The 962871-nt window shown below is 41.2% G+C and overlaps 2 protein-coding genes and 1 non-coding gene across 4 annotated transcripts; 1 reads left to right on the top strand and 2 right to left on the bottom strand.

Moving 5' to 3' along the window:
* The first annotated feature begins 42434 nt into the window (after positions 1-42434).
* On the top strand, positions 42435-137333 carry LOC126474024 (putative aminopeptidase W07G4.4). Of its 2 annotated transcripts, none has more exons than XM_050101430.1 (12): positions 42435-42598; positions 51843-51978; positions 52172-52317; positions 54701-54803; positions 73077-73195; positions 88617-88795; positions 108700-108890; positions 112314-112496; positions 114996-115091; positions 115284-115410; positions 136455-136567; positions 137011-137333. In XM_050101430.1, the coding sequence occupies exons 1-12, from the start codon at positions 42477-42479 to the stop codon at positions 137146-137148; spliced, it is 1653 nt and encodes a 550-aa protein (XP_049957387.1). In that variant the 5' UTR covers positions 42435-42476; the 3' UTR covers positions 137149-137333. The 2 variants fall into 2 exon arrangements, with proteins under 2 accessions (XP_049957387.1, XP_049957388.1); XM_050101431.1 differs by lacking the exon at positions 42435-42598 and adding an exon at positions 42806-43066.
* A 112339-nt stretch (positions 137334-249672) lies between these two features.
* LOC126474415 (glutamate receptor ionotropic, NMDA 2D-like) lies at positions 249673-830189 on the bottom strand. The gene is made up of 14 exons (XM_050101884.1): positions 830157-830189; positions 807647-807876; positions 619419-619566; positions 523544-523727; positions 482103-482212; positions 428434-428552; positions 402769-402892; positions 383661-383821; positions 363658-363839; positions 353325-353560; positions 344576-344766; positions 317516-317581; positions 292425-292529; positions 249673-252641 (listed from the first exon to the last, which is right to left on the bottom strand). Exons 1-14 carry the CDS (start codon positions 830187-830189, stop codon positions 252599-252601), a joined length of 1932 nt encoding a protein of 643 aa, XP_049957841.1. The 3' UTR covers positions 249673-252598.
* On the bottom strand, positions 668481-668591 carry LOC126476737 (U6 spliceosomal RNA). The gene has a single exon (XR_007587202.1). It is a non-coding gene; the product is annotated as a U6 spliceosomal RNA (small nuclear RNA).
* Positions 830190-962871: the final 132682 nt, after the last annotated feature.

Raw genomic sequence — 962871 nt, 5'->3', positions numbered from 1 at the left:
ACACCATTCGAGTTAATTTATGGAAGGAAGGTTAACGTACCAGGAGTACTGCAGCAAGAAACACTGCAGGTAAGTTACGATTACGATTCGTATGTCAATAAGCTAAGAGCAAGAATTCAGGAAGCCCACAGAGTGGCTAGGGATTCTATTATAAGGAATAAGGTAATCAGTAAAGGACAGTATGATCTGAAGCAGAACCCAAAAGAATTCAATGTAGGGGACAAGGTGTTATTACACGACGAATCAGTGAGACGTGATAGATCTCGGAAACTAGATTCGCAATGGAGAGGTCCATTTGAAGTGTTAAAAGTGGAAGGTCCTAACGTAGTTATAAGAGTTAGGAGAAATAAGGAAACAAAAGTACATGCCAACAGGCTGAAACAGTTCATTTAAATTTCAGGTATGGCACTCAAGTGGCAAGTTATGCAACTCATCATAGTGATAACAACATACAGCTTCGTTGCATCAGGATACGAAACAAACGATTTCAAAGTGACCCCAATACCAAGTTCATCAGGACTATATTGCGATAACGTAAGACAAGTAGAAATATACAGTACCACATGGAGAATAGTCACATATGTTAACTTAGATGTAATAACAGAAAGATTTCAGAAAGCAGAGAGGTACGGTAAGGCAGCGGTACAGAGGTGCAATGAAACATTGAAACAATTAAACGTAGGATTATTAGAATGTAGAGTACTAGATCAACAAGTTACACATCACGTGGAAAAGATTACAGGTCTGCAGCAACTCGTACAGCAACTCACAAAACACGAAACCAGAAGAAAGAGAGGAGTATTCAACTTCGTCGGACAGGTAAGTAAGGTACTGTTCGGAACATTGGACGAAGCGGACGCAGCGTACTATAAAGAAAGAATAGACGCTATGGAGAGGAACTCTGAAGGGTTGCTGAGGTTAACTAAGGAACAGGTGGCAGTGGTAAGGGTCACATTAGCGGGAGTAAACAGAACAGTATATACACTAGAATCAAATGAACACCTTCTAAGGACAGGCATGCAGAGACTAGAAAGGTTCATGAAGGAATACGCGAAGGAAACAGATATGGGTTTCAAACGAGTAGCATCTTTTGCCACTGTAATGGAACAAGTATTACAATTAGCGGCAGTGTTTGGCCAAATCGAAGAGGAATATGAGCAGATGATAAATGCCATTGTAAATGCTCAAAAGGGAATACTGCAGCCTCACATCATTAATCCAGTCCAAATTGTGAAGTATCTAAGCTTAATACGAGACGAACTAAAGGACGTGAAGTTTCCTGTTCCTCTCGCGGAGTCGTCAGGCTACCTCTTGTTAAGAATAATTGATTTAGATGTTTACATTTCCGGTAGTATACTAGGGTACGTAATTAACATTCCTTTAATAGATAATAATAATTTTAATCTGTATAGAGTTCTCCCATTACCAAAGGAGATCCCAGATATGAAAGGAAGTTACGTATACATACAGCCAGAGAAAGAATTTCCACTGATAGATGAATCCAAAAGGCAGTACGCGAAACTTTCTGCAGATGATCTAAAATGTAAAGAACTGAGTAAGAATAGAAGACTGTGCAGACAGTCATTCGCATTGCTATTGCCATTCGACCATGAGGAATGCGAAGCCAAATTGTTGCAACCGGTAAGAGATATTCCGGAAGATTGTGTGCGAAAAATAGTTGCACTGAATCAGAGCCTTTGGACCCATCTAAACGGTAACGAATGGCTATATGTAGCTCCTAAGGAAGGAGGACTGACAGTATTATGTGGAAAGGAACCCCCGAAGGACTTATTAATGAGAGGAGTAGGAAAAATAAGTTTTTATAGTAAGTGTAAAGGGTATGGAACGAGAGTGTTCATACAAACAGATAGAATAATTCGTAATAACTTAACAAAGAAAGATATAATACCTCAAATTAATTTAGAATTTGACTGTTGTGTTGTAAACGAAGAAAAGAAAAATGTCTCAATGCTAACGGTAGGTTTACCCCTGGAGCAGGTAGTAACACAATTAGACGACTTGAAAGTCGCTGGGAAAAGGCTGGACCTTATTGATGGTGTCAGTATAGAGATGGGGATTAGTGGTCATGACACCATCATAGCAACAATGGTTGCGTAAGTTTATAAATCAGTCAAGGGGGCTAGGGGAGTGTTTCTGGTAGAAAGAGCAGATAAGCAGTTGTTAGAATCTCACTTAGACACTGAACTATGATTTAGTTCCAGAATGATGGCCGTAGAGGAATTACGTTTTAAGTTTAAACATATTGTAAATCGTGCCCTGGCAAGTATGTGCCTAATAAGTGGATTAAGGACTGAAAAGACCCACCGTGGTTTAATAACGAAATTCAGAAATTGCTGAGGAAGCAAAGGCTGTTGTACTCTCAGTTCAAAATAGAACAGTAGAGTGTTTATATTTTGCGACATGCAGTTATAAAGCAAAGTACTGATAAAAGTTATTTGTGCACTGTTGTATAGTTGTTAAATTTAATAGTTTTCAGTGGTATTTCATGCTGTTTGTGGCGAAATCACGATTTAATCAACTTTTGGAAAGGTTCACTCACTGTGGTGTTTTTAAGTTTTCTGTGTGTTGAAGTCATTTAGTACATTTTGTGCTTTGGTTTCCAGCTGACGTTTCTTGTTGTTTCTAGTGAATTATTTCAGTAAAATTTTCATTCAATGTTTTAACTTTGTTGAATGTTCTAGTGGCTGGTTGAAGTTTTGGTTTTAGCTAATAATTATGTGTAGTTCTGTTGGTATTGGTATTAGTTGTGGTTTAGTAGTATTAATACAGGTAGCTGCTTTCTTAGTAGAGAAACCATTTTGATACCACTATTATTAGTTTTGTAAATACATACATCAAAAAAAGTTTTGCTTTTCCTCGGTTCCAAAAGTTCCGGAACCTGTACACAAAATTGGAATAGAGATCAACATAAACATCATTTCTGCCATTTTTATTGTTCATGAAAACAACACATTGCATGTTGTATCACCATACAGTGAGACCTTCAGAGGTGGTGGTCCAGATTGTTGTACACACCGGTATCTCTAATACCCAGTAGCAGATCCTCTTGCACTGATGCATGCCTGTATTCGTCGTGGCATACTGTCCACAAGTTCATCAAGGCACACGTGGTCCAGATTGTCCCACTCCTCAATGGCGATTTGGCGTAGATCCCTCAGAGTGGTTGGTGGATCACGTTGTCCAAAACAGCCCTTTTGAGTCGATCCCAGGCATGTTCAATAGGGTTCATGCCTGGAGAACATGCTGGCCACTCCAGTTGAGCATTGTCGTTATCCTGAAGGAAGCCATTCACAAGTTGTGCATGATGGGTGCACGAATTGTCATCCAGCAAGACGAATGCCTTGCCGATATGCTGCTGATATGGTTGCACTATTGGTCAGAGGATGGCATTCACATATCATACAGCCATTACGGCGCCTTCAATGACTACCACTGGAGTACGTCACACCTTGCTGCACTCGCTGGACAGTGTGTCTAAGGCATTCAGCCTGACCAAGTTGCCTCTAAACCTGTCTCCAATGATTGTCTGGTTGAAGGCATATGCAACACTCATTGGTGAAGAGAATGTGATGCCAATCTTGAGCAGTCCATTCAGCATGTTGTTGGGCCCATATGGTGTCATGGTTGCAAAGATGGATCTCGCCATGGACATCAGGAGTGAAGTTGTGCATCACGCAGCCTAATGTGTACAGTTTGAGTCATAACACAACGTCCTGTGGCTGCACAAAAAGCATTATTGAACATGGTGGCATTGCTGTCAGAGTGCCTCCGAGCCATAATACGTAGGTAGTGGTCACCTACTGCAGTGGTAGTCCTTGGGCGGGCGGCTTGAGCGAGGCATGTCGTCAACAGCTACTGTCTCTCTGTATCTCTTCCATCTCCGAACATCATTGCTTTGGTTGATTCTAAGATGTCTGGACACTTCCCTTGTTGAGAACCCTTTCTGGCTCAAAGTGACAATGCGGATGTGATCGAACCGTGGTATTGACTGTCTAGGCATGGTTGAACTACAGACAACATGAGCCGTGTACCTCCTTCTTGGGGGAATGACTGGAACTGATCAGCTGTTGGACCCCCTGTCTAATAGGTGCTGCTAATGCATGCTTGTTTGCATCTTTGGGCGGATTTAGTGGCATCACTGAACAGTCAAAGGGACTGTGTCTGTGATACAATATCCTTAGTCAATGTCTGTCTTCAGGAGTTCTGGGAACCGAGGTAATGCAAACGTTTTTTTAATGTGTGTAGTTCTACTGGTGTAGCTGAACTTAGGTAAAGTAGGCGTATAGTTATTTTTTTTTTTTTTTTTTTTTCAGTAACTGAAAAATTTTACCACGAGTGTGAAGTGTGGGTTCTGTCATAGTTTTGTGAGTATTGGGTTACAGTCTGGGATTTGTTCAAGTATTTTTGTTGGGGGGAATGCAGTGGGAAAGCCAGTGGGCATGCTAGCAAGATCCTCTCCTGGGAATGCAAAATCTGTAGTAGATATAAGTTGATAGAGGAGCAGAAGCATAAGATCTGTGCCCTTCAGCTGCAGTTACAACATGCAAAGGAGGAACTAGATAGATTGAGGAAGGTGAAGGGTACTGGGGAATGAGAACTGGCAGCTGGCAAGTAGGCAGCTAGGAGGAGGATTTATTCAGACACCTATACTTTGCATATATGCAACAGATTTGAGCAACTGTCAGAGTTGAGTGGAGAGGACCTTCTTGTAGGTGTAGGGAACATGCAGCAGTCCTCAGCAGTTAGGAGGCCTAGGTCAGTTGCAAAGTCCAACAGAAAGAAGAAGGTTTTGTTGCTAGGTAGTTCGCACAGTGGAGGTGTGGGCCAGCAGTTGCAGGAAGTGTTGGGAAGTCACCAGCATTGTGAAGCCTAGTGCAGGGTTGGCTCAGGTGACTGACGGCATAGGAGAGTTATGTAGGAATTTTACGGAGGAGGATCAGGTAGTGATAGTGTGTGGAGCAGGGAACAGTCTTGATTGGGACAGTGAATATGATGTAGGTGGTGACCTGGTAAAGATAGCTACTCAAACTGTGGCACTAATGTGCATTTCGTGCAACTGTTTTAGTGTAATGATCGGCCTCATCTTAATGCGGCTGTTAGGCACAGTAATATGGTGCTGGAGATGACACTGATGGTGGAGGGCGTGGGACACATTTCAGTGGTGCCAGTTGTGTCTGTTAGTGGATTGGGGTTCTCTAGGCATGGTCTTTAGCTCAATAGCTATGGGAAGGGGAGGGTGGCAAAGCTTATAGGTGACAGTGTAGTGGGTGGTGGTGGGATCACACATGGAAAAATTCCTGTAGTAGTTGGTGTTAGACCTCCATCTTTTTTTAGATTGAAGTCAGCTGATAGGCATACCTGCTTAAAAGATTTCCCTCTAACTAAGGACTCATCTCCAGAGGACATCATGTTTCCAGAGAAGGAATTAGCATATTTCATCAAAATATAAGAGTTATTAGAGATAAAGTTTGTGAACTGCTTATAGATGTTGACTCTGAAATTATTGGTTTATTAGAGCACCACTTAAATGATTTGACAATTCAGACACTTCCTTTACAAGGATACAGGTTAGTTGGCTGTTTTTCAAGGAGTTATTTTTGGGGCGGGGGAGTGGCCATGTATGTAAAAAACAGTATTCAATTTGAGCCCATAGACATATCACGGCACTGCACTGAACAGATGTTTGGATGTTGTGCAGGAGCAGTTGAATTTAGTGAAACTAAACTTCTAATTGTTGTTGTTTATAGGTCTCCTAACTCTGACTTCAGAGCATTTCTGCTCAAACTAGAGAGGTTTCTTGATACACTTTATAGGAAGTACAAGAAATTATTTACATATGGTGCTTTAATATAAATTTTGTATATGATGGTGCAAGAAAAAGGATGTTGATAGATCTCCTTAATTCGTATGATCTCATGCAGACTGTGTTTTTTCCAACTAGGGTGCAGGGGAACAGTAGCACAGCTATAGACAATATTTTTATTCATTCTTCATTACTAGATGGACATTATGTTAGTAAAAGTGTGAATGGCCTTTCAGACAATGATGCAAAAATTTTAACACTAAAAGGCTTTTGTACTCATCAGATGTCACATATAATTACAGACTATGTAGGAAAGTTAATCCAACAGCAGTAGAGAGTTTTTTAAATCTCGTCAAGGAATGAGAGTGGCAGGATGTTTATAGTGCCAATAATATAGATGATAAATATAATGCTTTCCTTAACACATTTCTCTTGCTCTTCGAGAGTTGCTTTCCATTAGAATGTTCTAAACAGGGTACTAGCAGTAAAATGCATCCTGGGTGGCTGACTAGTGGGATAAGGATATCATGTAGAACAAAGTGGGAATTATATCAAAACATTAGAAGTAGTCACAATCAAGCTACTGTAACCCATTACAAACAGTACTGTAAGGTGCTTCAAACTGTTATTAGGAAGGCAAAGAGTATGTGGTAAGCAAATAGAATAGCTAATTGACAGGATAAAATTAGAATCATATGGCCAGTTGTGAAGGAAGAGTCTGGTCAGCAGCACAAGATCAAGTATATAAAGTCAGTTCGTAGTAAAAATATTTCTGTTACTGATAAGTTGGATATATGTACGGTATTTAACAGTCGTTTTCTGGGCATTGCTGGTGAATTAAATAAAAACTTAGTTTCTACAGGGAATCATATAACTCTCTTGGCAAATGCCTTTCCGAGATTGATGTCTGAAATACTCCTCTATGATACAGACAAGGGGGAGATTGAGTCAATAATTAAATTGCTGAAGACTAAGAACTATCATGGATATGATGGACTGCCTAGCAGAATATTAAAGTACTGTGCTGCACATGTTAGCCCTGTATTTAGCCATATTTGTAATTTTTCCTTTAGGAATGGTCACTTTCCTGAACGATTAAGGTACTCAGTTGTAAAGTCACTTTATAAAAAGGGAGAAAGGGATAATGTAGACAAATTTAGACCTATTTCTAAGCCATCAGTGTTTGCTATATCTATTGAAAAGACTATGTATGTAAGGATAATTCATCACTTTATATCACACAAATTTCTATCAAATGTACAGTTTGGCTTTAGAAGTAATTTAACAACTGAAAATGCTATATTCTCTTTTCTCTGTGAGGTAGTGAATGGGTTAAACAAAAGGTTTCAAATGCTAGGCACATTTTTTTGATTTAACTAAGGTGTTTGATTGTTTGATCACAAAATATTTCTCCAGAAATTGGACCATTACAGAATACGGGAGTAGCTCACAATTTGTTCACCTTTTACTATTGCAACAGACAGCAAAAGGTCATTATTCACAGTGTTCAGAATGACTCTGTGGTGTGGTGTCTAAGTGCAGTACAGTCAAGTGGGGGGTGCCCCAGGGGTCAGTAATGGTGCCACTCCTGTTCCTTATTTATATAAATGATATGCCCTCTAGTATTATGGATAACTCTAAAATATTTCTGATTGCTGATAACACTAGCTTGGTAGTAAAGGATGTTGTGCACAACATTGGCCCAATTTCAAATAGTGCAGTTCGTGATATAAGTTCAGGGCTTGTAGGTGAAAGTAAACTAACGCTAAATCACAGTAAGACTCAGTTTTTACCGTTTCTAACGTGCAATTCAACAAAACCTGACATTTTAATTTCACAGAATGGGCATATGATTAGTGAAACTGAACCTTTCAAATTTCTAGATGTCCAGATAGACAGTAAACTGCCATGGAAAGCCCACCTTCAGGATCTTGTTCAAAGACTTAATGTTGCCATTTTTACTAATCGAACGGTTTCTGAAATGAGTGATCATTTGACACAAAAATTAATCTACTTTGCTTATTTTCATACGCTTATGTCGAATGGTATTATATTTTGGGGTAACTCTTCCCATTCCAAAAGGTTATTTTTGGCTCAGAAATGGGCAGTTCGGGCAAAAAGTGGTGTAACTTCACAAACCTCTTGACGACCCCTATTCGCGAGTCTGGCTATTTTGACATTGGCCTCTCAATATATATGTTCCTTACCGTCATTTCTTGTTAACAATATTAGCTTATTCCCAAGAATAAGTAGCTTTCACTCAGTTAATACTCGGCAGAAATTAAACCTGCATTTGCATTGGACTTCTTTAGCTCTTGTGCAGAAAGGTGTGCAGTATACTGATGCATCCATTTTCAATAAGCTACCACTATAATGCAAAAATCTTAGCATTAATCCACACACTTTCAAATCAAAACTGAAGAGTTTCTTCATGGGTTGCTCCTTCTATTCTGTCAAGGAATTCCTTGAAAAATTAAGCTGATTCTTCCAGAATGAGATTTTCACTCTGCAGCAGATTGTGCGCTGATATGAAACTTCCTGGCAGATTAAAACTGTGTGCCGGACCGAGACTCGAACTCGGGACCTTTGCCTTTCGCGGGCAAGTGCTCTACCGACTGAGCTACCCAAGCACGACTCACGGCTCACTGGCAGAAGTAAAGCTGTGAGGATGAGGCGTGAGTCATGCTTGGGTAGCTCAGTCGGTCGAGCACTTGCCCGCGAAAGGCAAAGGTCCCGAGTTCGAGTTTCGGTCCGGCTTACAGTTTTAATCTGCCAGGAAGTTTCAAGCTGATTCTTGTTGTAGTGTTGTTTGTGTTTACTTAAACATATGGCTTTACTTTTTTTGGGTTCATAAACATTTTATTTTTATCTTTTATTACTTTTATGTCATAATTTCATGTATTAACATGTTCCATGACCTTGGAGATTTGTTCCGCAATTTGGTCCTACGGAAGTTGATGTGTAAATAAATAAATAAAAAAAACGTGCCAATAACGACAAGCAAAGATTAGTAGAGATATGTGCATCTGTGAAAAGATCTGTGCGCAAAGATTACAACAGCTACCACCGCCATACCTTGGCTAAAGATCTGGTGGAGAACCTGAAAAAATTGTGGTCCTATATAAAATCTCTAAGTGGGTCTAAGACTTCCAACCAGTCACTTGTTGACCAGGCTGGTTTGACAGTAGAAAATAGCAAAAAGGAAGGCTGAAGTTTTAAATTCCACGTTTAAGGAACTGTTCATGTGGGAGAATAGCACAAACATACCTTCATTTGACCATCACACAGAGTCTCTTATGGATGACATAGTAATAAGCATTCCTGGCATAAAGAAACAACTGAAACAGTGGAAAACAAATAAGTCAACAGCTCCGCATGGAATACAAATTCAGTTTTACAAAGAGTAGTCTTCGTCATTGGCCCCTTGCTTAGTTGGAGTTGGCATTTATCATGACTCTCTCGACCAGCACAAAGTGCCGAGCGACTGGAAAAAAGTGCAGGTGACTCTTGAATATAAGAACGGTAAAAGAATTGACGTGCAAAAGTACAGACCAATATCCTTAACATCATTCTGCTGCAGAATTTTAGAGCATATTTTGAGTTCGAATATAATAAATTCCCTAAAGACCAGAAAGCTCCTGTCAGCGAATCAGCACGGCTTTAGAAAGCATTGCTCATACAAAATCCAGCTTGTCTTTACACACATACTATACTGTGAACTTTCGATGAAGGACAACAGGCAGATTCCACATTTTTAGACTTTTGAAAAGCATTCGATGTGGTGCCCCACTGCAGACTGTTAATGAAGATATGTGCATACAGAATAGGCTCCCAGATATTTGACTGTCTCAAAGACTTCTTAAGTAATAGAACCCAGTCTGTTGTCCTCAACAGCCAGTGTTCATGGGTGACAGGGCTAACACTAGGATCACCCTGCAGAAATGTGATAGGACTGTTGCTATTTTCTATGTAAGTAAATGATCTGGCAGACAGGGTGGACAGCAATCTGCAGTAATTTGCTGGTGATTCTGTGGTTTTCAGGTAGGCATTGAAAATAAGTGACTGTAGGTTGGTACAAGATGACCTAGACAACATTTCTAGTTGGTGTGATGAATTGCAGCTGGCTCTTAATATAGAAAAATGTAAGTAAATGTGAATGAGTCAAAAAAACAAACCTGTAATGTTGCAAAATGATATGAAATTGAATGAGCATGTGAGGATTGTGGAAGGGAAGGCGAATAGTCAACTTTGGTTTATTGGGAGAATTTTAGGAAAGTGTGGTTCATCTGTAAAGGAGACTGCATATGGGACATTAGTGCGACCTGTTCTTGAGTACTGCTTGAGAGTTTGGGATCCACACCGCATCAGATTGAAAGAAGAGATTGAAGCAGTTCAAAGGCGAGCTGCTAGATTTATTACCGGTAGGTTCGATCAGCATGCAAGTGTTACAGATATGCCTTAGGAGCTTAAGTGGGAATCTCCTGAGGGAAGAAGACACTCATTTCGAAGAAATCTACTGAGAAAGTTTAGAGAACTGACATTTGAAGCTGACTGCAGAACGATCCTACTGCTACCAACATACTATTTGCATAGGGACCGTGAAGATAAGATTCAAGAAATTAGGGCTAATACAGAAGTATATAGACAGTTGTTTTTCCCTCGCTCTGTTTGCGAGTGGGACGGGAAAGCAAACGACTAGTTGTGGTAAAGGGTACCCTCCGCCACGCACCGTATGGTGGCTTTCAGAGTATGTGTACAGATGTAGATCTGGTGTCCCATTCCCTTTACTAATACATCATGTGGTGCCTCTTCCACTACAATTCCAGTCTCAAACATAACTATGCTTTTACATTTTGTAACCAATCTCTCTTTTAGTTTCACAATCAAATAAAAATCATACAACTTTTCAACAGGAACAATTGTAAGTCTTCTTTTATTAGTAATCTTCCCTTAATATTACTATTAAATCATGATTACAAATTTTTGTACTGCAATTGGACAATTCAACCAAATTGACATCAATTACTACACAACAACAAAAATCATTCCAGTTATTTTAAACTGTCTACAAAATTCATATATGCATTTCTCCCAGCAGTCAAGCTATATCCATGTTCTAAATAGTCCCTTCCAACCAGATTCCTTATATAAAATAGATTTTAAATAAACTTCTGCTCTTAATGTAAAAAATTCTGCTATTTTCTCTTCTTCAGTCAATGAATGAGGTTTACTGATGGATGATTCGATTTTTTTCATGAACTTTTTGTTCATTGAACTCATTTGCACCTTCCTCCAATGTTGTGAAAGTTGCATCTGAGATAGTTTCTTCATATTAAGGTCTGCATTGCTCTAAAAGTTTTTGTCTTATGCTAGTGTCTGAAATTTGTTTTAGATCTGTATTTAATTCACCAAAATGTTGATTTACATCATTCCTAACTTAATCAGAATGTAATTAACCTTTCAAAGCCAGTACAGTTCTATCTAATTTGACTTCTATCTCCGTAATACTAATATTGATTTGTTCTATCTTTGCTTTCAGCTCAGTAACCAGTTCAGAAATAGCTCATAAAAATTTCCTTGAAATTCTCTTCCATACCTCTTGTTAATACTAGCTTAAAGTTTAAATAATAATAATAATAATAATATTAATAATACATGAACAATGCTTCCCTAACTCACAACAGTTACCGACACTTGTTTTGAGAACTCACTACTTAATTTGAACTCCATTCTCTTTTAACACACAGTATCACACAACAACAAAAAATTTGAAAAATGTTGTGGTGTACTTACAGCTCACATGGCTCAGCCATGCAACATGCTTTGTCATAATGTGAACTGCACTGCACCACCATAACTTACTCTCGGCAAAATCATAAGGTGGTTCACAATTGTGTCTCAGACTGCAAATCGGTAGGTAGTTGCCAGTTGTCTGCCACAATCAGTTGCCCTCCACTAAAGACATTGACCCTTGCTTTTCTCTTACATCTTTTTATATAATCTTCTTTATTGTATACAAAGCTGTGATATTTGATTCCAAGTAATCAGCACCAAATTTCTTCATGATACCTGTTTTCAGTGCTTGTGTTAAGATGCTATCTATTCCTTCAATCTGTTATTTGTTCAGTGTCTAGGGGCACACCACAATTTTACGATAACACTTCATATAAAGCAGGTTTCTCATCCTTATAAGAAGATGACCCAGAGCTCCACTGATGAACTTTCAGAGGTTGTTCGTGAATACCTTCTGAGTATTTTGTTATAAGGTATCCACAGTGTACAGCAGCTCATTACAGAGTTATTGTACTTTTTTTTATTTCTTGACCCCAATTAGCCTTTTATTTCTACTGCACTGAAAACAGTGCACACCAGTGCAGATGTCAGTGGTACATGCTATGTGGCTTTTTCCATTTGCTCATGGCAACTTCTGTTGACAACAGTAATGTTCTCTTTAATTAGTTGCCATGAAGTTTTCATTTAGTACTGCTCGGTGCTATCTAAGGTTTTGTTTTCTGGCAGTGTTAGTTGTGCAATATCAGTGATACAGTAGTACTATGGATGGGTTTATTGATGAAGGGCTGGCTGATTTGCACCTCGTGTATGGGTTCATTGAATGCAGTGGAACAGTGGCCTGATGACATGAAGTTGAGCTGTCCTCACAGTGACATCAAACATGTCAGCTGTATGTAGTCCCGTACAAGAAACCAAATCCCGTGTTTTGTGTTGCATGTTTTAGCGGTTATATGTTGTAGGCTGTTTCATTGTTGTGAAGGTATTTTCTCAGAAACAAAGGTAAGTGGAGAAACAAACTGAATAATTCTTAATTACATTATTACTCCGGAAAGAGCCCCAGGAGACACATGGTGCTGTAAGGTGTGTTCACACTGCCTGGTGGGCTGATGCATGCTGGGCCGTGCCGCAACACACCTGGGTATCAAACCCATTGTTTCGCATTGCAGTGTTCTCACATATGGCAAGAGCTGGCTCACTCTGCACCAGTGACATCCAGGATTTTTATTATTTGCAGCAACAGGCATAAGCCGATGGAGCTACACTTCAGCTTCAACAGTAAACGTATCAGATGTCTCCCGTCTGCTTTATTAGAAGTGTCATACCAAGTGTTAATCCACTTCTGTAAATGTACCCTTTCTGTCAATAGCTCTCTCGGGGCATAATAAAAAAGAATAATCCATAACATTTCAGTGGTGGAACAATTACAAGCATTAGCTGTATACCAAAATACTTATGGCATACATGAGTGAGGGAATAACATCCCCTCCTGATGACTATGTGTTGTAAAGTCAGGCATTATCACTTTAGTATAGACTGTTGTCTAAGACATATTTTCGCAACGTGCTTGCTTAATGGATGTAGAACATCACATAACTGAAATTAAACTGTATCCACCCGTCTGGTGTTAGAGATTGGACACATACCACTACCATGATGCAGTTTCTAGGTTATGAAATAAAGTGGCTAAGGAGTGTGTTTCAGATTGTAAGCAGAAATATGAATTATCTTTTTTTTGGAATTTATTTTATTTACAACAAAATTAAATGCACATAAAATATAGTTAAGTGCTAAATATTTTGAGTTCCAAAACTATTTTTAAAGGTCATTTAATTATTTTAAGCTGCATTTTTATCTAAATATTCAACAAAAGTGTTTCTGACTGTTTTTGAGTGTAATATGGAATTCTTGTTGAATGTGACACCATCTGTTTGCATATCAGCATTGTAAGAGAATTGTTCAGCTTTAACAGTGCATCCTTCTCTGTCAATGATGATGATGGAATGGTAAATGCACTTAGATATATGACCAGCAACATCAATGGATGTTTCAGTTTCCTTCTTCAGTGGTTTTCATGCATCTCCCATTATACTGAACCAGGGAAATGCCCGCAGAAATGCAATTCCACTTGGCATTAGTTTCACCACACGAATTTCTTAAAAGAAATTTTAATTCTAAGAGTTGCGCACAGTTCATTGTCAGAAGATACAGAACCAGCAGGCCAAACTGAATTACCCCAAGAACCTTTGGGTCACAAGATGGAGACCAGTCTGAGTTGTTGTCATGAGCTGCAATTGATTTTTTATTGGTAGGGTCAAACAACATGCAAGTGTTACAGAGATGCTTCGGGAACTCAAATGCGAATCCCTGGAGGGAAGACGACATTCTTTTCAAGGAATACTATTGAGAAAATTTAGAGAACCAGCATTTGAAGCTGACTGCAGAATGATTCTTTTGCGTCTAACACACATTGCACGTAAGGTAGATGAAGATAAGATAAAAGAAATTAGGGCTCATACGGAAGCATGTAGAAAGTCATTTTTCTCCTCATTCTATTTGCATGTGGAACAGGGAAGGAAATGACTAGTAGTGTAGTAGTGGTATGGGGTACCCTCTGATAAACACCAGAAGGTGGATTGTGGAATATCAATGTAATCGCCACTATCAAGTACAGCATCACTGAGAAAAAAGAAGAAAAGTAGTGGGCAAAATAGTGAAGAAGAATTTTTAAAAATTGAAGCTCGAAAATGGTGAAGTAGTGGTGATGGAGGCATACCAGGACATCACCTGGTTCCTACCCCTGTAACCGACCCCGCTGCAAAACCTGCCCCATGCATCCCCCCACAACCACCTACTCCAGCCCCGCTACTGGTAAAACATACACAATTCAAGGCAGGGCCACATGTGAAACTACACATGTCATTTATCAACTGACATGCCTGCACTGCACAGCCTTTTACATCAGTATGACAACAACTAAACTGGCTGAGCGCATGAACGGACACAGACGAACTGTCCGCCTAGGAGATGTCCAATACCCAGTAGCGGAGCATGCCCTCCAGCATAATTCTAGGGACCTAGGAACCTGCTACACTGAATGTGTCATTTGGCTTCTCCCACCCAACACCAGTCCCTCTGAACTGCGGAGATGGGAACTTGCACTCCAACACATCCTTTCATCCCGCCATCCCCCTGGACTGAACCTACGTTAAACCACCTCACTCCCATTTACTCTTCAGTCTTCTCCTCTTTCCCTTTCCTCTTTAGCCATTCACACATCTTTTCATCCTACATAGTTGTGTTTATCTTTATACTATATACCTCTTTACTTCTTTATGCATCCTCTTTGGTTTGAAGCTGGCACAGTACTTACAGTAGAATATCTTTGGCTTCCCTCTGACAACCATGCCTCCATCCTTGCTACCCTCCCTGTTTTCCTTTCCCTGTTGCTTCATAACCTGGGTTGTGAGTAACTGAATCTACTTTCCCTTCTTCCCTTTCTTTCCCCTCTCTCCTCCCTGATGAAGGAACATTTGTTCCGAAAGCTAGGAACGTAAATTTTTGGTTCTGTTTTTTGTGTATCTATCGGCTGTACTGAGCTGAGGTAAGTACTGGCCAGCCCCTCTATCTCTTTGTTAATGATGATACTTACTACTTCCTGATGGGCAATGAACTCCCTTCCTCGTCAGATGCAAATGTTTGTAAAATTCAAAATGCAAGAACTTGTGTATAATGAATAAGAGAAAGGCAATGTACCTTGTCAGATGCAAATGTTTGTAAAATTCAAAATACAAGGACTTGTGTGTAATGAATAGGAGGCAGTGAATTCAACAGAAAGTTCTCCTTCAAAACAACGATCGTGTACTAATTTAACTTACTTCAATGTTAAAGGTAACTTTGGTTCTTGTGTTATACTCATGTGAAAATATGTTCTGCTTTGAAATTTTTGTCTTGAATGTTCTTCAGCTTATACTGAAATGTATTGTTACTCATTCTGCAATATGAATAAAAGTTTTTCAGGGACATTTTTTAGTTCTTCATGTAAGGAAGAAACTCTCCTAGATGTCAGTCAATATTCATGGGGTGATTCCATTATCACCCATTTCTTACGTGTGCATCAAAATTTGACAAGTCACTGTAATGTGAAAACAAAATCAACAGAAAATTGAAATTATTATTACATAAGATGACTTTAATTGGATAGTGGTGAAAAACTTCGGGCTGCACCTGTGTTATCTTCAACCTTCACCTGCTAAAAAGTGAGTGTGCCTTGCCGCTGGGGACAACCCCATCAAGGGGGGAAATCTATACGGAAACAGAAACAGACAGTAACACAAACATCTCAACCTTTAAATTGGTTTGGACTGCATGAAGATCCTGTAAAACGATTAGTAGCAATTCATTTACCTGTTCTGAATTGTTTGGGGGTGTGCTGACTCCATGCAGTTTCCTTTCAGTTGAGGAAGAAAAATTGAAATGCAAGCGCCTTAGATGCAAAGAGAACTTAATAATTTTGTCATTGAAACATTCAGCAGAAGTCCAGTGAAATGCATTTCCACTTAGCCTTAGCTTCATTACATTGATTTCCTTAAATAAATACTATTCATAAGAGCAATGCACAGTTCTTTGAAAGTGGATGTAGGGCTGATACAAAGCTATAATTATTTACACTTTGTGGTACTGCACTTTCCCAGAGCTCCAAAAGTGAAAATATCAAAGATAAACATCTGGCGTATTTATCAAACTTATATAAAAATGTCCATAAATGTGATTATATATTTTTTATCATCTGCTGTTTTTCATCTCCAACTGGATAGGAATTGAGTAGTATGTTGTGAACTTTGTTACAGTCAATCCACAGCAAATTTAGATTAATTTATCATTCTCTTCTTGTTCCAAATACAAAATATACATCCTACTAATTGTAGGATGTGGGCAACAAATAATTGTTTGCTTTTTATAATGTAAAGTGTGGCCCATTGTAAAACCATAGTAGGTGTCTGTTCAGTATACGTTGACATTGTTGAGTGAAATATTTGTAAACATTTGGATTTTTCTAGACATGGATCATTAAAATAACAAGAGGGACTGACACTACACCTGCATTGATCACTAGTACTCGTAATTTAGTTTTTTCTCTCCTGTAGTGTTTGACACTAAGCAAAACCCGAGCAAGCTCCATAGGATTGCGATCATGACATTGATGCCACTCAATAACTCGCATTTGCTTTTGAACGGAGATAGATACCAGTGTCACTACTATTTCAAAACTCTTTGGTATTTTTAGTTATATTGCAGTCGCAGTAATTTATGGTCAAAAATATATGTAACAGTAAGGTACCCACTATCAAACTTTTTCACTACAGAATTTGATAAGTGCACGTAGTTAATAAATAATGTCATTTTGCAAAGACTGTTTCAGATTGTGAATAGGTAAATGGTTTATTAAGAAGCTAAGATGCTGTACTATGTACAAAAATCAAATTTTTTAATTGAATACTTTTTTCAAAATCTATTGGAAACAATATGGAACTAAAAAAGTCATGCGAAATGAAAGTAAAGTTTTTAAGAAAAAAATAAGTTAGTAAAACAGTGCGGCATAGTCTTATATACTGCAAAGTGTTTTTACAATGTGTGAATCGGAGAGGTGGATTTTCGTCAACCCAGTCTAGCATGCAGTGTGAATGCAGCCTTATACCAAAATACTCAGGACATGTCCCTGAACAACCTTTGAAAGTTTGTCAGTGTGTCTTTGTGGTTTGGAAACCAGATACAGCCACCAGCTGCCAGTGGAGAGTGCTACAGTCACAAATCATATTAACAAGCACGTCTGTTGTGATGCAGGCACTGTTTCTCATGAGAACACAACTTGCACACACAACTGCAGTCTCAGGCAACTGAAACCACACTGCGAGCAAAAGCACCAGTGCATGATGGGAGTGGCGACTGGGTGGGGGTAAAGAGGAGGCTGGGGCAGGGAGGGGAAGGGATAGTGATGGAGGTGGCATACAGTGAGCCTGCAGGTTAGACGGAGGGCAGGGGTGAGTCAGGAAGGGAAGGGGGAGTGCGGAAAAGGAGAGAAATGAAAAGACTGGGTGTAATGGTGGAATGACGGCTGAGTAGTACTGGAATGGGAACAGGGAAGGGGCTGGATGGATGAGGATAGTGACTAACGAAGGTTGAGGCCAGGAGGGTTATGGGAACATAGGATGTATTGCAGGGAAAGTTCCCACCCGCACAATTCAGAAAAGCTGGTGTTGATGTGAAGGATCCATTGGTTTCACAGGGAGCCCTGCCTTTGATGGGATAGGTGATGTTAGTGACCGGACTGGAGTAGGTGGTGGTGGGAGGATGTATGGGACAGGTCTTGCATCTAGGTCTATTATGAAGGTATGAGCCATGAGGCCTCCCCCTCCCTGCCTCATCCTCCTCCTCCTTACTCTCAGCCAGTCCCCACTCCCATCATACACTGGTGCTGCTGCTCACAGTGTGGTTTCAGTAGCCTGAGACTGCAGTTTTGTGTGCAAATTGCGTTTGCACGCATGCGCTCACATTCATGTGTGTGTGTGTGTGTGTGTGTGTGTGTGTGTGTGTGTGTGTGTTTCCTTTTCATAATATTGATACATTCATTAAATTCATTTTTATTTGTTACCCTGTTAGTTTCCAAATTTTTTTTTTTTTACGTCATGCACATTGATATAAAATGACAGCAGTTGATTACTGGGAATTACAGTATGACTTAGCAACCTTGATGCATTTATAAAGTCAAGAAGTTCTTTCAGTGGCTTTAGTGCCACAACAACCCAGGTGATTTATTGATTCCACATAATGCTCAGTCTTGCAAAAGCTTGAAGAGTTCTGAACACAATACTAAATAGTGTTGAACAGTGTTACCCCATCCACCCTACAGCTGATGCCATTCATGGAAGACATTTTGTGGATAATGAAGAGGTGATTCACACAGTGAAGGCATGGCTACACAATCAGAGCAAGGTGTGGTACCAACAGGGCATATGCACACTTGTGTCTCGCTGGAGGAAGACCATAAAACAAGGAGGAGATTACATGGAGAAATAGAAAGGATAGAAGAAACCTCATTTTTTGGATGAACTGACAGATGTTTTGGACATAGTACAATGTGCAATTTACGTTTGTGAAGTCGAGACCAATTTACAAGTGGCAGAAGAGTTGTTAGATTTGGTGCCAATGAAGGACATGACAGACATTGGCTGGATGAATGCTGTTGAAGAGACAACTGAAGCCATTGGCTTGATATAGAACATATTGCTTTCTGATACCACTGATTGAGTGTCAGCCATGCTAAGGGTACAAAATGGAGTTGCAGGATAGTTGTGCCAAAAATTACAATGAGCAACAGACTATTTGTATGGGATTTGTTACTCTGTGCATCAAGAAACACTGTGCTAAATTCACAGATGTCAAGCACATTATGAAACTGGTGGTAGAAATAGTAAGTTTTCTTAAGTTGCATTGGTTGTTAAATCATCACTTTCAAATTAGGGAGCTCTGCCAGGAATGCAGGGTTACCTTGCTGCAGCTCTGTTTATGATTTGTGTTGTTGACAATGGTAGTCATTGCAGTATCAGTACAGTAGTACTAAGTAGTAAAACTTACTTCTTTTATGTATAAGTAGAATAATTTATTCCACAACTAATGGCATGCTATAGAGACTCTTTCTATATCTGAGCTTAAATGTTGTAATAATTTTGAAGGGAACAATGTGACACACACAATACTGCTGGTGTATTACTATTGCAAACCCAAATTTATTTTTATTTTGTTTTTGAAGTTGTATTCTCGTGTATCAGGCGCCAGTAACAGTGTAATATTGCTCTTCATTATACATTGTACACAGCTTCAGATTTTCAGATTTCCTAATGTAGCACAGTATGAAACCAAGCCTCACGTAAGGCATTCAGTGTTCTTCACATGACTGTACTGCCATCTAATGCTACACATTTAACTTTCCCTATATTACCACTCATACAGCGTGGTGTGGTAAAGGACAAAGTGTGCAGTCAGACGAGAGAGATCTTTACGTGTTCAAGAGCTACACACGCTTGCAGTATTCTTGGCCAATCTGCTCTACCATTTGCCTAAGACACACACTTGATGCTTGAAGCTTGGTATTTGCTTGCTAATTCTTCTTGCAACAACTGGCCTGCACCTCTACTGAGATGACTTCGTAAGAGCAGTACTTCCACCCTTTTTCCTACTTCCTCTGAACCCACTGGTGTCGAATTGAAAGCCTGCTGTGCCTTTCCCATACCTAAATCTACTGAGCTCGATGTCTTAACTGAAGTAGTAGGGCAGAGTCTGATTTTCGTGCAAAAGACAAAACTGTTCTCTTCCCATGGACCCTATTTCCTGCTACAGTTCCCTCTTCACATTATCCTTACTCCTGCTCAACCTTTCCATTTCTATTATAGCAAAGTCAAGATCTACATTAAGTGCTCTGATTTTCTATTATCCTGTCTTCTGCACAGAGTCTCACTGACGTCTTCATTCCCCATTTTAGTACATCCCCCCTTAATGAAGCTGTCTATCACAACAGCTGCACTGCAAACCAGAACTAACTTTCTTAGGACAGTTGAAATATTCATGATTGTTAAAGATGATCTTCAAACCTAGGCCAGCTAATAAAAATAAATGACTGTACTCTACCATCAACACTTAAGTAATATAGCATGTTCTGTGTACTATTATTGCAGCACAAGACAAATAAAATGCAGTTACGTGGAAATTTATTCATCTCTGGGCTGTGAAAATTTAGATATAGATATGCAATATGACATTTTTAAAAATACAAATCATGAAACCACAAAAACAATAAATTATTGACAAAATAATTTGGTGATCAGATTTTTTATCTATCCAATTAAATTATTAAATCATAAAACCAGATGTTTAGTTGAACAGCTGGACAGGATGCTAACGTACATATGAAGAACAAGATTCCCTTAAATGTTACACTTACCACTTATGAAAAATATCTATTTGCACACACAAAATCGCAGCATATTGAGTCAGTCAGTGACATTTACTTTCTTCGTAATTTATCTATTGTAAATGCTAGGATTTCTCACGTACACTGGTACATGAATGGATGCTGCACTTCTTCAATGTGACACAGCAGTTGCAGCTTTTACTCCAACTTGCTATGGCTGCTGGGCCTTCAGTTATTTCATGCTACAGTGTCCTGGCTTGTAGGTGTGGTGTGCACCATGGAAAACAACATACCATGACAATACTGATGTCATCAAAGATGACAAGAATCTCAGTAACTGTTAAATATGTATTGGTTCTGTGGTATCTGGCATAGTCAGTTCCATATTTCACATTGATATTATTGTGATGTGCACCATAAAAAAACTGTTGCTATGAACAGTCATTGCATTTGAGAGTACAAATACCTGTCATGTTAATTCGAGAAGTGTCATATTTATTTTTTTATTTATTTATTTTTTTAGCTCTTAATGTACAGTGACAACTGAAGAATTTGGAAAACAAAGTCCGAGCATTTCAAGATTGGCATATGTGAAGAAGTAACAAGGTGAGTGAATTAATATCCTGAAATTATAGCTCACAAGGAAAAAAAGTCACGTACAGCCAATGGGAACACAGTGTCACATTATGAAATTACAGGCTGTAATGCTGGTGTGGAAGGCCTAACCCACTTCTGGGTCACAAAATTAGATATGTGTTTTTGGGTAGACTTTTGTCATTAATTGTTTTATGTACTGGATCTGTAGTGCTTCATTTTCAGTAGTTCAGAAATAAAATTCCAAAAGATTATACTATACAAGTTCTTATTCTGGTTTTAAAGGCAATTCAATTTTAAGTGAATTTATATGTGCAGATATTGTAACAAGCATTTTTGTCACAAGAAAGCCATCATGTTAGGATAAAAAGGATAGCAGTAGCTAACATCTAAAGAATGACTCAGTGTCTGCCACTATATTTGGATGTTATAGTTCCACAGTCGTATCTGGCTGCCAGACTATATTTATGAGGTCATAATTTGTCTAACTGCAAGACTCTTAATTCTTCTAAAGAAGACTATTTGATTAATGCTAAATTCCTGCAATTCTATGGATAAATTATGTGCTGTGAAAACAGGAAGATTCACGAATCTTAATTGTTTTACTGGTTTCACAAATGTTCTGGGAGTACTTCAACATATTTACTGGCTTTTTTAATTCTGGCAAGAAGAGACTGAAGATCTTCTATGTTGTCAACAAATATTACAGTTTCATCTACACAGCAGGGGTTGAACATTGACCACTGAGGATAAATTTTGTTATTGGCATCATCTATAATCGAAGAGAAAATTTAAGAATTTTGAAAATAATATACATCATTGCACATAACTACTTTTTGTATGGTGACACTTTTAATCTTAATGTAATATGTAACCTTGATTAGAGCCACTTTTTCAGTTCAGTTTTTTTTTCTTTTTTTAAATATGCTGCTGATATAAGTTAAATTAGATTAACAATATTGTGATGTTAGGCATTGACAAATGCATGATTGTAAATAATGAAATAAGCAAAGCCTGCTGGTTGAAACACTGCTACTTTTAAGACCAGCACAGAAGACAAGACATTATTTCCTCCAAGTCCATACATAGTTAAATCCCGACTTTGTTTCCTTCATGTTTGCCTTAATTCCCATCTGTAGCTAACTTTTGAGAAGTCTAGGAATAAGATGAGAGCAAGACTTGTATTTGCTGTTACATGTCTATGGTAAGGTTGTGAAGCCATTCTACAATTATATCCCAAGCATTATAGATATGCTTGTACTTTAAAATATGTCATACTGTCTATGTCTTTGAGAATATCAACAGATACTTCATCTGTTCCATCCACTCTTCACAGTTTTGTCTCTTGTAATACTGTCCTTGGTTTCTATAAAATTTCTTTCAGTTGTAGATCATGACATACTGTAAAATGATGAACAAGTTTTTCAGTTGGTATTGGAAATGACCTTTATCTTGGTTTGTAATACTTTTGGCACAGTGCAGTTTTAACTCTAGTGTCTTCACTCCTGTACCTATAACTTCTTAAAATTAGTGTGAATGAAATTCATCATATGATTCGTTATCAGGACTGGAAAGAAATGGAACTGAAGTTTTTTGATGATATTAACTTAAGGTGGTATTTTATTGATCGATGTTTGCAATCATTAGGGAATTAATTTTGTCATTTGTGCTGCACTCAGGTTGTGCAGTAGCAGTCAGCACGGGTAGTTTGTTGTGTGCCTTCTGCGGAAGTGGTTATTGTGGGTGCACATGATGGGTAGCCATAAAAGTGTAGTCTGCTTAATGGCAACCACCAAGAAAATGCAAGCTTGTAATTGCCATTGTGGTTTACAGTGGAGAGCTACTTGACATTCTAGAATCTCATATCTTCCTTTGAAGTATGTTTCTGCCTAGCTAACAGGCAAGCCTCCTCAAACTATTAATGTTGCCACATTCATTTTGGTGTGTCTGTCACTACTGATCTGCTGTGTTGTCTTAGCTGTAAGTGATTCTTGTGTGCCATTATGTTGCCCCTCTGTCTGACCTCATATAGTCCCAGCATGTATAGTGTATCAGAGTCATCTTTGGTGGATAGCAGCAGGTTGGCGCTCTTATAATAGTATGTTTTAATGTCAACTCAGCAAAGAATTTTCTTATAATGGGGGTGACTCTGTGCACATACTTGTTGTTCCACCTCATATTCTGTGTTCTCTTGTTCTTTGTGGACCTGATTTGTTGATGGTTTGTGTACTGTATCCATTAGCTCTGAAGTTGGTACACATCATACAGTTCTGAATTTGTTGCCTGCACATGAAACTTTTTGGTCAGCATATGTAATACACACGTCTTGTGCTGTGGGCAGTGGTGGAACATTGTTTTCTTTTTTCCATCAAGTCTAAGATGTCATTGATTGTCTGTTCTTTTCTCTTCTCAGAAGTTTGGAATCCCTCATGTTTTACTACTGTTTTATGATTATCTTTTTAAGCAATTGTCAAGTGTTATGTATGTTAGCACCATAGTCTTTGTTTATAATTGAAATTCTGTCATTGAGAGTAACCAGGAAATTCTTTCTAAAATCAGTATCCTTCATTTTTATTATGTTAATACTCGTATTTATTCTGCTGTCTTATTCACTGGGCTTTCAAATAGAAGTATATGTACTCAAACAGGGTAATGATCTGACTTAAACTCAGTTCCTTTATACCTACATCTCTATGCATATTCTGCAAGCCACCACACAGTGAATGATGGGTATGTTGTACCGCAACTAGTTATTCCCATTCCTGCTCCACTACCAAGTTGAGCGAGGACAAAATTATTGCCTGTATGCCTCAGTACAAACCATTTCTTCTCTTACCTTGATTTCAAGATCCCAATTTGAAAAGTGCATTGGCGTTGGTAAAAATCTGTTCTGGAGTCAACTGCAGGTGCCAGGCTGGTAAATTTTCTCAATAGTGTTTCACAAAAAGAATATCATTTTACAGTGATTCCCTTTTGAGTTCACGAAGCATTTCTGTAATATATTTTATGGATCGAATCTACCAGTAACAAATCTAGCAACACACTTCTCAATTGCTTTGGCATCTTCCTCAAATCTGACCAAGTGGGTATCCCAAACACTCAAGCAGTACTCGAGAATGGGCTGCACTAGTGTTCTCCAAAATGAGACTGAACAGTGGTTAGCACACTAGGATGATGATTCAAATCTGCAACCTGCTATCCAGTTTTAGGTTTCCCATGATTGCTCTAAATTGCTCCGGCAAATACCAGGATGACCCCTTGGAAGCGGCTCGTGTCCCATCTCTAATGAGCTCAATGTTGACGGGACATTAAACCCTAATTTTCCTAACTTTTCACTAGTGTTATGCATGAAACCTGCTTGGTAGATGCGCTACACTGCCCTAAAATTGACACAATAAAATGAATGTGACCATTCGCCTTTCCCTTCGATTGTCCTTACACGATTGTTCTATTTCATATTGCATTGCAAAGTTACACCTGAATATTTAGTCAATGTGACTGTCAAGCAATGCATCACTAATACTGTATTCGAACATCACAGGATTGTTTTTTCCCCTTATCTCCATTAACTACCATTTTTCTGCATTCAGCCCAAGCCGCCATTCATCATACAGAATAGAAATTCCCCCAGAGTCGTCCTGTCTCCTCCGATAGTCACACAGCGATGACACTTCCCTGCAACACTTCTTTGTCATCAGCAATCAGTCACAGAGTGTTGCTCATCCTACCAATCAGATTATTTGTGTATATGGAGAACAACTGTCCTGTCACACTTCCCTGGGGCACCCCTTGTCTCTGATGAAAACTCACTGTACAGGACAGAGAACTAGGATCTGCAGCTTAAGAAGTTTCCAGCCACCAGCATACCTGGAAACATATTCCATGCACTCAGATCTTTGTTAACAGTCTGGAGTCAGGCACTACACTGAGTGCTTTCCAGAACTCTAGGAACATGGAATTTGCCTGATACTATGCATTCATGGTTCACAGGATACTGTGTGAGAATAGGGCAAGTTGAGTTTTGCACAGGCGATGCTTTCTGAATCTGTGATGTTTCATGGTGAGAAACTTTACTGCCTCAAATAAGTTTATTATCTTCAAACTTGGAATATGTTCATGAATTCTGCAGCAAATGGATGTTAAGGATATTGGTCTTTCACTTCACAGGTCTATTCTTTTACTCTTCTTGTGTGCAGGAGTTACTTGCATGTTTTTTCAGTTACTTGGATCTCTTTGTGCTGGGGGAGAGATAAATGCAAGCCAAGTATGGGGCTAGTATCAAAAGAGCACTTTCTGTAAAACTTAATTCAGATTCCATCTGGACCTTGCAACTTATTTACTTTAGCTCTTCAAGTTGCTTTTCAGTTCCAGGGATCCTTATTTCTGTGTCCTCCATACAAGGGTTTGTGTGATGGTCAAACAGTGGGATGTGTGTACAATACTCCTGTGCAAATGACATTTAATGCAACATTTAAACTGGATTGAAGCTTTCAATCAACTTTAGTGATTTTTGTAGGACAAGAATTTTCTCAGCAAGACCTTTTGCTGAGGTGTGTGGAAGTTGTATGCTTTCTACAGATGCTTGTTTCCACATTCCTTTTTCAACTCAGGCTGCAACAATCTCTGTTTGTTAATTTCCGAATAGTGTTATTAAACCACAGTAGGTCTTTTCTGTCTTTAATCCACTTACTCAGCACATAATTCCCCAGAGCTCGATTTACAGTCAATTTAAACTTTGCCCATAATTCCTCTACGTCCATTACATGGGGCCAAAATGCTGTCCATTTGCTGTCTAAACAGGATGCTAATAACTGATTTTCTGCTCTCACGTGTAAAAAAAAATCTCTTATCCTTCTTGATGGATTTATTGACTTTAGTAACTGGTGTCTCACTATGTTATCATGATCACTAATCATCTCTCTGTACTGACATTGTTGATAAGGTCACGCTTGTTAATAGCTACAAGATGTAAACTATCAGCAGTGAATCAGTAGACATCCCAGTCTACTGTAGTAGGTTAAACTTGCCTCCAAATAATATTGTGTGACTGGGGTACATCAGCACTACAGGGTGTAGACTTTCATTGAATGAGTCTACCACTATTACATCAGAATTCATGTTGCTAGTAAAAGTATCTGATGATTAACTTGAGTTCACCTTGACTGGTTACTGCCCAGATAACTTCACAATCGGACTCCATTTCGACCTCAGTAGACAAAATATTTCTGTTGATGGCAATGAACATTCCCTCTCCTACAGTCTCTAATCTGTCTTTTCAATATATGTTCCATACCTCATTAAATATTTCAGACATTTTTACTTAAGACTGCATCCAGATCTCAGATCCAAGTATAATTGGAGTGAGACAGCTTTTCTGGAACTTTGTTATAAATGCTTTGGTGATTTATTGTTATAGTTTTGACGTTTGAAATGTCTTTACTTTGCATGCAATCCAGTTTTGCTCTCTGCGTATCAAATGGTGAGCATTCATTAGAGGATCTCAAACTATCGCCTAGCCTAAAAAACCACCAGGTGCACTCCAGAAGTACACTGCTAACTGAGCACTGCTTCCTCTATGTTGTGCACGCTGGACCTATCGAGGAGAGTTCTACAATTTTCCACCTTATAATGCAGGTCAAGAAATCTGCAGCCAAGACCATCACAGAATCAAAGGAGCCTCATGTTGAAATCCTCCACTAGATTCCAAAACAAAGGACCCTGATCAATTATGGGTAAGATTCACAAATTGTAAGCTCTGCTTGTGACTGCAAGTGAGGTCAGCAGTCTTCAACATTTCTTCCAGTTGTTTGTACTAACTGTTGAGGGCCCCAACTGACAGGCACCTTTGGTAAGCCACGACCTCAAGATGACTGCATTCTGCACCGTCACTAACTGTAGGCAGGGCCAACTTCACATCTCGGATGAGGCCCTTTGGCAGACATATCGACTGTACATTTGACTTTTTGCTTGTCGTGGATGCTATTTTCCTAAGAGACTCCATAATGCACCTAACATTGGAGCTCCCAATAAATAGCAAAAGCATCCCTCATGTGCCTGTTGGAGAGTGGCCACTTGTTGACTCACAAATAGACGAAAGGTGAGACCACATGGCCAGTCCCCATATTGAATTTCTACCTCAAGTGACAGAATTGCTTTACAACCAGCCACCAGCAGCACAGTGTGTCGGTAATAAAAGGGACACCAGAGTTGTACTGTGTAATGTGCCAGTTTCTCCGCCACTGCTACACTAAGAGATAACAGACTGCCCATCTTGGCCAAAAACATCTTCAAATGTTACCAAACTGTGGCCAGCTCCTCTTGTATCTACACACAGCATGAATACACCCTGTGCATCCTATTACTAAAATTTGAATAAAACAGTAGGTGCAAATGAAATGTAGAAACAATCCCTTTTGTTTTTTAAATGCGGATCTGCCCTAATAAACTTGTTCAAACACAAATGCAAGCTACCTCAGAACTAAGCCTGTCACTGACGCTAGTTCACTGCAGTCTGGCAGCTACAAATGGACTGTCAACTCTCCTTGTGGTCCACAAGCTGAGACTGACATGTGACTGAGCTGTCTAAAACAGCCACTGACTTTTCAAATCACATGACAGAATTCCTGCAGACAGTATAAACCTACAATACACCGTTGTTAAAATGTGAGACTTATTCTGCTCAGAACACACAAAACAATAAATTTAAGAACTGATCAACACTCTCAAGCTTTGTAAGGAACTTGCTTAGCATCTCCACACAATTTAGACAGCCTCCAAAGAGAACATTCGTCACTTGGTCATAATAAGGCCAATCTCGTAGCTGGAATCAGTTGCGAGGCACACACTGGAGACTGCCATGTATTCATATTGATGTTATGATTTCTCTCTTCCCCCTTTTTTCCTCCAGAGGATGATGATTGGATCTGAATCAAATTTTTAGATTAGATATTTCAGGTAACTGCAAGAGCAATTGCAGTTCAAATATGGTATAAAATTTGTTATATACTTAGCTGAATGATGTGAAACAAGAGTGAAAATACCACGGTGGTAGTTGGAATTGTCTTCAATAAATTGTTGCTTAATGTGTGCAGTGCCTCACTGTGTGCAATTTCCTTTGCACCTATTGTTTTGTTCAAATTTTAGTACATATTAGGAGGCATAGAGTGTGTACATGTTGTGTGTGAACACAAGACGAGCTGTCTGCAGTTTGCAAACACCTGAAAATGTTTTCAGTTTCAATGGGCTGTGTGCACGCTGTTAACTCTGGATGGAGCAGTGGCAGAGAAATTGGCACATAACATGTTACAACTCAGGTGTCCCTTTTTTTTTTTGTCCACAGGCTCTGCTGCTGAGGCAGCATGTACCACAGAGTTTGTGACAGGTTGTAATGCATTCATGTTGCTCAAGGCAGTGTTTCAATGTGGGGACTGGCCAATGGACTTAAAAAATTTTGCTGGAACACTGAGACCTGTGTTTTTCATTTCCTGGACTGCATTTCTCTTTCCCACTTGTGAATCACAATATTCAGTGATTTACATTTTATTAATGTTGGTCAGTTTCATACACTGCAAATGAAAAATGGTTCTTACTTCTTGGCTAGTATCATGCTTCATAACACTAAGCTCAGCTGCCATGGAGTGTAGTGTGTACTGTTTGGAACCTACCAGGAAGTTTCATATGTGCTCTATGTCGTCATATTTAGCCACCTAGCTGGGTCAGATGCTTCTAAAGCATCCCAGTATAGGTACAGATAATCCTGTTTCCTTTCAGCTCATGAGAGGTATTTCATTTCTCTTATATAATCCATATCTGGGATACATTGCATACACAGCTACAGGGAGATGTGTTCTCGAGGATTTGCTGGATCCCCGAGGTTTCAACATAGGGTGAATTTGTAACATTACTGCTAAATCTACAGAGCAAGAACCAAGTCATTTTCCAACCTTTTTTTTATTAAGGAAACTACAATAAACCACCAACAGTAGTACACTCTTCAAAACAAAAAAAAAAAAAACAAAAAAAAAAAAAAAAAAACAATAAGGATCCAGATCAAGCAAATAACAAGTAATGCCTATAATCAGAGTTTCCTTCGACACTATACCCATATAACTGTTCCATGTCGAAGTTGGCTATTAGCAGCTGATAGATAACCTAACACAAGGGAAGTGACATATCACATTTGGTGCAGAAAAGAGTATGATCGAGATGGCATGCCGCTGGACCGCCCAATCTTCTCCAAATTCGGTGAGTCTAGAAATGCCCACTGAACGGCCAGGTGCCGGCTTATCTAGCCCTGGGCGGAAGGAAATTTCTGGGACTATTTGCACACACATGATCACCAGGAAATAGTTCACTGATCATCGTGACCCCTTTCTCTGCTGCTGGTTGATGCCCTCTGATGGACTTTGGCTGCACCTACGTGTTTGTTGTCAACTGTGGTACTTGCTTGTAAACATTCCTGCATCGTCCAGACTTTGCAACGGAGTCTGCAACGTGCATCGCTAGTCTGTCTGTAGTGTTGCCACTGCAGTAGGTGCCTGTGGAGACTGCAGCAATTACATTGTGTGTGTGTGTGTGTGTGTGTGTGTGTGTGTGTGTGTGTGAGAGAGAGAGAGAGAGAGAGAGAGAGAGAGAGAGAGAGAGAGAGATTTACTGGCAGCCATTAACATGCAACAAACCATTAATGGCACAAGCAGTGCATTAGCAGTGTTCCAGAAACTAATATCGTCACCATCCCCTCTCCCTTTTTTAAGGACAGAGGGATCTGCGATAGATTATTGTTAACACAGGGGATAATTCAGCTGCAAATTCAGTATAAAACGGACAGGGATTCTATCAGGCTCTGGAGCTTTGTTCAACTACAGAGACTTTCTAAGAGACTTTGAAGAAATTCAGCTATCACATGGCATGCAAATGTTACTGCCAATTAGCTCTTGAATGGCAAACCTGATGAATTACATGCTGTAAACTAAATTGGACTAAAGAACATGAAAATAATCCTGTAATTTAGTATAACTGAATTGAAACTAGCCATAGATATTTCAAAGAATTATAAAGCTGCTGGTGTAGATGATGTCAGAAATGGTCAACCATAAACTGAGGAAAGAAGGTGAGAGAATGTATCCCTGAAATCTATAACAACTACCTCATCAAACATCATAAAAAAACCGTTGAAGAAATCTTGTGTGATGCCCATTCTAAAGCCAGGTAAACAACCAACACGTGCTGAAAGCTACATACCAAAATTTGCTATTGTGTCACTTACTTAAAACTTAGAAAGAATGTTACTGAGTTAATTACAGCCTTTATTGAAGCCAGCATTAATTCATCAACAAGCATGATTCATCTCAGAAAAGAATTGTCCATATCAGCTTCTTAATGTGACCCAATATACAGAGGATGACTTAAAAACACACAATATCACTGATGTATCTTTCATCGATCCGACAGCTGCCTAAGATACTGTCGGCCACTGTATACTGATACCTACAGGTTTATCAAGGACTATGGACTTACCAAGACACTGAAGAATTTCTCAGAAATGCAAGGTTGCATGTAGTCTTTCAGGAGCAGTGCAGCCAATGGTAGTGTCAGAAAAGTGCTACCACAAGAAAGTGTATTGGCCCCCTGCTCTTTTTAACATCGAAACTAATGACAAGCCACTTCCAGAGCACACTATAACTTTTCTTAGTTCAGACAATCTGTCTGTGGCTACTCAGTGTAATCATTAATACTCAACTGTGTGGTTTCCATCTTAATCACAGACTGTATCGTAAACAAAATATCTAGGTGTCACACTTAATCACACGACTTCCAAGTAGGATTGCTTTAAGACTAGGCTGAAAGTGGAAGCCATATTTAACATCCTAAGGAAGATAATCAGTATTACAAGGGAATTTCGGGTTTACAGTTGAAGAACAATGGCTAACCAATATGTTACTCTTGGCAGAATATGAATGCCCTGTCTGGCACTGGTTTGCCAATTCCAGAGAGGTTCAAAAGGCACTGAATGAGAGGTACAGGCTCAGTCCTATTTGTCTGCAGCCTACACCACTTGCCATCATCTAGATCTGCTAAACAACTAACGACATCTGGATCACAATTTCTTTTATTAATGACCACCAGTTGGCAGACATGAAGATAACCTGCATCACAGTTTTTGATAAGACAACAGTGTTTCTTCATTTATTATAACAACTGAGATCGTGGTTCCTGAGGCATGGTATCACTTATGAAATCTAGATATATATCTATACTTTGCAAATCACCTTCTGATTTATCGCAGAGGGTACTTTGTGTACTACTGTCATTTCCCTCGTTCCTGATCCAGTTGCAATTGGTGTGCAGGAAGAACACTTGTTGTGGATCTCTCTAATCATGCGTTCTGTTGTAACACCTGCCACTCCGTGACACTTCAGCACCTGCTAGATGAATTTTTAATGAAGTGAGTTGTTCTTCTCTGTATCTTCCCAGTTTCATTCCCCACCCCACAATCAATCTTCCAACTCATATGACACTACCTGCTCATGACTTCCACTCTTCTGCAAACTTCTTTGGCTCAGAGTAGCACTTGCATCTAACATTTTTAATTTTGTTGGATATGTAATAATATCTATCTTTCCCCTACTATTTTTACACTCTCTTTCATCTATCAGTCTTAATAAACAAGTATTTGTTTGTAAGCTATTTCTTTTGAAGATGGACTACACTTTCTGAAGAGTCTTCCAATGAATTTGTCTTAGATTAGATTAGATTCAATTTTCGTTCCATAGACCCAAAAAATGAGATGATTCTCATGGGTGTGGAACATGTCAGACAGTGTAACATAAAAACATAAAACATTTGAATATAATACTTATTACCCTGATCATTTGTCAGGAGATGGTCAAAATATGTTAATACATCGCAGTAAACTGGAACAGCTAATATTTACAGAATTAACACATTGTCAAAATGAAATTCTGTTATGCACTATTAATAAATTTATGATACACAAAATACCTAATCTTGACTATTGTGACTAAGTGTTGTCAAAACTGAAATCTAACAGATATTTTTACTTAAGCTGGCTTAACAGTTCTGTTAAAATATTTATCTATGGAGTAGGAGTTGCCTCTCAAAAAGTCTTTCAAACTCTGTGTAAACCATGCTTTATCTGAAACCAAGTTTTTAATGATTTCTGACAATTTATTGAAAATGTGTGTTCCTGAATATTGGACCCCTTTTTGGACCAAGGTAAGTGATTTTAGATCTTTATGTAGATTGTTCTTATTACTAGTATTGATACTATGTATTGAGCTATTGGTTGGAAAGAGATGTATCACTTGCAACAAATTTCATTAAGGAATAAATAACATCTTGGGTTGTCGGGTGTTCTGCCGGATATCAGCGTCGTACTTGCACGATATTTCGGTCACATAGCTCGAGACCTTCATCAGGTGCGACCTGAGACTGCTCCTCGAGTGGACCTGGTCCAGTATTTATGCCTATGGCCTTCCCCTTCCACCAACTGCTGCAGGCACTTCCTCTGTGGTCCGCACCCATTCCCTGTGACCTGCTGGAGCGTTGCTGCTCCGTTTTCCATCCGCTGCGGTTCTAGGTGTTCCCTCTGCGGTCCGCGCCCACCAAACCCACTCCTGGGGGTTTCATCTACGGTCTGGGGTACCAGACGTTCCCCCTGCGGTCCGCGCCCGCTCACCACGACCTGTTGGAGCGTTGCCGCTCCGTTTTTCGTCTGCTGCGGCTCTGGATGTTCCCTCTGCGGTCCGCGCCCACCAGTCCCACTTCTGGGTGTTCCATCTTCGGTCTGGTGCTCCTGGCAGTCCGTCAGGGGCTCGTTTACCATCTCCATGTCTCTGGTTCTTCTGTTTGTGTAGTGTTGCAGCTGGCCCCGTTGCTCCTTTAACAATTCCAGAGCCGGATCCCAGGCTCTGCTTAGCTGGTACCCTGTGTCACGATTCATAAGATCGTCAGCCATTTTAATCTCAATCGATTCTCTTATAACACTGTCCCAAAATGTGGGTGTTTGTGCTAGAATCTTGGTATCCTCATACTTCATGGCATGATCTAGTTCTAGACAGTGTTCAGCAATGGCTGACTTAGTCACCTGTCTTAATCTAGTGTGCCTCTGATGTTCTTTGCACCTGATCTCCACAGTTCTTGTCGTCTGGCCAATGTAGGACATGCCATATTGACAAGGTATATTGTAAATCCCTGGTTTTCGTAACCCCAGGTCGTCTTTGACACTCCCCAGCAGTCCCCCGATCTTGTTGGATGGACAGAAAACACACTTGATATTGTGTTTACGCAGGATCCTACTGATTCTGGCAGAAATAGAGCCACCATAGGGCAGATATGCCACCTTCCTTGCTTCATCTTGGTCTTCTTCAGGAACCTGTGGTATAGTGGCTGGTTGGAGTGCCCTCTCAATTTGTCTGTCCATGTATCCATTCTTGGAGAAAACTGTTTTGAGACGTTCTATCTCTATGGGTAGATTCTCTTGGTCTGATAGGGCACGTGCTCTGTGGACTAAAGTCTTCAGAACCCCATTCTTCTGTGCAGGGTGGTGACAACTGCTGGCCTGCAGATATAAATCAGTGTGTGTAGGTTTTCGGTACACACTGTGGCCAATTGATCCATCTGCTTTCCTCTGGACTAGTACATCCAGAAATGACAGCTGGCCATTCTTCTTCAGTTCCATAGTGAACTTGATATTAGGGTGGCATGAGTTAAGATGATCAAGAAACTCATTGAGCCTGTCCATCCCATGTGGCCAGATCACGAAGGTGTCATCCACATACCTAAAGAAGCATGTGGGTTTAAATGTGGCTGTCTCCAATGCCCTCTCCTCAAAACTCTCCATAAACATGTTGGCAACCACAGGGGACAGTGGGCCGCCCATAGCTACACATTCAGTTTGCTCGTAATATTGGTTTCTGTACAGGAAATACGTGGATGTCAGTGTATGACTGAACAGGTCCAACAGAGCACCATCAAATTTCTCTGCAATCAGTTCTAGTGAGTCCTTCAGTGGGACCCTGGTGCACAGCGATACCACATCAAAACTAACCATGATGTCCGAATCTGTGATGTGCAGTTGCTTGAGGCGTTGCAGGAAATCTTCTGAGTTGCGGATGTGGTGAATACATTTCCCCACATATGGAGCCAGGAGACCTTTCAGGTACTTGGCTGTTGTGTACGTAGGTGCCCCAATATTACTGACAATAGGACGTAGGGGCACACCCTCCTTGTGTATTTTAGGCAGACCATACAGTCTAGGTGGCACTGGCGCTTTTTCCCGTAGTTGTCTGATGATCTTATCGGGCATCCCTGTTTGCTTCAAGAGAGCACTAGTCTTCTTGGCCACCTTGTCCGTGACCGAAATATCGTGCAAGTACGACGCTGATATCCGGCAGAACACCCGACAACCCAAGATGTCATTAGATCGCCTGGAAAGCCTGAAGAGTTACATCAAAAGTCTCTACGGGGAGGAGATGTATCAGAATATCAAGAAGCTGGACAAGCTACGGCAGAAGAAAGGGAAGATGCTGAGTTCTCTCAGTTTTTTGCTGAGGTGTCGAGATGGAGAAGTGGTACCAGTATTTGCCAGAATTAAACATCACATCAACTCCAGAGCGGCGAACAAGATAAAACGCAGAGCTAGCATGGCACTGGTGAGAGAGAGGATTCGAGATATGCGCCACAGGTTAGATGTTGTGGCCAGGGAGCTGTTACACATTCATCTGTACATGGCAGCCTCCTTAACAAGAGAAGATTGGGATTGGGTAGACCGTGCCTCCTGGTCTTTAGCTGAGTGTGCTAGAAGGAATGCCTCATCTTGCCAATCTGCAAAGTTTGACCGCATGAGCAAGAAAGCACAGCAGATAGAAGAGACACACACGGTGACAAATCTGAGTGGCATACAGTTTAATGATACAACCTTAAAGGTACTCAGCAGGGGTCTCAACTTTGCTACGACCCCTAGAAACGTACCCATTTCAGGTTTCGTCAGTGCAGTAGAGCAAGTTGCAGCCACACTTCCACCTAATGTGGCAGAGGAAGTCCGCCGAGAGACCTGCAGGGCCCTCACCAAGGCCAGGCCGCCGAAATCGAACATCACAACCGAGGAGAGGCTTGCACTCAAGAAACTACGGGAAGACAACAGCATTGTGGTACTGCCAGCAGACAAAGGGAACTCCACTGTCATCTTGCAGCGAGTGGATTATGATGAGAAAGTACGCCAACTTCTGGAGGACCCTGCATACAGAATTCTGGAGTGTGACCCCACGGACAAGGTGGCCAAGAAGACTAGTGCTCTCTTGAAGGAAACAGGGATGCCCGATAAGATCATCAGACAACTACGGGAAAAAGCGCCAGTGCCACCTAGACTGTATGGTCTGCCTAAAATACACAAGGAGGGTGTTCCCCTACGTCCTATTGTCAGTAATATTGGGGCACCTACGTACACAACAGCCAAGTACCTGAAAGGTCTCCTGGCTCCATATGTGGGGAAATGTATTCACCACATCCGCAACTCAGAAGATTTCCTGCAACGCCTCAAGCAACTGCACATCACAGATTCGGACATCATGGTTAGTTTTGATGTGGTATCGCTGTTCACCAGGGTCCCACTGAAGGACTCACTAGAACTGATTGCAGAGAAATTTGATGGTGCTCTGTTGGACCTGTTCAGTCATACACTGACATCCACGTATATCCTGTACAGAAACCAATATTACGAGCAAACTGAAGGTGTAGCTATGGGCAGCCCACTGTCCCCTGTGGTTGCCAACATGTTTATGGAGAGTTTTGAGGAGAGGGCATTGGAGACAGCCACATTTAAACCCACATGCTTCTTTAGGTATGTGGATGACACCGTCGTGATCTGGCCACATGGGATGGACAGGCTCAATGAGTTTCTTGATCATCTTAACTCATGCCACCCTAATATCAAGTTCACCATGGAACTGAAGAAGAATGGCCAGCTGTCATTTCTGGATGTACTAGTCCAGAGGAAAGCAGATGGATCAATTGGCCACAGTGTGTACCGAAAACCTACACACACTGATTTATATCTGCAGGCCAGCAGTTGTCACCACCCTGCACAGAAGAATGGGGTTCTGAAGACTTTAGTCCACAGAGCACGTGCCCTATCAGACCAAGAGAATCTACCCATAGAGATAGAACGTCTCAAAACAGTTTTCTCCAAGAATGGATACATGGACAGACAAATTGAGAGGGCACTCCAACCAGCCACTATACCACAGGTTCCTGAAGAAGACCAAGATGAAGCAAGGAAGGTGGCATATCTGCCCTATGGTGGCTCTATTTCTGCCAGAATCAGTAGGATCCTGCGTAAACACAATATCAAGTGTGTTTTCTGTCCATCCAACAAGATCGGGGGACTGCTGGGGAGTGTCAAAGACGACCTGAGGTTACGAAAACCAGGGATTTACAATATACCTTGTCAATGTGGCATGTCCTACATTGGCCAGACGACAAGAACTGTGGAGATCAGATGCAAAGAACATCAGAGGCACACTAGATTAAGACAGGTGACTAAGTCAGCCATTGCTGAACACTGTCTCGAACTAGATCATGCCATGAAGTATGAGGATACCAAGATTCTAGCACAAACACCCACATTTTGGGACAGTGTTATAAGAGAATCGATTGAGATTAAAATGGCTGATGATCTTACGAATCGTGACACAGGATACGAGCTAGGCAGAGCCTGGGATCCGGCTCTGGAATTGTTAAAGGAGCAACGGGGCCAGCTGCAACACTACACAAACAGAAGAACCAGAGACATGGAGATGGTAAACGAGCCCCTGACGGACTGCCAGGAGCACCAGACCGAAGATGGAACACCCAGAAGTGGGACTGGTGGGCGCGGACCGCAGAGGGAACATCCAGAGCCGCAGCAGACGAAAAACGGAGCGGCAACGCTCCAACAGGTCGTGGTGAGCGGGCGCGGACCGCAGGGGGAACGCCTGGTACCCCAGACCGTAGATGAAACCCCCAGGAGCGGGTTTGGTGGGCGCGGACCGCAGAGGGAACACCTAGAACCGCAGTGGATGGAAAACGGAGCAGCAACGCTCCAGCAGGTCACAGGGAATGGGTGCGGACCACAGAGGAAGTGCCTGCAGCAGTTGGTGGAGGGGGAAGGCCATAGGCATAAATACTGGACCAGGTCCACTCGAGGAGCAGTCTCAGGTCGCACCTGATGAAGGTCTCGAGCTACGTGACCGAAATATCGTGCAAGTACGACGCTGATATCCGGCAGGATACCTGACAACCCAAGATGTCATTAGATCGCCAGGAAAGCCCGAAGAGTTACAAGGAATAAATATACTGAGAAGCAGTGGTTAGAATACAAAGTTCCTTGAACAAGTTTCTACAAGATGTTCTTGAATTTATACCACAAATGATTCTTATCACATGTGTTTGCACCCTAAAATTTTTGCTCTGTTTGATGATTTGCCCTAGTATATGATCCCATATGGCATAATAGAATGAAAGTATGCAAGTTTTTTTTTATATTTATATCTCCTACATCTGACATCATTCTCACGGCAAACACAGACTTGTTTAGGTGCTTAAGTAATTCTGTGGTATGCCCTTCCCAACTGAATTTATTATCGAGTTGTAATCCCAGAAATTTAACACTGTCAACCTCTTCGATCTGCATGTCTTGATATGTTATACTCATGCTGAAAGGAAATCTCTTACAGGTTGTGAACTGCATACAGTGGGTCTTCTCAAAGTTTAATGACAGTGAATTAGCTTTAAACCACTTATTAATGTCAGTGAAAATTTGATTAGCAGCTATTTCTGAATCTTTACTTGACTTGCTACTTATTGCAATGTTTGTATCACCTGCAAACAAAACAAACTTAGCATCTGGCAGTGTAACAGATGACAGGTCATTAATGCGCACAAGAAAAAACAATGGACCCAAGATGGAACCTTGAGGAAAACCACTTGTAGTTAATTCCCAGTCAGATGAAGACTGCACAGGTATTTTGCAACGACACCCTTTGTTTCCTGTTAGGTAGATAAGACTCAAACCATTTGCCAGTGACACTCTGATATTCTAATTTACTTAAGAGAATGCTGTGGTTCACACAGTCAAAGGCTTTTGACAGGTCACAGACAAAGCCTGTAGCCTCTAATTTATTATCTAATGAATTAAGTAAATTCGCACTGTAAGTGTTAATAGCTTTCTCTATATAAGAACCTTTCAGAAATTCAAACTGTGACTTGGGCAATATATTATTTGCAGTCAGATGCTTAAGAAGACGCTTGGGCACAACCTTTTCAAGTATTTTTGAGAAAGCTGGCAAAAGTGAAATTGATTGATAGTTTGATGGTATCTCTTTATCCCCCTCTTGTAAAGAGGCTTAACTTCTGCCTTCCTACAATTAATTTTATGTGCTTGGTTCCAATTTAAATTGCTCAGTATTCCCATATATTTAATATAACAACGAAAACAATCAATTATTGATGAAATTATTTTCACATCTGAAGATTTCTCCCTAATGTGAGTGAAATACTGTGTTCCACTTGAAAAAGTATTCTGTAAACTTGTATTTTGCCTATGAAGCAACAGTGCAGAACTGTAATGAATTCCTTCCAGGAGATAAGGAACATGGCATCAATCTGGGCATTGGTAACTACTACCTTACTTTTGATTTCCAGTAAGAAAGCACAAAACTTGTTCCAAAATTCTCCAACAGATGGACATCAATGATAGAGGCCTGTAGTTGTGTGTGTCTGTGTTATGACCCTTCTTGAAAATAGGACTGACTTGCTCATTTTTTGAATTACTTCAAACACTTCATTCCTCAAGCGGCCTATGGTAGCCGACTGCTGAAAGAACTGCAAGTTCTTCTACATAGAATCATATTGTTATCTTGCCTTTCCTCTATTAAGTCATTTTAGTTTAGTGACTATCATTTTGGCATTCATGTGACTATTTAAGGGAGAAATCTTAGTTGAAATCTTAGTTGAAATTGAAGGCTTGAAGTTAGATAAGATATGGTGATCGACTTTGTACCAAAGATGTGACAATCGATTACCTTCGATCGAGAGTAATGACGCCAACCAGAGATAGTTTTACTGTTGACAACACGTGACGAGTGGTGGCGCCCTCTACACGCTCTATATAAACAGGACCTCCACGGCCTAGAAGCCAGTCGTATTCAAAATACGCCGGTGCGGGACTACAAGTCCCACCGCCACACCTTCACCTGCCCATTTTAGGCAAAATTTTTATGCCTGACTCATGCAGTACTATCACCGTGAGAGGGTGGTACGGGACTACAAGCCCCACCGCCACACCTCCAAAGTGAATTGCAGTGACGCAGTCACTGCCCTGTGGAAATTTACTGCCTCACCAACACAGTTAGACCGCAATAGACCGGTGATGCTGTATTGTAACATATCACCCCGGACTACAAGTCCATTTAAAAAAAAAAAAAAAGGCCTAGAAGCCAGTCGTAGACTCACCTCAGATGATGTTGCCCGCAGCTGGCAACGAAACGTCAGGGAGAAGTATTTCTACTATTGGACCACGGCCTCTTAGCCCGGAAGTTTTAATTACTGAAGACGCCGGCCGTGAAAGCCTACACGCAATGATTCTTGAACTTTGTCCATTGATGTTCAACATTCTCAGTGCTGGAGATAAAATATTCATGTTGACTACTTAGGTAATCTTAAAACTGTTTCTTGTTGCATGTACTAAGCAGAAATATCATCCTACCTTTCTTTCCATTCTTACTTAAATGTAGTCAGTACTGCTATAGTGGCCTAATCATTACTGATTCTCTGTTCTGTGGTGAGTCCAAAACTTTGGACCTGTTTGTAACCACATTTAAGATGTTACTCTCACAAGTGGGTTCTTTGATTAATTGCTCAAGGCAACAATCAGGTGAATAACTGCACAAAATTTCTGGCAGGTATACCCCGCACCCTCCCTGGACAGTATTGTGAATTATCTGCCAGTGTATGAAGAACAAACCTTGTCACCAAGCCTCGACATTCACTGAATGATTACATAACAAACATCAAGAGATCGAGATAAATAAAATAAAAAGCTTGATGCAAACTAGCAAACATCTTGCCACTAACTCCATGCAAAGCAAGAATGGCAATATGGAAAACACAGGTCCTAAACAATCCCTATTCGTCTCGACCATTTGAAAATCTTTCAGGCCACCAGCAAAATGAACTACATGGGACACACTCAATCTCTTAGGGATTTCCAGTCATTGCTGCTACTGAGAGAAGCACAAATCACAGACTACTTGCTCTGCTACTGCTCTGTTCTGCCCCCTGTACAGAAGAAAATCTATGTCAAGCAACTGCATGTGCTTTGAAGTAGCCCAATTTTGGTCATCATGGTGTAATCTTCTATGCATTTATAGCTGGACATGTTTATTTTTAGTTACTTGATTCACGTATTCTGTATGTTCTTTGTATTGATGCTTTTGGTCCTATAATAATAATATATACTGGCTTGTTTAAACATTCCAGCAAAGAAATCATTTCATAATGTAAAACAGCTAGTGTTAACTGTTCATTCATTTCTCAACATCAATGATTGCACACACATTATTTCACAATGTAAAAAGCTGGTGTTTCACAGTTCATTCTCTCTCCCTCTCCGTCCGAACAGGTCTTGGAAGGTCCAATGGTACTGACCGGCTGCCATGTCATCCTCAGCCCACAGGCATCACTGGATTTGGATATGGAGGGACATGTGGTCAGCGCACCGCTCTCCCAGCCGTATGTCAGTTTACGAGACTGGAGCTGCTGCTTCTCAATCAAGTAGCTCCTCAGTTTGTGCCACAAGGGCTGAGTGCATTCCACTTGCCAACAGCACTCGACAGACTGGATGGTCACCCATCCAAGTGCTAGCCCAGCCTGACAGTGCTTAACTTCGGTGATCTGACAGGAACAGGTGTTACCACTGCGGCAAGGCTGTTGGCACAATGGTTTAATGCGAAGGAGAAATTAACTAAAGGGCTCTGTCCTGAAACAACGGCGAGGCCTGTAGTGAAAAACTAACATTACATTTTCTTCACAGATAGGTGACAACATAAATCCAACTTTCTAAGTTCTTTGTATCTCTGTGGAATAGATAAATTCTGCCTTGTTACAAGCAGTAGTTACTGAAAAAGAATTGCACAACTATACAATCATATACTGATTAGATTTAAAAGTGGTACAAAGACTGCTATCTTGCTCTAAATGTTCAGGAATGTAAAATTGTGTACTTCACAGAATGAAAAACTGTAGTATCCTATGACTTCAATATCAATGAGTCACAGTTGGAATTTGTCAGCTCTTACAGTTACCTGGGTGTAACACTTGACAGGGGTGTGAAATGGAATGATCACATGGCCTCACTTGCAGGTAAAGGAAGTGGCATTCTTTGGTTTATTTGTGGGATTCTAGCAAAATCAGTGTACAATGGAGATTGCTTACAAATCACTCATGTAACTCATGCTAGGATATTGTTCAATAATATAGAAACTGTCTCAAATAGGACTAGTTTGTGTGTGGGGGACGCACGAATTTTCACAGGTTTGTGTGACTCTTGGGAGAATGTCACGGATATGCTGAAAGAACTAAAATGGCAGACTCTTGAAGACAGGCGTAAACTACCTGAGAAAGCCGATTTACAAAATTGCAAGAAACAACTCTACATGATTGCTAGGAATATTCTACAATCTCCCACGTATCGCACCCGCAGCACAATGAAGCGTATCACTTGACATGCTTTTTACAATTGGTTGCAAAGTATGGGCGTAGATGTACCAATGAGTGTTTGCGATGGCTTTTTTTTATTAATATTATCTGTTACGTTTATGGTTACACACTACGAAGTGCACCACTATGATAGTTTGCGAAGGAATATTGACGATAATAACGAACTTTCACAGACTACTTTTAATCTTTCGTCACTAAAACTTCTCACTCCGCGAAATAATCTAGGCGCCAAAGCATCGACGTTTGGGCTAATACGACCGGGTGACATTCAAAATAATTCCAATAAAATGAGGAAGCTTCAGCGAACTTGTAACTGACAGTACCATTGTAAGTAATTGAGGATCGTGACAGCGGAAGATAGGCCTAAAAACCAAAAATATACCTGTATACACTATCTGCATGTCTGAATTGGATTATGAGGGAATCTGTAACGTTAAACTAGACCGCTAAGATCCTATTGGTGATTTTTATCTTATGTAGGAAGAAAGACGCGGAGCTTTTTATAACATTACACGTTTTACAGCAATGTACTGTGCCCGACAGTTGATTTTCTCTGCTCTCTTCGCTAAACCGGGAACTGCTCAATTTGTTAAGTTAACTTCTAGATACTTTTCGAAATGCACGACAATATTCTGTCATACGAAAAGGTACGTATTGAGACCATATAGTACTGAAGCAAACTAACGCGCTGAAAGCCACAGAACATTTTGCTTGTGGCTAGAATAGTGCACGTAAACTCATTTACAACTACTGTGAATGTCATCGGTTTGGAACATCTTTTCAGATTTCTGACGCATAAAAATTTAACCCACTGAAGTATAGGATTTCACCTCTCATAACATTATAAAGTACAGTTTCTTGACTTTTCCGTTAGGCCGTTTACTGTTCCCGCTATATCATTCATTTGCATGTGATTTATCCAGACATCGTTGAAATTCCAAGCCACAGCCAGTATAGACGCTCTGGTGTTTACTGTCAGCAATGTGCTCTGTTTACTGATTTACATTATCGCACAACAGATAACTTTGACGTGGAAGTAGGCTCGTGACTTGAGTGATAGCACATTAACAGAGCGTCGAAAGCAGTCGACACGAAAGAAAAATGCAGCCGGTCAAGTAAGTGTTATAGATTTAACATAGAGCGGCTTACGGTTGGAATATGACTGCGTGTTACCTTGCACACTTTTTTCGTATGTATTTTCCCACCTTCCTTATTCCAGGGAAAATATCACTTGCAAGGAAAAGTGCAGTGATTAGCCTTTGTGACAGCGACTCTGTGATGCATAGCATTGGATTTTGATTTTATATAGATCAGTTAATATGAAATATTTACATTTTCTGGACTGCACGAAACTAGAGAAACTCCAGATGTTATAATACATAGCGAATTATAGACGCACTTGATGTTCTGTGTGGCAGTATTACACTAAAAGACATTCAATTTATACGGACAGTAATGCTTATAAAGGAATTAGTTAAATTTCCCCAATTTTATCCATCATTCATTCTTATTGCCATTGATGTTTTTTCACAAATGACTAGTCTTAGTTTTAACACAGAAACAAAACTGTAAACACCAGCTCTCAAATTTACTACTGTTACTCTTTGAATATATAAAGTTTAATAAACTGTGAGATTAACATGCCATTAATGAGTTAATTAGCAAGAAAATAGATAGAGCAGAAAGTCTTTTTAGTTGTGTGGCAAATGTGTCTGTTTCTCGTAAAAGCAGATATCACTTGAGATGAATTGAAGTTAAAATCACATGAAGATATGTTGATGCACAACTACTATCTTCTCTTCAATGTACATTAACTGGGCTTTAATCGGTACTAAAGTGACTTGATCAGTGTAGTTGGAAGTTGTTGCAGGGGGTAGAACTATAGGTTGGACTTTTGTGATGTACTGCAGGCCCATTCTTGAAGAAACGAAAGGATGTCAAATTTGAGAATCTGGTACAAACCACAGCATAGTTTGAAATTGTTAGCACTATGGAACACAGAGAGGATGATTTGGTAGCTAAAGCTCTAAATTTAGTAGGAAGGCCGAGGATATTTAGCCACTCTTAGCAGAGTAAAGTGTAGTATGAACAACTGATATGCTTGCTATATGTATATCATCACACTATGTTACTGGTATTTGTTGTTGTAGTCTTCAGTCCAAATAGTGGTTTGATGCGGCTCCCCATGCTACTCTATCCTGGACAAGCCTCTTCATCTCTGAATAACAGCTGCAACCCCTATCCTTCAGAATCTGCTTACTGCATTCATATATTGGTCTCCCTCTACAATTTTTACCACCCAAACTTCCTTCCATTTCTAAATTGGTGATCCCTTGATGTTTCAGAATGTGTCATATAGACTGATCCCTTCTTTTAGTCAATTTATGTCACGAATTTCTTTTTTCCCCAGTTCTGTTCAGTACCTCCTCATTAGTTACTTGATCTAGCCATCTAATCTTAAGTAGTCTTCTATTTAGTTATTTATTTAGTGCCCGTATTGTCACATTCATGATACTGGACTTGTAAAAGTACAGAACAGTACGGTATAAAATATTACATGTACAATCTTATCATTAGTATCAACACATCTTTGTAACTAAACATTATTCTGCTTATGTGCATACCGATAGAAGAAAAGCTTGTGAAACCCCTTGGTTGATTTTACTAAAACTATTAAATACCAGTACTTTAGTTAACTAGGCATAGTAACATACAGCAGAAAAGCTAGGTGCGTAATTACAAACATACATACATACATACATACATAAACACATGGATGAAAGAAGTTTGGTTTTATCTAGGTATGGTTGATAACTATGAATTTTTTGCTTAGAGAGTTATGAAGTAGACCTACAGATTTGAGCAAAATTCCAGGTATTCGTTAATGCTGTAGTAGCTGTTCTTTATTAGTATACTTTTTAGTTCTTTTTTGAATGGCTATGCACTGTACAGAATTTTTGGTTTGTAAACAGCACTGTCCGGATATATTGATTTTCTGTACACATCCCTATGAATGTCGTCCCTGTTCCTTGTTTGATAATGGTGGATCTCACTATTCAAAACTGAAACTTGATGGTTTTTAAAGAAGCATATGCTTTCAAATATAAATATAGAAGGTAAAGTCATGATTTTTAATTCCGGAAAGATACCTCTACGTGGTGCTCTGTAAGCAGCATCACTTATTAATCTTAAAGCTTTCTTTCCTAGCTTAAGACTGCTTTGCAAAAGAGATATTTCCCCAGAACACTATTCCATACTTCAGTAGACTATGCATGTACACATAATAAGCACTTAACACTGTTTCGGTATTGCAGCAATCTTTAAGCACTCTTAATATGTAACAGTACTTGCTTAATTTTTTGTTAAGCATTTCTATATGTTTTTCCCATCTTAGGTGCTCATCCACCCATAATCTTAAAAGCTTATATTCTCTTCTTGTCTAAACTGTTTGTTGTCCGTTTTTCATTTCCATACACGGCTACACTCCAAATACCTCCAGAAAAGACTTCCCAACACTTAAGTCTATATTTGATGTCAACAAATTTATATTTTTCAGAAATGCTTCTCTTGCAATTGTCTGTCTACATTTTATATACTATTTATTTATAGTTTGATTATATTGGAATAGTGTAGGCTCTGCACTCCTGGCACTCTTGGAAGTAAATGGGTCCATAATTTTTTGATTTATTTATTTATTCATCCATAGAGCAATATACATTGTATGGATGTCGTCAAATGTTTGTACAATATTTCTTATTAATATAAACATTCCTCTTACAGTATTTTACTTAGTTCTACTTTTCTAATTATATCACAAAATTTGTACATAGTGCAATGTTTATGAAGATTGAGTTACAATCTATAATTATTTTAAATATTCATTTACAGTCTAGTAGCTCTTATTTAGTAAGTATTTTTTCAAGCTTTGCTAAAGGTGTGGGGATCATTTGCATCTTTTATTTCTTGTGGCAGTCTGTTGTACAATTTTATTCCATAGTTGTTTTTGTTCTACATCTACATGGTTACTCTGCAATTCACACTTAAGTGCCTGACAGAGGGTTCATCAAACCATTTTCATTCTACTTCTCTACCATTCCACTCTCAAATGGGACATGGGAAAAAGGAACACCTAAATCTTTTCATTCGAGCTCTGATTTCTCTTATTTTATTATGATGATCATTTGTCCCTACATAGGTGGGTGCCAACAAAATATTTTCGTATTTGTAGGAGAAAGTTGGTGATTGAAATTTCGTAAATAGATCTCGCCGCAAAGAAAACCGCCTCTGTTTCAGTGACATATCATATCAGTGACACTCTCACCCTTATTGTGCGACAACACGAAACAAGCTGCCCTTCTTTGCACTTTTTCGGTGTCCTCCGTCAATCCTACCTGGTAAGGATCCCACACCGCACAGCAATATTCCAGCAGAGGACGGACAAGTGTTATGTAAGCTGTCTCTTTAGTGGGTTTGTCACATCTTCTAAGTGTTCTGCCAACAAAGGACAGTCTTTGTTTCGCCTTCTCCACAATATTGTCTATGTGGTCTTTCCAATTTAAGTTGCTCGTAATTGTAATTCCTAGGTATTTAGTCAAATTGACAGCCCTTAGATTTGTGTGATTTATCGTATACCCAAAATGTATCGGATTTCATTTAGTGCCCATGCGGATGACCTCACACTTTTCTGCGTTTAGTGCCATTTGCTACATTTTGCACCATACAGAAATTCTCTCTAGATCATTTTGTAATCAGAATTGATTGTCTGATGATTTTACTAGATGGTAAATTACAGTGTCATCTGCAAACAATCTAAGGGGGCTGCTCAGATTTTCACCTAGATCATTTATGTAAATCAGGAACAGCAGAGGGCCTATGACACTACCTTTCTGTTCTACTCTGTTGTTATGGGCTTCAGTCAGGAGACTGGTTTTATGTAGCTTTCCATGCTACTCTATCCTGTGCAAGCCTCTTCATCTCCGAATAACTATTGCAACCTACATTCTTCTGAATCTGCTTAGTGTATTCATCTCTTGGTCTCCCTATATGATTTTTACCCTCCACGCTTCCCTCCAATACTACATTGGTGATTCCTTGACGCCTCAGAACATGTCCTACCGACCGATCCGTTCTTCTAGTCAAGTTGTGCCACAAATTCCTCTTCTCCCCAATTGTATTCAGTACATCATTAGTTATGTCTATTCTTTTCTCATCTAGACTAGTTATTGTCCAAAGTTTCACTTCCATACATGGCTACACTCCATACAAATACTTTCAGAAAAGAATCTGTACTCAATGTTAAAAAATTTCTCCTCTTCAGAAACACTTTCCTTGCCATAGCCAGTCTACATTTTATATCCTCCCTACTTGGACAGTCATCAATTTTTTGCTTCCCAAATAGCAAAACTCATTTTGTCTCATTTCCTAATTTAATTCCCTCAGTATCACCTGATTTAACTTGAGTATGTTCCTTTATCTTCATTTTGCTTTTGTTGATGTTCATCTTGTATCCTCCTTTCAAGGCACTGTCCATTCCATTCAGTTTCTCTTCCAGGTCCTTTGTTGTCTATGACAGAATTACAATGTCATCTGCAAACCTCGAAGTTTTTATTTCTTATCCATGGATTTTAATTCCTGTTCCAAATTTTTCTTTTGTTTCCTTTTCTACTTGCTCAATATACAGATTAAATAACATTGGTGATAGGCTACAACCCTCACTCACTCCTTTCTCAACCACTGCTTCTCTTTCCTGCCCTTCGACTCGTATAACTGCCATCTGGTTTCTGTACAAATTATAAATAGCCTTTCGATCCCTGTATTTTACCCCTGCCCCCTTCAGAATTTGAAAGAGAGTGTTCCAGTCAACATTGTCAAAAGCTTTCTCTAGGTCTACAAATGCTAGAAAATTTGGTTTGCCTTCCCTTAATCTATCTTCTAAGATAAGTCATAGGATATTGCCTTGTGTATTACAACATTTGTATGGAATCCAAACTGATCTTCCCCGAGGTCAGGTTCTACCAGTTTTTCCATTCGTCTGCAAAGAATTCGTGATAGTATTTTGCACCCGTGACTTATTAAATTGATAGTCAGGTTATTTTCACACCTGTCAGCACCTGCTTTCTTTGGGATTGGTATTATTATATTCCTCTTGAAGTCTGAGGGTATTTCGCCTGTCTCATACATCTTGCTCACCAGATGGTAGAGTTTTGTCAGGACTGGCTCTCCCAAGGCCATCAGTAGTTCAAATGGAATGTTGTCTACTCCTGGGACCTTGTTTCGACTTAGGTCTTTCAGTACTCTGTCAGATTCATCATTCAGTATCATATCTCCTAGTTCATCTTGATCTATGTCCTCTTCCATTTCCATAACATTGTCCTGAAGTACATCACCCTCGTATAGACACTCTATATACTCTTTCCACATTTCTGCTTTCCCTTCTTTGCTTGAGACTTGATATTCATACATGTGTCTGTATGTTCCCAGCACTTACTCCCAAATCATTATCCCATAACTGAGGATTGAATGCATATTTTCAAAGTAGGCTACTTTGAGGCATGAAATGCTGCACACAGGTGCAAGGATTTGTGGGGTGTAACATGTTGAGGGTAGCTTCTCTGCCATAATTCTCACATGTTTTGTCCAGTTAAACAAAATAAAATTAAAATGTTGGGTGTTTGGATTTAAAATATGAATACCAAGATTTTGTTTTGCATCTGTTTGTCACAGACGTTGTTGCACTTGGGATTGCAACTTCCATCAAAATTGTTAGGACTATGCCAGAGAACTGTATTCAGCCCAGTCCAAGATATAGGTGGTACTGCAAATCCGAAAACTTAAGTCTAGACATCTCCATTCTAATGAAATGCTCTTCATATTTGAGTTGAGCATTAGGTTTGTTTACCTTACACATAGCTGCCCCCCACTGAATAGACTTACTTCCAACGAAAAGCAAGTCACACAGCTAATTGCTTAGCCTAAAGCATTCAAAGTAAACAAAGCAACATCTGTCCAGTCCTGGTTATCATCATTTTTAATAAGGCTTTTTTGATGGCAAATTCTTCCAATAAAGAGAGCTGCAGAGTGAATATAAGCTTAATGTACAAATTTTAAGTCACCACCTTAAAAGAACACACTGATCACTTTGGAGCGCTGTAGAAGGTGTACAACTTGTGCGAAACTGCTGCGAGACCCCTTTGCTGACATAAGTGACCGGGACTGATAACCCAGAAATTTAGTGCCTTTACTCCCAAACCAACCAACCAACATACATAAACGGTAAAACATGGTGTCCCACAAGGTTCCATTTTGAGTACTGTGTTTCTGATATACACACACACACATGACCTTCCAGTTGCAGTTTCAGAAGGTGCCTTTTTTGTTACAAGGGTAGGAACAAAAAATAGTACACTCACCCTCAGATGGTTCAATGCAAATGGGTTATCATTAAATTTTGTCAAAACTCAGTACATATAGTACAGTACTGCCCACAGAATTCCACAAACTTTAAAATTAAGGTTCTCACAGTCTGTGAAACACAAGAAGCAAACAGTGTCAACTTTTTTTACTGCAGATAAATCACAACCTCAGTTGGGAAAACCCACTGTCTAGAATTAATGAAGAGTCTTGGTTCATCTATGTTTGCTGTAGGGTCTAACCATGATTGTTACAGGCAATTCAAAAATAAACTAGTTTATTCTGCTTAATTCTATTCACTAATGAGGTATGGAATCATCTTTTTGGGAAATTTGAGATAACAAGTGTAATATTTTCAGAAAACGGAAGCATGTTATATTTTATGTTAATTCACGAACTTTCTGCAAAGACCTCTTCAAAAAACTGAGTGTTTTGATAACTGCTTCACAACATATATATTCACTAATGTCCTTTCTGATTACAAATACTTTTTCTTCACAGAAAATAGTGAAAATCACGAATTTTACTTTTAGACCAAAAAACCTGTACGAAGGTCTCATGAGGTTGGTTTATTTATTTATTTACTTATTTATTCATCCATAGACCATTTGGTACAGTAGTATCAGGCATGTCGGAAACATTTACAAAACAGGATAGGATAAAGTGATGACAGGGCAGAAAATCAGCCTGATCTAATCAAAGAAACCATACCAGGAATCACCTTTTCAACAAGGAAAACCATGGGAAACCCAAGTCAGGATGGCCGAATGGGGAACACACCGTGGTCCTCTTGAATGTGAGTCTAGTAAGTTAAGACTGGAGAAGCCACCTCACTTGGTACATAATTGGAAGGGGAATAACGAAAGTTATCTCTACATTTTGAGTGCAACATGCAGACTAACTAAATAAATGCAAAGAACTTTTGAAAATAAAACATTATTGGAAAAAAAGTGAACAGATTACATGACACTGCATAAAAGTACAAAATGCACAAATTAATTAATGATGGAGGTAAAACATGAAACTTTGATTTAAAATGTACCTCAGAAAATAAAACTCAAGAGCACATTGTTCAGCACTGCTAAAAGGTATGAAGCATGAGCACATGAAAACCTACTGACACTGAAACCATTACGAGTGTCCAGTGCACAAACTTGTAATCTGCCCAGCATTAAAGTTTGATATTAGGTCCGCCACATTGCACAGCCTGTCCTGTTTTATCAGTCTGCCCAGTCTATGATCTCAGACAGCTGTAATGAGGGGTGACTGCCCTACCCAACAACATCTGGACATGGTTTCATCATGTATTGAAGACACTCACCACAACACTCCTTGAACGCTTGACAAGTCACGCAGTTTCTGAAATGCTCTTTCCAGGCCTCCATAATCTGCTTTTGGCCAAACTCAGATAGATTGTGTGCCTTCCCCATTCTACAGACGAACAGCTCTCTGATACTACATGTACCACGCTTGTGTCCGACTAGCAGTCATTCCTTGCCAGGTGACACTGCTATCGCCTGGATGGGTTTATATCAATAGTAGGTTGGTGGTCATCATGTTCTGGTTGATCAGTGTTTAAGTATTAATGCAGTTAAACAGAATTAATTTGAATATAATTTTTTGAGAGACTTGAATATCCTGAGCATTAAGAGAAAATACTACATAACTTCATATATAATAACCTGATTACAGTATGGAGAGGAAGCTTTTAGTATAACACTAGATTGATGCATAGTGGACCCTGCGTATATAGATTTGTTTTCTCTCATTTAAACATGTTTGTATAGAACCACAGAGAGAAGTGCCACACGAGATGAAACAATTTGCGCCAAAAAGGTGGAGTTCTGGGTTGACTGGCTGTACCCAAGATAGTAATCTAGATTCCCATGGTTTTTTATAATCTTCCAGTTTATAAAAAGAAGCAACACACATACATATGCATAAAATCTTGGATGCTTCAATGACTGCTGTTGAGGATGAAACTGAAAATTTGTTTTGTAGACCAGACATCTTGAGCCCGCATCTCGTGGTCGTGCGGTAGCGTTCTCGCTTCCCACGCCCGGGTTCCCGGGTTCGATTCCCGGCGGGGTCAGGGATTTTCTCTGCCTCGTGATGGCTGGGTGTTGTGTGCTGTCCTTAGGTTAGTTAGGTTTAATTAGTTCTAAGTTCTAGGGGACTGATGACCATAGATGTTAAGTCCCATAGTGCTCAGAGCCATTTGAACCAGACATCTTGGCTTAATTATGTGGCCCACAGGAAATATTTTATGGTAGCTCTCATGAGATATTATAAATATTTTATGAAAAAGGTTCTTGTACCACCATTGAATCATGCTTCAGGTAAAAATATTATTTATTTCTGCACGTGTTAAGAATGTGAGATCACTCATTTTATTGCTATCAGTGCTAAAGAGAATTGTTGTTCTATGCAGTTCTCATTTATGTTCATTTGCAATTCTTATTTATGTTCATTTTTTTCTAGTTTACCATACACTGTGAAAGCAGAAGAATCACTAACTGTGCTGAACTATGATGGTATTGTTTATGTGTCAGGTGCCAAATGTGGAAGTGAAAAACACCCAGACAGTTTAAGAACATCCTTGCAAAGGCTTGCCAAGGTAAAATATTATGAATTTTGCAATTAAGAGATATTATGAAAGCACACACTTCACTACTTGATAAACAGATCAGTTTTATATTTTTAATCTTATAAATTAGTGTATTGTGCTCTTTCTGACATGGAATTTTTACTGTGAGTGCACCTGGGAGGATATTTTTATGTCTAATAATTCATTTGTCTGGTTGGGGCAGATTGATGCTGCTGCAGAAACAAAAGTTTCTGTTCTAGAGGTGGAACTGCCAGCAGCTCGCCTTGTATATTCCCCTGTTGGACCACTTAATGCTGACTACGATGATGTTAGGAGCTATGAGGATGCTGCAGAAAAAGGCATAAAGAGGTGATGTTTGTATAAGGTTACTTTCAAGTAATCAGATGATCCATAACTGTGAAAAATAGAGAGAACAGATATACTAAAAAATGAACTAATTCATTGTTCACAAAGCTATGAAAACAAAAATATCCACTTTTCAGATTCAGCTTCATCTGTGTCGTTTAGTTTCTTTTCCTTATTTTTGTGTTTCTTAAAATATTATTATTATTATTATTGCATTAGGGTATTTTTATTTTAGAATAAGAACTGCAAATCCGCTGATAGTATATTGACATTTGAATATGAATAAGAGGTCAATAATAACTAGTCGTATAATGTGACTTTCCTTATTTTAGCTAGCTTTTTTTCCTTCCAGGTGCTACATTTTGTTTCAGGTATCTAATTGTCATGAGAAGTGCCTTTTCTCTTCGGCCCTTGCCTCCCTAGTTCCCAATTGCCGGAAGTCTGAAGAATTTGAACTGCTTGTATTTTTTAGTTGTAGCAATTGGTAAAGTTTTCCCCTCCTATCCTACAAAGTACTGTATGTTGTTGTATACAGTACAAGTATTATGCAAAACATGTTGGGTGTGTATCATTCTTGATACTACTTAACAAAGCATGAAATCTTAATTCAATGTATCTGTGAAACATGAAGGGGTAGGAGATGGACTTTATTTCGTATGCATGACAGTTCACTTCACAGCATTCTTTGTCGAGCAGATCTTGCTACCAACACAGTGGGCTACCTGACAGGTAGTCAGTAAAGTGGCAGAGATCCATGAGCCAATGAACCATTTTCTTTTATAAATTACATAGCTAGTGTAAAAAAAAATCTTAGAAAATTTAATTTGCTACTTCTTGGTCTACATACAGTAGACTTCATACAAGGTGTCATAGGTGGAAAAATGTAGGCTGCATTGTGACAGCAAACACAAGTTATTTGTGATTATAAGGAAACATCTAGTATAACTGTGAAAAACACAAATCAGTCAAATATAGTAATTGTAGTTATTTCATGTTTTTTATGGTACAAGCTTGGTATGTTTGATCTTGGTGCATTTAGTGCAACTCATCTTTGGTCACTTTTTTGTCTGTATGTCTGTTCAGTACATATCTTTGTAATTGATTTTAAATTAACTTGCCGGTGAGCTAGAGACTTTGAATTTTAAATGTAGTTCAGAACTGGGTGACAGTGCAATATTAACTCTCACTCTTGCCAGTGTGTTCGGTTGGGCAGCAGTGAAAAAGATGGGTAATGCATGACTTCTCAGCTGCTCTGCAGGACTGGCATGTTGTGTGGTTAATATCGGAGAGCATCCCAGGCTTGTTGTCAAGTCTCTGAAGTGACCACTCCAAAAACAAATTCACAGGAACCAGATGTTGATGGCTTCAGTTATGCAAGTATCGATGTATCTGACTATCCACACATGGAGTGCATAGGGGCCTGAAGATGGCATTAATGAGATCCGAAACTGGTCATCTAAATAAAATAACTTCAGAAAACGTACAGCTTTTTTTTGGCAGTTTTTCTATGGTAAACATTCTTAAATCAGACTAAAAAGTACAAAATAATTTCTCCTACCACCATACAGATTTGTAGCCTCATAGAGAAAGAGACCTGGAAATTGGTACCTTTGAATTTTTAATTGCTACGGCAGTACGTGCAAGATTTATAATGGAAAACATGGGGCATACGCAATAGATAATAGTTAAGAGGTGAACTATTCATGTATCAGTTATGCATTGCATGCACCCAATGTTTTTCATTATAAATCTTACAAGTCATACCTGTTTATTAAAAATTCGCAAGTGCAAATTATCAGGACTATCTGTATTGGGTTAGGACTCTGTATGCGTCTAGGAGAAATTATTTTGTACTTCGTAGTCAAATTTAAGAAAATGTTATATTAAAAATTTAGTTTGGTTAATTAATTATATTTTTTAATTCTCATTGCACAAGAGCAGGGTAAGGTGTTGTAGGATTTTGCTCTTTGCAGCCAAGTATCCCAGCAGGCTGTGAGTGTGGTGGAGAGGATCCCAATTGTGAATGTAATGTTGGTAACAGTCATATGAACCGTGAAAATTAAAGAAATTTCTGAAGGACAAGAATGCCATTAATGATAGACATTGTGAAATATAGCTGTTACCTGTGATGCTGCGGATATGGCTCTCAGAGCATTTGAATTACAAATAGTACTCGTTCAGCAGAAAAAATTATGTTGATGTGAAACTGCTCCTGTTCATTACCATAAAGTCAACATTATAGATTTCATTCTGAATTTCTGTAGCTTCTGTCAGATGTGCCTGCAGTTTTATTTTTCTTTTACAGATTGCAGCATATTGTTGGGCAAAAGGGCAGCTAATTTATAAATGATACTATTTAATTCACAGATCTTTTGTATTTATACAGAGCCCTGGAAGCTGGAGTAAAGGAACCTCTGTTTCTCCTGCCCCAGGCAGAAAAATCGGTGCAACTTGTTACATTGCTTGGGGCACTGAAAGCATTATATGTGGTAAGTTAATGCTAAATTGCATCAGAGTTTAATAGTGTTAAGTAAACCTCTTACATGGCTGATGAAATGGTCTTTGTTGCAATTGTCACTTTTCATTACTGACAGGAATTCTTTATAGTTGCAAAAAATGTAAATGTATTCCTATGTAGTAACATGAATGACATTAGACCTCTCTATTTATTTTTACATGCCATTCACTCTCTTTGGTCTCATAAGCATTAAAAATCAAACTTAAAAAAAAACTAAATAATAAAGGGTTGCTGCAAAATAGTCTTGTCAGAGATGTGTGTAAAAATTGTGCACGGCATAGCTGTAAACTGCAGAATAGCTGATTGCTAAGTAAAACATTAAGAGATAAACTTAAAACTGTCTCAGTTTTGTAGATTTTATTTAAATAGCTTCTAAAGATTTGAAGTATGGTTGGGAACATGAGACCTATAACCTTGAAGCTAAAATATCTTTTGAAGGCAGTCTCGTATAATTTAGACCATTTTTTGGCTAAAAGATAACTCTCACACTTAACTCTGAGTCTAGACAATAAATCAAAAATGCTCCTTTGTCCCTCATGTAGAAATAAATTGAATCCAAACAGAACAACCAAACATATGCTGAAAAGAGCACAAGCTCTCCTTTGGAGAGCCAGTGTACTGATTAAAAAAAAAACTATGAGGCAATAAAATCAACTATTTGTTGTTGAAAGTTGCCTAGTCGTCATATTATTTTGGTATACCTGCATACAATATATTGCAAATTGTGATCTAGTCTCATAACATACAGATCCTAATAATTTGATTAGAGTATAGCAGATACATCAAAACAAGTAATACAGCTACTATAAAACTTTCTATAAAAATAACTCAGACAGATCAATACTTAAACAGCTTTGTAACTTTTATGTGAGGATACAGCAACATTTACACAAGAAAACAATTGATAAACTACATCCTGCCCAGATATTCAGTTCACCCTTCATGAAATCTCCTAGCATTGCTGATGTAGAGTGCCATGTAGGTTTTTCAGCGAATCTTGATTCATACCCGGAATGTTCTTGCCTTTTAATTTGTTGTAAATTTTCATTCCCATATACTAGACAGCCTAAACATATAAGTTTAAATGAAGAGCAGGTGGCATAAAATTATCTTTATTTCTCTTATTATATGAGTGATAGAAACAGTTTTCCTCGAGTAATTCTAAGTTGCTGTACAAAAAGATGCTGTCATATGTATGGATGGAGGGAACTGTTAATAATTCCAGATTTTTGAATGATGGGTGACATAATTTCCTTGGTTGTACATCACATGTTTTTAGTGATTTTTTTTTTCTGTATTTTTAATGGTGCTAATATTTACTCGAATTTGCTGAAAAGACACCACCATACCTTAAACTAATAGAAAGTAACTGTTGTATGAGATTTTCCTGATATCTGTCAAATGCAAAGCTACATCATTAGTTTACTAATGACGTAAAGAAAAGACAGACTGGTGCTTACCATAAAGATGGCACGCTAAGTTGCGGACAGGCACCTGTCTGCATCGTAACATATCATCTTTACAGTAAGTAGCAATCATTATTTTCCTTAAATTTTTTATATTCCTCTTGGAGCTTCCATTGTTTGATTTGCTTGCTATATACTCAAGTTGAAATTCTTATCTAGGGTTAATTCTAAAAATTTTACAGAATCCACCTCTTCTAGATCTTGAATATTAAGACTTATTTTAATTTTTTGAGATTTTGACTGTTTTGTTCTGAAATGGATCATAAGGGGTTTTGGGCTGTTCACGATTAAACTATTAGGCCCTAAGCTGAAACCAGGCTTCGAGAGGATTTATTGTATTGATGATGCAGACCATGATATTTGCTGACTTATGGTCCTCAATTAATGCAAATGTATCATCCACAAATAAAACCAATGGGACGTTTGTATTGATGTGTAGTTTTTTTTCATCAGTGTTCTACCTGGTTCTTTTTATCACATAGTAGCACTTGCAACCTCCATTCCCAATTGTTCGCCAGATGTATTCCGATCTGTCTTCTACAGTTTTTACCCTCTACAGCTCTCTCAAGTGCAGTGGAAATTATTCCCTGATGTTTTAACAGCTGTCCTGTCATCCAGTCCCTTCATCTTGTCATTGTTTTCCATATTTTCCTTTCCTGACATTCCGTGGAGAACCTCTTTAATTTCTTACCATATCAGTCCACAAAATTTACAGCATTCTTCTGTAGCAACACATCTCAAATTCTTTGAACCTCTTTTGTTCCCGTTTTTCCACAGTGCATGTTTCCCTACTGTACAATTCTGTGCTTGAACCATACATTCTCAGAAATTTCTTCCTCAGATTAAGGCCTACATTTGATACTAGTAGACTTCTCTTAACCAGGAATATCCTTTTTGCCAGTGCTAGTTTGCTTTTTATCTCATTTTTACTATGTCCATTATGTGTTATTTTGCTGTCTAGATATCAGAATTCCTTAACTGCGTCTACTTCGTTATCCCCAAGTTCCTTGCTATTCTATTTCTGCTTCTTCTGTTACTTTAGTGTTCTTTTGATTTGCTCTCAATCCATATTCTGTATGCATTAGACTGTTCATTCCATTTAACAAATCCTGTAATTCTATATGAAAAGTTTTTCAAATGCTGCTACCAATCACAAAAATTGTTGACAACCAAATTATTTATTTTGTGACATGTTTCAATGATTATAACTCGTCATCAGGCCATTTCGTCATTACAAAAACATTTAACACATGTTTATACAGATATTAAAATTTCTTTACATGACTGCTATGATCATTCTGCGAGAAGCTTATATCTGTACAAACACGTTTTAAATGTTTTTGTAATGCCAATATAGCCTGAGGACGAAGTGTAATCCTTGAAACATGTCACTAAATAAATAATTTAGTTGTCAACAAATTTTATGAATAGTAGTGGTATTTGAAAACTGTTTCATACTTTCGAAACAGTCGCAGTCAGTTAATAGTCAATGCGACTTCAAATTATCCCGTAATTCTTCTTCACTTTCACTGAGGATGATAATGTCACCAACAAATCTTATCACTGATATCCTTTCACCTGGCATTTTAATACCACGGTTGAACCTTTCTTTTATTTCTGCCATTGATTCTTTGATATACAGACTGAACAACAGGAGTAAAAACTACATCTGTGTCTTACACTATTTTTAATCCAAGCACTTCATTCTTGGTTTTCCAGTCTTATTGTTTCCTCTTGGTTCCTACATATATTTTATATTGCCTGTCTTTCCCTATAATTCATTTCTATTTTTCTCAGAATTTCACACTTCTTGTGCCATTTTACATTGTTGAACACATTTTCCAGTTTGACAGATCCTATGAATGTGTCTTGATTTTCTTCAGTCTTGCTTCCATTATCAACTACAGCATCAAACTGCCTCCCTGGTTTTAGCCAAAGTGATCTTAAGCTAACAGATCCTCAGTTTCCTTTTTCATTCTTCTGTACATAATTCTTATCAGCAATTTGGATGCATGAACTGTTAAGCCAATTCTGCATTAGTTTTTGCACCTGTTGGCTCTTGCTATCTTTGAATTGTGTGGATGATGTTTTTCCGAAAGTCTGACGGTATATTGTCAGTCTCATACATTCCATACAGCAATGTGAATAATTGTTTTATTGCCACATCCCCCAATGTTTTGAGAAATTCTGATGGAATGTTAATTATCCCCTCTGCTTTATTTGATCTTAAGTCATCCAAGGCATTTTAAATTCTTATTCTAATACTGGATCCACTATTGCATCCTTGTAATTTCCTATTCCTTCTTCTATCACAACTTCAGGTAAGTCCTCTCCCTCATAGAGGCCTTCAGTGTACTCTTTCCACCTATGTGCTCTCTCCTCTGCATTTAACAGTGTAATTCCTATTGCACTCTTAATGTTACTGCCTTTGCTTCTAATTTCACTGAGGGTTGTTTGACTTATCTACATGCTGAGTCAACCCTTCTGACAATCAGTTCTCTTTCGATATCATTGCGTTTTTCATGCAGCCATTTCGTCTTAGCTTCCTTGCACTTCTTACAGTATTTATTTTATTCCTAAGTGACTTGTATTTCTGTATTCCTGAATTTCCCTGAATATTTTTGTACTTTCTTCTTTCATTGATCAACTGAAGTGATTTCTTTGCAGTTACCTTCTTTGTACCTCTGATTTTCTTTCCAACTTCTGTGATTACCCTTTTTAGAGTTGTCCACTCCTCAACTGAACTGCCTAATAAGCTACTCACTATCAGAGTATCGACATCCTCAGAGAACTTAAAGTGTGTCTCTTCATTCTTCAGTACTTCTGTATCCCATTTCTTTGTGCACTGATTTTTCGTGACTAGTCTCTCAAACTTCGTTATTACTGAGCTATAATGTGAATGTATATCTGCTCCTGGTTATGCTTTACAATCTACTATCTGATTTATGCTCATGGTGCAATCCAACTGGAATCTTTCCATATCTCTTGGCCTTTTCCAAGTATACTACCTCCTCTTGTGATTCTTGATCAGAGTATTCCGTACTACTAGCTGAAATTTATTGCATAACTCAATTAAGTCATTCTCCTCCCTCATCCTACTATCAAGCCCATATTGTCCCATTACCAATTCTTCCCTGCAACTACTTTCCCGTTACCTTCTGAATTACCCATTCAGTGTCCTTGTAAACTTTTTCTGTGTCTTCATCTTCTGCTTGTAAAACCAGCTTGTATACCTGAACTGTTGTCGTCGATATTGGTTTACTATAGATTCTGATGAGGACCATCCCATCACTGTACTGTTTACAGTAATTCAGTCTCTCACCTTGGTATTCATAATAAATCCTACTCCCATTATACCATTTTCCACTGCTGTTGATAGAACCCTATACTCGTCTTACTAGAAATCCTTGTTGTCTTTCTTCACTTCACTCACTGCACTATGTTTCGATTAAATTTCCATTTTCAGATTTTCTATCTTTTTTATTATGTTCAAATTTCTGAAATTCTCAACCCGCTCATAGAACATTACCCTTTCACATTGACAGTTCCCTCCCAGAGAACCAAATGGGGGCTAGGCTGGAATCTTTTGCCAGTGGAGAGATCATTATGATACTTTTTCAGTTACAGGCCACATACACTTTAGATACATGTGTGTCTTTAATGCAGCGGTTTCCATTGCCTTTTGCATCCTCATGCTGTTGGTCATTGCTGATTCTCCCGCCTTTTATGGGGAATTTCCCACCCCATGTCCAAGAGTGTGCCCTGAACCTTTCTTCTTTACTCTGTACACTCTGACAAGTCCATTGGCAGAATGAGGTTGACATCTTATGTTGCAGGTCTTCCGCTGCCATTGCTGATGATTTTTATTCAAAATTTAAACAGTGCCAAGGTTTGAACATGGGACCCAGAATGTTACGATTACTAGACAAAGACGTTACACCTGGTCCACATATAGGTTATTAATGTAGAATAAAAACAAAGTAGGTCCTAGAATAGATCTCTGAGGGACAGCTAAGCCTTTCAAGTTTATAGATTAGAAGTGCACGATTTACTGAGTCAAAGGCTTTTGCGACATAAAAGATTCCTGCAGCTTTATACTTATTGTCCAATGATGTGCTAATCTTGGCACCAAACTTGTTAAATTCATCTATAGTTCTTTTTCCTCACTGAAAGCCAAATTTATTTTCCAATAAAATTTTGTCTCTGGGTGGCAGCTGCTTCTACAAATACCTTTGACATGATTGAAAGAATAGCTGGGATGATAATTTCCCATATTCTCTCTTGACCCTTTTCTGAATAGCTGTTTTACTTCTGTGTACTTAACCACCTCTGGGAAAAGGCCATGTTCCCATCTCAGCCTGCAGATTTTTTGGCTTTTTTAATTTTAATATAATATTCTCTAAGTATATTGCTGAAACTGTTTTAAATTTTGTGAGGCATTCAGACTTTTTTTTATCTATTTGGAAGGGATATACTCTGTTCTCATAATCTGCAGCATTAATATTTGATGATTTCACTACATTCTTGAAGAACTCCTTGAAGCATTCTGACATTTCAGCTGCGTTTATAGCAATCTCATTTTCAAGCATAATTTTACAAATTTCAGGACTATAGCCTTCAATAGTTAATTCAGATTTTACAACTGACCACACTGCCTTTGAGTTATTCTGATGTCTCAGAAATAATTCATTATTTGTCATTTGCTTTGCTGCCCTCATAACTTTAGTGTAGTTTTGTATCATTTAACATTCAACAAAGTCAACATTTTTATTATATATTGTAGATTGTATTTTATTGGTCCTGTTGTCTACATAGCAGCTTATGCATAAGACATTGGACAAGTCAAGTTATAAATATACAGGCTGAAAGTAATTTCAAGGCATACATATTTAAGCTTACAATAATACACTTTACACGTAAGTATTTATATAACACATTTCATAAATTTAAATATTCTTCAATGGAGTAAAAGCAGTGATGCTGTAAATATGACTTTAGAGATTTTCCAAATGTATTGACTTCAGTGATAGCTTTTATGTTTTCAGGAAGTTTGTTATAAAGCTTAACTCCCATGTGAAAAGTACCTTTTTGGCAGAGTGCTGTGCTGATTTGAGTCATATGTAAGTTTCTGTTTTGTCTGGTAAAGTGCTCATGTATATCACAGTTTTTTTGTAGTCTCTGGTCCTTGCCTATTACATTTAATTTAAAGAACAAAAGGGTTTCCATAATGTATACACACGGTAATATACCAGATTTCTTAAACAGGGGTTTACAGGAGTCTCTAGGCTTGCACCCAAACAAGATTCTAATGGCCCTTTTTTGTAGTTTAAAAGTGCTATTAGCTATTTTAGAGTTTCCCCAGAAGGTGACCCCATATCTAAGACGAGAATGAAAGTACGCGTGATATGCATTCAATACTGTTTTCTCACTACAGCATGATTTTAATGAACAAAGAAGATAACATGTTTTGCTCAGTTCTGCATTGAGATATTCAATATGCTTATTCCATCTGATGTTACTCTGCAGCCAAAGTCCTAAGAATTTGGTTTCAGTACTGTTACCAACTGGTTCGTCATTGATAGAGACTGATGGGATAAACATGTCCTTGTTAGGAACACTGTGGAATTTTAGAGCAACGGTGTTCTTACTGTTTATTACAAGCTGATTACTCTGTGCCCAGCTGCTAAGTTGTTTCGTGACCTTGTTTACTGTCTGCTGTAACTGTTCGTCGTCGTCTCCTTTTAATAGAATTGTGGTGTCATCTGCAAATATGATTGATTTGTGTGCATCAATATTTAAGCTTAGATCATTTATGTACAGAAGAAACAGAAGGGGTCCCAATACGGATCCTTGGGGTACACCACATTTTATTTGTTTATAGTCAGATAAGTGATTAGATACAGTTTTTAGTTCAATATTTGTGTGCTTGACGCACGCTGCCTGCATACGATTTGTCAAGAAGGAACTGATCCACTTGTTGGACAGACCTCGAATACCATATCTTTCTAGCTTTGATAGCAGAATTTTATGGTCCACCATGTCAAAAGCTTTTGACAAGTCAATAAAGACTCCTATTGTTTCCTGTTTTTTGTCCATCAGGTTTAGGATGGAATTGATGCACTCATAGACAGCAGTTGTCGTTGACCTCTTATTTCTGAATCCATGTTGTTCATTACATAGGATGCTGTTTTTATTTATAAATTTCATAAGTTTCACAAACATAACTTTTTCCAGTACTTTAGAGATGCAGGAGGAAATTGTGATGGGTCTGTAGCTATTTACATTGTCTTTATACCCTTTTTTATATACAGGAATAACTTTTGATGTTTTAACACATCAGGGAAAGTGCCTGCCTGAAGTGAGTACTTCAATTAGGTTTCATGCAGTCTTCTTTAACATTGTTGCAGGTATACCATCAATACCTGCCGATTTGGAATTTTTTAGTGCTTTTATTGCTTTAGCTACTTCGTATGAAACAGAACTGATGTACATTGATCCTCTACATGCACTTATTTTATATTCATTTGCCTGGATGCTCTTAAAGTTTGATTGTAACATATTTTCAGCAACACCTGTGAAAAAGTTGTTAAATGTGTTGGCTACTTCTAAGGGATTTGTTACTTTTTTATTTTTATGTGATAGTGTTATATTTTTCCAAGGTTGTCTGTATTCTCCACATTCTTTTTTTATAACACTCCATGTAGCCTTTGATTTATTAGCATAATTATAAATTATAAATGATTTCATCATTATGCATTATTTTTGCTGCTTTTATTACTTTTCTTAATATTTTGGAGTATTTTTTATAGTATGCGCATACTACAGGTGAGGAATTTTTTGAGTTACATATTTCATGAAGTAGTCTTTTCTTCTGGCATGAGACCCTTATTCCCTTTGTGATCCAGCTGTTTGTTCTAGAGTTTCCCCGTTGGGAATGCAAGTTCAAAGAAATGGGTTAATGTATCGATGAAAGTGTTGAATTTTTCATTTATATCGTTCATTTTGTACACTCCTAGCCATTTTTCTTTCTGTAATAAGTTGTTGAAGTAGTTCACATTATGCTGATTATAGCTTCGATATGCTGTTCTAAAAGACATGTTGTTAATAATACTGCCTTGTACTTTTATGCTTAATATTTGAGCAAGATGATCACTAAAACCTAGCTGCTGTTAATATTTAGAAAAATGCTTAAAAGTGCTTCAAAATTTGCAGTGCTTGGAATATTTTGGTCATAATGCCAGTCTGTCACATTTAGTTTATTAGGAAATAAAATCAGATGTTCTTGAATGAAGTACTTTTTATGTAGACTTTTTTTACATGGGATTTCCCTACTTGCTCTAGGCAGCTCAGTGAATAATGCTGAATGATCAGAAATGCCTAAATACAAACAAAAGTTATATGCATCTTCAAATACATAACTCATTAAAATATTTCCAATACAGGTAGCTGACCAAGCATTTTCTCTGGTAGATTCAGAAAAATTTAATTTGAAAACATATCTTTTTATTAAGTCAAAGTCAGGTGTTCTACTAAACACTCAGATTTATGTAGGAAATGCTCAGTTTTTCATTCTCATTGTGATTCTATAAATCAACATTATATCATCATTTAGGTCCCTTAGCTCAACACACCAACTTTTAAAAATATGCTATTCATTTAAACAGTTAAACTGACATCTTAACACAGTAGTCTCATTCAGAATGAACAAGTGTGCATGAGACTCTTCATCATGGAGCTCATTTTAATAAACAGTTTCCAGACTTTCACAAAACTTTTGTTTTCTGTACTGGATATTTGGTCCCTGAGATTAGTTACATTTGGTTATGGGAATTTTTAGAATATGCTGAGGTTTTATAAGAAATATTTCATTCTGGCTACATGGAGTACACTGTTCAAATTTAGAAAGTTGAGTTTCATGTTTCCCACTCCGTGCTGACTTAATGCAATGAATTCTATACGGGGAAGGGGGGGGGGGGGGGACAAAAAAAATATAGATAAGCCGCCATTGTTTCATGTTATGCATATTGTTATTTCTTGACTGTAGTTAGGATATCAAATCAACATTTTGTTAATTAGGCTGCTGAGCTAATGAAATTATCATCAGCTACATGTTGTTGTGAGTCAAAGCTTTCATCATTTTTACCTATCCTGGTTCTTGTAACTACGTTGCTCTACCACTTCACTGACTTTCGAGCTGTTCTCTTGTATACGTACCATATTAAATACTATCCTAGCTTGTATGTTTGTAACAGACATAAAATTTAAAGAAATGTGTAACACACACTGCCTAATAGAAATACAGTATAACCCCACTTTTACATCCCAGAATTGATATTTTCACACTGCTTAGGACATTTTTGTTGGTTCCTTCAAATTCTCTGTTTTCGGAATGTTAATTCTCAATTGCTTTTGCATTATCACAATTATTACTTTGCCACCATTTGCAGTTAATGAAACAAAGAGGAGGGAAAAACTTTGTAACTGAGATATGATGACACTGGCAAAAGCTGAGCTCTAGTGTCTCCCTAGTTATGAACCAGTAGAAGTAGTAAAAGATCAACCAACTCTTGCTGCTAATGCTTTGCCTCCCAACATCACCAGCCTAACAGTAACTACAATTTGTGTCATTCATAGTTGCATAACTGAACAAAGCGGTTCGTTATGCTGAAATGCACATCTTATTCAGAATGGAAGTGTATTTGGTGATGGTAAACAAGAGATACAGTAGCACCTACTCTGGATAATATACAAATTACCTTCAGACTGTCACAGATATGACACCTCTTGTGAAAATGTGTGAACTTGGAAATGTTTGAGATAATGTATTGTTAAAAAGGTCAACAGAAACAGCCCACACTAACTTCGATTTGCAGAGAGATGTTATCAGGTGGTGTATGACTACTTTTTTTTCCTTCAGAATACTTACTTATTTCTGAAGTAGTGGTTATGTTGGGAATTAATAGTAAAACCTAAACAGTTTAAATACAGTCATAATTTAAACACTCTGTCGGTGCGTCTTTCGGAATACAACCCAGTTTCTGAGATGTTGGTAATGATAATACCTGACAGTAGTGATGAAACGACCATCTGGTTTTGACAGCCAATTGGCCAGTGAATTGTTCCACTGCTCGGCTTTGTTTTCTCTCTCCAGGTGTTTATGTTTCACTTCACCAGCTGACACAGGTCTCTAATGTTTATGTCTGTTACATGAAGGTTTTCACTCAGTCTCTGATTGAGAGTGATTTCACTTATATATTCTTTCAGACTTTCTTGTTACATGTGAAGGATGGCTAGGTTTGTCAACTTTTTATGAGACAAGTGATGTATCCCATTTCAGGAGGTTAATAAAAGGTAATATTTCTAAAAATATTTGTGTGTTGGGGGGGGGGACTTCATTTTATGTGTTACACATTAAGGAAATCTCAGCAGACCATTGCTGGATATTGTAGGAACTGTGAACGCTAACACGTACTGAGAGCTACTTTGTATGAGCAAAAGGTTACTGCTTATATTAACCTCCTCTCCTCCCCTCCCCCTTCCCCTCCCCTTTTCCTCCGAAAATTTGCCTGCCTGTACTCAGAATGGAGCACACTACATTCTGGTCAACCAGGAGAGCAGGCAAATGCAGGAACTAGTGAGCACCTGCTGCTAACAAGTAGCGGATGATACATGTCACCTCTCCACTGCTCCTGCTGTCCTGGATGGCAGCACAGATGACATAACATTTAGCTTACAGCAGTCCAAAGGAGTGTGAACATGGTGTCCAGGCCGTTTACAGTGATTGTTAGAATTAGGCTTAACTGTGAAACTGAAGTATCAATATATGAATATGAACAGTACTTCATCATGCCTGAGAAGTATGTATACCTGCTACTTTTCAAAGGCTGTAAGATGTATAAAAGTTTGTGTGAATGAGTGTGATTTGTATGTATGTAGCCGCCAGTGTAATTTTCTGCACAACGTATTTACCTTCCACACACAAAAAATGATAGAATAAGTATTGAAGGGCAAGATTAAAATGATTTTTAATTAATGAACATCATCAAGCCTTTTCAGTAAAACATAATGCAAATAGTCGCTAAAATTTGGCGGTATTCCTTTCTTCTTGATGTACCTGTAAAGGAACTTTTACGCTCAACTTCATACACCCAGCGATACGTCAGCATCATTAGTAGTGCGTTAACAGCATGTGGACCTATGTAATCAATAGCAGTATGTCAATCAGTTTAAAATAATGAAAAGAAGAATTAGTCTATTCAGAACACAATGAAATAAATATGTTCAATGCTAATTTTAACTTTGGTGTATGCCCTGAGATGTCTTCACTTATCCTGGGGTAGGTCTACCTCTCAGCCGTATGTGTAGTCTGGTTATATACCATTCCTATAGTTCAATGAATGAAAGTATTACAGACAGACTTCATGCAAAAGAATGAATGAATGAATAGTCCAACCAATGTTAAAACTACAATTGAATGAATTGATGGTTTTCATTCTGTTGTTCCCATCATTACCTGACAGCACAATTAAAATTATCTTCACATTCCACTCAGTATCATGTACTACAAAGTTATATTATGCCACTGTGTATATACATACATTTAACTTCATGGTGACATGTATAGAATATTCAGGGTATTTCAAAATGATATAGGGGTTTTAAAGCTTTGTAGTATTTATTACATTCAGCTTACAATCATAAGTAATACATTTTATGAAAGAGCAACTCAGAGTTTTTCTCAAGTGTTCAATGTGAACACCATTCGTCACACATTGATTTGACACCCAAATTCTTCCCAAATCTTGATAAGCAAGGCTGGAATAATTGTTGCAACAACTGTTTCAGTCCTGTTTCTTAAGTTAGCTGGATCAGCTGGTTGCAGAGGCACATACTCATTTATGAAATACGACAAAAATCGCGTGGTGTCTGGTTGTATGAGAATGTAAAACTCATGGAAAACAAACTCTATCATCCAGCCTCTTGCAGCCAATCTAGTGGTTGGGTACAATGTCGTTTGACCAGTTGCGTATTGAATTATGTCTGTGAGATGTTGTACCATCTTTCTGGTAATTAAAGTTCTGTGGTTCAGCTTCTTCCAATTGAGGAAAGAGCCATAGCTGTAGCCAGCAAGATAAGAACCACCAGTTACAGTTCCTTCACAGAAAAAGAAAGGCCCATAAACTTTCTGCCAGGATATAGCACAAAAAACATTCAGTTTGTAAGAGTCTCATCACAACTGTCCATCTCATGTGTATTTGCTGACCCCTGGATATGCACTTTATGTGTGTTTACATTTCCATTTAGGTGAAATGTCAATTCATCAATGAAGACAACATGACACAGAGAATCTTTGTCATGCAGAAATATTTCATATGCAAATTTGGAACATAAACTGTAGTCTGCATCCAGAATGAGATTTTCACTATGCAGCAGTGCGTGTGCTCATATGAAACTTCCTGGCAGATTAAAACTGTGTGCCAGACCGAGACTCAAACTCGGGACCTTTGCCTTTCGCTGGCAAGTGCTCTACCAACTGAGCTATCCAAGCACGACTCATGCCCCATCCTCACAGCTTTGCTTCCGCCAGTACCTCGTCTCCTACCTTCCAGACTTTACAGAAGCTCTCCTGCGAGACTTGCAGGACTAGCACTCCTGAAAGAAAGGATACTGCAGAGACATGGCTTGTAGTCTGCATGCTTTAGAGCTTGTAAGAATTGCAAACAATAGGAACTGAGTTATAAGTGTTTTCTTAAAAGCTCACACAAAGATGTCACTGGAATTTCTAATCCATGACGAGCCTTCTGAAGTGATTTCGTGGGGCTATGTGTGAAAGACCCACTTGTTCAACATCTTTAGTCACTCTGTTGTTCCATACTCTTCCATTTGTGCACAGGTGTGCCAAAAAAACTGTTTGAGTTGCTCTATCATGTGCTGTATTATTTATAATTGTAAGTAAAATGTAATAAATGCTACGAACCTTTAGAACTGTATATTCATTTTGCAGCACCCTGTTAATCTGTCATTGGGTCTGCCATCTTCTGTAATCACCTGTTGCCAACTGATATCCTGTATCTGGAATATTTTTCTTAAAAATTATTTTTAGTGCACAATGTAGTAAGCTTTTTATTTTAAGTTAGATATACTTCTTCCCTAAAGTTTTACATTTACAAGTATGTAACATATGTTCAGGTCTTTCATCACTTCCAGATTTCTGCTATATTTTTGATGTAGACAACATAAATTCCACAGCATTTCATCACCCTCCCTATCTCCACAGTATCATTGTCAGACTCTATGCTCTTTTTGCACCCACTTCTCTATCCTACGGCTTCTACACCTGTGACTGTTCCTGCTGTAAGACGTGCCCTATGTATCATCCTTCCATGACCTATAACAGTTCTATAACTAGTAAAACATATACTATCAGAGGGAGAGCCACCTACATCTACATCTACATTGATACTCCGCAAGCCACCCAACGGTGTGTGGCGGAGGGCACTTTACGTGCCACTGTCATTACCTCCCTTTCCTGTTCCAGTCGCGTATGGTTCGTGGGAAGAACGACTGTCTGAAAGCCTCCGTGCGCGCTCTAATCTCTCTAATTTTACATTCGTGATCTCCTCGGGAGGTATAAGCAGGGGGAAGCAATATATTCGATACCTCATCCAGAAACGCACCCTCTCGAAACCTGGCAAGCAAGCTACACCGCAATGCAGAGCGCCTCTCTTGCAGAGTCTGCCACTTGAGTTTATTAAACATCTTCGTAACGCTATCACGGTTACCAAATAACCCGGTGACGAAACGCGCCGCTCTTCTTTGGATCTTCTCTATCTCCTCCGTCAACCCGACCTGGTACGGATCCCACACTGATGAGCAATACTCAAGTATAGGTCGAATAAGTGTTTTGTAAGCCACCTCCTTTGTTGATGGACTACATTTTCTAAGCACTCTCCCAATGAATCTCAACCTGGTACCCGCCTTACCAACAATTAATTTTATATGATCATTCCACTTTCAAATAGTTCCGCACGCATACTCCCAGATATTTTACAGAAGTAACTGCTACCAGTGTTTGTTCCGCTATCATATAATCATACAATAAAGGATCCTTCTTTCTATGTATTCGCAATACATTACATTTGTCTATCTTAAGGGTCAGTTGCCACTCCCTGCACCAAGTGCCTATCCGCTGCAGATCTTCCTGCATTTCGCTACAATTTTCTAATGCTGCAACTTCTCTGTATACTACAGCATCATCCGCGAAAAGCCGCATGGAACTTCCGACACTATCTACTAAGTCATTTATATATATTGTGAAAAGCAATGGTCCCATAACACTCCCCTGTGGCACGCCAGAGGTTACTTTAACTTCTGTAGACGTCTCTCCATTGATAACAACATGCTGTGTTCTGTTTGCCAAAAACTCTTCAATCCAGCCACACGGCTGGTCTGATATTCCGTAGGCTCTTACTTTGTTTATCAGGCGACAGTGCAGAACTGTATTGAACGCCTTCCGGAAGTCAAGAAAAATAGCATCTACCTGGGAGCCCGTATCTAATATTTTCTGGGTCTCATGAACAAATAAGGCGAGTTGGGTCTCACACGATCGCTGTTTCCGGAATCCATGTTGATTCGTACATAGTAGATTCTGGGTTTCCAGAAATGTCATGATACGCGAGCAAAAAACATGTTCTAAAATTCTACAAGAGATCGACGTAAGAGATATAGGTCTATAGTTTTGCGCATCTGCTCGACGACCCTTCTTGAAGACTGGGACTATCTGTGCTCTTTTCCAATCATTTGGAACCCTCCGTTCCTCTAGAGACTTGCGGTACATGGCTGTTAGAAGGGGGGCAAGTTCTTTCGCGTACTCTGTGTAGAATCGAATTGGTATCCCGTCAGGTCCAGTGGACTTTCCTCTATTGAGTGATTCCAATTGCTTTTCTATTCCTTGGACACTTATTTCGATGTCAGCCATTTTTTCGTTTGTGCGAGGATTTAGAGAAGGAACTGCAGTGCGGTCTTCCTCTGTGAAACAGCTTTGGAAAAAGGTGTTTAGTATTTCAGCTTTACGCGTGTCATCCTCTGTTTCAATGCCATCATCATCCCATAGTGTCTGGATATGCTGTTTCGAGCCACTTACTGATTTAACGTAAGACCAGAACTTCCTAGGATTTTCTGTCAAGTCGGTACATAGAATTTTACTTTCGAATTCAATGAATGCTTCACGCATAGCCCTCCTTACGCTAACTTTGACATCGTTTAGCTTCTGTTTGTCTGAGAGGTTTTGGCTGCGTTTAAACTTGGAGTGGAGCTCTCTTTGCTTTCGCAGTAGTTTCCTAACTTTGTTGTTGTACCACGGTGGGTTTTTCCCGTCCCTCACAGTTTTACTCGGCACGTACCTGTCTAAAACGCATTTTACGATTGCCTTGAACTTTTTCCATAAACACTCAACATTGTCAGTGTCGGAACAGAAATTTTCGTTTTGATCTGTTAGGTAGTCTGAAATCTGCCTTCTATTACTCTTGCTAAACAGATAAACCTTCCTCCCTTTTTTTATATTCCTATTAACTTCCATATTCAGGGATGCTGCAACGGCCTTATGATCACTGATTCCCTGTTCTGTACATACAGAGTCGAAAAGTTCGGGTCTGTTTGTTATCAGTAGGTCCAAGATGTTATCTCCATGAGTCGGTTCTCTGTTTAATTGCTCGAGGTAATTTTCGGATAGTGCACTCAGTATAATGTCACTCGATGCTCTGTCCCTACCACCCGTCCTAAACATCTGAGTGTCCCAGTCTATATCTGGTAAATTGAAATCTCCACCTAAGACTATAACATGCTGAGAAAATTTATGTGAAATGTATTCCAAATTTTCTCTCAGTTGTTCTGCCACTAATGCTGCTGAGTCGGGAGGTCGGTAAAAGGAGCCAATTATTAACCTAGTTCGGTTGTTTAGTGTAACCTCCACCCATAATAATTCACAGGAACTATCCACATCTACTTCACAACAGGATAAACTACTACTAACAGCGATGAACACTCCACCACCGGTTGCATGCAATCTATCCTTTCTAAACACCGTCTGTACCTTTGTAAAAATTTCGGCAGAATTTATCTCTGGCTTAAGCCAGCTTTCTGTACCTATAACGATTTCACGACACGTCTTATATCAGCTGTTATGTAAACACTGCTGGGCCTTCTGTATTGGCATGACCACCACCAAGTTACCAGTTGAGATGGGTTGACATAGACAGAGGGTGTACACTGCCAACACAATATATCCTGTTGCAGAGGATACTCTACAGCATGACATTTGTGATCTTGGTGCTTGTTTCACCATACGTAGCATCTGGATTCTTCCCCAAGACACAATTTCTCAAAACTCCACAGGTGGGAAGTGACATTACAAAATATCCGTGGTTCTCACCACCCACTTGGCCTAAATTTAATGTTAATTTCTTCGGTCTCAGTATTTCTTCTCAGCAACTTTTCCTTTCTCCACTCCCTTTTACTTTTCTATCTCTTTTATTTTCCATCCTGCCGGTTTTTCCCTGTCCCCTACCTCTATCACATACAATGCATTTATATTTCTGCTCTTATTAACTCGTGCTTGATGTCTTTGCAGTAATCTGTTTCTTGCATATTACTCTATCTTCCACGTTTAAGTTCTCAGGTTTTGAAATCTTGTACAGTGCAATCCCCATCAATCAAGCAATCAGTCTTTCTTTCTCATCCCATCCCGTAAGTCTCCCCTAACCTGGGGTTCTAAATGACTTTCCCAAATTTACCCCTCTTCCTAAACCTCAACAGTCCTTTTTCTTCACCCCTCTTCCTTCCCCTTCAACCTTTCTGCTAGGAGGAGGGGCCATAGGCTCTGTAAGCTTGCAAACTTGAATATCTTGTGTATGTGTGTTTTACTGCTGCTGCTTGTTGAGTGGTTTTTTTACTACCCGGTTATAAATTTCACATTGTATTGATAAACTAAAAGAAATGATAGGAAAACCTCCACAAGAAATTGAAACAAGCTGTAATACTGAATTTTTTCATCAAAAAGTATCAACTACCAATGTATTCATGAAGTTTATAACTAATGTATGTGCATAAAAAGTAATTTCCCACCATTTACATAGTCCTGCAATTTGTATCACTTTTTTAAAGTCCCCTGAAAATTGTAAAAGAGAGGGTCCACTGTAGTTGTTCTTCCATATAAGCCAGCATAGGCAGTAACTATGTTTTCATTTAAATCCCAGTTATGTGATATTTCCTATTTATTAAACTACAACCATAGCAGTAGCTACTGAAAATCTAGTATGTCATTTCAAAAGAAGAGTTTGAATATTTTTAATTTGCCGTATACGAACTCAAGCCAGAGGAAAATTTCACTTGAGAAAATTAAAATTAGAAGTAGAAAGATGGCAAACAATTACCTTCAAGAGAGAAAATTTTATGTACTCCCAGTAGTCATATACAGTAAAAAAAAAAGCCTCCCTACCTTTCAGAATGTTAGTCTCTTCCTTAGGGAGGAAAGAGGGATAGGTTGGGGAAGATTAGAAAGGAAAGGCAGGACACTTAAGGTCCCAGGATGACAGGAACCCACCATTTATGAAAACTGTAATTGTGCTTTTTTTGTTTCTATTGACGAAATTTAGAATTACACCTCCTGAAGGCAAGTGCACAACAGCTTTTTTTTTCACTTTTTAAATATATATTCCAGAGTATTTTCATTTTAGTTGTAAGAATAGTACATTATAAATAATCTACCTTCCTTGTCACAGCCTCTTCAGCTACGTGAAGATGTGCCCAGTAAAAGCAGTAAGGTCAAAAATATTGGAGTGGTTGGTAGCTGTGACCTGCGTGAAGTCATTAAGAATGCTGTTGCCATCGAAAGTGGGAGGTACTCAACTGAATATGCAATCCTAACTAATCTTAAGACTACAACCATTAACACATTCCACACTGCTATGTATGCGGCTTGACTGTGCAGGTGCACTGGCGATTTTCAAGCAACTTTAATGAGTAAGTGTACAATAACAAATGGCCTCAAAGGCACATTTCTAGCATGATTTGAAACTCCATACTTTATAGATTAGGAAAAATATAGTCTTATATGAGGTGTGATTGGCAAGTTTTAAGAATGGATCCGCTACTGCATATTAGTTAGGCGGGCAGGTCAGGTACAGTGTGTTAACTGTAAGACAGCAGAGTTGTGATGGGAGTGCGGGGAGAGGAGAAAGCAAGCATTGGCTGGTGAGGGGTGAGGAGCCATTGGGGGTGGGGGGGTGGGGGGGGGACAAGGCACGCCTACCAGTTGCAGTGCTAGCACTACAGATTGCGTGTCATGCTTACACGAAAGCAGACGAAACGCTTGGAAGTAAAACTCGCTTTAAATGTTGTTTGTAAACGAAACTGAAATAGTTATGTACATTAAAATCTATATATATAAAAATGAATGTATGTATGTTGGTCTACTATGCGCTCACAAACCATTCATCCGATTGCAATGAAACTTTGGTGAGTTGTTCTCCGAACGCCCAAAAAGAGTAATGGACAATGTTTCGACAGTTAGGTCATTGTAGCATGTGTAGCGCAATTGATTAAATAGAGGCTTGTCATGCAGCGGACATGGGTTCGATTCCCACTGCTTGCAACTTTTCTTTTTTCTTTTTTTTTTCATTCCTCGCAATTATAAAACTTAAATATACTTAAACACGTCATATAGTATAACGTAACTGTCAATTTCTATATATAGAAATGATTGTATGTATGTATGTCTGCCCTCTGTGCGTTTCCATTTCAGATATTTTGTTCGCGGAAATGGAAACTCACCTTTTCTTGCCAGGCGTTTGTGGTGATACGCCATGATGATGATTCTTGGAAAACTGTTTGAATCTTCCAATGCTACGCATGCTTTGTCCTGTGTATGTAGCAGCTGTCACTGAAGATTTGTAAATGAGGTGAAGCAATTTTTTCTGCTCCCTTTCCCTTTCGCAGCATTCAATCACACGCAATATAATTTTTTCACACGCAATATAATTTTGCGAGCATCGCTAAGTAATACTGGTTTCCTTCTAACCGTAGCCCTACCAGTAGGGGTTGTTGGCGACTCCCGAGATGGGCCAGCAACTGCCTCTTCACTCATTTTGATAATGTTTAGCACAACTGCACAATAAAAACACGCAGAACAGTACAGCGCAAAACAATAATGAAGCAGACAACAATGGCTACTTTGCACAACACAGTAAGCTACGTAATGTTGGCAGCAGTCAAAACTGTGTGCCTACCGAAGCCTGCCGATGTTTACCGAATTCTACCGATTCAGGACTAGGGAGAGGTCTGCCATCTAAAAGTTTACTGAACATGGAGGCTGGGGAGTGAGTCATTGCCTTGTCCTTGAATGCCCTCTGACAGGAAACTGTGTTTCCTTATTCAGTTCGTTGTGGCAGCTGGTTGTGTGTGGGTCTGTTAGGGCTCGTTCCTGGATTCTGTCTCCAGGAAAATGTACATAAAAATGGAGCAACAAGTTTGTATGAAATTTTGTTTTAAAACTGTGAAATCAGCTTCTGAGACATACGAAATATTAAAAACAGCTTTTGAAGATAATTGTATGAGCCAGTCAAATGTTTTTGTCTGGTTCAACAGATTTAAAAATGGCCGTGAATCATTTGAAGATGGACCATGGTCCGGCTGTCCTTCCACCTCAAAAATGAATGAAAATGTTGTGAAAGTTCATGATTTAGTGCGCTCTGATCGTAGACTTACAATTAGGGAGATGGCTGATGAACTTAATTTAAGTTTCTATGCAGTTCAGTCAATTTTAACTGAAGATGTGAACATGTGTTGAGTGTCTGCAAAATTAATTCGAAAAGTGTTGGCAAGTGACCAAAGACAATACCGACTTGAAGTGTGCCAAGATCTGACTAACTGGACTAAAAATGACCCAGATTTGTTAAATTGGGTAATTACAGGTGATAAATCGTGGGTATATGGATATGTTTCTGAAACCAAAGTGCAGTCTTCACAGTGAAAGACTCCAGGTTCACCACGACCAAAAAAAGCATGGCAAAGTCGATTGAAGGTGAAGACTATGTTGGTGATTTTTTTCGATTCTACCGGTATTGTGCATCATGTATTTACCCCTGGAGGACAGACAATTAACCAGGAATACTACAAATGTGTCCTTGAGCGTTTGCACAAAAAGGTGCGGAAAAAAAGGCCTGCATTTTGGAGAGAGAGGAGTTGGGTGCTTCGGCTCATCATGCCATCTCCATCATTGAATTTTTTACCAAATTCAAAATTCCTGTGCTTCCACAACCACCGTATTCCCCTGATTTGCCCCCTGCGGACTTCTACCTGTTTCCTAAACTGATTTTTCACTGAAAGGGAAGTGATTTGACTTGATTGAAAACATCCAGCCAAATACGGAGAGCGTCCTTAACACACTTCAGGAAAAAAATTTCCAGGAATGTTTCCAAAAGTGGAAACACTGTTGGAGTCGGTGTGTTCAGTCAGAAGGGTACTATTTTGAAGGAGATGCATCACAGTAGCATGTAAGTATCACCATTGAACAATTAAAAGCCCATTCTTAAAACTTCCCAATCACACCTCGTATATACTGTATACTTGCATCGGTTGAGGTGTACCAGCATTCCCAAAAACATGAGAAACCTTCACCTGGAAAAATTTTTACATTTTTTAACATGATTTCTGGTGTTTATAATAAAAAGAATTTGGTTAACAGGAGGTTTTTTATTTATTATTTTATGATATAAAATGATTACATATATTTTACACATAATTCACTTTAAAGGGGTAACCCTGCAAGCACTGAGGTACACGGAGTCCTATGTCAGTCTTTGCACCACTATCTGCTTTCTTTTCTTGTCCGCTTGCTGGTCTCTTTCTTCCCTTTATTAGAGCAAACTGTGCAATAATGCATAGAATTTACTTTGTTGGCAGTGGGAGGTGCATTTTCTGGAAAGTGACGACCAAAATTTCTGTCCAGGCTAGTGCTTGGTTTTGGTTCTAAAGATCAAAAGTCTCCTACTGTTACTACCAATTTCAAGCTAACTTTTCTTATGAAGTCCACAAGAGAGAGTTTCTGTTTACTGACCTTTTTGTACAAAATAAAACTGTTCACGACAGACATTACAAAAATATGGAAGAAAAGTTTTTTTCCACCACTTCATTACTTTTCGCGTGAATGGGCAGTAATTGTACAGGTGATCCACAAGATCTACACCAGTCTTGTTCATGTTATAGTCAATTACGTCTGGTTTCATTACTAATATAGTACCACCTTTTGAACATACTGGAATGTATTTGGTGGTAACTTGATGTTTTGTGTATAGACAGTATACATCACGTTTATTTTTCCACTTCAGCTCTAGAATGGGCCCATTCCTCAAAAATATTTCATTTTGCTTCAGTTTCTTTGTTTTGAAGCTTATTGCTAAGCTTTTTCTGTTTTCCATTACAGTTCCAACAGCTTATTTATTTTTCTCCCACAACATCTTCAGTAGGAGAACACTAGTGTAATATGTGTCCATGTAAATTCACTGGCCTTTACCTTAATATGGAGGACAGAGTCTGTCTACTAACTCTGGAATATGGTTGTCAGTCCTCCTTGCTGACCCAGTGCAAACATTGCAGTTCAGGAGATAGCCTGTTGCAGCATCAACAAATGCATAAAGCTTCATGCCATATTTATTGGGTTTGTTTTTCATGTGCTTTCACACGTGGCTCAGCCTTTGAGATATATATATATATATATATATATATATAAAAAAAGCGCTGGCACGTCGATACACACACAAACATACGCACAAAATACTAGCTTTCGCAACCAACGGTTGCTTCGTCAGGAAAGAGGGAAGGAGAGGGAAAGACGAAAGGATGTGGGTTTTAAGGGAGAGGGTAAGGAGTCATTCCAATCCTGGGAGCGGAAAGACTTACCTTAGGGGGAAAAAAGAACAGGTATACACTCGCGCACACACACACATATCCATCCGCACATACAAAGACACAAGCAGACATTACATATAAGGTGTACACGATGTGTGTGTGTGTGTGTGTGTGTGTGTGTGTGTGTGTGTGTGTGTGTGTGTGTGTGTGTCTATACATATATAAAGATGATGTGGAGAGCCACATTCAGAGTCTGGTCCAGTCCCGGAAAGTATCCTGTCACAAGTGGGGCACTTTTGTGGTTCTTCTGTGGGGGATTCTTGGTTTGAGGGGATGAGGAAGTGGCTCTGGTTATTTGCTTCTGTACCAGGTCGGGAGGGTAGTTGCGGGATGCGAAAGCTGTTGTCAGATTGTTGGTGTGGCTCTCCAGCAGGGATACGACTTCCTCAAATCCTGCCCTGAAATGAGATCCTTCATGAAATCCTCCCCACTCCGCCAAGAGTGTCTTTCCGCCGTCCACCTAACCTTCGTAACCTGTTAGTTCATCCCTATGAAATCCCGAAACCACCTTCCCTACCCTCTGGCTCCTATCCTTGTAACCGCCTCCGGTGCAAAACCTGTCCCATGCACCCTCCCACCACCACCTACTCCAGTCCTGTAACCCGGAAGGTGTACACGATCAAAGGCAGAGCCACGTGTGAAAGCACCCACGTGATTTACCAACTGACCTGCCTACACTGTGATGCATTCTATGTGGGAATGACCAGCAACAAACTGTCCATTTGCATGAATGGACACAGGCAGACAGTGTTTGTTGGTAATGAGGATCACCCTGTGGCTAAACATGCCTTGGTGCATAGCCAGCGCATCTTGGCACAGTGTTACACCGTCCGGGTTATCTGGATACTTCCCACCAACAACAACCTATCCGAACCCCGGAGATGGGAACTTGCCCTTCAGTATATCCTCTCTCCTCGTTATCTGCCAGGCCTCAATCTCCGCTAATTTCAAGTTGCCGCCACTCATACCTCACCTGTCTTTCAACAACTTCTTTGCCTCTACACTTCCGCCTCGACTGGCATCTCTGCCCAAACTCTTTGCCAGCGCTTTCGTTTGGTAAGTTATATATATATATATATATATGAAAAAACAAAGATGATGTGACTTACCAAAGGAAATCGCTGGCAGGTCGATAGACACACAAACATACACACAAAATTCAAGCTTTCGCAACCAATGGTTGTTTCGTCAGGAAAGAGGGAAGGAGAGGGAAAGACGAAAGGATGTGGGTTTTAAGGGAGAGGGTAAGGACTCATTCCAATGCCGGGAGCGGAAAGACTCACCTTAGGGGGAAAAAAGGACGGGTATACACTCGCGCACACACACACACACACACACACACACACACACACACACACACACACACACACACACACACACACAAGCAGACATATTCAAAGGCAAAGAGTTTGGGCGGAGATGTCAGTCGAGGCGGAAGTGCAGAGGCTAAGATGTTGTTGAATGACAGGTGAGGTATGAGTGGCAGCAACTTGAAATTAGCGGAGATTGAGGCCTGGTGGATAACGGGAAGAGAGGATATATTGAAGGGCAAGTTCCCATCTCCGGAGTTCGGATAGGTTGGTGTTAGTGGGAAGTATCCAGATAACCCGGACGGTATAACACTGTGCCAAGATGTGCTGGCCGTGCACCAAGGCATTTTTAGCCACAGGGTGATCCTCATTACCAACAAACACTGTCTGCCTGTGTCCATTCATGTGAATGGACAGTTTGTTACTGGTCATTCCCACATAGAATGCGTCGCAGTGTAGGTAGGTCAGTTGGTAAATCACGTGGGTGCTTTCACACGTGGCTCTGCCTGTGATCGTGTACACCTTCCGGGTTACAGGACTGGAGTAGGTGGTGGTGGGAGGGTGCACGGGACAGGTTTTACACCGGGGGCGGTTACAAGGGTAGGAGCCAGACGGTAGGAAAGGTAGTTTGGGGATTTCATAGGGATGAACTAAGAGGTTACGAAGGTTAGGTGGACGGCGGAAAGACACTCTTGGTGGAGTGGGGAGGATTTCATGAAGGATGGATCTCATTTCAGGGCAGGATTTGAGGAAGTCGTATCCCTGCTGGAGAGCCACATTCAGAGTCTGATCCAGTCCCGGAAAGTATCCTGTAACAACAAGTGGGGCACTTTTGTGGTTCTTCTGTGGGAGATTCTGAGTTTGAGGGGATGAGGAAGTGGCTCTGGTTATTTGCTTCTGTACCAGGTCGGGAGGGTAGTTGCGGAATGCAAAAGCTGTTATCAGGTTGTAGGTGTAATGGTTCAGGGATTCCGGACTGGAGCAGATTCGTTTGCCACGAAGACCTAGGCTGTAGGGAAGGGACCGTTTGATGTGGAATGGGTGGCAGCTGTCATAATGGAGGTACTGTTGCTTGTTGGTGGGTTTGATGTGGAGGGACGTGTGAAGCTTACCATTGGACAGATGGAGGTCAACGTCAAGGAAAGTGGCGTGGGATTTGGAGTAGGACCAGGTGAATCTGATGGAACCAAAGGAGTTGAGGTTGGAGAGGAAATTCTGGAGTTCTTTTTCACCGTGAGTCCAGATCATGTAGATGTCCTCAATAAATCTGTACCAAACTTTGGGTTGGCAGGCCTGGGTAACCAAGACGGCTTCCTCTAAGCGACCCATGAATAGGTTGGCATACGAGGGAGCCATCCTGGTACCCATGGCTGTTCCCTTTAATTGTTGGTATGTCTGGCCTTCAAAAGTGAAGAAGTTATGGGTCAGGATGAAGCTGGCTAAGGTAATGAGGAAAGAGGTTTTAGGTAGGGTGGCAGGTGATCGGCATGAAAGGAAGTGCTCCATCGCAGCGAGGCCCTGGACGTGCGGAATATTTGTGTATAAGGAAGTGGCATCAATGGTTACAAGGATGGTTTCTATGGTTTCTGGGGGTAACAGATTGGGTAAGGATTCCAGGTGTTCGAGAAAGTGGTTGGTGTCTTTGATGAAGGATGGGAGACTGCATGTAATGGGTTGAAGGTGTTGATCTACGTAGGCAGAGATACATTCTGTGGGGGCTTGGTAACCAGCTACAATGGGGCGGCCGGGATGATTGGGTTTGTGAATTTTAGGAAGAAGGTAGGGGTGCGGGGTTTCGGTGGGGTCAGGAGGTTGATGGAGTCAGGTGAAAGGTTTTGTAGGGGGCCTAAGGTTCTGAGGATTCCTTGAAGCTCTACCTGGACATCAGGAATGGGATTACCTTGGCAAACTTTGTATGTGGTGCTGTCTGAAAGCTGACGCAGTCCCTCAGCCACATACTCCCGACGATCAAGTACCAAGGTAGTGGAACCCTTGTCCGCCGGAAGAATGACAATGGATCGGTCAGCCTTCAGATCACGGATAGCCTGGGCTTCGGCAGTGGTGATGTTGGGAGTAGGATTAAGGTTTTTTAACAAGGATTGAGAGGCAAGGCTGGAAGTCAGAAATTCCTGGAAGGTTTGGAGAGGGTGATTTTGAGGAAGAGGACTTGGGTCCCACTGTGACGGAGGATGGAACTCTTCCAGGCAGGGTTCAATTTGGATAGTGTCTTGGGAAGTTGGATCATTAGGAGTAGGATTAGGATCATTTTTCTTCGTGGCAAGGTGATATTTCCTGCAGAGAGTACGAGTGTAGGACAGTAAATCTTTGACGAGGGCTGTTTGGTTGAATCTGGAAGTGGGGCTGAAGGTGAGGCTTGTGGATAGGACAGAGGCTTCGGATTGGAAGAGAGGTTTGGAGGAAAGGTTAACTACTGAATTATGGTGTTGTGATTCCAGACTGTGTTGATTGGAATTTTGAGGTTTTGGAGGGAGTGGAGCTGGAAGTGGGAGTTTGAGTAGATGGGAGAGACTGGGTTTGTGTGCAATGAGAGGAGGTTGAGGTTTGCTGGAAAGGTTGTGAAGGGTGAGCGAGTTGCCTTTCCGGAGGTGGTTAAACCAGGAGATTCGATAGTTTTTTGAGGTGGAGGGTGGCATGCTGTTCTAATTTGCGGTTGGCCTGTAGGAGGATGCTCTGAACAGCCGGTGTGGATGTGGGAGAGGAAAGATTGAAGACTTTTATTAAGGATAGGAATTGACGGGTGTGTTCATTGGCTGAGTTGATGTGTAGGTGAAGGATTAGGTGGGTGAGGGCAATGGATTGTTCAGTTTGGAACTGGTATAGGGACTGATGGAAAGAAGGGTTGCAGCCAGAGATGGGAACTTTAAGTGTGAGGCCTTTGGGGGTAATGCCAAATGTCAGACAAGACTGAGAAAATAAAACATGGGAGCGTAATCTGGCTAGGGCGAAGGCAAGTTAGCGGAGGGAATGTAAATAAAACTTAATGGGGTCGTAGTGGGGGTGTTGTGAGGGTGACATGGTATTAGAAGGTGGAAAGTGTAACATGAGGCTGAAATGAAAATGAAAAAAAAAGTATATGGGGAGAGATAAAGGTGAACTAGAAAGTAACTGGAGATCTGGTGTGAAAAAAGGCGAAAAAGTGTTGGTTAAAGCTGGGCTATGTTGATCCTGTAGTGAACTTGGGTTGGTAGACAACGATGTGTACAAAGGTTAGCTGGTTGTGTTGCCAACAAAAAACGTTAAACGGTGGAGAAATTCGGGAAAATTTCGAAAAAACTGCGTGTAAATGTATTTGGCAGATTATGAAAAAAATTTTTTTTTTTTTTCCGCTTTCAACACTATTGCTGCTATAAAATCCACCGTTTCTAGTTCACAAACAGTTCCTTTCACCTATTAAACAACCATTTCGGCTAGTGCTAATAACTTTCGCTTTATTTCCATTTCCGTTTTTCCCACATCACTGATAATTTTTAGCTGCTTCCCACAAGTTTTAACGTCATTATTTCTTCATCAGACAATTGTTAGCCTCATTTTCATAATCTGCCACCATAAAACCACTCCTTTTAATACATTTACACTCCCTCCAAAACCTCAAAATTCCAATCAACACAATCTGGAACCACAACACCCTAATTCAGTAGTTAACCTTTCCTCCAAACCTCTCTCCCAATCCGAAACCTCTGTCTTATCCAAAGGCCTCACCTTCAACCAAACAGCCCTCGTCAAAGATTTACAGTCCTACACTCGTACTCTCTGCTGGAAATATCACTTTGCCACGAACAAAAATGATCCTAATCCTACTCCTAATGATCCAACTTCCCAAGACACTATCCAGATGGAACCCTGCCTGGAACAGTTCCGTCCTCCATCACAGCAGGACTGACCTCCTCTTCCTCAAAATCACCCTCTCCAAACCTTCCAGGAATTTCTGACTTCCAGCCTTGCCTCTCAATCCTTGTTAAAAAAACCTTAATCCTACTCCCAACATCACCACTGCCGAAGCCCAGGCTATCCGTGATCTGAAGGCTGACCGATCCATTGTCATTCTTCCGGCGGACAAGGGTTCCACTACCGTGGTACTTGATCGTCGGGAGTATGTGGCTGAGGGACTGCGTCAGCTTTCAGACAACACTACATACAAAGTTTGCCAAGGTAATCCCATTCCTGATGTCCAGGTAGAGCTTCAAGGAATCCTCAGAACCTTAGGCCCCCAACAAAACCTTTCACCTGACTCCATCAACCTCCTGACGCCACCAACACCCCGCACCCCTACCTTCTACCTTCCTCGTAAAATTCTCAAACCCAATCATCCCAGCCGCTCCATTGTAGCTGGTTACCAAGCCCCCACAGAATGTATCTCTGCCTACGTAGATCAACACCTTCAACCCATTACATGCAGTCTCCCATCCTTCATCAAAGACACCAACCACTTTCTCGAACACCTGGAATCCTTACCCAATCTGTTACCCCCAGAAACCATAGAAACCATCCTTGTAACCATTGATGCCACTTCCTTATACACAAATATTCCGCACGTCCAGGGCCTCGCTGCGATGGAGCACTTCCTTTCACGCCGATCACCTGCCACCCTACCTAAAACCTCTTTCCTCATTACCTTAGCCAGCTTCATCCTGACCCACAACTTCTTCACTTTTGAAGGCCAGACATACCAACAATTAAAGGGAACAGCCATGAGTACCAGGATGGCTCCCTCGTACGCCAACCTATTCATGGGTCGCTTAGAGGAAGCCTTCTTGGTTACCCAGGCCTGCCAACCCAAAGTTTGGTACAGATTTATTGAGGACATCTACATGATCTGGACTCACGGTGAAAAAGAACTCCAGAATTTCCTCTCCAACCTCAACTCCTTTGGTTCCATCAGATTCACCTGGTCCTACTCCAAATCCCATGCCACTTTCCTTGATGTTGACCTCCATCTGTCCAATGGCCAGCTTCACACGTCCCTCCACATCAAACCCACCAACAAGCAACAGTACCTCCATTATGACAGCTGCCACCCATTCCACATCAAACGGTCCCTTCCCTACAGCCTAGGTCTTCATGGCAAACGAATCTGCTCCAGTCCGGAATCCCTGAACCATTACACCTACAACCTGATAACAGCTTTTGCATCCCGCAACTACCATCCCGACCTGGTACAGAAGCAAATAACCAGAGCCACTTCCTCATCCCCTCAAACTCAGAACCTCCCACAGAAGAACCACAAAAGTGCCCCACTTGTTGTTACAGGATACTTTCCGGGACTGGATCAGACTCTGAATGTGGCTCTCCAGCAGGGATACGACTTCCTCAAATCCTGTCCTGAAATGAGATCCATACTTCATGAAATCCTCCCCACTCCACCAAGAGTGCCTTTCCGCCGTCCACCTAATCTTCGTAACCTCTTAGTTCATCCCTATGAAATCCCCAAACCACCTTTCCTACCGTCTGGCTCCTACCCTTGTAACCGCCCCTGGTGTAAAACCTGTCCCATGCACCCTCCCACCACCACCTACTCCAGTCTTGTAACCCGGAAGGTGTACACGATCAAAGGCAGAGCCATGTGTGAAAGCACCCACGTGATTTACCAACTGACCTGCCTACACTGTGACGCATTCTATGTGGGAATGACCAGCAACAAACTGTCCATTCGCATGAATGGACACAGGCGGACAGTGTTTGTTGGTCATGAGGATCACCCTGTGGCTAAACATGCCTTGGTGCACGGCCAGCACATCTTGCCACAGTGTTACACCGTCCGGGTTATCTGGATACTTCCCACTATCACCAACCTATCCGAACTCCGGAGATGGGAACTTGCCCTTCAATATATCCTCTCTTCCCGTTATCCACCAGGCCTCAATCTCCGCTAATTTCAAGTTGCTGCCACTCATACCTCAACTGTCATTCAACAACATCTTAGCCTCTGCACTTCCGCCTCGACTGACATCTCTGCCCAAACTCTTTGCCTTTGAATATGTCTGTTTGTGTCTGTATATGTGTGGATGGATGTGTTTTTGTGTGTGTGTGTGTGTGTGTGTGTGTGTGTGTGTGTGTGTGTGTGTGTGTGAGCGCGCGCGCACGTGCGCGAGTGTATACCCATCCTTTTTTCCGCCTAAGATGAGTCTTTCCGCTCCCGGGATTGGAATGACTCCTTACCCTCTCCCTTAAAACCCACATCCTTTCATCTTTCCCTCTCCTTCCCTCTTTCCTGACGAAGCAACCGTTGGTTGCGTAAGCTTGAATGTTGTGTGTATGTTTGTGTTTGTTTGTGTGTCTATCGACCTGCCAGTGCTTTCCTTTGGTGAGTCACATCATCTTTGTTTTTAGATACATTTTTCCCATGTGGAATGTTTCCCTATATATATATATATATATATATATATATATATATATATAGTGTGTAGTTTATGTTCTTCTTTATTTCATTTTGCTGTTTCATTGCGGCAATTTTTGTACCTGCATATCTGTTTGTCTCAGTCTTTTTGTTTTGGATAACACCGCGACTAAAAAAGTTTAAAATACAGTCGTAAACATCAGTTCCTGTTCGCAAACAAGTGGCTCCAGGTATTGAGATACTGGAAGCTGAGGCTGTGTGCCATGTTCCTGCCAGTCTTAGCACTGTGTTGAGTAAGACCTACAGTTCCATTTGTTGCTATAACATTTGTTGATCATTGCAGCTCCTCATCTAATGGAAAACTATAATTAAAATTAGATAAAAAGAAAAAAAATGTGTTTTCTTTACAAATTCTCCATATACATTAGTATCAAAAATGCGGGGGGGGGGGGGGGGGGGGGAAGCTATTACCTGATTCATCACTTGAACCACTTTCTCACTCGTAATTACTTTCATCATCACTGACATCAGTATCAGAGTCAGTTTCTCTGAATAAAATGTCCAGAACTTCACTCTCCCGGAAGCTCCTGTCATTTTTCCTCAGAATGCACATTTACGATTGTGCGACAAGTGAAAATGTCGTGTCGTCAAAGAACCGATCACTACACTGACAGATATTCTACTCATGCAAGTGATACACAGAACTCATCAACTGCTGTTGCATCTAGTGGACAAAATATGAACAACTGCAGTTATCTCACAGTCGCCAGCCTTGTGCAATGAAAAACACCTTGCAGTGACCGAAAAAGCGGTGCCGTACGGGATGCGGGTGCAGTCCGCACGGCCGAAACATGTGCGCCCATTAGGCGTACGGGAAAAGTGTTGAATGTGTAAAGTGATACATAGTGTATACAAAATGTTACATGCAGATGTTTCAGTATGTCAGGTACTATTTACAAATACAGCAGGAATACTATATAAGTGAACAGTACAGATAGCATTTAGTTCATTTTTCAGTAGCTTCCGAGGTGTGTTGTGGTTGTCAAGTCAGAAAATTGGTTTGATTTAATGTGGCTCTTTTGACTAGTCTGTCCTGCTCAACTCTCCATATCTCAGCTTTACTATTACAACATGCATCTTTACCGTTTCAGAAGACAAGCATTGGTCACCCCCTCCCATCTCCCCCCCCCCCCTCCCATCTCCCCCACCCCTCTCCCGCCTCCCCCACCCTGCCCCTGCCAAATGTGCATCACCCAGTAAACCACAAGGTCGTTGTCTGGCCCCCTTTCAGATTTGCTCTCGCTAATATGCCTTTCACTTACATTTTCAGAATAGTTTGCCTTTTAAATATCACATAATGTGGTAGTGCACACGCACCCACGCAAATATGCACACACCATCATTGTATGCATTTGCTTCTCATTTCTGCTATTTTGTATCATGATGCTGAATTGCCTTACCTTTTCATGGTATTGTCAAGCAGCATCTCAAAATATACTGGTGTTTGATCCGCATTACCGATTTGCAATAATGTATAGGAATGTTCATGATGCACATTTTGTCACATAGTGATGAAAATTCACGACTGTATCCTTGTAATCAATTGAAACCCATTGAATGATGATTGTTTTGTTCTAGAAGCCTAATAGTTTCTAATGAAAAATCTTGATAGCCAGCCCTGGCTAACTTTGAAACTGGTAATGCCTCGTTCTTTGGCTAAAGCCAATGTTTTGAGAGTTTAAACATTTCACTAGTCACTGCACATCCATGTTGTTGCTTCTCATCTACATAATCGTACAGCCTTTTCATAGGTCCAGATGATTTGCGTTTCAGCTGGGAAATGCTCAGCTATTACCAATTGCTTCTTGAAGCCAGGTTTTTTTTGCAAATACAACCCTCACTCTCATCGTATTTTCTTCCCACTGTACGGTTTCCAATGGTCTTTGGTTCTTCAATAATTTTAACTTTTTCTTTAGCTGTGTATGAACAATAATGAGAACTTGTAGCCCTAATTAATAAGTTAACACTTCACTTGTAACATGCAATTGACAAGTCACAGACTGAGGCCACAACAATTCTATAGTAGTATAATAGGATCTAATGTTGGAGGCAAAGCAGTACAACATTATTTCAATTAATCTGCATACCCCAGTTTTTTGTCCTTAAATTTGGAGAAAAAATATGTACGGATTATTCAAATATGTATGGCATTTGAGCTTCTCTTGGAGAATACTGTGAACACCACAGTAAAATGCTTTTGATACATCACAGAAAATACCATTTGGCAATATTTTGCCATTTAAATTTTTTATATTGTGATTTGTGAACGGAAAAATAGCATGTTCTATGGAGTGACCTTTTTGAAGTCCAAATTGACACTAAGTATCTTATACACAAAAAGATGACACTGTATTTAGCTTGTGAGAGGAAATGCCCATCATATTGTGCCCAGTCACTCGGCTTTCATACAAGTCTGAAGATGATATCTGTAATGACATAGAGCTGTAGTATAAGCTGAAATCATCAGTGTATAGTAGCGCCAATGAGACTTAAGTTCCACAGCATTTACAATATTGTTTATTGCTATAGCGAAATTGGCAGTAATTACTACTAATCACTGTACCCCTGCCACTCCCCTCACACCCTACTTTCCCTTTTTCTTGTGCTTATTTGGACTTGAAGCAGTGTACGATAAAAATTCCTCCATAAAAATTAGCAGGCAGCTGTGATAACCTCATTTGTGTAATGTGGATAACATATGGTAATGCCATATTGTATTGTATGATCTTTGAAGTTCAAAGAATACAACAATAAGATGTCAGTGGTGTGCAGAAGCATTGTGGAGTGCTGATTCTAGGGTAAAAGCGGTGGACCGTGTTTCTCGGAAATGACATTGGGATTGAGGAAGAAGTTTTTTTAGATTCCAAGCAACAATGAAGTTGATTATTAACCATTATTTCCAACATTTTATATTGGCTGGCTGACCTCTCAACATAACTTAAAGTGGTCTTGAAAAACCATATTAAAAAGGGACATTATAAGATTCTAGATGGTGACAGCAAAATGATAAAGAGCTGCATTCTACTGCGCATCACTGATTTGTAAAGATCTGCTTGTAACTGCTGGATGCAGACATTTCTGTGAAGTATGCAACTGCATATTCAGAAATATTTAAGAGGTATGTGCTAATGTCTCCCTTAGAGATTTCTGTAGAAGAAAGATGGCCACAAATGCCCATATTTGAGAAGATTGGGGGTGGTGGGAGGGGTTTCCCTCCTAGATGAGATGTGTTACCTTAAAAATTATTTTCTTCATTTTTTAATTAAAAACCTTTCTTTCACATGGAGTTGTTTAAATGAAACTAAATTGTTCGCTTGTGGATAGTGTTCATTGCATTGGAGCACTTATCTACATTCTGTAATAGCCTCTTCTATTTCTTGAAACTGAAGTTAGTATTATATGAAAGCTATTATTACTGTTGTTAATTTAAACTTTCTTTAGATCATCAAACAAATTTCATTTAGGTGCACAATGTAAGACAACATGTTTCTAATAAGTGGGAAACAGGCTTGAGAAATTGCTATGCCTGGCTAAAACTGTACCATCATTTTACACTGTTTTATAAAGTTAAACAGTTTAAAAATTCAGCTTTTAATAAAAACATGAAATGTTTTAAATTTTTAATCCAGGTGGACTGCTAGAGACATTGGTGGTGGAGATCCGGAGCGTATGGCTGCACCACGAGTAGAGGAGTATGTGCGCAAGCTGTTCGAAGGAAATACACAGATATGTATTGAGACAGTGAGTGATGAAAGTGTTCTGTGTCAAGAGTATCCACTGTTCGCCGCTGTCAATAGAGCAGCAAGTGGTGAGTTGATGTATTTGTATTTATAAATCTAATTTAAAGAAGGGGCTATGATAGATACACATAGTTTATGGAACTTTCAAGCAGTAAAGTATAGATGTTAAAATGAATGAAACCTTGTTAATCAACTATAGCTATATTTATTGATGTCCTTGTAGACTGACACTACTGGTTTTGCGACATTTTTAGTTGCATCTTCTGACACATCTCTGTATAAAAAATTACCAATACTATTATTATAGTGAAAATGTATTTATGTAGTCAGTATAAATTATTTGTGAATTGAATAGTTTAAAAAAAAAAAAAAACAAAAAAAACAAAAAAAAAAAAAAAAACCATGAGATTAGAATTAGATTAACCAATATGCTTAACCCTCAAGTGGGCACGCCTGTTTATAAAGTGCGCCAACCAAAAATAAAATGATCTTGTGTGGTTCCAGTTTTGTTTCACAACTGCAAACCCATACTTATTCCTTCAGTATTGCTTCAGGTAACAGAACAATAAATTGTGTTGTCTTACGTCCAAGTGAGCAGCAGCAATATAAAATACAAAGCGAGCTAGGCGGGAAAAAACTTTATGACCAGTTAAAAAAAATGACCCCAGTTACAAACTAGCAACATAATCCCACATTGAGGCAATTGTCTACGAGGTAATTAGTGACCGAATAAGCAACTGACTGAGATCTGATGCAATTGCACTGCTTAAGGCTTCGAATGCGTTATTACTGTCTCTTTAACACGTGTCCTTGACAAAAGAGAGTTATAGTGAAAATTTATTTCATCATTGTTTAATACAACAGTAGTTTAGCTTATATTATGTAAGTTTATTTTATCCTTGTTTAAATAAACTAAGATTAAAATGTGATTTATCATACTTGACTTACCTTGGTAACATAAGGAAACCTGTTCTATACATGTGTACGAAGTACGCCGCGCGTCCGCTCGTGTTATGAAAAATGGCGCACCCGCTCAAGGGTTAAATTGTTACATAAAGTGGTTGTGTTATGAACCTCTGATAAGGGGCTACTGTTGCATAATGATTTTAAACATATACTGGTGTGTTGCAGACTTACTTACATTACCTGTTACATTTAGCTGTTGTAGTTCACTATTGACAAGGTATAATGGTAGACACTGACCCACAGTATCCTCAGCAATTGCAGAAGTTCAAATTACGTGACCACCTTTCATGTCTAGGTAAAAACAAGCGATTTATTCACCCAAAAATTAGTTAAACTAACCTTAAAACCAATCCTGTTGAATATAAAATTTGCAGATGCCCTGTACAATTGAGAACATTACTGTTGTAACTTGTAAATGTTTCATACAGATAATGTGAGTGGCCCTATAATAAAACTTCTATTGTAAGGTGGTAACTATAATATCAGCTTAGATCAGGTTTAATACTGCAGCCAGCATAAACGTACAGAAGTAAACTTACTGATTGCTGGTGCTGTGGTTAGAAACCAGTACACCTCCTTAATCAATGAAAACGGTTGCAACATCTGTCCCATAATATCAGTATGTAGACCATGTCTAACTAATGGCATGTCATGAGGGTGCAGCGTCATGCGCAAGCCACAAGAATTGAGCAGACTGACCAGCAGTCTGGGAGGGCACTATGCACAAGGTGCCGGAGTCTCACTGAGTGAGGTGGTGCAGTGGTTAGCACACCGGATTCGCATTCAGGATTATGACTGTTCAAACCCATTTTCGACCATCTATATTTGGGTTTTTCTGTGATCTTCCTAAATCTCTCCAGGCAAATGCCAGGATGGTTCCTTCAAAAGAGTACGACCAATTTCCTTCCCTTTCCTTGACACAGTCCGAGCTTGTGCTCCATCTCTAATGAGCTTCATGTCGACAGGACATTAAACCCGATCTTCCTTCTTTCTTTAAGACCAGCCTTCTGTATAACACAATCAAAATACCTTAAGCTATAGAACCTCCTAATTTACTGGTTGTAAGTAATCATAGTTTGCTAATATTCAGTTGTTTCAGCTCTGTATAACTGTTAAACGAATAGTCTGCTGATTGCGCAATGGGCCTTTTAATGTGTTTTTCTTCCACTGCATTTAAAATATTACCCTTACCTTCTTTATGTGGTATTTCTAACTTATTCTGAGGACTTCTAATAGAATGTTGGTCGTCTCATAGATGTGTAGTTAATCCAGATCTGGAGCTGTTTCCATTATGACGTTTTTTGAATCATGTATCAAATACTCTGCCTATTCATCCTATGTAGTGTTTTGGACAGTTGTTACATGTAATAGAATAAATACCTGCATTTTTATATGGACTACTAGTTGGTTGATTGCAGTGGCTGTATCTGGTTCCTTCGGTCAGTGGAACAAAAAAAGCTGGAGCTGTTTTGCTCTTTGTCAGTTGTCTGTCTATCGTTTCAGAGGAGAAGCTGGAGTAAGGGAGATGATGGGAAATTCTTGTTACTTTTGTTGTGTTGCATTTGTGTTAACATAGTGAAAAAAAACCTTTTCAAATTCAGGATACCTCCTTCTTTTTCATTATTTCTGTATCTGTTTTATGGACAAAGTGCAAGTCATTACCATTTGAAATATGATACATTGTATTAACCTTATATTCATGATCTGATGCTTGAGTTGATAAGAAAATACTATGGAAGTGCTGAAGCAATGAATGAAAAACTGCCTTCTTATGTTTTAAGTGATGATTTGGAGAAAAATAAATATCCGTGTCCGTGGTTGAGGGTTCACAGTAAGCGTCAGATTGAAAAGTACTATAACATGAAGTAGAGAGGATATTGACTGCAGACTGGCAATAGTAAAAAAATCATTTTTGAAAAATAGAAAACACCTAAAATCAGTTTAAAGTATTAGGAGGTCTTTTCTAAAGGTAATTGGCTGTAATATAGCTTTGTATGGAAGTGAAACATGGATGAGAAACTATTCAGACAAGAAAAGAATAGGAACCTTTCAATGTAGTGTTACAGAAATTTGGGGAACACTTACCCAGATGGGCTGTAGACAAGGCAGACTGGGAAGCCTTCACCTCTGCTGTCACCGTTGACTCTCCCCCATATGGTGCCATCAATGTAGCAGTTGACCAGGTCACCACTACTGTCATTTCTGCGGCAGAAAATGCGATACCTCGTTCTCTAGGGTGCCCCCAGCGAAAGTCAGTCCCATGGTGGTTGCTGAAAGTCGCTGAGGTCATTAAAGAGCGTCAGTGAGCTCTACAGCAACATAAGTGTTACCTTTGCCTAAAGCACTTAATATCGTTTAAACGGCTCCGTGCTCGCATTCGCCAGCTTATAAAAAGATGGAAACAGGAGTGTACGGAGAGGTATGTCTTGACCATTGGAATCCATACGTCACCTTCCCAAGTCTGGATCAAGATCAAACGTCTTATCGGGTACCAGACCCCAACGGGTATCCCTGGTATTCACATCAATGGCGTGTTGTCTACCAATGCAAATACAATTGCTGAGCACTTTGCAGAGCACTGTGCCTCTGCGTCGGAGAATTAACCCCCAGCCTTTGGTGTCCTCTAATGGTGGATGGATGGGAGGGTTCTTGCGTTCACTACGCGCCACAATGAGCCCTATAACGCTCCATTTACAGAGTGGGAGCTGCTCAGCACCCTTGCACACTGCCCCATCACAGCTCCTGTGCCAGATTGGATCCACAGTCAGATGATTAAATATCTCTCACCTGACTGCAAGCGGCATCTCCTCGTCGTCTTCAACTGGATCTGGTGTGGCGGTGTCTTTCCATCACAATGATGTGATAGCACCGTAATTCCGGTGCTCCAACCTAGTAAGAACCTGCTTGACGTGGATAGCTATTGGCCCATTAGCCTCACCAACGTTCTTTGTAAGCTGCTGGAACGTATGGTGTGTCAGTGGTTGAGTTGGGTCCTGGAGTCATGTAGCCTCCTGGCCCCGTGTCAGGGCAGCTTCTGCCAGGATCGCTCTACCACTGAGAATCTGGTGTCCCACGAGTCTGCCATCCGAACAGCCTTTTCCATATGCCAACACCTGGTTGCTGTCTTTTTTGACTTATAATATAAAGCATATGACATGACCTGGCGACATCATATCCTTGCCATATTGTATGAGTGGGGTCTCCGGGTCCCGCTCCCAATTTTTATCCAAAACTTCCTGTCGCTTTGTTCTTTCCGTGTCCAAGTTGGTGCCTCCCTTAGTTCCCCCCATATCCAGGAGAATGGCGTCCAGCAGGCCTCTGTATTGAGTGTCTGTCTCTTTTTAGTGGTCATTAATGGTCTAGCAGCAGCTGTAGGGCCCTCAGTCTCACCATCTCTGTATGCAGATGATTTCTGCATTTCATACTGCTGCTCCAGTACTGGTGTTGCTGAGCAGCACCTACAGGGAGCCATCCACAATGCGCAGTCATGGGCTCTAGCCCACGGCTTCCAGTTTTCAGCCACAAAGTCGTGTGTCATGCACTTCTGTCAGTGTCGTACCGTTCATCCAGACTCAGAACTTGACCTTCATGATGATCCCCTCACTGTAGTGGAGACATGTCAATTATTAGGACTGGTTTTTGACACTCAATTGACTTGGCTTCCTCATCTCTGTCAGCTTAACTGGAAGTGCTGGCTGCGCCTCAATGCCCTCCGTTGCCTGAACAACAACAATTGGGGTGCCAATCGCCCCACGCTGCTGTGGCTCTACAGAGCCCTTGTCCAATACTGAATTGACCATGGGAGTGTGGTTTATGGTTTGGCAGTGCCCCTCAGCGTTGCAATTACTTGACCGTGTGCACCACTGCGGGATTCGACTAGCAACAGGAGCTTTTAGGTAGAGTCCGGTGACCAGCATACTGGTGGAGGCTGGGCTTCCTCCATTGCAGATCAGATTTGCACAACTGCTCACCAGTTACGCTGCACACATTCTTAGTTCTCCTGAGCATCTGAATTACCATCTTATTCTCCCGCTCGCAGCAGTCCATCTCCCGCATCGGCAGCCCAGGTCGGGTCTGACGATTGCAGTTTCTCTCCGAACTGGAGTCCTTCCATTTACCACCTCTACTTGCAGTCTGTTCATGTATGCTTCCATGGTGTGCACCTTGGCCACAGCTTTGTCTGGACCTTTTGCATGGCCCTAAGTACTCTGTTAACCCCGCTGCTCTCCGCTGTCACTTCTTCTAGATTCTTGACATGTTCCGAGGCTCTGAGGTGGTTTACACCAACGGCTTGATGGTTGATGGTCATGTAGGCTTTGCGTATTTTCATGGTGGACATATTGAACAGCACTCCTTGCCAGATGGCTGAAGTGCTTTCATTGCAGAGCTGGCGACCATGTCTCGTGCTCTTGAGCACATCCGCTCATGCCTTGGCTCATCATTTGTCCTGTGTACTGACTCATTGAGCAGCCTACAAGCTATTGACCAGTGCTAGCCTCACCACCCTCTGGTAGTGTCCATCCAGGAGTCCATCTATGCCCTGGAACGGTCCCGTCGTTCGTTGGTGCTTGTGTGGACTTCACGATAGGTCAGAATCCCAGGCAATGTACTTGCCAAACTGGCAACACGGAAACCACTTCTGGAGATGGGCATCTCCGAAGCTGACTTGCATTCTGTCTTACGCTGCAGGGTTTTCTGGCTTTGGGAGATGGAATGACATAACAGTATGCACAACAAACTGCGTGTCATTAAGGAGACTATGAATATGTGGAAGTCTTCCATGCAGTCCTCTTGCAGGGAATCAGTTGTCCTCTGCCAGCTCTGCATTGGCCATATATGGTTAATGCATAGTTACCTACTCCGTCACGAGGACCCACCTCTGTGTCGCTGTGGCTCCCAAATGACAGTCATCCACCTGTTGCTGGACTGCCCACTTTCAGCCGCTCATCGGTGGGTTTTTAACTATTCCAGCTCCCTGCCTTCGGTGTTGAGCAAATGATGCCTCAGCAGCAGCTTTAGTTTTACGTTTTATCTGTGAGAGTAGGTTTTATACTTGTATGTAGGTTTTAGTGCATGTCCTTTGTCCCTGTGTGTCCTTCACCCTAGAGTGCTTTCAGCGTGGAAGTTTTAATGTGTTGCAGAGTGGCTGGCTTATTCTTTTTATTCTCGTGGTCGGCCAGCCATTGTAATCTGCTTTCTTGTTATATTCTCTTCTGTTTCTAGTGTCTCTCTGTTGTTTTCTTGTCCTCTTTTGTCCCTTTTAGTGTTCGTTGCCTTTTCTTCGTTCGTATGGTTTTTCCTTTCTTTCCATTTTGTATGATACGTCTCGTCTGTTTTATTCTCACACTTGAGGCATTGTTTTATTAGGAACAAGGAAACAATAACCTCATAGTTTGATCCCTTCCCCCCTCTTTTAAACCAGCCAACCAGATGGAACTGTAAGTGAAGTTCATCAGTTATTAGCACAAGAGAAAGCTAATGAATATACTTCAGTAACTTCCTCTTCAAATGGACTTCCACCTTCATCATCTTCATCTTTTCTGACATTAACAAATTTTAATTTGTGGAAAGGCTTTGATCCTGAAGGGGCAAAAACAACAGAAACTTGGATTCGAAGGCTGTGGCTGTATTCGAAATGGACAAGCACTTTTCCGAGATGTTTCTCCTGAGGGATGGTGATAGTCTGTTATGGTGGGAACAAAGGAAACTTCTTTACTCGTATTTATATTCATTGGCCCTAAATAGGCTATGTGTAACAGTGAGTTCAGCCTCTTGAGAGAGGATATTTTCGAAAGCAGAACAAACACTGACTGATAAAAGGAGTCGATTGGGGCCATCGGAAGTTTCATAAATTATATTTATCAATGCTAATGTTTAAGTTTGAATATATGTGTTCTACAAACTGTTAAAAGAAATAAAATTTTAAAATTTAATGTATCCTTTGGAGGAATTACAGGGCAGTCTGACTACTTAGAGTTCATTCTAATCTCATTTTTGTTTGCTTGAGTCACCAACTTACCTTTTTTTTTTTTTTTTTTTTTTTTTTTTTTTTTTTTTTTTTTTTTTTTTTTTTTTTTAAAAAAAAAGTAGCTCATGCTTTGAAAATGTCTGAGCCATTTGAGTTTAGAGAATGTAAAATATTTTTTCAAATATTACAATTTTTGCATTACCTGTAATACTTTTTTTGATGGAAATTACTGTGTGTCATGAAAGAAAGACATTTATGAATTATAATTTTAAAAAATTTCTTCTACAATTTTTATCCAATACTCTAAAAAACATAGTGCTTGTAGCATACAATACAACTTGTCAAGAGTTTCTGCAGAAAATTTTCCATGGAAGAGGGCAAAGACCCTAAGAGAGACATTTCTGATATAAATTAATTGATCACTTTTGAGATATGAAATGCCACCGGAACTAATAGTTGGACACTATACAAAAAAATCATTATTTCTCTGTATCCACTCAATATTCATGTTTAATATAAAGGTACAGATAAAAAATCTAATCACCAAGCGGCGGAAGGGGAACACACACACACACACACACACACACACACACACACACACACACACACACACACACACACACACAACAGGATTTAAATTTTTACAAGCTTTCAGAGCCAGTGGCTCCTTCTTCTGGCAGAGGAGTTGAAGGGGAAGAAGAGGGGCGAAGAAAAAGGACTGGAGAGGTTTAGGGAAAAGGGCTTAGTTCAGAAAAGTCACCCAGAACCCTGGGTCAGGGGAGACTTACCAGACAGAGGATGAGAAGGAAAGACTGATTTTTGGGGACTGCACCAGACAAGATATGAAATGAGTTAATAAGAGTGAAAAGCTAAGTGCAATGTATGTAACATAGGTGGGAAAGGGACAGCAAAAAATAGAAAATCAGAAAATGAATGATGCAGAAAATGAAAATGGAGTGAAGAAAGGAGTAGTTACTGTGAACAAATGCCGAGATGGAAGGAATTAACATAAATTAAGGCCAGGTTGGTGACGAGAACCAAGGACATGTAGTGTGCTGGTTCCCACCTACAGAGTTCCGAGAAACTGGTGTCTCGGATAAGAATCCAGATGGCATGTGTGGTGAAACAGGCACTGAGATCATGACTGTCATGTTGTACAGCACACTCTACTACAGGATATTGTCTACTACAGGATATTGTATGTTGCCTGTATACATTCATCCTGACCGATAACTGGGTGGTAGTCATGCTGATGTGAAAGGCCGAACAATGTTTACGTAATAGATGATATATGGCGTGTCACTTCACAGGTGGCTCTGCCTTTCATAGTATATGTTTTGCCAGTTACAGTGCTGGAACAGGTGGTGGTCGGAGGGTGCATAGGGCATATCTTGCAGCAGGTACAGTCACAGGGGTAGAAGCCATAGGGTAGGGAGATGGGTGCAGAAGGAGCATAGGGTCTGACAAGGATATTGCGCAGATTTGAAGAGCGACAAGAAGCTATTTTAGATGTGATGGGCAAAATGTCAGGCAGAATGGATCTCATTTCAGGACATGATTTTAGAAAGTCATGGCCTTCTCGAAGTAGCTACAGACTTGGCATTCGAGGCAAATGTATTTGTTCAGATGCAGACTCTTTACAGCAATACACCACCACACTCACTTCAGTCTTCATTGGGCGTGGTTATCAAAACTGCCTAGTTCAAAAGCAGATTTCCTGGGTCATCACATCCAATCCTGATACTGATGATCCCTCCAAAAAACATCATCAGATCACAACACTTGTCACCCATTACTATCCTGGTCTTGAATTTATCAATCAAATACTTCAATAAGGCGATGACTTTCTAAAATCATGCCTTGAAATGAGAGCCATTCTGTCTGAGAGTTTGCCCACCACACCTAGAATAGCTTTTCGTCACCCTCCCAATCTCCGCATTATCCTTGTTTGACACTATGCTGCTCCTGCACCCATCTCCCTACCCTGTGGCTCCTACCCCTGTAACCATGCCTGCTACCAGACATGCCCTATGCACCCTACCACCACCACCAATTCCAGCCCTGTAACTGGCAAAACATATACTATCAAAGGAAGAGCCATCTGTGAAACGACATGTTGTATACCAGCTGTTATGTAAACGCCGTTCGGCCTTTTACACCGGCATGACTACCAGCCAGTTATCAGTCAGGATGAAAGGGCATAGACAGAGGTCGTATACAGGCAACACAATATCCTGTTGTAGAGCATGCTGTACAACATGACAGTCAAGACATCGGTGCCTGTTTCATCACACATGCCATCTGGATTCTTATCCGAGACACCAGTTTCTCAGAACTTCGCAGGTGGGAACTAGAACTACAACTTGTCCTTGGTTCTTGCCACCCACCTGGCCTTAATTTACGTTAATTCCTGCCATCTCGGCATTTGTTCACAGTAACTACTCCTTTCTTCACTCCATCTTAGTTTCCTACATCTTTCATTTTCTGACTTTTCTATTTTTTGCTGTCTTAGCTTTCCAATCGTATTAACTCATGTGGTGTTTTAGTAGTAATCTGTGTTTCATATTTCCTTGTCTTCCACTTTTAAACTGTAACCCATCTGGTAAGTCTCCCCTGACCCAGGGTGCTGAACTGCAACCCTTCCCCTAAACCTCTCCAGTCCTTTTCCTTCACCCCTCTTCGATCCCCTTCAACTCTTCTGCCAGAAGAAGGAGCCACTGGCTCTGAAAGCTTGTAAAAATTTAAATCTTTTTGTGTGTTTGTTCCCGTCCCGCCGCTCGGTGAGTAATTTTTTATCTATCCATTTTTATTATATTATCAATAATTGATTATTTTTGTTGTAATGTTCATATTTGTTATACATACGTAGATTACTTTGATACTTATAAGGTATGCAAGGTCCATGATTATCTTCTTTGAAGCAAACCTTTCTGTCGTATTATTTTGATTCTATTGTGACACATTATTGAAGTTAATATCCTAAAGTTATATCATTTTACAATTACATTTGACACGTCTTGAAGAAAATGAACCATAAGTTAGGAAATAAATCAGTAAAATATTTAGAAAAGATAATTTTATCAAACACTAGAAATATTAAACTGATACCAAAAGTGAAAAATCTGAAGTAAGAAACAATTATATATGAGAATACTATTGTTTATAAACAAAATGAATGTCATAAATAGCCTTTAACTAATCCTTCTCAAAACTGATAAAGCGGAAAACAAATTTTAAGGCATAGCAGAATGCACACGGCATTCTGTTAAACAAAAAAATGCTCCAGGAAGCACTATGTTTAGGTATTGCTGATTATGTTAAGAAGACTGTGACAGGGAATCTGATTTCACAACAGCGAGGAAATGCCTCATATGCAACTCCATAACAATACTTCGATCCAAGGTAAAACAGTATTTTCATTGTTATGGAAGGCAGACCATCTTACAATCAAATGAAGCCTACGCTCTATAATCGAGTGTCTCGTGTCATATTTTGTAAAGGAATATGATAACTTCTACAGTATTCTTTCTGTTGTACAGGGTGCATACGATAAATCAGCCCCAAGTACTAGACTGCTCATTGTTAATCTGTCGATCGTCATCCATCATTTATAAGCTGTTGTTTGCATTAGTTTGTTATTTCTTTACTGCCTAATTATTACATGTTTATCTATGTGTTGTTATATCTGCTCATAGCAGGCAACAAATCGTGCGTAATTGATGAGCAGTCTGTACTTGGGTCTGGTTTTTTGTGTGCCACCCTGTATCATTTCACTGCAATTAGCCATATAAAGCTACAGTTGGCTAAATGGGAGGTTTTGCCAAATCAAGGAAATTACTTCTACAGGTGTGTGAGTATTAAGTAATGAATAGAAACTCTGTACTCCAGTCTCCAGGGGGAGGTAAGTGCACCCTCTGGGCGCCCTCCATCCTTTGGTCACCTATGCCACTAATTTTCAATTTTTATTAAGAACTATATACCATGGACAAATGAACAGTGGACAAGCAAAAATGAGTGGTTCCAAAAAAGAACGATCACCAGTGAACTAGTTCCCAAGGATGAATGGGTTTGCCCATCTCTGATTATAGATTACCTAAAACAACAGTTGTACGGGCAACTGAACTACTCTGTGTAGAGGTTCTTTGTAACATGACTTGCACTGCGTTAGACCACTTAATGTGAAATGTATCTGCGAAGTCAGTCCCTATTCCCGGTTAAACTCTAGATTTTAGTGTTGCTGTGAAAATTTATCTGTTTTCATCATCTCTCTATTTTGCATGCCTCAAATGCTCCAGTCCAAATAACATTGCACGCCTCTAGATTGTGTGTTGAACTGCAGATGCTGCAGAAGAATTTGTGTGCCTGCCCTGTGACTCTCAGCTTCACTTGATCGAAGGAGGGGGTATCACGGGAGTCAGGACACCCCCCACCCCCAGTCCCCTCTTCTTACTTAAAACCTTTATATTTTTACATTTTCCAAGTTTCTCAGCCAACTTCTGGAGAATAAAGTAGGGTGAATGTCATGAAAATGGCAAGGAATTTTATAAAATGACTATCTGTATTTGACAAAGGGTAATTTTGCGTGCCCGGTTAGCTGTGCAATATCACACATTGCTTTCCGGGTGGGACCGGCACAAATCCGCCTGGTGGATTAGTGTCAAGGACCGGTGTGCCGGCCAGTCCGTGGATGATTTTTAAGGTGGTTTTCCATCTGTCTCGGCAAATGCCGGCTGGTTCCCCCTATTCTGCCTCAGTTATACGATATCGGCGATTGCTGCACAGACACTGTCTCCACGTACGCATACACCATAATTATTTTACTACGCAAACATTTGATGTTACACTTTTCTGGTGTGAGACATTTGCGGGGTGAAGGGGGGGGGGGGGGGGGGGGTCGGTGGCACTGGGGTGAGTGGATTGCTGTAGCCTGTTGTGGAGTTGTGAACCACTGAGGGTTATGGCGGAGACAAAGCCTCTTCGTCATTTGTAGGTCCCCAATTCAATACAGTACAGTACAGTACAATACAATACAATGGTAATTTTCACTTGCTTTCCCAGGTGTAATAGTTTGCAGCCCGAGTGGCTGCAGAAAACATTTTAACTGGGTAATTGCACCAATAAACAGACAGATCATATCTCCCAACAACAAATCGGACACCACTATTCCACAGTTAGAATGGGGAAACCATATGAAGTCCAGTGAGGATAGATGTTCTGCTAAGAAAAGGAAAACAGTATGACTGACTTTCTGGAATGGAGTTTGTTTCAAACGGCACCCTCCTGCCCCATTATTTATTTGCTTACATGGCCTTAGTCTGCAGTCACATGTTCACAATCTAAGTACAAATTGAAATACTGATAATGGTGTGTGCACACTTCAGTGTTATTGTGTGCAATATGACTTCGAAATTGTGAGAGTTTGTTGGTATTGTAGTTCTTAAATCAGTTGCATTACACATCTACTGGTATTTCTTAAATTTTTTAATAAAAACTTTTCAAATGCTGTAATTCTCTTAATTGCAATTTCTTGTAAGTTATACTGAAGCACTGTAGTCAGTTCAATGAAATATATTTTTATTCAGTTTTGGACTCCCTGGACCACATGATGTACAGCAAAGGGCATTTCCAGAGTTTTGTTTTACCTTTCCTTTGTGCCTATATTTCTCTCAGATTGGATTCATTTTCACTTGTCAGACCAAGTTGTTTCAGTCTTCTTGGTATTCTGGCAGGACAATTGTCAGGTCATGGATTTTCTGCCTAATACTCTATATATGATCAAAATTATCTGGATACCCTCAAAAACATATGTTTTTCATTTTAGGTGCATTGTGCTCCCACCTACTGTCAGGTACTCCATACCCACGACCTCAGTAGTCATTAGGCATCGTGAGAGAGCAGATTGGGGCACTCCGCAGAACTCACGGACTTCGAACGTGGTCATGTGATTGGGTGTCGCTTGTCATATGTCTGTACGCAAGATTTCCATACTCCTAAGCATCCCTAGGTCCACAGTTTCGCATGTGATAGTGAAGTGGAAATGTGAAGGGACACGTACAGCACAAAAGCGTACAGGCCGACCTCATCTGTTGACTGACAGAGACCGCCGACAGTTGAAAAGGGTCATAATGTGCAATAGGCAGACGTCTATCCAGACCATCACACAGGAATTCCAAACTGCATCAAGATTCACTGCAAGTACTATGACAGTTAGGTGGGAGGTGAGAAAACTTGGATTTCACGGTCAAGTGGCTGCTCATAAGCCACACATCATGCTGATAAATGCCAAATGACGCCTTGCTTGGTGTAAGGAGCATAAACATTGGACAATTGAACAGTGGAAAAACATTGTGCGGTTTGACAAATCACGGTACACAATGTGGCAATACAATGGCAAGGCATGGGTATGGCGAATGTAGGGTGAATGTCATCTGCCAGCATGTATTGTGCCAACTCTAAAATTTGGAGGCAATGGTATTAAGGTGTGATCATGTTTTTCATTGAGGGGGCTTGCATCCCTTGTGGTTTTGAGTGGCACTGTCACAGCACAGGCCTACATTGATGTTTTAAGCACCTTCTTGCTTCCCACTGTTGAAGAGCAATTCGGGGATGGCAATTGCATGTTTCAACACAATTGAGCACCAGTTCATAATGCACGGCCTGTGGTGGAGAGGTTACACAACAATAACATCCCTGTAATGGACTGGCCTGCACAGAGTCCTGACCTGAATCCTATTGAACACCTTTGGGATGTTTTGGAATGCTGACTTCGTGCCAGGTCTAACTGACCGACATTGATACCGCTCCTCAGTGCAGCACTCTGTGAAGAATGGACTGCCATTTCCCAAGAAACCTTCCCTGTTTGAACATATGTCTGCGAGAATGGTAGCTGTCATCAAAGCTAGGGGTGGGCCAGCACAATATTGAATTCCAGCATTACTGATGGAGGGCACCACGAACTTGTAAGTCATTTTCAGCCAGGTGTCCAGATACTTTTGATCACATAGTGTAATTCTTCTGTCTGGTATATAAAGTGGCTGTTCTTACTTCCTTCAGATCTCCCTTTACTGCACCAATTCATTTTATTGATTCTATCTTAGCTTTACTGTCACTTTCATAGAATTCTTCAACTTGTCTGATTTCTTGCAGGTTTCGCAGCACGTTCTGATAGTACCATTGATTATCAGTTTGTCCCTATGGTATGAATTCATGATGAACCAATTCTTCAAAGTAAAAGAATATTATCAGCATGGAATTGACATTTGACCTGATCTGATGAGTGTTTCTTAGTCTTGGAGAATCTTTCCTGACCCTTTGTGGATATTTAACCTTGGTCTCAGTATCATAACTGTAGACCCATGTCTCATCACCAGTTATGATTCTCGTAAGGAACATCTCATTCTCATTCGCACTATCCAAAAGCTCCTCACAGATTGTGAGACGAAGGTCTTTCTGGTCTTCACTCATGAGCCATGAGACGAACTTGCCGGCAAGCCAGTGTATTCCAAGATGCTGCGTCAGGATTTCATGACATGATCCAACTGGAATGCTACATTCTTCTGCAATCTCTTGGACAGTCAGTCTTCGATTGGCATGCACAATTTCATTGATGTTCCTGACATGAGCGTCGTTGGTAGACGTCGGAGGGCGTCCTGAACGAGGGTCGTCTTTGACTTCCGTCTGGCCGTTGTTAAACGAAGTAAACCATTTGAAACACTGAGTTCAGTCTAAGCACCCATCACTGTAGGCTTTCTGCATCATTTAGTGTGCGCCTGTAAAGGAGTTTTTGAGTTTCACGCAAAATTTAATGCAGACATGTTGCTCCTCTAACTCTGCTAGCTTGAAATTAACAGACTGTGCGACATAACATTCTACTCAATATAGCACTGAACAATAACTAACAGACATACAGCAGTGAAAATTCCAGCAATTACACATTAAACATAGGTGTGTGCAGGGAAGCCAACTGCATTTTGCTCCAGCACACCATTGGTGCAAAATTACTAATGTTCTGGAATTTTTTGAATAGACTTCATATGCTCCAGAAGAGCTGCTTGCGAAAATGTAATTTTTCAGGATCATACTTGGGTTCTATTGCTCAGAGGTAAGGAGTAAGTGTTTTGGATAGCCCATACCCTAGCAACAGTTTGTATACCTATCAGGAGAACAGGCATACTTTGAACATTACACACTTCCTCCAACCCAGGCAAATTGAGCAAATCAATTGGTTCTTTTTTGTTAGGTGTGGTCTATGGTTGTGGACCTTAGGTGGCTTATACGAGCACCATTTGTTCATCGTTGGTTCATGAGAAAACCTTGAAAAAAGCATGATTTCTGGGTTTTGGGGATGGTCACTTCTATAATGCAACAGAAGATCTGGGATGTAATGTAACAATATTATGAAAAGGAAAATTGCTAATCACCATACAGCTGAGATGCTGAGTCACAGATAGGCACAACAAACAGACCGTCACAATATATGTTTTCAGCCATCAAGGCCTTTGTCAAAAATAGATGATGCTACACACACACACACACACACACACACACACACACACACACACACACACACACACTTGACTGCAGCATCTGGCAGCTGAAGCCACACTGCGAGCAACAGCAGCAGTGCATATGGGAGTGGCAACTGGGGTGGGTGGGAGGGGCCTGTAAGATGGAGGATGGGGCAGGGAGGGGGAGGGACAGCAGGATAGTGGGTGGGGGACAGTGAAGTGCTTCTGGGAAGCATGCAAGGACAAGGTGGAGATGAGAGGGCAGCTAGGTGCGGTTGGGAGGTTAGACGGTGGGCAAGGGAGAGGTGGTGGTGGTGTGGGGGGCGGGGATTGTGGAAAAGGACAGAAGTAAAGAGACTGGGTGTGTTGATAGAATAAGGGCTGTGTAGCGATGGAATGGAAACAGGTAAGGGGCTAGATGGGTGACAAAAATGACTAACGAAGTTGAGGCCAGGAGGGTTATGGGAACGCAGAATATATTGCAGGGAGAGTTCCCACCTGCACAGTTCAGAAAATCTGGTGTGGGTGGGAAGGATCCATATGGCACAGGCTGTGAAGCACTCATTTAAATGAAGGATGTCATGTTTGGTAGTGTGCTCAGCAACAGGGTGGTCCATTTGTTTCTTCGCCACAGTTTGTCGGTGGCGATTCATACGGACGGACAGTTTGTTGGTTGTTATGCCCATATAGAATGCAGCAAAGTAGTTGCAGCTTAACTTGTAGATTATGTGACGGGTTTCACAGGTAGCCCTGCCTATGATGGGATAGGTGATGTTTCTGACCAGACCGAAGTAGGTGGTGGTGGGAGAATGTATGGGACAGGTCTTGCTTCTAGGTCTACTACAGGGATAGGAGCCTTGAGGTAAGTAGTTGGGAGAAAGGGTTGTGTAGGGATGGATGAGTATATTGTGTAGTTTTGCTGGACAGCGGAACATGACTGAGGTGTAGGGGTGGGAAGGATGCTGGGCAGGACACTTCTCATTTCAGGGCATGACAGGAGGTAGTTGAAACCCTGGCGGAGAATGTAATTCATGCTCCATTCCTGGGTGGTACTGAGTTACGAGGTGAATACTCCTCTGTGGGTGGACAGTGAGACTTTGGGAGGTGATTGATGACTTGAAAGATAAAGCATGGGAGATTTGTTTTTGTACAAGGTTTGGGAGGATAAATACGGTCTGGAAAGGCCTCACTGAGGCTCTCGGTATATTTCTAGAGGGACCGCTCATCAGTGCAGGGGGACCGATGACCGTAGCAGTCTGGTCCCTTTAATCCCACAAACCAACCAACCAACCAACCATCACTGCAGGTGTGACGACCATGGGTGGCTAGGCTGTATGGAAGGTACATCTTGGTATGGGACGGGTGGCAGCTTTCAAAGTGGAGGTATTGCTGGTGGTTAGTAGATTTGATATGAACAGAGGTACTGATCTTTGAGGTGGAGGTCAGCATCTAGGAAGGTGGTTTGTTGCATTGAGTTGGACCAAGTGAAGCAAATGGGGGGGGGGGGGGGGGTGGAGCAGCTGTTGAGGTTCTGTAGGAATGTGGGTAGGATGTCCTCACCCTGATGCAGATAGCAAAGATGTCATCAGTGAATCTGAACCTGGTAAGGGGTGTAGTATTCTGGGTGTTTAGGAAGGATTCCTCTAGATGGCCCATGAATAAGTTGGCACAGGACGGTGCCATGTGGGTGCCCACAGCCTCCTCCTTACCCCCACCCAATTGCCTCTCCCATCATTCACTGCTGCTGCTCGCAGTGTGGCTTCAGCTGCCAGAGGGTGCAGTCACGTGTGTGTGAGTTGCTTTTTCATGTGTGTGTGTTTGTGTGTGTGTCTGTCGCCTTGATGGCCAAAAGCTATATGTTCTTAAGATGATATTCTCAAGGAACTTTGAAACTTTTTCGTTATCTTTATTTGTTATTGAGATCCAAAGGTTCAAAGTTATTGTACTTATGCACATAAAATAAGCACGTAATATCCAATCTGAGGCATAAATGTAATTTTAATTGACATAGTCAACACATATTAAGGATTGTAGGATTACTGCAAGGGTTCTGATGTCACAAAACTATGTTTTTAATCAGCATTTTTTTCGCCAGTAGAAATTCGATGCTCTGTCTGTGTATAATGAGCTCTTCACTCCTACACAGATATGTCCAAAGTTGCAATGCAGTAAGAAAAGATTGGCTAAAGAGGGTCTTAAAATACATGAAAAGAACTGAAAATGACTGCCAAAAATTATGTGAACTGGAAAGACTGCAAATTCAGTAAACCATTTCTAACCACATTTTTACTCTTTTAAGACACAAATCATGAGTCAGGGGGATTGCAATTGAGGAGCACAATATCCAATAAAAATGTGAAGGAAATGATTTAGTGTTAACCATATATTATGTGTACTTAATTTGTTCTTTATATGTGACAAAGTATACAAATGTGTTGAAATAGATAAATAAACTGTTAAAACTTTACTGACCCATGAAATGGCATTTATAAATGCAGCACACAGTGCTGTAACAGGGAGAAGAAGCAAACCAGCAGAAAAATTCCTCTGCCAGAGCATAAAAAAAGGCAAATGTGTCCCTCTCTAAAAAGACTCTGACAGAAAAGTGGGGGAAAAAACTGTCTCAATCCTCATTTTGGTTTCCTTAACAAAAATTTTGGTATGCTAACGTATTTCAGCTTTCTTCTGCTGGAAAAGAATGCTGGCAACAGAGGGGACAGTGATTGTCTGAGAGAAAGTGGCAGTGAAGGAGGGGGGGTGGGGAGAGAGAGAGAGAGAGAGAGAGAGAGAGAGAGAGAGAGAGAGTGGATGCAGATAGCAATGTCAGCAAAAGAGGAAGGCAACAGTGAAGCTGAAAACTATGTGAATGGAGACCATACATAAGGTTGGGGGGTCTGTCCCCTCCCAACCACCAAACATTAACATGTAGGTATAGTGTAAGCCCATTTTGGGCAGAAACTTTAAGCAAGTGAGTGTAGGGGAAAAATTGTGTTGGGCTCCTCAGACATTTTGAACTGCCAGCTTATGTTGGAGATAGTGACAGTAGGAAAGAAAGACAAAAGGAGACAGCGTAAGGGAGAGAGGTGACAGTGGCAGTAGATTATAATGTAAATCAATGGGAGAAAAGGGAGACATTGAGGGGAGAGAGACACATGCAATGACAGTGAGAGGAGGGAACAAGTATGAAGAGAGACTAAACAACTAAACTCCTCCCGAACGTGCCATGAAGGCCCACCGGTACCGACAGGCTGCCGTCTCATCCTCAGCCCCTAGGCGACACTGGATGCAGATGTGGAGAGGCTCTCCTGCCCATATGTCAGTTTCTGAGACTGGAGCCACTACTTCTCAATCAAGTAGCTCCTCAGTTTGCCTCACAATGCCTGAGTGCACCCCGCTTGCTAACAGCATTCAGCAGACCGGACGGTCACCCATCCACGTGCAAAAATTTTTAGTGAGGAAGGCAGAATGTGGATTGAAGCAACTGGTTCCCCAATTTTCTGTCTCTTTTAACCCTCGAGTGGCTGCATCGATTTTTAGAACACGGGCAGGCACGCGGCTTACTTTGAACACGTATAAAGAACAGCTGTCTTTATGTAACCAAGGTAAACATGTAGGAGCAAAAGCATAGTGTAATGTTAGTTTAATTAAACAGCGGTAAAATAAAATTACATTGTATCAGCCAAATCACTGTTTAATTAAACAATAACAACATTAAACTTTGTTGTATCGTTCTGTTACCAAGTACGGACGTTACCCCTCAGTAATGACCCATCAGAGCGTTAAGTAGTGCAATTGCATCAGATCTCAGCAAAACACTTATTTGATTACTAATTATCTGGTAGACATCTGCCTCATTGTGGGATTGTACTGTTAGCTTGTAATCTGGGTCATTTTCTTGTACGAACTGTAAATTTTTTCTCACCTAGCTCACTGTTTATCTTATATTGTTGCTTAAGGAATAGGTATGAGCTTGCAATTGTAAAACAACAGTGGAATGGTACAAGAGAATATTATTTGTGGTTGGCACACTTTATACGTAGGCGTATCCGCTTTAGGGTTAAAGAGGAACATACTAGCGTTTTCTGTGCTCTTAAAGGAGCATTTTCCCCCTGGTTGGTTTTTCTACTTGTAAATTTGTCAGCAGTACTTGCAATTACTAAAATGCAGCTTCCTGTAATTTTACAGATTTTCCAAGTTAATATTCCTTTTGATATTGTTAATTTAAAATGATTGTGAGCTTTCGTAATTTTGTTTGGTCATTAAGTGGACTGCCGCTCTTCCCAAAGAGACCGCATGTGCTGTGTTGATTTTTGTCTCAACAAATTTGCTCTTATTGGTACAGTTTCATTTGAGTTACATGTTTTTGGGTGTTTTGGGGATTAATAATATGCTCAATCAGGAAACATACTTTTAAAATTGTGGTAGCTGTTTAACAATTAACTGTCCTCCTCCTACTGGGAGAATACTTTATGATGCTATAAACAACATGATCTAATAAATATATTAACTCATAATGTTTCTGTCTTTACAGTAATAGAGAGACACAAGGGCCGTATTATTTACTTGACATATGACTCAGGGGATACTATTAGTCAAACCCTGCTCTTGGTGGGTAAAGGAATAACCTATGACACAGGTGGTGCTGATATTAAAGCTGGAGGAATTATGGCAGGAATGTCTAGAGATAAGTGTGGAGCAGCTGCTGTTGCTGGATTTATGCAGGTGAGTATGCGAAGCATCAAATTAAAGGGAAACAAAAACAAGGAAAAGCGCAAGTAAATAGTGATAACAGTGTCTGAATTTCAACAAAAGCATGGGTGTTCAAAGAAGCAAATTTCTGCCTTAGATGTTGCTTGTGACACCAGTTTTCCTTTTTGCACTTTTTTGCAGGGTTTTGATATAATTGAAAAATAGAAATAAACCTTTATTTTTAAAATGTGTTTATTTCTTTGAGATTTTGTTGGTAGTTACACAGATGCAAACAAACAATATAGTTGTTAAGCAGAGCGAGCAGAAAATTAAAATGACCAACAGCAGGTTTTCCATGACTTGCTTAAGAAAACTGTCAGAATAGTTCCTTTTAAAAGGACATAGCCAAATTCCTGCACCCATCCTTGTCTAGTCACAGCTGGATCTTGATCACTAATGACCTCATCATTGATCTACCTTTGTTGTTGTGAAAACATGGTGCTCAAAATTAGAAAATTAGTTTTACTTATTACCTCAATCCATGTTCTGTAGTTTCAGAGGAATTTGCATCTTGACATGTGTAGAAATGCATGTGTTCTCAAAATTACATGTGCAGTGTACAACTGTTTACAAAGCAATGCACAAAATGAAAAGTAGTTGTTATACTAACCAATTCTTACATAATACTCAGACCGTTGAAAGCATCAAGTAAAGTTTGCAATTTGCTATACTCATTAAACTTAGGATAAATGTAAATATTTATAATAGCACCACTAGTCACATACAAGTTCATTTTCTGTGACTGTATTGGGCCTAATAGTTTAATCGTGTCCAGCCCAAAACCGCTTATGAGCCATCTCATAACAAAACAGTCAAAATCTCAAAAAAATTAAAATAATTCTTAATAATCAAGATCTAGATGAGGTGGCGTGCTGAGCAGCAGAGTGGTCCACTTGTTTCTTGACCACAGTTTGTCAGTGGCCATTCATGCAGACAGCTTGTTGGTTGGTTATCATGCCTACATAGAATGCAGCACAGTGGTTGCAGTTCAGCTTGTAGATCACACGACTGGTTTCGCAGGTAGCTGTGCCTTTGTTGGGATATGTGATGTTTATTGCCGGACTGGGGTAGGTGGTGGTGGTGGTGGTGGTGGTGGTGGTGGTGGTGGTTGTGGAAGGATGTATGGGACAGGTCTTGCATCTAGTTGGTATCCTGCCATCCACCGAACCTACACAATATATTTTAACCATTTCCTCCACTGTCTCACCACAGTTCCTGCCCATTTACCACACAGTGCCCTGCTTGACACTATTGACGCCACCTCCCTTTACGCTAACATTCCTAATTACCATGGCCTTAACCGCGATTGAACAGTACCTAGCCCGACAGATTCCAAACCAGCAACCTCCTTCCTGGTCACCATGACCAACTAAATCCACACCCACACTTTTTTTTTTTTTAAAGGTATTACATACAAACAAATCTGTGGTACGGCTATGGGCACACACATGGCACCATCCTATGCCAACCTATTCATGGGCCATCTAGAGGAATCCTTCCTAAACACCTAGAGTCCTAAACCCCTCACCTGGTTTAGTTTCATTGATGACATCTTTGCAATCTGGACTGGTTGAGATCTGTTGTTGACATATTTGCAATCTGTATCAAGGGTGAGGACACCCTATCCATATTCCTCCAGAACCTCAACAGCTTCAATCCTATTGGCTTTACCTGGTCCTACTCAACCCAACAAGCCACCTCAAAGATGGCTACATTGGTACCTCTGTCCATATCAAACCTACTGTCCACCAGCAATACCTCCATTTCAACAGCTGCCACCCATTCCACACCAAGAAGTCTCTATCATCCAGCCTAACCACCCATGGTTGTTGCATTTTCAGTGATGAGTGGTCCCTCTCGAAACATACCGAGGATCTCAGTGAGGTCTTTGCAGACCGTAAATCTCCTCCCAAAACTTGTACAAAAACAAAATCTCCTGAGCCTTATCTTTCCAGTCACCCACCACCTCCCAAAGTCTAACTGTCCAGTCATAGAGGAGCATTCCCCTCATAACTCAGTACTACCCAGGACTGGAGCAACTGATACTCATTTTCCACCAGGGTTTTGACTACCTCTCATGGTGCCCTGAAATGAGAAATGTCCTGCCCCCTATTCTTCCCACCCCTCCCACCATGATATTGCACTGTCCACCAAACCTACACAATATATTTGTCCATCCCTACAAATCCTGACCCCGTACCTCATGGCTCATATCGCTGTACTGCACCTAGGTGCAAGGCGTGTCCCATACATCCTCCCACCACTACCTACTCCAATCCAGTCAGAAACATCACCTATCCCAACAAAGGCATGACTACCTGTGAAACCAGTCATATAATCTACAAGCTACGCTGCAACCACAGTGCTGCATTCTATGTGGGTATGACAACCAACAAGCTGTCTGTCTGCATGAATGGCCACTGACAAACTTTGGCCTGAAACTACTGGGCCACCCTGTTGCTGAACATGCTGCCCAACATGACATTTTTCATTTCAATGACTGCTTCTCAGCCTGTGCCCTGTGGATCCTTCCCACAAAAACCAGATTTTCTGAATTACGCAGGTGGGAACTCTCCCTACAGTACATCTTACATTCCCGTAATCCTCCTGGCCTTAACTTTCGCTAGTCACTGTCCTCACCCATCAGTCCCTTCCCTGGCCCCATTGCGCCACTACACAGCCCTCTATTCCGCCAACACACTTTTTACTCTTCTCCTTTTCCACTGCCCTGCCCCTCAGCTCTCTCCCCAACCTCCGTCAGCTCAGGACTGCACCTAGCTGCCCTACCCTCTCCCCACCTTGTCCCTGTGAGCTTCCCAGCAGCTCGTCACTGTTCCCCACCCCTACCCTACTACCCCTCCTCCTCTTTGTCCCAGCCTCCTCCTTACTCCCACCCAGTTGCCTCTCCCCTCATGCACTGCTGCTGTTCATAGTGTGTGTGTGTGTGTGTGTGTGTGTGTGTGTGTGTGTGTGTCGTCTGTTTTTGACAAAGGCCTTGTTGACCGAAAGCTTATTTTGTGACAGCCTTTTTGTAGAATCTATCTGTGACTCAGCATCTCTGTTATGTGGTCAGAAGCAACTATCCTCTTCATAATATTGTTACATTCCTGCATATGTATTTTAGTTGGGAATAGCCACCAAATTAAGTTCTGATTAAATTTATTGGCAACCACTTGATTCAGTTTGAGAATAATAGTAACATTTACAAATGTTGTGAAAAGCCATACTCATATTATGATCCTAGTTTTATTTTTATTTTCCATTTTTGTGACAGCTAACTTACATGTGTTTTGAAATTCAGATGTGAAAAAAAATACTGAAATGTAATACCTTGGTGGAATAAATCATAATTGTTGAACTTATTTTAAAATATTCATTTATTCTTCTTAATTTTAGGTTGCAGCACTGTTGAAACCTAAATCTACAAAGATTGTTGGAGCACTCTGCCTTGCACGAAATAGTGTTGGTGAGAACTGTTACGTAGCTGATGAGGTTATAACATCCCGGAGCAAAGTTCGCTTACGTGTCGGGAATACTGATGCTGAGGGACGTATGGTGATGGCAGATGTTTTATGTAAGGTAAGTTTGTCATGGTTAATAAATGTTGCAGGGGCAACAGTGTGGCTGATTGACTGACCTGGCCTTGCAACATTAACTAAAATGGCCTTGCTGTGCTGGTACTGCAAACAGCTGAAAGCAAGGGGCAACTACAGCCATAATTTTTCCTGAGGGCATGCAGCTTTTCTGTGTGGTTAAATGATGATGGTGTCCTCTTGGGTAAAATATTCCGGAGGTAAAATAGTCCCCCATTCTGATCTCTGGGAGGAGAAAGAAAGCTGGCGTTTCAAGGATCGGAGCGTGGAATGTCAGATCCCTTAATCGAGCAGGTAGGTTAGAAAATTTAAAAAGGGAAATGCATACATTAAAGTTAGATATAGTGGGAATTAGTGAAGTTCAGTGGCAGGAGGAACAAGACTTTTGGTCAGGTGAATACAGGGTTATAAATACAAAATCGAATAGGGATAATGCAGGAGTAGGTTTAATAATGAATAAAAAATAGGAGCATGGGTCAGCTATTATGAACAGCATGGTGAATGCATTATTGTAACAAAGATAGACACGAAGTCCACACCTACCACAGTAGTACAAGTTTATATGCCAACTAGCTCCGCAGATGATGAAGAGCTGGAAGAAATGTATGATGAAATAAAAGAAATTATTCAGATAGTGAAGGGAAACAAAAATTTAATAGTCATGGGGGACTGGAATTTGATAGTAGGAAAAGGAAGAGAAGGAAACGTAGTAGGTGAATATGGAATGGAGATAAGGAATGAAAGAGGAAGCTGCTAGTAGAATTTTGCACAGAGCATAACTTGATCATAGCTAATACTTGGTTTAAGAATCATGAAAGAAGGTTGTATGCATGGAAGAGGCCTGGAGACACTGGAAGGTTTCAGATAGATTATATAATGGTAAGTAAGACAGAGATTTAGGAACCAGGTTTTATATTGTAAGACATTTCCAGGAGCAGATGTGGACTCTGACCGCAATCTATTGGTTATGAACTGTAGAGTAAAACTGAAGAAACTGCAAAGAGGTGGGAATTTAAGAAGATGGGATCTGGATAAACTGAAAGAACCCAAGGTTGTAGAGAGTTTCAGAGAGAGCATTAGGGAACGATTGACAGGAACAGGGCAAAGAAATATGGTAGAAGAAGATTGGGTAGCTTTGAGAGACGAAATAGTAAAGGCAGTGGAGGATCAAGTAAGTAAAAAGCAGGGGGCTAGTCGAAATCCTAGGGTAATGGAAGTGATATTGAATTTAATTGACGAAAGGAGAAAATACAAAAATGCAGTAAATGAGGCAGGCAAAAAGAAATACAAACGTCTCAAAAATGAGATCGACAGGAAGTGCAAAATGGCTAAGCAGGGGTGGCTACATGACAAATGTAAGGATGTAGAGGTTTATCTCACTAGGGGTAAGATAGATACTGCCTACAGGAAAATCAAAGAGACCTTTGGAGAAAAGAGAACCACTTGTATGAATATCAAGAGCTCAGATGGAAACCCAGTTCTAAGCAAAGAAGGGAAAGCAGAAAGGTGGAAGGAGTATATAGAGGGTCTATACAAGGGTGATGTACTTTAGGGCAATGTTATTGAAATGGAAGAGGACATAAGTGAAAATGAAATGGGAGATGTGATACTGCGAGAAGAATTTGACAGAGCACTGAAAGACCTAAGTCGAAACAAGGCCCTGGGAGTAGAAAACATTCTGTTAGAACTACTGTTAACATTGAGTATAGATTTAAGTGTCAGGAAGTCTTTCCTAAAAGTATTTGTATGGAGTGTAGCCATGTATGGAAGTGAAACATGGACGATAAATTGTTTGGACAAGAAGAGATTAGAAGCTTTAGAAATGTGGTGCTACAGAAGAATGCTGAAGATTAGATGGGTAGATCATGTAACTAATGAGGAGGTACTGAATAGAATCGGGGAGAAGAGGAATTTGTGGCACAACTTGACTAGAAGAAGGGATCGGTTAGTCGGACATGTTCTGCGGCATTAAGGGATCGCCAATTTGGTAATGGATAGAAGCATGGAGGATGAAAATCGTAAGAGGAGACCAAGAGATCAATACACTATGCAGATTCAGAAGGGTGTAGTTTGCAGTAGATACTGGGAGATGAAGAAGCTTGCACAGAATAGAATAGCATGGAGAGCTGCATCAAATCACTCTGGACTGAAGACCACAACAACAGTAAATGTTATATTAGTTAATCATATATTAGAAAGAAAAATTACCTCTCATATCAAAGCTGAACTTAAGGTAACAGAAAAGTACAGAAAGTAAAGCTGTGGGACTTGTTTATTGGTCACAACTGTGCAACTGTGAAATTAAGTTTGTAGATGAGAATGGAATATCAAGAACAGAAGAAATTGGAATCTTTAATTCTGTTTTTCTACATGTAATTCACTTTTAAGTTGAACAGTATTGTTACAAGCATAATTCTTTTTTGGTAGTATGATATTGCTGCATGTTAAAAGGATAAAATGTCACATTCCTGCATTACTTTTACAGATGAGAGAAATAGCTATGAATGAAGTGAATCCACATCTTTTCACAATAGCAACTCTTACTGGACATGCTGTTCTGACATATGGAGAAAATTACACGGTATGTGTTATCATTTAAATGAATTTGTATTTACTGATGAAACAAATCTTAGTGCTGGTAAGATATGCAGATTTCTTGTGGCTCTTATTCGTGTCCCCCTCTTCCTCTCCATCCTCATTTTTTTGTCTGTTCTTGCCTTCCTCTCACTATGCACTAGGTGGCAGCTATGAGTTTGTCTCACATTATTTCTAGGTTCTGGTGGATAATGGACCTGCCAGGGAAGAACAGTCAGCACAGAAACTGCAAGCTGTATCGGAATCTGTTGGTGATATGATTGAAATTAGCACTGTTCGACGGGAGGACTTTGAATTCATCAAAGGTATGGCACTGACTCATCAAGCATTGTTTCTAAAGTGACAAGTAAAGAGCAGTTGTTTTTGTTGCTACTTACTAGGGTCGTTTCTGTGCTTACAGTTCCAGTGGACTCTCTCACTGCTTCTCTTCTTTGTTCACTCTGTTTTGTTAATTGTTAGCTTCCTGGTTTAACACTTCTCTCTACTTATTGTATGTATCGAAGAATTTGAAATTAGACTCTTCGGTTTTCATTCTGTGGGTTGCCCATTTGTACTGTGGCATATAATGTCCACAAATTATGCAGTGAAGCACACAAATAAGAAAATACTTTCATTTTTATGCAATTGGTAGCAAGCTGTAACAAACTGAAATCTGTGGAATATGATGAAATGCCATGGATATGTCTTTAGAATACATGTATTCTCCAATAATATTTGTTTCTTTCTTGTACATGAGGTGTCTGTTTTTTGGATCTGTATGAAGGAATAGACACCATTTTGATCCAGCATCCACTATGAATTATGAGACAAAGGAATTACAGAATTGGCTGTGAGTGGGCATTGGTTGAAATCAATGGAGAAAACTGAAAATTTGTGCTGGACCAGGATTTGAACCAGAGTCTCCTGCTTACTAGGCAGATGCTCTGACCACTAAGCCATCTGGACATAATGGTCATCGCAACTGCACGCCTCCTGTCAGACCTGATTTCTCAACTGCTAATCACTACAGTGTAGTAGTTTGTGGATAACTTGAGAATTTTAGTCTGGTGGTAGATGTGCTAGGGTAGTCCATGCAGTTGTGATGACCATTGTGTCTGGATGGCTTAGTGGTCAGTGTGTCTGCTTAGTAAACAGGAGACCTGGGTTCGAATTCTGGTCCAGCACAAATTTTCAACTTTCCCCATTGATTTAAATCAATGCCCACTCACAGCCCATGTTTATAATTCATTTGTATCTTACTTTCTATTTTGCTATAAAAGGCCTCAAGAGAATTCTCTGGAGACGATGCTGTGGGCTATGTTCAGTTGCATCATGACAATGGTATTCGTACTGTCAAATGCAAGATATGCCCTGAACATGAAGTGGGTGCAGTTTGTATTGTACTATTTTGGTTGTGAATGAAAACATAGGCAAAATAGTAAGTTGCCAGTACCATGATTGTACAGCTTCAGCTGTTAGTTGTAAGCATGTAGTGGCCTTTCTTGTGTGGGCAGATCGATGAAGTGAAAATCTTTGTGTACTTTAGTGGAATGCTCCTCGCAAAAGCCAACATTCTCCAGAATACAGAATTCACTAAAATATAGTTCTGTGAGGCAGCTATCAAGGAAAGAAACTCCACGTTGTAGTAGAAACATTGAAGTTCTTTTAGCTTTTCTTCAGGAAGCAAGAAAGAGGAAAAATTGAAAACTGCAAACTTTTAAAATATCAGTGTGTGTACAGGTACAGTGATGCAAGGCAGTTTTCCCCCACATCATTTCTTTGTTCAAGAGCATAAGGTATTTAAAAAAGATGTAAATATATTTCTGCAGTGTGTGAGGGAAAATATGATTAATGAAACCAAAGAATTCATAGAAAAATCTATAAGGAAACAGAATAAAAGTAGCATGTGGGAAGAGTTTTTATAAGGACATATAACAGCATCCAAGGCTTTTTTGCAGTAAGTCACTACCAAAGTGTGTTTATGGGTCATTAGTAACTACAATCACGGGCACTGTACACCAAAGAACTCTGCTTTAAGAAGGAGCAGGATTTTAGAAAATGCTGTACATAAGACTCTGGGGAAGAAATTGGAATAAATTTTTTTTTTCTTCCCCCCCCCCCCCCCCCCCCCCCCCCCCCCCCCCCCCCCCCCCCATTTGGTATAAGCTGCTCTAGAAGTACTACAGCCACTGAGTCTTTTTCTGGGATCTTGTTTCGATAACCTGACATTTCAGTTAAAAATGGCACTTGGTCACATGAATTGGGTATCCATTCTGGTAGCAAATCCTGTACTGGTGTTATTTAAATTGAATTCATAAGTGGCTCTTGATTACTTAATAACTGACAAAAGTTTCTAATATTCTAAATTCGGTATTTATTTACTTTGTCAAAATAACACTTTTAAACATTCTATACAGTGATGTTTATTAAAAAAAATGCATTGCAAAGGATGGAAAATGACAATATTATGAAAATGATAGATTGCTACTCAACATATAGCAGAGGCGCTGAGTTGTAGACAGGCACAACAAAAAGACTACTGAACGAATAAGCTTTCTGTCAGAACGCTTTCTTCTGAAATTGACAACAAACACATACACATTTATGCAAATGCAGCTCACACACAAATGACCACTTTTGATTGCCGGGACCAGACAGTGAGCAGCTGCACATGATGGGAGAAGCAATTTGGGTGGTGGGGGTAGCTGGGGCAGGGAGATGGAGGGAGAACAAAGTACCTGTGGAAGATGGTAAAGTGCTCTTTGTGGGAGCATACAGGGACCAGGTGGAGAGAGGGGAGGACAGCCAGGTGCAATCGAGAGGTTGGACTGCGGGAGGTGCAAAAGGAGGGCAGTAAAAAGACTGTTGGTGCACTTGTGGAATAGAGGGCTGTGGATTGGGAACAGGGAAGGGAATGGGTGGGTGAAGAACAATGAGTAATGAAGGTTGAGGCAAGGAGGGCTATGGGAACACAAGATGAATTGCAGGGAGATTCCCACCTGTGCAATTCAGAAAAACTGGTGTTGATAATAGGGACCTAGATGGCAAAGGCTGTGAAGCAGTCATTAAGACGAAGAATGTTGTATTGGGCAGCTTGCTCAGCAACTCGTTGTTCCAGGTGTTTCTTGGCCATAGTTTGTAGGTGGAAAGACAGTTTGTTGGTTTTGATGCCCACGTAGAACGAAGCACAGTGGTTGCAGCTTAGCTTATAGATCACATGACTGGTTGCACATGTAGCCCTGCCGTTGATGGGATAGGTGAGATTTGTGACCGCCCTGGAGTAGGTGGTTGTGGGAAGATGTATGGGACAGGTCTTGCATCTAGGTCTATTCAGAGATATGAGCCATGAGACAAGGGGTTCAGAGCAGGGGTTGTGTAGGGATGGAAGAGGATATCGTGTAGGTTCTATGGACGGTGGAATGCCACTGCGGGAGGGGTGGGGAGAATAGCAGGTAGGACAGCCCATATTCTGCCACCCACTGAACCTACATGAATTTTGCTCCAAACCCCCTCCTCATGGCTCACACCCCTTGGTCACAAGCATAATCTATTCCATCAAAGGCAGGGCTACCTGTGAAACCAGTCATGTGATCTGCAAGCTAAGCTGCAACTACTGTGCTTTGTTCTATGTGAGCATGACCACCAGTAAGCTGTCTGTCCGCATGAATGGCCATCTACAAACTGTGGCCAAGAAACAACTGGACAACCTAGCTGCTTAGCAACCTGCCCAACACAACATTCTACATTTTAATGACTGTTTCACAGCCTGTGCCATCTGGATCCTTTTACCGACACCATCTTTTCTGAATTGTGCTGATGAGAACTCTCCCTGCAATATATCCTACATTCCCATAATATTCCTGGCCTGTCTTCATTAATCATAGTCGTTCACCCACCTATTCCCTTTCCTGTTCCCACTCCATAGCCTTCCACTTCACTAGTGCACCCATAGTCTTTATCTCTCCTATTCTGCTCCCCCCCCCCCCACCCCCCCCCCCCTCTCTCTCTCTCTCTCTCTCTCTCTCTCTCTCTCTCTCTCTCTCTCTCTCTCTCTCTCTCTCACACACACACACGCACACGCACACACACACCCTGGCATCTAGCCTCCCAATTGCACCTAGCTGCACCACCCTCTCTCCACCTTGTCCCTGTATGCTTCCACAAAGAGCATTGTACTGTCCTCCACCTGTACTCTTCTTTCACTGCCACTGCTTATAGCACTTAAGGCATGCTTTTTAAATCCCATATTTACTTGACTTTTTACTTTTGAATGATATTTGTGTCATATCCCAGAATATTGACCATCAGTTCTAAACACCCTGTATGTATTTCACAGGCCTCCATATGGCGCATGGCACCTCGTGCCATTGCTTATCATTCTCTTTCTTGTTCCTCTCGCAAATGAAGCGAGGGAAAAATGACTGTCTATATTCTTCCTTAAAAGATCTGTTTTCTCTTATCTTGTCTTCGTTGTTCTTCCACAAGATGTATGTTGATGGTAGTAGGATCATTCTAAATAGTGTTCTGCGAAATGAATGTCGTCTTCCCTCCAGAGGTTGCCACTTGAGTTCATAGAGCATTTACATAATACTCACATTTTGATTGAACCTACTGGTAACTAATCCAGCAGCATGCCTCCTAATTGTTTCGGTATGTTTTAATGCAATCTGGTGGGGGCCCCAAACACAGGAGCATTACTCAAGACTGAGTTGCACTAGTGTTCTATATGCAGTATCCTATGTAGACAAGCCACACTTTCCAAGAATTCTCCTAATAATCCAAAATCGACCATTCACCTTTCTTAAAACTGTCCATATGTGCTCATTTCATTTCATCTCTCTTTGCAACATTACACCAGGATAGTTAATTGACGTGACTATATTAAGCATCACACCACTAACACTGCATTTGAAAATTACAGGATTATTTTCCTACTTTGCATTACTTCCATTTTACCCACACATAAAGTGAGCTAAGATTCTTCCCACCAAATGGATATTCTACCCGCATCGTCCTTATCCTTCTACATTCACCTAGTGACAAAACTCCCTCATGCCCTACAGCATCAACATCAAACAGTTGCAGATAGTAACAGTCTTTCAAATATTTTATTTTTATAAAAAACAAGAGCAGTGCTATCACACTCCCTTCCGGCACTTCTGACACTGTATTTGTTCCTTGTGAATTCACCATCAAGGGCAACGTTCTATTGCTTAAAAAGTCTTCGAGCCATTCATAGGTCTGGAAACCTATTCCCTACGCTTGTATTTTCATTAAGCTTGCAGTGTGGCACTGTGCCAAACAGTTTGTGGAAATCTAGGAGTATGGAATCTGCGTGTTGTCCATCATTCATGGTTAACAGGAAAGGGCAAATTGAGTTTCCCATGAGTGACGATTTCCAAATCAATGTCGATTTGCAGGTAGAAACTTATCCCTCTCAAGGAAATTTATTATATTCAAACTTATAATGTGCTCAGTAGTTTTGCAGCGAATGGATGTTAAGGTGTTCATCTGTAATGTTGTGGGTCTGTTCTTTTAACATACTTTCATAAGGGAGTCAACTGCTCTTTTATTTTATTTTTTAATCACTTGGAACTTCATGGTGGGTGAGAGTCATGATACATGTGAGCTTCACATTGTTTGTGCTTTTATTTTGCTACCCGAGTAGCTGCTTTCTCTGCATAGCACCCAAATTTGGAGTAGAAATACTTGCAACTGCTTAAAATTGGTTCTTGAAACCTCATATTTAGGCTATCATGGGATTGTTCTCATCTATCTTCAACCATTAGCCAGTTCAGTTTTCTTAGCATGTCAGTAATACTCTTCCAGGCTCCAACAAACCTGTGACTATTCATGCTGCCCTTCTTTGTATGCTTCCAGTACCCTTGTTAGCCCTGTTTGGTACATGTCCTACACACTTGAGCAATATTTAGGATGGGTCACATAAGTGATTTGTAAGCAATCTCCCACTGAACATCTGCATCTTGAAGTACCTATAATTGTGACTCCAACAATGGAAAATCCAGGATGGAATGTAACAGTTTTGTGAAAAGGAAAGTTACCACTCACCAAATTGCGGAGATGCTGAGTCGAAGTATGGCTAAAGTTGCCTGATACTGCAGTCGCATGTGTGTGTTAAGTTTGCCACCAGACATCTCTCTCTCTCTCTCTCTCTCTCTCTCTCTCTCTCTGTGTGTGTGTGTGTGTGTGTGTGTGTGTGTGTGTGTGTGTAGGATTTGATTGAATATTTGTGCAAATTTTTTCAGTCAGTATTTCATTATAGGTAATTGTATCATCTACAATAAATCTCAGTTTATTATTAATATCGTGTGCATGGCCATTAATATAAGACATGAATAGGAAGTCTCCCAACACACTTCCCTGGGGCACACCTGAAGTTTCGTATACATCTCTTGATTAAATCTTCCTCCAAGATAATATGCTGCACCCTCCCTACTAAGAAATCCTCAATCTAGTTGTAAGTTTCACTTGATACCCCACATTATCGTACATCCGAAAATAAGTGTAGTCTGATACCGAGTCGAATGCTTTTTGGAAATTACGAAATACTGTATCTACCTGTTTGCTTGATCCATGGCTTTGCAGGATGCCATGTGAGAAAAGTTCAAGCTGGGTTTGACATTGTCAGTGCTACTCTAACCAACTCAGAATATATTCTAAGATTCTGCAACAAATGGATTTCAAGAATTTTTGATGGTAGTTTTGTGAATAACTTCCTGCTAACCCTTTTGTAGATAGATGCTTTCTTCCAATTAGTGGGAACAGCTCTTTGCGTGAGGATCTTCAGTACACTATCATTAAAAGAGGAGCTACTCAGCTGAAAATTCAGTGTATAATCTGATAGGCATTCCATTGTTCCCTGGAACTGTGTCCAATTTTAGTGATTTCAGCCACTTCAATGCCACTAGCACCAATATCTACTCCTCTCACCTTAGAGTGGAGCATAAATTAAACTGGGACTATACCCCTGGACGTTCGTTTGCAAAGGAATATTTGGAAAAGGTGTCCAGCATTTCTTGTACTTTGCTGCTTCATGTCAGTTCTGTCTCATCAGTGAGTGTCTGGACACGAATTTTAAAGCCACTAATGGCCCTTGAAATGACCATAATTTCTTTGGGTTTTCGAGAAAGATCATTTTATAAATCTCTTGAAGGTTTTATGCATTCCCTGCTGACAGCCAAATTTGTTTCATTCATCATATCTACATCTGTAGTGCCCTGCTTTGTTTTAAACCTACTATGCGGTAGTGTGTTTCCTTCGCAGATTCCTTCCCAGGAACACACAGTGAGTGTACCTAGATTTCTTTCTATCCCTTGCTACCATGTCCCCGAGGGCAGGCACACCTCATATTTAAAGGCTCAGAGGCGAAGTCATCCCAAAATATATATTAAAATAAATTTCTTAATAATGTATTACATAATTTGAATTATCAAGACACATTTTGAATAGAGGTGAATCATGTTTTACATGATAGTTACATTCCACACAATCACCACACTACTGAGTTCATGTATTGTTGTTGTTGTTGTTGTTGTTGTGGTCTTCAGTCCTGAGAATGGTTTGATGCAGCTCTCCATGCTACTCTATCCTGTGCAAGCTTCTTCATCTCCCAGTACATACTGCAGCCTACATCCTTTTGAATCTGCTTAGTGTATTCATCTCTTGGTCTCCCTCTACGATTTTTACCCTCCACGCTGCCCTCCAGTACTAAATTGGTGATCCCTTGATGCCTCAGAACATGTCCTACCAACCGATCCCTTCTTCTAGTCAAGTTGTGCCACAAACTCCTCTTCTCCCCAATCCTATTCAACACCTCCTCATTAGTTATGTGATCTACCCATCTAATCTTCAGCATTCTTCTGTAGCACCACATTTTGTAAGCTTCTATTCTCTTCTTGTCCAAACTATTTATCGTCCATGTTTCACTTCCATACATGGCTACACTCCATACAAGTACTTTCAGAAATGACTTCCTGACACTTAAATCTATACTCGTTGTTAACAAATTTGTCTTCTTCAGGAAAGCTTTCCTTGCCATTGCCAGTCTACATTTTATATCATCCCTACTTTGACCATCATCAGTTATTTTGCTCCCCAAATAGCAAAACTCATCTACTACTTTAAGTGTCTCATTTCCTAGCCTACTTCTCTTAGCATCACCTGATTTAATTAGACTACATTCCATTATCCTCGTTTTGCTTTTGTTGATGTTCATCTTATATCTGCCATTCAATACACTGTCCATTCCATTCAACTGCTCTTCCAGGTCCTTTGCTGTCTCTGACAGAATTACAATGTCATCGGTGAACCTCAAAGTTGTTATTTCTTCTCTATGGATTTTAATTCCTACTCTGAGTTTCCTTTACTGCTTGCTCAAAATACATATTGAATAACATCGAGGATAGGTTACAACCCTGTCTCACTCTCTTCCCAACCACTGCTTCCCTTTCATGCCCCTTGATTCTTATAACTGCCACCTGGTTCTTGTACAAATTGTAAATAGTCTTTCGCTCCCTGTATTTGACCCCTGCCACCTTCATAAATTGAAGGAAGAGTATTCCAGTCAACCTTGTCAAAAGCTTTCTCTAAGTCTACAAATGCTAGAAACATAGGTTTGCCTTTCCTTAATCTTTCTTCTAAGATAAGTCGTAGGTCCATGAACCATGGTCCTTGCCGTTGGTGGGGAGGCTTGCGTGCCTCAGCGATACAGATGGCCGTACCATAGGTGCAACCACAACAGAGGGGTACCTGTTGAGAGGCCAGACAAACGTGTGGTTCCTGAAGAGGGGCAGCAGCCTTTTCAGTAGTTGCAGGGGCAACAGTCTCAATGATTGACTGATCTGACCTTGTAACATTAACCAAAACGGCTTTGCTGTGCTGGTACTGTGAACGGCTGAACGCAAGGGGAAACTACAGCCGTAATTTTTCCCGAGGACATGAAGCTTTACTGTATGATTAAATGATGATGGCGTCCTCTTGAGTAAAATATTCTGGAGGTAAAATAGTCCCCCGTTTGGATCTCCGCGCGAGGACTACTCAAGAGGACGTCGTTATCAGGAGAAAGAAAACTGGCATTCTACGGATCGGAGTGTGGAATGTCAGATCCCTTAATCGGGCACGTAGGTTAGAAAATTTAAAAAGGGAAATGGATAGGTTAAAGTTAGATACAGTGGGAATTAGTGCAGTTCGGTGGCAGGAGGAACAAGACTTTTGGTCAGGTGATTACAGGATTATAAATACAAAATCAAATAGGGGTAATGCAGGAGTAGGTTTAATAATGAATAAAAAAAATCGGAGTGCGGGTAAGCTACTACAAACTATGCTTAGTGAACGCATTATTGTGGCCAAGATAGACACAAAGCCAATGCCTACTACAGTAGTACAAGTTTATATGCCAACTAGCTCTGCAGATGATGAAGAAGTTGATGAAATGTATGATGAGATAAAAGAAATTATTCAGGTAGTGAAGGGAGACGAAAATTTAATAGTCATGGGTGACTGGAATTCGGTAGTAGGAAAAGGGAGAGAAGGAAATGTAGTAGGTAAATATGGATTGGGGGTAAGAAATGAAAGAGGAAGCCACCTGGTAGAATTTTGCACAGAGCACAACTTAATCATAGCTAACATTTGGTTCAAGAATCATGAAAGAAGGTTGTATACATGGAAGAACCCTGCAGATACTGGCAGGTTTCAGATAGATTATATAATGGTAAGACAGATTTAGGAACCAGGTTTTAAGTTGTAAGATATTTCCAGGGGCGGATGTGGACTCTGGCCACATCTATTGGTTATGAACTGTAGATTAAAACTGAAGAAACTGCAAAAAGGTGGGAATTTAAGGAGATGGGACCTGGATAAACTGAAAGAACCAGAGGTTGTAGAGAGTTTCAGAGAGAGAGCATAAGGGAACAAGTGACAGGAATGGGGTAAAGAAATACAGTAGAAGAAGAATGGGTAGCTTTGAGGGATGAAACAGTGAAGGCAGCAGAGGATCAAGTAGGTAAAAAGACGAGGGCTAGTAGATCCTTGGGTGACAGAAGAGATACTGAATTTAATTGATGAAAGCAGAAAATACAGAAATGCAGAAAATGAAGCAGGCAAAAAGGAATACAAACGTCTCAAAAATGAGAGATATAATACTGCGTGAAGAGTTTGACAGAGCACTGAAAGACCTAAGTCGAAACAAGGCCCCGGGAGTAGACAACATTCCATTAGAACTACTGACAGCCTTGAGAGAGCAAGTCCTGACAAAACTCTACCATCTGGTGAGCAAGATGTATGAGACAGGCGAAATACCATCAGACTTCAAGAAGAATATAATTCCGATCCCAAAGAAAGCAGGTGTTGACAGATGTGAAAATACAAATGGAATAACTGGTAGAAGCTGACCTTGGGGAAGATCAGTTCGGATTTTGTAGAAATGTTGGAACATGTGAGGCAATACTGACCCTACGACTTATCTTAGAAGAAAGCTTAAGGAAAGGCAAACCTATGTTTCTAGCATTTGTAGACTTAGAGAAAGCTTTTGACACTGTTGACTGGAATACTCTCTTTCAAATTCTGAAGGTGGCAGGGGTAAAATACAGAGATCGAAAGGCTATTTACTGTTTTTACAGAAAACAGATGACTGTTATAAGAGTCGAGGGACACGAAAGGGAAGCGGTGGTTGGGAAGGGAGTGAGACAGGGTTGTTCCCTCTCCCCGATGCTATTCAATCTGTATATTGAGCAAGCAGTAAAGAAAACAAAAGAAAAGTTCGGAGTAGGCATTAAAATCCATGGAGAAGAAATAACAACTTCGACATTCACCGATGACATTGTAATTCTGTCAGAAACAGCAAAGGACTTGGAAGAGCAGTTGAACGGAATGGACAGTGTGTTGAAAGGAGGGTTTAAGATGAACATCAACAAAAGCAAAATGAGGGTAATGGAATGTAGTCGAATTAAGTCAGGTGATGCAGAGGGAATTTGATTGGGAAATGAGGCACTTAAAGTAGTAAAGGAGTTTTGCTATTTGGGGAGCAAAATAACTGATGATGGTCGAAGTAGAGAGGATATAAAATGTAGACTGGCAATGGCAAGGAAAGTGTTTCTGAAGAAGATAAATTTGTTAACATTGAGTATAGATTTAAGTGTCAGGAAGTCATTTCTGAAAGTATTTGTATGGAGTGTAGCCATGTATGGAAGTGAAACATGGACGATAAATAGTTTAGACAAGAAGAGAATAGAAGCTTTTGATATGTGGTGCTACAGAAGAATGCTGAAGATTAGATGGGTAGATCACATAATTAATGAGGAGGTATTGAATAGAATTGGGGAGAAGCGGAGTTTGTGGCCCAACTTGACTAGAAGAAGGGACCGGTTGTAGGACATGTTCTGAGGCCTCAAGGGATTACCAATTTAGTACTGGAGGGCAGCGTGGAGGGTAAAAATCATAGAGGGAGACCAAGAGATGAATACACTAAGCAGATTCAGAAGGATGTAGCCTGCAGTATGTACTGGGAGATGAAGAAGCTTGCACAGGATAGAGTGGCAGGGAGAGCTGCATCAAACCAGTCTCAGGACTGAAGACCACAACAACAACAAGTCGTAGGGTCAGTATTGCCTCACGTGTTCCAACATTTCTACGGAATCCAAACTGATCGTCCCCGAGGTTGGCTTCTACCAGTTTCTCCATTCGTCTGTAAAAAATTTGCATTAGTATTTTGCAGCCGTGACTTATTAAGCTGATAGTTCGGTAATTTTCACATCTGTCAACACCTGCTTTCTTTGGGATTGGAATTATTATATTCTTCCTGAAGCCTGACGGTATTTCGCCTGTCTCATTCATCTTGCTCACCAGATGGTAGAGTTCTGTCAGGACTTGCTCTCCCAAGGCTATCAGTAGTTCTAACAGAATGTTGTCTACTCCTGGGGCCTTGTTTCGACTTAGGTCTTTCAGTGCTTTTTCAAACTCTTCACGCAGTATCACATCTCCCTTTTCATCTTCATCTACCTCCTCTTCCATTTCCATAATATTGTCCTCAAGAACATCACCCCTATATAGACCCTCTATATACTCCTTCCACCTTTCTGCTTTCCCTTCTTTGCTTAGAACTGGGTTTCCATCTGAGCACTTGATATTCATGCAAGTGGTTCTCTTTTCTCCAAAGGTCTCTTTAATTTTCCTGTAGGCAGTATCTATCTTAACGCCTAGTGAGATAAGCCTCTACATCCTTACATTTGTCATGTAGCCACCCCTGCTTAGCCATTTTGCACTTCCTGTCGATCTCATTTTTGAGACATTTGTATTCCTTGTAGCCTGCTTCACTTCCTGCATTTTTGTATTTTCTCCTTTCATCAGTTAAATTCAGTATCTTTTCTGTTACCCAAGGAATCTACAGTTCATAACCATCTGCCCCTGGAAGTGTCTTACAATTTAAAATCTGCTTCCTAAATCTCTTTCTTACCATTATATAATCTATCTGAAATCTGTCAGTATCTCCAGGCTTCTTCCATGTATACAACCTTGTTTCATGATTCTTGAACCAAGTGTTAGCTATGATTAAGTTGTGCTCTGTGCAAAATTCTACCAGGTGGCTTCCTCTTTCATTTCTTACCCCCAATCCATATTTACCTACTACGTTTCCTTCTCTCCCTTTTCCTACTACCGAATTCCAGTCACCCATGACTATTAAATTTTCGTCTCCCTTCACTACCTGAATAATTTTTTTTTATCTCATCATACATTTCATCAACTTCTTCATCATCTGCAGAGCTAGTTGGCATATAAACTTGTACTACTGTAGTAGGCGTGGGCTTCGTGTCTATCTTGGCCACAATAATGCGTTCACTAAGCATAGTTTGTAGTAGCTTACCCGCACTCCTATTTTTTTATTCATTATTAAACCTACTCCTGCATTACCCCTATTTGATTTTGTATTTATAATCCTGTAATCACCTGACCAAAAGTCTTGTTCCTCCTGCCACCGAACTGCACTAATTCCCACTGTATCTAACTTTAACCTATCCATTTCCCTTTTTAAATTTTCTAACCTACGTGCCCGATTAAGGGATCTGACATTCCACACTCCGATCCGTAGAATGCCAGTTTTCTTTCTCCTGATAACGACGTCCTCTTGAGTAGTCCTCGCGCGGAGATCCAAACGGGGGACTATTTTACCTCCAGAATATTTTACTCAAGAGGACGCCATCATCATTTAATCATACAGTAAAGCTGCATGCCACAACAACAAGGTCGTTTTGGTTAGTGTTACAGGGCCAGATCAGTCCATCATCCAGACTGTTGCCCCTGCAACTACTGAAAAGGCTGCTGCCCCTCTTCAGAAACCACACGTTTGTCTGGCCTCTCAACAGGTACTCCTCTGTTGTGGTTGTACCTACGGTATGGCTATCTGTATCATTGAGGCACACAAGCCTCCCCACCAACGGCATGGTCCGTGGTTCATTTGGGGGGGGGGGGGGGGGGGGGGCGGCTTCATGTAAACTGAGTCTTTTTAAATGAAAAATGTGGGCTGAGATTGTAGCAGTGTTTCTTAGTACTTTTACCAGAGATAACCATTACATCTTTCTGAAACACATGATAATGCAAAATTAATACACTTAAAATTTTAATACTGAAACACGCAGTAATATACTAAAATCATTGTTATTAAGTCCATCTACAAGCTAAATAGCCTCTGTATCATCTACATCAGAAGAATCTGATGGTTCTATAGTCAAATCAGTTTTCATAATGGATTTCTGTACACACAATTCTTCATTGTTCATATCTTCAGAATCAAAGTGTCAGAGGTCACATCCATTCTCTTCATAGACATAAACAAATCCAATCTGCTGTGCCACGTCCGCAATTTCTCCTGCTGCAATGGTGATATCACTTCATCTTCCAGCACTGACACAGCATTGGGCTAAAGTTTCTTCCATAACCCATTCACACAGTTTGGAGTGGTACCAGTCCATACACCTGTAATAGCATCAGTTGCCATCTTAATATTAACATGTTGCCAGAAAAACTTGGTGCTAAGTACGTCACTCAAATCCCTTTCTTCTGTAAAATTTGAAAAAGTTTCATTTAGATAGTATGCCTTGAATGTAGAAATAACTACCTGGTCCATGGGTTGCAGGATAGATATAGTGTTTGAGGGCAGAAACAGGTGGCAGTGTTTTGATTTGAATCAGTAATGAAATGTAGCTGGCTGGAGACATTAACAAAGAGGAGAAGAATTTTGAAATGGAATTTTCCTTTCTCACAGTAGACCTATCATTCTCTATTCAGTTCATTAAAAAAAATAGTCACTGACAATAGCAGAAGTCATCCAACATTTTTACTCCATCTTCAATGAATTTCCAGCCTGCTTTTTTCACAGCCCTTTATTGCCCTAGGATTTTGACAGCAATAGATCAGAAGATGTTTTAATGTCCAATCCTTTGCAACATTTCCTCCAAAAAGAAGGGTGCATTGGTCCTTGGCAGCCTTGAATCCAAGTGCTGTTTTTTTATCAGTAGAAATGAATGTGTGGCTAGGCATTCTTTTCCATATAAACCCGTTTCATCAGGGTTGAGAACCTGCATCACAGTACAGCATTTTTCTGTTGCAGTTTCTTTAAACCTCCTTTTAAAGTCTTCGGCTCTAACTTAATCTACCACAGCTGCCTCTATTGTAATTTTATTGTTGTCAAATCCAAAATGATGTTTGAAGTGTTCAAATCAACTTGATGTGAGTGAGAAAGGTTTGTTACATCTGCATATGAGCGCTTGGTTTTAGATTGAATAGCAGCTCCAGGGAGAGGCATATACTGTTGGTCATGGTGCTCAGTACAGTGGTTTAACATTTTCTTCATTATTTCCATTGTCCCTGAGTGAGGTTTGGTCACTCTAGGCACACTTAAATCATTTGAAGAGTTAACAGCAAACTGATTCGCCATTGTCACGAATAGTTCCCACAATGGATTCACAAAGTCCCAAAGCACGCTGAATGTCAACAATATGCTCATCTTTCCTGTAGCAGCCCAAAACTTCTAACTTTATTTCTAATGAATATGATCTTTGTACTCTTATCTTTTCCTCGATAGGCACGCTTTCTTTCCTTTTACCCTATATTCTTTAAACACATACCCTGTCAAGTGCAACTTCGCAGCTCTGCTGACCTGAACTGACAATCCACATTTCGACAAACACAGTAGATGATGTGTGAATGCATTACTGCTTCCGTGTACTATCAGTAAATAGCAGACCTGGACTTAAAACTAAAACAATGTGTGTATGTAAATGCAGATAATGATTCTGTGCATAACAAGGTATACCTTTATTTCTCAAACAAATAATGGCAGTCAGTGTTTTTGGAAGGCAGTCAGTATTTTTGGACTGTTGACACTGGCTGATGCTTCTTATACTAAAACTGTGCCCTAGAATGCCAGTAGGAGGTTGGGGGTATGTGGCTTGTACAAAGTGCAGCTGTCATGGGTCTCCTGAAGGCTTAACTGGCAGAGCCTAAGGGTATCCTACCAACTTGAACACTATTTTCACAGTCTGCTGCTTACATCAAGAGGAAAAAAATGGAGTGGCTGAAACTTTCCTATCAAACCTTTGCCTCAGGATATTTCTATTATGCTTTGATGTAACATTAATCAATGCTTAATTTTGTTTAGGTGGTGTTGTAGACAGTTTTTCATTTCCAGTTTTGTCAATTCTGTAAGATTTTTTGATGACTTGATCATAGACCATTTAAAGCACAGAAGGGGAGATGAACTGATTTCATCAGTAAACAAACAAAGTAAGGTAAGCAAAATGTGCATTAATAAGTGATAAGAAGCAATTGTTATTTAGCATACTAAATGGAGGGCTTAAATATGGATGGTAACAATCTGATGTCGCATTTTTTCACAAATCGGCACAACAAATCACACCTGAGAGGGTGAAGCCACAGGTACACAGGAACAGAATATGGCACTGATAAGTTGTTCCAACCACAGTGTGGGCAAATGATAGTACCCCTCAAGGCTGGCACACTTCGTGGTTTCCAAATTGGGGAAGGCTGCAACATTTACTCATCATAACTACCCTATAGCAGACAAATCAAGATTTCAGTGAGGAAGCCCACATCACACTGTATCCAAAACTTTACATATTGTGTCTCCTTTCCATTTCATACCCAGCTGCTAAATAACAACAAAAGCTAATGGAAAGATAAGATATGCAGGTAGGACATTTATCTGTCCAAGTCACATTTGACACTATTCAAAACAAGCTGTACACATTTAAGAGAAATCTTTAATGCAGTGTGTGTTAATTTGGTTGCAAGCTTAATTTTTTTATTTTTTCAGCTCTAAACTTGAGATGTTTAATGTTTTGTGTGTGTTTAATCTGGTGCATATGTGGGTTTGAGAGACAAAATAGTAATGTTTCCATGATATCACAAGTCCTGTGCTGTGACTGGCTGATAGAAGCAAATTGAGCAGCCACCACTTTGATTTCATACGTTTCTGTATTTATACTTGTGTATTATGACAATATATATCTAGAATGAAATTTTCACTCTACTGTGGAGTGTGCACTGATATGAAACTACTTCGTGAGCAGGATTCCATCCATCAATCCACCGATTATGGAGCTTCAATGCTAACCACGGCCACCACTATCCCAAGCTCAGGGCCACAACACACCGGTACATTATTGATGTGTAAAACTTCTCTTGCAGTTTGAAGCAAATCCATGATCCGAATGTTGTGGCTTCCCTTTGTAAGACAGAAAAAAGTAGCAAGCTGCAAGTGCAGATTCAAATTATAATCTAGTGAAATAAATAAATAGGAAATCAATCAAAATAAGTATGGCTCCTGTTAGGTTATAATATAGAGTAGTATTCTGATAAATGTTGTCTTGAATTTTAAATTTTCTGATTTCTAAAAGTTATATGTATCCAAAACACGGCATACACTTTTATAAAATCAGGGAGTGTGTGTACTGAAATGTAAGCTGTAAGAAGGCACAGGTAAAACAGCGAAACTGTGAGTCTACAGCTTGTGAGTCTAGTGGCTAACATTGCTGCTTCTGGATCATGGGATCCCGGGTTAAGTTCCCAGCTGCGTTGGGGATTTTCTCTGCCTGAGGACTGGGCGTTTGTGTTGTTCTTATCAATTCCTCATCATTTGAGAAAGTGGCAAGACTGGACAGTGAAAATATTGGGAATTTGTACAGGCACTGATAAACACGCAGTTGAGTGCCTCACAAACCAACTATCATCATCATCAAGTAAATGTTACAATTCAAAGATTTAATGACAGAAGGAAACACAGAAATGCAAATGATGATGTAACTAATTAGCAACAAACAAAGTGAGCATCAAATAGGATAAGTCAGAATTGCTACCATGAATCAGAGTGGCTGTAAAGGGAAACATTGTAACTTCTAGGAAGAAAAATTTCAACTTCAGAGGAAAATCAAAGTTCACTGTGTAGGGAATATGTATGAACTACTCACAAGCACAGATGAGGTATCAGAGATTTGGAACACATACATTTAGGCAGCGGGAAAAATCCTGCTGTGTGGCAAAGCAAATTAACACTAAGAGGGCAGATTTCGATAGTCTAGTAAAAGTATCTGTATAGTCTGTGTGTATTGCGACATAGAGGAAGAGTACAAAGTGAGGTTCCCATGGTGAATGTTGTGGAGAGAAAGAAGGAAAATGCATGTCACTCTTTCTCTTCTAGTTTTGTGGAATAATTAATTTTTGATTGTCCAGTTGTCCTTAACCCTCCCAGCAACATCACTATGTGATTCTAAATTTTGGATTGGCAAATATACCTTTGTCTCTGAAAACTAATTTTCTGTTTCTTATTTGATCTTTCTGTTCACTGTAAAATAGTCATTAAGTGATCCTGTAAAACAGGGCTTAATGAATTGCTGTTTTTTAGTGTGAGTAGTTGCACCAGCTCACCCTCTTGATCACAATCGGAGCAGTTGCGCCATGGTGGGGAGTGAAGGAAATGAACATGCATCATGTTGTCTTGACAATAAAGGATTAGCAACAACTGCAAAGTAGAGGTGGTTCAGTTTTGACAGCAGTGCCATCGAATATCAACATGGCAAGTTGGCATCATGTAACATCAACAATGTCTTCGTTCTTCAATCTACTGTATGAGATACATTATCTTTTACACCAAAAGATGTGTTCACATAATGTTTAGCATATTCTAAGATGCTGAATTCTTCCAGGAAACTCAGTTTACACATCTTACTGTGTCAAAGAATATGGAAATGGAAAATGTAAACAAATATTTAAAGGAAGCTCTCTAAGAGGAGGAAGAAGGGGAAGAAAAATAAAGTGAATGCACCATTCAGATGAGCTACAAAATTGCACTACTTTTAGCAATGTATTCGTGGCCTGTAATGCATGGTTATTTAATAAAAGAATACAGTACTTGGTAGTTGTGGCTTAACATTTAACATTTACTTCAGGCAGAACAATTTCATGTTCATCAAACATGACAGTCATGCATCACAAACAGGTTATGCAGACTACATTCAGAGTTAACTTGCAAAATCTGTGTAAAGAGTTTGTTGCATATTCTCTAGGGCTCTACAAAATGTAGATATCACAGGCACACAGCTGAACGTTACAGTCTTAGCATTTCTCCAAGCATTTCCCTTAGGATCGATTTCTGCCCTTATTCTCTGTGAAGGTAGAGGGATACATTACTCACTGTTCACTGGCCTGCACTCACTGCCTGCTCGCAAAGCACCTTTTCAGTGAAGCCCTACTTTAAAGTACACACATCAAAAAAAGTTCTGCATCACCTCAGTTCCGAGAGTTAACCTGTACAGAAAATTGAAATAGAGAACAACATAAACTTCATTTCTGCCCTTTTTATTGCTCATGAAAACCACACATTGCATGTTGTACCACCATACTGCGAGATCTTCAGAGGTGGTGGTCCAAATTGCTGTACACACCAGTATCTCTAATACCCAGTAGCACGTCCTGTAGCATTGATGCATGCCTGTATTCATCATGGCATACTATCCACAAGTTCATCAAGGCACTGTTGGTCCAGATTGTCCCACTCCTCAACGGCGATTCGGCATAGATTTCTCACAGTGGTTGGTGTGTCATGTCATCCACAAACAGCCCTTTTCAATATATCCCAAGTGTGTTCAATAGGGTTCATGTCTGGAGAACATGCTGACCACTCTGGTTGAGCAATGTCGTTATCCTGAAGGAAGTCATTCACAAGATGTGCATGATGGGGGTGCGAATTGTTGTCCATGAAGACGGGTGCCTTGCCGTTGTGCTGCTGATATGGTTGCACTAAAGGTGGAAGATGGCATTCACGTATCGTACAGCCTTTACAGCACCTTCCATGACCACCAGCAGTGTATGTCGGCCCCACATAATGCCACCCCAAAACATCAGGGAACCTCCACCTTGCTGCACTCGCTGGATGTTGTGTCTAAGGCATTCAGCCTGACTGGGTTGCCTCCAAACCCGTCTCCTACGATTGTCTGGTTGAAGGCATATGCGACACTCATCGGTGAAGAGAATGTGATGCCAGTCCTGAGGGGTCCATGCGGCATGTTGTTGGGCCCATCTGTACCGCGCTGCATGGTGTCGTGGTTGCAAAGATGGACCTCGCCATGGACGTCGGGAGTGAAGTTGCGCATCATGCAGCCTGTTGCGCACAGTTTGAGTCATAACAGGACGTCCTGTGGCTGCACAAAAAGCATTATTCAACATGGTGGCGTTGCTGTCAGGGTTCTTCCAAGCCATAATCCATAGGTAGTGGTCATCCACTGCAGTAATAGACCTTCGGCAGCCTGAACGAGGCATGTCATCGACAGTTCCTATCTCTCTCTCTCTCTCTCTCTCTCTCTCTCTCTCTGTCTCTCTCTCTCTCTCTCATGTCCGAACAACATTGCTTTGGTTCATTCTGAGACACTTGGACACTTCCCTTGTTGAGAGCCCATCCTGGCACAAAGTAACAATGCGGACGCGATCGAACTGCGGTATTGACCATCTAGGCATGGTTGAACTACAGACAACACAAGCCGTGTACCTCTTTCCTGGTGGAATGACTGGAATTGATCGGCTGTCCCCCTCCGTCTAATAGGCGTTGCTCATGCATGGTTATTTACGTCTTTGGGTGGGTTTAGTGACATCTCTGAACAGTCAAAGGGACTGTGTCTGTGATACAATATCTACGATCAATGTCTATCTTAAGGGGTTCTGAGAACCGGGGTGATGCAAAACTTTTTTCGATGTGTGTATAAAGAAGTTATCGTGTCTTTTTATTTCCATTTTTTCACCATTCTCTTCTCCATATAAATTAAAACAGAGGAATAAGCAAATGATAATATTAGGCATACATTTTACCACAAATATGTAAGTGAAATGAAACCTTTAACATAATATTCACTAAATTTAACAGGCATGATAATTTCAACTTGACTGACTTAACAGGACTTGACTGGCTTAGCGGGACTTGACTGGCTTAGCGGGACTTGACTGGCTTAGCGGGACTTGACTGGCTTAGCGGGACTTGACTGGCTTAGCGGGACTTGACTGGCTTAGCGGGACTTGACTGGCTTAGCGGGACTTGACTGGCTTAGCGGGACTTGACTGGCTGAGCGGGACTTGACTGGCTGAGCGGGACTTGACTGGCTGAGCGGGACTTGACTGGCTGAGCGGGACTTGACTGGCTGAGCGGGACGTGACTGGCTGAGCGGGACGTGACTGGCTGAGCGGGACGTGACTGGCTGAGCGGGACGTGACTGGCTGAGCGGGACGTGACTGGCTGAGCGGGACGTGACTGGCTGAGCGGGACGTGACTGGCTGAGCGGGACGTGACTGGCTGAGCGGGACGTGACTGGCTGAGCGGGACGTGACTGGCTGAGCGGGACGTGACTGGCTGAGCGGGACGTGACTGGCTGAGCGGGACGTGACTGGCTGAGCGGGACGTGACTGGCTGAGCGGGACTTGACTGGCTGAGCGGGACTTGACTGGCTGAGCGGGACTTGACTGGCTGAGCGGGACTTAGTTTATATATATGTGGCTTTTGCAGACACTATCTGTCTATTTGAATTGTGCAAGAATATCCCAAGGATGAAAGTAACGCTTTGACTAATCAGTTATGGAACTTTGAGTTTTGTTTGAGCCTATTCAGTTATTCATGTTACAGGACAGCCAACAAAAAATGTATATTTGTTAGAACCCTAAACTTTTGCTAGTGTGTGCTTGTTTCATACTTACTACTACTAACTGTACATGTTTAAAATGCTAGCTGATAGAAGTTCCAGCTCCTCTTGATGCCAAGGATGGACACCATATTTTTTTTATTTTTGGTATATATATATAGATAAAGCTGAAGTGGCTGATGTGCTCCAGAGCAACAATGAACCCTCATCACGGACTCCAAGGGGGCATCAGTTTCCAGCAGCCTTTCTTCTGAGAGTGTCAGGGCTTGATAAAGTGAGTGCTTCAGCAGTTTAATCTGTAAAATTTTGATTTTCATCTGTGTTGAGTCAGATGTGACTATTGCTGTTCCAAGCAGAGAGACATGAAAAACTTTTTCTGTGCTTTTATAATGACGTGTTCTTAATTTCTGCTAAATTAACTGTAGTGACTATGCTGTAAAAGCTTGTTCAACACTTTGAACACTTATTTGTGAATATGATATGTTGACACTAATACTAAAGACATTAATACTACAGATTCGGTGAAGTATGATTAAAATAGGTGACTATGATCAGAATAATGGATTCTGACAGAATTGACAAACATTTTGTAAATAATTTAAAAATAATTTTTACGTTACTACTTTATAAAAATGTGATGCTAGCAATAACACAGCTGTAGTAACATAGTATTTCTTTAATTTGCATTGCACTCAGTGTGTGTTGCTTCTTTTACAGAATGGAATTGGGTCTGACAAGCCAATGAAGTACACCCATGTCGACATTGCAGGTTCTTCCGGTTCACTGCCAAATGAACCGACAGGATGTCCAGTAGTTGGATTCTCTACATATTTTCTTCTTCCTCATGTTAACTAAAGATACTGTCTTTGTATCTCATGATCTCAGTATATAACGGTCGGGTGCTTAATAATATATCAAAGAACTGTACTTACTCTTTTACTTGTTGTTTTATATACAAAATGTACTTATGTTGTTGTTATGCCAATTTACTGGGCTATTTCTGAATAAAAAGGATATAAATAAATAAATAAATAAATAAATACAGCTGTCATATTCTACACAACAAGCTCTAGTTTCCTATCAAAATGAAGACACATTCACTTTAAGGTTGTAAGCCTGTATGTGATACAGTTTTCTATATTGTATACACATTTTTAAGTTTTCTAACCTATCATTACACATTCAACAAAATTAGAAATGTTTACTACATTTCAGTGTAGTAAGTTCTCATAATTGTAATAACAATATGGCTCAAATTATCTTATGCCCCTTGTCCAGCTCTCCATCTGAAGTTTTGTGTTTTATCTAGGACTCCATTAAAATGTGCGGCAGATTGTGCTACTTTTCTTTGAACATTTGCCCATTATATAGAGCCATTCTGAACATATCAAGAATTGCTAGGTAGTTGAAGACTGGTGCACTTCTAAGAAATACATGCTTTACCAGATCACATTTTTTGTTGTTGTTGTTGTTGTTTTTGTTGTTGCAAGTTTCTATCTTTGTTGCAAGTTTCTACAGACGGATAGAAGCTTCAATGTTCACCATGCCTGCCCCTCTAATGACTTTGGGCTTTGAAGTTCTCACAGAACTAGCTGTGTGGCTTCACCACCCATTCTTTCTCTGTGCTACTTTACTCTGAGGTAACAAAAATCATGGGATAGCGATATGCACATTCACAGGTGGCAATGGTATTGTATGCACAAGGTATTAAAAGGGCAGTGCATTGTCAGAGCTGTCATTTGTACTCGGGTGATTCTTGTGAAAAGCTTTCCGACATTATTGTGGCCACATGATGGGAATTAATAGACTTTGAACATGGAATGGTAGTTGGAGCAAGAAGCGTGGGACATTCCATTTCGGATATCATTAGGGAGTTTTAATATTCTGAGATTCATAGTGTCAAGAGTGTGCCAAGAATACCACATGTCAGGCATTAGTTCTCACTATGTACAATGCTGTGACCAACAGCCTTCACTTAATGACTGAGAGCAGAGGTGTTTCAGTAGAGTTGTCAGTGCCAACATGGGACTTATGATCAATGTATCCATTAGGACAAAACAGCGAAATTTGGGATTAATGGTCTATGCCACCAGATGACCAACGCGAGGGTGTTTGGGCTCGTGACCATATCTGTTTGACACTAGATAGCTGGAAAACAGTGGCCTTGTTGGCACTGTGCAAGCTGGTGGTGGTCCATAATGATATGGGCTGTGCTTCAAAAACAGTCTTGTGAGTACAGGAAAAAAGTAGTTAAATCAAATGCTGGAATAGTTCCTTTGAAAAGTGCACAACTGATTTCCTTTCCCATATTACCCTGATCTGAGCTTGATGGGACATTAATCCAAACTTTTCTACAACATAGTGTACACCATAAATTCTCACCTCTATTATGGGTACGTTGTTCACCTAGGCCTGCTGGTTTTCTCTTCAATCCTTGGAGAGAGAGAGTTCAATGGAAAGTGACCAATAATGTGCACTCCAGTGACCGTTTGCTGACTTCCCAATCTGAGTAAATGTAAAAGAATGAACAGTAGGAGAAATAAAGCTGCCAAAATTGTTAAACAACAAGACTAGCTGTATGCTGTTCAGCCATTGGATGTATTTGTACACTGCAACAAGAGTTCACATTACAAAATCTGAACAACTGCAGAGAACTTTACAGCCTTTTGGGTTACAAGCGGAAATGCCCAATGAATTGTAAAAGAGAGCAATGAGTATTCTTGGACCACATCAATTTCTCCATTAACTCATCACAAGTAAGGGATGCAACCAAAAGGATTTCCAGAAAACTCAATTGGTCCATATAACAGCTGTACTGAAAGAAAGTTATCTCCAAGCATCACCTAGACATGTCTGCAAGGTGGTGGCAGTCCATTTCTCCACACCTGCAGCTATGCCTACTTGTATTTACTACCACACTGCCATGTGGAGAGGGTGAGATGGCCTTCAGATTCAACAATTGTAAGTCTGATAACTGCCCTATCTCCATGTGGGAGCTGGGTTCAGCACTGTCTGTCATTTGAGGTTCTGCTCATGATCACAGCTATATCAAGTGCAACGTGCTTCAGATCCTTGACAACAAACCCAAAGAAATCTGTCTACAACTTTTTAAAAAAATGTGGCAGACATTACATTTTCCAGCTCTTGGAGGAAGGCAATTTTTATATTCCTCCTCAAACCAGGAAATGATCAAATATGCTGAAACTTTGTTTTTAGCAAATGATCTAGATAATAAAGACCAGAAAGCCTTACAGCTATTTTTAGTGTGGGCTCAGGATGTATCAATGATCCTTATGGAGTCTGCTATACCACAGGCTCAAAAACAATATTTAATTGATAGTTTTTTTTTATGTAGATACGATGTATGTGATCCTACTTGGAAACACATTATACTTGCTTAACAATTGGGGGGGGGGGGGGGGCAATTTTCATAACATGAGTGGTCACACAGCATACTTTGTACACATGTGAAGAATAGCTGTTTTTATGTCACCAAGATAAACGTTTAAGAGGAAAGCCATTGTTTGATCTACATGATGGTAAAATAAACTTACATAATATACAATAAAGTGTTGTTCAATTAAACAATAATGAAATAAACTTTCATTATTTCACTCTGTTGCCATTGAAAGCTTTTTTCCCACAGTAATGACCCACTCGAAGCAGTAAACAGCACAGTTGCATCAGATCAAAGCTGGCTGCTTATTCAATTGCTCATTATCTCATAGACAACTGCCTATTTGTGAGATTAAGCTGCTAGCTCGTAATGTGGGTAATTTTCTTGCTAGGATTGTATTCTTCTTCTTCGTCCTCCTCCTCCTTGTCATCATTGTTGTCCTCTTCATGTATAAGATGATATTCACTGCCATTGAGAGCTTTACTTATGCTACACTTCTTGAAAGATTATTGTTAAATCTCTTCTCTCATTCGAGACCACGACTGTTTTGTCCACTGACACACATTTGATTGTAGGTTGTTTTAAAGCTCCCTTTGGTGTAAATTCATGTTGGGTTCCTTCCATCATCCATTCATTCCATTTCTCTCATATATACTTTAATTGGTTTATTTACTGAGAAATCAAGAGGTTACAATTGTAAAGTAAGTTCTTCCAGAACAGCAGCAAGCTCTTTATTTTCCTGTCTCAGTTTCTCTTTCACAGAATTTTTCAAATGACTGCTAAATTGATCTAGCAAAAGAATAGGACTTTTCTTTAATAAAGCACTTTTCCTTTTCTCCCACACTCTGTTAATCCGTAATTTTATACGAGCCTCACCCATACAACTCTTTTCATGTATGTGAACATCACCACCTGGTGGTATTTCTTAAGATTTTGGCATTGTTTTGCATTTGAAAATGATCATTGGATTACGTTTAGTACCGGCAGCAAAACATTAAAGGACAACAGTGTAATGCATTTTTTCATGCTCACTTATTTTTATATTTGTCGTTTTTGCACGTTTCATTGCAACAGTTGTGTAACTTGGCACGTCATCAGATGTTAGAGGAGTTTCGTACATATTCGCTACTCGGCTTACTTCCACACTGGTTTTCTTTTAATATTCAATAATAAAAGTGATGGAAAGATAATGTTTTCTGTTCAAACTCATGTGGTATTTTCTCAGATATTTTGGTTTTGTTTTGCATGCTAAGTCAATGACGCTTCATAAACCTGTATCACAAGTCAACTCTACCCTTAAAGTCTGTTAAATTCTACTGTAGTGCTAGCTTATCAGCATGTATTTGAATCATTTTTGTATTAATTCCAATGCCATTTTGATGTTGTCCTTGAATCCATTGCAGTAGTTGTAGCCGTTTTGCATTCAATCTTCTATTTGCACATTTACTGTTCCTCATTTTTTTTTTCAATTTTTCCTTACAAGCCTGCCAACTGAGAATGTTTTTTTCTGTTAATGGAGGAGCGAAATGCCACGCAGCTGGTCTGTTTCCATGTTGTCCTGAATGTGCTATTACTTTCAATTTGTAGCCCACATCACATAAATATTTTTTTTTCCCCTACTAACAAAAATATTGTACTGTTACCAATAATACAAATCACTTTCAATTCAAGCTCTCTGGTGCCTTAGACTGCAGTTGTTGCCAGATAGAGAGAGATTTCCTGCAGCATCAAATATATGGCCATTTTTAAGACTGGCAGAAATTTTAAGACAAACACTGGACATTTTTATATTAATTTCGAGTATAAGAAGCATCTGAACTTTTTCAAGAAAGAAGTGTGTCTTATAGTCTGTAAAATACGGTACTGCTGCTGCTCACTTGGATATATGACAACACAGTTTATCACTATGTTAACTGAAGCAATAATGAAGAAATAGGTATGGTTTTGCAATTGTGGAACAACATTGGAACAATACAAAACAATTTAATTTGTGTTTAGTGCACTTTATACATACACACATGTGCTCAAGGGTTATCCCCATCAACGGTAATTCAGTGGCAGGCTGTTTCTGTTTATTTGATTTGTCCCACCCCAGTGGTTTTTTTTTTAATTTATTTTTTTTTATTTTTATTTATTTATTTTTTTTATTTACTTACATCAGAGATGACTCTGTTTTATGTGACAGAAGAATGGTTGTCACTCAAGGTACTTTAGTATTTTAAATAAGTCCTCTCTGCCATTGCCATAAATGGCACAACACCAACAGTAGTGAGCCAATCCATTCCTGTGGACAGTTTTGCAGCTTTTTCGTTCTCCTTCTAATGCCAAAACAGCAAGTAACCAGTTGCAGCTCAGTCAGGAAGTTTGAGAAGTGTATTGTAGAAACAACAGCCACAGGTCTTGGGTGAGGGTTTACACAGAAAACCACAAACTGATTATGGTTGCCTATTGTACATTTCGGCAAGGCCTACATATCGTAAAATCTTTGTGAAACTGTTCTCCACGAGAAGTTGGGGTGCCCGCAGTAGCTTGCAAGATCAGTCTCTCCCCCCCCTGCCCCCTCCCTTCCCCACACTGAGCCTCTGTGTTAAGGCTGGGGGAGGCACTACTAATAATCTGGTAGTAATTCCTCATGGTAATGTCAGGTGTCTAATATCTCCAGCATACCAAATTTGCCAGCCTACTAAATCATTGCTTGCCTTTGAAATGAACCAGTTTTCACGAACTGTCCATGAGTAACAAGGCCATTTGGAATCTGTGTGAGACATGTGCTAGACACACTTGGTATGGGGCAAATGCTGACCCAAACCCAGGGTTGGAACTAACTGCCACTCTTGTTATTGATCATGTGCAAACTGATACTAGATTTCATGAGGTACAAGGGTGACTGCAGTTCTGTTTATGTTTTGAACCCTTTGACTGCTGTTGATGAATTAACACATGCATCACTGATCCACAGTTGCTGTTGATTAGTTAAAATGCAGCCCTGGGTTTTCTTTCGTTGCTGCTGATGAATTTGCTCTTGCGTCATCACTGACACCTGAGTGCTAATGATAAGTATGGATGTGCTACCACTTAGGTACATGAGTGCTTTTGATGAATTTAAGCATTCAGCAGAATTTCTCCCTTGTGTCCCAGTAGCTTTGCACAGTTCTGTCTTGTGAGTTGTGATCTCATTTTGCTGTATTTGACTTTGATTTATGCCTTACTGTTCATCAGGATTGGCATTATAGTTTCTCTCATCATCAGTTTCACAAAGAAAATGAGATGTCTTGTTGCGCTGAGGAAGACATCCTGGTGTTACCCATGAACAACTATAGTGAGGATGAAGAATACAGTGTTGAAGTAAGTGGTAACTCCTCCACACATTCTGAAAGTAACAGACATAAGCCACCTACATCTGCAGGTCTAACACTACATTTGTACATTTCGATAAGAGATGTAATTGATAGTCCTTCTGAATCCAAAAAATTTAAATTCTTAGTAACTATTGGCATTGGTGTCCAAAATTGGATCAGAAACTTTTGAAAGAAAAGCCATCTTCACATATGTGCAGATTTGTGCCAAGTGCTAAATTCACAGAAAGCTTCAAAGTCAGAAACTAGTTTTTACCTTACAGGAATGTTTGTCTGGGTGTGACTGAAGGAGACACCATGGAAAGCATTCCAGAAATATTGGTCAGAGGGCGAGGTAGGCTGCTCAGGTAACCCCAGCACAAAAGTAGGCTACAGAGTGCAGGTAGATTAGGCAATAATGATGTAGCGCTCAGCTTGGCATGTAGCAACAGCCAAAAACTTTATCTGAAGTTTTATGAACTTTAAAATGAGCACCCAAACTATACAGGGGGAAGTGAAATTCATGCAGTCAGGCTTCGCAGCATGACTCCTCACATGCCAGTGATAAAAAAATGTCAGTCACAAAATTTCATCTAGCGAGTACATCTCGCAGAAAAAGAGCATTAAAGAGTGACAATCTGGTAACACCGTAACCACTTGTACGGTAAGTACCTCTGTCGGCACACATTTGTCGTGCTGTACAATTAGTACATTGGATAGAGTTTTGGGTTAGCATGTAGGAGGTTGATGGTTCAATCCTGTGTTGAGGCTTTTTTTTATTTGGTAAATCTAGTCCAGCTGATACGGTATCTGGCATCTTAAACGTCAATAGCGATTGCAGTAGGTCCTCTACAAAACATTTGCACCTACATACTACAACCGTTGAAATGGAAGACTGGTCAGCTTTGAAAGAAGCCCTTTCTATGTTGTGGGCCTCAATTTATTCACACCACTTCATTTACTAGATGCAAAACCTGTTTCCTTTGTACCTTCCTTCAATGGTCCAATAAATTAGTACCAACTGTTATTCTTGCCTCGTTCAGGTCCATCACATTTTGTTAGGCCTTTGCGTTACCTGTAGGACTAGCAATGTGCTTTGTGAATAATGTCCAAACTCAGTTACTATTTGTGTGTGTTATCACCATGGCCCCACTAATTATGCCTTTCAACATTGAGTCTGGTAACTGCCTACTGTTTAGTATGTATCTCAATGCATTATTATTATTATTATTATTATTATTATTATTATACTGTCGTCGTCCCCCCTCCCCCCACAATGAACCATGAACCTTGCAGTTGGTGGGGAGGCTTGCGTGCCTCAATGATACAGATAGCCGTACCGTAGGTACAACCACAACGGAGGGGTATCTGTTGAGAGGCCAGACAAACGTGTGGTTCCGGAAGAGGGGCAGCAGCCTTTTCAGTAGTTGCAGGGGCAACAGTCTCAATGATTGACTGATCTGGCCTTGTAACATTAACCAAAACGGCCTTGCTGTTGTGGTACTGCGAACGGCTGAACGCAAGGGGAAACTACAGCCGTAATTTTTCCCGAGGGCATGCAGCTTTACTGTATGATTAAATGATGATGGCATGGTCTTGGGTAAAATATTCCGGAGGTAAAATAGTCCCCCATTTGGATCTCTGGGTGGGGACTACTCGAGGACATTGTTATCAGGAGAAAGAAAACTGGCGTTCTACGGATCGGAGTGTGGAATGTCAGATCCCTTAATCAGGCAGGTAGGTTAGAAAATTTAAAAAGGGAAATGGATAGGTTAAAGTTAGATATAGTGGGAATTAGTGAAGTTTGGTGGCAGGAGGAACAAGACTTTTGGTCAGGTGAATACAGGGTTATAAATACAAAATCAAATAGGGGTAATGCAGGAGTAGGTTTAATGATGAATAAAAAAAATAGGAGCGTGAGTAAGCTACTACAAACAGCATAGTGAAAGCATTATAATGGCCAAGATAGACACGAAGCCCACGTCTACTACAGTAGTACAAGTTTATATGCCAACTAGCTCTGCAGATGATGAAGAAATTGACGAAATGTATGATGAGATAAAAGAAATTATTCAGGTAGTGAAGGGAGACGAAAATTTAATAGTCACGAGTGACTGGAATTCGGTGGTAGGAAAAGGAAGAGAAGGAAACAGTAGGAGAATATGGATTAGGCCTAGAAATGTAAGAGAAAGCTGCCTGGTAGAATTTTGCACAGAGCATAACTTAATCATAGGTAACACTTGGTTCAAGAATCATGAAAGAAGGTTGTATACATGGAAGAACCCTGGAGATACTAGGTTTCAGATAGATTATATAATAGTAAGACAGAGATTTAGGAACCAGGTTTTAAATTGTAAGACATTTCCAGGGGCAGATGTGTTCTCTGGCCACATCTATTGGTTATGAACTGTAGATTAAAACTGAAGAAACTGCAAAAAGGTGGGAATTTAAAGATATGGGACCTGGATAAACTGAAAGAACCAGAGGTTGTAGAGAGTTTCAGAGAGAGAGCATAAGGGAACAATTGACAGGAATGGGGTAAAGAAATACAGTAGAAGAAGAATGGGTAGCTTTGAGGGATGAAACAGTGAAGGCAGCAGAGGATCAAGTAGGTAAAAAGACGAGGGCTAGTAGATCCTTGGGTAACAGAAGAGATACTGAATTTAATTGATGAAAGCAGAAAATACAGAAATGCAGAAAATGAAGCATGCAAAAAGGAATACAAACGTCTCAAAAATGAAAGATATAATACTGCGTGAAGAGTTTGACAGAGCACTGAAAGACCTAAGTCGAAACAAGGCCCCGGGAGTAGACAACATTCCATTAGAACTACTGACAGCCTTGAGAGAGCAAGTCCTGACAAAACTCTACCATCTGGTGAGCAAGATGTATGAGGCAGGCGAAATACCATCAGACTTCAAGAAGAATATAATTCCGATCCCAAAGAAAGCAGGTGTTGACAGATGTGAAAATTACCGAACTATCAGTTTAATAAGTCACAGCAGCAAAATACTAACACGAATTCCTTACAGACAAATGGAATAACTGGTAGAAGCTGACCTTGGGGAAGATCAGTTCGGATTCTATAGAAATGTTGGAACATGTGAGGCAATACTGACCCTACGACTTATCTTAGAAGAAAGCTTAAGGAAAGGCAAACCTACGTTTCTAGCATTTGTAGACTTAGAGAAAGCTTTTGACAATGTTGACTGGAATACTCTCTTTCAAATTCTGAAGGTGGCAGGGGTAAAATACAGAGATCGAAAGGCTATTTACTGTTTTTACAGAAAACAGATGACTGTTATAAGAGTCGAGGGACACGAAAGGGAAGCGGTGGTTGGGAAGGGAGTGAGACAGGGTTGTACCCTCTCCCCGATGCTATTCAATCTGTATACTGAGCAAGCAGTAAAGGAAACAAAAGAAAAGTTCGGAGTAGGCATTAAAATCCATGGAGAAGAAATAACAACTTCGACATTCACCGATGACATTGTAATTCTGTCAGAAACAGCAAAGGACTTGGAAGAGCAGTTGAACGGAATGGACAGTGTGTTGAAAGGAGGGTTTAAGATGAACATCAACAAAAGCAAAATGAGGGTAATGGAAGGTAGTCGAATTAAGTCGGGTGATGCAGAGGGAATTGGATTGGGAAATGAGGCACTTAAAGTAGTAAAGGAGTTTTGCTATTTGGGGAGCAAAATAACTGATGATGGTCGAAGTAGAGAGGATATAAAATTTAGACTGGCAATGGCAAGGAAGGTGTTTCCGAAGAAGACAAATTTGTTAACATCGAGTATAGATTTAAGTGTCAGGAAGTCATTTATGAAAGTATTTGTATGGAGTGTAGCCATGTATGGAAGTGAAACATGGACGATAAATAGTTTAGACAAGAAGAGAATAGAAGCTTTGGACATGTGGTGCTACAGAAGAATGCTGAAGATTACATGGGTAGATCACATAATTAATGAGGAGGTATTGAATAGAATTGGGGAGAAGAGGAGTTTGTGGCCCAATTTGACTAGAAGAAGGGACCGGTTGGTAGGACATGTTCTGAGGCCTCAAGGGATCACCAATTTAGTACTGGAGGGCAGCGTGGAGGGTAAAAATCATAGAGGGAGACCAAGAGATGAATACACTAAGCAGATTCAGAAGGATGTAGCCTGCAGTAGGTACTGGGAGATGAAGAAGCTTGCACAGGATAGAGTAGCATGGAGAGCTGCATCAAACCAGTCTCAGGACTGAAGACCACAACAACAACAACAACAACAACAACATTATTCTGTCAATGTGATTGTGGGGAACATCACGTCTATTATGAGATTTTCACTCTGCAGCGGAGTGTGCGCTGATATGAAACTTCCTGGCAGATTAAAACTGTGTGCCCAACCGAGACTCCTACTCGGGACCTTTGCCTTTCGCGGGCAAGTGCTCTACCATCTGAGCTACCTAAGCACGACTCACGCCTGGTACTCACAGCTTTACTTCTGCCAGTAACTCGTCTCCTACCTTCCAAACTTTACAGAAGCTCTCCTGCAAACCTTGCAGGACTAGCACTCCTGAAAGAAAGGATATTGCGGAGACATGACTTATCCACAGCCTGGGCTAAGCCTGTGGCTAAGCCATGTCTCCGCAATATCCTTTCTTTCAGGAGTGCTAGTCCTGCAAGGTTTGCAGGAGAGCTTCTGTAAAGTTTGGAAGGTAGGAGACGAGTTACTGGCAGAAGTAAAGCTGTGAGTACCGGGCGTGTGTCGTGCTTCGGTAGCTCAGATGGTAGAGCACCTGCCCGTGAAAGGCCAAGGTCCCGAGTTCGAGTCTCGGTCGGGCACACAGTTTTAATTTGCCAGGAAGTTTCATCACGTCTATTACTGTTAGGGAAACAGTGTAGTTCGAAACCAAACATTTCACAATTAGGGGTGTCGGGTTGAATCGTGTAGAACAGTATCTGTCGGAGGGGTAACGCACGTCACGTGGAACATTAGGCAGGACTGATGGCATGTTTATACTGTATGTCCTGTTCACCAGAAAGGGATTAGCTGCGAGTGGAGTAACGCGCCAGTGACAGACTCCAATGTACAAGCGTACATGTATCGAATTTTCTTATTGTAAACCTCTAAACCAGTGTGGCAGACATATGGCATACAGAAACAAGGAATATGTTGATATACTTCTGGTCCTTGGTGCATCTGATAACCAGGCAGGTGTTGCCACTCATGAATATGCTGCTAGATATCCTCGTCAACGCAATACAGATAAAAATGTATTTTGTCGTCTGGAGCTGCGCCTTCAGGAGTCAGGTTCTCTCCTTCTAGCATCGTGTGACAGAGGTCATCCACCGACTCGCCATACTCCAGCTACTGAGGAAGACGTTCTAGAGGTCATACACCAAGAACCTCAGTGAAGTACATGTAGTGTAGCAAAGCAGCTGTGTGTCTCGCTATGCACGTTCGTTAACGTTCTGCATGAGCTTGGCTTGCACCCCTTTCATGCAAGACCTTCATCCTGCAGATTGCTGTCAGTAGATGCAATTCTGTGAATGGCTCCAACAACAACAGCAAGCCAACGATGACTTCGTGAACACTGTAGTATGGTCAGATGAAGCAGCATTCACCCGTGAGGGTGTCTTCAGTATGTACAATGCCCAACATTGGTGGGAGGTTAACCCACATGTCACCTGCGACCGTGGATATCAAGTTCATTTTAGTATCAGCGTCTGGACCTGAATTTTGGGTGACATGTGTTTGGGTCCCTACATGTTGCCTGACCAGTTGACTGCACAAAGGTATCATGCATTCCTCTCAAACTATCTGCCTGATGCGCTGGAAGATGTTCCACTACATGTTCCAACGTGATGCTGCACCTCCAACTCTGGAATTAATGTGTGGCAGAACATTTCAGGGAAACGGCTCGGTCGTTGAGGTCCAGTTGTGTGGCCACCACGTTCATCTGACCTGGATTTCTTCCTGTGGGGACACCTGAAGGAGCATGTGTACTCTACTCTGCCGACAAATGTGGAAGAATTGGTAGTGTGTGTTCATGCTCCTCTTGTTACTGTGGACGCAGCTTTGGTGCAAAAGGTCCAGAGCTGTATGATCCGGTGGGCTGCGCAATGTTTTGGACTGCAGGAGGTCACTTTTAGCATCTGTTGTTCTGAGGGCAACGTGTTCTGTTGTGAAGGTCATGTGGTCATTAATATGGACATTATTATTGTCACTGTTTGCTAATGTGCGACATCTGAGCACTCATATTACATGTAGTATAAATGACAAGTAGATGTTGCGATATTATACTGTACGAGCATGTTTAGTATCCTGAAATTGATAAGTTTCTGTAGTTATTCTGTCCTAATGCAGGTAATTTGTTCCAATTGTCTATTTCTTATTTGTCTAACCACGTATTTGTTATGTTCAGCATTACATAATGTTGTAAATTTAGGATACATATGAGCTAAGAAACGGTGTATATTACAGTATGAAATGTCGGAATGAAATTAGCAAATAAAAAAATGTGCCCCAACCCAGGACCAAACCCTTGACCTCCTGCATGCTAACCCAAAACTCTATCCACTGTGCCAGCTGCAGAGGATGGAAAATTCGTGCTGACAGAGGTAGTTACCGTACATGTGGTTACAGTGTTGCCAGATTGCCAATCTTTAACATCCTTTTTCTGCCAGATGTGCTTCCCGGATGAAATTTTGTGAGAGACATTTTTTTATCACTGGCATGTGAGGAGTCGCGCTGCGAAGCCTGAGTGCGCGAATTTTGTTTCACCCTGTATAGCAGTTGAGTGTAAGCCTGGGACTCCCTTTGCTGCTCAGTGGTCAGCTCTTGGCACTTTAGAAAACTTTTCACCCTTCACTACATGCTCCCCGTTTGACCTATCGTTACTCTTCCAAATTTTTGCTTAGGCGCAGATCGTATCATGAAGGTCATCCAGGGCAGTGTATATTCCACCTTTGGTGCTTTTCTGTCTTTCACCCTTTCTTTCTGGCAAGAGTATTACAACCAATATCCAACATGGTACTCATCCCATTGTGGGGGAGGGCAGAGGTCACGAAGTAACAGTACGGGTGCTTTAGATGGAAGCACTCTGCACATGCCAAGGAGAATGTGCCTGTCATGTCTGGGGCATGAGGAATCGACAATTTTTAGTGTGCCAGGTTGTTGCTGCTGCTGCTGCTGCTGCTGCTGTTGTTGGGTGGCACACATAGAAAGAGCCTTCATTTGGAGTGAGTGGTACCAAGGCAGCATATACTTTCTCGTGCTGGTGGTTGCACAGCCCCAGCAGTCTCTTCTGAAGTAAAGAATTACTATAATGCAGTGAGATAAGATCCCACAAGGTTTCTTTCCCTAGCTGTATGATGGGAGGAATGTAGGGCTAAGAGTCAGTGAGGGAAATGTTCCCACAATACTTACTTTGTTCTAGGACTGCTTTATGGTCACAAAGCCATTATTCTTTATTCAACACTTTGAGGACAGGTTTGGGGAAGTAGAAGCAATTTAAAAAATGAAAAGTGGTTGAATTCTGATTAAAACTGCATCCCCTGCTCAGTAGTGGGTACTGCTTACTGTAGTTGTATGATCTTTTCTGCAGGGGTATGTGCTCTATAAGTCTAGCAGAAGTTATGTGTGACGTATGGCATAAACTTTTTGACAGCAGTACAAACCTCCACAAGGCTACTGTACACTAGCTCTGAAGAAATTTTTATCTAAATTATGCAGACTCAGTGGATTTTTGCAGTCTGTATGTGGATAGATAAGAGATAAGTGTTCCAGCTTAGTATGATGATGTTAACATCAGTGATGTAGGTCAGATTTTCTACATTATGTCTTTCAGTGCTATGGGTACCTCAAAACCTATATTTATCTTCGACAGCGAGTCATCAGACTATTAGCAAAATCAATATACATACATAATTAGACATATTTCGAGTTAGTGTGGGACATAGGTATATATGGGCTTCTTCTCTTTAATTTTCATTCACTGTACATGTTGTTGAAGTCCAGTTGACTTAATTAATATCCCATTTTCACAAACATTTGCATAAGCTCTCTCTGCCAGAAATTCTCTTCCTGAGTGAATCAGCGGGTTACACTACCTCTGGACTTCATGTTTACAGAATATGTCAAAATTATTATACACAAAAAAACCTCTCCAAATGCCACTTACAGTCTAAATTTCAAATTAAAATGTCAATCAAGTAAATATTCTGGTGCAATCTATTTTTACAGACTGCAGTAGTAAGGGCTAATTTCATTTTAAAGAAACTGTGACAAATGTCAAAGATGCTGTTCATGGCCAACTGTATGGTGAATGAATTGACTTTACTTTTCTATAAATTCTTCACATTTGGAAAAAAAAAAACCTTGTTGCCTCTTAATAGATATTCAGATGATATCAAACATAAAAAAGTCAAAACTCTTCATAGAAACTCTACACACTTCTTGATAATTTTATTTCATTCTCCTCACACAACATGAGCCAAATAACATAAGTAATGACTGCTCATGGCATACAATACACTATATAACAACCATCTTGACTTAGGAGCAAAACATAGGCTGACTCTATACAATGCAAAATTACTTAACATTTCCCCTCCCCCCCCCCCCCTTTTTTCCAAATTGTAGCAGTCAGAAGATGACACATAAGAAGTCTTGTTTTTCGTCTTCTCCTTTAATACATCACAGTCGGAAGTCAACGCACAAGGTGTCTTGTTTGTCTTATTCTTCATCTTCTTCTTTGTCTTCTTCCCATTGCCGTTGACTGGATGGCGAAGTTGACCAGATACTCTTATGGCTGACTGGGTGGTGAAGGCTGCCATCATTGTCTATTCCTTCCTGTGTCACTCATCGGGAAAAAAAGAAAGAAAAAAAGTATGAAGATACTAGATAAACAAACACCTTACAATTCACAAACAAGAAAGGTTTAACAGCTGTGTATCTTTTGTGCTGACCAAGAAAGCTGTTGAGGAACCTTCTTGTCCCATTACATTGTGTATGACATGCTGGGTGACATACCTGTAACTATCACCGCCCCCTATAAGTCTTCCACCATGACCGCCTTTTACAAACTGATGACGAGTTATGTGCTCCAATTTGGAGCAACGGGATATGCATTGTGTCCATCGTGTCCACTGGGAACCAAAGGACAACAGATTTGATACTGGGGCCTTCATCTTGGCCTTTGAAGGCAACTCATTACTTGAAACGGTCAAGGTGATGGTGTGTTGATATGATCTGAAACCATTTGTCTCCCCTCCCATGCAGTGCTTCAAATGCATGGGATTTGGGCACATTTCTTCATGTTATAATGTCAGCTGCGCGTGTAGGGATGGTGGACATTGGTTGCATAAAAATGCTCCTTGTGCCCCTTCTCTTGTCTGTGCCAACTGTGGCGAACACAGTTCCCCTGTTCACCAGACTGTATCATCTTCCAAAGAGAAAAGGAAGTCCAAGAATATAGGACTCTTGACCTACTTAGGAGGCCAAGAAGAAATATTATGATTTGCATCCTGTACATATGATGACGATCATGACGTCAACCTGTCAGCAACAGTTTGTGCCTTCTACATCGGGGCCTCAGGGTGCTTAGCTACACCATCTCTCCTGGTGGTTGGGGGCCCTCCTCTTGTTGTTTTCCCCACACCTATTTTGGCGGCATCAACTCCCAACCCACAAGGGACATCAATCCTCAACTTGCAGCCAGAGAAACTACACTCTCCTTCGGCATCTCATTTGTTTCCATGGACAAGTAGGTTTTGCCATGTTTATATATCCCTCTTAATTCACCAGTGTCCATTCTGTAGCTCATGTCACCTTTTACTAATACGTTTCCATGTTTAGTTCTGGCAATCACAACCCATTTTATAGGGGGAAATGTCAACTGCCGTTGATTATATGGCTCATGACAGCAGCAACTGCATCCTTCCAACATCGATTGTTGACGTCTATTCCTAATTGGAAAGCTAATCTGTGGTCCTTGAACACTTAATTGTACTCAGTTGGTGAGATATTGTTCCTGTAGACGTGTGAACTGTTTCAATTTGACCAAAAATTGTGGGTACCAAAATGGCCACCATCACCCGTCGCCAACTGATGTCAACCACTGGTAATGGAGATGTGTACAGGCGAATAGATGTGCAACTGCTGAGCAGCTGACCACCCAGATGAACCAAGGGTTTACCAACAGTGTCTCCTCAATGATCCTTCAGTGAACGTTGCTGCATATGGGTCTCCGCAGCAGACACCTGTTTCATGACCAATAGTGACTGCTGTTCATATAGGATGAAGGTTGGAATTTGCATGCCATTACCACAACTGGATGTGCAGTGAGTGGTGACAGGTGGTTCTTTCAGGCAAATCATGTTTCATGTTCCATGCTCCACTGGACAGATTGCCGTTGGCTTTGAATGGCCCCGCAATAATTGTCAGAAGGGTCCACATCAGAGGATGGAGTATTATGGTCTGAGGAATGTTTTGTGGCATTCCCTGGGTGATCTCATGATTTAGGAAGACACAATAGATCAACAGAAATATGCTTGGTTCAAAGAGCACCAGGATGAATTTACCATATTCCTTTGGCCACCAAACTCCCTGGATTTAAAGTTAAGAATCTGTCAGACCACCTCAATCGGGCTGTTCACACCATGATCCTAGAAGCCTAGTGCAGCTAGCCATGGCACTGGTGTTGGAACGGCTTCACATCCCTGTTGGTACCTTCAGAACCTCATCGACTCTTGTCCTTCATGCAAAAAGCCATTACTCAGGCTTTTGATAGGTCGTCACATTACCATGACTGTACCGTGTAGAAGTTAGTGCTTTTTATTTGTGTGGCTTTGTGTCATTTGATGGAATATACTAAATGAGCATTCTTTCATTTTCATACTTATATTAAAGATACAATGACTCACATTGCTAGTAGTTGTTTCAATGGTACATACATAAACAATGCAGTTATATCTTTCAATATAATGTACTCATAAAAGCTATAGTCTACACATGAGAGATTTCATGATTAAATGAATACTGCTGTGGTCAGACAGATGCTTCTGACTGTTGTGCATGTTGTCTCTTACTAAAGGCAATCAGATCCAGGCTAGTTCTCTGTATGTAGCAATTAAATGAAGGACAATGCACTCCCTACACACACGCACACAATTATGCATGAATGCCCCTATTTTCTTAGCAATACTCCTAGTTCTGTAAGGGTACTGATACAGCTGAATAGTAACACAGTATTCACACTGTGGTGGTACTGGACAGTAGGATTAAAGGATGGGATAGTCAGCTGTTCGAGTTTGAGTTACCAAAATAGTAATCATACATTTATTTTTACTACAAGTATTGTAAGAAAAGATAAACATTTTTCAGACACAGATTGATCTCAGTGAGCAAACTACTATGCTCCAACATTTATAGATTAATGGCTTTCTGTCCACCAATTCCTGACAATACCAAAGGAATTTAAAAAATGTTAATAAGAATTAAAATCGATAATATAATGGAGAACAGTTAAATAAGCTAAACAGTGATACGTCAACATCAAAAACCAGACTTCAAAAATTATTATTGAACCTTGATCAAAAGTTACACATACACAGTTGTAACAATTAAAAACTGTAGCTTCCCTTTTAGAAAGAGTATTGATGTTTGCCATTTCAGTTGGCTGCCACTAACATCCATCTTGATACAGTACAATCAGTCAACATCCTCACATATAGTGTTCATGAAAGTTAACAAAGCAGTGATTTACCTGTAGCAATTCAGAATTAGACTCAGAACACAGCAATCCTGTATAAAGATTAATGTCCTTCCCCAACCCCCCACCCCATCAACCATGACCCATGGACCATGTATGTCACCATGCTGGTGTGGTTTGTGTGCCTCAGTGATACAGTTAATGTGTTGTATTTTATTGTATATTTATTGGTCCTGTGAATCATACACTGTACAGGGGTACATAATGATATGGGACAAGTCAAATAATTTGCAATAAAGTTTAACAGAAAAAACTGTTGTATGGTTTTCAATATATAGCAATATAACTCTAACATATGGGAATAACATTTCACAAATAAATTTTACTCTCACACATTTCATACTTTTGGCCTTGATTATACAGACACGCACATATATGTAATAGACCACATATAATACACAGATAAATCTAAATGTACACATTTCTTATTTTGGCCTTAAGTGTATAAACTATTAAAATTTTTCACATATTTACATTGTACATAAAAGTTCATCAACACTATAGTAGCAATTCTGTAGTCACTCACTGCAGTTTTGAATTTATGCATGCCAGTTGATGTGTTGGCAAATGTGCCAACACCTTGTAGATAGAGGAGGCCGAAATGCATGCTATCTAACGCAGACGGGCGTGAATTCTGGCACTGGATAAGTAGTGAATGCTAATAAGAAAAGTATGCAGCTCCTCGAATACTTAACTTTTATTCCTGCATGTGAATACAGCATTCTTGATGAGACATTTCATACGATAACTATCAAACTATGTAAGGCTAATGGCGCCTTGCTAGGTCGTAGCCATGGACTTAGCTGAAGGCTATTCTAACTATCTGCTCGGCTAATGAGCGATGCTTTGTCCATGTAGTCGCTAGCAAAGTCGTCGTACAACTGGGGCGAGTCCTATTCCGTATCTCGAGACCTGCCTTGTGGTGGCGCTCGGTCTGCGATCACACAGTGGCGACACGCGGGTCCGACATGTACTAAATGGACCGCAGCCGATTTAAGCTACCACCTAGCAAGTGTGGTGTCTGGCGGTGACACCACACCAGTTATTGCCTTACTTTCTTTAGGTAGTTTGTTATACAGTTTTTTTCCTGGTTGCAAGGGTCCTTTTTGTTTTAGTGTTGTATGTGAAAACTGCATATGTAAATCTTGATTATTCCTTGTGTTGTATGAATGGATATTTTGGTTTTTTGGAGCAATCTTGCTATTTTCATCTAAGATTTTCCTTATAAACATTATTGTTTCTAGGATATATAGGCATGGTAATGGAAGAACATGAAGCTTTTTAAATTAGGGTTTGCATGAAGATTGAGGTGCTAAGCCTTCCATGGCTCTTATAATTCTTTTTTGTGCAATAAAACAGCTTTTGCTGGGTGGTGAACTTCCCCAGCAAATTAAACCATATCTTAGTAGTGATTCTGCTTGGGCATAGTACACATTTTTATGGCTTGCATAAATGTGCATCCAGCAAGAATTTTTATATTATAACAAATGGTATTTAATTTACTACATAGGTGCTGTGTGTGTTTCTGCCATCTTAGGTCATCTTGGATTCAAACTCCCAAAAATTTGGTGCTATTTACAATTTCAAGTCTTTTGCCTAACAGTTCTATGGTTGCAGTTAAAGGCTGTTTATTCTGCACTGTGTGTAGATGCATAGTGTTTGTTTTATGTGTGTTTATTATTAAGTTGTTCATTGCAAACCATTTTGATACATGTGTAGTGCTCTTTTTTATTTCATTTTGGAGCTCTTCTGGGGTCTTTCCTTTGATAAGTATATTTGTATCATCGGCATATTTAATGTACTTATAGTTATGGCTGGATGGTTCCAAGTAATTTACAAACAGCAAGAACACGATTGGTCCCAGTACAAAACCCTACGGCACACCATATTTATCACACTGTTTTTCTGATTGATAGGAAGTTAAATTGTTTCCTTCTTTGTACAAGACTTCAACTATTTGGTGTCTGTTTTGTAGATATGACTTTACCCATTCATAGGCTGGGCCTCTGACACCAACATGTTCTAACTTTCTAAGCAATAGACCATGGTTAATGATGTCAAATACTTTTGAAAGATCTAGGAATATTGCTGCTATGTGTTCTTTTTTATCTAATGCATTTAAAGCTTCATTTAAGAAATCGATAATAGCTGTCTCAGTGGATTTACATTTTCGGAAACCATGCTGTGTAGCTGAGAAAAGTTTATTTTTTTCAATGAAATCTACGAGTCTTTTATAAAAGATTTTTTCAATTATTTTAGAAAAAACAGATAGTAGAGAGACTGGCCTATAATTTGTTATAGGCTATCTGTTTTTTCACACTTTTTGAACAATGGCTTCACTTTAGCTATTTTTAGTCTTTCTGGGAAGATTCCCTGAGAAAGTGAACTATTGCATATGTCTACCATGGGCTTAACTACTAAGGGTGCACATTTTTTAATGATATGGTGTGGTATGTTGTCAGTACCAGAGAAAAATTTTGATTTTAGCTCCTCTATTGTGTTTAGCATTTCCTGTTCATCTGTTGGGTGTAGGAAGAGACACTTGTTACTAGGGATAGTTTTAATCTGATTTGCAGTGACAGCATTTTGAAAGTTTTGCTTCACCAGAATCTCAACTGCCTCAGAGAAATATGAGTTAAAATTATTTGCTATCTGCTGGGGATCAGATATTACAGAAGTGTTTTCATTCAGTTTGATATTATGGTATTCTCTCCGTTTTACTCCTGTTTCATGCCTTACAATCTCCCATATGGCTTTCATTTTATTATGTGCATTTGTTATGAAGGAACTATTTGCCTTTTTTTTTTTTTTTTGCTTCTTTTATGACTTTAGTTAAAATCTTTTTGTAATTCTTAGAATAGGAATCAAATACTGGGGATGTGGTGTGCTGTCTAGATATTTCATGAAGTAGTCTCTTTTTCTTCACAGATATTTGTATCCCTGTTGTGACCCATTTTATTTTCAGATCCTTTTTTGTGACTGTCTTTTTCTGGAGTGGAAAGCAAAGTTCAAAATAATAGGTAAAACTGTTTAGGAATTTGTTGAACTTTTCATTTGTATTTTCAAATTCATAGATGTCTACCCAAGTTTCTTTACACAGATAGTTAACGAAATGTTGTATATTCTGGTCATTATACTTCCTAGATGTAGTAGTTAGACATTCAGTTGAACTAAACGGTTTTCCTAATCTTATACTAATTTCTTGGGCTGTGTGGTCCCCAAAGCCTGTATTGTCAGTTAGTGTTGTATGTTTCAAGGGCACATTTGTAAATATTTGATCAAGGATTGTGGTTGAGGTTTTTGTTATGTGTGTTGGCATTTCTATAGTAGCCTTTAAATTGAAAGTTGCTAAGAGGTTCAGTAAAGCAGTTTTTTGATTAGACTCACTTGCAAAGTCAATGTTGAAATCCCCACATATAATTAGTTTTCTATTTTTTTGTGTAAGATATTTTCAAGGTTCTTTAACATAATGTTAATATTGCCAGTTGGCGCCCTGTATAGACAAATTATAGCAATTTTTTCATCTGTGATTTCAATTCCATTTACCTCAATATCTTTCTCTATGGATAATTTTTCTACATACGGCATACATTTAAAATTTATGCTATTTTTAACATAAATGCAACTACCACCATGTTTATACAATTTACGACAAAAGTAACTACCCAATACAAAATTTGGAATGCATAGCATATGAAGTTTCTCTTTGTCAAGCCAATGTTCAGTAAAACATAATACAGAGGTGTTTTTCATGTCATTTTCCAACAAAATTTGAAATTCATTTATAGGGATTGTACATTTTGATGAAATACCGTCAGGTTTGGAGTTAAACACGAGTTCTGAAACTTACTATCCTTAGTACTTATATTTATATTGGAATCTCTGCCTGGAAGATATTTTTTATTTTCAATTTTCATTTTTGAATTTTCACCCCCTCCACACGGTATCAGTTTCCCTTGTTCTTGATGATTTTACAGATGTCTGTAGCAATTTTACTGAAATTCATTGAGCCTAGTCTGTTTAAATGCACGCCATCCTTTCCCAAGCATTTATCACTTAAAAATTTGTTGGGGTTAATGAATATTGTCCCGAGTTCGTCGCACTGTTCCCTGATAGCACTGTTTATGTTGCTTATATAAGAACTGCTTACTGACCTTCTGTGCAGAATTCCACTTATAACCAGTCTTGAGTTTGTGTACATTGCTTTGGCTGAAAGAATGATGTTTCTTGTCTCACTTACAATTTCTTCCTGACTGCTGCTTCATACTGAATTTGTCCCAGAATGAATAAAAACACCTTCGTAATTGGTCTTTGGATCGTTTCCATTTTTAGTTGTAGACTGTTTTGCTCGTAAGAGATTTTTAAAATGTTTGTTGAGCTGATGAGGTCGGATACCAGGGCGAACATTGATTTCACAGTTTGGTGAAACTACATTTTTAACGACGATTCTCCGTGGACGTGCCCAGTATGTTTACAAAGTGAAACAACCTACCTAGAAAACATGATCAAATCAAAGGACGAAATAATCAGACTGCTGCAAAGTGATATTAAATCGCTTAGAAGTGAAATTGTGTCTCTGAAGGAAGTAAATGCGAAGTTACAAAGTGATTATTGGCGATTCTATATTTAAAAATGTAGTTTCCCCAAACTGTGGAATCAATGTTCGCCCTGGTATCCGACCTCATCAGCTCAACAAACATTTTAAAAATCTCTTACGAGCAAAACAGTCTACAACTACGTCGTTTATGAGTTTTAGACTTACTTTTGCGCACTTTTTGTGCACCCAGAAATTGCACTTTATGCATAAGATACCTTTCATTACACACTTGTTGCACTGTTTACACGAAGAACTGATAGTTTTTTCCTTTTTGTGGCAGAGCGATGTGTCGTTACACTGTGTACTGGGCGCCATCTTATCATGGAAGCCATCAAACCTATATTCAGGACAGGACAGGCGCACCCATAACAGTAAGGTATCTGCTGAGAGGCTAGATAAATGTTTTGCTCCTGGAAAGGGGCAGCAGACTTTTCAGTAGCTGCAGGGACAACACTGTGGATGATTGACTGATCTGGCTTTGTAACATCAGCCATCGATGCCTCACTGTGCTGGTACTGCAAATGTTTGGAAGCAAGGGGAAATAACAGCCTTTATTTTCCCCAAGAGCACACAGCTCAATTGTGTGGTTAAATGATGATGCCATCCTCTTGGGTAAAATATTCCAGGGGTGAAATGGTCCCCCATGTGAACTGCTGGGTAGGGACTACTTAGGAAAAGCAAAACACAATCTATGGATTGAATTGTGGAATGTTAGATCCCTTAATCAGAGCAGTAGGTAGGTTAAAAATTTAAAAAGGGAAATGGATAAGTTGGAGTTAGGTATGATGGGCGGTAGTGAAGTTCAGTGGCAGGATGAACGTGACTTCTGATGGGGTGAGTACAGACATATAAATACAAAATCAAATACGGGCAATGCAGGAGCAGGTTTAATAATGAATAAGAAAATAGTAATAGGGAAAAGCTACTATGAATAGCATAGGAATGCATTATTGTAGCCAAGATAGCCAATGCCCACCACAGTAATGCATGTATCTATGCCAACTAGCTCCAACACCACAGTAGTGCATTATCTATGCCAACAAGCTTCAAAGATGATGAAGGGATTGAAAGAACATATCGATGAGATAGAAGAAATTATTCAAATAGTTAAGGGAAAGGAAAATATTAGTGTGGTGGGGTACTGGATTTCAGTAGTAGGAAGAGCTAGAGAAAGAAAAGTAGTAGGAGGTTATGGACTGAGGGAAAGGAATGAAATAGGATGCTGCCTGATAGAATTTTGCACAAAGCATAATTTAATCATTGCTGACATTGGGTTTAAGAATCATGAAAGAAAGTTGTATACATGGAAGAGACCTGGAAGCACTGGAAAGTGAGTAATGATTGACTATAGAGGGTGAAGCAAAATTCATGCACTCGGGCTTCGCAGTGTGACTCCTCACATACCAGAGGGAAAAAAATGTCTGTCGCAAAATTTTGTCAAAATGTCTGTTGCAAAATTTTGTCAAAATGTCTGTTGCAAAATTTTGTCCGGTGAGTGCATCCAACAGAAAATGGACATTAAAGATTGGCAATCTGGCAGCACTGTAACCACATGTATGGTAACTACCTTCGTCTTCACATACTATTTGTGCTGCACAGTTGGTGCAGTGGATAGAGTTTTGTGTTAGCATGCAGGAGGTCATGGGTTTGGTCCTGGATTGGGGTGCATTTTTTTATTTGCTAATTTCATTCTGACATTTCATACTGTAATATAAACTGTTTCTTAGGTCACATGTAAACTAAATTTAAACATTTTGTAACTCTGAACATAACAAAAACGTGGTTAGACAAATAAGAAATAGACAGTTGAAGCAAATGACCCCTCATACGACAGAATAACTACAAAAACAATATCAATATTGAGATGCTAAAGCTGCGCCTGTTCCATGTAACGTGCATTATCCCTCTGACAGATATTGTTCTGCATGATTCATACCGACATCACTAATTGTGAAATGTTCTGTTTCAAATTACACTGTATCCCTAACGGTATTAGACGTGATGTTTCCACAATACCATCGATAGAATGATACTGGTTAAAAACAGTCTTGGTTGCAATTTTAGCTTTTTATTTTTCAACTACGCATTTCACCTTATTTAGGCATCTTCAGGTTGATCTTAATTTGGTATTTCTTAGAACGATCCTTTAGACAGTGTAGCCAAAGGGCATCATCGAACACATCAGGCCAAAATTGCCTTCATTAAACTCAGTAAAAACTTTTCTAGAGGGACGCGAGTGACTCCAAGACCTGCATAACACTTGGAGTCACTCGCGTCCCTCTAGAAAAGTTTTTACTGAGTTTAACGAAGGCAATGTTGGCCTGATGTATTCGACGATGCCCTTTGGCTACACTGCCTAAAGGATTGTTCTAAGAAATACCAAATTAAGATCAACCTGAAGACGCCTTAATAAAGCGAAACGCGTAGTTGAAAAATAAAAAGCTAAAATTGCAACCAAGACTGTTTTTAACCAATACTGTTAAGCACTGGTCTGCTGTATGCCACATATGGAATTGATTGGATAGAATGATAATAATAATAATAATAATAATAATAATGCATTGAAATACATGCTAAACAGCATGCGTTTAGCAGACTCAGTGTTGAAGGGCATGGGACCATGGTGATAACACACACAAATAGTAACTGAGTTTGGAAATTATTCGCAAAGAAAATTGGTAGTCCTACTGGTAACATTAGGCCCTAATGAAATGTATGGACCTGAACGAGGCAAGAATAATAGTTGCTACTAATCTCTGAGACCACTGGAGAAGGATACAAAGAAAATAGGTTTCACACCTAGTGGATGACATAATGGTGAAATTCCGTGACATGAAAAAGGCTTCTTTCAAAGCTGACCAATCTTCCATTTCTAAGATTGTAGCATATAAGTGCAAGTGTTTTCTAGAGGAGCTGCTGCAATTGCTGTTGACGATCAAGATGCCAGATACCGTACCACCTGCACTACATTTACCCAATAAGAAACATAGGCCTCAACCCTGGATCGAATCATTGACCTGCTGCATGCTAACTCAAAACTCTATCCATTGCACCAACTGTACAGCACAAGGACTATGTGCTGACAGAAGTAGTTACCATACATGTGGTTACAGTGTTGCCAGATTGCCACTCTTTAATGCCCATTTTCTGCCGCACATACTTGCCGGCCAAAATTTTTTGAGAGACATTTTTTTACCCCTGGCTTGTGAGGAGTTGTGCTGTGAAGCCCAAGTGCGTGAATTATTTTAAATTGGAAGATGTTTACAGGAGCAGAGGTAGACTCCGAGCACAATTCATTGGTTATGAACTCTAGATTAAAACTGAATAAATTGCAAAAAGATGGGAAATTAAGGTGGGGGGACCTGGATAAGTTGAAAGTACCATGGGTTGTTGGAAGATGCAGGGGGGAGCATTAAGCAGTGACTGACTGAAACTGGGGAAAGGAATACAGTAGAAGACTAATGGATAGCTTTGAGAGATGAAATAGTAGAGGCAGCAGAGGATCAAATAGGTACAAAGAAAAAGTAGAGGTCCTTGGGTATCACAAGAAATATTGAATTTAAGTAACGAAAGAAAAAAATAAGAAATGCAACAAATGAAGCAGGTGAATGGAAACTTGCAAGAAATGAAACTGACAAGAGATGCAAAATGACTAAGTAGGAATGGCTAGAGCACAAACATAAGGATATAGAAGAATATGTAACATGGATTTTCCATAGGGAAAAGACAGAAGCCACCTATACGAAAATTCGAGAGACATTTGGAGAAATGAAAAGCAGCTGTGTGAACATCAAGAGCTCAGATGGAAAACCAGTACTGAGCAAAGAAGGGAAATATGGAAGGAGTATTTAGAGGGGTTTCTTCTTATTTGGTCTTCAACCATCAGGTTGGTTAGCAGCAGCTCACCATGCATTTCTGACTTCAGTCTCCCTCTTGAGAGCAGCATTTGGTATCCTCCATAATGTGGTTGATATATTCTAGTCTCAGGCTACATCTTGCATTCTTCTGATGATATCACCATGTCTCACAGATGGCCAACCTGTGTGTCCCTTTTGTGTTTGATGAGATTCAGCAGACAAGGCTTCCCTTTGTTTCATATCTTGTCTACCCAGCAAATCTTGAGCTTTCTGTGGCAGCACCACATCTCAAAGTCTGTTATTTTATGTTTTTTGGTTTCTTCAAGTGTCAATGCTCCATTTCTGTTCAACAGCACACCCCAAACAAACATCTTTAAGAGGTCTTTCCTGAGATATGATGCTGCTGATGTGAAAAGATTTCTTCTCTTGTTAAAAGTAACTTTCTCCTGGTGGATTCAGCTTGCAATATCCTTCTTTGATCTCCCGTTGATGTAACTTTACTCCCTAGGTCGGCAAAGGATCCGATGGATTCCAGTTGCTCATTGTTGAGTGAGTGTTGGGCAATCGTATTTTGCCTACTCATCACTAAGATTTGGTTTACCTTTATTAATTTTCATATTTTAGAAAGAGTTGAGGGTGATTTCCATCTGGTCCAGCAGTGCTTCTAATTATTGGGCATCTTCATTTAATATGGTGATATCATCAGGAAATCTTAGCATGTCAGCTTTCTTACCATGAATTGTAATTCCTCCTATAGCTCCTAGTTTCTCCCCAACTTCATCTATTGCCCTCTGAATGGATTCATTGGACAAGACAGGAGAGAGTGAACATCCATGCCATACACCCTTCTTAATATGTTCTCCATATATTATCACACTCATCTCTTCTCTATACAATCTCTACGTAACTCTTCTGTCCTTATACTTTAAGCTAATCTCTCTCAGCTTCTCAAAAAGCTGTCGCCAATGTACCAATGCACACCACAGAACTGCAGAAACGCCTCAACAAATTTGTATTTGCAATTCGAGTGTTAGCAGACATAGGCGACATAAAAATGAAAAAGCTTGCATACTTTGCCTACTTTCATTCCATAATGTCATATGGTATAATATTTTGGGGTAACTCTTAAAGTCAAACAAAAGTTTTCAGAGTCCAAAAGCGTGTAATACATATTATTTGTGGAGTAAATTCACGAATGTCCTGTAGAAACCTCTTCAAAGAACTGGGTATACTAACTACTGCCTCTCAGTATATTTACTCCTTAATGAAATTTGTCCTAAATAATATATCTCTTTTTCCAACAAACAGCTCAGTTCATACATACAATACCAGGAACAAAAATGATCTGCACAAGGATTTAAAAGCACTTACTTAGTTCAAAAAGGGGTCCACTACTCAGGAACACTCATCTTCAATAATTTGCCAGCAAACATAAAAAAATTAGTTACAAATAATGATCAGTTTAAAAGGAGCCTGAAAGACTTACTAGTCGCCAACTCCTCCTACTACATTGACAAATTTTTTAATAGAAACAAATGATGTATTGTATATATTCATACTATTAGTATTGTTATTTCAGCTTAAAAAAAAAACCATGTTCCACATCCACGAGGGTCTCCTCAGCACAGATATATGGAACGAAAAACTAATCTAATCTAATCAAACCCCATCAAATGTATTTTCGAAGTTGATGAAGGCCTTCTTTAGTCTTTTCTCAAGAATTAATCATAAGCAGAGTATTGTTTTTCATTGCCTACACCTCTTCTAAAACCAAACTGCTCATTTGTGGCCATTGCATCTATCCTGCCTTCGATCTGCCTTAGAATGATAGAGGTCAAGATCTCCAAGGCATGTTACCAAACTGAGGGCCCTATATTGTTCACATCTGTTTGCAGAAGTTTTCTTTGATACTTTTTTATAGTCTGTTGGGAGCTCCCCAGTTTCATATACAACTTGCATAACAGGAAACCATTCTTCATGTAGTTTTTCTGCAGTGGCATTGATGAGTTCTGCAGGTGTATCATCAACTCCAATGGCCTTCCCAGGCTTTATCTGCCCGACTACTAAACAGGGGAAATGAACTTGTAGGTTACATTATAAAAATGAAAGAGGACATAAATGAAGATGAGACAGAAGATAAGATACTGCAAGAAGAATTTGACAGAGCCCTGAAAGATCTGAGTCGAAACAAGGCCCATGGAGTAGATGACATTCCCCCAGACCTACTGAGATCCTTGTGTGAGAAATCTAGGCACATGTGAGGCAGTACTGACCCTATGACCTACCTTAGAAGATCAGTTAAGGAGAAGCAAACCTTCATTTATATCTTTTGCAGATTTTGAGAAAGCCTTTGACAATGCCAATTAGAATACATCTTTTGAAATTATGAAGGTAACAGGGAGCAAAAGGTTAAATACAATTTGTACAGAAATCTGATGGTAGTTATAAGAGTTGAGGGGCATGAAAGGGGACCAATGATTGAGATGAGAGAGAGACAAGGCTGTAGCCTATCCCAGGTGTTATTCAATCTGTACACTGAACAAGCAATAAAGGAAACCAAAGAAAAATTTACAGAAGGAATTAAAGTTCATGGACAGCAAATAAAATTTTTAAGGTTTGACAATGGCACTGTAATTCTTTCAGAGACAGCAAAGGACTTGAAAGAGTTGTTGAACAAAATGGACAGTGTTTTGAAGGAGGGATGTAAGATGAACATTGATAAAAGCAAAGCAAGAATAGTGGAACATAGTCAAATTAAATCAGGTGATACTGAGCAAATTAAATTAGGAAACAAGACACTAAAATTAGTAGATGAGTTTTGCTATTTGGGCAGCAAAATAATTGATGGTGGCTGAAATAAAGAAGATATAAAATTTAGACTGGCAATGGCAAGAAAAGTGTTTCTGAAGGATAGCAATACGATAACTTTGAATATTCAGGGTGATTCTGTGGTGATATTACAAAGTTTCAGGGATGATGGAGAAGATAAATGCATCAATCTGAGCTAAGGGACTGTGGTCTGGAAATGACCGAGTGGAAAATTATGATTAAAAATCACTCTAATACCTCTGTCAGTGGAATACACGTACAGGTACTGTTGTTGCTAAGATTGCCATGCAGGCAACTTTCAGAGGTGGTATTATGGATCAAAACAAAGAAAAAAGTCAAGTTAATATGGACTCTAAAATGCATACCTTAGGAGCTATTGGCACTTGTTCAGTAGAAGAGATTTGTTTCACTGTAGTGTACATGAACAAGTGCTCATAACTCTTAATGTATGTATTTTAGAGTCAAAGTTTATTAGATTTTTTTTTTCTGAGCTACCACTTCTGAAAGGTGCCTACCCAACAGTGTTGGCAACAACAGTATTTGTACATGTACTCCACTGTCAGAGGTATCAGAGCTATTTTCACTTATAACTTTCTACTCAGTTGTTTTCAGACCTGTATCCCTTAACACATATTAATACATCTGTCCTTTTCCATCATCCCTGAAAGTTTGCAACATCATTGTGGAATCACCCCATAGATTTCCGTGTTAGGAAGTCTTTACTGAAGGTACTTAACTGAAGTGTAGCCCTATATGGAAGTGAAACATGGATGATAAACAGTTCAGATGAGAACAGAATAGAACCTTTTCAAATGAGTTGCTAGAGAAGAATGCTGAAAATTAGATAGGTAGGTTATGTGACAAAAGAGGAAGTACAATTGTTGTTGTTGTTGTTGTTGTCTTCAGTCCTGAGACTGGTTTGATGCAGCTCTCCATGCTATTTATCCTGTGCAAGCTTCTTCATCTGCCAGTACTTACTGTAACCTACATCCTTCTGAATCTGCTTAATGTATTCATCTCTTGGTCTCCCTCTACAATTTTTACCCTCCACGCTGCCCTCCAATGCTAAATTTGTGATCCCTTGATGCCTCAGAACATGTCCTACCAACCGGTCCCTTCTTGTCAAGTTGTGCCACAAACTCCTCTTCTCCCCAATTCTATTCAATACCTCCTCATTAGTTATGTGATCTAACCATCTAATCTTCAGCAGTCTTCTGTAGCACCACATTTTGAAAGCTTCTATTCTCTTCTTGTCCAAACTATTTATTGTCCATGTTTCACTTCCATACATGGCTGCACTCCATACAAATACTTTCAGAAACGACTTCCTGACACTGAAATCTATACTCGATGTTAACAAATTTCTCTTCTTCAGAAACACTTTCCTTGCCATTGCCAGTTTACATTTTATATCCTCTCTACTTCGACCATCATCAGTTATTTTGCTCCCCAAATAGCAAAACTCCTTTACTACTTTAAGTGTCTCATTTCCTAATCTAATTCCCTCAGCATCACCCGACTTAATTCGACTACATTCCATTATCCTCATTTTGCTTTTGTTGATGTTCGTCTTATACCCTCCTTTCAAGACACTGTCCATTCCATTCAACTGCTCTTCCAAGTCCTTTGCTGTCTCTGACAGAATTACAATGTCATCGGTGAACCTCAATGTTTTTATTTCTTCTCCATGGACTTTAATACCTACTCCAAATTTTTCTTTTGTTTCCTTTACTACTTGCTCAATATACAGATTGAATAACATCGGGGACAGGCTACAACTCTGTCTCACTCGCTTCCCAACCACTGCTTCCCTTTCGTGCCCCTCGACTCTTATAACTGCCATCTGGTTTCTGTACAAATTGTAAATAGCCTTTCGCTCCCTGTATTTTACCCCTGCCACCTTTAGAATTTGAAAGAGAGTATTCCAGTCAACATTGTCAAAAGCTTTCTCTAAGTCTACAAATGCTAGAAATGTAGGTTTGCTTTTCCTTAATCTTTCTTCTAAGATAAGTCATAGGGTCAGTATTGCCTCACGTGTTCCAACATTTCTACGGAATCCAAACTGATCTTCGCCGAGGTTGGCTTCTACCAGTTTTTCCATTCGTCTGTAAAGAATTCGCGTTAGTATTTTGCAGCTGTGACTTATTAAACTGATAGTTCAGTAATTTTCACATCTGTCAACGCCTGCTTTCTTTGAGATTGGAATTATTATATTCTTCTTGAAGTCTGAGGTTATTTTGCCTGTCTCATACATCTTGCTCACCAGATGGCAGAGTTTTGTCAGGACTGGCTCTCCCAAGGCCGTCAGTAGTTCCAATGGAATGTTGTCTACTCCCGGGGCCTTGTTTTGACTCAGGTCTTTCAGTGCTCTGTCAAACTCTTCACGCAGTATCGTATCTCCCATTTCATCTTCATCTACATCCTCTCCCATTTCCATAATATTGTCCTCAAGTACCATACAGAACAGGATTCGGAAGAAAAGAAATGTGGCATAACTTGACCAAAAGAAGAGATTAGTTGATAGGGCACATTCTGAGACATCAAGGGATCACCAATTTACTGCTGGTGGGAAGTGAATGGGTTAAAAATTGTGGAGGGAGACCAAGAGATGCAAATTCAAAAGGATGTATGTTGCAGTAGTTATTCAGAAATGGAGAGGCTTGCACAGGATAGAGTAGTGTTGATAGCTCATCGAATCAGATCACAACAACAGCATGAATATAGACAATAATGTATTATGGCTAGTCTCTGTAACACACAGTCTGCATTTAAGAGTTTACCAAACATGCTTTATGACCAGTCACATTAAACAGTCTGTTATGAAGTCCGGAGACACTAGAAGGTTTCAGATTGATTATGTAATGGTAAGACAGAGATTTAGGAACTAGCTTTTAAACCGTAAGACATTTCCAGGGTCAGATGTGAACTCTGACCTCAACTTATTGGTTATGAACTGCAGATTAAAACTGAAGAAACTGCAAAAAGATAGGAATTTAAGGAGATGGGACCTAGATAAGCCAAACAAATTAGAGACTGTAGTGAGTTTCAGAGGGAGCATTACGAAACAATTGACAAGAACAGGGGAAAGGAATACAGCATAAGAAGAATGGGTAGCTTTGAGAGACAAACTAGTGAATGCAGCAGAGGATCAAGTAGGTAAAAAGATGAGGGCTAGTAGAGATCCTTGGGCAACACAAGAAATATTGAAGTTAATTGATGAAAGGAGAAAATATAAAAATGCAGCAAATAAAGCAGGCAAAAAGGAATATGAATATCCAAAAAATGAGATCAACAGGAGGTGCAAAATGGCTAAGCAGGAATGGCTAGCGCACAAGGTTGGGTTGGGTTGTTTGGGGGAAGAGACCAAACAGCAAGGTCATTGGTCTCATCAGATTAGGGAAGAACGAGGAAGGATTTTGGCTGTGCCCTTTCAAAGGAACCATCCCGGAATTTGCCTGGAGCAATTTAGGGAAATCATGGAAAACCTAAATCAGGATGGCCAGATGGGGGATTGAACCATCACCCTCCTGAATGTGAGTCCAGTGTGCTAACCACTGCACTACCATGCTCGGAAGAGGACAAGTGTAAGGATGTAGAAGCATGTATCGCTAGGAGTAAGTTAGATTCCACCTACAGAAAAATTAAAGAGACCTTTGGAGAAATGAGAACCACCTATATGAATTTCAGGAGCTCAAATGGTAATCCAGTCCTAAGCAAAGAAGGGAAGCGAAAAGGTGGAAGGAGTCTGTAGAGCGTCTGTACAAGGTCGATGTACTTGAGGGGAATATTATGGAAATGGAAGAGGATGTAGATGAGATGGGAGATATGACACTGTGCCAATAATTTGACAGAGCACTGAAAGCCCTAAGTAGAAACAAGGGCCCGGGAGTAGATGATATGCTGTTAGAACTACTGATAGCCTTGGGAGAGCCAGCCATGACAAAACTCTTCCATCTGGTGAGCAGGATGTATGAGACAGGCAAAATACCCTCAGACTTCAAGAAGAATATAATAATTCCAATTCCAAAGAAAGCAGGTGCTGACAGATGTGAAAATTACTGAACTACCAGTTTAATAAGTCACGGTTGCAAAATACTAACACAAATCCTTTACAGATGAGTGGAAAAACTGGTAGAAGCCAACCTCAGAGAAGATCAGCTTGGATTCCACTGAAATGTAGAAATACATGAGGCAATACTGACCGTACAACTTATCTTAAAAACTAAGTTAAGGAAAAGCGAACCTACATTCCTATCATTTGTAGACTTAGAGAAAACTTTTGACAATGTTGACTGGAATACTGTCGTTCAAATTCTGAAGGTGGAATGGTAAAATACAGGGAAAAAAAGGCTATTTATAATTTGTACAGAATCCATAAGGCAGTTATAAGAATCAAGCGGCATGAAAGGGAAGAAATGGTTGAGAAGGGAGTGAGACAGCATTGTAGCCTATCCCCGGTGTTATTCACTCTGTACATCGAACAAAGTGTAAAGGAAACAAAAGAAAAATTTGGACTAGGAATTAAAATCCATGGAGAAGAAATAAAAACTTTGAGGTTTGCCAATGACATTGTAATTCTGTCAGAGACAGCAAAGGACCTGGAAGAGCAGCTGAACGGAATGGAAAGTGTCCTGAAAGAATGATATAAGATGAACATCAACAAAGCAAAATGAGGATAATGGCATGTAGTCAAATTAAATCAGGTGTTGCTGAGAGAATTAGATTAGGAAATGAGACACTTAAAGTAGTAGATGAGTTTTGTCATTTGACTATCAATATAACTAAGGATGGTCAAAGTAGAGAAGATATAAAATGTAGACTGGTGATGGCAAGGAAAGTATTTCTGAAGAAGAGAGGTTTGTTAACATCATGTATAGATTTAAGTGTCAGGAAGTCTTTTCTGAAAGTATTTTTATTGAGTGTAGCCATGTATGGATGTGAGACATGGACGATAAGGAGTTTAGACAAGAAGAGAATAAAAGCTTTTGAAATGTGGTGCTACAGGAGAATGCTGAAGATTAGATGGGTAGATCACATTTCTAATGAGGAGGTACTGAAACGAATTGGGGAGAAGAGGACTTTGTGGCACAAGTCGACTAGAGGAAGCAATCAGTTGGTAGGACACATTCTGAGATGCCAAGGGATCACCAATTTAGTACTGGAAGGTAGTGTAGAGGGTAAAAATCATAGAGCGAGACCAAGAGATGAATACACTAAGCAGATTCAGAAAGATGTAGGTTGCAGTAGTTACTCTGAGATGAAGAGGCTTACACATGTTGGCACTACTCTGGTTTGACATGTCGCTGGGCAGTGTTGGTGTGCCCTCTCTAGCAGAAGAGGTAATATCTGGCGGTTCCAAGTGGGGAAAGGGAGTGGACTGTAAGCTGTGTTGCAAGTTTGTCATTGATTGTGGAGGACAGCAGACTGCAGAGAAGTTTACTGCATGGAGAGCTGCATCAAACCAGTCTTTGGACTGAAGGCCACAATGATGTGAAGTCTGTATCCAAACTCACCTAATCATTCTCTTTGTCTAGTCATATTAACAAAATCAGGTATGAAAGTCTGTACTTAACAATGTTTCTATGAATACCTGCTGAGGCACTATCTTTCTTAGCACAATTGTTCATAATCACACACCAACCCTGTCATATCACCCTGTATCTAAAATGATTTTGGTGAGCCATACATTCCACAACTCGAAGTTTGTGCTCTGGTCATCATGCCACAGGACAGCTCGACTGCAGTCATCCATCCTCCCCTACAACAAGCCAGCTTCGGCTCGCAGTAAACTTCTCTGCAGTCTGCTATCCTCCACAATCAATGATAAACTTGCAACGCAGCTTACAGTCCACTCCCTTTCCCCACTTGGCATCACCAGGTATTACTTCTTCTGCCAGAGAGGGCACATCATCACTGCCCAGTGACATGTCGATCCAGAGTAGTGCCAACCTCAGTGTCAAAGGAAAAATAATGCCACACTTGGCACACCACTATCCAAGGAAAAATAATTCCACACTTTGAACACCACTATCCATCACTAATAAACTCATTGTCAATAGGAAGGAGAACCATAGTACCCATTATTTAATTTTGGTATTAATAAGAAGAACATTACCAATAGAGAATTATGTAATTCACATTTTGATTGAACTGTCAAGTGACACCCTCATTATCTTTTCTGTTTACCAATATCTTCCTCTTGATTTTCATAGCTTTACAAAAACATATGACAGCATCCCATTAAATAATCTGTACTGATATTTCAGTGAGAGTAAATAATTAAGATATATGTTCCCACAGTTAAAAAAGTTAATGGAGAATTAGATATGAGAATCAAAACAGAAAAGGAAATCTCTCAAGTAACACTACCAACCAAAGGCCTCAGACTATGGTGCTGCATAGCAGCTACATTGTTTAAAATGTGTCTTATCTAAGTTGTTAAGGAATGGATGAAAAATTGAGAAGGAATGGGCCTAGACATGATGTGGTTTACAATCCAGCTAACTGTTCAATGACAATCAAATTATATTGGGTACATATGACTATCATATAGAGTGCATGGTGAGAAAAATCATAGACACATACAATAAGGCCAGACTAACAATAAATATTTCTAAAACAAAATCTCTTTATCAGAAACAAACATCATGATATCATCACAGATGGAAATAATACATACCAAAAGTATAAATACACATGCGTCATAATCTCAGTCCAGGATTCCTTTAAATCAAAAATAATGCAGAGAACAACACAAGCTATACAAGCAATCATTAAGCTTTTGGCAGCTCCAACGTCAATAATGGTAGCAGTAGAGAAGGAAAATCTGGTCGGAGGTGAGAGTGCTGTGATGAGACTGTTTGGCTGAGTAAGTTCTCTCTGAAAAAAATTGTGCATTTACGAGCTTTCCTCTGTGTCACAGAGCTGCTAGTAAATAGTGTGTTATCCACACTAGCTGCCTTAGTTTTTCTGCCATCCTATACAGATACACCACATTGGTGACACTGCAGAGCACATCAGCAGCTACTATCATTACTCAGTGTACTTCACCGCATCATTCAAGTTCCAACAAAGGAGCCATCGCACAATTAGAGTCCTAATAAATTATGGGTACAAAACAATGATGTCTATGGTACTTCTTTTAGTGTTTCAAACCAGCAGGAACTGGCACCATTAGGTGTGAAATACAAAAGTTTTTACATCTTATACTGTGGGTAACAACAACGACCCTTGTGCATGTAGACAATGTGTGAGGACTGCTGCATTCCTAGATGATTTTGGTAATGATTGCAACTAATTCTCATATCCTCAATACATGGTTCCACAGACTGTTTCAGACAGACACAGTGGCACAGTGTCCAGTTTTCGTGGACCATCTGCATCAAGAACATTCCACCTGTGCCCTCTCACATGTAATGTGTGGCCCAGCCAGCTTGCTTACATGAGAAAATTCTCAGACCGGACTCAGAAAGCTCATCTGCCATAGCTCTCCAACCTTACGTGCCACCATATCTACAATATAATTTCTGTGGAGCATTTGTTCAACCTGGACCTCGCCTGAAACTGCACAATTTTTGCCCAGATCAAATGCATCCTGCAGAACTACAGCATTTTTGACAACTCCAAGTTTGTCACTTGCCCCACATAAGTGAGCAATCTCACATCATCAGTGATATCATGCAGACACAACCAGTTGACTGCAAATGTGATGGAGCAAAGCCAGCATTGCTCCACCTATTAGCCAAGACACCAGAGCGGTAACTACCAGTAAGTCAAGTCATTTGCAATGAATGATTAGACCCAAAGATACATCTCAGCTCTGGAGACACCTCCAGACATTAACTGACTTGACCCTGATGCCAATGATGCACTATGGATGCTGTGGTGTGGCTTGTCAAGCTTCTGCCACGCATACAGAGATACAGATGGCTGTGATTTTGCATGAGGATGAAGTGATGAAATGAAAATTAATTATGCCTTAAAGGCTTTTAACTCTATTATAATAACAGCCAGCTGCACAGCTGAGGATCATACCATGGCACAGTGCTGCAGACAGTCAAGCCAACCCAAATGGTCACAGGCACTACTGAGGATGATGCCACCAACAACCATCATGAGAGCAGTGATGTCAAAATGAACATTCCTCCAGCTATGAACAACAATCCATACCCAGGCAAGCAGGTGAGGTCTTGCCAGTGGTGGTTCCATGCACACTTTGGTGACAAAGCATGCAACTGCTCACCACTGTGCAGTCATCCAAAATTGGAACATGATCTGCAGTAGATGAACAGGTGCCCCAAATCGCAGTACTTGTCCAAGTCACCTAAAATCATTAAATCATGATATGTGGGTGAAACTAGTTTTGTCCCAATTCCGTGTGAGGTGACAGACTCTACTTACAGGATTGTTCGACCAACCAATTCTTTCTCGATGACATTGGTTCAGAAGTGATCACCATGCCCCCCCCCCCCTCCCCAATGTGGACCCTCCAATGGAGTGGCATATACCAGCCATCCAGCTTTTTATTGTGCAAACAATTATCTTATTATGATTTAGTGATTTATGGAACTGACGCTTGAACTGTCAACCAGGGCTGCATGATGTTTTACCATGGTGGGTTTTGGTCAGAGAACCTGTCTTGGGGCCAGACTTTCTTTGCCACTTCCACCTCTCTCTGGATTTGACATGTGGAACCCTCACACACCACAGCAGAGAATCTATCATTGGCGTCATTGGTACTGCACCACAATACACACAACAGCCATTGGCAAATACAGACGCACAGACATCAAACCCTATTGCTGCTTATGGTAACCAACTGTAGCACATCCATGGCTGCCAGATGTACCACAGATCACACGGTTTTATGAAGAAGTCAAAAGGAGGTGATCAGACTGTGAGGAGAATCACAAACTGCTTGTTAAAATTCTTTTAACTGCAGCTGAGTTCAGTGTTGTGTCTTCTTATCTGCAACTCATCACACAGGAGCAATCACACTATTCCAGCTTTCTTATCATGAATGAAACACAGAGCTCCAAAACTTAGACAGCAGACACACACATGTCGCCGGGGTGGACGGCAATGCTTGTCCCACCACCAACACACGTCAGTGCAGTGAACTTCTGTCACATTACCCAAGTACTTTCTGTGTATGACCTCCTTGCTCCTCAGGACTCATGTGTGACACTGCAAAAGAGTGTGAACCAAGATGGAACTATACAGTCCCTGGCAAAATCAACAAGGACAATGGATTTCAACTTAGTCAGGTGTGGGCTCCAGCTCTTAAAATTCTTCAGATGCAGCAGAAATGGAATGCTGAGCACGGCGAAGGTGGAGTGCAGACAGACGACCGTAATTCGACTCCTGAGTGCCAGCTACCCCCACTACCATGGCTGGTGCATCATGTGATCCACACATGGAGTCAGTGAAGGGGGAGATGCCCAGTATATATATGGCATCCACTCGTCCAGCAGGATGTCAGTCAGCAAGAGTAACCTGATGATGATAGTATGTTATGCCACCAAAAAATAGTTCTACAATGATCAATCAATCTGGCTGCATGACTAAGAGACTTTCAAGGAATTGTGATAGTTGTTATTCAGCCTGGTCCATTATCACGTATGTGCACTACCCATTATGTATTTTTTGGTAATTTTAGTGTTACATTTCACTTTGATACCATCATATACAGTTCATATTGATGAGTTATATTACCCCTTCTGGTTAGTCCTGTAAAATTTGAGATTATATATATATATATATATATATATATATATATATATATATATGCTATTTAATAGGATTGCTTTATGATGGCAGTATGGCTTATTGGAGTTGAGGGATTCTTGTCTCTGCTGTGATGGTGTCTCCCATCATCATTGCACAACATTGTTCATTAGTTATTTAAGCGTTTCAATGAGTTGTAGTAGTCAAAAATTGATTTTATATTTTTTAGTTTATAGCCACTTCCCAAAATCCACTACTTAAGTTATCCATTTTTTGTTCACATGCTTTGTCCCATTCTATACAGTGTTCAATTGCCTAAACCAGATGACCATGGTTCTCCCTAGTTTTGTTAACTATTGCAAGCTCATTTGCTGTTTGTTTGATGTTCCATGTTGATCTTACACATTTTAGAATTGTATACTGATTCCTCTTGTGATATGTGTTCCATATAATTCCTGGTTGTTTATAAGGTTGATGTTGTGTGCTACATTATTTTAGCCATGTGCTATAAATGGACATTAAATTTATTGACAAATTTTCTGTATACCAACATTAAGATACCATTTATTAAAAATGTTGAGTTTTAACACTATGTGCCTTGTATTGATTAACACTGGACCACAGTTAGCTTTTTCTTACATCCATAATGACGTAGCTTCTCAGTAACGTACTGGGACTCAACCTTAATAATTTGTTCCTGATTCCCTGTCTATTGGGACACATGAGATAATGAGATATTGTACTCAGAAATCATATATAATGCATGCTATTGGTACTTTTGTTTTAATTACATTTTAAAGGTTTTTGTCACAGGTTACATTATTGTCAATAAATGCATATGAAATGGATAGGACATTGTGATTGGCGTATAACATTAATTGCACATGAAAAAGTAAATGTTTTTGGTAACTGATGCTTGAGATCAAATGGTCAGACCATTATCCACTTTTATACAAATATTACTTATGTCTTTATTGCAACTGTAATTACGGTTGCTTTATCTTAAATTTATCTTTGTGTGCCATGGTTAATACTGACTGGACATCTTTGTGATATTATCTTTGAGGCTACGTGTACTTTGGTTAATCATTTTATGTCAAGGCTGCACACGTCCAGTTTCCAGTTGCTTGTCCATGATGAAGGTTGCTGATGTGGGGAAAATACTGTTATTCTGTGTTATTATTCATGATTTTGATAGCAAATGTGACTTTATGGTTGTAGATGATTGATGCGTGACTTCTGTTAGCCAATTTTTCGTATATTACATTTTGTATTTTTGTGTCTATATGGTTTTATACATTGAGGTTTTATTGTCATTTTTGTTTTTTAATGTTGATTCAGGTGACAGATGATGGTCATTGACCAAAACTGTTAGCAAATAAATAAATTGTTCTGATGCAGCCAATTATCATGAGTAACCTGGAAGTCATTCTCCTGAAGTATAAAAGACACACACACATTCTATCCTGTCCTCACCACATCCCTGAATGCTCCCACAGGCAGCACTAGCTTCTTCGTCCAAGCCTTCCCTGCTATTTCTCCCACTTCCTGCCACTTGCCTCTTCCTTACTCCCACTACCCTGCCCAGAAACAACTGCCATGCGCATGTAAGTTACTCTTGTGTGAATGTGTATGTGTTTCCTACTTTGGAAGGAAAACTTTGTTCAAAAGTTTAAATATTTTAGCAGCCTTTGCCATTACGGCTGACGGTAACCCAATGCTTTTCTATGTGGTGAGAAGCAATCTATCCTTTCCATATTGTTGTTACTCCACCCTGGACTATCCATAGTTTGAATGTCTATTTCTGTTGAAGGAGTAGGAAATATGGAATGTTAGTGTAATGTGGATGGCATCCAATGTCTGAAAGCACAACAGTGTGATGGAGAAATTTTGATCAACCAGGGGTTGGAGCCAGTTTAAATATTCAAAGCTGTTTGTTTTGGGTGGGTAACTGTTAGATGCAACTTGGAATCAGATGATCAATGTTGCTAGTTGATGAAATGATTCCCCACCAGCAATCAGTCTGAATTAGCAATAATGGAGAATTGCTAACAGCCACAGTTCCAAAAGTGTATGTAATACCTTGGTAATGAGAAAGTAAAAGTAGGTATACATTGTGCAGCAGTATTAAAGGACCACTTTTTGAAATCCTGTACTTGTCTTCCATTAAAATGCAAAAGTTTGAAATTTTGTTCAGAGCTGCTTAAAACCTTCCTTTGTAATGCTGCAAAAGTGTGGCACTCAGCAACATCACCTTTGCACTCAGCGACACTTCAAACAGCAAGGTGTCGACAAGTGCAAAAAAGGCCACGGCTTGGAAGTTCATGTGAGCAATAAGACGCATTAATAATGTCACCTTGGTAATAGATTTCACAGCAACTCTACCCAACGCCACTGTGGGTGTGTGTCGCATGATGGAATGGAGGTCAGAACCATGGCTCCTAGCACTGAAATCACATGGGTTTCTTGTAGATGGTGGAGGGAAACATTTCAGACACAGCACTGCTCAGAACTGACATGGAAAGGTCCCAGGAAGTAGCATAAAGGGCATCAATGAAACCACCCCTTCCCTGGGCATTCATTTTCATCTACATCTACATCCATACTCCGCAAGCCACCTGACGGTGTGTGGTGGAGGGTACCCTGATTACCTCTATCGGTTCTCCCTTCTATTCTCCAGTCTTTTATTGTTCATGGAAAGAAGGATTGTCGGTATGCTTCTGTGTTGGCTCTAACCTCTCTGATTTTATCCTCATGTTCTCTTCGCGAGATATACGTAGGAGGGAGCAATATTCTGCTTGACTCTTCGGTGAAGGTATGTTCTCGAAACTTTACCAAAAGCCCGTACCGAGCTACTGAGCATCTCTCCTGCAGAGTCTTCCACTGGAGTTTATCTATCATCTCCGTAACGCTTTCGCGATTACTAAATGTTCCTGTAACGAAGCGCGCTGCCCTCCGTTGGATCTTCTCTATGTCTTCTATCAACCCTATCTGGTATGGATCCCATACTGCTGAGCAGTATTCAAGCAGTGGGCGAACAAGTGTACTGTAACCTACCTCCTTTGTTTTTGGATTGCATTTCATTAGGATTCTTCTGGCACCTGCTTTACCAACGATCAACTTTATATGATCATTCCATTTTAAATCACTCCTAATGCGTCCTCCCAGACAATTTATGGAATTAACTGCTTCCAGTTGCTGACCTGCTATTTTGTAGCTAAATGATAAGGGATCTATCTTTCTATGTATTCGCAGCACATTACACTTGTCTACATTGAGATTCAGTTGCCATTCCCTGCACCATGCGTCAATTCGCTGCAGATCCTCCTGCATTTCAGTACAATTTTCGATTGTTACAACCTCTCGATACACCACAGCGTCATCCGCAAAAAGCCTCAGTGAACTTCTGATGTCATCCACAAGGTCATTTATGTATATTGTGAATAGCAACAGTCCTATGACACTCCCCTGCGGCACACCTGAAATCACTCTTACTTCGGAAGACTTCTCTCCATTGAGAATGACATGCTGCGTTCTGTTATCTAGGAACTCTTCAATCCAATCACACAATTGTTCTGATAGTTCATATGCTCTTACTTTGTTCATTAATTGACTGTGGGGAACTGTATCGAACACCTTGCGGAAGTCAAGAAACACGGCATCCACCTGTGAACCTGTGTCTATGGCCCTCTGAGTCTCGTGGACAAATAGCGCAAGCTGGGTTTCACACGACCGTCTTTTTCTAAACCCATGCTGATTCCTACAGAGTAGATTTCTAGTCTCCAGAAAAGTCATTATAGGCTACTCGAACATAATACGTGTTCCAAAATTCTACAACTGATGGACGTTAGAGATATAGGTCTATAGTTCTGCACATCTGTTCGATGTCCCTTCTTGAAAACGGGGATGACCTGTGCCCTTTTCCAATCCTTTGGAATGCTACGCTCTTCTAGAGACCTACTGTACACCGCTGCAAGAAGGGGGGCAAGTTCCATCGCGTACTCTGTGTAAAATCGAACTGGTATTTTCACACATTTTTTACTTGAAAATGACTGTTTGCAATGTGATGAACAACAGAATGATGTTCTTGACAAATATTACCACTGCTAACACCCCCTAATTATTCAACACTTTTCTAAGGACATTACAGGGCTGCAAACACATTGAACATGATCTTACCCCTTTGAAATGTAGCATGACTGCAAGGTTTGCTTTGGCATACAGGGTGAAATCACTAGGGACTGTTCAAAACCGTTTGGCAAAATTTGAACATCATCCAAAGCAGGTAAAGCTGTCAATACTTTTTCATCCTTCCTTTTTTGTGCTCTCCTGTGGCACGAGTACAGGGGAATGGAACATTGAAACATTGAATAAAATAGCAAAGGGTCTCTCTAAGGGCCCCAGTTCAATGACACCATCAGTGTCACCTTTAAATCTACATCTATAAACATACTTGACAAGCCACTGTATAGTGCATGGTTGGAGGTAACTTGTACCCCTACTAGTAATTTCCTCTCCTGTTCGCTCGTAAACAGAACAAAGGAAAAACAACTGTTTAAAAGCCTCCATATGAATCCTAATTTCTTGCAGCTGTAACGCGTCCTCTTATATTATTATGTTTTGCTATTGTAATTGTTAGAAAAAATTTTATTCAGTCGGTTGTCGAATTTTTGAAATAAAAGTTATTCTGGATGTTGCGTAATAAATATTTCGCGTAAAGCGCTGTTGCGACACAGGCAAAGATCAATTGTGGAAACTAAACCACTGAATATTACAAATAATGTTATTAAAGAATACGGCCGACTGACTACATCAAATAAGAGGGCACGTACATTCGCGAATGAGAGGTAAAAAAAAGCGTTAATACTGAGTAGGAAATGAGTCTTAAATATAGTTAAGCTTGTACACACTCAAATGTATGCGAACATACGAACGGTATGGAGGCACGTACATTTTGAGTGCAATCATCCCCCGTGGTCTGGATAAAAAGAATTACAGTTAAATGCATTTATTCATCTTAGAACGTAAATGCGTGGGCTTCTAAATTAAATGAAAAGAAAGACAGCAGGTTCTGAATGTCGCGGCAAATATATTTAAATTGACGATAGCGGCAACGAAAGGAAAAAGATGAACACATTCACGTACGGCTACCTCTACTGTTGAGCAGCGTCGCCGTGAAGATCGTCGCCTCCATCTAAATTCTCTGCATAAAATTAAAATACTAGTAATAATTTTCCAGAATTTCAGGAGCTGGGACCCATGGCATCACAAAAGACGCAATCGCTCTGCTTCAAAATCACTTTCATTATTTAACCCAATTTTATCAGTAAGAAATGGCACAACACGTCTTGACACTAAATTATAGCACAGGATAACAGCGAAAGGTAATAAGGCCCGTCCACACGCAACGATCTGTCTGCGCAAATGTCTGTGCACATCACATCTGCGCAAACAGATCGTTGCGTGTGAACAGAAGATTTGCACCAACCTGAGGTGTGTGCAAACCCGGAAGTTGGAGTTGGAGGTTTGAGCGAAACCTCTCAAATCTGTCGGTTCAAACCATATCTGCGCAGACAAGTTGGAGCGTGTGGACAGGAGATCGTCGCAAATCTGGCGCGAAACAGCTGTTTGCTCAGTCTAGTGTTTGTATTTGTGTACACAGGGCATTAAAATGGCTGATACTCGTCAGTGTTCTCGAGAGTTTGTAAGTGAATTCATTGAAATATACAGAAACCACCCATGTTTGTGGAAGATTAAAAGTAAAGAATATAGTGACCGAGACAAAAAGACAGCAGCATACAATGCTCTAATTGAAAAATTGCGGGCAGTTGGCGCCTCGGCAAACAGAGAAACGGTAATAAAAAAATAATTTCGTTGCGAACGGGCGAAATTATTTGCGGATGGATGTCGAAACTTATAATTATCTCTTAAAGCATGTAACCCCTCATATTATGAGAAAAATACTTGTATGAGAAGGGAAATTTCTCCTCATGAACGCCTGGCAGTAACATTAAGATTCCTAGCAACAATGATTTGGAATTTTCATCTGCAATATCGAAACAAGCATTGAGTGAAATAATACCCAACACATGTGAAGCTATTTACGCTTTCCTGAAGGATGAGTTCATGAAGGCAAGTCAAGTAAATTAGTCTGTCAGCGAACTGTTTGCCGAAAAGAGTTATCCAAAGTTCAGAAATCTAGGAGATCTGGTGTAGGAGTAGATCAAGTATGCCAGCCAACGTTATGGTATTTTGATCTACTTGGCTTTCTTAGTGATCAAGAAACACCAAGACCAAGCAGGAGTACAATTGAAGATGAAATTGGAGTGCCAATGTGCGAGGAAATGGAACACGAGGTTATGTAAAACAAAACAGGTTCGCCCTGCAACTCTCGCAGTAAATTTACATGACAAAACTGCTTTCGCTTTAGCAGCCACTGTCTGCACCATTTTGACCGCTTTCTCTGTTTCCTGCGGTTGGTCTGAATGTTTTTTGCAACACAAGTTGCGAACACAGACCACAACAGAACTTCCTCCATTTCTATTTTTCAAAATAACTTAATTAAATTTTGACGTTTTCGGGGAGCGTAGTCGCTTGCCACTGATATTTCTTTTCTACACCGACAGATGGCGGGCGAGTAGTAGATTGGGGTTTGTGTCGTGTGAACACACCACATTTGCAGCGATTTTTTGCATGTACAGACATCTGCGCCGATGTCTGCGCAGACAGATCGTTGCGTGTGGACCGGGCTTAACTTATTCTAAAACTAATAAACGAAGGGCGTAAAGCTTCTTTTGTTCAGCAACTGCTTTACGCATTAATCTCTGGTAGTTGAACTAGTTTCTATATGTTCATAAAATTTTTTTATATAATTCCTTTACATTGCCCCCTTGGGTGAACTGTCCGAAGAAATGTCAAATTCCGGGCAAAGAGCCCAACCACTTTACACACTGGTAGTTCTTGACTCCTCCACACACGTACTTAAATGGCATTGTTCATTTCTTTAATGGAGTTCTCTTCATCACTTAGTTTATATAGTTATGGTGCTGGCACTGGTTCTTAACAAGGAAAGCAAAACGTACACACTAGGGCACACAAAATACTAACATAATAGATACAAAAATTACTACATCGTCCTTTACATTAAATACATGGATATTACATTGCATCGTCTTTTACATCAAATACATGGATGTTACATTACATCGTCTTTTAGGTCAAACACATTGACAATACATTACATTGTTTTTTAGATCGAGCACATGGATATTACATTACATTGTCTTTTAGATCAAATTTATAGTTCAGTTCTTTACGACGATTCACAGTGTCATTGTTCCTACGTACAAAAAAATCTTCAATCACACGTTGACAATAATATTACATTTCACAAGTCTTTTCTATGATTTTGCAGTTACATTTTTGCTGAAAACAAGAAAGTTTCACAAGAACGTCGTATATTTTAGTGTATCGATCCAGGCTGTATGGCTGCAAGGGTATCTGGGGTAGTAAGTGGGAGAAATTCTTCCTTATAGTTGCTTATGCTCTCCACTTCCTTCCTCTTTTATACCAGGATCTATTTGATAATGTTCTTTCTGGGTTTCATATTTGTCTCATCATGGGCAAGATAAACATGTAACAAATGAAATTCACAGAGATTAGTACTTATTCTTGCTTAACACTAACATACACACAAACATGGGTACTGTTCAATGAACATGGGTGTCGTTTTTTATATTTTGTTTTGTAACGTGGAACGTAAATCTTGAGCTGTAGTGGTAAGACTTTGTTTAGCAGGTCAGGAAATCGAGTCTCTACGCCTCTTTGCACTATGGTGAGCGTCCATTTGAACGTAGATTTTTGCTTCCTATTCAAATTGCCTTCCAGCTTCACGCTGCCAGTCAATAATATGTCAGTTACAAGCAACCGCACGCTTAACAATGAGTCTGGCTGGCGGCACGCTACGCACCGTTTGGAGTCCAGTAGAGATGGGCAAACTGAAACACGTAACTGTTTCGAAACAAATGAAACAGTACAATGAAATGTTTCGATACGCTGTTTCGAAACAGTGAAACAGTTTGTGTTTTGTAATCTAATAAACCTACACATTTTATCATCTTGAATGTCTACTCTATAAGTATGTCCATATAAATACAAATGAGGTGCGAGAGCGCTAATCATATCGCAGAAAGCATGAAACTGTCACTTAGGCGTCTTGGCAGTTTCGTATTTCCTGCAGCAAATACGCTGCTTTCGTGTCGTGTGACTTCCATACTTTTCAATTGGCTGAGGACAGCCATAGCTGAAAAGAACTACCACAAACGGAACTGGAAGTGGAAGCAAACTGCAGAAACAACGGATATGCTACTGGGATTCCCATATTCTGTTAGTATGGGTAATATACCCATCCTGCTAATTTCCATTCACACAAAGGGAATCATTGTGGATAATAGGCACAGTGACTATAGACTCACAAATAACGCCAAATAATTCGAATAAATAACGAAGTATAACAGAAAAAATTTTTGTCTTTCAAGAGTTTTCGAACCGTTACTATAAATTCACCATGCTTCCCAGCCTTTCCTGTTCACCAATACACTACCAGTGATACGTCAAACAGATTGCTTGCAATTATACCTACATCAAATTTATGTATATGTCTAATAATTGTCACTCTACGCCTTTTTTTTATTCAAAATGTTGTAGGCTTATTTGCGTTTCTTAATGTGATTACTGTACATGAACAGAGAAGCGTATGTTATAAAAAAGTGTAATTTAACTGAATGATTTTCACATATTTATTATTTTGAATGTGAATAGTATGCGTTGTTTTATTGTTTGGTTAGTGTTTATAAAGCAAATGTTACGCCATTTCGTAATAGGACAGTCAGCTAGAAACGAAGCTTTATTTTTGCATATCTTCAGCTTCACGCTATTGCTTGTCAAAAAGATTTCGACACTCTTGAAAGTGTTTCATGAAGTGTTACGTTGTGTTTCAGTACCTGTGCCAAGCCCGAATCTCGTCCGACACAGAGCGGCTTGAAACATCACTGTTTCGATACAAGCACAGGTGGACTGAAACAGCCTTATTTTGAAACAACGATACAGTTTCTGTGTCTGGCTCGAGATCGAATCTGGTCCGGTTATCCGAGACAGGGACGGAATGAAACACCACTGTTTCGAAACAGTGAACCACAGCCGTTCCGAAACACTGAAACAGTTCCACGTATCGATACACTTATCGAAACATAGAAACAGTGGCCAAGTCTAGAGTCCAGTAGTCGTGCAAACACCGCCGGATAGCGACGTCGCACGTGCCGATCAATACATTTCCGTGAAGTGTTTTGAGCAGCGTTCGTAGCGTTTACGAAACTACTGCATCTGCTTCCACCCGTCGTACACAGAGTTTGGATGGCGTGTACAGGTACAGCTGCCCATGCAGCTTCAACACGATACCACAGTTCATCAAGAGTAGTGACTGGCGTATTGTGACGAGCCAGTTGCTCGGCCACCATTGACCAGACGTTTTCAGTTAGTGAGAGATCTGGAGAATGTGCTGGCCAGGGCAGCAGTCGAACATTTTCTTTATCCAGAAAGGCCCGTACAGGACCTGCAACATGCGGTCGTGCATTATCCTGCTGAAATGTAGGGATTCGCAGGGATCGAATGGAGGGTAGAGTCACGGGTCGCAACACATCTGAAATGTAACGTCCACTGTTCAAAGTGCCGTCAATGCGAACAAGAGGTGACCGAGACGTGTAACTAATGGCACCCCATACCATCACGCCATGTGATACGCCAGTATGGCGATCACGAATACACGCTTCCAATGTGCATTAACCGCGATGTCGCCAAACACGGATGCGACCATCATGATGCTGTAAAGAGAACCTGGATACATCCGAAAAAATGACGTTTTGCCATTCGTGCACCCATCGCAGGCGCTCCTATCTGTGATGCAGCGTCAAGGGTAACCCGAGCCATGGTCTACGAGCTGATAGTCCATGCTGCTGCAAACGTCGTCGAACTGTTCGTGCAGATGGTTGTTGTCTTGCAAACGTCCCCATCTGTTGACTCAGGGATCGAGACGTGGCTGCACGATCCATTACAGCCATGCGGATAAGATGCCTGTCATCTCGACTGCTAGTGATACGAGGCCGTTGGGATCCAGCACGGCGTTCTGTATTACCCTCCCGAACCCACCAATTCCATATTCTGCTAACAGTCATTGGATCTCGACCAACGCAAGCAGCAATGTCGCGATACGATAAACCGCAATCGCGATGAGCTACAATCCGACCTTTATCAAAGTCGGAAACGTGATGGTACGCATTTATGCTCCTTACACGAGGCATCACAACAGAATGACAGAATTACAATGTCATCGGCGAACCTCAAGGTTTTTATTTCTTCTCCATGGATTTTAATACCTACTCCGAATTTTTCTTTTCTTTCCTTCACTGCTTGCTCAATATACAGATTGAATAAAATCGGAGGGAGGCTACAACCCTGTCTCACTCCCTTCCCAACCTCTGCTTCCCTTTCATGCCCCTCAACTCTTATAACTGCCATTTGGTTTCTATTCAAATTGTAAATAGACTTTCGTTCCCTGTATTTTACGCCTGACACCTTCAGAATTTGAAAGAGAATATTCCAGTCAATATTGTCAAAAGGTTTCTCTATGTCTACAAACGCTAGAAACGTAGGTTTGCCTTTCCTTAATCTAGCTTCTAAGATAAGCCTTAGGGTCAGTATTGCCTCACGTGTTCCAATATTTCTACGGAGTCCAAACTGATCTTCCCCAAGGTCAGCTTCTACTTGTTTTTCCATTCGTCTGTAAAGAATTCGCATTAGTATTTTGCAGCCGTGACTTATTAAACTGATAGTTCGGTAATTTTCACATCTGTCAACACCTACTTTCTTTGGGATTGGAATTATTATATTCTTCTTGAAGTCTGAGGGTATTTCACCTGTTTCATACATCTTGCTCACCAGATGGTAGAGTTTTGTCAGGACTGGCTCTCCCGAGGCCGTCAGTAGTTCTAACGGAATGTTGTCTACTCCCGGGGCCTTGTTTCGACTCAGGTCTTTCAGTGCTCTGTCAAACTCATCACGCAGTATCATATCTCCCATTTCGTCTTCATCTAAATCCTCTGCCATTTCCATAATATTGTCCTCAAGTACATCGCCCTATATACTCCTTCCACCTTTCTGCTTTCCCTTCTTTGCTTAGAACTGGGTTTCCATCTGAGCTCTTGATACTCATACAAGTGGTTCTCTTTTCTCCAAAGGTCTCTTTAATTTTCCTGTACCCCTAGTGAGATAAGCCTCTACATCCTTACATTTATCCTCTAGCCATCCCTGCTTAGCCATTTTGCACTTCCTGTCGATCTCATTTTTGAGAAGTTTGTATTCCTTTTTGCCTGCTTCATTTACTGCATTTTTATATTTTCTCCTTTCATCAATTAAAATCAATATTTCTTCTGTTACTCAAGGATTTCTACTAGCCCTCGTCTTTTTACCTACTTGATCCTTTGCTGCCTTCACTACTTCATCCCTCAAAGCTACCCATTTTTCTTCTACTGTATTTCTTTCCCCCATTCGTGCCATTTGTTCCCTTACGCTCTCCCTGAAACTCTGTACAACCTCTGGTTTAGTCAGTTTATCCAGGTCCCATCTCCTTAAATTCCCACCTTTTTGCAGTTTCTTCAGTTTTAATCTACAGTTCATACCCAATAGATTGTGGTCAGAGTCGACATCTGCCCCTGGAAATGTCGTACAATTTAAAATCTGCTTCCTAAATCTCTTTCTTACCATTATATAATCTATCTTAAATCTGTCAGTATCTCCAGGCTTCTTCCATGTATACAACCTTGTTTCATGATTCTTGAACCAAGTGTTAGCTATGATTAAGTTGTGCTCTGTGCAAAATTCTACCAGGCGGCTTCCTCTTTCATTTCTTACCCCCAATCCATATTTACCTACTACGTTTCCTTCTCTCCCTTTTCCTACCACCGAATTCCAGTCACCCATGACTACTAAATTTTCGTCTCCCTTCACTATCTGAATAATTTCTTTTATTTCATCATACATTTCTTCAATTTCTTCATCATCTGCAGAGCTAGTTGGCATATAAACTTGTACTACTGTAGTAGGCGTGGGCTTCGTGTCTATCTTGGCCACAATAATGCGTTCACTATGCTGTTTGTAGTAGCTTACCCGGATTCCTATTTTTTTTATTCATTATTAAAACTGCTGCTGCATTACCCCTATTTGACTTTGTATTTATAACCCTGTATTCACCTGACCAAAAGTCTTGTTCTTACCGCCACCGTACTTCACTAATTCCCACTATATCTAACTTTAACCAAGCCATTTGCCTTTTTAAATTTTCTAACCTACCTACCCGATTAAGGGATCTGACATTCCACGCTCCGATCCGTAGAACGCCAGTTTTCTTTCTCCTGATAACGACGTCCTCTTGAGTAGTCCCCGCCCGGAGATCCGAATGGGGGACTATTTTACCTCCGGAATATTTTATCCAAGAGGACGCTGTCATCATTAACCATACAGTAAAGCTGCATGCCCTCAGGAAAAATTACGGCTGTAGTTTCCCCTTGCTTTCAACCGTTCGCAGTACCAGCACAGCAAGGTCGTTTTGGTTAGTGTTACAAGGCCAGATCAGTCCATCATCCAGACTGTTGCCCCTGCAACTACTGAAAAGGCTGCTGCCCCTCTTCAGGAACCACGCGTTTGTCTGGCCTCTCAACAGATACCCCTCCGTTGTGGTTGCACCTACGGTACGGCTATCTGTATCGCTGAGGCACGTAAGCCTCCCCACCAACGGCAAGGTCCATGGTTCATGGGAGTTTAGCAACCAGAAATCGTATCATCATCAGAGCGTGAAAAAAAATGTAATATCGTATTACTCGATTTATTCATAAATAAATCCTAGTGGTGTGAACACGTCAAGAAAAAAAATTCACTCTGCAACATGGCATGTACTTGTGTGACCGTATACTTATGTACCTTAGAGAGTCCAATATTTTCTGTAACTTACCCTGTACCTTATAATCTTGAAAAACAAGTGGCAAAAAAAAAAAAAAAATTACATCTACTTGTTCCGAGGTCTGTGCTAATTGCTCGCCCCAGAATCCTTTATACATAAACTTAAAACTAAAATACCACCGGGAGAGTCCAATATTTTCTGTAACTTACCCTGTACCTTATAATCTTGAAACACAAGTATCAAAAAAAAAAAAAAAAAAAACTTCTACTTTGTTCTGAGGTCTGTGCTAATTGTTCGCTCCAGAATTCTTTGTACATAAACTTAAAACTAAAATACCACCGTGATCAGAAACTATTCAGTCAACCTTCCAAGTAGGCTACATCCTATGTTGACATTGCTAGTCATCAGCTGACGTGTATATCCTAGCTTGCTTGTGTATTGAGTCCACAATCACTGACAAATGTAAACAGAAGTAGTGAAATGCTCTGATTCACGTAGCTGCATAGGAAGATATACCTACTTTAACCTAATTGTATTTCTTCTTTTTATCATAGTTTATTTATTCCACTCGTGTGCATAGATAGATATAAAGTGTGATACTTAAACATGGTATGTGTATAGAGTCCTTTGATTTTACCATTGTGAGGATACGCAAGTAAATAACATCTGTCATAAGGAATACGTACAATAATATGCGGATCAGTATATCTTATTTGCCACTTAGTGTTATTTTTGGCTGATAGAGATTATTTCACATGGGTCTTAAGTAATACTATTTCTCTAACCACAAATCTGGTAACACCATGTAGCTGTTTGTCAAAATGTTTCCTACAGCGTTGAGCTTGTTCTGTAATAGAGATCAATACCTGTCTTACCTTTTCATTTAAATCTCCTGGTTGTCTTGGAACAGATGGGATGGGGTTAACCCCTTTCATTGTTTTCTTTCCAGTTGTATATTAATTCCGACGGTGTAACTGTTGTTTCGTAAATCGGAAGATTATTTACTACCTGTTCAAAAACGTTTAAGTATTCAATCCATTTAGACGGTTTGTTGGCTACATACGTCCTCATAAACATGTTCAATTCACGAAAAACTCTTTCTATCGGGTTGGATTGCGGGCTATATTTGGATACCAAAATTTGTTTCACCTGCTGCTCTTATAGAAATTGTTTCCAAGCATGGCATGTAATATTGGTTGCATTATCTGATAAGATCGCCTGCGATTTCCCAACAGACGGAAAGTAGTTATTTAGCTTACGTCTAATAATAGGCTTAGATGCGGTTGTTTTTGAGGCATACAGTTTCATGTATTTCGAAAATACATCATATACACCAATTATATACACTCCTGGAAATGGAAAAAAGAACACATTGACACCGATGTGTCAGATCCACCATACTTGCTCCGGACACTGCGAGAGGGCTGTACAAGCAATGATCACACGCACGGCACGGCGGACACACCAGGAACCGCGGTGTTGGCCGTCGAATGGCGCTAGCTGCGCAGCATTTGTGCACCGCCGCCGTCAGTGTCAGCCAGTTTGCCGTGGCATACGGAGCTCCATCGCAGTCTTTAACACTGGTAGCATGCCGCGACAGCGTGGACGTGAACCGTATGTGCAGTTGACGGACTTTGAGCGAGGGCGTATAGTGGGCATGCGGGAGGCCGGGTGGACGTACCGCCGAATTGCTCAACACGTGGGGCGTGAGGTCTCCACAGTACATCGATGTTGTCGCCAGTGGTCGGCGGAAGGTGCACGTGCCCGTCGACCTGGGACCGGACCGCAGCGACGTACGGATGCACGCCAAGACCGTAGGATCCTACGCAGTGCCGTAGGGGACCGCACCGCCACTTCCCAGCAAATTAGGGACACTGTTGCTGCTGGGGTATCGGCGAGGACCATTCGCAACCGTCTCCATGAAGCTGGGCTACGGTCCCGCACACCGTTAGGCCGTCTTCCGCTCACGCCCCAACATCGTGCAGCCCGCCTCCAGTGGTGTCGCGACAGGCGTGAATGGAGGGACGAATGGAGACGTGCCGTCTTCAGCGATGAGAGTCGCTTCTGCCTTGGTGCCAATGATGGTCGTATGCGTGTTTGGCGCCGTGCAGGTGAGCGCCACAATCAGGACTGCATACGACCGAGGCACACAGGGCCAACACCCGGCATCATGGTGTGGGGAGCGATCTCCTACACTGGCCGTACACCACTGGTGATCGTCGAGGGGACACTGAATAGTGCACGGTACATCCAAACCGTCATCGAACCCATCGTTCTACCATTCCTAGACCGGCAAGGGAACTTGCTGTTCCAACAGGACAATGCACGTCCGCATGTATCCCGTGCCACCCAACGTGCTCTAGAAGGTGTAAGTCAACTACCCTGGCCAGCAAGATCTCCGGATCTGTCCCCCATTGAGCATGTTTGGGACTGGATGAAGCGTCGTCTCACGCGGTCTGCACGTCCAGCACGAACACTGGTCCAACTGAGGCGCCAGGTGGAAATGGCATGGCAAGCCGTTCCACAGGACTACGTCCAGCATCTCTACGATCGTCTCCATGGGAGAATAGCAGCCTGCATTGCTGCGAAAGGTGGATATACACTGTACTAGTGCCGACATTGTGCATGCTCTGTTGCCTGTGTCTATGTGCCTGTGGTTCTGTCAGTGTGATCATGTGATGTATCTGACCCCAGGAATGTGTCAATAAAGTTTCCCCTTCCTGGGACAATGAATTCACGGTGTTCTTATTTCAATTTCCAGGAGTGTATTTCACCCCTTCTCTTGCCAGAGGGTAAAGGACCCATAGCATCTATGCATACGAGCTCTAGAGGTTTTTTTTGGTAAAATAGGATGTAACTCTGTCTTGCATTTCAGATTGACAGGGTTAGCCTTTTGAGAAACAATATAAGTTTTCAAAATTTGTTGTGTGCGTCGAAGCATATTGGGAAAATAGCAGTACACATTCAACTTTTTACAGCACTTGAGGGCACTGTAGTGTTCCCAAGTGAAATGAGTATGCCAAATTAAACTTTTCTCACACGCTTCGGGTTCACAAACGCACCACACATCGCTGCTTATGTTTCTCCTATAGAACAACACATCTTTATACAACTTGTAATGCTGTCATATAGGTGCAGGTGGGTTATTGTTTAATTGAAATCTGACTTTCTTCCACTGCTCATCTTCTTCCTGAAATTTCGCCATATTGTTACACATATAAAAAAATTCTAAATTTAGTGTCTTTTATGAGCATAACCTTAAATTCTGTGTTTTGTTCTATCATTCTTCAAACTCGAGTAATCCTTGGGGTAACCGTGATAGTGCATCGGCGATTACGTTGTCTTTGCCCTTTACATATATAATTTCAAAATCATAAGACTGCAAAAACAAAGTCCACCGCGCAAGGCGATTATGTAATAACTTACATGTGAGTAAAAAGCTTAACGCCTGGTGGTCACAGCAGACTCGTATATGTTTGCCAAATAGATAATAATTAAATTTCTTGAATACCCACACAATAGAAAGGGCTTCTAACTCTGTGGTAGAATATCTTCTTTCACTTTCTGATAGTGTGCAGTTAGCAAAACCAATAACTTTAACATTGTCTTTGCCCCCACCTTCGTCCAGCTCAAACAGACAGGCTCATAATCCCGAAAATGAAGCATCTGCCGCTATACAAAAATCTTTGCTCATGTCAGGACGTATTAAAATATTGGAGTTTACCAAAGCATGCTTTATACTATCAAAATCAGCTTGGCACTGTTGCGTCCAGTTCCACTGTTTGTCCTTTAACAGGTCTAGTAATGCAGGGCTATTGAGCAATTGGTTCGGGACGAACCGGCGGAAAAATGAACACAAGCCTACAAATGCCTTTAGCTGTCGCTTTGTGCAAGGGGCTGGAAATTTTTTTATCGCTAGTACTTTCTCAGGGTCACGCTTTATCCCAGAGGGCAAAATTATGTGACCTAGAAATTTGATGTCTTTTCTTACAAATTTAGATTTCTTAAGGTTCGCTGTAATACTAGTTGCTGAAAATCTCTGTACCATTATATCTAAAAGTTCTATATGTTCATCCCAAGTAGGTGTTGCTATTAAAATGTCATCTATATATACTGTGAGTTTGTCACTTTAATTTTTCCGACTTTCATGACGCTTTTTATATCAGACAGGCTGAAAACCATTAAAATTCTTTTTGTAAGAATAGTATTGTGATGTACTTCTTCAGCTAGCATTTTTGTTTCAGGCAAATTGGTTATGAAGAACTGGGCGAATATTCGCGATTTTTTCCAAAGAAGCGAGAGGATGTATAAGTCATCTCTAAAATCTGGGAGTGGGAGGCAACCACCCAGAACGTACATATACAGCCAACAGCTTCCATTTTTGAAGAAAACAACAGAAGCACGTCCGACTGCCGACAGTTTCTCGCTGACTGAAAATGCGACCACGGGAAGACCAGTTTCTGATGACACTTTTTCCTTCACAAAAGATACTCAGGATCCAGAAACTGATTGTAATGAGACATTCAGAGAGGAAGTACGTAATTCTGACATACCGAAATCACGCAGTAACAAGAAGAGAGAGCTTGACCCTGTAGAGGTAGAGCTGAACAATGCACTGCACTGAAAATCCAATCGCCATATTTCTTTTTTCAGCGGGATAGTTCCAACGCTGGAAACATTTGACGACGATGAGGTAGTCAACTTTCAATTAAGAGTTGTGCAGACTGTTTCTAAAATTAAACAGCGTAAAAAGTCGTGGGATAAAAATAATACTGCCGCTCATCCTAGTACATCACGCGAATACACATGTTTACCCCTTTATGAGATACAACCAATTACAAATGCAGAAGTCAATAGGCAACGACCCACAACCGACTCACAGTGTTACCAACAAGCAGTGGAGCAATTTTCAGGGACATGTTCCAGATCCTCTACGCCATCACAAACCTCTGAAAATTCATGTGCTGGGTCGTTCAATTTTTAAGCTATGTTTCAATTTTTTAATATGATTACAAAAATGTACATCCTTAAGAATAATAAACTTTTTAAAAAATTAACTATTGTTTATCCCACTAACCTGATTGTAATTGCCAACATTTGTTTAGGCTGGATACATTCTCGGAAGGACGTGTTGCGGCGTTGAATGGAACTCTTCATTCTATGAGTAGGTCGTCAAAAGTTCGTAAACTCATCCGAAAATAATTAAAAAACTTCTGCATCTCTCCTTAATTCCTCAAAAAGAACAAAGAATGCACCCACTTCGTCTCTTCTCACATTGAGTGGATGAACTCAATATAACCTTCTTCTCTTCAAACGTCTGTACAAGACAAGCCACGCTAATAACTGGTCGGGCTCCATTAGTCGTCTGCAAGCAACTGCTGGCGGAAGGACGGCGCGGCACGGCATGCCGTGCTGCTGTCGGGTGAGTGTGAAGAGACGCGGCTCTTGTCGGCCCGGCAAGACTGCCGGTTTGTTGGCTGCCGGGTATAGCCTATGTGAAGTAAGCCAAAGCCGGTCGTGACTCGGCCGCGCACGCTACATTGTTGACGCCGCACTGCGGCTGGCGCTGCGGAGGCTGGTTGCCACCGCTGCTACGGAAATTATTTTGATTGGTGTGGCTTTGTCTTGCGTATTCATTAATTATGTCAATAGAGTCCAAGACAGATAGAAAATACTCCAAAGTATTTGTACTAGCTTTTCCCGAATATTTAGCGGTAGTTTAGCTTTCAGAATGCGTAGGACGTCCGTGTGTGTCACTGGTTCATCCCAGAATCTTGTTTTATTTAAATATTTCTCAAAGTACTTTCGGAGTGATCCAAATTTTGGATTATATTGTTCAGGGCTGAACAAGGCTTTTCTTAATCTCTCTTGCACGCCATGTGACCAGTACTTTGAAAGAAACGCGTTTTCAAACTGTTCTAATGTCTGACAAATTTCTGACATTTCCATCGCCCATAACGCTCCATCGCCTTGGATATAACCCGTAACATATTGTGTCTTTTGCTGTTCCGACCACGTTTTAGGCAATACATTTTTGAATGACTTTATAAAGATTACCGAATGCACGCATTTTTTTCCGGGATAAACACTTGAAATTGACGGTGTTTTATAAGAATCACTTCTAACAAAACTGATGAGAAAGTGGGTTCAGCTATGTGCTGTTCCCTTGTTCCGTCACGGTGTCGTTGGTTACCGTACACCTCACCTCATAGTTTGGTGAATACTCACGTACATTCGAAGGTAGGATATCCACTGACCGCACTATCGCTCTTACCTGTGAGTATGTTGTCAAGTTCTTCTGCTGCAAGTTGGTTTCGTTCTTCCATTGTACCAAGTTTCCTGTTTAGTTGCTCGACTTTTTGATTCTGCCAACCTGGTAAGTCCCGTGTCAAAGTTGTCTGTATCTGGCCTATATCAGTTTGCAGTTTAAATAAAAATGTGTTTTGTGTAGTGTATACTTGCTCCATAGTGATACTTATTGCTTTTTGTAGCTCTGTTTCTAGAGTACGGTTTATGTGTCAGTTAGACCGTCAGAGAGAGCGCATCGCTAGTTCCTGCTACTGCTAAGGCGAGTACACCGTTCGCTTTTTACATATTTTTACGAGCTTCAAACAGGAGCGACTTATTTTCAGTTATCTGTGTAGTTACTAGTTTATTTCTGTAATTTCTTGCGTGTTCGAGTGAATACTAGGCACAACCTTTTATTTCAATAACAGTGTAGTGTACAGTATCGCCGTTGCTATCGACTGTCGAGTACACCGTTCGCTTTTTACATATTTTTACGAGTTTCAAACAGGGGGAGTGCAGTAATGGAGAGCAACTGTGATTGTTGTGTACAGATGCAAGCTGAGCTGGCGACCCTTGGCTCACAGCTTCAGGCTGCGTTGGCTTCCGTCACACAGCTTGAGGCTGCTGCCAAGGGGCGTCACTGTGGGGGATCGGACGCGGGGATGCGAGGGACGTCGAGCACGTCCCACGTGTCCTCCGATCGGTCCACTGCTGTGACCTCCCCGGGTACTGCCGGCACTGAGGTTGACTCCTCACCCGAGGTCGTGTGGGAGATCATTCCACTGTCTGGCAGGCAGCGAAAAACTTTCTGTGGGGCCAATCGTAGGGCCTCCTCGGTTCGTTTGACGAACAGCTTTCGGGCGTTATCTGTGGCTGACGATGTCTCTGAGCCGGATGCAGTCGTCCACCCCGTTCTAGAGGAAGTTTCTCGGCCCGCAATGTCTGGGCATTCACAGAGGGTGGGTTTGCTGGTGGTTGGGAGCTCCAACGTTAGGCGCGAAATGGGGCCCCTTAGGAACATGGCTGCCAAGGAGTGGAAGAAAGCCATTGTGCACTCTTTGTGCATTCCGGGGCCGGCCGGTGTGGCCGAGCGGTTCTAGGCGCTTCAGTCTGGAACCGCACGACCGTTACGGTTGCAGGTTCGAATCCTGCCCCGGGCATGGATGTGTGTGATGTCCTTAGGTTAGTTAGGTTTAAGTAGTTCAAAGTTCTAGAGGACTGATGACCTTCGATGTTAAGTCCCATAATGCTCAGAGCCATTTGAACCATTTTTTGCATTCCGGGGGTAGTCATTCCGGATATGGAAGGGGTGCTTCCGGATGCCATAAAGAGTACAGGGTGCAGCCAACTGCAGGTGGTGGCTCATGTCGGTACCAATGACGTGTGTCGCTTTGGATTGGAGCAGATTCTGTCTGGTTTCGGGCGGCTAGCGGAAATGGTAAAGACTGCCAGTCTTGTTTCCGAGATTAAGGCGGAGCTCACCATCTGCAGCATTGTTGATAGAACCGACTGTGGTCCTTTGGTGCAGAGGCGATTGGAGGGTCTGAATCAGAGGCTCCGGCGGTTCTGTGACCGTGTAGGCTGCAGATTCCTTGACTTCTGCCATCAGGTGGTGGGTTTCCGGGTTCCGCTTAATAGGTCAGGAGTCCACTACACACAGGAGGCAGCTACACGGGTAGCGGGGGCTGTGTGGAAGGGACTGGCCGGTTTTTTAGGTTAGAGGGTCTCAGGGAACCACAGAAGGGGCGTCCGTCAGAAAGTTAGCAGGTAAAACACAGTAAGGTAGTTGTAGAAACGATTGGTACTGTAGTTGTAAATTGTCGTAGCTGTGTTGGGAAATAACCAGAGCTCCAAGCCCTAATAGAAAGCACTGAAGCTCAAATAGTTGTAGGAACAGAGAGCTGGCTAAAGCCGGAAATAAGTTCAGCCTAAATTTTTTCAAACGATCCACCAGTGTTGAGAAAGGATAGATTAAATACAGTTGGTGGTGGAGTATTTATGGCTGTCAGAGGTAGTTTGCCTTGTTGCGAAATTGAAGTAGATAGTTCATGTGAAATAGTATGGGTAGAGGTCATACCTGACAATCGGACTAAACTATTAATTGGATCGTTTTACCGACCGCCCGACTCAAAAGTCATAGTTGCTGCACAGTTCAAAGAAAACTTGAGTCTCATTTTAGATAAGTACCCCACTCATACAATTATAGTCGGTGGTGACCTCAATCTGCTCTCGATATGCTGGAAAAATTATACGTTTAAAGCCGGCGGCAGACATAAAAAAATCATCCGAAATTGTACAAAATACTTTCTCAGAAAATTATTTTGAACAATTAGTTCATGAGCCCACTCGAAGCGTAAATGGTTGCGAAAGCATAATTGACCTTTTAGCAACAAATAATCCTGGACGTGAGGCAATACTGACCTTATGGCTTATCTTAGAAGAAAGATTAAGGAATGGCAAACCTACGTTTCTAGCATTTGTAGACTTAGAGAAAGCTTTTGACAATGTTGACTGGAATACTCTCTTTCAAATTCTAAAAGTGGCAGCGGTAAAATACAGTGAGCGAAAGGCTATTTACAATTTGTACAGAAACCAGATGGCAGTTACAAGAGTCGAGGGGCATGAAAGGGAAGCAGTGGTTAGGAAGGGAGTGAGACAGGGTTATAGCCTCTCCCCGATGTTATTCAATCTGTATATTGAGCAAGCAGTAAAGGAAACAAAAGAAAAATTCAGAGTAGGTAATAAAATCCATGGAGAAGAAATAAAAACTTTGAGGTTCGCCGATGACATTGTAATTCTGCCAGAGACAGCAAAGGACCTGGAAGAGCAGCTGAACGGAATGGAAAGTGTCTTGAAAGGAGGATATAAGATGAACATCAACAAAAGCAAAACGAGGATAATGGATTGTAGTCGAAATGCTGCGGGAATTAGATTAGGAAACGAGACGCTTAAAGTAGTAAATGAGTTTTGCTATTTGGGGAGCAAAATAACTGATGATGGTCGAAGTAGAGAGGATATAAAATGTAAACTAGCAATGGCAAGGAAAGTGTTTCTGAAGAAGAGAAATTTGTTAACATCGAGTATAGATTTAAGTGTCAGGAAGTCTTTTCTGAAAGTATTTGTATGGAGTGTAGCCATGCATGGAAGTGAAACATGGACGATAAATAGTTTGGACAAGAAGAGAATAGAAGCTTTCGAAATGTGGTGCTACAGAAGAATGCTGAAGATTAGATGGGTAGATCACATAACTAATGAGGAGGTATTGAGTAGAATTGGGGAGAAGAGGAGTTTGTGGCACAACTTGTCTAGAAGGAGGGACCGGTTGGTAGGACATGTTCTGAGGCATCAAGGGATCACAAATTTAGCATTGGAGGGCGGCGTGGAGGGTACAAATCGTAGAGGGAGACCAAGAGATGAATACACTAAGCAGATTCAGAAGGATGTAGGTTGCAGTAAGTACTGGGAGATGAAGAAGCTTGCACAGGATAGAGTAGCATGGAGAGCTGTATCAAACCAGTCTCAGGACTGAAGACCTCAGCAACAGCAGCAATCCTGGACAAGTAGTGAGTGTTGTGACGAATACAGGGATTAGCGACCACAAGGCAGTAGCTGCTAGGCTGAATACCGTAATACCTACAACCATCAAAAAGAAACGCAAAGTATATCTATTTAAAAAAAGCTGATAAAAATGCTCTTAACACCTTTTTAAGAGACAATCTTCACTCCTTCCGATCTGATCATGTAAGTGTAGAAAAGTTGTGGAATGTTGTCAAAAAGATAGTATCAACTGCAATTGAGAGATATACAGGGTGAGTCACCTAACGTTACCGCTGGATATATTTCGTAAACCACATCAAATACTGACGAACCGATTCCACAGACCGAACGTGAGGAGAGGGGCTAGTGTAATTGTTTAATACAAACCATACAAAAATGCACGGAAGTATGTTTTCTAACACAAACCTACGTTTTTTTAAATGGAACCTCGTTAGTTTTGTTAGCACATCTGAACATATAAACAAACACGTAATCAGTGCAGTTTGTTGCATTGTAAAATGTTAGTTACATCCGGAGATATTGTGACCTATAGTTGACGCTTGAAACCTGCGACGTTCAGTTGCGTGTTGTAACAAACACGGGCCACGGTCGGCAAGCAGCGTCTGCAGGGACTTGTTTACGATGACGACCGTGTTTACGAGTGTGGCTGTAGTGCACTGTTGTGGTTTGGTCTAGTTGTCGCAGTGTCCACATGTAGTGCTTGCTGCTATTGTTATTCTGCATTCGTCTCTGTACGCAGACCAACTGTAGTACACCGTGTTACCAGACGTCTGTGATAGTGTAGTGTTGTAGGAACTGTGACCATGGTGTATTCGAACTCTGAAAAGGCGGAGATGATACTTATCTATGGCGAGTGTCGACGAAATGCAGCTGAAGCCTGCAGGGTGTATGCAGAACGGTACCCGGACAAAGAGCATCCAACGTGCCGCACATTGCAAAACATCTACCGCCAACTGTATGCAACAGGTATGGTCGTAGCACGCAAACGGGTCCGTAACAGGCCCGTCACAGGAGAAGCGGATGCAGTTGGTGTGTTAGCTGCTGTTGCCATGAACCCACACGTGAGTTCACGGGACATTGCGAGAGCCGGTGGACTGAGTCAAAGTAGTGTCATGCGCATACTGGATCGTCACCGCTTTCACCCGTTTCATGTGTCGCTACATCAGCAATTACATGGTGATGACTTTAATCATCGAGTGCAATTCTGTCAATGGGCATTAACAGAGAATGCGTTGCAGTTCTACCTGTTTACCGATGAAGCGGGTTTCACAAACCACGGGGCAGTGAATCTACGGAACATGCATTACTGGTCCGTGGACAATCCTCGCTGGCTCAGACAGGTAGAGCGACAGCGACCGTGGACTGCATATGTATGGTGCGGAATCATTGGCGACCACCTCATTGGTCCTCACTTCATTGCAGGGGCCCAAACAGCTGCGACATACATCGCGTTTTTACAGAGTGACCTGCCAACGTTGCTCGAAAATGTCCCACTGGAAACGCGTCGACATATGTGGTATCAGCATGATGGTGCACCTGCACATTCCGCAATTAACACTAGGCTGACCCTTGGCAGGATGTTCGACGGGCGTTTCATAGGACGTGGAGGACGCATAAATTGGCCAGCCCGTTCTCCTGATCTTACACCTCTGGACTTCCTTCTGTGGGGTACTTTAAAGGAGAATGTGTACCGTGATGTGCCTACAACCCCAGAGGATATGAAACAACGTATTGTGGCAGCCTGCGGCGACATTACACCAGATGTACTGCGGCGTGTACGACATTCATTACGCCAGAGATTGCAATTGTGTGCAGCAAATGATGGCCACCACATTGAACATGTATTGGCCTGACATGTCGGGACACACTCTATTCCACTCCGTAATTGAAAACGGAAACCACGTGTGTTCGTGTACCTCACCCCTCATGGTAATGTACATGTGCGTCAGTGAAAAAGACCAATTAAAAGGTGTTAGCATGTGGACGTAATGTGCTGTTCCAGTCTCTTCTGTACCTAAGGTCCATCACCGTTTCCTTTGGATCCCTACGTAATTCGGTGCTCTCCGATACACACGATCGAACAGCGGAGGAGTGGTACTCAAGCGTCAACTTTAGGTTACAATATCTCCGGATGTAATTAACATTTTACAATGCAACAAACGGCACTGATTACGTATTTGTTTATATGTTCAGATGTGCTAACAAAGCTAACGGGGTTCCATTTAAAAAATCGTAGGTTTGTTTTAAAAAACATACTTCCGTGCATTTTTTTATGGTTTGTATTAACCAGTTACACTAGCCCCTCTCCTCACGTTCGGTCTATGGAATCGATTCGTCAGTATTTGATGTGGTTTACGAAATATATCCAACGGTAATGTTAGGTGACTCACCCTCGGGTCAGATCGTTGTTGCAGAAGTAACGAAAAAGGCATGCCAAATTTAAAAGAACGCAACATCCCAAAGATTGCAAAGTTTTACAGAAGTTCGAAATATGGCGCGTACTTCAATGCGAGATATTTTTAATAATTTCCACAACGAAATTCTGTCTCGAAATCTGGCACACCAGTGGCAAGACACAATCAATACCTTCACTGCGCGATAACAACGGTGAAGTCACTGATGACAGTGCCAGTAAAGCAGAGTTATTAAACACGGTTTCCCGAAACTCCTTCACCAAAGAAGACGAAGTAAATATTCCTGAATTCCAATCAAGAACAACTGCCAAGATGAGAAACATAGAAGTAGATATCCTCGGTGTAACAAAGCAGCCGGCCGGAGTGGCCTTGCGGTTCTAGGCGCTACAGTCTGAAGCCGAGCGACCATTACGGTCGCAGGTTCGAATCCGGCCTCGGCACGGATGTGTGTGATGTCCTTAGGTTAGTTAGGTTTAATTAGTTTGTAGTGACCTGTTTCTGACAATCAATCCCTACAAGTGTACAGTGCTTCATAAACATTCCGTGAAGTGTTAATTTAGGTGCAGTGATATAGTTATTCTTTGACTTAGCTTTAGTTAGTTATTCCGTGCTGTTCATGTCTACACAATTCATTTATGTGTGTAGTGTTCAGTTATTGCTAAATGTATGTGGGAATAAAGGAATTGTTTTCTCCAACACCCACATTTGGTGACCCCGACGTGATTAAAAACTCATTAATAACGCGTTTGCGCAATCAGAGGCAAAACGGCTAAAGAAGCTACTGCGCACTGAAGAACTCGGAGATCGCACTCCATCACAACTCTTACGACGTTTGCGCACACTGGCAAGTAACACTGTAACTGATGATGTGCTACGAAATATATGGTTGTCTCGGTTGCCGTCAGATACTCAAAAAATTCTCACGGTATGTGCAGGCGATTTAAACGCACTGGCACAAACGGCCGAAAGATTAATTGAAATGTATCCCACATCAAGTGTCTCAACATTAACGCCACAACAAGAAAATTCGCCCACAGTGACGCTAGTCTCCCTACAATCACAACTGGCAGAGTTGATCGCACAGGTAGCTGCATTACAAACAACGCACAACCGCCAGCGGCCACGCCGCCGACGGTCACGAAGTCGCAATGGATCACCATCACTACAGAACTTATGCTGGTACCACAAGACATTTGGTAATGATGCACGAAAGTGTACGCCACCTTGCAAGTGGAAACATGAAGCAGACGCCGTAGCAGCGATAACTTCCAGTGCAAACACTCGCCGACTTTTTGTGACAGACCGCGAAACAAAACTACAGCTTCTCGTCGATACAGGCGCAGAAGTGTCCGTATATCCAGCAAACCGCCTATCACGCCGGAGCTGCGACGACTGTTATCTATACGCCGTCAATGACTCCAAAATTAGAACATACGGTCGAGTAACATTATTCCTTAATTTAGGGCTACGCCGTGTGTTTGAATGGCAATTTACAGTGGCAGATATATCACAGCCTATTATTGGAGCAGATTTTTTGTCCTTTACGACTTACTGCCAGATCTGCGACGTCAGCGACTAATAGATTTGACTACTAGTCTGCATGCAACAGGAAAAGTCCGTTGTATCACACCATTAGAGGTACGCACAGTCACAGGCGACACACCATATATACGATTACTGAAAGGATACCCCGAGATCACACAGCAATCGCCTATTCTCCCACCAGTCAAGCATACAACCGTCCACCACATTTTGACCACGCCAGGGCCGCCAACTCACGCTCGGCCTAGACGTTTAACGGCCGAAAAGCTAAAAGTGGTAAAGCAGGAATTTCGCAGCATGCTGTCACAAGGTATCTGCAGAGTTTCTAGTAGCAGTTGGGCATCCCCAATTCACATCGTGCCTAAAAAGAAGAATGGATGGCGCCCCTGCGGTGACTATCGCCAACTCAATGCAAGGACCATTCCAGACCGGTACCCAGTTCCACATATAGAAGACTTTTCTGCAAATGTTCACGGTAAGACTATATTTTCTACCATTTATCTAGTTCGAGCTTACTATCAGATCCCTATAGCTGCAGAAGACATTCCTAAAACAGCGGTGACAACACCATTCGGTCTATTTGAATTCACCCGAATGCCATTCGGACTATGTAATGCCGCCCAGACCTTCCAACGTTTTATGGATGAGGTTACAAGAGATTTAATTACTTTTGAATGCATTATGGGAACAGCAGTGATCAATCTCTTGTAAATAATTACTATTAAAAACAGTCTTGATCACGATTTATTTTACAAGGTGACCGGTTTCGACCACTACTGTGGTCATCTTCAGACCTACAAGATGTATACAAAGCACTAATTAGAGGGCTACATGCATTAATGAAAATAACATAGAGCCAGTTGTGATTCTCCAACAGAAAGGGGTTCCTACTCATTGGTAATTCAACGTTTTATAGCTTTATAGCCGTATAACTCTATGTTATTTTCATTAATGCATGTAGCCCTCTAATTAGTGCTTTGTATACATCTTGTAGGTCTGAAGATGACCACAGTAGTGGTCGAAACCGGTCACCTTGTAAAATAAATCGTGATCAAGACTGTTTTTAATAGTAATTATTTACAAGAGATTTAGATTTTTGCTATGTGTATATAGATGATTTATTGGTGATGTCTGCATCGGAAGAGGAGCACTTACAGCATTTGGCACAAGTGTTTGACCGCCTATGCACACATGGATTAGTAATTAATCCTGCCAAGTGTGTTTTTGGTGAAAAAGAGGTCCACTTTCTAGGATATTTGGTGAATGCACAGGGCATTCGACCGCCACACAGTAAAGTAGAATCCATAAACAAATACCCCCGCCCTGTCACAGTCAGAGAATTATGACGATTCATTGGAGTAGTGAATTTCTACCAACGCTTCATTCGCAATCACGCACTGATAACTGCACCATTGAATGAACTACTTAAAGGCGCACCTAAACCTAACCACAGTGTGCGTTGGACTATCGAGGCGGACACCGCGTTTCACGCTATAAAAAAGCTATAGCAGAGGCCGCGCAATTAGCACACCCTGTCGCGCATGCTCCACTCGCTCTCATGGTTGATGCTTCGTCCACTGCCATTGGTGCCGTACTTCAGCAACAAATTGATCAGTTATGGCAGCCCATTGCATTTTATAGTCATAAGTTGTCACCATCTCAGCAACGTTGGGCAACATATGACCGTGAGCTGTACGCAGCTTATGCGGCAATAAAAAAATTTAGACACGATTAGAAGGGCGACAGTTCACGATTTACGCAGATCATAAACCGCTTACCTATGCCTTTAAGGTAAAGCCAGAGAAAGCATCGCCCAGGCAGCTGCGACACTTAGATTATATCAACCAGTTCACGACCAGCATTGTGTATGTGGAAGGGAAGCTAAATGTTCCAGCTGATGCACTTTCTCGCATAGAAGCAGTGTCCACAGTAGCAGATGACATCGCACAGGTGGAAGCAGTGACAAAGGCCATTGATTACGACGCCCTCGCGCATGCACAACAATGTGACAGTGAGTTGCGTGATCTATTGCAACAAGAGAAAGGATTGAAGCTACAGCTCGTGACATTTCCTGAAGCAAGCATTGAGTTGTACTGTGACGTAGCAAGAGGAAAGATACGTCCATTTGTGCCACAGCAATTCAGAACACAGGCAATTGCATCAATGCACAATCTGTCACACCCAGGAGTAAGAGCCACACTCAGATTGGTAAAAAAAAATTTGTGTGGCCATGTATGCACACAGACTGTAAAGCATTCGTGAAGCAATCCTTGGCGTGCCAGAGGAATAAAATCACACAGCACGTCAGGGCACCATTAGGCACATTTCTTCCACCAAATCAGCATTTTGACCATGTGCATGTTGACATCATCGGCCCACCCTCGACATCGGAAGGCTACAGTTATTGCCTCACGGTGATTGACAGATTTACTAGGTGGCCTGAGGCATTTCCAATGAAGAACACTGCAGAAACTATAGCTCAAACATTTTTTCGTGGTTGGATTGCCCGGTTTGGAGTTCCACTGAGAATTACAACTGATCAAGGACGACAATTTGAAGCCTACGTTTTCAAAGCATTGGCTACGTTACTAGGTACGAAACGCATACGCACCACGGCATACCACCCCGCATCAAATGGCATGGTTGAGCGTCTTCATAGACAGTTAAAGGCAGCACTGAGATGTCACGCAACACCGAATTGGACAGAGACACTACCTATCGTACTTTTGGGTCTACGAACGTCATTCAAAAGTGATCTGAAAGCAACAGTAGCAGAACTGGTGCATGGACAAACGTTACGCCTACCTGGAGAATTTCTGCACAGCATGACAGATGATACAATCACAGCCTCAGAATTCGCCACAAGATTAAAAGAGCATATACGCCAATTGAGACCAACAATGCCCAGAAACAGCTTGGAAGACACTCGTTCGTTTTTGCGGAGATAGACAAGTGCACGCTTGTATTCTTACGCAATGATACTGTGCGTAAACCACTGCAGCCACCATATGACGGAAGATATCTGGTAGTCAGTAGGGATACCAATACTTTCTGCATAATGATTAACGGTACACCCACCACAGTTGCAGTGGACCGTATCAAGCCTGCATTTCTGGACGCAACAGACACACAGCTACCACTGAACACAAACCAGAGAAGACAGGAGAAGCTACAAGATGTGTTCCTATACCCCATGAACACCACAACACTGAGCGAACACCAGTCACTGCAACACCAAGACCGACGTCGAGGACTACTACACCACTCCCTGACACAACCACTGACACACGTGACGCACCGCCCGGTTTCAAGAAAGAAGTAGTTACAAGAGCTGGACGGCGTGTGAAATTTAATCTGCGGTATCGTTAGCATTAAAAGGGGGAGTCATGTAGTGACCTATTTCTGACAATCAATCCCTACAAGTGTACAGTGCTTCATAAACATTCCGTGAAGTGTTAATTTACGTGCAGTGATATAGTTATTCTTTGACTTAGCTTTAGTTAGTTATTCCGTGCTGTTCATGTCTACACAATTCATTCATGTGTGTAGTGTTCAGTTATTGCTAAATGTATGTGGGAATAAAGGAATTGTTTTCTCCAACACCCACAAGTTCTAAGTTCTAGGCGACTGATGACCTCAGAAGTTAAGTTGCATAGTGCTCAGAGCCATTTGAACCATTTGAACAAAGCAGCTTAAATCACTTAATAAAGGGAAGGCCTCCGGTCCAGATTGTATACCAGTCAGGTTCCTTTCAGAGTATGCTGATAAAATAGCTCCATATTTAGCAATTATATACAACCACTCGCTTACAGAAAGATACGTACCTAAAGACTGGAAAATTGCTCAAGTCACACCAATACCCAAAAAGGGAAGTAGGAGTAATCCGCTGAATTACAGGCCTATATCACTAACGACGATTTGCAGTAGGGTTTTAGAACATATACTGTATTCGAACATTATGAAGTACCTCGAAGAAAACGATTTATTGACATATAGTCAGCACGGATTCAGAAAATATCGTTCTTGTGAAACACAACTAGCTCTTTATACTAATGAAGTAATAAGTGCTATCGACAGGGGATGTCAAATTGATTCCATATTTTTAGATTTCCAGAAGGCTTTCGACACCGTTCCTCATAAGAGTCTTCTACTCAAACTGCGTGCCTACGAAGTATCGTCTCAGTTGTGCGACTGGATTCGTGATTTCCTGTCAGAAAGGTCACAGTTCGTAGTAACAGACGGAAAGTCATCGAGTTAAACGAAAGTAATATCCGGCGTTCCCCAAGGAAGTGTTATAGGCCCTCTATTGTTCCTGATCTATATTAACAACATATGAGACAATCTGAGTAGCCGTCTTAGATTGTTTGCAGATGATGCTGTCATTTACCGTCTTTTAAAGTCATCAGATGATCAAAACGACTTGCAAAATAATTTAGATAAGATATCTGTATGGTGCGACAAGTGGAAATTGACCCTGAATAAAGAAAAGTGCGAAGTTATTCACATGAGTGCTAAAAGAAATCCGCTAAATTTCGATTACGCGATAAGTCACACAAATCTGAGGGCTGTAAATTCAACTAAATACTTAGGGATTACAATTACAAATAACCTAAATTGGAACGATCACATAGATAATATTGTGGATAGAGCAAACCAGCTCCCTGCCGCCGTTGGATAAGCAGCTGCCAGCAGCAAGTCGTATATGCCTAGCTTACTTATTTGTCACATAGTTTAATTCTTAATTTCTTTGCGTGTTTTTGGGTACTTGCATTGTTTAATTCATAAATTTCTGGCGTATTATAGTATTTGAGAGTTGTAGCATCGCGTTTTAGTACCTGAATAGTGTAAAATCGCGTAGTCTCCTTCTGCCGCCGAGCAGTGTGTCAGCAGTGCGCAAATAGCAGCGATACTGCATTTACTAGACAATCTTGTATTTTAATAACCATTTAAATTTTGTGTCGAATTGTTTGTGCTCTCTGTAGATTAGTTCAGACGTTCTTTGCACAACAGTTTTCAGCATGGATAGGGACTGCGACTGCTGTGTTCGGATGCGGGCTGAGTTGGCATCCCTTCGCTCCCAGCTTCAGGCTGTATTGGCTTCGGTCACACAGCTTGATCCTGTTGCCAATGGGCATCACGGTGGGGGTTCGGATGGGGGTTTGTCGGGGACGGCCAGCTCGTCCCACGCATCCCCCGATCGGACTACGGCTGTGGCTGCCCGGGATACTGCCAACATTGAGGCTGACCACTCACCCGTGGTAGAGTGGGAGGTCGTCTCGAGGTGTGGAAGGGGGCAAAAGACATTCTGGAGGGCTGAACGGAAGGCCGCTCCAGTTTGTCTGACGAACCGGTTTGAGGCTCTGTCTCCGGCTGATACTGATCTTCGGCCGGTCATGGATGCTTGTCCTGTTCTAGAGGTTGCCCTTCAGTCTGCAAGATCCAGGCAGTCGCAGAGGGTGGGCTTACTGATAGTTGGGAGCTCCAACATCAGGCGCGTAATGGGGCCCCTTTGGGATATGGATATGGCAGCAAGAGAGGGGAAGAAAACCAATGTGCACTCCGTGTGCATACTGGGGGGAGTCATTCCAGATGTGGAAAGGGTCCTTCTGGATGCCATGAAAGGTACAGGGTGCACCCATCAGCAGGTGGTCGCTCATGTCGGCACCAATGATGTGTGTCGCTATGGATCGGAGGAAATCCTCTCTGGCTTCCGGCGGCTATCTGATTTGGTGAAGAATGCCAGTCTCGCTAGCGGCATGAAAGCAGAGCTCACCATCTGCAGCATCGTCGACAGGACTGACTGCGGACCTTTGGTACAGAGCTGAGTGGAGGGTCTGAATCAGAGGCTGCGACGGTTCTGCGACCGTGTGGGCTGCAGATTCCTCAACTAGCGCCATAGGGTGGTGGGGTTTCGGGTTCCGCTGGATAGGTCAGGAGTCCACTACACACAGCAGGCGGCTACACGGGTAGCAGGGGTTGTGTGGCGTGGACTGGGCGGTGTTTTAGGTTAGATGGCCTCAGGCAAGTACAGAAAGGGCAACAGCCTCAAAGGATGTGGGGCAATGTCAGGACATGCAGGGACCAAGCAGCAATCGGTATTGTAATTGTAAATTGTCGAAGCTGCATTGATAAAGTACCGGAACTTCAAGCGCTGATAAAAAGCACCGAAGCTTAAATCGTTATAGGTACGGAAAGCCGGCTGAAGCCAGAGATAAATTCTGCCGAAATTTTTACAAAGGCACAGACGGTGTTTAGAAAGGATAGAATGCATGCAACTGGTGGTGACGTGTTTGTCGCTGTTAGTAACAGTTTATCCTGTAGTGAAATAGAAGTGGACAGTTCCTGTGAAGTATTATGGGTGGAGGTTACACTCAACAACCGAGCTAGGTTAATAATTGGCTCCTTTTACCGACCTTCCGACTCAGCAGCATTAGTGGCAGAACAACTGAGAGAAAATCTCGAATACATTTCACATAAATTTTCTCTTAGGTGGAGATTTCAATTTACCAGATATAGACTGGGACACTCAGATGTTTAGAGTATCGAGTGACATTATACTGAGTGCGCTATCCGAAAATTACCTCGAGCAATTAAACAGAGAACCGACTCGTGGAGATAACATCTTGGACCTACTAATAACAAACAGACCCGAACTTTTCAACTCTGTAAGCGCAGAACAGGGAATCAGTGATCATAAGGCCGTTGCAGCATCCCTGAATATGGAAGTAAATAGGAATATAAAAAAAGGTAGGAAGGTTTATCTGTTTAGCAAGAGTAATAGAAGGCAGATTTCAGACTACCTAACAATTCAAAAGGAAAATTTCTGTTCCGACACTGACGATGTTGAGTGTTTATGGAAAAAGTTCAAAGCAATCGTAAAATGCGTTTTAGACAGGTACAGTCATACTCAAAAGTATCCGAACGACCTGAATTGCATTTCGCCTGATTCGCATGCAACCGGCATAACGCAGCTGTCTAGCAGGTCCTCTAATCGCTCCTTGGTACAGTCGTATGACTATTGAACATGGTTCCAACAAGTCACCACTAGAAAACACTGCTCTGTATCGCAGTAACTCAAGATGTAAAGTAATACCACGATGCTACAAATATCAGGGAACACCTTTTCACAGATAAGACTGTCCTTAAGACTTGTAAGCTCACATTTATTACAATAAATGACATACCTGAAATGTTACCACTCTCATTATTACGTCAGATAGGTAATGCACGTGGTAAGTTCGTCGTATTCATGATTTCCTCTTCGAAGTAACATACAGTACTTATTACTTAAAACCATATGACATATGGACATATGGATTCAAACCCAGGTCAGGCAGACTAAGCGAAGATTTCGTGACTGACGCAAACTAACAGTCATTCCTGATTAGGCATACAGAGAGTGATATATCTCGATTTTAGACAGTATCAGCTTGCAAATATCGACTTTAAATTACATAACGCAAACATTTTTAACGGACGTGAATTCCTACCCAGCATGTATTGTCCCTGTTAACGAACTACGAGAGATGTTAAATATTGCTTCTTCACAAGCAACTTACTTGAAAGGCCGTGAGGCAAAGCTTTGTGCTGGACAGGGATTCGAACCCAGAACCTAATCGGATTGATATAGAAGCACAACCAACTGTGACATATCGGATTTTCTCGGCAGTAGCTCGATGTTTTAACTGAAATGACGAGACGAAACATTAATTTTTTCCTTCCCTGGACTCCAACCCGGTACCTATCGCTGTTATTCTAGAGAAAACGAACGTTAAATATGGGTTTGTTGCACCAGCAGCGACATGTGAGCATGTTTGAACTAGAAATAATATGACGAAGAGTTCAGTGCTCGCTGGGAATAGAGCCCCACACATATCGTTGTTGACTACACACAAAGAGACGTCAGCTACCGAATTTTACTCCACCAGCAGCTCGGACTAACATCTTTAACTTACAGTGATCTCGCAAATAGTTCTGTGTCCCACTGGGAGTCAGATATCGTTAGTGTTGACAACAAATGAAAAAACATTAAAAATCAATATTATTATCCACCACACATGTCGCCACTCACTATTTTATTGTAGTTCAACCTGACGTCTACTTGACAGAGAAGGAATATCATCATTAATGTGAATTTCAGACCACACTGCCATTACATCTTCTTCACTTGGTGTAGCCAGAAGGGAATGGAATCTTTCTCTCCCTATCTAAAATCATTGACAGAAGTTTGAATCGAACACAGACCATAGGTATAAGAACCTATCATCAGTCCAAAAGACCACGAAACCCTCTCTTCTGGGACGCATTTTTCTATCGTAACACCGTTGCGCCACACTGGATGAGAATTCTGACACACAGGCTCCCTGTAGTAAACTGCAGCATGTTCAGTAAATTCATTTACTTGGTTGACCGAATCACCATGAACTTGCTGCCTCGGCTACCGAGTGCATACATTCGACTCTTTTTTGTATTCACCGAAATAAAATCACGTAACTGCCACCTACACAGAACTGTCAACAGTGTAGGATGCAGAAATTTAAATATGAAGTGTTCCTTTCCACTTGAGCTATTCTATTGAGCTATCTGTTTGTAAAAAACGTCGTGCAGCGCAAAAGAAAAGCTGTAACTGTTTCTCTCAGAAGTCAAGACCCGCCCATTTGCATTATCTCGCAGCGCTGTTCTGGAGGAATTGTAGTTCAGTTCTGGACTTGTTGTAGCTAGTAGTGTAATGGTAAGTGTCGTGCACCATAGATAAAATGTAGCGAGTTCGAATACATTTGCTGCTAAATTTTTTTAAAACTCAATTCTGCTGTCTGCTGATGTTACCAATCTAATGGAAATTTGAACATAATTCCCTTCACTTCTCAACTCAAAATAGTCGCATGTGGAAAAAGGGCTAACTTCTGTGACATTTTGTTCTTTTCAGGTTTAATAGACAGCCAGGCAGCAGATGCATCTCGAAGCTTTTGTATTATGTATGGGGAGAGCGCATCGTGCCCAAATACGTCAGAAAAGTATTTTCTACATTAGCTGTCGTGTGGTAGTGGCATTTTATTCTTCTTCAAACATTGTTTGACAGCCTTAACTCAGAACAAGTTTTCTACATGCATGTAATCAATAAACTGCATGTGCATCGTCAGACTGTTATAGATAACATCAGAGAATTCGCATATATCGTTGATGATTAATTTCGCTGCCATGTTTACTATTGTTTCAACAACACTAAAGGAAACCTTACGAAAATTGTGCATTGTATTATAAGAAATGAAATAAAACTACCCACGATAACCTTACGATGAAAGTCTGTTTTAATAAAACTGAGTATCTGTACACAAGCATGCCTCTATTGACACGAATTAGTAAATACTACTCACTTAGATATTGATTGGGTCTGTATTTAATTGGTATGCCGTGTCATACTCAAGAGGTAGGTAAATGTGGCATTTCATAAATATAGTTATGTATTTCTGGAAACCCAAAATTTGTTTGTCAGCACCGGAAAGAGTCATTACCTGTTGTGCAGCATTGTAAGTTTTTCACCACTGCACTATGAGCCGAAAGTATTTTCTTGCGATTGCTTTATTGATGTTTGATCTGACTGCTTATAGCTCTTTCATAGAGGGGTAAAAACGCTGAAGTCAGTGAGACTGGAACAGCGAACCATAACAGACGCTTTTTCACAGGTCAGCATGTTACCACAGAGCTGGCGAAGACGTATGTGTCTTAGCTTCATCTTACGAGGCAAATAGTGGCCAGAACTCATAAACCGCTATTTAAATGACGAGATTAGTTGCGATTTCCACCTGCAACGACTTTCCTGGGCTGAAAACCGTAAGTTTACAATCTTTTGTTACACCTCAAGCGATAATAACTGAGATTATTCAATGGAAATGACAGGTAAAATCAAGTGAACTTTGAGGCTTAATTCCGTGCACACAGGGAAGTAACTCGTCGATCACAGAGTTGCCAAACATACGTTGCCTTGTTGCCAAATCTCAGTTACAGTACCAGCAGGAAGAAGACGAACCGATGTGATCCTACAGCGGGCTGGGAAGTGACCAAAGCTGGTGTCTCCAAGTCGCAGCTGCTACGGCCTGGAATACGTGATGCGTCTGATTCGCATTTCTGTAACTAGGTTTAGGGACTGGAGCTAGTTACTAATAATACTCAGAATTGACTGCAAACTAAGGATCATAAATCAGTAACTCTCACAGCTGTTTTTATATTTCTTTCGTAACTGTACTCAAAACTAAGAAACTCATTCACAGGCGTTCTCGTGCCTCGCCGATAGTCGAGCACAACAAACAAATAAAAATAAAAAAAGAATGTGTGTGTGTGTGTGTGTGTGTGTGTGTGTGTGTGTGTGTGTGTCAGAGAGAGAGAGAGAGAGAGAGAATTAAAAAAGAATGAGAGAGAGAGAGAGAGAGAGAGAGAGAGAGAGAGAGAGAGTGTGTGTAAAACATTGTTGCAAAGAAATTGAATCATGGTATGTAAAGAAATCTTTCATTGGAAATGACGCATTCCACATCATTACGAAATGTCTTATTCATGTTCTATGGAACAAGAATTAATCTAATCTAATCTAATAACATCATATTGATGACTAGCCATGAAGAGTCATGAATTACCGAAATTTTTGCCAATACCAGTCACCAAACCTAAACTTGAAAATAAAAGACGACAGTTTTTGTACTAAATGGTTCAAATGGCTCTGAGCACTATGGGACTTAACTGCTGAGGTCATTAGTCCCCTAGAACTTAGAACTAGTTAAACCTAACTAACCTAAGGACATCACAAACATCCATGCCCGAGGCAGGATTCGAACCTGCGACCGTAGCGGTCTTGCGGTTCCAGACTGCAGCGCCTTTTGTACTAAACCGGGACTCCTATCAAGACCCTTTCGTCCCCGTTAGCTAACCACGAAAGATGTCTGATATACCTCCATTCTGAAGTAACAAAGTGTGCAAGCATTTAAAGATGAAGTGCATGATATGAAGTTCTGTAACGGAGTTACGAACCCAACACGTAATCAGATTGTTAACTAAGAAAAATCAAATGTTACATGTCGGTTTTTCTTACGAGCTGCTAGGTGTTTGAATCTAAAATGAGGATATAAACTTTTGTGCCTAAGCGACAATCGAACTGCACACCTACCGTGCATCCACGAATATAGCTTAAGTATCAGTTGCTTACTCACCAACAGTAAGATTGACCAGAAATAACGACACCTATTGCAATTGTTGGCAACACATGAACAGACATTAAAAATGCACGTTAATTTTCACTAGCAGGTGGGTGTGCACTTGATAGGGCTTGAAATGAAATCATGAATATTTTTGTACTAGATCCTTTGGAGGAGACCTAGAGAAGATTGCAGTCTTGGGAAAAGGAACGAAATGATTGAACTATACTGTTCTGAGAGATTCAGATCCTCGAAACAGGAGATACAAATTCGAATCACAGTCCAGCACCAAATTTTTCAACGTCTCTAGTTCAATCAAGTACAAGTAAAATAAGAGACCTGTTCCTTTAAATGGCTATCGGTTCATCAAATAAAATAAAATTTTCTAATGTAAGTAAGTTTACTGACGACTGTATTTCTGTTTGCCATGACTTCCGCTATGCCATTTCCCAACGTAAACCGGCTCTGCCCAGTTGGTAATGAAGGAACGTGATGTTTAATGCGGATTATGGATTATAACGTCTTTCTCTTGAGGTTACCAGAGGCAAAATAAATCTGTTTCTGCCACTTAAAAGTAAATTCCTGAACCCACGCAGTGCACCTGTGATAGTTCGTTCCACCAGACCATTGTTGCCACATTTCCCAGCCTCAAGAGTGTGCTGAAACGGATGATGTGCTTAGCTTACAAAATTAGTCACGGTGGATAAAATGCGAGTCTATTAAATGGTTAAGTAGAAGCAAGCTTATGATGCGCTGATTATGCTATTCTCATGTCAGCAGGATGTAAAGACTCTTCTAGGCATCATACACTCGAAGTAAAGCCATTTCGAATTTTCACAAATTGAACAAATTTCTTAGTTAGAGAAAATCCCCTGTAAAGTGTGAAGTTACCGGATAATTCGATTATTACCGTCATTATTATTATCATTTTATTCATACCGGTGCTGGAACACATGTGCTTGAAGATTATTTAATGCATTTTGGTCACTATAGAAGTAGTTTCCTAAGAACAGGTTCTTTCCCTGTCTACGGAATCCTTTTCATGTTAATACCAAACATTAGCAGTTACTCGTAGATTACACTAAAACTAAAGCAATTGATGAAGACGTTACTTGATAACAAAAACGCGCTGCCTTTCTTCATTTACTTGCGCCTAGAAATGGCTATCGAGTACTGCCAAACCAAAAGGCAAGAGATCTTACTGCCTTCCGATATACGTCGTTATCAGTTCTTCCATATGATTTGGTCGAAATGACCTGTTTAACGTTATGTATGACAGACAATGTTTCAGAAAATCAATTGTTTTCCTTTGAAATAAACAGAAAGATTTTCATTCTAAGCTATCCAAGTACATAATTTTTGCAGTATTAGTTCAAATTTTATATTCGCTTCTATAATGTAGGAAAGTATTTCAGAGATGCAAAACTTGCATCCGACTCATTGACCTTACACTTAGTCGCTGACCATAAATTCTAGCTTAGAGTGACAGCAGTTTAAGTAACCTGGTGAGAAAGAGCACTAGCAAACAGTCTTTGCTACTTCTGAAATTTTCTCGGCGTATTTCTTCTTCTAATAATTTCCGGGTATGCAGCCGGATCCCGTCGACATTCTGCCACGATATTTCGGCCCAGAGACGTCCGGCCATCATCAGGTGAGTACACAACTACTGAAGAGCCCATTTTTTTTTTTTTTTTTTTTTTTAAATGGACTGGTGGTCCGGGGTGATATGTTACAATACAGCATCACCGGTCTATTGCGGTCTAACTGTGTTGGTGAGGCAGTAATTTTCCACAGGGCAGTGACTGCGTCACTGCAATTCACTTTGGAGGTGTGGCGGTGGGACTTGTAGTCCCGTACCACCCTCTGACGGTGATAGTACTACACGAGTCAGGCAGACAAATTTTGCCGAACATGGGCAGGTGCAGTCGCGGTATTTATGCCGAATCTCGCGCATGTGAAATGTACTGGCATCCTACAGCGCATGCGTCAGGTGTTAACATGCGCAGCATAGCCGAGTTGTACGTGCTGCCCTCGGTGGTGGAAATAAAGATTCATCTAGTCATTGAGTATCGAATGACACTGTCGATTCCGCTGTGATTGTATAATTTTAATAACAGGATTCCAATTTTTATCCAGCTGAAAGCCGTTGTCTCGATTTATAAGATTATTGGCAAGACGTATTTCCACTGATTCCTTGATTACGGAATCCCAAAAACCGGAAACCGGGGATAAAATTTTTGTTACATTGTATTCCATTGAATGTCCCAAAGAAATACAGTGCTCTGCTACTGCCGATTTTGACGGTTGCCGCAGACGGGTGTATCTTTCATGTTCTATACATCGTTCATGGACAGTTCTTGTCGTCTGGCCAATATATGCAGCGCCACATTCACAGGGAATTTTGTAGACGCCTGCCTTCTTCAGTTGTAAATCGTCTTTAACGGATCCAACCAGGGCCCGGTTCTTTGCTGGTGGACGGAAGATAACCTTGATTTTATTTTTCTTCAGTAATCGGCCTATTTTCGACGACACATTCCCGGCGTATGGAAGGAACGCAGTTGATTTAAAGTCATCATCTGCGTCCTCAGTGCGTTGCTTCTTGTTATGATAGTTGCGCATGGCCTTCCTTATTTGGCGAGAAGTGTAGCCATTCTCTTTGAAAACCTTCTCCAAGTGTTCTAATTCTGCGTGGAGGTTTTCATCATCCGATATTATATGCGCTCGATGTATTAAGGTACTGAGAACACCGGCTGTTTGTGCTGGGTGATGGCAGCTTGACGCCTGGAGATACAGATCTGTGTGAGTCGCTTTCCTGTACACAGAATGTCCTAATGACCCATCATTTTTACGGCGTACTAGCACGTCTAGAAATGGTAAAGTGCCCTCTTTTTCAATCTCCATCGTAAATTTGATGTTCTCATGTAATGAGTTTAAGTGATGAAGGAATTTCTCCAGTTCCTGTCTGCCATGAGGCCATACAGCAAAAGTATCATCTACGTACCGCCAGAAGACCGCAGGCTTTAAAACAGCAGACTCAAGTGCTTTCTCCTCAAAGTCCTCCATAAAGAGATTAGCTACCACAGGCGACAAAGGGCTCCCCATGGCGACGCCGTCTGTTTGTTCAAAGAATTCGTCATTGAATAAAAAGTACGTTGAGGAGAGTATATGTTCAAACAAGGCCGTCATTTCTGCACTGAATAAGTTACCAATAAGATGTAATGATTCCATTAAAGGCACTTTGGTAAAAAGTGAGACCACATTAAAGCTGACTAATAAATCCGAGCTGCTAAGCTTAACTTCCTTCAAGCGACTGACAAAATCCTCGGAATTACGTATATGGTGGCAACACTTACCCACATACGGCTTTAGTAATGAGGCCAGATATTTTGCTGTAGAATAGGTCGCAGCACCAATATTACTCACTATTAATCGTAGTGGGGCACCATCCTTGTGTATCTTCGGAAGACCGTAGAGTCTTGGTGGTACTGCATTGTGTGGTCTCAATCTCTTGATGACTTCTTCAGGTAGAGAACAGTCGTTCAAAAGGGTAGTAGTTTTCCTTGATATTCGGCTTGTTGGGTCCTTTTCAATTCTACGGTACGTAGAATCATTTAGCTGACAATATATCTTCTCGTTGTAGGCTTCTCTTGTCAGAAGAACTGTGGCGTTACCCTTATCCGCAGGCAGTACGACTGTGCTAGTATCTTCTCTCAGGCTGCGGAGAGCAGCTCTTTCAGCTGGCGAGATGTTACTCCGTTGTGGCGCACATTTCAACAACGTTCGGCAAGATTCACGTCGAATTTCGTCTGCAGAATCCACAGGGAGACGTCTAATGGCTTCCTCAATGGAACTGATGAAATCCGTTAAAGGCAGTGAGGCAGGTGTAGGAGCGAAGTTTAAACCTTTCGCAAGCACTGACATCGTCGCATCGTCAAAAGATTTCTCCGTGAGGTTCACCACGGATCTGTGTGAGTCGCTTTCCTGTACACAGAATGTCCTAATGACCCATCATTTTTACGGCGTACTAGCACGTCTAGAAATGGTAAAGTGCCCTCTTTTTCAATCTCCATCGTAAATCCTGTTATTAAAATTATACAATCACAGCGGAATCGACAGTGTCATTCGATACTCAATGACTAGATGAATCTTTATTTCCACCACCGAGGGCAGCGCGTACAACTCGGCTATGCTGCGCTGTAGGATGCCAGTACATTTCACATGCGCGAGATTCGGCATAAATACCGCGACTGCACCTGGGCTCTTCAGTAGTTGTGTACTCACCTGATGATGGCCGGACGTCTCTGGGCCGAAATATCGTGGCAGAATGTCGACGGGATCCGCCTGCATACCCGGAAATTATTAGAAGAAGAAATACGCCGGGAAAATTTCAGAAGTCACATCAAATACCTTTACGGGGAGGAGATGGTTCAGGATATCCACGTATTGGATAAATTACGTGAGAAAAGAGCCAGGTTGCTGTGTTCACTAAATTTTTTACTGAAATGTAGAGACAGTAACTTGATTCCAACTTTCGCCAGAGTTGTTCATTTTATTAATAGTGTGGCCGCCAACAATATAAAACGCAAGGCGAGTCTGGCTTTAGTAAGAGAACGAATCCGTTTTACGCGTCGTGAGTTAGACGCTGTCGCAAGGAATTTATATTATTTACATCTGAAGATTTCAGCAAGATGTTCTTCCCTTAGTTGGGACTGGATTGACGGCGTATCCTGGGCCAAGGCAGACTGGGCTCACAGGGACAGTACGAACAGACAAAGTGCGAAGTTTAGCCAACTCGTAACACGAAAACCGCAAGAAGCTATCTCTGGACGATCCGTGGTGAACCTCACGGAGAAATCTTTTGACGATGCGACGATGTCAGTGCTTGCGAAAGGTTTAAACTTCGCTCCTACACCTGCCTCACTGCCTTTAACGGATTTCATCAGTTCCATTGAGGAAGCCATTAGACGTCTCCCTGTGGATTCTGCAGACGAAATTCGACGTGAATCTTGCCGAACGTTGTTGAAATGTGCGCCACAACGGAGTAACATCTCGCCAGCTGAAAGAGCTGCTCTCCGGAGCCTCAGAGAAGATACTAGCACAGTCGTACTGCCTGCGGATAAGGGTAACGCTACAGTTCTTCTGACAAGAGAAGCCTACAACGAGAAGATATATTGTCAGCTAAATGATTCTACGTACCGTAGAATTGAAAAGGACCCAACAAGCCGAATATCAAGGAAAACTACTACCCTTTTGAACGACTGTTCTCTACCTGAAGAAGTTATCAAGAGATTGAGACCACACAATGCAGTACCACCAAGACTCTACGGTCTTCCTAAGATACACAAGGATGGTGCCCCACTACGATTAATAGTGAGTAATATTGGTGCTGCGACCTATTCTACAGCAAAATATCTGGCCTCATTACTAAAGCCGTATGTGGGTAAGTGTTGCCACCATATACGTAATTCCGAGGATTTTGTCAGTCGCTTGAAGGAAGTTAAGCTTAGCAGCTCGGATTTATTAGTCAGCTTTGATGTGGTCTCACTTTTTACCAAAGTGCCTTTAATGGAATCATTACATCTTACTGGTAACTTATTCAGTGCAGAAATGACGGCCTTGTTTGAACATATACTCTCCTCAACGTACTTTTTATTCAATGACGAATTCTTTGAACAAACAGACGGCGTCGCCATGGGGAGCCCTTTGTCGCCTGTGGTAGCTAATCTCTTTATGGAGGACTTTGAGGAGAAAGCACTTGAGTCTGCTGTTTTAAAGCCTACGGTCTTCTGGCGGTACCTAGATGATACTTTTGCTGTATGGCCTCATGGCAGACAGGAACTGGAGAAATTCCTTCATCACTTAAACTCATTACATGAGAACATCAAATTTACGATGGAGATTGAAAAAGAGGGCACTTTACCATTTCTAGACGTGCTAGTACGCCGTAAAAATGATGGGTCATTAGGACATTCTGTGTACAGGAAAGCGACTCACACAGATCTGTATCTCCAGGCGTCAAGCTGCCATCACCCAGCACAAACAGCCGGTGTTCTCAGTACCTTAATACATCGAGCGCATATAATATCGGACGATGAAAACCTCCACGCAGAATTAGAACACTTGGAGAAGGTTTTCAAAGAGAATGGCTACACTTCTCGCCAAATAAGGAAGGCCATGCGCAACTATCATAACAAGAAGCAACGCACTGAGGACGCAGATGATGACTTTAAATCAACTGCGTTCCTTCCATACGCCGGGAATGTGTCGTCGAAAATAGGCCGATTACTGAAGAAAAATAAAATCAAGGTTATCTTCCGTCCACCAGCAAAGAACCGGGCCCTGGTTGGATCCGTTAAAGACGATTTACAACTGAAGAAGGCAGGCGTCTACAAAATTCCCTGTGAATGTGGCGCTGCATATATTGGCCAGACGACAAGAACTGTCCATGAACGATGTATAGAACATGAAAGATACACCCGTCTGCGGCAACCGTCAAAATCGGCAGTAGCAGAGCACTGTATTTCTTTGGGACATTCAATGGAATACAATGTAACAAAAATTTTATCCCCGGTTTCCGGTTTTTGGGATTCCGTAATCAAGGAATCAGTGGAAATACGTCTTGCCAATAATCTTATAAATCGAGACAACGGCTTTCAGCTGGATAAAAATTGGAATCCTGTTATTAAAATTATACAATCACAGCGGAATCGACAGTGTCATTCGATACTCAATGACTAGATGAATCTTTATTTCCACCACCGAGGGCAGCACGTACAACTCGGCTATGCTGCGCATGTTAACACCTGACGCATGCGCTGTAGGATGCCAGTACATTTCACATGCGCGAGATTCGGCATAAATACCGCGACTGCACCTGGGCTCTTCAGTAGTTGTGTACTCACCTGATGATGGCCGGACGTCTCTGGGCCGAAATATCGTGGCAGAATGTCGACGGGATCCGGCTGCATACCCGGAAATTATTAGAAGTCTGTGCTACATTTGCTCAATTTGTGAAAATTCAAAATGGCTTTACTTCGAGTGTATGATGCCTACAAGAGTCTTTACATCCTGCTGACATGAGAATAGCATAATCTGCGCGTCGTAAGTTTGCTTCTACTTAACCATTTAATAGACTCGCATTTTTTCCACCGTGACTAATTTTGTGAGCTAAGCACATCATCCGTTTCAGCACACTCTTGAGGCTGGGAAATGTGGTAACAATGGTCTGGTGGAACTAATTATCACAGGTCCACTGCGTGGGTTCAGGAATTTACTTTTAAGAGGCAGAAACAGATTTATTTTACCTCTGGTAACCTCAAGAGAAAGGCGTTATAATCCATAATCCGCATTAAACATCACGTTCCGTCAATACAAACTGGGCAGAGCCGGTTTACGTTGGGAAATGACATAGCGGAAGTCATGGCAAACAGAAATACAGTCGTCAGTAAACTTACTTACATTAGAAAATTTTATTTTATTTGATGAACCGATAGCCATTTAAAGGAACAGGTCTCTTATTTTACTTGTACTTGATTGAACTAGAGACGTTGAAAATTTTGGTGCTGGACTGTGATTCGAATTTGTATCTCCTGTTTCGAGGATCTGAATCTCTCAGAACAGTATAGTTCAATCATTTCGTTCCTTTTCCCAAGACTGCAATCTTTTCTAGGTCTCCTCCAAAGGATCTAGTACAAAAATATTCATGATTTCATTTCAAGCCCTATCAAGTGCACACCCACCTGCTAGTGAAAATTAACGTGCATTTTTAATGTCTGTTCATGTGTTGCCAACAATTGCAATAGGTGTCGTTATTTCTGGTCAATCTTACTGTTGGTGAGTAAGCAACTGATACTTAAGCTATATTCGTGGATGCACGGGTAGGTGTGCAGTTCGATTGTCGCTCAGGCACAAAAATTTGTATCCTCATTTTAGATTCAAACACCTAGCAGCTCGTAAGAAAAACCGATATGTAACATTTGATTTTTCTTAGTTAACAATCTGATTACGTGTTGGGTTCGTAACTCCGTCGCAGAACTTCACATCATGCACTTCATCTTTAAATGCTTGCACACTTTGTTACTTCAGAATGGAGGTATATCAGACATCTTTCGTGGTTAGCTAACGGGGACGAAAGGGTCTTGAAAGGAGTCCCGGTTTATTACAAAAATTGTCGTCTTTTATTTTCAAGATTAGATTTGGTGACTGGTATTGGCAAAAATTTCGGTAATTCATGACGCTTCATGGCTAGTCATCAATATGATGTTATTAGATTAGATTAGATTAATTCTTGTTCCATAGAACATGAATAAGACATTTCGTAATGATGTGGAATGCGTCATTTCCAATGAAAGATTTCTTTACATACCATGATTCAATTTCTTTGCAACAATGTTTTACACACACTCTCTCTCTCTCTCATTCTTTTTTAATTCTCTCTCTCTCTCCCCCTCTCCCTGAACAACAATTCCTCCAGAACTTCTGCATACTACAGCGCTGCGAGATAATGCAAATGGGCGGGTCTTGACTTCTGAGAGAAACAGTTACAGCTTTTCTTTTGCGCTGCACGACGTTTTTTACAAATAGACAGCTCAATAGAATAGCTCAAGTGGAAAGGAACACTTCATATTTAAATTTCTGCATCCTACACTGTTGACAGTTCTGTGTAGGTGGCAGTTACGTGATTTTATTTCGGTGATTACAAAAATGAGTCGAATGTATGCACTGGGTAGCCGAGGCAGCTAGTTCATGGTGATTCGGTCAACCAAGTAAATGAATTTACTGAACATGCTGCAGTTTACTACAGGGAGCCTGTGTGTCAGAATTCTCATCCAGTGTGGCGCAACGGTGTTACGATAGAAAATGAGCCACAGAAAAGAGGATTTCGTGGTCTTTTGGACTGATGATAGGTTCTTACACCTGTGGTCTGTGTTCGATTCAAGCTTCTGTTAATGATTTTAGTTAGGTAGAGAAAGATTCCATTCCCTTATGGCTACAACAAGTGAAGAAGATGTAATGGCAGTGTGGTCTGAAATTCACATTAAAGATGATATTCCTTCTCTGCTAAGTAGACGTCAGGTTGAACTACAATAAAGTCGTGAGTGGCGACATGTAGAAACTCTATCACCAGTAACCTTTCTTATACTAGTTATTTATTTCTGGTGACGAAACAAACGCTATGTAGGGTCACAGGACACTTATTGCATCTTTTATCTGAGCCTCTGTATGTCGATAAAATTGGTTCTGAACTAAGAATGCAACTCAGACCGCCCTTAACGCGGAATTTGATCCCTTCGTGACAATACAGCTCGGCTACAATTTGTTGTTTGTTCAAGACTGCAGATTCCTCAGCATCTCCACATATTACGCGTGAATGGGTTCGAATCCTGGCCCAGCACTAAAGATTTCATTATGTATTATCAAGCTCTAGCATGAGAACACCTGTCTGCTGGTGGATAATAATATTGAGTTTTAATGTTTTTTCATTTGTTGTCAACACTAACAATATCCAACGTTTTTGTCTCCCAGTGGGACACAGAACTATTTGCGAGATCACTGCAAGTTTAAGATGTTAGTCCGAGCTGCTGGTGGTGTAAAATTCGGTAGCTGGCGTCCCTTTGTGTGTAGTCAACAACGATGTGTGTGGGGCTCTATTCCCAGTGAGCACTGAACTCTTCGTCATATTATTTCTAGTTCAAACATGCTCACATGTCGCTGCTGGTGCAACAAACCCACATGTAACGTTCGTTTTCTCTAGAATATAACAGCGATAGGTACCGGGTTGGAGTCCAGGGAAGGAAAAAATTAATGTTTCGTCTCGACATTTCAGTTAAAACATCGAGCTACTGCCGAGAAAATCCGATATGTCACAGTTGGTTGTGCTTCGATATCAATCCGATTAGGTTCTGGGTTCGAATCCCTGTCCAGCACAAAGCTTTGCCTCACGGCCTTTCAAGTAAGTTGCTTGTGAAGAAGCAATATTTAACATCTCTCGTAGTTCGTTAACAGGGACAATAGATGCTGGGTAGGAATTCGCGTCCGTTAAAAATGTTTGCGTTATGTAATTTAAAGTCGATATTTGCTAACTGATACTGTCTAAAATCGAGGTATATCACTCTCTGTATGCCTAATCAGGAATGACTGTTAGTTTGCGTCAGTCACGAAATCTTCGCTTAGTCTCATGACCTGGGTTTGAATCCATATGCAGAACGAGACGGCTCGTCGTGTCATTTGAAGTTCATACATATTCTCAACTAGCTGATCGTGGATAACTTAAATTTTTAATGTCATTTGGTGTTAAGTAATAAGTACTGGATGTTACTTCGAAGAGGAAATAATGAATACGACGAACTTACCACGTGCATTATCTATCTGACGTAATAACGATAGTGGTAACATTTCAGGTATGTCATTTATTGTAATAAATGTGAGCTTACAAGTCTTAAGGACAGTCTTATCTGTGATAAGGTGTTCCCTGATATTTGTAGCATCGTGGTATTACTTTACATCTTGAGTTACTGCGATACAGAGCAGTGTTTTCTAGTGGTGACTTGTTGGAACCATTTTCAATAGCCAAACGACTGTTCCAGGGAGCGATTAGAGGACCTGCTAGACAGCCGCGTTATGCCGGTTGCATGCGAATCAGGCGAAATGCAATTCAGGTCGTTCGGATACTTTTGAGCACGACTGTACGTGCCGAGTAAAACTGTGAGGGACGGGAAAAACCCACCGTGGTTCAACAACAAAGTTAGGAAAGTACTGCGAAAGCAAAGAGAGCTTCACTGCAAGTTTAAACGCAGCCAAAACCTCTCAGACAAACAGAAGCTAAACGATGTCAAAGTTAGCATAAGGAGGGCTATGCGTGAAGCGTTCAGTGAATTCGAAAGAAAAATTCTCTATACCGACTTCACAGAAAATCCTAGGAAGTTCTGGTCTTAGCTTAAATCAGTAAGTGGCTCGAATCAGCATATCCAGACACTCCGGGATGATGATGGCATTGAAACAGAGGATGACACGCATAAAGCTGAAATACTAAACACCTTTTTCCAAAGCTGTTTCACAGAGGAAGACCACACTGCAGTTCCTTCTCTAAATCCTCGCACAAACGAAAAAATGGCTGACATCGAAATAAGTGTCCAAGGAATAGAAAAGCAAGTGAAATCACTCAACAGAGGAAAGTCCACTGGACCTGACGGGACACAAATTCGATTCTACACAGAGTACGAGAAAGAACTTGCCCCCCTTCTAACAGCTGCGTACCGCAAGTCTCTAGAGGAACGAAAGGTTCCAAAGGATTGGGAAAGAGCACGGGTAGTCCCAGTTTTCAAGAAGGGTCGTCAAGCAGATGCACAAAATTATTGGCCTTCATCTGTGACATTGATCTGTTGTAAAATTTTAGAAGATGCTTTTTGCTCGCGTATCATGTCGTTTCTGGAAACCCAGAATCTACTCTGTAGGAATCAACATGGATTCCGGAAACAGCGATCGTGTGAGACCCAACTCGCTTTATTTGTTCATGAGACCCAGAAAATATTAGATACAGGCTCCCAGGTAGATGCCATTTTCCTTGACTTCCGGAAGGCGTTCGATACAGTTCCGCACTGTCGCCCGATAAACAAAGTAAGAGCCTACGGAATATCAGACAAGCTGTGTGGTTGGATTGAAGAGTTTTTAGCAAACAGAACACAGCATGTTGTTCTCAATGGAGAGACGACTACAGACGTTAAAGTAACATCTGGCGTGCCACAGGGGAATGTTATGGGACCATTGCTTTTCACAATATGTATAAATGACCTAGTAGATAGTGTCAGAAGTTCGATGCGGCTTTTCGCGGATGATGCTGTAGTATACAGGGAAGTTGCAGCATTAGAAAATTGCAGCGAAATGCAGGAAGATCTGCAGCGGATAGGCACTTGGTGCAGGGAGTGGCAACTGACCCTTAACATAGACAAATGTAATGTATTGCGAATACATAGAAAGAAGGATCCTTTATTGTATGATTATATGATAGCGGAACAAACACTGGTAGCAGTTACTTCTGTAAAATATCTGGCGGTGTGTGTGCGGAACGATTTGAAGTGGAATGATCATATAAAATTAATTGTTGGTAAGGTGGTGACGAGGTTGAGATTCATTGGGAGAGTCCTTAGAAAATGTAGTCCATCAACGAAGGAGGTGGCTTACAAAACACTCGTTCGACCTATACTTGAGTATTGCTCATCAGTGTGGGATCTGTACCAGGTAGGGTTGACGGAGGAGATAGAGAAGATCCAAAGAAGAGCGGCGCGTTTCGTCACCGTGTTATTTGGTAAGCGTGATAGCGTTATGGAGATGTTTAGAAAACTCAAGTGGTAGACTCTGCAAGAGAGGCGCTCTGCATCGCGGTGTAACTTGCTGTCCAGGTTTCGAGAGGGTGCGTTTCTGGATGAATACCCCTACTTATACCTCCCGAGGAGATCACGAATGTAAAATTAGAGTGAGTCGAGCGCGCACGGTGGCTTTCCGGCAGTCGTTCTTCCCGCGAACCATACGCGACTGGAACAGAAAATGGAGGTAATGACAGTGGCACGTAAAGTGCCCTCCGCCACACACCGTTGGGTGGCTTGCGGAGTATAAATGTAGATGTAGATGTAGACTGCGATTCATGGGTAGAACACTTAGAAGGTGCAACAGGTCTACCGAAGAGACTGCTTACACTGCGCTTGTCCGCCCTATTCTGGAGTACTCCTGTGCGGTGTGGGATCAGCATCAGGTGGGACTGACGGATGACATCGAAAAAGTACAAAGAAGGGCTGCTCGTTTTGTACTATCGCGAAATAGGGGAGATAGTGTAACAGACATGATACGTGAATTGGTGTGGCAACAATTAAAACAAAGGCGTTTTTCCTTGCGAAGGGATATTTTCATGAAATTTCAATGACCAGTTTTCTCCTCCGATTGCGAAAACAATCTGTTGGCACCCACCTACGTAGGGAGAAATGATCATCACAATAAAATAAGAGAAATCAGGGCTAGCACGGAAAAATTGAAGTGCTCGTTTTTCCCGCGTGCCGTTCGAGAGTGGAACGGTAGAGCGGGCTCGTCCAAACTGTGCCCCTGGGGCGCTAGCGCCCGCGATCGCTTGCGGCCAGCGCCCCGGGCGAATCCGTTTGTTGTCGCAGTGGCCGAGGCGTGTCGCTTAGCTGGCCGTGCAGACCGCCCGCCGAGCCTCGCCATGCCGCTGTACGTAAATAGTGCAATAGATAAAAATTTATTTTGCGACTACACATCGCTGTCCTTTTCAGCGGAACTGGGGGAAATCGCATCTAAAACCAATCTTTTCTGTTAGTTTTTTATTTGAGTTTCAATGAATGAAACAATCAATTGTTAAAGTGATAAAAGTGTTTTACACAATTTTGATAAACATTTTTGGAATACAGTGATCAATTAATTGTTATATTTAGAATAAAGTTCAGTCTTGATCACGTTATGTCTGTTTTAATGAGTAACCGGTTTCGGTTTTTTCTATAAAACCATCATCAGACCCATTGGCTCTCTTGGGTTGGTAGGTGGAGCTCTCCTTGCTGCTGTGCAGTCAACTGATCATCACGATCAGAATTACTTTGTGATCCTAAGTGGGTGGCGAATTTGGCTTTTTTGAGTATCCTTGCTGGTCATGTAAATACTTTGAACATTTCACTGCACAGCAGCAAGGAGAGCTCCACCTACCAACCCAAGAGAGCCAATGGGTCTGATGATGGTTTTATAGAAAAAACCGAAACCGGTTACTCATTAAAACAGACATAACGTGATCAAGACTGAACTTTAATCTAAATATAAAAGTGTTTTAAAAACAGGGTTGTACAAAATTAATTGTATGTTCTTTTTTGGCGTGGTACGAGCGGGAAACAGGTGGGAAAAGTTTGTGCGCAAGTTACAAATGATCGCTGAGATTTGGGAAAGCAGGGAAACTCTTTGCTGCTGGGGATCTCATCAAGGATTGCCTGGTCGACTCGGAGGCTTGTATTTGTCCACCAGACCCCACGGAAAAATTTGAAAAAATAGCTCTTTCGCCTCAAACTGTTGCTCACAGAGTAGAAGATATGGTCTCAGATATGGAGCAGCAATTGATGGAGAGAGCGCCAAACTTCATTTCACTTTCTGTCGCTCTTGACGAGTCCGCGGACGTTGCGGACATGTCTCAGCTCGTCAAATTCATTCGAGGTGTCGACGACAATCTGCGTGTCACCGAAGAATTTCTCGATCTTATACTATTAAAAGACACAACCACGGGTTTCGATATTTTCCTAGCCGTGGAAAACGTCTTAGAGTCAATGGGTTTAAAATGGGAACGCCTGACCAGTGTAACAACGGATGGGGCCCCTGTGCTACGAGGGATACGCACTGGATTCCAGGGTTACGTCAGGTCAAAAATGGCTGAAGTCGGCTGTTCCTTATTCGCGGAAGTCCATTTTCTGATATACCAGGAGGCACTTTGTGCGAAGATTGTCAACATAAAAAATGTTATGGACACAGTTCTTCGAACGGTTAATTATCTTCGATCGCATGGACTCACACATCTCCAATTTAAAGAATTTGTGGCTGATATCGAAGCGGAATACCCGGACATCCCCTACCACACCGAAGTAAGATTGCTGAGCAGAGGAAAAGTGCTTCATCGGTTTTTCTCCTTGAGGGCTGAAATAAATACCTTTTTGAAATGAAAGGACGTCCAGAAGAATTACTTTGTGATCCTTAGTGGGTGGCGAATTTGGCTTTTTTGAGTGTCCTTGCTGGTCATTTAAATACTTTGAACATTTCACTCCAAGGCGAAAATCACTCTGTTGCTGATTTAGTGCAGACAATTCAAGCATTTAAAAACAAACTTATTTTGTGGAGAAAACAGTTGCGCGAGAAGAATTGTGGACACTTTCCTGCACTAGACAGTGTTAAAGAAGATGTGGATTTTACAGATTATGTTCAATTCATTTGCGAATTACAAGAACAGTTTGAAAACAGATTTTTGGAGATAAGTGAGCTTCAACCGGCCTTACTTATATTTGTTCGCCCCTTTTCCCTTCGGGCAGAGGACGTTTCATAAGTGCTTCAACTGGAGCTGATTGACCTGCAGTGTCATATCCGCCTGAAGGACCTCTTTCTCATGTGTAAAACTTTGGATGACTTTTGCAGCTGTCTTCTACGAGAGAAATATCCTCTTTTGCACAAGCACGGGGCCTAAGTTCTCTCAATGTTTGGCTCCACGTATGTATGTGAGCACTTTTTCTCTCTTTTAAAGCTTGCTAAAACTAAGAACCGTTCATTACTTGGCGATAAAAATTTGACTAATTCTTTGAGGTTATCAGTTTCAGGGAATATTGTACCAAACATTGACAAAACCATTTCCTCGAAAAAGAAAAAGTGTAAAATGTTAATTGTCTTCTTTAACAATGTTGCCTGAAGAATTAAAGAGCTTTATAACCTTAATTCTATTTTTTAATAAGTTTTCAAACGTGGTCGGTTAAAATTATTACGTACAAAACAGCAAACTAAGGATCCGATTTCTAAACTCTGAAAATGGATACAAAGAGATGTAGCCCGAAGTATAAAAAAAAAAAAAAAATATTTACTTGTAACTGCTAACAGTAAGAATGAGACTCTATATCCCTTACACCAAGTTATTTCTAAAATAGAATATTTATGACTCTAGTTCATTTAAGAAACTGATATAATTTTCAGAATACACCTATTGTACATATGACGAGTGCGCATGTGCAGTACTAATAGAATGAACCTGTGGGTCAGAAAACGACTAAGATGTGTCTTCGATTCTTGTTTTGGATATTGTTGTCTAAAGCTGTGCGTAGTAATTCTGCCACACGAACACTAGTTGTTACCTAAACGGTAAATGGTATGCTTGTTTTACCGCTCATCGGCCTCTTTTACAGACGTGCGCTTCCTCTGTTATTTTGTTTGCGTGGACTCTGCGGGACAGTCCACCGCAGAGCAGTGGTGTGCTGTCTCACCCCGCAGCTGTCTCTCTCGCTCCTATGGCGACACCAGCGACACACGGTCGCGGACGGGGCGCTGAACTACACTGCCTCGCGCGCGCGGGGCGCGGGCGCGCCCGCCGGGCGCAATTCTTGGATGAACCTGCGGTAGAGAGACAGCATGAAGGTGGTTTATTGAACCCTCTGCCAGGCACTTTATTGTGAATAGCATAGTAATCACGTAGATGTAGATGTGTGTGTCTTTTTCTTCTAAAAAGCCCTCGAATTGCTGTTTCTGCTGTTTTATCAAGTCCTCAACTTGATTTACAGCTTCCTGCATTTTTTGTTTTGAGCTCGGTTTGCTGTACACTCATGGCATTGAAATTTTCAGTTAACTTACTTATCTGATTTGGAACATCCTTAACTGTGGTTCTCAAATTATAACTATCCCGGTTCATACAGTTTAGATATTCACACACCACGTCTATTACCTGACCCACTACCTCTCTTTTTAGTTGTGTCAGTTGTGTCGTTAGGTTATTGTGCATTTCAGTAAGGGTTTTTACATCACTGTCTAGTTTGTTCATTTGGTCTGTTACATTCCCTATCTGTGCTGTGACATTTTCTGTCTGTGTATTCATTTGGACTCTTACATTCCCTATCTGTGCTGTAACATTTTCTATCTGCGTTGTGGCATTTTCGGCCTTTGCAGTCATTTGGGCTGTTACATTCCCTGTCTGTGCTGTGAAATTTTCTATCGGTGTATTCATTTGGACTGTTACATTTTCTATCTGTGTTGTGACATTTTCTGCCTGTGCATTCATTTGGGCTGTTACATTCCCTATCTGTGTTCTTATTATTCTTAACATTTTCATAATGCCTCGCTCTGCTGGACCTGGTACATCTGCGGACTCCGGAACAGTTTCTAGAGTTGACATATTTTCGTCTGTCGCTTGCGACTGAGTACCACTAGTCGCTGCGATTGCAGTATCTGTATCTGCAATGTTTTCTATCTCTGTGTCAGGTATAGGTTGAGCAACTGATTCCTCATCTGACGAATTATCCATCGTTTTGGTTTGTGATCTTAATTTCACCATAGCTGTATGTAATCGTAAACCAGCGTGCAGCCGAACTTCACTACTACTGCGGCTCGTAGTACACGTAAACAAATCACAGATGAGGTCGCGCTCTTTCGCGTAATTCAATGTAGTAAAATATGTCTCTCGTAAAACAGGAGACTGATAAATGACTTTTACGCGCGCAATCAATGAAAATGATCCACCATCTTGTGACGCATTCACGTATATTTTACTAACATCAATCTACAAATCATCTAAAAAAATTGAATTTTTGAAAAAAATGCGTGCTACGCTGTGGGTGTCGGAAAAATAGTATTCAGTCCCACATTTACGGTCAACCTAAAAGCGTAGTAGTGCTGTTGCTCCTACCTTACGTATTTTCTTTTGCCGGTCGTTTTCTTAGTAATCGGTTACAAATTTGATGTTCCAGAAGTTTCTCCTTTTTTCAAAATTTTTATTTTATGGATGTATGTGTATTTGATTGGCTGATTTCATTAGTAAATTTGGTGATCTTATACGCAGTTAGCGTAACATGTAACAGAAACAATAATGGATGGGAAAAATTACTTAAATATTTCCACTTAAAATTTGTACCAAATTTTTCTGAAAATTAACAAACGTCATGGCACTCGGCCACCATTTGTAACGCGTCCTCTTATATTATTATGTTTTGCTAATGTTATTGTTAGTCGGTCGTCGAATTTTTGAGATAAAAGTTATTGTGGATGTCGTGTAATAAATATTTCGCGTGAAGCGCTGTTGCGACACAGGCAAAGATCAATTGTGGAAACTAAGCCACTGAATATTACAAATAATGTTATTAAAGAACACAGCCGACTGACTACATCAAAGAAGAGGGCACGTACATTCGCGAATGAGAAGTAAAAAAAGCGTTAATACTGAGTAGGAAATGAGTCTTAAATATAGTTAAGCTTGTACACACTCAAATGTATGCGAACATACGAATGGGATGGAGGCACGTACATTTTGAGTGCAATCATCCCCCGTGGTCTGGATAAAAAGAATGACAGTGAAATGCCTTTATTCATCTTAGAATGTAAATGCGTGGACTTCGAAATTAAATGAAAAGAAAGACAGCAGGTTCTGAATGCCGCGGCAAATATACTGAAACTGACGGTAGTGGCCACGAAAGGAAAAAGATGAATACATTCACGTACCTCTATTGTTGAGCGGCGTCGCCGTGAAGATCGTCGCCATAATAGTAATAATTTTCAAGAATTTCAGGAGTTGGGACCCATGGTACCACAAAAGACGCAATCGCTCTGCTTCAAAATCACTTTCATTATACAACCCAATTTTATCAGTAAGAAATGGCACAACACGTCTTAACACTAGCACAGGATAACAGCGAAAGGTAACTTATTCTAAAACTAATAAACGAAGGGCGTAAAGCTTCTTTTGTTCAGCAACTGCTTTACGCATTAATATCTGGTAGTTGGACTAGTGTCTATATGTTCATAAAAATATTATATAATTGCTTTACACAGGTTATCTTCCTGATCTTCACGCAAATGTATGTTGACAGCAGTGGAAACATTCTGAAGCTGGTCTCAAATGTCAGTTCTTTAAATTTGGATAGTAGTGCCTTGTGGAATGATCATCATCTTCCTCAAAGGGTTTCACCATTTGAGTTCATGAAGCATCTCCATAATATCTGCATGCTGATCAAATCTACCAGTAACAAATCGAGCAGCCTGTTTCTGAACTGCTCCGATGACTTATTTTAACCTGACCTGATAGGGATTCCAAAAATTGAACAATACTCAAGAATGGGTCACTCTAGCATTCTATATGTCATTTACTTAATGGATGAGCTACCCTGTCCCAAAATAAAGCCAATAAAATGAAGTTAAGCATTCACCTTCCCTACTATCAACCTAACACGATCATTCTGTTTCCTATCATTTTGCAGTGTCATGCCTAGACATTTAATCTAAGTGACTGTGTCAAGCTGGACCCTACTAATGCTTTATTTGAATATTGTGGGACTGTTTCCCCAACTCATCTGCATTTAACCTACATTTTTCTACAGTTAGAACAAGCTGTCATTAATCACAACTAGAAATTCTGTCTAAGTCATCTTATAGATTCCTACAGTTACTCAACGATGACACTTTCATGTACACTACAACATCATCAGGAAACAGCCATAAATTGCTTCTCACCCTGTATGTCAGGTCATTTATGTATATAGGGAACCTTTGTTGGGCACTTTAGAAACGTCTCTGTACAGACACATCCATCTAGCAATCTCCAACTGCTGGCCAGACAGGCATGCCGTAGATTTTGTACGTGGCCAGCAGGAACTAGTGTGGAGTGGGTTACTTGTCCCATATGTGAGTAAATATCAGTGAATGAGTATCTCTGTATTGGGAAATTTTCAAAGTGCTCAACAAAGGTACTCAAGTGGCACCAAGGGAGTTACCAAACTGTGAGTCTTAGAGGGCTCTTTGCTGTTTCTCTCAAAAGCATGTCAAAGTCACATCCCTCCAGACACACAACACAGGAGGACACAAAAGTGGAGGAATGATAAAGCTTAGACACCCTTTTCTGCTTTGGATGATGTTCAAATTTTTCCAAATGGTTTTGAATTGTCCCTAGTGGTTCCACTCTATATACCAAAGCAAAACATGCAGTCATGTTACATTCCAAAGGGGTGAGATAATGTTCAATGTGGTTGCAGCCTTGTAATGTCCTTGGAAAAGTGTTGAATCATCTGGGGGTTGCCATTAGTGGCAATATGTGTCAAGAACTACATCATGTTTTCCATCATACTGCAAACTGTGATTTTTGAGCATGAAGTGTGTGAAAATGGATGCCTCTAGGGAAGGGGTGGTGTAATTAGCATCCTTTATGCCAGTTCCCATGGTCTTTTTGTATCTGTTTTGAGTGACAGTCTGTTCAAAATGTTTTTCTCATCCACCAACAAGAAACCCACATGACTTCAACACTAGGCATCGTGGTTCTGACTTCCATCACAGAGGCATCAAATGAAGAGGTGAAATGCGTGTTGGAGTGGAAAGAGGGGGGGGGGGGGGGGGAGACTGTGTAATGACCTTCCCATTATGTGACACATCAGCAGTGACATTGTTCAGAATTGGGATGAAATTTGGTGTCAATCTAATATCATTAACCCTCCTTACACTTCACACAAACTTCTGAGCTCTAGCCTTTTATTTGCATGTGTTAACATCTTGCTGTTTCAAATATCACTGAGCACAAGAGTTACGTCACAGGATATCATACTTTTGCACTATCACAGTGGTAAGTTGTAGGCAGCTCTGAGCCAAATTTCAAACTTCTGTGTCACAACGGGAGAAAAGTATGGGTGCTTCAAAAAAATGATTCTTTAACTGTGTTGCACAGTGTATGTGTATTACGGGTTTGAATAGTCTTTTGTTACGTACTGCTAGATGGCAATGAGGAGATACATATAAAAGTGGCCTCCTTTATTTACTTGTGGGGATATTGTGAAAGAGATTTTAAATAGAGGTAACTGGGAAAAAGTTGCTCTTTTTAGAGATTACTCAGTTGTTTAACACACTTCAATTTGTTGAACAGTGGTAATGTAGTATTTGAACAATCTAAAAATTTTCAGTCTGTAGTAAAACAGTTTCAAAGAGAATTGCTTACAGGTAAAGACTGGCTGACTACTACTAAATGGAATGTGTATTTTACTGCTGAATAACTGTCATCATAGGGACAAGTAAAGATGTAATGAGAGTTTCAATGAGAAATTGAATGAAGTTTGGGAAAGAGGTATAAATGGTACCTCAATAAATTATCATATGTTATCTTTCTTTCTACTATATATTGCAAAAAGAAGCAGAAAGTAAAGGATAGTAAATGTACTTCCAAAAATTTTGTAGAATAGTTTATTAATTGTGTATTATTTTTCCTCCTATTCATTTTTAGGATTTACAGTAAGGACCAGATACTCAATTTGGGAATTTTTGATTTATGCAATGGGTATAGTATTTAATGGTACAACAGAACTTGGCGAACCTTCAGCTGGAAAGATAAGTGGACAATCCTGAGTACGAAGTTGAGTACGAAGACAGCAACACCAAGAAGGGTAGCAAATAACAACATTTTATTTATTGTGCATATACAATAGTTAAATTTGTAGTGATTTGGGAGCATATAGGGTGCAAAGAGAAGCACACAGAATTGCCACATCTAGCAGCAGGAATGGTTCTAACTTGTCTGTGCAATGAGCCGGACTGAGCTCATATGAAAGATACAAGTATGTCATTTCATACTGCTTCAACTCAGTGTGAGTTCACCAATAACAGTGGCTGATGAATCATGGTATGCCAATCTCTTTGCAACATATGAACAGATGTTTTCATTCCACTAGTCTCATGCATAAGTCCATCATCGTGGTGTGCACAATACCAGGACTCATCTGAAAAGACAACTTGTTATCACTTCTGTATTCAGTATTTACATTTTGATGCATTGCTGTCAGCACATCTCTCTCTGCTGCCATGTCAAAGAAGAACTGCAACAACACTGACCATGCTGACGAATATGGGCAAATATTAACCATAAAATATACCATACAATTAGGTAAAGATCATAGAAGAAAAGCATTATACCACATGAAATGCACCTGTACATTAGTAACACGTGTGTAACAGTAGATAACACTACAGTTGGGTCTAATGAACATCTCGATACAATACATGTCCTTGCAATATTTGTCAGTATTTACAAAATATATTTTCTCTGTGTGTGATTGCAGACCATGGATACCAATATTTGAAATTTCATTCATTATTTTACATTATTTCTCTTATATTTTGAAAGTCCTTTTCTATAAATTTTGCCTATTATCTGAAGGAATTAACTATCTCATGTGATCCATCTTGCTGTCTATGCCAAGTGTCAGCAGCTACATTTATTCTCAGCAAACACAAGTTATTAAAAAGCTATTACAGAAACTGTATTTAAAAATTACCTAATTAATTATGTTTTACAAAATATGCTCAAAAGTTAGATATTATTTTTCACATTAATGTTGTATTGGTTAAACTGTACTGATATTAATGAAAGTCTGACACTTGTTGAAGTTTGATACCATTGTATTGCTTTTGTGTACCTGAAGTTGGTATGTAGAGGAGTTGTAAGGAAGTATGGTTTGAGTGTTAATAGTGGTTTGAGTTCTAATGGTGGAAGGATGTGGGGAAGCAAGATTGCAACATGTCTCCATTGCATCCATTTAAATGCATTCAGAAAGTTATGTTGTTGTACAGAAAGTATCAGCAGTCAAGATGTGTTTTGTCAATTGTGTGAAATACATGTAATTGGTACTTCGAAAAATGTTTCATTCAGGAATATTTCAAGTTCACCTGTTTACATTATCTCAGAACTAAACAGTACTTCATTGCTGACCTAATTGTTTGATGAATTGATTACACCAAAACATTGATTCCAGGGATTCTTAAATGTGACAAACTGTGGTGGGAACATACCCCATTTTACTACAGGACAATGAACAATAACAATTAAGACAACATCAGTATAGTTAAGATGAAACGATCTGCAACCTATGTCATACAAAGTAAACAAATCATTTCTAGGTCTATTTCTTTTGACAGAAATGTAGTTAAGTAAATCCAGATTGTGACAGTTAATGATCTTTTTCTTTAATTGGACTGTGGGACTGTATTGTTTAGACACAGAATCATAAACAGAGGCTCAGTCACAGAGGTTAGAGAGAAATTACAGGAAGGATGCTAAGCAGGAATATATAAAGCATACAGCCAGATGAAAAATTTAATTCATTGTTAAACATATTTCTACACCACTTCAAACCCTATTTTCCCTAAAACAAACAAGGGTAAACCTGAATGGAAATAAGGACAGTACATCAATAACTTCTGGGATTAAAGTATTTTCTGCTAGTAAGAGAGAACTCTGGCTAATGCAGAGGAGAAACTGTAGTCAAAAGTAGAAAGTCCATTATCACAAGGATTGCAAAATCCTATAGCTGTTATTAAAATGCAACACACAAGACAATCTGAAGAATAAGGCAAAAACAATTTGAAAGATCACTATACAAGAAAAAATCAAACATAATGGCCCAAATGAAGTAGAGACCCCATAAAATAGCTTTGGCAGAAGGGGTAATACATTAAAACCATTGACCACTAAATTCAGTTATTACTTTTGTACAGTGGCAGTAATTGTTACATTGATTAATAAACGATCATATAAAAATGCATTAGATTTACTTGTACAGATACCGAATCCACTATGACGAGATATTAGTTTAAAAAATACAGCTCCTAAGGACATAACAAAATTCAACAGGTTACTAAAAAGTAATAAGTATGTTGGCTGTGACAGTTTTTCCAATGGCCCTGCCACAATGGTAACACTGGCTTGTGTCAGGTCACCAAAGTTAAGCACTGTCTGGCAAGGCTAGCACTTGGATGGGTGATAGTCCAGGTCAGCTGATGCTGTTGGCAAGCAGGGTGCACTCAGCCCTTGTGAGGGCAATTGAGAAGCTACTCAATTGAGAAGTAGCAGCTCCAGTCATGAAAGCTGACATTGGCTGGGAGAGTAGTGTGCTGCCCACATGCCTTCCAAATCTGCATCCAATGACACCTACTGGCTCAGGATGGTATGGTGTTCAGTCAGTAATATTGGGCCTTCTGAGATCTGCTTTCATGGAGTTCACTTTAGTTTTACGATAGTTTTGGTAACACAGTATTAGATTCTTGTGCTGATATGATGTGACTACCTTTAAGCTAAGGTATATTTCTAGGTAGACTCAAATATTCTGCAGTAACATCCATCTATGAAACTGGAGGTAATAAGCAAAACATATCTGATTAGAGAAGTATTTCAATCTTCTCAGAATTCTCAGAAGTGTATGAAAAAGTGTCTTATGATAGCGATTGTTTAACTGAGCAAAATTTGTTAGTTGCCTCTCAGCTTGGCCTCCACAGAGAAAGCAATCAAAAGACTTCATAAATGAAATCCCGACACAGATTAACAAGAAAAATTATCCCATTGGTATATTTCATACCCTTGCCACTTCTTTCGATTGTGGGATCACAAAATTCTACTTGGTAAACTAAATGTTGTATCACATTTCAGTACCACCCCATGGGTATCTTTAAGTTGGCAGTGGAGTTGCAAGTTTCTGTCAAATGCTGATAGTGGTTGTGTGAGATCTAGTGGACCCAATGGTGTGGGCCTGTTAAGCCACACCTGCAGTAGCAGTGGGCAATGGGCACCCTCTGCCAGCACAAAATAGGATGGCTTGCTCACACAGACAACCCAGTCACATTTGGAGGCTCTTCACCATGTGATGCTAGTTGTGGTTCCAGCTCCATCATTCAGGCTTTAGTACAGAGAGCCTCATTGCTGTTACTACTGTAATAGCTGGGCTTATTTTTTGCTGCATTATTTGTAATGAGTCTTTGTATACTTGGAGAAATACAAGTTAATTAAATCTTATGTTTAGTATGTTGCCTAGTTTGCTAATCACTTCTACTCCTGTCAAGCTTTCCTACGATGACAGTTGCCACACCACTCTGTAGTCCACCTCTCCTTACCATTGTGTACAAAGTCACACACGACATACATGGTGGCAAGTGGTAGTACATATGTGTGACTGTCTTCAAATTGACTTCTTCCTGTTCTGTCATCTTTCTGATTGGTCTTTGCTGTTTTTGATTGTCTTCTGGGTCCTCAGTGTTTGCCTTGTTTTTGCTCTTTATCTTCTAGAATCCACAGTTGCTGCTTTTGTACCCCTTTTTGCTTTTCTGTGCTTATTTGTCTTGTTATTTTGCACATCACTTAGTGGAATATGCCTACTCCACTGCAGTCACCTGCTGTGCTACCTGCAGTTGATGAAACTCAGTTTTCTCAGTTTCAGAGTCAACAAGACCCAACAGCAGTTCCACCAACTGCATCACTTGCATAAGTGCCGCAGTTTCATGAGTTTGATAAGATGAAGAAGACTGGACTGAGTACCTTGCACAGTTCAATGTGCACATCTCAGCATGTCAAATAGAAGGTACTGGTAAACAACTTATTTCTTGGCTACAGCAGGAATGATTATACTGCCAGTGTGTGAAGTTGTTTCCCACATCCTGCCCTGAACTAGGTACTTACAAAGTAATATGAGGACAGAGTACAAGTCACCTCCTGCCTGTTACAAACCCTTTAGTTTATGTAAGCAAGGACAGTCATTCTGTCAGTGGGTGATTGAACTGCAAGGACTTACTAGACAGTGTAGATTCAAATGTGACTATGGTGAATATGACAGTGATGCCATGATTTATGTTGCCATTATGCACAATGTAACTGAATCTCGAATTTGGAAACTGATTTTTAAATACCTGGACCTATCCTCGCAACAAGTTTTACAGATTTTGGACTATCAAGATTCCTGTGAAAGCCCATCAGACAGTTTTGAGGTAGTGCCTGTTTGTTCAATAGGCAGACATGGTAAACAGGCCTTACAGTCACCGAGCGAGGTGGCGCAGTGGTTAGACACTGGACTCGCATTCGGGAGGACGACGGTTCAATCCCGCGTCCGGCCATCCTGATTTAGGTCTTCCGTGATTTCCCTAAATCGCTCCAGGCAAATGCCGGGATGGTTCCTTTCAAAGGGCATGGCTGACTTCCTTCCCTGTCCTTCCCTAATCCGATGAGACCGATGACCTCGCTGTCTGGTCTCCTACCCCGAAACAACCAACCAACCAACCTTACAGTCAACTCACAATCAGTGGCTGCAAGCACAACACACACATAAAAATGTGATGCATCTGACACAAAATGTGAAGTCACACCCTCACTGTAATATGGCCCATGGCACATGATCCCTGATTTTGCCCCTCACATGAAGTGACTTGCTTTTTTTGCAGCAAACAGAGCCATCTTCAGTCTGTGTGCTTACAGAAATGTAGGACATCCCCTTCTGCTACTCCCTTATGCAAGTGTAAGTAGTCTGTTTTCAAAGCCCCATAGTGTCATGAGTGTGAAACAACAGTGCAGTGGCCATTCAGGACAGGCTTCCTACTCATCTGCAGTACTACATGAGGACAAAAAACTTTTGTGTGGACAATTAATTCTCTTGTAACTTGATACTGGTGCTTCAGTGCCTTTGCCTAACCATAAACATTGCAGTTTTCCTGGAAAACATCAGTTGTGCACATTGCATGTAACAGATAGGGCATTCCTGTCTTAGGCACTTGTAGCCTTCCTGAAACTTTCCAAAATTTGATGAAGAAAATAACATTTACAGTGCTACCATTTTTTGTCTAGACTCTATTGATTAGTTTGGGTTAAGCATTCAGAACAATGTACTTTCTATTTCTTCATTTCATCCTTGGGACAGTGTTTCTAAGTGACATGCAGAATTCCAGGATTTGTTTTCTGAGGGTTTACGCACAGCTAATAATTTTATTGCCCATGTCACAATGAAGGATGATGCACAGCCACATTTTGTTACAGTCAGTCCTGTTTCTCACACTCTTTGAGGACATATGACTCAGGAACTTACTGTTTTGCCAGACAGTGGGGTCATGACACCCATTACTGCCAGTCAGTGGGTGTCCCCTCTTGTTATTCTAAAGAAACCATTTGGTAGACTCTGTTTTTGTGCCAATTTTAATGGAACTGTGGATTCTCAAACTGTCATTGACAGTTATCTCTTTTTGCACTTGAAAGAACTGATGGATAAATTGGGTGCCAGTTGCTACTTTTCCAAAGTTGATTTGCATGACACTTTACTTGCAGATCCCTCTGGATGAGCAGTTGCAAGAGGTCTTTGTCATTAATACTCACCTAAGTCTCTTCAGATTTTTGAGACTGCTGTTTGGCAGTGTTTCTGCACCCACCATACTTCAGTGCTTTCTAGAGCAACTGCTTGCAAAAGTTCCTTTTTACTCAAATTATGTAGATGACAATCAGGTCAGACTTCTGAAGGACACATTAGGAATCTTTGCACTCAGTTTCAAGTGTTGTCTGCAACTGGTCTCAGATGTAACAGATACAAATGTGTGGTTTTTCTTCAGACTTACCCAAGGTGTTCACCCATTGCAATCACATTTGCTTGCTATTCATGACCTTCCATCCCCATGCAATGTGCGGGTATTGCAGTCTTTGTTAGCGAATCTCACATATTACATCCAATTTATTCCTAACACTGCTCAAATTGTGACTCCCTTGCATCACCTGTTCAGGAAGAATGTTCCTTTTGTTTGGTTGCAAGAGTGTCAATCTACTTCCCAGAAGTTGAAAGATGCTTTGCTTAGCAATCGATACCTTGTTTATTTTGCTCAAGCTAATCCTGTCTTCTTGGCTATGGATGCATCCTCTCAGGGCATAAATTTGGTGCTGCTGACAGGCCAAGTGCTATTGCTTTGAAATTGTTGAACAAAACTCAATGAAATTATTTGCAAAGTGAAAAGACAGCTCTCACCATTGTCTCTAGTGTCACTAAGTTTCACCAGTATCTTTTTGGTAGAAAATTTGACTTGGTGACATACCATAACCCTCTACAATGTTTGTTTAGCCCTTCTCAGTCAGTGCCAACTCACCCAACACAGAAGCTGCAATATGAGATTGTGTATCAGACTACTAAGCATGCCAATGCAGATGCTCTTTCTTGCCTCCCTGTTGGCCAAGATTCACATTTGATGAGTCCTCTGATTCTTGTTGCTACATTTATGCTCAAGACACAGATGCTTTGCATAGCTTTCTGCTTAATCATTAAAAAATCACGTAGGCCACAGCAGCAGATCCAGGTTTGCAGATTTTGTTGCACTGCATCTGCACTGGTTGGCCGCATTCAGTCGGACAAATTTGTAGCTCTGTGGTTCGCTGACATTTTGCCCATCAGAATGTCCTTACAATTCACCAAGGTGCCATTTTGCTTAACACTGGTAAGACCAGTCATATGTTGTGGTTCCTCAGCCTCTTCAGCCTGACATGCTTTGTTAGCTACACCAAGGTCACTGTGGCATCATACTTCCAGGCAGTTGGTGTGATGTCATTGCACTTGGCACAGACTGGATGTGTAAACTGAACAATTGACTTCTGAGTGCCAAGCTTGTGCTGAACATCAGTCAACCCCACCTCAGCAGTTCTTTGCATGGCCCAGACCTCAAGCATCTTTGCAATTTTTGCACTTGGACTTCATGGATCCTTACTGGAACACATTTTGGCTCATCATCATTGATGCTTTCAGCAAATTTCCCTGTATGGTTCCATACACTCTACTAGGGCTTGCTTCACAATCCAGGCCTTGTCATCAATCTGTTGCCTTGAGGGATTGCCTGAAGTGATAGTGACTGACAATGGACCTCAATTTGTTGTTGCCAAGTTTCAACAGTTTTGCAACACCACCGGCATCACCCACATCATGAGTGCACCATTCTACCCACTATCCAATGGCAAAGCTGAATGCTTTGTACAGAAATTTAAAAAACAGATGGATACATGGTATCAAGCTCCTTTGCTGTTCTTGTCTTCCTACTACACTCAGCCACATGACAGACCATCGCTAGCAGAGTTGTGGCATAGACAGTTAATAACAACAAATGTGGGTGTTACCAGCACAACAGCTCCCTCTTCCCTGCAGAAAACTGTTCCTGTAATACTGGTATGTCAAAAGAAATAAAACTCAGTCCCAACAGTGGCAGCACCACAACCAATCATGTAATTAAAAATAAGCTCAAAATTTTTCACCAAAATATTCAAAGCCTGCTCTGTAAGTTAGACCAATTTACTGTAAATATTGATGAACCAACAGATGCAAATTGTGCTCATATTCTCTGTCTGACAGAACACCATGTCACTTTTGGCATCGAAATGCTCAATATACCAAGCTATGTTTTAGCTACATCATTTTGTAGAAAGCATACGTGCGAAGGTGGGGTGGTTATTTATGTGAAAAACAGCCTGCCCTTTAATACAATAGATGTAGAGAAAGACTTTGAGGCATGTGTCACAGAAATAGTAGAAGCTAACAAGAAACTGGTAATCGTAGCATTATACAGGGCTCCATCTGGTAATTTTAAAGTATTCATGAAACAATTAGATTCTGTGCTATTGTATCTCACAAGAAAAATAGGGACATTATAGTGACTGGAGATTTTAATATAGATTTCCTAGAAAGCTCATCTTCTAAGAGAGAGTTTGCAAATTTAATGCATACCTACAACCTTGTCTCCACTGTCAGTTTTCCCACATGAACTACTGCCACTTCCAGCATTCTAATAGATAATATCTTTGTAGATATGAGTAAAACTAATCACATCAAAGTTGAAAAAGTCATAAATGGTCTCTCTGATCATGATGGGCAAATACTCACAATTGACAACTTTAATACAAATCAGAACAAAGCTAGTGCACAGTGGAAAACCGTTAGAAACATGAATGAGGAAAATATCCAAAAATTCAAATTATGCATTTGGGAGACTGACTGGAGGTATGTTTATCTTGCAAATGATGTTAATAGAAAATATAATTTATTTACTGATGAATTATCAGGTGTATTTGAAAATGTCTTTCCAAAAAAGTTCTGTAGACTACAGAACAGGCAATCAAGCAAAAAACCATGGCTCACCAAGGGCATAAAAATATCATGCCAGAGAAGAAGAGAACTGTATATAATATCCAGACAATCCAATAATCCCCTCCAGATGAAATATTATAGGACATACTGCAAAATCTTAACTAAAATCATTAAAAAAATCTAAAAGTATGTGCATACAATCTGAAATTAACTGTTCAAACAATAAAATCAGAACGATTTGGAATGTAATAAAGAGGGAAACAGGTACTGCACCATCTGACAGTGAAAAAACTGCTGTCCTAACAATTAACAATTTGGAAATAACTGATGGTAAACAGATAGCAGACACATTTAACAACCACTTTCTAAGTGTCACCTCTCAAATAGGTTGCTATGGTGACCTAAGGGAAGCTGCAAGTATTCTGAAACTTAACCTCCCACAATGTTTTAATCATATAAATGTAACACCCATAACTGTTAATGAAATAAAAAAAATAATTAACTCATTGAAAAGTAAAGGATCTTCAGGTATAGATAACATCTCTAATAAACTGTTGAAAGCCTGCAGTAATGATGTAAGTGTAGTACTTGCTCACATTTGCAACACGTCTCTTTATGAGGGAGTTGTTCCAGAGAGAATGAAATATGCCATTGTGAGACCTCTTTTCAAGTCTGGTGATGCTACAGATGTCAAAAATTATCGTCCTGTCTCCCTCTTAACAACATTTTTAAAGGTTCTTGAAAAGGCAGTGTATAACAGGATTGTGGCACATCTTGATAAACTTAATATTATTAACCACAGACAGTTTGGTTTTCAAAAAGGGGTTTCCACAGAGCGTGCCATATATTCACCCACAAATGATGTCTCGGAGTCTATTAATAGTAAGAAGTCACCAGTTGGTGTCTTCTGTGATATTTCCAAGGCCTTTGATTGTGTAAACCACAAGATACTCTTGGAGAAGGCCTATCATTATGGAATCAAAGGGCCTATAGGTAACAGGCTAAAATCATATCTTGAAGACAGGAAACAAAAGGTGGTTCTAAATGGCTGCAACATAGGATCTTCTAATCTAGTGGATTCTGAATGGGGCAAAATTCAGTATGGAGTTCCCCAGGGATCTGTCCTTGGACCCTTGCTGTTTTTAATATATGTTAATGATTTACCCCTGTCCATTAGTAAAACTTGTGAATTCACAATGTTTGCTGATGATACAAGCATTGTCGTAGATGGTAAGTCTACTACTGATCTGGAGACTGATGTTAATGATATACTCAGAGAAGTTACAGCTCAGTTTTCAATTAATTCTCTTTCAGTTAGTATTAAAAAAACTAATTTTATACAGTTCCACACAAAAAATAAAACTCTAGAAAATATAGTAATTGCTCATGGCAACCAGGAACTAGAACAGGTGCAAACCACTAAATTCCTGGGGGTTCACATTGACAGTAGGCTCAACTGGGAACAGCATGTGTCCCTTACTCTAAAAAGGCTTTCATCAGCAACTTTTGCTGTGAGAATCATTACTCATTTTGAGGACATCAACATTTTGAAATCAGCTTACTTTGGGTATTTTCACTCATTAATGAGTTACGGCATAATATTCTGGGGTAATTCACCAGCCTCAAAAAAAATCTTAACTGCTCAGAAGAGAGCAGTCAGAATCATGTGTGGGATTCCTCCACGAATCTCATGTAGAAAACTTTTTACACAGTTAGGTATTCTGACCACAACATTTCAGTTCATATACTCTCTGATGAATGTAGTTAATAAAGACTATGCTTAGTATGAAACAAATTGTTCATACCATAACTACAATACTAGAGGTAAAGATGATCTACATGTTGAACTAAAAAACTTAAAACTTGTACAGAAGGGAGTAAAGTATGCTGCTATAAAGACTTTTAATGCATTGCCTAATTATATTAAATGTACAAGAGAAAATGAAACGCTGTTCAAAGGTATGTTAAAAAAATACCTGCTTGACCATCCACTGTACTCGTTAGATGAATTCTTTTCCAGAAGTAATGTCCTCCCTTAATAATAGGTGTATTTAGTCTCTTAGTTATTAGATGGACGATACAATATTATGTTAATGTTATAGTGTTAATGTTATAGTTATAATGTTATATTAAGAATAGCTATACTAGTTAAATGACAGCTTGTAAATGAGAAAAAGTGATACTTATTAATATCTATATCATTGTATTATATTACTATTCTGTAGCATTAATTCTGTGTCACTAAATAAATTAAATATGACATGCTCTGTAAAGTAAGTGTTTGTGATGGAGTTTGGGGCACACATGGTGTTCTTTCAGTGGAGTTCTCCCCAAACAGGACCAGCACCAGAAGTATATACCACACTGTTGTCAAACTGTGTCATTCTCTTCATGACACACAAACAAACAGCAAGGCTAAAATTTTTTGAGTACTTCAGCACAGTGTGTTGCTCTATGCTGGAGATTTTGTTTGTACCAGTATCAAATAGTTTGTGCCACAGGTGCTGTAGCACTCATCATTCAGCCTTTTATCTTGTGCCATTGAATTTCCACCTGCTTAGCTGATTGGTAACATGCTTGCTGGGTTCGATTTCCAGCCAGGTTGGAGATTTTCTCAACTTGTGGATTGGGTATTTCATCCTCATCACTGGTGTGCAAGTCACCCAGTCTGGCATCGACCGAAATAAGATTTGCACTTGACAACTGGACTTCCCCGGATGGGGTCTCCCGGCCAACAATTCCACACGCTCATTTCATTTCTTCTGTATGGCAAGAGAGCTTTGGGCAGGTGTCACTTTCATGATATTATGATCACATTAATTGTCTGCAGGTAAAATAAAGAAAAAAAAAAGGAGGGGCCATGCTATACTATGAGACTTAGTGCACACATGGAAAAATAGCAAGAGTGTCAGCTTATATTGTCTCACACATTAAATATCTTGTAAAATAACTTGTTCATGTCAATATTTGATCCACCATAATAAACAAAAACCATGTTAAGTTACTGTTTTTACCTTTTTGCTTTTAATTTTTTGGTTATTTAAGTAAAAGAGATTAGCTGTTATTATAAAGCTTACATTTCTTGTCCCGTAAGGATGGACCTCTGGGATGTTTGCGAAATTTCTACCATTTACTATTCTTTTAATAAAGCTGAATGTTGTTTTCACTTTATTACTTGAGTTTTATGTGTATATAAAATGTTTTCTTTCTTGTCACAGCAAAGATTAAAATATTTGCAATTAGTGTGCAGTTTAGTTTCAGTCCTTAACTGCTTCTGTGCATTATTTCATGATTTTTTCTATTTTATTATGTGAAACACTTATTTCTGAATTTATTCAAGCTTGATTTTAGTCCCTCTTGTGTACATAAAAAAAACACATTATTCTTTTATTGTATTATTCAGCCAATTTCAACTTCATAATAAATCATTGTCAGATGATTTGAACATGATACAAAGTGAGCACCTTTCCTGGCCATTAAAATGACAAGTCACCATGTAACAGATTTGTATCATCAGCTCATGACTTACTACAAAATGAAGCCAGTCATGATACTATTTGTGTGACATGAGGATGAAATATACAGTAAAAGAATTTTGTTACTAGATAGTCACTGTGTTCCCCTTAAGGACATTAATATGCCTAGCCCATGGAAATGACCTATTAGATTCTGTAGAATCATATTTTAAAAACATTATGTCTCATGTACTATGTACACTAAGAAAACCTCTTCCCATGTTATGATGAAGACTGTTTCTAAATAATGATTTTACACTTACTAAATACACTACTGGCCATTAAAATTGCTACACCAAGAAGAAAGGCAGATGATAAATGGGTATTCATTGGACAAATATACTAGAACTGACATGTGATTACATTTTCATGCAGTTTGGGTGCATAGATCCTGAGAAATCAGTACCCAGAACAACCACCTCTGGCCATAATAACGGCCTTGATATGCCTGGGCATTGAGTCAAACAGAGACTGGATGGCATGTACAGCTACAGCTGCCCATGCAGCTTCAACACGATACCACAGTTCATCAAGAGTAGTGACTGGCGTATTGTGACGAGCCAGTTGCTTGGCCACCATTGACCAGACGTTTTCAATTGGTGAGAGATCTGGAGAATGTGCTGGCCAGGGCAGCAGTCGAACGTTTTCTTTATCTAGAAAGGCCCGTACAGGACCTGTAACATGCAGTCGTGCATTATCCTGCTGAAATGTAGGGATTCGCAGGGATTGAATGAAGGGTAGAGTCATGGGTCGCAACACATCTGAAATGTAACGTCCACTGTTCAGATTGCCGTCACTGTGAACAAGAGGTGACCGAGACGTGTAACCAATGGCATCCCATACCATCATGTCGGGTGATACGCCAGTATGGCAATGAGGAATACCTGCTTCCAATGTGCATTCACAGCGATGTTGCCAAACACGGATGCGACCATCATGATGCTGTAAACAGAACCTGAATCCATCCGAAAAAATGATGTTTTGCCATTCATGCACCCTGGTTCATCATTGAGTACACCATCGCAGGCACTCCCGTCAGTGATGCAGTGTCAAGGGTAACCGCAGCCATGGTCTCCAAGCTGATAGTCCATGCTGCTACAAATGTCGTTGAACTGTTCGTGCAGATGATTGTTGTCTTGCAAACGCCACTATCTGTTGACTCAGGGATCGAGACATGGCTGCACGATCCGTTACAGCCATATGGATTAGATGCCTGTCATCTCAACTACTAGTGATATGAGGCCGTTGGGATCCAGCACGGTGTCCCGTATTACCCTCCTGAACCCACAGAGTCCATATTTTGCTAACAGTCATTGGATCTCGACCAACGTGAGCAGCAATGTCGCAATACGATAAACCGCAATCATGATAGGCTACAATCCGACCTTTATCAAAGTCGGAAACATGATGGTATGCAGATCTCCTCCTTACACGAGGCATCACAACAACGTTTCACCAGGCAACGCCGGTCAACTGCTGTTTGTGTATGAGAAATCGGTTAGAAACTTTCCTCATGTCACATTGTAGGTGTCGCCACTGGCTCTGAAAAGCTAATAATTTGCATATCACAGCATCTTCTTCCTGTCGGTTAAATTTTGCATCTGCACATCATCTTCGTAATGTAGCAGTTTTAATGGCCAGTAGTGTATTTTGTTAACACTTCAGTTGCTGCAGATTTAATATCAATAAGCGCACTCTATGCTCCACATCAGAAAAATGTAGGATTAGAGATGAGTTTACCGACATTTAATCTAGCTATTAAGCTTACTGGTGGGGAGCTATCAGGTTGATGTCGATGTACAAACTTCTTGACTTTTGTATAATGAGATTGTATGTAGCAGGGCTTATTCAAGTTGATAAATATTAACTAATTTCTTGAATCAACAGCAAAGATATTGACATAAATTGCCAAAGTGATACAAAATTAGAAGCAAGCAAACTGGACCCTCGTATTTTTTTAACTGTGACATAATGTATATCAAAATAAGGGGTGCTAATTAGATAAATCTTCTGGTTATGTACATTTGTCATAATTTTATGTTTTTGTTAGTTAAATATGTATAGAAATGGATAAAACACCATACTTTGAAAATTAATTGTTCCAGCACATGATTTATGCTACAAAAATGGCATAATTTTGGGTGCAGAGTGTAAACTAATTTTGCTAGTTTCATTTTTCACAAAGAATAATTATTGTTTTAGTTAAATGTATATTTAATTGATGTTTATAGATATGAAAGTTTTATGACATAAGTTAACACAAACACACACACACACACACACACACACACACACACACACACACACACAAATGGACACATGCACAAAAAGAATTCCATTCTTGAATTACATTTCATTTCTAAGTATAAGTTTCCTTCTCAGTAATTAACTAACATTTTAACATTTTTTTATTGTTCATATTTTAGTCTGAATTTTATACACATTTTAAACTTTAGTTTCACACCAGTAATAACTTGAGGTTTGAAAGTTCTGTAATGGTTTTTCAGATCACCTTGAGTTCTCAGCAGATTTTGAATGTATAATAACCACTTCTCATTTTTATGTTTATCAGTAACATAATTGGTAGACTAAACATAGCACTGATGGTATTAACTTTTTTTACCATTTAGCTATTTACACTGTGATGAGGTACCATTAAAATACTGGATGGCATTCATTAGAAAATTTATCTTTTGGTTGTATGATTTACTTATGTGACTGGCAAAGTGACTTTACTCATAACATTTAAAATACTACTGTTTAAAATTCTTGAATACCTGAAGAATATGTATTGCCATTAAAAAAACTACATCAATGTTTGTTTTACATTTTTCCATGTATTAATGTCTTCATTCAATGGAAAAAATATTTGGCACATATTTGCTTTAAACAATTTATGAAGTACATATTTATATATGTATGTATACACGTACATCTAGCCATAATGTATTTTACAAGCTATTCCATTTATAATATTAACATATTGAGTTCAATATATTATTTATAATTTTTATATTTATGCAGTATGTACACAAACAGTATACTATATATTATTGTAGTAATAAATATTTCATTAATGTGTTAACAATAATATTTTTATATGTTTTATTTAGTTTTGCACTGCCCAAATGTACTCGTATAGACTCTGGCAAAGTAGATGAAGGAGAATAAGTTTTGTTACAAATAAGAGAAGGAAGCAATAACAGATATGGAAGGTCAACAAGAAATATATAGACTTATTTCTGTCGAAAACGATTCTTATGTCATTTACATTATAACTTACACATTTTGAATATGTCTACATGTCTTAAAGTAATTACATCATTTTATATGAGCTTCCACAGAGGTACTACTAATAAAAAGTACCAAAAATATGAGTATAGTTGTGAGAGGTAAGGAAATATTGATTTAAGTGGCTTCAGATATAACGTATGGAGGAAAATCTCTTTACCACTGTTATTAATATACTGCATTTGTTCATTGGGGAGGAATGATTTGTAAGAATGCACTATAAATTGCTAAAATTTCACATTCCCTGATACACTGCATTATTCTCCATGCAGTGGAAGTAACTGTTTTGTATTACTTTGGAGTAATTGAAGACTGAAATAATTTTTATTTTCAAAATATCAGTTATATTCTTCATATTCTTTGTTTTACATGTACAACAACAGTATAAAAGGTGAAAGCTATTAAGGACAAATATTTTTGGTTTACAATTATGTTAATAGTACGGAGAGATCTATGCTGAAAAAACTGTAGACTATTCCTGTCTTGTGGCCCAGTGAGGTCATCATTTCAACATTTATTGTTTTATCTGAAATTAATTAACTGTGAATAATAAGTGTGACAAATTTAACACTTATTATTTAAAAGTATGATTCAGTGACTTTTATTACTCCACAGTGAATATGCCATAATGAATATAAGGCCAGAATAATCTGATGTATCAAAGTAATCAAATTCCTTCAGCTTCTTACTGTTGATAGAATAGACATTCAGTTTCATCTTTAACAATTAATTAGTTGTTCATGTGCATCATATATGTAAAAAGTAAGCTTTAACAGTTGTAAGGGTGTTATTTAAAAATTATAAAAGTTAGGTTTCCAGCAGGCTTTAGACAAATATCTTGATTCTTGTCAAATACACTTTTGTAAAACTCATTACATAAAATCTGTTTTATCACACTAGTGAATCTATGATAACAGCACTATTTGCATTTATATGAAAGAAATAGACGTATGAAACTGAGAAGTAGCAACACAACAACATATTCAGGTACCATAACAAACTTTCAAGTATTTCATATCTTCTGCCCTTTTTTATTTTTTAATAAAAATGGAAGCCATAGCATTTGGAATTCATAAACTCCTGCCATGTATGTTTCATATTGCTCATTGTTTCTCTCTGTGAATTAATTATGCTGACTTATTTGTTTGTCATTACTGACAGTACACTGTGTTACACATAATGTTAACAATAATCATAATTCTAGTGCTCCTATTACCCACTTACTGTCATATGGTTACAAATCAAGTAGTCTCAAATGAACATCAGGACATTACATTGAACATTTTAATTCATTTTTTTAAATAAATGAACATAATGTGACAATAATATATTTTAATTTACCCCATTGATTCACAATGAATCAGCAAAGAATAAAATAGAAAACATATTTCATTTATATAGCTCATCTGTGGAAGCTTTATAAATTTCTAAACCTAAAATATATGTTTTTCAAATCAATCAGGTACATGACAACTATGACATTATGTTCATGTCCACTCACAAACTTCTGTGTCCTGTAAGTACTGAGAAATTTCTTCTCATTTAAAATGCTGTGACTCTCAATGCTGTATTTTAATGTATATGACATAAGAACATAGCTGCTCGTGACATTAACAACATTAAAAATAGTTATTTAACAACAACTGTAAGTCATAACATGGCACATGTGCATGAACAAGAACAGTTAACATATTCTGTTGGATTTGCAACTGCAATTCAGCTGTCTCATTATTACATGGGTAGCACCATTTTGATTTTTTGAGCATTTTGGTTTTTCATTGCACAATTAAACAAACGATTATGTGGTATTTCAACAGTTACATATCATATGGTTAAAAGCTGTCTAAAATAATGCAAATTCAGTGGTTCATAATACAATAAAACAATCATTTGCATAATTGAAATATGTAGTTGCACACAAGATGATCACTCTGGGGTGATGCAAGTGTATTCTCTCTCTCTCTCTCTCTCTCTCTCTCTCTCTCTCTCTCTCTCTCTCTCTCTCACACACACACACACACACACACACACACACACACACACACACATATGCACACACTCACACTTGCAAATGCACAGGTTCACAAAAAATATGTTATGTTTATGCCCTTTAGTACATGCATTTTATTCATTACCATACACTGCCCAATATTAGGTAGCACATGTTTTTTTTGAACTGAAAACCCTTTTCTCGATTTACTACATAATGTATTTTTGCTGCTGCTCTGTTTCTTTTTTCCACTAAAATATTTACACCTTTCATGAAGTGTTATGTGTACAAAGTTAGCTTGTCTTTATCAGCTTTAGATTTATCTCACAAATTTCATTTCGTTGGTTTAGGAATACTTTACTGTTGCTATGAGAAAATATATTGGACCAGCCAACACACCAATTAGCACATGAATCACAGTACAGTTTCCATTTCTGCTATTTCTGTTCTGCATGGCCTGTAATAGAAGAAGAGGAACATCACTCAGAAACATGAGGTTAGGTTGAACAAGATAGTGCAATAACATTAACAAGAGTAGTTTAAAAATAATTGGAAACTTTTAAAAGTGAAGCGAATTACAGAGTCTCTAGAATATTTTGTTCATTACTCTTGATTCCTGGATCAATGACTAAGGCATCTGCATTCTTCTATAATAATGGAGACTATTGCAACTGATGAAAAATGGTATGAGGAGAGGCTATCACTTAAAAAAAAGGAATCCTTGAACAGTGGTCAAGCACATTAAAATTGGCAGGCAATCGCCATAACTAAACTACCAAAGATGCATTGTTTATTAGTGAACACATGGACAACTGCGCTACTCTGAAAGGAATGTCTGTCTTCCTACATCATGGGTTAAAGACACTACCTAACTTGCAATGATGGAGTCATATTTCAACAACAGAAAACAAGGGGCCACATCAACAAATTTAGTATGGGGAAACAATAATGTCTTATGTAACTTGGATGTAATCATTTACCAAAGACATCTGAGGTCTCTCGAAAAACTGTGCTATTTGCTGATGATACACTATGTGATCAAAAGTATCCGGTCACCTGGCTGAAAATGACTTACAACTTCGTGGCTCCTTCCATCAGTAATGCTGTAATTCAATATGGTGTTCGCCCACCCTTAGCCTTGATGACAGTTTCCACTCTCACAGGCATATGTTCAAACAGATGCTGGAAGGTTTCTTGGGGAATGGCAGCCCATTCTTCACGGAGTGCTGCACAGGGGAGAGGTATCGATGTCGGTTGGTGAGGCCTGGCACAAAGTGAGCATTCCAAAACATCACAAAGGTGTTCTACAGGATTCAGGTCAGGACTCTGTGGAGGCCAGTCCATTATAGGGTTGTTATTGTCGTGTAACCACTCCGTCAGAGGCTGTGCATTATGAACAGGTGCTCGATTGTGCTGAAAGATGCAATTGCCATCCTCAAATTGCTCTTCGACAGTGGGAAGAAAGAAGGTGCTTAAAACATCAATGTAGGCCTGTGCTGTGATAGTGCTATGCAAAACAACAAGGGTTGCAAGCCCCCTCCATGAAAAACATGACCACACCATAACATCACCAACTCCAAATTTTACTGTTGGCACTACACATGCTGGCAGATGATGTTCACTGGGTATTCACCATACCCACACCCTGCCATCGGATAGCCACATTTTGTACCATGATTCGTCATCCACACAACATTTTTTCACTGTTCAATCGTCCAATGTTTACATTCTTTACACCAACCGAGGCTCTGTTTGGCATTTACCAGCCTGATGTGTGGCTTATGAGAAGCCGCTTGACCATGAAATCCAAGTTTTCTCACCTCCCTCCTAAACATCATAGTACTTGCAGTGGATCCTGATGCAGTTTGGAATTCCTGTGTGATGGACTGGATAGATGTCTGCCTATTACACTTTCGACCCTCTTCAACTGTCGATAGTCTCTGTCAGTCAACAGATGTGGTTGGCCTGTACGCTTTTGTGCTGTACATGTCCCTTCACGTTTCCACTTCATTATCACATCAGAAACAGTGGGCCTAGGGATGCTTAGGAGTGTTGAAAACTTGTGTACAGAGGTATGACACAAGTGACATCCAATTACAAGACCATGTTCGAAGTACACGGAGAGCCCCATTCTGCTCCCTCATCGTGCCTAATGACTACTGAGGTCACTGATATGGTGTACCTGGCAGTAGGTGGCAGCACAATGCCCCTAATATGAAAAACATTTGTTTTTGGGGGTGTCTGGATACTTTTGATCACATAGTGTATAACTGCACTGGGAAAGGGACCAAACACATCCATATACACAGCCAGGAGGATTCCATGACTAACTTAAAACTGGTTCACAACAAATAATTCTTATTCTTAATCTTACAAAAACTCAATTACACAGTTCCAGACAAGTACAAATAGTTGCAGGTACCAGAAATAGAGATCAGTGGATCCATACTACATGAAACTTTGTGTATGAAATTGACAGACATCCTGATGAATAACAGACTGAAACTGGGCAAGAATTTGGAAAAGTTATTAAAAAAATGCAGTTCTGTCTTCCTTGCATTTAAAAATCTGTCTGACTTGTTGCTTGTACATCAGATTGCTAGTACACATTTTCATACTGTCAGTAATAACTGTACTATGCTATAATCTTCCAGGGAAGAAAGGTAAAAAAAAGAGTTTATTCCACAAAAGCATGCAGTAATAATATACTGTCCAGTCACATTAATGTGGTCACTTGTCAAAAACCTGAATAACTCCCTTTTGCAGTGCGGTCAGCTGTGAGATGTGCAGGGAGAGTGTCACTGATGTTATGGAAGGTACAGAAAGGAAAGTGATAGCCATGCTGACTTCAGTGTCATGGCCAGCTGCACAAGGTTTCTTGGTTGAGGATCCAAGGTACAAACTGCCTGACTGAGGTGGTCCCGCAGATTCTCAATTGGGTTGAAATCCAGAGAGTTCGGTGGCCCTGGGAGTACAGTAAACTCATCCTGGTGCTCTTCGAACCGTGCATGTACACTGGAAACTGTGTGACACATTGCAGCATTTTGCTAACAGATGCCTCATGCTGAGGAAAAACAAACTGCATGTGTGGATGGACATGGTCCCCAAGGATAGATGCATACTTGTGTTGATCCATTATTCTTTCCAGAATGATGAGATCACCCAGGGCATGCCCCCTGGCCAGGATGCTTCCAATATTCTTACAGTCTGTTTGCTATCAGAAGTTTCACATCATACATGCCACCGTCCATCTGACAAATAGAGCAGAAAATGTGATTCAGCTGGAAAGGTCATCTGTCACCACTCAGTGGCTGTCCAGTTGCAGTACTCATGTGCAAAGTCCAGCCTTCATTGCCCATGAACAGCAGTCAATATTGGTGCATGAAGCAGGCACGTGCTGCGGAGGTCCATACACAGAAATGTTTGCTGAATGATCAGTAACGAGAAACTGGAAACTGTTTGTAGCCCTTGGTTAATCTTGGTGGTCAATTGCTCAACAGCTGTATATCCATATTCATATTCACAGTTTTTGTTCACGGTTGTCATCTATGGCCCATGGTGCACCACAGCTGTCTCAGAGCCAGTTTGGGATAGTGCCCTTTTGCCACACATGGTATACTTTAACCATGGTGGCACATGAACAGTTTACAAACATAGCTATTTCAGAAATGTTTCCACCCTTGGCCTGAAAGCCAATGTAACATCCTTTTGAATGTCATATAAATCACTCTGTTTTCACATTACGACAATGACTGTGCAGTTTACTGCATCCCCCAGACACACTTTATATGACCTTCACTACTAGTGCTGCCATCTGCTGTAAATGAGTGATTATTGCATGTTGATGTTGAACATTGGTGGGATCACATTAATGTGACCGGATCGTGTATGCTAATCTTATAATAGAACACCTAGCAGAAACCTCCTTAAGAACCTTGATATTACTGTATTTATGTGACAAAACATTTACTCTTTAATGGTAATTGTGTTTAATAATAAAAGTAAATTTGGGACATACTGATACAATGAAATTCATATACACAGTACTAAATGTAAGAGCAATTTCCATATGGACTGTGCTTCCAGTCTAAAGTTCAGAATGACATTCTTTATAAGGTTGTCAGCAGACAACAGCCATGTATGTCCACTTCTGTAGCTGAGCAGTGAGTGCCATATATGGACTTCGGTTCAATTCAGACAACAGACAGGAATTCTTTCTTGGTGAGCGGACTGGAATAGAATGTACATAGCCTTTGTGATGGAGAAAGCTGGGATAGTTTTACTTCCCCTCTGGTTTGCCCTCTGCCTCCTTAAAATTCATTTTTTCTATTTTGAATGAAGTCCCATTAACATATGTGAATATAATCTGCATTTTCATAGAAGAGAAAGGTTGGCCCACAGTTTTAAAGAATATAACACCAGATCTAATTTTGTGCTTAGTTGATTTTCTGATTTATTTTGACTATTCGTAGTTAGTATCTTTCATTATAGGGCAAAATCAGTAACTGTTTCGTAACTTAAATTCTATTGTTGACTTATAAACAAATATAAATTCTGTACTAATTATAAACATTTGGAAGATGAAACAATAGCATTCTTAAAGAATCTATTTGGCTCTATTTGAAAACATGTTAGCAAAACCAGCCCTTCATTAATTCCAAAGTAGTTAACAGTTTTGTCAAAAGTATTGTTTGCATAACCATATTTGTTAATTTCATGATTTAAACAAATAATTTGGCCTAAACCTTGTAGTAGAAGAAACTGTTAAAAAAAACCAACAATGTTTTGATGTTTTCAGTTAATTTAATGAGTTAAGTTTTTATTGTAATTTCTGTAAATTTAACTTCGAACAATGTGAAGTTTCAGCACCCATTATTGTGAAGATATATAAGGGCCCAATTTTTGGTCATGAGACAGTCACTCCACAGCCGAGTTTCAGACAAGGAGCCTGTGTTGGTTAGAACAACAATGGTTCAACATAACTTTGAAATAAGTGTTAGACAATTAGGCCATGTGTTAAAACAATGACAGTGTCTGCTCCGTACGTACCTGTCTATTCTTCAAGAACTGTGACTTTGTGGTTGTTAGGTTTCTACTGGTCGTAGATGTTCAATAGTAAACTATTGTAGCAGTATGTGGATGTTCCCCTGCAAACTATTAATGAGGCTTTTGGAAAGTTCAAACAATAGTGCACTGGCCATATTAAATGGGTAAATGGGGGGTTGTGGAAACTGAAAGTATACATCTGTGAAATGCAAATGTGCATCTCTCGACTTCATCATAAGTAGTCAGTGTTTACTTCCAAACCCCATTTTTCAGCTAGTGTAGCAACACAGTATGTCAACACTGAGGACAACAAATCAATGAAGAAACAAAGTAGGCAAACTGCTACACCTTGTGAAGCCAATTGAGGGACTTCTTAAATTGGAAGTAGTAGGTTCAAGGTCTGCAAACCTACAGTGACCAGGAGAGTGATGTGCTTGTCTCATGCCCCTCCACATGGCTTCACCATATGGTGCACCATAAATTCCTCTGCTGCACAAACCTCTTCATCTCATGTAGAACTTTTATTCAACACCCTCAATCATTTGTTGGATATATTTCAGTCTCTGTCTTCCCACTCAACTTTTACCCTATAAACACTCCTATAGTATTTATGGAATTTATTTCTTGATGTTGTAACACATATCCCATTATCCTGTTTCTTCTTGTTGTCACTGTTTTCCACAAACTCCTATCCTCACAGATTCTGCAAGGAACTTCCTCATTTCTTATCTTCTAATTCTCAACATTCTACTAAAGCACCACATCTGAAACATTTTGATTCTTCTCTTTTCCAGTTTTCCTACAGTCCTTGATACACTTCTGTACAGTGCTGTGTTCCAAACACACATTTTGAGGAATTTTCCCTAAAATTGAGGCTGATGTTTATACTAGGAATGCCATCCTTATTTGAGCCACTCTGCTCCTTATGATCTACTTCATTTGTCATGTGCCATTTTGCTTCAAGATAGCAGAATTCCTTCACTTCACCTACTTCATGGTCATCAGTTTTGATATTAAGTTTCTTATTTCTGTTACTCCTCATTACTTTAATCTTTCTTCAGTTAGCTCTCAGCCTATAATGCGTACTCATCATACTGTTCATTCCATTCAACAGGTGGTACAGTCCTTCATCTCTTTCATGAGGATAGTAATGTCATCAGCAAATCTTATCACTGTTATTCTTTCACCCTGAATTTTAATCTCACTCTTGAACTGTTCTTTTATTTCCTTCAATGGTTTTTTCTGTGTATAGACTGAACAGTGGGCATGACTCTGCATCCCAATTTTACACCCTGTATAATTTGAGTATGTCAATATTGGTCATCCATTCGTATTTTTCTGTTTTGATTCTTGTACGTCTTGCATTGATATTACTGTCTTTCCCTATAGATTACAACTATTTTCATGAGAACTTAAAATGTATTGCATCTTTTTACACTGTCATACACTTCTTTTAGGTTGACAAATCCTGTGAACATGTGTTGATTTTTCTGAAGTGCTGCTTCCACTATCAAGCACAATGGTGACTGCCTCCCTTGTGCTTTCACCTTTCCTAAAGCCAACAGATCCTGAACTTTCTTTTCTGTTTTTTTTTTTTTTGTGTATTGTTCTTGTTATCAATTTGGATGTGCAGTATGTTAAGGTGACTCTACAAAAGTTCTCAATCTTCCCTGGATTTGAAATCTTCAGGATTGTGTATGTGATGTTTTTTTGAAAGTGTAATGGTATGTCATATTTCCAAACTCATGGATTTTACAAACAAATGTGACTAGTCATTTGATTGCTGCTTCCTCTAATGATTTTACATCATTCATGAAAGTGGTGAGTTTGGACTGAGGAAAGGTTGGGAATTTGTACAGGTGCTGATAACTGCACAGTTGAGCACCCCAAAAATCAAACATTATCATCATCATCATCATCCAATGATTTTAGAAATTCTGGAGGAATGTTAACTATTTCTTCCACTTTATTTGACCACTATTCCAATCACTCTACTACCAGATCTCATATGTTTTTGTTATTAGTTCTCATTATTTCTGCTATCATGTCATTAGACAGGTTTTCCACCTTGCAGGGGCCTTCAGTGTACCCATTCCACCTACCTAGTCTCCTCTGCATTTAACAGTGGAATTACTCTTTCACTCTGAATGTTGATGCCTTCACATTTATTTCCACCAAAGGTTGCTTTGTGTTTTATATATGCTCAATCAGTCCTTATGACTAACATTTGTTTTCTTCATCACCAGTGATCACTGTGTTAAGAAAGTTGGGATTACTTTTCACAGTATCCAGCAAATCCTGCTCAGTTGTTAGCAGCTCTAGCAAAATTTTTGCTGAGATCCTCCTGAGATTCAAATGTTCCATTAAAATGGAATGAACTGATCCAGTACTAATTTTAACCTTGTCTGCAAGTTATCTGACTGTGATTCATTTATTATGCATGTGATCAGTATCAACCTCATTTGTGGACGTTGAGGGCCCACTTGAATGTGCTTTACTCTTCACTGATGAGTGGCCATTTTTGAAGCAGTTGTACCACTCCTTTATTTGTGCAGTACCCGTTGCTTTGTCCCTAAACTCTTGTTAAATCTTGCAGATTGTTTCAACTTGAGAATTGCTGAGCAAAAAACAAAATTTGATGCAATAACTTTTTCTGTTATTTGGCCCACAACACAAAATCTAATGAGTTCTACTTGCAAGTGTTCACTTGTCAATGGATAGTGAATGAATGGTTGTTTCCACAGTTACGAAAAAATCAGACATGTGCACTACACATGCCTACAAACATAGAGAGTGCACATGCTCTGATATTATTGTTGGTTTCAATAATGAAAAATAATGTCAGATACTTTTTGAACAGCCCTTGTACATAATTTACCTTCTGCTACATTTGTCCTTCTGATGTTGTGTCCTTATGAAACTGTTAAGAACTGAGAGTAAATTAAATACTTTCCAAGTCAGAAGACTGTCCATTCTTCCTTCCAATTCACATTACAATTTAATAGTGGCAAAACATGAAGTTCCCCAAGATTCCATACTGGATCAAACCTGTTTTTACTATATGTAAATGATTTGGTTATAAACAGTAATGCTGGTGACAGGAAACTATACAAATTTTCTGATTAATTACTGGAAGTACTAAAGAAACCTTTGAAAACGACTTTACGGTTGCCACAAAGAATATCTTAGACTACTTAGATCAAACAATTTGAATATAAATCTGGAAACACTGTTACAATGGGCATATTCATCAAGCAGGATAGGGCACCAGCTAAGTCTCATATTGAAATAAATAGAAAAATAACTGTAGAAACAGAGAGCTCAAAATTTCTTAGTATACAGATACAACAGAACATGAAATGGGGTACCTATGTAGACTACATAAACAGAAAACTGAGCGAAAGATGTTTTGTAGTGATACAAATACTAAGAAACTATTTGTTATATGTTAATCTCAGGATTTTATACTTTTCTTGTGTGCACTTTATATTAAAATACTGTGTAGTATTTTGAGGAAACTGTGGAGCAGTTGGAAATTATTTATATTACTGAAAAATATTATAACACTAATGGAATGGGTAGACCAGTTATCAACAGGCAGGCAACTATTTAGGAAAAATAAAGCACCAACTTCCATGTATTTACATACTAGAAATTATAATTATCATAATAGAGAAATTAGCCAGCAACAGTCAATGCATCTTCCAAAATCTGGATAAATCTACAACCCAAGCAAATAAATTATGTACTATATCTACATCTACTTTGATGCAAACAATAGAAAGGCATATTACATTATGGCACCAGACTGCCAGACTGCATAATGTATTACCCACATTCATAAAAATAATCAGGGACAGAAAAAATTTCAAATCAACCATGAAACCTGGCCAAACGCTGCTACTGTAGAATTTGAGAACATATGCAAAATGATGAAAACACTCAATTTCCACATGTTAACTACGTAGAGACAGACAGTTTTACAAGACATGGTATGCACTTAAATGGAAAGAGACTTCTCAGCTTTTTTTTTTGATGGCAACAGCAGAACCAAGATTACCATGCCAGCCACAAATAATAGCACAGCAATCACCACCAACTACAGCAGTGAAAGCATAAAAAAAAAAAAAAAAAAACAAAACACTATCAATATTAGAAACAAAACCAGCATCATCAGCTGATACAGCGCAGCCCTCATCAGCAGCAGAAAAACCAGCATCGACAGAAGTAAGACAATACTCATCAGATGTGGCAGGGACTACAGGTGCAGCAACATCATCTCAATCAACAGCAGAATCATCATCATCAGGGACAACAACAGAACTGCTACCACAAATGGTGGCAGCATCAGCATTGCCAGAAACACATGAACAAGCAACAAAGAAAGAAGCAACAACAGAAGATTCAATAGGAGCCACTCATAACAAGAGAAAAACTTCACCACCATGCCACCTTAAGGATTTTTTTAGTAGAAACTGGGAGGAAAAAACATTAAGATAAGTAATCTTCAAAAAGTTGTGTCTGGCCAGTTTAGAGTAGATAATTTCAATGACATCGCATCTAGAATAGCAAATAAGAACTTTATTATGCATTTGAATATTGGAGGTTTATCAAGTAATCTGGTCAGTAAGCTTCATGACGTAGAAATATTTCTAGAGAGAACAAAATGGTTTGTAAAGGTTATTTGCTTAAGTGAACATTGGCTTAGAGATGAAAATATAAATTAATTGAACAAACTTACAGATTATGAAGTAGCAGCTAGCTTCTGTAGAGATAATGGGTATGGTGGTTCATGTATTCCGGTTCATTCACCAGTAAAATACCAAATTAAGCAAAATTTCAATAATTTAAATGAAGAACACACATTTGAGAGTTGCTGCATTGAACTTAAGGACTATAACATGCTGGTATTCAGCATATATTGTACCCCTTGGTTACTCAATCTTCTGAAGTTTTCTGGTCACACTTGAAAATTTACTCCATCAACTAAAAATTGAAAAGTTATGTAAAAAATTGTTGTTTGTGCTGATTTTAATACAGATGTGAGAAAAAATAACAAATTTGCCTTTAAGATGAAGGGGCTGATGTCCACACATGGTTTTATTCTAAATTTTCTAAAAATGACAAGGGTAACTGCTTTGTCGGCATCCTGCATAGATAACATTGCTAGTAGCTTAAACTACAGAGTAATAGAAAAATGTATAGTAAACTTAGGGATCTCAGACCACAGTGCTGTATTAGTGCCATTACCCTGTTTTAGCCCAAAGCACGCAAATAAGAAAATCAGAAATTTTAAATAAGAAAATATAGAAATGTACATCAATAAAATCAGCCTTATTTCATGGCCATTTACTGCTTAGTCCTCAGTAAATGAAAATTTCAATAACTTTCTGGAGGCCTTCTTGATGGTGTTCAATTAATGCTTTCCTTTTATAACTATAAAAACTGACAAACCTAAGAAGGGTTCATGGATAAAAGAGGTATTCAGATTTCAAGCATGAGGAAAAGAAGACTTCATATGGAGGCAAAAGTCAGTTGAGACCCAGAATTATTAAATTATTTAAGGCAATATAAGAAAATCTTTGATAAAGTTGTCAGACAAGCCAAAATATGAGCGAATAATGATTACATTGCAAATGCTAAAAATAAGTCTAAAGCATTATGGATCATTCTAAAGAATGAAATAGGTATCAAAAGCGGCAGACAACAGAAACTTGAACTGGTGGTTGAAGATGAGACTGTTCGGGACCCTACACAAATCTGTGAAGCATTTAACAGCCGCTTCATAAATCCATGTAAAACTGATGAACTTTCACTGTCAAACATGTACCCTCTTTCTAGTTTATGTAACCCCACTAAATTTAAGTTCACCCATATATCCTTTTCTGAAGTAGCTGATATAAAGTCCTTGAAGAATTTAAATTCTGTAGGCTGGGATGAAATTCCTACAAAAATAATAAAGGCAGTCACCCATAGTATTGCACATCCTCTGTCCCTTATAATGAATCAATCTTTTGAGGAAAGATGTTTTCCTGATAGACCGAAGTATGCTGAAATACGGCCCATTTACAAAAAAGGCAGACACGATGAAGTGAGTAATTGTCAACCAATCTCAATGTTATCAATATTTTCCAAAATATTTGAAAGAGCAGCATGTAACTAGATAGTTAACTATAACAACCTGCATAATATCATCAAGAACAATTAGCATGTTTTTCAAAGAGGACAGTGCACTGTGCAAGCCATTAATGAACTTATTACAAAAATTAGTAGTAGTATAGATAAAAATATGAATATATCGTGCATCTTTAGTGACCTAAGTAAAGCTTTTGACACAGTAGATCACAAACTACTACTTTGCAAGCTACAAGCATTTGGTTTTAGTGAAAATTCATTGAGATGGATGTCATCTTACCTATTAAACAGGAAACAAAAAATAGTAATAGAACAAACTTGTAAGAGATTCTTCTCAAGTTGGAAAAAGACAGAACAAGGTGTGCCACAAGACTCTATCCTTGGGCCAATATTGTACTTGTATTATATAAATGACCTGCCAACCAACATAAATTCAGACACTATTCTTTATGCAGATGACTCTATGGCAATAGTCTGTTACAAGAAAAGTGAAAATTTAATTAGTCATCTTCAGCAGTCTCTGGCTGAAATTGAGGCCTGGGTGAGAAATAATGGTCTGAAATTATATCTAACAAAGACACAAATCATTCACTTTGCCACAAAACAAACTGTACAGGATATACTAGAAATACCATATGAGGACAATCACCTTGCCACCATAAACTGTACCAGATTTCTAGGTGTAATGGTGAACAAGAATTTAGCATGGACAAACCAGGTAGATGCCATATGTCACTGTCTAAATATTTGCAATGAATGTTATAAGCAGTATAATAGAAACACCAGTCAAACAAGTTGTATATCATGCATATTTTGTATCTCAGATTAGGTACGGAATAATTTTTTGGGGGTCAGAGAAAACAAACTTACAGAGAGTCTTTAGGCTACAGAAAAAAATCATTAGAGCCATGGTAGATGCAGCAAAAAAACAATCAAGCAGACCTCTGTTCAAGGCCCTTGATCTTATGAATGTTCCTGGTCTCTATATCCCTGAGACAATTAAGTTTTCAAAACAAAACCCACAACTTTTTGAGGATAACCTGTTTAAGCATGATTATGAAACAAGAAACAAATACCAGTATAAGTTACGAACTCATAGGCTAAAAGTGCTGGAGGAGACACTTTACTATATGGCTATGAGGCTGGGAAATAAAGCCTGTGAAAAAATTTAGAAATTATGAACCAGAAGAATCTGGACATCATTTAAAAAAATACCTAGCAAGTAAATATTATTACAGTGTAGGAGAATTTAGACTGACTGTCACACATAACTGTGCCTGATGTTTCATTTTATTCTGTCATGCTAAAAAAGTATGTTAAGTAAATACTTATTCTTAATTTTACTTTATTTTCACCATGATTATTTTAAATCATTTTGTGGTACTTAAAATTACAAAATACCTTAAATTATTCTGTATACTTACAATTAGAAGTAGCTTTAAAGTGATGAGTCACCTATGTCCCAATCATCTGATTGTATATGACATGTTATTTGACAATAAAGTTTCTATTCTATTTCTATTCTACTCTAGAGTCAGAAAGCAGAAAAACAAAATTGTGGCACCATGTTTTTAAAGTGTACAGGTCAACAAAGTATTCTGTGATATTACTTTCTGAAAAAGTGATCTGCGTAAAAATATTTTGAGAAATGAGTGTAGAAATAAAGGAGTGGTTCAATAGCTTTAGTACACTGTACAGTCCTTGATTAACAGATTAATTGTAACACACACTCACAGATCATTATGCAGGAATCTCTAACATCTGTTTGCTGGATGATTATTGTACCTAATAATTACATTGCAGTTTAATTTTTCTGTATCTGTTTTATCATATGCTCTGTTATATCCTGATGTATGCTGGTTTCTGGCACCCTGTAAGTTTTTTTCTAATACTGGGCTAAACTATTAGTTTCCATAATAGAATGTTGTATGCCTTTCCACAATGATTACAATAATTCTGAAATATCAGAAAAACATTTTAAACAACAGGAAACTCAGGATGGAGTAGTAACATTAAGAAATAGTTAGATTTCTACTCATAAAATAGAGGGGACATTGAGCTGTAGACAAGCACACTGCAAGAAAACCTTAGCACCCAAAGAAAGCAGTGGATGTGTGTATGTGAATTATGTATGATTGTTTGTATATATTGACCCTGTCTAGTAGCTTATAATATCTAACAATCTTTTTTCAGAGTGACCATCTGCCACTCAGTTCCTCCTCTATGTGGTGAGTAGCAAACTACCCATTTCATACAGCAGAAAATTTTAGTTTCACATTCTGTAATCCAAAAAATTAGCAGGAATAGGCAAGCCTCTCTGGAGGAAAACACCCAGATTGGCCTTAGAGTAATTTACATTCTGACAAAAGAAATCAGTACAGAAATCAGTGCAGGATAGCGAAAGTGTTAAAGAATTGGGAAAACACAATGATTGCTGTATGGTGTTTTAGAGGCTGATAATCTGAGTAATGAGAGAATGCATGTTATTTGAGAGTATGTGTACTGTCTGCATCTGTGTGCTGTTGCTGTACAAATACATTAAATAAAATAGCTTACATAGTGTAATCAGCTTGTATCATATGTAGTTGACAATAAAGTGAATCACATAAAAATAAAAACACAATGGGTTATGGGCCCAGAGCTCTAAAAATAAATAAGGTAAAAACAGTGGCTGTGAACAATGTAGAAAGATCACAAAACCAGCAAAGAAGTGTTAGAACAATTAAGACATGTTGAGAAAGAAGAAAAACAAGCAAAATGTCACAAGAAAATGAAGAATTTCATGCTATACAAGTGATCAAGGGCAGCACTACTTTTTCCATGCGGGTCATCTTGTTTCCTATGCAGGATCTGTGTGATATATTGGATGGAACTGAATTACTTGAAAAATGTGCCGCAGAAAAAAAATGAGGAAATGGTGCGGTGGGATAACAATGCAAAACATTACAATGAGAATAATTGACAAAAAGCTGATGCCACAAGTGTTTGAAACTTTCCTGGTTGATAAACTATGAGAGGTATCTCTTTTGTATGTTGCTGTTAGAACTCAGCAGTTGCTTCAATAATTGTGTAGTTTCAAATACAATAAAACTAGAGATGTTGCAAGTAATATAAGTGTACTGCAGAATACAGCATCTGAACTGAATCGTTTACAAACTGAAGAGATGTCACAGAGTATGCTCGTAGCCAAGGTATTGTCTGTTTTTTCAAGTGATTTCAAACATTTTTCTCCAACATTTGATTCAACATCCAGTGGTGAGAAGCCTATGGAAAATCTAATGGCAAGGCTCATACAAGATGAGGAACAATTCATAGCTAATAATCAAGAAGAGAGTATTGTAATGGGACACCCTCCTGTAACATTACCTTTTTTTATATTTCATAGAAATAGCCAATACCAGGAATATTTTTGAATCTTGTATAGGTGAACTTTATCTCAGCTGTTTAATTAAATGAATTTCACATGATTTTGTACACAATGTATTATATTATAGGCTGGAACGTGTAAAAATAAATTAATTTGCACGTACGGGAAAAATTATTCTTCTTTTGGAAATATTTGAAGTCAGTGTGATATAGAAGAATGTGACATAATAAAAAAAGGTGCAATTAGAAATCATGTAACGGGCATTCTTAATATTTATCTAGTCATCTGGAACCCACAAAGTTAAAAAATTTTCAGCCTCAAGAATCTACCACTAGACATACTGCAGCCAACAATGAGAAAATGAAGATAAGTAAAAAAAGTGTTTTGTTCATCTTACTCCTCTTGAAGTGTTTGAAACAAAGCAATTAATCTTTCTGAAGGGACTGACTGGTGATGTGTGGGAGCGTTATTGTTGTTGTTGTGGTCTTCAGTCCTGAGACTGGTTTGATGCAGCTCTCCATGCTACTCTATCCTGTGCAAGCTTCTTCATCTCCCAGTACTTACTGCAACCTACATCCTTCTGAATATGTTTAGTGTATTCATCTCTTGGTCTCCCTCTACGATTTTTACCCTCCACGCTGCCCTCCAATGCTAAATTTGTGATACCCTGATGCCTCAGAACATGTCCTACCCAGTTGTGCCACAAACTCCTCTTCTCCCCAATTCTATTCAATACCTCCTCATTAGTTACGTGATCTACCCATCTAATTTTCAGCATTCTTCTATAGCACCACATTTTGAAAGCTTCTATTCTCTTCTTGTCCAAACTATTTATTGTCAATGTTTCACTTCCATACATGTCTACACTCCATACAAATACTTTCAGAAACGACTTCCTGACACTCAAAACTATACTCGATGTTAACAAATTTCTCTTCTTCAGAAACGCTTTCCTTGCCATTGCCAGTCTACATTTTATATCCTCTCTACATCGACCATCATCAGTTATTTTGCTCCCCAAATAGCAAAACTCCTTTACTACTTTGTGTCTCATTTCCTAATCTGATTCCCTCAGCATCACCCGACTTAATTGGACTACATTCCATTATCCTCATTTTGCTTTTGTTGGTGTTCATCTTATATCCTCCTTTCAAGACACTATCCATTCCGTTCAACTGCTCTTCCAACTCCTTTGCTGTCTCTGACAGAATTACTATGTCATCAGCGAACCTCAAAGTTTTTATTTCTTCTCCATGGATTTTAATACCTACTCCGAATTTTTCTTTTTTTTCCTTCACAGCTTGCTCAATATACAGATTGAATAACATCAGGTAGAGGCTACAACCCTGTCTCACTCCCTTCCCAACCACTGCTTCCCTTTCAGGCCCCTCGACTCTTATAACTGCCATCTGGTTTCTGTACAAATTGTAAATAGCCTGCCGCTCCCTGTATTTTACCCCTGCCACCCTTAGAATTTGAAAGAGAGTATTCCAGTCAACATTGTCAAAAGCTTTCTCTAAGTCTACAAATACTAGACACATAGGTTTGCCTTTCCTTAATCCTTCTTCTAAGATAAGTTGTAAGGTCAGTATTGCCTCACGTGTTCCAACATTTCTACGGAATCCAAACTGATCTTCCCCAAGGTCGGCTTCTACCCGTTTTTCCATTCGTCTGTAAAGAATTCGTGTTAGTATTTTGCAGCTGTGGCTTATTAAACTGATAGTTCGATAATTTTCACATTTGTCAACACCTGATTTCTTTGGGATTGGAATTATTATTTTCTTCTTGAAGTCTGAGGGTATTTCGCTTGTCTCATACATCTTGCTCACCAGATGGTAGAGTTTTGTCAGGGCTGGCTCTCCCAAGGCCGTCAGTAGTTTTAATGGAATGTTGTCTACTCCCAGGGCCTTGTTTCAAATCAGGTCTTTCAGTGCTCTGTCAAACTCTTCACACAGTATCGTATCTCCCATTTCCTCTTCATGATTAGGGTAAGATTACAGTATTGCCACTGTCTAACATATAGTCTTGCCTTTGATGTTCATCTTAACAAAGATAAAATAAAGTACATTTAATCTGTAACAATTGTGATGGGCATGGACATTTTGCAAGAGAGTGGAAGAAGCCCAAGGAAAAAGAATACTGTTCTATATGCATGAAAAATAATAACAGAGAAGAAGGGTGTTACTTTAAAAATAAGTCAAGAACCAAAACTGAGGCCTTACAAGAGCTGGCCGCACTGGAAAAGGACAAACCATAAAGAAGAAATTGTTATACAAGAACAAATGCAACACAAAAATAGTATTTTATGCATTAGAAGACATCAGAGAAGATCCAGTAATTCAAGAAAACAAGGAAGAAGAAATAATGTAAGGAAACAAGAAAGAAGACAATGCTCAATAAAACAAGAAAGCAGCCACCATTGAAGAGAAAAAGGGAAAAGTCATCACTAAAGAGAAGAAGGAAAAAATAATTACTGAAGAGAACAAGAGACGAAATGGCAATGAAGAAAAGAAGAATGAAGATCTTGCATTTATTGCCTATGACTGTAACAAAGAAAAGATTTCAGAATAAATTAATAAGTAAAAGGAGATGGTTGTGGCAGTTGATAGTGCATGTACAGCATATTTGTGTAATGATGTTGACAAGTTTACAAATGTGAAAGACTATGGTAATATTGTGAAAGTTGTCATACAAGGTGGATCAGTGAAAACAGTAGCAACAGGAAACTTTGTAGGTGAAAACTGTGCTCTCACAGATGTTATGTGTTTTCTTGAATCAAGTAGAAATCTAATGTCTGTGAATGCTATCACTCAAAAAGACTGCACAGTTGTATTCAGTAAACATTCAGTTCAAATTTCAAATCTGTTAAGATAAAAATACTCATTTCAAAAGAAAAGGCAACATCATGGTTTAATCCAAATGGTCTTCTATTAAATGAGGAAAAGACCCGGAATATGTGGTTCAGTCTATCAAAGACTACAAAAACAGAAAAACAAAAGGCACATTTTGTAGGTATCATACTTGACAACAGTCTAACATGGAACTCTCATGTTGATCACATAGTGGTTAGGTTGTCAAGAGTTATATATTTGTTGAAGAGACTGATGTGTAAGGACAGCATACGTTGCCTTTTTTCAATCTGTTTTAAGGTATGGGTTAATACTCTGGGGAAACAGCAGAAAAATAAATGAAATTATGGTGATACAGAAGAAAGCAATCAGAGTAATGGCTAAGGCAGATAATAGGACACATTGTAAACCATTGTTCATTAAATATAGAATATTAACCATTATTAATTTATAAATTCTTGACAGTGTTAACTACATACTTGCTGAACTACCTAATACCAAAGGCATGACTACTATACAAGAACCTGTACTTCTCTGCTGTTGCCACAAAATATATTAGCTAAAACTAACAATAATCATAAGTATATGGCAATTAAAATATATAACAAATTGTCTAAGAATGTGTCAGTCAAGCCTGACAAATTATTTAAAGAAAATGTACATATCTTCTTGTTAACTAATCCATTCTATTCATTAGAAGAATTTTTAGAAATGCCCAATATCAACTTAAATATGTAAAAATTTATTTTGTAAAATTAATAGGTTAAGTGGACTGATGAAGTCTATTGCATGTAATAACACTGAATGACCTATAAAGAACCTGAATCTGAAAAGGACATTAAACCATAAAAGTAATAAGTATTAATAGAAAAAGAAAAGCAAGAATGGCATACGAAGCTACATCATCCAGGCATAAGTTGTACTTCAGAGATCAAGAGAATGTTCTGAGGACTTCCTAATAGCTTATGCTCATCAGAAAAATTGTGTGAAAATTCTGTGAGAGCTAAGCTAGCAAAAAAATCGTTCTGTACTATTAGAGAAAGAGCAACAAGACTACTTGAAATAATGCATTCTGCTATCTGTGGCTTGTCTTGTCTGTAAATGTGGTCTGGTGAGCTTGTTGATTATTATATCCGTGGTTTAGGTTTTCTACTGCATCTATGTAGTTATTATTCAGGATCTTAAGAAGTACTCTTTTATCTCTGATTATTTTGTTACTCACTTTGATAGTTTCTATTTCATTTGTTTTCTTTTTGTATTTTTTGTTGCCCTCTCAGAATTAATTATATTGCAGGTTGCTTTCATTTCATTTGTTGATTTTGTAGTAATCTCTTTGATAGAATTTATTGTACAGGCCTTTGACAACAGGAATGGCAGGGTCTGGAGTTCTTTGACCTATCCAAGGCATCTGACTCAGTTAATCATGTAGTTCTAATAAAGAAACTACAGAAGACTGGTATTCGTCAACAAGCAGTAGGGTTGATAACATCGTATTTCAGTAATAGGAGGCAACAAATAACAATTAACAATTTATACAGATCAGAAGTTGGAAGCAACAAACGTGGTGTATCTCAAGGGTCTATAATGTGATCTATCCTCTTCAGTTTCTTTGTAAACAATGTACAAATATGTGAAAATGTAAATAAGTTACTGTATGCAGATGATGTGACTGTCCTAAATGTTTCCAACAATTTTGATGCACTTGAGAAAAAACTTTGATATCAGTTATACAGTCCTGTGGTTCATGAAAAACAAGTTACTTATTAATCTGACAAAAAAACTGTGGATGTAGTTTCCAACAGTAAACAAAAAGAAGAACACATGGACATATTTTAGATGAAAAAGGACTGGAAGGAGTAGCTTGAATTAAGTTTTTAGGTATAACAATAGACAGTGAACTAAATTGGAAGCAGCAGATAAATACTGTATCCAATAAGCTAAGCTCAGTGACATTTTTAATGATGAACCTAGCTCAGTATTCTCATCAAGACCTCTTGTGCTCTGTCTATTATGGACCTTTGGAGCCATAAATGCTATACGGAATCACAGCGGGGGGGAGGGGGGGGGGGGGACACTTCACCATCACAGAAATGAAAAAAAAAAATCCGTACTATGGAAGAAGGTCATTTGAATTATATAAAAAAAGAAGCAAAAAGAATCTTGTAGAAATTGTTTCAAGGATCTTAATATTTTGATGTTTCCACCACTGTATATATTCAAGACCACTGAGACTGCATTACAAGATCCTGCAATACTGGGTACCAATGTGATTGTTCATCCCCTCACACAAAGAACAGAAAACTGGTGTGAGGTAAATACAAACATTGCCAAGAGAAATGGAGATGATGTTTCCTGCAACCCTAAAAAGTTTCTAATGGAAGAAGAATTCCATAGTGTGACTGAGTTGATGAGCAGTGATCGAAAGTTCACTGTGGGAGTGATAAAGTTTATGTACCACATTAAGAGGAACTAACAATAGAAATTAGTGTTAGAAAGTAAATCTAATCACAATTACAATATAAGATAATACTATATCCCAAAACTGTATTTTTTAAATGCTAGTTCTGTAAGACATTATTTATTGTAAATCACTATGCATTATGTAAATATTATGTGTATACACTGCCTACTTCATGACAATACTAGATGATCTCACTCATTTTTGTGTATTTTAATTGTTAAGTTATAAGTCAGAAACTGCAAGATTTATATAAAAATAAGTGTTAGAAACTGAAAATCAGTTCAATTTGAAAATGTCAAACATTTGATAAAGATGATGAGTGCCCAGCCAACAACTTTAAGAATTGGTGTGAAGGAAAAAGATTGTGGTAGAGTATAAATTTTCTTAAAGTGCTCAACTCAATGGAAAACCAGAGTGACTAAATCTGACAATATTGAAATGAAGAAACTAGATGATTTAAATGAATTATTTGAATATGAAGATTATGAAACAGAGTTACTTTCATGTGAAGAATGTATTCTTGTTGTTGTTGTGACCTTCAGTCCAGAGACTGGTTTGATGCAACTCTCCATGCTACTCTATCTGCGCAAGCTTCTTCATCTGCCAGTACCTACTGCAACCTACATCCTTATGAATCTGCTTAGTGTATTCATCTCTTTGTCTCCCTCTACAATTTTTACCCTCCATGCTGCCCTCCAATACTAAATTGGTGATCCCTTGATGCCGCAGATCATGTCTTACCAACTGATCTCTTCTTCTAGTCAAACTGTGCCACAAATTTCTCTTCTCCCCAATTCTATTCAATACCTCCTCATTAGTTATTTGATCTACCCATCTAATCTTCAGCATTCTTCTATAGCACCACATTTATCGTCAATGTTTCATTTCCATACATGGCTACACTCCATACAAATACTTTCAGAAAAGACTTCCTGACACTTAAATCTATAGTCGATGTTAACAAATTTCTCTTCTTCAGAAACACTTTCCTTGCCATTGCCAGTCTACATTTTATATCCTCTCTACTGTGACCATCATCAGTTATTTTTCTCCCCAAATAGCAAAACTCCTTTACTACTTTAAGTGTCTCATTTCCTAATCCAATTCCCTCAGCATCACCTGACTTAATTCGACTACATTCCAATTTGACTACATTCCATTATCCTTGTTTTGCTTTTGTTGGTGTTCATCTTATATCTTCCTTTCAAGACACTGTCCATTCCACTCAACTGCTCTTCCAAGTCCTTTGCTGTCACTGACAGAATTACAAACCTCAAAGTTTTTATTTCGACTCCATGGATTTTAATTCCTACTCTGAATTTTTCTTTTGTTTCCTTTATGACTTGCTCAATATACGAATTCAATAATAAGAGGCTACAACCCTGTCTCACTCCCTTCCCAACCACTGCTTTCCTTTCAGGCCCCTTGACTCTTATAACTGCCATCTGCTTTCTGTTCAAATTGTAAATAGCCTTTCGCTCTCTGTATTTTACCACTGCCACCTTCAGAATTTGAAAGAGAGTATTCCAGTCAACATTGTGAAAAACTTTTTCCAAGTCTACAAATACTAGAAATGTATGTTTGCCTTTCGTTAATTTATCTTCTAAGAGAAGTCATAGGGTTAGTATTGCCTCATGTGTTCCAATATTTCTACAGAACCCAACTGATATTCCCTGATGTCAGCTTCTACCATTTGTCTGTAAAGAATTTGCGTTAGTATTTTGCAACCGTGACTTATTAAACTAATAGTTCTGTAATTTTCATGTCTATCAACACCTGCTTTCTTTTGGATTGGAATTATTATATTCTTCTCGAAGTCTGAGGGTATTTCACCTATTTCATACATCTTGCTCACCAGATGGTAGAGTTTTGTCAGGGCTGCCTCTCCCAAGGCCGTCAGTAGTTCTAATGGAATGTTGTCTATTCCCGAGGCCTTGTTTCAACTTAGGTCTTTCAGTGCTCTGTCAAACTCTTCACACAGTATCATATCTCCCATTTCATCTTCATCTAGATCCTCTTCCATTTCCATAATATTGTCCTCAAGAACATCGCCCTTGTATAGACCCTCTATATACTCCTTCCGCCTTTCTGCTTTCCCTACTTTGCTTAGAACTGGGTTTCCATCTGAGCTCTTGATATTCATACAAGTGTTCTCTTTTCCCCAAACATCTCTATAATTTTCCTGTGGGCAGTATCTGTCTTACCCCTAGTGAGATATGTTTCCTTACATATTTCTTCTAGCCATCCCTGCTTAGCCATTTTGCCCTTCTTGTCAATCTCATTTTTGAGACATTGGTAATCCTTTTTGCCTGCTTCATTTACTGAATTTGTATATTTTCTCCTTTCTTCAATTAAATTCAATATAATGGTAGTAGTAGTAGTAGTAGTAGTAGTTTATTCATCCAGGGACAAGAACACAGTGTAACAAAAATAAGATAAGGATGTACAGTTTCCTACATAATGCTATGGTTCATTGTGCCCATCACATTATTTTTTGGGCAATACAACTTTGATTACTGTAATAGTATAAAAGTATAAGAAGGATCTTTTATATGAGATACCAGTACATTACAAGTAAATAATTGATTTAACACTTTTGTTCAGAAAGATTAACATTGAGGCTGTGGCAAGCATTTGATTTATGGTACTATTAACATATAGTAAATGAATGTAGTTACTTACTACAAGGTTACTGCAGATATTCATTTATACTAAAATAGCAGTTGGTCATTAAGAATTTAAATATTGTTTCCTTGAATGTAGACAATGTTTTTATTTATTTTAGCTGAATTGGAAGTTTGTTGTACAGAATAGTACCCTGAATGTTGGTTTGTTTGTGTTTTAAAGCCTTGCTTACTCTTTTTATGTGGATGTCGTTGCCCATTCTTGTATTGTACAAGTGAAGATCTGTGTTGGTTTTATAATTATCAATGTGCATTTTTATATTAACAACACTTTTTTATATAGTGGCATGGTAAGGGTACAATATTTAGGTGCTGAAATAACTGTTTGGAAGGTGTTAGCATCGTACTGTTTGAAATCATTCTAACAGTTCATTTTTGTAAGGTGAAGATGGTTTTCATGTTTCCCTTATTATGACCCCAGAGGGTTAGGCCATAGGTGATAGCAGAATGGATGTAAGCAAAGTAGACAGCTCTGCTGCACTCCCTGCTACACACAGTATTAATCATGCATAATGTAAAGCAAGCAGAGCTTAACTTGTTAGTGAGGTAGACAATGTGGGCTTTCCAGTCTAAATTTTCATCAATTTGCACACCTAAGAATTTTGTGGCAGCTACCCTTTCAGTTAGTTTATTTTGAATTTTGAGATTCACATCATGATGAGACTTTTAATTTTCCTGTAATGTATATAATTAGTTTTTGAAATATTGAAGGTTAGGTTGTTCTGTTCAACCAGTTTTATATGTATTCCAAAACTCTGTTTGCAGATGTTGGCAATACCCTATTTATGTCTGTTACAACAATATTTGTGTCATCAGCAAACAAAGTTATGTGTGTACCACTGATTGGGAGCTATATAATTAATATATATAAGAAATAAGAGGATTGTACAAGGCCCCTTAACAAATACAATAAATGAATCCTTCACATCATGGACATTTCCAGAGCAGTTATAAGAGGCAAGAGTTGTACCTTTGCTTAAGAAAGGTAATGCAGAAGACAGAAAATTACCAGCCCATTTCCCTGCTGTCAGCATTCTCAAAAATAATAGAAGCAATTATGAAAGACAGATTAATGAATTACTTGAATACATACAATCTTTTAAGCGAATCACACAGTTTGGTTTCTGAAGGGACAAAAAAACGCAGTCAGTCGTAGTAGAATTCACAAAAGCTGTACTTGATGCTCTTGATAAAAATGAGTGTGTCACAGGCATATCTTTGAATCTTTCTAAGGTGTTTGATACAGTCGACCACATGATTCTATTAAATAAATTAGAAGCATTAGGAATAAGAGGGGTAGCTAATGACTGGTTTCAATCGTAACTAACAGATAGGGTATAAAGAGTAGAAATAACACATACTTCAAATAGATCTAAACATTTAGTAAAACACTTATCAGAAGCAAAACACAATAAGCATTAGGAATAAGAGGGGTAGCTAATGACTGGTTTCAATCGTAACTAACAGATAGGGTATGAAGAGTAGAAATAACACATACTTCAAATAGATCTAAACATTTAGTAAAACACTTATCAGAATCAAAACACATTAGTATAGTGGTTCCGCAAGGTAGCATATTAGGACCAATACTGTTCCTGATATACATCCATGATTTTCCCAGTAGTGTTACTCATGGTGAAAAAATTCTCTTCGCTGATGGCAGCAATATTATAGTCACTCGGAAAACAAGAGAACTCCTTGCCAAGAAAGCAAATGAAACTCTCGAGGAAGTTTATGAGTGGTCAATAAGCAATAAAGTGACACTGAACATAAAGAAAACTACTGCAATGAATTTCAGTTTGAAGAGGAAATATTACAATGTTAAATTAAATGTAGATGGCACCTCTGTAGACTGTGTAACAAATGCAAAATTTCTGGGAATGAATATTGATTCTCAGTTGAAGTGGTGTGAACACACAAAGGTACTTGCAAACAGAATGTCATCAGCATGTTAGTTAGTTAGTTACGTGTTCCAATAGCACGGAAAACCATTAAGATGTGGAATGTGTCAAATGCACAAGAAATGCGCACAGGAAACAAGGTCTTTTTCTTTTTTTGTTTACATTATAGTGTTACACCTAAATACTTCTATTATCTATCCCATTCCCTTAAATGGCACAAAATGCATATATTATATCTCCAGATTTATGTACTCATATTCAAGACTTCATCTATGGTATAGAAGGAATTGTCAAGGATGTATGGTTTCAATTTGTTTTTGAAACTATTACTGCTGTCTGTCAGACATTTTATTTCATCTGGTATTTTATCAGAAAGTTTTATAGTAGCATATTTTACCCCTTTTTGTGCCAAATATAGGTTAAGTAAAGGATAGTGTAGGTCTTGCTTTTTTTTGGTATTGTAATCATGAATGTCACTGTTGATTTTAAACTCGTCCATGTTGTTGAGAAAAAATTTCATTACTGAGTAAATGTACTGTGAAGCAGTTGTAAGAATTCCTAATCTTTTAAACAGATGCCTACAAGATGTGCAACTATGAACCCCACACGTTATTCTAACTACTTTCTTTTGAGCAGTGAATACCTTTTGCCTAAGTGTTGAGTTGCCCCAGAATATTATTCCATATGACATCAGAGAGTGGAAGTATGCAAAGTATGTTAGTTTACTAATTTCTACATCCTCAAAATTGGCAATTATTCTGACTGCAAAAGTTGCTGAACCTAGTCGTTTTAGAAGATCCAAAGTATGAATTTTCCAATTAAGATTCTCATCTATATGTACACCCAAAAACTTAGTATGCTATACCCTGGCTACTGACTTCTTTTGAAGTGTTATGTTTATTGAAGGAAGTATACTTTTAGCAGCAGAAAATTGGAAGTACCGTGTTTTTTCAAAGTTCAGAGCAAGCCCATTTGCAGAAAACCAATTAATAACTTTTCCAAAGACCTTATTTGTATCATTTTCTATCAAACTTTCTTTTCCTGGATTAATAATTATGCTTGTATCATCAGCAAACAGTGTCAGTTCAGCATCTTGTTTCACATAAGAAGGGAGGACATTCACATAGATCAAGAACAGGAGGGGACCCATGATCGAACCTTGTGGAATACCTAATGTAATTTCACCCCAGTTAGATGAAGCAGCAAATTCCTTTTAATCACTCGAAGCATATAAAGAGACTTTTTGCTTCCTGTTCTGTAGATATGACTTAAACCACTCATATGCTGTTCCATTTATACCATAGATTTGTAATTTCTTTAACATTTTATCATGGTTCATACAATCAAATGCTTTGGATAAGTCACAGAATATTCCTACTGATGACATTTTGCTATTTAAAGTCTCTGTTATGTGGACAGTGAAACTGTATATTGCTGTCTCAGTGGAACAGCATTTCTGAAATGTGAACTGTGATTTACTAAGTATCCCATTACTGTTGAGATGGCTAACTACTCTTGAGTACATTACTTTCTCAAAGATTTTTTAAAATGCTGTAAGCAAGGATACTGGCCAGTAATTATTGACATCTGTGGTTTCCCCCTTTTTATAGAGAGGCCTGACAATGGCATATTTTAACCTGCTTGGAAAAATACCCTGAGACAGTGATGCATTACATATGTGACTCAAAACATCAGCTGTAATTGCTCCACATTGTTTAAATAACTTGTTAGAGATGTCATCTACTCCAAAAGAACATTTATTTTTCAAAGATTGAATAATTTTCCTTATTTCAAAAGAGGTTGTTAGATGAAACTTAATCTGACTAAAATTTTTCAAAACTGTCTCTTCCATGTACTGCCTAGCTTTTTCTTTTGCACTATTCTCACCAATTTTTTCTCTTACACTTAATAAGTGAATGTTAAATACATTGGTTACCTGTGTACTGTTGGTTAAGATGGTCTCATTCTCATTAACAGTAATACTACCTACCCCAGTGGTTACTTTTCCTGTCTCCCTTCTAACAACATTCCATATTGATTTGATTTGATTGCTGGAGTTGTTAATTTCTTCTCTAACATACATATTTTTTTATTTCCTTACAACTTTTCTCAGTATTACTTCTGGATCTTTACTAGTTCTTGCTGTCTCATACAGTTTTATTTTCTTTCTGAAGATGCTTTAATACTTGTAGTAATCCAAGGTTTCTTTGAAAAGTTTGTGGTGTTACATTTAGTAATTTTCTTTGGAAAACAATGTTCAGAAAGGGATATAAATTTATCAAGAAATATGCTGCATTTATCATTAGCATTTGGCTCATTATATACATCTTCCCAGTTTACATTTCTTAAACTTTCTCTGAAGTGATCTATAGATGCTGGGTTGAGCACCCTCACACTTTTACTTAATGGTTTCTGAAGTGTACACCCTGTTAGGTTTTGTAAGCTAATCAGTTGTGCATCATGGTCAGATAATCCATTTACCACAGGGAAAGCATGTGTTTGTTCTACATCCTCTTGCTGTACAAATACGTTATCTATTAGAGTACTACTGTCCTGAGCTATACATGTAGGGAAATTGATCGCTGATTCTAAATTATATATTGTTAACAACACTTCTAGTTCACTTATCCTATCAGAATTGCTTAGAAAGTTAACATTGAAATCACCACAGATTAATAACTTCTTTTTCTCTGACAGACAGCATAATAGGGAGTCAAACTTTTTCACGAATAGCTCCCAATCTACTAGTGGAGACCTGTACACTATTGCTAATATCAACATAACATTATCTAGCTGAAGTTCACATGCACAAATCTCAAAGTGCTGATCAACACAAAATTTGGTTACTTCAACAGTTCTTTATTTATACCCTTGCTTTATGAAAATGGCAACTCCTCCTTTATCCATACTAGATCTACAAGTGTAAGATGCTAAATTATACCCATTTATACTGACATTTTCCATTCCCATAGTTACATGGTTCTCAGACAGACAAAGTATATCTATCTCATTCTTATTTTTGAGATCATCTAAACACATTCTCAGCTCATCTACTCTATTTTTTATTCCCCTGATATTTTGGTGAGGTAAGTTGATACCTTTAGCTTTACCCCTGTTTGCTGTGCATGAAGTTTCTTTTCTTCTATTTTCCATGGTTGCTGTCTGTCTGGAATTTGGCTTTAACCTAAAAAACCTGTCTGCCTGATTCCAATAACCACAGGGATCACCCCTTGTGTGACTGTGGCCCCCTTACAGTATCTGCTAAAAGAGAAGCTAACTTATCTTTCCCCTTCCTATTAAGGTGCAGGCTATGTGTAGCGTAACCCCACCTACCAATAGCATCAACTGGAACAACACTCATGTGAGACTTTGCCAGTGTCTTGAGCATCCTGTTCAGCTCAGTGTTAACACGCCTTATAGCAGTGTTTACCCAGGGATGATCATGGTGCTGAAAGACCTCCGCAAACTCCACATTCATGTGCCCAGTTTCTGCTCCTATTTTATCCAGGTCACTCCTAATGCTATATCTTGGATTCATAGCCAGTCTGTTTCCTTCTCCCCCAACTATAATTACCTGATTTTTCCTTCTCAAAGTCTTTGCGTAGCTGACCTGGTACTCTGCCCATAATTTCTCCTGAAGCTGTTGGCCCACATGCCTCCCATGACTGCTACCTATAAGCAGAATTCTTATTTTCCTATTCTGTTATGCCCTTAGAATCCTATCATCAGTGTGTAACATGCAGTGTCTTTTAGTTGCATATTATTCATATGTACAAACGATTCTTAGCTGTGGCATCCTTTTTTGGGGAACATATGCACAAAAAATGAACACAGTTTTCAAACTCCAGAAAAGAGCCATATGAATAATGACCAACAATACTAGTCGAGCTCATTGTAAGGATCTGTTCAAAACACTGGGGATTTTAACTGCTCTATGTGAATACATTTAGCAGTCAGTTACACACATCAAAAATAACATTGATAATTACTGCACAAACAGCTCTGTCCATGACCATGCAACAAGAGATTGACTCAACTTACATTTACCAAGAAAAAAATAAACATAACACTCAAAACAGCATTTTCTACCTAGGAATAAAACTGTACAGTAAATTACCAAAAGAAATTAAAGAAATTGCAAAAATACACTTATTTAAAGTGCAGCTAAGTAGTACCTGTCACGCAATACATTTTATACATTGAAGGATTACTTAAATAAAACAGAATAGGGGTTTCATAAAAAAAATGTTATACAAATAAATAACAATAATAATGATTATAAAACATTCAACATTCCAAATAACACCTTCACTTTGTTTTTGTCCCTTCTGTTTTCCTTTCTAGAAATACTTACCCCAAGCTATGCATAGCACAATACTAACACCTCTTTCTGAGTTCAACATCTCACTCATTATGGAGGGATGCAGACAGAGTTTTTCAGGATAGCAAATGGGAAGTTGTAATACAGAAAATAGCCCAGAGATCACCAGTGTATGTGTGTGTGTGTGTGTTTGTGTGTGTGTGTGTGTGTGTGTGTGTGTGTAGTGAGTGAAGTGTATGAAACAACATGTGTATAGTGTGTGCAGTGATTGATAGTGAGATACAAGTGACCAGTGTGGCATTACATTATTTAATAAGTTTTTGTAAAAAAGTACTGTATACCAGGAGTAAATCTAATGATTGTCTCTAACTCTCTAACTAGAAGTCTGTAAATATATGTGTACACAAATTAGCTTATTTTAAATTGATCTAAACTTGTAAATACTTTGACATGTCCTATATCCATGTAAAAAGAGATCTATGGATGAATAAAGCTACTACTATACTAGGTCCTAGAACGCTGCCCTGAGGTACTCTGATTGGTACAGTCTGCATGTACGATCTGGGCACAATGTTTTGATTTTTATTGTTTGCTGAGGTAAATTCTACTACCTGTTCTCTATTGTGGAGATATGACTGATACCATTTTAACGCAACTCCTCATATACCTATAGCTTCTAGTTTGTCTAGCTAGATATCACGATCAACAATGTCGAATGCCTTGGAAAAGTCCAAGTTTATTCGTACTGTACTATTATTTCTGTCAAATCCTATTACAATGTTTTTGATGAATTGGGTAATTGCTGTTTCTGTACTCAAGCCTTTGCAAAAACCATGTTCTGTTACAGAAAAGAAATTGAATTTTTTGGGGTAATTTGTAATTATATTTTTCATGACAGTCTCTAATATTTTTGAAAATACAGAAAACTAAGCTATTGGTCTATAGTTTCCCACGTCATATATATCACCCATTTTATGTTGTTGTTGTTGTGGTCTTCAGTCCTGAGACTGGTTTGATGCAGCTCTCCATGCTACTCTATCCCGTGCAAGCCTCTTCATCTCCCAGTACCTACTGCAACCTACATCCTTCTGAATCTGCTTAGTGTATTCATCTCTTGGTCTCCCTCTACGATTTTTACCCTCCACGCTGCCCTCCAATACTAAATTGGTGATCCCTTGATGCCTCAGAACCAACCGATCCCTTCTTCTGGTCAAGTTGTGCCACAAACTTCTCTTCTCGCCAATCCTATTCAATACTTCCTCGTTAGTTATGTGGTCTACCCATCTAATCTTCAGCATTCTTCTGTAGCACCACATTTCGAAAGCTTCTATTCTCTTCTTGTCAAAACTATTTATCATCCATGTTTCACTTCCATACATGGCTACACTCCATACAAATACTTTCAGAAATGACTTCCTGACACTTAAATCTATACTCGATGTTAACAAATTTCTCTTCTTCAGAAACGCTTTCCTTGCCATTGCCAGTCTACATTTTATATCCTCTCTACTTCGACCATCATCAGTTATTTTGCTCCCCAAATAGCAAAACTCCTTTACTACTTTAAGTGTCTCATTTCCTAATCTAATTCCCTCAGCATCACCCGACTTAATTCGACTACATTCCATTATCCTTGTTTTGCTTTTGCTGATGTTCATCTTATATCCTCCTTTCAAGACACTGTCCATTCCATTCAACTGCTCTTCCAAGTCCTTTGCTGTCTCTGACAGAATTACAATGTCATCGGTGAACCTCAAAGTGTTTATTTCTTCTCCATGGATTTTAATACCTACTCTGAATTTTTCTTTTGTTTCCTTTACTGCTTGCTCAATATACAGATTGAATAACATCGGGGAGAGACTACAACCCTGTCTTACTCCCTTCCCAACCACAGCTTCCCTTTCATGTCCCTCGACTCTTATAACTGCCATCTGGTTTCTGTACAAATTGTAAATAGCCTGCCGCTCCCTGTATTTTGCCCCTGCCACCTTTAGAGTTTGAAAGAGAGTATTCCAGTCAACATTGTCAAAAGCTTCCTCTAAGTCTACAAATGCTAGAAATGTAGGTTTGCTTTTCCTTAATCTTTCTTCTAAGATAAGTCGTAAGGTCAGTATTGCCTCACGTGTTCCAGTGTTTGTACGGAATCCAAACTGATCTTCCCCGAGGTCGGCTTCTACTAGTTTTTCCATTCGTCTGTAAAGAATTCGTGTTAGTATTTTGCAGCTGTGGCTTATTAAACTGATTGTTCGGTAATTTTCACATCTGTCAACACCTGCTTTCTTTGGGATTGGAATTATTATATTCTTCTTGAAGTCTGAGGGTATTTCGCCTGTTTCATACATGTTGCTCACCAGATGGTAGAGTTTTGTCAGGACTGGCTCTCCCAAGGCCGTCAGTAGTTCCAAAGGAAAGTTGTCTACTCCCGGGGCCTTGTTTCGACTCATGTCTTTCAGAGCTCTGTCAAACTCTTCACGCAGTATCGTATCTCCCATTTCATCTTCATCTACGTCCTGTTCCATTTGAATAATATTTTTCTCAAGTACATCGCCCTTGTATAGACCCTCTATATACTCCTTCCACCTTTCTGCTTTCCCTTCTTTGCTTAGAACTGGGTTTCCATCTGAGCTCTTGATATTCATACAAGTCGTTCTCTTATCTCCAAAGGTCTCTCTAATTTTCCTGTAGGCAGTATCTATCTTACCCCTAGTGAGATAAGTCTCTACATCTTTACATTTGTCCACTAGCCATCCCTGCTTAGCCATTTTGCATTTCCTGTCGATCTCATTTTTGAGACATTTGTATTCCTTTTTGCCTGCTTCATTTACTGCATTTTTATATTTTCTCCTTTCATCAATTAAATTCAATATTTCTTCTGTTACCCAAGGATTTCTACTAGCCCTCGTCTTTTTACCTACTTGATCTTCTGCTGCCTTCACTACTTCTTCTACTGTATTTCTTTCCCCCATTCCTGTCAATTGTTCCCTTATGCTCTCCCTGAAACTCTGTACAACCTCTGGTTCTTTCAGTTTATCCAGGTCCCATCTCCTTAAATTCCCACCTTTTTGCAGTTTCTTCAGTTTTAATCTACAGGTTATAATCAATAGATTGTGGTCAGAGTGCACATCTGCTCCTGGAAATGTCTTACAATTTAAAACCTGGTTCCTATATCTCTGTCTTACCATTATATAATCTATCTGATATCTTTTAGTATCTCCAGGGTTCTTCCATGTATACAACCTTCTTTCATGGTTCTTAAGCCAAGTGTTTATACAATGGTTTTATTTTTGAAATTTTTGATCTTTGTGAGAATGCCCCTTCTGTTAATGATATGTGAGAATGGTTTTGCTATGACACTAGCACATTTAATTATGACTGAACCTGGTAGCTCATCAGTTCCAGAAGACATTTTATTCTTGATTGTTTTTATTATATTAAGAACTTCTAATTTATTTGTGGGATATAGTAATATTGAATTACCATGTTGCTTTATTTGAACTGTGGTACTGCTGTTACTAGCAAAATTTTTACTCAGATTGTCTGGAGTGTTTATGAAATAGTCATTTATGTAATTTGCTAGAGTACCTTTTCTGAGTAACACACCATATCATCTTTTAATACAATGTCATCTTGCTTTTTAACACTTTTGTTTGTTTCCTTTTTTACTATATTCCATATTGCTTTCAACTTGTTTGCTGTTCCTATGATTACTTTGTCATTGTGCATTGTCTTGGCTGTTTTAATTACTTTCTTATAAATTTTCTTATATGTCTTAATATATTCTGCAAAGTGTCCATCTTGGTTGTCTTTTCTCAGTTGATTGAGAAGTTTTAGCTTTTGATGGGGTACTCCGATAGCAGGTGTTATCCACTGGCTGTTGTTTTTTGGTATGACATTAATTCTTGTCAGCTTTTTTGGAAAACACATCTCAAATTTGGACATGAAAGTTTTATAAAATTCATTGAATGATACATCAGTTGATGATTTTGAGAACACATCTTCCCAGGTTTCTTTTGCTAACCATTGAATAAAAATATTAACCTTTTCTGGGTAGAAGTGCCTTTTATACAGGGTGATTCAAAAAGAATACCACAACTTTAGGAATTTAAAACTCTGCAACGACAAAAGGCAGAGCTAAGCACTATCTGTCGGCGAATTAAGGGAGCTATAAAGTTTCATTTAGTTGTACATTTGTTCGCTTGAGGCGCTGTTGACTAGGCGTCAGCGTCAGTTGATGCTACGATGGCGACCGCTCAACAGAAAGCTTTTTGTGTTATTGAGTATGGCAGAAGTGAATCGACGACAGTTGTTCAGCGTGCATTTCGAATGAAGTATCGTGTTAAACCTCCTGATAGGTGGTGTATTAAACGTTGGTATAAACAGTTTATAGAGAATGGGTGTTTGTGCGAAGGGAAAAGTTCTGGACGGCCAAGAACGAGTGATGAAAATGTAGCACGCATCCAGCAAGCATTTGTTCGCAGCCCAGGAAAATCGACTCGCAGAGCTAGCAGAGAGCTGCAAATTCCACAATCAACTGTATGGAGAGTCCTACGAAAAAGGTTAGTTATGAAACCTTATCATCTGAAATTGGTTCAAGCACTGTCTGCAGCTGATAAGATTAAAAGAATCGATTTCTGTGATTTTATCCTTGCTCAAATGGAAACAGATGAATCTTTCATTTCAAAGATTGTGTTTAGTGATGAAGCAACTTTCCACACTAACGGGAAAGTCAACCGTCACAATGTCTGTATATGGGGCACTGAGAATCCGCGGGAAACAACTCAGTATGAACGTGACTCGCCTAAGGTGCACGTTTTCTGTGCCATTTCAGCCAATAAAGTTTTTGGTCCCTTTTTCTTCGAAGGTGCTACTGTAACTGGACTACAGTATCTGGAGATGTTAGAGAATTGGCTGTTCCCTCAGCTCGAACAAGAAGCACAACAATTCATATTTCAGCAGGATGGAGCACCACCACATTGGCACTTATCTGTCCGTAACTACCTGAACGTCAACTACCTGAGGCGATGGATCGGCCGCCAGGCAGCCCGTGACAGAGCACTTCATCACTGGCCTCCAAGAAGCCCTGATCTTACCCCCTGCGATTTTTTCTTATGGGGGTATGTTAAGGATATGGTGTTTCAGCCACCTCTCTCAGCCACCATTGATGATTTGAAACGAGAAATAACAGCAGCTATCCAAACTGTTATGCCTGATGTGCTACAGAGAGTGTGGAACGAGTTGGAGTATTGGGTTGATATTGCTCTTGTGTCTGGAGGGGGCCATATTGAACATCTCTGAACTTGTTTTTGAGTGAAAAAAAACCTTTTTAAATACTCTTTGTAATGATGTATAACAGAAGGTTATATTATGTTTCTTTCATTAAATACACATTTTTAAAGTTGTGGTATTCTTTTTGAATCACCCTGTATTTCCACTTGCATTTAACCATCTCAGGTACAGAAGAGTTTATGTTACTAGTATGTTGTGGTCTGAAAGACCTAAGTTTACGTTTTGTGCCTCAGTAACATTGTTTTCGATATTTGTAACGATATTATCTAATAGGGATGAAGATGACTCTGTTATTCTAGTGGGGGTCTGTGAAGAATGGTTTAATGTGAAATCTGTTTAGGATACTCAAAAGCTGTCTTTTTTCTTAATTTTCAATTAACAGGTTGATATTAAAATTCCCACATAGTAATAAGTTAACTTCATTGTCATACAAAATGTTTAGCACTGCTTCCAAATTTTTTTAAAAAAATTGTTTTTTCGCCTAATGCTGACCTGTATATTAATATGACAGTTAGATTTTTATACTTCTCCTCAGATTTTAGCTCAATGGCACATGATTCAAAATGTTTCTCGATATTTGGGTGGTATGTTTCAGATCTAACTTTATACTGCAACCCAGCCCTAGTGTACATGCATACTCCACTACTTTTACAAACATTGTGGCAATAATGAGATGCTAATTCAAAATTACTTATATTTATAAGACTTAATTCACTGAGCCTGCATCAACGTTCTGATAGACAAATACAAGAAATATCTACAAAGTAGTTTATGGCGACTTCTAATTCTAACACTTTATTCTTCAGACACTGAATGTTTTGACTCATTATCTTGAAAGTTTTGCAAGTATTTGTTATTTTGTCAATAACTGGTGAAGCGCTCCTTTGTTGCTGATTTTTGACACTTATCTGCAATTTTTCAGGTTGATTTGTCAGAATCTCTTCCTTTTCTTCTTTTGGTGCCATAAAAAATCATCACTAAGCGAAGCAGCTGTACCTAGCCTTTGGCTCCTCCTCAGGTGGCGTTGATCAGCTGCTACTGTTGTTGAGGGTTCAGTGGCTGCTGCTGTTGATGCTGTCATTGACATGCTTTCTCGTACAGTGACTGCATTTGCTGTTTTTTACTGACACTGTTTCTGCTGGAGGAGGGCTGCTGCTGTAACTGATGTTGGTTTTACCTCAGCTACTGATGGTTCTTCTGCTGTTGATGTAGGTTTAGTTGTTATTGCTGTTTCTTCTGTTGTTTTTTATGTTGTCGATGGTGGTGGTTGCGGTGGGGGGGGGGGGGGGGGTGGTACTGCTGGTGCTGTCATTTGTGTTGTACTTTCTGCCACTGGCTTTTGTAATTTTACTGACACTGCTGTTTGTGTTGCAGATATTTGCAGGTGCCTCTTGATTTTTTCCAGTAATTTCTGGGTCACAATTTCCTTCCTTAGACTGTTCAAGTGAAGGTCATGTAATGTGTGAAACCTGTGCCCAATGTAACTAATATCAATAACATCAACATTTTTTAATTGCTTGCATATATCAGAAAGAAGGTCTTTGGTTACTCTGATCTCCTTATTTACACAAGACCAATGTGGAAAATTGTAGCGGTGGAGAATGGTCACAAAGTGAATGTTTTTGTGTGACATATGAACCAGTTGTTTCCTTAATTCTGATCAAGCTGTGGACATTTCGTTTCTGTACATATCGTTTGAGTCACCAAACAGAGCTATAAAGTCACCTGATGATAACTCCATAATTTCTGAGAGGAGCACTCCTGGCTTGACAAAGCTCGTGGCTTTTAAACTGCTGTCTAGTTAACACAGGAGGCGATTCTGCATCCATGGCTATCAGCTAGAATATAAAGTTTCATCAGGCAACCACGAATTTTTTGCTGCGGCATAGGTTCATGTTGTAGTCTGCAAGTCTTCAGGGGTGCAGAAATGGCTGGTTTAGGTATCTGAGTGTTTGCAGTAGCATTTTATGATGCAGAGTCGTCACTTACACTACTTTGGACGTTATATTGGCTTTTTAAAGGAATTGGTGAATCTGGTAATTCTCTGCTGTTACCAGTATCACATTCCCATTCCAATATTGTGTTTTCAGCTGTTTTTGCGACGGACTGAGTTTTTTGTACTGTAAATTGAGCTCTCTTTCACATAAAATGCATATGACACCATTTTTGCCTCCTCTCTCATAGTTTTTACACACACTATAACTTGTTTTAGTGTTGATACAAGTTCTTGTATCTCAGTGAAATTTGTCATACAATTTACTTGCATTCTGTTGTGTGCCTTAGTTACAGTTATGTTTTAAATCCTTTATCTCCTCCAATAAGACAGAGATTTAGGAACCAGGTTTTAAACTGTAAGACATTTACAGGGACATATGTGGACTCTGACCACAATCTATTGGTTATGAACTGTAGATTAATTATGGAGTTATCTTCAGGCGACTTTATAGCTCTGTTTGGTGGCTCAAGCGATATATACAGAAATGAAACATCCACAGCTTGCTCAGAATTAAGGAAACAACTGGTTTATATGTCACACACAAACGTTCTGTTACCCAAGGATTTCTCCTAAGCCTTGTCTTTTACCTACTTGATCCTCTGCTGCCTTCACTATTTCATCCCTCAAAGCTACCAGTTCTTCTTCTACTGTATTTCTTTCCCCCATCCCTGTCAATCGTTCCCTAATGCTCTCCGTGAAACTCTCTACAACATCTGGTTCTGTCACTTTATCCAGATCACATCTCCTTAAATTCCCACCTTTTTGCAGTTTCTTCAGTTTTAATCTACAGTTCATAACCAATAGATTGTGGTCAGAATCCACATCTGTTCCTGGAAATGTCTTAAAATTTGAAACCTTGTTCCTAAAACTCCATCTTATCATTATATAATCCATCTGGTACAGGTAAAGAAAAGTGGATAAAAGCAAGAGAAGAAGAAAGAATTCACTTGAGAAGAATGACACTTTTAAGTTGGTGAATCCAAAGGAGGCAATAGGGAAAGAAATCTTGACAAGTAAATGGATTTTTAAAGTAAAGCTAGGCTGCTTGTCAGAGGTTTTGAACAAGAAAAGGATATAAGTTATCAGGAATTATTCAGCCCAGTAGAAATATCTGTTCACTAAGACTGTTATTAACTCAAGCAGCAGAGAATAACTTTCATATGAGAGTGTTTGATGTGAAAACAGCCTTTCTTTATGGGAAAATGGATGAAGAAATTTTAATAAGGATAAAAAGTGCTGGCGAGATTTGTGTTTTGAAGGTAGTTCTGTGTGGACTTAAACAAACTCCATCCAGATGGAATAAAAATATTATAGATTTCCTAAAAATAGGACTAATCCACTCAAAATCACATCAATGCACATTTAAAGATGTAACTGAAGGAATGTATATGGCTAATCATAAAACAAGACTTGGAGAAAATTGAGAAATGTCAAAGGAAGTTAAGAAGAATTTTGAAATGTCTTGTAAGAAAATCCATATATTTACTTAGGGACACAAATACTGTAGATACAAGATGAAGGAATATTTCTACACCAAGAACAGTATGTGAAGAAAGTACTAGAAAAATTCCATTAGTCCTAGAGGGGAAGTCAGATGAAGAAAATCAAGAAAATGAAAACATTAAATTTACTTATAGTGAAGCCAAACGAAGTTTCCTTCATTTGTCATGTAAAACCAGGCAAGATCTTGGATTCACAGTCATTTAGGAGAGCCACTTCACAGTAGACCCATAGAGAAAATATTACCAGAATGTCAAAAGAACTCTGAGATGCCTACCAGATACAAAGAATTATGGTCTTTTTCATAAAAAGATAGACTATGAAGAAGATGACACTATTGATTTGAATGTCTACTGTGATGTCAATCATGCACAAGACTAATGAAACAGGAGGAGTACAACTGTATACATTATTTTTTCTAATAGTGCCGCCATTAGTAGGTGATCCAAGAAATGAAATGTGGTAGTTACTTCATCAACTAAAGCAGACTACATTTCAGCAGTAAAATATGTGAAAGAAATAAAAGATATCAAGAACCTACTGCTAGAGCTATTTAGAAGAGAAGTGAAGACCATACTTCATGTAGACAATCAAAGTGCTATCTAGGTGATTAAATCAGGACAGACAGTTAGATGAAGCAAACACATAGACATGACATTCCACTTGTTAGTGAGCCATACAAAGAAAATTTATTCAAGATAAAGTACTGTAATACAGAAAAACAGTTGTTAGGTATACTTACCAAAGCTCTGCAAAGATCAAAGTCTGAGAAATTTAGAAATGCTACTGTAAAACAACTACCATAACTTCCTTTTAGAAATATATAAACAAATAACAGTTTTATGTGTGAATAATTAAAAAATATAAAAGTCTATGAAATATGGGAAAGGCAACCACTTACATATAGAGGATTGCTGCATGGCACACAGAAACATGTAAAGGAAACCAGTTAACACTAGCTTTTGAGTTCTTGCTCTTTTTCTAGTAAAATTAAACACAATCACAAGGACAACCAGACTTACACAACTGAGATAGCAGCAGGACTGATTACTGAAATTAATTACTGAAAGCAGTTGCCTGGGTAGATAGGGAAAGATGCATGAGGCAAGAAGGGGTAGCAGGTCAATGTGAGGCAGGTCTTTCATCAGATAGCGATGGCACAACAAGACAAAAAGGATAGATCATATAAGGAATACAGACAGTGAAAGGGTGAAGAAAGGAGAGAAATACGGTGATAAAGAGGCAGACAGGGAGGGGAGAAACTAAAGGAGAGATATGGAAAAAAAGAGGGAAGAGGGGGAGATAGTGAGAGAGAGAGAGAGAGACGGAGGGAGGGAGAGAGAGAGAGAGAGAGAGAGAGAGAGAGAGAGAGAGAGAGAGACTGCTTGGGGAGGGGGTGGAGGAGGAAGAGTGCTGTGAGAAGGCACTGGTACACAGCAAGGGTGGGGAAAGACTGGTGTGGGCTGAAGAGTGAAGGGAAAAGATGGGGGGGGGGGGGGGGCAATGTAAATGAGTTAGCAGAGGTTTAGGCTGGGGGCAGGGGGAGGGGGAGGGTCTCTCCATAACTCCAGCATATGCTACACTTTCATAATCCTCCTGGCCTATGGTCTAAGTCTCTGCTAACTTCCTTCCACTTTACCACCTTGCTTTTTCCCTTCTCTCTTCTGTTCACACTAGTCCTTCCCCATCCATATAGTGTACTGCCTTCTCCCATGACTCTTTCATCTGTGGCCCCCAACTCCCCATATCTCTCTCTATCTCTCTCTCTCTCTCTCTCTCTCTCTCTCTCTCCCCTTTCCCTTTTTTCCACCCCTCTCCCTTATTCTCTCTCCTCTCTGTCTCACTCTTCATCATCACCTTCCTCTCCTTTTCTCCTATCTCTCTCTTCCCTCATCTGTCTGTCTGTCCCTTTTATGCTCTGCCCTCTGACTTTCTTTTGTCTTATTGTGCAGTTGCTGAGTCGTCTGGCAAAAGACCTGCTATCTACTCCTTGCCTCAGGCATTCTTCCCTATCGCCTCCTCACCTCCATCTATGCAGGCAACTGCTTTCAATAATTGATATTCAATAATCAGTCTTGATGCTACAATGGCCACATACATTTGGGTGTCTGTTTGGTTGTGCGTGTGAATGTGTGTACTCTTACTAGAAAAAGAGCAAGAGCTCAAATGTTAGTGTTAACTATTTTCTGTTATGTATTTCTGTGTGCCACAAACCAGTCCTTTGTAAGCTAGTAGTTGCCTTTCCCTTATTTTATGTGTTGTTTCAGCCAAGAATTTTCGTTATTGCTATAAAAAACGTAACATATATGACTAAAATTTGTTGAAAGAAACACTGATTTCAAGGGGGCAAAGATGAATGAGTTAAACAGTTTGTAAAATGCAATGTTTGCTGTATGGTGTTTTAAAGGGTGGCAACATGAGTAATGTGAGAGTGCATGTTATCTGGGGGTACATGTACTGTTTGTATCTGTTTGTTGTTGGTGTCTAGATATGTTAAATAAAATAGGTTATGTAGTGCAATCAATGTGTGTCTCATAAATTTATTTTCATAATACAATGATCACATAAAAATAAAAATACAAAACTGGAAATGAAAAATAATTATATCTAAGTTTAAGAGAGAAAACTGTGTAGTAATAGTAAGGAATTGTGATGCACATATTTTTCACTGTTGGATAAAACTGTGAAGTATACCTGAACAACTGGTTACTGCCATCAAAGCGACCAGAATACTCTGTGGAAGTAATATGATTTCTTGTCATGTCACGGTGTTTCAGGACATCAGTACTGTCCATAATTCTGCAACATATGTAAATTGAAATTATATTATCTCAAGTATTATTTAGGATCTAATTACCATATCTTTGTGTACAGAATACATGTGTTTTATATACTTTCTGTTTTGAACTTTATATGCATTTTTCACATATTCTGTGTAAAATCTCCTTGAGTATAAGTTGTCCAGTCACACTTCAACATCTGAGGTGATAATGTTACTGACCTGAAGCGTTAATGCATAGTAAAGTAAGAAGTAAATACCTAGATAAAGTAGTAAATAAATAAATATTTATTTGTAAAAATGATTGACTCAAGCTACACCTAACAATTATAAACATGCAGTGCTGCTGTTGCTGTGGCTCTTTCATGCACATTCGATAGCTTAACTAACACACAAAAGTAACATGATGTTTTGAATGGAAATATTGCGATCGTGCTTCATAGGAAGCAGTGTGCTAAAAGGGGTACACAATTGATAAGCTTGCCTTATTTTTTTAAAAAAAAACATTACTAAATATGCCATCCAACAGATTCATGCATGGCACTGAGATTATATAGAATATCCCTGACTCAAGAGAAACCACACATTTTTTGTTCCATGGATGAAGTTGTCACTAATGTCTTCTGCAGGATTAACATAACTGACAATTTTTATTGCATGTTTTTGTAGGATGCACAGTTACTAACATAGTAGAGAAATTCTTAATTGATTTAAAAACATGGTAAACACACAGAAAAAATTTTCAGACATGCTTATAAACCTGGGAAGAAAAGTTCTGTCATAAAAATGCAAATTATGAAAGATAACCTTTTTTGTTGGGATAAAAATGGTTAAAAATCTATTTCTACACATCACATACATTATTTTTACATTCATTTGAGTAAAATTAAATGTGTTATTCATAAAAATTTGTCATTTAGGTATTAGAGAAGTGACATAAGATAGTAGTTTCATAAAGACTCCTATTTACAGATATAACATATATGTGATTCACTGGATGTCATTAATACTGAAAATGTGTCTTGTAAAAATCATAAATTATTTATGTATTACAACTAAAGCAAATATGAACTTGCTGAGAAAAAGGCCATTCCAGTACAGCCACATACACAGTTTTTACACAACAGAAACAGCAGGAACAGAAGCATACTTGCAGCCAATTATAGCCCTCAGCCCTGCATTTAATTTCTGCACCAGGTGAATTGTTTATAAATAACAAGCTTGTAATAACATTATAGAAATAGAATTTACTGTTTTAATTAACATTTATTATATTCTGAACTATGAGGAATGACTGGAAATGATTAATAACGTAATGATTTTATGTAGGGCTTCTCAAATTTAATTTTTATAACAAACCTTTGGTAGTAGCCAAAGTGTAGGGTCTGTCTAGAAAGTTTGGTGAATGGCGTGACATGTAAATGATTGGAGGAGGGGGGGGGGGGGGGGTAGAGAGAGAGAGAAAGAGAATCTGTTGAAAAGTGCCACATAACATTGCACGCATAGTCTGAGACAGATTTGTCTGCTATGGACAGTCAAACATAATGTTTCTGAAAAGTCACATCAAGTTTTGTTGCAGGCTGTGAAAAGCAGTGATGTAGGTGTGTACGATGTTGGTGCAAGTCTATGGAACAAAAGGCTTAACGTGGAAGAGTGTCTGATCCGTTAAACTGCTTTTCTGTTTGAAATGGAACTGCCAGCTAAAATGATAACAAACACCACTGAGATAGAGTGACAAATGATTGCACAAAATTACTGATAATCTATGAGAGCGATATCACAGGAGCTGAGGATTAGTGAACAGATTGTTTACTTCGTTATTAACATGGACTAGGATACATGGAAAATCATTTTCTGATTTACAGCATACAAACTGAAGGAAAAGCAGAAGACAGCATTGATAATACGAGTGGAGAATTCACTGTTGCATGTTACCAGGCTTCATATTTTCTCTGACTGGTAACTGTCAAGGCAAAGATTTCTGCATCAGATTTGATTGACATGCAAATACAAGTGGTAACAATGTTTCAAGCATTTCCATAAGAAACTTTCAGTAATATTTTCCATCTGCTGTATAGATATCGGTAAATTGCTCTGTGGTTAATAGATATTAGTTTAAAGATCACCAAAGGTATTTTGCTTGTACCTATATTTTATAATACCATTCACCAAAATTTTTAGATGCCCCTCATAGATATTACTTTACATCAATAAACAGAGATATATATGTTGGCCTATATAATTTAAATTGGAGGAACATATGTTGTGAGAAATGTGTGCTAGAACTGAATCCACACTCTAGAATCTCTATTTCTACAGCATTCAGTAGAAAGCACTTAATATCTGGAGCCTAATGTTATATGTTTCCAGAGTGTGATTCTATTTTTTATTATGCAAGCAAGCAACATCATTAAAAAATGAAAGTACCAGTAAGCATTCAAAGTTTTAACCCTACATTTTTATCAGAATATTAAGGATGTCATTCCTCATTGTTATTTATATGAGAGGCTTGATACAAGTATGAACAGTCCCTTTGATGTTCTTTAGATTTGCATAATTTATTATTAACATTGGATGCTGCATTTGATTATGAACAATAATTTGCTAGATTTTCAGTATGTGTGCTTGTGTGTGTGTGTGTGTGTGTGTGTGTGTGTGTGTGTGTGTGTGTGTGTAGCAAGATCTAGGACTAAAGCTAACAGCAAAGCAAGCTTGGAAAAGGACAGTTGAAGTAAGTAGTGTATGTGTTTTATTTCTCATCAGTTCTCACCATTTAACAGTTGTTTCAGCTACAAAATATTTTTGAAAAGCTTTGTGAATTTTTTATTTCAGTAAAAACTATATCAAACAAATTATGGTAGTTATTACTGAAAAATTTATGATCACACTTTTATGATTTATAAACAATTTTTAAACTAATGTTAGGGAATGGAAAACTGAATCAGATGGAGAAAACATGGGGAATTTGGTTAGCAAATGGCAGCAAGAATATACATTTCTAGTTGCATGCTTATCTTTGATTTTGAACAACATTTAAACATGATCAAGTATGGTGCCTATTTTAATGTCCAGGTGTCCTGCCCCTCACGAAACTTCACTTTTCAACCAATTACTTTTGTTTTATAAATGGATTATAGTTTTGTTGTTACTGTAAGTTACCAAATACACTCAACATTCTTTAAATGAATTTCAAGATTTACAGAAATTTCAAATCTGATTATTTGTTCTCTTGTTGGAAAGTATTTCTTTATGAACTGAGTAATGGAGCATAATGGTTTTCAAGATGTGTCCAGATTGTATTCCTTAATAGGGACTTTTGAACAGACCAGAGGGTTCTACTAAACATCATATTTTTGATGAAAAAGGATGGAAAGGCTGTATACTTATATATTTTCTGAGATTTAGTGAACTAACATTTGTGGAAGTTCTGAAGATGAATACCAGAGATTACAATATTTTCATCTTTCAAAAAGATAATAAACTTATAACATTGTATTTCTAGTTACTTCATAAAGGGAAAGGAAATATAGGAAATAAAAAAGATGGAAAGAAAGAGAATTCACCACAAACAATGGGTTGAAAGAAACATAAGGTGCAAGAAAGGTATCTAAGACAACTTTTTCTGCAAGGTTTCAGGCAACTTTTTTCCCAGCAGTAGCTTATCTTATTTTCCACCATTGAAAAGCTTAAACGGTAGTGATGGTCTTTTTAATTCAATATCACTAAACCATTCCACATTACTCCTTCTGTGGTACCTGATGAGTAGATGCCATTTTATGTCTCGTACAGCATTTTAAATTAAATTTGTTCAACTTCTAAGCAACACAGTGTCTGACCTAATTAAAATCAAAGACAAATTTGACACATAAAGTTCATCCTAAAATGTTTATGGTGTACAGCTTAGATCCTTAATATCTAATAGTTAAAAAAGATGTGCCAAGTTATTAACATTAAAGAATGGAAATTTTCAAGTGGTCTGAAATGTAATTAAAATAACCTTCTGTTTACAGTTTTATGGTAATGGTAATGTACTAACACAATTTTTTGTGAATTACCTTCCTCACTTTATAATAACATTAGCAGTTATCTTAAGTTTTTTAATGGTGCTTTGCAGAAGTGTTTAGATTAATAATGAATTTTTGTTTAGTGAATGAAAAGATTAATCTGTAAAAGATTTTGTTATATTTCCAAGTACTCTGATGCTACAGATCATAAAACTTCACTATGGAACTAAGATCTGTAGTGTAATAACAGAATCATTGTCCACAACATTCAGTTATTATTTTCTAGCTGTGACAGCAGGCAAAGGGGCTATAAGGAATCCATTGTAGATACATTAGGCTCATTTCATTATATGCACCATCAACAGACTGTAGTTTCAAATATGGAACCTCTAAAGAAATTACCAATGTTATAAGATTATTAACAGACAGTAAATCCATTTACTACAATGAGGTTTCGAAATGAATTTTAAAACACAGAGAGTACCCTTTTCTCCATTAAGCAATCTTTGTAATTAGTTAAGTGCTTTGACTATATTTTCTGACAGGCTTAAACATGCAGTAACAATATCTATCTGAAAAAAGGATCAAGCAAATACCATCCTATTATAGAATCATTAATGTCTTTCCAGATTTTTTTTTTTTTTTTTTTAAGGGAATTTGTTAATTAGTTCATATTTCATCTGAATAAAGAATTCTCTACAGAGGAAACTGTACTGCACCTCTTGGGTGAAATCTTGGGTGAACTAAACAGGAAAAAATATTCTGTTAATATCCTTTGTGACCTCAACTGGGTATGTGACTGTGTAAATCATAAAATTATACTTGGGAAATGAAAATTTTGTGATATTAATAGCTTCCCTCTAGGAAGGATTGTGTGTTCCTTGTAAAATAAAAAGGATTTTTTTTGTGAATTGTGGTTTTTAATACCATAACATACATAAGCTAACTCATTTGAGTCACATACAGGAGACATGTCAAAGCTGTGGTAAAATTTCTCTACAGACATAGAACAACTGATGTTAACAAACAGCATAATAATAATATGCTGGCGTAAGCTGTCACCAGCCCACCAGGTGGCAAAGAGGTTGTGTAAAGATTGATAGTAGGTGCAAGCAACAAGCCTATCAAGAGAGAGGCCAAGTACAAACTCGCAAGAAATACCCTGCCAACACCCTCTCGATCACCAGTATTTAGATTGCCACTGTGGACCGGATGGCCCAGGATGTTCCAGCCTGTCATCCAGTAAGTCACCGAGACATCAGTCACAGCCCAGTCACTTGCACTCACAGACAGTCGCAGGCAGCACATAGCAACCAGAGTAGTGTGCACAGCGGACTTGCACTTCACCAGCAGTGAGGCTAATCTGGTCTATTATGGAGAGCTTATACCACAACACCTGGACTATCTTGAGTTAAGTAATTTTCTATTCTTATGAATAAAGAACCCAGTTAATATAACCTAGCAATTTGTGTTATAGAAAGAGGATACTGGCGACCAACCAACATCCTCTGCTTGCCTCCCACGGTAAAAGTCTATAGTGACAACGAGACAATGCAAAAAAATGGTGATGAATAAAATTTGGTGCAGATTTTGCTTGTTTCAAATTACAGGGGTGATCATATTCAAGTGTTTGCTGGTTTTTTGTTGTGTTCTTGCACGTATTCAGGAGGGGTGCCACAGAACTAATCAAATTTCTCTTTTCAGAGGCTTTGCTTCCTTTTTTGCTATAATATATTTGTGTAAACCATGGCTACCGCGTCCCCACCAGCCCCTGCTCCTCCACCTCAGCCACAGACAATCAATGTGATGGCTCTAATACAAGCTTTTCAGCTTCAGACCCAACAAATTACTACTTTGCTGATGACGGTACAACAACTTCTGGCTGCACACACCATGTCGACCACACAGGAACAACAACAACAACAACAACCGACTAGCCCAACAAGTGCCACTGACCAGCATACCCATTCTGGCAATTTAATGACACTGAAGAGGAGTGGTTCAAATAGCTGACACAGTTTCAAGCACATTGTGAAGTTAATCGAGTTCAAGGTACTATGAAACTACAATACTTTCTTTTGATTGCAGGGTCCCCAGTGTTCAGGTTAATACAAAAACTATTTCCAACTGTGTCTCCCACAAACTCAGCTATGAAGAAGTAATTGTGGCATTAATTCAATATTTTGACTAGCAGGTCCAAGTAGCTGCAGCCAGATATCAGTTTTTTTGCTTGCAGGAAAAGCTGGAACAGACGTACCATCAGTGGTACACAGAACTAACAGGCATGACTAAGAAGTGTAAATTTAAGTGTAGTTGTGGAAACTCTTACAGCAGCCTAATGGTTAGGGATGCAATAACATTCAGTGTCCCAGATAGTAGTATATGGGAACAGATCTTAAAGTACTCTGATCCATTACTTCCCCAAGTATTGCAAAACTTCAGAGCAGTATGATTCGGGTGCCATAGTGGCCGATAAGTTTGACCAGGCCCTGATTTGTTGGGTCGAGTCGCTCCTTGCTCATGACTACCCCAAGCAGGCACAACAACAACCATGTACACAGCCACATGGACAGCCGCATAGACAGGTAAACAGGCCTGTGAACTTAGTGAGGTCTTGCCCTAGATTTTCTGCTCACCATAAAATGACAAAATTGCCCTTCACATAATGCAACGTGTTACACATGTGGGAAAAAAAAAGGCTAAGTCCAAGCAGTTTTTTCACAATAGCACAAAAACACCAATTTTGCGTGCTCTCAGAAAAAGAGGCTTGTGTGCATGCAGTGGACGCTGCGTCTTCTAAACCTACAATGGGTTCTGCCAAAAGTAAGATTAAGGTTGTGCCCAATTCTAACCCTAGTGCTGTGCAGTGATATTCTAACAAACTATTTGTCTCACTATGAATTGCTGGCCATCGTGTGAACATTCAGTTAGACAGGGATTCCTTAATAACCTTGCTAAATCAGGCCACATATGAACAATTAGGCTCACCACATCTTTCTAAATCTAGAAAGCATCTCACTGCTTGCAATGGACAGGAAATAACAGTGCTTGGACAGTGTAGGTTGCTGGCCACGTACAAATCTCACACTCGGACAGTGAATTTTACTGTGTTGAAATCAAGAGACAGTGAGAACATTATCAGTTTAGATGCCTTTGATTTGTTTAGCCTTAGCATCCACAACAATATACTTTCCATATCGGTTTTTGATCCAATAGACAGTGTCGTTAGCTTGCTTAAAGAATTTCCTGAACTATTTTCAGAAGGAATGTGGAAAGCTAATAACTTTGTAGTGCATGTTACATTGAAAGAAATGGCACAGCCTAAGTCTTTTCGGGCCCAACCTGTTCCAATTGCTTTATGAGACAAAGTAGCCAGAGAACTGACAGAATTGCAAGATAGTGGTGTAATTGCTCCCATTCAAACTATTCAATTGGCAAGTCCTCTTGTATTGTTGCCTAAGCCTTCTGGTCACTTTCACATTTATGTTGACTTCAAGTCTACAGTCAACCCACAGGCAGTCATTGACACTTATCCATTACCTCACCCTGAGGAAGTCACAGACAGGCTTGGTGCAGGATGTTACTTTTCTGAGATAGATTTGTGAAATGCCTACTTGCAAATTCCATTGGATGAAGAACCACGGAAAGTGTTTTTTATAAATAAACACTGAGGACTATTCAAGTATTTGCATTTGCCCTTCGGCAGTGCTTCTGCATACGCCATTTGTCAACGTTACTTGGAACAGCTGACTGGGGAAGTGCAATTTTGTTCAAACTATGTTTATGATATTGTCATCTCAGGTTGTACACCAGAGGAACGTATTGCCAATTTGCGTTTTTTTTTTCCGAGTGTTGTCAGTAGCACGACTCAAGTGTCATCTCAAAAAGTGTGATTTTTTTCAAACTGAACTACATTCCTTAGGACATGCGATAAACAGTCAGGATGTGCACCCCCTCCTATCTCACTTGCTTGCAATCCGTGACCTGCCTGTTACTCGCAATGTATCTCAACTGCAGTCAGCACTAGGCAAGTTGACATACCACATTCATTTTGTTCTGAACAATTCACAGATCACAGCTCCATTGCAATTCTTACATCACAACAAGTTGCCTTTTGTGTGGACTAAAGACTGTCAAGATGCATTTCAGAAACTCAAAAATGCTTTGCTTGGTGACAGATGTTTGGTGCCTTTTGAACCTGCCAAGCCAGCAGATTTGCAAGTTGATGCTTCTTCTGATGAAATCAGTGCTGGGCTTTCACACAGAATATGTGCACAAGACAGACCTATTGCTTTTGCCTCAATTATGTTAATTCAAATTCAGCGCAACATTTCACAAACTGAAAAAGAAGCTTTCGCTATTGTGTAGGGTGTCACAAAATTCCATAACTATTTGTGTGGTCGCAAGTTCTATTTAGCGACAGATCACAAGCCTTTGCTGTCCTTGTTTCATCCATCATAGCCATTTCCTACATGAAGTGCCCAAAAATTGCAATGTTAGGCTTTGTTGCATTCACAGTATCAGACGGGAGATGGACCATCACTGGAGGAACTTCTGCATGGGTGCCGCCATCGGATGCTGCTACACTTGCTGCACCCACTGCAGCATCCAGGGCCACCAATGGTCCACAAGTATCACTTTGCGCTGTGTGATCTTGTTCTTTTCAGGGTTTATGGCACTGGCAAAGACGCGTGATCCAGAAATACATTGCCTCTTTTATGTATTTGATTGCAGGTCCCGATGGTTTGCAGTGCTGCCACCACAACCAATTTGCCCCATGATTCTGCAGCTTTTCTTCCCCCAGATTTACTGACTCATGGGACTATGTGGCCTTTGCAGCCATCTGCTGGTTCCACCAGGGCACCCCAGGAAGAGCGGATGGACAATGTGCCCTTGTCCCCACTTGCTGATGCCATGGACCTGGACCAACCATCTCCATCATTGTCATCATCCCACCACATGCCCTCAGGCCTGGATGCATGTCCTGGCAGCAGTTTTCTGGAGGATGTTCCTGTTACATCGCAAGCCAGATGGTGGAGTATGGTCAGGAATATGCCGTCTTCCACAGCTACAGATCCTGGTTCATCTCTACATCCAGCATTCTGTCTCCCTCCCAGCTGGGGCATTCCCTGGGGGAGGGGAGGGGGAGAGGAATGTGCTGGCATAAGCTGTTTCCAGCACACCATGCAGCGAAGATGTTGCAAGAAGATCGATAGTAGCAATGAACCTATCAGGAGTGAGGCCAAGCACAAACTCGCAAGAAACACATCACCAATACCCTTACGACCACCAATATTTAGATCGCTGCTGCAGACTGGAGGCCCCAGTCAGTTCCAGACTGTCATCCGGTGAGTCGCCAGACATCAATCACAGCCCACTCACTTGCAGTCACAGGCAGCACATAGTGACCAGAGTAGTGTACATAGTGGACTTGTACTTTATCAGCAGTGATGTTAGTATGGTTTATTATGGACAGCTTGTTCCACAATGCTTGGGCTATCTTGTGTTAAGTAATTTTAAATTCTTACGAATGTTATAGAAAGAGGATACCGACCACCATCCAACAACCTCTCCTTCCCATGGTACAAGGCTACAGTGACACCAAGATGACAAAATAATAGTAATAATAATAATAATGATAGTAGTAATAATAATAATAATACAATTTCGTAATATTTACAAACAATAAAAAGATCAAACATTTAATTGCCCATTACTCAAATTATCATTTCATCCTGTATAAATTCTTCTGCTGAATAGTAGCATTTCTCCTACAGAATCTAATGTAGCCTCGTCTTTAGGAGATTTGCTCTACATTAAATATGTTTTTGCCCATTAATTTGTTATATGTAGTCACCCCCATACACTACACTGTCTGTGCATATCATTTCAATGGGTGCATGGGCAGCATAAAATTATTTTTATTTCTCGTATTATGTTGTTGTGGACTTCAGTCTGAAGACTGGCTATCCATGCTACTCTATTTTGTACAAGCCTCTTCATCTCTGAATAGCTACTGCAACTTGCATCCTTCTGAATCTGCTTGCTGTGCTCATCTCTTGGTCTCCCTCTATGATTTTTACCTCCTCCCCCTCCTCCCACCTCTTTCCCTCCAGTACTATGTTGGTGATCCCTTTATGTCTCAGAACGTGTCCTATCAACCTATCCCTTCTTCTAGTCAGGTTGTGCCACAAATTTCTTTTCTCCCCAATTCTATTCAGTACCTTCTCATTAATTATGTGGTCTACCCATTAAAACATAAATATCCCAGCTCATCAAACTGTTTAAAATGTAACCAGGTCTAAGAGCCCAGCTCCGACATCAAATCTAATGTAACTTCTCATACCAGCTCCATTCACCAAACCTGATGTAGCAATTCCATCAGTTCAGGTTTAACATAGTACAACTGACTGTACCATGTTTTACATTTTTGGAGGTGATAACTTTGCTGCAGAAAGCCATGGGTCACTACCATAAGTACACCAATTAATCTGTTGACAACACTTGTTTATTTGTCACAACTTAACAGAAACTGGGACACACCAGATAGTCCTCCAACCGCACTCCGCATGCACTCAAGGCTTTGGACAAGATGTATAAATACACCTTGTCCATAGCCTTGAGCATGTACAGAGTGTGGTTGGAGGACTATCTGGTGTGTTCTGGTACCTGTAAAGTTGTGGCAAATAAACAAGTGTTGTCAACAGATTGATTGGTGTACGTCTGGTAGTGACCCAAGACTTTCTGCAGCAAAGTTATCACCTCCAAAAATGTAAAACATGGTACAATCAGCTGTACTACATGAAACCTGAATTGATGGGATTTCTATGTTAGATTTGGTGAATGGAGCTGGTATGAGAAGTTACATTAGATTTGATGTTGGAGCTGAGTTTCTGGGTCTGGTTACATTTTAAATGGTTTGATGAGCTGGGATGGTTACATTTTAAATTAGTTAGTGATTTTCATAAGAATATGTTGTCCTGGCTTTCAAAGATACATAAATGTAAAGCTTTTCCAAAATTAATGGTTTACACAGTTATTTTGTGTTATGGCAAACAATGAATTTTACTAACTGAATTATAATTACAAAACTGAATGAAAAAGGTTACTAATATTTATACACTATTAACACTGATTCCAGAACTTGTTCTTTCTCTTCAAAACATCCCGAAATTCATATCAAAGTGATAATGACTTATCCTAACTATGTTACTTTATCTGATTAAGAACATACATTCATTGGTCTGTGACACAGTTTAACATTTTCGTTACAACTATTTCATACTGTTGCACTAAGTGACCTTATTCACTAAGTGGCCTTAAACACTACACACGTTTTAGTGTGTATTGCACACTATGAAACCTGCTGCTTCTTGTACTCCACATGACCCAGTACAGCCTGTTTCATTACACCATCTAATCACCAACATTCTTCTACAGAACCACATTTCAGATCCTTCTATTCTCTTTTTGCCTAAACTTTTTACTGTCTTTAGTTCATTTCCATACATTGCTATACTCCATACAAACACTTCCAGCAACTTCCTAATACTTAAATCTATATTTGATGTTATCAAATTTCTCTTCTTCAGAAATGCTTTTCTTGCCATTGCCAGTCTTCATTGCTTTCCGAGTCCTTTGCTGTCTCTGACAGAATTGCAATGTCATTGCCAAACCTCAGAGTTTTTATTTCTTTTCCCTGAACTTTAAGTCCTTCTCCAAATAGTTCTTTGGTTTCCTTTACTGATGTATCAATGTACAGACTGAATAACATCAAGGAAAGGCTACAACCCTGTCTCACTCTCTTCTCAATCACTAATTCCTGTATGTACCCTTTAACTTTTATATCTGCTATCTGGTTTCGGTACAAGTTGTGAATGGAATTTCTCCCCCTCTATTTTACCCCTGCTACCTTCAGAATTGCAAAGAGTGTATTTCAGTCAACATTATCAAAACTTTTTATTAGTCTACATATGCTATAAACATAGGTTTGTCTTTCTTCAACCTGTTTTCTAAGTTAGGACTTAGGGTCAGTATTGCTTCACATGTTCCTACATTTTTCCAAAATCCAAACTGATGTTCCCTGAGGTCAGTTTCTACAATTACTCCAATCTTCTGTAAAGAATTCGTTTTAGTATTTTACAACCATGACTTATTAAACTGATAGTTAAGTAACTTTCATACATATCAGCATCTGCTTTCTTTGGAAATGGAATTACCACATTCTTCTTGAAGTCTGAGACTATTTTGCCTGCCTTATATATCTTACTCACTAGATGGAAGAGTTTTGTCTTTGCTAGCTTTCCCAAAAGTATCAGCAGGTCTGACAGAATGTTGTCTACTCCCAGAGCCTTCTTCCAACTTAGGTCTTTCAGTGCTCTGTCAAATTCTTCTACCAGTATCATATCTCCCATCTCTTCTCCATCTACACTCTCTTCCATTTCTATAATATTACCTGCAAGTTCATCTCCCTTATGTAGTACCTGTATATACTCCTTCCACCTTTCGGCTTCCCCTTCTTTGATAAGGACTGGTTTTCCATCTGAGCTCTTTACTCCAAAGGCCGCTTTAATTTTCCTGTATGAAGTATCTATCTTCCATTTAGTTAGATATGCTTCCAAAGCCTTAACTCTAGTCATTCCAGCTTAGCCATTCTGCAGTTCCTGTGAATCTTATTTTCTAGACAATTGTATTCCTTTTCACCTACTTAATTTGCTACATTTTTATATTTTCTCCTTTCATTGGCTACAACCAATATCTCCTGTGTTACCCAAGGATTTCTACTACACCTTGTCTTTTTACGTATTTAATCCTCAGCTGCCTTCACTATTTCATCTCTCAAAGCTACACATTCATCTATCTTGTACTGTAATCCATTCCCCTACAGTATACAATCGTTGCCCAATGCTCTCTCTGAAACTCGCAACAACCTCTGGTTCTTTCAACTTACTCAGGTCCCATCTCCTTAATTTCCTACATTTTTCAATTTCTTCAGTTTTAACCTACTGTTCATGACCAATAAACTGTGATCAGAGTCCACATCTGCCCCTGTAAATGTCTTACCATTTAAAATCCGGTTCCAAAATCTCTGTCTTACCATTATATAATCAATCTCAAATCTTCTGGTCTCCAGGTCTTTTCCATGTGTAGAACCATGTTTCATGTTTCTTAAATCAAGTGTTAGTGATGATTAAACATGCTCTGTGAAAAATTCTAACGGGTGCCTTTCTCTTTCATTCCTGTCCTCTAGCCCATATTCATGCATAATTTTTCCTTCTCTTCCTTTTCCTACATCAAATTATAGTGCCCCATCACAATTAAATTTTCATATCCTGTAACTATATGAACAATTTGTTTTATCTCATCATATATTTCTTCAATCTCATCATCATTTGCACAGCTAGTTGCCAAATAAACTTGTATGACTGTGGTGTGAGTGGGCTTCATGTCTATCTTGGCTATGATAATGCATTCACTATGCTGTTCATAGTAGCTTATGCACATTCCTATTTTCCTATGCATTTTTAAACCTACTCCTGCATTAGCCCTATTTGATTTTGTATTTATAAATCTGTACTCACCTGACCAGAAGTCCACCAAACTCCACTAATTCACGCTACATACGAGGGACATTTCATAAACAATGTACACCACTTTTTTTTACCTACACATTTCTTTTTTAATATCTCTTTCACGTCCTTCAGTATAGACTCCCTGATTCTCTGTGACTGAATCCTAATGTATTGGAAGCTTTATTATTCCATCCAGGACACCACTTCTGTTCATCTGTCAAATGACTCAGGTAATGGTTCTAGAAAGCCCTTCCAGAGTATGTCAACAACTTCCATGAATAGTTTTTTTTTAACTTGGAGAACAAGTGAAAGTCTGGTAGATTCATGTCCAGGCTGTAGGGGGGATGTTGCAACACTTCCCATCTGTATTTGTGCAGTTTTTGGGCTACTACATTGCCGATATGCTGGCGAGCATTGTTGTAGAGAATGAGTGGCCCAGCCTTGAGCAACTAAGGTTGGGTTTGGTGCATTGTTCTGTGCAGTTTTGCATGAAGTTACAATAATACACTGCTGTGATACTGGTTCCACAGGCATTCTATATGTCATTATGATTCCTTGGTGATCATAAGCAAAAATCATCATTTGCTTGAACTTTGATCGACAGCATCAAAATTTTTTAAGATGTGGGGAATCTGGAGCTCTCCACTCATTGAATTGGGATTTCAACTCCAGTTTAAAGTCTCTAATCCATGTTTAATAAATAATGACAATTCGACACAAGGATCCTTGACCTTCAGGGTTGAATCATTGTTTGAGCAAGGCCACAATGTCCAGGTGTTCCCGCTTGTCTTCAGCAATCAAATAATTTGGGACCCATTTCCTGTGGCTTCAGAGAGTTCCTCACAAGTCACGCTGTGATCTTCTTTAACAGAATCTGCCACAAGTTTCACACTTCATTCATCTGTTGATGCTTAACTTAATGCACCATGAATTTGTGTTGGGTTTTTGCCATGTAAAGTTTTGATCTTGATGTATGATCTGTGGTCTTCAGTGATCACAGTACCTGAGACCACTGCAGGATCCATGTGCTTCTCCTTCGAACTCCCATAACATCTGCCAAATTTTCAAAATTGTTACATCAAACAGTCCAGCTGCGCATTATTTATGAAATGTCCCTTGTATAACTCCAATCAAACCACTTCCCTTTTTAAATCTTCTAACCTATTTGCATGATTAAGGGATCTAACATTACACCTTTTGACACATAGAATACCAATTTCGTTTTTCCTGATGATGGCATCTTCATGAGTAGTCCCTCCCGGAGATCTGAATGGGGGACTATTTTACCTCTGGAATATTTTACACAAGAGGATGCCATCATCATTTAATCATACCATAGAGCTGCATGCCCTCAACAAAAATCATGGCTGTAGGTTTGCCTTGCTTTCAGCCATTCACAGTACCAGCACAGCAAGGCCATTTTGGTTGACATTACAAGACCAGGTCAGTCAATCATACAGACAGTTGCTTCTGCAACTGCTGAAATGGCTGCTGCTGCTCCCCAGGAACTATATGTTTGTCTGACCTCTCAACAAATACCCCACCAATTTGGTTGCACCAACAGTACAGTTATTGTATCACTGAAGCATGCAAACCATCTCACCAACAGCAAGGTCTATGGTTCATGGACAGTGATCTCATATTATGTGTGTGGTTAAAATGATTCTCCTCAAATAATTTTTGTCTGCAGTGGAGGAAGATTATAATTTCATAAATGTAAATAGAGGAAACAGTTAGGATTTGCAGTTTCCAAAATAGTGGGCAACAAGATCCTGTTTGCTGTGCAGTGCACATGTATCTGATAATATTCTTCTGTGGTTTCGGTATTCGAGATACACTATTTGAACTTCCCCAGAAAATTATACAATACCTAGTGACAGGTTCAAAATAACTATAATATGCTACTTTTTATGTACTCAGGTCAGTAGACTTCACCAGTATTTGCACTGCAAATACAAAACTGGTTAGTTTATTTGTTAGGAAGTCAATATGTGTATTCCAGCTTAAGTTCTCCACATTTAGTCCCAGGAATTTGACTGTGTCAGCTTCTTCCATAAGTTGATTGTTATGTTGTATTTTAAGTTCCACACATTTCAAATGTTAACTGATGGGGAATTTATATTTGTGGGTAAGTCATTTACATAGAAAAGGAATAAGATTGGCCTCAAAATGGCACCTTGAGGCTCATGTTGTGATACTGTACTCCATTTAGAATAATAATTCACTGCATTTGAAGTGATACAAAAAATATAAGTATGCCATAAGAGAAAAACTGAGTTCAGGCTGGGGAACATAAAATATGATGTCTGCCAAATATTGTTCTGTATCCATTTGTTTCCATAACTGTTCATACGTTCTTTATATATATCATGATTTTATATATCATGATTCATAACACCCATCATGAAGAAGAGGCTTCAGGGATGTGCAACAAGTCAAATTATACATTTACTAGTAGAGGTAGCAATTGCATGCTAGTTCTCTATGGTAAATTAATAAACAATTATGGTTAGTGCTAATCTACTTTCAGTGATACTTATTGGAATTAACTTTTAGATTACTTTATTGCTGTACACATTATCAGAAAAACAACCAATTAAAAATGCATCACTATTACATTTCTTACACTATTCAGCTGGTTTTTTTTTTTGGTTTCTTTCTCTTTACCTCATCCATGAGATTAAATGTTCATGTGATTTTTCATAATTCTCTGATTGTTGTCCATATACTAACAAAGTCAAAACTTGTCTAATACAAACATTAGTGTTAAATAGAATTTACATCGTAAGTTCAAATATTCAGACAAATTACAGGAATGGTGAATAAGGTACTCTTTTAATATGGCTTTCAATATTTGTGGATTTCAAGTTTCTTGCCTTATATCTGCTGGGCCCTTGCTAATGCCTTTAGAACCTGTATATAAAACTGCTTTGTGAACCTTAAATAATGATGCACAGCCCTTGCAGAAAATACTTTTACTCCTAGCACTGTGATTGTGGTGATCCTAAATTCACTCTTATTGTTAAACAAGAACATTATTAGGGATAATTGTATTGACATGTAACTGTAATAATTTATAGTCTCTGAAGAGACTTTTGCACAGTATTTGGTTGTCAACTTTACAAAATATTCTTATGGCCTGCATCAGTAGAATAAATATCTTTTCGCAGAAGATTGTAATGTAAATAATACTGAATTTAAGTATGCAAAGTATGCTAATCCCTCTGGCTATAGTTCAATCCAATGAGAGAAATATCTATAAGCAAAGCATGCAAAATAGAACTTTTTAGTCAATTTATTCATATGCTGGTGCCAACTCAGTTTCTTATCCATCTGGATGGCAAGGAATTTCATCAAATGCAGAGTTTTGTTTTGTGTGTGTACTGTGATGTCTGTCGCTAGTACTTACAAGTAATTTTATTTGTTTGGAATTGCACAGTATGAATCTCTGTAAAATGGCAAATTAAGCAGTGAACCATTTGTAAACCTTTTCAAATTTTTTCCTGATTATATTTAAAAACAAAGATGATGTGACTTACCATACGAAAGCGCTGGCAGGTCAATAGAAACACAAACAAACACATACATACACACAAAATTCTAGCTTTCGCAACCAATGGTTGCTTTGTCAGGAAAGAGGGAAGGAGAGGGAAAGACGAAAGGATGTGGGTTTTAAGGGAGAGGATAAGGAGTCATTCCAATCCCGGGAGTGGAAAGACTTACCTTAGGGGGAAAAAAGGACAGGTATGCACTCGGACACACACACACATATCCATCTGCACATACACATCCCGGGAGCGGAAAGACTTACCTTATGGGGAAAAAAGGACAGGTATACACTCGCACACACACACATATCCATCCGCACATACCCTCTCCCTTAAAACCCACATCCTTTCGTCTTTCCCTCTCCTTCCCTCCTTCCTGACGAAGCAACCATTGGTTGCGAAAGCTAGAATTTTGTGTGTATATGTGTTTGTGTTTCTATCGACCTGCCAGTGCTTTTGTATGGTAAGTGACATCATCTTTATTTTTAAATATATTTTTCCCGCGTGGAATGTTTCCCTATTATATTCATATCATTAATTTGAACCCAACAATTACTTTTGTTATTGTCACTGTTGCATTTCGAAATCTTTTCTGTCGTCTTATTTTCTCTTTCTGTTTTTTGCCAGTAGTTTCATTTTGTATTCACCTTCTCCTTTTTACCATAATCTACTATACAATTTTATCCCACCGATATATACTCAATAATACGTAATACGTAATAATACGTAACCCACTTCCAAACCATAACCAAAAAAATTTTTTTCCGCTTTCAACACTACCGCCGCTATAAAATCCACCGTTTCTAGTTCACAAACAGTTCCTTTCACCTATTAAACAACCATTTCGGCTAGTTCTAATAACTTTCACTTTATTTCCATTTCCGTTTTTTCACACATCATTGATCATTTTTAGCTGCATCCCACAGGTTTTAACGTCATTATTTCTTCGTCAGACAATTGTTAGCCTCATTCTCATAATCTGCCACCACAAAACCACTCCTTTTAATACATTTACACGTAGGTTTTTCGCAATTTTCCCGAATTTCTCCACCCTTTAACGTGTTTTGGCGGCAACACAACCACCTAACCTTTATGCACATCGTTGTCTACCAACCCAAGTTCACCACAGGATCAACACAGCCCAGCTTTAACCAACACTTTTTCGCCTTTTTTTCACACCAGATCTCCAGTTGCTTTCTAGTTCACCTTTATCTCTCCCCATATATATATATTTTTCATTTTCATTTCAGCCTCTTGTTACACTTTCCACCTTCTAATACCATGTCACCCTCACAACACCCCCACAACGACCCCATTAAGTTTTATTTACATTCCCTCCGCAAACATGCCTTCGCCCTAGCCAGATTACACTCCCATATTTTATTTTCTCAGGCTTGTCTGACATTTGGCATTACCCCCAAAGGCCTCACACTTAAAGTTCCCATCTCTGGCTGCAACCCTTCTTTAAAAGGTCTGTGTATGTGCGGATGGATATGTGTGTGTGTGCGAGTGTATACCTGTCCTTTTTTCCCCCTAAGGTAAGTCTTTCCGCTCCCGGGATTGGAATGACTCCTTACCCTCTCCCTTAAAACCCACATCCTTTCGTCTTTCCCTCTCCTTCCCTCTTTCCTGACGAAGCAACCATTGGTTGCGAAAGCTAGAATTTTGTATGTATGTATGTGTTTGTTTGTGTTTCTATCGACCTGCCAGCGCTTTTGTATGGTAAGTCACATCATCTTTGTTATTAAATATATTTTTCCTGCATGAAATGTTTCCCTATTATATTCATATCATTTTTTCCTGATTATGTTAGATATGGGTGTGTTTCTATCCTTTATTAGTTTGCTTATTGTTTGTCCATAATAAGTTGATAATTTTCGCTGGTGCTGCCAGTAACATAGAAAATTGCCTCCAATTTATAGACATTAATTTGTTTTCAAATGCTGCCAATATTTCCTCATGTATCATGGCTGCTTTCATATAAGCAGAGCCCACAGGTAACAGTGCCAGCACTGCAAGATGGTGTCAGTGCTGCTTTTCCCTTATTGCTCCTCTCTCCCTCAGCATTCATAATACAGGGGGCAAGGCCCTCCTCAAACAATTCCTAACAGCCACCACACAAGTTGTCAACTTATAATGGCAAACAGTAGGTGATCATCAGACATTAGTGTTGTCTGTCGTTTGTGTAGCAATGGGATACTGTGCCAATCACAGTTTGGATTTCAGGAGACACAATCTACTGGGATAGCTATTTGTATAGTCACTGAACACAGAATAAATGATAAATGATAAAATATGACAATTTGGGATCTTCTGTGACTTACCCAAGAAACTTGGTTGTGTCAATCATAATATTCTACAGAGAAGTTAAGTTTTTATGTAGTATGTAGTTCAGCTCATGCCTGCTTTAGTTATTATTTAAGAAACAGAATGCAGAAAGTTATCCTAGGCTGCCTAAATAATACAAAGAGGGCAGCCACATCATGTGCATGGGGAGAAAGCACAATGGGAGTTCCACAGAGCTTGATTACTGGCTCACTACTGTCCTTCATTTATGTTAATGCACACATTTTATTTGAATCAAGAGGGAGGATTAGTCCCATTTGCCAATGATACAAGCATTGTACAAACAACAAAAACAGTAACAGATATTTAGATATTTTTGTGAATGTCACTGACTGATTGCTTACAAATAGAACTAGCTTTTTTAAAAAAATAAATACAAAAACAGCTCATTCAGTTTTGCACTGCCAAAAGCAACATACCTCCTATTAACCTAGTATGTCAGAAGAAATAATTAACAAAGTAGAAAGTTCTAAGTTCTTTCTTTTTGAGTCGTTGGTCTTTTGACTGGTTTGATGCAACCCATCACAAGTTTCTCTCTTGTGCCAACTGCTCAGAATAGCACTTGCACCTTACATCCTCAAAGTCAAATGGTTCAAATGGCTCGAAGCACTATGGGACTTAACGCCTGAGGTCATCAGGCCCTTAGACTTAGAACTACTTAAACCTAACTAAGCTAAGGACATCACACATGTCCATGCCCGAGGCAGGATTCGAACCTGCGACCGTAGCAGCAGCACGGTTCTGGACTGAAGTGCCTAGCACTGCTCGGCCACAGCAGCTGATCTTACATCCTCAATTAGTTGTTGTTTGTGTCCTAGTCTCTGTCTTCCCCTACAGTGTTTACCCTCTACAGCTCCCTCTTGTGACATAGAAGATATTCTCTGATGTCTTGAAGCATGTGCTATCATCCTGTCCCTTCTTCTTGTCAGTGTTTTACATATGTTCCCTTCTTCACCAATTCTGTAGAGAACCTCGTCATTCCTTATCTTATCAGTTCACCCAATTTTCAACAGCCTCCAATAGCACCAAATCTCCAGCACTCAAATTCTCTTCCTTTCTGGATTTCCCACAGTCCATGATTCACTTCCATAGAATTCTGTGCTCCAAATGTGCATTCTCAGAAGTTTTTCTTTTAATTAAAGCCAATGTTTGATAACGGTAGCTCGTCTTTGGCCAGGAATGCCCTCTTTGCCTTTTCTAGTCTGTTTTTATGTCCTCCTTGCTTCATCCATCACATGTTATTTTGGTCCCAAGGTAGCAGAATTTCCTCTTTGTCTATTTCCCAGTCCTCATGTTTGATTTTAAGCTTATCACTAAATGTGTTTCTGTTATTCCTTTTATTTAAATCTTTCTTTGGTTTTCTGTCAATTCATATTCACACTCATTAGACTGTTCATTCCATTCAACATATCTCATAATTCTTCTTCACTTCCACTAAGGAACACAATGTTGTTAGCTCCATTATCATTGCAATGCTGCTTGTCTGTTGCCTCATTCATTTCATCAAAATTACAACATTCAAATAATGTGCCATGGCCCACTCCATATTATACTACTAAGTGGCAAAGTGTAATGTTCTCTGACATATCTTGCTTCGACTTATCACAAAATGAAAGCAATGTATATGCTAGACACTACCTCACTGAACACAATCAAGCAGACTGCATTGTTGAGTGACGTAGTGGACAAATGTGTAGTGTCATATTTTGGAGCACCATTGGCTATAAAATGATCTCATGTTCTATGTATTGAGGATAATATGAACAGCAACCACTTCATAAGGAAGATTGCAGATCGTGAGACACTGTCCCCTCTGCAGGCAGCTTCACATGCCATATTTCTGCCCTATCACATGGTCAGAGAAATGTGCAAGCCATTTTTGAAGAACAAGGGGTACCATTGATTTGCTGGCCTGCAGGTTCACCTGCCATGTATCTCATCAAACATGTCTGGGACATGGTAGGTCAGCAACTTGTTTATTTCTGACCCTCCTGCAATCACTGTCAATGCTTTGTAGATGTATCTACAAATTGTGTAGCAATCTGTACCCCAGCAGCATACCGTGGTGTCAGATTGCATCTACAGTTCTGTAATTATAATCATTTGGGTATTGTCATTTCCTAGTTTATGGAATAAAATTCATTATAACCACATCTCTCCTCCTTGGTGTTGGTATTTTCACACACAGTTGTGTGTGTTCCTGTGTCTTTTTCCAATTTTTCTGTATACTTCTTCTGCTTTCGATTTTTGAGAATTGCATTTGGTATTACTAGTTTAAATGTATTACAGAATTCAAGGAGTTTTGCTTCCCTTATGTTACTATTGACAAGCCTGTATTTCCGCCTAATTGTGCTTTGAATTCCTTTCCTACTACAATGTTCCAGCTTTAAATTCCTTTACATCCTGAATCACTCATTCAGTTCCCTCACATACTTTCTAGGTTGTCATTCTCTGCTTGTAAAATTCACATGTGTACCTGAATTAGAGATGCTGAAGTTGGTTTGGTTTTGATTCTGTTGAAAACTATCCTACTGTTAAACTTTTAATAGTAACTCACTACCAGTGCCTTCCTATTCATGATGAATCCCGCACCTGTTACAACATTTTGGTATTATCCTATACTCACCTGACTAAATGTCTTTCACCATTTCACCATTACACCTCACTGACCTCTGCTACAGCTGTTTCAAACCCTTGCATTTTCCTTTTCAAATTTTACAGTTTCCTGAGCTGCAGGAGTTCACTGTCATATGTCTGTGAGGTGTGCTTGCTTGTGTGTATGAATGGTGTGTGTCTCTCTGTTTCTCATTTGTTGATGAAGGCTGTGGCTGGAAGCTTTGTGTAAATGTCTTTTATTGTGCCTGTCTGTGACTTAATGTGTCTTCCTTATTGTAAGTAGCAATCTATATTTTCCTACAGTCTAGAAACTTTACTTTATAAAATTCATAGAGCAAAGTTACAGCAAGCTGAAGCATACTGGTACAATGGTAATTGCTTACTAAATACCTTACGTCAAAATTTTATGAAACCTAATGAAAATGTTTTTGAAACCTATACTGTCTACTGCCCATCATGAAAGCTGGAGCGCCCAGTAGAGGGTGATACAAACCAGGTTGACTACCACTGCTCTAACACATAGGGTGTTACACTCTCAATGGTTGCGAAACCTTTACCTCATGGGCACCCTTTTATTAGTTTAGTTAGCCCAGGAGGGATCATCATGAAATATTCTTAATTAGAGGTTACTTTTCCAATGGCCACTGTCTGTGTCCTTAACACAATAGTTTCCTCATTTACTTTCTGTATTACCAGGACTTCTTAATCTATGCAGATACTCCTACCTATTAAGTGCAGTTTGCCATCCCAAGAGCTGAAGGGTGCCCTGATCATTTTTGGCTTCACTTTCATCTTCTTAATAAAAAGCCACTGGAAACTTAAGTTTAACTTTGTAATTGTCTCATACAATTATTTTTAGGGGAAATGTAACTTAATTGAATAGAATATTTGCTATACAGGAATAGGGCATGAGAATATTATTTGTTTTCAGAGGTTACATATCATACATTCATCATTTAGGGAATATTAGCATACAGGATGTATCCAGAAAATAAGTTGAATAAATCCGTAAAAAAACCAATTTATTGAAATAAAAGTACAAATGTTAAGTAGTCTTCAAAATAGCATCCTTGGGAATCAGTACACTTTTTATAGTGATTCTGCCATCTCTGATAGACTTCCTGGAACACACTGATGGGAACATCCTTCAGACACCTCATCCTGGTGGCTTCCATGGTATCTGCCATCCCAAAATGATGGCCCTTTATGTTTCTCTTTATTTGAGGAAACAAAAAGAAGTCTGTTGGTGCCTTATCAGTATTCCATGGTGGCTGGAGCATTGTTGCCACACCGTGCTTTGCCAGGAACTCACTAACAATGAAGGCAGTATGGGAAAGCATGTTATCATAATGGAGTCACCTATTTACAATAATCTCCTTCCTGGCAAGGACCACCCAGTTTTGCAGCCTTTCAAGGACTTTCAAGTAAAATCAGCTACTGACAGTTTGTTCCCACAGCTCAAACTCCAAATGGACATTGCCTTTGGAATAAAAAAAAGATGAGCTTCACTTTCACCCAGGTTTTTGTCATCCTTGCCTGTTTTGCTTCAGGGAAGCCCTCATGTGCCACTCTGCACTTTGTCTGTTTCATCTACATCTGCAATGATTCAATGGCATGTCACTGTTCAGTGAATTGTGGCATTTTGATCTCTTGATACTTCACTTGAATCCAAGCACACACATGAGAAATCCACACTGGGCAACAGCCAGCAGGCAACTGGTACAGAAACATTACCTTTTCAAGACTGCCCACCAACTTTTCCCCCACCAATTGCAGAACTGCAATCTTCTGGGTTGGCAGGAAAAAAATCATTCAACTTACTTTCCGGACACACACTGTATATACAATATATTTACCTTTTAATGCTGTTAATTGTGAGTATGTTAAAGAGATAGAGGGAACTGACTATACAGTAAACATCATGATAAAAGAAAAATGTTCTTAGACTTGTACCATTTTCTGTGAAATTTGTACATCTGTTAAGAATTTAGAATTCAGTCAATTGTTGAGCTCAAAAAGTTCTGAAAATACTACACAGATGTACAATATAAGTTTAGAATTAATGAGAAGCGAATCTATCAGCCTCTGTATCAATAAATTGTATTAATTTATGGTCCCTCCCACACTCTATTATAGATACATCTCTGGTTACCTTTTAGAGATGGTAACATCAATGTGCTGTTTTGTTTACATAACAGCTTTCGCTACTTGATAAAAAAAAGTTGCAATAGTATGATTAGAAAAGCAGCTGCTTTTTTCAAAAGTAATGGCTTTTCTATCTGTGGAATAAGACATAACTTATTATTACTTGAAATATGCATACTTAACATATGTTTCCAATTATATTTGCATTAATAACTACTGATGGATAATGTAAACCATAATGATGATCTGTCACAGTGTTTTTGCTAATATGTAACTGGCCCATTCCACATTCCTCAATGTTTATCCTCTTTCTGAGACTTATGAAATATATGTTAAATAGTACTTAGAATATGATGATACTTAATCAATTACTTAAATGTTTAAAATAAAATCGGAAATGTTTTCAGTTTGGGGCAGAACATCTGGACTCAAATACTCTTTTAAGAATGAATACATTTTGTAAAATTGTCACTGCACTACAAAAGTAACACAATTGTAAGTAAATCTCCCTAGACACCCTAAAACAATACTGCCAAAGAAAATTTGCAGCACAACAACTGTTAACTGGCAAATTTACGTAACATGGATGATTTATAGATCATATAATATTACAGTTTTCATGTTTTTCTTCATTTGAGTATGAAAGCAATGAGTCACTATCTGTAACAAATAATCTAAGCTAAAATGTTTTCTTCCAGAGTTTTCTGATGTTGCATTGTGATGAGATATGAGGATTTTGGATAGTAGGATGCCGTGCAAGTGTCTGTGCACTTACTGACGATCTGCAGGCAGCTCGTTGCAATTCAAACAGGATGCCCAGCTTCTGCCTCGTTTCTTCTTTCTGCCAGAGTGCATGATGGACACACATACATTCCAGTTAGCGAAGATCTAGCTGAATTTCAGCATATGCCTCAAACCAAGAATTAAGAATTCCATTTTGCTTGCATATTAATGAATCAGGAGGAAAGAATAAATCATTTCAGTGCTACATTCTGCCTTATGATGGTCATAGAAAATGCATTCCATTCTTGTAGTGTGTCCTGTGTTCTTCCAAGTATTTACAAGACAAGTATATGTCCATTCCTTATGTTCTTCCAGTGTTCAAATCTCTGTTAGTTTGGTAAATTTCATGCATATTTGTCACAGAGCTTTAAAAATTACTTCTCAAGGAGTTTCTGTAATAACTGGCATAAATGTGAAAAAAAGTTATAAATGAAACTAAAAGAAGTTATAGATGTTTAGTAACAGTAATTTCATGATGTTATCTTCAGTCATTTCTCAAATTCAGTAGTGAGTAATGTTTTTTTTTTCTGTGTCATAAAGAAGAAATGTTATGTTCAACAGCTATTAAATGCTTCAGTATACTTCTTCTACATATCAAGTGAAATATTATATTTTTGGGTATCTGTTAGCATGATGATAGATTTGTCAGTAGAAGCAGTTTCCCTTAATATCATCACACTGTAATTGTGTTAATTTGATTGTATGAGTTTCCACAAAAAATTGACTGCATTTTTCATCTTTATGACAAAGAAGCACTTTTATGTCTGCCAAATTATAATATTTATTCAAGTCAGATAAACAAGTGGCTCTGTATCTACTGTAACCAAAACAGTTGAAAGGTATTTCAACTGTTATGAACCTGCCTCATTATTTTATGAGCTTTCTAGTTGTTTCAAATCTGATTTGCTGCTGTTGTGACTTGTCATGTTAAGACTGAAGAAGGTAAATTAATGAAACTAATTAAATCGCAGTGTATCTGACAGAACTACATTTGTGAGGTACCTTGGTATTAACTGCATGTTTGTTCTAACTCCAAAGGTAATTAAATATATAAATGATTTTGACAAAAATTTGCTTCACTATGCCTTACTCAAGTAAATGTTTTACAGAAACAGTTATAAAATATCTAAAGTGGATTTATAATGGAAATCTAATAAATGGAATATTCTGTATTTATAAAGGTTATCTGTTACATATTTTTCTAAATGCATTCCAAATGAATATCTGACAACAATCCAACTTAAAAATATGTAAAATATGATAAAGGCAACACTCACTACAGTGGATTGAAGTGTGGAGCACAGACATATATAACAGAAAACAAAATTCATACGAGCTTTTGAGCACTGGTTTTTTTCTAGTAGTAGTACATACATTCACACACACACACACACACACACACACACGCGCGCGCACACACACACACACACACACACACACACACACACACACACACACACACACACCATAATGCACTATGAGGGAATTATCCAAATAAGATGGGAATTGGTAGATGTGATATACATGTACCAATAAACAAATGATGACAATTTCAGAAAAGTTGGATGATTTATTCAAAAGAGAGAGAGCTTCACAAACTGAACAAGTCAATAATGTGTTGATCCACATCTGGCCCTAATGAAAGCAGTTGTTTGGCTTGGCATTGGTTGATAAGAGTTTTGGGGTGTCCTTCTGAGAATATGATGTCAAATTGTGTCCAAATGGTGCTTTAGATAATCAAAGTCCTGAGCTGGTTCGAGCGCCCTACTTACAACGCTCCAAACATTCTTAATTGGGGAGAGGTCCGGTGACCTTGATGGCCAAGACAGGCATGAAGCAAGCAGAGGAAACTCTCACCATATGTGGGTGGGCATTATCTTTCTGAAGTTTAAGGCCAGGATGGCTTGTCTTGAAGGGCATAAAACAGGTCATAGAAGATCATCAATGTACTGCTGTAGTCAAGGTTGCTGTGGATGAGAACCAAAGCGTTCCTGTTACGAAATGAAATGGCATTCTAGACCATCATTCCTGATTGTTGGGCTGTATGGCAGGTGACAGATTGGTGTCATGCCCCTGTCTGGGGCATCTTCTTACACCTCTTTGCTTGTCATTTGGGCTCAATTTGAAGCAGGACTCACCACTGAAAATATTTCCACTCCAATCAATAAGATTCCAATCTGAAGACCTGTCTGGAGACACCCCAGACTGTGATGGGATAGTGACAAGACTGTCACCTGCCATATAGCCTGACAACCAGGAATGATGGTCTGTGGTGCTTTGGCCATAGGGGTGAGTCTGACCCATCTGACATGTTAGCCTGCCTGTTTGGATAAAAATAAAGAAAGCTCAAACAATATATTATTTGCTGGGATGACAATGACTTTATTTGTTCATAGATCAAATAATACAGAAAATCTTTAATTTAATGATCCGAATTCATCTAAAGATGACCAATGTAAATCTCCTAGGCTGTGCACTTCTGGAGGAAGCCAAACTCCAGAAAAAATTGGCACTCTCAATTCTAGAGAAAGTCAAGAGTTGAGTGATCTGATGAAAATAAAGAATTAACAGAACTTCTAAAAGCAGAAGCTGCTGAATCTTCTAATGAAGAGAAACAGAAGAATAAAAGACAATGAAGAAAACCAACCTGGATGGAAAGTGGTGAATTTTGTATGGCAAGAAAAGTTGATGCGCTTGAATACAAAGATCCAAACTGTTTTTCAGAAATATTGCAGTCAAATGAGAAGGAAGAATGGATGCAAGCTATCAGTGAAGAACTTCAATCACTAAAGAAAAACAATACTTGGGTGCTGGTTGACCATCTGAAGAATGCCAAAGTATTGCAAAACCGAAGAAGAATTAAAGATTTACACTGATGCAGATTTCGCAGGTGATAACCGGACAAGGTGCTCAACAACTGGAATTATTGCAAAGTACTCAGGTGGTGCAGTGTCATGGACAAGTCAGTTGCAGAAAGTAGTGGCCACATCCACAACCAAGGCGGAAATAATTGCAGCTAGTGAAGGAGCGAAAAAGTTAGTTTGATTATGTCATCTGCTATCAGAATTAGTGGAAATGTCGGGGCAGCCTCCAGTTCTTTACATTGACAATGCTAGTGCATTGAAGTTAGCAAAAAATCCAGAATATCATCGACGTTCTAAACATATAGAGGTCTGACATTTCTATGTTCGTGAAAGATATCTGAATGGTGAGATTTTCTTGGAACACATTGATGGACACAACCAGTTGGCAGATATTTTGACGAAACCCCTTGAACGAGTTCAATTTAATTTTCTATGTTCAGAAATCGGCATGCAAGAGACAAAGCAATAATTTCATGATTTTTTTCTTTTGGAGGAAGTGTTAAAAGAAAAGAAAAAAATTCCTTGATGTCTATATTTATGTGCTGCTCCATGACTCTGCTGTCAATATTTTTATTCTTGGCTTGTGTGTAACTTCTGTGTTTTTTTTCAGTAAATGTGTCTTTTTTTCGTATCCAGGGTGTAATTATAAAGTTAATAAAATGTTTTCCTGCCTTTAAAATAATATTGTTCATCAAGATGCAGTGTAAGCAAAGACAAACTCAAGAGAGAACAAATAAGCCTCTTGTTGACTCATTACTACAGGCTATGCATAATTACATAACTAAATATAGAGTAAACATGAACATCTATATCATCATAAACTAAGAGTAAATGGCGTGGAGTTTATACACAAAACAAAGTGCTTCCTGGATAGTGCTCTACTTCCATCAAGAGGGCTGTTGTAGTGACTGTGGCCAGCAGTTCTGTATAGTGTAGTGCATGAGTGTTTGATGTGTGTGTTGTATTGGGAGTGTTCAATTTTGTGCTGTAAAAGTAGTTCTGTGCTGGCTGACAGGAAGTGCTGTGTTTTGTCTATAAACTCTGTGCCATTTACTCTTAGTTTGTAATAACATATATGTTCATTTTTGCTCTATGTTTAGTTCTGTGATTGTACATAGCCCTTAGTAATGAGTCAACAAGAGGTTTATTCATTCTCTCTCAAGTTTGTCATTGCGTACACTGCACCTTCTGTATTATTTGATCTACAAATGAATGAAGTCATTGTCATCCCAGCAAAGAATATACCATTTGTGCATTATTTATTTTTATCCAAACAGGCAGGCTAAGCAGTCGGACAGGCCGCACTCACCCCTATGGCCAAAGTGCCATTTCTTTTCATAGCACAATCCCTTTGGTTGTCATCTGTGACACCCTTACAGCGCAATGGTATGTTGCTGATATTTTACGCCCCATTTTGTCACCCTCCATGGCAAGTCATCTTGGGCTTTCACTTCAACAAGATAATGCCTGTTTTCACATGGTGAGAGTTTCTCCATGTTCGCCAAATCCTACCTTTGCCAGTAATGTTACTGGATCTCTCCCCAAGTGAGAATGTTAGAAGCAATGTGGGCAGGGCTCTCCAACTAGCTCGGGATTTTGATGGTGTAACATGTCAATTGGACTAAAGTTTGGATGATATCCCTTAGGAGAACATCCAAAAACTCAATCAGTCAATGCAAAGCCAAATAGCTGCTTGCATAAGAGCCAGATATGGACCAATGTGTTACTGACTTGCTCAATATCTGAAGTTAATTCACTTGAATAAATCATCCATTTTTTCTGAAATTGTAATCATTTATTTGTTTGTACATTTAGATCACATCTGCTGATTTCCATCCCATTGAGATAATTCCTTCATGGTACATCGTTTCTTCTTTTTTTTTGTCTTAAAGTGTATTTATTAAAGTCAGATAAACAAATGGTCTTTATGTGGCCACTGGAGTATGCATTTAGGTGGTTGTGTGTGTGTGAATGAGTGTACCATTGCTAAAAAAAGAGCTAGTGCTTGAAAGCTAGTGTAAATGCTGTTTTCTGCTATGCATTTCTGTGCTCCATGCATTGACCTTCTTATTTTACATGTTGCTACATCCAGGAATTTCCATTAAGTTGCAAATATCACTTTTCTGATATGATATGTGTGTTGGAGACTTCAATTTTTTGCAGTATTTTTGTTTCATATTCACTTTGCCCACTGACAATGCAGAAATTGAATATTGACAAAGCAACAAAATAAAGATGAAATACTTTTTACATAACTGTGTACATTCATGTACTGACAACAGTCCTAAATGTACAGCTGAAAATTTATGAGAAATGAACAAATAACAAGGATATCAAAGAAATATGACAAACTGGTAATTTTCAGATTTCAAATTTGTGAAGTTTCCAAGATAAAATGAATGGACGAGTCTGACACACTATAATACAAGGTGTGATTAAAAAGTAAAAGAAATTTTTTTATTACATGGGCTTTGTACATCCGATTTTCAATTACTTTTGGCTTGCTGGTGTGCTCCTGATGTATGTTTGTGTTTTCAGCTGTTTTGAATAATTAGTTTATTGTTGACAATCAAAAAAGTTATACAAGGTTTTGAGTGCTTCGCAAAGTTTTACTTTTAAAAAAGATGGATCAAATAACTTGTAAATTTTGCTTGAAAAATAGAATAAAGGGCATAGCTGAATTTGAAATGTTGACTGTGGCTTTTGGCAAATCTGATATAAGCAAGACAAAAATATAAGCAAGACAAAAATTTATGAGTGTTATAAATGGTTCAAAGAGTGTTGAGAAGATGTTGAAGATGATGACTGCCCTGGACACCCTAGCACATCAATTACTCATGACGATGTGGAAGAGGTAAAGAAAATGATTCTGGAAAATCACCAAATCACCATCATGGAGGCTGTCTGAGATGTTTGCTTATTCTTTGGACCATATCAAGCCATTGTTTTGGATGTTTTGGGCATGAAACATGTAGCAGCAAAGTTTGTTCTGAAATCGTTCAATTTTGACCAGAAATGACATAATGTAGGTGTCACTCAGGAATTGCTGCATGAGGTTGATAATGATCCAGAACTTCTAAAGAAGGTTATAATATGTGATGAAACAAGAGTATATGAGTATGACATCAAAACCAAGGCCCAATTGTCCCATTGGAAACTGCCCAAAGGGCTAAGACTGAAAAAAATTCAACATGTTAAATGACATGTGAAGGTTTTTCTCAGTGTTGTCTTTGATTGCAATTGGATAGTGCATAATGAGTTTCTGCCTTATGGTCACACAGTCAAAAGGGATATTACATGGAAGTAATAGACTGTCTGCATGAAAAATCTGAAGACAACAACCAGAACTGTGGCAAAACTACTCGTGGAAATTGTATTGTGATAATGCTACCACTCACACCTCAATGCAATATTTCTCGGGAAAAACAAAATCGTTATGTTGAATTAGCCACTGTATTCATCAGATATATCCCCCTTTGCCTTCTTTCTATTCCTGAGGTGGAGATGAGCCATGAAAGGGTGTCATTTCACCATCACTGATGAGATAAAAACAGAATCACTAAATGAACTGAACACTATAATGAAAAGTGAGTTCTAGAAGTGCTTCTAAGAACTGAAAAAGCACTGACACATGTGTGTCATATCTGAGGAGATTACTTTGAAGTGGACAAAGTAGATGTTGGTGAATAAATAAAGATTCTTTAAGAAAAACAAAATTCTCATTACTTTTTGGTCATGCCACATACAAATATTCAGTGACATCAAAAAATGGAATATTAAAAAGTAAGGCTGTTATCAGAAGTGAGCACGCTTTATATAAGATTTGAAAACAAATTATGCAAATGTTCCTCCAACCCACAGTAATCAGTACTGAACATTAATGGTTAATGAGATTGAAAATGTTCACACAAATGTTTATAAATGCATACTGCTATTTGTGTAGATTGCAACATCCAGGAAGAATGACACAACTAAACTGAAATTGGAAGATGTGTAGAGCCATTTGATGTTTAGTAGGCCTACAATGTGCCTGGACAGGCTAATTTTATGCCAAACTCTCTGAGTTCAAATGGAATGTGAATGCGGAACCAAGTGTCTGTATACTCCATTAAGCTTAGATGGAATATTAGTAACAGATGAGAATTAGTTGACTGGAGAAGAATGATTGGTCTCCAAAAATGATTTGTCATACCATGATATTTCAACTTGTTTATCACAGTTCTCCAGCAATCACTGTTGATGGTTTGCCAACTCTCATGTAAACATCATGGAAAGAGAATCTCAAGAAATATATCCAGGTGCTCTTTGATTCATTGCCATAATATTTGGAATCTCTGATTGCAGCACATTGTGACAATACATTTATCAATATTCACACCTATGTAATGTAATGCACAGAAAAATATTATAGATTATCTAGGAATGTACTGCAGCTCAGAAAGATTGTCAGTGATATGATATGAATATAGGAAATGGTGTAGTACTGTCATATTGGAATTTTGTAAATTAATTACTTTTTCATAATACTGTGGTCTTTTTCTTCACTTCATGGAGTAGTCTTACAGCCTGTTCCAGCTTCACCTACACCATTTGTTTCTCAGTCGTCCTACATCTCTCTTACCTACTGGTTTACAGTTAATTACCTGTTTAACTAACCTGTCCCCCCTCCATAAGAGTGGCATGTTGTTTTCATTTTACACAACCTTCCTAGATTTTTTCATTTGTACAGTATATATATTTAGTACTTCACATATAATGTTGTTTTTTGTTTGATCTCTGAGTGCATGTTTTTAACATTCCTTATAAATTTTGTTTCAGTTGACTATATTTTTGTCCTTCGTAGCTAATATCCAAGATCCTCTTCCATCTGTTAGAAAAGAAGTATCAATTACTTCAAAGAAATTTAGCTTGTGCCCTTCCTTGTCACACAGTGTTCTGCATATTTTGCCACATATTATTGGTATTTTTTAAATTTGTTAGTGGCATAATTTTCATATTCATAATTAATATTGCAGACTAACACCGGAAAGTGCAACATCTGTCTTTCAATTATTCATCTATTGCTATTTTGGAGAGTAGTGGAAATTCTCCTTTGAGGACCATTACTTCAATCACTTTTATTGAAATTTTTAGATGGTGGTTTTAATACACTGGACTAGGCAATGTATTGTAAACTGGAATTCATTTTCTGTCTTCTGAATAATTGGTTGGTCATCAGTAAAGAGCAGAGTGCTTATGTTTGCGTGTGTGTCCTGGTATTAACTGACACCTTGTTTAACTTTCCATTTGCATTGTCTAGCAACATCATTCAAGTACATATTGAGTATTCCAGTTGAAAGGAGACACACTTGACACACTCCTCTGTTGATATTTATTGGTCCTGTCTTCTTTTTCTCTCTGTTTATTGAAATTTATGCATTCTGATACAAACTCTTTATTAATTGTATTAAATGTCTTGGATACTCTTGTTTTTCCATGATGTTCCAAAGCTTGCTTCTGTTCACTCTATCTGTTGACTTTCATAATCTAATATGTCTAACATGAGTCTCCAGGTTTTTGTTGTTTTAGATAAAATCTGAGTGCTGAAGTTTGCTGTCCACTTCTTGAATGCATATTCACTATCACAAATATTGTTATTGTCAATGACAAGATCAAACCACATGATGGAATTGTTGTTGAAGAGAGCTATCATAAACTTTTATTTTCATTACTTCAAACTAACTTATTTTCACTATTCTGAAGTGTAAAAAAATGTGCAACAAATAGCTCAGTTTTGATGATGGTGTTTGAGTTGTCTTCTTTAATAGTGAGAGTATTCTTCTGGAGCACTTAAAACATGAAAGAAATCCACGATGACCAGTAAATACAAATTAACATGTCACCTCTGTATTATAGAATTTTTGAGGTATTCTAGTGACACAATTCAGTACTTTTCATAAGGACAATTGCAAATATGAAAGAGAGGAGAAATGATAAGAGTTTCCATGCAAACTGAATGATTGCAACAAAGACAAAAGTAAAGAAGCTTCTGATATCACAACTGTTAGTTTGTTTTAGTGTGATGTTGTAATGAGGCAAACTAGTGAGACCACCTCAAATCGAGGAAAGGATTTGGGGGAAGGGAGAAGTGGGGGACAGATATCTGCAACCTATTATCAGAAGTTCATATTTTCAGTATCTCCCAGGAACTTACTTTCTGCAGTTTTATTACCAATCAGGCAGATGTAAAGAGATATTAACTGTGTTGTCTGTTTATTGCAACAAGCTGTTCTAAATTTCTCTAATTTTTCTCTTATTGTGCAGTAATAAAGTTTTATGTGCATTTTACATCAATTATTGCCTTAATCTCTTTTTACTTGCGAGCTGATGAAGTCTAGTAAATAGAGGATGTAAGTTTGACAGCAGTGTATATTATGAATTGCAATATATTGCATACTCAGAAATGATTATTTACACATTACTGAATCAATTATGTGCTCCCTGAAATAAGCAGTAATATTAATTGTAATCACTTGATTTGGTTGCAAGATACAAGATGTTAGTAGCAACCCTTAGCAATACAATAAATGACATGCATAATTTTCATGTACGGTACCATAAATCTTCCAAAGTGAACCTTTCAGCAAAACGTATAGCAAAGGCAGTGATAGTTAAAGCTTTGCATGCCTGATTGAAGCTTCATGATGATGACATAAATGTTCTTTGAGATTTCAGCAAAGTGCACACAATTTTAAATGATAGGGTGTAAGAAATGAAGTCTCAAATGTAAGCTTGTGAGAGATATACTCTGCAACAAATATGTAATATGCATGCTCCAGCAGACAAGTTTTCATTTGAAAAATATGTGAAGTACGTGCTTCACAAAAATTCAGTGTAGCAAAAGGCAATGAAGCCTGTTTTAAAGTACATTGAAAAGATAACCATACAATAATAACAGTAAAAAATGACAGTTGACTAGAGAGCGCTAGTGTATAATCAGAATTTTCTAGATCTCACTATGCAAATTATTTATTATTTTATCATCGGTAATGAGCAGATATATTGTGAATATTAGTCTGTGAAGAAGTAAAAAGTTCACCAGTAATTTATTGTAGGGGTTCTTCATTCAATTTCTCACACTTTGTGTTATATATATATATATATATAACAAAAAAAAAAAAAAAAAAAAAAAAAAAAAAAAAAAAAAAAAAACCACACTAGTCATAGATTTAGGACTGTGAAGGAGATAAAAGTGCCTCCTTATTTATGTATGTTAGAGGATGAAATATATTTAATCGCTCTCTATATCCAAGTAGTAGTTTAAATCTGTACTGTGTGATATTTGTATATTTTGGTGTGATCAAGGACGAGTAAAGAAAAAGTAGTTCTGAAATCTCTGATACTTTAAGGGATCAAGCTATTTTGTTTAAAGTGGTACGTGAAAAGTATACACACCAGACAAGGAATTTATTGAAACTTGGGACAAGACCAAGATTAGTGTCTACAGTGCATCATGAATAAACTAGGCTTTTGATTGGAATAGTGAAAACAAGTTACTATTGACTTGAAATCTGGAGTCAGACCTTCGGTAACTAATAATTTAACACCATATGATAATGTTCAATAAGACTGCAAGTATTCTCATATGAGGAATTATGGGAATTATGGACCTCTCAACAGAATGATTGTACTTAATGCCAGAAACTACTACAGATGATACTGTTATTGCTGAATGGAACTTTCACATTGCTGCAGAATGTGCACTTCTCAGTACCTTTTGACTATAGAAAACATGATGTGATTTATTTCAAAGCCAGATCCTTAGATCAGTCTATTTAGTCAGTGAGTTCAGAAAATAAACCTAAATCAGGATGACCGTGCTGTGAGCTGAAGCTAGCCCTCTTCAGGAGTCAGCCAAACCACCTTTCAAGCTAAGTTAAGCTTATGTGGATGACTCTGTACAGCTGGTTCCATTACATCACTTCATAAACACGGCTGCATTACATCATACAAAGATTCTAGCAATGTTTACAGAGTTAAAAATGTTACAGTATGCTGTTTTAACAACACATCAATGCACACCAGTTTTGGAAACACTACTGGAAACTAAAAAAAAAATTAACTACAAATGCTCGTATGAGAAGTTCCAACTGAAACTCTACCCATTGCTTCATTATTATACAAGAGAGAAAGCAAAATAGGAATCATAGTGTTCTGGTTACCTCTAACATAATAGTTCTGTCAGTTATTAACAGATATTGTCTTTTGGAAGTTTCCATTTGGACTGGGGTGCAGTTGATGATACTAGTATTAAAGGAATTACTACAGAGAAACAACCAGAGAAGTTTTTGTGGTCAAAAAAGTGAGGAACAACCAGAGTCTTATCTTAAGTAGGAGCTATAATATTCACTTGCAGGAAGAAAAATCCAAGGAATCTGCATTCAGGTTGAGATTCATTGGTAAGATATAGGGAAGCTATAGTTACTGCACTAGCAAAATTGTTTATATATATGTAATTGAGCAGAAACTTCAAGAACATAAGGACACTATAAAAGGTGAAACTACATAAAGACCCTGTGGAGAGAATGGAAGTGGAGCAGGACTAAGAACAGCTCAACAATAGGCACATGAGCGACCCTTATTCCCATACTCTATCGGTGTATTTTCAACAAAATATACATACAGTAGAGCAAGAAAGTATCTTCCGTTATGCAGCTTTAAGTGATTTTAAGTGTGTAAATATAGATATAAATTCAGATCTATAGGAATGTAGGAAAAGTATATTCAGTTTAAAAAGGTAAACAGTAGACTGTCATTGGATCTCATCATTTTATTCAGGGTTGTGGTGAGAACTTATGATGTGTACCTTTCATCTAGAAGTTTTAAAAAGAGCTAATGTACATTCAGTTCATTTAACAAAAACCAGAATTATAAATAAAAAAAAAAAAAAATAAAAAAAAAAAAAAACTGATAAGTTATTTCCAATTTCAAGGTCAGATTATATATGTAGACTGTGCTTTGTTTATATCTGACACAGTGTATGCTGCCTATGGTGCAATTCATAGTAATTTTATTCATAATATTTTAGATGAGTCTTTTTGTGCTTTGCCATACACTCAAAATGGGTTGAAACAGCCCCATTGAATCTTAAAAAGGAAAGTGCTCAGAACAGCTCAATAATGCATACAGTTCCAGCATAAGTGGCCAAAATTTGCTGTACAAGACTTAAAGGAGTGGATGAGCTACTACAAAGTATTCCCATACTTTGTCTTTGTACCCACAATGCAGGGTGTTCACTTCAGCTGCAGTACCAGTTTTGGAAAACAGATAAATACCAAGTTTCTGGACTTAGTGGAAACCTTTCTTACAATTCCATATTGTTGCTTGCAGAAGAAATTCATGCTTCTGGAGTGAGAGTTCAGATGTTTGTCTCAACAGATGAGTTGCTGACAGACAAAAGTCATTATGTCCTTCTATTGCACAGATGTTGTCTGAACAGAAAGTAACAAATGAAGTACTGATTGACAATCATCATTTATATTATTTTTATTGATAACATTTAAATAGTTTTGTAATGGGTGGTAGTTTGATGCAGGTCACCAGATTGTCATTCCTGGGGTAATACATCTGGAGTTGGTCACATCAACCATCAACCAGAAATCCGATCAAATTGTAAAATTGTAGTACTACGTAGGATTGCTAAAATTGAGGCAATGAAAGGAATATTAATGCTGGCGATGAGAAATAATTGTACGCATCACAAAAGTAAATGGGTTTGGTTAATCTACATGCCAGAGGGAAGGCAAGAGGCTCCCAGGGCTTATCTGCAGTGATATACACTTCTCCCAAATCTATCTCCTCTCCAACCCACATCGACCAATGCAATGGTAAGACAATAATAAAACAAACAATTGCTTCTAGCAATGTGAAGAGAAGAGCCATGTTAGTAAAAGTTAAAATTCCAAAAATGTAATGAACACCAGTTGGACTAATGGCAGTAAGATTAAATGAGAGAAACAATCAGGTCAGTAGCTTAGAGGGCACAGTTGAATGTTCCCAAGGGCTCAGCATGTTGTGGGAGGCATTCTTCCCACAATCATCCCATTCCCAGTCCATTATAGTGAAAGTGTTAAAGCTGGAACTAGAATCCACTTTTCTGAAGGAAGCATGAAAACCAGTTCAAACATTTTTATTTTATTTTATCTATTTATTTTTGTCATCTGCTAGTTTCAAGGCTAAGGAATCCTCAAGATTTTGCTTTCATCAGAGTGCTATAAGAAGAGGAACTCCTAAAATGTACAATAGGGTGAAATAGAAAAAGGGCCCAATTGTATTTAAACGTAATTAAAAACAGAATAATAGAAGGATGACCATGGTGGCTTATGGAGGTAGGGGCAAAGATCCACCTGGGCCCTGCATACAGTGGTAGGCATTCCAAGCCACATTACCCTGACGTCATGTCAAAAGCAGTTTAAAACATAAGATCTGAAAAAGATCAAGATTTTTTTTCACATGAAATGAAGAACCAGTTGATCTGTTCATGTGTCATCCATCAATATTAGAGATAAAGAATCTGGAAGATCATGCTTGTCACGGAGAGACAAAAAGAGGGGGCATTCTACCAGGATGTGAGCTACCATCTGTAAGTCTCACAATACGGGGGTGACTCATTACATAGAATAAATCTATGGATTAATGTGTTACGGCAGTGCTGGGGCAACATAGGAGAACTGATTCCTTGCGGGAAGAATTGAAGGAGGAATGCTATGCAGCCATAGTCTCCTTCATAATGTGGAGTTGATTAGAGGGTGTAGTAGCCCACCAGATGTTGGTCCATCTCTTATCTGCACTTGCAAATCTGTGCCAGGGATTGTTGAAACAGATGTTGGGCAAGTAATCACTTCTCTAGTCAACAGTCAGTAAAGTAAGCTCATTCCCATTGAAACTGTTGCAAAGAAAATCAGTACATGTGTACAGTTATGTATAGAGAAAGGTCACCATACGAAATTGCTGAGCCACTCTTACAGATTTTCAACACCTGCTTCAGAGACTGACAGTTGACTCTCAATACAATTAAATGGGGTCAACGGAAGCATCAGATTCCACCCGTCTGCTTTGACCCTATGACATAAGGGTGTTGTGTGTGACGTCATTACGGCTCGGAGTTTATGAGTTGGTTGTGTTTGTAGATGTCGTCTTGTTGTGCTTATTGGCGCCCTGTGTGTGTGTGTGTGTGTGTGTGATGTGTGTGTGTGTGTGTGTGTGTGTGTGTGTGTATGTTTTTGGGATGGCCGACCTACCTTCCAGTGCCGAAATTTGTTGGTGGTATGTAGTTGATTTTTTGGGGCTCCATTTTTCTTGAGTTGTAACGTTTTGTGTATTTATTGTGTATTGAATGTGTTTTAATTTACGTATGGATGTGTTACTTTTTGATGTGTAGTGGTTTTGTTTTTGTTTTTCGTAGTTTTGGTGTTGGATTTTTTGTATCAATAGTTGTGGTTGACCTATATAGGTCAAAGGAAATGATTGATTCCAATTTTTGTAGTTTTATATGTAGGTATTGGTGTTTTGGTATTGTCAGCTGTGGTCAAGGGAAATTCTGTTTCAAATTTTCGTAGTTTTTGCTGTAGGCATTGTTGTTTTGGTATCGTAAGCTGCAGCTGAGCTATAGAGGTCAAGGGAAGTGTCCGATTCATGTAGGCTTTTTTTTTTAATTATTGTTTTTTGGTCATCGTTTTGTGTGATTTGGGGTCGTGGTGTGTGTTTTTTTTACAGTTATATTTAGCTTGTCCCCCTCCTAAAGTCCCCAATTTCCTGCGGTTGTCCTGTTAGTTTGATTATATTTTTGGAGGGAGATGTTACTGTCTTATTTATACATATTTTCGTGTTTGTTGCCGTGTGTATGTAGTAACATCATAGGCACCATATTGGAGATGCTTAGAATAGCCATTCCATCGTATTGTCTGCCCCGATAGCTGAATGGTCAGTGTGACAGACTGCCATGCTAAGGGTCCCAGGTTCGATTCCCAGCTGAGACGGGGATTTTCTCCACTCAGGAACTGGGTGTTGTGTTGTCTTCATCATCATTTCATCCCCATCCGGCGCACAGGTCACCCAATGTGGTGACGAATGTAATATGTCCTGCACCAAGGCGGCTGGATCTGTCCCGTATGGGACCTTAAGGCCAATGACGCCAAATGCTCATTTCATTTTTTTCCCATCATATTGATGACATCATGGGTCAAAGCAGACAGGTGGAAGTGGACACTTCCGTAATCCCATTAAATGTAGTTTTACAATAGAGTAAATCTATCCTGGACTCTTGACTATAAGCCATAAAGTAAGTTAGTGACACAAAATGTTCAGTAGTTACCATCTAGAGTGACTCAAAGTAAACCAGATACATCCAGTTGTTGGGAAACAGATTTCAGGCTGTGATTCAATGGATGAAAGTCTTGGAAACTGTAATGCATCTACAAAGGATGCACTTATACAATCATCTTTCAACATATTCTTAAATCCTGTTCCTCTGTCTGATATCCTTACCAAGCAGGATTAGCAGAGCAAACAGTGAAGACCTACAGACATATTGTGAGTATCCAAGAATGTAGCTTTTGAGTAACATTCGTAGACATAACAACGGAGTGTGATTTCTTCTACACATGTCTTGTGGGTGAGGCAGTGACATTGATAATACTGTATACACTCTGTTGTATGGGGTGTCCCAAACAATTAAAGTCAAAATTATGATATAAGATTCTAAATGGAGCATTTTGAGTTAAGGAACTAATGGCAAGAAATTATGATATAATTTATTGACACAATTGAACTCTGGTGTCAGAATAATTTAGCCCCATTGCGACTCATGCATTCTGGTTCAAGCTGCCAGAGTTGGCAGTCATGTACGTGTGAGGCGGCTTGCATGTGTGAATGAATGTGTGCATTTTTCTTTCTTTCCCTGACAAAGGTTGTGACAACAAGCTTACATGTAAGTGTCTTTTAAATGTGTCTATCTTCAACTTAATGTGTCACTTTAGAGTAAGTAGTGATCTATCTTTTCCTACATTGTTGTTATCCATCAGTGCTCTTCAAAATGTATTCTTTGACGTGTGCATTTCAGATCTCCTTAATTTATATAACGCAAACAATTATTTTTTAAGAATTGTACCCAACTCTCTGTATCTTGTACAGTCCAGTTACTCTCAAGATTCTGCCCAGTCTAATAACTTTCTCACATTTAAGAAGCCAATTTTTACAAGATTATTTCTCTGCATATTAATTTTGCTCTCAAGGCAATGCATCCTGCTGCACCATAACTTAAATGCTTGTCTGCAAATTCCAATAATGAGTAATACTCTGTCTTCATCAGCCTGCCATAACTCGTAAACAATGGAAAATTCAACTGTGGACATTGTAAGATGTGAGGTCTGCCAGTTATGCAAAACACCGTTTTTCTCAGTACGCAAACATGTTTCAGCACCACTGTGCCATCATCAGTTGGTTTCCATTTTATTTATTCTGTAATGTGAACATTTTTATTAAATAATTACTAAATTATGTGGATGTTTAGTTGAAACAATAGTTCGTTTCTTTTTGTTAATACCTTTACACTTGGTGTGCATGATTTTTCCGGATCACTTGTGTATTATTTACTACAGGTAGCGTGCCATCTGCAAGCAAACGATGTTGATGAGAAATTTAGCTGGGAGTTAACCTATCGTCTAGAATGTAACTTAGTTTGTTGCAATATTTCATGCCTATATTAGTTTTTACTTGCGTTTTCATGTGGAAAGCCCTTTTATTCTCCGTATAATTTTCTCTTCAGCAAAACAGTGTGATTGTGGTTGTTGTGTGTCCCAGCCTAGTCAGTGTTCAGTTGTTTACCAGAGAGTTCGGCTCCAAATTTTAATTCTGTTTACATTTTATCTTTGTGTGTGTGTGTGTGTGTGTGTGTGTGTGTGTGTGTGTATGTGTGTAACTTTTGTTTGTATGAAGCTGGTATCTGCACAGATGTCATTGGTGGTCTTGCAGCTCTCGAAGAATGAAGTTATAATGAAATCTAGACCTTTTGCTGCTTAAACGCATTGATAAATATCAATGGGGACAGTTGAAAAATGTGTGCCCCAACTGGGATTCGAACCTGGGGCACACATTTTTCAACTGTCCCTGTTGATATTTATCAATGCCTGTAAGCAGCGAAAGGTCTAAATTTCATTATAACTTCATTTATCTGTTTGTGTTGTCTTTTTTGTAAAGTTCCTTTAATGTGTTAAATAGTGTGTCCTTACAGAGTGGAGTGTATTCATTTAAGACCTGTTTTCCTTCTGCTATTGCCTTCTGTATGTGGAAGTGTTCCTCAATAGTCAGTTTGCTGTATAGGCTGTGGCTGGGTTTTAGTATTTTTAAGTCTGTTTCTGCTGTAGTTGGCTGGTGATTGTGGGCTACAAGTTGGTCAGCTAATGTGGGGAATACGGAAGTGTCCGATTCCACCCCTATGCTTTGACCTGTGACGTCATCAGTATGGCTGAAATGGCTATTCTAAGCATCCAATATGGTGCCTATGATATCACTACATACACACAGCAAAAAACACGAAAATATCTATAAATAAGACAATAACATCTCCCTCCAAAAATACACTCAAACTAATGGGACAACCGTGGGAAATGGGGGGTTGTAGGGAGGGGCAAGCTAAATATGACAGTAAAAAAAACCACACACCATGATCCCAAAACACACAAGCTGGGGGAAAAAAAAAATATCTACAGGAATCGAACACTTCCCTTGACCTATATAGGTCAACAGCAGCTGACGACACCAAAACACTGACGTCTACAGCAAAATCTACAGAAATTGGAATGAGACATTTCCCTCAACCACAGCTGATGGTACCAAAACACCTATACCTACATATAAAATAAGAAAATTGGAGCTGGTCATTTCCATTGACCTATATATGTCAACTATAACTACTGATACGAAAAAACCAATGCCAACTATGAAAAACAAAACCAAATCCACGACACCTCAAAAATTAAAAACTCAAACATCCCTACGTAAATTAAAACACATTGAATACACAATACCTATCGGAGCTGTCATTTTTTAAAGCGCAGAGATGTTCTGAATATCTGGTTTTGAAGTTTCTGCATGTTTGTCCTATGTACACTGAGTGGCAAGTGTTGCATGTGAATTCATATATTCCTGATCTGTTAAGATTTTCGAAGGGTGTTTCTTGTGTTTTGATCTTTTTCTGCGTTGTGTTCTCTGTCCTGTGTCCTATTTGGAGTCCCTGTTTCTTTAATATGTTGCCTATTCTGTGAACAATCTTGTTATTGTAGGTGAGTATGTGCCATTTCGTTTTGTGTGTGTGTTGTTGCTGTGTTGTGTCTTGTAGTGGTCACTGTTTGTGTATTGTGTTGTACTGTATTGCATGAGGAATTGTGTGTGTGTGTGTGTGTGTGTGTGTAGTTGTGTGTGTAGTTGTGTGTGTAGTTGTGTGTGTGTGTGTGTGTGTGTGTGGTATGTTCATTTTTGTACCGTTTACATATTTTTTGATTTAACTGTCTACCATATGGGTATCATAACCTTTTTCTACTTCTATTTTTTTATTGTGTTTAGTTATAGTGTGTAGTTTTGTTTGTTCATGGGTGTTCTGTTGCTTGCTTATGTGTCAATGGGTTGTTCGATAGGTTGTGAATGGTGGTGCTTGTGGTTGTTGGTTTCCTGAATATTGTGAAGTTGTGTGTGTTGTTTGTTTTATGAATGGTAAGATCTAGAAAATGTAGTGTGTTGTTAGTTTCTGTCTTTAATGTGAAGTTAATTTTTGGGTGTAAGTTGTTTATTTCATTGTGTAGCTGTTCTGTGTGAGTGTGGTTCATCAATCAGGCATATTATGTCATCGACATAACAGTACCAGCATATGACTTTGTAGTTTTTTGCTTTTATTATGTGTCTGAAGTTCATGTTCTACTGGTTGTTCATAAATATGTTAGCTAGGACACCACTAATTGGTGATCCCATTGGCAGTCCTTCATGTTGAGAATAAAATTCTTTGTTGAACACAAAATAATTTTGTGATGTTATGGTCTTGAGTATGCTTGTTATTTCATTGATGTGTGTGTCTGGAGTGTTTCCTTGTTGTTTTAATCTTTGTGTGAGGATTCTGATTGTTTCAGTTATTGGAATACAAGTGTACATTGATGTGACGTCGAATGATATGAGAGTTAATGTGTCTGGTATGTGTATGTTCCTGATTCTGTCGATTAACTCCTTTGAGTTTTCCAGGTTCCTGTTACTATCAAAAGTCTACAATTTTTTTAGTGGTGTGTGTGTCTGTTGGGTCAGGTGGTAGGACGGAGCATTTCGGAAGTTAATGACAGGCCTTAATGTGATATTATCCTTGTGAACCTTTGGTAGGGAATTTAGGGTGGGTGCTTTTGGATTTTTCTGTGTCATACTCTTTACCTGGCCTTTTGAGAATGTATTTTTGATGTTTTTCAGTGTCTGTTGAGTGTTTTTCTGGTACCTTGACTTTGAGAAAATCTAGTGTTTTCTCTACGTATTCTTTTTCATTCATAATTACAGTAATATTCCCTTTGTCAGTTCTTGTTACTATGCCATTGTTCTGTTTTAATTTTTGTTTTAGCTTGTTAGCTGTGATTTTCTCTGATGTTTTATGATTGGAAATAATTTTGGATTTGTGTGTTCTGATTATCTGTGTTATTTCTGCAGCTGGCGGACCTCACATCCTACAATTTTAACTGCAAACACGGTCAACACAAGGAGCTGCAAATCCAAATGATGAACAACTGTTGACATATCCGAGATGACAGTATATTATTTTACAAGGTAGTTGATGTGATAAGCACATGTATTTTTATTAAACATATGTGGCTTACATATATGGCTGACACACATTTGCCATTCAAGACCTCATTCCACATGAAATATTCATTACTGCCATAGGTTCTTTATCCTCTACCATCAGTATAATTTTGACCCTAAAGATTTGGAACACCTTACAGAGATGAAAGAGAAGTGACAAAGAGAGAGAAAAGTGGATGGGGTGGGTAGAAGAAGAAAACAGTTCAATAGGATTCTGGTGTGGAGCTTGCTTGGCTTCTGAGAAACAGGAACTTCTTCTTCATCTTGCTTAATAACATTCCATTTTTTACATAAAATACTATATTTCTAAAACAGCTGTCATTTTATAGTTTGGTATGTGAATACCAAAAACGTGTAGCAAAATTAATGCTTCACCTGAGGATGTCAATGGTGGCAGTTTCCTAATGTGTTCTTTCGACTATTCTCTGAAAATATTTGAAAACTACTATGGCTACTACTACTTCTAATAACAATGATAATACTAATGACACCTAGAATGGCCCACATGAGTGAAGCTCTGGAGATTCACCAAAGTATGTAGCCCACATGTCAAATGACAATAGTGCGAAATTGTGCAGTTGGACTATTGAGACTCTTCCTCATACACCACACTCTTTACATCTGTCACTGATTTAACTCAACTTGTTTAAGATTTGAAGAATTCTTCTGGGCAAAACAATGAAATGCGCACATGAAAAAAAAAAAAAAAAAAAAAAAAGAAAGATGATGATGATGACAATAGTGCTCTCCATCCTGATTTAGATTTTCTGTACTTTTCTGAGTGACTCAGGCATGAATGGTTCCATGAATAAGATCCTTACTGGCCTATGTCTAACAGAAGCTTGTAATGCTATTTGCTAGCTGTCAAATCAGTGTTAAATCGTAATGTGGAAAAAAAACTGGCACATAAGAAAAGTGGGTAACAGACTAGGTTTGTAAAATGTTATGAAGAAATTGTTATTGACTCTTTTTTAGAGAAATTTTCTTTAGCTTAATCAGGAGTAAATGTCTGCACTACTTTGATTAATTTTTCTTACTCTGTTTTCATGTTGGTTTCCTCATAACTGTGACGACATTACAACTATTATTACATGTTATTTTTAATGGGTAGCATATCTGTTGTGTTATAATTATAATTATTATTTAATAAGATACTAGGAAGAGATTCTCAATTTATGACCTTTATACACATGCATAAATCTTGCACTTAATAGCAGTTGCTAGAGCTATTTAAAACTATGTGGTTTCTCAAAAACAAAATTCAGAACTGTTTCTGTCAGCTTTAAGAAAAATTTTGAGTACCTTTTCAGTTTTGTGTGGATTAATCTGTAATTGTGTGTAAAAGTTAGCTGAGTAGTTAATATGCTCCCTATATATGCAACCAATGTGGAAAATGACAACAGTGCAAAACTGTGCAGTTTGGATCTTTCTCATACACCACTTTTTATGTCCATCAATTGTTTAACTCAGCTTATATTTTAAGCAGACCTTATTAGAACACTTAACAGTAGGATGAAATTGTAGTAAGCTTGTATGTAAACAATTGAAGATGCGAGACAATTCAAAACATGCTGTGTTATAAAAAGTAATTAAAATTGTAATGAGATTGGAATGATGCTCATGAAGTATTTCTCATTTGTGGGTGAAGATGAAAGTTGTCATCCTGCAAGCAAAATATGCCCAGGAAGATGGAGTATGAAGTTTATCTTTTTAGACACTTATAGTTAAGGTAACTGTTGATGTTTAATTGATGACAACATCAGCTATATTTCTGAACATTATGCATTATGAGAAAAGTGTAAGATATTTACTGCATGAAACCACACTTTGCATTTTAAGTATACATTTTTAAATATTTCCCCATGGAAGAAGCAATACCATATCTTGTAAGGAATCACAGTTTCTTTTTATATACTATGTATGGCTCACAGAAAATACTTAGATCTATAAGCAGTTTTTAGTTTATTTTGCATGCAGTCTATTACTGAGTGGCTACTGATAAACAATCACAATAAACTCCAAGTTTGGTGCTAAATGAAATTACTTCCACCTTGAAGTTAGGGCATGTACAACTCACTTGTTAATTAAGGAAATACAAACTGTTCATTAACAGATAAAATTATCAATTTATGGATAAATAACTTACAACATGCACTATAGTTACTATTAGCCAGAAAAGAAAAATGGAACAGCAAAAAAGTTCTGATGTTCCAGTATCTGGCATCTTCAATCAAATTTCTTAGGATTACTCATTAAAAAAATCATTAAGCACTTGAAGAAATCTGAAAACACAATCCAAAGATATTTAAAAAAAGCTATAAACATAGCATAAATGGTGCTGGAATGAAGATAGGCAATAATTATAACTAATGTGTGATTTAATTACATTTATCTTTATAAAAAAATATGTTGTTTACAGTGCCTTAAATGTTATGAGCCTCAAGCTGGATACTTTATTTGTACCCTTGCATTGCATGTGCAAGTACATGCCAGTGTCATCAAATCTGAATACTCAAGCTCAAGCATGAAAGTATGTACACCACCCAGTATCACTACATGCTAGTACTATTTTGTATCATAATGTACGTGTTCATATTTCTTGATTAGCACATTTTTCTCCTATAATGTCTGACAAACAAGCAATTAAAATCAAGTAAATTGTTAGTTCAGAAATGAATGTAACAGATGAACTGCTTCCAGTATCTGAAAAGAGTGTGACACCAGCAAAAGTGTACCAATACCTGGAAGTTAAAGAAAGACATCAAAATTGGCAAATGTTACAACTAATATGTGAGTGGATTACTCTACAAAATTGAAATAGGAAAGTGACTCTTATTATAGTTACATACTGAAGAGTTTTAACAAATCTGTCATTATAAAAAGTCTGCTAAAATATCTTTAATGGAGTATGGTGTAATTATTGCAACAATAGCCATAATGGCTACATGAAAGTTGAACTACATATTAGTAATGTTTTTCCCTTATATGTTTGCCTCCATCTCATATTTCTGTCTGAATTATACAGAACATCTGTATACATTTTTCTTTTTTATTTCAAAATCATTGGGGAAAAGGAAGTGATAGTGTATTTGTTTCTCTTAGGAATTTTCTGTTCAAAATTACATTGTTGTGACACTAAATTTTAACTGTCCTATCTTTCCTTGGATGGAAAATAGCATGTAACTTCAGAACAAAGATGCTGCACTGGTTAGTTGTACTGATATCACCTGGCCAGTACAATTGCTGGCACTAGATCTGCATCTTGTGGATTACCTAGATGCTGGGCTGCAGGTACTTCTCTTCGGGAGGCACCAGCTTTCTGGTAAGCTGCATGCACACCATCAATAGTGGCACTGTGATCTTGGACCATTTCTTCACCTATGATCACTAATTTTGTAAAATTAAAACTATCTGCTTCTTCTACACTTCATGGTTTAGTCACTTGTACCTGTTAAATCTTCACTTTTCACAGCCACCTCATTCTATGTCTTCTTACATCCTTTCTTCCTATTGGCTAGTAATGTGTAGTCTGAGGTGGGATTCTCTCTATGATCATTCCTTGTAGGTGATGTTTCCACAATGTTTTACTTTCTTCAGTGTTTTCATCAATATTATAAATATCTAGTTGATTCCTAATATACTCATATCTTATATGGTCTTCCCTGGTAGCATCTCCAACTTTTCAAAGAAATCTCATTATTGTTGTTTGCAGATTATCTTTACTACATTTTTAGGAGTCTGTGACTCACTTTCAAATAAAAATGCAGGGATAGCCATGGTTTTATAAAATCTTAATTTTGTTTTTGAATGTTTTGTTTATCATACTGCATATTGATTGATATTTGTTAATATAATTTTCTACATTCTTGTCCATATCACAGCTTATGTCACATACCAAAAAATTAAAAATGGAGACCTGCTCAAATGGAGTATTATCTGCTATTATTTTTGAGCAGGTGGGGTATTTCCCATGTTGAGCTGTGATGTTATTTAAGCTCTTCTAGAGTGTTAGTCCTTCTAATTTTCCTCTTTAACTCAATTTTTGTGATCCCTCTGCTGCAATCTTTTTTCTGGAGTTACTCAGATGGCTCATTACTATTGGAAGGAAGTATTGTGTCCCTAAAATGGAGAATTTACGATGTGTGTGTGTATAAGCATTATTCACCATAGTACTGAATTGTCCACAGTAAAAAATATGAAAATTTCAAGAATAATTATCCGTTTCTCTTAGGTTCACAAAAAACTGACAGTTTTGCATGCTGAAGCTGTGGATCTACCTAATTTTTTAATAGAGTCTCAAACACACTACTGATCAGCTCTCCAGGTAAGGATGATTGTTTTTGAATGAAAGCATTTTTATTTAGGTGGTTGTCATTCTAACAAGTAAGTGTGAACAAAAGCTGTTTGTACTAATTTTCTTATTCAAACTCTTTTGCCAATTTGATTTTGCATGTTACTGCCCATCATCTGTGGCTAGAGTACTTACATTGAGGAGCCAAAACATCACAACCACTGCCCACAGCAAGAGTGAATGCCGTCAGGTGCTGTTTTGGGCAAGTAAAACAGTAAGGAAAGTATATAAATGGAGCATACATGACTGGAAAACATTTTTTCAGACACAAATTAAAAAAGTTCCACTCTACTAGTCTCATCACAGTTTTTGGGTTTCTTTTCCTTGATCATTGGGCAAACTTCAGAACTAGATACTCCCATCCAAGCTTCCCAACTGGAATTGCCTCTGCCTCAGTCCTAGAGCTTGTTAGCATATTTGGCTGCAAAGATCTAAGTTCTACAACAGCGTGCCTAGCCCTCACAATTTGAGAAAGAAAAGATACAAAAAATATTTTGTGACAATACGAGTTGAAAGTTTCAAAAAGGGCATGTTGTTATGGCCTGACACCTGTGTATGAGCATCTTGTAAATGGGTAAGATGGTAGGCTGTTTGTGTGCTGCTCTTATGAGCACCTACAGAAAGTGGTTGCTGGAGGATGAAATCTCAAATAATTGATGGACGTCCTCACCTGATCAAAGAACTTGGGGTATGGAGCTATGTCCCTTCTTGAGAAGCCCAATAGATGGTTGATCTGATGGTAAGCACAGTGCTTTGAAGGGCACTGTGTGTTCCCATGTTGAGCCAATGACATCATCAGTTATGACTGGAGTGGGCAGTGGGCATGGGACCATCAAAATTTGGCCATAGAGCAATGGGAACATGTTTTCTGATAAGAAAGATGATGTTTCTTGACACACCAGACTGATGGATGCAGCTTAATATGCCACTGTAATCAGGTAAATAGCTGCTTGAGACAATCACTGTGCCACAGATGTAGGTCAGTGAGCATGGCAGTCACATGCTACAGGGACGTTCAACTGGGCTTCTGGCACCTGTGGTATTAATCAAAGGAACCATGAAAGCTGTGGGCTATGTCAACACTGTTGTGGACCACCTGCCTTTTCTTCATATTTGATGTCTTCTCCAATGGCCACAGCAGCTTCCATAAGGATAACAGTATGAACCAAAAGGCCAGAATTGTGCCAAAGTGGTTTTAGGTGTGTGACAGTGACTGCACATCAATGTATTAGCCACCATATTCATCTGGTTTGAACCCAATATAACATATGTGGGACACTATCAGCTGCCAGCTCCTAGCCAACAGACTCTCAGTTCGTAACATATGGCAGTTGCACTATTCGTGCACAGACAGCTTGTGCCACACACTTCTCAAAACCCACCAAGGACTTGTCAAATCCACACCACACAAAATTGCTTCTGTATTATATGCCTAAGTTGGATCTGTATGCTATTGAGCAAGCAGTCATAATGTTTTGGCTCATCATATATAGTTAATGGGACTTGTAAAATGCATCATCTATATAGTCTCTTATTATAAGTTCTTTTGAACACCTTCTATTATACTGTTATAGGAAACAACCTGCCACAAAGTGATTGGATTATTCATGTTATGGCTTCTGTGTACCAAAATAACCATTGTGCTAAGAAAATAACCATTCACATTGTCACTTGTCTCTACATGTAAATGCAAACAATGAATTGAAATTTGAAAAGTGACAATGTAGGTCAGCATGGACTATGTAGATATGAGAATAATGAAACACGTGGAATGTGTTTTAACAAGCACCTGCTACCACTGCTTGTCAATATGAAAAAGAAAGTTTGGTTTTATTTTGAATGAGTGTAGCTTTTCCAGCTGATGGCCAGCAGCTGTAGCTAGGTAGCACTGTAAAAACTTTTAATGAGTAGCTGGCCATCCTAAATCTGCACCGGTGGTGATTTGTGTAGTGATAGCATTTTGGTAGAAATAGTGCAATATGAAACTGAAACTATCTTGTAATCATTCAGTAAATCCCTAAAATAGCAGCTTCAGATTTTGCAGTTAGAAGTCTTACTGGGAAGTAAGACTAAGTGGACAAGTTGCCAAAAGATTCCTCATAATTTTTTGCTTAGTTCTCAGCCTCTCAGTTTGCTTTATGACATTTTCCATCTCATCATATTTTGTATTTAATTTTTCATTTAAAACACCTGATATCAAGTTAATTTGCTTAGTGTATTTTATTATTTGACCATTCCTCTAAATCTTACCCTATATGTTACTTTCCTTTGAAGAGTTAAGCAGATGTGTCATTAACTTGTTCCCCATTCTTCTGAGGTTTTATCACAGATATCTTTCCTATCATATCTTTTAACACTTCTCCATTTCATACTTTACCTTTCCCATTAATTTTAAAAATGTATATTACAAAATCTCACTTCCATGACAATATTTGGCACCAGTAAAGTTCTTTAGTTAAATTTCATGTTTAGTTTCCTTTATATTATCCTTCAACACTTAAAGCATAAAATGTTATGGGCTTTTTACCCTACCAATTATGATCAACAGTTTTCTGGTGTTTTCTTTCATAATTTTGGGTATCAAATTAACTGAAAACAAGCAATAATTTAATGAGCTCTAAAACTGTTGTACAGATATATATGCTGATTTCCTCTAACAACCATACATGTATATTAGAGGGAGTTGGTAAAGAGGTGGGTTTTTTAAACTATTTTAGATATCTGAAGCATGCACATGTCTATAAAGAACAATTACAATACTGTATGGTACTATTGGTCTAGAGAAAGCATGTAAATTATTAAGAACATGTAAGTCCACAGCAGATGATCATCTTCAGCTTCCACAGAATATATAGATACCTATTTTGAAAATATTTGTGTTAATCGTTACATAACTTCAGAATAAATAGCAGAGCGAATCATTCTCTGTGATAGTGTGTGATGAGTGAAATAAAAAAGTGAGACAACAAACCTTTGACTGGGTTTGATCCCTCTGGATTCCAGCTCCTTTTGCAGTTGCCTGATCTTTAGACGGGCTAAGTCGAGCTCGTGTTTGACCTTCCAGAGGTGCGTGTCACAGAGCGGATCTGAACAGCGATGATGTCTTAGCAGGTCCTGTGCTTCATAGACTGCTCCGCGGAAGGTCAGTGATTTGCCCATACTCTAAGAAGTGAAAGTAATGTGCAAAATGACATTTATTTCAGTTTTTATGCATGTCACATGGACAGAATACATATGGTATGCTGAGACTTAGTGAGGTTATACTTTTGGCACAATACAGCTGGTGTGTAGGGATTTCAGAAAGTAAGTTACACATGTCTCCCTTGCTAAGAGTACTGTGCAACAAAAGCAGTGCACTGCCAGGAGAGAGTAAATGTTTTGGGTTACCTGCAAACGCAGTTTTGCTACAGACGGATAATAGTTGCATCCCAGTTTGCAATTGAAATTCCACTGCATGTGGGAAAATACTTTGAAGCTGCAGTAAGCAGGGCAGTACGATTCTTATGGGGAAAACATCTTAATTTCACATAGATTCACAGTGAAATACTAGTGGCATGTGGAACAGCTGCAATGCTGTGTCCAGTCACAGTGAAATAATGCCATCAATTTGACGAAGGCCCCACAGATGCTAGTGATGCTGATTGGGAAGAAGACCGTCTACATTGACCAGAGACAATAATTTCCAGGCAGTCTTTTCATCATCTGGGGGCAAAGAGATTTTCCAACAATGAAGATATCCATACAACAATTCTTGAATGGCACAATGGTCAAGGAGCAGATTTCAGTTGTTGAGAGATTGAATGATTGGTAGGATCTTCCAACCATTGTTTACAACAACTTGGTGACTATGTATGAAAACAATGTCATGTATCTGTTCCACTTTAAAGTGTAGTGCAGCATTAAGTAAAAGTTACTTGGCCCGTCATAATAATGTGTAACTTACTTCTTGAAGTTGTCTCCGGTACAGGCTAATAAATTGCAGTCTAGTGATTCATACAGAATATAAAATTAATTTTTTTACCACCTAAGAGTAACTGCTTCTGTCCAAAACATTATAAATATAAGCTTGTGCACGTAAATGGTTGCTCACTGTACAGTTCATAGATTCAAACACCATGACATTTGCACTACTTTCAGGCAATTTCTAAACCATTTTATAAAAAGTGCAGTAAGGCCTATTGTTGGTTTTTTTGACATGTATCAGTATTTCATAATGTTAGCTAACAAAAAATATGCAAGTGGAAACATAACAGTCCGAAATCATATTTTTTTGTTAGGGGACACGAACACCTGTGACAATCGCAAACATTGAAGTGCAGACAACATAACATTGGCAAGCCATTGTACAACAGCAAACATGAATGCATTGCCAAACACGTTCATACAGCCTAGCACCTTAGGGAAGCCATTAACATAGACAAAAGTCACACGTCAATCTACACTGAAGGGTCGATTTTACAATCAAATTTATCTTTATGATGATGACTTGACATGTTACGGGAATGGTATCCCTGAAGTTTGTCCAGAAGCCATCAGTGGCGCCTAGTAACAATGATAAATACCCAACTAATAAACCATACACCCAAGCATATACTGTCGTTGCTGGCAAGGACAATACGTATGCAGACCCAATATCTGTCCAAAATGTCACAGAGAATTTTTCCCCTCTCCCCTAAACCTCTATGCTTCAAAAACTTTGCCCTGCTATTTCCTAGATGGGACTATGTTAATGAGTGTAAGAACCCAGATGTTTAGACAACAGGACAATCTGACTCCTGTGAAACCTCGACAGCAACTAACCTTTTTTTGCAGAGGTGACAGTAGATCAGTTGGTCCTAGCCATTCTGAGACTTTACCCCTGAGTGCAATCAAATATTTATTACTAACACACCCACCCCACTCGTCCCCCTATCCCCACACCATCACCAGTATTAATGCCTAACTAAACTTTAGAGTGAAAAAGAATATTCTTTGAACACTTTCATTTTTAAAATGAAGGAAGGTAAATGAATTTAGTTATTGTATTAAACTATGGACTAATTAGTTAGCGTGACAACTGGTATGTAACAACCTTTTCTCTTTTTTGAATGGTGGATATATGTTTGTTGTTGTTTTTCAGAAAAAGAGCTAACTTTCGATAATGAGGATAGACACCTGTTACAAAACATGCCTCCTCTGCAACTCTCCTCTCCCAAGCGGTACTTGCCCCACACCCTGCACCCCCATATAAAATTAACCAAACTGAAATATGTGCATTGTTGTTAGGCCTACATGTTTGTCGGACTCCATACTTCTGAACTGGCAGAAATCGGAAGACTTCTCTTTGTCTTATCACTGCCACTAATTACAATAGTAATAACAATAACAATAGTAACAATAGCAATCGGTACGCAAGCGACAGCTTGCGCACTCTAATATGTTCCCAAAACGCCGCGCATAAAAACGGGATTCTTCCGGGGCTCATACCTCGAGTCAAATGTGTCGGATAAGCCTTAGGCTAGGGAACAGTTCTATACGCAAAACAAGGATCGTCTTAGTATCGCTATGCTACAGTACGGAGTCAAAGTATGTAGACACTTCCTCCTGCTTAGGCAAATGGAGCGAATCGGTTGGTTCCTTTTTTGCATTTGGTGTCGCTTACTGTGGGACTCAAGAGGCTTATGCAGGCACCATCAGTTTATGGGCTGTTTGTTAAAAATTCTCCTAAAAACGTTTTAACAATTTTTGCGTGCCAAAACAAAGACGCGGATTCCAAGATGGCTATGCACAGCAAATGGCTCAAATTTTTTACGATATAGTACTAAGATACCGATATCGAGCAACCTTGAAAATTTTCTTAATATGTTTAACCGTTTCTGAGATACAGAGGTTCACAGTTACCCTACTTGTACAGGTAAAATACGCACGTAGAATCCGGAATGAGGCGAAAACGAAGTCTGTAAAGTGACGTAGCACGGAGAGATACGCTGCGAAGTGACTCCATTATCATCAGAGGGGTTCTGGGAACCCCATGGTGTAGTACTGAAGTACAAGCAAAATTTTTTTTCATGTATAATCCAGTTGGAGATGTAAAATCAGTTTTACATTGTTTCAGTTTCACGTAAGCTATCAAAATTTTACAGACTCATAAAGTTCTTTTCATATGAGTGATATGCTCTGTTGTGGCAGGGAAAAGAAGGGAACTAGCAGAAAAATGCTCCTTTCGGAGCACAAAAAAGGCGAATGTGCTCCTGTCTAAAATTTTGAGGAAATTTTTTTTAAAGTGCTGAGGAAGACAGAATGAGGCAGCTGGCATCTCACTTTTCAGCCAGAGTCAAAAATAGGGGCATGTTTGCCATTTTTGTGGTTCGATAAGAGCATTTTTCCGCTGGTTGGAATGTGAATAGTCATAGGACTAGTGATAGCAATAAGAATAGCAACAGTTCGGTAGTAGTAATAATAAATGTATGTAGCGGGTGGGCTGTGTGGCAAAGATGATGTTCATATTTTCGTTTCACATGCTATAACCTCCACAGCGTCGTGTCACACATTAGTGTTAGTATTGAAGGAAAAAATCATTGGGGACTTACGTAATCAGTATTATTTCCTTGTGAAATAGTGATAATCAGTACACCCCCAATTCTTTAAAGAAACGGAGTTCCTTTGACGTTGAAGGTGAGAAAAAGTTTGGGTAAGTTTTGAAATTATGCTTAAAGGTTGTTGGAAGTCGCGAAACGTTCTCATTATGAAACACCAGATAAATATAGTCTGGCTAATTTAGTCTCTGTTTTAAGCAAAAGTAAGTTTTCACGCATATTGATGTTTATGACGTTATTTCTCTTGAACTATGTGTCATACAGTGATATAATTTTGCACGTACATGCAGCTGTACCATATGGATACTGTCTGCAAATTGTGTTGCGAACAAAGTCTGTAGGAAAGAAGTAATAAATTAAAATGTTATGTCTGATGCTTCAGTTCTACAACGAAAATGTAGTAGCGCAAGTGATAAACTTTTCTCCTTTTATCATTTTGTGGGAATGTCAGCAAGAGAAAGTTTCGAAATTACGTGTAAAACTTGTTGAAAATCGGTAAGTGCTGACGTTCTCAAATACTGGATGAATAAAGTCCGGGAAACTGCATGTCGTCAGTCACGTTGCCTGAAGACGAACGCACAGTTTGTAACTGTAATATTGTCTTATTGTGTTGAATATTTAACACAAGATTATACCCGTCAGGGGTTATTTCCTCCCAGTTGGGTACCAATGCAGTAGTGCTTAAATTATAGGTGGCGGAACCATAATTTCTTATAACCAACGTAATAAAACCAAAACATTTAATATGAGCAATAGGCGATACCGTCTGTCCCCGTAGCAGTGTCACCTTGCTCTCTAACTCTGCTCGATACACATCGGTCGAGTCGAAAATCTTCGTTACTATGACGTCATGTTTTCAGTTGCTGCTAGCCGCAACTGCAGCATGTCCCTGCCCACCACATCACGCTGGTCATTCCTTGTTACGTCCACTGGTGCCGGTGCAGCTGCAAATAATAGTTATGTTACGATTTAATACACGTGTAGTATTTTAAATCTCTAGTGCCGATTTGTTCCACGGAGTTAGAAAAAAATAACGCTGGAAGGTCGTTTTTCAGTTTCCCTATACGCCCATCCATTTTTGCACTCAATCCTGTAGTGTTACACACTTTATTAAGACGTTTCAGCCTTTTAATTTTGATCTGGTGACCAAAGATATAGGTGGTTTTGCAGAGCATCCCACATTTTAAACTTTTAATGAGTTCGTGCACTTTCTTCTGTTGAGAGAACCAGTAGTAGTTGCCTCAATTGCCGCTAGCATTCAGGAGAGACTTCTTTTCAAAGTTATGCATATTAGCCAATTATATTAATGACCTCTTGTCGGCCCGTGTTATTTTTCCATACGCGACAAGAGGTACCTTTTTCTAGGCTCGGTAGTCATTGCTTTGACGACGAATATGAGTGTTTTATTTATTTCGATATTGCTTTATGTTCGATCGTCGCTTGTAGAGGGCGAAGTGAAGTGCATTAAATTGCAAATAAATAAATAAATAAATAAAAATAAAAAACAAAATATATGGTTTTGAGGCTAACCATGTTTTTCGACGATACTGAACTATTGACTTTGTCGACAAGAGGTTCCTTTTTGCTTTCCGCCTCACTTTTGCTATCATATACTCCTACAATTATGAAGTACGTGTCTCAGTAATTGTGAATAAAATGAGCTTGTCCATGAGCGTGTTGCAGTTTTATTTTCCGGCAGTGTATACCACAAACCTTTTTGGGATCCTGTATCATTTTCCAGTTCCATCCCCATTCTCCCGAAGAGGGCATATACGTAATGTCAGTAATTTACACCAATTTAAACTGCTGCTTTGACTTTGTATTTTCTGGTTATCTGGATTCGAATACACCGAAGATTTTTTGTGCAGCAAATTAGTAATTTGCACTAATTTAAACTATTGTTTTGACATTGTTTACGTTGGGCCTCACCAGCAGGTAGAATGAAGGAAACATGTTGGATTAAAAGCTAATGTACCATCACAGTTTGCACATAATACAAACTAGAGGCACATGATAGGAACGAAATTGCTATCGTAATTATGGAATAATTAACGATTAAAGTTCCGATACTTCTAGTCGTCAAGAGAAAGCTGTTTTTATGCTTTATTAAATAAAAAACTATTGTATCCCTAATAGAAATATGACATCATGTTTTTTCAGTCCGAATTAAGCATACTCATGTTTTAATTGGTGTTAACAGAACTGTAATTACGACCATATAGAATTGAAAAATTTTACTCGTACAAAATTTAATTAATTGAATCTAGGTCTTTTATTCAATAAAAGTAATTGCTCTGTTCACCTGTAAATGGTAGGATGATATTCTTTTAACTCAGTAAAATAGTATGTGCAAATTAACGAGATACATTGTCGTAATGATAAAACATGTAATTTATGGTCTTAATAGAAACAGATTATGTCCTGTCTTTGTATGAAATTATTCATTTTTAATTCATGTAAATTTCTGCGTGATTTGGGAAGATGTATGTAAAAATTTTAATCGTATAAATCCAAAATTGAATATGTAACAATGACAGTAATTGTTTAAAACCATATAAATACCGAGTGATCAAAAAGTCAGTATAAATTTGAAAACTGAATAAATCACTGAATAATGTAGATAGAGAGGTACAAATTGACACACATGCTTGGAATGACATGGTGTTTTATTAGAACCCAAAAAAGTTCACAAAATGTCCGACAGGTGGCGCTGGACAGCAAAACGTCAGTGACTGCGCATGACAATTGTGTATAAACGGAGCTGTAATGAGAGAGAGAGTATCAGATGCGCCAGCAGTTCCTGAAAAGGCGCTTTAAGTGAAGCTGTATTATCAGAATGGGGAATGTGCTAGTTCGGCGTTACGATCCTATCGCCATAGGAAGGGGATTCGAACGGGAAAAGGTCCGTTGACAAATGCACCTGTGGCGAGAATGATTTCGAAGTTCGAAGCCACGGGTTGTTTAGACGATAGGCCCCGTAGTGGCCGACTGAGCACAAGGCGTAATGCTGCTGAAACAGTTCAGGAAGAAATGGAGACTCTAGCAGGTTTGAAGCGGGAACGTGTTGTATCTCCGCTTACAGTCGCTCATGTGCAGTGAACCGGCTTTATCGCCGCGCCCACGCACTGTGCTCAAGGGTGAGGCTTTGTGGCAATAAACGACTAGAGCGGTTTCGGGACAGGACACATTTATTTTTCCTACCGTTACAATAAATGACAAATAACATTCTTCGCTAATGTCCGTCTATACAGGTGCGTTGCACTGGCGGCACGGCTCGATCACCGATCCCGGAGGGTGTACACTCCAGTGAGGAGCCGTGGCGCGACCGCGTGGACCGAGCGGGACAAAAGGCCGCGTCACAGAATGTTCTGCTCCTGGCGCGACCGGAGGTGCCGTAACGTCCGCGAAGAAGCGAAAGACACTTTAACGGCGACTGCGTTTACGACCGCGCGTACGCATTTACGGCGGAGTCACGTTGACTCGACGCACGTGGTCCGCGGCGGAAGAACTGGGAGACGTGTGTCGCGTCGCGTCGACTAGCTCGCACTGGTTGCCTGCTTTGTTCCCGTGCGGTCCGGTGTGCGACGCACCGTTGCCGAAATTCTGCGTAACGGTACAGCTGCCCCTAATTGTGTCGGCAGTGCCGTAGTTCAGCCCTTCGTGCGTTGGACGGTGCTGCCGCCACACGTTCGTCTATGTACGGGGAAGTCAGTGCTCGTGCAGACGCACGTCGCATCGGCATTCCATACACTACTGTTTGGTTGTAACTGAGGCGTACCCTCCGATGCTATCCGTACATAATCCATCGGCATCATGAACTGTTACCTGGCGATTTAGTGAAGCGGAGGGCATTTGCGGTGTGGGCGTTTCAAAAGATGGCGGAAGATGACGATTGGTTTAGTAACGTGTTGTGGACCGACGAAACTCATTTCACGCTCCGAGGGTCTGTTAACGCCCACAACTGCAGAATTTGGGCTACAGAAAATCCTAGAACTGTCGTGGAAACTCCATTGCACGACGAGAAAGTCACGGCATGGGTTGGATTTACCACATCTACGGTTATCGGGCCTTTTTTCTTCGAGTAAATGCGTGATTCTGGTTTTGTAACTGCTACCGTGACGGGTGGGAGGTACGCCGGTATGTTACAGAATCGCATCATCCCCAGCCTGGCTGATAAACACCTGCTGGAACGCACGATGTTTGTGAAGGATGGCGTTCCATCCCACATTGCTAGACGCGTGAAAGATTCTTGCGCGCGTCGTTTGGTGATGATCGTGTGCTCAGCCGCCACTTTCGTCATGCTTGGCCTCCCAGGTCCCCAGACCTCAGTCTGTGCGATTATTGGCTTTGGGGTTATCTGAAGTCGCAAGTGTATCGTGATCGACCGACATCTCTAGGGATCCTCAAAGACAACATCCGACGCCAATGCCTCACCATAACTCCGGACATGCTTTACAGTGCTGTTCACAACATTATTCCTCGACTACAGCTATTGTTGAGGAATGATGGTGGACATATTGAGCATTTCCCGTAAAGAACTTCATCTTTGCTTTGTCTTACTTTGTTATGCTAATTATTGTTATTCTGATCAGTTGAAGCGCCATCTGTCGGACATTTTTTTGAACTTTTGTATTTTTTTGGTTCTAATAAAACCCCATGTCATTCCAAGCATGTGTGTCAATTTGCACACCTCTATCTACATTATTCCGTGATTTATTCAAATTTACACAGACTTTTTGATCACCCGGTACAGGCGATTTGCACGCCGCCATAGGTCAGTCTTGGACCGAATTTTGTTTCAACAGCATGTAGTCAGACTTTGTACATTCGCCGCCGCCGAACATCTAGCGTGCGAAATAAAATTCTCTGTGAGCAAGAAGTACTGAAAGTTATTTCTATCATTGCATGATTCCCGTGTGGCGATGCAGTAACATCAAGATGAACCTACGGCAGCATTAAGAAGCAGCACCCCGGATTACACAAGATACGTATTATTTAATGCTATGACGTGGTGTATTAATCATAATTTTTCTTGTATTAAGCAACGATACACTTCCCAAACTTGACCCACAAAAACATTTTTGGCATGTCATATTACAGGTTTCAGTATAACGTTTGAGACAAGTGTGTGTGGAAGGTACTCACGAGGCTGATGAGGGCGCAGCAGCCGCCGCGGTCGGTCTTGGCGAGGTGCTTGCGCACGTACTTGAAGTAGAGGTGCTCGAGCAGCAGCAGCACGGCGGCCAGCAGAATGCCCGACATGAGCAGCAGGAACGCCGACAGGAACTGCTCCAGCGCCAGCGGGTCACTCGACTTGTGCTCCTGCTTACCGGGCTTGCACGTGCCCGTCATCCAGTAACGTCGCAGGCGCTCCAGGTCCCCTGCAGACAATACGGTCAGACACACAGTCACAAGCACTACTCGACAAGGCGAAACGTAGACCGGATAGAGCAGGAATTAGCTTGCTCGCGTGACGAACCGTCTTCTTAACTGTTCTCTCAAAAAACTGCAAAACAGTGTAGGCGGCAGAAAACAAACGTCAAAATGCATTTGACACGAAAGTTTTCCGAGTATCATACCGCGTCATACAGTAAAAAACTATATTGGAGAAACCAACGTTTCGGCCACGGTTACGGGGCCCTTCTTCCAGGACTACTGATGTGTTTAGCTGTGAGGTGTCGCTTATATCTTGTCACTGCCGCTCACTGAGCATGACGTTACGTCATAATTTTGAGAGGTCGTAGTTACGATTGGTCACATGAGTTAGAAGGAGCGAGAACTTCATTATACACTACTGGCCATTAAAATTGCTACACCATGAAGAAATTCAGATGATAAACGGGTATTCATTGGACAAATATATTATACTAGAACTGACATCTGAGTGCATTTTCACGCAATTTGGGTGGATAGATCCTGAGAAATCAGTACCCAGAACAACCACCTCTGGCCGTAATAACGTCCTTGGTACGCTTGGACATTGAGTCAAACAGAGCTTGGATGGCTTGTACAGGTACAGCTGCCCATGCAGCTTCAACACGATACCACAGTTCATCAAGAGTAGTGACTGGCGTATTGTGACGAGCCAGTTGCTCGGCCACCATTGACCAGACGTTTTCAATTGGTGAGAGATCTGGAGAATGTGCTGGCCAGGGCAGCAGCCGACCATTTTATGTATCCAGAAAGGCCCGTACAAGACCTGCAACATGCGGTCGTGCATTATCCTACTGAAATGTAGGGTTTTGCAGGGATCGAATGAAGGTTAGAGCCACGGGACGTAACACATCTGAAATGTAACGTCCACTGTTCAAAGTGCAGTCAATGCGAACAAGAGGTGACCGAGACGTGTAACCAATGGCACCCCATACCATCAAGCCGGGTGATACGCCAGTATGGCGATGACGAATACACGCTTGCAATGTGCGTTCACCACGATGTCGCCAAATACGCATGCGACCATCATGATGCTATAAACAGAACCTGGATTCATCCGAAAAAAATGACGTTTTGCCATTCGTGCACTCAGGTTCGTCGTTGAGTACACTAACGCAGGCGCTTCTGTCTGTGATGCAGCGTCAAAGGTAACCGCAGCCATGGTCTCGAGCTGATAGTCCATGGTGCTGCAAACGTCATCGAACTGTTCGTGCAGATGGTTGTTGTCTTGCAAACGTCCCCACCTGTTGACTCAGGGATCGAGACGTGGCTGCACGATCCGTTACAGCCATGCGGATAAGATGCCTGTCATCTTGACTGCTAGTGATAAGAAGCCGTTGAGATCCAGCACGGCGTTCCCTATTACCCTCCTGAACCCACCGATTCCATATTCTGCTAACAGTCAGTCATTGGATCTCGACCAACGCGAGCAGCAAAATTGCGATACGATAAACCGCAATCGCGATAGGGTACAATCCGACCTTTATCAAGGTCGGAAACATGATGGTACGCATTTAAGCTCCATACACTAGGCAATCACAACAACGTTTCACCAGGCAACGCCGGTCAAGTGCTGTTTGTGTATGAGAAATCGGTTGGAAACTTTCCTCATGTCAGCACGTTGTAGGTGTCGCCACCGGCGCCAACCTTGTGTGAATGCTCCTGAAAAGCTAATCATTTGCATATCACAGCATCTTCTTCCTCTCGGTTAAATTTCGCGTCTGTAGCACGTCATCTTCGTGGTGTAGCAATTTTAATGGCCAGTAGTGTAATTGGTTGCTACGGTGCAGGGAGTGGGGATCTGCTGTTGTCCAGTGCTTCTTGCATTGTTTGCTGTGGCTGACACTCATCGGCGATGAGGCGTGGGCAGACGCATTCCGCGCGGCGGCAGTTACCCGCCGTTTGAGCGCTCGCGTCACGTGTTGTTGGTGCGGTCTGTCGCTCTCTGAGGGCTGACAGCGAGGATGGGGCAAGCTTGTATCCATCCTCGCTGATCATGTTGTGGCCGGCCGAAGTGGCCGTGCGGTTAAAGGCGCTGCAGTCTGGAACCGCAAGACCGCTACGGTTGCAGGTTCGAATCCTGCCTCGGGCATGGATGTTTGTGATGTCCTTAGGTTAGTTAGGTTTAACTAGTTCTAGGGGACTGATGACCTCTGCAGTTGAGTCCCATAGTGCTCAGAGCCATTTGAACCATTTTTGTTCATGTTGTTAGAATGTTTTATTCTTCTACGGTTTCTCTGATCTTGCGTTTCGCCAAAGCCGGCTGCTTAGCCAGTACGCGGGTTTCGTTAAACTTGATTTCCTTGTCGCAGTCTTGTCGGTGTTCGACCACTACAGACTTACGCAAGACGAATGTAGCGCTCGTGCTCTCGTCGGCGTGTTCCTATCAGCCTGCGACCAGTAGGAGAAAAACGGTAAGCCACGCCTCACCCGCCGATGAGCACCAATCGTAGCAAACAGTGCAAGAAGCAATGGACAACAGCAGATCCCCACTCCCTCCACCGTATCAACCTATTACAATAATGTTCTCGCTCCTTCCGCTTCAAGTGACCAATCATAACTATGACCTTTTAAAACTATGACTTTACGCCACGTTCAGTGAACGGCAATGACAAATTATAAGCGACTCCTCACAGCTATGCACATCAGTAGTCCCAGAAGCAAGTTACTGTTACTGTGGGCGAAACATTGGTTTCTTCGGTATAGGTTTTTACTTTATGACGCGGTACAATACTCACAAAACCTTTATTTCAGCTGACTCTGGTCACGGAAGCCTATGCAGTCATGTCAGAATGCACTGCTCGCATATGCAAAAGATTCACTTTCAGCTGACTCTGGTCACGGAAGCCTATGCAGTCATGTCAGAATGCACTGCTCGCATATGCAAAAGATTCACGTTTCAGCACTGCCGCAGAGGTAAGTAGGAATGACGACATTAGCATTCAGTGTACAGGGTATCCCAGTTACCTTGTCATCACAAGATGGCTTTTTATAAAATATTATAAAAACAGTTTTGATAACATAAAACCACTTTCATTCATACTACGGTCGCAGGTTCGAATCCTGCCTCGGGCATGGATGTGTGTGATGTCCTTAGGTTAGTTAGGTTTAAGTAGTTCTACGTTCTAGGGGACTGATGACCACAGATGTTAAGTCCCATAGTGCTCAGAGCCATTTGAACCATTTTTATTCATAAGTGGTAACTGGTTTCGGCCCGATGTGGATACTCCAGCCACTAAGTGTGGAGATGACGGCACGGAGCAGGAATTGAGTACCACATCTCGACTGCTCAGTGGGTGGTATCCACAGTCCTTGCTCCAAGCCGTCGTCTCCACCACACACCATCACTGGAGTTCCGAACGAAGATGATTCACATCGGGTCGAAGCCGCTCACCACTTACGAAAAAAAAATCTTTTAAGGTGGTTAAGTCTGTTCTGTATAATATTTTATTACTGTGATGCATCTATGCAAACTCAAGTGGAATGAAAAATTGCACCAAGCTCAGGATTCGAACCTGCGTTTCCTGCTCACTCGCCAGATGTGCTAACCACTATATCCCTGGCACAGTGGCTTTACTCAACTACACGCCTCTCTCCTCAATCCAAATTTCCATTTACATCTCAGATCACTAGAATAGTCCAGGCATTTGTGCAAAGCCAGTATGCCAGGGGGGTGTAGTGATAAGAGGCATCTGCGTATTGAGCAGATGACCTGGTTTCGAATCCCGGCCTTGGTACAAATTTTCATTCGTCGCTTCAGTCTGCATATACAGGGTGATGATGATGTTTGGTTTGTGGGATGCTCAACTGTGCGGTTATCAGCACCCGTACAAAGTCACAATTTTTTCTTAGTCCAAGCGAGCCACTTGCACCAATGATAATGATGATGATGTTGATGAAATGATGACGACAACATAAACACCTAGTCCCTGGGCAGAGAAAATCACCAACCCGGCCGTGAATCGAACTCGGGACCCAGAGGCAACAACGTTAGCCACTAGACCACTAGCTGCGGACTCATTTACAGGGTGAACATTAATAATACCTATAAACTGCAGGGACGGATTACTGACTGGAAGTTGAGGAAAAAAGGTCCGGAAATGCATCATTGCCAAGGTAGATGGTGCTGACGAATGACATTTCCTCTGAGCACGTGCAGTGTGTTCCCCGTGTGTTTCAGGTTGTTGTGTCTGACGCAGCGCACTATAAGAAGCAGAATGGTTCGGCATTCATGTCGGGAAAAGCCAAGACGGTGTTTGTGTACGGCCAACCAAATGGACGCAAACGCTCAAAACTGGCTTGAAAAGTTGTGTGATGTGGTGGTGTCTTTGAGGGTACTTGTTTTGATACAGCCATCCTGTCTCTCGACCGTTTACATCTGTGCGGCCGTACACAAACACCATCTCGGCTTGTTCCCGACATAAATTCTGCACCATACTGTTGCTTACAGTATGCTGCGTCAATCACACAGCCTGCAACACACAAGGGATACAGGGCACGTGCTCAGAGGAACGTTCGCTTGCCACTGTGGCCGAGTAGTTCTAGGCGCTTCAGTCCGGAAACGCGCGACTGCTGCGGTCGCAGGTTAGAATCCTGCCTCGGTCATGGATGTGTGTGATGTCCTTAGGTTAGTTAGGTTTAAGTAGTTCTAAGTCTAGGGGACTGATGACCTCATATGTTAAGTCCCACAGTGCTTAGAGCCATGTGAATCATTCAGAGGAACATTCATTCGGCAGCACCATCTACCATGGCAACGATGCATTTCCGGACACATGTTTGAAGGACGTTTCTTCCTCCATTTTCAGGCAAGAGTCCGTCCCTGCAGTTTTTCTGTTTTATTAATGTTCCATCCGTATAGACTACAGAGGTTTGAAACTTAAAAACGTCTCTGGAACCAAATAGTTTCGTTTGACATTTTATTACCAGTTCATTGCGATCACTGCTGTTCCCGATATGTTTATAACGATTATAGATTACTTTTCGTCTAGAAGCAAAATAAAACAGTAGGCTACCAAGTAAATGTTGTTTAGCTACCAATGGATCATTACCAGTATGATTGTTTCTTGTTACTTCGTTAGTTACGAAAATATGAATAGCAGTACCTATTTTTTTAAATAGTACTTAAATTTTTTATCCGATAATCCACTTCTCTGCTCAATACTTGTTCAAAAACGTATCACAAAGTACTATTGACGTAAACATGTTGCTATTAAAAACGTAACATAAATTTGATTTTGACTCTCCCCTAGTAGCACGCTGTGTAAGCACCGGGGCAACATAACACGTCCGCTTGCTGGAGTTGACAGTAAACAAATGGAAACACATATTGCAATTGTTGGTCTGCTTATATTCTCTATAGACGACCAGCATTTCTACCTTCCCTTCGTTGGTGTACATTTTGGTCACACAATCCTTCAACTCAAGATGGTTGGTTGATTTACCGCCGGCCGCGGTGACCGAACGGTTCTAGGCGCTTCAGTCCGGAACCGAGCGACTGCCACGGTCGCAGGCTCGAATCCTGCCTCGGGCATGGATGTGTGTGATGTCCTTAGGTTATTTAAGTTTAAGTAGTTCTAAGTTCTAGGGGACTGATGACCTGAGATGTTAAGTCCCATAGTGCCCAGAGCCGTTTTCTTGTTGATTTACCAGTGTGCACTTCTCCCTTCGTCGTCATCTGTATATTGTCAACTGCAGAGTCAAATGTACGAGTTGCAGTACCCGTGGTGGACCTACCTACCCCATGCGCTAGTACATGAAAGTCTAAGTCAATTTTGTGTCCTTTTTTCAGTATCATCATGTTTACGTGAATGGTAAGTTGTTGAGCAGGTCTTGAGGAAACGAAGTAAATTACAAAGTATAAAAAAAAATATATATATAGGATGATATTAGTTATGAACGAAGTTACATGAAAGGGGGCGTCCGTTAATTAAGTGAGTGATTTTCTTTAAAATTTGGACACCCCTCTCTCCTTGGTGATATTTGATGGGAACCCCTCCCCTTCTCACCGCTCACTTGAGGGTTACCCGTAGTTAGGTAAAAATACGTAAAAATCAATTTTAAACACCGAAAAAAATAATTTAATAAAACCACTTTTAATTTAGAAAGTGTATCGAACAGTGTTTTTAATATGTGATTAAAAAAACTATTTTAAACGTGCCAACCTTGCACAGTATTCGGATGGATGGAGAGACAGAAGGACAAAAAGGCTCCACGAAAATAGTACTAATCGTTTGGATGGAACCCTAAAAAGTTGACATTTTATTGGTATTTTATGCGAGTATACGTTAAATATCATTGAACCTTTACCTACTTTGCAGGTGAAAGACAACATTGTTTGTACCTTCCTTTAAACCGTACGATTTCGTAGGTTTTCAAACTGTTGATTAATATGACACTACGAGAATTCTTGTCTGTGAGCTTCAGATTAGCTTCCTTCCACGAATGATAACTTCTTGCTCGGACATTCTTTCAGCTTGCCTGCATTATGCTTAACGTATGCATTGTATAGGCTTTTATGCAAATTCATGTTGAACACTGTAATATCGGCTTCATCTGCGCTGCAGAATAACACGATTGACTGACAGACAGACGCAGTGACTTCGACCCGTGCTGCAGCGCACTCCCTCAATGCAAAAAAATAAAGAAGTTCAAATGGCTCTGAGCACTATGGGACTTAACATCTTAGGTCATCAGTCCCCCAGAACTTAGAACTACTTAAACCTAACTAACCTAAGGACATCACACATCCATGCCCGAGGCAGGATTCGAAACTACGACCGTAGCAGTCGCGCGGTCCGGACTGAAGGGCCTAGAACCGCTCGGCCACCCCGGCCGGCCCCTGAATGCAATATAACACTTGTGAGGTACTCGTTTCCAATCGGGGATTCCGCGTATGAACACTTGTGTAAAGTACTCAGTTCAGTTCGGAGAGACCATAAAGATTGGCGGATACTTCAATAGTCTCCGAATTAAAAAGTTGACGTGAAATTTTCATTGTAACCCCTTCCCTTTAAATGAGATTTGGTGAGATTTTGCTAGACATATGCTCACCATTTTGAGTTCACTTAATGGATGTCCCCACATGCAGCCGTGTTGATTGATGTATCGCTGCTAGCTAAACAACATTCATCATACATTTTATATTTTAAATTAACAGCAATAGTAGCCCTCGGTCGCAAAAAAGGAGTCTTTTGACCCAGATTTCGGCACTGCTATGAGTGCCTTCATCAGAAATAAAACTCTCAAACTGGCCTATAACATAATTACAAAATTAAAGGGGAGAAAAAAATTTTTACGTGTAAGTACTAGCTAGTAATACAAAAAAGGAACAGTACTTACGTGTCACGTCTTAAACTAAAAATCAAGCTATAAAGCTTTAGTCACAACATTTGTAAAACAGAATACATAAAAGGCAAGACACTATGGGCAGCTCACATGCATCGAGCTACGGTAGCATCAGACTGAGGCGATCTCTTTAGCAATTGCAGGCAGATGAACATTACACCAAGATTGCCATCTAGTAGCCGCAGTTACAGACAGGTTACTTAACATTCCAAATGTAGACAGACGATTGTTATGATGAACATTATTTTGTACATGAAGTAAAAAGCAGTAATTTTATCTAAATGAGCGTATCGCATCGCTGGCCGGAGGCCCCATCCGGGGAAGTTCGGCCGCCAAGTGCAAGCCTTGTTTCAGTCGACGCCACATTGGGTGACTTTCGCGCCGGTGATGAGGATGAAATGATGATGAGGACAACACAACACCTAGTCCCCGAGCGGAGAAAATCTCCAACTCAGCCGAGAATCGAAACCGGGCCCGCTTGCAGGAGAGGCGAGCACGTTACCACGCAACAAAGCAGGAGGACACGTTAACAAATTGTCTACAAAATAGCTTATAAATACAGTTTAAGGGCTGAAAACGCCATTTTAGAGCTACAAAGGGAGCTAAATAACTCAGAGAGCAGAAAAGAATAGTACAACGTGAAATGCAGTAGATATAAACATTTAAAAAACAGAAAAATTATATGTCTGCTTAAGTCATCTACAAAGGACCTGTTGATGGTATTGACCGTATTTTCAATCTTTTTAATGAACTTCACGGGAAAATCTCCTTCACCAGTGAACTCGAAAACGAGGCCCGGGCAACTGAACTTTCTTGACTTGACGCTGAGAGTAGAAGAAAATAAAATCTCGTTAAAGTTTTTCGTAAAGAAACATATACCGATCAGATTTTACCTGCTGCTTCCATGCACCCTCAATCTTATAAAAACGCTTTTTTCCGCTAGGTTATTCACAGAGCTACTTGGATTCCACTCTCGAAAGAAACATTCGAGGAAGAAATTAATTTGATAAAAACTATAGCAGTTAATAACGAATACGAAGCTGCGCGGAGTGGTCTTGCGTTCTTAGGCACCATGTCACGGATTGCGCGGCCTCTCCCGCCGGTGGTTCGAGTCCTCCGTCGGGCATGGGTGTGTGTACTGTTCTTAGCATAAGTTAGTTTAAGTAGTGTGTAAGTATAGGGAACGATGACCTCAGAAGTTTGGTCCCATAGGAATTCACACACATTTGAACGAATACGAACCTGCCATAGTTGATGACATCCTTAAAAGGAAACTGTTAAAAGTGTTACTACACTCGGCACCTCTGTCATTGAGTCCAACCAAAAGAAGAATTTCTTTTCTATTCCTTTCTTGGGACCCAAACCCTATAAAATTCAACGCCTTTTTAGTAATGAATACAACTGAAATGTCGGCTTTTCAACCAATAATAGTTTGAAAAAACTCTTATTTTCAATTTAAAATCGACCTGCTCCCCTTTGAAAAACTCTGGTATCTGTAAGTTTTTTTGCGACACTTACTCTTCTTACTACATAGGACAAACAGGACGTGCCTTTACAGTCAGATACAAAGAACATCTTTTAAGAAAAAATGGCACTAGCACCCAGAATTCGTCTTTTGCCGACCATCTTCTAATTATAGGTCACGCACCCAAAGCTGTTAACCATGTCAGCATTTTGCATACTGAGAAGAAAGGCCGTTGATTACATTTTCTCGAAGAATTAGAAATTTTTAAACATATTTCTCGTAATGAAGGTCTCATTCCTGATGAGCAGCTACAATTACGTAGTAAAAGCTTCTTCTTATGATATAAAGCAGTTACCTGATATTTGATTTTCATTTCGTTCGTCTGTCTACATTCTGAACGTTAAGCTGCCTGTTTGTATTTGCGGCTACCAGATGGCTCTCTTGGTGTACTGTTCACCTGCGTCGGGTGCCTCAGTCTGATGCTACCGTAGCTCGACGCATGTGAGCAGCCCATAGTGGCTTGCCTTTGATGTAATCTGTTTTACAAATTTTGTGACTAAAGCTTTATCGCTTGGTTTTTAGTTTAAGACGTGGCATGTAAGTACTGTTCCTTTTTTGTATTACTAGCTAATACTTACACTTAAATTTTTTTTGTTTCCTTTAAATTTGTAATTATGTTATAGGCCAATCTGAGAGATTTATTTCTGATGAATGCACTCGCAGCAGTGCCGAACCCCGGGTCAAAAGACTCCTTTTTTGCGACCGAGGGCTGCTATTGCTGTTAATTTTACTTTGTAAACGGTCGCTGACCACCCAGCCATATTCAAAACCTTCTCTATTTTAGTTGTACATAAAAAATTATCTGCGGTGGGCAAAATAAATGGGACATCAGTACTGTAACAATGATTAAACAGCGGGTATCGTATTTAGAAATCACTTCTGAATGTGGACTGGTTGTGAGACGATTGTGTTATGCATCGTGTAAAAAGGAGAAGAATTGCACGTGTCGGAACTACACAGCGGCAGGATCGCGGGCTAGTGACACTGTGTTCTGACGTTTCGCGATACTGTTACTCGCGTTGGTTGACAACGCCACGGGGACGTTACTTCAGCGCTTGCGATGTGTGCGTCTTGTCTTTTGTTGGCCACTGGCTGACCGGAACCGATCACGGGAATATGAAATGATTTTGGTGATTGTGTCATAATAAAATAAAGGAAGATGAACTGAGAACTCACCATTTTCTCTGAAGTCGAGTAGCCTCTTGTTGAACATCTGTACGTATTTGGAGTTGCGTGTGAAGGCGAGGCCATAGCCCGTCATGGCGTACCAGGAGCCGACGGTGAGCAGGCGGCAGTCTTCGTCCTGCGCAACCAGGTAGTCCAGCACCGTCCCATCGTAGATGAAGGCGTCCAGCTCGCTGGAATCACAGAGTAGTGACATCCTGGATAGAATGTGAGCAGAAATAGGGCTGCAGTGCTCTTTAACACCTTTCTCTAGGTTTAACATTTCCACTAAGCTTAATTGGTTTAGCCGTTTACTTAGCTTTCCGAAGTCACTCTGAACTGTGTTGCTGTTGTTATCTTCAGTCTGAAGACTAGTCTGATGCAGCTCATCAAGCTACTGTGTCCTGTGCAAGTTTCTTTATTTCTGCATAACATCCATTTGAACTTGCATAGTGCAGTCAAGCCTTGTCTCTCTGTACAGTTTTTAACCCACTGTCTCCCCCTTCCTACCCTTCACCTCTATCGTGTCAAACACACATACTTCCCTTCTTACCAAATTATATTAGACAGACTGTCCAAAATAATAGAACCAGTACTTACAACGGAACAAGCTGCACCACTCAACTACTGCACCTAACATAGTATACTGAAGATGGCTTTGAAAACAATAAAATCATGGGTGTAATTTTCATCAAGTTGATGGCAGCATATGACACAACTAACCACAGCTTACTGCTAAACAAGCTCTATGAAATAACAAAGGATTATGAACTAACTCAAACATTAGTATGCCTGCTACAGAACGGAAGTTGTTTTGTTGAACTGCAAGACCACAGAAGTACGAGGGGCGTTTGAAAAGTCCGAGAGACGGCAGCATTGGCGCGTATCGAGGTCATGTTTAGTTAGTAGCATCTTTGCAAATAACGCACTCCAAGTTTCAGCCATAATGGTCTTTTTCTTTGTGTTTGACATTCGTGTGAATCAAGGAAGTCGAGTGACTGTCAAAAAATGGACGAAAAAGTATTACGTGTGGTGATTAAATATTACTTTATGAAAGGCAAAACGCCTCAGGAGACTAAAGAGAAGCTTGATAAACATTACGGTGACTCTTCATCTTCGATTAGAACAGTTTATAAGTGGTTTCAAAATTTTCGGAGTGGCCATATGGGAATAAGTGATGCTGAACATATTGGATGCCCTGTCGAGGTTACGACACCAGAAATCATTGATAAAATCCATGTATGGTGATGGATGACAGAAGAGTTAAGGTGCGTGAGATTGCTAGTGCAGTAGGCATCTCGAATGAACGGGTACATAATATTTTGCATAAACATTTGGACGTGAGAAAGCTATTCGTTAGATGGGTTGCGCGATTGCTCACGCTTGACCAAAAACGGAATCGTGTGAAGTGTTGCAAGGATGGTTTGCAGCTTTCAGGAAGAATCCACAGGACTTTAAGCTTCGTTTCGTCACTGTGTATGTAACATGGATACATTACTATACTCCTGAGACCAAACAACAATCTAAAAAATGGGTTACCAAGGGAGAATCTGCACCAAAAAAGGCGAAGACCATTCCTTCGGCCGGAAAGGTTATGGCGATTGTCTTTAGGGATTCGCAAGGGATAATCCTCATCGACTATCTGGAAAAAGGATAAACCTGTTACAGGTGCATATTATTCATCGTTATTGGATCGTTTGAAAACCGAGCTGCAAGAAAAACACCAGCGATTGGACTCCAAAAAAGTCCTTTTCCATTACGACAATGCACCAGCACGCACCTCAGCAAAATTGATGGAAATAGGATTCCAACTCGTTTCACATCCCCCCTATTCTCCAGACTTGGCTTCCTCGGACTACTGTTTGTTCCCAATTTGAAGAAATGGCTGGCGGGACAAAGATTTCATTCAAACGAGGAGTTGACTGCAGCAACTAATAGCTACTTTGCAGACTTGGACAATTCCTATTATTCGGAAGGGATCAACGAATTACAACAGCGTTGGACAAAGTGTATAAGCCTAAAAGGAGACTATGTCGAAAAAAAGGGTTACCCCAAACATGTAACTAGTTATTATTTTTGCACAGACTTTTAAAACACCCCTCGTAGATGGAAGAACCATACAAATTGTCTACCACAAGAAAGCGTCCTCGATCTTATTCTCTTTAACATCTACACCAATGACGAACCTTCCCAGAAGGAACAAAAGTTTCATCTATGCAATAGCAGCACAAGATACAAGTTTCGAGAATGTTGAAAAGAAGCTGTCCCTAACTGTAAAAGACCTCAATAATTGCTACCACGACAACCATTTAAAACTCAATCCGTCAGAGACACAAGTATCCTGCCTCCACCTAAAACACAAGCAAGAAGAAAATGGCAGGTGAGCAGGGAAGATATTCAGTTAGAACATTACGCTATACCCAAATATTTAGACGTCACCCTTGATCGAATTCTAACTTACAAAACCCACTGCTTCGACGCTAAAAGAAAGGTATCAGCAAGAAATAACATCCTCTGGAACAACTTGAAGGACACATTCTCGTGTTCGGAGAAAACCAGCGTTAGCTCTCTGTTACTTTGCAACAGAATTTGCCTGTCCTGTCCAGTCCAGGGCCAGTCATGCCAGACGTGCTGATGTTGCCCTAGACGAGACTTGCAGAAGCATCATAGATTATCTGAGATCAAATGGCTCTGAGCACTATGGGATTTAACAGCTATGGTCATCAGTCCCCTAGAACTTAGAACTACTTAAACCTAACTAACCTAAGGACATCACGAGGCAGAGAAAATCTGAGATCAACTCCATTCCAGAAAGTCTAATGTCTAGCAGACATCCGACTCCCCGGGCATCCGCTATGAATCTACCGCCGGGCTAGAAAGAAATAACTGTTAGGAAAAAAATCGATACGTCGCGCCGTTTCTTAGTTAATTGACATTAAAGTTAGCCGATCAGGTGGTGGCCCCAAATTCGAGCGGCCCACCAGATACACAATTAGTGTCAGTCGTTCTCCCAGCGTAGATGATAGAACACGAGACTCCTGAGCTTGTTCGTGTTTCATCCTTACTACTGTCCCATATCCAATTTTTGTATCGCTCTCTTGTTCACTTTTAGGAAATCAAACGAACGCATTTGGCGACAGTCTCTTGTGGGCCGATAGAACAAGGCCGCACAACTACCTGATTGCCTAGCTTCAATGCTAATTAACTCAGAAACAGTGCAACTTGTCGAATCCTCTTCTGAGTAAGTATTTGTCAGTAAAACCTATCGTACAACACCGTTACAAGCTTTTCAGACTGTTTCTGTGTATTGTTTCGGTTACATGGTGTATATTTTCTGATGCGATTAATAAGTAAATTACAACTGTTTCTGTGTATTGTTTCGGTTACATGGTGTATATTTTCTGATGCGATTAATAAGTAAATTACCAAACTGATGGTTCCTTTATGCCTCAGGGTGTGTCCTATTAATCTATTCCTCCTCCTAGTCAAGTTGCGCCATAAATAAATTTTCTTCTCAATTTGATTCCTTATCTCTTCATTAGTTGTCCGATGTACACACCTTATCTTCAACATTCTTCTGTAAAAACATATTTCAAAAGCTTCTATTCTCTTCTTGTCTGAAATGTTTATTGTCCATTTTTTACTTCCGTACAAGACTACATTCCAAACACTTAAATTTATATTCATTTTCAATAAATTTCTCTTTTGCTGAAACAATTTTCTTCCTATTGCCGGCCTGCATTTCACGTCCTTTCTACTTTGGCCATTGTTAGTTATTTTACAAACCAATAGTAAAACTCATTTATTACTTGCAACGTCTCATTTGACTCAGAATCACTTGATTTAATTCCACTATACTTGATTATCCTTATTTTACTTTCGATATTTATCTTATAAGCTATTCCATCATTCGTTCCATTCAACTTATCTTTCATGTTCTTTGTCGTCTCTAACGGAATAATGAAATGATTGGGAGATCTTTAAGTTATTATATGTTCTCCTTGAATTTTAATTCACATTTCAAACTTCTCCTTCCTTTCTGAACTGAATACTGCCGCAAGCTCGGTTGCATACAGTATGGCCTAGCGGTCATTGTTGCTGGCTGGCGACGGTTGGGCCGCCAGCTCAAACGCGACACCAGAACATTTATCGTTTCTGGAAAATTTTTGAAATATCTTGGATTTTTAATTTTTGTATATTCTGGAATATTCGATGTTTCTATAAAAAATTGAAAATCTCCATGTAGAGCGTTGGTGTTCGTAATAAAAGTGTTTTCAGTGCTGTTTGTTGTATTTCAGTGGCGACTTTGCTTTCGGATTTGGACTTGAATGTGTTTATGGTGTGACATTGTTTGGTGGAGAGGACTGGTACTTCAAAACATCTGCATCACCATGACTCCAATTAGGCAACTTAAAAGCCGTCGCCTACACAGACAGGAACCGTAATGGAAGCATTACATCTTCCCACGATCCATGTTTTCAGCAGACCAATAAATTACAAGCCAGCAGTATCAACCATCTATAAGTGTTCTCAAGAGATGCTGGTCATGACCCGCCGAAATGGCTGAAAGAATGCAACAGGTTGGATGCTATGGTGTGTTTGGAAAGTGTGTACGTTTATTTGGACTGCACAGCCCAGCAGTGGGTTGACAACGAAGAGAAGCTCAGTAGTTGGGACAAGTTGGTCGCGTCGATTTTTCATGGCGCATTCGATTGGTGGCAGCTATTGGTGCTAAAGACCGTTACACCTCTGCTTCAAATTCTCCTGACGTATCAGATCGACATTCACGGCTCCTATCTCTTGCTTACTCAGTCCGACAATTCTGAGGCACAAAATGCTGTGTCTCTTCTCTCACTATTTGGAAAATGAGAGAGGCGACGTCGTAGTGGTCTTTCACAACTGCTGTAGGGACCACTTTCGGGAATCGGACGAATACTTTTTTCGTTTGTATCTTTTCTGTTGCATCTCCTCGATACGCTGGTTCCACTTAATGAACGCCCCGGTGGTTGTGACATCCTTTACCAGAAGAACTTTGTACGTACCTTCCACAACTCCTTTCATCAACAATCATTTCATATTTTTGGGCCACGTCATGTAATACTGTTTGAATAATATATCCGCTATTTGTATGTACAACTTCTTTATTTTGTATTATTATCATGATTTCGGCCTTAACCCATTATCAAGTATAACAGTGTTGCATATAATCAGACCTCGTTATATAAAGTCATTGCCAAGATCAGCTGAACTGGGTGTCCCAGCGAATAGATAAGTACATCATCAACGAAATGTGTAGCAAATAGGTATCAAACATATTGTCCAGTCATAATACAAGTGAGCCATAGAGTGAACATCAATGCTGTAGTTACGTGTGCAGTGAACATGTTCTGAAAACAAATGTATAGTCATATTTTCAGACCATGTTCACTGCACATGTAACTATGTTTCGGTGTTCATTCTGTAGCTCAGTTGTTTTATGGCTGGAAAACATGTTTGTTGCCTGTCTGCCATACATGTCGGTGATTTTGTTCTTATCTACACGTAGGGACACCCCGTTCAATAGATTTTGACGATGACTTCACTGTAAAAAAGTCTAATTACACCTAACATTGTTGCACTTCATGATGGCTTAAGGTCGAATCATGATAGTAATACAAAATAAAGAAGTTGTACAGTCAAATGGCGAAAATAACATTCAAACATCTTTTCATCAACTGTGAGATGTTTTCAGTTTCTAATGTGTCACAGGGAAAAACATTATGTATGTACAGCTATGCCGTTTCCCCATGACGCTGGGGCCTGTTCTTCAATGGTTCTTCTGCTAAGCAGACTTGCCGCTGATCGTCTTCAGTTCGGCTTGGAACTTGTCCCAACTACCGAGCTTCTCTTCGTTGTCAACCCACTGCTGGGCTGTGCAGTCCAAATAAAAGTGACATAGAGGCCAGGGGCTTGGTATGGAGGACAGAAAAAAAATAGTAGAGATTTGTGCGTCTGTAAAAATATCGATGCGTGAAGCCTTAGCAAAAGTCTGGTGTGGCAATAGAAGACAGCAAAAAGAAAGCCGAATTTTTAAATTTCACGGTTAACAAATAGTTCATGCAGGAGAATCGTACAAACATACCGTCACTTGACCTTCTCACGAACTCTAGTATGGAGAACATAGTAATAGGCATCCCTGATGTAGAGAAACAACTGAAAGTGTAGAAAACGAATAAGTCGCCAGGCCCGAATGGAATTCCAGTTCGATTTACGAAGAGTATTGTACGGCATTGACTTCTTACTTAGCTTGCATTTATCGCGAATCTCTAGCCCAGTTCGAAGTCCCAAGCGACTGCAAAACAGCACAGGTGCCTCGAGTATATAAGAAGGGTACAAGGACGCACCTGCAGAATTACAGACCAATATCCTTAACATCGGTTTGCTGCAGATTTCTTGAACATATTCTCAGTTCGAATATAATCAATTTCCTTGAGACGGAAAAGCTTCTGTCCACAAATAAACAGGGTTTTAGAAAGCATCGCCCGTGTGAAATTCAGCTTGCCTTTCTCTCTGATAGCCTGCAAACAACAGGTGAAAGGCAACAGGCAAATTCCATACTCTAAGATTTCCGAAAAGCATCTGACACAGTGCCCCACTGCAGTCTGTTAACAAAGGTACGAGCACACGGACTATGTTCTTAGATGTGTGGGTGGCTCGAAGACTTCTTAAGCACCAGAGCCCTGTTCAGTTACCTCGACGGCGAGACAGACGAGAGTATTGTCAGAAGTGCCCAGGGAAATGTGATAGGACTACTATTATTTTCTATATACATAAATGATACAGTGGACAGGCTGAGCAGAAATCTGCGGCAGTTAGCTGTTGCTGATGATGCTGTGGTACATGGTATGGTAACGTCAGTGAGGGGCTGTAGGAGGAAATAAGATGACGTGGACAAAATTTCTAGTTGGTGTGATGAATGGCAACTAGCTCTAAATATATAAAAATCTAAGTTAATGCGGATGAGTAGAAAAAAATCCTGTAGTGTTCGAATACAGCCCTAGTAATGTGCTGCTTGACACAGTCGCGTCGATTGAATATCTAGATGTAAAATTGGAAAGTGATGTGAAATGGACGAGCATGTTAGGATTGTAATAGAGAAGGCGAATGGTCGACATTGGTTTATTTAGAAAATTGTAGGAAAGTGTGATTCATCTGTAAAGGAGCCAACATATTGAACACTAGTGCGACCCATTCTTGAGTAACGCTCGAGTTTTTCAGATCCACACCAGGTCGGATGTAAGGGAAGATATCGAAGAAGCAATTCAGAGGCGGTTTGCTAGATTTATTACCATTAGTTTCGAATAACAGGCAAGTGTGACGGAGATGTTTCGGGACCTCTAATTGGAATCCCTGGAGGGAAGGCGATGTTCTTTTCGAGGAACACTACTGGAAAAATTTATAGGACCGGCATTTCAAGCTGAATGCAGAACGATTTTACTGCTGTCAAGATATATTTCGCGTAAGGATCACGAAGTTAAGAAAAATTAGGATTTGTACGGATACATGTAAACAGTCGTTTTTCCTTCGCTCTGTTTGGGAGTGGAACAGGAAAGGAGCGGATTAGTAGCGGTACACGCCACGCACCATACGATGGAGTGCAGAATATGTATGTAGATGTAGATTTTTATACCTATATGGAAAGTAGGACTATCGGAGAAGTTACTAAGGCGCTACTTTAGGCTTGTCAGACGTCACGTACTAAGTCAATGATTATGACTTTTCACCAAGAAGACAAAAGCGCAGACGTCGTCCGTGTCCTGCATATGCAACCCTACTTCAGTCCAGAGAGGCAGATCGACGACGGAAGGTTGATGGAAGCTGAAGACCCACTCGATGATTACGAAGCTTCGACGGGAGGGGCTGCCTTCGATGCTCCTCATAGTGAAGAGGATGTAGTGAGCCCCAGAACGCGAGGATCCGCCTCCATACAGATGACCACTGTCAAGATCTACGAGTAGATTCGGCTTCGATGAGTGCTTCTGAAACAGTGGGTCGCTGTTAATCTGGGAGAGGGAGCAATCCCGCGAGCTCCAGTGCATGCAGTCTGGAGTAGTTGTTAGCATCGTTGGCTGGCGTGCTGTGGGTCGTCAGTTCGAACCCGACCTCAAGCAAATGTTTGTTAGGTAGTATTTATCAGATTTGGAAGGTTCTTGAATGTCTTTCGTTTGTGTATTCTGCAATGTTTGATGTCTATATAAATACCAGAATTGTCTAGTAATCGATGTTTGTGTAAATAGCTGCACTCTCCGTGCAGGAGATCAGCTCTGTTCTAGCTATGCTGTAGTGTTCGTAATAAACGAGCATTTAGTGCTGAGTATTTTATTCCACTGACGACCTGCTCTCGCATTTGGACTTGAATGTGGCTACGACGTGACAATATGAAAAATCAAACGTAATTATTTCAAGTGAATTGAAAACAATAATTGTTTTTCTACTGATTTGAGGTGCAAAGCGCATAAAATTCATTAGATCAGTAATTTGCTCTTTGAATACTACATACAAGGCCTGGGGGTCTTCTCAATGCTAGAACAAGCCTGCAGGAGCGATAAGCATGAGAGTAGTACAGTGATTCCCAATATCTCTCGCAGTGAAACGTTATAAGCTTAAATACGGCGATTTCCGAAAATGAACAGGAAGCGTTTCATCTAAATAAAAACGAGGAATTGTTTTCGTGATTGTTGCTTACCAGTCCAAATGCCATACGCGCAGTAAGACAGCGAGAGGGAACCTGGCTTTTAGATTACGTGAAGGTGGACGGCGCAATCAGTCATACGAGGGCTATGCCGAAAGTTTGTAGCAGCTCGTAAACCGTAACGCGGAGGACAATGGTGTTGTTTTCATTCGAAAGAGCGATGTTTTTCGACCTTGGGACGTGCGCGTGCAGCCCCTGGCTAGCGGCGATCCTCCCACAGCGCGGTAAGAAAGCACAGGCAGTGCTGAGTCAGAGACGGTGCAGGATGGAGCTGTCGGGCCGCGACTTTCGCGCCATGATTTTTTACGATTATAAAAAGGGTTTAAGTGCCGAAGAATGCCATTCTTCTTTGCTGCGTGTTTTTGGTGAAGCTTCCCCTTCTAGGGACACAGTTGGAAATTGGTTTCGCGAGTTTTCGAGGGGTCGGCAGTCAATTGAAGATGAACCTCCTCCCTGTCGGCCAGCAACAGCTGTGACTCTTGAAAACATTGATGCTGTGAGGAAAATGATCAAAGAAGATCCACATCTTACATTTTGTGACGTTGAAGGGACCCTAAATATTGGATCAACAGCAGCACAGACCATCGTTCATAGTCACTTAGGCCTTACTAAGAGATGTGCCTGTTGGGTGGCACATTCCCTGACAGAAAGATAAAAGGAGGCGAGAGTGACCTAGTGTCGTTTCTTGCTCGAAAAATTCAATGGAGGGAAGTCCCAAGGCACCTACAATATCGTCACAACTGATGAAACGTGGGTCTACCATTATGACCCTGAAACGAAGAGACAGTCTTCTGTGCGGTGCTTTCCAGGGGAGGAACCACCCACAAAAGTTCAACGAAGTCGGAGCTCTGGAAAAAAGATGGTGGCAACTTGTTTCACAAAGATCGGGCATCTCACCTCTGTGACCTTGAACCCATGTCGTACAGTCAATGCTGAATGGTACGTGAACGATTGTCTTCCAAAAGTCATCGCCACATGGAAGTCACAGCATCCAAAGTCCAAGAGTGGGCACCTTCTGCTGCATCACGACAATGCATCTGCGCACAGAGCTGCCAGAACAATGGACTTTCTGGAGAAGGAAAAAGTGCGAGTGTTACCCCATCCCCCCTATTCACCTGACGTGGCCCCCTGTGACTTCTTTCTGTTCCCTAAGACTAAGGAAAAACTTTGAGGGCAGCGGTTTTCATAAGATGAAGAGGCCATTGCAGCGTAGGAGAGTGCACTAAGTGACATCCCAAAAGAAGCTTGGTCTGACACATTTTCTAAGTGGTTTCAGAGACTGGAAAAATGTATATGTGCTAATGGAGAGTATTTTGAAAAGTTGTAAATGTTAATTTTGCAAATAAATTTTTTTCACACATTCTGCTAAAATCTTTCGGCATAGCCCTTGTAACCAAGAAAGTACTTGAGGCGTCGCACCATTAAGCGCTACGTGGAGAACCGTCGTTGAATGACAGTCGGCTATCACGCTGTGCTGTCGCCTCAGGTCCACTCGTCCACCAACTTCAACGAATACCACAATTGCGGAAGAACTCAACACCAACACAGCGTAATATGGATTCAGGTCAATGAGACTACGGGCGAAGCATTATCTGGGGCAGTCAAATGAAAACGAGACATGTGGAAAAATATAAACAAACTGTTTATAATTTCAAAAGTAATCGTCACAAGTGTTAATACATTTATCCCACTGTGAAACAAGGGGCTCATTGTCTTCATAGAAAAATGTTTGCTGTTGGCTGTGGAACCATGTTTGCACCTAGGCGTGCACCTCTTCGTCCGAAGCAAATCGACGGCCACAAACATCTTTCTTCAGGGCTCCAAAAACATATAAATCGCATGGGGAGAAATTAGGACTGTGTGAAGGACGAGTAAGGGTTCCCCATCGAACCTTCTGCAGCGTAGTCGAAACAACCTCTGGAACGTGTGGGTGTGAATTATCCTGTAACAGCATGATTCCATCAGTCAACATTCTTGGGCTTTTGGGCTTGATGGCACGCTTCAACTTTTGCAAAGCCTCCACACACCGCTGTAAAAAGTTGATCGTGTCACTAAGTTCCAGAAAGTCAAGGGGCAGTAGTCTCTTCCAGTAAAAAAAAAAAAAGGTCGTCAGTATTTGACTACGAAGTCTTTCGCGACGGAGTCCTGACAAAGATGACGGAGGTAGTCATCGAAAGCTTGGGATTTTATCCAAATTTGATGCGGCAAGTAAACCGAGAACTTTTTATGCATCGTCAGTATTTTCCTGGAGCTGGTGTGCCTTACCCATTCTCCATGCAGTCCTTATCCTCTCCCCGAGCGACTTCCATGTTTTTGGAACCCTGAAGGAAGACTTCCGTGGTTGTCGATTTGCTTCGAACGAAGAGGTGCGCGCATGTGTACAATCGTGGTCCCGCAGGCAATAGTAAATATTTTTCCATAAGGACACTGACCGTCTTGGCTCACAGTGGAGTAAATGTATTAACTGTTGTAGAGATTGCTTTTGAAATAATAAATAGTTTAATTACTTTTTCCACCTGTTGCATTGTCATTTGATTACTCTTTATACATTATGTAGAAAACAACGCAATCTGTAACATAAGAAGATTGCACAGTTTCCTAAGAGATGCTTTGGAAGACTATAGATTTAGAGCTCATGATGGGTGTGTATAAGAATTGGCAAATTTTATGTTGTGCATCGCACTACTGATTTTAATACGTTTTGGTTCGTTATATGTACTTGAATGTGTCGGTTTAGGTGGACTGCCACAAGCATGGTTGAAGTTGAAATTGTAAAATTTTGAAATCGATCACGTGAATTAAATATCATCTATAAAACAGCTGAGTGTATAATCCAACAATAGTATATTATTAACAGAAAGGAAGATTAATTTTTAAGGTGCCACAACTAGGGAACATTTGTGACTATGTGTTGCCGAACAGTAACATTTAGACTCTAACAGGGCATTTCCTGATGGACGTTCGTTTAACTGCAAAGAATGACGTTATTCCCATCAGAGTGTTGGTTCAAATGGATAATTTGTGAAGCACTACTGACTGGTTTCGATGTGTGCTTATTTTGCAAGTGCAGAAATGGATGTGGTCGTACCATCCACGAAAATGTAGAGACGCAATGGATGCTACTCTGTCACGAAAAGCTTGGCGTCAGATGAAGTGTCAGGATCTATTTGTGCACTTGAAGAAGGAGAACACCCTCAAAACCGGCCAACAGTATCTAACACAACATTTATTTTAACAACAAATTAGTGGAAACTGTGTTCTCTGAATTGCTCGTGGCTGTGATGTTAACCCAGAAGACGACAGTTTCCACTCGTATATTCTGATGCTTTTGACCTTCACTGTCATGTCTACATATTCATCTCTAACCATCTCTTTGTCACCGGAATATTAAACCCCTATCTTCCTTTCTTCCTTATAGCAAAACCTACGTACATGGGGTGGACAAATATACGGAACCACAAGAAACAAAACACACTGTGATCCTAATGTGGTGTAGGAAAGCCACTGGCATTCAAACTGCATCCAGTCGTCTCGGAATGGATAAATACATGTCTCTTATTGTTTTCAAGGGAATCTTATGGCAAGTATTGAATTTGCGCAGCTGAATAAGTATTAAGGAGAAAAGAAGGACATTTGACTAATAACTATATTTGCACATTCAAGAACAAAAAATTTACAGCGAATACAACAGAATAATTAGCACACACAAAGAGTGTTAGACAGTGCCAAAGATTTACACAGTGCACTTTGCGCCGTCGCACACGAAATATATTGTTCACACAATTCCAACACCCCTCCTTGAACTTATATTTTGTGTGTTGCTTCCACAAGATAAACCAAATAGTCCCACAACCTTCTCAAACTTCTCCCTTTCCAAGGGTTTGGTCAGAAGGTCAGCTAACTTGTCTTCTGTGTGCAGATAGTCCACGGCAATGTTCTGTCGCTCTATGTGGTTCCGAATGAAATGGTGCCGTATGTCAATATGATTTGTCCTAGCACTAGTAACATCATTTTTAGCTAGGCTTATGGCTCCCTTATTGTCACAGAAGATGGTTGTAGGTTCCTCAATTAAATTGGGTTTTATTTCACTTATTAATGTTCGTAGCCATAATGCTTCCTGTGTGGTGTAAGATAGTGCCATATACTCGGCCTCTACGGTGCTCAATGCAACAGTTTTTTGCTTTTGACAGGACCATGACGTGAGGCCCCTCATTAATTTAAAACAGCAGCCACTGGTGGAGTATCTGTCTCCCAATTCACTCCCCTAGTCCGCATCGCTATATCCCTCTAGTTTTGCGTTACCATCTCTATGGTATTTTAACTCATAGTTTGAGGTTCCTCTTAGGTATCGAATATCCTCTTTACAGCTTGCCAGTGCTTTTCCTTTGGGTCTCTGCAATATCTGCTCACTGCATTGGTGGCAAAAGCAATGTCGGGTCGTGATGTTTGAGACAAATATAACAGACTCCCTACTGCTTCTAAATAAGGAACATTCTTGTCGCATTCCACATCAGTCTCATGTACACTTAACTTCACTCCGACTTCCACTGGAGTACTTATGGGTTTGAAATCACTCATGCCAAATTTCTTTAATATTTTTTCCGTGTATGATGATTGACTTATGCTCAATTCTTGTCTTTCTTCATCCTTAGTAATCTGCATACCTAAATAACGTTTGACTTCTCCCAAATCATGCACCTTAAACTTGGTTTGCAGCTGTTTCTTGAAAATTCTCATTTGGCCTTCACTTTCAGTCAGGATAAAGAAATCGTCCACCCATATCGCCATTATTATTATTTCTTCTTTTATCCCTTTATAGTAAATGCTGGGATCTGCCTTGGATTGCTTCATATTCATATTTATTAGAGTTTCATGTAGACATCGATTACAGCAACGTCCACTTTGTTTAAGTTCATAAATACTTTTTCTCAAACGCCAAATCTTTTTACTTTCTGATCTGGTTTTTATGGCTTCCCTTGGTGGAATGACGTATATCTCCTCCTCCAATTTCCCATTTAAATATGCCGTTTTAACATCCATATGATAAATTATTAAATTTCGTTTTACTGCCAAGGCTAAAAGATATCTCAATGATGCATACTTGACTACAGGTGAAAAAGTTTCTTCGTAATCTACCCCTTGTTTTTGTGAATATCCTTTTACCACAAGTCTTGCTTTGTATTTTGGTGATGAGCTTTCAGGGTTCTTCAAATTGAATACCTATCTTGCCTGCAGTGGTTTCTTATCTCCTGGCATATCTACCCATTAAAAGGTTTCGTTCTGATATAAAGATTCTAATTCTCTCTTCATCGCTTCTTTCCATTCTTGAGAGTTTGGGCCACTCATTGCTTCTTCTGCTGTTCTTGGCTCATCATTAAAAGACTGTGCTGTATACATCTCAAAATCCGGATATTCCTTCGGTTTTGGTACACGAGAAGAACGCCTTACATTGTTTTCTTCATTTTTTCATCCTCTAACTCATTGTCATCATAAATTGTATCCATTTGTCCTTGGCTGTCGTCTTGCTCTTCTTCACTTTCTATTTCCTCACACAAGGTTTCACCTTCTGAACTAGGTGCAGTTGACTTAGTGGTTTTGCTCTCTTTTGAGTCCTTTCTATTTTCAAAGAATATTACATCTCTACTTGTGACAATAGTTTTAGTCAATGGATCCATTAATCGGTAGCCCTTTGAATTTTCACAATAGCCTACAAAAATATACTTTTTAGCTTTCGGATCCCATATTCCTCTTAGCTGTTTTGGAATATGTGCCATTGCATCACACCCAAAAACCCTTATATTGCTTATATCAGGTTTCTTTCCTATCCATATCTCATAAGGGGTTCTATTCTTTAATGCTTTTGTAGGTGACCTATTGTTCAAATATACGGCAGTTGACACTGCCTCTGCCCAAAAATCTTTGGATAATTCAGTGTCAGTCATCATGCTCCTTGCTTTCTCAACAATGGTCCTATTAGCCCTCTCAGCAACCCCATTTTGAGATGGACTGTACCTAATGGTAGTTTGATGCCTGATTCCCTTTTCTGCCAGAAGTTTCTTCAATTTCTGGTTAATATATTCTCTCCCATTATCAGACCTGATGATCTTGATCTTCTTTCCCGTCCACCTTTCAACCATATTGCAATATTCCTCAAAGATATCTCTCACTTGGTCTTTAGAACTAAGAAAATAAACATGAGTATATCGTGAGTAATCATCAATAAACGTAAGAAAATAATTACTCCCACCTATGGATTCACACTCCATCGGGCCACATACATCTGTGTGGATTAACTGTAAGACTTCTGTGGATTTACTCTTACTAGTCTTGAAGGGTAACCTTGCTTGTTTTCCCTTTACACATGTCTCACAAGGATCCTTGGACACACTAAAATTCTGTATTCCCTTTACCATATCCTTTATTATAGACATACACTTTCTATTTAGATGTCCAAGCCTCCGGTGCCATAAAAAACCTTCTGCTGAATATACTGAATCACTAACATTTTTATGTTTATTGTCAATGGTATCCAACTTAAAAATACCCCTTTCGTTACTTGTTGTAGCTATAATTTCACCACTTTCACTGATTACTCTTGCACCCTGCATGTCAAAAGTAACTGTATTTCCTTTCTTGACAATTTCCCCTACAGACAGCAGGTTAGTTTCCACATTTTTCACATAATGAACATTGTGTGCTGTAACCATATCTGATTCACCATTTACACTTACATGTAGATCTAATTTCCCAGCCAGGTGACACTGGAGCTTGTTGCCATCAACAGTAGATATTCCCATATGAGTCTTATCTTTGATGTCATAAAGAAGTGATTTATCTTTAACAATATGCACAGATGCGCCTGAGTCTAAAATCCATTCCATATCACGATTACTCATCCCACCAAAAGAGTAAAAACATGAGAGTGCCTTACCTTTGTTATTGGTCCTTCTCTCTGGGCTATCAGTAACATACCTCTTTTGCTGAGTGTCTGATCTTGGGCTTACTTTTTCTTTGCACTGAGACGCAATATGTCCCATCTTCTGACATTTATAGCACCTCACCGGTTTCTCCTTTCTGTTTCTTGAGTAGATAGCAGACGCACCTTACTTCTCCAATGTACAACAGCTTGGAGCACTCTTTACGTCCTGCAGGATTTTCACCTTAACACTGTCGCCTGTGATTGGTATACCCGAGCTTTCAAGTCCCATAATCATAGGTGCATACCTTTCGGGCAGTCCTGCCAACAGCAACGTTCCTATCCATTCGTCAGTGATCTCGAATCTGATGTATCTCAGTCTGTTCGACATGGTTATTATTTTGTTAACGTATTCGTCTACACTCTTACATTTGTCCAGACGAGTGGTAATTAACTCGCGTAATAATCCTACTTTTCTCGTAAGACCACCATCCTCGAATGCACTTCGTAAATTGTTCCAGACTTCTTTCGCTGTATCAGCTTTTTCAACGTGAACATAATTCACCGAATCAATCAGTAATAACAATTTTGATTTTGCTTTCCTATCCTTACTTGAATAATTCTGATCTGTGGATTTCATTGTCCCATCTACCACGTCCCATAGGTCGTCTAAACGTAAATACGCTTCTACTGTGAACTTCCAGGTTGCATAGTTTTTGCGACCTATAAGTCTTTCAATCTGTGGAATTTGTGCCGCACTCATTTTTAACGGTAACTTGCTTTTTATTGCCGTAAAGAACACCGAAAAATAATGCTGAAAAAATTGCGATTATCTTGTAAGGATAACTCGCACTTGACGTAAATTGGAACTTTTCCAATACTTTCTCCCTACTATTTTATTGATATACTTATTCCAAATGCAGCCTGGGCCCATAACCTACTGGAATTTGCGCAGCTGAATAAGTATTAAGGAGAAAAAAGGACATTTTACCAATAACTATATTTGCACATTCAAGAACAAAAAATTTACAGCGAACACAACAGAATAATTAGCACACACAAAGAGTGTTAGACAGTGCCAAAGAGGTCTATTTTACACAGTGCACTTTGCGCCGTCACACACGAAATATATTGTTCACACAATTCCAACAGCAAGTTCACTTGAAGATGATGGAGGCAGATAGCGATCAGGCATCCTTCTGCCCAAAGCAGACCACAAAGGATCAATAATACTGAAATCTGATGACTGTGACTGCCAGTGGAGATGCGACAGTTCATCCCCTCGCTGACAATGCCAGTCCTGATCGATGCGAGCCGTGTGAACAGGGGCCCTGTCATCTTGCAGTACAGCATCACCAATGGGAACAAACATTGTACCAAGGAATCTCTGACCAAAATGCTTGGCAGTAATGCTATCTTACAGAGTACCCATGGGGCCCATGGAATACCGCAACATGGCTGCCAAAGTCATCACCGGACACCCACCTTGTATCACTCTTGGGACGTAAACCCAGTCAGGAGTTGGAAACAGTGTACAACAAAATTCATATGACCAAATTACTTTCTTCCATTGCTCCGTAGGCCATATTTTATGGCTTCGACACTACGTTTTCCTGTTACGGGCATTCGCATCACTGATGTGTGGTTTTGGAATTCCAGATCGCCCACAATTGTCTGGTTATGGAGCTACGTTGGTATTGTTTTGGTGATGACGGGGTTCGTGAGTGTGGCAGTGACTTTTGAAGCTGTCGTCTTCACATTTTCCGTGGCATTCCTCTTCAGTGAGCGTCCGTCATGCTCATTCAACTCACAACTTTCGTCTGCGTTGTGACTTAGTGGAAAATGTTTCTCTGGTTTCCTTGTATGTGGTATAAATCTTCGATACTGTGTCTCTTCAAAGACCAAACACTTTAACTACCCTGGTTACGGAATCATCCACCATAGGAGCACCAACAACTTGCCCACGTGCGGAGCCACTTTGACACAGTCACTCACAACTACACAGAACAATGTTGCGACCACGATTACCGCTTTCAACACATTGCGGCCGTTGCACAGACGCCGTTAGTGGTCAGATACAACAGCGCAACCTGCAACTTTGGCTGGCACCCGTATTCATATTGAAGCACACATTTCTCGCGGGGTTTCAAGTTGTTCAAATGGGTCTGGGCACAATGGGACTTAACATCTGAGGTCATCAGTCCCCTAGAACTTAGAACTACTTAAGTCTAACTAACCTAAGGACATCACACACATCCATGCCCGAGGCAGGATTCGAACCTGCGACCGTAGCAGCTGCGTGGTTCCGGACTGAAGCGCCTAGAACCGCTCGCGGGGTTCCACAATATTTTCAACCCCTGTTTATATTCTTCATCCAGCTTACGTCATGTCACAGATGGTACTTTGTGTGCCGCTACTACTGCTGTCTTCTCTGTACCGTTTCCGAACGGCGTGTCTGGCTGCTTAGCTGAGTGGTAACGTGTTTGTCTACCATGCGGCGGGCCCGGTTCGATTCCTGGCCGGGACTGGGTGTTGCGTTGTCCTCATCATAATTTCATCATCAACGACCTGCAAGTCGACCAATGTAGCGTCACCTGAAATAAGACTTGCAACTCGGCGACCGAACTTCCCTGTATGAGGCCTCCCGGCCATCAATGCCACACAATCATTTCATTTTTTTTCCCCGAACGGTGTGTGAGAAGAACAGCTTTTGGTAAAGTGCCAAATGGCCTGTAACATAATTATATCGTTTTCGACATTTCGTGAGATGTACGGCTGAGGAAGTATGAGTGTGTGCTGAAAAGTGATACCTCCGAAATTTTTATGTGAATTCGTAACACTTTTAAGATAAAACAAAAGTTTTTAACAGTTTACTTCCTTATTACTGATATTTAGATATTTGTTTCTCAACATAGTGACCTTGGCAACAAACACATTTCTCCAAATGAGAGACCGGTTTGTTGATACCGTCACCATGGAATGTTTGAGTTTGTTGACTGGAATCACAACCTCATCTCTGCTTGCACCGCTTCATCACTATCAAAGTGAAGTCCTCGAAGGCGTTATTTAGGTTTTGGAAACAGATTAAAATCGGATGGGACCATCTCGGGACTGTATGGAGGATGATCGATAACAGTGAACCCAAGGCGATGGATTGTTGCAGATGTCGCAGCACTCGTGAGTGGTCTGTCATTGTCATGTTGAAGCGGAGGTGCCCCATGTGTGGACGAAATCTTCGAATTCTAAACTCGATTACAGAATGCTGTTTCTCAATCACCAACATTGTTATGTTACACATCATCACGTTACACGCTACAATCCGGAGTCCTCTAGCGGCGGACGGCTGCAAATATGTAGATGTGAAGAATAATGATTTAGAATGTTAATAACTTTTGTTTTAGTTAAAAAGTTTTTACAGTTTTTAAATAAAAAATGCCGTCATTACTTTTCAGCACGCCCTCGCAATATATTAGTTGATTCTTCCTGGAACGTGAGCTCTCGTAACGTTAACATTAAATCTATCCGCGACACACAGCGCTCTTATTAAAGCATATGCCGTTAGAGTTGGCACGTCCACGCTTACTAAACGAACCTGTGACAAAAAGCGTTGATCTTCTTTGGTTCTTCTCTATCTCTATAATTTATCCATCATGGTAAGAATCCCAAACTAACGAGAAGTACTCAAAAATAGGTCGAACGAATGTCTTGTAAGGCATTTTTCTTGTGAAAGAATAAAATTGCCTTAGAATTCTTCTCAGTATTGCCTCTGCTTTTCCCATAACTAGTTTTGTGTGGTAGTTCCATTTTAGGATGGATCATGAAGTACAACCCTTAATGTTTAATTAGTGCAAATCTTTCCACTGATCAATCGCCAATCGTGCAATTAAACAACAACGTTCGACACCTATTTATCTGCACTACATTATATTTGTTTGCATTGAAGGTCAATCTTCTGGATTTCGATACAGTGTTCCGCTGTCACGACTTCTCTACAAACAACAATATCTTACAAGAACAGCTATTCGACATTGTACACGAGATCTCTCTGTGAAAGTTTATCCCAGCATCACGGGATCAGCCTGCGTTACTCCTAAACGAGCTAAGTTAACTACTGGTTTTCAGTTCGTTTATTGTCATGCCAAAACCAGTTTGTGGTCAAATAAATAGTTTTTCAGTATTTCAGGAACGTATTTTCTATTTAATAATGTTTTCGTTTGATGCTCATAGCAGAGAAGATGATGTTATACCGAATTTAATTATAAGCATGAAATATAGAATAGTCAGTGAAACAACATATGCTGGTGCTTAGTAATTAACAGTTCTGGCAGCCAGTCAGTAGGATTATGATAACATTATATTCTTACTTACCCACTTAAAACGCTCTCGATGCCCTCTGCAACCGTTGACCGGTTGAAATTCTTCATGTAGGCATGCATTTCTTTGAAATACTTGTGAAGTGTTGAGTCTGTGTGGCTCCATGGGATCGTTCCGAACTTGAACATGGGTTTGTGGCTAAAAGGTTTCGCTAGCTGAGAACAAAGAGAATGAACATTCCAGAATAATTTTTTTGTCCTTATGAAACAACGTGATAATCATGATTTCATTAAATATACAATTGTCATACTTCACGATTTGATGGTTGAATGAGGGTCAGATTATAATTATATATATTATGAATTCGATTCCAAATAGGTCTCAGAATATTGTCTGCCAGTGACCATGACTTCCATCCCTTGTAGTTCGTTATGCATTTGAGAAATTCCGTTGATTTAAAATAACTTTATTTTTGTGACTTAAGGCAGGATACACAGGGTGTTTCAGAGTGCATTAAACGTCCAGGTCTGATAGATCACATCACGGGGAACAACTTCTGTTAGAGACAAAATGTTCGCATACGCTTTCCGGCTTTACTTGTCCTCTTTTAATTGGTTATGCCCGAGAGGTGACAGGGCGTAGGGCACTGTGAAGCGATCGCATATTGTGTGTGTTGCATATAATCTAGTCATCTGCTCCGCGTGACAGGGGCTAGCTTGAGCTTCTAAAATATCTTCCTGCGCTTAGAGACACGAATTCTTAAGGTTTTCTTGTTGAAAATCACTCTGTAGCGTTACTAGGGTAGGTAGTATGCCGGTGCAGCCATCTGGTTAATAGAAACTACTAGTTCGGTGAAATATTGTCTTTTCATGGCTAGCAAATTCAATAAAAAGACGACTAGTGTTGCTGTGAAGCATAAACGAACATTTTGATCCCTATGACGTGATCTATCACTCCTACACATTTGATGCAAAGACTTTGAAACATCCTGTATATAGGATCCGACAACATGGCACAGAAAAAGTTAGGGATTGTAATGGATTTCTTATTGAGGATACGAACACATGTCCGGAAACATCATCCAACAGCGCCACATAGCGGTAAATTTACAGGGGCCTACAACTCCTGCTGCTGGAACACATAATCGGCAATATACGTCAGTTCGTAAGCTGACGGTATTTAGGCCTGGACATGTTCGATGCTTTTAACCAAGGAGGTTAGAATCTATGGAGATGCCCTAACACCGTAACTCTGAAGCCAGCGACTTCCGCACTTCTTCGCCATATTGTGGATATGAAAATACTGTGAGTAGCGTAAGTCTACTGCTGTACTGTGAGTAGCGTAAGTCTACTGCTGTGTTATTTGTCGAAATAATAACGCAAATTGTGAAAAAATAGTTACTTGTGTCGCCTATGTATGTAGAAACCTAAGGAGAAAGTTAGTTACTACTTTCTGCAGGTACTTTAGCTAAACGCGCCAATTCCTTTCGTGGCCTAGTCGTTTCGTTCTTTACACTCACTAGCTTCAAGCTTTTTATTTTTATAATATGTAGACTAACGAAGGATAACGCAAGGAGAAGCTTCTGGATCAAGCCATTGTGTCGAAAAGATGGGTCACAAACAAAATATATCACAGTATGTTCTGAGCGTTTCTGCAAAGTTTACACTGATGGAACTCCGACATCAAGCATTTACATTACAGTCAGCGTCGTGCCTAGCACTTTTTCGTTCATGCAGAATGTAAATTTTGTTGACTGAATTGTTTTAGTGTGTGATAGGTATCTATCTAACAGAATTTGATATTAGACTTATTTTCCATTGCTGTTGGCAGCTACTGTCACAGGAAATGGCCATGCATTGTATCTACATCTATGTGATTACTCTGCCATTCACAATAAAGTGCATGTCAGAGGGTTCAATGAACCACCTTCAAGCTGTCTCTCTACCGTTTCACTCTCTAACGGCGCGCGGGAAAAACGAGCGCTTAAATTTTTTCTGTGCGAGCCCTGATTTCTCTCATTTTATTGTGATGATCATTTCTCCCTATGAAGCTGGGTGCCAACAGAATGTTTTCGCAATCGGAGGAGAATACTGGTGATTGAAATTTTCTGAGAAGATCCCGTCGCAACGAAAAACGCCATTGTTTTAATGATTGCCGCTGCAATTCACGTATCCTTCGCGATAATACAAAACGAGCTTCCCTTCTTTGTACTTTTTCGACGTCATCCGTCAGTCCCATCTGATGCGCATCCCACACCGTACAGCAATACTCCAGAATAGGGCGGACTAGCGTGGTGTAAGCAGTCTCTTTAGTAGACCTGTTGCACCTTCTAAGTGTTCTGCCAATGAATCGCAGTCGTTGGTTTGCTCTATCCACAATATTACCTATGTGATCGTTCCGATTCAGGTTATTTATAATTGTAATCCCTAAGTATTTAGTTGAATTTACAGCCTTAAGATATGTGTGACTTAAGGTATAATCGAAATTTAGCGGATTCCTTTTAGTACTCATGTGAATAACCTCACACTTTTCTTTATTCAAGATCAATTGCCACTTTTCGTACCATACAGATATCTTATCTGAATGATTTTGCAATTCGTTTTGGTCATCTGATGACTTTACAAGACGGTAAATGACAGCATCATCTGCAAACAATCTAATAGGGATACTCAGATTGTCTCCTAAGTAGTTAATATAGATCAGGAATAAAAGAGGTCCTATAACACTTCCTTGGGGAACGCCGGATATTAATACTGTTTTACTCAATGACTTCCGTCTGTGACCTTTCTGACAGGAAATCACGAATCCAGTCCCACAACTGAGGCGATATTCCATAGGCACGACGTTTGGTTAGAAAAAGCTTGTGAGAAATGGTGTCGAAAGCCTTCTGGAAATCTAAAAATATGGAATCAGTTTGACATCCTCTGTCGATAGCACTCATCACTTCATGAGTATAAAGAGCTCTTTGTGTTTTGCAAGAACGATTTTTTCTAAATCCGTGCTGACTACGTGTCAATAAATCGTTTTCTTCATAATGTTCGAATACAGTGTATGTTCCAAAACCCTACCACAAATCGATGTTAGTGATATGGGCCTGTAATTCAACGGATTACCCTACTTCCCTTTTTGTGTATTGGTTTAACTTGAACAATTTTCCAGTCTTTACGTACAGATCTTTCTGTGAGCGAGCGGTTGTATATAATTGTTAAAATATCTTACAATTTAAAATCTGGTTCTGAAATCTGTGTCTTACCGTTAAATAATCAACTTGAAACCTTCTAGGGTCTCCACGTCTCTTTCACATATACGACCTCCTTTTACAATTCTTAACATAAGTGTTCGCGATGATTACATCATACTCTGTCTAAAATTCTACCAGACAGCTTACTCTTTCTCTCCTTTCCCCCCATTCCATATTGACCTACTGTTTTCCCTTCTCTTACTTTTCCTGCTACCGAATTCCAGTCCGCCATTGCAATTAAATTTTCGTCTAATTTAACTATCTGAATAATTTCTTTTATCTCATAATACATTTCTTCAATCTCTTCGTCACATGTAGAGCTAGTTGGCGTATAAACTTGTACTACTGTGATGGGTGTTGGGTTCTTGTATGTCTTTGCTACGATAATGCGTTCACTATGCTATTAGCTGTTGCTTACCCCAATACTTATTTTCTCAGTCATTTTTAGACCAACTCCAGCATTACTCCTATTTGATTCGTATTTATAACCCTGTGCTCATCTGGCCAGATGTCTGGTTCATTCTGCCACGCAACTTCACTAATTCCCACTACACCTAACTTCAACCTATGCATTTCTCTTTTTAAATTTTCTAATCTATCTAGCCAATTAAAGGATCCTAACTTTCTGCACTGAGACTGGTCGGTTCATTGCCAGTTCTGTTTTTCCTAATGATGACATTCTCCTGAGTAGTCTCTACTGGGAGATCCGAATGGGGGACTATTTTATCTCCGGAATATTTTAGTCAAGGGGGGATGCCATCACCATTTAATCATACAGTAGAGCTGTGTGTCTTCATAAAAAATAACAGTTGTAGTTTCCCATTGCTTTCAGCCGTTCGTAAGACCAGCACAGCAATGTCACGTTGTTGATGTTACAAAGCCAGATCAGTCAAACATCCAGACTGTTGCCCCTGCAGCTAACTACTGGAAGGACTGCTGCTCGCTCGTCTGGTCTTTCAATAGATACCCCTCTGCTGTAATTGTAGCTACAGTTCTATTATCTGTGTCACTGAGGAAAGCAAACTTCCCCATCACAGAATGTTCCGTTGCTGTGCGCTTATGTCTGAAAAAAATTGCAATGTACTGAATGTTTGCCACATAAAACGACAACTTCATAATTTTTCGTTTCCAGATTAGAAGTAATGGTGGAAAATATCGTGTAATGGACACAGATAAGTAACTTTCCACGTGTTGTTATTGATGATGAATAACGGAGATAGATAATTTGTTGATATGTTGAATCTTTTGTTCGTTTGTCATTTGACATTCTATATAGAACGCTTCGTCCATAAATTTTCCCATACTGTGGACGGTCATTGATATAATTAAATGTGTGGCTCCGCACTTTATAACTTTGAAAACATGAAGCGAAGCTGGAGAGCTTTTACTTTAGTGGAGTTCACACCGTTTTGATTGTAGGTGGCATGCTGAAATTCTTTCCAGGAATGATTCGGACCTTAAAAAGTGTCATGCATTTCACACTCAGAGCTCTTCCTCCTGAGTGTCCAGGGCGTGCCTCGTTAGCTTAAATGGTGGGTCACTGCTCATAAAAGGCACGTTTTCCATTTTCTGACACATCTTGAACTTGTCGCAGATACTCAATAAGTGAAGTTCTTTGCGTCGTATGGTAGGTTTCGCCGACAAAATCCTTCATAAATCACTAATATTGTGTTTTTCAAGACTACTCATTTTGGGGCGCAAATAGTCTAGTAGCGCAGGACTGATATGTGCCTCTGAGAGACTTGCTTGGTTAGTTGAGTTGATGAGACTATCACTCACGAAAAGTTAGCTCTAGATTGAAGCTGAGGAACGGATTGATTAAATTTTAATGACTCAGGAAGTTTCGTGCCTTTAGCCATCATAAATTACGTTTCTGTTCTGACTGCTCGACTGCACTTTTGATCTTTGATGAATAGTCTTATCAATAAACTTACTTCCAGTGCAATAACTGAATAGAAAGGCTGCACGGAGCAGTTTTTACCACACTTCTTGCCTAAACTTGCCAAGGAAAATACTGAACCAGCTGATACCATCCGTGTTTTTACCCATGACGTCATGGAAATGGCGGGCACAAATCACTCATCGAAATTAATGGTGCCTGAAATACGCACCAAAAAAAGGAATTATAGTTATTCTCATGACGTCAAGTTTGATTTCATCAACTCACAACAAACTGTCAGCTTCAAATATAAGATAGACCTTGGGCTTCACTACGGATCAGTTTGTCTCTACAGCCTCCATTCAAAAACATAACATAGTAGCAAAATAAATGTTACTGCACAGAATAATTGTTTATTCTCTGGTTTGAAATTAGTTCCACACAGCAGTATTCAACGATATTCATATTTTAAAACCAATTTCGAAGCTCTGACAACTTCACCATCGGGTAACTAGGACATTAATGCAAAGCGTACAGACATCCACATAATCATTAATATAATAAATACATTTTGGGAATGGTGTACACCTAATAGAATATACTCAGTCTAGACATGTAATTTACAATTATAAAGTTTCATTTATTTTTGACACAGTACGTTTTTGTGAAACAGTCATTACCAGTTTCAGTGCAATCATCATCGATTTAAGCCCACAATGACCATTTTCAGATGTTATATGTGTGGCATTTGGTAAACAAACATTCATGCATTAATTATGAGAATGCACAAACGTTTGCTCACCAGATGCCCTTCATACTATCTGACAGTGGTCATCCTGGGATGAAACCAGTTATGATTATGTCATAAAAAGTATTTTATGTTAAAAGTAAATGATCATTGATCTGCATAAATAGAATGGGGCTTTTTTCCAAAAATAGGTCATAAATCTTTGAACATGTCAAATATTACAACTGGAAACTTAACAGAAACGTCATATGTCTAATTACTAAGTAACAGTACTAAATATACAAAATGAAAAAGTGGGGTGGGGAATGGCAGATAGTGGCCACTGTAGATGGGGGAACAGACGTCACATCGCTGCTCTGTGTAGTGTGTCCACTGGTGTGGTACTCGATCTAGCGATGAGGCTGTAACTACAACAGACAGTCATATAACTGAAATGAAAAATATAAATAAAACAGTACGCTAGCCTACATCCCCACCAAATTACACACAATGCAGTGACACCACAGCCAAATGTTTAAACAGAGCCGATGTGACATACAATAAGGCAAGCATCTTACTGATCTTATATTATGCTCTGGCGTGTGTCTTCCTGACTAAAGAATATGGTATTAAGCTGTGATTTAAAACTCCATGGTGGTGCGAAGTGTTTTTCATACTAACGAGTAGTATTATGTGTTGTGTTATGTACTATTATCACTGCGGCTATAAGAGTATCACGTTACATATCTAGAACTTGAAAATCAGTTTTCAGAGCTTTAAAACTTCTGGAATAAGTATATGTAATAACTGTTTGTTTGCTAAAGTGGTTAATTTACATGTAAAGTCATATGTAAACTATATGGGAATAGATTACATAGAGTTCAACACTGTGTACCATTTGGTAGCAACTTACGATTTTATGAAGTGTCCCGGCTAAATGACATGGTATTACCAACCAGTGAAGCTATGATTTATAGCCTCACGATATAGTTAGACATTTTTCACACTAAGAAACAGTATTTGCAACACACCCTATGCCATAATCTTCTATATACCATATGCTGTGTTAATGTGCTCTGGAATGTACAAGGGGCATTCAATAGGTACTGCAACGCATTTTTTTCCTTATCGGACGACTCCAGTTGAAAAAATGTGGAATTAGTTGTGGAAGATAGTGGAATATTCCCACTTCCGCCCCTGTAGTTTCATGAAGTTTCTATATATGGCGGCACTATACATACACTCCTTGGTCAAAAGTGCCCGGACACCCCCAAAAACATACGTTTTTCATATTAGGTGCATTGTGCTGCCATCTACCGCCAGGTACTCCATATCAGCGACCTCAGTAGTCATTAGACATCGTGAGAGAGCAGAATGGGGCGCTCCGCGGAACTCACGCACTTCGAACGTGGTCAGGTGATTGGGTGTCACTTGCCTCATACGTCTGTACGCGAGATTTCCACACTCCTAAACATCCCTAGGTCCACTCTTTCCGATGTGACAGTGAAGTGGAAACGTGAAGGGACACATACAGCACAAAAGCGTACTGGCTGACCTCGTCTGTTAACTGACAGAGACCGCCGACAGTTGAAGGAGGGTCGTAATTTATAATAGACAAACATCAGATAATAGATAAACATCACAGATAAACGAGGGCTACGGTTACCCATCCGTTACCATGCTGCAGGTAAAATTCAGAACTCCACCACAAAACACTGATGGACCATGCAGGACGACTTGTGCACCTACATAGTTCTGGGTATTAATAGCAATATTGTCTATTGCTTTGTAAACTGTAAGCCGGGTGCGCCTTCTGCTCCTATAATATCGTGGCATCTTCTGTGTGAGCGGTCCATAAAACATAATAGATAAACATAGATAAACATCAGACCATCATATAGGAACTCCGAACTGCATAAGGATTCACTGCAAGTGCTATGACTGGCGGGAGGTGAGGAAACTTGTGTTTCTTGGTAGAGCGACTGGTAAATGCCAAACAACGCCTCGCTTGGTGTAAGGAGCGTAAACATTGGACGATTGAACAGTGGGAAAACGTTATGTGGAGTGACGAATCACGGTACACAATGTGGCGATCCGATGGCAGGGTGTGGGTATGGCGAATGCCTGTTGAACGTCATCTGCCAGCGTGCGTAGTGCCAACTGTAAAATTCGGAGGCGGTGGTGTTACGGTGTGGTCGTGTTTTTCATGGAGGGTGCTTGCGCCCCTTGTTGTTTTGCGTGGCACTATCACAGCACAGGCCTACATTGATGTTTTAAGCACCTTCTTGCTTTCCACTGCTGAAAAGCAATTCGGGAATGGCGATTGCATCTTTCAACACGATCTAGCACCTGTTCATAATGCACGGCCTGTGGTGGAGTGGTTACACGACAATAACATCCCTTTAATGGACTGGCCTGCACACAGTCCTGATCTGAATCCTATAGAAAGCCTGTGAGATGGTTTGGAACACCGACTTCGTGCCAGGCCTCATCCACCGACATCGATGGCTCTCCTCAGTGTAGCACTCCGTGAATAATGGGCTGCCATTCCCCAAGAAACCTTCGAGCACCTGACTGAACGTATGCCTATGAGGGTGGAAGTTGTCATCAAGGCTAAGGGTGGGCCAACACTATACTGAACTCCAGCGTTGCCGAAGGAGCGCCCACGAACTTGTAAGTCATTTTCAGCCAGGTGTCTGGATACTTCTGATCACATAGTGTAGCTTTCCAAACAGCGTCTGTAACGGAGGTTCACTCCATGCAGAGAGCTGTCACTGAATTTCTTTTGGTGGAAAACCGGATCATCGTAGATATTCGTAGGCGTCTGTGGCATGTCTGCAGAGACTAGGCAGGGGAAAAAGCATGGTGAGTCATTGGGTAAGGCGTGTCTCATTATCGGTACAAGGTCGTGCAAATGCTGGCCGACCACATGCAGCTGTCACTCCTGCAGAGTTGGAACGGGCGGGCAATCTCATTTCAGGTGATCGATGGACCACAATGAAACACTTCGCTGCTCAGTCTGAAGTCTCTGTTGGTAGTATTGACGCACTCGTCTACCAGTTGGGGTACTCATAAGTGTGTACCTGATGGATTCCTGGCCGCCTAACAGAAGACCATAAAAAGCAACAAAAGAACCATCTGAGCAGAATTTCTTGTAGGTTATGCGGGTGACCATGACAATTTTTTGTCGAACATCATCATTACAAACCGGAAACGAAACGGAAGTTCATGGAGTGACGCCCCTTATATCTCCTCCGAAGAAAATGTTCAAAGCTGCACCCCCTGCGGGTAAAGTCACGGCGACGGTCATCTGCAACTCTGAAGGGGTTATTTCGTTTGATGTCCTTCCTCGTGGTTCATCGGTCGACCGTGAAGTGTATTGTGCTACCCTCAGGAAACTGAAGAAACGACTTCAGCGCGTTTATCAGCACAAAAATTCAAATGAACTTTTCCTTCTCTGTGACAATGTAAGGCCTCACACAAGTCTGTGCACCTGAGAGAAGCTCACTAAACTTCATTGGACTCTTCTTCCTCATCCAACCTACAGCCTGGATCTCACACCTTCCTACTTCCATCTGTTTGGCCCCATGAAGGATGCACTTCGCGGGAAGCAGTACGTGGATGATGGGGAAGTTACTAATGAAGCATCACGCCAACCACCATGCGGGCATACAGGTCCTCCCAGCAAGGTGCTGTAAGGTTGTGGCACTGAACGGATGTTATGTTGATAAATATGGTTTTGTAGCCGAAAGAGTGGGGAACAGTATGGAATACTGGAATGAGGAATAAAACCAATCTGCTTTCAGAAAGAATATGTGTTGCATTAATTAATAAACTCCTGTTATACTATAATGTAACAGCCATACGTTTGCTTAAGTGTTAGAAATTTTTTTTCTATACACGTGAATGTGGGGAAGAGTTGGTAACGTGTACCCAAGAAGACGTGTGTTCGGTCTGCCTATAGTTTTCGTTATTTAGCTAGGAAATTGATACCACCAACTCCAACACTGTTTACGATTTGGTAACAATCTTTTGGATTTTATCAAGTGTTCCGACTAAAGAGATGATATCAAGCTATGACTTTTAAATACAATGTATGATCCTACACACATAATCATTAACAGAGTTAAAAGACTTGGTAAATGACAGATATAAATCCTACAGCTGACTGACAAGGGATCGAAATTGGAAACCATTTGCTCCATAGTCTAACACTTCTTGACACTTGCCTGACAACACTGTCTGCAGCAGCCATGGCCTGCCCTACAGTTTTTGCAGAACAACAGTCATATTCATGCGTCCAAGTACTCCTGGTGCCTGCGGAGTTTAACACAGGCAATCACAACTATATATCTTAGTTGCCTATCGATATGATGCACTTTGCACTTGGTAGGTGGTGCTGAAGTATCTGGTGTATCATGTGACATCAGCTGGCGTTGCACAAGTGGAGTGGTGTCTCGGCAGCCCTGAGCTGGCAGCTGGCGGTAGCAATTTTATGAGTAAGGCTGCAGTGCGGCACAGACAGTGGTTTTGCTGGTAGTGTCAGATGCGTTTGACCCGCGACTGTGACAAACTCTCATCAGGGCATCGATGAATGCTGTGTCCTGCTGACACCAACCCTAGTTATTTGAGAAATAGTAAAACGTTCCTGCCGTACTACAGACGTGGTGAAACAGCTCAGGCGTTGGCGTGAGACCCTGTGACAGACAGTATGTCACTCTGTGAAGGTCAGTGCAGTTGGTGTAGTGATCTCAATGTGCAGCTTGGTATGTGGTTGGTGAAGTCCAGAATGTTGTTTTTTAAGTAAATAAACGTTTCTGTCCTATCCTACCATACAAAACACATACACACACACACACACACACACACACACACACACACACACACACACACCCACATTAAGAGTCTTGTATTTACGATAATCTACACGTGTCTTTGGCTGAAGATCCTGAACTGTAGTTCAAAATGAGTAGTTGGATGATCTTGAAAAGTAGTAGGAAGTGGGTAGATGAAAGTATAATAACCATAGTTTCTTAACGATATCATTGTAGCACAAGTGGAGTTAAACCTGGGGCAAGTGGACTCTGATCTGAAACGTCATAGGATTGAAAATCTCACCATTCTATACTTAGGATAGGATTCTAAACTTAGAAAATATGAAATCTGCCAAAATGCAGGCTGTCCTCATATCCCCCGGTCCACTATCTTCAGTTAAAGTGACCTGATAATCAGGGTGAGGTCGCCATCTTGGATTTGCAACGTTGAGACTCTCCTCTTATCTCTAGGTCAGCCATCTTGGTACTGACGTCAGAGGTTGGTCTCGTATCTCCACGCCGACACCTTGGATTGTCATTTCGGATTTTTGAGTTTCACATCAAAAGGACAATTATCTATCTTGCATTTTTGCATTTCCCGCCGTTTTACACTTACGACAAGTGGTGACCTCAGAGTGGTAAAAAACTAGGTTATTTAGAATTTCCCACCGTTTTTTGAATTTCGCTCTGTTTGATACAAAGTGCAATTGGGCTTGTCAGAGGAATGGGGTAGGGGGAAGGGAAGCCAGCAACATTGCATGACATCATCAATGGCATCATAAATGAGGGGCGAAATATGGCAGCAATGCATACCATCGCTGTACATACCCAATCCTACCATGATTTAGCAGTGCAGATGTTTCGTAGGTGGGATATGGCGTGCCGGGACTGCGTTTTGTGATTAATGTAACCGATCCAAAGGTGCTCAAGGAAGACAGGTGTGGGAAGTGGATGACTTCATTTAAGATACTCATGGGTCCCTGGGTTGCAATGGTTTAGGTGAAATCCATTTCTTTCTAGAATTATTGGAACTTGCAGAATTTAGGGGAAGTGGAGATCCAGGCAAGGTAGTGTAAGTTATATTGGGGTGGATGAGGGATTAATAGATGAGGATATTGGTAGAAGGATATAAATTTCATGAGAGGATTATTAGTATTTTTGTCGGTTTTGGGCTTTGTGATGTATGGGAAGGAGGTTTGCTTTCCTTGTGCTTTTTGTCAAAAGTTAGACCTAAATACCATACTGTGTTAGTCAAATGCATAGGTAGGTTGTAGATGGAGAGGTGGATATTTGAACATTGTAATCAAAGAATGTGGCTTGGTATTTCTACGAATTTTCTTGAAGTTTCCACATATTACACCATTCTACCAGGGGATTCCAGCGGTATTGGAGAGAAGCACAGAATTGGAGGATGTGGTGGATAGCTGGCTAGGTGGTGTCAGCAATATATTGCAGGAGGCCTGTGCAAGTTGGTAGTCTGGGAATGTCTGTGATGTATAGGATATAAAGGAGAAATGTTGGCACAGAGCCTTGAGGTATACCACGATGGGTTTAGCACTGCCAGTACTTATATAACTAGATTAGTAATGGCTGATAGAGTATAGTGATTCATAGTGAACGATAGCCATAGACAAGTGCTAGTCAAGAAAGCGTTTCTGGCGTATTTATAGGAAATATAATGAATGTGACTTCCACAGTAATGGAGTGAGGTTATCTTAACTGATGTAGTGCTCGAAACATGTTTCATTTTGAGTTGCAGTTCTATTCATAAAGTTAGTATGAATACTGGTGGTGCAAACTCCACTGATACTCTACTCCTCCCACTTACCGACTGGTTTCATTTTTCATTTTTTTATAATATTAATTAGTATCTGTTGTTGTTGTTGTTGTTGTGGTCTTCAGTCCTGAGACTGGTTTGATGCAGCTCTCCATGCTACTCTATCCTGTGCAAGCTTCTTCATCTCCCAGTACCTACTGCAACCTACATCCTTCTGAATCTGCTTAGTGTATTCATCTCTTGGTCTCCCTCTACGATTTGTACCCTCCACGCTGCCCTCCAATACTAAATTGGTGATCCCTTGATGCCTCAGAACATGTCCTACCAATCGATCCCTTCTTCTGGTCAAGTTGTGCCACAAACTTCTCTTCTCCCAAATCCTATTCAATACTTCCTCATTAGTTATGTGATCTACCCATCTAATCTTCAGCATTCTTCTGTAGCACCACATTTCGAAAGCTTCTGTTCTCTTCTTGTCCAAACTATTTATCGTCCATGTTTCATTTCCATACATGGCTACACTCCATACAAATACTTTCAGAAATGACTTCCTGACACTTAAATCTATACTCGATGTTAACAAATTTCTCTTCTTCAGAAACGCTTTCCTTGCCATTGCCAGTCTACATTTTATATCCTCTCTACTTCGACCATCATCAGTTATTTTGCTCCCCAAATAGAAAAACTCCTTTACTACTTTAAGTGTCTCATTTCCTCATCTAATTCCCTCAGCATCACCCGACTTAATTCGACTACATTCCATTATCCTCGTTTTACTATTGTTGGTGTTCATCTTATATCCTCCTTTCAAGACGCTATCCATTCCGTTCAACTGCTCTTCCAAGTCCTTTGCTGTCTCTGACAGAATTACAATGTCATCGGCGAAGCTCAAAGTTTTTATTCCTTCTCCATGGATTTTAATACCTACTCCGAATTTTTCTTTTGTTTCCTTTACTGCTTGCTCAATATACAGACTGAATAACATCGGGGAGAGGCTACAATCCTGTCTTACTCCCTTCCCAACAACTGCTTCCCTTTCATGTCCCTCGACTCTTATAACTGCCATCTGGTTTCTGCACAAATTGTAAATAGCCTTTCGCTCCCTGTATTTTACCCCTGCCACCTTCAGAATTTGAAAGAGAGAATTCCAGTCAACATTGTCAAAAGCTTTCTCTAAGTCTACAAATGCTAGAAACGTAGGTATGCCTTTCCTTAATCTTTCTTCTAAGATAAGTCTTAAGGTCAGTATTGCCTCACGTGTTCCAGTATTTCTACGGAATCCAAACTGATCTTCCCCGAGGTCGGCTTCTACTAGTTTTTCCATTCGTCTGTAAAGAATTCGTGTTAGTATTTTGCAGCCGTGGCTTATTTAACTGACTGTTCGGTAATTTTCACATCTGTCAACACCTGCTTTCTTTGGGATTGGAGTTATTATATTCTTCTTGAAGTCTGAGGGTATTTCGCCTGTTTCATACATCTTGCTCACCAGATGGTAGAGTTTTGTCAGGACTGGCTCTCCCAAGGCCGTCAGTAGTTCCAATGGAATGTTGTCTACTCCGGTGGCCTTATTTCGACTCAGGTCTTTCAGTGCTCTGTCAAACTCTTCACGCAGTATCGTATGTCCCATTTCATCTTCATCTACATCCTCTTCCATTTCCATAATATTGTCCTCAAGTACATCGCCCTTGTATAGACCCTCTATATACTCCTTCCACCTTTCTGCTTTCCCTTCTTTTCTTAGAACTGGGTTTCCATCTGAGCTCTTGATATTCATACAAGTGGTTCTCTTATCTCCAAAGGTCTCTCTAATTTTCCTGTAGGCAGTATCTATCTTACCCCTAGTGAGATAAGCCTCTACATCCTTACATTTGTCCTCTAGCCATCCCTGCTTAGCCATTTTGCACTTCCTGTCGATCTCATTTTTGAGACGTTTGTATTCCTTTTTGCCTGCTTCATTTACTGCATTTTTATATTTTCTCCTTTCATCAATTAAATTCAATATTTCTTCTGTTACCCAAGGATTTCTACTAGCCCTCGTCATTTTACCTACTTGATCCTGTGCTGCCTTCACTACTTCATCCCTCAAAGCTACCCATTCTTCTTCTATTGTATTTCTTTCCCCCATTCCTGTCAATTGTTCCCTTATGCTCTCCCTGAAACTCTGTACAACCTCTGGTTCTTTCAGTTTATCCAGGTCCCATCTCCTTAAGTTCCCACCTTTTTGCAGTTTCTTCAGTTTTAATCTACAGGTCATAATCAATAGATTGTGGTCAGAGTCCACATCTGCCCCTGGAAATGTCTTACAATTTAAAACCTAGTTCCTAAATCTCTGTTTTATCATTATATAATCTATCTGATACCTTATAGTATCTCCAGGGTTCTTCCATGTATACAACCTTCTTTCATGATTCTTAAACCAAGTGTTAGCTATGGTTAAGTTATGCTCTGTGCAAAATTCTACCAGACGGCTTCCTCTTTCATTTCTCTCCCCCAATCCATATTCACCCACTACGTTTCCTTCTCTCCCTTTTCCTACTCTCGAATTCCAGTCACCCATGACTATTAAATTTTCGTCACCCTTCACTATCTGGATAATTTATTTCATCTCATCATACATTTCTTCAATTTCTTCGTCATCTGCAGAGCTAGTTGGCTTATAAACTTGTACTACTGTAGTAGGTGTAGGCTTCGTATTTATCGTGGCCACAATAATGCGTTCACTATGCTGTTTGTAGTAGCTTACCCGCGTTCCTATTTTCCTATTCATTATTAAACCTACTCCAGGTATAACCCCTATTTGATTTTGTGTTTATAACCCTGTAGTCACCTGACCAGAAGTCTTGTTCCTCCTGCCACCGAACTTCACTAATTCCCACTATAGCTAACTTTAACCTATCCATTTCCCTTTTTACATTTTCTAACCTACCTGCCCGATTAAGTGATCTGACATTCCATGCTCCGATCCGTAGAACGCCAGTTTTCTTTCTCCTGATAACGACATCCTCTTGAGTAGTCCCCGCCCGGAGATCCGAATGGGGGACTATTTTACCTCCGGAATATTTTACCCAAGAGGACGCCATCATCATTTAATCATACAGTAAAGCTGCATGCCCTCGGGAAAAATTACGGCCGTAGTTTCCCCTTGCTTTCAGCCGTTCGCAGTACCAGCACAGCAAGGCCGTTTTGGTTATTGTTACAAGGCCAGATCAGTCAATCATCCAGACTGTTTCCCTTGCAACTACTGAAAAGGCTGCTGTCCCTCTTCAGGAACCACACGTTTGTCTGGCCTCTCAACAGATACCCCTCCGTTGTGGTTGCACCTACGGTACGGCTATCTGTATCGCCGAGGCACGCATGCCTCCCCACCAACGGCAAGGTCCATGGTTCATGGGGGGAGGAATTAGTATCTAAACACCAACAAATTTCTACTATTTTTCCATTTTTAAAATCTGACATATAAAAATTTATATATTAGATGTCTAGAAAGATTTTATGCTGTTAGGTGCACATTACTGCTAACCTGTGTTTATCACATTAATGGATAAATAAATGACTACTTATTTTGTGTTAGTGTCATGGTTGCCTGGTGATGAAGTTATCAGACTTTCGAAATCTAGCATAATAAATGAACATCATCAAATACAGCTTTTTGGAATTAATTTCAAAATAAAGAGACTAAATAGTTGTACTATGCAACAATAGTATATCAGCTGACATCGCCATCTCTTCAGCAAAATGTAAGATGAAAACCTAATAAAACATTGCCAGTGCAGTGTTCTATGTTTGTGTGCATACGACGAAAGACGGCACAATATCATTATGTCAGGGGTCAAATCTGACGACTGGTATCGATAAGTTCAACCCACTACCTCTTATTTTACAACTAGAAACAAATCGAATACCTCCCCTTTCTGCATTTCGGAACTCGCTTATAACCTTTATTGACCATCTGATTATTTTACAGCCTACGCGGTTCTTGTCCTGAAAACTTTTATTTTGCCTCTGGTGATAGGTGTTATTTGACATTAAAGCGACACATTCTGGGAAGGGACTACTACATCGACTTTCCACATGGTCATAATTGTTATTCAGCTTCGATGCTTTGAAGTTTTGATTTTGGGACTTTCCCATTGTGATGACATTCAGGTACTACGTGCTTGTATGAAATACCTATGTACAATTGTATAAACCGGATTGAATGTGTGTAAGTCTGTTCTCCCAAACCTGAAGATCGATTTCAACTAAATATGGAACAGACACAGTAACCTCATTAGTACCTGCACTCTGGAGCCTAGATCCAATACAAGTGGAAATATGGGCGAAAACGTGTTTTTTTTTTCAGTCTCTGGAGTGTAGGTGTATAGACTGCCATGCATGACAGGCGAATTGTGTGGGAGTATATCAACATGCTTTGCAGGGGCTATACGTGGAGAGGTGGGGGGAGAAGAGGAGGAGAATGATGTGGACAAAGAAAAAGGGAGGAGGAGAGGGATAGAAAGGGGGTTAAGTAGTCAGACAGAGAGAGAGGAGGAGGAGGAGGAGGAGGAAGAGGAGGATGGGATGAACAGGAATTGTGGGGAGAAGGAGGTAGAGAGAGAATGAGGGGAGGAAGCTTGTTGTGTGGGTAGCATCGGCATGCCTTGCAGGGCTACACCTGCAGATGGGCGAGGCTGAGCTAAGAAAGGGGGGGGGGGAGGAGATAAATAGTGAGATAGGGGTTGGGGAGAATGAGCTGGACAGAGAGCAGGAGATGGAGAGAGTTGGGTGAGGAGGTGAGGGTGGACTGAGGGAGGAGAGAAGGAGATATACATGGAGAGATGGTGATGCAGGGGGCAGGTGGAAGGGTTAGAGGGGTAGTGAGCAGGTGGAAAAAGAAGGAGGGCACGATTATATGGACAGAGGGAGCGGGAAAAAAGATGTGATCAGAGAGAAGAGTCGAGGAAAGGGATCGAAAGAGGGGCAGGAGGTGACAGATAGACAAAATGGGAAAGAGGAAATGAGCATGCAGAGTTTAAAGATTAGTCGGGGAGAGAGAACAGGTGAACACAGAGAGGGAGGAGGAGTAGAAGTCGGCAATATTTGTGACAAAAGCATACTTGAGTGAAGCTTCGGGTAAATGGCTGATGTGCAATAAATGAAATTCGTATTTCGTCTCTAATGACCTTGATATGGACTTCGACGGGACGTTATACATCACTTTCCACACTTTTCTTTCGCTACTGAACTTGGATTTCTATCTCCAGGCAACTAACTGACCTCTGGCCATGACAATCAGTCAGATTTCAACTTGTAGCAATCCCCCAATGACAATGATCACTGCACTACACCTGTCTGCGACGGTAGTCGATAGTCTCCTGGGATCGTGGCCAATGGACTGAATGCATAAGATTTTTCATTCTAAGTGAGCTGTTCCATTTCATGGAGATACAAAGTGCTTCTGAAAATGTCGATGAATTGTCTCAGAAAATAAGGTTGGTGTTGTACCTAATCACAATTAGCTACAATTAATTTCTGACTGGTTGCAAAACTATTGGTACCTATCATGAAACGCTTCTCGTGAATTCGCTCACAGAAACGTGGTCACGCGTTGTTGGATATCATCCTCATTACAGGTAGTAAGACTTGATTCTACGAATATGATTAGGAGACCAGGCGACAGTTGATGGCATAGTGTTTATCGTCTTCCCCCAACTCTGTCGGGCAGAAGTTAATGCTGGATCAAGCCCTTGCCATTGAAAAAGACGATCAAACTCGTCTTAATCTTGGATTCTTTTCAGCCAATTTTTTTGGATGACAGGGAAGACGATAACCACTACGCCAGATTATTACTGGGTCTTGGTTCAAATGGCTCTGAGCACTATGGGACTTAACATCTATGGTCATCAGTCCCCTAGAACTTAGAACTACTTAAACCTAACTAACCTAAGGACATGACACAACACCTAGTCATCACGAGGCAGAGAAAATCCCTGACCCCGCCAGGAATCGAACCCGGGAACCCGGGCGTGGGAGGCGAGAACGCTACCGCACGACCACGAGCTGCGGAATTAGTGGGTCTCCAGATGATAGTGGCAGCAGCAGGTATCTCCTATAGTGATGCGGATGTCCAACAGTGTCTGACCACGGTGTTGCCAGCGATCCATAAGAAGCGTTTGCTGACAGTTTCCAGCAACTTTACGACCGATTTCAGAAGTGTGGTGTAGCTGATGGTGGTTACTTTTAACGGCAGTAAAGGTTTTTTTTGTTTCCCTTATTCTGTGTGACGATTCACAAAACTTGTCAGACGCATTTTGTACAGTTTCTTTAAAATTTTACGAACGCGTGTGAGCGATTCGTCTTGGTGGTTACGTTGAGCTGCTGAATATAAACCACCCTAACTGAGGTCATTTACAAGATTTGCTCAACATTACAACATGCGACAGTTACGCACTCAGAAAATTTCCACTGGAATTGACAAGGCGCCTTGGAGTGCACAGTCACACTCAAGGAAGTACGTTAACTATAACGTGAGGAATTTTCATTTGCGCTTGGATACCTTTCTTCCGCTGACATGGTATACGCTTTCCGCAAACATTCACTTTTGCTTTGTTCACTAAATGAATCAGTACGAGAATTCTTTTTTACATTGTAATATCATTAATGGTATAACAAATATGCAGATGGAGGTTACGTGTTTCCTAGCCAGTATCCATACGTACAATGCGTTACGTAAGAAGCTACTTACCCTGTGGTCATCGATGCCGGAGAACTCGTGGAACTCCTCTCTGGTGATCATGAAGGCCGCCAAGTTGGCAGTGTAGATAGCGAGGAACACCACGGCGAACATCGCCCACACGTTTGTCATGAACCTGTAGGCATTATAGCAGACATAAAATTATTTCATCATCCGACGATGTTGCTTAAGTATTAGGCCTACACTGACATTTGAGTGGCCGAAGACCATGGGCAGGCACTGAATGTGGTGTTACTAGAGACCGGATTATATGCATTTGCATGTCGCATATGTATTTGCGTATTTGGCTTCTTTTCACCGGTTATCGCATATTTTACCTAACAAATAGCGTGATGCATATTTCCGCTCTACGTTTACAATATTTTAAAAATTAAGACGGGTGTTTTTCATGTCTCATAGAGTCGACGCGACCTTCAAATGCGTGCGATCGCTAACCGAGAGGCTGATGGCCAGCGAACTCATTACTGAACAGGAACAGGCAGGCAGAGTCAATGCGTCTGCTGTCCGCGACCGGATCAATCCCCTCCTCTGCCATATTGCATTCGTCGCCAACAATTAAATTGAATTACGCAAGTTATTGCCCCACGTCCATTGTTTCTGTTTATTTTTATTAGTATTCCTCCTCACAAAGTTAGAAACGCTATCCTCAAAGGTTTCCTGCACAAATATTGTTTAAATCAAAATATACCAGATGAATCAACATGGCGTAAAAATTGCATACCGACAATTTTCCTATATGTTCTGGAAAAAAATACACAATCAACTCCAGGACAACATTATTTGGATTTCAGTTGACGAAACTACCGACACTTGTGGTCGTTACACTGCAAATTCAGTTGGTGATGAGTTAAAACAAGACCCTTGTTCTTCCTATTGAGTGACCTGCAAAGAACATGAAAAGAGAAATCATTCTACGATTCCCAGATTTGTGAATGAAGGTGTCAGAAAAATATTTCCAGAATCTTTTGCTTGCTCAAGCAGTACATCGCCTTGTTAAAGAAGTACGATCTACTTCTGGGAACGTAAATAAACTGATTTCATTCAAGGCACATCTTACAACAAAAAACTATCAAATGTGCCTTTACCTCCAGAATCACTGGAAAACGTTGAGGGCACGTGGTTAGAAGCTGTATTGTTTTACAATGAACATTCCGAGGCCATCAGAGACGTAGGAAACGACTTCGATAATGCAGAGGCTTTGACAGTTGGAAGGAAGCGTTTAATGATTCCATTATTAAAAATATCCTTGCTGTGATCAGCATTCTTTTTTCCCGTTTACCTGTGAGTATTAAAAAGCTTGAAACTCAGCGTCTGACGTTGAATGAATCTATTCAGTTAATGAATAATATTAGTCTACTGAACTACTCATTGCTTAAAGAAAAGTTCGAAAACATTTTAAACAATAACCCAGGCTTTGAACCCTTGTCACAGATTGATAGTTTTATTAATCGGACGGGTGAAGTTTTGCCAGAAACAAAAAAGTGTCAACATTGCACTCAAATTCAAATCCTGCCCAGTTGCCTCAGTTGACGCAGAACGGTCCTTTTCTGCTTATATAAACGGTTTGCGTGATCGAAGACACAATCATACTAGTGAACATTTGGAGCAGTACCTGATTGTTTATGATTAGAATAGTAGCAAAACGTAAAATATTTCTTGTACGTGCACCTCTGCGTGCGATACATCTCAGAAATTGGACCTGTGCATATCGATTGTTTCGCGGCGACTAATTCACATCGCATTCGCTTGGTACCGACAACAACAGCAAAGAAGAAACAATATTTGAAACACAGTTTGTGTCTTCTTTTTGCAATTTTGTAAAACTAATCTCAAACAGGACCCTGCCTAGCCTCTACCACGAAGTGAACAGATGATGAATTCAGAGTTCTAAATGCCCCGATTTTTCGCGTGGCCGTCGCTCTTCCTCGCAATCGATATGCACAGATCCAACTTCTAGATACATCGTTCGCAGTTAACTACTATGTTTTTGTATTATTTGATCTTGCATGTTTCGACGCTTTTCATACATATCTTATTTTTCATGCATATTTGCATGCATATTTTGAGCTTTTATGTTGCATATAATCCAGTCTCTAGATATAAGGTATCGATTCGACGAGATACTGCAATCGTTCTGGGTAGATTTCAATCCACTCATCTTGTAGTGCTACCCACAGTCGTTCTTGTACAGTTGGCTCATAGAACTAAATGCTCAGCTTGTGTTAAGATGGGGTGATCTGCCAGAGAAGGGCGGATGGATAAACGCTCAATTTGGTTCAGATCACGTGATGCGGGGGAGGCGGTGGGAGGGGGCAAAACCACAGTTTTGAACTGGAGAGTTCAAGCAACCAAAGACCGATGACATACACATTGTTCTGTTGAAACATGACATCTCCACCAGGATACTCCAATGCCAGAAGAAAACGTATACGTTTTACACGAATTCTTTTAAATATTAGCTACTGAATTAACATGGCAATTAATATTTTATGTGTATGTCGATCCGACAGTGGTTTTATGGACCCCTTTTTCAATAAATTAACAAAATTTCTAGATAAATACTTAGGTACAAAAGTCGACCTAATTTTGTGTGGAGACATAAACACAACTATCATAAATGAAACTAGTACCAGCCTCATACATATCCTTCAGAGCTTTGGCGTGTCCCTTATGGTTAGTAGTGCGACAAGGATTACTACAAAACTGCATCAATAATTGACCACGTATTCACAAATATCGCCGGGAAATATGTGATGTAGCTGTAAGAGATTTTGGGATATCAGACCATTTCTGTCAAATAATAACAGTAAAATCGGATATGGAAAAATCCCCTAAGCTGCAAGCTTGCAAAAGACATTTATCAGAAGTCAAAATACAAGATTTTTCAGAAGAACTAGAAAACCAAATCTGGTATGAAGTGTATAGAGAAACCAATGTAAATGTAACATCCTCTAGTTTCTCAATATTATTTAAGTTAGACTTTGAAAAGAAATTTACGAAAGTACTCACGTCATTATCGGTGGCTCACAAAACAAATGGATAACAGCAGGTATTTAGACGTCCTTTGAAACCCATAAGTACCTCAGTCCCATGAAAAAGACCCATAATGAGTGAGAGTTCCTAAATTTCTGTCACAGATAGAAAAGTTTTATAGGAAGGTGCCGATTGCTGCAAAAAAGTCATTTAATGACAAAATAATATATAAGGCAATAAATAAAAGCAAAACAGCCTGGGTAGTCATAAGAGAAGGAAACAGGGGGAGACAAACAAAAGCATAACAACCTACTTATAAGGGAGAGGGATAAACTAATGATTGATCCGCACCACCGACGAAACTATGTGAATGAACATCTTTTAAGTATTACAGAGAAGTTACAGTAAAAATTCCGAATAATTACGCATGATGCTATGACGAACTACAGAGAATGAAGTCACTAAAACTGCACAGAAACTAAAAAATTAGAAGTCAGTAGGTTGTAGCACAGCATTGTATGCTAATGAAACATTGACTGTGGGAAAACCAGAAGAGAAGAGAATAGAAGAACTTGACATGTAGTGCTACAGGTGAATGTTGAAAATTAGGTAGATTGATAAGGTAAGGAACGAGCAGGTTCTGCGCAGAATCGCAGAAGAAAACACTGACAAGAAGAAGGGAGAGGATGAAAGGACATCTGTTACATCAGGGACTGACTTCCATGATACTAGATGGAGCTGTAGAGGGCAAAAACTGTAGAGGAAGACAGACAGTGGAATACATGCAGCAAATAATTGAGGACGTAGGTTGCAAGTGCTACTCTGAGATGAAGAGGTTGGCAAAGGAGAGGAATTCATGGCGGGCCTCATCAAACCAACCAAAAGACTGATGACAAGAAAACAGGCTTGGATGAAGTACCAAAGTGCGTGCTGAAACAATGTGTAGATACTATACAAGCAACTAAGACAAACATAATAAACGAATCCTTCACATGACGGAAATTTCCAGAGTATATAAAGAGGGAAGAGTTGCACCAGTGCTAAAGAAAGGTAATGCAGCTGATATTGAAAATTACTGGCCCATTTCCCTGCTGTCACCATTCTCAAAAATAATAGACTTAACTTCGGAGGACTGATTAATGAGTTACTTGAATAAATAAAACCTTTTAAGTGAATCACAGTTTGGTTTCCAAATTGATAGAAGTACGAAATCAGCCATAGTAGAATTCGCAAAAGTGGTACTTGATACTCTTGACAAATATGAGTGTGTCACAGGCATATTTTTAGATCTTTCGAAGGCTGTTGACACTGTTGACCATAAGATTTTACTAATTGAGCTAGAAGCATTAGGAATAAGAGGGTAGCTGATGACTGGTTCCAATCGTACCTGGCAGATAGGGTACAAAGAGTAGAGGTAATACATATTCAAAAAAGTCTATAGTTTTAGTAAAACACTTACCAGAGCCAAAAAGTAAACTAATATAGGAGTTCCTGATATATAAGGTATGTTCAATAAGTAGAGTTAAACTATTGTAGAGTCATATGTAAGTGTAGACTCCAGTAGATTTCCTAGTAGCTTTGGTCAGTTAAGATCGTAATCACATTACCTCTACGTTAGGTATGTTCAATACCTATTGGGAGTTACTTCATTTCGATTGCCTTGTCTGTGTATGCGATCAGTCTTTTAATATGTACCTTAGAAACCGACTGTGGTGCACCGTTTAGAAACTGACGGAGGATATGTAAACAGCCGCATAACTTACGGAACATTTTTGTTCTACATAGATATACTTCTAACTGTTATTTAATATTAAATAGAATTTATGACAAAATTGAGTGTTCAATGTTTTATTCGAAAATTATTGATTTGTAATGTGAAACAGTGGGATGTTCAGAAAAAAATTTAAAAAATGCACATTTATCATATAGCGCTAGAAAACGCCATTTCCCAAAATAAAGGGTAAAATAAGAGAACTGCAAAATAGAAACGTATCAACATCGCTTCAATACATCCTGGAGCTTGTAAAGAATATGTTTCTGTGATACACAAACAACTTTCGTACTTATCTATAATAACAGGAAACGCTTTCCTTTGATCATGATGAAGAACGTTCTGTTGAGTGAAAAATAACAACAACAGTTATACAGAGTCTTTACGTTTGTGCATGTAAACTGTACATGCATCAGAAATAATTGCTTTGGTTTTATAAAAGCTGAGAAGTTACACGACTAACTGATTCTCATTACCTTTTAAATGCAATTTACGTTTTTAGGTATTTAAAATACATTGTTGCAGTTCTAATTATACGCAAAACAAACAAAAAACAAACACAAGTCATCGGCTCCTAGTTTCTCTCTCACACATTCATTTATGTTTCTTTCTTACCAATGCTACCTATACTTCCGGTAACCCTACCATTTACTGTGTCATTTAAATACAGTATCAAAATTACCGAACTGAAGTTTTGGTAGAGTTCAACTGTATCAATAAATAAAGCAACAGTTTTTTCTCAGACAATGCGGAATTTGTTGTGGGGCATCATGGAATATTCCCGCTTCAGCTCCTACAGTTTCATGAAGTTCCGATAAGTGGCGGCGCTGTACATAGCTTTGAAAATGACGTCTGTGAAGGACGTGCGTTCCAAGCAGAGAGCTGTCGCTGGCACTCTTTTGACGGAAAACGAGAGCATCGCAGGTATTTATCGGCGCTTGCAGAATCTCTACGGAGGTCTGGTAGAGAACTAAAACACAGTGAGTCGTTGGGCGATGCCTCTATCTTTCAAACGAGCTTCATCTCCATGACAGCTCAAGGCCTAGTTTGTGCACCCTAGAGGAACTCACAAAACTTCATTGAACTGTTCTTCGTCATCCACTCTACAGCCGGGACCTCGCACCTTCCGAATTCCACCTGTTTGGCCCAATGAAGGACGCACTCCGCGGGAAGCATTACATGATGCAGCAAAACCCTGGCTCCGACGTCGACCAGTAGAATGGTACTATGCGGGCTTACAGGTCCTCCTAGTAAGGTGGTCTAACACCGTCACATTGAACGGATATAACGTTTAAAAGTAGGGTTTTGTTACCAAACGTGTAGGGAATAATACTGTGTACTGGAATCCTGGATGAGACCAACATGCTTTCAGGAAAATATGTGTTTTATTACTTATTGAACAGGCCTCGTACATCGACGACTTTCTTTATAGTATAGTTACTTAGAAAACAAGAGAACTCCATGCAGAGAAAAAATGAAACAACTGGTCAGTAAGCAATAGCGTGAAATTGAACCCAAAGGAAACAAATGGGATGACTTTCACTTTGAAGTGGGAAAATGAAACTGTAAATGGCACCTCTATAGATTGTGTAACAAATGCGAAATTCTAGGAATTAATGTTGATTCTCAGCTTAAGTGGTGTGAGCACACTGAGATACGTGCAAACAGAGTGCCATGATCTCAGATTCATGCCATCAGTGTGTAACAGAAAGTGTCTTTCAGTTACATGCTATTCATACATACACTCATTTCTTAGCTAAGGCATTCTTTTCTGGGCAGAAATGCACAAAATATGAACACATTTTTCAGACTTCAGAAAGGGGCCATAAGAATGACAACGAAAACCAGTAATCGAGCTCACTGTTCTGTTCAAAACGCTGGGTATTTTAAGTGCACTGTGTGAATACATTTACCAAATAGTTGTACACATAAAAAACACTGGTAATTACTGCACAGTCAGCTCTATCCATGACCATGGAACAAGATATAGACTTAACTTACATTTACTAAGAAGGAATAAACATGAAACACAAAACAGCATTTCCTTTCAAGGAATAAAACCGTTCAAAAAATTACCAAAGGAGATGAGAAAATTGGTAAAAGAAACTTATTTGAAGAGGCAGTTAAAAATGTATGTTAACCGAAACATTTGATACATTGAAAGATTGCTTACATAACACAGAGAAGGGGGGTTATGTAAAAAATTTAACCCAAGTAATAATAACGAGGATGAAACTCCGAACATTGCTGAGCTGTGGCGTTTTGCTTGGGCGCCAACGTATATGCAAGTACCTCGCCTTCGCGCTCTTATTTTTGCTTGTGACGCGTACTGAGTCTTGGCTGCCTTATCTTCGCCGGAGCGTTAACTGGAGGCTCTCGCGAAGAACGTGGACAGTTGGCGTTCGTGTTACCTGAGGCCGGAGTGCGCTTGTAGTGGAGCGGGAACCGACCACATGTATGGGGCAGCTTGGTGGAGAACCTTTCCTGTCGCCCGTATGGAGGCTTGTTGCTGCCTTGGGTTGCGTGCTGCTGGTTCCGGACACGGCTGTCTACGGTCGTCCGCTGCCTTATTGCCGCCTGCTGTACCCGACGCAAGCCATATCGGACGTCCAGCGTAAAGTTAAGTGAGATTGTACTTAGGGGATGTGTGTGGAGGTGTTCAGGACTGCTGCCTTACTTCTGGTAACTGTAAGCGCATGGGTGTTACCATGGAACTAAAGGTGCGCCGGGGGTGGCAGAGCGGTTCTAGGCGCTGCAGTCTGGAGCCGCGCGACCGCTACAGTAGCAGGTTCGAATCCTGCCTCGGGCATGGATGTGTGTGACGCCCTTAGATTATTTAGGTTTAAGTAATTCTAAGTTCTAGGGGACTAATGACCTTAGAAGTTAAGTCCCATAGTGCTCAGAGCCATTTGAACCAAAGGTGTGCCTATAAAGAGTTCATGGTGTTTAAGACAGGTGTTAAATATTAATATAATGCACGAGTGTGCCTCTACCAGCTCGTGGGAAATTGTTGTTTGATGTAATCGTAATCAACTGCAAGGCAGTAATCTGTTTATCAAATATACTGCATACGAGTGTTTGGTAGCCTTAGTGTAGTGGGCTCCAGTAAAATTTATAATGAAATTTTCAGAAAGGTGCTCGAGCGGTTTTCACTGAACAGTGGGGCACAAGAGTTCACGTAGTTTAATTGTGACTAAGACTGGAGTGCCTGCTGGCCTTTCTAGTAATTGTAAGTGTTTTTTAAATATCTTAATAGCAGGCAATTTTCCTTAAGGTTATTGATAAGATTTGCGCTGTTGGTTGTTCCTTGCATGTGTAATTCATTCGTAGTGGGGCAAAGGCAGTGTGCCGTTTTATTAGTGAATAATTTAGCCGGCCTGGTGGCCGAGCAGTTCTAGGCGCTTCAGTCTGGAACCGCGCGACCGCTACGGTCGCAGGTTCGAATTCTGCCTCGGGCATGGATGTGTGTGATGTCCTTAGGTTAGTTAGGTTTAAGTAGTTCTAGGTTCTGGGGGACTGTTGACCTCAGATGTTAAGTCCCATAGTGCTCAGACCCATTTGAACCATTTTTGAATAATTGAACCTGTTATTTAATATCTTTTGGTGTTTGATTACACTGTCCCTGCAGACCTGTTCTGTGCGCTTGTTAAATGTTACAGCTGGCTGGCTGGTGTTTTGGAGTAAGCGCTACCTTTCCACCTGTGGGTACCAGGGGCTGTAAAATCCTGAGTAGCGGGAGGTAACTCCGGGTCGAAGCTCGAGAGGTGGATCTTGTAAGAACTGCCGGCTTGCGCCTTCCGCCTTGGCTTCTCCAAGTTAAGTTTTCGTTCTGCCTTCGAGCGACCTGGCGTCACTACTTGCTAATTATTTTTACTCGGTTATTTATTATATTTATTACGTTTATTAAACTTTATGTGAAGAACACCATACAACTGTGAATTAATTTCAGCCGTCAAGCGCATAATTGTTGGCGGTTTTATAACTTTCTTATATAAGAGATAGACTTTGTTTCATAAAAAGACCTTGGTAGCAGATTAAGATATTGTTGTTTTAAAGGAATTTTTTTATATGATTGAGTGGTCCAGGTGTTATGGTGTGGGAGGCATTATATTGGATGGTCATACCGACCTTCAACGTTATTGTGACACGGTACTCCTTCTCTATCTGCCTCTTTTCAGGGGTGCATTCGGCCTTGACTTAATTTTTGTGGATGACAGTGCGCTTAGCGGATCGCACTGGGCGTGTGGAGGAGCTCTTGGAACGAGAGTGTATTTGGCAAATGGACTGGTCTGTTCATTCCGTCGACTTAAATCCGATCGAGCCTGTGTGGAGGACGTATTGCAGCACGTCCATATTTACACCGTACCGGTGGAGGAATTGGAATGTGTAACACGAGAACTCCCTACCAACAGAGTGGCCAGTATGGAAGCACCTTGCAGAGGATGCATAGCTGTGAGTGGTTGTCACACGGCCTATTGAGAACTATGTTTCGCCTTTTGTAATGTCCAGGGGCTATCATAAATAGCGACGACTTAAGTGTAGTTATTGTCTTTGAATAAATGTCTCATTTCTGTTCGTTTCATTGTGTATTTCTTTTAGTTAGCTTCTGTACTATACTGTAGAAGTTCTTTCTACGTTTGGTCCAAGTTTCATCGAGCTTGGCAGTAACATGTTATGCGGAAGTTAGTTTCGTCATCAAGTGTTGCACACCAGTACAGTAAAACGATCCACAGTATAATAAGGAATGAGTATCTATGCTGTAAGCTAGACATGGTCACAGGAAGAATATGAGCTAGTGATAAAGCTTTAATTATGGAGGTGTGCTGTCTGTTCTTGCGCTACAAATTTTTATATGTTGCCACTGAGATATTTCAGTGCCGAACTGCAGCAAAAGATCCGAAATTTTTTTCGTCTAGTGTAAATTTTTAACCATCACGTGGAAAAACTGGAGTTAAAAAACATTTTTTTTGTTCATTTTAAATGTATTTACAATTGCTAGTATGAACAACCATCAGCTGTATAATGGAATTATGACAATGAAAATTTGTGCCGGACCAGGACTCTAACTCCGATTTCCCGCTTATCGCGAGCGGTCGCCTTATCATTTTTTCTTTCATTCTTTTTTAAAAAGTAAAATTTTACTGCATCTGAGGAGACTCTGACCTTTTTAAATTTTTTTGTTTTTCTTCTTTTTTTTGACTTACCATTTTAATTGAATGTAAATGATATTCAAAGTCTTTTGATTACATTTAGAAAAATAAAAAATTCTGCTGTGTTTGACGAGATTCATATTTATTTAGATCACATAGGACGCGCTCCGGGCGATAAATAATGATGTGCAATTGGCAGCAGTAACAAACAAACATAAATGGAATTAAAAATGCCCTCCTGGTCGAACAAGCAAAATGGCATCCGCGCGCTACCAGCTTGTGGGCGGATACGCTCAGAATTCCATGGCAGCCAGGCGTGTTCCGGGCATGTCTCCGCCGGTTCCAGTTTGCTGGTACACTGGTCCAAGCCCTGGCATTACACAATCGCACTGAAATCACCTTCTCATACTCGGGACACCCCAGCTGCAACAGGAGGGGGGGGGGGGGGGGGTTCCAAGAAGGCACTACCCAAAAAGTTAGCATAGTATTGACGGTATCTCGGATTGTGCGTTAGAAAAGTAAAGTGATCTTGCAGGAATATCCAAAAATCAACAACGCTCTTATCTCCTTCATGAAACAAATAAGAGATCGGGAGGCCTTTTATCTAGTTCACCGCATTGGTCTTCGTATGATGTAAATGTCTCATCTGGGAACATAAGTGTCTTCGGTGCAATTACATGGGAGCCGTATGTAGAAGTTAGGCAAGCATTTTCTGAAGCAGCTGCCACACCTCTGCAGAAGATCCACACATCAGTCGATGCTCGTCTGTGTCAAGCATGTGGTAATGGGGGCAAAGCAGCGAATCTATCATGTTAATGGCTCGTAAAAGAAGTTATATGTATTTCCCATTGACAACCAGATTCCAGGTTGCCCGAGCATTCGTGTCGAGGAGGACATAGTACACAGAACGCCAGACCACAGGCCATGAGATCGTAGAATATCGGCTTTCCGCAGCATTTCGAGTATGATTTCTTATCATTAGGTGATTATATCACGTGCCATCGGGTTCCTGGTACTAGGCAAGTCAGTATGGACGTAACTGTATGCTATGAAAAAAGGTCATGACATATACAGGGAGAAAAGTATTTAAACCGACAAACTCTGGGAGGTTGTAGGGGACATCAAAAAATTTTTTTTCCCTAATGTCATTTTCTCCTATGAGGAATATTTAAACCTGTAGAGGAAGATTTCTCTGATCGCCAATTAATTAAACCAACACTTTTCTGTTTTTTTATTACCAAGAGACAACACATTAACACAACCCAATTTCAATTACAGGTGATTTTCAAGAATGCCTCCATTGACACGTAAACAAAGGTTACATCGTCGGATCATGTTCTGTCTGACACGGGCAAAAACTGCAGGAGTATCCTGAATTGTTCCTGCTGCTGTTAATATCCGGGCAACCAGATCCTCTTCTGATGCAACAGGAGTTGCGTAAACAGGGTTGCGCATCTAGCCTCACACAAAAAAGTCCAGAGGGGATATATCTGGGGATCGAGAAGGCCATGGTACAGGACCACCTCTGCCAATCCACGTTTCTGGGAACCGTAGGTCCAGGAATCGACGCACACGACGACCGAAATGGGCCGGGGCCCCGTCATGTTGGAACCACATGCGTTGTCTTTTAGGGAGCGGGACGTCTTCCAGCAATTCTGGCAAAGCTCTGGCGAGAAAATTGTACTAGTGCCTGCCATTTAATGGCTTAGGTAGCAGGTACGACCCAATTAAACAGTCCCCAACAACACCGACCCACACATTAACGAAGAACCGCACTGATTGAAGGATCCCGCTCCACATGCTGCAAGACAGCTTCCTCATTTTGCAGCGTTCTTACCGTGCGACGGCGTCCCTGTCCAGGTAATCTGCTAAATGACCCGGTCTCACGCAGACATTGGTAATGAGCAGCAAAGGTCGTATGATGCGGGATACGGCGATTAGGACAGTGTTGTTGATAAACCCGCTGTGCAGCTCGTCCGTTGTGGTGCGCTATGTAGTACGCACCAACTATATTAGTGTACTCACTCCAGGTGTATCGCTCCATTAGTAAAGAGAGACAATGCACTACTACGCTGGTGGACAGCAGTTGCCTACAACTGAAGAGCGTAATACGCCCTCTAACAACTGAAGATCGTAATACGGCCTCTAACAACTCACGAGCGTAGTACGGCCTCCGCCGGTTTAAATAATCCTCATAGGAAAAAACGACATTAGGGAAAATATTTGTTTTGATGTCCCCTACAACCTCCCAGAGTTTGTCGGTTTAAATACTTTTCACCCTGTATATGAGAGAGAAATACGTGCTACTGCAACGGGTACCACTCGGAGGGAGGGAGGGCGGGGTGAAAGGGAGGGGCCAGCTCATCAATCAGGCTTCCCGTTAATCCGGTCCGGCGGCGGGTCCACGATTTAACCATCTTACTTAGATTAAGGGGAGCTGCGCTGGTATGGACGTTGACAAGGCCGAAGCCGCCGTGTCGAGGAGGAAGAGTTAGCGTGCCGTAATGGACTTTGATGATGAGTCCCACACTTGAAAAGTAGCCTAACGTCGCCTGGAGTCTGTCCGCCATTGCCATTGGCATGGGTAAAATCTGTTCAAATGGGGTAGTGCGAGGCCAGACGATTGTTAACAGAATCCACCCGTTGTATCATGTCCAATGCTCTCAAAAGGTTGCCACGAACGTTCGTGCGGATAGCTTGAAGAAGGTGTTTATAGAAGTTAAAATATTCTGGGTTATTAGGCCTCGTCATGTTTCTTCTAAAGTGAACGACGTTTCGACCCCTCTGTTGGGATCTTCCTCAGGATCTTCTGGTGTCCACTACAGCTAGCCGCCGGCCGGCCGGCCTAATAACCCAGAAGATTTTAACTTCAGTGACAACGGCCCCGAAAGCCTGCAGACTTACATACAGGCGTTTATAGTTAGACCGTGCGCTGTATATCATGCGTGAAGGTTATCTCCAAACATTTGATCTTGTCCACCAATGGCTGGAAGACCTCTACCAACGAACATAGCACCAGATTTCGTCAGGTTCACACTGCTTCCCGAAGCAGTCTCATGTTGGTTATACATTACAGTGCCTCTTGCAATTCATCCCGTGATAGAACGAAGACCACCAGGTCACCTGCATATGCACAGCAGATGAAAGCAAAAAATGGTTCAAATGGCTCTGAGCACTATGGGACTCAACTGCTGAGGTCATTAGTCCCCTAGAACTTAGAACTAGTTAAACCTAACTAACCTAAGGACATCACACACATCCATGCCCGAGGCAGGATTCGAACCTGCGACCGTAGCGGTCTTGCGGTTCCAGACTGCAGCGCCTTTAACCGCACGGCCACTTCGGCCGGCAGATGAAAGCATGTCCCCTCATTGTGACCCCCGTCAATCGGGTCCTCAAACTGTGTAACAGTGGCTCAAGGGCGATGGCCTAAAGGACCACAACAGCGGACATCCTTGGCGCACTGACTGCACGACAGTAACAGGGCCCGCCACATGGCCATTGATCAGCACTCGCGACGTGGCACTTCAGAGGATTCATAAGACGATGTGTATAAATGCGTTTGGTAAGGCCATCCGCCGCAGCTCTTCCTCTAGAAAGACGCGACTCACTCTATCAAAGGCGTGGTCGAAGTCCACTGTCACTAATGCACAGCGACTGCGGCAGGTCGCTGCCAGGGCTATGATGTCACAGTAATCGCTAACCGCCGTCTGAATGTTACTGTCACCACCAAAGCACGTTCGATTCACAGAGATGACTTGAGGAACGACGTGCCGAAGGTGAGCGGCAAGAATCCGGGTAAAAATCTTGATGTCACAGTTTAACATGGTCAACTCCCCTACCCCCAGACGGCTTGGAGTCCGGGATAATCAGGCCTTCTACGAATTAAGGTGGGAGAGGAAGGTCACGTTTCATCAGTTCTTCATACAGCGCAGCCCACCGTGAAGCCATGATGTCGTGGAATGTGGGGTAAAGCTCCAGCGGAAAGTCATCAGGACCTGGGGCTTCGTTTGCTGTACCCTTCTGAAGAGCAGCGGTGACGTCATCAGCTCCGCCAAGGGTTACTGTAAAGGGGTGGAGAATGGCATTCATTACCGCGGTGGTCTGGTCCTCTGCTGCATATAACTGTTTGTAGTGATAGACAAAGGCCTCTGCGATACCATTCTGGGACGTCAATCGGCTACCATCTGGCATGTCAACGGCGTTGACCAGCTTTCTCCGACACCATTGCTGCTCTCGGATAATATGATGCGTGGACGAGAGTTCTCCTCGTACCCAATCGTGACACCTTGTACGTACTATTGTGCCCTCAAGGCGGCGACGCATAAGCGAAATTAGAGGGCCTTGGCTTGAGAGGTAGCGGAGAATTGTGAAATAATATTTCATGGCATGTCGCTGCCACAGCATTTCGGCCTTAATTCATCATCGAACGACGTAATGCAGGCTTGGTGCAATCGAGGCACCACCGGAGAGTTGAAGGATATGCTGGAAGGCGTCACACACAGTTTTTCCACGTTGTCTCTACGACCAGCCTGCGTTCCGGATTTTTGAAATAGACGACATTCAGCTTCCATGGGCATCGACCGCGCCATACCTTCTGCCACTGGAGGGAAACAGTGCAAAAGTAGGCGATAATGTCGGAGAAGGCCGTAGGTCACAACTCAGCGTCATGCGTGGCAGTTATGAGTCCTTGGGAAACATAAACACAGTCAAGACGACTGGCTGAATGGCTGGTGACATACGTATACACAGCACGCGGTCCGAAGTACCGGTGAGTTTCAGTTCATGCGCGAGCAGCTTGAATTTCTGGCATGTGGTGAAACGGGGGTGTTGGTCCTTCTGGGGTAACACACAACTGAAGTCGCCGCCAATAATAATACGGTCGTAGTGACGCACAAACTAATGAGCAACCTCTTCTGAGTACAATGCGTTAGGTTAACGCCATCACACGAGAATCACCATAACTTTAGACCGATCTATTCGCACCATCAACAGAACAGTCTGTGCTAACGGTATACCACGCCTTCCACATCGCTGGCAACGGGTTCTACACAACGCTGGTGACTACTTTGAAGGAGAATAACAGGTGCAAACATGTAACTCTTTTGTATCGGTTGTGAATAAATAGCTGCCACTATTTAAGTTCCAATCCTCGTAGTTGCAGCCGGCCGCGGTGGCCGTGCGGTTCTAGGCGCTGCAGTCCGGAACCGCGCGACTGCTACGGTCGCAGGTTCGAATCCTGCCTCAGGCATGGATGTGTGTGATGTCCTTAGGTTAGTAAGGTTTAAGTAGTTCTAAGTTCTAGGGGACTGATGACCTAAGATGTTAAGTCCCATAGTGCTCAGAGCCATTTTTTTCGTAGTTGCAGAAATCAATGTAGGACGTACGACGAACGTATCAGTTAGGGCAGTGCGGCGTAATTTGGCGTTAATGGGCTACGCAGCAGGCGGCCGACTGAGTGTCTTTGCTAACAGACGATATCGACTGCAGCGCCTCTCCTGGTCTCGTGACCATATCAGTTGAACCCTAGACAACTGGCAAACTCTGGCCCGATCTCAGATGGCAGGAGCTTATGCTCAAGTTCAGGTCTGGCGCAGACTCCACGAAGCCGACCCGAGTTGTCAATGAGGCATTATGCAAGCTGGTGGCGGCTCTAAAATGACGTGGATTGTATTTACATGTAGTGGACTGGGTCTTTTGGTCCAACTGAACCGATGATTGATTGGAAATCAATCTAGAGACTACATCTACATCTACATGGTTACTGTGCAATTGACATTTTAGTGCCTGGCAGAGGGTTCATCGAACCATTTTCATACTACTTCTCTACCATTCCACTCTCGAATGGCGCGTGGGAAAAAGGAAAACCTACATCTTTCCGTTCGAGCTCTGATTTCTCTTATTTTATTATGATGATCATTTCTCGCTACATAGGTGGGTAGCAACAAAATATTTTCGCATTCGGAAGAGAAAGTTGTTGATTGAAATTTCGTAAATAGATCTCGCCGCAAAGAAAACCGCCCTTGTTTCAGTGACTGCCACCCCAACTCGCGTATCATATCAGTGACACTCTCACCACTATTGCGCGATAAGACGAAACGGGCTGCCCTTCTTTGCACTTTTTCGATGTCCTCCGTCAATCCTACCTGGTAAGGATCCAACACCGCGCAGCAATATTCCAGCAAAGGACGGACAAGTGTATGCAGGCTGTCTCTTTAGTGGGTTTGTCGCATCTTGTAAGTGATCTGCCAACAAAGCGCAGTCTTTGTTTCGCCTTCCCCACAATATTATCTATGTGGGCTTTCCAATTTTAGTTGATCGTAATTGTAATTCCTAGGTATTTAGTCGAATTGACAGCCCTTAGCTTTGTGCGATTTATCATATACCCAAAATTTATCGGATTTCTTTTAGTACCCATGCGGATGGCCTCACACTTTACTTTGTTTAGAGCAAATTGCCACTTTTCCGCACCATACCGAAATCATTTTGTAATTGGAAATGATCGTCCGATGACTTTCTAGACGGTAAATTACAGCATCATCTGCAAACAATCTAAGGGGGCTGCTCAGATTATCACCTAGATCATTTATGTAAATCAGGAACAGCAGAGGGCCTATGACACTACCTTGCGGAACGCCAGATATCACTTCTGTTCTACTCGATGATTTGCCGTCTATCACTACGAACTGTGACCTCTCTGAGAGGAAATCACGAAACCAGTCACACAACTGAGACGATACTCCATATGCACGCAATTTGATTAACAGTCGCTTGTGAGGAACGGTACCAGAAGCCTTCTAGAAATCAAGGAATATGGAATCGATCTGAGATCCCTTGTCGACAGCACTCATTACTTAATGGGAATAAAGAGCTAGCTGTGTTGCACCATAACGATATTTTCTGAATCCGTGTTGGTTATGTATCAACAAGTCATTTTCTTCAAGGTGATTCATAATGTTCGAGAACAGTATATGCTCCAAAATCCTGCTGCAAATTGAGGTGAGTGATATGGGTCTGTAATTCAATGGGTTACTCCTATTTCCTTTCTTGAATATTGGTGTGACCTGTGCTACTTTCCAGTCTTTAGGAACAGACCTTTCGTCAAAAATTGTTCAAATGGCTCTGAGCACTATGGGACTTAACATCTGTGGTCATCAGTCCCCTAGAACGTAGAACTACTTAAACCTAACTAACCTAAGGACATCACATACATCCATGCCTGAGACAGGATTCGAACCTGCGACCGTAGCGGTCACGCGGCTCCAGACTGAAGCGCCTAGAACCGCACGGCCACACCGGCTGGCACCTTTCGTCAAGTGAGCGGTTGTATATGATTGCTAAGAAAGGCGCTATTGTGTCTGCATACTGCATTTTCAGTCATTCATGGACTTCATGTTCACAAACAACGACGAAATTTTTATGGGTGACAATATGCCATGTCACCGGGTCGCGATTGTTTTGAAGAACTTTCTGAATAATTAGACCGGATGATATGGCCACCCAAATGGCCCTTACGAACAGCTGTAGACGCAGCATTGTTCAGTATTTTTGCATGGAACTTCCGACGTCTTGTTAAGTACATGCTACGTTGAGTTGCTGCATTACGCCGGGCAAAAGATGATCCAACACGATATTAGGACGTATCCCGCGACTTTTGCCACCTCTGCGTATAGTTATGCCGCAGACATGACTTCCTGGCCGCTGTTTTTAATCTTGTGGACCGTGGTTGATCTAGTAAATACTTCCTTGATGGCGGGAAGACACCAAGCTGGAAACTTATATCCGTCTTCACTGTAGAAGTTACATTTGTTATGGGGAATCTCACTCGCTTCTCGGACTCTCCCATGTAAACGAAAGTTGGTAGGCGAGTTCTTACATTTGAAACACGATGTCTATTAAAATTTCGCGCCAGTCGCATAAGAGTGGCGATAGCAGCGCCAATATGAGAATGCAAATCAGGTTTGCTTCAAATACATGCTGTGCTGTAACGGTCGTGAGCGTTAGGTACCTTTGAGACTGCACGTGATGAGTTGATGTTAGTCAAGAATGTCTTTGAGGCGACAAAGACACCATTATCAACAGCTGACTCAGTTTGAACGAGGTCACCTAATAGGGCTAAGAGAAGATGAATATTCCTACTGCGATGCTGCAGAAAGACTAGGCAGGATGTACCCTCTGCACATCATTGCTGGCAGCGGTGATCACGAGAATGTACGGATGCAAGAAGACAGCTTCGAACAGGCACGTGACACCACCTAGAGGGAAGACCATTGTGTTCGGCCTATGGCTCTGGCGCATCTGCAGCAACAATGTGAGCAGCAGTTAGCACCACAGTGACACACTGAACTGTTACAAATCAGTTACTTCAAGGACAGCTACGAGCCAGACGTACTGTAACATGCAGTCCACTGACCTTCCCCCCCCCCCCCCCTCCCGCCGGAGGTTCGAGTCCACCCTCTGGCATGGGTGTATGGGTGTGTGTGTGTTGTCCTTAGCATAAGTTAGTTTAAGTAGTGTGTAAGTGTAGGGACCGATGACCTCAGCAGTTTGGTCCCTTAGAAATTCACGCACATTTGAACACTGACTCCAAACCGCAGCCAATTGCGACTTTAGTGGTGTCAAGCGAGAGTTCATTGGAGGGCAGAGTGGAAGTCTGTTTTGTTTTCTGATGAAAGCGGATTGTGTCTCGGTGCCAGTGATGGCCGCGTGTTGGACAGGAGGAGGCTACTTGGGGACCTGCAACCAACCTGTTTGCGTGCTAGACACACTGCACCTACACCTGGAGTTATGGTCTAGGGTGTGATTTTGTATGACAACAAGAGCTCTCTCGTAGTTGTCCCACGCACCCTGACTGCAAATTTGCACGTCAGTCTGGTGGTGTGACCTGTTGTGCTGCCAATCACAAACGCCATCACTGGGAGTGTTTTCCAACAGGATAACGCTCGCTCACATAGCTCTATTGTACCTAACATGCACTACAAAGTATCGACATGTTGCCAGTATCGACGTGTTGTCTTGGCCTGCTCGATCACCAGGTCTGTCTCCAATCGGCATGCCAACTCCAGCGTCATCCACAACGAGCATTAACCGCCCTTGTATTGAACGACCAAGTGCAACAGACATGGAACTTTATACCATGAACTGACAATCCGGATCTGTACAACACAATGCATGCAAGCTTGCATGATTAAATTCAATGGTCTGGCGGTTACGTCGGTCATTAATGTACCAACATTTTACATTTTCAGTGGCGTATCTCGCGCTTACATTAATCTGTGATCTTGCAATGTTAATAACTTAAATAAGTTACATAGACAAATGTATTCCAGAAATTTCATTACTCTACATTAATTAATTTTTGACGTTGCGAATTTTCCGCCAGTGTGCTATTAAAATAAGCATAACGGTCAAAAATATTCTCTCTCAGCAGACGTCACATATTGCCGTAGAACACAACCGCTAGTCTTGATAACGGCTTCAGTTTGGAGGGGAAGAGTGACCACTAGTTTCTTCAGATATGCCACGTCCAACTGAAACGGCTCACTGACGACTAGATCCCGCATAGCTATCAAATTGCGATGATGCTGATTGCTATGTGACATCCGCTGTCCCAAATAGTCCCATACACTTCCTATGAGATTAAGGTCGGGCGATGCCTTAGTGTTTGTCAAACTAGAAACCTTTCTCTGCAGCCTTGTCAACACGACCGTTGTCAGTTTGGAAGACGGTGGTGCCCACAGTATACTCATCATGAAAATGTAGAACGAAGGGTGATATGTGGTCACATTAATGATAACCTTAATAAGTGATCGTCAGTCACCCACAAACCATGGCACAATCACCTATGGCCTGAACTACATCCATTAAAAGCTATGGGTTAAACCTGTTTTGGACTCCCGGTGAACTCGACGCTTCATTTCATTTGAAAAAGGGAAAGTGCAAGACCCCTACTCGTCAACCACACTACACACATCCAGTCAGCTAACGACCAGTTTCCCTGATGTTTGTCGTTTTGCGAGATGTCCGATTCCCGTCGTGATGTTCGCTCGGGAATCGGCTGAGATGCACCTGACAGTAGGGGAGACCGCAGCAAGTTTGCGCACCGGTCACGTTAACGCAGAGCGGTTTTGTCTGGAGCCATTCTTTCCAGAGCGCTACCGACAGTGGAAGATTAATACTGCCATCTACTGAGGGCTCTCACAAACTCCAGGACACCAGTTGAGTGAGCGTCTTAGCGCGGAGAATATATCTGCGTTTTTGTGCAAGGTAAATAAATTAAGTTACTCAAATATCGAGGCTCCTAGGTAGCATACATTTTAGATCTGAGAGTAGATAAATATATCTTCGTTTACAGGACACTATTCTATTTTACAAGGTACATTTGCGTAATCCGAAAACCTGTAAGCTACTACTGTAGTTTCGTAAGTAATTCAAAGATGGGGATGGGGCACGTTTACGCAGATCTATTGGGACACGTTCACGCTCTATTTTGCACTGCCAGTCTAACTGATATCCCAGTCAAGGAAACTATAAAGCAACAGCAGCTGGAAACCCGATAAAAAAGATGAAGGAACAGAAGAATAAAAGGTAGAAATTGCTATACATTGCATTACATTACATTTATCGTTTTCCATGGATTTCTTGGAGAGGAGTCTCTGGGATTTGCAAAGAGTCGAAGTTTTCTTCTTTTTTTTTTTTTTTTTTTTTTTTTTTACTCAGATACATGGATATTGTACAATCCTAGTGCAGACAGAGTTATGAGCTATAAAAGCTATTTCATTATAACGAGTCTCAAGCAGAAAAGAGTAATTCAATGTGGGCAAGAAAGTGCTAAAAGCAAGAACAAGGAAAAACGTTGGTAGGCCTACTTCTGATGTCATCGTCAGTGTTCTAAACAAAGACAGACTGCCACATCGTATTTATCCACACTCTATTGTCTTCTGCGGACCTCTTAAGGTGCGCGTTATTTTCGGTTTCCTTTATGTACATCATGTTGTATCTCCTCCTTCCTTTTTATTTTATTTTATTTTTATTTATTTATTTATTGTTCTGTGGGACCAAATTAAGGAGAAGTCTCCATGGTCAAGGAACGAGTCAATACATGAAATTATAACACGATATTAGAAACAGATAAAATGAAATATAAAAAAACATATTCAGGTGACAAGTCGTAAGTTTAAATGAAGAAAATCAACAATGTAACACTGGAATTTGCTTAATTTTTTAGCTCTTCCAGGAGCTCCTCGACAGAATAGAAGGAGTGAGCCATGAGGAAACTCTTCAGTTTAGACTTAAAAGAGTGTGGGCTACTGCTAAGATTTTTGAGTTCTTGTGTTAGCTTATTGAAAATGGATGCAGCAGAATACTGCACTCCTTTCTGAACAAGAGTCAAGGAAGTGCATTCTACATGCAGATTTGATTTCTGCCTAGTATTAACTGAGTGAAAGCTGCTCACTCTTGGGAATAGGCTAATATTGCTAACAACAAACGACATTAAAGAAAATATATACTGTGAGGGCAATGTCAGAATTCCCAGATTTTTGAATAGGGGTCGACAAGAGGTTCTCGAACTTACACCACATATAGCTCGAACAGCCCGTTTTTGAGCCAAAAATACCCTTTTTGAATCAGAAGAATTACCCCCAAAAATAATACCATACGACATAAGCGTATGAAAATATGCGAAGTAGACTACTTTTCGTGTTGAAGTGTCACTTATTTCAGATACTGTTCTAATGGTAAATAAAGCAGCATTTAGCTTCTGAACAAGATCCTGGACATGGGCTTTCCACAACAGCTTACTATCTATCCGAACGCCTAGGAACTTGAACTGTTCCGTCTCGCTTACAATATGCCTATTCTGTCTGATCTAAATATCGGTTCTTGTTGAATTGCGAGTTAGAAACTGTAAAAACTGAGTCTTACTGTGATTTAGCATGAAATTATTTTCCACAAGCCACGAACTTATTTCATGAACTACATTATTTGTTACTGTTTCAATATTACACACAACATCCTTCACTATCAAACTGTTGTCGTCAGCAAACAGAAATATTTTTGAATCACCTGTAATACTAGAAGGCATATCATTTATATAAATAAGAAACAGCAGTGGCTCCTGCACCGACCCTTGGGGAATGCCCCACTTAACAGTGCCCCATTGGGACTGAACATCACTACCACTCTCAATATTGCGGAGAATTACCCTCTGCTTTCTGTTCTTGAAATAAGAGGCGACCCAATTGCAAGCTACTCCATAATGGTCCAACTTCTGCAGTAATATTTTGTGGTCAACACAGTCAAAAGCCTTCGTTAAATCAAAGAAAACACCTAGCGTTCGGAACCTTCTATTTAATCCGTCCAAAACCTCACAGAGAAAAGAGAATATAGCATTTTCAGTTGTTAAACCATTTCTAAAACCAAACTGAACATTTGACAGCAAATTATGTGAATTTAAATGCTCCAGTAACCTTGTATATACAACCTTCTCGATAACTTTAGCAAACACCGATGGCATAGAAATAGGTCTAAAATCGTCAACATTATCAATGTCTCCCATTTTATAAAGTGGCTTCACTACCGAGTACTTTAATCGGTCAGGAAACCGACCACTCCTAAAGGAAAAGTTACAGATATGGCTGAGAACTGGGCTAACATACATAGAACAATACTTCAGTATTCTGCTAGATACCCCGTCATATCCATGAGAGTTCTTGGTCTTTAGTGATTTAATTATTAACTCAATCTCCCTCTTGTCATTATCATGGAGGAGCATCTCAGGTAACAGTCTCGGAAAACTTTTTTCTAAGAGCGCTATATGATTCCCTGTTGAGACTAGGTTTCTATTTAGTTCACCTGCTATATTCTGAAAGTGATTATTAAATACTGTACATATATGCGACTTATCAGTAACACGGACATTCCCACCACGCATTGATTCTATATCCTCGACCTGTCTCTGCAGACCAGCAACTTCCTTTACGACTGACCATATGGTTTTAATTTTATCCTGAGACTTAGCTATTCTATCTGCATACCACATACTTTTTGCCTTCCTAATAACGTTTTTAAGCACCTTACAATACTGTTTGTAATGGGCTGCTGCATTTAGATTTTGACTGTTTCTAACGTTTTGATATAATTGCCAGTTTGTTCTACAAGATAGTCTTATCCCTCTAGTCAGCCACCCAGGCTGCCTGTTTGTGCTAGTACCCTGTTTTGAACGTTCTAACGGAAAGCAACTTTCAAAGAGCATCAGAAAAGTCTTGAGAAAAGCATTATATCTATCGCCTACTGTATCAGCGCTATAAACATCTTTCCACTCTTGTTCCTTTATAAGGTTTACAAAAGTCTCTACAGCAACTGGATCAGCTTTCCCGAGCAGCTGATGACTATATTTAACACGTGTTGCAGCACAAAAATCTTTTAAAGTTAAAATTTGTGCATCATGATCTGAAAGGCCATTCACCTTTTTGCTAACAGAATGCCCTTCTAGTAATGAGGAATGAACAAAAATGTTGTCTGTGGTTGTTCTACTGTTCCCTTGCACTATCGTTGGAAAGAATACGGTTTGCATAAGATTATATGAATTAAAGAGGTCTACCAGCATCCTCTTCCTTGCACAATCACTTATACAATTAATATTGAAGTCACCACATATAACTAACTTTTTGTATTTCCTATAAAGTGAACCAAGAACCTCCTCTAGCTTTAGCAAAAATCGGAGTCTGGGGATCTATAAATAACAACAGTTAGAAGTTTAGCTCCGTTAAATTTAACCACACCTGCACAACATTCAAACACCTTTTCAGTGCAGTACTTTGAAACATCAATTGACTCAAATGGGATGCCGTTCTTCACATACATGGCTACTCCCCCACACCGCAAAGAGCTCCTCGAAAAGCTGCCAGCCAACCTGTATCCTGGTAAAGAAAGCCTCTGAATTATCTCCTTATTTAAGAAGTGTTCAGATATACCAATAATTTCAGATTCAACATCTATAAGCAGTTCACTAACTTTATCTCTAATACCTTGTATATTTTGATGAAATATACTAATTCCCTCATTACTCGGATACCTAAGCTTTGTTAAAAGTGATTCCCTTGTTAGAGAGACTTCCCTTAAGCAGGAATACCTATCAGCTGACTTCAATCTAAAAAAGGTGCAGCTCTAACACCAACTACTGCAGGAATTTTCCCATGAGTGATCCCACCAACCCCACCTATGCTGTCACCTATAAGCTTTGCCAACCTCCCCTTCCCATACCTGTTGAGGTGCAATCCATGTCTAGTGAAACCCGTCCTGCTGATAGACTCCACCGACACCACTGAAATGTGACCCATGCTTTCTGTCATCAGCGCACCCCCAAGTCTCATGTTATTACGCCTGAACTTCTCTCACAAACTAGTCCTTTCAAAACGTCTGGACAAGCATTCCCGTGCCAACGAATGTCCCATCCAATTCTTCTTCCTTCCTATTATAACCTGCAGCAGTTTGATGAAGTGGACGAAAATTGCGTTTGGGTTTACTGCTTCAAACGATACAACCAATCAAAAAGAAATAAAAAATGGGTCTAGTGTCTTAGACATAGAAGATGGGCTCACGACAGTTTGTCACAGAGAGACATTTTTGTGTGCATAAATTGTAACTTGGACACTGATGATGAATAGGCCTTTAATTAATATCAGACTTCGATGTAGGCCATATTGTACTAACAGGTGGAAGTTCGCTAAAATGTTTGTTTATGTCAATATAATTTTTGTATTTTACCATGTTAATTGGTGTAACTAAGCGCGTAATTTTGTTTACTGCTAAGTATGATGCGTGTAAAAGTGCCCCCATAGGTGCATAAACTTGCCGCATATCCTGGACACATTTACGCACTCGACTTGAGACTGTATAAAATTATTTGGCACTCTTAATGTAAAGTTGAGTTATAATTATATGTACGAAGTTATACTTCAGTAACCATTTTATGAAACTAAAAAAATTTTACGTGATAAATGTAAACAAAAAAATTCAATAAATTCCGGAAATAAATCCGCTTATGCGTGACCCTGTCTCTCCTAATAATTCATTTGAAACCGATTGTCACTTACCAGGTGTGACACTCGTTTTCAGTTCAGCCTCTGCCAGGATCTTTGTACGACTAATGTTCCTGTGACATGTTCATGGTTGTCAGTGATACGTAATTTCTTGTAGATTCGATAGACTAGGGGTGCTTTTAGCTTGGCCACTTTGGAAGAAGACGAGTTCTTTGGGGCCGCACTTAAAATACTTAACACTAATAACAATAACTGCACAGAAAAAAATGGACTAGTGAGAGAATAGCATCTTGTGGTGGGAGCTTCGCACTGAAATTTATCTTTCACGTCAACAGAATTTTATTGAATTTCTTCCGGTCATGCGATAGAGACTCACCTCTTGGGCAGCGTCGATATTTGTTTTGGGCCGCATGCTGCCCGCGGGCCGCAGGTTAGATACCCCTGCGCTAGGTAGTTGTGGTTGATACTGACCACGGCATTTACCGTGTGGTCATGGACACGACTCAGCGCAAAAGCCCATTTCTGCTGTTGTCATGACTCCACTTCGACCGCGCTGATTCCATACAATGGAATGGTTTACAGACACGTCTTCACTCCCATGGCTTACCTCGTTTGGAGAGTCACTTGACTGGTACACCCGAAGTGATCATTAGGCTCTTTTGAGGGGATTACAGATATTACGTCCAGTGCGCTTAGTAATAAGGAGATGAGTACGTACCGTGCGGTGAATCCCCGTGGCGAGTCGACGTGGACGGCGGCCTGGAAGAGCACAGCCCACACCAGCCAGTAGGTGCGGAACAGCGAGAAGCGGTGGTTGGGCGCCGGCGCCGCTTGCTGCTGGTAGTATAAACGGGCGACGTTAGGCGGCTCCACTAGCACAGCAAGCAGCTTGCACAAATCTTTGTAAAATTACACAGCTAGCTCACAGATTATTGTATACCTTTGAAGTACAGTGGATAGACTGTAAATGTGGGGAGTACACTTCAGTTAATTAAAATTGCAATACCAGGAAAAACAGCAAATTCTGACGTATACAATTGGCATCTGTCACGTAGAGAGGCACTACAAGAGCTGAAAACAAATGAGTCGCCATTCCAGATGGAATCTCAGTTCGGTTTTACAGTGAGTACTCTGCAACATTGGCCACTTACTTAGGCTGCATTTATCGCGAATGCCTAGCCAAGCAAGAAGTCACAAGCGAATGTAAAAAAAAAAAAAAAAAAACATTCGTGACTCCTGGACATAAGAAAGGTAAAAGAACTGATCCGCCTAATTAGAGAGTAATATGCTCAACGTAGGTTTGCTCGCTCGAAACTCAACTTGTCCTTTTCTCACATGATATCTTACAGATCATGGATGGAGGACAATAGGCAGCTTCCATACACTTAGGTTCCGGAAAGGATTTGACACGGTGCCCACCGCAGATTCTACATCTACATACATACTCCGCAATCCACCATACGGTGCGTGGCGAAGGGTACCTCGTACCATAACTAGCATCTTCTCTCCCTGTTCCACTCCCAAACAGAACGAGGGAAAAATGACTGCCTATATGCCTCTGTACGAGCCCTAATCTCTCTTATCTTATCTTTGTGGTCTTTCCGCGAAATATAAGTTGGCGGCAGTAAAATTGTACTGCAGTCAGCCTCAAATGCTGATTCTCTAAATTTCCTCAGTAGTGATTCACGGAAAGAACGCCTCCTTTCCTCTAGAGACTCCCACCCGAGTTCCAGAACCATTTTCGTAACACTCGCGTGCTGATAAAACCTACCAGTAACAAGTCTAGCAGCCCGCCTCTGAATTGCTTCTATGTCCTCCCTCAATCCGATCTGATAGGGATCCCAAACGCTCGAGTAATACTCAAGAATAGGTCGTATCAGTGTTTTATAAGCGGTCTCCTTTACAGATGAACCACATCTTCCCAAAATTCTACCAATGAACCGAAGACGACTATCCTCCTTCCCCACAACTGCCATTACATGCTTGTCCCACTTCATATCGCTCTGCAGTGTTACGCCCAAATATTTAATCGACGTGACTATGTCAAGCGCTACACTACTAATGGAGTATTCAAACATTACAGGATTCTTTTTCCTATTCATCTGCATTAATTTACATTTATCTATATTTAGAGTTAGCTGCCATTCTTTACACCAGTCACAAATCCTGTCCAAGTCATCTTGTATCTACAGTCACTCAACGACGACACCCTCCCGTACACCACAGCATCATCAGCCAACAGCCGCACATTGCTATCCACCCTATCCAAAAGATCATTTATGTAGATAGAAAACAACAGCGGACCTACCACACTCCCCTGGGGCACTCCAGATGATACCCTCACCTCCGATGAACACTCACCATCGAGGACAACGTACTGGGTTCTATTACTTAAGAAGTCTTCGAGCCACTCACATATTTGGGAACCAATCCTATATGCTCGTACCTTAGTTAGGGATCTGCAGTGGGGCACCGAGTCAAATGTTTTCCGGAAGTCAAGGAATATGGCATCCGTCTGATACCCTTCATCTATGGTTCACAAGATATCATGTGAAAAAGGCTCGAGCATACGATTCAAATGGGTGTGAGCACTATGGGACTTAACATCTGAGGTCATCAGTCCCCTAGACTTAGAAGTACTTAAACCTAACGACATCACACACATCCATGCCCGAGGCAGGATTCGAACCTGCGACCGTAGCGGTCTCGCGGTTCTAGACTGAAAGGCCCAGAAGCGCTCGGTCACACCGGCCGGCGAACATACGGTCTAGGTTCCTAGAATTGTGAGTGGCTCGAAGACTTTTTAAGTAATAGAATCGAATACATGGTCCCCGACGATGTGTCTTCATCAGACACAAAGATATCTACAGGAGTGCTCCAGGAAAATGTGATTGGATCGCTTTTATTCTCTATACGTATAAATGATTTGGCAGAATGGGTGAAAAGTAATTTACGGCTGTCTGCTGATGACGCTGTGATGCACCGGAAGATGTCTTCTTTGAGTGACTGTAGGAATATACAAGATGACTTAGACAAAATTTGTAGTTCATGTGATGAATGACGGCTAGTTTTAAATGTAGAAAAGTGAGTTAATGTGGATGAGTGGAAAACAATCCTGTAACGTTCGAAAACAGCAATAGGGTGCAGCATGACACAGTCACTTCGATTAAATATCTAGGTGCAACGTTGCCTAGCGAAATAAAATGGAATGAGCAGGTCAGGTTGGCATAAGGGAAGGCGAATGGTCGACTTCGTTTTATTGGGAGAATTTTGCGGAAGTGTAACCCATCCAATAAGGACACGGTGTATAGAAAGCTAGTGCGTTCTGTTACCGGTAGCCTCGATCAGCACGCAAGTATTACTGAGACTCTTCGTCAACACAAATGGGAATCTCTGGAGGGAAGACGATGCCCTTTCTGCGCGGCCTATTTCGCAAATTTGGAGAACTGTCATTTGAGGCCGACTGCAGAACGATTCTTCTGCCGCCAAAGTACGTTGCGTTTCGCCTAGGGACCACGAAGATAAGATGTGAGAAACTAGGGCTTGCACAGAGGCTTCTAGACAGCCGTTTGTCCCTCACTCTATTTGCGAGTGGAGGAGACGAAATGACTAGTAGTGGTACGATGTACCCTCCGCCATAAACCATACGGTAGTTTGCGGAGTATGATTGTACAGGCAGATGTAGGCCTTACTTATTGTGCGTATTTAACGCAGTGGCTAGAATTAATAGGTGACTTGGGGTACAAGGTGTGCGAAATTTAATACGCAGAGCTGTCACCACTGTCAGCAACAATGGCTCTAAGCCAGCTGATGCTGCTTTGATTCTATGCCAGGGCTCACGCCTGTCAGTGGCTAGCGGTTGGCCAGTCTCGACAAACTATGACTAAATTTCTTCATTGGCAAGAAATCGGGAGATAGTACTGACCAGTGTACCAGTCGTACACCGTCTGTATCACGTAGATTAGGACGGCATGGCAACACATACTGGCCTTAACAGGTCAGAAGTGTAGCACCTGATGTCCAAATTTCCAGATTTATGGACCAAAAGTGATATTATTGTGTACCCAACGGCAGCCAGCAACATCACGTCACATGCTAGGCCCCTATGACGATGTGGAATTCAATTTGGTAACGTTCGTGCTTTAAGGATCCTCCTACACAAGGAGACATCCCTCGTGATGCCGTGCACAGAACAGGGACTCGTATGGAAAGACGACATGGAACGACTGGTTTGTCCATTGTTGTCGGTGGACGCTCCTCTGCCGGCGCGCCTCTCTCTCCTGCTGCGTCGAGGAAAGCGACAATGGTTGCCGTGCTGATATCCCGTAATTCCCCAGACGTCGACACGTCGGCTGGAGAGACGCCTATTTTTTGACTCAAGGTATGTGCCACGGCAGTGCGAACTCGCAAGGCTGAACAAGCTACATGTCTTTTCTTTCAGATAATAGTTGCACGGGGCCGCTAAGAACTTACATGGCGTTGAGAATAATCGATGCTATCGGGGTATCTCTCCTATCGGTTGTCAGGCGCATTTTCTCTGATATTTCGGCAGCTCTATGCAATTTCGTTTTTACAACCTGTAGCCACAGTCAGCCAAAACAAATCCTGCTCATCACGTCTATCATACCATTACAAACAAACTGATGTTTAAAGTGGAATTTTACGTGCCCATTTGACAGAGCGTTATTCGTGTTATCGATAAATATTAACAGGAACAGTAGAATACAAAGAATAATCGGCACTCTAACAGTGGCTGAGCTGCGCTTCTGTAGGGCATAGCAGTTAGGGTGGGCCTGGACAGTATTCTTCATGTTTTACTGATCCTGTTAATATTTATTGATAAACCGAATCACGCACTAGACTAATTGGGGGTTCCTTTATGGAATGGGCGCGTAACAGTCCGCTTTAAAAACCATTTTGTTCGTGACAGGGAAAAAAACCTACGCTTTCCATTGGCGTTGGGCGTCGCATGGAATACGTGATGAGCAGGATTTGTTTGGGCTGACTCCAGCTACACTAAAAAAAAAAAAGGCTATCTGCCGAAATACCAGGAAAAATGGTCGTGCCGACTCTAAGGAGAGACAGACAGAATACATGTTTGCATGCCAGTCGTGGGATACTTCCAACGTGAGCAGGAGTATCGTCGATCGGTAGGTCACGGTCCTGCCACCGTCAAAGTTCGACGAGTGCTGGTAGAGGTTTCTGTTTCTTACACGAAGCATAATACTATCTTTTCACGACAACCAATATTCAAACGCATTTTCTGACTGTGAAAGCAAGTGATTAATCTTTTCTTATATATAACATATAGATGGCGTTACAGCTACGTGCTTTGTGCAGTTGATCTAGAAATGTGGATTTGCATATCCAAACACGAATTTGCTAAATGCTGCATTTAACACGCATTTTAATTTCCAGCAATGTACTGAGGCTAACCTAAAAAAATATAGTTTCGGCGAACCTTAAGGTTTTCTCAGTTTTTATATACTTTTAGGCTAACATAATAAAAATATGAGTTTCGGTGAGAATTAAGGTTAGTCATTTTTATATCCTTTTATTATGCTTACGAGAGAAGGTTGAAGAGTTCTTGACTTCGGTCCTCTCCTGTTGGATTTACAAATCTGCCCTTCTTTTAAGTATCTCGATCCTCTCGTCAGTCCTATCTGGCAAGGATCTCATACTGTGGAGCAGCATTTTAACAGAGAACGAACAAGTGTAGTGTAGGCTGCCTCTTTAATAGATAGGTTACGTCGTCCAAGTTTTCTGCCAACCAAATGCAATCTTTGGTCTGTATTTTCCACAACATTTTCTATGTGTCGGTTCCAATTTAAGTTATTTATAATTGTAATCCCTATGCTTTTTCGGGATAAATTTTCAGTCATTAGTAAATTTTATTTTGCTTTACCGGTTTCGATAAATTAATTTGTCATCTTCAGAAGCTTACAAATGTAGGAATGTTATATATCTTTAGACCTTGGCTGTACATTTACGTGAAGTATTAAAAGTATATTACACAAACTTAATTAGTTTAGCAAACAATCAGTACCTTCGTCATAGAAGGATATTGCCCTGGTATGTGCAAAAATATATGTTTGATTATTTTAAACACTTTTTGACAATGTACAGTAATTGAAATATATCTATGTATCTGTTGCGTTAACAGCGAGGAACGTGTATAAAAGCATATCTAAAAAAATATCAAGAAGTTATATATAATATATTAAAAAAAACATGATACATAACGAAGAAATAGGTTGATTTTTACCTTTTATACGAGATGATATGCAATCAAAACAGTGTCTGTTTTTTTATCGCAAGTTGATCATCCTACAAATCTTTTGAATTTAGGTGAGAATGTTTGTATAGTTCAAATTTTTCTAAAAGGTTCATTTTGGTCAATTATATGTAAGATTTCCATGTCAAGCAAGGATGGGGGAGGAAGTGAGTGTTTCTGTGCTGTGACGTGGTCTGCAAAAGCTGACTTATACGAATACTCGCCATCTTTGCGGAGCAAGTGCTCACGAAAGCGGGTCTTAAATTCCCTTCCTGCCTTTACTATGTAAACAGTAGGACATATATTACGAGTACACTGTACTTTACATGCGCCAGATTCGAGGAATTTGTCAGTCGAAGGTTTCTAATTAAGTTTAAAGAGCGACTTTGCGGCACAATTGATGGTAAAGATCACAGTGAGGTCATATTTTTTAAATTAATTGGCTATACGATATGAAATGTTACCTATAAATGGAATTGTAGTGTATGTTTTAATGGTAAGGCCACTTTATTAAGTGTAGGAGAAATTACATTCTTGTTTGTTTTATTGTTATAAAGTTTTTGTGCAGGGTTTGCTTCATATCCGTTACTGACCGCTTTATACTTTCAGTTACTAAGTTCTGTAGCAACAGCAGAAGGGTTAGGGGCACCTCAGTGATACAGTCGTTGATAGGGTGAAAGAATGCCAACTTGTGCTTAAAGGGGTGTCAAGAAGAGGCTTGTATATTGTTATCTGTTGTGATAAGTTTCTTGTAAATATCAAAGTTAATTTTACCGTCTACTGAACATAGTTTCAGGTCCAGAAAACTCAGTTCATTATGTTAATTTTGTATTTCATATATAAAGTCAATTTTAGTGTGGAAGAAGTTCAGTGACTCACTGAGTGATTTGATGTCCAGGTGCTCCTAACCCCTTCTGCTATTGCTACAGAACTTAATAACTTAAAAGTATATAGTGGCCAGTAACGGAGGTGAAGCAAAGCTTTTGTACAGAAACTTCATAATAATAAAACAAACAAGAACATAATTTCTCCTACACTTAATGAAGTGGCCTTACTCCTAAAACATACACTACAATTCCATTTATAGGTAACATTTCATATCGTATAGCCAATTAATTCAAAACGTATGATCTCACTACGTCTTTTACCATCAATTATGCCCCCAAGTCGCTCTTTATACATAATAGAAACCTCCAGCTGATAAATTCCTCAAATCTGGAGTATATAAAATATAATGTAATATGTGTCCGAGTTACAGACAGGGAGGGCATTGAAGACCCGCTTTCGTGAGCACTTGCTCAGCAAAGATGGCGAGAAGTCGTATAAGTCAGCTTTTGCAGACCACGGAAAAACAGAGAAACACTCACTTCCCCCTCCATCCTTGCTCAATATGGAAATTTTTCGATAATTGGAAAGGGCTACAAAATTAACCTTTTAGAAGAATTTGAAAGGGTGAGTCAAATGAAAACCTTTTTTAAAATATTATTTATTGTGCAGAAGTGGTACAAAGTTGTATCACTTTTCAACATAATCTCCCCCACGCTCTATGCAAGTCCTCCAGCGCTTACAAAGTGCATGAGTTCCTTTAGAAAAAATTCTTTTGGTAGTCCGCGCAACCACTCATGCACCGCGTGGCGTACCTCTTCATCAGAGCGGAACTTCTTTCCTCCCATTGCGTCTTTGAGTGGTCCAAACATATGGAAATCATTTGGGGCAAGGTCTGGTGAATATGGTGGATGAGGAAGACACTCAAAATGCAGGTCTGTGATTGTTGCAACTGTTGTACAGGCAGGGTGGGGCCTTGCATTGTCATGTTGCAAAAGGACACCTGCTGACAGCGTTCACGTCGCTTTGACTTGATTGCAGGCCACAGATGAGTTTTTAGGTGATCTGTGTATGATGCACTGGTGACAATGGTCCCTCTAGGCATGTAATGCTCCAAAATGACGCCTTTTTCGTCCCTAAAGAGAGTCAGCATTACCTTCCCTGCTGATGGTTCTGTTCGAAACTTCTTTGGTTTTGGTGATGAGGAAAGGCGCCATTCCTTGCTCGCTCTCTTCCTTTCCAGTTGGTGGAAGCGAACCCAGATTTCGGCCCCAGTAACGATTCTTGCAAGGAAGCAATCACCTTCTCATTAAAAGTGCCGAAGAAGTTCTTTACAAGCATCAACACGTCGTTCTCTGATTTCAGGAGTCAGCTGCCATGGCACCCATCTTGCAGACACTCTGTGAAACTGGAGCACATCATGCACAATGTGGTGTGCTGACCCATGACTAATCTGTAAACATGCTGCAATGTCATTCAGTTCACTCGGCGGTTTTCCTTCACTATGGCTTCAACTGCTGCAATGTTCTGTGGAGTCACAACTCATTGTGCCTGACGTGGACGAGGAGTATCTTCCACTGAAGTCACACGATTTGCGAACTTCCTACTCCATTCGTAGACTTTCCGTTGTGACAAACATGCATCACTGTACTGAACCTTCATTGGTCGATGGATTTCAATAGGTTTCACACCTTCACTACGCAAAAACCGAATAACAGAACGCCGTTCTTCCCTGGTGCAAGTCGCAAGTGGGGCGGCCATCTTTATACTGATACTGCGTAGTATGTGTGCATCTGCACTATGCTGCCACCTACAGGCCATTATGCACGCTGTTTGTAGCACGCTTACCAACTTACAGGATAACGGCGCGAAATTTCGATTTGTTTCTACAAATTTAAGGTTTTCATTTGACTCACCCTCGCATAAAAAATGGTTCAAATGACTCTGAGCACTATGGGACTTAACATCTGAGGTCATCAGTCCCTTAGAACTTAGAATTACTTAAACTTCTGCAGGGGGAATTAGGACCAGAATACCAGGTCACAAAATTTTTCAAACCAAGTGCTAGTCTGGATCAGGTGACAGAGGATTTAGGTTCACTCTGTAAAGGATTTACCAGGGAAGACACCGTGATTATTGTGGGAGGGCCAGGGAACAGCATCGACAGAGATCCTGGGTACAGTATAGAGTGTGACCTAGTAAAGATTGCATCGGCATCGAGACACACCAATGTTGAGTTTGTATCTGTCCTGAGACGCCATGACCGGCCTCATTTGAACTCTTCTGTTGGGAGAGTTAATTTGGAGTTGGAACGGCTACTTGGGTCAGGTGCAGGGACTCATATTGGTGTGGTTCCTGTTGATTCTCTCAGTAGGTGGGACTATACCAGGCATGGCCTACATCTCAACAGGAAAGGGAAGGGGCAACTGGCTGGGGAAATAGCAGGAAATTTAAGGGGGGGGGAGGCACTGCCATGAATGATAAAATACCAGTGGTTACAGGTGTTGGAGCAGCACCTTTTTTAGGATAGGTAAGACAGAAAGATGTCAAGTTCTACGAGAGGTCAGGATTGAAACAAATCTTCAGTTTAGGAAAGAAATTAAACAGCACAATTCTAGCACATTGGATCACCAATCACAGCTGTCAATTATAAATTTTCACCAATCACCAGAAATTTTATCTCCACCAAGTTGTATCTCAGTCCTAGGTAATTGCATTGATGAATTAAAGTCACCCAACCCAGTTGACATAATCTGCCTCTCTGAACACCATGTGACCACTGGTATAGGAACTAGGCCTAAGCACAATGAGAAACTCAGACAGGAGAGTACTGCAAATGTTAGAATAAGGAAAGGTTCTCATAAAAGTATAATTAAAAATAATGTAAGTATATTTCATCAAAATATTGGGAGTTTAAAGAATAAAATAGATGAGCTTTTGGTTTGTTTAGAAGATTTAGAAGCTGAGGATGAAATAGATATACTATGCATCACATTGTTACTGATATGGATAAGGTAAATGTAAGTGGATATAAGCTCTCTGCACATGTAATGAGAGAAAATATGGAGAAAGGAGGAGTTGCCATATATGTCAAAAGTTATCATTGTGCAAAAAGTATAGAAACAAAAAAGTTTTGTGTAGAGAAACATATAGAAGCATGTGCCTGTGAGCTTAATTTAAATAAAGGCACATTTATAATTGTAACTGTATATAGGTCCCCATCAGGAAATTTTCATCTATTTCTGAAAAATTTGGACTCCTTGTTGTGCTATCTGTCAGACAAGGGGAAGCAAATTATTATTTGTGGGGACTTCAATGTAGATTCTCTGAAAGAGGGTAATAGGAAAAATGACCTTGAAGTATTACTTGGTTCTTTCAATTTGACACCCGTTATTGATTTTCCTACTTGGGTGGTAAAAGATAGCAGCTCACTGATAGATAACTTCTTTATAGACCAAGTTTAACCAGATAAATGCTCAGCCTGTTGAGAACGGTCTTTCTGATCATGGTGCACAGCTAGTTACAATATATGACATAGCTCCATTCAGCAATACTAAACAGTCCTCCAAAGTACTACGTTCAGTCAACGATTTAACAATTGCAAATTTCAGGGAAAGCCTAAAGCAGTTAGACTGGGATGAGGTGTACCGTGAACCTGATGCCAATTTAAAATATAATTTATTTCATGACATTTTTGTAAATGCAGTTGAAAACTGCTTCCCCAAGAAAATAGTTAAATATACTCGTAAGAAACCTTGTAACAAACCATGGCTCGCTAAGGGTATAAAAATATCTTGTAACCGGAAAAGTGAAATGTATCTGACAGCAAGAAAGAGTAGTGACCCAGAAACTATCAAACATTATAAAAACTACTGTGTTATATTAAGATAAGTTATTAAAAAATCCAGAAGTATGTGTATCATGTCTGAAATCAGCAACTCTGATAATAAAATTAAAACAATTTGGAATATTATTAAAAGAGAAACGGGTCAACCAAGAGCACAGGAAGACAGTATTACCATCAAATTGAATGAAAACTTTATGAACAGAAAGTCAGAAGTTGAAAATATTTTTAATAATCATTTTCTAAATGTTGTGAATATACACTCCTGGAAATTGAAATAAGAACACCGTGAATTCATTGTCCCAGGAAGGGGAAACTTTATTGACACATTCCTGGGGTCAGATACATCACATGATCACACTGACAGAACCACAGGCACATAGACACAGGCAACAGAGCATGCACAATGTCGGCACTAGTACAGTGTATATCCAACTTTCGCAGCAATGCAGGCTGCTATTCTCCCATGGAGACGATCGTAGAGATGCTGGATGTAGTCCTGTGGAATGGCTTGCCATGCCATTTCCACCTGGCGCCTCAGTTGGACCAGCGATCGTGCTGGACGTGCAGACCGCGTGAGACGACGCTTCATCCAGTCCCAAACATGCTCAATGGGGGACAGATCCGGAGATCTTGCTGGCCAGGGTAGTTGACTTACACCTTCTAGAGCACGTTGGGTGGCACGGGATACATGCGGATGTGCATTGTCCTGTTGGAACAGCAAGTTCCCTTGCCGGTCTAGGAATGGTAGAACGATGGGTTCGATGACGGTTTGGATGTACTGTGCACTATTCAGTGTCCCCTCGACGATCACCAGTGGTGTACGGCCAGTGTAGGAGATCGCTCCCCACACCATGATGCCGGGTGTTGGCCCTGTGTGCCTCGGTCGTAAGCAGTCCTGATTGTGGCGCTCACCTGCACGGCGCCAAACACGCATACGACCATCATTGGCACCAAGGCAGAAGCGACTCTCATCACTGAAGACGACACGTCTCCATTCGTCCCTCCATTCACGCCTGTCGCGACACCACTGGAGGCGGGCTGCACGATGTTGGGGCGTGAGCGGAAGACGGCCTAACGGTGTGCAGGACCGTAGCCCAGCTTCATGGAGACGGTTGCGAATGGTCCTCGCCGATACCCCAGGACCAACAGTGTCCCTAATTTGCTGGGAAGTGGCGGTGCGGTCCCCTACGGCACTGCGTAGGATCCTACGGTCTTGGCGTGCATCCGTGCGTCGCTGCGGTCCGGTCCCAGGTCGACGGGCACGTGCGCCTTCCGCCGACCACTGGCGACAACATCGATGTACTGTGGAGACCTCACGCCCCACGTGTTGAGCAATTCCGCGGTACGTCCACCCGACCTCCCGCATGCCCACTATACGCCCTCGCTCAAAGTCCGTCATCTGCACATACGGTTCACGTCCACGCTGTCACGGCATGCTACCAGTGTTAAAGACTGCGATGGAGCTCCGTATGCCACGGCAAACTGGCTGACACTGACGGCGGCGGTGCACAAATGCTGTGCAGCTAGCGCCATTCGACGGCCAACACCGCAGTTCCTGGTGTGTCCGCTGTGCTGTGCGTGTGATCATTGCTTGTACAGCCCTCTCGCAGTGTCCGGAGCAAGTATGGTGGGTCTGACACACCGGTGTCAATGTGTTCTTTTTTCCATTTCCAGGAGTGTAGTAGGATCCAGGTGTTCATTAGAAGATGCTAGGCTGTTAATGGAAGAGGCCATACCGATGCAATTTGATACAATTTAAATCTCACCCACTTCTCCCTCTGAAATTAGGAAAATAATAAACTTGCTTATAAGCAAAAACTCACATGGAATTGATGGCATTTCCAGCAAAATACTAAAAGCTTGTTCTCAACAGATAAGTAAGATTCTCAGCCACCTGTGTAATAGCTCTCTGGAACAGGGCATTTTCCCTGATAGACTGAAATATGCTATTGTTATACCTTTGCATAAAAAGGGGGATAGATCTGATGTCAACAATTATGGTCCAATCTCCCTTCTAACAGCTTTATCCAAAATTTTTGAGAAAGTAATGTATTCAAGAGTAGCTTCACATATCTGTAAAAATGAAGTACTAACAAAATGTCAGTTTGGTTTCCAGAAAGGTTTTTCAACAGAAAATGCCATATATGCTTTCACCAATCAAATTCTAAATGATCTTAATAACCGAACACCACCAATTGGGATTTTTTGTAATCTCTCAAAGGCTTTTGATTGTGTAAATCATGAAATTCTGCTAGACAAGATGAAGTATTGTGGCATGAGTGGGACAGTGCACAAATGGTTTAATTTGTACCTAACTGGAAGAGCGCAGAAATTTGAAATAAGCAGTTCTCATAATGTGCAAAGATCAGCACATTCCTCAAACTGGGGAACTATCAAGAATGGGGTTCCACAAGGGTCAGTCTTGGGTCCTTTGTTGTTCTTAATATGTATTAATGACTTGCCATTCTATATTGATGAAGAGGCAAAGTTAGTTCTCTTTGCTCATGACACAAGTATAGTAATCACACCTGACAAACAAGAATTACCTGATGAAATTGTCAATACTATCAGAAAATTACTAAGTGGTTCCTTGTAAACAGACTCTCACTGAATTTTGATAAGACACAGTACATACAGTTCCGTACAGTGAATGGTATGACACCATTAATAAATATAGACCTTAATCAGAAGCATATAGCTAAGGTAGAATATTCCAAATTTTTTGGTGTGTCCATTGATGAGAGATTAAATTGGAAGAAACACATTGATGATCTGCTGAAACCTTTGAGTTCAGCTACTTATGCAATAAGGGTCATTGCAAATTTTGGTGATAAACATCTTAGTAAATTGGCTTACTACGCCTATTTTCAGTCATTGCTTTCATATGGCATCATATTTTGGGGTAGTTCATCACTGAGGAATAAAGTATTTATTGCACAAAAGTGTGTAATCAGAATAATAGCTGGAGTCCACCCAAGATCATCCTGCAGACATTTATTTAAGGATCTAGGGATATTCACAGTAGCTTCTCAGTATATATACTCTCTTATGAAATTTGTTATTAACAACCAAACCCAATTCAAAAGTAATAGCAGTGTGCATAACTACAATACTAGGAGAAAGGATGATCTTTACTATTCAAGATTGAATCTAACTTTGGCACAGAAAGGGGTGAATTATACTGGCACTAAAGTCTTTGGTCACTTACCAAATAGTATCAAAAGTCTGACAGATAACCAACAAGTATTTAAGAAGAAATTAAAAGAATTTCTGAATGACAACTCCTTCTACTCCATAGAGGAATTTTTAGATATAAATTAAGGAAAAAACAAAAACAAAAACAAAAAAATATTTTTAAAAAAATACAAAAAAATAAAAAACAAAAAATAAAAAAAACACAAAAAATAAAAAAGTTGTTATATTAACTTAAGTATGTCATGTATTGGAAAACTTGACTCGTTCCACATCATTACGAAATATCGTATTCATGATCCATAGAACTAGTATTAATCTTATCTAATCTAATCTAATCTAAACCTAACTAACCTAAGGACTTCACACACATTCATGCCCGAGGCAGGATTCGAACCTGCGACGGTAGCGGTAGCGCGGTTCCAGACTGAAGCGCCTAGAACCGCTCGGCCACAACGACTGGCTGGACACAATTCCAGGTAGTGTTTTCCAAGAGGACAACGCTTGCCAACATATCGCTGTTGTAACTCAACATACTCTACTGAGTGCTGACATGTTGCTTTGGCCTGCTCGATCTACAGATCTGTCTCAAACCGAGGACATATGGAACGTCATGGGATGACAACTCCAGCGTCACCCACAAATAACGTTAACAGTCCCTGTATTGACCAACCAAGTGCAACCGGCGTGGAACTCCATCCCATACACTGACATCCGACGCGTGTCCAACACAATGCATGCACGTTTACCCTCTTGCCCTCAACATTCTGGCGGTTACATCGGTTATTAATGTGCCAGCAGTTCACATTTGCAATTGCTTATCTCGCATTAACATTATCCTGTGATCCTGTAATATTAATCATTTAAATATGTTACCCAGGCAAATGTATTCTCGAAACTTCATTGCTCTACATTATTTTTGACATTGCGGTTTTTTCCCGTCGCTGTATAATGGCGGCTTCTTTCGACCACCCATGGGCAGTGTATACCAATGTATAAAACACGAGGCTCCTGACGCAGAAAAAATGAAATAGACCTTTAGTAATAGTTTATTCACATGTATCCCACAACTAAGGATTTTATTTCCATGTCGCATAACTGTGAACATTTTTCAAGCTCAAATACAGGTATAACAATAAATGACAACGTGTAGAAAGTGTGTGGTAAATAGCATACTTTTACGAAGGTGACGAGGAGGATTCTTCATACCGTATCAAGGACTTGCGAATGAATTAACGTCTGACAAGGTTCTCAAATCATGAACTCCTGTTAAAATTTTCTCCACATACTTCCACTTAAGATTTGGCGGATCAGAAACTATCGCATTTACTAGAAAATTATCAGGGTGATGGCAAATAGTTTCACAGCTTCGATAATACGTTTATAAAGCATCTAAGCCTCAGGAATCTTTTCTGAATAAATCAACTGTTTTAGGGTGCCTCAAAGATAATGATACAATGGACTCTGTCGTAGGGATGGTGGAAGGTGTAAATGGAGGGGTAGGGCGTGCACATCACGGAACTGGTCCTGCTCTGCCTTCTCATCCACCACGGCAAACATCTTCACATACAGAATATCGCATCACGGAACTGGTCCTGCCCTGCCTTCTCATCCACCACGGCAAACATCTTCACATACAGAATATCGCAGAATCTGACTAAGGTATGCTGAAACCCTGTCATGCATAAACCACGTGCTGGTTCTTATAGAGGGTAAAATTATATTGTATTAGAACGTAACCTCGATTTTTAAGCATGTTCTGTAGAACAAATGTGCAAAATACGAACACAATTCTGAAAGCACAGGAAAGGGCCATATCAATAATAAGCAAATATAGCAATTGCACTCATTGTAAATATTTATTCAAGACGTTGGTAATTTTACTTAAGCCATCGGTTATGCAGTCCGCCTCTGTATCCTAGTGGTCAACACGACAGATGTTAGAAGGGGGGGGGGGGGCTGGTTCCGATTACCGGTACTGCCAGGGAGTTTTCCTTGGTGGGAGGACTGGACTGGGGTGCTCTCAGCCTCGTGGTGTCAACTGAGGAGCTATGTGTTCTAGAGGTAGCGACTCCAGTGTCGAAACGTAGACAACGCCTGGGAGTGCGATGTGCTTGGCCCAATGTCCGTCCATATAGCATCCGATGATGAATTATGAGGGTGACGCGGCGGTCGGTCCACCATCGTGTGGTCTTCAGAGCCTGATCGCGGGTTTTCTCTTTCCTTTCGATCAGTTACGTACACAAAAATAAGCTCGATAATTACTACACAAACAGCTCTGTCCATGACTATGGAACAAGACGTAGCGTGGATTTATATTTGCAAAGAAAGAAAAAGCATAAAGCTCAAAGTAGCTTTTATTAATGTGGGATAAAATTGTGCGATAAATTACCTAGAGACTTTAAAATGTGATTACTAAAACAAACTTATTTTAAAATACAGTTAATGTATGTGAAGATGAGATTGAAGATACGATACCGCGAGATGAATTTGACAGAGCACTGAAAGATTAGTGGAAATAAGGAAATAAGGTCCCTAGAGTAGAAGACATTCACCCAGACTTATTGAAATCCTTGAGAGCCATCCACGAAGAATAAATTCCACTTTGTGCGCAAGATGTATGACACAGTAGAAATATCCTCGAACTCCGAGAGGAATGTAATAATTTCAGTTTCAAAGAAGGCAGGTGCTGTCAGGTGTGAAAACTATCGAAGCATCAGTTTATTAAGCCATGGTTGCAATTATTATAGAACAAGGCGACTTTGAAGAAGATCAGTTTGGGTTCGGAAAAAAAATGCAGGACACACGTACAATGCTGACGCTAAGACGTATCTAAGAAGATAGGATGAAGAAAAGCAAACCTACATTTACAGCATTTGCAGATTGAGAGAAAGGTTTTGACTAAACTTCACTCTTTGAAATTATGAAGGTAGCGGGGAGAAACTATAGGGAGCGAAAGGTTATTTGCATAGAAACTAGAATGTAGTTATAAAAGCCGAAGGACATGGAAGCGGTACTCAAGAAGAGATTTAGTCAAGGTTGTGGCCTATAACCGATATTATTCAATTATTCCATTGAGGAAACTGTAAAGGAAACAAATGTGAAATTTGGAACCGGAATTAAAGTTCGAGGAGAAGATAGAAAAACTTTAATGTTGCTCGATTTCATTGTAACTCTGTTAGAGATGGTATAGGCCTTGGAAGAGCAACTGAACGGAAGAGGTTATAAGATGGACATCAACAACAGTAGAACAAGGATAATGGAATGTAGCTGAATCAGATCGGGCGATGCAGTTAGAATTAGATTAGGAAATGAGCCACTAAAAGTGGTAGATGACTATAGCAATTAGGTGAATAAAATAACTGATGATGGCCAAAATAGCGAAGTTGTAAAATGTAGACTAGTGCTATTAAGAAATTGATTTCTGGAAAAGAGAAATCTATTAACACATAATATAAGTTTCAATATTAGGAATTCAGAGTATTAGGAATGTTTTTGTCTGGAGTGAAGCTTGTGAGAAAGTGAAACGATAAGAAGACCAGACCAGATGAGTGAAGAGGCTTCTTAAATGTGGTACTATGGAAGAATGCTAAAAATTAGATGGCACTACTTGACTAAAAGAAGGGTTCGATTGATATGACACGTCCTGATATGGGATAGAAGAGTTGATGCTGGAAGGAAGTGTGGAGGTAAAAGTATAGAGGGAAACCTAAGCATGAATATACTAAACTGGTTCAAATGGATGTAGGTTACTGTAGTTATCCAGAGATGATGAGGGTTGCATAGGATAGAGAAGTGTGGAGAGCTGCATCAAATCTGTCTTCGGACTGAAGACCATAACAGCAACAAACTGTAATACCACGACATGTCTAATATCTTTGTAAAATTGATCCATGGATGAATGAATCTACTAATTTCACTATATGAATGCCATTGGCCACCTACAGTTTCACATCACAAATTAATCTGTAAGTGCTACTGTTGTCAAGCCTGAATTGTACGAGGATTTTCACTCCCCACAGATGTTGCCAGAGTATATAGGCCTATGTGTGTAGACGGAAGCGGATGACATTTTAAACATTTGTTCTGGATTTCTGTCTTAAGGACTTTAGGAGACGCTTTTGACTTACAACAGAAAAACGAAGGATTTTCGCGTTTTTGCCTTGTTTAGATAAAGAACGCTCTCCAAACTCTTGTAAAAGTATTTCTTTTACACTCTATGTAATAATAATGTTAGTGTGGCAGTAGATTACGAGATGTAACCTGGAATTCTGAGATGCCAATAAACTTTATTATCTAGATCAGTTGTTAACCAAATGCGTTCGCACTGGAAGAGGAATTTTAGCCACTAGAATATGATGACGGTAACCCTTCAACTCCCACAAAGGGGCTCTTTCTCGGAGTTACAGCAGGCTCGTAAACCAACGGACTGAGGTACCCATTAAATATTTGTGTGAACTTTTATTTTTACTGTCTTCGTGGTGGAAGTGGTAACAGGGTGCACTGCATCCGCAGCCGACCGCTGAGACCGCAGAGGAAGGATAAACTCTACGAGATAAGAGGAGTAAGACGTGTAATGACGTGGTGCGCGAGAATGTATTGTCTTAGCTGTGTATGGCTGTGGCATTTTCAATAAACATAGTCGGAAATAAACAAAGTCTGCAGGCGCAAACAGATATACAGGATGATCAGAAACAGTCTCAAAATCTTGTAAGAGTGTTGCAGGGGAGGTTATGCGGTGAAATAATTGATAAGAAAAAATTCACTACATTGTGCCGTGTCCTAGTTAATTAGCACTGAAGTTAGCCAATCAGGCCGCTTGCCACCCAAATTCAAGCGGCCCGCCAGAGCCGTGTCATTAACCGTATTCTTCGTTTGGTTTCCCAAAACAGAACAAGAGAGATTCAAAAATTGGATACGGGATGGTAGTAAGGATCGGACCCAAGCCAAAGGCTGAGTAGTCTCGTGTACTATCATCTACGCTATGGGAATAACTAACACTGATTAAATATGAAGATAGTAACTGTTCTCGAAAGAACGGATATCATTGATGGCCGTGCAGATTCTCTAGAATAAATGATAACTAATTGAAACCCTCAGATGCCGACAGGTGCTGTTGAAATACCTCGATGGGGACAGCTGAAAATGTGTGCCCCGACCGGGACTCGAACCCGGGATCTCCTGCTTACATGGCAGACGCTCTATCCATTTTTTTTTGTTAATCTCATTTTGTTCTATAATGTTTGTGGAATTTCTTCAGGGCGGACTTCCGATGACACCCGTTCAGGTTCTTCGTTGATCCGTTCACTCAGTTTTTTATTATAGAGAGTAGCCCTCTGATCGAACACGCTGAGCTATCATGCTGGCATCCATCTGAGCCACCGAGGACACAGATGAATAGCGCGACTGCAGGGACTTATCCCTTGCACGCTTCCCGTGAGACCCACATTCCCAACTGTCCGCAATCTACATACAGAGTCACCGAACACATTCTACAATCCCACCATGTTTTATACCAGCAGCAGGAAGAATAGATTTCCACACCCGAAATGTTTCTGGAGGTGCACAGATTAGTTCTTCAAAGACGCGGTGTAATGCAGCAGAGGACCAAAATAACAAGTGAACTGGTCAACGGGTTTTGTTATCATTTTTGTAACTAGCGATCGTAGTTAAGTGTAGTTAAGAGTAAAATTTCGATTCACTGAGTGTAACCTGACCACCGTTAACAATGAAAGGAGGGAATTATCAGTAGCTGCCAGTATCTCTTTGATTTTTCTGTCTCAAGAACGCTAGACATAATTGGTTTAATTTTTTTATTTGCCAATATCACCGGCGACAGCTAAATGAGCTTGACAAGCTGCAGCGGGGGGAAGCCAAAGTAAGAATAAGAGGTAAGCCAAGCTGAGCGTGGTGTAGAGTTTCTGCGCAGCATGTAACGTACCATAATTCTGCGCTTGCCGTTACGGGCAAACTTGTCGCGTCAACAAGTCATGGAAATAAAATAATTTACAGACCAATATAGGAATAAATGAATGTTGCCATTTGCAAAATATTTTATTATGTTTATAATTTGTTGTGCATGTATTGTTATAGAAATGCGCGAGGGTGAAAAGGACGCCGCTAATTTGGTGGATATGAATGATCCAGCCAAGCAGCATCCTGAGCGACGAAGTTATTACTGGAAGCTGCAGCTGGCCGCTATCTGAAGTCACACCATGGTCATTTGAAATCGTTAAAACTGCTAATAACGCTGTTCATTTATTCGTCTTTATTGGCTCCTCAATGGATTTGATAGTCCCAATAGTCAATACAGTTTTGAAAGGGGAACAGCTTCTGTCAGGTCGGCGGTGGATTACCTGACCATGTATGAACTCCAAGTTCATGGGATGGTGCAGTGAGTGCGCTGAACTTTCATCTAATATCGTGACGGTTGAGAAGTAGTGTGCTAATTTCTCAAAAATCAGCAGAGGTTCCAGATGTAAATTTGTGTTGGGCAACTCCGATTTTAAGTTGGTATTAAATCACACAAAACGTTGGTGATTAATAGAGTGCAGATAAACAATTGAATGCTTTGAAATTTTATCGTGAATTGGCTGTACGAAAAATGAAATATTATCGATTTGTGGTTTTTCATTTGTGGAATTGTTTAATGTGTGTCGTTTTCGATTAGCGTTCCAGTATTTTGGAATAGTGATATGACCGAGAAACCTCTTATGGTGAAGACTGATATCTGATTGTGGCGTGGGGGTTGGTTGTATGGAAGTTACAGTAAGTGTGTAGTGACACCTAATATGCATATTATAGAAGAGGCTTGCGGTATTCTTTATGACTGCGGGACTTTTGATTAATAGTGCAGCATAAGGGGCTCGAAATTATATAAAGATTCGCGCCTGATTTCGTTACGTGCCTGAAAGGGCTGAGATTTTTCTTACTAATGTTAAATATAGGGCCAAAGTGGCGATGGCTATTTTTTTGTGGTTCTTTAGAATCTGGTTAGTTTCAGTGGGGCACATGGACCCTTGCACTCGTCTGCGATTGACTATACCGGCACTTATTTATAAAAATAAAATCGAAGGTTCCGACTTCGTCATTTTACCTCATAAAATAGTGAAAAAGTTAAATTAATCAGCCGGTCTGTTTTGAATATGTATGCAAGCAGTAGAAAGATACTAGAAAACATTAAAGGGAAAGAAATATGATAAAAGTATATGAGAAATAGTCTCAACAACATCTGATATGGAGGAATAGTACTAATATTTATATTGAGAATAATTTGAAAACAATGGTAAAACTGAAGAAGTTGAGAACTGTACCGCCGAATATCTGGATATTTTTGCGTAAGAACAATTCTAACGATATTAACGAAAATAAATCAATATTATGATACAAGAACAGTTATAATTACGAAATATAAGTAAACACGAGATAAGTACATATTAACGCAGTGCTACCGAAAGCAATCTTATTTGAATAATTAACTTTAATGAAATATCACAAGAAACATAACTATATCGCTGACTCTGAGTAAAAAATTATATGTTTGGGTGCTTGTTGAAATCACAGTCTAAACTGTTAACGGGCAAAAGACAGAATAAAGTTATCCAGTTTTGTGGCAACGAAAATAATCCGGTAAATTAGTAACATTTAATATAGTTTCCCTTTGCATATTACATTACGTTAAAGAGGTATAATTTTCAAGATTCTTGACGCAATTTTTTTTGGTGCTAGTTTTACTTTCAGAATCAAGGATACAAGTATTGGTTCGCAATTCGTGAGACGAAGGTGCGAATGAGTGGGGGTATTAAGATAATTTATTTCTACTACACACATTTATGAATATAGTTATTTAGCAATCACTTTAGTAAATCGGTAACATTACATGTAGTTATCGCTGTGTGTATCACATTACATTACAAACTGTAATTTTAAGATTTTTGGCGGTAAGTTTTATTTTGTGCCAGATTTATTTTCAGTCAGGAATATAAATATTGGTTCGCAATACATGAGACGGAGGAACGACTGAGTATCCATATTAATATAATTCATTTCTACTTCAGTTGTTTATACTCTCAGTACAAGGACTGCTGAGTATTTCTAACTGGCACATAGTAAATTTTTTAAAGGAGAAGATATTTACGTTCACAAATCATCTCAATTATTAGGTCGCATTCGACCGCATTCGGACTTACGTAGATGCATAGTTGTACGGAACGATCTTGAAATACGAATATACATTCACTGATTGATGTGAAACACAATCGGTAATTTTCCTTCTTCTTAGACGGAATATCCTCCAGTTATAATAAAATTGTATATAAAACAATTACGCGGAATGTGTTACATATGTAAGATGGTCATTTAGGACTGGTTATAGCTGTCGCTACAGTAGACCTAGTTGTTGTACCAACTGTCAATATTACATATAAATATAGAAGAGAAATTGCGTTGTATTCATCATGTACTACCAATCTATGAAACCTTAGAACTGGAATCACTTTACTGAATACCGCTTCAGAAGCGTTATTAAGATCGTTGGTGCTAGCATTTAACAATAATCACTATTGGACGAAGAGACGTACTTTTCATATTCATAAAGCATTAATTCACTTTATATTACTTGACTGTGCACATAACAGTACAAAGTCAAGAGTTGTCCACTGACGAATACCTGCAAAACGACAGGACATTCTCTTCGCATAACCAAGCACCTCACACTCAGCATAGTTTGTTTTAACGTGAGTACTGCGTGTTTCATATTAGTGAGGTCCCTAGGATATCAGACTATTCATACGTGAATTATCAAGATATAATTTTGAGAATAGACTGCTATGTCAAGTTTTATTAGTCTAATCGCTAAATATGACTCAGTGGACATCGATAACTTCAATTCCAATACTTCTGCTGACGTCATACAGAATGAGTTACAAACAGCTCCGACTGCGATGCTGCCTGCCTCATGAAGTCGTCATGGTAGTGTTGTGCCGGCTGACAGCAGAACTGACTGCAGACACGCATAGAGCACTACACTGTCATGGGTTATTATTTTTTTTTTTTAGCAGCATATTGCTGACTACAGGAATTTGAAAAATAATGCAGGTCTCGTTCTGCTGAAGAGGTTAATGACTGCTGGTCCTTAAGAGAAAAGTAATGAAACGGAGCTGGGAAAGGCTTTCACGCTCAGCAGCGAACAGTAAATGAACACCACAATACTTATCGGCAGAAGGCGCTGGGAGGGCTGGAGAATGTCCGTATGATGCAGATCTACGATGACAAACCACAATCGTTATTCAGCACCTGACGTTAGCTGAATTGTATAATTAATATCTGCTAGGGACCGAATTGAGCAAGAGTGGGTGAACAGTTTCGATACCCCTATGCCCCACAAATTTACAGACATGTAATCTTGGCTTTTGGATAATTTATGGACGTAATATAATGTTTTGCTATCTGAAAGTAATATCATGATTTTTAGTTAACTCCTGCAGTGAGGTGCCGGCCGAAGTGGCCGTGCGGTTAAAGGCGCTGCAGTCTGGAACCGCAAGACTGCTACGGTCGCAGGTTCGAATCCTGCCTCGGGCATGGATGTTTGTGATGTCCTTAGGTTAGTTAGGTTTAACTAGTTCTAAGTTCTAGGGGACTAATGACCTCAGAAGTTGAGTCCCATAGTGCTCAGAGCCATTTGAACCATTTGAACCTGCAGTGAGGTAATGATGCAGAAAAACTTAACCCACACAGCAACTTTAGTGACGGATAAACAACATCGTTTGATCTCCACTCCTGAATTGTTCAAAATGACCAAAACCAATGAAAAAGCTTGTTGGTTATTGTAAATGCTCAATAACATTTGTAAGCTGACTGTTGGGTTCATCAACTTGCTGCGCGATTTTTTGGTCATCAGCTCATGCTTCATTGAATAAAAGGGTGTCATAAATACAGCAACGGCAGACAGGAAGACTAGTGACCATACAGTTGATTTTGCCATTGATAAATTTGGAAAGTCGTTAAGGAAATGGAAAATGGTAAAACTATGGATGTACATTATGTGAGAGTGAACAAATCAAACATTTTGTAACGAAAGAAATTCATTGTTTCAATAAGTTGTACTGTGTTCATTTGTCACTAAATGTCAAATCAACCCCTAATACGTGCTACTGACCCCTTTTTAGAAGCATACTTTGAGGCTGAGGATGAGGCGGCGTATTTTAAAGCGATCCCGCTGCTGTTAGCGTAATTCTCACGACTCGACGATGTTTGGGGAAAAATTTATTGCAAGCCGAGAGCAACTCACAACACTTCGATGTGAACAAAATAGTTTAGATAAAGCTCACCACAAAACGAAGATGGACTGTCTCCTTTTCTTTGCCAGTGTTAGATCTGCAGCAATCTCAATACATTCAGTTGAATTCCAAATTCCTAAAACTCAACCAGAAATATGCGTCGCTACCAGTCTCCACTTAACCAGAAACTAGCACCCTAAATTTTCAGCTCAAATTTCAGAAGTCAAAAATTCTCTGGACCACATTTCAAAAAAAGCATAGGTCCACCAGGCATCTAAAATTCAAACCAGTCGCTTTCCCTAAAACTGTATGATTTACTTTCCCTTTCATAAGCCTCATGTGACCAATCTCTTCTACCGCTAATTCTTTGCTCCATAAGACTACATTTGATTAAAAGCACTAGCTTAGGACCTACACACTTAACTTTGAAAAACAAAATTGCCGATCAGATATTATTACTGGAAGCTGTCGCCGAAGCCTGAGCCTTTGCGCTAAATCACACCAATCGCCATCAAAAGTCAGAAAATGCTGAGAAACTTCATACCCATGGACAGGAATGTAACAGAGTTTTTACTGTTTTTTGGTACTAGATACATAGCTTGGTCAGCCCCCCCAGACTGTCAAACTTCTTCCGTTGCGCCTTCTTCTGAAACTTAAATTACTTTCCCCCCTCTCCTTATATTTCTTCCTAACACTAATAATAATAATAATAATAATAATAATAGTGATAAAAAGACGAAGATATCCTTTAAGCGCATAAGAGTCAAACAATTTTTTTAAAGTTATCATACATTCTTATTATTCGAAGGTGGTGAAAGTTAAGAATTACAACTAGTTTATAAGTAATCACGGCGATGAGTGCAGTAATTGGAACTGGGTAAACATGTGTATTTCACTATGTATTTTTTTTTACAAATTAGTTCACAAATTAGTTTCCATCTAAATTACTTTTAATTCATTTAGAGTGCTTTAATGTTTGAAAGATAACGACGTACAAAGAAGATACATTAGTCAACATTGAAATGCCAATTTAAAAACTGTATTTTTTTTCAAACTGATCATCCCAAAAGGAAATGAATAAGAGTAAACATGCACGCTATTCAGAATTCGAAAATTTGCTGACATTTGCACGTTTAGTGTTATGTGTGTGCTTGACTTTATGAAGAAAGCAAACCCAGGCTTGGTTGGATCTTTGAAACAGCAACGCATGGGTCCCCTTCCAGCTACAGTCGAGACGCATATTTACCTCGATTAACGCCGTTGCGAAAAATGTTGACTCACGCAAGTAAGGTGATATGAACGGTAATAACACGTCCACTACCCGTCTCGCTAAACTGGGCTATTCACTCGAGTCTGTACCCAAAAATTTTCAAGAGATTTCCATTTAAATTCATTTCGAAGTGTTCTATCACTTGAGAGTTCTATTAGCTCCCCCTGTTCAACTGTTGACGAATGGTCTGTTATGATCGTGTCGGACGGATTGTGGATCCCATCATACTGAAAGAAGGGTTCTGGAAATTGATCCCCAAATTATTAGAGTAGATGCATCAAATAGCTGCTTATAATTGTTGTTGTTGTGGTCTTCAGTCCTGAGACTGGTTTGATGCAGCTCTCCATGCTACCCTATCCTGTGCAATCTTCTTCATCTCCCAGTACTTACTGCAACCTACATCCTTCTGAATCTGCTTAGTGTATTCATCTCTTGGTCACCCTCTACGATTTTTACCCTCCACGCTGCCCTCCAATGCTAAATTTGTGATCCCTTGATGCCTCAGAACATGTCCTACTAACCGGTCCCTTCTTTTTGTCAAGTTGTGCCACAAAATCCTCTTCTCCCTAATTCTATTCAATACATCATCATTAGTTATGTGATATACCCATCTAATCTTCAGCATTCTACTGTAGCATCACATTTCGAAAGCTTCTATTCTCTTCTTGTCCAAACTATTTATCGTCCATGTTTCACTTCCATACATGGCTACACTCCATACATATACTTTCAGAAACCACTTCCTGACATTTAAATCTATACTCGATATTAACAAATTTCTCTTCTTCAGAAACGCTTTCCTTGCCATTGCCAGTCTATATTTTATATCTTCTCTACTTCGACCATCATCAGTTATTTTGCTCCCCAAATAGCAAAACTCCGTTACTACTTTAAGTGTCTCATTTCCTAACCTAATTCCCTCAGCATCACCCGACTTAATTCGACAACATTCAATTATCCTCGTTTTGCTTTTGTTGATGTTCATCTTATATCCTCCTTTCAAGACACTGTCCATTCCGTTCAACTGCTCTTCCAAGTTCTTTGCTGTCTCTGAGAGAATTACAGTGTCATCGGCGAACCTAAAAGTTTTTATTTCTTCTCCATGGATTTTAATACCTACTCCGAATTTTTCTTTTGTTTCCTTTACTGCTTGCTCAATATACAGATTGAATAACATCGGGGAGAGGCTACAACCCTGTCTCACTCCCTTCCCAACCACTGCCTCCCTTTGATGCCCCTCGACTCTTATAATTGACATCTGGTTCCTGTACAAATTGTAAATAGCCTTTCGCTCCCTGTATTTTACCCCTGCCACCTTTAGAATTTGAAAGAGAGTATTCCAGTCAACATTGTCAAAAGCTTTCTCTAAGTCTATAAATGCTAGAAACGTAGGTTTGCCTTTCCTTAATCTTTCTTCTAAGATAAGTCTTAAGGTCAGTATTGCCTCATGTGTTCCAACATTTCTACGGAATTCAAACTGATCTTCCCCGAAGTCGGCTTCCACCAGTTTTCCCATTCGTCTGTAAAGAATTCGCGTTAGTATTTTGCAGGGATGATTTATTAAAATGATAGTTCGGTAATTTTCACATCTGTCAACACCTGCTTTCTTTGGGATTGTAATTATTATATTCTTCTTGAAGTCTGAGGGTATTTCGCCTGTCTCATACATCTTGCTCACCAGATGGTAGAGTTTTGTCAGGACTGGCTCTCCCAAGGCCTTCAGTAGTTCTACTGGAATGTTGTCTACTCCCAGGGCCTTGTTTCGACTCAGGTCTTTCAGTGCTCTGTCAAACTCTTCACGCGGTATCGTATCTCCCATTTCATCTTCATCTACATCCTCTTCCATTTCCATAATATTGTCCTCAAGAACATCGCCCTTGTATAGACCCTCTATATACTCCTTCCACCTTTCTGCTTTCCCTTCTTTGCTTAGAACTGGGTTCTCATCTGAGCTCTTGATATTCATACAAGTGGTTCTCTTTTCTCCAAAGGTCTCTTTAATTTTCCTGTAGGCTGTATCTATCTTGTCCCTAGTGAGATAAGGCTCTACATCCTAACATTTGTCCTCTAGCCATTCCTGCTTAGCCATTTTGCACTTCCTGTCTATCTCATTTTTGAGACGTCTGTATTCCTTTTTGCCTGCTCCATTTACTGCATTTTTATATTTTCTCCTTTCATCAATTAAATTCAGTGTTTCTTCTGTTACCCAAGGAGTTCTACTAGCCCTCATCTTTTTACCTACTTGATCCTCTGCTGCCTTCACTACTTCATCCCTCAGAGCTACCCATTCTTCTTCTACTGTACTTCTTTCCCCCTTTCCTGTCAATTGTTTCCTTATGCTCTCCCTGAAACTCTGTACAACCTCTGGTTCTTTCAGTTTATCCAGGTCCCATCTCCTTAAATTCCAACCTTTTTGCAGTTTCTTCAGTTTTAATCTACAGTTCATAACCAATAGATTGTGGTCAGCGTCCACATCTGCCCCTGGAAATGTCTTACAATTTAAAACCTGGTTCCTAAATCTCTGTCTTACCATTGTATAATCTATCTGAAACCTGTCAGTATCTCCAGGATTCTTCCATGTATACAACCTTCTTTCATGATTCTTGAACCAAGTGTTAGCTATGATTAAGTTATGCTCTGTGCAAAACTCTACCAGGCGACTTCCTCTTTCATTTCTTAGCCCCAATACATATTCACCTACTATGTTTCCTTCTCTCCCTTTTCCTACTCTTGAATTCCAGTCACCCACGACTATTAAATTTTCGTCTCCCTTCACTACCTGAATAATTTCTTTTATCTGATCATACATTTCTTCAATTTCTTCATCATCTGCAGAGCTAGTTGGCATATAAACTTGCACTACTGTAGTAGGCGTGGGCTTCGTGTCTATCTTGGCCACAATAATGCGTTCACTATGCTGTTTGTAGTAGCTTAGCCACAATCGTATTTTTTTTATTCATTATTAATCCTACTCCTGCATTACCCCTATTTGATTTTGTATTTATAACCCTGAATTCACCTGACCAAAAGTCTTGTTCCTCCTGCCACCGAACTTCGCTAATTCCCACTATATCTAACTTTAACCTATCCATTTCCCTTTTTAAATTTCCTAATCTACCTGCCGGTTAAGGGATCTGACGTTCCACGCTCCGATCCGTAGAACGCCAATTTTCTTTTTCCTGATAACGACGTCCTCTTGAGTAGTCCCCGCCCGGAGATCCGAATGGGGGACTATTTTACCTCCGGAATATTTTACTCAAGAGGACGCCATCATCATTTATCCATACAGTAAATCTGCCTGCTTATAATAACTAATCTTTATTCATGACAGATTGTTTCGGCCTTTATCACCATTGTAAAGTACGTCTAGACTGAAGTGGCATCCATATTACGTTGTTAGAGAACTGTCTTATAACTGTCACTGATTTAATAAGATGGTAAATGATGTAAATATATTGAAAATAAAATGTTATAGTTCCTACTACTGTCACACCGTAATTGATCTTTTATTTTCGATATATTTACATCATTTACCATCATATTAAAATAGTGACATTTACAATACAGCTCACTAACTACGTGATATCGACGTCACGTCAGTCTACATGTACTCGACAATGGCGACAAAGGCCGAAACCGTCTGTCGTGAATACAGCTATTTGCTGCATCTATTCTGATAGTCATGTCGTTATCGGTCATATATTATGCTTCTGGGGCTAAAGAAGAAAATATATTCTCGGATTGTTGACGACCTGTTTAGAGATGTAATACGCCAATCTATTAATTTTACCTACATCAACTCATTTTCCTTCACGAAATTGTTCTCATAAGGAAACGTCTCGCAGTTACCCTTCTCCAACTGGATTTTCCAACCTTGAAGTTCTCTCTTAAATGCAAGCACTTTTTCACTTAGAACAATTACTATTTCGGGCTTTAAGTGATACGTTAAGATGATACATTTTCTCAAAACGTCGACCATGTAGCACAATATTAAAAGCCATTTTTCATCCAGAAAGAAATACACGCTTTAGGACTGCAATTTAGTGGCAAAGGACGAAGCTCCAACACGACGAGGAACCACGAGACAGCCAAAGTATCTTCGCTTACAATAGAAACGAATCATGAGTGGAATCCGTTTCTTAGCAAAGAATAGAAAATTGTCTGCCTTTTAAAGGGCGTGCTTTCAGAAAATCTACAACACTATGTGTTTCAGCACTTAACTGACTTCCGTTTGCCAATGCCTTCCCGTGTGCCATGCAATGTGAGAATTTCACAGAAGGAGGGCAGCACACATTTTTGTAATAAATCCTCTATTTAGTCGTACTAAATGCTGCCGCCCTTTCGGTACATATTTGTTCATGACACATGGTTGCCAACAAAAAAGGAATACACAAGACAGAAGATGTGTTCGCCTGTAGTACTCCCTTTACAAAACAGAAGTCCTCGAGCATTTCATTTCATAGCAGTAGCATACTAAAACAAGCAGATGGAAAATATTTCTGGTATCAGTACCATCATCAAGTTGCAGAGCGAATTTTGGGCTATTATGACGACATAGTAGAAACTGACTTTTCATGCTGGTGGCTATTGCATCAATACGACGAGCCACATGTAATCTCAGCGTGGTATCGACTTTTGGCTCTCGCCAAATCTTGCTCCAAGAACGATTTCGCACATTTTGACGGTTGCGGGAAGAAGTCATTTCTCACCTGTAATGTACGGTGATTTGGACTTTGCTATTAAGTAAGATACCTCTAGAGATGCTTTTAGGGCTTTCTTCTTCTTCTTCTTTCGTTTCGCCCTCTTTCGGGTACGTTGGATCAATCATTTGTTAATGTGTTATTCTTTTCTCAGTACCAATATTTCTTAATTCTTTTTGATTTTCTTTTCCTCTCTTCTTCCAAGATAATGTGTTTGGGTTTCTGTGCGGATTTGTCTTGGAACCTTATATTTTCATCTTTAGTAATTATTTTAGCTGTTCGATCGACTTGTTATTTTTCTGAAATCTTTATTTCTACTAGGTCTTTTTCAGTTTCTTTAAACCAGCTGGGTTTTGTATTGAGGTTGCGGGAAAAGTCAAAGATTTGTGTGGTTAATTTCTTAGAGTTCATTCTAAGAAGTTGACCATAAAAGTTTATCCTCCTTTTTTGCACTATATCTGATAGTCTTTCGATTTTCTTGTAGAGAGTTTCATTTTTTATGTATACTGTCTTATTGTCTTCGAATTTTGCCGTATGATTTTTCTTAAAATTTTTCCTTCCTTTATCTCAAGTTTTCCACCTGGCCTTTGAAGTTCATGTTTAGTGTTTCTGCTGCATACAGTGCTTCTGGCTTAATCACTGTCTTGTAATGTGTAATTTTGGACCCCCATGAAAGGGATGTTTCATTGTATGTATCTTTTCTTAACAGGAGGGACAATTCAAGTTTATTTTTTATGGATTCCATTGCTTTGCTTTCCCCAGCATTCCAACTAATCCATTCTCCATGATATTTTTATTATTTTACTATTTCAAACTTTGGACTTTGAGTTGTTTACTTCAGTTCTTAATGTTTGTCATGATCTTAGTTTTTTCGAACGAGATGTGAAGACTTATTTTAGCTGCTTGTTTCTTTAGTTCAAGGATTTTCTCCTGTTCTTCTTCCATTACTTCGGCAAACAGGGCCACATCATCTTCAAAGGGAATGTAAGGGTCTTCTTTTTCCAACCCAATCTTATACCACTCTTTATATACGTGTTCGATTCTCTGACTACTTTTTCATGCGCACAATTGAGCAGCAACGGTGAGAGCCCCTCCCCCTGCCTCGCTGACGTTTTAATTCGAGGGGCTCTGATACTTCACCCATGAATTTAACTTTCGAAAATGTATTTGTAAGGATCACTTTTAAAATGTTAGTTTTTTTTCTTAGCCAAACCCATTTCTTCCAGGATTGCTAATAGAGATTCTCTGTCAATCGAATCATATCCTTTTTTGAAATCAATAAAGGAGATTACATACGTCATTGTCCTTGATTTTTAGCATCTCTTAATGTTTTTGAGGTTTAGTATTTATTACGAGCACGTCCTGCTCTTCTTAAAACCTCCATGGCAGTCCTCGATTTGCGGATCGAATTGCGGCTTTGCCCTATTCAAAAGGACTTTAGAAACAATTATGTATGATATATCCAGGAGTGATATTCCTCTATAACTGGTGGGGTCTGTCTTGAAGCCTTTCTTGTGGGTAGGGTGGACGAGAGCTGTTCTCCATTCTACAGGGATCTCTTATACTTTCCAGATTTTACCGAAAACACATTCAAGGGATGTAATTGCATTTTTGACAGCTTTCTTCCGTAGTTCGGCCACTATTTGGTTTTCTCCGGACGCTTTGTTGTTTTCAGTCGTAGGTGGTTCTGAATCCGGCTTCTCACTATTATTTGGGATTGATTCAAATTTTGCAATGGTGTGTTCAGAGTTCAGGAGCTCAAAAAAATCTGCTAGTATCTTGCGATTTTCTGTGTTCTGTGTTTCAACACATGGAAACTGCACACATGCAAGTGAGGAACGTTATGTTAGTGTACTTTATTCATTTGGTTGTGAAGCTGAAGTAAAGATCGGCGCTAATTGCGTTATCATTCATAAAGATCGGCCTAATTACACAACTATATGCTTATCGCTACACGAGGACTGCCTCAATACACAATACAGATGAAAAATTGACGATGCCATTCGACAGGTATTATCCTGCTGGGAAAAAAATTTACAATACCGTTCGAAACTAGTGGCAGACACACTGAAACACTACCTACTCATTTACAAGCTGGTTGGAAAAAAGGCTGGAGTGGGAGGTACTATATTCATTTTTTTTTTAGTGGGAAATATATTCAGCTGATGAACTGCTGGTGTTGGAGAGAGGAGTTCAATAAGTGTATTACATGTAAGCATACAGCTGAGGACTGTATCTATCGCTGTTTGACATCCGAGTTTGCTACATATGCCTGCTCAACAATCACCCAGGAGCCCAAGTAATCAAAGCCAATACACGCGATCACAACTAATGGAAAATGTCTCACTGCTGTAACTACACAGCAGTGAAAAAAAAAAAAAAACCAGCTCTCGTAGTGAGTGAGCCATAATGCAACCCATGTACTGCGGAAAATCGTCGTCCCATAAGACGAGGGGTTGGTAGTTGAACGTGTATTCTCCTCAATCTATGATCACAAGATTCCGAAATTGGCTGCCCCCTTACCTCCCATCATCCCCTCTCCATCCCAACCTTCCTTCATCCACCTACAGTGGGGACACAGGCCTTTTCAAATTGTCAAGTGCTACTCCGTGCCGCACATATATCTGCAGCACCCATCATCAGAGGAGTGGCATCTGGCCCACCTTAAACCGTCGGCACACGGACCGTGAATCAGAACGTTGAGCGTTGAGCGTGCCGAGTTTCTGACGTCATAGCGTGGAATAGCACGCTCGGGAGTCTTTCCGAACGTGCAGTGCAATATCTGGCATGTCAGATATTCTGAGCATGCGTTTGAGCGTTGACCAATGAGATGGCACAACGCCACCTACGTCACAAGCACGCCGTCTCCCTTCAGTACAGAGTTGTGTGGCGCCATATTGGCATTCATTTCACGCCTGTATGTCTATATGCCGTTTCTGAGCACCAGCAAATTGAGAATCACTGGAAAACCCGTTGTTAACTGTTTGATTCGTTCCAATAAAATAATGAGAAACATCACATTCGTGGCAAAAGAATTATTGTAACTTCAGTATTACGAGAGTAGGCTATTTGAAGGCAGCGACACACTGAAGATCCACCCAAAAAGCATTGTTCTTGGTACAATTTGTTATAATTAAATTTCAATAAGTAACATATCTACGAATAAGATTTTCAGCAACGGGTAATATAAATGATTAGATGCCTGATGCGTGAGTAGCCTCACTGTCCTCATTAGAATTGATTGATGGGGCGGTGGTTCGCATCTTGACACTTTTTTTCCTAACATTCGTGGGTGAAGAGTAGAGTTTGAGTGCATCTGCCACTAGTTCTGAGTGCTATTGTGAAATTTTTTCCCAGCAGAATAACACCAGTTTTATGTATTTTGCCCAACCAAAATAAATAAAGTACACTAATCTAACCTTCCTCTCCTGCCTCTGGGCAGTTTCCTTGTGCTTGGGGGAGGGGGGGGGGGGGCATTTGGGCTTTCCATCCAGAAGGAATAGAGTTCAAGTCCCAGGTAGGACCGCCATGTTTGATTTCCCGCCAATTCCCGGTTCGAGTGTGGGGATGGAATTTCGGCACAGCCCTGGGACAAAGAAATTCCCACCAAAATTCGAAATTCCCACCAATATTTGAAATTATCACGTATATCGTAGGTGAGGGAGGGGAAGGGGTGGGGCGCACATGGCAGCTGAGGAAGACACATAAGGTCATCTGGGGGTGTGGGTGGGGATGGGCTGCGGGTGAGGATAAGTAACCTATCTATTTAATTGATTTGCATAACAATCTGATATCAATATTGCCCTGATGCTCCCCTTACCCCACTACTGTCGTCGAATTGTTGTGAGAAATACCTGCCTCAGCTAAACTGATCATTACAAATTACTCCTCTAACAACTCCTTCGCATAGTCTTACAAATGATACGTTACAAAACGTCTTGATATCCCAGAAGCAGATAACAATATATTTAATCGAGGTTGCCAATAGACTTTTTAATCATAATCAGTGTTGCAAGTCGCAAGATGTCGATAAGTCTGGGATTTTGACTTCAGTTGAGACAGCGTTACAAAAAGCAAGAAATATTCAGTATTCCTAGCTTTGCAGACTTCAGTTCAGAGGTATCAGAACCTCGGAATCATGAAGCATAATTATTCAGTTCCATTTAATTTAACGGAGCGAGCAATTGAAACAACAGCAAATTATTCTATGCTATTCGAAAGCGCGCATTCTTCGCTTTCTGGCAGGTGTAGCACAAATCACTCACTCAGTATTTGGATGACATGCTCTGACGTGAATTATTTTTTCGTGAGTGTGATAAACCATCGGAAATGGTTGCCATTTTATACCTTGATTACCGACTTCCTCTTATTAACTCATCTGAATGGGTGATCTGCTATTACTCCGATGATAAAATAACTGGCTCTGTGAATGCGGATATTTCGTGTAACGAACATTCAATGCGTCTATTCTTCCAGCTTGACCACTAAAACAACAGTGACAATAAACGACAGAAAAGCTCTTTAGAAGGAACCAAAATGCTAAATAATAAGAAATTCAGCAGTAATAGAACATCAGAAAAATGGAAGGAATTTAACGAGATTCGGAAACAATCAACAAAGGAGATCAGAATAGAAAAACGGGCACATGACAACAACAGGTTGAAAGAAATTGACGAAGATTTCAAGAGAAATAACGCCTGTAAATTTTTACAGAACATTCAAAGAAAATATGAAGGGTTATCAACCTCCTAGTCTCTACTTCCGAAGAACAGATGGGTCCCTCGAAACGAACACGAAAGAAGATTGCAAAACCTTCAAACAATACCCACAGAAAAATTAACCTTACAAAAGGCTACAGCCAAACCAGATTCTAATCCATACACAATAGAAGAGATAGAGAGAATCATCAAACAAATGAAAAGTAACAGAGCAGCAGGAGAAGATGGTGTTATTGCCGAGATCTGGAAGCTCCAAGATGAAAACATCACCAAGCAAATTGATAAGATTATCTCAGAAATTCAGGTCACAGAGAAGTTGCCAGAGGACTGGAAATGTGCTTTGATCCATCCCCTACATAAAAAGGGTGATAAGTCAGATCCGAATAATTACAGAGGTATTTCTCTAGTACCAGTCACAAACAAAATTCTCTCAAAGGTGTTATTAAACAGACCAGAACCACAAGCAGATCCGCAAGTAGGGGAGTACCAGGCGGGCTTCAGAAGAGGGAGATCAGGCATAGAACAGATCTGGAACTTGAGAACACTTTTGAAAGTCAGACAGACAAGAAACACTGTAGTTACCTTTGTTGACTTTTAAAAATCATACGACTCCATAAACCGACAAACGCTCTTTGACATACTGGAAGAATATGGTATCGACAGGAAAACCAGGGCAATTATACAACAGACGCTGAATGACACCACCTCGAAGATAAAGTTCATGGGAGAAATTTCGGAACCCTTTCATATACACACAGGTGTCCGACAAGGAGATGGGCTTTCACCAATCTTGTTTAACATAGTCTTAGACAAAAGTGTCAAACAATGGGGAGAACAAGTTAAAGGACTACAGCTAGGAAGAACACGTGAAACAAGAACAGTCATAAAAAGTCTGACGAACGGAAAGACTTCAGAAAGCATACAAACACACATGGCCACATTATAATAAGAAAAGCATATCAAGACAGGCCAAAATTAGACACTACAAAACAGTTGTATTACCAGAAGCACTATATGAGTCGGAAACGACCACAATTGGAGCATCAGGCTTTATAGAGACAGAAAAAATAGAACGCAAAATTCTCAGGGAATTATTCGGACCAATACACAAAGATGGCATTTGGATGAAAAGACCTACCAATGAGTTATAACAATACACTGACAGACTTACAGACATGATCAGAAAACGCAGACTAAATTTCTACGGACACCTACAGAGAATGGACAACACGTGACTTACAAAGAGAATCTAGTGATGTAGTAAAACATTCAAGCCTTAAAACAAATTGGTAGCATGAAACAGAGCAAGACATAAGGCAGCTGGAGGTCAACAAACAAATGATAAAAGACAGAAAGGAATTCAGGAGCAAAATTAGGAAAGCAAAATTTATGGCAAATGAGAAGACGAAGACGGGAGCATTATGGACGGAACAAAGGAAACAGGAGCATAGTCAAAGGATGAGGAGATTGTGGGAAGAGAAAAGGAAGAAAGGAAAGAAGTGAAAATTGTGTCATCATGAGATATTTGAGTTCAAACACTATCCATAAGGGCAAAAATAATATGAATAAAATGAATGATAATAACTGTTCAGTCAACACAGCAACTATAGAACTAAGACAGAAGAGTTCTTAAGATGAACCTTAAGTAATTTTTTTAGAATGAGCCATTCCAATCGTAAGGATAGTTTAGTGATTATTCTAGGACTATAAATTGTTGAGGAGCTGTCAGCATTTCGGCTTTATACAGCTATTTTAAGGTGTTACTAAGAGGCGCCATTTTGTGAGATCAAGCTAGTGATTCGTAAATGAATTGTAAATGGGAAGGTGTCTGTAATATTGTATTATACTCCTGGGAAGGTTGATGGAGGACTTGCTAACACTGAAAGGACAACCCACCGTGTTGTACGCAGTAGACACATCGTTTGTCTAGGATTATTGGAGAAGCATATCCGTCGCATCTTGTATCAGTAGATGTGAGTTGCGCATTTTAGTAAAAGCCAATAGAACTGTAATCCAACAAATTGCTTAATTTATGTGACATCAGAGATAATACGAGTGATCTGCAAACGTGAATGTAGCACTTTTCGTGATATGATCTAAATGCCATATCTCCGTACATTGTTTTGTGGAGGCGCTAATCAACTCATATTGAATGTGAATCAGACTGCAGCGCTAATTCATTCAAATAACTAACGAACAGTAAAATTTACAATAGTGAAAGAGGGATTGAAATGATTCAACAGAAAATGTTTAGTGACGGTCATTTCAATTTCATAGCGAAAGCTAAGATTAGCTATACAGCTTATGTACAGTATTAGTATTGTATAATAACCACAAGCAAGGTATATGTAGACTTTTAGAATCACTTACGCGGCGATAACTGTCAATTATGTTCGTTAGTCCGATTATTCAACTGATGACAATTACAAAGGCATTTATCACCAAATTCAGTTTTACTTGTATTTTGTGAACAGGAATAACAGACGTAAATGCTTCAGGTGGATTATTTATTGTAGTGTCAAGTTATTATTTGTTACACGACGTGCGGAAAGAAAGCATATCAAAACTGATGTAAACTGATGGCAAAAAATTGCAACACCAAAAAATAATAAATGTAGAGTAATGAAATTTCGGGAACACATATGTGTAGGTAACACATTTAAGCGATTAACATTTACAAGCTCAAAGGTTAATGTAAGCAACAGGTAGGCCATTGCAAATGTGAAATGCTGGAACATTAACAACGGGTATAACCGCTAGAATGGTGAATATGTTGTAAAGGTGCTGAATGTCAGTTTGTGGCATGGAGTCCCATGATTTTTGTACTTGATCTGTTACTAGAGGGACGGTTATTGTAACCACGAAAGCGCTCCTGCTGTTACGCGAAATCGCACACCGGAACCTAAACCAAATTGTAGGTCAAGTGTGTCTAGCACGCAGACAGACTGGCTGCAAGTCCTCAACCTACTTCTTTCTGATTGACACGCGGCCATCACTGACAGCGAGGCAGAACCAGCTTTCATCGGAAAATGCAACAGACCTCCACCTTGCCTGCAATGAGCTCTCGCTTGACGCTACTGAAGTCACAAATGGCTGTGGTTTAGGGTCAATGGTATCCACGCTACAGGACTTTTGGCTCAAAGCTGTCCTTGAAGTAACCGATTTGTAACAGTTCGTTGTGTCACTGTGGTAGCAACTGGTGCTCAAATTGCTGCTGCAAACGCATCGCAATGAGCCGGAGCTGTCTGCAGGACACGATGGTCTTCACTCTCGGCAGTGCCACGTGGCCCTACGGTCTTCCTAAGACCGTACATTCTAGTTACCACCGTGGCAGCGATCGTGTATGGTGGCTACATTCCTGCCAAGTCTTTCTGCAATATCGCAGAAGGAACATCCACCTTCTAGTAGCTCTGTTACACGACCTCGTTCAAACTCAGTGAGTTGTTGTTAAAGCCGTATTTGTGGCCTTAAAGATATTCTTGGCTAACATCAGCTCACTACGTCCAACCTCAAAAGTAACTAACGCTCACGACCGTTACAGCGTCTATTTGAAGCAAACCTGATTTGCTTCCTCAAAGTGGCACTGCTACTCTTATGCGACTCGCGTGAAATTTGAAGAGACATCATCTTCCAGATGTAGAGACACGTCTTTTAACTTCAGGGTTTTGTGACTTTTTTTTTTTTGCTTCGTTGTGTAAAGCTTGACTTTGGGAGGCTATTTAGGGTAGAATCGCTAAAAGTGACATCTTAATCCATACGATACTGCTGCTACATTCTATCAGAACTCACTGCTTATAAAAATTGTGGGTGTCTAGCATCATGAATCAGGAGCAGCTGGATATACTAGACCTATTCTTGTATCATCAGCTCATACCTACTGTGGTATTCATTTACTGCACGATGTTGAAAGTAAAACTCATTCCAAGCTCAAGATCTTTAATTTTTTAATTAAGGACTGATTGTCACTGACCTATTCAACACAAGGAGCCCAATTCATTTTATAAATTAGTGCAGTGAATAACATGCTGCTAAAAGAGATAATAAGCCACCACAGTGTAGTGCTCTCTGCATCAGTTCTGTCAGTCGGCGCATTTCCTTGGCGACATTCATGAGGCAAGCAACAAAACAGTCGGATCAGCTCAGGACACATTCTGTATGACGTCAGTAGAAGAACTGGAAGTAAAATTATTGGTACCAGCTGGGTCATATTCAGCCACAAGAAGAGTAATACTTGACATAGCAGTCTGTTTTCACAGTTACATGCCGCGCTGGGTAGCCGTGCTGTCTAGGGCATCTTGTCACGGTCTGTGCGGCTCCCTCCGTCGGAGGTTCGAATCCTCGCTCTGGCATGTGTGTGTGTGTTGTCCTTAGCGTAAGTTAGTTTAAGTTAGAGTAAATAGTATGTAAGATTAGGGACCGATAACCTCAGCAGTTTGGTCCCATAAACTCTTACTAAAAATTTCCATTTTCCACAGTTACAGCTTGATAATCTCATATAAATATTTTTATAGCCAAGAAACTTCGTTAGCATGAAACATTCACATGTCAAATTAATAGCAAACATCACAAACGGTGAAGCACTGCATAGAAATAATTCCTCCTACTCTTTATTGTTAGTGTTCAGATTGCAGTGGGTGAACCAACCAAAACATTGTTCTTAACTGTGCTTTAGTTCCGTCCCCTAATTACAGAAATGGCGATAACACACACTGTCCTATACACTTGGTGCTTCGATCCTTGGCTGCCTTCGCCTCGCAGATTCTCTAAAATTACTGAAGACAGTGTGTAAGTAGGCTGTTTATGTTTTCTTTATGTAAGTAGGCTGTTTATGTTTTCTTTATGTAAGTAGGCTGTTTAGGTTCTTATATTGGTAACGCTGCCGCCACGTAGCGCTCTCTGTATGAAAATCACTGGCTGTGCTGTGTGCAGTCTGTCGCTAGTTTGCATTGTTGTCTGCCATTGTAGTGTTGGGCAGCGGCAGCTGGATGTGAACAGCGCGTAGCGTTGTGCAGTGGGAGGTGAGCCGCCAGCAGTGGTGGATGTGGGGAGAGAGATGGCGGAGTTTTGAAATTTGTCATGAACTGCTATATTTATATACGATGATATCAAAGTAAATACATTGTTTGTTCTCTATTAATATCTTTCATTTGCTAACTATCCCTATCAGTAGTTAGTGCCTTCAGTAGTTTGAATCTTTTATTTAGCTGGCAGTAGTGGCGCTCGCTGTATTGCAGTAGCTTGAGTAGTGAAGATTTTTGTGAGGTAAGTGATTTGTGAAAGGTATAGTTTAATGTTAGTCAGGGCCCATTCTTTTGTAGGGATTATTGAAAGTCAGATTGCGTTGCGCTAACAAAATATTGTGTGTCAGTTTAAGGAAAGTCGTGTATAATTCTTCTAAGGGGACGTTTCATATGGCGACCCTGCCAGGATACCTCACTGGAATCTTCTGATATTTTTTTGTAGTTTGTGTAATTAGTGTAGCTTTTGTTTATTGCTAGCGCGTAATTATAGAGAGAATTTCCTTTGTAGTTGTAGTTTTTCATTGTTGTACAGTAAAGCAGTTGTGGCATGCATGTAGATTTGCAGCAAGTATTTCGCAGCTGCGTTTCCAATTAACTAGATATTATTTTCAGTGCTATGTTAATGTGTTCTCTTACTTTTGCTCTTCAAATTGTGCTTTTCTGTGTTATCGTGTGAAATATTGTGACAATAATGGCGTGTGAAAAACGTAACACTAGGCTCCAAAGTAAACAGAGAAATAATAGTGACGACGAGCGTAGCTTATCAGCACCATTGTGTAATGAAGTAACAGACATTCAAAGTAGTAATTTGGTAATAGTGCATAGGGAAATGGAGCGGGCGGCAAATAATGGTGTAGACAGTGAAACAAGTAGTGAACAGGGAAGCATTATCGATCGATCGGTCGGCAACAGCTCGCCTCAGGAATCCGAAATGACAGAACACAATATTGCAACTACTGTAACTCAGGTTTTGGGTCCTCACTGTTTTCTCAAATAAGTGAAGACACTTTTTCTGCTTGTCAATATGTGAATGTTGCCGGTGCAACTTCACTGCCGTAAAGCACTGAGGAACATGTTTCAGACAACAGTGCACTGTTATTACAGTTAATGCAACAAATGGGACAAAGACTACAAAAGTTAGACACAATAGAACAAAATCATCAAGAGTTAGACACAAAGCTCGAACAAAATCAGAAACAAATGGGACAAAATCTCCAAAAGTTAGACACGATGGAACAAAATCAGAGACAAACACAGCAACAGCTTCAAAAGTTAGACTCATTGCAACAAACTCTTGAACAAACACGTGAAGATTTAACTACTGAATTACATAACATTGAATCGAAATGTCAAAAAGTCTGTAATGACATAAAAACTCAAATTTGTGAGCATTTTCAATCTATTTTTTCGTGGCATGAAAATGCATTACAGAATCACGAAGCAGCCCTAAAAGAACTGCAAACTATTGTTCATGAAAATCATGAGACCTTGCAAGCTAAATTTGACTCAGTTGCATCTACCGATTCAGTTACGCAACTTGCAAAAACTCAGGAAAACTTAAAGGACACAGTAGATACTCTGAAACTTGGTTCAGAAAAACACACTGAGGAAATAAGTACACTATCGAAGAAAGTAGCCGAACTTTCGGATCAGTTCACTAATTTATCTACGAAGGTAGATGATAATCTGAATGACACAAAACCGGTAGTCTTTAATGACACAGAAGAGTGCGAACAAATTAGGAAACTGAATCAAAATCTGAATCAAATTAATACGCAACACCAAAGAGAAATCCGGGAAGTACAAGATCAGCTGACACAGGTAATACAAGAATTACATATTTCAGAGGACACTCGCGCTCCAGTACAGGAAGAGGGACATAGAAATACGGAATAGCCACAAAATAATAACACAGCGCATTTCGAAAGTTATGAAAGAAATTGGCAAGGTGCACCGAATTTTGAGATGGAACCGCCGACACGACGTAACAATGACCGATATGCTACTCGCCGACACGATGATTTTGACTATAAGCTGTTCATTACTACACGTAAATTCAAAACATTTAAAAATTCTGGCAACAACATTCATCCACAAGCATGGCTCCATCAATTCTCTCATTGTTTTCCTCCCAACTGGCCGGCCGAAGTGGCCGTGCGGTTAAAGGCGCTGCAGTCTGGAACCGCAAGCCCGCTACGGTCGCAGGTTCGAATCCTGCCTCGGGCATGGATGTTTGTGATGTCCTTAGGTTAGTTAGGTTTAACTAGTTCTAAGTTCTAGGGGACTAATGACCTCAGCAGTTGAGTCCCATAGTGCTCAGAGCCATTTGAACCATTTGAACCTCCCAACTGGTCGTTAGAACACAGATTAGAATTTATGTGTGGCTACTTAGAGAATGAACCAGCTGTAAGAATGCGATCGGTCATTCACGATTGTCACAGTGAAGGAGAATTTTATCATGCCTTCCTCTCAGCATATTGGTCTCAAGCTACACAAGACCGAGTAAAACATGGCATCATAATGATGAAACGTTTCGAACAATCTGAATTTTCCAGTCTTATGAAGTATTTTGAAGACATGTTGCATAAGAATCAGTATCTTTCAAACCCATACAGCCCCTCAGAACTCATACGCATTTGCTTAATCAAACTGCCTGAACACTTACGACATATTATTTTAGCAGGACGTTGCAAAGACGACATTGAAGCTTTTCAGTGACTCTTACAAGAATTAGAAATTGACACAGACAGTCGCAGGATGCGAAAACAGGAAAACAATCACTACAGGTCATATCCGTCGCAATTCCACGATGAAAGAAATAATAACTGGACACGACAAGGCTATTCTCACAACACAAATCGTGACCAAAACCGACACCATCCGTATGACAACCGTTGGCAGAATAATAGTTACAGAAAAAGATCTCTTTTCCATAGTAATGAATGTGACAGAGACAACCATAGAATCAGACAATATGGGAACCAAAACAACTATTATCAAGGGAGACAGAATAACTTCAGACGCAACAGTTCAGCGCTCAGGTACGATTCAGGAAGAAATTCTCCACCACATGACCGACACGAAAGAAATTATGAAATCTACCGACATGACGACAGACGAGATAATCATAACGACAGACCTGAATTTCATCAGAACTGGCAGGATTCAAACAGAGCAGGGCACTATCGACAACGTGAATTGGTAGAAGCTAGGTCTCCTAATCCCAATAACGACGCGCGCCAACAAAGGAACAGACAATGACTCGCACCGCAGGCAGCCGCGTGCGCCGGCTGGCTCAGAGAAAAATAACATTGACGCTAACGTTGAGAAAAATTTTAGCATTCCTCACCGACGTATACCGCATGATAATTCCGTTCAAGTTGAGCCTCTGAGTACTATGAAGAGTAAAGGATTGCACCACACTTCACATGTAAAACCGCTTATTGAGAGATAATCTGCATTTTAACTTAGTCTTTGCCATAAAATTTTTCACTTCACATTTCTAGTATGCTTTGTCAGACTTAAGAAACTGTTAACATGCAACAATGTTTGAAGTTAAATATCCAGTCTAGAACCTAGGGAACATCTTGAAACAGAAATTACGAATGCATTGTTATAGTGAACAGACAACACACTGTTGTATTTGTACATTCTTGCTTGTTAGTTGCACGATTATGGAACGACTATAAGGCTTACATACTTAGAACATTTACCAGTACTGCTAATGAGATTTTAATGCAACATTTTGGTTTACTTGAAAATACATTTGGGATTTAAAGTACTTTCTGTGAGATTAAAGATGACTTAGTATTTGGTTTCTTTGACAGCTACATGGTTATATTACGACACTACTAATGTGTGACATAATTTACATTGTTGCTTTTGCGGTGTATCTGTTTTATATCTGCACAGTTTTTCTGAATTCTTCTGGAAAGCAAAACATGTTTTAGTAGTAACTTTTGTGGTATAGCTACAATGAGACTGCCTTTTCCGTAGCACAACAATACGTTACAGCACAGTACTTTCTTCATCATGGCAATAAGCGTAATAACTAAGATATCTATACATAAAGCATTTCACTTTTGTTTATCATGAGGTAAGTACATTGACTTCTGCAGAACTTAGCTTTCGGAGGACGATAAGTACAACACTTCCACAGAATTATCTTACAGCAAGACGCACATTTAGCGCTACAGGACACGCATTTGAGTGATTAATTTTGTACTTAAAACATTTATTTTTAAAGATATTTGAAGTACAATGATACAAAGGTTTCATTTCATTGCTGTAATCTGTAACACCTGAGGGTATAATTACATTAATCCTCAGGGGGGTACACGCCTGCTTTGTGTACCATGTGTTTGGCAAGCACAAGGAGCCCTAGCTAATATGGTATTTGCTTATACAACTTTACACATCGGTACCATATTTCTCTAACACACAAATTACACAGCTATCTGATCATTTAACTGAGAGATAAACATTTTTTTTTTACTACATCAGTGACAGATGTATACGTAATTACACAGTTGGATAACTTCACACTTACGAAATTGTATTTTGTCTGTACTTTGAGAAATGCTCATATTTTTCGGAACCATTGTGATACTATGAGAGCTTTGAATGATGTATTTGGTATGAGATCATGATTTTTAAAGTACGTTTGAGGTAGATGACGTTATTGAAATGAGCAGAGAATATTTTTTAGGGTTTTAAATTATTGACGAAAGCTACGACGTTTTTGAGAGTTGACTGAGATGTTATGATATTATTACAACGACGATGTGTATTATGCTGTTGAGGTATGTTTATGATCAATAAGATGATGATACCGTATATGAGGAGTTTGATTATGCTACGTATTTCTTATGATGAAATACCGAAGAAGTGTCGACGAATAAGGTAAGGAATAATGAGTAGTGATTAGGGACTCTGATTTGTGGAAAAGGTTGTTGGAAACCAAGAATCGTACTTGAAGAGTTATGAAATGTGTGTAAATGCGTGAATGTATCACAATGCTGGCGAAAATTTTTTGGACGCTGTTATATTTATAGGATTTTGTTTCTACAGATTTGTAACCCAAATTCTTAACCTGTGAATTTTTTTTTATGAGACTGTCACTGTAGCGGAAACTGCTGTCGTAAATATTTCCGTACGAAAGTTAAGTGACTACCTGCACGTGTGTCGTCGGCACACCGGTGTGTCAGACACCTGGAGAACAAGCCATTAGGGTGTGCCTTTCCGGAAGCACAGGTAGAAAAAAAAAAGGGGGAGGCCATTATCCTCGCTATTGACATTTCCTTGTTGAAAGCATACTGTGGAGCTCGTAATTTATGATATTTACTGAAATGCCTAATGAAATGACGAGAAATATTTTTACATCTGCACACCTGATTACGACAAGCGTCTTTCTACGAGAGTTGAGAGAATTTCTACTAACTTATGAAATGTCACATGACTATTGAATGATATTTTTATGCTTTGGTTTGCGTAATTGCTTATTTCATTTGATACCTGTTTTCCAGCTGTGTTACAGCATTAGTTTTATAAAATAAACTTAGATGCATTTGCTAATGTGAACACTTTCTGTCAACAGATCTATTAAATGATAATTTTGTAATCCACATTCCTTAAAAAAAAGGAGCACTTGGAAAGGAAAGAACAATAAGAAGGAACTAGTAACAGTAACTGGATGCATAATTTTCTTTTCAAGTACATGGTAATATTTTTTTTACAATAAGTTGTTGTGGTGCACCACTTTAATTACATAGACATTAAGATGTGAATATATATTTCCCTTATCTGCATTGTTGTTTTTACTGTAATATTTTTTCTGCTTGAGCTATGTCATGTTTAGGTATAAGTTGCTGCTGTTTGCCAGGCATAGTGTTATTGAATTTGACTTTACATTATTCTGTTAAGCCAGTTTTACTAATGATTTATTTTTATTGTTTGCTGCACATTGCCTTAGATTAGTTGTAATATTACAATTGCTTTGCTAATTTCTTAATGCTGCTTGCTTCGCAAATCTGCGTTTTTTTCATTGCTGTTTATATTAATTGTTTTATGTGATGCTGCATTGCCTCGTCCCTTAGTTTAGCATCTGAGCTCAGTAGATTTAAGTTAGCTTAAGAGGGGTAGACTATATAAGAAACTGACTATGGACAATAGGAAAAAAATGCATTGAGAAGTTATATGAAAAAGATTTGGACCAAAATGAGTATTGTGCAGTGGAGAAAAACTATTTTGAAAGAGGATGTGAACAGAATACAGACAGCAGGCTTAGATAGTACAATTGGGAATAATGATGAACAAAGGGAGATCTCCATGCAAAATACTGCAGTAAAACAAACCCTGTCCTTTCCTTTTGTGTCATCCCTCTATATGTTTGTGTACCCTTGTGTATTTGTGTTTTTCCTGTCTTTATGTGTTTATCTGATAGGAATTGTAGAATTTTTCTAGTACTAAGCTACATTCACTATGATGAGGAATACTGTTATCCTCAAATATAATTGGCATTAATAATATGTTATTTACCTTATAAATATGCTTACACATTATTTATTCTGTTTTGTTTTAATGCTCATGTGTGAAGTTGATGTTTCGAAAGTTATTCGATCTTTTATGTATGTACTCATGTCATAATTCCTGTAACACTGATGTATATATCTATTACTATTCTTTTGTAAAGCCTGTTTTAATGCAAATGTTATCTGTATTGTTATGTTCTTTAATGATGTATTTTGTACCTTTGTTATTGTATTTTTATGTTATCAAATTGTAATTGTTACCAGTTTTTCAAATTAAGTATCATTTCACTGCACACGTTTCTGTTGGCCATAATATATGCACAGTATGTGAGAAGTTGGGACTGTTAGTGTTTACATGTGTGTTAATAATTTAGCAAGGGACTGGATAACAGCATTGCTCGTTCTAAGGACAATTCCAAAAAACTTTGTGAGTGCACAAGTGGTGGTTATGGACTTGCTATATTAACTGCAAGACTCTTCACTGGTGATTGTGCACCTGCACAATCACAACAGATGGCTGCTGGTCATCTCTACCAGGACTACAGTGGGCCTGTCCACACTTTGTACAAGGACTGCAGTAGGTCTGCACCTCTGGTGGCCCACCAATACCATACTCTCTACCAGGACTACAGTGGGTCTGCTCTGTGATGACCTACCTACCAATATTCTTCCAAACTACGACTGACTCTGCTGTGGGTTTGCTCTGTTGTGGCCCATTATCTGTCAGCATGTCAAGAGTCAGCACTGTCTTTCAGTTGGAAGGACAACAGTACTTCTTCAAGACTGCATGGAAATCCACTACTTCAGTGTGCATTGTCTTTTACTGCTCAGACTTTGATAAAAGAAAAGGCAGTTTTACGGTGATGAATGATCAGGACTGTCTTTATGGACTGTGAGAAAATTTTAGCTTTTGACCAACATTGTATCAATAAGTGTGTGCATTTGATATCTTTGTTATTGTAATTATGAAAAATTTTATCAAATCATTATTGGCCACTGCCCAAAAATATTTTGTAAAATTTTTTGTGGGGAGCATGGGGGCTATGTAAGTAGGCTGTTTATGTTTTCTTTATGTAAGTAGGCTGTTTATGTTTTCTTTATGTAAGTAGGCTGTTTAGGTTCTTATATTGGTAACGCCGCCGCCACGTAGCGCTCTCTGTATGAAAATCACTGGCTGTGCTGTGTGCAGTCTGTCGCTAGTTTGCATTGTTGTCTGCCATTGTAGTGTTGGGCAGCGGCAGCTGGATGTGAACAGCGCGTAGCGTTGTGCAGTGGGAGGTGAGCCGCCAGCAGTGGTGGATGTGGGGAGAGAGATGGCGGAGTTTTGAAATTTGTCATGAACTGCTATATTTATATATGATGATATCAAGGTAAATACATTGTTTGTTCTCTATTAATATCTTTCATTTGCTAACTATCCCTATCAGTAGTTAGTGCCTTCAGTAGTTTGAATCTTTTATTTAGCTGGCAGTAGTGGCGCTCGCTGTATTGCAGTAGCTTGAGTAGCGAAGATTTTTGTGAGGTAAGTGATTTGTGAAAGGTATAGTTTAATGTTAGTCAGAGCCCATTCTTTTGCAGGGATTGTTGAAAGTCAGATTGCGTTGCGCTAACAAAATATTGTGTGTCAGTTTAAGGACAGTCGTGTATAATTCTTCTAAGGGGACGTTTCAAGTGCTCAGACTTTTTTCGGTTCCACCCCTGTAGAAACTATTACTTTCTCTTTATGACCTTAACACAAAGGCAGCATATCTCGTCACCAGTAAAGACATTCCACACGTATGCTTGATAAGGAAGCTGTGATGTTCAAGTAAAAATGCATAAATGGCCATCCATTGCTTTTTGTTGCTTTGAAAGAGCATGTAGTATCGCTACGCCCGACTTTTTGTTCGGGAGTAAGTAGTTTAGATTTATCGTGGTTTCCTTATATGGCCTGAGGAAAATGCTGGATGGTCTGAGGGATTGGTGTTAACATAGTATGTCGAATTATTCCCACCTGATACTAATACTTTAACAACCACCAAAGGACATCCCATACTTTTGCTAATACCAAATGAGTAACGATGGACTTCACCGATATTTGTAATCTACATTAAACGTGATGATGCTCCTACTATCGACTGAATGACGTCGCGTTAGATTAGATTATGACTGAGACAGATGTAGCGTCAAATGAAAACTCCATATTTTGCTTACACACCAAATTTAGTTTTGTGTCATTATTGAAAAACTTGTATCTGAAACATGGCCTCGAAATGTTCGTTTGATGCTACATAGCTGTCTGTCGACTTATTTCTTTTCTACGTATCAAGACTGTCAGTGAGCACATTAATGTTGTTATGTACATGATGCTTCATTATTATTAAAATTACATAGTTGCTTTGATTGTAGTACCAGTAACATAGTAATAGCATACAGGAATACAAGAAAAACGTGAAAAGGACAGCATACAAGCCGTCAACGTTTGTGTTTGTTGACCAATGGTATGTCAACTAGTTGGACTTAGTGCAGAAGGGAAACATCATTTCAAATTATTTTATGTGTTAATATTAGTTTGCAATATGCTGTTGTAAGAATATGATTAATTCTTTTAATAAAATACAGAATTTTTATCAACAGGTTGTGACTATAAAGGTTCACAGTCGACGGACCTGAGCTATGGACCTGAGCTATATGGCCGCCTGGTTTAATGTGCCGGTCCGTCGGAATGGAAGGTGATAGCCATCTGGGCGAATTTTGAACTTACGTCTTAATTTAATATTTTACATCCAGGGAAATCAGAAAAAAATATCTAGATCTGTGAGGCTGATCTTCAGATGTAACTTGGTTTGCATATAGACAGAGAATCGTGCTAAAAGTGATAAAAAACTACGCTTACGAGTTTCGCCTCATCCTCCCCTAAACAGTTTGCTGCTCGTCATCTGATTAAAGGAACTGTGTATGATGTAAGCACCGTTTCAATTAAGGTGTCAGATACGTCCGCCTAATATGTTCGAACTGCTGCTTCTCAAGACTAATTTCTGTATCTTTCAAAACTACCATAACAGGGATGTAGAAAGGAATATGTCAGTCATGAAGGGCTTAAGATGTGGGAACAATAAAAATCCGTTGGCGAGAGCCTCACCATTTCGAACAAAAAAGTGTGCATTATGAAGAAGACTGTTATTAATTCTTGTTTGCTTTCAGAAAACTATTTTCCTTCCTTGTGTTAGAGCAGAGGAAAATTATCCTATTTATTAAAGTGTTTCTGTCAACTCCTAACTTCGGCCCACTTGTCATCTCACTTTTTTCCTGTAAGGTATATTAGGTACACACGTGAATTGGCTTTCTGTTGGTAGCACTGTTTCCCTGCCCCCTTGCGCTGTGTTACAAGCTGTGAAGCTTTGCAACTATGCCTAATGAAATGGCGAGGGCCTCGCGAATTCTCTCCCCGAGTCTACATGTTACAGCTCTCATGTAGCAAAAAGGGCTTTGAGAGGAAAGAGAAGTTCAACAAAAAAAAAAGTTCAAATGTGTGTGAAATCTTATGGGACTTAACTGCTAAGGTCATCAGTCCCTAAGCTTACACACTACATATCCTAAATTATCCTAAAGACAAACACACACACCCATGCCCGAGGGAGGACTCAAAACTACGCCGGGATGAGCCGCACAGTCCATGACTGCAGTGTCCAAGACCACTCGGCTAATCCCGTGCGGCAGAAGTTCAACAGACAACAGAAGTATTGTTGCAGTGGTCCTGGTTATCAAAGAATTCCCAATAGAATCTATTAGACTGGTCCTAGTAGAACAAAGGACCTTGTCGATAGACTTTTATTATTTTAATGGTTCTTCATATGTGGGAAGGAAGGGAAGGTTTCTAAGATTTAATTCTTTGGTTGACGAAGCTAGCTTGAAATTTAACGGAACAGTGAACTGTCATAGTTGCGTGTAAAGAGCAAACTAAAATCAACAAACTGCTGAAAAGAAGTATGTTAATCTGCCAGAAGTATCAGTGCGATGAGATTCGTCTTCCAGAGGGTTGCTGGATCCTTAATTCTTTGAACAGACTGCTGTGGGTTACAGGAAATGTTTCATATTATTATCTCTGAGCTTAACTGCTTCTGACAACAAAGATCGTTGCTTAGAGCAGGATGAGACGCCAAGGCACTTTTATATCGAAGTGCAGATATTTTTCGGTTGCACATTCTCCATGAGATGGGTAGGACGACGGGGAAATGTTGCCGACCCGCTCAGCTCCATCTCCGGATATAAGCCACACCACGAACACTGGGGGATTTGAGACAATCGAGCAGGCCTTTGGAAACAAAACAAACGTCATATCGCTCTGTTGTACGTTGTTTCCGACAATTCACTATGGCGGAAATTGACCATTACGAAAGTTTAAAGTCTTAAGGCACACGACACCACTGAAACTGTACACCTATCTACTTTAATTGAAGAGATATTGTGATTGAAAGAGTAAATACGTTATTTTGAGACACCCTGTACGATGCAGTGAGTGATCCCTCTTCACATCCACAAAATCGAGGATGCTGGTGTTCCTCGTGGAGAAAAATTATAACTTACCTGGTTCTCGATAACCTGATCTCTAGATAAGAACTCAGTGTACAGTCTTCAGTTATTGAACGGAGCGTCGATGATCAATTTTTACTTCAGCTAACAACGACAATGTTGTTCGAACTTCTACATTATATTTTGCTACCGTGCTGTTCCCTGTTTAAACATTTAATATTCGTGTTTGAATCACAAACAGATTGTGTTAATAAAACATAATTCGTATCTGAAATTTTAATTTCAAGCGACATAGAATTAACAGATACGGAAGAGCTCTGTCGCTTGAATGAGTGGCAAATCAAGCGTTTTCTCGTGAGCGAGATGAAATGATCATACTGACTGTGTTAAAGGTGGGTAGTACAGTACCTGAAGGAAAGAGAACACTGATCATCTGCAAAATCTGTCGAAACACAGATCTAGAGAATTAGGAAGCATCACGACTATGTAACGTACACAAGCAATTCGGAAATGCGAAATATCCCAGCCCAGCTACTGCAGTCTCTCAAAATTCTCTCTAAAATTGATGTACTAGTTATCCTCAGATGGTGCAAGCGAAGCTCGTAGCTGTGCAGGGCACCATGTCCAAGACCGTTGGTCACAATGCACGAAAAAACACTCTACGTCAGTAGTTGAAATAATGCCCAGGAAAATGAACTGTTCATTGCAGGTGGAGACTTGCTAATAGAATGCGTCTTCGATGTTGGCTTCATATAAACGTTGTACTTCGGACTCAAAATAGAGAACAGAAGTGTGGCTCGGTGGGTCAAAGAATTATTTTTGATGGAACTGAAGCAGAACAACAATCTATGAGTATATTAAACAAGGCTAGCTGTGCAGACGCGCTCATCAATGATGTGTGTATTCTGTTTGGAATATGTTAGCTGTGTAAGTGAATTTCGCCAAAATTAATGCATTTGTTCTCTGTAAAATGCGAGTATCACGGTCGGCTCATATGCACCAACTCCCTGTAATACTGCAACTGACTAGCTATTCAAGAATGGTCTCCTGTCTGACTGCACTTATACTTTAGCGTCAACCTATTTGTCTGTAAGGACGACGATTCACGCCAACAACTCATCAAAAAGCTAAATAAAAGATGGACAGTTGCACTTAAGACTGAAGGGGAACGACAAATTGCACTTTGTCTACGCAGGGCCCCGCTTGCGTGGGAGGCGAGCACCTGACCACCCATCTAAGCAGGCGGACAGGATAAGATAAACTACATAAGATATAAAATAGTTGTTATTTTTAAATAAAAAGAATAAGTATTATGAAAAATTGGTAAATGTTAGAGAATATAAGTTGTTTTAAAATGGCACTGTATTTAATACTTTAAACTTACAAATGTAGACTAGAAAAAATGAAAACAGTATCATTTTTTGGGCTGAAATTCTCAAATACGACACGGCTCGTCCAAAATAAGATACACAAGTGTGATTGATATTCACACTAAAGCGAGAAGATTCAGGTCTTATAAATGAGATAGAGAAGACACAGAACGATACATACTGTGTAAATGGGATTTTTTGTACGGGGTAATGCTAAGATATTTATTGCACGAAATTTGTGTCAGAGTGAACTATAGAAATTTCATTACTTGTCATTCCTATTTTTCACGCTACGAAGTCAACCAGCAATGGATAGCAACCGTTTAAAGTTATACTTAATATATTAAAGCCAATAAAAAGGCAAGAGATACGCAGGAGAGAAAAACTGTCTTACATTTTTTTATCGACATGAACATTATACTTAAACACAAATCAGATTCGCCGTTTGATATTTACCACCTCAAAGCAACAATAGAAACGGCAATTTCCCTATCACATGACTCTTATGAAACAATGTTGAAAAACAATGTTGCCCTCATCCACAGACTTAAGAGGTATAAATTCTACGTCATTTTCCAGTGCATTTTATATGGTACAGGCTGATCTGTAGCTGTATGAATACCTCATCTCTTCTCGAAAATTTGACCAAGATTTAATCTCTTCCACCTACATGTGCTGGATCTGTCATTACAATAGTATCTAGTTTGGATACTTCAAAGGAATCGACATCAACCATGCTGTTGTCACTCAAGACATATCGAAATCAGAATCAGTCTCCTCAGTTTCCTTTCTTTGTAGTGGACTTCCCATAGCTTTGGTCGCAGGCATTGCTTTCTGGCTGTACTGCTTTTAGCCTACTTTTGTTTTAATTTGTTGCTTTTCCAGCAATGACTTTACTGCTGCAGGTGTGGTCTCCCAGGGTTGTGTGGCTGGGGTATGGGAAAGGCGGAAATCCGCGGTACACTGCTGTGTGGCTGGTGGCTGGGCCAGAGGAAACAGTCTGTCCCTTTTGGGAATCAAATGTATCACATTTTGGAATGGTGGATATATTTAAGGATTATACTGGCTGCTTAATAATTTTCTCCATATAATAAATATGACAATAATGAATAATTCAGCAGAGTGAGCACAATTTTCTGTATATGTAACACAAATTTGGTGGTTGTATTGTCAATGTAGGCGTAAGTGTGGCAAATGTTCTAGAATTGTGTGCATATTTATATTCAGTCTGAATGTGCTCTTTTTCAAAATTATTTTTTACCTCCAAAGTGAAGTTTCGAATGGAGAAATAACTTATGATTAACGATTCCTAAACGAGAGCAGCATAAATAACTGAAAGAACATTATTTTGTGATAGGTGTGGTTTCTTATGAATAGACTGAGTGTATAACATATTTTGGAAAATTTTCACCGTTTCGGTTAAAGGAAACCTTACCCCACTCATGAGACGGTCCCCGAAGATTCCGCTTTTGAATCCCAGCCAAGCAAGTCTGAGAGTGGAAGGTCCGCCTTGCATCGTGGTGTAAGAAGAGCGTTTCTTTGTCTTATTGTGTTGTATTCATTCAAATGTGAAAGGTTATACCCAGTATTATATTTCTCAGATGCACTTAGTACAGCAACAGCTCTACCCGTTTAGTTCTGAAGCCGAATAAGATGCACTGACACCCCTACGCTGTGGAAAACCTCTATTGAGGACCGTCGTATATATGGTATGGGTGGGAAGTCGACTGTACTTGCGAATCGTTGCCGTGGGTTCAGAAACGGCACCAGCCAGAGAGCAGGCAAACAGCGATTTGTCTGGATTGAAAGCAGCGCAGCGTGCTTATTGCTGGCATGAACAGTGGTCCTGACCTTCATGTCGAAGCCGGAAGGGCTGAGCCACTCGAAGAGGAAGATGGTGAAGGTTGCCGCCTGGATCGCCACGGCGCCCACCAGCATCCACGACGCCGTGTCAAAAGGCTCTGTGGAGAACAAAAACAAATGAGAGTTAGTACACGATACTGGCCACGGGCGTCTGGCTGATGCTACACAGGATGTGGTCAAAAGCGAAAGACTTACAAGTAAGAGTTTGCGATATCGTGAAATAACAGTTAGATAAATTTAGGTAGTCTGCACGGTTTCCAGCTTACGGTACCGTTTATGAATATCTATATAAGTAATAATTTTAATGTCTGTTTGTAGAAAGTCATATATTTTCGAAAGTTCTTCATCGATTGGTTTGAAATTATGACACAACTTTCCATTCGAATACGAGCGTGTTTTTGTATAACTACTGGAGCGCCGTATGGTATATGTTGTTGTTGTTGTCGTCTTCAGTCCAGAGACTGGTTTGATACAGCTCTCCAAGCTACTCTATCCTGTGCAAGCTTCTTCATCTCCCAGTACCTACTGCAACCTACATCCTTCTGAATCTGCTTACTGTATTCATCTCTTGGTCTCCCACTACGATTTTTACCCTCCACGCTGCCCTCCAGTACTAAACTGGTGACCCTTGATGCCTCAGAATATGTCCTACCAACCGATCCCTTCTTCTAGTCACGTTGTGCCACAAACTTCTCTTCTCCCCAATCCTATTCAATACTTCCTCATTAGTTATGTGATCTACCCATCTAATCTTCAGCATTCTTCTGTAGCACCACATTTCGAAAGGTTCTATTCTCTTCTTGTCCAACCTAGTTATCTCCATGTTTCACTTCCATACATGGCTACACTCCCTACAAATACTTTCAGAAACGACTTCCTGACACTTGAATCTATACTCGATGTTAACAAATTTCTCTTCTTCAGAAACGCTTTCCTTGCCATTGCCAGTCTACATTTTATATCCTCTCTACTTCGACTATCATCAGTTATTTTGCTCCCCAAATAACAAAACTCCTTTACTACTTTAAGTGTCTCATTTCCTAATCTGATTCCCTCAGCATCACCCGACTTAATTCGACTACATTCCATTATCCTCGTTTTGCTTTTGTTGATGTTCATCTTATATCCTCCTTTCAAGACACTATCCATTCCGTTCAACTGCTCTTCCAAGTCCTTTGCTGTCTCTGACAGAATTACAATGTCATCGGCGAACCTCAAAGTTTTTATTTCTTCTCCATGGATTTTAATACCTACTCCGAATTTTTCTTGTGATTCCTTCACTGCTTGCTCAATATACAGATTGAATAACATCGGGTAGAGGTTACAACCCTGTCTCACTCCCTTCCCAACCACTGCTTCCCCTTCATGTACCTCGACTCTTATAACTTCCATCTGGTTTCTGTACAAATTGTAAATAGCCTTTCGCTCCCTGTATTTTACCCCTGTCACCTTCAGAATTTGAAAGAGAGTATTCCAGTCTACATTGTCAAAAGCTTTCTCTAAGTCTACAAATGCTAGAAACATAGGTTTGCCTTTCCTTAAACTAGCTTCTAAGATAAGTTGTAGGGTCAGTATTGCCTCACGTGTTCCGATATTTCTACGGAATCCAAACTGATCTTCCCCAAGGTCGGCTTCTACTAGTTTTTCCATTCGTCTGTAAAGAATTCGCGTTAGTATTATGCAGCTGTGACTTATTAAACTGATAGTTCGGTAATTTTCACATCTGTCAACACCTGCTTTCTTTGGGATTGTAATTATTATATTCTTCTTGAAGTCTGAGGGTATTTCGCCTGTCTCATACATCTTGCTCACCAGATGGTAGAGTTTTGTCAGGACTGGCTCTCCCAAGGCCTTCAGTAGTTCTACTGGAATGTTGTCTACTCCCATGGCCTTGTTTCGACTCAGGTCTTTCAGTGTTCTGTCAAACTCTTCACGTGGTATCGTATCTCCCATTTCATCTTCATCTACATCCTCTTCCATTTCCATAATATTGTCCTCAAGAACATCGCCCTTGTATAGACCCTCTATATACTCCTTCCACCTTTCTGCTTTCCCTTCTTTGCTTAGAACGGGGTTCTCATCTGAGCTCTTGATATTCATACAAGTGGTTCTCTTTTCTCCAAAGGTCTCTTTAATTTTCCTGTAGGCTGTATCTATCTTGTCCCTAGTGAGATAAGGCTCTACATCCTTTCATTTGTCCTCTAGCCATCCCTGCTTAGCCATGTTGCACTTCCTGTCTATCTCATTTTTGAGACGTCTGTATTCCTTTTTGCCTGCTCCATTTACTGCATTTTTATATTTTCTCCTTTCATCAATTCAATTCAGTATTTCTTCTGTTACCCAAGGAGTTCTACTAGCCCTCATCTTTTTTCCTACTTGATCCTCTGCTCCCTTCACTACTTCATCCCTCAGAGCTACCCATTCTTCTTCTACTGTACTTCTTTCCCCCTTTCCTGTCAATTGTTTCCTTATGTTCTCCCTGAAACTCTGTACAACCTCTGGTTCTTTCAGTTTATCCAGGTCCCATCTCCTTAAATTCCAACCTTTTTGCAGTTTCTTCAGTTTTAATCTACAGGTCATAACCAATAGATTGTGGTCAGCGTCCACATCTGCCCCTGGAAATGTCTTACAATTTAAAACCTGGTTCCTAAATCTCTGTCTTACCATTATATAATCTATCTGAAACCTGTCAGTATCTCCAGGATTCTTCCATGTATACAACCTTCTTTTATGATTCTTGAACCAAGTGTTAGCTATGATTAAGTTGTGCTCTGTGCAAAATTCTACCAGGTGGCTTCTTGTTTCATTTCTTACCCCCAATCCATATTCACCTGCCGGCCGGGGTGTCCGAGCGGTTCTAGGCGCTACAGTCTGGAACCGCACGACTGCTACGGTCGCAGGTTCGAATACTGCCTGGGGCATGGATGTGTGTGATGTCCTTAGATTAGTTAGGTTTGAGTAGTTCTAAGTTCTAGGGGACTGATGACCTCAGAAGTTAAGTCCCATAGTGCTCAGAGTCATTTGAACCATATTCACCTACTACGTTTCCTTTTCTCTCTTTTCCTACTGCCGAATTCCAGTCACCCATGACTATTAAATTTTCGTCTCCCTTCACTATCAGAATAATTTCTTTTATTTCATCATACATTTCTTCAATTTTTTGGTCATCTGCACAGCTAGTTGGGATATAAACTTGTACTACTGTGGTAGGCGTGGGCTTCGTATCTATCTTGGCCACAATAATGCGTTCACTATGCCGTTTGTAGTAGCTTACCCGCATTCCTATTTTCCTATTCATTATTAAATCTACTCCTGCATTACCCCTATTTGATTTTGTGTTTATAACCCTGTAGTCACCTGACCAAAAGTGTCGTTCATCCTGCCACCGAACTTCACTAATTCCCACTATATCTAACTTTAACCTATCCATTTCCCTTTTTAAATTTTCTAACCTACCTGCCCGATTAGGGGATCTGACATTCCACACTCCGATCCATAGAACGCCAGTTTTCTTTCTCCTGATAATGACATCCTCTTGAGTAGTCCCCGTCCGGAGATCCGAATGGGGGACTATTTTACCTCCGGAATATTTTACCCAAGAGGACGCCACCATCATTGAACCATACGGTAAAGCTGCATGCCCTCGGGAAAAATTACGGCTGTAGTTTCCCCTTGCTTTCAGCCGTTCGCAGTACCAGCACAGCAAGGCCGTTTTGGTTAGTGTTACAAGGCCAGATCAGTCAATCATACAGACTGTTGCCCCTGCAACTACTGAAAAGGCTGCTGCCCCTCTTCAGGAACCACACGTTTGTCTGGCCTCTCAACAGATACCCCTCCGTTGTGGTTGTACCTACGGTACGGCTATCTGTATCGCTGAGGCACGCAAGCCTCCCCACCAACGGCAAGGTCCATGGTTCATAGGGGCCGGGGGGAGGGGGGTATGGTATATATAAAAATAAAAAAGGGATATTCGTTTGTTCAGAATCTTAAATCTTCGAAAGTTCTTCATCAGTTCCTTTGAAATTTTGACACAGCCTTGCATTCAAATATGCGCCTGTTTTTGTATTCCTAATGGAGTGCCATATAGTATTTGAATGTATATTTTATATAGCAAATAAACAAAAATGTATATATATATATATATATACATATATACATACATACATATATATATATATATGTATGCGTGTGTTTGTGTGTGTGTGTGTGTGTGTGTGTGTGTGTGTGGCGCTCCCGTAGGTGTACAAAAAACGCGCCTATTCGAATCCAATCTTGTGTCAAAATTTCAAAGGAATTAGTGAATATCTTTATTTGTTTCAGACATTTAAGATTCAGAACAAACCAACATGAGATTTTTGCTAGAAGCGTATCCCAATTAAATATTACACACACACACACACACACACACACACACACACACACACACACACGACACAAATATGGCGCTCAAGCAGTAATACAAAAACACGTGCGTATTCGAATGCGATGTAGTGTCAACATTTCAAAGCAATTGGTGAAGAACTTTCGGAGACGCCTCCAGACACGTCATCAGCCTGGAATCTCATCGAATGGAGTAGAACAGTCATCAGTGACGAGTCCCGCTTCGAATTCAGTTTCGACGATTTGCGAAGACATGTCTGTGGACGCCGCTGACTGCGATGGGATTGCAACCTTAATGTCCTCCGCCATATGACCCAGCAACAGGGGCGATGATCTGTGGTGCGACTTATTTCCATAGCAGGGCTCGTATAGTTGTTATCTGCGGCACCCTTACAGCACATCGGCACGTTAGCGATAGTCTACGACCTTCAGGGCAAGCCATCCTGGGCTTATGTTTCAGTAAGATACTGCCCGCCCTCACACGGCAAGAATTTCTGCTTATCTTCGTGCTTGCCAAACCCTACCTTGGACAGCAAATTCGCCGGATCTTTCCACGACTGAGAAAGTTTGGAGAATTATGGGAAGGGCCCCCCAACCAACTTGGAATTCTGACGACCTACTGCAGCAATTCGACAGAATTTGACACGATGTCCTTCAAAGGGACGTCCAACAAGTCTATCACTCAGTATAAAGTTGAATAACTGTTTACATAAGGGCCAGATGTGGACCAATGAGGTACTGATTTGCTCAGTTGGTGAAGCTCTTACTCTCGAATAAATCCTCCAGATTTTCTGAAACTGTCATCATTTGCTTGTCTGTACGTATACATCACATCTACATATTTACGTTCCATTCGCATAATTCCTTAGCGGTGCCTCGTTTTTTCTTCTATTAGAGTGTATATACACACAATGTACCTCTCCAAAGGGTCGTCAGGCGCATTTTCTCTGATGTGTCGGAGATATGTGCAATTTAGTTTTTGCGATGCGTAGCTGGAGGCACGGCAAGGAAATATTGCTCATGTCTTTCATGCGACGTCAAGTGTCGCAGGAAGCGTCAGTTTCTTTCACTTTACAAACAAAAGGGTTTTTAAAGTAGAATTTTACGTGCTCATTCGATATACATGTCCCAAATTAGACTAGTGCGATATTCGTGTTATCGATATGCATTGACAGGGAAAGTAAAACATGAAGAATAGCCAGTACTCCAGCAACGACTGAGTAACAGTGCAGTTGCATGGAGATAACTGTTAGCACGGGCAAAGGCGATGGGGTTGCTGCTGGAATACTGATTATCCTGAGAGACACCAAGTATATAAACCTTGTTAGCAAACAGGGAAGTTGTATTTATGGATTTGTGGCTTAATGGCTTACAATTAGATCTACTACATTATCTGAGTTTGTAGTAACAATAAACAACGATCAAGGTCAGAGACAGAGGGCGAAAGGAGATGTACATAGTGGTGGGAGACATAGGAAGCGGAAAGGAACGGATGGATAGAGATGGGAGGTAGGAGGAGGAGATGGACACAGAAAGGGCAAAGAGTAGATGTGTAGGGAAGCAGCCTACTCACGCTGTAGTAAATTCACATCAGTTTCCATTGTGTGCCAGCCAGTCCGCTGTAACTAGCTCTGACGTCATAAATGTTGTGCAATACCTTAAAAATCAAGCAAATGACCTAAAACTTTTCTAGCACGTCAGGAATAATACTAAATTAATGTGTGTTAAATATCAGTTCGATAACTTCAGCCATTTTCGAAATTTGGACGTTTTTCTGAAAAAATCATTGGCGCAACAGAAAAGAGCTAGAGACTTCAAAATTTATATTTAGATTCATCTTTCATAATGATTTAATAAAAACAGTACTTTGGATTTCACAAATTAAGATTTTAGTGGAAATTCATGATTTTGTGGTTTTCGTCTCAAAACTGAAGGAAGCAAGATAGATTAAGTAGGCTAGTAAATAAGGCTAGGATGTTTAGATTTAAATAGGTTGGAGGTCCGCTATGACTATGAAAATGTGAAAAGTTTCTTTTGAATACCTATAAAATTATAGCGATAGCGGACCTCAAAAGGGCCAGTTCAGAGCTCATCTACTGCGTGCAGTGTAATTAAATTAATTCTCTCGCCTAAAATATTTAACTTAGCCACGTCAAAATTTTATTATCAATACTTACCTGCGTGCTGAATGCACGTTTAAATTAAGAGCTTCATCGGCCATCAGCAAAAGAAGCTATAAATTATTATGTAACTTGAAGTGGTGCGTTACTAGCCCAGCGGCTAGTCGGGAGAGCCGATTTGATCAGGCGTTCCCTTAGCCGTCCACACCGCGGATTTATATATAAGAACGCTGTGCGAAGAAGCAAGGCCCCAGTTCTCTCCAGACGCTGAATGACACGCCATCTGTGTCGGGAGTCGCGTCGCATCGGTATCACTGCTACAAACAGCCTCGGGTGCTGTATTAAGTTACTAGAGATACGCGGAACCATGAAAACATTTCAAGTGAAGTGTTAATTCTGGGATGATTTTCATTATCTAGCTTCAGTTTGCGTATTGTCGTATTTTCACGTGCCGTCGCGGGACAGACATTCTACCAAATATTTAGCGTGGCGTTTGATGAAATATTTTCATCAAATTATGGCGAGCATTCTTTTTAACATTTAATTCGGACATTTATAGTTGCATCAGCGCATTAGACTCTGAACTGCTCTGTTAGTTAGGTTGTAGGGATACTTGTGTTTTTTATCAGTTAATTTCAGAATATACTCAACTATTTTGGAAAACTGATTTTGATTAGAAATCCCGGACAATCTCCTAATTCCTCAGAGCTATAAGCTGCAGCTATAATGGTATTCTCAGATGAAGTGGGCACTAGGATCTCTAATTACTGGCTCCACATTTTGTTAAATCACTTTCCGGGTGCTAAAAAGTAAATAGAGAGCCAGTGTTGAGAACGGCGAAAGACAGCATTAACAACATTGTAAAAGCCAGAAACTGATTCAACATGCAAGCATTTATACAGCAATAATTATTTTTACAACTTAACCGCCGCCCCACAGATGGACAGAGAGGGGACCGGGGGGGGGGGGGGCGGATGGAGATTAGGACGTATGTCTAATTCCGATTCATATTAAAACCGTGCGATTTCTCTTTTCTTTCTTTCTGTCTGACCAAACGGAGCGACAGCAACGCGGGGCCGCAAACAGCTACTGAAACTACATGGGTGAAGGGAGTACTTTATGTTTTTTCAGTGATTAGAGTATCGAGTCAAATTTACAAAGAAACTAACTTGTCAGTATGACGCTGCACAGACTTTGGTCTGGAGGCAAGCACTGATCCGGTTGGGAAGTGTGGCATAAAATCATTGTATTCTCTCCTGAGGCAAGCTGACCTACAAGAAATGCTGGATTCTGAATACTGGAACGGTGTTGACGTTCAAGCTACTCCCACATCTATCTAGGAGATATCTGCTCACGAAAGTATTTCAACATCACGCAGGAAGTTCATAGAGACACCTTCCACGTGTGGACGAACTCTGTCCTGTTGAAAAATGGTCTCACGATACTGTCACATGGGAGGTAACACATAAGGACGCAGGATGTCCGTGACGTACTGTCGTGCTGTCATGTTTCCCTCGGTTACTACAGGCCGTGACCTGAAGTTACACCCGATGGCTCCATGACGATAGGAGTAACACAGCTCTGCCTCTCCAAAACGTTGAAAGAATGGAACCTATCCCAACGTCGCTGCCATAGTCGCTGATGATGTTCGTCCGGGGTAGTGCAGAACAGCTATTCATCGCTGAACACAATATGACGTCAATCATCAGCAGTTAAGGCTTCTAGGTTACAGTACCACTCCAGACGCAGCCGTTAGTGTTATGGCATTAGCGGCAGCTTACACAATGAACGGTTATTTCCCAGTCTGGCTGCTGTTGATATCGGACTAATGGTGCGCAATGACACAGAATGTAGCCGGGAGTCCATTACTTGTAACTGGATGGCAGTTGCAGATGTGCTTGATGCACAGTACAACGATCCTTACTTGTGGTAGTCGAACACGGTTCACCAGAACCTCGACGACGAGAGCGCCTTTTTTCACGTTCCCACGGACTTCACATTGGGCTATTGTCACATACAGATGCTCCACAAAGCTGGATGCTTCGCGATTCGATCAGACGGCTGAATGAATATCCACTATGAGGCCCCTTTCAAAGTATGTCAGCTGGTGATAACGCTGCATCACCCATGTAACGAGTGGCAAACGGTGCCCATGTGGTGCATCAGAGGGAATTTACCGCAGAACCCATAGCTAAGTGCTCTGCATTATTCTGATGGCTACTAGCGATCCACGAATGGACGTATTTCATAGAATCGAAATGGATGTGATGTATTTTCCGAATAAATCTGATGACGGAGTGTTAATTTCAAAACCCATCAGTAACCAACATCAGTAGAGCGCAGACTGAGTAAGTACGTTATTTTTCATGTCATACGATAAATGTAATTTATACTAAAGGAGAAAATATAAAAATGCAGTAAATGAAGCAGGCAAAAAGGAATACAAACGTCTCAAAAATGAGATCGACAGGAAGTGCAAAATGGCTAAGCAGGGATGGCTAGAGGACAAATGTAAGGATGTAGAGGCTTGTCTCACTAGGGGTAAGATAGATACTGCCTACAGGAAAATTAAAGAGACCTTTGGAGAGAAGAGAACCACTCGTATGAATATCAAGAGCTCAGATGGCAACCCAGTTCTAAGCAAAGAAGGGAAGGCAGAAAGGTGGAAGGAGTATATAGAGGGTTTATACAAGGGCGATGTACTTGAGGACAATATTATGGAAATGGAAGAGGATGTAGATGAAGATGAAATGGGAGATACGATACTGCGTGAAGAGTTTGACAGAGCACTGAAAGACCTGAGTCGAAACAAGGCCCCAGGAGTAGACAACGTTCCATTAGAACTACTGATGGCCTTGGGAGAGCCAGTCCTGACAAAACTCTACCATCTGGTGAGCAAGATGTATGAGACAGGCGAAATACCCACAGACTTCAAGAAGAATATAATAATTCCAATCCCAAAGAAAGCAGGTGTTGACAGATGTGAAAATTACCGAACTATCAGTTTAATAAGTCACAGCTGCAAAATACTAACGCGAATTCTTTACAGACGAATGGAAAAACTGGTAGAAGAGAACCTCGGGGAAGATCAGTTTGGATTCCGTAGAAATGTTGGAACACGTGAGGCAATACTAACCTTACGACTTATCTTAGAAGAAAGATTAAGAAAAGGCAAACCTACGTTTCTAGCATTTGTAGACTTAGAGAAAGCTTTTGACAACGTTAACTGGAATACTCTCTTTCAAATTCTGAAGGTGGCAGGGGTAAAATACAGGGAGCGAAAGGCTATTTACAATTTGTACAGAAACCAGATGGCACTTATAAGAGTCGAGGGGCATGAAAGAGAAGCAGTGGTTGGGAAAGGAGTGAGACAGGGTTGTAGCCTCTCCCCGATGTTATTCAATCTGTATATTGAGCAAGCAGTAAAGGAAACAAAAGAAAAATTCAGAGTAGGTATTAAAATCCATGGAGAAGAAATAAAAACTTTGAGGTTCGCCGATGACATTGTAATTCTGTCAGAGACAGCAAAGGACTTGGAAGAGCAGTAGAACGGAATGGACAGTGTCTTGAAAGGAGGATATAAGATGAACATCAACAAAAGCAAAACGAGGATAATGGAATGTAGTCAAATTAAATCGGGTGATGCTGAGGGGATTAGATTAGGAAATGAGACACTTAAAGTAGTAAAGGAGTTTTGCTATTTAGGGAGTAAAATAACTGATGATGGTCGAAGTAGAGAGGATAATAAAATGTAGACTGGCAATGGCAAGGAAATCGTTTCTGAAGAAGAGAAATTTGTTAACATCGAGTATAGATTTAAGTGTCAGAAAGTCGTTTCTGAAAGTATTTGTATGGAGTGTAGCCATGTATGGAAGTGAAACATGGACGATAAATAGTTTGGACAAGAAGAGAATAGAAGCTTTCGAAATATGGTGCTACAGAAGAATGCTGAAGATAAGTTGGGTAGATCACGTAACTAATGAGGAGGTATTGAATAGGATTGCGGAGAAGAGAAGTTTGTGGCACAACTTGACTAGAAGAAGGGATCGGTTGGTAGGACATGTTTTGAGGCATCAAGGGATCACAAATTTAGCATTGGAGGGCAGCGTGGAGGGTAAAAATCGTAGAGGGAGACCAAGAGATCAATACACTAAGCAGATTCAGAAAGATGTAGGTTGCAGTAGGTACTGGGAGATGAAGAAGCTTGCACAGGATAGAGTAGCATGGAGAGCTGCATCAAACCAGTCTCAGGACTGAAGACCACAACAACAACAACAACGAAAGTAGCATTACCATGAAGTCACTCCCTATCTCAGCTTGTTCTCCATCTGTAATTACCACGACGCTGGAGAAACGTTAAATCTTTTATCTTCTGTCCTTCCCAGCATGTCGGTTCCGAGTTATACGACATTTCTTAAACTCATAGTATATGGAGCTAGAGATGTGAAATTCCGGTCGCTGGCGGTCAACAGTGACAGGCAATTCAACGAAAACAATACTGTGATGCTGGTACTTGCCCAGTTGCAACGTAGATGTCATTCTCACCAGCAAACTCGGTTGATCAGTACCGACTAGACCGATTCCGCAGCTGAGTGATCGGAGCGGCTGACTGCCTTGTTGAAGGACCCGGGTTCTATTCCCCGTACTGCTAGGAATTTTCCTGGCTTAGAGTGCTGGACAGGGTTCCACCAGACTCGTGATGGCAACTCAAGTTGCTATTTTGTTTAATATTTTTTTTGAGACGTCAGTCTTCTGACTGGTTTTATGCGGCCCGCCAAGAATTCCTCCCAAGTGCCAAGTTCTTGATCTCAGAGTAGCACTTGTAACCTACATCACCAATTATTTGCTAGATGTATTCCACCCTCTGCCTTCCTCTACAGTTTTTAACCTCTACAGCTTCCTTTAGTACCATTAAAGTCATTCTATGATATCTCAACAGATATCCTGTCATCCTGTCCCTTACCCTTGTCAGCTTTTTCCACATATTCCCTTCTCCTATTGTGCACAGAACCTCCTCATCCCTTACCTTACCATTCCACTTAATTTTCAACATTGGCCTGTAGCACGCACCTCCAAATGCTACGATTCTCTTCTGTTCCGGTTTTCCCCACAGACCGTGTTTCACTAACATAGAATGCTGTGCCCCAAACGAACATTCTCAGAAATTTCTTCCTTAGATTAAGATCTATGTTTGATACTAGTAGAGCTATCTCGGCCAGGAATGCACTTTTTGCCGGTGCTAGTCTACTTTTGAGTCCTTCTTGCTCCGCCCAACATTGGTTATTTTACTGCCTAGGTATCAGAATTCCTTAACTGCATCTGTTTCGTATTCATCAATCCTGAATTTAAGTTTCTCGCTGTTCTCATTTCTACTACTTCTCATTACTTTCGTCTTTCTTCCATTTTCTCGCAGTCAGTGTTCTGTACTATTTAGACTGTTCATTCCATTGAGCAGGTCATGTTATTCTTCTTCACTTTCACTCAGGATAGCAACGCCACCAGCGAATCATATCATTGATATCCTTTCACCTTGAATTTTAATTCCACTCCTGAAGTTTTCTTTTATTTCATTGCTTCTTCGGTGTACAGATTGAACAGTAGGGGTGAAAGATTACACCACTGTCTTACACTCTTTTCAATCCGAGCATTTCGTTCTTGATCGTCGACTCTTATTATTCCCTCTTAGCTCTTACACAAATTGTATATTACCCGTCTTTCCGTATAGCTTACACACTATTTTTCTCATAATTTCGAACATGTTGCACCATTTTATACTGTCGAACGCTTTTTCCAGCTCAACAAATCCTATGAACGCTTGATTTTTCTTCACTCTTGCTTCCAATATCAACCACAACATCAGAATTACCTCTCTGGTGCCTTTACCAAATGTTCAAACGTGTGTGAAATTTTATGGGACTTAACTGCTAAGGTCATCAGTCCCTAAGCTTACACACTACTTAACCTAAATTATCCTCAGGATAAACACACACACCCATGCCCGAGGGAGGACTCGAACCTCCGCCGGGACGAGCTGCATAGTCTGACTGCAGCGCCCTAGACCGCTCGGATGATCCCACGCGGCGGTGCCTGTACCTTTCCTAAAGCCAAACTGATGTCATCCAATACATCCTCAATTTTATTTTCCATTCTTCTGTATATTATGCTTGTCAGCAACTTGGATGCATAAGTTGTTAAGCTGATTGTGCGATAATTCTCGCAGTTGAAGATCTTGCAGTCTTCGGAACTTCGTGGATGATATTTTTGCGAAAGTCAGATGGTACGTCGACAGACTCATATACTCTACGTACCAAAGCGAATAGTCGTTCTGTTGCCACTCCCCCAATGATTTTTGAAATTCTGATGGAATGTTATCAAAACACTAATATACCAATAAAAGAAACTATTGATATGATTAAAAAATAACTTATTAAAACATAAAATATGGACGCAGAAGAAGTTACAGAGTTCATAGATCTATTAGAACACACATTTGCTTTTAACTATTGTTCTTTCAACGGTAAAATCTATTTTCAAAAGATTACCTAGCAATGGGTAATTCCCTAGCCGATACCATAACAGATATCTTTGTTAATCATATTGAACTACAATGCTTTGAACAAAACCCGGAAATTGCTAATAAAATCATCTACTATAAGCGATAGATACACTTTTACTCTTCAATGGGACCATAGATGAAAAAGATATCCTGAAAAATTATTTAAATAGTTTACACCCAAAACTGATCTTTACAGTAAAACATAAAATTCATAAATGTATAAACTTTTTAGATATAACCATTACAAACACAGAGAATAGACATCAATTTGCAATTTACAGAAAACCAATAACAACAGATGTCATTATTAACGCCAACTCGTGCCATCCATCAAGACAGAATAAAACATTCTTCCAGCCAATGACCAATAGACTAAATAAATTACCACTCACCACAGAGGAACTACAGAAAGAGAGACTAATATTGAAGTAGATTGCTAGTGTAAATTGTTTCAATCCCAATGACGTTAACTTCATGTTTAATAAGATACAGGATACACATAGTGCACCTGAATACGGTCATCGAAAAGACTCCAAAATGACATACATGGGGTATATCTCGGATAAAATAAACAAATTATTTAAAAATACCGAGCTCACACTAGCATTTTTTTATCAATAATCAGCTTCAAAATAGACTCAGACACAATATTAATCAAAAAAATAACACAAAATATCAAAATTCAGGAGTATACTAGTCTTGCCTAATCTTTACTACTGTGATGTAGTTCAACATGGCACAAATAGTGAAAATTCGAGATGCCTCGAGCTAGTGATGAATGCTTGCGCTAGATACGTATGCAATATACGGTTGTATGATCATATCAGTCCTTCATACTCCCAGCTAGGTTGGATACGCCCACATAAGGCACGCAATCACCACACGATGTGCTTACTTCATCGATTTCTTAGCCACTGGTTCCCCCAATACTTATCTACTCACATCAAACACCTATCATCATTCCACAACCGCAATACCAGATCGGATACGTCTAGCATCTTGGCTGTACCTTTACATAACACAAAATCTTTCTCCGTGTCCTTCTCCATCTCAGCCATACGACTATGGAACGCGCTCCCCTGTGATCTGCGTCTTATCCAGAACCACTCGACATTCAAGAGGGAACTCAAGACTTACATATTAGGGACGGTATAGCCACCATTGTTGTGCCCCTCTCATCTCTTTCTTTCTCCTCTCCATCATAGCTTCGAATTTTACCATTCTATTTCTCTTCCTCTAACCTATCTACCTCTTCTATATCTCTTTCACCCCATTCTATCGTCTTATGTCTCTGCTCGATGAGAATAACTCACAAGCTGCAAGAATATAACGAGAAAATTCCCAACTAGCAATAGGACTGACATTCATAAAAGAAAAATATGTTTACTTTCATATACATAGTCATTACTATTATTATTATTATTGATTGTTATAATTATTTTCTGATTGTTATAATTATCATTGTACTACTTTTACAATCTATATTTTTTTTCTTTAACATAAATACTGTATAACATGTTATATGTCCTTAATGTTCTGTAGAAACTGAAATTTGTTCAATCTGAGTATGCCAGGTAAAATAAATGCATAAATAAATAAATAAAAATAAATAAATAAAATACAATGTGATGACTGTATCGGACAAACTGGCCGTAGCTTTGCTAATAGGTTTAAAGAACATGTGGCTTGTTCCAGTCGTAATAAATCCTTGTTTGGCCAAAATTTGATGATTGCAACCATTCCAAAGGATTAATTCATACGAATTTAAAAATCCTTCACTTTGCCCCAAAAGGACCGTTACTTAATGCATTAGAGGAAATTGAAATCTATGCACATCGTAAAAGTGAAGCCCTAGCTTTACTCAATGAGCAGCTAGACTTTAGGGAAAACATTTTTATGGCCTTTTTGAAGACCTATTATAAAGAACTGCTCTTTCGTTTTCGTATTATTACATTCATATATTTTTATATTAAGCCGACGCTTGTTTTATCACTAGTATTTTATAACTATTTTTTTAACTATCTGTATCTCACTTTTATTATGGTTCTTATTTTAAAAACTGTAACTTCAAATTTTGCTAATTTTTATTTTGATATTCATATTTTTCCATCAAAGGATGCTAGTCGTCGCTTATTTTTGATGTACGCTTTGTACTTTGCCATAGCGGTATCAGGCAACTGTTCCAACCAATCACCAGACACTTTTATAGCATCCTGTTGCCAATATTATAACCTGACATTGAGAATTTCTTGTGAAGAGATTTTTAAGCTGATTTTAACCCTTTAATTTTATCCTTTTATGAAGTATAATTTTGTCATAATGACGAATACTATGCTATATTGACAAAGGCGTCAAATGACGCCAATTATAACTTTGTTACATCACCATAGATTGTCGCAATGAAAATAAGACGCTATTTCTATAACATCTGCAGATTTATCCATCCAACACTGTTTTCGTGGTCGAAATGTCAACCCTTGAGATATCTTTCGCAGTACGCAATAATCTCTGATCATCTGATGCCTGTCTCACCGAGCTAGGTCGCCGTTTCTACGGCAACTATCGATGCACTTTAGTAACATCGTTCCGCTGTTATTACAGAAATATTAGAGTGATTCTGCCATAGTACAGTTATTTTCATGGCGCTGACATCAGAAGAGAGCAAAATTAACCGTATTTCTATGGAACATAAATGTAATGTACGACGTAACTCCCCATAGTACAGTCTTTGACAGCACGTCCACAGCGGAACAGGACGCCATTTCCATGGTAACCCTCGATTATCCACGTAAACGCTGGGGCAACGACAATCTTTGGTGCAGATTTGTAGTTCTGAGTTTCGAGGGCAGCATACTCTATTTCATACCAATGAACCATTTTAATAGTATAATTTATATTCATTGACGAATAATGATCAATAAGTGTTCCTTGATAGTTATGTATTAAGTTATCTAATCATGAACGTGTTTTCTGATTGGCTTCATATGATGTCATACTCAGAACAGTGGGTGTGTCCAGCCCTATTAATACCTGTTCCCTCTATGCAGTCAGCAGTTACACGAGCGTCGAGGGTCGACGAAACTCGTCTGGCAGTGTCCATCCACCACTCTGGGTACAATTTATTACTATTTATCTTATTTTTGTATATCTTTTATATGCTTATTATAGCGTCTACACTACTTTGGCAATATATCTTTACAGATTCTGAAGATGATTCTATGAAAGCGTCGAAACCGGTCACTCACTCCAATAAATAAAAAAAAAAATGCGATCAAGACTGTTCCAATTTCAATTTTAAGAAGGGATAATGTTCTACGAATCGGTTCGTGGTATATCAGGAGTATGGACGTGGTAGGGAAGATAGAAAATATGAAAACGAAAATGCTAAGGGTGTTTCCAGACATAGTGGGTGTTAGTGAAGTAACATGGAGCATAGGGCAATATCAACCAAACCAGAAAATGTTGTAACGGGAATAGAATTCTTTATGAATAAAAGAGGTAGGGCGGAGAGTGAGTGACTTCGAACGATTTAGTGATAGGTTTGTTGTCATCAGAATCGGCAGGAAATCGATACCAATAGTGTTAGTGCAGGTATACATATCGCCATCGTAAGGAGGAAGATGAAGAGATACAGAAGAGATATTCAACGGGTAATTCAGTACATAAAGGGAGATGAAAATGTATAAGTCATTTGGGATTAGAATGCGGTTGTAGGGGAAGGAGTAGAAGAATGATTTATGGGATAATATGGCCATGGGAACCGGAATGAGAGAGGAGGAAGACTAATTGAGATCTGCAATGAATTTTAGCTAGTAATAGCGAATCCTCTGTTCAAGAATCACAAGAAGAGCAGGTATATTTGGAAAAGGCCTGGAAATACGAGATATTTTTGTTTGATTACATCATGCTAAGGCACAGATTCCGAAATCAGATACTGGACTGTAAGCCGTTCCCAAAAGCAGATATCGTCTCATATCACAATTCAGTAGTGACGAAGAGTAGGCTGAATTTTAAGAGAGTAGTCAGGAAGAATCAGAGTGCAAAGAAGTGGGATACGGAAGTGCTAAGGAATGAAAAAATACGATTGAAAGTCTCTAAAGCTATAATACTGCTGTAAGGAATAGCTTAGTGGGCAAACGAAGAAGTACTTCAGTTGATATGAAAAAAGGAAGTACAAAAATGTTCAGGGAAATTCGGAAGTACAGACATACAAGTCACATAGGAATGAAATAAATATGTGCAGGGAATCTAAGGCTAAATGGCTGTATGAAAAATGTATAAATCGAAAAAGATATGATTGTCGGATGGACCGACTCAGCATCTAGAAAAGTCAAAACAACCTTTGGTGAAATTAAAAGCAAGAGTTGGAACATTAGGAGCGCAACGGGAATCTCACTATTAAATGCAGCTAGTAGGTGGAAATGGCACATCGATGGCCTCTATGAGAGGGAAGACTTATCTGATGACGTGATAGAGGAAGAAACAGGTGTCGATATAGGAGAGATAGGGAATCCAATATTAGAATCAAAATTTAAAAACACGTTGGAAGACTGAAGGTCGAATTAGGCAGAAGGGATAGATATCATTCCATCAGAATTTCTAAAATCATTTGTGGAAAAGGTAACAAAACGATTATTCAGTTTGGTGTGTAGACTGTATGTGTCTGACGACATATCATAGGACTTTCGGAAAAGCATCATCCAGACAATTCTGCAGATTGCAAGTGCCGACAAGTGCAAGAATTATCGCGCAATCAGCTCAACAGCTCGTTCATCCAAGTTGCTGAGAAGAAAAATACAGAGAAGAATGGAAAAGAAAATTGAAGATTTTTTAAATGACGATCGAATTGACTTTTTTTTTGGTCGTCAGTCTACTGACTGGTTTGATGCGGCCCGCCACGAATTCCTTTCCCGTGCTAACCTCTTCATCTCAGAGTAGCACTTGCAACCTACGTCCTCAACTATTTGCTTGACGTATTCCAATCTCTGTCTTCCTCTACAGTTTTTGCCCTCTACAGCTCCCTCTAGTACCATGGAAGTCATTCCCTCATGTCTTAGCAGATGTCCTATCATCCTGTCCCTTCTCCTATCAGTGTTTTCCACATATTTCTTTCCTCTCCGATTCTGCATAGAACCTCCTCATTCCTTACCTTATCAGTCCACCTAATTTTCAACATTCGTCTATAGCACCACATCTCAAATGCTTCGATTCTCTTCTGTTCCGGTTTTCCCGCAGTCCATGCTCCATGCTGTACTCCAGACGTACATCCTCAGAAATTTCTTCCTCAAATTAAGGCCGGTATTTAACATTAGTGGACTTCTCTTGGCCAGAAATGCCTTTTTTGCCACAGCGAGTCTGCTTTTGATGTCCTCCTTGCTCCGTCCGTCACTGGTTATTTTACTGAATTCCTTAACTTCATTGACTTCGTGACCATCAATCCTGATGTTAAGTTTCTCGCTGTTCTCATTTCTACTACTTCTCATTACCTTCGTCTTTCTCCGATTTACTGTCAAACCGTACTGTGTACTCATTAGACTGTTCATTCCGTTCAGCAGATCATTTAATTCTTCTTTACTTTCACTCAGTATAGCAATGTCATCAGCGAATCGTATCATTGATATCGTTTCACCTTGTATTTTAATTCCACTCCTGAACCTTTCTTTTATTTCCATCATTGCTTCCTCGATGTACAGATTGAAGAGTAGGGGCGAAAGGCTACAGCCTTGTCTTACACCCTTCTTAATACGAGCACTTCGTTCTTGATCGTCCACTCTTATTATTCCCTCTTGGTTGTTGTACATACTTTTTTCAGAATCTCGAACAACTTGCACCATTTTATACTGTCGAACGCTTTTTCCAGGTCGACAAATCCTATGAAAGTGTCTTGATTTTTCTTTAGCCTTGCTTCCATTATTACCCGTAACGTCAGAATTGCCTCTCTCGTCCCTTTACTTTTCCTAAAGCCAAACTCATCGTCACCTAGCGCATTCTCAATTATCTTTTCCATTCTTCTGTATATTATTCTTGTAAGCAGCTTCGATGCATGAGCTGTTAAGCTGATTGTGCGATAATTCTCCCACTTGTCAGCTTTTGCCGTCTTCGGAATTGTGTGGATGATGCTTTTCCGAAAGTCAGATGGTATGTCGCCAGACTCATATATTCTACACACCAACGTGAATAGTCGTTTTGTTGCCACTTCCCCCAATGATTTTAGAAATTCTGATGGAATGTTGTCTATCCCTTCTGCCTTATTTGACCGTAAGTCCTCCAAATCTCTTTTAAATTCCGATTCTAATACTGGATCCCCTATCTCTTCTAAATCGACTCCTGTTTCTTCTTCTATCACATCAGACAAATCTTCACCCTCGTAGAGGCTTTCAATGTATTCTTTCCACCTATCTGCTCCCTCCTCTTCATTTAACAGTGGAATTCCCGTTGCACTCTTAATGTTACCACCGATGCTTTTAATGTCACCAAAGGTTGTTTTGACTTTCCTGTATGCTGAGTCTGTCCTTCCGACAATCATATCTTTTTCGATGTCTTCACATTTTTCCTGCAGCCATTTCGTCTTAGCTTCCCTGCACTTCCTATTTATTTCATTCCTCAGCGACTTGTATTTTTATATTCCTGATTTTCCCGGAACATGTTTGTACTTCCTCCTTTCACCAATCAACTGAAGTATTTCTTCTGTTACCCATGGTTTCTTCGCAGCTACCTTCTTTGTACCTATGTTTTCCTTCCCAACTTCTCTGATAGCCCTTTTTAGAGATGTCCATTCCTCTTCAACTGTACTGCCTACTGCGCTATTCCTTATTGCTGTATCTATAGCGTTAGAGAACTTCAAACGTATCTCGTCATTCCTTAGTACTTCAGTATCCCACTTCTTTGCGTATTGATTCTTCCTGACTAATGTCTTGAGCTTCAGCCTACTCTTCATCACTACTATATTGTGATCTGAGTCTATATCTGCTCCTGGGTACGCCTTACAGTCCAGTATCTGATTTCGGAATCTCTGTCTGACCATGATGTAATCTAATTGAAATCTTCCCGTATCTCCCGGCCTTTTCCAAGTATACCTCCTCCTCTTGTGATTCTTGAACAGAGTATTCGCTATTACTAGCTGAAACTTGTTACAGAACTCAATTAGTCTTTCTCTTCTTTCATTCCTTGTCCCAAGCCCATATTCTCCTGTAACCTTTTCTTCTACTCCTTCCCCTACAGCTGCATTCCAGACGCCCATGACTATTAGATTTTCGTCCCCCTTTACATACTGCATTACCCTTTCAATATCCTCATACACTTTCTCTATATGTTCATCTTCAGCTTGCGACGTCGGCATGTATACCTGAACTATCGTTGTCGGTGTTGGTCTGCTGTCGAACCTGATTAGAACAACCCGGTCACTGAACTGTTCACAGTAACGCACCCTCTGCCATACCTTCCTATTCATAACGAATCCTACACCTGTTATACAATTTTCTGCTGCTGTTGATATTACCCGATACTCATCTGACCAGAAATCCTTGTCTTCCTTCCATTTCACTTCACTGACCCCTACTATATCTAGATTGATCCTTTGCATTTCCCTTTTCAGATTTTCTAGTTTCCCTACCACGTTCAAGCTTCTAACATTCCACGCCCAGACTCGTAGAACGTTATCCTTTCGTTGATTATTCAATCTTTTTCTCATGGTAACCTCCCCCTTGGCAGTCCCCTCCCGGAGATCCGAATGGGGGACTATTCCGGAACCTTTTGCCAATGGAGAGATCATCATGACACTTCTTCAATTACAGGCCACATGTCCTGTGGATACACGTTACGTGTCTTTGATGCAGTGGTTTCCATTGCCTTCTGCATCCTCATGTCGTTGATCATTGCTAATTCTTCCACCTTTAGGGGCAATTTCCCACCCCTAGGACAAGAGAGTGCCCTGAACCTCTATCCGCTCCTCCGCCCTCTTTGACAAGGCCGTTGGCAGAATGAGGCTGACTTCTTATGCCAGAAGTCTTCGGCCGCCAATGATGATTATTTATCAAAATTTAGGCAGTGGTGGGGTTCGAACCCGGGACCGAAGACGTTTTGATCATGAATCAAAGATGCTACCCCTAGACAACGGGTACATTGACTTTTGGAAAGGTAAATGAACAAGGGAGGCAGTTCTAACGATGCGGTTGATAATGGAAGCTAGAGTAAAGAAAAATCAAGACACATTCATATGTTCTGTCGACCTGGAAAAAGTGTCCACAGTACCAAATCGCGCAATATGCTTCAAATGCTGAGAAAAATAGGAGTAAGCTATAGGGAAACGCGGGTAATATACAATATCTACAAGATCAAAGAAGGCAGAATAAGACTGGAAAATCGAGAACGATGTGCTCGCATTAAAAGGGATGGAAGACAGGGATGCCTTCTATCGCCCCTGCTATTTACTTTATACACTGAAGAAGCAATGACGGAAATAAAACAAAGGTTCAAGAGTGGGATCATAATTCAATGTGAAAGGATATCGATGATAAGATTCGCTGATGACATTATCCTCATGGAAAGTGAATAAGAATTACATGATGTCCTCAATGGCAGGAACAGTCAGTGACTATAGAATATGGACTGAGAGCAAATCGAAGAAAGATGAAAGTAATGAGCAGTATCAGAAATGAGAACAGTGAAAAACTTAACATTAGAGAATTCTACTAGTATCAAACATAAGCCTTAATTTGAGGAAGAAATTTCTGAGAATGTATGTTTAGAGCACAGTACTGGATGGTGGTGAAACGTGGACTGTGCGAAAACCGAAAACCAATAGAATCGAAGCATTTAAGATATGATGGTACAGAAGAAAGTTGAAATTAGATGGACTGATAAGATGAGATATGAAGAGATTCCCCGGAGAATAGACAAGACAAGTAATATATTGAAAACAATGGCAAGAAGAAGGGATAGGATGAGAGGACATATGTGAAGACATCACAGAATAACTTCCATGGTAATAGAGAGAGCTGAAGAAGGTAGAAAATGTAGAGGAAGACAGAGACTGGATTACATGCAGCAAGTAAGTGAGGACGTAGGCTGCAAGTGTTATTCTTAGATCGTGCGGTTCTAGGCGCTTCAGTCTGGAACCGCGCGACCGCTACGGTCGCAGGTTCGAATCCTGCCTCGGGCATGGATGTGTGTGATGTCCTTAGGTTAGTTGGGTTTAAGTAGTTCTAAGTTCTAGGGGACTGATGACCACAGATGTTAAGTCCCATAGTGCTCAGAGCGATTTGAATTTTTTTATTCTGAGATGAAGAGTTTGGCACAGGAGAGGCACTTGCATGGCTAGCACCGGCAACAAAGCCGACAACGTCCAGGAAAGCGATTTGACGACCCCACGCCCCTCCACACCGCGTTCATATTTCGCCATGCCTTCGGATGACATGGCAGTCAGTTGGTTTAGATTGGCCCGCCTAGTGCCACAAAGGTGGAGTTTTGCTTCTTTTTTATTGCTGCTTGGCCGAATTCAAACTTCTTTTCGATATCCCTTCTATTGGCTAATGAAAACACTTGTTTAAAAATGGTAAAGACCGATATGAAAACGCAATATAGTGGCTTTCTGCTGTTCTTCTTTTACTGTTTCCTACAAAGCCGCTGACATTATCTGCCTTGTAAACGGTGCTAAAGTCTTACAACAACGCGCTGGGCTCTTGCGATATTTTCCTTGTTATAAAGTAACGGGAATTTAGCACAATAGCGGCGAAAATATCTGTTTTCGACGAAAGTTGGTTGTACCGGAAATTTCAACCTATTTTCGCTATTTCGTCCAGGAAAGACAATACACACAACGAACGATATTATTCATTGTGGCGAACAAATCCCTGTTTTGAAGGTTAAATCCTCTGACAAGGGCCGGCCGCGGTGGTCTAGCGGTTCTAGGCGCGCAGTCCGGAACCGCGCGACTGCTACGGTCGCAGGTTCGAATCCTGCCTCGGGCATGGATGTGTGTGATGTCCTTAGGTTAGTTAGGTTTAAGTAGTTCTAAGTTCTAGGGGACTGATGACCACAGATGTTAAGTCCCATAGTACTCAGAGCCATTTGAACCTCTGACAAGATACGGCCCTGGCGTTTCAGCGTGCATCTCACAAGCACAAAGGCGAACGGTTCAAATGGCTCTGAGCACTATGGGACTCAACTGCTGTGGTCATCAGTCCCCTAGAACTTAGAACTACTTAAACCTAACTAACCTAAGGACATCACAAACATCCATTCCCGAGGCAGGATTCGAACCTGCGATCGTAGCGGTCGCGCGGTTCCAGACTGTAGCGCCCAGAACCGCTCGGCCACTCCGGCCGGCAAGGCGAACGGCTATGCAGCAAGGCAGAGAAAATAATTTCTGAGAACTGCGTGGGTTCCTTGTTTGATGGAAATGTAATTTCAGTTCAGATTCGTAGTAAGAACTGAATAGCTGCGCTTCGGATAAAGTTTTCAAGGGCAGAATAACCTGCCAGAAAATTCTGTATCGTGCATGACCCCCGTCTAGGACGCGCTTAATTGTGGTAGGTTACGTTATCCGTGCGATCGTGGCGTACACTGTTCATACCTTCAACCAGGTCCTGTAAATGTTCCTCACAGTGTCCTCAGAGAGTCTTAAAACTGACTGGCCTCCTTCATAAATTTTAATTTCACATCAGTGCTTTTCCGTGTAAAGTAAAGTAAGTAAACCTTTATTTCCTTCATTACTTGTTCGAAACGTAGTTTGAACAATTGAGGAGAAAGACTAGAACCCTGCCTTATATTGTACTGTATTGAACCGAGGACCTAGAAACGACCGAGAGGCTTCGTCCCCGCCGTAGCCCTCAGTAGTTCACAACCCTACAACGAGCTACAGCAGTCGACTCACCCCACCGCCGCCGGCCGGAGTGGCCGTTCGGTTCTAGGCGCTACAGTCTGGAGCCGAGCGAATGCTCCGGTCGCGGGTTCGAATCCTGCCTCGGGCATGGATGTGTGTGATGTGCTTAGGTTAGTTAGGTTTAATTAGTTCTAAGTTCTAGGCGACTGATGACCTCAGAAGTTAAGTCGCATAGTGCTCAGAACCATTTGAACCATTTGAGCCACCCCACCGCCGCTCCACACCGAACTCAACGTTCTGCCCCCAGTGGACACCCCCCTCCTCCACCCCCTCCCTCCCGGGAACGTCTCATACCAGACGAGTGTAACCTCAGATATTTGCGTGGTAGAGTAATTGTGGTGTACGCATGCGTGGAGGCAGTGTTTGCGCAGCAATCGCCGACATAGTGTAACTGAGGCGGAATAAGGGGAACCATTACGCAGTCGCCGAACAGATGGAAAACCATCTTGAAAACCATCCACATGCTGGCCGGCACACTGGGCGGATTCGTGCTGGGGACTGGCCCTCCTTCGCGCTCGAGAAGCAGCGCATCAGACCGCGCGGCTTGCCGGGTGGGCTACAACCTTTCCATATTCATGTTCTAATCCGAACACATCTGTCATGGTTTTCCATTGTGATTGCTCCCTGCTGGTTCCTAAAAATACTGTATATCACTCATATTTCCCTACAGCTTACACCTGTGTTGAAACATTCTGTAGCACTTTGCACTGTTGAGCGCTTCTTCTAAATTGGAAAATCCCATGAAAGTGTCATAAATTTTTTAAAATCATACTTCTATTCTCAAGCGTAACAGCAGAACTCTCTCAGTGGTACATGAAATGTGTTCGCAGCTGCGAATATGGACAATCATCAGCTTTATATAGGAATGACCAACGAAAACTTGCGGTGGACCGGGACCTGAATCCGGATTTTCTGCTTATCGCGAGCGGTCGCCTTACCATTAGGCATCCGAATACGACTCGCGGCCAGACCCAACTTCCAATATATACAGGGTGGTCCATTGATAGTGACCGGGCCAAATATCTCACGAAATAAGCATCAAACGAAAAAACTACGAAGAACGAAACTCGTCAGGCTTGAAGGGGGAAACCAGATGGCGCTATCGTTGGCCAGTTAGATGGCGCTGCCATAGGTCAAACGGATATCAACTGCGTTTTTTAAAATAGGAACCCCCCATTTTTTATTACATACTCGTGTAGTACGTAAAGAAATATGAATGTTTTAGTTGGACCACTTTTTTCGCTTTGTGACAGATGGCGCTGTAATAGTCACAAACGTATAAGTACGTGGTATCACGTAACATTCCGCCAGTGCGGACGGTATTTGCTTCGTGATACATTACTCGTGTTAAAATGGACCGTTTACCAATTGCGGAAAAGGTCGATATCGTGTTGATGTATGGCTATTGTGATCAAAATGCCCAAGGGGCGTGTGCTGTGTATGCTGGTCGGTATCCTGGACATCATCCAAGTGTCCGGACCGTTCGCTGGATAGTTACGTTATTTAAGGAAACAGGAAGTGTTCAGCCACATGTGAAACGTCAACCACGACATGCAACAAATGATGATGCTCAAGTAGGTGTTTTAGCTGCTGTCGCGGCTAATCCGCACATCAATAGCAGACAAATTGCGCGAGAATCGGGAATCTCAAAAACGTCGGTGTTGAGAATGCTACATCAACATCGATTGCACCCGTATCATATTTCTATGCACCAGGAATTGCATGGTGACGACTTTGAACGTCGTCTACAGTTCTGCCACTGGGCAGAAGAGAAATTACGGGACGATGACAGATTTTTTGAACGTGTTCTATTTAGCGACGAAGCGTCGTTCACCAACAGCGGTAACGTAAACCGGCATAATATGGACTATTGGGCAACGGAAAATCCACGATGGCTGCGACAAGTGGAACATCAGCGAACTTGGCGGGCTAATGTATGGTGCGGCATTATGGGAGGAAGGATAATTGGCCCCCATTTTATCGATGGCATTCTAAATGGTGCAATGTATGCTGATTTGCTACGTAATGTCCTACCGATGTTACTACAAGATGTTTCAATGCATGACAGAATGGCGATGTACTTCCAACATGATGGATGCCCGGCACATAGCTCGCGTGCGGTTGAAGCGGTATTGAATAGCATATTTCATGACAGGTGGATTGGTCGTCGAAGCACCATACTGTGGCCCGCACGTTCACCGGATCTGACGTCCCCGGATTTCTTTCTGTGGGGAAAGTTGAAGGATATTTGCTATTGTGATCCACCGACAACTTCTGACAACATGCGTCAGCGCATTGTCAATGCATGTGCGAACATTACGGAAGGCGAACTACTCGCTGTTGAGAGGAATGTCGTCACACGTATTGCCAAATGCATTGAGGTTGACGGACATCATTTTGAGCATTTATTGCATTAATGTGGTATTTACAGGTAATCACGCTGTAACAGCATGCATTCTCAGAAATGATAAGTTCATAAAGGTACATGTATCACATTGGAACAACCGAAATAAAATGTTCAAACGTGCCTACGTTCTGTATTTTAATTTAAAAAACCTACCTGTTACCAACTGTTAGTCTAAAATTGTAAGCTATATGTTTGTGACTATTACAGCGCCATCTATCACAAAGCGAAAAAAGTGGTCCAACTAAAACATTCATATTTATTTACGTACTACACGAATATCTAATAAAAATGGGGGTTCCTATTTAAAAAAACGCAGTTGATATCCGTTTGACCTATGGCAGCGCCATCTAGCGGTCCAACCATAGCTCCATCTGGTTTCCCTCTTCAGGCTAGACAAGTTTCGATTTTTGTAGGTTTTTCGTTTGACACTTATTTCGTGAGATATTTGGCCCGGTCACGATCAACGGACCACCCTGTATATATATATACACTCCTGGAAATTGAAATAAGAACACCGTGAATTCATTGTCCTAGGAAGAAGAAACTTTATTGACACATTCCTGGGGTCAGATACATCACATTATCACACTGACAGAACCACAGGCACATAGACACAGGCAACAGAGCATGCACAATGTCGGCACTAGTACAGTGTATATCCACCTTTCGCAGCAATGCAGGCTGCTATTCTCCAATGGGGACGATCGTAGAGATGCTGGGTGTAGTCCTGTGGAACGGCTTGCCATGCCATTTCCACCTGGCGCCTCAGTTGGACCAGCGTTCGTGCTGGACGTGCAGACCGCGTGAGACGACGCTTCATCCAGTCCCAAACATGCTCAGTGGGGGACAGATCCGGAGATCTTGCTGGCCAGGGTAGTTGACTTACACCTTCTAGAGCACGTTGGGTGGCACGGGATACATGCAGACGTGCATTGTCCTGTTGGAACAGCAAGTTCCCTTGCCGGTCTAGGAATGGTAGAACGATGGGTTCGATGACGGTTTGGATGTACCGTGCACTATTCAGTGTCCCCTCGACGATCACCAGTGGTGTACGGCCAGTGTAGGAGATCGCTCCCCACACCAAGATGCCGGGTGTTGGCACTGTGTGCCTCGGTCGTATGCAGTCCTGATTGTGGCGCTCACCTGCACGGCGCCAAACACGCATACGACCATCATTGGCACCAAGGCAGAAGCGACTCTCATCGCTGAAGACGACACGTCTCCATTCGTCCCTCCATTCACGCCTGTCGCGACACCACTGGAGGCGGGCTGCACGATGTTGGGGCGTGAGCGGAAGACGGCCTAACGGTGTGCGGGACCGTAGCCCAGCTTCATGGAGACGGTTGCGAATGGTCCTCGCCGATACCCCAGGAGCAACAGTGTCCCTAATTTGCTGGGAAGTGGCGGTGCGGTCCCCTACGGCACTGCGTAGGATCCTACGGTCTTGGCGTGCATCCGTGCGTCACTGCGGTCCGGTCCCAGGTCGACGGGCACGTGCACCTTCCGCCGACCACTGGCGACAACATCGATGTACTGTGGAGACCTCACGCCCCACGTGTTGAGCAATTCGGCGGTACGTCCACCCGGCCTCCCGCATGCCCACTATACGCCCTCGCTCAAAGTCCGTCAACTGCACATACGGTTCACGTCCACGCTGTCGCGGCTTGCTACCAGTGTTAAAGACTGCGATGGAGCTCCGTATGCTACGGCAAACTGGCTGACACTGACGGCGGCGGTGCACAAATGCTGCGCAGCTAGCGCCATTCGACGGCCAACACCGCGGTTCCTGGTGTGTCCGCTGTGCCGTGCGTGTGATCATTGCTTGTACAGCCCTCTCGCAGTGTCCGGAGCAAGTATGGTGGGTCTGACACACCGGTGTCAATGTGTCCTTTTTTCCATTTCCAGGAGTGTATATATTACACGAACACCTTAACAAAATTTTCTTTTTTCTAGGACAAAGGACACCATTGTCCCAGAAACATAATAGTGCGAATCCTCCAGTCCCACCAAGGCTTTCGGAAGGTTCCCCTCGATCGTCGGACAAATGAGAGAAATGGAAATCCTCTTCCAATCATTTCCAACTGGGATCCTTTCGGATTCCAGGATGCGGGGGTATCTGGCTGAAAAGGTCGGATTTAACAACTGGGGATTTAAGATGTATATAAAACCTCTTGACTATGGCTGAGAAGCATTCGCCCGATAGCTTATGGATGTGTATCCACTAGACGTGGCGGGAAATAGTAGGGGGAACTGTTTCGAAATTTTGTGTTTTTTTTAATTTTGAAGATCACTCTGGGAACGAAACTGAATATGTTTTATTCTCATTTTTACTACATTTGATATTAAACACACTATATAACTGTAACTGTAACCACCTATTCTAAACATGGTCGATCGCTACCTTGAATGAATGTTGGTGTAATAACGAACGCATGCCGCTGGTTAAGTTCAGGTAGAGCTTCATGGTTTAGCTTTGCGGCAGAGACCTGGAAACAACAGCTGGAGTTTCAATGTTGGCTTAAAGTGCTACTCAAACGGGGCGTCGGAGCGTTACACTGACGGGTTTTTGTAACGACCTCTCTTGCGTTTGGTTCTTGAGAGCCACGCGCTGCAGACATGTTAATTCATATTTCAGATGTTAAACCGATGGAAGATTGTCAGAATGCATAATCAGGTGTCGTCTGTCCTGTACTCTGACTGGCGTAAATTTCTTTACCACGAAAGAATTCGTCATCTTTATTAGTCAGCTCACCTCCTCCAATTTGTCGGTCTTCGTAGACTGAGACAAGGCAGATTCGTATAGATGTTACAGGCGTGTTGACGAGTGGAGTCACGGCAGGGTCATTGCGCTGGCGATGAGTATGTGGCGCTGCTTCTGTGCGCACTTAGACGGCGATTTTGGACGGAAGTTGCTCAGGCGAGTCAGAAACTTTCTGTAACTGTAAGTCATTTGTGAGGAGCGTTATCGGTTTCTCTCGCCTATTAACTTTTCTATTGTTTGAATAAATTCTACTTCATGCATCACGATCCTGATTAGGTGATTCACGTTGTACTGTTAATTTTTAAGAATCTTCAAACAGTTTTTTGCTAAAAACGTTTTATGAATTGATAGGTTTAACAGTGAATGACGACTCTTCAAGCCGCTTTAGCTGTTTTGTAGCTCTTTATTGTGAACACTAGAGATTTCGCAGGCGATGGATCCTCAGGCGATGTTGCTGTTGTTGTCTTCAGTCCTGAGACTGGTTTGATGCAGCTCTCCATGCTACTCTATCCTGTGCAAGCTTCTTCATCTCCCAGTACCTTCTGCAGCCTACATCCTTCTGAATCTGCTTACTGTATTCATCTCTTGGTCTCCCTCTACGATTTTTACTCTCCACGCTGCCCTCCAGTACTAAATTGATGATCCCTTGATGCCTCAGAACATGTCTAACAACCGATCCCTTCTTCTAGTCAAGTTGTGCCACAAACTCCTCTTCTCCCCAATTCTATAGAATACCTCCTCATTAGCTATGTGATCTACCCATCTAATCTTCAGCATTCTTCTCAGGCAATACACTGTTAATTATGATGCAGTTTTTTAGAATATATAAAAGATGGAAAACAATTTTAGAAAATTTCTTAAAAATATTTTCCAGATGTGCTTAAACTGAAAAAAGAAAAGAAATACTTCAATTAATCGATGAAAAATGGAAGTATACAAATATTCAGGGAAAGTCAGGAATACAGACATGCAAGTCGCTGAGAAATGAAATAAACAGGAAGCACACGGAAGCCAAGGCGAAATGGATGCTTGACGAATGAGAAGAAATCGAGAAAGGAATGATTGTCGGAACGAGTGAGTCAGCATATAGGAAAGTCAAAACAACCTTCGGTGAACTTAAAAGAAAGCATTGTAACATTAAGAGTGCAACGGGAATCCCACTGTTAAATGCAGAGGAGAGAGGGAATAGATGGGAAAAGTTCATTCAAGATCGTAAGAGGGGTAAGATTTGTCTGACGTTATAGAAGAAGAAACAGGAGTCGATTTAGCAAAGATAGGGGATCCAGTATTAGAATAAGAATTCAAGAGAACTTTGGAGGACTTAAGATCAAATAAGGCAGAAGGGATAGATAACATTCCATGAGAATTTCTAAAATGATTTGGGGAAGAGGCAACAAAACGACTATTCACGTTGGGCGTAGATTATAAGAGTCTAGCGATATACCATATGACTTTCGGAAAAATATCATTCACACAATTCGAAAGAAAGCAAGAGCTGACAAGTGCGAGCATTATCGTACACTCGGCTTGACAGCTCATGCATCCAAGTTGCTTACAAGAATAACATACAGAAAAATAGGAAAGAAAGCTGAGGATGTTTTAGATGACAATCATTTTGGCTTTACGAAAGGTAAAGGCACCAGAGAGGCAATTCCGACTGTGCGTTTGATAATAGAAGTGAGGCTAAAGAAAAATCAAGACTCTTTTCTAGGACTTGTAGACCTGGAAAAAGAGTTCAACAGAGTAAAACGGAGCAAGATGTTTGAAATTCTGAGAAAAATACTGGTAAGCTATATGGAAAGACGGGTTATATACAATTTCTACAAGAGCCAAGAGGGGATAATAAGAGTGGATGACCAAGAACGGACTGTTCGGATTAAAAAGGGTGTAAGACAGGGATGTAGTCTTTTGTACTTACTGTGCAGTCTGTACATCGAAGAAGCAGTGTTGGAAATAAAACAAAGTTTCAAGAGTGGAATTAAAATTCAGGCTGAAAGGATATCAATGATAGATTCGCTGGTGATATTACCATCCTCACTGAAAGTGAAGAAGAATTGCGGGAATGAACAGCCTAATGAGAGTAGAATATGGATAGAGAGTAAATCGAAGAAAGACGACAGTACTGAGAAGCAACAGAAATGATGACAGCGAGAAACTCAGATGTTGAAAATTAGGTGGACTGATAAGGTAAGGAATGAGGAGGTTCTGCGCCGACTCGGAGAGGAATGGAATATATGGAAAACACTGACTAGAAGAAGCGACAGGACATCTGTTAAGACACCAGGGAATGACGTCCATGGTACTGGAGGGAGCTGTAGAGGGCAAAAAATGTAGAGAGAAATTGGAATACATCCAGCAAATAATTGAGGTAGTAGGTTGCAATTGCTACTCTGAGATAAAGAGGTGGGCACGGGAGGGGAATCCGTAGCGGACCGCATCAAACCAGTTGAAGACTAATGACTCAAGAAAAATAGGTGAATGTCAAACTGGACTCATGGGGTGATCTGATTATAAAAATAATTACAGCCATTAATATTTGTGGTTAAACCGAGTAAATATCTTAAAGAATATTCGAAGTAAGTAACATCTGTGGGGATCTGAGAAAGTAAATGTCAGCAACTAACACTAGTATTAATGCATTTAACCATCACTTACTATTTAGCAAATGCGAAATGGCGACTGTGTGGTGCGCCAACGCTACGGTCTGGTACCTGGGAGTGTTGTACTAGAAGCTCATACCGGCAAACATTTATCCCGAGATTTGATACCATAAATCATGCGACTCCCTGTGATGGAAAATTATAAAAATGAATGAACCTGTGGCAATATATCTGATCGACTGTTGTGGTAAATCTACAGCAAATGCTAGAGGTGTAAGAAACTTACTTACCAAGGATTTTTGTAAAGGTGCCTTCATAAAATCATGAAGTACGTAAAAGCATTCCTATAACTGTCGTTTGCTGTGGCAGACGTGGAACCAGTACGGGAAACATCGGCAGAACAGCAGTTGTGGGTTGCGTGGACTTCGCCTTGAGCAACAAAACCAGGATCATACACTGGATTAACATTTTCAATTTACAACTGTACTATGGGACATCGCAGCTTCCCGATAGTTTGAGGGCTAATCTCGTGAATAATATTTTTTGGAATTCAGAGTTTTTTTCAGTTAAAGCACGTTTGACAAACATTTTTAAGAGTTAAAAAAATCCCTTTTTCTAAAAAAATAGCGTTTTAATGAGCAGTACATCATCTGAGGATTCACCTGCAACGACAGTGTTTCTAGTAATGGGCTACAAACAGCTAAAGCGGCTTGAAGAGTCTTCTTTCATGGAAAAATCCCATCAATTCATAAGTCTTTGTTAGTAAAATTCGCTTTGAAGGTTCTTCAATATTAACAATGTAAGATTTAGCCGTAGCTGCCCTGTGTACAAAATCGTTAGTATATTTCCTTTTAGCTGCAAGGCACAAGCCAATTTTGACGTCTCATCTGTCGTCCGAAAATGATGAATAATATTTTCGGTAATTCTATGAATGTTTGAGACAATTTCTGAGAATTTGCAGGCGAACATATGTGCGTCCATGTTGCGCTCCTGACCCACCCTAATACCTGCTGAATAATTATGATGAATACAGTTCGATACAAACAACTTTTTTGGAAGGTAATGGCAGCTCAGAGACATTGCAAATAACAGTAAAAACACTCAATACCCAGTAACCATTTACTTTATCATAAAAATTGTAGCAATTAAAAAAGTCAAGAATGATGAGGTGTTTCCAAAGGCCGCATAGCTTTATTCGCAACTAGAGGTTTCACGACACTATAGACTCAGTTTTATAATGGCTACGTTTTCATAATGTAGTTGAGCAATTACGGAGTGCCAGCATTTGGGAAGTTATTCACGTTAAGAGTCGACATTATTCACGCTAAGACTCAAACCAATTTGACCATGCGGAACCAAAGTCCCAGAATTGTCATATATGTTCCATGTTTCATTTGAGGAGTACGCTTCCTTTTGTGACAATGTTTTCTATTCATTAATTAGTTAGTTAAATTTTGTCTCAATGTGCATAATAGCACGCCATCTTACGTCCTGTGGTCACTAACCTCATGCATCTTGTAATAAAAATGTTACTGGGAAACAGTCAATGAAGTTGAATCCCTCGTCAGCCGATCTGAAGAATGTTAGTTAGATTTCGGTTGCTCATTTTTCCTTGTGGTATAAATGAGGACTAGATTGGGACTTCAGACGACTTGGCACTGAGATGCAGACAGAGAATGTTAGGTACTATATTTGTTGAACAGGAAACTCGCACTACGAAAAATCCTTATTACAGGACGACAGTTAGATCCGCCAATGAACTAACAGCCAATATTTAGATAGACAAGAACAACCGGCGATTTTCAGTTTCTTTATAGTGTCTAAACTGCCCAGGCATTTCTGACCACCAATAAATATTGTGTGAAAGTGAAGACAATAATTTTTATCCTTTCTTTCTGAGACTGCGGAATCAACTTAATGTATGTTGGAAAATCAGTCATACCAAGAGCGTGGCTGCACGCAAAAGTTATACCGCAGTTTAAAAAAGAGATGAAAGCAAGTACCAGAATTATACAGGGATTAGTTCACCAGACATAGCATACATAGCTTACAGGAGGATCCTGAACAGAGGATTATAAGTAATATCTGAGTATTTATTAAGTGAAGAAGAAAGGAGTGCTTTAATAGAGGAAGATCGACAACAGACGCAGTATTTGTGAAGAAACTGTTAATTGAAAAACATGCAGAATTTAATCGAGAGAGACAACTGTCATTTGCTCACTTAGAAAAAGCCTTTGATAACGTTAAGAGCTGCATAGGTCAGAGATTTTAATTATTTGGGATGTGATATTAGAATGAAGTTTTATGAAGTGATGGCCGTCCTACCGAAATGAGTCGTGAGTCATTTACAAACGACAAGAAAACAAGACCTTGGCAGCTCAAATGAGATTTCTTAGGTCTATAAAAGGTTATACCAAGGTAGGAAGATTAAGGAACAGTGACTTTAGAAAGAAATTAAATATGTTTAACGAAAGAAACAAAACTGAAGACAACAGAAGAAAATGGAGTGAAGATTTCGACGAATGAATTGCGGCAGACTTCGTTACAAAGTCAGAAATTATAATCATTTACGTCGAAGAAGTCTGAGAAGGCCAAGAAGGAGAGGGGCACAGTACCAGTTAGATGCATAATACTTGATGTACAGTAAAAGAAGGAAGTAACAGTGGTGCGAATAAAGAATAATTTTCTACAAAGAAGGTTTCATTAGATATGTCGTTACGGAAATACAAAAGAATATGTAGCCGATTTAAATTCCTACAGCTGGGGTAATGTCGTATGTCAACGGGCAAGTATTGGCCATCTCGTCATTCTTTTTTATTCTGTGCCATCACGACCGCTGTATCAAACGTCTGGTCGATATATCTATTTCGAAACAATGCGAAACGGTTGAAAATACGCTTCACGATGGGAAGTGCGTTGATATCACGCCTAATCACCTTGCACGTTCGGACAGTCCCGAAGCGTATGCTCTAGTCCGGGTGGTTCCCCCATACGTCACGCACGTTTCAGTCAAGAGCGCGAAACGCGTGTCCCTGATTGCAACTGCCCAGTGCGGTAGGATGGTCTGCGCATTCAGGCCGCTGTGGTTAAAGCCACAAATTCAGTTTCAGTGCCGCGTCCCCCAGGCATTAATCTTCTCGCGAAAATTGGATTCTGCGCTTCAATTGCGGCTGAGGGCAAAGTGCTCCGTTCAGACCAATGTGAGGCCCAAATTGTTAGACTCGAGAGGTGCCAGGGAGCATCTGCTGCTTGCGCTGTGGTGTAGTCTAACGTGCGCAACAATCTTAGGGAGGAAGGATGAGGAAATGAAGAAACAACTAAAGAAAGAAAAGAAACGTTGGAAGGCCGAATTTTCCAGGGAATAACACTTAGCTTCGGATGATGTCTCGTGACTAAGTAATGTACGGTGTCGGTAACGAGGGTCAGAGCTTTTTCTTTTTTTTCTGTGTAGCTGTCGGGCGAACACTAGTTAATGATTTATGATCATAGGTTTTCGCAGCTGGCTTCATACTCCATGAAATTATTCTACTTTGCAAACCGCATTTTTTTCCTTTTTCCCTTTTTCGCCTTTTTCTGTTTCTCTACGGGGTCGACATTGTTACGCAGGTTGTCTCGAAATGTACCTTACAACTTCAGTGTGCTGTACCACAAAAACTAATTAAGATATTCGCACTATGTTTGGCTTATGTGACAGACAAACTCATAAAGTTTTATTTGCTTGTGTGTTCCGGGTCGTCCTGAATGAAACACAATGACAAAGCTTCAGGAAAACACTCTGCGTGTGGAATGATTTTGTTAGACCAAATCGGACACACAGGTTCAAAGGAACTTCCAAACACGGAATAGGAAGCACCCACCGTCGTGGAGGTCGATACACCGGTGGTACAGGAATTTTACGCAGACAGGAAGCGTTGATGTGAAACATGATACTGGAGCATCTGGAACAAGTGAAGCCGATACAGCACGGGTTGGGTGTGGCAGGAGCTGCATATCCCTAGGGTAACCGTGCACCGCGTCCTTGGCAATGTCTATAGATGCACCCAAACCGGCTGCAACTGTTGAATGCATTGAAACCACGCTACAAGCCACAACGTATGCATTTTTTTACCGTTTAGAGGAGGACGAAAATTTTCTAAACCACCCATTATTTTCTGACGAAGCAACATTTCACGTTTGAGATTTTCACTCTGCAGCGGAAAGTGCGCTGATATGAAACTTCCTGGCAGATTTAAACTGTGTGCTGGACCGGGACTCGAACTCGGTCTCGGTCCGACACACAGTTTTAGTCTGCCAGGAAGTTTCAACATTTCACGTGTTTGCTAAGGTAAACCAACACAGTATTCGACTGAGCGAGGTTGCGCAGTGGTTAGCACAGTGGACTCACATTCGGGAGGACGAATGTTAAAACACGTGTCCGGCCATCCTGAATTAGGTTTTCCGTGATTTCCCTAAATCGCTTCAGGAAAATGCTGGGATGATTCCTTTGAAAGGGCAAGGCTGATTTCCTTCCACATCTTCCCCCAATTCGATGGGACCGATGACCTCACAGTGTGCTCCCCTCCCCCCCCCCCCCCCAAATCAACCAGCCAACCACAATATTCGCATCTGGGGCACAACCAATCCTTATCCTCAGGCAGAAGAGGTGTGTGACAGACGGAAAGTGAATGTGTGGTGTTGTTTCACGGTTGATCGCATTGTCGATCTATTTTTGTCCCAGAAAAAACAGTTAATTGCTGATGTGCTATAACTGTTTGCGCCTCCATAGCTGGCTGACTGCCAAGGCAGTCGTTTTCCGACAAGATACTGTATCGCCACTTTGGGCTGAGACTGAGCGAGATATTCTAGACCGGGGTTACAAGATCGCTGAGTTGTTAGAGTTAGTCAAGTTCCCTGGTCTTGGTCGCCTGGATTTCTTTCTACGGGGGTATATCAAGGACAGAGACTGTCAACCACATCAATGATTTAAAGAAACGAATGGTTGCCAATTGTGTCAGTTGATGCAGATATGTAGGCAAGTACGGATAATGCTTGAATACAGACTGGATGCTCTGCGTCCCACCAAAGGCGCACGTGTTGGAATTCCTTGAATATCACAAAAACTTTGGGAGATAATGTGCCATGTAAGGCAAAAGTTGTGTGAATATTTTAATCAGTTTGAATGCTATAACACATTAAAATAGTAGCGTACCTTTTGAAACACCCTTTATATGGTGAAATTTGTTGGCCGGATGATCTCCCTGATGCCCCTCCCCCTCCCCTTTTTCCTTCCGGAAAGCAATTTTTGTGCCGCGCCTGGTGGAGATATTGTGGTGAAGTTTGATAACGTGGGTATCAATCCTGTATTTGCCTAGTTGAATGTGAGAATTCGCCTAAAAACCACACCCAGGATGGATGGCTTAGCAGCTCTCGTTATTAATTCGTGAGACGGATTCGATCCGCGGCTGGCTCACTTCCCCATGTCCCAGAAGCAGGCGCGTTAGCGCTCTCGGGTATCCTGACGTGTAAAAATATTGTAAAAGACTGAATCAACGTTTCGACCTCAATTTGCAAGTGGTCTTCATGTGGGTATATAATAATAGTACGGCAATACAATTCGACACTTATAGACTACTTTCACTCATAACCCACCAAGCCCTTAAAAGGAGAGTAAAAAATTAAGCGTTTTTAATATTATCCATTTTCCGAGCGTGAAGCGGCGGAGACAAAAGAGGGTCGACAATGTGTCCAATGGAATGGCGCTTTGGCTCAGTTAGTAGCTGCGCATATGCACTGGTATCTCGCTACAGCAACTTACAGATACGGCAGTACACAAGGAAAAACCTCAACTGGACACTTGGCGCCCACATATAACGAAGAGGAGACGATCTAGCGCGCTGTTGCGATGTATGATACCCGACTGACAAGAACAGAAGTGGACGATTCTGATGGAAGGTGAGGATTCATAGAAATTTTTATCAACGCCGCTAATGTGCTGCCAGAGGCTTTAGTACTTAAATCATACGAACGAAGTGTCGAAAACCTGAGTTGAGAACACTGTTGCTCGAAATGTGTTGTTGTATTGTGTGAAGTACAGATAAAATGTTACTATTACTGTTAGTATTTGTTGATAGTATTGGAATTTTATTGGTTTACATTGAAGATAGAAGCCAGCAACCATCATTGCGGTTCATGTTTGTGAACTCCTTTAACATCTCGAGCGCTTCTCTTATCTTCTTTTGGCATGTAATAGATTGTCTAGCTGGTACGTAAGCCCCATTGAACTGTATATGTTAGCCATATAAATTTATATTTTCTGCCACTGTGAATTCATTATGCCCTCCCAGTCGTATCAGACGTTTGCGTTTTCAGTGATATCCTGATCAGTCAAATAGTCTCTCACTTCCACGCTCCCCCTCCCCTTAAAGAGCCTTTAGCGTATCATCGACTGCATATTAGGTGGACCCTAGCCGTTCTACAAATTTATTGTTGCTCCAATACATAGTTCTGATACCCACTCGGCGAAGAATTATTTTCCCGACATGTTCGGCGTCTCTTGCACGTATGGTAGAAGAGTTGTGCGTACTTCATCCGTCTGCTAGTGTCAGTCTTTTCCGTTCTTCGTGGAATCAGCACCTCATCCACAACCTGGGCTTCTTTATTTGTCACCACTCCTGTGGCTTGATGCGGCCCACCACGGATTCATGTTCTGTGTTGACATCTTCACCTCAGAGTAGCATTTGCAACCTACATTCTCAATTACTTGTTGGGTGTATTCCAAACTTTGTCTTTCCGTACATTTTTTACCCTCTACAACTCCCACTCATACCATGGACGTTACTCCGTGATGCATTAACACACGTGCTATCATCCAGCCGCCTTCTTCTTGTCATTGTTTTCCATTAGTTCCATTCCTCGGCGACCCTGTGAAGAACCTCTTCATTTCTTATCAGCTTACCAAACCTTCAATGTCCTTCTATAGCAGCACTTCCCAAACGCTTCGATTCTCATCTTTTCCGATTCCCCAGCAGTCTATGGTTCTGATCCTCATTCCTTTTATATTTCTTCGGTATACCACTAAAAATTAATCTATGCTCCTCAAACTGTTCGTTCTGTTCGAGAGGTCTTGTAATCCTTTTCCTTCACTTTCGCTGAGGACAGCAATGTCGTTAGCGAATCTAGTTATTGATATCCATTCATCCTGAACTTTAATCCCATTCTTGAGCCGTTCTTTTACTTGCATTACTGCTTCTTCGATGTCTAGATTGAACGGTGGGGACAACAGACCGATCTTGAACCATTTGTAACCCGAGCACTTCATTCTTCGTCTTTCAGACTTATCGTTCCCTCTTGTTTCTTGCACATATAGTATTTTACTCGTCTTTCCCTGTAACTTACTCCTGTTCTTGTTAAAATTTCGAACATTTTACATTGCCATACGCTTTCTCTAGGTCGACAAATCCTGTGACTACTCCTCGAAATTTTGTAAGTCTTGCTTCCATCATCAGCCTTATGTCAGAACTGTTTCTTTGATTCCTTTACCTTCCCTATAGCCAAACTCTTTGTCTTCAGACAGATCCTCAAGTTTCTTTTCCAATCTGCTGTATGTTACTGCTGTCAGCAGCTTGGCTGCATGAGCTGTTAAGCTGGATGTGCAATAGTTTCCGCAGTTATATGCCCTTGTTATATTCGCAGCTGTGTAAATGATAGTTTTCAGAAAGTCTGACATCAACTTGAATAATAATTTAGTTACCACGTATCCCAATGATTTAAAAATTTCATGAGATTGTTACCTATCGTTTCTATCTTATTTGATCATAAGTGCTCCAAACCTCTGTTAGACGTTGACTCTAGTTGGTTGGTTAGTTAGCTGCATATTTCAGGTATCATTTGAACGATTCTTTTATCGAAATTATGTATAATGAATTATCTTACAGTATATGTGTACATGCTTAGTGTTAATATTTACGAACACATACTTCTTTTTAGTCCTACTGGATCTCCGATGTCTTCAATACAGATTCTCATTTCTTCATCTATCAAGACATCAGACAGGTCCTCGCTATCGACTGCAGTTAACAGTGGAATTCCCATTGAACTCTTCATGCTGCCTCCCTTGCTTTTAATTCCATCTAAGGTTTTTCGATTTCTTTTCAGCAGTCGTTTTGTCTGGTCTTATCTGCAATTACACTCGTAAGTGGCTTACATAGATGTATTCCTGTCTTTTGCTAAACATTGTATTTCCTTCTCCAGTTTGCGAAATTCTTCAGTTACTCTAGTTTTCTTCGCAATTACCCACATTGCAGCTATGTTTGTCAGTCCAGTTTCTGAGATTTCCGTTTTTAGAGATGTACATCCTCTTCAGTTTAGCTGCCTATTGGGTTTTCATTATCTCAGTATCTGCAGCCTCAGAGATCTTTCAAAGCATCTCATCATTCCTCAGTACTTCAGAAGTCCTCTCCCTTGCCAGAATCTACGTCTGCTATGGAGTACGTCTTACAATCCTATATCTGAGAAAATAATTCTCTGCCTGGTTGTTATGTAATCCAACTGAAATCTTCGCGTATCTCCAGACCTTTTCCAAGTATACTTCCTCCTCTTGCGATTTTTGCACGATGTGTTCGTTATTGCTAGATGGAATGTATTACAGAACTCAAGTAGTCTTTCTTCTCTCATTCGTACTCCCTGCCCATATTCTCCCGTCACTGCGCCTTCAGTATCTTCCCCTACCACAGTTTCCATTCTTTCATTATTATTGGAGTATCATCTCCCTTTTCATGATGAATTACCCCTTCAATATTCTTATTTACTTTTTCTATCTCTTCATTTTTTGCTTGCGACGTCGTCATGTAAACCAAACTATTATTGTAGGCATTGATTTTCTGTCGATTCATATGAGGTTAACCCTGTTTCTCAACCTTTACGATAACCTAGCATCTGCTCTGTCTTCTATTTACAGTGAATTCTATCCTTCATACTATTTTTCCTATATATAAGAAACCTTGCCTTAGACACTGTGAGAACGCGTACTATAGCTCTAAATCTTAAACATGGCTGCGAATCAGCAACTGTGTAAATCTGAAGAGGCTGAAAAAATCAGCGAATCAGTTGCAAAATAAAGGCTTGTTAGCCCTTGACCTAAATTTCGATATTTCTAAAAATGTCTTCTTCAGCAGGGGTATTATATCACATGATGGTACATTAGAATAGCTGAAGCCGAGATGCTCTTGTCATATATAAAATTGACAAAAACAAGAATTAAACCAAACAATGGCTTTAGATAGCAGCCAGATTACATTTAACGTACTTCAGAGTGAATGCTCACTGGTAAATGCCCACAGGTAGAGGCTCTTGCCAAAATAAACTTATAACAGGAGTCACGTGATAAAATATTTGCATACGTTAAGTGTACATGATGCCAGAGACAGAGGGCAGCTGTTACGAATTATCCCAAGCATGGCTTGGGATAATTCTTGTTTTGTCAATTTCATATATGACAAGAGTCGCCCGTCTTTAGTTATTATAATGTACCATCGTGTGATGTAGCAAGGCCCACTCCTTTTGAAGAAGACAATTTTTAAAAATATCGAAATCTAGGTCAAGGGCTAATAATCCTTTCTTTTGCAGCTGGTTGGCTAGGTTTTTCAACAGCTTCTAACATTATTTCTGGTACACCAAAATACAATAACGGGAGAGTTGTATATACTGGCGTGGCTGGTTGCGATCAGAGCTCATGAGGCTACTCACCCAGAAAAGCGGTTGGCGAGATGATGCCAGTCCTCTTGGCGACCAGGATGGCGATGCCCGTCTCCATGAAGGGAACCGTGAAGTCCACGGCGTTCTCACGCTCCGAGTTTATCATCAGAGACGTCATCACCATGTCCGTCTTGCGGTTCACCAGGTCCGCGATCAGACCGTTCCACTTGCCGTTCTGCAAAAGGCCGGAACACTGACGTCAGCACAAAAGGATGGAAGCCAGCTTTTGGATTACGATTAACATTTTTGCATAGTCTCAAAGTACTCATTGAAAGTGGGAGTGATCATTCGAAAAATATCCATTAAAAGCATTAGAGTAACCCTACAGAACACTCGTGAAATCCCGCTATTATTATCAAAAATCATAATTTGAAAACTGTTAGAGGTAGTTGTTAACGTATACCATCTCTTAAAGTTTTTACTTATATGCCAGCATTTCTATGTGCGTCCCCCTCGTCGTTCATAGAACATCAATGATATATTCTGTTGCTGCCCCTGTACGAGTCAGAACTGCTGCATCAACAGTTATAATTGTTTCGTTGATTCGTGAACAAAGTGTAGCAATGTCACTGACTGATGTTTTGTAAACGCGATACTTGATGTAATCCCACAAAAATAAGTCTAAAGGTGTGACATTGGGAGAGCATGGTGATCTTGCGATGCGACCATCACGACCTATCCACATCTCATGAAATGTGTAATTCATCACGTCCCCAGTTCAAACCCCAATTTGACCTATAGGGGCTGCGTTGAAATGCAGCTTGCGCTCGGCCAACACATGCTTCAAATACACGGGGATGTCCACTTCGAGGAAGGTCTTCGATACTGCCTGTCTCTTTAAAGTTTTAAGAAATACACAGACATGTTTTATTCGATCTTTGACGAAAGTAGTCTTCAGCACACCTTTGCAGTCGTGGCCGTTGTTGACGTTTCGACACTGGAGCCGATACCTGTCAATCGCGAAGCTGGCATCACGAGCCTGAGTGCACCCTGGTCCAGTCCTCCCATGAAGGAAAATCCCAGGCAGTACCGGGAATCAGACCCGGGTCCCCCATATGAGGGTCTGTCGCGTTGACCACTCGGCTACCGAGGCGGACCTTACATATATGATGGGAATCCTTGGTAATCTTCATAATCTCAAGTATAGTAATGAAGTACGTGTTTTTTGCCCAAGGTGATTGAGGGTACTGCCTCCTCAGTTTTACGCTAATTCTATGCCCCGTCTTAATTTTCTTCATCTATAAAAGGTCCTTATTGTAATAGTGGTACTGTAGAGATGGCACAATTTATCTGCACAAACCCCAAAAATACAAAACACTGATCTAAATCGTAACCATGTCTAATTCAAAATCGTAGTATCCGGAATAAAACGGAAACCGGCCGAAGCTCATAACACAAACAAACCAAGTTAGTTGTGAAGCCCGTTCGTTGTATGCATGGACATTAGCTGAAAGCTGGACATGTAGCGCAAACACATGGATTTTAAACCTTGTGGCTGCGCATACAAAGCTGTTATTTGTTCCTTTTTAGTTTGTTTTCCTTTCTTTCTGGTTACGCTACCTTTTTAAAGTCATTAATAATTTCTTCTTGAGTGAGGGTGCGACGGAATATTTGACGTCGGAGCAGGTGTGGCTTAGGTGTAGCGTTCAGAGGCTGCACGCAGGTTCCAAGTGCGCAGGTGTGTCTTCTGACTGAATGCCCGTATCATGTGCTGGTGGTACCCCTCTCGGAAAGGAGGCACCTACCTGCATCAGTGGAAATCGGCTGATGAAAATCCTCTTGCAAGGTACAGGACGAGTCACCCTGTTCTATAGCCCTTGGAGACGCTTTATACGTGGTGTTTCACAATTTCATGTTGCTCACTTGTAGAGGTTGTAGATGGGAATAGTAGGTCAAGTTTTACATAACCGGAAACGTCATCCAGCTATGCTAAAGAGCGTCAGAGTTACAGGCGCCGGCGTCTGCAAATATATGTGTGTACAGTGTGATTCCGTAATGATGTTACAAAATTTTTCTAGGATGATGAAGGAGGATGAGTTTATCAATTTGAGGTAAGGGTCCCTGTACCGGAAACGAACGAGTCGAAAGTTATAAGCGAAACCCGTTCTGATACCTCTGCTACTGGAATACATGTATTGGCAGTGTTGTTGCTAAGATTGTAGGATATGAAACTTTTAGAGATGCTAATATGGATCAAAACAAGGAAGAAACGTCCAGTAAACATAGGCTCTAAAGCGCATACATAAGGAGCTACTGTGAAACGCATCTTGTCTATTGAACAAATGCTCATAGCACTTAAGATATACATCTTAGACCCAACGTTTCCCGGATTTTTTCTTGTTTTTGGCCCATACTACCACCTCCGAAAGTTGCCTACCTTACAATCTTAGCAACAACAGTACCAGTATACGTATTCCAATGTCAGAGGTACGGAAACTCTTCTCACTTATAGCTTTTGACTCGTCCGTTTCCGGTGCAGAGACCCTTACATCAAATAGGTACATTTATCCATCTTAACATCATCACGAAATCACCCTTTATATGCATACATTTATAGGCATCTGCTTGTAGCTTTGATGCTATGTAGCATCGTTGAGTGTCTTTCCCGGACATGGGTTCCTGTGTAATACTTGATCTTCTAAGTCCCCTCTATAATCTCTAGAAGTGTGTAACATGAATTGTGGAACACCCTGCACGCATGTCTGCCTTATTCCTTTCCCAGAGATTCCTGGTTTGTCCATATTCCCGCAGGGTTAATTCGAACCACGTACTGTGGTGGCATGGGGTCTCGTCTGTCGCTTGCATAGGCGTTCTTGGTGGAAACAACCACATTGGTGTGCCGTCGGCAGTGTAAACAGGAATATCACGGAAGTGTCACCTTTGAAAACTTTGTATGTTGAACAGTAGCGAGTTGCTTCATTGTAATGTCATATACAAAATAACTCAATAAAATTAGCAGGTAAGTTTCTTGCTGCTGACATCGCAATGAACGTCACCACATAACCACCTGAGCACTGATGGTGTGGCTGTGTCGTTAAAATGTACATTGCTGCAATAAAAACGCTGTAAAAGACAGTAGATGGTTGTTATTGCTCCGTTTGACTACTGTTTAAGCGGATCTGCTGATGATGGAATTATAAAACTCTGAAATGCGTGTTGGAAAGATAAATAAATGTAACAAGTATTTATGTACTTAATGATGTGTCGACAGAAGTGCCGACACAGTGTTATTTTGAGGGGGCCGATAGGCACGCTATAAGCTCACGCAGAATATCTTGAAGTCTGAACCAGGACGCTCAATGAATTGCTATAAAGAAAAGTACGTTGCTTTGGGAATACTTAACTTTTAATCCGTCATTGGTTTACAACGTTCTTGATGAGACATTTCATACGATAACTATCAAACTATGTAAGGCTAATGGCGCCTTGCTAGGTCGTAGCCATGGACTTAGCTGAAGGCTATTCTAACTGTCTCTCGGCAATTGAGAGAAAGGCTTCGTCAGTGTAGTCGCTAGCAATGTCGTCGTACAACTGGGGCGAGTCCTATTCCGTATCTCGAGACCTGCCTTGTGGTGGCGCTCGGTCTGCGATCACACGGTGGCGACACGCGGGTCCGACATGTACTAAATGGACCGCGGCCGATTTAAGCTACCACCTAGCAAGCGTGGTGCCTGGCGGTGACACCACACTTAAAATTGCTAAAATCATGATACTGTGAATAAATTGTCGACACGTTGTACCTTACTCTTACAGTTAATGCAGTTCTAAGAATATTTTTATAGGTAAAAATAGTGTATTTGTTAGTGGCACATTTCATCCATAATATTCACAGGTTAACCTGAAGTGATTCTCTCTGTTGTGGTGGTGGACGTTCTCTAACAACTGACGCCTTGAAGTCTGCTACCCGTCTGGTGGAGTTCGCACAACACTCCAGCCAGCTGCGTGGCTTAGCAAACCGGAACCTGACAGGCCGCCGTATCGGTTTGCACGGCTAACTGGTGTGTTCGCCATGCTGCGCTTCACGCAGCTCGACCATTTAACATACTCCGATGGATTTTTATAGCTATAATAATTTAGGACGTCCGTTTGAAGAGGCTTATATCTATACAATGAAGCATCGTTTATTCTGCTCTCGTTAATATAGATCTCCTTTTCATCAGGATCGGCATTTTTTAAACTACAATAGCTGGACAGTATTCGATACTTCATAGGTAATAGCAGCTACAGTCGACGACGATAATTCTTAAATTGAAATTCAGCGTACCACCGTATTCGGATCCTGCCAGCTACAACTTTGACAAGTTAACACTGTGTTCTACAGAACTGTATTGCCTCCCTTTGTTGTGGGCGCAAAATGGCGTCAAAGAGCAAGAAGGTGACAGTGTCAATAGACAAAAATATGTGCTCTCACCGTTGGAATGATTTATAATGATGTTCTGAACTAGATCGGAAACAACGACTTGTAAAAAAAAGATTAATTTTCCTTCAGTTTTGCTAGAAGCTTGAAGGTTTGTCAGTTACAGGTTTTGATCAGGAATTGAAAAGAAAGAACACGAGAGAAAAAAGTATTTTCGCACTTGTGTACTCGATATTTTATGTTGACTGTAATCCCAACATGCGTTTCGGCAAAGTGCTGCTGACCTCTTCAGCAGTGGCTTTTTGTAGTTTTTGGGACCCTACAGCTACGTGAATTATAAAACCTTTGATATAATAGAAAGGCATACAGACCTGTAACACAACAAGATTCCGCCTTAAGCCGTTATCAAGTACTAGGCTTTAATAACTGAACTTATCTGCGGACGGACGGTCTCACCAGAATACATATAACACACCTGATCATACTACAGTTATACCATTGTATCTGTAGCTATATTTTGCTGATTTTCGTAGAACTGCAGTTGAGGATCACTCATGGCCCTTGACGGACATTAACACTGCCCAAAAAAACGTGAAGCACCCAGAAGACATGGTCGGATTTTACTGCATCTTCATACACATACGAGTACACACCATAAGCGTATAGGCAAATGTTTATTCATTTTCGTACAACTGCAGATGAGAGTTGTTTGCGTGCCAGTGGTCGACATGAACACTGCCTGAAAAAAGTGAAAGACCCACCGGACATGGTTGGATTTTAATTTATATCCGTAGACACACACACCTTTGCGTACATGAACGAATACATGATCAGAGGTGCAATTCTCTGCGACAGGTAGAAAACCCACCTGAATTAGTGTTGTTCGTATTTAACATTGTTGTCAGGCTTGATAAGGTATATAAGGGGCGTGCACAGTGTCAGAAGTTGAGGGATCACGTGAAGGATACGGAGATACCGTGTACTAGTATGAGATAGCGTAATCAGCATAGACAGATTTTGAGACAGTGTTATAAGAGAATCGATAGAAATTAAAATGGCTGACGATCTTATGAACCGTGACACAGGGTACCAGCTAAGCAGAGCCTGGGATCCGGCTCTGGAATTGTTAAAGGAGCTGGCCCCCAGTTGCAACACTACACAAACAGAAGAACCAGAGACATGGAGATGGAAAACGAGCCCCTGACGGACTGCCAGGCGCACCAGACCGAAGATGGAACACCCAGAAGTGGGACTGGTGGACGCGGACCGTAGAGGGAACATCCAGAGCCGCAGCGGACGAAAAACGGAGCGGCAACGCTCCAACAGGTCGTGGTGAACGGGCGCGGACCGCAGGGGGAACGCTTGGTACCCCAAACCGTAGATGAAACCCCTAGGAGCGGGTTTGGTGGGCGCGGACCGCAGAGGGAACACCTAGAACCGCTGCGGACGGAAAACGGAGCAGCAACGCTCCAGCCGGTCGCAGGGAATGGGCGCGGACCACAGAGGAAGCGCCTGCAGCCGTTGGTGGAGGGGGAAGGCCATAGGCATAAATACTGGCAGGTCCACTCGAGGAGCAGTCTCAGGTCGCACCTGATGAAGGTCACGAGCTACGTGACCGAAATATCGTGCAAGTACGACGCTGATATCCGGCAGAACACCTGACAACACAAGATGTCAGCATAGACAGACTTTGAAAGGGGACTCATAGTCGGTCTTCATTTCGCCAGCTGGTCGAATAGTGCAAAATCCAGATTTGTGGGGCCTTCAGAGGGACAGTCGCTGCATGTTGGACTACAGTGGAACGTGTGAGCAGGCGTACTCACCGTCGAGGTTCCGGTCTAATACGTCCGACCACCACAAAGGAGAAATACCAAGCTTATCGCGAAAGACCGTTGAGAAAGTTTAGAAAATTGACGTTTTCAGTTGACTACAGAATGTCCTACTACCGCCAATGAACATTTGGCGTAAGGATAGCGAAGAAAAGGTAAGGGAAATTAGAGCTTGTACGGACGCTTAAAGACAGCTGTTTTTTCCTCACCCCATTTGCGGGTAGAAGAGGAAAGGAAGTAGCTAGAATGGTACATGGTATCCCCCGCCATGCACCATACGGTGCACGTACGTAGACGAAAATGCAATGTGTTTCCTTGTGTATTTGTTTTCAAGTCGGGAACAAACGGAGTTCGTGAAAATGCGTTTTCCTCATACCGAAAGGTTATACGTTAGATCCTGCGACGCAAATAGCTTATGAACTGGAAACATCTATCCCTCTACAGCCAGTTACTACGTAGTACCAAAATGAAGCAGCTAAACAGAATATAGCTTTGAAAATTACGCAAGCTTATGGTACCACTTGGAAGTCAGAGATACACTCCTGGAAATGAAATAAGAACACCGTGAATTCATTGTCCCAGGAAGGGGAAACTTTATTGACACATTCCTGGGGTCGGATACAACACATGATCACACTGACAGAACCACAGGCACATAGACACAGGCAACAGAGCATGCACAATGTCGGCACTAGTACAGTGTATATCCACCTTTCGCAGCAATGCAGGCTGCTATTCTCCCATGGAGACGATCGTAGAGATGCTGGATGTAGTCCTGTGGAACGGCTTGCCATGCCATTTCCTCCTGGCGCCTCAGTTGGACCAGCGTTCGTGCTGGACGTGCAGACCGCGTGAGACGAAGCTTCATCCAGTCCCAAACATGCTCAATGGGGGACAGATCCGCAGATCTTGCTGGCCAGGGTAGTTGACTTACACCTTCTAGAGCACGCTGGGTGGCACGGGATACATGCGGACGTGCATTGTCCTGTTGGAACAGCAAGTTCCCTTGCCGGTCTAGGAATGGTAGAACGATGGGTTCCATGACGGTTTGGATGTACCGTGCACTATTCAGTGTCCCCTTGCTTGCCATGCCATTTCCTCCTGGCGCCTCAGTTGGACCAGCGTTCGTGCTGGACGTGCAGACCGCGTGAGACGACGCTTCATCCAGTCCCAAACATGCTCAATGGGGGACAGATCCGCAGATCTTGCTGGCCAGGGTAGTTGACATACACCTTCTAGAGCACGTTGGGTGGCACGGGATACATGCGGACGTGCATTGTCCTGTTGGAACAGCAAGTTCCCTTGCTGGTCTAGGAATGGTAGAACGATGGGTTCGATGACGGTTTGGATGTACCGTGCACTATTCAGTGTCCCCTCGACGATCACTAGTGGTGTACGGCCAGTGTAGGAGATCGCTCCCCACACCATGATGCCGGGTGTTGGCCCTGTGTGCCTCGGTCGTATGCAGTCCTGATTGTGGCGCTCACCTGCACGGCGCCAAACACGCATACGACCATCATTGGCACCAAGGCAGAAGCGACTCTCATCGCTGAAGACGACACGTCTCCATTCGTCCCTCCATTCACGCCTGTCGCGACACCACTGGAGGCGGGCTGCACGATGTTGGGGCGTGAGCGGAAGACGGCCTAACGGTGTGCGGGACCGTAGCCCAGCTTCATGGAGACGGTTGCGAATGGTCCTCGCCGATACCCCAGGAGCAACAGTGTCCCTAATTTGCTGGGAAGTGGCGGTGCGGTCCCCTACGGCACTGCGTAGGATCCTACGGTCTTGGGGTGCATCCGTGCGTCGCTGCGGTCCGGTCCCAGTTCGACGGGCACGTGCACCTTCCGCCGACCACTGGCGACAACATCGATGTACTGTGGAGACCTCACGCCCCACGTGTTGAGCAATTCGGCGGTACGTCCACCCGGCCTCCCGCATGCCCACTATACGCCATCGCTCAAAGTCCGTCAACTGCACATACGGTTCACGTCCACGCTGTCGCGGCATGCTACCAGTGTTATAGACTGCGATGGAGCTCCGTATGCCACGGCAAACTGGCTGACACTGACGGCGGCGGTGCACAAATGCTGCGCAGGTAGCGCCATTCGACGGCCAACACCGCGGTTCCTGGTGTGTCCGCTGTGCCGTGCGTGTGATCATTGCTTGTACAGCCCTCTCGCAGTGTCCGGAGCAAGTATGGTGGGACTGACACACCAGTGTCAATGCGTTCTTTTTTCCATTTCCAGGAGTGTATTTGCGTAAAATGGCATAAGATATTTAAACACACACACACACACACACAGTATTGGTTGAGGGCAATGGTGGTCAACTGGCTGGTTACTACCGATTGGGACAGTGATGGTGTCAGTTTACTGGATGACCACCATTGTCCTGCATACTATTGGGTGGGTCAGTTTACACGGTGACTCCCAATGGTAATGATGACGTCTGTGTCAACGATAAGCTACTGCAATGAGTCTTCCAGCTTTTATAACATCCCACCACTCTGAGTCACTAAGCAAAAATGTGATTACTAAGTGTTAGTCAGGAAGTGCTAACTTGTTATTGATGTACACATCGCATTTTGAGTTTTTCACATTCACAAACTGAATAATGAAGCAAACTCAATCTCTGTAACAGGGAGCAGAAAGGCGTACTCTAGGAACTACGTGCCTTAATTTGTAATAATTTTTTTCACTCTTTAAGGTGCAAATAATAATTCAATATGCCGCGATTCTTAGACACCACAACACTTGTCACCATTTACCTCCTGCGTTTGGCAACGTTTTACCAAATGCGTCCAAACAGCACCAACGTGCTGTTATTCTTTTCTTGGCTTCCGAAGGACAAATGCCGGCAGGCATCTATTGGAAAATGAAGAATGTGGCCTGTGCAGTATTCATTCGCTCCTTCTCTCACATGTTATCAGTGTTGTTTCGAGTACGCTACAGGAGTTTCAGTGGAAAGCTCTTACACATTCTCCGTAAAGTCCCAATCTCTCCCCTTGTGATTTTCATGTTTTTAGAGCCCTGAAGAAATACATTCGTGGGCGTCGATTGCTTCAGACGAAAAGGTGAATGCCTGTATGCAATCTTGATTCCGTCAACAACCACAAATATTTTTCCATGATGGTACTGACCGTCTTGTCTGACAGTGAGATAAATGTATTAACAATTATGGCGATTAATTTTCAAATATTAAACAGTTTACTTACTTTCTTCCCATATGTCTCGTTTTCATTTGACTGCCCTTACAATGAGCTAAACTTCCCCGAAATTCTCCCAATGTCTTGCTCATGAACAAAGAAAGCAATACGTACGAACAAATTTGTCCTGAAGCTATTCCAAGAAGATCTGAAATATGTAATGTAACTCAAGAAAACAGGTGTACGATTTAAGAAAGTTGTTGTGATTGTAATTCCTGTTTATAAAATTTAGGAGCAACAATATATTCGCATCTGGAAACAAGAAATTAGCAAGTCAGGCTGCGGAAACTTTCCCAAGGACAATCATTCTGTTAATACAGTTTCTTATTTAACACTCATTTGAGTTAACTTTTTTTCTGTTTCCCTAGCACCGAGAATTTTCTAAATTATTTCAATATTGGTATTACTGCCATCCCCAAATACTGGATCGTTCTTGGGGGTAGTTTCCTTAAGCCTAAACAATACGATTTCTTGACGCTCATCATATGTTACAGAGAGTATGAAAGAAATACGAACGAAGACATTATCTTTCGAAACTTCCACTTTCTCTTCTGACACAGTTAGATGTATTCACTTACGTTCCTAGATACTGTCAGAAAAATCAGTTGACAAAATGTCTTTTAAGTGCAGTCTCTGTACATTTCAACTCCGCCGGTGTATTTCAAATTGTAATTCTAGGAAGTTCGCTCCGTTACACACCCTATAACACTGCTCACGTATGTGACACCCAGATAAGTAGGGCTAACAGGGAATATTGAATATAGACAAGGAAAGGCAGTAAAGGTGGTCACAGGTGTGTTTGAGTCATGAGAGAGTGTCACGGACTTAGTGACGAGCTTGGCAGACGTTTCAAGGCAGACGCAAACTCTCCGCGAGAGACTACTTGTAAAGTTCCAAGAACCAGCTTTAAGAAAGGACTCTAGGAGTGTACTACAATTCCTTACATATATCTCTAACGTACGGACCAATGTAGACAAGATCAGACTAGAATTTGTTTCTCTAATCTCTATATGTGAAAGGAAATGGCCTGACTGATGCATTGATTCACCATCGCCCAAAACGCTAAGAATAGATACTTGAGGTTTGGAGAAGGTGTCGATTTTATGCTGAAGACATCGTTTAACACGGGATTTTTCGAAATTACACCCCTAAGGGGAGTGAACTAGGGTGTTTTGAAAATAGGTCGTTATTAAGGCAGTTTTGAAGGTATAACAGCGAAAATTGGTATTCTCGGTCAGAAACAAAGAAATACATGTTTCATCATTTTTGGAGCTTCAGTCCTTAAGGAGGTGAAATAGCGGGTGAAATTATCAAAGAACCACTAAAGCAATTTTAAAGACACGTCTATGAAATTGGTTGATTGGTTTGGGGGAGGGGACCAAACAGCAAGGTCTTGGTATTGACTTCTCAGTTAGAAATTAAAAAAAAAAAGAAACGTGTTTCAGTGATTTAGGAAATTCAAACCCTAAGGGGGAAAGAAAAAAAAAAAACCACTCCGTCTACAGGCCTCAGTGGAGGATGCGGATAGGAGGGGCGTGGGGTCAGCAACCGCTCTCCCGGTCGTTATGATGGTATTATTGACCGAAGCTGCTACTATTCGGTCGAGTAGCTCCTCAATTGGCATCACAAGGCTGAGTGCACCCCCAAAAATGGCAACAGAGCATGGCGGCCTGGATGGTCGTCCGCAGCTCGTGGTCGTGCGGTAGCGTTCTCGCTTCCCACGCCCGGGTTCCCGGGTTCGACTCCCGGCGGGGTCAGGGAATTTCTCTGCCTCGTGATGACTGAGTGTTATGTGATGTCCTTAGGTTAGCTAGGTTTCAGTAGTTCTAAGTTATAGGGGACTGATGACCGTAGATGTTAAGTCCCATAGTGCTCAGAGCCATTTGAACCTGGATGGTCACCCATCCCAGTGCCGACCACGCACGACAGCGCTTAACTTCGGTGATCTCACGGAAAGCGGTGTATCCACTGCCGCAAGGCCATTGCCATAAGGGGGAAATAAGGGATGAAAATTTTATGAAAATATTCAAACATTTTAAAACATTCTTCATTCTAAATCTATGAAAATTGGTGTTTCACTTGTCAGTTACGAGTTGAGAAAAATGTGTTTGTGGATGAAATGTTCTATCGAAATATCCCGATAAATCTCAAAAGGCAGGATTAATACAAATCTCCGATTCCAGCTACCGGACTCGCTTTTTGGTTAGAAGTACATTCGGAAAAAAACAAACTTCTGTGCCATTAATTGGCGTGAAAAGTTTATAAGGTGTTGCAATTTGTGAAATAAACGCAATAAAGCTGTTTAAGTCGCCACGACAAATCGGCTTTATCATAATTCCAGAGAAAGACAAATGGGAGGGAAGCAGCGGGCGCTAAACTGTCGTCCGTTTTTTTTCTTAAATTCCGGTCTATGATCACAAAAATTGTTTCAGGCTATACATTTCCGTCCATAGTGAGCATCTTTAGACTTTTTTAAAACATATAACAATATAATCAACCCAAAGTGTCGCTGTCAAGTTTTGTTGTTTAGGGGAAGAGACCAAACAGCGGGGTCATCGGTCTCATGGGATTAGGGAAGGATGGGGAAGGAAGTCGGCCATGCTCTTTTAAAGGAACCATGCCGGCATTTGCCTGGAGCGATTTAGGGAAATCACGGAAAACCTAAATCAGGATGGCCGGACACGGGATTGAACCGTCGTCCTCCCGAATGCGAGTCCAGTGTGCTAACCACTGCGCCACCTCGCTCGGTTATAAACAATGCCACTTTGTCTTTAGTATATTACGGTTTGTGTTAAACAGATCTGAAGGTGGTCACTGTGTATAGAAGTCGAAAATATGACGACAGTTTTTGTGGTCATAGACTGAAATTAAAAAAACAAACTCTATATTTCCTGTATCATTGTCGCAGCTTATAATATTGTAGACTAATTACAGCCTGCACAGAGGCGTTTAAGCAGTCATTCTTTCCGTGCTCCTTTGTCGAAGGGAACGCGAGGAACCCTAATAAGTGGTACAATGTGTGTGAAGTACGAGGGCCATTCAGTAAGTAATGCAAATGTTTTTTTTTCTCGGCCAGTTTCGGTTGCAAAAATCCGGAATTTGTTGAGGGACATCGTGAAACATTTCCACTTGAGCCCCCATAGTTTAAGAAGTTCCGATAGATGGCGGCGCTTTACGTAGCCTTCAAAATGGCATCTGCGACGATTGTGCGTCCCAAGCAGAGAACTGGGACTGAGTCTCTTCTGGCGGAAAACGAGAGCATCGCAGGCTGCCATAGGCACCTGCAGAATATCTACAGAGAGCTAGCAGTGAACAAAAGCTCAGTTAGTTGCTGGGGCAGGCGCCCGCCATCATCGCAACAAGGTCGCGTAAACCTGTCTCCCGTGTTCTGGCAGGCAGCACACAGCTGTGAAATTGAAGAAACGAATTCAACTTGTTCGTCACCAGAACAATGTCAACCGACTTCTCCTCCTCCATGACAATGCAAGGCCTCACAAAAGTCTGCGCATCCGAGGAGGGCTCATAAAACTTAACTGGACAGTTTTTCCTCATCCATCCTACAGCCCGGATCTCGTATATTTCGACTTCCATCTGTTTGGCATAATGAAAGATGCACTCCGGGAAACAGTGCTTGGACGATGGCGAGGCTATTGATGCATCATACAGGGCCTCCCGGTAAGGTAGCGTAAGGTCGTCGCATTTATCGGAAATTATGTTGAAAAATAGTGTTTTGTAGCCAAAAGAGTGAGGAATAATATGATGTATTGGAATCCTGAATAAAATCAACCTGCTTCCCAAAAAATATGCTGCACTATTGAACTCCCCTTTTACCATCTACCATGCACTTCCCAATGGTTTGCAGAGAATAAGTGTAGACATAAATATAAACCAAGGAAGAGGCAGAATGATAGAACTGAGGAAGCTGACAGTCATAGCCCGTGAAACAGACGATGGTGACTTGCTGACGGTCATGTTAATGATTCTTATTCCAACGACAGGCTGCATGTGACAGAGTACAGTGGCGTACTGCTTAAAGCAAACTGCAGTTGGGATAAAGATTCTGCTACAATATTACAACGCCTCATCAGGAAGCGACAGTCACCGCGCGCACCAGAAGCCGCAGCACAGGGAGCGCCCATGAAAGATTAAGCCGGCTAAGCTGATAGCGCGCCCCTGTTGCAGGCTGAATCTTTCAGCAGCACTTAGGCGTGCATTATACAGAGACACGCCTGCCTCTACGCCCCCCCCCCCCCCCGCCCTCTCCATTTCCCCTGCGCCCTGCCGGTCTCCCACGCTATCGCGCCCTCATGTCAACCGCCTGCTGCGCACACCGACCAATCATACGCTCTTTGTAGCTACTCAGCTCTAAAATCGTAATATCATGGACAATGCGTGTGCGCCAACATAATAGCATTTGGAATATATACAGTGTTATTCTCGAGTCAGAATGAGCCGTCGATCAAACTGTTTGTAAGTTCGTAAACTTGCCTGGCGGAATAATTTGCGATATCATTCTCACGATCACCTACATCTACATCAATACTCAGCAAGCTACCTAAAGATGTGTGGCGGACGTTACTACTGATACCAGTAACTGGTTCCCCCCTCCCTATTCCACTCGCGAATGTCGCATGGGAAGACTGATTGTCGGTAAGCCTCTGTATTAGCTCTAATTTCTCGAATATTCTCGTCATGATCATTTCGCGAGATATATGTGGGAGGAAGTAATATATTGTCCGACTCTCCCTGGAAAGTACTCTGCCGGAATGTCAATGCTAATCCTTACCGTTATTCAAACCGACTGACTTGTAGCGTCTGCCACTGGTGTCTATTGAGCATTGGAGTTTGTTGATCATCTCTGTATAATGATTACGTTAATATGGGGTACCGCATCGTCTCCATACAGGTTTATCGAGCGGCGATGAATTTAAACTGTCACAGAGTATTCAGTAGTGAGGAATTCTGTGAGACACCTATGTTTTTATACATCTCGATGACAGATACCATTTGTCCTTTTGGAACGGACTCCTGCTACTGCTATCTTTCGGAGGATAACAAAACTAACAGCATACCAGCGGGAAGATTAAAAAGTTACTACTGTATCAACATAATCGGACTTGGACATGTCAACACAAAAAGTCGAAGGCTTTAGTCACAAATGACTATTGTAATTACTATATTCTCATTCCGTTGTGCTTGGAACTTGAAATTATGGGACAACAGAGAGAGAGAGCGAGATAGATAGAAATATAGAGAGAGAGAGAGAGAGAGAGAGAGAGAGAGAGAGAGAGAGAGAGGGGGAGGGAGAGGGAGAGGGGGAGGGGGAGGGGGAGGGGGAGGGGGAGGGGGAGGGGGAGGGAGTGGTTATGATAAATGTGCTGTAAAAGAGAGATCATTTAGTTTCAGACAGGATGTGAGGCAGAGTGACAACTTACCGTTCGACTATATTAGTTGCATGCAAAGAAGAAAGTGAGCTCAAATTTGAGGGCAGGAATGAAAGTGTGAAGTAAATTAAGAAGAACTGGGATTAAACATCTCATCAATGGCTATTGTATCTGCATGCGATAGCCCACGAAATACGGTTGAACCACAAAGCAATAAGATTGCCGGCGATGGTCTCTTCACAACTCGACTGCCGGCAATAAACACGGGACTGACGAACGACTCCGCTTCCACTGTCGATAAACAGAAACAAATTTACCGACTGGTTTAATGGAAGTTCCACACAACACCGAAGCACCAACGTCGCTCCAGTTGGCGCCACAAGCAAGGAACTATTTTCCTACACCAGTCACGTGCCGCCTGGATACCCATCGTGCAAGCTTCTGCTGAGCTGGTTCGCAGCCGATACAGCGGGTGTCGCTGTTCGTTAACTCACGGTAACTGAAGTGCTAGAACATCCTCATCTAGGAGAGTAGGAATCAGCTAGTTCAAATCGCTCTGTTTTCGAGTCGGACTGTTGCCGCCGACACTACATCTATAGCTAGAAGTCTTCACTGCATCGACGCCGACAGGTCAGCTTCTCCTGCCGCTCACGGACACTACCTCCGTCGCGGGACCGTACTATGGCGACCAAGCCATCAGAATGAGGACTTCGCCAGGAACTGCTGCCGTGGCAACAACAGCCGTAACCTAAACGACGACGCCTGCTACCTGGACAACAACATAGGCAGCAACTAACGTCGGACGTTCGTGCGGACCTTTCGACAGCACTTCAGCACCACCAATCGTGCCACCGGCCGCCCAGGACACAGCACCATCACCATTACAGCCAGCTAACACAGCACCAGCCGCGCCACCGCCAACAACAGCAGCAGCCGTACTATCACCAGGCCGGCTGCTGTGGCCGAGCGGTTCTAGGCGCTTCAGTCCGGAACCACGCTGCTACTACGGTCGCAGGTTCGAATCCTGCCTCGGGCATGGAAGTGTGTGATGTCCTTAGGTTAGTTAGGTTTGTTCTAAGTCTAGGGGACTCATGACCTCATATGTTACGTCCCATCGTGCCCAGAGCCATTTGAACCATTTTTACCATCACCAGGAGCAGCCCTAACTCCACTAGCCACAACACCAGCTACGAAGCATACACCGTTACCAGCAAGTAAACATTCCCTCCTCCCAGTCGTCCTACAACATCCATTTCACACCCAACCTAAACCTATGACTAAAACTAATAAAAGGCCGAGTACCACTGAGTGTCAGGATAAAACTAAAAGGACCCAGTATCATCCCAGAATCGCAAAAAAAGCACATTCCTCTTCCTTTTTACTCAACAGAAATGACCTCAAAATTTTAATTCCAAAGACACTGCTCACTCTCATTCAGCGATGGATATCAGCAATGGAAATCCAGCAACTCATCCCTAGAGGAGATTCCATCATCATCAAAACCAACGATCGTCATTCCTGTTCATCCTCACTCCGAATTATCCTCTTTTTCCGAGGAAATGCGCGCATAACGACCCTTGCAAGTCTTCCACCAAAACAACCCCAGCCTCCATGCCGACCTCTAACGTTCAAAATAATGAACAAAAAGATTAACTTCGCACGCAAACGAAGAAATCTAAAGAGAACTCAGCTCGCAAACAGGAATCAGTATACGCCAGGCACTATACATTCAAAGTGATAACGGACCTCGATTCTTAGTACGAGTTCAGCGATGCCTCCAATATAATGACCACCTGATGGAAATTTCAAGAACCCACCCACCTGTCCTCACTGCAAGCAAAACCACGTTTACAAACAATGCCCGAACCTATTATCTGCAACGCTTGCGGCCAGAATCACATCACATACTCCCAAAAATGCAAATCCAAACCCTCCTCACAAAAGCTTGAACTCTCTGTCCGCACATACAGTTGCTACATCACCCCACACAAACAACTCCTTCCATTTCCACCCACCGTAGAATATATAATCCGTTTCGTAACTTTAATCCTGAAAAACATACACCCTTTTGAAAGACCCTACATACTACAACAAATACCCCTCGCCATCTCCATCTTCTATCTCAATATCTACGTCACATTTTCCCTAAATCAAGCCCATTTAATCTTTTATCGTGTAGAGACACTACCCCTCAGACATCACCTTATTTCAATGAAAATGGTGGAGCAGAAATAAAACATTAGTTTCTCCATGTCTGTATGATGCTGATTCCGTAACTGTTGTTCACTTCATGAAAAGCCTCTTTATTAACAAAGTTCTAAAAAACAACTGGAGCAGTTTTTCATTATAAGATGTACAACATTCTATGCCAAAAAATCTGTTCCCCCGACTCCAGTAAACATCTACTTATCCATACGCTACGAAACACGAAATCCATGCCCTCCTCCTCAACGAAACTTTTCTCCAACCGCATCACACAATTCACTCTATACTCATGTCTCCTTACGTGTTACATCACACTGATAATGCCACTCCTATAGCCTGTGGCCATCCCTTCAACTGAGCACCTCATCCTCAACATATCTCTTCCAAAACTCTTGCATTAGCCCCTATCACTATCTACAACCACCCTAATGATCCCATCCCTTACGATTTCCTAACACATGTAGACCAAATCTTTTCCACATACATAATAGTAGCCGTCCTTAATCTTCAGCCCCGCTCACCTCACAGTAGTGGTGTCAGTTTATGAACATCCTCAATGATCATGATATCTAAATCCTTATTCACATCCATGCTGACACAGGTACTACCCTCTGATGACGTTATTGTCTCACCTAACCTCTTGATGTGTTCCACAATAGAAGTCCTATATCCAAATAGGAGTTGTCATACACCTGTCCTTTTCCAGATATTATACTGTGAACCATACCCAACATAACCAACACGGACAAATTCAGGATTATTCCCATCCCATGCTGACAGGACTGCGTACTGAGCCAACATCCATACTCTAATCGAAAGTCATGATTCCAACTATCGAAATCTTGATGACATCCAAACTAAGGCTGACTTCCCATCCCACCACACACTAGCTCAGATGCGATTTTCAATGATATCCCACTCCAACCTCTCTAATATGATGGTCCTCCTCATTCTCCAAGTCCTCCTGCCTTACTCTAAGAACCCCATACTGCCTACGGAGAATTAGTTTATACTCGTGACTGGGGCACACTCACACGTCACCGACAGCTGCTGCGACATGCTTGAAGTTACATACAGCACAAACAACAACGAGACTGGTAAGTGACATACACTTAAATAAATAAAACATCTATAAACTATAAGAAGTATTGGAAAGATTTCCATAAACACTCCACAAACAACCGCACTCCCACTGTCCCATTCTAAATAACGACTATTTGGCATCATTCGTGGAAGACACGTTCACCATCCCACATAATTCTCACTTTCATTACTCGATGGAACCCTACTTGTATCAATAATGAGCACAATCACCCCACCTCTCTTGAAAGACTCCAAATACATACACAGCTCTCTACGAAAAGTTCTGAACACGCCAATAACAGCTAAAGACATAACACAACCACTGACTGGAAGGTAAAACATTGCATCCGGTCATGATACAATTACCTATACCAAGGTATGTCCCAGAGCCTACCACGAAACCATTGTCATCCCTTACAATACCAATAACTGCACACGTTATTACCTAGAATAGAGGAAAATGTCCAAAGTCGTCCTATTCCTGAAAATTGATAAATCACCCTTGCAGCCCAACGAATCCATAACCACCTAGCAACACATCTACCCATTCCCAACACCCAATATAGCTTTCGTCCCAACTATCCATCGGTGGCCAGCTACTTTACCTTACCCACCCATTCTCCCATCAACTAAATAAACGGAAGTCCATCATATTTCTGTCCCTTGATGTCCAAAGAGTCTTCGACCACTGGACTGCTCTTCAATCTACAAACCCTTGCACACCAGTTAACTATGTCCGCCTTATAACATCCTTCCTTCGCCACCGACCTATATACGTCACAATCAACCACGCATGCTCCCATGTATTTCCCCCCGTGCTTATGTGCCTAAACGCACTGTTCTTTCACCTCTCCTTTAGGTTCTATACACTGCAGAGATTCCCAGACTGCCAAAAATTGAATGTCTTAGTGGTTTAGTATAATATGTGGTAACTTTAAGTAAATCCACAGAAAAGCCAAGCCACCATTTTTGGTCACGCCAATCAGCGTTTCCGTCGTCCAGATGTATGTCTCTAATTTTTATTTTTTAATGTTGATTCACGTGCGAGATGAAGGTCATTGACTGAAGTCGGTAGCAAGTTAAATAAACTACTGTTCTACTGTAGCCACCTCTCATAAGTCTCCTGAAACATGTATCCACTGCTGACAATTGCCAGAAGAAAATATTTGATGAAAATAATTGTTATGATGGAGGTGCGATGAAGAGTATGACTATGGGGTCCTGCATAACAGCAGGCAATGACTAAAAGTCAGCAAGGTGGAGGAAGGAGAAGGAGAGAATGGAAGGATGGTGTGAGGTGGAGCGTTGTGATTAGGGTTGGAAAGAGGGGCATATCTCGCACGAATTTCACTGTCAGGGAGTGGGAGCTGGTTGAAATTCTAGCAGGAGAGGATGTATAAGCAACATAGGCGCCTGGATGTTGTGGCGCAGCAGGGTACATGGAATGGTGGTTAGTTGGTGGGAAACTGAATGCTAGATCTGGATCTTGCGATTAATGTATCGGATCTGAAGGTGCTCTAGGAAGAGAAGAAAGTGTTCGTAGTGGATGAGTTGGGGAGGGTAGGCGGATGCGGAAGGTGAGGCAGAGTGCATATCTTTCGCAAATTTCAAGGGACTTGTAGAACTTAGGAGAGGCAAAAGTCCAGGCAACGTTGACTAAGTAAGGAGGGGGCAGATGAAGGATTTATAGATGAGGATAATGGTAGAAGGATGTAGACCCTAGGTGCGTATATTAATAGTTTTAGCTTGTTTTGGGCTTTATGATGGGTGGTAAGGAGATGTGCATTCCATATTATTTTTATGCCGAGAGTGAGTTCTAAATACTTTAATATGTTAGTCAGAGGGATGGGTTGGTTGTAGATGGAGAGATGCAAATCTCAACAACGGAAACGCTGAGTGGTGCGACCAAGATGGTAGCTTGGCTTTTCTGTGAATTTACTTGAAATTTCCCTGTATTATCGCTCCACCACGGCATTCGGGTGGCTTGGTTGGATGCATGGGAAAGTTTAACGGTGTTGTGGGAGGCTGGTAGGTAGTGTCGTCAGCATAAATCAGCATGTAGGTCGGAGTGGCGGTTTGGGAATGTCTGCATGTATACGACATAAATGAGAGTTGAAAGGACAGAGCGCTGAGGCACACCAGCATCGTAGTGAAAGATATGGGAGGAGGTGTGGTTAACTGTGACAAATGTAGGATGATGGTGAAGGAAGGATGCTACAAGGTGACATGGTTAACCAGGTGACCATAGGTTTGTAGCTTGAAGAGCAGTCAAGTGTTCGAAGGCTCTTTATCAAGGGAGAAAACTGCAGCGGACTTCCGTTTTTTAGTTGATGGGAAATTAGCTGGGTAAGGTAAAGCAGTTGGTAGTCGATGGAATAGCTAGGACGAAAGTTACGTTAGATGTTGGGAATGGGTAGGTGAGTTGAATGGTACTGATGGATTCGTAGGATAAGAATCGTCTCAAAAGATTTTACTGAAAACTGACGTGAGTCTCATAGGTCGATAGGATAAGGTCTGAAACGCTAATTTATCAGGTTTCAAGAAGAGAAGGATTTTGGACGTTTTTCTTTGCTCTGGGTAATAACGTGTGTAGAGGAAAGTATTGTAAAGGACGGTAAGAGTTTCGTGGTAGGCTCTAGGACATTTCTTGTGATATCGACAGGTAACTGTATAGTGACTGGATGTAGTGTTTCGCTTTTTAGCCAGTGACTGTGAATGTCTTCAGTTTTCACCTGTTATTGGCGTGTTTAGTCCTTTTTGTGAGTGCTGTGTAAGTGCTGCAACTTTGGTGTGAGAGGTGGGATAGTTGTGCTGGCACGTTGATGCACATAGGGTTCCATCGTATAATGTAATTTGTAATCATGTAGAACGATGAATGTATCTTCCAGGTAGGATGCCAAGTGAGTGGCTTCCGCGTGGTTGTCTGAAAGTGGGCTATTGTTCTGCAGGATGGGATAGGTGTGAGTGGATTTTTTCTGGAGTGTCTATGGAATGCTATCCAATATTTCTTAAAGTTTATTGGTGTTTCTTTTAGTTTAGTGCATGTCACACGCCAGTAGCGACGTTGTTTGACATGTAACTACGAACATGTCGTTGCAGATGCCAGCGGTGTGTGTGTGTGTGTGTCGCGGTGACGATTACAAACGAATTCTCTGTAGGCTCTAAGGGATTCTTGGAGCAGGGCAAGAGTACATGGAGCGGGAGTAGGACGGACATAGCAGAGAGTCTGGAGTGGGATGTGATTGGAATAGCCTTTACTTTAGGAATTGGATTAATATAGGCATTAAAACTGTTAATGGCGTAATTGTATATCTGATACATAGGAATTCTCGCTGTGGGGACATTTAAAGGCAGATTGGCCCACACCGCAGCAGGTATTGGTTTTCGGATGTATCATTATATGAACTTTTATTTTAGTTTTGACCATACTGGCTCTTATGTCATTACGTAGCACTATTTTAAAATTCTCTATACAAAGTACCTAAAAGAAGTAACTCTATCCAGAAATTCACCACTGACCTGATAATGGGATTCTGAACGCGGAAGTTTGTAGGGCTGCCCATGATGTGAATAAATAACCTGACGTGTAAAGTCGGAAGCGCACCGAGGCAGGGCGCAGATGATACTGCTGAATACAGGTAAATTGCTCTGGCAGAAATTTGTGGCGAAATGCAGGATCGAAATTTGATACAGCTACTTTCAGTGAAGCCATAGTTTGCACGGATTGAACAAAATGCACACAGGTTTATTACTAATTGATTTTAAGATTAATAATCATTCACTGGGAATAGTCTCAAATGATAAATATCTAAGAGTATGCCTTAAAGTCGAAAAACTACAAGAAACCACATATAGGAAAGGATGTTATAGGCGAATGCATTGGAAGAAACTGAAGCAATCAATTTCTCCCATTTGGGAAGACGTGTATATAACTATGGTTCGGTTGATTTTTGAGTATTGCTCATCAGTCTGAGATACTTACCAGGTGGGATTAATTGCAGACAAATGAGAAATCTGCTCTCACAACACTAAACACGTACAACATTAACATACTACCGTGGCTATTCTACCTGTCACGAGAACTGCAGCTGTAATCTTTTATATATCTGCCGATGGTGTCTATATGTACGAAGTTACATTGACATCTAATCATGTTTTCTGAGTGTTTATAACATAACCTGCTGGTGTACTATATTAAACAATGCTGCCCCTTTTCTCTCATGTTCAGTGCTCTAACGACGTATTCTCTTTTGCTGGTGTCTTTTAGGAAGCGGACAATGACGGATTCGATTTAGAACAGTTGTTCAAGAATCGTAAACTGTACCGAAATTGTTGCTCGTTTCGAATATTTTAAATGCGCTCTGTTTTCGCTACATACGGCTCACCACCCTGCAATAGTAGACATTTCACATTGTACACTCCTGGAAATTGAAATAAGAACACCGTGAATTCATTGTCCCAGGAAGGGGAAACTTTATTGACACATTCCTGGGGTCAGATACATCACATGATCACACTGACAGAACCACAGGCACATAGACACAGGCAACAGAGCATGCACAATGTCGGCACTAGTACGGTGTATATCCACCTTTCGCAGCAATGCAGGCTGCTATTCTCCCATGGAGACGATCGTAGAGATGCTGGATGTAGTCCTGTGGAACGGCTTGCCATGCCATTTCCACCTGGCGCCTCAGTTGGACCAGCGTTCGTGCTGGACGTGCAGACCGCGTGAGACGACGCTTCATCCAGTCCCAAACATGCTCAATGGGGGACAGATCCGGAGATCTTGCTGGCCAGGGTAGTTGACTTACACCTTCTAGAGCACGTTGGGTGGCACGGGATACATGCGGACGTGCATTGTCCTGTTGGAACAGCAAGTTCCCTTGCCGGTCTAGGAATGGTAGAACGATGGGTTCGATGACGGTTTGGATGTACAGTGCACTATTCAGTGTCCCCTCGACGATCACCCGTGGTGTACGGCCAGTGTAGGAGATCGCTCCCCACACCATGATGCCGGGTGTTGGCCCTGTGTGCCTCGGTCGTATGCAGTCCTGATTGTGGCGCTCACCTGCACGGCGCCAAACACGCATACGACCATCATTGGCACCAAGGCAGAAGCGACTCTCATCGCTGAAGACGACACGTCTCCATTCGTCCCTCCATTCACGCCTGTCGCGACACCACTGGAGGCGGGCTGCACGATGTTGGGGCGTGAGCGGAAGACGGCCTAACGGTGTGCGGGACCGTAGCCCAGCTTCATGGAGACGGTTGCGAATGGTCCTCGCCGATACCCCAGGAGCAACAGTGTCCCTCCCTAATTTGCTGGGAAGTGGCGGTGCGGTCCCCTACGGCACTGCGTAGGATCCTACGGTCTTGGCGTCCATCCGTGCGTCGCTGCGGTCCGGTCCCAGGTCGACGGGCACGTGCACCTTCCGCTGACCACTGGCGACAACATCGATGTACTGTGGAGACCTCACGCCCCACGTGTTGAGCAATTCGGCGGTACGTCCACCCGGCCTCCCGCATGCCCACTATACGCCCTCGCTCAAAGTCCGTCAACTGCACATACGGTTCACGTCCGCGCTGTCGCGGCATGCTACCAGTGTTAAAGACTGCGATGGAGCTCCGTATGCCACGGCAAACTGGCTGACACTGACGGCGGCGGTGCACAAATGCTGCGCAGCTAGCGCCATTCGACGGCCAACACCGCGGTTCCTGGTGTGTCCGCTGTGCCGTGCGTGTGATCATTGCTTGTACAGCCCTCTCGCAGTGTCCGGAGCAAGTATGGAGGGTCTGACACACCGGTGTCAATGTGTTCTTTTTTCCATTTCCAGGAGTGTAACTTGAAAAGCGTCAGACCGCGCCACGGGAAGTTATGACGAAAGCGCAGTTAACGAGCATGTTTGACAATGCCGGCTGACATACCTTTTTAAAGTCTGTGCTGTAGTGCTAGTTTGTGTCGCCAAGCGTGCGCCGCCAGCAAGTCACTAGATGTAGATCAGAACGCAATGTCAGTGAGCAACTATTACTCTGAAATATTGGATGCAGCTGACCCAGCTAAATTAACGTAACACAGAATCTGCGCCAAGATAACAGACATCTTTACTACAAGTGCCACAAGGAATGACAAATACGTCGATGTGAGACAAGGACGACCATGCGATAGTTTGTTGGGGGAAAGGTGTGGAATATTATTTTGGAAGACGGATGGCGACTTGTAAGTAGCCACAAAAAGATTCCAGTTCCGACCCTGTCAAAATCCTGCGTAATATCGACTTTTAAATAATTTTTTAGAAAGAAAAAAAACCTGACTTCGTTAGACCGCTATGTTTTCTTCCTTCCCTGAGAGCTAGGGTCAGGGGGTCGCCCACGCATCCCCTGCCCCCCTTGCATCTGGGAATGGGCGCCCTTCACGTGAAAGGATATAGCATCCCCACATATTTAACTTTTTTGTCAGGCAATGTGTATACTTAACTGCAGTTTCGGTAGGATCCACTGAAATTATATTTTTAGAATCTTTCTCTCTGTTACTGTCGGCTTCACAGACATCTGATCTGCAAGCACGCTATTTTCATTAATGATTGTACCAACTTTGCCAAGGAATTATTCGTAATCCATTTGGATGACATAAGATACGTGCAAATAGCCATCTACAACTCCGTAGAACTGCAGCAGAATTATAACTGCTTGTTTTTTTACGCACAGAAGCAACAATCGGCCGGACGCACACAAACTACAACGATATTGTCTTAACCAACAATATCGTACATCTCGTCTGCTGCAAAACAAATGTAATTAAATATCAAAATGGTTCAAATGGCTCTGAGCACTATGGGACTCAACATCTTAGGTCATAAGTCCCCTAGAACTTAGAACTACTTAAACCTAACTAACCTAAGGACATCACACACACCCATGCCCGAGGTAGGATTCGAACCTGCGACCGTAGCAGCCTCGCGGTTCCGGACTGCAGCGCCAGAACCGCACGGCCACCGCGGCCGGCATTAAATATCAAATTCACCTGTTACGCCTATGCATGTCGCGTAGGCTAGTTCCGTGAATCTCTGTTTAAAATTTAATAAAAAGACAACGTATTCAGTAACAATTTTTTTAAAAAATTTAAGGCACTTTTCGAAGACTTTACTCCGTCATCAGGCGCGACTTGCGGTGCTTAGCTCAGATCATTTCCCATGGGAAATCAACGATGTGGAAATATCTGGAGGCACACAACGAAGATGCAGTGGGCTGTAGATATTTCGACATTGTGGGTTTCCAAGGTGCAATGCACCTGAGATAAGCGCCGAAACTCCCACATGATGAGAGAGCAAAGCCTCTGAAATGCGTGGAAAATAAAAAAAATGTAGTGACTGGTTACATTATGTTTTTAATTGTATTTCACACTCTAGCGGGTGTTGGGGGACTATTTTTAAGAATTTTCTGTGTCAGTTGAGTTATCATTTATCAAACGTACACAAAATGGCCCGAATCGTTAAGAAGACAGTTTAAAGAAGAACACTACACTGAATAACTGTGAAATACTTACAAATAAATCTTTGGAAATAAATAATTTGAGAGGATCGGGAAAGGAACGCTTCTTTAATATTTGGCGAAGTAAAAGCAGAACTTGAATTCAGTTATATAAATAATCAGTCAAAAGACTGGTTTGCTACGGCTCCCCATGCTACTTTATCCTGTGCAGGCATCTTCAACTCAGCATAACTACTATAGCCTGTATCCATTTGGACCTGCTTACCGTGTCCAGTCCCTGGTCTCCCTCTATAATTCCCATTCCTCCATTACCAAACTGACGATTCCCCGATGCCCCAGGAAATGTCTTATGAAGTTATACCTTATTTTGTGACATAAATTTCATTTGTATGCGGCAATGAAACACGTACTACTCTCAATAGTAAACTGACCAAGTATTAATTACAACCACTGCACCTGTTTGAGACGGTGATAAGATCGCCTGCTTGTGTTCCATTTTTGGTAACATATTCCCATAAATTACACTGTTCAGTGACATTACTGTGACCACCTGTCAAAAGTCTGAATATCCACCTTTAGCAGCGTGGACTGCTGCGAGACGTGCTGGTAGAGAGTCAGTGCGGTTCTGGAAGGTACTGACAGGGATGTGCAGCCTTGTCGACTCCAGTACCATGGACAGCTGCGCTACGTTTTTCACTTGCGGACCAGTAGTGCAAACAACCCGATCGAGGTGTTTACGTAGATTCTCGACTGCATTTATAGCCAGAGAATGTGGTGGCGAGAGGAGTACAATAAACTCATCCTTTTGCTCTTCGAACACACATATACACTGCGAGCTGTGTTACACATTGCATTGTCCCGTTGCTAGATGCCACTGTGTAGAAGAAAAACAAACACAGCACGTAGGAGTGTACACGGTCCCCAACAATAAATGTATGCTTATGCTGACCTACCGGGCCTTCCAGAGTAACAACATAATGCAGGAAATCTTACGAAGACTTTCCCCAGACCGTAACGCTCCGACAATCGTTGCGGGTGTTTGCTTTCTGTCGTTTCAAGGCGTAGGCCATCTGTCCGGTAGAGCATAAAACGTGAATCGTGTGAAAAGGCGACTTGCGGGCAATCAGTGGACGTCCAGTGGCGGTACTGGCGAGCAAATTCCATCCGTCGTCGCCGATGAACTGCAGTGAGGATTGCTGCGTGAACCCGGCGCCTGTCGTGGAGTCCAAATGCAGCAGTGTTCGCTGAGTGGTTGTTGAGGCGACATTGTTGATTCGTGTGGGTGGTCGGGTGATGAAAAGTTGCACCTCTATTCGCCCCTACGCGTCCCCTCAGGTGTTGTTCAGTCCTGTTACTGTGGCCCGTGATGCAGCAGAGATGGCTCAGCGCCGTTTTGGATAGCTCCATTTTGCCACGCACCGCGTGCTTTAACCACGGCGGCACGCGAATAGTTTACAAACTCAGCCGTTTCGGATGGGCTTCCACCTTTGGCTCGAAAGCCAATGATCACATCCTTTCGGACTTTAGATAAACTGCTCCGTATCCGCATTACAACGACTGCGCTGTTTCCAAATACCCCTGACACATTAGTGGTGCCACCTGCCATCTGTAAGTTTTTATTGCACAGACGGTGGTGACATTAACGCGACTGGACCGTGTACAATCACTCGGTATAATTCTTTCTGCGTGACTGCAACCGAAAGGTGCCGTGGACTCGCCAAAGAAGTGGCTCTGTTTTCATAGCTGCGCTAATTGCGGCGCGGTCCCCCTGTGTTTTTAAGGTGTGTTGTCGCGGTCCTTAATGAAGTGGGCGTTCTCACACACCCGTGGGCCACCGCTGCCGCCGTCGCCGTCTCTGCCAGCCGCCCAACGCCCCTGCATGGCTTGGCCGCCTTTGATCTCCGCCTTGTATCTTGGCCCGGGCGTGAGATTACACAACTTTAATGGCTCAAAGCTTGGTTTAGTTAACCTCTCCGCCAGAGCTTAAGGTTTTAAACTCAATTACCAAAGGCAAACAACAGCAAGTTCGCAGCTGCGCATTGTGGAGTAAGGGACGCCCCGCAATAGTACGGCTGCCGTGAATAATGAGCGACACCAAGTTGGTGGTCCCTCTTGGTTACAAAAGGACTTTGGCGCGAGACGGGAGTCGCTAAAATCGGATAAACTTATCCATCAAGCGACGGTAAACCACTACATCTCCATCGTTTCTCGACAGCTGCTGCAATATCGGTTTCTTCGAAATTAATTTGTTGTTACAGATCAGCTTGGGCAACAAATACACGCAGCGAATAAATTCAGAACCACTCACCAACCGATATTTCTGAAATTGATTGCAGTATTCCTTACGAAGAAAACCCGCTGCTTCCTGGACTCGGGTAGGCGCGCCAGCCCCGGATCGAATCCGCCCGGCGGATTAACGACGACGGCCGGAGTGCCGGCCAGTCTGGATGTGGTTTTTAGGCGGTTTCCCACATCCTACTAGGTGAATACCGGGCTGGTCTCCACATCCCGCCTCAGTTACACGACTCGCAGATATTTGACGCACATTCACACTATTTCACGATTTACACTACTCGCAGACAGCTGGGGTACACTCATTCCTTCCCAGGGAGTATGGGGTGGCGGCAGGAAGGGCATCCGGCCACTCCTTAAAATTAACCATGCCAAATCCGTACTTAACCCTGCCAGGATAAAGGCAGTAGCAAAAGAAAAGAATTCCTTACTGGGAAAGACAACGAGACAATAACAAACTACACGGTAGTGTTACATTAATGTGAGCACTGCCTGTGTTCGACGCCATCGTTCAACAATCTCTCACAGGCGGCAAATGGCAGCATTAGCTGTGGAGGGTTTACAAAGCTTGTCGAGGGACTGCAGAAAACAATGCAGTCTTTGTCATGATGCGGAAGCACAGTGATGTATCTGACGTCCAAAAGGGCATGGTCATTGGTTTTGGGACGACGACTGGAAGTATTATCAAAACGGTTAAGTTTTTCAACTGCTCACGTGACGCCGAGCTTAAGTTGTTTCGTGCGTGGCAGAACGGCGCTATTTAAATGCGGCGACGAAGCAACTGTGGTGCACCGTAGGCTACAGATGACAGGCTAAAGGACTGCTGCGTAGATGTGTACGTACGAATAGACGTGTAACTGTTCAGCAGCTGGCCGCCTAGATGTACCAAGGCGATACCGTCTCCTTAACGACCGCCCAGCGAACGGTGTTGCTTGTGGGCCTCCGCAGAAGGCGCCAGGTTCGTGCATCTTTGCCGACTGCCGTCCATCGGCGACGAAGACTGGAATCCGTAGTGCAAAAGCGCAACTGAACATCCACTGAGTGGCTGCGGGTGGTCTTTTCAGATATGTGACGTTTTATGCTCCATCGGACAGGAGGTAGGTTGTAGTATCTAAGATGGACTGCACAGGACAGACTAGCGTAGAGAACTGAAAACCAGTTTTTGGACTGAAGACCACAGCACCAGAAGTGGTGTCCCTTAGTAAGAAAGGAAGTAGGACGATTAGGATTAGGACCATGTTGTTGACGAGCTCATCAAAGACGCAACACGTGATCGAGATGGAAAATGGATACGGGAGGAAATCGCCGTATCCTTTTTAAAGCGAACCATTGCAGCGTGCACTATAAGCGATTTGATGTAGATGGCCGGTTGGTGATTTGAACCGCTTTGCTCTCGATCAGTGTGTTTTAAGGCCTCACTACCTCGCTCGGTTTGATCAATTGATCAAGCACAGCTTATTAAATGATTGTCGGCTAGATACCCTCTCATTCTCAGTTAAGAAATAAAGATGTAGAAAAGCTACATGCACCGTACTAGTAAACTGCAAATTTCACTTAAGAATTCTCAAAAGTGTATACTTAAGAGTCAGAAACTGGAACTTTTAATAATAATTGTGACACACGAATCTTCTCCTGTGTGTTCAATGTACAAGATATAACGAGCGATCAAAATGTTTCCTTATGAGGACGTTGTTGCAGCGTGGATGCAACGTAGCGTGACTCCGATGCGGTTGTATGAGCACCGACATGTGGGCAACGGGTTAGCGTGGCATTCGTGTCGCCGGTCGTTGTGGCCGAGCGGTTCTAGGCGCTTCAGTCTGGAACCTCGCGACCGCTACGGTCGCAGGTTCGAATCCTGCCTCGGGCATGGTTGTGTGTGATGTCCTTAGGTTTGTTAGGTTTAAGTAGTTCTAAGTTCTAGGGGACTGATGACCTCAGATGTTAAGTCCCATAGTGCTCAGAGACGTTTGAACCATTCATGTATTTCCGACATGCGTTGGTAAAAGTGCAAACATGAACTATGGCGACGTTTTACCAAATGCGTCCAAACAGGGCCAACGTGCTGTTATTCTTTCCTTGGCTGCCGAAGGACAAACACCGGCAGGCATTTATCGGAAAATGGAGAATGTGTATGGGGCAGCACATCCGTCGAAAACAACCATTGTGGAATAGTGCGCCAAGTTTCGTATTGGTCGCGATTCGACAAAAGACCCCGTTCCATTTGTCGTAACGCAGAAGTTACGCCAACTCAACTGGGGGATATCGAGAACCCGCCCTACAGTCCTGATCTCTCCCCATGCGATTATCACGCCTTCAGACCCTTATAAACAGGCCTTGAATGGTCGACGAACCCTGTCGGACGAGGATATGCAACAGGCAGTTACGGACTTCGTCAAGCAGGAGGACAGGTGTCTTAGCAAACGGGTATCTTCAACTTGTTGTGGCGGTGAAATGATTGCCTTAACACTCATGGTGATTTTGCCTGATTACCATACCGATTCAGGACTGGATGGTCTTTGAATGGAAACGTCTTGGTCGCTACTTATATTTAAAAAAAGAAAATCATTCATCATATACACCCGATTTAGTCGGAATAGCACACTTTGCTACTTTTAAAGGCAGTGACCGATGACGTGTGGCCATTCCTTTTCTTTCAGAGCTAAACGTAGGTACCACTTGTGACAGAGTCAACGAAAGATAGCAACAACTGATGAAGACAGACACAGATAACAGTTGCGAGGACACTTCACCGAGACATCATGAATTTAAACAAAAGAGCCTAAATAAGGACCCGTGTAGTCGTTTCGTCGTCTGGCGAGATGCATGGCAGTGATGTAATATTCGCCTCTTTCGCAGCTCAGTGATGTTGTGCAGGGCGTAAGTGATGGTGTATGTAAATCAAGCGCTTACATACTACACAAAATGTGCTTGAAAAAGAAATAAGTCTTTGCATCTAGTGCAAAGGTAATGTGAGGCGAGATGATATCACACTGGCCGCAGAAACCAGCGATGACGCCATTGCCGGGTACTAGCATAAGGAGTGAGTAATCTGCCGTGAAGCTCCGCCTCGGCAGGAAGGCTGCGCAAGTGAATTTATAAATGGACTGCCTCGCTCTCATTGCGGAGTAATAGATATTGTGAATGGAGCTTGTGTGTACTGCAAGAATGTTACAGGATAGTTACATTTAATTAAACATATTTACAGATGTTTGAGAAAGCTTTTGGCTCAGTTTCAACAAGTCAGTATCAAAAGCCCTTGAGAAAGAAGGCTTTGATTCAACTTCTATTGCAGAATATATACGTCAACGCAACAGCATCCAATAGTCGATGTGTCACAGGAAGGGGATAGGTATTTACTAATTAAAATATTCGACTACCTTCCCAGTGACGTAAGGAATTTAATAGATAATAAAAGTAACGTAAAAAAAACTGAGTTCATATATGCTGGAAAAACTTTTCTACGCCATAGAAGAATTTCTAAATGTGTAATAAAACCAATGTGTAATAAAACCGAGTAGCCAAGAGTTATGGGAGGGCAATGGACGTGATTTTAATACTGAGCCGCCCCTTCGAAAGCTCTCTTAACTCCAGTAACGCACTGAAGCATGGTTTCTAAGGGGTCTAGGAACAATTCTGGAAATACAGTGATCTACAACTACATCTAAATCGACATAGATACTGCGCAAGCCACCGTACGACGCGTGGCGGAGGGTACCCTGTACCACTACTAGTCATTCCCTTCCCCCCTCTTCCTTTTCCACTCGCAAACAGAGCGAGGGAAATGCGACTGTCTGTACATCTCTGCACGAGTCCTAATTTCTCGTATCTTACCTTCGTGGTCATTACGAGCGATGTATGTTGGCGGCAGTAGAATCGTTCGGCAGTCAGCTTCAAATGCCGTTTTTCTAATTTTTTTCGATAGTTTTTCTTGAAAAGAATGTCGCCTTCCCTCCTTCGATTCCCATTTGAGCTCCAGAGGCATCTGCGTAACGCTTACGTTTTTGTTCGAACCTACCGGTAACAAATCTAGCCGCCCGCCTCTGACCAGTACCTATTGCAGCACTATCCACGTTTGTTCTTTTCTATAGGGGATAGATTCATCTTGGATATGCGGGTATGGACAGAGTTCGAAAATGGTCGGTTGTATTAACATTTGGTGACTGGGGCAGGAGGAGGGCAGGTGAAAACCGTGTTCATGAATTCACTGGAACGTTCAAACCACTTTTACGAACCCGATGGATCAGACAATTGAAACTTGTTATGTAAATAAAGCATTTAACCAGCAGCTCAAGGAGGTAATATGACATTTTCCAAATACATAAGAGGTGTGGGGAACCATCTCCTGAAGATACAATGAATATTGAAACTTTGATTTTCATTTCATGTATCAAGCTCTTACGTACATTAATGCGATATTTAAATATGTGGGCTAGATTTATTTAACTTGATCTTTACAAGCTCTGCAATAACGCTTTCTGGTTGTGTTCTAGCGAAGCGAAGTTGTTGTTGCAAATACTTGTTGCTGACTGTAGATTAAAAACCATCCACAGGCTGGCCGGCACACTGGACCTCGACGCTACCCGCCGGGCTGGTTCGTGCCGGGGACTGACACGCCGTTCCGCTCGGGAAGCGGTGCGTTATACCACACGGCTAGCCTGGCGGGCCTTTTCAAACTAATTAGCATTGAACTTAGCCAATCAGGCTGTTGCGTGCACAGATTCATGCAACCTGCCAGATGCAGTTAGTGTCAGTTGCACTCATAGCCACCCAGACTCTGTGTAGGTGGATCCACTCCAGACAATATCACCAGACGTTGTCCACGGTGAAGCCACACGTAATAATATTCCTAATTTAGTATGTTGTGAATCCATCATGAGCAATATGCCACATCTAACGCAAGTGGATCCACCTTTCAGACGCTACTTCGAACCTACACCTGGGAATAGCGGCACCCATGGAAAGCCGAAACACACAAAATATTACTATAGATGGAGCCATGAGAAGTTTGTATGTTATCTATATGACTTAGGTTAGTAGCTCATACTACTGCTCGGCAATCGTCTACTTTTTAAAACCATTTATTATAGATTTAACCAATTTTTCGATTGTCCTCTCTGGCAGTAGGCAACGGCCTTGCCACAGTGGATACACCGGTTCCCGTGAGATCACCGAAGTTAAGCGCTGTCAGGCGTGGCCGGCACTTGAATGGGTGACCATCCAGCCGCCATGCGCTGTTGCCATTTTTCGGGGTGCACTCAGCCTCGTGATGCCAATTGAGGAGCTACTCGACCGAATAGTAGCGACTCCGGTCAAAGAAAACCATCATAACGACCGGGAGAGCGGTGTGCTGACCACACACCCCTCCTATCCGCATCCTCACCTGAGGATGATACGGCGGAGTGCTCTCTGGCAGTATCTGCTGTGGGATATGTACTGCTTTAGACACATATAGAATTGAGTGCTTGGAGGAGAATGAACTAATTTTGGTGAGAGAGGGGTCATATCATATCGTCTTGTTAAGGTAGGTTAGGCCTACCATACGAAATCGTTATCTCAGGATGGTCCTGTATCGTTATTTCTCAGCCAGTGAGCTCCTGTTGCCATCCTCTGTCTAACATTTTGCTATTATACTTTATTATTTCTTTCATAAGCAATTACACTCATGCTATAATATGGATCTGGATGGCATATTTTGCTCCATTAATATGTGTTTTGAGCAACACTATGCATACCAAAAAATATCACTGGCCATCATGGGCATTCTCTCTCTCTCTCTCTCCCCCCGTCTCCTTCCTCCTCGCTCTCACTGTCTCCCTCATATACGCACACACACACACACACACACACACACAGATAGTGTAGTTACATTCAGACTTAGAGGGGGCGTTGGGGGTTGGGTTGTTGGGGGAACTAGACAAAGAAGCGATGTCATCAGTCTCATCGGAGTAGGGAAGGACGGGGAAGGAAGTCGGCCGTGCCTTTTCAAAGGGACCATCCCGGCATTTGCCTGGAGCGATTTAGGGAAATCACGGAAAACCTAAATCAGGATGGCCGGATGCGGGTCCAGTGTGCTAACCACTGCGCCGCCCCTCTCGGTTTTGTTTAGATGATAGAAAATGCTGTCGTCTGGGGCTACCAGTATGGATACTCGACTATACTATGTTTGACATACGGGATCAGAGGCAAAATATTACCCACATATCTGTATGTGTGTGTGTGTGTGTGTGTGTGTGTGTGTGTGTGTGTGTTATCTTCAGTCCAGAGACTGGTTTGATGCAGCTCTCCATGCTACTCTATCCTGTGCAAGCTTCTTCATCTCCCAGTACCTACTGCAACTCACATCCTTCTGAATCTGTTTAGTGTATTCATCTCTTGGTCTCCGTCTACGATTTTTACTCTCCACGCTGTCCTCCAATACTAAATTTGTGATTCCTTGATGCCTCAGAATATGCCCTACCAACCGATCCCTTCTTGTAGTCAAGTTGTGCCACAGACTTCTCTTCTCCCCAATCCTATTCAATAACTCCTCATTAGTTACGTGATCTACCCACCTAATCTTCAGCATTCTTCTGTAGCACCACATTTCGAAGGCTTCTATTCTCTTCTTGTCTAAACTATTTATCGTCCACGTTTCACTTCCATACATGGCTACACTCCATACAAATACTTTCAGAAACGACTTCCTGACATTTAAATCTATACTCGATGTTAACAAATTTTTCTTCTTCAGAAACGCTTTCCTTGCCATTGCCAGTCTACATTTGATATCCTCTCTACTTCGACCATCATCAGTTATTTTGCTCCCCAAATATCCACATATCCATAATTTTAGTTATTTAACATGGAAATCTATTACGTAAACAACTGCTCATATAAAATTCTACAGAAATAGTTAGAAACACTCCTCCCAGATTGCTATTGGTAAAAACACATTTTTTACAACATACGTCAGAGACTAGTAGCGTCTTTGTACAGCCACACCCCTACATTGCCGGTTCAGGTATCAGAAGCATTGGTAAATTCATCTTTTCTCTTTGAACAGCTGAAGCGGCATTCACATGCTGGATCAGCACACACACCTGTACTGAGGTATTTACATCTAAATCTACATACATACTCCGCAAGCAGCCATATGGTGTGTGATGAAGAGTACCCTTTACCAGTACTAACCATTTTATTTTCTGTCCAATTGCAAATAGAACAAGGGAAAAGCACCTGCTAATGCTCCCTTTAAAAGTCCTATTCTCTCTACCGTTTTCTCCATGGTCCTTACGTGAAATGTACATCGTTAGCATAGAATCACTCTGCAGTCAGCCTCTAATTCCAGTTCTCTAAATTTTCTCTATATTGTTCCTTGCATAGAACGTCACCTTCTCTCCAATGATTCCCATTTGCGTTCCTGAAACATCTGCGTAATACTTGGGTTTTGTTCAAACCTACTGGTAACAAATTTAGCAGCCTGCCTCTAAATTGCTTCGATGTCTTCCTTTTATCGGACCCCGCGCGGAGGCCAAACACTCGAACAGTACTCAACGAAGGGTCACACCAGCGTCCTATATGCGATCTTCTTTATTGGTGAACAACAGTTTCCTAAAATTCTCCACATAAGCCGAAGTCGACCATTCTCCGTATCTACAACAGCCCTTACAAGCTCTTTTCATTTCAAATTGCTTTGCAGCGTTACGCCTAGATATTTAATTGACGTGACTGTGTCAAGAAGCACACTGCTAATTCTGTGTTCGAATGTTATCGTTTTATTTTTCCTACTCCTCTGCGTTAACTTACATTTTTCTACATTTAAAGCTAAATATCGTTCATAACACCGAGTAAAAATTTTCTCTAGGTCATCTTGTATCCTCCCACAATCACTCAAAGACGACGACTTCCCATGCACCACAAAATCACCAGAAAACAGCCGGCGACTGCTGCTTACCCAATACATTATATAAGATAGCTGCGCCTATGCATTTCCGTGAGCAGATACCATTCTATTGAAAACCATGTGACTAGAGTAGTTGTCAGGTATCGGTTGAAATAACCAAGGGATGCGGTTTCCCGCTATAAATGAGTCGTTTCAGTGAAATAAGTCATTCTAGTCCGGTACTTTGTGTGCGTGTCTGAATTCCTGAGGGACCAAACTGCTTAGTTCATCAATCCCTAGACGTACACACTACTTAAACTAACTTATGCTAAGAACAACACACATATCGATGCCCGAGGGAGGACTCGAACCTCCGGCGGGAGGGGCCGCGCAATCCGTGACAAGACGTCCTAAACCGTGCGGCCACTCGGCCACTCCGCGCGGTTCCGGTACTTTCTAGCAGCTACAACAGCGCTGATAATGGGAACGATGGTTCATCAGGGGCTGATAAACAACCCTAACTTGACTCCAGTGATTCTACAGGTGTGTGTTTAGGATGATCTTTTTCATGTTTGTGGGTGCTCGTTAGAGCTGTGTTCTGTTGATTAACTTCTTCTTCCTCTTCTTCCTCTTCTACTTCTTCTTCACCTCCTTCTTTTTCTGTTGGAGATAAGATGGACTTGTGCGGTCTTGGACAAGCACTGTAACAATTACTCCATGGCCTGCCAAGATACTGATGCATTCCCGCCCGAGCCTCGTTCATCTATGATGAATTTTCCATGCCAGCAGACACCTGCACAGCCTGGTGTGTGATCATCAGTGTGGTATGGGCTGATAACACCAGCTCATTTTCCAATGCAGCCGTGTCCTGGACTTTCATTTCTAGGTGCACCTGATGATGATGTGTGATGGATCAGCAGAATATGATACGACGAGACATCACTGCAAATAATGATGTGACAAGGGGTTCGTGGAAATCTGCACACATAACTTTTTAAAATTATGTATGATTAGTTATTGTTTTTCTCTTTTTGAAGAAAAGATGGAGGCCTTATGCAGATGTGGGCTTGACCTGACTGTGATGTGTTCATCACCCAACCCAATTCGTTGATATTGTATCCATTGTGCCTACAAACATCACCGCGGCTGGGTCCAACATCATCGTCATCATCATCACCATCATTATCAATGTCGTGCAGACGGTTGACATCTGCCCATTTTCTGATGCAGCTGCGCCCTGGATTGTCTCACAGCAGTCAGAGACCTACACTGCATCGGACATCACTTCAACATCATTTTGGGCCTAGCAGCACTACCCCTACCCACTTTGTTATGGATAATCAAGAAAGTTCTGCAGCCACATTGGATTACTCTGTAGTTGCTGGCACTTTTGGGGACAGGATCTCATAATCGCACATTGATAACTCAAATCTGGGCTATCGAGATCCTGCCACTTTTCTTGATGCCTACCAAGACATTTTAGAAAGGATGCTGCCCAAAATCGTCAACGACCTGGGGTCCTAGCCATTAAGTGTAATAGAGCTCTATAGAGTGAGCTCATGAACCACCAAAAGAGTGCAGTGATGCTGGCGAAGAGAAGAGCATCGTCCAAATTTGGGAGAGAATTGAACTCATATCGCAGGGCTGTTCAATCTTATAACGGTTTGCAACTTCTGCTAAGACTGTCATACTCATCCATGATTCCGAAATGCTGGTAAGAGGGTAGGATAAGGCGCTCATCCATGTACTCTACCTCGATATACGTGTCCGTAATTAAAGTTCCAGCTTCAAAGAACTGTAGAAAGATAAACAATACTCAGAATGGCGTCAAATTTGAACAGGTGCGGGAGCAAACGCCATGGAACAAAAAATTTAACGAAAATTTTACCAATAGATGATGCTGTAAGCGTCTTAACGTAAATAGGGTTGGTTTCAAACGACAGATGAATCGCAATACGATGGCTGTGATTCGAGTTTGTAAACTACCCCTCCTTCCTAATTCCAGCAATTGACCACAATAAGCAGTTTTTTATGAAAAAATTGAGACGAACGAAGATAACAATAAACTTTCTAGTTTACTTAGCTTGTCATGTAGAGTTGGCTCCAGTTTTTCTAATCTAGGGGGCTAATTCTTGAAGCTGAAAATGTCACATTTTAGGTGCTCGCGGTTGGATTGATCTAAATACATTTAAAGATTGTTGTTGCAGAGCTTTTGTTTTTATGTGATTATATTTTTCCACATTTTAGTATATCATACAGTCTTTTGATTTTTCACATTAAAAACGCCGAAATTACATTGTTCGCACAAAGTACGAAAAAACGTCCGATCACGTCACAAGTATGCTTATCACTCTGCAGAAATAACCATATTCCGAAGGGTTTACAGTTTTTCGTAACAAATGAATTTCTACTAGTTTCTGTTACATTATTATTTTTGATTATTATTTTATAAATGAATCGAGAAACAAACATAGTAAGCAGTACAGTATCCCGTAATTAGTAATAGAAATTTTAAGTGTGCCAATAGTTCGTAGTTTCAAATGTTTCTAAGAAAATAATTTGAACTGTACTTTCAGAACTAGTACTTATCGATTATAACATCTAAACTAAAACATTTTATAAAGTAATTCATTTTCATAAATTAGCTTCAAATATAACAGTCTGTGTATGAAAGTTTTCAGAAAAGCAATTGAGATGATACTGCCCCGCGTAAAATTCGAAAAATAATACTAGTATCTACAAATACCGTTGAGGAAAAGTAAAGCTAGAAGAAGATGTCCCGTTGCAAGTTGCACATTACATCACCCACGCTGTTCAGCGTGCACAACTGCACAAATTCAGCAGTCAACTGTTGTGGCATTGTTATTTAGGTAAACACATCCACCACGGCAAGGTTGTACCACATTAGATGGGTAAAATCGGTTTTTAATCGTCCTGAGGCCAAAACCCGCATAAAAAGCAAAATGTCATGGGTTTTCAAGTGTCATGAGGCTGGATCAAAACATGTTCAATATGCTGTCTACTGTTTTCCGTCGCTGGTTGAAATAGAGAAACAGCATGTTCCATAATAGATAAGACTGTCTTGGGGGTCACATTAAGAGTGCGTTGCACAGTGCATGCCTTCAGTTCAGCTGCATTCGTAACTGGAGCACTAAACACAACATCTTTTAGATAACCCCACAACAAGTAGTCACAGGTGATCTGGATGGCTAGGTTGTAGATAAATAACAGCTAATAATACTAGCATTTCACTGACTGTGCCAATGTGCAGTAGTGTGACATCTTGCATATAAATGATACTATCCACAAGTTCACGTTGGTTCCCAAAATCCGTCATAGCATTTAGCAGTAACGCTATACACAACATGTCCCGCAGAACTCATATCCTTGAAAAAATACGGCCCTACAATAAATGATGCCATCAACCTGTACCACACAGTCGGCTTTACAGAATGAGGGGCGTAGTGGTTGGTGTGCATGCGGTTTTTCCGTTCACCATATTGTAGATTATAGGTACTGCGTCAACAGGAAGCAGATCTTGAACGTGGGTGATTTTGCGTGGATATCAATGCTGGATGTTTCGTAGGACGTTATGCACCACGCTCTCTGGCATGTCCAATGTTGCGGCAGTTCCCCATACACGGCATATGTTTGCACACCACCGCTCAACCTCTCGTGTAATGCTCAGGCCATATTTTCGTCAGACATCATCATATCAGCTACTTTCGTCCCTTTGCTACAATGCATTTCAAAGGAAACTGTCTTTTCGAATTGTGCAGTTATTTTCTCCTAACCCTTAGCTGATATTGGGATACCCTTGAGTGTCCGGAACTTCTGCAGTGCTACTGGCACACAGACACCATTCTTGTAAAATATCTTTAATAGCATTATGTGATCTTGCATAGAGAGAGCCATGTTTCACACCAAGAACACAAATTGAGGAACAGTTATGTGCTACGCATCTGTAGGCGTGCATATTCTGACACTTATAGCGCCATCTATTGCTCAAATTTTCGCTAAAGTTTTTTTTGTTCCGCGACTTTTCCCCTGCATCAATAATATCCTGTTCAAATTTCATGATATTGTGAATTGTGGTTCTCTTTCTACAGCGCTTTGAAACTGGAACTTTAATTATGGACATGCTGTATCTCCGCATATTTACAATCCACTTACTGGGCATCCAGTTTCATCCATCTTCTGAAAAATATTCCCATTAAACACGCTTATGTTAATGTCCAGACTCTAGATGAATGGGATGCATTTTGCTTTGCATGGTTGCTTCTCGCTAGCGACAGAAATTACCTGAAAGATGCACAGCGTACAAACAAGTATGAAACATCTGATGTCAACAGGCACTAAAATTTCCGAGGCATTTCACTGCTTGTAGAACTCCAGGACACAGCAAATTCAAGAGGCAGATTCCTGATTATTCATTTCACGTACGCACCCTGTATGCTGCGCAGAACAAATGAAGTACTTGGACCTTCTACTTTTCTGTATTAGTCACTCAGTGCCTGAAACATGTGGATTTGTTAATCTCAGATGATGATTAACAGCATTATGTGTGGATCAAAAATATGTCCCACCTACTTTCCACCGGGGCGAGGTTTTCTTTTTATAGATATTTCAGGTCTTTTACAAAGAGTGAGTATCTAGACGGGCACCTAATGCTTGAACCAGGAACCAGTATGCGTGGACATGCCTATCGAGGATAGAAAGTTCCTAAAGTTTAAGAACACCCGCCAACAGGAGCAATGCTCCTTCGACGTTTATGCCAAATTCAAGTGCCTCCTACCTCCTGCGGCTTGTTGTGAAGGTGACCCCTACACCTCCCATAATACATTCACAGAATTCATTGTACCACGTGCAGCACCGTATCATTTTTTATGCTCATATGACTCTAATCACAGCAATTTCGAACCATAAGTTGCGGATAATACTGCAAGATGGTTGCTGTCTGAGCTCAAAAATCTTACATGGGAAGTTGATGGAATTTATCTCAACAATGTCCCCATGAACAACATTCAAGAGAATAATGCCACATACAAGCAGGCACTTGAGTGTCATTTTTGTGGGTTGATAATGGACAGAGAAGCAGTAATTCCTTTGCAGAGAACATTGTCATGTAACACTGAGGTTCTGCAGTGTAGTTCACAATGCATGCAACTTGAAGTGCTACCAATTGCCAATGCACATACCCATCTTCTTTCACAATTGTAATGGGTATGATGCCCATTTTCTCGTTCGGCACTTGGGAGACTTCGGGTTGACGAGTGGTCAGTGTCATCCCTAACACCATTGAAAAGTACATTTCTTTTTCCAAGAGAATCATGCGAAGATTATCTCTATGATTGCTGGATTTGCTTTGCTTCATACATGTGTGTCTTCAGAAATTTGCTGAGATGATACTTCAGGAGGAACTGCAGATCACAAAAATTGCATATCCCAATGATGAAAGTTTCGTCTTGTGATAAAAAAGGGGGTCTTTATATACGAATACCTGGATATGATGGAGAGGCTCTACAAAACCAAAATGCGTGACAACCACATTCTCCAGTAAACTAACAAGCACTGTTGTTGTTATGGTCTTCAGTCCTGAGACTGGCTTGATGCAGCTCTCCACGCTACTCCATCCTGTGCAAGCTTCTTCATCTCCCAGTACCTACTGCAACCTACATCCTTCTGAATCTGCTTAGTGTATTCATCTCTTGGTCTCCCCCTATGATTTTTACCCTCCACGCTGCCCTCAAATACTAAATTGGTGATCCCTTAATGCCTCAGAACATGTCCTACCAACCGATCCCTTCTTCTGGTCAAGTTGTGCCACAAACTTCTCTTCTCCGCAATCCTATTCAATACTTCCTCATTAGTTATGTGATCTACCCATCTAATCTTCAGCATTCTTCTGTAGCACCACATTTCAAACGCTTCTATTCTCTTCTTGTCCAAACTATTTACCGTCCATGTTTCACTTCAATACATGGCTACACTCCATACAAATACTTTCAGAAATAACTTCCTGACACTTAAATGTATACTCGATGTTAACAAATTTCTCTTCTTCAGAAACGCTTTCCTTGCCATTGCCAGTCTACATTTTATATCCTCTCTACTTCGTCCATCATCAGATATTTTGCTCCCCAAATAGCAAAACTTCTTTACTACTTTAAGTGTCTCATTTCCTAATCTAATACCCTCAGCATCACCCTACTTAATTCGACTACATTCCATTATCCTCGTTTTGCTTTTGTTGATGTTCATCTTATATCCTCCTGTCAAGACACTATCCATTCCGTTCAACTGCTCTTCCAAGTCCTTTGCTGTCTCTGACAGAATTACAATGTCATCGGCGAACCTCAAAGTTTTTATTTCTTCTCCATGGATTTTAATACCTATTCCGAATTTTTCTTTTGTTTCCTTTACTGCTTGCTCAATATACAGATTGAATAACATCGGGGAGAGGCTACAACCCTGTCTTACTCCCTTCCCAACCACTGCTTCCCTTTCATGTCCCTCGACTCTTATAACTGCCATCTGGTTTCGGTACAAATTCCAAATAGCCTTTCGCTCCCTGTATTTTACCCCTGCCACCATTAGAATTTGAAAGAGAGTATTCCAGTCAACATTGTCAAAAGCTTTCTCTAAGTCTACAAATGCTAGAAACGTAGGTTTGCCTTTCCTTAATCTTTCTTCTAAGATAAGTCGTAAGGTCAGTATTGCCTCACGTGTTCCAGTATTTCTACGGAATCCAAACTGATCTTCCCCGAGGTCAGCTTCTACTAGTTTTTCCATTCGTCTGTAAAGAATTCGTGTTAGTACTTTGCAGCTGTGACTTATTAAGCTGATAGTTCGGTAATTTTCACATCTGTCAACACCTGCTTTCTTTGGGATTGGAATTATTATATTCTTCTTGAAGTCTGAGGGTATTTCGCCTGTTTCATACATCTTGCTCACCAGATGGTAGAGTTTTGTCAGGACTGGCTCTCCCAAGGCCGTCAGTAGTTCCAATGGAATGTTGTCTACTCCGGGGGCCTTGTTTCGACTCAGGTCCTTCAGTGCTCTGTCAAACTCTTCACGCAGTATCGTATCTCCCATTTCATCTTCATCTACATCCTCTTCCATTTCCATAATATTGTCCTCAAGTGCATCGCCCTTGTATACACCCTCTATATACTCCTTCCACCTTTCTGCTTTCCCTTCTTTGCTTAGAACTGGGTTTCCATCTGAGCTCTTGATGTTCATACATGTGGTTCTCTTATCTCCAAAGGTCTCTTTAATTTTCCTGTAGGCAGTATCTATCTTACCCCTAGTGAGAGAAGCCTCTACATCCTTACATTTGTCCTCTAGCCATCCCTGCTTAGCCATTTTGCACTTCCTGTCGATCTCATTTTTGAGACGTTTGTATTCCTTTTTGCCTTCTTCATTTACTGCATTTTTATATTTTCTCCTTTCATCAATTAAATTCAATATTTCTTCTGTTACCCAAGGATTTCTACTAACCCTCTTCTTTTTACCTACTTGATCGTCTGCTGCCTTCACTACTTCATCCCTCAGAGCTACCCATTCTTCTTCTACTGTATTTCTTTCCCCCATTCCTTTCAATTGTTCCCTTATGCTCTCCCTGAAACTCTGTACAACCTCTGGTTCTTTCAGTTTATCCAGGTCCCATCTCCTTAAAGTCCCACCTTTTTGCAGTTTCTTCAGTTTTAATCTACAGGTCATAACCAATAGATTGTGGTCAGAGTCCACATCTGCCCCTGGAAATGTCTTACAATTTAAAACCTGGTTCCTAAATCTCTGTCTTACCATTATATAATCTATCTGATACCCTTTAGTATCTCCAGGGTTCTTCCATGTATACAACCTTCTATCATGATTCTTAAACCAAGTGTTAGCTATGCCGGCCGGAGTGTCCGAGCGGTTAAAGGCGCTAAAGTCTGGAACGGCACGACCGCTACGGTCGCAGGTTCGAATCCTGCCTCGGGCATGGATGTGTGTGATGTCCTTAGGTTAGTTAGGTTTAAGTAGTTCTAAGTTCTAGGGGACTTATGACCACAGCAGTTGAGTCCCATAGTGCTCAGAGCCATTTGAACCATTTGTTAGCTATGATTAAGTTGTGCTCTGTGCAAAATTCTATCAGGCGGCTTCCTCTTTCATTTCTTAGCCCCAATCCATATTCACCTACTACGTTTCCTTCTCTCCCTTTTCCTACACTCGAATTCCAGTCACCCATGATTATTAAATTTTCGTCTCCCTTCACTATCTGAATAATTTCTTTTATTTCATCATACATTTCTTCAATTTCTTCGTCATCTGCAGAGCTAGTTGGCATATAAACTTGTACTACTGTAGTAGGTGTGGGCTTCGTATCTATCTTGGCCACAATAATGCGTTCACTATGCTGTTTGTAGTAGCTTACCCGAATTCCTATTTTCCTACTCATTATTAAACCTACTCCTGCATTACCCCTATTTGACTTTGTGTTTATAACCCTGTAGTTGTCTTGTGACAGCCAGAGCGAGAGCACCAGCAGCAGCGAGTACTGTTTGTATAAAGCGTTTATTTTGCATTTTGTTTACGACCTTCCACTAAGGAAGGAATTCTATTTGTGTTTATCTGCTCTGCATAGTAACTAACAGTTCTTGATAAAACTTTACGTAGTTTTCGTGTTAGATTTCTTAGTGTTTTCTTGATCGTTTAGAACAGAAAGCGCCCTAAAACCGTCTTTTGTTTGTTTCGCGGCCGTTAGCCACTAGTCACTTGAATCAGCAGTTGTCTTGTGACAGCCAGAGCGAGAGCACCAGCAGCAGCGAGTACTGTTTGTATAAAGCGTTTTTGTACTTATTTGCTGCGCTTAGCTTTTAAATAGTTTTTCTGGGAAAACCTAGCGTAGTTTTCGCGTCTCGTATTTCAGTGAGTGTTTCTTGATTATCAGAGTAGCTCATCAGAAGATTATCTTGGGAATTTGTCACCGTATAGAGTAGGGTAAACATAGTCATGTGTAGGGACTGTGGTTGTTGTGAGCGGACGCAAGGAGAATTGGCCACTCTTCGGGGGCAGGTGGAGGCTTTGTCTGTTAGGCTCATCGAGCTCGAGGCGCAGGCGTCGGCTCGTAGTGGCGTTGGGGCAACTGTGGTGAGACCTATGCCTACTTCGGTGGCCTTGGAGTCACATGGAACCCCTGATGTCGCTGCGTCTTCCGGCAGTGAGCATCTTACCGGTCAGCCATCACTCCAGGGTGAATGGCGGACAGTGGTGGGCTCGCGCGTGCCTGGCCGAAAGGCGAAGGTGGGATCTGGCCGCGTGGCAGCTGCCTTACCCCTTTCCAACAGGTACGGGGTGCTTCCTAGTGGTGATGACATCGTTTCCGAGCCACCACAGGATGCCTCGCCTGTTGGGCCAGTGGCCGATTCTCCGGCAAGGTCCCGACAGTCACAGAGGGCGGGCCTATTAGTTATAGGGAACTCCAACGTTAGGCGGGTTATGGAGCCCCTCAGGAAAATAGCGGGTAGGTCGGGGAAGAATGCCAGTGTGCACTCGGTGTGCTTGCCGGGGGGTCTCGTCCGTAATGTGGAGGAGGCCCTTCCGGCAGCTATTGAACGCACTGGGTGTGACCGGCTGCGGATAGTAGCACATGTCGGAACGAATGACGCCTGCCGCTTGGGTTCTGAGGCCATCCTTGGTTCCTTCCGGCGGCTGGCTGATTTGGTGAAGACAACCAGCATCGCACGCGGAGTGCAAGCTGAGCTTAATATCTGCAGCATAGTGCCCAGAGTCGATCGCGGTCCTCTGGTTTGGAGCCGTGTGGAGGGTCTAAACCAGAGGCTCAGACGACTCTGCGACTATAATGGTTGCAAATTCATCGACCTCCGTTATTGGGTGGAGAACTGTAGGGCCCCCCTAGACAGGTCAGGCGTGCACTACACACCGGAAGCAGCTACTAGGGTAGCAGAGTACGTGTGGCGTGCACACGGGGGTTTTTTGGGTTAGAGGGACCCCCCCTTGGGCGAAACGATAAAATACCTGACGGCTTACCAGAGAGGACATTATCATCGTTGATAAAGAACGTCCGTCCTCAGAGACCAAAAACAGGAAAAGTTAACGTAATATTGGTAAACTGCAGGAGTATCCAGGGCAAGGTTCCTGAATTAGTATCTCTTATTGAAGGAAATAGTGCGCATATAGTATTAGGAACGGAAAGTTGGTTAAAACCGGAAGTGAACAGTAACGATATCCTAGACACAGAATGGAATATATACCGCAAGGATAGGATAAACGCCAATGGTGGAGGAGTATTTATAGCAGTAAAGAATTCAATAATATCCAGTGAAGTTATTAGCGAATGCGAATGTGAAATAATCTGGGTTAAGTTAAGTATCAAAGGTGGGTCAGATATGATAGTCGGATGCTTCTATAGACCACCTGCATCAGCAACCGTAGTAGTTGAGCGCCTCAGAGAGAACCTGCAGAACGTCGTGAAGAAGTTTCGTGATCATACTATTGTAATAGGGGGAGACTTCAATCTACCAGGTATAGAATGGGATAGTCACACAATCAGAACTGGAGCCAGGGACAGAGACTCTTGTGACATTATCCTGACTGCCTTGTCCGAGAATTACTTCGAGCAGATAGTTAGAGAACCAACTCGTGAAGCTAACGTTTTAGACCTCATAGCAACAAATAGACCGGAACTTTTCAACTCCGTGAATGTAGAAGAGGGTATCAGTGATCATAAGTCAGTGGTTGCATCAATGACTACAAGTGTAATAAGAAATGCCAAGAAAGGAAGGAAAATATATTTGCTTAACAAGAGTGATAGGGCATAAATCGCAGAATATCTGAGTGACCACCATCAAACGTTCATTTCTGAGGAAGAGGATGTGGAACAAAAATGGAAAAAATTCAGATACATCGTCCAGTACGCCTTAGATAAGTTCGTACCGACTAAGGTCCAAAGCGAGGGGAAAGATCCACCGTGGTATAACAATCATGTACGAAAGGTACTACGGAAACAAAGAAAGCTTCATCATAGGTTTAAGAGTAGTCGAATCATAGCTGATAAGGAAAAGCTGAACGAAGCGAAAAAGAGCGTAAAGAGAGCAATGAGAGAAGCATTCAACGAATTCGAACATAAAACATTGGCAAACAATCTAAACAAGAACCCTAAAAAGTTTTGGTCATATGTAAAATCGGTAAGCGGATCTAAATCCCCTATTCAGTCACTCGTTGACCACGATGGCACCGAAACAGAGGACGACCGAAGAAAGGCAGAAATACTGAATTCAGTGTTCCGAAACTGTTTCACTGCGGAAAATCGTAACACGGTCCCTGACTTCAGCCGTCGCACGGACGCCAAAATGGAAAATATTGAAATAAACGATAACGGAATTGAAAAACAACTGCTATCACTTAGTAGCGGAAAAGCATCCGGACCAGACGAGATACCCTTTAGATTCTACAGCGATTATGCTAAAGAACTTGCCCCCTTTCTATCAGCAATTTATCGTAGATCGCTGGAAGAACGTAAAGTACCTAGCGACTGGAAGAAAGCGCAGGTCGTTCCCATTTTCAAGAAGGGTCATAAATCAGATGCGAATAATTATAGGCCTATTTCGCTTACGTCAATCTGTTGTAGAATAATGGAACATGTTTTGTGTTCTCGTATTATGACATTCTTAGATAATACAAATCTCCTTCATCATAACCAACATGGATTCCGCAAACAGAGATCATGTGAAACTCAGCTCGCCCTATTTGCCCAAGAAATTCACAGTGCCGTAGACACTGGCGAGCAGATTGATGCCGTATTCCTGGACTTCAGGAAGGCATTTGATACGGTTCCGCACTTACGTTTAGTGAAAAAAATACGAGCTTACGGAATATCGGACCAGGTTTGTGATTGGATTCAGGATTTCCTAGAAGAAAGAACACATGTCATTCTTAACGGTTCAAAATCTGCAGATGTAGAGGTAATTTCGGGAGTACCGCAGGGAAGCGTGATAGGACCTTTATTGTTTACAATATACATAAATGACTTAGTTGACAACATCGGTAGCTCCGTGAGGCTATTTGCAGATGACACGGTTGTCTACAAGAAAGTAGCAACATCAGAAGACTCGTACGTACTCCAGGAGGACCTGCAGAGGATTAATGCATGGTGCGACAGCTGGCAGCTTTCCCTAAACATAGATAAATGTAATATAATGCGCATACATAGGGGCAGAAATCCATTCCAGTACGATTATGCCATAGGTGGTAAATCATTGGAAGCGGTAACGACCGTAAAATACTTAGGAGTTACTATCCGGAGCGATCTGAAGTGGAATGATCACATAAAACAAATAGTGGGAAAAGCAGGCGCCAGGTTGAGATTCATAGGAAGAATTCTAAGAAAATGTGACTCATCGACGAAAGAAGTAGCTTACAAAACGCTTGTTCGTCCGATTCTTGAGTATTGCTCATCAGTATGGGACCCTTACCAGGTTGGATTAATAGAAGAGATAGACATGATCCAGCGAAAAGCAGCGCGATTCGTCATGGGGACATTTAGTCAGCGCGAGAGCGTTACGGAGATGCTGAACAAGCTCCAGTGGCGGACACTTCAAGAAAGGCGTTACGCAATACGGAGAGGTTTATTATCGAAATTACGAGAGAGCACATTCCGGGAAGAGATGGGCAACATATTACTACGCCCACATATATCTCGCGTAATGATCACAACGAAAAGATCCGAGAAATTAGAGCAAATACGGAGACTTACAAGCAGTCGTTCTTCCCACGCACAATTCGTGAATGGAACAGGGAAGGGGGGATCAGATAGTGGTACAATAAGTACCCTCCGCCACACACCGTTAGGTGGCTCGCGGAGTGTAGATGTAGATGTAGATGTAGTCACCTGACCAGAAGTCTCACAATACTAACAATACGAATGTGGAGTGCAAGAATGTGACGAATGTTAGTCAGCAGTCCAACACCACTGATTTGGGAGAATATGTAAGATTATACATGAACAACAATTAACACTGCTCACGGACATTACCGAAAAGTTCCAGAATACATGCTTAGGCACGCAGTATCTGATTCTGCCTTCTATTTCATCGTGGCAGGGCTTTAGGAACTGTTTCTCGATGTTGACATGTTGTTCTTCTTCAAACGTGGGATTTGCGATGGACTTCAGCAGTGTGTGCTGAGGTACCCAAGGTGAGTAACCCAGGAATGACTGAGGAGGAGTACATGTCATCTGATGATTTAAGTTTCATCCTTTACTTGGATGTGAAAGCCTCTATAGGTACTCCTCTATAGGTACACTGACAGATGTCCAGACGGTTAATAGACAGACTGATGAAAAGATCCGTGATGTGGCTTAGGATGTTGGTGAGGGATGTGTTCTTTGGGTAGAAGTGGCATATCACACCCATTTGCTGCTGTGTCAGAGGACATAGTCCAGAGAAATAGTTTCACTCCAAGCTGTTGACAACGCTGGGAATAAACAGCGATATATTCTGCAGCATGGAAATCTCCAACAATATCTCAGGTTGCAAAGAATTTTCTTCAAGCATTGCTTTCACTATGAGCTTCCAAAGCCAGATTTCGATGATCTCAAATCACTTTATATGGGTAAAGAAAGTGTCGTCTATTGCGTGAAAATCTGTGATTCATATGAAGTAATCAGATACTATTACGAATCATTCGACATTTCTGTACATATGGCCAATAATCTTTTTGGAATAACATCACAAAACAAGAAGGTTATTGGTCTGATGAAAAATGAGGCAAGTGGTTTGCAAATTGCTGAGTTTGTAGGGCTCAGATCGAAAATGTACACATACCATATGGATGCAAATGTCACCCAGAGGTGGACTAAGAATGTGCATGTTTCTGCCTCAAAAGCTATCTCGATTGAAGATTACAAGACGTGCCTCTTTGAGACTGTTGATGCTGCTTCACATATGGTGTGCCAGGTAATCTTTCGATTGAGAGGCCATGAGGTACACACTGAACTGCAGCTGAAAGTAGGTCTGTCACATCACGATGACGAGTGGTTCAGCTGCGGGGACGAGACCTGCACCTAACTAAACCCAAACTGCTCACTAGAGTGGCTGAGTGTATGGCTGTGTATTTATTTGTAAATAGTTGAGGTACATGTGTGTGTGTGTGTGTGTGTGTGTGTGTGTGTTCGTGTGTGTGTGTGTGTACTAGTTGGATGAACCGGTTCTCATATTTTTGTTTGTGTGTGTGTGTGTGTGTGTGTGTGTGTGTGTGTGTGTGTGTGTGTGTGTGTAATGGTTGGATGAACCGCTTCTCATAGTTTTGTGTGTATGTGTGTGGTTTTTCTTCACCTGATGCTAGTTCCTGTATATACTGAAAGGAACGTAATTATTATATATATTGAAAGAAAGGACGAAACCAATCAGACAGAAACGAAAAGGAAATGAAGGAAAATTGAGTTTAATGTCCCATCAACATCGAGTTTATCAGGGATGGAACAATATCTTGGACTGTGTTGAGGTTGGGGATGGAAATTGGCCGTGCCCTTTCAAAGGAACCATCCTGGCATTTGCCTGGAGCGATTTAGTGAAATCATGGATGTGGATTTGAACTGTCATCCTCCTGAATGTGAATCCAGTGTGTTAACCACTGCACAACCACGATTGATCGATCAGAAAGAAAATTTAAATAGAGAGATAACAAGCAACTTAGTACACTACTGGCCATTAAAATTGCTACACCACGAAGATGACGTGCTACAGACGCGAAATTTAACCGACAGGAAGAAGATGCTATGATATGCAAATGATTAGCTTTTCAGAGCATTCACACAAGGTTGGCGCCGGTGGCGACACCTGAAACGTTCTGACATGAGGAAAGTTTCCAACCGACATACACAAACAGCAGTTGACCGACGTTGCCTGGTGAAACGTTGTTGTGATGCCTCGTGAAAGGAGGAGAAATGCGTACCATCACGTTTCCGACTTTGATAAAGGTCGGATTGTAGCCTATCGCGATTGCGGTTTATCGTATCGCAACATTGCTGCTCGCGTTGGTCGAGATCCAATGACTGTTAGCAGAATTTGGAATCGGTGGGTTCAGGAGGGTAATACAGAACGCCGTGCTGGGTCCCAAGGGCCTCGCATCACTAGCAGTCGAGATGACAGCCATCTTATCCGCATAGCTGTAACGGATCGTGTAGGCGCCTCTCGATCCCTGAGTCAAGAGATGGGGACGTTTGCAAGACAACAACCATCTGCACGATCAGTTCGACTACGTTTGCAGCAGCATGGACAATCAGCTCGGAGACCATGGCTGCGGTTACCCTTGACGCTGCATCACAGACAGGGGCGCCTGCGATGATGTACTCAACGACGAACCTGGGTGCACGAATGGCAAAACGTCACTTTTTCGGATGAATCCAGGTTCTGTTTACAGCATCATGATGGTCGCATCCGTGTTTGGTGACATCGCGGTGAACGTACATTGGAAGCGTGTATTCGTCATCGCCATACTGGCGTATCACCCGGCGTGATGGTATGGGGTGCCATTGGTTACAAGTCTCGGTCACCTCTTGTTCGCATTGACGGCACTTCGAACGGTGGACGTTACATTTCAGATGTGTTACGACCCGTGGGCCCGTGGCTCCACCCTTCATTTGATTCCTGTGAAACCCTACATTTCAGCAGGATAATGCAAGACCGCATGTTGCAGGTCTTGTACGGGCCTTTTTGGATACATAAAATGTTCGACTGCTGCCCTGGCCAGCACATTCTCCAGATCTCTCACCAAATGAAAATGTCTGGTCAATGGTGGCCGAGCAACTGGCTCGTCACAATACGCCACACTACTACTGATGAACTGTGGTATCGTGTTGAAGCTGCATGGGCAGCTCTCCCTGTACACGCCATCCAAGCTCTGTTTGACTCAATGCGCAGGCGTATCAAGGCCGTGATTACGGCCAGAGGTGGTTGTTATGGGTACTGATTTCTCAGGATCTATGCACCCTAATTGCGTGAAAATGTAATCACATGTCATTTCTAGCATAATATATTTGTCCAATGAATACCCGTTTATCATCTGCATTTCTTCTTGGTGTAGCAATTTTAACGGCCAGTAGTGTATTTAAGCTCTTCTTCTTCTATTTGGTAGACAGAAGTCTTCCTGTGTGTGTAAATACAGAACAAATGGAAAACTGTCGTATATATAAAATGGCATTGCAAAAAAACCCACTGTGTATATAGCAAACGAGTGCAAATAAAAATTGTCAATGAACAACCAATTATTGTAAGTAATAAATAAATTGTAACATAGCACAAAAGAGAAATTGCAAAAATGACACTGTTTACACAGCAAATGAGGGTAAATAAAAATTGTCAATGAACGACCAATTATTGTAAGTAAAAAATAAATTGTAACATAGCATAAAAGAGAAGTTATTGATAGTAAACTGTTACTTAATTTCTTGTACATTGTTATTATTTACAAACGGTGCCACTATAGAATTACTGTGTTTGACAAACCCCAACCTATCTTCATGATGCTCAGCTCTCGAATGAGGAGGCCTTAACATGTGAGCTAGTCATAAAGGATGATAAAGGGGAAGAGTGTGAGCAACCAGGGCTAGTTGGAAAGTAAGGAACGACAGGTTGCTAAATGGAAACCACAGTGAAAATCAAAACTGTTTTATTTGCAACAGGTAGCTACAACTTCCAGCCACTTATCTCCATAGTCACCGATCCGACTTAGACCTTTGTCATAGCGTTGTATCAACTATCCATTACCCTTGTTATAGAAGGCAGCCGCCATTGCTTTGCATTCTCTACGCTGGCCTACAGCTTGTTGTCTGTGCCATAGTGTTGTCTTCATAGCTAGCGGTTCATGTCAGCAGAGATGAAACTCAGAGGGGACAATTACGGGATGTATTGTGGGTAATCAAACATTTCCAATTGAAAAAGATGCAGGAGCATCTTCATTGCCCCTGCAGAATGCGGCTGAGAATTGTCTCAAGAAGAAAACGCACGACTGTTATGTAATGGTGGCTGCATAGTTTCAGGTGAAATTTCTCACCAGGCCCTCATACTTGATGGGAGACATTTTTGTCCTAAGTATCTTTATGTGCTCCCTGTGTGCTCAGAACTAAAAAGAACGACGTAACGCGATCGACGGGCATACTAGAGACACTGGCCAACAAACCTGTGCAAAACTTCATCAGATTTTCACTGTGGTTTCCATTTCGCGACCGATGGTTCCTTACTTTCCGAATAACCCTCGTACAATGGGTTTCCTGCCATTTTAACTGCTCCCATTGGTACAGGGGTTTCCCACCAGTTTTATGTCACGAAAGCAGTGCTGTCTTGTAGGGTCCACTTGCCTCAGGTGCGTGGGTTGGACCATGTGACAAGTATCAAGTTATGTCATGATCATGAATATAAGTGGTGTATTTTGCTAACATGCATGGGGTTCCCTGGATGACTCTGAATACACCTTGAACAATTGCTTAAGATGTGTGAGAGTTGGCCTTGGTGACCTTGATTAATTTCTAATGGTTCCCCAGAGGAGGGGAGTGAGGGGTGATCTGGAATAGAAGTTGCCCAAGTGTGTAACCTGGTACTGGATATGTAACCTGACAACAGGAATGATTAGATCGTTATCTGGCCCAGAATCCACACTGATATACTACTGGTTATCAATTATTGCATTATCGTATCTCTGGAAGTTCTGCGTCTCCCAGAGTTTACCTTCATCAGAAACAAGACGGCTCTCTTAATCAAGCAAGCTTCGCCATATGGAGAGCCAAGCAATCTGTGCTTGCTTATGCAGGGCTGCTTGCTCATAAATGCTTGTTAAGGATTCAGTTATATGTGTAACCATCTTTCACTGTGTGGAAGGAGCCATACAGTGGACACCTGTTCAGTCACATTCGTGAGTACTTCGCTGTTGAATGCGAGAGATGCGCACCACTTGGATAGTGCGTGATGGATAACGAGTGCCGCTCAGTCATCTGTGTCACATGAATGCTGTGCTCAAGTTGCTGTGGCCCCAAGCTCAGATCTGAGACAGTAAACAGTCTGTAATCACATATGGCCCAGTGGAGGTGGTGGACATCCTGTCGTCACTTGTGGAAACATTTTCTGTATTATAGTGTCCACCTCTAAAACCTAATTTCCTGTGTAAACTCGTTTGCCATGACCGATATGTCTTGAGCAAATTGTCGTATCACATTCAATGTGTATTAACTAGTGACATACTGCCTCGTTGAATACACAGTTGTCTGTACCAGACTGCTCCGACATCGTGCCTGCGCTAGCACCATTTAGTCGCACCATCCGGAACTCATAACAGCATGTTTTCAAGTGAGGTCAGGATTCCAGAGAATGTGTGTGTGTATGTGTGTGTGTGTGTGTGTGTGTGTGTGTGTGTGTGTGTGTGTGTGTGAGAGAGAGAGAGAGAGAGAGAGAGAGAGAGAGAGAGAGAGAGGCTGAACATAGATAAATATAAATCACTGTATGTAATAAATGTAGCTTAAGAAAATCATGAAAAAGTTCAGGATTGTGCTATGTTTAATTATGATTGATTAAGCAAGCAATTAACTAAGAAACGTACACATTACAAGAAATTTAGAATTTAAGAAGAGGAGCGATTGTGGACTGTTATTTTTTGGTATGCACAGCAGGGCCATGAGACTGCTCCACACTTCATCAAGGACCTTATGTCTGAAGATGACCACTTAGACTGAAACCGGTTACAAGAATGAATAAATAAATAATTTAGCAACTTGAATTGACTGTTTTTGTTACACTGAAGAAGGAGTCAGAGGAGATTTCCCACAACTTTTCCCATCAGACTCGGAGAATGTTATTACATTCTTCAACTGGGAGAACAAAGAAGGGTCTGGCTCTAAGCACTATGAGACTTAACATCTGAGGTCATCACTCCTCTAGACTTAGAACTACTTAAACCTGACTACCCTAAGGACATTACACACATCCATTCCCGAGGCAGGTTCAAAAATGGTTCAAATGGCTCTGAGCACTATGCGACTTAACTTCTGAGGTCATCAGTCGCCCAGAACTAGTTAAACCTAACTAACCTAAGGACGTCACACACACCCATGCCCGAGGCAGGATTCGAACTTGCGACCGTAGCGGTCGCTCGGCTCCAGACTGTAGTGCCTAGAACCGCACGACCACTCCGGCCGGCCCCGAGGCAGGATTCGAACCTGCGACCGTAGCAGCAGCGCGGTTGCGGACTGAAGCGCCTAGAACCTCTCGGCCACAGCGGCCGGCTAACAAAGAAGCAATTCGTGTTGAAAGTTGACGCTGGATAGTTTTCCTTGCTCGGCAAATATGCAGGTGAAATATTAAAATGTTATTTTTGCTGATCCTCTTGACGTGACGCTATGATTACGTGACTTGCTGGATTGGCCTCAGGTGATGTGAGATGTGTTGTCTTCGAGCTGCTGTGGTGAAAATTATTCTTGCAGCAGGACTGGCCTCATGTGATGTGGAGGTGAGTTGTCCTGAGGTTGCTGCATAGAAAATTATTGTCACAACAGGTCCGGCCAATGTGTTCTCAGCATATGGTGTTGTTGGTGGCCCAGTTACCGGACGGGCCGGTTGTGGGATTAACCCACCTCAAGCAGTCTGTTGGAATTGGTCCCGATACATACGAGTTGAATATAGCCTGGGAAGGTGTAGAGCGAACTTAGGAGCCCGATTCTGCACCCTCATCAGCACTACCAAGTGCATTTTGGTGGCTTTTCCTCACACCACGGCAGCATACTCCAACACTTGTCTGACCAGAGTTAGGAGATCTTAATACTGTGGCGCGGAGGCAGCGATGAGCGAGGATTAAGCAGTCAATACAAGATGTGGAGGCACCCACCCACTACTCTGCTTCTGACGTCATGTATTGCTGCACCCATGTGAGCCTCTGACCGCTGATCACCCCGGGGTATTTCGCAGTCTTCACCAATGGGATGGGACCACCAAGGATGCTGACAGAGCAGGTGGCAGCATCCTTCAGGTGAAGATTACGACGTAGCTCCCGAAGGAGATGAATTTCAAGCATCACTTCTTTTGACCATGAACCCAGTGAGTAGCACTCGATCCGGACGCTGCTCTCATAGCCTGAACATTCATCTTGAGGATGAAAAACGCTATATTGCCGGTGTGAAGCCCCAACTGTATGCATGCCTCCTCTGGTGTGTCGTCAATGTGCAGTACAACAAGTGGCTGAGCATCAAACCATGTGGCTCTCTTGGATGCATCTGCTGCTCCATCTATCCTCACATGAAAGGACTTCCAGGTAATGTAGGACTGAAGAAGGACCACTGTGACGTGAACTCCCTGTGAACAAAGAGTTTCTACAAGAGATGAACATGAGACCTTCATGTCACACAGAGTCGATGGCCGTGGGACCATTGACAAACACAGCTCCAAGATACTCGCTTGTTTCCAAGGCCCTCATCGTCAGTTCCACCAACCAGGGCAACTGGTGGGATTTGGAATGGTCATTCCGAAAGCCAAACTGTTCATTCGGCATGACACTTTCTTGAGTGATGTGTTACATGAGCGTTTCCGCTTACAGCATCTGTAACACGTTCCAAAGGAATGGGAACAAGGTGATACGCAGTGTCTGAACCGCTGATAACAGGTGAGAAATTAGTACGGAGAGCTAATACTTCTGCCAGGAAGAATGATGCTAATCCAGCTGGATATCGACTCTGATTGATCTTGACTGACAGATTCGGATACATGATTCCAAGCTGTTTCTGATCTAAGCTAGAGGTCATCAATCGTAGTGACAAGGGAGCCAGCCTCTCGGCAACCCACGACCAGATATTTTCAACTGCTGAGAGATCTGGAGAACGTAATGGTTAGGGCTACAGTCGAACACTTTCTGTATAGTGGTAGTTGGCCGCTGTGGCCGAGCGGTTCTAGGTGCTTCAGTACAGAACCGCGCTGCTGCTACGGTCGCAGGTTCGAATCCTGCCTCGGGCATGGATGTGTGAGATGTCCTTAGGTTAGTTAGGGTTAAGTAGTTCTAAGTTCTAGGGGACTGATGACCTCAGATGTTAAGTCCCATAGTGCTTAGAGCCATTTTAGTAGAGGTAGTTTTAGGAAAACAATAACAGCACTCAACACTCAATAACCATTGAAATTATCATAAAAATTGTAACAGTTAAAAAATCAAGAATATTATAATTTTCATGATAATTCGAATGGTTACTGAGTGTTGAGTGTTGTTATAGCTATTCATAATGTCTCTGAGCTGCAGTTGCTCTCCCCAGAAAGTTGTTAGGTTTAGGATAGGCCAGGGAACATGCAGATTTGTTTTCCTGAAGGACCCAGACCCGAATGATAGGATATAGCCACCAGGCTGAAGACGCCAGAAATGTAATGACTTCTGTCCAAATTGCCAGCTATGTGTAACTGTTTGGCACCCCAGACCCTGAGTCTATGTGACTATGCAGAATTCACTTTGGCGACACCCCTTCTCCTCAGCGCTCCACACACAGATATGTGCTTCGTGATGCAGTACAATTCTGCACAGACAAGTGAAAAGTGCGCCTGTCTTCCCGAGTGCTAGGTGCCTGGGATCCCTGAGATCCTGCTTTTCGATCGGCATGCCGCACCTCCGAAACCATCGATTCCCTATTGACCGTCATGCGGTCCGGATCGACGCAGTCAACAGCATCGCGAAATGATAAACCACAATCTCTGAGGAAGCAAAGGCTGTTGGACTCTCGCTTAAAAAGAGAGACAGAAGTCAGTAGATATTTCTGCACAAGTAAAAAGATCGATGCGCAAAGCAGACAACAGCTACCATCGTCATACCTTAGCAAAAGATCTTGCCAAAAACCAGAGAAAATTCTGGTCCTACGTAAAATCGCTAAACAGATCGAAGACAGCAAAAATTTTAAATTTAACGCTTACAAAAATTGTTCACGCAGGAAAATCTTACAAACATACCTCCTATATGGAGGACATATAAATAGGCATCCCTGGCGCAGAGAAACAACTGAAAATGTTGAAAACAAGTACGTCGTTATGTCCGGATGGAATCACAATTCGATTTTACAAAGAGAGCTCTGCACTTGGCCCCTTACTTGGTTTGCATTCCTCGTGAATCTCTCGCCCAGCACAAAGTCCCAAGTGACTGGTTAAAAGCGCGGGTGACTACTGTATGTAATACGGGTGAAAGAACAGAATCCGCAACATTATAGATCCGTTTGCTGCAGAATTCTTGAACATACTCTCAGTTCTAATATGAAAAATTTTCCTTGAGAGGGAAAGTTTTCGTCTATGAATCAGCACGGAATTGGAAAGCATGGCACGTACGAAACTCAGCTTGCCCTTTCCTCACATGATATACTGTGAACTACGGATGAAGGGAAGCAGGCAGATTCCATATTCCTAGATTTCCGAAAATCATTTGACATGGTACCCCACTGCAGACTGCTGACGAAGGTCCGATCATGCGGATTATGTTCTCGATATGCGAATGGCTCGAACACTACTAAAGTATGTAAGTAGGCTGTTTAGGTTTTCTTATTGGTAACGCCACGTAGCGCTCTGTGTGAGAATCACTGGCTGTGCTGTGTGCTTGTTTGCATTGTTGTCTGCCATTGTAGTGTTGGGCAGCAGCAGCTGGATGTGAACAGCGCGTGGCGTTGCGCAGTTGGAGGTGAGCCGCCAGCAGTGGTGGATGTGGGGAGAGAGATGGCGGAGTTTTGTAATTTGTGATGAACTGCTATATATATTATGACTTTTGATGATATTAAGGTAAATACATTGTTTGTTCTCTATTAATATCTTTCATTTGCTAACTATCCCAATCAGTAGTTAGTGCCTTCCATAGTTTGAATCTTTTATTTAGCTGGCAGTAGTGGCGCTCGCTGTATTGCAGTAGTTCGAGTAACCAAGATTTTTGTGAGGTAAGCGATTTGTGAAATGCATAGGTTAATGTTAGTCAGGGCCATTCTTTTGTAGGGATTTCTGAAAGTCAGATTGCGTTGCGCTAAAAATATTGTGTGTCAGGTTAAGCACAGTCCTGTACAATTGTTCAAAGGGGACGTTTCATATGTCGACCCTTAGCCGAGGATACCTCACTGGAATCTTCTGATTTTTTCTTGTAGTTTGTGTAATTAGTGTAGATTTTGTTTATTGCTAGCGCGTAATTGTAGAGAGAATCTCCTTTGTAGTTGCAGTCTTTCATTGTTGTTGTGGGATGCATGTAGATTTGCACCAAGTATTTCGCAGCTGCGCTTGCAATTAACTAGATATTATTTTCAGTGTTATGTTAATGTGTTCCCGTATTTTTCCTCTTCAAATTGTGTTTTTCTGTGTCGTCGTGTGAAATATTGTGACAATAATGGTGTGTGAAAAACGTAATACTAGGCTCCAAAGTAAACTGAGAAATGACAGTGAAGACGAAAGTAGTGTGTTAGCGCCACCATGTAATGAATTAACTAATGTTCAACATAGTAATTTGGTAATTGTGCATAAGGAAATGGAGCGGGCGGCAAACAATGGCGTAGGCAGTGAAACAATTAGTGAACAGGGAAGCATTATCGATCGATCGGTCGGCAACAGCTCGCCTCAGAAATCCGAAATGACAGGACACAATCTTGCAAATACTGTAGATTCAGGTTTTGCGTCCTCACCGTTTTCTCAAATAAGTCAAGACACATTTTCCGCTTGTCAAAATGTGAATATTGCCGGTTCAAATGCATTGCCGAATAGCACTGAGGAACATGTTTCAGACACCAGTGCATTGTTATTACAATTAATGCAACAAATGGGACAAAAGCTTCAAAAGTTAGACATAATGGAACAAAATCTTCAAAATTTAGACACCACACTTGAACAAACACGTGAAGATTTAACTACTGAGTTACATAAAATCGAATCGAAATGTCAAAAAGTCTGTAACGACGTAAAAACACAAATTTGTGAGCATTTTCAACCTATTTTTTCGCGGCATGAAAATGCATTACAGAATCACGAAGCAGCCATAAAAGAACTGCAAATTATTGTTGATGAAAATCATGAGACCTTGCAAGCTAAAATTGACTCAGTTGCATCTACCGATTCGGTTACGCAACTTGCAAAAACTCAGGAAAACTTAAAGGACACAGTAGAAAGACACATGGAGGAAATTAGTACATTATCAGAGAAAGTAGTTGAACTTTCGGATCAGGTCACTAACTTATCTACAAAGGTAGATGATGATCTGAATGACACAAGACCTGTAGCCTTCACTGACACAGAAGAGTATGAACAAATTAGAAAATTCAAACAAAATCAAAATCAAATAAATACACAGTACAAAAGAGAAATCTGGGAAGTACAAGATCAGTTGACGCAGGTAATACAAGAATTACATATTTCAGAGGACACTCGCGCTCCAACACGGGAAGAGGGACTTAGAAATACGGAAAAGCCGCAAAATAATAACACAGGGCATTTCGGAAATTATGAAAGAAATTGGCAATGTGCACCGAATTTTGAGATGGAACCGCCGACACGACGTAACAATGACCGATATGCGACTCGCCAACACGATGATTTTGACTATAAGCTGTTCATTACTACACGTAAATTCAAAACATTTAAGAATTCTGGCAACGACATTCATCCACAAGCATGGCTCCATCAATTCTCTCATTGTTTTCCTCCCAACTGGTCATTGGAGCACAGATTAGAATTTATGTGTGGCTACTTAGAGAATGAACCAGCTGTAAGAATGTGATCGGTCCTTCACGATTGCCAAAGTGAAGGAGAATTTTACCATGCCTTCCTCTCAGCATATTGGTCTCAAGCCACAGAAGACCGAGTAAAACATGGCATCATAATGATGAAACATTTCGAACAATCTGAATTTTCCAGTCTTGTGAAATATTTTGAAGACATGTTGCACAAGAATCAGTATCTTTCAAACCCATACAGCCCCTCAGAACTCATCCGCATTTGCTTAATCAAATTACCTGAACATTTACGGCATATTATTTTGGTAGGACGTTGCAAAGACGACATTGAAGCTTTCCAGGGGCTCTTACAAGAACTGGAAATTGACACTGACATTCGCGGAACGCGAAAACAGGAGCACAACAATTACAGGTCACATCTGTCACAATTCCGCGATGACAGAAATAATAACTGGACACGACAAGGCTATTCTCACAACACATATCATGACCAAAACAGACACCACCTGTATGACAACCGTTGGCAGAGTAGTAATAATTACAGTGAAAGATCACCTCTCCGCGGTAGTGACTATCACAGAGACAATCAGAGAAACAGACAATTTGGGAACCAAAATAATTATTATCAAGGGAGACAGAATGACTTTAGACGCAACGGTCCAGCGCGCAGTTACAATTCAGGGAGAAATTCTCCACCACGTGAACGACAAGAAAGAAACTATGGCATCTACCGACATGACGACAGACGATATGATCGTAACGACAGACCTGAATTGCATCAGAACTGGCGGGATTCAAACAGAGCAGGGCCCTTTCGACAACGTGAATTTGTAGAAGTTCGGTCTCCTAATCCCAATTACGGCACGCGCCAACAAAGAAACAGACAATGACTCGCATCACAGGCAGCCACCTGCGCCGGCTGGCTCAGGAAAAAATAGCATACACGCTAACCTTGAGAAAAATTTTAGCATTCCTTACCGACGTTTACAACATGATAATTGCATTCAAATCAAACTGTGAGTACTAGGATGAGTAAAAGTTTACACCACATTTCACATGTAAAACCGTTTATTGAAAGATAATCCGTTTTTTTACTTAGTCTTTGCCATAAAACTTTTCACTTCACGCTACTAGTACAATTTGTCACACTGAGAAACTGTTAACATGCAACAATGTTTTGAAGTTAACTATCCACCCTAGAACCTAGGGAACATTTTTAAACAGAAATTACGAATGCATTGTTATAGTGAAGAGATGACACAATGTTGTTATATGTACATTCTTGCTTGTTAGTTGCACGGTTATGTAATGACTATAAGGCTCACATACTTAGAACATTTACCAGTACTGCTAATGAGATTTTAATGCAACATTTTGGTTTACTTGAAATATGGTGTATCATGAGGTAAGTACTTTGGCTTCTCAGAACTTAGCTTTCGGAGGACAATAACTACGACACTTCCACAGAGATTATCTTACAGCAAGATGCACATTTAGCGCTACAGGAAACGTATTTGAGTGATTAATTTTGTACTTAAATCATTTATTTTTAAAGATATTTGAAGTACAATGATACAAAGGTTTTCCGTAGTACATTTCATTCCATTGTTGTAATCTGTAACACCTGAGGGTATAATTACATTAATCCTCAGGGGGGTACACGCTTACTTTGTGTACCATGTGTTTGGCAAGCGCAAGGAGCCCTAGCTAATATGGTATTTGCTTATACAACTTTACACATCGGTACCATATTTCTCTAACACAGAATTGCACAGCTGTCTGATCATTTAACAGAGAAAGAAACTTTTTTTACTACATCTGTGACACATGTTTACGCAATTACACAGTTGGGTAACTTCACACTTATGAAATTGTATTTTGTCTGTACTTTGTGAACTGTTCATATTTTTTCAGAACCATTGTGATACTATGAGAGCTTTGAATGATGTATTTGGTAAGGCAGCATGATTTTAAAGTACATTTGAGGTAGATGATACTATTGAAATGAGCAGAGAATTTTCTTTAGGTTTTGAAATTATTGCATAAAGCTACGACGTTTTTGAGATTTGACTGAGGTGTTTTGAAGTTATTTTTACGACGACGAATATATATATGTGTAATAAGGTAAGGAATAATGAGTAGTGGTTAGGGACGCTGGTTTGTGAAAAACGATGTTGGAAACCAAGAATCGTACTTTAAGAGTTATGAAATGTGTGTATATGCGTGAATGTATCACAATGCTGGCGAAAATTTTTTGGACGCTATTATATTTACAGGATTTTGTTTCTACACATTTGTAACACAAATTTTCGGCCTGTGAAATTTTTATATGAGACTGTCACTGTAGTGGAAACTGCTGTCGTAAATATTTCAGTAAGAAAGGTAAGTGACCTTGACGTAATGCGTTTTGGGCGCCCAGCTGAGAGGTTGTCGCCTGACAAAAGAAAGCCATTAGGTGGAGAAAAAAAAAAAAAGGAGGCCATTATCCTCGCTATTGACATTCCTTTGTAGAAAGCATCGCAAATACGACACACTCGAACTTGAAAACATATGATTACACTGTGGAGTTCTTAATTTATGATATTTACTGAAATGAAATGATGAGAAACATTTTATGTCCATTGTCTTGCTAGTTGAGAGAATTTTTTACTACTTATGAAAAGCCACATGGCTATTGAACGATGTTCTTATGCTTTGCTTTGTACATAGTTGCTTATTTCATTTGATATCTAGTTTCTAGCTGCACTGCAGCATTGGTTAAAATAAAATTTTATAGATGTACTAATATAAATATTTTATGCCTACAGATCCAGTAAATAATTTTATGATCTAATCAAAAAAAAAAAAAAAAACGAAGGAGCATAAAAAGACATTTCCCTTCACAGAAATTGTGTACAGAATTTTCTTTTCAACTACTTGGTAATTTTTTTGGTAGAATAACTTCTTGTGGTGCACCAATTTAATTACATAGACATTAAGATGTGAGTAGACGTTTCCCTTATATGCATTGTTGTCTTTAGTGTACTATTTTTTCTGCTTGAGCTTTGTCATGTTTGGGTACTAGTTATATCATTTGCTGCTGCTGATTGCCAGGCATAATGTTACTGAATTTGACTTTGTATTACGCTGTTAAGCCAGTTTACTACGCATTTATTTTTCTTGTTTGCTGCACAGTGCCTTATATTAGTGGTAATATTGCAATTGCTTTGCCAGTTTGATTTTTTTGTCATTGATGTTTGTGTTAACTGTTTTGTGCTGCTGCATTGCCTCGTCCCTTAGTTTAGCATCTGAGCTCAGTAGATTTAAGTTAGCTTAAGTGGGGGTAGACTACATAAGAAACTGACTATGGACAATAGGAAAAAAATGCATTGAGAAGTTATATGAAAAAGATTTGGGCCAAAAGAGTATTGTACACTGAGAAATAATTATTTTGAAAGAAATATGAATAGAATACAGAAAGCAGGTATAGATAGCACTTTTTGAAATAATGAAGAACGAAGGGAGATCTCCAAGAAGTAAAGAAAGTTTTGTTTGCAAAATACTGCAGTAAAACAAACCCTGTCCTTTGCTTTTGTATTATTATGCTATGTGTTTGTGTACCCTTGTGTATTTGTTTTCTTCCTGTCTCTGTGTACTGTTTCATAGAATTTTTTTTCTCTTCTAATACTAAGCTACATTCACTATGATGAGGAATACTGTTATCCTCAAATATAACTGGCATTAATAATATCTTATTTACTTTGTAAAGATGTTAGACATTATTGATTCTGTTTTGTTTTCATGCTCATGTGTGAAGTTGGTGTTTCAAAAGTTATTCTGATCTTTTATGTGTGTACTCATGTCATACTTCCAGTAACACTGATGTATATGTTATTTCGATTTTTTTGTAAAGCCTGTACTACAAATGTTATCTGTATTGTTATGTTCTTTAATGATGTATTTTGTACCTTTGTTATTGTATTCTTATGTTATAAAATTGTAATTGACACCAGTTCATCAAATTAAGTAACTTGTAATTTACATTTCACTGCACATGTTTTTGTTGGTCATAGTATATGGACAATATGTGAGAAGTAGGGACTGATAGTGTTTGCACGTGTGTTAATAATTCAGTAAGGGACTGGATAACAGCATTGCTGGTTCTAAGGACATTTCAAAAAAAAATTTGAGTACACAAGTGGTGGTTCATGGACTTGCTATATTCTCCGCAAGACTCTTCGATGGTGATTGTGCACCTGCACAGTCGCAACAGATGGCTGCTGGCTGTCTCTACAAGGACTGCAGTGGGTCTGCATCTTTGATGGCCCATCGTTACCATTATTTCTACAAGGACTACAGTGGGTCTGCACCTCTGGTGGCCCACCAATACCATACTCTCTACCAGGGCTACAGTGGGTCTGCTCTGTGATGACCTACCTACCAATATTCTTCAAAACGTCGACTGACTCTGCTGTGGGTTTGCTCTGTTGTGGCCCATTACCTGTCTGCATGTCAAGAGTCAGCACTGTCTTTCCTTTGGAAGGACAACACTACTTCTTTAAGACTGCATGGAAATCCACTGCTTCTGTGTGCATTCTCTTTTACTGTTCAGACTTTGAAAAAAAAGAGAAAAACACTGTAATTTTACTGTGATGAATCAGGACTGTCTTTATAGACTGTGAGAAAATTTTAGCTTTTGACCAACATTGTATCAATAAGTGTGTGCATTTGATATCTTTGTTATTGTAATTATGAAAAATTTTAGCAAATCATTATTGGCCACTGCCCAAAACAATTTGTAAAATTTTTTGTGGGGAGCATGTGGGCTATGTAAGTAGGCTGTTTAGGTTTTCTTATTGGTAACGCCACGTAGCGCTCTGTGTGAGAATTACTGGCTGTGCTGTGTGCAGTCTGTGTCTAGTTTGCATTGTTGTCTGCCATTGTAGTGTTGGGCAGCGGCAGCTGGATGTGAACAGCGCGTAGTGTTGCGCAGTTGGAGGTGAGCCGCCAGCAGTGGTGGATGTGGGGAGAGAGATAGCGGAGTTTTGTAATTTGTGATGAACTGCTATATATATTATGACTTTTGATGATATTAAGGTAAATACATTGTTTGTTCTCTATTAATATCTTTCATTTGCTAACTATCCCAATCAGTAGTTAGTGCCTTCCATAGTTTGAATCTTTTATTTAGCCGGCAGTAGTGGCGCTCGCTGTATTGCAGTAGTTCGAGTAACCAAGATTTTTGTGAGGTAAGTGATTTGTGAAATGCATAGGTTAATGTTAGTCAGGGCCATTCTTTTGTAGGGATTTCTGAAAGTCAGATTGCGTTGCGCTAAAAATATTGTGTGTCAGGTTAAGCACAGTCCTGTACAATTGTTCAAAGGGGACGTTTCAAGTATCAGAACCCGGTATGTCGTCATCGATGGCGAGTGTTTATCAGAGAAAAGAGTATCGTCAGGCGTGCCCCAGGGAAGTGTGATGGGACCGCTGTTATCTTCTACGAAGGCTACACATCTAAATGATCTGGCGAACAGGGTGATAGCAATCTGCGGCTGTTCTCCGATGACGCTTTGGTGTACTGGAAAGTGTCATTTATGAGTGAATGGAGGAGGATACAAGATGACTTCGAAATAATTTCCAGTTAATCTGATGAATGGCAGCTAGCTCTAAATGTAGAAAGTAACGTTGCAAAGCGATATGAAACGCATGTAAGGATTGTAGTAGGGGTATTGGGAGAGTTTTAGGAAAGTGTGTTTCACGTGTAAAGGAGACCATATAAGGAACACTAGTGCGACCGATTCTTGGGTGCTGTTGGAGTATTTCGGATCCAAACCAGATAGGATTAAAGGAAGACCGAAGTAGTTCTGAGGTGGGCTGCTAGATTTGTTACCGGTAGGTTCGAGCAACACACAAGTATTACGGAGATGCTTCGGGAAATTAAACGGGAGTCTCTGGAGGGAAGGCACTATTCAAGTGAAGGAACACTATTGAGAAAATCAAGAGAACTGGCATTTGAAACTGTCTACAGAACGATTCCACAGCCACCAATGCACATTTTGCGTAACGACCACGAAGATAAGGTAAGAGAAATTTGGTTTCGTACAGAGGCATATAAAAAATCGTTTTTCCCTTGCTGTATTTGGGAATAGAGCAAGAAAGGAGCTGTCTCGTAGTGGGACAGGGTACTCTCCGCCACGCACCGTACATTGACTTCCAGAATATTTGTGCTGACAGAGATGTAGATAGGTCGTAGTCCAGTAGTTTTTCCGTACACAGCGCATAACACGATCTTCCAACAAATAACCGAACAACCAACATTCAAATGCGACTTCTGAATGAGATATCCGCTGTTTAATCTTTCCTTATACGCAGAATATAAATGGCGTTACAGCTACCTAGTTTATGCGGTTGCGCTGAAATGATGATCACTTGACTATCCAAACAAGTAGTTTGACCTTTATTGTACGCTGTCTTCGTAGTGTTGGAATTTTAATCGTCGGCAGTGTAGTTTATTGGAAACAAGATACACGAATGCGTAGAAAAACAATTTCGACACGCCCTTGTTTAATTCCCGTAAGTACTACTTATTATACGTAAGCTCAACGGACTAAAAATTAGTCAATCCAGTGCGCATATGCAGGTGAATCGTTAAGCCTTTATATATGAGGCAGTGATTGAGTCATGAAATATACATGAGGCAGTCAAAAACGCACGTACTGCCCCTACGTTGGCATAATCAGTAGCGATCAGTGAGACATTTATGTTTCAAGCGGACACTTCACAAACATGAGTAAATTTAACAACGTGACAGAGTGGCGGAAAAGGGGCAACGTGTTTGGCTGTGCCAATGGTGCTAAGGTGTGCGAATTTACCGAATCTGTTTTGTGTTTCGCAGCGGACTGTCTAACGGCTCTATATGCAGGAGTGTAAAACAAATGCCCATGGAACTCAATGCCAGAAATTGTGGCCGGTAAAAGATTCTGACTGAGAGGGACCAGAAACAAAATGACTTTCATACTTGATAGGAATTGCTGCAGGTTACGATGAAGGTCCGCAACATGTTAGTGAGAGAACACTGCGACGCAAACTGCATACAATGATTATTTGGAGTCGGTCACCTCACAAGAGGCCATCGCTCACACAGGCACACAAAGGCTACAGTAGCAAAGTTCAGCGGACTGAAAGAATATGCGACTGATTTTCTAAAACACTCCCTCACTTGATTTGACTGCAAAATCACGTGACTTGAACCCCATAGAAAATCAGTGGCATATGTTGGAACAGCAGGCAAAACGCCATCAGCATACCCACAATTTGGTGGGGCAGTGCTCTTAACGGAGCAAAATCGACAGATATGAAGCTATACCCGGAGTACCACAGGGAAGTGTGATAGGACCGTTGCTGTTTGCAATGTATACAAATGATCTAGTAGGAAGTGTCGGATGCTCTTTAAGGCTATTCGCAGGTGATGCAGTTGTCTATACCATAATATCAACGGCAGAAGATAGTAAGAATTTGCAGAACGATCTGCAGAGAACTGATGAATGGTGCAGGCTCTGGCAGTTGACTCTGAACGTAAATAAATGAAACATATTGCGCATACATAGGAAAAGAAGTCCACTACTGCACAGTTACACTATTGATGGCAAACAGCTGGAGTCAGTATATGCCGTAAAATATCTAGACCAAACTATCCAGAGCGACCTTAATTGGAATGACCATATAAAACAGATAGTGGGAAAAGCAGGCACCAGACTCAGATTCATCGAAAGAATCTTACAGAAATGTAACTCATCGACGAAAGAAGTGGCTTATAAGGCGCTTGTTCGCCAGATTCTTGAGTATTGTTCATCTATCTGGGATCCCTATCAGGTAGGATTGATAGAGGAGACAGAGAAGATCCAACGAAGAGCGACGCGTTTCGTTTAGTGGCGAGAGAGCGTTACGGAGATGCTCTACAAACTCCACTGGCAGACATTGCAAGAGAGGCGTTCTGCATCACGGAGAGATTTACTATTGAAATTTCGGGACAGCACTTTTCAGTAGGAGTCGGACAACATATTACTTCCCCCCCCCCCCCCCCCCATATACATATCGCGTATTGACCATGAGGAGAAAATACGAGTAATTAGAGCCAGAGCCAATTCAGAGACTTGCCGACAATCATTCTCCCACGCACCATTCGCGTTTGGAACAGGGTTGGAGGGATCAGATAGTGGTACCGAAAGTACTCTCCGCCACACACCATTAGGTTTCTTGTGGAGTATGATGTAGATGTAGATGAGTACCTGCACTACCATGTAGACCACTTCCAAACAGAATTCAGGCGGTTATCAAGTCCAGGGCGGAATTCAAAAATGGTTCAAATGGCTCTAAGCACTATGGGACTTATCTGAGGTCATCAGTCCCCTAGACGTAGAATTATTTAAACCTAACTAACCTAAAGACATCATACACACCCAAGCCCGAGACAGGATTCGAACCTGCGACCGTAGTAGCAGCGCGGTTGCGGATCGAAGCGCTTAGAACCGCTCGGTCACAGCGGCCGGCTAGGGTGGAATTACAGGGTAGTAAATGTGCCTTGTAATGATTTCTCTACGGATGACTAATATTGTTTGTCCGGTGAGCTTACCTTCAACACATACCTTGGAAGTACATCTAGGAAATGGCATCGTCACTCGATAATATACCATAGTCTAATATTGCTAATATTACTACTTCGCCTCTTTTAAGCTGGACTCAAATTTGGCACGTCTTCGGTCTCGCAGCTCTTGTCTGAGGAGGGCGCCTGTACGATACTGACAGACTTCCTTCTAGTTATACGACCGAAACGTGAAGCTGGGCGGAGAGTGACTAATTAGCATGATGTATAGAGCCAGCAAGTAAAGCGACGACGCCCTAGGCTACCCACCGAGATGTTACCCTAACCCTAGCCCTAACGAGCCGCCGGCGACGGCGCCGCGACGTCGGAGCCAGGGCGGCGCTGAGATAATGTTTGCCAAGCGACATTCCCCTTAACTGCCCCGCGCTGTGCGCCTGTTAAATCGGAGCGCCACTTACGGCCGCCGGGGTTTTATCTCCGTGGGGTTGGCAGCTCTGTGCCGTAACGGGCCGCCAGGCACACAGCGGCAGGCGTATACCGCCACCCCCGGCCGCACCAGTCACTGTTTATACGAGGTAGGCCGTCGTTCACGGGACTTCCCCCTCCCTCGCCCCCTTCGCAGTGCGGCACACCGACACAACAACAAACACGCGGGCACTCGGGTATAAATTGAGGGGCGATTTATCGTGCGCGGATTTCCAAGCCGAGTGCGATGCCCTGTTTTATTGGCGAAGATTAGTTGGGTGAAATAGTAGCGTCCCGGAACGGACGCAAAGCCGGGCTTTACGACATTCGCAGTCGATCGGTTTTATCGCACAGCTGTGAGATGACGTGCCGGGATTAATAACGTGTACATCTTGCTATCTTAATTTCACACGGATTTCATCTTTATTTTCTTGGCAGGTTAAGAAATGTGTTGCTTCTCCACTGAAGAGTTTAGGAGACGGCTAAATGGTGTTTTGGTTGTATAACTGCTAATATTCAACATTGAGTTTTCACACGAGGTTGAAGACAAGATGACGAACGGGGATTGAGATTACAGCAGTTTGCCCTTAAGTTTGGAAAGAAAGAATTTCCTTTTGGAGTGCACTTTCTAACTTTCTGCATACGCCAGCTTAGACTTGGCGGCCTCTGGCAGCAACGAAAATTTCAATAGAAAGTTGGTTGATGTTTGAGTGCTCAACCACCCGTATACAACACTGCCGAGGCAAACTTCGTTCATTCGTATAAGAAGTTGAGATAGGACTTCAGGCTTTCGCCCAACCTTAGGTTACTTGTTATACGCGTTACAACTCTTGTCTCTAGGATAATTTACTTGCCAATGTGGCTGTAAACAAGACGTACTTTTTTTGTTACTGAATTCATATTAGTTGCTTAAGTTGTCCTAGTTTTATTTCTATATTTTCTGTATTACTGAAAACTAAGGAAAAAGATTTGCAATGGCATTGCCCTGACTCGTTTCTCGCAATAGGACTTTTATGAATGACTGGTGTTAACTGCTTGTGTCCGTAACAGCGCTGGCTTGCGATGCTCTTTCTTCATCTCCTCTGACGGTCCTATCGACACTCATCTACTACAATTTCTAGAACGTACTGTGGAACCTTGGCTCCTTTTTTTCTCTGTTTTGAGTCATCAGTCTTCCACTTGTACTTGTACTAACCTCGTCATAGAGGAAACACTTGCGCTCTGCGTCCCCAGTTATTTGGTGGGTGTACTCTAAAATCCGTCTTCCCCTGCAGTTTTACCCTCTGAAACTCACTCTAATGCCATGAAAGTTATTCCCTGATGTCGTAACACATGTCAAACCATCCTGTCCATTTTTCTTAACAGTGATTTCCAAATACTCCTTTCTCCGTCGGTTCGGCAGAGCGGCAGAGCACCTCCTCATTCCCAGGCTAATCAGTTCACCTAATTTTCAACGATCTTCAATTACTACAATCTCAAATCCTTTGATTCTCTCTTTCCCTATTTTTTCCCTGTCAACAGTGGAACGTTCTCTAGGCCTCAGACGTTTATTTCGATTTTAACCAATTCAGCAGACAATGATGTATCGTTAGCGAGGCCTCAAACGCCCAACAAATATTAACAATGCGTTGCCATCTCGACACACTATTATCTATGCTCTTTTTGGTTAACAGTATATACTTCCATCTAGCGAATGTTAGTCTGCATATTTTTACAAAGTTTGCGGAAGTCAAACAATTCTTAAGAAATCGTCAGATATGATTGGCATTCCTGTTCCCGATTTTATCGAGCCTATAGTCTTATTGAATATATTGAATATTGTAGTCCCCAAATCCTCCAAAAATAAACGAAAAACATACCTATTCAAAAAAGCAGATAAAAATTCACTTGACGCCTTCCTGAGAGACAATCTCCACTCATTTCAAATTAATAATATAAGTGTAGACCAGATGTGACTTTAGTTCAAAGAAACAGTATCGGCAGCAATGGAGAGATTTATACCAAATAAATTAACAAACGACGGAGCTGATCCTCCTTGGTACACAAAACGGGTTAGAACACTGTTGCAGAAACAACGAAACAAACATGTCAAATTTAAACAGACGCAAAATCCACAAGATTGTCGATCTTTTAAAGAAGCTCGAAATTTAGCACGGACTTCAATGCGAGATGCTTATAACAGTTTCCACAACTAAACTTTGTCTCAAAACTTGGGAGAACATTCAAAGATATTCTTGTCGTATGTGAAGTATGTTAGTGGCAAGAAACAGTGAGTGCCTTCTCTGTGCGATAGCAATGGAGATACTATCGAAGACAGTGCTGCCAAAGCAGAGTTACTGAACACAGCCTTCCGAAATGCCTTCACAAAAGAAGACGAAGCAAATATTCCAGAATTAGAATCAAGAACAGCTGCCAACATGAGTAACGCAGAAGTAAATATCCTCGGACAAGTGAAGCAACTTAAATCCCTTAATAAAAGCAAGTCTTCTGGTCCACACCGTATACCAATTAGGGTCCTTTCAGAGTATGCTGACGCATTACCTCCATACTTAACAGTCATATACAACCGTTCGTTTGACGAAAGATACGTACCCAAAGACTGGAAAGTTGCACAGGTTACACCAATAGTCAAGAAAGGTAGTAGGAGTAATCCACTAAATTACAGGCCCATATCGTTGTCGATATGCAGCAGGATTTTGGAACATATATTGTGTTCAAACATTATGAATTACCTCGAAGAAAACTGTCTATTGACACGCAGTCAACATGGGTTTAGAAAACATCGTTCCTGTGAAACACAATCACTTCTTTACTCGCACAAAGTGTTGTGCTATTGACAAGGGATTTCATATTGATTCCGTATTTCTGGAAAGCTTTTGACACTGTACCACAAAAGCAGCTTGTAATGAAATTGCGTCCTTATGGAATATCGTCTCAGTTATGCGACTTCATTCGCGATTTCCTGTCAGAGAGGCCACAGTTCGTAGTAACTGACGGAAAGTCATCGAGTAAAATAGAAGTGATATCTGGAGTTCCCCAAGGTAGTGCTATAGGCCCTTTTATTGTTCCTTATCTATATAAACGATTCGGGAGACAATCTGAGCAGTCGTGTTAGGTTGTTTGCAGATGAGGCTGTCTTTTATCGACTAGTAGAGTCAATAGAAGATCAAAAGAAATTTGAAAACGATTTAGAAAAGATATCTGTATGGTGTGAAAATTGGCAATCGACCCTAAATAACGAAAAGTTTGAGGTCATCCACGTGAGTGATAAAAGGAATCCGTTAAACTTCGGTTACACGATAAATCAGTCAATTCTAAAGTCCGTGAATTCAACTAAATACCTAGGAATTACTCTTACGAACAACTTAAATTGGAAGGAACACATAGAAAATGTTGTGGGGAAAGGCTAACTAAAGACTGCGTTTTATTGGCAGGACACTTAGAAAATGTAACAGACCTACTAAAGAGACTGCCTACGCTACGCTTGTCCGTCCTCTTCTAGAATACTACTGCGCGGTGTGGGATCCTTACCAGATAGGATTGACGGAGTACATCGAAAAAGTTCAACGAACGGCAGCACGTATTGTATTATCACGAAATAGTGGAGAGAGTGTCACTGAAATGAAACAGGTTTTGGGATGGACATAATTAAAACAATGGCGTTTTTCGTTGTGACGGAATCTTCTCACGAAATTCCAATCACCAACTTTCTCCTCTGAATGCGAAAATTTTTTGTTGACGCCGACCTACAGAGGGAGAAATGATCACCATGATACAATAAGGGAAATCAGAGCTCGTACGGAAAAGTGTAGGTGTTCGTTCTTTCCGCGCGCTGTAGGAGATTGGAGTAATAGAAAATTGTGAATGTGGTTCGATGAACCCTCTACCCTTACAGATTGTTCATGCAGATGTAGATGTTCTACTACTCTTCCATTACCTATTTACCGCATTATATATTTCTGCATCTGTATCTAAGTCTTCCGCAAACCAATATGCGGTGCATAATGGATGGTACCTTGATCCACTACTTATCATTCCCTTTCCTATCCCACGCGCAAACGGTGCAAGTGAAAAACGACTATGTGCTTCCGTACGAATTCTGATTTTTCCGTGCCGGCCTGTGTGGCCGAGCGGTTCTAGGCGCTTCAGTCTGGAGTTCTGCGAAACTGTACCGGTACTACTCCATCGTACTGTACTATACGTCGCCGAAGAGCACTGAGTAATGAAAGGCTCTGGCGTTGATTCGTAGCACGTTCTGTAATGTAAATACGATACAACATAGCCACCTTATGGACAAATAAAGTAAACTAAACCTGCATTATGACTTCCTAGTAACCGGGTTCGCCCTTCTTGTTTCATTGGAGGAAATAAAGAATGTGTATGAACTCGTAAATAAACAGACAGTATGTGTAAACTTGTATGCATGTTTTTGCAAATAAGCTGGAAAACAGTAATGCTAGAAAAGCGGTAGACAAGTTTACTTTCATATCTCCTTAAGCTGGCTTCTCCGACCCCAGGTTCCCCACCTCAAATTCTGCAGTGGAGAATTGTCAATGTCCTGTTACATTTTTGTACCCTCTTATGGAAACATCTGGTATGTGGGATTATACAATTTCAGATTTTTACGCTTTGTTATGTTATGGCAGGGGCCTCCATCGGTGGTCCAGGATAGATAGCCTGTAGTTAGAATCCAGGCAATATCAGTACTGCTCATTTCATATACTTTTATTTTTTTATGACATGTAAACTGACCTTAAGTAATGATTTATAGTATAATAGGCCAATAAAGAATTTTTGGTCTTTCCACTTGTAGACAATGGAATCCAGCCACATGCTATAGAAGTGAGTCGTGAGGACAAAGAAGGAGATGGAGTTAGCTTTAGCTGCTGTTCATGATGGCAAGTCCGTGATGGAAGCATCAAGTACGTTTCATATTCCCAGAAGGACACATCGCAACCAGATTATTTTCGGAATAGCTCAAAGGAAATCTGGACCACATTATACCCCAAGTGTAGGACAAGAGGAGACACTATGTCGTAGAAATTTTCGATTGGTGGATGTAGGACTGCCTGTCACAACAACATTCTCAAACGTAGTGAATATACCTTCCGTGTAGAGAACAAAACTACAAACCCTTTCATTGTAAGAGAAACAATGCAGGAGGCCACCCAGAAATGGCACGACGGAGAACACAAAACCTAAATCCTGGAAGGAATTCAAAATTAAATAAGTTTGTTGCGGCTACTTTATCAAACAAAAATAAGTAATGTATCATATCGGTGTAGCTGATAAACATCATCTGATGTACAAAATCGACGAGAAAAGTTTCAGACTTGCATCACCAACAACAAGTGCTCCAAGATAAGGAGCTAAACGAGTTCACGCGGCAGCTCCAGAACACGCTGAGAATGCAACAGTTTTACACGTCGAAACTTTTTGGGACATTATATTCCTACCATGATTTTGTTAAGGAGACTGATATCAGAGTGGAAAGAGAATCTTTCTTCTGGCAGAAAACTCATGATGACGCGAAGTTTTTACAGAGCGGTTCGATCATTTTTCCAGGTACAAGACGAATGTAACTAAAACATTACATATTTCTGATGCGGCTTCTTCGCACCTTGATATTGGTACTATTTCCAAAGTGCACAGACAAAACATTATTCTGTTTTGTCTCCCGACTGATACCATCCACGAATTGAAACCGTTAGATGAATCAGTCTTTAAACCTTTTGAGACAATCGGGATGTTGCTCAGAAGTACCGGATGTGTCACCCAGAACGTGAAATGAACAGAGCTGCATTTTCCAGTGTTTAGCGCGGATCCGTGACTGCTGTGAACTTAGTATCTAGGTTCAAAGCAACATGAATTTATCCACACAGACAAAACTTATGGAAACCGTATTCGCTCCCTCAACATTGTTCGAGATCGCTCCGAAAATTTCTGAGAACGATTCTCTGCCATCCATACATACTGCACAGACAAGGCAATAGCCAAATGCAAGTATGGAGACTCCTCATTCTCCAAATTATTGTGCTCCAAGTGCTTCACAACTTCCCCTAAGTGCAGTCCTGTCCACGCCTAAAATGAAGCAGCAAAAGGCATCCAGACGTCATGACTTGAAATCCTGAGGCATAGTAGTTATGGAGTCATTATTCACCATCGGCAAGAGTAAAAAGACAGCGGTAGCAAGCAAGTCTACAGTGAAGTCCATAGCGATCAAATAAAAAACAGACTATCTCCAATACTCTCCAACCAAGCACAAGCGCCGGTTAACAAAATTCGTTTGTGATCTGGTATTGATTTGAGAATGAGATTGGTATTGTTCGTAAAGAGAATCACGTAGCTGATGTGAGGATTTGTATTCAGTGCATCAGTTTTTATTGTGAAGAGTGTGTTGGACTAACAAAAAATGATTCAGCCAGTTTCATTTGCCCAAAATGTGAAAATTAATTAATTTTCAACCTGGAATTTGGTATTATCATATGAATGTGCTATTCAAGATTTTATAAGCTTTAAGTCAGTACTCTGCGTAGTTCTCATGAAGTGTTAAATTAATTAAATAACATCCAGCTCGTTAAGGTAAATGATTATTTGAGCAACCTGGTTTGGCCTTATTGGCTACACCTTGTCCCCAATAAGACCACTGCGCGGAATTATCGTTCATATCACATCAAAATTACACTGAGGTGAAAAGTCATGGGATAGCGAGAAGCATATATACATATGACGGTAGCATCGCGTACACAAGGTATAAAAGGATAGTGCATAGGTGTAGTTGTCATATGTACTCAGGTAAGTCATCAGAAAAGGTTTATGATGTGATTATGGCCACACGACGGAATTAACAGATTCTGAACGCTTAATGGTAGTTGGAGCTAGATGCATGGGACATTCCATTTCGGAAGTCGTTACGGAATTCAATATTTCGAGATCTACAGTGGCAAAGGTGTGTGAAGCATACCGAATTTCAGGCATTATCTCTCACCAGGGAGAACGCAGTGACCGACGTCCTTCACTTAATGACCGAGAACAGAGGCGTTTGCATAGAGTTGTCAGTGCTAACAGACAAGTAACACTGCGTGAAATAACCGCAAAAATCATTGTGCCACGTACGAAGAACGTATCCCGTTAGGACAGAGCGACGAAATTTGGCGTTAATGGCCTTTGATGGAAGACGAGTGCCTTTGCTAACAGTACGACATAGCCTGCAGTGCTTCTCCTACGCTCGTAACCACATCGGCTGGAATCTAGATGATTGGAAAACCCTAGCCTGGTTCGATGAACCCGATTTAAGTTGATAAGACCTAATGGTAGGGTTCTAATGTGGCGCAGATCCCACGAAGCTATGGACCTCAGTTGTCAATAACGCACTTTGCAAGCTGGCTGTGTCTCCATAATGGTGTGGGCTGTGTTGACATGGAATGGACTGGGCCCTCTGCTCCAACTGAACGGATCATTGACTTGAAATGGTTATATTCGTCCACTTGGAGACCATTTCTAGCCAGACATGGGATTCCCGTTCCAAAACAATGATGGAGTTTCTATGGATGCTACAACGCCATGTCGCCACAAGTTTTCGCGATTGGTTTCAAGAACATTCTGGGCAATTCGAGAGAATGACTTGGCCATACAGATCGCCCGACATGAATCCCATCCAACATTTATGTGATATAACTGAGAGGTCAGTTCGTGCTCTAAATCCTGCACCGGCAATACTTTCGCAATGAAAGACCGCTGTAGAGGAAACATGGCTCAATATTTCTCCAAGGGACTTGCAATGACTTGTTGAGTCCATGTCACGTTGAGTTGCTGCACAACGCCGGGAGAAAGGAGTCCGACTTGATATTAAGAGGTATCCCACGACTTTTGTCACATAAGTGTAAACTATTATTCCGGGACAGATCAGTTATGTGTTGAATGAAGTAGTAATGTTTCATGCCCAGAAATTGCAACCAACGTTGCAATATGAAACATTTACGTTGTCTAAAAATAGTTGCAAACCTTAGTATGGCCCTGGTAAAGTCACTTACCTCATATATAGAGGAGTGGTCCTACCACACTTGCCTGGGCCACTCATGACGAAGTTTTTGTGTCTGATGCTCATACGTCGTACAGAATTCTGTTACTTAAAAAGTAGTTTATCTAAGACACTATTCCGTTTTCTCGGACCTTCACGACATGCTCTTTAGTGTAATATTAATTTTCAATCCACTTGTGCCCTTTGGAAGACTCATGATTTGTAAATATTCAACAAGTAAGTCAGTAATCCCTAGAACTGGAAATAGTTTGGCTATCATTTTTATTTTCACTTGTATTGCTAATTCATTTACGTTTAATATGGCGTATACCACTAGGGTTTGTTAGTGAGAAAATGTCGATTTATATACCCCAAAAAAATAAGTGCATACATTTATAGCATGTCCATTAAGTCGGTAAAATTTTGTGTCGAGTTAACAATGCAGTGTTTTAATTACTACGGGGACCAGTGATAATCACAAGGGCACTGCTGGGATTTAAAAAAAAATCAGACACTTAGCAGTTAGATTTTTATTGAGTAGAAAGTACGGCTATTACGACGGACTCTATATAAATGCTGTTTCTCTATGTGAAATGAGTTGGTTTGCACAACGGATAGCTACTTCTCTTGTTATATAACTATTGCATTGTAAGAACGAACTTGGTTGAGCCCAAGTACGTCGAATTCTGTCCTCTTTAGATGCAATTGGTCCACACATGATCTGTCCGTAGGATTGCCAGCTGCTTTTCCTAAGTGTGGAACGAATTACATGTAGGAAGTGATGCGCTTTAAGAACTACTTATGTGCAGCTGACGTGCAGTCTTGTCATTTATCAAGCAGAAGTAATAGCATCTTTCCTGTCTGGGATCTGCTACCGGTGATTAACCCGCCCAGACAGCAGAGCTTGTTTACGCGCCACTTCCAGCATTCTGGGAGCAGAACCTGCACCGGACTGAATCTGCCTCGCAGATTAACGATGCAGGTTGATGAACAGGGGTTCCTTGATGTGGTTTTTAGGCGGTTTCCCACAGCCCTCTAGGTAAATACTCTCAGGTATGCACTATGCAAGAGTAGTACGGTAGTTGGGGTGAAAGCGGAATTTTTTAATCACTCCCACCCCGCCCACCCCCACCCCCGACCACGCCCACCCCCAATCCCGGATGACATCACGTGTTTTCTCAGATGCAAATGTGCCCCAGCCCCATCCTCCCCCCTCCAACATCCCCCAACTAACCTACCCTATTGGCGGGAAGTTCGAATTTTTGTGGGAATTTATTTTTCCCAGGGCTGTGCTGACATCCCAACCCACCCCAATACGGGAACTGACAGGAAATTAAAAATAGCAGTGCCCTTTTCGGGACTCGAACCCTGGTCCTCCTGGGCAAAGAGCCCAAGTGTACCCCCCTAACATAATTAAACCACCAGAGGCACTTGGAACTGACGGGAAATAAAAATTGGCGTTACCCATTCCGGGACTCAAACCTTGATGCTCCTGGACAGAAAGCCCAAGAACACCCCCCTAACACAATTAAACCACCAGAGGCACTTGGAATTGACGGGAAATTAAAAATGACTGTGCCCTTTCCGGGACTAGAACCGTAAATCTACTGGATGGAAAGCCCGAGTGCACCCCCTAACACATGGAAACTGTCTAGATGCGGGAGAGGAAGTTAGGTTAGTGCACTTTATTTATTTTGGTCAGGAAACTGACGCGAATATCGATCCTAATTACGTAATTAATCACGAAGATAGGGCCTAATTACACAACTATATGCATGGCGCTATACAAGGATGGCGGAAAAGCGCAATACGCCGCAAAAACTGACGATACCATGCAACTGGTGTTACCCTGCTGGGAAAAAATTTCGCAGTACCACTCGAAACTAGCGACAGACACACTATAACTCTACCCTACAGACACAATCAGGCGGGAAAAAGGGTGGAGTGTAAGGTACTATCTTTATTCTTTTTGGTGGAAAATATGTTCAGCTGACGAGATGGTGGTGTTGGAGAGATAGGAGTTTAAAAAGTGTATTACCTGTAAGCGTACAGTATCTATCGCTGTTTGATGTCATAGTTCGCTACAGACGCCTCATCAAAAACCATCCTGTCGTCCAGGTAATCGAGGTCAATACACACTACCACAACTGACGGAAAAGAAATGCATCACAGTTCTAATTACACTTCGAAAATGTCGTGAAAAAAAAAACAGCACTCGCAATGAACGGGTCATAATGCAGCACATGTACTGGGAAAAATCGTTTTTCTAAATGGTTGCAGAGGAGGCGGTAGTTAAACGTGCGTTCTCCTCAGTGTGCAGAACGCACCTGCAGAGGTGATCGGACACATACTAGGCACGACCCCGACGCATCCAATAGGCCTCTCGTTCCTCAATAGAGAACACTTTTAGTTAATGTCAACAACTCTTTCTTGCAGCCTGTTAAAAGCATTTCTCGGAATGACTGGAGTCCTTTGGAACAACAACGAAATTCCAGAGAAAGGTCCAGCTGGCTGCCGCACTCAGCTTTCTGCCATCTGTCCGCCACCTTAAGGCAACAGGAGATCAAAGGACGGCCGCCTCAAGTGTAGCTTTCTCGTCTAAAACATAGCGACAGAGCCCCTACGCGCAGCCCCTCCTAGACAGAGAGCAGTTGTGCCCGGCGTCCTTTACAGTTTTTCTGCAGACCCTCATACAGCGCCAATCCCTCCGTCGCACTAGTGATATGCGCCATGCCTTAAGGTGGCGGTCCTAGACAACACAAAAGGGAAATTAAGTAGCTTGGCCCCTCCCATCCAGCGGACGCTCCAAAAGGCTATTTCAAAAGTCGGCTGTTTGCGAAACAGAAAGCCCCTCCCGCACTGCCTTCGGTACAAAGTGCGCCGTCGACATCTCTCAGAACCGTGATAAATGACCACTGTCCAACAGAGGGAGAGCCACAGGCTCGAAGGGAAATCGCCCGCCATTCTGCGCTGGGCTATTTCACATCAACTCTACTCCTATAATAAAGCAACTATTAAAAAAAGAAAAAAAAACATTCGCGACAATAATAAATCTCTTTCCACGAAAATAGGAAATGACCATTTTCTTTTAGTTTTATGAGCAAAATCGGTAGAGTTTTTACATTCAATTGCAGTCGCATCTCATTAATTTGTGATGTCCAGCGAAGTGTACCGACACCGATCACAAATGATCAGCAGAGACATACCCACCCTGTGTATAATCAGAAAAAGACTTCGCCTATTCTGATGCGAAAACTACCGATCACCACCGAATATCTTCCATATTTGGAAATTAAGTTGATCATGAGAGTGACTTTGCATGGCGTGTACTTTTTTGTCTGTAGTCGCATTACACTCACCAGGTAGGTCAAATGGGAATCCATGGAGGGAACACGATGTTCTTTTCGAGAAACACTATTCATAAATGACATCTGAAGCTGACCACAGACGGATTCTGCGCCCCACAACAAACATTTCGCGTAAGATCCGTGCTATGACACGATTGTCGCGACTACGTTACCGTCACCCTGCATAAAAAGTGGTCTTGAGTCTAAAGGTACATACACGAGCCGCTGATAGTGTAACGCTTTCTGGAAGAAATGCTGTCCGCGATTTGGATTCAAGTCTATCCGTTCAACCACTTACTTGCGTTGAATCCTGTAGACACATCTTTTAATGATTACAGTCACTGGTGAATCATATTCGTGGCACTCTCATGTATCGAAATGAGTCACCTTTTTCAAACCTATCTGCTAAGGATCCCACACGGCAGAAGCTCCAGCGCTGTTGTTTAGACACTCCCTCTGCATCTTGTAACTGCACCTAAGTCTATGCCCCCATCTTCCATGCAGCTTGGTCTATCTGATGGCCCGAATGTAAGTCTGACCTGTACAGAAGTCAGTGAGTACTATATCTAAGACCTTCTGCATCCTGTAGGGAAACAGGACGAGCTAACGCTACAGGAGGGCGTGTTGACCACTCGGTAGAAATGTGAACTTGGTGTTATAGCTCCGCCAACCATGTACAGTGTGTAAGACCAGTGCCAAACGAAGCGTTCCCCTGCAACACGAGGTAGTAGGAGAGATAGTACGAGCAGTTACGGTGGTGTTTCTTGCTGTGAAAATTAGGAAGACTATACATCATACATGGCATGGAGGAAGGATGAAGATTTTGCGACACATCTCCAAACTACATTCAGGTAGTCCGAAGGAGATCTGTTTCTCTTTGGGTGCATTCATGTCTATCACCCAAACATATGTTGTGATCCTATTAAATATACTGGTATTGGTTCATTGGAGCAAGTTGTTCGACATCGAAGTAACTTCAATTGACTAGTATAAAGTTTCATCACCTATACTGCAGGATGGCCATATCTAACAGATTATCAATCACACGTACCTTCATAAGCAGTTTAATACTTTTTTGTTGTTGTAACACATACAATCAGTATGACTGCCATACACTTTGTTTTTTCTACTATGACTTAGACCTGTGTCAGCTGCTGCTAAACTGACATTAACACGCTTTGATCCTCTGGCTCTTACAGAAAACTGAACATCGCATGGTATAAACTGTACAGCTACCACACCACAGGCTGGTAGAAATAAAACATAGACTCAATGTTTCTCTTTGACAAAAATGTGGAAGACATTGCAACATATGGAAACTGGAAGAGTCTGCGGTATTGTAGAGCGCTTCCAACAACTATTCGAAGGTGATTACCTGTACAGTTAATCTCATATTCCCATCGAAAGGATAGCGGATGTCTGAGTGCTCCGTTCCGAAAAGCATTGTTCCTTCATTTTGCAGGCATGTACATGATTAGTATTCCGGTGCTGACCATCGCCGGAAGGTGCTGTTCACAACACATGTGAGGTACCACAAATAAAATGAGATACTGTTATGTAATTGGTGAAAAACAAAAAAATAGAAATAGAAAGATGTGTAGAGTATCACAGCATATGTAAATAGGAAGAGTCTGTAGCAATGAGGAACGCTTCCAAACAACTGTATCAAGGTGATGAGCTCTACATTTAATCCCATGTTCCACAGCGACAAGTAGCAGATATCCAGTGTCCAATGAAACTTCCCTCCATCTCAACAGAGTGGTGTCAGTCAATCATTATACAGTAATCAACAGTGTACCCAGTGGACGGTTGGGATTGGAAAAACGCCATTGATATGGAGCAATGCTCTGTAATACACACCGCAGTTGATAGCAAGATCAATTTTAGCTATTTCACAAAGAAGTCAGAGAGAGCAATATCCAACACATTCTGCAACCTGTTTAGAAACAGAGCTAGCTGAGTTAATGCTATAGGAGCGTGTTTTGACCACTCAGTGGAATTGGGAACACGTTGTCAAATAACTCCACCGTTCATGTATGATGTATAAGGTCAGCATCAAATGAAGCCTGCTCCTGCAACTTGACGACAGTATGAATAGTTACGGCGGTGTTTCTTGCTGGGAAAATTAGGAAGACTCAACATCGAAGCAGATCCGCATCCCTAAGGATCCATTCATGTCTATCACCCAAACATTCTCTCATCGTTATTCTGTACCATGCAGCAGAGAAAAATTACGAACTATCTTCGTGCCGTCACCAAGCAAATGTAGCGATCCTATTAAATATACAGCTATTGATCCATCGCACAGACCAGTGCAAAGTTGCATCGTCTATACTGTAGGAGGATGACCATATCCGACAAACTATACAATAGTCGCAAGAGACGCTCTCTGTGACCCTGTGTCGTTGTTTGACACATTCCTTTTTCTGCTGTAACATGCGTTGTACACTGCCAGTCATTTTGTTTTTCCGCCATGACTTCGAGGTCCGTGTCAGGTTCTAAACTGACATTAAACCGTTCTGATCCATTGCTTCTCGCAGAAAACTAGACGTTGCTAGGTGTAAATCTTGTTGCTACTGCTGCTAGCCTAACACACCACACACTGGATGATTTTTAAAAAAAGACAGTTACAACATAAGGAAACTGGAAGAATTTGACGGTATTGTGGAGAGTTTCCAAACTGCAGTCCGAAAGTGACCGATGACCTCTACATTTAAACTCATCTGTCACAGTAACGGAATAGCAGGTGGCTCTGCATTCCATTTCGACTGATTCCTCATATTAGAATCATGTATGCAATTACGTTTCGGTACTAGCCATCTCCAGAAGGTGTTCCCCTCCACCAAAACTCTTTCTCCATCTCAAACAAGCAATGTCAGTCAGTCATTATGTGGTAACCAACATGGTGCCAGCAGACGGATGGGATGGTAAAGACACCCTCGATGTACTGTAATAATAGACATCACAGTTGATAGTGTGAACAATTTTGGCAATTTTACATTAACTTCAACACCGACCAATAATGAAACAGCATGTTTCCCAATTTCCGTACAATCGTTAAACTGTCCCTACTCTACTTCGCGAGTATCATTGCGAATGTAGATGGATGACTCTGCAGTACGTCCATTCATTGTTAATTCTCGAACATATACTTAGTCAAAGTATACCAGACAGCACACTACATATTTCTAGCTTCTCGGGCATAGTGCATAATTTATGATCTATCTCAATGTGGATGGGAGTCACAGAGCTTTCTTGCAGCCTTAGGATAAAATTAAAGACTGAAAGACCCCCTCGCATTGTCTTTGACCAAACCACCGTGCAGTGCCATACAGATTTAATCTGCAGCTGATCAGAAGTAGACCGCTACATTCCGCGTCTCGTGAATGAATGGAGCTTGCCGAGTCCTCGCCCATCCAAGTGCACAAGATTTCTCCAGACGCACTCATGTCAAGGAGATTAGCACCCGTTATCGGTGTTTAGTAGTAGATTTGAAAGTGCTGTTATGTAATAGCAGACGCGTGAGGGCTCCGTCGCTATAATTTAGATGAACAAGTTGCAATTGTGGAGGCAGCCGTCCTTTTATCTCCTTTTGTTTAGCTGACTATACATCCTTTTGTTTATTCTTAGGGGCGTTTCCTTAAGGTGGCGAGCAGATGGTGGAAAGCCAAGTGTGAGTTGGCCACTCGACCATTCACCGGAATTTAGTTGTTGTTCCAAAGAGCTTCGGTCATTCCGAGAAATACTTTTAACAGATCGCAAGAAAGAATATTTGACATTAAATAAAAGTGTTTTCCACCTCAGAACGAGCGGCCTATTGGAGATTTTGGGTACCTGTCTAGTCTGTATCAGGTCGTCGCCGCAGGTGCGCCCCCTAACCATTAGGGGCGGCTGTGTCACTATGCTTTAGACAAACAAGTTGCATTCGGACAGCCCTTCTTTTATCTGCTATTGTTTAGTTCACTATACCTGCTTTTGTGTCGTTGAAGGACCATCGCCTCAAGGCTGACAGCGGCCATCACGTGCTGTGAGCTGCTGGCGGAGTAGCTCCCTCCCTCTGGCCATCCACCCTGTAGGACACACCTACAGTGTAGGTGGATGGAGGGAGTGAGTGGAGAGGGCCTCGATTTTCTGCAGTTTGTGATTGTACATCGAGGAGAATGCACGTTTAACTACCGCGTCCTCTGCAGTCTTTTAGGAAAACGACTTTTCCCAGTACATGTGCTGCATTATGACCCTTTCATTACGAGTGCTGGTTTGTTGATGTCAGTTTAGAAGTGTAATTAGAACTGTGATGCATTTCTTTCCATTAGTTGTGGTAGTGTGTATTGGCCTCGATTACCTGGGCTGCAGGATGGTGTTTGAGGAGGGATCTGTAGCGAACTCTGACATCAAACAGGGACAGTTACAGTATGCTTACAGGTAATACACTTTTCAAACTCCTCTCTGTCCAACACCAGCATCTCGTCAGTTGAACATATTTTCCGCCAAAAAGAATAAAGATTGTACCTTTCACACCAGTCTTTTTTCCACCAGATTGTAGGTTTAGGGTATAGTTTGAGTACTTCTGTCCCTGGTTTCAAGTGGTATTGCGAAATTTTTTCCCAGCAGGTTAACACCAGTTGTATGGTATAGTCTGTTTTTGCAGTGTATTGTGCTTTTTTGCTGTCTTTGTGTAGCGCTATGCATATGGTTGTGTAATTAGGCCCCATCTTTATGATTAATTATATAATTAGGATCGATATTTGCATCAGTATCGAGTGGTATTGCGAAATTGTTTTTTTTTTGCAGCACGATAACATCAGTTGTATGGTATCGTCAGTTTTTGCGCTGTATTATGATTTTATGCCGTCCATGTGCAGCGCTATGCATATAGTTGTGTAATTAGGACCAATGTTTGCGATTAATTATGAAATTAGGACCTATATTTGCGCCAGTTTCCCGACCAAAATAAATAAAGTACACTAACCAGACCTTCCTCTCCCGCATATGGAGAGTTTCCATGTGTTGGGGGTGCACTTGGGCTTTCCATCCAGTAGAATCAAGGTTCGAGTCCCAGAAAGGATACCGCCAATTTTAATTTCCCACCAAAATTCGAAATTCCCACAATAGGGTAGGCTGGGGAGGAGGGGTGCCGGTGGGGGAGGGGTGAGAGGGAGAAGGGGCTGGGGCACACGTGCAGCTGTGAAAACACGTGACATCATCTGGGGGCGGGGTGGACGTGGTCGAGGGCGGGGTGGGCGGCGGTGGTCGTGGCGGAGGTGATTAATTGATCAGTTTAAATAATTTGCATCTCAATTTGATATCAAAATTGCGCTGAATAGATCCAACCCCGTAGAGAAACGGGAATAGGCAAGGAAGAAGATCTCTTGCAGTTGACTAAGCTCTAAAAAGCCACATCATATGGCAACTATTCACAAACCCAGAAAAATAAAAAGTAATGCGTATCGATAAACGTTTGTAAAAAGGGACGACGATTCGACTGTAGCGTTCTGTCGACTTCAAAGTCGCAAGAGATTGAGGGACATCTCATTTGACGAGGAAGGAACTCGCTCGACGCATGTTCAAATGTAACATCGCAGCTCGCATCTAAAGTAGTTTAGAAGAAATGACAGCTACCTGGTTTGGGGATTAGTAGCTTGTCCTTCAGTTTACGAGTCCATTGTCTTAACCGAAGGATCGGCTAGTCGGGTACTGAGTGTGTATTAGCCTTACCACCCTAGTGTCCGCCACCGTAGTTGAGTGTAGAGAACGCCTGCTTGTCATGCTGGGGGGCCCGGATACTGTTCTAGTGTTCTAGGTTGGGTTGGAGATTTTCTCCCCTCAGGGGCTGGGAGTTTGTGTCATCTTCCTCATCATAATTTCATCCTCATCGACGCGAAAGTTACCGAAGTTATGTCACCTCAGAAGACTTGCACCAGGCGATCAGGTCTACCTGCCGGGAGGTCCTCGCCACAAGACATCTCATTTTCACCACCAAAGTTATGCATATCTTACAATTCCAGGGAATAACAGTCGTGTGTAAGAGTAGTCCTATTGTGAGGAGATCCTTAAGGACATAGAAAAGTCTTAAATAATGAGCGTATTTCAAAGAAAAAAGGGATGTACGAATGTTTCTTCCACAGATAGTAAGTGAAATTGTCCTTTGGATATGGACTCAGTGAAAAAATCTGAAATTTTTTTTTAATTTAAGGGGAAATAACAAATTTATCACGAAGCATGTGAATGTATAATACACTGAAGTGCATATGACAATTCTTCGGGTAACGTACTTATGCATCATCAAGCAGAAAATTAAAGTAAAACACATATTTATATTTGTGATATTACAGTACTGATTATATGCAGGTCATATTTCACGTTATCCGTTATTTTGTGTTATTGATAACATATACGTAAACTGAGTCTGCTACGAAGTTCGTCAATGGAGTAATAGTAGTTGACCTCTAATAAATCACTCATGCTTCTCTTAACCTGAACTTTATTAGTAGCTAAACTTTTTAGTGCTACAGGCTTGCTGAAAATTTTGTTGCTGAATAACAGACCACGTTCTGGTTCAAAGTAAGTGCCCTTGAATATTTAGGAACTGAGCTGTTTGTTTGAGAACGAGGTATATTACGTACGATAAATTTCATTAAGGAATTAGTATACTGGGAAGCAATAGTCAGCGTCCTCAGTACTTTGAACAGACGTCTACAGGACGAATTTGAGTACATCTCGTTCTTCATATTCTTAGTAAGTAGGCTACAATGGATCATCTTGGACATGAACTGTTAAAAAGTGGAAACTACTAACAATGGATCACCAGTAACACTCCATTCAAGTGAAAATGCCGAGTAAAGTACCTTCTGACACAGTTTAGAGTTACTTGTGGCATATAAGAGTAGAAGCTGCGTTTCTATTAATTGTAAATAAGTATGAACAAAGAACTTTCGTTTATTATTATTGTCGTTGTTATTATAAATAAACACACGTAAGGGCTAAAGTCATTGACACAGCAACATGTGCGCACGCGCGAGGGTAGCTCAACTGAGGATAGCTCATTATGTGTTACATTATGCTGTGGTGGTCACGTGCGCAATGTTCATAAGAGGAACCAAGGAAGTAAGTATAGAAATTGCCTCTCACATTAAAAAAATTGCGGAAGGACTGTAGGAACAATACTGTTTTCATTTTAAGTGACTTAGGGAAACAATACGAAGTCCGTAAGAGGAGATTCGAAACCATGTACTGCTGAATACAAACAAGTGACTTTACCATTATGACACGTCCTTCACTACAACGAAATTTTAAACAATTGTTGCAAAAAAAAAAGGTGCTCACTTGAGCAGGTGACGGTCACTATGTTTTGAACTGTGTGTGAATTGCTATTCGCAGGCGAACTGCCTAAGTGCCGTGACGTGATGGTCACTCGAAGTTTGCAGCGGAAGAGAAGTTAACGGAAGGAGAGGAGCACTATGCAGCGGTTGGACGTTGCAGTTAGAGAGACAAGAATCAGGCTGGTGAAAGCAGGTCGCAGGAAGGGGGAGGTGCCAGCGGGTTAGATGGAAGCGTGGAGTGGCGAGGTGCCCGCAAGTTTGAAGTTGTGACTCTCTGATGCGAATTTAAAGCCAAAGGCGTTGGGGAAAACAGAAGTTGCGGAGCAGTGCTGAAGTGACAATTTTATCACACGCTCCGCTCTTCCCTCAAAGATATAGTACACTTCTACTTCTTCACCAAGGCTACAAGAGCTATACACACCACAGCATGCTTTTACTTTAGCTACATTGCAATCCTGCCAAAGTAATTTTCGAGGATAAAGGTAGTCGCTTTGTGAATAAAACCGCCTAGATCGCTTATTACAATTTATTTATTTATTATGACGTTTTGGCTCCTGCCATCATTAGCTACCAAAACGCTTAGAACTTATAGAAGGATCCATGTCAGTGCTAAAAGTATGCCTTACCGGGAATAGCTGACGCTCCGATTAAACGCAGATTTTAGTACTGACACAGAACCTTGTTTTACAAGTTCTTACCTTTCTGATATCTGATGATGGCAGCAGCCGAAACGTCATAATGATTAAAGAGATTTTAATAATCGATGTGTGTGTGAATTCCTGAGGGATGAAACTGCTGAGGTCATCGGTCCGTAGACTTACCCATTACTTAAACTAACTTACGCTGAGAATAAAACACACACCCATGCTCGAGGGAGGACTCGAACCTCCAGTGGGAGGGGCCGCGCAATCTATGACTTGGCGCTGCTAACCGCGCGGCCACTCAGCTGGGCTTAATAATCTGTCTACAAGGTTTCATTCACAAAGTAGCCTTTTCCCCGCCACTTTGCCCACATATGACTTCGACACATATATTGAACACACATCTTCCTACCCATCTCTGTGTCCAAATCTTCCTCCCTCTGACCACCTCATCCTCTCACCTTTATTTGTCTATCTACTCTTCCCTACTCTCTCTGTCACTTCATCTCCTCCACTCCCTCTCATTGTCCATTGTCTAGATCCCCTCTCTCTGGCCATATCTTTATATGTTTCTCCCCATCCCTATGACTATAGTCTCCTCCCCCTTTCCACCTTCCCCTCTTCCTTTTCTGTCTGCCCACCACCACTGTACACCTTCTACCTGCCTCATGCTTCTCTCCCTCCTCCCCCTCGCTCTGTCTGTCCCCTCTTCTATCCATACCAACCTGTCCCCACTCATGCTCACTGGCTCGTGTAACCCCTACAATACTGTTCAGTAAAGCAGGCCAATACTACTGCCACAATATGCCTCTCACATTGGGCAGGCTACTCACCAGTGGCTTGAAAATCGTTTATTTACCTCACTTGTATAGACTGATAAGCAAAACAGGTCGATAAAGCAGCTTGATACTACTCCAAAACAACATGCCTGTCATGCAGGGCAGCCTACATATTTGGTCCCAGAAAACCATTTCTCCCTCATGACATATAGGCAGCTCTGCAAACCAGATTGATTTGCAGGTCGATACTGTTCCCATTCAACATTACTGTCATGCAGGGCAGGCTACATGCCAGGGGCTTCAAACACAACTTTTTGCCATTATCGTCTCCCCTACTGAAGCTAGGAGACTATAAATCCCACAGTGCTTAAACTCATGAGACCTACTGTTTCTGTGCCAAATTTGGGTGAAATCGATGCAGGTGTTTGGGTGGAGATGCTGGATGTACACGCATACAATATGCTATATATATCTTTGAATTGAGTGCAAGCTGATATAACAAATTCATTGCCTTTGTTAATAAAGGATGGGTTTCTTCGTTAGCTTCCTGAGAGCATTCTTGTGTTGGTTGTTGGTGTCTGCAACAGAAGTTGAAATATGTTAGAAAGTTTGTAACTGATTGATTTCCAACAAATCACTGGAGATGGAGGTGGCTGGGTTTTTATCCTGCACAATAGACACAAAGGAGCCAATACATTGAGACCACTGCCCACAGCAAGACTGACTACCACCCAGTTATGGGCACATGCCACAGCAATGAAAGTACATGTATGCAAGTGGAGCAAAAGGAATGGGGAATAATTATAGTGACGATGCAGACTGCAAAATGGGGATGTCCACTGACATAAGTGATTCTGAAAAGGGGCGATTGGTGTGGCCTGGTAGCTTGTAATGAATATATAAAAAACTGTGAAAGTAGTCAGTTGTACACATACAATTGTCATGAACACCTTCAGAAAGTAGTTCAAGGATTTAAAAACGGCATGTAGGTGACAAGGTACTGGACTCCACGCCTCATCACAGAATGCAGAGATTTGAAACTTATCCATTCTGCATCTAGGAGACGCGGAAAACAGAGCAGTCGTTGTCATAATGCGGGACCGGCCGCTGTGATCGAGCGGTTCTATGCACTTCAGTCCGGAATCGCTCTGCTGCTACGGTCGCAGGTTCGAATCCTGCCTCGGGCATGGATGTGTGTGATGTTCTTAGGTTAGTTAGGTTTAAGTAGTTCTAAGTTCTAGCGGACTGATGACCTCATATGTTGAGTCCCATAGTGCTCAGAGCCATATGAACAATTTTTTTCAGTTCATGTTAGTAGTCCTACTATTTATCTTGGAAAAACTTCGAAAAATAATATTTAGGTTTCCGCACCCCAATCCGTGTAAACAGAAAGCTTTCAGGATCAGTTTGCTGACCGTCTGCCTGTCTGTCTGTCTGTCCGACTGTTAAAAACCGTTTTCGTCAGGAACAGGTAGACGTATCGAGTTGAAACGTATGTCATAGACGTATCGAGTTGAAATGTATGTCACATGTTAAGATCTACGGTCCCTTGAGGAATAAAAAACTGAATCTTCTAAAGCTATACAGCCATTTATGTTATATATTTTCATACGCCGAAACTCCCTCATCAAAACCTGCAGGGTACCTCCCGTTTACCCACTATGCACTATTTCACAATGCAACTGAAGGATAAAATATAAAATTGTTAATTTGTTATTATATTACAGGGAAATTTTTTTTTTCATTTGTGATCCACCTGTCTGTGTCTTTGTCCGTCTGTTAAGATTTCTTTTTTCTCAGGAATGGGTAGACGTATCAAGTTGGAATTTTCGAGTGTCCCCTACATGTCTATGATTTCTTGTTGGTGTCAAAAAGTTAAGCTTCTGAAAGTCAATACAGTCAAAAGATACGGCCACTTACGTCATATATTTTTATACTCGCAAACTCACTAATTAAATGGTAATTAATTAAAACCCTCAGGTGCTGACAGGTGTTGTTGATATACCACCGAGCCATCGAGAATACAGATGAGCAGATCGACTGAAGGGACTTAACTCTTGCACGCTTCCCGTGAGACCCACATTCCCAACTGTTCACAATCTACATACGTAATGTACCTAATAGGGATAAGTCCCTGCAGTTGCGCTGTTCGTCTGTGTCCCCGGTGGCTTAGATGGATAGAGCGTCTGCCATGTAAGCGGGAGATCCCGGGCTCGAGTCCTGGTCGGGGCACACATTTTCAGCTGTCACCATCGAGGTATATCATCAAGACCTGTCGTCAGCTGAGAGTTTCAATTAATTATCGTTTATTCTAGAGAAGTTGCGTGGTCATCAATGGTATCTGTTCTTTCGAGAACAGTTACTATCTTCATATATCACTAATTAAAGCCTATAGGGAACTCCATCCGACCTAGAATCATGAAATTTGTTCGCAGTAAAAATGAAGGTAAAAAATCAGAAAACTGGTAATTAGTAATTATATCACACGAAAAAATATTTCTTTTCTCAGTTCTTCAAATTTAAAATTAAAACATTCTCGAAAGTCTTGGAATTCTCAGTACTACTATCTTGCCAGTATCAATGTAATGAACGGGCAAAATCGTCGAGACTCTTGATTCCAGAGATGGATGAACTGTCAATATACACAACTGCGTTTGTGCGGAACCCTGACGTGCGAGTGCTACCAGCACCTGGCCAATTATTTTTTCAATGGAACCGCAAGAGGTGTAATTTTCTGTATTATCTGGGCTTGTCAAATTTATAATACGGTCAATCAACATTCTTTTTCTCTTCACACTCTAGAACAAAAAATTAACAGCACATTCTACGTGATACGGCGGATAAAGATTACTTGAACCTTTTGAGTGGTGCTATGTAAGGATTTTCTTCTTCCATAATTTTAGAATCGGACCAGTGGTTTTCACGAAATCTTGTGTGCAAATGTTACAGAATCTGGGCGTGTTGGAGCCATCACAAAGCCTCAATAGATGAGGACCTAATTGATTCGTTGTACTGATAAAAAATGTCAATAATTTGATAATGAGGCCACTGGGTCAAGGAATGTGGACACACACTTACTGTCAACTCTGAATCATCGTATCTGTAGCGGGTGGTGGAGGGGAGGGAACTAGAAGTCGGAGGACGCATGTCAGTGTGTGCATGCGTGAGTGCGCTAGCGCTCGCACGCACACACACACACACACACACACACACACACACACACACACACACACTCACACATACGAGTTTATAATTGAGGATTAACTAATTATTTTCGGGGAGACAGCAATGAGGCAATGAGGAAGACATTAACTCATAATAATAAACATTTATTGAAATATAATTTGCGAGTAGTATCGGACATATTCGCGCCATCGCCATCACTGATTCAATTACTGCACCCTAAAAGTCTACATTCGTGTGTGCGAAGTGGCAGTCGACTATTACGCTCGGTGGGGTACTCTTTGCATACCCCACGCTGTAGAACAGCATCTGAGTGGCTTTTGACTGTAGAATAGCGTATTCATGGCGTCTCACAATAGTGGTATAGTACAGTGCATACATGTATATGAAACAAGGTATATAAAGAACTTCATGGTACAACCTGTTACCACCTCAAAGACTTGATCTCTGCTATAACTTCAGCAACGTAATCGAGGTGTAATGCGCATAAATGCATCCTAGTCACTGTACCAAAGCCTTGACATGTTTTTAACTATAATTTTCTCCAAATGAACTGCTGGAATCAGTCGTTTTCTTGCTCGAATTAAATGTAGCTGGTAACTAACTGAATTTTCTGATTATGAGAGTATTGAAGGGCGATCTGCTTTAACTGTTAAAAATTATTCAAAAACCAAGATCACACGAAATATCTTTTTATTCACGACGACCGGTTTCAACAGTTCGAGCTGTCATCTTTATGTATAACACTTACTGTTTTTTTGGTAGTAAAACATGTTCGTTTACGCTGACCTCATTCACAAGACGTCAAGTGGATAAAAGTCAGCTATGACAAACGTTTATAATATGCTGAGTTTTATCCACTTGAGCTCTTGAGCACGAGGTCAGCGTAAAATGAACATCACTCGCCTTTGCTCGGTCCTTCCCAGAAGTACCCTGTAAAGCGCGACATTTCATTTAGCGTTTCGGTGCTGCGTTTCTCATTGGGCATAACTCTCTGAATTCGACAGAATCGTGGTGTCAGTATTGTTTACCCTTCGCTATTTGTTCGTGGTATGAAGGACGTCCACATGTCCAGTGGCTGTTTGCACAAAGGAGGTAGTCTAGCTATCCATCGTCGGAATCCTTTAGAATGAATGGGAGTGACAAAAGAGGGGAATGAGAATTCTCAATTCACATAAGTGACAGGCAGTGCAGATATGATATGAAACAACATTACAATCCCATTTAGAAAAAATTTAAAAATTTTGGTGGAGATGAAGGAGCAAACAATCACAAAGACTGACAGACGGGATTCATCATTTTGTACATCAAAAAGCACTTTGTGCTAAATTTGCAGGCCTGGAGCACGTGAAGAAATTTTTGGTACGGATAGTAAAATTATACCATTGTCAGCTGCAACACATTTCAGTGGAAATAAACGAAGGGTATAGTCACTTCACACGTATCTGCAAAGCTCGCAGGTTAAGTCAAGAGGCGTGCCTGGTACGATTCTTCTATGTAAAACTCGCTACTGTTTAATTTCTTAAAGGAAATAAATGAGTGCAACAACGAAAATTAGAACATCCGGAACTGAGTACAGAATTCGCATTTTAAGTGGACTGGACGGCACAGAATATACCAATAAAGAAGTAAAAATAGAGAATATAAACATTAGTTTTAATAGTTTAAAAATCTGCCCACAATAAGACGTTGCAAGGTAATTTCCTTCTGACATCATGGGGATGCACTTCAATAGAAACTGCATTGTACAAGGAACACATTCTGACGAAGACAGTCCCGTTCCCTAAGCTGAAGGTCTGAAGAATTCCTTATGGCCTAGAAAGAAGTACAAGGATAGTTTCATAAGGATTTTGGGTACACTGTCAGTCTTACAACTGTTTCTGAGCTGTTTTCAAGACCGTCGCTGTTACAGCTGTAAGCGCCCCTGTGCAGGTGCAGACGTCGTAGTTCAAATTATGACGAATCTTTTTACGTTGAAACTGTCCGGGACGACTAAATTGCTTCGCTCTGGTAGAGTTTCCACGTCTCCGAAATGAGGTTACAAAAGTGCTACAGTATTTCTATCTACATATTTGTGCGAAAGACTGTTTTTGGTTTATGAACCTAAATTAGTCACGATTACGTGGCAGCTTTAGCGCGAAACTCTGTGACATTGACCGAGCGAGGTGGCGCAGTGGTTAGACACTGGACTCGCATTCGGGAGGATGACGGTTCAATCCCGCGTCCGGCCATCCTGATTTAGGTTTTCCGTGATTTCCCTAAATCGCTCCAGGCAAATGCCGGGATGGTTCCTTTGAAAGGGCACGGCCGACTTCCTTCCCCATCCCTCCCTAATCCGATGAGACCGATGACCTCGCTGTCTGGTCTCCTTCCCCAAACAACCCAACTCTGTGACATTGTCTGCGTCTGTCAGTACGCCGGCGGTTTGTACTACATACAAATTATATTACGTCTTCAAGACACTAATAATGATTAAATAACAGTGAAAATTTGTGTTTTTTGTGATCCATGTTGTTGATAAATGTGAAGTATAAAACCAAGTTGTTTGCAGTGCAACTGCCCTGCCACTTAAATACAGCGCATTCGCAGTTTTTCCCCCCTTCCCCCTTCCCGCTCCTAGCTCTTAGACAGCGAGTGCAGGTAATGTGAAGCGAGGTTGAGCGCCTTGGCACTCTTGCCAGGTACAGCATGCGAGCTGAAGTCTTGGCCGCCCCCGATAAACACCATTATAACGTACTTTGTTCATTATTGATTTATATCTCTTTTTGTCGCTGACATTATCTGTAAACTTTGTTTCTCATTTCTAATTAATATCTTTCTCAGTGAAATAAACTATGAGATGCTACCTTCTGGAAAATAATTACTTACTCCTCCATTATACATCGCTGTGTGTGTGTGTTACGGGCATGCACACTGAGATGGGACTTTGTACATACTGTGTCCCATGTTTCTGAGCCGAACAAGAATATCCATTAACAAACCACTGTTTGCTAATCGTTCACTATGACTGCTGGTCTACCACTCTTTGCCACCCGAGACAGTCAGGCTGTCAGTGTTGCCCATGCAGGAATACAAGAAGCGAGCCGGGCGGGACAGGAGGAGCTTAGCAGTGGCTCACCTCGATGGTTCCCCAGCGGCCGTCCTCGACCCGCACCAGCTCGTACGAGAAGGCCAGCTCTTCGGCGAACTTCTCCAGCAGATCTATGCAGAAGCCCGAGCAGCACTGGTAGAGGCTGCCGTTGCGGTGCGCGCTCGGCAGTTCCACCCTGCAACAGCGAGGAAAAATTGCTCAGTAGCTGCCGCATATCTCTCCACCCTTATGAAGCTTCAAAGCCCGAGGGCCGGATACAGCAAAAGCATCATCATTATAAACAAAATATTGCATTTGATAAAGTGTTGGCGGCTAAAGATGACAGCGTGCAACCGGTAATAAATGCTGAAGGTCTTTTGCGTTTGCGCTGCGAATACTTATCCCATGTATGACTAAATAGTTACCATGTAATAACCAACGCAAATAAATGATTAATATATTCTCGTACTGCAGTCAAATATACAGTCTACAAGCTCCAGCTAAAATCTGTTGGCCGGCCGGTGTAGCCGAGCGGTTCTAGGTGCTACATTCTAGAACCGTACGACCGCTACGGTCGCAGGTTCGAATCCTGCCGCGGGCATGGATGTGTGTGATGTCCTTAGGTTAGTTAGGTTTAAGTAGTTCTAAGTTGTGTAAGTAGGCTGTTTAGGTTTGTTTATTGGGAACGCCACCTCCGTATGAAAATCACTGGCTGTGCTGTGTGCAGTCTGTGGCTGCGTTGCATTGTTGTAATACTCGCCATTGTAGTGTTGGGCAGCGGCAGCTGGATGTGAACAGCGCGTAGAGTTGCGCAGTTGGACCCGCCAGCAGTGGTGGATGTGGGGAGAGAGATGGCGGAGTTTTGAAATTTGTCATGAACTGCTATATTTATATATGATGATAACAAGGTAAATACATTATTGTTTGTTCTCTATTAATATCTTTCATTTGCTAACTATCCCTATCAGTAGTTAGTGCCTTCCATAGTTTGAATCTTTTATTTAGCTGGCAGTAGTGGCGCTCGCTGTATTGCAGTAGCTTGAGCAGCGAAGATTTTTGTGAGGCAAGTGATTTGTGAAAGGTATAGTTTAATGTTAGTCAGGGCCATTCTTTTGTAGGGAATTTTGAAAGTCAGATTGCGTTGCGCTAACAAAATATTGTGTGTCAGTTTAAGCACAGTCATGTATAATTGTTCAAAGGGGACGTTTCATATGTCGACCCTTAGCCGAGGATACCTCACTGGAATCTTCTGATTTTTTCCTGTAGTTTGTGTAATTAGTGTAGCTATTGTTTATTGCTAGCGCGTAATTGTAGAGAAAATCTCCTTTGTAGTTGCAGTCTTTCATTGTTGTACAGTAAAACAGTTGTGGCATGCATGTAGATTTGCACCAAGTATTTCGCAGCTGCAATTAACTAGATATTTTTTCAGTGCTATATTAATGTGTTCTCTTATTTTTGCTCTTCAAATTGTGCTTTTCTGTGTTATCGTGTGAAATATTGTGGCAATAATGACGTGTGAAAAACGTAACACTAGGCTCCAAAGTAAACTGAGAAATAATAGTGACGACGAGCGTAGCTTATCAGCGCCGCCGAGTAATGAATTTACTAATGTTCAAAGTAGTAATTTGGTAACTGTGCATAGGGAAATGGAGCGGGCGTCAAATAATGGTGTAGACAGTGAAACAGGTAGTGAACAGGGAAGCATTATCGATCGATCGGTCGGCAACAGCTCGCCTCGGGAATCGGGAATGACAGAACACAATATTGCAAATACTGTAGACTCAGGTTTTGGGTTCTCACCGTTTTCTCAAATAAGTCAAGACACATTTTCTGCTTGTCAAAATGTGAATGTTGCCGGTGCAAATGCACTGCCGAAAAGCGTAGAGAAACAGATTCCAGACACGAATACATTATTATTGCAATTAATGCAACAAATGGAACAAAATCAGAGACAAATGGGACAAAATCTTAAAAAGTTAGACACAGTGGAACAAAATCTTAAAAAGTTAGACAAAATGGAACAACACCAGATACAAACACAGCAACAGTTAGACACAATGGAACAAAATCTTCAAAAGTTAGACACCACACTTGAACAAACACGTGAAGATTTAACTACTGAGTTACATAACATTGAATCGAAATGTTAAAAAGTCTGTAATGACGTAAAAACACAAATTTGTGAGCATTTTCAACCTATTTTTTCGCGGCATGAAAATGCATTACAAAATCACGAAGCAGCCATAAAAGAACTGCAAACCATTGTTCATGAAAATCATGAGACCTTGTGGGTTAAAATTGACTCAGTTCCATCTACCGATTCGGTTAAGCAACTTGCAAAAAACTCAGGAAAACTTAAAGGACACAGTAGATTCGATTTCAACACAAATGGACACTCTGAAACTTGGTTCAGTAAAACACACTGAGGAAATGTCTTCACTATCGGAGAAAGTAGCCGAACTTTCGGATCAGGTCACTAACTTATCTACAAAGGTAGATGATGATCTGAATGACACAAGACCTGTAGCATTCACTGACACAGAAGAGTATGAACAAATTAGAAAATTCAAACAGAATCAAAATCAAATCAATACACAGTACAAAAGAGAAATCCGGGAAGTACAAGATCAGCTGACACAGGTAATACAAGAATTACGTATTTCAGAGGATACTCGCGCCCCAATACGGGAAGAGGGACACAGAAATACGGAACAGCCACAAAATAATAACACAGGGCATTTCGGAAGTTATGAAAGAAATTGGCAATGTGCACCGAATTTTGAGATGGAACGGCAGACACGACCTAACAATGACCGATATGCGACTCGCCGACATGATGATTTTGACTATAAGCTGTTCATGACTACACGTAAATTCATAACATTTAAGAATTCTGGCAACGACATTCATCCACAAGCATGGCTCCATCAATTCTCGCATTGTTTTCCTCCCAACTGGTCGTTAGAACACAGATTAGAATTTATGTGTGGCTACTTGGAGAATGAACCAGCTGTAAGAATGTGATCGGTCCTTCACGATTGCCAAAGTGAAGGAGAATTTTACCATGCCTTCCTCTCAGCATATTGGTCTCAAGCCACACAAGACCGAGTAAAACATGGCATCATAATGATGAAACATTTCGAACAATCTGAATTTTCCAGTCTTGTGAAATATTTTGAAGACATGTTGCACAAGAATCAGTATCTTTCAAACCCATACAGCCCCTCAGAAGTCATCCGCATTTGCTTAATCAAACTGCCTGAACATTTGCGACATCTTATTTTAGCAGGACGTTGCAAAGACGACATTGAAGCTTTTCAGGGACTCTTACAAGAATTAGAAATTGACACAGACAGTCGCGGGATGCGAAAACAGGAAAACAATCACTACAGGTCATATCCGTCACAATTCCGTGACGACAGAAACGGTAACTGGACGCGACAAGGCTATTCTCACCACACAAATCGTGACCAAAACAGACACCACCCGTATGACAATCGGTGGCAGAGTAGTAATAATTACAGGGAAAGATCACCTCTCCGTGGTATTGACTATCACAGAAACAATCAAAGAAACAGACAATATGGGAACCAAAATAATTATTATCAAGGGAGACAGAATAACTTTAGACGCAACGGTCCAGCGTGCAGTTACGATTCAGGGAGAAATTCTCCACCACTTAACCGACAAGAAAGAAACTACAGGAACTACCGACATGACGATAGACAATGTGATCGTAACGACAGACCTGAATTGCATCAGAACTGGCGGGATTCAAACAGAGCAGGGCCCTCTCGGCAAGGCGAATTTGTAGAAGTTAGGTCTCCTAATCCTAGTAACGGCGCGCGCCAACAAAGAGGTAGACAATGACTCGCGCCGCAGGCAGCCACCTGCGCCGGCTGGCACAGAGAAAAATAACACAGACGCTAACCTTAAGAAAGATTTAGCATTCCTTTCCGACGTATACCACATGATAATTGCGTTGAAGTTGGACCTCTGCATAGTAGGAAGAGTAAAGGTTTACACCACATTTCACATGTAAAACCGTTTATTGAAAGATAATCTGCTTTTTAACTTTGTCATTGCCATAAAACTTTTCACTTTACATCACTAGTATGCTTGTCAGACTTAGAATCTGTTAACATGCAACAATGTTTGAAGTTAAATATCCAATCAAGAACCAAGAGAACTTATTGAAACAGAAATGACGAATGCATTGTTATAGTGAACAGACGTCACAGTGTTATTGTGTGTGTACATTCTTGCTTGTTAGTTGCACGATTACGTAACGACTATAAGGCTCACATACTTAGAACATTTACCAGTACTGCTAATGAGATTTTAATGCAACATTTTGGTTTACTTGAAAATACATTCTGGATTTAAAGTACTTTCTGTGGAATTAATGATGACTTAGCATTTGGTTTCTTTGACAGATACACGATTATATCACGACGCTACTAATGAGTGACAATTTACAATATTGCTTTTGCGGTGTATCTGTTTTATATCTGCACAGTTTTTCTGTTTTATTCTGGAAAGTAAAACATGTTTTAGTAGTAACTTTTGTGGTATAGCTACAATGAGACTGCCTTTTCCGTAGCACAACAATACGCTACAGCACAGTAATTTCTTCATCACAACAATAAGCGTAATAACTAAGATATCTATACGCAAAGCATTTCACTTTCGTGTATTATGAGGTAAGTACATTGACTTCTGCAGAACTTAGCTTTCGGAGGACGATAACTACAACACTTCCACACAGATTATGTTGCAACAAGACGCACATTTAGTGCTACAGTACACGTATTTGAGTGATTAATTTTGTACTTAAACCATTTATTTTTCAAGAGTTTTGAATTACAAAGAAAGTTTTCCATGAGACATTTCATTCCATTGCTGTAATCTGTAACACCTGAGGGTATAACTACATTAATCCTCAGGGGGGTACACGCTTACTTTGTGTACCATGTGTGTGGCAACCACAAGGAACCCTAGCTAATATGGTATTTGCTTATACAACTTTACACATCGGTACCATATTTCTCTAAAACACAAATTACACAGCTATCTGATCATTTAACTGAGAGATAAACATTTTTTTACTACATCAGTGACACATGTTTACGCAATTACACAGTTGGATAACTTCACACTTATGAAATTGTATTTTGTCTGTACTTTGTGAAATGCTCATATTTTTTCGGAACCATTGTGATACTATGAGAGCTTTGAATGATATATTTGGGAAGGGAGCATGATTTTAAAGTACGTTTGAGGTAGATGACACTATTGAAATGAGCAGAGAATTTTTTTTAGGTTTTGAAATTATTGGAGGAAGCTACGACGATTTTGAGAATTGACTGAGATGTTATGATATTATTATGACGACGATGTGTATTATGCTGCTGAGGTATGTTTATGATTAATAGGCTGATGCTATATGAGTTATTTGATTAAGCCACGTAGCTGTTATGATGAAATATTGAAGAAGTGTCGACGAATAAGGTAAGGAATAATGAATAGAAGTTAGGGACTCTTGACTTGTGAAAAAGGTTGTTGGAAACCAAGAATCGTACTTTAAGAGTTATGAAATGTGTGTATATGCGTGAATGTATCACAATGCTGGCGAAAATTTTTTGGATGCTGTTATATTTATAGGATTTTATTTCTACACATTTGCAACGCAAATTTTAGACCTGTGAAATTTTTTATGTGAGACTGTCACTGTAGCGGAAACTGCTGTCGTAAATATTTCCGTAAGAAAGTTAAGTGACCACCTGCACGTAATGCGTCGTGGGCACCCACCTGGGCGACAGCCGCCCGAAAAAAAGCCATTAGCCTTTCAGCGGCACAGTTAGAAAAAAAGAAAGGGGATGCCATTGTCCTCGCTATTGACATTTCCTTGTTGAAAGCATACTGTGGAGCTCGTAATTTATGATATTTACTAAAATGCCTAATGAAATGATTAGAAACATTTTACATCTATTGTCTTTGTAGTTAAGAGATTGCTCATTTTGTTTAATATCTGGTTTCCAGCTGTGTTGCAGCATTGGTTTTATAAAATAAACTTAAATGCATCTGTTATGTGAACACTTTCTGTCAACAGATTTACTAAATAAGTATTTTCTGATCCACATTCTTCGAAAAAGGAGCTCTTGGAATGGAGAGAACAATAAGAAGGGACTAATAACAGGAACTGCATACATAATTTACTTTTCAAGTACTTGGTAATTTATTTTTGTAGAAATAGTTGTGGTGCACCACTTTAATTACTTAGACATTAAGATGTGATTATACATTTCCCTTATCTGCATTGTTATCTTTAGTGTACTATTTTTTCTGCTTGAGCTTTGTCATGCTTAGGTATACATTATAGCATTTACTGCTGCTGTTTGCCAGGCATAGTGCTACTGAATTTTAATTTGTGTTACTCTGCTAAGCCAGTTTTACTACACATTTATTTTTCTTGTTGCTGCACATTGCCTCATATTAGTTGTAATGTTGAATTGCTTGGTAATTTAGATTTACTGTAGCTTGCTTTGCGATTTTCCATTTTTTTTTCATTGCTGTTTATATTAATTGTTTTATGTGCTGCTGCATTGCCTCGTCCCTTAGTTTAGCATCTGAGCTCAGTAGATTTAAGTTAGCTTAAGAGGGAGACTATATAAGAAACTGACTATGGAGAATAGGTAAAGAATGCATTGCGAAGTTATATGAAAAAGATTTGGGCCGAAATGAGTATTGTACAATCAGAAATAATTATTTTGAAAGAAATATGAACAGAATACAGAAAGCAGGCTTAGATAGGACTTTTTGGGAATAATGATGAACAAAGGGAGATCTCCATGCAAAATACTGCAGTAAAACAAACCCTGTCCTTTCCCTTTTGTGTTATCCCACCATGTGTTTGTGTACCCTTGTGTATTTGTATTCTTCCTGTCTCTGTGTAGTTTCATAGAATTTTTTCTTCTTCTAATATTAAGCTACATTCACTATGATGAGGAATACTGTTATCCTCAAATATAATTGGCATTAATAATATGTTATTTACCTTATAAATATGCTTACACATTATTTATTCTGTTTTGTTTTAATGCTCATGTGTGAAGTTGATGTTTCAATAATTATTCTGATCTTTTATGTATGTACTTACGTCATAATTCCTGTAACACTGATGTATATGTTTATTTCTATTCTTTTTTTTAAAGCCTGTGTTACTACAATTGTTATCTATATTGCTATGTTCTTTAATGATGTATTTTGTACCTTTGTTATTGTATTTTTATGTTATCAAATTGTAATTGTTACCAGTTCTTCAAATTAAGTATCATTTCACTGCACACGTTTCTGTTGGCCATAATATATGCACAGTATGTGAGAAGTAGGGACTGTTAGTGTTTGCACATGTGTTAATAATTCAGCAAGGGACTGGATAGCAGCATTGCTGGTTCTAAGGACAATTCCAGAAACTTTGTGAGTGCACAAGTGGTGGTTATGGACTTGCTATATTATCCGCAAGACTCTTCAATGGTGATTGTGCACCTGCACAGTCACAACAGATGGCTGCTGGCCATCTCTACAAGGACTACAGTGGGTCTGCATCTTTGATGACCCACCAGTACCATTATCTCTACAAGGACTACAGTGGGTCTACATCTTTGATGATCCACCAATACCATTATTTCTACAAGGACTGCAGTGGGTCTGCACCTCTGGTGGCCCACGAATACCACAATCTCTACCAGGACTACAGTGGGTCTGCTCTGTGATGACCTACCTACCAATAGTCTTCAAAACTTCGAATGACTCTGTTGTGGGTTTGCTCTGTTGTGGCCCATTACCTGTTTGCATGTCGAGAGTCAGCACTGTCTTTTCGTTGGAAGACAACACTCCTTCTTCAAGACTGCATGGAAATCCACTACTTCTGTGTGCATTTTCTTTTACTGCTCAGACTTTGAGAAAAACACTGCAGTTTTACTGTGATGAATGATCAGGACTGTCTTTATGGACTGTGAGAAAATTTTAGCTTTTGACCAACATTCTATCAATAAGTGTGTGCATTTGATTTCTTTGTTATTGTAATTATGAAAAATTTTTTCAAATCTGTATTGGCCACTGCCCAAACCAATTTGTAAAAATTTTTTGTGGGGAGCATGGGGGCTATGTAAGTAGGCTGTTTAGGTTTGTTTATTGGTAACGCCACCTCTGTATGAAAATCACTGGCTGTGCTGTGTGCAGTCTGTGGCTGCGTTGCATTGTTGTAATACTTGCGCAGTTGGAGGTGAGCCGCCAGCAGTGGTGGATGTGGGGAGAGAGATGGCGGAGTTTTGAAATTTGTCATGAACTGCTATATTTATATATGATGATAACAAGGTAAATACATTATTGTTTGTTCTCTATTAATATCTTTCATTTGCTAACTATCCCTATCAGTAGTTAGTGCCTTCCATAGTTTGAATCTTTTATTTAGCTGGCAGTAGTGGCGCTCGCTGTATTGCAGTAGCTTGAGCAGCGAAGATTTTTGTGAGGCAAGTGATTTGTGAAAGGTATAGTTTAATGTTAGTCAGGGCCATTCTTTTGTAGGGAATTTTGAAAGTCAGATTGCGTTGCGCTAACAAAATATTGTGTGTCAGTTTAAGCACAGTCATGTATAATTGTTCAAAGGGGACGTTTCAGTTGTAGGGGACTGATGACCCCAGAAGTTAAGTCCCATACTGCTCAGAGCCATTTGAACCATTTTTTGTTGTGGGAGAGCATGCAATATTTCCGCTTCAGCTCCTATAGTTTCATGAAGTTCCGATAAGGGCGGTGCTGTACGTAGCTTTGAAAACGACGTCTGTGAAGGACGTGCGTTCCAGGCAGAGAGCTGTCACTGAGACTCTTTTGACGGAAAATGAGAGCATCGCAGTTGTTCATAAGCGCTTGCAGAATCTCTACAGAGTTCTGGTAGAGAACAAAAATACCACTGGACTCGCATTCGGGAGGACGACGGTTCAATTTGAACCATAAAATCTGTTATACACTGCGACAGCAGCACTCCAATCGGGTAGTAAGATGCACTATTGAATGCGATATTTGATGAATGTGAGTAGTATTGTTTATTTTGTTTTGTATCATGGTTTCTGCGAAAGGGAGCATACATAGCGCTGCAAATACAAGTAACATTTCTTAAGTTTCCTAACGAGCTCGATAGGAATCAAATACCATGTTACGGGACTGTTTATGTATGACTGTATTGTAGACTGCTGACATACAGTGAAGAAAAACTTTTTAAGAGAAGAAAAAAGCAGGTGAACATCGGAAAACATAACCTTTTGCAGAAAGACGTCGTATTACTACACAGTAACATGAAGTTTTGTAATTCCGAACTAAAGCAGTTTATGAATGAGGAAAACAGAAGACTGGAATGGAATATAGTACGTACACTGTTCAAGGTACCAAATAAACCACCACAACCATAGCTCAGGAGAAAACTCCCACAGGTGTTATAATAAAACGTCAAAAGCTATACAACAGTTTCCCGGTACAGTTCACAACTGTTGCTACATCAGAGCTACAAGCGTCAGTATCTTCAACAAAGTCTTTTTTTTAAAGAAGTATTTATATAAAAATTCATGTCTTCGAAATTCGAGTAAAGTGTAAGAATGTGCAAATCATTAGACTCTGTGCAAACAAACGTTGCGTGTCAAGGGAAGTACGTATCATAATTAGAACAGACAGGAACACAGACACTTCTTGTGCTTGTGTTGTCCTGCTTTCGACATGGCTAGCTGCAATTATATGCAATTAGGAAAATATTTCTTCATGAAGATGTTGTAGCCTATGTCGCTTCATTTGCGAGTTTTCATCGTATTTACATGAAACTTTAAATCATTCATATATTTTATATTTTATTTCGGTATGCTTGGGACGCAACAAAAATAAAAACAAACATCAGTCTTACGATGACGTTAAGAGCAGCCGGCTATCTGGCCACTTTGGGCGCTAGTGTCACTTGAACTGGAGGACAGTAACAACTTATACAATAGTGAATGTCACGACTGTATACAGGGTGGTCCATTGATAAGGACTGGGCCAAATATCTCACGAAATAAGCATCAAACGAAAAAAGCTACAAAGAACGAAACTCGTCTAGCTTGAAGGGGGAAACCAAATGGCGCTATGGTTGGCATGCTAGATGGCGCTGCCATATCAAACGGATGTCAACTGCGTTTTTTAAAATAGGAACCCCCATTTTTAATTACATATTCGTGTAGCACGTAAAGAAATACGAATGTTTTAGTTGGACCACATTTTCGCTTTGTGATAGATGGCACTGTAATAGTCAAAAACGTAAAACTACGCGGTATCACGTAACATTCCGCCAGTGCGGACGGTATTTCCTTCGTGATACATTACCTGTGTAAAATGGACCGTTTACCAATTGCGGAAATGGTCGATATCGTGTTGATGTATGGCTATTGTGATCAAAATGCCCAACGGGCGTGTGGTATGTATGCTGCTCGGTATCCTGGACGACATCATCCAAGTGTCCGGACCGTTCGCCGGACAGTTACGTTATTTAAGAAAACAGAAAGTGTTCAGCCACATGTGAAACGTCGACCACGACCTGCAACAAATGATGATGCTCAAGTAGGTGTTTTAGGTGCTGTCGCGGCTAATCCGCACATCAGTAGCAGAAAAATTCGCGAGAATCGGGAATCTAAAAAACGTCGGTGTTGAGAATGCTACATCACCATCGATTGCACCCGTACAGTATTCCTATGCACCATGAATTGCATGGCGACGACTTTGAACGTCGTGTACAGTTCTGCCACTGGGTACAAGAGAAATTACGAGACGATGACAGATTTTGTGCACGCGTTCTATTTAGCGACGAAGCGTCATTCACCAACAGCGGTAACGTAAGCGACAAGTGGGACAACAGCGACCTAGGGTTAATGTATGATACGGCATTAGGGGAGGAAGGATAATTGGCCACCATTTTATCGATGGCAATCTAAATTGTGCAATGTATGCTGATTTCCTACGTAATGTTCTACCGATGTTACTACAAGACGTTTCACTGCATGACAGAATGGCGATTTACTTCCTGCATGATGGATGTCCGGCACTTAGCTCGCGTTCGGTTGAAGCGGTATTGAATAGCATATTTCATGACAGGTTGATTGGTCGTCGAAGCACGATGCCATGGCCCACACGTTCACCGGATCTGACGTCCCCGGATTTCTTTCTGTGGGGAAAGCTGAAAGATATTTGCTATCGTGATCCACCGACAACGCCTGACAACCTGCGTCAGCGCATTATCAATGCATGTGCGAACATTACGGAAGGCGAACTACTCGCTGTTGAGAGGAATGTCGTCATACGTATTGCCAAATGCATTGAGGTTGATGGACATAGTTTTGAGCATTTATTGCATTAATGTCGTATTTACAGGTAACCACGCTGTAACAGCATGCGTTCTCAGAAATGATAAGTTCACAAAGCTACATGTATCACATTGGAACAACCGAAATAAAATGTTCAAACGTACCTACGTTCTCTATTTTAATTTAAAAAACCTGCGTGTTACCAACTGTTCGTCGAAAATTGTGAGCCATATGTTTGTGACTATTACAGCGCCATCTATCGCAAAGCGAAAAAAGTGATCCATCTAAAACATTCATATTTCTTTACGTACTACGCGAATATGTAATAAAAAATGGGGGTTCCTATTTAAAGAAAAACGCAGCTGATATCTGTTTGACCTATGGCAGCGCCATCTAGCGGGCCAACCATAGCGCCACCTGGTTTCCCCCTTCAAGCTAGACAAGTTTCATTCTTTGTAGTTTTTTCGTTTGACGCTTATTTCGTGAGATATTTGGCCTGGTCACGATCAATGAACCACCCTGTATATTAGGCTGTGGTCGAACTTTGTTTAACATTACTCTTCCCCCCGCCTCTTCCCTCTCCCGCATTTACCTACCTCGTCCATAGTAGGAGAGGGTACCCCCCCTCCCCCCCCCCCCCCCAAAAAAAAAGAAAACGGAATGACATTGGCGTGGGTGGAGCTTGTGTAGTACGCATTTCTGCCGTTAGGCTTGTATAACGCAACCGTTTGCCAGTTCAGGGCCGCCTGTGTTGTCGACCTGCTTGTTCTGTTCATCTGCAGTGAATGTTTTTGCTAGTGCTGTTTTGCTCTTGATTCGTTGTTAATGATGCGAAGTATAAGTGAACAGCGTGAAGTTGAGAAATTTCGTTTTCTTTTCGGTAAAAATGCTGCTGAAACTGTTTTAATGTTGAAAACAGTTTACCAAGATGATGCTATGGGAAAAACTGGAGTGTACGTGTGGTTTGCTCGATTTAAAAATGGTGACATGTCAATTGATGATAAACCTCGTTCTGGACGAAAATACTGAAAAAGTGGAGAGCTTCTGCTCACAGACCGTCTATAGACAATTGATCAACTGCCAGAAATTAGTGGGTTATCTTGGAGCTCGGTTCAGCGAATTTTAATAGAAGATTTGATAATGAAAATGTTTGCTGCCAAGTTTGTTCCTCGCGTTCTGACCAACAATTGCTTCGAAACAACAGCTTCAAACTGATCAAGATTTTCTGTCAAAGGCCATTTCTGGTGATGAGTCATGGTGCTATGATTACAAGGCAGAAACAGAGCAACAGTAAAACCAATGATAGACGTCATCGTCACCCTGTCCAAAAAATGTCGACAAGTCAAATCAAACATCAAAACAATGCCAGTTTGATTTTTTGATGCCAAGGGCAGAGGTCATCCACAGTTTGTTCCCCCAGATCAGAGGTCAATCAAACATTTTATCTGAAACTTTTAAGAAGATTGCGCAACAGTGTTCATCAAAAAAGACAAGATTTGTAGCAGGCAGGAGACTGGTTCTTCCTCCATGACAACGTACCTGCACACACAGCCATCTCTGTTAGATAGTTTTCGGCTAAAAATGGCGTAGTTCCGCTGGCCCAAGCCCCTTGACCTGGCTCCATGCGACTTTTTCATGTTTCCATGCATGAAAAGGGGCGTGAGAGGACACAGACTGGTCAACATAAGAAGTCAAGAGAAGAACGAGGGAGGAGCTGTTAGCCATTTTTAAAGATGACTACAAAAAATGTTACGAACAATGGAAGCACTGATGGAACAAACGTATTAGCTTTAATGGAGAGCATTTTGAAGGGGATACAGGTGTTTTGTAAACCATTTGAAAATATATAGTTAAAAAAAATTCTGGCTTTTTGGGTATCCCTCGTACATTTGTACATTTTCCACGTTCAACTCTCCTGTTGTGAACATAATTTCCTTGGTAACTCACAGTGATACTCGGTGTTGGCTGGCAATGAGGGAGAAAGTTGAAGAGTTCTCCAAGCCCATAGGAGCATCTTTATGATACAAATTCTTTCTTCGTAGGTGGTACGAGATACTTGTATTTATAACGAAATAAATGAACCTAGACTTGAATTCTTTTGTGATCTGAGAAGAGTTGTCCACTACTAATTTCGGTCATCTCTTCATTTCAGCTCGAGGCAATATGTAACTTAAGAACAAAGACTTTGAAAACCCCAGACATTTAGTTCAAACCGGATTATTTTCCAATATGCATACAATCCGTCGACGATATGTTGGTTTTTAATATAAAACAAAAGAAACTACCTGAGCATCAGTCTTCATTTAGTGAATTTTGCCTAAGGTTTATTAAAATCTATTTTTTTTATTGTCAAACGAATTTCTCCAGTCACAGAAAAAGGTCAGGGTTTACCTCAGGCACCTATATAAAAACTCCTCCAGTAGGCCCCCTTACGCCCTCCAGACTAGGCCAAATCTGGGGAAACCTGGAAATTCTACTGAGGAGAAACGTTGGATTTAAACTTAACAAGAGGCAGTGTATCCTTATAACACCTACAGCACAAGCTATGAACCTCTCGCTGTCAGATGCTGCACGAACTGTTCAGTTTTTCAGGAGAAAATTGTCCGTTATAAATTTGGAATTGAAAACAATAATACTGTGTAGCAACTGGAAAGCTGGGATCGCCTTGTGAACAGTAAGCTGAGTACGAAGCGTACGTGAGTGATTCAGTTTATGCCCGGAGGCGTCAGTGACACAGTGATATATACAATAACATTTATTTCTCGTGTTGAGATTATAGAGTTATATCTTCACAGCAGTGGTTGTCATATGGGCTTAAACACATGCCATAAAGAAGTGCTGACGGCTCGTCTGAGAGATATGACATCGCTCTGCAGGTCGTGCCACAGTTGCATGCAGTGCTGGTGGCAGCAAAGGGATGACGAGTTGTCGCCCGCCGAAAGTTGTGCGACACAAAGTGGTTCCCACCTCAGCGCTCACGAAGATAGCTTGTTGCGCGCTCAGGTGGAGATTGCTAAATGTGGCTCAGGATGACAACTTTAGTGAAGACTTGGCCCGTCACTCATAGTGGATTGACCAAGACTGCAATAGACACTCACGAGTCGATCAGGAGGCTGCGCTAACGTTCCATGCCTGGTCAGTGTGCACCTTGCAGATCCTCCGGAATGGCCCTTAATGTAGGAGGGCTGGCTGGCCACCATTATTCTCATCCGCGTGTACCGTAGGTAGTGGCAGCAATGGCAGACCACAGGTGCATTTCAATACTGAAGTCAGCAACCAGGGTGCCGGCAGGCCATAACTGATCAGCTTGTCATGGTTTCACTAAACTCAATAGACTGTCGCCTCTCTGGTTCTAGCGACACGGACAGAATATTAGCATGACTGAATTTGTCTTTGAACTCCGAAAGCTTCGTTTTTTAAAGGGGTGAGTCTGCACCTATGATTTAGTGGGTCTGGGTACATGAGCACATTTGCTCTCGTTTATCGGTCCCTTCAGCACTATTTTCCTTGCTGTGGTAATCCAGTAATTATTCTGTCACCGAACGTGGGTCTTTATGCCTTCGTTTGACTTTGCAGCAGCGCCCTGTCGTTGATGTTGCATGGTGTTACTTCACAGTGCCTTGTTATGCAGCGCGGCAATGTTTGCGTTTCTATCTTTCTCGCTACAAGGTTGTGTGGCACTGTTCAGTTTATACCCTGAAATATGTTACGTTGGTCGTATGCCTTGTTGACATTCCGTTTGGTACACTGGCCCAGAGATAGTCTTCTCTGTTCTGAGCCTGAGTGGCAAAACTTCTTTTAAAACAATTTAAACATGTACATGCCTTTGTCTATCGTCTGCCACAATCTCACACATCTGTTTACATAATTGTACATTGTGCCCATTGCTCCAAAAAACTCGTGTTAGCTGCCTTATGTGAATCTCTCTTTTCTTGTAATTCTCTACCTATATTCTTAAGTTTTTGTTTACTAAACCCTGTTTACATGTACGCTACATTGTCTTTATTTCCGTTTTTACAAGCTGTAAAAATTTTACAGTTCTTAGTCCAAGGATTTTGAGTTGTGTTAGTTACTGTCTGGTAGTCTTTGTAAAGAGATTTTTTGATGACTGATATCAGCTCTTTGTGCATAAGGCACACAGTCCATCACATATTGCTTGACACCACGTTCTTGTTCTCCATCAGAACCTTTCCGCTCCATCATCCAGCATTCTCTGTGACCTGAAAACACATGGTCATGTGCTTGTTACAAAATTTCGTCCTTGACAGCTCTGGAACTACTAGTCACAGACCGCTATTCGTCGTTTCCGCAGCATAAGCCCTCATGTGTCACAAACTGTAGACGTAACCTGAATGCCTGACAGACTTCGCTGGCCACTTGCACCCTCTGCCACTGTCTTACACTTTTGCCCAGCACGTTCAGCAGTGCGGTCCTCCAGGTAAATGCATTTACAGTCGTGTGCTTTCTACCTAGTTTACAGATCGCCTCATAATCAAAATCGCTGTGTTTGAGTGGCCATCTCGTTAAAATATTCAATGGATCTTTCAGCCCCAACAGCCATTTTAATGATGTGTGGTCTGTGACAAGATTAAACCTCCGTCTGTATAAATAACAACGAAGGTATGCTATTCCGTATATCACTGCCAACATTTCCTTTTACATAGATGAGGAATTATGCTCAGCTTTCTTTAGTTGGCTGGATATTACCGTCCATCGATATTCTGGCTCAAAATACCACCAACTGCCTGATTTCTGGTGTAAAATGAGAGGATAAATTTCATCTCGGGAAAGACCATTAGTGGATCAGACACTAATGCTTCAAATGCTGAGTGACATTCTGCTCACCACTGGAATTTCCTATCCTTTATCAACAATCAATACAAGGGTTCTGGAGCTGCACAAAACTCTTCATGAATTTGTGATAATAACTTCATTAACCTAACAATGACTGTATTTGTTTTGTGGTTTATGGCACTGCAAGGTTCCATATCGCTTCTGTTAGGCAATGATAGGTTTGAACATGTTTCCTGCTAATCACAGGTCCAAGGTAGTTTACCTGTGTTTGTGCAAAAGGGCACTTCCCTATGCTAAGCATCAGATGCGCAGACCACAGCCTACTGAAAGCATCCTCCAAGAGTTACACATTCTGGCATATCCTTTGGAAATATGATGATATCGTCCAAATGTACCACATAAATTTTCGACTTCAAACCTTGCGATACCCTAACTAATAACCTCTGGAATGTGGCTGGGGAGATAACCTCGAAAGAAAATCCAGGTCCTCCACTTTTTTAAATGGCACCATGTATTTTTTATTCGGTAATTTATTTCGTCTCCTAAAGACCTCTTCAAAAATGTATCACAGTGTACCATTCACTGAAACACAGCGTTATTAATTACTTAACACAACACTGACATTGACGCTACCAGAGCTTAGTGCAGGTACTCGGGGTAATGGAACACATCCACGTGCTGACGTTGACAGAGGACAAATGTAAACATAAGTAGAACGCACACCCGCCATTCCGTCAATCATTAGTTGAAGAGTTGTGTGAGTAGAATGTACACCAACGAAGAGAATGTAGAAATGCTACTCATCTACGTGGAATGTAAGTTAGCAGAACAGTAATTGCAATTCTAAAAAATGGTTCAAATAGCTCTGAGCACTATGGGACTTAACATCTGAGGTCATCAGTCCCCTAGAACTTAGAACTACTTAAACCTAACTAACCTAAGGACATCACACACATCCATGCCCGAGGCAGGATTCGAACCTGCGACCGTAGCGGTCGCGCGGTTCCAGACTGAAGCCCCCTGAACCGCTCGGCCACTTCGGCCGGCAATTGCAATTCTGTTTTCTTTTCTACGGGTACATTTAGTACAGCAGTTTAGTCCTTTTAAATACTGTTGTGTAGAGTAGGCATACAGTAAAGGCTGTTCTTCCTACAAACTGCATCAACATAACGTTTCTTTTATTGTTATTGTTGTTAAAGTTAGGCGAAATGCTACGCAGGCAGCGGAACTGTACAGAGAGCTATATCCTGACAAGAACCCACCTTCCCGGAGGATGTTTTCTCGTCTTGTAGCGACGCTTCAGGAAACAGGAAGTTTCAACCCACGACGACACAATCGTCGTAGCACTCGCACAGATGAAGCTGCCGAAGTTACTGTTCTCGCTTCCGTTGCTATGAATCCACATGTGAGCACACGACAGTTTGAACACGAGATTGACATTCCTAAAACCAGTGTACATCGTATTCTTACACGTCACTGGTTCCATCCTTACCATGTACACGTGCATCAAGAATTGCATGGGAATGACTTCCAGAATCGTGTACAGTTCTGTCAGTGGGCACAGCAGCAAATCCTCGCTACCCCAAACTTCTTCTCCAATGTTCTATTTACCGATGAATGTTCCTTCACAAACAAAGGACAGGTAAATACAAGGAACATGCATTATTGGTCTTAACCCTCTATGTCTTAGACAGGTGGAACATCAGCGTCAATGGTCAGTTAACGTCTGGTGTGGGATGCTTGGTACTACAATTATTGTCCCTTATTTCATCAATGGTAGTCTAAACGGCACAGCGTATGCCAACTTCCTCAGAAGAATTCTTCCTCCTCTTCTGGATGAAGTGCCGCTAAGAACCAGAATGCTTATGTGGTATCGACACGATGGATGTCCAGCACATAAAGCCTTGCGTGCACGTCGTGTTCTGAACCGAAGGTATCCTGCCAGATGAATTGGTCGAGGGGGAACAGTTACTTGGCCTGGTAGGTCTCCTGATTCAAATACTATGGACTTTTTTCTTTGGCGATGCATTAAAGACATTGTCTATCGCCATATTCAGACAACTCCAGAGGACATGCAGGAACGTATCGTACTTGCTTGTAATTCTCTTCAGCAGGCAACACTGGAAGCAGTACATAATTCTTTCATTCAACGAGTGCACCAGTGTATCCGTGTCCAGGGTCACCACCTTGAGCACCTTTGAGTGTTCAACACCTAGGATATGGTACAGGAGAGTCAGAGTGTTATGTTTCTACTTGGTTTTCATTTGTTTTCTGACAACTCCAGCAATTGGACGAGTTTGTGATCCCAGGCTCAAAGCCAACGTTGTGTTATGTAATTAATAACGTTGTGTTTCAGTGAATGGTACACTGAGATACATTTTTGAATAGGTGTTTAGGAGAGGAAATGAATTACCGAATAAAAAATACAGGGTGCCTTTTAAAAAAGTCATACCACTGTTCATATCTTTGTAAGAAACAAAGCTACAACGAAGGCAATCATGCTGATTGATGTCCCCCTGACGGCTAAAGAACATTTGCTTGAAACATTTTCTAATTTTCATCTGGACAAACAGTTATTTAGGCTGGTCAAGATAATTGGGACACTCTGTATATAATACTTAATAACCCCACAGCTGAAAAGCAGCAGTACTATAACGAGAGAAGAAATATTGCTATATATGTAGTAGGAAAAGCACACAAAGAACACTGGAATAGATTTATTTCTAATATAGAGAATGATGTTCATGGAAGACAGCAAATGGCCTAAAATAATTTAAGAACTTAAAAAACAACACAAAAAGAGAAGGTACAGATAAACAATATCGAAGAGGAACAGTGGGTAAACTAATACAAAGGACTATGGTGTGATGATACAGCAGAAGAAACTGAAATCGAACCAGTAGATGAGAAAGGATTAGATGAAATACAGTCTGATGAAATAAGTCTGCCTTAACATCACCTGAGAAGACAAAAGTGACAGAAAGACATGGTATTAATGCTGAATTGCTAAAATATGGAAGAGTGATACTACATATACGATTGCCTTATCTCTTAAACGAATGTTGTAAGAGCAATAGCACCCCCAAAGCCTGGAAGATTGCTAGATTGACATCATTTTGTAAAAAAAGGAGATAAAAAAAAGCAATAACTGCAGAGGAATAAGTTGTCTGGATTTGTCATACGAGCAATGGCATAATACATCATTTCGGCCATTTCCTAACATACTCGCCTTTACCCTGGCTACATACAACTGTCACTTTCTTCTGTTCAAGCTTCTACTCTGCATCATTGTCCATTCCTGAATTCGGTCACGAATATAAAGGAACTATATTTCAATTATTACTAACAGCTAATCGTAACGACACACAGTACATCACTAGAACATGTGGAGAGGACTACAAAGGAATATAACACAGGCGGCATCGTGCAGGAACTCATTCAACATTTTTTAAAACTGATCGGTATTTGACACTGCTGTCGGCAGCGTGTTTTCGACAAGAAAGAGGGGAATGGATGAAGATAAAACAAGACAAAGAAAAGAAAACTCGATCTTATGTTATCGTTCTTTAATGTACATAGGCAACAAGGGTGAGTGTAGGTGCCTTGTACCTAGTTTCGTACTGTGAGGTGCAGTTTTTCCAGATTCCTAGCGGTCCAGCTACTGGAACTGTAGTTATTAGCAACATTGCTGCAGCCATTAAAGACGATCGGAGATCGGTGATACGTATTTGCAGAGATATCCCGGCCACGTCTAGGACTGTTAATGTCTGTTCAGTTGCAACCAAGTCTGACACTAGTTGGCGCTGTGTGGGGAGAGCGCTTAAGTCTCGATGCGGCAGCGGCTTTAATGCCCAGAATGTACGTCTGCGCTGCTGCGTTAGTCGTTTGTTTAACCGGCTGCGAAACAAATTAACAGCGAGCTCGCCGCGCGTAATTGCGTTTCGCGCTTCAGTTTTGTCAGTCTTTCCAGTCTCCCTTTCGCGCATATTATGAGCGCTCACCGCTGCATCCGGAGGAATAACTTCATTAAAAAAATGAATAATCGATAACGGCCGGTCCGCTCTGATACTCCTTTTTATTGGCAACGTGTACCTACGAACTGATTACTTTTTTTTCAGATTATCTGGCAATACACAACAGCAATATGACAAAAGTTTGTACCAGATATATGCTTGCAAAAAAGCTCATTCTTATAATTGGGTATCTTATTCTGTCATGTATGCGAAACTATTTACGTTCATGCTGTATTTATTAGGAATATTTCGTAGCAAAAAAGGTAGGTGTCTTATGCGATGAGTAATACGATGTCTATACCTAAATGTGAACCTGCTGGTTTCGTCTAGAACGTGTCTAGTTCATGTCAGGAACGTTTAGTTTTATTTACGTTCATAAAATAGGGAGAATAAGGGCACAGTTTCAGTTTGGTAAATATTTATGTAACTCTGGCCTTTCTATCTCGTCGTCGTCGTAGCATAGCCTAGCCGTGTATTGGCTCTCTTTTCACTCTTTTACTATTCGATACTGCTTCAGTTCCTATCAGTATTACGAAATGTTTATCGGCAGGAGAAGTAAAGAGTAACACAAACCCACGCAATCTTACAACAGCTGTGCTCTCTAACCTGTGTGTGGAGAGAAGTTAGATAACTATGTGTTTGTTTTTGCTGGAATCAACTAACAAGTTCTTCGAAAGTCTCAAACGACGACAGGAGTAAGAGTATCCTCTAGTAAAGTTCAGTACTGGAGTAAAAGCGGAAGATTTTCAGTTCTTTTCTCGGAATTACTGATTTTATAACGATGTTCGCTCATTTACATTTGTGATCAAAAAGCTGCCTGATATTTAAGTAAAATGTTTTATTCGTCATTACTGATCAGCTTCAACCACATAAATGTTATCCAGTATCATGTGCATATTATCATATATTTGCTGAAAGCAAATAATATAAGTGGTTATAAAAAAGAAGAAAATGCTGAGGCTTTTTTAAATGTATCACCTATCCTGCGGAGTATAGATCCCATTGCGAGACATAAAGGTACTGTGTTTACACAGTTTGCCAAAAGGAATATAGAAAACAAGTCTGTTTTTTTTGCTGTGGAGTAGTCCTAAATGGCAATATACACTCCTGGAAATTGAAATAAGAACACCGTGAATTCATTGTCCCAGGAAGGGGAAACTTTATTGACACATTCCTGGGGTCAGATACATCACATGATCACACTGACAGAACCACAGGCACATAGACACAGGCAACAGAGCATGCACAATGTCGGCACTAGTACAGTGTATATCCACCTTTCGCAGCAATGCAGGTTGCTATTCTCCCATGGAGACGATCGTAGAGATGCTGGATGTAGTCCTGTGGAACGGCTTGCCATGCCATTTCCACCTGGCGCCTCAGTTGGACCAGCGTTCGTGCTGGACGTGCAGACCGCGTGAGACGACGCTTCATCCAGTCCCAAACATGCTCAATGGGGGACAGATCCGGAGATCTTGCTGGCCAGGGTAGTTGACTTACACCTTCTAGAGCACGTTGGGTGGCACGGGATACATGCGGACGTGCATTGTCCTGTTGGAACAGCACGTTCCCTTGCCGGTCTAGGAATGGTAGAACGATGGGTTCGATGACGGTTTGATGTACCGTGCACTATTCAGTGTCCCATCGACGATCACCAGTGGTGTACGGCCAGTGTAGGAGATCGCTCCCCACACCATGACGCCGGGTGTTGGCCCTGTGTGCCTCGGTCGTATGCAGTCCTGATTTTGGCGCTCACCTGCACGGCGCCAAACACGCATACGACTATCATTGGCACCAAGGCAGAAGCGACTCTCATCGCTGAAGACGACACGTCTCCATTCGTCCCTCCATTCACGCCTGTCGCGACACCACTGGAGGCGGGCTGCACGATGTTGGGGCGTGAGCGGAAGACGGCCTAACGGTGTGCGGGACCGTAGCCCAGCTTCATGGAGACGGTTGCGAATGGTCCTCGCCGATACCCCAGGAGCAACAGTGTCCCTAATTTGCTGGGAAGTGGCGGTGCGGTCCCCTACGGCACTGCGTAGGATCCTACGGTCTTGGCGTGCATCCGTGCGTCGCTGCGGTCCGGTCCCAGGTCGACGGGCACGTGCACCTTCCGCCGACCACTGGCGACAACATCGATGTACTGTGGAGACCTCACGCCCCACGTGTTGAGCAATTCGGCCGTACGTCCACCCGGCCTCCCGCATGCCCACTATACGCCCTCGCTCAAAGTCCGTCACCTGCACATGCGGTTCACGTCCACGCTGTCGCGGCATGGTACCAGTGTTAAAGACTGCGATGGAGCTCCGTATGCCACGGCAAACTGGCTGACACTGACGGCGGCGGTGCACAAATGCTGCGCAGCTAGCGCCATTCGACGGCCAACACCGCGGTTCCTGGTGTGTCCGCTGTGCCGTGCGTGTGATCATTGCTTGTACAGCCCTCTCGCAGTGTCCGGAGCAAGTATGGTGGGTCTGACACACCGGTGTCAATGTGTTCTTTTTTCCATTTCCAGGAGTGTATTAAGCTGTCCGGAATAGTTCGGAACAGTGCCTGGTGTGTTTCTTATTTCACATTAAAATTTCGCTAACAGTATTTATGTCACACTACGTCACCATATTTAAACATCAATATTGAGGAACTCATAGAGACTCGGGAAGAGAGCTCAGAAGTTCGGACACGACTGCCGCACCACCGAGTAATCCACAAACTAAAGGTACTTTTCAGCATTGAAGTGACGGCGCAAGTACAGGTATAATGTTATTACCAGAAGCGACGATTAAGGGATGTACTCAACGATCACTGCAGAGAACTAAGTTGCAACTTCTGTATGTCAGGCACAACGTCGCTCGACGATATTGAAGCCACTTTTTGACGTATACTCATAATTTTAAGGCAAGCCATACAAACTGTTTGGTGGCACAGACAACCACACCATCTTGTGCTACTCATCTTGCGTTAAAACCATGCTGGCTTGCGTTAAAACAATGCTGACAGAGTTAGACCAACTGAAACACATGAGACAGAAATTTTTTTTAAAATTCATTTCTCGTTGTAAAATGTAAACTTTCACGGCTGGAAATGTCACAGTTTGTAAAATATTCCGGGCTATTATGACGTGGTGGGACGGATTTTCCATTAAAACCAAACGTTTCGTCCTCATCTGCGCAGGACATTTTCAAGGGGGATCGTAGCTTCTTTGTATGTCCGATTCACAACGTAGATTGCCATTGTCAGAGTGTGAATCGGACAGCCAAAGAAGTTACGATAATCCTTGAAAACGTCTTTCTCAGATGAGGACGAAACGCTGGGTTATCATGAAAAGTCCACCCAACCACGGCATAATAACGAGGACTATTTTATTAATAGTCAATTTCGATTCCACCTGATAACAAGTTTCTTGACCTATACTGTTAGTATTGTAACATATTTTTATTGAAACATTGATTGACTACCTCCTAAACGTATGTCGATACTAGACGGCGAAGTCCTTCACTTGTAAACATAAAGAAATAAATGGGATGATAGAAAATAATTTAGCCGAGGAGTCTTATTTGAACTCACCAGGTTTATTGTTCATGTTTTCCTTACGCTTTTTAAATATATTCATCAGTGTCACTGGAGAAAATGATCAATAACTAGAAATTGTTTCGCACAATGACAGATGTCCTACATTCAGATTTCTTCATTTACTTCATCTAAGATTGTTTTAAGCCAGGGACAGCATCTTTCTGCGTAAAAATTATGTAGATGGCTAACTGATCGGCACTAATTCTCGACGTAAAATACATAAATTCTGTTAATGATAATAAGAATAAAAATAACCCATCGATTCCTGCCGCTCAGGGAGCTGGTGTATAACGTAGTACAACTCGGTAGTATCACATATCGGTACCATCCCACGGGCGTCATAAACTAGGCAGCTGAATCGTAAGTCTATGTCAGACGCCAATACCGGTCATGTAAACGCAGCCAATTACGAAGACACCACCAGCTTGCACAGTGCCTTGATGACAACTTTGGTCCATACCTTCGTGGGGGCCCGCATCTCGTGGTCGTGCGGTAGCGTTCTCGCTTCCCACGCCCGGGTTCCCGGGTTCGATTCCCGGCGGGGTCAGGGATTTTCTCTGCCTCGTGATGGCTGGGTATTGTGTGCTGTCCTTAGGTTAGTTAGGTTTAAGTAGTTCTAAGTTCTAGGGGACTGATGACCATAAATGTTAAGTCTCATAGTGCTCAGAGCCATTTGAACCATTTGAACCTTCGTGGGGTCTGCGCCACACTCGAACCCTAGCATCAGCTCTTACCAACTTAAATCGAGACTCATCGAACCAGGCCTCGGTTTTCCAGTCGTCTTGGGTCCAACCGATTGGTCAAGAGCCCAGCAGGGGCACAGCAGTTCATATCGTGCTGTCAGCAAAGGCATTCTTATCCGCCATAGCCCATTAACGCCAAATTTCGCACACTCTCCTAACGGATACTGCCGTAGTACTTTCCACATTGATTGCTGAGATTATTTCAAGCATTGTTGTTTGTTTTCTAGCTCAGACAAGTCTGCGCAAACGCTGCTGCTCTCGGTCGTCAAGTGAAGGCCGTGGGCCACTGCGTTGTGTGTGGTGAGAGATAATGAATGAAATTTGGTGTTTCGGCTCGCTCTTGACATTTTGGATCTCGGAAACCTGAATCCCCTAAATATATCTGAAATGGCATGTTCCAGACATCTAGCTCCAACTACCAATCTGCTTTCAAAGTCTGTTAATTCTCGTCGTGCGGCCATTATATCTTCGGAAACCTTTCCACATGAATCGCCTGGATACAAATGACAGCTCCGCCAATGTAATGTCTTTTTATACCTAGTGTAGGCGATACCAACACCATCTGTATATGTGCATATTGCTATCCCACGACTTTTGTCACAACAGTGTAAAGAAGAACTGAGAAAATGTAACATACCTAGTCGTATAGAGAATTTTCTTACAACAACTCGGATGAAAAGCGCAGCGTAATCCGAGCAGCGAATCATGACATATTGAAGCTTTCATTCAGCTGATCGATTTTAGTTCACGAGCTACAGAAGCGAGCGGGTTCCACCATCGTCGAAGAGTGAGGCGGCGTTAGTCGAGAAAAGCAAGTCATATGCGTGCAGGCGAAGCCACAGCTTCTAAAACGTTCGAAGGCTAGCGGATCGGTACGAACTGTGTAGTTTACCGCAGCAGACACTCCTACTTTCCAAGTGGGTGAATGAGTCCAGAGTGAGATAAAGAGACAGAGGTAAAGTAGAGCCTGATATTGTTAGAGATTTAATAGTTTGGATAGTCGTAAAATTCTCGCAGAGATCATTCTGAAAGGGTCTCGCCTTGAGCTATCTACGGAAGGTCTCATAATTTCAAAAAACAGTAACAGTCCTGAACCGTGGTGGTGTGACGTCATTGTCGTCCTGGTGGGGCAGTAGCGAGATGGGTGCATCATTGTTCGAGAGAACGCTGCTAGAGCCTGAAGCTAGCGGACATCTTGAGAGGCGACTCCGCAATTATGGTAAAATACACTTTGTCCTTGACATATTACATAAATAAGTTTTTGCAAGAGAAGTTGCATAAGTAGTGATTTTGTATGTTGATTATAAGTATTCTTGATTGGTGACAAGCACACAGACTTAGAAGCTATCAAACAATGTGCGAAGCTTATGCCAGATGCGACACCACTACTACAATGGATGTAGGTAGGTTGGCAGTCTTTACTGTTCCGATGTGTGCTCTCTCGGTGTTGTGAATTTATCGCCGCTGATGACCATTTCATTCTGACAGGGAGAGAATTCCGTCACTCAGCAGCTGTTGTGGCTGAGCACCTGAAGGATAATTTGGAAAATATTTGGAGTAGATTTCCCCACCATGTTATAGTTCTGGGTGGAGATTTTAATTTGCCGGATATAGACTGGGAGACTCAGACGTTCATAACGGGTGGCAGGGACAAAGAATCCAGTGAAATTTTTTTAAGTGCTTTATCTGAAAACTACCTTAAGCAGTTAAACAAAGAACCGACTCGTGGCGATAACATATTAGACCTTCTGGTGACAAACAGACCCGAACTATTTGAAAAAGTTAACGCAGAACAGGGAATCAGCGATCATAAAGCGGTTACGGCATCGATGATTGCAGCCGTAAATAGGAATATTAAAAAGGATAGGAAGATTTTTCTGTTTAGAAAAAGTGACAAAAAGCAGATTTCAGAGTACCTGTTGGCTCAACACAAAAGTTTTGTCTCAAGTACAGATAGTGTTGAGTATCAGTGGACAAAGTTCAAAACCGTCGTACATAATGCGTTAGATGAGTATGTGCCAAGCAAGATCGTAAGAGATGGAAAAGAGCCACCGTGGTACAACAACCGAGTTAGAAAACTGCTGCGGAAGCAAAGGGAACTTCACAGCAAATATAAACATAGCCAAAGCCTTGCAGACAAACAAAAATTACGCGAAGCGAAATGTAGTGTGAGGAGGGCTATGCGAGAGGCGTTCAATGAATTCGAAAGTAAAGTTCTATGTACTGACTTGGCAGAAAATCCTAAGAAATTTTGGTCTTACGTCAAAGCGGTAGGTGGATCAAAACAAAATGTCCAGACACTCTGTGACCAAAATGGTACTGAAACAGAGGATGACAGACTAAAGGCCGAAATACTAAATGTCTTTTTCCAAAGTTGTTTCACAGAGGAAGATTGCACCGTAGTTCCTTCTCTAGATTGTCGCACAGATGACAAAATGGTAGATATCGAAATAGACGACAGAGGGATAGAGAAACAATTAAAATCGCTCAAAAGAGGAAAGGCCTCTGGACCTGATGGGATACCAGTTCAATTTTACACAGAGTACGCAAAGGAACTTGCCCCCCTTCTTGCAGCGGTGTACCGTAGGTCTCTAGAAGAGCGTAGCGTTCCAGTGGATTGGAAAAGGGCACAGGTCATCCCCGTTTTCAAGAAGGGACGTCGAGCAGATGTGCAGAACTATAGACCTATATCTCTAACGTCGATCAGTTGTAGAATTTTGGAACACGTATTGTGTTCGAGTATAATGACTTTTCTGAAGACTAGAAATCTACTCTGTAGGAATCAGCATGGGTTTCGAAAAAGACGGTCATGTGAAACCCAGCTCGCGCTATTCGTCCACGAGACTCAGAGGGCCATAGATACGGGTTCACAGGTAGATGCCGTGTTTCTTGACTTCCGCAAGGCGTTCGATACAGTTCCCCACAGTCGTTTAATGAACAAAGTAAGAGCATATGGACTATCAGACCAATTGTGTGATTGGATTGAGGAGTTCCTAGATAACAGGACGTAGCATGTCATTCTCAATGGAGAGAAGTCTTCCGAAGTAAGAGTGATTTCAGGTGTGCCGCAGGGGAGTGTCATAGGACCGTTGCTATTCACAATATACATAAATGACCTTGTGGATGACATCGGAAGTTCACTGAGGCTTTTTGCGGATGATGCTGTGGTGTATCGAGAGGTTGTAACAATGGAAAATTGTACTGAAATGCAGGAGGATCTGCAGCGAATTGACGCATGGTGCAGGGAATGGCAATTGAATCTCAATGTAGACAAGTGTAATGTGCTGCGAATACACAGAAAGATAGATCCTTTATCATTTAGCTACAAAATAGCAGGTCAGCAACTGGAAGCAGTTAATACCATAAATTATCTGGGAGTACGCATTAGGAGTGATTTAAAATGGAATGATCATATAATGTTGATCGTCGGTAAAGCATATGCCAGACTGAGATTCATTGGAAGAATCCTAAGGAAATGCAATCCGAAAACAAAGGAAGTAGGTTACAGTACGCTTGTTCGCCCACTGCTTGAATACTGCTCAGCAGTGTGGGATCCGTACCAGATAGGGTTGATAGAAGATATAGAGAAGATCCAACGGAGAGCAGCGCGCTTCGTTACAGGATCATTTAGTAATCGCGAAAGCGTTACGGAGATGATAGATAAACTCCAGTGGAAGACTCTGCAGGAGAGACGCTCAGTAACTCGGTACGGGCTTTTGTCAAAGTTTCGAGAACATACCTTCACCGAGGAGTCAAGCAGTATATTGCTCCCTCCTACGTATATCTCGCGAAGAGACCATGAGGATAAAATCAGAGAGATTAGAGCACACACAGAGGCATACCGACAATCCTTCTTTCCACGAACAATACGAGAATGGAATAGAAGGGAGAACCGATAGAGGTACTCAAGGTACCCTCCGCCACACACCGTCACGTGGCTTGCGGAGTATGGATGTAGATGTAGATGTTGCCAAATGGTGCAGTTGGACTTCAACTACCCTAGCAAGGTGGCAGCAAGACCGGCGTGGCAAGAACAGTTTAAAACAGAATAGAATGGTGGGAGATTGTTATAGAGCGCTTCTGGTGCAAAGAACTTTATCTTGCGTACCAAGAACGTCAGACCGAGAGGCAGAAGTGATATTTGCGAGCGCACTGCGAATTCTAATCGAAGCAGCTGGAACTTTACGCCATTTCTGTAACTGATGTGCACGTACGAAATTGGGGGACACTTGGCATCGACAGTATATCAAGATTTTACCACATTTGTCTGTAGTTTATTTACGAGTGTAAATATTCCCCCAAAGTGTTATTTTCATAGTGTTTTCGTTCTCAGAACTCATATGCTGCTGTACAAAGCGCTGTTAACTGCCCTGTATGTAAGTCAAGTAAGATTGACAGGTGTGGATGGTGCAGTTGGACTTCAAAGATGCAGAACTAAAGAGGTATGTCTGCTAAGCACTTGATCCATGCACACCTGTTAGGCTACAGCGTCCTTATATAAGCAGTTTACATGTTGTACGTTATCGTTTGGACTCTGGGTTGTCGGTATTTTCTCTCGTAGCATACTAATGTGTTTTATTTTGTTAGACGCGAAAATGGTAACAAGTCATAATCACGCAAAATATAACAGGTAGGTTCGAATGGATTGCATGTCTGTTGGAGAGTAAAAATGTACCTAATATCGTTCTAATGAATGTGATTAGCAGTTCATTATTTAAACTCCCTTATTTGGTAGATCTGCTGAAATGAGTTACAATTATTGTCAAAAAACAGAGCGATCAGTCGCTATTAAATACATTGCACTGATCAGCCAGAACGTTGTCACCACCGACCTACTATCGATATAAACCCGTCCAGGCGATAGCAGCGTCACCTGGAGAGGAATAATTGCTAGTCAGAGACACGCATGTTGCATGTACTGTAGTATCAGTAAGAGTGCTGTCCGCGTGTAGAATGGAGAATGCGCGCGACCTATCTGAGTTTGACCGAGGGTAGACTGTGATGGCCCAGAGGCTAGGCACGAGAATTTCGGAAACTGCACGACTTGTCGGGTGTTCGAAGCGTGCAGTGTTGAATGTCTTCAAAACGTAGCGAAACGAAGGTGAAACCACGTCCAGACGTCGAGGGGTTGGGTGGCCGCCCATCATTACACATGGACGTCGCAGGCTGGGCAGACTGGTAAAACAGGACAGGTGGAAAACTGTAGTGGAACTAACAGCTGGGCATAGTCCAAGTATGTCTGAACACACAGTGCACTGAACAATCGTAACGATGGGCCTCCACAGCCGACGAACCATGAATGTGCCAATGTTAACACGACGACATCGGCAACAACGACTGAAATGGGGACGTGATTATCGGCACTGGATGTTGGCTTAATGGCAGAGCTTGACATTGTTCGATGAATCCCGATATTTTCTTCATCACACCGATGGAAGGGAGCGAATGCATCATATTCCTGGGGAACGGCTTCTTGACACCTATATTGTGGGACAAGCTGGCGGCGGCTCCATCATGCTCTAGGGAACATTCAAGTGCTTATCCACGGGTCCGGTGGAGCTCGTGCAAGGCAAGGAGTACATTGGTTGCAGACCACGTGCTTACCTTCAAGACGATCATTTTTCGCCGACGGCAGTGGCCCATTTTAGCAAGATAATGCGCCATGTCACAAGGCCACGACTTTAATGGAGTGGTTCGAGGAACACAGTGGCGAGTTCCAACTGATGTGCTGTCCCCCCCAACTCACTAGATCTGGATCCGATTGAATATATCTTGGATGTGATTGAACGCGACATCAGAGCTCATCGCCCTCATCCCCGGAATTTATTGGAATTGGGTGACTTGTGTGTGCAGATTTGATGCCAACTCCCTCCAGCGAACTACCAAGGACTCATTGCTTCCACGCCACAATGCGTCGCCGCTGTTATCCGTGCCAAAGGTGGACCTACCGGCTATTAGGTAAGAGGTCATAATGTTCTGGCTGATCAATGTGTACACTGTCCAGTCAGATTAATGTGACCACCTGTCAAAATCCTGAATAAACGCCTTTGCAGCATGGAATGCTTCAAGGCGAGCAGGAAAAAAGTCAGTGAGGTCCTGGAAGGTACCGACAGTGATATGGAGCTGTGGCGCCTCCAGTGCTGTGGGCAGATGCTCTAGGTTTCTCAGTTGAGCATCCATAGCGCTTACAGCCAGATGGAGGTGATTCTCGATTGGGTTGAAGTCCGGGGAGTTTGGTGGCCAGGGAAACTTATCCTGGTGTTCTTCGAACCGCGCCCGTATAGTGCAACAAGCTGTGTGTCTTGTTGGTGATGATGTTTGGTTTGTGGGGCGCTCAACGGAGCGGTTATCAGCGCCCGTACGAATTCCCAACCTTCGCTCAGTCCAAACTCGCCACTTTCATGAATGATGATGAAATGATGAGGACAACACAAACACCCAGTCATCTCGAGGCAGGTGAAAATTCCTGACCCCGCCGGGAATCGAACCCGGGACCCCGTGCTCTGGAAGCGAGAACGCGACCGCGAGACCACGAGCTGCGGTGTGTGTCTTGTTGGTAGATACCATCATACCGAGGAAAAACAAACTGTATGTAGGGGTGACAGGGTCCTCAAGGTAGACGAATACTTGTGTTGATACACTGTTACTTGCATAACGACGAGATCAACCAGAAAATGCGGCTAAAACGTTCCCTCTCGCTTCTCCGTCCTGGACCCTTCCGACGATTACTGCAGTTCGCTTTGAGACGTTTGACGCGGTATACGGCAGTGGCCAGCTGTCCAATGAAGCCTTCAATTCATCTGAACGTCCAGTTGCGGTAGTGGCATGCAAAATTCCAGCCTTCGTCGCCGATGAACAGTAATCAGCTAAGGTGCATGAACCATTCGCCTGCTGCGGAGGCTCATAAGCAGCAACATTCGCTGAACGGTCGTTGGGGACACACATTGGGTAGCCCCTTGGTTTATATGGTGGCCAGTCTTTCAAGAGTAGCACGACTATTCTCCTTTTAATATCTTCGCAGCCGTTGCTCACTTCTGTCTTTCATGGCCCGTTATGCACCACAATTGTCTCGGGGCCGGTTTCGGATAGCCGTTTTGCCATGCACGATATCTTTAACCACGGTGACATGTGAACAGTTTACACACTTACCCGTTTCGGAAATGCTCACGATTCGCCAGAAAGCTAATGAGCATGCCCTTTTGGACGTCCGATAAATCGCTTCGTCCCTCATTAGGACAACGACTGCACTGTTTTTTTTCGCGTCTCTTCGATATGCTTTACATATTCTGCACTGCCAGCACTACCACCTGCCCTCTGTGAGTGATTCCTCAGCTTGGGTCTCGACAATACAGTATTGTGAATGTTGATAAACCACTGTATATTCACTATGAAGAAGTCGTCTGGTGATTGTGTAGGAATACAAGTGTAACCTCATTAGCACTACATGCATTAGCAAATTTTGCTAATTTTAAAATTATTTAAAAAACCAGCTCCTCGTCCAGGCCGTGAAGGCTCAAAGGATGTCTACCGGGCGCCTTTCAGCCTCGTGCACATGCGGTATGGAGTGATATGTGGATGGCACACTGCTCTCCCGCACGTTTTTCAGTTCTTCCAGGCCTTGGAGACGCTACTGCTCGTCAAGTAACTCCTAAATTGGCATCGAGTGACTGACTGCACCCCGTAGCAGTCCTCCCACCAAGAAAAACTCGATGGCCGTATCGGCAATCGAACCCGGGTCCTCCGCATGGGAGCCATCTACGCTGACCACCCAGACATGGGGGTGGAGTTTTAAAATTATTGGGTATATTACATTATAAACTCAGTCGCATTGTCGTTCTTGTCTCAAAAGAGAAAGACAAAAGGAGTTGTTAAACTCGTCTTGCAAAGTGCAGAAAATTTCACAAAATCCTTTCTGCTTGTGCCCTGGAATTTCCCCCTTTCCCTTCTACGATGTGTCACCCTAACGAGAGTTGTTTTAATTAATTTGAATACTTTTATGTTTTCTCTCTTGTCAATGATAAAATATGGTCATTCCACTGTGAATCTGCTATTATAATGTTGTTTAAAAAGTTTAAAACTGTGTTGTATTTCGTAGTGTTTCACTCACATCTCTCAGAAATGCAGCAGCGGCGAAGAATCGCTGTAACTAGCCGGATGGGATGGTGTGGCTGTGTTCGGATCAGCTGAAAATTACGCAACGTATATCATCTCTAGAGGAAAATATGATCTCTAGAATTTCCCTGTTTCGGAGAACCTCAGCAGAGCACAGGCAGAGACCTATCTTTTTGTCTGTAGAGGAAATTGCGCAGTTTATTTGAAACTGGAATTTATCAGCGCGGCGCTGTAATGAGATTTTCTCGTGCTGTCAGTGAAGTAAAGCTGTCAACGAGAGCACAGTTTCTGGAAGCTTCTTCCATTTCATCTTCAGACGAAGGTGCAGGGGAAGCATATTCTGAAAGCGTTACGACTCTGCTGTTACTTAAACTTCGAGGAAAGATTGATGACATTTAATCAAACCCTGGCAACCAACTTTGACAGTTTCTCGGCCTGGGAAATGCTAAATATCCTCAAAATACGTGTAGGTGTTTCGTCAAGAGACAGAGAACAAAATGATCGGTAGATAGTGAAGTTATTACATGTAGTTCATGGTCTGTGAGAAATGACGACTATCTTATGTCTATTTCAGGAGTCAGGGAAACTGTGGGTTTAAAGTTACGGATTTGGTATCGAACTAGGCTCTTCCTATTGTGAATACCACTGTGTCAAACTAAAATGATAACTGATGCATCATAATAAAACATGGAAAATCGTCCCCATTTTGTTAAGCAAATGAATTACATGTACAGCGAAATATTAATAGAATTAATAAGTCTTGAACTTGTAATACAGAGAAGGTAAGCAGGGTCTTAGCTAGAATACCATCTGTAGCTCGAGTTCCGAGACAAAATGTAAATGGGCGCCAGTAATCGCAGGAACTTCTCCTAGAAATTATGCTTGATAGCTTTTCTCACAGTAATTTGCCATCACGACAGAGATAAGAAAACAGCATAACATTTTTCAGCCGTGAGATGTGGAAACCTCTATTGTGTAAGTAATTGCCTGACCTTTGTACAAGCGTACAAAAATAGTAACGAATTTATGGAATAAAACTATAGAAGGACGTGAAACTATTTAGAGAATACCCATTTAAATGTCTCACGGACGTCTGATGTGTCGTGGAACCGAAGTACAGCTGTGGCGTTATTTGCATCCACGAATTCGACAGCGACTGCTAGACGGTGAGCATTCATATGCAGATGATTTTAATCTTTAAAAAGGATGAAATAACACATAAAATGGCATTAACATTGATAGAAGGAAGTGTTTTGCGATGAGTCTGTATTATGTGCACAGTACTCGTAGCGAAGCAAAAACGTTTCTACCTATGTGTCTCTTTATGTTCACTTTTTTTTAACTGTCTGAATACGTGGTGAATATGCTGCGCTGTACAAGCCACACATAGGAGGTGCTAGTTTATGTACGCTGATTGTTTTACTGAAGATTGAATTTTTCATTTAAGAATATTAGTGCAAAATATGTCATTTATACTGTAAATCAGTGGATTATTTTGTAGCAACAATACGGAACTTATTTGCATGGTACAAAATCCGTGAATGGATTGTCTTCATGCAAAGTATTGTTTATTCGTAATTAAGTGGAGGAACACGTTCTTCCAAGAGTCATAGTGAACAACAGAGAACCAATTCAGCATGGTAGAAACATCCATGAATGAGTTGACGAAGTATTGATCGTGTATGTTACTACGGTTATTCATCACGAAGTGGAGGAACACGTTCTTCCACGAGGAATGGTGAATATGCCGATCTGTGGAGATGATGTCCATTATGCTTAGGTTTGTTTTTGTAGTGTCACAATAGGTGATCATTTTATGCTACAATACGACGACGCTTGATCGCATAGGCTTCGGATTGTTATCGAATGTCTCCAGCTGTAAATAATTCAACGCTTGGAATAATCAACTCGATATCCCCAGCTGAGCTATTTATTTGATGATGATAATGATCATCATCATCATCGTCATTATCATCTCGACCACTAAACTCAACTCATTGTAGATTTAGCTCTCCTGTTTCGTCCCTCACCATTTGTACCATTTGTTTGTAGTTGCTGCAGTCCATTCCACTGGTAACACTTTGTAATAAGGATGTTCTTGACCTGGATCTTGATTTTTTCAGTATTTTTCGTTCGAAGATGTTTTTTCACGAAGCTGTTATATATAAAGAGGTGCCAGATTAATTTAGACTTTCTTTTCTGGATCATGATAGTCAATGTCCTTTCCTCTTTAATGGCTTTAAGTATTCATTAATTAGTTATCCTTTTACTCCAGGGTTTTTTATAGCTCTTCTTCATATCTAAATCTCTATTTCCTGTGATTTTTTCCTTTCTTGTTTCCCCAGATTCCGTCCTTATAGACTAGAGCTTCAATTGCTCCATGTTCTCACAAATGCGTTTCCTGTTTCTATATTAAGGTAGTTGTTCGTTAGTAAATAACTCTTATTTCTTAATGTTTGTTTATTCTTTGAAATTCTTCTTTTAGTAACTGTTATACTACTGTTATATTCTATTATTGTGTTTCCCAAATAGCAAAATTTGTTCACTTCTATTAGAATTTTATTTTATATAAGTTTACTGTATTTGGTCTTATTTATCTCTTGGATTTATCTGGCACCATTATTTTAGCCTTCTTGGTGTTCGTTTTCGGTTTGTGGTTATCCAAGGTATCAGACAAAATTTTTAACGAATAGTTCATGTTCTCTTATTAAGACTACTATATAATCAGCGTATCGAGTACAATGTATTTGATTGCCAGAAATTTTGAGCCTTGTGTGCTACTTCCCATAAATAAATTATATAAATCAGGAGACAGTACAGCGTTATAGGACACCTTTTCCTATACTATTTTTTTTCCTTGTGCTATTGATATCACTATCTTTACGCTTTGTTGGTTAATATATTTTATTATATAATTAGATAAATAAGTTATGAACACAAATCGAACGAATACAAGTTTACGAAACAGAAATTTAAACAGTGTCAGCCTAGTAGTTTGCATCTCCCGACAATCACATACATTGCTTTCACTTGGGAGGAATCCAGATTTGACTGCGTTGTCACTTGGAAGTGACAACACGTCTGACGTCAATGCTAAGTAGGTCTCAAGTGTGGAACTGATAACTAGTTGTTCAAAAACTTTACTAACGCTGTTTTTGAGAGTCTGAAGATGGGCTGCTCCTAAAACACAAAAATGTGAGATGGTTGAACAGCTCAATTCTACATCACAGTCGCACGCCTCCTGCGCTCGTTTATGTCACATCTTAAGTGCACCGCCTACTGACGACACTTGAGTTCTCCCTGTTTAGTGTTTTAGTCACGATAAACGCCCGCATCTCGTGGTCGTGCGGTAGCGTTCTCGCTTCCCACGCCCGGGTTCCCGGGTTCGATTCCCGGCGGGGTCAGGGATTTTCTCTGCCTTGTGATGGCTGGGTGTTGTGTGCTGTCCTTAGGTTAGTTAGGTTTAAGTAGTTCTAAGTTCTAGGGGACTGATGACCATAGATGCTAAGTCCCATAGTGCTCAGAGCCAGTTGAACCAGTCACGATAAACGCTTACTGTTTCTATGATTACCGTATCTTTCTGTATCAAACCTGAAATATCTGCCATTTGTATTTGTACTGAATGAATGGATCATAACTGTGAACAGTTCTTGGTGTATTCCTTGTTTAACATACCTGTATACTTTTTTGTGATTTGAAAAAATAAAATGTGTTGAGAAAGTAAAAAGAATTTTGAAATTTAGAGTGTTGTATTAGTCCTATTCATACTATTTTTTCGTTCTTGTGTTGATAAACATGTTTTAAAAGTATCTGTAAAATGAAAATCTTTTTACATTTTTGGAAAACGGTCACGTAGTAATGTTTCAATAATATTTCTGCCATTTGACTGTACAAACTTCTTTATTCTGTATTATTCTCATGATTTCGGCCTTAAACCATTATCATGTACAACAAACGTTGGGTATAACTAGACTTGGTTAAGGGAAGTCATCGACAAGATCTTTTGAACTGGGTGTTCCAGCCAGGGCTACTGAGAGGCAGCACTGGGCCTGGGGCAAGATATGCGACTGGGCACCAAGTCCAAAAATTGCGACCCAGTATTACTGTTATTTTAAAGGAAGTTTGACTTGATTTGAACATAACGCAGTTCGGGAAATTTTGGAGATACAGGAGAAATTTTCATTGAGGTGAAATATAGACACACCAAACAAATTTTCACAAGCAATAATATTTTCCAAAAAGTCGCGAAAATGTGATTTTTCAGGGGGCCATATCTCGGTTTTTCATCATCACAAAGGGCCACGTGTTTTCGATACCCGTTGACCTACCGACCATTTTTATGCCTAACGGAAGAACGGACGCACTGTAGGTATCCTTCAGTGGAGGGTCAAAATTTAAACATTGTACAGGTTCTCCAGACCACGCAAATTGAGCAAATCGGTTGGTTTTTTTGCATTATTTGTGATTTAGGGTAGACCTTAGACAGCTTATAAAAGCAACATTTGCCCATCAGGGAGTCTTGATGAAACCCCGAAATACCACTTCCTTTGGGTACGAAAAATACCAATCGTGGGAATGGCAAATGCTATAATTTCTATTGACGACAGATAGCTGAAAAACTTACCGTATGTTCTTAAGACGGCAGTCCCTAGGAACTTCGAAATTTTTTCGATATCATTATCCGTTACTAAAGCCAGAGGTTCAAAGTTACCGAACTTACACAGAAAACCGCAAAACCTGGTTTTTAGCTGTTTTTGCACCCTTGCTCACAAGAATCTAAATAACTACCACAGAAAGAGGCTCAAAATTTTACTGCACATTCTTTACGTATTGATTTATAGAACCCATTTTACGCATTTCCGAAAATCTGTATCCTCTATGAAGATACACTAGAAAACCAATGTTTTTTGTGTACAAAAGTACCTGTTGGGAGGCATGGCCACTTCTGTAATTTCTATTGATGACAGATCGACGAAAATTTTACCATATGTTCTTAATATCATATTCTCGAGGGACTTCGAAACTTTTTTCGACATCAATATCCGTTACCAAGATCCAGATGTTCAAAATTTTCGTACTGATGCTGTAAACTATGAACCTAATGCACAGTCTGAGGCGTAAGTGTTGTTTTAACTAACTTAGTAAACACGTGGTAAGGGTTCTGGGGTAATTGTTAGAGTTCTGAGGTTTCCAAACTATTTTTTTAGTCATCATTTATTCACAAATAAAATTTTATGACGATTTGTCTCTGTATAATGTACACTTTACGGCTATACGAATATGCTCAAAGTGATATGGCGGTAACAAAAATTAGGCTAAAAAGGTCTTAACAAGTGTGAGAAAACTTAAATTAGCTTTTTACTCTTTTATGAAATGAATCATAAGCTGGGCCTTTTCATTGAATTGCCATCGTTCAGCAAAGTACTGAGAAAAAGTGTAAAGTAAACGATTTTGTGTTACTCTTATATTATGCGCAGTTATTTGTTGTTTACAAGTGTCAGGATACACTGTGTGTTCAAAAGTATCCGGTCACCTGGCTGAAAATGACTTACAAGTTCCTGGCGCCCTTCATCGGCAATGCTGGAATTCAATATGGTGTTCACCCACCCTCAGCCTTGATGACAGCTTCCAACTCTCACAGGCAAAAGTTCAGTCAGGTGCATGGAGGTTTCTTGGAGAATGGAAGCCCATTCTTCACGGAGTGCTGCACTGACGAGAAGTATCGATGTCCGTCGGTGAGGCCTGGCACGAAATTGGCGTTCCAGAACATCTCAGAGGTGTTCTATAGGATTCAGGTCAGGACTCTGTGCGGGCCATTCCATTACAGGGATGATATTGTCGTGTAACCATTCCACCACAGGCCGTGCATTATGAACAGGTGCTCGATCGTATTTAAAGATGCAGTCGCCATCCCCGAATTAATCTTCAGCAGTGGGAAGCAAGAAGGTGCTTAAAACATCAATGTAGGCCTGCGCTGTGATAGTGCCACGCGAAACAACAAGGGATGCAAGCCCCCTCCATGAAAAACAGGACCACAGCATAGCGCCACCGCCTCCGAATTTTACTGTTAGCACTACACACGCTGGCAGATGACGTTCACTGGGCATTCACCTTACCCACAACCTGCCATCGGATCGGCACATTGTGTACCGTGATTCGTCATTCCAAACAATGTTTTTCGCTGTTCAATCGTCCTATGTTTACACTCCTGACATCAAGCGAGGCCTCGTTTGGCATTTACCGGCGTGATGTGTGGCTTATGAGCAGCCGCTCGACCATGAAGTCCAAGTTTTCTCACCTCCCGCCTAACGATTATAGTACTTGCAGTGGACCCTGAGGTATTTGGGAATTACTGTGTGATGGTCTGGATAGATGTCTGCCTATTACACATTACGACCCTCTTCAACTGTCGGCGGTTTCTGTCAGTCGACAGATGAGGTCGGCCTATGCGCTTTTGCGTTTTACGTGTCCCTCCACGATTCCACTTCACTGTCACATCGGAAACAGTGGACGTAGGGATGTTAAGGAGTGTGGAAATCTCGAGAACAGACGTATGTCACAAGTGACACCCAATCACCTGCCCACATTCGAAGTCCGTGAGTTCCTTGGAGCGTCCCATTCTGCTCTCTCATGATGTCTAATGACTACTGAGGTCGCTGATGTGGAGTTCCTGGCAGTAGGTGGCAGCACAATGCATCTAATATGAAAAACATATGTTTTTGGAGGTGTCCGGATACTTTTGATCATAGTGTATATAAATGTGACGCAGTACACAAATAAACTTTCAAAATTTTACCGACCTATAGGATTCGTTTTATACAAGCTGCATACTCTGCTGTAGCAGGGAAAAGAAGGAAACCAACGGAAGAATGCTCCTGTTGGAGCACAAAAAGTCGGATATGTTCCTCTTGAAAAGACTCTAGCAGAAAAGTGGGGGACCAGATGCCTCCATCCTCATTCCGCTTTCCTCACCAAAAATTTCGTCGTGTGAAAATATCGCCCCTTTTTGGGCTGAGACTAGCAGAGAGACAGCGACGGTGGAAGAGAGAAGATACAGTGTGGTGGGAGAGAGGAAGTGTCAGTGAAAGCGAAGAAGAGAAGGATGAAGACAACAGCAGTGATAGCCAAAGGGAATGAATATATTGACGGTCAGTGAAAGACAATGACAGTAAAAGCGAGAGAGAGAGATGCAAGGAGATAGAGGCAGAGGGAGGAAAGAGAGAGGAGACAGTGAAACTGCGAAAGATAGATGAGTAGACACCGTTCACAGGCTTGGGTTTCCAGACCCTCTCAAGTCGGCGAACTGTAACACGGAAGTATTGAGGGGAGTGGTAAATTTTGGATTTATTTCTGAACAGCCGAGAAATGGGGGAGACAGCGACAGTGGCGAAGAAAGACAGCATAAGGAAGTGTTAGTTGTGGTGTCCTGCAGTCGGCAGGAAAGAACTAACGATCAAGTCTGAACACACTTTACTTAATTAAAACGCCTTTTTGGCGTGCACTAATTTCCAAACTCAAGAACAACAAGAAACACAGTAATTCTTGTGGTGGCAAAAGCCAGATAAAAGTTATAACACAATGAAAAGAAAAATAACAAGCAAAATACTACGCTACAAAATTCCAAAGTGGCGTTACGCGCCGGCCGGTGTGGCTGAGCGGTTCTAGGCGCTACAGTCTGGAACCGCGCAACCGCTACGGTCGCAGGTTCATATCCTGCCTCTGGCACAGGTGTGTGTGATGTCCTTAGGTTAGTTAGGTATAAGTAGTTCTAACTGATGACCTCAGCAGTTAAGTCCCATAGTGCTCAGAGCCATTCGAACCATTTTTTGGCGTTACGCCCAACAAGATACAAATTTCTACAGAAAGACTACGGCGAGTGTCTACTAGGCTACAGCCGGCGTAGGTATTGGCCGGAGCTGTCCTAGATGTAGATACGCACTGCTGGTTTGACTCTGCTGGCGTGCTTATAATACTGATTCTGCGGAGTGCTACACTTAGTCACATTAGTTCCAATTGATGGATCTCTGTCTCATGGCTTCTCACGAAGTAGCGCCGTGTTTATCCGGAAAGCTTTTTGATGTTTACATTCACTGGTGATATTTTGATATGAGCTCTTGAAGGGAGGCCGGCAGTCCAGCTTGCTTGTGCGGGCCCTCTAACTGATAAGGGGCCACTACGACATAAGTGAGAAGGGGGACAGTGGTAGTGGGATATACTGTAAATCAGTGGGAGGAAAATGAGACTGTGGGGGAGGGGGGGGAGGTGCAGACAGTGATAGAGAGAGGAATATGCTGAGTTTGAAGGCTTCACTAAAAGAGAGACTGGATGAAAGGATGTAGAATGTTCTGTGTTAAAAGAGCACAGATATGTTCGCATGCCAAAATTTTTGATGAGGGAGGCGGAATGAGGATTGATTTCTTACTATTCTGTCAGAGTCTTTTCAAGAGAAACACGTTCTCCTTTTACTGCTCTGACAGGAGCATTTTCCCACTGGTTTATACTATGATAATATATGTTGCACGAGATGCTGCCGGCGGAATTTGAGCGGATTAAGAGTTGTTCATGGTGCAACAGCTTGAATCAGAGTGTGTGGTAGTATACACATTGTATCTTCTAGCCACTACTAACAGTACTAGCTTCAGCTACATGTTGTATGCTGTGTCATGCCATATTACAGAACATGTGAACATTCGAGGAAGTTATACATACCATTACTTGTCATTGCACTGTGTTTAGACAGCGAATGCCCCCGAAGAAACAACAGAAGGTTTATGTGCAAGTGTATCAGAGTAACTATACCTAATTTTGTGATGTCGTAAAGGACAAGAATGTGGACATTACCGGTACTTATCAATAATACAGTGCCTGCAAGTGCTTCGTTTTCTATACAAAACCCAGAGCTCATCACTTAGGTTTTAGACACTTTTGTTTCAGTCGTCATTCTTACCATGGAAGCAATTAACTACTGAAGTTAGTTTGTTATTGTCAGTCACAATGTGTCTTCTGTGAAATTTGTTCTCTTAGAAGGGGACGCCAAGACATTGAGATCACAGATTTAAAATGGCACTGAGCACTATGGGACTCAAAATCTCAGGTCATCAGTCCCCTAGACTTAGAACTATTTAATCCTAACTAACCTAAGGACATCACACACATTCATGCCCGAGGCAGGATTAGAACCTGCGCCCATGCGGTCGTGCGGTTCCAGACTGAAGCTCCTAGAACCGCTAGGCCAGATCACAGATTTATTTCAAACTTTGTACACCTGTAGCAGGCCATTTAAACAACGTAATGTAGAAGTAGTAAGGTGCACTACTCCTGCAATTGCGAGTAAATCGCAATAGAAAGTTTTATGCGTCTATTACACAACTGATGTTGCGCGAAGCAAGGGGACCATAGACGAGGCGGCGATTCGAATCCTGCTAATACTTATTTTTTCACCAATATTTTTTCATCGCTGGTCACATTATTTAATTTATTAAACACCTGAGAGGTAGTATAACGAAAAAAAAACTACGTGCATCTTCATGAAGCTGTTGCGAATTTCATGTATTATTTGACTGTTTACTACTTTTAATTAAATTTTCAAGGACGACGGACAGGTTTGGAAAACCCAAGTTAAACCTCGATAAATAATGATGCGAATGACATTATTTAGTAATACAGCGAGTAACAATGTGCCAGACCACAAGAGTAATGTACAATGGCTCGTCGGATGTGCTCTTAACATCCACGCTGCAGGATGATATCTGTCATACAGACATGTAAAACATAAATTGAAACGCCATCTACTACACAGAATGAATGCAGTTTTCCCTCATTTACAAGGAATGTTCAGAGTTCCTAAGGGCAAACACCCATTGTTGACATTTTAAAAAATTTCTCTTTCTTCCGATAGTATAGATTAAAAATTAAATTTGAGGGGGTATTATAATATGTAACATTGCTTTCCTATGCGAATGTGGAAAGGCAGGATTTCTAATTACAGAACTGACACTGAAAGTTAAATTTCCTGCCTCCAGTGCGTAATTTTTTCGGAACGCGTTTTCTACATCCACATTTCTGCTTTCCACTCATATTTTCAATCGGAAGTAGAGTAGACTGCCGTAACTACAAGTTTAAATAACATTTATAAATATATTTGCAATTTTTTGTATTTAATAATACATCAATGGTAGTATTTCGACCTTGTAGTAGCTGCTTCAGTAGTTAATTGGTACCAACGTCTTTAGGTAAACTGATGCTATGATTAAACACTTGAATGATCTCACATAATAGAAAACATTATTACTACATTTTACTGTAAGAATCTTAATAAAGTGCGGTGAAGTTGTAAAACCATGAAATACTGTATTGCATTTGGCTACTGATATGCGAAAAATAAGCGTTAGCGCGTGGTAAAAGCTTTTCGAAGAATGCCGTGAAGACATTGACGAGCGGCCTGGATGCCCCAGTACATCATCCACCGATTGAATAGGGAAAAAAGTGGAATAAATGATTATGAACGGTAGCCGAATCACCATCAGAGAAGTCATTAATGATGTTAACGTTTCATTAGCTCATTAGCTTCATGACTCTGTTTCGCCTGTGTTCGGTATGTGAGGGTTACATTTTCCCAAAATCTTTATATTTCGAACTAAATCAGCGATGAATGCAAGTTGCTCGGAAGTTGCTAGATGAAAGTCAACAACAATGCAGAACTACTGAAAGGTGGCATAAGAAGTGATAGAACATGGGTGTACCGGTATCACGCCGAAACTAAGTTTCAGTCGTCCCTGCTGAAGCATTCTGTATGGCTGAAGGCAAACCATGGCATATGCGGTCGACTGTGAAGGGTACCATCACTTTGTTCTTCGATTTGAATGGCATAATGTACCATGAAGTCGGAAGATCAATTAGGATGACTACCGCAGTTCAATGACGCTTGCGTGAAGCAATAAAAAAAAAGAAAATAAATAAATTTGTGGCCAACAATTCACGGCTTTTACACAACAATTGTGCATCTACTTAAACTCCTAACCTTATTCGTGGATTTTAGATCAAGACATAAACTTGTCACTGCCACCACATTTGCCGCACGTGAAGTTATTGTGACATATTATGTTGTTAGAAATAAAGAAAACCATAAAGGTCCGTGTTTTACAAGCTCAGATGATGTTACAACGGTGTCGCTGAGAGAGATGACAGCTATCTCAAAGATCGAGTACCAGAAGTGTTCCGGGGACTGGACAAAGCTTTGGCATAGGGTAAATGTATAGTGTCTAATAGGGACTATACTGAGCAGAATAACACTGATGTAGACGAATAAAAAAATTATTTAAAAAATCTGTTAATTTGTGAACACATAGCTCAAAAATGGGCATATTTCTCCGTCTCCTTTAGAGCCGGTAGAGCTTACATCAAGTAAGTACACACATCAAAAAAACGTTTAGCATCACCTTGGTTCCGAGAGTTCCGGAACCTATACAGAAAATTGGAACAGAGATGAACAAAACATCATTTCTGCCATTTTTATTGCTCATGAAAACCACACATTGCGTGTTTTACCACTATACAGGGAGACCTTCATAGTTGTCAAGACTTCTGTACACATCGCTACCTCTAATACCCAATAGCACGTCCTCTTGCATTGCTGCATGCCTGTATTCGTCGTGGCATACTATCCACAAGAGCATCAAGGCGCTGTTGGTCCAGAATGTCCCACTCCTCATCTGCGATTCGGCGTAGATTTCTCAGAGTGGTTGGTGGGTCACGTCGTCCATAAACAGCACTTTTCGATCTATCCCAGGCATGTTCGATAGAGTTCATGTCTGGAGAACATGCTGGCTACTCTAGTCAAGCGACGTCGTTATCCTGAAGGAAGACATTCACAAGATGTGCACGATGGCGGCGCGAAAAGTCGTCCATGAAGACGAATGCCTTGCCAACATGCTGCCGACATGGTTGCACTATCGGTCGGAGGATTGCAGTCATGTATCGTACAGCCGTTTCGGCCCATTCCATGACCACCAGCGGCGTACGTGGACACCACATAATACTACCCCAAAACAGCAGTGAACCTACACCCTGCTGCACTCGCTGGACAGTGTGTCTAAGGCGTTCAGCCTGATCGGGGTGCCTCCAAACACGTCTCCGACGATTGTCTGGTTGAAGGCCTATGCGTCACTCATCGGTGAAGAGAACGTGATGCCAGTCCTGAGCGGTCCATTCGGCATGGTGCTGTGGTTGTAAAGAAGGACATCGCCATGGACGTCGAGAGTGAAGTTCCACATCATGCAGCCTACTGTGCACAGTTTGAGTCGTGACACGACGTCATGTGGCTGCACGAAAAGCATTATTCAACATGGTGGCGTTGCTGTCAGGGTTCCTCCGAGCCATAATCCTTAGGTAGCGGTCATCCGCTGTCGTAGTAGCCATTGGGCGGCCTCAGCGAGGCATGTCATCGACAGTTCCTGCCTCTCTGTATCTCCTCCATGTCCGAAAAACGTAGCTTTGGTTCACCCCGAGACGCCTTGACACTTCCCTTGTTGAGAGCCCTTCCTGGCACAAAGTAACAATGCGGATGCGACCGAACAGCGGTAATGACAGTCTAAGCATGGTTGAACTACAAACAACATGAGCCGTGTACCTCCTTCCTGGTGGAATGAGTGGAACTGATCTGCTATCGGACCCCCTCTGTCTAATAGGCGCTGCTCATGCATGGTTGTTTACATCTTTGGGCGGGTTACGTCTTTGGGCAGGTTTAGTGACATCTCTGGTCGAAGGAACTGTGTCCGTGATACAATACCCTCAGTCAACGTCGATCTTCAGGAGTTCTGAGAACCGGGGTGATGCAAAACTTTTTTTGATGTGTCTATAAGGCTTTTCCAAGTCATTTTTTGCAGCCTAGAAGCGTTGCATTCCATTTGTTGTCCACTTGTCTGCTTTCTCCTGTCCAGCCTCTGTTCTGCTTTTGCTTATTGTGGAAATCCTTAAACTTATTGATCGACTATTTGTGGTTTGATTGGTTAGAGATGTCCTCTTGGATGACTAGTGCTCTGGAGAACCTTCCTTACTTCGTTGAATCATTTATCAGAGGCTTTAGAACAGTTGCCAAATACACAAAAAATCTGCTTCGTTACTTAATCTGTGTACAGGGTGGTTCAGCTATGAGCAAGATTTTCATACTCTCTCCCTTGCTACGTGCCAATTATTAGTCCTACAGAAAAAATGAACAAGACCTTCCAGTACAAAATTTTCGCTAGAAAACGTAGTTTTCGAATTATTCAAGAAAAACATACAAAATGATCTTCAAACACCTTTGCAGGAGAGCTTCTGCGAAGTTTTGAAGGTAGGAGACGAGGTACTGGCAGAATTAAAGCTGTGAGGACGGGGTGTGAGTCGTGCTAGGGTAGCTCACTTGGTAGAGCACTTGCCCGCGAAAGGCAAAGGTCCCGAGTTCGAGTCTCGGCCCGGCACACAGTTTTAATCTGCCAGGAAGATTCATATCAGCGCACACTCCGCTGCAGAGTAAAAATTTCATTCTGATCTTCAAACACGTTTTTCTTGAATAAGCCTAAAATCGTGGTCTCCAAACGTATCCTTGTACAAAATTAGCTACATTGTACCTCGTGCAAAAATATCCTGAACATGTTTTCTGTAGGTTTAGCAGTTGGTGCGTAGCGAGTCAGAGTGTATGAAAATCTTGCACAAGCTTTTTGGAAGCATAACAGGTTGCATAAAACCCTTATATAGGGGCAGCTGAATCTTCCTGTATAGCACAATAAATTGTTGAAAAGAACAAAGATCTGTACCCAAAGACGGAAAGTTGCACAGGTCACACCAACATTCAAGAAAGGTAGTAGGAGTAATTCACTAAAGTACAGGCCAATATCATTAACGTCGATATGCACCAGGATTTTGGAACATATATTGTGTTCGAACATTATGAATTACCTCGAAGAAAATGATCTATTGACACACAGTCAACACGGATTTAGAAAACATCATTCTTCTGAAACACAACTAGTTCTTTACTCGCATGAAGTGTTGAGCTATTGACAAGGGATTTCAAATTGATTCCGTATTTCTGGAAAGCTTTTGACACTGTACTACAAAAGCGGCTTGTAGTGAAATTGCGTCCTTATGGAATATCGTCTCAGTTAAGCGACTTCATTCGTGATTTTATGTCTGAGAGGCCACAGTTCGTAGTAACTGACGGAAAGTCATCGAGTAAAACATAAGTGATTTCTGGTGTTCCCAAGGTAGTGCTATAGGCCCTTTTATTGTTCCTTATCTATATAAACGATTTGGGAGAAAATCTGGGCAGTCGTCTTAGGTTGTTTGTAGATGACGCTATCTTTTATCGACTAGTAAAGTCGTTAGAAAATCAAAAAAACTGCAAAACGATTTAGAAAAGAAATGTGTATGGTGCGAAAGTTGGCAATCGACTCTAATTACGAAAAGTTTGAGGTCATCCACGTGAGTGATAAAAGAAATTCGTTAAACTTCAGTTACACGATTAATCAGTCAATTCTAAAGGCCGTAAATTCAACTAAATACCTAGGAATTACACTTACGAACAACTTAAATTGGAAGGAACACATAGAAAATGTTGTCGGGAAGGCTAACCAAAGACTGTGTTTTATTGGTAGGACACTTAGAAAATGTAACAGACCTACTAAGGAGACTGCCTGCACTACGCTTGTCCGTCCTCTTTTAGAATACTGCTGAGCGGTGTGGGATCCTTACCAGATAGGACTGACGGAATACATCAAAAAAGTTCAAAGAAAGGCAGCACGTTTGGTATTGTCGCGAAATAGGGGAGAGAGAGTCACTGAAATGATACTGGATTTGGGACTTCATTAAAACAATGGCGTTTTTCGTTGCGGAGGAATCTTCTTACGAAATTCCAATCACCAACTTTCTCCTCCGAATGCGAAAATATTTAGGAGACGCCGACCTACGTAGGGAGAAACGATCACCATGATAAAATAAGTGCTATCAGAGCTCGTACGGAAAGATACAGGACTTCGTTCTTTCCGCGCGCTATTCGAGATTAGTATAATAAAAAATTTGATGGTGGTTCGATGAACCCTCTGCTAGGCACTTAAATGTGATTTTCAGACTGTTCATGTGGATGTAGATGCAGACGTAGATGAAAGTTTCATCTAATCGTACGGGTGCAAGTGGTGACGCTGATAGTACCTCTAACCGAAGAGCGCCAAACAATAAACTCAGCCCGTGCCCAGCATGGAAATTTCTGGAAGGACTATCGGATGACGAGGGAAGGAGCGCGAACGGTTCCTGTGCGCTGCGACTGACAATGGCGAAAGCTGATACTCAACGGGCTCGAACGGCATGTGAGGGAGAGGAATTCGCGGAAGTCCAGCGGCGTTGCGCAGGCGCGAACATTGCGGCGCGCGAGTAGTTTCATATGGGCTGCCTGCGGCCGGCGCTCGGCACGCGGGGGCGTCCACGTCGCGGGAATCTGTCAGCCAATTCCAGGGGTCGCCGGCGGCGTTACACAAAGCCACGGCGGCGAGGGCGCGATGCGGCGGCTGCACCGCTGCCGGGCTCCGTTACACAGCACTGAGGCAGGCGGTTTCTCCAGTACCTGAACATATTAGTGGCCTTACAGTTCCCCAAGATGATCCAGCTTTCGGTACGCATGCGACGGCATGCGCTACCAGCACGTTCCACAACGCCACGCATAGAAACGGTATTTTTCCAGGGTCCTATAGCGGGTTAGTTACACTACTGGCCATTAAAATTGCTACACCAGGAAGAAATGCAGATGATAAACGGGTATTCATCGGACAAACATATTATACTAGAACTGACATGTGATTACATTTTCACGCAATTTGGGTGCATAGATCCTGGGAAATCATTACCTAGAACAACCACCTCTGGCATGCATACCTGATCTGTTGTTGGACTACTGTAGATTCTTATGAGTACAACCAAGTCATCGAATTGTTCACAGTGACTCATTCTCTGCTCTTCCTTCTTATTCATAATGAATCCTACTCCCATTATATCATTTTCTTTTGCTGTTGATATTACCCTGTTTTCGTCGGACTAGTAAGCCCAATGATCTTTCGATTTCACTTCACTGACAATCACCTCCTCCCACATATCCCTCCCCCCCCCCCCCCCCCGCCCCCACCCAGCCCTATTATCTAAGATGAGCAGATGCGTTTCTAATTTTAGATTTTCCAGCTTCCTTGTTACATTCAAATGTCTGAGATTCCACGCTCAGACTCTTGAAATGTTACCGTTTCCCCCGTTACTTAGTCTTTTTCTCATGGTTACATCCCTCTTGTCTAACCACTCCCGGAGATCCGAATGTGGTACTAATCAGGAATCTTTTGCCAATGGAGAGATGATGAAGATACTTTTTGAGTTAGGGGCGTGTGTTCTGTGGATCACATTATGTATCTTTAATGCAGTGGTTTCCATTGCCAACTGCATTCTCATGCCGTTGATCGCTTCTGACTCCCCCGTCTTCCCCCCAAGAACCAGAGGTTTCTTTGACGAGCTTCTACGTGTCATTCTTGCGGATGGGCCATGCTAATCTTCTCTGTGTCGTTCCAGCTTCCGCATACGTATAGCCGAAGCGCATACTGACAAAACAAGGGTGACTCCTTATATCAGAAGTTTTCCGGTTTGCCCACAATCGTTGATCGCTTCCGTACAATGCTGTGCTCCAAACACACATTCTTAGGAATTTCTTCATAAAATTAAGCTCGATGTATGACACCAGTGGACATTTTTAGTTTCGGTGTATCGCGTCGGGCTGCCGGTAATGAAGACCGGAAAACGCTTGCGGAATTATTTGGAGCCATTTTCCTTGCCGTGATCGAGGACTCCGCTACCATTTCTGCCCTGGCAAGGAAGTAAGCCACATCTACACTTCTAAATCTTAGAGTGAACCGCTTGCGGGTGATCAGCGTGATAGCGAAAGTGCACGTAATATTAGGCTGTAAAAGTTACCGCTGTAGAAACATCTACACCTGTTTTCCTTATCCGCTAAAACTGTGCTCACTACATTAAGAATTCTTCTTTCAATCTTGAAAATTTTGTGAACAGGGATGTTAGAGACTTGTAGCAACAAAGTAATATAAATGAGTGTAAAACACCTTTGTTGCTAGTACTGTCAAGGGGCTCATACTAGCTTGAGTCTTGCCTAGACAGCTCCACCAATATGGGCATTGTACGCAAAATGCAAGGTAGTGTGTTTGAGTATCGGCCCGGAACACATTTTTGAAATGCCATTCCTCTGCAGAGGACTCATTCTAGAGCAATGCCTATTTTTTGCAACGTCTGGTGGATCTTTAGTGCAAATATTGCAATTTACGTCATCCACAAATATCCTGAAGCATTACAGACTTCACGAATTTCATTTTAGTCTATTCATAGAGCCGTGATAAAATTGGGAGGCAGAGAAGTAGAACCACTTTTGAATGAAATAAAAAATTCTAAAACTCGAAATTCGATAGTTACAGAGGCACCAGTTTAGTGACGAAAGCTATGCAGCGCACAACAGCCAAGCAGGAATACTACTAGTTCGCCGTATGATTTTCCAGACTACCGAGTGACACGGTCGTGTCGCATGATTCAGAAGTCAGCTGCCTCTTTTTTACTAATTCTGAGAGCGTTTAGGATAGAAGTAGAAGATAGTTCTTTCCAGCCAAGTCCCATGAAGTTGATAGTTGCGGAAAGGGGGTTGCAAAGGAGATTACTTACGAGGGTATCACTAGTTCCGGCATTTGTCTAACAGCCAAGAGAAGCCTCCTAAAGACTTTCATTGGAATTAGGGGACTGTAAAAATTTTTACTTTATTTCAGGAATGACAAGTGACTGACAAAATAAGAACCCAGTTGTGTGTATGTGTGGTTGTATGTGTACGTAACCGTGCTTAGTCGTCGACTTGTTCGACGTTACACCTCACATGTTCATGCTGTTCATGAGATGAAGAGAATTCGGACTCAACAAACTGTCGGTGCAGATACTTGGCAAGCATTGCTTCCTCATCCCTAGTTTACCGGATCTAATACCCAGTCCCATCTCCTCTCTGTATCTTCCGGCCGCAGGTCTCCCCTTCAGCTTATTCAGTTTCTTTCAACTGCTTCCTGGTATCTCACATCCCTACGCCCTCCCTTCCGAACCTTAGCTCCTTACCTGGGAGCTCAGAGTCAGGTATAACAATATCCGCCCACATGTGGCCAGAAGCAGCATTGTTATCTGTATTGGAATTCCAATCTGAATTGGCTAGCCATCCTCATTTACGCACTGCTAAATCAATTTAGTTGTAGGCTGTTGTTTTTGTACTGCAATCTCGCTTGTCTTTTATGCTGGTACAAATGAATATTTTTATTCGTTAAAACAGTCTGGGACAATACAGTCGTCAGCTAGTGGTTTCATATATCGCTTCTTACGGCTGGCGCTGCTTCTCCTTCCCCAGTCGCCGTCTTTTCCCGTCTTGACTTTCCTCAACGTCAATTTTCCTTGCTTCCATTGCCTCCTCCATTTCCTTTTGTCAGTTGCGTCGTGGCGTACCCATTTTTTCCGCTGGGTTGATATCCATCATAATATCCTATTTTGTATCCTGTGTTCATTCATCCTGTTCACAATGACAAAATTCATCAGCTGATTTTTGTATGTCGTCACAGATGTCCCTATCTAATTTCATCCATCTATTGTAGTACAGCTTGAGCTTCGTCTTACGTAATCCATCTCCGTGGCAAGCAGTTTATTCTTATTTTATTCGCTAATGTCCCAGGTTTCTGATCCGTTCAATACTATACTGTACTCTTGCACCTTCTATTCGTCTCTCTTGTCTCTTTTTCCCAAATAACAGAGTTCATTGCCCCTGTTACAGCTCGTCCTTTATAAATCCTACTAGCGATTTCACCACTACTTGTGCCCTATATATTAAACAATACTCCAAGGTATTCTGCCTTTTTCACACCTGCAATTACTTCTTCAACTACATTCAAACTATTAACGCATTTACATCTTCATGTCAGCCTTTTTGCATTCCTCTTTAAGCTTTCTTATCAAATAACTCACATCATTTTCTTCTTCTGCTAGTGCAAAGCCGTTCATCTGCAAAACACAGGCTAAATGTCTTGCTGTCCGCTACTGTTACTCCCACAACCTGGCATTTTCTATGCCAAGTCTGCAGGATTTCTCCAAGATAAAGCTAAAAGAAGCTCTGTGACAGCCCACATCTTTGCCGCAGACCCTCATTCACCTCGAAATCTTCTCTCCAACTATTCCCAATCATTAATCTCGATGTGTTATTTTCATATAATTTCATAGCAGCCTTTAGCAGTCTTTTATCCAACTCTGTCTCTTTAAACTTTTCCCACAGTTTGTTGGTGTATGCTTTGTCATATGGTTTCTTTAAGTCAAGCAATGCAACGTACCCCTCCAATCCAATCTTCTCGCGTTTTCACGTATTAGTTTCAGTGTGAAGATGTTGTTCATTACCGACCATCCTGCTCGGAATCCTGCTTGTTCTTCTTGCTGCTTATGACCTGTTCCTTTCTCTACCAGATCTATCAGTACCTTCGAGTACAGTCTTCCGACGAAAGGGATCACTGCCAAATCCATGTAGTTTTATGGGTCATTACGTGACCCTTTCTTACGCATCGATGTTATGTCACATGTTTTCCGCCCTTTCACACAGCCTCTGGGTATATTGATCCTTATTCCGGCGCCTTCTTCATATTATAGTTCCTGGTGACTTCTTCATATTCCAGTTCCTCATAGCCTGTCGAAGAACTTTTATATCTAAACGCCATAACTCAGTCTGTGAATGAAACTGCATTACAACCACACAACCTTGGATTATGAAACAAGAGACTGTACCATGCAGAAAATATTTACAGTGTCTGTTGCAGAGCGATGGTTCGACGGTGGAATACAAGCTTCTTTTTGTTACTCTGTTTGTATAAATCACAATTTGGCGGTGACCAATTCTCACATATTAAAAAAAAACTTTATACAGGGTGACTTTTTTCTATGCATATGGAAAATTAGCATGCAGAAAGAACACATAATTTGCTGACGGAAGTTGCTCTTCCATTTCTTCCGGTCGATGGTTTAACCAATAATTAACGCCAATTTTTATGTTTGTAGGAACGAGCTTGGGTCACCACCTGTGAACGAAAGTGCAGTCGTGCCCGGATGTCCGGAAAAGCAGCCTTGCAGGAGACTTCCTGGTTCGTGTTGTCAGCAAGCGGCGGACACATACAAGGGAATGTAGTCACTCGAAGTAACTCTTTAAGCCAAACTCGGAGGTACTTTTTACTTTGTTCACTACTTAGACTTTTTGTGGCGTTTGCGACCGACGTGCTTCGTTAAAACGAAGCAGCTCCATAAAACATTTATTGTGTGATGTTTTATCGAACCACTTAATTAGTTCCAGCTTGTCGTTTGCGGTATTTCTGTAAAAATGACTTTGTGTAAACTGGTGCATTTTTATTTAATTTAGCATTACGCATAAGTTATTTGATTTTCTATACATGAGAGTCATCTTGTCTAAAAAGTGGATGTGATATATTTTAGCATTACTCTGGTACGACACAAGATATGCCAACCGAACATGGTGCACGTGTAACTATCGAAAACCCTTGTGTTGAAGTAGTAACTGTGTGAACTGTACTACAGACGAATACAATTGATAAAGGTGCTGGTCTATTAAGTAATTCATAGTGGTTCTGAAGTCCTCACGATTATCCCTCGGGAAACTTCATATGTTTCTTGCATGAATGTTCTCTTACTGTTTCTTATGGAGGGGAAACTATAATTTTCTTTACAAATAAGTTTTGTCGTGAATCCTTTTAATGGAGACTATGTAAAATATTTTACTTTACGGTTTGGGTCCTGTAATTACACTTTCAAAAACGGGTACTGAAAATTGGTTAAATTATTAGTTGATTGTCTATAGTGTCCGTCTAACGGTAGCTTGGGATAAAAAAAGTAACCTTGCAACGTTTCGTTATTGGATAGTCTATCTACAAAAATACATCACGATTTGGTTTTAAAGGGTCCTAACTGCATCGTTACCAGCTCCTCCGTCCTCTCGAAGCGTTCGAAGAAGTAGACGTGGTAGTTTTTTATTTCATAGCAATAATGGCTATATTTTGTACGCGAATGGCAGCTAAACTAATGAAATTTATCTGTATATAATACAATTGCAAATATCAAAATAAATCGTTTTTATCTATTATATTCAAGAATGTGTTTAAGAACATAATCCATTGTTTAAGTGGAATTCAGAAACACAGAAACGGATTGTGTGTGTGTGTGTGTGTGTGTGTGTGTGTGTGTGTGCGTGTGTGTGTGTGTGTGTATTTTACAGCCTAGCTTAAAAAAACACGGAACAATTCAACTAAACAAGGTTCACATAGGATATTAATTACAGTAATTAGTAGTTTAGGCTGCTAAAAATACTGTAACTTATTTGACATGTAACACGAATGATTAGCTCTCAGTTTGAGGTATCCTGCCTAATGTCATGACGAAAGATTCAGTGCACTGTTATATCTTCGCTTTTAAAGACTTGTTTTCTTACACACTAGTTTATCTTGTGGATGCTTTTCAGTTGTCACCTGATGGTAGCCTAATACGCTGATAATCGGTTTGTTATATACCAATATTTGCGTCACAAAAAGATCTTTTCAACCTTACAATCAAAATCTATTAGAATTCAACACCTTTGGAAACTGAAGATCTCCCGAAAACATACTATCTTGCGAATTAACCATGCTGAAAACGTGCATATATCAAATGTGAAGCTAGGCAGGATGACGCTGAGACAAAAATATAATTAGATAAAATTCTCTAATGTTTCCTAGTATCCTTGTGGTATCGGGGCACGCAATAGAAGAATTTTGGCTACTAAGCGGTTAATGAGGTTCTCTTAGGCAGTAGGTATAGTCTATGCAAAACTGCTTTGTAAATTTAGATTTTCCTCTGATATTGAACGGGGAATTTAGTTATTCAACGGGCGTATCCATGGGATAACTTAATAATAACAGATGTAACAGTTATAATAACAATAAAATAGACTCAGACCGCTGCTACAGCTATTTGCAGGACAATTGATGGAAGGAAACTGGGGACTCGACACCAATGAGCACGTACATTAGAGACACTTCTCTGCTTTTGTTTGGCGTTCGGGCTCCATAAGTCAGTTGAAGTATTAGGGAACCATGCTGAACCATCGCCCCTCATTAGCTGTTCATAAGTCACGTAGATCTGACGAAGCAGTGTGCAAGGCGCACGTCCATCTCTACAGCCTCCCAGGCGTGTCCCGTAGAGTGGAGCGCAGGTGCACTAGAGGGCTAGCCGAGCGCCCTTATGGCCGTGGAGTGTTTATCGAACCACCGTGGCACAATTCGAGCGCCACCGGGTCACCTATTGCGTCGGTGAAGTTACAGTCTCCATGGGTTGCGGTAGGAGAAGGACCATCCAGCTGGTCTCTGTAACATTCACCTGTGCGTGTAAGAGATGGATGTTGAGACTGGACGATGAGTTGGCGTCTCGGTCGCCAAATTCTAGTTGCCGCATTGGGACAGCAATCTCTCCTTGTATTACTATTTTCAGCAGCACATTTACAAATTTTTTTATTTAATTGTGCTAGAAAACATGTGTCATATAAACAAAACATTGCTTCGATGATATCATTCCGGTACTGTAAGCGTTACCAGCTTTCTGCAAACAGGTGTTATGTAATAACATGCATTTTAAATGCTGTGTGACCAATGGGCTTACGGGTAGTTGCCATCCGATCTTTGAGGGAGCATGTAATTTGACACCATTGAGTGGCCAGTGTGCAGAAAATATTTTTTGAGCGTCATACCCGAGGGCAAGAAACATTTTTCATCGCTCGATGGTGAGTACCGCTGAGTTTTGCCTCGTGCAGGCTGGCTGCGCTGCCGTCGCTGGCAGGCGCTAATGAAAAGCGGCTGGAGCACCTGACCACCACTCGGGGTGAGCGAGTCGCACCGAGCGCGGCTGTGAAACGGGCACTGCTGGCGCAGCCTGGTTTTTACGGCGGTGGGTGTCTGCATAGGTAGGGGGGGGGGGGGGGCTGAGGGGAGGATCTAGGTCAGCAGCGTAATGGCCGGCCAGCAAATAAGCTTAGTTTGCGGCTCTCTGTCCGCTCCTGTAGTCCTCTTCAACGAATTAGGTGACTGCAGCAGGTAGACGCCCGAGGCGCGGAGATGCGGAACGCTTACCAGCGTCGTAACATAGCGTTGTCAGTATCTCAGAAGGCGACGTACGACTTTTAAAACTGACAAAAAAGTCTCTTGCAGATATATGATTTACAATGAGGGACTTATTTAATGTAAATTTATTTTTCGTTAGATTTAGTGATGAAACCACATTTATACGGAATGGAATCTGTAATAAATGCAGCAGTCTTCGATAGTCGTGTTACAATTCTCATGTCAGCAAAGAAAATTCCAGTTTCGCTTATCCTTGTGTGATGGAGGTGATCGACAGTGTAAGGATAATTTTGTAGGAACTTACTTTGGAAGCCCAGCTAGCAGATGAAAAGTGTATTTAGTTCGAAAAATGGAAAAGGAATACAAAATTATAAATTTGGAGAGTGATAAAGAATACAGTTAACTATCACCAAAAAATCCATTTATAACTACACTTACAAGTTGTTTTACGGTCTTGGTATTAAACGTCAAGGGACGACGCGTCACGTCATGGAGAACAGATTTTATTGCAGACAAAATGTTCGCTCAAGCTTCCCAGCGACGCTAAGCATCTTGTTAGTGGATTCAGTGACCCAGGTACAACGAGGTTATACCGAGCTAGCAGGCTCTACAAATCACGTGTGTTGGCATCTGCATACTGGCTAATCTAGTAACTTGATTGAATGATGTTCAGTAAGAAAACGTTAAGAATGAGTGTCTCTAAGCGGAGGAAGATATCCATCTGGAGCAAATGACTGGACCATGGACATTGCATGCACACGCCGCATAAGGTTTACGCCCTGTTGTCTCTCAGGTGCATAACAATAATAAAAAAGATGCCTAATTGTCACCCCGACGTTAGATGTAAGGACCACGAAACAGCTTGTATCTTCTACAGATCATTTCACAATCCATACCAGAGGGTACTTCGCATCAGTATTGATAGGTTCATGTTCCAATCTATGGAAATAATAAATGAACGCAAAATGTTTATATGCCTCTCTACAGAAATGGGGTGTAATGTTGCAACAAGGAAAATTAGGATGATAAACAGTTCAGACGAGAAGAGAATAGAAACTTCAAGAATGTACTGCTACTGGAGGACAGAGGATATCAGCAGCAAAATCCATGAATGATTTGTGAGAAGTAGCTGCCATTTTTAAAGCGCTGAAAAACTGATATTAGTCTTGATCAAAGTATGTATTTATTTTATTCTGCCTTACGCGTTTCGGCCTTACGCCACACTGAAAGGCGGAAAAAATTACAAAATACGATGGTCAAGACAAATGACAATTTTTGAATGTAATGAGGGTATAATGAATCAGATAAGGCTCTGGGAAGTCCACGAAACTGGTTCAGTTATGAATCAAAGCAACCATGCAACCATAAATTGAAATTTAGAAAGTCTGAACGTATCTGCCTTGCTCATGACTAACAAATATTAAGAACGCACGATATCCTTAGATAAAAATTAATTTATTGTATTTATAAGAATGATTTTCGCCTGAAAATTTAAGGAAGTGTTCCAAGGTATTAACAAATAGTCAGTGTCACGATGGTGGGAAGTGTGGAGGGCATTCAGCATCCACAGCTGATTAATGTGGATGTTAGTAAAATAATTGCAGCTGTTATTTAAATGCGTTTATTAAGTATACTGTACGAATGTCCTTAGGTGAAAAAGTGGTAGGAATGCGTCGGTATCGTGATTTAATACGCCAAGCAGCGTTAACGAAGTGAAGCATTGTATTTGACGGATTCCACTACGTATCTTTCAATGTTTTATTGGACGATTAATGATTTTAATTCAAGACACTCGCAGATTTCTGCCACTTTGCCACCTGAGGATATTCGTATTGAATAAAACCTGTCGCGAATTAATAAGTGTACTTAAATAAAAGCTGTCGTCATTTTCATAACAGTGATATTCAAATGGATATAGTTTGCAGTAGTTATGCAGAGATGAAGAGGGCTGCGCCTGGTAGATTAGTGTGCAGACTTGCATCAAACAACACACTTCAGTCTGAAGACAACAACAACGACGACGACGACGTCGACGACAGCAATAACAACAGCACCGACAACAACATATGCATTGTTCGATTCCATATCTCTGATATATTATTTTCACGGTCTCCGGGAGAGATTCTGACCAAAAATATTCGAACACCCATTAGAGAATATTAATGTGGGGTATGTAGTCTGCTGGAGCACTTTCAGTAATGTGTCTGAATGTCTGTGGAAGAATGACAAGAGTCGAAACCAGAAAAAGTAGTGATGGTAGTGATATCAAACGCTGGGGTCTGGAGCGAGGACGACGTTCTAACTCACACAAAAGGTTGAGGTTGGGAACACTACACAGACTACTCCAGTTCAGGAATGTTACTGTCATCAAACCATTGCGACCCAGATGGCGCTTTATGACAAGCTGCATTGTCATACTGACACAATCATCGTCTTCGAACTATTCCTCTACTGTCCGCAATACACAATGCCGCCGAAATGTGTTCATAACCTTTCATATTTAGTTTACTTAAGCGTAATTAGACGGCCACGCCCTATCCTTATAAACACCGATAACGCAATGCAGCACTTCCGCATTTCACAGTTGTCTTTACGTGTAATGGTATGTAACTTTCTCCTGGAATTCGCCAAACCCAAACGCTGAATCGAATTTCCGCAGTGTATAATGTGAGTCATCACGCCAGATCACTCGTTTCCAGCCATCCACAGTCCAATGGTGTCAGTCTTTAAATGACCTCAAGCGTCTCTTAGCATTGACTAAACAAACGTGTTGCTTGTGAGGATCTGCTCGACCATAGTTCCCCCCCTCTTTTAACTCCATACGCACAGTCATTGTACCAGCTGGACTGCTGGAAGCATTTTGGAACTTACGAGTGATTCCTTCCACTGATTTCATGTGATCGTTTTACAGACAACCTCTGCAAATCTTGATGTGTCTGCCCGTCAGTATTTGAGGTTTGTTTGGTCTTGGTTTAGCTGTAGTTGCTCCTTCGCTTTTCCACTTAATAGTCGCATCACCAACAGTTGACATGGACTGTGTAAGTAGGCTGTTTATGTTTTCTTATTGGCAACGTTACGTAGCGCTCTGTATGAAAATCACTGACTGTGCTATGTGCAGTCTGTGGCTAGTTTGCATTGTTGTCTGCCATTGTAGTGTGGGGCAGCGGCAGCTGGATGTTAACAGCGCGTAGCATTGCGCAGTTGGATGTGAGCCGCCAGCAGTGGTGGACGTGGGGAGAAAGATGGCGGAGTTTTGAAATTTGTAGGACTGGATGTCATGAATTGCTATATATATTACGACTATTAAGGTAAATACATTGTTTGTTCTCTATTAAAATCTTTCATTTGCTAACTATGCCTATCAGCTGTTAGTGCCTTCCGTAGTTTGAATCTTTTATTTAGCTGGCAGTAGTGGCATTTGCTGTATTGCAGTAGTTCGAATAACGAAGATTTTTGGTGAGGTAAGTGATTTGTGAAACGTATAGGTTAATGTTAGTCTGGGTCATTCTTTTGTAGGGATTTTTGAAAGTCAGATTGCGTTGCGCTAAAAAATATTGTGTGTCAGTTTAAGCACAGTCATGTATAATTGTTCTAAGGGGACAAAGCCACAGCTTCTCTATGAACTTTCTCATTGTTCCATTATTGTCGACGGAAATGATATTGGGAGTAGACTTTTTGAATGAATACAAAGCAATCTTAAACTTTCACGATGCTGAAATAAGTTTAGAGAAAGAAGGGAAGTCAATAGCTTTGAAATTTGAAGATTGGCTCTCAAACCATGACGAGGAAATCAATCGGCTTTACCTTCTGTTAGACAACAGTTCGGAATTTTCTACGGAAGTAAACACTAACAATCACTCTGCAAGGACTGACAGGGATGATATCGACGACATATTTGATACTAATGAGTTAATTCAGAATAAAATTCGAACAATTGAGAATTGTAATGACACTGATAGGCAAGACCTTATTGAGATTTTACAAGCACATTCCACAGTTTTTACTCACAAAACAGGAACAATCAAGGGATTTCAATACCAATTTCGTGTTCGTGAGCATACTAAATTTTATGTTAGACCATACGTAATTCCAGCACATTATAGGGACCGTGTTAGAACAGAAATACAATCTATACTTAATGAGGGCATTATTGAGCCTGCAGTAAGCTCATACAACAATCCATTACATGTTGTTGAGAAAAAAAATGGATCGATCAGGCTTGTCTTAGATTCGAGACAAATCAATACTATCATCATTCCTGAAACAGACAGGCCGCAAACGATGGAAGAACTTCTTCAAAATTTTAATGGCGTAAAAGTGTTGTCTTCTATTGATCTCAGATCCAGCTTTTATCAGATCGAACTTAATCCAGAATGTAGAAAATACGCAGCTTTCCTTTGTTTCGGCGTTTGTTATTAGTTTCGTAAACTTCGTTTTGGTTTGAACATTTCTTCGGCAGCATTCATTCGCGGGCTAAATTCCATATTACCTGAGTTCTTAAAACGTCACATCACCTTATATGTGGACGATATTCTAGTAGCAGAAGCTTCAGGGGAACGACATAATCGCATCCTCAACAGTTTGTTACGTATTTTTGCAGAATCTGGAATTACAGTTAACTTGGAAAAGTCTGAATTCGGTAGGTCAAAGGTGAGGTTTTTGGGACATATTATTTCTTCTGAAGGCATTCAGCCGGATCCTGAAAAGTTGGAAGCAATCAGAGCCATTCCAGTTCCATCCACAAAAAAAAAAAAACTAGTCCGCAGTTTTCTAGGTCTCGTAAATTTTTACCGTCGTTTTCTGAATATGCAAATTCTTGTTACACCAAAACTTTGTTCCCTCACTGGAAAAAATACTATTTGGAACTGGGACGAACAAGCACAGTTGGAATTCAATTCTTTGAAAGAAACGTTACTTAACGTGCCAATACTAGCTCATCCAGATCTGTCGCAAGATTTCTGCCTTAGCACGGATTCTTCTAAAGTCGGTCTTGGTGCCCATTTATTTCAAGAAGCCATAGAAAATGACACTACCGTTCAGAAAACCATTGCTTTTGCTAGCCGAGTGCTAACAAAATCTGAAAAAAATTATTCCGTTACTGAATTAGAAGCTTTAGCTATCGTTTGGGCATTTAACAAATTCCGTTTCTTTCTTTCTGGTAAGCACGTAAAAGTATACAGTGATCATCGTGCATTACAATTTCTTATGTCTTCAAAATTAAATGATGACAGGTTAAAACGTTGGGCATTGTTTCTGCAAGAATTCCACTTCACAATAGTCTACATTCCCGGCAAGGAGAACATTGTTGCGGACGCACTGTCACGCGCACCGGCTGGGCTTGAGAAAAGTAACACAGGAGACAACCTCGAGAAAAATTTCATTATTCTTTACATTCAGAAAGTCGCCTTTGAAAACTTCATCACCACATCTGTAAAGGACATTGCTCATGAACAAGATAAAGATCCGATTTGGAAAGACATCAAGAGCAAATGGCATGAAAAGACACACACACAGATTCGGCATTATTACCTGGTTGGAAACAACATACTCTTCAAACGCTGCACTGATGATGACAAGCTATGGGTAATTTGCATTCCAGACGATTTTGTTAATAAGCTCATTCGGTACATTCATTTCAGCTACGCACATTTTGGTCCACGAAAATGTTATCATATTCTTCGAACGACTTGTTATTTTAACAATATGGAAAAGAGAATTCAAAGAGTCTTGTCTATTTGTAAACTTTGTCAAAAGGCGAAACCATCTACTGTCTCACATCGTGCTCCGTTGTTTCCTATTATTCCTTCTGAATTAAAAGAATTTGCTGCTGTTGATCTCTTGGGACCGCTTGTCAGAACATCTAATGGATTTTCGTACGTTCTAGTCGCTGTTGAACTTACTTCAAAATTTGTTTCTTTCACTCCGTTACGTAAAGCCACTGGACGGTCTGTATCCAACGCCTTTGTTAAAAATTTCTTACGTGAAGTTGGACACGTTAGTAAAGTCATTTCAGATAACAGACCGCAATTCAGATCTGTTGTTTGGTCACGTATGCTTCGGAATCATAAAATCAAACCTGTTTTTATTTCATTGTACTCACCACACTGTAACCCATCTGAAAGGATTATGAAAGAAATCAATAAGCTTTGCAGACTTTATTGTCACAGAAAGCATCAGCGTTGGGACAGATATTTACACTTATTTCAAAATGTGCTGAATGAAATGCCTCATGATTCCACTGCTTTACCACCTACTCTTGTACTGAAGAATGAAGAACCACCGAACGGAATCAGAGAGCTTGTACCTTTCCCGAATACACGTAAACTTCGACACAAGGACATAATTGATTTGACTATTAAAAATATAAAATCTGCAGCAGACAAAAGGAGAAAACTACACGGTAAAGCAAATGCAAAGAAATTATATATTGGTCAGAAAGTTCTCATTAAAGCTCATTCATTGTCACATAAGAAGAAACACTTGAGTCACAAATTCTTTCTAGTTTACAATGGACCTTACAGAATCCGACGTATACCACATGATAATTGCGTTGAAGTTGAAACTCTGCGTACTAGGAAGAGTAAAGGTTTACACCACATTTCACATGTAAAACCGTTTATTGAAAGATAATCTGCTTTTTAACTTTGTCTTTGCCATAAAACTTTTCACTTCACATTTCTAGTATGCTTTGTCAGACTTAAGAAACTGTTAACATGCAACAATGTTTGAAGTTAAATATCCAGTCTAGAACATAGGGAACATTTTTAAACAGAAATTACGAATGCATTGTTATAGTGAACAGACGACACAGTGTTGTATTTGTACATTCTTGCTTGTTGGTTGCACGATTACGTAACGACTATCAGGCTCACATACTTAGGACATATGCTGGTACTGCTAACGAGATTTTAATGCAACATTTTGGTTTACTTGAAAATACATTCTGGATTTAAAGTACTTTCAGTGAGATACGAGATGACATAATGGTTAGTTTATGTGACAGCTACACGATTTTATCACGACGCTACTAATGAGTGACAATTTACAATGTTGCTTTTGCAGTGTTTCTGTTTTATATCTGCACAGTTTTCTGTTTTATTCTGGAAAGTAAAACATGTTTTAGTAGTAACTTTTGTGGTATAGCTACAATGAAACAGCCTTTTCCGTAGCACAACGTTACAGTAGAGTACTTTCTTCATCACAACAATAAGCGTAATAACTACGATACCTATCCACAAAGCATTTCACTTTTGTTTATCATGAGGTAAGTACATTGACTTCTGCAGAACTTAGTTTTCAGAGGACAATAACTACGAGACTTCCACAGAGATTATCTTACAACATGACGCACAGTTTAGCGCTACAGTACACGTATTTGAGTGATTAATTTCGCACTTAAAACATTTATTTTTTAAGATATTTGAAGTACAATGATACAAGGGTTTTCCATGATACATTTCATTCCATTGCTGTAACCTCTAACACCTGAGGGTATAATTACATTAATCCTCAGGGGGGTACACACTTACTTTGTGTACCATGTGTTTGGCAAGCACAAGGAGCCCTAGCTAATATGGTATTTGCTTACACAACTTTACACATCGGTACCATATTTCTCTAACACACAAATACACAGGTATCTGATCATTTAACTGAGAGATAAACATTTTTTTTACTATGTCAGTGACACATGTTTACGCAATTACAGAGTTGGATTACTTCACACTTACGAAATTGTATTTTGTCTCTAGTGTGTGAACCCTTCATATTTTTTGGACCCATTGTGATACTACGAGAGCTTTGAATGATGTATTTGGTATGAGATCATGATTTTTAAGGTACGTTTGAGGTAAATGACACTATTGAAATGAGCAGAGAATATTTCTTAGGGTTTGAAATTATTGCAGAAAGCTACAACGTTTTTGAGATTTGACTGAGGTGTTATGATGTTATTTTTACGACGACGATGTGTATTATGCTGCTGAGGTATGTTTATGGTCAATAAGCTGATGCTATATGAGGAATTTGATTATGCTATGTATCTGTTATGATGAAATATTGAAGAAGTGTCGACGAATATTTATATGTGTAATAAGGTAAGGAGTAATGAATAGTGGTTACGGACTCTGACTTGTGAAAAAGGATGTTGGAAACCAAGAATCGTACTTTAAGAGTTATGAAATGTGTGTAAATGCGTGAATGTATCACAATGCCGGCAAAAATTTTTAGGACACTGTTATATTCATAAGATTTTGTATCTACACATTTGCAACGCAAATTCTCGACCTGTGAAATTTTTCATATGAGACTGCCACTGTAGCGGAAACTGCTGTCGTAAATATTTCCGTAAGAAAGTTAAGTGACCACCTGCACATAATGCGTCGTGGGCACCCAGCTGTGTCAGACGCCTGGAGAAAAAGCCATTAGTGTGTGCCTTTTCAGAGGCACAGGTAGAAAAAGAAGGGAGGCCATTATCCTCGCTATTGACATTCCTTTGTAGAAAGCATCGCAAATACGACACGCTCAAACTTGAAAACATGTGATTGTACTGTGGAGGTCTTAATTTATGATATTTACTAAAATGCCTAATGAAACGATGAGAAACATTTCACGGCTATTGTCTTGCTAGTTGAGAGAAATGCCATATGGCTTGCTTTATGTATTTATTTGCTCATTTTGTTTAATATCTAGTTTCTAGCTGCACTGCAGCATTGGTTAAAATAAAATTTAATAGATGTACTAATATAAATATTTTATGCCTACAGATCCGGTAAATAATTTTATGATCTATTCAAAAAAACGATGGAGCATAAAAAGACATTTCCCTTCACAGGAATTGCATACGGAATTTTCTTCTCAACTACTTGGTAATTTTTTTGGTAGAATAACTTCTTGTGGTGCACCACTTTAATTACATAGACATTAAGATGTGAATATACATTTCCCTTGTCTGCATTGTTGTCTTTAATGTAATATTTTTTCTGCTTGAGCTTTGTCATGCTTAGATATAAGTTATTGCATTTGCTGCTGCTGTGTGCCAGGCATAGTGCTACTGAATTTGACTTTGTATTACGCTGTTAAGCCAGTTTTACTATGGATTTATTTTTCTTGTTTGCTGCACAGTGCCTTATATTAGTTGTAATATTGCAATTGCTTTGCCAATTTTAATTTTTTTGTCATTGCTGTTTGTGTTAATTGTTTTGTGCTGCTCCATTGCCTCATCCCTTAGTTTAGCATCTGAGCTCAGTAGATTTAAGTTAGCTTAAGAGGGGGTAGACAATATGAGAAAACGAGTTGTGATGAATTGGAAGAAATGCATTGAGAAGCTGTAAGAAAATGGTTTGGCCAAAAAAGTATTTTGAAACAGGATATGAACCTAAAAAGTAGGGTTTAGGGACAACATGTTTAGGTAGGATTTTCTTGGAAATAAATGATGAGGTAAGATAATGGAAAATAAATAATGAGGTAAGAAATGTATGAACATATAAATACAGAAAGCATGCATGGATAGAATTTTTTTGGTGGAAACAAATGTTGAAATAAGAGGAAAGATATATGGAATGAAGTTTTGGGGTGGACTGCAGTACCAAATGTCACACTGAAAACAAACCCTGTCCTGTATTTTTGTGTTATTACACTATGTGAATTTGTGTTTTTCCTCTCTGTATGTGTCTAGCTAATAAGATTTATGTTGTAGAATTTTTCTGATAATATGTTATTTACCTTGTAAATATGCTTAGACATTATTTATTCTGTTTTGTTTTAATGCTCATGTGTGAAATTAATGTTTCGAAAACTGTTCTCATTATTTTGTGTATGTACTTATGTCATAATTCCTGTAACACTGATGTATATGTTATTTCGATTCTTTTGTAAAGCCTGTACTACTACAAATTTTATCCATATTGTTATGTTCCTTGATGATGTATTTTGTACCTTTGTTATTGTATTCTTACGTTATAAAATTGTAATTGACACCAGTTCATCAAATTAAGTAATTTGTAAGTTACATTTCACTGCACACGTTTCTGTTGGTCATAGTATATGGACAATATGAGAGAAGTAGGGACTGATAGTGTTTGCACGCGTGTTAATAATTCAGCAAGGGACTGGATAACAGCATTGCTGGTTCTAAGGTCATTTAAAAAAAAATTTGTGAGTGCACAAGTGGTGGTTCATGGACTTGCTATATTGTCCACAAGACTCTTCGATGGTGATTGTGCACCTGCACAGTCGCAACAGATGGCTGCTGGCCGTCTCTACAAGGACTACAGTGGGTCTACACCTTTGATGACTCACCAACACCATTATTTCTACAAGGACTGCAGTGGGTCTGCACCTCTGGTGGCCCACCAATAACGTAATCTCTAACAAGACTGCAGTGGTCTGTTCTGTGATGACCTACCTACCAATATTCCTCAAAACTTCGACTGACTCTGCGGTGGGTTTGCTCTGTTGTGGGCCATTACCTGTCAGCATGTCAAGAGTCAGCACTGTCTTTCCGTTTGAAGGACAACACTACTTCTTCAAGACTGCATGGAAATCCACTACTTCCGTGTGCATTGTCTTTTACTGCTCAGACTTTCAGAAAAGAAATGGCAGTTTTACTGTGATGAATGATCAGGACTGTCTTTATGGACTGTGAGAAAATTTTAGCTTTTGACCAACATTGTATCAATAAGTGTTTTCATTTGATTTCTTTGTTATTGTAATTATGAAAAATTTTATCAAATCATTATTGGCCACTGCCCAAAACAATTTGTAAAATTTTTTGTGGGGAGCATGGGGGCTATGTAACTAGGCTGTTTATGTTTTCTTATTGGCAACGTTACGTAGCGTTCTGTATGAAAATCAGTGACTGTGCTGTGTGCAGTCTGTGGCTAGTTTGCATTGTTGTCCGCCATTGTAGTGTGGGGCAGCGGCAGCTGGATGTTAACAGCGCGTAGAGTTGCGCAGTTGGATGTGAGCCGTCAGCAGTGGTGGACGTGGGGAGAAAGATGGCGGAGTTTTGAAATTTGTAAGACTGGATGTCATGAACTGCTACATATATTATGACTATTAAGGTAAATACATTGTTTGTTCTCTATTAAAATCTTTCATTTTCTAACTATGCCTATCAGTAGTTAGTGCCTTCCGTAGTTTGAATCTTTTATTTAGCTGGCAGTAGTGGCGCTTGCTGTATTGCAGTAGTTCGAGTAACGAAGATTTTTGGTGAGGTAAGTGATTTGTGAAACGTATAGGTTAATGTTAGTCAGGGCCATTCTTTTGCAGGGATTTTTGAAAGTCAGATTGCGTTGCGCTAAAAAATATTGTGTGTCAGTTTAAGCACAGTCATGTATAATTGTTCTAAGGGGACGTTTCAACTGCTTTGGCAGGGTTTAAATGTTCATTATTGAATTCTAACTCATGTGATATTATATGACCAATACTCGTTTGAAGTAACTGAGCTCTCGTGACCGCCGCTACTGCTTCTTCGTTGACAGCGTAATACTTCCCACATCCTTTTGAACTCATGAGAGAGATTTTATATCTTTTCGTAATGCAAATGTTCGACAGAACATACTATCCTCCAAAGTTAAACAGTAAGTCTGAGAGATTCCAGGGCACTCTCACTTTTGATATGGTGTCATGTTGCTTAATGTTCTTAGAGAACATGATCTTTATTACTTGGTTGCTATATTTGATACGATCTGACTTCATTCATATGATGAAATGGTTGGCGGTAGTTAACACTCTTGCTTGTGTTATCTAGTGAAGGAATAGCGGTAAGTTTTATCTGTGCTCAAAGGAAGAGGGTGCCTAGTTGACTGCAGTAAAAGCGTATGGCAGCTGAGGGCCAAGAGGAGATTTTTTCTGCAGAACCTGGTGAAAGCGTTTGCTGACAGCCAAGTCCCTTCATCTCATAGTTCAGCACATTGGGTGGCGCCGGTCGGTAGGCGTCCAGGTAGACTGACTAGCGCCGAGGAGTCGCTGCAGCTATGTGTGGAGCATTGAAGTTCTGATGACCGGTAATAAAACAGAGGATGGGCCCTTGTTAGGTAGAAAGCAGATAAGACGGATGTGAGTTTCTACAAATTTCCGTGGGACAGGGCAGTGGCACCCAGGCACGAGGCTTTTAGTGTGTTTATGGCCATGCTTTGGAACGTTCAAAATGGACGCAACAGGAGAGATAACGATCTTTTCATGGAGGGCTGTGGATCCATCCAAGTCATGCTTTTAGTAATGCTTGGGAAAGAGGGGGCGAAGCTGAATCTTTTTTTCTTTTATCCCAATTAATCTTTAAAGTCGCTGGTTGGTCAAATCTGCATATCCAGAACAAGGGGCGGTCTACCAGCTTCGAATGCCGAGCTGCAGCTAGTGATTGCCTTATGCTAAAGTGGGTGTAGTCTGAGCACGCAAATGTGATATGCTTCTGAGCTGTTGAGGAAAGCTGTAGAGAAGGAGAAGATCACACTCTTGTACTGGCGCTTCGCTACTGAAGAATGGCAGGTAATTACCGAAACGGTGAGACTTGTGTCATTTGCTAGTGTGCCACTTAGAGACTGTGCCAGTCACCATCTGAACCATCAGAGGTACTGCTTCTTGCATCACGCACACAACGAGTTATGCGTGGGTGTACGTATTTGTTTTGAGTAGGCCGTCTAAACGTTTGACATATTCCATCACGCATAGTCGGGTCAAGGAGTCAAACTGGTTTGGCAGATCAGCAAACGGGTCCACCTGCACACTGGAATCCACCAGGGTTTCAGGGGCTCATAGGGAAGTATCTGCGTTCCGAATCAGCTGAAAACAAGACCACGTACTTGCATATTTCCGGGCGCGCGCCGTTAATAACAGATTGTAGCTGTCCAAGACTCCAGTTGGCGGCCGTGTCGTGCTGTACCGCCCTCACCTGCAGAAGGGTAAAGTATCCGCTGCTACGGGCGTAGGGCTCTAATATATGCTTGTCAGCACCCCGTTATTTGGAACCATACGTTTCTTTATGGAATAGAAGAGTGTAGATGCTTGACAGTAGCGTAGTTTTTGGGCCATACCACGGATTCACATTTATGAAGTCAGATAAAGCGATTAGGTCTGGTTAGGGTGGTGTGTTGATCCCCAGCTGATCACTTTTTTCGCCATAGACCGCATATAACTGAAAGCGTTTGTCAGAGAAAAATGTTTGTGTGGCTGCCATCTTTTGTCATATGATGTTAAGAATGAATAAATCAATTGTTATTCAGACCAAAACTCCTCCCAGTCTTCTGATTTACATTACTTTTGCCTTTCTATTAAAGTTTTGGTTGCAATTGGTAGAGTCGGAAGCTTGCAGGCGATGCATTAGAACATTAGGTTCTGGTGTGTCCAGACATCTGGTGCAAGGATGAATCGAAGTATCCTTGGAACTCTAAAATGGAATTTAGAGAAAAATGTTTATTTGCTAACAGTTAAGTCTTAAATCCTTTATTTAAATCAGCAAAAAAACCTGTAAATACTTTACACATAAAAATGAAAGGAATATTTTTAGATGCTCGAGAGAACGAAAAAAAATTACAATTTCTTTTAAAATGCAAAGCAACGATAAAAATGTCGATAAGAATACCATTGTTAGGACTGAATTTTAACCTTTTTTTTCAAAAAATAAGAGATATATATTGCAACACAGTTCAAACCAAGGTTCAGAACGGACATTAACTTTAAACACTACATGAAAAAATAAAAGGTATGTCTTAAATTTAATGCACCAACAAACAAATTAAAACAACAAGAAAATGACAAGTAAAACAGAAGAATTTGGTGACCCTTTGGAGAACGAATCATGCCGTGAACCGAAATCTAATGTTGCGATTCTTTTGAGAAAGTTTTAACGAGCCCAAGGGCGAGAAAATAACATAGAACTACAGTAGTGGATATTCATCACGAAAACCCTTATAAACTAATAAATAACAAACGTTTGGTGGGCATATGCTGGGTCATAGTTCATGGCACGTGCATTGCTAATGTCCGCACTAATCACTTACGAACAGTTTGGACTTCTGATCCTAATGTAGATAATGTTCTAACAGCTACACCAGTGTGCAGGAAGACGATCGTCCTCTGCCTGCTCGATAGTAGATACGTTGAGATGTGCAGCAGACCTCGAGGTCCGGAGGAATTCTTCTGAACGATGGCTTTTGTTCGTAGAAGTTCCAATATTCAGAGGGCAAGATTCAATAGAAAATCCATCTTCTCGTGAAGGAACCGTAACTAAATGATGAGGTAAACCAAGCAAAATCTTGTTTGTGTGTTTATAGAGCCTGTAGAGTCTCAAAATGGGATTAAAATGTCGATAACCACGCAAAGGCAATTCCTCAAACTCTAAAAAAGACGTCAAGTAATGGGTTGAGAAGAAGTTTACCAACCTCCTGATAAAGCTCCATATCACAAGAGAGTATCAAGTCTTTCATTTTGCGCTTTGTCCTAGATTATATGACCTTCAGAAGATCCACAATGAAGGGTTTCCTCTTAGACCTAATGTCAGTAACATTGTTGCTTCTACATACTTCGTGGCAAAACATCTTGCTACTTTGTTGAACCCACTAGTAAGATAGGGTATATAACATATTGAGAAGTCGGTGGATTCCTTACGTCGATTAGGGGGACTACGTCTGAATGACAAATATTTTAGTAAGTTTTGAGGTGATCTGTCTTCACTCGCTTTTTTCTCTTTGAATCGTTAAGGTCAGTGGAGGTTAGGTTTGGTTTTGAATTAGCTAACCTGTATCGACATCTGTTGACTTCCATTCAATTATGATTCAGAGACTAGCTCTGTGAGCAGAAAGATGAAGTAGCGATGGGGATCCCTGTCATCTATTATTGGTAATGCGTTTAGAGTGAATTCGAGAAAAGCGGCGTAGAACTGGCGACACTGAAAACTGCTTACTTTTTTTAGATACATAGGCGATACGTTTGTGGTATGGTTTCATGGCAGTGAGGATCTGAACAATGTTTTGAAACATCTAAATTCAATCCATTTGAATATTCTCTTTACTATGGAGGTGGAGAAGAATGGCAACGTTCCCTTCCTTGATGTGATGGTCAAGAGGAAGGTTGATGGCACGTTGCCACATGTGGTTTATAGGAAGTTAGTTTAGACTGATTTGTACGAGGGCTATTCGGAACGTGACGAATGATCTGTCGCAAAATGGAAACCACTGTGAAACTCCGATGATGCTTTTGCAGACTTTTGGGCAGTGTCTCTAGTATGTCCGTCGATCGCATCAAGAAGCTCTTTTTGGTTGTGAGCGCACTGCGAGCGAGTAAAGGTACCTAGGACAACAATGTCTCCCGCCAAGTAGGGGGGCCCATTGAGAGGTTTCGCATTAATGAATGCAGCCCACCTAACACAACTGCCACGTACTTCCTTCTTCATGGCAAATCTCAGCTGCCCTCTGCAGGGGCAGTGAAGACGCTCCTGCAGCCTTTTCGATGGGAAGTGTTCGGTCGCCAACAACACAGCCCTAATTTGTTCGTCCTGAGTATTATCTCTGTTCACATGAAACGCTGGATACGAAGACAACACTTGGGTGCAGGTTACGCGCTATAGACCAGCGTAGAGAATTATCGGAAAGCACACGCGGCTACCATCTATGACAATGGTGTTAGAAATTTGGTATAACGCTCTGACAAATGTCTAAGTCGGAGCGGTGACTATGTAGAAAAGTACCTAGAAGATGCAGCTAAATGTGCAAAGAAAACAGTTTTGATTTTCGCTGTGATTTACATTTCGCGACCTATCGTTCCTTACTTTCGAACAACCCTGGTATCTTTAGGCTGATGGTTGTTACCACCCTGCTTAACATAAAGGGGTACATTGCACCTCGTTATCTCTGATCCTGAAAGTTTGTCAGTTTAGTTAGCTCACCTCAGAGTAACGTTTCGCAGGGAAACACAGATCGGACGCACGTTACGATATCGGCCAAATGTGAATCGAGTGGGTGACGAAATTAACGAGGAGGCACCCAATTCTACGGCCTTTTTGCCTTGGAAAAATAACATTTCAAACAGGGCTGTGGTATTCTAAGGCAAGTGTAGTTTTCGACGACCATCTAAGAATTTAGGGCCTGTAAAGGATACTGGTGGTTTGCGTAAGGCGGGTGTCAACTGTATCCCCTGCAGTTGGGGCATGTTATGCATTGATCAGACCAGTAATGGGCCAGTGTATTGAGTATCGGGTCCTGATCTAGAGCGTGAAGCGTGGGGGGGGGGGGGGGGCTACAAACCATGGTATCAGCCCCCGACGGCAATTTCAGGGGGCGCCAAATTCATATACTTAAAGAAAAAAAACCTGTTCCATAAACCGCCTAGCATCCAGCGCACATAGGTCTATTGATTATTCATATGCTTTGAAACGCGTCCCAATTGGTATTTGAACATTTTGAACACATTTTAAGTTCATTTCCGAACGAATCATAAGTTGATTTTTGCGTTGTGTATGTGATGTCTCAGCCAGGCAACACCGTTTCATCAGAAGTAAAAAACTTTTCTGCTGACAGAAGGGTACGGGGTTATACGAGCTGAGCCAGATAAAACCGAACGTGGTTGATTGGGTGTGCGAATGATTAGCGTTGTTATAATTACCAACGAAATCCATAGATTCAGAATACTAGAGTGAAAATAAAGACTAACATGAATAACAGTTACGAAAGATTACACATAATCTTCTCGGTGTACCCAAGAAAATGAAATTTTGACAAAAAAAATTTCCAGATCCCTACACTACCAGTTGTGCAGCCCCCGGTTAGCGGCCACTTTAAGTTCTATTCTCGTAACGGCGGGAAAAAGGCGTTTTATGAACACGTATAACGCCTAACCGAAGAATAAACGCAGGATAAGTGAACCTGTGATTCTGGCAGAGTTAGCGAAGTTAACTGGAGAATAAGTTTTGACAATGGCAGGAATAATTACAGAATTAGTGACGACTAGATCGCTTGTTAGAACGAGGAAGGAGAAGAAACGGGACATCACACAAATTACATGGAAGAATAATATATTACAGATTTATATAAAAATTTCGTGTTACTACTTTTCGATTTGATGCTTAGAAACTGAAGCGTGTGGATGAAATGTGGAAGTATTTCCTGACATAAAACTTGTAGTACGCCAACAGGCATTTGATATTGGTACTTCGTGAATTATGTTCTGTCGTGTCATTTATGTAGGTACATAAAAATGACCATTTATGTCAAAACAGTCTCGCTCATTTGGCGTGTGTTACAGTTGCGTCAATATTCTAAAGGCCTGTTTCGTTTTATATAACAGACAGTGAAAAAATAGGCGTAACAAATCGAGAAACCATACCAGTCTTGGGTACTACTCATATTAAAAGCATTTTCAAGTTTAGACAACGATATTTTGATTTTTCATGTAACAAAGCATTTACGAACAATGATGAGGTAATAGCTTCTTCCGCAGAAACGAAAGCACTCCATGTAAAGCTGTAGAAATATTAGGAGGAAAAAATGCTGGGCGATAAGGATTGAAGAAATGTGTACTGTCTTGCTTGTCTTCTTTCTTTACTTCTTTTATCTTTCCTGTACTTAATTTCTTGTTACACAAAAGAGAAAGTTATTAGATAAGAGGCAATAAAGAGCGCAAATTTCCTGAAGAGTTATTATACTTTTATGTTTCCTATATTTAATTTCATGTCACACAAAAGATGAAGTTATTAGATAAGAGGGAATAAAGAGTGCAAATTTTCTGAAGAGTTATAATTCTCCCGGTCACAAATAATACCACCCAGGGTTAACTGTGAGTTTTTATAAGGTGGGGTAGTATGTCAAACCGGCTGACTGGAAGCAGGAAAGGCATCAGAGGACGTTTTAATTTCCACTGTCCTGATTACAAGTTTGATGGCTTCCATTACAAAATATACAGGTTTGAATTCCACGGAACGAAATACAGTGAAATGCGATGGAAGAATGCTGTGTAAAGAAGCATGATACTGCATTTTGGCACACTTAAGACCAAATTACGTTCTTACATTCCCTCAAACATATATGTTTTACATATCAAACTCTACAGAAAGATGTGCGCTACAAAAGAAACAATTTTTGAAAAATCGATTTTTTAAAAAAATTTTGAACTCCTATCTCAACCGCTCGAGGCTTAGAGGGGATAGGGAGGGGGGCCACCTCTACCAAGTTTTTGCCTCGATTCGGAAATATCGTAGATCCTGGGCTGTTGAGGTTAAGAGTCGCACGTGCTTAAAACAGACGGACAAATCTAATATTGCAGAACGTTGCCTTGGCGCGGTTCATCTTAAAGCTTTACAATACTGTTATTAAGAAAGTAGTTGAAATTAATCTATCAAATGACCTTATAAATAGATCAAGTGACTTTATAAATAGATTTTGGTTAAATTCTGCTTGGAATTCTCTTCTCTGTCTCTCTCTCTCTCTCTCTCTCTCTCTCTCTCTGGGTCAGAGTTAATGTTACTTGCTTACCCATTGATAACTGTCATTCACAACTAGAAACTTCTGATTTGATCATATTCGGTTGTGTGGTGGTGCTAGCTGTTTCCGGAGCGCGCTTTGTCTTTATGCGGTAGGAAGGACGTGGCCAACCCTCAGTGACCAACTACCACGCACTGAAATTCTATCCCAGAAGTGCTGCAAAGATTTTGAAATGCTGAATATTGCTCTTGGTAAGACTTCTGTTGGTAAAGAGAAGAAAGGAAGGTAGCAAGATCAGAATTTAACGTCCCGTTAACAACGCAGTCATTAGAGTGCAAGCCCTGATTACGAAAGGATGGGGGAAGGAAATCGGCAGTGCCCATTTCAAAAGGAATCATTCTGACATTTCCCTCGCGCGATTTGGGGAAATCGCGAAATACCGATATCTGGATGACGGGACGGCGATGTGAAATGTCGCCCTCCCGAATTCGAGTAAACCAAAGGTTTGCAGTCTGGCATATCCTCTTCGAAGTATGTCAAAGACAACGACGAGCTCCCTGGACGTCCCAATTTTAATGTATTCATACGAGTGTCATTCACTTCTAGCATTGGGACACATTCCATCCCTATTACCTACCATTATATCAGGCATTCAACGGCCGTGAGTTCGTATGTCGTCTCGAAGTTTCTAGATTTCTCTTCAGCAAGAAAATACATTTTAAATAAGTGTTCTATACGGATGCATCTGTTTTAGTAACTACTTAACATGTATCATTTGATGAAAATCATCGATGATTGCTGAAGTACGGAGAGTAATCGTATGAAGTGGCATTATAGGAAATATCATAGTGAGACCTTAGCTCATCAAAGGAATGTTGTATGGAAACTTTCTTACAACGGCTTACCCAATTTTATTAGAAGAAATACCCTGGTATGCGGTGGCATGCGTGAATAGAACATAGTTGTTTCCAGCAGATGCATACCGTGTTTACTAAACAGCACTGAATATTACATTCGATGGTCATTGTATAAGACGGAATTCTACTACAAAATGTTCCGCCTGGTCACGCAAGCTGAGTCTTCTTTCTGTAGGGAGAACGAAATAATACAGTCTGTAATAAACTACTGCGTCGGACAGTCGAAAACAAAACGAAATAAGAAGACGACTGTCAGTATCTAAATCGTGAATGAACACCGAAAAGTGCGTGGAATCCATAGCAACATAGTAACATCTGAGATTCGCCATTAAGTAAATGCTATTATAAATCCGTAACACAATCTAGAAACAGCGAACCACAACAAACAGTTTTCGAAACCAAAAGCTCACGAAATTTTACAGATATCCACAGGCCCCTTGAACCATAAAAACTATAACAACAACATGCGAGGGCTATCCACAAAGTACATTACGTTTTCGTTTGTGTCCGTTAGGGGCGGGGCTAGCGCTGCCATCTTGGTGTCATGGCATTCCGCCGCTCAGTCAGCATCCTGCCGTGCTAGTGAGAGGTTCGTGCTGTACTCCGTTGAGTTACTGTGACAGTTTGTGTGGTGTCACCGCACTTGCTAGGTGGTAGCCTTTTAAATCGGCCGCGGTCCATTAGTATACGTCGGACCCGCGTGTCGCCACTATCAGTGATAGCAGACCGAGCGCCGCCACACGGCAGGTCTAGAGAGACTTACTAGCACTCGCCCCAGTTGTACAGCCGACGTTGCTAGCCATGGTTCACTGAGAATTACGCTCTCATTTGCCGAGACGATAGTTAGCATAGCCTTCAGCTAAGTTCATTGCTACGACCTAGCAAGGCGCCATTAATCCTTTGCTATGTATTTAATGAAGCATGTACAGTAACAAGAACAATGTTCACCAATTGTGGATTAAAGTTAAGTATTCCAGCAGCTACGTACTTTTCTTTATAGCATTCATTACGTATCCTGTTTCAGACCTCACGCCAGCCTGCGTGAGTTTAAGCGCGTGCCTTTCGTTTACCCGTCACTGTGGACTGGCTGTCTTGTCAGTCCACAACAGTTTGAAATGTCAGCGTTAATTGAAAATGCTGCGAAGTGTGAAGTGCGTGCTGTAATAAGGTTTCTGACTGCAAAAAACTGTACACCGATAGAAATCTATCGGCAGCTTTGTGAAGTGTATGGGGACAACATAATCACTGAAGGTGGAGTGCGTCAATGGGTCATAAAATTAAAAAATGGCCGAACTAACGTTCACGACGAAGAGCGAAATGGAAGACCCAGCATAGTGACTGCCGAACTTGACGAAAAAGTCGATGCCGCGGTCCGTGAAAACCGTAATTTCACAATAACGGAACTCTCTATGAGTTTTCCACAAATTTCACGAAGTTTGTTGCACGAAATCATTACCGAAAAGCTTGGTTACCATAAATTTTGTGCAAGATGGATACCAAAAATCTTGACAGAGATTCACAAAAATCAGCGAATGGCTGCAGCGTTAACGTTTTTGGATGCTTACGAGAAAGATGGCGGCTCATTACTCGATCGCATCATTAGTGGTGACGAAACATGGGTTAAGCATGTGAACTGCGAGACAAAATTGCAGTCAATGCAGTGGGGGCACACAAATTCTCCCCAAAAACCCAAGAAATGCATGCAGACAATGTCGGCAAGGAAGGTGATGGCGACTGTGTTTTGGGACAGAAAAGGTGTGATTTTTGTGGATTTCCTGGAAAGAGGCACTACAATAAACTCTCAAAGGTATTGCCAAACTCTGCACAACCTCAGAAGAACAATACAAAACAAGCGCAGGGGAAAGTTGGGCTCAAACATCTTGCTGATTCACGACAACGCCCGGGCCCACACGGCAAATGCCACTCGTGAAGTTCTCGAATCTTTTAAGTGGGAGTTGTTTCATCATCCGCCTTACAGTCCCGACCTGGCACCGAGCGACTTCCACTTATTCCCAGCAATGAAGAAGTGGTTGGCTATGCAGCGTTTTGATGACGACGCACAGCTTCAAGAAGAAGGTGCAGGCGGCCGAATTTTACGACGAAGGAATTTCCAAGCTCGTCCATCGCTACGATAAGTGCCTTAATTTAAATGGCAACTATGTAGAAAAGTAGTATTTAAGTGTGGCTTTCATCTGTATATAATAAAAAAAATTGCAATACTTTATTTATTTTTAATTCCAAAACGTAATGTACTTTGTGGATAGCCCTCGTATACAGCGGGCAAATAATACCAATTACAGCTCAAGACAGGTGAGCTACAGAAATGGTGAGCTTGAAAAGGGACGTATGCAACTATTCTAACGGAATACATCGTTAGAAATTACATTCTAAACAAAAATTCAATTCAGACGATGCCCTAACATCGCTATATTGCAGTTATACTGTGTTAATAGAGACTTATGGCTGATTTCTGTTGGCAGCACAAGGCACAAGTAATGTAAAAAATGTAAGTACCTATGTAATCTAAGCAACAATAAAATCTGACGTCGGCATATTCCTAACAAATGAGGGCGTGCTGAAAACCAATTCCCCCGAATTTTTTATGTGAAAAGTCTTAAGGCTTTTTAAACAAAGCAAACGTTATTAACGTTCTACGTCTTTATTCCTAATGTCTACACATTTATTTCTCAACATAGTCACCCTGGCGACGATCACATTTCTCCCAACGAGAGACCAGTTTGTTGATACTTAATTGTAGAATGTTTGACTTCATTAGCGGAGCCACAACCTCACTAACCTCACCTCCGCTTGCAGCGCTTCATCACTAGCAAAGTGAAATCCTTGAAGATGTTCTATAAGTTTTAGAAACAGACGAGAATCGGATTGGGCCAAGGAGGGACAGCATAGAGGATTATCTATGAAAGTGAACCCAAGGCGTTGGAGTGTTGCAGATGTACCAGCGTTCGTGTATGGTAGGTATTGTTATACTGAAGGAGAGAGTGTTCCATGTGTGGACGAACAGAATGCTGCTTCTCACGCTCCGACGTAGGTACGTTATACACCGCCGTGTTACAAAGCACCTTTCGGAACTCTGTAGCGGTGGAGGATTACAGAAATGTAGACACGAAGAATAAAGAAGTAGAATGTTAATAACGTTTGTCGTATTTAAAAAGCTTGAAGAATTTTCACATAAAAAATTCGGAGGGATTACTTTTCAGCACTCCCTCGTACATTTGTACGTATATACAGGGCCGGCGCAAGGCACGTGCGAAACGTGCGGCTGCACGGGGTGGCACTCTCCGAGGGGCGGCAAATCTGTCGCCCCCCACCTTTTTTTAAGGAAAAACTCAACATTCATGCCCAAGAGGAGATTCGAAACCAAACCTCGGTGGGAGCACCTTCGGGAACCGTGGCATGGCGCCTCGACCACCTGCCGGCCGCCCCTGTTGAACGAGGGGAGGGACGAGGACTAATTTCTTCCTGGCCACTGTGGCAGCACCGTCGTGTTTACGCCGGAGGAACAGAGAGGGGGAAGCAGTCTGGCGAACACGCCAGTATTCTTATGATTGGAGATCTGCCAGCCTGTTATGCGCCGTGCGTTTACTCACGACTAATTTTGCAGAAGACGAAATCTAATTTGGAAATTCGAATGCAAGTTCGATACTGCGGTTACGTGTTAAGCATGAAGCAATTTTCCTAAGCCCTTCAATGGCAGTTTCCGAGTGTTTTATTCTTCCTGCATTATGGAAAAAAAATGGTTGAACATTCATTACTACTGTCAAACATGTCCAACACCTACGAAGGCTAGAAGTATTCCGAATGGATAAATACGCTGCGCGTAATTACAAGGGATAAAGACATTGCTGATAGGCCTGGTATAAGTTGGGTTTCGACGTATTTTTGAAAATTTTTGCCATCCGTTTCTGAGTGATAGTCGGACGTTATGGTTTATGAGCCATGAAACACATGTCTCCGCCTGCATGAACAACAATTAAACTCTGACCGGCACTTTTGTTTGACAATACTACTCGCACACTAGATGTAAGCACATATTAAAAGCTTTGGGACTGGCCACTCAGTGGCCGAAACCTAGGTAGGTCTGAAAAGTAAAAACAAAAACGGCAATTGATTGCTGACATTTCCTACAGATTTGTTTAAATTAAATTTCACAAACGTTTCGTTAAAAAAAAAAAAAAAAAAAAAAAGAAGACTGGTTGGGGGCGGCAATTTAGCAGCCCGCATGGGGCGGCACTTGGGCTTGCGCCAGCCCTGTGTATATATTTTGAGAAACAATCAGAGAAGAAGCCTACTGAATAAGCCACGACTATGGTCTAACATGTTCTTGCAGAAAGGGGGCCCACTTTAATTAGTTATTGATGAAATGTATTAATATGAGCAAATAGGTGGTGTCACCACACTCATAATTTTCCTTATAAATGTGGTTTCCCTACTGAGAATCCATCTCTGCCACATTGTTGCCCATCGAAACACCACCTTTCGGACACATACGTGACAAAACAATACATTCTACTGATTTGCAAAAAAGAGCTGCTCACGAAATAAATCTGTATTAATTATTCGTTTCGTTCATCTGATCATATCCAGGTATGATAAAACATTTAAAATATCCTGCAAGGCAATATTCTTAAAAGTGGCGTCAACAGGAAAATGCAGTATACAGGTAGCACTAAAATGCATTGTTATAGCTTACTACTGACACCAGTGAAGCAGAATGTTGATGCCGCAGAAAGAACGTTGCAATAAACGATACTGTAAATTATTGTATGATACCTGAAGCCGATCAGATGATCTAAGTCGGGTGATAAACAGCATATCCAGACACTCTGGGATGATAATGGCATTGAAACAGAGGATGACACGCGTAAAGCTGAAATACTAAACACCTTTTTCCAAAGCTGTTTCACAGAGGAAGACCGCACTGCAGTTCCTTCTCTAAATCCTTGCACGAACGAAAAAATGGCTGACATCGAAATAAGTGTCCAAGGAACAAAAAAGCAACTGAAAGCACTCAACAGGGGAAAGTCCACTGGACCTGACGGGATACCAATTCGATTCTACACAGAGTACGCGAAAGAACTTTCCCCCCTTCTAACAGCCGTGTACCGCAAGTCTCTAGAGGAACGGAAGGTTCCAAATGATTGGAAAAGAGCACAGGTAGTTCCAGTTTTCAAGAAGGGTCGTCGAGCAGATGCGCAAAACTATAGACCTATATCTCCGACATCGATCTGTTGTAGAATTTTGGAAGATGTTTTTTGCTCGCGTATCATGTCATTTCTGGACACCCAGAATCTACTCTGTAGGAATTAACATGGATTCCGGAAACAGCGATCGTGTGAGACCCAACTCGCTTTACTTGTTCATGAGACCCAGAAAATGTTAGATACAGGCTCCCAGGTAGATGCTATTTTCCTTGACTTCCGGAAGGCGTTCGATCAGTTCCGCACTGTCGCCTGTTAAACAAAGTAAGAGCCTACGGAATACCAGACCAGCTGTGTGGCTGGATTGAAGAGTTTTTAGCAAACAGAACACAGCATGTTGTTCTCAATGGAGAGACGTCTACAGACGTTAAAGTAACCTCTGTCGTGCCACAGGGGAGTGTTATGGGACCATTGCGTTTCACAATATATATAAATGATCTGGTTGATAGTGTCGAAGTTCTACGCGGCTTTTCGCGGATGATGCTGTAGTATACAGAGAAGTTGCAGCATTAGAAAATTGCAGCGAAATGCAGGAAGATCTGCAGCGGATAGGCACTTGGTGCAGGTAGTGGCAACTGACCCTTAACATAGACAAATGTAATGTATTGCGAATACATAGAAAGAAGGATCCTTTATTTTATGATTATATGATAGCGGAGCAACCACTGGTAGCAGTGACTTCTGTGAAATATCTGGGAGTATGCCTACGGAACGATTTGAAGTGGAATGACCATATAAAATTAATTGTTGGTAAGACGGATGCCAGGTTGAGATTCATTGGGAGAATCCTTAGAAAATGCAGTGCATCAACAAAGGAGGTGGCTTACAAAACACTCGTTCGACCTATACTTGAGTATTGCTCATCAGTGTGGCATCCGTACCAGGTCGGGTTGACAGAGGAGATAGAGACGATCCAAAGAAGAGCGGCGCGTTACGTCACAGGGTTATTTGGTAAGCATGATAGCGTTACGGAGATGTTTAGCAAACTCAAGTGGCAGACTGTGCAAGAGAGGCGCTCTGCGTCGCGGTGTAGCCTGCTGTCCAGGTTTCTATAGGGTGCGTTTCTGGATGAAGTATCGAATGTATTGCTTCCCCCTACTTATACCTCCCGAGGAGATTACGAATGTAAAATTAGAGAGATTCGAGCGCGCACACAGGCTCTCCGGCTGTCGTTCTTCCCGCGAACCATACGCGACTGGAACAGAAAAGGGAGGTAATGACAGTGGCACGTAAAGTGTCCTCCGCCACACACCGTTGGGTGGCTTGCGGAGTATAAATGTAGATGTAGATGTAAATGTATGTCCTTATGTCGCATATGAATATACAAATCATACCATGAACGACGTGTTTTAATAAATTTTTTATGTGTTAATCTCTTGGAACGGCATGCTTTCATAACACGCAAATTACGATGCGAAATCCAATATGGTGAATCCAAGCATTCCACACCGAACGCTAACGAAAGTCGATAGCAGTCCCCGCTTCAGTACTGCGTGTGACGTCAAAAGATTTCTCGTGTGTATGATGGCTTGTGAAATGAGTGTTACTAAAAATCTAAATTATCGACAGAGCAACCAACTACTCACGGAAATTATTCTGAAATGGTTGTGAAAAAGGAATATAGCCGTACTGCAATATTCAGGGCGTCACGTCTATTGTTTTGTTTTCGGCCTCTCATGGAAATTTAAAAAAGAACACGGTAAGTGAGCGAACAGGCAATCTTAATGTTAAAAAATTAAAGAAGTCCATGTGTAAATATGACTGAAATTTAATCTGCAAAAAAACGTAGGTTAGTTTCTTATTATATGAGAATTACGTAATATTGAATATTTTGAATTATTAATTAAAGTGTAATGATATACTGAAGGAAAAAATCTCAGGACCAGTAAATAATTAACGTAGAGTAATGAAATTCTGGAAATACATTTATAGGTAATAGGTGAATAACACAGCAAGACTACAGGATAATGTAAGAGAGAGATAAACCCTTGCAAATGTGAAATGCTGCTACGTTAAGAACTGGTGTAACCGCCAGAACGTTGAATGCAAGGATGCAAACGTGCATGCGGTATGTTGTCCAGGTATCGGATGTCGGATGTCAGTTTGTGGGATGGAGTTCCATGCCTGCTGCACTCGGTCGGTCAGCACAGGGACGGTTAAAGCAGTTAGTGGATGACGCTGGAGTTGTAGTCCGATGATGTCCCGTATGTGCTCGACTGGAGAAAGATCTGGTGATCGAGGAGACCTAGGCAACATGTCGCCACTCTGCACAGCATGTCGGATTACAACGGTGGTTCGTCGACGAGCGTTATCCAGTTGGAAAACACCCCATGGAATGCTCTAAATGATTGGCAGCAGCAGATATACGTACAAATTTGCAGTCAGGGTGCGTAGGATAATCACGAGTGTTCCTGCCACACGAAATTGCACTCAATCGCAGGTCCAGTGTGCCTGCAGCACAGACGGCTTGCTTGCAGGCCCTCTGCTGCCCTCCTTCTAACCAACATACGGCCATTACTGGCGACGAGACGGCACCAGCTTTCATCAGGAAACACCCTGCCCTCCAATAAACTCTCGATTGACTCCATTGAAGTCGCGTACGGCGGCGGTTTTGGGTCATTGAATGCGAGCTACAGGACTTCTGGCTCGGAGCTGTTCTTGAAACAACCGATTTGTAGCAGATAATTGTGTCAGTGTGGTGTCAAATGATGCTCAAGTTGCGCTGCAGATGCAGCACGACGCGATAGAGCCATATGCCGAACGCGATGGTCTTCCCTCTCGGTAGCGCCACATGACCGTCCGAAGCCCCGTCTTCCTACGGCCGTATATTTTTGTGACCACCGCTGCCAGCAATCATGTGCAGTGGCTACATTTCTGCCATGTTTTTCTACTATATCTCAGAAGAAACATTCAGCTTACTACAGGACCAGATGGAAACTCAGTGAGGTGTTGATAATGGCGTCTTTGTCGCCTGAAAGACATTTGTGACTAACATCAACTCAGCACGTCCAATCTAAAAGCTAACTAACGCTCACTACCGTTACGACGTGTATTTAACGCAAACCGATTTGCGTCCTGTTATGTGACTGGCGCGAAATTTGAACAGACTTCATCTTTCAGCTGTAGAAACACACCTACCAACTTTCTTTCACGCAGCACAACTGCTTCTTGGGGCTGTGATTTTCTTGCGACAGCATATGTTAATTACCAATGTGTCCTCTATTACCAAGGTAGGTCTGTTTACTGCAGTACAGTTTTGGCCACGGTGAATGTTTCACGAGTCTGATCACATTCCAATTAGTGATCGAACGAAGTAGTTACTTTACAGTGACTACAATAAATTTGTTGTAAAGATGTAATGTATTAAGATTATGCTTTTGGTACTCACTGTTGCTGGGTTTCCAGTGTTCAAATACTACAGCGTTGACAACTGATTCACTACCGAAAGTCGTTTTACGGATGTCTCTTATACGAGAACTTTGTTTTCATCATCACCCGCAAATATACCCACCACATGCGCTGACCGGGACTGTATCGTCTTGCTTCATGTGTCTAGTGACGAGTATCGCTACGTTCTGTTTACGCTTTTAAAGACTTCACACGTTTCAGTTGAGACGCGATGTAGTCAGCCATTCCCAAATTCATCTCCTGTTATTCATGCAGCAGTTAATAGAAATAAAGAACTTACTTATTTACGCTTTTACACACGAACTAGAACGATTAAAGAATCGAAATTAATGTGTTGAATTTTCTTTTTACTGCAAACACTTGTAAGCCACTGCAGACTTAAAAGAACCATAAACAGAGCACGTACTCGTATACACATTATTGTTATGCAGACCAAATTTAAAATGAAATTCGCAACTGTATAACAGCCAACTGAAAAGAAGAGTCAGACGAATAAGTAAATATCAAACCGTGACCTTTGAAAATGGAGATCTAATACGAAACCGAGTCGAATTTCAAGAAGGGAATAAAAATCCATTGAGTGACTACGTAGTACAATGATTGGAATATTTTAAACTAGGTTAATATGAAGTCTATCTGTCGCATTAATAACGTTTTTGTAGATTAATTAGATTAATATAAAGCCCATATAAGGCCCAGAATAGCTACAATGTAATTACTAGCCGGCCGGAGTGGCCGAGCGGTTAAAGGCGCTACAGTCTGGAACCGCACGACTGCTACGGTCGCAGGTTCGAATCCTGCCTCGGGGATGGATGTGTGTGATGTCCTTAGGTTCGTTAGGTTTAAGTAGTTCTAAGTTCTAGGGGACTTATGACCACAGCAGTTGAGTCCCATAGTGCTCAGAGCCATTTGAACCATTTTTGTAATTACTAATTTATTTCACGACATATGTGTTTCGGCTTTCATTGGCATTTTCAAGTAAACAATGAATACAATACTTGTGCGATCATTTACCTACATAACACGTCTTGCACATTTGGTTAATTACATATTGGTACTTAACACTATGTGAACAAAAGTATCCGGACACCTGCCTGAAAATGACTTAAAAGTTCGTGACGCCCTCTATTGGTAATGCTGAAATTCAATATGGTGTTGGTCCACCTTTAGCATCGATGACAGCTTCCTCTCTCGCAGGCATACGTTCAATCATGTGCTGGAAGGTTTCTTGGGGAATGGCAGCCCATTCTTCACGGAGTGCTGCACTGTGAAGAGATATCGACATCGGTCAGTGAGACCTGGCACGAATGTTCCAAAACATACCAAAGGTGTTCTATAGGATTCAGGTCAGGGCTCTGTGCAGGCCAGTCCATTACAGGGATGTTATTGTCGTGTAACCACTCCCCTACAGGCCGTGCATTTTGAACAGGTGCTCGATCTTGTTTGCAATCGCCATCTCCGAATTGCTCTTCAACAGTGGGAAGCAAGAACGTGCTTAAAACATCAGTGTAGACCTGTGCTGTGATAGTGCCACGTAAAACAACAAGGGGTGCAAGCCCCCTCCATGAAAAACACGACCACACGATAACACCACGGCATCCGAGTTTTAGTGGTGGCACTACACGCGCTGGCATTAGAATTTCACCGGGCATTCGCCATACCCACACCCTGCCATCGGAACACCCATTGTGTCCGCGATTCGTCACCCCACACAACGTTTTTCCACTGTTCAATCGTCCAATGTTTATGTTCCTTATACCAACTGAGGCGTGATGTGTGGCTTATGAGCAGCCGCTCGACCATGAAATACAAGTTTTCTCACCTCCCGCTTAACCATCATAGTACTTGCAATGGATCCTGATGCGGTTGGGAATTCCTGTGTGATGGTCTGGATTGATGTGTGTCTTTTACACATTACGACCCTCTTCAGCTGTTGACGGTCTCTGTCAGCCAACAGACGAGGTCGGTGTGTACGGTTTTGTGCTGTATGTGTCCCTTCATGTTTCAAATTCACTATCACATCGGAAACAGTGGACCTAGGGATGTTTAGGAGTGTGGAAATCTCGCGTACAGACGTATGACACAAGTGACAGCCAATCACCTGACCACGACCGAAGTCCGTGTGTTCCGCGGAGCGCCTCATTCTGTTCTCTCACGATGTCTAATGACTACTGAGGTCGCTGATGTGGAGTACCTTGCAGTAGGTGGCAGCACAATGCACCTGACGTGAAAAACGTATGTTTTTGGGGGTGTCCGATACTTTTGATCACATAGTGTACGTGTAGATGAACTTGAGGTTCATATTACGTCGATACTAAACTGTCACGTAACTGTTAGTGCTCAATTGTTGGTAAAATTATGTAATTTTAGTATCTGTTATACGCTGAATATGTTCTGACAGTAATTTGACAGTTCTCTTACTATTATGTTGGATATTTACAGAATGTATACGAATAGACAGCTATGATGTAATTTTCCACTGATCGGATTTCGACGTAGGCTACCTTTGGTTGTTTTGTGTGTGTCGTTTTTATATTGTCCGCCTCCGTAGCGCAGCGATAGCGTTACCACCTACCACGCAAGGGGGCCCGGGTTCGATTCCCGGCAGGGTACTGAGTGTTGTGTGTCCATCATCATCACTGACACGCAAGTCGCCGAAGTGGCGTCAACTAAAAAGACTTGCAATACGGCAGTCGAACCCCGACGGGGATATCCCGGCCAATAAAAGCCACACGATCATTTCATTTTTTGTTTTTTATCTGTATGCCTTTTCGTGTTCCAGTATTTCAGTAAAGCTTTTAGATAGTGTTTGCCTTGAAAATCTGCTGAAGACTCAAATGAACAAAAATGTTTTGGTAGAATGGATCAAGATACGAGCTTACTGATTGTAGCATATAAAACGTAGCAACATCCGCGAATAGAGCCGAAAAATTTTAGCAACAAGGCAAGAAATTCTAAAATGATAATACTGCTTAACTATGAACGAGAGATTACTATTCGCTAGGCTATCGCACTGACTTAGAACGCAGTACTGGAAATATTGAAAAAACAGTATAAGAGTCAGCCGGGGTAAAGGAAAACACTGAATCCACTCGTGACGAGTATGAAAAACGTTTAGCATAGTGTCAGTGGTATCTGACATGACTTTTATGGGGACAAAAATGTCTGTTGGAGAGCGATCTATGATTATGCAAATTACTAGAGGAGTATCAAAGCAAGAAAATCGCGATTCTGCGAGCAAATTTGTTACTAAAGACCCCCATAAATAAGAGTTTTTGTTGAAACTTGCTGGTTTTGATGGAGTTTGAAAAGTTCTTTGTGCAATCCTGTAGAGACAAGCAGACCTCCTCCGCAAGCCGAGCCAGACGGCCGAAGAATGTGAAGGGATTGTCGGCGGAGATATTTGACGACGATAGAAGGCTGCGACCTGGATAAAGCCTGACGTGGGGAGGGGCGAAGGAGATTTCCCTGAATAACCGGATCTGTTCCGGCTCTTGGCGACAGTCCAGGGGGGCCACCATTTATCGCAGGCTTCCACCCGCGCGTGCGTCTTCTACAGTCTGCTGGGATGGAGCCACGGTAGTAGCAGGGGTGGGTTCTTTCCTCCCTGGGATGGCCCCACAGCATCTGCGGCTCCTGAGAACATCTGCAACAGCAAATACCCTGTTGCAAAGCGACAATCTTTCCAAGCACCAGCAACGTTTTCATTTTAGCTGCAGAGGTGCACAAGATTAACACTTGCTATTTGATTTCAAATGGTGCCCGTTTTGGAGGGTTGTCTCCATTACTGGTCCATCTTCGTGGATATGACACGTACAGGTCAGGGGTTCCATAACTGGTGTCGTTTAGAAACTTTCCATACTAACAAAGGGCACCTCGCCTACTCGTCGTCATCGATTTCGTACAGATTTGTGGTATATGCAGCGCTTGGTCAGAAGCGAAATTGACAGATGACCAAGTGTTTGGGAAAAAGAGAATACTTTTCGCCCAGGTTGGGCGAGGCCTGAGCCAATAATGTCACTGTAGTTACCAGACAGAGGTTGGCGCAGCAGCGGATCGGGGTGGACTCCCTACGTGGAAACATTTTTAACTGTTGTTAATTTTTAAGGTACTTACACTGCAAATAAAGATAAATTATACATGGTGGCCCACTTAAACGTTTCAATACAAATATCAATAGCAGAACAGCAGATATTGAGAAACGACTTTAGTGGGTATGAGTGTAAGACAGGGGCTCATAAAAGTATATACTTTGAGACATTCTAAAAAGTAAGCAGATATTAGTTTCAACAGAAACTTACGCTTTTTAAATGGACACCCCGTATTATTTCTTAAGAAATCAATAACATGAAGAATCACAAGAGAATGGTGTTGGTTGCATCGGAATAAGTCAGTTAAATCCAGAGAAATTGCAAGCCGAAATTGACATTTAAAATGAACGAAACGCGCCGCTATTGGACATCTGGAGATGCAAGTGTGATCCTTACACACTAATGTTTGTGGCAAAACTCTGTTACTACTTTCGGCCATCGTGACGGCAGTGACAGTATGATTAAGCACGCCATTTACATCGCCATTATGAGCAAAGTGGGGCTCACGGTTGCGTCTGCAGATGTGCAATATGTGCGTCTCATTTATTTCAAGCATCAACTTCGGTTTGAAATTTCTCGGAATGTAATTGATGTATTGCGATGCAACCAACGCCATTCTTTTTTGTTATTTTTTCGTGTTATTGACTGCAGAGAAAGAATACAGTGTGTACATTAAAAGAAACGTAAGTTTGTGTTGAAGATAATATTTGGTTACGTCTAAGAATGTCTCATAATACTTATTTTTATGAGCCCCAGTGAAAGTCGTTTTTCGATGTACACTTCTCTTCCAGAGATATATGCGCTGAAACGTTTAAGTGGGCCACCCAATATAGCAGTTATTAATATTTTCAAGAAATCCGTGAAAAGGAAAGGTTAGCGAAAATTTTGGATTGCAAATACACTCCTGGAAATTGAAATAAGAACACCGTGAATTCATTTTCCCAGGAAGGGGAAACTTTATTGACACATTCCTGGGGTCAGATACATCACATGATCACACTGACAGAACCGCAGGCACATAGACACAGGCAACAGAGCATGCACAATGTCGGCACTAGTACAGTGTATATCCACCTTTCGCAGCAATGCAGGCTGCTATTCTCCCATGGAGACGATCGTAGAGATGCTGGATGTAGTCCTGTGGAACGGCTTGCCATGCCATTTCCACCTGGCGCCTCAGTTGGATCAGCGTTCGTGCTGGACGTGCAGACCGCGTGAGACGACGCTTCATCCAGTCCCAAACATGCTCAATGGGGGACAGATCCGGAGATCTTGCTGGCCAGGGTAGTTGACTTACACCTTCTAGGCCTGTTGGAACAGCAAGTTCCCTTGCCGGTCTAGGAATGGTAGAACGATGGGTTCGATGACGGTTTGGATGTACCGTGCACTATTCAGTGTCCCCTCGACGATCACCAGTGGTGTACAGCCAGTGTAGGAGATCGCTCCCCACACCATGATGCCGGGTGTTGGCCCTGTGTGTCTCGGTCGTATGCAGTCCTGATTGTGGCGCTCACCTGCACGGCGCCAAACACGCATACGACCATCATTGGCACCAAGGCAGAAGCGACTCTCATCGCTGAAGACGACACGTCTCCATTCGTCCCTCCATTCACGCCTGTCGCGACACCACTGGAGGCGGGCTGCAGGATGTTGGGGCGTGAGCGGAAGACGGCCTAACGGTGTGCAGGACCGTAGCCCAGCTTCATGGAGACGGTTGCGAATGGTCCTCGCCGATACCCCAGGAGCAACAGTGTCCCTAATTTGCTGGGAAGTGGCGGTGCGGTCCCCTACGACACTGCGAAGGATCTTACAGTTTTGGCGTGCATCCGTGCGTCGCTGCGGTCCGGTCCCAGGTCGACGGGCACGTGCACCTTCCGCCGACCACTGGCGTCAACATCGATGTACTGTGGAGACCTCACGCCCCACGTGTTGAGCAATTCGGCGGTACGTCCACCCGGCCTCCCGCATGCCCACTATACGCCCTCGCTCAAAGTCCGTCAACTGCACATACGGTTCACGTCCACGCTGTCGCGGCATGCTACCAGTGTTAAAGACTGCGATGGAGCTCCGTATGCCACGGCAAACTGGCTGACACTGACGGCGGCGGTGCACAAATGCTGCGCAGCTAGCGCCATTCGACGGCCAACACCGCGGTTCCTGGTGTGTCCGCTGTGCCGTGCGTGTGATCATTGCTTGTACAGCCCTCTCGCAGTGTCCGGAGCAAGTATGGTGGGTCTGACACACCGGTGTCAATGTGTTCTTTTTTCCATTTCCAGGAGTGTATATTTACAGCAAAGGATTGTAAAATAGTACACCAGTGCTACGGATATAAAATTAAATATTTTTATTGTTTTGCAGCTGATGATTTACTCGTGCTGGGGTGATATTCATGGTAAAAAAAGGGGAGGCAGTGGCTTTCTTGACTACTTACAGACGTTATAAACGCCGCGTTTTTACAGTTACATGGTGATTTGAGATTTCTATAGAAAAACAAATCTGATTTGCATTCATTAAAGATTCTCTCTCATCGCACTGTGTGGCAGCAAATCACGCGTAACGCATGATTTTAGCAAAAATTGATAATGGAATGTATTTTGATGCAGTCTTTTCTAGACGTGATTTCTTTTTTTCTTTGTATAAGAGTAGTTTTGAAGCTTTTTTACCTGACGAAAAAAATGGACATCGAGGGTTGCACTAGTGAGGGGATTGTGCTGAATGACAGCAATCCTTCTTCAACATGAAAAATCTCGTCGTGAAACTGTGGACTTTTTTGCCCTACTCAATAGTCAGGTAACGAGAGAAATTTGTTCTCCTGCACGAAAGGGTTCATTGTATCAGTCACAAAATTTTCGTGTGTGGTGGTTGTAAGTTGCACATGATTTTTCTGAAGTAGTGACGGCATTTCTCTATTTTGCCACGTACTCATCCACTAATTTATCCTTTGCGTCTCCTTTTCATACCTTTTATGAAAATATTAATTGGTACAATAAGCTGGCCGGCCGGTGTGGCCGTGCGGTTCTAGGCGCTTCAGTCTGGAACCGCGTGACCGCTACGGTCGCAGGTTCGAATCCTGCCTCGGGCATGTATGTGAGTGATGTCCTTAGGTTAGTTAGGTTTAAGTAGTTCTAAGTTCTAGGGGACTGATGACCTTAGAAGTTAAGTCCCATAGTGCTCAGAGCCATTTGAACCATTTGAACAATAAACTGAAGTTTATTTAGCTTTTTCCTCTGTAAGAAACATAAAAATTTAAAATAAAAATAAAAAAAGCTGCCGCATAGGGACCCGACCCCTCTACTACTGGATTACCATTCTGAGCTTCTTACGCTGAGCCAGCCGCTGTCTGCAGTGACGCAAAGGTAAAAGGCTTAGGCCACGCCCAACCTCCGTCAGAACCACTGTTTCCTCTAAACGCTTGGGCGTCTGGAGTCCAGTCAGTTTCTTTTCTGGTCAAGCCCTGCACACACCATAAATTGCGACGGAATTGATGATGACGAGGAGCACAGTCTCCTTGTACGAGAACTGGCAAAAGTTCCCTCGGTTTCGTGAGAACGACCGTGGATCCAATCCAAAGACAAGCAATGATTTTTGGGCGTTAGATGCTCGCTGACAGCGAAGTTAATTAGTTTCCGCTGCTTAGAAAAGTCTCATACTCGAGATCCAGAATAATTCCACGTAAGGGTCGGCACGATGACTGATTGCTATTCACCGTACGTATAATAATAATAGTATAAGGTGCAAATAAGTACAAAGTCTTGCAATGCCACCATCTGGAACGACGACTGAAGCACAAAATAGTAAACAATGCATCAAGAGCATATGTATCAGTAGAATTTTGTCAGTTTTTTCTGTTCGATACGACCTTGAAATCCAGAGCGCCGTAGACAAGACGTCCAGGTTGATGCCGTGTTGCATGACTTCCAGAGGGCATAAGAAACGATTTCGCACTGCCCTTTGGTGAACAAAATATGTGGTTTCGAGTATCGGACCAGCTAGCAGAAAGAACTTAACACATTCTTAACATGTAGACAAGCATGATCCCATGCATGATTTTAACTGTCGAGTTTAATATATTGACAAACAACCACTGTCCGTGTTGTCACTACCAGACTTCCAGGTCTTTAATATGTGTCGATCGGCCTTTGTTCCAAGAGGACTGCTTTCGATGAAATATTTGATTGTCACTGTACTGACAAACAAGCCTCTGAGTGCCCTGAAACCAATATTATCATCATCGTCAACGGGTAATGTACTAACTTTTGACAGCAACATTTACCTGGTAGAAGGTAATTATATGCAAAACTAATAACCAGTTTAACTAATCATACAAGATAGCAGATAAATCCAATGCATTATGTGCTAAGATACCATGATACCATCATACACACCATACACCATTTTACGATTTATATGTCTTTTTTGATTTAGTTGGTTATTTTATGCCGATTAATATTTTCACAAATAGGTTCACATACACCCCAAATTATATTACAGTTGTGAAAAAATGGCTGCACGATGGGAAAAGCGAGGTCATTTCCATGTGAATAATGTGACATTTAGTTGTTAATAATAAATCTTAGGCGCCATTAACAATACAATGAAATTGTGCAATCTTGCTAATTATATCTGCATTAATTATGGGAAAACTATACACTGTGCAACGTACTGCGATATCTCAAATTAAGCTGCACAGTAGCGAGCACCTTCAGCGAGCATTAAATTATGATCTGGTGCTGTTTCTGAGCTGACAATGTGTAAGAGGCTGCCAGAGGCTGAAGATGCCACTCCGCTTTTGGCTGCGTGTGATAGTACGGCAGATCAGCTGCACGTATGGGTTTGAAGTTGGATGTTTTCGAGTGTGCGCCCTCAGAACTTTTAAAAATTTCGCGATGTGGTCTCTAACTTCGCCGATTTTTCGAGTGTAGCCACCGAAATCATGTAAAATTTGTCAGCCATATATGCTGATTGGGTGTCTGAATTTTTCCTTTGTTAGCAACAGTAAGAATATTATTTATTGTTTGACGAAAATTCGGCACTATACTTCTTTGTGGACCGTGAATCAGTGGTAACTTGCATGTACGAGGGCTATTCGTTTATTAAGGTCCGACAGGTAGCAAAATGGAAACCAAAGGGAAAATCCGGCGAAGCTTTGCTTGGACAGTGTCTCTGGGATGCCCATAGGACACGTCTCGTCGCTCTTTTCAGTTTTGAGTGCACAGTGAGCACCTAAAGAGGGCTGGAAAATAACGTCTCTCACCAAATATGAGTGCCTGCTGACAGATTTCACCTGATTTCATGCAGCCCACGTAACGTAACTGTCGTGCATTTCCTTCAGCCATTCAAACGGAGTAGCTAAGTTCAACGGGGTCTATGGTTTTATTGGCGATTAACACAGAAACTTGCAAGACCTGGCGGCAGTAAATGAAGCACATGCGAGTACGATAAATATGGTTAACAGAAAACAAATTGAATAATAGGTACATTGAATCTCACACAGGAGGTATACGTAGTGGAACCTATTGATCTTGTGATCAGTGTATTCAGACAATGACGGTGGGTGCTTCATCTCTAGTAAATTCACATTTCGACGTTAACCTGTGTAGATGGGAAAACGTATCCGCAAGTTACGTATTATGTAGAATTATGATGCAAGTTCCTTAGGCCGACTTGTCTGCGCAGGATAAGATTTAGAATTGTTTTGGTACGATAGAGTTTATCGCTGCACAGAGTATGTAGCATGTTCCTTGATCTGGTTAGTGGCTAAATATACCGACAGAAAAAATCGTCTGGGAGTATCTTGGCAAGGTACATCTACATGCCAGTTTACTGGTAAACTAATTCACTGTAATTCATCTGTTGGGTCTAATGTTGTTTATACAAGACACTTCTCCTTACTGAAAAAGGAAGAAGATATAGTCTCATTTTGTCTAGTAGCAGCAAAACAGATAGCTAGGGATCTGACTCAGGGAGGCTATCAAAGCTTCCGGTTATCATATTTGATCCTCCTTTGAGACCGGTCTTCGCCCAAAGTATTTCGCATTCGAAATCTGTGCTAATATCAATAGATATTACCGTATTTTTTTACAGTTGTAAACACGCTTCCACCACTCCGTGAGCTACGTCCCACTTATAATTTAGAATTTCACTGCTTATAACATCTGACTTCAGCCAGCTATTCGTCTCTAGTACAATGTGGGCATTCAGCTAGCTGTCTTCACCAAAGTAGGCAGTCGCCTTTAGCAACTGAAGATGGCCTCTCAATTCACACGGCAGGCCTCATCCGAGACAACATGGGCCTCGATATGCAGCCGTGCACCCATAGCAGTCAATCGCTGCAGGATCCTTCTCCAAAACCCGCAGCGAGATCAATGGCCATCGTGGCAGTCGGAGCCATTGAGCACGCAACACGTGGAGTTATATAGCGAATCTGCAAAACAATGTGAATAGGAATTTCTGAAGACTTTGGTCCACAGAGCACGTGCCCTGTCAGACCAAGAGAATCTACCTATAGAGATAGAACGTCTCAAAACAGTTTTCTCCAAGAATGGATACACGGAGAGACAAATTGAGAGGGCACTCCAACCAGCCACTATACCACAGGTTCCTGAAGAAGACCAAGATGAAGCAAAGAAGGTGGCATATCTGCCCTATGCTGGCTCTATTTCTGCCAGAATCAGTAGGATCCTCCGTAAACACAATATCAAGTGTGTTTTCTGTCCAAGATCGGGGGACTGCTCGGGAGTGTCAAAGACGACCTGAGGTTACGAAAACCAGGGATGTACAATATACCTTGTCAATGTGGCATGTCCTACATTGGCCAGAGGACAAGAACTGTGGAGATCAGATGCAAAGAACATCAGAGGCACACTAGATTAAGACAGGTGACTAAGTCAGCCATTGCTGAACACTGTCTAGAACTAGACCATGCCATGAAGTATGAGGATACCAAGATTCTAGCACAAACACCCAGATTTTGGGACAGTGTTATAAGAGAATCGATAGAAATTAAAATGGCTGACGTTCTTATGAACCGTGACACAGGGTACCAGCTAAGCAGAGCCTGGGATTCGGCTCTGGAATTGTTAAAGAAGCAACAGGGCCAGCTGCAACACTACACAAACAGAAGAACCAGAGACATGGAGATGGAAAACGAGCCCCTGACGGACTGACAGGCGCACCAGACCGAAGATGGAACACCCAGAAGTGGGACTGGTGGGCGCGGACCGCAGAGGAAACATCCAGAGCCGCAGCAGACGAAAAACGGAGCGGCAACGCTCCAACAGGTCGTGGTGAGCGGGCGCGGGCCGCAGGGGAACGCTTGGTACCTCACACCGTAGATAAAACCCCCAGGAGCGGGTTTGGTGGGCGCGGACCGCAGAGGGAACACCTAGAACCGCAGCGGACGGAAAACGGAGCAGCAACGCTCCAGCAGATCGCAGGGAATGGGCGCGGACCACAGAGGAAGCACCTGCAGCCGTTGGTGGAGGGGGAAGGCCATAGGCATAAATACTGGACCAGGTCCACTCGAGGAGTAGTCTCAGGTCGCACCTGATGAAGGCCACGAGCTACGTGACCGAAATATCGTGCAATTACGACGCTGATATCCGGCAGAACACCCGACAACCCAAGATGTCATTAGATCGCCGGGAAAGCCTGAAGAGTTACAAATCGAGAATGACTTAGCAAGATTTCACAAGGAACATATTTGCCATCTTATGTGGAAGTGTCCAGATAGCAAAACTGTATTAAAGGCACATAATAGCAACACTAATGCTTGCCTTTTTAACTTAATATTAAAGCAACAATTTGTGATGCATCAGAAAGCAAAATATAATAATAATATTTTGACCAGTGTCAGAAAACCGTCCACGGGTATGACCGACAGTAGTAGCAATTTAGTAGAGTTTCTGACAGCAGCTGATGCTGTAGTTACATAAATATGTCCCTTGCAAAACATTGAAATCAACTGAAACTGTAATACATGGAATAAAAAGACGAAAATTGTTATGTTTCTTAATTTTATATATTATTGTCGTTGTCGAGGTCTTCAGTCCAAAGACTGGTTTAATGCAGCTTTCCACGCCTTTGTATCCAGTACAGGCTTCTTCATCTCTGCATAACTACTGCAGTAGACGTATGAGTGAACCTGTTTACTATAAAGATTTGGCAGTGTCAAAAATTGTTGACCCTTCACACTTCTCACACCTCATGATATGTTCTATCAACGTATACACTGTTTTCGTCAAGTAGTGTCACAATTTATTTTTCCTCATCTCGATTAAGTAACTTCTCACTAGCGATCCCATCTACTCACCTAATCTTCAGCATTCTTTTGTAGTTACATTTCAAAAGACGCTATTCTCTTCCATCCTAAACAGCTTATCGACCACATTCAGATGGTATTCTCTTCTATCCTAAACAGCTTATCGACCACATTCAGACGGTATTCTCTTCTACCCTAAACAGCTTATCGACCACATTCAGTAACATATAATATTACAGTCCAGGCAAATACCTCCAAGAAATACTTCCTAACCTGATGTTAACAAATTTGTCCTTTTTAGAAAAGCCTTTCTAGTCACTGCCAGTCTGCATTTTATATATGCTCTTCTTCGGCCTTCTTCAGTTATTTTTCTGCCCAAATTTAAATACTTATCTTTCAGTTCAGAGTATGATTTCCTGATATAATTTTCGCTGCAACCATTATTTAATTCGTGCACCTTCCATTACTCCTGTTTTACTTTTGTTGATGTTCATCTTGTAATGTTCTTTCAAGCCACAATTCGCTCCATTTGGACATAATCAGTCTTGAACACAAAAGCATTTCATTTATGGTAACCGGTTTCAATCTTGAAAGCCCATCTTCAGATCATAGGGTATCATCAATGGCGACCCGCGTAACGCTGAGCTGTAGTGTAGTCCAGGAGGCAAAGCCGTCATTGGATTTGGACACTGTGTTTTCTAAATATGTTACCAAGAAACAGTAAGCATCCGTTCCATTCAAATGCACTGTCAGTTCCGTTGCCATCTCTGAAAGAATCACAATGTAACTGCCAGACTCAAAGTTGTACTTCCTTCGCCCTGGACTTCATGATTCCATTTTGAAATTGATCTATGATTTTCTTTACTGTTTGCTCAATGTACAGACTAACAACATCAGAGATAGCCTACAGTCTTGCCTCTCTCCTTCCTCAACCACTGCTTCCATACCATGTCCTTCGGCTTTTATAGTTGCAGTCTCGATTCGGTACATATTTGATCTTGCAGATAGGGTATGCTGCAATCTGCGGCTCTTTGCTGATGATGCAGTGGTGTACTGGTAGATGTCGAATCTGAGTGACTGTAGGAGAGTACAAGATGACTTAGACAAAATTTCTAGTTGGTGTGGTAAATGGCAGATAGATATAAATGTAGAAAAATGTAAATTAATGGAGCTGAGTAGGGAAACCAAACCCATAATGTTGGAATATAGCATTACTAGTGCGTTGTTCGACACAGTCACATCGTTTAAATACCTGTGGGACGAGCATGTGAGGATCGTGGTAGGAAAGGCGAACGGTCAACTTCAGTTTAATGGGAGAGTTTCGGGAAAGGGTGTTTCATCCGTAACGGAGACCGCATACAGGAAGCTAGTAAGAGCTGTTCTTGAGTACTACTCGAGTGTTTGGGATCGGTGCCAGGTCGGATTAAAGGAAAGCATCGAAGCAGTTCAGAGGCAGCAGCTAGATTTGTCACCGGTAGATTTGAACAACACGCAAGTGTTGCGGAATGCTTCGGGAACTCAAATAGGGATCCGTGGAGGGAAAGCAACTTTCTTGTCGAGGTTCACTAATAAGAAAATTTAAGGAACCAGCATTTGAAGCTGATTGGAAAACGATTCGACTGCCGCCAACGTACGTTTCTCGTAAAGAGCACGAAGATGACATAAGAGAAATTAGGGCTCGTACAGGTGGATGAAGACAGTCGTTTTCCCCTCGCTCAAATTGTAAGTGGAACAGGAAACGAAATGACTAGTAGAGGCACAGGACACCCTGTGCCACGCACCGTACAATGATTTGTGGAGTATGTATGTAGATATAGAAACAGATGTAGACCCTCATGACCACATGTTTCCAATCACTGAAGGATCCGCAGAACACGCTGACCAGTAGGTGAGGACAGTACGAGCGACATGCTGTCCTGATTTAACTTGTTGAAAGATGTCGCGGAGACCTTGAAGATCGTGTAGGGGCTTGCACCAGACTTCGCACTTCACAAGTGTAAGGCCTGCTGTCCAAATTGCAGGCTATGCGAACAAGAGATGGTCCTGTTGTGTAACCAATGGCACCTAATAACATCGAACCAGCTGCTGGGCCCATATGACGGCGACGAATGAAGTCTGGCAACGTTCAGTCTCCACGACTCTCCACAGAAAGATAATCCATCGTTATGGTGTACAAAGGAGCACACTCATCCGAACAGACGGTGTGGTGGCGCCGTCTCCACGAGCCTCCACAGAAAGATAATCCATCGCTGTGGTGTACACAGGACCACACTCATCCGAAAAGACGCTCCTGCATCCAATATAATGGCTTGATGCACCACTGTCAGCGGCGCTTTATATTCTGGTAGGTTAAGGGAAGCCGCAGCAATGGCCGCGTTGCTGTCAGTCAGTGCATGGTGGCCGCTGCTAACAGGCTCATTTCTTGACTCATGGTACGTGATGGGGCTGCACGGTCCTGCACGGCTGAACGAACAACGTGTATGTACTGTCAGGTGCTTGTTGTATGGAGTCACTGAGAACCTCCTGAATCCTTCAATTGCCCTTTCGCATGGTCGTTGTGTTGTCCTGACCAGAGCGAGCACTAAAATTGTGCAGGCTCAGTAGCCACGGTTTCTCCTTCTTGCACGTACCATAATACGATATTTTCTCCAAACTAACCAATACTCAAATGATACTTCTACATGAGGAACTCGCTGTGTAAGTTTTCCTTACATTCAGAATGTGAACGGCGATCTCTTCTGCACTTTGTGCGGTGCTGCTGAAGGTTTTACGTACCGAAGTACAATATACACTTCATGTCAGCCTGACGTTTATTGAATGTGCTAGGCTACCGTCACGTGATTCAAAGCTGTGGAAATTGGCCTTGTATCTGACGTAAAAAATTAATCATCCACCAAAATAATCAAGTAGGAATTAAAAGATTACTAAATGAAACAAGAATCTCAATTAATTATGTTTATTCCGTTAAAGAAAACATTTGATAAGCAATGATAATATTATTCTAGATAAACCTTGGAACATCTGATAAAAGGATCTGACGTAAGATTCTAATCACTCCGTAAGTGAGCCGGCCGGAGTGGCCGAGCGGTTCTGTGCGCTACAGTCTGGAACCGCGCGACCGCTACGGTCGCAGGTTCGAATCCTGCCTCGGGCATGGGTGTGTGTGATGTCCTTAGGTTAGTTAGGTTTAAGTAGTTCTAAGTTATAAAGGACTGATGACCTCAGAAGTTAAGTCCCATAGTGCTCAGAGCCATTTGAACCATTTTTTGAACTCCGTAAGTGAACAACTGCAATCGTGAAAGGGAGTTGAAAGCAAGCTGGCCATTGAATCTGAATCAAGTCTTCACAGTCAACTTGAAGTTATGAAGTTCTATAAAATGACTTTAATGTCCCTACACATTGTCTCATGATTGCGTCTCGGTCTCGCCATAGCAAATTGTTGGTGCAGCCTGAAGTAGCTGTAGGGTCAGTCATTGGCGGCACACCAGTGACCCCTGGCAAAGGCTTAGTGCGAATCAGCCTGAAATCTCTCAAGTTCCTCGATACATCTGCTCTGGTTGTGGACTCTCTCTGAAGGCATAAGAAGAAGTAACTTTGTGACGAGTGTTTTCGAAAAGAAAAACACGAATCTCTGTGTTTTCGTTCTTTACTCTATTTGGTTTGGCTTGGCTATGGATTTCCAAGTGGCAACTGTTGAAAATGTACTTTCCCTTGGCTATTTTTAGGTGGTTAACCAGTAATGCACGTCCAACCATTTAATACTGAGGAATGGCATCTCATTCTCCATTTCTCTCTGTCCGCTGTGAGGTGGGTCCTAGTCGGCACAGTCGAGTTTCTCTTCTATCCTTTATTCAAATTAGCCAGTGCTGGCAGTTTTCATGTTGTGTAAAAATTTGGTTTTTTGCTAAGCCAACATCCATAGGCATCTCACTTCTTCAAAGCGACCCAAAACTGGGATTTACATTCTGTTTTCGAGATGGCATCACTGGTATCTTGTGTTTTGCGGAGGAAAAAAAAGATTTCTACGTTTTATGCACAATAGTGCCTTCTCAGACTTCGCTAAAGACAGCGTTCCTTCTAATTCCCATTCTGCGTTGTAAAAGTGGTCAAGACTGGGGGGGGGGGGGGCTGTAGGGGGGCTTACACCATAGTAGATTTTATATGTGTTTGCCTGTAACACAACAAATGTCTGGCGCAGTAGTTGTTAGATCGGTTACTGCTGCTGCTATGGCAGGTTATCAAAATTTAAGTGAGTTTGAACGTGGTGTTATCGTCGGCGCACGAGCTATGGGACACAGCTTCACAGAGATAGCGATCAAGTGGGGATTTTCGCGTATGACCATTTCACGAGTGTACCGTGAATATCAGGAATGCGGTAGAACATCAAATCTCCGACATCTCTGCCTACGGGAAAAGATACTGCAAGAACGGGACCAACGACGGCTGAAGAGAATCGTTCAACGTGACATAAGTGCAGCCCTCCCTCAAATTGCTGCAGATTTCAATGCTTGGCCATCAACAAGTGTCAGCATGTGAACCATTGAACGGAACATCATCGATATGGGCTTTTAGAGCCCAAGGTCTACTCGTGTTTCCTTGATGACTGCACGTCACAAAGGTTCACGCCTCGCTTGGGCGCGTCAACATCGACATTAGACTGCTGATGGCTGGAAACATGTTGCCTAATCAGACGAGTTTAGTTTTGAGCGGACGGACGTGTAAGGTATGGAGACAACTTCATGAATCCATGGACCCTGTATATCAGCAGGGGACTGTTCAAGCTGGTGGAGACTCTGTTATGGTGTGGGGCGTGTGCAGTTTCAGTGAAATGGGACCCCTAATACGTATAGGCACGACTCTGACAGGTGACACATAAGCTAGCATCCTGTTTGATCATCTGCATCCATTCATGTCCAGTGTTCATTGTGACGGACTTGCGCTGTTCTAGCAACACCCCACACGTCCAGAATTGCTACAGAGTGGCTCCAGGAACACTCTACTGAGTTTAAATACTTCCGCTGGCCACCAAACTCCCCAGAGATGAACATTACTGAGCATATCTGGGATGCCTTGCAACGTGCTGTTCAGAAGAGATCTCCGTTCCCTCGTACTCTTACGGGTTTATGGACAGCCCTGCAGGATTCATGGTGTCAGTTCCCTCCTGCACTACTTCATACATTAGTCTAGTCCATGCCACGTCGTGTTGCGGCACTTCTGCCTGCTTGCGGGGTCCCCACACGACATTAGACAGATGTATCAGTTTCTTTGGCTCGTCAGTGTATTATCTTCATCAAACGTGTTTGAGAAACGTTTTTAGCATAGCGATGGAGTGGAGAGATATGAGGCGCTGAGAGCCATTAGAGCCTAAAGCAAGTTGTCATCTATTTTGAAACGGCTGCATGCATGCATGTATTCTCCTGACATCTGTTGACCTTGTGGTGAACCGGCTTTGTCTCTTCTGTAAGCCCACTTGGTATATGTGGACATTCAGGAAAAGCACTCACACTGATTTCTAAATGGGCCCGAAGTAAAAAGCATAGTTCTGGAAGTCTGCACTGCTCAACTGTTATTTAAGTTTGTCCACATAATTCAATGCCCACGTCATGTACATAGCAGTACTTCATAACGAGAGGTAGATTGGTAATACTATTTGCTTTGGGTAGCTATTGTAAATGGAAGTTACAGCTTATAATAATGAAATTGTGCAATATAAAGGTAAAAGGGACGTTAAAGGGATGAAAAGGAGCGGACAAAATGTCAGAAAAGGAAAGGGGAAGATTGGCGAAGGACATGTGAAGGCTGTGGACACGGTGATCCCATGGAATGAGCATGGTAAGGATGTCTGTGTAGCCAATGTGTTAAATGAAAAGTTATAATACAATGTCACACTTTCCTGCCTTTTGATTCTGGCTCTGATCAAATCAAAATAGTGAAAAGGAAAACTGATTCAATTTTCTTAATGGTATGTAAAATGGTCCATTAGGATTTCAGAAACTTTAAAACGTGTTATCGATTTCAAGACTACACCAAAACTTGATGTACATGCTAAAATGTAAGTTTCAGAAATTTTACATTGATAATGAAGTTTTCAATAGTTTTCCGAGAACTCTGGTTCAAAGTAACATATTCTTTATTGGAGTTCTGGGAGGCCACCTTTTTGTGCAAGTCACGTCGAGGAAGACCTCAATTTCTCATTTACCCACAGTTTGTGGATTCCTCGTAAAATCTAGTGCCCAGATGCCTTAAAACACAAAACGTTAACAAACTACTAGATTTCATGCTTGAAGTGGACAGTTTTAGCTGAATCACAAGCCACAAATTGAACTTAGTAAAAAGAGATAACGAGGACCATAAAGTGTTGGAACAGATAATAATGGTGCGCTTGGTGCGTTTAGTATCTTTTCTGTATGTCCTTGTTCTAGTTTCACATTAATTATAAATTGGACTACTGTTAAAAAAACCATTGTCACTAGCTCAGAAATGACAATTTTGTGAACTATCATTCTCAATAATAATTCTAAAAATTACTTGAAATTTCGTAACATAAAGTGAATGCATTGCAATAAGTTGACAAAAGTCATGGGATACCTCCTAATATCGCGTCGGACCACCTTTTGCCCGGTGAAGTGTAACAACTCGATGATGATGATGTTTGGTTTGTGGGGCGCTCAACTGCTCGGTTATCAGCACCCCAGTAACTCGACGTGGCATGGACTCAACAAGTCGTTGGAAGTATCCTACAGAAATATTGAGCAATGCTGCTTCTATAGCCGTCCATAATTGCGAAAATGTTGCTGGTGCAGGATTTTGTGCACGAACTGACCTATGTCTGATAAATGTTCGATGGGATTCATGTCAGGCGATTTGGGTGGTCAAATCATTCGCTGACAACTGTTGCCCAGTTACATGGTGCATAGTCATCCATAAAAATTACATCGTTGTTTAGGAACATGAAGATTCCAAGCCAGTCAATTCCATGTAAACATAGCCCATACCGTTATGGAGCACACCAACTTGCACAGTACTTGTTGAGAACTTAAGTCCATGGCTTTCTGGGGTCTGCGCCACATTGGCACTACACCACCAGTTCTTACCAACTAAAATCGAGACTCATCTGAACAGGCCATGGTTTTCCAATTGTCTAGGCCCCAACCAATATTGATCGTTCACAAGCCCAGGAGAGGCACCAAAGGTTGTGTCATGACGTGAACAAAGCCACTCGCTTACGTCGTCTGCTGCCATAGCCTATTAGCGCCACATTTCGCTGCACTGTGCTAATGGATGCGTTCGTCGTACGCCCCTTGCTGATTTCTGATGATATTTCAGTCAGTCTTGCTTGTCTGTTAGCACTGACAACTCTACGCATACGTCGCTGATCTCAGTCGTTAAGTGAAGGTCATCGACCACTGCGTTGTCCGTAGTGAGAGGCAATGCCTGAAATTTGATATTCTCGGTTCAGTATTGAATATGTGGGTCTAGGAATATTGAATTCCCTAACGATTTCCGAAAGGGAATTTCCCATGCGTCTGGCTCGAACTACCATTACGTACTCAATGTCTGTTAATTTCGTTTTGCGGCCATGATCAAGTCAGAAAACTTTTCACATGGATCGCCTGAGTACAAACGACAGCTCTGCCAATTCACTGGCCTTTTATACCGTGTGTACACAATAGTACCGTTAATCTATATACGTACATATCTATATTCCGTGACTTTTGTCGCCTAAGGATATTTTTTCGTGGGAAATGTTGGAAATTAAGAGCAAATTAGAAAATCTATGAGACCGATAGTTTTCCTACAAATCTAATTTTCACAAATATCAATTATCTGAAAACTTCCTGTTTGTGATTTGGGTTCTTATTGTTTTATGTTGCTAGATTTATTTTAATCATAACTTCCGTAATTCATCACTTGAGCAGTCTTCTGCCTCTCAGTCGAGGCTGGCGAACACGTCTCGTCTTTGGCCTTCTCTCTGCCAAGGTGCCTCAGGAGAGAGCAGAAATAAAAACTGATTCATTTCAGCGCTTCGTACTTTTCAGGAAGATATTCCTGTAAGCGGGTCCCAAATTATTTTTCTCGCTTCTCGTCTGCCTCTGATTAATCTCGTTTACCTGGCAACAACAAAGGCATCCTCATCAAATCAGCCGTAAATTCTCCCGCTTTTGCTCGAGTGCCGGGATATTTCTCTTTGCTGCGACGCGGCTACTTTCTGCACGGAACTCCGGAAGCTCTGCAGGTATTTAATTAGTAACGAGAGCCATGCGCTAAACTTGGAAAGCTGCGGCTTCGTCGGAATCAGCCGACCAACGCCGGGGTTTGCGTTATTTAACCTCACTGCCCGGAAATATCGACCTCGGCAGCTGCGTGGCTGGTGGACTTCGGAAATAGACGTCTACCTGCTGGAACACCCTGCCTGAAAAATGCGGATGTTATTTCCTGTATTGTAAGGTCTCATAATTTTTTTCCTCTCTCGCCTGGCAGTTTTCTCGTTTGAGTCTGCACGTGATGAATACTCGCCCATGCTGAGTTCGGCAATTATTATTTTCTCTTGATGTGTGCCATTCATATCGCCATATCGTCCGTTCCACTAACGTGGTGTCACGGGACATTAGAATACACGGTAGAGGTGACGCGCAGGCGGGATGTGAGCTGTGACGTCACTGTGAACCCTCTCCAGGCATCACACCATTGAAGTTTATAGGCGTATGGCGCACACATGTTTAGTTCATATGCAGGTATGCAGGTAGTCGAAATTCTTCATGTTTTAGTGTATTATTATTATTATTATTACTATTATTAAGCTTTATATTGGACTATTTTTTCTGGGGTCAGTTTACGGTTAGTGTAAAGCACCCAACTTCTTCCACCATGTCGAAGAGCACTGCTTTTTTTCTGGAGGAAGAGGGTTCACACAAGCTTAGACCACATACATCTGTAGTACAGAGGATGCCCTCTAATGTCGTTTTAAACTCTTTAACTGTACTAACAGGTTTTATATTTCTATTCTGGGGAGTTATAACTTTTTTCAGTTTTTGCTTTTTGTTTTCTCTCAGTTCGCTTGCTACCTTTGCATTTTCTTTCTTGTTGACAGCTTTCATTTCAAAGAAAGTGCGTGTACTTGCTATACATATTTCAGCAAAGCCCTGAAAAAAGATAACGCTCCATTATTTAGGCAATATAAATTCGCTGCCCTTGCGATATCTTCGGGTAACCACTTAGTACACCGTCCTTTCACAACCACTTGTTGTTGACTATCAGAAATAGAGCCCTAAATTTCTTTTTGAACGTGTTCTAATTTCAGTAAATCAGCCTACATGGAGAGAGACGTTTCTGCAAATCAGCGTTCTTTGGTTTTAGGTCTTCTAATTATGTTTCCATAATCTCTAATTATTGTTGTAAGCACGTACTGTCGCATTCACACCAGTGTTAGTTTTCTTGGTTAATGTTGTGGCTAGAGTAATATCTTCGTTGGTTGATAATATACTTACTTGTAAAATATCTTCTAGTTCTTTATGATAGATTTGTTTTGTGCCTAATGTTTCTTTCATTATTAAGCTCATTCCTACGCCATAAATCAGCATTAGAAGATGGTAATTTTAGAGCTGACACAGCACCAGTCTTCACCTTGAGTTTCGATGGTATATTCAACAGTTTTTTTCAAATCCATTTCATTATCTAAAGCAGTAAATGTACTGAGCAGACGGGAGCATTGTCAAGTGAAAACGAATCTGAAAGTATACAAAAATTTATCCATTTTCTTTTCGTCCTGCTGTTCTTAGAACATACAGCAGACCATTATTTTTCACTTAAAAGCTTAATCTAAAAATCCCTTGGTAGACCGATAATTGCGGCATAACTCTGTACTCAATCGCCAGCCTCTAATAAACATTCACATTTCCGTACGTAACCTTGTTTTCGCTTGTAAACGCAATTGCAACACAATACGTCATGGCAGCTCCGGTTACTGACAGCGGGTCGAGTTTCCTCTGACATCAGCGGTGCCGCTTTCTATCGTTCCGTCACTTCGTGATCGCTACTGTGTATTCAGGTATCCATGGTTGGTACAGAAAATCGTGCACGGAATCTGTCCATGAATCATGAAAAACTTCTTTTCTCGAGAAAGCCTCTATTCGCTCGTGTGTGACAAAATACCAGCGTATGTGAACTGTTAATAACTAACTCGTAAACAATAGTTAAGCCCATAACCGATAAATCATGTCTGTTCGTGTTTGTCGCGATTATTTTTTTTAACTGTGACGTAATCGTACCGTGTAGATGCAAGCGCGTGATTGCTACCGTTTAGTTTAGTATAAAATTATAAATTGGCGGACCGTGGAAATGCGTTTAAGTGGGACATTTATTCGCGTGTCTTTGTGGAGCGCTTGCAGAGCGCTAGTAGGACCCAAAATGAGGCAATAAAAATATCCGCCGGAATATCGGCGAAAATTGAGAATATTAAAATAATGAACGTTGTCTTACCATATGACTCGCAAACAAGCTCGAAATTAGAGAAAACACATGTCAGAGGAAATCTCTCGCACCGAAAGGAATCCAAAAACCCTATAAAGTGCAGTGCCAAAGGAGTGCTTTCGCTGCGACGGCGTCGAAAGTTCAAATGGCTCTGAGCACTATGGGACTTAACTTCCCGTGGCAGGATTCGAACCTGCCACAGTAGCGGCCACACGGTTCCAGACTGTAGCGCCTAGAACCGCTCGGCCACTCCAGGCGGCAGGCGTCGAAAGTGAAACGAAAAACAGACGCAAAGCTGTTACGTAGCCTGCCCATCGGGCAAAGAGCGCTCAGTGACAGTCCTAACTTGTGACTTTAATAGTCTGTAACCATTTTATGAAAGAGATCTATAATTAAGTTACATATTAAGACCAAACACTTGTTATGATTTTTTTCTCGACATTTTCGCAAAAAACTGCTATGCGGGCCTCCGATGCATGCTCAGATTCTTTCTTCTTCTTTTTTTCTTTTGATGGTGTGATTGTTCATTTGAAATGTCGGTGTATCGTGCCTGTTGGACAGAGGTATGGAACAAATTGGGCTTTAGAAGGTGTGGAACAGCACGCACAAACCACCCCCAGGCATGCTGTTGTATAAAACTAACGGTTGTTACTGCAGGAACCGCCATCTCCGCGTTATGAGCTACAAGAGAAGACTGTCTCTTAACACTCTTAAATGATCCATTGCTAGTGCTACTATTGTCTTGAGCAATGTAATTGACAGCGATTCTGATTAACTTTTTGTTCATTGGGATGCTTAAAGCTATTTATGTTACTGACACACAAGTGCTGATTGCAAAATGAGTTATAAAATTAGATAATAAAGAAAGTGTACAGTTTGTTTCGGTTAAACGGGATATAGTAGGATCCTGTGAGGACGTAAGTAAGTGGACGTTCAATTCCGTACGTGGTATATAATCAGATGTGTAATCAGCTTTGTTGTGCAATGAGTCTTTATTCCTTTTATAATTTCTGATGTGCACTTCTTCACTCTGAGTCTCACATGTTACTCATATCTGTGACAATCCAGTATTTACTAAGCAGTAAGTTTTTTTTCATTCATTGTAAGAGACATATCCATGGGCACGTCATATACATTTGATGTAACAAGACTGTGTAGAATCTGGAAATACTTGTTACCTTTCTACGAATTGATAATAATAATCTTCTTCCTTTTCCTTCCTAGGACCATAGCTGGTCCTCAGTGTAAATAACACGTTACGTTGCCTGCAGTTGCGAAGTCGTTCCATTAAAACGTATTCTGAAATGAGCATGAAATTACGTTCACTGTGGAAGTTTTCAGTATGACTGTCGCTCTTGCAAGAATGGTCGATATTTACATCTGAACTTTTAGATTGTATTTGATAAACTGGCGATAGTCAGAAGAGGTGTCTCTCATGGTATGAGTGGTATTATGTGAAGAAGATTAACGGCAAAATTATTTATCTGCGTGATTATTATCATTTTTACGAGGATTTGGATGAAAATCAAAATCTCAGTCACTTGGAATTTAAAGTTTCATTGTATTCACGGTCGTGGCCTTTAATTAGTTCACGGAATACTTGTACATAAACGAAGAAAATTCTTTCGAAGACAGAAGTCCGTCAGGGCGGAAGGGTTCGGATAGCAAGCGAATATGCTCGCAGTGAAACTGTCAGCACATGCTAGTGCCAGTTGGGAATGGTTTGCCAGCCATTCAAAATATTAATCGTGTGATGTCTGTGGCAGCGTTGGGGTTTGCGATGTACCACGGGCGTGGGTGAGATTCTTGCTGTGCCTGGTAGAACAGGCACCAGAGTACAATACTGTTGATGGTGTTATGTGTTTGTTACCAGGCCTGTCACGATATATAAGTGGCTTAAATAACGACATATGAGTGTTCACTGTGAAGGACACAGGTATGCCGCGTACTCGTGCAAGGTATCTGTAGCAGCATCTGACACAGATTGAGAGAGGCCTCATCATTGGTCTCCATTTTAGCGGCTGGTCTAATTACGCGATATTCAGATTTGTTGGGCATTCGGATGTGAGAGAATTCGGTGTTGGACTGCATGGGAACGCGAGTGTGAGGGCAGGCGTACTCGTCATCAAGGTTCCGGTCGACCACCTCAGAGCCACAAATGGGGATCGAACCAAGTACTTCGTAACCCGAGAACGAGAAATTGACTCCCTGAAAAATTCTGTGTCACACCATTACTCGGAGACAAGCAGCAGCTGCTCTAGGGAATTTTATCACCCCCACCCCCCCGCCCCTCCGCTGAAACCCCGCCGCCGTTAAAACCAAATACTTACACGGCCGCGTCTGAAGCCGGGATCTGGAAGCATGCTCTGCTGATGAATGGCGTCTCTTTGTCTTTAGCGACGAATTACGGTCAACACTGCACCAGACAACTATCCTCGGTGAGTAAGGCAGCGGCCTGCGAAGAAGCCTCACTCTTCCAGTGCCTGGAGATGCACACCTGTGTTACTCCTGGCGCATTGGTGTGGGGAGCCACCGGGTGTGACATCAGGTCACAGCTAGTAGCAGTAGTAGTAGCAGAGAGAACACTGGTTGCACAACAGTACACAACAGACATCCTGTAGTGTCCTGTGTTTCCTCTCATACGATGCTATCATGGTGCCATTTTTCAACAGGACAATGCTCGTCCACACATGGCACGGGTCTCTGTGAAATTAGTGCGTGAAGCGAAGGTACTCATATGGCCATCAAGATCCCCAGATCAGTCCTCCGTAGGACGTGTGTGAGTCCAGCTCGGACGTCAAATCCAGTTACAACAGTTGTGGGCCGAATTCCTTTAGGAGAGGAAGTGAAGAATTTATGACATCTTTCCCGAAGGAATCAGTGGATGCATCGGCGCAGGGGTGCACCGTCATACTTTTAAGTGGGCTCTTTGTTTGCAAATTCGACTTTCTTTTGCAAATGGCTCTAAGCACTATGGGACTTAACATCTGAGGTCATCAGTCCCCTAGACTTAGAACTACTTAAACCTAACTAGCCTAATAACATCACACACATCCACGCCCGAGGCGGGATTCGAACCTGCGACCGTATCAGCAGCACGGTTCCAGACTGAAGCGCCTAGAGCCGCTCGGCCACAGTGGACGATGACTTGCTTTTGGAATCACTGAAATAATTTCACGCACTCTCTAAAAGCGTGAAGTTACATTTTGTCTCGTTCTGCCCTTCTGCGTTTTTCACTTTTCTGTCAAGCAGTGTTTATATAAAATCCGAGTTGTACGGGATGACACAAGAGCATGTCTCAGTTTGACTCAGAGACGCTGTTGCAGTTATGATCCAGTTTATCGCTCATATTCAACGAATAAAACTGAAAACAATGAGCACTCTGACAAACGTATGATGAGTATTTTATTCGCTTCAGGGGGACACGTCGGAACAATTAAGGTTTCAAACTATAGAACAACAGCGGGAGACTGCTATGTTGTATCGCAGAGCTGTCACAACTGTTAGACACTGGACGTTTATTCAGAGAGAGTAGTATTCATATCCCTTTTCGGTCTTTCAGACGTAGAGTTGCGTACCTCAATCGGTAAAAACGGAACACTTATAGGATCCACATTTTTGTCGGTCTGTCTCTTAAGACCATTTTTCTCAAGAGCGGTTAGAGGTATGAAGTTGTGTCAAATACTGTCTACGGTCTTTTGACAGTGTAAGAAAATTTAAATCTGAGGTTCAATCGGTAAAAACGGAATACTTATAGGATCCACATTTTTGTCGGTCTGTCTCTTAAGACCATTTTTCTCAAGAGCGGGTAGAGGTATGAAGTTGTGTCAAATACTGTCTACGGTCTTTTGACAGTGTAAGAAAATTTAAATCTGTAGCAATGTAATAAAAAAATACGGCGATTTTTGTCACATATCTTGATACATGTTAACTCACTTATCAAAACCTATAGATGAAGTTTCCATATCATAATTTTGTATAGAACCTTCAGAGTGTGAGTCCTATTCGGATTTGTGTGGATCTTTTATTTTTTAATCGCCTCATTTGGATGCATGTAGGATACCCTTGAAACAGCCACGGCCCATAGGTTTCCAAATCGTCCAGCCATTTGTCTTTAATCCATTCAGCGTTGACACCTCCTCAAACACTAATCATTTCTTCTTTTTTTTGGTTTTCTAGAGTAGTTCTGACATTTTTTTAAATTTGTATTCGCAAAAGCACAGAAAAGCAATCAACTTAATTAAAAGTATCGCTAACGAATGTGTCTGCCTAGCAAGCGTCCCTTGAAAACTTTCCTTACTTAGGAGACATATCGTGGAAGCTTTAGTAAGTGGCTTGAGAAGTGGCACAGGGAGACATACTATGAGGAAGGTTACAATGATAAGACATTGCGGTAAATTCTCAGAAAATCGCGGTTTGTATCACTTTCTAAAATTTTCAGTTCGCTTCTCGTAATAAAGCTTACAACCAAAACAGAACTTTTGTCTGCAACGTAGAAAGTTGATTTTATCCATAACTGGAGTCAATCATTGTTTAATTTTCATCATACAGTGTTGATTATAATCTTATTAATGTGGATTTATTACTTACAAAAAAGAGCCTAACAGCTTTGTCAAGTATTTTGAAGAAGTAGCATTGTGTAAGGTATGACTCTTAACCAAAAATCTTATACAAATACTGTTCGGTCGCACCTGTCTCTTACTGATACAGAAAACTCTACATAACGTTCTGACCTACTCTGAAAATTACTTTGCCTATATGCAATTCTTGTTGCTTTACTTCTATTTATGGTAGTAACTACTGTAGTTTTGAGGCTATATGAGAGAAAACGTTAATTTCAAACAGCGTAATATTTATAGGTAAAACGAGAGAAATATTTTACACGTATTTTATGGTATGCAGTAATTAGTAGCTTACATAGTCACGACTTTTGATTTTCATAATCAGCCTCATAAAGTAATTTTTTTCAAAGCGTGTTAATGAGTTCACTCATAGTTAAAAGAAATTCTTTTTGCCCAATAGCATTTAGCAAGTCCCTCTCAGACCGCTTTGTTTAGGTTCCCGTTCAGTAGCAATCTGTACAGTTACGCCATCATAGACCTATCATGACCTCTGTCTCTATTAAAATTACAAATGTGTTGGAGGTATGGCATATCGCAGTGTGTTCTCGAAATCTTTGTGCATGGACTCCCATTTTGGTAGCCACTGAATGCATTCCTCCATGTCTGACACATCCGTAGAGGAGGTCGTCTCACGTCTGATGAGCCCCATCAGACCACTCTCATCTAAATCTGCCTCATTTTAAATGAACACAGGGCCATTTGACTATATTGTTGTTTATTTAATTACGACACAGGTTTCGGCCTTTTATGCCATTTTTAAGTGATTGAGTTTATGTCTTTAACATATATTACAGGATATGATAATGACATAAACTCAGGTCGAAAACTGGGTCGTAATTAAACAAACAATAATTCAGTAAAATGGCAGTGTCTTCTTTTAAAAATTATTGTAACTATTGTTCAGCAATACCAAAAACAGTCTCATTTTATTCTCGATCATTTGTCTTTTTAAAGCGATGCCGCTATTCTTCCATTACCATACGACTGACGTTATCTTTCTCTTGAAGACAACCTGCATTCTGCGTAGCTGTCATTATTTATGTGAACTGATGAAAAAGTTCCCAATACTTATTTTTTGGGGTTGCATCCTAACACCTGAAATGGCTCTCACGAAATTTCGCCACCAGTCCCACATATGTGCCGTTGCTCCTTCGAGTAGAACGCACGAGATCCATCACAAAATATTTTAATGGTTCAAGAACGCAGTATTGGACTCGCCTCCGTACCAGAGTGGTCAGCGTGTCTGACCGCGACGTAGAGGACCTGGATTTAATGCCTGATATTGCCAGCGACTTTTCCTTGGAAGAAGGAGTGGGGTCCAGTCAGCCTCTTGATACCAACTGATGAGCTACTTCAGTGAGAAATAGTGATTCCAAGGTCTGGAAAACCGACAACGTCCAGGAGAGTGACACGGTAACCCCATCCGAATAACGCGTTATTGGAGAGGATATCACGGCAACGATTGGACTGCGCGGTCCTTTGGATCTCATCACAAAATTAATCTTTTTTTTTCTAAACCTGGCTTCCGGCCCTGTAAAGTGGCAAGTCCCCATCTTTTTCAACCAACATCGTGGACGTTCTGCTAATACATGCCATCGTGCCGAGGAAAAGAAATCTACATGCAGGGGTGGACATGGTCCCCAAGGGTAGATGCATATCCATTGTGCCTTCCAGAATGACGAACTCACCCAGGGAACGCCACTAAAACATTTCTCAGACCATAACGCTCCCTTCTCCGGCCTGGACTCTACCGACGATTGTTCCAGGGCCGACACGCCAAAGGTCATCCATCCGATGGAGCATAAAACGTGGTTCAACTGAAAAGGCCAGCTGTCGCCACTCTCTAGATGTACAGCTGCGGTACTGGCGTGCGAATTCCATCCTTCGTCGCCGATGACAGCAATCAGCATGAATGCGTGAACCAAGGTTCTTCTGCGGAGGCCCATAAGCAGCAACGTTTGCTGAACGATAGTTGAGGAGACACTGCTGGTAGCCCCTGGGTTTATCTGGGTGGTCAATTGCTCAACGGTTGCACGTCTTTGGATGTCAGACAAATCCCTTCCTTCCAGCAAAACAACGACTGCACTGTTGTCCGCATCCTCTCCCCTCCATTCCCCCCCCCCCCCTCCTCCACCCTGGCGTCGAACACAGGCGGTGGTCGCATGTGATTGGACTGTATAGGTCTTACGAAATGTGCTAACAAAGATTGTGCAACAGCATTTTGAAGACGAAGCTCTTCCTCAAAAAAACCTAGTGATAATCACAGCAGTCTTTGCTCTGTTTCCCAAAACTAAGGAAATTTAAAATTTAATATGAAGTCAAGTCTTCTGGACAACTATTCCTATTCTGCAGAGGAATATTTAACTAAACTGGTCGACAAAGACGTGCATTTTGTTGTTGAACTTGTGTTTCACTTTTAATGCGAACCATGGCATATGCTAATGTCATACATTTTACTTAGTTTAACTCTCTATTCTATTTAGTAATCTGTAAATGGCCAGCCTGCAGCCATACACAGAAAACCGTGCATATATCGTCTGTGTCATGTCTCAAACGAATTTTACTTCAGGCGCTAGTCAGAGTAGCGATTACGGGACTAGTGACAGTAATGAGCTTTGTGCGCTTATTATTATCATTGCGGCACTTGAACTGTTTCACAATTTCTTACCAAAAAAAGAAATATGTTATCATTCTCACTTTTTCTTTCTACAGAGATAGACGCATTACTTGAATAATATGTAATTAGCCATTTTGTGCAAACTTGCTCGATGCATCTGCACGATTAATGTTAATGCCGTAGTATCCTACGTGAATTACAAATAATGTGGTGAGACTGTTCCACGTAATTATTGGTTTTGTGAACTTAATTAATCAGTATAGTAATCCATTTTATGATAATTGAGACGACTTGTGTCGTACGGTATTCGTTGTTTGCTTATGGTCATTCGTAGTAGAGCTGCATCTTCGGAGTCTATTTTGCTTTCTGCTGCTAAAACAATATCTTGATGCTAAACATCAGCTGTACACGCATTGCACACTTATCCAGCTGCCAAGCCTAATAAGGTCAGCTCGCAAAATGATAATAATAATAATAGACATTCCTGTCTTTGAAATTAACTAATTTTTGAGGCAGATGTAGTTTAATTGTCATCCATTTGTATGAGATAGTTTAATATAAACTGACTCGTCCCATACGGGTTCGACAATCATGAAATTAATCTATGTCACATTTAATTAAGTAACTAATTGTATTATATAACTTTTAAAAAGAGGCTTTTTGCAAAACATTTGTCAGAGGTACCGTATATGGTGTCAAGGCGTGGTGAATTGTTGAACTGAACAGATACGATTCTATCCCACTATTCTTTAAAGAAGTTAATTTACCGCGCATTGTTTGTTGTCCAGTACAAAATACTTTTCCTATGAGAACCCACTGCCCGAAAAGGTAAACATGGGCCATAAAGAAGAGAAACAGTATCCAGCGTTGTAACGAATGCAGGTCAACCTGCACTCACCGTCGAGTAATCCTCTGCTAACGTGAAGGTGTTTCAATTAGCAGATTACTGTAAACGTAATTATCGTAAATTAACTCCCTTCCCTGATGGACTGTTTGAGGACTCTAGACTTCAGCTGAGGAGATGGCGCACGACTAAATAGAACTGCTGTATTTGGACCCTGCCAGCAGAACACGTGCGTGTATTCTATTCCAATAATCAGTAAACTGATGTTACTCCATTTGATTTGACAAGTCGATGGCATCTTAGTAATATGCTGCGTCTGAATATTTTTGGGTTCACCATTGTTTAACAGATCTTCACACCAGAATGATGAGCAGGACACTGTTAGAGTATGACATATAGTCTAAAATTTGATAGATAGAAGTTTTATTGGGTTAGAAAAGAGTCTGATCTAGTCAGTCATTTTTCACACTTGTTACAAAAACAGATCATTACTTCTCACATAATCATTATTCGTTGTACGAGGAAACTGACCTACCATCTACAACCACTTCCTCACCGTACGACACCATCATTACAGTTTTGATCTCCGAAGATGAAATATGCATATTTCATCGCCTGCGACACTTTTTCTTACAAGAAGCTCTCACTTTACTTCTTGCAACCCAGCGGAAGTATTACCGTACACGTCATTTGTTGAATCCTGTGGTTATCAGTGAACATTCTGAGCACTTGTTGTGCACCATGTTTACGTCATCCATGAGTCTCTGTAGCAAAAAAACATAAGGTGTTGAACTGGAAATTTCGGGTAAGTCGTAAGACCAAAAATCGTAAACGCACGCAAGTCTAGAATTACTTTATCCAATCGTTACTCAAGGTCTTAATTCGCCATTGACTTTCGTCCCTGGCTACTTTCATTATGGATACCCGTTTGGCCTACACTAAATCTGCTGCACCATTCCCACACCACACCTTAGATCATATAGCTCAGACCAGATATTAGACTCATCGTTCGATGACTTTATGCGTCATTATGTTCTCCGACAGGGCGAATTACGGGATAGTTACTTAGAAAGGACACACGAAATTTCATTCCCTATTCTTCTCTTACACCAGTTTGAGCTCCGTGGCTAATAACTCGTCGTGAACTTCCAAAACATCGTTTTCTACTACTTTTATGTTTCTCCAAAACGTCCATTCACACTATTAAGCTCGAGCTTTGCAGAAAAATGATAATATTTACCTTGTTTGCATGCTCGTAGCGAAGTTCTTACTGAAGAGTTGACCGTGTCTGGGGAAAGTGAAGGTTGGCGCACTGAACGAGTCTCCAATTTCTCCCACGTGACTACTGACACGGCAACAATACCGGAAGTTAAAAAGTCTGACTTTCTGCATTATGTATTAGAGAAAATAAAAAATGAATAATCACTGATAAATTATAGTTTTTACGGGGACCTACTTCTTAGGCCACAGAGAAATATCAGGTAACAGGGGTGAGAAATATTCGGATACCTAAGAATTTCGGCTTTGAAGTTTCTTTAGTAGAGTAATAGCAGTGTTAACAAAAATGTAATCTCCTGATTTTAACTGTTGTAATACTATTTTCAGTGAGTAACATTGAAAGTAAAACACACATCCTGAAACTGAATAGACTTATAAGAAGTTGTTCATTTCTGAGACACAATGAATTTTCTGAGTTTCAGGTGGAAATAGTTCTACAGGAATATAAAGGTTTTTAACTTTGTATGTGCGCAAATTTTCGTGCTGACATTTATCGAATGTAGTTTGGACCTTGCATAAAGGGTAATGGGAAAAAGGCACTGTAATGAAAATGGAACGGGGGTCTATGTCCAACACACAGGAAATGTGAAATTTTGGGAGCATGTACAGAGAGAGACAGAAAAAGAAAAGAAAGTCTTGGTGGGGGCTTTATACAGTACCTGTTTTTATTTTTCAGCTTCTTAAAAAATTTAGTGGGAACTAGAGGTAGGCTTACTTGAAGTGTCTCTACATAAAGAAGAGTCAAACGGCACAGCTGGCACGGACCAGGAGGTCACACGCATCCTGGCCCAGCGCGCAACATCATCCGACAAGCTAGTACAGCTGAAGTCAAATGGGCCATCATGCACCGCTAGGAAGGCCACTGGTAACGGTGGCATTCAAAACCGTGTCCTCCAGGAGTTCACGGACGAAGCTGTAGACTACCTAACACACATCACGAATGCCATACTCAAGCACCAACACTTCCCCGCCTTTTGGAAGACGGCCAAGGTCCTGATGTTCAGGAAGCCGGGGAAAAACCACTCCCTCCCACAAAGTTACCGACCCATCAGTCTGCTGAGCGCGCTCAGCAAGATCGTTGAGAAGGTAATATTAAAACGACTCACCAGGCACTGTATCACAAACGACACCCTGAGACCGGAGCAATTCGGTTTCAGGAATCACCACTCAACAACACAACAACTCTTCCGCCTCGTTGAATACATAACACACGGATACAACACAAACAAAGCAACTGGGGCGGTGTTCCTGGATATCGAAAAGGCTTTTGATCGTCTATGGCACAACGGCGTAATACGCAAACTTAGCGACGCAGGGTTCCCCGACGGGCTCGCACGTCTCATACACTCATATCTCACGGACAGGAGTTTCAACACCGACGTGCAGGGCAAACAATCGACACGACATGGTATACAGGCAGGAGTGCCCCAAGGAAGTATCCTAGGGCCCTTACTGTTTAACCTCTACATTAAAACGACCTCCCAGCTACACACAACACGACGGTAGCAATCTACGCGGATGATACCGCCATCCTTGCGCAAGATTGGAAGCCGTCTAACATTAATTCACGACAACAGACTGCACTCAGAACGGCGGAGCCTTGGCTGGTGAAATGGCGTGTTAGAGTAAACGTCGACAAGGGCGAGGCCGTTCTGTTCACTAGAAGACCGAAGCAACTGCGCAAACATCAGCATTGCAACCCAATAACACTACACACACGCCCAATACGTTTCCGCGAGAAGGTCAAATACCTCGGTGTCTGGCTGGACAGGAAACTACTTTGGGGGGACCACATTCAACACGTGACCAACAAAGCTAACGCGAGGCTCAAACAACTCTATCCTATGCTTAACAGGCGTAGCACACTGAACAGGAGGGTGTCTAGGTCCATGTACATGACACTCATTCGACCCTTGATGACGTACGCAGCCCCTATCTGGAGATACGCTGCGCCAACTCGCCTGAGCCGTCTGCAGCTCATGCAGAACAAAGTACTCAAAATCATAAGCAAAGCTCCGCGCTACACACGCATCGCGGACCTTCACCGGGAATACCGGCTAGATACTATCTTGCAGGTATTCCAAAAACTCTCCACACGACTGTACAATAACACGAGACACTCGCGCAACCCGTTTATCCTGTCTCTGGGTAACTACGACCACAACCACAGATGGAAGCATAACAGACAAAAAACACTACTGGCTCGGAGTAAACATGTATGGTCCATAGAACGCTAACACGACAGTACTGGCGAGCCCATGCAACACAGTTATTACTGGAAACCCCAGATGTTCGACCAACCGGAAAACAGGCAACCGCAGGGAAACCGTACTGTACACAGCACGCAAACCAGCCACACAGTTCCCCTACACCGTCTGCGAGCCGATCTATGACCGATCGCCCACTAATCTAAAACGACCTTGAACTGTTGCAGGGACGCAGCAACTGCAGCAAGCGCCGCAACGAGCACCAACAACGACAAAGGTAACGATGCACGGTACCTCGAACTAACACAACCACACCTTGCATGCACTGTCGCAGATAGCAAGCCGCTACTGCCCTTACTACCTGTCCTACTGTCGCAGAGGTTTTTTTCCCTTGGCGCTTGCCTTGGCAATTTTTTCCCTCTGCCCTTACAACCGCTGCCCTTCGATCGCTTTCGTCCACTTTCTATCTCCTGATGGACCATGTTAATGAGTAATCTTACCTAGACGCATGGATAACATCACAGCCCGCATCCTGTGACTCCTGATTCAAAAACTAACTTGTTATACGGAGGTGACAGTAGAACTTTTGATTTGGTCACCACGTTGGCGTGGGCGTGGAGGGGCCCCATCCTATAAAGGCACTGCTGGCTGGAAGACCCCGAGGGGTAAGTTCAGCATCCTAGTCGGAAAAGGTTCTCTTCCCTCGCGACCGGTGGTCCCTTTCCTAGAGATGTACGATAGCTGTGTTTTAACTGTGTCTGTTGAGTGTGTGTACAGTGTGGTGCTATGCCTGGGATGCATAATGGTGACAGAAGACAGGTGGTGAAACTCGGTGCCTTCTACTAGTAAAGGAGCGCAAAGACACCACCTGACAGTCGGAAGACTGTCAACAGTGCCATACGACCTCAGTCCACGAGTAACTGCGGAAAGGTTTGAAATTTCTTCAGACGATATGAAAGCCAGGCCTGCTCACCTATCTGCTCGTGCGAGCTAGCTCGCGCCCGTGTCTCTGCAGTGGGCCACCGGCCGGCTCGCGGAGAGAAATGGTGGGGGAAGGGTTCTAGAGCGGAACGGAGGGGAGGGGAGGGTAAGTGGAATCGGAACAAGGCGGCTCTGCACGAGAAACTGTCGTCAACGAATCTATTCTAAAACTTCCTGGCAGATTAAAACTGTGTGCCGGACCGAGACTCGACCTCGGGACCTTTGCCTTTCGCAGGAAAGTGCTCTACCGTCTGAGCTTTTCTTTTTTTCACCAAAGCATCGGTGTTTGGAACCACTTTCCATGAACTACTCATTCGAAGATTAGCTTGGGCGTCAACGTTAAGAATTAAATGGGTTATACCGACTCTTGCCGCTGAAACAGCTACAGAGGTCACTGTAACAAAATGGCTTTTCCTAAAATTTTATTTGCTAGGATCATGAACAGTTCTCATGCTTTCAATAGCTAGTGTAAACAGTACTAAATCATCATTGTTACACACGGTTTCTTTGGTTTTTACGTCATAATTCACTTTCGCCTGCACGCATCTGGTAGATTTAGCACGCAATACTTTCATTGACACTAAATTTATTCGTGTTTTTTTTGTTGTGAAAGCCCACTGACGTCTCACCATTTCTATACTTTGCGGAATGCGCTCATCTTTTGTTTCGCTTTGGTTTGGGAGGAATATCTGCCACTTTGTTTGTGTATGTGTGGGGGGGGGGGGGAGTGCGTGTGTGTGTGTAGAGTGCTAATATGTCCTAACTTCAGTATGTACAAATTAGTGCTTTCATATAGTACAGTGGATATTTCAAAACAAAAAAGCGTAGATATATTTAGTGTTAGTGAAAGAGCTGTGTGATAAACTCTATCACATATGTGTAGAAGGACATGTAGAACGATTTAAAAAAAAAAAAATTAACGACGATAATTTAATACTGTTTATAGTAGCAAGCGAAAGCATGGGAGAAAAGAAATTGTAAGAAAAGCTATATCATTACAGTGAGCACTGAAAATACTGTAGAATAAAGCGAAACGCGTTTGGTCTTAATTAGACTTTATTACAGTCGCAAAAGATGGTATAAGCTACATAACTTGTAATACTGCGACTGTGAGAAAACAGGACAACATACACATTAAGAGTGCGAGAGGAATTCGTCTACCAACTGTAGAGCGGATAGATGAAAAAAGGGGAACGATATGTCTGATCAGTGACAGATGAAGTAGCAGTCAAAATAGAAGACATAGTGAGATTCATTATTACAGTCAGAGTTAAACAGATATTTGGAAGAATGGGATCATATACGGAAACAGGTATACATACCATTCCTTAAGAACTGCTAAAATAATTGGAGGAAGCGACAACAAAACGACCATTCAAGTTCGTCTACGGAATCTATGAGTCTGGAGTACACCATTAGTCTTTTGGAAAAAAGAACAAATATCGGTAGTAAGGACAGATAAATGCAAGAAATATCGCACAATCACCTTAACAGCTCATGCATCCAAGGTGCTTACAAGAATCACATTCAGAGGAATGAACAAAAAGTTGAGGGTCTGTGAAGGTGATGTCAGTTTGGCTTTATAAATAGTAAAGGCTGTAGAGAGTTATGTCGTTGCGTTTGATAATGGAAACAAGACTTAAGAAAAATGAAAACACATTTATATGATTTAAGAACCTTTAGAAAGCGTTCGACAACTTAAAAATGATTCAAGATCGTCGACATTCACAGGAAAATTTGTAAGCTATAAGGAAGGATGGGCAATATACAAAAAATACAAGAAACAATGAGGAAAAATTGGAGTAGAAGACCAAGCACGAATTTATGGGATTAGTAATGGTACAACATCGGTGTATAGTTTTTCGCCCTTACTGTGCAGTGTAAGCGCCGAAAATGCAATGACGGTAATGAAAGAAAGGCTTAGGAGTGAGACTGAAATTCAAGACGTAAGGGTATCAAAAATGAGATTCACTAATGACACTGCTACCCTCAGTGAAAATGAGGAAGAATTACAGAACCTGTATGACTGGAATGAACAATCTAAGAGCACGTGTTATGGACTGAGAGAAAATCGGAGAAATACGAAATCAACGAGGAATAGGAAGGCGTTCGATACAGTTCCGCACTGTCTCCTGATAAACAAAGTAAGAACCTACGGAATATCAGACAGCGATGTGGCTGGATTGAAGAGTTTTTAGCAAACAGAACACAGCATGTTGTTCTCAATGGATAGACATCTACAGAGGTTAAAGTACCTCTGGCGTGCCACAGGGGAGTGTTATGGGACCATTGCTTTTCACAATATATATAAATGACCTAGTAAATAGTGTCGGAAGTTCCATGCGGCTTTTCGCGGATGGTGCTGTAGTATACAGATAAGTTGCAGCATTAGAAAATTGTAGCGAAATGCAGGAAGATCTGCAGCGGATAGGCACTTGGTGCAGGGAGTGGCAACTGACCCTTAACATAGACAAATGTAATGTATTACGAATACATAGAAAGAAGGATCCTTTATTGTATGATTATATGATAGCGGAACAAACACTGGTAGCATTTACTTCTGTAAAATATCTGGGAGTATGCGTGCGGAACGATTTGAAGTGGAATGATCATATAAAATTAATTGTTGGTAAGGCGGGTACCAGGTTGAGATTCATTGGGAGAGTCCTTAGAAAATGTAGTCCATCAACAAAGGAGGTGGCTTACAAAACACTCGTTCGGCCTATACTTGAGTATTGCTCATCAGTGTGGGATCCGTACCAGATCAGGTTGACGGAGGAGATAGAGAAGATCCAAAGAAGAGCGGCGCGTTTCGTCACAGGGTTATTTGGTAACAGTGATAGCGTTACGGAGATGTTTAACAAACTCAAGTGGCAGACTCTGCAAGAGAGGTGCTCTGCATCGCGGTGTAGCTTGCTGTCCAGGTTTGGAGAGGGTGCGTTTCTGGATGAGGTATCGAATATATTGCTTCCCCCTACTTATACCTCCAGAGGAGATCACGAATGTAAAATTAGAGAGATTCGAGCGCGCACGGAGGCTTTCCGGCAGTCGTTCTTCCCGCGAACCATACGCGACTGGAACGGGAAAGGGACGTAATGACAGTGGCACATAAAGTGCCCTCCGCCACACACCGTTGGGTGGCTTGCGGAGTATAAATGTAGATGTAGATGTAGGAATAAACATAACATCAGAACTGGAGACCACAGAGCAGACGAAGTTAAGCAATTCTACTACCCTGGAAGCAAATTAACACATGACGGACGAAGCAAGAAAAACAAAAAAAGCAAACAAGCACAAGCAAATGGGGCACTCCTAGTCAATATAAGTCTACTAGTATTAAGCACCAGTGGAAGAAATGTGTGAGAATGTACGTTTGTAGCAGAACATTGTAAAAAAGGGAGAAGAAATTGAACAGTTTGAGAGATTGTATTGTAGGAGGACATTGGAAATTAGGTGGTATGATAAGAAACTACGTGTCTGCAGAAACGGTGAGGAGAGGAATCTGTGGAAGACAATGACAAGAAGAAGAGACAGGATGATAAGACACTTGCCTGGACATGAATATCATCGATGGTAAACTGTAGGTGAAGACGGAGACTGGCAACATCCATCAAACAAATGGGTTTAATCCGTGCATGTAATACTCTGGGATGCAGAGGATGGCACAGGAAAGGAATTATTGGCGGAATGAATCAGACCAGTCAGAATATTGTTGATGTATTGAAATGGCATCATTCAGTAGATAATCATGACATGAGAAAAAGTTTAAATCAGAAAGCAGTGCCCAGTGTAGTGGTGCCGACCAGAAGGGTACGAGGCTATTCACTGACTGGCATGTTTTGACACTTAGTGACACTGCATTTCCCCGTCGACGGTGTGCGTCGATTAATACGCCAATCACGTGAGGAGGATTCCGCCTTTGATTGCGAGAGAATTGCCGCCTACCGGAGGTTGTGGGTTATTCTAGCGCGAAATTGGTTCTTGCGTTGGAGGAAGAAATGCAATCACAGCGATGCGGATATGAGATCAATGGCTCGCGTGTGGGAGATGCGGCGGGGAGAGGGGTTGATTGACGCAGCGGACGTCAACGGCCCAGTGACACGAGGCAGCCATCTTGTGCACACGGAGGGAGAGGAATGTGCGGCTGCATGCAGTATGCTTGCTTACCACTGCATCCCTGTGTTCGCCACCTGCATTATTAACCGCTGTTGGTTGTCGTGTACAACGCCGGACTCTTCTGATGAGACAACGCTAATAGTATAACGTATCCTATTAGAGAGATAGCAACAAAGGAAATGTTAACGATGTTTTTCAAACAAATATTACGTATTTCTCTGAAAATGAACTCTCCCTTAATTACAAAATAAAAAAAACCGCTCTTATTCAGTTCAGCACAAAAAATATTTATAAGTGATGTAGCACATAAAGTCAGTAATCTGGGCAGAATGATCCAAATATTTAGACGTACACATATATGAAAACTACACCTACAAGAAAAGTATTACTGATCTAGTCAAATAACTTAAGCTACTTTTGGCCTTCGTATAACTGCTAGTTCGGAAGCAAACGACCAATCTCCAAACATATTTAACATACACGGAAAAGAAATCGGAACACCAAAACGTTGTTATGTAGAGTAACGAAATTTCAGGAATACATTTGTCTAGGTAACACAAGTGATTAACATTGTAACATCACAGGTTAATGTAAGCGCGAGATAAGACATTCAAAATGTGAAATATTGGTACATTAATAACCGGTGTAGCTACCAGACTGTTAAATGTAAGCATGAAAACGTGCATGCCTTGAGTTGTACAGGCGGCGGCTGTCAGTTTGTTGGATGGAGATCCTTGCCTGTTGGTCTTGGTCGGTCAATACAGGGCGGTTATTACTGGCTGTGGATGACGCTGGAGTTGTCGCCCGATGATGTCTCATATGTGCTCGGTTGGACAGAGATCTGGTGAAAGAGCAGACCAAGGTAACATGTCGGCGCTCTATAGAGCCTGTTGGGTTACAATAGCGGTATGCTGGCGAGCGTTATCCTGTTGGAAACACCATATGGCATCCTGTTCATGAATAGCGACTCACCACACTGACGTACAAATTTGCTCTCAGAGTTCGTAGGATAACCACAAGAGTGGCATACGAAATCGTACCACAGACCATGATTCCAGGGCAGATCCCGTGCGTCTAGCACGCAGTCAGGTTGGATGCAAGGCCTCAACTGGCCTCCTTCTAACGAATACACAGCCATCACTGACATAGAGGCAGAACCGGCTTTCGTCAGAAAACACAACTGACCTCCATTCTGCCCTCCAATAAGCATTCGTTTGACACGACTGAGTTCGCAAATGGAGGTGGTTTGGGGTCAGTGGAGTGCACTCTACAGGGCATCTGGCTCTCAGCTATCCTTGAAGTAACCCATTTGTAGCAGATCATTGTGTTACTGTGGCATCAACCGCTGATGAAATTGTTGCTGGAGATGAAGTACGATCGGCCAGAGCCATACGCGGAACACAATGGTCTTTCTTCTCGGTAGTTCGAAGTGGCCATCCTGAGGGCGGTATTCTTCAGCAATCATGTGCAAATAAAGTGGCTACATTCCTGCCAAGTCTTTCCGCAGTAGCGCAGAAGGAACATTCAACTTCCTGTAACACTATTACTGGATCTCGTTCAAACTCAGTAAGATGTTGATAACGGCGTCTTTATCGTCTTAAAGACATTCTTGACTAACATCAACTCACCACGTCCTATCTCAAAGGTAATTAACGGTCACTACCGTTACAGTGCATATTTAAAGGAAACCTCATTTGCGTCCTTTTATGCGACTGGAGTGAAATTTGAATATACAGTATCTTTCAGATGTAGAAACGCGCCTACCAACTTTCGTTTTCGTCGCACTACTGCTTCTTGGTGTTGCGATTTTTTTACGCCACTGTAATAACTCATCGCTTAGAAGGAAGATATTGACCGGACAAAAGATAGCAGTAAGAATACATCAACGAAAGTTTTTGATCAACATAAAATCGCTGAAGGTCCTAAGGCAAGCTTTAAATGTAACCCAAAAGTGTGTCTTCTGGACAAGTCCTATTCCATAATAGAACTTTTGTTTAAAAACTGGTAGCCTGTAAGAGTGAACGTACATTTAAGTTGAGTAGGAGTGAAAGATAATGTTGATTAATGGTAAGTGTTGGCTAATGTTCCATTTACAAAGTGGTCAGCATGTAGCCATCTACCGAAATTAATCATGTATACATATCTTGCAATCTGACTCTTTCCACACTCCACTACAGAGTGAAAATTCTTTATGAGACCTTCCACATAACTCAGATAGCAAAAATCGTTCAACTGGCCTATGCAACACGCAACTAACTAGTACAGCTACGTTGCTCTACACCAGAGACCGACGAACAGTTCACAAGCACGGTCGTTTCCCAAATACTGTCTTCTTGGAGTCAAAAGTCGAACATCCCTTTTTGTGTAACCAATAAACGTCATATTCATGAGAGCAGAATGTTAATTGCTTGACCCGTGCGCTGTGTTTCAGCATCGGTAGAAGCTGTTAAAAGTGAAACGATTCACTGTTGTTTTGTGTGTGGCTATTCTCTCTAAATTTTATAAAAACACAGCATGTTCAATTCTGCACGTCCATACTTAGAGAACACCAGTAATAATTTTAAGTATGAACAGTAGTAAGCAAGTCAGTATGTACTTATGAGAATTTAAAATGGAAAAAAGTGCGACCGTGTGTACGCACTCCCCCCTCCTCCGTTCCCCCTCTCCCTCCCCCCCCCCCCCCCACACACACAACACACATATTTTAGAACATCTTAAACAACTCAGTTAAGTACTGTTGTGTTTCGTATTATTGTAAACCTTGGTAATAGAAAAATCAGGTAGTTAATATATTTATGTATTGTAATTCAGTAAATTATATTCTGGAGCAACTAATTTTTCTCATTTTTTGAGTGAATGCCTTCATTGCTCAAAAGCGTTGCGTAAGAAAAGAATGTGCTGCTCATATGGGGAGCTCACACTCGATCATGTTATAGCCGATTTTTTATGGAGTTAGGTATTTAACTGCGGTATCGAGTACATAATTATATTCTCTCATGAAAACTATCGCAAATACTCAGATTTCAAAACGAATGATGGGAAACATATATAGATAATTAGAAGAAAAAGTAACTTATATTATTCATTATTAACTTGACTTTACCTCAGAAAGGGGAGAATAACGCTGCCACCAAGTTCTTTGATCACTTGCCCAATGACATTAAACGCCTTTCAGATAGAAAAGATGCATTTGAAATTAAGATGTAAAATCTCCTTGTGGGCAGTCCGAGCATTGCACAGAAGACGTTTTATCTAATACCTTGTATTCTATTTGTTGCATGAGTGTTATGATGGCTTGAACTCTGCTGCAGACTCTTTCAGTGACGTGACTGAATGATTCAGTAGGAATGGCAGTTCATTCTTCCTCAAGATCCGAAACTGGAGAACGTAGTGATGTTGGACACTGGGGTCTGGTGGGAAGTCGACGTTCTATCTCAACCCAAAGGAAACCATTCGGCTCAGGTCTACCTTTGTATGTAGTTCCTTTATCCGTCTTCAAAAGGTGAAGTTCTCTTAAAACGTATTCCACGATTTGCAGTGTTGTATGTTTTTAAAGGACATTGTGTGCAGTTCGCAGCCACTATACATTGACGTTTGTGAAAAAAGGCTGAACGAGATTATCACAGAGCAGGTCGACAATAATATAAAACTTGTTAGAATTGAAAAAAAAAATTGTACATGGTCTCAGGCTGAAAACAACATAACGTGACGCCCACAGATGCTCTAAACGTGGTGACCCGGAATCGGAGCGAACTTGGATTAATTCCTGGCGAGCCAGCAGAGGTGGCCGAGCGGTTCTAGGCGCTGCAGTCTAGAACCGCGAGACCGCTACGGTCGCAGGTTCGAATCCCGCATCGGGCAGGGATGTGTGTGATGTCCTTAGGTTAGTTAGGTTAAAGTAGTTCTAAGTTCTAGGGGACTAATGGCCTCAGAAGTTGAGTCCCATAGTGCTCAGAACCATTTGAACCATTTCCTGGCGGGTGGCATCCATACCCTCAAAGTTACAATTCGATCATAGCCCATATAAAGAGTGGTCAGAAATAGTCAGGAAGCTGGTAGGGGTGTTGCAGGAGAGGTTGTGAGATTAAGAGATATTTGTTAATCGTCACGCGCGCAAATATAAGGTGCCTGTCAGTGTCGGCAAACGTGGTCTTCGTCTGATTTCCTCGCACCGAACAAATGTAGGTTTTGCTCACATACTTTAAATTTATGCCTTCAGAGAGAGGTACATTTTAACTGGTAATAAAATGAAAATACCGTGTGGCTAGGGCCTGCCGTCTGGAGACCGTTCACCTGGTGCAGGTCTTTCGAGTTGACGCCACTTCGGCGACTTGCGTGTCGATTGGGATGAAATGATGATTATAAGGACAACACAACACCCAGTGCCTGAGCGGAGAAAATCTCCGAGCAAACCGGGTATCGAACCCGGGCCATTAGGCATGACATTCCGTCGCGCTGACCACTCAGCTACCAGAGGCGGACAACTGGTAATGAGTATTACAGAAAGTGGTAACTCCAGGACCCAAAGATGTCTGTGCATTACTGCATTTTAGTACGTGCAAGTGCTTGTATTTGCACGCAACGACCTGATTGGCTAACTTTAATGCTAAATAATCTGGAAACGGCGCAGCATACGGAATTTTTTTCTTAGCAATTATTTCTGAACACAACGTCCCCTGCAACAGCCTTATAAGTTTTCAAACTGTTTTCGACCGTCCTTCATATGTTAAATGCCGACATGTCAAACGGTAGTGCAGTCCGGAGAAACAGGCGCACCCTTAGGTCTTCGATGAAAGCTTGCATAATCATCGCCACAAAAGGCTGAATCTTCTCTTTTCTTTTTAGTACGATAAGTGGAGTAGAGCAAAGTGCCGGTAATACTCATGGCTCCAAATTGAGCTAGACAAGAGAATTTCAGCACTCAGGACATAAAATCAGTCACACCCAGGACACATAAAGCTAATGCCGTAAAACAACGTCACTACAGTTGGTAGTGGCCTTAATGTCATTAGAAAGAGAGACGAAATGTTTTCTCAGGTATGCCATATGCAGCAGAAGTCACGAAGTATTAGACTTCGCACAGTTACTAAACTGAAAAAAAAATGTTGATTGGTACGTGTCTCTCGCTGTTTTAGATGATCAAAAATATTTTTTTTTTTGGGTTTAGGCTCTCGCGATTAGTGTTCATGAAACCAATAGGGTGTGCATACAGCCCTGTAAGTCTCATTATTTTGGAAGACGGGAGTGACTAGTATACATCCAACATGCGGATGTGTAAGGAAGGGCAACGCTTGGTCGCCAAAAAAGTTGAAACATACGTCCTGGTACGGAAAATACCCACCTCAAAACCGTAGAACCTCCTCCGGCTAAAACTGTACATCCCACACACTATGGATTAAACACTCGATTGTGCGATCGGCGTACTTACACCTTGCATTATTTCAAAAGAGGCCAAATCGCAACTCATTGGGTGGCACTGCATTTCTCTAATCAGCAACTGTCAAGTTTCTGTATTGTTCGGTCAACTGTCATTTACGTATCGTTGTGAGCATTGGTGTAACCGAATTCCACTGCACGCAGTTACTTTCGGCATACTCACCATGAAATTGGCTGCGATGACCTACATTCACTACATCAGCAAGTCCTACCGGGTCTGAAACCGACTGTCATCAACATGCTGTGACACCCGTTTGCGATCCCTGTCAAAATATTTTTAAGACCTCTGTTTTTACTACATGCTACATAATTTTACTTGGCTGTGTTTCCCGAAATAGTCCAATAACATACGTAAAATCGTAATGCAAAGATCCATTCGATCAGAATAATTAACCGATACAGAGAAATGAGATATACAGCAATACTAGTGAACTGTCAGTAGCTGACTAATATAACTTACTCTTTATTCGAATTTGCATGCCTTATTTAATGAGGGGACAATGAAAGCAGATTGAGTTGAGATGGCAATGCCATGGGGCCACGTAAGCGCGAGACACCGCTGAACGTTGACTTAAAAAAAATTATGCGACGTAAGGACAGCCGGGATTGGCTAAAATGAATGAACCAGAAGTTAGAAAGAGAAACTCCTGTGCTTATGACTACCCACCTCGCTGACCACGGAGAGCAATGTTCAATGTTAGGGCATGCATTACCGTTTAACCGCCTAAAGAATATCCCAGGGAAGGGGAACAACTTTTTCTAAACAATATTTTTACAGGTAGATGTTCGGAAGATTTGTAGTCTAACCAATCCGAATAGAGTTAAGAGCGAAAACACGGAAATGTGAGCTTTCCTTCAAGCGAATACTAGGTAAAAAATTACTTCTTCTTCTTTTCCTCCAGAGAAGGCCTTCAAGACAACTTCTTCTTTGACTTCCTCATAGAGAGCTGCCATCGCTTCATCTCTGAGACTCTTTACCGCCAGAATCCACCGCCGTAGCAGATGTATCGAGGGACTTAGAAAGATTTTTCTGTTGTACTACCCCTCATTACTACTAATATCATGACAATCATGGTACAGCTTTGCAACTGCAATTGTTTCATTTGCGTGATTACGATAATCTTATTTCAGACCCTTCATTCTGATGCGCCAACGTTTAACTGTAATATTATAATTGATAGCCAAATATTTTTTTGACAGACTAAACCAAATTAATTGTGATTCTTGTTTCATTAAATAGTCATTTAATTCCCGGTTCATTATTTTGAAGGGTGTTTGGTTAACGTATGTCACTTACAGGGCCCAGTTTCGACACCTCCAACTTGAATCACACGACTGTAACTTAGCAATAGCTGAGGCTGAAACACCGCTACTTGAAGACACGTTGGGCATTCTGCTTTGATACACCAACAAATCACACAACTCAATTCACGAGATGCTTATAGCCATGGGCACGTCCAAACATGATAGCTCCATTCTGCCATTCTGTCACGTCTTCAGTTGAACCTTGTCACTGTGCTGATTCCATATAACCGACTGGCACATGCATGTAACTACAGTGACGTGACGTTTAGTAGGGGAGGTTCACGTGATCGCCTGGCGCCAGCTGTAGGCCATCTGCAGCACCCCAAAGCGACCAGGGTGCCCCTTTTTGGGGGTGACTAATCTTTTGGCAGGTGAACTAACACGCTTTTCAGTGCACGTATTGTTTCTGTAACTTCAGTCATTTTATCGTGATTTGGTATTTATGTCTCAAGTACAGGGTTTGGGCTCCGCGAGAAACGCAGTGTTGGACATAAATGCAGATGCTACCCGATCCTGCAGGTTACGCAGTTGTATCTGACCACAAACGGTACCTGTCCAATGTCCTCAATATTTTGCAATTGTCAGTGGCGGTCAGAACAGCGTTCTGTTTAGTTTTGAGTGCATTATGTCGTATCTAAGTCAACTCGAACTTTTGGTGCTCGTACTTTGGGTGCTTCTGATTCCAAGGTAGGCGAAGTGTTTGGTGTTTGAAGAGGCAACATATCGAATTTATATCCTGCATACAAGGAAAGCGAAAAACATTATCGGCTAAGTCACAATATGGACGAAAGTATCTGTCGAATGTTTGTGACGTACGGTTATTGAAGAGGATTATCAGGAAACATAAGAGGACGATAGCTACAAAAGTCACTGCAGAATTGAATTTCACTGTTGCGAACCTTGTGAGTGTCAAGACACGAATGGAGCTTCGCATTCAGGGATTAATCGTAAGGCGAACTGAAATTCCAAAAGCAGACATCAGCGTCACAAATGTCCATTAGAGAAAAATCTGCTGCCACAGCCATAAAACCTCGACTCAAGGAGCAATGGAAGGGTCCATTTGGTCGGATGTTTCCGACTTCCGGCCGGGTTTACATTCCAAGAGACAAACATGGCGGAGGTTGAATGATGATTTGGGCACCCATGTCGTGGTGTTCCGTAGGTCCCATGGTTAGTCTGGAAGGTCACATAACTGCCAAGGATCCAAGGATTATGTGGCCATTTTGTCTGATCAGGTTCATTCAATTGTACAATGTTTGCTCCTCTACAATGATGCTATGTTCCAAGGCGATAGGGAAACTGTTAACACAGCCTACAGCAGAAAAATAAAATGGTTCAAATGGCTCTGAGTACTATGGGACTTAACATCTATGGTCATCAATCCCCTAGAACTTAGAACTACTTAAACCTAACTAACCTAAGGACATCACACAACACCCAGTCATCACGAGGCAGAGAAAATCCCTGAGCCCGCCGGGAATCGAACCCGGGAACCCGGGCGCGGGAAGCGAGAACGCTACCGCACGACCACGAGCTGCCTACAGCCTACAACATCCACAGCTATTTTTGTGAGCATGAGGATGAAGTGTCGCATCTTCCCTTGCTACCACAGACACCAGATTTCAGTATTATTGAGCTTTTGTGGTCTGCTTTGGAGAGACAGGTGCGTGAGCTCATCATCTTCACTTGAACTTGGCACTATTTTGTAGGAAGAGTGGTGTATGACTTATCCATTTCGAGGCGACTGGGAGCTATTAGAAAACCAACGGTTTTCCTATATTACATTAGGCATCACAGTGCGTTTTGTTTGTGGTTTTTCCATATTTTTGTCGACCTTCTTGGTAAAATCATTAGCTTTATTGTTCATCTCAATGTGTTTTAGGAAACATATGGAAAATACTCTCTTCTTTTCTCTTCATAAACCTTGTCATCTCCTCCCTCCCTAGAATTCTCATAAGTTGTTAGGGTAAACATACCAACAAATTAACAAAAAATGACTGCTCATTAACAGTACGCAGAGAGATTATACAGTTGAAAACACAATAAAAACAAATCACACTGATGTGGTGCAATGATATAGAAACAATTACTGCACTGCACTGTGGTGACAAGTGTAGACACTTACTAGTTTAGAAGACGTGTAAGTGACAAAAGAACACAGTGGGAGACCAAAGAATTTAATGAGTAAGTAGTACATACAAAACCAGAGACCATCACAGATGTTCGTAAACTGTTCAAAATAAATTTCTAATCCAGAAATAAATAATGTTGCATGTCAATATCTATGTATTTCAAATGACTGGAGGCGCTTCATAATAAAAAACGTGAAAGGCATATCACGGAGTACAGATTTCATTTGTTCAGGTTAAGGCAGAAAAACCCTCTTAATCACCATTGTAGCAAAAGGGTTGTCCTTGAGCATTGTTGTAGCTATTATTATTTGACGTAGTGTCACCTGTGAATGGAGGCGTTTGTTGGTAAACCTAGAAGTATCTTGGCGAAAACTACGACTGAGTCTCTTCTGGTTTTATACAGGACATGGCGCAGGTTACCGCTTTCTCTTCTTTTTTCGGGTTTAACGCCTGCGGCCCCCAAGGGAATCCTGATCGGTCGGCGCAGAACCGACGCTGCAACCCGCGAAGCATTTGGGGGAAACGCTTGCCGGCCTCAGCCTTTTTTCTCAGTGATTCATGACTGGCTGCAAGCTTAATTAAAGCTTTAACAGCGGAGTTGTCCCAGAATTAATGAAGCTCTTTATTAAACGAGCCGGTAACATTTAATATCTGCGCTCTGCTCTCTGTCTTCGCAGCTACACCAAAGGGCGAAACGTTTGAGCTGCTCCATGAGCCCGGGGGTTTTATTCTTTGCAAATCCGGGAGCCCAGCCGAGGGATCCGAATTGTAATGATATTAGGATTCCGGATAAGCTCTACGGATATGAAATCAGATACATACACAGAACTCACTTTTGCTTTTTCACACATGACGTCTCAGCGGGGTTTTGGAATGTGTATTTATTACTCTTCTACAAATCATCAGGTGAAATTTCTAAGGTGTTCAACAGTTTTAGTTTCTTGCAATGTATAGACAGTCTTTACAAGCTGCGACATAGTCAAGTAAAAGTTTTCAGCGATCCAGGAAAGTAATTGCTATATTGTAACCAGTCTTGGACCACAACATTTATCAGGATATTAATTTTGGTCGCTGTTGTCCGCCTTCAGACCTGAGAAAATACGAATGCAAGGAGGTAGACTAGTTTATAAATTTACACCCAACTATTTGAATCTAAAATACTATAAAACAACAGTACAACGTATCCATACCTGAGTATAAACGTGTTGTATTATATATATCACGCCGTTACATGTGATGGTGCAGTCAAAATGGTTAGCCATTTCGGCTTCGTCAAACAAATAAAATTATGGTATGTAAAGAGCACCATTGAAGCATATATACTGTACATAAAGAGAGACACAATTATACCTTCGTGCAGCGGTAAGTAACGTGTCTCAATTCAAGAGCGCTAATGTTACCACTGTAAGTCAATTTACATGATTTCAAAAATTACATTCCTTATATTCAATTATATGAAAAGAATATAAAACAGAAATGCTTTTATTTACACATCATATAATAAATTTAATGGGGAAAGGATGCCTTTCACAAAATGTGAACTTTTTATGTACTTGAGTATAAGGAATGTACTTTGAAAATACGTAAACTGACGTGTAGGGGCTACATCTGGCAGGCTTGGACTGAGACACGCTTCTTCCAGCTGCACGGCAGTATAACTCTCTCTCTCTCTCTTCGTATGCAGCAAGTATGCTTCAATGGTGCTCTTTACATACCACAATTTTATTTGTCTGACGAAGCCGAAACGGCTAATGATTTTGATTCCACCATCACAAGTAATGAGTGATGTGTACAATGCATATACTGCAACACGTTTTTACTGTGGTATGAATATGTTGTACAGTTGTATTATTTCTGCTTAACTTTCGTATACTTAGGAGTGCGTTTGTGAATTAGGCTGTCTCTATGTGCACATATTTTTGTAGCTATGAAGATGGTAATTACCGACTGATATTAGTAACCTGATTACATATAAACATTGTGATCCAAGATTGGAATTATAATAAATGCAGCATAGAGAGTTTGTCCAAATGAATAATGCTGTCACTTGATTCATGTGATTTCCAGTGTTCACGAGACTGTAAGTTTGTTTCTAGTTACGCACAAAATTTTTTTAAAGTGGGAAGTCCTCGTGAAAATCCCTTGCTTTCTAAGACACTCATGCTGGGGGAAGAGGCTACGCAAAGAGCTTATTCTGTCCGTGTACAGTGCGGGCTTTCCAAGAACTGCGTCTTTCGTCGTCGTTGTATTGGTGGGATTCTAAGCAGCCACACAATAGGTATGCACATTTCCTAAGAGATATGCTGCCTCCCTATTGGGAACCATCCCACTGAATAAAAGGCAAGCCATATGGTAACATCATAACGGGTATCCTGCACATTCCTCATACAACTACAAATATAACTTCTGGAGATCGTTTGATTGGTCATTTGGGAAACAGAAAAGAGCTTGCGCGATCACCTCTGGTCTTTTTTCTTCTTTCTGCACGTACTTCCCGTTTACTTGTTATCGTCTCTTGATGTAAATTACTGATCTTCCCACCTTTCCTTGGTCTCCCTAAAGATCGTCTACCTGCTAGGTAATAATTCATGATTAATTTTGGTATTCCGCTGCCTTCCATTCTTGCGACATGGTCCTTCCAGTTGTTTCCTTATCCCTTAATCTGTTCACTTAAGCTTTTCTCTCCCAGTTTCTCTCCAATCTCAGTACTTCTCCTCGTTTTCGAGAGTGTGTACCAAGCTACTCCTCTTAGAAATTGCACCTCCAATGCTTGTATTCTTTGTTAATTTTCTATTGTTTACAGTCCATGACTCATATCCATACATCATGAATGGTACTGACATCGTTTTGGTGAACTTAAATAGGGTTCTTAATTTAGTGTGAGAGTTCTCTGTATTCCGTTAATATAATTACATCTTGCTACTTTCGTTTTTATGTTGCATCTGTCAGAATGAGATGGTACTTCCTAAGAAGTTGCTCTTTCAATTTTCTGATCATTTATTACTATTTTGGTGCACACTGTCTCCCCCCTCTGCAAGCCATAATTTTATTTATTTTAAGGTACTAGTAGATACAATAACAATAATAATTTAGTGTGACTCAATGGCTTGATACAATTCTTTCTACTGGACGCTGTTTCGGCAACTTACGTGTTCATATCCTACCCCAGTTATCCAAACAGGGAAAGGGGGCGTGGAATCCGAACCACGTGTTGTTTGTGACGACTCCTTCCATCGTTGAGAGGGGAAGGCTATGTTAAACAAAGACTAAAAGACTTGCGGTGCAAGCGAGTTTCGATCTCGAGACCTCTCTGTTTCCAGGTGTACGCATTACCACTAGACTACCATGCGCGACGTACTAACGTGTTACATAACTTAGCTTCTGTGGATAAATTATGGGCAGCTATTTGGACTGTGTTCTCGCTAGCAACAATCACAATTTGATCATTGCAAAGATCCATGTCACAGAATAATTCCTTCTGTTGATCTTGTAAAAACTAAGATTTAATTTTCTTACCCATTGCCATGGCATGTCGTCAGTGTATGTATGAAAAAGAATCAGAGACGAACTGCATCCTTATCTAAATCCCAAATTTTTCCTTGGCTTAGATTTTCCATTTCTTGCAATGGAGATTTCTGATCCTTGGTATATGCATTCTACATCCATGCCATTATACAAAATGAAAATACCTAATAACTGACATAAACCAACATATTTTTGTCCGTTTCATTATTGAAACTGGGTGTCAATGCAACTGCGTCCGCCCCTATAGTTGAGTGCTCAGCGTGACGGATTGCCGTCCTACGGGCCCAGTTTCGATTCCCGGCTGGGTCGGAGATTTTCTCCGCTCAGGGACTGGGGGTTGTGTTGTCTTCATCATCATTTCACCCCCATCCGGGGCGCAGGTCGCCCAATGTGGCGTCGAATGTAATAAGACCTGCACCAAGGCGGCCGGACCTGCCCTGGGCCTCCCGGACAATGACTCCAAATGCTCATTTCATTTCCATTGCAATTGCGACTTGAAGTTTGTGCATGAGGTACGCGATAATTATGGTTAATCCAATAAACGTACAACGCTGATTAGTCGCTAATAACAGATCTGGGGTGTTCCGTAGAAATGTTGTATTGAATCCAAACTGCTTATTGGCGTTTCGGACGTGGCACATCGTCAGATAATTTGGTAAAAAATATATGAATCATGAGCAAAAAAATACTTCACAACCTTCACAGTAAGGCAAACAAGTGAACGACAAATTTACAGAATACATACCAGCCTAAGTAATAAAGAAAGTTGCATAAGCACTGACATATAGCACACGAGACATCCCAGAGAAAACGGTTAAGTGCAATGGCTGAACATGGAAACTGAAGTGAACGAATCACGCTAACCAGAGGGAAGCCTGTCAGATCGCGTGCCGAACTTAGTCTCCAAACGAAGTCAAATACAATCAAAATTACAGTAAGTAAAAAAAAGGCTACAGTTATCCGTATGTAACAATGAATATCATCAAAATCCACAAATTAACGGGAACAACTCATATAGTACAGTAAAATACATTAAAATACAAACAAATTAAGTGGCAGCAATAAATCATAAGACCAGCAAAATGCAGATTACGTGATTCAAACTAGTCAGGAATTCAAGGTATGGAGGAAAAAGGATATTTTGCAAAAAATTCATTTTTACACAAGTACAGAAATCCATATTTGATGTCTTATAACAAAACCGTAGGAATAAATCATAAAACCATTGGTAATAAAGCTGCCGAAAGCTGCTACACAGCAACGTGCTGCACTGAGGACAGCATAGACGAAGTTTTCGCACTCATTTTTAAGAATGGAAAACTAAAATATATTTTACACAATAATCGAAAATGATGAAAGTACATAGAGAAATAGTAATCTCAGTGGGATATCCCTGGCTACAAAATCACTATGAACAAAAATTACGAGGACAGAAATTGAAAATTTTGTGCAAATCACCAAATCTTCATTAAAAGAACACCTACAAAATTGTCATAGGAGGAGCATGCTGCACTCAGAACGGTGATACCCATTTATCCATCATATTTATAGACAATAAAACGAAACAAGCTTCAGCTAATAAAATTCCAAGTGTTAGACAAACTACGAAAGCCAGACAAACATTTTCACAAAGGGTCGCATGGGCACCCCAAAAACCAGTTTCCATTTATATAGAAATAAAACAATAAAACAAAAGGAACCATGATAAATGAGAGTCGTGAAAGCTGCAGTTCTAAATGAGATCACTAATGTAACACATTATCAAAAATATTGAAAAACCAGTTCCTGCTACCTCCAATCTCTTCGTTAATTACAGTTAGTAGGATGTAACTCGTGGTGCACATGCACTTCGAGTTACTCCAGGATATCAAGGTCCCTACCCTAATGCTCAATGTGCAGGACTTTTATACCCTCATTCATCAAGAGCCAAACATGACCGTTCGTTTCTAAACGGCAACGTAGTGCCCTATTATTTCGTCAGTACATGTGTTCTCTAGAAGTTGTTATAAAATTCCTCTCACTCCGACCCACACAATTTTATAAAACCCCGAATTTTTAAATTTTCTATCCCCAGTTTCGAGATTGTGTTGCAAAAAAAGCCAAGTTATTTCTGTGTGCGGAAACCTGCTTGTACCTTTTCCTTTCTAAAGGCCTGCGCTATTTTATCGCACCAAGGGCCGAAATAGGACAAGCTTTCACGCTGCAACTTATCTTTAGACGTAGGTACCTGGTTTTTGTATATCCAGCCTACTGTTTGGGGTCTGATGGCTTCGGCCGTTCACTTATGTAATAAAATGGAACACCTACAGCCGTCCCTGCAATGGTATTTATTATATGGTTACCAGTTTCGGTGCTTCAGTACAGCATCTTTAGGCCTTAACTGACGCTCAGGGGGTGTTAATCTCCTGAGCGTCAGTTAAGACCTGAAGATGATGCACTGAAGCAACTAAACTGGTAACCAAATAATGAGTAACATCGTAAGGACGGCTGTAGGTGTTCCATTTTGTTACATAGGTACCTCGGGTTGCACTTTGTAAGGGTTCTGTTCTCCATATTCCGCATACTCTTTTCAGAAAAACATTCGCCAGGTACACTTGCATTACGATATTAATTTCTTTATTGACCGCATCGTCGTCTAATCTTAATCTAGCGAGCCTGTGGAACATAAACGGAAAGAATCCACGCTTTTGTGCAACAGTGTGACAGGATTCTGAAACAATAATGACATCAGATGCAGTCGGCTTGCGAAAGATATTCATAAACTTAGACCCTGCCCTGGAAATCTGAAGATCAAGAGAATTCAAACTACCATCAACTTCGTGTTTTACCGTTAACTGTATGTTCCCATTGTGTTGAAAACTTGTGCAAATGAATCTACGTTGGCCCTACTGCCCTGGAAAAGGACAAATAGGCCTATACCATCCAAATATCTGTGGTACACAATAATTTTTATTTTTAGACGAGGATAAGAGTCAAGAACTTATTTTCAAGATAGTTCACAAAATATCAGACAAGATCCCAGAAAGCCTACATCCCAAGGACAGACCATCGCTTTGATGATGAATGCCACCGTTAAACCTAAAGTAATTAAAAGACAAGGATAGGCGCATGAGTATAGCAAACGCACTAGCCTCGCCTAGACTTATTTTCCGAAACTTCAAAGAAATTTTCGCAAGAAGTTCCAGGGTTTCTTCAATTGGATATTAATATAAAGATTCTTAGTATTTAGGAAACAAGTAGCGCCCAAACCGAGACCTGTACGTTCTATAGCAAGCTGACTAATTCAAAGCTATTTCGTACACTGTAGGACTGAGGGCATGTATAAATTTCTTTAAGATTTCCTTTGCAAAGCTACTGACATAGCGATCGTGGCTCTGAATAGATGAAACAGTGAGCTTGATCGGAAAATCCAGTTTATGAAGCTTAACCTGAAAGCGCAATTTAGGCATTGTGGGATTCATGACGTTAAGACCTTTTCCTTAAAAAATCTGACTTAAACTAAAAATGTGAATCATTGAAACTTTTTTTAAATATTGACAAAAGGAAGCGAGCGGTTTCTTCTTCAATTCTACTGTGCCATTTGCATCAAAAAATTTGAAAGTCTAAGAAATGTAATACTCATCAGTAATTAAGACTATAGAGTTCCCTTTGCCAGCCTTCGTAACTAAAAAAATATTTTCTCACAACCTGACATTCGCACTATTAGCAGAAATGACTTACATAAGGAACACTTTGCTTGACATACCGTGAGATACCACAATTGTTAGTAACAAAGATAGCGTGTGAGAAATGAAATTTTTTTCTACTCACAGCCACTCTTCATTTCCGCAATCGTTATCTTTATCAAGCTATAATCAACTTTTGAGGACAAATTGAAACACAAACCCTTAATTAAGACATAAAGTTCATCAGCTGAAAACTCAACATTAGTCTGATTGACCACACTTTCCCCATAGTTGTTTATTACTTGGTGGGCACCCCGTGCAGTCAAGCTGGCACCTCGTGTAATGCCAGTGTATGCCTCCGGCAAATCACATTACATTCCCAAAAATCGCATACTAGCGCACAAGATTTAGCAAACTAACCCTGTAAAGAGAAGAGAGTGTATGTGAGAACGAAGAAACTTTGCCTCACGACTTCAATCTTTACACCTAAGTGCAGATCTAATTTCACATTTACCCCTCACACTCAAATCTGCTTAATTTTCCATGCATTACATGATTTGTTTTTCAGTTTTAATTTACCGTAATTAGGTATGCTTGCCACTTTTAAATGGTGCAAGTGTGAAAACAGCTGTGGTAGTGGCTGGAAATTCTGACTCCAGCTCTGGCTCTGTACTTTGCTCTAAGCTGAAGGCAACTCTCTCTCTCTCTCTCTCTCTCTCTCTCTCTCTGCAGATATTTTCTGTGTCTGTAAGCCGGAGACATCTCTCTCTCTCTCTCTCTGCAGATATTTTCTGTGTCTGTAAGCTGGAGACATCTCTCTCTCTCTCTGCAGATATTTTCTTTGTCTGCCAAAGGTTAAGTGCATTTTTGAAGATGTACCTGCAGCAAGTGCACACTTCGATGTCCCAGAAGCAAGTGTTCTCTGAGTTTGCCTTCTGAAACTTAGCTGGCTCAGCCAGTGTTGGAATCTTGTCGGCCAACTGCATCAGACCTTGTGAGCTCTAACCATTAATAATACTTTAAACAAGTTTAACGATATATTACTGTCAGAGGTTAACCAATAATGGTATGGTGTAAGGAATAAGGCAGAAGATCTCCCGCTATGTGACAGTCTTAGTCATGGCGTCCAAAAGCCTTGCACATTGGCATGTATTGCTAAAGTGTTGTCTTCGGAAATAAATACTGTGAGATAATCACAGAACCCATTACTCAGACTTGAACAAACATTCCACCATGGGACGGCAGTGTCCGATGGCTGGTATGATGGTCTGAAGCTCTGTGTGTTCACCTGGCCTTCAAATCTTGTCTAGTCAAAACAATTCCTTTCACTGTCTCGTATAATGCAGTTTCTATGGAATGCAGTCTGCCTTCTCCTATGCTCCTGCTGCATGAATATGGTAGACTGCCATTTCTCTTTTCTATGCCTGCTCAGAGGCGGTTTTCAGTACCAAACAAATTTATGACACTTCGGTTCTTCTAAGTTACCTTCTCTGTCAGGAGCTGGCTAAAGAAAGCCTCCAAGAAATAACAGGTCCGCCTCACCGTATTAAAAGGAAAGGAGAGGAGATAATAAGCAGTGCAGTCATAGGTTTTAGTGACTATTGCCAACAGTTTTCATGCTGCGTTAATGAATTCTATACGGACTTCTGATATTTGCATGTTATTAATTATAAAAATAGGTGTTATAGCTTGAGCATAAACTTCCCCATAGCAAAAGACCCTTGTGCTAGCTTTCATCAGAAAATTCACCATTTTGCCTACCGTAACTTAGTGGCAATCACATCTCAGTACATTTACCTGTTGCGAATATATTTCAGCTAGCGTACTGGACTTTCCTAGTACGGTATAGATCTTATGTTGGAAATAAGACTTTAAGTATTTTGAATATGCTGGAAAAAATGTTCTAGTATGATACAGGTGTATAAAGACGTATTCTCAATCAAGGTATCGTACGGAAATTTTGGCCAAATTACTTATGTGTATAGTACGTATACTGTAACTTTCTGACTTGTTCTGTAATGTACTGCTGAAGCTAGGAATGCATCTCTATACCAGTCCGGCATTATGGAATTTTAAAAATAAATTTTAGGCTCCCCATATCTAATTCTAGTAATCAAAAGCGGAAGTCCTGACTCACTGAATTTCAGTTGAGTGCATGAATTGTTTATGCTGTATCAAGGAATAAACTCGGCACGTTTTCTTCCATGCATCACCATCCAGCCTTCCGCCAAAAGTGAAGTGAAGAACCCAGCTAGAGTACAGAATGATACGAAGTTGTGTCTACTGAGCAGAACAGATTTTGCCTTGGAGGAAATGACGGTAGTTGCAAATACATCATCAGGTAGGAGAGCAGCTGCTACACGTATGTGTCAGCCAGAGAGCAAGAAGGACAACTCCTGGTACCATAGAGTAGGAAACCATAGCCTAAAATGACGGAAATTGTCTTCTGCTGGTTGAGGAGACACTGAACAGTGGTGGATGATACAATGAGTATCTCACCCACCTCAATCTGTTGCCGTTCTTTCCATGTCAAGGACATAGCCTCTTCCACCAGAACACATCTCTAGAGTGTCCAGCACAGTCAGAGAGATGTTTGCTAACACCTCTAGTGAGCAACATCATGTGTTGTGCTAAACTGAGACTGTGTGAGTCATGACAGATCGCCGGCAACATTTACCAGTAGCTGGCAACAGCGTATAAGGCTGACATTTCAGCCTTTTATAATTTTCTAAACACATTTTCTAGCAGCCAGTGATAAAGATCTGCTTCATGAGGGAGCTCTTCAGTAACTTGTATTCTCTCTGAAGTATAATTGAAAACAACACTAACTATAACAATTTTTACTGTCCAAAGACTTTGAAGTAAGATTAATGTTTTGTGTCGTATTCAAACGTAGATGAAAAGATTGTATTTTGTAAACAACTTTCTTCTGAAAGCCGTAAGTTATTTTGCTTTGAAATCCCTATTCATAATTATTTTCATTGATTTGGGTTTAGAAGAACAAAACAATAGGGTGACATTTCAATTAAAAATAGTTTTGTTCCCCAGATATTTAAAACTGTCAAAACAATTTGCTACGTTGGTCATTCAGATGCTATATTTATGTGTAAAGGGCTAGCATTAAATTTATTCATGTGTTGAGTTTTCATAAAGTAATTCGTGTTTTATTGTGGATATCGTGCTTCTTTATTAACTAGAATGTAGCCTTTTACTTGCATTTAATTTCTGCGACTAAGGTAGTTGGCAAACAAGGGCAAAAGAATAACGACTCAGATATGTGATCTAATCAAAATGATGCAATATCACATATGCATTATCACTTATCAGCAGTGATGGATCAATCAAATGACATAGCAATCTTCAAGCAATATTATGTCACTATGAACTATGTGATGCCTGTCTTCTAATAAACGATAGTGTAATTTAACTAGGTGGGTCTAGTGAATTCATTAACAAAGGTCTACAGGGGTAAACGTATTTAGTGTGTTTGTAATGATAAAAAAATCATTAAATTGCTTGCAAAATTATATTGTCAAAATTAGTTGTTGTATGCAGTCGACACACTGAAATATTCGTTTCATGAGCTGTAACATCCCAGTCTGCAAGATTCATCCATTTATCGGCTATGGACATGCAATAATCTGCTTTACGCATAAAAGGCATCAGATAAATGTAATTACATAAGAACACGTATGCTGCTGGTGTTCGGAAAAAGAGCGATGTTCATGAATCCCTACTTTGGAGCACAAACAAAAACATCAGAAGAGAGATGATGATGCCTCATGACCAATGTATAGGCTAATTGATCCTGCGAGACCCTAATATGATCTCGCTGAAGTTTAGTTCATTTCATTAATTGTGTTGTTATACGTAGCCCAACTGTGTCTTCACTATTAAATGTACCATGAACAGACTATAAGCCTATTCATCGTACGTTTAACAAGGAAGTCACCACTCTGCTAAGTTCTCATCCAACTGTATTGTCGTGTCATTATATTCTCCTTCCCGTGGAACGAAGGTCACACTTTGTCGAGCACAGTTGTTTACGACAATAAAGGTACGTTTGTGCTGCAGCCTCGTTGGTAGCACATCACCTTACTGGGGCACGTAAGCCGCAGCTGTAATGCCCTCCCCATCAGACGTTAATTGAGAAAGAGGCTGCAGCTGCAGTAAAGAATATATCCTATTAGCCCAGAAGTAATACGCCAAATTGCATATATATATATCATGTTCGTGACAACCGATGAACAGAGAGAGAGAGAGAGAGAGAGAGAAAAGGAAAATGCCATTTAGAATAATTTTTAAAAATAATGAATTGCCATACGATAAAACTCTGATTGTACGCATCACAAACAGTCTGGTGGTAACCGACGCAACGATCAGGAAAAAGCTTCTGCAAACACTCGGTATTTTATTTTTCTTAGGTATTTGTGATGTGAGAGCGTCTGCATTGATTTCATTCTGAAACGAAATACTGAAAATACTGAAGACAATACTTAGTCAAGGAAGAAAAGTTTACCCGTTTTCTGTTCATTGCCGCGTAGCTAATATATTCGACACAGGAATTAAGAAGTTATTTCTGAAATCTGCATAAAGACAGTGGCAATTTTTTTCAAATAAATTCGAAAGCATGAAGCAAAATCTGTTCCTCGTAACTTTTTGAGTTTCTCAGTAGTGATAATGATTTCCTGCGTCTATATTTCGCTACGGAACGCGAAGCAACTACACTCATTTCCACTGAGCATACGAAAGAGAAGAAAACGTGGGCACAGCTGGCGGGACAATGTCCAGTGAGACTTGAAACAAGATATACATGAAATGAACTTTTAATAAGGTAACTGGCAGAAACATCGACAACTTTTAATACTTCAGTGCGCTTCCTTGCATCATTTGTTGTAGAATAACACAAAATATCTGGTATATAACTTCGCCCTATTTCTAGCGGAGCAACAACAAGCTGTGGATGTGCACCGATGACGAGTACCATTTGCTACGCAAACTTGTGTTTACATTAGATTTCAACTTACCATGAGCAAAGTATAATGTAGTAGTATACTCGAAACTGCGTCCAACCCATTTAGAATGTCAACTACAACTCTATTGTGCTTAGATTAACCATGTGGTTTTTACTACGACCATAGCACAATGGGATAGAGTGTTGACTTTATTGCTCTCTACCAGAGACAGACCAAACGCCTTTAGACTTGAAAGAGAAAGTATTAATTGCAAATCCAAAAAAGGCAAGCGCTGACACACGTGAACTCCAAGTTTAATTGGTAATGACCGTAAAATTACAGAAGAATGAAAATATTGACAGAAGACGACGCAGATAAATATCGGTTTCGACTTCGGAGAAATGTAGCAACAGTCGATGCTGTATTAACCATGCCACCTATGTTCATTTCATTTGTAGATACAGAGAAAGCTTTAAACACTGTTGATCAGGATACTTTCTGTAAAATTCTGAAAGCAGCAGGGATAAAATACATAGAGCGAAAGGTTACATACAGCTTATAAAGAAATCAGATTACGGTGTTGAAGGAAAGGGAAGCAGTAATTGCGAAGAGGGGTTAGTTAGGATTCCAGGCTATTCTAGATATTACCCAAGGAGAAATTTGTAGTAGGAATTAAACTTAAAGCAAATTGTCTAATTATTCCAGAGACGACAAGACATATTGAACGGAGTGAATAGTTGCTGGTAAATGTTCCCGGTTGTATGGATGCGGTCCACGAAACTTTTTCATTTCTGACGTTCCGTCCAGAGCTTCGTTGGAAACCGTCTGACGCGTTCCTGGTTCCTCTGAGTCTTGCCGACTCGGCTTTCTCTGCAAGACCCATCGGAACTAGGAGCGTAATTGGAAGCGTCCATTGCAATTTGGGACGAAACTTCACCAACGGAAAGGTTTCATGTGTGCTCATATATAGTGAAAGCCATTACTGAGCGATCGGAGAGATACAGTCTTCAAAAGAGATATGAACGTCAACAAAAGTAAGACAGAGTTAATGACACGCAGGCGAATTAAATCAGACGTTGCTGAGAACATGTGACACTAAAAGAGGTAGATGACGTTAGCTATTTTAGGGCAGGAAAATAATCGACGACGGGGGAAGAAGAGGGGGCAAAAAAGCACAACAAACAGCAAGTAAGTCATCTCTGAAGATGAAAAATTTACTAAACCCGCCACGTTCTTCTGTCTGTATATTACAGCTTATCTCAGAAACCACTGTAGGGATTTTGATAAGTTTTTGCACTGCTTCACGAAGAAGGTTTGTATAAACAAACTATCGTTTACAATAATTACGAGTGTGTAATACATTGACGTGACGAAAGTCATGCAATAGCGATAAGCTCATATACAGATGGAGGTAGTATCGCATTCACTAGGTAGAGAAAGGCAGTGAATTGGCGGAGCTGTCATTTGTAATCAGGCGATTCAAGTGAAAACTTTGCCGACGTGACAATGGCTGAAAGACGGGAATTAACAGTTGGAACTAGACGCATGGGATACTGCATTTCAGAAATCGTTAGGGAATTCAATATTCCGAGATACGCAGTTTTGTATCCCGCCTGGAAGGCGACGCGTGGGTCTGCTCCTGTAAACTGAAGGGTAGGCCGAATGTAGGAAGCTAGGAGGAGCAGGTGAGGTAGAACACTTGGTACTGCAGTTAGATTATAACTCTTTTACTTAACTTTGCGTACAGATGAGCACGGAGGTGCGAAGCCGTTCATCCATCAAATCTAACAGCGGCTAGAAGTTACAAAGGCAAAATCTGTAGTGGCTCGCCCACTATGAAATAGAAACAATGTTGCTTGGTCGTCTCCTCGGAATCAACTGGGTTGAATCTGGAGCGGCGCTCGTAGAGCTGCACAGCGCCGGCTAGAGGGCGCTGTCGTTGGTCTCGGTGACGTAGTGCCAACCTAAGAGCTTGTACCTACGCCGTGGCATTGTAGTATCGATATCACACACAGTGTCAACAGTCTGCCAAGAACACCAAATTTCTGAAATTACCTCTCATCATGGGCAACGCAGTGGCCGAAGGCTTTCACTTGACCACCGAGAGAAGCGGCGTTTGTGTATATTTGTCAGTGTTAACAGAAATAAGCGCAGAGATCAATTGGGGAACTTACGACGAACGTATGCGTTAAGACAGTGCTGCGAAATTTGGCGTTAATGGGCTATGGCAGCAGACGACCAACGCTGGTGCCTTTACTAGCAGCACATTTTCTAACTTGGGCTCAAATCACATCGGTTGGACCCTAGACGACTGGAGAACCATTGCCTGGACAGACGAGTCCCGATTTCAGTTGATAAGAGCTGATGGTAGTGTTCGAGTGTGCCGCAGATCTCACAAAGCATGGTCGCAAGTTGTCAACAAGACTCTGTGCAAGTTGGTGCTGACTCCATAATGGTATGGGCTATATCTACATGGAATGGACTGCGACCTCTATTCCAACTGAACCCATTATTGACTGGAAATGGTTATATTCTGCCACCTTGAAATCATTATCAGCCATTCGTGGAATTTTTATGGATGATAATTCACCATATCACAGCGCCACAATTGATCGCGATTTGTTTGAAGAACATTCTGGATGATTCGAGCGAATGTTTTGGTCAACCAGATCAATGTCCTAACATGAATCACATCGGCCACTTAAGGGACGTAATCGAGAGGACACTTCGTGCACAGAACCCTGCACCGGCAACATTTTCGTAATTATTGACGACTATAGAGCCTGCATGCTCAGTATTTCTGCAAGTGACTTCCACTGACTTGTTGAGTCCATATCTCGTCGAGTTGCTGTACTACGCCAGACAAAAGAGGGTTCGACACGGTATTAGGACGTATCCCATGACTGTCACCTCAATGAATAAAGTACGTGTGGTGTCACTGCCAGACACCACATTTGCTAGGTGGTAGCTTTAAATCGGCCGCGGTCCATTAGTACATGTCGGACCCGCGTGTCGCCACTGTCAGTGATCGCAGACCGAGCGCCACCAAACGGCCGGTCTCGAGAGACGGACTATCACTCGACCAGTTGTACGGACGACTTTGCTAGCGACTACACTGACGAAGCCTCGCTCCTTTGCCGAGCAGATAGTTAGAATAGCCTTCAGCTAAGTCCATGGCTACGACCTAGCAAGGCGCCATTAGCCTTACATAGCAATTGATACTTATCGTATAAAGCATGTCTCATCAAGAACGATGTATAGAACAAGGATGGATTAAAGTTAAGTATTCCAAAAGCTACGTACTTTTCTTTATAGCATTCATTACGTATCCTGTTTCAGACCTCACGCCATCCTTCGTGTGTTTATAGCGTGCATTGCGGTCCCCTCAAATCACACCGTGTCGGCACTTCTGTCGACACATCAGTATGCATTATCATTTTTCTATATTTCACTGGTGTATGGAGTGATATCTCGTGTTAGTGACGTGAGCTATGAGCTGACGAGTTCGAGAGCAGCCGCTGTCTGGCAGATACAGCAGTGAGCAGCCGCCGCAACTCCATATAGCAGCGAAACTTGACTGGGACCAGTATATGTTATAAATTAAAGTCCCTCCTGCCTTCTACTGTCTGCACGTGAACGTTAATCTCAGGAACTATCGTAGTGAATCTCATATGGCTTTCACGAATAGATAGATCGATATACGAAGGAGTGTTGTACCCGTATATCACTGTGTATTATAAACAAGTCGTCCGACTGGAGATGCATAGTGCTACCCTTGCAAAGCCGGTGCGGGACTCGGATGCAGCAGGCAGGGTCAAATGGATGCAGTTTGCAGCAGTTATGCAGACCACAAAGACTAGCGTGGTGAGCAGCCCATACCAGTCTTTCGACTGAATACTACAGCAACAACATCAATGCCGCAGAGAAATGTGATTTATCTCTTATAATCATTCCTATTTTTTTCAGCAGTTTCATTCAACGATAGATTTAAGATGTTGTTGTTGTCTTTTTCACTTCGAAGACTGGTTTGCTGCAGCTCTCCATGTTGCTCTATCCCGTGCAAGCCTCTTCATCCCCGAATAACTACTGCAACTTACGTCCTTCTGATTCTGTTGACTGTATTCATATCTTGGTCTCCCTCTATAACTTTTAGCCTCCAAACTTGCCTCCCTTGATGTCTGACAACGCGTCCTATCTATCTATCCCTCCTTTCAGTCAAGTTATCCTAGAAATTTCTTGTCTATCCAGTTCTGTTCAGTGCCTCCTCATTGGGTAGGTGATCAACCCATCTAACACTAACATCAAAATTCTGTTAACAAATTTCTCTTCTTCAGAAACGCCTTTCTTGCCATTTCCAGCTTACATTTTATATCGTCTATATTTCGTCAATCGTCAGCTATTTTGCAAAACTCTTCTATCACCTTAAGTATCTCGTTCCCTAACCTAATCCCTTAAATCACCTGGTTTAATTCGACTACATTCTATTATCCTTGATTTGGTTTCATTGATATTCACCTTATAACCTCCTTTCAGAACACTGTCAATTCCACTCAACTTCTCTTCCAAGTCCTCTGCTGTCTCAGACAGAATTAGAGTGCCATCGATAAAACTAAAAGTGTTTATTCTTCTCCCTGAACTTTAATTCCTACTCCAGATTTGTTTTTTGGTTTACTTCAGTGCTTGATCAAGGTACAGATTGAATAACTTCTGAGATTAGCCACACCCTCTTCTCAGCCACTGCCTCCCTTACATTTGCTCAATAAATCGAGGTAAAGTATCTAGCAAGACCTTTTGTAGAGAGCAGAACAGAAATGCGACACGTGTGGTTATGCAGCCTGCGGGCAGAGATCTCCGTAAAGCGGCACCGATCTGCGTGGCGGCAGCAAACGCTTCTGAAGCCCTGGATAGGGTTGTCGAGAGCCACGACGAAGAGGGGGGGGGGGGTGCAGGCAGGAAGGAAGGAAGGAAGGAAGCAAGTGAAGCGCGGGAAGCAAGTAGGTCAGCCGTGAAGCAGCGCGTATCGAAGAGAGAGAGAGAGAGGGAGGGAGTGAGGGAGGGGGGAGGATGGCGGCTACTGGCCTGGGGCAGCCACCGTCCGCCACCCTCTGGACACCTGTCTGACAGCACAACAACGTTATCGGCCCGCCACAGCGTTACACACGGCGCCACCTCCAAATAAACTAGGGACCGTCGAGGAAACGTGCAACTAATATGAAACTTAAGAGGACATTTAAGGCTAGTAGTGACACGCAAACGACCAGATTTACAGGGAGATAGATTACTAAGAATGGCCGAGTTAGGTACGTATATAAAGGGCTGTAGAGGCCCGTTCAGTGTTGTGCATCGTAGTGTGCTAGCGATACGCGTTGCCCCATTAACGTCAAACAGCGCTTAATAGCGAAGTTACGGGCTTTGAACAGGATCAAGCGATCGGCTGTTTAAATATTGTTTGTGTTTGGACCTGCAAGAGGTGTAGTTGGTAGTGCAGGAAATGAGCAGGGATGGATTCCTACTCTGCACAATGCTGTAAATGTGTTTAAACCCCTCCGCAGTTAGCGTTTTGTTAGGCACAATAAGGGAACTTCACTCAAACCTCGAACTGCCCTCCTCCCTCCCCATTCTGTACGTCGCTGTTGTCACTACAAGTGAGAGGAGGTAGTGAGTGGTCACCAGGTCTCCAGGCTTTGTCACACCCAAATCCTTCCATCGGACTGCCACAGGTTTAGTGTGTATCGAAATTCCAGATCATTAATCCACTGTGCAGTGACGTTAATAGACTGTGGAGATATAAGTTATGCAATTTATATGCCGCGATGCTATGTTTTGTCTATTGTCTTATTTATTCTGTATTTTATTTCGTTTTGTCTTATTTTACTCTGTATCTTTCACTGATGTAATTTATAGCGTATTTCATCATGTGTGTAGTTACATACGCTAAATAAACAAAACTAAATAAAATGTAGACTTTCACGGCCGGAAATATCATGTCCATTATAATTATCCGGGCTGTTATGCCGTGGCCGGTTGATGAATTCTGTGTCAATTCCCATCGTTTTGTCTCCGACTGCGGGAGACATCTTCAAGATGTCTCCCGCAGTCGGAGACGAAAGGTTGGGAATTGACACAGAATTCATCAACCGGCCACGGCATAACAGCCAGGATAATTATAATGGACAAAAATAAGTAACTTTTTTCCTTTTTTTATCGTGATATGTAGGCGAATTATACGGGAGTGGCAGAAAAGTAGTCGCACAGGCTCTCTAAATTACCCCGGCAGGACATCGTGAGAATCTGCTTCCATGGATTCCCACTTAAGATCCCGAACGTATTTTTTACGCTGTCGTGTGGACCGTATCGTCCTGTTACGATCCTAGCAGCACCTCTCTAAATTCGTTCAGTGTATGTTGTAAGTCCTACCTGATAAGGATTACAAACAGCCGGCCGGAGTGGCCGTGCGGTTCTAGGCGCTACAGTCTGGAACCGAGCGACCGCTACGGTCGCAGGTTCGAATCCTACCTCGGGCATGGATGTGTGTGATGTCCTTAGGTTGGTTAGGTTTAATTAGTTCTAAGTTCTAGGCGACTGATGACCTCAGAAGTTAAGTGGCATAGTACTCAGAACCTTTTTTTTTTTTATTGCAAACATACGAACATACTCCGGAGCTGACCGTCGGTTGCTCCGTTGCATTTAATTAGGAACGGCTGCCACAACAGCGTGTATGTGAGAGTGAATTTTGCCGGAGCTAAGTAATTTCACATACGAGCAGATTGTTGGTACTCATTTGCTTCCGAAACCAAAGGAGCCGAAGTGTTTCGTGTTTCAACAAGCACCGTATCGAAGATTTATACCCCATACAGGGAAAGCGGATGAACATCATCCATTAACTCACAACGCGGTCGACATTGTGTGACAGACGATCACTGAAGAGGACTGTGACGAAAAATAAGACAACGACAGCTGCAAAAGTCAATGGAGAACTGATTGTAGCACTCGAGAACCCTGTCAGCACCAAACGAACACCAGCTCCATAGGCACAGAACTCAGGGCGAGTTGAAATTCCAGAACTACACCCCAGTGATGCAAATGACCGTAACAGGAAAACGTGGTGCGTAAGCCATGAAATCTGGACTATGGAGCAATGGAAGGGTATCATTTGGTCGGATAAATTGTCTTTCACGTTGTTTTCAATTTATGGCCGTATTTACGTTCTAAGAGTGAAACACGGCAGTAGTTCGTTGACGATATGGGCAGCCATATCGTGCTATTCTATGGGCCCTACATTTGCTCTGCTAGGTCGCATTACTGCCAAAGATTATTTGCCCATTTTAGCTGATCAGGTCCATCCCATTGTACAATGTTTGTTTCCCAGTGGTGGTGTAGTCTTCCAATATGACAGGACCCCTATTCACACAGCTCGCATCGTCCAGGACTGGTTCTTTGAACACACTGATGAATTGTCACATCTCCCCAGGTCATCATAACACCAGATCTCAGCATGGTTGAACACATAGAGGACTACATTTCAGAGTAATGTGCGGCATCGCTAGTCACTTCCATGATTGTTTACAAGAAGAACGTATACGATTCCCTTGAAAATCATCCGAGACGAGTGAAAGCTGTTTTAAATGTCAACGGTTTTTCTACTCCGAATTAGGCGTGGTAGTGTGTTGTATTTTTGGTATTTCCGTTTATTTTTGTCAACACCCTCTACTCTGAAAACATTGCAGACCCTTTTATCCTTCCTCAGGTCACATCCTATATTATTTTCGCTTCTGTGGAATGTTCGCCGTCGAGTATAACGTGTTGATTTTTACTGGTCAGATGTTCCTATGTGGGCAGTTACACATTTACGAAGACACACCGTATGAGCGTGCCTAGGTTACTAGATCACGACTTGGTACAGCCTTACGAAAGTCTAGGGAGAAGCAGTCTACTTGTTCACCGCCCCCCCCCCCCTCCCGGCCACCCACCATGTATTATTTTCGAGACGTCGAATAGGAAAAAAGCAAACTGTGCTTCGCACAAGCATTTTATTTTGTGCATTCGTGCTGATCCTTTTGAAGAAGATTGTCTCCTCTTAAAGAACGTTATAATCTTTGAGCTTAAAATACACTCTAGGAGCCGCGCGGGATTAGCCGAGCGGTCTAGGGCGCGGCAGTCAAGGACTATGCGGCTGGTCCCGGCGGAGGTTCGAGTCCTCCCTCGGGCATGGGTGTTTGTGTGTTTGTCCTTAGGATCATTCAGGTTAAGTAATTTATAAGCTTCGGGACTGATGACCTTAGCAGTTAAGTCCCATAAGATTTCACACACATTTGAAACTTTTTGAACACACTAGGATCCTGCGACAGAAGAACGTAATTTTATTTGGTCTGTATTTCTGAGCATCCGTTCAGTTACTATTTTTGTAAGCAAGAGTGACCTATGCTTTCTCCAGCAACACAGGACCTTTCCGTGAGCAAGCGGTCATCGATGAATATGAGCTAGGAAAGAATAAACTGTGTGGCCTTTTCAGATACAATATAACTAGAGTTGCCTTGCTCGTTTTAAGTGGTTCAATTTTTCGACATCTGGGCTGTTGATGTCGATATTGTTCATATGTGTGAGTGCGTCACCCAGATATTAGTACAACAAGTTTCTCTTGCGGAATACGTTTCTAAACGTGGAACTCAAACTATATGATTTCTGTTTGCTGCCTTTAGTTTCGAATGAGACGGATCAACGAGTGACTGAAGGTTTGAGTCAGAAGTTTGGGAAATAAGAAAGAAATAAAAAACTAAACTACTAGACATGGAAATGGATTATTTGAGGAGAAGTGCTGGAGTCTCAATACTAGACCACATCAGAAATCAAGGTATTAGATAGGTAACTGAGGCTGTTGAAGACGTTACTATGGTACTCCCATTTGGAACTAATCTATGATAATACTAGAACATGATGAAAGAAGATATGGAAAGGAGATCGACGGATGTCAAGGAAGCTATGGACTCCATGAATCTCGAAGAGAGTTATTTGGAAGACTGCAAATTACGGACGTTGACAATCTGCAAACAATTCTCAAAGTATCAATAAAAACGCAAGAGCTTAAATAATAAATCGGTGTGACAATAATTACATTACAATAAATGAGAAGGTAAATTTCTATATTTTTTCTCTACCTCTGCTAACCCCTTAGTCGGTAATTTTCGTGCGCGTTCCTCTGCCTTAGTGGGAAGTGTAAATGCGGGAGAATGGCGCACACTTTCTAAAACTCTCATGTGAAGTTCCGTGGTGCACTTACAGTAATTTATTTGTGCAACTAAACACATCAATTGTCTAAGACATACAACTTTTTTGAGTTTTTCATTGTAAAATTTAAACGTAATATTTGACCATGAAAACATCCTTACATTGCCGGGTCTATCTTTTATGATGTGAGTGATATAACAAATGGTTCAAATGGCTCTGAGCACTATGGGACTTAACTACTGTGGTCATCAGTCCCCTAGAACTTAGAACTACTTAAACCTAACTAACCTAAGGACATCACACACAACCATGCCCGAGGCAGGATTCGAACCTGCGACCGTAGCAGTCGCGCGGTTCCGGACTGCGCGCCTAGAACCGCTAGACCACCGCGGCCGGCAGTGATATAACACATCCTACATAACAGCAAAACTACCCTAATTTTTGTGCCAAAACCTGTATATGTATATAAGTTATAAATATGTTGTTGGGTGAAGAGATGAAATGTTAACAACAGTTTTTAATGATATCTTATTTGTGTATCTAAGTAGTTTACTTGTTCAGATAACTAGTTTATTATTAACAGTTGAAAACATTAAAATTGAGACATATGTCAAAACAGTCAAAAATTCATAGTGAATTACTAAAAACAGAAATAATATTTACAGACTTTGATCAGGTGTTTTACTCTAAAACTTGAAAATACAAATATATTTACAAATTGGGTATATTTATTTTGTCAGTATCCGGGGAACAAATTTTAAGTAACTGGCTACTACATATATTCGGGAATACTGAATAATATCCTGCATTGATCTTGATGAGACTATGTAAACACTTCAAAATTCACGCCAAGTCTTTTGAATGAAAATATAAACAAAACTAATTCTTTTCCCTTATTTAAAACTCTTGTGAGAGATGTGCACCAAGTATCCATAACGGAAAGATGTGCGGCTTATTTACTGCAGAGTGTATCCCGATCTGTAAGGGAGAGACGCCGCACCTTATTAATTCATGTCCTTGATAGCCAAGATGGCCCTGCTAGAATCAAAACACGTCCAATACAACTTGCTGCTAATACGACTTATCAAACATTTGAGACTATTTGACCATGTAGCATAAACAGAGAACTAGTAGTGACACTGAAAAGGTTTTGAAGGGATATTTATAGTCTTACTTTAGTTTTTTCCCAGACCTTATGTAAAACGTACTCGATCGAAATGCAAACTCTCTTATTAAGGCCTGGCGACCACGAAGCAACTGGATTGCCGATACGCGCCCACTTTCTAGGTTTTTACTGAAGGGTGCGAGGTCTATACTGCATGCGGGCGCCTCTCTCGGATTTACACTAATTTCCTCTAACGCTAGCTAGAGTAATCACACTACGTGTGTTGTTCACAGATTAGAACATTTCTCTGTTGATTTTAGTTTATAGATCAAAACTACAGTGGATTATAATCGAAGAGAATATATTAAAGAAGGTATTGAAATTTTACTTTCACAAATTTACAGGTAGTATAAGGTGTGGAATATTTTAAAACATTACGATGCACAGAGAGGACCTTTCCATTCTGCACACTGGTAGTACGATTCTTTTTGAAAGCCTTCTTTCACGCAAACTCCACTTCTCCTCGTGTTCTTTTCTTCGTTATGCTTAGTAAAAATTCTGGGAAATGCGTGGCTATGAAGCGAATCGCTTTTGTTGTTCGAGGTAGACGTCTAATTGCCGTCTCTTGTGGTGGAAAGATAAATGTTCCCTGAGACTGACAATGAATTCCAATCTGCATTTCCTCTGCCGTATTTTGCTGTACAAAACGTATTGTTGGACCAAACAACGCAAAGTAACCAGGGAGAAATCTTTGATATTCTGCTTCTGGATGTTGGTGGCTTTGAAAATAGGAATCCTTCCTATCCACGCCTCTCATATTCTTGTTGTAAACCATGACAAAACTGGGCTTTTTCAGGATGACATTCTTTGAATTCACTTTGTGTCATAACGGAACGTGCTCACCACGACGTCTCTCTCTTGTCCTTCCATTACATCCACATCTGCTTGGTTCTGTACGCCATTATGGACTCACCTTTCTTCAGTTTTCTCATTTTTCATAAAGTTGGAGAACTCTTTTCTGTGCCTTCAACGTCGGTGTCCATATTCTTTAGTTCATTAGCCAAATCTGGACTGGAGAAGTTATTTCATCTTCAGGGTACTGGCTGTCATAATCTGCGTCCTCACCAGTACCAGTAATTAAAAACATTGTGTACCTGAGAGTCAACATTTTCAAGAGCTTTTTCCGAAATTTTGTGTAGATGAAAACCACTGTATCATTGCGATCGCTAGCTAGACTCCAGTTTCCGATGCGAAAGGTGTTGTAACGATATCGCAGAGCCAGTGGAACGCCACAAGGGAGCTGGCCAGGAGCGGTGCGCGTTGCGTGTTGCCTGCCTTGAGGCGCTCGCCCGGAAAGCCGTCAGGTTGGTCCGGCGCTCTCTGCCGGCACATCAGCAGACCAGCGCGACGCGCCGTGCAGCACCGCTGCTGAGGCCGCTGCCGCTGCCGCTATCGACCGCAGGCGCCGTCTGGGCGTGGCAGAAGCGCGCCCTGCGCCCAGCTACCCCACCAGCCCCCTGCTGTCTGCTACCCTATCACTACGATGCTTCTGCCGCCACCCGGGTGTGCCGTCGGCCGCGTGCAGCGGTTGGACAAAAATAAGCAAACGGCAAAAACACCATACTACGCCCAATGTGGTGCATTAAAATTACTGGAGTTCAAAACAACTTCCAGTCTTCTCTGAGTGGATAAACATACGTGCAGAATGATTTTCAAGGGGATCTTATACCATTCTTCCTGCAAAGTAGTGGTACGTCCAGGTAACAATGATAGATGTGAAAAGCTATTACGCAAGCTTCTGTCAAAAGTAGACCACAATGGCTCGATAATATTGAGATCCAGTGGCTGTGGGGGCCACGGGAGACGCGACTGTTCATCATCGAGCTCAGAGACCCACCCTTGGACGATGCGGACTTGGGAACAGGGGCCCTGTCGTCTCGGAACACGGCATCATTACTTGGGAACAAACATTGAACCATGGGATGAACTTGATCAGCCAAAATGTCCCCCTAATTGTTGGTATTAATGTGACCTTGCGGAAAAGCCATGGGGCCCATGGAATACCACGATATGGCTGTCCAAATCATTACCGAACCTCGTCCATGTTTCACTCTTGGGACATAAACTTTCCCAGAAGTTGAAAACAATGTGAAACAAGACCCATCCAACCAAATGACTTTCTTCCACAGCTCTATAATCTGGGTTTTATGGCTTAGGTATAAAGTTTTCCTGTTACCGGCAATTGCATCACTGGTGAGCGGGTTTGGGATTCCAGCCCGCCTTGAATTTCCTTGCTTATGGAGCTCCATTCGTCTTGTTTTGGTTCTGATAACTTTAGCGTGTGCGACATCCAGTTATACAGTGACTACTGCAGATGTCATCATATCGAACGGCTACCTGTGTAAGTAGGCTATTTATGTTTTCTCTATGTAAGTAGGCTGTTTATGTTTTCTTATTGGCAACGTTATGTAGTGCTCAATATGAAAATCACTGGCTGTGCTGTGTGCAGTCTGTGGCTAGTTTGCATTGTTGTCTGCCATTGTAGTGTTGGGCAGTGGCAGCTGGATGTGAACAGCGCGTAGCGTTGGGCAGTTGGAGGTGAGCCGCCAGCAGTGGTGGATGTGGGGAGAGAGATGGCGGAGTTTTGAAATTTGTCATGAACTGCTATATTTATATATGATGATATCAAGGTAAATACATTGTTTGTTCTCTATTAATATCTTTCATTTGCTAACTATCCCTATCAGTAGTTAGTGCCTTCCATAGTTTGAATCTTTTATTTAGCTGGCAGTAGTGGCGTTCGCTGTATTGCAGTAGCTTGAGCAGCGAAGATTTTTGTGAGGTAAGTGATTTGTGAAAGGTATAGTTTAATGTTAGTCAGGGCCATTCTTTTGTAGGGAATTTTGAAAGTCAGATTGCGTTACGCTAACAAAATATTGTGTGTCAGTTTAAGCACAGTCATGTATAATAGTTCAAAGGGGACGTTTCATATGGTGACCCTGCCAGGATTCGAACCTGCAAGTGACAATTTACAATGTTGCTTTTGCGGTGTTTCTGTTTTATATCTGCACAGTTTTTCTGAATTATTCTGGAAAGTAAAACATGTTTTAGTAGTAACTTTTGTGGTATAGCTACAATGAGACTGCCTTTTCCGTAGCACAACAATACGTTACAGCACAGTACTTTCCTCATCACGGCAATAAGCGTAATAACTAAGACATTTATATGCAAAGCATTTCACTTTTGTGTATTATGAGGTAAGTACATTGACTTCTGCAGAACTTAGCTTTCGGAGGACGATAACTACGACACTTCCACACAGATTATGTTGCAACAAGACGCATATTTAGCGCTACAGTACACTTATTTTAGTGATTAATTTTGTACTTAAAACATTTATTTTTAAAGATTTTTGAATTACAAAGAAAGTTTTCCGTGATACATTTCATTCCATTGCTGTAATCTGTAACACCTGAGGGTATAATTACATTAATCCTCAGGGGGGTACATGCTTACTTTGTGTACCATGTGTGTGGCAACCACAAGGAACCCTAGCTAATATGGTATTTGCTGATACAACTTTACACATCGGTACCATATTTCTCTAACACACAAATTACACAGCTATCTGATCATTTAACTGAGAGATAAACATGTTTTTTACTACATCAGTGACACATGTTTACGTAATTACACCGTTGGATAACTTCACACTTGCGAAATTGTATTTTGTCTGTACTGTGTGAACTCTTCATATTTTTTCGGAACCATTGTGATACTATGAGAGCTTTGAATGATGTATTTGGTATGGATTCATGATTTTTAAAGTACGTTTGAGGCAGATGACACTTTTGACATGAGCAGAGAATTTTTTTAATTATTGGAGGAAGCTACGACGATTTTGAGATTTGACTGAGGTGTTATGATGTTATTTTTACGACGACGATGTGTATTATGCTGCTGAGGTATGTTTATGATTAATAGGCTTAGGCTATATGAGTTATTTGATTATGCTTCATATTTATAATGACGAAATATTGACGAGTGTCGATGGATACGTATATGTGTAATATGGTAAGGAGTAATGAATAGTGGGTAGGGACTCTTGACTTGTGAAACAGGATGTTGGAAACCAAGAATTGTACTTTAAGAGTTATGAAATGTGTGTAAATGCGTGAATGTATCACAATGCCGGCGAAAATTTTTTTGGACACTTATATTTATAGGATTTTGTTTCTACAGATTTGCAACGCTAATTCTTGACCTGTGAAATATTTTTATGTGAGACTGTCACTGTAGCGGAAACTGCTGTCGTAAATATTTCCGTAAGAAAGTTAAGTGACCACGTGCACGTAATGCGTCGTGGGCACCCACCTGGGCGACAGCTGCCCGAAAAAAAAAAAAAAAAAAAAAGCCATTAGCCTTTCAGCGGCACAGGTAGAAAACAAAAAGGGGAGGCCATTGTCCGTGCTACTGACATTTCCTTGTTGAAAGCATACTGTGGAGCTCGTAATTTATGATATTTACTGAAATGCCTAATAAAATGACAAGAAATATTTTTACATCTGCACACCTGATTATGACAAGCGTCTTTCTATGAGAGTTGAGAGAATTTCTACTAACTTATGAAATGTCACATGACTACTGAATGATATTTTTATGCTTTGCTTTTCATAGTTGCTTATTTCATTTGATATCTGGTTTCCAGCTGTGTTGCAGCATTGCTTTTATAAAATGAAATGCATTTGCTAATGTGAACACTTTCTGTCAACAGATCTATTAAATAATTATTTTATGATCCACATTCTTTAAAAAAGGAGCACTTGGAAAGGAAAGAACAATAAGAAGGAACTAGTAACAGTACACATAATTTTCTTTTCAAGTACATGGTAATATTTCTTTTTACAATCAGTTGTTGTGGTGCACCACTTTAATTACATAGATATTAAGATGTGAATATACATTTCCCTTATCTGCATTGTTGTTTTTACTGTAATATTTTTTCTGCTTGAGCTATGTCATGTTTAGGTATAAGTTACTGCTGTTTGCCAGGCGTAGTGTTACTGAATTTGACTTTGTGTTACTCTGCTAAGCCAATTTTACTACTCATTTATTTTTCTTGTTGCTGCACATTGGCTCATATTAGTTGTAATGTTGCATTGCTTGGTAATTTAGATTTACTGTAGCTTGCTTTGCAATTTTCCATTTTTTTGGTCATTGTTGTTTGTGTTACTTATTTTGTGCTGCTGCATTGCCTCGTTCCTTAGTTTAGCATCTGAGCTCAGTAGATTTAAGTTATCTTAAGAGGGGGTAGCCTCTAAGAGAATGAGTTTCGATGAATTGGAAGAAATGCATTGAGAAGTTGTACGAAAAAAAAGTACAGAAAACAGGTTTAGGTAGGATTTTCTTGGAAATAAATGTTGAGGTAAGAAATGTGTGAACATATAAATACAGAAAGCATGCTTAGATAGAATTTTTTTTGGTGGAAACAAAGGATGAAATAAGAGGAAAGATATATGAAGTTTTGGGTTGGACTGCAGTACCACATGTTACACTGAAAACGAACCCTGTCCTTTCCTATTGGTGTTATCCCACTATGTGTTTGTGTACCCTTGTGTATTTGTTTTCTTCCTGTCTCTGTGTAATTTCATAGAATTTTTTTCTTCTTTTAATATTAAGCTACATTCACTATGATGAGGAATAGTGTTATCCTCGAATATAATTGGCATTAATAATATGTTATTTACTTTGTAAAGATGTTAGATATTATTTATTCTGTTTTGTTTTAATGCTCATATGTGAAGTTGATGTTTCAAAAGTTATTCTGATCTTTATGTATGTACTTATGTCATAATTCTTGTAACACTGATATGCATGTTTATTTCTATTCTTTTGTAAAGCCTGTGTTACTACAATTGTTATCTATATTGCTATGTTCTTTAATGATGTATTTTGTACCTTTGTAATTGTATTCTTATGTTATAAAATTGTAATTGACACCAGTTCATCATATTATTAACTTGTAAGTTACATTTCACTGCACACGTTTCTGTTGGTCATAGTACGAGGGGCGTTCAGAAAGTAAGCTCCGATCGGTCGCGAAATGGAAACGACTATGAAAATCCGATAAAGCTTCGCACAGATGTGTTGGGTAGTGTCTCTAGTATAACCCCAGTTAGCATCACGTCGCTCTTCTCATTTCTGAGATCGCAGTGAGTGCGTAAAGATGTCTAGAAAATAGTGTCTGACGCCAAGTACGAGGGCCTGGTAAGAAATTTCGCCTGAAGCTATGCAGCTAACATTACACAACTGTCGTGCTGTTTCGTCTTCACGACAATTCTCAGCCGCATTCTGCAGGGGCAATGAAGATGCTCCTGCATCGTTTTCAAATGGAAATGTTAGATTACCCACAATACAGTCCGCAATAGCCTCCCCCTGAGTTTCATCTCTGGTCACATGAACCGCTGTCTTTGAAGACAACATTTTGACACAGACAACGAGGTGTAGGCCAGCGTGGAGAACTGGCGGAAAGCACTGGCGGCTGCCTTCTATGATGAGGCTATTGAAAAGTTGGTACAACGCTATGACAAAAGTCTAAGTCAGAACGGCGACTACGTAGAGAAGTAGCTGAAAGGTGTAGCTAATTGTTACAAGTAAAACATTTCTGATGTTCACTTTGGTTTCAATTTGGCAATCAATCGGAGCTTACTTTCTGAACAGGCCTCGTATATGGACAATATGTGAGAAGTAGGGACTGATAGTGTTTGCACGTGTGTTAATAATTCAGCAAGGGACTGGATAACAGCATTGCTGGTTCTAAGAACAATTCCAAAAACTTTGTGAGTGCACAAGTGGTGGTTATGGACTTGCTATATTATCCGCAAGACTCTTCAATGGTGATTGTGCACCTGCACAGTCACAACAGATGGCTGCTGGCCGTCTCTACAAGGACTACAGTGGGTCTGCATCTTTGATGGCCCACCAATACCATTATTTCTGCAAGGACTGCACTGGCTCTGCACCTCTGGTGTCCCACCAATACCATTATTTCTACAAGGACTGCAGTGGGTCTGCACCTCTGGTGGCCCACCAGTACCGTATTCTCTACCAGGACTACAGTGGGTCTTCTCTGTGATGACCTACCTACCAATACTCTTCAAAACGTCGAATGACTCTGCTGTGGGTTTGCTCTGCTGTGGCCCATTACCTGTCTGCATGTCAAGAGTCAGCACTGTCCTTCCGTTGGAGGGACAACACTACTTCTTCAAGACTGCATGGAAATCCACTACTTCTGTGTGCAATTTCTTTTACTAATGAGACTTTGTGAAAAAAAACTGTAATTACTATTATGATGAATGATCAGGACTCTCTTTATGGACTGTGAGAAAATTTAAGCTTTTGACCAACATTGTATCAATAAGTGTGTGCATTTGATTTCTTTGTTATTGTAATTATGAAATTTTTTTTTCAAATCTGTATTGGCCACTGCCCAATGCAATTTGTTAAATTTTTTGTGGGGAGCATGGGGGCTATGTAAGTAGGCTGTTTATGTTTTCTTATTGGCAACGTTATGTAGTGCTCAATATGAAAATCACTGGCTGTGCTGTGTGCAGTCTGTGGCTAGTTTGCATTGTTGTCTGCCATTGTAGTGTTGGGCAGCGGCAGCTGGATGTGAACAGCGCGTAGCGTTGGGCAGTTGGAGGTGAGCCGCCAGCAGTGGTGGATGTGGGGAGAGAGATGGCGGAGTTTTGAAATTTGTCATTAACTGCTATATTTATATATGATGATATCAAGGTAAATACATTGTTTGTTCTCTATTAATATCTTTCATTTGCTAACTATCCCTATCAGTAGTTAGTGCCTTCCATAGTTTGAATCTTTTATTTAGCTGGCAGTAGTGGCGTTCGCTGTATTGCAGTAGCTTGAGCAGCGAAGATTTTTGTGAGGTAAGTGATTTGTGAAAGGTATAGTTTAATGTTAGTCAGGGCCATTCTTTTGTAGGGAATTTTGAAAGTCAGATTGCGTTACGCTAACAAAATATTGTGTGTCAGTTTAAGCACAGTCATGTATAATAGTTCAAAGGGGACGTTTCACCTGTCACGAACACTCTACGCTCATTTTCGTCCGCGTTGTGACTTAGAGAATGACGTTTTCTCTGCTTTGCCTGTATGCGGTATAAATCTTCGATATGGTGCCTCTTGGAACAGCTTCGTTATGGAATCAGGCACAATATGAGCACCAATAAAGTGTCCGCGCTCGAATGCACTAAATTGCGGCGTAACGCACTCACAACTACACCACGACAGACACTTGAAATGTATTGAAGACATTGCACAGGTGTCGTTGGCAGTCAAATACATGCAGACTTGACTAGAGTCTCCATTTGTGTTCATCGGTGATTCCATATCTTTCTACAAATTCTTAATTGCATTTGACATATACAAGGGTGAATTCTGCTATTAACCATCTCGCGATGAGTGACACGGCGCGTCGAGCTCAACCTGTGGCTTCATCACCTCAATGTCTACATCTATAATTCGCATAGAAGAGGGCACTTCCCACTACTATGGCTTCTTCTCGTTCCAAGCGCGGAAGGCTAATTGCTTAAACGCCTCTGCGCACGCTCTGCAAGTACAACCTTGTCTCTGGGAATCCTAGGCGCTAGGTACACGATGAGGTGCGTTGAATTTTTAGATTCCTTACTTAAAGCTGGTTCTTGAAACTACATAAGTAAGCTTCAAGCGATTGGCAGTGAAATTCCTTCAGCAGCTCCATTACGCTTTCCAATGGGTCAACCAGACCCGTGACCACTCATGCTGCTCACATAATCAGGAGGCCACCGTACGGCACATGACGGATGTCGCTTGAACCACTACTAGTCATATTTCTTTGCTGCTCCACTCGTAAATACAGCGAGGGAAAAACGACTGTCTATACACCTCCCTACATGCCCTAATTTCTCTTATCCTCCTGATCCTTACGCGAAACGTATGTCGGTGGCAGCAGTATCCTTTTGCAATCAGCTTCAAATGTCAGTTCTCTAAATTATCTCAATAGCTTTTCACGAAAAAAACGTTTTCTCCCCTCCTGGAATCGCCAACTGAATTCACACAGAGTCTCTTTAGCACCCGCGTGTTGATCGAATCTACTGGTAACGAATCTAACAGTGGACCTCTAAAGCGGATTCCAAACACTAGAGCAGTACTCAAAAACGGGTAGCACTAGTGTTCAATTTGCGGTTTTCTTTTTAAATCCCCAAAATTCTCCCAATAAGACGAAGACGACCATTTGGCTTCCCTATTACCCTCCTTACGTGCTCATTCCATTTCGTATAGCTCTGGGAATTTACTCCCAAATATTTAAGGGACTGTGTCAAGCAGCACCCTACTAATTCTGTATTCGAAAATCAGAGGATTGTTTATGCTACTCTTATATTTTTCTACGTTTAGAGCAAGCTGTCATTCATGACATCAAGTACAAACTTTATTAAAGTCACCTTGTATCCTGCTACAGTCGCTCAACAATGACACCTTCCCGTACATTTTAGCATCACCAGGCAACAGCCGTAGATTGCTGCCCACCCTATCTGCCAGATCATTTATGTATGCAGTCGTATCATATTTCCTTGGGGCACTGCTGAGAATATCCTTGCCTCTGATGACCACTCGCCATCCAGGACAGAATACTGGATTCCATTACTTAAGAAGACTTCCGTCCTCTCACGTATCTGGGCATCTAATCCGTATGTTCGGACCTTCGTTAACAGCCGGCAGCGGAGCAGACGGCCTATACCCCTTGTACAATCTCTCTGTTCCTCGTATTTGGCACAGGTCCGAAGCACTTAAGCTGTATTCGAGGACGGAGCCATGACTCTTTTGTAAGCAATCTCCTTTGTAGAGTGATTGTACTTTCCACGTATCCCAGCAATGAAACGAACTCTGCCATGTGCCTTACCTAAGACTAAGCCAGTGTGAGAGATCCATTTCTTACCCTACGAATTGCTACACTCAGGTATTCGTAGAGCTTATTGATTCCAATTGTGACTGATATTGTAGTCATGAGAGATAACGTTTTTTGGATTAAAATTAAAAGGAAAGTCAGCGTTGGCCGTACTATTGATTTTTATTGATAGCAGAATCAATTTTCGATCACATAGTGATCATCTTCAGTGCTGTACAAATTAAACTCAGACACTGGTATCAAGGTATCACAGCACTTCGTGGAGTCGCCAATCAATAACGTTTATTGGTTTTGTGAAATGCACTGTTTTATATTTCGAAGTATATAAAACACATTGCCAATCATTGCAGCACTTTAAAAGCTTAACAAGATTTGACAGAATAACTATACAGCACTTTTCCAAACATTGTACCATTACAGGTAAATGAATCATCTACGAAATGTCTGACATTACTATTAATATTGTCCGTAAGGTCATTAATATACGACATCAATAACAGTGGTCCGATGACACATCCCTGGGGAACACATGAAGCTACCTTAGAACGTCTGTCGACGACTCTCCATCTAAGGTACATGCTGAGTCGTCCCTACCAACGAATCTCAACCAGTTTGCAAATTTTGTTTGGTACTCCATGCGCTCGTACTTCTGAATAATAAGCATAACTTTGGTACTGAGTCAAATGGCTTTAGAAAGTTATAGGAAGGAAGGTTAGATTTTAAAGTCTGTCTGACAACGTGGTCATTAGAAATATAATCTCGGATTACGAAAGGATGCGGAAGCAAATCGGCCGCGTCCTTTTCACAGAAACCCGGGATTTTCTAAGAGCGAGTTAGAGAAAGCACGGAAAACCTAAATCAGGATGGCCAGACGAAGGTCTTAACTGTCATACTCCCGAAGGCGAGTCAAGAAGTGCTGCATCTACCTGCCGGCCGGAGTCTTATAAGGGGGATCCAAATGTTTTCGTTCTTGTCCTACGGAGTGAAGAAGTCCGTAACTGCCTGCTGAACATACTCATCCGACAGCAATCGTCGACTCTTAAAGGTCGTTTTTTAAGGGACTGAAGGCTTGATAATCGTTTGGGGAGAGATCAGCACCATAGGGCGGGTGCTCGACTTCTAATGACCGTAATGGATGAGGCTGATCTCCCACAGCGATTGGCGTCCTCGGCCGAATCGTTACCACCCCGCAACCTTCGTACCATTCCAAAACGGTGGTTTGTAACAGACATACTGACCCATGCGTACCATCCAGTCACCGATGGATGCCTATTAGTGTTTGACCTCCGGCAGCCAAGAAAACAGCACGTTGGTCCTGTTTAGACGCATTTGGTATTAACGTCGCCATAGTTCAGGTTCCCGCATCTACCGCTGAAACGTGAGAAAGACTCGGTTGCCACACTAATCCCTTGCATACACGTCGGTGCTTATACACCCGCACCGGAGTCGTGCTACGTTGCATATTCGCAGCAAGAGCGCCCTGAAACTGAAACTTTTGGATCACCCCTTACGTAAATTACTCAAAGAAATATATTTCGTACAGATGATGCCCCATAGGTCGCATACATTTGAAAGAAAAATCATTTTCATAATAGCCAAGAGAAACTGATAAAATCAGTCTTTATTAACTACCGCTTTCGGTCATCTGATTGCCTTCAGATAAGGAAAAAATATATAAAAAGTCTGTATGGCAACGTTCTTATTGTGACGTCAAAGGAAATAAAAACCGTCTTTCGTCATTGCCGTCAATAACACATTGACGGCAGTAAAGATTTTTTATTATTTTATTTCCACCACTCTAAGAATGATGGCATAGGCCTACATGGTACTGTAAATATTTCCAATAAACCTGAAGATAATTAGATGGTCGAAACTGGTAGTTAATAAATAGAGCCTATTTATTTTTGCAATAGCTCTTTGCTATTTTGAAATACGCCATTTTTCAGTACCCAAAAGACGCTTTGCACCACCCTCATGACGCGCACGTTTTGTGTTTATTTGATCGGAAAACTGTTTATGAATGCACGTTTAACGACAAGAAATAGCTGAGTTCAGCCTCTTGTCGAACAGGAATGAAAGTAAGCTTCCGTTGTTAGTGCAGTTCAGTATAGGGCCCCGCACGTCCGAACGTGAATGCGACAATGTGGCTTGTGTGCACTGTTCAACATGCCTCGAAGCTCGTTTCAAGTTTAGACCGTCCGCTGACTGTCACGGTGCGGCAAAAAGCGTTGTCAGCGAAGTTGTGTGCCAAACGTTTCAAATGGCTCTGAGCACTATGGGACTTCACTGTGAGGTCATCAGTCCCCTAGAACTTAGAACTACTTAAACCTAACTAACCTAAGGACATCACACACATCCATGCCCGAGTCAGGATTCGAACCTGCGACAGTAGAGGTCGCGCTGTTCCAGACTGAAGCGCCTAGAACCGCCCAGCCACTGAGCCGGCAGTTATGTGCCGAAACGGCACGGAGCACAACAACATAATTCGAACATTCAACCGCTAAAGCGAAACACAAAGAATTGAAAACATACCTCATAGCGTTCGATCGCTGTTAAAATTACCCACAATTTATGACTCGTAGGTACCACGACAAAAGTGCGATAGTTGAACACGCTGCCGTTTTGGAGACACCTGTCAGAAATGGGTCGACCCTGACAACAGGCAACAGGCTCACGGTCAATTTCGCGTGTAAACTTTCATTACGAACAACAGTAAAATACCACCTTTCCTCAAGCCACTGCCCTCGAGATTTGTGAATCGGTACGTCGGGAAACACGTGGAATAGAAATTGGGTCATCGGCGTCGGTTTCTTTTCCCACACAAGCGCAACATCAGTCCTGCGCTCTATGATCGTTGTAGAAGAGTGTGGAGGTGAACAAGTAACACTTATTGTCTCGGGCTTGCAATAACACAGGTTCAACAGAAAAGTAGGTCAGACATGTTTTATCGATGACGTGGATCAGCGGTTAGCACACTGGACTCGCTTTCGGGAGGACGACGGTTCTAACCCGCGTCCAATCATCCTGATTTAGGTTTTACGTGATCAGGCAAATGTCGGGATGGTTTCTTTGAAAGGGCACGTCCTAACCCGGTGGGCCCAATGACCTCGTTGTTTGGCCCCTAGCACCAACCAACCATTAGATATGTTTTGGACTTGAATCACGAACGGATGTTTTATGTCTGTGATCGAAATCGAGGGTGAGTGCTATGAAGTATCGAATCAGGATCCTCCAACAGTCTAACCTAATGTCAACCCTTACACTCATTTCGGCGATGATACACCAACATATCGTAGCCATCTGTTAAACACCCTCGTCCAAGAGGAAGGAATCAATCGGAAGTATTGGCCCGCATTATTCTTTGATATGAGGCAGATTCTTGGGAGCAGCTGAAACCCTCCGTGCGTCATCACAGAAACTCTCCTCGCGCGTCTGGTGACCTCAAGACGGCCGCCTTCGAAGAGCGGAGAAATAGTCTGTGATACTTGTCGCCCACCTCGTAGACGGCATTCCAAGATGGATCAAGGCGTATTACAAGGAGCGTCCACTAAGTAACTGTCCCTATTTAACGAAAAACATTACACAAAGTTTATCGTGTAGAAATAATTTTATTGACATTGTACGATCCTTCTGTTACTGTTCTACATAGTCGCTATGTTTTCCCTAGTTTTTTGATAACGAAATCAAGTTTTTCTAGAACAATGCCGGGTCCTGCTCTCGTAACCAGTCGTTCACTGTTGATGTACTTTATTGTCGGTGTTTAATTGCTGATCTCCAAGGCTGAGTTAGGGGAACATGTGAAAATCACTTGGGCCAAGATCTGGTGAACATGGAAGATGCGAGAACACTTCCCAGTTGAATCTTCCGGGCTCCTCGTGGATCATTCGAGTTGCTTGAAGCCGAGCATTGATATGAAGGAACAGAACTTTGCGGGACGAAAGTCCAGGACGTTTTCTTTCGATGACAGCTCGCAGATTACTCAAGACATTCAAGTACCTCTCAGCACGTAGTAAAAGAGTAAAACCGTTTGACAGTCCTAAAAGACTGCTCGGTGCAGATTTTTTTTTCTAAATTTCGGTACCTTGTCGTAGACGGGCTTAATTGTTTTATAGGTCGGATGATGTATCAGCATTTTGCACTGAGGTGACAGAAGTTGTTGGATACCTCCTAATATCGTGTCGGGCCTGTTTTTGCCAGGGGTAATGCGGCAACTCGACGTGGCATGGATTTAACAAGTGATCGGTAGTCCCCTGCAGAAATATTGAGCCTTGCTACATCTATAGCCGTCCATAACTGCGAAAGTGTTACCGGCGCACGAATTGACCACTAGATTATGTCCCATAAATGTTCGGTGGGATTCATGTCGGACGATTTAGGTGGCCAAACCACTCACTCGAAATGTCCAGAATGTTATTCAAACCAATGGCGAACAGTTGTGGCCTGGTGACATGCCATCGTTGTCTAGGAACATGAAATCAACGAATGGCTGCAAATGGTCTCGAAGCAGTCGAAAATAACGCTTTACAGTCAAAGACCGGTTCAGTTGGACGAGTTCATTCCACGTAAACACAGCCCACACACCACAGGGGGCCAGCACCAGGTTCCGTAGTGCCTTGTTGACAACTTGGATCCATGGCTTCGCGGGGGTCTATGCCGCACTCTAACCCTACCATCAGCTCCCCAAATGAGATCGGGACTCATCTGACCAACCGATGTGGTCACGAGCTCAGGAGAGGCGCTGCAGGCGATGTTATGCTCTTAACAAAAGCTCTCGCGTCGGTCGGGTACTGCCATAGCTCATTAACAGCAAATTTCGCAGCAATGTTTTACGGAATAAGTTCATCTTACGTTCCACAGTGATTTCTGAGACTATATCACTGAGTGTTGCTTGTCTGTTAGCACTGAAAACTCTACGCAAACGCCGCTTCGCTCGGCCGTTAAGTGAAGGACGTCGGCCACTACGTTATCCGTGGTGAGGGGTAATGCCTGAAATTTGGTGTTCTCGGTACACTCTTGACACTGTGGATCACGGAATATTGAATTCCCTAGCAATTTTCGAGATGGAACGTTCGAATCGTCTTGCTTCAACTGTGATTCTGCGGCCAAAGTGTGCCATGATTGCTTCGGACATCTTTACACATGAATTACATGAGTACAAATGACGGATCCGCTAATGCACTGTACTTTTATACCTTGTGTATGCGTTACTATCGTCATCTCTATATGTTCATATAGTTATCCGATGACTTTTGTCACCTTATTGTATCTTCTTCGGTCCTTTCGCTGCATCCCGGGGGTTTCATCAGATTATTAATATTTTCATCCTTGCACCTTTTGGAAAATCATCTGTTATGGATATTAACCTTACTCCTTTCCAATGCAAGTTCAATTTTTCCACAACGACGCTACATCGCTGTATTTCATAATTATTGTTCCGTGATGGTCACGACATCATCGAATTCAGCTTGAATTTCCCGGCGGCGCTGCCGAAAGAGACCAATGGGTCACATAGAGGGTGCTGCTGACATCGCATTGGCCGAGATGGACACATATATGTCACCCGTCAGAGGTCTGCAGATTGAGCACTTTACTCGCTCACGAACGCACTGTGCTCAGGCACAGCGGCCAGAGCATGAATGCTCGGAGCGGCAGGCTTTGGTCGAACTAGGCGCAGTCTGGCGCGCTCGCCTCGCTGATGTTGTAATAGCTCTGTGTGTCTGCAGACTCGTGTTACTCCTGACATACTGATGAAACCACTCTCAGATCAATTTAGTTATGCTGTAGGATGAGACAGAGTATCGTCTCAGTTGCGTCACCAGGTAAGTGGCTTGCTTTCAGAAAGATCACAGTTCGTAGTAACTGACGGAATGCCATTGAGTAAAACAGAAGTAATTTATGTCTTTCCTCAAGAAAGTCTTATAGACCCCCTTCTGTTCGTGATCTACATAAACGAGTAGGAGAGACTTAGAACCACCCTCTTTGATCGTTTGCAGATGATGCTGTCATTTGCCACCTTGTGAAATGATCAGACGATCAAAATGAATTGCAAAAGATTTAGACAAGATATCTTCAAGGTGCGAAAAGTGGCATCCGACTTTACTAATGAAAAGTCTGAAGTCATCCACATGAATACTAAAAGAAATCCGCTGAATTTCGGATGGACGATATATTACACAACTCCTTTTCTTTCTTTCTTTCACTTACCCCATAGTCCCACAGCGATCGCAAGGTCGGCGTGGTTACAACGGATTTTGCAATGTTAGTTTTAGGGCTGGCCAGATGCCCTTCCTTCCGCCACTCCTTACCCCCAGGGATGGAATCAGTGTACCCCAGCTGTCTGCATCTAGTGTAAATCGTGAAATAATGCGAACGTGTTTCAGATGCCTCGGACGCGTGTCTGAGGCGAAACGTGGGGACCAGCCTGGTATTCACCTAGCGCGATGTGGAAAACCGCCTAAAAACCACATCCAGGCTGGCCCGCACACCGGCCATCGTCGTTAATCCGCCAGGCGGAATCGGTCTGGGGCCAGCACGCCTACCCGAGTCCAGAGAGCAGCGTGTTAGCGCTCTCGCCTACCCTGGCGGCTTATATATTACGCAACTCCAAGGGCTGTACAAACAAGTAAATAGACAGGTATCAGAATTACGAATAAGTCAAATTGGAACAATCATATAGACAATGTTGCCGTGAAAGCGAACAAAAGAGGGCGATTTATTGGCGGAACACATGCAACAGATCTGCTGAAGAGGCTGCCTACACTACGCGTGTCTGTCCTTTTCTGGCGTATAGCTGCGCGGTACGGCATCCGTATCAAATGGTTCAAATGGCTCTGAGCACTATGGGACTTAACATTTGAGGTCATCAGTCCCCTACTACTTAGAACTACTGAAACATAACTAACCTAAGGACATCACACACATCCATGCCCGAGGCAGGATTCGAACCTGCGACCGGAGCGGTCCGCGGTTCCAGACTGAAGCGCCTAGAACCGCTCGGCCACAATGGCCGACTGCATCCTTATCACATAGGATTGACGAGGATATAGAAAAAGTTCAAATAAGGTAATTCGTTTTGTATTGGAGCAAAATACCGGAGTCCCACGGATATGATACGCGAATTGGGGTGGCAATTGTTACAACAAAAGCGTTTTGGTTGCGAGGCAGGATCTTGTCATGAAATTTCAATCACCAACTTTCTCCTCAGAATGCGAAAATATTTTTTTGGAGCCCACCTATATATTGTAGGTAGAAATGATCATCATAATAAAATAAGAGAAATCAGAGCTCGCATTGAAAGATTTAAGTAGTTTTTTCCCCTCGCAGTAGCGGAACGGTTGAGAAACAGCTTGTAATTGGTTCGATGTACCCTCTACCAGGCACTTGATTATGAACTGTAGAGTAGTGATGTAGATGTACACGTAGATGCAGAACGAGAATGTGGAAACCGTTAAAAGTTTCATAGAATAATATCTATTACCTTATGCAACGTAATCAATCTCAGAGCGAAAGATCCCACTGCAGTTCTTTTTACAACACCATCTGCTTCTTAGATTCAAATCTACGTATGTGAAGACATCTAACAGGAATAAAATTATCTCCAAATTATTCTGTTTTATCGTTGTACATACTACGAATTGTCAATATATCATCGACTCATTTCGGATCACATCTGCTGCGTCTGTTCGAGATAAGAATTCCTGGCAACTGACATTCCTGTCTTTAGGCTGAGTTGGGGCTGGAACACAAAACATTCTTCTATCTAAATGAGATAGCGTGCGAAAGAGACTACCGTTATGCTTCCGCCTCTCAAGCGGATTGTCGTCGTCACCACTATCGATTCGGGTTAAACACAAGTCAACCTCAACTGTAGATTGAGTATAATTTTGTTGTAGCTTACCAGAAACTGATATTTCATCATAAATTTGAGGCACATATTTAATGTCTCATCGGAACGGCAGCCACAGAAATGATTTCATTTTCTGGACCCAGAGCGGGTATTAAACAAGAAAACTGCGTCTATAATAGTTTAAACATACCTCTGTATCGCCACCGCGTGACGTGGCGCAGTGTTTAGCAAGTGGATCGAATTCGGGAAGACGACGGTTCAAATTCGCGTCCGGCCATTCAGATTTAGAGTCAATAAAATTCGTCTGGGTTTTAGGCCGCATTGTCGACTATAAAATTCCGACGTTTCGGCGTCTATTGCCAGACGCCTTCCTCAGGGTGTATAGCTAACTGCAGTTTGCAATACGCCCTGAGGAAGGCGTGTGGCAATAGTGGCAATAGCCGCCCAAACGTCGGAATTTTATTGTTGACAATACGGCCTCAAACCCAGAAGAATTTTACTGACTGTGACAATGGCCGTGGATTTAGGTTTCCCGCGATTTCCTTAAATCAGTCCAGGCAAATTCCTGGATGATTCTATTGAAATGGCATGGCTGATTTCCTTTCCCAACTCTGAAACGTTCCGATATTTTGCTCCGTCTTTAATGATCTCGACGTCGACGGGACGTTAGACCTTAATCTCCCTTCCTTATGTATAGTTGAGCTACGCGTTATGATGACTTTTCAGTTTATGTGTCCATGACGAAACAAACTAAACTGTAGGATACTTCTCGCCTTCGAGCACTTCTCTTGCATTTTTGAATGATCTAAAAAAGAACCTTTTTACAGCGTTGTTGTCGTAGTCAGTATGTTTTTCAGAGACGTCCTTCTTCGGAAGCTTTTCCGTGATTTTAACGTCCGGCCTAACTATAGAGTCTGCCGTACTTTCGCTGAACTACATGCACCGAGCAGTTCGATAGAGCAATGTGTCAGCGATGTGACCAAAGATTGTTGTCGGGATCTTACCGTTACAGTGAGATATATAAGGCGTCAGTTGATTTCGAAGTAATGTGATTGGTTGAGTCGTTTTCATTGTGTCACAGCATTCACCACTTACAGTGCAGTCTTAAGTAGCGGCTGCTTGCTTCAATATTTTTTTTGTCACAATTTGGTTGATGTTCTTGCTGAAACTTTTTATAACATATTTAATTTATGATTTCCAGAACTGTTTCTGCCATAGAGTTTCTTAGTGTTCAGTGGCATTTGGTCATTACATATCTTGATCTGTTCTGAGCAAACAAGGTAGGCAAAAATATACTGCACACAATTCGCCAAGTTCTGCCGTTCCCCTTTGGCCTGATATCGATTTTGAAGTATATTTTGCAACTGACTAAATTATGTTTCTCTTATAATGCTATCTGGCAATTGCTATCAAATTTTCACACAAAAGAAAAAAATTACGGTTTACTGGCTCAAATCCACGTTGTCTCAGCGATGATACAATGCTTGCTGCTAATTATCTCGTTAATTACTGCCTTTGAGACCATACGAAGGATAAAACGAAAATGCTTGTTGGAATAAATACTTCACTTCATTTCCATCATGACAACACACAGATCTGCTTCTATTGAAAACACTGCGAGCAGCATGCACTGATTGTGGCAAAGAAAGTAGTTATCAAATATAACACACATATAATTTTCACACATTCTGACTGTATGAGCTGACTCATAGATGCTAAATTCAGTAGTTAATTATTATGGTTAGTTTTCTATTATGTGTGGCTTTTGAATATTATCGCGCTCACAGTACCTAAAAGCTCAAAACAGTTGATGGAGACAACTGGTGCGCACAACTAATATCTTTGAGACCTCTAGAGCCTCTGGCGTTGTCGTTTGCCGGTAGTTAGAATATTATTCTAATGTTATATACATTAAACATTACATGCAATAAAACGTGTGAAAAGTACGTTATTCACTTTCTTTATTAATAGCATTTGCGACATAAAATTGTTATCCCCTGAGATTTTATTATCCATGAGTGAAAATGTAGATGGCGTCCATTGGGTTATACTATTTGTGTTGCATGCAACACCTCCCTGACGATACTAAACTATCAGGAAGAGTATCCGGCTGTGGTGCTATCATCCGATGTGGCATGCGATCATCAGCTTGAAGAATAGCTTCTCTGACAGTCTGGAAATTAATGGCCAGCTACGTTAATGACGCAGTAGATCACTGCCTCCAGTGAAGAACACATCGCATAGTATCAGAGCGGACATTATTAGCCCCGTTTCACGTGTTTCCTGTATGCAGGGTGATAGATGGTCTTGGATATCATGACAGGCAACGCAGACGGCAAACTGACTTGTTCGAGGCTGCCCATCTATCAGACAACGGGACCTCTGACGGCAGCATTCTGGGGTTGATACTCTGTTCGTTACACACAAATATTCAATAAAAGAGGCCCCGAGGTTTGCTATGAGAAACTGCTCCTCAAAAATCCTTAAAATATCATCATCATCTTAATCATCTCCTTCAAAGGATTAGGTGTTGTAGTCACCAGTTACGGTCTCAATCATCCATCCATCCACGTATACATTTCTTATGAGGTCAGTTTAGTACTTCCTTTCCAGCCGGCCGATAATTCATAATTTTTCTGGTGATCTAACATTCGATCAACACGATCTTTCCATTTCATTTTATTCTCTTCTATCTTGTCGTTAACGGAAAAGATTTTTAAAGCTGATCTCACTTTATCATTCCTTATTTTATCCATTTTATTACAGCTTCATGAACGTCATCTCTGCAGCGTGTATACGTGATTTTTCTTTTTTTTTTTACCATCTATGATTCGGAGCAGTTCACTATAGTAGGTACAGCTATAACTTTAAAGAATTTAGTTTGTGTTTCCTTTCTTGTTTTTCTTCACAAAACTCTAGCAACTGCTCAGCAGATATTTATTAACCTTGTTTTCAATGTCTGCGTCGTACTGAAGCTAATGTCACACACTAGATACTTTTATTGGGATACTTGTTCTAACATTTTCTCATTTTTTATTATTTTCCATCCGGTTGGATTCTTCCCTTTGAAAGCCATTATCTTGGCCTCATTTGCAAATATGCGAGGGTTGGAACTTTAATAGTGGCAACTATTTATTCACAGCTCGTACAAAATAGATACGTGTTTCAAAATTTTACTGACCTTCAGAGTAGTCACCAGCACTGTGTATAACCTGTTGCCAGCGATGTGGAAGTCTTAGGATACTCTTAGCAGTGCCAGTTTTGTTGACAGTTCGAGTGGCGTGGTCTATTGCCTGATGAATTTCTAGCAGTTCTGAATCGAATGCCGTGAAGTGTTTCCTGGAGTTTAGAAACCGAATTGAACTCACGAGGGCTTAAGTCAGAGGAGTGCAGTATGTGGTATAGCACTTAGCAGCCCCACCCGTCAGACAAATAAAAGCTTGCACTGTTCGTGCTTGAGCATTGTCCTGCAAAATGACTGTCAGTTCCTGCAGAAAGTGTCATCAGTTCTGTCTCTAAGCTGGTCGTAGGTTATGTTCCAAAAATGAACAGCATAGAGACAGAAGTGATGACACTTTCTGCAGGACCTGACCATCATTTGCAGGACAATGCTCAAGCACGTACAGTGCAAGCTGTTACTGATTTGTTTGAATGATGGGGCTGCTGAGTGTTATACCACCTACTGCACTCCCCTCACTTAAGCCCTCATGAGGTCAACTCGATTTCTAAACTGAAGGAGACACTTCACGGCATTCGCTTCAGAACTGCTACAAATTCGTCGGGCAATAGACCGCGCCGCTCGAACTGTCAATCCAACTGGCACTGCTAAGAGTATCCTACGACTTCCACATCGCTGCAACGGGTTGTATACAATGCTGGTGACTACTTTGAAGGTTAGTAAACTTTGAAACACGTATCTATTTACTACGGGCCGTTAATAAATAGTTGCCACTATCAAATTTCCAACCCTCGTACTTAAATTGTAATATACTGCATTTTGGCTCAGCCTGTATACTGCTCTTTGTAAATTATCTTCTGTTTACTGTATAATTATATAGAATAAAACATAGTATTTAATGGTATTCTAGATCCTACTGTAATTCCTGACTGTGTTTCATGTTTCCACTTCATAGCTAAGTCGTCAAATATAAATTAAATAAAGTGGGCACCCTTGCGAACACCTTGATATAATAAACTTTCATCTGACGTTTTCGAACATGGAATTAATACTAATGTTGTATTTACAAGTACACCCTTTATGGTGTTAACAAGGTGTTTAGTAAAACCCTTTATTTATAATATTTTAATTTTCCTTATCAAAAGATTTCTCATAATCAGGAAATTATAAATGCGTTTCTAAGTCGAATTCCTGGCGTTTTTCAATATTTTTTCTTATTGTAAATATATTACCATTACATGAACATCACTTTATGAAGCCGAATTGTTCTTCTGAGATTATTGCATTAGCGATAACTTGTAACCTTCTAGTAAGAATTTTCCCATAAATGTTATAGCCTGCGTTAAGTAAACTTATTCCTTTATAGTTTACTGTGTCTTTCCTATTCGGTTTTTTAAAGGCAGAAATAATTTTAACTATGTTCCATTCTTCAGGTAAGGAACTGTTCCTCCAACATATATTAAAAAAATGGAGGAAGCGCAATTCTAATATTATTCCTCTATATTTGATTAAGTCAGCATTAATGTCATTTAGGCCAGTAGCTTTTTGTTTTTTGTTACATAATCATAATTCTTATACGTACATTTTATCTGCAGAGTTACTATCACTTTTTATAGAATAACGTTCTTCACTATCTTCATCAGACCAAAAATTTCTGTAATCGTGTATCCATTGATTATCTCTTATTATATTAGTATCTACAGTATCTTTCTCCCTTTTATTGAAATGCGTCATACGCTTAAATGCTATGTTCTGTCTTCCGAGATTGTCATGTTCAACATTAGCAATGTATCTTATCCAGGATTCACTATGGTAATTTTTTTTAACTTCTTTGTTTTATTTCTTTTCATTTCTATATTTTCCAGGCTTTATTTGTTCGCGTTTGTAAACAGACGTTATAGGCATTTTTTTAAATAAAACATAAAAAAACACATATGTACTTCTTGCTACTTCTCGTACGGTAAGACGCTGAGATGCTGTGGTCGCTCTCCTCAAGCTAACAAATGATGAATGGACTAGTTCTGTAGGGAAGGAGCTCCTTTTCAGTCCACCAATAGCACTTCTCTTAGAATAACAAAGATACAGACTTCGCAGAAGCTAATATTCACACTTCTTGAATTCAGTCTCTGAACACATTTTTTATTTTATTTTATATCCTCTTTCAATCTGTATCACCATCAACAGCTATGCCTGTTTTTGTATACTAGTGCAAAATGGGGAAAATAAAATTGGCCTGGACATTTTCGTACATATGGCGATCCAACTTACATCATCTGATCCAGGTATGCATTGGTAACAAACCTTAAAGCGTACGAAATGTTTTATGGGTTACTTTTATTCTGCATCCACTCTGTACATAAAACATAAACTTCTATACAGTAGTTTAGAAAGACAGCCGTACCTGATAAATCGAAAACGGTTGTATAATAAAAGAAGTGCGATGAAAAATTGTTTTAAATTCTGCAAATTTTAAACATTGGAAGCCTGTTTTCTGAAATGTGATTATCTCACTTTTCATCAGTATCCACTACTGCTGATATCCGAGTGACTATGTTATACGCCTCTACCCGCATGTGCTCTATAAAATTGCCCTCTGTACTATGTGCCATGTATGTATCGTGCTCCTTCCTTTAGAGGTAGGTACGTTGTTTTACTTTTTGTGTTATAGTGTTTCGAAATAAGATTTTTAACAATGCAACGAATTATTAGCTTACGAACGAAAAACGTCCAACATGCATTTTGAACGAACATAATCATACCTCACCAACTTTGAAACAATTTTATGGTCATCCACTTGGGCTTCGTATAATTTTACGTAGAGGTCGACATGACATACCGTCTGCACGCGGTGCTCTTCTCGAAACTGTAAAAGTGTTGAGCAAAGAAATTTTTAATTAATGAAATCATATCAGTTTATGCAGGGTGTCTCTCCTAAGAGTCGTCTGGTGTTTCAGCAGATATATGTTATTTCGTATTTGCACGTTGTAACTGGAGTTAGCCCACATAGTGTGAATCACGTATTTCACGTTACGTTCAGTGTCGATGGAAAGAGTCGGTTTGTTTGCCGCTACAAACAAAATTATTTTTAAATTGTTACATTACGTACAAGTTCGATAGAGGGATATCGTAAGGAAAAGTTATAATGACTATTGTTCTGCGGATTAGACGAACTACTAGGCTACACGATTGTTACTCAGACAGTCCGCAGCTCGTGATCGTGCGGTAGCGTTCTCGCTTCCCACGCACGGGTTCCCGGGTTCGATTCCCGGCGGGGTCCGGGATTTTCTCTGCCTCGTGATGACTGGGTGTTGTGTGATGTCGTTAGGTTTAAGTAGTTCTAAGTTCTAGGGGACTGATGACCCTAGATGTTAAGTCCCATAGTGCTCAGAGCTATTTGTTACTCAGATTCACATTATTTGGAAGACAAATATTTATTGGATGGGATATATGCTTTTGGACTGTTGTGTGTCGTTTAATGCAGTGGTCTGTTCATATTGTCAGTGCAGTCGGAAAACCGGATAACATAAATATTGCTATTTTAGATGATGATCTTACAAGAGACCGAATTTTGTGTACAGGGTGATTCAGCAGCCCCTACTGTTGTCTTTTTATGCAACCCACAATGTTGTAGTTGACCTTGATAAAGCATGTGCGGGATTTTCGTACTCTCTCAAAAAATGGTTCAAATGGCTCTGAGCACTATGGGACTTAACTTCCTTCAGTCCCCTAGAACTTAGAACTACTTAGACCTAACTAACCTAAGGATATCACACACATCCATGACCGAGGCAGGATTCGAACCTGCGACTGTAGGGGTCGCGCGGCTCCAGACTGAAGCGCCTAGAACCGTTCGGCCACTACGGCCGGCCGTACTCTCTCACCAGATACGCGTAAACTATTAGTGCCACAGAAAAAATAAAGAACTTTTTGTAGGAAACTTCATTTGGTTAAATTTTGTACTTGGATACGTTTTTGCTGCAGGCCACGGTTTGCGAGCTGTATACAGGGTGATTCAGCGGCCCCTACAGTTGTCATTTTATGCAACCCACAATGTTGCAGTTGACTTTGATAAAACATGTGCGCGATTTTCGTACTCTCTCGCCAGATACGTGCAAACTATTAGTGCTATAGAAAAAAATGAAGAACTTTTTGTAGGAAACTTCATGTAGCTAAATTTTGTACTTGGATACGTTTTTGCTGCAGGACACGGTTTTCGAGCTGTTCAAGAAAAAAGAAGAAAAGGACCTTCAAAAGCACCTACACCCCACACTCATCCCTCACCAGTCAAGATTTCTATTATGTTGTTCGCAGCACTCCTACCTAGCCTGTTTAAAAATTCCCGAGTGTACGAACTGTTCCCGACATTCAACCTTTCTCGGTCTCTATTGAGTGGACTATTACACCACCAGCGTAGTCGGCAGCTTCGTTAAAATTACTACAATAAACGTGCCGGAGTGGGTAAGGAATGAAAAAACGATTTTTGTAAACGTTACGCTAAAACTAATTACGTTGACAGCTCTATCCAAATTTAACCCTTACAGGCACAGTAGTTTAGTAGTCAAAACGCCTGATGAATACAACGGTGTAAGTGTTTATATTATGCTGTTAAAATTCACAATGTTATTAGGTAAAATTTACTCAGCTTTAATTTTACAATTTGTAAGTACTCGACTAAGCCGGTGGCGTAATAAGGCCAGTTCGGTTGAGGAAGAGTGTGTGAGGAGCAGGAGTGGGGGGGGGGGGGGGGAATTTGAAGGTCACTTTTTCTTGAATAACTCGAAAATCATGGCCTCTAGCGAAAATGCAACCTAGTACAAAATTTAACCAAATTAAATTTCCTACAAAAAGGTCCTATTCATTTTTTCTGTAGGGCTAGTACTTTGCGAGTAGTGAGCGACAGAATATGAAAATCTCGCGCGTGTTTTTTGAAGGTAAATATTAGGGGCAGCTCAATCAACCTGTATGTTTTATTTACACAAATCGATAATTGCAGTTTTCGATACACATTTTTCGTATTTAACAATTATAGCTACACTGTGAGACAGGAGGATAGGATAAAATGCCGACCGCTGTGGCCGAGCGGTTCTAGGCGCTTCAGTCTGGAACCGCGAGACCGCTACGGCCGCAGGTTCGAATCCTACCTCGGGCATGGATGCGTGTGATGTCCTTAGGTTGATTAGGTTTAAGTAGTTCTAAGTTCTAGGGGACTGATGACCTCAGATGTTAAGTCCCATAGTGCTCAGAGCCATTTAAACCATTTTTAGGATAATATAAGTAGCAAAATAGTTATCTGAAAATGTCATCCTTTACTAAAAGCCGTCAGAAGTAAAACGGTAATGTAAATATAAAGCTAATATACTAAAACAGAGCACCTTTTATTATATTCAAAATCTTTGGTAAGGAATTCTGTCGCATATATTTGATGTGAAAACTCCCACATTATGAAGGCATAGCCGTTGGTCCACCTTGAGTACTGGCGTCTCATATGGAACTGTCTGCACAGTCAGCTGATTCTACGGAGATTTGTACTACTGACTTGTATACCTAAAGACTTGCAGAGAGTTTTTTTCGTGAACAATTTACTGGTAGTACGGTAGTACGGCGTATGGTAGTACGCAAAGGGCCACATAATTTTGTTGAAAATTTAATCCACTTAAGAAATGGATCTACAGTAACGTGCAACAATTTTTTTCATGGAAATGCTTATTTACGGTATTAGGCGATGCTGAGGGAATTAGATTAAGATATGAGACTCTAGAAGCAGTAGACGAGTCTTGCTATTTGAATGGTAAAATAACTAATGATGGCCGAAGTAGAATGGATATAAAATAAATATTGGCAACAATAAGAAAAGAGGCATTTCTTAACAACGAATAAAAATTTAGATTTTAGCAAATCTTTTCTGGAGGTTTCTGTCTGGAGTGTAGCCTTGTACGGAAGTGAAACGTACATGATAAGCAGTTCGGACAAGAAAGAAGCTTCTGGAATGTGGTCAAGGAATCATCAATTTAATATTGGTGGGAAGTGGAGGTGGGGGCACAAAAATTGTAGAGGGAGATCAAGGCTTGAATACAGTAAGTAGTTTCAAACGGATGCAGGTTGCAGCAGCTGTTGGAAGATGAAGAGGCTGACGCAGGACACAGTAGTGTCGAGAGCTGTAGCAAACCAATCTCAACAACAACAAATGTAAAGACGCTGGGTGGCGACATTTTAAATCCTTTGGTCTTCTATTTTAAATTTCTTCATGCATAATATTGCTGGAGCAATCCAAAGTGTCTAAAGTACTGAAAATTGTCTAAAAAATATTCTTCATTCCGTATTGTCAGACGAATGTTTTGAGTGATTTGACTAACACCGAAACAGATGCTTTAGTGTTGCTGACTGCAAGACAAATCTTGACACATTCAAGGTTAGGGAATAATTTGTATCTTTATTTTTGTTTCATTCTGTGCTGTTACACATCCGGTAAAACTACACTCGCCCACCCCCCCCCCCCCCTTCTTGAAAGCTAATGGAAAAAGACAATTTGTTTGTTCGAACTGATGTTGATTTCTAATTAATCTACCAAGTCGTGCTGGTATTGTAAACAACTGTTTCAATGATATAGGTGCTTTCTTTCAGTGACAAACTGAGCCTTTTATTTAAACCTGGAAAATCTTCAAATGTATCTCCTATAAGATAATGACTGCGTCTTTCTTGAGGTTGTATTATAGTGTAATCTTTGTTTTCTTATTTAAGGCATTGGTCTTAAGCAACACCCATTTCCAAAAACCGTTGTAGGATCAGTGACAGTCATAATGCCTTTTAAGTGGAAGCGTTACTCTCAGTCAACTTGTGGTTAAGTACAGTTGGCAGTGGCCTTTTTTATAACTTAGTATTTTGTCAGCAGATGACAGAGATCTTCGTGTGTGCCGTGGGCTGCGCGAGACCTGGAGGTACTGGACGGTACGGGCTCGGCCGTTTTGATAGTTTTATCGCGAATAAGGGAAGACCGCCAGTAACGCTTCGTCAACTCACTTTCGTAAACCGTATACTGGTACATTTACTTTGATTTACATAAAACAAAGTAATATTTTAGCCACTGGAAGGACTTAATTCATAAGAAACAACATCCTTTAGCATTTAAAATTAATAAAAATAAATCCGTTTCCCTACTCCACCATAGTCAGGAAATCCCAATTACGAGGGAACTAAAACGGGCAATACATTGTCCCAATAAATTTAAAAATCTTCTATATAATGGGTTAAATAGGACCATGAAACACCATTTATCACCAGGGAATCAATCGAAAACCGATGAGATCAGGTGTGCACAAGAAGTAAAGCAATTCGCTGTGCATACATGGATCCCACTCGACTAGGTAAAGAATAAGACGCTCGAGATGTAAACGATTTTATTCGTGAATATAATTTCATTATTTTTCGTTCCCGTAATTTTCGAGCAGAAATATCCATCAGTCGAAATTTCGCTACACTCATCAGAAACTTGAAACACGAAATAATATGATTACCCAAAGGCCACAACAGGCAAGAAGAGCTCTGACATTTAAAATTGGATTGGCGCAGCTTCTTCACGCTTCTACGACGCCCAATGGCGTAATGCTATTTTGTATACGTCGCTGTGGCAGGTGCAGCTCTCTATAATAGACGATTGGTTCAAATGGCTCTGAGCACTATGGGACTTAACATCTGAGGTCATCAGTCCCCTAGAACTTAGAACTACTTAAACCTAACTAACCTAAGGACATCGCACACATCCATGCCCGAGGCAGGATTCGAACCCGCGACCGTAGCAGTCGCGCGGTTCCAGACTGAAGCGCCTAGAACCGCTCAGCCACCGCGGCCGGCAATATACGATAACTATTGATGTTATGTACCAGGGCCGTACAGTAAGCAAAGAAATATTTTTTTCTGAAAGCAGGTTAGTTTTATTCAGGATTCCAATACACCAAACTATTCCCATTTCTTTTGGCTACGAAACCATTTTTTCTGCGGAACCTCCGTTCAATGCGATGGCCTTACGCCACCTTACAGGGATGTTCTGTATGCCCGCAGGATACCACTCTACTGGTTGACGTCTGAACCAACATCTTGCTGCATCAACAATGTCCCGATCATCCACGTACTCTTAGCCATGTAGTGAGACAAACAGATGGAAGTCGGAAGGTTCGAGATCCAGGATGTAGGCTTAATGAGAAATAACAGTCCGGTGAAGTTTTATGAGCTCGTCCCGGGTCTGCAGAAGTGTATGAGTCCTTGCGTTGTCACGGAGAGGGAAAAGTTCATTTTTGTCGTGACGAACACGTTGAAGTCCTTTCTTCAGTTTCCTGACGGCTGCGCAATTCCCTTCAGAATTGGTCATAGCACCATTAGAGAGGTCATAAAGTGGAATAGCTCTTTCAGAGTCGACAGAACACCGTCGCTATGACATTACCGGCCGAGGGTGCAACTCTGAACTTTTTTTACGGAGGAGAGGCGGTGTGGTGCACTCCACAGATTGCCTTTTTGTTTCAGATTCGAAGTGATGTACCATGTTTCATCGCTTGTGATAGTATTCTACAAAAGAGTGCCACGATCAGTCCCGTAACGTGCAAGCAGTTCCGCAAAGATGATCCTTCGTTACCACTTATGGACTCCTGTTAGGCAGAGAGAAACCCAGGGAGCACACACCTTTGAGTATCCCAGCTGGTAGACGAGGGCGCCAGCCTACCAACATAGACGTCCAGTTGTTCAGCGAGATGTTTGATCGTGCTCCGCTGATCATCTCGAATGAAAGTGTCCACACGTTCCAAGATTGCGCGAGTGACAGCTGCATGCTGCCGGCCGGCACGGGGGCGATCGTATAGGTTCGCGCGACCTTATTGTGATTAGTGATTATGTCAGACGCCTCGGCCAACGGCTCACGTGCTTTTGTTCACTGCTGTGTCTCCGTAGACGTTCTGCAAGCAGCTACGAATATTGCCATGCTCTGGTTTTCTACCAAAGAAATTCGAAGACAGCTCTCTGCTTGGAATGCATCTCAGTTACGGACGCCGCTTTTAAGGGTAAATATAGTGCCGCCATCTATCGGAACTTAATGAAACTATACCGGCTAAAGCAGGGCTACTTAACGACGTCCCACAAGAAATTCAAAATTTTTTCAACCGACATTGGTGCGAAAAATATGTATTGCATTACTTAATTGAACGCCCCTCGTTGCTTCGGTACCGGCACCAGCCTTTCGCATATCGCAGTTGAAAACTGGCAACGGCGCTGCTAGCCGTGGGGTTTATCATTCGCCGAACTGAGCACGGCAAACTCTAGAATATTGGCTTTCTTATTTCCAGGAGAATACGTGATGGAATTCTGTTTTCCACCACAAGACAAAGACGATCCGCGACACTGAAGGGTTGAAGCGGCCCGCCGCAAGCCCGTGGGAAGCGGCGCTACGACTTGTGCTGGAGAGGGAGGAATGGCTTATGGCGACCAACCTCGCAAGCGATGCCCCATTACGGGATGGGGCAGGGGCCACCTGCATAGCGGGCGCTCCTGGCCGGGTCGATGTGGCGTCGGCAGCGGTCCAGGAGCCCCGAGCGTGCCGCGGCTGTGGCGGCGGCGGCCGGGTGTGGGGGCGGTGGCTGGGTGTGGGGGCGGTGGCTGCCGCCGCCGCCGCCGCTGCTGCCTCCAGGCCGCGACACACGCGCGCCGGCCGTGTCGTCGCATCTTAAGCGACGCATTCGCCTGCCGGGCCGCCATCCTTCTTCTCCTCATCACCGTCCCAACCGTATTACGCGGCATGCCTTGCATTGCAGATGAGTTCCATGCTGTAAGCTCTGTTCGCGTGATTTTGCTCCCCGTATTCCACTTGCGAGTGCGTAATGCCATGTTGTGTCAGTAAATAAGTAAGAAGTTCAGATGATTATAACGTATCATCTTATTCTTGCACCCCTGTGTCTCCAAAGCCGGCATCATATGGCTGGTGCAAGATAACCGACACACAGCCACGTGGTTATTCAATTAATCCAATTCATTGTCCGCACACTGAAGAAGGTCGTTCCACGTCTGTTACTACAGTTTCTAATTGATTGTACTTAAATACTGCTCATCAATGTAGAAAGGAGGGATGCGGGTAAGGTGCCCACTCTAAGCTATTCTTGTTTTTTAAGCTGAGCAGCAATGAATGAAAATTGATGGGAGTTAGTGATAATAATCTACAGGTACTGAAGTATAATATGGAATAGTTTAATCACCTTAGTATAAAAATGTTAGGGTACTTTTATTAAAGGTGCTGACGTAAGCCATTGCGTCGGTGTCACTGACAGGGGAAGTGTACTGACATTCAAATATCCACAATTCGCATGTTTGGACACTGGTGAAGCTACAACGTACTCGACCTCGTTCTCATCACCAGAGATTCTTTATTAATCTGTGGGCGCCATTCTCGGCGGTATGTTGATAGCACCGTACGTTCTTCCATTCCACCTCAACAGGTGGAGATATCACAGCTTCGTGGAACAGAATTGCTGGAGGATTCACCTCCGAATGTTAGGCGAAGGATGTATTTAAAGCACGATGGGGCGCCAGCCCATTTCAGTATCTTCGTGAGGAATCATCTCAGAGCCAGATCGGCGGAAGGGGCCTTGTGGCCTGTCCATCCAGGTCATCTGACCTCCTGTGTCTCAGTTTGTCTCTCTAGGGGAATTTCACGCAGCTGACGTATGAAACCGTTGTGAAAATAAAGAAGAATATCTTGTAACTAGAACTACCGTCGCTGCTGGTACTGTTGTGGACATGCCAATCAATGTTCACGACAATCAATGGTCCGATGATGTTCTGCGTGCATACAGGCCAATGATTGCGCGTTGGAGCTGCTTTTGTGAATTACATTGCTGTAATTAGCAAGGTAAACTTCTTTTTGTTTAAATCGTTCCTAGCATCATAAACTGCCGCCAAACATATTTGTTTTGATGTTGTCTATCTCTTGTATTAATTTGAACGAATAGTTTCGGAACACCCTGTAGAGTAGATAAGTAATTTCATTAAAGTATTTGGTAAGTAATTACGCTACTGGCCATCAAAATTGCTACACCAAGAAGAAACGCAGATTGGACAATGTATTATTCTAGAACTGACATGTGATTACATTTTCACGCAATTTGGGTGCATAGATCCTGAGAAATCAGAACCCAAAACAACCACCTCTGGCCGTAATAACGGCCTTGATACTCCTGGGCATTGAGTCAAACAGAGCTTGGATGGCGTGTACAGGTACAGCTGCCCATGCAGCTTCAACACGATACCACAGTTCATCAAGACTAGTGACTGGCGTATTGTGACGAGCCAGTTGCTCGGCCACCATTGACCAGACGTTTTCAATTGGTGAGAGATCTGGAGAATGTGCTGGCCAGGGCAACAGTCGAACATTATCTGTATCCAGAAAGGCCCGTACAGGACCTGCAACTTGCGGTCGTGCATTATCCTGCTGAAATGTAGGGTTTCGCTGGGATCAAATGAAGGGTACAGCCACGCGTAGTAACACATCTGAAATGTAATGTCCACTGTTCAAAGTGCCGTCAATGCGAACAAGAGCTGACCGAGATATGTAACCAATGGCAACCCATACCATCACGGTTGATACGCCAGTATGGCGATGACGAATACACGCTTGCAATGTGCGTTCGCCGCGATGTCGCCAAACACGGATGCGACCATCATGATGCTGTAAAGACAACCCAGATTCATCCGAAAAAATGACGTTTTGCCATTCGTGCACCCAGGTTCGTCGTTGAGTACACCATCGCAGGTGCTCCTGTCTGTGTGAGCAGCGTCAAGGGTAACCGCAGCCATGGTCTCCGAGCTGATAGTCCATGCTGTCGCAAACGTCGTCGAACTGTTCGTGCAGATGGTTGTTGTCTTACAAACGTCCCCATCTGTTGACTCAGGGATCGAGACGTGGCTGCACGATCCTTTACAGCCATGCGGATAAGATGGCTGTCATCTCGACTGCTAGTGATACGAGGCCGTTGGGATCCAGCACGGCGTTCCGTATTACCCTCCTGAACCCACCGATTCCATATTCTGCTAACAGCCATTGGATCTCGACCAACGCGAGTAGCAATGTCGCTATAGGATAAACCGCGATAGCGATAGGCTACAATCCGACCTTTATCAAAGTCGGAAACTTGATGGTACGCATTTCTCCTCCTAACACGAGGCATCACAACAACGTTTCAGCAGGCAACGCCGGTCAACTGCTGTTTGTGTATGAGAAATCGTTTGGAAATTTTCCTTATGTCAGCACGTTGTAGGTGTAGCCACAAGCGCCAACTTTGTGTGAATGCTCTGAAAAGCTGATCATTTCCATATCGCAGGATCTTCTTCCTGTCGGTTAAATTTCGCGTCTGTAGCACATCATCTTCGTGGTGTAGCAATTTTAATGGCCAGTAGTGTATTGTTATAATTACTTACCAAATACTTAATCTCAATTTTTTTTTTCAGAACGTAAGGAAAACTTTTTAAAACACGCACCGCCCACCATGAAAGCTGTAGCTACCACTAGTGGACGGAAGGGACCAGGTTGACTACCACTCCTATAGACGAACAGCGTGGCACACCTGGAGCTCTCGGGAGCCCCTCGCTCCTGTAAACGCCTGCGGTAATGGGGAGGGCGAGCGTACTCACCCCGCCATGTCGACGTCGTTGGCGACGCGGCAGAGCACGCCGCGGTTCATGCTGCACTTGCCGGTGACGGGGTCGGGCGGCGCCAGGTTGATGTAGGGCGGCTCTTCCAGGAAGGTGATCTTCAGGTGGAACTTCTCGGGCACGCCCTGCGGCGGCGTGTGGCTGTTGCCCGGCCACACGATGTCCTTGATGTCGAGGCCCTCCTTCTGCCACGACTTCCACACGCCGATCTGGAAAGGCACATGACGCCACACCGTTAGCAACCACCAAACACAGATTAATAGCCGACAGGGTAAGTTGTCATCCGCAAGGTAAAGCAATCATTCAATGAACCTACCTCTCCTACGGAGAGAGAAAAGAGAAAGAGAGAGAGAGAGAGAGAGAGAGAGAGAGAGAGAGAGAGAGGAGTGCTAACCAGCACCTAAGCAGGAATTCAAGTATGGCAATTGTATGTATGTAATGCGTCCATTTCGTCGAAACATGGTTCAAATGGCTCTGAGCACTATGGGACTTAACTGGAGTGGTCATAAGTCCGCTAGAACTTAGAACTACTTAAACCTAACTAACCTAAGGACATCACACACATCCATGCTCGAGGCAGGATTCGAACCTGCGACCGTAGCGGTCAGGCGGTTCCAGACTGTAGCGCCTAGCACCGCTGGGCCACTGTGGCCGGCTCGTTGGTTACATTTTGGTTATAGTAACATTAGTGCTAGACTGGTTTTCAAAATGAACTATCTGACAGATATGACAATCACATATCATGTGGCTCTTCATACGTAATAGTTTCGATGTACATTACGTTTACATTGTGGCTGATGTTTGGTTTTACACACCTCATACATTATAGTGCAATGATTATTCTACTGTTTAACATCTAGACTGCAGAGCTTTGTACTTTCTTGCTTTGTAATGACAACTTCGTTTTCCACTTTCTGTTTACATGAGAAACTATCAAAGAAGTTCCGCAAAGATAATCTAGTCTCCTGTAGTCAGCAGTTAACTCATGGTATGTATGCTTTGTACGATATCGTGAAAAGGTTTAGTGAAGGTCTTTGACGAATTCTTCAGTGTTTGTACCATGAAAATACCTCGTCTTTATTCATCTCATTAGTGCATATACCGTTCTGTTAACTAATGTCACTGCCGGGTGGACCCTAAATGCCGGCCGGAGTGGCCGTGCGGTTCTAGGCGCTACAGTCTGGAACCGAGCGACCGCTACGGTCGCAGGTTCGAATCCTGCCTCGGGCATGGATGTGTGTGATGTCCTTAGGTTAGTTTGGTTTAATTAGTTCTAAGTTCTAGGCGACTGATAACCTCAGAAGTTAAGTCGCATAGTGCTCAGAGCCATTTGAACCATTTTTGGACCCTAAATGTCCTGCGCTGGAGCTCCGTAGTTTTACAGCCACATAAACTTACAAATCCGCCATGAAATTCCGCTTAACAGGGCAGAACGAATACCTCTGAGAAAAATGAACTAGACTAGTCCTGTTGGTCTTTTTGCATTAAGAACACAAAGTATCCCATCCCACACGTTCACACTGTCGATTGCTTCTAACCAGATTCTTGTGTATCTGTTGTTGTGGCGCTAGTTCGCTATAGCATATGCAGTAACTGGGTGTTAATAAGTATACGGTTTCATAATCGCCAATCAGGGCTCGAATATCCAACACGATAAATACTATTTTGCAAACTGCGCTTGCCGTAGATAGTCAAACACTACTATCGAAGTCCTGAGCTCGTGCTGTAGTGGCTAGCGTTGCTGCCTCTGGATCACGAGGTCCCGAGTCCGATTTTCTGCCGGGTTGGGGATTTTCTCTGCCCGTGGACTTGGTGCTAGTGTTGTCCTGATCATTTCATCATCGTCATTCGTGACAGTGGCTATATTGGACTGTGTAAAAAAATTGGACTTTGTACAAACTGGATTTTGTATGGGTGCTCATGACCATGCAATTGAGCGCCCCATAAACCAAACATCAACATCAAACTACTATCGACTTTACTTTCTGCAGATGATATGGCTGTAGCTGTTGTTCTATCTGTTGCCTGTCACACACCTGCAAATCAGCAAATTACGTATTTAGCTCTTACTGTGTTTTCTCAGTATTTTAATTCTTGAATTTCTGGCATGTTTTTGTGTTGAACAGGCGTAATCTCGCGTTCTGTAATTTTAAACTCAGGCAGTGTGTAGCGCAGTTCTTGTTCATTTGTTTGTTTTAAAGAGCCAGCAACCGTTCGCTTCAGCCAGGTCTGGTTTAAACTGCCAATTTCTACACACATGCAAAGCAGCATGTTACGTACTTAGTTCTTTCTGTGTTTTCTTAGTAGTCGTGGAATGATGTAATGTGTGCATGTTATGTGCGGAGGCAGCAGGAGCTGGCCGCAGTTTGGGAACAACTGAAGAACACTTTTGGTTACACTCTGCGGTCTTCAGGCATCAGCCTCGGGGCGTAGCGATGGAGGAGCATCTGGCGCGTCGAATGGGATACCTCTGATTACGCTTGTGTCGCCCACTGGATCTATTGCTGAGGCACTTCCGAGTGGACACGGAACGGGAGATCCAACCTCACTATAATGTGCGTGGTGATGGTAACATGTTCGCGTCGCTCGAGGCGGAGAGCTATTTTGGAGGATGGCCATCTGGATTTGCCAATTCACCCTGTGATTGGACAGGTGGTCACTCCTTCAACACGGTCCCAACAGGCATGCCGGGGGAGTAGTGTGCTAGTTATCAGAAGCTCCAGTGTTAGGTGCTCTACGCAGCCTCTTAGGAAAGCCGTTCAGGGTCGGAAAGAAAGCCAACATACACTCGGTATGTCTGCTGAGGGGCCTCAACCGAGATCTGGACGAGGCCTTGCCTGGGCTGTCGAGAGAGAAGGATGCAGTCGTCTGCAAGTTGCGATTCACTTCGGCACCAGTGACGGCTGTTGCTCAGGTTCAGAGGCCATTCTCAGTTCATACGGGCGGCTGGCGGAAGCGGTGAAGCCTGCTGGTCTCGCTTGCGGGGTGCAAGCAAACCTCGCAATTTGCAGCACTATTCCCAGAGTTAACCTAGGTCCTTTGATTTGGAGCCCAGTGGATGGTCTCATTGCAAGGCTTCGTCGAGTTTGTGAGTCTTGGCTGCAGAGTTCTAGGCTTGCCTTATCAGGTGGAGAGCTGTAGGGCTCGTCTCGGTGATCATGGGTCCGTCACTTAAAGGAAGTGGGTACTCGAGTAGCAGAGTACGTGTGTGTTAAACATGTTTTTTTCTATGATTCGCGGTAGTTTGAGGTACTCTGATGAACACTCGCCAGTCAAGACGCAGGTAGTGAAATCGGACCAGGTCCAAATGGTTCAAATTGCTCTAAGCACTATGGAACTTAACATTTGAGGTAATTAGTCCCCTAGACTTAGAAATACTTAAACTTAACTAACCTAAGGACATCACACACATCCATGCCCGAGGCAGGATTCGAACCTGCGACGTAGCAGCAGCGCGATTCCCGACTGAAGCGCCTAGAACCGCTCGGCCACAGCGGCCGGCTTCGGACCAGGTTCAGACTGTCAATTTCATCAGTAAACTGTCGAAGTATTCGTAACAAAGTTCACGAATTTACTGCTCTCTAGGAAGTTTGTCAAGCTCAAATTATTCTCGGGACCGAGAGCTGGCTGTTCCCGAAGTAGAAAGCTCTGAGATATTTATCATGGAATGAATACTGAAAAGAGAGGAGGTAGGAGAGAGAGTGTTCATTGCAATCTTCAAAAATATTGTCTCTGAAGGCTGTGAGTGTGACTACGGTATTATCTTGACGCTTATAACAGGTCTAGGTGAAATACCTTGAGGGTACAATATTGGCTGAGGGCGACATTAACCTACAGAGCATAGATGGTTCAAATGGTTCTGAGCACTATGGGACGCAACTTCCGTGGTCATCAGTCCCCTAGAACTTAGAACTACTTAAACCTAACTAACCTAACGACGTCACACACATCCATGCCCGACGCAGGATTCGAACCTGCGACCGTAGCAGTCCCGCGGTTCCGGACTGCGCGCCTAGAACCACTAGACCACCGCGGCCGGCTACAGAGCATAGACTGGCAGTTCGATGAGTTCATTGCAGCCGGTACAGACAGGCAGTCATGCGAAGTACGTTTGAACGCGTTTTCCGAACACTGTCATTTGCAGTTTATTCGATAGCGAACGCGCAGTATAAGTGTATGGAGACAAGGACTAGTGATCGTGTTGTTATCATAGCGACGATGATTACCGAAGTTAATAAATCAATTAAGAAGGCTAATTGAGTACTTTTACCAGAAAGGGCAGAAAGAAATTGCTAGCATTCCACTTAGAGAATGCATGGAGATAATTTAGCTGCAGTATGATGGAAGTATAGGAATTATGGTCAAAGTTTAAAGGATTGCAAATCGCGCTCTCGAGAAGTATATGCAGAGTAAATGGATTAAGGACGGAAAAGAGCCACTGTGGTTTAATAACAAAATCTGGTAAATATGAGGAAGCAAAGACTGTTGCACTCTGGGTTCACAAGAGAATGCGCAAATGACGACGGGCAAAAGTTAGGAAAAATTCGTGCTTCTGTAAAAAGATCTATGCTCGAAGCATCCAACAACTACAATCGTCATAGTTCGGCAAAGCCTCTAGCAGAGATCCCAACAAAATTCAGATCCTACCTGAAATCGCTAATCGTGTCTAAGGCATCTGTCACCAGTCCCTCGTTGACTACTCGGTTGTGGCAGTAGAAGATAGCAAAAGGAAAGCCGAAGTTTTAAGTGTCTTGTTTGAGAAATCGTTCATGCAAGAGGATGGTACAAATATATCGTCGTTTGACAATCGCACATGCTTCCGTATGTAGGACAAAGTAACAGGCATCCCTGGCGTAGAAAGTCAACCGAAAGGGTTCAAAACTATTCGGTTTTACGAAGACTACTCTAGATTGGCTCCTTACTTCGCTTGCATTTATCGCAAACCTGTCGCCCAGCTTTCTCTCTCATAGCTTTCCGAAAAGTGTTTGACACGGTGCCGTACTGCAGATTGTTAACGAAGGTACAGACTAGGATCACAGATACGTGGGTGGCTCGAAGACTCCTTAAGTAATAGGACTCAGTACATTGTCCTCGATGGCCAGTGTTCATCAGAGACCAAGTTATCGTCAGAAGTGCCCCAAGGAAAGCTGATAGGAACGCCATTATTCTCTACAAACATAAGTGATCTGATGGACAGGATGAGCAGCAATCTGCGACTGTTTACCGATGAAGCTGTGGTGTATGGGAAGATGCCTTGTATGACTGTAGGAGGATACAAGATGACACAGACAGAATTTCTTGTTGGTGTGATGAATGTGGAATAATGTAAGTTAATCCAGATGGTAACGAAAAACAATCTCGTAATGTTCGCATACAGGATTGCAAGTATGCTGATTGACACTGTCAGGTCGATTTAATATCTAGGCGTATCGTTCCAAAGCGATGTGAAATGGAACGAGCGTGTAAGGCTTGAAGTCGGGAATACGAAAGGTCGATTTCGGTTTATTGGGAGTTTTAGGAATTTGGATACTGCTCAAGTGTTTGGAATCTCCACCAGATCGGATTAAAGGAAGACATCGAACCAACTCAGAAGTGTGCTGCTAGATTTGTTGCCGGTGGGTTCGAACAACAAGTAAGTATTATGGAGGTGCTTTTGGAACTCAAATGGGAATACCCGGACGGAAGGCGATGTTCTTTTGAGGAACGCTGTTGTGGAAAAATAAATAACCGGCATTAGAAGATGACTGTAGAACTATCATACAAGCGCCAACGTACGTTTTGCGTAAGGACGACGTACATAGAGAGCTTAGGGCTCGTACAGAGGCGTAGCTGGCCTCTGTGGACGAGTGGTTCTAGGCGCTTCGGTCCGGAACCACGCGCCTGCTACGGTCGCAGGTTCGAATCCTGCCTCGGGCATGGATGAGTGTGCTGTCCTTAGGTTAGTTAGGTTTAAGTAGCTGTAAGTCTAGGGGACTGATGACCTCAGACGTTAAGTCCCATAGCGTTTAGAGCCATTTGAACCATTTGAACAGAGGCGTATAGACAGCCATTCCTCCCTCGCTTTATTTGCGAGTGGAACACGAAGGGAAATGACTAGCTGCCACGCACCTTACAATGGCTTATAGAATATAGTATAGACACCCGGCAACCATTTTTGATAACTGGTACCATAAAAGAAATGTGGAATAACTGCCATAGTATTTGGAAGTCCTGCCTTACATAGAGTAAACGATTATCGTGTAATATTACAGCAATAATCACAGGGTATCTTGTTATTCCATTGACACTCCCCTCTCCCCCTCTAGTACAATCGGATTTCTTTTTTGTGCCCTCTATACCTGCTTCCCCCAGTCAAAAAGAAAGACTGCACATGATGAAAGTTCAAAAAGTATTAAGACTCCTTCACACAGTGTAAGTAAAATTACTTTCTACCACAATTTCAAAAGAGCAACTTCAAATATTTATCGAAAATTGCGAAAAAAGTATAACATAATATAAAAATATCGCTACTAGACACTGCCATTTTTATACCGATATATCGATATGTCGGTGAAAAATATCCACGGTATTTATCGATATTTTTTGGAAAAAATATCGATACATTGGTATTTTATCAACAGCCCTAGTGTGGCGGCAGCAAGGCAGGAGGTTGCGAATCCTCAGCACTGGCTATTCTGCTTTATATATCTAGAGGGTAGTGTACAAGGAAGCCAGGAAGTGTTTCCGGAAGAAAGATTCCCATTATGTCGCTTTACAGGCTACGCATAAGTGTGATTTGTGCCGTTAAACTGTGCTGGCCTTTGAGTTTGCGGTGATATTTGTGTATTGCCAAGGATTTGGTTTTATGAGGAACTGTGCGGCCTGTAATTGGAGGAAAAGTGCGTTCTTTAAGTGTAATACATTTCGACGAACCGCATTAAGGCCATGTGATGCCTCTATGCTGTAAAGCAGTGAAGTATCTGAGGAATCGTATTTTAGTGATAGATTGTTAGTGACTCAAACTGCCTTTCTTGTGCCTTGCTAACTGACATACGGTTGGTTATTGTGTTATGTTGTTCGTGTTGTCTGTCCATGTTTCCTTGAGGTGACGGCTCTACTAGGAGCATTATTGTGCTTTCTTGTTGACTAGTGTATGAGTTGTTGTAGGTTATATAGTGTCCTCTTCTAAAGTTAATCTCTGTGGGGCGATTATTTATATAATATAATACATATATTTGAGTGGATATTTATTTATGCCGTCTTAAAGTTTTTGTTATTGCCCGAATGAGAGCTTATTTCCCAGAATTTTTATGTTGTCAGGTGTTAAGTCATTTGGAAAATTGAGCCGAACTCCTCGTTTGTTTTTTCTGTTGACTGTATGCTTTGAATTTAGTGAAATTAATCTACAGTTGGTTAATAGTCCACTGTTGCATAACATCCAACTCAACTTCCACAGCCGGCCGAAGTGGCCGTGCGGTTCTAGGCGCTGCAGTCTGGGACCGCGAGACCGCTACGGTCGCAGGTTCGAATCCTGCCTCGGGCATGGATGTGTGTGATGTCCTTAGGTTAGTTAGGTTTAACTAGTTCTAAGCTCTAGGGTACCAATGACCTCAGAAGTTGAGTCCCATAGTGCTCAGAGCCATTTGAACCATTTTTTTTTTCACTGAAATCCTGCACCACAAGTGTTACGGCTCAATAACACTTATTCAAATAAAACGTATTAAGTGTCGTGGAAGTTATTTTTCTTGATCATAGTTACTATGGCCAAGTCTTCAGTTACAAAACCAATTATGAGAGCTAACACAATCCTAACAAACATCGACGCCCCGCATGCACTATGCTATAATTTGCACTAGGGGTTTCCTCTTGAAAAAAATTATTCTTTCCTGTCTCGTACAACAGCCAGTGCAATTATTTAATGTTTTTTCTATACACTGTATTGTTGGCGACACCGCAGAAGGTGCTACCTACTCGCATATATATCTTTAACAACACTGCCACACAACCTCGCTGCTTCATCGTTGGGGTACATAATAAATTCCATGTGCCCTCGGCAGTAGATCCCTGGCAAACTGTCGACTCTACTGTTGTGGTAGCGAGTTGCGTCCCCTTTATAAGCACTGCCGTTCCTTTCGCTTCGTCAAAGTATTCGATGAATTTAGTAGCAGCTGCCACGTATCTTCCCGAAGATTTTACTTTTCTGTGCTTGCAGTTGCTTGTCAAAGACTCGAATTTGTCAGTAAATAATTGCGAGAGTACGTTAACCATTAATCAAATCCACCTCAGCTGTGTCATTACATATTTACTGTGTTAAGACTGGCTGCGTTCGTAAAACATCTTTACATTGCCGAATTACTGCTGCCGCCACTTCGCACTTGATTATCACGACATATGAAACACACGGAAAACATTTCTGAAGGTTTTTCAGGAAAGCATGAAGATCTTTATAGTGCATGTTCAGTTATTTCTCCACAACCGATATATAAGTATTTTAAGCATGAGTGCGTCGTCCGCCGGTTCTCTCAGTTACTTTATCACGCTCTTGTTTCGCGTCGTCGGCTCCGAAAGTTCCACCCTCCCCCCAAGTCGGCATTTCTTCAGCTTCGGCAAAAGTGAAAGTTACTTCGTGTGAGAACCCAAGTGCATGATCGATGCGTCCCACGGGAGGGTCTGACCCAGTTCCTATGTGCCACGTGAAGAATGAGAATGCGTCTCGTTCAATAAGCAAATTACAGCGACACATTACTCGTCGTTTGGTCTGAATAACCGAATACAGTTCTTGTATCGTCTATGCAGTGGAAATCGTGACCTTGGAGATTAACATTCGACAAGAACCAAATATATTGAAGTTTTTTTTATTTTTTAATGATGATAGCTGTGTGTGTGTGTGTGTGTGTGTGTGTGTGTGTGTGTGTGTGTGTGTGTGTGTGTTTATATGTCTATGTGTGTCTGTAGTGGGCGAAGTATCCTATTAATTGTATCTTTCATTGTTGTCTGAGTTCTGCGTGTGTGTTGGGCAACAATAATATTAACCGAAAACTTCCTCTCAGCTTCAGGCTGTGATGGCTTCGGTTACACAGCTTGAGGCTGCAGTAAATGGGCACCATTACTGTGGGCCGGCCGTGGGAATCCAATGGACGTCCAGGACGTCCCAGCCTCCGATCGGTCCTCAGCCCAGTTACTGCTCGCACTGAGGTTGACCCCTCACTTGCGGTTGAGTGGGAGGTCGCCTCGGGGCGTAGCAGGCGGCGAAAGACTTCCCAGGCGGCCGCACGTAAGGCCTCTCCGGTTCGCCTGACAAACAGGTTCCAGACGCTGTCTGTGGCTGACACTGTCGCTGAGCCAGATGCTGTATCCTGTCCAGTTTCAGAGGAAGCCTATCAGCCTGCAAGATCCGAAAAGTCACAGACGTTCAAATGTCTCTGAGCACTATGGGACTTAACATCTGAGGTCATCAGTACCCTAGAACTTAGAGCTACTTAAACCTAACTAACCTAAGGACATCACACACATCCATGCCCGAGGCAGGATTCGAGACTGCGACTGTAGCGGTCGCGCGGTTCCAGACTGAAGGGCCTGGAACCGCTCGGCCACTCCGGCCGGCGAACAGTCACAGAGGATGGGATTATTGATAGTTGGGAGCTCCAACGTTAGACGCATTATGGGGTCCCTTAGGGACATGGCTGCCAAGAAGGGAAAGAAAATCAATGAGCACTCCGTGTGCATACTGGGTGGAGTCATTACAGATGTGGAACGAGTCCTCCCGGATGCCATGAAGAGCACAGGGTGTAGCCAACTGTAGGTGGTTGCTGACGTCGGTACCAATGATGTGTGTCACTTTGGATCATAAGAGATTCACTCTGGTTTCGAGCGGCTAACAGAAGTGGTAAAGACTGCCAGTCTTGCTTGCAAGACGAAAGCAGAGCTGACCATTTGCAGCATAGTCGACAGGACCGATTGCGGACCTCTGGTACAGAGCCGAGTGGAGTGTCTGAATCAGAGGCTCAGTCGGTTCTGCGATCGTGTATGCTGCAGATTCCTCGAATCGCGCCGAAGGGTGGTTGGGTTTCGGGTTCCGCTGAATAGGTCAGGTGTCCACTATACGCAGGAGGCGGCTACACAGGTAGCAGGGGCGTGGACTTGGCGGTTTCTTAGGTTAGAGGGTCTCAGGAAAACACAAGAAGGGCTTCAGTCACAAAGGGTGCAGGACAAACACAGGAAGAACGTAGATACAGGAACCATCGGGATAACAGTTGTAAATTGTCGTAGCTGTTTTGGGAAAGTACCAGAGCTCCAAGCGCTAGTAGAAAGCACTGATGCTCAAATCGTTATAGGACCTGAACGCTAGCTAAAGCCGGACATAAGCTCAGCAGAAATTTTTGCGAATAACCTAACGGTGTTCCTAAAGGATAGGCTAAACACGGTTGACTGTGGCGTGTTTGTTGCTGTTAGAAGTAGTTAGCCTGTCGCGAAATTGAAGTAGATAGTTCCTGTGATTTAGTATGGGTAGAGGTCATTGTTGGCAACCGGAATAAAATGGTAATTGGATCATTTTACCGACCTCCCAATTCAGATGATACAGCTGCTGAAAGGTTCAAGGAAAAACCTGAGTTTGATTTCAAACACGCACCCGACTCATACGATTGTAGTTGGTGGAGATTTTAATTTATTCTCGATATGTTGATGAAAATACACGTTTAATTCCGGAGGTAAACATAAAATATCATCCGAAATTGTGCTAAACGCATTCTCTGAAAATTATTTCGAACAACTAGTTCATGAGCCCTCGCGAATAGTAAACGGTTGTGAAAACACGCTTGACCTCTTAGCAACACATAATCCTGAGTTAATAACGAAATCAAAACGGATACAGAGATTATTGAACGACGGGTTGTCGTAGCAAGAGTGAATACTGTAACCTCCAAATCCTCCAAAAATAAACGAAAAATATACGTATTCAAAAAAGCAGATAAAAATTCATTTGACGCCTTCCTGAGAGGCCATCTCCTTCAAAATTAATGATATAAGTGTAGTCCAGATGTGGCTTGAATTCAAAGAAATAGTATCGGCAACAATTGAGAGTTTTATACCAAATAAATTAACAAATGACGGAGCTGATCCTCCTTGGTACTCAAAACGGGTCGGTGCTCTGTTGCAGCAACAACGAATCAAACATGCCAACTTCAAACGGTCGCAAACTCCTCAAGATTGTCTGTCTTTTACAGAAGCTCGAAATTTAGCGCAGACTTCAATGCGAGATGCTTATAACAGTTTCCACAAGGAAACTTTGTCTCGAAACCTGGCAGAGGAGCCAAAGAAATTCTGGTCGTATGTGAAGTATGTTAGCTTCAAGAAACAATTAACGCCTTCTCTGCGCGATAGCAATGGAGATACTATCGAAGACAGTGCTGCCAAATCAGAGTTACTAAACACAGCCTTGCGAAATGCCTTCACAAAGGAAGACGAAGTAAATAGTCCAGAATTCGAATCAGGAACAGCTGCCAACTTGAGTAACGTAGAAGTAAATTTCCTCCGAGTAGTGCAGCAACTTAAATCACTTAATAAAAGCAAGACTTCTGGTCCAGACTGTATACCACTTAGGTTCCTTTCGGAGTATGCAGATACATTAGCCCCATGCTTACCAATCATATACAACCGGTCGCTCGACAAAAGGTACGTACCCAAAGACTGGTAAGTTCCACAGGTCACACCAATATTCAAGAAAGGCATAAGGAGTAATCCACTTAATTACAGGCCCATATCATTAAGGACGATATGCAGCAGGATTCTGGAACATATACTGTGTTCGAACAGAATGAATTACCTCGAAGAAAATGTGTGTGAATTTCTAAGGAACCAAACTGCTGAGGTCAACGGCCCCTAGACTTACACACTACTAAAACTAACTTATGCTAAGAACAACACACACACCCATGCCCGAGGGAGGACTCGAACCTCCGACGGGAGGGACCGCGCAGTCAGTGACATGGCGCCTCTAACCACGCGGCCACTCCGCGGCTGCCTCGAAGAAAACGGCCTATTGACACATAGTGAACATGGGTTTAGAAAACACCGTTCTTGTGATACACGACTAGATCTTTATTCGTATGAAGTGTTAAGCGCTATTGACAAGGGATTTCAGATCGATTCCGTATTTCTGGACTTGAAGAAGGCTTTTCACACTGTACCTCGCAAGCAGCTTGTAGTAAAATTGCTTGCTTATGGAATATCGCCTCAGTTATGTGACTGGATTTGTGACTTCCTGTCGGACAGGTTACAGTTGGTAGTAATTGACGGATAGTCATAGAGTAAAACAAAAGTGATTTCTGACGTTCCGCAAGGTAGTGTTATAAGCCCTTTGCTGTCCCTTTTCTATATGAACGATTTGGGAGACAATCTGAGCAGCCGTCTTAGGTTGTGTGCAGGTGACGCTGTCGTTTATCGAGTAATAAAGTCATCAGTAGATCAAAACAAATTGCAAAACGATTTAGAAGAGGTATCTGAATGGTGCGAAAATTGGCACTTGACCCTAAATAACGAAAAGTGTGAGGTCATCCACATGAGTGCTAAAAGGAATTCGTTAAACTTCGGTACATTATAAATCAGTCAAACCTAAAGACCCCAAATTCAGCTAAATACCTAGGAATTACAATTATGACCAATTTAGATCGCAAGGAACACACAGAAAATGTTCTGAGTAAGGCTAACCAAAGACCATTCGAAAATGTGAGAGATCTACTAAGGAGACTGCGTACACTACGCTTGTCCGACCTCTTTTAGGATACTGCTGCGCGGTGTGGGATCCTTACCAGATAGGACTGATGGAGTACATCGAAAAAGTTCAAAGAAGGGCAGCACGTTTTGTATTATCGCGAAATATGGGAGAGAGTGTCACTGGAATGATACAGGATTTGGGTTGAATATCATTAAAAGAACGGCGTTTCTCGTTGCGACGGAATCTTCTCACGAAATTCCAATCACTAACTTTCTCCTCCGTACCTGAAAATATTTTGTCGACACCGACCTATATAGGGAGAAACGATCACCACGATAAAATAAGAGAAATCGGAGCTCGTACGGAAAGATGAAGGTGTACGAGATGTAATAATAGAGAACTGTAAAGGTGGTTCTATGAAACCTCTGCCAGACACTTAAATGTGATTTGCAGAGTATCCATGTAGATTCAGATATCAAATAGTTCCACTAAGGCATGAGTTCCGTACACAGCCGGACTTGAAATTGGTAACAACTTTTTAAAACCAACCTTTTTGAGTACAGTACTGTCACACGCGATGTCGTACATCCACACGACAAATCTGGAGTCAACTGCTTTATATTATTACGCGGTCTTTAACGACAGAGACGTAGATCCTTGGTTTCTGCTCACTACCGCTGTCTTGTAGAAACACGGGGTGCTTCTGACGTCGCTTATGTATACGAGTGGTATAATACAGTCTGCAAACTGCGAAACAGTGTCTTTTGCCTTTACACTAAAATCATATCTACTAATTCTGAAAATCTGTACAGGCCTGTTCTATTGAGCTGCTCGACTGTAATCCTCGACATAACACAGACTCCATTCTCAGCGACCTTTATATCACGATTGTCCATGTCATTGTAGACAATACGGCATTCTAAACGAATACGATGTTGCAGTACCTGTGTTGTTATGAAGAATAATGCAATGTTCTTTCAGCCGTTATGAAATAACATGAAATGTATTCGTAGCTGCGAATACGAACAACCATCAGCTGTATGAGGGAATAAGGAGAGATAAATTTGTATCAGGCCGGGACTCGAACGTGCATTTCTTGCTGTTTGGGAACGGTCACACAAACCGCTTGGTTATCCTTCTACGATTCACGAGTAGACCCAAACTTCCATATGTCATCGACTCTGCGTCACAACTTGCACTCGCACACACGTCATGTAATTCCCGTACAGGAGAGGGAATTTTAATTGAAAATTACTGCCTGGTATCGGCAGATAAATACGATATTGCAGCGCATGTGTTTTTAAGAGGAACGAAGCAGTGTTCCTTCGGACATGCATGCTTGCATGAAACTTCCTGGCAGGTTAAAACTGTGTGCCGGACCGAGACTCGAACTCGGGACCTTGGCCTTTCGCGGACAAGTGCTCTACCAAGGAGAGCTTCTATGAAGTTTGGAAGGTAGGAGACAAGGTACTGGCAGAAGTAAAGCTGTGAGGACGGACCGTGAGTCGTGCTTGGGCAGCCCCGATGTTAGAGCACTTGCCCGCGAAAGGCAAAGGTCCCGAGTTCGATTCTTGGTCCGGCACACAGTTTTAATCTACCAGGAAGTTTCACATCAGCACGCACTCCGCTGCAGAGTGAAAATCTCATTTTACATGCATTTTCATGTCGTCATTCCCCTAAGCAGCTGATGATTGTTCGTATTCTCACAACGGCGTGGTCGCCGCAGTGCATGTTCCTTCGGAGATGCATGCATGTTCTTCTTAACACTGGCACTAAAAATCGTATGTTTCGGCTGATACCAGGCAGCGACTTTCAATGAAGATGTCCTCCGCTGCACGGGAATTACATAATGCGTGTACGAGTACAGGATGTGACACAGGAACGACGGCACATGGAAATCTGGTTCCGGCCGTGGGTCGTGCATGGATAGCCAAAGCGGTTAAAGCGACCGCTCGCATAAAGCAGGAGATCCAGGTTCACATGCCGGTCCGAAACAAATTTTCATTGTCATCACGTGTCCTAAATGGAATTTGCTGGCTTATATACTATACGGTCAAATTTCTTTCGGATTTGTAACCAGTGCAATGCTAGCAACTACATATTTTATATACAAGTACAAACAACGGTTTGCAGAGTCTCGTTTTCCTCTAGTTATCTCACATTTGACATCGTAGATACCCTTAATTGCTACCCTAAATTCAAGTTAGTGCTATTTCCCTTCTACTTCATCCATGAGCTCTTATCGCCATCACGGAAACGCCCTGTATTTTAACATTGAAAATATCGATTGCAGAAAGTGTTTTTAATTCCTATTAGACTAAATATTTAAGAATCTCTTAACTCCATGTGACTAAATCCATAAAATAGGCACAGTTGAACTTTAAATTGCGTAACAGTTCATTGGCTAGTAGCTTATGTTCACAGCCGGCCAGAGTGGCCGTGCGGTTCTAGGCGCTACAGTCTGGAACCGAGCGACCGCTACGCTCGCAGGTTCGAATCCTGCCTCGGGCATGGATGTGTGTGATGTCCTTAGGTTAGTTTGGTTTAATTAGTTCTAAGTTCTTGGCGACTGATGAACTCAGAAGTAAAGTCACATAGTGGTTAGAGCCTTATGTTCGCCGTTTCGTGCTATTACTGAGGAAGATAGTTTCATTGTTTGCATGAATTTTTTATTTTTCCTATTCTTTCGTTTCCTATATGGCGTTTCAGATCAAAATGGGTACCATATCTTTTTTTTTTTTTTTACTTTATTCGTTTGTGTTAGGTTTGTAAGAACAATCTTCTAGGGAAAGACATCCTTTGCAATGTAGTGTATGCCGCAAAGAACGGTGATAGTCCTTCGTATCTGCGTCTTGAATGGCTTGAGCGTCTGTTTATGGATGAGAAGCGAACTAAGCAGTGTGTAAACGACAACTATTTAAAACGTATCGTAGTGGTACATTCGAAAAGAATAAATTGATACAGGATATAAGCTGGGAAACAGCCTCAAAGTGGGCTACAAAGGCCACGTAAGCAACACAGCAAGTGTGCCGCGGTACATTGTGTCTAAAATCGTCCTCAAATGTTAAAAAAACCTTGTTCTTCCATTTACAGAATGTAAAATTGATGACTGTGTAGTTTTAACAGCATACAATTAACAATGAAATCGTTGTGTTTGTCTGGCCGTCTTACCGCGGAAGTGCTGTACTTGTAACGGTTAGCTTTAGATCGAATTGGAAACGTAATTAGTTTTTGTACTATGTTTACAGAAGCTTACATTAATAATAGTAACGAATTAGCCTAGAAAGCCGGTGGCGTAAGAGACGTTGAAGATACCGTACGGCGCACATTCCCTGCAGTTTAGGTAGGTGCCTGTTGTAGGCCGATTTCTGGTTGTTTGGTTTGATAGACCGCAAGTGTCCTTTATCAGTTTCTCTGTCTCGACTTCCACACATAATTGTGGTTAGCTGTACACGCTTATTGCCTACACCCTGCACAGCACTTGGTTTGTGTTATTCACGCCTGGAATTTGCATTCGGTGTATGTTATGCGAAACTGCTGCAGCATATAGGCCGAAAGAACAACAGATTAAGAAGTCATACGTCATACGTAGGCGGTTCTAGATATAAGGAAGACACTATGATCTTACTTATATTCATACAGTTATCTGAGAAGAAATGACAAATTCATTGAGAGAAATGATTGAAGAAAGGCACACGATTATCGCAAAAGAATTTGAGGCACTTAAGATCACAAACGGCTTTTTAAAGAGGAACTTTAAGAAACAGACTTTTTTTTATGTGTGAGTCTTATATTTATTTTGAACGAAAAACGGAAAGACTATTTCGTTGTACTGGATATAAACTGAAAAACATAGGGAATACAACTTGCTGTAATTACATTTGATTTTAGCAGCAGCAGTAAAATACTCTCATTTTTCTTATTGCCTGTCTGTTGATTTTCTTACTTCAGGGAATGAGCAACGATAGTTTTGTGGTGAACACGAATACCAAACCCTTCTGCTAACGATGATATCCAGCAAAATTTCTCTGCCTAACGAGTGCTCTTTGAAAATGAGGGAGAAATCGGGAATGACTGATAACAATTATCCTCTACGATGAAAGTATAACACCTGCTGCGGTGCAACAGACACTTTAATTATACAGAAAATACGAATGCCATGTGGTCGCTTGACTGTTCAGAATTCCAAACTGCGCTGAGTCATCGTAAATTGTAGAACACCCAAGAGAATAATCCAGATGGTCGAAGGTCTAGCAAATACGTCAATAATCCGCAGAAAAGCAATCCAAAACTTAGCCCAGTTAAAATCCAGTAAACAGACAGGACACAAAAGTACTTGTGAGAGAGGTACAGACTTTAAGTGAGATACAGACTTAAGCACAGCACGATTCAAAATGTCTTGCAGCGGCCCAGCAGCCAGGTTCTTTTCTCCGGGATGAGGTCAGGAGTCAGGTATATGCGGTGAGCGCTGATTCCTGTTACTGGTCGCTGGAGGAACCGTTGGTAGCAAACAAAGCAGAGCATCGACCAAACCGTCGGATGACTGATACATAACAGTAACAAACGACCATCGAGCTGTAATTTTTTTAAATTTGGTATTTAAAGAAAAATAAATGAAACTTGAGTTCATATTAAGTTGTGCAATATTACAACATCATTGCATATTTGTAAAATAATGTATCAGTCAATAAATTTGTTAGTACTGTGATTGCTATGTTCTTGGATTTAGTAATCAAATCTTCTTTCAAATGGAAATTGGTGTACTATTTACCATTTTGATGAAGGTAAGTACAATTTACCGCCCAAATGCATGAGTAAACATTTAGCACGATAAAAACGTGTCGTGAATTTTTCCTTCATTTACTTTGCCAGTTTTATACTTTAGTAAAGCGTTACAAAGTGTTATCTAAATACAGCAGATTTTAAGAATTGTTAAAGTTCTTAACATTTATATATGATACAGTAAAGCAGCTACGACAACTTGCTCGTGTAGCTTAACGCGCAGACAAAGAGCTTAGCTTGATGCGGAACGAATCCACACCGTCTGTCTGGTGCACCAGCCAGTCTGAGCGTGGTTTCAGCGCGGTTTACCAGTCTTTCTTAGGCAACGAGTGGGTTCACCCAAGTCTTCTGGTCAGAAAATACGATAACACACAGAACAAAGTTTACGCTATCGACTGACAGACAGCACGTACGACACTCCTGCCTTAGGGTATTTAACAACCACGTTAATAGGTAAGAATTCGGCTGAAAAGTTAAAAAATAAAATTAATAAATAAAAGAGCCAGCGCCCTTCATACGATGAGATAAATGGTAAGGAAGAGAGAAAAAGTAAATCAGCGAAGGTTAGAGGTGGCGCAAGCTTTCTCCGAAAGATGGGGAAGAGGCTGAAAAACTCAGGTGCACAAGCATTGTTTAGTCACTTCCCGCACTCTGGGATAACGGGGGTTGTGATCCATCGTGAGTTGTATCAAACATAATAACATAAGACATCAGTGAATAGATGCATGAAAAGTATATCAGTTTATCGAAATTAATGCAATGGGAAGTAGGACCTATTTTCTGCTATGCAGTTCACAGTGACTTGTGAATTGGATTCCTCATAATATCGTGTCGGACCTCTGTTTTCAATGGCGTAGTGCAGCAGCTCGACATGTCGTGAACACAACAAGTCGTCGGAATTCCCCTGCAGAAATATTGACCCATGCTGCCTCTACAGCAGTCCATGATTGCGATAATGGTGCCGGTGCAGGATTTTGTGCTACAACTGACCTATCGATTACGTCCCAAAAATGTTCGACGCGATTCATATCGGGCACTCTGGATGGCCGAATCATTCGCTCGAATTGTTCAGAATGTTCTTCAAACCAATTGCGAACAACTGTGACTCAGTGACATGGCGCATTATTATCATCCATAAAAAATTATATCCTTGTTTGGGACCGTGAAGTCCATGCTAAATCCAATGATCTGTTTACTTGGACCAGAGGACCAAATCCATTACATGTAAACACAGCCCACACCATTATGGAGCCACCACCAGCTTGCAAAGTGCCTTGTTGACAACTTGGGTCGCCGGCCGGTGTGGCCGTGCGGTTAAAGGCGCTTCAGTCTGGAACCGCGTGACCGCTACGGTCGCATGTTCGAATCCTCCTTCGGGCATGGATGAGTGTGATGTTCTTAGGTTAGTTAGGTTTAAGTAGTTCTAAGTTCTAGGGGACTGATGACAACAGAAGTTATGTCCCATAGTGCTCAGATCCATTTGAACCATTTGAACAACTTGGGTCCATGGCTTCATGGAGTCTGCGCCGTACTCGAATCGTACAATAAGTTCTTACCAACTTGTCTGACCATGCCAAGTCGTCCAGGATTCAACCGATATGGTCACGAGCCCGGGAGAGGCGCTGCAGGCGAGGTGCTGTTAGCAAAGGCACTCGCGTCGGTCGTCTGCTGCCATAGCCCATTAACGCCAAATTTCGCCGCACTGTCCTAACGGATACGCTCGACGTACGCACATTGATTCCTGCAGTTATTTAACAAAGTGTTGCTTGTCTGTTAGGACTGACAAATGTACACAGAGGCGCTGCTCTTGGTCGTTAAGTGAAGGCCGTCGGCCACTGCGTTGTTCGGGGTGAGTGGCAATTCCTGAAATTTTTCTTTTCTAGGCACATTCTTATCACTGTGTATCCCGGAGTATTGAATTCCCTAACGATTTCCAAAATGGAATGTTCTGTTGCGTCTAGCTCGAACTATTGTTCTGCAGTCAAAGTCTGTTGATCCCCGTGATGCGACGATGGTGACTTCGGGAAACTTTACGTATGAATCACCTGAGTAAAAATGACAACTCCGCCAACGCAATGCCTTTTCATACCCTGTGTATACGATACTGCCGCCAACTGTATTTGTGTATATAATTATCCTGTGACTTTTGTCACTTCAGTGTAGAGTACGGACGCAGACGTGGGAATGGAAGAAAATGGTAACTTTTCATATTTTAATCGTTTTATTCGAAACTGTTTGTCCTAAACGAGGAATCTAATTTGTCCACGAGAAACAGCTCTAGAGACGTTCTGAGATACTGTGAAGTGTAGAATATAGATTGCCTAAGAACAATTTTCTTTTTTGTTGGAGGACGAGCAGTACATCCTGCATGATCTTCTCCATTATTTTCGAAGGAGAACATTGTTTGTGGCTTTGTAGCTGATGAAGTATTTTTTTGGAAATAGAAGCATTCGCCCATTTAGTGCTTCCTGCTGCCGGTGTCGGTTTCGGAAAGTTGCTGTGGAGCGCCGCTACGTAGCTGTCTGATGTAAGCGCATTTAAATTGATTTCAAAGCGGGACGCGCACCGCTCATTATTCGTAAACGAGACGCGGCGTTACTGCCCGCTGTTTGTTAACGAGACTCTGCGGAGCGTGATTACGAGTGAGCAGTAAACACAAAAAGGGTCACAGGCAAGAGCGCGGCCGCAGCGGGGTGATCATACTCCGTCCTGTCAGCGAGCTACCACCACGATAGCATAGTTAGCAGTGTCTGTATTAATGATACAGCGAGGCTGTCATTCTGTTGTTTGTACTGCACTATTCGCGACGATTATCCGTAAAGTTCATCGAAAGGGAGGGAGGAATTTTTGCTAGAGGTACTGCAGATACATCGCTTGTGTACACGACGTGATGCAATGCTGTCGTGCCACATACAAGCAGTCTTCGGAAGTGAGACTGAAATGTTTGTATCAGTTACAAACCTCCCCAGTATAAAGGCCGAGAAGTAACAGAAGAAAAATAATTTTCGCAGCATATTTACACTGTATGGATTTCGAGTAGCATTTCTCGTTTATCTTTACAGGAACATGTATTATATTAGACCCACCCGGATCAGTGCTTCTGAGACGGGGCGGTACGCTGGACACTGATCGAATTCTCCCGATGTGGTAACGACAGTGGTCGTGTGCCTGCTAGTCTGGAAGTGATTTCTAGACGGTTTCCCGCATCTGACTAGGTGAATATTGGGCTGTTACCAAAGTTCCGTCTCATTTACACTGCTTATAAACATTTAGAGAACTTTCGCACACTTTCATACGACTAACACAGTCACAGATGCAAAATACTAACACGAATTCTTTACAGACGAATGGAAACACTGGTAGAAGCAGATCTCGGGGAAGATCAGTATGGATTCCGTAGAAATGTTGGAACACGTGAGGCAATACTGACCCTACGACATATCTTAGAAGAAAGATTAAGGAAAGGCAAACCTACATTTCTAGCATTTGTAGACTTAGAGACAGCTTTGACAATGTTGACTGGAATACTCTCTTTCAAATTCTGAAGGTGGCAGGGGTAAAAACAGGAAGCGAAAGGCTATTTACAATTTGTACACAAACCAGATGGCAGTTATAAGAGTCGAGGGACATGAAAGGGAAGCAGTGGTTGGGAAGGGAGTGAGACAGGGTTGTAGCCTCTTCCCGATGCTATTCAATCTGTATATTGAGCAAGCAGTAAAGGAAACAAAAGAAAAGTTCGGAGTAGGCATTAAAATCCGTGGAGAAGAAATAAAAACTTTGAGGTTCGCCGATGACATTGTAATTCTGTCAGAGACAGCAAAGGACTTGGAAGAGCAGTTCAACGGAATGGACAGTGTCTTGAAAGGAGGGTATAAGATGAACAATAACAGAAGCAAAACGAGGATATTGGAATGTAGTCGAATTAAGTCGGGCGATGCTGAGGGAATTGGATTACGAAATGAGACACTTAAAGTAGTAAAGGAGTTTTGATATTTGGGAAGCAAAATAACTAAATGGTTCAAATGGCTCTGAGCACTATGGGACTCAACTGCTGAGGTCATTAGTCCCCTAGAACTTAGAACTAGTTAAACCTAACTAACCTAAGGACATCACACACATCCATGCCCGAGGCAGGATTCGAACCTGCGACCGTAGCGGTCTCGCGGTTCCAGACTGCAGCGCCAGAACCGCGCGGCCACTTCGGCCGGCAGCAAAATAACTGATGATGGTCGAAGTAGAGAGGATATAAAATGTAGACTGGCAATGGCAAGGAAATCGTTTCTGAAGAAGAGAAATTTGTTAACATCGAGTATTAGTTTAAGTGTCAGGAAGTCGTTTCTGAAAGTATTTGTATGGAGTGTAGCCATGTATGGAAGTGAAACGTGGACGATAAATAGTTTAGACAAGAAGAGAATAGAAGCTTTCGAAATGTGGTGCTACAGAAGAATGCTGAAGATTAGATGGGTAGATCACATACCTAATGATGAAGTATTGAATAGAATTGGGGAGAAGAGGAGTTTGTGGCACAACTTGACTAGAAGAAGGGATCGGTTGGTAGGACATGTTCTCAGGCATTAATGGATCACAGCATGGAGGGTAAAATCCGTAGAGGGAGACCAAGAGATGAATACACTAAGCAGATTCAGAAGGAAGTAGGCTGCACTAGGTACTGGGAGATGAAGAAGCTTGCACAGGATAGAGTAGCATGGAGAGCTGTATCAAACCAGTCTCAGTACTGAAGACCACAGCAACACAACAACAACAACAACAACAACACTAAACGCAGATAGTTGGGGTACACACATTCCGTCCTGGAGGATAATGGGGAGGCAACGCGAGGAGTATCAGGCCACCCCTTAAATTAACCATGCCAAATCCGTTAACAACCTTGCGGATCCTGCTCAGGCGTAGGACAAAGGCACAGAAAAAGGAAGAAGAATTTGTATTGTGAGTTACAAGAATGCGTATTTTTTGGTAAGTTTGCTTCGGACGTAGATGTCGAGATGAACTCACGAGCATTGGCCTTCCAGACTTGTATGGGTTCATGGCCACTCTGCAGTGGCATGGACACTACATCAGATGGAAAGACACACTGGTGTGGTAGGCTACGATGAAAGAGCACACACATTCCTCGCCCAGTTGTGTTGATGTACCTGCAGCTTTCAAGTTGGTGACGTTACTATTCACACACAGCGATACACTTGTTCGCGGCTATCTCTTCGTTTGATATTCAGGTTTCGTTCGTACACTCTTGATTGTTTGTGATTCACGATGAATTACTCAGGTTTGTTCTTTCGGATTTGTGTACACTTTTCCGTCATCCACTCAATTCTTTTCGTGTGCTTATTATTTTTGTCGGAAACCACCTGGTGTCACACCCCCACATGGATAGTGCGTTATACGTGGCGACAAGGCTGACTCTTGCATACAAAACAGTTCGTAGTCATAGATCAAAAGTTTCTGGAACTTTGAAAGCGTCAAATAACGCTGGGGAACTACGTCAGCAACAGAAGCGAGTGCAACAACAAGAAGAAAAGCAGATTCAGGAACTGATCAAGCAGAATACGGGGATGATATGAACTCTGAGCATGCAGTCTTCCGGTCAGGTACCTGTGGGGAAATCTTCGGCTCCATCACCGCTATCTACTGTTCCTGACCACAGTGTAGAGAAATGGAAAACTACCTACATAGATTTATGTTGTACGTTAAGATCAGAAACTTATTGTGGTGTGCGTACTGTAAGACTTTCGGTACACACACCATCAGATTATTGGACTTGTCGGTCTAACGAAGTAGGCGAGTGTCAGCAATATGTCTCGTGGTCTTATCGTGGCGTGTTTATTTTCTGCCGTTAGGTCAGACGATAGAAATGCCACTTGCACGCTTAGAGTAGCAGATTGACGGCGACCAACTTTAAACAGAACGTGATTAATTTTCGCACACATTTATTAAAATAATAAAAATCATAGATATTACGTAACTTGATTCTGGATGCTATTTACAATTGACAATCTGAAGTTCCTTTGGTCTTGGTACGTTAATCTTATTCTCACATATCTCTGATACTTGACAAAGTGTCTATACATTTCTCTTCATGGCTATGTACAGGAATATGATAATCTTATTAGGCGCAAACGTAAACTTGACTATAGACTGGTACAGGCTAATGTAGGCTGGTACAGACAGGTGCAGATAAATGCAGACTAATGCAGACTAATGCAGACTGACTGATCGGAGGTCTGTACACTCGTTATAATACCTCGAGCGTTCAGGTATCACTGTGCGAGTGTGATCCGCGAGGAGAAAAGGTTCTATGTTAGCAGCAATCTCATTGGCTGCGTTACATATTAATACGCGGATCGGCGGAAGCAGAATTTGGTCCGTCTTTATGGCAGCGCCATCTCTTAGAGCGGAGACGGACGAGCGCTGCGCCTGCGCTGTTGTGCTTAGCGGGGCGCGCTCTAGTGGGAAAGTTGTGTACGCGCTGGCTACGCGGAACTATGTACACAACACTTATCTTATTTCAAGGTCCAGAGTGATCTGTTATTTAGTTGTAGGAGCAGTTTTTATGAAATGGTTCAAAAGTTACATTCATGCACGGACTCTTAAGCAACTAATCTATGCGACCTGCTGAATGAGTATCAGACACATCGCGGCAGCATGATTGCAACGTAACCAATACAGAAAGCATAGTGACTGTCTTTCGCATCCTAGAACGTACGAACTGCAGTTTGACATACGCCGATTCTTTATAGTTTCCAGATCATGACCGGACGAGGACATCCAAATTAGAGCTTTGGAATCTTCCAACCCTAAGTTAAGCACAGTTGCAAGAAGTTCACACTGCGACATCCACGGTATAAGTGCTGTGCAAAGGAATGTTTCTTGCTCTCAAGGGGATTTCGTTGATCTTAGGTTCAAATGGTTCAAATGGCTCTGAGCACTATGGGACTTAACTTTTAAGGTCATCAGTCCCCTAGAACTTAGAACTACTTAAACCTAACTAACCTAAGGACAACACACACATCCATGCCCGAGGCAGGATTCGAACCTGCGACCGTAGCGGTCGCGCGGTTCCAGACTGTAGCGCCTAGAACCGCTCAGCCACTCCGCCCGGCGTTGATCTTAGGAAACACTCATCCTAGCCAGTTGTGTTGAGTTATATCACGTTCCTTAGATTATTAAAATGTATCCCCTCTGCAGATTTGTCCACACCATTTTGAGTGTCATACCTGAGGACAAGAAACTTCTTCATCTTGTGATCCAGAAGAACTCAATGGCACAGGTACAGCCGTGGAATGCATACAGCTTTCGATGGCGCAAGAATTTTGTGAGAAGATTTTCAGATCTACACTCCTGGAAATGGAAAAAAGAACACATTGACACCGGTGTGTCAGACCCACCATACTTGCTCCGGACACTGCGAGAGGGCTGTACAAGCAATGATCACACGCACGGCACAGCGGACACACCAGGAACCGCGGTGTTGGCCGTCGAATGGCGCTAGCTGCGCAGCATTTGTGCACCGCCGCCGTCAGTGTCAGCCAGTTTGCCGTGGCATACGGAGCTCCATCGCAGTCTTTAACACTGGTAGCATGCCGCGACAGCGTGGACGTGAACCGTATGTGCAGTTGACGGACTTTGAGCGAGGGCGTATAGTGGGCATGCGGGAGGCCGGGTGGACGTACCGCCGAATTGCTCAACACGTGGGGCGTGAGGTCTCCACAGTACATCGATGTTGTCGCCAGTGGTCGGCGGAAGGTGCACGTGCCCGTCGACCTGGGACCGGACCGCAGCGACGCACGGATGCACGCCAAGACCGTAGGATCCTACGCAGTGCCGTAGGGGACCGCACCGCCACTTCCCAGCAAATTAGGGACACTGTTGCTCCTGGGGTATCGGCGAGGACCATTCGCAACCGTCTCCATGAAGCTGGGCTACGGTCCCGCACACCGTTAGGCCGTCTTCCGCTCACGCCCCAACATCGTGCAGCCCGCCTCCAGTGGTGTCGCGACAGGCGTGAATGGAGGGACGAATGGAGACGTGTCGTCTTCAGCGATGAGAGTCGCTTCTGCCTTGGTGCCAATGATGGTCGTATGCGTGTTTGGCGCCGTGCAGGTGAGCGCCACAATCAGGACTGCATACGACCGAGGCACACAGGGCCAACACCCGGCATCATGGTGTGGGGAGCGATCTCCTACACTGGCCTTACACCACTGGTGATCGTCGAGGGGACACTGAATAGTGCACGGTACATCCAAACCGTCATCGAACCCATCGTTCTACCATTCCTAGACCGGCAAGGGAACTTGCTGTTCCAACAGGACAATGCACGTCCGCATGTATCCCGTGCCACCCAACGTGCTCTAGAAGGTGTAAGTCAACTACCCTGGCCAGCAAGATCTCCGGATCTGTCCCCCATTGAGCATGTTTGGGACTGGATGAAGCGTCGTCTCACGCGGTCTGCACGTCCAGCACGAACGTTGGTCCAACTGAGGCGCCAGGTGGAAATGGCATGGCAAGCCGTTCCACAGGACTACATCCAGCATCTCTACGATCGTCTCCATGGGAGAATAGCAGCCTGCATTGCTGCGAAAGGTGGATATACACTGTACTAGTGCCGACATTGTGCATGCTCTGTTGCCTGTGTCTATGTGCCTGTGGTTCTGTCAGTGTGATCATGTGATGTATCTGACCCCAGGAATGTGTCAATAAAGTTTCCCCTTCCTGGGACAATGAATTCACGGTGTTCTTATTTCAATTTCCAGGAGTGTAGTTCTGTTGAATGGTTATGACGTCAGTCTCAACTTGGGAAACAATATAATCAAGCTGCAGTACATAATCAATTCCCTTCACAAAGGCTTTCCAATACACTGAAGTATGCCTGATACAAGTCGGGATATTTAGAGGATCAACAATGACCATTGAAATGTGCTGAATCTTTTTATATCGTAAACTCGGTTGTGTATATTTTGTGAATAAAGTTCGTTCATTTTATGTGCAAAGTGTAAAAAAAAGATATGTTTTAAGAATTTATTTAAGATTATCATTATTGTAATGATTTTGTATCATAATAATGTGTTCAGTAAACAAAATGTTTCCTCTAAATCTGATACGCCAAGTTACTTTTGCGGTGCATTTCACCCCTTAAAAGTGACACTGGTCATAAATTAAAAATTATTTGCTTGGTTATTTTGCCCCCTCTACACAGGTTTCAAGTTTTATCAGGATCATTTATTTACACTAGGGATTGTTTTCTTGTTAACAGCACTGCGCCACGGCAGTGTAACAGCACTACGGGCCGATACGCTGGTGTTCGCCAATTCGCTGTAAGCAGCAATAGCCTGACGAATCGTCGGTTTTTGCTTTAACTCCAGTCTTCATAGAACATGGCCATGCGCCCAACAAACTCCTGATTGACCCGAATACGAATAGTATTAAGTCGCAATTCCGGGTGGATATAGGGGCAGATTATATCATACAACTTGCAAAAGATGCCTTTGTGAGGGCAAATTACTGTATGGCCAAATTCAAGAATGTGGAATGTAAAGTCAATTTATTGTTCGTACACTGGCCGCTTTTGGTTTCCAAGCACTGAATGAGGTGAACTTGGTGTCCAGCTACGTACTTTTGCATGTTTTAGAATCGATAACAGAGAATTACAAGTAGTTATTCCAATCAAGATTGCTTAGTGAAAACTGTTATAAATACTTACTGAATTATTTAAAAAATAGAGAAATTCGTGGCGCATAGCCTGTATCAGTTATTTCAGAATATAGCTAAAATTGGTTTTCCAAGTATTTCGTCGTTCTCACTTGAAGTTTGAAGGGTTATGAGTTATCGCGTAAATATTTAATTTATTAGGCCTACATGCAGTGCATACATATATTTAATATGGAAGAATATTACTTAAAATTATAGCAGAACATTTAGTCCTTGGAAGATATAGATGTTCTATGAACTTTAGATTTTTGCAAAGGGTAGAACTTTTGTTAGGACGCAATTGGATGCTATAGGGCTGCAAACAGACACATTTAAGCATTATCCACTGCGCATATTCGGGAATTACGTGTATAATGTCCCCATTGATAGAAGTTTCACGTGGGTCACAGCTATTTTTTGAACAGTTAGCAACGGAAATGTGGAGAAAACTGCAGTTACTTACATTCACATCTCACCAAATCCAAAAGACGCCACAACATCCTGCTACGTTTGGTGTTTGTTGGTATGGTATAATAATAACATTGTACGTAATAGAGATTTTGTTGATTAGTTATTTTACTTTTCTCTAAAAAAAAGAGGATGGCCGATGTCGAATCTAAAACCATCACTTAAAAAATTAAAGCAATCAAGTGGAAAAAAACATGTAAAAAACATGCTGCAGCAACTTGAATACATGCAGCTGAGGACGGTTCTCCATAGAAATGTATAGAGGAAGTCTTTGATACAGTATTGTATTAAACTGGGGACCTAGAAACGATGGAGAGCCTTCGTTCCGTCGTAGCCCTTAGTGGTTTACAACCCCACAACAGGCCACAGCAGTCCACCCACCCCACCACCGCCCCACACCAAACCAAGGGTTATGATGCGGTTCGGTCCCCAGTGGACCTCCCCTTGAATGTCTCATACCAGACAAGTGCAACCCCAAATGTTTACGTGGTAGAGTAATTATGGTGCACGCGTACGTGGAAACGGTGTTTGCGCAGCAATCATTGACATGGTGAAGCTGAGGTGGAATAAGGGGAAGCAGCCCGCATTCGCCGAGATAGATGGAAAACCGCCTTAAGAACCATCTACAGGCTGGCGAGGACACCAGATGTCGACACCAATTCTCCAGGCGGGTTCGTGCCTGGAAGCAGCATGTTAGACAGAGCGACCAGGCAGGCGGGCTGTTATACAAGGTGCATTCAAGTTCTAAGGCCTCTGATTTTTTTTCTCTGTACTGGAAAGAGATAGAAACATGCGCATTGTTTTAAAATGAGGCCGCATTCATTGTAAATACGTCCCAGAGATGGCAGCACCGTATGGCAGATGGAATTTTACCGCCAGCGGCGATAATGAGAACTGTTTTAAATACTTAAAATGGCGACGTTTTCCTTACTTGAACAGCGTGCAATCATTCGTTTTCTGAATTTGCGTGGTGTGAAACCAATTGAAATTCATCGACAGTTGAAGGAGACATGTGGTGATAGAGTTATGGATGTGTCGAAAGTGCATTCGTGGGTGCGACAGTTTAATGAAGGCAGAACATCATGTGACAACAAACCGAAACAATCTCGGGCTCGCACAAGCCGGTCTGACGACCTGATCGAGAAAGTGGAGAGAATTGTTTTGGGGGATCGCCGAATGACTGTTGAACAGATCGCCTCCAGAGTTGGCATTTCTGTGGGTTCTGTGCACACAATCCTGCAATATTTGATGGGGTCTCATAACGTAATACTTGAATAACAGCACAGACGTGGAGCTGAGATGGGGTTGTATTCTGGACGCGGACTCCCTGCCGCTGTCTTCCGTCGCCCGTCGACTGCAGACACACACATACACACACACACACACACACACACACACACACTGTGCAGACGGCGCAGCGCTCGGCCCAAACTAAATTTCCTGCCGTCTGCTGCTCCATTGATCTGAGTCATGCACCTGGCTTGCTGCCGTCCTCAGCAAGCACACTCACAGCCGACAACTACAGTATGGTTCAAATGGCTCTGAGCACTATGGGACTCAACATCTGAGGTCATCAGTCCCCTAGAACTTAGAACTGCTTAGATCTAACTAACCTAAGGACATCACACACATCCATGCCCGAGGCAGGATTCGAACCTGCGACCGTAGCAGTCATGCGGTTCGGGACTGAAGTGCCTAGAACCGCACGGCCACCGCGGCTGGCCAACTACAGTATATAGACCTTCACTAGCCAACATGTAGCGTCAATTTACTCCTTTCCAGTCTGTCAATTTATACTTTCTATGCACATAAAAAATAAAATATTAACATGAAGATAATGATATCCACATCTGCTTCTTAAGCAATACGACACAACTCACCTAACCCTCTACTTACCATAAATCTATATATAGTTATCTACCAGCCGAGACTGTCAGACTCGTGGGGTTTCAATTGACATAAATTGACACTGTTTTGATTACTTATGACGGTGCGTCGCTTTGAGGTATAAGTACTTGTGAAATTATATTATTTATTTAAAGTTTACATTTTACAAAAACACAATTTCTACTCTTTTGCTGGCGACTTTTAAAGGATACGTACTTTATTCTCATTCTGCCCCAAGTGTTATTATAATGCAACTGGGTGAGAACCCAGCGTTACTCACGTCCGTATTTGTTCCAATCTTCTGTTACCCCATTTCCTCCTTCCTTCTCTCTCTCTGAATCTCATCACCTTTCCTTTCTCTGTCCATCTCCTCCTTTCCCCTCTTTCTGTCCATCTCCTCCTCTTCCCTTTCCCAGTCCATATGCTCCCCCTTCAAATGGCTCTGAGCACTATGGGACTTAACATCTGAGGTCATTAGTCCCCTAGACTTAGAACTACTTAAACCTAAGGACATCACACACATCCATGCCCAAGGCAGGATTCGAACCTGCGACCGTAGCGGCAGCGTGGTTCCGGACTGAAGCGCCTAGAACCGCTCGGCCACAACGGCCGGCTGCTCCCCCCTCTTCTCAGTGACCATCACTTCTTCCCCCCCTTGACTGCCCACTTCCCATTCCCCCTCTGTGTCCATCTCCTCCTTACACCTCATTGTCTGTCTATCTCCTCCTCCCCCATCTTTCTCAATGTTGTCACCACCAACCTAACAGGAAGCTACTGGTTCTCACTGCCACAGTATTTCTCTACAGAACTAATATTCTGCACCAGATTAGGTGCCATACAATGATATTTTTCTGTAGGTTCATTCAGCAGCACATGTGGATACTGTCTGCGAAATATATTGAGAATAGATATAGTAGTAAAGAAGTAATAAATTAAAACGTCATGCATGGCGCGACAATTTTTTCACACATCTCAGTATTTGACATCGCATCACCTGAACTGCGTATCGTACAATTTTTTTAGGTACATTTAGCGGCTTATGTGGATACTGTCTACGAAACGTGTTGCGAATAGAATTGGTAGCAAAGGAGTAATAAATTTAAATGTCATGCGAGATACGGCAGTTTTTCACGCATCTCAATATTTATGACGTCATATCCTCTGAACTGCGTGAAGTACAATGATATTGTATGGTTGGTACATTCGGTGGTGTATGCGAATACTATCTAGAAAATTTGTCGCGAATACAATTAGTAGTAAAGAAGTAATAAATTAAAACGTCGTGCTTCATGCGGCAGTTTTGCTGCCTGAACAACGAAAATATAGGACGAGAGAAACTTTTTTCCGTTCATCATTCTGTGGGGGTTATCAGCGAGAAAAAGTTTCGTAAAGGTTTGAAATTATGCGTAAAGGCTGTTTCCATTCACTATCTCATTCTCTACACGGCTCTTTCACGGCCGTCCCCATCCCACTGAAAGGTACATCGTTCTTATCCTTACAGAGATTATCACCAGATAATATATATGTGTACCAAGTTTAGTTGAAATCGGTCAAGTGGTTTAGGAGGAGAGGTGGAGCATACATACACACATATATACGTACGATTTTTATACGTATGGACGAACATTTACAGCAAATTTGCGAATTGTCTACAGAAAATACGAGTAGCAGAATGTTCCGAGCATACACGTTTGGTGCACTTATAACATATAATCTGACTTTTTCTATTATTCTTCCCTTCAGAATACGCAAATCTTCTTCTCCTATCTGGAGGTTTCGCTGCTCTTCCTGCATCCGGTGCTACTAATGAAATTATTGATTTCAAACATGGTTCAGATGGCTGTAAGCACTATGGGACTTAACATCTGAGGTGTTCAGTCCCCTAGACTTAGAACTACTTAAACCTAACTAACCTAAGGACTTCAAACACATCCATGCCCTAGGCAGAATTCGAGCCAGCGACCGTAGCAGCAGCGCGGTTCCGGACAGAAGCACCTAGAACCGCTCGACCACAGCGGCCGGTATTTATTGATTTCTGTACTCCTGCTAATTGCTTTCCCAAACTTACGACGAAATTCCGATGTTTCATTTTTGTTTTAATTGGCAGCCGGCATCATCAAAATTATATATGCATTCGTTGCACTCACTAGATCAGGTTGGAGAAAACGACCAATTGTCAGCGCCTTGTTTTTCTCCTCACACTGTAGAATCGAGCCTTCTGTTCCATGTGGCAATGTGCGTTGTAACATCGGGCTTATTTACTTCTGATGGCGATACCGTTGATTGTTCATGAATAGTGCGACGTCCACGTCAGTTTCACCATCAGCACTACGTGGGTTTTCAGAATCAGAAGACTGCAACAACAATTCCCTTACGGCCTCATATGATAGTCCTTTTTTCCGTAACATTTTCACTTTGTAGAACAGACGACTGGTATCAAATAACGCACCAAAATAAATATTTGCTTATCTCACGGAGGACTGTTGATGACTGAAAAGAATATTAACGAGAGTCAATATTAGTAAACGACGCTGCGTAAACAGACATTTGGCCGTTTAACAATTGCTTCCATTCGCACAGGCTTGCGAGACGCGGACGGCAGGAACCGTGAACCAACACTTTAACACAAAGCGATAGGTAAATTTTTGTAATTATTTTCAAAAATTATGACTGGCAAGACAAATTAAGAAAAGCTCTAAAATCTCATTAAAGTAAAACGTGTAGTTACTAACAGAGAAGATAACAAAAATCACAGACGGACCAGTGAGGCACAATGGTAGTTAAAGCGTTGAGGTGTGTGGAGGAAGCTGCTCAGTGTATTACTCTCACTTTCCCCGTACGCTGTTTCACATCCTAATGTTATGCGGAAGTAGTGATCGTTGGTAGCTACCCTGCGAGCTCAGGTCTAATTTTGCAGTCATGGGATATTCGCGATATATGTGCACGAGGAACCAATTAATTGATCGTCCCTTCTAGCAACGTACAGTTTCGGAATTTTAACAGCAAAACATAACACGATGCACCTCGCCTCTCACGCAGCACCTGCCACTGGAGCGATGCTTTTACGCATACCACACGAATGCTGCTCTTCTTTGGACCTCCTCGGTTTCTGCAATCTGATAAGAGTTCCACACCGACAAGCAATACTCAAGTACCAGACAAAAGAGGGTTCTTAACTACTTTATTTGTGAGTGTACTGTACTTCCATAGGATTCCGCTAATAAGTCTGTCTTGAATTTGCTTTAACTCCAAATAATTTTATGTGTTCACCGAATTTCAAATAGCTCTGGACACTGCATGTGACTGCTACCGACGATTATGTAACGAAATTATAATGTGTCTTTCCGCCTACTTGTTCGTAGCACGGTACGTACTTTGTTTATGTCAAGGATGAACTAACAGTGTTTGCGCCATTTGTAGACCCTCTGCTGGTCTTGATCCATTTCACTACAGTTTTACAGCGTTGAGGTTACTCTATACACAACGGTATCATTTGGGAACGGCCTATGGAGCTTCCGACGTTATCTGCAACATCATTTACATGTGTTTACATGTGTAGATATATATTTACATGTGTTATGGACATGCAAATCTACATGAGTGTTCTGCAATTAAGAGTCAAGCAAAGGCTTCATCGAACCACTTTCGCACTATTTCCCTACCGCGGAACTCTCAAAAAGCGCGAGGGAAACAGAACACTTCAATGCGAGCTCCGAGTTCTATTATCATGACGATCATTTCTCCCTATGTGCCGGCCGAAGTAGTCGAGCGGTTCTAGGCGCTACAGTCTGTCTAATGGACGCAATTAACATGTTTATAGCGATCCAGTCGATGGAGGTTAATGCTGAATACTTATATTTTCAAGAAAAAAGTATTATCATTATTATGAGTATTATGACTAGTAATTGAGTAATAAAGTGAAACATACAAGAACGGCCTGCGTCATCTGGTGAGGACGGCGAAGTGGGGGGAGCCGGCACGCGCTCGTTCTGAAAACCAACTGTAAGCAGCATGCGCTCGCATAACCTTTCATATCTTAGGTTCTAGACCATTTACAAAACTCTTTTTTACTCTCTCTTGAGTAGTTTTACGAGATTAATTATTTTCGCCTTAGAAGCAAAATATCCCAGGAAGTACTTAATTTTTATTTAAATTGCCTTTTCTTTACGTTTATCGTCATTTTAATAGTTTTGTGTTATTACAACATTTTTCACGTAATAACTTAAATGGTTTGATTAATTACTGATACTTACGTTACACGTGTTGCCGATTTCATTAACATTTGCTTTATTACTTCAGTACTTAATTATTTTTGGCACAAAACTAAATAAATGCAAGGTACCAGGATAAATTTAAGGAATCTTATCTATTTACACAAACATTTAATAACGTAAGTGTCTGTAAAATGCGAATAAATCATTATAATGAAATCGATGATTTACAGGTGTCTTATATTGCTTTCTTTTTCTTGTTGGGTAGTCTTCTCATTCTTTTTCTTGTTCCTCATTCGTAAAGAAGTGTGTTGAAAGAATCGAGAGCATCTTCGTCAACATTTTCACTCCGTGCCTGCACGCTTTACGTTATTACTCAATTATTGATACTAAAAATCAATGAAACCTACGCTGTTTTTTGTGTAGAACATATAAGTATTCACTATTAATCCCCATCATGGGCATCGTGTAAAATGTTAACTGCGTCCATTAGATCAGAAAAATAAAAAAAAGCTTTTTTTAATTCGTGAAAAAATATCAGCAACTTCTTTCTTTAAAAGTTATTTTCATAAAATAAATATTGAAATAGTTTTAATACTCCCAACAAAAGTGCAAGTTTTTTAAGCCATTTGTTTGGTCTCTACAATTAATAAAATCGTAAAATTTTTTGAATAACATGGCAGCACAACTCTTTGCCAAGATAAAAGTCTAAAACCGTCACTATACTGCCACACACTGAGAAAATCTATCAAATTACCGAGAGCTACCTTTTTTAAAATAAAAATTGATGTAGCTCGAAAAATAAGTAATATTTTTAAATTTTTAAAACAGATACTTTCAGTGGGCTATATTTACATTAAATAGCAACTACTGGAACGTGAATGTTAACGAGGTATAGAGAACACCATTTTTAAAGGGATTTTGGATATAGCTCAAAACGTCTATAAGCAACTGATGCTTACAAACAGCAATCGACACATCTTTTTATATCGACCATTCTTTCTTTTAACATTGTTTGTATGATGCTGTATTTTTCATTTATTTAAGTAAAAAGTTTTTTGCAACATTTCGGGTTTTTTTGGTCATGTTCGTCATAATGGATTTAGTTTCATGAAAAAAAATCTGTTTAAAATTTAATTTGCTATACGCTAATATATTTATTTCAGGTAGTAATTTTTGCAAATCTAACATTAGGTCGTCAAAGAATGCTTGGGCTGCTAGCAGAGGATGGACAATCGTGGTGGACGCCGTCTCTTTAGTAGATTTGTTACGTGTTTACTTCAAAAATGGCTCTGAGCACTATGGGACTTAACTGGAGTGGTCATAAGTCCGCTAGAACTTAGAACTACTTATACCTAACTAACCTAAGGACGTCACACACATCCATGCCCGAGGCAGGATTCGAACCTGCGACCGTAGCGGTCATGCGGTTCCAGACTGAAGCGCCTAGAACCGCTCGGCCATTACGGCCGGCTTACGTGTTTAGTGTTCTGTCAATAAAACGCGGTCTTTAGTTTGCTTTCCCCACAACATTTTACAGCTACAATTTAAGATGATCAGAATTGTTATCCCTAGGTCGTCAGTAAAATTACCAGCCTTTGTTTTTAGATGATTTGCAGTATAACCGAAATTTAACGTATTTCGTTTAGAATTCCAGTGAATGACCTCATATTTTTCACTGTTTAGGGTCAATTGCCACTTTTCGCATCATACGGACATTTTGTGTAAATCATTTTGCAATTCATTTTGGTCTTATGATTCACTAGACGGTAAATAATACAATCTTCTGCAAAAAAGTAAGATGACTGCTCAGATTGTCTCCTAAATCATTTATATGCATTAGGAACAGCAGACCGCCTATAACGCACCACCTTGATTTACTCGATGTCTTTCCGTCAATTACTACGATATGTGACTTCCCAACACCAAATCAAGTATCAAGTCGCACAACTGATACGAGACTCCAGATGCACGCAATTTGATTAGAAGCCGTTTGTGAGGAACAGTATGAAAAGTCATCTAATAATCTGGAATAAACTTGAGATCCTCTGTCGATAGCACTCATTACTGCATGAGAACAAAGCACTAGTTGTGTTGCACAAAAACGAAATTTTTGAGACCGTGCTATGTGCAAATCGGTCGTTTTCTTCGAGGTAATTCGTAATGTTCGAGAACAGTAAGTTTTCCAATATTAATTGTTCTATAATAAGTCCTTGGGGTATGCTCGAATTTAACGTCTGAAGATTTCTCTAAGTTAAGAATGAGTATTTTCTGTTTACTAGAAACTCTTCAGTCCAATCGTAAAACTGGTCTGATATTCAGCACGCTCGCATTTGTTTCATTTGGCGACAGTGAGGAACTGTATCGATCGCCTTCCAGAAGACAGAGAAGTTGACATCGACCCGAGGGCAGGTGGACGAACAGAGCAAGCTGGAATTCACGTCTGTTCCTACAAACAATTATCGCTCTCTGGGAACATCATGATACGCCAGCATGAAATTGATACAAAATTGTACAAAAATCTGACGTCAGCGAAAAAAGTATACAGTTGTGTGGTCCTGTCGATGACAATTCTTAAAACGGGAGTGATATATGCAGTTTTTCAACCACTTAGAGTACTTTGTTCGTGCAGCGACCTACGGCCAATTACTGCCAGAAGAAGAAGAAGTTGTTTCTGTGCGGAGAGTCGTACAGTATCCCCCATGAAATCTTCTCGCCATTCCTCTGTCGGGCAGTTTTAGTTGAATTTCTGCCTCGAGGTCATCGATATCTATCAGTATTGTGTTCCTTTGAGGACTGAACGGATGATCAACAGTACGATCATCCCAAGGAAACAGGTTTGGAAAGAGAAACGTAGTTTTTCACCATTCTATCATCCTCCATCTCAGTTTACTGATCACTTTTCAGCATAAATTGCCTGTAACTGCTCACTCACTTTCACTGTCAAACTAGACACTGTGCTTAAGAAAGGTAAGTCGTATTCTAGACTCAGTTTCCCTGAAACACGAAGAACACAAGTATTCGCAAAGTAACGAGATTTGAAAGCAATGTAACGGTTGATATCTGGCACTTTGTTTTAACTGTTCAGAAAGATAAAATTATTCACCATAAGAGATGCAAAAAGGTAATGCCTTATGTCTGTAATATCATTGAGTCAGAAAAGGAATTACTGCACTCTTTGAAATACTTGAATGTAACAATTTGCGAGGATATGGAATGGGGTGATCACACACGGTCAGTTGTAGTAGTGGCAGATGGGAGACTTCGATTCGGTTGTAGAATGCTGGATGAAAATGCAATCGATCTACAAAGGAAATTACTTACAAACCCATTCTAAATTATCGCTCAGGTGTGTGGCATCAACACCAAATATAGTGTGACTAATCGTTAACGCAACCGCTTGCGCTGTGTGCTGTAGGTCGGCGAGGCCGGCTCCTGTTCCCGCGGCGCGGGTTGCAGAACGTCTGCAGTAAATATTATACCGTTTGTCGCGTCAATCATTTCTAACATACGTAACATAGAAACTTAAAAAGAAAAGTAAATTATTCACGTATATCAAGCAAGGAGATGCCGGAACTGCCTCCCTTCGTTGTTCAAGCATTTCTGACACCTGTTTGGGAAATTGTTCATTGCACTCTGCAGTTCCCTCTCAGAAAGGGCAACAGTTTCTTGACGAATAGTAGTTGTGATTTCATTTACAGACTTTCTCTTTTAAAGAGAGGCCCATATGTCGTTAGTGGTAATTCTGTCTTCCAAGATGGCCGCCTAGTAAGCGACGCCAGAAACTATTTCCAGGAAGTTAAGTGATTTAGACAGGAATATAATTTAGTTTAACACCGACAACAAATTAAATACGTGCATTAGTGTATCGTTTAGCCTTGACGTTAAAGGTTCCACTTTTCTTTGCGAATTTTTTAAGAAAACACGAAAAGATCGTAACTTCGCGAAGTCATGTTTAGGCTTAAATTTTGTAAATGTCTTTATTTCTTGTTTCACGGTAATTTGACTAGTTTCTCGGTAACAAATAAGTAAACTACCGTAAATAGCGTATAAATTAATTGTTTTAATACAGATTTCAGAAAAACAGCGCAACTTTATACCAGAAACATGCTTATATACATTTGTTTATAGGCCTAGTTCTCGTAACGGTTTTGGATAATCAAACTTAAAGTATCTCGTTTAATTGTCCTTTTTTTTCATTCCATCGAGTGAAATATATAATAAATAGCGTATACCTTCATTGTTTTAATGCATATCTCAGAAAAACAGAGGAATTTTAAATCAGAAACTTGCTTTTGTGAATAGGCTTAATTCTTGTAACGTCTTTTTTAATTTTCGGTAATTTAATTGATTTATTATAGCTAAAACATTATTTTTGCCGTGAGTGAGAAGTGCCTGATTTGCCGTAGAATTGTTAGTTCCAGGGTTTGGTGTGATGGATGCAGAAGTTTCTTTCATTGGGGGGACTGCAGTGCCGTGGGTGTCGGGAAAGTGGATCATGCTCATCAGTGGTTATGTAGGATTTGCAACAGAGATAGGAAGATAGTGGAACAGGAGGGGAAAATTGCTGCCCTTCAGGCTGAGCTAGATAAGGCTAAGGAAGATCTGGACAGGTTAAGGAGGGAAAAGGGCAAAGAGCGGTGGGAAGTGGCAACAGATAACAGAAGGAACAGGCCTAGAACTAAGTCTGACAGTTTTGTGATAAATGTCAAAAATAAGTTTGACCTGTTGCTTCAGTTAGAAACTGATGAGCCTCAAGCAGAGGTAGGTGTAGACAGGACACAACAAACTTTCAATAGGAAATTGAGAAAGAATGTAGGAAAGTCATCGAAAAGGAAGAAAGTTGTGTTGTTAGGCAGTTCTCATGCCAGAGGTGTAGGCCAACTTCTGCAGGAGGAATTAGGATCAGAATACCAGGTCACAAATTTTTTTCAAACCAAGTGCTAGTCTGTATCAGGTGACAGAGGATTTAGGTTCACTCTGTAAAGGATTAACCAGGGAAGACACCGTGGTTATTGTGGGAGGGCCAGGGAGCAGTATCGACAGAGATCCTGGGTACAGTATAGAGTGTGACCTGGTAAAGATTGCATCAACATCGAGTCACACCAATGTTGAATTTGTATCTGTCCTGAGACGCCATAACCGGCCTCATTTGAACTCTTCTGTTGGGAGAGTTAATTTGGAATTGGAATGGCTGCTTGGGTCTGGTGCGGGGGCTCATATTGGTGTGGTTCCTGTTGATTCTCTCAGCAGGTGGAACTATACCAGGCATAGCCTACATCTCAACAGGAAAGGGAAGGGTAAAGTGGCTGGGGTAATAGCAGGAAATTTAAGGGGGGAAGGCACTGCCATGAATGGTAAAATACCAGTGGTTACAGGAGTTGGAGCAGCACCATTTTTAGGATAGGTAGGACAGAAAGATGTCAAGTTCTACGAGAGGTCAGGATTGAAACAAATCTTCAGTTTAGGAAAGAAATTAAACACCACAATTCCAGCACATTGGATCACCAATCACAGCTGTCAATTATACATTTTCACCAATCACCAGAAATTGTATCTCCATCATGTTGTATCTCAGTGCTAGGTAATTGCATTGATGAATTAAAGTCACCCAATCCAGTTGACATAATCTGCCTCTCTGAACACCATGTGACCACTGGTATAGGAACTAGGTCTAAGCACAATGAGAAACTCAGACAGGAGAATACTACAAACGTTAGAATAAGGGAAAGGTTCACATAAAAGTATAATTAAAAATAATGTAAGTATATTTCATCAAAATATTGGGAGTTTAAAGAATAAAATAGATGAGCTTCTGGTGTGTTTAGAAGATTTACAAGCTGAGGATGAAACAGATATATTATGCCTGTCTGAGCATCACATTGTTACTGATATGGATAAGGTAAATGTAAGTGGATATAAGTTCTCTGCACATGTAATTAGAGAAAATATGGAGAAAGGAGGAGTTGCCGTATATGTCAAAAGTTATCATTGTGCAAAAAGTATAGAAACAAAAAAGTTTTGTGTAGAGAAACATATAGAAGCATGTGCCTGTGAGCTTAAATTAAATAAGGGCACATTTATAATTGTAACTGTATATAGGCTCCCATCGGGAAATTTTCATTTATTTCTGAAAAATTTGGGCTCCTTGTTGTGCTATCTGTCAGACAGGGGAAACAAATTATTATTTGTGGGGACTTCAATGTAGATTCTCTGAAAGAGGGTAATAGGAAAAATGACCTTGAAGTATTACTCAGTTCTTTCAATTTGACACCCGTTATTGATTTTCCTACTCGGGTGGTAAAGGGAAAGCAGCTCACTCATAGATATCTTCCTTATAGACCAAGATAAGTTTAACCAGATAAATGATCAGCCTGTTGAGAATGATCTTTCTGATCATGGTGCACAGCTAGTTACAAAATATGACATAGCTCCATTCAGCAGTACTAAACAGTCCTCCAAAGTAGTACGTGCAGTCAACGATTTAACAATTGCAAATCTCAGGGAAAGCCTACAGCAGGTAGACTGGGATGAGGTGTACCGTGAACCTGATGCCAATTTAAAATATAATTTATTTCATGACACTTTTGTAAATGCATTTGAAAACTGATTCCCCAAGAAAATAGTTAAATATACTCATAAGAAACCATGTAACAAACCATGGCTTACTAAGGGTATAAAAATATCTTGTAACCGGAAAAGGGAAATGTATCTGACAGCAAGAAAGAGTAGTGACCCAGAAACTATCAAACATTATAAAAACGACTGTGCTATATTAAGAAAAGTTATTAAAAAATCCAGAAGTATGTGTATCATGTCTGAGATCAGCAACTCTGATAATAAATTTAAAACAATTTGGAATATTATTAAAAGAGAAACAGGTCAACCAAGAGGACAGGAAGACAGTATTACCATCAAATTGAATGAAAACTTTATGAACAAAAAGTCAAAAGTTGAAAATATTTTTAATAATCATTTTCTAAATGTTGTGGTATAGTAGGATCCAGGTGCTCATTAGAAGATGCTAGGCAGTTAATGGAAGAGGCCATACCTATGCAATTTGATACAATTGAAATCTCACCCACTTCTCCCTCTGAAATCAGGAAAACAATAAACTTGCTTAAAAGCAAAAACTCATATGGAATTGATGGCATTTCCAGCAAAATACTAAAAGCTTGTTCTCAACAGATAAGTAAGATTCTCAGCCACCTGTGTAATAGCTCTCTGGAACAGGGCATTTTCCCTGATAGACTGAAATATGCTATTGTTATACCTTTCCATAAAAAAGGGGATAGATCTGATGTCAACGATTACTGTCCAATCTCCCTTCTAACAGCTTTATTCAAAATTTTTGAGAAAGTAATGTATTCAAGAGTAGCTTCACATATCTGTAAAAATGAAGTACTAACAAAATGTCAGTTTGGTTCCCAGAAAGGTTTTTCAATTGAAAATGCCATATATGCTTTCACCAACAAATTTAGAATGATCTGAATAACCGAACACCACCCACTGGAATTTTTTGTGATCTCTCAAAGCTTTTTGATTGTGTAAATCATGAAATTCTGCTAGACAAACTCAAGTATTGTGGTATGGGTGGGACAGTGCACAAATGGTTTAATTCGTACCTAACTGGAAGAGTGCAGAAAGTTGAAAGAAGCAGTTCTCATAATATGCAAAGATCAGCACATTCCTCAAACTGGGGAACTATCAAAAATGGGGTTCCACAAGGGTCGGTCTTGGGTCCTTTGTTGTTCTTAATATATATTAATGACTTGCCATTTTATATTCATGAAAAGGCAAAGTTAGTTCTCTCTGCTGATGATACAAGTATAGCAATCACACCTGACAAACAAGAATTAACAGATGAAATTGTCAATAATGTCTTTCAGAAAATTACTAAGTGGTTCCTTGTAAACGGACTCTCGCTGAATTTTGATGAGACACAGTACATACAGTTCCGTACAGTAAATGGTATGACGCCATCGCCGGCCGCGGTGGTCTAGCGGTTCTAGGCGCGCAGTCCGGAACCGCGCGACTGCTACGGTCGCAGGTTCGAATCCTGCCTCAGGCATGGATGTGTGTGATGTCCTTAGGTTAGTTAGGTTTAAGTAGTTCTAAGTTCTAGGGGACTGATGACCACAGATGTTAAGTCCCATAGTGCTCAGAGCCATGACGCTATTAATAAATATAGACCTTAATCAGAAGTATATACTAAGGTAGAATATTCAAAAATTTTAGGTGTGTCCATTGATGAGCGATTAAATTGGAAGAAACACATTGATGATCTGCTGAAACGTTTGAGTTCACCTACTTGTGCAATAAGGGTCATTGCAAATTTTGGAGATAAACATCTTAGTAAATTAGCTTACTACGCCTATTTTCATTCATTGCTTGCATATGGCATCATATTTTGTGGTAATTCATCACTGAGGAATAAAGTTTTAATTGCACAAAAGCGTGTAATCAGAATAATAGCTGGAGTCCACCCAAGATCATCCTGCAGATATTTATTTAAGGATCTAGGGATATTCACAGTAGCTTCTCAGTATATATACTCTCTTATGAAATTTGTTATTAACAACGAAACCCAATTCCAAAGTAATAGCAGTGTGCATAACTACAATACTAGGAGAAAGGATGATCTTCACTATTCAAGATTAAATCTAACTTTGGCACAGAAAGGGGTGAATTATATGTCACTCAAGTCTTTGGTCACTTACCAAATAGTATCAAAAGTCTGACAGATAATCAATAAGTTTTTAAGAAGAAATTAAAAGAATTTCTGAATTACAACTCCTTCTACTCCATAGAGGAATTTTTAGATATAAATTAAGAAAAAAAGAAAAAAAAACAAAAAATTATATTAAAAAATTAAAAAAAAACAAAAAATAAAAATTTGTTATATTAACTTAATTATTTTGTTAAATTAACTTAATTATGTCATGTATTGGAAAATTTGACTCGTTCCACATCATTACGAAATATCGTATTCATGATCCATGGAACTAGGATTAATCTAATCTAATCTAATCTAACACGTCACAAATTTCCTGTAACAGAAATTAGCTATTTGTGCCTTCGCAGAGTCCTACTGAAAGGTATCGAAAGCACGTTCTCTTTCAGTTAACTGAAAAAAGGCTGCGAAACGTTTTCTACATGTCTCTCACTGTCGACTGTTTCCTGCAAAAAATAGAGTATTATTCTCTCACCGCTAATAGCATACTATACTTCTATTTTTTGATAATGCAGGGTTGCCTCGTACATTGCGTTAGGCTTTTCAGAAGTCCAACTAGAGTTGTTTTCTGAATTAACGTGTCCACTTAGGTGGAACCATGATTCATCCGAATACAATGTTAAGTGAGGTCAATTTCTTCGTCATGCACTCTACTCAAAATTCATTCGCAAGACGGCAACCTTTTTTTGCAGGGTCACCCAGTTCAAGTCCTTGCTCTGCAGTTAACTTCAATAAGTTTGTAGCCGTTTGAACAGAGCGACAGGAAATTCTCATTTGCTGAGAAAGACGTCGAACTGATTTTTTAGGAGACCTTCCCAGAGCACACTCAATGTTATCCAGAGTTCCTTCTGTGAGTACAGTATGTGGTTGTCAGTGTTTCCTGTCAAGAACACTTCCCGTTTCGCGAAATTTATCTCTCATTCGATGAATGGTACTACGAATTTGAACTTTAATCTCAGGAAATTCCTCTTGAAATAATCTCATTACTGCACGCACTGATTCTGCACGTACTTATGAATCATATATGAATACTCTTTGGCGAATAGAATACTTATATTTCGCCATTTCACTTGAAACACTTTCACTCGGTACACTGTACTGCGTCGTCTAAAAAACACGTTCTACCTGCACAAACAAAGGCCTCACAGCCAAGGCAAAGTTTACTCCACACCAGCGCCGCCGCCGGTTGGCTGCAAGACGGGCAACAAAATTACCGTCAAGTGGTTGCGTTAAAGACTGATCGCCCTGTAGAATTAACACCGGATGCTGAACCACACAAACACGGGCATAATTAATTGCCTGTAGATTTGTTTGACTCAAGGAACAGAGACACTGATGTGTTGACAAACCAGAACATGCTTGATGATAAACGCTATCTATCAGGTGCGAGTTGACTTTCAAATTTTTAAGAATCAATATTAAATGAGATATTGGCAGCCCCCTACATATCGCTTCCAAGAACCGCATAACACAAGATGAGGCTACTTATAGCGTGTGCTGAGCTATTAGATCAGTCATTCTTCCTGTGCTCCAGATATAAACACGACGGCAAGAAACCTCATTACGAGTTACAATGGAAGTACTCTCTGCCATACACTTCAGAATGCTTTGCCGATTACGGAAGATGGAAGGAGGGAAGATTAGAGCTTAAGGTACCATCAACAGCGACGTTATTAAGACAGATTCCAGGAATATGAAATTAGGTGTAGAGTCTAGTTTGGGCTGCAGAGAGGAAGTACAAATCCGTTCCATTTGAACGGACACAATAGATGGTGTGTTTGTTTTCGCAGAGTACGCCTCTGCGCTTTAGTTTCAAAATACACTACTAATCAAGACACCACGTCACTTCTTCTGAATGGCTTATCTCAGTTTTCCGAGTATCTGACATTTCTGATGGTCCTCCCACGTTCCATGAAGACCACAAAAAAGATTGCTTTATCGTTACAAAAATTGTGGCCATGTTCTTTTTAGCAGGACGCTCCTTTTCTCTTTCGTTCGGTGAGTGGGTACGCCTCCACACCAGTGTTGTGCTAGCGTAGGAAACCCATATCTCAGCACTGATCAAGATTCCGTTCAATACGCCGCTTACTTTCACATTGCACCAGGAAAGGAATTCGAATAAAAAGATCATCTCTTACTTGGTTCTCAGAAAATAATTTCGGAACCCTAAGACCACAGAACTTCTCATACCCTAATGTTTAGTCACGATTCCAAGCAAAACACTTCGACAAATATGCGGGAAGTTATGACAGTTGAGATATAGTGAAACTCCGGGCATGAATGAACTAGCATTTACATTCTTTTGACGAATGTATAAGCAAACTGTTATTTACACTAGCGATAAATTGAGTTCGGTAGCGCTGTTTTAAACATATTTGCCTTGTATTCGGCTGGATGAAGGCGTTAATTCCAGCCGGCTATCCTGAAGTAGGTTTTCTGTAGTTTTCCTTAGTAAACGGGGAAAATGCCTTTATGGTTCATAACAACGAACAAAGGTCGACTATCTATCCTATCCTCTCCAAGCTGGACCTGCAAGTATGGGAGTTACTGCATACACTCGGAAAATGTTAGCGCCGAAAAACTTTTTTACTGAAGCACGACGTTTTTGTACATCTGTTAATGAAGTACACTCATAACGAAATCCTGATAGAAACAAAACAGGCTCTGCCAGTCAATTTAAACTATATTAATCATATATACGCCAAAGAGCAATATATCATAAATTCAATTGCACAGTTCCACAAATATTTAGAATTCCTTCATGTTTTGTAATTTATGGGGATCGGTGGCATTAATAAACCGGTTGGAGTAAAAACTACATACTATTTTCTGGATTTCATAAAAATGCGTCAGGTAATATTGTATTATCATTATTTACACCGTACTAGATTCTAACAGAAATTTTATTAATTATCACACTAAATTAAATGCGAATCCGGTTCGCTGTAGTTGCGTTATAAATATTCTGCACAGTATGAGTATGGAATCTACTTTCAGTTTCTGATAACTGTGCAGTGTAAGTTTATTACACATGGCAGTAATGCGAAGGAAGAAAAGAAGATTGTTTTTTTAATATCCAACAGACTTAGACGTCATTAGATACTAAGATCGTCTTGGATAAAAGTTGGGCTTGAAATTAGCAACATAAATTTCAAAGGAACCACATTGGCACTCACCTAAGTTATCTGGGAAAACAGCGGAGAATGTAAATCTGGATGTTTGGTCGCATATTTGAAACAAGTCTCGCGAATTCGAAGCCAGTATCTTTACCACTGCTCCATGTCTACTAAGAAGTGCAAAATTACGAGGTAATTTGATGGTAATGAGATGCAAAATGTTCGGTGTAGCTTTGAATAACTATCCAATTGTGTCCGTTTGCCGAACAAATTAGATTAAAAGGCAGAAGAAAAAATCTAAGATGTACAGTAGTATAAAAAAAGGTGTGACTTATAGTTAGATGCTAACCATCACGAAAAGATAAAATTTTTATTACTTTCAAATCACGTTATAGACACTAGGAATCACTTTACGCGGTGTGCAGCCAGCTTCAGGTGGTGGCACATGTAGGCACTAATGACGTATGTCGCTTTGGATCTGAGGAAATTCTCTCTGGATTCCAGCGGCTATCTGATTTGGTGAAGGCTGCCGGTCTTGCTTACGAGATGAAGGCAGAGCTTACCATCTGCAGCATCGTTGACAGAACCGACTGCGGACCTTCGGTGCAGAGCCGGGTGGAGGGTCTGAATCAGAGGCTGAGACGGTTTTGCGACCGTGTTGGCTGCAGATTCCTTGACTTGCGCCATAGGGTGGTTGCGAAAACATACTTGACCTCTTAGCCACAAACAATAGCTAATAGAAAGCATCATGACTGATACAGGGATTAGTGATCACAAGGTCGTTGTAGCTAGGCTCAATACCGTTTCTTCCAAATCCACCAGAAACAAACGCAAAATAATTTTATTTAAAAAAGCGGATAAAGTGTCACTAGAAGCCTTCCTGAGAGACAATCTCCATTCCTTCCGAACTGACTATGAAAGTGTAGACGAGATGTGGCTCAAATTCAAAGATATAGTAGCAACAGCAATTGAGAGATTCATATCTCATAAATTGGTAAGAGATGGAACTGATCCCCATGGTACACAAAACAGGTCCGAACGCTGTTGCAAAGGCAACGGAAAAAGCATGCGAAGTTCGGAAGAACGCGAAATCCCGAAGATTGGCTAAAATTTAGAGACGCGCTAAATTTGGCACAGACTTCAACGCGAGATGCCTTTAATAGGTTCCACAACGAAACATTGTCTCGAAATTTGGTAGAAAATCCGAAGAAATTCTGGTCGTATGTAAAGTACACAAGCGGCAAGACGCAGTCAATACCTTCGCTGCGCAGTGCCGATGGTACTGTTACCGACGACTGTGCCGCTAAAGCGGAGTTATTGAACGCAGTTTTCCGAAATTCCTTCACCAGGGAAGACGAATGGAATATTCCAGAATTTGAAACACGAACAGCTGCTAGCATGAGTTTCTTAGAAGTAGATACCTTAGGGGTTGCTAAGCAACTCAAATCGCTTGATACAGGCAAGTCTTCGGGTCCAGATTGTATACCGATTAGGTTCCTTTCAGATTACGCTGATACAATAGCTCCCTACTTAGCAATCATATACAACCGCTCGCTCACCGATAGATCTGTATCTACAGATTGGAAAATTGCGCAGGTCGCACCAGTGTTTAAGAAGGGTAGTAGGAGTAATTCATCGAACTACAGACCTATATCATTGACGTCGGTTTGCATTAGGGTTTTGGAGCATATATTGTATTCAAACATTATGAATCACCTGGAAGGGAACGATCTATTGATACGTAATCAGCATGGTTTCAGAAATATCGTTCTTGTGCAACGTAGCTAGCTCTTTATTCGCACGAAGTAATGGCCGCTATCGACAGGGGATCTCAAGTTGATTCGTATTTCTAGATTTTCGGAAAGCTTTTGACACCGTTCCTCACAAGCGACTTCTAATCAAGCTGCGGGCCTGTGGGGTATCGTCTCAGTTGTGCGACTGGATTCGTGATTTCCTGTCAGGAAGGTCGCAGTTCGTAGTAATAGACGGCAAATCATCGAGTAAAATTGAAGTGATTTCAGGTGATCCCCCGGGAAGCGTCCTGGGACCCCTGCTGTTCCTGATCTATATAAATGACCTGGGTGACAATCTGAGCAGTTCTCTTAGGTTGTTCGCAGATGATGCTGTCATTTACCGTCTAGTAAGGTCATCCTAAGACCAGTATCAGTTTAAAGCGATTTAGAAAAGATTGCTGTATGGTGTGGCAGGTGGCAGTTGACGCTAAATAACGAAAAGTGTGAGGTGATCCACATGAGTTCCAAAAGAAATCCGTTGGAATTCGATTACTCGATAAATAGTACAATTCTCGAGGCTGTCAATTCAACTAAGTACTTGGGTGTTAAAATTACGAACAACTTCAGTTGGAAAGACCACATAGATAATATTGTGGGGAAGGCGAGCCAAAGGTTGCGTTTCATTGGCAGGACACTTAGAAGATGCAACAAATCCACTAAAGAGACAGCTTACACTACACTCGTTCGTCCTCTGTTAGAATATTGCTGCGCGTTGTGGGATCCTTACCAGGTGGGATTGACGGAGGACATCGAAAGGGTGCAAAAAAGGGCAGCTCGTTTTGTATTATCACGTAATAGGGGAGAGATTGTGGCATATATGATACGCGAGTTGGGATGGAAGTCATTAAAGCAAAGACGTTTTTCGTCGCGGCGAGATCTATTTACGAAATTTCAGTCGCAAACTTTCTCTTCCGAATGCGAAAATATTTTGTTGAGCCCAACCTACATAGGTAGGAATGATCATCAAAATAAAATAACAGAAATCAGAGCTCGAACAGAAAGGTTTAGGTGTTCGTTTTTCCCGCGCGCTGTTCGGGAGTGGAATGGTAGAGAGATAGTATGATTGTGGTTCGATGAACCCTCTGCCAAGCAAGTAAACGTGAATTTCACAGTAATCATGTAGATGTAGATGTAGATATAAATGTAGATGTAGTGAAATATATTTATGTAGGTAATCCACCTTAGGTGCCTACGTAACACAAGACATCAGAGGACAAGTTTTACACTGGGCGATTAAGGAGCGATGGAATCATAACTACAGTACCATAATGTGTTGCACGATCACCAAGCGTCACCAACAACGCTGAGCATTCTTTAACGGCAGGAATTAAAAGGCAGTGTTGACGATGTACTGAGTAACAATGTGAGATGTCTATCACATTTCTGACATGTTTTATTGTAGTATCTCAATTTCATTTCAGTTACAGATATCTGTTCCAAGCAAATTGACCTCTCGTTGAGAGAAATGTTTTCGTCGCCTGGGTCACTATGTTGACAGATAAATACGTAGACACGAAGAATAATGAAATGGAATGTTAATAACGTTCGCGTTATTTACAAAGCTTCAAGAGCTTTCACACAAAAAAATTGGAGGCGCTACCTTCCAGAACGCCCTCGTATATCTAGCAGAGAGTGGGAGTATTACTCTCGACTACACTCTCATTCCAGATTTAAATTTATTTGCAGTCGAATTCTGTTTAAATGTGCCCCGTGAGAGGACATAATGCATATTTATTTTGTGTGCTCCCAGACATGGTGTACCTCGACATTACATCTTAGGAGTGACCCAACTAGGGTAGCTGGCGCCAGGGGAAACTTCACATTTTTTTAATTCTCATCACTGCTTAAACTGAAAAAGAGATATAGTGGAAACAGTTAAGAGGAGGAAAAGAAAGTGGTTAGAATAATGGATGAGAAGAGACTTCTTAGCTTAGTAAAGGATGCCCTAGCAAGAATGGTAACTGGGAAGAGGAGTAGAGATAGTGGAAGATACCAGGTAAATGACAGCTGTATCTACATGATTACACTGCTTCTCACACTCACTGTATGGCGGAGGGCTCATAGGAGATGACTGAATCAGACGGTGCTACGAAAAGGATGGCGGAAAACTGGGAGAGGAGTGGAGAACGCTGAACTTGCAGTGATGGAGATGCGTAATTAGCAGAACACACAATTATCGTCATCATGGTGATTACCGTCATCGTCGTCATCATCGTCGTCGTTGGCGGTCAATATAAAGTCGAAAAAAACAAAGCAACAAACGCAAAATGAACTCTTCACACTTGTGTTACGTTGGTTCACATCGCATAATAAGAGTGGCTGAATCTAGTAGCCGAAAGCAAAAGAGGAGCGTTTCTGTACCCACAGGTCATACGGAACTCTTATTCACCACATTTCAACATAAATCTCGTCGTCATTTCCTTCATACATCTCCGCTCCCTTACCATGGAAGCCATTTGCCATAGTTATGCCACTGCTGTAGCCCAGAACTTGTAAAATTAAGACGAGAGGACAGCAAAAGGTCATTCTCCACAGCAACGAGAATGTTTATGAGGCAGTGTTTGTTGAGGGCACAGTTAACTAAAATATAAGGGAAGTCAAGTGAAAACGAGACCGATGCAAAAAATGAGTAAACTTTTTATCATTTCAAAAGTAATCGACATAACTGTTAATCCATTTATCCTATTGCCAGGCAAATCGGTCAGTGCCTTGAAGAAAAAATGTTTGCGGTTTCCTAAGGAACTATGCGCGCAGGCGTGCAGCTCTTTGTCTGTGAGTCCGACCACCAGTTGCCAAGGTTTTTTTGAGCAGGCTGCTGAAGTTTCGCTAGGAAGCAAAGCCCTTCTACAGCCTCCATTAAGTCCCGATACCAACCCAAGTGACTTCCATATTTTTGTAACTCTTATGAAACAGTTTAATAAACGTCGATTTGTTTCGAAGAGGTGGACGCCTGAGTACAATCAAGATTCCATAATCAACCGCCAAGATATTTCCAGGGAGACACTCTCTTTTCTCTCAAATATGGTGATTACTTTTGAAATAATAAACAGTTTACTTAATTTTTTTCCGTGTGTCTTGTTTTAATATGACTGTCCCTTAAATTTATGTCTGCTGATGACACTATATTGTTAGTGAGGTATGATGGGAAAGGCATAGGCAGTGGATAAAATAGTGCAGTTCAGGACATAAGTTCATGACTTGTGAAAACTAAATTGATACATATTTTTTTACAGTTTCCAATACATAATTCAGCTATAACTGACATTTTGACTACACATAATGGACATATGATTGGTGAGTGTTAACAATCAAAATTCCGAGGTGTTCAGGTAGATGGTAAGCTGTCATGGAAAAATCATGTTCAGAGCTTATTCAAAAACTGATACTGCTATGCTCAGAACAGTATGTGGAGCAAGTGGTAGCCCAACACGAAAATTAGTTTTGATTTCATTCGCTAATGAACTACGGTATTATATTCTGACGTAAACCTTCCAATTCACAAAAGGCATTTTAACTCAGAAACGAGCAGTTCGAGCAGAACGTGGTCTAAGTTTGCGAACCTCTTACCTACCTCTGTTTGGCAGGCTGAAAATTCTGACATTGGCCTCTCGATATATATTTGTTTAATGTCGTTAGCTTTTTCACAGTATGGGCTTATTCCAAAGAATTCGCATCTTTCACTCAGTAGACAGAAATCGAATCTGCTTTTGGATCTCACCTCCTTGATTCGTGTGCAGAAAGGGGTACAGTATTCTGTTGCATTCCTTTTTGATTAGCTACCAGAATGATTGAAAAATCTTAGCAGTAATCTTTGCTCTATCAAGTCTAACTTGAAGAATTTTCTCATAGCTCATTTATTCTGTCGAGGAGTTCATGGAAAAAAATTAAGAAAATTCCTCTGTTATATTGTTGATTCTAATAATATATACTGGTCGACTTCATCGGAATTATTAAATTTTCATGTCTAAACGGGTGACATCACCGTATACATTTTCAAGTGGAAATAAATAACAGCCAATCACTAGTAAATCGGATGGATTATTAAAATCTCTTCACTATGGTCTCAACGTTTATAAAAAACGTCTTCTTCAGATGAAAATATGGGCAAATGGGTTACATGTGCACTGTCTAGACATTGGTGAGGAAATGCCACATTACAACTACCATGTTGTGCATGTTTTAATTTAGTATGGAGGTGATATTTTTATCTGACGGACGCCTTTTGGCCACAACATGTAACCCAGTTGTCCATATGTTTTTCTGAAGATGACGTTTTCATAAACGGTGGAACCGTATGGTGAAGGAGTCTTAATAAACCTTCCAATTAGCAACTAATTGGCTGTTTTCTGTCTCTACAAGAAGATTTCATTCTACGGTTGCTGCTCCAGCCATGTACAAAAACTTTTAAAATTTAAATGATGCTTTCACTCTTCTAAGATATGAGGCAAAAAGAGTAATTTCTGAAAGAAAATGTTGTATGGAATTCCGAGCTCCTCTTCTAGTGCCTAGGACGACCCAAAGTGGCCTACTTGTGCCATCTCGATACCGCCTGTAGTGTCTGGGTCTAGATAGAAGCATTTCAAAGCAGTAATAAGTTAGCTTAGCGTCAGCAAGCATCAGTACGTGTACGAAAAAGGCGATTCTTTCGTTTCGTCTCTTGACTTCTGACAGTTTATTTGCGGTCGTATGGTATACAATTTTATAATGTTTACCTGATATTGTCAACTATATTGGAGGCAATCTCAGAATCTAAACTCGGTTGCACTTCTTATTACAAAAGTTTACTCACCCATACCGCACAAAAATACCCAATGATTAATAGTTTCAATCAATATGAATCACCACCTTGAGACCATTTTTATATCAAATACATAAGACGCTTATAAAACGTTTTCATGTTGTATCCTTGTTAATAGGTGAGGGGAAACTCTTACCATTAATCTGCTATCCCAGGACTGGCCAGTTGTACTGTTGCCGATGCGATCTAAATCATATCCACTAGTTTATCACAGAACGATTAAAATACCGGTGTTTCCTATCAGATGCTAGCAAGGACACAACACGATAAACATTTTATACGCGTCTTACGTATTTTATTTGTAACTACCGGTACTGTGCATTGTTCGCATAGTTATTCATTTATAGTATGACAAGAAACGGTACTATGGGACGTCTCTATAAGTTGTGTCCAGTTAATGTGAACAGTCGACTAAATGAATTGGCCCTGCAAAAATTTTTTCTATGCAAATTATCTGAAGATGGCGATTTAATTTCGCTGTAACTAGTAATCACTGTGTATCTTTGTGCGATCTGGGCGAATAACTTCTGTAATCAGATGAACAACCGTGTTTGCACACAGTTTTGTCTTTCGAGTAGGAATCAGTAGCAAGAAAATGTATTCGGGCAGAAAAGGTACGAAAACATCGTATCCAAGTTGCGTCGAAGCAGCATGTCATTAAACTGTCCAAAGAATAAATATGGGGCTGAGAGCAGTTCGAAAGGAGTCAGCTCCTCTGCCAAGAAACTGAAAGACAGTGACCGGGATTTTGGTGTGAATTACGGATTCAGATACAGGATTATAAATTTTCTTACCATTTTCTCTTTTGTTTCTCAACAAGTGAAATGCAAAACGTGCGATGCAGACATTACGTTGCAATAACGAGAGGCTTCACAATAATTATTGCTGGTCCGAACTGATCAGAAGTTGTTATACGAAGTAGTAAATTAATATGGAACGCATATGAAATCAACCGTCGAATCGCCCTCGTGATGCGCCTGCTTAGAGTAGGAGTAAACGGAATTGTAAAGTTTTGTACGTTCATGGGATTGCTACGGCAGATATTTCAATCGTTCTATGATAAACTAGTCGATATGACTTCGATCACAGCAGCAACTATACGACAGACCAGTCATGGGAAAGCAGATTAATGTAACAGCTTTGTTAAGGGTAGAGTTTTTTCATTTGCTCATGTCTATAACAAATTTAAAAGCTTCTTTCGTGTTTTTCTCGAAATATGATTGCTCGAAACATCACGCAGCACCACTCCAACAGTATTCAGTCTTTTTATTTGCACATTTAATCACAATATTGAAATAACATTTCAGAGTGAACGACGTAGACGAATTTCGATTAGTTCATTTAAACAATGTTTGTTAACAAATGACTTTCGTTTTTTGGTGAAAATTGAACTACTTTATTCAAACGCTCGCCAATTATACAAAAATTTATACTTGTATATCCCCCCCCCCTCCTGGTTCCCTAGCTACACTCATATAGATTAAATTTTCTGTCTTGTTTCCATATTCAAATTGGCACCGGTTAGGCCTATAGTGCGTGCCGTAAATCGCCTCAAAACTAACACGCCTCCGGAAAATTGCTGTAGTGTTGCCACTATATAATACGTTCTGACAAATTTTTTTTGTAACTCACTTTAATATATGCTCGGTAATTACCGCATGTATTATTTCTCTATCACCTTTCTTTCCGTCGAAACAAAATTGTCAAGAAAACGCTGTTCTTAGGCCGTTATAGTGGTGTTGCCCATAAATTTCTGCAGTGGTTAGCAAACAGGACTCGCATTCGGGAGGACTACCGTTCAAACCCACGTCCGCCCATTCTGATTTAGGTTTTCCATGATTTCCTTAAATCGCTCCAGACAAATTCCGGGATGCTTCCTTTGAAAGGACACGGCCGATTTCCTTCACATTTCTTGTCACCATTCGTGCTTATGCTCCGTGCCTAATGACCTCGATGTCGACGGGAAGTTAAACCCAATTTTTCTTTTTTCCATTAATTTCATGTATAGAATCGTTCCATGACCAAGAAGGTTTTGCTCCTCAGTTTCGTACTACAGAACTAGACATGTAAGATAAACAGCATAAAAGATAGCAACGTGCAGCCTTAAAGCAAAAAAGTGCTGCTGTGTGTTTGTAGATGGGGAAACGTAATAAGGATGCTTAGGAACCGTGTACATATGTTTACCAAAGGCGTGACACACATTAACACTGATCTTTTCCAGGACAGGTGTCTTCACTGCTCCTATGGGAATACATGAGGAAGATGGTTGCACTTCAGACACTAAAAGCAAGAGCGAAGAAGGCTGCCACTTCCAAAAGCAACAGAAGGCGGCAACGAGGCGACAGAAGAGCTCTGTCTGTACTGTCAGGTTGAGAGGGCGACGGAATGCAAGCTGGGACCAAGTTCTCCAGCTCCGGGTCTCTTGACAGGCAAGTATTGGCAGTGAGGCGGAGGCTACGTCAATCTGATTAGCCCTGATGCCTGCCCGGCATGCTGGAGACAGCGCAACTTGCCCTGTCGCCCTCCACTGTGCTCACGACTCAAAGGCATCGCTGCCCTCGGCTGGCTTCAGATGCTGCGCAAGACGATCCCTATGCACACATCCATCTAGTATGGTCGTTCTTTAAACAGCAGCCCACAATGATGCTTTTAGCTTTTAGTAGAAAACCACTGCAGACGACCAAAAAATTGTGCAAAAACTGTGAAGAAGTCTGTCGTTATTAATGGTATGAAAGACATGCAGACTTTGACAATGTGAATGGAATACATTCAATGAAATTCGTAAGGTACTAGGGGAACAAAAGGTAATCTACAACTTTACGAAATGGATTTGCATTGACGTCAAATGTTCATAATACATGAAAACTTGTGCCAGAATGGGACTCGACAAGAATCCGGACTTCCCGCTATCGCGAGCAGTCGTTTTAACAACTTCGGCTATCCGAGTACACCTCCATGATCGACTCAAACTTCCGTAATATTCTTTGACATTGTCAGTGGGTAGACATGCAGTCTGTTGATTTGAAATACGTGTGGTTAAGAATCCTGCCAAGATCGTAAATTTTCGTTACTAATTACCGGTTTCGGCTCACTGACAAGCCATCTTCAGATCAGTCTAAAATATGATTCAGTGGGTGACAATCATTACACATCGTCATATTCTTAGAGCTAAGTAGCTCTAAAATGAAAAATCGTAGTTGGTTATGTAAACTGGTAATGTTAATCACCAATTAAATATTGTTACAGCCTCCATATTGCTACACCTGTGTACAAACGATCGACAGCAATGGCAGTTGCATCGGCGGTGAGTAAATGTAAACAACTTCTAACATTCATAACAGGAACAAGACAATGTCTGTGTGACAGATGTTCAAATGACTCTGAGCCCTATGAGACTTAACTCCTGAGGTCATCAATCCCCTAGAACCTAGAACTACTTAAACCTAACTAACATAAGTACATCACACACATCCATGCCCGAGGCAGGATTCAAACCTGCGACCGTAGCGGTCGCGCGCTTCCAGACCGTAGCGCCTCGAACCGCTCGGCCACTCTGAGGATAAAGTTGAAAAATAGTGCCGGGCCGAATTCGAATGCGGGCCTTCATGCGAATACAGAGCCAATTGTGTCTCGCAAGAACGATGTTTTCTAAACCCATGTTGACTGTGTGCCAATAGACCATTTTCTTCGAGGTAATTCATAACGTTCGAACACAATATGTGTTTCAGAATCCTGCTGCATATCGACGTTAATGTTATGGGCCGGTAATTAAGTGGATTAATCCTCCTACGTTTCTTGAATATTGGTGCGACCTGTGCAACTTTCCAGTTTTGGGTACGGATCTTCCGTCGAGCGAACGGTTGTATATTATTGTTAAATATGGGGCTAATGCATCAGCATACTCCGAAAGAAATGTAATTGGTATACAGTCTGGACCATAAGATTTGCTTTTATTAAGTGATTTAAGCTGCATCACTACTCCGAGGATAATTACTTCTACGTTACTCATGTTGGCAGCTTTTCTTGATTCGAATTCTGGAATATTTACTTCGTCTTCTTTTGTGACGGCGTTTCGGAATGCTGTACTTAGTCACTCTGCTTTGGCAGCATTGTCTTCGATAGTATCCCAAATGTTCAAATGTGTGTGAATTCCTAAGGGGCCAAACAGCTGAGGCCATCGGTCCCTAGACCCACACACTACTTAATCTACCTTATGCTAAGAACAACACACACACACCCATGCCCGAGGGAGGACTCGAACCTCCGGCGGGAGGGGATAGTATCTCCAATGCTTGTTTCTTGCCGCTAGCATACTTCACAAACAACCAGAATCTTTTTCGGTTTTTGCCAGGTTTGGAGACAAAGTTTCGTCGTGGAAACTGTTATAAGCATCTCGCATTGGAGTCCGAGCTAAATTTCGAGCTTCTGTAAAAGAGCGCCAATCTTGGGGATTTTGCGTCCGTTTAAATTCGGCATGTTTGTTTCGTTATTTCTGCAACAGTGTTCTGACGCGTTTTGTGCACCAAGGAGGATCATCTCCGTCGTTTGTTAATTTATTTGGTATAAATCTCTCAACTGCTGTCGATACTATTTCTTTGAATTCAAGCCACATCTGGTGTACAATTATATTATTAGTTTGGAAGGAGTGGAGATGGCCTCTTTGGAAGGCGTCAAGTGAATTTTTATCTGCTTTTTGTAAACAGGTACTTTTTTTGCTTGTTTTTGAAGGATTGGAGGTTACGATATTCAATCTCTCTACGACAACCCTGCGTTCACTATTCCTTGTTTACGTTTTGGTGCTCGTAATTAACTCAGCATTATGTTTTACTAAGAGGTCAAGTGTGTTTTCACAACCATTTACTATTCGCGCGAGCTGATGAACTAACTGCTCGAAACAATTTTCAGAGAATGCGTTTAGCACAATTTCGGATGAAATTTTGTCCATACCTACGAAATTAAACATGTATTTTCGCCAACATATCGAGGGTAAATTAAATCAAAGTCACCTCCAACTATAGTCGTATGTGTTTCAAATCAAACTCAAGTTTTCTATCAGCCTTTGAGGAATTGTATCATATTAATTGGGAGGTCGGTAAAAGGATCCAGTTACCATTTTATTACGGTTGCCAACAATGACTTCTGCCCATATTAACTTACAGGAACTATCTACTTCAATTTCGCGATAAGATAAACTACTTCTAACAGCAATAAACACGCCGCTGCCAACCGTGTTTAGCCTATCCTTTCGGAACACCGTCAGCCTATCCTTTCGGCTGAGCTTATCTCCAGCTTTAGCCAGCTTTGAGTGCCTATAACGATTTGAGTATGAGTGATTTCTATCAGCGTTTGGAGCTCTGGTACTTTCCCTACACAGCTACGATAATTTACAATTGTTATCCCGATGGTTTCTGTATCTACGTTCTTCCTGTGTTGGGTTGCGCCCTTTGTGTCTGATGCCCTTTTTGTGTTTTTCCCAGATCCTCTAACCTAAAAAACCGCCTAGTCCACGCCACATAGCCCCTGCTACAGGTGTAGCCACCTACTGGACACATGACCTATTCAGCTGAACCCTAAACGCATCCACTGTTTTGAACAAGTCGATGAATCTGCAGCCTACGCAGTCACAGAACCATTGAGCCTCTGATTCAGACTCTCCACTTGACTATGCACCAGAGGTCTGAAATCGGTCTTGTCGTCTGTGCTGCAAATGGTCAGCTCTGCTTTCATCTTGCAAGCAAGACTGGCAGCCTTTATCACTCCTGTTAGCCGCTCGAAACCAGAGAGAATCTCTTATGATCCAAAGTGACACACATCATGGGTACCGATGTGAGCAATCACCTGCAGCTGGCTACACCCTGTGTTCTTCATGGCATCTGGTAGGACCTGTTCCACTTCTGGAACAACTCCAGCCGGTATGCACATGGAGTGCACATTGGTTATCTTTCCCTTCTTGGCAGGGGCCCCCTAACGCGCCTAAAGTTGGAACCCCCTACTAACATTAATACCACCCTCCATGATTGTCCAGATCTTGCAGGCTACGAGGTTTCCTCTGAAACGGGACAGGCGATGTCATCTGGCTCAACGACACTGTCAGCCACAGACAGCACCTGGAACCTGCTTGTCAGATAAACTGGGGAGGTCTTACGTGCGGCTGACTGCCTGGGAAGTACTTCGCCGCCTGCTACGCCCCGGGGCGACCTCCTACGCGACCAGAGGGCAGGGGTAGACCTCAGTGCGAGTATTAACTGGGCTGGCTATCGGTGAGGACACATCGGAGGACTCGGACGTGCTGGATGTCCGTTGTGTCCCCCATGGCTGGCCCACAACCCATCCACTGCAGCCTCAAGCTGTGTAACGAAATCCACCACAGCCTGAAGATGAGAGCGAAGTTTCACCAACTGGGCTCGCATCCGCACACAACAATCGCAGTCCGTGTACATACTAAAGTCCGTGGAAAACTAAACTATGCAGATAAACGGACTATCGGCACGTGCTGCGCATATCTACTGTAGACCCAGACGAAAACGCAGGAACTACGCCTAATATATTAGATTCATACGCAGAGATTCAAAAACTTAACTACCGAAGCACTCAGGTGTAGCTGAATAATTCGTCCCTGATTAGGAACTTGTAATATGTCACAACATCTGTTTACTTTCCGACGCAAACGAAAATGCGAATACTGTGGCTATTAGATATTAAATTAATAAGCAGAAACTCAAGAAGCTAAACTAGTAAAGCACACCGATGATATTGTTAGGAACTCGTAGAAGTCACAAAGTCGGTTACTTCCCTGTTCTGCTTGTGTCTCGCCTGGCTGCTGCTGCCTGCCTGTGATAGATTAAGGAAAGGCAAACCTACGTTTCTAGCATTTGTAGAACTAGAGAAAGCTTTTGATAATGTTGTCTGGAATAGTTTCATTCAAATTGTGAAGGTGGCAGGGGTAAAATACAGGGAGCGAAAAGCTATTTACAATTTGTTCAGAAATCAGATGGCAGTTATAAGTGTCGATGGGCACGAAAGGGAAGCAGTGTTTGAAAACGGATTGCGACAGAGTTGTAGCTTATCCCCGATGTTATTCAATCTGTATATTAAGCAAGCATTAAAGGAAGCAAAATAAATATTTGAAGCAGGAGTTAAAATTCATGGAGAAGACATAAAAACTTTTAGGTTTGCCGATGACATTGCAATTCTGTTAGAGACAGCAAAGGACCTGGAAGAGAGAACGAAATCGACAATGTCCTGAAAGGAGTATACACGATGAACATGAAAAAAATCAAAATTAGGATATTGGAATGTAGTCGAATTAGATCAGGCGATGCTTAGGGAGTTAGACTAGGAAATGAGACACTTTAAGTACTAGATGGGGTTTGCTATTTGGGCAGCAAAATAACTGATGTTGGTCGAAGTAGAAAGGATATAAAATGTAGACTGGTACTGGCGAGGAAAGCGTTTCTGAGGAAGAGAAATTTGTTAACGTCGAGTATAGATTTAAGTGTCAGGAAATCTTTTCTGAAGGTATCTGTATGGAATATGGAAGGGAAACATGGACGATAAATAGTTTAGACAAGAAGGGAATAGATGCTTTTGAAATGTAGTGCTACAGGAGAACGTTGAAGATTAGACTGGCTGGTCACGTAACTAATGAGGAGGTACTGAATAGAATTGAGGAGAAGAGAAATTTGTGGCACAACCTGACTGAATGAAGGGATCGGTTGGTAGGACACGTTCTGAGGTATCCAGGGATCACCAATTTAGAGCTGGGAGGAAGCGTGGAGGGTAAAAAGCGTAGAGGGAGACCAAGACACTAAGCAGATTCAGGAGGATATAGATTGCAGCAATTAGTCTGAGATGAAGAGCCTTGCACAGGATAGAGTAGCATGGAGAGCTGCATCAAACCAGTCTCTGCACTGAACAATTGATACGAAGATAGTAACTGTTTCGAAAGAACAGATACCAATGATGACCATGCAGCTTCTCTAGAAAGAAATGATAATTAATCGGAACCCCCTGCTGCCAACAGGTGTTGCTGATATACCTCAATGGGGACAGCTGAAAATGTGTGCGCCAGCCGGGACTCGAACCCGGGATCTCCTGCTTACATGGCAGACACTCCATCTGAGCCACCGAGGGACAGAGGATAGCGCGACTGTAGGGATTTATCCCTTGCACGCTTCCCGTGAGGCCCACATTCCCAATTGTCCACAACTTACATTCGTAAAGTTCCTAAAGGATATTTGCCCATTCACTCATTACTCGCGCAAACTAAGGAGACGATTCCCGTATGAGTTGGGGCAAAGTGTGCGCATTCTCACAGAAGCAGGTCAATGGCCGGGTAGCCTTTAACTATATGAAGATAGTAACTGTTCCGAAAGAACAGATACCAATGATGACCATGCAGCTTTTCTAGACAGAAATGATAATTAATCGAAACCCTCAGCTGCCAACAGGTGTTGCTGATATACCTTAATGGGGACAGCTGAAAATGTGTGCCCTTAGTTGGCGCGAATAATGAGTGAATGGGCAAATATTCTTTAAGAACATTACGAATGTAAGTTTTGGACAGTTGGGAATGTGGGTCTCACGGGAAGCGTGCAAGGGATAAGTCCCTGCAGTCGCGCTATCCTCTGTGCCCTCGGTGGCTCAGGTGGATAGAGTGTCTGCCATGTAAGCAAGAGATCCCGGGTTCGAGCCCCGGTCGGTGCACACATTGGCTGACATTGTCGTGCCAGAAATAGTATATGCTAAATAGCTAATGAACTCCGTCCAAACAGGCCTCTTAAGGCCCAACATTACCGAACGATAATCTTATTGTCCTCACCTGATAGGTGTCACTGGAAGCGGATATCGAAAGACTTGTGGTCTGCACACTGCTCTCCCGGCCTTTGTTAATTTTCGCGACCGGAGCCGCTACTTCTCAATGAAGTCGCTCCTCAATTGGCCTCTAAATGGCTGAGTGCAACCCGTTTGCCAACGGCGCTCAGAAGACCTGGACGACCACCCATCAAAGTGTTTGCGAAGCCCAACCGCGCTTAACTTCGATGATCTGTCGAGAACCGGTGTTACGACTGCGGCAAGGACGTTGGCAAGTAAAGTACGAAGGAGTTCCATCAGTAACGGAAACCATTTTACAAAAAGTTTTCTATCTGACGGAACATTTTCAAAATTTAAACAGCTTCAAAGTATTGTCCATCAAACATACTACATTTGTCTCAACCTTTTTTCTGTTAGTGGAAACAGTTTTTAAACTCGTCTGGAGCAGCGCTGTTTAGTGCCACCAAAGACATTTTCTCACTTCTTCTACGTCTTGAAATGTTTCCCTTTTAGGTTTCTTTTCGTTGTGGGGAATATCTTTTCCTTATGGGGAATAAAAATCAATAGGTCAGCTTTGGCAATTAGGGAAGGGTGAGAAGCAGTGGTCATTTTCTTTTAAGACAAAAGCTGCCTTACTCTCAATGCTGTGAAAGCAAGGACGTCGTCGTGGTGCAAAAGTCAATGTGCTGATTGCCGCAATGCTCACTGCTTCATGCATCGTTTTTGCACTTAAAGATAGTAATTAATGTTGGTTAACAATGGTGCCCTAGGGTATGAATAAGTGGTGGAGGACAATGTCTGAACTCAGGATGTCGCCTGCCTTGCTTTCCTTGTTCTTGTGATGCAGGAGTCTTCCACTGGGGATATTATTTTTTTCTGGGTCGTATACATAATACCGCCCTGGTATGACTTTTCCGTGACAGTTTCTGTTATTTCGATTCCCGGCACATGCGCAAACGGTTGGCTCTCTGGTTGTCAGAAAGCAGAAGCGAGTCAAATTTTGCTACAACAGGTTTCATCTTACAATTCATTGATTTGAATTCTAGGATATTCCTGACATTTCCACAACCTCATCGATTATTGTACAATGATAGCAACGAGGATTTTTTCAATGTTTTCGTCTGTTCTGGAATTCGAGGGACGTCTCGATCGCGATTTTCTTCAGTTCCTCCGTATAAGCCGTCCGAAGCCTTGCGACAGTGTCTGCTGGTGATGTCACTAACAGGAAAGAGGACCTGTTCTTAGACGTTGATATTTAATATTTCCCTGAAAAATTGCCGAACCTACGAAAAAGAGCTTAGAAAAACGCTCACACTGATCACAATGTTTCCATACCACTACCTCTATGGCGCCCGCACGAAATGACATCTACTGAAGGCATCTAGCGGAGAAATTAGGAACTAGAGCTCTAACAATTGCCAGAGGAAATTTCTCTTTGCTTCCGAATCCCCTGCGAGTACGGGCAGAGGGTGTATCCAAAGTTGACCTTGTTTTTATACTGATATTAACTGATTTTGCGTGTGACTTGTTACGCCTGGTCGTGAACCGCCTGGGTATCATTATTTCATGCAGTCGTTGGAGCAATATTGAGTGAAGCTAATTTTTTACGTGTAATAACTTTTGAGGTCACTGAAGAAGCACAGCGGTCGTACTAATCGCAATAAACATCTCAATAAAAAACAGTGCAGATGGCTGGTTCAAATGGCTCTGAGCACTATGAGACTTAACATCTGAGGTCATCAGTCCCCTAGAACTTAGAACTACTTAAACCTAACTAACCTAAGGACATCACACACATCTATGCCCGAGGCAGGATTCGAACCTGCGACCGTAGCGGTCGCGCGGTTCCTGACTGAAGCGGCTAGAACCGCTCGGCCACACTGGCCGGCTTTCCACCTCGAATATGAAATTATTTTGCGGATAAATTAATAGTAATGACTATGTTCTTAAGTCCGGTGCTCTTTTCAATGTGCCATTTTATGGAGCTCGTAAGCAGCAAAAAGTATATTGTGCATTTGATCGTAAATGTCTAGTGTTATCAAATTACTGTGCTGGTGTTATAAGCACTGACCTTTTTTTATAAAATTTTATTTAGTTGTTGTGAATTGTAATTCCTTTGCCTGAGCTACAGCAAATTAGGTTGCTTTCAGTATTAGAAATACTGTACTATTATTCTTTAGACCCATCTCTTTCATTTCGGGGATTTAATCATACAGATTTTGATTGTTGTTATTTGGAAGGCATCTAGCGGTGGTTTTGAATGTCGGACTTGAAACTTGTTTCTCCTATGAGTTGACTGAAGTTTAGTTTTAATATTCTATATTTATGGTAAACAGTATCAGTAGTTGTAAATTGGTTTTTGTGATCCTGTTGCGAATAAACAGTGTATTCTGATAAGAAAAGAAAGCTCCGCCACTTATCCTGCTCCTCGGCCCATGTTGCTGCTAATATTGCCGTGGCAAGTTATTTCATTCGAAACCTTTCACTACACAGCTGGTAACAAAAAATTTTATAATAGGGTAATAGTAATCTTAAACTGGCAGTGCAGTTTAGTGATGGGTACTTCGTCTTCAAAAGTGAACTGAACAGTGCGGCTGCTCGGTATGTCAGCATAAATCGAAGGGCTTTTCACGATTACACCATGCGCGCATTATCGTTTACGGCAACAAGCGCTGTCGGAAAGGGAAGCTGCCGCCCGGTTGGTGTACCCACAGTCGAACATTCAACTGTTGTGAGACACAAAGCGTTGCAGATATGCCCCCAAGAGTCTCCTCGATTAATGTGGTTCGTACATACCCCTGACGGATAACGTAACACCTGGAATGGCGCTGGCATCTTTGGCGTCGGTTTCCTCTGACTTCTGGTGCAGCATTACATTAACGCACGACGATCGGAGCAGAAAATTGTGGAAACGGCCAGGCAGCTATCCTCTGTGATGGAGTCACAGGGTCTCAGCAGATAGGGTCGATGAGATGTTACGGGCAGGTGCAGTATTTGTCAGCACTTGTGCTTTCGCACTCTGCTCGTAAGCCTGATCGATGTTAAAACGGATAGTAAATGACATCTGAATGCAGCGGAGTGGCGTAGACAGTAATAGAGTGTAGGTGCGTGCAGTGGCTCCGTGCAGAGGTCGACGTCCGTGCCGCACCATTAATACGGGCAATACAAAAAGGGCCGCTGCGGGCGTGCTGCGGGCCAGGTGCCTGCTGGCCGCCTTCCCTGTCACATTCCCCCCCCCCCCCCCCCCCCCCCCCCCCCGGAAACCCGAATCCATCCCGTGACAGCCCGTCGCCACCAGAAGCACCTCGCACCTCGCATGTCCTCTGTCCGGCCAATATGCGGGTCCATAGATACAGAAGACTTGCGCCCGAATGCGACGAGGTTGTCTGCAGAGCACAACACGAGCCAGTTTTACATCACCTGTGTGCTTTGACAGTATAGTTTCTTTTCTGCGTGTTAATTTAATATATAATAACCACAGTTCTCACGTTTTCGTTTGCGTCGGAAAGTAAACCAAATCTGTGACATATTACAAGTTCCTAATCAGGGGCGAATTATTTAGTTTCACCTGAGTGCCTCGATTGTTAGGTTTTTGAATCTCTTCATATTAATCTAGTTTATTAGACACATTTCCTGCGTCTTCGTCAGGGTCTACAGTAGATTTGCGCAGCGCGAGTCGCTAGTCGTTTGTTTGTTTGTTTTAAAAGCTAGGGACCGCTTGTTGTCGTTAGTCAGTCGGTCAGTTAGGCAGTAAAAGCCGGCCGAGACACAAGCAACAGGAAAATAATAGATATTGTGACTTTTACGAATTCCTAACCAGGAGCTAATTTTATAGTATCATCTGTGTGCTTTAATCGTTGCGTATTAATTTAATATCTAATATCCACAGTTCACGCGTTTTCGTTTGCGTCGGAGAGTAAACCGATTTTGTGACACATTACAAGTTTCTAATCAGGGGCGAATTATTTCAGGCTGTGATAGCTTCGGTTACACAGCTTGAGACTGCAGTGGATGGGCGCCACTGTTGTGGGCCGGCTGTGGAGATCCAACGGACGTCCAACACGTCCGAGTCCTCCGATCGGTCCTCACCGATGGCCAGCCCAGTTACTGCTCGCACTGAGGCTGACCCCTCACCTGTGGTCGCGTAGGAGGTCGCCCCGGGGCGTAGCAGGCGGCGAAAGACTTCCCAGCCGGGCGACCGGCCGCACGTGAGGCCTCCCCAGTTTGTCTGGCAAACAGGTTCCAGGTGCTTTCTGTGGCTGACACTGTCGCTGAGCCAGATGGTTTCGCCTGTATCGTTTCAGAGGAAACATCTCAGCCTGCTAGATCTCGACAATCACAGGGGGTGGGATTATTAATAGTTGGGAGCTCTAACTTTAGGCGCCTTAGGGGCCCCCTTATGGACATGATTACCAAGAAGGGAAAGATAACCAATGTGCACTCCATGTGCATACCGGCTGGAGTCGTTCCAGAAGTGGAACAGGTCCTCCCAGATGCCTTGAAGAGCACAGTGTGTAGCCAGCTCTAGGTGGTTGCTCACGTCGGTACCAATGATGTGTGTCACTGTGGATCAGAAGAGAATCTCTCTGGTTTCGAGCGGCTAACAGAAGTTTTAAAGGCTGCCAGTCTTGCTTGAAAGATGAAAGCAAAGCTATCCATTTGCAGCACAGTCGACAGGACAGATTGCAGACCTCTGTTACGGAGCTGAGTGTTCGAATCAGAGGCTCAGATGGTTCTGTGACCGTGCAGGCTGCAGATTCCTCGACTTGCGCCAAAGAGTGGCTAGGTTTCGGGTCACGCTGAATAGGTCAGTTGTCTACTGTGTGTAGGAGGCAGCTACTCGTGTAGCAGGGGCTGTGTGGCGTGGACTGGCCGTTTTTTTGGGTTAGAGAGTCTCGGGAAAACACAAGAAGGGCTTCAGTCACAAAGGGTGCAGCCCGAACACAGGGAGAACGTAGATACACGATAACAGTTGTAAATTGTCGTAGCTGTGTTTGGAAAGTATCAGAGCTCCAAGCGCTAATAGAAAGCACTGATGCTCAAATCGTTATAGGCACTGAAAGCAGGCTAAGGCTGGATATATGCTTAACCCAAAATTTTTGCGAAAGACCCGGCGGTGTTCCGAAAGAATAGGCTAAACATGGTTGGCGGCGGCGTGTTTGTTGCTGTTACAAGTAGTTTATCTTTTCTCGAAATTGAAGTAGATAGTTCGTGTGAGTTAGTATGGGCAGAGATCATGGCTGGCAACCGGATTAAAATAATAATTCGATCCTTTTAATGACTTCCCAATGCAGATGATACAGTTGCTCAACGGCTGATAGAAAACTTGAGTTTGATTCCAAACACGTACCCGACTCATACGATTGTAGTTGGATGTGACTTTGATTTAATTTACCCTCGATATTTCGACGAAAATAAATCTTTAATTCCGGAGGTACGCATAAAATATCATCCGAAATTGTGCTAAACGCATTCTCTGAAAATTGTTTCGAGCAGTTAGTTCATGAGCCTGCACGAATAGTAAATGGTTGTGAAAACACACCTGTCCTCTTAGCAGCAAATAATCATGTGTTAATTACGAGCATAAAAACGCATACAGGGAATATTGAACACATGGTTGTCGTACAGAGATTGAATATTGTAAACCCCAAATCCTTCAAAAATAAGCGAAAAATATACGTCTTAAGAAAAGCACATAAATCTTCACTTGACGCCTTCCTGAGAGACAATCTCCACTCCTTCAAAATTAATAATATAATGGTAGACCAGATGTGGCTTGAATTCAGAGAAATAGTATCGACAGCAATTGAGAGATTTATACCAAATAAACTAACAAACACCGGAGCTGATCCTCTTTGGTACACAAAACGCTTCAGAACACTGTTGCAGAAATCGAAAAAAACATACCGAATTCAAACAAATACAAAATCCCCAAGATTGGAGATCTTTTACAGAAGCTCGAAACTTAGCACGGACTTCTATGCGAGATGCTTATAACAGTTTCCACAACGAAACTTTGTCTCGAAAGCTGGAAGAAAATCCAAAGAGATTCTGGTCTTGTGTGAACAATGGAGATACTATCGAAGAGAGTGCTGCCAAAGCAGAGTTGCTGAACACAGCCTTGCGAAATGCCTTCACAAAAGAAGACAACGTAAATATTCCAGAATTGGAATCAAGAACAGCTGCCAACATGAGCAACGTAGCAGTAAATATCCTCGGAGTAGTAATGCAACTGAAATCACTTAATAAAAGCAAGTTCTCTGGTCGAGACTGTATACCAATTAGGTTCCTTTCAGAGTATACTGATGCATTAGCTCCATACTTAACAATCCTATACAACCGTTCGTTCGACGAAAGATCGGTACCCAAGGACTGGAAAGTTGCACAGGTCACCAATATTCAAGAAAGGTAGTAGGAGCAATCCACTAAATTACATGCCCATATCGTTAACGTCGATATGCAGCAGGAATTTAAAACATGCATTGTGTTTCAATATTTTGAATTACCTCTAAGAGAACGGTCTATTGACACACAGTGAACATGGGTTTGAAAAACATAGTTCTTGTGAAAGATAACTAGCTCTTTACTCGCATGAAGTGTTGAGTGCTGTTGACAAGGGATTTCAGATCGATTCCGTATTTCTGTGTTTCCGGAAGGCTTTTGACACAGTACCACACAAATGGTTTGTAGTGAAATTGCGTGCTTATGGTCGTCTCAATTATGTGACTGGATTTGTGACTTTCTGTCAGAGAGGTCACAGTTCGTAATAACTGACGGAAAGTCAACGAGTAAAACAGAAGGGAGTGTTATAGGCCATTTGCTGTTCCTTATCTATATAAACGATTTGGGAGAATGTCTGAGCAGCCGTCTTAGGCTGTATGCGATGACGTCATTTATCGACCAATAAAATCTTCAGAAGATCAAAACAAATTGCAAAACGATTTAGGAAAGATATCTGAATGGTGCGAAATTTGCCAGTTTACCCTAGATAACTGGAAGTGTTAGGTCATCCACATGAGTGGTAAAAGGAATTCGTTAAACTTCGGCTACACGATAAATCAGTCAAATATAAAGGCTGTAAATTCACCTGCATACTTAGGAATTACAATTGCGACAAATTTAGATTGGAAGGAACACATAGAAAATGTTGTAGGGAGAAAATGTAACAGATCTACTAAGGAGACTGCCTACACTACGGTTGTACGTCTTCTTTTAGAATACTGCCGCGTGGTGTGGGATCATTGCCAGATAGGACTGACGGAGTATATCTAAAAAGTTCAAAGAAGGGCAGCAAGTTTTGTATTATCGCGAAATATGGTAGAGAGTGTCACTGAAATGGTACAGGGTTTGGACTGGACATCATTAAAGGGAAGGCGTTTTCGTTGCGACGAACCTTCTCACGAAATTCCAATCACCAACGTTCTCCTCCGAATGCGAAAATATTTAGTTGACACCGACGTACATAGGGAGAAACGATCCCCACGATAAAATAAGGGAAATCAGAGCTCGTACGGAAATATATAGTTGTTCGTTCTTTCCGAGCACTATACGAGATTGGAATAATAGAGAGTTGTGAAGGTGGTTCGATGAACCCTCTGCCAGCCACTTAAATGTGATTTGCAGAGTATCCATGTACAGGGTGGTCCAAAAGTCTGGAAACTCTCTCATTAAATTCAAATGGAGTAGCAAACAAGGAAACAGTCCCTACACACGAGGAAGGGGGAAACTTTATAGGTTATGCCACCAACATGGCGGCCATCTTGAAAGCAGACATCTTGGATTCAACTCCAAAATTCAAATGGGAATAGGGTCATGTGACATATCAAACAGATAGAGAATTTCACCAGAAAAACAATGCAGTTGTTATTTTAAACATAGCTTTATTCATTCTCGGGTTATAGACAATTACTTGCGGCAGCAGTGCGACGCTCGGCAGCGTGAGTATTACGTACTGAGAAGTCATAAAATGTAGTCTGAAACGGTGCAAAGTGACTGTTCCATGCCTGATATGTCACATGTGTTTAACTGTTAGGTATCATTTACTCAGGCTAACGTTTTAATCATTGTTTCCTTATTTACAGGTTACAAAATGTCCTTAACACATGAAGAACGCATTGAAATGATCTTGATATCAGGAGAAAGAAGCACACGGGTCATTGCTGAGGATTTCAACAGTCGCCACCCGACCAGACAGCCCATCACTCACAGCGCAGTTGCCAAGCTTTTGGCCAAATTCCGAGCAACAGTTTCTAGCGCAGATAAACCTAAGGCTGGAAGACAAAAATCCGCCACCGATGAAGCAACAACAGTGAGCGTGTTGGCATCATTTAGCAAGAGTCCGCAACGGAGTACTCGTCGCCTGTCACAAGAATGTGAGGTTAGCCGTACCTCCATACTGCGAATTCTATCGCAGCACAAATGGCACCCGTTCAAAATTCAGCTGCTCCAACATCTGTACAAGGATGACCCAGATAGTCGGTTACAGTTCGCAGAATGGGTGACGCAGCAGCTGCAAATAAACCCACGTTTCCCCTATCAGGTGCTGTTCAGTGATGAAGCCAATTTCTTTATCAATGGTGAAGTGAACAAGCATAATCACAGATACTGGTCCGACACAAATCCGCGCTGGATTGATGCTTCCAAAACGGTCTACTCACAAAAAGTGATGGTCTGGGGTGGTGTGTGGGGCACCAAAGTCGTTGGACCTTTTTTTTTGGTGGTACGTTAACAGCCTACGGTTATCTGAGGTTACTGGATGAAGAAGTGTTTCCCTCGCTGTTAACGGAGGACGGGACATTTCCGGAATTCTTCCAGCATGATGGAGCCCCACGACATTATGGGCACAATGTGAGAACATACCTGGATGTGCAGTTCCTTCAAAAGTGGATTGGTCGTAGAGGTGCTGTGGAGTGCCCACCACTTCACCAGATTTGACTCCTTTGGATTTTTATCTTTGGGGTCATGTCAAAGCTCTGGTTTATTCTGTGGAAATACGAGATTTTCATCATCTAAAGCAGCGCATTGTTGATGCATGAGGTCAAATTCAGCCAGATGTGTTGGTCAAAGTTCATCAGGACTGGGTTCGGAGGATAGCATTAAAAATTCATCATAATGGACAACATACCGAGCCATTCCTATGACTGTTGGTGGTCTCTCGGGACTGTGTAACATCGGCGTAATGTCTCTTCGGCACATAAAACACATGCTGCCGAGCGTCCCACCGCTGCCACATGTAACTGGGTATAAACCGAGAATGAATAAAGCTATGTTTAAAATAACAACGGCATTGTTTTTCTGGTGAAATTCTGTACCTGTTTGATATGTCACATGACCACATTCTCACTTGAAATTTTGGAGTTGAATCCAAGATGGTAGCTTTCAAGATGGCCGCCATGTTGGTGGCATAGCCTATAAAGTTTCTCCCTTCCCGTTCCTCGAGCATAGGGACTCTGTTTCCTTGTTTCCTACTCATTTGGATTTTATCGGGGTGTTTCCAAACTTTTGGACCACCCTGTAGGTATAGCGACTATTGAAGGCTCCTAAATGAACTGGTATTACCTTCGGTGATTTAGTTTTATAGCCTTTGACTGATTTCATGCCATCATCGTGTCATCCGCCCACACTTGTCGATATTATAGACGTCCAACATGTTCTAAAAGGTGTTTTGCAGATTTTTAACTTTGTATTCCTCTGTGCCTTGCTGTACTTGAGAGAAAAGCATGCATAGAGGGTGGACAAAATGTGGGAACAGAACACATTACGTCGTGTCATGAAGAATTACATTGAATGTCGAAATTGATACCTAATGACGTAACCACAAGCACGGACATTCGTAGCCTGACGCAGCAGCCAATAAGAGACGTCGGTGTAGTCATGCTCTCGAGAAGTTCCATACGCCGCCGCTGCCGGATGATGAGTTACGTTGCGCAGCGCCACTCTCCCCACTAAGCAACCATCGCTAGGGAAACTCCCCATCGCACCCTCATCAGATTTAGTGGTAAAATGGCCCAGCGGATAGCGCGTCAAAAACAGGCACGGAAACAGGAAGAAGCTGTGGTGACGGTACTCACAATTCCACAGAGTACCGCAACGCATTCGATAAGCCACGCTCGAAACGTAGCGCAGCAGCTGTACTGGTTGGCAGTATGAACTATACCGAGGTCCGCCAGGGGCTGCAGAAGCCAACCCAAGGGCATCACGTGTGTGGATAGTGAGTGGTCGATGTCTCGTTAAATGCTGGAGCACTGATCTACGGCGGACAGTTTGCTTCAGTGCGCCGAGTCGTGTACAGTCTCCAGCTAACGCCGTTTCTACAATTTCCAGAGTCCGTCCGTCATCTCCGAGACTTAGGCTCCGTAGGCATCGTAAGCCAGCTCTGGACTCTACGTAGGCATCACTCAGAGGCACAGTGACAGGACTTGTAACAATTTCAAACGTCTAATTGTGCTAGACGTTTCACAAGAAGAAGCAAGTTTCAATTGAGTATTTCTTCATATTTAACCAATGTCGTTTTATTACCAATTGTTGGGAAGGTTTCTGATTGAAGATAACATATGTTGTCCTCTTGTATTCCCAACAGAAGCTGTACTGAACTGTGAAGAAAAGGAGCGATATAGAACCAGTGAACAGTCCAAGCTCAACATCGAGTGAGTTGAAGGAGTCAGGCATGGTGGTTGTGTGGTGACGGCGTTAGATTGCGAAGTGTGAGATATATTTCAAATCTCCCTCGTGTCTTATTTTTCTTTTTCACGAAATTATGAACTGTGGGAGCGGTCATTGACGTGTCTGTTCTCGTTCTGTATTCTCGGCAATTGTCATACTATATGTTGGTTATAAAATATGAGTTACGTGGTAAGAATGTACTACCCTCGCAAGCAAATGTAACGAATAGTGAGAGCAGGCAAGATGCTGCATGGAGCTCTCACACAAATGAAAACAACAAGTCAACGAGTGTGAAATACGTTACAACAACGGAAATCAAGAGTCAAAACTTCCAAAACGGAACGCAAGAGTCATAACACGTGGTACTTGTGTAGAAAAATAGGATGTACGTGCATCTGAACATCCCTCCCTTACAACTCGCAGTTTCAAATGGGCAAATGGACGTTACACCACTACATAGACATAAATCTGAATACAGGGAACAGACACGTCAGTGACTGGACGGACACTTCATAGCCGTTCACTTTTACGATTTTGCTTTTTTTTTTTCGAAGTTCAGTACACGTCTTACTGTTTTCATGCTTGATCTGTGTTCAGGCTGGCTAATGGGCCATCTTACTACTGCCGGACGGGGATGCGATGGTGAGTTTCCCTTTTAAGATGAGAATGTAACACTGTATTGTATCGAGTTATGAGTTATATTATTCAGCGAGGGTAACAAATACACATGCCGATCCAGTGGACATAAATTGTTTCCAACGTAAATATTTCAATTTGTTCACGTGGTAATAAAGTAACTTGATATTTTGTGGATGTCGCTCTATCTGGTCGACCTCCTCCAGAAATACGAGGGTTGGAACTTAAATAGTGGCAACTATTTATTCACAACCTATACAAAAGAGTTACGTGTTTGCACCTCTTACTGTCCCTCAAAGTAGTCACCAGCGTTGTGTAGAACCCGTTGCCAGCGATGTGAAAGGCGCAGTATACCGTTAGCAGAGGCTGTTGTGTTGATGGTGCGAATGGAGAGGTCTGATGTTATGGTGATCCTCGTGTACGACTGTGATTATGTTATCCTAACGCATTACGTTCCTCCACGACAGACCGTCATGCTCAGCATTACTGTTCATTTTTGGAGCATCACCTGCGACCAGCTTTGCGAAAGAAGCGGCGACACTTTCTGCGCAAACCATCCATCATTTTGCACGACAATGCGCGGGCGCATACAGCGCAAGCTGTGGCTGCTCTGTTCGGTCGATGGGACTGGGAAGTACTGTACCATCTACCATACTTCCCGTACTTAAGTCCTTGTAACTTTGATTTGATTCCGAAGATGAAGGACCACTTCGTGGCATTCGCTTCAGAACTGTTCCAGAGATTCGACAGGCAGTAGACCGCTCCAGTAGAGAGAACAAGCTCTGCTAACAGTATACTACGCCTTCCACATCGCTGGCAACGGGTTCTACACAACGCTGGTGATTACTTTGAAGGACAGTAAGAGGTGCAAACATATAACTCTTTTTTATCGGTTGTGAATAAATAGTTTCCAACCCTTTTCTATATGGGCTTCCTGCGGCACACTACAGTGACCAATCAAATGTCTCAAGCGTTTTTTCGTCCGGCACTACATATTACCATGCCACACACGCTGTAGCAAAACGTTTCGCATTCTCCAGTCGTCTCGGTATGTATAAATGTAGGCCCTGTATAGTTTTCAAGGAAATCTGATACCATTCTTCCTGCCAGATTGTGGCAAGTTGAGTTAACGATGATGTAAGTCAGTCCCTCTTCTCACCAAAGTAGACAACAAACGCTAAATAATATTGAGATGTGGCAACTGTAGTGGCCAGGGGCGATGCATCAGTTCGTCCTCGTGCTCGCAAAACCATTTCTGCACAATGCGAGCTGTATGAACACCTTTCCTGTCGCCTTCGAAAATAGCATCACCACTGGGGAATGAAAATTGTACCTGGAATGCACTTGATCAGCCAAAGAGGTCACATAATCTTTGGCAGTAACGCGACCGCTCAGAGTATCCATGGCGCCATGGAGTAACACGATATTACTGCCCAGACCATCACGGAACTCCCGTCTTGTTTCACTCTCGTAATGTAAATAAACTTCTCCAGGATTTGGAAACAATATTACACGAAATACATCTGGCCAAATGACTTTCATCTATTGCTCTATAGACCAGATTTCAAGTTTCCCTTTCACGGACATTTGCATCACTGAACAGTAGTGTTGAGTTCTGGATTTCCAGCTCGCCATGCAGTTTCCAGGTTATGGAGCTCCCTTCATCTTGTGGTACTAACACGGTCTGCGAGTGGGACATTCAGTTCTGCAGGAACTTTTGTAGCTATCGTCCTATTTTTGCCACAATCCTCTTCAGTGACCATACTCCGAGATCAGCTAACACGTACTTTCGTCCGCGTTTTGACCTAGCTGATGATCTTCTACCGCTTTTCCTGTAAGAGGTATAAATCATCTATCGGGTACCTCTTGAAAGATAAAACATTTCTGCCACAATGGTTACGGAAGCACTCGCCATAAGAGCACCAACAATTTTTCCTCCTCCAAATTCTCTTAGCTCCGAGATGGTGCATTCAGAACTACAGAGAACACTGTGCAAACTATGACAGAATATTGCTAGGTACTGAGAACACTGTTCAGGTGCCGTTAGTAGCCAGATACAACAGCGCAATCTGCAGGCTAGGCTAGCATCTGCATTTACGTTTAAGCATGCATTTCTCGAGTTTACTTAGTTTTGTCCAACTCCTCCTCAAGTAACAGAAAATTAAAGAGTATTACCGTCATGTGGGGAAGAGTAACTATTTGAGCAAAAGCGTATGATACTTTAACCGAGAACATTTTTTAGCATTTGGGGTTATTATGCAGAAATATATACTGATAAACCAAAATATTATGACCACTGCTCGCCACGGAAAAAAAAGCGGCACACCACGAAGGAATTATCCGAATGGGACAGTAATCGGTAGATAAGATGTACATTTATGGACAAACAAACGATTTTAATTTCAGAAAAATTGGATGATTTATTCAAGAGAAAGAGCTTCACAAACTGATTAAGTCAAATAATGTGTTTGTCCACCTATGCCGCTTATGCAAGCAGTTATTACACTTGGAATTGATTGATAGAGTTGTTGGACGTCTTCCATGGGTACATCGTGCCAGATTCTGTCCTTCTGGCGCTCTAGATAGTCAAAATGTCAAGCAGGTTGGAGGCGAGGATCTTAATGCTCCAGCGTTCTCTCACTGGGGAGAGATCCGGCGATCTCAATGGCCAAGGGTTTGGAAACCACAAAGACAAGCTGTAGGAACTCTCACCGTGTGCGGACGAGCATTATCTTGCTGAAAGTATGCCCAGCATAGTTTACCATGAAGGGCAAGAGAACGAGGCGTAGAATATCGTAGACGCAGTGCTGTACTATGACGGTAATGCGGATGACAACCAAAGGCGCCCTGCTAGGAAAAGAAATGACATCTCAGACCATGGTTCTTGGGTGTCGGGCCTAATGGCAGCCGGTAGTCAGGTTGGTATCCAACTGTCGTCCAGGGCGTCACCAGACAGGTCATCGCTTGTCATCGGCACTCAGTTCGGAGCGGAACTCATCATTGAAGATAATTCTGGTCCGGTGAATGAGATTCCAGGTTCAAATGGTTCAAATGGCTCTGAGCACTATGGGACTTAACATCTGAGGTCATCAGTCCCCTAGAACTTAGAACTCTTAAACCTAACTAACCTAAGGACATCACACACATCCATACCCGAGGCAGGATTCGAACCTGCGACCGTAGCAGTCGCGCGGTTCCGGACTGAAGCGCCTAGAACCGCTCGGCCACCACGGTCGGCGAGATTCCAGGCCGAATGCTCCGGACACCACTGCAAACGTGCTTGTTGGTGTACAGAGGTCGATGGCAGTCGGTGCAAGGGGCTCCGTGAGCTCAGCCACCTTTCTGTGACTCGGCTATTAATCGACCTTGTGATCACTGAAGCACCAGTTGCACGTCGGATTGATAATAGTAAAGAAACCGGGGTTCTGAGTGCTTCTCTTACGACTACTCGATCTTCACTTTCTGTCGTGTGTCTAAGTCGATCATTTCCTTCTTGATGCTGTGTTCTACGATGGCTCACCCACTCCTACCAAAACGGTGGAATAGCGGCTCGCTGCTATACCAATGTCGAGCGATTCACTGATCGCTCGAACTGGCTTCTTTGATTCCAACCACATGTCCTCTCTCAAATGCTTACACTGCGCATACTGTTCGTGCACCTGTCTGCGAGGCATAGCTACTGTCCAACAGAGTTACACGGAATGAAAGTCACAAAGCCATGGTATCGACATGTCCGCTGTTATTATACTTGCCAGCTGCGCGGTGAAATAGCGGTGCATCGTCAAACATTCATCCATGGGCAGTCGGAGCTTACAATTTTGCATTTTCCGTCGATACCTGTATGAATATAAATTTGTATGACTCCTTCTTGGTGTGATCCCTTTTTTTTTTTACTAACTACTACGGGATGTATAGCGGAGTGGACTTAGTAGATGTTTTGTTGAAGAACTTATGTCCAGAAGAGTTCCATATGGCTGTGAAATCATTTTGAGGATCGGATCATTTTCAAGTCTTGCGCTTCACAGTACGCACACACGGGGACAATGAGCTCTGATCAGTGTGTTGCAGGAGCATATAGCATGGGCAATGTTTGCGTTACTTATCCTCGGGTTCACTTCTACGTGACAAAGGACGTTCTCTTCAAAGGGGGGAGTGTAGCGCGTCCATGGAGCACCACAGGCAATCCTCCTCGTTTCGAACATACCGATTTCTCGCAGCCTTCGCTGTAGTCGGACGAAGGTGTTGTGTGATGTCATAACTACGACAGGGATTGACGACGGCCCCCTCTTCTCAGCGTGTGCACGTACCGTGAAGTGGGAGATCTGAAAATGATCCGATCTTCAAACTTATTTTATATCGAAACGGTGCATTTCCGGACATGGGTTCCTTATAAAAACTTCATGTACTCTACAACCCTAGAAGCCAGTAATAGGAACTGAGAATCAACCTGTATAAGCTGAGCAGACACAAATGAGGGAAATCCTAGCGATGATACGGGTCGAAAAAGTGGAAGTCCATTGACAGAAACGACTTTGACAAAAGACAGCGTGTTATGGGACGGTGCGTGGGAACGGGCTTCTCGGAGACTGCGAAAGTGGTTGACTGTTCGCGTGCTACCGTCGCTAGAATCTGTGGAAAGCGGTTAAAAGACGGTGAAACCACGTGCAGGCGACAAGGTGGGGTACGTCAACGTGGACCTCGCAGGCATTCTAGCCCTGGAAAGTAGGGTTCGTGGTGATCCGTGGAAGATCTGACGATAGTGTACAACACTGGTGCAAACGTGTCTCGGAGCACGTCCCTCAGTGCAGATTGTTGAAGATGGAGCTCCGTGGCTGACGATCCTTATGTGTTCCTATGTAGACCCAACGATATGGTAGGCATGAGATCAACGAGATCAGGAACTTGTCGCCAGGTCGAATGAATCACAAAAATGGCTCTGAGCACTATTGGACTTAACTTCTGAGGTCATCAGTCCCCGAGAACGTAGAACTACTTAAAACTAACTAACCTAAGGATATCACACACATCCATGCCCGAGGCAGGATTCGAACCTGCGGCCGTAGCACCTAGAACCTCTCGGCCACCCAGGCCGGCTCGAATGAATCAAGTTTGTTGCTACACCAGATCGGTGGTCGTGTCCCGAAATACCATAATCTGGTGAAAGGCTGCTCGAAACATCCACAACGCCACGTACGCAGTCCGGGGAGAGCCGTGTTACGCTGTGGGGGACTTTCGCCTGTACTTACAAGGGATCTGTAGTACCAATCGAAGGCACATCGAAGGCACAGAGAAAGGACTGAGGAAGTTATAGAGAGTGGGGAGGGATGGATGGACAGAGACACGGGGAAGGGGAGGAGGGTAAAAAGTAAGGGGGGAGATGGAGAGGAGGAGATGGATAAAGAGGGGAGAAGCAGATTGACAGGAGGAGGTCATCGGCAAAGAAAAGGGCAGGAGGAGAAGGGCAGTGAGTGGGAGTTGGAGGAGATGGACAGAGAGGGAGTGAAGGAGGAAATAGACAGGGAGAGGGGGAAGAAGAAGATGGACAGAGAGAGCGGGAAGAGAAGCACTAATAGAAGGTTGGAGTAAGTACAGACCCTGCAACGCCGGGTAATCAGCTAGTATGTGAATCAACGTAAGTCTCGTGGTCTAGGGGTGGCGACCATAATATTCGCATTGCACTGTGCCGATATCGATATATGATCGCGCTAGTCAATGTTCGCCAACTGCCAGGAGTTTTGACCTCACTCGACTTTAGCCAGTCCTTTGACAGAGTCGACCACACATTTTTGATCGAGGTACTGCGACACATGGGGTATCCGGACATCATAGTTAAGATACTGATGCATCTCCTACGCATCGCGACGTCCAAAGTGTTATATAACGGCCGTCTCACGCCGCCGATACAGATCCAGCGATCGGTGTGACAAGGCTGCCCTCTTTCGGCGATATTGTACGCCCTCGTCTTGGAATCACTCCTCTGCGGCCTCCGACAACGCCTGACTGGGATGTCCCTTGGTGGATACACTTTTTGCTGCACTGCCTATGCGGAAGATCTGGTACTCCTTCTTCGCAGTAATGACGATGTTCGTGCAGGTGGCGACCTACGGCGCGGCATCGGGGAGCACTCTCAATCTCAACAAGTCGCATGCCCTGTCTATAGGCAGAGGTCTACCCGACGAGAGCGTCACACCGCTACGAATCATTGACACAATCCGCTGTCTTGGCACTGATTTCACATCTGACATGAAACGTTCAACAGCCCTTAACTACAGGCATTTACTGAATCAGATGAGAGCAGGAATAAGTGACCACCGCCTTTGACATCTAGACCTCCTGCAACGGACGCGACATGCTAACGTCTATTTGGCGTCACGTATCCCCCATTTTGCTCAGACACTCCCCATACCTACGGTCGCGGGTTCGAATCCTGCCTCGGGCATGGATGTGTGTGATGTTCTTAGGTTAGTTAGGTTTAAGTAGTTCTAAGTTCAAGGCTACTGATGACCTCAGCAGTTAAGTCCCATAGTGCTCAGAGCCATTCGAACCAACTCCTGATACCACCTACTCTGGCTCACCGCATGTTGGTGGTTTGGGGATCCTTTGTTAATACGGGCATGTTATTTAAGATTCGTTATGAGTTCCTAACCCTCCCGAGGAGCAGAGGGGGTTTAGGCCTTTGTCATGTTCAGAACAGGGCGAAGGCCCTGTTCGTCAGCTGTCACCTGCAACTGTGGCGACGAAGCCCGACGTGCCTCACAAGTCTCTTACTGGGGGTCTTACGACTAACCTCACTCGCACCCCATGCGATGATATCTGACATCCCAGCACCTTTCTTCTGCATTAGCCAATTCTTCCTTGAATTAAGCTACATCCGTATTGCACTACTACCCACACGCTTGATGATGACGAGGGCGATATATGCTGCCATGCAACTGAACAGGACGCCGAATGTGATTGAAAGCGAACACCCCACTACAAAGTGGCGTGCTGTGTGGCAGACAATGAATGCCACCACCCTTGATACTGACGTGCAATATGCATGGTACGTAACTGTTAATGGGAAACAGTTGTACCAGTTCCGCCTACATCACATCCACCTCGTCGACTCACCCTAGTGTGCCACATGCCAAGTGATTGACACGGATGAACATCGTTTGGTATTTTGTGCGTCAGATATTGGCTTTTCTCACACGCAAGACTCCCGACAGGATAACTACCCGTTCATTTCTTTTCCCCGATGAGATGTATTTCCCAAGAGCAAAAACGAACTCTGTGACGTGGATTAGCGGCCACGCTTTTCACTATTTATTCGGTAATGGCGAAAAGACAGTACTCGATTTTTGGTATTACCTCAATGAACGACATTGTGCGATCGTCAAGAACCCTAAATACAGGCAATATTTTTCTAATTTTCCTTGGAGCGCATTCCATAATCCGCCTCGCAGCTGGATTATCGATGACATGAGAAGGTAACCATCGCACCTCTTTTCAGTTTCTTTTTGTATGAGGTTGAACAAACAACGGAAACAAACAGCAACGAGACGCCAGTCATCGAAAAATCCGCAGGGGGCTATAGTCTGGAGCATCCTTATGTCATAACGGGACGACTTCCTATTATTCTGTTTATGTAGCCGAAGAGGAACGGCTTTCCTTTATCCATTTGTATAAAAATAAAATAAAATAAAAATAAAAAAGGGTAGCGGTCTTGATTAGTAAACAAAACGTATTCGATCCCGGGTTCGAAACCCGACACCGCTTAAATTTCGATTAATAATCAGCATTGGCGGCCGAAGGCTTCCTACACAAGTCACCCTCATCCTGCCAACGGCCTGTCAAAGAAGGTCGAGGATCAGACAGAGATTCAGGACACTCTCTTGTCCTTGGGGTGGGAAAATGCCCCTCAAGGCAGAAGAATCAGCAATGATGAACGGCATGGGGATGGAGAAGGCAATGGAAACCACTGCATAAAGACACATAACGTGTATCCACAGGACATGTGGCCTGTAAGTGAAAAAAAGTGTCTTTATGATCTCTCCATTGGCAAAAGATTCCCGAATTGTCCCCCATTCCTATTATCCAGGATGGAACTGCCAACGGGGAGGTGACCATGAGAAAAAGAAAGAATAATGAACGTAAAGGTAACGTTCTACTAGTCGGGGCGTGGAATATCAGAAGCTTGAATGTGATAGGAGAGCTAGAAAATCTGAAAAGGGAAATGCAAAGGCTCGGTCTCGATATAGTAGGGGTCAGTGAAATGAAATGGAAAAAATACAAGGATTTCTGGTCACATGAGTATAGGGTAATATCAACAGCAGCAGAAAATGGTACAACGGGAGAAGGATTCGTTATGAATAGGAAGGTAGAGAAGAGAGTGTGTTATTGTGAACAGCTCGGTCATAAGGTTGTTCTTATCAGAATCGACAGCAAACCAACACCGAAAACGATAGTTCAGGTATATATGTTGAAGATGAAGAGACAGAAGAAGTAAATGAAGATATTGTTGAAATCTAATAGTCATGGGGGACTGGAATGCAGAAATAGGGGAAAGAATAGACGACAAGGGTTCGGGGAAGAAAAGGACTCGGGACAACTAATGAGAGAGGAGAAAGACTAATTGAGTTCTGTAATAAATTTTAGCTCGTAATAGCGAATACTCTGTTGAAGAATCACAAGAGGAGGAGGTACACTTGGAAGAGGCCGGGTGATACGGGAAGATTTCAGTTAGATTACATCATAGTCAGACAGAGATGCCGAAATCAGTTACTGGATTGTAAGGCGTACCCAGGAGCAGATACAGACTGAGATCACAATGTAGTAATGGTGAACAGTAGGCTCAAGTTTCAGAGATTAGACAGGAAGAAACAATACGGAAAGAAGTTTATATGGAACTACTAAGGAATGACCAAATACGCTTGAAGTTCTCTAAGGCTGTAGATACAGCAATAAGCAATAGCTCAATAGGCAGTACAGTTGAAGAGAAAAGGACATATTTAAGAAGGGCAATCACAGATGTTGCAGAGAAAAATATAGGTACAAAAAGGTAACTACGAAGAAACCGTGGGTAACAGAAGAAATACTTCAGTTTATAGATGAAAGAAGGAAGAACGTAAATGTTCAGGGAAATTAAGGAATGCAGAATTTCAAGTCACTGAGGAATGAGATAAATAGGAAGTGCAGGGAAGCAAAGACGAAATGGCTGCGTGAAAAATGCGAAGAAATCGTAAAAGAAATGAATGTCGGAAGGACTGACTCAGCATATAGGAAAGTCAAAGTAATCTTCGGTGAAACTGATAGCATGGGTCGTAAATTAAGAGTGTAACGGATATTCCATTGCTAAATGCAGGGGAGAGAGAGTATAGGTGGAAAGTGTACACTGAAGGCCTCTCCTGAGGGGCACGAATTGTCTGATGTGATAGAAGAAGCAACATAAGTCGATTTAGAAGAAATGAGGAACCCACCCTATTAGAATCAGAATTTAAGAGAGCTTTGGAGGACTTAAGATCAAATCAGGCAGAAGAGATAGATGACATTCCATCAGAATTTCTAAAATCATCGGGGGAAATGGCAACAAAATCACTATTCAGGTTGCTGTGTAGAACGTATGAGTCTGGTGACACACACCTGACTTTTGGGAAAACAACATCCACACAATTCCGAAGACTGCAAGAGCTGACAAGTGCGAGAATTATCGCACAATCATCTTAGCAGCTCAGGCATCCAAGTTGCTGACAAGAGTAACATAGAGATGAAAGGAAAAGAAAGTTGAGGTAGTGTTACATGACGATCAGTTTAGCTTTAGGGAAGGTAAAGACACCGGATAGGTAATTCTGACGATGAGGTTGATAATGGAAGCAAGAGTACAGAAAATTCAAGACACGTTCATAGGATTTTTCGACCTGGAAAAAGCGTTCGGAAACGCATAATTGTGCAAGGTGCTCGAGATTCTGAGAAAAATATGGGTAAGCTATAGGGGGCACCGCGTAATATACAATGTGTACAAGAGCCAAGAGGGAATAATAAATGTGGACGACCAAGAATGAAGTGCTTGGATTAAGAAGGATGTAAGACAGGAATATAGTCTTTCGCCCCTACTGTTCAATCTGCACATCGAAGGAGCAATGCTGGAAATCAACGAAAGGTAAAGGAGTGGAATTATAATTCGGACTGAAAGGATAACAATGATACGATTCTCTGATGACGTTGCTATCCTGATTGAAAGTGAAGAAGAATTACATGATGCGATGAATGGAATGAAGAATCTAATGAGTACAGAATGCGGATTGAGACTAAATCGAAGAAAGACGAAAGTAATGAGAAGAAGCAGAAATGAGAACAGCGAGAAACTTAACATCTGAATTGATGGTCACGAATTAGGTGAAGTTAAGGAATTCTGTTACCTAGGTAGCAAAATGACCAATGGCGGACGAAGCAAGAAGGAAATCAAAAGCAGATTAATACTGGCAAAAAGGGCATTCCTGGTCATGAGAAGTCTACTAGTATCAAACATTGGTCTTTCCTTGAAGAAGAAATTTCTGAGAATGTTCGTCTGGAGCGCAGCATTGTATGGCAGTGAAACATCGACTGTGGGAAAACCGGAACAGAAGAGAATCGAAGCGTTTGGGATGTGGTGCTACAGGCGAATGTTGATAAGGTAAGGAGGTGAGGAGGTTCTGCGCTGAATCGGAGAGGGAATGTATGTAAAACACTGACAAGGACAAGGAACCGAATGATAGGACATCAATTAAGATATTAGGGTATGACTTCCATGATACTAGAGGGAGCCGTAGAGAGCAAAAACTGTAGAGGAAGACAGAGACTGGAATGTTGTTGTTGTGGTCTTCAGTCCAGAGATGGTTTGATGCAGCTCTCCATGCTACTGTATCATGCATCCTGTATCTGAATGTGCTTAGTGTATTCATCTCTTGGTCTCCCCCTACGATTTTTACCCTCCACGCTGCCCTCCAATACTAACCTGGGGATTCATCAGATCATGTCCTACCAACCGATCCCTTCTTCTAGTCAAGTTGTGCTACAAATTCCTCTTTTCTCCAACTCTATTCAGTACCTCGTCATTAGTTACGTGATCTACCCATCTAATCTTCAGCTTTCTTCTGTAGCATCACATTTCGAAAGCTTCTATTCTCTTCTTGTCTAAACTATTTATCGTCCATGTTTCACTTCCATAAATGGCTACACTCCACACAAATACTTTCAGAAAAGACTTCCTCATACTTAAATCTATACTCGACGTTATCAATTTTCTCATCTTCAGAAACGCTTTCCTTGCCATTGCCAGTCTACATTTTATATCTTCTTTACTTCGACCATCATTTGTTAGTTTTCTCCCTAAATAGAAAAACTCGTCTACTACTTTAAGGGTCTAAATCCTAATGTAATTCCCTCAGCATCACCTGATTTAATTGTACTAATTCCATTATCCTCGTTTTGCTTTTGTTGATGTTCATCTTACATCCTCCTTTCAAGACACTGTCTATTCCGTTCAGCTGCTCTTCCAGGTCTTTTAATATCTCTGACATAATAACAATGTCATCGGCAAACCTCAAAGTTTTTATTTCTTCTCCAGAGATTTTAATTCCTACTCCAAATTTTTCTTTTGTTTCCTTTACTGCTTGCTCAATATACAGATTGAACAACATTGGGGAGAGGCTACAACCCTGTCTTACTCCCTTCCCAACCACTGCTTCCCTTTCATACCCCTCGACTTTTATAACTGCCATCTGGTTTCTGTACAAATTGTAAATAGCCTTTCGCTCCCTGTATTTTACCCCTGCCACCTTTAGAATTTGAAAGAGAGTATTCCAGTCAACATTGTCAAAAGCTTTCTCTAAGTCTACAAATACTAGAAACATAGATTTGCCTTTCCGGAATCTATCTTCTGAGATAAGACATAGGGTCAGTATTGCCTCGGGTGTTCCAACATTTCTACGGAATCCAAACTGATCTTCCTCGAGGTCGGTTTCTACCAGTTTTTCTATTCGTCTGTAAAGAATTCGTGTTAGTATTTTGCAGCCGTGACTTATTAAACTGATAGTTCGGTAATTTTTAGATCTGTCAACACCTGCTTTCTTTGGGATTGGAATTATTATATTATTCTTGAAGTCCGACGGTATTTCGCCTGTCTTACACGTCTAGCTCACCAGATGGTAGAGTTTTTTCAGGGTTGCCTCTCCCAAGGCTATCAGTAGTTCTAATGGAATGTAGTCTACTCCCGGTGCCTTGTTTCGACTTAGGTCTTTCAGTGCTCTGTCAAACTCTTCACGTAGTATCACATCTTCCATTTCATCTTCATCTACATCCTCTTCCATGTACGTAATATTGTCCTCACGTCATCCTCTATACAGTGCTTCCACCTTTCTGCTTTCCTTTCTTTGCTTAGAACTGGGTTTCCATCTGAGCTCTTGATATTCACACAGGTGGTTCTCTCTTCTCCAAAGGTCTCTTTAATTTTCCTGTAGGCAGTATCTATCTTGAATGAGATTTTCACTCTGCATCGGAGTGTGCGCTGATATGAAACTTCCAGGCAGATTAAAACTGTGTGCCGGACCGAGACTCGAACTCGGGACCTTTGCCTTTCACGGGCAGGTGCTCTAGCTTTGAGCGATCCATGCACGAGTCATGCGCCGTCCTCACAGCTTTACTTCCGCCAGTACCTCGACTCTACTTTGTATCTATCTTACCCCTAGTGACATATGCATCTACATCCTTACACTGTCCTCTAGCCATTCCTGATTAGCCATTTTGCGCTTCCTGTCGATCTCATTTTTGAGAAGTTTGTATTCCTTTTTGCTTGCTTCATTTATTGCATTTTTATATTTTCTCCTTTCATAAATTAAATTCAATATATCTTCTGTTACCCAAGGATTTCTACCCGCCCTCATCTACTTGATCCGCTGCCGCCTTTACTATTTCATCTCTCAACGCTATTCTTACCCCTGTTCTTGTCACTCTTTCCCTAATGCTCTCTTTGAAACTCTCTACAGCCTCTGGTTCTTTCAGTTTATCCAGGTCCCATCTCCTTAAATTCCCACTTTGTGTATTTTCTTCAGTTTTTATCTACAGTTCATAACCAATAGATTGTGGTCAGAGTCCACATCTGGCCCTGGAAATGTCTTACAATTAAAGCCTGGTTCCTAAATCTCTGTCTTACCATTATATAATCTATCTGAAACCTTTCTGTGTCTCCAGGCCTCTTCCACATATACAAACTTCTTTCATGATTCTTACACCAAGTGTTAGCAAAATTCTACCAGGCGTCTTCCTCTTTCATTCCTTAGCTCCATTCCATATTCACCTACTACATTTCCTTCTCTTCCTTTTCCTACTATCGAATCCCAGTCCCCCATGACTATTAAATTTTCGTCTCCCTTCAGTATCTGAATAATTTCTTTTATCTCAACATACATTTCTTCAATTTATTCGTCATCTGCAGAGCTTCATGTCTATCTTGGCTAAAATAATTTGTTCACTGTGCTGTTCGTAGTAGCTTATCCACCCTCCTATTTTTTATTCATTATTAAACCTACTCCTACATTACCCCTATTTGATTTTTTATTTATAACCCTGCATTCACATGACCAGAGTCTTGTTTCTCCTGCCACCGAACTTCACTAATTCCCACTATATCTAACTTTAACCTATCCATTTCGCTTTTTAAATTTACTAATCTACCTGCCTGATTAAGGGACATGACATTCCACGCTCTGATCCGTAGAACGCCGGTTTTGTTTCTCCTGATAACGACGTCCTCCTGAGTAGTCCCCGCCCGGAGATCCGAGTGGGGGACTATTTTACCTCCGGATAATTTTACCCGGGAGGACGTCATCATCATGGAACCATACAGTAAAGTTGCTCGCCGTCGGAAAAAATTACGGCTGTAGTCTCCCCTTGGTTTCAAACGTTCGCAGTACCAGCAAAGGAAGGTCGTTGTGGATAATGTTACAAGGCCAGATCAGTCAATAATCCAGACTGTTGCTCCTAAAACTACTGAAAAGGCTGCTGCTCCTCTCCAGGAACCATACATTTGTCTGTCCTCTCAACAGATACCCCTCCGCTGTGGTTGCAACTGCAGTACGGTTAACTGTATCGCTGAGGAACGCAAGCCTCCCCACCAACGTCAAGGTCCATGGGTCATGCGGGTGGGGGGGGGGGGGAGATTGGAATTCATCCAGCAAATAATTGAGGACGTAGGTTGCGAGTGCTATTCTGAGATGAAGAGGTTGGCACAGGAGAGGAATTCGTGGCGGGTTGCGTCAAACCAGTCAGAAGATTGATGAGTCACAAAAATGAAGAAAACATGAGGTCCTCTAGTAAGTTGGAAAAAACAATGCCTTTTATATATTTGGTATTAGATGTAGTTTTTTATTATAGGTATCAGTGCGACCATAAAATAGTGTTACAGCGATGAATTTGTTTTGCATTGACTCCCCTCTCAAATGGAGTAACGAAAAAATGTTCAAATGTATGTGAAATCTTATGGGACTTAACTACTAAGGTCATCAGTCCCTAAGCTTACACACACACACACACACACCCATGCCCGAGGGGGGACTCGAACCTCCGCCGGGACCAGCTGCACAGTCCATGACTGCAGCGCCCAAGACCGCGCGGCAAATGGAGTAACGCATTACAGCTGAGAGATTAATTTAGGAATTATTTTCGAAGACTGTGTGTCGTTCTTTTATGTCGCACATTAATACAGGAACGACCGAAGGGCGTCATATCATATCGCATCCTGTCGTGTCGTGTCATTTCTACAGTGTCAGTTCATCCAAGTACCATAACAGGAACGACTTCCTCCGAACAGACATCTATCCCTATTAGGGTGTATGTGGCAATAGTGCTGGTTGTTGACACAACTGCCGCAATGGCGTTACTATTACACAAGATATGAAAAGTATATGTAATGTTATTTTATCCATGCTGTATCTCGTGAACTCCACGGCATTAATGATTGTTAGTGAACAACGCAACCCGCCACGAGTACGGCTGGTTGCGTTATTTATAAAGAAGACTTATTTGCCCCTCCGGCCAGTACCGGTACATTTACTGGTCCCGTGATTCGATTGGTTCGATCTGGCGTGTAAATGAAAGAGAATTCAAGAATAAGTTTTCTGTGGCTGATCAACATTATTACTGGGAATTGTTAGTCGATGTGCCTCTATACTCTGTTCATCTAAGTTCAACCGCCTTGTAAACAAACGTATGCTCTCTCTTTCGCAATCTGGTCTATAGAATACGATGTAGCTCGTAAAATTAGCATCCGTGACATAATCTGAGTTTGCTTCACTCAGAGAAAGGAAATGGAAAGTGAAATTATTAAAAAAAATAATTCCTGGAAACAGATATTTTTTCTACTTTTAATTTTATCCCTGTTTCCTCTGTTTCTAATTAATAATTTATTCACTACTGTGTAAATGACTTATATAGAACAAATAAAATTTTTTCCTTATTATACATCATATTTTAACAATTGTACAGTAGATATAGATTTTGATTTACGTTTAATTTTTTAGAACGTTTAATCAAATTGTAATTATAGTGGGTGATCAAGAAGTTTCTGCTCGAATTTCATATAGTCCAGAATCGGTAAGCCAATTATGCCAAATCACCGCGAGCACTGAAGCACCAGATTGGAGATACCTGCCTGGTGAAACAACGTGTCTGCTGAGTAAAAAATTACGTAACCAACTGCTGCACATCCTCGTTCGACAAGAATCGTCGGGTCTTCAAGGCATTTTTTTACGGGACCGAGGGCGTGACAATGACCTGTGGAGGGATCGGTACTATAGGGCAGGTGATCAAGTGCCGCCCACTTCAGCTGGCGTAACATCTGCGATTTGGGGACGTGCGTGTTTAATCGCGACCACCACGGAACTTGGAGCACCACTCCACAACGATGGCTTTCGACAGACATGCTGCTCCACACACAGTCTTCATTGTCCGATGGCTGTCTGCCGGTGATTGTCCTTCGGCAACCAAGAAAATAATAATAGCGACTTGGTCCTATCTGGACACATTTGTCAATAACGTCGCCACGGTTCACGTTTCCGCATTTATCGCACGCATGTCGGTAGGACACGAATGACAACTAATCCCTTGCCTACATGTAGGTGCTTGTATACCGGCATCAGAGTCGCGTTACATTGCATATGTGCTACAGTAACACAAACAGTAACTTTTTGATCGCCCCTTATATTTACTACAATGACACATTTAATTTGTTGTATGTGGTATTTATCATTAATGTAGTTAATTTAAGAATTAATTTTAATTAAAGTGTCATGTTATTAAATCTACTTACAAAAGTATAAAATTTGCTAAATCTGCCTACTAATATTTGCAGAAAGGTGTTTTATGGGGAAAGTGGTAGAGCGCGCAGCTTTGACAGATATGCCAGGGGAGCAGGATAACCTCTGCTTTAAAAAAAGCATGACGTCATAGTTCCCTGTATGGTTACACTTTAAGTAGAAATAAATAAGACAACAACAAAGATTTATGAAATATTATCATCACTTATCTCTTATTTTTCGCAGTTTGCGTTGCAAACATGGCACATACAACGTGGGCCTTTAATAGTATGTTTTGAATTAATTCCTTGTCTCTACTTCATTCACGTATTGGTTGTGACCAAAGTTTCAAACATTCATGGCACTCAGTCTTCGTCTTCAACATTAAAACGTGAAGCTGATAGATGTCATTCATCGGGTTATTTGCAAGAAACAGGTCTACGTAAATGCTTTTTCAACTTATATGCTTATTCTTTGTTTAGTTTTTCGTGTTGAGTTGTCTGCTTCTACCACTGCCTTTATTACAATGCTAGACCAAATAGTAGTAAAATGTTTTCTTCGAATGGTTGTTTTTTGCCCCTCTTTGATAAGTGGGTATGGGGGTAGCACTTGCGGACTATGTTATAGTGTAACTAGGTATCCCTACACTCCTGCAACAACAAGACCCATTGTGCGTCACGATTACAAAGATATGCTACTGAAGTATGGCCCACGACATGTGACATTACTACACAAATATTCCCATAAATTTCTCAGTACATAATATACATATAAGACTGTGAAGATACAGAATTCACTGTGATACAAAATTCTGTTTCTGACAGCACAATTCAAAATTTTTCTGATTATCAATTCCACACACAGTCACAGCGTGGGTGGTGGCTGTAATGTCAGTGTCATGCTGCAGTCTTGTTCGGTATGCTTTGCTCCGAACGGTCTTGATGTAATACACAGCGTAAGGACGGTTGACAGTGCATTTGTTCAGACAACACCCATGGAACATTGGAGGATTTTATGGCGAATGGATATTTATTGGCAGCCGGCTGGAGTGGCCGAGCGGTTCTAGGCGCTACAGTCTGGAACCGCGCGACCGCTACGGTCGCAGGTTCGAATCCTGCCTCGGGCATGGATGTGTGTGATGTCCTTAGGTTAGTTAGGTTTAAGTAGTTCTAAGTTCTAGGGGACTGATGACCTCAGAATTTAAGTCCCATAGAGATCAGAGCCATTTGAACCATTTTATTTATTGTCAAGATATTAATCTGATGATGGCATGTAAACTGTGATTGGAGTTGGGCAAGTGAGTGATCATCGAACGGTAGGGCAGCTTCCAGTGGACGACGGCAGAGACGCAGTACCAGCAACTGGGGGTGGTCTGACCGCCGAAAGCAGATCGGAGGAAGCGACTTCATATAGGGGGCGTTGGCGGCGCGCAGCGGGCTGCAAGTGTGACTCCACGTGCGGAGGTCAGCAGGGGACTACCGACGACTGATGGCAGAGAGGCCGAGGTGACAGCTTGAAGCGTTTGGCTACAACTCTATGACGCTGCGAGGGGCGGGAGTGGGGAAGGGGGGAGGAGCGGCGCCTGAATTTACAGGAAAAGTCATCTTGCAGTTTTAGGACTTATAATTTTGTGTTTTTAAATTATTGCCGTAGCAAAGAAGGCAACATGAGTTCTATTTATGATAATATGAGTAATGATTTCACTACTCAAGCAAATGTTGCTAATAATGAGGACAATATTAATGAGTTAATTTTTATCGACAGTAATAATTCACTACCGTTGCATCTCATAATGTAGTATAGGCGAAACTGTTGGGGTAATTTGGGAACAAGTTGATAACGTTGTGAATGCAAACAACGATGAAGTAAACGGGGAATAACATATTAATGACAGAGTAAGTCACGGTGAATCGACAGAATTGTTGAGTAGTGACGACAGGATTAGTATTGAAACTACAAAAAATATTGGTCTTGGGACTTATTGCATGGAATAAAACACCTGCCAAAAGAAGTGTCGATAAATCTAACGAGAATTGGGGATGGAAAAGTGAGCAAAATAGTAGTGAGTTAAGGCAAACTAACAATAAGGCTGATAAATTTAACGATCAATTTGATCAGCTGATCAATTCTTTTGGAAACGCATAAAAGAAAATTAGAACTGAAATGGCTGTCATAAACTGTGAATAGTCATGTTGAAAAAATATGTTAATATCTTGGATCTTTGATACTGGAAATGGCAAATTAATTGCTGAACAGGAAACATTAGGAGAGGTTACTAGTTATGAAAATAAGGTGCAAGAATATAACGAGAAATGAAAAAAAGTGAACATAAGAATTATGAATTAATGTCAGATGTAAACGTTGTATGTAAAAATTTGGAATTAGGAATGAATAAAGGAGAAACAAAAGTAATACATGCGGAAAAATGTGTTGAAAGGTAAATAGAGTAATATTAATGATACAGTAATGGAAAATGAATGTAGTTGTTGTACAGAGGGAAATAATAAGAAAATGATGCCTAATACAGGTAACACAAATGAAGAATATGTAAATAAATCGATTTACGAGAAAGATAAAACTGAATAGTGATTTGAAGTTTTGCAGAATAAAGAGTAACTGTATTGGATCAAATAAAAATCTTAATGATGCGATTAATAGTAAAATGTCAGATAACAGGCTATGTTGAAAAGTAAGTAATAATGAAACTGATGAGAATGCATCACAATATATTTTCTGAATATTTTGTTATTCAGAGAAAATATTTTTGCAGTTGAGGACAGTAGGATAGTCATTTCAGACAACGGCTTGTGGTCATTCCATAGTGACATGGGAAGCCGTAAGTCGTGGAACTTAGCGTTTGTTAGTTTGTTAAATGTGAATACTAATATAATGTATTGTGAATTTATTTCATTTTTTTGATAATATGGTGTGACATTGACCACAAATAATGTGTATGTATTATATGTTTAAAATAAGAATGGTTTCATAAAATGACAGACAAGCTGTGCACATAACATCTCTGAAAATGTGGTTAATGTTGTGTGGGTGACGAGCTGCCAGCGACAAATTATTGTGGCAAGGTGGTTGCAGTGGCACTTGACACAGCATACAGTGAGCCGTAAGAGGTCACTTCATGTCTGCAAACAAAACGAGGCATCTAATGGCCTGTGGAATGGGAATGAACAGTGTGTGATTAACACTCACTTTATTGTGTTTATGTTATAGATCTATATCTACATGGATACACTGCGAATCACACTTAAGAGCCTGGGAGAGGGTTCATCGAACCGCCTTCACAATAATTCTCTGGTATTCCAATCTCTAATGTTTTCTTAGTTATTTATGTAATTACTGCTCTTTTAATTTTGTTTTTTGGTTCAAATGGCTCTGAGCACTATGGGACTTAACATCTATGGTCATCAGTACCCTAGAACTTAGAACTACTTAAACCTAACTAACCTAAGGACATCACACAACACCCAGTCATCACAAGGCAGAGAAAATCCCTGACCCCGCCGGGAATCGAACCCGGGAACCCGGGCGCGGGAAGCGAGAACGCTACCGCACGACCACGAGCTGCGGACAATTTTGTTTTTTCACGGAGATTGTGATATCGTACGCGTCTACTGTTTGTTTTATTTAATGTATGGTGCATATATTAAAATATTCTCGAGCAATGAAGAAAAGATGCCAGCAATATTTGAACGACACAAGCGCTCTTTGGATCAACGGGTGACTCTACTAGAAGCCACAGAAAACAAATAAATGGTCGTATTATAGCAGTGTCGTCAGTGTTGATAAAGAAATTTATAACTTTGATGTATACAAACAAAAAGAATTCTTAAACGTTTTTAACACTATATTAGACAAACCTGATTCTTCTTATGTATAGTTAAGTGCACATGTCACGGTATTTCGGCGGTAGGGAGGAGAACCTAAGAATTTAAAGCAATTTTGAAATATTGAGATCAAAATGTTAGGGACATACCGTGTAACATCTCAGTAGGGAACCAGGAAATCTTAAAAAAATATTTCTTAGGGAGTATGTGGCGTTTTGCCTCACCTGTGCCTATATATTATTAGACTTTGTTATTACACTTTGACATGCAGTAGAAAAAGATTCACATCACTGTAAGGCAGCAAGATTCGCGCCCACCGTGCCACTCGACAGACGGTCTCAGAGCATGATGAGTTACTTGCACTGACAACTTGTTATCAGTAATTTCTGTAACTTTCAGCTTGCATTCAGAGACTAATTAGAAACTTTAGTTACTATTGATGATCGTTGGTGGACAAGATAGACCAATCACAAGCGCACCCTGAGTAACCAGGAACCAAACTGTTAAGATAGATCACTACTTGTCTTGTTTCCAAGGAAGTGGAGCACGAATCTGCGTGTAAAATGTGATCTCGCTTAACAGAGAACGATTTGTTGAACACTGTCTCGGACGCCGTATATGTACGATCTGGTGTTAATCTTGAAGAGTCTGCTATCAGTTTCCGGGGAGGCAACAAGTGATTTAAAGTAGGAAGAGCAGTTTCGAGCAAAGACTGTGGAGTCTATTAAAATTGCCCAGGAAAACGTGTATGTGAAGTCTCGCTTGAATTTTAAGATTGTGTGATGCATTTTTAGTAATGTTATACGATGCTCTGGAAACAACTAGCATCCGGAAACTTTGCTACATGTGTTAATTGTAGACCGGCTTTAGGTATCATTTTCTTGATTTTGTAATTCTATGACTAAAAGAAATTCAAGTGACATCCCAGTATTTCGTAATTTCATTTTCCAGTAGCACTGACACTTTCGCATTTACCACTTCGTTATGCACTGTTTACGGTACGGATGTTAGTCTCCGAGCTCCAGAGAAGAAACGAACTGGAATGATGGCTATGATTTATCTTTCCAAGATAAGAGGTAACCAAGTTGCCTCCAGTTGCGCTAGGATAAGTGGACGCGGCTGCTACATTCAGAAATAGACTGAGTTTGCTGCTCCTAGACTATCTCTTTGGTGGAAATTGTTACATTATGGAACCCACTGTGTAGCATAAGAGGGTTACAATTCGCGTCTTGTGAGAGTTAAATAAATATTATACTTGGTAAATTGTCATTAAACGTGCAACTTGACCCATGTGAGGAAAAACACTTTGAACCATGTAACACCATATCTCTAATGCTGTACGGATTTATTTTGCCTTTTGCTTTGTTTTATTTATGTTTACATCATTGAGCTTCTGTAAATGTTGTTTGATTGAATCGATAACAAAATTGTATTCTCTTTTCTTTGTTTAAAACTTTGATGTCGTGGCTGGATTCTATGCAATGTAGTATATCTGTCATTTAAATGCTTTGTCCCATTTGGAGGGAACAAAACTTACTATATATAACAGTAATTTCTGTGTGAATAATTTTTTGTAGAAATGTCAATATGTGCAAATGTTCTGTTTTATTTAACGTGTTTGTTTGCTGTTATATAAACTGCTGACCTTCACTTAGGGTTCTTAGTTATTTTGTATGTAAAAGGTGTTGTGGTTCCCCTCGGGAACGGAGCTGTGTAGTGCACGCAAATTGTGGTTGGCATAGGTACAAAAGGTGGAACAAGAGTCAGTCAGGGACGAGCTACCAAACTGTGCACTGCCATGTAAAAGTTGCATATTGTCCTGGTTCCGAGAGAGGCTTTTTCTGCTACTTTCCAATGCCTCGGATGGATAGATAAATGGCTGGAACGATTCTGGAATTGGTATTCATCATCGTCACCAAGAAGGGCCAGAGTCCAGCAATTCTGTCTGCAAATCCGCCGATCAACATGCAGTTGCCACCACATTCCACAATCACTGTAAACGAGTACTATAATAATGTACAGTGAAGGATCAGCTTATTGGGCGATTTAGTGTGCACAAATATAAGGTAACTTATAACTGAATTTATGTACCTGCCTTGATTTTTTCCCTATCACAACACCTCTCAGGTTCCTCTCCATTTGAACTATGGTTACCGAGTGTCCTATTTTGTGGAAAAAAATAAAAGCCTCAAAGTTAGACAGTTAATTACATAATGTTGTTTGATCTTTGATGAAAAGGGAATATTCAGATTTACTGTGGATTTAGTGAAATTGTGGGAGGCAGTAAATGTAGTTTTGTGAAGTTTCAAAGTCATCTATTTGATCATTTACTTGAAAGTAGAATACTTTGGTAATAAAGACAATTTGTTGTTTCTTTTATAAATTAAAGTTCTTAAAACTGAGGCTTATAAAGTTTTGCTTAGTACATGATCACATTGCTGTTTGTAGTAAATTCTAAAAGGTGAGTCAGTTTCTTGCAATTTTGTCAACATTGTGTTTCACTGTAGTAAAAGTGGAAAACTGCAATAGTAGAAAATTTTATGTTCATGATTGCTAAGTGTTTGTCTCTCTTGTGTACTGGAAGTGCATATTAATAGTATAACAGGATCCACAGTTTGTCTATTATGCTAATGCTAGGTAACAAGTAATGGGAAGACCACTATTTATGAAAACCATAATTTCTTTATTCAAAAGATAGTGAGAAGCAACCTGTTAGTGGATTCCAATTAACTTCCATTTCAAATAGTAAAGTATTTAACTGAGAGAGACTTAACCTATGTCCAATTTATGATCCTGCAGTGAATGTTAATAGTAATGTTATAAAGACCATTCAGTTTGAACAAGTCCTGAAAGTAATAGAGTGTTTCGATATCTGTTATATTTTTGCAAATAGTTTGTGCTACTCTAACTGCTAGCTTTAATCTTACCGTAAACATATGTATGTGTCAGAGTTCATTGCACTCGCGTGTGGCCAAGTGTAGGTTGTGTTTATCCGTTAAAGTTACTCATACGTACTTTCTTAAACGAGAACATTAATCTTTCTTATGCCTAATTAGGCTGGCGACCGTTTTACTTATTCTTTAAACAGTATAGCTAGGCAAAAATATTGTTTGTTACTGTTCAAATATTTACGTAATTCTGACTTTCATTTCCAATAAGCCATATCCGTTAGGTACAACACGGTCAACCTAGCAAAATTCCTCTCAGAGGGTAACACTGTTCTCTTGCGTTATACCATAATTGCTTTAATAAGATTTTATTTCACAACCTTCCTCCAGCTTCGAGGTTATTGTATAGCTGTAGCATACAGACTGATAGTGTTATAACCACTGCGTAAGTATATTACACTTGGTATCCCTTGTGTTGGGAAAACGCCGTTAAATAGCTATACATTTTAATATGTCGAATTAACATTATTAAGTATAAATGTATTACAACGGGACTGTATCTTATTTCCGAGGTCGTACCGCCTGAATATTGAGCAAGCTGTATAGGAAACAAAAAATGTGGAAAGGAAGTGGAAAGGAAATTCACATTCAGGGAGAAAAGTAAACACTCAGTGGTTTGACGATGACATTGTAATTCTAGCAGAGACGGCAAATGGCTTGGAAGCTCAGATGAGAGGAATTGAGAATGTCTTGAAAGGAGATAATAAGATGAATATCAACAAAAGTAGACTACGGGGTGAGGAGTGTAGTCAGATTAAATCAGTCGATGTTGAGGGAATTAGTTTAGGCAATGAGGTACAAAAAGCAGTGGATGAGAAAATAACTAATAAATAATACTAATAAATAATTAAATGAATACTATAATAAATACGTAAACAATAAAATAAATAATAAATGAAAATGACTGAAGCAGAGAGGATATAAAATACAAAACGGCAATACCAAGAAAAGGCTTTCTGGAAATTGGAAATATTTAAATATTTTAACATTTAATATAAATTTAAGTGTTAGGAGGTCTTTTCTGAAAATATTTATGTGGAGTGTAGCCTTAGCGAGAAGTGTAAAGGGATGGTAAGCAGTTAAGGCACGCAGAGAACAGAAAAGTTTGAAATATGAAGCTACAGGAGAAATATACTAGGTAGATAGGTCGGATATCTAAAGAAGAGGAACTGATTGTAAAAAGTTGAAAACTTGACTAAAAGAAAAGATGTGGTTTGCGTCAAGGAAAAGACGATTTGATAATGATGGAGAGTATAGAGGCTATCATTATAGAGTAAGACCAACGATTTACTACCGTAATAAAGTTCAGACTGATATACGGTGCGGTAGTTGCTCGGAGATGAAGAGGCTTCGACAGGATAGACTATAATGGAGAGCTTCATGAGCTAGTCTTTGGGATGAATACGATAACAATAACGGTGGCGACAACGATGACGACGACAACAACAACAGCAACAACAACAAAAATAACATCTACAACGTTTTGCAGAGATGGAATATAGCAACTGGAAACAATGTTGAACAAAAAACATTGACCTAAAAGGGGGAACGTCGAAAATCAATTTTGTATCGCGAGCCAAACTTTTTCTGCCACTTAGAGAAGTTTTCACTTTGCCCTCACAATATACGGAGGAAAGAGTTTCAGTGAGGCATAGAGATGTGGGTCTTGTGGAGTTGAGCAACTTGTCGTTGAAAGGAAATGCTCTAAAATTTCTTCGTTACGTCGATGCTGCTAGGCAAATTCGAAGTATAACCCACAGTAAAATGATTTTAGGACTCATAATAGGAAGTATTTTTTACAGGCATGTCATTTAAAAAGAACTTAAGTACATAGTGGTATCCTGTGTATTGCGGCGTATTCCTCCGTGTCTGCTTTCGTGTCGCTAGTTGCCAAAGATTAATTTATACGCTGTGTGCGGATATAAAAGTCTTGAAGTTCAGTGGAAGATTAAAACTGTGCGCCAAGGCGAGGAATGATTACAGCTGCCTGGTCTCCATTACCAGCCCCCCCCCCCCCCCCCGGGTAATTAACTACGTCGGTGTCCATTCCGGTTAGTAAACAGCTTGGGTTTTCGCCTGGGATTAATGTATCTTGAAGAGCTCTGCCTCTGAGGGCGGCGCAAAGCAATATTACGCGGTGTTCCATGCTCCACTACACGTCTCCCTGCAGGGGTGAAATAAATGACATTCTCCACCTTTAGAACTACAACTGAGTACTTCAAAACTAAATCTTACTCGGCGCAGAAAACCTTATAAGAGTCGTAGCGTGATTTCGAGGGCGGATAGACTGATTTTAGATTAACCTCCTTATTACCGAAGTTGAAAATAATTGTATCGTCTTTGACATTACGCGAAACTTTCATCTCCTGGTAAAAGTTTTGCGCCGCTTATACTAATATTACGTTCAGTTACGATTTATATCAGCGTCCCCAATCATACTTTCGGATCTTCACCTTGCTGTGTCTTCCCTCTGCAGTTTAATCATCTTGTAAGCGACGGAGGAGCTACCTGCGCAGGACGCAGTTCTAATGCATTATGCGGGTGTATCTGGAACAACATCGAATGACACATTGCAAATAGAGTTTGGCATCCTATCTATAGACCTTCGTGTCAAAGAAACAGCACCTATCTATTAGATGAAGAAGAACAGAACATATAAAGTAAATAAAAACTTGAGGCTCGTGAAGGGCATCGCACTGAGAGTCAGGCGCGCATTGTGAAGGGCGGCTATAAATGTTGTCATTTTCTTCAGTTAGAAGACTGGTTTGATGCAGCTCTCCATGCTACTCTGTCATCTGCGAGCTTCTTCATCTCTTAATAACTATTGCAACTGCTTCTGAATCTGCTTAATCTATTCATCTATTGGCCTCCCTTTACGATTTTACCCCCCCCCCCTCCCACACTGACGCACGCACGTACACACTTTCCTCCAGCACGAAGTTGGTAATCCCTTGATGTCTCAGAATATGTCCTACCATCCGATATTTTCTAACTAGGTTGTGCCACAAGTTTCTTTTCTTCCCAGTTCTATTAATACTTCCTCATTGGTTACTTCGTCTATCCATCTGATCTTCAACATTCTTCTGAAACACCACATTTCAAAAGCTTCTATTCTCTTTTTATCTAAATTGTCCACATTTCATTTCCCTATATAGCTGCACTCCATACAAATATTTTCAGAAAATACTTCCATGCACTTAAATCTATACTTAATGTTAACGAATTTCTTTTCATCAGGAACAGTTTTCTTGCCATTTCCACATCCTCTCTGCTTCGGCTATCATAAGTAATTTTACTGCTCAGATAGCGAAACTCATCTACTATTTTAAGTGTCTCATTTCCTAATCTAATTCCCTCGGCATCACCTGATTTAATTCGTCTACAGTCCACTACCCTTGTTTTACTTTCGTTGATTTTCATCTTATATTCTCCTTTCAAGGCGCTGTCCATTCCGCTCAACTGCTCTAGGTAATCCTTTGCTGATTGTGACAAAGTGTCATCGGCAAACCTGTACGCAGTTTGTGATCTAGTGGCATGTGCTTGGGTAGCTCAAATGGTAGAGCACTTGGCCGCGAAAAGTCTCGAATTCGAGTCTCGGTCCGGCACACAGTTTTAATCTGCCAGGAAGTTTCAGCTGTTATGCTGGCGCGGTAGCTCAGCGTGTTGGGTCAGAGGGACAGCTGCTCTCTGTAATACGAAAAAACTGAGTAACGGATCAACGACGAACTTAAACGGGTGTCATGGGATATCTGCCCGAACAAATGCAACGAACAATATCGAACTAAATAATATTAAAAAAAAATAGGTGGCTTGATTTGATGCTTAGGGATCACGGGGCCCTCAGGTTCGATTCCCGGCCGGCTTGGAAATTTTCTATGCCTGGGGACTGGATGGTTGTGTTGTCCTCTTCATTTCATCATCATTCGTGAAAGTGGATGGACTGGACTGTGTAAATATTGGGACTTTGTACAGGCGCTGGTGGCCGTGCAGTTGAGCGCCATACAAACCAAACATCATCGGCGAACTTCAAAATTTTTATTTCTTGTCCCTGAACTTTAATACTGAAACACGTATGTAACATAGCAGCGATGGCGAGGCATTGTAGCATCTGTGACCAGAGAGTTTGCGCTTGACCGCGCGAGTGTTGCGAGCGGTTCTCTGTTGCGTCTAGCAGTCGTTGCGAGTCTGTAGCTCTGTGTAGTCGTGCAGAGCAGTACGCTAATAGTCGTCATGCAGAGCGGTCGGTCAGTAGTAGCAGCCCAGTGCGGTTGTGTGATGTAGGCGGTCGGCAACACTGGTCAAGATGCTGAATGAGGTACACTGTTAATTAATATAATCATTAGACAATGTAAAACTTATTTATTGTAATCAATCTCTAACAAGTCCCCCAATAATAATTTTTATTTCAAAAGCATTTTCTCAAAAATTTAATTTTTTATTGAACTAAAGATTTCGTTGCACTTCCCATTTCATTCCACTTCTTTTGAAGAAAAATTTCAGTAAATTCAGAGAAAAAAGGAATATTATTATTTGCAATGCAGTTCCTCCAAGCCGTGCGCAGAAATAAGAGCAGAAATGTGACATCCAGTTATTCTGAGGTAAGACTTTAATTATGATTGTTTTACACAGGGCCAAAGACCGATATTTCGGTTTAATTGAATTTTCTTATCACTGAATGGACTTTAATTTTTCGTGAGGAATTTATATTTGAGTCAGATTGCGAATTTCACATTTTTGTTCCCATTGTCAGTACATTTCATTGTGCGCAGGTTACGCATAGCGCAATGTCCATTAGCATTCTTAAATAATATTGTCATTCATGTAAATTTTTGTGGGGAGGTTACACTCGGCTCCCATTTCTATTAAGTATTGTCTTTTTTTTCTTTTAAAATTTTGTGGGGAGGTTACACTTGGCGACACCCAGTCCAGGATCGAATTTCGTTGAGAGTCTTTTGAGCAACAGTCAGATATCTGCTCTTATTTGCTTAGATATAATTAGGATTTAGCGCAACGCTTTTATTAATCTTGTGACTTTCTTTCTACAGGTCAACGGCAATTCGTTGCTCTATTGTATTTGTGTGTTGCTTTTGCATTTGTGCTTATTGTTTTGTGAATAATTGTGACTGTTGTTAAAATGCCGCGAAAGACTGTGAATAGTGTATCGCGAGGTATTATGAACGAAATAAGCGAATTAAATAACTTCACCAATAATACTAGTGACACGCAGTGTAATCATGACAATCCTGCGTCCACTAACAATCAGTGCATTCCAACCACTAATGATGACTTTCACCTTAATGATGAACAAACGAACTCAATTGTCTCGTCTGTTAACTTGACGACAATTGATGACGCGGAGCGGTCTATAGTAATGAGCGCTGCCGAGCTTAACACACCCGATTTAGAAAATCCAAGTAATGTACAGACAAATTTTTCGAATGAAAATGGGCAGTGTAGTGAGAGTATGACGGATCCATTTAATTCCGAAATAATGACCGACAGTGTACATTCGACTGACAAATCTTTTTGTAAATCTCAAAATAACCAAATGGTTACAGAAAGCGAAACAATTCCAGATCCACCATTAAACAGCACTGAGAATAGAAATGCTGACTTTGAGTCGAATCCAATTATGGCATTGTTGCTACAAATGACTAAGCAGTTTAATGAAAGATTTGATAACAATTCCAAACAACAGAGTGAACAGGCCAAACACTTAAATGAAAAACTTGACAATAATGACGAAAATCTCAAACAACTTAGTGAACAGGTCAGACAACAGAGTGAAGATTTTAAACAACTTAGGGAACAGAACAAACAAGATAATGAAAATCTCAAACAACACTTAAATGAAAAATTAGACGACAATTCCAGACAGCTTAGTGAACAAATTAGAGCCGTTGCCGCGCAGTGCCATGACACTAAGGAACAGTTGCGCGTGAAAATTGAGGCTTGTTCAAAAAAAAAAAATAGCGAAGAAATTAAGTCTGTTGCGCAGGAATTAAGAGAAATGCAAACAGCCGCAACAGATACACTCAGAGACGAAATTAGCGGAGTCGCTAAACAATGCTCTGAAAAAGCTGCACAATTACGGGACGAGTTTAAAGCCATGACGGTAGAACTTTCGCGCACAGTGGACGCAAAGATAGACGCGAAATTCGAACAGCAGAACACTCAGATTAACGAGCGCTTTAATCAGCACATACAGAACAGTGATACGCGTTTCCGCAAATTTATTCAGGATCAAAATAAAGTCAAACGTCAGGTTATGGAAACAATCACTGCACAAAAACAAGACGACCGTAAAGAACAGAACAAACAAGTTAGTGAGCAGATTACAGCTGTTACCGTGCAATGTCAGGACAGTAAGGAACAACTACGTGATGATACTAAGACTTGTGCTAATAACAGTAATAAAGAAGTTGGCACTGTTGCACAGGAATTAAGTAGCACACCTGTAGGCACAACAGAATCACATAAAGACGAGATTATTGGAGTCACCGAACAATGTTCAGCAAACGAAACACTGATACACGAAATTAATGCAGTCACTGAAGAATGTCCTAAAAACGAAGTACAGATTCGCGACGAAGTTAATTTAGAGTCAGTGGAAGTTTCATACACTCCGAATACGGAAGTTGACGAGAAAAGTGAACGACACAATAACCAGATTGACGAAAGTATTAAAGTAACAGAATTAACAATTATTTCAGTCACCAATACGTCACAGAATCCGCCACTTTGCGAGCATTTGTCAGAGTCACGCAGCGTGTATAATGTGAGCAATTTACAGAGACTACGCGAATTAAAATCTGAAAAGCTACGCAACTTGAAATCCGAAATGACACAGACAAACAGATTCACACACAAACCCGAACGTGTTTTCAAATTCAATGACGAGAATGTAGAGTACGAGCAAATTTTATCCGCCAGAAAATGTAAAGAATTTAATAATGACAGCGTACAGGTACACGATTTGCACTGTGTACGACAATTTATCTTTGTACATTCACCGCTATTACCTGTGATGCAGAAACTAGCTTTGAACCAGAGGCGACAATTTGCTATTGTATTTTCATCAGCATTACGTATTATGCAGAAACTGGAACTAGCAAGAATACAGCGATTTACTTTTGGAATTTTACCGCTATTGCTTGCAGCGCAAAAGCTAAAATTTATTTGCAGTGCGTAATTGACCTCAGGGGATTCATTACGCTTTAATGAATATGTGCCGTAGCGAGCATAGGGCCCCGAGCTGTAGTAGTGCTGTTTCATCTTTAGTTTTCTGCACTGCTGCCTTCTCTTCTACTATCCTTTATATCTATCCAAACAGCTCTTTAACTATTGCTCTTTGTAGAATTAAGAAACGTATGTAATGAAAACCGGATACGACAAATCTTTTACCGAATGTGACAATTTTCAGTAGGCACTCCAGAACCAGCGTAATTTTAATAACAGATAAAATCGTAATCATCAGTATGTGTAAAATTAACAGCAAGCGCATTTTTGGTAACAATAGACCTTTACACCACAATAGCATGAAAGTCAGCCGCTTGGCGTACCTAACCAACAATGCAGTCCACAAGGTCAACCAGGCTTTAATGTTTCGCCGCGTGCACGTGTAGTAACAGATCCAACAAATAGTAACGCACAGCAGAAAGGAAATAACTACGTATAGAAAACACAGTATTTGAATTCCTATCGCAATGCGCCGTATAAAAAATTACTATCATGACGGACGTAAAAAAAAATAACGAGCACAATTTTCAGCGTACACTTAATAACAGTCGATCTTATGAGCAGCAACAACATCAGCAACAACAAATAATCATGAATGAAACAGACAATAGGTGTCATCCATAGCGTAACACGTCAGTACGAAATAACAGAACAGTTCATATAGTGGATATGCCACAACATTCTCCCGTAAATAATAATACGTACGATAGATTTTAACCAGATACAGCACAGATTGCATATTACAGTAACGCAAACATTACTTTTGACACGCAGAATTTTGCTCACGAGAATGTTATTTGAAACATGCTCTGTTGAATGCACCACTTTTATCGCACCCAGATCTTACTAGAAATTTTTCCATTGCCACCGACAGTTCCAACACCGCTTTAGGTGTACATATTTTTCAGGAAATTGAAGAAGATGGCTCTACAGTAATTAAAAACATCGCATTTGCAAGTCGCATTTTGTCACCCGCTGAACGAAATTATTCTGTTACAGAATTGGAAACATTATGTGTTGTATGGGCTTTTACGAGATTTCGGCACTTTCTTTATGGGAGACATACCACCGTTTACACAGACCACAGAGCAATACAATTTTTGCTTTCAGCTAAATTTACTCACGACAGATTAAGCAGATGGAAACTTTATTTGCAAGAATTTAATTTTACGATTGTTCACATTCCCGGCACACAAATGTTATAGCAGACGCACTATCGCGTTCTCTCGGCAACAATCAGCAAGACGTAGCAACCAACTTCTGCAAAACAAATTTCAGTGTCATGTACATTCAGCAAGTTGCATTTGAAAATTTTATTTCATCGTCATTACAGGACATAGTACAAGAACAAAACAAAGACAATGTGTGGAAAGAAATTAAACACCTTTGGCAAGATAAGAATAATGTTACGATTAGGAACCACTACACAGTACGCAATGACATTCTGTTTCGCCGCTCTCATCCTGACAGCAACAATTGGTTATTATGCATTCCGGACGAACTGGTTAACAAATTAATTTGGTACACTCATTTAAGCTACGCACATTACGGAGCACGAAAATGTTTTCTTATACTGAGACAGAACTGTTATTTTACCAACATGGAGAAACGTATACGACGAGTGTTAGCGTCTTGTAAAATTTGCCAGAAAGCTAAATCAGACACCACTTCACATATTCCTCCTTTATATCCCATTATACCTGTTAAATTAAGACATATGGCCGCAGTAGATATTTTTGGTCCGATTCCGAGAACTAACAGAGGTTTTTGTTACATCTTTGTCGCTGTTGAGCTCACTTCAAAATTTGTTACTTTCACTCCATTACGCAAAGCTACTGCCAAAACTGTTTCGAAAGCATTTGTAAAACATTTTCTATCTCATGTAGGGCATGTAATGAAAGTAATTTCTGATAATGGATCACAATTTCGTAGTAGCGTATGGACACGCATGTTACGAGCCAGAAACATTTCTCCGATCTATATATCCAAGTACCACGCTTCTTCGAACCCCTGTGAAAGATTAATGAAAGAAATTGGTAAACTGTGCCGAATATACTGCCACAAAAGACATATTGATTGGGACACACACATATTCTCATTCCAAGATGTAATTAATTCCATTCCAAATGAATCCACTATGCTATCTCCGTCTGTTATACTGAAAAATGCTGAACCACCTAACAAAATTAAAGAATTAATAACATTTCCTACATCTCGTCGATTACGACACCACGAAATAATTGACATTGCGCTGAACAACATCAAACGTGCCGCAGAGCGCCGGAGAAGACAGCAAAAACAGGTTTGTACACGCCGCGTCTTTCACGTTGGACAGAAGATACTAGTACGTACACACTATTTATCCAGCAAATTAAAAGGTAAGTGCAGTAAATTTGAACTTCTATACGCAGGTCCGTATCGGATTCGCAGCATCCCTCACCCCAATGTTGTACACGTCGAAACTTTGAGAACTAGAAAATCGAAAGGCAATCACCATATCTCAAACATTAAACCGTTTATTGAGTGAAACCACTGTATGATTCAACACACTATGATGCCATTTACTAATACAATTATTTCACGTGACTAATTACTGATGATTATCGTATTTTTTCTTGGCAAGTGCCCGGCAAGGTAAGGTTAGCAGGTCGCTTTTCTTGTCGTTACACATCAGACCGTGCATATTTTTCCAGATGAACTTACGTATTTTATGACTAATTATGCAATGTTAGCTAATGACATGTTAATTTCATTACATTTTTTTCCTCATTAAAGGCTTTAATTCTCGCCTCTATTAACTACACTACATACAAGCTGAACACAACGAACGTCACATTTGTCTTTTTTATGTACGATTGTATTCCAGTTTTGTCTATATGCACTGTGAAATAATTAAGATATAACACACACCAGTCGACTTTGACATTTTTTTTTTGCCCTATGACATCTCAACATCGTGACTGTTTTACATTTTTTTTTGCTACAACATTGTATTATTCTGTGTACATTTTTGCATCTGAACACTGTCAATGCCTTTGACGTATTACGTTTTCTGTCATGTTATGCTGTATGCTTAAGTATGTTACCATAAACCAGTCATTATTTAGTGGGTATATGATTTAAATGCAAGACATTAATCTCTGTTCATCAATTTCAGAAAGAAATGATGTATGTAAGAAATAAATCCAACAGAAATGGGAATTTCACCTACGGAATAAACGAAAGGAGATGCAATAACTTTATGAGGAAGAGTAAATGGATCAGGATTAACAAACATTAACAAGAATATACAATACTCATCATAGAATAGCAGTCTTAACTAATTTTTCTTTCAGAATACAAGGTGATTGATGCAGGCTGTCAGACTGAACTACACATCTTAGTTTTAGTGATGAAATATGCTAGAGATAAGGAATAGTTGTATAATGAGTAATGAAGTGATTTTTTGCAGATGATAATGAATACTGATGAATAATGATGAAGGATATGGTATTATGAATAATGAAGTTTTTCTTTACAGGTGATGATAATAATGAAGTTATGATAATGTGGATAATGAAGTGATTGATAATGAAGTTTTTTCTTTACAGATGAGGATAATGTTGAAGTTTTATATTTATGCTATGTAGTTATTTAAGTATTTGTTGCAGTTTGTTTTGACAGCAGGTGTTATATTGCATAGTAGGATGACGGAAAGTTTTGGAAAGGACAGCTATGGAACACATTTTTATACACATTTCACTACCTGTTAATTCGACGTTCACTACTTTTCAGCATAGTGTGCGTTTCTTCTTTCAGGTCAATAATCCATTTTGTATTTTTTTTCAGGAGAAGCTTTTCATGATGCTTACTAAACCTGTTACTTATTATACCTGTTCTAGTACTTGCATTTATATTTTTTACCCATTTGTGTTTATCATTTATAAATGTGATCACATATACTGCCTTGTTACATAACCTTGCTACAGCTGACTCATGACGAATGACGTTACCTATCCTCGTTTGCAGCAATAGGTCAAAAGCAAATAGTGTTATGCCTCAGCAATTAATTATCGATCCCAACGCAATGCATTGCTAAAAAAAAAAAAAAAAAAAAAAAAAAAAAAAAAAAAAAAAAAAGGTATTACCAGTCCCAAATAGTGACACCAGTTTGAGACAATTCTGAATAATACTGATTAGCTCTGAATAGTACGTCACTTGAGTAATGACTTCTTAATGAAAAAAAAAGGTAAATATTTAAGATAATGCTTTGTCACTAGCTAATTACTGCCACTGTTTATTGTAATGAGACTACTTATAATGCCTGTGATTATTAATGATTTGACAGTAATTAACTGATTATAATAATGACTTTGTAATAATCTGAATAATACTGAATGATGATTCTATTCAATACTTGCTGGCCACTGAGTGCCAATAATTAATGTCACTCCACGAATTGTTATTAATTATGCCATTGATTAGCTCCTGTTTCCAATGTTGATACTTTGTAACCAGAAAGGAATGTGACTGTTTAATAATGCTTTGTAATTAGGAGAAGACAAATGATTATTATTGGAATGACAAATGATTAATTAACTGTAATTAGGAGAAGGTTAATGATTCTTAATTATACTCTGTAACTGAAAAGAATGCGATTATTTCATAATACTTTGTAACCAGGAAAAGAAGGCTACTGATTCTATGTAAAACAATTAATGAACATTTTTCTGTAATACTGCATACTTGGTACAGAAATGTTCAATAACTGGGCTATGAATGCCGCAAACTACTAATAAAGACTGTAATTGTCAATGGTATGTGACATAATGTCCTTCACCTCATGAGCTAACTACCCTGAATTACTGCAATGTCCATTTGTCCTGTTTATCCTAGTGATCATGGAGCACTATCTTTGGTTTTGCACTAATTCTACGTTGGTGTGCCTTGTAAGAGCGTGGTGTTGACACGACATGCTGTCCACCACCGTGAGCGATGAAGACATTATTATGGTCCCACTGTTTGGTGTACGTAAGGTACTGCCAAAATGAAAACATGGAACATTACTACGACAGTTCAGTGTCTTGGCTATACTGATAAATTCTGATGGGAAAAGAACTTCAAGTTGTGTCACTTGGTGTTGTACTTCTGTGGAAAGATATGGACTTTCAGAACAGCTGTGTGCAATCTAAAGTGCTACAACCATGATGCAATCCTTCCCTTTCCTATCCTGATTCTTGTCACATAAAGAAAAAAATTTTTTGCTAACATCATTTATGTTCATAGGTTATACATTTTTCGATTTGCTGTACTCCAATGCGAGTACACTTATGTCACTTGTCATCATGATATTTGTTCTTACCAGTCTGTTTATTTGTTCTGAATATGCTAAAGAATTTTTTCAGTGCCTGTGCACTTTGTTATCTGTCAAATAATTTGTATATGCATTTTTTCTGATTTGCTACTATGTTTTGTATTCACATTTTGTCTTTGTCTGATATATTTTGTACTTAGTGCGTGTGCACAACATTTAAATATTCAGTAAGTTGTAGAATTTTGTTAATTAAAGAAAAATTTTGCCGCGCTTGGCAAGTCCAAATGACTCACCATCGCTGCCAAATTTTTGCCCCCCCAGTGGAGGGTTATGAAACACGTATGTAACATAGCAGCGATGGCGAGGCATTGTAGCATCTGTGACCAGAGAGTTTGCACTTGACCGCGCGAGTGTTGCGAGCGGTTCTCTGTTGCGTCTAGCAGTCGTTGCGAGTCTGTAGCTCTGTGTAGTCGTGCAGAGCAGTACGCTAATAGTCGTCATGCAGAGCGGTCGGTCAGTAGTAGCAGCCCAGTGCGGTTGTGTGATGTAGGCGGTCGGCAACACTGGTCAAGATGCTGAATGAGGTACACTGTTAATTAATATAATCATTAGACAATGTAAAACTTATTTATTGTAATCAATCTCTAACAAGTCCCCCAATAATAATTTTTATTTCAAAAGCATTTTCGTAAAAATTTAATTTTTTATTGAACTAAAGATTTCGTTGCACTTCCCATTTCATTCCACTTCTTTTGAAGAAAAATTTCAGTAAATTCAGAGAAAAAAGGAATATTATTATTTGCAATGCAGTTCCTCCAAGCCGTGCGCAGAAATAAGAGCAGAAATGTGACATCCAGTTATTCTGAGGTAAGACTTTAATTCTGATTGTTTTACACAGGGCCAAAGACCGATATTTCGGTTTAATTGAATTTTCTTATCACTGAATGGACTTTAATTTTTCGTGAGGAATTTATATTTGAGTCAGATTGCGAATTTCACATTTTTGTTCCCATTGTCAGTACATTTCATTGTGCGCAGGTTACGCATAGCGCAATGTCCATTAGCATTCTTAAATAATATTGTCATTCATGTAAATTTTTGTGGGGAGGTTACACTCGGCTCCCATTTCTATTAAGTATTGTCTTTTTTTTCTTTTAAAATTTTGTGGGGACAAGTGTAACCTCCCCACGAAATCTTTAGTTCAATAAAAAATTAAATTTTTGAGAAAATGCTTTTGAAATAAAAATTATTATTGGGGGACTTGTTAGAGATTGATTACAATAAATAAGTTTTACATTGTCTAATGATTATATTAATTAACAGTGTACCTCATTCAGCATCTTGACCAGTGTTGCCGACCGCCTACATCACACAACCGCACTGGGCTGCTACTACTGACCGACCGCTCTGCATGACGACTATTAGCGTACTGCTCTGCACGACTACACAGAGCTACAGACTCGCAACGACTGCTAGACGCAACAGAGAACCGCTCGCAACACTCGCGCGGTCAAGCGCAAACTCTCTGGTCACAGATGCTACAATGCCTCGCCATCGCTGCTATGTTACATACGTGTTTCAATACCTACTCCAAATTTTTCTTTGGTTTCCTTTATTGCTTTCTCAATGTACAGATAGAATAATATCGAGGAGAGGGCAAACCCTGTCCCACTCCCTTCTCAACCCTGCTTCCCTTTCATGCCCCTCGACTTTTATGACTGCCGTCTGGTTTCTATTCAAGTTGTAACTAGCCTTTCGCTCCCTGTATTTTATGTCTTCTACCTTCAGTATTTCAGAGTATTCCAGTCACCATTTCCAAAAGCTTTCGCCAAGTCTACAAGTGCTATAAACGTAGGTTTGCCTTTTCTTAACCTATCTTCTATGATAAGTCGTAGGGTCAGTATTGCCTCAGATGTTCCTACATTTCTCTGGAATCGAAACTGATCCTCCCCGAGGTCGGCTCCTACCAGTTTTTCCACTCTCGTGTAAGGAATTCGCATTAGCATTTTGCAACCATGACCTACTAAACCAATAGTTCGGTAATATTCACATATGTCAGCAGCTGCTTTATTTGAAATTGGTATTATTATACTCTCTCTGAAATCTGAGGGTATTTCGACTGTTCCATGTATCTTGCTCACGAGATGGTAGAGTTGTCATGGTTGCTTCAGTAGTTCTAACGGAATGTCATCTACTCCCGGTGCCTTGTTTCGACTTAGGTCGTTCAGTGTTCTGTCAAATTTCCCGCGCTGCATCATATCTTCCACCTCATGGTTCAAATGGCTCTGGGCACTATGGGACTTAACATCTGTGGTCATCAGTCCCCTAGAACATAGAACTACTTAAACCTAACTAACCTGAGGACATCACACACATCCATGCCCGAAGCAGGATTCGAACCTGCGACCGTAGCGGTCACGCGGTTCCAAACTGAAGCGCCTAGAACCGCACGGCCACACCGGCCGGCTTCCATCTCATCTTCATCTACGTTCTTTTCCATTTCTATAACACCGCCCTCAAGTACATCTCCCTTATATACATACTCTATGTACTTCTTCCACCTTTAAGCATTCCCTTCTTTGCTTGGGACTGGTTTTCCATCTCAGTGCTTGATATTCATACAGGTGGTTCTCTTTTCTCCAAAGGCCTCTTTTCCCTATTGATATATGCTTCTAAATGCTTACTTTTGTCCTGTGGCCTTTGCTGCTTAACCATTTTGCACTTTCTGTCAATCTTATTTTTTGGACCTATTGTAAACAAAGCACATGAAATCACAGCAAGGAATCACTCGTGAGTTCCAAAGTGCTTCTAGCAGAGAAGCTAGCACAGTGAATGTGCGTAAGTTGTTAAGAAAATGTAGTAGAGTGGTAGAACACCTCCTTGTAAGGCATACATTTCTGTAACCAATGCTAAACGATGTTTGAGGTGATGACTGGAGGTAGATGACTGGAAACGAATGATTTGGAGTGATGGACCACTCTACACCCTATGGAAATCCGATGGAAGGGTTTGGCGAATGCCTGGAGAACATAATCTGGTATTATGTGTAGTATGGAGAAGGTGATCCCCTTATTGTGCTTAGAAGAAACCTGAACGCGGAAGGATATTACAACATTTTGTAATGCCTAAAGTACAGGAACAGTTTGGAACTGATGTCTGTATCAGCGCTCATCATGAAGCATCTTTGAAGCAATTGTCTGTGGAAAGTAGCATTCCTGAAATGAACTGGCCTGCATAGATCCCGTCCTGAAATCAATGGAACAATTTTGGGATGTGTCACAACGTCGCCGCGTGGAGTGGCCGAGCGGTCTCAGGCGCCATATCACGGATTGCGCCGCCGCTCCCGTCGGAGGTTCGAGTCCTTTCCCGGGCATGAGTGTGTATGTTGTTCTTAGGGGAAGTTAGTTTAAGTTAGTTTAAATAGTGTGTAAGTCTAGGGACCGACGGCCTTAGCAGTTTGGTCCCTTAGGAATTCACTCACATTTGAACTTTTTTTTTTTTTTTTTTTTTTTTTTTTTTTTTTTTTTTTTTTTTTTTTTTTTTTTTTTCAGGACGTCAATTTCACTCCGGACCTCAGACTCCAACATCACCACCTTCTCTGTTTTCGGCTCTGAAAGTGTGTTTAGCAGAGTTCAAGCCGTCATAAGGGCAAAGGGCCCAGTGGGTAGGTGTATGTGTACTTTTGATCAGATCAACCACCCCAATCTGAAATTGTTACATGCTGCCTCCACATTTTTGCGATTTTAATAGGAGGCAATTTACATTGAAGTGGCAAAAATTGTGAGATACCTCCTAATATTGTGCCGGATCTCTTTTTTCAGGCTTAGTGCAGCAACTCGACGTAGCATGGAGTCAACAAGTCGATGGAAGATACCTCCAGAAATAAAGACCCATGCGGTTTCTGTAGTCGCCCATAGTTATGAAAGAGTTACCGCTGCAAGATTCTGTGCACGACTTGATATTTCGACTATGTTCCATAAATGTTCGATGGGATTCTTGTCGACCATCTGGGTGGCGAAGTCATTTGCTCGAAATGTCCAGAATGCCGTTCAAACAAATCGTGAACTATTGTGGCCCAGTGTCATGACATCGTTGTTTGGAAACATGAAGCCCATGAATTGTAGCAAATGGTCTCCAAATATCCGAAAATAATCGTTTCCAGCCAGTGGTTGTTTGGTCCCTTCCCCCTCTTTAAATCAACCAACCAGTCAGGTTACGGTGCAGTTGGACCAGAGGATCCAGTCAGTTCCATGTAAACACAGTCCTCACCATTATGGAGCCACCACCAGCTTTCAAACTGCCTTACTGGCAGTTGAGTCTGTGGCTTCGTGGGATCTGTGCCACACTCGAACTCTTATCAACTGAAATCGGGGCTCATCCGACATGGTTTTCCAGTCGACTAGGGTCCAACCGATATGGTAAAGAGTCCAGGAGAGGCGCTGCAAGCTATATCGCGCTATTAGCAAAGGCACTGGCGTCGATCGTCTGCTTCCATAGCCCATTAACGCCACATTTCGGCGCATTGTCCTAATGCATAGGTGCACCGTACTTCCCACATTGATTTATGCGGTTATTATTGAATTCCCTACTGATTTCCCAAATGGAATGTCCCTTGCATCTAGCTCCAACTACCACTCCGCGTTCAAAGTCTGTCGTGCGGGCATAATCTCATCCTCCAGTGCACTGCCCTTATACCTTGTGTAGCTATACTTTTACCATCTATGCATATCGCTGTCCCATGACTTTTCACACCTCATTGTAAGTGACATATATACTGGCCACAGGTTAAGATGGTTTCTTCAATGGTACGCCCACAGTGAATGTTTCAATGTGTACCGGCTCCGGTGACACATACAGAATTGGCAGTTGCCTGATCCTGGGAAGGAACTGTAACTCAGACGGCGGCGTGCGTATTTTCCCAGTGTCTCGGGAGCTGGTTCAGTAATTCTGGGAGGGACGTGGCGCGGAGGAACTTCCACCGGCGGAGTGCTTTGCCGGCGAGTGCTCCGCCCGCTCGGTATTAACATGAGAGGCGAGTGCGCGCCACGCAGGGCCAATAACCGTCAAACCCGGCGGCCGCCCACGCCACTTCTCCTTCGCTCCCTCCCTCCCTCCCATCTCTCTCTCACTCACTCTCTTCCACTGCGCTACACTTTCTTTGTCTGTGATCCTTGGGAGGCAGCATCGACGCCGCCACTCGCCTCTCGGACGGAGAAGGCGGCACAATATTCCATGCTGCCTCGGCTTTTAGGATCCAAGACGCCTCGCGAACAGAGCGGAAACATCCTTCCAGAAATGTTCACACATCTTTTCCAGTCGGAAGAGAAATTAAAAAATAGTAAGAACGCTGTTGCGGGACACTATTTGGCTAAGAAACGTTTCGTGTTTTAAGCAAAACGCAAGCTTATGCAAGACGTCCGAAACGTATGTCCCATGGTAAAATAAGTCGAAAACAATCGCAGAAGAGTGGAAACTTGTAAAGAACTGTAGATTTTAAGAATTTTTAAAATGTTCACTGTCTTACGAATTCCAGGAAAACTACTGGGGGCCATGGAGTAGATAAGGTGAAAGAATTCTACTACCTTTGAAACAAAATATTACAAAGCTGACGACTCATAGGGAATATAAGACGCGGACTATCACTGACAATGAAAGTATTCCCCGCTTAATGAAGTCTACTGTCACACAACCAATGGTCTTGCCGCTGTGATAATACCAGTTCGCCTCAGATCATCGATGCTGAGCGCTGTCGGGCTTCACTAGCACTTGAATGGGTGTGCCGAGCGTTATTGACAAGCGGGATGCACTCAGTTCTGGTCAGGCCAGTTGGCTATTGAGAAATAGCATCTTCAGTCACAGAGCAGTACGCTGACCATATGACATCTGACGATGACACGTTGATCAGTCAGTACCACTGGGACTTCCAAGGCTTCTTTCGACCGAGTTTGAATGTTACGTGCCAAACTGTCCTGTAACGCATGGAAAACGCGAAATAAAAAGAGAAATAAAGTTGTAATAAATTACTCTTCGCTGATAAATGAACTACATTGATCAGCCAGAACTTTATGACCACCGACCTAAAATCGATATAAACCCGTCCATGCAATAGTAGCGTCACCTGGCGAGGAATGATTTCCAGTCAGACACATACATGTGCGTGTAGTATGAGTGAGCGTGCTGTTCCTGTGTAGAATGTGGAAGGAGCGCCATCTATCTGAGTTTGACGGAGGGCAGATTGTGATGCCCAGGGGGGCTGGCACGACCATTTCGGAAACTGCATGACTTTTCGGGTGTTCGAGGAGTGCTGTGTAGAGTGTTTTCAACGCGCGCGGAAACCAAGATGAAACCACGTCCAGACGTGGGTCCAGACCACCCATCGTTACAAATGTCGGACTCGTAGGCTGGGTAGACTGGTAAAACAGGACAGGCGGCGAACTGTGGCGAAACAAACATCAGACGTTAACGCTGAAAGGAGTACAAGTGTGTCTGAACACACAGTACACCAAAGACTCCTAACGATGGCCTCTGGAACCGGCGACCCATGCGTGTTCCAATGTTAAATCGACGATATCTGAAACAACGACTGAAGTGGGCTTGTGACCATAGCCAGTAATCGCTGGCGCAGTGGCGCTGATGAATCCCGATACCTACTCCATCATGCCGACGGGAGGGCGCGAATCCGTCGTCTTCCATGGGAAAGCTACTGCGGGACGGAGACAAGCTGGCGCCGGTTCCATTATGCCGTGATAAACATTTACGTGGGCATCCATGGGTCTAGTGGAGCTCGTGCAAGCCACCTTGACGGCCAGGGAGTGTCGTACACTGGTTGAAGATCACGCACACCCCTTCATAACGATTATGTTTCCTGATAGCATTGGCATTTTTCATCAAGATAATGCGCCAGGAGTGTGATGCAGTGGTGCTAGGAACACAATGGAGAGTTCCAGTTGATGTGCTGGCCCCTCATCTCGCCAGATCTGAACCCTATCGAACATGTCTGAGATGTGATTGAACGTGGCATCAAAATTCATCGCCTCCTTCTCCGGAATTTACGGGAATTAAGTGACTTGTGTGTACACATGTGCGGCCATCTCCGCCCAGCGACCTACCAACGCCTCATTGCTTTCATGCCACGACATGTCGCAGCTATTGTTCGCGCCGAGGCTGACATACAGTTTATTAGGTAGGTGCTCTTAAGGGGACCACACCGTGGTTCAGGTCGACAAAAATCGATTTTCGGTTTTCATCATATTTCGATAGATTAAGGTTTTATTTAAGAACTCTGAAAAGGATTTTGCTGAAAAAACTTTTTTTCGAGAATTTAAAGAGTATTTTCCCACCACAAGTGTTATGTGCCACTCCCACTTTTCTGTCACCCACTTTACTGCATATATTTTAGATCTTTATATCCCCTACATTCCACATTAGGGACTTTTTTTCTTACTCCTGAGTGTGTTGGCTATCCTTGGAATGCAACGGTGGGTATTCTTTTGTTTCTGCTGTTTGTAAACTACACGCTTTCAAACACGCGGTTGGTTTTGTTCAAGTGTGATTGCGAGTAGTTGTTATAGAAAACTTGCAGGTATACAATGGGCAGGCAATTAGGAGAAATAAAGAAAATCGGGTGGCAATGAAGAGAGGTGTTTGGGCCATATTTTTCCATAGGTCCTCTACTGACGATAAGCCATGTCATGGATTGTGTCCATCAGGAGAAAGTTCGTGGTGCAAATACAATAGGGCTCAGGCTACTGGAGAATCTTATTCTCACCAGCATTCTCTTCCTGCTACTGTTGTTACAGCAATTAAACCCATTTTCGGAGACTTGGCCCATCCTGACCTTCTAAGGAAATGTCTGCATGGGCAGACACAGACCCCAAATGAATGGTTGAACAGCATAATTTGGAGCCGCCTCCCTAAAACTGTATTTTTAGGCTTGCATACAATGAAACTAGGAGTTCATGATGCTGTTATTACATTCAATTGTGGTAATATTTAAAAGCGTTGGGTACAGAAAAAGCTGGTGATTAATCCTGGTGAAAATATAATCACTGGGCTGCAACATTGAGATAAAATGAGGATAGCCGATGCAGACAGGTCTGCATCTAATATGGCCAAGAAAGCAAGACAAACATCCAGGAAGGTGAAAAAGAAGCTGGAAGACCTGCTAGACGCCAAAGAAGGGCCATAATATGCAGCAGGACAGTTTTAATTAACTGTAAGTAACAAATTTCAAAAGTTTTTTTCTTTAAAGTCAATTTCCTGCAAACTAAAAGTTTCAGTGCATATGCCCCATTATAACAGAAACTATCATAGGTAAATGAATGAAATTTTCAGAGACTCTGCATAACATAAAAAGCCACTTCAGGTACTACATTAATTAATATTCCCCCATTAGGAAGTAAAAAAAAAAACTATTTTCTTCAGAAGAAACTTAATTATTTTTGTTAATACATTTAAAAAAGTATTTCTTAAAAACTATAAAATGGATAAAATAGATTTTAGTACAGTTGACTCTATTAGCATCATGTAACTAACAGTAAAAGTATTAAGGTTCTGCATCAACTAGTTTTTTTCAGAAATGGGTCAAATACTTGTCTAAATTAACATGGGTTAGATAGGCAGGGTGTGGTCCCCTTAATGTTCTGGCTGATCAGTGTACGAATAACCACCAGTGAATTCCAGTACTAAATTATGTAGATTACAATGTCCTGTATTGCATTCCACGCACACTTAAATAAGAATCCTGTATGAAAGCATCTTGCACTAGGCTGTAAGCGAGAGGGCGCGCGTGGGCCATAAACGGCAGAGGAAACAGCCTAAGCAGAATTCGCAGAATCTCTGTGACCCAGCAGATGGGCCGCTTCGGACTCTACCAGGCGATCAGACTGTACTGCGCTTTGAGGGAAGTAGATGTCACACCGGATGCACTAAAAGCGACAATGCAGATTATATCTCATGGCTATGCGGAAGCAATGGAGACTGTTATTGGTGGGCTGTTCGTAATCTGGAGATGGATGCCAATTATGGGAGAGTTCTGGAAAAACACCTATTATGGACAGTACTGCAGGCAGTCGGAATTCGTCGACAACATCCAAGGGAGTGGAATGGGGAAAGAAAAGTTCAGCGTGCTTTTCGAGATCGCAGCACATCATCACCGCGTCCAAGCCTCCGCAAAAAGCATTATGTTTAACGAAGTGTAATAACAGCTACCATTGGTTATTGTAAATAACTTAGAAGTGGGAGTAAGAGACACAGTTGTGGTTACAGAGGCCAACCTTTACTAATCACCACACGAACGTAGGCGGAGAGAGCAGAACATAGTTTTGTAGAGACAAATATAATGAATTTCGTAGCTGGTTAAGTATCTGAAATGAGACTAAGTGAGGGAAACGAATGTCTTTTAAGACAACTTCTTACAGGTTTGCAGTCGCAACATTTATGTTTCAGACAGCCAAAATAATGCGTCGCCAGAAAAAAAGCGGGAAACCAAATCTAGGTTGTTGGATGCAGACTGCAGGAAGTTACTCTACAGCCAGAGGACACCTCGGGCGGATTTCACTTTGGCAATGAGAGGCACTCATCCAGCAGAGCTGAATACAAACAGAGGTTGTTGGTACAGAGCCAATGAGTGATTCTGCAGGCCATTCAGCCACCACTTGTAGATTATGACTATGGTGACATTCAGCCGCAACAGCGAGTTGAATACAGGTCGGTTCTAGGCGCTCAGTCCGGAACCGCGCGACTGCTACGGTCGCAGGTTCTAATCCTGCCTCGGGCATGGATGTGTGTGATGTCCTTAGGTTAGTTAGGTTTAAGTAGTTCTAAGTTCTAGGGGACTGATGACCATAGCTGTTAAGTCCCATAGTGCTCAGAGCTATTTGAACCATTTTTTGAACTACAGGTGAAGTCCAGTGGTTTCTTACGACATTCAGTAATTTCAGTCTTCACTGTGAAGAGACTCAACATGAATTTCAATGGCAGAAATAGTTGCAGACGCGTACCCTTCTGTAGTATTTTCGATATGCATTCACCACCCTTTGGCACGCGAATGTAATTGTATTACCCAGATGTAATTTCAATTGAATCACATTCTACATCAATAGTCCAGGTTTACCAAGTCATTAATTAATATTGTCAATGACTGTTAAACCATTCCTTTTGCATTTATGCGAAATAAACTTAGTTAACTGAGATCCTTCTTTAACTCCATAGTGAAAAAGAACTCATATCATTGTTTTGTTGCGCAGCGATTATTTACATCTGATGTGCAGGGCCATTTTATATAGGCAGTTAAATACTTACATTTTTAAACCAGCGCCACCAATAAATCAAGAACCGACAGCTTACACTAGTATCAAACAAAGCCTTTTATTTGAAGAAGGAATTTCTGAGACTGCACAACTGGAGAATAGCTTTGTATAGGAGCGAGTTGTGGACTGTAGAAGTGTTGAAAATGTGGAATTATAAAATATGTTGAAAATTAAGTGCACTCTTGAGAAGTGATGCGATTGTTGGCAGAAAGTGTAGGAAAAAACTGGTAGAAAGTGGTCCCGTGCCACATCAGAACTGCCAAAGGTCAGACAAAAAAGAAAGAAAAAAAGAAAAATAATAGCAGAGCCTACTCGTCCTATGCGGCGGTTTATTCTTAGATCTCCAAGTGGGTGTCGCCCAAAAGCAGGATGAAATGCAAGTAAAACGCTTTCAAGACCCTATCACTAGTTTTGATACCCAGCTGATTGTCAACGTCCAACCTTGTTGGGAAAATTTGCGAAAGGTCTATGCAGCCTCCTACAAAAACGCACTCGCTGAAAATTGATTTAATTGCACCAGTTGTGCTTGTCAGTGTGTGCTTGACGCGTCTAAAATATTTACCCAGTATAATGCTAAAAAATGACAGATCGTGTGTACCACAACTACTGTAGTTGGAGGTTCGGAGTTTTTACGCTAACTGCGAGGTTTGATCTCTGTCCACAACATAGTGCTTCCAAATGAACTTCACTGTCCTCTATCTGTATCATTAGGTAGGATGACTCTGTATCACCTCTCTAGATATGTTCATTACTCGTTTTCCATCCATATATTTTCTTCAACATTTATTGCAACATTTTTATACAGTAGTGAATTCTCACGGTAGCAAAGTCGGAAAAATTCGAATTTGAGACGGTATAAAATGGATCTTGGAGAAAAATCACCAAATCTGGTGGACGAAGCTGCTACTCGGATGATTGTCAAACAGCCTGGATTCTCATGTATTGATAGTATATAAAATAACCTAAGTAGGTCGTCCATTTGCGGAGACAGAAGACCGGGAGTTAAATTTCTGAACTTCGTTGACAGGTGTTTTAGCTTCTTGCGAGAGACACTGATAAGCAAAAAATTATGGCCAGCTTATTAATAGCCTGGTTGGACCATCTCTGAAACGCAGTACCTTTTTCGGAGGTATGTAGGAGCATACGATTGCGCTCAATTCCCCCTCTTCCCATAAATTAGGGCCTGTGTGTTGTGTGCACGGAACGGGCTACCGACAGCATCCAAAATGTGTTCCATAGCGTTCAGATCAGGTGAATTTAGTGGTCCAGACATCAACTTGAGTTCACTGTCATGAAAGATGCTGGCCTTATAGTGTCGACAGTTATACTACTGGAAGATGCCATCACCGTTGGAGGAACACCAAGCAGGGAAGGAAGCAGGTGGTCGGCAATAATATTCACTTAGCTCACAGTTGTCAAGGTGCCTTTGGTTACTGCCGCAGGTCCAGGAAGTCCCATGTTAATGTCTCGCAGAGCGTAATACTGCACTCACAGGTCTGAGTCCGTGGCGCGGTGCAAATTTCGAACAGCTGTTCAAATGGTTCAAATGGCTCTGAGCACTATGGGATTTAACATCTGAGGTCATCAGTGCCTAGAACTTAGAACTAATTTAACCTCACTAACCTAAGGACATCACAAACATCCATGCCCGAGGCAAGATTCGAACCTGTGACCGTATCATTCGCGCGGTTTCGGACTGAAGCGCCTAGAACCGCTCGGCCACCGCAGTCGGCGAGCAGCTGTTCGCGTGGATGATAGTGTCACGAGAAACGGGATTCTTGCGATCGGTATCGCGCTTCCATTGATTCACGCTTCAATCCCGATGACCGCTTGCCCACTTCTGTCGTAATGAACGACGTCCTACGGTCAACAAGCTAACACGTAGAGATCGCTTGCTCCGAAACCCCACTTTCAATTACATACGCTGGACAGTGTGCTGCAAAACACTAGTGTCGGCACCAGTATTCTACTCAGTCGTCAGACCTGCCACAGAACGCAGCGTATCCTGCTTTACACAGCGGGCAGGCCTCCCGCCTGCACTTTTTGTGATGAGATGTGCACGTCCAACATCTTGATACGTACTAGTGATTCCCCGTACACCAGCCACTTGATGTCCACTACAGTTGCATTCAAACAGGCGAAGAGCTTCGTCGTTCCAAATATAATCATACTCAGCCACCAGGGTATAACAAACTGTGCGAGTTCCTTATTTTCAGTGGTTTTGCTCGATTGCAGTCCGCAGTGTTGCTAGAATAATTTCTTATTCGTCCCAGATACGTATCATATACGCATACGTATCATATCGCGTCAGGTACCCACAATCCTATCAAGCAGCATCTTCTCACTGTGGGCGGTAATCGTAATGTTTTGGCTCAACAGCGTATAAAAGAAGAGAAAATATAAGAGCGAGAGACACCGAAAAAGAAACCCTCCTGAATGACTGAAGAAGCAACGTCAAACGGCTGACGTGTGTACTTCCCAGAACAGAAGACAAGATAGAAAGGGCTGTTACTGAAGCAAGACATTGTTTTTAAGAGATAATGATTAACAGATTTAAGATACGGGCGGTGCTATTATCAATTCAAACTCTATCTCGTTATAGGTAAGGTAGAGGTCGCAGGAGGCTAATGCGCGGGTAACTTAATGTAACATGTTTAGCTATTGGTCGGAGACTGGGAAATGAACTGGCCCGACGCCAAGCCTCTAGAGCGGTAGCTGCTGAGCAACGAGCAGCAAAAACACTGCGATTACGTCTCTCATGGGAATCTGCAACGATGCCAGCTAGACAATATTAACTGGACTACCAGATGATGGTAGCTGATCGATTTTATAAATGTCAACATAGATACCAAACTACAGGTTACGTTATCATCTCGACAAAACGAGAATACACGTTTCTCTATTTCCGTAATTGGTGCTCGTGTTGGATATTTTTTTGCGTAGCTGATGTGCTGTCTACTTGCTCGTCAACATTTCTTTTGAAAAACCGGATTCGAAACTTAAGGTCATGACTGTAGTGTACTTATTCTATTTTTCCATTACACAAGCCGCGAGGAGTAGCCGCGCGGTTTGAGGCGCCATGCCGCAGGTTCGAGTCCTTCCTCCAGCAAGGGTGTTCGTGTGTTGTTCTTAGCATAAGTTATTTCAAGTTAGTTCAAGTAGTGTGTAAGTCTAGGGACCGATGACCTCAGCAGCTTAGTCCCTTAGGAATTCATAAAAAAAAATCCATTACACAGGTACATCTCCAGTCACATTGATGTGACTACCGCCTATGCGAGACGTCGAAGTGCAACAGCTACTCGCAGGTGGCACGTAGCAGATTAGCAGTGGAGGGTACATAAAGCTTGTCGGTGGGACACAGAAGGCAGTGCAGTCGTTCTTGTAACGCGGAAATGGAACGATTTATCTGAAGTCCGAAGGCACATGATCATTAGGCGTCCATGCTGACTACTGTTCATCGGTGATGAGGTCTGGAATTTGTCGTCCTTTGAGCGGCGAGAAGTGGCCTTTTCAGATGAATCAAGTTTTATGGTCCATCGTACAGATGGCCGTTGCATCGTCGATAGGGTCCAGGACAGAGGAGGGAGCATTATGATCTGGGGAATATTTTCATGGCATCCCCTGGATGATCTCACCATTCTGGAAGGCACGATCAACCATTACAAGTATGCATCTATCCTTGGGTATCATGTCCAGCTTTGCATGCAGTTTGTTTTTCCTCCAAACGATAGCAACTATCAGTAGGACAAAGCAACGTGTCACACAACTCGCAGTGTACGTGCATGGATCGAAGAGCACCTGCCCACCAAACTGCCCTGATTTAAACCCAATCGAGAATCTGTGGGACCACCTCCATCTGGCTCTTCGCGCTATAGCCGGCCGCAGTGGCCGTGCGGTTCTGGCGCTGCAGTCCGGAACCGCGGGACTGCTACGGTCGCAGGTTCGAATCCTGCCTCGGGCATGGGTGTGTGTGATGTCCTTAGGTTAGTTAGGTTTAAGTAGTTCTAAGTTCTATGAGACTTATGACCTAAGATGTTGAGTCCCATAGTGCTCAGAGCCATTTGAACCATTTGTTCGCGCTGTAGACCTTCTACCGCGAAACCCAGCGCTGTTGGCCACGGCACCGGAGTCAGCATGACTCCACACTCTTGTCGGTACCTTCCAGAATGTGACTGACTTTCTTCCTGCACGTCTCGCAGTGGTATTCCGTGCGAAAGCTGGTTATTCAGGCTTCTGTCTGGTGGTCACATTAAAATGACTAGACCGTGAACATTTATGTACTATTTGTTTCAGTCGATCAGCTGAACAGCAGCTAAAATGGCTCATATCGAGTGTGGAGTGATGGAGTTTACACTTTCCATACTTTCTTACGATAACTGCACTGCTAATGAGACTAAGACATCTCCGACATACACTACCAAATAAAGACACACACAAACATGCACACACGCACGCACTCAAAGGTACTTTGGTAACTTTAGTTGGAACCTTAAACTAATCCAATAGTCTATTAAAAGGGCTCACATGCCCCATTCGAAATTGTTCATGTAGTATGAACAATTTCCTTCTTATTGTATCGTCTGTTCCATCTAGACAACGGTTTCTCTACTATTCTAGAGTAGCGAGTTTCATTGTCAGTCGGGCTGTGCTTTTCCTGAACAATGACATAGCTGAATTTGTGCTCTATTCTCGTTCAGCCCTGTCTTGCAGTAGTCTGTAATGACCTTGTAGCGACTACTACACACTGACACAGCAGTCGCGTGTGCGATAGTCACTCGGGTCGAAGTTCGGTCACAGCTCGTGGTCTCGCGGTCGCGTTCTCGCTTCCCGAGCACGGGGTCCCGGGTTCGATTACCGGCGCGATCAGGGATTTTCACCTACCTCGAGATGATTGGATGTTTATGTTGTCCTCATCATTTCATTGTCATTCATGAAAGTGGCGAGATTGGACTGAGCACAGCTTGGAAATTTTTACAGGCGCTGATAACTGCACAGTTGAGCGCCCCACAAACCAAACATCTTCATCAATCGCGTCGAAGCTCGCGCGCGAGTGCAAAACGAAGACAGTAGAATGCCGTCCTTACGCCGAGCGTTTTCGCCACTAGGGGTGCGGTTATTCGCCTGCAGCGACGCGCCAAATTTTCTCTTAGAATAGCAGGGCAACTACTGATTTTTAGTCTTTGTTCTTTTGTAAAGATTCTGTGACTCTTGTTTATACAGTAACGCTTCTGCACAACTACGAAAGTGTAAAGTTAATAAATCTGAACTTCCATCTCGTCTTTGATTGTACGGAAGTTCAAGTGCGGTGTTTTCTCACATAGTTGTACCTCTCGCAGTGGTGACGCCGACGTGATTTTGCCGTACGGAATTAACAAACATGGATGGAACCGTCTACGGTATCGCGCCTGGCAGTGCGCCTCCCGCCCTTTTGGCCCCACAATCCAGTATCGTGGTTTGCTCAGGTGGACACAAACTTTTCCTGCGCTGGAATAACGACCGATGACACAAAATTTTCTTCGGTCGTAAGCCAGCTTGACCAGCGATATGCTACACAGGTCCAAGGCATAATAATAGCTCCTCCGACGGAAAACGCCTATGACAGATTAAAAGCAGAGCTCATAGGTCGTTTAGCGGCTTCGCAGGAAGATCTCATTCGCCAGGTATTTTCTCAAGAAGAGCTGGGTGACAGGAAACCCTCACAATACTTCCGCTATCGTCGCAACAAAGTGGACATCGGCACCGTACCTGACAACCTCCTGCACACAATTTAGAGCAAGCGTCTGCCAGCCCAGGTAAAAGCCATCATTGCTACGCAGTCGGACATGTCACTGGAGGCGGTCGCAGAACTTGCTGACCGCATTGAAGATCCCATCAGGCCATGCTCGCAGGTCAGTACAGTACCTGCTCCTCCCAGTATTACGTCCATAGCCCCTACGGTGTCGCGTGCCGATTACGATGCCCTGGCCGCCAAGGTGGATCTCTTAAGTGCACAGATGTCAGCTTCACTTGCATGTGGCAATACGAGCCGCCATAGCAAGCGTAGCCGACGGCGCTCAACTTCGCAAACCGCATCAGAGTCTGGCTCCACAGTTTGCTGGTACGAACGCAGATACGGCGAGCTGGTGGAAAAGCGTACAAAGCCATGCACATTTCCAAATGGGAACGACAGTCTTCAGTAGGTGTCACCGACTTCCAAAACACCTCTCAGCGCCTATTTATAACGGATCAGACCTCAGGAAGGGAATATGTAATTGATATTGGATGTGATTTGAGTATTTTACTGAGGGAGTCACTCCGATGCTGGAGGCCATGCACGGCAGTCAACTTAGCAGCTGCTAATAACACTGTAGCAGCACCACCGTTTAGGATAGGGGAAGATAGTTTTGTGCGATATTCGGAGCACGAGTTACAGAGGTGCACAGCCAAGTATATATAGGAGCCTTTTTCTAACGAGATTTATTCAAGTGTGTCAGGTCTCATTGACGGCGGGGCATATTACACCACCGGGCTACACGCAGCAACAGATGGGGCGCCAGCATCCCAGTCCATGGTGGGTCGTTGGTGTTACGCTCTGAGGCTGACGCAGTGTCCGCAGCCAGCCAGGGCGGGCCACTCTTTGGCTCGCTACCGTGGGCAGTTGTCTCAGCTCCCAACACATGCTAGAGACTTCTAAGGGCGAGGGCCACAGATACGGATGCCAGATTTTTTTTTTGTCATCATTCTACTGACTGGTTTGATGCGGTCCGCCACGAATTCCTTTCCTGTGCTAACCTCTTCATCTCAGAGTAGCACTTGCAACCTACGTCCTCAATTATTTGCTTGACGTATTCCAATCTCTGTCTTCCTCTACAGTTTTTGCCCTCTACAGCTCCCTCTAGAGCCATGGAAGTCATTCCCTCATGTCTTAGCAGATGTCGTATCATCCTGTCCCTTCTCCTTATCAGTATTTTCCACATATTTCTTTCCTCTCCTATTCTGCGTAGAACCTTCTCATTCCTTACCTTATCAGCCCACCTAATTTTCAACATTCGACAATAGCACCACATCTCAAATGCTTCGATTCTCTTCTGTTTCGGTTTTCCCACAGTCCATGTTTCACTACCATACAATGCTGTACTCCAGAAGTACGTCCTCAGAAATTTCTTCCTCAAATTAAGGCCGGTATTTGATATTAGTAGACTTCTGTTGGCCAGAAATGCCTTTTTTGCCATAGCGAGTCTGCTTTTGATGTCCTCCTTGCTCCGTCCGTCATTGGTTATTTTACTGCCTAGGTAGCAGAATTCCTTAACTTCATTGACTTCGTGACCATCAATCCTGATGTTAAGTTTCTCGCTGTTCTCATTTCTACTACTTCTCATTACCTTCGCCTTTCTCCGATTTACTCTCAAACCATACTGTGTACTCATTAGACTGTTCATTCCGTTCAGCAGATCATTTAATTCTTCTTCACTTTCACTCAAGATAGCAATGTCATCAGCGAATCGTATCATTGATATCGTTTCACCTTGTATTTTAATTCCACTCCTGAACCTTTCTTTTATTTCCATCATTACTTCCTCGATGTACAGATTGAAGAGTAGGGGCTAAAGGCTGCAGCCTTGTCTTACACCCTTCTTAATATAAGCACTTCGTTCTTGATCGTCCACTCTTATTATTCCCTCTTGGTTGTTGTACATATTGTATATGACCCGTCTCTCCCTATAGCTTACCCCTACTTTTTTCAGAATCTCGAACAGCTTGCACCATTTTATATTGTCGAACGCTTTTTCCAGGTCGACAAATCCTATGAAAGTGTCTTGATTTTTCTTTAGCCTTGCTTCCATTATTAGCCGTAACGTCAGAATTGCCTCTCTCGTCCCTTTACTTTTCCTAAAGCCAAACTGATCGTCACCTAGCGCATTCTCAATTTTATTTTCCATTCTTCTGTGTATTATTCTTGTAAGCAGCTTCGATGAATGAGCTGTTAAGTTGATTGTGCGATAATTGTCGCACTCGTCAGCTCTTGCCGTCTTCGGAATTGTGTGGATGATGCTTTTCCGAAAGTCAGATGGTATATCGCCAGACTCATATATTCTACAGACCAACGTGAATAGTCGTTTTGTTGCTACTTCCCCCAATGATTTTAGAAATTCTGATGGAATGTTATCTATCCCTTCTGCCTTATTTGACCGTAGGTCCTCCAAAGCTCTTTTAAATTCCGATTCTAATACTGGATCCCCTATCTCTTCTAAATCGACTCCTGTTTCTTCTTCTATCACATCAGACAAATCTTCACCCTCATAGAGGCTTTCAATGTATTCTTTCCACCTATCTGCTCTCTCCTCTGCATTTAACAGTGGAATTCCCGTTGCACTCTTAATGTTACCACCGTTGCTTTTAATGTCACCAAAGGTTGTTTTGACTTTCCTGTATGCTGAGTCTGTCCTTCCGACAATCATATCTTTTTCGATGTCCTCACATTTTTCCTGCAGCCATTTCGTCTTAGCTTCCCTGCACTTCCTATTTATTTCATTCCTCAGCGACTTGTATTTCTGTATTCCTGATTTTCCCGGAACATGTTTGTACTTCCTCGTTTCATGAATCAACTGAAGTATTTCTTCTGTTACCCATGGTTTCTTCGCAGCTACCTTCTTTGTACCTATGTTTTCCTTCCCAACTTCTTTGATGGCCCTTTTTAGAGATGTCCATTTCTCTTCAACTGTACTGCCTACTGCGCTATTCCTTATTGCTGTATCTCTAGCGTCAGAGAACTTCAAACGTATCTCGTCATTCCTTAGTAGTTCCGTATCCCACTTCTTTGCGTATTGATTCTTCCTGACTAATGTCTTGAACTTCAGCCTACTCTTCATCACTACTATATTGTGATCTGAGTCTATATCTGCTCCAGGGTACGCTTTACAATCCAGTATCTGATTTCGGAATCTCTGTCTGACCATGATGTAATCTAATTGAAATCTTCCCGTATCTCCCGGCCTTTTCCAAGTATACCTCCTCCTCTTGTGATTCTTGAACAGGGTATTCGCTATTACTAGCTGAAACTTGTTACAGAACTCAATTAGTATTTCTCCTCTTTCATTCCTTGTCCCAAGCCCATATTCTCCTGTAACCTTTTCTTCTACTCCTTCCCCTACAGCTGCATTCCAGTCGTCCATGACTATTAGATTTTCGTCCCCCTTTACATACTGCATTACGCTTTCAATATCCTCATACACTTTCTCTATCTGTTCATCTTCAGCTTGCGACGTCGGCATGTATACCTGAACTATCATTGTCGGTGTTGGTCTGCTGTCGATTCTGATTAGAACAACCCGGTCACTGAACTGCCCTACCTTCCTATTCATAACGAATCCTACACCTGCTGTTCATATTACCCGATACTCATCTGACCAGAAATCCTTGTCTTCTTTCCACTTCACTTCACTGACCCCTACTATATCTAGATTGAGCCTTTGCATTTCCCTTTTCAGATTTTCTAGTTTCCCTACCACGTTCAAGCTTCTGACATTCCACGCCCCAACTCGTAGAACGTTATCCTTTCGTTGATTATCCAATCTTTTTCTCATGGTAACCTCCCCCTCCCGGAGATCCGAATGGGAGACTATTCCAGAATCTTTTGCCAATGGAGAGATCATCATGACACTTCTTCAATTACAGGCCACATGTCATGTGGATACACGTTACGTGTCTTTAATGCAGTGGTTTCCATTGCCTTCTGCATCCTCATGCCGTTGATCATTGCTGATTCTTCCACCTTTAGGGGCAATTTCCACCCCTAGGACAAGAGAGTGCCCTGAGCCTCAATCCGCTCCTCCGCCCTCTTTGACAAGGCCATTGGCAGAATGAGGCTGACTTCTTATGCCGGAAGTCTTCGGCCGCCAATGCTGACTATTTATCAAAATTTAGGCATGGCGAGGATCGAACCTGGGACCGAAGACGTTTTGATTGTGAACCAAAGACGCTACCCCTAGACCACAGGTACAATTCCAGATAGCAGATGCTTGTTCATCACTATGATCTCAGCCACGCTGGTGAGGAGAAGGATGCAGCTGGCCGCCTGCTGCTCAGACCGAGCAGTGCTGAGTCGGCTGCTGGCGCAGCCATGCTGACATCATCACAACCAACGGGCTGGCCGAGGCCAGCACAGCACAGCGTTGCATTGCACAGGCTGCTGGGGTGCTTCCTCAGCATTGTGGCGCCCGGTGATGCAGACCAAGGTGAATGGAGCACTGTAGTGGAAGCAAATAAATCATTTGGAAAGTTCTCGCAGAGTTTTAATAGGGCATGTTCTGGCCCCATCCACTACAATACTGAGAAACCAACTTACGGTACTTGGCATAAGGATGTGAATCTAGGCCTGTGTAGACAATTTACATGGAATTTCACAGTAGTGGATGTGGTTGAAGCGATAATAGGCGCTGACTTCTTAGCATATTTCAAACTTTTTCCTGGTGTATCGAATGCCGGCCTTGTGGACAGCCTTACTGGTCTGACAACCGCCAGATATCACCGCGATATTAGAACCAGTAGCATGAAGCTTGTGTAAGTAGCAGATGAAGAGTACCACTCAATTTTGCAAGATTTTCTAGTCTTTACTAGATTGGCGGGAGTGCCACAACAGGTGTTTCATGACACTGTCAACCACATCAAAGTTACTGATGGACCACTTGCATCACGTCGCCCATCCAGATTAGCGCCAGGTTGCCTCGCAATAGCAAAGTGCGAGATTGATCTTATGTTGAAGGAGCGAATTATTCGCCCATTATCCAGTCCATGGGCGCCTGGCGTGCATGCGGCGATTACCGAGCGCTGAATGGCAGAACTATTCCCGATCTACCCAGTACTGTTAATACGTGAGTACAATCAAGCTCTTCATGACTGCTCAACAATGATTGTGTGAAGGCCTACGCACAGATCCCGGGCCAGCCAGAGTGGCCGAGCGGTTCTAGGCGCTTCAGCTTGAACCACGAGACCGCTACGGTCGCAGGTTCGAATCCTGCCTCGGGCATGGATGTGTGTGATGTCCTTAGGTTAGTTAGGTTTAAGTAGTTCTAAGTCTAGGGGACTGATGACCTCAGATGTTAAGTCCCATAGTGCTCAGAGCCATTTGAACTATATATATATTAAAAAAGAAAAAAAAAACAAAAAAAATCAGATCCTGGTCGCGCCAGAGGACATTCCCAAGACATTATTACACCCTCTGAGGTGTGGGGTTGATCTGTTACTCTGTTATTCTGCGCAATGGATTAATCTGAGATGTACCCTTTACCCTGTGGCTCCTGCAAGATGCAATTTCCACCCCCGCACTACAACAGAAGTCAGACAGACGCTCCTAACGTTCAAAAGAGAAATGCCTGAAAAACTTTCAGTAATAAATATCTTCTGGAGTCGTCTGCTGTAAGGAAATGACACAAAAATTCACAAAATTTCTTACGTAACTAGTGGGATACTTGGGTACTGGGGTAGTGCTAGTTAGTGTAAGAAAAACATGAAACTAACAAAAGTTATTATTTATTTTACAAAAATTCTGAGAAATCACAATGGCACTTTTAGTTATGAATTCAACAAGTTATATCTTGGTTCTTTTCGAAATGTGAAGTTACCTCTCAAGGATAGGATTCACTAATGAAATTTATATAAAAGTTTAAGATGGTTGTTGACTTGGCAGAATGGCTGAGAGGCACGCATACTCAACTTGAATAATTATCCTTTAGAATGTTGCTAGGTACGGTCGAGGCTGTCACGTGTGAAATGCAGTGAAGTGTACTGTTGTGGAGGAAATATGGGGCTCACAATAGCTGTAGCGCACAGTACCGTAAGCTGCAATGACTGCTGTCTACGCTGCTCGCTGCTGACAAATAAGATAACTCTTGTTCTTTCTGGATTGACCTTCGGCAATCAAAATCTCCCTATTCCTTGCTGAAGTCAAGAATTCCTATTTGCCCCTAATCTAACTATTGGCGTGGTACACTGGTCAGATAACCAGTCCACCGTGATGCCACTCAAAATTCGCTCGCAGGCATTTAACTATAACTCTATCCGTTCACACCGCACAATAAGTGTGTTGGCCAACACAGTGAACAACGCTTAATTGCAAGGACTCAATATAGAGTAGCACTTCGATTTGCTCTCGACAGAGGTGCTCTCCCAGTGAAGTACTGAGGAGAGACTTGTTCCTCGCTCCAAGAGCGACAATGGAACAGGGCTTCTCCACGCCAGACGTGAAGGGGTGTATCTTTCGGTCTCTTCCATTATTTCTTCAGCTCAAGGTGTCAGAAATATCGTCTGCCAATCAACATTGCTCTCATAAAACGGGAGAATGACGTTTCGTTTAAGGCGACCAATCCGGAAACCTGTAGCATTGGTGTTTGGCTTTTGCTATCTCCCTGTGAAAATCTCTGAAACTGCATACTATGTGTAAAGAATGCATAGGCTGGCCACACCCATTGTGCTGTTTCTCTCCCGAACTAAAAGCTTCTGTGACTGTCATGTCTGGAATGTATGTGTGTATGCCAGCCTCGAGTATTTCCACCACGGTGCTCTTACTTGTTAATTGCATATCGTTTACATGAATTCATACAACATTGACTTTATCTTATCGAGTTAGGGTTCGAATGAAGCGTCTTGATGTGCGGAATATGATTGTGAGGGCGGGATATGTAAGCAATGAAGGTCATGAGACCACGACGTCTTACAACTCTTCGGATTGTTCGAGTCGAAGTTTATGACATTTGGGTTGCGGAACGGTACATGGACCTGGCAGCGGTTTATAGATTCCATCTTGCGCTGGCTATCTTTCTGCTTTGCATATCTGGATGACGTGTTGGTCTATTCGGAAACCAGAGTGCAGCGCCACAGTCACTTACGTGGGGCCTTTAAACGACTGGTGAAGGACGGCGTAGTTTTAAGCACTGCGAAATCTGTTTTTGACCAGTCTTAAGTTGAATTTCAGCGCCACCGCATTTCGTCCTCTGGTTCTGCACCACCATCAGAAAAAGTAGAGGCCATCTTACAATTGTCAAAGCTTACCACCGTAAAAGAGCTACGGAGACACCTCGGGATGCTGAACTTTTATCGGCGTCACGTACCACGTACCGCCGAGCAACAAGCGCCGTTAAATGCAGCACAGGCGCAAAGGTACGAGATAACGCTTCCGTGCAATGGAATGAGAGTATAGACGCGACGTTCAAAGCAACGAAAGACCTAATCGCTCACCCAAAACATGACGCTCCGCTCGCCTTAGTGGTTGACGCGTCAGTTTGCAATCGGCTCGGCATTACAACAATGAGTAGAGGGTGCATGGCAGGCGCTGGTATATTTTTCACATACACAGAGGCCTTCACAGCAGTGCTGGAGCGCGTATGATAGGGAGCTGTTGGCCATCTACCAATCGATCAAGCACTTTAGACCACAGGTTGAGGCACGGGATTTCGCAGTTGGTATACCGATCACAAAACATTGGTGTACGCATACCGTAAGAACAGTGACATGTGCTCACCATGGCAATACTCTCAACTCGAGTTTATAAGCCAATTTCACTAGGGACTTTCGGTACATTTCCGGATTGACCAACGTGTTGGTCGACTGCTTATCCAGAGTATCTGGTGTTTCACAATCATTGAACAAGACAGAGCTAGCAGTCGCACAGCAAGAAGACCCTGAAGTACAAGCAATATTACGCGACGACAAAACTTCGCCAAAATTGCAAATGGTCGACAGTCCAAGCGAAACTGGCAAGGTCTACTGCGACGTACTGCTGGCAGATCACGACCATAACTACCGACCGTATTCCACCGGACAGTGTTCGATAACCTCCATAACCTATGTCATCCTCGAGTGCGCGCGACGCTTCAGCGGATGTCAAAGAGGTCTGAGTGGCAGCGCGTGGACAGAGATTGCCGTCAGTGGACTGGAGCTTGCACGCGCTGCCAGTTATGCAAAGTTGCCCGCCACGTGCACGTTCAATAGGGGAGCTCCCAGATGTCAGCGCGCATTTTGCTAACGTTCACCTAGACGTGGTAGGATGACTGCCTCCCTCAGACGGCCGTCGCTATTTAATGACAATGATCGGCAACCACTACACTGGACCACACCGTTTGCTGTGCAGGAGTTTACATACCATGGACATTCTCATTAATGGTAAACAAACTACAGTTTCAATGAATAGAGTTAAGCCGGCCTACTTGTTCAAAGAGGCGCCGACTACACTGCCAAAGATTTCGAAAGAGGAGAAGGAAGGGACTACAATCCAGCCTCCCATTCCACCACCACGTCAACCACATGAAGCAAAACGCACGACTCGCTCAGGAAGACAAGTTCATCTTCCTGCCAGGTACAGAGAAGACTTAACACTCTGCGCTCTCGCCAAGGGGGCTCCTGTAGCGATTGTTACACACTGACACCGCAGTCGACGCGAGTGAAGAGAGTAGAACGCCGTTCTTACGCCGAGCATTTTCGCCACTAGGGGCGCGGTTATTCGCCTGCAGCGACGCGCCACATTCTCTTAGAATAGCAGAGTAACTATCGATTTCTACTCTTTATTCTTTTTAGAGAATCTCTGACTCTTGTGCATATACTAACGCTTGTACACAATTGCGAATGTGGAGAGTTAATAAATCTGTTTGAAGTTACATCTCGTCATTGATTGTACGGAAGTTCAAGTGCGAGATTTTCTCACGTAGTTATACCTCCCGTCAACCTTGTAATCCATGGAATGTCATACTTGAAACCTCCTTCACCCTCTCCCCTCCATGCGTGTTTCTGCCATTTTAACTTTCGTCTTATAAACGAGATGTGTTTTACGGGAAAAATATACTAAGTTCGTAATTCATGACAGGTGATCGAAACCCGGTTTTTCCTTGACCGACGACAATTTATGGTGGGTTGCTTGATTTGAGGAAGCGGACCAAACAGCGAGGTCATCGGTCCCATCGGATTAGGGAAGACTGGGGATGGAAATCGGCCGTGCCCTTTCAAAGGAACCATCCCGGTATTTGCCTGAAGTGATTTAGGGCAATCATGGAAAATCTAAATCAGGATGACCGGACGCGGGTTTGAACCATCATCCTCCAAAATGCGAGTCCAGTGTGCTAACAACTGCGTCACCTCGCTCGGTGACAATTTATGAAACAGCTGTTAAAGTTTCACGTAGTACTACGAGACCCGTTGTCATTATTGCTTCCTTTGAGAACTAGTTATGAGATTAGATGGTTGCCGTAACTTCCGAAGTAGCTAATGCTACTGTTAACTGTATCATTATATCACGATGGCCGGCCGAAGTGGCCGTGCGGTTCTAGGCGCTGCAGTCTGGAACCGCGAGACCGCTACGGTGGCAGGTTCGAATCCTGCCTCGGGCATGGATGTGTGCGATGTCCTTAGGTTGGTTAGATTTAACTAGTTCTAAGTTCTAGGGGACTAATGACCTCAGAAGTTGAGTCCCATAGCGCTCAGAGCCATTAAAAAAAATATCACGATGCCTTGGAAATATTTTGTTGGCGACACTCGAGAACACTGTACTACATTTCCTTACCACCTGTAACTGATCAATAGCTCACTTTCGCTACGTATAAAGCTTCTTGATGTATTAAGAAAATTGATTATTCCATACACTTTGTAAATTTACTTTACGAAACAGACAGGTTCAAATAGTTATATTACAATGATCTACAAAATATGTGTTCAGGCTTTGAATCTAACATAAATAACATTAATTCTGTTATTTCAAAAAAGTACTTATTTTTCGTATATTGGATTTATTACGAAATTTATTGTCTCAATTTTATTTAGATATGGGGTCACTGACATCAGAATTTTTAGTAATGAACTTTTAAAATAATTTCAAAAGAAACATTATCGATAAGAAACTTATTTATTGTGCAAAATAATTCCTTTGAAAGATGTATTATCTTTGTTCTTCTGGGACAGTTAGTTGTTTAAAGTTGTATATAGTTGGATGGAAGTTGTTGTGTGTTTTATGTCGAGCTTAAAATAGATTTGGATACTGAAATTATGATGTCTCATAATGTAAAGAATTAAACGCTGTATGTCAAAGATAAAGTCGTTGCAATGAATTATTTCAGTGTACATGTTTTAAACCAAAACTTCCGTATCCTCCTACAAGTAGAAATATAGCTCTAGTTGTTTTGCCATCAAAGACGTCAAAATATATCCATTGAATACAACAAAATAAATTTTTGATCACCATCCCTGTTTTATGAATCATGCAACCTCTTCTCGTATTTCTTCTCAGTGGCACAAAAGGCACGCAGATGTAAAGAAATAATTTGCAAGGTTTGTTATTAAATTAAGTAGTGGATACGAGTACAGAGAGGTTTGGCATTCCAGTGCTTCCGATAGTCTGGTAGACTCGGAAATTCGTTAAGTATATGCTTTAGTTTTGCGTCTGGTCATACTATGATGTTATAGGAACAAGTGAGCTTAATTTATGTAAATTCCACAAAAGCTGAAGCGAACTTTGCGAACACATTACACACTGGCGGCCGATAGAAGAGATGTCACGAGTAGTAAGAAGAAATGAGCTGACAACTAGAGAAGATAGAACAGACTTGAAACCGAATCTATACAGTTATGAAGAAGGAGAAGAATATGTTGATTCAAAAACCTGCATTCTGATTACTGATTCAGTCAAGTATTGCCCTACTCGTAGAATAAACTAAGCTTCGGAATGTGACAAAACATAGCCCCATTCAGGTCTAAACGGAAGCGTGTTGTTGCTATGTCTGGAAAGCAATGGCAGAAAAAAATTTTCGTGAACCTACGTGAAAAAATAATATCAAGACTGTTAGGTCTACTGAAGAAAGCGAGCACCTATGGGAACGTGCTTCCAAGTTGTTGCGACGTGACGGGAAGTAAATTATAGAAGCATCTATAATCCGAAAATCTGTTCTAAAGGTGGAAGAGGAAACGAAATACTAGCAGCAGAAGAGAAAAATACGAGTGCTGAGTACAATTGTTCTATGGATGATATGCACGAGCATGTGATAAATGAGCTTTGTCTCCTAAACGCAAAAATGTAGAAAGAAATGACAGCCTTCTGAAAAGCTGGAGATTTTGTCGTGTCGAGGGGGACTTTAACAATGGCAAAGAGAGACTCAGAAAAAAGTATTCGACTGTGCCATTCATTTTAAAAATATGGAGGAATGACCTACGTAAGTGCGTCCATTTTAATAGACGAAATAGATACAACTTAAAGGGCTACGGTAATTTAATCCATTCAGCTGTAGTCATTGTAATAAAATGTGCTCATTCAGATCAGTCAGAATGCGCACGCCGTATAACGTATTAACTTAGCGCGCTGCGACCAAACTAATGTACAACCTACGCTAGAAAACAGGCTGGTGGAGATTTAAATGTTAATACAGAAGAACCGTTGAGGCCGCAGTCGTATCGTTAAAAATCGGTAAAAGACTCTCCTACAGTCACAGATGACACAGACTGTCGTGGTAATTGGCCGCTCCAGTACTATCAGTGGTACATCATAAGCATAAGAAAGAAGTGAAGGTAATGAAGATAATTCTTTTTAGAGTTTGACTGTCACTTCAGTAATCGCTATTTAGAATAGGTCTCAACTTCCAGGATCTAATTTTGATGCTCCAAAGGCGTGAGAGCTGTTTTGAAACACCATGATTAATTCAAGCTGTATGTCGGACAGCGTCCCTTGTCTGCCGATAGTAATGCTGGTTCTGACTGCGCAATCCAGGTGCGACCAACATCCCTCCAAAGATCCTCAATTTTGCCAGTCTCTTTCATCCAATTTCCAAACTATAAAGAAGGTATCCTTCATACTGTCGTATAGACGTCGAGATCTAGTGGGTATCCAAGGGCGACAGAAATGAGATACGAAGTTTAATAGGTAAAACTTGAATATATCAACAAGTAAAGAGTAGAGTTGGGCGCGCCCTGGAGCTGGTGAACTGACAAGCAGCCATTCAGGATGGTCGTGGCCAGCGTCGATCAGTGACGGAAGGAACTCTGGAAAAACATCAGGACGGAGACAATAGGAGAGGCGTCTCGCTGCCCTGGGGACCGAGACCAGACCGTTCGTCTCTCCTCCGACGCTGTTGTCACCCCCCACGATGAACACGTTATTCTCCACCCCAGCCTCCATTGGTCATTGGGGCGGGGCCTGGTACAAAGTACGAGTAATAGTCAGTAATTTGTCGGAACAAATAAATTCATGCTGAGGTGATGCTGCGGTACAGCACGTAGTCCACAAGAGTTAATGTAGAAGCACTAGAACTATCAGTTTTAAGCAGAAAAAAATTAAAATTGGCAGTAAAACTTTCCCGTAGTCTCTATACAGGCGGTATCCTGCACAACATTTTTTATTTCAGCATTCTGTGACCATAACCGCATTGAAACGGATGATGAGACAGAAGAGTCGAAATACAAAAGATCTTTTTCCAAACCTGTTTGGCAAAGGAAGCTCACAGTGTAGTACGTACTTTAAACAGTCGCACAAACGACAGAATGGCATGTATCACAATAAGTGACCAAGAGATAGGAAAGAAACTGAAATCGCTCAGCAGAAGAAAGGCCACTGGACCTAACTGTATGTCAGCTCGATTCTACATGGGGCATGTGAAAGAACTTATCCCATTCTAGCAGCAGTGCACTGTACATCATGGCCGTTTTCAAGAAAGGTCGTCGAACAGACGCACAAAACTACAGGCGTGTATCTCCGAAGTCGTCCTGTACTAGGAATCTGGAACGTTTCATGCTCGCTTATTGTGAAATTACCGGAAAACGAAAATCTCTCTTGTAATAAACAGAACAGGCTCCAAAAACAACGACCAGTGCCTTATTCATTCATCCAAGGATGCCAGTCCAGCAAGGTTACAAGCTTCCTGCTAGAATTTGGAAAGAGAGAGAGGGAGAGAGAGAGAGAGAGAGAGAGAGAGAGAGAGGAAGATTACCTATAAGAGTAAGGCCGGAATATGCCCTGTATTGAAAGCTACCCTTACATATACAATGTTTAGTCACACGAATCAAATCGGTAACGTGATATGATTGCAAAATGTATGGAATTTGATGTAGGCAGGAAAGGCTTCCTTAGAGCAACGGTTTACAATAGACAAAAAAGGAAAACAGAATTTACATAAACCTAAATAGTTTTGAGATTAATAACAGTAAGAATTTTCGAATGCTGCTACCATCACCGAAGGCAAGTTGTAGGCTCTGCATCGAGTCATCGTGTACTCACTATTAGATACACGTATGGAAGTGATTAGGAGGAAACCTACCTCAACACGTGAACAAATGAAACAAAGGAAAATATACACGTAGTGGAAAACGTTGAATAAATCTCATTCGTGGGAAGTGTGATGAACTGAAATGTTCTACCATGTTGATGGATTATTTCCCAACAGATTCCGTAACTTGCATCGAAATCTACTCGCCTCACAAAGGTACGAAGACTAGGTCTCCACATTGCAGACATGCTTCCGAATCATGGCATTATCAGTGATACGCTCTACATTAAACTCCGCTATACGAGCCAAGAAAATAATTGCGACCTACACGATCTCTGTGATTGATTAACAACTTTATATTGCAAACGTGCTCATCTAGCGTACAGTCAAGCTGCATCTTAACCCAATGTAGGCAGGAAAGGCTACAGCATTACCGGTTACTCATAATTTTACTAAAAATATCAAAGTAGTCATACATCTCTGTCTTTAGTCTAAAATATGATGCAGAACTTCCCAAAATAAAATTTTTGGCAGTCGTCTTGAAATCAGTAGGAACTAATGTTACAAAAGAATTACGACATAAATATATTTTTTTATTTAAACTGTGGGAACAGCCAGAAACACAAACATATTTGGACTGAAAGATATGTGAAAAATGTGCGATGTATACTTTATCGTGAAAATATAAATATGTTCTGGGATAATAATAAGATACCGTAAGAGGTGTGAAAGTGTTTCAACTATGCAACGAAAAATGTAGTCGGTCACGAATTTGGGTTGTGTTGGACCTCCTAGAAGCTTCCATCGACAAAGTTGTTAAGCATGTTATAAAATTATTTTTGCAAACAACTGATATGTCATTATTTTATCGTGTCACCTAAGAGCGAAATTTACTTGCGACATATTCCATGTGCGAGAACTTACATGCGGCCGTTAGGATCCTTGTTTGTAGAACTCACCTTAATACGAGCGAGAATACCTTCTACAGCAGAATGGAATTCTATTAGCAACTGTTAGACTCTTCATCACCGCAAGCATCAACCAGAACGCCGATATTTGCTATACAAAAGAGTTTATGGATAGTACTACTGCTGCCACCGCCAATCTGTGGGTGGTTATTGTACGTTGACGTCGAACGTAGGTGGTAATCACATTGATGTGGCTGGACCGTGTGTTTATTCGTGTGGTTTTTAAAAACTCAAGTTCTGTCTAGATAAATCACAGGAATATTGCTTTCCGCATGTAGTAAATACCTGGTCCCCAAAAATGTAGCTCTTGCAGTGGCACTCTCCCGTCTTCCCGTAAGAAATTTGGTCGATTGTCACATTTTCTTGACTTAAAACCAATCTCTTGTAAAAGAAGAGGAACGTACACACATCAAAAACAATTTTGAGTCTTCTCGGTTCCGAGAGTTTCGGAACCTGTACAGAAAATTGGAATAGAGATCAACATAAACATCATTTTCGCCCTTTTTATTGCTTATGAAAACCACACATTGCATGTTGTACCACCATACAGCGAGACCTTCAGAGGTGGTGGTCCAGATTGTTGTACACACCGGTACCTCTAATAACCAGTAGCACGTCCTCTTGCATTGATGCATGCCTGTATTCGTCGTGGCATACTGTCCCACTCCTCAACGACGATTTGGCGTAGATCCCTCAGAGTGGTTGGTGGGTCACGTCGTCCGTAAACAGCCCTTTTCAATCTATCCCAGGCATGTTCAATAGGTTTCATGTCTGGAGAGCATACTGACCACTCTAGTCAAGCGATGTCGTTATCCTGAAGAAAGTCATTCACAAGATATGCACGATGTGGGCGCGAATTGTCGTCCATAAGGACGAATGCCTAGCCAATATGCTGCCGGTATGGTTGTACTGGCGGTCGGAGGATGGCATTCACTTATCGTAAAGCCATTACGGCGCCTTCCATGACCACCAGCGGCGTACGTCGGCCCCATATAATGTCACCCCAAAAAGGCAGGAAACCTCCGCTTTGCTGCACTCGCTGGTCAGTGCGTCGAAAGCGTTCAGCCTGAACGGGTTGCCTCCAAACACGACTCCGACGAATTGTTTGGTTGAAGGGATATGCAACACTCATCGGTGAAGAGTACGTGATGCCAATCCTGAGCGGTCCAATCGGCTTGTTGTTGGGCCGATCTGTACCGCGCTGCATGGTGCCGTGGTTGCAAAGATGGACCTCGCCACGGACGTCGGGAGTGAAGTTGCGCAACACGCAGTGTGTTGCGTACAGTTTGAGTCGTAACACGACGTACTGTGGTTGCACGAAAAGCATTATTCACATGGTGGCGTTGCTGTCAGTGTTTCTCCGAGCCGTAATCGGTAGGTAGCGGTCATCCACTGCAGTAGTAGACCTTGGGCGGCCTGAGCGAGGTATGTCATCGACAGTTCCTGTCTCTCCGTACCTCCTTCATGTCAGAACAATATCTCTTTGGTTCACTCCGAGACATCTGGGCACTTCCCTTCTTGAGAACCCTTCCTGGCACAAAGTAACAATGCGGACGAGATAGAACCGCGGTATTGACCGGCTACGTATGGTTGAACTACAGACAACACGAGCCGTGTACCTCGTTCCTGGTGGAATGACTGGAACTGATCGGATGTCGGACCCTCTCCGTCTAATAGGAGCTGCTCACGCATGGTTGGTTTCATCTTTGGGCGGGTTTAGTGACATCTCTGAACAGTCAAAGGGACTGTGTCTGTGATACAATGTCCACAGTCAATGTCTATCTTCAGGAGTTCTGGTAACTGGGGTGACGCAAAACTTTTTTTGATGCGTGTATTTTTCCCAGCCTTCATTCCCAAGTTTGCATTGTAGTTAGCCAGTATCACTTATAACTATATATGCACTAGAATGAATTCACGAAATAAAGCAAAACCAAAAACATGGAAGTAGCCGACTTTACCGGTAGCCCAGCCAGTATCTGACAGCAACAGTGCATGACCAGGAGCGGAGGGGAGTCGGATGTAAATGACGACCTTGAGCAGCCTATTTTTGTGACGAGGACTGTGGTGATTTCAGGCCTTCTGATCAGAATCCGTCGCGAGCCGGGAACTTCAAGAGATCTCCCTAAACACCCTGTACACTGCTCCAAAGACAATGTTGGTAGCGATCCATAACTGTATCTTTGCAATAAATATGCGTTAATTAATATGGGAAATAATTGAATAAGGAAAGTTGCCAGTGAAACAGTAAACTTCCAGGGTATGTGGAGGAAGTTCCAAAAATAAGAGTCGTGCCTGGATAGCTCAGTTGGTAAGGGCATTACCCGCAAACAGAACGTTTCGTATTGGAACAATGGTAGTCACACAGTTTAAATCTGTCAAAAGGTTTCATTATTTTTTGTGAATTAATCTTTTGCTCTGCAGTCTTGTAGTCGCTATGAAATATTTTGGCAGATTAAAAGTATATGCCAGAGCAGGATACGAACCAGTGACCTTGCCTTTTGCAGATGATGCTGTTACTGCCTGAGCTAGCACGACTTGTGAGAGAAGCTGGTGAGTCGTGCCTGGATATGTCAGCCGGTGAGGTCGCTGCATATCGTTTTTCTTGTTTCTTTGTGAGCCACTGTCAGATTCCAGCCCCACTCTGGCACCTGCCAGGCGGTCTCTTAACGGCGCAGACTCTACTGCTGGTGACAGACTCTTTCTGGAAGCCGATGGAACAATTAACAGTCTGTGATCTGTCGTAGATCAAGGTGCCATTATATGAAGAGAAAATTTAGCGCTGCACCTCTTTACATCGCAACAGCGCAGCACACGCACCTCAATAGTCTCCGTAATTAGGAAACCTGGAGCTTAAGATTGACCGTTTAAGGTTCTGTTAGCTACTCGACAGATCCCGGTGAGCGGAATATGCGGTAAGAATTGCAGTGCGGTTTTACAGTCATGGTGAGACAGAGTTTTCCTCCGGTTCTTTTGGAGCGACTCAGAGTCGCAGTGAAGCCGCCTGGAGAGAGAATTCCTTGGGAATGGACTCGCAGGGAATGTGTGCAGCGCGAAGCGGCGGGAAAGCGGATTGCAGCGAGCAGCTCGCTAGACGTGGGCGCAGTCGTATATCTTCTCCGGAACTCACGTCTCGGTGGGTAGGTCTGGAACGCACACCTTTGAGAACTTGTCCTTTGAGAGGGATAAATCCCACTGCGACACACTCTAGGCGCCGTTACGATGTTCTGCGCAATACGGAACACAACTTGAAACCAATCGGTCAGAAACACTAGCAATTTCTTCCTTTCTCATCTTCTATATCTTTTAGTTCGTTGTTACTAATAACTTCAGTTTATTCACAGCAGTAAACGTTTCAATTGGTGATAGTTATGTCGTGTGCTTGTTTCAGCTTTTGATTATGGTAATGCAAAACTTAACGAGATCATACTTTTCAGAACATATTCTACCTAAGGTTAACAATCTTTATCGTGTTGTATTAAAAATTAAAGGAAAACCTGCACGAAATCCGCAATTCAATATGACTAAAACGAATGAACTACGAGGCTCACTCCAAAAGAAATGCAAACTATATTTTTTTAAATCAATTTTTTATTCTACATATTTGAAAGTTTTGCAGTGTGTAGATACATCCTTCAGGAACAATATTTTCATTTCTCCACATAATTTCCATCCCTCTCAACTGCCTTATGCCATCTTGGAACCAGTGCCTGTATACCCGCACGGTAAAATTTCTGGACCAACCTGTTGGAGCCACTGTTTGGCAGAGTGCACAAGGGAGTCATCAACTTCAAACCTTGTTCCACGAAGAGAGTCTTTCAGTTTCCCAAAGAGATGACAGTCACATGGGGCCAGGTCAGGACTGTAAGGCGGGTGTTTCAATGTTGTCCATCCGAGTTTTGTGATCATTTCCATGGTTTTTTGACTGACATGTGGCCTTGCATTGTCGTGTAACAGCAAAACATCCTGCTTTTGCCGATGTGATCGAACACGACTCAGTCGAGCTTGAAGTTTCTTCAGTGTCGTCACATATGCATCAGAATTTATGGTGGTTCCACTTGGCATGATGCTCACAAGCAAGAGTCCTTCGGAATCGAAAAACACTATAGGCATAATTTTTCCAGCAGAAGGTGTGATTCTGAAATTTTTTCTTGGGTGAAATTACTTGGTGCCACTCCATTGATTGCCTCTTTGTCTCTGGTGAAAAATGATGGAACCATGTTTCATCACCTGTCACAATTCTTCCAAGAAATTCATCTTCACGATTCTCGTACTGTTCCAAAAGTTCGCTGCATATCGTTTTTCTTGTTTCTTTGTGAGCCACTGTCAATATCCTGGCACAAACCTTTTTTAACGTCAACACTTTCAGTATTCTGCAAACACTTCCTTCCCCTATCCCACCGTAGCGTGACAATTCGTTAACTGTGATGCGTCTGTCAGCAGTCACCAATTCGTTAACTCTCTGCACATTTTATGGAGTGTGTGCAGTACGAGGCCTGCCGCAGCGAGGGCAATCCTCAATATTGCCGTGCCCTCTTTCATCACGTAAACTGCTTGCCCACCGACTAACTGTACTGTGATTGACAGCAGCATCTCCATGCACCTTTTTCGATCTCTTGTGGATGATTCCCACTGTCTAGTTTTCACAGCACAGGAATTCTACGACAGCACGTTGCTTCTGACGAACGTCAAGTGAAGCAGCCATCTTGAAGACATGCTGTGACGGCGCTACTCACGGGAACAGGTTGAACTGAGTTTGATAACAAGCGGGAAGGATGTATCTACACAGTGTAAAACTTTCACACATGCAGAATAAAAACTGTATTTTTACAAAAATAGTGTGAATTTCTTTTGGAGTGACCCTCGTACCAACAACGCAAACAGCTCGAGTCAAGGACATGTGACACTAAAAGAAAAAATACAAATGTAGTTCTGTAGAGACTTGGTAGAAATTAGCCATAAAAGCCACTGAATAAATTTGCTTACGTATGCGCAATGGAAAAATGGAAAATCAATAAATTAGAAAACTGTCGACGAGTAGAAAGATACTTAAAGTCATCAAAACTACTAAAATGAATGTAGATAATGTAACCAAATGGATTAAGATGAAATGAAGAATGTGTTACGTGAATAAGACAGCGTCTGTGAAATGTATTACAAATATAAATTAACTAACATGTTTAGGGACGCAGTCATGTAACACAACTCATGTGAAGTTACGTTGGATAAAAACAACCAGGACCTGTATCTAAACAATCTAAGTACAGCGGTAAACAGTTTGGAAATCATATAGACAATAAAATAATGTAACGAAATGGATTAACTAGTCATAAAATAAGAATAAGGAAGTTATAACACAATGCAGAATGCCTAGCATAACAATTATACTGGGCCATGACTTATGTCAAAATGTTAGACAGAGGAATATGAGGTAAAAATGGCCAAACTAATAACCAGAAGGTAGAAAAGGGCATTGAAGACATTATCAATGAATCAAAATGAACAGAACCTATGTGTACATTGTTTCCAGGAGCAGATGTGGGACCAATGTGCACCATAATAACAGTAAAAATATATGTATGTAATACAACTTAGTCTAAAGAGCGATACCAAAACGCATCAAATTGTAATTACATGAAATGTGTGTCCAATAAGATAAATGTAATATATGATTATGTAAACTAAGACTATAAACAATGAAAGTGAACACATTTATGCCCCAGACGTACTCCTCTAGTAAGATTAAATGGACTGATTGGGCCGCACGGGATTAGCCTAGCGGTCTGGACCGCTGCAGTCATGGACTGTGCGACTGGTCCCGGCGGAGGTTCGAATCCTCCCTCGGTCATGGGTGTGTGTGTTTGTCCTTAGGATAGTTTAGGTTAAGTAGTGTGTAAGCTTAGGAACTGATGACCTCAGCAATTAAGTCCCATAAGATTTCACACACATTTGTACTTTTTTTTTATGTTGGACTTATTGGACCTTCAATGTAGCTGGTCAGACAAGCAGCTTCAGCGCTCGGTCGCACGAAAAATTCTATATAAGACGACCGTGAAAGTCAATAAAATGAAAGATAAGTTTTTGACCTAACTTGCCTTACGTGGAGCCTCAAGTTCGATCATAATGATCGTGTAAAACAGCAAAAGAATGCAAAAGGTAAAACACGTTGTTCTTAAACACGACGATCGCAATTTGTAGTTTCCCAAAATATGTGGCACGAGATGCTTTGGGACACGCCACGCAGTCCCAGTAAATGACGGGTTTGTGAGAGCGGAGCTCACCCCTCACACCGTAGCAGATGTGTTCTGTCGGCTTCAGATCAGTCGAATTTGGTGACCATGGCGTCAGCGTGAGTTTCCTGCCATGCTCCTTAAATCACTGCAGCTCTATTCTGTCATTCTGACACTGACAGTCAGTCTGCTGGAAGATGCCACCGCTGTCAGGTTAGACATCAAGCTCTAATGGATGCAGACGGTCAGCAGTAGTAGTTACCTAGTCCACAGTCATGGTGCTCCCGACACTGTCCTGCGTCCGTGGCACAGTACATGCTTCCAGTAGCCGCTCGTCTGGATGACGGCGAGTGTGGACACGAGCGTCGACCTGGTGTAGCAAATTCCGTGGTCCATTCGACCAGGCGACTCGTTTCCGTTTATTCATAGTCCAGTCTCGATGATGACCTATCCTCTGCAATCGTGATTGACCATGTCCTTGGACCAGCATTAGAATACGTAGGAGTCGTTTCCTGCGTAGTCTCGTGTTCAACAACGTATGAACGGCGTGCTCCGATACACTGGTGGCTGCACCTGAATTGTATGCTATCGTCAGATCTACCGGGAATCGTCTTTTACTGCTGTGGAGAGCCTGCAAGGACCCGACCTCCACACCCGCACTTAAACCGCGTGAGTCTGAGGCAGACACCTACATGCATATGCGGGGAAGAAGGTTCCCCAGAACACACTGTCTTTTTCTGCGGGAAATACGAGAACAATAGACATACACTACACTTAGATTACACAGATACAGACATAGACATATACACGGCAATAAGAGACGAAGAACAATGGGCACAATTAAACGCACTGAAAAACAGTATTTCAAAAACAGCACATGAAGAGTATATGTGGACACGACATTACAGACATGCCTATGTGCAGCGTAACAGCAATCTCCAGAGGATGAACAGCGATACCCACAGTGACAACGAAAATAGTGACAATGAGGAGGAACAGGAGGAGGAAGCTGAAATGTGACATTAAATAAGCGAACGTGCTAGCAATCTAGCCAAGAAAACACCAAATGTTGTACATGGATGGTCACCTAAAGTAGTTAATACATAGTAGTAGTAATAAATACGATAAGCAACATTATTTCTCTACTAATAACCATTTGTGTGTGTGTGTGTGTGACTGGCGGTCAATGGCTCGAAGAAACCATTCCGAGGTATTCACCGGCAGCCACGTTCGATGATGATACTAACAAATCTCTCATCTATCCTATCTTCTCTTTATATTCTTCTTAAAAAATACAATAAAATTTTATTTATATTTCAACCTTAAATTATTGTTATTTTGATAAGTAGCATTCTTTGTAAATGTTGTAGATAAAACAAAAGGAAAGAAAACTGTAAAATGATGAAAAACGAAAATTGTAAGATGTACGACCTGTTTTAAACATCAGGTAACAGGTATATAATTTGGCAATAAATAAATAAATAAAAAATCCTCGAGCCGTGTCTTATCGACTAAACGTGGTGCTATTTCTCGCGTAGGGAGATGCCTAAGAGACAACACGTCCAGATCAACAAGAGAAAGGTTTATTAACAAAACAACAAGACAATGGCAAATCAAAAATATCTTCTCACAAAAATAACACATAATTCTCTTAATATTCTATTAGGCATGTGCCCAGAAAGAGCAAAGTGAATTAAGATGACAGGACGTAGCGTGTACTCGACGGAAACTGGCCAAACGCACACGCCGGGTGCAGTGTTGGAGAGGTCCGAAGTTCTGCTGCGGTGGCTCCTAACGGGATCTGGTTGAAGGGCTAGGCTTAGCTGACACATGAGATGGCCCAGAGTGTTGGTGGAGAACTTCCAATGAGTGCAGCTGCGCTGCTATAAAAAGCTAGTGCGCGGAGGTACAGTTGTGGATCTATTTCCGCGCACGTGAGCCAGCAGAGAGACGAAGATCCCCAACGATGAGCACCTCTGGTGGCGCTTGCTCAGCCGTATACCGGTTTCTACAAGACAGTCACCGGTAGCCGGATTCCTGGAAGGCGACGCCTCGGGGGTATTTAGTCGATGCCTTACCGTCCGAAAGGTTGCCGATCGTACTGCTGGTATAAGATAGGTGGTTCCACCACTTTTCGTAGATGCACACGACAGTAGCACGAGAAGCGCCAGACAGCTTTGCTGTATCCAAACTTCTCATCTCCAGGTGTCAAGTCAGAACTATGTACCATTTGTAAATGTTGTTCTCGGATTTCATAATTTGCGATCCAAATCGTCGCCGGAATGATTCCCCACTCGTCTCTGCTCCGCTAACATACTTTCCTTCCCGTGTCATGTGTTCTCACCAGCGCTAGATGGCATTCAGTCTCGTGGTGGTTAGTGCTCATAATGTTTTGGCTCGTCAGTACGGCACGGACGTCGATTCCGTTCTCTCTGGTTCATGTACCCTCATGTAGATATATGATAGCATCAGGTTTCATTCACTGTGATGATTATTTAGAGAGAATATTTATCTTAGTCACATGCTTCAGGTATCGGGGACAAAAAAGAAAAAAAAATTGGTTCAAATGGCTCTGAGCACTATGGGACTCAACTGCTGAGGTCATCAGTCCCCTAGAACTTAGAACTACTTAAACCTAACTAACCTAAGGGCATCACACACATCCATGCCCGAGGCAGGATTCGAACCTGCGATCGTAGTGGTCGCGCGGTTCCAGACTGTAGCGCCTAGAACCGCTCGGCCACTCCGGCCGGCCTATCGGAGACAGATCTTTGACATACATATAAAAGGTGACTCACCTAAAACTTGCACCGCAAATATTGCGAAAAGGGGAAGTGCTATTGATGTGTGGTTCTCGCAGATTGTTCGTCAGGGGCTCATATTGTTATCCAATCAATAGATTGTAATGATAATAATTGTATGTTTTTGTGCAAACATACACTTTTTTAAGTGGAACAATGACTTTTGTCATCAACAGACTAAAAGTAGGGTAAATTGGAATGCCAGATGCAGAACTGTAGCGCGAACCGTTTACGAGATATCGTATTTTGAAAAGTTTCGACACCGACACTTCTTTGTGTCATTCAAACTGTGTACTTGCTAACTACGATGTTGTTATGTTTGCTTACAGTGAGCTTGTGTGTTCCTTGTGGGTACAGCGACTTTCATGTCAGATAATGTGCGACAGTTCAAGCACCAGGTCGTGAGTGGATGTAGGGATTCACCAATGCAGAAAAAGCCGACATTCGCGTGGTGTATGGAGGATGTAAGAGGAATGCAGTTCGTTCTTGTACGGTGTATGTGGCAAGATATCCCAACAGACGTAAACCATGTAGGCAGTTATTTATCAGTCTCTTCAACCAGTAACGTAGAAGTGATAATGTAACACCTAGACGACGTAACAGAAGGAATCGAATGACGACACAAGAGGCGGAACTTAGTGTTCTTGCTGCTGTTGCAATTGATCCGCACGTTAGCTCCCGCGCATTCGCACGAGGAAGTGTCATGTCTCAGACAAGTGTCCTACGCACTCTCCATCCACAAAAGTTCAATCCCTATTATATATTCTCTATCAGGAGCTACATGAAAACTATTATGAGAATCGTGTTAACTTCTGTACATGGGCATTAAGACAGGATACTCCTAACGCATCGAGTAGCTTGTTTAGCGATGAAGCCACATTTACCAATCATGGCCAGGCAAACCGCAGAAACATGCGCTTTTGGTCTGTTGAAAATCCCCTTTGGCTTCGTGAGGTGGAACCTCAGCGTCCATGGAGTGTACGTGTGTGGTATGGAATAGTGAACCACCAGCACATAGGCCCGGAACACCTAACGTATACAAGAATCGCAACATCCTAAATGGCCAACTATCACAGGTGCTAGAAGACGTTCCTCTGCAAACTAGGAAGAACCTGTGATAACAACATGATGGCTATTTATCCAATAGTGCACGAATTACTACAGGATGTCTTTACGAATTGTTTCCAGATCGTTGGATTAGACGCAGATGATCTACAGGTTGGCCGATCCGTTCCATGGATTTGACGCTTGTAGCTTTTTTTTGTATGGGGAAAGCTATAATACGCTGTCTACAAGGATATATCAACTACAGCCGATGACGTACATTGACGTATTGCGGCAACCTTTTCAGACATCTCCGCTGAAATGCTTGCACGTGCGCAGTACGCGTTCCGTGACAGACTGGAAGCGTGTATTGCCGCTGCCGGTGGAAATTTTTAACACAGCCTGTGGTGGTCAGTTGTCTCGTTACTGGTCAGAACTTCCATAACAAGTGCGTGTACTCGTCTTGTTCCTTAGTGTGTGTTATACCACAGGTATTGTACAATTGTCGGTGTGGGAACTTTCCAAAATATGATATCTCGTGAACAACACGTAATAGAATCCTGCAACAAACACCACTGATATTCTAATTTACGCTACTGTTTCTTTGTTTATGTTAATAAGCACAGTTCCATTTAAAATAGTGTATGTTTGCGCAAAAAGTACACTTTATAAGTATTATTAAAGTCTGTTGGTTGGCTAACAACAACAGTCCCTGACTAGCAATCCATTCTGTAAAACTGCACATCAATAGCACTTCCCATTTCCCCAATCTTTGCGGTGCAAGTTTTAGGTGATTCGTCCTGTATACCTGCATTTATGTATAAAGGGTGACGGCTTACTCCGTGTTCAAAATTTCATGGTTTTCTTCACGGATGTTTTCTGAATATTTTGGTACAAGACATCCGTGAATTTCGGTGGCTCGTTTCGAGATAATAATGTACCTATGGTTTATTCCATTTACTACACCAGTTTCCTTCCCTTCTCAAAAAATACCTTTTCAAGAGCGAAAAAACTGCTAGCTGATGATAACCAAAATCACCAAAATGCACAACACAAAACATAGTAACACACTGGCCCTAAGACGGAACAAGTGCACTTTTTCGTAATGTGCTCAGTCTGTTCTGTCAGTGTACAACACGTAACAAGTGCAGAACTAGTCACTTCATAGGCATTGCTCAAAATGTCGACAACCATGATCACGGCATAATGAACAGCGACGCACAAATGGCTGACTTACAGGCTCCAGAATCCCCAGAGATTGACGTCCTACTACTGCGCCTGTGGCAGTCCTAGCCCTGTGGTGCAACATTTTCACTACAGTGGACAACTTTCAATCGTCACATCTCTGGCGTTTCCAGTCATTCTTGAGGCTGCAAATGCATGCAGGAGACAACACCAGTAGGCTGTGAACAACGCAGTGGACTTTGTGCGTTTGCAGCCTCAGGACTGACTGAACCGCCAAAGAACCGACCATTAACAATTGTCCACTGTGGCAGACACAATGCGCCACAGGACTAGCAATCGGCTTCGTGTGAGTATCGACCAGAGTCTTGTAAACTAGGCTCTCCACACTTCTCCAGAGGAAATAGCCTATTTGTGTCATGTCTGGTGACCGAGCTGTCTACAGAACAGGGACATCATTATCACCAATCCTTTGTTGTCTAAACTGAAGGTCGTTGCGATTTATAACCCCAAGACCAAATTGTGCTAGAGCCCGATCATATTGAAATCGCATATCTTCTAGGAGCGTGTTAAAGAAATGTTTTGTACACGACTCCGTTCAGTTTGTGGAAAAGTACATACGTCCAATCAAATATCGTTAACCATACCACTCTGCACAGTCACAGCGAACTTCGTTGATAAGATGGACACATCTGTGCGTATGGGATTTCGTCATCTATATATATATATATAGATCTATATATAGATCTATATATAATAGCCCATTTGTGTCATGTCTGGTGACCGAGCTGTCTACAGAACAGGGACATCACTATCACCAATCCTTTGTTGTCTAAACTGAAGGTCGTTGCGATTTATAACCCCAAGACCAAATTGTGCTAGAGCCCGATCATATTGAAATCGCATATCTTTTAGGAGCGTGTTAAAGAAATGTTTTGTACACGACTCCGTTCAGTTTGTGGAAAAGTACATAGGTCCAATCAAATATCGTTAACCATGCCACTCTGCACAGTCACAGCGAACTTCGTTGATAAGATGGACACATCTGTGCGTATGGGATTTCGTCATCTATATATATATATATATAGCCCTCCAGAAAAATGTATACACACTTTAAGGGACGAAAAGTATTACTTACGTGTTTATTTTGCATTTAATACTTAATCACACATGTTGTACAATCTTCAGTTTAGCATATGGTTACTTTAAATGTTCAAAATGTTCACAGTTGGCGGCTATATGCATAACAGAACGACGAAACTACGTCAGTCAATGTTACAGTGGAGATTGCTGCACATGTCACTGTAAACTCCTGTCGAAGTTCCTCCAGAGTGCGTGGCTTACGTCGATGGACGTTATCTTTCACAGTTCCCCACAAGTAAAAGTCCATAGGTGTTGTACCTGGCTACCGTGGAGGGAATTCAATGGGCCCTCTTCGTCCAATCCATTGCCCCAAAAAATTGTCATTTAGGAAAGCTCATAGAGCTAGGGTGCTAATATAGTGGTGCCCCGTCCTGTTGGAAGAAGACCTCTTCATCAGCTCCATAAAGCGCACGTATACCTGGCAGAAGTGGTGTGCGTAACATTTCCATGTACACTTCTCCAGTGACAGTAGCAAAAAGAAAAAGGGGCCCTACTAAGCCCGTAGGCGATCACACCACACATGAACCCCTGGTAGATTCACCGCCTTATCCACATAAACATCCGGATTTTCCGGTGCCCAGTACACAATGTTATGCCGACTTACTGTTGCATTAAGTTTAAAGTATACCTCGTCACGCCACACTCCCTTTTATCGCAAATAGTTCGTCATTACCTACCCTTTGCTGATACCATTCGCAAAATTGCATTCGGCGATCAGGATCGTTATTATTAACCAGGTGCACTAATCGTAGAATGTAAACTTACCACTTTGCAGCTTTCAGAATTCTTCGTAGACTTGTACTGCCAACCCCAACTTCACGTGGAGAATTAACAAACGTTTCCAACACGAAAACCGACGGAGCAGGACTTGCAGCTATACGCTGTCTTTCTGATCTTCCTTTGTGAATATTACAAATCGTTCCATGCAATTCAAACTGGTCAATGATGCGTTTAATTGTTAGGCGGTTCTTTTTCAAACTCCCGCCTCCACTGGCGTTGCACTTCAAAAACCACTTCACAATACAATTTCTTTGCTCGAACGTCAAGCGTGCTCTCAATATCGAGATGAAAGTCCTAACATCTGTTGAGCCAAAGACCATACCACAACACACTCGTAACTCAAATTGAACGACAATATCGATATCTCGATAGAGGCTGACAAAGGGTGTATACATTTTTCTGGCGGACTTTGTATATATCTGATGGGCCAACCATTTCCACTGCCCTCCGACGAACTGATGTCAGGCTTGGAGGAGGGCAGATACTCCACAATAATGTTTACTTGGTTCACAGCTGCGAACTAGGTGAACATTATTGCGGAGCTCCTGCTCTTCTTCAAGCCTGATGTCTCCCAGATGGCGAAAGCATTCAGTCTGCCGGAGGGCAGTGGTCATAATGGTTGGCCAATCAGAGTATATTTCTCCGTTGCGCTTTGACGTGAGTCTTCCTAATCACAACGTCCAATTTCCATTTAGATGTTTATCCATTCGTAGAAACGTTTAACACTCCTTTTATTTATCATACAGATTTTCCACAGTCGTTAGTGGGGAAACAACCAACAATGCCATATTTTTAAGCCTCCTAGGCGAAACTGTAAAGCCGAGTTGCCTCGCGCAACAGAAGTGACTTCACTCGGATTGTGTTACAGTATTTGCAAGTAGAATCATAAAGATGCTATGATGTCATTTTTGGCCAGTCAACGGAAAGTTTAAACTTTGTGACGTCATTGGCTTTCCCCATCCATCGTTTAGTGCTGTCCTACTTCCGCCTCTCAGCTGCACTTCGAAATACTATCAATCTGTATTTTCGGTGGATGTCGCAACAAGCAAGTGAAAAAATTATTAATTAATAATAAAAAGAAGTTGAATTTGAAGCAGTTGGTTTCGTGGAGTCATGCGCAGAATAGGTTATACTTTTAGAACTTGGATTTGTGATTTTTTATGTCTATTAGAAAATTATTAAAGTAAAGCAATTTATGCGTGCTGGATGCAAGTTGTTAACTTGTTACTGCATGCACAACCGACACAGAAAAATTGGTGCACTTCATGTTGTGTGATATCATCCCGTGCAATCATAACAAAGAAGTAATAGAAAGTATGTCTCGTTCACATATTGGCATGAGTTCTACTTGTGACCAGACGAAACTAGTTTCGCCTGGTCACGGCAGTGCGCTCTTTGCCTGCTCTGGGAGAAGGCTCGTCACACTATATCACATGAAATATTAGTTCACTTTATTACGTAAATGAATAAAAGATTTTCTTAACCTTGACACACTTCTTTGACACAGGATTCCTGGATAAATTACAACTATCATGGACCACCAAAGCTTTACTTGATGCACTAATTGACACACTGTTCTTATGAGGTGCAATGTCCAATACTGAGAAAAGTGTACGTCCATCTGAAACTTTGTCACTGTCGTACACGATGATACTGACTGTTGCAGCTGAGGTCTCGACCTGGGCCGAGTTCCTGCTAGCTCGATACCTTAAGCCATCGGCACACGGACCGTGCTGTCGAACGTTAACGTTGAGCGTTCCAAGTTCAACGTGCTGCTGAACGCTCAAGAACGATGCGACTCGTGCATACGGTACGTGGGCCCCAACGTGGTATACGCGATCGCAACGCACTCCAGCGGCAGTTGAGGGATGTTTCTAGTTCGTAAATCACATTGTTTATTCAAAGGGCGCGCGTAAAATTCCCACATTAGCTCTATTAAAACGCACAATTCCTCCATCAGCCATCATCCACGAAAAGGAAAGTACTATGGGCAATCAATAATGACACAGGTTTATGAAAGTTCCATTACAAACAGTGCGGTACGAATTTGGAATACTTCTCCGCATAAGATAAATATTATTTCATCATTCCCACATTTTAGTAAAACCCCAAGGTCAGTCTTACTTGATCAGTGTTCCTACTCAGTAGCAGAATCTTTGCAATATGTGAATTACGAAGCGTAAATGAAAAAGAAGCAAAATATCTTTATACAAGTAGCGCAAGCTGTCCTGTAGATTAAGCCAATCGAGCAAAGTCACCCCTCAAAAAAAGGTGAACTTATATTTACATAACATCAAATATTATAGTATATACTTATATTAAACTAATAATAAAGTATCAGAACCCAATAAAAACACGAATGTTATGAAAAAAAAAATTTGGAAGTGGCAAAACGCGAACCACCGCCCAATCGAACTCTTCTATAGTGGACAGTGACGCGGCATTACGCTACAGCAACTACATACTCTACACGTCTAATCATAATATTTTAGCTCCTGCAGAAAACCTTAATCGTAGATATGTTACTAATTGAAATTTAATTATAACAAATTGTACCAAGAACAATGCATTTTGGGTAGATCTTCAGTGTGTCGCTGGCTTCAAATAGCCTACTCCCATAATACGCAAGTTACAATAATTCTTTTGCCACGAATATGATGTTTCTCATTATGTTATTGGAACGAATCACACAGTTAACAACAAGTTTTCCAGTGATTCTCAATTTGCTGGCGCTCAGAAACGGCATATATACATATAGGATTGAAATGAATGCCAATATGGCGCCTCACAACTCTCTACTGAAGGGAGACGGCGTGCGTGTGACGTAGGTGGTGTTGTGCCACCTCATTGGTCAACGCTCAGACGCACGCTCAGTATATCTGACACGCCAGATATTGCTCTGCACGTTCAGAGCATCTCTGACGGTACTCCGCAAGGATACCGCCCTTCGATTGTGCCATTCCAGCACTAATCGAAGCGTTACGGTTTCAGGTGCCAGCCAGCCAGCCAGCCAGCCAGCCAGCCAGCCAGCCGAGCAGCAGCGATCCAGCCGGGCAGCAGCAGCAGCAGCGGTCCCGGCCAGCAGCAGCGATCCCGGCCAGCAGCAGCGGTCCAGCCTGCAGCAGCGGTCCAGCCAGCCAGCCAGCCCTCCAGCAGCAGCAGCAGCAGCAGCAGCAGCAGCGGCCCCGTCCACGGCAGCAGCAGCTGCTGCTGCTGCGGCGTTCCTGCCAGCTGTCGCCAGCGCCAGTGCCAGCAGCGTGGAACTCTGGTCTTCGTCCGTCCCCAGTTTTTTCCTCTCCTTTTCGTCCTGTGATATTTTCGTTCATCCCTGTCGTCATGTCAGCCCCCACCACCATTGCCACTACTACCACCACTGCCATTGTGTACACTTTGCCCTCTGCCACCACCACCATCATTACATGGTGTGCCCAGTCACCCTCTTTCCATCACTCCTCTTCTAACTCTCCCTTCGCCCTCGCTCTTTGTCGCCCCCTACCCAGCTTCTTCCTCCCACTCCTCCCGCTCCTCTCCCTCTGATCCTTTCCCCCCACTCCCCCAGCCTGTCACTGCAGCTCCGGCTATGGTGGTGGCCCGCCACCTTCCTATAGCTCCCGTCCC

This window comes from Schistocerca serialis, chromosome 4 (assembly GCF_023864345.2).
Source record: "Schistocerca serialis cubense isolate TAMUIC-IGC-003099 chromosome 4, iqSchSeri2.2, whole genome shotgun sequence".
In the NCBI taxonomy this organism is placed as follows: Eukaryota; Metazoa; Arthropoda; class Insecta; order Orthoptera; family Acrididae; genus Schistocerca; species Schistocerca serialis.
Note: the sequence above shows the minus strand (reverse complement) of the source record. Positions and strands in the feature narration are given on the sequence as shown.

Excerpts from the sequence above, each read along its gene's own strand:
- LOC126474024 (XM_050101430.1), top strand. The coding sequence starts at position 42,477 with ATGTACTGTGCCCGACAGTTGATTTTCTCTGCTCTCTTCGCTAAACCG. Across the intron at positions 88,796-108,699 it reads TGTCAATAGAGCAGCAAGTG|TAATAGAGAGACACAAGGGC; the intron begins GTGAGTTGATGT and ends CTGTCTTTACAG. Across the intron at positions 112,497-114,995 it reads TGGCAGATGTTTTATGTAAG|ATGAGAGAAATAGCTATGAA; the intron begins GTAAGTTTGTCA and ends TTACTTTTACAG.
- LOC126474415 (XM_050101884.1), bottom strand. The coding sequence starts at position 830,189 with ATGAACCCATACAAGTCTGGAAGGCCAATGCTC. Across the intron at positions 353,561-363,657 it reads ACTCGACTTCAGAGAAAATG|GGGACCTGGAGCGCCTGCGA; the intron begins GTGAGTTCTCAG and ends TATTGTCTGCAG. Across the intron at positions 317,582-344,575 it reads GGGATCAAACCCAGTCAAAG|AAAGAAGAAACGAGGCAGAA; the intron begins GTTTGTTGTCTC and ends GCACTCTGGCAG.